Source organism: Pleurodeles waltl, chromosome 4_2 (assembly GCF_031143425.1).
Source record: "Pleurodeles waltl isolate 20211129_DDA chromosome 4_2, aPleWal1.hap1.20221129, whole genome shotgun sequence".
Taxonomy (NCBI): Eukaryota; Metazoa; Chordata; class Amphibia; order Caudata; family Salamandridae; genus Pleurodeles; species Pleurodeles waltl.
This window is the reverse complement of record NC_090443.1, coordinates 393,880,278-395,033,710: the sequence shown is the minus strand read 5'-3', so window position 1 is coordinate 395,033,710 and position 1,153,433 is coordinate 393,880,278. Positions and strand designations below refer to the sequence as shown.

At 46.8% G+C, this 1,153,433-nt stretch overlaps 2 protein-coding genes across 3 annotated transcripts; one reads left to right on the top strand and one right to left on the bottom strand.

Moving 5' to 3' along the window:
- The first annotated feature begins 66,272 nt into the window (after positions 1 to 66,272).
- FAM20B (FAM20B glycosaminoglycan xylosylkinase) lies at positions 66,273 to 205,437 on the top strand. Of its 2 annotated transcripts, XM_069231541.1 has the most exons (9): positions 66,965 to 67,089; positions 69,994 to 70,141; positions 71,530 to 72,034; positions 76,852 to 76,938; positions 100,511 to 100,620; positions 104,547 to 104,718; positions 148,677 to 148,868; positions 175,991 to 176,050; positions 203,732 to 205,437. In XM_069231541.1, exons 3-9 carry the CDS (start codon positions 71,658 to 71,660, stop codon positions 203,961 to 203,963), a joined length of 1,230 nt encoding a protein of 409 aa, XP_069087642.1. In that variant the 5' UTR covers positions 66,965 to 67,089; positions 69,994 to 70,141; positions 71,530 to 71,657; the 3' UTR covers positions 203,964 to 205,437. The 2 variants fall into 2 exon arrangements, with proteins under 2 accessions (XP_069087643.1, XP_069087642.1); XM_069231542.1 differs by lacking the exon at positions 69,994 to 70,141 and having other exon boundaries at positions 66,273 to 67,089.
- A 144,023-nt stretch (positions 205,438 to 349,460) lies between these two features.
- ANKRD45 (ankyrin repeat domain 45) lies at positions 349,461 to 835,017 on the bottom strand. Its single transcript, XM_069233340.1, has 6 exons — positions 834,955 to 835,017; positions 777,947 to 778,205; positions 697,396 to 697,563; positions 444,754 to 444,848; positions 403,935 to 404,073; positions 349,461 to 349,773 (listed from the first exon to the last, which is right to left on the bottom strand). The coding sequence occupies exons 1-6, from the start codon at positions 834,979 to 834,981 to the stop codon at positions 349,742 to 349,744; spliced, it is 720 nt and encodes a 239-aa protein (XP_069089441.1). The 5' UTR covers positions 834,982 to 835,017; the 3' UTR covers positions 349,461 to 349,741.
- Positions 835,018 to 1,153,433: the final 318,416 nt, after the last annotated feature.

The window sequence follows — 1,153,433 nt, the reverse complement described above, 5'->3', positions numbered from 1 at the left end:
GCAGAGGTGTAAAGCGCTCTTTGCACGGCAATTCAAACGCTTCAGTACACAGATGTAAAGCGCTCTTTGCACGGCAATTCAAGCGCTTCAGTTCACAGATGTAAAGCGCTCTAGGCACGGCAATTCAAGTGCTTCAGTCCACAGGTGTAAAGCGCTATAGGCACGACAATTCAAGCACTTCAGTCCACAGGTGTAAAACGCTCTTGGCACGGTAATTCAAGCGCTTCAGACCACAGATGTAAAGCGCTCTTGGCACGGCAATTCAAGCACTTCGGTCCACAGATGTAAAGCGCTCTTGGCTCGGCAATTCAAGCACTTCAGTCCACAGGTGTAAAGCGCTCTTGGCACGGCAATTCAAGCGCTTCAGTCCACAGATGTAAAGCACTCTTAGCACAACAATCAAAGTGATTCAGGCCACATGAGTAAAGCGCCCCCTTAGCATAATGAGCGTAGCGCCTCAGACAAGACAAGTAAAAACGCTTCCTGGTATTATAAGTAAAGCGCTTCAAGTTCAATGAGTAAAAACATTTCGGCCTTTATAGTTGTGAATGTAAAAGTATTTTTGGAGATAAGCAAATCACAGTTTTCATTGGTGTTTGGAAAGCATAATATGTGAAAAGCATATTTAATTCTTTGAGATTTTCTAGGTCATGATCAAAGGTTTAAGTTATGAATGCATAGATGTTACAGGATTGATATTCTGAGTATGATCATAGTCCAAAGCTCTTGCCATCTCTTGGTTCTGAGGTCGTAGTTTATTCTTGTTGCATGTTTCAAAGAAGGGGCTTTGCCCTCATTTCAAAAGGGGTCTCCATCTGATATCACGGAGACGCATTTAGTCAAGAGTCTATTGATGAGTTACATTTCTATGAATGAGTAAGTGCATATTTGTTCTAACCTTTTCTTTTCAGATCTCTCTCCCTGCTGTTCCCTACCCTAATTCCCTTCCCCCCGACTGGCTTCATCATAACTCTGTGCTATAATAGCTTTCTGAGTTGGTGATGCCGGAAGGTGGGCCTTTTGATCAGCAATGTGCTGATCCAGAGGAAAGGGCACTCTGACAGTTAGTGAGTCGAAATTTCTGGTGGCCTACGTGTAAAAAAGACACCATCAAATTTGTACAAGACTCTGACTAAGCAAGACTGATCACTCTCCAAAACACTTACGTAAATCTGTAAAGATATCTCCATAGGCTTTGTCACAGAACTACCAAAGGACCAGGGAAAAACACCATATCAGTCATTGTGGATAGGCTATCCTAAATGGCCCATTTAGTGGCATGTTATGGCTTACCTACCAAACAAGTAACCTTGATTTTTCAACATGTGGTACGCTTACGCGGTTACCTCGAACCATCACCTCCGACTGAGGCTCTCAGTTTCCTTCAAGACTCAGGAAGGTGTGGTGCACTGCTCTCCAAATACAGTCATTTGTCTACCAGTTTCCATCCTGAGTCATATGGACAAATAGAACATGTAAACCAGGTCTTGAAACCTCAGATGCTTTAGCTCAAATGGCTCATGGGTAGAACTCCTATAGGAAGTTGAATGTGCATACAACAACCTCAATCATGCTTCAACTAAAATGTCACGTTTATTGCCAATCATGAGTTACTCACGAATTTTCTGCCTTCATTAAGAGAAAATGAACCTCATTCAACAGTTGCACACCAATATTAGCCTATAACGCTATAAGTTTCATCCATGTTTTACTGAGCCCTTGAAATCATTAAATGCATTAATCCAGTAGCCTTCAAACTCGGACTTCCAAAGACAATGGCTGTCCATCCGGTATTTCATACTTCACTTCTGAAACCCACTAGATCTAAGGTACGACTACAACCACCTCCCATAATCACTGGAGATCATAAAGTATATGAGGTTCAAAGTATTCTTAACAGTACAAGAAACAGATGCAAACTATGGTATTTAGTATCTTGGAAGGGTTACGTCTCGAAAGAGAATTCCTGAGAACCTAGTGATGCCATACATGCTGTACGTTTGCTTCATAAATTCCACAAATTACACCCCAATGGTCCTGTCTAAGATTGAGTATAAGTACATTTGATGGGGAGGGCTGTCACAATTCAGTCATAACACAATATAAAGCATAGACCGAACATGCAAAGAAACATAGCCCTAATATGAATGGCCCAACCAACACTTCCTAATGGGTTGTGCTTTGACTATATGGTTCTGTGCTTACGTAACAGTGCAATACTAAGTGCACACCAAACTGTGTAATACAGTAGTATGCAAGATGCTAGTGCAGCAGTGTGCAAACACGTTGTGGATAGTTGTACTTTATGCATCAGGAACAAATATGAAGCATGAATGAACATTGTGCCATGCTGATGTCTTCATATGCGTGAAGGGCGGTAAAGTCATGGTATTGCACTTTCGTTTTATATTAATGCCCCTTTTTAGTCTCAGTGCTCTTGGGTCTTGTGAGAACCCACATGAGGGCTGCCATCTTGTTGGTTGAGCATATAAACACAACCAGGCACACTGCTGAGTGTGAGTTATTGAGGCTCCCATGCTGGAGAATCCAGGAGTTTCATCTGTGGCAATTGCAGACAATGCCGCAAAAACTACTCGTAGACCGCAGTAGGTCTGGCTCGTCAGCCCGCTGTTCCAATTCCCGGCCATGCCCTGAAAGCAGCTGTAGGACCGCTGTAAGTCTTGCCTGAAGTTGGAATCAAGTAGGAGAGCTCCACTTGCAGCATGACCGCTTGTTGTTTCGATCCATAGTACTCACAAATTATTATTCTTGGGATAATCTGAAGCACAGTTTCACTGAACTGAAATTCAGCATTACTGTTGATCTTGGGAGTGGTTTCTTCAGCAGACACTGGTGCTTTGAATGTCACTATCCGGATATGCTTAATATGCAATAGTAAAACACACTATTTGTGAACCTAAAAGACCACAGACATTCAGATAATTGTTGGCATATAATATTGACAATATTTCTACAGTTTGAAGAGCATACATTACAGCTATTGGTGAACACTGTTGCTTTTTGGAAATCAGAGATCAAAAGTATTAATGAAAGACTGCAAGAATCAGATTAGTGCTTATTTACTTACATTGTGAAGTCCAGAGAGCTGTGAATATTCCTTTTCAGGTAAATCTATCTAGACTACTGTTTGACATATGCAAAGTGTGTTTTAAATATATATTATGTATGCACTGGTGATAACGGATTGGATCCTCTGTTCCAGGTCTCCCTCTCCACATTACCCTCCCTGATTCCCTTCCCCTTATCTGGCCACACTGATGCTCTGTTGAAACTACCTCAGAGTTGGAGCTGCCAGAACATGGGCATCTGAGGGTGCTGCTCCTGAGGAACCAACCAATCTGGACATAGAGCTCCTCTTGGAAGAGTGTCTCTCAGGGTCTCTGGCCAAAGACGCCCAAGGGAGACCCTCAGTCAGACTCTGCCCACCCACCCTCCAGCAGCATCGAAGCATGGTCTGAAAGAAAGCAGCACAGGATGTGGACCTGCAATGCGACAGTTGCCACCTCGCCAGAGACCAGGAACCTGTTGAGCTGGACGTAAGCCTCATAGGCGGGGGCATGACACGTATATTCCTGTACCATGGGGTGTGTTATGTGCCACACATCTATGTAGTGCAGACACTCCATCACTGCGTGCAAGGCATCTGTCATGTGTAGCTAGGTACGTGGCCTCGGAGGGTGCCTATCTAAAGTGCTGGCAAGCACACAATTAGTCTCCAGCCCATAATAGAGGCACATCCACATATGGGATAAATTCCCTCTCCAACTCAAGGTAAAATTCACCATCATCCACATTAGAGGAATAAACATTCGGCAGACATACTTCCACGCCATCTAGCAGGCCTCGCATTAGGATGTACCATCCCTCTATGTCTGCTTTAAAGCTGTGGACCCAGAAGGGAACAGTGGAGCCACCCAAACAATCACCCCATGGGGTTAGGTGAAATACGTGGTGGAAAACATCTGACCCCTCCACTTCTTATGGACGTTGTGGGCCTCATTCTCTAATAAATGTCTCCTGCAACAATGCTAAATGCACACACTGTCTAAAAAGATAAGTCTGCACTCTGTAACGTTTCACATACGAATTAAGCCCACAAACATTCCATGTTATGAATTTAAATTGTGCCATCATCTCGTCTCGCTCCCTAGGCCCTCCCACCCAAGAACCCTGACAGTGTGGCTGCCAAATACCTAAATAAACCATAAACAAAACCCACCCACCGACCAGGTAAACACAGAAAATCAACATGTGCCTCTCCAATCATTACAGATTCCCTGAAAGACCCCGCCCCAATAAAACAATCCAAGCATGATCAACGTCTGCTCCCGTTCAAATAGGGGAAAATGAATAAAGAAAAAAGAAGCAAGGAAAGCCGCAGAACACGACCCCCAACTCCCACAACCCACACTCATCTCCATATACAATCAGTAAAACATCTAGTGCTGGGTGGGGGGGGGGGGGTGCCGGCACCAGCCGCTAGCACAGCACTACCTGACAGCACACCTCAATACCTGACCACCATCACTCACACCTGACTCTCACACACATTCAAGAATACCGCCACCACACAGTCATCACTCCAAACCCAGTAATTATCACACAATACACCCTCTCTCATTCACGTCAGTAGTCCGGACCACCACAGGGGTTTCGGTGTGGTGCCCGTGCCCAAGTAACTCACACCCATCTCTTGTACACACTCAACAGCCCTTTACCAACATTATGAAAGAATTCCAAATATGGCTGCAGGGCTCTCACTATCTTAGTGGTCCGCAGCAGACTTTCTGCCAGCTACCTCAAAGCCTCAGGATTCCGAAGTCTACGGGGTCTCATCCACGACATTGGCACCACTAGCTGTCACCTCCACGAGTGCCCTCGCTGCCTCATGTTCAAATCTCAACTGGTCAGGGTCCAAGATGTACAACTGCATCTCCTCATGGTCCGACTTCGGCTGTTCTAGGTCCAGGGTTGCATCTCGGCGGACCACTACATGTAGGGAAGAGTGGGAAGCCAGTTCCAAGCGGCCTCCGGAGTAGCGAAGTAGTGTGCACCGTCTGCACAGAGCACCTTCAGCTTGGCCAGGTAGAGAAGCATATACTGGAGCCCCATTGCCTTCAACTTTTATTTCACCCCTCCCCACTGAAGGATGTCCGCATCTGCTGCACCAGGCATGTGTAATCAGGAAAGATACGGATACGTGGTTTTCTAATGTGGGATTGCCATCTCGGTGGACAGCTCCGAGATTGGAGTCTCAGTCCCTATAGTGGAGGATTTTTGCAATCATGAGGCAGGGTACCCACCGGTGGCATCGGGGCAACACCAAGTGTGCCCGGTCAGCGACAAAAAGGGAAGACAGGGCAGCGGTCGGACAAGCGTCTTTGATCCATTGCACCAGAAAGAGTTTGGGCGATTGGTCCTCAACCCCCTCCAAAAATCCAACGAAGAGGAGGTTACACCTCCTGGAGCAACCCTCTGCATCTTCGGCCCTGTTCTCCAGGGCCACCGTTTTGGCCAAAAGGTCGGTAAGAGGGGTGGTCTATCACTGCATATTAATATTAGAGAGGCATTGCCAGGCAAATAGGGAAAACAGGCAGCACCCCCAACCCCCGCCCACCCCCCACCCCCACACACACACATACACACTCTGCTGAAGGGGCTCAGGCAGCATCTTGAGGGCATTTACAGCTGGATGGGCAGGTAAATGTGGATGTTGAACAGGTCAAGCGTGGAGCTCACTACAAAGCGTCAGATGTGGATGCCATCTTGGCCACACCCCCGTAGCAAATTCTTCAGAAAACTGGATAACAATCATATGCGTGTCGAGACTGTTTCAGTCTTTGAGCATTGTCTCAGGATATGAGCTAGTGTTCCCTTGACATCATCTTGACTTCAGGATAAATCTGACTTATTGGAGACACGTGTGTTGATCATTGAGGTGCTATAATGCCATCTGTGAAGGATCTTTCTCCTTTCTTCAGTTCCTACTATGTCATTAGCTATCCATTCTGTCTCTTTCATTATGTGACTCCAGTCTGTGTCTGAGAAGGTGAGCCCTACCTTCTTCTCCAGCACCATCTGAAAGTGTTTGTTACCCTGGTTCTCTTTTGCTCTTAGGAGATGGTCAAATGTAGATAAAATGTGAGCATCCATGTCCAATGTTAGCAAAAGTATTTCAAATTCATTAAGACTTCCCAAAGCTTCTGAATGAATGTTTGCTAAGGGCCCAATACCTAATTTGGGTGCATCTAAATATTTCCATCCCTCGGATTCCATATTCTTTTCTGATTTTCTCAAAGGGTTCACTGTCATCCCATGTTTTGAAGACTTCCCTATCAAGGTGTAGTAGGCTATGCTGAAAAACCCTTTACTGCTTCTGTCCCCTCCTAAGGTGTGGAAATAATAAATGACTCTAGGTATGTATACAATGTCACTTTTCTTTATTTCTTCTTATTGATTACTCTCCTCAAGATATACTGTTGATTTGTTCCAAATATCCTCCTTACCCATCTCTGGTATTCTTCCTCCACTCTTTTCCCTTCTTTTTCTTCTTCTCTTTCACCCCCCCCTCTTTTCCCTGTTATTGGCTATTCTTCCTTCTGAAGTGGTCTGTCTCCATTTTCCTTCTTTTTTTTAATGTTCTCTTGTTTGGTTTTCCTTTTAGGCACAGCTCAGGGTCCCGTGGTCATCGTTCCGGAGCATGAGGAGAGAGCAAGAAGGACATAGGAACAGGAGGTAAGTGTAGCGGTATGGTCCTCAACACATTCTTATTAGGGTTAGGGTAAGTGAGGATGAGTGAATAATTGTGAATCCTGTTGTAATAACTTTTTCTACCCTTTATTTCCCTGTGAATGTGTGCAAGTGAAAAAAACCCAAATAATACAATAGTTGGTATGGTTCTTCGTGTGTTGTTAGAATTTGCGAGTAGTTGGTTATATATAATTCCCTTGCTAAAATGTATGTCATCTTTTTTTACCGCCTCCCTTTTCCGACTTTTCTCCCCCCCCGCTCTCCCGGTTTGTGCCTTTTGTCTCAAATCAATGGTCGAGCCCCATATACGGGCACGTACCTGCTCTAGCCACATCCCTCTGGGGACATGGCGGGTTACCGGGTTCCACGTCTGGAATCTGCTGCCGCTTTCAGTCTTTACTTCGGTTGAGGCACTGTTCTCTACCGTCTCCTCTCCACTTGTCCAGGCTGTCTGTTGTCTCGCTGGTGCCCCAAAACAAACAAAGACTTCCTCCTCCTCTTGCCTTGGTTGTTTTCTCTCCCTGGATCCCTCGCGTCCTGTGCGTCTTCACTTCTCTCGCCGCACTTCCTCTTCCTGTTTTTGGAGGGTGTCACATCGTATGGACGCTATAGTCTCAGAAGTGCGTGAGGTTTCTGGATACCGGGAACCCTGTTACATTCGCTCCCCCATGAACAGGGCTGATGGAGTCCTATGTCCGAGGGAGGTCTTGAGAGGTAGTCCGCAGTTACCATTTGGGAGCCTAGTAAATGTTGTATCTGGAATACAAAAGGTTGGAGTGTCGTGAACCAACGTAAAATTCTGGAACTGGTATCTTTATGGTGGGCTAACCACATTAGAGGGGGATGATCTGTAATCAGCGTAAAAGGGTGTCACAATAATTAGTATTGCAATCTCTCAATGGCCCATTTGATGGCTAAGCATTCTTTTTCTATGGTAGGATAATGTTTTTCCCTCTGGAGCAATTTTCTTCTGATATACACTATCAGATGTGCTATCCCTTCATCATCTGATTGGGAACATACAGCCCCTAGACCAATATCAGAGGCATCTGTTTGTTAGCAGAAAGTTTTCTTAAAGTCAGCACAGTGTAGAACAGGCTTCTGTGTTAGGAAGTTGTTAAAGACTTGATAACTTTCTCTTTGGGAATGGGTTAAGTCACCAAATTTATTTGGCTATCCTTTCCTGAGAAGACTGGTCAAAGGGGCCACCAGGGTAGAATAATTTGGAATAAAACGACGATAATATCCAACCGTCCCCAAAAACGATCGTACTTCTTTTTTTGTTTTAGGGAGTGGTAGGTTAGTAATGGCATTGACTTTGTCAATTTGGGGTCATATATGTCCTCTCTCTATATTATACCTGAGGTAGGCAATAGAGTCTCTTGCTAATTTGCGCTTCTATGGGTTAGCTGTTAGCCCTGCTTCGAGTAGAGTATGAAATATCTTGGATAAAAGGAGTATATGCTGATCCCATGTCTCACTATATATAACAATATCATCTAGATAAGCTGTGGCATAACCTGTAAGGGGTCTTAATATCCTGTCCATTAAACGCTGAAATATGGCTGGGGCTCCGTGTAGGCCAAAAGGTAGTGCAGTAAATTGATAAAGTCCTGAAGGGATGGAAAAAGCTGTTTTTTCTTTATCCTGTGGGTTTAAAGGTATCTGCCAATACCCTTTTGTGAGGTCTAATGTAGACAGATATCGTGCTTTTCCTAGTTGTTCAATGTGTTCGTCTACTCAAGGTATTGGATAGGTATCGAAATCTGAGATGGCATTCAGTTGTCGAAAGTCAATACAAAAACGAATCGTTCCATTTGGTTTCGGAACTAAAACAACCGGAGAACACCATGGACTAGTAGAAGGCTCAATTATGCCGGTATCTAGCATGTTTTGCACGTCTTGTTCCACAAGCTTTCTATGGGCCTCCGGTATCCAATAAGATTTTAAACGGACTATTCTCCCTTCTTTGGTAACAATGTTGTGTTGGATAAAAGGGGTCTTTCCGGGAATTATGGAAAAGAGTTTCTTATGTTGTTGTAAAATTATTAAGAGTTGGGTCTTGTTCTCACTAGGTAAATCTGGGTTAATGTGGGGGGACCCACTCTTGTAAGTCTTCCTGCTGACGGCATAAATTTATCAAGAGAGGTTTTATGTTACTCACTAACAAGAGTCAACAGTCAGGTTTAGTATGTCCCCTTCTTCCCACTTTTTTAGAAGATTGATGTGATATATTTGGTTTTTCTTTGGTGATTCCGACAATTGCAAACGGTAAGTAACAGACTTTACTCTCTCTATTATTTCATATTGTCCTTGCCATTTTGCCAACAATTTGTTCTCAGAGCTGGGCAATAGGACCAACACTTTCTCTCCCTTAGTTCCCTCAAAGAGTTGCCTGTATCATAATGTTTCTTCTGTTTTTCTCCGGCCTCTTCTAAATGCGATCTGACATCTTCCCATAATGTTTGTATCTGGTCCTTCAATTGTTGGGTATATTCGAGTAGGTCTTTGCTTTCCGTTTCCTTCTCTTCCCATTTCTCCGCCGCCATATCTAAAAGGGTTCTAGGCTGTCTACCGAAAACTAATTAAAATTGACAATGTCTGGTTGACGCCTGTACATGAGTTTGGATGGCGTACAGAACTAATGGTATCTTCTTATCCCAATCCCTTCCTGAATCTGATATGGTTTTCTTTAGAAGGGTTTTAATAGTATGGTTATTACTCTCCACTAGTCTGTCGGTTTGAGGATGATAGATGGAGGTGCAGATGTGTTTCATACCAAGGGTTTGACGTATCTGGGACATAAGGTGAGACATAAAAGGTGTACCCTGATCTGTTAATATTTCCTTCGGGAACCCCACTCGAGAAAAGAAACATAGCATAGGCAACACTTTTCGTAGTAATGCTTGTTGGAGGGATAGCTTCCAGATAACGAGTGGCGTAGTCCACGAGGACTGAAAGGTACATGTATCCTTGAGCTGAGGGGATTAGAGGTCCCACCAAATCCATTCCTACCTGAGAAAGAGGAACATCAATGATGGGTAAGGGGTAGAGTGGGGTGTTCCGGACCATTACTGGGTTAATCAGTTGACATCTGGGACATTGTGCACAGAATCTTCGTACACTGGAAAATACTCCAGGCCAATAGAATCGTCAGAGAAGGTACTCCTCAGTTCTTTCCTGTCCATAATGTCCTTCCCCCAATCTGACTATGGGCTAAATGAAGTACCTGTATACGATAAGGGGTGGGTACTACTACTTGGCTCTTTTGGACTATACCCTGCTGGAAGACCCTATAAAAGAGGCCATTCTGGACAAGGAAGTAGGGACCCAACTGTCCTGTGGATTCTGTGACCGCAGTAGCCCAGGCATGTTTCAGTGCGGGCTCTTCCCTTTGACTGACTCAAAAGGGTGGTGGACTCATTAACACTGATTTTTCTGTAGAAAACAAAGGAAGAGAATTATTTTGAATGGCTCTTTGATACATTTTCCTCTGTTCTCTTGTCTGCTCAACCTCGCTTTTACCTTACCCGGATTAATGGTGCTGTGCAAGAAGGGAGCGTCTTTTAGCCAGGGGTCTGTTATATTGTCTCCATTTATGCTTTCCAAGTGTTTAGGGAAGGTGCAATAATCCGTACCTATAATCATATCCTCAACTAAGTAGGGAGTTATTCCTACCATTAATGGTTCTTCCCATCCTCTCCAGTTTATCTTAATCTCAGCTATTGGATAACATTTCATATCCCCATGTATACAGCAAATAGACACAGATTCCTCCTGTTGCCACTGTTCCTTTGTCAGTAGTTCAGCCTTCATGACTGATTCACTACACCCGGAGTCAACTAATACTTCTATAGGTTTATTATTGACTAATATTTCTTTGGTGTATTGAGTCGTGTTTCGGGCTGTGCACAGTATCCTGCCACGGGTTATTCCTATTTCCATTGGTTCAGGTTTTGGAAGTCGCTGTGGACAGTTACGTGCAATATGACTACACTCTGCACAATGATAACATTGGGGAGTTTGATTCGGTTCTTTGTCTGTAAAGCGTGAGCTGGGACTCACTTCCGGACTTTTTGGTAATCTGGGTCTTGGAACAGAACTAACAGGTTTGCCTGCTATTGCTTGTCCTTTGGGGGGGTTTATTCTAAAATCTGGGGTCCGGTGGAAAGCACAGGACAGTTCAATGGCGGTTGTCGTTGTGACATTTGGATGCTGTTTGATCCAATTACATGTCTGACTAGGTAAAGCTTCTAAGAACTGTTCTAATCAAATGACTTGTATCACCTCCTTTCAGTTCATGCTAATAGGGCTTAACCACTTGAGTCCCAAATCCTCTACCCTATAAAACAGTGCTCTGGGATGCTCCATTGGCATCTATCTGGTTTTCCTAAACTTTATACAATAATATTCAGTATCAAATCCCACTCGCTCTAAGATAGCCTTCATGATTTCCCCATATGGAGTGGCTTGTAGTGTCCCTGTTAACAGGGGAGCTACATACTGTCCCCATCTTCCTTGTGGCCAGTTCAATGATGCCGCCACCCTCTCAAAATTCATAAAGGAGGCATTGGGGTCTTCTAGATTCCTGGAATTTCTGCAATACCTAGTTGGGTACTTTTGGATGGACCCACGTAGTGGCTATGGTATCTGTCAACTTTTGAATAGCAGTCTCATGGACTAACTGATTGTCCGCTATGACAGTAGCTTGGCTTTTAAGGGCATTTTGCAACATCTCCCTATCGTTTCTGGCTTCTCGCAACTGTTCTTCCCACACCAACTGTAAATGTGTCTGACCTTCCGCCAATCGATTGATCATGTCCTCTAGGGAAGGTTTCTCCTCCATCGCCCCTTTTCCAGGTAGGGACAAATCCCACTTCTGACACCAAGATGTAGTGGGCTATGCTGAAAAACCTTTTACTGCTTCCGTCCCCTCCTAAGGTGTGGGAATAATAAATGACTCTAGGTACGTATACAATGGCACTTTTCTTTATTTCTACTTATTGATTACTCTCCTCAAGATATACTGTTGCTTTGTTCCAAATATCCTCCTTTTCCATCTCTGGTATTCTTCTTCTACTCTTTTCCCTTATTTTTCTTCTTCTCTTCCCCCCCTCTTTTCCCTGTTATTGTCTCTTCTTCCTTCTGAAGTGGTCCGTCTCCTTTTTCCTTTTTTTTTTAAATGTTCTCTTGTTTGGCTTTCATTTTAGGCACAGCTCAGGGTCCCGTGGTCATCGTTCCGGAGCATGAGGAGAGAACAAAAAGGACATAGGAACAGGAGGTAAGACTTGCAGTATGGTGTTCTACTCATTCTTATTAGGGTAAGTGAGGATGAGTGAATAATTGTGAATCCTCTTTTAGAAACTTTTTCTACCCTTTATTTCCCTGTGAATGTGTGCAAGAGAAAAAAGAAAAAAAAATCAATAGTTGGTATAGTTCTTTGTGCATTGTTAGAATTTGTGAGTAGCTGGTTATATATAATCCCCTTGCTTCTCGCTAAAATTTGTCATATTTTTTTACTGCCTCCCTTTTCCCACTTGTCTCTCCCACTACCCTTCTGGTTCGTGCCTTTTGTCTGAAAGCAATGGTTGAGCCCTGTATACGGGCACGTACCTGCTCTAGCCACGTCCCTCTGGGGACGTGGTGGGTTACCGGGTTCCACGTCTGGAATCTGGTGCCGCTTTCAGTCTTTACTTTGGTTGAGGCGCTGTTCTCTACGGTTTCCTCTCCGCTCATCCGGGCTGTCTGTGGTCTCACTGCTGCCTCAAAACAAACGAGGACTTCCTCCTCCTCTTGCCTCAGTTGTTTTCTCTCCCCGGATCCCTCCTGGTACGCGTCCTCTTCGTCTTCTCTCGCCGCACTTCCTCTTCCTGTTTTTGGAGGGCGTCAAGTCGTATGGGCCCGATACTCTCGGAAGTGCCCCCGGTGCACTTCTCTATGGCCCCAGTCATGCATGAGGATCCCCGATACCGGGAACCCTGTTACACAAGGCCTGGGCTGAAATCTGTATTACAGAATATAGGGGTAAATGGGTATGATAACTGGACAGGCCTTTTAGTGTTTTTACCGAGTCCCACATTTGCAACGTAGTGCTCCTCACCAATCACTCTTGAACCCTCTGACTTCTATTCCTGATATCGATTGATACAGTGTAGTTACCAAAGGAAGACCTCCTTCTAGGATGTGTTCAATTATACATACACACTTCTGGGATTCAGTTCTTGTCCAGTTCCTATCAAAGTTGCACTGCTCTATGGTAGGTAAGTTGGTCTGGGATTCCAGGGCTCCCTTGATTTGTGTCCCTCCACAGATTTAGTTAAAGCATGCATTCTTCAGTTGGTCTATGTATATTTGGAGGATTGTGAATGGGGGAGTTTGGAATGGGAATAATACTCTTGACAAGATGGTCATTTTTGCAACCACTATTCTTCATATCCAAGACAGGTATATGTTATGCTAGCACTGCAGTTTATTTTTAGTGCAATGTGGCAGTTCTGACTAATTGGCTCCAAAAAGGCCTTTACTTTGAAGTTAACCTAACCCCAAGGTAAGACTGAATTTGTAGCCTGATTCAAGGGAGACTCCTTACTCAGAACTTGGATGATAGATGGCTTTTCACTACGATCCAAAACCTCAAAATTCTGGGGATTGATTTTATAACGTGAGACCTTGATACAGGACTCTAGTTTATTTATCAGCTCCAGAAACATGGTGATGGGATCTGTAAACTACACAAAAACAGATTTGGAAGATACTGTATGTTTTATCTGTCCTAGTCTGCTTCCTGTATGTTTCGGTTCTATTTCATGGTGCTAAGTACAAGGCAAAAAACGTTGAGACATGGGGCAGCCCAGTCTTCTTCCTCTGCCAATTAATACCTTCTCCAATTCCATACTGTTGATTCGGACACTAGCCATTGGGCTGCACATCTATGTCATATCATGTTCAGGAATGTATTTCCAAACACTTGCATGGTTTCCTTAAGGTCCTATTTCCCACCTTATCAAAAGCTTTTTCTGCATTGTGAGAGGAACACCACCCCACTTTTAAGCTCAAGGGGTAAATGTAATATATGGATCCTATTTTCAGTGTGGTTGCTTACTCTCTTTTCCTCTTCAAAGTCAGGCTAGTGGGTCGATGAAGTGTGCAGAGATTAAGTGGGATTAAGTCTCACTGCCAAGATTTTAGGAAAAATCTTAATATCAGTATTCAGGAGCAAGAATGGCCTGTAAGACCCCCACTCCCCCCTGTTCTTCCCAGGTTTCAAAATCGTGGAGGTCCTAGCATTGGACATAGGAATGATCCTACCTGTTTCAGCAAATGTATTAAAAAGCTTGATCAGAAGGGCTATCATGTTTGACCAATATACTTAATAAAAGAGAGAAGTGAATCCATCTGGCCTAAGGGCTTTGGGTAGTTCAAGCGTCTTTGCAGCTTTAATAATTTCTTCTTTTTAAATAGGACTATCAAGATTCTTTTTTGTTTCTGGGTTATTTTACTTATAAATGTCAACAGTAGGAAACTACTTTAGTAAGACTTGATATGGCTTAGCTTTTTTTTAATAGGGTCTGATAAAATTGGTGAAATGTTTCCAGGATGCATTCTTATACAAATTTTTTCCATTTGTTAGTTTAATAGCTTCTGTAAGGTCTTGCCTATTCTTTCCTTTAAGATGCAGACCTACCTTATTGCTTCCTTCATAGTATTGTTGTGCTACATTAGCTAATGCATATTTTGCCTTACTCAAATCTAAAAATCCAAGTTGACTCTCAAAATTACTACCATCCTCCAAAGCCTTTGTGATTGGGCTTTTTATGTTCATCCCTGCCTTCATGAGTTCTTCTGCTAAGGTTTTCCTAGTAGCTTCCCTCATCTTGTGTAATCTAGAACTCTTGGTAATTATACTTCTTCTTATCCCTGCCATCAGTGTATACCATGTTGTTTGTAGCTTACTGTCTTCTGTGTAATTTAATTTGGGTTTGTAAAGTACACTAATACACACTAAAGTGGGCTTTTAGGAATTGAGAACAGAAATCCAGCTATCCGAGATCAACTGTAGAATCTATTGTGCCAGGAATAGCTAGATTTTTAATTCTTTAAGGATGTGAGAGCAATCAGAAATGGTACACGCTTAGGTGGAAGCTGATTCCGTCACTTAGGACCAAGAACGCAAAGGACTGACCTCCTCTGCAATTCAGTTGATATCTCGAGGTAAACAAAAAGGGTTAGATGATCTTTGATTCCTAGAAAGAAGATCGGGAGAAATACTATTTTGCAGGCTGCAGGGCCAGTCCTACATAAAGGTACTATGTACAAAGGAAAGTTTTAAACACTATCCTCTCATCGATAAGCAGCTAATGCAGCTCCCTGAGCTTGTCAGAAATGGAGCAGAATTTTGGGAGGTTACGTAACTTTTTTGTTGCTGCAGTTTGAACAAGTTGAAGTTTTCATAATCTGAAAAAATTGTATGCCAAGATATAGAGTCTGAATAGTCCAAAGGCAATAAAATAAAAGCATAAACTTCTAAAAAATCTTTTTGCAAGTGGGAATCTGATCACTTTTGATTGACCAAAAAATGGGTGTTCTGTTCAGTTGAAAAGTGAAGGGGCAATAAAAGATGCCTTTAAATCTTGTTCTTATGTCACATTTGCTCTGTGTTCACAGACAGAGGTCAAAAGTCAGTTTTTCTTACAATTAATTTTCCTTCTGATTGCAGAGTTCCAGGACTTTGTAAGGTGAACTGTGTGACCTGCTTCTTAGAATGTAAAAGAAAAGGATACATGGTGTTAGGTTTTTCCTAACACTCAACATTTAAATGACTAAGTCAACTGTTTCAAACTTATTTCAGTAGTTGTGAAAGCCCTTTTCTTATATTCCTGTGTGATGAAAACATATTTTAATAGGATGAAAACAAATCAGAATACTTCACATGTTGATTTGCAAAGGATATGTTTTCTGAAACCCAGTTTTCACAGATTGTTAATACACTATATAGTTTTATCAGTAAAGCTGCAAGTTAGTGGAGAGGTTTTTGGACATTTCTTGGAAAGTTACTGTGTGAAGATGACAATATGTTACCACATCATGGTTTAGTAATATATTTATTAAAATTGAGTGTTTAAACAAACTGTGAAAATCTCCTGCCCTGATGGCAATGTTGTTAGTAAACTAAAAGAAGGCCTAGGTTATGTGGGCTAGATCTCATGGGTATGTGGGCTAGATTCTTGTGATGCATGTAGCAAAATGTAGTCTAGTTAATCAAACAAAAGAGGTTTTTTGTACTGCAGAAATGCTGAGCTCACATATTAGAAGGTGGAGTCATATGTGAGAATTAAGAAAAAGGCGACTCTAAACTATTTGTCTAGGATCACACAATTTGAGACCCATTTATGTACATTACAGTTAGGTTGAGTAGATTATTTATGATACTCGACCTGCAGGTCTAGTAACATTATTATGATTTTTTGAGCCCTGCACATGCATGTTTTTTCGCGCTAAGATACAGTTCACAAATTTTTTCTAGGAGTACGATTTCCTGGTTTACTTCTGTAAGTTCTTGTGAATTCATGAAAGCCACTAATCAAAGACATCTACCATAGGTGCACTTTTGTGACTTTCTTTAAGAATTGGGTCCCTAATTAGCTCTAGCATTGACAAAGACATTTTGTTTTTATCAAACTTCTATTTCTCTCTGTACCTATTGTCTGGCTTTATTGTGAGTGATCGCATTCTGCTCTTCCACAAGGAGCATATGGGCAGACAAAGTAGTTTTGTTCAGTACTAGGAACTACTGTGGCAACCAGTGGCTCAACAAAACTGGAGGGGGACCCACTGCAAAGAACATGGAAGCCCCCCCCCCTCCAGACTCACTCAGGGCAAGTGCTGTGCTGAGGGGGCCCCTTGGAGGGGGGCTGGGGGGCTTTTGTTACGTCACTGGTGGCAATGTGTGTTTTTTTAGACCAAAAACGTATTTTTCTTTTTGCCCGTGTTTGTTACAATGGTGAGGGCCTGGCAGCTCCCACAACAATAAAGTGTTACAAAAGCCATGTCAAAACAAGACACGCATTGATGAAACCAAAAGACTCACAAAAATGTCAGTTCGGTTGGCTTTGCCACTGCTTGTTTATTTTCAGCATTCCCATAATCTCATTGAAAATGGTGACACTGATTTTCCATTAGGAATATTTTTCGGAAATACTAGCATGCATCAACACATTTTACTAAATGACGCTTCAAAGAAATAGCAACTAAAATTTCATAGTAACAAAACGTTTTTTCCTACTTGCATTTTTTTCTGAACATTTTATTTTGAATGCAAAGAATCATCACTCTTGCTTACAAGCTTCTGCAAACATCTACATCTAATCAGAGGGCATTCTGGGAGCATAATACTTAGCGATGAATATTGCTAAACCGTTCAAACGTGTGTATACTTTTTTTTTAATTGGGACCACTGCCAGTGGTGCAGTGTGACCTTAAAACATCTATATACAGCGCTCACCCTAATAAAGAAGACCTTTCGTTAATGAACCATAAATACAAGTTCGAACAGCATTAACATATGAACACATATTACCTCAACTACTGACAGTTCCCTTCTCTGTAAACTAGCAGCCAAACGGTTTGTGCTGCAGGGGGTTGTCCTACTTGTCCCAAGGACAAAATAAACACAAAAACTAGTTGCCCTTGACCCCAAACAATATGTCTGGAATTCCACATCCCTGATAGTCACTCTTTGGTTAAGATTTAAGGAGGCCAAGTCCTCTTACAAGCATTTCACAGTGCCATTGGTGTTAACATATACCCTGCAGTTAAAATCTCCAAGGATTGTGAAATTATGGGATTTGATAATAAAAGAAGCATGTCTTTAGAGAAAGAATCAGGGTTTTCTAGAATTCTATAAACCAAAGCCCTAGAGATGGCATAAGAGGGAGTAAGTTTAAGATTAAAGACAAAAACTTCTGTATGCTCAATGCCCTTTATTGCGGAAATGGGACCAATGGTTAGTTGGTTGGTTGTTTAGAAACAATTGCAATCCTTCTGCAATTTCTGCCCAGTTGCTTTTGGTTAATGATCAAGAAGCCTCATGGAAGTGTTGCCACCATGTCTGGGGACAAACATTCCTTAAGCTAGGTTTCCATCAGGGGTTCCATTGTGAATAAAATCAATGAGTTCTAGTTTGTGTTTCGGGATGTATATTATATTGTGCAGGTTAAACCTAACCGGCTGCACCTTGTCCCTCCTGGTATCCATAAGCCCTCTATGTGCTACTATAACAGTGTCAATTTGTTGGGGGAAGTTACATGTATGCAGGCAAGTGGGATAGACACCATTTTGACACCCTTAAAAATTTCCAAATGGATTCATTTACATTTAACCTCTTGCACAGATTGATAAGTTCTTCACAAGAAAAGTAGCACCCCTCGGCCATTAATCAACCAGAGCAGGGTGGCACTGTGCCTGTGAGGACAGGTGCAGATGGGCTTGCCTTTGGCGAGCTTTCGTCATGCCGACTGCTGCTCCGACATGCAGCTTTGCCCCTTTCAAAGTCCTCCGTCCTGGTGCTCTAGGAGTTCTCTAATGTTTTCTCCTATTGTTAAAAGAGCTACTCTGCCTATGAGTAGTGCATCATTTAGACGCCGGGCATGGTATGACCTGCCCTTTGTTCCTCTCAAAGTATGTTACAAATTACTGGTGCATGGCCTGACATGGATATACTTTGGTTTTCTATGAATTCTAACTTGCTTAGTAATATACAATCTAAAAGTGTAATGTCTATCCTTGCATATATCTTATGGGCCGAGAAGTAAGAACAATCAATCTGATTTGGGTTGGCTGCTCCCCCAAGCATCTATTAAGTCTGTCTCCTCCAGCCACTTTGCTCCTTCTCTAGACAGTCTATTGTATCCCAAAATTATTATTTAGGCTGGTACTGTCTCCCATACATAACCATGCTCCAGTCCCCACCTACAATTAGGGGGCTTCTAGCATGTATCAGAATCTTTGGAATGTGCCCTTCAAAAAGGAATCTTGAACTTCATTGGTGGCATATACTACTGCAGGTATCATCAGGCTTAATTTGAGCCGCTGGTTTCCGGTGCTTGGTATCAGCACTTAATTGTCAGCTCCAGTTCTAGTGACAGTCTACCACATGTTGGCGCTGTCTGTCTGATTTTAAAACGAGCAAAACAACAGTGTTTAATAAGTCAATATAAATAAAAAATGAGGATATCTGAAGCTCACACCCTTATTATATAGCTTTGGGTGTCCTCAAATAGTTGAAGTTGTCACACCTGTAGGAGCACAATAGTTAGTAGTTGTGTTGGTAACTCATTGGCAGAGCTTGGCAAGGTCAATGGGTGTTACGAGGCTGCAGTGGTCTGTGGAGACGGGCCCTGTCACTTACTGTTTTACAAATTAAGAATTGGGTATCATGTTCTTTTTATACTACTGTTAACAAGCAGCCATTTACTATTCTTATCTGTGTGCATGTCTAGCACCTAAAAGCCTATGTGTGTGACCGTTAATACGTCCACACCGGCCGTTTTGGATTTCACTAATGCAAAATATAGAGAGGTGGAGGACCCAGATCTCAATCTCCATCTCTACTGAGGGGGTGGGAGTTTCAATTTATGTATATGATGCCCAGCAAGTGGCATAGTATTTGCAGGAGCAAAACTCATTTTGTTTGGGGGAGGGAGGATGTCACATTAAATTCTCACAAGTTAAAAGATCATTTTGAAGGATCAAGCCATCTTGCATGATTGGATGACGAGTGACATTAGTGCTTAAGGTACATCTCTCCTAATTGACTACGTATTCTTTAATGCTCATAGTGTGCCATGCTCATCAGCTCATATTTCCCCTCCCTATTACCATAAATGGAACAAAGACAAAAACAATTTTTACTTTCAAAATGATTACCCTCTTGTTAGAAATCTACAGGGCCATCCCCAAACTTTTTACCTTCCTCCTCCTTGTTTTCGGACCTTGTTTTTGTTGGCTTTAGGGATCAGGGCACTATACCACTCCTAACCTGTGCTAAGGTGCATGTGCTCTCTACTTAAAAACATGGTAAAATTGGTGTGTCCACAACTGGCATATTTAATTTACTTGTAAGTCCCTAGTAAAGTGCACCATATGTGTCCAGGACCAGTATATTACATACTACTAGTGGGCCTGCAGCACTGGTTGTGCCACCCACTACAGTAACCTTTCAAACATGTCCCAGGTCTGCCAATGCATAGCCTGTGTTTGCAGATCTAAGCTGCCATTTCGACCTGGCAAGTGCACCCACCTGACAAGCCCAAACCTTCATTTTTATTACATGTAAGTCACCCCTAAGGTAGGGCCTAGTTAGCCCCAAGGGCAGGGTGTAGTGTATTTAAAATGTTGGACATAGTACTTTTAAGTTTAACATGTCCTGGTAGTGAAAAACTGCTACATTTGTTTTTCACTACTGCAAGGCTTATCTCTCTCATAGGTTAACATTGGGTTACCTTGAAGCATCCTTTAAGTGTAACTTTCAATTGGGAAAGGATAGAAATATGGAGTTTGGAGTCTCTGGACTCAAAATTTAAAATGACAACTTATGATGAAGTCGGATTTTAAATTGTAAATCTGCAAATGCCACTTTTAGAAAGTTGGCATTTTCTTACTTTAACAATTCTGTGCATCAGCCTGTAGCTAAACACACATCTGGGGTGGATGACAGCTGGGCTTTGTGAATTCCCTTTAGAATGTCACACACAAAGGGAGCTGCAGTGTGACATTTGCATTCTGATGGCCCATCACCAGTCGGATGGGTCTTCTGGCCTAGATGGGAGGGAGGAGGTGACACAAACCTGAATAGACCTCTGCCTCTCCTCACACAAAGGGCTGAATAACCCCCATCTAGCCAGGGAAGGAAGGGTAGGGACCTTGTGATCTTCAAAGGCCTCTTTGATGTCTCCCCCACTTCAAAGGCACATTTGGGTATAAGTACTGGACTCCAAACCCCACCAAATCAGAACTCTACTGGAACCAAGGACATTCTGCCAGGAAGAAAGACTGCTTTGCTGCCAAGAGGGACAGCCACTCTGCAACTGTATTGCTGTGTTGACCTACTGCTTGCTGTGTACTGTACTGTAGGAGAGACTGCCACTTTGCTTTGCTGTGTTGGCCTGCTGCTTTTTGCCTGGCATAAGAAGGATTGGACGTGTTCTCTGCATCCTTGAACCCAAGATTTTCCAAGAACTTGTTGGCTTGCCCCATGTTCTTCTGCAGTCTCAGGTACATCAAAGACTGTCTGCAACTCTCTTGGTGCTGCTGGACTCTGCCATCTGCGATTCCTACCTTTGCCTGAGATGCCCACTACAGTCCTGGGCCTCATAAGTGGGTTCTGCAGCTGATTTCTACAAAAACTGATGCATCACCTCGATTGCTTGAGAAATTCTGACCCATCGCTCCTTTGACTCAGAGGCTGTATGACAACAGCAGATTCACAGCCTGCACGGCTCGATGATGACACATCGCATTCACTTCAACTGAGTTTGACGCCGACGCAGGACCAGACTGTAAGGATCGGAACCGATGCATCTTGCCCTCAACATCAACACTTTGCTCCATCAAAGGTACTGTTTCAGCAGACCCTGCAAGGGTTCTATAGCTGATCTACCCTCCATTGCGGTCAGCCTGAACTATGAATTTGCACTGGTCCCTCGCGACCTCAAGTAACTTTTTGACAGCTAGTGACTTCTAGACACTATTTCCCATTTAATCTTTAAAAATTAATATCTCAACTTCTACTCATTAGCTTTTTGTCATTTCGGTCTTGTTGTTCTCAGATAAAGATTCTCTATTTTTCTAAACTTGTGTGGTCTTTTTTAGTGTTTTCATTGTGTTGCTGTGTGTGTTTGTGTGTGTTGTATAAATATTTTACACATTGCCTCTTAAGTTAAGCCTGCTCGCTCTGTGCCCAGCTACTAGAGGATAAACACAGGTTAATTTAAAGTGTGTATCTGACTAACACTGACTAGGATTGTGGATCCTACTTGGAAAGGGTGAACGCCTCTGCCAACTCTCAGGATGACAATATGGCTGAATCAGGAAAACTTACTTTGTTACAGTTGTCTCCAGTCCTCTGATCCTGCCTCGCTTGACATTTTAAGAAAGCTTAGCTGAGGTGTCCATGTTTTTTTGGCACGTCTATTCTTCTGGGCTCCGCTTCATTTCTATCCCTCGGGCTCATGTCCTTTCTCATGGGCATTTTCTTGTTCTTTTTTCATTACTACCTGTGTAGGTTTCTTAACATTTTTTCTGCATTCTACGTTTGCACATGTGAGAAATTTGGTTGTTGATTAACTGGGTTTGAGCCTTGGTCAAGCAACAGCCACAATCCTTTTCAGGGAAAACCAGAAAAAGTCACTAATTTAATCTGTGCTTAACGCTGGATAGCTTGGCACAAAAAGCAGTCAGGCTAAACTTAAAAGGCAATTTGTAAAGTATTTATGTAGCACACAAAGGGCAATACAGTAAAAAGAGAACACAATAAAAATCCCAAACCAATTTGAAAACAGAGAAAAATGTAACAAATTATTTAGCAACAAAATCATCAAAACTCAATTAGTAGTACCAGAGTTTTGTATTTTTAGGGTTTAAGGTTCAAAATAGCATGTCATCTGTTTTAGAAAATGGCCACCTGGGCACCTTTATCACTACAACCATGGGTCCAGGTGTGGATGGAGACCTCTTGGGGGGTTCAGGGGACACTCAGGCTGGGTCCCACGTGCGGTTTCAAGATGGTGGGAGCCTGTTATGTCCCTGTGGCTCTGAACAGGAGACCATCTAAACTAGCCCTTGGAGTCACATCTGAAGTCATGGATGCAGGTGAAGATGCAAGGCTGGCCTCTGAAGGTTCAAGAAAGGATCCAGGCAGAAAAAAGCAGTCCTTCCAGGTACTGCAGCAGTCTGTTAGAGTGAACAACAGGTCACAGCCGCAGGCAGTCCTTTGAGAGTCCTTCCACAGGTCCAGTAGTGAACTGAGGAGTAGGTCCGAGAGCACTATTTGTATACCCCGGTGCCCTGCTCCTTAAAGTTCTGGAAGTTTCCAGAAGGGTTCTTTAAAGTTATAGGAGTTTCCTGCCTCCCCTGCCCTGGCTTCTAGCTGGCTGCACTGGCAATACAGGGTATTTAAGCCTTTTGTGTGGCAGCAGAGCTTAGCCTATTCAGGTGTGAGTGGGGCTGTTCTTAGCTCCGCCTCCATCAATCAGTTATTGGTCCATTCAGGTACTGCTAATCCCACTATTGTGTGACTGTCTGGGGTGAATTCACAAAGTCTCAACTGTCAATTGCGCCTTGTCATGTAATCTAAGGCAGGCTGCAGGCACTAAGGGCAGAAAAATGCCAACTTTCTAAATGTGGCATTTTCAAACTTGTTAGGATAAATTCAGTTTTACCATTAAAGAGGGTTTATCATTACAACTTCATAGATACCAAACATGATATATCTTCCACCTCTGGTTAAGGAATTACAACTTATTCATTTGAATAAGGAATCCCCAATGTTTTCCCATGGGAGGGATAGGCCTCACAGTAGCAAGTAAATTAATTTGGGTTTTTTTCACTACTAGAGCATGTAAAACTAAAAAGTACAAGTCATACCTTTTAATTACACAGCACCCTGCCCCATGGGCTACCTGAGGCCTACCTTAGGGGTGACATATGTAATAAAAGGGGAGTTTAAGACTTGGATAGGGGTTTTAAATGCCAAGTCGACATGCTTCAATGGCAGGCCTGGGATATGTTATAAAGTGCTACTTAAGTGGGTGGCACAATAGGTTTTGCAGGACCACTGGTAGCATTGGGTATATGGTATACCACTCTACAAGGGAATTACATGTAAATTAAATATGCCAATCAGGTATTTGCCAATCAAACCAAGTGTATGGGGGTGAACACAAGAACATTAGCAGTGGTAACGTACACAGAGCCCTAGGGCCAACAAGCAACAATACAGCAAAAAGGAGGAGAAGCAAGACAAAAGGTTTGGGGGTGAACCTCTAGAGAAGACCATTTTCAACAACCCACCTATCCCTCTGATGTTTACTTAGTTTTGGAATGCTGACCCCTTTCCTGTTCCTTGTTCTTGGTTGTCCTTATTATTTTGCAGTCACATATTGGTTGCAAGGGGTGGCCAGTTTCTAAGATAATTTCTGGGATCTAAGGAAGTCTGTAATGTGGAGAAAGAATCTACATTGCTGCAAGGCTATAGGTGATAGTCCCTAATACAGTAGGGTTCTGGTCCCTTCAAAATGGAAATTATCTTCGGTCCTTGCTGCTTCTGTTATTTGTTCCTTTAATAGGAAATTACAAACTTGTGCTAAGATTTCTTAGATGCTCAAGCTTCTGGGCCCTGGTTCCACTGCGTAGTGTGTTCTATCTTTTTCAATATCTAGAGAATCATCCTCCTGCAGTATTTTTAAAATGTCCATTTACATATCACTCCATGTTAACTCCCTTCCCATCAATTTTGGATCCCCCAGTTGCGTACGTTATTTCTTCAAGATCTATTTTCTAGGTCTTCCATCTTATCTTGCAAGATTATGTTCTGCTCCTGTAGAACTTTGATTTCTTGTCCAGGAAAGTCCATGTATTCTTTGCTTCAGCTGCTTCATCGATTTTGATATCTTTCCGAGGTCATTCACTTCTTTCTTTACCCCTTCCAAATCTTTCTGGATATTTGATCTCAGTGCCTCAATTTCTTCCTTAAGAATGCAAAAAAGGCTTTCCATGAAGTCTCATGTAACTGCCATCACATACTTATGATTAGTTTCCTCATCTTTGTGCTGAGGTTGGGATTCCTGGGATTTCCTTGATAGCTTAGACAGGAGCTCAGCAATTGTTGCTGCTGAACTCCTTCACCATTGTTTCCTTTTTTTCTTCTGGTGTTCCTGTGTTCAGGTTTTAAGCCTTGATACCTGTTGGTGGCTACTTAAATGAATTGAGGCAATATTAATTTGCTATACTAAGCTGCCTCCAGATGTGGCTCTATTTCTGTAGTGTCTAGTTCACAATTTTTTTTCACTGAGAGATCTTGTAAGGTTACTGTAATAAAATGCAATGGAGTCCTCACACTTAACCTTAGGAAAACACAATCGCCTCCACCAGCATCATCGAGGATGAGCCCCTCATGTGTGGCCCCTCAAGTGTGGCCCCTCACGAAGTACCAGATCTCCCTGGTGTAGTGTTAAGCAATTTGCATCAAATCCCTTCTGTAGGAAAGTACCCTCTTTTTGGCATGTTATACCCAAATTCAGCCTGATGTCAGTGTGTTTGACTGTGTCACTGGGATCCTGCTAACCAGGACCCCAGTGCTTCTGCTCTCTCTCCTCTCAAATTTGGCACTACATACTGGTAACCCAGTATTTTATTCCAAATTGGCATACTGGTGCCTCCTTATAGGTCCCTAGAATATGGTACTTTTGTACCCAGGGCTTTAGGGTTCCAGGGGATCCCTATGGGCTACAGCATTACTTTTGCCACCCATAGGGAGCCCATGCCAAGGCTTCTACATGACTGCCATTGCAGCCTGTGTGAAATGGTGCATGCACCATTTCACAGCTATTTACACAGCACCAGGTCAATTATAAGCCATCTATATGTCAGGCCTTCCAACCCTGAAGGCTGGGTGCAAAGTACCTGCGTGTGAGGGCACCCCTGCACTAGCAGAGGTGCCCCCACGTCATCCAGGACCATTTTCCCGGACTTTGTGAGTGCAGGGATGCCATTTTACGCATGGACTGGACATAGGTCAATACCTATTTATGTCCAGCTTCACAATGGTAACTCCGAATATGGCCATGTAAGGTGTCTAACATCTGGGAATTGTATCCCAATACTGATTCTAGTATTGGTTGTACAATTCCACGCACTCTGAGGGCTCCACAGTGGGCCTCCAGTACTGCCATACCAGCCTTCTGATGTTTTCCAGGCAGCCCCTGCTGCTACCAACTCACGGTTTCTGCCCTCCTGTTGCTTGAACAGCTCAAGCCCAGGAAAGCAGAACAAAGCATTTCCTTTGGGAGAGGGGTATTACACCCTCTCCCTTTGGAAATAGGTTTTGCAGGCATTGGAGGGGTAGCCTCCCAGAGCCTCTGGAAATGCTTTGAAGGGCACAGATGGTGTCCTCCTTGCATAACCAGTCTATACCTGTTCAGGGACCCCCCAGGCCCTGCTCTGGCACGAAACTGGACAAAGGAAAGAGGAGTGACCACTCCCCTGTCCATCACCACCCCAGGGGTGGTGCCCAGGGCTCCTCCAGAGTGTCTCTGGGTTTTTCCATCTTGGATTCCAAGGTGGTGGGGCACTCTGGGAGCATCTGAGAGGCCAGTGCCAGCAGGTGACATCAGAGGCCTCCCCTGATAGGTGCTTACCTGTGTAGCTGAACAATCCCCCTTTCAGGGCTATTTCGGGTCTCTCCTCTGGGTGTTTCCTCAGATTCAGATTGCAAGAGTCCAGCAGGAATTTTCTACATCCTTTACTTCACCTTCTACTGACAAAACTGCATCGGGACCCTCCAGGAACTCTACAAACTGCCAAAAAGAAGCCAAGATGATTTCTGCAACATTGTATCTTCAGCTCTTTGCCAGCAACTGCAACTGTTTCCAGGTTGTGCATTCCCCGAGGACTTGCTGTCTTCAGCCTGCACCAGAAGAACAAAGGAATCTCCCTTGAAGTGAAGGAGTCACTTCCCGGCTTCAGCAGGCACCCCTCTGCAGCGACGACCGGTGGCGTGGGTCCCCTCTCCTGACAAAGTGTGTGGATCTAGCAACAAGGGTGGTGGATTGAAGTTGTCCAGACGGTCCTAAGGTCCACCTGTCGAACTTTGGTGCAGGTAAGAGCTTGCCTCCCCACGCAAGACAGTACCCCCGTGCACCACGTGGTTTGCAGTTGCCAAGGCTTGTTTGCGATCTTCCACAAAGTTCTTCGTGCATAGCACAGCTCCGGCTCCCAGCACTCCTTCCTGCGATGCACAGCTTCCTGAGTGGTTCTTCGGCGGCGTGGGATCCCCTTGTGTTGTGCTGCGTAGGCCTCCATTTGCATCTTCTTTGTCTCCATGCTGTGGGACTCCTGTGTGTGCTGCCTGGTATTCAGAGGGCTCTCTAAGTTGCTTAGAGCCCCCTCTGTCTCCACCTCCTGGGTAGAGGCCACCAGGTCCCTCCTGGTCCTGGGCAGCGCCATTTTCTGCTGCCCGCGAGCTTTACATGTGCCAAGGATTGTTGGCGAATCAAGCGACGCAAACCAGATTGCAATCTTCCATCCGGCGTGGGATATCATCTGCACCAACCAGGAACCTGCATCCCTCTTCTTGGGTGCAGTACTGACTGTTCTTTTTCACCTGTGGTTCTTCTTTTGCATCTTCATCCGGGTTAGCAGGGGCTCCTGTTCTCCATGGACTCTTCAGTGCTTCTTGGACTTGGTCCCCTTCTTCCATACGTCTTCAGGACCAGGAATCCATTGTTGGTGTCTTGCAGTCTCTTCTGGTTCTTGCATTATCTTCTATCATGACTTCTTGTGTGTTCTAGGAAACTTACTGTGTTGTACTCCTGTTTTCCTGGGCTCTGGGGTAGGTTCTATTATTTACCTTTGGTGTTTTCTTAAAATCCCAGCGTCCCTCTACACACTACACTTGCCTAGCTGGGAAACCGACTTTCGCATTTCACTATTTTAGTATATGGTTTGTGTTCCCTCTAGGCCCATTGCAACCTATTGTGCTTTTCACTATTTGCACTGTTTTCTAACTGTTTTACAGCTATTTCTGCATTCTAGTGTATATACAGTGTATATTACTTCCCTCCTAAGGCAGTACAGTCTCTAAGGTATTTTTGGCAGTGTATCACTAAAAATAAAGTACATTTATTTTTGTAACACTGAGTATTTTCTTGTGTGTGAGTACTGTGCAACTGCAGTTGTACTGCATGAGCTTTGCATGTCTCCTAGATAAGCCATGGCTGCTCAGCTACAGCTACCCCTAGACAGCCTGGCTTCTAGACACTGACTACATTTCACTAATAAGGGATAACTGGACCTGGTATAAGGTGTAGGTACCACAGGTACCCACTACAAACCAGGCCAGCCTCCTAAACCTTCGGTTGAGGCAGCTCTGTGTAGGAATTCACCTACCAAAAGACTAGCTCCTTAAGCGGGCTCCACTGAGTATCCCCCTCAAGAAGACCAAACAAACATCCAGGGGTTCATTCACTCAGAAATCTGACTATAGGTGCAAGCAGCTTCAAATCACTCAGTGGTTCTGTCACTGTCTCTCTCAATTGTTTAGCGTCTGGTGTGGCCTCTCCACCAGATTTGCTCATTGTATCTGCATCTGGGGGATGGCCAGGGAGGTCTCCGGAATTCCTACCAGGCTCGGGCTGGGTTCACCCATAAGCACCACATATTTCTCACTCAGTCAAATGATGGGATCCTTCTGGTTTGCACACAGTTTTGGTGTATCAGCCAGAAGCAAAGAGGCTCCTTTCCCCGATCCCTCTGTCTTTCAGTGTTCCTATGGTCACAGATGCCCCTGTCTAGGCTAATCAATTACCCTAGATCACCGTTTTCAAGCTGCATGTATACAGCCTGGATGTTCTGATGCCGTCCTTTCTGACTGCCCTGGCGCAACTCTGCTTATATGTGGTTTAATTTCTGATGCCAAGCTGGTTTCACTGGTCTCACCATTCTCTTCTTTACCCCCAAAGCCTTGCTACGCAGTGTGGTCTAATCTCCAAGGCCGCAGCAGGACCACCAGTTTCTCTTGCAGGTCCAAGCTGCCCTCTCAGCATGGAGGGAGCCACTGATACCCATTCACTTGCTAAGCCCCTACTGTATCTTTGGAATGTTCCACTGACCCGGATTCTATTTCATTCTCACTGTAGCAGGGCCATCCAGGGTGTTTTCCATTTAGATCTTCTTGGTGCTCATAACTCTGTATGCCCTTAAGCAACCATCTTGGGAAGGTCACTGAGTTGAGCGGCCACAATTTGCTGCTTCTTTAGCAAACCCCTTTATTCAGGCCGGCATGTAATCAAATGATTAACAGCCCTTCTTTACTTCGGGCCTTTTTGACTGTGATGGTTGTGGAGGGCAGCAAGGGTAAGTGGGTAGAGAGAAGGTCACAGAGGCACACTGGTCATTCTACCTGTCCGAGGTCACCCTGCCCAACCTCGTATGCCTGATGAAGACCATCTTTATGCAGTTGGCTAAAAAGCAGCATTTGTTTTCAGTTTTAAGAGGGTTTTTTTAATGTCCCATCTGTAGTTCTATTTTTATTCACCTGAATCTCTAGTTAGCTGCAATAAAACAACCCCAAGTGGACATAATAGAAACCAAGCTTACAACACGCACAGCACTGGCAAAGCCAATTGACTTTGGCATGCTAATGCCTCTATTAACTTTGTTAGTGCTTGTGCTGTGCATTATTAGCAAAGACAACACAGTCAAGCGGCCTTCTTTAAATTATTTTATTTATATTGTTTATTTTATTTATCTTATCCAAGATGGCTGCTTTGTTCTGCCACGTTGTGTAGACTTAAAATGGCTGACATTTGGAATGGTATCCATGATGGCCACTGCATTGTCACATTGCATGTAGATGCAATCTGGTAGCAATCTTGGAATGGTATAACTATAGTAAACAACAGAAAAATAGAATTCCAAAATGGCTACAAGTAGAAAAAAAATGTTTATATTAATATTATTATAGTTATATTGTACCAAGATGGCCACAGCCTTGTCTGCAGATGCAACATGAGACAATGTAGTGGACATCATGGAATGAATGGTAATGCTTTAATAAAACAATATGAAATAAACATGTTTTATGGATTTCAGAAAGCAGTGCCTTTGTCAACGCTTGTGGCAAAATTGTACAAGCACAGGCAAAACCTATTGTGGCAAAGGCCAGAGTCTGCACAAGGGAACTAGCGAGGGCAACCATTACTTGTACCAACAGAGAGCAAAAGCTGACTCGCATGGAGCTATGGAGTGAGAACCTGATAAGAGTAGGTAAAAGAGAAAGGGTCATGCACTCCTCTCAAGAGCTAAAAATAAAATACTTCAGAAAAGCCAAAAGGAAAAGGAATGAAATAGTTCTCTTACATCATCAGTGGGAGGATATAACTACAACTCATCCAATCAAAAGATTTTGGTAAAGCAGAAAAGTTCAAGGGACTTGATAAACAAATGAACAGGGAAGAAAGCCATTAAATCAGAAGCAACATGGAACTGAAATGGAGAAGAAAACTGTCCCATTCTAAATAGATGTTAAAGTATTGTATACAATACATTCTACGAACAACAGTGAAAACTGCCTGTAGCAATTATGCAACAATAAGCTTTCAATATTGATATTTCCATCCTAATTTCATTCTAACATTTTCTGCCAAATGCAAATGCGAGTGGAAGTGGAGAAGACAAAGGTTTTAACATTACCCAACTCTTTCTGTGGAAACGCTGAGGACTGAATAACTCCTTGTTCAGAACACTGAGGTCTAGTACTAGGGAACTTGAAGACTTGTTTTACCCTACAGGGACTATGTCTGAATGATTTGGAACACAAAGTACAAAGAGTTGTAAGTCAGGTTTCTGATAACAAGTGACCAAGAGAAACCGGGCTTTATGTCTAGTGGTCTTTACTCCAGTTCATGGGCTAGAATTGCCTACAGGGTCTTCACAATAGACGCATGTTAAGATAGTCCATGTGATCTAAATTGTCTGAGATATGATAGGGGAAATTCCACTGCCAAAGTGTGCTCTGAAATTAAAAAGCTGTCAGAATCTTGTTGAATGTAGAGAGTAGGTTAATGAGAATACTGTAATTGATGAACAGTGAGGGGCTCGCACAATGACATGCATGCTCTCAAACCCTGCAATATCACATGTGGATAGGGGGCTCTAAGACACAGTTGTTCTAGTTTTTGTACTGTATGCTAATGATGACTTATGCAGTCAAGATAAAAGAAAAATTAATACAATTTTTTTTAAAAAAGAACAAATATGAAGATCCTGCAGATAATGAAGCAGGTCACTGGAGAAACCTGCACCATCATTGTAGGCAGTTAATCTACAATCAAAAACAAAATCTTCAGAATGAATGTATGTCCTCTGTTGATCAGAGTATGACAGCAATTTCAGATCAATACTAGGAAAGCCTACTACAAGACAGTTACATTACTACTACTTCCACAAATAAAGTTAATGATAAAAATACTTGATATGCTCATCCTTTAAGAGTTCGCACTAGATGTAAGTCTGTAAAGTCAATATATAATGTCCATGCTGGTTTTGCACAATGTGTTCATCATTGCAGCAATTGTAATGCTCTGATGTGACACTCTATATAGTCTGTGCTATATAAAATCCTAAATAAATAAAATGTTAAATTAAATCTACCCAAGGAAATTTGAGCCAGAAACATTTGTACCTGCTGAACTACAAACATACAATTAAAGATGAGCTAAATGATAGGTTTGGACTAGTCAGGGAGATGTAGGCTTGGCTTCAATTGCAAGAGCCACCTTCATGAAGAGATGCAGAGATCTCCCCCGGTTTCCACACAGGCCTGGAATTCTGGTTGTGGTGCTGCATCAAACTGTTCTAATTTATTTAACCTCTCTATTTAATCTCTGTTCCCCCTCCATCTATATCCAACATCCTCTACTCTCATATTGCATATCAACATACAGTTGCCTATCACTGCATGTACATAATTTCAAAGCCTACTTTCTGATTGTTGGAACTCCAGCCAGGGGTGGAACATGGAAGGTGGGCATTGGAAAGTGGAAGGTTGACATATGCTTCCAGCACACCTCCATTAGAAAGACTTTGATGGAAAGAAGTGCTTAAGACATACTTGGATGCCATTGATGGAGACACCTTTACAAATAAAAAGAAAAAATCCTTACTGACACATAATTTGGATCCTGAAGGGAGATCCATATTAACAATACTACCCTTACATGTGGTAAAACATATATTTAACTCATGAGGGGGCATCAGGAGAAATGGTAACCGTAGAAAGTGTTGATGAATATGTTTCTGTTATTAACATTCTTAACAAAAGATTCTCGCCAGCCAAGAATGTAGTGTTGGATAGGCATAGGTTCCTATGCAGTTGTCAACAACATAGAAAATCTCTGGATGACTTTGGTGCTACCTTAACCCTTTCGCTGCCAGGCCTTTTCCCCCTCAGGTGCCAAGCCGTTTTTTAGCTATTTGGGGCAGTTCGGGCTTAGGCCCTCATTACTTTTTGTCCACATAAGCTACCCGTGCCAAATTTGTGTCCTTTTTTCCAACATCCAAGGTTTTTAGAGGTACCCGGACTTTGTGGGTTCCCCTGAAGGAGACCAAGAAATTAGACAAAATACAGTGAAAATTTCGTTTTTGAAAAGAAAAATGGGAAAAAAGTCTGCAGAAGACGACTTGTGGTTTTTTTCCCCTGAAAATGGCATCAACAAAGAGTTTGCAGTGCTAAAATCACCATCTTCTCAGTTTTCAGGAACAGGCAGACTTGAATCAGAAAACCCAATTTTTCAACACAATTTTGGCATTTTACTGGGACATACCCCATTTTTACTATTTTTTGTGCTTTCAGCCTCCTTCCTCTTAGTGACAGAAATGGGTGTGAAACCAATGCTGGATGCTAGAAAGCTAAACATTTCTGAAAAGTAGATAACATTCTGAATTCAGCAAGGGGTAATTTGTGTAGATCCTACTGAAAATAACAGCTGAAATAAAAACAAATATTGAAATTGAGGTGAAAAAAACTGCCATTTTTCTCTATGTTTTACTCTGTAACTTTTTCCTGCGATGTCAGATTTTTGAAAGCAATATACCATTACGTCTGCTGGACTCTTCTGGTTGCGGGTATATATAGGGCTTGTAGGTTCATCAAGAACCCTAGGTACCCAGAGCCAATAAATGAGCTGCACCTTGCAATGGGTTTTCATTCTATACTGGGTATACAGCAATTAATTTGCTGAAATATAAAAAGTGAAAAATAGGTATCAAGAAAACCTCTGTATTTCCAAAATGGGGACAAGATAAGGTGGTGAGAAGCAGTGGTTATTTGCACATCTCTGAATTCCGGGGTGCCAATGCATGTGAATTATAGGGCGTCTCAAATAGACGTATTTTTTACACACTGTCTTACATTTAGAAGGAAAAAATGTAGAGAAAGACTAACACTTGTTTTGCTTTTCTGTCTTCCCCCAAATCTCCCGATAAAAATGGAACTTCACTTGCGTGTGTAGGCCTAATGCTCGCGACAGGAAACACAACATGGACATATCACATTTTTACATTGAAATCTCACATGTTTTTTGCAAAGTGCCTAACTGTAGATTTTGGCCTCTAGCTCAGCCGGCACCTAGGGAAAACTACCAAACCTGTGCATTTTTTAGAACTAGACACCTAGGGGAACGCAAGATGAGGTGACTTGTGGAGCTCTCACCAGGTTCTGTTACCCAGAATCCTTTGCAAACCTCGAAATCAGGCCAAAACAACACTTTTTCCTCTCACTTCAGTGACAGAAGGTTCTGGAATCTGACAGGAGCCACAAATTTCCTTCCACCCAGCGTTCCCCCAAGTCTCCTGATAAAAATGGTACCTCACTTGTATGGGAGGGCCTAGCACCCGCGACAGGAAATGCCCAAAACACAATGTGAAAACATTACATTTTCCCAAAGAAAACTGAGCTGTTTTTTTTGCAAAGTGCTTAGCTGTGGATTTTGGCCTCTAGCTCAGCCGGCACCTAGGGAAACCTACCAAACCTGTGCATTTTTGAAAACTAGACACCTAGGGGAACGCAAGATGAGGTGACTTGTGGAGCTCTCACCAGGTTCTGTTACCCAGAATCCTTTGCAAACCTCGAAATCAGGCCAAAACAACACTTTTTCCTCTCATTTCGGTGACAGAAAGTTCTAGAATCTGAAAGGAGCCACAAATTTCCTTCCACCCAGCATTCCCCCAAGTCTCCCGATAAAAATGGTACCTCACTTGTGTGGGTAGGATTAGCGCCCGCGACAGGAAATGCCCCAAAACACAACATGGACACATCACATTTTCCCAAAGAAAACAGAGCTGTTTTTTGCAAAGTGCCTAGCTGTGGATTTTAGCCTCTAGCTCAGGAGTCACAAAGGGAAACCTATCCAACCTGCGCATTTTTAAACACTAGACACCTAGGGGAATCCAAGATGGGGTGACTTGTAGGGCTCTGACCAGGTTTTGTTACCCAGAATCCTTTGCAAACCTCAAAATTTGGCCCCAAAAACTTTTTCCTCTCATTTCAGTGACAGAAAGTTCTGGAATCTGAGATGAGCCACAAATTTCCTTCCACCCAGCCTTCCCCCAAGTCTCCCGATACAAATGGTACCTCACTTGTGTGGTTAGGCCTAGTGCTCTCGAAAGGAAATGCCCCAAAACACTATCTGGACACATCAAAATTATCAAATACAAAACTACCTGGTTTTTTTTGGGGGGGGGCACCTGCGTTTTTGGTCCTGGGCTCAGCAGCCATCTAGGAAAACCTACCAAACCCAGACACTTCTGAAAACGAGACACCCAAAGGAGTCCAGGGAGGTGTGACTTGCGTGGATCTGAGGGGGAACCAATGTGTGTCCAAAAGGGCAGTTTGAAGAAAAACATTTTTAGGCTGACAAGTGCAGCAGAATTTTTATCGGTATAGATGAGACAATGTTGGGTGGTAGGAATTTTGTGGATACCTGCATATTCCGGAAGGTTCCATCACACAAATGTGGGCAAAATGTGTGATTTCCTGCAAAGTTGGAGGTTTGCAGGGTATTGTGGGTAAGAAAATGGTGCGGGGTGCATGTGAAGCACACCACCCTGGAATCAACCAGATGTTTAGTTTTCAGATGTGTCTGGGTCTTGTGGATTTTTCTACATGGCAGTGTCCCAAAGTCAAAAAAGTGCAGCCCTCACCATTCCAAGTGGGACGATTTTGAGAGTTTTCAAGCTCTCATGGCCCAAATGTAAAACCAAAACCCAAAATAATTAAATGTCCTCTTGCTTGCCGTGGGATAAGATGTCTTAGTGTGCTGGGGCAGAGCTGAAAGACTGTTATCCCCTTCAGTTGGGTTGGGGGCATAACCAGACCCATACTGGTTGGTTGCCACCACCCCACTATTTTTTTTTAATTCCATGCCATCTAGTATACTTTCTGCGTCCCCCCCCCAGGTGTGAATCGGGGGTAATTGCCCAACTTTGGCCACATTTATTTGGGTTGGGTGTATGGCTATACCGCCACCCTCTTATTTTGAAAGACAACTCTTCCCTTGTCTCTGGTGGGCTTTCCACCCCCCTTGGGGGCAGATGGGCCTTCCAAAATTATGCAGATATGGCCAACAGTAATGTGCCCCCATGGGGAGTGATCCTTGCCCAAGGGGCAGGCCCCCCAAACAAAACACACACATACACACACACACCAATCCTTGGTGTCTAGTGGCTTCTGCCTCCCTTGGGGGTAGATTGGCCTAACAAAAATAGGCTGATCTGCCTCCAAGGGGGTAGAAATGGCCTAAATACAATTTGCCCCGCAGGGGAGCGACTCTTGCCTAAGGGGTCTCTCCCCATACATAAAAAAGTAAATAAAAATATATATATATCCCTGGTGTCTAGAGGTTTCTACCCCCCCCCCCAGAGGCAGATCGGCCTAATTATATAAGGCTGATCTGCCTCCAGGGGGGGCAGAAAAGGCCTAAAAATATTTTGCCCCCCCCTCCCCCCCCGGAGCTGGCCTTGCCTAAGGGGTCGCTCCCCACGTATAAAAGAAACAAACAAATTAGCATTGGTGTCTAGGTTTTTTCTGCCCCCCTGGGGGCAGATCTGCCTAAAAAAATATCCCTGGTGTCTATGGGTTTTATGCCCCCCTGGGGGCAGATCTGCCTAATTATATTAGGCCCATCTCCCCCCATAGGGGGCAGAAATTGCGTAAAAATGATTTGCCCTCCTGAAGAGCGGCCCTTGCCCAAGGGCCCGCTCCTCTCATGTCCATTTCACCCCCAAAAAATTCCCTGGTGTCTAGTGGGTATTTCTGCTGCCCGATCGCAATGCAGAGACATGAAAGGAAAGGAGAGACCTTTCCCTTTAAACCTCTGCTGGCCCCCTCCTCCCGAGCGGAAGAGAAATGCTTTCGGGGTGGAAGTGATTCCCCTTTGTTGGAAAATGGGTTATTGGTAGGGCAGGTAGGTACCTACACCTAGCAACAAGCCACTAACCTCCACATAGGTACAGTTAGGTCTCAGTAAATTAATCCCAGCTCAACCCTTGGTAGCTTGGCAACGAGCGTCAAGGCTTAACTTAGGAGACAAAGTGTAAAGCATTCAAATATCACAAAACAGTAATTAAATAAAACACAGGAAACAGTTTAAAAATCCAAAACCAATTTATAAAAATAGCTTATATTTTTATCTTTAAAATGACACAAAAACGATTAAAATCGGTTCAGGGGAACCGGAGATATGAATTTTTAAAGAATTATTACTTTTCTAGCACTTAGAAACAAAAAGCGCCAATCGGGTCATCTGGTTGCACCTCGACCGGGGCAAAGTCAAACTTTCAGGCCGACCGCGATGGAGCCCTGCTCGGCTACAGGTCGCGGGAGGCCTCGGTTAAAAAGTTACCTTCTGACTTAGTCTCTTTTTTGATGTTTTTCTTCCCCGGGACGAACCTGCCAGTTGGATCCGACCTCCTGGAGCCCTTGTCCGGATACGCGAAGTCGGTTTCCTCGGTGGTGATTTTTACCTTCGGACTTAGTCGTTTTTTCGAGATGAAAATCCTTCGACCGGGGTAAACCTGGATCTTGATCCGACGTCCGTGGAGCCCTTCTCGGATACGATGGCTGGAAGGTCCCGGTCAACTTTTTACGTTCGGACTTAGTCTCTTTTTTGGATGTTTTTCTTTACCGGGACGAACCACGGAGTCAGGCCGGGTCGCGGTTGAGGCAAGCCGGCTAGAATTTCCGCGTCGGGTCGGTCACTTTATGGAGCTTTTTTTTTTTAAATTCTCCAATCTTTTCCAAACTTCTGGGGCTTCACCCAGATGTTCTTTTAAGGTTCTTTTGGGGTCCACAGCTCACCCCAAGGGTCCAGAAGTTCTGTGATGGTCCTTGGGAAGTGCGGACTTCAACTCCCAGAATACACCTGGCGCAAACTCCTTTTTGGCCAGTGGACAGTGGTCAGCTGGTCACTTTTTCAGGAGTTGGTGCAGGGGACTCTGGATAGCAATTTTTCACCTGTAGCAAACAGGGAGTCCCTCCTTGAACCAGTGGAAGCCAGGCAAAGTCCTTCTTGTGGTGAAGCCCAAGTGTGCAGCTGGTGCAGTCTTTCTGAGTGCAGGGTCCAGGTGCAGGCCAGGGGTCCAGCAGGGCAGTCCTTCTTCTCCTTATAGTTCCTTCTTCTTGAAATTTGGTGGGGATCTGAGGCGTGGGTGCAGGTCTGCCAGTTTTATCCTTGCTCCTGGGTGAAAAGCAGGGGGGCCCTGGTTCTCCAATCAGGGACAGGGTCGTCCCCCTGTGATGACCACTTCCTGGGAAGTGTGGCAAAAATCCATCCCAGAAGGCAACAGTCTCTAAAAATCCAAAATGGATGAATCTGATTTTTGGAGGAGAGATCTGGCTGAGCCCACCCACTGGTGTGGCTAAAAATCATAAACACACCCCTCTCCTGCCCTCTCCTAATCTAATCAAGGGGGCACCTAGCTGTCTGGGGTTGCAGGATGTGGGGGTGTTGCTGGGTGCTCCAGATGTCCTTCTCTGCCTTTGAAGACCAGTTTGGCAGCCCTCCCCCTTCCTGCCTCACCATCTGCTGAGGGGAGATTCTCTCCCCCAAGCACATTCCTTTGTGTGAAGCCAGGCCACTTCACACCTCATTAAAGTAGCCTGGCAGAAGCTGCTGCAGGCTGGCCAATCAGAGCACAGCAGCAAAAACAATGCAGAGCTGAAATTGGCAACTTTTTAGGTAAAGTCTAAACTTTTTACCTGAACTAGTTATATTAAATCCAACAACTGGAAGTTGTGGGATTTATTATAACAATCAATTTGATACCAAATTCTTGGTATGTAACATTTAAGGAGACTTTAAAATTTAAAATAAAGTCTGCCCATTCTAGCCTATGAAGGCCATTTACTTCAATGAGGGAAAAACGAATTTGGCTGTTTTTACCTCACCAGGGCTTATAAATCTATTTTTATAAAGTCCCTGCTTATAGTTACATGGCACCCAGCCCTAGGGGCACATAGGGCACACCTTAGGGGTGACTTATATGTAAAAATAAGGTAGTTTAAGACTTTGGAAGTACCTTTAATTCCAAAGTCGAATTTGCATATAACTTTAATTTAAAAGCAGCCAGCAAGGCAGGCTTGCTTTTAAAATGACACTGGGCACCTCAGCAATGCACCTAAGTGTGCACCACCTATGCTGTGGTCCCTAAACCTACATGCCCTACCATATACTAGGGACTTATAGGTAGGTTAACTTAGCCAATTATAATTAGCCTAATTTGCATATCCATTTTACACAGAGCACTGGCCCTGGGACTGGTAAGCAGTACCCAGGGCACAGCCAAGAGTCAGTAACCACCAGTACCTATCCAGAAAGAGTGGGGGTGATCAGGCAAAAAAAAAGGACTTTCCTACACTGCCCCCCCCCAGATGAAAGGTGATGGGTACTAACCTACACCCTGGTAGTCCTCATCAGCTAAGTGGAAAAACCTGGAAAGGCCATCTGCATTGGCATGAGCAGTCCCAGGTCTGTGTTCCACTGTGAAGTCCATCCCCTGTAGGGAAATGGACCACCTTAACAGTTTTGGGTTCTCCCCCCTCATCTGCATCAACCATCTGAGAGGTCTGTGGTCAGTTTGTACACGGAAGTGAGTGCCAAACAAGTAAGGCCTCAACTTCTTCAGGGACCAAACCACAGCAAAGGCCTCCCTCTCAATGGCACTCCATTTTTTCTCTCTGGGGAGTAGTCGCCTGCTGATGAAGGCAACTGGGTGATCATGGCCCTCTTCATTAACTTGTGCTAACACTGCCCCAATCCCTTCCTCTGAAGCATCTGTTTGCACTACAAATTCCTTGCTATAGTCAGGGGCCAGTAACACTGGTGCTGAACACATAGCCTGTTTTAGGGTGTCAAAAGCTTTTTGACACTCTGGGGTCCAAATGACCTTCTTGGGCTGTTTCTTGGAGGTAAGCTCAGTTAGAGGGGCCACTATGGTCCCAAAATTTTGAACAAACCTCCTGTAATACCCAGTCAGGCCAAGAAAGGCCCTGACCTGAGTCTGGGTTTTTGGAGCCTCCCAATCCAGGATAGTCTGGATCTTGGGCTGGAGAGGTTGTACATGGCCTCCACCAACAAGGTGGCCCAGGTACACAACAGAACTTTGCCCTATCTGGCACTTGCTTGCCTTGATAGTCAGGCCTGCTTGAAGCAGGGCCTGAAGCACTTCCTTCAGGTGGACCAGGTGGTCCCTCCAGGTGGAACTAAATACAGCTATATCATCCAGATAAGCTGCACTAAAAGATTCCAACCCAGATAGGACTCTATTCACCAACCGTTAGAAGGTGGCAGGAGCATTTTTCATGCCAAAGGGCATCACCTTGAACTGAAAGTGGCCCTCTGGTGTGGAAAATGCTGACCTCTCCTTAGCTCTTGGACTTAAGGCAATCTGCCAATATCCTGAGGTCAGATCAAATGTGCTCAGGAATTTGGCAGCCCCCAACCTGTCAATGAGCTCATCAGCTCTAGGTATGGGGTGAGCATCAGTCCTAGTGACTGCATTTAGACCTCTGTAGTCCACACAGAATCTTAATTCTTTCTTCCCACCTTGGGGATTAGCTTTGGGCACCAGTACCACTGGACTGGACCAAGGACTATCAGAGGGCTCAATTACCTTCAGGTCCAACATCTTAGCCACTTCAGCTTTGATGTTGGCCTTGACCTGGTCAGACAGCCTGTACAGCTTGTTCTTGACAGGCAAGCTGTCACCAGTGTCAACATCATGGACACACCAATTGGTGAGTCCAGGGGTCAGGGAGAACAGACTAGCAAACTGTCCCAAGACTTGCTTACAGTCTTGTTGTTGCTGATCTGTCAATTTGGGAGAGAGTACCACTCCCTCCACTGACCCATCTTTTTCCTTTGAGGACAGGAGGTCTGGCAGAGGATCACCCTCCTCCTCCTTCCCTTCATCAGTGACCATCAGCATGGTCATGTCTGCCCTGTCCTGGTGGGGTTTCATCCTGTTTACATGTAGGATCCTGTGAGGATTCCTGGGGGTGCCAAGGTCCACCAAGTAGGTGACCTCACCTTTTTTCTCTAGGATTGGATAGGGCCCAGTCCATTTGGCCTGTAGTGCCCTAGGAGCCATGGGCTCCAAAACCCACACCAGCTGTCCTGGGTGATACTCAGGCATTGCAGCCTTTTGATCATGCCAGAGCTTCATGAGCTCCTGACTGGCCTCCAGGTTTCTGCTTGCCTTCTTCATATACTCAGCCATGCGAGACCGCAGGCCTAGTACATAATCCAGCACATTCTCCTTGGATTCCTTGAGAGGCTTTTCCCAAGACTCTCTCACCAAGCACAATGGGCCTCTTACAGGGTGCCCAAACAGTAACTCAAAGGGGCTGAATCCAACCCCCTTCTGTGGCACCTCCCTGTAGGCAAACAGCAGGCATGGGAGGAGGACATCCCATCTCCTCCTGAGTTTGTCAGACAAACCCATGATCATGCCCTTCAGGGTCTTATTGAATCTTTCCACCAGACCATTGGTCTGTGGATGGTAGGGTGTGCTGAACTTATAAGTAACACCACACTCCTCCCACATGGCTTTCAGATAGGCTGACATAAAGTTTGTGCCCCTATCTGAGACCACCTCCTTTGGGAATCCCACTCTGGTGAACACACCAAGTAGGGCCCTAGCCACTGTGGGAGCAGTGACTGTCCGGAGGGGTATTGCCTCAGGGTACCTGGTGGCATGGTCCACTACCACCACAATGTACCTGTTACCTGAAGCAGTTGGTGGGTCTAGGGGACCAACAATGTCAATCCCCACCCTCTCAAAGGGAGTCCCAACCACTGGCAGTGGAATCAAGGGAGCCTTTGGTTTGCCCCCTGTCTTGCCACTGGCTTGACAGGTGACACAGGAGCTGCAAAACTCCCCGACTTTTTCTGACATTTCAGGCCAAAAAAAATGGTTGACCAGCCTGCTCCAGGTCTTGGTCTGTCCCAAATGACCAGCTAAGGGGATATCATGGCTTAAGGTAAGGAGGAATTCTCTATACTTTTGGGGGACCACTACTCTCCTAGTAGCCCCTTCTTTAAGGGTCCTAGCCTCAGTGTAGAGAACTCCATCCTCCCAGTAAACCTTGTGGGTACCACTGGTATCCCCTTGTTCTTGCCTGGCAGCAGTCTGCCTCAGGCCCTCAAGAGTGGGACACTCTCTTTGTCCCTGGCACAAATCTTCTCTGGTGGGCCCACCTGCCCCTTGCAGTTCTGCCAAGTCAGGCAGAGTTTGCAGGGAAGGTGTCCCTCCCTCAGAGTTCAGATCCTCCCCCTCAGGGTTGGATTCTTCCTGACCCTCTGTACTTGTTGGGGCTGGCAAGCCAGACCCAGTGCCCTTTCTCTTCTCCTTGGAGGCTTGGCCCATTGTTCCAGGGTCCAAGTGTCCAGCATTTCCCTGTTGTGCTGCCTGTGACCTGGTCACAGCACACACCCATTCAGGGAGGTCCAGCATCTGTGCATGGACCCTTCTCTCCACTTCTGACCATTCAGATGCTTCAAGATCATTTCCCAGCAGACACTCTACTGGGAGGGCAGGAGCTACAGCTACTTTTTTAGGGCCAGTCACATCTCCCCATTCCAGACTCACCATAGCCATGGGATGGAGTTTGGTTCTGGTATCTGCATAAGTCACCTGGTGGAAGACACCAGGTAAGACCTGCTCTGGAGAAACCAGCTTTTCTGCAACCATTGTCACACTGGCTCCTGTATCTCTCAGAGCTTCCACTTCAGTCCCATTGACTTTAGGCCTCTGCCTATACCTCTGCATGATGGGAGGTAAGGTGGCCATAGTTGCAATGTCCACCCCACCCACGGATACTAAGGTGACTTCAGTGTACCCTGATTCCACCCCTGGGCCAACTTCCACCCCCAACCCTACACTAGCAATCCCCTGGGATTGCCCACCAGTGGGGGGCTTCTTGGTGCAGATAGCATCTCCTCTTTTATGTCCTGGCTGATAACAGTCAAAACACTTGCCGGCCTTAGCAAGCTCCTGAAACTTTCCTGCTTTAGCAGGATCAAAATTCTTTCCCTGATACCCTTTCCCTTTAAAAGTGAATTGGCTCGGGGCTCCCCCTCCCTGAGAAGTTTTTGGGGACTCTTGTGAGGACTCTTTGGGTTTTTTGTCATCTTTCCCTTGGTTCTTCCCCTGAGAAGAACCATGTCCTCCCTTTTTCTGATCACCCCCTGGGGGTCTCTGGTTAACCCTAGTTCTTAACCAGTCATCTGCTGCCTCCCCCAGCTCTCTGGGGTTGGTCAACCTAGAGTCTACTAGATACTGGCGGAGCCTCTCTTGGACACAATTAGTTAGAAGGTGCTCCCTCATAATCAAATTGTACAGCCCCTCAAAGGTACTTACCCTGTTGCCCTGTATCCAGCCCTCCAGTGCTTTTACTGAAATGTCCACAAAGTCCACCCAGGACTGGGTGCTTGTCTTTTGGGTGTCCCTAAACTTAAGCCTATACTGCTCTGGGGTTAGACCAAACTTTTTAGTCAAGCAACTCTTCATACTGGGGTATGAGTCTGCATCCTCCCCACTCATGGTTAGGAGCCTATCCCTCCCAGAGTTGGGAACTAACTCCCAAAGGAGTGAACCCCAGTACTGAGGCTTGACTTTCCTCATCTGGAGGGCCCTCTCAAAGGCCCCCAGCCACTTATCTATGTCATCCCCCTCTACATAGGCAGGAACCACCCCTTTGGGTAATCTGGGGGCAAAACCCCCACCCAGGGACACCTCAGTTTCTTTCTCGCTGCTTCCATCTTTTTTTTCTTTGCTTGCCCACTTTTTCTTTTCTAGGGCAAGCTTATCTGCCTCCAAAGCTATGTAGGCTAGCTGGGCTTCCAGCTCTCTTTCTCTGATGGATGGGTTCTCTCCTCCTGAAAGGACCCCCTTCCTACCACTAGCTTTGGGTCTGCCCCTAGTGACTGTATCCACTGAGGACCGTTCCTCCTCTTCCTCACTTGGGGTCTGATGCCTTCCCTCCCCTGAGTGGTTAGAGTTAGCATCTTCCTCTTTTTCTTCCTCCTCTGGAGCTTCCTCTGTCTCTACCTCTTGGGCCTCAGCCCATGCTGTCAGGGATTTAATCAGGATTTGCTTCCTGAGATCAGGGGTTGCAGGCAACCCTCTCTCAATACACAACCCCCTAAGCTGGACTACTGTCAGTGTGGGTAGGCTAGCCAGATCAAGCTCCATGGTTCCCTAGTTTTGTGTCAACAAAAACTTTTTGCAAAAATTGGTAACAAGAATTTAGAAAAATTACAAAAATTCAATAATTGAAATTAATCCAAATTAATTAAAAAAAAAATTAAAATTAAAAATTAAAAACAATTTTTGCACTAGGACAATTTAAAGGATTTTTAATTTGTTTTATCTAAAACTGTAACGTGATATTGAACACAAGTACAGGATCCCGTCGCTGCTTCCAATTATGTTGGAAAATGGGTTATTGGTAGGGCAGGTAGGTACCTACACCTAGCAACAAGCCACTAACCTCCACATAGGTACAGTTAGGTCTCAGTAAATTAATCCCAGCTCAACCCTTGGTAGCTTGGCAACGAGCGTCAAGGCTTAACTTAGGAGACAAAGTGTAAAGCATTCAAATATCACAAAACAGTAATTAAATAAAACACAGGAAACAGTTTAAAAATCCAAAACCAATTTATAAAAATAGCTTATATTTTTATCTTTAAAATGACACAAAAACGATTAAAATCGGTTCAGGGGAACCGGAGATATGAATTTTTTAAGAATTATTACTTTTCTAGCGCTTAGAAACAAAAAGCGCCAATCGGGTCATCTGGTTGCACCTCGACCGGGGCAAAGTCAAACTTTCAGGCCGACCGCGATGGAGCCCTGCTCGGCTACAGGTCGCGGGAGGCCTCGGTTAAAAAGTTACCTTCTGACTTAGTCTCTTTTTTGATGTTTTTCTTCCCCGGGACGAACCTGCCAGTTGGATCCGACCTCCTGGAGCCCTTGTCCGGATACGCGAAGTCGGTTTCCTCGGTGGTGATTTTTACCTTCGAACTTAGTCGTTTTTTCGAGATGAAAATCCTTCGACCGGGGTAAACCTGGATCTTGATCCGACGTCCGTGGAGCCCTTCTCGGATACGATGGCTGGAAGGTCCCGGTCAACTTTTTACGTTCGGACTTAGTCTCTTTTTTGGATGTTTTTCTTTACCGGGACGAACCACGGAGTCAGGCCGGGTCGCGGTTGAGGCAAGCCGGCTAGAATTTCCGCGTCGGGTCGGTCACTTTATGGAGCTTTTTTTCAAAAATTCTCCAATCTTTTCCAAACTTCTGGGGCTACACCCAGATGTTCTTTTAAGGTTCTTTTGGGGTCCACAGCTCACCCCAAGGGTACAGAAGTTCTGTGATGGTCCTTGGGAAGTGCGGACTTCAACTCCCAGAATACACCTGGCGCAAACTCCTTTTTGGCCACTGGACAGTGGTCAGCTGGTCACTTTTTCAGGAGTTGGTGCAGGGGACTCTGGATAGCAATTTTTCACCTGTAGCAAACAGGGAGTCCCTCCTTGAACCAGTGGAAGCCAGGCAAAGTCCTTCTTGTGGTGAAGCCCAAGTGTGCAGCTGGTGCAGTCTTTCTGAGTGCAGGGTCCAGGTGCAGGCCAGGGGTCCAGCAGGGCAGTCCTTCTTCTCCTTATAGTTCCTTCTTCTTGAAATTTGGTGGAGATCTGAGGCGTGGGTGCAGGTCTGCCAGTTTTATCCTTGCTCCTGGGTGAAAAGCAGGGGGGCCCTGGTTCTCCAATCAGGGACAGGGTCGTCCCCCTGTGATGACCACTTCCTGGGAAGTGTGGCAAAAATCCATCCCAGAAGGCAACAGTCTCTAAAAATCCAAAATGGATGAATCTGATTTTTGGAGGAGAGATCTGGCTGAGCCCACCCACTGGTGTGGCTAAAAATCATAAACACACCCCTCTCCTGCCCTCTCCTAATCTAATCAAGGGGGCACCTAGCTGTCTGGGGTTGCAGGATGTGGGGGTGTTGCTGGGTGCTCCAGATGTCCTTCTCTGCCTTTGAAGACCAGTTTGGCAGCCCTCCCCCTTCCTGCCTCACCATCTGCTGAGGGGAGATTCTCTCCCCCAAGCACATTCCTTTGTGTGAAGCCAGGCCACTTCACACCTCATTAAAGTAGCCTGGCAGAAGCTGCTGCAGGCTGGCCAATCAGAGCACAGCAGCAAAAACAATGCAGAGCTGAAATTGGCAACTTTTTAGGTAAAGTCTAAACTTTTTACCTGGACTAGTTATATTAAATCCAACAACTGGAAGTTGTGGGATTTATTATAACAATCAATTTGATACCAAATTCTTGGTATGTAACATTTAAGGAGACTTTAAAATTTAAAATAAAGTCTGCCCATTCTAGCCTATGAAGGCCATTTACTTCAATGAGGGAAAAACGAATTTGGCTGTTTTTACCTCACCAGGGCTTATAAATCTATTTTTATAAAGTCCCTGCTTATAGTTACATGGCACCCAGCCCTAGGGGCACATAGGGCACACCTTAGGGGTGACTTATATGTAAAAATAAGGTAGTTTAAGACTTTGGAAGTACCTTTAATTCCAAAGTCGAATTTGCATATAACTTTAATTTAAAAGCAGCCAGCAAGGCAGGCTTGCTTTTAAAATGACACTGGGCACCTCAGCAATGCACCTAGGTGTGCACCACCTATGCTGTGGTCCCTAAACCTACATGCCCTACCATATACTAGGGACTTATAGGTAGGTTAACTTAGCCAATTATAATTAGCCTAATTTGCATATCCATTTTACACAGAGCACTGGCCCTGGGACTGGTAAGCAGTACCCAGGGCACAGCCAAGAGTCAGTAACCACCAGTACCTATCCAGAAAGAGTGGGGGTGATCAGGCAAAAAAAAAGGACTTTCCTACACCCTTCCAGCCCTGACCTGGGGGGTGGCCCTCGGGGAGAGCGCTAGCGCTTTCCCCAAGGGCCGGTAATCGGACGTAATGGTTACGTCCGTGTCGCCTGAGAGGCGCAGCCACGGACGTAACCATTACGTCCGTAGCCCAAAAGGGGTTAGGAAAATTAGCAATCACATGTAACTACCAGGAATTTATGGAACCATTCTCTTTATCAATTTTCATCAAAAAGGCATAACCTCGCCAGCGATTCACAACTTGTCGCCAACAACCCAGAGGGCGGGCTGCTTAGTTGCCCAAAGTCATCGGAGTGCGTAACACAGCCAAGTGCCTACAATTCTGGGACCGGTGGCGATAGAGAGGCATATATCAAAGCATTAAACATGGAAAACAAAACAAAAGCCCTTTACCACTCAAACCTCCTCCCTATCCTTGTATGTGTGCAATTAGAGTAGTGACTAGCATACGAAGTATGGTGGAAGCTACTCAGTTTAGTAGTCTTCATTCCCTGTAACCTTTGTCTTCCCTCCCCTATTGTGCTTCAGAGATCAAGCACAAAACCCTAAGATAGGAATGACAGGTTAGTTCCTTGAATTCCTGTGTGAGAAGCTTTATAAAGAGGTCCCATAGGTCTGTGTACATGGTGGGGTCTGGGTCAGCAGCCAACAATAGTTTCTTCATGCCCAGAAGGAATCAAAGTCTGTGTAAATATCGGGTATGGTCAGGAATATGAGCTGTGACCCAGTGTGATAGTATGACTTGGTGTGCGGCATTCAGAGCCAAAGACATCTGCCGCCCGTTGCACGAGTGTAGGGGATATGTCAAGGCGTTGGGAAGCCCCACTATATAATATAGGCTAGGAACTGCGATATGGTGGTCGCGAAAGCACAGTGTATGTCATCGAGAACTTGATCCCAGAAGCGGGAAAGCTTGGGACAGTGCCAAAGCAGATGCAGTAGGGTGGCAGTGTTGCCACAGCCCCTCCAGCACTCCAGGGATTTGTGAGCTTCTAATTTTTGAAGTCTCTGTGGAATAAGATACCCATGGTAGGTGATCTTATAGGTAGTCTCAGTTGAGGCGATACAGTGCGGTGTGTGATGCACTCTAAAGTGTATAGCGGCCTAATCTTTAGTGGAGATGGGTCTACCCAATGTTTCCCACCTCAGCTGGCTTTTGGTCTTAGGCAGGGGTAAATCCCCACCTTGTAAATTGTACAGGTCAGAAATCAAACTTCAGTCATCATTTTTAAGGACAATCTGCTTGTTGGCCAAAGGGAATAATTCCATTTATGTCAAATAGGGAGCCCAGACGTTTACACCCAGCCTCACGCCAGCATTTAAAGTTGTTTAGGTGTAGGCCAGGGCTGAAATCGGGATTCGCTATGAGCAGAGTCATGAGAGAGGGGAAGGTTGTGAGTCCGGCCCTTGTTGCTACTGCGTCCCAGACTCGCAATATTGCACCTGTAATCGGTGAGGAGTAGAGGCCACAAGCTCTATGTCGTCTTGGTAGCCAGATCTCCTTCCAAATATGGGAGCCTGTGACAGCTTGGTCCATGACGGCCCAATGTTTCTCGATCATTGTACGATTCCATTCGACCACGTAGCAGAGTTGGGCTGTCTGATAGTATATTAAGATCAGAGGAACCGCTAGCCCTTCCTGTATCTTGGGACAGTACAGCAAGTGTTTGGGCAGAGACAGCTTCCTACCGTCCCATATGAACTTGTTAATAGCCGTTTGAAACCCCTTGAACATGTTTGGCAGTGGGGAGAGGGGAAGTGTCTGGAATATATAGATGATGCGAAGAAGTCCAGTCATCTTGACCGCTGCAATCAGACCCATCCATGACAACTGAAGGTGGGTCCATACATTCAGGTCCCGGCGCGTCTGTGAGAGGAGGTTGGTGTAGTATACAGTCGCTGTCTTATGTGAAGAGCGTGCAAGGAGAATGCCCAAGTAGGGTAGGGTAGGTTTTAAACCCGGCCACTTCCCCAAATACGCGGAGCTCCTCATTGAGGGCGGGAAGGGATATTAGGGGATCCTTACTAGAAAGAATGATCACAAACAGGCAAGATAACTAGAATATCAGAAATTACTCTGTATCTGTTGCACTAGAGGCTTGATATAGAGCGTGAATAGGGGGGGACAGAGGCAACCCTGTTGCGTGCCTTTCTGGATCTGAAATGGTGTGCCATTAACTTTGACAGATGCTCTAGGGCCTCTATATATACTTCCAACCCAATTGCAGAAGTGTGTCCCAAGTTTGAAATGCCTGAGGGTGGCGAAGAGGTAGGGCCTGCGTACGTACTCAAATGCTTTTTCAGCGTCAATGGAAATTAAAAGCGCTTTCTGTCATGACAGGCATATTTTGTCAATCAGGTGTAGTGTACGTTTAGTATTATCACCTACCTGCCTAGTCTGTATGAAATCTGCTTGGTCAGGTTTGATTAACTCGGACATTAAGGGGTTGAGGCGTGAAGCTAAAATGCAAGTGAAAAAGTTTTGCATCAATATTTAATAGAGAAATTGGGTGGTAAGACTCGCACAATGTAGGATCTTTACCAGGCTTTTGGAATACAGAGATGATGGCCTCCCACATGGTATCTGTAATAGAGCCTGTTTCTGCGAATGAATTGTAAAGCCGGGTAAGCAGCTGTGCCAATTTATGGCAGAAGGTTTTATAGAACTGGGCAGTGAAGCCATCAGGACCAGAAGCTTTCAGTGGCTTCAGGCGGGCAATGGCGGAGAGGACCTCCTCTACGCGGATGTGGTCGCCTAAAGCTGAAGCCTCCTCATCAGAAAGTGGGGGAGGGCAATATCCTCAAGAACTGTTGGTACGTCACCACCTAGGGTGTCCGCTGACGTGTACAGTGTGCTATAGAAGTCCTGGAATGCATCAGCAGCGTCTGTCGGCAGACTCCGTCTTGGTGGAGGGATCAGTAAGAATCGTCTTGACTGCACCGGTGTGGGTATGGCTGCGTAATCGATGCGCAAGCATGCGTCCCCAACAATTGTTGCCTAGGTAAAATTTGTGCTTGAGATACAGTAACATGTACTCAGCCTGGTCAAGGCACCTAAGGAGAAGACGGGCCCTTCCAAGTACCTCCAAACCCTCTGAGCACCAGTTTGTTTGTGGGCAGACTACAAATCTGCCACTTCTTTTTCTAGGGCCGCAAGTTTCTCCCTCTGGCGACAGTTATCTTCTGCTGATATTCAAAAGTTCTCCTCTAAATACCAGTTTAAAGGCTTCCCAAACCAAGGCTAGCGATGTGTCCCCATGTCGTTAGTTTGCAAATATGACGCTATCACATTATTAAGGGAGGTGACATTAGCCTGGGAGTGTATGAGGTTATCAAGTAGCCGTCAGTGTGAGGCTGTTGCTCTGGTTGTGGGAAGCTGTACTGACAGGTGCATTAGACCATGGTCTGATAGTCCCTGTGCTGCAATATTAGCATCAGTCCTGAGAGCAAGGAGGTGGCTAAGAAGTAATCATTACACGCATAGGTTCTTTGTGAAGCTGAGTAAAAGGTGTTCTCGTGGGCTATGGGGTGAAGATTGCGCCTGTAGTCCACAGTCGGCGAGCCAGGCCCTGCAGTGGAAAGGGCCCATATCTGGCCAAATTGTTGCCAAGATCTGTCTAAGTTCGAATCCATGACTAAGTTAAAGCATATTATATTAGTATAGCTGCATCTAGCATCTGTAGTATCGGTTCTAGGGAGGAGGTGGGAAAGTTTATTGTTGATTGGTGTGTAAACATTCACTAAAGTTATCTTGAAAGTACCTTGTGCAATACGTATAGCTAGCAGACGGGTCTTCTGGAGGAGGCACATGTCTGCCCCAGAGTGCTCCAGAAGGGAAAGGACGGCCAGGCGATTGGTAGGATTGTTGAGTCCTCTTACATTGAGACTAAGGAGTTTCAGATCCATGGGTCTCGGCTATAAGATCTAAGGGCGTATGAGGACCACTCTAGGTAGTCGTATCTAGGAGGGGCCCAGCCTGTCTAAAATTGATCACTCAGTTGTTGTGTGAAAGAGCACAGTGTAGTACAGGGAAAGGAAATTAACAAACACCCCAGTCAAACCAAATCCACAGAACCAGGTTAACCAATGAAACAAGCCATAAGCTATGGCAGAGTCAATAAGATGTGGCCCCATTGGGCCAGGGGAGCCAACTGTCTCCATGTCACCTCGACAGAGCTCCATCAGTGATGCAAGGACACATCCAGTACAGTTCAGTTCTCCAAGTGTTCACTCCCCATCCCCACCCCTGTCCACCCTGCCCGCCAGTATAAAGTCAGTAAGTGAGGAGGACTATTCAAGGAGAAGCTTCGCTTTCCAGGTCGCCAGACAGTGGCCAGGACTGCCTCTTGCTCGAGCGCCATAGTGGCCGGGTCCAGACGAAGTGCTGCCACAGGCTTTGGAGATTTCTTTTTGTGGTGATGTTTCATGGAACCCTGTGAGTGAAGCTTCATAGAGGCCTCCCCAGCCACAGATTGCGTTATGCAAAGAATCACACAGGCCTCCCTCAGAGACCGCAGCTGGTGAACTTTCTCATCCTGACGGAAGATGATTTGGAATGGGTGACCCCATAAGTAGGAGATTCTAGCATTCCCAAGGTGGGCAGTAGCGGGTCAGAAGTCTTTCTGCTTCTGGAGGGTAATGGCAGTGAGATCCTGGTTCTGTAAGGGTGTGTGGTCTCGGAAGCAGAGGGAATGAAGCTCCCGAACCTTGTGGGGAATGCTTTCTTTTAGGACAAAGTTGCGCACATATACTAAGATATCTGCAGGTGGCTAGGGGGTTGGTGCGGCAGATCCACACTGTGGAGACGATCATGTTTCACGGTTGGCGGCGCTGTCTCTCCCAAAATGAAGCTGAAGAGTGCCTTTACGTAAGATTCATTCCCTCCGCGGATGTGGGGACTCCCCACGTGTATATTTTTCCGTCTGGAGCGGTTCTCCAGGTCTTCAGCCTGGTTCTGGAGCTCTATTGGTTGAACCTGAAGGTAGATGATTTCCTGCTGCATCCATTCTATTTCATCGATTCGCTCATCATCCTTGCATTCCTGTACCGCCTCATCCAGGTCTTTGTGCACCTCCTTAAGGTCAGCTGATAGGTATTTCTTGACAGATTGCAAGTCTTCTCACAGGGAGGTAAATAAGGCCTCCAAAAAGGAGCGCATCACAGAGCCCTCTGGCTCCTCAGTGCACAGGGAGCTGTCCTTGTTCTCTCCGCCAGGTCTCGGGCCCCAGGTTGGCTTGGTCAGCTTTTAGCTGCCATGGTCTCTGTGCTGCCCGCTGTGGCCCCGCTAGTCCCAGTGAGTGGTTCCTGGGTTGTGCCAAGAGAGAACACAGGTATGCGAGTAGGTCCTCGCTCTCACCGCAATAGCAGGGTCAAATTCCAGTGGACACTCGGTTTCTGTTCAGCAGAGCCCGGACACCACTAATATGGAGGGTCTTCACTCACAATCAAGGCAGCCAGATCAGGCCTCCTACGCTCTGCCATTCAGGTCCCACAGAGATGAGGCTTCTCCCCACAATGTTCAAGGGCCCCAATGGTTCGTTCAGGGCGGTGAGGCCTTGCTGATGTTCGCCAGGTGCAGTCAGTTCCGTATTGGGAAGGGCTGGGATATGTAGGCGGGCCCAGTCATATGGCAATTATGCAATTTAACATGCAAGGGCCCTGTGACACATGAAGTAATGTAAGTGCCCTCAAGTCGGCAGAGGCGCTGGGCTCCTCATGGTGTGGTTAGTTCAGGAGGCTCGCTACAGTCGGTAGGGGTTGCGCAGCCTCGGGCCCATGGGGGAAATGCTTGGGCCTGCCTGCGGACGCAGCCTAATTCAGGCCCAGGAGGCCATGTGGAGACTTCAGGGAGGGGCCCCTATCAGAGACCACGGCGTTCTGCACTCTGCCCAGTCTTCTGCGCAGGTGCGCTGCCACCAGTCAGGCAAAGGTTGCTGGGGCCTCTGCAATGCTCCGTGTTATGTGGGCAGCCCGTTCGGCAAAATCAAGGGTGCCTGATCTCAGGGGAGGTATTCAGATAGTGGCGCTCCTCCAAGCTCCAAGCTATGGGGCGATCACAGTCAGGAGCACCGCCACATGGACCAGGCCCAGCTGCGCGTACCTGGCATCGGAGGCGACCGCAGTGTCTGCACCGCTCATAGGGCTGGTCACCTGCGTCCTTGGCACTCCCTGGGTGGCACTTCCTTGGAGTCAGGTAGTTTCAAGCGGCAGGCAGGGTGCTATCAGTGGCTATGAGGAGGCGGGGACAGAGAGACTGTAATTCACGTCTCACCTGTCTGCCATTTGGACATGTCACACTACCACACTATTTGAATGAAATATGCAATAAACATATTCAGAAATGGTTACTTTCCACAGAAGATCCTGACCTAGACCCGCAATAACAATTGCAAGAACAACTAAAAACTCGTGTGTGGTAGAAAACCACTAGCCACCAAGGATTTTTGTTTTAGATGTCATGGAGCAGCCCTTGAAGCAAGGGTCACTCCCTATTATTGCGGGAAGTATTTTGGACAGTTTCTGCTCCCTCCGGGGAAAGATCGAACATATTTTTGGGCCAATCTACCCTTAACAGGGGCAGAAAACCACTAGACACCAGAGAATATGTTTCTGTGTGTGTGAGCTGAAGTTTGGCCGACAGTCTGCATGTACTGGCGCTCGGCTGGCAGTGTGTATAAGCTTGGCTGGCAGTGTGAGTAGACTGGCGCTTGGCTGGCAATGAGTGTGTAGTGACCAGCACCACCACCACTGAAAAACTAGTCAACACATTCCAACAGCTTCCAGGCATTGTGATTCTTGAGTCTGAACTGTCATCTGGCGGGAGATGTGCGTGCAGGCTGGCGATGTGTTGGTGGCTGTTAGCCAGTATGTGTTTTGACTTGCTTGGGGTGTGGTTGTAAGTTGTCTGATGTTTGGGTATGACTGGTGTGACTGGTGTATTAGTCCTGTTGGCGTATGAGTGATGGGCCCTTGAATGGCGCAGTTTGTTAATTTCCAGTGCTGTATTGCGTTGGGCCCGCAACTGGCAGTGTGAATGGTTTTCTGTGTTTGACGCATAAAAGGCATGTGAATGGACTGTAAAGCGGTTGGTGCCTTGATGTTACTTCACAGCTATGTGTGTGGTTCCCTTTTCTGATGTTAAAATTATTAACCATAACTCTGCCGATTTTTTTTCATAAGGTTATTGGTGAATGAAGCTTTTTATGAGCCATTTATTTACCCTTGTGCCAAACCCGACCAGTATGCCTGTGATTGAGTAGTGGATGGGTCTGTAGTAATATTTTAGTGTTTTTTTGCTTTTTATCGTCAGTGCGTACTCTCTGTAGTAAACACGTTCTACCCTCACATCTTTTGAAATCTGGTCACTAAGGTAATAATATGTGGTGTGCTTTGTTTGGTCCTCGCAATGCTTACTTACTCTTAAGTCAACAAAAACACTTTCCTCACATTTCTGTGTGGAAAACTTGTGGGATGACTGGGCTGGCACACATTTCCTAACACCAAGCATTTCCCCATGTCTCCAGATAAAAATGCTACCTCACTTGTCTGGTTGGGCCAAGAGCCCGCGACAGGGAAGGGCATAAAATGTACTGTGGAGACATCAAAAGGATCTATTACAATATGATCTAGTTTTGCAAGGGTGGCACCTGTGTTTTTGGCCCCCAGGTCAGCGGCCATCTAGGGAAACCTATCAAACCCAGACATTTCTGAAATCTGAATACCCAAGGGGGTCAAGGGAGGTGTGGCTTGTGTGGATCCTCCAATATTTTCTTACCCAGAATAACCTGCAAAAATGTACGTTGAATAAAAACACTATTTTTCCGTGCATTTCTGAGACATAAACTATAGGAATGTGCAGGGATCCACAAACTTCCTACCACCCAGCATTTCTCCACTTGGTCCGGTATAAACGCTACCCCACTTGTGTGCCTAGGCCTGTGCCAACATCAGGAATGGATCACACCAGGGTCAACAGTGGTACTCATACAAGGACTACTGTGACCCTCTTGTGATCCATTCCTGTTGCCGGCACTAGGTATGCCCACACAAATGAGGTACCATTTTTATCAGAAGACTTAGGAGAATGCTAGGTGGAAGGAAGTTAGTGGCTCCCCGTAGATTACAGAACTACCCATCACAGAAATTTGAGGAAAATGTTTTTTTAGTCAAAGTTCTAGGTTTGTAAGGAATTCTGGGTAAAACAACTTTATGACAGCCAAGCATGTCACCCCATCCAGGATTCACCTAGGTGTCTTGTTTTGGAAAAAATGCACAGGTTGGCTAGGTTTCCTTAGGTGGCGGCTGAGCTGGTGCCCAAAATCCACAGCTAGGCACATTGCAAAAAAACGAGTCAGTTTTGAGTGGAAAAATATGATGTGTCCATTTTGCATTTTGGGCCATTTCCTGTTGTAGGCACAAGGCCTACCCACACAAGTGTGGTACCATTTTTATCGGGAGACTTAGGTGAACACAGAATAGTAGAACAAGTGTTATTATCTATTGTATTTCTCTGTATTTGTGCCTTCCAAATGTAAGCCAGTGTGTAAGAAAGAAGACATGAGAAATACCCAATTAATTCATATGCTAGTATGGGTACCCACAAATTTGGAGATGCGTAAATAACCACTGCTTCTAAACTCCATTTCTTGTGCCCTTTTTGAAAATAACTAGGTTTGCTGGATTCCTATTTTTCTTTATATTTTACCATATGAATTGTGCTAGTACATGTTCACAATGAAAAAGCACTGCAAGGTGCAGCTCCATTATTGGCTTTATGTACCGCGAGTTCTTAGAAAACCCTAAAACCCTGTATATACCCACAACCAGAAGGATTTATAGTGGTACAATGCTTTAGTGAATCAGCCATCTTGACAAGAAGGTACTAATAAAAACATTCTCACAAGTGACCCCTTGAAGGAATCAGAATTTTGTCTAATTTTCAGACATGTATAGCTTTCCGGAATCCACCATGGTTTAACACCTGTTTCCACCACAAACTGAAAGGAGGTTGAAAGCACAAAAAATGAGAAATGGGCTATCTCCCAGTAAAGTGCCTAAACTGTGTTTAATAAAATGGCTTTCAGAATCAAGCCTGCTCGTTCCTTTGTTAATGTCAATTGCAGGAAAAAAAACAGACACTTTCTTCTGCAGGACTTTTTCCCCATTACCCCCCCTCCCCTCCAAAAAAAACAATATGTAGCTATATTTCGGCGACTTTTTCAGTCCACATCCACAATCCACAAACTCTGGGTACCTTTAGGATCCTCAGGATGGTGAGAAAAAAGGGTGCAAATTTCTTTTGGATATCTTATGTCGACAAAAAGTTATGAAGGCCTAAGCACAAGCTACCCCAAGTAGCCAGAAAAAGGCTTGGCACTGGAGAGGAAAAGGCCTAGCAGCAAAAGGGTTAAGGAATTATCAAATCTTGCAGATCCTGGAGCTAATAAAAAAATAGTAAACGTACTAGGGCAAGGAGTGAACAAAAATGTGTAAAAAATAAAATTAAAAAAAATTGCAGATTCCAACACCAAAAGTCAAACAGAAGGCAAAAAATACATGCTTAAGAACAGTGATGTCAATATATGTATCAGATGTGGGAGTCGCACTCGTGTGGTATTAGCCAAAATCTGTCCTACTTTGCGTTAAACGTGTTTTAAATGTAACCATAAGCAAGCACATCTTAAGGATTTGGGGGGGCAATGGGCCAAACGTATTTTGGGGGCCCCTGTTTGCAACAGCTATGAATTTGCAATCCAGTTTCAGCTCTTTCAAGCCCTGTTTGGCCATGTCATTTACAGTGCACAGGCACACTCGTCCTAATTCTAAATGTGTTTACATCTAATATGCAGGGATAGTGACGTGTGCTTTAAATATTGTAGCACAGAAGCAGCTCGCGAATATTACTGCAAATAATATTTGTGTCACCCTCCCATTTTTCATATGTAAGGTCCTGTTTGGATCCTAAAAAAACGTTTTCCATGTTGCATGAAACAAACAAACAAAATTTCTCTACAAAATATCTGTAATAGTTTCTCTCACATCACTCACATTAAAAATAAGTTAAAGGAAAATTGTATTTAAAACAAGAAGAATTATTCAAGGTCATCAGGGCAAGACTCTGCTGAACAGATGTGACTCTATGCAGAGGCGATTCTATCCAGGGGCCCCCTAAAAAGCTGGGGCCCTGGGCCAGAGCCCACTACCTCCATATCTTAAAACGTCTCTGACGCAAGGGGCGTTTTGCCAGAGTGTGTGATAGCGTGCGCAAGTCTACGGTATCCCACGTAGAAGACTGCTTAGAGAATGATGATGAAAATGATATGGTGTTCACTGCTGTACAGGAAAATGATCTATCTGGTGTGGGTCACAATGATAGTGTTGCATCTTGAGACCTTTTAGAAGAAAGATCCTGTATGGCAGTGTTATGATTAATGACATCGATGTGCGCTTAATGGCCGATTTGGGACACCTTTTACTTTGATTGGCCCTGACGTTTTTAAGAAATTCAAACCACGAGATCTTAAGGATTCAAGCATATAAATTCATGGAAAAAAATCTAAATTGATGGGCAGTTTGATGGTCTGTTTGAGGGGAAAAAGGCTCAGTGTATAGTTTATGTGGCAAAGGAAGGGTCAATGTTGTTAAAATGGAATGACCAGAGAAGGCTGAATATACTTTTAGATCCCAATCATCCCAAGTGGGTGATCTCCAAGTCACAATTAGCGTATATGGATATTACTCCCAAGAATAAATGTGTGGGAAATTTTCCTGATGTGTTTGCAGAGCGTCTGGGAAAACTGAACAGCTTTCAATACAAAATTCTGTTTTAAAAAAGGTTCCACACCTATAGCATACAAAATATGAAAAGCGCCATTATTATTGAGGGGTGATTAACGTAGTGAATTGGAGAAGTTGTGTCAAATGGATGTGACAGAACCAATAAAAGGGTGAGAATGTGTTGCCTCTGTCATTCTAGCACGCAAGGGAGACAATATAAAGATTGTGTGGGGATTCAGTACTTTCAGGATGACGTGCTGGTATTTCCTAATAATCTGAAGCAACACAATGTGAGATTGAACAAGGTTTTGAAAATTTTACAGGAGATAGGTTTAAGAGTCAGGTAAGACAAGTGCAGATTTGAGGAAAATTATGTAGATTATATGGGACATCACATATCCAAGAGCAGATTAGTGCCAAAAGAAATTATTGAAAACCATTGAAGAAGTCCCTTTGCCAACCAGTAAAGATCAGTGGCAGTCCTTTCTGGGGTTAGGTGAATTTTGGTTTAGGAGTTACTGTTATTCAAAGTATAGACGATGTTGTAGCATTTGCATCAACGGCACTTTGGTGGGAAGAGGGTGGGTGTTGAACCTACTCTACTATTGAAAAGGAAGCCTTGGTGTTGTGGTGGAGAACACAGTACTTCTGCATATATGTGTGTGGGGGGGGGGGGGGAGGGGTTGGAAGGCTGACCTTTATTCTCTGCACAGACCACAAACCCCTGATTGATTGATTTTGTACTAAAGGACAAGGCCACACCCTAGGTTGTCAAGCGGTAATACCGCTTACATTAATTTAACTATAAAATTGGATATGAGGCAGGCAAAAAGAATGTAGTTGCAGGTTTTTTTGGCCTAGAATGCCTTTGGAAGGACTGAATGAAATGGTTTTAGAGGACGAGGAGAAGGTTTGCATAACCAATCAAATGTACAGTGTGATGAAAGGCACTCTAGGGTAGAGTGAATGGAGGGCCTTATTAAGCAAGCATATTGTAGTCAAAAAAGTTAAGTTGCATGTTATACAAAGAGTACCTCTCTTTGTAGTTTTGGGACGATGTGTTCCTATTCCCAAAATGAATAGAGAATGGATGGATAACATTTTGGTTGATTGGTCACATTTTTGGGAGTAGATGTGAGGGGGAAAAGTGCAAGACGATTATGTGGTTTGTCCCAGAAGTGATTTGTGAGACCTGGTTGTTGGTAGTTGGAGGTTAAGAAACAAGGTTATTTTGCAAAGGGTTACTCTACATTTTCTGCACCTGTCCAAACTGCACCTGCAATGCCAAGTGTGGTGTATGCCAATGATGACAAGATTTGGAATAAAGAGAAAATTGCTGTTGTACCCAGTAAGAAGGATGGTGGAACTCCACATAAAAATGTAAGGACGTTATACAAGAAATGTGCATCTTAGATAGACAGATACCTGAGAAAATTAAGGATATATAGTAGATTAGAAATTTTAATTACATGCCGTGTGCTTTTATCCATATTCCACTTCTGAACATTTTGTATTGCATTGTATTACTTTTATGGCATTTTTGTGTTCTCAATGCTTTATGTTTATACAAGTTTTTAACTTATAGCTTTATTGTAGATATTTTATCTGTATGTTGGATATTGCATGTTTATATGTTTGTGTTATTTGTTTTTTGTTAAGGGGGAAGATGTATTAAGAATCCCGCCAGAGGTGTAAGTTGGGCACTGGAGCGAAGAAGGTTGGCATATGGGGATTCCAGGGTGGCAGCTGGAGGGTAATATCCTGGTAGTAGCTTCATGTAGGCTTACGGGAAATAAATCATAACTTAGCAGCTATACATTGACATTGCCTCCTCCTTTTACTGATGTGCAGTCTTCACAAGATTCTTGTATACTAAAATTCCTGGTTTCCCCAACAGTCAAAATTAAAAGAATGAAGATAATTTTTTTCCAATTGTTAACATGTATTACTGTCACTTGTATAATTTTCCATTTTAAGCCTCGAAACAATCAATCATGCTGAACATGTTTTTTTTTTTACTGAATGCTAAATGTTTAAGAACAACAGCATTAAATGTGTATGAAAATAAGGGAACCAGACTCTTAAATTATTATACTTCACCAAAAAATGCTTTTTATTACCAAAATTGCAAAGATGAGAGTGATGAATGCTGCTAGCCTATCTATCAGTAACATCAAGTTTCTTCTGAACGTCATTAACAGTTAAGCCCTGCCATGAAGAATTTGAACCACTACACGATTTTCCTTGGGCGTAACCGTTCTGAAAACTACCACAGGTAGAAGTCACAGGAAAAGCTATATGGAGTGTTGCCAGGTATTTAAATTAACTGTGTCCCTCAAGGTCTCAGACCCAGTGTAATTAAAAAAGGACTTTGAAACAGTTCCATACCGGACTCTATATTCATGTCCTTTATTGTAATCGCAAAAACACTGATCCCTTTCTAAACAATTAATGGTAGACATGTTACAGTAATCCATGAAAGTGATTTAATTCCTATTTATATTTTACATGTTTACCTACTCTAGCATTCCATGGGAGTGTTATTTATTTCCAAGATGCTGTGTTTTTTTCTTGTAGCATATTACGCTTGTATAGTGCACGCTTTCAACTGAGTCTCATCCATCTGTTTATAATGGGCCATGATTGAGTGCTCTGGATTGGGGGTTGAGGCTGAAGGAAGTGCAAGTTTCTCACTATGCTTGTCAGTGGGTCAAAAGGGCAATCAAAATCATGATCAACCAACCAAGCTCAGCAATGCAAATTTCATCTCTTAGAACATTGCGGTGGGCCTGTAAATGCATTCAAGGTCCAAATCTGGAATCCTTTTTGAGATACTTTGACATCATTTGTCTGCAGGAAAGCTGGCAAGAAGCTAAAAATCTGCTGGCTGGATTGCGAGAATGTTTAAGTCCAGCTGTGAAAGTAAAATCTGAAGGTCACCAAAAAGGAGGCCTATCAACTTATGTAACAACAAGCAAAGCCTTCAATGTGAGGAGCCTTGACTTAAAACCACCACATGTTAGCAGTTCTCATCGAAAATTGGTCACTGAGCTAGACTCAAGGCTATAAATTACCACATTAATCTCAACGTGGCCCGAAAACACCACCTTCTAAACATAACTTAAAATGAATTGTTAGCATTAAGAGCCTTGCATGGGGATGGCCCCTGGCTCATTACAGGAGACTTCAATCTAAACATGGCAAACGAAGCATTAGAGAAGGTGCTCGGGATCCGAGTCTGGGTATTCCGCCACAAGTATCACACTTCAGGGACATGGATAAATGTGATCATCCTCTTGTACGAGTTTTAGAGGTGTTAGTACTGAGGGTCCTTAATGGTCGATTCCATAAACACTGTCCAATGAACCGGACTCACAAAAAAAAGAAATCTGTGTCCACCCTGAACTACACATTTGTCTCTATGGAAATCTTTGAGCACTTTCAGGATATTTTGCATAGAGGTGAGATGTGAAAGCGACCATCATCCGCAAATTATGAAAATGTCGAACAACAATCACTATGCGGCTCAGTTGAAAAAGATTGGAGAACAGGACCCAGGAAGCCATTTGCTATGAACAAGATATTCTAATATGTGCATGAAAAATTATGAGATATGGAAAGCTAGCTTACCAACAGCTTAAGAGACACGGGTGGACATAATTGCCAAATGGGAGGCATGCTGACATCTCTAAGGAATCAGCTGCATCCCCACCAATGGCCAAAGACCGAGGCAGGACCAGGAAAAAAAATGATGGTTCATGCAGGCCCTAAAACAACAAAGCCAACAACTTGGAGTCCTAAAGAGTTCACACTCTAATAGCGACCATCTTCGCTTATTTCAGAATTAAGAAAGAAATTTAAGAAAGCATTATGGGACATAAAGCAGGCCCACATGGACCAGGAATGGATCAAAATTGTGGAGGCTTGTAGAGAAAAGAACAGCAGAACACTTTGATCCATTATCAATCAACTGGATCAAGGGGCTGCTGGGTTCCAAAGCAATACAGTGTCAGAGGATCGACCACATCTCTAAACTATACCACAACAAAAGGCGATGGAATTACCATCAATCTCATGCTGCAAGTCTGCTCCATTAACCTTTGAGGACTAAAACATCGAAGGGTGACTTCAAATCTGCAGAAGTAGCGGGCCGCTGATCTAAATGGCCTTCCAGTTGTTTTTAAACACAATCCTGCTTTCTGAAGTAGCCAGCTTTGCAAAATGTTTAATGCCTGTGTTACGGAAAACAATACTCCAGACTTTTGGAAAGGGGCAGTTTGCACCCAATCTATAAGAACACCCCCTATGGGAACCGAGACAGCTAGTGTATGATTGCTCTGCTTGATATTGTTGCAAAAATATATTTGCAGGTCTCCTGTAGAGGATCTGAAAGACTGGGCAACTCATTTAAATCTAATATCCTTAAATCAAACTGGCTTCTGCCCTTCGTCGAGCACTGGTCTCCAAAATGTGCTAAATACTCTTCATCAATATTGTAAGTCAAATGAGCTGTCTGTGAATCTGGAGAGAACCAAGGTAGTCATCTTTGGTAAGCGATTAATAAAGAAAAAGCAGTGGTTCTGCGGGTATCGGCCGGTAGCAGAAGTGGTAGTTATAAATATCTCAACGTTTGGCTGCAGGATCACTGGTCTCACGCTTGCACTTAAAACACCCTGGAAGCAAGGATGGCATCTCAACTCACATCCTTACAAGCCCTGTCTATGAAATTGCAAAGTCCAACTTGGAGTCCACTCCTCCTGGTGATCAAGGCAAAGTTTCTGCCCACTCTGGCATACACTCATGACATTTTCCCTGACAAGTTTGACACCTTCATGAACACCATGCAGAGCAAAGCATTATGCCTCCTTTTTTCATTGTCACACAGTTCCTCTCCAATGCAAATCAGACTGGAATTTGGTCTCCAAGACCAAGCACTGGTACAAGATGGGGCTCTCCTCAAATATGCTTCTCTGCTAAGAGAGGCTATGCAAAACTCATTAAAGGCTCTGATTTGAAAAGAAATTGGCCTCAACACGACTGAGGTCTCAAATACATGGTCGGAGAAAATCGCAATGGTAGTAAAGCATCTGTAGGCGGAAGATCTTTGATGAAAAACCTTACTGCATAAACTCTTCAAGCAATTACTGAATAAACAAATTAAGCAGCTTTCATGGAGTAATGATAAAGATAAGTTCACCCTACGTTCTCATTCATCGATGACTATCAACACTTATAAGGCCCCAGCTGTGCAGCCATATATGGCTGCGTTATTAAAAAAAAAAAAAGCTGCTAAAAGTAAAGGTTCTTCATGCAAGACTCAGCCTGCTCCCTCACTGGATGCAGCTCCAAAATGGCTTCGGCCCTTAAACAGCAAGAGATGCAGGCTTTGTGCACAACCCCGGGAGGACTTCTTACATATTCTTTGTATATGCCCTGCTCTGTTACCCTGGTTAAAAATATATCTCAGAAACATCCTAAACGCCAATGGAATTAGGTCTTGCCATCACGCAATTCTGTTCTGTCTTGAAGGGTTGATACCTCTACATATGACATGCTTTGCTAAATTTATATTAAAAGTTGAACACCTCCTTAAGCATGCGACAAACAACCAACAAGGAAGATCGAGCTTAACAGTCAACTATGCACGTCTTGTGTTTGAATTTTACTGCTGCTCAAGTACCTCATTGCATGAGAAACCTGCACAGCACTTCATTGTGAAACTGACTTATTCTTTGTCAGCTAGACTCCTTGGTAGATATACTAAAACTGTGAGTTGTTATGACGCAGGACCTCGATTTTGGTAGGGAGCCGAGGTGGGCTAGTTCCTTTCTGCACTCTGGCACCCGTGATGATACATATTGCAGCACTTGCACTGAGTTGCTATTACGGTAATGCTGGCTTTTATCTGCCTTTGGCTTTATAATATTTCACTGTGGAATCTTTGTCTTTTTACTTGTTTTTTTTTATTGCGTTTTAGATTTGTTAGTGATCATTTAACTTTCCTTGCTAATTCCAATGTTTTTTGTTAATTGTGCAATAAATAAATACAACAGTTAGCCTCTCTGCAGCGTGCGCAGAGCAAAAGTCATGTATTCCAGCTGCAATTATGATTCTGTGTGAAGGAGTGTGGGAAGCTGGCCTGCTGTGTGGTGAGTACCAATGGTATTATCACCTTATACCAGGTCTCCCTTATTAGTGAGGTGTAGTTGGTGTCAAGAAAGCCAGGCTCTCTAGAGGTAGCTGTGGGTGAGCAGCCAAGCCTTATCTAGGAGACATTCAAAGCTTTTGCAAAACCACTGTAGTCACACAGCACTTACACACATGAAACAACCACAAAGTGTTACAATAATAACGGTACTTTATTTTAGTGACACAAATATTAAATTACTATAAAGGCAATACCCCAACTGGAGGTAAGTAAAACACTATTATATGTACAGTAGCAATCAGGAATTAGCATAGAATGCAATAGAAAACAGTGAAAGCAATAGTAAGTACAGAAGGCCTAGTGGGGGACCAAACCATATACTAAGAAAGTGGAATGCGAAAATCGGGCCCCCCACACAACGAAGTGGAATTGGTAGAGGGGAGGTGGAGGAACTAGGAAACCCAGAAGGTAAGTACCAGAGTGACCCCCAGCGACCAGGAGAGGTAAGTACCTGGTTCTCCCCATACCCACCAAAAGGACTTCAGAGAAGGGTATTGCAAAACCCAGACAAGGCAGCAAGAAACAAAAAGGTGGACCCTTGAAGAGGAAGACCGGAAAAGAAGGGGACCAAGTCCAGTTCACTTTGGTGTGTCCTGTGGTGGCAGGAACCACTACCCACCCATCTGTGGTTAAAGGATCTGATCGACGGTGAGACGAAGACAGTCAGAAATGTAACCCTGGAGCAGCTGAAGAGTTCCTGAGTGATGCAGTCAATGTCCCACGACGGATGAAGAACTGCAGTCGGTCTTTGGTGTGGAAAACCACCAACAAGTCTTGGCAAAGGCAAATGTTACGAATTAAGAAAAAGTGGAGCTGCTGGGGACCAGCAAGGCCCAGGGGGACTGAACCCACAGAAGGGGGTCCCAGGTGAACATCAGCAACCAGGAAAGTCCAAAGAAGAGGAGGCTGCCCCCACAGATGACCCACAAGCAGGAAGCACAGGAGTCATGGTGAGGCCCACGCAGCACACTTAGAAAGGAGTTCCACGTTGCAGGAGGAGCATGCAGAGGGCTGTGCGTTGCAGGGAAGAGTGCTGGGACTACACAGAGCCTGAAGATCCTTTGAAGGAGATGCAAACAAGCCTTGGTAGCTGCAACAGATGTGGTGCATGGGGTATTGTCCTGCATGGAGAGGCAAGGACTTACTGTCTCTAAAGTTAGACAGCTGGCAGAGAGGACCAAGGGGACCACTCCACACCACCACCTGTGATGCAGGATCCATGCAGTTCAGGAGGAGAGGGGAGGAGATCCAGGCAGCCAGTCGTCGTTGCAATGGGTGCCTGCGGATGCAGGGGAATGACTCCTTCACTCCAAGGGAGATTCCTTCTTGCTTCTTGGGGCAGGCTGAAGACTTGCCGTCCTCAGAGGATGCACAGCCAGGGAAATGTTGCAGTTGCTGGAAGAAGCCAGAGGAACAATGTTACAGAGCAGAGTCGTCGCTGCAGATTGTAAGTTCCTGTGGAGTCCAGTTGCAGTTCCAGTGGCCAGAAGTTGAAGTAAACGTTGCAGAGGAGTCCTACTGGAGTCTTGCATGTCAAATCTGAGGACCCACCCAAAAGGGAGACCATCAATTGCCCTGGAAGGGGGATTGGTCACCTAGCAGGGTGACCACCTATCAGGAGGATGATGTGACGTCACCTGCCTGACCTGGCCACTTGGATGCTCTCAGGGGCCTCAGCCCACCTTTGATTCAAGATGGCAGAATCAAGTGGCCACCTACAGGAGCTCTGGGCACCACCCCTGGGGTGGAGATGGACAGGGGAGTGGTTACTTCTCTTTCCATTGTCCAGTTTTGTGCCAGAGCAGGGACTGGAGGTCCCTGAACCGGTGCAGACTGGTTTATGCAAGGAGGGCACCATATGTGCCCTTCAAAGCATACCAGTGGCTTGGGGAGGCTACCCATTCCAAGCCAAGTAACACCTATTTCCAGAGGGAGAGGGTGTTCCCCATCCCATCTCCTAACCGAAATTCTTTGCTCTGCCTTCCTGGGCTTGAGCTGGTCAAGCAGCAGGAGGGCAGAAACCTGTCTAAGGGGTGGCAGCAGCATGGGCTGCCTGGAAAACCCCAGAAAGCTGGTAGGAGCTCCCCCCAGAGTGTATGGAATCATACAACAAATACTGGTATGATTCCGACATGTTTGATACCAAACATGCCCAGGTTCGGAGATACCATTATGTAGCTGGACATAGGTAATGACCTATGTCCAGTACACGCATAAAATGGCGTGTCCGCACTCATGAAGTCCAGGAAAATGGAGCTGGAGTTCTTGGGGGCACCTCTAATCATGCAGGGGTGCCCTCACATATAGGTACCTGTACCCTGCCCTCTGGGCTAGGAGAGCCTTTCATAGGGGTGACATAGTGACCTGGTGCTGTGACCTGAAGTGAAAGGGTGCATGCACCTTTTCACGCCATGCTGCAATGGCAGGCCTGCAGACACATTTTACATGGGCTCCCATGGGTGGCATAATACATGCTTCAGCCCATGGGGAACCCCTGGTGCCCCAATGCCCTAGGTACCATATGCTAGGGACTTATAAGAGAGCACCAATATTCAAATGTGGGGTGCCTGTGGTCCAAGCAACGAAACTAAAAAGGGAGAGAGCACAGTCACTGGGGTCCTAGTTAGCAGGATCCCAGTGCACACAGTCAAAACATACTGACAACTGGCAAAAACTGGAGGTAAAATGGGGTACTTTCTTACAAGGTGGTACACAGATATCAATGCGAAAGTAAAGTAACATACAGTGCTAACAGGTGAGTGGTGTGTGTGTGTGTGTTTTTTTTTTTTTTTTGGTAGTGAAGTAAAGGAGATGCGAGGAAGTGTATTCCGGAGAAAGTGAAAGAGGGATACTGAAGGCGAACAAGAATGAGGTGTAAATAATATGCTGAATAGGCGATACGGAGAGAAAAAGGGCGACATATCTAACGGAGTTAACAAAACAGAAACAATTGATACACACTGGAGAAAACTACCCCCTTCTCAGACCACAATCATGTTTAATTGACAGTCTTACACCTTCAAACTTGGAACCTTTACGACATTAATTATTTACAACAAAATAATTGTTACACGTTATTCTTAAAGAGTTAACACCATTGATAAAGCCAGCAGTCCTGGCTGTTTTTTCAAATGTTTTGTTATATATCTGGATACAATTAAAAAAAAGCTCAGAGATGAACCAAAATATCGATGGAGAGGCACACTTTGGAAATTACAACAAAATATTTTACGCTGCACCTTTAATTACATAGGCCCCGCCTCCTTTAGAGGAAACAACACCTCCTCCCCCACCCATACACACTTTTTCAATCCCACTACAAACTCTGAATGCTGCCACAGTGCACAAATTGACCGGTGCACCGTAAAGAATAGAAAGAACATTTGCCTGAGAGCTATCATACAATTTCCTAACGGGCCACTGCCCTCCCCGTACTCGTCACCAACTCTGCCTGAGCGCCAGGAAGTTGAGCAACACTGCAGACAGTTGTCACCAGAGCCTGCCAGTGCTGTGCAGCTCACTTGTTAAGAACCAGTCCTTCTTCCAATCGCCGTGACACCGAAACCCGGTCCACCGCAACTCTCAGACCACTCGGGGATAATCGTGCTTTGAACTATCAAGGCATCACCGCTACTACCATCTAAGTGCCTCTATTCCCTGCTGCTTTTCGTCGTCTCTTCTTTGGGAATTTTTAACTCGTCATTTTGTTTACTGATTGACCTGTGACACTATTTCACGGGTAAACTTGGTTCATAGGGTCAGCGCCTGTGATAGACCGCGGACCTCTGATCGGACTAGTGTTTATATTCAGCCGAGGCACGTGCGGACTCCTCAACCAATCAACTATTTGGAATTCTGTCCAGTTCACTGGGAATGGCTGAGGTGCCTGGAGTGCTCCAGTGGTATACCACTTCACATTTTACGAGTCATTTCCACTACCTCTATGTCTCCAGCAATGGAATTGGCTATCGAGTGACCCGGAAGTACCTGAAATTACGGGCAAATGTCATCAGTGTGTAAGCTCCCAAATGAACAACGGTCGCTAGACATCCTACACAGACGGGTTCTGTGTAAAAGTGGCTGACAGGTCGGTATTTTACAGAGATGATGGGACGTGCAGCGTGGGAAATATGCAAGTTAAGTTCGTGGGGGGGTGCGTTATTTATTAGTTCCTACGTATTTACAGTAGCGTAGTTGTATCGCAGCATAAACAGGATCTGCCACGTTGTCGTTGCCAAGGTCTACGTGGTAGTTTTATGAATAAGCCTTTTGTTTTCACCGTAGTACGTTAATGTCGTTGTAGCGCTCAGTGCTATTACCGGTGTAATTATTGCTGCATTTTGATGAGGCGCTACGTTGTTGCACTGTCTCTGTTTTTCTTTTTCTTTTTTTTTTAAACAGCGAGAACACGTTCACGAAGCATTGCTTTTCTTTTCTTCTGAGTCCATCTCTTTCCTTGTGTTATGGATTCTCAAATTCAAACATTTGGTGACGGATAATAGGGAGATTTTGAAAACAAAATAGGCTTTTATTTTCTCCTTCGAGCTACTAAAAGTAGATGCAATTTTAGGTGTGATGCAGCTAAAATAATAGTTTTGCTTAAAAAAAAAAACCCAAAACAGGACTCCCCCGTCTAATGTGTTGGTATTTTTGAGATTTTTTAACATCGACTGTATACATGCAGCCACAAACACGCTTTGTAAAATAATGTATTGCAGCTGGTCAAGTGCACAAAACAAGCGGACTCGTCCTTGCACACATAACAAGTGCTGTCTTATTAGTGGCGCATCCTTTATCCAGCTACGAAGAATTTAAGGTGTAGACTACCCGCCCAATTGAAACTGTAGCCCGCAGAGTGCCCCGCATCTTTGCAACGGGTACATCAGCTTATCTGATATATATTCCTCTGGCTGTAATGTAAGGACCGGAGGTAAATTAGGCTTTTGCTACAAGTTTGTAATCTCGCTGAGATCGAGGCCTTTGACCTTGCGCATATCACGTATATTTTAGATTGATGCCTCATTCGACTGTTACTTTCCTAGGTCAGTCTTTTGTTGATCTTTTTTTTTTTATTTCAGAAAATCAATTATGTCAAGGTGTGTAACCGTAATGCAGAAATATATAATTTTTAAACTGGCTTTAGAGGTCTCACGCAATTTTATTCTGAAATACTGTATGTTAGATGATTAACAACTCTTTTTTTAGATTTGGATAAAAGTAAGATGAGATGGTTGACGATTTATAGGCTCGAACACGCCGATGTGTACCAAATGCTTTCTGTCACTAAAAACCAGTGTAACGACTTTGGGGGTGACAATGAATATTTCAGTTTTTGAAAAATGTATTTCGGCAGTCTTGGGAGCCAAGTATTAAAATTATAAAGTTCAGTGTAAATGGACGATATATTGTTTCATATATGTCATATTGGTGACCAGTTGTTGTGTAAGTGTTGTACCCTGCCCTTCCTTGTAATATTGGTTCTTCTATAGTATCGCTTGACATTTGTTCATTAGGTTTCATATCCAGTCTTGCACATCTAAGAGTTATCCTTGCTGTTTTGATGCAGATGAAGACAAAGGGCTGCATCTGTATGGTGGTGAGCCTTCCCGTTAGCCAAAGAAATCTGATATTAGAAGAGTCAGCTGAGGAGTGATAGGAACTTGTTGTATGTCAGAAGTCCATATATAGCTGCATTCCTTATTTCTGTATGTTCTTGCAAGGTGCAAAGACGGCGATGTTTGCATATTCCCTCAGGCTTCAGATAACAGTTGAATATGTAATACCTACTTAAATATTTGGAAAAGCGTGAATTGAAGTTAATATACAATATAAAGTGTTGTGACTTCAAGTTGGTATAACTGTTATGCCTGTAATGAATTGTTGAACAATTCACAGCTTAATTCTGTGCTCAGTTAATTGTTAGGAGTATCATGGTTCAAAGGGACTTGCCCATAAATATGTGCTTCAGTCTGCTGATTCTAGGTAGTTGCAGTACAAGATCAAACGTTATAAAACAAAAAAAATAGTTTGGGAAACATTAATGTCAGGCCAGAGGTCCAAAAAGATGATTCCAAAATATCCCCGACAAAGCAAATGGCTCCACTGGACAAATACTGCTAACCAGAGCACAAGCCCTAAAAAAAAGAAGTAGGGGGACTAACCAGGTTAGGCAGCATGCAAGTGACATAGTGGTGCGTGTCATCACCTTGCGTGGCATCGCATGTGAACATCAGGAAGTGGCATCACAACCCATGACTTCACAGGAAGTACCATTACAAGAAGTGACACAAGATGGTAAGACCTCAAACATGTTTAGCAGGTATTTCATCAGTACATTTGAGCGTATTACAGTATTTAACAAATTACATTTTGCGTTGGGGTTGTGCCAAAAAAGTAACACAACCCGACGCAAAATCTGGGCCTTACCATATACATTTATTTTTTAAAACCCTGCCACAACGAAAATGGCAAACAAGGAGAAACATGGCTGTGAATGTGTTCTGCTTAATTGGTTGCAAAGTCTGCATTTTAAAATGTATGAGGCTAAGGCAGCTGCTGCAGAGATCTTTGTGAGCCAACTAAATCTCAGGGAATAATGATAATGGTAATATAACTCTTGAACTGTAATCCTTCTAATGTAGCACAGTGAGTTATGAAGGACATGGAGCTCCTACACCTTGTAACCCTCACTATCTTATATAATTTCTCCCACCCAGTGATTTACACACACAATTTATTGTCAATGTGTACTTGTGATGTAACACGCTCTGACACCCTGCATTGGGATGAGTAACGCTATAGAGCTATAAAACAAAATAGCTTTATAAATTGTTTCCTTTGCAAATACTGGGATAGACCAACACATCTGACATTCTTGCAGTGTATACACATCTCTTATATACTGGGACTGAACAAAGTCAAGAGCATGCCTCTATTAAGTACTTGTGTAGTGATAAGCTGTGTGCCTTTGTTTCCCTTCCATTGCATTTAGGTGTGAGACTCCCAATAGCTTCCAGCCAGGATGTCCATCAAAAGGAGGCCTGATGGCCCCTTAACTTCAGTCTTTATGGGCCGAGCTAGGATCAGATAAGCTGTCTCCCCGCCTGCACGTTGCTGCTTGAAATGAAAGAAGACAACGTGTAGGTAACTGTGTTTGCTTGTGCACATGTGTGCATCCACCTGAAAAGTAGTCCACTGCAGTACCAGGGCTGTGGTCCCAATCTTTTTTAATTATATGTTTTTTTTTTTTAACAGTTTGTTTTTAACTTTTTTTTTTTTTGTAAGTGGTCTTTGTTATTTCTGGCTTGACAGGGCATCTATTGTCTGTCCTTATCTGATTAGCACAAACAAACCTTAAAAAGCACTCCTCTTACATGTTGATTCCCTTAACCATAGTATTTTATTGGACAGAACTTATACTTCCACTGGACTTATGTTTTTTTATTACCCTTCATGACTTGATGGAAAGCTTATGCTCAATTCAGTAGGCCTGAATTTGTTATGGTGACAAGCCAATAATGCAATTTGTCAGATGCCATGGGTTTGATTTTTTATTTGAAAATATAACAAATACAGTAGGCCTGACTTATGTAATGTGAAAAGCATTTGTTAAAGTCAAAAGACTTGTAAGGGTGGATTGTTAATACACAGTAATAAAGCCAGTACACAGATATTTTGTTACATGGAATCACAAAGAATACTGTAGTAGGCAAGGGGTTTGGCGTTGGTTGCCAGCTCTGACCACGTTAGAGTTAGGTTCTGAATTTACTTGCACAAAACTGTAGCTATTAATCGTGCCATAATGTAACTGTAACCTGCGCCCCGTCATGCACAGTTTTTTCTTCAATAATTTGACTGCTAATGTTTAATATTTTTATTGATGGGGAAGACTTTCGACTTTCCTTTGTTGTGTCCTTGGCCACTTGGGTTGAATAGTATCTTATCTATATGTTGGGCCCTTAGGTGCAGCATCCTATGGTTTGTCAGGGGGTAAGTCTCCCTCCAACTATAACTAGCTTCTCGTCTTATCGCAGCACACATGCAACAACATTCCGAAACCTAATGACCTTTTGTCATTCACGCCCACCATTCCAAACAGGTCACTTGTAGAGAGATTGAGGACACAATGTATTATACCCCCATATATGTTCTGGAACCCTTCTGTATCCTATGGTCAGCGAGCTTAAAAAAGAGATGTTTGAAAAAAGTAGAATGTAGCGTAGATATCAATTTGCAAAAGAGTATTCAGGGTGCAAACAGCAGGAGTCTACAGTTTTATAGGAACAGATATACATTGTCATATATAATTAAAGGATGCATGTCCTACACAAAATTCAACTTGTGTTTTTACTTCCCTCTGACAGGGAGAGTGTCTTGTTATTAGTGTTTTAGAGAATCGCCACTGTTGAAATTTTGTCTCCACTACTTAGTCTTTTACTGTGGAATTGCTCTCCTGAATTATGAATTACAAAACTGCTCTAGTATTTCTTGTGTCCTCAGTTCACTTCTCTACATTTTCCTCCTTTAGGACTACGCTTTATCAAGCCACAATGATAACATGCCTGCCTTCTTCTGCCTGCCCTGTGGATTAGAACAACAGGCTTATGTCTCTCAGAAACTGTGAAAGCAAGTGGAGTAGAAGGCTCTGGGGCCGCCATGAAGCTGAAACAGAGGGTTGTCATGCTGGCCATTCTCCTGGTCGTCCTCATACTTGCCAAGATTTTTCTCCTAGATAACTGGGACACATCGGCTGCCAACCGAGAAGACCTGCGCTCATTCCATCGCATGATTGAGAGTCTGAAGGTGTCACTAGATCCACGCCTCGATCACACGCTTCAGTCTCCGTGGGAGATTGCTGCACAGTGGGTGGTGCCGAGGGAAGTGTACCCAGAGGACACACCAGAGATGGGTGCTGTTCTGCATGCCATGGCTACCAAAAAGATTGTGAAAGCTGATGTGGGCTACAAGGGCACGCAGCTTAAGGCTCTGCTGACACTAGATGGTGGCCAAAAAGTGGTCTTCAAGCCCAAGAGGTAAATACCAACTGCAACTAAATTGTTTTGTTAAAAAAAATATATATATGGCCTCCCAAACCTCAGTGGTGTGGGGTGTGCTGCTAAAGGCTGATCTTGCCATTGAATAACTTGTTCTTCAGATCTAATAACCAAATAGCAGCTTCAAAATAAATGGCAACATAATTTACGCTTTCTTTTTTTATTTGTTTTATTTATTTATATACCAGTGACAAATCTTAAGACTTGGTTTAAAGGGACATCTATGCAAAAGGCTGTGTATAAAATCCAGTGCTAGGATCCAAAAGCCAGCACTGTGTCCATACCAAACAGTTAGTCTGAGCTACAAAGGCACACATCCAGATAATCATACGGATGCCGAAAGATATCTTCAGTTCTGTCCTGTTTATGTTGTATAAACATCCTCATGTAACATTCTTGAGATTGTCGCTTGTTGCCAGACAGGGAATGCATGGGCATAGAACCAAAGTTATTTGAAAGTGGGCACGTCTGCTGTAAGGCTATCTAGTATTCCAAAATCACCTGTACATTGGATTGCACTAAAATGCCAGTATGAGTGATGAAATTTGCTTTAGTGTAAAGTATTTTAAGTGTGCTGTTTCTTTCACTTCTCACATGCTATGTTTGCTTGTGCAGTGGAAAATGCACCTCTTCAGAGCGTTCTTTAATATTTTCCTTTTTATTTTGACAATGCACCCACCACAATTATGCATCAGTGATCTGTCAGGGTTATGAGAGCTGGAATAGCCATATAAAGGAGGGGCTGGACTAGAGGAGATTTAGGAAGTTTAAGAAAGGTCATTCTTATTTCGTTATTCAGCATGTGAAAGATTCTAATAGTTTTCTCATCACAAAGTATTTCGATAAGCGTTTGATTTCTACATACAAATTATTCTGACACTTGTATGTAAATATTTGAACGTGTAGAAAGTATCTTGCTACCTTTAGTATTCTCAAAGTATGTGACTACCCTTGTACTTTTCAGAGTGTCCTTGTACCATTGTTCAACACATTATGGTATGTTTCTTTTCATTTTGGTGCCTTTGTTCTTCATACACAGTACAAAGATGCATGCATTTGCCAAGATGGGTTCCCAGAGGGGTTGTAGAGTTACACAAAGTAAGCCAACATCTGTCATTTTAGCTTCTTGTCTTAGGATGCTTCCAGAGGGGACCCATTGACTGAAACCATTTTCTCTCGGTAACCACCTTAGGACTAGGGAACCATGTGTGTCCCACTATCTGGTGCCTGATAAACTTTTTTCCCAGGAATATGTCCAAGACATTTCACGTCCACGTACAAGACGTGCAAGAGATTTATTCTGTTAAGTTTCTGATCCGCGGGGCATTTTGAGCCACTCAAGACCACGAGGCTTGCTGATTCAGTACCACCCTTTTTGTTTCCAAGAGGGAGAAAGCCACTGATATATTGGAGGTTAACCACAAGTGTTTCTTTTGAGGTGACTTACTTGCATTACATTGAACCCAAAAATGGAAGACCGCAGATGAAGTACATTCAAAAGCATTTTCTTGGAAAGAGGATCCTATTGAATGCTATCAAACCAGTAAAAAAGTATAGGAATGGTGTTGTCCGTTCCTAGGAGAATTGCAAATGCCAACAAGAACCTTTGACTGAAAAGCAGCATGGCTGCTTAAAGCACAACAATGGAGTAAGGTGTGGGATCCCTGAAACCCAGAAGGGTCCACATGTACTCGGCGCCCCACATCTTTCACTATGCTAGATGTATTCTTTGCCATCCCTTCAGCCTGGAAGAAGTTGGAACAAGGTATAGCCAATGTAACCTATACTTTGGAAGAGACAATTTTCACAGTGGTGCAAGGCTCCTTTGAAAATCAATAAATAACTGGTTAATTTGTGGGAGCTGTGAAAGCTGCAGGGCTCACATTATGTTTTTAGAGGGTCTCCTGTACAAGATTTTGAGAATGATTGCATTGTGCTGCAGGTAGTCACTTATCAGTTAGTGCAGAGCAGGTCCACAAGCAAACCCTTGTGATCAGACTCTAGTGAAAGTTCTCCTAGGGGTGCCTCATCAAAATGTTTATATTCTAACATGAGAGTCTAAATAACAAGTAAATCTCAAACCATGCTGCCTTGGTCCAGACAGTAGTGCCACCAATGTAGCTTGTGAAATATGCAGTGCTTAGTCTGCTGCAGTAGATTAAGTTAAAGAACCTTCGCAACTGGGGTGCCTTTCTTTTTCTCAGAACTGCCAGGTTTGTGTGCATAGCGCAAGGTAGGTCCTTCCCCAAGGTGCTGTCATAGTTCTTATTTTCCTGCAGGGGGTAAGCATGCAGCCTCCTGTAGGAATAAATGAATCAGTGAGTAATTTGTAAAGAGAATGTTACCTAAAAGGCATATTTTAGTGCTCGCTAAAACTGGATTCAGCCGCTGGGTACAATGTAAGACCCTGTTCGAGGGTCCACCTGGCAGGTATGGTGTAGTGAGCCACAGCCATGGGGGCTGAGATCCTTTGTCTTTACTGTCCCTGGGTCCATCGGTTTACAGCTCTGCAAAACTTGGCAAGTACAACACTTTCAGCACTTGGCACTCATTGACAGTGATGACGAGAAGTCACAGGTTTCTCAGGGAAGTTAGTGTGGGTAGGGGCGGGGGGCAACAGGCTCACAGGCCAACAACATACCCAGCAAACAATAAGTTTGTTTGGGATTTGTAAAGTGCATGGCTGGCCTGAATCGGGTTCCCAGCGCTAGGAAACTGTCCAGAAAGTTATGGAGCATTGAACGTTTTAAAGCAGCCAGTTTTTTTATTGTTTCTTAAAGGCATTAGTGTGATTGCCCAGCCCAGGGCTTCCCTTTTAGAAAAATACTGTATTATACAGGAAGGCACAATACTGCACAAATTACAAAAATGCCCGAGATAACTGATGCAGAGACGTTGAGTCCGGTATGCTTCAGGGTGGGCCCCCACTATGTACTCTCCCTCCTCTAATCTCTGATAGTCTAGGGCCTGGTGGTGTAGTCACTAGTGCAGGTGCAGCACTTCCCTTCCCCAGTGGTGACTTTACAGCTTTGAACTGCTTTGGGACACAGTGGCCAACCATCGGTTCTATAGATCTCTGGCTCCAGGGCAGCTAGGCTGTGCTTCAGCACAGAATGTCTCCAGACAGTGGCTTAATACTTTGGAGCGGTATAGTCTATCTATCACTCCGGGATGGACACCACCGGTTGTAGGCTTTTTCTGGGGTGGCACTGACTGCTCAGGCACCTAGCCGGTGGAGGTGGGGTTTTGCCAATCTCAGTCACCAGCTCAGCAGGTGTTATGGGGTAACATCGTTAACTGTTTCAGTCAGGCAGACCGATGGGGTAAACTTGGCACATTCCACAACTGTGACAACAGGGGACAGAAGCACTCTGACACACTTTGGAAGTGCTTCAGTATCCCTGAATGACTGGCTTCTAGACTAGAGCATGCCAATCACATGGTTTACAAGTCTCTGGTGGACAGATCAAAGCACCAGGGTGAACCCCTTCTGTCCACACCAACAGTCAGCTGTTCCCGCACAATCTGCTCGCTTCTTCCCTCTCATTCAGGCAGCACTCCCTAGGTGTCCCAGACACAACAGACAATTCTTTCTGATTCCAGGTGGTGTCCCCCCTCACTTCTGGCAAGTTGACTATCAGGAAAACACCAGCTTAGGTTGTGCTTTAGTTCTGGTCACTGGGTACTCTCTGTAGTACTCCCTCCTTCTTTAAAGGGAACATGAAGCTGGAACAAGTGGGTCAGCAACTCCCACTCTTATTCAGGGATGGCAGATGGGGAGACATGGATTTAATACCTGCACTTTCAGAACTGGTTTGGGTCAGTTTTTTTCATCTACCTTCTGTGTCTCTCTTCCCGAGGCAGCCTTTGTCTTGAGTGATGCTCTTCACTGCGGGGTTGTTTTCTGGCTGGAGCACCAACAGTGTGCCTTTGCAGTGCTGCAATGAGGGACACTCTAACTGGCAGTAGTAACTGCTGATTTCATGTTTTGCTGAGCATCTCTGCAGAACAGAAATCGGTGTTCACCCTGGGTCTATGATAACTGCTGTACTTACACTCCGCTGCAGGGGGCACCCATTCAGTAGCACAGCGCCTGCCCCTGCCCCTGCCTTGGGATGTGGTGTGGGGGGGGGGTTCTTTCTCTGCTCGTGTATGTTGCAATGAAGGTGTGCTTTTGTGCCACCATGGTCCCTTCTCCATAGAAATAAAGGGGGTTATTCTAACTTTGGAGGAGGTGTTAATCCGTCCCAAAAGTGACGGAAAAGTGACGGATTTACCACCAGCCGTATTACGAGTCCATTATATCCTATGGAACTCGTAATACGGCTGGTGGTATATCCGTCACTTTACCGTCACTTTTGGGACGGATTACCACTCCTCCAAAGTTAGAATAACCCCCAAAGTCTGTTGAGTTCAAGCTCCACCCAAAACAACTGAAAGTGCACATGGGATGTTTTGATGGAAGACTCTATAGTTAAGGCATTTATGGGAGATCCACTCTGAGCATTTCAGACGTGTCCTTAATGAGTTGTTGAGGGTTCTCCACACTAACGTTTTAAAGTTTGGAAATACTGAAGTACTGCCAGTACAGAGCAGTATCTTGTATACAAATGAAAGATTATATCTAATGTTATACTTTGTGGGCCGTGTAATACCATTTACTACAAGTGCCTGGCTGTTGACTTTGTTGTGAATAATTCTTTTGTTGGGTGTTCAGAATGTACACAGGGGCGTAACCTACATTGTGGCTGGTGTAAAGGAACCATGTATGTGACCCATATCTGTTCACTTTTCAGATACAGCCGAGACTATGTGGTTGAGGGGGAACCGTATGCTGGGTATGACCGACATAATGCAGAAGTGGCCGCATTTCACCTGGACAGGTAGTTGATTGTTTGATTTTATTTGTGTGTGTGCTGCCCCCCCAGTGTGTCTTGCTTTTAGGCCAGGGGCTCTTGGCTGACCAGACCATTGGTGCAATAGTGGAGGTGTACATTGGTCTGCGGCTCAAAAGAACAGTCTCCTAAATAATATGATCTCTTTCATAGCCGTGCACAGTACATGGGGTCGAGAAGCATCATTGAGCTGTAGTTTGCCACTTGACTTTCTGGCCTTTTTTGAGAAAGCCAAGGAGGACAGTGTTTATGCTTTATTTTTTTGCAAAGTTACTCTCCCAGCAATAAGCTATATGTAGGCGACTATGTACTGCTGGGTGTTTGGCCTCTCAACCTTTTAGTTTTACTGAGATCTCTGATCCTACTTTGTGTGCCGGTTGATTCTGAATTCAAGGAATCAAAGGCTGCATAAAAGCTAGCTTAAATGGCAATCGCAGGTAGGCCTCAATATTCAACTATTGGTTTTACTTATAATTACATGAGGGCCAGCCCTATGGGCCAAGTCCATAAGGCACAGTCTGGCTTGCATGAAACATCTTTTTTGGCAGGTACTTATGGACATAGTACATTCACCAAATTATGGGAGTAGTTCCTAGTAGTATGCAGCAGATGCTGTCTTGCGTGGTTAATGCTTTGCTTTCAAGTAGCAAGAGTTGGGTAGAGGGAAGTTAGTGGTATCAACTATCAGCTAAAGGGGATAACCTAAAATAACACTATCTGGATTCTACATCTGTTTCTTATGTTTCTTTTGTTACATTTATCTGTTAATATGTTTTAAGTATACTAAGTATTTAATGAGTAGCAAAGAGGAATATCCACACATTATCTAAAAATATTTATCATGTTATTTAGAGAAAATGATTTAACCCAGTAAAGTACAATTTAAACCACGTGTAACTGTGTTAAACTCCCTTTGTGCAGAGAAACTATTTAATCATGCAGAATGTTATTGGCATCCATTATTGAAAAAAAAAACATTTTGGTTTGTAACCTTGATATACGAGCGAATTTGGTACTATAATAGTTAAATACTTTTCAAACATTCCTTTACCCTCGCAACCCTTTACCATTCATATATAGCCAGTCTACTTCTGTGCACAGTAGTGTAGTACATTTTTGATAAGTCCACATGCTGTACTGGTTGAATAATAAAGATGAGGTCGACGCCTGTAATGAGGGTGGGAAGTTTATCCATAGCTCGTTATTTTCTCCCACTGTGGCAAGTGCAGCAGGACAAGTCAGTAGGTGCATCTGCACTAAAGAGGTCAGGAGTATAATATAAACTGTGACCTGAAAGCTAAGAAATGTTTGTCTCTGCTAGGGGTAGTAGTGCTGGCAGTGATAGATGCCTGCAGTAGGTGTGTGATTATTATTAATGCGAATGAGATGGCCTTTGCAAAGTCTGATTCTGAAGACAAGAGTCCTAGAGTTTATTCAGACCTACCTGAAGAAGACAGACTTGGACAGGTTTGTTTTAAATTTGTTATTTGGCATGGTCAACTTATAGTGCTAGTCAACATGTCCTGTTGAAAAGGAAATTAGTGAGCCAAAACCCTATCCGACACTGACCTGTGAAATTTCTGTTGTCCCTCATGCTTTGCCTTAATGTATAGGACAGTCCTTGGCTTCTCGAACTGCAAAGGGGTTCAGAAAAGTGCCTGCTGCCTTACTACATTTTGACTGGCTTACAATGATCGAAGTGTCTGAAAATGCACGATGTTAGCTAACCTGATTGGTCATTCTTCAACCAGTCAAAATTGGTCTTGGTTTAGTTGTCAGACTTTATCTTCCTGATCTTTTTGAGTCGCCAAAAGAGCTGGACAGCCTTTGGAGAAAATGGCAGATAGGCAGAAAAAAGTAGGCTCTTATCTCATTTTGATGTGTATGTTTTGGCCACCACTAGCTACAACTGAGATGCCATTTAGGTGGATAAAAGCCTAAATCCACTAAGGATGAATAGCTTTCCAAAGTATTGGTTGCATCCACTAAATTTCCCATCACAGGAGGGATGCATACATGATTTCTTGAATTGCAGCAACTAGTGTTCATCTTGGTTCTTTCAGTCAGAGTAAGCGTGTTGCTCAGTAGAGGCACCCTCATAGTGATGTTTGTTTTGGGAATTCAGTTTGATTACGCCCCCTTTAGACTGGAAAATGCATGCAGGTTTCTGTGGAGTTGTCCAAAGGAATTGAAGACCGTACCAAGACCTGGTGAATATTGATTCTCAGACACATATCAATGTCCACATCCACACCCACGGTGCACAATGTGGCATAGAGAATTGTGCAAACAACCACTACAGACTATACTGTTGAAGTCTGGCTGCAGGATAGAAAGGTTTCTTCCTGTGTGAGTTGACAGATATGTGTCCTTACCAGTGTTTTCAACATTCATCATCTAGACCATTCTTCTTTTGAGGGTAGGGGTGACAGTAGCTCAGTTGAGTCATGGTGATATGTAGACATTTGTCAGTAGCAGAATGATTAGGGGAGTGAATGCGTTGGGATAGCTTGAGATGGCATTGTTCAGCATTAATAGCAGGGCATGCATCACAAACACAGGCATTATTAGCAACTCTGGTTGATGCTGTCTGTTCAAAAGTAATGTGCAGAAGGAAAGAAAATGAAAGGGAGCCTGAGAACTCCATGCTTTGGGCGTTTTGCTCTGTGAAAAGCCCAGGTGTGTCTTGCAGAAGTGTGGGACATCCCGGCAGTGACAGATGTTAGCTCAAATGCCTTATTACTTTTTTGTTTTGGCTATTTGAAATGTGTGTGGAATGGCGTCTTGCTCTTGTTTGTCAAGGGACAGTTGGCTTGTGCAGCAAGTACAGTCTGAGTTTCATTGGAAAACCTCTGAACATTAGGAAGAACTGAACTTCATTGTGAAGAGTTTTGTTCGTTGTTTTTCAGGTTTGATAATCTGTTATTGAATTTCATTAACTTTTTTCATAGTTCGATGCTTAGTTAGCCTGGAGAATTTGGGTGTGTTATTGCAAGGTCCTTTCCACTGCTCTTTTTGAATACATTACTATCCATTAAATTTGAATTTGTATTGACTTTGAGGGCATTTTTATGGCCTGGTTTGCTTTGCGCGAGCAAACCCTAAGTGAGATTTATGAGCCACGCAAGACCACCTTGCATAGTCCTGCATGGATTCATAAATCTTGAGTAATGTAATGAAGGCAAATCGCTGTGTTCATTTACTTTGCACCAGGGGGGCATGACCATGGGTTTTGCATAAGTGTTCCCACACAATATCCTGGGATTTTGACGCATTCTCAGGTTTACAAGAACTTGCAAACCTTTTAATGTGCCAAAAAAATACAACTTCCTTCGAGATGCATAACAAGGAGAAGCATGTTTATTTCTCCTTGTTTTTTTTCTCTTTCTGGGCATGCTGCATTCTGCAGCACAAATGGAGGAAAAAGCGTCTCAGGATTGTTTTGAGGCAAGAAAGTGCCCCTTCCTGCACAAAAACAATCCTGCGTGCAACACCGGCACCCTTGCGCCACAGAGCAGTTTTCCTAAAAGTGCCATCCAGAACGGTTTGCTGTACTAAAGTCACCATCTTCCCAGCTTTCGGAGACATATAGAGCTGAATCAAAAAACCTAATTTTGTAACACAGTTTTGTGGCGTTTTTCTAAGAGGTAGGCCATTTCTCCTATTTTTGTGCTCTCAACCTACTTCCAGTTTGTGTGAAACCCATGGGTGATCTAGAAAAACTATAGACTTCTGAAAAGTAGACAAAATTCAGAATTCAGCCAGGGGTCATATGGCCATGGCTGCGATCCACAGCCAGGAAACCATTCCAGGAAGGCCTAGTTTGAAAGGGGAGACCTGAAACTTGGGGTGGCCTTTTTGGGCCTTGCCCCCTCCCAGAGTGGCGTGCGAGCTTACTGCTCATTTCTCTGTTCTGGTGGGGAAATTGTGACATTAGCATGCCATGCGACGCACTGTCATCACAGATTGAGTGGGGGAGGAGAGAGATGCGGAAGCGATTCTGCATCTCCTCCTGCCTTTTAATTTTTTTTTTTTTAAGGAATCCCTCAGTGCTACTTTAAGTCCTCCCTGGTGTCTGTCAGTGGCCAAAAGACGCAACGGGGATGGTGTGCATGTGTCAGCCATTACCTGACACACTCACTTTAGGGGTTATCTGCTGAGCCTTCATAACGTTTTTCCACATAAGGTATGCACGCTGTGTTTTTTTTTATCCTTTTTTTTTTTTTTTTTTTTCAACATCATGGGGATTCCAAAGGTACCCAGGGTTTGTAGGTTCCCCTGGAGGGGACCAAAGAATTGCCAAAATATAGCTAAATCTTTAGATTTATCTTGAGAAATAGGACAAATGTGCTCTGCAACAAAAGTGTCTTTTTTCGTGAAAATTGCATCATTGAATGGTTTACAGTGCTAAAGTCACCATCTTCCAAGCTTTCAGGAACATGCAGAGATTAATCGAAAAGCATTTTTTTTTTTTCAACAATAGTTTTGGATTTTTTTCAAAGAAATCACCCATTTTTCAATTTTTTTTTCTCTTTTTAGTGCTTTCAACCTACTTCCAGTTTGTGATGGAAACCAGTATAAAATCCATTGGTGATTCAGGAAAGCATAGATTTCTGAAAAGTACACAGAATTCTGAATTCAGGAAGTGGTCATATGTGTAGATCCCCTAAGGTTTCCCCAAATGAACTAGCTGTTGAAATAATGAAATATTGAAAATGAGTAGGGAAAAAAGCTATTTGTGACAGCTTTTTCATCTGTAACCTTTTGTCGAAATGGACGATTTACAAAAGAAGTATACCATTACGTCTGCTAGATTCTTATGGTTGCAGCGGATATATTGGGTTAGTACTTTGTCCAAGAACTTGAGGTAACCAGAGCCAACAACTAAGCTACAGCTTACAATGGTTTTTCTTTGTGTACATGGTGTAGACCAGTTCATATGGTGAAATTTGTAGAGGGAAAAATGTGTATATGGAAACTTTATGTATTTCAGAAATGGACACTAGATATGAAGTTTAGGAGCAGTGGTTATTTGACCATCTCTGAGTTTGTGGGTTCCCATACTAACATGTTATTCACGGTGCCTTTTTCAAAATGTCTTCGTTCTTACACACTAGCTCACATTTGGAAGACACAAATGAAGCAAAATCCAATTGGTAATAACATGTTTTACTATCCTATATTCCCACATGTCTTCCAATTAAAAAATGGTACTTAACTTGTGTGAGTAGGCCTAGTGTCCATGACTGAAAACTACCCAAAACGCAGCATGGGCACATCACAGTTTTTCACTGAAAACAAACCCATTTTTTTGCATTGTGAGTAGAAGTGGGTTTTGGGCCTAAGCTTATTCAGCACCTATGAAGACCTAGCACATCTGCACTTTTATTTCAAACTAGCCACCTAGGGGAGTTCAGGTTGGGGTGACCTACTTGGCTGACACAGCTTTTCTTACCCAGAAGTCTTTGCAAACCTCAAACTTAGACTAAAACATGGTCTTTCCTCACATTTCTATGAGAAAATGTTTGGAATCTGCGGGATGCAACAAATGTCCTTCTACCCAGCATTCTCCCAAGTGTCTTGATCAAAAATGCTACCTTGCCTGTTTGGGCAGATCCAGTGCCTGCTGCAGGAAAAGACCCCAAACTCAACATAGACACATCACACTTGTGCCCTGAAAACTGACTCTTTTTTTTTTGCAATGTGTGAAGCTGTGCATTTTGTGCCCTAACTCAGCTGCCAAACAGGGACATCTAGCAAACCTGCACATTTTTTAAAACTAACACACAGGGGAGTCCAGGGGAGTGGCTCTCACTAGGTAATTTTACACAGAAGCCTTTGCAGTCCTCCAAATCTGATTAAAAGCACGAATTTTCCTCACATTCCTGTGGTTTCTGGAAGTTTTCATCACAGAAAGACCAGGAACGTGTGATTTCTAGGCAGTTTGAGATTTGCAGGGTATTGTGGATAGGAAAACCTTGTGGAATCTACTCAAGGCACACCACCCTGAAATCCCCTGGGTGATTAGTTAAAAACATTGTGTATGGTTGGTACGTTACCTTGGGTGGTGGCTGAGCACTGCCCCATATACCGCAGCAACTGCTTTTGCTGATCTCTCCACTGATCACTTTAGTGCGTTTTTTTTTGTCTGGTGAGCTCCTGGTCCACCCATACAAGTGGGGTACCATTTGTATCGGTAGATGGGTGGGAACTCTGGGTGGTAGAAAATGTGTGACTAGTTTACACTTAATTGCACTTCTTTAGTATCAGTTTAACACCTAAATATAGCAATAAGCTACAGAAAGGTTACCAGTCAACCTTTTGCAAAGGACCTTCCACCTGTCACTGCGTTTTTAGTAACCTTTGAAGTGTTTGAGCTAGAAACATTTTTTTGTTAAAATCTTCAGATGATGGATTTCTCGGCAAATGTGGCAAGTCTACAATGATGCGAAAATTGCTGCACAATCGCATAATTCAAGTGGCTCTGATTACAGGTGCAGGACTTTAGCCTGTTTTTCGATACAAAGACCTTTCTTTTGAAAGAGTTAGTTCTGCTCCATTATGCCCAGTACAGGTACACACGCCTCTTTTACTTTAGCCCAGAGCAAATTTGTTTATCTTGGGTCATTTTAAATACATTTAAATTACTGCAGTTGAGGGCTTCAGTGATGGCTGAGGAACTTTGCCCTGAAGTGCTCACAGTGTGATGGACCCTTACTCTGACCACGGGGAGAAACCAAATGAAATGTCCTTACAGAATGTAACTTAGTTTGGATATGTATTAACGTGATTTTCACAGTTTTTCTCATGTCCTTTTTTGTTTTTTAGCAGTACAATTAACTATTTATTTTTAACTTGCCCCATTTTTGTACAAGTGTTTTCATAATCAAGTGTGATCTTTTCTTTTTCGCTTTGTTTTCACACATGAATCAGTCTGTAGGCAGTGAGCCTGTACCAAGAAAATGACGGGAAATAATACCTATTGTCAGTGATTGTATTATGCCCAGGTTGGCCTTTCCTTAGGCAAATGTCAAACTGTTGAATGTTATACCAAACAACAAGTGGGCAAGAGAATTTAAACATGTGGATGCCTTTCTTGATATATTTCCTCTGTGGAAGAATCAAATTCATGTCACTGCCCCTCTAGTTGTTTAGTTTGCCCACACTGGCAACATCTTCAAACAAATCAAGACTGAAGACTGCAAAGACCTGTAGAGACACCTTGAAAGAAAATACATAATTTCTCAGATTTCTGATGAGTGCACCCTAATTTACCCTTGTATGTGCCAAAAGCTTGTTCACAGAAGCAAGGAATCTTTTGGTTCTGTTACCCTCTACAATGTTAAAACTTTAAGAATTTTCAGAGGCCACAATATGTGGGGCACCAGAACTAGGGATGTAGAGCACTGGCGGCTCCTAAAGTTCCAACACTCCCTTTGCCTCAGATCATTGACACTTATTATGTCGACTCCACAAATTCAGTTTTATGAGTACTATGAAGCCTTGCATTCATCTTTCCCCCCAAGATAGTGACAATTGCATTTCCTGCAAATGTTAAACTTTTTTTTTAATAGAAATCCAGTTGGTGTTTGAAATGCAGCATAACACTTGTAGTACTCTATTGTTTGTCCCCATTTAGAAGATATATCCCTCTTATGTTCTCTTAGAGTCAGCACGTAGTAAAGACAAACATTATATAAATGTAGATAATTTATTTTTTAGCAAAACTAGGTTTGTATAAAGACTACAGAATGCCAAGATTATTTGCGTGCAGTAAACAAAAAGATATCTCGTGTCCTAACGCAGGCAATTCCCTTGGAAGCCAAAGGGCTTCTTTTGCTAATATCAGGAACGGAACCATGGCCGAAGTATTGGAAACTGTGGGCGGTAATGGCAGCTGGGGTAGCCAAACCAAATATTGCATGGTCCTGGGGCACGCCAACTCCCCCACGAGTTGCAGATTGGGAATCGGACTTAGACTGGTGACAAAGAGCGGAGCAGGTAGTTTACCAGAGCAGGGGGTGTCCCCAGAAGTGGGAGAAGGTGTGGGGTTTCTGGTGTAATTTCTGGGGTCATGAGGGATAGAGGGGGCGATGGGGAGGAGAAAGCACCCCTGTTATGTTGTTCTTGGTGTAGTGTGTAATGAAACGATGCATGCTGTAAAAGTGCCATTTCGTAAGGAACTCTATCCTCAGCTAATGTTATTCACTGCTGTGTCTCATATACGATTAACTTTCTTCATCTCCTGTACCTGCTGTATAATGAGCAATACTCAAATAAAAAAAAGTTAAAAAAAAAAAAAAAAAGTTTTTAAAAAAAAGATTGCAGAGTGCCTTCTATCTTGTGGCTTGATATGACCCTTCAGAAGCAGTTATTCACCCTGACTTTGCCTCTTTCATTGCTATTTTATAGTTTTAACGATTTGGCAATCTAGGGGTTTTAACGATTTGGCAATCTAGGGTATAAGGTGTCTTCATATGTTACTGAAAACCTCACAAGTTATTTCCACTAGTCTATTTTGGGGGTAACCACAGAGATGGCAATACACTTGCATGGAGTAGCTTCAATTGAGTTAAGCTTTCAGTCTTTAAGTCTAATCATATGATTGGTGGCACCACTGCATTGTGCAGATTACGTCTAAGCCAATTATAGGATAATTTTTTTAAAGGAATGGGCTCATTCTTTTTTGCCCGAAGCCTTGATGATGGTCAATTCACTAGCTTCATAGGTCTTAATCTCTCATTTTGAAGAAAATCTTGGCAGCACATTTGATGCTGTAAAACACAGAAATGTGAAGTCTCACTGAGTATAAAATCTGTAAGTATGTGCAAGAAATGAGACTAAAGTAGACTAATTACTGTGATGCTGATTTTGACAGAGGGCATTGGATAAGGATTCGAATATCTCAAACATCCTCTTGTGCAGCATTGGTATTTCGTGTAAACTGGGAGGTGATAGGTAAGTTGCAAATCTTTCTGGTCAACAAAATAGATGATCTTCGTATTGCAGTCAAGTCAAAGCACTTTTTTGTACCATCGCAGATAAATAACTAAGAATCAGGAATATAATAGGCAGACTGTAATCCTGCTAGACAGAATAATGTAAGCAGACCAGTAGTCTCTGGTAATGATGTTCTTAAATATTAACATGATGTCTAGTGGGAATAGAGCACACAATTATTTGCTCCGCAATTAAACTTTCAGTATGATTTGTATCAAACAATGTATTCACTTCGTTATTAATTAGCTACGTGACCCCCAGCATGAGGAACACTACACCATAATGAAGTGAATAAACTGTTTGATACAAATCATACTGATGTCCTGGTGATAAATTAAAGTTTCATTGTGGTACAAATAATTGTCCGATCTTTCCCCCTAGATACCATGTTAATGGTTCAGACGTCCTATGCCCAGGTATTGTGGGGTTATTTGGGAGCACCTTCATATGTTTAAAGGTGGTAATGATGATACGGGTAATTTTAAGTTGCAGCTTTCCAACACTCTGCTATTTTGCGGGGTCTCAGGTAATCTTCATTCAGTGCAATGGGCTCTTTCTTTATTGTTAGTGATTATTGTGGTGACCCACATGTTATGTTTAGTCATTAGGAGTCCGCTCTTGTGGATCTACTCATTATCACAGACTGTTAGTTGAAAGAATTATGCACATTCAGTAGCGAAACAGGGGAGAAGAATTTGAACAATGTTTGCGCTATAGAAGCAGACCACACCCAACAATGAGCAACTGTGTGCTTTTCGGCCATTTGGGAGTGATATTTTCATGTGAAGAACAGGCTAGGCTGCTACCTGAGAAGATTGATGTGCAGCTGTCACAATAGATCAACAAGTTAATTTAAAAAAATGCAAATGTAATAACTATAAACAAAAGGCACAGGAAATGAACATGCTTGAAGACGCAGAGAAATACTATGGAGCATAGTTTCAAATAAACAGAAGCTAGCACCTTAAAAGAAGCACTGCAGAACAGATGGCACAATAGACAGATGATACAAGGATAATTGGGAAAGGGGCACTAAACAGCCTCGGCAGAAGCACTTGAAGTGTGCACAAGGAGGACAAGTTAGTTTCCCCATATACTGAGGTTACAAGCAGTTACTAGATGGGGGAGTTTTAATTTTGGGGCAACTAAGCAAGCTTAAACACTAAGATCCGTACCTTAATCTTAATAATGAACCCTGGTATTGAAAAGACAGTAAAGCAGAGGGAAAACTTTAAACAGAGCAGAGCTACCTTAGCACAAGAGGATATATATTGAGTACCCATTCGTGTTGTATGCAGCATCCCTGCAAATTATTTTAGTGTTTTTTTTGGTCTGGCATTACAGTAACAACTAAACTTGTTTTTTAATTTTATTTATAAACAATGACAGGTTAGAAAACAATCCAAAAACTCTTTAGGAATCAAGTGAATAAATGCAGCTGTTTGTACATACAGCGAGATGTGTTGAACCGCGCTCATTTTTTTCGGCTTGAAAATGTGTGTTTAGATTGTAGGGACAATTTAAATACCTGTGATTTATAGCCTTGTAACTATAGAGATCGCCCCTCAAAGCATTCATACTTAACTGGTTAAAAATAGTCTATTTTGAACAGGTGAACAGAGGTGTTTAGAATGTGGCTAGAGAGGGAATAGTTTAGTAAAGTATCCATGCACTATCATGAAGGGCAGAAAACGGAATGTTTTTTTAAAGAGTGCCACTGCTTTAACTTTTGATGAGAAATAGACTTCAGTCTTTTCATGCGTTGCGTACGGCTGCATAGTTCTGTGCTTTTGACATGCATGCAGTGTCTGTGCAGGATTACCCAAGTAAATGTCATTGTAAACGTCTAGGCAGAGCATTACCATCTCGATGGCCTAAATGAATCCATATAATTGGAACAGGTGGGCAACGACCCCATAATTTACAAAGATTGTGGAAAATGCATTTTGGTTTGCCATTTATTGAGAGGGAAATTTTAGGCCACAATCCAAGCCAATTTCTGTATAGTCTTAGCAGGGGTCAGTTAATTAGCCATTGTTTGCGTTTAGCTGAGAGAAAGGGGACTGGTTATTTCAGTCCTACTAATAAAGCCTCTATTTGCTGCATTTAGGAATCTCCAATCAATTTTTTACCCATTCTGAATCCTTATAAGCTTGATGATTACATGGAAGCCTCCTGTAGGTTCTTTATGATCCAGGTGTCTTCACTGTACAAATAGTAACTCTGTTACAAGTCTCCTGTTTTTAATCAGAGACGTACATATCGGACAGTCTGATCTCTGCACATTCCTCCATGTAATGCTTACCTATTTCTAGTACAATCTTAGTGGAGTGTTTACTGTTGGACCTGTTTGAGTGGTACAAGCTACAAACGAAAAGTGCTAAAATACTGTGCCTTCAACACCTAGGCCCCATACACCGTTTGAGGCAGTGAAAATTTAGTTTAAGGCATAAGGTGACAAATGCTGTTGAAGTTCATGTAATACGAATGCTTCAGACTGGTCCTGGTTGCTACATGTAGGCAAGCTACATGTCTGCAGAGTGCCCACCCAACTCATAAACCACATGGTTATTTGTCATTGTCTGCACACCACGATAATCGTGATTGCCTGACACCCACTCTGTTTGGAAATACATGGCTCATGCAAAGAAACCTGAAGTCAAGCAGATGCAAGAAAATCCGAACTTTCAATAAAGTGATTTGGTACACCTGGTTGGGGTACCAACCCATTTCCTGGGCCATTGAAGAGGCAATGTTATGCCCTTTATTGTGGGTAGATGCTTATTCCTTATGAGACCTGAAGTCCTATAATAGCTGACCAACACTACAAATATCTTTTTTTTTTTTTTTTTACTGTTTCTTATTTACTGTAATACATCTTCGGTGTAACCTGTCATCACCACATGGCCTTGGTTGGAACTTTCCCCACCCTCCAGAAGGTACTGAAGTTGGCAGCTTCCCAAGCCTGAATATAGATGATGGCAATGTGCAGGGTCCACTCAAGAACAAACCTCATTCTAGCAATTCCACTAATCCGGAAACTTCTTTTCCTTTCCTCGATTAACACTGACCTGTGTGCTCTGTACTAAACTTCAATATTAGGAGAACTACTCATGGGCATGTTGTACTACCACAGGCAAACATGAGGGGATGAGGATCATATGGGTTTCCCAGACACAGGCTACAGTTACTCTGTACAGAGCCACACATTGAGTCACCCTCATTCTGGCTGTCAACGCTGGGTGGTCTAGCTCTAAATCATAACCATTACCCGGGCTATCTTTTTTTTTTTTTTTTAACTGTAATTTCATATATGTTGTATAAGTCTGATTCAGGATCTCAAGCTTAGTTTTTTTTTTTACAAGGCTTCCAAAGAGATATGGAGTAGCTTGATTAAAATAATGCCTCTGAGTGACATCACCTAACAATTAAAACCAAAGAATACTTTATAAAACTAAGGAAGGAGGCTTGGATAAAAAAAACAATATCTTATCCCATTCAAACCAAGCTCCAGTTGCAAGGACTCAATCTGGGTGCGCCATCTTACACCCAAGATAAGCCTTTCAGAGTTGAAGTGTTTCTTTAGCGGTGGTAAAAGTCTGGATTTCAATAGCGTTGAAGGCAAAAACTGCAATTGTAGCTATGCAGATTCTTAATGGACTTGTTACATCCCTCTTACCATAAGCTTTGAACATTTGGAGTATGCCCAACACAATAAATGTTTTTGCTGACAGTTTTCAAATGTAACCCATGATAGATTATTAAATGCTATAATAGCAAAATAGGGTTAATAACTTAACGATTTAAAGACTAGTATCCGGTGGCGGTGACTGTTGGACATATTTTTTTCAACTTTATTTTTATTTTATTACATCGTAAAGTGAGTGAACAGGCATACAGTATTGGCATAGCATGGTTCTTATCTGTCATGTAACAGAAAATTAATGGTATTACGCAGAGGTAACAGCAGTGTTAAAATCAAGCGAGCCAGGATTGGGCCACAGGGTGTGGCTCTGCAAGTCGATCAGCATTGGCCTACTGATTGTGTGAACAACATGACTGTATTTTGCCTAATTACATTTGCACTAAACTGGGTAGTAAACTGGGTGTGAGTAGGGGTCGTTGGTTAAGAACCCTGGTCATAGTGGATCACTGCTGGGTGAATGGGCTAGAATAGCAATAATGGAATTATAATCGTAGGAAGGGGGATCATCTAGCTGGTGGGCTTCGCGCTGCCAGGACAGTGGGTCTTGGGGACTAGTGGATCACCTACGCTGATGTGAATCAAGTGTTCTCAATATGGCTTTTAATAGTTACGTCTGCTAGTGTTGTTGAGTGTCATGTCAGTATATTGTGTGTTCGGGGTCATGGTGGCAAAGTATCATCTTGAATGTGCTGCTGAAAGTGTGCAAGGATCACCGCTCAATGGGTAGAAATTGGTCGGCGGCATAGACCTTGTATCTCTTCACTGCGGAGCGACATTTCTTCTGCTGCCCCCCAATTACTCACTGCCTCCTTCCAGACCGCTACGGACGGCAGGGTGTTTGCTCGCCATTTTAGAGTCTTTGTGAGGAGTTCCAGTGTAGGAAACTGAGTGCGTTCTTTTTTTGCGCTTGTAAACGTCTAGGGCACAAGCCTGCCAGGTATCTAGGTCCGGTAGTTCTGTCACTTCCCTCAAGATAAAACACAATTACAAGAGCAACCCAGAATGTTCACATGAACCTGGGTAGAATAATCTCATAACACATACTCACGTGAAACTCACTCTAAATCGATTTTGTATGTTGTAGCAGAAAAATATCTTGCTACTGACTTAACCACCCCACAATTTCTGCTTAATGACGGAAAATCATCTTTCATAGACATATCAAATTGGCCCACTAAAACCAGTACCCCAACACATGTAACAACACAAGTTTATTAATATAAAAAACATTACCATGACATAATTGATCCTTTATGTAATCAAACTGTAAAGTAGAATAGTGCGAAAGTGCACCCCGAGTGAACAAGAGACACCACATCAAAAGGCAATAAAAGGATTGCTTGTATTTCTATAGTCTTTGGTGTAAAAGACAGCCTCTTATTGGATTTTAGAATACATTTGTCAATGCAGTAATTTATCATTCACAACAAGGGGGTCGGCCTAATTAGACTGTCAATTATGTTTCGACCCTATCAAAGAGTACTTGGATCTCATCAGGACAACAATGATCTGGGGAATGGTAGTTGTTACAATATGGACAATTCAAAGACCTCATCTTGGTCAAAAGTAATAGTATTCATTTCCAGCCCAAGACTGTGCTCTAGCACTTTAGTATGTAGCCTGTGCTGACTGGCAGCGTTTCCCACAATGAGGAATGCAGCGCACACAAATTCTCCCAATCGTCATGATTTGTTGCAGAGCCCCAGGGTGTAAGGGATAGACCATGGAATTGGCCCAGTTAATCTGAAGACTAGAAACCATTGCAAATTCTGCTAAGGTAATATGCAGCGGGGCAGTAGTCACCTGGGTGTCTTTGAGATATATTAACAAGTCTTCCGCCTAAAGGAATACCGCATGGACTCTGTCAAACAGTGGAATTCCCCAGTACAGCCCCTCCTTCAGGAGCCGGATGGCCACTGGTTCCATCACTAGGGCAAACAGCAGGGGAGATAGCGGGAAGCCCTGCCATGTGCCCCGCCGGACTGGGATCGAATCTGAAACCAAAGGACCCAGGTGGACCTGTGAAGAAGTACAGCTGTACAGAAGACTGGTATATGCTAGGAGGTGTTTTCCGACGCTGATACAGGCCAGTACCTGGAAAAGGAGATCCCAAGAAAGCATATCAAATGCCTTATCCACATCCAATATGAGCGCCGCAGTGTTAAGGGTATGAGCCGAGGTCCTGGACGTGGAACAAACAGCATATATTCTCCTAAGTATTCTCCCCCGGGACAAAGCCATTCTAGTCACAATGGACCAGTGTTGGGACAACCTGTGAGAATCAGTCTGCCAAAATTTTGCCCCGAATTATGTAATTCACTCCTAAGATAGCAATAATAATAAATAAATAATAAAAATAAGAATTCAGTAACGTTGGGCTTAGGGAGTGGGACCAAGAGGGACTCGTGAAGCGAGCCGGATAGGAACCCCAGGTAGTGTGCCTCCTTGTACACAACAGTGAGTCACGGTCGGTGGGGTGTGGCAACCTAGAAGGTGGAGTAGTAATCGAGTGGAGACTAGGAGTCTTGTTATGTGCCAAATCTTTAATGGCCTGCGGACCTCCTGGACTGTAATCGGGACATCTAGTTCTTCCCTGATGTCCGCCAGGATGCTCAGAAGGTCATTTTGTGTTAGGAAGGCGGTTGTTGTGGGAACTGCCACCGGGGCATCGTAAAGTTCGGCATGATATCGAGCAAGCTCCCGAAGTATGTGTCCTGTCCACAGAGAGTTGCGCCAGTTCGGGAGCGGATCTTTGTAATCTGAGGAGTGGTCAATTCCTGGCAAGACAGCCAAGCGGCCGTGTGGGCAGCAAAGTTAAAACTCTGTTGATGCTAGGGCCTCCTTCCCTTGAATACATTGGGTGGTAATGTCTGCGTGTGTGTCAGGATGTCCATCCAGGGTGGCTAGATGTGATTCAGCCGCACGTATTTCTCGATCTAGTGTCCTGCGGTTCCTTACTATATCCTTAATGGATATTCCCTGTGTTGCGACCTACATGCATCCCTCTCTGTGGCTCGGCACCCCACTGAATTGTGGTTCTCTGCAAAGTATTGCTGTATGTGAGTGCCTTGTGCGTCCCTGGGTCGTCCAGCGAGTCGCGTTGGAGACACCATAAAGGAACCAGCGGTCACAGGGGTAGCCAGCACAGATCCACTGTCTGTGCTGCATGGTCTGCAACAATTCTCTCCAGGTAGTCTGAGTGTCTCACGGTATGGAGGAGGGAATGAGATCATAGAAAATGGTCTAGCCAGATATGTAGTTGATGAGGGGGAGAATAAAAGGAATATAATCTGTGTGAGCTGAAGCGTGCACGCCACAAGTCTGTGAGAGACCAGTGGCCAGCCCATGCATGAAGAAGTGTCGCTTGTCACCATAGCAGTGTGTGAGGTAGCGGGGGTTGCAACCAATCTAATGCTATGTCGAGAACGCTATTGTAATCACCCACGAGGGGCCAAGGAAGATGAGTCTTGTGGGCTTTACATTCAAACAGTTTCACCCAGTGAAGGTGTTTATCAGTATTGGGGGCATAGATACAGCCGATTTACCGTTCAGCCTACCCTCTAATAAGATATATGGGCCCTCTCTGTCCACAATAACCAGTTTCTTGAAAGGGCAGTCTGGATCTCATCCAGATCAGGATGCTGGTGCAAAGGCTGTATATGTGCTGTCACCAGTGGAGGCGTACTCTGTGCAGTTTGGTGGCACTAATGTGTGTGTCTTGTAGGAGTGTAATATTAGTGTTCTGGCGACACATATACAAGTAGACCATATATCTCTTTCTTGCTGTGTGTATGCACGGTACGCTAAGGGTTAGAAATCTCCTCCGCTTTTGACCCCCAAAGCTAGACTGGCAAAGGCGGTCAGCTTCAGGGGTACCAACTTGCGATTTCCTCAGGCCTGGGGGCCGACTCCAGCCCAAAGGCTCCTGCTCCAGCAAGAGGGCCAGTGTCGAGCAGGTCGCAGGGAGGCCCAGTGCCCTCTTGGAGTGGGCAGAAGGGGCATCAGCTGTTCATGGTCTAAGGCAGCGGCAGCAGCTTGTCCCTGCTAGATGTGATGCGCTTTCCTCAGGAGTCAGTAGGGCGGTGGGAGTCAGTCACTGGTTGTAAGGAAATGCCTCCTTGGCATGGTTACCCCCTGACTTTTTGCCTTTCCTGATGCTAAGTTTTGATTTGAAAGTGTGCTGAGGCCTGCTAACCAGGCCCCAGCACCAGTGTTCTTTCCCTAACCTGTACTTTTGTTTTCACAATTGGCACACCCTGGCATCCAGGTAAGTCCCTTGTAACTGGTACCCATGGTACCAAGGGCCCTGATGCCAGGGAAGGTCTCTAAGGGCTGCAGCATATCTTATGCCACCCTGGGGACCCCTCACTCAGCACAGACACACTGCTTGCCAGCTTGTGTGTGCTGGTGAGGACAAAACGAGTAAGTCGACATGGCACTCCCCACAGGGTGCCATGCCAACCTCACACTGCCTATGCAGTATAGATAAGTCACCCCTCTAGCAGGCCTTACAGCCCTAAGGCAGGGTGCACTATACCATTGGTGAGGGCACCAGTGCATGAGCACTGTGCCCCTACAGTGTCTAAGCAAAACTTTAGACATTGTAAGTGCAGGGTAGCCATAAGAGTATATGGTCTGGGAGTCTGTCAAACACGAACTCCACAGCACCATAATGGCTACACTGGAAACTGGGAAGTTTGGTATCAAACTTCTCAGCACAATAAATGCACACTGATGCCAGTGTACATTTTATTGTAATATACACCCCAGAGGGCACCTTAGAGGTGCCCCCTGAAACCTTAACCAACTACCTGTGTAGGCTGACTGGTTTTAGCAGCCTGCCACACTCGAGACATGTTGCTGGCCACATGGGGAGAGTGCCTTTGTCACTCTGTGGCTAGTAATAAAGCCTGCACTGGATGGAGATGCTTATCACCTCCCCGTTGCAGGACTGTAACACCTGGCGGTGAGCCTCAGAGGCTCACCCCCTTTGTTACAGCACCACATGGCATTCCAGCTAGTGGAGTTGCCCGCCCCCTCCGGCCACGGCCCCACTTTTGGCGGCAAGGCCGGAGGAGATAATGAGAAAAACAAGGTGGAGTCACTGACCAGTCAGGACAGCCCCTAAGGCAACCTGAGCTGAAGTGACTCTGACTTTTAGGAATCCTCCATCTTGCAGATGGAGGATCCCCCCAATAGGGATAGGAATGTGACCCCCTCCCCTTGGGAGGAGACACAAGGAGGGTGTAGCCACCCTCAGGGCTAGTAGCCATTGGCTACTAACCCCCCAGACCTAAACACACCCCTAAATTTAGTATTTAGGGGCTCCCCTGAACCTAGGAACTCAGATTCCTGCAACCTAAGAAGAAGAGGACTGCTAAGCTGAAAAACCCTGCAGAGAAGACGGAGACACCAACTGCTTTGGCCCCAGCTCTACCGGCCTGTCTCCCTCCCTTCTAAAGACACTGCTCCAGCGACGCTTTCCCCAGGACCAGCGACCTCTGAATCCTCAGAGGACTGCCCTGCTCTAGAAGGACCAAGAAACTCCAGAGAACAGCGGCCCTGTTCACCCAAGACTGCAACTTTGTTTCCAAAGGAGCAACTTTAAAGCAACTGCGTTTCCCGCCGGAAGCGTAAGACTTGCTACTCTGCACCCGACGCCCCCGGCTCGACTTGTGGAGAAACAACACTTCAGGCAGGACTCCCCGGCGACTACGAGACCGTGAGTAGCCAGAGTTGCCCCCCCCGGAGCCCCCACAGCGACGCCTGCAGAGGGAATCCCGAGGCTCCCCCTGACCGCGACTGCCTGTTCTCAGATCCCGACGCCTGGAAAAGACTCTGCACCCGCAGCCCCCAGGACCTGAAGGATCCGAACTCCAGTGCAGGAGTGACCCCCAGGAGGCCCTCTCCCTTGCCCAGGTGGTGGCTACCCCGAGGAGCCCCCCCCCCTTGCCAGCCTGCATCGCTGAAGAGACCCCTTGGTCTCCCATTGATTTCAACGACAAACCCGACGCGTGTTTGCACACTGCACCCGGCCGCCCCCGTGCTGCTGAGGGTGTACTTTCTGTGCTAACTTGTGTCCCCCCCGTTGCCCTACAAAACCCCCCTGGTCTGCCCTCCGAAGACGCAGGTACTTACCTGCTGGCAGACTGGAACCGGGGCACCCCCTTCTCCATTGAAGCCTATGCGTTTTGGGCACCACTTTGAACTCTGCACCTGACCGGCCCTGAGCTGCTGGTGTGGTAACTTTGGGGTTGCTCTGAACCCCCAACGGTGGGCTACCTTGGACCCAAACTTGAACCCCGTAGGTGGTTTACTTACCTGCAAGAACTAACAAACTCTTACTCCCCCTAGGAACTGTGAAAATTGCACTGTCTAGTTTTAAAATAGCTATATGTGATTTATTTGAAAAGTATATATGCTATTGTGATTATTCAAAGTTCTAAAGTACTTACCTGCAATACCTTTCATTTAAAGTATTACATGTAAAATTTGAACCTGTGGTTCTTAAAATAAACTAAGAAAATAGATTTTTCTATACAAAAACCTATTGGCCTGGAATTGTCTTTGAGTGTGTGTTCCTCATTTATTGCCTGTGTGTGTACAACAAATGCTTAACACTACTCCTTTGATAAGCCTACTGCTCGACCACACTACCACAAAATAGAGCATTAGTATTATCTCTTTTTGCCACTATCTTACCTCTAAGGGGAACCCTTGGACTCTGTGCATATTATTCCTTACTTTGAAATAGTGCATACAGTGCCAACTTCCTACACTGGTGCTACCACCCGCATATAAATATAAGATCTGTAGACACCGAAGCTGAGCTTTGGTTCTACACGTCCTCTATTGTTGCTGTCATAGCCATGCCCCCGAAGACTGTTGGACATGGGCCACCCATTGTCATAGTGTTATTTCTTTCATTAACCATTACAATATTGGTACTCTAATAGCTACCCAAAGCATTCAACTGACTGCATTCTACCACAGTAAGATAAGTTGTACTTAAATTAGTGCTGATTAAATCTATTTAGGTGGATAAGGGATTAAAAGATTTTACAAATTTGGCAAAATCTGCTATATAAAACCAACATGGGAGGAGGACACAACCATATTTTAAGCTATTGGGAGCAGGAATTCTGGATTTAATTCAAAGCTAGTCCCAATCATAATACGTAGACAAGTGGGGGAGTAGTTCAAGGGGTTGGTCCTGATCACCTTCTTATTCAGGACGTATTATTACTACGTTTCCATTAATCTGGTATTTCATGATGAACAATTTTGTAAGTGAATAAAAGTAGTGAGACACATTGGAGCAAAAATACAAGGCTAATTTTAGAACTACTACTGAGACTAGTATGTCCTTGGTGCAGGAGCTGGTTCTCCTTTTTTTAAAATATTTTTTTTGATATACAAATTTTCTTTAAGTTTTCAAGAGGCCAACAATACAGCAAGGCGGTACTTGACAGCAACAGTACAGCATGATCAACTGAGCACAAAACAGATTTCCAAGCAATATAATATAATAATACCCCAGCAATTTATTTAGTCCTAGGAATAACCATGGGGTATTTGACCAAGTCATTTCCCCCATATTCGATTGTGTTTGTGGGGGCATCCCCGGGCTTTATAAACCGGTCTCTTTTGTTGTGCACACCAGTCCACCCCTCTTTTCCTGTAGGGGAGAGGGTGGGAGGAGTGGTAGCATTCCACTGCATTGCAGTATCATGTTTGGCAACCATCAGAGCAGTTCTCAAAAACGTTTGATCATCCCTCATACCCCCAAAATTATCCAAGTCCCCCCAGGAGAATCACCATCAGGGACAGTGGTACCTTCCACCCCAACACTCCTGTGAGTTCACCCACCACATCAGACCAAAACCTCTGAATCTGAGGACATAGCCAGATCATGTGGAAAAAATCAACTGGATCATTTCCACAACAGGGGCAGGTCGGGTCTGCGAGGATTCCCGCATGGTGCAATCTGGTCATAGAGAGAGAGCTGCCATATAGATAATATATCTGTATCATACACAAACGGGAGGAGATGTGATAGTCTTAGGCGCCCTCAAGGCACCCCTCCAGTTGTCATCCTCGAGAGGGCCCAACTAGTTCTCCCAGCAGGCTCTAAGATGGTGCAAGGTACCCGGGGCGTAGATAATCAGTGTTCAGTAAATTTGGGATACCTCTCTTGTCTAGCACCCCCATAAGGAGTTTGGCCTCAAGTGAACTGAACTCCGGAAGAGGGTCTGTGTGAAAAGTATGTCATTGAAGGGCATGTCTTAGTTGGTGGTATTTGTTGAATTGTGTATTCGCAAGCTCATAGGTAGGTGGGAGCTCCTGCAAGGATCACATGCGTGTCCCTGACCAAACATCGCCCAGGTGGGGTGGATCATTAGGATTCCATTTCTCAAGGCCTTGTAGTGTTGCCACTTCGCGTAACTATGTGCCATGCCAAAGAGATGTTTGTTGCATGAGTATATTGGCCCATCTGTTATGTCGTAGGGCGGCTCTCCAGGCCAGGAGAACTGTTTTAGTCACTGATGCGGTGTTTTGGCAAATTTTGGGAGCCATATAACATGACAAGTATTTGGGGGAAGGTCATCTGGGAAAGTTCCATTTGATAGGCCGGGTCTGACCAGTCGCCGTTGAACACTAGGAGATGGGAGGCCAAGTAGAAGCGATATAAATTGATCATTCCTAAGCACCATTCATATGGGGCACGCTAGCAGTGGTGGAGAGTAAGGCGAGGTCTGGACCTGTGCCACAGAAATGAAGTTGCAGTTCTGTCTAAGGCCCGGAACCATGAATGTGGTAGGAGAAGTGGAATATTTTGGGGATATATAGGAACCTCAGTAGGATCATCCTTTTATACAAAGCGATGCGGCCCATGTTGTTTAAAGGAACTGAGTGCCACCAAGTGAGGTCGTCATTAGCCCTCCATGTCAAGGACGTGAGGCTTAGGGACCAAGAGCCACCCAAATACCTAGGTTTTTAACGCTAATACAGCAGATGGGGATGATATTTTGCCAGCCAAAGCAGGGGCTAGGGGGTACTAGTACTGATTTTGGGGGGGGGGGTTCATTTAGAGGACAGAGGCCTTTTCAAAGCATTGGAAGATGCAGAGACATCGAGGGTCACTATTTGCAGGATCCTCTAAGTAAAGGACAACGTCATCGACATGTAAGGTGATGCGGTCATCGTGTCCATCCCTCCACCTCCAGCGTTGCAATTGAGCGTTGTGGTGGATAAGTTGTGCTAGTGGCTCAATTGCTAAAGCAAAAGTGATGGGGGATAGGGGTCAGCTATGTTAAGTACTGCGCTATATGGGGAAGGCGTGGGAGAGGGAACCATTAATCTGGACTCGTGCCGTTGGGTTATAGTAAAGGGCCTTGGCCAGTCTATAGAAGCGGGGACCAACCCCTGCCTGCCGCAACACCAACAGTAGATACCCCCAGTCCATCGTATCAAATGCCTTCTCAATGAAAAGCAAGGCTGTCAGGAGGCAGGAGATGACAGTGGGCCAGAGCCACATGTAGGTGTCGGATGCAATGCCTCATACAGACATAAAACCGCATTGGTCCAGGTGTATCAAGGTCTGGAGAATGCGTTCGAGGTTAGTGGCTTATTGTGTAGCAAAGAGCTTGACTTCCCCATTGATGAGAGATGTTGGGCCGAGGAGGCACAAGAAGTGAAGGGAGGCTGTGCCTTTGGAGTTACCACAATCGTGGCCATGTCTACCTCCGGTGGGAAGGCACCTCTCCGACCAACCTCGTGGTAAAGGGCTAATAGCTGGGGAGTCAAGACATCTGTGGCCATTGCGGACAAAACTGTAGCTGTCTCTGCAGCTGTGAAGGCTTCGTCTAGCTTCTGAACCTCAGCTTGGGGGAGAGGTATATCATGCAGGAAGCGGGCAGAGTGGCTCAAATCTACTTTGGGAGAGGCTGTGTATAGTCTTTGAGTGTAGTGGGCGAAGGCCTTAGCCACGCCCAGGAGTGCATGCAAAGTAGTACCTCGTTCATCTGTGATTCCAGGCACAATTCTGGACATCTGTTAATGGGAGGCCAAACAATACAGGAGTTTCCCGTTTTTATCACCCATCCATAGACTTTGGCTATTGTGGCACGCCATAGGTGTTTAGCGGCTTCAATGATCTGAAGACTCCTTCTTAATATTGATAATGGGATCTATCATTGGCTCAAAAACGAATAGTCTGCATCTAGACTAAAAGATGATGGTGGAATTCTAATCTCTCAGTATATGATATCACCTGACAATTTTATTCTTGAAAGTGCAGTTTTTAAGAACATCAACATTTAAGACCCTTACAACAGTATTTCATAAATTTCTTAGAGTTTCTTCAATGGCTTCTAGGTTAACCAGTGTCAAGCTTTGTTCTTTCTTCAAGATCTTTGTATTTTGAGATACTTTGGTTATAAAAGTATAATTTACCAACAACATGTTTTGGGGAAAAAAGAGCCTTATTGTCAATAAAGCTGATGCATTCAAAGTCGAAGAAAGGGGCACTCCTGATTGAAAATTCTGTTTTAAATTGCTTCCTTGAGGTAGCAGAATCTTGTGCAAGAGATCTCCGGTTACATTTATTTAAGTTAGAGGAATGCACACTGCATTGTCATTTTCAAACAAATTTAAGATGACCATCAGCTGGATTTATAAATAAATTTACGTGATACACCTGATTGCATGGTTGATATTTAAAACTATGAATGAGAATATTTCAGATGTAACTTTTTATGAAAGCTAATCTATATGACATTGGGACAGGTGGGAGAGGGGAATGTGGAAGTCTGCACTGAGGTCCTCTGTCCCATTTGCTCTTTCTTGTTGCAGGATTCTGGGATTTCGACGGGCCCCAATGGTGGTAGGGCGGTTTGTAAACCTGCAGAGTGAGATTAAACCTGTTGCCACAGATTCACTGATGAGCACCTTTCTGAAAGTGGGTAAGTTCTTCATCTAACAATCTCCAGAAAACACATCTCTTTTCAACTCTTTTGTGAACAAAAGAGGAGTCTAAATGATGCAACTTCGCAAATTTCAGGATTTCAGTTTAATTACTTTGTTTTTGCGCCCTGGGGAATGCAACCTTCTTTCTTTCTTTTTTTTTCTCCCCCAATGTTGAAAGTGTGACATTGTGTGCGTGTAGCCAGCTGTAAATAAGCTGTGCAGGGTAGCAATTTATTTAGCATTTGTCTGATGATTGGCAATCTCTTCAAAGGTCAAAGATGGATTGGATTTGGAAAATTAATTCTCCTTTATCACCTGGTGGTAATCCCACCAGAATGAACCCAGACTTTGAAAGAGCATTTGAGACCGCTGTTGCCTCATGTTACTATTGGCGACACTTCATTGAACTGCCAAAAAATGTATCAGCTTTGAGACTAAACTCTCCCGTTAGTTACTATCGCTGCAGGTAGAGGCCAAGGGAATTTAAGCAGAGCTCCCATCTCACCCCAGGAACTGACCCCATATTTGTGTGTGTAATAAAACTGAAAAGTCACTTGCATGGGAAGGTTAGTGACGTGGACACCTTCTCCACCCCCACCCATGATTGATTTTTCAGTGGAGTCAGATGAAAAGCTGCTCTGTCTAAGAATGTGGCAAGGATTAATCTGGAAGCACCATCTAAATTGCCTTTATTGAGGGCAATGCAGGCTAAGATTTTCCGTAGGTTGTATACCTTCAAACAAATTTGAAAACAAATGAGGGTAGCTTAAAGAACAATCCAAGATTGTCAGTGAGATAAGACATCCTTTTTAGTAATTTTGTCAAAGATGTGCATTCACTGTCCATGACATCGAGCCCAGTTAAAATGTGAGAATGTATTGGACGTTCTCATATAGGAGAGGTAAGATGTAGTTCTTTCATGAATTTATCTCATTGTTTTTAAACTATGACAAGGGAAGTTTGGGGCTGGTTACCTAACAGTGCAAACAATAGAGAAGAATTGACGCTCCTCCCATATAAATTATTAGTGAAGCCTCATGTGGAGTATTGTTTTCAATCCCTGAGAACACAGCCTCAGTTTAGGATGAAAGGTAGCGGAGTAACACAGTGACATCTTGCTACAGAAAAAGGACAGTTAATGTATGTATGTACCTTCCAGCGGGAATGAGGAGGGCAAACTCCGAATTCAAAGAGCATTAGATACAGGAGAGCTCAAGTATCATACATCTGGGGCAAGTACTGTCTATGATGCTAGATAGAGCAGACGGGCACAGAAAGGGCTGATTAGATGGCTGTCTAAAGTGTCTTTCCGGTTTTAAAAAAACAGGGAGCGGGACTCAAGATAAATAAAAGTAAAGACAGTGATTAGAACAAGGACACATTATTCAGCAATATGCGCCGTAGGAGGAACACATCCATATCAACACTACTAGCGAGTGCTGTTGTGTTGTTCAACAGAGCTCAGTAAAGGTTATGTAGTGAATGAATGAAGGTGCATTAGGGCCCAAAGCCCTACACACAGTTGGGGTTTACTGCTTCTGGCATGCCTTTATAGACTGTCATTTGTGTTGTTCTTTAGTTTTAGCACAAATGTCTGTCGTGATGCACAAGTTTGCATCATTAATGTTGTACCTAGGATGATACCATCCTGTATTGGTATGTGGTGAAATGTAGAATAGTGGGAAGGTTGTAGACAATAAACTGGGAGGCAGCAGCAGAATCCAAGAATGCTCTATCACATTTTTGTCTAGTTTGAATTTACAATAAACTACTCCTTCATTTGTATCCGAGTACATGACTTTACAAGGTCCTATACATACGTGCATTAAAAGACTGACTTCATCTTGGGTTAAGGGCTGGGATACTCAAATGCAGTTGTGAGGCTCAAAGTCCTCAGCTTTAACACTGCTCTGCAGTACCATAATTTCCTTCTTCACACCTGATAATGGTACATCATTCAGGCTATTCATATTGCTCAAGATTATTCTTGTTCTTTCGTGATTTTGTTTCCTCTCCTAAATGATCATTTGGAATTTGTTTCCTTCGGTGCTCTTAACACCATTCTTTGCTCTCTTTTCCTCAAGATTTTGCTAATGCGATTCAGTCTTTAAAAGACTGTTTGGATGACACAATCATGTTCATGTTTCCTGTAAAAAGTCTTGATTATCCCCACTGTGCTGCCCAATGATGACATTTCCTTGAGGGGTAGTAGATTGTCATTTCTAGGGATACCATGTCAATGGGCATCTAGGGCATGGGAATCATCTTAGAGGTTGCACTTACATATGTTCTTGAAGTTCTTTCTGGCATTATTGCAGTTTGATTGGATAATTGTGGGATAGTTCTTCATTCCTTTTTCTTTTTGGCTTTGAAGGGACTGAATTATCCGTTCACTTTTTTTCAAAGATAGCTGACAACATCAGAAAGAGCCATCTGGATTGTTTCCTCACCACCTTTTTTTCCTTCTAATGCCCCCTTCCCCATCTCCATTAATTATTTCTCACAACTCCACTAGCACCTCAGTTGGACCATGTGAACCCCTCCCTAATGTCTGATGTTATTTCAGTGCCATAAATGGGCACTTCTGTCCTCCCTCCTCTTTCCCAATCACTTGGTGTATGCTGGCGTATATCTGGCAGTATTTAGTTCTCGTATTGCTACTGCATTCCTGGCTTAAAACTTTGTAATTTTCCTAAGGACCGAGGAAAGCTTGTCTCTGATCTTTCTTTTGTTTCTAGTCTCTGGTCCAGAGACTGTTGTTTATTGGAGTTGAGGTTAGATGTAGTTTTTGGAGGAAAACCTGACCTCTTCAGGTTCTTTATTTTTATATGTTAGTGCATATTCATGAAGACTGTAGTGTCCACTAAATCTCATTAGTTTACAGAGCAGCCCAAGATGAGACTGAAGAGACACCCCAGAAAGCAAAAGCTGACTCCGAAGCTGATTTAGGGCATGAGATCTCAGAAGACCTGGAGATTCATCAATTCTCAGATGTGCCTGATCTCTTCTAGCAGTCCTTTTTGTGTCATTAATTAAAGAAACCTGCATCGTGTCTATTACACCCCAGTATGCCTTCCAAATTTGGGCTGCAAAGCGATGATTGCTGTACTACACGTGTTGTGCAGGAGGTGGGGCTCCTTCACTTTTCTTTATTCTACCCTTGTGGATACAAATGTTGGTGTAGCGTTCCAGCAGCCCTGCATTCTATCATAGCAGAAGAGGTATAACTGGACCTGGTCATTTGTCTACTTGGTTATGTTAAGGATATTGCCGGCCCTAATAGAGGCACTCTCTTGCTTCCCTCTGACTCCAGCTGGCTCTTATGCACACTTAATAATAGAGAGTAACCACACGTCTGCCATTATCTTTGAATTGAATTGAATGTAGGCAGAGGCATCCAGATGATCACAAGACGATCACAAGAGCTCGCTGACTATAATCTGGGTTGTGCAGATCATCAGTGCATTGCACATAAATAATATTTATCTGACTGCCCTATTACAAATATTTTGTGTGTGTGTATGTGTATATATATATATATATATATATATATATATATATATATATATATACGTTTTGTACACAATTTTACTTATAAAATGTAGCTTTGGGTCTTAAAAATTGTTGTTATGATGGTTCAGAGCATCAAAATAGAACAAAGAGGCAGTGTATTGGTCTGTATTTTTTATGTTTTGATGCTGAAAGCTTGACATCTTCCATTTACCAGCATTATTTGACCATGAAGTAGGATGTTTGGAAAAAGGTAGAGCCAGACAACATAGTATAAAAACATGACCTTTGGGAAAGGCAAAGACTGTGAGATGTGTGTTTGGATGCGTACACATATAGGAGGTGGAGACCTCTAGTTTCTGAACACGTGAACCTGAGTTCTGTTGAACTGTGTTTTTCTGTTTCTTCTCAGGGAATAACACCTGTTTCTACGGAAAATGTTACTACTGCCGGGAAGCAGAGCCAGCCTGTGCTAACTTGGATGTTATGGAAGGATCAGTTACTCTCTGGCTTCCTGATGTGTGGCCCTTGCAGAACCATCACCATCCCTGGGGCCGTACCTACAGAGAAGGCAAGCTAGCCAGGTACTGGTGCAGCCAGCCCACTGGTGACATAATTGGGAGTGGGTGTTGTTACTGGGCAGTACCAAAATAAATATACACCCTTTCCCTCACAGCATGCTTGTGCATTCAAGGCTTACCCTGGGAGGTGGGAGTAAGTTTCAAAATCCTAAATGATGACACAGTCACACTTCATTCATTCAGTTCTACTTTATTCAGTCAAAGACCATAAAAGCACACTAAAAACAAATACACATTTCAAATAAAACTTATTAACAAGAATCAATTCACAGTAATACAAGATATTACAGATATCCAATTTTACCCATACCCCTTCCTAATTATAATAGCACTCCTGATATAACTAAACACAAAAACACACAATTCCAAAGAAGTTAAATTTTATAAATACCTCACACCTTCATTATATGATTTTAAAATCCTTATTTAAAGGGACCGACCATAAAAATTGAGTTCTTCAGGAACTATATAACCTACAGTAAAGCATAAAATGAACAGTTGTTTGGGATGAGACACCATCACATGGGCAAGATGACAAAGATTTAAACCAAGTACCAATAGTTGGATAGGCAACTAGATAACTAACTCTATTTATGTTTAATCTAGTCAAATAAAACCTAGATTCCAAATTATCTATCCAGTATAAATACGGTTCTAAAGCTGGAGTAGCAATTATAGGAAAAAGATACATAACAGAATTCATATCCAGTGCCTTTCCAATTTTTTTTTCTTCTCTGTTAGAAAGGTAGTTCCATATTACCAGACCTTTAGTTTGTGGCCCAATAGATTTCGGACTGTCAAACAGAGATGTCATCCCCAAAGCATAAAAAGATCGTTTCACATAGGCTATCCAGAGAATTCTACCCACTTTATGCAACTTTAGACAGTCGATCAAAATGTCCCTTGAGAGAACTGCCTCTAAAGTATTCCAAATATAGACCCATTACAGTAGCGGGACAAGACCACGCTCTAAATGGGTAACAAAACTGGCAGTACTCTGAGGAACAGCTAAAGGTTTATTAAAAAACCCATTCTCAACTTCTGTAGCTTCCCTGGGTCTGCATACCCCTGTGCACCATCACCATATACTCCCGACAACCTTTTACTGTTCTATAATGCAACCATATGCTTAATAGGCTTATGACCAAGTCGTTTGGCAAACCTTAAAATTATGTCACAAGCAGCTTTCATCTTCTGCGCTCTTGGGGAAACCAGCCTTGCCCAGGAACCATTTGCTTCAATCAAAAGACCTAAGTAATTAAATAAGCCTACTTTTGTAAATACAAGGTTCCTATTACTAAACTGCAATGACCTAGTGTTCCTTGGCCCACGCATCATACAGAAGGATTTATTTTGACTAACCTTCAGGCTGAGTTCAGGCATAAAAGAATTAAAACCATTTAAAAGTCTCTGCAGGCCGTTTGCAGTTAAGGCTAAAAGAACCACATCATCCGCGTAGAGTAATACAGGTATACCGTGGTTTCCGACACATGGACCATCAGGGTGTAGGTAAATGACTTTCCAGGGCATTTATATAAAACACAAACAAGAAAGGGGCCAGTATGCAGCCTTGCTTTACCGCTCTAGTAATCTCAATGGGTAATCTCAATGGGCTTAGTGCAATTCCCATGTTGCGTAAAGCAAACCCTAGTGGTTGTCTCTTTGTGAAGGAGTCTTACTAGATTAATGAGAGAAGGTTCAACTCCCGCCTCAGCCATTAATTCCCACAATTTCCTCCTATCAATCATGTCGAAAGCACAGGAGAGGTCCATAGAAGCCATATGGACAGCACTTCCCCTGCCTTGGACATACTTACCTAAGATTAGATGCAAGTTAAGAGCTTGTTCAACTGTCCCAAGGCCTTGCCTGAAGCTATATTGAGCTTGTGAAATGAAACAATTTGCCTCAGCCCAGACCTCTAATTGGTCTAAAATCACCCGTCCCAAAATGTGTCAAAAGTCAAGATTGGGCGATAACAAGCAGAGGAGCTCCTACTTCCCTTTTTAAAAACTGAAACTATTATGGACTCATGCCATGAATTAATTTGTTCTGTCCTAACATCGGCTCTAAGAACATTTGTTATTAATGTGGGTCAGATATCAACATTTTGCTTAAACAAATTAATAGGCACCCCATCGGGTTCAGGGGCCTTCCCACTGGCCGAATATAATATTGCTTTGGATACTGATGCTAAGTTTATACAATATGTAATCCATTGATCATCACTAGGTAAATGATCCTCACAGTCATCACTTTCCTGACTCCTTTCTACAGTGGATGGGTTAAAAGCTATTAAAAAATGATCCATCCAGTCCTGCTCAGGGATGTGAAAGTCTACATCAACAACGATTAAGCCACAAAAAAATGATGGTTCATCGTCTCCCACAATAGTTTGTTATCCTCTCTTTAGGCATCCTTTTCCAGGTCCTCCCATGCCTTCAGCCTAAGATCTTGTTTTCTACATTCAACAACACCTTTACACTTCCTCAGTGCCTCCCTAACTTCTTCCATATGCTGTGGTTTCTTTTTAATGGCTTTTTTCAGGGCTTTCAGGGTAGTGGTGCATTCCACACTAAACCACGAGTGTGATGAGCCAACTTTCAAAAACCTTTTTTTCAATTAACATTGTGGACACTGTTTCACAAATAATGGTAAAACTCTCTGTTAGTAGCCTTTGGTTCGGCATTACCTGACAGACATTACTCTATATCTTTTGAGACCAAATGAAAAAAGTACACAAAAAACATACTAGGATCTACAGTTGTCCATTTCACACGGACTCCTTTATTAGCTCTATAGTGCACCGTAGGTGTGGGAATTGAGGGGATAAACCAACAGAAAAATCCACACTAATCAGATTATGTTCACTAAATGTAATAGGGTAGACCACATACACATCCAACTTCCGGATTAGGTCTTGAGACATCAATACAAATTCAATTACATTACCTCTTCCTCTACCCAATAAAGTAGGCCAGCAACCTTAGCCCTTAACCTCAAAGTTGGAATCTGATGAAAAGTAAAGGTCATGAGAGAGGATAATCTGATTTAAGGATTCACCATAAGGTGTGTGCACAAGATGACTAAGATCAACCCCAAAAACATTTGAGAACCCACAGACCTGTGACCCGTTATGGGAACATTTCCTAATAATAAAATCACCAGCCCAAATTACTGACCAATGACGGTTCCTATGATTCACAAAGTCTGTCAAAAGCTCCCCTCGTTCATAGACAATATTCACAGAATGTGGCCCAAAAAATAAAATAAAGGCCTCTTGGATTCTGGGCAGGGGAAGGAAGGAACTTTCCAGAACCAGATGTGGCGGTAGACTAGAAGTTTCCCCCAATTATAAATATTGGACCTCCTGAGCCACTAATCAGTACACTCCTGGCCCTGTGGACATTACAGGGAGAGCTGCCTTGCTTCACAGAGCAGTACCTTGCTGCTTGAGACTTACTTTCTTCCCCAGAAGACTGCCGTGCTGCTTGAGGGCCTGCCTTGTTCCCCAGAGTTCTGTCCTGTTCTCCAAGAAGGAAGGCTGGACCTGCTTCCTTCATCCCAGACTATAGAGAGTGACTCCAGGGGTCATTTGACTGACTTCCTGTTCTGAGCTACATGGACACAACAAGCACAAGAGGCCTCGCTGCAACTGCCCAGCTGACCTGCGACAACTGGCCCTTCCTGGACACTCAGCTGAACTTGCCTGGACTTGTAAACGGACATGCCTGAGCCATACTGGCCTTGGCTGGACGAAGTTCTTGATTCCCCCCCCCCCCCCCCCAGGGTGCCTTCCCAAGTCCTGGACCCTTGGCTGGCATCAGTTGAGCTCCTTATGCAAAATCATCAATTTTTGTACTCTACATGCTGGACTTTGAGAGGGTAACTTTTTCAGCAGGACTAACTTGGTCCCTGCATCCTGCCCGCACTTTGTGGTTGGCCTGAACTTTGTCCCGGTCTTGTGCGGCCAGGTGCCCACAGTTAGCATTTTATGCTTCTTGGCACTATTTTTCTTAAACCTTTAAAATTGCACATCTCTGGTTCCACTGATTGGATTTAATTTGTTTTGGTGTCACTTTCATTATTACGTTTTTGTCTATTTTTCTGACTTGGTGTGGGATATCTCTAGTGTTGTGTTTTTGCTTTATTACTTTTTTTGTGCTGCCTAAATACTTTAAGTTAAGCCTGACTGCTTTTGTGCCAAGCTATCAGAGGGTAAGCACAGGTTAATTTAGTGGTTTTCGTGGTCTTTTTAAAAAAGACAGCCAGCCCCCCCCCCCCCCACACAATCAAAAGCCCACTTTCTTACACCCTTGTACAGTAATATGTTGCAATTCAGAAAACATGGGTATTTTTGGATTGTTATTCAGCGGGCTGAAGCCTAAAATTCCTCTGAAATCTAAGGGAACTTTTCGGTCTTATTTTATGCAGAGTACCTCTTTAATCCCAAGATGGCAGGATGTTACAAATGTTCTGTGTCTGCCTATTTGTTACATTTTCTCAGTTTCACCTAAAACGTCAATCGCATCTTTCGAAGTATTGGTTTCTGGATCTAAAACAAAGTTGTCCTAAAATCATATTTCCTGTGCCTAATTCTTAGGTCCACCTGACAGGCTCCAGAGTGGATTCTCCAGGCACAGTTAAAGGGAACATTGTTTGCAGCTGCAGTTGGTCTAAAAATTCAGCTGTGGTGCAAGAAATGGGCTTGCTACCCAAGGGTCCTACTTGGGTACAAAGTTTAGCGGCCTTTATCTGGTGCCTTGATTTTTTGTTTCTTTTGTTTTATAAACTCTGTTTTTATTCAGTTTAGGAAACATATCCAACAAAAACAATGCAGTGCAGTGCATATCAATGCAAGACATTACAGAATCTATTTTATCACATTACTATAGAACGGAGCAAGCATACCATCTGAAACAAGAATCTGTGGCACCTACTGCAGGGGGAATTACCCTCCACTTTCCCACCCAAGGAGGATCCACATGAAACCAGGCCCTACATATCTCATGCATCACATAATTACTACCTCAACAGCTGGCCATCACATCTCTACTCAAAGCAATGTTCACATAATTAATCATCATCATCCGTGCTCCCCTCTGTACTTCTCTTCTACACCAGTGAACCATTCCAGTAATGTCCCCCATGCAATCACATCCGTTAGCGCCCCCCCCCCCCTATGTGTCATCCGCATATATTGTTCTTCAACAGCACCCCATTCTGTTAAGTCTCGGATCCAGCAAGGGATGGAGGGGCTCCGATCGCTCATCCAACCAATGGCCACCCTACGCTTGGCCAGCACCAAGGCCAATTGTGTGTTTAAATGGGATATTCCTGTCCTGTGGCCTCCTCAATCTAGTTCCTAGTTAACAAAATTGTCAAGGAGTGGGATGCCCACAATATTTGGGCCACTTATTGGAGATACTGGTTTCCAATTGCAACTGGAAAACTAGGATTTTAAGTCCACTCTGGTCCTCCTGCAAATTAAAAGGTTCATATGTTTTTATTCAAGTTTTCATAATCGTGCTGGACAGCACTTCTGTGTTTGGTGGGTGATGATTATGCTTTTCCAGGGGATAGTGTCTGAAAGACTTATAGTACCCTATAGAGGATAGGATGGCATGTTCATGTTTGCCCCACCTGTGATAGTCTGAGACTTCCACTGTTTTTACTTAATATTTGAGTGTTTTAGCATTTGTGGCTGCAATGTTTTCTAGTCTATGCTTTAGTGCTCGCCACACATATGATTCAGTCTGTCCACCCCTGGAAAGCGGTGGATCTCACAAAAGTCTAGTGCCTACTCACATAGCATGATGTTAAGGCCTGCGGAAATGTTAACATTTCTTTTGCAGCATGAAGCCCTCTAATAGTCGCGGAGTCTTAGCGTAATTACATTAAATAATAAATGTTCAGGCTCTGTGACTTTAATTAAGATGTCCTCTATAAATACGCCTAAGTAAATTCCCCTCCCGTCCACCCCTGCTTAGTTTAAAATTCCATAATTATTGCTGTCTCTTATGTGTATTGTCAGGCGTTCTAAAGTTAGGGCAAACAAAAGTTGCCAAAAGTTGTTCCAATCGGTTAGTGGTAAATCATGCAGAAAGGTGACCATTTATTGTCACTCGTGTCCCTGGGTGTCAGATATCCTGTCATAGCCCAATTAAAACAGTGATTCAGAAATGCTATCTCGAAAAGGACATCCCTCAGATAGTCTTGGTACAGTCTGCCAAATGCCTTTTCGGTCAGTCAGAGGTGTGGAAAAACCACCCCCAAGCCTTGGCAAAGACAATAAAAGTTGCAGAGCTGCAGGGGACCTGGAAGATCCAGTGGGACTCAACCCAAAGATGGGAGTCCCAAGTGACCCTCAACAGTGAGGAGAGTCAGAAGTCGAGGATGCAGCCCCTACAGGCAGCAGTCACAGGAGTCGCATAGGCCCTCTCAGCACACACGGAGAGGAGTCCCAGGTTGCTGGAACAGCAGGCAGGTACTGTGCTTTGCAGGGAAGATTGCTGGAGGCCGGGGCTACACAGAGCCAGAATATCCCTTAGCAGAAGATCCAACAAGCCTTGGTAGCTGCAAGAGTTTCGTTGCACAAGGGTACTGTACTGTAAGGAGAGGCAAGGGCTTACCGTCTCCCAAGTTGGACAGCTGGTAGAGAGGACCAAGGGGACCACTCTAGACCACCTGTGAGCAGGATTCATGCAGTCCAGAGGAGAGTGGATCCACGCAGCCGGTCATCGTTGCAGTTGGTGCCTGTGGATGCATGGGAGTGACTCCGTCACTCAAAGGGAGATTCCTTCTTCCTTCTTGTGCAGGCTGAACTTGTCGCCCTCGGAGGATGCACAGCCAGGGAAATGTTGCAGTTGCTGGAAGGAGCCGGAGGAACAATGTTGCAAAGCGGCGTTGTCGCTGGAGTTGCAGATTGTTGGTTCCTGGAGGGTCCAGTTGCAGTCCCAGTAGCCAGAAGATGAAGTAAATGATGCACAGGAGTCCCGATGGTATCTTGAACATTGAATTGAGAACCCACCCTAGAGGGAGACCCTAAAAAGCCCAGGAAAGGGGACTGGTCACCTAGCAGGGTGACAACTTATCAGGAGGAGGCTATGACATCACCTGCCTGACCTCACCACTCAGATGCTCCCAGGGGCCTCTGCCCACCTTGGATTCAGGATGGCAGAATCAAGTGGCCACCTGGAGGAGCTCTGGGCACCACCCCTGGGGGTGGTGATGGACAGGGGAGTGGTCACTCCCCTTTCCATTGTCCAGTTTCCCTGTGCCCTCACACACAGATACTTGCACCCTGCCCTCTTGGCTAAGAAGGGCCTGCCATAGGGGGTGATTTACAGTGACCTGGTGCAGTGACCTGTAGTGAAAGGGTGCATGCACCTTTTTACACACTGCAATGGCAGGCCTGCAGACACATTTTTCATGGACTCCCATAAGTGGTATAATAGATGCTGCAGTCCATGGGGAACCCCTGGTGCCCCAATACCCTGGGTACCTTGGTACCATATAATAATTTAAATGGGGACACCAGAATGCTAAGTGTACTAAGTCATGAACAAGCAAATTTAGAGGGAGAGAACACAGTCACAGTCAAAACACGCTGGCAGCAGGCAAAAGGTGGGGATAACCATGCCAAAAAGAGGCTACTTTTCAACACATGTAACCTAAGCTGTAATGACATGTCATAAGAGAGGAAAATGCCTGTTGGCCCTCTTTAGGAGCATATGCGATCACTGTAGCCAGCAGCTGCACTCAGCATGTGCCTCACAAAACCAACCATCGCCCTCTTTAATCCATTTGACGAGCTTCCACTGCAATCTCTAGTTGGCAGCAGATAAAAACCCAGTTGGGTTCATTCATGTAATCCATGTAGAATGCTTAGGCATTTACAAGAGGCATTCAGGCCTGTAATATGTTATCCTATGTTCAATAATTATCTTGGTTCATGTTGCCAATATTCTCCATACTAAGGCACAGAGTCTGTGCATTCCCTCCTGTGTCTCTGTTGCGTGTACCATCTTGTACCTTTGGTCTGTGTTTTCACTCCCCTCCTTCAACCCCTTCACATTTCGCCCCTTTCACAAAGCCCTCCTGGGTCCCTGCAAACCACCTGACAAAATCCCACTCCCCCCAAAAAAATTGCTTAAGAACCTCTTCAGTGAATAGGTAGTTATTGAAGAGGTAAATGTTGAGAATTAGCTAAGGGTTTAATTGGGTCTAGAGGTGTTGACCACTATATCATCCTCATTTCGGGACTTCAGCTAATCTTTCAACCAGTATGAGTCCTCTCCTAGTTCGACCTTTGGGCATTCTCAGGCCTGATGTCACAAAGGGGTTTCCCGCTGATTCTGGTTAGCACTTTGTTACTGCAGCATCATTTTTAGGTTGAGCATGCAATCTCTTTGACATGTTGTAAGTATTGTTTGCTTTTAACCACGCCCATCACTTCCACTTGTTTGTGCGCTTGCCTTTAAATAATTCCTTGATGTCATTAGTAATTTATTTATATTTGTCCTGCCTTGAGGCTGTTTTTGTCACGCCTTGCTCACTGCCCCTCTTACATGGATTATTGCACGATTGCCCATATACTTCAGCGTGGGAGAACTTTTTATTTTGTCTTTCCCCTTTGTGCTGCATGGCAGTCATGGCGCTCACAATGCGAACAGGCACAACAGTGTGAACTCGATCAGCTGTATAAGAGCACTGTTCATGTTGTTAACAGTTACCTAATCAGTGTAATTTCATGTGGCTCTCACTTAAAACACTCAGAATTGGTGAATGCATTACTAAACAGAAATCCTGAAAGTAAAAGCGGCTCTCCCGGCACTCGTCCAATATTGTTTTGCAAGTATTCTTTTTCAAAACATATTTGCTCATAACTCGCCCTGTGGTGGTCCTAGGACAAGGGGGCCACCACTAAAACGTGTAGCATGACACACACTTTCTGTTGAGGTCACCTCTGGGTCCCCACACTAGCTTAGTGGGGACCCCAAAATAATAACCCATCCCACCATTACGTGTCTGTTTAACTTTCTCATGGCTGGAAATTTTGTTTTACAGCTGAGAGTAGGTTGTGTTTAAGGTCCTTCTTTGTAATTTCATTTTACATCACGCCCATCACTTTAACTCATTCATGGGTTTGCCTTTCAAAAATGACTCGATGTAATTGGTAATTCCTTTAATTTTGTCCTGCTTTATGGCTGTTTTTATCACACCTTGCAGACTGCCCCTCTTACTTGGATTATTGCATGATTGCCCATATACTTCAGCGTGGGAGAACTATTTCTTTTGTCTCTCCCCTTTGTGCTGTATGGCAGCCATGCCGCTCACAGCACAAACAGGCACAATAGCGTGAACTCGATCCGCGGTATTGGAGCGCTGGTCATATTGTTCGCAGTTACCTAATCAGTCATTCCTTGTGGCTCTCCCGTTAAAACACTTGAAATTGGTGAATGTTTTACTAAAACAGAATTCTTCAAAGTGAAAGCAGCTCTCCTGGCACAGCGGGAAAGCCGATATTACTATATTCACTGTACTCTGGTAAATGCGTCCCATACGGCTTTGCAAACATTCTTTTTCAAAACATTTTTGCTCATTACTCAGCCTGTGGGGTTCCCTAGGACAATGGGACCACCACCAAAACGTTCAACATGGCGTATCCATTCTGTTTAGGCCTTGTCTGGTTCCCCACACTATGTTAGTGCGGACCTCAAAATAATAACTCCTCCCACCATTCGGTGTATTGTTAACCTTTCCCCTGACTAGAACTTTTGTTTTACAGCTGAGAGTAGGTTGTGTTTAAGGCTCCATGTAATAGCATTGATATAGGCCCGTTAGTACTTTACTCATACTCATGGCTAGGCCCTCTAGGGGCTAAATATATGATTGCACTGCATTACTTTCTGCCATTTATTTGTGTGGTTTTGCCCTCTACATGACAATATTTCTTACAAATGCTATTTTAATTTTGGGGTCTTCTAGGGGCTGTTCTAAGCCCTGCAGTCATATCAACATATTAAAGTATTTGTGGCACGGAAACTTGCCCCATAATGCTTAGTGCATTACTTTTACAAAACATTTTTTCTCCTAACTCAGCCTGTGGTGGTCCTAGGACAATGGGACCACCTTCAAAACACTCTTTCTGTTTACACCATCTCTGTGTCTCCACACTAAGTTAGTGGGGACCCCAAATTAATAACTCCTCCCACCATTCACGGTCTTTTAAGCTTTTGGGTGGCTACAACTTTTGTTTTACAACTGGGAAAATGTTTTTTTAAAGGCCTTGTTTGTAATATCATTGCATTAGGCCTGCTAGCCCTAAATATTCCCTCCAGGGGCTAAGTATATGATTACATCGCATTACTTTCTCCTGTATTTTTTCATGGGGTTATCCCGTCTTGGGGCTAACAATATGGTTACATGACCATGTTTCTTCCAAATTATATTTTTGTTATGGTGCTCTCTAGAGGCTGTTTTGGGCATTACAGTCTAATGCCAAAAGTTTATTTGTGATGAAGGTTTATTTGATAATTGTATATGTTTTAACAATCTCTCCAATTTCAGTTATGACCATAATACAGGGCAACCTAACATCACTATTATACTATGACTGTTTGAACACTCTTGATATGTTTGTGTGACCCTTCTGGTGTGTTTCTCTTGCTACTCCTCCGTGACTGTCTTGTCTCTTTTTTTGGGGGGAATTGTTTTAGCCAGCCAGCAATTCTGATGATGGGGTGGTGAAAGTGGTATTCTATTGGAATTGGCGTGGCAGATTTAAATTAGGATGCTAAATGGCAACATTTTCATTTTTTGCCGCAGATAGAGGAAGAAGGGAAATGGAAGTGCTTTAATTATATGCAGGGTCACTGGAATAAACTGGCAGGAAAAGACGAAATTATGAGGCAGGGTTGACCAATTTATATGGCAAGAAATGTCCAGTCATGAATTTACAATGCCAATAGCTCTAACTCAAGCAAATGCAAGACCTATTGCATTTCAAATGCTTGTTTAACTTTTGTTTCTTTTTTTGCTTGAATCACTTGATTTTGACAATGACCTCTGAACCGTTGTGTTGATTTTTTTTTTTTCTTCAAATGTTCAATTGTCTTTTGGCCTCAACCATGGTTTTCTACTCATTCTGGTCCTTGGTGTGCCATTTATTTGTTTTCTGCCATTTGGGCTGTCATATCGTTAGATTTGTGGCTCTGACGCCCTCCTGCTTTTTCATCTTTCACTCCATCAAGGCATAAAAACTCAAAGGCATCAGTTAGGTATTTCATCAGTCAGAGGCAGTTGTGTCATTTCAAGTGGATGTGGAAATAGTGCCCCCCAACTCTACTTTCTTTTGTCTTCTCACATAATCAATTAGTGAGTTAAAGGGACTTAATTATTGCAGTATAATGATGGATAGATATAATGAGTATATATATATATATATAATGAGTTTGATAATATAATGCAGTATAATGAGGGATAGGCATTGCAATACAGTTGTAACATAATGTCTTGTTAGAGAGTGCACTCTCTGATACATGATTTGAAATTTATATCTTTGAAGACAAAGTCAAGATGCCTGTAGAGCAGTTTCTCACCTGGTGCAGTGTTATTCAGCATACTCTTCTATGACTATTGCTTGGCCTCTGACCCATCCTAGATGGCAGGCAGAAAATTCTCTTTATAAATTGCTGCCTATTTTTGTCTTTTGTCCCGTAAGCCACATCTGCTTTTCCTACATTCAGGTGAGCTTTAAATTCTTGTCAAGCGTGCTCTTGCCCAGTAATTCATCGAGGGTATGCTCCCTTGCCACATGCTGAGGGTTTCTTTAGTCTCCTCTCTTTTAGGTTTGTTATAGTTTTTCTTTGAGCGCCCTAATTTCTGCCTTGGTGTGGGGCCTTTCTCTGGTGTGATGCCTCTTTCTCTTCCTGGTTTCCAAGTTGTCTCCTGGACTTTTTTTCTTTATTGGATTCTTCCTTCTGACCTTTCTCGCTCACCATTGCAATCTAGGTGGGTCTATAACATAGCCCTTAAGGTGGGTGTAGGGTTTTTCCAACTTACTTGCTGTTTCCTAGGCACTGCTCTTCTGTTACGGTTTACTTGGCACTCAGCGCAGGTGGCAGTGTAGATTTTCTACCGAGCTTAGTGTCTAAGCCTTCTTTGTTTAATAGGAGTGATAGTTCATAGTGACAACATTGTTTAGTTCTTTCCTCCCGGTGCTGCAGTGTATTCAGTTGATTGATTGGTACTTTCGCACTCTCTGCTTCAGTTCTCTAACCCTGAACTAAGAGTTCTTTGCCTCCCACACACACCTTTTATCTCTTTAGTATTAGGTAGATGTGATTGGGACAGTCTCTTTTGTCATTGTCTCTTTTCTATACCATTTCTAGTGGTGATGTCACCGTTCGTTGGTAATGTTGGAGCAATGGTGGTTTAATTTATTTATATTTTTAAAATATTTTATTTAGCCCTTTAACAAATGGCTACAGAAACATGAAGCCGAGTATTTTAGATACAAGCACAACAGTTGCAGAGTAGAACAGGGAGATTGCACAGTACAACTGACAGTCAACCTCATAATCTAACTGTAAATTACCTATTTGCAGTTTATTAGAATTTTGCTATGTGCAGGGTGGTGCAACTGGTGAACGGCATATATCTGATAAGCACTGATTACATCCTGTGGCTCATCCGTCGATTGTTGAAGAAGGTATACCATCAAAGACCCAGAGATGTCCTTGGGTCTGGATTTCAGAGACATCCTTTCCCAGTACATGTGCAATTGTTCATTACCATGCAGGTGCCCAGGTCCAGCTATCTCCTCCACTCACTTGAGACTGGTCCTCCGAACCAGTCTAGGCCCTTCCGGACCTAGCCTTCGCGCCTCAAGGACCCTTTCTCGTTCCTCCTGCAGCATCTTTTCTCCCTCTCTCCCTTGCCCCTCTCTCTCTTGCTTGCTCTCTCTCTCCCTCTCTTTCTTTCTCTCTCTCACCCTCCCCTGTTCTCTTCCACCTACCCACCCGACCTCTTCTGGGCTCTCTGTCCTCTTTCTCACACTCTCTGCTCACCTCTGTCTTTCTGGACTTTTTCTCTATTCTCACCGTTGTGACTCTGTGCAGTTTTGTGCTATTTTGTGCATTTATGCTCTTTTTTGTTTTGTTTTTTTGTTCTTTGGCCATTACTACATTTTTTCCACCTTCCACTCGTACTCCTTAACTCATACAACTCTCCTGCACTGTGTTCTCTTTCTACCTTCTCCCTCTCATGCACTTTTTGCTTCTCTTTTTCTATTTTCTGGCTTTTCCACTTTCCATCTCTTGCCCTCCTCAGGCACCTCTACCCCTTTCCCCCTGCCTGCGTTTCCTCCTCCTGCCTCCCACTCTCCATACCTTGTCTCTCGCATCTTCTTGCTTCTTCCTGCACCTTCTTCCCATTTTCCTCCACCCTGGCCTACTTAATGGTGACTGCTGTGCTACTGCACAGCGGGTGCACTAATGACGCACCAAAGGCAAGCTTGTTTGCTCTCGTCCTCACCTAGATCTCAGCCAGTTCCACAAGCCCTGGTCGGAGCTGCCCCTGCCACTACACCAACGCCCTCCGCTCGCTCGACCCAAAATGCAACTGTGACAGCTAACTAAGTTGCTCCATTAGTCCCACACTTCTCTTTTATTTTACATATGCCCATTTTCAAACAACTGTGGGTACTAAGTGAGGTGAGGGCCACTTTTCCTCACATAAGTTTTTCGTATTAGAAAACGTTTGGTGAACCCACCCAGCAGGGGTGTAGAATTTATTAAAATATCCACTTGCCCATGAGACAGGTTGCTTCTTAAATCTAATTGTCTTGTAATAAAATCCACTTGTCCTTTTGGTGCCATGCAGTACGGCGACAAATTATGGCAATGTAATTATGTAAGACCTCTGATAATAGCCTCTCCGATTATGCCAGGGCTACTACTATAGTTGGGCTTGAATACGTGCAGTTTAAATCCCTATTATAGCAATTTCTTTATTTTGCCACCTTTCTGCAGATCTACATACCATGGCTGGAGAAAGCAGTAAGCAATAGTTTCAGGGCTGGAATGCCTTTGAGTCTGCAAACCTACTAACCTGCATGCTTTAAGGATTTTCACAAGCTCTTTTTTAATCTTTTCCCATAATGAGAAAGGTTGGAAATTTACGCCTGACAATGGTAGAAGTAGAAGTTCTTCCAGGGTTGGGGAAAAAAGTGGTAGGAGGGAAAGTGAAACTTGTAAACACTCAATATATTTTCACATGAGCAAATCTGCACATGCATATTTGCTTGTGCTAAAATACTTTTCACAAATATTTCCTAGAAGTATGATTTCCTGCTTCTGTAAGTACTTGTGAATTCGTAAAAGCCACTAATCCAAAGACCTATACCATGGGTGCACTTTTGTGACTTTCTTTAAGAATTGGGTCCCTAATTAGGTCTGGGGTTAACAAAAACATTTTCTTTTTTATTAAATTTCTATTTCTCTCTCTATCTATCGTCTGGCTTTTCTGTGAGTGATCGCATTCTGCTCTTCCACAAGGATCATATTGGCGCACACAGTTGTTTTGTTCAGTGCGAGGAACTACTGTGGCAAGCAGTGGTGTAACATAACTGGAGGGGGCTCCCCTGGAAAGAATTTGGAGGCCCCCTTCAGACTCACTCAGGGCAGGTGCTGTGCTGAGGGGGGCTGTGTGGCCTTTGTTATGCCAGTGCTGGCAATGTGTGCTTTTTGAGACCAACAACTTGTTTTTTCTTTTTGCCAGTGTTTGTTAAAATGGTGAGGGCCTGGCAGTTCCCACAGCAATAAATTGTTACAAAAACGATGGGAAAACAAGACACGCATTGACGAAATCAAAAGACTCACAAAAAATGTCTGATCGGTTGGCTTTGCCAGTGCTTGTTTATTTTTATGTTTCCCATAATCTTGTTGAAAATGGCTACACTGATTTTCCATTACGAATATTTTTGAGAAATGCTAGCATGCATCAATACATTTTACTAAATGACCCTTCAAAGAAATAGCACCTAAAATTCCATAGTAGCAAAAATTTTTTTTTCCTTCTTGCATTTTTTTCTGAACATTTTATTTTGAAAGCGAAGAATCATTACTCTTGGTTGCAAGCTTCTGCAAACATTTGCATCTAATCAGAGAACATTCTGGGAGCATTATACTTAGCCTCTTATTGTTAAACTGGAGCCATTGTCAGTAGTGCAGTGTGACCTTAAAATGTGTATTTACAGCGCTCAACCTAATAATGAAGACTTTTTAATAATGAACCATAAATACAAGCTTGAATAGCATTAACATATGGACACTCATATTACCTCAACTGCAGACAGTTCCCTTCTCTGTAAACTGGCAGCCAAAGGGTTTGTGCTACAGCAGATTGGGCCTACTTGTCTCAAGGACAAAATAAACATGAACACTTGTTGCCCTTGACCTCAAACAATATGTCCCGGGTGTCGGGCGATAGGAATTCCACATCCCTGCACCCAGGTTCAAGCAGAAGGATCCAAATTTTCACAGACAAGTATAAAGTCAATAAGCAGAATCGTATTGGTGAGCTAACAGTCTTTATTATAAAGCAACAGCCTGCCGACATGTGTTTCGCTCCTTAACGGTCATAAACCTGGAGTTTTCTCGAGGCTGCAAAGACCTGGAGAATAACAAAGATAGAGCCATCACTCATTGTGCAAGGTTGCTAAGTTGACCAGGGTGCCATCACCCAGTGTAGGAAGCGATAATTCAAACTGAGCGGCCTTAAAAGATAAAATTGATTAGATAAAAGCTTAACCCAGAGCCAATCAAGAAGTGGTACGAGGAGAAGAAAGTAAAAGGCCCAAAAGTGTTATAAAATCAAAGTGCTGGCATATGATTTGTAGTCAAGAGCTTGAGTGATATGGCTCCCAAATAGAGTAAGTGCTTAAAAAGAAATAAAGTCGCTGAAAATACTATCAAATTCCAGATGTAAACCAGTGTAGAGAAGACCTTTAGGCCCATGCAGACTTGTACGTCATTATACAATACCTCTAGATGCAGTGAGGAATGTGTATTCATATTTAATTAGTACAGGCTGTACCGGTTGCCAGTCAAAATTGTATGTGTACTAGCAAAAATATATTAATGTATGCATTCAGATTCATTCGGGCAGACAAGACCATGTGGAGGGTTATTTTATGAGAAACAGATTATTGTATATTCAGATTGATCATCTGGTTAATTATGTGGAAACTCAAAGTAGCAAAATAAAGCGACACATATGTCATATACTGTCTACATATAAAATCATCCATCCGACATTGATTTAGCAATCAAGACAATATGAATGATATTTATAGAACACAGGTTACAATATGAACATTGTTGATCAATTAGTCAGTAATCAGGGGAATCCGATTGTTTCATTTAGGCAATTCAAACAAATTAATAAGTATTGAAGCCTGTATCATAAGTCCCATCTGGAATAAGTGTATAGTGTATATTCAGTGGTCATAGAACTGATTATGTAGATACTAGGGGACAGAAACAAGCTACAAGTATTATCTTCTAATTCATATGTGGAACGCCCCATTAATAAATCATGTTTGGGCAAATAAATTTGTATCAATTGGGGGTCCACATGTATTTCGAAGTGCCCTTATCAAGAAAGGCACTGTCCAACTTGATCTTAGTAATATAGTTTTCTTTAAGGAGATACAGAAACAGCTAAAAAGGTGGTTAGTATCTGATGCTTGACAAACCAATATTTCGCCAACTAATACTTATAGTATGAGTGCCAAGTACACATTTCACAACCTACTCATCTTTAGGATCTTGGGGTGTCATAGTTCAGGTAAATAACAAGGTTCCCTATGAGAACGAGAACTGGTGAAGCTGTTAGGACTGGGCTAAACATAAGGATAAATATGCCTTGATACATTAAGATAAGGCTGCATGTATTGCAATATTGTCAGGTGGAAGACTGCGCAAGGGAGACAATGAAGTCAAGCTCAGAGTGTGCGTCAGTCACCGGCCCCAAGTAACAAAATGGACAAAGTTCCGAGTGTGCATCAGCCACCGGAACAAGCAACAAAGCGGGCACAGTAAGGCATAATAGTATCCAGGTATGTGCTTACCGAGGGTGTAGTCTCTCATGACGGTCTCGGGTTCATTCCCAAACTGATTTACGAACGCACTGGTGTTCTGGTCTTGCGCCATATTAAGTCAGAGGAAAGTGTAAGCTCTTCTTTTATTTCCTTTATTCAGTAGCAGGAACTTTACCGCTGGATGCATGGCGGCCATATTGGAATAGTGCCATGGCACATGGTCAACCAGAGGGGAGCATATAAATTCTATTTAACAAGGTAACCTATAATAGGTTTCACATAGTAAAGGGTGAGTACCAATTGGCCCCATACAGCATGGTAAGCCTAGAAATAAGATACTCCTAATAATAAGGTGACATTAAAGAAAATACGTGTAATTCCGATTTTACGTGCGCAGCAGTCAATTTTGAATAATACTATTTTCTTATAGCCATCCCAACGTGACATAGGGCTTATTATACATTGTCTTAAAGAGTAAGAAGTAACATGATATTATTGATAGCAATACCGCTATTGACATAACAGGCCAGGTGTTAAATGTAATTTAAAAGTAATATGATTCAGCATGGCAATTCTAATTTTAAGGTTAACGTGTAGGTGAGTACAGATTGGCCCAGGAAATGCCATCATAGGTAGAAATACGGAATAATGCAAGTTTGGAACAATGCTAGTTATTAAGGCAGCTGCTAATGTGCCGCACCACTGCAGTACCTTCCAGCTGCACTCACTGCCACTTCAGCTGTTGCAGGACTCCCACATGCACCACCCCCACACAGTGCACACCACAACAACTCACAGGTATGCTTCTCAACACATACTTGCTCTCCAGACATGCCATGGCGGTCTGAGACCTCATCAACACACAATCTGCAAGCCAACAAAAACCACCATCGAAGGAGCCCATGCGTACCAACTGGACTGAGGACCAGCCACATCCACCGCATCACAGACTTCATAGTCTGCCTAATCCGGATTTGTTCCGTCTAACTAGCAGTGCCTCATCTCCACACACGAGTAGGAATGATTGGGGCAACTGGGCGCATAACATAAATGACTCCTCAGGGGAATCGTGGTCACTCAGATCTCATCCGTTTCTCTCAGTTACATAAGTCTCACGTATGCAAGGACTATCAGAGGCAGAGTAAAGTTCAAAAAGGTTTTATTGAAATAACTGCATTTTATATAATGAACCATGATTTGCAATAACTAGGACGATGAAGCACAACAAGATTAAAATTGTGACAAGGAGAGTAAAACACAAGAATAATGCCACCATACTGTCACTAAGGTTTATAGAGATAGTTCCTACATAAGCTATGTTATAGCACAACATGTTAAACTCTAATTCTGCCCTTCAGGTTCCCCCTGGGAAGACATCATCCCTCATACCTGAGCAATAGGCCTGTAGTCTACATAAGCAGCTGTAGCGAAGCAATCAGCATACAGTTGTGGTCATGTGGCTGGTATCTCCCTCTAACGTACATGGGTCAAAGTAGTGTTTTTATAATAAAACAGCTGATGTTCCAAGAAAGGATCCCCACATAAGAGTGTGTATGTTTCTGTGAACATTGGAGACAAAGTGTACCACTTTTGCCGGCAACCTTTCGTTACCGCAGCCTTGAGAAGAGCACATAGTGAAAGAAATGTCTTTTTTAAGAATGCAGTGCTGACCTAGGCGAAGAACAGCTAGATAGAGAAAATAATACTAGAGCGCAAAATTGGCTAATGTTAAAATAATATAACAAAGCTAAATAAAATATATCTAGGTTAAAGTGCACAGCGGCAGGCCTAGTTTGCTAAAATAACGTGTATAAAACTATAGCTAAAACGGCTACACAACAATAGCACCTCTCATCATCAGCTCCAAGGAGTTCATCCTTCTCTGTGATCCTACCTTCCATCTGAACGATGCCATGGACCCAACTCTACAGCTTTGTTCGAAAGCTACAACAGCATTAGACTCTTGCAGCTCGTCCAGGGTCCAGCACACACTTAAGGAGTCACTCTAGACCCCATATTCACCTTCAGCGATAGTCAGTTTCAGCCACATCACCCTGCTCATATGGATGGACCACTCCATCGTTCACTTTCACATCAGCACGCCACAAGTAACCATGCTGAAAATACCCGGCGCACCTGGACGTAGCTTGAACAAAATAACTGGGCATCCTCAGAACAAACCAACCTCACCATTAACAACCTAGTCGGCAACATAAAAAAACTCAACTGATGGATCTCAGACTGCGCTATTACCCTCACAAAATTCAAGAACACCAAACGAAGGAGAACCAACAAGAAAGCGATCTAGTACACCAACATCATCAGGGAATCCAAACGATACAGCAAGCAACTAAAGAGGAATGGAGAAACAGCCTGAAAGACACTGTCTGAAACACTTACAAAGCCCCACTCAGGCACTTACCTCCACCCGCTGAGGAAATGAAAAAAAAGACCCTGGCACCGATAAATGAAACCAGCGCTAAGAACTGCAAAGTAACATTTGCAGTCATTAAATAATTCTCCAAACCCCACAGCCTCAACCAACTCCATCGCCCCCTTGCATGAGCTCTGCAACGTCCTCTTACTTCTTCCACAATAAAATATCAAAGATCTACAGCAACTTTAATCTCCAAACCCCACCAGAGGAACTCACTGGCTAACTGTCCATCACAGCCATCAAGGATGAATACCTAACCAACTGGAACCCACTCACCAATGACGACAAAGCCTCTCTCATGAAGTCAGCTCACTCAGGCCCCCACAGACCTGTGCCCCCACTACATCTACAACCTATGAGAAACCACGGTCAACCACATGCTCACATCCATCATCAACTCCTCCATGGAAACATCAACTTTCCCAGAAAGTTGGATTTAAGAAGCCAACCCAAGCAAACTTTGCAACTATCAACCGATCTCGCTGCTGCCCAGCAAGTCTTGGAGAAGGCGATCAACAAGCAACTTTCCAGCCACCTCAAACTCCACCAACTACTGTACAGCATGCAGTCAGGTGTCCGCTGCAACCATAGCACTGAAACATCCTTCATCTCGGCCACAGTTGACATATGGGCCCTCCTCGACCAAGAAGTAACTGCAGAATTCACCCTACTCAACCCTCTGGCCTTTAACACAGTTTCTCAGCACACACTTCTTACAAGACTACATCAGTCATGGATAGAAAGACCAGCACTGAAGTGGATAACCTCATTCCTGACAGGCAGAACCAAGAGTGTACGAATACCTCCATACACCTTGGAACCCAAGAAACTAGTCTGCAAAGTCCTGCAAGGATCGTCACTGATCCCATTCCTCTTAAACATATATATGACATCACTCGCAAATATCAGGTTACATGGGATCAACATTACCTCCTATGCTGATGATACGCAGCTCATCTTATCCCTGACAGACATCTATACATCTAGGTGTGACTTCACAAATTGCATGATTAGTTTGGCAAACTGAATGAGGGAAAACGTGCTGAAGTGATAACAACAAGACACAAGTGATGATCTTCTGAAACAAGAGCTTGCAGTCGGATTCCTCCTGGTGGCCTACAGAGCTAGGTTCCACACTGATTACAGTGGACTACACCAGAAACCTTTGACTCATCCTGGACAAGAGACTCGCCATGGCATTGCAGGTTAACACTGTTGCCATCTTTTGCTTCGGCATCCTATGAATACTTCAAATGACTCCCCCAGAATGCCTGATGCATCATCACACGATCCCCTCTTACAAGCAGACTGAACTACGGCAACACACACTACACCAGACTCCACCTCGACCTCCCACACCACACTAAAATCACACCTTGATTCAGGGGGCTGTATTGGCTGTATTGGCTCCCCACTTCTCACCCATGCATTCAAGGCACTTCACACCATAGGACATATCTCCCTCAACCACAGCCTACATTTCTATCAACCCACCTCCCTGCATTCACAGAAGCAGAGCTGGTGGTCGTTTTCCCATATTCCAGCCAAGGTTTATAACTGCTTCCCCACCACATCAGGGCCTCCTCGCTTCTTGAATTCTGCCCAAAGCTGAAGGCCTGACTCTTCAATTAATCCTGCATCACAGGCAGTCAAAGCCTGTATGCAGTGGCACCCCTTTTGACTCTCCCAGAGCCTTGAAGCCCTCTCGGGTGACAAGTGCGCTCTACAAATCCACACAACATAACATTACAATAAATCACATTGCTTAGCCAGTCTTTATTTCCAGGAAGCGGCCCTCTTCCCTAATGATTGGTGACCCTTCTCATTACCAGCAGCAGTGCTAAAGTGATCAATTTACTGTAATCCAACAGAATGTCTTTGCCATACCCCAGTAGTGCCACCAATGGTGATATGGGAATGTGATGCCCACTCTTGGCAGTAATGTCATAGATAGTTTCATGACTGAATTCAACCTCTGTTGGGCTCAACCACGCAAGGATGAGAAATTTGGCAATTAGTGCCCACCACTCACATTTCCAATCCCCTCTCAGACCAGCCTTGAAGAGTCTCTTTAGGGGTGGGTGGCAGTATAATAGAATATACTCTCTGTACAAAAGTGTAATATTAATAATCCTAAATCTTAAGACTGGTGTGAGTGTTCCTGTTTGGGCATATCACTTCCACTGTTTGTCCATGAGATTTCTATCCAATTATGTGCTTCATTTTGTTTCAGCAGTCTGGACACAGAATGGCGCTTCAGAGTGTAATTAGTGTACCATGTGCCTGGGTGAAGGGGATTCAAGTATTGTTACCATGGTGGTGAGGGAGGTGGAGATGGGAGAATGTTAGATATAAAGACTTACAGGCCTCCTGATTTCTGAAGTACAGTAATATATGCATTTGTTCACATAACATATTCTTTCAATGGAAACCTAACATCTGGGTATAAATCACTTAGTTTAGAGAGTTACAGTTTAATTACTTGCATGCCTTTTGGTCTCTCATCGGTGACAAATGTGGGTTGTACACTAGTGGGATGGCTGGAGTATATAAAATATCTAGTATGATTTTAGCATGCAGTTTGTCCCATGCCGGAACTGTGCTTAAGATGTCTATCTTGGATAGGAGTGTTTTACCAGCCTACAAATAACGGTGTCTGGGGAAATTCACTGAATAGTATCAATCTCAACCGTGATATGTGGCTGATATGCAGTTGATTAATACCACTTATGAGCTTGTACATAGTGGTAATATATCTGAAAGTCTATGGTTAATAGTTCCCAATGTTCGGATGGTAATGTTAAGACCTCCCATTTTATTCCAGTCTGTTATTATGGCCCTTATCTTCATTTGGTGTGTCCTAAGGAGGTCAAAGTAGTGTTTGATAAGAGGGAGGGGAATGTTTGGGAACTGGTATAAGGATTTAGGGAGCACAACCATTTTTAGACATGCAGTGTGTTTGGTTAGTAGCAAAGAACCTGATGCTCAATCATGAGACATGACAGTTCTTTAATATTCTTGAAGCACAGTTCTCCACATCATAGCGCACCCAAACTAAAGGATATTTCACTGAAGACCTGCTCCTTGTCAGGGAGGACTTCAACACTACATCTCAGTGTTGAAGTGGGGGAACAAGACTGACTTTTTTCCTTTTGATGGAGAGGTCAGACAGGTATTAAGAGCAACAAAATGCTGTAATGATTGGGCAGATGTTAATATGTGGGTCTTGGACAAAGAAGGTTACATCATGAGCATTGAGTAAAACTTTGAGCGCTCTCTGAATGGTGCAGTCTAAGTTTGGGAGCTAGGAGCTCTGTTGCAATAGTGAAAAGTAGGGGAGTGGGTAAGGGGCATACCTCTTGTCCCCCTGAAGATCACAGTCAGAGTGCATGGCTTACCATTTTGACAACTGAATTCTGAGAGTTGTTTGGACAGTAATGTATTGTAATTAAGGAATCCCAGCCTGAACCCCTGTGCATACTAACGTCCTGAAAAGATAGTTAATCTCTTTTGTAGTGACCAAAAGGGCTGGCACAGCATTAAGGTGTAGATTCAGTTGAAGCTTAGAAAATATAGTACATGCTTTGTGGCAGGTGGACCTACATGGGATGAATCCTAATTGGTCAGGCCTCACCAACTTCAGAAGCAAAGAGAGTATTCTAGTCCAAATTCTGGCCAAGTGCTTAGTATCTTTATTAATTCGAGACAGTCGGTAGTAAAATTCACAGTACTCAAGTGATTTGTCTGGGTTCAAGAATGTGTCTAATAGAGCATCTCAAAGTTTCGGTGGAAGTGGACTTCTTTCACAAGATTCTTCATAAGATAAGGAGCTAAGATATGTGCATACTTCCTGAAGTAACGGGTTTTTCTCAAAGAGCGTCCCATTCCCTACTCTGGTCATAGTTCCACCCCTGGCAGAGCATGAGCTATGCTAGTTTCCTCTATAGTCTTTCACCCTCAGCATAAACCCATGTCTTAATATTTTTACCAAGATGATTTAGCTCCCTAATGGTAGTGTCGTTCTCTTCCATTTTAGCTTGGATTTAGTAGAAGATGTTTGTCCCGTGTATTACTAGATTTTGTTTCCAGCCCAGTTCTAATGGATCCTGGGATTCCAAAGTGGCTATACCAGTCCCCCTAATCGCCACCTTGAAAGTCCTCCCAAAATGTACCTGCATTGTCTAGAGAGTCTGCATTCTGGGTAAAGTAATCTGGAAGTGCTGTGTTCGAAGGCATGTGTAGCTGCAGATACACATGCTATGCATATCTCTTCTGAAATCTAGTGTGGGGCTCGGAGTGTAACAAAGTGTTTTTCTTCGAAGAAGTCTTTTCAGAGTCACAGGATCGAGTGACTCCCCCTTGGTTACAATGCATATGGGCATCAACTCTATTGTTAGATTGTTTTCTTTCCGCTGTGTGGTTCGGACGAGTTTCCTCTCGCTCAGGTTTTGAATCAGAAAACCTTAGAAAACCTAGGTTCGGTGGCATGTGTAGCTGCAGATACACATGCTGTGCATAGTCCGCCGTCTGGTGTTGGGTCGGAGTGTTACAAGTTGTTTTTCTTCGAAGAAGTCTTTTCGAGTCACGAGACCGAGGGACTCCTCCTCCTTTGTTTCCATTGCGCATGGGCGTCGACTCCATCTTAGATTGGTTTTTTTCCGCCATCGGGTTCGGACGTGTTCCTTTTCGCTCCGTGTTTCGGGACTCGTCGATATTGTTTCGATCGCGTTTCCCATCCAGCATTGAACCGCTAATACTGTCGGAATCTAAATTTTGCCCTTCAGGGTGTATGCACCCGACATGGGCCTATTCAGGCCTACCGCTTGGAAAACCTGATGGATCGGGCTCCATTCCGATTCTGCCCTCGGTGCCACGCAAAGTACCCATATACAGACCAACATCTGTTTTGTAATTTGTGCCTTTCTCCAGACCATTGGGAGGAAGTCTGCGAAGCCTGTTCATCGTTTCGATCGAAGAAGACCTTAAGAGATCGCAGGGCCCGAAGACTTGAATTGGCGTCCAAGAGCACCGAACATCTTGACGTCGTGGAGGAAGAGCAAGCGCAGACCGCAGTCTCCATCAGAGACACCAACTCCGAACAAGAATCGAAAGATGATAGACCCATCATGGTCTGCCAGCATGTGAGTATGTCTGCCCCTACGCCCTTATATATAAAACAACCAAAAGCCTTGGGTACACCACTGCCGGAAGGCCATGACCGACCTTCCAGATCAGCACCGAAAAAGGCCACTCCTCCGTCCACTTCCGAGTTGAGGAAGTTGGCTAAAACTTTCACCTCGGACTCCGACAAAGTTTCATCACCCTGCTTCGGAGTCGAAACAACCAACTTCTTTTTCGGGACTGAAAGACCCAAACTTTGGAGCTGAAAAAAACCCTCATACACAGAGGAACAAGGACTTTTGAGAAATTTAAAGCAAATCTTCAAGCCCATGCAAGAATCTCATAAAGCTTCCGAAAAAGAGACTGAGAATGAGCCAATATTGGAGGTTATGGATGAAAGACAATCGAGAATCCATATACATAAGGAGACTGGCCGAATCCGCACTGCACCTCCTTTAAAGACTAAAAGAAAGCTGGCCTTTCAAGATGAATTGGATTCTGCTCAACCACCAGCAAAAGTGCAGAAACAAAATGAGAAACCAACTTCTCTCCTTACTTCTCCTCACTCTCCACAACTTTCTTTTTCACCTCACAATAGTCCACCACCACTGCCTTCTCCGACACACTCACTATACTCGCATGGAGATACAGTGGACTCATGGGATCTCTATGACCCTGATCCCATTCCAGATGATCCTGACCTCTACCCCTCAAAACCTTCACCACCAGAAGACATTACTGCCTACACTCAGGTAGCCTGTAGGGCAGTGACCTATCATGGAGTGCCTATGCATTCCGAACCCCTGGAAGAAGATTTTCTATTTAACACCCTGTCTTCCACTCACTCCAGATACCAGTGTCTCCCAATGTTACCTGGAATGGTTAAACATGCTGAACAATTTTTTAGCGAACCTGTCAAAGCTAGAGTCATTACCCCTAGGATTGACAAACAATATAAGCCTGCCCCTACAGACCCAGACTATATAATACGCCAGGTTCCTTTGGACTCAGTGGTAGTCAGCGTGGCAAGAAAAAGAGCTAACGGCCAATTATCCGGAGACGCTCCTCCTCCTGATAAGGAAAGTAGAAAATCTGATGCTGCTGGCAAAAGAGTGGCCACACAAGTGGCTAACCAATGGACAATCACCAATTCTCATGCACTGCTGGCTAAATATGATAGAGCCCATTGGGATGAGATGCAAGTTATTATACAGCGCCTCCCAAAAAAGCATCAGAAAAGGGTGCAACAAGTGGTAGAAGAGGGACAGGCTAAAAGCAATAACCAGATAAGGTCTGCCCTCGATGCTGTTGATACAGCTGCAAGAAGCGTCAACACTGCCATTACAATTAGAAGGCATGCATGGCTGCGCTCCTCTGGTTTAAAACCAGAAATACAACAGGCAGTACTTAATATGCCTTTTGATAAGAAATATCTATTTGGCCTTGAAGTAGACACCACTATAGAGAAACTGAGAAAAGACTAAGACACTGCTAAGGCAATGGGGTCACTATATACCACACCATATAGAGGCTCCTTTCGCAGACCACAGTTTAGAGGAGGATTTAAGCCACAATCCTCTGACGCATCTACCTCCCAAAGCAGGGACAACAAACTCAATATCAAAGAGTGGGTTTTAGAGGGTCCTACAGAGGACAATATTTCAGGAACAGAGGCTAGTTCCAAGCCTCAAAACAAACCACCACACCATCTAAGCAGTGACTTCCTTCTCACACCTCCGCTCCACACATCTCCTGTGGGGGTAAGACTACAGCAATCCCATTCTCATTGGCAAAATATCATCAGAGACAATTGGGTGTTATCAATTATCTGCAAGGGCTATTGCCTAGAATTAATCTCCACCCCTCCAAATATCCCACTACGTCACCACAAATTGTCCCCAGAACACAACGTTCTGCTGCAAGAAGAGGTACAATCTCTACTATTAAAAAAGCAATAGAATTGGTTCCACATTCTCAACAGGGAGCAGGAGTATATTCACTATACTTCCCCATTCCCAAAAAAAGATGGCACCCTCAGACCCATATTAGACCTCAGGTCTCTCAATCTATACATCCAGTCAGAACATTTTCACATGGTAACTCTGCAGGATGTCATTCCACTACCACAAAAACACAACTACATGACTACTTTAGACCTCAAAGATGCGTATTTCCACATACCCATCCATCCAGCTCACAGAAAATACCTCAAGTTCGTCATAGCAGGAAAACATTACCAATTCAAAGTTTTGCCATTTGGCATAACAGCTTCAAGAGTGTTCACAAAATGTCTAGCAGTAGTAGCAGCCTACTTAAGAAGACAACACATTCATGTCTTTCCAAATCTAGGCGATTGGCTAATAAAATCAAACAATTTTACACAATGCCAACAACACACTCAATATGTGATAGAAACCCTACATTCACTAGGGTTCACTCTCAATTACAAAAAACCACACCTTCAACCAGCAAAAGTACAACCATACCTAGGTGCTATTCTAGATATTCAAAAAGCCCTAGCACACCCAAATGCACAGAAGATACAAGCTTTCCAAAATCTCATACCACAAATACAGCCAAATCAACAATATACTGTAAGATTCATAATGAAAATTCTAGGGATGATGGCATCTTGCACAGCTATAGTTCCACATGCAAGACTAAACATGAGACCCTTACAACAGTGCCTCCCACAACAATGGGCTCAAGCACACGGTCAACTTCAAGATCTAGTGTTGTTGGACCGGCAAACACATATGTCCTTTCAATGGTGGAATCTCAGCAATCTAATGAAGGGGTGGTCATTTCAAGACCCTTGTGCCTCAGGCCATAACCACAACAGACACAGCCATGATAAGTTCGGGAGCTCATCTCAACAATCATACCATTCAAGGGGAATGGGATGCCAAGCAGAAACAGTTTCACATAAACCACTTAGAATTATTAGCTGTATTTCTTGCCCTAAAAGCGTTTCAACCGCTTCTCGAACAGAAGACTGTTCTAATAAAAACAGACAACATGACAACCATGTATTACCTCAACAAACAGGGCGGGACGCATTCATCTCAACTGTCCCTACTAGCCCAAACAATATGCAAATGAGCAATTAACAATCACATTCAACTGTTAGCATAATACATTCCAGGGATAGACAATCAGCTGGCAGATCTCCTAAGCAGGATCACCAACAAACTCACGAATGGGAGATTCAACCTCAAGTACTTCAAAAATACTTTCAAAAGTGGGGGACACCAGAAATAGACCAATTTGCAACAAGCGAAAACGTAAAATTCCAAAACTTCGCATCCAGACACCCACATCCCCTATCCAAGGGCAATGCTCTATGGATCAATTGGTAAGAGATATTTGCTTATGCTTTTCCCCCTCTCCCACTCCTTCCCTTTCTGGTCAGCAAACTACGTCATACTTCACTCACCATGACACTCATAGCCCCAACATGGACACGTCAGCATTGGTACACAACACTACTAGATCTGTCTGTAATACCTCATTCCAATCTCCCAAACAGACCAGACTTGTTAACACAGAACAAAGGTCAAATAAGGCACCCAAACCCCAGTGCTCTCAATCTAGCGATTTGGCTCCTGAAGTCTTTGTTTGGTTACCCAAAGCCTCCATCAGAATATATGGAAGTAATTAAACAAGCATGTAAACCTACTACTAGACAATGTTACGCAAACAAGTGGAAAAGATTTGTCTATTACTGGCAATCTAAAAACACTGAACCACTTAAAGCAGCTATACAAGATATTCTATGCTATCTACTTCATTTGCAGAAATCAAATTTAGCTTTCTCATCCATCAAAATCCACCTTACTGCAATATCTGCTTATTTGCAAACTATTCAACACACTTCTCTGTTCAGAATTCCGGTTATTAAAGCCTTCATGGAAGGATTAAAAGGCATTAGTCCACCCAGAATACCACCTGTTCCTTCATGGAATTTAAATATCGTACTTACCAGACTTATGGGTCCACCTTTTGAACCTTGTCAAATTCAATTTTTAACATGGAAAGCTGCCTTCCTGGTAGCTATTACTGCCTTACGAAGGGTTAGTGAAATACAAGCGTTCAGTCTTGAAGAACCCTTCTTCAAAGTAAACAAACATAACATTGTACTTAAGACATATCCAAAATTTCTACTAAAATTAGTATCTTCTTTTCACATCAGTCAAACAGTGGAATTGCCAGTCTTCTTTCCACAGGCAGACTCTGTGGCAGAAAGAGCTCTCCATACCTTAGATCTCAAAGGATCTCTTATTTACTACATCGACATAACTAAATATTTTAGAAGGACAAAACAACTTTTTGTTGCCTTTCAACATCCACATAAAGGTAATCCTATATCTAAACAAGGCTTAGCAAGATGGATCCTTAGATGCATCCAAACATGCTACATCAAAGCAAAGAGAAAACTTTTAATCACTCCTAGAGCACATTCCACAAGAAATAAAGGTGCATCAAAGGCATTTTTAGTGAACGTACCAATGGCTGATATATGTAAAGCTGCCACCTGGTCAACTCCTCATACTTTAACAAAACACTGTTGTGTTGATGTTTTTTTCTCAGCAACAGGCTATTGTAGGCCAAGCTGTATTAAGAACACTATTTCAAACAACTTCAACTCCTACAGGCTAGCCACTGCTATTTTTTGGGAGGACTAACTGCTTTGTAGTCTATGCATAGCATGTGTACCTGCAGCTACACATGCCATTGAACGAAAAATGTCATTTACCCAGTGTACATCTGTTCGTGGCATGTAGTGCTGCAGATTCACATGCACCCTCCCTCCTCCCCAAAAGCCTGTAGTCGTTCAAGTTTAATATTTGTACATATGTATATACATTTACATGGACATATCTTTATATTCTTATACTCTATCACTCCTTCCTTCACCCTTTGCGGGAAAACAATCTAACTATAGAGTGTACCCATGTGCACTGTAACCAAGAGGAGTCACTAGATCCTGTGACTCCGAAAATACTTCTTTGAAGAAAAACAACTTGTAACACTCCAAGCCCAACACTAGATGTCAGAAGAGATATGCATAGCATGTGAATCAGCAGCAGTACATGCCACGAACAGATGTACACTGGGTAAGTGACATTTTCCTTTCTTTTCATCTTGGAACTCTGGGTGAAAGATAGCACTAGGAGGTAGTCTTCATGTGACCACCTTGTGAGGTAAGCCTAGGATTTTAATCACCTGGAGTACTGTGTGTTTTATCCAGTAGGATTCTGGGCTTTTGTACAAATAAGTGGTCTACATGCTGACATCCTTGGTTTAAAAATCAATAGTCCATTCTAGACCATGAACGGTGAGGGTGTAGTAATACATGGCCCTTCACATGCCATAAGTGGCAACTGATGCCGTAGGTTATGATCTGTCATTCTAGCACATAAGTGTTGTTGAGGCATAGAGTTGTGGTGACAAGATATGCCAGATCTATACACAACTGGATCAATAAAATCCCTTCCACATATAGTAACCTGTGGAAGCAGTTGTGTAGTTTTTATTCAGATGAAGTTTGACCACAGTAGAAATTCTGGTCAATCTCTGTTAGGACCATATGCACAAAGAGTTGTAATGCCATTGCCAGATAAGGAACCATGCCAGACTATATATCTGCCATTTCAGTCTCCAGTGGCCTTTTCAGCATGAGCTGTATGCCTTTCTTGACCACAATTGCCATGTATTGCTCTCACTTAAACTAAGAGAAAACAATGGCAAAATAATTCAGCACTCTTAGTCTAAATAATGAATTTATTAAGACACTTCCCAAATATCAAATAAAAGTCATACAAATATATGAGAATAAGCATATAACTCAATCGCAGCAGAACATGTGTATATACAAAGATAAATGCATATATCAGGTGGTCAAGACTGAAAATGAAATGTGCAATTTATACATGAACTAAACAATCAAGATTTAAAATACTTCACCAGTTAGGTTGACATCATCCTCGCTAGCACAGCTAGGGAACCCTTGATTCAGTCAGATAGGAGACCCAATTGGGATCACAAATTGGATTCTGGGCAGGGCGTCCACTCCACAGGGAAGCTCCTACCTGAGTGCCAAGTCTCCCCGTCTTTTATACCTTAAAACACCTCAAGAAGAAGGTCCTTGAAACCCCCTGCCCTCTGTTATGAAAATGCTGTCTGTACTTCTGCGTCAAAAACACTATAGAAGCTGGCCAGGTTCCCAATGTTTGTTCTGAGGCAAAATTGTACATTCCTCTGGTAAAAACAGTCTCAGCCTTGTGAACTCTTATCAAGTCCGCATCCCACATAATATGTTCCAGCACTGTCTGACTCTTCACTGGTCAAGAGAAAAACATGTTGTGTAAGGAAAAACACCTGCACTTCCCTGCAACTACAGCAGGGCACAAAATGGAGTAATTTGCACAAAATGGAGTTGATGGTCAAAAATAAATAGCATCACATGCCACTCCTCTAATATATCATGAAAATGATGCCATGCAGTGGGCTTAGATCCTTTCAGCTGCTAGGTTAGTTTCAGTTTGATACAATACATAGGTCTCCTGTAGGAGACCAGTGTCGATATTGCCTGTATGTAGATAAGCTAATACCTGCTTTGCTTTACAAGGGTTGTTCAGCCCCCTAATAGGCCATGCCATATGTTTAATGGGCCACATGTCAAGTGCAAGATGTATATGTTCGGAACATATTGGGACGTGATAATTATAAACCTAAGTTTACACATGGAGGTGCTGTATGCAGTGATGTACACCTGTTGTGCTGGGTGGTATGCTCATAGATTATTCCATGGCCAGACCAGTGATTTCTGTTGAAATGCCCCCCCACTCCTCCGAATCGTCACCCGCTGTGACTTGCCCAGCTTTTCTGATTATCCAGTACATCCTTTGAGAGAAATGGGTTCTCCCCATTTAATCTGCCTGGATTTTTAACTTTTTTGATCACCAGGTTTTACACGTTTACTGTGGGAGAGCCTCACAACTGTTGTCTCACCCACAGTAAACAGACTGTGCCTATTTACTACCATATCCGCCTTTTAAAATAAGGCTGCTACGACACAGCAAGGGTAATGGGCACATGGCTGGTTACATGTTAACGTGTGTGTACACATGGGAGGGCTGCGCATGGGAGACTAATGTGCGCAGCCCAGGAACCATACACAGGTAGCCTGGCAAAGAGAGGTCTCTGCAGGTTTAGGTATTGACGAGGGGTAGGCCTTATAATGTTAGTGGGCACTCCTAGATAAAGTCAGTATGGCTTAGTGTTCTGTCTGCAGTGATATTTATTGTATGCATAAGAGAGAATCTGCCTTGGGTGCAGTTTCTCTTCCCATAGGCCTTCAAAGTACAGTATGGACTCAAATTGGGTTGAAACCTGTGCCCCCAGTTTGAATATCCAAGTCTGCAGATGGATACACCTTATAGGTCACTCAGAATTTTCATATTTCTCTGGCTCAGCTCAGGATCAAAGTCCAGGCCTTTTGTCACACTGCTGGGCCGAGTTAATTACATTGATATCCAGCAGAAGAAACAAAGGTCTCCCCACACAAAAGTGTTCGTTAACAGTCCTTCACTCAGCATCTGAGGAGGAAGGGGTGGGTAAGAAATTCTGCATCTGTTAATTAGCTGTCAAACTGCACTAGGGTTCGGGCAGCCCAGGCCCATTGAACAAAGAAGGAAGCCCAGACCTCTGGAGATAGCCTCGGAGGAGGCTCCTCTTTGACGTTTTTGAGGGAAAGGCCCTAACAGTAATCTCAGATACAGGCGGAGCTGAAAGCCCCAGAGGACATGTGAGCTGAGACAACATGATGGTGCAATCTTGCTTTGTAGCAGCATGCTTTGCTGGAGAGTTGGGACAGGGGTGAAGGCGTGATGTGACACCCTAGTATTAGCTAAGGATGCCTGTCTTCTACCCCCTTTAAAAAATCTTACACGTGAGAGAAAGGGTGTTGTTGAAATTGGACATTAGAATTGTATGGCAGCAACACCATGGACAACTGGAAGAACGAGCTCCATAAAGACTCTATTTGGGGCAGTTCGCGCTCAGGCCCTCATAACATTTTGTCCACATAAGCTACCCACGCTAAATTTGTGTCCTTTTTTCCCAACATCCTAGGGATACTAGAGGTACCTGGAGTTTGTGGGTTCCCCTGAAGGAGACCAAGAAATTAGGCAAAATAAAGCGAACATTTTTTTTTCTTTAAAAAAAATGGGGAAAAAGGGATGCAGAAAAAGGCTTGTGTTGTTGTTGTTTTTTTTTTCCCCCCTGAAAATGGCATCAACAATGGGCTTGCGGTGCTACAATCACCATCTTCCCAGCTTTCAGGAACAGGCAGACTTGAATCCGAAAACCACATTTTTCAACACAATTTTGGCATTTTACTGGGGCATAACCCATTTTTACTATTTTTTGTGTGCTTTTAGCCTCCTTCCTGTTAGTGACAGAAATGGGTGTGAAACCAGTGCTAGATCCCGGAAAGCTAAACATTTCTGGAAAGTATAAAAAATTCTGAATTCACCAAGTGGTCATTTGTGTATATTCTGAAAGGTTTTCCTACAGAAAATAACAGCTGACATAAAAGAATATTGAAATTGAGATAAAAAACAGCCATTTTCCTCCACGTTTTACTCTGTAACTTTTTCCTGTGATGTCAGATTTTTTAAAGCAATATACCGCTATGTCTGGTGGACTCTTCTGGTTACGGGGATATATAGGGCTTGTTGGTTCAAGGACCGTAGGTACCCAGAGCCAATAAATGAGGTGCACCTTGCAATGGGTTTTCATTCTAAACTGGGTATACAGCAATTCATTTGCTGAAATATAAAGAGTAAAAAAATAGGTATCAAGAAAACGTTTGTATTTCCAAAATGGGCACAAGATAAGTTGTTGAGAAGCACAGTGCATTTCTCAAATAGACGTCTTTTTTACACACTGTCTTACATTTGAAAGGAAAAAATGTTGAGAAAGACAAGGGGCAATAACACTTCTACTCTGTTTTACCCCCATTCTCACGATAAAAATAGTACCTCACTTGTGTGGGTTGGCCTAGTGCCTGCGACAGGAAACGCAAAATGGACACATCATATTTTTACATTGAAATCTGACGTGTTTTTTTGCAAAATGCCTAGCTGTGGATTTTGGCCTCTCGCTCAGCCGGCACCTAGGGAAACCTACCAAACCTATACATTTTTTTAAAACTAGACACCTAGGGGAATCTCAAGATGGGGTAACTTGTTGTGCTCTCACCATGTTCTGTTACCCAAATTCTCTCGTAGGGGAGGTCCATGTATAGTCATAAGCTGTGAATATTCCCCGCCCGTCTGCGGGGACCCCGGAGCACTTCTTCCAAAATAACTTCTTAAGTGTCAGTGTTCGCCTTACTTCAGAAAGGCCTGCCAAGTCACTTAATGTTCACATGCAGCCTAGGAGAAAGACTACAGTGTCCAAAATTCTTTATCCAGTCTATCTTTACAAGGAATACATTTGAGATATCTGCATTTAAATGCTTGAATGAAAAGCACATTTCACAGAAAAATTCCTTCAAAACCCTAATGAAGAAGTTCAGGGCAATGTAGCCCATAGGCTGCCATAATAATGAAGAAAAAAGGTGACTGTGCCTTTAAGAGCAGCCAGTCCTCCTGTATCCCATCATGCCTAGAGAGAGAGACAGTTACCTCAGTTCTTTTTTCCGGCTCCTGCTGACAGGACCCTGGAGCATTGAGCTCGACCTATTTAGGGTTTTACTTAAAAAAAAATACAGTTTAAATTAGAAAATAACTTCTACATTCAACGTCTTTTGGCTTTCTCTCCAGATTGATGTCTTTTTCTGACTGGACTTAAGGCTTTTGTATCACAAAAATGCCCTCTCTATTTGACAAATGTCCAAAATGTAATAGGAAAAAAGGCCAAAACAGACCCCCATGAGGTCTGCATCATCTGTCTACCGTCTTCTCACATACCTGTCTCCTGTAAACATCTGTAAAACATTTTCTAGGCGCACCTTGCGCGACAGAGAGAAGATTTGCCTTCAAGGGAAAGCAGAGAGACGACGCCAGGAGACCAGTGGGCAATCGGAGCGAGGGGGAAGGTCAGCCTTCCACCAGGGCTCTTACCTGAGCCTCCAATGGTCGTGGGAGGTCTGAGAGGCGTTCTTCTACCAGAAAACGCTTTAGGTCACGGTCGACGTCGAGGAGGTACGGCGCCTACATGCTCGCCGTTGCAGTCCGGCTTGACGGCACATAAGCGTCGCCATTCGACGTCGAGACACCGCACGACGTCGAAGACTCCACGTCACACGACGTCGAGAAGCAGATTGGCGTCATTGGAATCGACTTTGAGACAAAAACGCAGACGGTATGTTTTGACGTCGAGGTCCTGCTCACCGACGTCAGAGAAGATCGACGTCGGGGAGTCCATCGACATCAAATTGACCATCGACGTCGAGGAGGGGAAAAAAGGAGAAGGATTTATTCTTCATCTGAATCGCACCATTCTCCTTCTACAGTGCCTATTCCTTCTTCGCCTTCTCCTCGGGCCTCTCCTCCAGCAACACCATTGCAACCGTCAGACCCGATTCCTCCGGCACCACTTCCAGTGCCTCAAGTGCCTAGCAGTGTCCCAGCTCCTAGGCTGCGCTCTACATCGCGCCATCGGTATCGACATGGCCAACACTCATCAGGCCATTCAAGGCCACGACATTCTCACAGTAGATCGAGCCATGGATCCAGATCAAGTGACCATCAGAGAGATTCTTCCTCCTCTACCTGAGATTACTCCCTTACTTTATCGGATACACCGCCACCTCGTTCGTCACCGGTGGATGATATCAATACATTCCATGAAGTTCTGGTCAGAGGTGCGACAAAACTTAACATTCCGATGGCTCCCCCTCTACACCTACTTCTTCGATTATATTTGAGACTCTCCAGTTCGTGTAGCTGACAGACCTTTGCTACCTGGCCTTTTAGAACCTGCCATGGAAGTCTTCCTCATGCCGGCTACGACCAAACCTGCTCCCGCCAGACTACAGAAGAAGTATCGTCCTCACGGAACAAGATCCTTTGTTTCTACGGTCTGATCTCTGCCCCCCCCCCCCCCCCCCCCCCCCCCCAAAAACCTGATTTGGTGGTCATACTGGCGGCTCACAAATCCCACGCAACATCTCAATCTTCCACCTCTCCACCGGACTAAGAGAGTAAGAAGGTAGACTCAACAGGCCGCAAGGTCTGTAGTTCGGCCGCAACCTCCATGAAGACAGCAAGTGCAACAGCACTTTTGGGCAGTTATGACAGGTCCTTGTGGGATTCCCTTCTCCAGTTTACTAAGCATCTTCCGAGAGATCAAAGGGAGGATTTTATGGAGATAGTCCAAGAGGGTGCTATGGTCTTGAATCAGATCATCAGTGCAGCAGCAGATTCTTCATTGCTCTCCACACACACATACTGCCACGGAGTGACACTGAGGAGACATTCATGGCTGAGGCTTACTTCCGTGAAACCGGATGCTCAACAGCGCATTCTGAATCTGCCATTTTCAGGCTCCACTTTATTCGGCTCCCATGCCGATGACAAGATGGCAAGGATGAAGGCTGAGGTGGACACTCTAAAGGCAGTGGGTTTCGAAAAACCCAAAGAGCAAAGAAGGCCCTTCCGGGCTTTCCAGCGTTGCTATACCACTCAGAGGGTTCAAACCCGTCAATGGGTCCCTGCAAGATCTTACCAACAATACCAACGCTCGTATCAACCTCAGCGTAAGACACAGAGATGGTGTTCCACCCAGCAGTCCTGTCAGGGTTCTTGACAACCTCCAGCTTCAAAACCCTGAAAATCCTCTTCCCCCAACTCCGTTACCCACTCCGGTGGGGGGAAGCATCACCAATTGCTTGGCAGAGTGCCAAAGTATTACAACAGACGCTTGGGTCTTAAACATTGTACAGAATGGATACTTTCTCAGGTTTTCTACTCCGCCCCCAAACATTCTGCTGAAATCTACCACTTCTCATCTCAGCCTTCTAAAGGCGGAGGTTTCCATCCACCTAGAAAAGAAAGCAGTGAAAACCGTTCCCCTCAACCAGTGGGGGAAGGGCATTTACTCCAAGTATTTTCTCATTCCAAAGAAGGTCAAGAGGGAGTTCAGACCCATTCTAGATCTCAAGATTGCCAAGAAATGGGTCCGGAAGGAAAAGTTCAGGATGCTATCCTCACACCAGATATGCCCTCAGATTCAACAAGGGGACTGGCGTTGTTCGGTAGACCTTCACAATGCTTACTTTTACATCCCCATCGTGAAAAAGCATCGAAAGTTCCTGAGGTTTGTGGTGGGTCAAGATCACTTCCAATACATCTTTCCTACCATTTGGTTTCAAGTTAGCACCCAGAACCTTTTCCAAATACATGGCTGTGGTAGCAGCACATCTCCGAATACATCAGATCTACATCTATCCATACCTGGACGACTGGCAAATCAAAGCATCCACCCGTGCAGAAGCCCAACTCCATTTCCAGTGGACCTGCGACCTCCTTTATCGGCTAGTCCTTCATGTCAATTTTCAAAAGTCGATGACATTTCCTGTCCAGAGGTTACACTATTTGGGAGCTACCATAGACACACTACAGGCAAAAGTGTGTCCTTCGGACGAACAACGCTTATCCATTCTCCAGAAGTGTCGGGCACTCCGATCTATGCGTCACCCAACAGTTCACACAGTCTCGTCCCTTCTCGGCTCCATGGCCTCCTGCATCTTTCTGACACCCAACGCTCGCCTCCACATGCGAACTCTTCAGGAGTGTCTAGAGGACCAATGGAGTCAACTGTTGGGGAAGTGGGAAGATCGGATTTGTCTGTCCACCCATGCATCCAGATCCCTCGCTTGGTGGAGTTCTCTACACAATCTCCTAAAGGAGGTGCCTTTTTGTCCGCAATCTCCAGCACAGACTATTGTGACAGATGCCTCTCTCCTCGGATGGGGAGCTCATATGGGTCACCTACAAGCACAAGGTCTCTGGTCTCCCAAGGAATCGTCATACCACATCAACCTTCTCGAGCTCCGTGCAGTGCACCTAGCTCTCAAGCCCTTTCTTCAGTCATTCACCACCGACAACTTACTTGTACAGACGGACAATACTACCACAATGTACTACCTGAACAAGCAGGGGGGCACCAGATCCAGAGTCTTATCTCGAGAGTCCCAGACAATATGGCACTGGCCAGCAAATTGAACATAGTAGCAATCCACCTTCCAGGGGCTCAGAATGTACAAGCGGATGCCCTCAGCAGGCTTCTCGAAGAGAACGAGTGGGTACTCAACAAAGATGTCGTCCAAGATATCTTCCGTTTGTGGGGCACACCATCAGTCGACCTCTTCGCCACAGAGGAAAACAGAAAATGATGTGCCTTTGCCGCCAGGTTTTGCCACCCAGAATCGCTGGGGAATGCTCTGTGGATAGACGTGTCCAACAAATTTCTGTACGCCTTTCCACCAACTCCACTCATCCCAGGAGTCCTCCACAAACTCTCAAGGTCTTCAGCCACATTGATCCTCATTGCACCAGAGTGGCCGAGACAGTGGTGGTTTCCAGACCTTCTTCATCGGTCACTCCGTCCACATTTCAGGCTACCATGCAGACCGGACCTCCTGACGAAGTTTGGAGTGCAGTTGAGACACCCCAATCTCCTCCTTGAATTTGGCAGCATGGCTCCCGAGTTCGTCCAATACGGTCACCTAAATCTTCCACAGGATTGTATGGAGATCCTAAAGCAGCCGAAGCGGCCATCTACCTGTCAAATGGAAGAGATTCTGATTTTGGTGCTCTTCTAAGGGGATACACCCTACATCTTGCCAGGAAGATGTCATTCTTCCATACTTGTTGCATTTGTCTCAATCTGGTCTGCAACTCTCTTCCATAAGGGTTCATTTGGCAGCTTTGACTGCATACAGAAAAAGACATTAGCAAACCTCTTTCTTTAGGATGCCAGTCATGAAAGATTTCCTAGAAGGGTTAAAGAAGGTCTTCCCTCCAGTTAGGCGTCCTTCCCCACCATGGGAACTTAATGTGGTCCTTTCGAGGCTCATGCACGCTCCATTTGAACCCTCTCGTAGGGGTATTTCCATGATAGTCGTAAGCGACCCTCCCGCCTCCCTGGTGGAGTAGACCGATTACTAACTCAAGTTACTCATAATTCTCAGCTAGGACTTCCTACAAAAAAAAACTGAGGTAACTGCCTCTTTCTAGGCATGATGGGATACTGGAGGACTGGCTTCTCTTAAAGGCACAGTCACCTTTTTTCTTCATTATTATGGCAGCTCATGGGCTACATTGCCCTGCACTTCTTTATCAGGGTTTTACATTATAAAAGGTTTGTGAAGGAATTTCTCTGTGAAATTTGCTTTTCATTCAAGCATTCAAATGTATTCCTTGTAAAGATAGACTGGATAAAGAATTTTGGACACTGTAGCCTTTCTTCTAGGCTGCATATGAACATTCTTAAGTGACTTGGCAGGCTTTTCTGAAGTAAGGCGAACATTGACACTTAAGAAGTTATTTTGGAAAAAGTGCTCCGGGGTCCCTGCAGATGGGCGGAGAATATTCACAGCTTATGACTATCATGGAAATATCCCTTTGAGAGAACTGGAGTTATAGGTAAGACACTATTCCATCCTTAGCAAACCTCAGATTTTGGAAAAAGAAAAACACTTTTTCCCTAAATTTCGGTGCTGCAAAGTTCTGGATCTGAGGAGAGCCACAAAGTTCCTTCTACCCAGTGTTCCCCCAGGTCTCCCGATAAAAAAGGTACCTCACTTGTGTGGGTAGGCCTAGTGCCTGCGACAGGTAATGCCCCAAAATACTAGATGGCCACATCAAAATGATCAAATACAAAACTACGTGTCTTTGCGCGGGAGGGGAACCTGCATTTTTGGTCCTGGGCTCAGCAGCCATCTAGGGAAACCTACCAAACCCAAACATTTCTGAAAACTTAAACTCCCATTGGAATCCAGGGAAGTGTGACTTGCGTGGATACCCTAATGTTTTCTTACCCAGAATCCTCAGCGCACCTCAAATTTAGCTAAAAAATAACGTTTTCCCCACATTTCTGTGTGGGATCACCGCACCGGCACAAATTTCCTACCACCCAACGTTCCCCTCAGTCTCTCAGTAAAAACGATACCTCACTTGTAAAGGTGGGCCAAGCGCCTGTAACAGAGAAGAGCCAAAAACATGCAAAAAATGATGGGGAACCAAAGCGGGTCCAAAAGGGCAGTTTGGAAAAAAATATATGTTTTTAGGCTGGCAAGTGGGGCAGATTTTGTTATCATTATAGATGTGACAGTGCTGGGTGGAAGGAATTTTGTGGATGATTCTGGAGGGTTTCGTCACACAAATGTGGGATAAATGTGTGATTTCTGACGAAGTTGGAGGTTTTCAGGGCATTGTCGGTAAGAAAATTGATTTTTCTACACGGCAGTGTGCCAAAGTCCAAAAAGTGCAGCTCTCACCATTCTAAGTGGGATGATTTTGAGAGTTAGACAAGCTCTCATGGCTCAAATGTAAAACCAAAACCCAAAAGATTTCCTCTTGCTTGCTGTGGGATGAGATGTTTTGGTGTGCGGGGAAGAGCTGAAAGACTGTTACCCCATTCGGGTGGGGGCATAACCATGCCCATGCTGGTTGGTAGCCACATCCCCACTTTTTTTTGTTTTGTTTTTTATAATTCAGTGGCATCTAGTAGACTTTCAGCCCCCCGGGACTGGATCGGGGGTAATTGCCTTATCTACCCACCAGTGGGCAGAACAACTTTGGCCTCATTTATTTGGGGTGGGGGTGTGGCCATAACCCCACCCTCCTTTCATTTATTTATCTTTTTTTTTCTTCTTAAACTCTACCCTGGTGGGCTTTCTGCCCCCAGTGGGGGCAGTTGGGCCTTCCAAAAATAGGCAGATATGGCCAACAGTAATGTACCCCCATGAGGAGCGACCCTTGCCCAAGGGGCTGCCTCCCCCCAAACAAAACCCACACATAGAACAATCCCTGGTGCCTAAGTGGCTTCTGTCCCCCTTGGGGGCAGATATGGCTTAAAATAAATTTGTCCCCCAGGGGAACGACCCTTGCCTAAGGAGGTCGCTCCCCTTGCATGAAATTGATGCAAAAAAATAAAACTCCTTGTTGTTTAGTGGTTTCTGCCCCCCTTGACTAAGTGGTCGCTCCCCACATCTAAAAAACATAAAAATAAAATAAAAAAAATAATCCCTGGTGTCTAGCTGTTTCTGCCTTTGACTCTCAGCTAAGAAAACAGTGTGTTGCAATCCGCTGTAACCTTTGGAAATACTCCGGAGAAGGTCAAGGCCCCGGGTTCCCTGAAGCTCTAAAGGCCCGGGGATCCCTACCTCTGGGCCGGTTCATGCAACAACAACAAAAAAGGGGGGGGGGGGGGTTGGAGGGGTGAGTCCAAGACATCATGAGTTTTCAGGCTAAGCTTAGCACTCCTAAGGCTTTTTTTCAAGTGGAGTGACTTCTATTGGCCAAGGGGTTTTGTTTTAAAAGGGGACAGTCACGTGCCTTGTTGTTTTATTTCTGTTCTGTTTTACAATATTATTTTTTCAGAGGTATTGCTGACAGTAATGTTTCTTAAAATATACATTGAGGTTAAATTTATTATGCTTATTGGAGGTGGTAGCAGTGTTTTATTGATTATAATGACTGCTGATGGATTATGGTTACTGAAGTCAGTAATATAGTGATGCTTTATAACATATCGTACTCCATCTTTAAGTGTGGTAACCTTGATAATGCCAATAGGCCTGCTTGATTTGAATTGAGACCCTTTTATATGTTAATATTCTGTATCGGAGGTGGCACAGTTAATTTTGGGTTTGTGATCCTTTAGGCATTAAATGTTATGTCATTAAAGGTGTTTCCACCAACCTTAAGTATATTTGTAAATTTACTGTGTAGTAAGTTAAGTAGTGTGTGTGTGTGTGTGTGACTGTACATTTCCTTTTCTAAAGAAAAAGCACAGACTGGGCAATCGTTTATTGAGTGTTGTTCTTGCATGCCGGGGAATGGTGATTATTAGCCTGCACAAATTTGTCTGAGTAGGTCTTGGACTGGTCTGCTTCGCAACTCAGTGTCAAGCACTACAATTAGGTGCTTGGTTCCCAGTGAGGGAGTAATTATCCACCTATTACTTGCACAGGCCTCGCGTCCTCCACAACTAATAACCCGGTTTCCTTACAATCCTTCCTCCACCCCTCCTAACAATACAGAAAAAAACACAACCGTTAGAGGAAAAACTCACGGATAACCAGGTGGAAGGCCCATGTTCTTTTCTGGGGTTAGAAGGTGGCCAAGAGTAATAAAGGATACAAGGCCAGTCACTTGTTTAAGGGGGCAATCGGGCAAACCATCATTATTCATACTACATCCATAGCAACATCTCAGGCATTCAGGGAACAACATAAGGCAGCAGAATGGCAGACCTCCCCACAACCTTTAGGACATAGCAGGGGTGCACAGGTAATGGAGAGAGACCTGTGGACCTCCATCTTCCCCACTGCAGTGGAGTCCAAGAACCCTATGATGCACGTTATTGTTTTTGCGTGAGCAGGCTTTGAGGTCCTCATTGTTAGCCATTAGCGCTGAGAAGTTTATCCATGTGAAGCAACTTCTCATTCTTTCTACTAGTCTTCAATAAATGAGTTTGTTTCAGATATTTGATACAGTCTCCATGTTTGTCCTATGTGTTCTTTCATATGATAACCTGTCAGCGTCCATTGTATTATCTATAGTGACTAAGATTAGTTTCATTTCCATCTTGGTGGTTTTTATATTGGGTTCTGCTGCTATATTCAAATTGGTTTTGGTCTCATGGATGAGATTCATTCTTAAGGACCTCTTTGTGTCGAATACTAGCTAGGATTGCCTCTTGTTATATCAGCCCCTCACTGTTCCCCGAGAGCGCCTCTGGGGGGAGGGGGGTCATGGAGTTCTACCTTCTGCAGTGATCTGGCCTTGGTCCATCATGAGCTAGGAACACAACAACTTCCAAAGTCGTCTTCCTTGTACAGTATCAGTCTTAGCTCATGGAGAAGAGGTTGTTGGGAAGTGCAAATACTATGAAGTGGTCCTTTAGTTCAGTTCTTTGCTGGTTCAGGGTGCATTGGTGGTAATGCAGAGTCAATTAAAGCACGTCATGTTCTAAATCGTGACTGGTTAATAGGTGCTTCTTACAGACATTAAAACAAAATGTGGTAGGGCATTAGAGGCATCTATCTATACTACACAAGAGACCAGTCAGACATTCCAGATGGGGCCTATCCTGATGTTGGACAGCTCGCTGCAGATGGCACAAGCATTAGGCCTCAGATGGTCCAAGGATGTGGAATAGGGAATGATTGACCAGACCGTCTAAACAGGACTGTGGTTATTTCTGATGGCAGAGCAGTTACAGCAGATCTTTGTTCTCCATCAGACACACCGACCTGGCCTGAGGCAAATGTGCGCCCTAGACCTTTTCTGGTGAGCTGCAAGGCATCAGAAGGGAAGTTATAAAAAAATAAAAAGTGGCTACGACCATGAGATGGAGGCAACAGAGAGAAACAAAGTGTATGCTACATTTACTGTGTTCTTGTAAATTATACCACCCTCTTGACACACATGGGCCAAGTTATGTCACCTGTTACTACAATCCTATCACATACACATGGTGGAGTGACTGCGGAGGATAGTGCGCCTTCACACTGCCAGTACTGTCATCCCAAACCCACATTTTTTTTAAAGTGTTTTTGTACTGGCCTACTGTGCCCCTCACAATTACAGAACTGAGTGTTCTACAGAACGTTGATATGCACTTAATTCTTGACCTACAGCTCCCACCACTGTTCCAGAATGTATACCTAAATGGAGCTCTGCCTGTGCACCTTATTTCTGACCAGCACCTCCCAGAATTATTCCATATGTAAAGCCTCACACAGATCTTTAAGCTTTGTTTTTTCCAGTACTGGAACCTGCAGATCAGCGTGTCATACACTGCAATTGTGATCTGTAACACATGTTGACATTTGAACATACAGAGCTGCACACATCTCTGCCATTGAACCATAGTTCTGACCGCAGCGTGAACTGCTGTTTGAGCCCAGGATCCCAGTGGTACTTTTGCAAGTGTCTAGGCATTGTACATGGAAATTAAATGAATACTCAATATGGAGGGATGTCTAATAGATATTGTCCCTGTTAATATTTGATGTGGGTACCTAATGTGGGACATTTTTAATCTTTCTCTCAGGTGGGAGTATGATGATAGCTATTGTGAAGCAGTAAAGAAGACTTCTCCCTACGATTCTGGTCCTCGACTTCTAGATGTCATTGACACTGCTGTCTTCGACTACCTAATTGGCAATGCTGATCGCCATCACTATGAGAGCTTCCAAGACGATGAAGGAACCAGTATGCTAATACTGCTAGACAATGCCAAAAGGTTCAGTATAAAAGCACCTCAGTTCTCCTGCCTCCCCCCCCCCCCCCCCCCCTCAATCAACCCGCTTCACAGTCAATGTTAGAGGGACATTTGTGTGTCAGAGACAGACTGTACTACATATCCTGGGAGATGTTGGAAAGGTAATGTTAGTAAATCCACATATGTCCCTTGTGGTCAGTTGCCACTGTTATAAGTGTTAAAAGTGTTCCACACACTGTTCGTGCAATATACATCTATTGTGTCTCTAAATGCTATACATAATAATTCCTGCATTCTCAATGTATTTTTCTCGTTCTTTGTTCTGTGAGGATGGCTATTATGACTCCTTAAGTAATAATGAAGGCTTCAGTGTATTGCAAAACATACTGCACCGCAGATTGCTTTTTTTGTCATTGGGTGCAGATGTGTAATCCAGTGCTACAGAGGAAAACCTCAGCTAATACTCACTAAGACCTTCACCAATACGCCAGTACCAATTGCGACCAAGATAATAGATGCATCACCAAGAACCTATTATGCAGCATTTCTAGTATTGGTTTGTATATCAATGACTGTTTGTAGGGCTTGTAAGTGTTCTTTGGTGCTCAGTAACCTGTACAATACCCTATCTAAGATCTGCCTCTGATGCGACACCAGCTATTCCTCATATGCTCTGCAATACATCATTTCTTCCAGGGACCATAACAGCACTAAGTGACAGGTAGGTCAAATATCTGTTGCAAGAATAATTTATTGCAGAAATAACAGCATGGGCTCCTCATGCTATGGCTGAGTATGGTTTTTACTGAGTCCCTATAACGAGCCTTAATAGAAGATAAAATCTGAGCATTGGGAGTTAAGGGGAGTGGTAATTGTTGGATGCTGACTTTTCTGGTATGTCCCTGGTAATTAAGGTGAATATGGATGCATTTCCCTAGTGCTGGAAAAACGGCATTAGGTCACCAACAGTCTACAGCTTTGCCAGTGAAATAATATCGGGATCAGTAGTTGCCACACGAGGAAGAGGATACCTACTCCCTCTCTAATTAGACATGCTACTTCAAATTCACACCTCAGTTTGTTCTCTTACACTCGCATATTGCTGCTAGAAGACATCACTGCATTTCATAAAGTACCGATAAATGGAGCAAGTAAGTTACAAGTTCCAATTGAACATTTAACTTACTTACCTTCACTACCCCATTTGTGGGCATCATGAATAATCTACAACCTGTGTGAGCTGCTAGACATACGTTTTCTTTAGTTTCTGGATGTGTAGAACTCTCAGATAAGAGAATTATCACTCCATCCACCAATAAAGTTGCTACACCGTGATTCAGTAAGAAATGTAGACCACCAGAGCAAGATCCTGCTCATCTCTGACACAATCTCAGGTCAGACTCTGTGAATGAGTCTGCTGTCAGAAAAGGGTAAGTTTCTGCTCTTGAGACTTCCGTTCCTCCTGACTGGGAAGGGAAAATGATGGATTCAGCTGTGAGGAAAATGTGTGATACACCAGTGACTACTTTCAAGGCACTGAGCATAATAGCCCTCTTAAGTAGGTATAGTACAGCACTAGCAGAAAGGTTACAGGACTTTTCAGAATATCTCCCCAAACAATACAGGCTGATTGTTTTGGTGATTGAATGTAATGTGTGCTTGTGTAAATCAAGTCCATACCTTTTAATTGATGCAGCAGATTTACTTTCTTTAGGGTTCTGTCAATGCAATACAATGCAGAGATCTTTGTCTGTGCTTAACCTCACTCAAGCATGATGCTCAGGTTAAGATAATATATTTTTCGTTCTCCGGATCTGTTCTCTGTGGTCTCCATGCAAATTATGAAATGCAGTGTATGCTGATGAGGTGCTGAACGAAGTCTGTCTTGGAGAAACCTTTTTCAGATACTAGTACGAACACCGTGACTATCATGATCTTACCAGCCATAAGGTTTATTCTTCTTTCTGTACGTATCAGCGTCAATAAAAGCAACATGCAAAGCAACAGTGCTCTGTTCTAATGCAGATCTTTTAAAGGTAAAAAGTCATAGTAATATAATTGTTTCTTGGCTCTGAAGATTCTGTCAAATACACAACAGTGACCTCCTTGCTTCCTCATCTGTATGCCACTCTGAAGATGTTTTGTAACACTCCCCTTCACCAAAGTGTGGCAGACCATCATCAGAGACAAATGGGTGCTAAAAAAATTCAAAATAGCTACACTTTTCACTTCGACACCTTCATTGTCAAGTTCTTTGAAGGCTGAACCCAAAAACTAGATAGAGAAAAGAAGCTACTGTCCTACTACAAAAGCAGGCCATGGACCCTCTTTTTCTAAAAGATGAAAAGGCATCTATTAACGATACTTTGTGGTTCATAAAAAAAGCCCTGAAAGAGACATGCCAGCAAATGGATCAGGAAAGAAAAATTACATATGCTGGCTCTCCATCAGTTCTCTTCTCTCAAGAAAGGGGGCTGGATAAGTGCCATGTATTTACAATATGTGCACTTTGGCATTGCAGAGGCGAGCAAAAACAGAATGTTTCTGGGGTTTAGAGGAGGGAAGTAACTCTACCAGTGTAAAGTTCTCCCTTTAAGACTGAAGTCAACAGCTCAAGTCTAGTGCAGATTACCAATTATTAGTAGCCACTTAGAACAAAAAGCAAGGAGAAGTCTCACTTGGAAGAGACAGTATCTTCCATTTTTCCGAAGTCTAACAAATTCTGGCAGCACCTGCTCCAGTATCTTCCCTTGTAGAATCAATGGTGCCCTCTATTTTTGTTTCAAATGTAAAGCTTTGTCTGCTTAGAAGATCAGTGGTCTCAATGTTTAGACATACTACTACTGTCTCTAGCCACAAAGCAGTCTGTTCTAATGTGGTGCAGGAGGATCAGTCTCCTAAAAGAAATTCCATTTCACCATGTTTGCAAACTATAGTAACAGTTATGTCCTCATGGGTTGGAGAGCCCTTCTGCAGAAACTCGACAGCTCAAGGTCTTTGGTCGGACAAGAGGTGTCTGCATCACATCATTATACTGGAACTGAAAGTTATCTATCTTGTCCCATGGCCATCTCTGGCAAACGTATCCTAATTCAGACTGACAACACAAATATATGTCACTACTTCAGCACACTAGGTTGCACCAGAACTTTCTAGGAGCCAAATAAATTTAAAAATGGCTTTTAGTAAGGAATCCGCCAAAAAAAGGCATTGCATCCTAGAGACTTAAACACCCATCGAAAATCAAGAATGTTTCTTGACAAAATAGCACAAAAAGTTAGACTGGGGATTTCTTCAGGTAGACTTCTTTGCAACATTAGAATATGCAAAATGTCCAAACTTCACCTCTAGAGCAAACAAACCATGATAGCTGGGCAGGGGTCTTTTGGTAGATTAAAAATGTTGCTGCTTTTCCAAAGAAACCATCTGTTCTATGGTTATCTATAGACCTCTTAAAAGAAGCAACATGGTCATCTTTAAGCTTTTAAGTGGAAATCTTTTATTTGTGGTGCAACTATGACTCCAAATTCTGCCTTGAAACAGACAAGAAAGAAAGATATGCTAATCTGGCACACTCAAAGCTACAATTTGCTTCCACTGGAGTGTATCTAGAAATCATTACGACTTGCAGGAAAGGTCCTAATCAACAAGCTTTCTTCACAACCCCTGTCACCTGTTGATCAATTTTTCATTAATTTTTTTATTGTTTTTGAAGAAGGGCTAAAGAAAACTTTGCCTTCTCAGGAAGCCAAAGAGCCGGCGACGAAGATGGCTGCCTAAGCCTAGAGCCCGCTGCTGCCCAAGTAGAAGAATTGCACGTGAGCTGTCAGCTTGGCGCTGCTACGACTGCCAGATACCGGGGAGGTGTCAGTGATGTTGGGTGAACTGCTGAGGCACCTTGACCAATGCTGTCAAAGCACTTTAAACAAGCCTTTTCCCGGCCACGGCTCCTTTATGCATTGCAGCCTGTGCCGCTTGGTGTTTGTGTCCGCCAGCTGCTTCTCTTTTCCTGCCGCTGCTGTGGAGACCACTGTTTATTTAGGCCTCACGGCCTGTTACAGATTCCTCTTGGGTGCTCTTCTTGGCCTTATGGCCTCCTGAGGCAGTGCGCTCCTGGGTACTTGGGCATCGATGGGGTCGATTGCTACAGTGAAGCAGCCAGTACTCTGGGTGGCTGAGGTAGACCTCCCTGCAGTGGCTGCAGACTTCTTGGTTGACCTCTGCATTAGGGGCCTCTCTAGCTGCTTGTTGGGGCTGCTCGGTGACCGGGCACTCCCTGCTTTACACCCCTCTGGTAGAGACCGGGTCCTGTTGTGGCCATTCTTCACTTTTGATGACTGATCTTCTGGTCGCCATTCCCCATACTTTGACATTTGCCCACTCTTGTCTGGAGGGTTCATAGCTGGGGTGCAGCCTTAGTGGGGATTGGTGCTAGAGCCTGTCAGGCATGACAACTTTGGTCGAACGCCATCCCCCTGAATGGGTGGTTGAGAATTGGCGCCACTGGTTGAGTTTACCTGCTACTGGTCGAGGGCACCTCCTTGGGATACTGCCCTGGTGCTATGCCTCCTAGCCTCCAAGGGCCACAACTTGCGGAACCCACCCTGACTCACGGCGCTGCTGGCCTACCTGACACCATGAAGCACCTTCCCTTCCGGGTCTCAGCTTATCCAAATACTTGGCAGACTTCTCACTTCCTGAACTCTTTGGAAATATGCCGGGCCATTTTTGAGGGTAACTGCTGGGCCTGTCCTGAACCAGGGGGGTGCACCTCACATTACTTGTACCTCATTGGCTGTGTGCACTTACCATCATCCTTTCTTACTCCATTCTTTGGACTTCCCTAGAGCCATTTCTCTCTACCCAGTGTTGTCTTGTCAGTGGCTCTCCTGCTGGCCTTCCATCTGGCACTTGGGATCTTAAATTGACATGTTCCCCCCCATTACCTGCATTGGACACAGTGCTTAGTGTGTCCTTGTTTGTTTATTATTTGTTTTCCTTCATTGACCTTTCTACAAAATGGGCAAACTGATCAAAAACAGTATATGCTCTACTTTGAGAAGTGTCATTCCAAAGCCACCAATGATCCAGTATCAGTGGACCCCTTGTGACTGTGAGGAATCCAATGTAACAGCCTTGTTCAAAGAGCTCAGAGAGGGCCTGCACTTCATTGAATGATATGGTGGACTCTCTTACCCCTTGCCTAGATATTCTTCAGGAGCGCGCGGACCGTAATGACTCAAAGCTGACTTAGGCTAGATTTCTGCTCTGGAGAATACCAGGCAGACTGTGAACGTGGATTTGCAATGCCCAGATGGGAACTTAAGGAAATCATGACCAAGAATGAGGTCCTGGAGGGTCGGTCCCACTGGAACAATGTGCGGGTCCTAGGTATAGCTCAGTCTGCTACACCTTCCTACTGTGGGCTTTTTGTGGAGCACCTTCTTGACACCCTCTTTAGTCACAAAGAGTTCTCAGAGGTCTAGATAGTTGCAAGTGTGCAGTGAGATCTTTTAACTAAGCCCAATCCAGGTCAACCACCATGTCAAAGCATAGCTCGATTGTTGAACTATAGGGACAGAGACCTCGTATTGTGCTTAAACAGAGGCAATCTGGATCTTCAATATGAGGGATCCAAGATATTCTTCTACCCTGATTTCACCCTACAGTGCAGGAGGCCCACCACTCTTTTCAGAAGGCGAAGAGGATCCTTCAGTCACAGGAGGTGAAATATTCAATCCTGTACCCTGCCAAGCTGCGCCTAGAAAACAAGGGCAAGCTTCACTATTTTCTACAACCTGCTACCACTCTCAACTTCTTTGTACGTCACATTTCTTGGGTGTGACTGCCCCCACTACCCGCTCCAGCCCTGGATCTTCCCAGGGTGTCCAGGGGCCAGATACTTTGGCCTTCAGTGATATTGACTAACTGTGCTTTAACAAATGCTGGCTGCTAACTGTCTTTCTAGTGGCTGGCTCACTACGAGCCTTTGGCATGCTATACCACCTGTTACTCTCTGGGGTTCTGGTACTCCGAGAGGGAACTCCTTGGCTGCCCATTTTTGCAACTACTCTCCTGTTCTGACTCACCACAGCAGCAGTATTTCCGCATTGCTATGAGCGGTACTGTTCTTCTCTAAAGTCTCTCTTTGGTGATAGACAACACTACCTACTTTTTTGACTAATATCCTGATGGTTTGCTCAGTGCAATGCAGAGCACTCCTGGTGCCCTCCCCACCTGTGAGAAGAACATCCATTGCCTTTAGGGTTTGCTAGTTCCCCATGATTAGATAGTTCTTTTGGTTGCATTTTCTCCTTTTTAGGGTCTCTTCAGAAATGATGGGGTCTTTAGCTGGGATTTGGGATTGGCAGGGGTTGAAAGTTAGAGGTGGTTGGTAGTAGACTACTGTTGTTTTCCTTTATGGTTTTTGCAGTCATATACAATTGCCCAGATTCTTATCCTGGCAGAACCCTCACTTGGGTGGCCGCCTGCAAGTTTGAGACCTTGTAGTCACCACCATCACTGGGTAGGATGTGGTAGTCACCTCTAATCCTGTCAGAGTCACCAGATCCTCGGGGTCTGTGCACGTTCCCAACACGTCCACCACTGAACAGCTCCAAGACTCTGATAGATAAATCACAGAGACTGAGAGATTTCAAGAGGGGTTTAGGAAGGGAACAGCTGGGAAGGAGACCTGTTGTAAGAAAAAGGTTAGAACACACGATAGGAAAATTATATCTCCTGAAATCAATACTAGACTATGATTCTAAGCCTAGTCACTCTGAAAACATGAACAATCTAAGAGTTAAGTTTAAAATGACTAAGTTTCAAGATGGCCGGATACCTGTAAGGGAATCAAGATGAATTACATGAAAACTTTCTTATTCAAGTACTTTCCTTTACAAGAGAATCAGAAAAAACATTCTGACTAAATTTTAAACTAGTCATGTAAATCCTGTTTTGAGAATGTATACTAGGACCATACAATATTGAATCTAGAAACTCTGGCCTTCTGTGTACTCTTAAAATGTTTCAACACAAATTGCGCATATTGCAGATATATATATATAGTAAACACCATAAAAGGATTGTGCACCATGAATAACACAATATGGATTCAGGAAACAAATCACATAACTTGTCAACCCGAATATTACATAATAAATATCTTAGAATAGTGGCATACAATAAACAACATGAAATAAACTCTAGGAGAGAATCGTGCGTCTTTCCGATTCGAGTGTCACCATGTAAAATACCAAGGAATGGTAGCACGCAATGAATATCAAAATCAAATCATCATTAATCAAATCGCGCGTCTTGCCGATTCGTAAAACACGATGTAAATGTCAAGAAATAACAGCTCACAATCAATAACAAGATCAAAGTACAATGAAATGAATCGCGCTTCTTTTGCAGATTCTTAAGCCACCATTTAAATGTCAACAAATGGTAGCGCGCAATTGGCAACAATGTTTAAACACCATAGAACGAATTGCGCGTCTTGCTGATTCTTAAGCCACCATGCCAATGTCAAGAAATGGTAGCACGCAATAAATAACAAAGTCAAACCTTTATGAAACAAACCGCGCGTCTTGCCTATTTGAAAACTACCATATAAATGTCAAGAAATGGTAGCGCGCAAGTAATCTATTACTCATTTAAGAATTAAACCAAAAATATGAAAATTCTCAATAACGGTGTCGGAACAGTCCAACCACCGCCTTACCGCCTGGAACAATGATCACCAATGAATGATGAAGGGCAGAAGACTGGAAGATCCAAATAGGCCGCCGAGACAGGAGCTCAGGAAGAAGCTGCTGCTCTGCACCGGGACCTCTGAATAGTGAGCACTGGGAGTTGGGCTGGCTCTCTTTTATAGAGTCTTGGCCCAGCCCAGAACCACGCCCAGGCATGTTGCAGGGAAAGTCTCTGGAAGGCCCTGGAAAGGGGCCACACCCTAACACACTCTGAAAACCTGCAGCAATACATTGCAAAGGAACAGTCTTTGTAAGCATATTAAAAATAAGTTTACAGGATTGAACTCTGCAATGCAAAAGGTTAAAGCACAATGCATAAATTACGTTGTTTTGAGAGTGCTGGGTTTTTGCATTTTTGTCGCCAATAGAGCGCGCACTGCTCTGGTGTTGACAAATCCCACCTTCCATTCTTAAAGAGTTCCAATCATACTATACACTTCTCTTTTCTCCCAGACCCCACAGAGATCATTCTGATCTCTCTGCATTTCTGGGCCAGATCACACTGATGTGAATAGATGGCGAGGCCAGGGAATTTCCTTGTTCACAAATGAGGCCTGCTCCTCTCATAGGCCAGCATTAGAACTGCCTTTATATATTTTTAAGGGGTAGATTCTGATCTGAAATTAGTAGCCCTGTCATGTTTAGTATGACCAGAATGGTAATGGAAAATCCTACTTACTGGTAAAGTTAGATTAAACATTACTATTTTAGTAATGCCACTGTTAGAAAGTGGGCATTTCCCTGTACTTATTGCCTTCTGTGCCTTGCGGCCTGTCTCCAAATCATGTCTGGACTGTGCTGGTTGACAGCTCCCCTTGCACGTTTCACCCAGACAGCCATAAATGCAGGACACTCAAGTCACATCTGCATTCATCTGCAAACTGAATGGGTCTTCCTGGGCAGGAATGGTGGAGGGGCTTTCACTTACACTTCAAAGGCCAGTGACCTGACCCCACACATAGGACTTGATAACCCAGCCACAGGGATTCTGGCAGACAGGGCTGGTTTGAAAGGGGGACCTTGTGCACTCAAAACCACTCTTTGAAGTTTTCCCCACTTTAAAGGCATTTTTGGGTGTAAATATATGCTGGGTATGTGACCCTCCAATATCAGACAGTTTTGGACCTGCAACTGGACTCTGTCAGGGCTGCCTCACTGCCCAAAGGACTCGCCTGGGCTTTGCTGAGAAAGGACTGCTCTTGTGCTGTTGCCCTTCTGTCTGCTGGCCCCAGACCCTGCTGGATGGACTCTACCTTCCTCCACAAATGCTCTCTAAGGACCTGGATTGAGCTTGCCTCCTGTTCTCAAGTCTCAGGGCCACAAAGACTTCAGCAAAGAGAAGGAAATCGCTGTGCATCGGAAAATGAATACAACACCTGCAGAAATTGATGTAGCACCAGCCTTGCAGCTGAAAAATCGCCACATCGCCTACCGGATCAATGCACCACCTACTCTTTCTTATCAGCATTTCAAGGAGTTTCCATGCATTGTCCCTGGGCATCAAAATATCCCTCCATTACAGTGAGAAACCAAGGCTGCGCTCCTGGAAATCAAGCCATCACCTTGCAGCGTGGAAAGAAACCACGCATCATCTGTGCCACACTGGAAAACCCAACGTAGTGCCTTATTTTTCAACGCATCTCCTCCTCTGTGGTCCCCTTGTGTGGTTATTTTTGACACATCCCAGGTTCTGTGTTAAAAAGATACAACCACTGATTCTTAAGGATTGAAACTCATTTAAATCTTTAAAAAGTTATTTCTTGTCTTCTGCATATTGGATTTTTGTCCTTTTGGTCTTATTTTATTCAGATAAATATTATCTATTTTCCTAAACTGGTGTGGCGTACTTTTTATTGAGTTTTCACTGTGACTGTTTGAGTTATTGCACAAATACTTTACACATTGTCTTCTAGGTTAAGCCTTTCTGCTCTGTGCCAACGTACAGGAGGGTGAGCACAGGATAGTTTGGATTGTGGTGTGACTTGCCCTGACTAGGGTTGTGGTCACGGTGCACACCTCTGCCAACTAGAGACCCAATTTATAACATGTGGACAACAACATTTTGGCAAAGATCCTTGCTTAAAACTGCAACCATTAATGCATTTCCTGGTACTACCAGATCAATCCAATTTTATTCCGCAATTCTCCACCTCTTTTAATCTACGCACACTAATGGCCAGTCTCCACAGGGTTGATCTACAGCTACCATCTGTTGCTATTCTGCTAGATGCAAAGAAAACATTTGATTGATTGAACTTGTCATTTATGATGGCAACGCTAAGCCAACTTGGTCTGGGTAAATGTTTCTTGTCGCTAATAACCTTACCATAAACCATTTCCAGGACTAGAGTCAGAGTAAACGGACCTTATTCTGCTGTTGGCAGAGGCACACATCAAGGATGTCCTGTGTCTTCGTCGCCCCCCCCACCCCCCTATTTTTGCCTCTACTGTCTATCCCTTGGCCTGTTACCTACAGGAATTCCATTCACATCGGAGACTGCCTCAGTAATCAGTCCGTTATATGTTCTCTATATGCTGATGATGTTATTCTATCTGTTTAACAACCAGTTGTCAACCTAGCCAGTATTGTGTGGGAGGTCGTCCCTTTCGGGGGATATTCCAGGCTTTCTATCATTTGGTCGAAATCAGAAAATGTTCCTCTTTTCAGACGATTGGCATGTTCAGTCTCTTGATTAACCTCTCAGATGAAGCCCCAAGGGCGTTCAGTACCTTGGGATCTGGGTTTCCTGTGACTATGATGATTTGATTCACAGCAGTTTGCTACAACTCTAGATAGTTAACTCCCAGGTTGAGTGTCTTCTCTAATGATTTTTAAAAAGCGTAGCCGGAGGACAGGGAGATTAGAGGCGGACAATATTTCACTTAATTTGGTGAGGTGGCCAACCTTGGAAAAGGTGGGAGATTTTAATTCGACCACTGCAGTCCGGCGGGCTTGCACTTTCTGATTTCCACATCTAGTGCCTTGCTGCGCAGGCATCATATTTAAAATATTCTATCACTTCCTCAATCACGCCGGCTTGTGTTAGGGTGGAGTGGGCCATTTCTCATACAAACTCACGACAGGGACAAGACTGCGCACTGCCCAAGACTGCAAGGCACAATGTGGATATTATGGAACACAACTTGGTACACGGACTCCCAAAAGTCAAAGCTCCAACACTAGGTGGGCCCCAAGAGAGGGCAACACCTTTCATTGATTGCAGACTTAGAACCCCACAGCCTTCCACCCCTGAGGAGTGCCTTTGTAGAGATCTCCTACCTCCCCCACATCTTGTCACTGCTGGTTCCCTCCAGGTAGTCATAATGGGCAGATTGCGCCCTACCATGCCAGCACCACCTTCAGCAACAGCCTCCCTCTTCCTCCATCGAACCAGATACCCCAATACCAGGAACGTCTCCGTCACTCTTCATGTCTCATAAATTGGACCAAGTACTGGCCGCTATCGAACACTCCAGAGTCTCCATGGAGACCAGATTTGGAACACTAACCAGTGAACTGAGCTTCTTGCAAGACCATCGCTGCAAATTAGCAGATAAAGGCCCTCATTATGACACTGGCGGTAAGTCCCTCTTACCGCCATGCTGACTGCTGCCAACATACCGCGACCGCGGCGGTATACCGCTACCCGTATTATGACCCACACATAGCAATCCGTCACTATACAGACACACGCACACAAGTCCGCCAGCCCAAAGGTCGGTGATAAACTGGCGGTACCTAAACCCACACCATTACGCCAACAGAACTACACCCACAGCATTATGACCCACGAATCACCGCAGCAGACATTCAACTGCGGTAAACCATTGGCGGTACATACCAATGCGCTCAAAATACACACAACCTAACAAAACAACACTACACACACCTGACACCCATACACACACCACACCCACATACCCACAACACTATAAAACACACACACACACACACATTACCCACATCCCTTAACGACTAACAAAAATTGACGCTAGAGAGAAACAGCAAGAGCACCCACACAACCAGAGCCACAGATCACCATCACCTATTCACCATCCACGTACCTCACAGCACACGCCCCAACACATCACCCCACACGCACACACACCACTGACACTACACCCATGGCACCACAAAGACACCCCAGGTTCTCAGAGGAGGAGGAGCTAAGGGTCATGGTGGAGGAAATCATCCGGGTAGAGCCACAGCTATTCGGATCACAGGTGAAGCAGATCTCCATCGCTAGGAAGATGGAGCTATGGCGGAGAATCGTGGAAAGGGTCAACGTCGTGGGACAGCACCCAAGAACAAGGGATAACACCAGGAAGAGGTGGAACGACCTACGGGGGAAGGTGCGTTCCGTGATAGCAAGACACCAGATAGCAGTACAGAGGACTGGAGGTGGACCCCACCTCCTCTCCCACAACTAACAACATAGGAGGAGCAAGTCTTGGCAGTACTGCATCCTGAGAGCCTGGCAGGAGTAGCAGGTAGACTGGACTCTGGTAAGTCCAATCTCTATTACGATCATCCCCCTACCTGCATGCCATCACATACCCCCACCCCTACCCCTATCACCCCACCACCTCACATACACCCCACCATCACAACCCACCCATCCCAGTACCCAGCACTGCATGCAACAACAATGCATGGACACCACTTACAGCCCTGTATGGACACCCATCACCACAGTATGCACACTAGAGATAATCACCTTGCCCACAAAATAACTACTACCACAAGGCAAAGCTGACAGGGCACTCACAACCATGGAGGCCAACACACCCATGCACAAGACGTCACACACACACGCAGAAACAATAACACTGCATTTACATCCCCATAGGTCCCACACCCAACGTCACCGGAGCGGAGGTGCCAGCAACATCCAGTCCCCCCTCACCCCCCAGAAGAGGCCCACAGTAATGACAGCAGCTCTGCATGCCTGGATCAGGATGACCAACCTGGTCCATCAGGGACCTCAGGACAGTCGGTTACCCAGGCACAGTCCCATACCACCACAGAGCCTCCCCCCTCAGGAAACACCGCCACAGCACTCCCCAGCGGGCTTATACCTCTGTCCCCAGGACACGTCATTCAGCAGTGTCTCCACCACTACAGGGACCCCAGGATACCCCACAAACACTGGACGATCAGGGACCTTGGGTCAGTGGCAGTGGGCACATGTTTCAGTGGACTGAGGCATAGGACAACAGGGAAACTGTGAGGACTGCTGTGCGACAGGAGGGGGACAGGCCCAGGGAACCGACTCTCCATGAGGCACTCCTCAACATCCTGGGAGCATACCACCGTTCCCAGGAGACGATGGGACAGATACTGGCCAATTTGCAGGAGATCCAGCGGCTGCAGGAGGGACAATACCTGGGGATCAGGGAGGACTTGAGGAACATCCACACCACCCTGGTCACCATTGCAGGGGTGCTGGCAGACATAGTCAAAACCATGAGGGAGACAGTGGCACACCAATGGGCCCCTGACACTAGCCACACCCATGAACAGCCCTCCACCTCCGCTGACGCTAGTGGACACGAGGCCCCTGCCACAGGAACAGGCCACCAGCACCACACCCCCTACAGAAGGAGAACCACCACGCAAACGGTCCCTGCGATCCAGGCAGAAGACAGAGAACATTGCCAAGACCCCTGCCAGGAAATAGGACTCTCCTAATTGTCTCACTCGTGTCTCACTCTGTCACCCTATCCACCTTGAACTGCCATTGCTCCACTTCCTGTGCCCCCTTGGACAATGCACCTGTGATACAAATAGGCTGGACTCTATCCTGGATTCTCCTCCACCCCAGCCTATAGCAATACCCCATCCACTTATTAGCTTATGAATAAACATCCTTGTAAAAATACAAGTATTTAGACTGTGAAGTGATTGAACTATGTATTAATTTCACAATATGTAGACATTGCAATTCAACTGTACAGTCATGTATATTAGGTATGACCTGTAGTTTGCTGCAGTCAATACACCAGGAGCCAGAGTGGGACACAGATTTCTGTGAATAGACATGTCCTAGGGTACAGTAAGTGGCTATAGTAGTGGGAACATCAGCCTGCCAGTGAAAATTTACAACACAAAACTGCAGTGGTAGGTGAAGGTAAACTGTCTTACCTGTGTGTCTCTGGAAGTACTGTCGAATTATTGCTGTTCTGATGTCCACATCCTCCACCGCTGCCACACGCCCATCTCCAGCCTCATCCTCAATATGTGTACCATCTGTTGCACCAATAATGTTGGGGATATGTCCCATTACATAGAAGTCAGCCTTCATTGTGGCCACATCCTCCACCTGGGGGAAAACGATGTAGCTGCGCATGTGTTTCATCAGGGCAGACAACACTCTGGTCAGCACGTTTGAGAACATTGGCTGTGACATTCCTGCTGCCAAGCCCACTGTCACTTGGAAGGAACCAGTTGCCAAGAAAGGGAGCACAGGTAGGACTTGCACAAGAGGGGGGATCCCAGCGGGGTGACGGATAGCTGAGATCAGGCCTGGCTCCAATTGGGCACACAGCTTTTGGATTGTGGCCCTATCAAGTCAGTAGGTAAGGATAATGTGCCTGTTCTCCATTGTTGCCAAGTCCACCAGGGGCTTGTACACGGGGGATGTCTCCATCTCCTATTCATCCTCAGCGGTTGTAATCTAGGAGGCAAAACGATGAGCATCTGGTCATTTTTCAACATTTCCTAAATGTACAGTGCATTGCATGTTGTGACAGAAACAGTATGTTGATGTTTAGCCCCAAAATGTGCTTATGTGTGCTGTGACGCAGTTAGGTGCCATGGCCTGCCCACCCCCTGAAATGGCGTCCACCTGTCCTGTGTGGATGGACAGGTGGAAATGAGGTAATGCTGCTGACTTCGTGCGCTGTTGAGGGAGGCAGTCGAGTACTGCAGTGCAACTCCTCATTGTTTAACATTGGGCCCTATGGGTTACAGTAGCCAATGGTGATGTATGCTGGCGATGACGATACGCACCGCTGCAGACGTGACCGCCATTTTCTATTTGTTCACTCACTTGCTACATGACCTTCAACAGAAGAGGACCTAAACTGCAAGTGCTGCTGTGACCTGTGTCTGGAACCGACCATGGCTCGTGTCACTGGGGAAAGGGCCCCTGCCTTCACTGCTGCGGAGTTGGAGAGACTAGTGGACGGGGTCCTACCCCAGTAGCTGTGGATGGCCTCCCAACGAGGAAGGGGTGACTGTCGAACCCTGACCCCCCTGATGTTCCGCATACTGGCAGTGGCCTATACGGAGCTGGATGGGCGCTTGAGGGCATCACAGCAGCCACAAGGGGGTGAGTACCATTCCCAATATACTACTTGCGCGTGGTGGGGTGGTCTCTGGCTGGGGGGCGGTGTGGGCCTGTAGGTGCCCCTAGGCCAGGCTGGACATTGCAGGGTAGGTTACATGTTGGGCAGGGCCTGATGAACTCCACCTCCAAACAAGCTTGTGGGCATCCACTACTGGGCAGGGCTCTGTGGGTCTCGGGTATGCTGCAGCTGACGTTAGGTATTACTGCCCATGGCCTGGTGACCAGCATTGTGGCTGGTAGTGCATTGCCTAGTGCGTAGGGCTGTTCCCTGTGTGTTGTGTACATCAGCGGTGGTGTTGTTGCTGCCATTGACCAAGTGTGTCCTCTGTCTCTTCCCCCCTTTTTGTTTTGTCATCCCCCCTCCAACTTCCTCTGCCCAGTCCCATGCCCCTGAATCCCAGCCTATCTCAAGCACACATTCAGACCAGCATGCACCCACGACAACACACAGGAGTAGCTCAGGCAAACAAAAGCACCACACATCATCCCACAGGCACTCACACAAACACCATCCAGATGCAGACATACCAACATCCACTGCCTCCACTGTGTCCCCCTCCTCCTCCTCCTCGTCCACCTCCCTCCCAGTATCGTCTCCACTCACACCTGCATGCACTACATCCACACCCACTGCCTCCATCACCATCACACCTATCACTACACGCCCCTCACTGTCAATCACCACCCCCACACATGCACATGTCCGTGTCCTCTCCCACTGTCTGTGTCCCCTCCTCCCAAAGTACCCAAACGCAAGCACTCAGACACCCAACAGCCATCCACCTCACAACAGCATCCAACCCATGCACCTGCACCCAAACACGGCTGACAGACACCTCCTACAACCACTCCCTCTTCCTCCACTCCCAAACCTTCACCCTCTTCCCGCCCCAGTGTCCCTAAGAAGCTTTTCCTCTCTGCTGTTGACCTCTTCCCTTCCCCTCCCCACCCCTCCCGTCCTTCATGTCGGGCCAGGGTGAGCAGAACCCAGGCTAGCACCTCAGCCACCCAGTCCACGGACACTGTAGTTACGGCAGCTAATGCAGGTGTGAGTGGCTCCAAGAAGACACCCATTAGCACTGGCAGTGTGCCTGCACCAGCTGCCACGGGGAAGGACAAAGATGTACCACCAGCTGCCAAGGGCAAGGAGGCACCACAAGCTTACAAAGGGAAGGGCAAAGTGGCACCACCAGCTTACAAGGGGAAGGGCAAGGAGGCACCACCAGACGGCAAAGGCAAGGGTAAGGAGGCACCACCAGACGGCAAGGGCAAAGGGCCTGCCCCTGCAGGCAGGAGAGAGAGGAGGCCTGGTGCTGTGACAGAATCTGAGCCCCCAACACCAACCACCGGCAGCACCGGCACTGCCACCACTGTGCAGCTGTCGCTGCCGGCGTACAGTCTGTAGTCCTGCCTCCATGGAGTGTAATGCATCCTGCCCACTGCAAATCCTGTAGGTATGACACCCAGGGGAGACTGTGACCTTGCACTCCAAAAGATCTGCATCACAGGGCACAGTGCCCCCTCCAGAACCAGTGGAAGAAGGCATCCACTCACCCTCTCCTTGCCAGGATGAAGCACACTGGGCACCAGGCTCCCTCCAGAACCAGTGGAAGAAGGCATCCACTCACCCGCTCCTTGCCAGGATGAAACACTCTGGGCACAAGGCCTCCTCCAGAACCAGTGGAAGAAGGCATCCACTCACCCCCTCCTTGCCAGGGTGACGCCCACTGGGCACTAAGCCCCCTCCAGAACCAGTGGGGAAGCCATCCACTAGAGAGACTATGGCCTTGCACTACCCAGGACCACGCACTGGGCAAATCACCCACTTGAGAGACTGTGGCCTTGCACTCCCCAGGACCAAGCAGTGGGCAAACCACACACTTGAGAGACTGCAGCCTTGCACTCCCGGGGACATAGCACAGGGCATGTTGCCCCCTCCAGGACAAGTGGTGTTGTACCATCTTCCGATTGAGGTGCCCCACCCCCCCCAATTCCCCGTCCCCCTGAGGTGCCTGTGTATTTTCGACCTGATGCCCCAGCAGTGTTCTCCCCGTGTTGATGCAGGAGTAAGTTGGAGCCTTGGCCTATGTGATGTGGCCTGTGGCCCATTGACATTATGGACTGGGCAATGTCCCTCCATTTGTATATATGTAAATACTGTTTTGAATTTCGAGGACTTGTTTCTGGATTTTTAACTTATTACACTCACTTTCATCAATTCCTGCATTATTCCTGAGGGGTATGGGGTCAATATGTTTTATTACTGCACCTGTTGTGTGTATGGTTTTGGGGGTGGGGGTGTTGCGTGTGCGTGTGTGTGTGTGTATCTCTTTTTCCTCCCTCCTCTCCTGTGTGCTAGATGGCAGTACTCACTGTGGTCGTTGTCACCGGCATTGGTATTCCTGGTGTAGGAGGAGGTAGACCAGCATGGGGAAGATCTGCAGTTCGGGCTCCATGGCAGCATGGTTGTTCCCTGAGTGTCCAGAGATGAGTCCTTTGACTTCTGAGATCTGTTTCCGCCGTGCTTTTGCTGTCGTTGGTACCGCCCCGGAAAAGGTGGCCGATAGTCCTCTTGTAATAGAGTGGGCAGAACCTTGTCTTCCACCTGGCTGTTGCCGGTTACTGCCGCTGTGTTTGTTGCTACTGCCGTGGTCGTCAGTGTGTTATAGTGGCTGTCTGTATTGGAGGCGTCCGCTGTGGTCATAATTCCTTTTTTTTTTTTTTTTTACCGGCGGCTTGTTGGGGGTATTACCGCCACTTTATTACTGACCGCCAGGGTTGTAATGAGGGCCAAAGTCTCAGTATGTGAAGACAACCTCAACTTACATATAATGAAACAGCGCTCCAAGACCTACAAACCAGGGTACATCAACTCAAAAGCTGGACAGGAGATGCAGAAGGGCGCTCCCAACAGGGCGAAATCCTGATCCGTGTACTAGTAGAGGGAGTTGAGGTCCAAGATCCCATGTCGGATCTGGAGGACTGTTTTAGGACATTTACTCCAGCAGCGGATCTCATCCATTTTTACACCCTGGAGAGGGCGCACAAAGTCCCGACTCGCTGACCCCTCTCGGGTGTGCTACCACACCTGGTGCTGATGCTATTGCAATACCATTCTTTGAGCAGGCAGACAGGCTGGCCCACCATGCTTTTCAGACTACACACGCTCAGTACAACAAAGGTGGACCTCATTGCTGGAAGTCCAGCGCCTCCTTTGGCAGCTAGGAGTCCAATATTCACTATTATTCCGTGCACACTTGAGGATTTTTCTCCAGTGACACAACCACGTTCGTCACAGAACCCCAGGGAAGCCTGAGATTGGACAGATCAGTACAGTGGTGGCTGCTCCACACAGTACATTAAACATACCCCCCCACCCATCCATCCGTCCCCTGCGGTATCACGCCAGAAGTGAAGAGGCAAAGTTAGAATAACCACACCCTATGAACAACAACATCTGCCTCCCCGGACCTTGATAAAATCATTGCAGGTCGAAAAAAGGCTCTGCAAGCAGTGGCCAGCTTGGTCTCAATGGGAGCATCCAGAGATGATCAATCAACCCTCACATCTTCATATCTGAAGAAGGCTCCATTGCCTCACATGACACCCACCAGGACTGGCAGCAGCCTCCTTTGGTGACCCAGCAGACAGTGGATAATCTGGTTTTATTGTTATTCTCACGCATGTTCATATTACTAACGGTAGTGTAGCTCTGTGTTCCATGTTTTGTCTCTCCTAGGCATACACTCATAGCATTTGCTATACAACAGCAGGGTGAGCATTTCTACCTACTTTTAATGCCTCCAAGCCCACTGATCCCTCACATCCTAACCCCTCTGGGACAGACCAAATTTACCTTACAGTCTCCCGGGACTGACTTTTTTGTACCACTTGCTATACAGGGCTCATTGGATACATAGCCACTCCCCCTCTACTTACAAAGTACACATTCTAACATGATCAGTTTGGACTTACCTTCAATTGTGGTATGCTCTACCAGTTGTTCTCCCTTTGTTACATTCTCCCACCATGTAGTGCATAATCTTTCCTACTTTAACCATGGTCACTCTTTTTAAGCAGCAAACATCTCAGATTAGATAGCTGATTCTCTCAAAAACAATTGAGCATGAGAGTCAGCTCCCAGTAAAAGGCATTATAGAATGTAAAAGCTTCTGGCTCCTTAAAGCAGTAAATATCTTCAGTCCTACTTCACATGCATCCCATTGTGCTTTTTTTCCTTCACGTTTACTTCATATGTGTTTTGTTTGTCCCTTTGTAGTAGGTTTTAGGCGTAGTGCTAGTGCTGTCCTACATTGCCCTATTGAAGCTTTAAAAATGGGGCAAATGGCCTGTATAGTTTAAGGAGGGGGTGTATCTGCATTTAAAAATGCTAGACTTTCCTCTCCTCAAAATGGACATAAAGTTCAAATTGGTGTTCTAGGATCCTTTTGTGCATGTGGTAATATTCAATATTCCACTTAAGTGAAGTTTCCTATAGAGCATAACTAGGATTACATTTCCTTCAGCTTCTTCATTTGTAAAGATCCTTAGGATGATAATGGGAAGTGCATGCTAGATTCTTTCTCTCAGTCCTTGTGGAATACTTCAGCCGTATAAGCAGTGCCAGTTAGGATCCTATTTTTCATCTACACAAACCACACTAATAAAGTGTACCATGTTGCCTCTCTGCAATTACCACCTAGACCTACAAAGCTCAAACTTTACGATTCAGGTGATGCATCATCATCAAGCCCTGCAGCTGGTAATGCGAAGGCATTGCGCCAGGGCTGGTGGTAATATGTTAATCCTGAGCCACACAGTCAGTGATTAAACGTCTGTGTCCACAGCGCCGATGTGTTGGCATCGAGGAGGGATGCAGCGGTTTCGATCGGCGCAGTGGTGGTGACGTGTCAATTTTTGTACACAATCCGCTGCCAAGCCCACTTTCAAGGCCCAGGACTGTATTGGCACCTCTTGGCAGGGCAGGACTCACAGTTGGTAGAGTCCATCAGCTGAAGCAGTGTTGAAAGAAGTCTTTGATGGCCCTGACACTCAAAACAGAAGGCAAGCCGGCAAGCTCTTGGAGTCACTTAAGTTCTTCGAGAATATGGAGAGGCAAGTCCAGTCCTTCTCACCTCCGGGCAATAGGCAGCAGGCCAACACAGCAAAGCAGTTCAGCAGAGTGCCAGTCCCTCCTGGCAGCACAGCAGTCCTTCCTGTCAGAATGTCCTCCGATCCAGAAGTGTACTGAGTTGGTGGTGTCATGGGCTCTTTACCTATACCCAGTTGTGCGTTTGAAGTGGGGGAGATGTTAAAGAGGCCTTTAAAGTACACAGTGTCCCTGCCTTACCTGCCCTGACTCCAGACTCGCCACAGGGGATTATGCAGCTCTTTGTGTGGGGACAGGCATAGTCCTATTCAGGTGCAAGTGTCAGCTTCTCCCTCCCAATCTAACTCAGAAAGTGCCATGAGCCTGGCGATGAGCTATCAGGATTGAAGTGTCTCATCTCATCTCCCTTTGTGTGTCCCTGTTGAGAGGAAATTCACAAAGCCCAGCTTTCACCCACCCCAGACATGTATACAGAGACAGGCAGAGGCACAGTATCAGTAAAGAAAGTACCAGGCTATGTTAAACTTGAAAATACTTGTCCAACTTTTTAAATACACTGCACCCTGCTCTTGAGGCTGTCCTTGGCCTAACGTAGGGGTGACTTGTATGTTTTAGAAAGCAAGGATTGGGCCTATCAAGAGGGTTAATTCGCCAAATAGACATTACAATTTAAAACTGCACACACAGGTTCTGCAAGGAAAAGCTTGTGCTATTTAAGAAGGACGACTGCAGTGGGTGGCACAGACAGTGTTGATAGCCCACTAGTGGCATTTCATTTAGAAGCCCAGGTAGTGGACTTTACTAGGTACTTATGAATAAATTAAATTGTGGGTAAGCCAATGTTATCATGTTTTAGGGAAAGAGCACATGCACTTTAGCACTGGCCAGCAGTCATAAAGTTCCCACAGTCCAAAAGCCAATAAAAACAAGTTCAGAAAAAAAGGGAGGAGGAAGACAAAATGTCATGGGATGACCCTGCAGAGAGGGCCAGTGATGATACTGACCATCCTTTTCATACAGAAAGATTTCAGGGCAAAAATTAAGACCTACTATTTAACGTGTGTGCTGAAAAATGGAGGGGAGCCGAACCCCGTTTTCCTTATCAATTCTTGTGCATGGTATCTGCTATATAAAATAGATTTGACAGTATTCGTCCATATTCTTGTCAGTGTAATATTTAAACAATTAATTCTGGACATTTAACATGGGTAGCAGAGAGCTGGATACATATTGGAATTTTAGAATAACTGCAGACCATGTGCCTTGGATCCTTTATGTTCATTGTATGTACAAAACTTTCATGCTAGCTTTTCAAAATATTCACAGAAATCAGACCCCCATAGAACTATTTAGACATCTTTGCGTTACTGGAAGCCAGTGAGTGGTGTTTTCAACATTTTTGTGTAGATTACATGCTGTGCCTTCTCCCCTGCCATATCTTGGTGTTTTTAAAAAATTACAAACTACTTTTCTTATGAGAATGCTTTCAGTTTCAAGCATTTATAGCAAATTACAGGTTCTCAGAATGCATAGAGCACTACGGCACAAACTCCAGTCTCTACCCACATTTTTTGCCGTTGATTTTGGACCAGAATAGAAATGCTTCTTTGATAATGTGCAGTACTTAGTATATTGACACTACAGAGACTGAAGAAGGTTCTGGTACTACTGGTAAACATCGTCAAAGAATTCTCCAACCCCTTATCCGTAACAAACAACATTATGCACTCACAGAAACTCTTTGTGAACTTCTTCTACTACAAAATCCCCAACATTTCCAGAAACTTCAAACCCCAACCCAAGGCCACAGACTTTTTCAAGCAACACAACAACCCGGCTACCACCACCACGGACATTCGACTAACCAAATAAAGCCAGCTCGCCCCACAGGACACTGCCTCCATCAAGTACTCAAATCGGGGGCCCCAACCAACCCATGCCCACATCACATCTTCAACCTAGGCAAAGCCAGAATCAGCCACATACTCACTTCCTTGTTCAACACCTCAATGGCCACCTTCCCAGAGGGCTGGAAACATGCAGAAGTTAATATCCTACTAAAGAACACACCCCAGCGAACTCAACAGTTACAGCCTCACCCTCTTTAACATTTATGACACCTCTAGCCAGCATCATAAAAACTCAGACTCATCATCATACCCTATGCCGACACACAACTCATCCTCTCCCTCTCTGAAGATCTCACCAACACTAAGACCAACTTCCACAACTGCATGACATACATTGCCACCTGGATGAAGGACAATTGCCTGAAACTCAACACAGAGAAGTCAGAGGTACTGATCTTTGGAAACAAAAGCTGCCCATAGGATGCATCATTGTTGCCCTCAAAACTCAGACCTACTCTTACCTCTACTGACTGTTAGGAGCCTAGGCATGTTAGAACTAACCATGACCACTCAGTTCAAATCAGTCTCCTGCTCCTGCTTCTTCGTCCTCTGCAAGCTTTGTTAGATATTCAAATGGCTACCCAAAGCTCAAGATGCACCATCACCCAGGCCCTCATCTCCAGCTGACTGGATTACGGCAACGCTCTACGCAGGGATTGGAGCTCTACACAAATGCGGACCTGCCTACTTTAACCACTGCCATGAACATCCATCAGCCCACCAGACATCTCTGCTCCCCTTCTCTTTCTCTAACCCTCATCCTCCGCATCCGACATAGCAGATGTGGAAATTGCTCCTTCTCCTACCTAGCAGCGAAGACATGGAACGAGCTTCCTTTTTCATCTCCGGACCGCCCCATCTCTTCAAGAGTTCAGAAAGTCACTGAAGACCTGGAGGTTTGGCTAATCAACTGGACCCTACCTGAGTCTGTATACCCTCATGGGTGACCAGAAACTATCTACAAATCTGATTGATTAAATGGATTGCTGGGTCCTGTGCCAAGAGCCTCTTCACCTCTAGACTTGGCTGGGCCATCAGCGCATAATTCTGGTTGTGAACCTGGGGGATGTTTGAAAAGCAGGGCAGACTAAGTCAGCCTGACAACTGGTGACTACATCCCAAGGTGATATAGGGGGGTTTTCCAACAGTGGGGAGCACTCTGGTTGGTTCTTTTTGCCACTGTCAAAAATTCTGCATGCTGGAGTTCCGCACAAGGCTTTCTCTAGGAGATACATTCAGGCTAGAGTGGATGATGGGACTCCTGTATTCGTTTCTCCCACTCCTGCTTCGAGTTCTGAGGCTCATGAATGACCGGGCCCAGGTCCTACCAGTAGCTTTCAATTGAGCCACAAGAGTGTGTCTGGAATTTGTAGGTTTGTGCATCTGGCCCACTGATTAGGCTACCACTCTGGAAGGACCTTCTGTCACAGTAGAAGGCCAGGTTCTGTAGCCAGGCCTACACAATCTACACTTTCATGTGTGGAGATTGGGCATTGGTAATTGACTGTGTTAGATCTGCCTCTTGGCTGTCCTCCTTGTTGCAGGGCATCCCTCTACAAAACCCATTGATGTAGTGCTCTGGGACAAGTTTGAGCTTCCGTGGGGCTGGAAAAACAGACCCATTTCAGGCTTAACTTTCCGATGTTTTAATTTTCGTTTTGCCCTTTGCCCAGCAAGGACTTTGCTGTGAGCACAATTAAATATTTCTGTCTGGCCATTTGGCTTTTTTTATGTTTGCCGGACTAACTGTACCTGTTTAAATCACCTGTTGTGATAAGGTTTTTAAAAGGTTTGTCACATATGTTTCCTCTAAAACCCTATGTGTCCACAGTGGGATCTTCAATTTGGTTATGCCTTTCCTTATGTGCTCTCCCTTTAAGTCTCACAGCTGCTTGTTGTATCGCCTGACTCTCAAAATTGTTTTTCTTGTTGCGGTTGCTTAATTCCATCCTATGAGTGAGCTTCATCCTCTCTTGTTGCAGCTGTACTCTACCACCTTCTTTCCAGACAAACTGGTGTTGAGGACCAGAACAGCCTTTTTGCTAAAAGTTGTGACTCCTTTTTACGTTGGGCAATTCACCCTCCTAGCGTTCTTTGCTCGGCCTCTCATCTTAGGAGGGAGGAGACGCTCCCTTGCCTGGGCCTCAAATGAGCTTTAAATGTTTACATAGATAAAACCAAAGACTGTTGGGGGGGACACAGCTCTTTGTGGAGTTCTCTGGAGCAAAGAAAGGCAAGGTGGTGTAGAGTGGGACTTTGTCTTGATGGATAGTCCTCTGCATCTAGAGATGAGCACACTGGTACCTTGATTTAATTTTTCAGCTCTGCGTCTGATGGCATGGACAGAGTCAAGGAATAAACTGTTGTCCGCACACAGGAATGACACCTACATCGGATTCACACTCCCACTTCTGGGTTGGAACAAAGTGAGTACAGACCACACAACGCCACCTACTTATGTGGGGGAGCACTGTTAAGAAAAAAATCCAGATCTAGCCCAGTCTGGTACCTGAGGATTATTCTGAAGCAGTTATCTGCAGTTTCAGTATCCCCCTGAACGACCACTACCGAAGGTAAGTAGCTTGTTCTTCACTGGCCTCCTAAGCTGAGAATATCAGGAGTTACTCAAACGAGATGTCAGCAAGTGGAGGACTCTATAGCGGTTTGCAACCCAGACAAACAAGAACGATTTCCAGATTTCAGCAACCTCCAGTCGCTAAGGTATGCTGTCTGTATACATTGTTCAGGAATCTTTGCTTGTGTTTTCACCACTACCAATGATCACCTTTGTACTATGCATGATGAGACCAATCTCCATGACAGTGATCCTCATTGCTCCAACATGGGCAACGGTTGTGGTCCCTTGCCCTGGAAGAGGTAGTATTTGATTGGGTGAACTATCATGCTTGAGAAAAGATCTTCTGTCAAAGCCACAAGGTTAGGTGTTTCACCCAAATCACAAAAACTAGCAAATTGGCAACTGAGGCTTCAAAGTTTGGCAGCTGTGCTGTGCTGCACTGTGGAAGCATTGTGTACATCACTGTACAAGATCACAAACCCTTTGCAAGTCTTAGTTCACGATCTTATTCAGTACCTATTACACCTCCACAGGTTGTGCCTGGCATACGTCTCTATTAGAGTTCGTGTTGCAGTAATGTTGCATATTTGCATATGTGGGAATTTCAAAACATTTTCATTATCCCAATACTAGGGATTTTATGTGACCAATGTTTGAGCGACTGCACCCCACTTAATTTCCTTTTAGTGACAGTGTTTTTCTGCAACACTGAAGATCTGATTGCAACTGAGTTATACGTGTTATCAGTGGGAGAACCATCTTTCTAGATCCATAGAGACAGAATAGTCTTACAAGCACTTCAACGTTTCTTGCCAAAGATTGTCACCTTTATACAAATCAAATAAGGTATTTTTACCTAATGCCACAAATACTCGCTGAACTATCTTTCCAATCACACGTTCTACAAAGTCCTCTTATATATTATGTAAAGCACATTTAGAATACACCAATTTTAAGTTGTCTTCCTCCATTTATTTAGGAAATCACAATTCCAAGACTGAAATTGTTAGATGGATGGTAAGATGTATAAAATATCTTCTACTAAAGCAAAATGCACACTCTGTAGCATCCCTAAAATGTACACTACATAGGATGAAAAAATTGTATTTTTAGGCAAACTACCATTTAATGACTTTTGTGAAGCAGCCACCATGCCATCAATTCACACATTTGCTGGGTACTGTTTTTCTGATCTATAAGTGTAAAGTAAAGTGCAAGTAGGGCAGACAGTCCTAAAGACACATTTTTAATACCATGGCACTTATTTCTACGCACAATCTGTGATCTACAATAGCACATGCTAAAAAGAGAATGTATTACCTATATGTAATGCATTGTTTGCTCCTGGGGAAGAGCCTCTCATCTTCCCCGTGTCAATACTACTGGAGGATACTCATTCTGATTATCTCCTTGGTGGGGGGCAGGGTGTAAACACATTCTAAGTGAAGTCTGTCCTACTATATTGTGAATTTCGCGGATGTGATCATGAATCACCTACTGTGCAGTTTAAACCAAAAGCATTCTTCAGCCAAAAATATCTTGTAACATTACACGCCCAAAACTAGATGGCAGTATACTACACAGCACTAGGAATCTACATCAACTGAGTGTTATATGTGAGTAACAGATTACTTTAATTTCTTCTGGGGTGTATGTGTAACTCGTCTCATTTTGGCTGCGGGGAATTCCCTTTTGTATAACTATGTAGGACAAAATTGTTAATTTCTGGTAATTTAGTAGAATTGACAATAGAAGGCATTTTAAAATAAGAGTTTCCATACAGACAGGTCCTGCACCAATCATCTTCCTTATTGTGTATAGCCGGTATCTCCATTGCAACATCGGACCATTCTAAATGTTCCGGCTGTCACCTCACTGTTTAAATAAACTCCGTTTAGATTTGTGATAGATAAATAGGTCTTATGTGGATTTGCAAACCTAAGGTGGCACTGACCTGAATTTGTTTCACATCTCTGGTGTAATCTAATGATAACATACCCATGGTTTGTGGAGACTTCTGAACTATGGCAGTTTTTACTAAGGAATCGCTGGAAAGGCACAGGATTTCTCAACCATCTGCTGTTTCATTTGTTTGATGTCTGCTTGAGTTTTGAGACTCATTATTTAATCAGGCACAGGATAGCCACTTCAAAGATTTTTTGTCCTGTTTTATACTCATTCAGCATATTATGTTTTAGCCATCGAGGGTCAGAAAGGTTTATAGGAGAGTGTGAGGTGAAAGAAAGTCGTTTTGGATGAAATCCCATTATCTGCTACCATAGTATTACCATAAATGTCTTTTTAATACAGATCCACATGTTTCTCAGGATGTATACAAATACTGAGTTAAAATGCTAAATAGTAGCCTGCAAAATAAATGAGTTGGTTTGGTGTGTGTACCTGATGACATTTTTTGTTGTTGTTTTTTTTCAGCTTTGGAAATCCTACGCTAGATGAAAGGAGTATCCTTGCCCCACTGTATCAGTGCTGCATGTAAGTAGGATGTTCAGAGGAGCACAGTAGAAGTCAATAGGTCCCAAACTGGTGGGAGAATAGGCAACACATCATCTTGAATAAAAGATCCACACTCTCTGCTACGAGAAAATGGCTTGCTTTCCTATTGAAATAAATGCTTGTGGCTCAAAATAAAATACACATTTTAAGTTAGTTAGAATGCTAGCTAGGATAGGGTTTAAATGGTTTTTAAATATCCTCCAGGGACCGAGCCACTGCCTGTTTTAAAGATCACAACACCATCATCTTACTGAGCATCCATTGTTTGTTTTGGATTTGTTATCTTCACCGCCTCATAAATTTGTTGACTTGGTCTTTTTTTTACCTTATGTGACCTTATTCTCCACGGGCATTAATTTCCTTCACAGGTATTTGTTTCCTTTTGTATGGGATGAGTTAACTGCAGCTTGAAAACACATTCACTTCACCTATACCACAAACTGTTAGACATACGTTTGCAGTACTTAATGGAAAAAAATGTAGACTGCGTTTGGCAGCATGTTGACTGTATCACTTCGTGCTTAGTTATCAGATGTTGGGAACTGGTTTAGTGGTTATCACTGGGAGAGCAGTAACAATTGTTTGTTTGGGGGTATGTTGACTGCTACTCCTCAATTTAATGTCTATCAGTCCTTGATAATAGGTTGTTTTGTATCCACATTGATATACTTAGCGAATGAGATCGAGAGATTGAACGTTTCTTTGAAACAGGTCCTTTAGAAGTATTTTTAGCCTGTCTGCAGGTTAAACTGCATGAATTTCAATCACTTTTTTAGAGGAAAAAGTGAGACAATTCAAATTTAAAGTCGCTGGGGAAAAATCCAGTGACTACAACCATCTTTCACAACTAACTTTCGAAGGATGAAATAAAACAAGTATTTGCAATGCAACCGGTCTTGCATTTGCTTGAGCTAGAGCAATTAGCATTGTAATCTCCTAACCTGACTTTTCTTGCCACATAAATTGAAAATTAAAATAAAACAGTTTCACATAACTAACTGGACTTTTCTTGCGATATAAACTGAATAGTAAAAGTTTCACATAAGCGAGCTGACGGCCGCCATCAGTGCAAAGCAGACACACAAAGGGAAGTAAAAGTTCACTCGTACTAAAACCTACCGGCAAAAGTGCAATTATCCATGTAACCGGCAAAAGTGCAATTATCTACGTAATGGGCAAAAGTGCAATTAACTATGTAACAGGGTCTATGTCATGCAAAGTGCTTGACTTCTGCCCAGCGAGATCGCACTACGAAAAAAGAGAAAAAGTAGTCAAAAAATCGGAAGGAAAATGTGGAGCCTCGTATGTTTTCAGTACTTGGTCGCCGCGCTCGAGGATGGCTAAACACCGGAATAGGCATGACTTATGCATGCCTTTCACTAATGAAAGCAAGCAGATTTTAAAAGGCAAGCTCAAGAGCCAATGAACGAAACTGACGTGACGTGGGCGTGGTTTGAAGCCCAAAGAGATATTACAACAAGGGGCAGAGCGCTTTGCGCTTGCCCATAAAAAGGAGACTAATCTAGCCACATTGACAATCAATTCAAGTTGTGGAGTGTAGGATTTCATGTGGGAGGGATACATTGTGTGTGGCTGATCATTCTTGGAGACCGAGAGTAACCACAGTGGTACAAGACTTTAGTCTTGGAGTGATTATCACAGGTGGCTCTGGCAGTGCACTACAGGAGGTCCTGCAAAGCGTATCTGTTGTGGTGTTGGAGGTTCCCATTTTACCGGACGCCAGTCCCATGTCAGTTACTGGGATAATTTTCCTCAAAGGAGAATAGTCTGTAGAATACTCATTCTGGAGTTTACAGTAAATCCTTTAAGTATTTTCAGGTATGACGAAAAGTTGTGGGTTGATAAAGATGCTTACCTTGGTTCAGTAGAAACAAAGCAAGAAAATCACAGCGCAACTCAGCAGTTTTAGAATAGCCACTGACTGGCTAGAAGAGATTATGTACTATGTGTGAATAGTCTTGATTTAGCAGCCAGATCAGATGGTAGTATGGTAGGTGAGAACAGATGCTGCATATACCATGTTTCACGACGTTGTGCTGGCCTCTTAGAAAAGCACATGCCGAGAGAGGGTAAATCTCCATCCCTCTTTGTGTACATAAGGAGATCAAACCGCAGCTGTATGACTGTTGTACCTGCATAAACAAGCACTGAATCAGCAAAGCCTGCTCCTTGGCAGTGAAGCCCCCAGGCAAGGAAGCCTAGAGTCTGCCCAAGACCACTGCTGTCTGGATAACAGCCAATGACTGATGTTTCCTGGAGGCTGGAGTCTAAGGTAAAGATACTACCCAGTATCAAAATGGGCAACCTTCTCCAATTTTTTCAGTGAATTTCATTCATGTTTATTTTGTAGATTTATGGCTCTTGTAATATCTACTTAGGAAAGTGCCTAAGTTGCAGTCATTGTCTGCAGGGTGGCATAATTCCTGGAATTGTGGGGAGCAGCAGAAGCGAGTAAAGTTATCCACTACGCTGAAGCTTTGCAACCTGGGCCACCAACAAGGGCCACCCCCGACTGACTCAATGCTGACTCCTTTGTCAAAACCATTTCAGCAGCATCTGCGAAGTCTCATAACTGCAGGTGAGCCAGATGTTTTGCAACATCCAGCAACGAAAAGCCATGGAGAACAGGCCTTCCTGAGTAAGATAAACCTTAATTCCTCAAAAATAATCAATTGTGTGGGCCAAAACGTATTTTCTTATGAAAGTTTGACAATTATGCTCTCTGAATGCATATGTCTCTTGGGCTGTTACACACATGCCTTTTGGGACATGATATAAATGGTGTTGCTGGCTTTGCCAGAGTGAATGCACAATGCCTTTGCTCATACAGTAAATGATGTCACTGTGAAGAAGGTTCTGGACTAGACACTTCAGAGTCTGTCATCTGTGCTGTGGATACCAGCCTCATTACTAGAGGACAAGCTTGGGTGTGTCCCACTGGATTCTCATGGGACGTTCATGCTTCCCTAAGGGATATGTTATTTAAGGCATATAAGTTCTTTATTGAAAAGGCTAATACAGCTTTAGAGAATTTTTTATAAAAACATTTTATAAATGTTAATACAAACAGTACAGTAGGTTGCTTTAACAGAGATGCATGAAAACCGCACCAACCTGATTCTTCCAGATCACCAACACATCCCCTAGTCCAAACCGAGGCTATTTGTTACATGAGTCTCTCCTTGTAGATCTACCCATTCATACCTTGATAAGTCTACAATTTGCCCCATACTTACATGTATTTGCCTGGGCATCTTCTTGCTGTGTAAGTGGTTTTCTCTATTTTCGAGCACCAATCCGTGCCATTCGTCCACATCCTTGTTGGAGGTGCAGAGGGGGAGTTCCAGTGTTCGGCTATATCTCTCTTAGCCAAAAGGATGCCTAGCCCCACCAGGATTCTGTTCCTGCGGGGTACTCTGTAATCTAGGATGCTCAACAGTGTTAGTTTGCAGTGCAGCTCTATATGTGTGCCCACCATGTGTGACAGGGTAGACAGAATATTATCCCAGTAGTTACTTATAACGACGGGACAAGACCACACCATGTGGAAGAAATCACTGTTCAAGTCTTGGCATCTGGGTCATGCTGGTGAATCGCGGATTCGGATTGCCCATAGCCATTGAGGTGTAAAGTATGCTTGGTGTACCAGGAGCAGCATATAGCGCTATATGCGGATGACTTCCTACCTTTTCTACGAGACACACGGGGGCCCTCGCAGGTGCTCGCTCCCTCTTGGACCACTTTGGCGACCTGTCGGGTTTACGAGTCAACTGGCAAAAAACCTGCGTATTCTCTGCAAAAATCCCCACGGACCAAACAACTGGATTTGGAACTGTTACAATGGGAGGCCTAGTGCCTCTCATATTTTGGAACACACATTTACCACGGTCCGGAAGACTTTTTAGAGGGCAACCTGGGGAAAGCTACACAAGACTTAAGAACTAGCTTGGAATTTTGGGGCACACTCTCACTTTCGTTGGTGGGGTGATGGGTGCTTTTATAAATGGTGGCTTTGCCCCATCTACTTTATTATTTTGTGGTACTACCGATATGGATTCCCCACTCCTGGTTCACTGAACTTGAACTCAATGATATTGGGGTTCCTGTGGGGCACAGGCAATAGACTGCTTCCACTCGTCAAACTCCAAAGGCCGTTAACAGAGGGGGAATGGCCATTCCAAATTTTAAAGCATATTACTTGGCAGGACAACTGCAGTGGCTGACCCAATGGATAGCAGCACGGTTACCACCAGATGGGGAGGCTTCTCTGAATGCCCTAGCGGTGAGTGAATTCGCTGGTATCCTCCTTCGGCCAGGGACCCCAGTAGCAGGAGAGACACAAGAGGTTTTGGTGGCACGAAAATGCTGGGATAGGTGTCTTCATAGAAGCAAGCTTAACATACCATATTCCCCTGCCATCCCGATGACGTTCCTGCTGGCGTTATCCCACGAGGGAGACTGGTGGAGGGGGCAACCACAAAGGGGGCTTTATATGGGCCATTTGTAGATTTTCAGTAAAGCTACTAGGGCATTTTTTCCTGCACCGTGCGGTGCCATCTACTATTAGCCGTTGTTGGAAACGAGGATTAGAAGAACCGTCCCCCTCAGAGATATTCCAGTATCTGGTCATTGCGGCTGGGAAATACAAAGCAGGTACGTGTCTTTACAGTAGACAGATCAGGAGCTAAATTCATTACTGACACTTAAGGCGAAGTGGGAAGAGGATCTAGATAACCACATAGGTGATAGAGACTGGGTACCTTTCCTGGAGGAAATACCCAAGGTGTCAAGGTGTCTTTCAATGCTTGCTTTAAGTCAATTAACCTTTATATACTCCACAGAGCCTACCTTACCCCAGTAGAATCAGTCGGTACTTTGGGGACATGGAGGCGAAATACCCTTGATGTGGAGAGTTACATGGGGAATTTTTACATATGTTTGGAACTGCCCACGACTAGTAGGCTATTGGGACAGGATTACCAACACAATGGTCTCGATCACAGAACAGGAGATCCCCTGTGCCCTGGGCCATTGCCGCCTTCGCTAGTTTTCATATACCTCAGAAACGAAAATAATGAGCCAGTTTCAGGGCTTGGCATACATCATAGCCAAAAGGGAAATCACAAGACTATGGAAGAAACCCAGGGGTCCCACTTATGAGGGCTTGAAGAGAGAGATGCTGAAATGGGTTGGATATGAGGGGGTGTTTAAAATGTAGGAGGCTTGAAGAAGACAGAGGTCAACCGATGGCGCAGTGGCCTGGGAAGCACTGGTTACGGCGCTGGACCTCCATGACTTGACGCTATCTGACACTGACCCCCACCTAACCCTAAACCTTCCCCCTCAGCGCAAACAGCACAGGGACGGCTATAGTTTAAGTAGTGAACACAGACCACAATAGATAGATGTATGGACGTCAATTAGGGATATCGAGACAGCTAAACTGTAGGAAAGTGCCCTCTTTTTGGCATGGTTACCTCTACTTTTTGCCTGCTGCCAGTGTGGTTTGACTGTGTTCACTGGGATCCTGCTAACCAGGACCCTGGTGACTGTGCTCTCTCCCTCTAAATTTGGTTGCTTAGGACTTAACATTTGGCAAATTCGTGCCACCATGTAAGCCCCTAGTGTATGACACCTAGGACATTGGGGCATCAGGGGTTCCAAGTGGGCTTCAGCATGTATTATGCAACCCAGGGGGAGCCCATGCAAAATGTTTCTGCAGGTTTGCCATTGCAGCTTGAGTGAAAAGGTGCATGCACCCTTTCACTACAGGTCACTGCACCAGATCACTGTAAGTCACCCCTATGGCAGACCCTCCTAGCCCGGAGAAAAGGGTGCAAGCACCTGTGTGTGAGCATGAGCAGAGGTGCCCCTACAAACTCCAGCTCCATTCTCCTGGACTTCGTAAGTGCAGGGAAGCCATTTTACCCATGTACTGGACACGTCACTACCTGTGTCCAACTACATAATGGTACCTCCGACCCTGGGCATGTTTGGTATCAAACATGTCGGAACCATACCCCAATACTGTTGCCAGTATTGGTTGTATGATTCCATGCACTCGGAGAGACTCCGTTGGGGACCCCCAACATTACTCCTACCAGTCTTACGGAGTTTTCTGGGCAGCCCACACAGCTACCATCCCACAGACAGGTTTCTGCCCTCCCGCTGCTTGACCAGCTCAGGCAGAAGAAGGCAGAACAAAGGATTTCTTTTGGGAGAGGGAGGTTACAAAACGTGAGATCCTGATGCAGTCCCGGAATCCGTTTAGCTGCGCCACCTGAGTCATCCACGTGCCTTCCCACAAGGGGGTCTCCAAAGTAAGTCTGTGGTCCCGCTTGATTCGATGCAGGCAGCAGTCCACACCCTGAACACCATTGGATCGGTTCCGGGAGATTGTCGGGATTGGTTGTGCAGTATAGGACACCCGTCATGGAGCTGAAATCTACAAGAACCTGCTCTCCCTGAAAAGTCTGGTCTCCCCACCCCGTATGTATCAAGTCGTAAATGGTCAATAGTTGGGCTGCCCAGTACTAGAGGCGTATATTGGGTATCCCTAGCCTGCCTTTTGTATACCATGCATACACAGTTGTTCAGGGCTACACATGTGGGTTTGCCTGCACATATGAATTTCCTCCCCATTGCTATAACGTAAGTGAACCAGGATTGTGGCATATGGAGTGTATAGTTCTGAAGGGTATATAGGAAATGTGGGAGCACCAGTATTTTAAAAACAACTGCCCTACCTATGAGGGTCAGGGGGCGCTTGTCCTATCGGGCCACGTCCTCTCAGGCTCTCCTCACTAGTAGGCATAAGTTGAGGCTCCAAGTGAGGTCTGATTCTCACGAGACGTGAACTCCCAAATACAGGAGTCTGCATATGGGGAGTTTGAGGGGCCAGTTCTCGTCTTGGAAGTCTCCTTGTATTGGATTTTGTCCAGTTAACCATTAGGACTAAGGCCGTTCCAAAGGTCTCAAGGATTTGAAGAAGTGGGAGCCCATCTTGGCCTGGTTCATGAGGAACATCAGGACATCATCTGCATACAGGGCTATCTGCTTCTCAGTTGCCAGGACCCAGTCAAAGCCCCACACCTGGGCATGCACCGCCAGCGGTTCAATGGCCAGTGCAAACAGGAGGGGAGACGAGGCAACCCTATCTAATTCCTTGCCGAATTTGGGAATGTATGAGCTAGCACCCCATTTATGTGCACCTTGGCACACTGGAAGGTGCAGAAAACCTGGACATAAGCTCGAAATTTGGGCCTAAACCCCATTTTCAGGAGGTTTTTTTCGAGGAGAGCCCCTGCATGGAATAAAATCGCTTTTCGAAGTCAATTAACTGCATGGCCACAGATCCCCCTTGAGACTTGATGCACACCAGTGCCAAATGCTCCCTCTTGATACAGTACTGTGTTCTCTGACGGGAAATGAACCAACATTGGTCTGGATTGACCAACTGGGGTATCACTTGTTTCAGTCAGTTGGCCAGGATTTTGGCATATAGTTCAACCTCTTTATTGATCAGTGAGATGGGTCGGTAGGCGACAGTGTGTTGGGGGTCATCCTGCTTTGGGCAGGACCACTAGGGTGGCTAAGTCTGCGTTGAGTGGGATGTAGACCTTCACGCTCGCCTCCCAGAACAGGTCTAGGATAGGGGTATAATATCCGGCCAACTCGCTTTTAGTACTCCAGCAGGAATCCATCTGGACCCAGCATCTTCTCAGAGTTAGGTTCAAAGACAGCCTTTTTCACCTCCTCGAGTGTTGGCTCATGTTCCAGCGCCTCGCTTTCCACCACTGTCAACCAGGACATCAGTAGTTCCATGACTAGAGGAGTGGTGAATTTGAAGTTTGGGTGCTCCCATTCTGGGTATACCCATTTGTAATATTGGGCAAAAACTGTTGCAACCCCTTGGGTGTCTTCTATTGCTTGGTCATCCCGTCCAGCACACGGGACCACTCTAGACTCTGCCTCTTTGGTGGCTAGCGAGTGTAACAATTTACTAGACTTGTCCCCCCAGGTGCACCCCTTCGTACCAATGCCATCCAACATGTATGGGCCTCCTCCAAGCACAACTGCCATAGGGACGACCTGTCGACCTCCACCTGACGTGCGCCAACTCTGTGCGACCAGTTGGGTCCTTTTTCTCCAAGACCAGGATGGAGGCCTCTAGCTCCGTGATTTCAGCTATGCTCTTGCACGTTGTACCCCCTGGCCCACGAGTGAAACACCCCCCCTCATTGTGTTCTTGAACGCCCCCACAGTGTCCTGGGCGAGGTCACAGTGCCTTTGTTGAGGTTAAGAAAGAGCCTCAGCTCTTCGTGCAAGGTGCTCAGTGAAATTGTCGTCAGTAAGAAGCTACACGTTAAGGCGCTACATTGGGCGCTCCTCACCAGCCGGTGTACCGAGGTTAAACACCACTGGCATGTGATCTGAGATCCCCCAGGTAGTATCTGCGTCCCCTGAAGTGTGCAGAAGATAAAGCCCCAGAAAGAACAGGTAGTCTATACAGGATGAGGAGCTATGTGCCGCCGAGGCATAGGTGTACTCCCGTCCGTCAGGGTTCCATGTGCACCACGCCCCAGACTCACTGCCTAGTGTGCTAGCCCCTTCCTTTGCCTCAGTGGACCACCTGTCGACCTGCACGAGTCTAGGTTGTCGATGTCATTGAAGTCTCCTACCACCACCACCTTACCTGGTGAAAGGGCAATGATTAGATCCATGAGGGCCCGCAGTGTGTTTTATTGTGTGGCTGGCGGGAAGTAAACACTGATCAGTTTATTGTGGGTGATCTCCGTGGACCCTTCCAGGATTATGTAGCTATTGTGGGGATCCAGTTTATATACCCAAAAGTGTCTTTGAAGTGGGGGAAGACTTTAAAGAGTAGTTTTGAAGTGCACAAGGTCCCCTTTCAGTACAGGTATGTCTGCCAGAGTCGCAGTAGGGGGTTTGGCAGTCCATTGTGTGAGGGCAGGCCACTAGCCTTTGAAATGTAAGTGTCCAGCCCTTCCATCATTCCAGCCCAGAAAGACCCATTTATTATGCAGATGAGTGAAGGTGTGACTGAGTATCCTCTGTTTGTGGTTGTCTGGGTGAAATGCACAAGGCAGCTGTCAACCAGCCTAGCCAGACATGGATTGGAGACTGGCTGTAAGGCACAGATGGATTTCAGTGCAGAGAAATGCTCACCTTCTGAAAGTGGCATTTCTAAGATAGTAATATAAAATACAACCTCACCAATAAGCAGGATTTTCTGTTACCATTCTGGCCATACTAAACATGACCTGTTGACCCCTTTCTGATCAGAACTACCCCTTTCTGATCAGAATCTACCACTCACACAGTATATGAGGGTAGCCCTAATGTTAGCCTATAAAAGGAGCAGGCCTCACAGTAATGGAAAATGAATTTAAGAGTTTTCCACTACCAGGACATATAAAACACACAGGTATATGTCCTGCCTTTTACCTACACAGCACCCTGCCCTATGGGTTACCTAGGGCCTACCTTAGGTGTGACTTATATGTAGAAAAAGGGGATTTTAAGGCTTGGCAAGTACTTTTAAAGGGCAAGTCAAAGTGGCAGTGAAATTGCACACACAGGCCATGCCATGGCAGGCCTGAGACATGGTTAAGGGGCTACTTATGTGGGTGACACAATCAGTGCTGCAAGCCCACTAGTAGCATTTAATTTACATGCCCTGGGCACATGTAAAGCATTTTACTAGGGGCTTACAAGTAATTAAATATGGCAGTTGGGTATGAGCCAATGTCACCATGTTTTAGGGAGAGAGCATACGCGCCTTAGCACTGATTAGCAGTGGTAAAGAGCACAGAGTCCTAAAGCCAGCAAAAATGAGGTCGGAAAAAGAGAAGGAGGAAGGCAAAAAGTTTGGGGGTGACTGCAGAGAAGCCATTTCCACCAACCGTCAGCAGCCACATAGGTGTGTGGGCAAGAGTGAACTGCCAATCCAGGTGTGGCAGCCCCCACAACCGGAAATGCCGGCAATATCAGGGGACCGGCAGGCATAGTTGTGTCATCTTTGCCGTGTCTGTGGACCTGTGTGTGCGGATTGACGTGTCAAGCAACCACTGTAAGGTATCAAGAAAGAAGCAAACCAAAACAGCAAACTGGAAACCGCCCCTCCCCCTAATTCCCCTCCCACACTATACTTCCCACCCCAAAGAAGCATCTGTTGTCCAATCCCAAAATAAACATTGAATCAATCAGAAAGGTTTCTGTTCAGGTGGGCTGGGCATGACATGCTCCCTCACCCTGGGGGACCAAACTGGTCGTGCTGTGAGCAAGGATACTGTGCTGCTGGTGTGACAAAAGAATACTTGGTCCTGGGTATTCTCTACCCCTAGTTTTCACTCCTGTCAGTTCTCTGAGAGTCTTTCCAAGTCTCTGGCAGAGCTGGGTCAGGCTCCTTCGCCTCCCACCGGACTGACAACCTTTGTCCGCATTTGGTACTCCCCATCAAATTCCGTGGAAACTCCTGTATCCAGTGGGCCAACCTGTCGGGAGATCGCTTTCTACACTGTTTCTCCTGTGTCTCGGGCATGTTGTGGTTCTTGGTCCTGTGGGGAGAGGCAGGCTGCTATTGCTAGGTTTGGTTCACAGTCAGAGGCCACTGTTCAGTGAGCCAGGTCCATGCTTCTTCCGGGGAATCGAAGAACACAGTCCTTGATTCGTGAATGAACTGGAGACTGGCAGGCTATCATAGCATATTCAGCTGATTCATGGTGCACAGTCTTTGCTTCACTTGGATTAAGGACTTTCACTGTGTTTGGACCGCTTGGGTGTAGTCTGGGAAGAACGTTATGCAGCTGAATTGAAATGAAAGCTGAGTATTCGCTCTGGCACCCCGCAGGACTGCATCATGGTCTCTGTAATTAAGGAAACGCGCAATCTTCGGGCAGGGTGGAGCCCTGAGGGGGGGGGAGGCTTCTCTGCCAGTGACGTGTTGCCTCGTTCAAGTATCGAGCAGGGGGAGAGGGCCTCTGCATCGATCCATGATCTGATCCATTCCTCTAGAAATATTTTCAGGGACAACCCCTTTGCTTTTTCGGGGACCCTAATGAAACAGAGGTTGTTGCAGGGGCCCTGTTTTCAGAGTCCTCTGCTCAATCTAGTAGTGTTTTGGTGGTTTGGGGTTGTCGTGATTCATCTGAGGAAAAGCCATGTATGGTGTCCTGTAGCTACGAAATCCTCCCTTCTGCTCGGTCACCCGATCCACCAATTGGGCGAGATCTTGGTTGAGTAGGGCTACGTCTATGCACACTTACCCTGCCTTTGTTTCAAGAGCTGTTTTAAAGTCCAGGAAAAACAATTTATTGTCCCCACCAGGCAGGACTGAAGCCTTGTGATCCCCCTCTGCTCGCTCCCTTTGCCTCTCTAGTTGGCACTGTGAATTTGTCCATCTTTGTTTGGTCATGTTGGGCCCTTTCGACAGCCCATTTCGCCACTGTTTCCCTGGCATTTGGGTAGTGATGTTCAAGTGGGCTGTTGAGTGGTCTGGTAATCCGTCCCAAGGCTGTCCCCTGCTGCCACCTGACCCGCTTGCACCCAGGAGGCCTACCTGGGCAGCACAAAATAGTCAGGCCCTTGTGGTCAGTATGATGATTGTGCCCCACTGGCATACCCATCGGGCCCTGCTACCTTTCCGGCCATGTGGTGGGGAGGAAGAGAAGCAGTAGGCTCTCTGCTGTAGCACTTGGTCCCCATAGGGTGCTGGTCTCCCTGTTGGGAGGTGGGTATGCTTTGATGGTAGTTTGATTACAAGGGAGCCCGGACCCCACCATGTCTGTTCTCTCCCTGCATGCCACGTACCTGTATATTTGTGGTGTGTCGAGCAGGATCTTGTTCTGTGTGGGTCTCCAGCTGTTCAGGAGCTGTATTTGCCGTATATAGCACCCCCCCTCCTCCTCCTTTGGATGGTTCTCGTGTGGCTCAGGGTGGGGAGTATGGGGGTGGGGCAGAGCACTGTTCTCTGGAGCTAGGGCCTCAACATTACCGGCACCAGGCAGGAGATCCCGGGCCTGCTCTGAACATAGACACCTAAGCCCCCGGCCCAGCCCCTCGCCCGTGCGAGCTTTCAGGTGCTCTGGGACGGGGACCTCTCCGGCATGCAGCTCCATGAGGCAATGCAGGTGGGCCTCTGGCGGTGCAGCTGTAGTAAAGGTGCTGTTGCCAAGGTTCTGCTGCAGGCACAGGCTGGGACAGAGTCTTACGGCCCGGCCACCCTCTTGCAGCGCACAGCCTGCAGATTTTGCCCTTCGATCCTGGGCTCTGGATGACACTGGGACACAGGCTTGCCCAGGCTCTCACATGGGTGGGGAGCGTTGGGAGCCCCACACCAACCCTTTAGGGGCATGCCAGCACCCCAGTGGAGTGGTCTTCTGGAGATATGGAGTGGGCGCTCAGTGGCTTGTGCCCTCTATCTTTGCAGTTTAGGCCTCGCCCAGCCAACAGAAAAATTTAAACACAGAAAAACTAGACTTGCTCACAGAGGTTATTTTTCCTTTCACACCAGGTCCACCAGCAAAACAGAACATTCAGAAAATAGTAAAGGGATGTTTAATTTTGCCAGCTACAACCCTCTCAGCCTGTACAGCAACCCATGTAGACTTGTTTACATGGTGTGTGTAAAGGGTGTTTCAAACTACGAGGTTAGCAACAATCCTTGTCGTCTTTTCCAGGCACAGCTGTTAAACCTTGTTCTTTTGGTCACCAAGCAGTCTCATGTTGAGACCGATGGTGGCAGAATTCAAACTTGCCTGCTTTACTGGCATTCTTTTGCATCGGGCCAATTGGTCCTTCTTCTTTGTCACGTTGGTAATGACCTTTACTTTCTGGGCGCACCTCCCCATCCCCCCTTAGCTTACTCTTAAGGCACAGTGTGGGGCACACCACTATTCTGTCAGAGACAGAGATAATTTTTCTAGTCAAAGGGGCAATCAAACTGTACCAAAGGTATTAAGAGGACTGAGGTGTCAGTCCTGGTAGTTTCTGGGTCCCAAGAAGGATTGCATGGGGGTGGGGGGGTAAAACTAAGAATTTGTCCACACCTCAGATTCTTGAAATCCTCCCTCAGAAAAGAGAAGTTCAAAATTACACTTGCTCAGCTTCTGCAGGTCTTGGGTGCTCATAACAGGATAGTGTCTGTGGACCTGCCTGATGTGTACATTCATATGCCAGTCCTGCTGTCCCATAGGAAGTATTCTTTTGTGGTAAGGCCAAACAACATTCATCTTACTGTACTGGTCACATAATCCACTCTGGTTCTTATGAAGGTCTTGTATGTTCTTGTGGCTCGTATTTGCAGGTTAGGGATACACTTATTCCTGTACTTCAACAACTTCATTACTACCCAATCTGGGATTTTCTATCATCAATCCCAAATCTCATCTGTAGCCAGTGCAGAGGATTCTTTTTTGAGGTTGTTCTGAAGACAGTTGCCCTGAAGCCCTTCCTGCACCAGCAGTAAATTCAGAACAATCAACCTATGAACCAGATATTTCAGACGAGAGCTTCTGGTCCAGCCTTAATGGTTCTGAGCCTGCTTGGGATCTAGGCATCATACACTCTGCTGGTGACTCATGCTTGTTGGCATAAGTGGGTCCTTGAGTGGAATCTGCAGCCGCAGCATGCCTAGTCCTGGGATGCTTTTGAACAGAATCCACATCTCCGTGATAGCTCAGGACCTGTGGTGGTGGGTGATGGGTGCCAGTCTGCCATTTGGCAAACTGTTTCCAGAGCCTTAAAGGCCAGCTAAAGCAGGCCGATCCAGGAGTTGACTAATAACATGATTGGTGTGTTACTGCAACAAGCAGGGCAGAGTGAGGTCTTGTGCTGTCAGTCTAGAGGTTTTGATGACAGCAGGCACTTCATTAAATTTCCATGATGATCAATTAAAGAGCAGAATCCCTCAACCTAAGGGAAGATGTAGGCATCATCATACCAGTTGCAAGTGGTGTCAGTATCTGGAAGTAGCATGGAATATATTTGCCCAGTGGGAGTTTTCCCTTGGTAGATCTCTTTGCTACCTATGAAAACACTCACTTTCCAGCCTACTGCAATCTGGTTTTTCTTGCTGATTTACCTTTAGAAGATGTTCCATTTGCAGTGGGACTCCGGCATCCTGAACACATTTCTGCGCTGATCCTGTGGTAGTCTGATGCAACAGAGCATAGCTGATTGTGGTGGTCCTCTTACTGGGCCTGAAGGATATCCTACTCCATACTAATGTCCTTGAGCATCTGCACTACACGTTGGCTGCCTTCATGGGAGGGCCTGCTGCCCCAGCAGCAAGGCAGGGTGCTGCACCTGAACCTTCATAATCTGCACCGCAATGCATGGAGATTGAGCAGAGCCGATTGAGGAGATCTGGTCTACCATCCGAAGTAGTTGGTATTATTATGGCTGCTTGCAGCCACCCTTCTGCCAAATCAATTTATTCGTACTGCTGGTCCAAGTTTGTCACCTGGTCCATGGAAAAGCAAGTTGACCCTCTACAAGCTAGATTGCTGGATATACTTTTGTTTGTGTTATCTGTGGTCTTGAAAGGGTTGACTTTGGGTAGTGTTAATGGTTACTTCTATGCGTTTGCGCTCTTATATCATTTCCCTGATCACCCTTCATTATTCAGATCACCCATTGCAGCACATTTTGTAAGGGAGCTTTCACATGCTTCATTAGGCCACAGTGAGGCCTTTAGTTTGGTTACAACATTCTTGATGTGTTCTCTTTTTGAGTCTCTTCTCAGTTGCACTCTTGGGCTTTCTAATAGAGACTTTGAGCTACAGTTTCTTCACCTTTTGAATGTTCCCAGGCATCAGACTGGATCCGGAAACTTTTCAGCAGTACCTTTGCTCAAAAGTAGGTGATGGCGTGTGGCTCCACACTGACATTGTTCCCTCCGGAAATTACATGTGGAGCCTATAGGCACGGCTCTGAGGTCAGTTCCTTTCTTTCCATGCCTAAAAATGTGGAACCGTAACTACCTTTTGTTTCTTTGACACCATTACCTCATTCAAACATTTGTTCTACAGTGTTCAAGGGACATATAACCTCCCAAAGTGACCGACCTTACAGGGTTTAAAACCTATTTCAAACAAATGTCAGTGACGGAAGCTCCCCAAAAATGCCTGAGGTTGAGCCACTAATAAGGCTTGCAGTGATTGTGTGTTGATGAACCCGATGGCCATACAAGACCGCAAGGTGACACTAAATTGCCATGCACCGGAAGACTGGCTGAAGTCAAAAGTCCGGTCCCACACGGGATCCAGAAGTCCCAGAGACATTCCAGAGGTCGTTCTTCTTCTTGATCCAAGTCTTTGGGTATGTTGATGGAAAAAAAAAACCACAAGAAATATAAGTGGGATTGGGCCCCTTCCTGCCACTCACTCTCTCCGGAGAAGGTGTGAAAGTGGCACCATACTTCACGATTTCACTTCCAAAGTCATTTGACTTCGGAGCCAATCCAGTAACTTGTTCTGGCACAACCTAAGTTTCCGGGGCCATCTGCCACTCCTAAACAGATCCAATAGCCCTGCAAGGCCATTTTCTTACTCTGGATCCTTGCCTAGTCCTTCTGGCTTGCCTGTGGGCCCCATGGAGCCAAGAGGTTCTCTATGTGGGCCCTGAGAAGATCAAGGCAGACCTGGCCCAAATCCTCCAGTTTGCCCCGGATTGAGCACAGAGAGCATGGTATCTGGAACTTCTGGGCTTGAGCATCTGTCCTCCATTCAGCATAACCCCCTTCAGCAGGATCAGCTGTTGCAGCAGAAGGGTAGGCTTCTGCACCCGGGCCTTTGCAATCTTGACCTTCATGCTTGGAGGTTAAACAGCAACAGCTGAACACCTTCCTGGAGAGGTGGTTGATGCCATCTTGACAGCAAGACATTCCTTGAAAAAAACTGTCCATGCCTGTCATTGGACAAATTTATTGCTTGTTGCGGTACAATACAGGTAGACACTCTCTAGGCAAAGTTATCTGATGTTTTATTATTTATTTTGTTCTTGTTCTGGGCACAGTTAAAAGGTGCTTTTCAGCACTTTCAAACTGTTTGCAACAGCACTCCTTGTTTGTTTACAGTTAGGTGATTTTCGAAAGATTTGCAACTTTTGTTTTCTCCCTCTTCCTTTGTCATGACAAAGTGGGACCTTAATTTTGTCCTCACATTTCTGAAGCGCACGCCATTTCAGCCACTTCACAGCAGTTCCTTGTGGCTCCTCACTCTAAAAACAGTGTTACACCTTCCCATACCATTGCTGCAGCATGTGTGAGCGAGCTTTAAGCACTTTGTGTCCACCTGCTGTAAAACACCTTCTTTCCAGACAAACTGATTTTTTTCAAACACGGGCATCTTCCTTGTCTAAAGTTGTAATGCCAATACACATTGGTCGGATCATAAACTTTCAAGTGTTCTATGCTCTGCTTAACCCCTCTAAGGAGAAGAGAAGAGACTCCATTGATTGGACCCCAAGAGAACACTGAGTATTTACATAGTTTGTACCAAGGAAACTGGGTGGACAGTCAGCTGTTTATGGGGTTCTCTGGAGCGTTAAAAGGCAAGGCTGTGCAGAAGAGAACCATTTCCTACTGGATCGGTCTCTTGATTAAGGTGTGCTGTGCACTGGCTAAAGTGCAGCTTCCAGAAGGACCGCATGCTCACTCTGACAGGGCCAAAGTGCTAAGAATATGTTGGCACATGGAGTCCCTCTCGTGGACATTTTTCAGGCAAGTACACCAGCGTCCCTCCATATGTTCACAAAGCCGTATGGTCTGGTCAGTCAGGTTTGCTGAGAGGAGCATTTTGCTTGTTCAGTCCTGCAGGACTTTCTGGTTTGAGTCCATCCATAGATTCACCTCCAAATAGGTTCTGCTTTAGTATCTGTTCAAAACATGAGGAATATGCAGCAAATGATAGCAACTTCTAGCTGCAGATTCCTTACCTTTGAATTCCACAGGTGTCAGGCTGCTTCTGAAAACATTTGCTTGAGCAGTACCCCTGTGCGCACCATCAGGTGGCTCCGTTCGGTTCTGCGTGGTGTTGGTGCCAGATGTGACGTCGCTGTCACCTATATAGGCGCCACCCAGGCACGCGGACATCAGTTTTTTTCTTTCCACAACAGTTAATCTGGAGAGAGATACCCCTCTGTTGTTTTTTGACGGGCTATTTTTGACATTTGTCAAAGATTTTTTTTGAGTGTGTCGAGATGACATCTAGGAAGGCAGGGTTTAAGTCATTTGGCTCCTGTCACCGCGAAATGTCAGTTACAATATGCAGAATAGGTGAGGGTCTGTATCTCGAGCGGGACCACTAAAGTTGTGCTCAGGATACCAGGCCATGGCACCAAAGACTTTGAAGGAGTGGTCCCTAAATCTGCTTGTGGCATGGCAGTCAATGCCAACCGGTGCGACTCCTAGGAGGTCAAGGTCCTGGTTGAGGAGAAGGTCACAGGACTGCTCCTGGGGCTCCAAGTCCTCTTCTACCCATTTGTGGTCCTCAGTACACTTGAGAAAGAGGAAGAAGTCTAAACAGACTTTGCCTTGTCTGTCGGCCAACACAACGACTTCGGACCATCAGCGTTTCAGACAAGGTTCTGCGGAATCAATGACAGAACAGACTCCATTTTCAGGAGCGACCCCGCTCAAGTCACAACCAGATAAGGTCTGCCCTCGATGCTACCGATACAACCGCAAGGAATGTAAACACTGCCATTACAATAAGAAGGCATGCATGGTTACGCTCTTCTCGTTTTAAAATAGAAATTCAACCGGCAGTACTTAACATGCCTTTCAATAAAAAACACTTATTTGGGCCTGAGGTCGATATGACCATAGAAAAGCTGAGGAAAGACTCAGATACTGCCAAAGCATTGGGAGCATTATACACCACACAGTATAGAGGATCCTTTCGCAGGCCACAGTTTAGGGGAGGATCCAAACCACAATCCTCTGAAGCTTCTACCTCCCAGGCAGAGCAGGGACAACAGCAGCAACAATATCAAAGAGGGGAGTTTAGAGGGTCCTATAGAGGACAATATTTTAGAAACAGGCGAGTTCAAGCCTCAAAACAAGCCACTACACCATCCTAACAGTGACGTACTTCTAACCCCTCCATCCCACACATCTCCTGTGGGGGGAAGACTACAGCAATTCCACTCTCATTGGCAAAATATCACCACAGACAATTGGATGTTATCAATTATCCGCAATGGCTATTGCCTAGAATTAATCTCCACCCCTCCAAACATTCCACCACGTTACCACAAATTGTCCCCAGAACACAACGTTCTGTTACAACAGGAGGTACAATCTCTACTACTAAAACAAGCAATAGAAATGGTCCCACGTTCTCAGCAAGGAACAGGAGTATACTCACTATACTTCCTCATTCCCAAACAAGATGGCACTCTAATGCCTATCCTAGACCTCAGGCCTCTCAATCTATACATCCTGTCAGAACATTTTCACATGGTAACTCTGCAGGATGTCATTCCACTACTACAGAAACAAGATTACATGACTGCTTTAGACCACAAAGATGCGTATTTCCATATACCCATCCATCCAGCTCACAACAAATACCTCAGGTTTGTCATAGCAGGAAAACATTACTAGTTCATAGTTCTGCCATTCGGCATAACAGCTCCAAGAGTGTTCACAAAATGTCTAGCAGTAGTAGCAGCCTACTTAAGAAGGCAACACATTCACGTCTTTCCATATCTAGACGATTGGCTAATAAAATCAAGCAATTTTTTCACAATGCCAACAACACACTCCGTACATGATAGAAACCCTACGTACACTAGGGTTCACTCTAAATTACCAGAAATCTCACCTTCAACTAGTACAAGTACAACATTACCTAGGTGCTATTCTAAATACTCAAAAATCCCTAACATATCCAAATACACAAATGATACAGGCTTTCCAAAATCTCATACCACACATACAGCCAAATCAACAATACACTAAGATTTATCATGAAGATTCTGGAATGATGGCATCCTGCATAGCCATAGTACCACATGCAAGACTCAACATGAGGCCTTTACAACAATACCTCTCACAATGGTCTCAGGCGCATGATCAATTGCAAGATATCTAGTGTTGATAGACCGCCAAACACAAACGTCCCTTCAATGGTGGAATCTCAGCAATCTAATGAAGGGGCGGTCATTTCAAGACCTTGTGCCTCAGACCACCATAAAAACAGACGCATCAATTATAGGTTGGGGAGCTCATCTTCACCACCATAACATTCAAGGGGAATGGGATTCCAAACTGAAAGAATTTCACATAAACCACTTGGAATTATTAGCTGTGTTTCTTGCCCTAAAAGCATTTCAACCCCTTCTCAAACACAAGGTTGTTCTGATATGAACAGACAACATGACAACCATGTATTACCTCAGAAAACAAGGCAGGACAGATTTATCTCAATTGTCCCTATTAGCCTAGACAATATTGAAATGGGCGATTTACAATCACATTAATCTGATAGCAGAATACATTCCAGGAATACACAATCAGCCCGCAGATCTCCTAAGCAGAAATCACCAACAAACACACGAATGGGAGATTCACTTCCAGGTACTTCAAAAGTACTTTTAAAAATGGGAACCACCAGAAATAAACCTATTTGCAACAAGTGAAAACGCAAAATGCCAAAACTTTGCATCCAGACACCCACAACCCCTTATCCAATAGCAATGCTCTATAGATCAATTGGTCAGGGATATTTGCATACACTTTTCCCCCCTCTTCCACTCCTTCCCTTTAAGGTCAACAAACGATGTCAGACCTCTCTCACCATGATACTCATAGCCCCAACGTGGGCACAGCAACATTGGTACGCAACACTCCTAGACTTGTCTGTAGTACCTCATTCCAAACTCCCAAACAGACCGGATTTGTTAACACAAAAAAAGGTCAAATCAGGCAACCAAACTCCAGTGATTTGGCGGAAGTCATAGAATTTGGATACCTAAAACTTCCATTAGAATGTATGGAAATGCTTAAGCAGGCACGTAAACCTACTAATAGACAATGCTATGCTAACAAATGGAAGAGATTTGTTTACTACTGTCAATCTAAAAACACTGACCCACTTACAGCATCAATACAAGATATTGTATGCTACTTTCTTCATTTGCTAAATTCTAATTTGGCTTTTTCATCCATCAAAATTCACCTTACTCCAATAGCTGCATACTTACAGACTATTCAACACACTTCTCTATTCAGAGTACCTATTATTAAAGCCAGGAACACAGAGGCATGAAGCAAAGTAACTGATGTTCGCGCGCCTGGGTGGCACCTATATAGGTGACTGTGACGTCACATCTGGCGCCGCTGATGCCACATGCAATCGAATGGAGCAACCCGATGGTGCACGCAGATGTATTGCTCAAGCAAAAGTTTCTGGATCCAGCCTGATGCCTGGGAAATTCAAAGGTAAGGGATCTGCAGCTAGATATAGTCTCCACCAGGTAATGAGTTACCAAGCTAAGTAACTTGTTCTTTTAGTCTCTATTGGAAGAATGAGTTACTTGCCTTTAGTGACATTCTTTTTGGTAGGGACTGTTACCTAACCGCAGATCCCTCACTCACCCTTCCATCCTCCTCCATTCCTTGGTTGGCCTCTATCTATTAATAGGGTCCCTAGTCTAGGAATTTGGCACTGGCCACATCAATTTGCTTTTGGGTTCTGTGTACGGGGGTGTGAACCATCTCAAAAGGAAATTACATCAGCATGCTGAAGTAGCACCTATATAGGCTCCACATGTCATTTCTGCATCATTGTGGAGCCACATGGCACTACCTGCCAGCCCACAGGATATTGCTTAAAAGTTTCCGGATCCAGTCTGATACCACAGAACTACCCAAAAGGTGAGGAAGACGCGGCCAGATAGTCTCTTAACAGAAATAACTTTTTTACCAGAGGGGTACGTAACTTCTTCCTTAACACTGAAGTCCATGTTTCTAATTGCCATCACAGCTGTTCTTCACTTACGCATGCTGTAGGCCTGGTCAGTTCAGCCTCTGTATGCTACTCTTTTTCCTGCAAAACACATGTTTATGACCAATGCATTCTTTGTTTCAGTTATTGTGACCCCTTTCCCTGTTAGTTCATTCATCGTACTTCCTGGGTTCTTTGATCTGCCGCTCCTATCTTAAGTAGGAAGAGGAGAGGCTACACCAGTTGACTTTTTAGCATAAATCTTCTCTACCCACAATGTGCATTATTCCACCATCTAGTGGTTAGGTCTGGAAGAAGTGTATTTGTTACATTCTTTTTCTTTGTGGGTGTTAACCACGTACAGAACCCCAAAAGAACCTTCATTTTATCATTTAGCGTAAGCCCACAATGCCCCATTATGTAGTCCCCATTTCCAAGGCTTTTTTTTCGCCACTGCATTCCAAAGCATGAAAGAAGCTCTGTGATGGAGGAAGTTATCAGCCACACATCAATAGGATAGAGCGTGCCTTGTCAAATCACTTCAGTTTAAGGAATGGAACATTGAAGAACACCCTTGTTTGGTGATGAAGCTAAGCAGTACCGAGGACATTCGAAAGGCCCGCAGGAGAACCAGAAGAATTGACACAACCTCGACTAGCACTTCAAGGAATCCCTATTTTTCTCTTTGGAAAAATTTGACCACAAATGGTGGGGGAAGGGAGTCCGAGAATGATTATTAAGGGACATTCTAAAACCTGTGGGACTCTTTATATACACAGTATAGGGGGTGATGGAAAACACAGCCTCTAGGTTCTGTGCCAAGTGCCACCACAAGTTGGCCAGGAAGGATTGTCATAGAGTCTGCAATTTACTTTTACCAAAGGACCATTAGCCTGAGAGTGCTAAGCTTGCACAGCCTTTTGCTGAAAGCCGTAAAGATTAAGGGACTGATTAAGATGTTGGCGGTAATGGTCCTGCCATCGGTTTTCTGATGGAAAACCCATCCACCAGCTTGGCAGTCCACCCACCCAATTTAGATGTTGGCGGTCCTATAGGTGATAGAGTGCCTGAGTCCCGCCATCTCCGCCAGGAAACTTCATCCGCGTCGACAGCACCATTGGAATTGGTGTCTGCCGGCAGTACTCCAGCCACCCTTACCGCCGAGCTCATTTGGATGTGTTTTCCCTCCACACCTGAGATGGCGGATTGGAGGGAAAATGAAGTAAAAACCTACCTTTTTTCCTGTTTCCACTTCTGTTTTCGACTGGACACCTTCTGGTGCTGCTGCCACTGGGATCGGTTTCAAGGGTTGTATATGCAATTGTGTGCTTATATATTAATTAAGGACCAGCATCTTCCCATAAAGAGAATAGAGGCTGTAGACGCACAGCACATGTGAAGGCAGGTTTGTAGCATTAATTGTGTTTTCTTACCCACAAAAGGGCACACACAGTGAAAGTGTCGCGAGAAGTAGACACCCTTGTTTACTAATGGCTAACTCAATAAGAAGTGGCAAATCGGGAGAAGCGCGAGGGATGAGATTGTTTAGATGAGAACTCCTGTCTCTAAAGACAAAGCACATGAGAAGCTGGGAAAGCTTCCTGTGTTTCAGACAGACAGTGTTGGCAGCACTGCAGTCAGAGCCCGCGCACTCACACACTGCTACCATCACCTGAGTAGCGGCACGTTTACAACACTACTAGTACTGTGGGCAGAGTATCTGCACGCTAAACAATGCTGGCACATTGTTTAATGTGTGCAAACGGTACTATGGAACACCACAGCACATTGTACTTCACCCAGATTATGCACACACTTAGTATTAACAGCCAGAGTAAACACACGCGTTGTAGCCCCACCCCCACCCCTCCTGCAGCTACAGTCACTAGTATCAGCAGGGCAACCTTCCTGCTGACATGAAAGGAATAGCCTAAAGAGTGTGATTTTAAGTTAAACAAAAGCGCTATGAGGTGACCTGGTTTAACCATGCCATAGCGCTTTTTTTCTGTTAAGCCAACATTTTAAAAAAACACAAACAAAAAAACAACAGCAAGGGGGGGTGGGGCAGTTGGACAGTCAGCACGAGAGGGGATGGTTCTGCTGTTTGGGGCTGAGTCTTTTAACTTCTGTGTAACCTGAGGGATAGCCTCCCTGTGTAAGGCCTGGCTGTTGAAGTTACATGCAGATCTTAGTCAGATGGCTAGGGCTGTAATTTTTGTTTTCCAGAGAAATAGCACTGCTGTTTAAAGTTAGAGACTACGTGGCCACTGTAACGTTTAGGATACATCTGATATGTCAGGCCTAAACACGTGAATGCTGTCTCACCCTATTCCATCTATTATTTAGATGGCAAGACTCCCCTTAATGTTTGGGCATAACCAATACGATTCTTTTGATTTCACAAACCCTCTTTAAACCTTCAAGTGCTGCAAGCCTTGTGTTGGCATTACAGACCCCTGAGCAGAGGACGCGATTTCAAAGATGCATTGGCCTTACCGACCCTTAAGAAGGAGGTGCCATACCCTAGGGACAGATTGCAACCTTGTGTTGGCATTATGGAGTCAAGAGCCCTGGGGGGGTGGGGTCTTATTCTTCAGGGGACCCTTGGTGAGCACAAGGCCACTGAATTTCTGTTTGGGAGGCTTATATTGTGTGCGTAAGGATGGGGGGGAAAAGGGGCATCATTTACATCACTGCATCCCAGATATGGGTTTATGGCTCTGCGTGACATGAGAATTAAAGGGCTTGACTATGCCCTGGGTAATACAGAGTATCCAAGTTAGTTCGCTGGGGCAACTCTTTTGGGGCGGCCCTGCCCTGGAGATAGCCTCTGAAAACTGATGTACCCTGCTTGGAGTGCGCAGTACTGCAAATCCCGCTGTGTCTCAGAACGCACTGGATGTCTGCAGTGGTGCTGGAAGCACTGTTGGACTATGACAATCGTTTGATGAATGCAATGTGTACATAGCAGTGCTTCCTGTAATGTCTGCTTTGTGGAGACCAGAGGCTGCAGAAGTTAAAGTTAAAAGCGCAAATAGGCGGCCAGGTTTGAGTGCCATAGCAGTTTTTTGTGTTGAAACAACATGTAATAAAAAACAAACAAACAGCAAAGAGGGTCGGGCGGACAATCAACACGATGGGGGGTAGCGAAACGGCGGATAGGTAAAGAAATGACAGAGAGCTGAAGGAGGGGGTGGGAAAAGAAATGATGGATAACTATAGCAAGCTACAAACTGTAATGCAGAATGCGAAGCTGGAACAAAATAAACAAGCCACGAACTGGAATGCAGAAGGCAACACTATATCGAAGGAGGGGGGCAGCGAAGGAGTGCGAGTGGGAAAGATGTAAGGTGAAAGCCAGGAAGAGGCTGAAAGACAGCAGGGAGGAGAGAGATGACATGCTGATGCACTCATATGAAGCGGTCACTCGTAAAGTAAAAAAATAAGTATCTGTTGGGTGGAAAGACACTGGCATGTAGCCAATGGCAGTGACAAGAAGGAGTACTTGGTCCAGAATCCACCCGACGGCAGGATGGCAAAGCAGCAGAAAGTGAAAGCAGACTACGTGCTGGCCAAATCAGAAGCACATACATTAGACTAAGCCAATGGAAAGTTCAGGTAAGTAGGGGGTGGAGTCTAAGCCCCTTTTCAGATTTTTTTTTTTTTATCAACAAAATATTTTGCAAACACACACGTGCAGGCAAAACCTAAAAAGGGAGCGCTCTGGATTGAAACACAAAGTTTACCAGTGCAGGCAATCCTTCAGACTCTTCCTCAAACCTAAAGGGTGATTGTGATCCGAATAAAGATAATCCTCTACCTCACAAGAGAAAACCAAGATGTGCCTATGGTTTTGAAGCTAAGAAAAAGGTGCTCCACGTCGAAGGAGATGGCAGCAGCTCAATGTCTAGGTTGTAGCTCTCATAGAAAAGAAGTTTTATGAAATGCTCAGTTCATGCAGAATAGCACATAAATTGGTCAGTAAAAGGACTGGAACAAGATGGACCAATTCTTGGTCTTCATTTCCCTTTTCTGATTAAAATTATGATGGAGGTTGGAAATGATTAACCAATTTTAAACTACCCTTTTTGCTCTCCTCTTTTTGGACTGGTGGTTAGCTCTTTTCCACTAGTCTTCACACCAACAGTTACGGCTGACAGCTCCCTTCTTGGGAGCACGTCAGGCATTGCAGTGCCGGCCTGACTTGGAGCAATTCCCGATGATGATGCCGGTCATCCAATGGGATGCTTGAGGGCTTTGCTCCTGAATATCCAGGTTCCCTAGACCTTTTTTGTCTTTTAGGAACAGTGTACTCTATATGTGTTTATGACTAAGATGGGAGACCGTACACAGGACCTTTAACCTCCCGGTCCCTACCCCTCTTGATGATTTTGTTGATGGAGGATAAACACTGGCACCAGAATGTTTGGCAAAAGTTTCACCACATCCCGGATGCCACAAGATTCATGTATACTCTTTTCTAGGAAGCTGCTCATAAAGGGAAACTCATGCACATTACTTCCAAGAGCGTAGCCAAGAATATTCATGCCATACACACTGGGCATCACGATCAATATAAAGAAGTAATCAATGCATCCATCTCAGAAGAAAACTTTTCTGGGAGCAGAAATAAATACTCTGAAAACAATTGCTTTCCCCACTGAGAGGAGAATCGGACACTTCAAGAACAAGTTTCTTCTTTACTGCAAGTCACACTCCCTGACAGTAAGGTCATTGATGAAGTTGTTGGGAATTATGGCATAATGCATTCCATTGATTCCACTCACAAGACTACTTGTGCCATTACAGTAGTGTATGGAGAATTAATGGTCGCACTTAAGGGGTGGAGTAGGTATAATGTACTGATTACGCATCAAGTGCAAAAGGAATTGGAATATGACAAAGAGAAGGCATTTCACACAGCCAGCTCCTGTTGTGGCAGGCGTTATGGATGCATCACACACTTGATTTGGGGCACCCATGGGGAACATGATGGTCAGGGGTGCACTGGTTATAGAAGGAAGCCATTAAACTCTAAAGGATTTGTTTTTAGCCTGTAGGGCTTTTCAGTAAGTTACACAGAGGAAGACAGTTGAAATACAAACTGACTACATTAGAAGAAGTGTTCTATACAAGCAACTCCCCTCTCCCACCCCCCAAACTGAGCTGCTGCTTCCTTTTTCTTTACGTGGGATGGCCATTGTAGCCCTGCTCCATTTTTGTCTTCTTGTCATAGCATTTGACCACCTGACTCTGCCACATTGATTGTGTATAATGTGCATGTCAGGCAGTGAAATGGTATTGGGCAGTTAGAACAAGGCACAGAGTCCACATACTGAGATGGAGCATTGTGGACTTACACGTGATGTCATAGGGAGGTCCTTTCGCCCACCTGTTGTCAAAGCCCACAAAGGAAAAATATAACCTTTACAGTTTCCCAGCCTCTAGGTGGGAATAATGTGCAGCAAGTGAATCTAGAGGAATATCAAACTGACAATCTATTCTTACAGGTAAGTAACCCATTTCATACACAGTGTGCCCTTTGTTTTTATGTTGTTAAGACGTACTGAACGGATGATCAGCTGTTTGTTTGATTCACTGGTGCAAAGAAGAAGAAAGACAATCTAGAAACTGACCATGTCCACCAATATTGTCCTCTTCATTAAAGTGTGTTATGGCATGCCCCCAAAAAATAATCCTTCGGAGTGCCTTCAGGTTCTTTACACCAGAGCAACTGCTGCCAATACTGCTTTAGTTTGGGACATTCCAGCTTTGGACATCCGCTAGGCAGCTGCTTTGGTGTCTGCCCATACTTTTACCAAACTGCATCGATTCACAAGTCCGCAGGGGAGGTCATTTTGCCTGCTTAATCCTGCAGGATTTCCTAGTATGAAGTTCACATCCAAAATGTACCTCTTGTAAGCAGCGTTGCGTTGGTATTGATTCACATGGTCAAGAGTCTGTGAGTGGAAGTATCCTTAAGAAGAATAAGTTGCTTTCAATTATGTTAATTTTTTCCTCACCACCCACCTCTTGATCTGTGTAAAGGACTTTCAAGCATTAATAAGGTCCCAAGTTGGGTGTCATACACTGTTGGTGAAAGATAATTTCTGTTAGTTCTGCTCTGCTTTCTTGCATGCAGAAAGTCTAATGATTACATTTGCGGTGCACAGGGATGGCATCCTTATGTGGTTCCTTTGTGTATATGGATGTGAGATGAGGGCTAACGGATCTAGTTGGAGCCACTTATTGGCACACAGGAGGCATTGCAAGAGTTTCTGGATCCAGTTGGATGCCCAGGGAGATGCCAAAGCATCCACGAGAACTTTTATTTTCTTATTCTAATGTGTTACGTTGACTTGTGTCCCTTGGCAATGCAGTGACTTGTTTGTGTACCTTGAGCAAATGTGTTTATTTGTGGATCCCTTGACTTCTGTGTGTTGGGAAGGCTTACTGATTTTCATTGACTGTGTGCAGATCACTGTTTTTGGGGGATCCACGAGGGCACACTTCATCAGAGGAGAAGACAATAGATTGTAACCATTTTGAGATATGCCTCTACCATCCTTCACAATACAATTACTGTGACATTTTTAAAGCTTGTTTCAGATGATTCTTCCTGACATTAACTTTTACAAGCCTCGCTTTTTTTTTTTCTTTGCAGTATCCGGGTATCTACATGGAATCGTCTAAACCACTTGAAGGCCAATTCCTTGTGGTCTGCCATGAAAAAAGCCATGGCTCATGATCCCATCTTCCCTGTGCTTTTGGACTCCCACCTGGAAGCAATGGAACGGCGGCTGCTTGGCATCCTGGCAACAGTAAAACAGTGCACTGACCAATTGGGGTCAGATGTGGTGCTAGTAGAGGACAGAATGCCCCTCTCCCATCTGTGAGAACATGCTGGAGGACACGGTTCCTTGCCAAGTACTTGACAGAAAAAAACTAGCAGATGAACAAGGCCAGGACAGGAAACTGAATGGGATTCACAAGGCAACACGAATTTGGGAAGCTTCATGCGATTTTATGGAAATCTAGGCTTCTACACATGGATTCTGAACCCTATGGGCTAGGCATCACATCTAGACATGGATGACAGTCGTTCCTGATATTTCTTCAGGGACCTCTTTCTCATGGTTGGTGATGAGTGATTTTTGCTTCTGCATAAGTGATGTCACATCTTTACATCCAAATCAAAGAAGTAATTAAGTGACTTGTTCTATTAATACATCTCTAATCTGGGTCTTGCATAAATGAGGGAAAGAGGGGATGTAGGCTTTTTTTTAATCAGGGTTTGTATTTCTGGATGTATGTACATTTAATACAAGAACATTAGGATTTTAGGTATCCACCTCTTGGATATTCACTACAGCCCTGACCATTTACCAGTATCCCAGAAGATTTGCTCTTTCAGTGTAAACGGCTCCACCACTGCTTGACGTTTGTGAAAATGTCTTCAGACAAGGGAGTCAATGCAGGAAAATTACTTCTTGGAAGAGCCTCTGCACTTTCTTGGTTATGACAAACGGCGGAAACCTATTGCAAAAAGGGTAAACTGGGTTGTAAGACGATCAGATGACTGATTATTATACAGAATTCTAAAACGTTTCTTGAATTTTAACTAGTACCTGTTCTTTCAGTCCTCAACACATTCAACTTCATATGTGCGATGTCCACCTATCTTGGAAAGCAAGAGCTGGATCTGTGAAAAGGAATTGAGCAAGAAATACTAGTAGTTGAGACTGTAACCTTGCAGTCAGTGCACCAGGGAGAGATGTTTGCTACTCAAAAAAGGGCTTCTATATCCAGAACCTGACCATGGTGACTGTTGCAATTATGTAGGGGGCAGATTTTGTTTTATTCATCGGTTTTGCTCTAATCAAAGATTACGTTTTGGGGGGGACTCCCAAACACTGTCTAGAGGGAATATGGTCTTTGAGAGTCATTAGGGCAGTTATGTGGACAGACCTTTATATCTGCTCAAAACGGCTTTAAAATCATCCTTTTTGATGATGCTATGTTGGGTGAGGCCTTGTACGTCCTGCAAAATTGTCTGCAAGCACTGAACATTTTTCCTAGTGGCATTAACATCCTTTACTCTGTTGGTGGAGAGCTCAGCAAACTCTTACCATTTAACTAGACTCTCTCAATTATTTGGAGATTTTTATTTTTCTAGTCTGCAGTTATTTATTTAGGGAGGGTGTTTTTTTTTGTTTTTTTTAAATTATTGTTATTTTAGTAGGAATATGGGGCTTCTTCTGCTGGAAGTTAGGCTACCGCTATGCCCTGAGATACAGCAGTGAGACACACCAAGACAGATTTGGGGATGATTAGGGATTACTTTGTGTATTAAAGGATCAGTGAAATATTGCTGCAATTTTTTTTTTAATTCATGGTGCCCGAAAATGTTTATATCTAGTTCTGTTCCATTTGCTTTTCCTGCCCTAAGTATCTCCATAGATAGATTTCTGGTGTTGGCGCGATTGTCTCACACAAATTCTCCTTACTAATCTAACAATTTATTTCTGTCCTTTTGAAGACTTTATTTTATGGTACTTTCTCACATTAATTTTGCCATAATCTTACTGTTGCATTCTCACTTATAGGTTTACTCAACACTCCCTCTCAGATATTGCTGTTAGATTCTATTCTTTAATAGGTCATCGAGAGATACTTTGTCTTCCTTTCAGGTGTTAATTTATTGTGTTTGATTTATGTACTTTAATTATTATTACTGATACCTTTGCGAGTTTCATGGATCTTTTTGAGTACTTGCCAGCTACATAGCAAAAAAGAGTTTGGGTGTGTCTGGCTCAAATCGTCCACTATATGTACAAGATTCTCAGTTGTGTTTTTCAGGCATGTGACCAGGTAGAACGCTGTTTAAGGCAACTTTCCATTTTCTCTTCAAGCCATAAATTGCAGATGTAAATGTGATGTCTTCAAGTCAGGGGGATGTGATTGCTATGTGCTGCAGTATGTCGAGTGTAGTACTTGTTTATTTCCCTTTTAAAGTGTGGGGAGGTAGGGGCCTTCACTCGTGAGAGGCAAACCCTTGAGAGAGAGTCAGAATGTCCCGCCTCCCTGCATATATGTTTATGCCATGCTATACTATCATATATGCGCTTTATTTATAAAGCTAGTTATTTAAGAAGTCTAGGCGTAAAATCTGATTCTAGAGGCCCACAGTGTTTTAGAGCAGAGGTCTTCAAATTTGGGGGTCGGCTGAACTGAGCTCAAGGCGGGAGCCTGGCACTCTCTTAGAGGAGCATCTGTTTGAAAGCAGTGCTATTTTTTTGTTTAAAAAATATATTTTATTAATGGGAGGTATCACAATATGGGATCCAAACCTCTCAAAATTTCTGATAAAGGATCCCACTGTGCAAACATATTAGGAAGACCAGGCTTCTGATAGCATGTATGTGGTTGCATTTTAAAAAGAGATAACTGTACAATGCTGCAATATTTGATTTGTTACATATATCTAGCCTGTCAACCGGCTAGCGTAATTATGAAAAAATGTTTGTCATTCTGGAGGCGCCCCAGGGTGTGACTGACCGTGCAGCAAGATGGCCACTTAATTGTAGTTGCTGCAGTATCCCTGCTGATGCCATATTATCCTGAAGCCGTGGGGAGTGGCTGGCAGGCAGCAACACCGGCAGCATACCTGGCAGTGGAGTTCGGGCAGGCACGGCGGGGCTGCTCCTTGTGCTAAAATCAGGGAGCCCAGAGTGAATGGCAGACCGGTGAGGATGCTAGTGCCTAGATGCAAGATAGAGCCAGTGAAATAACTCTGGCCCCTGCAGCCCTTGCACATTGCTGGGACCTCCTGCTGCGATACTGATGGACAGGGATAACTGCAGGCAACTCTGACGGTTGTGGGGGGCAGGGCTTGGCTCGAAACCTGTGTGGCGGCAAGCAGGAGGACCTGAACACCACATGGTAGAGGTGGTGCTCCCTTCTGCAGCTGTCAAGGATGAGAATGGAGGCTGTGGACAGGGCGGCTAGACGGTGAGGCAGACCAGGAGTGAAGCCCCAAGGGACCACGTCCTAGGTCCCAGGGGAAGGCTGCCAGTGAGGGGAGTACAAGGGGGCTGAGCCACTGGCCCTGACTGCACTGCTCCTCTGGGGGTGCCACAATGCACAAGAGACAGCAAGTGCCCACTAGAGGCAGCGCTGTAGGGGGTCCCCATAACATAATATGCAGATGCTTGGGACAGAGCTGAGCGGAATAAAGTGATTCAGAGGACCACTGAGGGATAGGCTGCCACCGGATGCACCTCCACTGGATGCACTGCCACAAGGGGTAATATCATGGCACTTGATTTATAGAGACAGAGACGTTATGTTACACAGGGTAGCAAACTTGGCTTAATCAAAATAAACGGAGCCAGGAATCGAAGTCTTGGTTCTTTGACGACCCTGAGAGTGCTTGGGACCCTTTAAAAAACAAAAACAAAAAAAAAAACATAAAACTGGAGCATATGCCGAGCCATGGACCAGACCTCCACTGCTGAAACGTAAAAGACTGAAAAGAAGCCGTCTTGGACGACCGACCAGACTCACCGAATCGCAGAAGACCCTGGAGAGAGCTGCAGCCCTAGATGCTGTGACCACCATTCACACCTACCATAACGAGATGAACGATAACGATGGGACAGACTGGACTCCTGGCTTAACGGACTCAGATACCTCAACTGGATACTTGCAGTGTGGACTGGAGGTTATCCTGCAAACGGCGGACGACCTTTAGCACTCCCGGGACTCTCACTTTCCTGAAGGACCACAGCAGAAAAGGATGGAGGAGAGGAGCAGTGTCATTCAAGGACACTTAGGCCCTCATTCTGACCTTGGCGGTCTTTTCGCGAGACCGCCGAGTTACCGCTGCGGTGAAGACCGCCGACCGCGGCGGTATGCCGCTGTGCGCATTCCGACCGCTGGGTGCGTTCCGCCGGGAAACCGCCAGCAGCCACACTGGCGGTCGGCGGAAAAGTGGAGACTGGTCAACCTCCACCGCCACGCCAGCAGAACACCGCCCACAGAATTACGACCCACATATCTGTGTGGCGGTCTTCTGTTGGCGGTGTTCTGTTGGCGGTCACCTCCCCATGGCTCCCGTCGCCTCCCGGAGGACCAACGCACAAGGTAAGTTGACCGTCCGTGAGGGGAGGGGGGGTGTTGTGTGATGTGGGCGTGCATGGGGGTGTGCGTGTGAGTGTGTAGAGGGGGTGTGTGAGTGCGTGTATGCGGGCGGGGGGTGCTGCTGTGTCTATGGGTAATGTGTGCTGTTCGGCAGGTGCGCATGTCTGCATGTATGTGTGCGGGTATGTGTCCCTGTTGTGTATGTGTGTGTAGGGGGTGTGTATATGTGCATGTTGGGGGTGTGTGCATGTCGGGGTGGGGAGGGGGTTCGTACCACCTCTGGGGGGCGGCAGGGGGGTGGAGGGTGTGGGGGGAGGACTCGGGTGGGTAGTGGGGGGTGGGGGAGACCCCTATCAGTGCCAGGGAAGGAATTCCCTGGCCCCGATAGTGCTTACCGCCATGGTTCGCATGGCGGTTCCCGACCGCCAGAAACCGCGGCGGTAGGCAGGGTCATGATACCGTTGGCGGTCTTGGGACGACCGCCGGGCCGGAGTGCGCAAACTCCAGCCCGGCGGTCATGACCGCCGTGGCGGTCGGAGTGGGGAAGTGGCGGTCGATCGCGTTGGTGACCGCCGCGGTCAGAATGCCATTTTTCTGACCGCCGGTCTGTTCGCGGTCCGACCGCCGCCTCTCCGCCGACCGCCAAGGTCAGAATGAGGGCCTTAATCTCCACTTTGGCGTGTACACATGGATACAAATAAGATATTCTGCTAATGGGGGAACAATGCCAGGGCGACACTGAAGCTGACTTGGAGAATACCACCCGCTACAAGAACTCCTGACCGTCAAACTGGTATTGGGGTTTTGAGTGTTTTCCAAACGTTTGTTTTACAGGCATTTGGCCATACGGCAATTTATACGTCCAACTGGGGAGGGGTAGTTGGAATTTGAGACTTTTATATCCAATCTTGTTTGAAATTAATGGTTCCCCTCCTAATGGGGAAGATGGAGGGTGGAAGACTAGAGATGAAATTGCAGGCCAATGTGGGAAGGACACGGAGATCCCACACAGGAAAAAAAGGATGCAGCTTAGCAGCACACATGATGCTTCAATGCAATGCAGACACGAACTACTAGGTACACAGTCCTCACCTGACTTGTTAGGGGGGTCGGTTCTATGGCTGAACGCTCAAGAATCTTTGCATACCTGAAGCACAGGTGCATTGACAATGCAGGCTTACAAGAGACGCACGTGACTGGGAAGTGGATCAAGACCATACAGTACAGATGGCGGGGCCAGATATTCACAACTATCAACTTTGTGTTTTTCACAGGAGCCACGGTGTGGGTGCAGCCTGGGCTCCCCTTTGTGGCCACTTTAAGGGAGGTCGGTCTTAGTTGGAGTAATAGCCATGACGTTTGGGAAGGACAGTCCACTGCACATCATTAAAAAAATATCTTTAGTGATGCCATTTTCAGGTTTGGGTTATATGGAAGCTGACAAGTACAAAATCAATATAATTCTCAAACTAATTAAATATGTTTTTGCAAATGCCTAATTTGGAGGGATTTGGTACCTGTGGCTCGAAATGCTATTTACAGGGCGCTCCATTGTTGTCCCACTCTTCTCAGATAAAGAAATTGCATGTGCACTTTTTGTGTGTGTTATCTGCATATATGGTTTATGCCATATCTCATTAAATAAGCCCTGTGTGATGCAGTGAGGATCAAGTGTATGACGATGCAGAAGAATCTCACCTTGGTTATGATAATAACATGGGATTGACTTTTGAGGTGTAGTAAGAGATCTTAATGTGTGTATTACTATATGCGCTCCCGTAACATATTTAGTTGAGCCACAGTAATTGTTACTGGCATGGTAAAAAATGTATATATTGTGGAGAACTTCCCAGACTGCAAAGAAATAGTGTCAGGACCCAAGGTTAGCTGACGGGTGTTTTTATTAGGAGAAGGGGTTGTTCTTACATTTCACCTTTACCTTAAAGCTGTGGGGTAAGGCCAGTGTTTGCACGAAGCTAGGGTTCTTCAGAGGCAGAGTCTAATTCACCTCTGTGGCCTCAGCAACATCTGACTTGACCCAAGTACTGATGGCAGTTGGGCTGCTGGGATGTGGCTGTGGTGGTCTTGGTTGGCAGACGCTGGGTAGGATTGCTGGTGGGTGGGCAGAGGAGGAGGAGCAGGTATTGTGCAGCTAGTTGGGGAAAAGTTTGCCTGGTCACCAAGAAGGGTGGGGAGCTGGTGGATGGCTTGAATTAAGAGGCATGGGACCATTGAGGAGAAGTGCAGATTACTGGCCAGGGAGGTTTACAGAGCAGGGTTCTAGAGGCCAGCTTGTAAGGGTTTGGTGGTGCCAGTGCGACCATGGAGAATGGAACAGAACTGCCTGGACGGGATATTGGGGCTCTGCCAGCCCCTGGGTGCATCATAAGCCCAGGTTCATGGTTCCATACAGAACATGTCTTTCAAATCAACAAATCTTTAAAGCTTTTAAACATTTACCCTCATTGTGACATATTGATGCAGTATAAATTATTTCCTTCTCTTGGGTGAATGCCTCCTAAAGATATTGATCAAAGTAAAACGTATGCCTAAGAATCAAGTCTTGGTGAACGCCAGATCTTCCATATGTTTATCAATCTTGCTGGGTTCCTCACCAATGGGAGTCCGGTCCAAGTTAGAGTAATAGGCATGATGTTTGTTAAGGACAGACCACGAAAGCTATATCTTTATAGATTCCATTTGTCTTATTTCAGGCTATATGGAAGCTGGCAAGTCCATAACCAATTGAATTCTCCAGCTAAATTAAGATGTGTGTACAAAGGCCTACTTTGCAGGGCTTTGGTTTCTGTGGCTTAGAATGCTACTTATAGGGCATTCTGCTGTTGGCCCACTGTTCTCAGATAAACAAATTGCAGATGTGCTTTTTATGCGTGATTTTCAGGTCTGATAGTCTAGACCTTTTGATTTTTTTATGACACTTATATGTATAATAATAATACACTTATAGGGACTTTCAACTAACCCTCTTTGTCCATTTTTTGTGTTACTGCCATTCACAGTTTTGTTCGACTCATTACAGCATACAGTATACAGCATACCACATACAGCATTGGGACATGGATCAGTCTATGTCAACCATGGCTAACTTTACTGTAAGTGAACGCTGTCTGCCCTTTCACAATGAGCACCTCCACACACAGTGCTGCTCCCTTAAGTGGCAGGGGCCAGTATGGCAATGTGTGTTTTTTGAGACAAAATATTTTTGCTTTTAGCCATTTTTTTAATTGATGGCTCAGCAGCGTTTCCAAAAATAAAATGTTTGCAAAAATCATGACAAAACAAGAATTGATAAAGCCAAATGGTTGTATGCCAGCAGCAGACCTGTTGGTTTTGCCGATGTTTTATTTTTTATGTGACAGAAAACCTAAGTGGCAGGTATGGCAGAGAGCTTGTGCAGAGGTCCTAAGGGTGAGTAATCAAGAAAAGGCTGTTTTAACATTGGTGTCCATGGTATGTGGTTTTTGTGGTAAACATGCCCAAATTTACTAATTTGTCATGCAACACAGTACAGCAACCAAATTTGCTGTATTGTGGAAGGGAGGAAACACAGCTTAGAGCTGTGTCTATTAAGACTGGGCTGCTGTTATTTTCATCCCCTGTTATGGCCCTCTAACAAGGCTACTTTGCATACTCGTAGTACAAAGCTGTGCATCATGCACTGTCTACCATAGGATGTATACTGGAAGCATACTCCAGCAGGGCAGATTCTTATCCTTAGAAAAACGTCGACGGATCCTACACATTGGATGAGTGCTGTACGCTGAGGCACACCTACGGTGATTCATTTTTTTTTTTTTTTTTAAATTAACATATTCACTTGTTTATGCCTGTTTCAAGTAGGTGTTAATTTTTTTTATGCAAAGCCCATCTACTAAGCTAGCTAAATCTGGTTTTGCATAAAAACCTGTGGGTATATGCACTGATGTGTTCCTGTAATACCACTCTAGACGCACAGCACCACAATTTTTTTGTGCTGCAAAAAGAGGATCTTTCCAACTCAAAGCAACTAAATAGTAAATATTATTGGCCACTTTGCATCGCATTAGCACTGACGCAAGGCTCTAGTAATTCTGGGCTACAGTGTGGTTGGAGTCTAGCTCCTCAACTAGTCAGGCGATATTCTTGTCACTTTATTCTTGTCTGGCATCTTGTATTTATATTGTACATTTTTAAAAGTTGTTTACTCCATCAGAGCTGTTGTGTGCCTTTTCTGTGAAATGCATCATGAATGCTGCAGATCTTGGAATGTTATGTCTAAAACCCATCCCCTTCTACACCGAAATCTTGCACTGCACTTTTATTACATTGAAAACATAGAGCTAAATGGTCACATTTCAGTCCGTTAATAGGAGCTGTAGCAGAGTCGGCCAGGGACATAAGATGCATTTCTACCAGTTGTGCAGATCAATTCTATTCAGAGATTTGTTGACTCCTGACGAACTGTGAGTCATAATATACTTTGGGCCAGATGTATCATCACAGCCCTTTGCGATTCGGAAATTGCGATTTTTAAGAAATCGCTATTTCCGACTCGCAAAGTGCCATGTATCACATTTGCGATTCGGTAATAGTGATTTCTTAAAAATCGCTAATGCTATTACCGAATCGCAAATTGCGATACCGGCCCATTCACAGCTATGGGCCTGTTGGCCCATAGCTGCGAATTTTTTGCATTTCCAAAATTGCGATTTCTGAACCAGAAGTCGCAATTTTGGAAATGCAAAAGCCCAGGGTGCTGGGGGCCAAAGGCCCCCCTCTGCTGCACCCCAAAATCATTTTTTGTTACATGTAAGGTACACACATGCCAAAAGGGCATGTGTGCTTTACATGTTAAATTTAAAAATGCAGTTTAACTGCATTTTTTAATTTTGCACCAGGTGACCACCAGGTTGCAGATCATGGTATTTTGCATGTCCAAAATGCCATTCTGCGGAAAATCGCAATTTGCGATTTTTTGCAGCATCGCCTTGCGACCTGGATTTTGCGAATCGCAAATTGCGACTCGCAAAATCCAGGTCGCAACGCAAGAAATCGCAATTTTTGCAATTTCTACTTTGTGGTCTGCGAATGCCTTTTATGCATTGCAGACCACTATTTTGCACTCGCAAACGGCCGAATTTACCGATTCACACCGTTTGCGAGTGCAAAATATTTTCATACATCTGGCCCTTTGTCCTTAGAAAACAGCTTTGTGCTGGCCTCTTCAATGACTCCCTGGTGTCTAATTCCCCTCGGTTTCAGCTACTTAGGAAGAGGCTGACTCTGGTTGCTTATGTTTGCTAACTTGCTTCAAGAACGAGTCAGTATTTAGAAGCACCAAAATCTTTTGCAAATGAGTGCTATTTATGGGAGCTAAAATATTGTTTAAAAGCAACAAGTTTGTCTTCCTTCACACATCCACAATACCATTCCCCTGTCTTCTGCAGTGATATTTCAAAGATGCTTATGCATGGTTCGTTAGACTGAAAATGGGCTTGTAGGATGTGTGGGTGGGAGTGTGTGTTCTGTGTCCCATTCCTGGCATGTCACAGCCATATAATATTTGAGAACGAGATGTGTATCAGCAGAAGTAGTTCCGGTGTACCTTGCAAGAGACAGGATAAGCCTTTGGTGAATAAGAAAATTATGTGAATAAAGATTTTAATAAACCAATGTGTTAAGCGATTATATTTCTTTTCGGGGAGGGTGTTAGGAATTATTATCAAGAAGTGTTCCCAGCTGATGCTTGGAGTTTGGGGTAAAAAGGAGGATGTGCATGCCTGATATACAGCCCAGTGTATAACCTTGATTTGGCCTTCTAAACTGGATGTCAAACTTTCATGCCTTGGACAGAGCTGGAAGATGAACAAGTTTGTACCATTAGAAAGCTTAGACTTTCATCTAGCCCTAGAACCTCAACTTAATTGGTGCCCATCTTGAAGTACCTGTGACTGTCTTTTGATTGTATTGGCCTCTCTCTTTTTAGGTCTTTGCTACAGACAGTTTTAGCTGTTTGTCAAAGACCCAATATTTCCATTGCGCTGCATACACTGAGTGGACTTTGGGTCAGCCACTTGCGCACGATCGGTCTCTGCTCTTTATTCAGCATCTTTTCCCCTTATTTAGTGCTTGTCTTGTGCAGGAGCATTTCAGCTGCACTGTTCTTACGGGATGAGTTTAATCCTGTTGCTGACTTGAAGGGACCTTTTTTTTCCTTTCCGTGTTAAGACCATGGGAGTACATCTTTCTTTGTTCCACCTAACAAACATGCTGCTCCGTTTTTCCACTATTCTCAGTCCATTGTGCTTTCCTTTCCTCTTTTCAGTATGCAGAACCCCCACCCCCAAGAGCAGTTTCTAATTTGTACTGTTCCAGGCACCCCTCATCGGGTGCTCCCCAGTCCAGTACACCTTTTTTACATGTAGTTTTAATTTATTTATTTACCAGGGCCCTGCAGCTTCAAAGTGCTTCCGGACTGACCATTGCCATTTTAATGCTCCTGGTCAGTACTGCGGGGTATGTTGTTACCATAAAATAAAAATGCCAAAATAGCTGGCAGTTTATCACCACACTTGCATCTGCATCAGCAGCCACTGTGGAATGGCTTCATATGCACACATGTCATGATGCATGCGCATACCTGGTCTACCGTCTTGGAATTACTTTCTTAAATAGAAGATCCATTTCAGGATGGCCACCCATGTGTTTGCATACGTCACAATGCACTGGCAGCCGTCTAGCAGTCATTAGCCGGCTAATGACAATGCAGCAATCACTGGGAAAACCAATAGTGCAGCCTTTTACAATTGAGGCATATTGTCTTTGCTAATACTTGTTAGTTTAGTTAACCGCTATCATATAACTTTCAGTCTACACTCCATAACAGTGATATGTAGGCTGGATTTCTAATGAATTGTGGCCTTTCACTCTCTGATGTGGTAGTAATTTTAGTTGTACTTTGCATATTCCTGTATGCAGTCAGAGGCAAGGGAGTGCTGTCAAGTGGTGACTCTGCTCTTTCTATCTGATAATGACTTCTAGCTGCAGTGATTCCTTACCTTAGAATTTCCTGGTGTCTGCTTGGAATCTGGAACTTTTGCTGAGCAGTACCCTGGTTTGCATCGTTCGGATCCACATGGCGTCTTTGGAGTTGTTTCCACATCAGAACCAAAGCCCTCACTGATGTCCTGCTGGGGACATGGTCCAAACCTAGCACAGGGGCTCCTGTAAATAGGACAATTGGCTGCCGCCATCACCCAGCTTCAAATGGTCCTAGTTTCTTCACCCAAAACCCAACCCCGGAGAGATTGGTGGTCCAGGCCTCCACTTGTCATGGTGCCTTCCCTTCCGCTCCCCTGGATAGGGAATCTTTAAGAGGATGGATCAGCTTGGAAAGAAAATGTTTTCTTCCTCAAGCCTAACATTGAGGTCTGTAAACACCTCATGCCTATTGGGCCATTTTTCCTCCCAGTATAATTCTGCAAGACCACATGCGTACAGTTAAAGGGAGGATTTTATTTCATCTCCCTCACTGGCGGTCCATAACATCGGACAAATGGATCTTGCAGATCATACAGAAGGGCTATTCCCTCCCTTTCCAGTCTTTCCCTCCCTCCCTCTATGCCTCCATTAAAAGATCAGCTGATGGAGGATCATGTAGTCTTTCTCCATGAGGAAGTTACGGCTCTCTTGGCCAAGGGAGTCATAAAAAAGGTTCCGATGTTAGAAGTAGGCAGTGGTTGTTATTCCCACTACTTTCTGATTCCCAAAAAGAACAAGGGTCTTCGCCCCATTCTGGATTTGTGGGACTTCAATCTCTTCCTCAAAAAGGAGAGATTCAAGATGCTCACTCTTGCTCAGGTCTTGTCTGTCCTAGACCAAGGAGACTGGATGGTAGCGCTGAACTTGCAGGATTCATATTTTCATATCCCCATCCTACGTGCCCACAGGTGTTAATTCCGGTTCAAGGTGGGCCACAAGCACTTTCAGTTTACTGTGCTTCCCTTCGGTCTCACCACCGCCCCTCTAGTGCTTACAAAAGTGATGGCGGTGGTAGTAGCTCATCTGCGCCAGTTAGGGATTTCAGTCTTCCCCTACCTCGATGACTGGCTGTCAAAGGCTCCTACGCCCTAGGCTCTCGTCACTCACCTTCAGACTACAGCGAACCTCCTGCTTTCGCTGGAGTTCACTATAAGCGTGTCAGTCACACCTGACTCTCTCTCTCAGAAGCTCCCTTTCATCTGGGCTGTTCTGGATAAAGGGTAGTGCCAGGCTTGTCCTCCCGAGCAGTGAGTCCAGGATATTCAGGTTATGATACGGATGTTTTGGCCTCTATCCTGATTTCAGTGAGACAAACTCTAAGGCTGCTGGGCCTCATGGCCTCTTGCATCCTGTTAGTCAAGCATGGCAGATGGCATATGAGGGCTCTTCAGCGGAACCTGAAGTTCAAGTGGGCACAGCATCAGGGGAATCTCACTGACATGGTTCAGATCTTAGTGAGAACTGCAAAAGACCTGCAGTGGTGGTTAGTGATCTGCGATTAGGTCAGAGGCAGACTCCTCTCCCTTCTCCAACCAGATCTCACAGTAGTGATAGATGCGTCACTTCTGGGATGGGGGGTGCCATCTGGGAGAGGTGGAGATCAGAGGTCCCTGGTCTCTGTCGGCATCTGGGCTCCATATCATTTACTGTAGCTTCTGGCAATCCTACTGGCATTGAAAGCATTTCTTCCTGTTGTAAAGGGGGAGATAGTACAGGTGTTCACGGACATCACTACCGCAATGTGGTACTGCAACAAGCAGGTGGTGTGGGGTTGTGGACCATTTGTCAAGAGGCCCTGCATTTCTGGACATGGCTGGAACAGCAGGGCATAGCCCTCGTGGTTCAACACCTGGCACGTTCTCTGAATGCCAGGGCGGACAAACTCAGCCATCGATGCCTTGCGGATCATGAATGGTGTCTCCACCCCGAGGTGGCACAAAGACTCTTTCAGCAGTGGGGAGAGCCTTCGTTAGATCTGTTCGTCTCCACAGATAATGCACACTGTCAGCAGTATTGCACGTTGGAGTTCCCAAGGCGGCAATCGCTAGGTGATGCATTTCGTCGCAAGTGGAGTTCAGGCATCCTGTACTCCTTTCCGCCCATACCGTTCTGCCCAGAGTACTCAAGAAGATCAAGAACGACCGGGCCCAAGTAATCTTAGTGGCTCCAAACTGGGCATGGAGAGTCTGGTATCACGAGCTTCTGAAAATGAGCACCGATCCTCCGATCAGGTTGCCCCTTCGAGAGGATCTTCTGTTGCAGCAGCAAAGGAAGGTTCTCCACCCGAACCTGTCAACTCTGCGCCTTCATGCATGGAGTTTGAGCGGCAGCAGTTGATGGCTTCTGACCTTCCTCCCGAAGGCTGTAAAGTTATTTTGGTAACCAGGCATCCGTCCAATAAAACGCCTGCCACTGGAAATGCTTTGTATAATCGTGTGCAGAAAGATCTATTGAGCCTACATCTGCTTCTCTTTCTGATATTCTTCTCTTTATACTAGCCCTTGCCCAGCAGGTTTCTGCCTTGGGTACTCTCAAAGGCTATCTTTCTGCCTTATCGTTGTTACTTCGGCTGCCTGATCAGCCTTCACTTTTCAAGTCTCCTATTGTACAAATATTTCTTAAAGGGCTTGTTCGTATGTTTCCCACACACCCTTTGTTATGCCTCAATAGGACTTAAATCTTTGTTAGGGTTTGTACACAGCAAAGAGCATGTCCCCTCTCACTGCACTAGTGGGTTCTGTAATAGCTCCCTTTTAAACTTACTATTGAAAGCCTTTCTTGTTATCTCACCTTCCCCCCCCCCCCCCCCCCCCCCCCCCCTTGGCTTCTGTGTATGTTGTTTAATGTGCTGTTTTGTTTACACATTGGGCCTTGCTTTTACCGAGGCTTCTTTAAAACACTCCTCCCTAGGCCATGTGTTAATCCAACTCATTTGCATAATAACTGAAACTCTGCACACCTTTCAAGAACATGTGCAGCATGTGAGGACCACACCCAGCTCTTCAAACCACACCCAGCTCTGCACACCTTCCAAGAACATGTGCAGCATGTGAGGACCACACCCAGCCCTGTCTATAAAAGGCATCCCCCGAGCCTCACCCAGTGCTTGTGCTCGTCTACCTCCCGCTTACCTGAGAACAGATCCCTCGGCGCTGGCACTCCTGCTCTTTACAGACTTTCATTGACTTCAATGGGCGCAGCTTCTGGCTCTTCCTTCTTCCGGTTTCCGGTTCCTCCTTGCTTCAGCCTCTCTCCTATGAGTAACCTGCAAAAGAGAAAGAAGACAAGGTTAGACTGATCAGTATCTCTTGCCAGCAACAAGTAAGTGCAAAACTTTTTACTAACTGAAAGAACTTTGACAACAATTTCTGGATTCGTGTATAGACAATTCGAAACGAAATACCTTCCACGAACATTGTGATTCAAACTCTTTGTTACAAGAATATTTTGCAGAACTTTGTGAAGCAAACATTGTTTTTTCTCATGGAACTTTTAAGAATCGAACAGTGGAAACCATTAACAGCAAGGCAAACAGTAAATCAAGGACTTGCACAAATTACATGCTGTATTTGGATGTAAAAGTACAGTATTTGTTTTATAAAAGATTCTGGAAATATGGGAAAAGTGAGTCTGCTATTGGGAATTTAGGCTTTAGTTATATGATGATGAATGTTTGATATTGGTAATTCTGATAACGGTATTTGTTTAATGTTTTAGAAGCTTTACAGTAATAGAAAACACATCCCAGAACAGTAACAAATTCCAAACCTGGAAACTAGAGACCAGGATCCAAGAGGTACTTTTAGAAGAGAATTTCTAATAAATAAAGGGATAGTCAGGAACCCATTTAGGAATAGGTTGCACTTATCTGTTCTTTGTTTATGTTTCATTAGGCACCAGTTTCTACAGAAGTCAGAAAGGGCCGCAGATTTGTGCAGCACTTCAACAGTGGAAACGCAAGAACGGTGTTGTCTCTCTTTTTTATTTTATCCACTTCCCCCCTTCCCTTGAGCTTCTGTTCTTAGTGCACTGTTTTAAAAACTAGTGTGCTGGAACAAGCAGTTTCAGGGTGGGGTCGGATTATCTTCAACCTCCATCAGAACTAAACAAGAACTCAGGTGAGCTGGGCTTTGACAGAAGCACAAGCCCTCAAAAAATTTCAGTTCTGGTGGACGATGAATACCGGGGAAGAAATAGAGGGCATTGACGTCACGGATATGGCGCAGGCCCTAAATGAGGACTTGGCTCATAATGAATCAGTGTCTGGCATCTTGCAACATATGCAAGAGGAAATAGAGAGATTAAAGATGGAGAATACCTCTTTAAAACAGGATTTAAGCAGGTATAAATTTAGGGGATCTCAGTGGAACACAGCTTCTACGCCTTTGTTTAAAACCTCCTCAGAGACAGGGGCGCCATCAAAACATACAACTTTGCCTTCCCCAGTTGAGGTTACGGTTAATGTTCCTAATGTTGTGCCCTTAGCAGCACCTGAACGTTTTCATGGAGATAGTAACAAATTCCATGTTTTTATCAATCAATGTCAATTACACTTCATTTGTAAGCCACAACAGTTCCCTACTGATGATACGAAAGTGGCATTCGTCTTGTCTTATTTGGGTGGCACAGCAGCCAATTGGTCAATTCCTTTCGTGGATAGAGATGATCCCATCCTCCATAATTGGAATCAATTTAAACGTACCATGACCAGCCTTTTTGCAAAACACACTTTCATGCAGGCAAGTGATAATGAGCTTTTAAATCTTAAACAAGGTAACAAGGATTTATTGACCTATCTCACTAGTTTTAATCGTTTACTCACCGAGACACAGTGGCCAGAAGAAAAGCGTGTCTCCCTTTTTTATAAAGGTTTGAGAGACGAGTTAAAAGACGCGCTGGCTCATATCGTTGATTTGCCAAAAGACTATTCGGACTTTGTAGATTTAGTTGTGAAATTAGAACATAGACTAGGAGAAAGAAAGGGAGATAAATACAAACTGGAATCACGGTTAACTTTTATTAGACACGAGAAGAAAGACACAGATAATAAACTCCCTGAACCAGAGCCTATGCAAATAGGGACACTCAGAGGTCCACTCACATCAGAGGAAAAAGAAAGAAGGAGAACATTTCAATTATGTTTATATTGTGGCAGGGCAGGTCACTTTGCCAGAGAATGTCCAGTAAAGCCTAAAACTCCACGAAAGGGTGCTGTTTCCTCCACCTCCTCAACTGAATCGGGAAACGATTAAGCTCGACAAGGGGAGAGGTTACTTGTTCGAGAAAACATCTTAATCAAACCTCTAATGCTGCAGCCTTCAGAGTACCGCACATACCTAGACATTTCATAATTCAGGTCGTTTTAATTGTTACTACCCAAGTGAGGCATTCTCTCCCTGTCCTACTGGACTCAGGCGCGACAGGAAATTTTGTGGATAATAAGTTAGCTGAAATCTTAGGACTTCCTATGTGCGTAAAGCCTTGTCCAGAAGCAGTATGTGCAGTGGATGGGTCAGAATTGACCTCTGGATTAATCACAAAACAAACAAGTCCACTTGTTATGGTCTGTCAGAACGGGCACACAGAGGTGATTAGCTTTGATCTGATAAATACTCCTAATTTTGGTTTGATTCTCGGGGTACCCTGGTTAACAACTCATAACCCAAAAATTGATTGGGTGAATAGAACTGTTACTTTGGATTCCTCTTTCTGTAGAACCAATTGCTATCAAGAAGCAGGTACAGAACAGAGCACAGTATTACACTGTGCTAGTGTTACACAAGATGAACCAAGTCTCCCTCCTGAATATTCTGACTTTAAAGACGTCTTTGATCCAGTAAAGGCTAGTGTGCTGCCCCCACATCGGTCTTATGACTGCCGTATAGATCTTATCCCAGGGGCCCCTTTACCTAATAACAGAGTATATGCTTTGACTGACGAAGAAACCAAATACTTAAGAACCTACCTAGATGACCTACTACAGTCTGGGTTCATCCGTCATTCCACATCTCCGGTGTCATCTCCACTCTTTTTTTATCCCGAAGCCGGATAAATCCCTGCGCGCGTGTATCGATTATAGAGGACTAAATAAGGCTACAATAAAGAATAAATATCCTCTTCCTCTAATACCTGTGTTGTTGAATCAATTAAGACATTCTACTGTATACACTAAACTAGATCTGCGGGGAGCTTACCACCTGGTCCGAGTAAAAGAGGGGGATGAGTGGAAGACAGCTTTCAAGACAAAGTTTGGTTTATTTGAGTACACAGTAATGCCCTTTGGGTTATGTAATGCCCCTGCGGCCTTTCAGTTCTTTATAAATGAGGTCCTACACGAATTCCTGGACGTTTGTGTCATAGTATACATAGACGACATCCTCATTTACTCTAAGAACTCAGAAGAACATAACCAACATGTTCGTGCAGTATTATCAAAGTTAAAAGAAAATCATCTTTTTGCTAAGTTAGAAAAGTGTACTTTTAATGTCAACAAGGTGGACTTTTTAGGATACTGCCTGTCACCTCAAGGAATAACTATGGATGTAAAGAAAATCAGTGCTATTGCTGATTGGCCAGAACCATCCTCTGTAAAAGATATTCAGAAATTTCTGGGTTTCGCCAATTTTTATAGGAGGTTTATTGCACATTTTGCAGACATTGCGGCCCCAATAACTACCTTGTTGCGGAAAGGGCTAACGATTTCTTTGGACTGATGAGGCGGCACACGCCTTTCAACTCCTAAAACAAAAGTTCACTTCAGCCCCAATTCTGAAACATCCTGATCCTGACTTGCCCTTTTTTGTTGAAGCGGATGCTTCACAAGTAGCTTTAGGAGGAGTTCTCTCTCAACGAGATGCAGTAGATGGCCAGTTACATCCTATAGCCTTCTATTCCAAAAAGTTCTTGCCAGCTGAACAAAATTACACTGTGGCTGAAAGAGAACTACTAGCTATCAAAGTAGCCTTTTCAGAATGGAGGCACCATTTAATGGGAGCCAAGTACCCAGTTACAATCTTTTCTGACCATAAGAACCTACAGTTTTTTGGATCACTTAAAGCACTAACACCACGTCAGATGCGCTGGTTAATTTTTTTTAGCACATTTGACTTTGTTATAACCTATAGACCAGGTGCACAACAAATTCAATCTGATGTGTTATCTAGATACGGACATACCTCAGACATGAAACAAGATAAAATAGGAGAACCCATTATTCCTCCCCAAAAGTTGTTGGCACCAGTACAACATAAGGATTTCATCACAGATCTATATAATGCACACATGCAAATAGCACCTCAGGATTGGTTAAAGGATTCCCATAACACAATACAACGAGGTTTATTGTATCACGACAACATGCTGTTAGTGCCCACCTCTGAATTACAAACACAGGTGATAATTTGGCATCACGCCTCACCATTGGTAGGTCATCCTGGTTGGGTAAAAACCCTGGAAAATGTGCAAAAACACTTTTGGTGGGACACTATAAGAAAGGACATTAAACAATTTGTCACTACCTGTCCAATTTGTGCAAGACATAAATCTTCTCATAAGGCTCCTGACGGCTTGTTAATACCAATGCCAACACCCAAACAACCTTGGCACACTGTGAGCGTAGACTTTATTGTAGGTTTACCACCTGTAAAATCCTTCACAACAGTGTTGGTTATAGTGGATTTTTTATCTAAAATGGCACATTTTGTACCATTACGGAAATTACCCACGGCGGCAGAATTTGCCGATATTTCTATAAGGGAAATTGTGCGTTTACATGGTTTGCCAAGCAAAGTGGTGTCAGACCGAGGGAGCCAGTTCAACTCCAGATTTTGGAAAAAATTATGTGAAAAACTGAAAATAGATGTGGCCTTATCCACTGCTTTCCACCCAGAGACAGATGGACAGACTGAACGACTGAACCAAACCTTACTTCAAACGCTACGTTGTTTATTGGCTGATTATTCTAGTGAATGGTTGGAAGCTCTCCCTGTAGCAGAGTTTGTTTATAATAATACTGAGCATTCAGCTCTACTTTGCTCACCATTCTATTTCTTGCAGGGGTATCATCCAAGAGCTATACCCATTTTGTTAGAAGATTCCCTGTTGCCTACAGTAATGGACAGACTAACGAGGTTAGGTGACATACAAGACAAAGCCAGGAAACATTTATTAAAGTACAAGGAAAGCATGAAAAGACAAGCAGACAAACACAGGTCTGAGGCCCCAATGTATAAAATTGGTGACAAGGTATGGCTCTCCACAAAGAACCTAAACATAGAGGGATCCCGAAAGCTGCAACCACGTTTCATTGGACCCTTTAGTATAACTGCCATAGTAAACCCGGTAACAGTAAAATTAGATTTACCAAAAGAATATCCAGTACATACTACATTCCATGTGTCCTTGCTTAAGCCGTACAACTCAAAAACCCGACCTGAACCACCACCTCCACCCATACCAATTAAGGGAAATCTGGAATATGAAGTGAAAAGCATAAAAGACTCAAAAAGAATTAGTGGACGTCTGTTTTATTTAGTAGAATGGAAAGGATATGATGAATCTGAGAAGTCATGGGAACCAGCATCATATGTACATGCCCCACAGCTGATTAAACGGTTTTATTTAAAAAATCCAGGAAAACCCCGTCCTGTAGGAGGGCCTTTGAGGGGGGCAACTGTTAGGGTTTGTACACAGCAAAGAGCATGTCCCCTCTCACTGCACTAGTGGGTTCTGTAATAGCTCCCTTTTAAACTTACTATTGAAAGCCTTTCTTGTTATCTCACCTTCCCCCCCCCCCTTGGCTTCTGTGTATGTTGTTTAATGTGCTGTTTTGTTTACACATTGGGCCTTGCTTTTACCAAGGCTTCTTTAAAACACTCCTCCCTAGGCCATGTGTTAATCCAACTCATTTGCATAATAACTGAAACTCTGCACACCTTTCAAGAACATGTGCAGCATGTGAGGACCACACCCAGCTCTTCAAACCACACCCAGCTCTGCACACCTTCCAAGAACATGTGCAGCATGTGAGGACCACACCCAGCCCTTCAAACCACACCCAGCCCTGTCTATAAAAGGCATCCCCCGAGCCTCACCCAGTGCTTGTGCTCGTCTACCTCCCGCTTACCTGAGAACAGATCCCTCGGCGCTGGCACTCCTGCTCTTTACAGACTTTCATTGACTTCAATGGGCGCAGCTTCTGGCTCTTCCTTCTTCCGGTTTCCGGTTCCTCCTTGCTTCAGCCTCTCTCCTATGAGTAACCTGCAAAAGAGAAAGAAGACAAGGTTAGACTGATCAGTATCTCTTGCCAGCAACAAGTAAGTGCAAAACTTTTTACTACCTGAAAGAACTTTGACAACAATTTCTGGATTTGTGTATAGACAATTCGAAACGAAATACCTTCCACGAACATTGTGATTCAAACTCTTTTTTACAAGAATATTTTGCAGAACTTTGTGAAGCAAACATTGTTTTTTCTCATGGAACTTTTAAGAATCGAACAGTGGAAACCATTAACAGCAAGGCAAACAGTAAATCAAGGACTTGCACAAATTACATGCTGTATTTTGATGTAAAAGTACAGTATTTGTTTTATAAAAGATTCTGGAAATATGGGAAAAGTGAGTCTGCTATTGGGAATTTAGGCTTTAGTTATATGATGATGAATGTTTGATATTGGTAATTCTGATAACGGTATTTGTTTAATGTTTTAGAAGCTTTACAGTAATAGAAAACACATCCCAGAACAGTAACACATTCCAAACCTGGAAACTAGAGACCAGGATCCAAGAGGTACTTTTAGAAGAGAATTTCTAATAAATAAAGGGATAGTCAGGAACCCATTTAGGAATAGGTTGCACTTATCTGTTCTTTGTTTATGTTTCATTAGGCACCAGTTTCTACAGAAGTCAGAAAGGGCCGCAGATTTGTGCAGCACTTCAACAGTGGAAACGCAAGAACGGTGCTGTCTCTCTTTTTTATTTTATCCACTTCCCCCCTTCCCTTGAGCTTCTGTTCTTAGAGCACTGTTTTAAAAACTAGTGTGCTGGAACAAGCAGTTTCAGGGTGGGGTCGGATTGTCTTCAACCTCCATCAGAACTGAACAAGAACTCAGGTGAGCTGGGCTTTGACAATCTTGTCCTTACATTTCTCATGTGTGCTTCCTTCGAGCCTTTACACAAATGTCCCCTCCGGCTGCTCACCATAAGAAGATGCAAGCTCTTTCATCTAAGCCATCGTATCTTACTATGTTTCCAGACAAGGTGATTCTCCGAACATGTGCCTCTTTTCTTCCCAAGGTTGTGACCCCATTTAATCTGGGTCAGAATATCAATCTGCCCACCTTCTTTGCTCCATCACATCCTTCTAAGAAAGAGGAGCAACTCCACCGACTGGACCCAAAAAGAGCGTGGTCCGTTCTACCTTGACTACACAAAAGAGTTCCAGGTGGATGACCAACTCTTTGCTGGATACGTGGGATCAAAGAAGGGTTGGGTAGTGCAGAAACTAACCATCTCGCGCTGGGTTGTTCTCTGCATTAAGGTCGGCTACGCACTGGCCAAGAAGGAGCCTCCTGAGGGATTGAGGACTCATTCCACCAGGTCAAGGCTGCTACCACTACGCTTGCATGGGGTGTTCCAGTCCTGGCTATCTGTCAGGCAGCAACATGGGCATCCTTGCACACATTTGAAAAACACTACTGCCTGGACAGTCCGCTCCGGAGACGGACACTTTGCCTGTTCGGTCCTGCACAACATTCTAGTGTGAGAAGATCTATAAGTAGCCCACCACCAGGAGGTTAAGGCTTGGGAATCTATTTTAAGGAAAGGAATCTGCAGCTAGAAGTCTCTCTCAGATGAACAAGTTAACTTACCTTCAATAGCACATTATCTGGTAGAGACTCTATCTAGCTGCAGATTTTTTACACCCCCCTGTGCCTCCCCGCTCCTCCCTGCTCTGCGGATATGTCTAATAGGGTGAGGGATCATCCCTTTCAGGGCCCTAGTTTTTGCACAGATGAACTGTTAGTTCTATCCATGGCTCTGCACTTCTGGCATGGAAGTTTGTGGGTAAAAGAGCTGACGTACGCACGCCGGGGTGGTGCCTTTTTAGGCGAATGGGACGTCACAGGCGGCTCCAATGACACTGATAACCCCATGCGGATCTGAACGACTCACCAGATGGCGCGCGCAGCGTATTGCTCAGCAAAAATTCTGGATTCCAAGCTGACACCAAGAAATTCTAAGGTAAGGAGTCTGCAGCTAGATACAGTCTCTACCAAATAATGTGTTACCAAAGGTAAGTAACTTATTCTCTAGCCCCCTGATCACATGGATAGTTTATTATTTTTTATTTTTTTCACACTTAATTCTAACGCAGAGATGCGGAGACGAAGCCTTGATGTGAGATGGCATTCCACCAAAGTAGAGAGAGCCTAGAGTACTAATGCCAGAAATGTTCCCAGTTATAGTACCCTTATTTCACTATTCTGATTCACTGGTCTCACCAGTGCCTGTTGTACAAAGCACTTTGTACTCTGCAGTACTGTTACCTTCAAGACTTTTTTTCAAGCTGTAAGGACGTGTTTGTGCATGTGATACAGCTGTATGAGTAAAACCTACTTGCTGCTGCAATGCCCTGCTTCACGTTTATACAGATGAGGCAGATAGGTGCACCAGATTTAGAGGTTTTGATGTCAAAACAAATCATCTTCTGGTGGAGCTTCTGCCTCGTCAAGCCTTTTCCCTAGTGTTGTGTACTGGATACATTGCTGCACTCCTTCACCCCATGTCATCACTTGTCCTTGAGGATGTTTTTGAGGATATATATATATATATATATATATATATATATATATATATATATATATATATATATATATATATATTTTCACCCAACAGAATAATTGCCAACAGCAGCATGTTCAATTCAGCAACCTTAATTCAAGCAACAGAAAAACAGTTGAGTAAGTTGTGCAGGGTAAAACAGTTACACTACTCCTTTTGCAGGTTTGGCCATGGTGCCCCATAACACCAGCTTGTGCAGCCTCTGCAAGGAACCCACCAGTTCGAAGGCCAAGGTGCCCACTCAGTATAGCGCTCCCCCTTCAGCCCCATCTGCCAGACCTCTTTAGTGTTCTGTTACAGCACTGCCACTCAGTGGGAGACCATTTCTACTGTGTTGGCAGGCGATAACTTTGAACATGTGGGTTCTACAGATCATTTGTAAGGGTCACATTATACCCTTCCTTTCTTCCCCACTGCTCTTGTACTGTCTGACTCCCCCCCTTGCGCCCCCCCCCCCGACGACTGACTGAGGACAGTCTCTCCAGTTTGAATCAGGAAGTGCAAGCTCTTTTGGCCAAAGGGGCTATCGAGAAGGTGCCTGCGCCAGATGTAGGTCATGATTGTTATTCCCGCTACTTTCTGGTGCCTAATAAATATGGAGGCATGTGGCCTATTTCAGACCTATGCCCTCTCAACCCTTGTTTCCAGAATGAGAAGTTCAAAATTCTCACCATAGTTCTTTTCTGTCTTTGACCCTGGTGACGGAATAGTGGCATTGGACCTGCAGGATGCTTATTTCCATATTCCTGGTCTGCATGCCCACCAGCGCTGCCTGTGTTTAATGGCGCTGCCTGTGTTCAATGGTGAAAAGGAGAATTTTCAGTTTGCAGTACACCCTTTGATCTCACCAGTGTCCATCAGGTGGTCTCAAAGTGATGGCAGTGGGAGAAGCACACCTTCAGAGATCACGGGTGCGAGTCTTCCTTTACCTCAGTGACTGGCTGTTGACGACAGACTCACCGCAGGCAGTTGTCATCCACCTCCAGACTATGATGAACCTCCTGTCCTTTTTGGGGGATTCACTATCAACGTGCCGAAGTCACACCTGATTCTTTCTCAGACGCTCCCCTTTATCAAAGCTGTTCTGGACATGATTAGGTTTTGAGCCTTTCCCCTGAGAGAGTCCAGGACATTCAGGCTGCAATCCTGAAATTTCAGCCTCTGTCCTGGATTTCAGTGAGGTGGACTCTGATGCTGCTGAGACTTATGATGTCCTGTATCCTGTTGGTTAAGCACACCAGGTGGCATTTGCAGCGGGACTGGAAGTCTCAGTTTGCTGAACATCAAGAGGACCTCTCCAACCATGTTCAGATATCAGAGGGCACTCCAAAGGACCAGCAGTGATGGTTATTGGATCACAATTGGATCCGATTGCCCCCCCCCCCCCAAAAAAAAATAGCTGGCAGTGGTGATAGACCCACCACATCTGGTTTGGGGCGGCCACCTGGACAGGCAGAGATCAGAGGCCTCTGGCAAAGTACATCTTCCATATTAACCTTCTGGAGCTGAGGGCCACCTGCTTGAGATTGAAAGCTTTCCTCCCATCCACCAAGATGGGTCTAGAACAGGTGCTCATGGACAACACCACCGCAATGTGGTACAACAACACAAAACTCAGCTGTTGACGCCTAGTGGATAATTAGTGGCAATGCATCTGGAGGTGGGAGATGGTGCAAGGTCTCTTCCACAAATGGGGAGAACCTTGTGTCGATCTATTTGCAACGGCCAAGAACGCACAATGTCATCGCTTCTGCGTGTTGGAGTTTCCAAGGTGAGTCTTGCTCAGAGACCTGTTCTGCCTGGAGTGGAACTCTGAACTCCTGTATACCTTTCCACTGATACCACACCTGCCCTCAAGAAGATCAGGACCAACTGGGCCCAAGTCATTCTTGTGGCTCTGGATTGGGCATGGAGAGTATGGTATCCAGAACTCCAATCAGGCTGCCCCTGCCAGAGGATCTGCTGTTGTGGCAACAGGGGCAGGGTTCCGTGCCTGGGCCCATGCAATCTCCACCTTCATGCTTGGAGATTGAGCAGTGACAGCTGAACACCTTCGACCTCCCTCTGGATGTGGTTGATGGCATCTTGACAGCCAGGTGTCCCTCGACAAAAACTGTATACTCCTTTCGTTGGGACAAATTTGTGGTTGCACACCTGATTGAGCCCCTCCAGACCAAGTTATGAAACGTTTGTCATGGGATTCCTTTGGGGACAGTTAAAGGTTATCTTTTGGCCTTCTTATGGTTGCCAAATCGGCCCTCTTTGTTTAATTCACCAGTTGTGATGCGATTTTTAAAAGGGCTACAACATATGTTTCCCTCCTTCTCCCTTTTGTAATAGCCTCAATGGTACCTTAATTTGGTTCTTACTTATCTAATGCTTACTTTGCTCTAGCTGCTTTGTGGCTCCTTACTGTTAAGAATGTGTTCCTCAGTGCCTCTGTGAAGCGTGTAAGTGATCTTCAAGCTCTCTGTGTCTATTCCCCATACACTACCTCCTTCCAAGACAAACTGATTCTGTGGATGCATAACATCATTTCCACCAAAAGCTGTGATGACGTTCCATGTCAGTCAAACTAATACCCTGCTGTCATTCTGTACTCCACTTCACACCTCTAAGGCGGTGGAAAGGCTCCATCACCTGAATTCCAAAAGAGTGCTCTGCATTAACATTAATTCTACTAATGAGCAGCGTGTGGACAATCAGTCTTTGTGGGGTTCTCTGGAGCAAAAAAGGCAACCAATGCAGAAGAGAACCATCTCCCACTGGAGTGTGCTCTGTATTAAGATCAGCTACACAGTGGCCAAAAAGCAGCATCCACAGTGAGTGCATGCTCATTCTACAAGGGCGAAAGCTGCTATTACTGCATTAGCATGCAGAATCCATGTGCCATACATTTGCAGGTGGCTATGTGGGTATCCCTCCATATGTTTACTAACCACTTTTGCCTTGACAGGTTAGCTGAGAGGAGCATTTTGCCTTCTCGATCCTTCAAGACTTTCTGGTTTGAGTCCATTCACAGACCCATATCCAATTAGGTACTTTTTTTAGTATCTGTTCAAAATGTTAGGCATTCGCAGCTAGAAGACTCAGTCAAAAGAACAAGGTACTTTTCTTCAGAAACGCTTTTTCTGGTAGAGACTATCTAAAAACATATTCATTGCCGACCCTTCTTTTATCCCCGTTCTGTGACTGGACTCTATTAATAAGGTCTCAAGTCTAGGAATCTATGTGCTGGTCACAGCCAATTTGCTCTTGGGGCTCTGCGTCTGGGGGTGCAGACAGCCTCAAAATCAACTGACAGTGCGCAGGGGTGGTACCTGTACAAGCTCAGCATGTCACTTCCAGCGCAGTGCAGACCTGCTCGGCGCCGACTGACAATACACAGAGGTAGTGTCTACCAGTTTCTGGATCCAGTCTGACACTTGGGCAATATTCCAAAGGTGAGGAATCTGCAGCTAGATAGTTTCTCTATTAGAAAGAGCATTGCCAAAGGTATGTAACTTGTTCAGTAGGACAAAGGCTTCAAGATCTTGGAAGAGTGTGGCGAAGGTAATAGGAATTTTCAGGTTGCAAATTGAGATGGTGTTCACTATAATTGGGTGTCGCTACAGAGAGCTTTTCACGTCTGTAGTAAGCAAACATAGGTATTCCGAAGTGCCCTTTGAGGGCCAGTGCAGACCTCATAAACTTGAGGAGTTCAAGATGGGGCATGTGCGGGGAGGTGTGCGTAGGGGGGAAGACTGTTGTTTTGCAAGCAGTGCAAAACAGGTGGTAAGACGACCATTAAGTGAAGCGCATTAAGTCAGACCTGCTTTCTAGTATGGTGGTGTTTTAAAATGCCTTGAGCTGGGTCATATAATCTGTCTGTGTTTGCGCTAAAAGTTAAGAAAGCGGCACAATCCTTGTGGACTAACCCTATTTCAGCTGACACCACCATTGAACCACTGTGCAGATTTCGAATAGGAACAGCCCGGGCAATTAATAGACGTTTCCTAAGAAAAGTAAATCTATGTAAACATGTACCTTTTGCCAGTAACTGTCCGTCACGTACTCTGTTCCTTGTTTTGTCTCATACATTTAACTGTCACCCCTGCATAACTCTCTTTGGTAATCTTTGACGATGAAATTATACTGTATGCTAGGCCACTCCACGAACTCAGCTATGCAGTTGTCCATGGTCAAATGGCAATCAGTGTTTTGGTCGCACCTACCATTTGGTAGGTGCAATGAATATCAATACACTTTCTCAGTCTATAATCATACCTTGTAACATCTAGTTACCATGAAATTAGCTAATGAGCGACAGCATGAAATACGTGAATGTCGTCTGAGGCCATTGAGGAGAGGGCCTTTCTCCAGGGCTGGTACCCCGATTTTTGCCACACTAGGACCCTGTTTACAAGTTAGTAGGAATAGGTGAGATATTTACCATACATGGAAAATACAATTACCCTGTAGTGAGGTAAATACCTCGTATTTCTATTTCTTAACTTGCAAATGAGGCACTATATGCAGAATCAGTATTTAACACACCTAATGCCGCATTTTTTGCCTCTTTGTTTGAGCCTTTTCTCCCAATACATTTTGGCAGGTTTAATCTTCTGGCATTTATACCGGAAACGCTGCAAGGATGTGATAATTATCACACATTGCTTAATTCTCATTCCTGTACAAATAGGTCTTTGCACAAGGATCAGAATGTAGGCCTGCACATGAAATCAGGGTCCTAGGAGAAGAAATATTTTGCTGTTCACCCTTCCCCAGAATTAAGGCTACATGTGTTCCTTGTAGCTGCAGTGCTGCTTAAAAAAGAGAGGGCAGTAACGTGTCATATTTATCACTATATGGTGCATTCCTGCTCTGATGCACAATCTGCTGCCTATCGCTAATGCAGTCACCTTTATTCCATGGTGAAAAGGTACCTGCACTGCAGGGAGGATTGTTTTTGTGCAAGAAGGGACACCTTCCTACATAAACAATCCTCTGATGCTTTTTCCTCATTTTAAGTATGCTGCAGGATGAAGCATACTCAGCAAAAGAGAAATAAAGATATGTCTCCTTGCTGCACCTCCACTGGGAAGGTGTAGCGTTTTGACTCATTCCCCGGTTTACCAGTGTTGGTAAATCTGAGAATGTGTCAGAAGCCATGGATGGATGCAGGGGAACACCCACTCTCCACCCATGGAACACCTTCTGTGTGCAAAGTAACCCAGGTCAGCGACTTACACTGCTTTCTGTTACTCCAAAGTTGTGAAGCAGCACAGGGCCATGCGAGGTGGCCTTGCGTTGCATGGTAAATCTGACTTAGGGATTGCGTTGCCCTTGCAACACCCTGTGAGATACACAGGCAATGCAATCCCTTGATAAATCTGGCCCCATACGTACAGTCGGGTGAGGAGCAACCCTGAGAACATTATCTCTCACCCTGATATAGAATCAATATTCAGTCTCAGGGCCAAGCTCTGGGAGTTCTTTGATATATATTTCATGCAGCACTGAACATCCTTTTTTACTTCTTATAATGTGAAAAAAGCAGTTCTGGGTTAGTATGACATATTGGGAATCTTTCTCTATTTGAACAGGAGTATCTCATATGGTCTTGATCCAAGGGTTACATTAGTTTCATGATAAATAGCCTTGGACTTGCCAAGAATAATCATAGTGTACAAGGTGGCAACGCAGGGCCTGATTTAGAATTGCATGGTAACATAAAATGCTTGGATTTGTACAGGAAGAGTGTTACAATCGTGATGATGGTTCGCTTGGAGGCAGGGAGTCAGGTACCCAGTCACTTTGGTTAAAGATGTAGATTTATTAGGAAGTCATCTCTTAGGTTACAGGTAAAAGTCCCACCAGGAGCAGCATCCTCACTGCTCAGACAACTCTTTCCAACTGACACTCTTCCAACCCAAGCACTCGTCAACATTTCATTACATCTTTTTTTTTTTTTTTGTAAATAAATCTTTTTGTTGCTGTAACAAGAAGCAAGCATAACCAATTGCAGATTACAGAGCAATGTCCTGGAAGAGGGAGAGAGTGATTGCCATCAAGGAACATTCCTTTGAATACTACATTCCATTACATCTCACACATGCACAGCGGCTGATCTGCAGGAAACTGAGAAACCAACGAGAGGATACATTAGAACATCAAGCTACAACACCTCCCCTTAGGAAAACAAATGAAAATAAAACAGGACGCTAGAAGAAAAATTACAACAATCAATAAATTCTGTAAATGTTCGAACACATAAATCATCAAGCAACAAAAATACGATTACACTCCTAGATTAACAAGACAGATAAATGCATGGCAGGAGCAGGGACAAATCCCCTTAACTGCACCCACTAATTTTTAACCAATTAGGACTCGTACTACATCAGAGTGCAACACACGACACCCATTAACACTGCATTACACATGTAGGACCAATGCACAATTAGGGTGCAACACACAAACCTCCCTTCTGCTTAGTGGTACATAACCACGTCACTCCACACTCCTCCCAACACACAGGGCATCTTATAAAATTAACAATGGGTTCCTTTCAACTCTTGCAATGGGTCTCTTTGAACCCTCACTCATCGCAACACAGGGCATCTTGTGAAATGAACAATGGTTGTCTTTAAACCCTTGCAAACCGTCTCTTTCGACCCTCACTCATCCTAATACACATGGCATCTTTTGAAAATAACAATAGGCGTCTTTCAGCCCTCTTAATGGGTCTCTTTCAACCCGAACTCATCCCAACACACATGGCATCTTGTGAACTGGCTACAGGACTACCTGCTTACAAGAGAGCCATCTTCATTTACACCAAAGAGCTAAATCCTCTGAAAGACAATTCTTGAGATGGCGATCCTTGCATGTAGCAAAAGGTCGCCTTTAGTTGCTCCACGGGCCAGAGCGGTGGGGGCCATCATGGGTGTGCCAGAGTTCTCTCAGGGTGCAGGACTGGGCGTACAATCCACAGTTTTATGCAAGTACTAGGCATAGAGTAGTATGGTTAAGTATTAGAAAGGATGCCACTGTTCAGACCTTTGCTGGAAAATTAGCTCAGTCCATTCATGCCCACTGACCTTTCTCAGGCGGAAGCAACAGGGAGCATTTCTATTTAAATCAATCACTAGGCGGCACTAGATGACAAAGTATTACGTTCAAGAGCTTGCTAGCTATGTTGGTGTGACTGAAACTGTCGATTACTGCCTTGTTCATCCTTTTAGAAGTGTTCTTGGCAGTAGCTGTCTAGAACCTGCAGCATTCAGTGATTGGCGCCGTTGATAATTTACACACACACATTTACAATGCAGAAAAATAATGCACTCTGTGTGAAAAAGTTGGAATTTATTTGTCTGTGTTGACTTAATACGTTTAATGATGTGGTAAAACATATTGGACCAAAAAATTGCCTGGATGCTTGTTGGAGAAATCTATACTAACTTGACATGGAATTATTTAAGACGTGCTCTGATGCCAATGAAGGAATTTGGGAGGAACTGTGCGAGCATGGGAGGCAACGGGTGGGTTTGCACAGGAGGATTGGGCCTAATCCCGTCTTCCAAAGGGAAAGTATAATTATTATCCTCTTCCCTCCAGGACAGAAACTAAACTGCTTTAAGTAGTGTGTTGAATTTAGTATTCCCAATGCTCCCGCCAAGGCCGCATCTTGGGGTCGCGTCACCTGTAAAACATGGGCCAGTGGGCTAACAGACGAGGGGCCGAGAGCAAGATAGCTAATAGACAGTGGAGCAGGTTAATTAAAATACAGCTGCGTGCAAGGTATTTAATTTAAAAAAAATATTACTAACAGAGTAGAGTTTAGGGCTGCATATATGGTCGGGTGGATTCTCTGTTTCAGGGCAAAGCCTTCTGTAATGAGGAGCTTGGGGTTGGCTGTTGGACGAATGACCCCTTAAGTAGGGAATGGCAAGTGACATGTAAATAGTCAAGCGGGATGTTTCTTTTATTTCCTGATTCTTCATAGATTGGCATTTTCATCACAAAACTGAATTAGGCGATGGCAGTTAAATAGTCCTCTCTATATAATGATGCACATGAATTTCCATTCTAAACGTCTATTGTTGTGAACTGTTTTAAAGGTTATTCTGTGACAGAACTATGAACGAGAAACTGTAGTATCACTCACTATGTTAGTTGCTATGGAGCACATCATATTGTGATGTAGAAGTTCCAGGTTAGAATGTAAGGACGACGGTTGGCCGGACACTTAAGTGCGTTCTTCGTATATTGATTAAATACTTGTTTTAAACTCATTCCTCGTTCATCTCATCTCTACATTTTAATGACGACCAGGAGCGTGTTCCTGCATGTGGCAGTGCACTTCACTGAACTTCAGGGGAGCGGCTGCAGCAGTGGAAGCATTCCTTACCAGTACGGTGCGGGGGAGCAGGCCATGATTTGGAGTCGAGACCTATGTTACTGTAACCGCGATTCACTTTATTCAGCAGTTTAAGGTACCGTATACAGCATATGCATTAACCCCTGATGAAGCAGAAAAGGAAAGACTAACAACATTTATATATCATGCAACAAAACCGTATATGCAATGTGTTTTAGCAAAAAAAAAAAAAAAAAAAATGTGTAGGGAAATGTGCCCACGAAGTAGGTCACCATTAGTTTAAAACAAGCTTAATTAAGCATGAAAATCGACAAATGTATTAATATGTCATAATTGCAGCCATATTCTATGATTTTCTCGTTAAAATTGTTATATGTTTAGCTTAAATTTAGCAGAGGCTTTGGCCTAGTTGCCGGGTCTCAATTTTAACTGCGTAGTTTTCACTTGTATTAACAAAGACGTGTTTTAAACCTTTAAAAGCTGTATTTTTCCAGTAGAATGACTAATACACTTATCTCAAAGTTGCGTGCTAGGCAACTTTCATCCCCTTTGAAGCTCAAGGTCAGTTTCTGCAGGTGCAGACAATGAAGACACTGATGCAGAATTAATTGGCAACATTGTTCCTAGTTATGTTCCAAAACTCCAAGGACACCTTACACGTAGATGAGTATTAAGAGAAAATACACTATTCATTGGTCAAAGAGAAATCACCCCATGGACGCTCCAATGGAAGAACCTAAAGAATTTGGAACTTTTCTTACTTAAACCCACCGGACAAAGAGAAGACAGCCATTTATTGAAGCCACATTTTGAAGCCATATTTTGAGAAGCCATTTTGACACCATTTTATGCCATTGCCACTTTTACTTTGATGACACTTTGATGCTTTTTGTCTATCCCAGAGAGAGAGAGAGACTTTAAAGAATTCTCACCCTAGAGACTTTAACTTTAAACTTGACCCTTTCTTGCCCTTACAATAACTTTTGCCCCCCTTTTCCTTGCTGCTGCAAGGAAAACTTGACTTTAACTTTACCCCCTTTGGAGAAGCCCCATGCTGATCGAACTGGTACCTGAAGGACGAAGCCTTATCTTGAATGCTGATTGTATTTGGTAATTATGAAAGGATAAATGTATTATTCGTTGTATTTTCCTTCTTAGGTGCCAACTGCTTATTTTTGACAGAGCCTAAGCTAGAAGGTTTCTAAATTTATGATGATTAAATTCATTTTTGCATGAAGCCCCACATGCCAATGCTAATCAGAGGTTAATTGAGGTATTCATTTGATGCACCATGCTGAATTGAAATCTTGTTATGCTGACCAATGTATGCAATTAGTCAAATTCAGTTACTTTTATTAGTGATTTGCATTGCTATAGCCGAGTGCATTATAGTCCAAGTTTTGCGTAGATTGCGTTTCTCCCGTCGCTATGGACAGCCAGTAATGTTCGTATATGTGTATCATTTGATTTTGAGACTTACTTACATCGTATTAGCTTTGTTAATATAGGGAAATAAACTCATTAACTTTTAATAAACAGGTGTGGTTATTCATGACTGAAAGGTCATGGTGTGTCTAATTACTGATTTTCTGTTTAACTAATTTGTTGATTGGTTACTAATCGAGTATTGGTTATTGATTATAAATGATTATTGATTATTGATTTGAGGGATCCGAAAATTCTTTGGATGAGGAGAACTCAACCCGGTCAAAAGGTTCACCGACCTCTGGCGTGTCCAAGCATAAGTAATTTATAAGGACTGGACGCGCTAACAGTAGATGGTAGCAGAGTTTGATGGTTTGGCCCTTTGGGACCCCGTCCGAACAATAGACGGATTCAAGTTAACATTTTCTTTAATAAAACAAGTTGGAGAGATGATGATGCCCTAAATCCCCAATGACTTTCCTGGAATCTCGGAGCTTGCGAATGTAGGAAATGGAGGTGTGAGAATGTTTTCGGCGTTTTTAGTGACGGTATGAGTGAAGTTAGGGTTTTGCGCTTGCATAGCTTATGCCTGTGAGAAAGTAGCCTCTTTCTAGCCTTGTTACCCCCACTTTTGGACTGTTTGTGAGTGTATGTCAGGGTGTTTTCACTGTCTCACTGGGATCCTGCTAGCCAGGGCCCAGTGCTCATAGTGAAAACCCTATGTTTTCAGTATGTTTGTTATGTGTCACTGGGACCCTGCTAGCCAGGACCCCAGTGCTCATAAGTTTGTGGCCTATATGTATGTGTTCCCTGTGTGATGCCTAACTGTCTCACTGAGGCTCTGCTAACCAGAACCTCAGTGGTTATGCTCTCTGTGTACAAATTGTCACTAACAGGCTAGTGACCAATTTTACCAATTTACATTGGCATACTGGAACACCCTTATAATTCCCTAGTATATAGTACTGAGGTACCCAGGGTATTGGGGTTCCAGGAGATCCCTATGGGATGCAGCATTTCTTTTGCCACCCATAGGGAGCTCTGACAATTCTTACACAGGCCTGCCACTGCAGCCTGAGTGAAATAACGTCCACGTTATTTCACAGCCATTTACCACTGCCCTTAAGTAACTTATAAGTCACCTATATGTCTAACCTTTACCTGGTAAAGGTTGGGTGCTAAGTTACTTAGTGTGTGGGCACCCTGGCACTAGCCAAGGTGCCCCCACATTGTTCAGGGCGAATTCCCCGGACTTTGTGAGTGCGGGGACACCATTACACACGTGCACTACACATAGGTCACTACCTATGTGTAGCTTCACAATGGTAACTCCGAACATGGCCATGTAACATGTCTAAGATCATGGAATTGCCCCCCCCAATGCCATCCTGGTATTAGGGAGACAATCCCATGATTCCCCGGGTCTCTAGCACAGACCCGGGTACTGCCAAACTGCCTTTTCAGGGGTTTCACTGCAGCTGCTGCCAACCCATCAGACAGGTTTCTGCCCTCCTGGGGTCCAGCCAGGCTTGGCCCAGGAATGCAGAACAAAGGACTTCCTCAGAGAGAGGGTGTTACACCCTCTCCCTTTGGAAAAAGGTGTTAAGGCAGGGGAGGAGTAGCCTCCCCCAGCCTCTGGAAATGCTTTCATGGGCACAGATGGTGCCCATTTCTGCATAAGCCAGTCTACACCGGTTCAGGGATCCCCCAGCCCTGCTCTGGCGCGAAACTGGACAAAGGAAAGGGGAGTGACCACTCCCCTGACTTGCACCTCCCCTGGGAGGTGCCCAGAGCTCCTCCAATGTGCTCCAAACCTCTGCCATCTTGGAAACAGAGGTGCTGCTGGCACACTGGACTGCTCTGAGTGGCCAGGGCCAGCAGGTGACGTCAGAGACTCCTTCTGATAGGCTCTTACCTGTGTTGCTAGCCTATCCTCTCACCTAGGTAGCCAAACCTCCTTTTCTGGCTATTTAGGGTCTCTGCTTTGGGGAATTCTTTAGATAACGAATGCAAGAGCTCATCAGAGTTCCTCTGCATCTCTCTCTTCACCTTCTGCCAAAGAATCGACTGCTGACTGCGCTGGAAGCCTGCAACACTGCAACAAAGTAGCAAAGACGACTACTGCGACCTTGTAACGCTGATCTTGCCGCCTTCTCGACTGTTTTCCTGGTGGTGCATGCTGTGGGGGTAGTCTGCCTCCTCTCTGCACTAGAAGCTCCGAAGAAATCTTCCGTGGGTTGACGGAATCTTCCCCCTGCAACCGCAGGCACCAAAGAACTGCTTCACTGGTCCTCTGGGTCTCCTCTCAGCACGACGAGCGAGGTCCCTTGAACTCAGCAACTCTGTCCAAGTGACTCCCACAGTCCATTGACTCTTCAGTCCAAGTTTGGTGGAGGTAAGTCCTTGCCTCCCCACGCTAGACTGCATTGCTGGGAACCGCGTGTTTTGCAGCTGCTCTGGCTCCTGTGCACTCTTCCAGGATTTCCTTTGTGCACAGCCAAGCCTGGGTCCCCGGCACTCTAACCTGCAGTGCACGACCTCCTGAGTTGTCCTCCGGCGTCGTGGGACCCTCTTTCGTGACTTCGGGTGAGCTCCAGTTCACTCCACTTCGTAATGCCTGTTCCGGCACTTCTGCAGGTGCTGCTTGCTTCTGAGTGGGCTCCTTGTCTTGATGGACACCCCCTCTGTCTCCTCACGCAATTGGCGACATCCTGGTCCCTCCTGGGCCACAGCAGCATCCAAAAACCCTAACCGCGACCCTTCCAGCTAGCAAGGCTTGTTTACGGTCTTTCTGCACGGAAACACTTCTGCACAACTCTTCACGACGTGGGACATCCATCCTCCAAAGGGGAAGTTTCTAGCCCTTGTCGTTCTTGCAGAATCCACAGCTTCTACCATCCGGTGGCAGCTTCTTTGCACCCACAGCTGGCATTTCCTGGGCATCTGCCCACTCCCGACTTGATTGTGACTCTTGGACTTGGTCCCCTTGTTCCACAGGTACTCTCGTCAGGAAATCCATCGTTGTTGCATTGCTGGTGTTGTTGTTTCTTGCAGGATTCCCCTATCACGACTTCTGTGCTCTTTGGGGAACTTAGGTGCACTTTGCACCCACTTTTCAGGGTCTTGGGGTGGGCTATTTTCCTAACCCTCACTGTTTTCTTACAGTCCCAGCGACCCTCTACAAGGTCACATAGGTTTGGGGTCCATTCGTGGTTCGCATTCCACTTCTAGAGTATATGGTTTGTGTTGCCCCTATCCCTATGTGCCCCCATTGCATTCTATTGTTTGCACTGTTTTCTATTGCTATTACTGCATATTTTGGTATTGTGTACATATATCTTGTGTATATTTGCTATCCTCATACTGAGGGTACTCACTGAGATACTTTTGGCATATTGTCATAAAAATAAAGTACCTTTATTTTTAGTATATCTGTGTATTGTGTTTTCTTATGATATTGTGCATATGACACTAGTGGTACTGTAGGAGCTTCACTCGTCTCCTAGTTCAGCCTAAGCTGCTCTGCTAAGCTACCTTTTCTATCAGCCTAAGCTGCTAGACACCCCTCTACACTAATAAGGGATACCTGGGCCTGGTGCAAGGTGTAAGTACCCCTTGGTACTCACTACAAGCCAGTCCAGCCTCCCACAATGCCGCAGATGAATCGTGAAGTTTGTGAGGATTTTAGGGGGTTACGAACTCCAATTAAAATTTTAGAGGAGTGATACTCCAAAGTGTGAAAGTAGGGAAGTCATTGAACTTCATATGTGTGTAGCGCTTTGTGCAGGAAAAATTGTCCATGTGGTTGTTGATGTTGAGACGGGCCCTGCGAGGTCAAGAGACTCTGGAGTATGTTGAAAAGTGTATGAGACACTTGATTGATGTTGTAATTTGTTCGGTTTAATAGGTTGATCGGGCGTGGTCAACGAGTCAGTACGAATTGAGGAATAAAATAAAATTTTCGACTTTGAGATTTGACGAATTCTAAAGTGCACTAGAATAGTTCATTGATCAGTTGAGAGTAAAGTTTGCGGGTCAAATTTTGCTTGCAAAAGTGGGAAACCGAGAAAGATGGAATAATTGCCGAGGCTAGTGAAAAATCCCTAAGATTTCTGAAGCGATTGTATTACCTTTCCTATAGTAAACCGACAGATTTGTTTTCTTTTTTTTTTATTAGTGCTCGTGATATATTGCAGAAAAATTAGTTTTGAGTGAAGCTGAATGAAGGAGGACAAGCCGCGAGACTTTGTCAGCCGCAGTGTGTGAGTGTGACGTCACTAGGATCCGCGCTGGGATAGGTTGGTTGGTGAGAAGGGTCGCGGACGGATTGGACGAAGTCCGTGAAGCGCAATTGGTGGGTAAAGGCAAGCGAAGAGTATTCTGGGAATTAAAGTCACTTATTGATTACATTTTGAGAAACTAAAGGACGGAAAGATGACATTTTTCAAAGCATTTAAGAGTGCCTTGCGGGGAGATGTATAAATTAAAGCAAATGTAGGAGAAGAAACACCGCCCGAGGGTACACCAGCTTACATCGTAATTGAAGAAAAGGGTGTCGCATCATGTCTTTGGTTAAAGCAATGGTGTAAATTAACAGAAAAGCATGGAAGTGTAGCGTTTCCTATCCATGGGACGTTTAATCTAAGAGTTTTGGAGAATTTAAGATTTGCGCTACATGACATGAAAATACCTCCAAGACCAGCACAGTTTGAAGCATTAGCAATTTGGGAACAGATAGCTAGAAAGCAACTACAAAAGAAATTTGAGACAATAGTGAGAAGAGTAGAAAAGACACTAGCGGATGCTAGATGGGATAGTGCTCAAAAGGTTTGGAGATCAGATATATTGCAGGGAGTCAAATTGTTTCCAGCAATTACTGACGAAGCAGAGATGGAAGGGAAAAAAGCTACCCATAAAACAAACAGGAGTCAGTCCAAAGATAGAGAAAATAAGAGAACCTCGAAAAGGGCAGACGAATCAGACGATGAGGAGTTCATTCTGCAATTGTTAAATGACAGTCCACCACCATATGTGGAAAACGAAAATGGCCCAAGCACTAGCACTGCCCCTCCAGAACCGATACAGGGTATTGTAACACCGAAATTGAGAAAATTGCAGAGGCAAATTAGTCCTGATATGCCTTTTACACAAGAAATACCATAAGTTCAGAGAATATATCCTGACATGGCTAAACTGGAACCTGTTAATGATTATCAGCCACAGGTCCAAATACGCTATTATGCTGAGCATAAATTGGAAATAAATTCTAATTTAGTGATGCCTCAAAGGCAGACACAAGAAATGCCAAGTTACCTTCAAACAGCAGAAACACAGTTAGACATGTCAGCAATGATGAACCATAATGTGGGAATTAACATGCCACAGAATTTGGGTAACAGACAGAATCCGGACGCAATATCTTTGCCTATCACTGTAGGTCCGCCAGTACCATTATATATACAAGCAAAGCCAAGTGTATGCGATCAAGGTGTAATGACACAGAATGAGACAGGAAAGAGATACATAGAAAATACCCAAGAAATTACTCCCGTGGGAACACTCTTAAACAGATCTGGGACTTTGTTGGAATTTAGTCCGATTCCAATCTGTGTTCCGTCAACTGTGGTAAGGTCAAATCCACCACTAATAATACCGCAAACCTCAAAAACAGAAACATTACAGAAACCATCAGTAGCAGTAGATGTAGATGCTACATTAATGGGACTAAACGCACAACAGTTAACACAATGGTTGAACAGTCTGAATACCCCACAGAGTACACCCAAGGGGAAAGGAGAAGAATATTTGAATCAAATAAGATTGGGCATGGAAGCAGGTGAACTCGTAGATAGAGCAATGGGTCTGAACAGGTTAGAATCATACACAGAAGAAGAGCTGAGATACATTGGCCCTAGAATTACAAGAGAAGTAAGCAGCATACATAAGAGGTTACAAGAAATTGCAGACAGACACAAAATAGACATAAACAAAACCAAGCACTTGAGCAGAAGTTACAGGTTAGACTTTGAGGCAAAAGATTTTGAACACATGAGGTCTGCAGGAATGAAAACACACCTTAAAGAAATATTGCAAAGCGCGCAGGTTTGGAGATGTTTAGACAAATGGGAGAGTAGGTGGGTTAGGAAAAAGGATAAGAAGAAAGAAAGTACCCCAGATCAAAATGTTAAAACACAACAGAATGATGACCTTATAACCATGTTACCAATGAGAGAAACAGCAGGAGGAAAATGTATTCACGTACCATGGCACAGGTGTGACATTCAGGGGGTGATTCTGACCCCGGCGGTCATGGACCGCCGGGGCCAGGGTCGGCGGGAGCACCGCCAACAGGCTGGCGGTGCCCCGCAGGGCATTCTGACCGCGGCGGTTTGGCCGCGGTCAGAAAGAGAAAACCGGCGGTCTCCCGCCGGTTTTCCGCTGCCCTATTGAATCCTCCATGGCGGCGCAGCTTGCTGCGCCGCCATGGGGATTCTGACACCCCATACCGCCATCCTGTTCCTGGCGGTTCTCCTGGCAGGAACAGGATGGCGGTATGGGGTGTCGCGGGGCCCCTGGGGGCCCCTGCAGTGCCCATGCCAATGGCATGGGCACTGCAGGGGCCCCCGTAAGAGGGCCCCAAAAAGAATTTCAGTGTCTGCTTTGCAGACACTGAAATTAGCGACGGGTGCAACTGCACCCGTCGCACCTTCCCACTCCGCCAGCTCAATTCTGAGCCGGCGTCCTCGTGGGAAGGGTTTTTTGCACTGGGCTGGCGGGCGGCCTTTTGGCGGTCGCCCGCCAGCCCAGTGCAAAAGCCAAAATACCCTCAGCGGTCTTTCGACCGCGGAGCGGTATTTTGGAGGGGGGAAGTCTGGCGGGCGGCCTCCGCCGCCCGCCAGACTCAGAATGACCCCCATAATCTTTTACGGATGATTACCCTAAATTAAGAGAGAAGCCGATCGAATGGTATCAACAAACAGATAGATTCGTGAAACTCACAAAGTGTCTTTTGGAGGACCTGAATACTTTGTTCGAAATTGTAGTTCCAGCAGATTTGTGGGAAGATTGTAAAAGGGCTGTAGATTGGCCAACAAGTGAACCGGAAAGAGATAAGGACACAGGTGCACCATCGCCTAGGGTAATGAGCATATACCATAAAGTGATTGAGTATTTGAAAACAAAAGTTGCGTCGAAAAATGTAGATTGGCAGAAAATCGACAGAACAGCACAGGAAGTTAAAGAGTCAATACATGCATACTATGAGAGATTGTTGAAAGCATTTAAAAATGATAGTGGCACAGAAACGATTGAGGCGAAAGACATGCTCCATTTTGTATTCAGATTTGTGGAAGGATTGAGACCCGAAATTAGCCAGATGATTAAAATGCATTTGATTTGTTGGCAGTCAAAATCGATTGATGAAGTGTTAAACTATGCAAAATACTGCAGTGATGAGATGGAGACAAAGCAGAAAAGATTGAAAGAAAAAGTGATGGTGATGCAGATTAGAGCAGCTCAGACAGGTTTGCTAGGTTTTCAACAACAATTGCCGCAACAGCAGGGAAATGTTATGTTTCAGCCACAGATGAGAGGCAGAGGCCGAGGAGGTTTTGTGAATAATGGTCCTGATTTGAATACTGTTGTGATTCCTAATGGTATACAAGCAATGAAGAAAGTGATGCCATGTCACACGTGCGGAATCATCGGACATTGGAAATAGGAGTGCCCAATGTTGGTGCAGGAAGGTGTAGGTCAGCAAAACAATGATGTCAATACATCTCAGAATATGAGAGGACCAAAATTGAAAGGTCCAAACCCAAATTTCCCAAATAATGTAAATCAGATACAGGGTCTACAACATATACAACAACAGCAGGTGCAAATGCCTCGTGTACAAATGGTACAATCACAGCCAATGCAACAGCAGTTTCCTATGGTACCTAATCAGCAAATGCAAGTACCCTAAGCACCAATGAATCAGCAACAAGTAATGCTTCCTCAACAGGTCACAGGTCAAGGAATGATTCAAAGTAACACAGTACACCAATTCCCGTTACACAGTGAAAATGGAATAAACAATGAATGGGAGAGTGAAAGTTCAGATGAGGAGGGAAAGTGTATGCTTGCAGCATCTTTGGAAGTTGATCAAAAGGGACCATATGTGGAAGGAAGAGTTATGGGTCACAGCGTTTCATTTTTGGTTGACACAGGAGCTACACGCTCTACAGTTAGAAGTATCGAAGTACCAAATTTGCCACTTTCAGGGAGAACAGTTCAAGTGGTGGGAGTAGCAAATCGGTATCTGACAAACCCAATTACAAATCCAACTTTCAAGGGTTACATAAATTTGTGGTGTGTGACTCAAGTCCAATATCCTTATTAGGAAGAGATCCATTATGCAAACTAGGATGCTCGATTATGTGCTCACATAATGGAATTAAATTTCAGACAAACAGTGATGAGGAAGAAGAGGACAGTACAGAAGAAAAAGAAATGGAAACTGTTGATGAAGAGTATCCCTTGATTACTCTTTATCCTATGCTCACTGAAGCAGATATTCCAGCTGATTTACAAGAAACTGTTGGAAAAGAAGTGGGGGATATGACAGGGAAAGAAGTAGGATTGATAAAAGGAGCAGAAGCAGTGAAAGTGACTGTAAAACCTAATGTAAACTTTCCTCAGACTCCACAATACCATATGCCACAAGATAGTCTCATGAAAGTCGCCCAACTCCTTGACGAATTTGTGAAACAGGGAATACTGAAAGAAGTACTAAGTAGTCCATGTAATCCACCAATCATGGGACTAAGAAAGCCAAGTGGAAAGGTCCGAATTGTTCAAGATTTGAGAAAAATAAATGACATAATAGTCAAATGTTGTCCCCTAGTACCAAATCCAGCTGTAATAATGTTTCAAATTCCCTGTGATGCAGAGTGGTTCAAAGTCATCGATTTGTCACAAGCATTCTTTTCTGTGCCTCTTCATGAGGACAGCCAATTTCTCTTTTGTTTCAAATTCCTGGATAGAGTCTACAGTTGGTGTCGAATTCCTCAAGGGTTTTCGGAGTCACCATCAATTTTCAATCAGATTCTAAAGAAAAATCTGGAATCATTGAAATTACCTTTTGAATCAACCTTAGTACAGTATATTGACGATTTATTGATTGCATCCAAAACAGAAAATGACTGTACAGTTGACACTATTGCCCTACTGAATCATTTGGGAAGGAATGGACACAAAGTGTCTCCTTCGAAATTGCAATACTGCCAAAAGAAAGTGAAATATTTGGGTCACCAAATAGAAAAAGGGTCGAGAAAAATTATGAAAGAAAGAATAACAAGTGTACTTCAAATGAGTCCACCCAAAACAAGAAATGAGGGGAGAAAGTTTTTGGGAATGGTGGGCTACTGTCGCCAATGGATTCCCAATTTCTCAACTCTAGCCAAACCTTTACTGAAACGGACCCAGAAAGATGTGCAGGATGAAATAATGTTGAAAGAGATGAAATGGATGCCTTTTATTGAATTAAAGGAATGCATGTGCAGAGCTCCAGCTTTAGGTATGCCTGATTACACAAAGCCTTTTACATTGTTTTGTCATGAACGTGATGCATGTTCCTTGTCTGTCTTGACTCAAGCCCATGGTGGTGTAAACAGACCAGTAGCATATTTTTCAGCTACTTTGGATCCAGTCGCAGCAGCCTTACCAGGATGCTTGCGTGCTGTAGCAGCAGTTGGTATGAGCCTGAATCAGAGTGAAGGAATAGTGATGGGACATCCTTTAACAGTTATGGTCCCTCACTCAGTTTAAATACTTTTGACACGTTCCCGAACACAGCACATGACTGGTGCTAGGCTTACAATGTACGAGACAATAATTTTGGGATCACCTAATGTGCAATTAAAAAGGTGCACTACATTGAATCCAGCAACTTTGTTTCCCAGTGAAAATGGTGAAATTAAAAATGCAGATGATATAGAACATGACTGTCTTCAAGTGACTGAATTTTGTACTAAACCAAGACCTGATATCAAATATACTCGATTGGAAGAAAATGATCAGATTATTTTTGTTGATGGTTCATGTTTGAGAGATGCACTAGGAATATTGAAAGCAGGATATGCTGTGTGTACAATAACTGGTGTTCTAGAAGCACCTTGGCTTCAAGGAATTTACTCTGCACAAGTAGCAGAACTAGTAGCCCTTACTACAGCTTGCAACTTTCGGCATTAATGAAAGTCACCATTTACACTGATAGTCCGTACGGATTTGGAATAGTGCATGATTTTGGACAATTGTGGTCACAAAGAGGCTTTATGACCTCTTCAGGATCACCAGTGATAATGGTGAAAGAATAAGAGAATTGTTACATGCTATCCAGTTACCAGGAGAAGTAGCAGTGGTAAAATGCAGTGCACACTCGCAATCACAAGACTTAGGCCCGTATTTTATACTTTTTTTAGCGCTGCATTTGCGCCGCTTTTTGACGCAAAACGGCGCAAACCTACAAAATACAATGGCATTTTGCAAGTTGGCGCCATTTTTGCATCAAAAAACTACGCAAATGCGGCGCAAAAAAAGTATAAATACAGGCCTTAGTTTCTTTGGGATATGGATATGTGTAGGAGGCTGGACTGGCTTGTAGTGAGTACCAAGGGGTACTTACACCTTGCACCAGGCCCAGGTATCCCTTATTAGTGTAGAGGGGTGTCTAGCAGCTTAGGCTGATAGAAAAGGTAGCTTAGCAGAGCAGCTTAGGCTGAACTAGGAGACGAGTGAAGCTCTTACAGTACCACTAGTGTCATATGCACAATATCATAAGAAAACACAATACACAGATAAACTAAAAATAAAGGTACTTTATTTTTATGACAATATGCCAAAAGTATCTCAGTGAGTACCCTCAGTATGAGGATAGCAAATATACACAAGATATATGTACACAATACCAAAATATGCAGTAATAGCAATAGAAAACAGTGCAAACAATGTATAGTCACAATAGAATGCAATGGGGGCACATAGGGATAGGGGCAACACAAACCATATACTCTAGAAGTGGAATGCGAACCACGAATGGACCCCAAACCTATGTGACCTTGTAGAGGGTCGCTGGGACTGTAAGAAAACAGTGAGGGTTAGAAAAATAGCCCGCACCAAGACCCTGAAAAGTGGGTGCAAAGTGCACCTAAGTTCCCCAAAGAGCACAGAAGTCGTGATAGGGGAATTCTGCAGGAAAGACCAACACCAGCAATGCAACAACGATGGATTTCCAGACGAGGGTACCTGTGGAACAAGGGGACCAAGTCCAAAAGTCACGATCAAGTCGGGAGTGGGGGGTGATGCCCAGGAAATGCCAGCTGTGGATGCAAAGAAGCTGCCACCGGATGGTAGAAGCTGAGGATTCTGCACGAACGAAAAGGGCTAGAAACTTCCCCTTTGGAGGATGGATGTCCCACGTCGTGAAGAGTCGTGCAGAAGTGTTTTCCCGCAGAAAGACCGCAAACAAGCCTTGCTAGCTGCAAGGTTTGCGGTTAAGGTTTTTGGATGCTGCTGTGGCCCAGGAGGGACCAGGATGTCACCAATTGCATGAGGGGACAGAGGGGGCGTCCAGCAAGACCAAGAGCCCACTCAGAAGCAAGCAGCACCCGCAGAAGTGCCGGAACAGGCACTACAAACTGGAGTGAATCAGTGCTCACCCGAAGTTGCACAAGAGAGTCCCACGCCGCCGGAGGACAACTCAGGAGGTCGTGCAATGCAGGTTAGAGTGCCGGGGACCCAGGCTTGGCTGTGCACGAAGGAAATCCTCAGTGAGTGCACAGGAGCCGGAGTAGCTGCAAAACACGCGGTTCCCAGCAATGCAGTCTGGCGTGGGGAGGCAAGGACTTACCTCCAACAAACTTGGACTGAAGAGTCACTGGACTGTGGGAGTCACTTGGACAGAGTTGCTGAGTTCAAGGGACCTCGCTCGTCGGGCTGAGAGGAGACCCAGAGGACTGGTGATGCAGTTCTTTGGTGCCTGCGGTTGCAGGGGGAAGATTCCGTCGACCCACGGGAGATTTCTTCGGAGCTTCAAGTGCAGAGAGGAGGCAGACTACCCCCACAGCATGCACCACCAGGAAAACAGTCGAGAAGGCGGCAGGATCAGCGTTACAAGGTCGCAGTAGTCATCTTTGCTACTTTGTTGCAGTTTTGCAGGCTTCCAGCGCAGTCAGCAGTCGATTCCTAGGCAGAAGGTGAAGAGAGAGATGCAGAGGAACTCTGATGAGCTCTTGCATTCGTTATGTAAAGAATTCCCCAAAGCAGAGACCCTAAATAGCCAGAAAAGGAGGTTTGGCTACCTAGGAGAGAGGATAGGCTAGCAACACCTGAAGGAGCCTATGAGAAGGAGTCTCTGACGTCACCTGCTGGCCCTGGCCACTCAGAGCAGTCCAGTGTGCCAGCAGCACCTCTGTTTCCAAGATGGCAGAGGTCTGGAGCACACTGGAGGAGCTCTGGGCACCTCCCAGGGGAGGTGCAGGTCAGGGGAGTGGTCACTCCCCTTTCCTTTGTCCAGTTTCACGCCAGAGCAGGGCTTGGTGATCCCTGAACCGGTGTAGACTGGCTTATGCAGAGATGGGCACCATCTGTGCCCATCAAAGCATTTCCAGAGGCTGGGGGAGGCTACTCCTCCCCAGCCCTGACACCTTATTCCAAAGGGAGAGGGTGTAACACCCTCTCTCTGAGGAAGTCCTTTGTTCTGCCTTCCTGGGCCAAGCCTGGCTGGACCCCAGGAGGGCAGAAACCTGTCTGAGGGTTTGGCAGCAGCAGCAGCTGCAGTGAAACCCCGGGAAAGGCAGTTTGGCAGTACCCGGGTCTGTGCTAGAGACCCGGGGAATCATGGGATTGTCTCCCCAATACCAGGATGGCATTAGTGGGGCAATTCCATGATCTTAGACATGTTACATGGCCATATTCGGAGTTACCATTGTGAAGCTACACATAGGTAGTGACCTATGTGTAGTGCACGCGTGTAATAGTGTCCCCGCACTCACAAAGTCCGGGGAATTGGCCCTGAACAATGTGGGGGCACCTTGGCTAGTGCCAGGGTGCCCACACACTAAGTAACTTAGCACCCAACCTTTACCAGGTAAAGGTTAGACATATAGGTGACTTATAAGTTACTTAAGTGCAGTGTAAAATGGCTGTGAAATAACATGGACGTTATTTCACTCAGGCTGCAGTGGCAGGCCTGTGTAAGAATTGTCAGAGCTCCCTATGGGTGGCAAAAGAAATGCTGCAGCCCATAGGGATCTCCTGGAACCCCAATACCCTGGGTACCTCAGTACCATATACTAGGGAATTATAAGGGTGTTCCAGTATGCCAATGTAAATTGGTAAAATTGGTCACTAGCCTGTTAGTGACAATTTGGAAAGAAATGAGAGAGTATAACCACTGAGGTTCTGATTAGCAGAGCCTCAGTGAGACAGTTAGTCATGACACAGGTAACACATACAGGGCACACTTATGAGCACTGGGGCCCTGGCTGGCAGGGTCCCAGTGACACATACAACTAAAACAACATATATACAGTGAAATATGGGGGTAACATGCCAGGCAAGATGGTACTTTCCCTACAATATGCAGATCAAGTCGCAAGGTTTTGCGCATTGAACTGTATATTGCTCAGAGACTAATGGAATTTGATAAGTGAGCCAGAACTTGAACCAAATGAAGCCTTTGCTCTAAAAGTTGTGGACACAATAGAAGAATTGAAATTCCTACAAAATAAGGTTAGTAAGGATGAAAAACTCTCATGGAGTAAATTACAATGCGTGAAAAAACCAGATGATTTGTGGGTTTCAAGTGAAGGGAGATTAGTTTTGTCAGACAGTCTTTTGACACAAATAGTTAGGCTATATCACGGACAAGCACACATTGGAAGAGATGCCATGATTAGATTATTTAAAATTGATTGGGTTAATCCCAAATTTCGCCAAGTTGCTGAAGCAGTTTGCCATTGTTGCATCATTTGCCAACAAATGAATGCAGGGAAGGGAACCATAGTAAATTTGAGCTACATTGGAAGAGCAGGTGGGACGTTCAGCAGGATGCAAATGGATTTAATTGAGATGCCTATGCATGCAGGCTTGAAATATGTGTTGGTGATTGTGTGTATTTTTAGTCACTGGATTGAAGCATACCCTACACGCAGAAATGACAGTCTCACAGTTGCAAAACTACTCTTGAGAGAACTAATATCACGTTTCGGATTTCTGATCTCTTTAGAATCAGATAGGGGAAGTCACTTCAATAACACAGTAATCAAATTACTATGTGCAGCATTGAACATTGAACAAAAATTGCATTGTAGCTACAGCCCTGAAGCATCAGGACTAGTGGAGCAAATGAATGGCACGCTGAAATCAAGAATGGCGAAAATATGCGCGTCCACAAACTTGAAATGGCCTGACGCGTTGCCTTTGGTGTTAATGTCAATGAGAAACACACCTGATAGAAAGACCGGACTATCACCACATGAAATTCTCATGGGCAGAGCCATGAGACTTCCAGCAGTTCCTGTGAATGTCCTTGTAAATATTACAGATGATATGGTATTAGACTACTGCAAAGGTCTGGCTGATGTGGTCCGCTCTTTTTCTCACCAGGTAGAGGCAACCACCTTGCCACAGATCCAAGGTCCAGGACACGCCCTGAAAGCAGGTGACTGGGTTGTGGTAAAGAAGCACGTGAGAAAGTTGTGTTTGGAACCCCGTTGGAAAGGACCTTTTCAAGTGATTCTGACAACTACCACCGCTGTGAAGTGTGCAGGAGTTCCCAATTGGATTCACGCCATTCACACGAAAAGGGTGACGTGTCCCACAGAAGAAGAAATTGAAGCACTGAAATTATCAACAGCTAACAGAAACGTACCAGGCACTGAGACAGAACAAAGAGAGCCTGAAAGCGAACAAGAAGAAATTGAGACAGAAGAAATATTCTCTGAGGGAGACGCAGTCGATTCTTTTGAGGACAACAGAGGAGAAGCCTCAGGAGGTGACAAAGATCCTCTCTCAGGTGAAGAAGCAGGAGAGCCTAATAAGAGGAGGGCTTTCCCAGAAGCAGATGATACAGGAAAAGAAGGAGAAAACCTGACTGACCTCCCACGTGAAGGAGGCAAGACAGAGCAAAGTGAAATTGTTCCAATTCTTCCAGAACCGGTTGCAGGTTCATCAGGTGAAAACAACGCGAAACGGAGACAAAGCATATCACCAGTGAAATCAAAGACTAAAGAAACATTAAACGAAAACAAATAGCCAAAATTGAAGGAGAAAAGAAAAGAAGTGTCTATCATAACCACATCGAATGAAGAAAAAGACACAGCCAAAGAACAAGACATAAGCGAAAGGGAATCGAAAGGAGATGCAAAATTGAAAAGGAAAAGAATAGCGAGCAGAAGATATTCTGGTCCCGAATGGGCATACACAGCCACTAATGATTGGTCAGATGAATTCCTATCTCTTAGTCTTGAAAATGAAGAAGCAGAACAACACTTTAGTACTTGAAAAGTGAAATTTCATGAACATTACCGAATAAGACATTGATAACCTGATTGACTTTTGAAACTGACTTTGAGACAAAGCTGCTAAACCGAAAAGAGACTAAGCTGCTAAAGAAAACCGTGTGAACTTTGACCTCGTTGATCCTTTATATATATCTGTAAATTTGATTTGAAAAAGTATCTTCAACTTTCTGATTCTCTATAGATCATGACTGACAATACTACACAAGGACATAAAATGAAAAATTGTAAATACATGTGTATAGGTCTAATAATTGCATGTGTTCTAATAATTATGGCAATGATTCTTGGAATGCATGACGGGAATGAAAGAGACGCAAATGATGCTTCTACTTTTAAAACCACTACTGAATTAACTCCTTTGAAGAAACTCGAACAAGACGAAAAATATTTACATGATTATACTAACGACAAGAAATAACTCTCATCTAATGACTTCTATCGCTTGCTGAATGAGTATGTTGAGACAATGGACGCAAAAGATTGTTATATATGTACACAAATCCCTACCTCGGTAATAGAAGGGGTGACATATCATAGCATGTCCCTTACGTATGGAATAACATGTTGTTTGATACTAACCAGATTTTATGGCCAGGAGTATATTCAATACTTCTATTCCAATCATGATGTCGTATTTTCATATGTCCCTATAATTGAGTACTTGAGTAAAGTAACAAGAGATTATTATATAAAATTAGTTAGGGGTTTCTTTGAACCATTGTCACCTTTTTCCACAGTTCACGCTCATAAAGAAAACCTTACATGCTCACTTTCACCCGTAGAAAAAAGCTTTTTAGATCACACTGAAGATAGAAGGAAAATGATAAAGGAAAAATAAGAAAAAGAATTACATAAAAGGACATCTGTAGATAATTATGCTTTTGCTGCAATAAAGACACAAGGGAAACTAGCTTTAGATGCATTACATATAGGGAAACTTTTTATATATAGACCTAAATCATACTATGACACAATCTTTGTGGGAACGAGTGAACGTAAACACGTGTTTTTATTCCAGAGTAAATGGACGTTCATGTTAAATGGACTAGATCCAGCTACTCCAGGGTATCCTATATTTGTGGACTTAATGCCTATTATCGTCTTCCAAAGGGATGGTATGGGAGATGTTATTTGGGAATAGTATTTCCAAAGATTTATCAACTAGATGACTTAAAGAAATGTCCAAAGCTGTCTGAATTACATCGTATTCAGAAAAGGGAGACAGCTTCTGGTGTGCTAGGAGACATATTTGGAGCAATAATTCCTTCAGTAGGAGTTATATTGAATTCAATCAAAATACGAAAGTTGTCTACTTTTGTGGATAACATGCTGACAAATTTTTCAGGAGCAATGATCCTGATGGATACTGAACTTGCTGCGGAAAGAGCTATGACTCTTCAAAATCGGCTTGCTTTAGACATTCTTTTAGCAAAGAATGGGGGTGTTTGCAAAATGCTTAGTGCACGTCACTGTTGCTCATATATACCTGACAACAGTAAACAAATTAGAAATATGCTTACAAATTTAACTAACGATAGTACAGATTAGAAAGAATTGAAAGAACAAGGAGTATGGGAAAAAGTTGGAAAAGGATTTGCTTCCGTGGGAAATTGGCTCAGCAACGTTTGGAACGGAATATTACTGAAAATAGTAAAAGGGATATTAATAATACTAATTTGCTTAATAAGTATTTGGGGAATATGGAAAGCTATTAAAATATTGAGATTAAGAAACAAGAGAAGAACTGAAAAGAAAGAACAAAAGAAAATGGTAAAATTATACAGGGAAAAATCAAAGAGAGGAAAAGGGAAATGATTGAAATGCAGAATTATTGAAACAGAATTTTAATGAAATAAAATTTGTGATGGAAGATTTAATGTGATGACATAATTAGTCATCAGAGGAGGGATTGATGAAGCAGAAAAGGAAAGACTAACAACATTTATATATCATGCAACAAAACCGTATATGCAATGTGTTTTAGCAAAGAAAAAAAATTAAATGTGTAGAGAAATGTGCCCACGAAGTAGGTCACCATTAGTTTAAAACAAGCTTAATTAAGCATGAAAATCGACAAATGTATTAATATGTCATAATTGCAGCCATATTCTATGATTATCTCGTTAGAATTGTTATATGTTTAGCTTAAATTTAGCAGAGGCTTTGACCTAGTTGCCTGGTCTCAATTTTAACTGCGTAGTTTTCACTTGTATTAACAAAGACGTGTTTTAAACCTTTAAAAGCTGTATTTTTCCAGTAAAATGACTAATACACTTATCTCAAAGTTGCGTGCTAGGCAACTTTCATCCCCTTTGAAGCTCAAGGTCAGTTTCTACAGGTGCAGACAATGAAGACACTCATGCAGAATTAATTGGCAACATTGTTGCTAGTTATGTTCCAAAACTCCAAGGACACCTTACACGTACATGAGTATTAAGAGAAAATTCATTGGTCAAAGAGAAATCACCCCATGGACCCTCCAATGGAAGAACCTGAAGAATTTGGAACTTTTCTTACTTAAACCCACCGGACAAAGAGAAGACAGCCATTTATTGAAGCCACATTTTGAGACACCATTTTGAAGCCATATTTTGAGAAGCCATTTTGACGCCATTTTATGCCATTGCCACTTTTACTTTGATGACACTTTGATGCTTTTTCTCTATCCCAGAGAGAGAGAGACTTTAAAGAATTCTCACCCTAGAGACTTTAACTTTAAACTTTACCCTTTCTTGCCCATACGATAACTTTTGCCCCCCTTTTCCTTGCTGCTGCAAGGAAAACTTGACTTTAACTTTGCCCCCTTTGGAGAAGCCCCATGCTGATCAAACTGGTACCTAAAGGACGAAGCCTTGTCTTGAATGCTGATTGTATTTGGTAATTATGAAAGGATAAATGTATTATTCGTTGTATTTTCTTTCTTAGGTACCAACTACTTATTTTTGACAGGGCCTAAGCTAGAAGGTTTCTAAATTTATGATGATTACATTCATTTTTGCATGAAGCCCCACATGCCAATGCTAATCAGAGGTTAGTTGAGGTATTCATTTGATGCACCATGCTGAATTGAAATCTTGTTATGCTGACCAATGTATGCAATTAGTCAAATTCAGTTACTTTTATTAGTGATTTGCATTGCTATAGCCGAGTGCATTATAATCCAAGTTTTGCGTAGATTGCGTTTCGTCCGTCGCTATGGACAGCCAGTAATGTTCGTATATGTGTATCATTTGATTTTGAGACTTACTTACATCGTATGAGCTTTGTTAATATAGGGAAATAAACTATTAACTTTTAATAAACAGGTGTGGTTATTCATGACTGAAAGGTCATGGCGTGTCTAATTACTGATTTTCTGTTTAACTAATTTGTTGATTGGTTACTAATCGAGTATTGGTTATTGATTATAAATGATTATTGATTTGAGGGATCCGAAAATTCTTTGGATGAGGAGAACTCAACCCGGTCAAAAGGTTCACCGACCTCCGGCATGTCCAAGCATAAGTAATTTATAAGGACTGGACGCGCTAACACCCCTTCGCTGCCAGGCCTTTTCTCCTCCTGTGCCGAGCCTTTTTTTGGCTATTTGGGGCAGTTCGCGCTTAGGCCCTCATAACGTTTTGTTCACATAAGCCACCCACGCCAAATTTGCATCCTTTTTTCCCCCAACATCCTAGGGATTCTAGAGGTACCCAGACTTTGTGGGTTCCCCTGAAGGAGACCAAGAAATTAGCCAAAATACAGTGAAAATTTAGGTTTTTTTTCAAAAAAATTGGAAAAAAGGGTTGCAGAAGGCGGCTTGTGGTTTTTTCCCTGAAAATGGCATCAACAAAGGGTTTGCGGTGGCAAGTTCACCTCTTCCCAGCTTTCAGGAACAGGCAGACTTGAATTAGAAAACCCAATTTTTCAATACAATTTTGACATTTTACTGGGACATACCCCATTTTTACTATTTTTTGTGCTTTCAGCCTCCTTCCAGTTAGTGACCAAAATGGGTGAGAAACCAATGCTGGATCCCAGAAAGCTAAACATTTCCTGAAAAGTAGACAAAATTCTGAATTCAGCAAGGGGTCATTTGTGTAGATCCTACAAGTGTTTCCTACAGAAAATACCAGCTGAAAAAAAAAAAAAAATGAAATTGAGGTGAACAAAACACCCATTTTTCTCCACGTTTTACTCTGTAACTTTTTCCTGCGATGTCAGATTTTTGAAAGCAATATACTGTTACGTCAGCTGGACTCTTCTGGTTTCGGGGATATATAGGGCTTGTAGGTTTATCAAGAACCCTAGGTACCCAGAACCAATAAATGAGCTGCACTTTGCAATGGGTTTTTATTCTATACTGAGTATACAGCAATTCATTTGCTGAAAGATAAAAAGTGAAAAATAGGTATCAAGAAAACTTTTGTATTTCCAAAATGGCCACAAGATAAGGTGTTGGGAAGCAGTGGTTATTTGCACATCTCTGAATTCCGGGGTGCCCATACTAGCATGTGAATTACAGGGCATTTTTCAAACAGACGTCTTTTTTACACACTGTCTTACATTTTGAAGGAAAAAAATGTAGAGAAAGACAAGGGGCAATTACACTTGTTTTGCTATTCTGTGTTCCCCCACGTCTCCCGATAAAAATGGTACCTCACTTGCATGGATAGGCCTAGCACCCGCCACAGGAAATGCCCCAAAACACAACGTGGGCACATCACATTTTCACAAAGAAAACAGAGCTGTTTTTTGCAGTGTGCCTAGCTGTGGATTTTGGCCTCTAGCTCAGCCGGCACCTAGCAAACCAGCGCATTTTTGAAAACTAGACACCTAGGGGAATCCAAGATGGGGTGACTTGTGGGGCTCTGACCAGGTTCTGTTGCCCAGAATCCTTTGCAAACCTCACAATTTGGCCAAAAAAACATTTTTTCCTCTTATTTCGGTGACAGAAAGTTCTGGAATCTGAGAGGAGCCATGAATTTCCTTCCAACCAGAGTTCCCCCAAGTCTCCCTATAAAAATGGTACCTCACTTGTGGAGGTAGGCCTAGCAAAACAAAATGATGATGGACGGAGTGCTGACAATGCAAACACTCACCCCCAGTCACAGATCTGGGTTTAATCCATCGTTTTTTTGCTGCCCATGCCATTCCAGTTTGGACCCAGCCATATGCAAATCAGTCTTGACCCTGTTCTCTATGGGAACAGTCCAGCCCGAACTGCCAGGCCAGGTCTTCCCTGGACTGGAAACAAGCATCCTGGGACCAGTTTCGGGGTTTCACCCCTCATCAGCCAGGCTAGCTTGAATCCAGTGGCATGGGAAGCACGGGACCCACGTCTGGGCATACCCTTCCCATTTAGGGCGACATTAGCAAAACAAAATGATGATGGACGGAGTGCTGACAATGCAAACACTCACCCCCAGTCACAGATCTGGGTTTAATCCATCGTTTTTTTGCTGCCCATGCCATTCCAGTTTGGACCCAGCCATATGCAAATCAGTCTTGACCCTGTTCCCTATGGGAACAGTCCAGCCCGAACTGCCAGGCCAGGTCTTCCCTGGACTGGAAACAAGCATCCTGGGACTGGTTTCGGGGTTTCACCCCTCATCAGCCAGGCTAGCTTGCATCCAGTGGCATGGGAAGCACGGGACCCACGTCTGGGCATACCCTTCCCACTTAGGGCGACATTAGCAAAACAAAATGATGATGGACGGAGTGCTGACAATGCAAACACTCACCCCCAGTCACAGATCTGGGTTTAATCCATAGTTTTTTTGCTGCCCATGCCATTCCAGTTTGGACCCAGCCATATGCAAATCAGTCTTGACCCTGTTCCCTATGGGAACAGTCCAGCCCGAACTGCCAGGCCAGGTCTTCCCTGGACTGGAAACAAGCATCCTGGGACCGGTTTCGGGGTTTCACCCCTCATCAGCCAGGCTAGCTTGAATCCAGTGGCATGGGAAGCACGGGACCCACGTCTGGGCATACCCTTCCCACTTAGGGCGACATTAGCAAAACAAAATGATGATGGACGGAGTGCTGACAATGCAAACACTCGCCCCCAGTCACAGATCTGGGTTTAATCCATCGTTTTTTTGCTGCCCATGCCATTCCAGTTTGGACCCAGCCATATGCAAATCAGTCTTGACCCTGTTCCCTATGGGAACAGTCCAGCCCGAACTGCCAGGCCAGGTCTTCCCTGGACTGGAAACAAGCATCCTGGGACCGGTTTCGGGGTTTCACCCCTCATCAGCCAGGCTAGCTTGAATCCAGTGGCATGGGAAGCACGGGACCCACGTGGTAGGCCTAGCGCCCGCGATAGGAAAAGCCCCAAAACACAACGTGGACACATCACATTTTCACAAAGAAAACAGAGCTGTTTTTTGCAAAGTGCCTAGCTGTGGATTTTGGCCTCTAGCTCAGCCTGCACCTAGGGAAACCTAGCAAACCTGCGCAGTTTTGAAAACTAGACACCTAATGGAATCCAAGATGGGGTGATTTGTGGGGCTCTGACCAGGTTCTGTTACCCAGAATCCACTGCAAACCTCAAAATTTGGCCAAAAAAACACTTTTTCCTCTTATTTCGGTGACAGAAAGTTCTGGAATCTGAGAGGAGCCATGAATTTCCTTCCAACCAGCGTTGCCCCAAGTCTCCCTATAAAAATGGTACCTCACTTGTGGAGGTAGGCCTAGCGCCCGCGATAGGAAAAGCCCCAAAATACAACGTGGACACATCACATTTTCACAAAGAAAACAGAGCTGTTTTTTGTAAAGTGCCTAGCTGTGGATTTTGGCCTCTAGCTCAGCCGGCACCTAGGGAAACCTAGCAAACCTGCGCAGTTTTGAAAACTAGACACCTAACGGAATCCAAGATGGGGTGACTTGTGGGGCTCTGACCAGGTTCTGTTACCCAGAATCCTTTGCAAACCTCAAAATTTGTCCAAAAAAACACTTTTTCCTCTCATTTCGGTGACAGAAAGTTCTGGAATCTGTGAGGAGCCTCAAATTTCCTTCCACCCAGCGTTCCCTCAAGTATGCCAATAAAAATGGTACCTCACTTGTAGGGGTAGGCCTAGCGCCCGCGAAAGTAAATGCCCCAAAACACAACGTGGATACATAATATTTTTCCACAGAAAACAGAGGTGTTTTTTACAAACTGCCTATCTGTGGATTTAGGCCTCTAGCTCAGCCGGCATCTGGGGAAACCTAGCAAACCAGCGCAGTTTGAAAACTAGACACCTAGGGGAATCCAAGATGGGGTGACTTGTGGGGCTCTGACCAGGTTCTGTTACCCAGAATCCTTTGCAAACCTCAAAATTTGGCCAAAAACCACTTTTTCCTCTCATTTCGGTGACAGAAAGTTCTGGAATTTGAGAGGAGCCACAAATTTCCTTCCACCTAGCATTCCCCCAAGTCTCCTGATAGGAATGGTACCTCACTTGTGGGGGTGGGCCAGGTGCCTGCAACAGAAAAAGGCCAAAAACTTGTAGAGATTGAGGGGATAGGACAGCGAGTTGCTAAGCACATATTTTTCTTTTATACATCTTTTAGGCTGACTCTGCTTTGGGGTCCCATGCAAGTGAGGTATCATTTTAATTGGGGGACTGAGGGGAACGCTGGGTGGTAGGAAATTTGTGCCGCAGCGGTGATCCTAAAAAGAAAAGTGAGGAAAATATGATTTTTTATGCACATTTTGAGGTTTGCCGAGGAGTCTAGGTAAGAAAATGTTGGGGGATTCAGGCAAGCCACACCTCCTTGGGCTCCTTGGGGTGTCTATTTTTAAAACATGTCTGGGTTTGGTAGGTTTCCCTAGATGAAGGCCGCACCCGGGACCAAAACCATAGGTGCCCCCCGCAAACACAGGTAGTTTTGCAATCGATCATTTTGGTGTGTCCACATACTTATGCGATGTTCCAAACACTAAAATTGTGAAAAGAAATGCACTTAGGTTATGTTAAAAAGACCCCTCACCCACCAACTAAGTTGGTGGCATGCTTCATCATCGGGGTCCCATCCGAGGCACCTAGCGTGTCACAGGTGTGCTGCGACGCCTGATTACAGTGGAGCAGGTTTTGTCATTTTTACCACACATACTGGTTGGATTTGGCACGAGAGTGAGTGATGGTTCAGTGGATCACATTTTATTAACAAGAGATTTAAAAAAAAATGAAATGCACTGTTATTAGCTGAAAGGCCAAAAAACTGAACCAACCACTCACAGCTCGTGAGCTGTAAAGCCACGGCAAGGCACCAACCGATTTACAGTCCATTCACACACCTTTCATACATGACATGCACAAGACCATTCACGCCGCCAGCCATGGGCCTAGCACATTACAACACTCGCATCAACAGACAGCGCCACTCAAGGGCCCATCACTTACATACGCCCACTTGCCTGATACAGCAATCACACCAGCTGATGGGAGTGTGTGGACTGGTGTTTGGCTGGCAGTGTGTTGCAGTAGCCAACATCAAGTCAATTTGTACACCCTCAGCCAAGCGCCACCCCACACACGATTGCATCACTTTTTTTTTTAAAACAAAGAAACCACTATCTAATTAGAAATAATTACAAAACTACAAACACAAAAGCTCTAACTAAGTACATGACAGAAATGCCAACCATGAAACTGAACACATGAAAATACAAAACAGGCAGTTTACACTCATGGTTGTTCCCACTAATTCTTCTGGGTGTGGTAATTCTTAAAACAACCACCCACACACAGCCCAGGCTTTGAAAGACAATCTGGGCAGTACATTCGAGTCTCCCTCCGGATACCTCTTTGAAAACACACTCTACATTTCTTAGCTGGAAAGTCTTTTTTGGGTGTGGGAGGAATATGCTCAGCAAAGTGGCGATCTTTCAATCTAGCCACATCCTCCACCACTGCTTCTCTAGGAACTCTGGCCTGTTCCACCACAATAAGGCTCTCTATCACTGACTCCTGAAATTTCACAAATGTCATCTTTGACTCTGGAGACCTATCCTTAAACACAATAAAAGCATTAAAAGTTGCTAAGTGGAAGAGGTGAATTGCTAACTTCTTATACCAAACGTAAGACTTACGAATAGCAGTATAAGGTTCCAACCTTTGATCAACTCTATCTACACCTCCCATGTGCTTATTATAATCTAAAATGCACACAGGTTTGCGCACTTCAGCAACCTGGCCCCAAACAGTCAAGGGGGAAGTACTCTCATCATGGATGGTACTTAGCATGTAGATATCCCTCCTGTCTGAAAATTTCAAAGCTAGCAGCTCATCATTCCGCAAGGCACTGCACTGTCCCCTCTCAAGTTTTTTTACAGACAACTCCCTTGGATAGCCTTTCTGGTTACAACGAATTGTGCTACAAGCAACAGTGTCCACTCTAAACAATTCCTTGAACAACTGCACTCAAGTGTAGAAGTTATCTACATACAAATGGTGACCTTTGTTGAACAGTCGTCTACCAAGTTCCCACACAATTTTCTCAGCAGCTCCAAAAGTGGGAGGACAACCACGGGGGTCAATACTGGAATCCCTACCAGTGTAGACACGGAAATTATACAAATATCCTTTACTGCTTTCAGACCGCATATACAATTTAATTCCATATCGTGCCCTCTTGCTAGGAATGTACTACCTAAAAACCAAACAACCCTTGAAGAGGACCAAAGACTCGTCCACAGCTATTTCTTTGCCTGGACCGTAGATCTCTGAAAACCGATCTACAAAATAATCAAGGACAGGCCTAATTTTAAAAAGACGATCAGAATCAGGGTGATCTTGTGGCAAGGCTAATGCATTGTCAATAAAATGCAGCATCCTAAGAAGAAGCAAATACCGATTACGACTCATGGTTGCAGGAAATATATCTGTTGCCATCAAGGGACTAGTAGACCAATAAGAAGCCAGTGACGGTTTCCTTATCAACCCCATCAAAAGAGTCAAACCCAAAAACCTTTTCATCTCCTCCAAATTTGTGGGAATCCACTGGGTAGCTCTAGAGTGTGGCCTAAGTCTAGCAGCGTTGTCCCTCAAATACTGCTCCGCATACAAATTAGTCTGCTCAACAATCTCTTCCAAAACACATCATCCACAAATAACAGGCAAAAAGTTATCTGTATTGACTCTACACCCTGGGAGACCAGTAAAGGCAGGCAACTCTGGCTGCTCCATGTTTGGGGCAACCCAAAGTTCAGGTCTTCTAACGGAAAACCTTTCAGCCCCAGGTTGCTGCACTAATGGCACATCAGTGTCCTCCTCTAAAACAGGCCCTTCATCTGCACTGAGTGTGGCTTCCTCATCAGAAGATTCCTCTCCGACAGAAACTTCACTGCCAGAATCTTTCACTTCCTCCTCTGTCTCAGATTCAGAGTTCGTCTCATAATCATGATCAGACAATGACTCAAAAAGCATACCAACCACCTGCTGAGCGGTCATCCTGCGGCTAGCCATGATCTTTCCTACGAAAATTAACTGGATAAATGCACCACCAACAACCAGCACTGTGTAAGATAAGTAATAAAGTGTAGCTTTATTAGTAAGAGTTATAAACTCAAAAACTATACTTGCCTCACTTGCCTGAAAAAGCTTGAATCACCAGCAACTACTCTGCACAGACACAGCAATCACCAATGATATTCCACTAAAAATAAAGAAAGAAAAGCAAATTAGAAATAAGACAACACAAATATCATTGTGCACAATCTAAGGACAATTTCACACAAACCTGCATTTAGTACACCACCTACAAACATGTAATTCATGCATGGCAACAATACTCCTTTGGAGTAAATTGTTTTTACTTACTTAAAACATGTAACTTTGTGCAACTAAAAATAATAGGCCCATCTGCCCCCAAATGGCCAACAGTTCAATGCCCCTCTTGGGGGGGGCACCCCTTGCCCAAGTGGACGCCCCCCACATAAATAAACATATTTAAAAAATCCCTGGCGTTCTAGTGGTTTCTGCCCCCCCTTGGGGGCAGATCAGCCTAAAAATAATAGGCCGAGCTGTCCCCAAGGGGGGGCAGAAATGGCCTTGGTACATGTGCCCCCAAAGGGGGGGCGACCCTTGCCCAAGGTGCCGCCCCCCCTCCACTAACACACACACACACTATCACTGGTGTTTAAGTGGTTTCTGCCCCCCTTGGGGGCAGATCAGCCTAAAAATATTAGGCCGATCTGCCCCCAAGGGGGGGAGAAATGGCCACAACAAACATGCCCCCCAAATGGGAGCGACCCTTGCCCAAGGGGACGCTCCGCAACACAAAACACAGCATAAATAAAGAAAAAAAGAAAATCCCTGGCATCTATTGGTTTCTGCCCCCCTTGGGGGCAGATCAGCCTAAAAATATTATTCCGATCGAGCAGAAATGGCCACACAAACATGCCCCCCCAATGGGAGTGACCCTTGCCCAAGGGGCCGCTCCCCAACACAAAACATTGCCAGAATAAATTTAAAAAAAAAAAACCCCGGCGTCTAGTGAGCATTCCTGCTGCCCGATCGTAGAGACACTGGGGAAAGGAAAAGTCTTTCCTTATCCCCGGTGCCTCTTTGTTTACAACCCCCCACCCACCAAAGGAGAAACTCACCTGTTTCTCAGATCGCGCACTGGAAGCAAATTGCTTCCAGTGCGACCGGCACTTTGTAATGATGTCAGCGCGCAATCGCGCGCTGACGTCATTACGGGGGGTGGGGGGGGGGCACAGGTGGAAGGAGAAGGGCTTCCCCTTTCATCCCTGCCTTGGGGGGGGTGGGAGGGACCCCACGGAGGGAGCGCTAGCGTTCCCTCCGGGCTCAGGGCTGTGGACGTGATGGTTACGTCCTCTGCACAGCAGCACTGTGCCGCAGGACGTAACCATTACGTCCGCTGCACAGAAACGGATAATAAAAGTAAACATAGACGTTACTTTTGTGCGAGCTCTGCTTGACAGCTGTAGGGCTACCATGCGCAAGCACAGACACCATGGAAGCGGCACCATTACGTACTGCGTCAGACACCAGAGTCATCTTAGAAAACTAGAATGTTAGTTATTGATGAGCCAACGTTATTGTGAGCTGAGTGATCCTGAAACGAGATTCGACACACAATGACACACACACCTACGATGTGTCGAGTGTGTGAAACACTATTGGGAATCCATATACAAAAGGACACGTAGTGACACGCGAACCTACGGCGGGTTAGTTGCATATATATAAGTTAACCCTGCAACCACAGGAACACTCCCTATTTAGTGTGTGGGGAATTACACCTTCTTAGCATATCACTATATCCTACAGGGATATGCACACTACCTAGTTGCTACTATAATACAAGGAAAACATTAATTTTCCAGATACTGCAACACTATTCACTTTCTTAGCGTATCTCAACAATGCACTGCATCAACAGTGATACGCACACTACCATTATAGACCAAATATTCAGACTGCATTTTAAACAATTATTTGTGTAACACTTGCAATCTTCAGAAGACAATATTTAATGGGCACTTGACCTTCAAATGTTAATGTATATTAGGCAGGCTTTATAATAAGTACTACAGCTTAAGTATTACAGAGTATTAAGGCCCATATTTATACTTTTTGACGCTAAACTGCGCTAACGCAGTTTAGCGTCAAAAAGTTTTGCGCCGGCTAACGCCATTCTGAAGCGCCATGCGGGCGCCGTATTTATTGAATGGCGTTAGCCGGCGCAAGCAGACCGGCGCTGCCTGGTGTGCGCGAGAAAAACCACGTACACCAGGCAGCGCCGGCGTAGGGGGAAAATGGCGCATGGGCGTCTTAAAATGGGGCAAGTCAGGTTACGTCGAAAAAATCGTCGTAACCCGACTTGCGCCATTTATTTTCGACGCCCATCCCCCATCAACATGACTCCTATCATTGTAAAGATAGGAGTCATGCCCCCTTGCCCAATGGCCATGCCCAGGGGACTTCTGTCCCCTGGGCATGGTCATTGGGCATAGTGGCATGTAGGGGGGCACAAATCAGGCCCCCCTATGCCAAAAAAAATTATTAAAAAAAAATAAAAAAATACTTACCTGAATGTCCCTGGGGTGGGTCCCTCCAGCCTTGGGTGTCCTCCTGGGGTGGGCAAGGGTGGCAGGGGGGGTCCCTGGGGGCAGGGGAGGGCACTCTGGGCTCATTTTGAGCCCACTTGTCCCTTAACGCCATGCCTGACCCAGGCGTTAAAAAGCGGCGCAAATGCGCCGTTTTTAGCCACGCCCACTCCCGGGCGTCTCTTTTGCCCGGGAGTATAAATACCACGTAAAGGCCTGGGAGTCATTTTTTAGACGGGAACGCCTCCCTTGCATATCATTAACGCAAGGAAGGGGTTCACGCTAAAAAATGACGCACATTCCGGGAACTTTGGCGCTATTCGCCTCTAACGCCATAGTATAAATATGGCGTTAGTTGGCGTTAGTTTAGCGTCGAATTTGCGTCGAAAAAAACGACGCAAATTCGGCGCAAACGGAGTATAAATACGGCCCTAAGTGGTTAGTTACAGTTATGTAATAAAAAATACTGTAGTTATGTGTGTCCAAACATTTTCACTCATTCCTCTCTTACCTGTTTTTTTGTTTTTTACAGGTTCTAGGTGAACCCCAAATGAAATGGCCAGAATGTAAGGAGTACTTCCTAAATTATATTTCAGCCATTGAAGAAGAAGTATCAGAAGAATTTCCTGCTACAAGGAAGAAGAAAATTTGTCTTCATGGTCTAGGTCCAGAAGGATTAAGGGTTTTTAACCAGATGGAAAAAAGTCAGATCTGGACAGGAACAAGATGTATTTCAGAATGCTTTAGAGGATCTTGATGGCTATTTTCAGCCTATATTTTGTGTAGCTATAGATAGATACAATTTCTTCCAGAGGAAACCAGGAAAGTCAGAACCTGTGGAAGATTACGTTTCAGCCTTGAAGAAATTGGGAATATCTTGTCAATTTGGAACATTGCATGGTGATTTGATATGTGATCAAATTATCATGTACACCAGTGATCCTAATTTACAAGCTAGATTATGGGTTAGTGGTGATTCCTCACTAAAGGTTATAATAGAATTAGTCAAAAAGAGTGAACTATCAAAGAGATGTGCAAAGGTGGCTATGACTGGTGTGGCACCCTCATCTGCATTTAAAGAAAAGGAAACTGTCTGTAAAGTCTCTAGTGTACGTAGCAATAAAATGAAAGAGGGGGAGAGTACTAAATGGAAGCACAAAGGTCCCATTAATAATAAAAATATAAGTTGTTTTAGGTGCAGCAATAAAGACAACCTCACAAAAGATAAGAACTGTCCTGCATTTAAAGTAAAATGTTTGTTTTGTTTAATTATGGAACACTACACGAAAGTATGTAAAAATAAAAATAAGAAAACCCAGAGTGTGAAACTGATTTCTGAAAAGTCAGATGCTGATCAGTCAGAGGATGAATATGGGGAGGATACCGAAGGTGTGCTGTGTGTAGAGTGCCCAATACTGAATCTAGAAATGATTAAAAAAAACAATTTGTGAGATGACCATAGGTGGCATTGGAATAAATATAGTTGCAAATTCAGGCTCGCCATACACTATCATCAATAGGAAATTGTATGAAGAAAATTCACTCAAGTACTAGGTGAATACTTAAGGAATACAGACATTCAACCTGTCACATTTACTGGGAAGAAAATTCCCATGTTCAATCAATCAATCAATGCATTTATAGAGCGTGCTACTCACCCTGGGTAGTTCTTAGGTATGCGGGGAGGGAGTTCCATGCTTTGGCTGCCAGGTAGGTGAAGGATTTTCCTCCTGCGGTGATTTTGCAGATACGTGGGACGGTGGCGAGGCTGGCTGAGCGAAGCTGACGGGTGGGCGTGTAGAACGAGAGGCGGCTGTTGAGGTATTCGGGGCCCATGTTGTGGAGAGCCTTGTGTGCGTGGGTGAGGAGCCTGAAGGTGATCCTTTTGTTGACGGGGAGCCAGTGCAGGTGTTTCAGGTGGGCGGATATGTGGCTGTGGCGTGGGATGTCGAGGATGAGGCGTGTGGAGGCGTTCTGTATGCGTTGAAGACGTTTCTGTAGTTTTGCGGTGGTCCCTGCGTATAAGGTGTTTCCGTAGTCCAGACGGCTTGTGACGAGGGCATGGGTAACTGTCTTTCTGGTTTCGGCTCCGATCCATCGGAAGATTGTTCGGAGCATGCGCAGGGTGTTGAAGCATGATGACAAGACGGCATTGACTTGCCTGGTCATAGTGAGGAGGGGTCCAGGATGAATTCGAGGTTGCGTGCGTGGTCTGAGGGAGTTGGTGCGGTGCCCAGAGCCGTGGGCCACCAGGAGTCGTCCCAGGCGGAAGGGGATTGTCCGAGGATTAGGACCTCCGTCTCGTCTGAGTTCAGCTTTAGGCGGCTGAGCTTCATCCATTCCGCAACGTCTTTCATTCCTCCTGTAGGTTGATTTTGGCGGTGGTGGGGTCTTTGGTGAGGGAGAGTATCAGCTGGGTGTCGTCGGCGTAGGAGATGATGTTAGTGTTGTGTTCGCCTGCGATGTCGGCGAGGGGGCTCATGTAGATATTGAAGAGGGTTGGGCTGAGCGAGGAGCCTTGGGGTACGCCGCAGATGATCTCGGTGGGTTCTGAGCGGAAGGGCGGGAGGTAGACTCTTTGGGCTCTGCCGGAGAGGAACAAGATGATCCAGTCAAGGGCCTGTCCTAGGATTACAGTGTTGCGGAGGCGGGTTATTAGGGTGTGATGGCACACGGTGTCGAAGGCAGCCGAGAGGTCCAGGAGGATGAGTGCGGTTGTTTCTCCGTTGCCCATCAGAGTTCTGATGTCGTCGGTGACTGCGATGAGGGCGGTTTCTGTGCTGTGGTTGGCCCAAAATCCTGATTGGGAAGGGTTGAGCAAGTTGTTAGCTTCAAGAAAATTGGTCAGCTGCTTGTTGACGGTCTTCTCGATGACCTTGGCCGGAAAGGGGAGAAGAGAGATGGGGCGGAAGTTCTTCAGGTCATTGGGGTCAGCTGTGGGTTTTTTCAGGAGGGCGTTGACTTCCGCGTGTTTACAGCTCTCGGAGAAGGTGGCAGATGAGAGCGAGCTGTTGATGATGCTCCGGAGATAGGGGGCGATGATGGAGTCGGCTTTGTTGAAGATGTGATGGGGGCACGGGTCGAGGGGGAGCCGGAGTGGATGGTGTTCATGGTGATTCTGGTCTCCTCAGAGCTGATGGGGGTCCAGGCTTTGAGTGTAGTGGTGGGGGCTGTAGGTTCGGTGGTGGGCGGCGGGGTCTGGGGTCTGAAACTGCTGTGTAGGTCTGCTATCTTTCGGTGGAAGAACGTAGCGAGGGAGTTGCAGAGCTCTTGTGAGGGCGTTATGACGTTGGAGCTGGCGCTGGGGTTGGAGAGCTCTTTGACGATGTTGAAGAGTTCTTTGCTGTTGTGGGTGTTGTTGTCTAGTCGTTCTTTGAATGATGTCCTTTTGGTGGAGCGGATCAGCTGGTGATGTTCACGGGTGGCGATCTTGAGGGCTGACATGTTTTCTGTGGTGCGTTCCCTGCGCCAGGTTTTTTCAAGGGTACAGCAGGATTTTTTGGATTCTTTGAGGGCGACCGTGAACCACGGGGGTTTCCTGATGCTGGTCCCGCTTGGGTGTCTTTTAAGTTGAGCGAGGTTTTTGGCACAGTTGGTGATCCACTGTGTGAGGCTGAGGGCTGCGTTGTTGGCGACAGTGGTGATGGCTGGTGGGTTTTGGCTCAGTGTTGAGAGGAGCTGCTCTGTGGAGAATTTGCTCCAGTGTCCGTGGGGATTGGTTGTGTGCGATGGTGGTGGGTCTCCCGATTGAAGGTGAAGTGGACGCATCTGTGGTCGGTCCAGTGTAGTTCAGAGGAGTGGCTGAAGGATATGTGGTTGCTGGCGGAGAAGATGGGGTCGAGCGTGTGGCCAGCGGTGTGAGTGGGGGTGTTCACCAGTTGCTTGAGTCCGAGGTTGGCGAGGTTGGCGAGCAGGGTGGCGGTGTTGTTGTCGTTGTTTTTCTCCAGGTGGAAGTTCAGGTCCCCAAGGAGGATGTAGTCTGGTGAGGCTAGGGCGTGCGGGCTGATGAAATCTGTGATGGTTTCGCTGAATTGGGCGCGTGGGTCTGGGGGCCTGTAGACGAGAGTTCCTCTGAGGGTGGTTCTGGGGTCGGTGTGGATATGGAAGTGTACGTGTTCGGCGGCGAGGGGGGTGTCTTCGGTGGTCGTCGTGATGTTGATGGAGTTCCTGTAGATGATGGTGAGTCCGCCACTGGTTTGGTTGATGCGGTCCTTCCGGGCGATCTTGTAGACGTCGGGGATGGCTATGGCGATGTCAGGAGCCGAGGAGGCGTTCATCCAGGTTTCTGTGATGAAGGCGACGTCTGGTGCTGTTATGTCCAGGAGGTCCCATAGTTCGATGGCGTGCTTGTGGACGGAGCGTGTGTTGAGGAGGATGCACTTGAGGTGGTTGTTGGTGCGAGGGCCGGTGGGAGGTCTGCAGGTTCGGTGGAATGTGTACTTGCAGGCTAGACAGGTGACGGGTCCATGAGTACGTTTAGGGCTGGCTTGGTAGCAGGTGGCTGTTTGTCCGGGGTTGAGGGAGACGGCGTCATATCTAAGTCGGGTGTTTTGAGCGCGGTGGGGGCCAGGGGTTCTGGCGCTGGGTGCGGTCCAGGAGCGGACGGGCGCAGACGGGCGCAGACGGGCTTTCCTTTGATGCGCCTTCGGCACGCCAGCAGCCACTATAAGAGGGAAGGGGGAGGAGGGGTCGGCTGGGAGGCGGGAGAGAGGACAGCGAATGGGAGCAGGGGGGGTGGGCCGCAGGGGTGGCAGCGGCGGGAAAGCGGGAAAAGCGGGAAAAGTGGGAAAGCGCACAGCAAGAAGAAAAAGAAAAATGGAAAATGGAAAGCTACGAGCAAAAGAGAAATGGCAAGAAACAGTGGAAAGCAAGTGGAAAGCAAAGAGCAAAAGAGCAAAAGAGAAATGGCAGGAAACAGTGGAAAGCAAGTGGAAAGCAAACGAGCAAAAGAGAAATGGCAGGAAACAGTGGAAATCAAGTGGAAAGCAAAGAGCAAAAGAGAAATGGTAAGAAACAGCTGAAGGTCAAGAGTAGAACCTGAAATACCAGAAATACCTGAACACCCTAGCACGGCGTGGCAGGGGCCTGGGCAGGCGGAGCTGCAGCGGCGGGGAAGCGACCTACCCGAGGGTCAAGGGTCGCTGTCTCTGCCGATAAGCAGAGTTTTAAATGGAATAGGACAAGGCGGACAGAAGTTGTGAAATCTAGGGCGATATCTGTAATGCGATCCCCTTACATGGGTTTGATCCTAAAGCTCATACAGTTCTGACTACCGATGCCAGTGGGAAGGGATGGATGCTGTTTTGACCCAAATTTCAAGCAATGGAACAGAGAGTACCATATCCTTTGCTTCCCGGTCCTTGACGTCTCCGAAGAAAGGTATTCCGTCATAGAACGGGAAATGTTAGCTTGTGTGTGAGCTGTTAGGAAGTTCAGACAATTTGTTTGGGAGATGATATTTACCTTACATACTGATCATAAGCCATAGTTAAAAGTTTTAATTACTGAAGGCTTGGTAAATGCCACTCCTTGCATCGCTAGAATGTCCTTGCAACTACTAGACTACACCTATGAAGTAGAATATGTACCCTGGAGGAAGAACAAAGTGGCGAATTATGTGAGTAGACCACCGATAAAGGGAGAAACACCAAGTATTAATGAATGGGATGATTATAGCGTAGCCATTGTAGAGGGTGAGACAGGAGCTTTTCTTGAGAATGATTGGAATACAGGATACAAGGAGGACGCAGTTTTGAACAGGGTATTTGAATATGTATTACAAGGATGGTCAGATAAAAGTAAACTCTCAGAAGAGTGTTATATTTTTGGAAATTGAGAAAGGAATTCTCAATTTCTGACTCTGGGTTCCTTTTTAGAGGAAATAAAGTGATTCCTCCACACAATTTATGTCTAAGGGTTTTAGAATTGATGCGCGAAGGACAGTTAGGAATAGTTAAGTCGAAACAGAGGGTCAATAATTCTTATTGGTGGCCAGGATTGGACACAAGCATTGAAAAGTTTGTAAGGAATTGAGTGCAATGTGAAAAAGCTGATAAAACTTGCACAGTTTTGAGACCACCTCTGGGTTTCAATTAGATACCTACGTGCCCTTGGGAAATACTGGCAATTGATATTTATGTCCTCTTTTAGATACAGATGGAAAACCAAAGAACATTATTGTGTTACTAGACACATATTCTAAGTGGCCAGTAGTGGAAGTATGTTAAAGAATAGATGCAATGCGTTGTTGCTTTCCTGACAAGAGCCTTCCTGAGAGAAGGAATACCCAAATCTCTATTAAGCGTCAACGGTCCACAATTGTTTTCTGAGAAGTTCATGAATTTTCTCACAAAGAATGGCATTAAGGAAAAAAACACCAGTGTTTCACCCTGTGAGTAATGCAGCTGTTGAGAGATTCATATTAATGCAGTGAAAGGTTGGGGACCAGATTGGACAAAGTGGTATGGGCATACCGCATAACTCCTACTGTGACTGGGTACAGCCCCTTTAAAATTTTGAAGGGATGGGATTGTTTCACTGAAGATTATTCAGTGTGGATGAATCAAACTATTCAGAGTAAATGGTCACCAGAAGTAATCTGGAAAAGGTACACCTAAAATAAAAAAAAACAATATGATGAGACACATAATGTGAAGGAGGTCACCTTGAGGGAAGGAGATTGGGTATGGATTGAATTGGATAAAGATATGAAAAAAGGTGAAAGTCATTTCTCTAATCCAGTACAGTGAATAAAGTGTATCCGTGTTCAGCTGAGCTAAGTAATGGGAAAGTTTGGCATTTTAGCAAGCTATCCAAATGTAATAAGTCTCGATATGAGAATAGCAGTAAACCAAGAGTTTCTAAAGCATTGCTGTGGGAAGAAGAAGACAACAAAGTATCTAGTTCCAATTGCCTTGCAAAATGAGTCCACTGTTAATCCTGTGAACCCATCTCAAAATGGAAGATGTGAGACTGCTTCTAGATATGTCAGTAGTGGAAAGAAGATAAAACAGGCTTCATGTCAAAAATTGGATGGTGGCATCAAAGGAATGAGGAGTTCAACCAGAGTTGCATCCTTGCCCCCAGATTTAAAGATTTTGTAATAGGGTGATGTGCTGTTAGATTATAATTGATTATAGGTGATATTAAACTAGTTATGGTTGTGTACATTACACTAAGAGTAATCATACGCCTACTGTGGTTTAATTAATGTTACAGTGTAAGTCTCTAGTAGTGAAGTTTTATTATCCTGCAAGTGACATGTGAAGAAGAATTATTTCTTATAAAGCAGGAGGACGTGTGATGTCACTGTATTAGTTGCTATAGAGCACATCACAATGTCATGTAGTCGTTCCAGGTTAAAACGTAAGGTCAACAGTTGGAGGGACAGTTGAGTGCGGTCTTCGTATGCAGCCGAGGTACTTATCTGCTCTTCCTCGCTTCGAGATTAAATACTTGTTTATCCAGTATTGGATCTTTCATAAATTCACATGCTTGAATCATCCCTGTCGTCGAAGTGGGAGTCCCACTGTACATAAAATAGCAATAATTAACAAATAATTTTTTTTTGCCATAGGCTATAATGGAGCTAGCAATTGCTCACATAGCCTATCCATGTCCTTTTGTGAAAGGACCCAAACCTGCCTGCTGTCCAATCAGGCACCAGCACCCTCTAGAACCTTCTCCAGAGAAGCTCCCTTCCTCTGATTTTCTACTGCACGTCGTGTGAAGGGAGTCTCCCTGAGGCCCTCTGCTCAGTTTTTTCTTCTACTTCAGAACCTTTTCTCTCAAAAGAGTTGAAAATATGTCGGATTCTTCTAGAAAAGGCCTTTTCCGCCCTTGCAGGACCTGTGGAAAGAAAAGGCTCCATGTGGATGACCCACATAAAGACTGCTTGTATTGTCTCTACCCACAACACCAGGTTAAGGACTGCAAGATATGTTGCACCTTCTCCACAAAGACCCTCAGAGACCGTGAGGGCAGGCTCCTGACATGATTACAGGCCAAATCCTGTACTTCAGGTGAGGAGAGTGGGCCACACAAAGGGTCCAAATCTGAGGACCTGGGACACACAGAAAAATCCAGGAAGAGGCAGAAATCACATCATGGGAAGGGCTTACAGATTTCAGTCTCCTCTGAGCCTTCCTCTCCTCTTCCGAAGAAGGAGTCCTACCGTCTCTCTCCTTCTTCAGAGCCTTCCACTTCTGGAAAAGTGACTCTAAAAATCAGATCGACAACGACAACACCGTCGACGACCGTGACGACGACGACGGTACCAACAACTACTGTCTCCACTACATCGTCGACGAGACCGTCGTCAGCGTTGACTACTTTAACATCGACGGTAAGGGATCCTATCACCGCTATCAAGCCCCCGTCGACGAGTATACCATCAACGACAAAAACATTGTCGTTTATAACACCGTCGACGACTACCCCGTCGACTATAACATCAGCGACGCCATTGTCATCGGCGGTTTCGCCATCGACGGAGGCACCGTCAAAGAAGTCATCCTCGACGAAGACACTACCGTCGACGACACTACAGTCGACGAGACCATCGTCGACGAGACCACCGTCGGCGAGATCACCACCATTGACGAGACCACCGTCGACGGAAAAATCTGTACCGTCCACGGCTACATCAACTTTCACGCCATCGACAGCACTGGTGCCTATTAGACAGATAGAGGCCACTCCTGCCTCTTCCAGGTCTCCAGATCTCCGAGCCATGGTCAGGATCACATCTCTACCCACACCGGACATTTATCCAATAGACACATCTCCAAACAAAGTGTCGACTTTAGTACCCAGTCATCTTCTTGACTGGGAGGAATCTGACGAAGGTCCATTCGGAGATGCACACAGCCCCTCGCAGCTCCATGTCAAGTACCAAGATGAGGATGACGAGGATGAGTATGACCAATACCAACCATACTACTCTCATCAGGAACAATATTACCAACCACGAGAGCCTCCACATAGAGATTCTGTACAGATGCCTTCCTCCTTAATCCAGGATTTACATTCTATGCTACAGGATTATAGGAGAAGGTTCCCACTGGCAGCGGAAGATCAACCACCAGCGCCAGTTTCTCCGGTGACACCAGTCAATGTCCCTCCTCCTCCAGCTACTCCAAGATTGACATCCCACTCGGTGTTAGCTGCACCCCCTAGAGATGAAGGTTCCACTTCAGGGGAAGAGGAAGAAGAGGAAGGAGAAATTTCCACTCCACAACATCCTACCGAGGAATGGGATGATTACTTGCCCCCCACTCCTTCTCCACCACCTCCTCGCCCCTCTGATTCGCCACCCGAGGACATAGGTGGTTTCCATAATCTTATGGACAGAGCCGCGGTACACTTCCACCTTCCAACATCTGTCTCCCAGTCGGAATGTTTCCTACATGATTTTAAGGAGCAATCACGGAAGTCGGTTCGGTCCATTCCGATTATTGATTTCATATGGAACGAAGGTACAAAGATTATGCGAAACCCGGCTACGGTTCCTCCAGTTCCGCAAAAACTGGACAAGAAATACAAGGCAACCCACGATTCTCCGGCATGCCTTACTGGCCATCCAAAACCTGACTCAGTGATCTCACAGGCTGCTCAAAGGCGCTCCAAAAACCCATCGACGCCTATCTCTACTCCTCCAGATAAGGAAGGACGGAGATTGGACAATATAGGCAAAAGATTCTCCTCCATGTCAGCAATCACTGTCAGGGCAGCAAATTCTTTGGCAATTCTAGGTCGATATGACTGCCAAATGTGGTCCGACATGCAACCTTTCCTGGACCTCATCCCTGAAAGTAAACAAGCAGAGGCACGGAATATCCTCCAAAAGGGTGAGCGTACGTCGGAAGAAATTATCGACTGCGCTCTTGACATAGCCTCTACTGGTTTTCGGCAACTAGCGGGTGCTGTGGTCTTACGACGGCAAGGTTGGCTCAAGGCCACATCTTTTAGGCCAGAAGTGCAGTCCCGAATCCTAGACATGCCCTACGATGGTGAATCTCTATTTGGCAAACATGTAGATGACGCACTTCAAGCCATCAAGACTGACACGGACACTGCCAAGTCTCCGGGTACCCTGCAGTATCGGAAACAGCCCTTTCGGAAGGCTAAAGGAAGAGGTTTCACCTCATTTCGAGGTTCCTTCCACAGGCAATACCAACAATCCCAGTACAGGCCTTCATACCACCAACAGTACAGGCAATCATCGACTGCTTCCTATACCAGACAAGGAGGTAAACGAAGACAGGGTTCGCAATCCAGAGATCAACCCAGAAAACAATGATCTTCTACAGGCACCGGCTATGCTCCCCCAATGCCCACAACATCAGCAAATAGGAGCAAATATTTCCAACTTCATCCAAGAGGGGAAGAAAATAACATCAGACAGATGGGTGCTGGATATAGTGACAAGAGGTCATACCCTGGAATTCACACAAAAGCCACCGCTTCATCCACCAACATCAGGCAGATCTCTCCACCTTCGTCTGCTTCAAGCGGAAGTATTCAGCCTTCTTGCCAAAGGAGCTATAGAGGCAGTTCCTGTGCAACAACGGGGTCTCGGTTTCTACTCCCGGTTTTTCCTCATAAAGAAGTCAGGAGAGTGGCGTCCTATACTGGACCTCAGGAAACTCAACAAGTTCCTTTGGAAGCAATCTTTCCGGATGATCACACTGTTAGATATCTTGCACCTCCTGAAGCCTGGAGATTTTATGACAACTCTAGATCTCCAGGACGCCTACTTTCACATACCAATACACCGAAAACATCGCAAATATCTCCGCTTTACAGTAGCCAGTGCCCATTATCAGTTCAGAGTCCTACCATTTGGTCTCAGATTAGCTCCAAGAATCTTCACGAAATGCCTTGCCCCAGTCGCACCCTTCCTCAGAAGCAAGGGTTTCCAGGTGTTCCCATACCTGGACGACTGGCTCATAAAAGCTCTGTTATCTCTACTAGCTTCCAAAGCGACAAACGCCTGCCTAAAACTATTCCATGGTTTGCGTCTAACAGTGAACCTACAGAAGTCAGTCGTGCTTCCCTCATGCAGGAGAGTTTTACTGGGAGCAGAATTAAACACTATCCAAAACAAGGCATATCTCACCCTAGCAAGGCAGCAGAAGCTGACCCACTTAGCTGTCACAATCTCCGCAAAAAAGTTTGTTTCAGTACGACTGTTCAAATCGCTCCTGGGCATGATTTCCTCAGCCATAGTCCTAGTACGGCTAGCAAGACTCAAGATGAGGCTGCTGCAAGAAGAACTGCAACTTCAATGAACCCAGTCGCAAGGATCCCTCGACGACTTAACAACTCTCACACCAAAAATTCGGCAGCCGTTAGAATGGTGGTCTCACGCCAACCACCTCTCCCAAGGTCTTACTTTTCTAGCACCAATAACAGACTTTGTCATCACCACAGACGCGTCCTTGGAAGGATTGGGAGGCCACTTACAGGACATGCGCATTCAAGGCAGATGGTCCAAGCTCCAAAAAGAGATGCACATAAACCTGTTAGAGCTGAAGGCGATTCATCTCACGCTCAAAGCTTTTCTGCCATGCATCGCAGGATCATCAGTGTTAGTCAGAACGGACAACACAACAAGTATGTTTTACATCAACAAGCAGGGAGGAACAAGATCCCTCTCCCTCTCAAGAGAAGCTCAGTCTCTTTGGAACTGGCTCACACTGAACAACGTCCGCCTCAGGGCGGAGCACCTGGCTGGGGTCAACAACGCTCTAGCGGACTCTCTCAGCAGGACGGATGACAACTGCCATGAGTGGGAACTCAATCAGACCATACTCAAGGGCATCTTCCAACGATGGGGTCGGCCGATCCTAGACTTGTTTGCCACCAATCTGAACGCCAAATTCCAGTTTTACGCCAGTCGATACCCACTCCTGGGGTCGTGGGGAAATGCTCTTTTGATGAGATGGTCCGGGATCTTTGCATACGCTTTTCCCCCATTCCACTGATTCCCAGGGTCCTCAGGAAAATGAAGGCCGAATGCTGCAGGATCATTCTCATAGCCCCCAAGTGGCCCAGGCAGTACTGGTACACGGAACTCCTACTCCGGTTAGTAGCCAATCCAGTCCGCCTGCCTTGCAACCACAATCTTCTAACGAAGAATCAGGGTCTCATCCTACATCCCGACCCAACTTCACTACAATTGCATGCTTGGCTCCTGAGTACAGAGAGTTTCACGATATGAACATTGATCAAGAATGTAGGCTTATATTATCCAAGGCACGAGCAGAGAGCACGAACAAGACATACAAACTCAAGTGGAAGAGATTCTGTGTTTGGTGCTCTCAGAACAATTTTCACCCATTTCAAATTAATCCTGAGCAAATTCTTTCTTACCTGCTCTCTCTCTCCAAAGCTGGTCTTTCCCATGCATCAGTCAAGATTCACCTAGCAGCTATAGCTTCTTACAGGCGATCGGCGGACAGGCCATCTATCGGCTCATCCAGAGTCATCAAACAGTTTATGAAAGGGCTTTTCCGCACTTTTCCTCCGGTGCGACTACCTCCACCAGAGTGGCATCTTAATATTGTCCTTTCCCAGCTCATGAAAGCTCCTTTTGAGCCCATTCATAGTGCGGAGCTCAAGTACATCACTTGGAAAGTGTCAACCTTGCTCGCTCTCACCTCTACCAGGAGAGTCAGTGATATACAGGCGTTCACTACTAAAGAACCCTTTTTAGTTTTCTCTGAAGACTTCGTTATGCTCCGAACCAATCCCAAATACATCCCCAAGGTTCCATCTTCGTTCCACCTCAATGAACCCGTTATTCTACGAACCTTTTTTCCAAACCCTACTACGATCGCAGAGAAAACTCTACACTCTTTGGACATCAAACGATGCCTAAAATGTTATCTTCAAAGTACCAAGCACATCAGAAAATCAGACCAACTCCTAGTATCTTATTCTCTTGGACGACAGGGAACAGGAGTAACCAAGGCCACAATAGCCGAATGGATTTCTTCGACAATCCAGTTTTGTCACACCAAGGCAGGAAGCCCGTTGACTAGGCGCCCGAGAGCCCACTCCACAAGAGCAGTCTCCACATCGGCTGCTTTGTTTCAAGGTATTGCCCTTGATAAAATATGCCAGGCTGCGACATGGAAAACTACGCACTCCTTTACGCAGCACTATTGTTTGGAGTCATCACAAAGAACGACTCTCTAGTAGGACAAGCTGTTCTACGCCATTTCTTTCATTAAGGTGAGACCTTTCCTTAGTTATAGACAAATGGTTTGAAATGCAAATAACCATGTTTTCTATTATGCTTCCATATGAATATGTAATGTGTATGTATGTATTTATATATATATATATATATATATATTTATTTATATCGGCATTTACAGCATGAATTTCAGTATATGTATACATGTACTTAAAAATACCTATGTTCCTTCGAAGCTCACGATGAGAAATGTATGAGTCAACTATTTATATTGGAGATAGAGGATCTTCATGCTCGCACCCTCCATCCACGTTGGATACAATGTTTATCAACCATACTGCTGTCTATTCAGATTCAAGCATGTGAATTTATGAACAATCCAATACTGGATAAGAAAACAAGTTACTTACCTGTAACTACAGTTATCCAGTATTGGTATCTTTCATAAATTCACATGCGACCCACCTTCCTCCCCCTTTGATGCTCGCATTTCCTCTCAGGTTATAATTTTTCACTCTCGTGCTAGAAAATCTGAGGAAGGGAGCTTCTCTGGAGAAGGTTCTAGAGGGTGCTGGTGCCTGATTAGACAGCAGGCAGGTTTGGGTCCTTTCACAAAAGGACATGGATAGGCTATGTGAGCAATTGCTAGCTCCATTATAGCCTATGGCAAAAAAAAAATATTTGTTAATTATTGCTATTTTATGTACCGTGGGACTCCCACTTAGACGACGGGGATGATTCAAGCATGTGAATTTATGAAAGATACCAATACTGGATAACTGTAGTTACATGTAAGTAACTTGTTTTCTTTAAACTCATTCCTCGTCCGCCTCATCGCTACAGAAACATGCATAACCAGTGTCTCTTTTCTGTTTTGATCATCTATGGTCCGGAGGAGCAAGTCCCCAAGATATAAAGGTGGTGTGTGCAGACAAATGGCCCGGCAACATCTCGGTGGGTGTGAACAGGATTCAGCACAGTAGAGCAAAATCTGATGACAGCGGCTAGTGCAGTGGAAGTAGGAAGTTCTTTACATACAAGACATGTATGCTTAGCCAACATAGGTAATTCCAGTACCGGTGCTTGGCGAAGAAATATGGGACCATCATTTGCAGTTTTTGCATGGGTGTCAATTATCCCAAATTCAAGGGGTAGCGGAAAGTGACATCACATGCCTTTTGACCTTCCCTTCCCATTTACTCACACACACACACACCCCTACACATAAACACACATTCACACAATCTCACTCACGTAAGCACACTCTAACCTGCAAGCACGTGCACAATATACATTTAAAAGCTTTTTTTTTTTTTTTTTACTTACCTCACCTACTAGGGAAGGTCATATTGCAGCTAATTGTACTTCATTTTTTATTACGCTACTAGTGAATAATGTCTTATTATTCAGCATTAGTGTAATAAAAAAATAGCCTGGAAACAAGAAGGGTGGAGGACCAACCGAGCAGCCCCTGTGTTCCTGGCACTGATTTTGCCTCCTTTGAGGCCAGAGGTCACCAGGGGCAATCCAAGGGTTTTTTACGGCTGGATCATACACGCTATTTGTGTGGAGTTCAGTTCCACACATTCCCCGTGCTTGAGAGATATTGAAGTGAGCTCTGCGAGTGCCCTTGAAATATTGAGAGCACGAATCAAAGTCCTGCAGTACCTTCTTCGCTCTGCAGAAGGTTGATAAATGGCATGCCGTTAAAGGCAATGGGAATCAATAAATTTACTGAGAATTATCAGAGTAGGCAGGTGCCTCAGGGGATAACAGGCATTTTTTTCAAAAGTGTTTTCATTGATTCTACTTTCTATTGTTTGCCCCCTCAGCATTCTTGCATTGATTCAGGGGGAATCATGGGAGATGCACGGGTATGGGATCTTTAGGTCAGAGGCCAGGCAGTGGGTTTTTGCCCTTCCAGGGGTAGTCAATTAAATGAACTTAAATGAAGGTCCTCGCTCATCAGTGAGATACCCAGGCAGCTATGCAGTCTGGACATTGACGGTAACTAGAAGGGTTTGCTACCTTAACCTCTGCGCACCAATAATCGGTTAATCGTGGCATCCAGGGAGAGGCATCTAAAGACTCCCAACATCTCAGACCAGACAAGTGATAGCTCATTAAGTGGGTTACAATAGACATGGAGGTCTGCCTAAAATACAGCCTAAGTGTATTGTGGGGGCAACGAGGTCAATTAACAAGGGTGAATTGATCACTGGTGAAACAGGCGCAGTGGCACCGAGGGCTGCACAGGTGAAGAACCTACTTCTGCAAAAGTAGTGACCGTTCTACCACCATTACCAAAACAGGGCTGTTGAAGAATGTGACTGCTTTCTGCAGCAGAGATAGACGGGCCTTAACTCTGCACCTTTACTGACTAATTATACCAAAAGCAGGCAAATGGGTGTAGAAAGAAACCTCACTAATTTATTAAGTGGATTAGCCGGATGTCACTAGTTCACTAGCCCCCTTTTCAATTTCATACACACACAGGGGGTCATTCTGACCCTGGCGGTCGGTGATAAAGCGGCGGCCAACCCGCCAACAGGCTGGCGGTCAAAAAAATGGAATTCTGACCCTGGCGGGAACCGCCAACACAGCCCGCCACTTTAACACTCCGACCGCCACGGCGGGACAGACAAACAGCGCAGCGGTCACCGCCAACAGGCAGGCGGCAGACAATGTACCGCCCACAGTATCACAACTCACCAATCCGCCACCTTTTCCGGGGCGGGAGCCCCGCCGTTAAAAACACGGCGGAAACAGACTACGAACGGGAAAACGCTCACCTCTATACACTCCACGAGGACGGAGGACAGCATGGAACCCGAATTAAACATCCTACCAGCTCTTGTCTACCTGCTCATCTACCACGAGTACGAACTCCGGCGCAGAAGACAACGGTGAGTACTGCACCTACGACACAGGGGAGAGGGGAGGACAAAAGGTTACGGGCACACACATAGCCCCCCCCCCCCCAACTATCAACATACCAATGCAGAGCAACAACTGAGTGACACCCCCCAAACCCCCCTGAAAAATGCAAAGACATAATAAAATTTTAAATTACATTTATGTATAAATTAGGTTCATTGAAGTCATGGAAAATTATCGTTATGAAATATCAAAGCAAAAATCATGAACAGTGCGAAAACTATGTACAAAGTCAATAAGTCCTGCTCAGTGTGTCAAATATCCACAGTCCGTGGGCCAATGTCTACCAAACACATGGGCAAAGCCCACACAGGAGACCTGAGTCCGTTGGAGAGAACACTGCTGGGGCATCAGATGACAAAACTACAGGCACCTCAGGGGGAAGGGAAGGGGGGGCACCTCAGCCACAGGAGTCCACGACGCCAGAACCACGAAGGGGCCACCATGCCCACTGTGCCATCCTGGGGAGTGCAAAGCCACAGTCCATCAGGTGGATTACAGACTCCACTGGTCATGGAGGAGGCAGGGTGCCCAGAGTGCAGCGTGAACATTAGCTCGACACAGAACCGGCACTGTCAATGGGCCAGCGGTGCTTGACAGGAAGGGCCCAGCGGAGCGGTGCTTGAGACGGCGGGGCCCAGCGGAGCGGTGCTTGAGACGGCGGGGCCCAGCGGAGCGGTGCTTGACAGGAAGGGCTCAGAGGAGCGGTGCTTGAGACGGCGGGGCCCAGCGGAGCGGTGCTTGAGAGGAAGGGCCCAGCGGAGCGGTGCTTGACAGGAAGGGCCCAGCGGAGCGGTGCTTGAGAGGAAGGGCCCAGCGGAGCGGTGCTTGACAGGAAGGGCCCAGCGGAGTGGTGCTTGACAGGAAGGGCCCAGCGGAGCGGTGCTTGAGAGGAAGGGCCCAGCGGAGCGGTGCTTGACAGGAAGGGCCCAGCGGAGTGGTGCTTGACAGGAAGGGCCCAGCGGAGCGGTGCTTGAGACGGCGGGGCCCAGCGGAGCAGTGCTTGACAGGAAGGGCCCAGCGGAGCGGTGCTTGAGACGGCGGGGCCCAGCGGAGCGGTGCTTGAGATGAAGGGCCCAGCGGAGCGGTGCTTGAGATGAAGGGCCCAGCGGAGCGGTGCTTGACAGGAAGGGCCCAGCGGAGCGGTGCTTGAGACGGCGGGGCCCAGCGGAGCGGTGCTTGACAGGAAGGGCCCAGCGGAGCGGTGCTTGACAGGAAGGGCCCAGCGGAGCGGTGCTTGACAGGAAGGGCCCAGCGGAGTGGTGCTTGACAGGAAGGGCCCAGCGGAGCGGTGCTTGAGACGGCGGGGCCCAGCGGAGCAGTGCTTGACAGGAAGGGCCCAGCGGAGCGGTGCTTGACAGGAAGGGCCCAGCGGAGCGGTGCTTGACAGGAAGGGCCCAGCGGAGCGGTGCTTGACAGGAAGGGCCCAGCGGAGCGGTGCTTGACAGGAAGGGCCCAGCGGAGCGGTGCTTGACAGGAAGGGCCTAGCGGAGCGGTGCTTGACAGGAAGGGCCCAGCGGAGTTGTGCTTGACAGGAAGGGCCCAGCGGAGTGGTGCTTGGGACGGCGGGGCCCAGCGGAGCGGTGCTTGACAGGAAGGGCCCAGCGGAGTGGTGCTTGACAGGAAGGGCCCAGCGGAGTGGTGCTTGACAGGAAGGGCCCAGCGGAGCGGTGCTTGAGATGAAGGGCCCAGCGGAGTGGTGCTTGAGACGGCGGGGCCCAGCGGAGCGGTGCATGACAGGAAGGGCCCAGCGGAGCGGTGCTTGAGACGGCGGGGCCCAGCGGAGCGGTGCTTGAGACGGCGGGGCCCAGTGGAGTGGTGCTTGACAGGAAGGGCCCAGCGGAGCGGTACTTGAGACGGCGGGGCCCAGCGGTGCGGTGCTGGACAGGAAGGGCCCAGCGTAATGGTGCTTGACAGGAAGGGCCCAGCGGAGTGGTGCTTGACAGGAAGGGCCCAGCAGAGTGGTGCTTGACAGGAAGGGCCCAGCGGAGCGGTGCTTGAGACGGCGGGGCCCTGTTCAGCGGTGCCTTTCTTCACGGCGGGGCCCTGTTCAGCGGTGCCTTTCTTCACGGCGGGGCCCTGTTCAGCGGTGCCTGTCTTCACGGCGGGGCCCTGTTCAGCGGTGCCTTTCTTCACGGCGGGGCCCTGTTCAGCGGTGCCTGTCTTCACGGCGGGGCCCTGATCAGCGGTGCCTTTCTTGTCTATCAAGGGAGCCAGACCTGGCCAGGACTCCCCGCTTATTCGCCCTCCGACCGTGCAGTTGCTGGTCCCTCCTGTGACGGAGTCCTGGGCCCGTGGGTGTCCTCCGTCACACCCGGGATGGGGCTTGTGGGGTCCTCCTGGTCCGCTCCCCTGCTGGCTGACTTCTCCGCCCTGCTGCCCTTGCCCTCCTTCGATGAGGCTCTCTGGCCCTTGCCTGCCCTTGATGTTGTGGCAGGTGACGGGCCACGACTTTGCTCCTTGGGGGCAGCCGTGTCAGCCTTCTCACGGCGGGCCTTGGTTTTACGGGTTCTCTTTCCGGGGGGGGGGGGGCTGGCTGTTCCCTTGCTGCTGGCCGATGTATCTGTGCTGGGAAAGGGTGGACTCCAAAACCCATGCACAATGGTCAGACTTGATGCAGGGCTGGTGGTGGCTGAGGTGCTCTTAGGACTCTTACCAGATGGAGGGGGTGGGTCAGTGACTGGAACGAGCTCAAGGTTGGAAAGGAACTGCACTTGGGAAGGACAGGGACGGGTAGGTGTAGTGGGTATGGGAGTGGAGGAAGAGGATGTGGTTGTAGGAGAGTCAAGTGTGCTGTCTTTGGGTGCAGGTGCTTGTGACGGAGGCTGTGGTGAGGTGGATGGCTGTTGGGTGGGTGGCTGCCTGCGTTTGTGTGTTTTGGAAGAGGGGGGGACAGACACAGTGGGAGAGGACACAGGGGATGTGTAAATGGCAGTGGGGGTGGTGACTGCACGTGTGCGGACTGTACTGGAGGGTGTGGTGGTGATGGAAGTACTGGCTGATGGTGGTGTGCATGCAGGTGTGAGTGGAGACGTCACAGGGAGGGGGGAGGGAGACGAGGAGGAGGGGGACTCAGAGGTGGTAGTGACTGTTGCCATGGCTGCATCTGGATGTTGCTTGGGTGAATGCTTGTGGGATCTGTGGTGCTTATGTCTGGATGAGCTGCCCTTGGGTGTTGAGGTGTGTGCAGGCTGGTCTGATGGTGTGGATGGGATAGGCTGAGGAACAGGAGACTGGGAGACGGTGGAGGCAGTTAGAAGAGGGAGGCTGGAAACAGGGACAATGGCTGCCGTCAGTGCTGAGGCCAGAGCATTGAACGATCGTTGATGGGCAGCCTGACCCGAATGAATGCCCTCCAGGTATGCATTGCTCCGATGCACCTCCCTCTCTACCCCCTGGATGGCATTCAAAAGGGTAGACTGCCCAACAATGAGCGTCCTGAGGAGGTCAATGACCTCCTCACTGAGGGCAGCAGGGGTAACTGGGGCAGGGCCTGAGGTGCCTGGGGTGAAGGAGATGCCCGCCTTCCTGGGCGAGCGGGCATGGAGCGAAGGCTGAGGGGCTGCTGGGAGGGCGGGGCTGGTGCGCTGGGTGGCGGCTGTACCTGTTGAGGCGGGGGGCACGGATGTTGCCGCCACCGCTAGGGAGCTCCCTTCCGAGGACGTGTCAGTGTCGCTGGTGTCACCACGGGTCCCCGTTGTGGAGCTCCCCTCGCCCTCCGTATCACTGGTGACCTCGGTGTCTGTAGCATGGCCCACCGGGGCCTTGTGAGTTGCAGCTCCCTCGTGCTCCGATGCCAATTCTCCTCCGCCTGATGATGCTAATGCACACATGCACAAGAAGATGAAGAAAAAGGGTGGGGGGAGAAATAAAGACAGGTTGAGTGCATGCATTGTCAACACCGTTGTCGGAGAGGACAGACACAGGAGACTCCAGCACTACGCCGCGCAATCGGGGTACACTACTCAGTACTTGTGACTAGGCCTACAGGTCTATGGACAACAAATGCACACATGGGTGACGCTGGACCATGGATTGCTGTACTTAGCACCCTACAGAGGTGGGGGGCGGGGGCACAGGGCCATGCCTAAAGGAGGGGACTACTCTACAGAAAGCGCCCTGGCCTAATGTCACCCACAGCCCTCCTCCCCCACCCAGGCGCCTCGACTGCGCGTAAAGATAGCAGAATGTGCTGGTACTCACCCCCTTGTGTCTGCTGTGATGTCCTCACACGCCCATCCAAATCGGGGTAGGCCACCGCCAGGATCTGGGACATCAGGGGGGTCAAGGTACGACTGGCACCCCTCCTACGTTGGGAGGCCATCCCCAGCATTGACTCGGCGGTCTTCCTGGTCCCGTGGCAGATGTCCTCCCACCTCTTTCGGCAGTGGGTGCCCCGTCTGTTGTTGCCCCCCAGGGCCCGGACTTCCTTGGCGATGGCACGCCAAATGTCGACTTTCTGATGGGCGCTGACCTATTTGACATGTACAGGGTGGGAAAGTAATTTTCAAAAAATTTCTGCATGTTAGATGTGATTGCCCCCCCTCCCCAACCCTGCCATGTGGCACATGCTCTCATCTGTCGTGCCTTGCACTCCTCATTCGCTCCCCACCCCACCCCACCATCTTACACCCACCATACACAACCCTGGCATAGCCCATTCAACGTGCACCCAGTGTACTTACCTGTTGGTCTGGAGGACCGTAGAGTAGCGCATACTGGGGCAGGACCCCATCCACAAGTTTCTCCAACTCTTCTGAAGTGAAGGCAGGGGCCCTTTCCCCAGTCGCAGCAGCCATTGTCTCTTCCAGACCGAGGTCACAGCAGCACTTGCAGTATAGGTCCTCTCCTGTGGATGGTCAGGTCTCGAGTGGTTAAGCAGATAGAAAATGGCGGTCACGCCCGCGGCGGTGCGTACCGCCGCGGTGCGTACCGCGACCGCCGGCGCACATCGTCATTGGCTCCTGAGACCCATAGGGTGCAATGTTAACCAATGCGCCTTCGCACTGCGGTCTTCGACCGCCTACCGCCACGGTGTGCCACGCCAGCGCGTTGACCTCATATCCCACTGTCACACTTCTCAGGTCAGGCAGCCGCCATTACAAGGGCCCACATGGCTTAATTGCTACTGCGTCACACAGGCCTAGGCCTTGCATTGCCACTCATACAAGCCTTTCAATGCATAGCGATTCGTGTACTGTGCAAGCTGGGTGAACGTACCTGTGGGTTGCTTGACTCTGTGCTCCATGTTGTCCTTCCTAGGCACCGTCCGCTGGGACTTGCGAGGAGAAGGATGAATCCTCCTGTGTACCGACCGCTGGTGGACCTATCGACAATGGAAGAACGACATATTATACTTCGATACCGACTTGACCGAGCCACTATACATGAACTGTGTGCCCAGCTGGAGCCTGACCTGATGTCCCTCATCCGCCAACCCACAGGGATTCCCCCTCTGGTGCAGGTTCTGTCAGTACTCCATTTTTTGGCAAGTGGGTCTTTTCAGACAACAGTGGCCATGTCATCAGGGATGTCTCAGCCTATGTTTTCTAAGGTTTTGTCCAGAGTGTTGTCTGCCCTGATGAAATACATGCGGAGATACATTGTTTTCCCTGAGGAGGGTGATTTGGCCACTGTGAAGGGTGATTTCTATGCCCTTGGACATATCCCCAACATCATTGGTGCCATTGATGGGACCCATGTGGCTTTAGTACCCCCAAATGACAATGAGCAGGTGTACAGAAATAGGAAAAATTACCATTCGATGAATGTCCAGGTGGTCTGTTTGGCTGACCAGTACATCTCCCATCTAAATGCCAAGTTCCCTGGGTCAGTGCATGACGCATATGTCATGCGAAATAGCAGCATCCCTTATGTGATGGAACAGCTACAGAGACACCGTGTGTGGCTAATAGGTGACTCTGGTTACCCCAACCTGCCTTGGCTATTGACCCCAGTGAGGAATCCCCGGACCAGGGCAGAGGAACGCTACAATGAGGCACATGGGCGAACTAGGAGGATTATAGAACGGACCTTCGGGGTCCTGAAGGCCAGGTTTAGGTGCCTGCATATGACAGGTGGATCCCTAATGTACTCACCAAAGAAGGTGTGTCATATCATCGTGGCCTGCTGTATGCTTCACAATCTCGCATTGCGACGCCAGGTGCCTTTCCTGCAGGAGGATGGTCCAGATGGTGGTGTTGTAGCAGATGTGGAGAGTGAAGAGGAGGAAGACGACGGGGACGACACGGACAACAGGGACACAGTTATACAACAGTATTTTCAGTAGCACACAGGTAAGAATCACCCACGCCATTTTACATTTACTTCTGCCCTCCTGCATCTCTACTTTCTGTGTTTCCCCCCCAGTTCCTTTTAACTGATTTTTGACTTTCCCTTCCCTTTTCAGAGCTGTATGACCCACAGCATGACTGCTGCTTTGTTTGCCCATGGACTAATGCTTATAGACATTGGTATGTTGTCATCACAATGTGACTGAACATTATTGCACCGTTATGGGTAATACATTTGTAAAGAATACAAGCAGACTCCTGATTTTTGAAGTGCAATTGGTGATTTATTTTAAGTGCTGCATATGGGTCCAGGATAGTAAAACGGTGATGGGTGGGGGTGGAGTAATGTCCATGGCAGAGTCCAGTTCTCAGTCGCACAGGTGCATTGTCCATATGCCTGTGGAAGGATGGAGCAGGGGCAGTTCAAGGTTGGACAGGGTGACAATGTGGGACAGAGGGATGACATCAGGGGGTATCTTATGCTGGCGGGGGTCTTGGCATCCTACTCTGTCTTCTTGTGTGATCTCAGGTTCCGCTTGCGGGGTGGTTGATCTTCAGCAGGAGGTGGGGTTCTGGTGGCCTGTCATTGTGTGGGGGCCTCCTGTCCACTAGCGCCGGCGGAGGTGGTAGGCTGTTCGTGGTCCGGGCTAGTGACAGGGGCCCTTTGGGGTGCCACATGGTCCCGCAATGTGGTGACTATCTGGTTGAGGGCCAGGACGATGGTCCCCATTGCGGAACCTATGTTCCTGAGTTCGTCTCTGAACCCCATGTACCGTTCCTCCTGCTGTGCCTGGATCTCCTGGAACCTGGCCAGTACCGTCGCCATCGTCTCCTGGGAGTGGTGGTATGCTCCCATGATGGTGGTGAGGGCCTCTTGGAGAGTGGGTTCCCTGGGCCGGTCCACCCCCTCTCGCACTGCAGCCCTCCCAGTTCCCCTGTTTCCCCGGGCCTCTGTCCCCTGGACGGTGTGCCCACTACCACTGCCCCCAGGTCCCTGTTGTTGTTGGGGTGGTGGGTCAGCCTGGGTGCCCTGTAGTGGCGGACACACCGCTGATTGACGCGTCCTGGAGACAGAGTTATGGGCCCGCTGGGTGGGAGCTGTGCTGGTATTCCCAGAGGGGGTTGGGTCTGCTGTGGCCTGTGTCTGTGTGTGGGGAACCGACTGTCCAGAGGTCCCCGATGGTCCGGGCTGGTCATCAGGTTCTAGGTCGACAGAGCTGCTGTCATCACTGGGGGCCTGTTCTGGGGGCGGGATGGACAAGTCTGGACCCTCCTGGCCGGTGTGTTGGCGTTCGGGCCCTGCAGGGGTAAAAGAGTATGGTTATTGCTTCTGTGTGTGCCATGGCGTGCGATTTGTGGGTGCCCTTGTCCCCCAGTGCTGGCATTCCCTTGTGGGAGGAGTTGTGAGGGTGGTTTGGGGGGGGGATGGGTATGTGCAGTGGTCATGCTTAGGTGATGGGTGTCCATGGTTTGTGTTGGCATTCAGGGATTGGTGTTGTGTTGGGTGGGTTGTGCTGGAGACATTGGCAGGGAGGATGTGTGCTGGGGGGTTGGGGGTGAGGGTGGGGGTGTGGGTTGGCATGCTGGTGGTTGGGGGGGGGAAGGTAGTGGAGATTAGACTTACCAGAGTCCATTCCTCCGCCTACTCCAGCGAGGCCCTCAGGATGCAGGATGTTCAAGACCTCTTGCTCCCATGCTGTGAATTCGGGTGGAGTGGGTGGGGGTCCGCCGCCAGTCTTCTGCACAGCGATGTTGTGTCTTGACACCATCGACCGCACCTTCCCCCGTAGGTCGTTCCAGCACTTTCGGATGTCTTCCCGGTTTCTGGGATGCTGTCCCACAGCGTTGACCCTGTCGACGATCCTTTGCCATAGCTCCGCCTTCCTGGCTATTGTGGTGTGCTGCACCTGTGTGCCGAATAGCTGGGGCTCTACCCTAATTATTTCCTCCACCATGACCCTGAGTTCTTGGTCCGAGAACCTGGGGTGTCTTTGGGGTGCAATGGGGTGGTGTGGGGTGGTGTTTGTGGTGATGAGTGTGGTGTGTGTGGTGGTGTGTGGTGTTTTGTGCTTGAATGTAGTGTGGGTGATGATGTTGTGTTCCTGTGTGTGTTGGGGTTTTCGATAGCTGTGCTCTCTCTCTCTCTCTCTCTCGCCATCTCTCCGAATTTCTAGTAGTGGGGGTTTGTGGGTGATGTGGGTGTGTGTTTTATAGTTGATTGGATGTGTGGGAGTGGTGTTTGTATGTGTATCAGGTGTGTGTATTTCAAATTGTCCAATGTGGCTGTGTTTTGGAGCTGGGTGTGTATTTTGAGCGCGGCGGTGTGTACTGCCAATGGAATACCGCGGTTAAAAGACCGCTGCGTGGATTTGTGGGTCCTAATGGCATGGGCGTGTTTGTGTTGGCATGACGGTGGAGGTTTGGTCATCTCCAGTTTATCGCTGACCACTGATGAGGCGACCTTCCGTGGATGTCGGGTTTTTGGCGGCTTGGCAGTTGTGGGTCAGAATGACCGTGGCGGTTTACCGCGGCCGCGGCGGTAGAATGGCGGTCTTCTGACCGGCGTTAAGAGCCTTTTACCTCCGAGGTCAGAATGAACCCCACAATGTCAATTCAACTCTCTGTACTGAACAGGCAACCTAATTTCTGGAATTTTACACTTGGACATCCCAAAGAGAAAGGAGTCTAGCAAATTTACAATGCCTGCAGGGTGTTGACAGGTTGGTAGAAGCACAAATCTAATCCAACATTCTTCCAGAAGCTTATTCCCAGGCTAAAAGTAATGTTTCCTGCAATCAGTTGGAGGGCAACTGCAGGATTTATGCTTAGTAGCATCAATGTATCATATTCTTTTATCCATTATTTGGTATTATCCAGACTAAGCAGGGATGTTGGTCCACTTAGAGGGCTGCAGCAGTAGCAATGGCATTTATTACTATCATACAAAGCATGGCCGGACAGCATTTCAAGCAGAAAGAGCTATTATCTGATAGACACTTCTAGTTGCAGATTCCTTATCTTAGAATTTCCCCCAGGTGTCAGTCTGGATCCGGAGATTTTTCTTGAGCAGTACCTCTGCAAGCCATTAGGTGGCATCGGTTGGCTCCATGTCTTTCATCGTGCACGCCGGATATGACGTACTGGGAGCTATATAGGCGCCACCCCAGCACCCTGACGTCAGTTCAAGTGCAGTCTGAAGAAGAGCTACCCAAGTCACTTTTTGACTGATCTGTTTTTATGTTTTGTCAAAGATATTTGAGTGTTTTCACTCCGTGGGCGTCAAGATGTGGTCACAGAAGACTGGGTTCAAGCCTCGCAAATCAGGTAATGCTTTCTCCCCCCTACCATGGCTATGGAGAAGGGAGCGTCCTACTTCATGGTGATAAGGAGAACAAACAAGGTCCTGGGCCTCGAGCTGCCTTGAGTAGCAGTCAGGACTAACCTCCTGACAGAGGTGCATCAGCCGGGGGCTTCTTCTTCAGAACCTCTTTTGCCATTTAATAAAGCCCTCACTGATGTCCTGCTAGGGACTTGGTCCAAACCCAGCACAAGGACTCCTTTGAACAGGACAATTGCCCGCCTCCATAGACCAGCACCAAATGACCCAGTGTTCATGACACCACACCTGACCCCGAGAGCTTGGTTATCCAAGCCACCATGTCCCCAGGTGCATTCCCTTCCATACCCCGGATAGAGAATCCAAAAGGCTGGATCAGCTTGGGAACAAGATGTTTTCTTCACCCAGCCTCGCATTGCAGTCATTGAACACTGCATGCCTTTTGGGCCGTTACACCCATACCTTATGGGACACAGTTGCGCAAGTGCTGCCACAGTCCTAAAGGCGGCCCGGGCCATTCTCTCCCAAACTGTTGCTGATGAGAGGGACGTTACTAAGTACAACATGATAAGGGCTGGATACAAAGGACTCACTAGTCAGTTCAGTTGCATCGACGGTGACCTTAATGCGCCATGTTTGGTTGAGGACGTCTGGCTTTCCGGGGGAGGTCCAATCCACTCTTATGGACATGCCCTTTTATGACACCAGTTTCTTCGGAGACAAAGCTGATTCGGAGCTTGAGCACTTTAAGGAGTCATGGGCTACGGCTAAGCCCTTGGGCCTCACAGCTGCCCTTCATCCCTTTTGTGGCTACGGAAGGGCCATCCCACCACGTCCGATTCCCTCCAGCCACCATATTGCCCATGCTGATCAGCCTATGTGTGACTGGGGATGTGGGATCCACCATTGACGTGGACAGGGAGCCAATGCTCTTGCCAGTCCTATCCCCCCCAGCCTCCAAACCTTCCTACTCAGAAGCTTCCCCACCAGGAGCCAGTTGGGGGCAGGATTCTCCATCATCTACCCCGCTGGCAGGCCATCACGTCAGACAGATGGGTTTTGCAAATAGTGCAAAGGGGCTACTCCCTCCCCTTCCAGACAGCTCCTCCATCGATGCCACCATCCTATGTTTGGATGACAGAGGATCACTTGGCGCTTCTCTGCAAGGAGGTTATGGCTCTCTTGGCCAAGGGAGCCATACAGAGGGTCCCTGTGCCAGAAGTAGGTTGTGGTTGTTATTCCCACTACTTTCTGGTGCCCAAAAAGGGCAAGGGACTCCGCTATATCCTAGACCTGCGGTCCCTCAATCTCTTCCTCAGGAAGCAGAAGTTCAATATGCTCAATCTGACCTGGACCCAAAATACTGTATGGTAGCGTTCGACTTGCAGGACACCTATTTCCATATTCCCGTCCTGCCTGCCCACAGACGTTCCTTGTGGTTTACGGTAGGTCATAAGCATTTTCAATTTACCATGCTCCTCTTTGGCCTTACCAGTGCCCCTCATGTGTGCTCCAAAGTGATGGCAGTGGTCACAGCTCATCCGTGCAGGTTAGGGATTTCATTCTTCCCCCTACCTCAACTGGCTGTTGAAGGCAGGCTTGCCACAGGCTATCATCTCCCACCTCCAGACTATGAGGGACCGCCTGCATTCACTGGGGTTCAGTACAAACGTGACAAAGTCACACCAGCTTCCCTATCAGATGCTCCCCTTCATCGGAGCTGTTCTGGACACGGTGCAGGTTTGGGCTTATCCTCCCATGCAGCGAGTCCAGGATATTCAGGATATAATACAGATGTTTCAGCTTCTATCCTGAAGTTTGGTGAGTGACTCTTTGACTGCTGAGTCTCATAGCCATCTGTATCCAGCTGGTGACACATGACAGATGGCATATGCAGCATCTGCAGTGAGACCTTAAGTTCCAGTGGGCACAGCATCAGGGAAATCTCTCCGACATGGTCCAGATATAGGAGGGAACTGTGCAAGTGCTACAGTGGTGGCCTTTGAACCACAATTGGGTCAGAGGCAGATGCATCACTCCTGGGGTGGGGCAGCAGACATGGGAGAGGCTGAGATCAGAGGCGTCTGGTCTCCGGCAGAGTCTGGTCTCCACATCAGTCTTTTGGAGCTCAGGGCAAACAGACTGGTATTGAAAGCATTTCTTCCCTCTCTCAAAGGGAAAGTAGTGCAGGTGTTCACAGACAACAACATTGCCATGTGGTACTGCAACAACCAGAGCGGGGTGGGGTTGTGGACTCTTTGTCAGGAGGCTCTGTGCCTCTGGACTTGGCTGGAATATCAGGACCCTTCCCTGATGATTCAACACCTGGCAGGCTCTATGAATGCCAGAGCGGACAAACTTGGCGTCAATGCCTGGTCGATCACCAATGGCGTCTCCATTAGGAGGTGGCGCAAGATCTGTTACAGCAGTGGTGAGAGCCTTGGTTAGATGTGTTTGCCTCCACAGAGAACGTGCAATGTCAGCAGATTTGCACATTGGAGTTTCCAAAGCGGCACTTGCTCAGCAGTGCTTTTCTTCTCGAGTGGAGCTCAGGCCTCCTGCACGCTTTTTCACCCATACCACTTCTGCCCAGAGTACTCAAGAAGATCAAGAATGACTGGGCCTAAGTAATCCTTGTGGCTCCAGGCTGGGCACAGAGTCCGGTACCCCGAGTTATTGAGCATCGCCAGCGATCCTCCGATCAGACTGCCCCTTTATGAGGATCTTTTGTTGCAGCAGCAGGGTACGGTTCTTCACTCAAACCTGCCCAGTCTCAACCTTCTTCAGTGGAGATTAAGCAGCAGCAGTTGACAGCTTTTGACCTTCAGTTTGAAGTCTATGGCATTATCTTGGCAGCCAGACGCCTCTTCACCAAAACAATATACACATGTTGATTAAACAAATTTGTGGCATGGTACACAGACAAGTCTGTTGAGCCCTTCTCTACCTATCTTTCCGAGGTCCTTTAGTTTATACTTTCATTGGCCTAGCAGGGCTCTGCTTTGGGCACCCTCAAAGGTTATTTGTCTGCTATCTCTACTTTTTTGAGATTATCTGACAAACCCTCTTTGTTTACATCTCCTATTGTTAGTAGATTCCTTAAAGGTCTTACCCATATGTTTCCTCCACCCCCCATTCATAATGACCCAATGGGATTTTAATCTGGTTCTTACTTTCTTAATATGCGCTCCCTTCGAGCCACTTTATAACTGTCCTGTCAGGCTTCTAACGTTAAAAACAGACTTCCGTGTGGCCATCACATCTGCCCATAGGGTGATTGAGCTGCCGGCACTTGCATCTAAGCCGCCCTACCTTTATGTCTATCATGAGAAATTGGTGCTTCACACCAGAGCTGCCAAAAGTGGTCACGTCCTTTCATGTAGGCCAATTCATCACCTTGCCTACTTTTTACGCACCCCCTCATCCTTCTAAGAAAGAGTGGAGACTCCAATACCTGGACCCAAAAAGAGCATTGGCGTTCTACCTTGATCGTACCAATGAGTTCCAGGTGGATTATAAACTCTTTGTTGGGTATGTGGGTGTGGAGAAAGGTCGAGCAGTGCTGAAGCAAACCATCTGTAGATGGACTGTTCTCTGCATTAAAATGTGCTACGCATTGTCTAAAAAGCAACCTCCATAGGATTTGCGTGCTCATTCTACTAGAGCGGCAGCTGCAACCACTGCATTAGCACGTGGGGTTCCGGTCCTGGACATCTGTCAGGCAGCAACGTGGGCATTCCTGCACACATTTACCAAACACTACTGCCTGGAAAGTTAGGTCTGTAGGAACGGGTACTTTGCCCGTTCGGTCCTGCAGGTCTTCCTACTATGATCTTGGTTTGTGGACCCCACTCCAGGGATAGTATTGCTTGGGTATCTTTTCTAAGGTAAGGAATCTGAATCTGTCAGACGAACAAGTTACTTACCTTAGGTAACACCTTATCTAGTAGAGACATATTCTAGTTGCAGATTCCTTACCAACCAACCCATCCTTCCGCTCTGCAATCTGATTTTTAGGGACAGAGACTTTGCTTTCAGATCGCTAGTTTTGACACACCAGTGTTTTAAGTTAAGAGGACCAAGGAAGCTTCCAGCAATAAGTTTATTTTAGATATCCAGCAACGACCCCTTGTCATGTCTTGTCTCTTCAGCCACAGCGTGCATTCTCTTCTCCAGATTTCCACAAGGAACTCAGTGAGTCAGACACTCTGTTGCGTAGATGCAACATGTCCCTCTAGGAAAGTGCCACTGTTGGCATGGTTACCCCCCCACCTTTTGCCTAGTGTTGATGCCAACTTTGAAAGTATGTTGGGACCCTGCTAACCAGGCCCCAGCACAAGTGTTCTTTCCCTAAAACTGTACCTTTGTTTTCACAATTGGCACAGCCCTCGTACACAGTTAATTCCCTTGTAAAAGGTATCCATGGTACCAAGGGCCCTGTGGCCAGGAAAGGTCTCTAAGGGATGCATCATGTATTATGCCACCTTAGGGGACCCCTCTCTCAGAACATGCACACTGCCTTGCAGCTTGTGTGTGCTGCTGAGGAGAAAAAGACAAAGTCGACATGTCACCCCTCTCAGGGTGCCATGCCCATAAACCACTGCCTGTGGCGTAGGTAAGTCACCCTATAGCAGACCTTACAGCCCTAAAGCAGGTGCACTATGCCACAGGTGAGGGCATAGCTGCATGAGCAATATGCCCCTACAGTGTCTAAGTCCATTCTTAGACATTGTAAGTGCAGTGTAGCCATATTGAGTATATGGAATCGGAGTTTGTCATTACGAACTCCACAGCTCCATAATGGCTTCATTGAATACTGGGAAGTTTGGTATCAAACTTCTCAGTACAATCAACCTATACTGATGCCAGTGTGGGATTTATTGAAAAATGCACACAGAGGGCATCTTAGAGATTCTCCCTGTATGTTAGCCAAACTTCTAGTGTAGGACTGACCGGTCTGTGCCAGCCTGACACTTTCAGACAAGTTTCTGACCACATGGGATGAGGGAGTGCCTTTGTGCACTCTGTGGCCAGAAACAAAGCCTGTCCTTGGTGGAGGTGCTGCACACCTCCCCCTACAGGAACTGTAACACCTGGTGGAGACCCTCAAAGGCTCAAGCTTTGAGTTAAAGTGCCCCAGGGCACTCCAGCTAGTGGAGATGCCTGCCCCCCGGACAAAGCCCCACTTTTGGCAGCAAGTCCGGCGGGAAAATTAGGGAAACCAGGGAGGAGTGACCACCCCAGCCGGAACCACCCCTAAGGTGTCCCGATCTGAGGCGACCCCCCTCCCTGCAGAATCCTCCATCTTGGTTTGGAGGACAGGGACCAATAAGGATAGGAATGTGTCCCCTTCCCCAAAGGGAGTGGCACAAGGAGGGTGTAGCCACCCTCAGGGACAGTAACCATTGGCTACTGCCCTCTGACCCCTAACACACCCCTAAATCTAGAATTTAAGGGCCTCCATGAACCCAGCTATCCAGATTCCTGGCAACCTACAAGAAGAAGAAGGACTGCTAAGCTGAAACACCCAGCAGAGAAGAAGGAAGACGACAACTACTTTGGCCCCAGCCATACTGGCCTGTTTCCTGCTTCAAAGAACCTGTAAAAGACCAGCAATGCGTCCAGCGGGACCAGCGACCTTTGCCCAACTCCAGAGGACTGCCTTGCACCCAAAAGGACCAAGAACTCCAGAGGACAGCGGCTCTGTCTGAAGAAACTAACAACCAAGGACTCCCACCTTACTCCAGATGTGTGAGTCTTGACCCCTGTGCACCCGATGCTCACGGCCTGTGACCAGATGGTCCAGCCAGCAAGAGAGGGTCCCCAGGTGATTGTGAGCAAGTGCCCACCCTGGGTTGACCTCTCCACCCCTCTGGGAGGACACCTGCAGAGGGAATCCCAAGGACCCCCCGACCGTGAACCTCCGGACAAAGACATCCGACGCCTAAGAACACACTGCACCCTCAGCCCCAGGCCTTGGAGAAACAACCCCTGGGGCCTCAACGTTCAGCAGGTGGCCCTCCTCCCTGTCCGACTAGTGGTGTGCCCAAGACACCCCCCTGGACCTCGCCTTAAGCCTCTGAGTGACCCCCGTGGTCTCCTCTTAGACCAGCATTGACAGCCCGACCCTGCACCCGGCCACCCCTGCACCGTTGAGGATGTGTGTTTGGTGCCTACTTGTGGCCCCTTCACTGCTCTTCTAATCCCCCCCTGGTCTGCCCTCCGAGCCGCAGGCAGGCCTGATTCTGAGTACCCCCTGTCTCCACAGCAGCCCATGGTAAATTTGCTCGACTTTGACCTCTGCACCCGACCGGCCCAAGTGGCTGGTGGTGGGTGTTTGGGGTTAACTTGAACCCCAAGCGGTGTTCTTCCTAAAACCCAGAGACTGAAACTGTAAGTGTTGTACTTACCATAAACCAACCTAACATTTCTTCCCCCTGGAACTGTTTCTGAAAATTGTACTGTGTCCACTTTCAAAACAGATTAATGCCAGTAATTCAAAAACTGTATTACTTATCTATTTCAAACAAAGTACTGTTGACACCTGTGTGAAATATTAAACGTTTAAGGTACTTACCTGCAACTTGAATTTTGTGGTTCTAAAAATAAATTAAGGAAGTATACTTTTGCTATATAAAAACCATTGGTCTGGAGTTAAGTCATTGAGTGTGTACTTCTTCTATTGACTGTATGTGTACAGCAAATGCTTTGCACTACCCTCTGACTAACTGCTCAACTACACTACAACAAAAGAGAGCATTAGTATTATCTACTTTGGCCTCTGTTAAGCCTCTGGGGAAACCTTGGACTCTGTGCACACTATTTCTCTCTATGATATAGTATATACAGAGCCAGCTTCCTACAATCCCTTCCCGTCATTTATTTAAAATATATATATATTTATATGTACACACACATATATATATTTTACCTTATACCACTACAAACTATGTCCTAATAACCACTAATCATAATACAAACAAATGAACAAAAGAAAAAATACAAAAAATATATAACAAATGAGCAGGAAATTCTGCCCAATAGGGAGATAGTACTGACAAAATTAGCATAAGGAATTATGCAATAACACAATCCCTATGCTAGAATGATTTCTGCCTGTCTCTTCTGACTTTCTGACCTTTCCCCAAGTTCCGGAACCATCTCTGGTAACTCTTTATTTACTATTCCCAACCAGATTTCTTGTTCCAAATTATTACATATAGTTACTTTTCTTGTATTCTTTTTTTTACCATCATCCAACTGCATGTTGTTTCCCAATACTTCTTTACTTCTTTTGGCCTTGACCATTTCAAACCACCCAATCTATGGTTACCCATTAGCTGAACTCTCACCAAATCTCCCTTGACAAACCTATGTGCCTTTTTCTTCAATTTACTATTGTGTTTTAGGACATATTTCTTTTGGTATTCTGACACTATTTGTTCCACAAATGTCCTAATACAGATATGTATTGTTCAGCGCTCTCCCCCATCAGCTGTGACCTTGAAAATAATCTGTCTTTCTACTACTAATTTTTTTTTTTTCCATAGTCATCTTCTAGTGCCTTCATGGCATCCCTGTACTCATCATTGACTGCCTTTTCTGAATCCGATGTCTCCTCTCCTTCCCCATCTTGATTTGTGTAGCGTGCTGGCTTGGGCAATGTTTTTAAAACCTGCCGCCCCTTGATGCCTAGGTTATGCTTTAATAGCGCTAACTTACAAGCCGATGGAAACACCTCTCCGCCTGTGGCTTCAAAGTATGTTTTGAAGGACTCTTGTCAGTCTTCCCCCAGAATGGATGGAGTGCCAAGGTTATGTAAAAATTTAGGAGGAGCTACAATCGACGAAGCCTCCATACCCCAATACTGTTATTACTTCACAAGTTCCCACAGATTTGCTCACACCCACACACAATTCGTACTTTTAAATCGAAGCCTCCATAACCAATTGTGCCCGCTGCATTAGCGCAACAATACTCTTATTACATCACAAGTTCCACAGATTTGCTTACTCCCACATTCAAATTGTACTTTCAAATCCCAAATGAATGCAGATAAACATCACCATAAAGCAACAAGTTCAAATAAAAGAAGTGGTCACTTCGGTCTCCCCTAGTTAACATCAAATCAAATCAAATCATTAACATTTATAAAGCGCGCTACTCACCCGTGCGGGTCTCAAGGCGCTAGGGGGGAAAGGGGGGGTTATCGCTGCTCGAACAGCCAAGTCTTTAGGAGTCTCCGGAAAGCGGAGTGGTCCTGGGTGGTCCTGAGGCTGGTGGGGAGGGAGTTCCAGGTCTTGGCCGCCAGGAAGGAGAAAGATCTCCCACCCGCCGTGGAGCGGCGGGTGCGAGGGACGGCAGCAAGTGCGAGGCCAGCGGAGCGGAGGGGGCGGGTGGGGACGTAGAAGCTGAGGCGTCTGTTGAGGTATTCCGGTCCCTTGTTGTGGAGGGCTTTGTGTGCGTGGGTGAGAAGACGGAAGGTGATCCTTTTGCTGACTGGGAGCCAATGCAGGTGTCTCAGGTGTGCGGAGATGTGGCTGTTGCGGGGTACGTCGAGGATGAGGCGGGCCGAGGCGTTTTGGATGCGTTGCAGGCGGTTCTGGAGTTTGGCTGTGGTCCCGGCGTAGAGGGTGTTGCCGTAGTCCAGGCGGCTCGTGACGAGGGCGTGGGTCACGGTTTTTCTGGTGTCGGCGGGGATCCAGCGGAAGATCTTACGGAGCATGCGGAGAGTGAGGAAGCAGGCGGAGGACACGGCGTTGACTTGCTTGGTCATGGTGAGAAGAGGGTCCAAGATGAAGCCGAGGTTGCGGGCGTGGTCTGCGGGGGTCGGTGCGGTGCCGAGGGCCGTGGGCCACCAGGAGTCGTCCCAGGCGGACGGGGTGTTGCCGAGGATGAGGACTTCCGTTTTTTCAGAGTTCAGCTTTAGGCGGCTGAGCCTCATCCAATCTGCGACGTCCTTCATACCCTCTTGTAGGTTGGTCTTGGCGCTGGCGGGGTCCTTGGTGAGGGAGAGTACAAGTTGGGTGTCGTCGGCGTAGGAGGTGATGATGATGTCGTGCTTGCGTACGATGTCGGCGAGGGGGCTCATGTAGACATTGAAGAGTGTCGGGCTGAGCGATGAGCCTTGAGGTACGCCGCAGATGATCTTGGTGGGTTCTGAGCGAAACGGAGGGAGGTAAACTCTTTGGGAGCGGTTAGCGAGGAAGGAGGCGATCCAGTCCAGGGCCTGGCCTTGGATCCCGGTGGAGCGTAGGCGGGTGATTAGGGTGCGGTGACAGACGGTGTCAAAGGCAGCCGAGAGGTCGAGGAGAATGAGGGCGACTGTTTCACCGTTGTCCATCAGGGTTCTGATGTCGTCTGTGACTGAGATGAGGGCGGTTTCCGTGCTGTGGTTGGTTCGGAATCCGGTTTGTGAAGGGTCGAGCAGGTTGTTGTCTTCCAGGAAGGTGGTCAGCTGTTTGTTGACGGTCTTTTCTATTACCTTGGCTGGGAAAGGTAGAAGAGAGATGGGGCGGAAGTTTTTCAGGTCGCTTGGGTCAGCCGTAGGTTTCTTTAGTAGGGCGTTGACTTCAGCGTGCTTCCAGCATTCGGGGAAGGTAGCAGAAGAAAAAGAAGAGTTGATGACGGTCTGGAGGTGCGGGGCGATGATGTCGTCGGCTTTGTTAAAGATGAAGTGCGGGCAGGGGTCCGAAGGGGCGCCGGAGTGGATAGAGTTCATGATGGATTTGGTTTCTTCCGTGTTGATGTGGGTCCAGTTGTTGAGGGTGATGTCCGGGGAAGCGGGTTCAGTGGTGTATGGTTGGGTCTGGTGTCCGAAGCTGTCGTGGAGGTCGCTGATCTTGCGATGGAAGAAAGTGGCGAGGGATTCGCACAAATCCTGTGAGGGCGTGACGGCGTTGGCGCTGGCGCTGGGGTTGGAGAACTCTTTGACGATGCTGAAGAGTTCTCTGCTGTTGTGGCTGTTTTTGTCTAGTCTGTCGGTGAAAAAGTTCCTTTTGGCAGTGCGGATCAGGTGGTGGTGTTCGCGTGTAGCGTTCTTGAGGGCGGTCATGTTGTCAGCGGTGTGGTCCTTGCGCCAGGCCTTCTCAAGGGCACGACAAGTTTTCTTTGATTCTTTGAGGGTGTCAGAGAACCAGAGAGGTTTTTTGGTGTTGGTCTGTCGATGCGTGCGTTTGAGGGGAGCAAGGTTGTCAGCGCAGTAACATAACAGGCTAAATGAGAAATTTCCCAGCTAACCAGAAGGAAAGTTTCAATTCTATTAAGGACACGGAGGCGAGGATTATGCAGATCTTTCTTCACTTTTTATTCAACAGCAAGTTCAAAGTTCATCAAGAAAAAACAAGAACTACAACTCCCATGAGGACGTTCTCATGGTAACCAATGTCCAATCAACCAGCATTCCGATGATGTGTATAAATGTCCCTTGTCGGCGTCATCCATCCTCGACTTCACTGCTAAAGGGAGTTCAGGGATTCTCAAGTTGCTGACGCCTCTGATCCTACGGAATCAACATCATTCATTAAGCGAATGAAAGACCATTTTCCAAAACACAACCCATACAGGAAAAATAGCATCCTTGATAAGTGCACTGTGTCTTTAAACCATATTAATTACATGTGATAATGGATGAGCAAGAAGCAAAGACAGCCAAGATACTCATACATGCACAGTAAGCAATCATAAATGTATATATCACCTCAATGTTACCTCCATAAAGCTTCCGGGTGGGAAACACATATCCTGCGTAGGGTGGGATAATCCTTGCCTCCGTGTCTTTAATAGAATTTAAACTTTCCTTCTTGTTAGCTAGGAAATCTCTCATTCTATGTCAGGACCGGAGGCGAGGATTATGCAAGTTTAAAGCTTACTTACCACTAAAGAGGCTGCTTCATGTATAGGTTTAAAATATAATTTTTTGAAAGTAGACTCTGATGACCAATCTGCAGTATTCATAATGTCTTCTTACCTGCCACCCACCTGGATGGCTTTGGAGGCCATGGCACCCCGAGTGGAGTGTGCCCCAAAAAGCTGTACTTTGATGCCTGCTTCTGTCAAGATCCATCTGATCCACCTGGCTATCGAAGGAGAGGAGTCTGCCTTAAAAAGTTTCTTCAGTGAAATCAACAAATAGCGTTCTCCAGGAGGTCCAAGTTCAGCCGTCACCTCCTTATAAACCTTGAGGCATCACCACGCATAACTTCAGTGCATGGGGAAAAGCGGGATAGGTTACCGACCTGATATCACATTTAGTCCTCCTGGAAACTGTGAAAGTTACCTCCTCCGGGGAAATCACTCTAGCCGAGACGTCCAGGGCCCTAACATCCGACACAATTTTGCATGTTATAAGACACAATAACATAGCCAACTTAGCTGACAGCTCCTTCCGTGAAAGATGCTGATTATCCTGCCACGAGGATAACAGCCGAAGAACATGATTGACGTCCCATAACTCCGAATACCTGGGTTCCGGAGGTTTGGAGAGTCTGATACCTTTAAGTAACTTACATACCCAAGGGTGCTCTCCAACCGGACGGTTCTGCAGTGGTGGATGGCCAGCTGAGATGGCTGATCTAAAGAAGTTTACGGAGCAATAAGACAAGCCAGACTCCGCCAGCTCCGCAAGAAAATTCAGGATATCGGTAATCTGGGCCCCCATGGGATCAATATGTCCACACACCAACAAGCCCATCTATTCCATGCGGACCTATACCGCTTACATGTTCCTGGAGCCAATGCGTGCCTGATGAATTTCTTAGCATCCAGTCCTACCAGTGAGTCTGGAAATCTTCCAAGGCACCAGAGTGAGGTGGCCTTGAAGGACCAGAGGGTGAAAGTGCCCCTCAGGGTCCCGGAGAATTGCTGGAGAGTCCGGGAGGCGAATTGGAAAGTCGCACAAGAGTTCTAGAAGTGACGGGAACCACACCTGGGACCTCCAAAGAGGGGTTATCAGAACCACCATTGCCTGGGCTGATACTCTCGATATCAGAAGGAAGGGAGGGAACGCATACCCCTGATGCCGTCCACAGTCCTGCAAGAACGCGTCCACTGCCGCTGCCCCTGGGTCCGGGCGCCAGCTGAAGTACGTCAGCAGTTGTGTGTTCCATCTGGACGCAAAGAGATCCACTGAACAAGGACCCCAGCGTCCCATGATCGCTTAAATAACTGCTTGGTCCAGCTGCCAATCACTGGAATCTGCCAGAAATCTGGAATTCCACTCCACCAGAGTGTTCTGGGAACCGGGGAGGTACTCCGGTGTCACAAAATTTGATGCTGGAGGCAGAGGTGCCAAAAATCGTTCGCCAACTCTGATAGGGCTTTCGAGCGCGTGCCCCCTAGGCGATTTATGTACTGCACTGCAGACACATTGTCTATCCGAAGAAGAACAACACAGGAGATCTTGTCCTGAGTCAGGGACCTTATCTCAAAGGAACCCGCCAGGAGTTCCAGACAGTTGATATACATACTGAGTTCCCGAGGGGTCCATCGTCCTCTGAACTAGACATCCCCGCATCGGGCACTCCATCCCTGGCGGCTGGCGGCCGACTCTATGACAAGGTCCGGAGAGGCTCAGAAAATGTCCCTGCCATTCCATGTGGTCTAGGCACAATTGAAGCTCCGTTCTCGCCTCCTGGGTAAGGGAATCTACGAGAATCCCAGAAAAGTCATCTACTGCAAGGGCAGAAGATCCGATTTCTGTTGGTTGATCACAAACCCCAAATCCTGGAGAAGTACAATAGTCGTGCTCGCATTGGATATAAGTTGGGTCCTGGATTGATCCATGAGGAGGAGATCGCCCACGTAAATGATCAGGCGAACCCCTCGAGAGTGAAGGAATTCCACCACTGGTTTGAGTAGTTTGGTAAAGCAACACAGTGCTGAAGACAGTCCGAGAGGGAGAGATGTGAACTCAAACACCTGATCCCTCAACAGAAATTGTAGGAACCTGTGATGAGGGGGAAAAAATGGGACCGTCAGGTAAGCATCCTTGAGGTCCAGACGAACCATCAAATCTCCCCTTAACAGAAGGTCCCTGAGCATGTGAATACCCTCCATTTTGAAGTGTCTGTAGATCACCCATTCGTTGAATGATCTGAGATTGATGACCGGGCAAAAGCCCTTTCCTTGTCTTTCTCTACAAGAAAAAGATTGCTCACAAAACCTCTGAGATTGAGGACAGACTTGCGTATGGCCCTTTTCCAAAGAAGGTCTTGGATCTCCGAGTCTATAAGAGTGGAATCTGCTGCCGAAAAAACTAGGGGTCTTGGAAGACTCTCCTGAATCGGACTTCCCCAGAATTCGATGTGAAACCCTGTCACTGTCTGTAACACCCAGGCATCTGAGGTTATGTGAGTCCATTTGTGTTTGAACAAGCGTAACCTCCCTCCAATTGTTTGAGGGGAAGAAGGGGTAGTCCTTACCAGAAGGGCCTCCTGGAGCATTAGGTCCTCCCCGGGCGATCCTGCTTGCTTTGCCTTTCCGAAAGAAGGCTCCTTGGTGACCGTCTCGCCAACCATTATTTCTGTAGGAGATGGGGCTTTGTTGATAAGGGCGGTCGGAGGAGCGACCCCTGCCTCTTCCGGCCCCTCCAAAATTCGTCCCCAGGAAGATCTTCTTGATCGAAGATTGCGCCTTGTCCAGCGCAGAACAGGTGGCAACGAATTTGCCCAACTCCTTGACGAATGGATCGCCAAATAAATTACCTTGGGCAACCGCCCCTTCCTCCGAGCTAGATAACTTCCCCCAATTTGGAGTCTATCTTGATAAGTAAGGACCGGCGCCTCTCAGCCGAGATGGCACAGTTAGCATTGCCCAGGAGACAAACTGCCCTCTGGGCCCACCTGGCTACGACATCCGTCGGTAGGGGGGTGTCAGATTGTTTTGTACGTTCGGCCAGTTGAATGATCTGGGTTAGGGGACCTAACACGTCAAGGAGCTTGTCTTGGCATGCCCTCCAGGATGAATCAATGCCCTTCTTGGGGTCCTTAGTGTATTTCGCAAAAAAAGTCCACATCTTCGGATCTATATCCGGAGTAGCCGCTACTCTATCTGGCAAGGTAGGCCGTGGGCATTCGGCCTTCAGGTGAGTTCGCACCTCCTTGTTGTGAGGCTGACAAATTTTATTCGGCTACTTTCTGCTCCGGCTGCCACTCCAATGACTGAGGGTGGTAAATTCCCTCAGCTTCAAACATATCGGAGCTGGAGTCATCTTGCTCCTGCGGATCTGGCATAGAGGCCCGGGGCGCCCGGGTGGCTGGAGTCGTGATCCTCCACAGAGGAGGAAGTCCTCCGCAATGCATTTGGGTGACCCCACCTCAGGGCCCACTATGTGGTGAAGCTTTTCACTGGTCGCTCCGGGCTGGGAACCCTCCTGGAAGGGTGTGTGCTTATGCGCGCGCGCACTCTTACAGAAGACATTGGCGAGGCGCTCAAAGTCTTTTAGGCGCCCCGTGTCGCATTTGCACGATTTCTTGGGAGCTCGTATCTCAGAAGTTTTGAACACAGCCCCCGTCCTCCCAAACATTCTGGACCCTTTGGAAATCTGTTCTGCAAGTTGTGCAACGCTCTCCTTAATAGGGGCCAGAGCCTGGGCAATAGCCTGCAATAGCAACACATCTACCCCAGGAGGTAGAGCGCGTGGCGAAGGGCCTTCTCCTGGGGACATGTTGGGGATAAAGGTCATGGTCCTGCGCGGACTGCATCGTGGGACTCAGGGAAAACCTTGACAGAAGAAGACCCTAGATTAATAAAAAGGGTAGCCCCCCCCATGCTCCTGTCACTAAAATGGTAAAATACAGGACCAACAGTGTTTGAAAACGCGCCCACAGGGTCATGCGTTGTTTGCCAACCATTACTGGTCTTACAGAAGCTCGGTGTCTATCAACCGCAAAACGCGGTGTACATGCGGGGGTTGGAGGGGTTAAAATGAGCCTGGGCTCAATAACCCCTGTTGCGCCGTAAACCAGAGCTCTGAGCGCAATGTGACTCAAGCGCTCGAAAAATGCGCTGATTTAAGGTCAGCGGTGCGAGAGAGCGCCCTCTAGAGGGCCCGACGCGTCACCGCGTGTAGAATCTGCGCTCGGGCAAAAAAGCCTGCTGCACGCGCGGTAAGCGTCCCCAGAGATGAGAAAAAAAAACAGATTACAGTGGCAATATCGAACGTGCACAACGCATTAAGTTAAAACTATTTGTAAGAGAAACAAGCACTCAGAGGCAGTAAGGGCAAACTTAACTGACACAGGAGCAGTGAAGAAAGAGCGCAGATGACGCCAACAAGGGACATTTATACACATCGTCAGACTGCTGGTTGATTGGACATTAGTTGCCATGGGAACGTCCTCATGGGAGTTGTAGTTCTTGTTTTTTCTTGATGAACTTTGAACTTGCTGTTGAATAAAAAGTGAAGAAAGATCTGCATAATCCTCGCCTCCGGTCCTGACATAGAATTAAGAAAAGTAGTCACCGTTGTCAGTGCAGGAAACTCATGGACTTACTTGACGCAGTTAATAATGAGGCCAGAACAGGTCCCCAATCAGAACTCAGGAATCCGTTTCACAGATACACTGCACACACACCAGTTTCCTCACTTCTCCCAATGCAGTATGGCGCCCGTTGTCAAAGCAAGTTCACTGCGCTAACATCATCAATTTTCAACATACGTCCCTCATTGTGTTGCGTTATTCAACACGCTCCCAATGCACACTCCAAAAAGAATGCGCTGGGACCTTTGGAAAACGCCAGTGTGAGATGAGGCTCGAGCACCACCAGTAAGCACACTTGGCAACTTCAAATTTTAAATGTGCAACCCAGGCGTGTACCTTGTTGGCATCACTCCGTATCACTACAGATCCTTCGCAGTTGCCCTGGTGAACTGCCCACACCATACACTATGCTTTTTCCATCTTGGCGCACCATGCAGCTTACACACAATCACACCGCAGCCTTTGACAAGTCCAAGTCTCCACACATTAAAGTTTGCATAAATTTCCCTTGTGAATTCACAATACGTAGTCGCCCAGCTGTTGACCTACTTCAGTCTCTTTCCTGACTGAATTTCACATGGAGGATACTGAACAAGACCTAGTGGTAGTTTCCAGAAGTAATCTGTGGTGTTCCTCAAAGACTTTTCCATCACTTGTTCTTGTGTTCTCAGCATCCCATCCTCATCGCCAGTTTTAAGTTAAGAGGACACAGGAAGCTTCCAGGAATAAGTCCATTTTAGATATCTAGCTACAACCCCTTGACACGTCTTGTCTCTTCAGCCACAGCCTTCATTTTCTTCTCCTGAATTCTACATGAAATTCTGTGTGTCAGACACACTGTTGCATAGATTCAACACAGTGGCCAGTATTCTTCATGACTGTGTTTCTGGCATGGAAAGTCGTGAAAAGAATCTGTCATCAGCACACCAAGATGGCGCCTATATAGGTTCCACGACATCACATGCGGAGAGCATGAAGATGGACACAAAGACGACCGACGCCACCTAATGGTGCACAGGGGTACTGCTCCAAAACAATCTCTGGATCCAGACTGATGCCTGGGGGAAATTCTAAGGTAAGGAACCTGCAGCTAGAATATGTCTCTACCAGATAAGGCGTTTCCAGGGTAAGTAACTTCTTAATTTAATAGTGGGTGATTATAACCCATGGGAAATGGCATAACTTGGCCCTTGATCCACTTGGCACAAGGGACTGTTTGCAGGAATGGGTACCTCACTGACGTTTGTAGGTATCCTCGTTAAGGAGTCTTAGCAAAACAGATGAGTGATCAAGGCCATCAAACTAATCAGGTGAGTAGAATTTAAATAGCTTGTGCACAATGTTCTGGTGAACCATTCTCACAATATATAAATAAATTAAATAAGTTAAAAGAACAGCATCCAGTAGAGTCAATGTTTTTCCCTATTCTGTATTTTAGGATCATGGACATAATAAGTCTCTGTGCACCAGGAATTGTATTGTGGTATGCCCTATCACTAAGAGGTGAGGCAGCTATCTTGTTCCTCTTTTTATGCCATTACCGCTGGGATATTTGAGGGTCCAACACTCATAGCCTAGCAGTCCCACAGGCTCCCTAATAGGTATTCACAATTTCAATGACCCTATTGGCTTCGGGCTAGTAGCCAGTGCTACTGCACCACAAACCATCAAGCACATAGAGGAGAGAAAGGAAGTTAACTTTTTAAGAACTGTCAATGCTATAGGGCATCAACTTTATAGTTGGAGCTGGTAGCTGGCTTGGCTACGTCTTACGTAATACCCCAGCCTGTCAAGCTGCATGCCCCTTGTACTAGTTCAAGCAGGGACTTACAGGGTCTAGGAAGCTAGAAACGGTGTAGGTGCCAGGCCAAGAGTGAGCATCAGCCACTGCTACTGCTATTTTGTGCTCCATTGCACTCTACTATATCCAAACTTACACATTCCTACTATGCAGTCCGTTCTTTGGACAAATTCCAAAACATGTATTAGGTTTTCAATGGGTTGCCTGAGAGTATCGGCCATACTTGGATACAAATATGCAAAGACTGCTATCCCAATGCTGAAACTAGGCCTTCGGGTCACTACTTTAAATAAACTTCGGGGTGCGAAAACTTTAGTTGCTGTGACTGGTTCTAAAGTCTAAAGGTGCAGTAACTTCATAAATCTGATAGAGACTTCTAGCTGCAGATTCCTTACCTTTGCATTCCCTCACGTCAGATTTGAATCCGGAATCTTTTTGCTGAGCAATACTCTGTGCGCGCCGTTGTGTGGCATTGTTTGGATCCGTGTGTGTCGTCCGGCTCCGCATGGCTTCATCAGCATCGTTGGAGCGTCTGTGATGTTACGTTAGCCTATAAAGGCACCACCCTGGTACGTGTATGTCAATTGTTTTCTTTCCACGCCAGATAAGCGCAGGTCCGGGATCAAACTACCCTTTGTTTTTTTTGGCAAGCCTTTTTCGACTGTTTTGGCAAAGATTTTTTCGTGTCTGTGCGAGGAATGTCATCTGGGAAGACAGGGTTTATGGTGTGTGGTACCTGCCTTTGTGCTGTGTTGGTGATGGACCCCCACCAGGTATATCTCTGGTGCCTCGAAAGGGACCACAACTCGAAGTCGTGCTCCGACTGCTGGGCTAATGCCCAAAGGCTTTGAGAGAGCGGTCTCTAAAGCTCATGGCGGCCTGGCAGTCGACTTTGGTTGGCGCGACTCCTAGGAGGTACCGCTCAAGGAGGAGGTCGCGGGACTGCTCCAGGAGCCCCAAGTCCTCTTAGTCCCACTCGAGGTCCTCTGGGCTCTAGGGGAAGAGGCACAAGAAGAAGAAGAAGGGGAAGCGCGTTGCTGCCGGGACCTTGCCGGGACTTTGATTGAAGGGCAGGAGCCCTTTAAATTACTCTCGCGCTCCCGCCGTCGCGGGAAGCGCGTTGCTGCCGGGACCTTGCCGGGACTTTGATTGAAGGGCAGGAGCCCTTTAAATTACTCTTGCGCTCCCGCCGTCGCGGGAAGCGCGTTGCTGCCGGGACCTTGCCGGGACCTTGATTGAAGGGCAGGAGCCCTTTAAATTACTCTTGCGCTCCCGCCGTCGCGGGAAGCGCGTTGCTGCCGGGACCTTGCCGGGACTTTGATTGAAGGGCAGGAGCCCTTTAAATTACTCTCGCGCTCCCGCTGCGCGGGACGCGCCCGGGCAAAGCCCGGGCCAAGGGCGGGCCCGTCCTTCGCCCATCATCAACCGGAAGAGGCCGGGCTGGGCCCCCCCCCCTAACGTCTACTCCTTCTGCCTGTGGTAATTCCATCTGGGTGCTGTGTCAGATACTGTGTGAGTCTGTTATTAAATATGGGGAAAAGAAAGACTAATGTTCAGAAGGGGGAAGCCGGGTCCAGCTCCCTTCAGTCCTCCATTACTAGTTATTTATCTTCTGTGATGGGGGCCATTGAATCTGAACTTGAACATGTAGAAGAAAGGATTGGGGCTGTTCAAAGTACTGTTCAACACCCCCCCTTGGAACCTATCGTTCACATTTCCACCTTTCCAAGAACTGGTCCTTTATCACTGATTTCGCCTCTGAATGCCAGTCAGTTGGGCGTCGATATACTCCCCACTACCGACCGAATCAATTCTTCTCCCCTTTTAGCTACTCCTCCTCTTGAAAGCTCTTGCTCTCAGGCCGATTCTCCTCCTTTGAAGAAGAGGAGAGCCGGGAAAAAGCCCAAAAACACAAAAAAGGCCCTGGGCTCCAAAAAGAAACTACCTACCTTCCCGGCCCAAAGTGACCAACCCCCAATCTCCCTGGTCTCCTTCCCCGAATGCCCTCTGAGTAAGGATGCTCCTGAAGATTGTTCTAGTTTTATTGACCAGACACTCAAATCCTTTTGCGCAACTCTAGAGGCAAAAATTACCACTCTGATCGCTAGGAAGCTTGATTGCTTTTGTAATGACGTGACCAGGTTTTTATCTAGTTTTTTAAAACCAGGTCCTTTATGTACGGGAATACATCATAGCCCTGAACCAGCCCATCAACCCACTCCTCCCTCTACTTTGGTACCCCAAGGTGTAAGTAATTCTTTGCTTGATCCACAAGCCGTCTCTGGTCAAGGAACTCATGCTGACAACCCTGTATTAGGGCCGACAAGGGAAGTTTATTCCTCTAGGACACATGACAAAGGTCCAAATAAACTTACTAACCATGCAGACTTTTTACATTTACCACCTGCCTGCAATCCGTACGTTCTGGTTCTCTCAAATGTTCCTCCTCTGGAGTGCTCCAAACAAGAAGATACCCACTCCCTAATTAGAAAAGCTGGTCACTGGTTGAACTCCAATTTCAAACCTAATTGTTTTCATAATGATAAGATTCTCATGGCCCGAAGAGTGAGGAGGGTAGGATATTCCAAGGTATTGGAGGAGGGAGACTATGTCGTTTTAAATTTTGCTAATCCTCGTTCAGTAGACCTTTTTTTGACCAATTTGGGCCACTGTAATATGTCAACTAACAGGATTCAAATACATCCCCTGTGTCATTTTTACGACCCTGTGCTCCTACCAAATCGCACTGTCACTAATTCAAGTATTTACAGACCAGACCCAGAAAGGCTTCATTTACAGGTTACTGTACCCTCTAGCAACCGGTTCTCGACTCTTAATCACCTTGACGAGAACGATTGACTATCGGTGATCCACCCCTGTTCTTCTAACATGGAGAGACCGAAGGCTGGGAACGTCGACGTTGAATGTACCTGGGACACAGGAAAGCCTGAATTGGATCTGAAAGTTCCTATAAATACTAAAGTTCTAATGTCATGTCCTGTGTCTAGACCATTAACTCTGCTTAGCTGGAACATAGCAGGGCTGCGATCCAAATCTGACAATTCGGACTGGAAGAGTTTTATTTCCTCCTACGATATAATTTGTCTACAGGAGACCTGGTCCAAAGATACGTTCCTTCTGAACGGTTTCACCTCTCTGTGTCAGCCAGCACTAACCTCCCAAATGGGGAGAGCTAGTGGCGGCCTTTTAGTTCTTGTCTCCGTACATCTTCCGCTTTTAAATGTGTCTTTAATCTGGTCTTCCCTTTATTTTATGGTTGTCTTGGTCTCTATTAGTGGCCTAAAGGATATCCTAATTTTAAATTTTTACAATAACATCCCTCGGGGCCTCCTTATGGGTCATCTGGAAGAGGTAACGGACCTCATAGATTCTTCACATGTTTTGCAGAATAGTGATCTAATTATTATCTGGGTGGGCGATTTCAATACTCCTCTGTGCAGCAAAGAACACATGGACCTGTGTGCCTTTCCTGCCGAGGACAGAGAGTCAGTAATTCATTTTAACCGTACTTCTGAAGGAGATGCCTTAAACCTTTTTACTTGTAAATTTGATCTGGTTCATGTCACCGAGAAATTGGCCCCCGACGCCTGTAATACACCAACCTTTACAGGGAATTTGAGGGGGAGCATTATCGACTTCATACTTATCAGCTCCTCTGATTTTTATGTAATTTAAGAATTTAAGATTACGCCTCATTGTGCGAGCGATCACAACCCCCTTAGCATTATATTGGACCTAAAAAATTTCCAGGCACCCAAGAATAAAAGCTTGAGCGCTGCTACTGTTTAGAATCCAAATTGTGGCATAAGTCTAAAATGGGACAAAATAGATCCAAACATTTTTAACCAGGAAATTGTAAGAAGGAAGTCTGACTCGATTCATATGTGTCTGTCCCAGCAGTTAGATTCTGACCGCATAGTGCGTGAATTTGAATCTTTAAGCACTGACATCTCACGCGGCCTGGCGGCGGACAGGCCCGCGAAGGGGCCGGTGGCCCACAGATGGTTCGATTCTGCGTGCTCATCTGCCCACAAAAAACTCAAAGATGCACTTAAAGCAGTTCCTCTCTCCCGTCAATTAGTTAAAATAGCCAGAGCCGATTATAAGGCTGCCATTGACAAACCGAAATTAGAAATTAGGTCTAGGGCCTGGGGCGAACTTTTTGCTGCATCTGAGCAGAAGGATACTTCTAAATTCTGGAAAGTGATAAATCACTCTTACTTTTCTGGTAACCACTCTTTGGCTTATTGCTGAGGACGTCTGGTTAACTCATTTTAGGAAAGTCTTCTGTTCAGGAACTTATGAGAATTTGCATGTAAATCCTTCTGCACCTTTTATTTTAGACTCCAAAACTAAGGCCCCAAACATTATTTTTGACCTCTATGAGGTCAAAAATGCCATTGATAGATCAAGGCAGGGAAAAGCTCCTGACCCCGATGGGGTTCCCGCTGATCTTTTTAAATAAGAAATTGATCTTTGGGGTCCGTTAGTTACAAATGTGTTGAATAGTGTGGTAAATAGTAATGTGCCCCTCTCATGGAAATCGGCTATTATTGTTCCTATCTTCAAAAAAGGAAATAGACAAGATCCTTCTTGTTACAGACCAATTTCTCTTATCGATTCGACGGCAAAGATTTTAGGTTGCGTGATCCTGTCCCGTTTAGAAGATTGGGTGTCCGAGGCCCAGATTTTATCCCCTATTCAATTTGGTTTCAGACCTGGTGTAGGCACAGTTGAGCAAGTCTTAAACTTGCAGCTGATACTCAGCAAATACGTGACAGTCAAAAAAGAGTCTATTCACATGGCTTTCATTGATCTAACCAGTGCCTTTGATATGGTTAATAGGTCAAAGTTATGGCTAATTTTGGAAGCCTTAGGCTGCGATCCGCCTCTATTGGAGCTTATTAAACGCCTACACACAGACCTAACGATTTCTGTTCAGGCCGGCTCACATGGGCAGAGAACCTACCCCATCCCGTCAACTAGGGGTGTAAGGCAGGGCTGTATCTTAGCCCCTTTTCTTTTTCTGATTTACATTAATGGGCTCTATGATTCACTGTTAAAACATGCAAAGGACATACCGAAGATGGGCCAGAGACAACTTCCAGTTTTATTATATGCTGACGATGCAATTTTAATTGCTCGTACTGCAAACGGTTTACAGGGACTACTGGATGTATTTTATGATTTTATGTTGAACCTTGATCTGAAAGTAAATTACCCCAAGACTTTCGTTATGACTTGTGGCCCACGCAATACAAAGTCTAAACAATTTACTATGGGAGGGCACACTCTTATTAAGGTCAAAGAATTTTGTTATCTAGGCATGTACATGAGTTCTTCCTTGTCCTGGAAGACACACATTAATTTTAAGCTCCAACAGTTGATAAGGAACAACGAAGCAATTTTTCGCTTTTCAAATAAATTAGGTCACAGACCCCCTGCACAGTTGAAAACTCTTTATAATTCCAAATGCACTGCATCAGTCCTTTATGGGGCAGGCGTCTGGGGCTATAATAAAATACCGTCTCTTCAGAGTGTTGAAAATAAATTCCTGCGCAGATTATTGTTGGTTCCAAAATGCACCGCAAATATAATCTGCCATGAAGAACTTGGTCAGTGCTTTTTGGAGGACAGGGTCTTTATGGGCCCCCTACTGCTCTGGATCAGATGTTGGTCAAACCCTACGGCAAGTTTGGTCCAAGACTGTATCTCTGATTGTCTACAATTGGAAAATTCAAATAGGATTCCCTGGCCTATGTTTCTGAAAAACTCTTTTGAGAACTTAGGGCTTAGATACATGTTTGATGATCCTCATTTGTTAACCACAAACTCTAGGTCTGTTTTGAAATCTACTTACTCCAAGCACATATCAGAGCAGAGATTTTATAGTTCCCTGAAATTGAAATCTTTTGATTCCTACTCTCGGATTGTGACTGTTCCATGCCTTGAACCCTATTTGACTTGGTTTTCAAGTTCTAGAATAATTTCCTTTTTAACACTTTTTAGACTTAATCTAATTCATTTTAAGGTAGCTTTCCCAGAACCATGTTTCTGGAAAAAGGACTTACCACTTTGTCCCTGTGACTCCAGATCAACTCAGAGCACTTTGCACTTTTTTCTTTTTTGCCCTTTATACGCTGCTCCTAGAGGGGCCTTTATTTTACCCACGTTACGCCTTCTTAGACCCATTCATTATAAGGAAGCCCTACTATATCTTCAGAGATTGCCTGATATTCAAATTTGTCATCATGTATTAGACTTTGTCACAGCTTCTTTAAGTATTAGGAAAAGGCCTACTCCTTTTTAAAATTTTTATGTACGTATAGTATATCATTTTAAAGCTAATATTTGTACTTTTCTGACTTTGTGATTTTTAATCATGTCTAGTATATTTATCTATGTATGTCAAGGGGTTTCAGATTGGATGCTCATGTGGTGTTTTCAGCAATGGTTTTAAGTTTTATTTTATACTATTTATAGATCGGTAAATGTGTCTTGGTTTGTACTTTTATGGCAATTGCCGAATAAAGTTATTTGACTGACTGACTAAGCAGACTTTGACTAAGCCATGCCCGTCGGCCGACGAGGCCTCACGGGAACGTCAATGTTCTGAGCATAGTTCTGGTGAGCCAATGTCAGAGCCGACTTCGGGGCATATTTATACTCCGTTTGCGCCGAATTTGCGTCGTTTTTTTCGACGCAAATTCGACGCAAAACTAACTCCATATTTATACTTTGGCGTTAGACGCGTCTAGCGCCAAAGTTCATGGAGTTAGCGTCATTTTTTTGCGTGAACACCTTCCTTGCGTTAATGATATGCAAGGTAGGCGTTCCCGTCTTAAAAAATGACTGCGATGCATATGCGTCGTATTTATACTCCCGGGCAAAAATGACGCCCGGGAGTGGGCGGGACTAAAAAATCCGCATTTGCGCCGGATTTTAGCGCCTGGGTCAGGGCAGGCGTTAAGGGACCTGTGGGCTCAGAATGAGCCCAAAGGTGCCTTCCCAAGCCCCCAGGGACACCCCCTGCCACCCTTGCCCACCCCAGAAGGACACACAAGGATGGAGGGACCCATCCCAGGGAAGAAAAGGTAAGTTGTGGTAAGTATTTTTTTTAATTTTTTGTTTGGCATAGGGGGGCCTGATTTGTGCCCCCCTACATGCCACTATGCCCAATGACCATGCCCAGGGGACAGAAGTCCCCTGGGCATGGCCATTGGGCAAGGGGGCATGACTCCTGTCTTTGCTAAGACAGGAGTCATGTTAATGGCGTCTGGGCGCACAAAAATAATGGCGCAAATCGGGTTAAGACGATTTTTTTGTCTCAGCCTGACTTGCCCCATTTTTGGACGCCCAAACGCCATTTTTCCCTACGCCGGCGCTGCCTGGTGTACATGGTTTTTTTTCACGCACACCAGGCAGCGCCGGTCGGCTAACGCCGGCTAACGCCATTCAATAAATACGGCGCCCGCATGGCGCTTCAGAATGGCGTTAGCCGGCGCTAATTTTTTTGGCGCAAAACTGCGTTAGCGCAATTTTGCGTCAAAAAGTATAAATATGGGCCTTCGTGTCTCCCCCCCTTATCTGCGAGCCGGAGCGACCCCTGCTCAAATTAAAGACTTCTACGAAGCCATGCACCTCGTTTTTGAGTGGGCTGCCCCTGTGGGTGGGTCTTCAAACCCCACAGGGACAGCAGGGGCCCCACTGGGTTCGGCGGCTCCACACAGTTGGCCTCCTCTGGCGCCTGCTCTGACGTCGACACTCCCCTCACCGCCGGCACCCACCGGTGGTGGGACCCCCATCCTCATTCCAGATGATGTAGAGCTGGAACAACGTAGCACAATGCTGATTCCGACTTTGACGGCACTGACTCGGCCCAGAACAGTGCCTGAGGCTTATTTTGATCAGCCAGGCACAGGTGAGGAGTGGGAGTGGTATGAGGACCCTTTAGAATATGGATTAGAGGAGCAGGACTCGTTTGAGGAACTAGGGAAAGCCAGCGGACTTCTCCAGATACTGGAATGCTCTCACCTTCTTCTGTGGCTACGGTGGAGGGAGCATCATATGCCATAGTGATGCATAGAGCAGCTGAGGTCTTGGACCTGGAATTGCCTACGGTGCCGGTCAGGACTAACATCTTGACAGAGGTGCTTTAGCCGGGGTTTGCTACATCGTAGCTGATGTTACCCTTTAATGAAGCCCTTACTGATGTCCTGCTGGGGATGTGGTCCAAACCCAGCACAGGGCTCCTGTAAATAGGAAAATTGGCTGCCGCCATCGACCAACTCCTACAGACCCTAGTTTCTTCACCCAACACCCCATCCCAGAGAGTTTGGTGGTCCAATCCTCCACTTCCCGTGGTGCCTTCACTTCCGCTCCCCTGGATAGGGAATCCAAGAGGCTGGACCAACTTGGGAAGAAGATGTTTTCTTCCTCCAGCCTGGCCTTGAGGTCCAAAAACACCTCATGCCTATTAGTCTGTTTTTCCCATACTTTACGGGATGCGGTGGCACAGGTGTTGCCCCAGGTCTCGGAGGGCGTATGGGACACTCTCACTCAGGCTTTCAAGGATGGGAGAGATGCAGCCAAGTTTACGATTCAGTGTGGTTTAGACACGACCGACTCCCTGGGCAGGGCGATTTCATCGACAGTGGCCCTTTGTCACCACACCTGGCTTTGTACCACCTGGTTTTCAGGGGATGTCTAGGCAAATCTTTTGGGCATGCCCTTCAATTGCTCACGCCTTTTTGGAGAGAAGGCAGACTCGGCGCTTGAGCGGTTCAAGGACTCTTGAGCCATGGCCAGATCTTTGGGCCTCTCTGCACCCGCTTGCCAACAGTCTGCCTATCGCCCCTTTCGGGGCTTTGGCAGGGGCAGGGTACCATGCCAACCACAGGTCAGCCAGCGTCCTCCAGCTTCACAGCATCCAGTGCGAGGACAAGGTTGTGGTACCTTCAGACCCAGAAGGTCTAGACAGAGGTCGGCCCCCACCCAGCCATCCTCTTCCGCAACACCCAAGCCCTCCTAGTATGGTTCTGCAAGACCATGCTCATCCATTTGGAGGGAAGATTCGATTTCATCTCCCTCACTGGCGGTCCATAACATCGGACAAATGGGTCTTGCAGATCAAACAGAAGGGCTATTCCCTCCCCTTACAGTCTTTCCTTCAGAAATGATTGGCACAAGGTGCCTGCCCCTGGGGGGATGTAAACAGAAGATGCTTTGCTGTCCACAATGTGACCATTGGTAGGGGCATGCACCTGGGAGAGTTGATCCTCAATATTGAACTGTGTATCACTGCTGTGTCATGGCGGAATGTATTTTGATCTTACATATTGTTGTGGGACTTGCTGTATAATGCATTTACTTGCTTTGCATATCGCTGATGTTTGTAACTGCCTTCCGTTCCTGGGTTGAATGTTAATAGATTAAATAGCTATGTCTTGGTAGAACACACACCTGGGTGTCTGCCTCCTCTTTCTTGTTATGCAATGGGAGGGAGGGGTGAGCTGAATGGTATTCCTTGCAGCAGTATGGAGTTGGCGATTGGCATGTTATGAGCACACTATTTTTAACAAGTTTATTTAAAGTTTTACTTCCAGGGCATGTAAAGATTGATTACATAGATGAGGAGAATGCACCAGAAAAGGCCAAGGTACCTCCTTAATAAGAGATTGTGGTGCTATAACCCCTCCTAATTCAGCCATTCATGTCCCTCTCATTCTATAGCGTACAAGATATGTTCCTGTGCTAGTTGGGTCAACTCCAGAAGTCGGGGTACCTTCCTATCTCGTAAGGGAAGGGAGTTTTATCATATCTGGTCATGAGGTGTCATAGCACAGCTGTGAGCCGTTCCATTCAGTGAATGTTCTAAAGTTTAGTCCACCACATGCTCAGTGACGCAGGATTCTGCCATTTCTGCGCCACCACTAAATAGACTGCCAAGAGCAGCGAGTATAACAATTTAGTCATGGGTGAAGAGAGGGGACACATCTCAGTTAGACCCAGTGATGGTATTAGAGGTTGCATTCTCAGAGCTACATATTAAAGGCCATATTTATGGCCCAGTGACACAGCGCAGCAAGTCACCTTGCTGCTCTGTGCTTCATCATAGGGAAAGGGCAGGAATGAGCGTATTTAAAAGAATATGGTGTATTCTTGCCTTTTCCCTACGCTGATGCCGTTTTGGCTTCCTAGAAACAAAGAAGGGGTATTCTACTGGTGCCTCTTTCTGAAAACTTATCACTGGCTCTGGTGGTGTCCCTCGCCCCTTGTGCACGCACTCCAGGCTGCCAGGCCCAGTGCAGGAGTTGTCACGCAATATAAATCCTTGGGACCCAGTAAAGTGTTATCATCACATTGGCCTCTTGTCTTGGGGACATATAGTTGACTCAAGCAAAGTGTTTCACCCCCCTCCCAAGATAGCTATATCTTGGCAGTCAGACCAGGTGGAAAGTCTGATTTCCTATTACTGGGATCAGGTAGGAGAGGGGTAAGTTATACTGCTTTCGTCTAGTACTGCAGGGTCAATGTCATAGTCCACCTTAGGGCGTTTGGGGGACGATGAGCCCGTGGGGGGAAGACACAGCAGTTGATGGAGATGAAGTGTACTACATTTTTGTTCTAGAAGGTACCAGGGTTTATAAGCATCCTGGAAGCACCATACCAGTGCTGGTGATTTCTGTGTAGCCAAGATATAACGTTTGTTATCCAGTATTGGATCTTTCATAGATTCACATACTTGAACCAGTCCTCACAGTGCCCGCGGTACCATGGCAAAGCAGTATGTAAAAATATCATAGTCTCTAATAGCACTAAGCCATCAACTTAATAGCCCATTTATATCTTTTTTTAAAAGTGACTAAAATTGAACAATGACCAATCAGGTGCAGGCACCCCCTAGAACACTCCCAAGAGAGGCAGAATCCCTCAGATTTTCACTGCACTTTGTGTGTGAAGTAAGTCTCCCTGAGCTCAGCCCAGTTTTTTCTTCAAAGAAGGTATTGTAAGCTTACTACTGCTACATTGGCTGACATAAAAGGCCTTTTTTGTCCCTGCAAGGCCTGTGGGAAGAAAAGGGTGTATGTGGATGACCCATATAAGCATTGCTTTTACTGCCGCTACTTCCAGTACAAGGCTAAAGAGTGCCAAATTTGTTGCACTTCCACCTCAAAATCATTGAAGGACAGGGAAGGCAGGCTGCTCTCGTAGCTTCAGGAAGCCAACACTCAGACAGCATCTTTTGAGGAAGACAGTGATACTTCCTCTAGGTCTCACAAGAGACCTAGGTCTGATAAAGGAACTTCTGAGGAGAGCAGAAAATCCCTGAAAACGTTCCATCGGGCTAACGACTCTAAGAAAAAGGAGAAGCAAAAACAATTCTTCTCAGAGACAGCCTTATCTGCGCCATCTGCGCCTTCCAAAAAGGATGGAGACCACTCTCATGCCTCCTCCTCAGACCCATCAACAACGAGGTGTAAATACTCTATCGATGGCGCCTTCAACAGCAAGATCGTCGATGACAGCTGTGTCGTCATCGAGACCGTCAATGGCAAAGACGACAACAGCCTCCATCCCCATCGCAATCATTCTGCCTAGGACTACTCCATTGACACTGGTCTAGTCGACAACGTTGACTGCGATTCCGTCTCTGAGTGGCACCACATAGGATACTTACATTGCTCTGACAACAACATTGCTGATGCCACCATCAATGAGGATCAGGATTCCAAAGATCACCAAGACCTCATTACGTCCTGAAGTTCCTTCGTCCGGCAGTATATCACGTCAGAATCCAAGCCACTTATTGGACATTGAAGAATCGGATGACCGGAGCCCTTTCGGACCATTTCGCAGCTCCTCTGAGCTTCATGTTAAATGCCAGGACGAAGGTAATGATTTTTATGAAGAGGGCCAGGATTACTATTCTTCTCCTGCTCAAAGGCATTCTGAGCACTTCACATACTACTCTGATCCTCCACCTAGACAGAATGACTTCCTAATGCCTAGGTCCTTGATCCAGGATCTTCAGGCTATGCTTTTGGACTACAGGAAACTTTCCAAAACTACTGAGGAACAACCAATAGCACCACCACAACTTGTATCTCCTATGACTCCAGCAACCATCCCTCTGTCTGCCAATCCTAGAATGACACTGGCTTCCCATATAGCAGCACCACTGAGGGACAATCAATCATCATCATCTGATGACAACAGAGAAGAGGGTGAGATTACTGAGCCTCAGCCTCCACTTGATGACTGAGACAACTATGTCATACCCACACCATCCCCACCTCCTCATCAACGTGTTGATTCGCCTCCAGAGGACATTAGAGGCTTTCATAATTTAATGGAAAGGGTGCCATCCAGGTTTGACCCCCTTATATCATTTAAGCAGTTCGACTGCTTCCTTTATGATCTCAAAGAACAAACAAGAAAGTCAGACCAGACTATACCCATCGTCGATTATATCTGGCAAGAGGTTATCTAACTAATGAAAAACCCTGCCACAGTAGCAGCTACCCTGCCTCGTACTGATGAGAAGTACAAGGCCCCAGAGGATTCCCCTTTATGCCTGGTAGGACAGCTGAGACCTGTTATTTCTCAAGCAGCTCAATGTAGATCTAAAAACCTGTCCACTCCAATTTCTGCGCCACCTGACAAACACGGGTGCCGTTTGGACAAAATCGGCAAGAGATTTTCTACCATGTCTGCCACCATTGTTCGGCTGCCAACTCCTTGGCCATTCTGGGCTGCTATGACCAACAGATGTAGTCGGATATCAGTTCTATCATTGACCGCATCCCGAAAGACAAAAGACCTGAATTCAAGAAGATCTTGCAGGAAGATCAAATCACTTCCTCTGAGGTCATTCACTGCACCATGGACATTGCCTCCACAGGCTTCCACCAACTGGCAGGTGCAGTTGTTTTAAGGCAAAAGGGATAGCTCGAGGTGACTTCTTTCAGACCTGAAGTCCAATCTAAAATACTGGACATGTCATATGATGGGGAAACACTGTTTGGCAAGCACTTTGATGACGCTCTTCTTGCCATTAAGATGGATACTGACACGGCCAAATCAATAGGAACCCTCCAGTACAGGAAGTTGCCGTTTCGTGTGGCACATGGATGCGGTTTCTCAGCCTACAGAGGCGACTACCAATGCCCCAGCAATACCAGTCCTATCAGCCCCGTTATAGGTCGACATACCAGCAGCAGGCGTACCGCCAACCACCCACAAAGGGTTTCTCTAAACAAGGTCCGTGAAAACCACCACCTCAGAGCCGGGACTCAGGTCACAAACAGTGACCTCATCCAAGTACCAGCTATAACACCTTCACCTTATTCCATAGGTGCGTATATCTCAAATCACCTCCATCATTGGAAAAGCATCACAACAGACAGATGGGTATTAGACCTAATCACCTATTGTCATAACCTGGAATTTACGGAAAGACCACCAAACACTCTGCCAAGGGGATCACATCCCCCACGTCTTCACTTATTAGAAAATGAGGCCTTTATAATGTTTGCCAAGGGAGTAATAGAGAGAGTTCCAGTTGCTCAACAGGGAAGAGTATTCCACTCCCGTTTTTAAATCATTTGCAAGAAATCAAGGGAGTGGGGACCTATCCTAGATTTCATGAAGCTGAAAAATGTCCTCTGCAAACAGTCCTTTTGGATGATTACTCTATCTGACATCCTTCACCTACTTAACCATGGAGACTTCATGACATTTCTAGACCTGGAAAATGCATACTACCATATCCCCATTCATCCGAAACATCGCAAATACCTCAGTTTCACCATAGCCGGTACCAATCACCAATCCAGAATCCTCCCATTTGGCCACAAGTCAGACCATCGCATATTCACCAAATGCTTGGCCCCAGTAGCAGCCGTAGTGAGGAACCAAGGTGTTCAGGTGTTCCCCTACATAGATGACTGGCTGCTAAAAGCTTCAACTCCAAGGCAAGCTGCCAAAGCCTGCCTGTTACTATTTCTCAAAATGGGTATCACTGTGAATAAACGCATTCCTCAACTACCCCCAGTCAAACCATGTTTCTAAGAGCCTATCTAGCCACAATTCAGAGCAAAGTCTACCTCTCCCAGGAAAAACAAAGGAGGATAGCAGACGTGGCTTGCAAAATATAAAGAAAAGAGTGTGTTTCAGTGAGGCTGTTCAAGTTGCTCCTGGGCATGATCTCTTCCGCAATCAAACTAGTCCACTTGGCATGCCTCAAGACGAGACCATTGCAGGATGAACTACAGCTCTAATGGATTCAATCAGAAGGGCCTTCGAGGAGTTGATAACCATAACCCCAAGGATGATAGACACATTAGCATGTTAGTCTCACAGACCTCATCTGTCTCAAGGCCTCATGTTTTTGCCATTGGTGCCCAATTTTGTCATTGCCACGGATGCTTCACTGGAGGGTTGAGGAGGCCACTTGCAGGACCTCCAGATCCAAGGAAAGTGTTCAGCACGCCAAAAGACAATGCACCTCAACAGACTGGATCTGAAAGCCACCTTTCTTACCCTTTAGGCTTTTCTCCCAAGAATAGCAGGATCCTCAGTGCTGGTCTGTAGGGTCAATATGACCAAACCGATCACACTCTCTCACGAAACCCATGAGCTTTGGAGTTGGCTCACCGCCCACAAAATATCCCTGAATGCTGAACACGTCTGGAGTACACAACACCTTAGTGGACATCCTCAGTAGGGCCAAAGACAGTTGCCACAAGTGGGAAATGGACCAAAGACAGCTTGACAAGATATTCTTGTTGTGAGGGGAACCAGCACTGGTTCTCTTTGCGACAGTCAGCAATACCAAATGGCAGTTTTACGCCACTCCATACCCCCTCCCAGTGTTGTGGAGAAATGCCCTTTCGATGCAGTGGCCCAGAATTTATACGTACGCTTTTCCCTCTTCCCACTAATTCCTTACGTTCTCAACAATATGAAAGAAAAACACTGTTGCCTCATTTTGATCACTCCCAAGTCGCCCAGGCAGCACTGGTTTACGGAACTCATTCTCCTGTCAGTGACCATTCCCATGCGCCTTCCAAAAATAAGAACGCTCCTGACAATGAACCAGGACCAAGTATTACACCCAGCGCCAGCCTCTCTACACTTGCATGCGTGACTACTGAGTTCTAAGAGTTTCAAAACTTAAACATCACTCAAGGATGCAGAGATATAATATCCAAAGCAACAGTGGAGGGTACAAACAAAACTTACAGGCTAAAATGAAAAAGATATTTTTTTCCTGGTGTCATCAAAATGACTTACACCCCGGGAACAGATTTTGCCTTATCTCCTTTTGCTGGTCAAGTCAGGCTTTGTTCATGAATCAGTTATGGCTCACCTTGCTGCAATTTCAAGGTACTGACGCTCTACACAGGCTCTGTCTCTCTGCTCAATATGACTCATTAGGCAATTCATGAAAGAGCTGTTCAGAGCTTTCCCACCAGTGAGAGCTCCTGCCCTGGAATGGCATCTCAATGTGGTCCTCTCGCAACAAATGAAGCCTCCTTTAAAACCCATTCGTAAGGCAGACCTAAAGCTTCTCACGTGAAAAGTTGCTCTATTACTCACTCTCACATCTACGAGAAGCATTAGTGAGATACAGGCCTTCATGACCCAAGAGCCTTTTGTACGTTTCACAGACGAGTTTGTACTCCAAACAAACTCAAAATTAATTCCAAAGGTCCCTTTTCAATTTCATCTCAATGAACCTATCATACTTTGAAAAACAATTTCCTAATCCAGCAACACCGGCTGTAAGGGGTCTCCACACTTTGGATATTAAAAGGTGCCTTAAGTTTTACCTCCACCATACTATATATGTTCGCAAAACGGATTAGCTACTAGTCTCTTATGAACAAGGGCGTCAAGGGACTGCAGTGACAAAAGCAGCAATAGCACAATCGTTTTCGGCAACAATTCAGTTTTGCCATTCCAAAGCAGGCAAATCCCTAACAAGAAAAGCTAAAGTATATTCTACAAGAGCAGTATCCATTTGCTCTGTTTGCAGGTATTCCGCTGGAGAAGGTATGTCATACTGCAACGTGGAAGAGCACCCATTTGTTCACATAGCACTACTGCCTAGAATCAACACAGAGCAGCGACGCAGGAGGTGTTATGCCATCTATTCCAATAAAGTGAGCCTCTTTCAAGAGAGGTATTAATTCATATTAAATTCAAATGCTTTTCAAACTGCTGTATACTTCTGCTTGATTGTCCTATTAATCTTTATTTATCTAAAGCTTTTAGATATGAATACTTACAATTTTAATATAAATCAATGTATATGTTTATATATATATATATATATATATATATATATATATAATTTTGTATGGTTTACTATGAAAGTGGATTTGTATACCTTTTACTCACTAGGATACCTCTGTTACCTACTATACTGCTTGCTATTCTCATTCAAGCATGTGAAACTATGAAAAATACAATACTAGATAAGAAAATAAGTTACTTACCTGTAACTGCAGTTATCCAGTATTGGTGTCTTTCATAGATTCACATGCAGCCCATCCTCCTCCCCTGAGAGGCTCCCCTTATGACTAGGGATGTTATTCCCACTTGTGCTCGAAAATCTGAGAGATTGTGCCTTTCTTGGGAGTGTTCTACAGGGTGCTTGCACCTGACTGGTCATTGTTCAAGTTTGGTCCTTTTTTTTAAAAAGGACATAGATAGGCCATTAAACTGATGGCCTAGTGTCATTATAACCTATGATAGTTTTACGTACTGCTTTGCCATGGTACCGTGGGACTACCACTTCGACGACGGGGAATAATTCAAGCATGGGAATCTCTGAAAGATACAATACTGGATAACTGCAATTACAGGTAAATAACTTATATTCATATCTTGAACTTCCTAGCCCCTTCCTCGGATCTCCTCATCAAAAGGGACGTCAATATCCGCAGTGGCATATAAAAGCCCACATCTTCTGAGTAAGGGAGTTAAGGACCTCTGAGGGGATTCACACAGGAAGGGACCAGAAAAGGTTAATCTTTACACAGTTTATCCTAACCACCCAAAAACTTCCAATCTACCCCACCTACATAGGTCTTTAATTGGGGTATCCAGGAGAGGAGGCACATTGCTCTGCAAAATATCAGTCAGAATGGGGGGAATAACCACTCCTAAATACTTGATCTAGGTGCGGTCCAAACTCTACTGCCACCGCCTTACTATCCGCCCGATTCATCCCCACTCCTGTAGCAGTGGATAGTTGACCTTGAATCCGGCTACAAGTGGAAATCTCAAGAGTTTAGTCAACAGTGCAGGGAGGAGAAAGTTCTCCTTTGATGGAGACTCCCTGTTTAAAATCTTTCTGATAAGGGATTAGTATGACCAAGGTAATTCTGCCCTCAGATTTTTATACCAGATGGGAAGCTTGTCATCTAAATTATGCTCTGCAGGGCTACTTCAAGAGTAGTAGTATCATTTAAAAAAAAGTAAAGAACATTCAACATAGGGGGCTGATTCACAAAGATAACTTAGACCAAATTGAAGGGTTTGTGGGACATTTACAAAGGTCACCCATGAATTTACTTTTACACTTTTGAGTAACTGTACACTTACACTTTTGAGTAAGAATAAATTACTTGTGCAAACTACTCAAAGTGTAACTTTCCTTTGTGAATATTCCCCTGGACACTAGTGATTAAATTTAAACAAATCAGATCTGCCTGAATTTATCAGGGCAAAACTAGGAGGGTGTGATAGTTATCACACAGCTCTTCATTCCGATCACTGTGCAAACTGGAGGCACATTTACAAGCCCCGTGACGCAGGGCAGCGCAGCAAGTGACCTTACTGTGCTGTCCTGCACAACAGGGAAAGGGCAAATATGCACCGTATTTACAATATACAGTGCATTTTTCCTTTCTTCCTGCACTAGTGCACAAATTGCTGCCTAGCGCCAATGCAGGCACCCTTGCACCGTGATGCAAGGGTGTCTACATTGTCAGCAGGATTGTTTTTGGTACACTTTGCTGCACAAAAACAATCCAGAGAAGCATTTCCCTCTTTCCATGTGTGCTGCGGAAAGAGGAAACAACAAGGACAAATAAAGATAATTCCCTCTGTGGCGCTTGCCCTGGGGAGGCATGTAGTTTTGATGCATTCCCAGGTTTACAGATTCTTGTAAATCTGGGAATGCGTCAAAACCCATGGTTGTTGCGTGGAAAAACCCACGCACACCTTTCTGACGCAGTGTAAGACAACGCAGTGACTTGTGCTGCATTGCCTTACACAATATCTACAAGGCCATTAACCACTTCAATGCGTGTGACGGCCACTGGCCATTACACGCACACCCTCTATGGCGTGGGTCACGACTATTCGCTGACACCATGGAGGGCTTTAAAGAATCCTCCAATGTTTTGCACCGGAGGATTTATTTATTTAATCATAAAACCCTCGGGAGACATGAAACAGTTTCCACGTCTCCCCACGCCCCCCTCCTCCCTGTTTTCTGCACCGGAGGATCAGAAGAGCAGGTAAGCTTCCTCTCTCCTCTCCGGTGGGGAAGAAAAGGCCAAAACAACCTCCCCAGATGCCAGGCATGCATCGATGGAAGGAGGAGAGTCTCACCTTTCCATCGAGGTCTTCCTGGCACAGTTCCCTGGCTGTGGATTGCAGGAATCAGCCCTAGGCTCAACAGATCTTGTTTGGAGTGGCATGGGGGTTGGCGTGCTCCCCCCTTGCGGAAGCAGTCAAAAATAATGGTTTTCCCATGGGGAGACGATCGCGCCCCCCCCAGGGGATAACAAAAAAAAGGGTGCAAAACAAAATACCAGGGTCAGCTCTCCTGACATGGATGGACCCTCTAAGGGGGCATCATTTTTTATTTCTTCAAAAAGAATGGTTTTCCCCTGGGGGAGGTAATCGCGCCTCTCCCGGGGATATGAAAAACAAAAGCTAAATGAAAATGGCAAGGTTGGCCCTCCTGACACAGGCTGACCCCTATGGGGTGCATGTACAAAACAAAACAAAAAAAAACGTGTGGATTGCCTTGGTGTCACTATCGGCCCCCGGGAAACTACACGTCTGAAAAAAAAAACCCAAAAAAAGTGATATAGAGAGAGACTGTGTGTGTATGTTTGTGTGTGTTTCCCCAGGGAAACTACACATAAATTTAAAAAAAAAGTGAGATATATATTCACTGGAAAAAAACAAAGGTTAGAGGGATGTTATAGTTAGGTCCTGAATTTACTTCCCCAAAACCAGAGAAATTCAGCAGTTATAGTTACCTGAGCTAACTATAGCTAACTATAACTTGTGCCCCTGTAATTGTAGGAAAGTACCATCTTGCCTGGCATGTTACCCCCATTTTTACATGTGTGTCAGTTTGTTTTTGCCTGTGTCACTGGGATCCTGCTAGCCAGGACCCCAGTGCTCATACTTTGTGGCCTGTATGTGTTCCCTGTGTGGTGCCTAACTGTCTCACTGAAGCTCTGCTAACCAGAACCTCAGTGTTTGTGCTCTTTCTGCATTTAAAATTGTCACTGCAGGCTAGTGACTATTTTCACTAATTCTGATTGGCACACTGGAACACCCTTATAATTCCCTAGTATATGGTACCTAGGTACCCAGGGTATTGGGGTTCCAGGACATCCCTATGGGCTGCAGCATTTCTTTTGCCACCCATAGGGAGCTCAGACAATTCTTACACAGGACTGACACTGCAGCCTGAGTGAAATAACGTCCACGTTATTTCACAGCCATTTTACACTGCACTTAAGTAACTTAGAAGTCACCTATATGTCTAACCCTCACTTGGTGAAGGTTAGGTGCAAAGTTACTAAGTGTAAGGTCACCCTGGCACTAGCCAAGGTGCCCCCACATTGTTCAGGGCAATTTCCCCGGACTTTGTGAGTGTGGGGACACTATTACACTTGTGAACTACATATAGGTCAATACCTATGTGTAGCTTCACAATGGTAGCTCCGAACATGGCCATGTAACATGTCCAAGATCGTGGAATTGTCCCCCCAAGCCAAATCTGGTATACGGGTGCCAATCCCATGCATCCCCGGGGCTCCAGCATAGACCCCGGGTACTGCCAAACTAGCTCTTTGGGGTTTTCTCTGCAGCTACCACTGCTGCCAACCCTCAGACAGGTTTCTGCCCTCCTGGAGTCTGGGCAGCCCATTTCCAGGAAGGCAGAACAAAGGATTTCCTCTGAGAGAGGGTGTTACACCCTCTTCCTTTGGAAATAGATGTTAAGGGCTGGGGAGGAGTAGCTTCCCTGAGCCTCTGGAAATGCTTTGAAGGGCACTGATGGTGCCCTCTTTGCATAAGCCAGTCTACACCGGTTCAGGGAGCCCCCAGCCCCTGCTCTGCCGCGAAACTGGACAAAGGAAAGAGGAGCACTCCCCTGTCCATCACCAACCCAGGGGTGGTGCCCAGAGCTCCTCCAGTGTGTCCCAGACCTCTGCCATTTTGAATGCAGAGTTGTGAGGGCAGAATGGAGACCTCTGAGTGGCCAGTGCCAGCAGGTGACGTTGGAGACCCCTCCTGATAGGCTCTTACCTAGTTAGGTAGCCAATCCTCCTCTGAGGGCTATTTAGGGTCTCTCCTGTGGCTTTCTCTTCAGATAACGAATGCAAGAGCTCACCAGAGTTCCTCTGCACTTCTCTCTTCGACTTCTGCCAAGGATCGACCGCTGACTGCTCCAGGACGCCTGCAAAACCGCAACAAAGTAGCAAGATGACTACCAGCAACATTGTAGCGCCTAATCCTGCCGGCTTTCTCGACTGTTTCCTGGTGGTGCATGCTCTGAGGGCTGTCTGCCTTCACCCTGCACTGGAAGCCAAGAAGAAATCTCCCGTGGGTCGACAGAATCTTCCTCCTGCTACCGCAGGCACCAAACTTCTGCATCACCGGTCCTCTGGATCCCCTCTCATCTTTACAAGCGTGGTCCCTGGAGCACAGGAGCTGGATCCAAGTGACCCCGACAGTCCAGTGGTCCTTCTATCCAAATTTTGTGGAGGTAAGTCCTTGCCTCCCCACGCTAGACATTAATCCTGTGTACTGCGTGATCTGCAGCTGCTAGGGCTTCTGTGCACTTCTGCAAGAATTCCTTCGTGCACAGCACAGCCCAGGTCCCCAGCACTCCGTCCTGCATTGCTCAACTCGCTGAGTTGACCACCAACTTCATGGGACCCTCTTTGTTGTGTTGAGACGACCGCCGTGCTCAGATTTCTTGAACGCCTGTTCTAGTGCTTCTGCGGGTGCTGCCTGCTTCTGCATGGGCTCTCCCTGTTGCTGAGAGCCCCCTCTGTCTCCTCCTTCAAGGGGCGACCTCCTGGTCCTTCCTGGGCCCGGGCAGCACCCATTATCTTCAACTGCGACTCCTACAGCTAGCAAGGCTTGTTTGTGGTCTTTCTGCGTGGAAACAACTCTGCGTCCTTCAGCACGCCGTGGGACATCTTCTGACCAAAGGAGAAGTTCCTGGCATCTTCTGTTGTTGCAGAATCTTTGGCTTCTTCCACCCGGAGGCAGCCCTTTTGCACCTTCATCCGGGGTTTAGTGGGCTCCTGCCTCCCCCTGGACACGTGCGTGACTCTTGGACTTGGTCCCCTTCCTTTACAGGTCGTCAGGTCCAGGAATCCGTCTTCAGTGCTTTGCAGTCAGTTGTTGCCTTTGCAGAATCCTGCATCTCGACTTTACTGTCTTTCTGGGGTAGTAGGGTAACTTTACTGCAGCTTTTCAGGGTCTTGGGGTGGGGTATCTTGGACACCCTTTGTGTTTTCTTACACTCCCAGCGACCCTCTACACACTACACTAGGCCTGGGGTCCATTCGTGGTTCGCATTCAACTTTTGGAGTAGATGGTTTGTGCTGCCGCTAGGCCTATTGTCTCCTATTGAATTTTATTGTGTTCTACAGTGTTTGCACTACTTTTCTATGTGTTTCACTTACCTGATTTTGGTTTGTGTGTATATTTTGTGTATTTTACTTACCTCCTAAAGGAGTATATCCTCTGAGATACTTTTGGCATATTGTCACTAAAATAAAGTACCTTTATTTTTAGTAACTCTGATATTTGATATAAGTGGTATAGTAGGAGCTTTGCATGTCTCCTAGTTCAGCCTAAGCTGCTCTGCTATAGCTACCTCTATCAGCCTAAGCTGCTAGAACACTACTAATCTGCTAATAAGGGATAACCGGACCTGGCACAAGGTGTAAGTACCATCAGGTACCCACTATAAGCCAGGCCAGCCTCCTACAGTAATGCACTGCTCATGATATCACATATTACATCACTCATGACATAGTGGCATCACTGATGACATCACGAACGACATCATCCAGTATCTGTAAGTGGGTATATGTATGTATGAATGAAGGTGCGATTGCTTGTGTTGGTGAGTTAGTGGTTGAGTTACTTTCTGTATGAAACCATACGTGGATGTGTTACTAGGTGTATATATAAGGAAGTGACTGTGCAATAATCTGTATTGGTACAATGAGTGGGTGTCTGAGTAGCTGTATAGCTGAGAGAATCAATGTGTGAGTGTTTGTATAGAGTACTGCCTGTATGTTTCAGCAACCGTGTTAGTGTGTAACTCTCTCTGTTATTGAGAACATGGATGAGTGAATGCATTTTAAGTGGCTGTATCCACAGGTAAGTGGTTCTGTTACTTTTTGTGTGGTACAGTAAGTGTATGTGTGAGAAGGTGTACGTGTAAGAAAGAGGATGTTAGTAGCTGCATGGGTAGTTATGTATGTGTGTGAGAGGTTTAATTGGGGACTGAGTAGCCAAAATAGCGTATTTTTTAGTCAGTTAGTGGGTGATTTAGTGAGTGTATCAATGACTGATTTTATCTTTGAGTTGCTGTTCCCATAAGTTAGTCATTGTGAGAGTGAGTGGATGTGTGAGTAAATTTATTCGTAAAAAAGTGGGAGTACGGATGGCTGTATGGGTGAGTAAGTGGGTGAGTGAGTGCCTATATTAATTGGTGACTGGGAGTAGGAGTTGTTGTATGGGTGATTGATTGGGTGAGTAAGTCTTTGTATTGGTGGGTAAGTGGTTGTGTATGGGTGAGTTCATGGGTGTGTTTATTGTTGTATGTGTGAATGAGTGGATGTGTCTGTGGTTATATGTATTTTACAGTAGATTTGTGAGTAATCTATGGGTGTGTGAGTGGGTGTATCAGTGATGTGTTGGGCTGTGAGTGGGTGTACATGGGTGGTAATAGCATAGTTATGCATGCATGATTGAGGGGTCTGTTAGTGTTGTGTGAGTGAGCAGGTGTGTGGCAGTAGTTATATTGCTCTGTCAATGAGTGTTTTAGTATTTATGTGGTGATCTATGTGAGTTTGTGTAAGAGTATGATTGGGTGTGTGAGTGGTTCTTTGAGATGTCATCAGTGATGTCCCTGTCATGAGTGATGTAATATGTGATGTCATAAGCAGTGCAATACAGAGGCGCAAGTTCTAGTTAGCTCAGGTAACTGTAACTGCTGAATTTTGTGCAAGTCATTTCAGGACCTAACTATAATGTCCCTGTAACCTTTGTTTTTTTTAGTGAATGTCTGTTTGTTTTAAAATTCATTTTCCTACCTATAATGTCCCTGTAACCTTTGTTTCTCCCAATGAATTTCTATGGGTTTTTAACATGTAGGGGCATATTTATACTCTGTTTGCCCGAATGTGCGTCAACATTTTTGACGCACAATCGGCGCAAACCCTGCCCCATATTTATACTTTGACGTCCGACCCCGCGGGCGTCAAAATTCCACCATGTGCGTCATGTTTTGGAAGGGGGAACCAGCCTTGCGTTAATTATATGCAAGGTAGGCGTTCCCTTCCAAAAAATGACTTTAAGGCCTGTGCCCCTTATTTATACTCTGCCGTCATTTTGACGCACAGGAGGGGGTGGGCCTTCAAAAACGGCGCACAGCCTGATGTGCGCCGTTTTTTAACGCCTGGGTCAGGGCAGGCGTTAAGGGACCTGTGGGCTCGGAAGGAGCCCAGAGGTGCCCTCCCCTGCCTCCAGGGACACCCCCTGCCAGCCTTGCCCACCCCAGGAGGACACCCAAGGATGGAGGGACCCATCCCAGGGAAGTAAAGGTAAGTTCGGGTAAGTATTTTTTTCCGATTTTTTTTTCGTGGCATAGGGGTCCTGGTTTGGGCCCCCCTACATGCCACTATGCCCAATGACCATGCCCAGGGGAAATAAGTCCCCTGGGCATGGCCATTGGGCAAGGGGGCATGACTCCTGTCTTTGCTAAGACAGGAGTCATGTCAATGGAGGTTGGGCATAAAAAATAAATGGCGCAAATCCGGTTTGAGGCCTGAATTTTGCCTCAGACCTGACGTGCACCATTTTTTGACGCACAACCCCCATTTTCCCATACGCCGGCGCTGCCTGTTGTGAGTAATTTTTTTTGACACACACCAGTCCGCAGGCTAACGTCATTCCATTAATAAGGCGCCCGCATGGCGCGTTGGAATGGCGTTAGCCGGCGGTAACATTTTTGACGCACAACTGCGTTGGCGCAGTTGTGCGTCAAAAAGTATAAATATGGGCCGTAGTATTTTTTAATATACGTTAATCCAACCACAGTCAAGCATGGCCGAAGGGAGTTGGCCACAGCCTGTCTCTCTGGGTGTGAGAAGAGGTGCAAGAAGGTGTATCTGGTGTGGGAGTGGCTGTGAAAGTCTGTATGGGTGTGTGAGTGCATGCATCAGTGTCTTAGTGGGTGCGTCAGTGTCTGAGTGGGTCCATGAGGCTCTCAGTTGTCTGTGAGTGGGTGTATGAGTGTCTCAGGGTGTCTGTGTATGGATGCATCAGTGTCTCACTGGGTCTGTGAGTGGGTGCATGAGGGTCTCAATGAGTCTGTGAGTGGGTGCATCAGGGTCTGAGTGGGTGCGTGAGGATCTCAATGGGACTGTGAGTGGGTGCATGAGGGTCGGAGTGGGTTTGTGAGTGGATGTGTGAGTGTCTGTGTGAGCCTGTGACTGGGTGCATGAGAGTCTGAGTGGATTTCTGAGTTGGTGCGTGAGGGTCTCAGTGGGTTTGTGAGTGCATGAGGGACTGTGTGGGTCTGTGAGTGGGTGCAAGAGGGTCTGAGTGGATTTGTGAGTGGGTGTGTGAGGGTCTGAATGGGTCTGTGAGTGGGTCATCAGTGTCTGAGTGGGTCTATGAGTGGATCTGGGAATGGGTGTGTGAGGGTCTGAGTGGATCTGTGAGTGGGTGCAATAGTGTCTGAGTGTGCCTGTGAGTGGGGTGCATAAGGGTCTGAGTGGTTTTGTGAGTGGGTGCGTGAGGGTCTGAATCAGACTGTGAGTGGGTGCATGAGGGACTGTGTGGGTCTGTGAGTGGGTGTGTGGGTCTGTGAATATATGTGTGAGGGTGTGAGTGGGTCTGTGAGTGGGTGTGCCAGTGTCTGAGTGGATCTATTTTTGGGTGCATGAGGATCTGAGTGAATTTGTGAGTGGGTGCGTGAGGGTCTGAATGGGATTGTGAGTGGGTGCAAGAGGGACTGTGTGGGTCTTTGAGTGGGTGTGTGAGGATCTGAGTGGGTCAGGAAGTGGGTGCGTCAGTGAGTTGGTGCATAAGGTTCTGAATGGTCTGTGAGTGGGTGCATCAGTGTCTGAGTAGGTCGGTGAGTGGGTGCCTAAGGTCTGAGTGGGTGTGTGAGTGGGTGCATCAATGTCTGAGTGGGTGTGTGAGTGGGTGTATGAGTTTCTGAGTGCATGTATCAGTGAAGGAATTAGTGTATGAATGAGTCTGTGAGTTCTCTTCCAAATGTCTTTTTATTCGCAAATATTTTCGTGAAAAATTCGCAAAAATGTGCAAATATTCCTGATTTTTTGTGAATATCACACATAGTGATGCAAAATTATTTGAAACCCATAACTTTGCCCCTAAAACACACCAATATCAGACCCCTTATGCCACTTTCAATTAGGATTTTCACCCCTGGGGACGGTGTCCCTGGAAATAAAATGGCAGCTGCAACTTTCTAGTTGGGTTGCGGTCAGCCAATTACAGCCCTTCTTTTGTGTGAGTATTTGTGAAAATTTGCAAATTATTCACCAGCCCACATATACAAATTTGGATTTCCTTTAATACCTCAAAAACTACTGAACAGATTTACACCAAATAAGTGAAAACGTAATATGGACAATTTCTATACAGGAGTAGAGCTGTTCACTGAGCTCTACAAAGCTGGCACTGTGGCCTGTGGTACAGTTCATTGTCACCGCAAAGGCTTCCCTGCATTGTCTTTCAACAAACTGCTCGCAGTCAAGTTCTCGGATAGGTGTGATGTGTATGTTCTCACTACAATTCATGATGAGAGCACTTCCCCCATCATGTTTTGGGTCAGATGGCCAAAGTCCACAAGCCCACCTGTATAATTGATTCTAATATGTACATGGCGGAGTGGACAAGAAAGGCCAGGTTCTTCAACCATACAAATCGAGTCGTAAAACTTGCACTTGCTTCAAGAAACTGTTTACCCACCTGATCCAGATGACAACATACAATGCGTATGTTGTTTATCATCAGACAACCACAGGAAGACTCATGTCTTTCCTTGACTTTCAGTTGTCTGTGAATGAAAGCCTCACTGGTGCTACAGAAGCAGCAGCCTCCGCTTCATATGTTCTGGAGGATGTGGCAAGGCTGCAGGAATGACACTTTGCTGATCGCATTCCTAAAACACCCAAAATGGATTGACCATGTCGTCAATATAAAGTGTGCTTGAAGCAGGAAAGTCATTATTACTGTTCCCAGTGCCTATCTCTGCCAGGCCTGTGTTTTCCTACTTGCTTTACCTTGTATCATACTAAAGCAAACTTCTGGGAAATTGACTGAGGTGGAGCCACTGCTGGGTAAACCTTTCAATGGCTGTGCATGGATACCTAACGTCCATAGGCCACTACTTCTTTAGGCAAGCAGGCACACAATTTTAGTTCAGAATTTTAGTCCATTAAATCATGGATTTTCCTATGGCCTTCTTGTCACCTTTATTTGCCGTCAGAACATGATAGGTGTTCTGTTCGATGATTAACATGCATTATAGTCCCCACACTGCACATACTACTGGACAGAACAAATGCCATGTTGTCACGAGTACCCTGTGTGGCAAAATGTTAAAGGTGTGACTGAATTTTTATTGTGCTTGTTAGGGAACTTATATATGTTACACAAGGACTACCCGGATTGCCAACGAGAACCAGAGTAAGTGTAATAAGTCAAACAAATGCCCTGTGGGACATATTCACCAACATTTCTACTTGCTTGAAAGTGCACAAACTCAATTTGTAGCTTCACTTTCAAAGCAAAAATAGAAGTGTTGGTGAATGATGCCCACAGGATATTTGTTTGGGTTTTTACTTTAGAGACCTTGGGTAGTATTCACCATCATGTCTGCCTTAATTTCAAGGGTAGATATGCTCACTGGGTTCGAGGAATAGGCCTCACAAGGCATACTCGGACACCCCTAACTTCTATCCACAAACTGGAAGGAGTTGGATTTAGCACAGTAACTGCTCTGATGGCGCATGAAAGACTTGTTTTCTTAAGCTTCAAGTAGCTAGGGATGGAAGACATTAGTATAGGTTCACTTGGCAGTTATACTAGATTAGTCAGGTATCTGATGAGGACAGAGACATGAATAGGTGAGAAAAGCTAACGGTAGGTGTGCTTTTCCAGGGATACTGCATAGGTAGAAGGCAGATATTAAAGGTAGTAGAGATACACATCATTTACACCTATGGATTCAAACCCATTGGTGCTGTGCACGCACTGAATTACTATGACAGGTATGTGTGTGTGTTTGACATGTTCATCCTCTGGCAGAACTTAGTAGATGTTCGATGTGCTGTATGATAAGTGCATTACAGACACAGAACTACACATAACAGTGGCTGGGACATATGCTATGTTCTCAGGTACTACCCTGTAGGCCAAACACTACCCTTCTTCATAGTTTATGACGTTCTCTTTAGGGAACTTTGAAACCAAGGCAGACATGCTGGGGAATTTTCACAAAGGTAGGCATGCTCACTCACTTTGATGAATGGGCCTCACAGGGCATCTTCGGACACCCCCAGCTTGCATCCACAAAATGGAAGGAGTTGGATTTAGCACAGTGAGTGCGCTAAAGGTACATGAAAGATGTGTCTTCCTTATTCTGTCCTGTGGTGTATGAATGTGATGGGCCTTTGTCTGGTGGCGATAAGTTGATGTGAGTGCAACGATCGGTTGACAGTGCTGGTGGTATGAAAGTGTTGTGTGTTGTGCTTGAATGGCATGTGAATGGACCATAAAGCGGTTGGTGCCGTAAGAGACTTTATGGCTCCCCTTCAGGTGGCTTGGTTTCAATATTTAGATACTTTGATAAGTATTTATGCTTTTAAACCAGGATTTCTGGAGGTGCTAAAACCAACCAGTGTGAGTGGTGGATTCAATTTAACATACTAGTACCAGGGGAGTCCAAAGGCACAGGACTTGCATGACTCTCCCCAGTTTTTTTTAACCCAGAAGGCCCTGCAAATCACAAATTATCTATCATAAAACAACCTGATTTTGTAAGGCGGGCACCTGCGTTTTTGGTCCTGGGCTCGGCAGCCATCTTGGGAAACCTACCAAATGTAAAGACATTTCTTACCCAAAATACCCTGCAAAGGTGAAACCTTGAATAAAAACACAATTTTTCCTTGAATTTCTGTCATGTAAACTACAGGAATGTGCAGGGATCCTCAAAATTCCTACCACCCAGAATTTCCCCACATGTCCTGATAAAAACACTACCCCACTTGTGTGCCTATGCCTACAGTCCGCATCAAGCTCTCCCCAGGGTCAACATTAGCCCCCCTCTTAGGATTATCATTGTCCCTTGTGTTAGATATTCCTGTCATGGGCACTAGGCCGAAGCACACCAGTGGGGTAGCGTTTTGAGCGGGATAAGTTAGGGAACTCTGGGTGGTAAGAAGTTTGTGGATCCCGCTGCATATTGCTGTAGTTTACGTCACAGAAATGCATGGAAAAATAGTGTTTTTATTCAATGTTTCACCTTTGCAGGGTACACTTAGTAAAAAAAAAAAACTTTGGGGAATCCACACAAGTGATACCTCCATGGACTCCGCTTCATGTCTACTTTTCAGAAATGTCAGGGTTTGATAGGTTTCCCTAAATGGTTCCTGATCCCAGGACCAATTAGTACACTCACCTGATTTATCATTATCACCACAATACTTTTTGGGCCCTTCCCTGTCGCAGGCACTTGGCCTACCCACACAAGTGAGGTACCGTTTTTATCCGGGGATGTGCGGTAATGCTGGGTGGAAAGAAGTTTATGGCTCCCCTCAGACTATAGAACTTTGCAGCACCAAAATGTGAGGAAAATGTGTTTTTAGACCAAATTTGAGGTTTGCAAAGGATTCTGGGTGACAGAATCTGGTGACAGCCCCACAGGTCACCCCATCCTGGATTCCCGTAAGTGTCTAGTTTTAAAAAATGCACAGGTTCCTTAATTGTTGGTTGAGCTAGAGCCCAAAAGCCACAGCTAGGCACTTTGCAAAAATTGCATCTGCTTTCAGTATAAAAATGTGATCTGTCCACGTTGCGTTTTGGGGAGTTTCCTGTTGCAGGCACTAGGCCTACCCACACACGTGAGGTACCATTTTAACTCCCTGGGTGCCTGGGGCGAGCTAGTCTCGTCCTCGGTCATGGCTCCCGCGTGTCGGGGACGAGACCAGCTCATCCTGCATCCGGCCCAATGGGGAGCGCTAGCCCTTCCCCGTGGGCCTCCCACCCACATCCCCGTCAGGGATGGAGGGGGAATCACTTCCCCTTCCACCCCCACCCCCTCCAGCAATCTGATGACGACAGCGCGGGTGGTTGGGTGTGGAAAAAAGACACGGGGTAAGGAAAGAGTTTTTCCTTTCCCCCGTGCTTGTTTTCAATGGATTCCTGCTCCACAATCGCAGGCGAGGCCCGTGATCGTGGAGCATGATATCACCACTAGGGATGTTTTTTTAGTTTATTTTGGGGAGAAACCCCCTTAGGATCGCTCCCCTGGGGACATTATTATATCTGTATTTGCCAGAGGGCAGGGGTTTAAAACCCACTAGGAACCAGAAATGTTTTAGGGCAGTGACCCCTTAGCCAAGGGTCGTACCCCGGGGGCAAGATTGTTTTAAATGTTTCGTCCCCCCCAGGGATTGTGTTGTATGTGTTTGTGTGTTTTTTGTGCCTTGGGGGCACCCTTTGGGCAAGGGCAGCCCCCCAAAAAGGGACACAATAGTGATGGCCCTTTCTGTCCCCCTTGGGGGCAGATCGGCCTATTTTTTTAGGCCCATCTGCCCCCAAGACACCAGGGATTTATTTTCTTTTCCTTTGTTTCTTTGTGTTGGGGGTGTCTCCTTTGGCAAGGGTCCCCCCCCAAAGGGGGCACAGAACTGATGGCCATTTCTGACCCCCTTGGGGGCCGATCAGCCTATTTTTTTAGGCCCATCTGCCTCCAAGGGGGGCAGGATCCACTTAGGCACCAGGGATCTTGTTTGTGTGTGTGTTTTGTGTGGATGGCGGCCCCTTTGGCAAGGGTCACCCCTCAAAGGGGTCACAGAACTGTTGGCCATTTCTGCCCTTCTTGGGGGGCAGATCAGCCTATTTTTGTAGGCCCATCTGCCCCCAAGCGGGGCAGAATCCACTTAAGCACCATGGAAAATTTCTAAATGCTTGGTGGCGGGGTGTTTGTCAATTGGCAAAGTATTCGCATTTGTGATTATTACAGTTTATTTCTCCTTTTTGTTCTAGTTCAAAGCTTTTGCTTCCTTTGCTGTGGCTGCTTAAGGTTTTGGCAGTGGTTGACCTGCGGTTTGCATAGTTGCATGTTTTAGGTAAGTAAAAACAATTTACTCCAAAGGAGTATCGTTGCCATGCATGAATGACATGTTTGTAGATGGTTTACTAACTGCAGGATTGTGTGTGAAATTGTCCTTTGATTTGTGCACAATGATATTTATGTTGTCTTAGGTCTAATTTGCTTTTCTTTTTTCTTTTTAGTGGGATATCATTGGTGATTGCTGGGTCTGTGCAGAGTAGTTGCTGGTGAGTCTAGCTTTTTCAGGCAAGTGAGTGGTATAGATTTTGAGTACATAACTCCTTGTGATAAAGCCACACTCTGTTTTATTACTTATTTTAGTCAGTGCTGGTTGTTGTTGGCGCATTTGTCAAGTTACACTTCTTAGAAAGGATCACGGCTAGCTCCAGAGTGACCTCTCAGCAGGTTGTTGGCATGCTTTTTGAGTTGTCTTCTGACCATGATTATGAGACTAACTCTGCATCTGAGGCAGAGGAGGAAGTGAGAGATTCTGGCAGTGAGTTTTCTGTCCGAGAGGAATCTTCTGATGAGGAAGCCACTCTCAGTGCAGATGAAGGGCCTGTTTTAGAGGAGGACACTGATGTGCCAATAGTGCAGCAGCCCAGGGCTGAAAGGTTTCCCATTGGAAGACCTGACACCTGGGTTGCACTAAAACATTGAGCAGCCACAGTTTCCTGCCATTACTGTTCTCCCAAGGTGTAGAGTGAATACGGAAAACTTTTTGCCTGTCAATTTCTTTCAGTTGTTTATGGACGATGTATTTTTGGAAGAGATTTTTGAGCAGACTAATTTGTATGCGGAGCAGTATTTGAGGGACAACGCTGCCAGACTTAGGTCTCAGTCTAGAGCTACCTAGTGGATTCCCACAAATCGGGAAGAGTTGAAAAAGTTCCTGGTTTGACTTTTTTGATGGGGTTGATAAGGAAGCTGTAACTGGCTTCTTATTGGTCTACTAGTCCCTTGATGAGGACGGCTATATTTCCTGCAACCGTGACTCATAATCGGTATTTGCTTCTTCTTTGAATGCTGCATTTATTTTTTTCAAATCTGTTTATTGATCATAATAAAGATTGTCAGAGCAGTTGCCCACAAAGGCGGGCGACTAAGTACACATTGATAAACTTATACAGTGTAATACACATATAGATGTACCATGGAAAACATAACAATTAACTGTGCCACTTAATATCGATTGGTGAGGTTGGATTGTGTGTGGGGCGGTGAGACTTGCCTGTGTCCGGTTCAAGGAACGTGATGATGTGTTTATGGGGCGCACATTAGTTACCAATTTCGCACACCTAGATATGTTGGGCAAGGTTGCCAAACGGGGACAGCTTTAGCCTTGACGTGGCTGGTCTAATTACAAGCAGGCAACATCTTAATCAGTGTCCATCATGCGCGGTATATGCAGCGACCTGATAGTGTATGATGAGTAAGATATATAGGCTGCCTCAACAGGGCGCAAGTGACCCAAGGGTAAGAGGGGACTATGGTGGTCATTTTGAACATGGCGGTGTGGCGTACCAGGCATGCGGTGGCGGGAAAACCCGCCAGCCGGCATGGCGGGCCACACCGCCACATAATGTACCCCTGGCAGCGGTGCTGCCCCTTGGATAATGATCCCTTAGCCACCAGCCTTTCCCTGGTTGGTTTCCCTGCCAAGGAAAGGCTGGTGGAAGGGGTGCACTGGGGCACCCCTGGGGGCCCCTGCACTGCCCATGCACTTGGCATGGGCACTGCAGGGGCCCCTGTGCAGTGCCCCATCGCGGAGGTCACTGCCCAATAGAGGCAATGTCCCAGCCAGGCATTCCTCTGGGCCGGCGGGCGAAAACAATGTTTCCACCCGTGATCCAGAGGAATGTTCACAATATGGCCGGCGGGATTCAGGGGGAGCTGGCGGCAGCTAGAAAGACCGCCACCATGAACACGGCGGTTTCGACCGCTGTGTTCATTATGAATGCCTATGTGTCTGTCCAATACCATGTGATACGCGCAGGGCTCAAGGTGGGTGTGTGTCATTCTTAGCTTCCATGCTTACAATAAAAGCGTCCCGTATTTCAGAGCCTCCCTGAGCCAACCCTCTGTACTGTAATTGGCATAGTGTTTGAGCCTCCGCATGAGAGCATTGTAGCAGATCGCGCAGCCAATTGGCATATCCCGGAGCGTGTGGAGCCTTCCAATGGGTTGCTATCAAGCACTTAAACACTATAATGGCCAGATCAATAAATCTGTGTAGCTGTTTGTCCCTTTTGGCGCGGCGGTGGAGACCCAACAGGCAGGACTCGGGTCCACATTCAGAGTATGATCAGTGATATCGGCTATAGTGTCAGTGACACGTTGCCAGGCTGTGGCTAACGGGGGACATTTCCACACCATGTGGTAGAAATCTACTGATGGCTGCGTGCATTTGGGGCACAGCAGGTCCGACCCAGGGTATATCCGTTTTATGCGGGATGGAGGCAAATTAGAGTGATGCACATAGTTGAACTGAGTGTAGCGGAGTATGGTGTTGCGAGAGACATTTCTGACAGCAGACAGTGCCGCCGTCCAGGCATTTTGAGACAGGGGGGAAGGGAGTTCCTCATCCCATCAGGATTTAGCACGTGTTAGTTCAGGGCAAACCCTAGCTAATAGTGTCGAGTATAATCTTGATATTGCACCTCGTGTACTTCCGTCTGAAAGGATCAGTGTAAGTAGTTGATTCCTGCAGTTCAGCACCACCCTGTTCCCACGTGACACCCAGCAAGTGCTTGATTGCGCAATACGATAGAAAGGCGCCGGCATGTATCCCTGCATTCTTTATAAGCTCATCAAAGGACCTCAGTGTGGAGGCCGAGTAGAACTCTCCTGTGTTCATCAGACCCACCCTGGGCCATTGGGACATGTTGTGGTGCTCTGTCAGAGCTTGGACCCTAGGTAGTTGTGTCAGTGGGATCAAAGGACAATATGGTATCGGGGAACCTCTGCCATGTACACATCACAGCCAGCACAATTTGGCGACATCTAGTAAAAATGGAGCCGCGTGATGAATGGTGTGACCCATCCAACAGCCAAGTTAGCACCGGAAGCGGCGCTATTGTTTTCATTATCACTGTACGTTCTGGTGAGGGGGTCTCACCAAGCCATGAGGCCGGCCACTGCAATTGGGCGTCCGCATAGTACAGTTCGAGACTAGGCATGCCCAGTCCTCCCTCCTTCTGTGGGTATTGTGTTGTGGACAGTGCTACTCTACGTCTGTCCCTGCCCCATAACAAGTCAATCATTATTGGCTGCAGGGACTTTAATAATGAGCGAGGCAGGGCAATCGGGAGTGCTATGAAGTAATATAGAAATCTCGGGAGGATGAGCATTTTTGCAATGGCCACTCTTCCCATAGGTGACAAAGGAAGAGCCACCCAGAAGGGTAATGAGCCGCGGACTGAGCGAAGAACCCTGTCAATATTGCCTTCTCTTAGATCATCTACGGAATGGTATATCTGTATACCCAAATACTTAAAAGTGGAGTGGCACCATGGTAGGTGATAATTTGGTAGGACCGAGCGAGGCTCCAGTGGTGCAGGGGAAAGAGGGAAAATGCAAGATTTGGCCCAGTTGACCCCTAGGCCAGAGATGGTTGATCTGATATGGTGCGAGCCAAATAATCTGATGCATGTATCTTGTGTACTACTGCTGGCGAGTTGAGAAGCATATCTATCCTTGTGTGGAAACTGTGGACAGGGGAATAGAAGGAGTATTCACACTGCGTCGGGTGCCCTGATCGCCAAATATCACACAAGCCGTTCTTCAACGTCCAGGCCTCCAGCTCGTGCGAGATCTGGCTACTCGGGGCAGTCGGTAGTGGGGAGAAGGATCTATCCATGTGAATATCCAGGACACAGTTAAAGTCCGCACCCCAAATGCTATACCCAGCTGGATCCCGGAGTAGCCCCGATGACAATGTGTGTAGTCTGCCCTAGTGTGGTCATGGAAATGTGGAGAGGTTAGCTGGTGGGGGGGCTCAAGGGACCCAGTCCATGGTGACCCCAAGGAGTAGCAGGCGCATCCCACCTCCTGGCATATTCACCCCAAGGAGTCTACTGCGCGCTCACCGCGTCTCGTGATGATTGTGATATGTGGCAGTGATGGAATAAACCCATGGAAGACCAATGGGAGAACCCCAATTGGAAATAACGAAAAAAAAACAATATTAAACAATAGCACTGAATAGGCAAGAACAAAACAGAACCTGCAAACAGGCATGAGGGTGAACAGGTCCATATGTAATAGGGCATGGATGATGTAGGCCAGATCTGGAAGTTCAATCTCCTAGCCCTGCGGATGGCCCCGCTGCCCAGTACCCCAGCAGGGGAGGCCTCGGGTGTGTGCCATGTATCCAACACTTTCCATCCGCCGGCTCGATAATGACACCCGCGACCAGTTGCATGGGAAACAGTGGGCAATGGCTCATCTCAGGCCACATAGATACCAGGGCGAGTAATATAGTTCAACTGTCATTGGCTGAGCGCGGAGTGAGCAGCGGACCCAGGAGGGAGTCCGCAGAATCACAGCGGGTCTCTTGTTCAGGTTCAGTGTCGGCTTGATCCGACAACACCGCGGGGGCGGGTAGGCCACAAATCGTGTTGTCTCACGCAGCAGACGAGAGCGCTCTTCCACCACTTGCTCCGGAGTGGGCTTGATCCCCAAGCGCGACCGGCGCTTGCGTTTCACCTTGGGGGACGACCAACCCTTCTACGCGACCTCTGACCGTGCGTGCCGAGCCAGACCCTTGGCATGGAGCCAGGTCCAACCATCTTCTGGAGAGGCAAAGATGTGCACTTTGGAACCGTCCTGTACACGAAGTTTGGCAGGAAACAGGAGTGCATAGTTAATGTTGTGTTCACTGAGGCGCTCTTTTACTTGGCAGAAGGAACCACGTTTCTTCTGAACCTCTGCGGTGAAGTCCGGATAGGCCATGATCGATGTATTTTCAAATTGCAGAGGGCCTTCTTTACGAAACAGCTGTAATATTAGGTCCTTGTCCCGGTAATTAAGTAATCTGGCTATCATAGGGTGAGGATGGGCTCCCGGCGGCGGGAGTCTGCCCGGGATTCTGTGGGCCCGTCAATCGAGAAGAACTTTGGGATTCTGTCCCGCAAGATGGTCTCTGTGAGACACTTTTCTATGAACACTTCGGCATTAGAGCCCTCGACTCGCTCGGGGAACCCCACCAAACGGATGTTGTTCCGCCTCGATCTGCCCTCCGCATCTTCGGCCCTGCGCTTCAGCCCATCCACCTCCGTTGACAGATGGAGCATCTTCTCCTGAAGAGCTCTAACAGCAGGGGTCAATTCGACCAGGTCTTTTTCCACATCTGTGACCCGGTCAGCCAGCGCACGATGGTCGGTCCAGACTAAGTTGACATCCGTTATTACTTCACCAATTTTCGATTCCAGAGTGGTTTTGGTGTCCATTATGTCCTACAACACCCTCTTGAATTGTGAAGTGTAGTAGTGCAGAGTTACTTCCATCTGCCGCAGTACCTAGAAGGTTGTATCCTGCTCTTTTGGTGGGGCCTCAGGCACGTCCATGGTCCCTGTAGGCGGTCTAGGTGTCTTTCGCTTGCCTATTTGACCTCTACGATATTGGGGAAGGCCCCGTGGGGGGCCGTCCATCCGGGTCCACCTCAAGCACGTTAACACAGAGGAGTGGTGCAGGGGGGAGGACATCCACCACCCTGACTAGCGACCCCCCCTATAGTGACACAAGGGTCCCGTCAATGCGAAGTATGGGCTCCGTTCCACTTGACCCTCCCCCAGGAGAATAATGTCCAAGACAGAGCCGGGGATGTGTTCTACATTGACAAATGTGAGGTCGTATGGGTGATGCCAGGTACTTCTCTGTTGCACTACTTGTGTAGGGGGCCAACCCTACCAATCCTCAAACCCTGGAGAATGCCGTGCCCCACAGGCCAGGGCCGAACGGCTCGGAAACACAGAGCTGCACGCCCTCGGAGCAGGGCACAGGTAATACTACACAGCCCTTGAATTCTGCTCACGTCGTCCCGTCTCCGCAGCGCGGCACCTCCGTGCAGCGCTATTCTTATCCTTCGCCGGCACCCGCTGGGCCCTCCAAGGGATGTACTTGGCTGGGGGTGTGCGTGGAGTGGCGTTTGGCTGGCGGTGTAAATAGTGACTTGCTGTTGGCCACTGCAACACACTGCCAGCCAAATACCAGTCCACATCTCATCAGCTGGTGTGATTGCTGTATCAGGAATGTGGGCGTATGAAAGTGATGGGCCCTTGAATGGTGCTGTTTGTTGATGCTAGTGTTGTAATGTGCTGGGCCCGCGGCTGGCGGCGTGAATGGTCTTGTGCATGTCATGTATGAAAGGTGTGTGAATGGACTGTAAAGCGGTTGGTGCGGTGACACAGCTTTATAGCTCGCGAGCTGTGAGTCATTGGTTGAGGTTTTTGGCCTTTCAGTTATTAACAGTGCATTTCATTTTTGTGCAACCTCTTGTTAATAAAATCTGATCTACAGAACCATCACTCACCCTTGTGCCAAATCCAACCAGTATGTGTGGTAAAAATGGAAAAACCTGCTCCACTGTAATCAGGAGTCGCAGGACACCCGTAATATGGTAGGTTTCTCAGGTGGGACCCCAATGATGAAGCATGCCACCAACTTTGTTGGGGGGTGAGCAGTCTTTTTAACATAACCTAAGTGTGTTTCTTTTCACAATTTTAGTGTTTGGTAAATCACAGAAGGACGTGGACACATCAAAATGATCTATTATTAAACTACCTGTGTTTCAGAAGGTGGGGGTGCGGGAACACCTGCGTTTTTGGTCCCGGCTGCGGCCTTCACCTAGGGAAACCTATCAAACCCAGACATTTTTTTAAACTAGACACCTGGAGGAGTCCAGGGAGGTATGGCTTGCGTGGATTCCCCAACATTTTCTTACCCAGACTCCTCTGCAAACCTCAAAATTTGTTTAAAAAAGCATATTTTCCTCACTTTTCTTGGTAGCATCACCACGCTGGACAAATTTCCTACCACCCAGCGTTTCCCTCAGTCTCCCAAGTAAAATGATACCTCATGTTTGTGGGTCCCCAAAGCAGAGTCAGCCTAAAGATGTATAAAAGAAAAAAATTGTGCTTATCAACTTGCTGTGCTATTCCCTCAATTACTACACTTTTTTGGCCTTTTCCTATTGCAGGCACCTGGGCCACCCACACAAGTGAGGTATCACTTTTAATGGCAGACCGAGGGGATCATTGGGTGGTAGGAAATTTGTACCGGCACAGAGATCCTACAAAGAAAAGTGTGTAAAATTTGATTTTTTTAGCTACATTTGAGGTTTGCAGAGGAGTCTGGGTAAGGAAATGTTGGGGGGTCCACGCAAGCCACACCTCCCTGGACTCCTCCGGGTTTCTAGTTTTAAAAAAATGTCTGGGTTTGATAGGTTTCCATAGATGACCGCCACACCTGGGACCAATAACGCAGATGCCCCCCCCGCAAAAACAGGCAGTTTTGCAATAGATCATTTTGATATGACCACATTGTGTTTTGGGGCACTTCCTGTCGCAGGCACTAGGCCTACCCGAACAAGTGAGGTACCATTTTTATCGGGAGACTTGGAGGAACACTGGGTGGAAGGAAATTTGTGGCTCCTCTTAGATTCCAGAACTTTCCGTCACCGAAATGTGAGGAAAAAGTGTTTTTTTGCCACATTTGGAGGTTTGCAAAGGTTTCTGGGTAATAGAACCTGGTGAGAGCCCCACAAGTCACACCATCCTAGATTCCCGTAGGTGTCTAGTTTTAAAAAATGCACGGGTTTGGGAGGTTTCCCTAGGTGTCGGCTGAGCTAGAGGCCAAAATCCACAGCTAGGCACTTTGCAAAAAACAGGTCAGTTTTCTTTGGGAAAATGTGATGTGTCCACGTTGTGTTTTGGGGCATTTCCTGTCGCGGGAACTAGGCCTACCCACACAAGTGAGGTACGATTTTAATGGGGAGACTTGGGGGAACGCTAGGTAGAAGGAAGTTTGTGGCTCTCCTCAGACTGTAGAATTTTCCATCACTGAAATGTGAGGAAAAAGTGTTTTTTTTGTGCTAAATTTTGTGGTTTGCAAAGGATTCTGTGTAATAGAACCTGGTGAGAGCCCCACCTGTCACCCCATCCTGGATTCCCCTAGGTGTCTAGTTTTAAAAAATGCACAGGTTTGGTAGGTTTCCCTAGGTGCCAGCTGAGTTAGAGGCCAAAATCCACAGCTAGGCACTTTGCAAAAAACTGGTAATTTCCTGTTGCGGGCACTAGGCCTACCCACACAAGTTAGGTACCATTTTTATTGGAAGACTTGGGGGAATGCTGGGTGTGAGGAAATTTGTGGTTTCCTTTAGATTCCAGAACTTTTCATCACCGAAATATTAGGAAAGGTGTTTTTAGCCACATTTTAAGGTTTGCAAAGGATTCTGGGTGACAGAACCTGGTGAGAGCCCCACAAGTCACCCCATCCTGGATTCTCCTAAGTTTCGAAAATGTATAGGTTTGCACATCAGTTTTCAGTGTAAAAAGATGATGTGTCCACATTGCGTTTTGGGGCGTTTCCTGTTGCAGGCACTAGGCCTACCCAAACAAGTGAGGTACCATTTTATTGTGAGTCTTGGAAGAACACAAAATAGAAGAACAAGTTTTATTGCCAATTTCTGTTCTCTACATTTGTGCCTTCCAAATGTAAGACTGTGTGTAAGAAAGAAGTCATTTTGAGAGATGGCCTGTAATTCACATGCTAGTATGGGTACTCCCAAATTCAGAGATGTGCAAATAACCACTGCTTCTAAACTCTATCTTGTGCCCATTTTGGAAATATATTGGTTTTCTTGATACCTATTTTTCACTCTTTATGAATTGCTGTATACTCGGTATACAATGAAAACCCATTGCATGGTGCAGATCATTTATTGGCTCTGGATACCCTAGGTTCTTGATGAACCTACAAGCCCTATATATCCCGCAACCCGAAGAGTCCAGCAGATGTAACAGTATGTTGCTTTCAAAAATCTGCCATAGTTGGAAAAGCATACAGAAGAAACGTAGACAGGAATGGCTGTTTTTTTCAACTCAATTTCAATATTGTTTTTATTTCAACTGTTACTTTCTATAGGAAAACCTTGAAGGAGCTACACAAATGCCCCCTTTCTGAATTCACAATTTTGTCTACTTTTCAGAAATGTATAGCTTATCAGGTTCCACCATTGGTTTCACACCCATTTCTGTAACTAACTGGAAGGCGGTTGGAAGTTCAAAAAAATAGGAAAAATGGGGTATGTCCCAGTAAAATGCCAAAACTGTGTTGAAAAATTGGATTTTCTGATTCTAGTCTCTGTTCATGAAAGCTGGAAAGATGGTGATTTTAGCACTGCAAACTCTTTGTTGATGACATTCGCAGGGAAAAAACTGATGCTTTCTCCTGCAGCACTTTTTTCCCAATAAACCCAAATCAAATTTTAGCTGTATTTTGTCTAATTTCTCGGTCCCCACCATGGGAATCAACAAACCCTGAGTATGTTTAGAATCCCCAGGATGTTGGAAAAAAGGACGCAAATTTGGAGTGGATAGCTTATGTGAAAAAAAAGTTATGGAGCCCTAAGCATGAACTACCCCAAATAGCCAAAGAAGGGCTCAGCACTGGGGGTGGGCAGTGGGGAGGGGGTAGTTCCAGCAGCTATGGGATTAAAAGCCATACAAAGTTGCTTTACGTTGCCTTGTAGAGCTCTGCATTATGCACTAATCTTCTAAATAAGCTCCAGGGTTTGCTCACAGATCGGAATTTAATCCCACACTTGTAACAAGGGCATTAAAGGGTCGTTTTGAGGTGGATGGGCAGGAAGGCCTCCAACCGCTGTCACAGCAGCCTTGACGGTGGCCTCCTATTTCGACTTCCCTGCACTCTGTAGTGCGTCTGCCAACAGCATGAGCAATCTCTTTCCCTATATATGTAAAATAACAACAAATAAACACAAACAATATATTGTTTATTGAGTGTTTATTACTTCCTACGTAGAATAATTACAAACTATGCTTAACGTTCTGAAACAATTCTGGCTTGTGTTCTAGATCAACAGATACCAGGTTCTAGGACCACCTAAATGTTTAATTTCCCAATTATATATTTGTTGTTGTTTCCATTTCAGATCGTTGTTTGTACTTCCCAACATTAGTCTGAACTACATTTGTTCAACTCAATAAAAAGGAACATCTGGAAAAAGAAAAGAAAGGAAGCAGCTGAAGGTTGACCAGATATCTCGAATTTCAGTGTTTGCTCTTTTTCCCCGTTTCTGGACCTGAAAGAGGAAATCAAACTGTAAGAATCAAACATGGAAAGATATGGAAAGACCGTAAGACATCTTTTCAGGCTAGAAATTGACTCACTATTACTGGCCTATATAATTAAAAGGACTGATATACGAGGATGGCTTATTTGCAAAAGTCTTCTTGTACCAGACGAGCATACCCAACTACTGCAGTTCTGATGCTGAAATGTGTCTATCACTTTAAGCACATAGATCACAATTCTGTACAATCAGCAGTGGTCAGTGGCATAATAAAAATCATGGGACCCTCCTGAAAATATTTGTGAGTGTCCTCTAATATATCACTTTGGTTGGTCTTGGTCTGAGTAGAGCGTATCATGAGGGTTGGAGCTTGCCTGCTGTGCAAGAGATGCAAGAGCCTATTTTATGCCCCTGCAGTGATTACCGGTGATCTTCAGTTGCAAACACAAGTTACCCATAATTCCCTTGAAAGGTCTGCAGACCTGGCCCAGATTTACTAAGGGCTTGTGTTGTCCTTGCGTCACGCAAGGCAACGCAAGCCCTTAAGTCAGATGTAACGGATTAGGCCCATATTTGCAAAGGCCTTGAGCCGCAGTAGCATCACTACTGTGACGCAATGGAGGCGCAAACCCCTAAATCATATTTATAAAGCTACGGAAAGCCGATTGACTTTAAATGGCCTCATAAATCTGGAGTACGGCAAGGCAGCACAAATCGCTGCGTTGCCCTACTCTGTGCATAGAAAAATGCTCATTATAAACATAACACACATGGAGTTTGATGCATCCCGAAAGTTGCAAGACCTTGTAAACCTGGGGATGCACCAAAATGATGGCCCAGCCCAGGGAAGGTGCAACAAGGAGAAATATATTTATTTCTCCTAGGTTTTTCCTCTTTCTACGTGTGCTGCATTCTGCAGCACTCATAGGAAGAGGGAAAAGCTTTCCAGTATTGTTTGTGCAGGAAGGTGCCCATTCCTGCACAAAAACAATTCTGCATGCAACACGACCATCCTTGTATTATGGTGGAAGGGTGCCTGCTTTAACACTTGGCTGCCAGCGCGGGGGGATGGGGCAGAGGGGGTGAGAACATGAATGTTCCATATTGCTTAAATAAAGTGCATTACTGCCTTTTCTCTATGATGCAGGACAGTGCAACAAGGTGACTTGTGCTGGCCTGTGCCAAAAGCTCATAAATTTTAGCCTTACTGTCTTGAACTTTCCTGCAATGGGAAAGTGTTCCACAGATGGTTGGTGGGCGTTCCCATGCATCCACCCATGGCGCATTTCCGAATTTACTAAGAATTGCAAACCTCGGAATGTGTCCTGATGGTACACCATCCCAACAGAGGCATACTGAGGAGAAACACGTTTATTTCTTCTTGTTACGTGTGCTGCATTCTGCAGCATACATAGAAAGAGGCCAATGCCTCTGAGGATTGTTTTTGTGCAGGAAGGTGCCCTTCCTGCACTAAAAAAAGCCTGCCTGTAACACAGACACCCCTGCACCATGGCACAAGGGTGCCTGCGCTGGCACTAAGCAGCACTCAGTGCACCAGCGCAAAGAGGAAGCAGGAATGCACCCTATCTTAGTAAATATGTCGCATTCCTGCTCTCTCCATTTATTGAAGTGCAGCAAGTTGTCTTGCTGCATTGCGCAAAATGTTAATCAATCTGCCCCCAGTGAGGAAACATGTTCATTATAAACATAACACATACACACTCTGAAACTCAACTACACCAAAGCAAAACACGCCTCGCACAACTACTCGTAAACACATAACTAAACACAACTAAACATTAGCAAGACTAAATAACGCAAAAAGTAATAACATTTTCTGCAGGTAAGCAATCATTGAGAAACATGGGAATGTTCCAAGATAGTGGATTAGGGGTAGCACGTGACTTTGGCTTTGCCACGCTAATATATAAGTCCCAGTAGTTTGTTTTTATGTCCCTCTAGTTTTGCTGGAGGGACCAGCAAACTGTTGCACGTTAAAATATCAATTACAGAAATACCGAACTGCACACACATCATTGAATCCAAAATATCTGCTCCCATTCCATCGTCAAAGTAAACATGCATAGTCTATAGATTTACTATTCTAGCTCCTTATCTACTTTCCTTTGCAATATAAAGCAAAGATATTGTTGAGTGGGTAAATGTGCGCATTCAAATGTCGGCACCATACCCTATATAACACTGCTACAAACAATGAACCAAACAAACATTGAATCCATTGAAAGAGTGAATTGAAATTCCATGATGTTTGAGCAGACCTGGAATGGTGAAAGTGTTTGGAGTACTTGGTAGTAACCGGGCTCTCCCTGCCTCTTTTCTCCCACCACAGTTGGCGACTGTAGGTGGGGATGAATGCATTTGAGGTTGGTCAGTGCTCCGTAGGATGGAAACGGGTACCGGTGCCCAGGACTGATGAGTTTGCTTCCCTCCCCGGCCTTGGGAGATTGTAAAACTGCTGCTCTGCAAGACTTTCCAAGTGAAACAGGCAATAGGAAACTCAGCTACATGTATGTGAGGCAGTGTGCGTCTCTTCATACAAACAATGGCAGCAAGCCTTGCACTCTTTGAAGCCGGTGGGGACGAGGCCTCTTGCTTATATCCGGGGAGAGCAATTGTGATTCTTCTCCAAGGGAAATGGTGGTGGACTTATTAAGAAAGGGAAAAAAGATTAACCATCATGCTATTAATATAGCCTGTAACAAGAGAGGGCCTTTAACAATCATTGTAGTCAGAGGTCGAAGGGCTATGATGCCATTAGAACATTTCACCCACTGACTGTAGAATGTTCTGAAATAAACAAGGAGAAACAGAAAGACAAGCATTGGAATCCTGGAGTACAAAGTTTATATCAGCAATTAATAGCACAGAACCACTTCAGTATAATCAGTGTCGCTCTCTACATTCCATTGTCCTAATAAAGCATTACAGCCTGCTTCCGAAGATGATACCTTTGTTGCCTCTCACACGTGTTACAGCCCAATGCAGAAGGCTACAGTGCTATTAGAACACTCCACCCAATAAAGGTAACTTTAGGCTTCTAAATACAAAATGAAGAAACTAACACAATAATTAGAATGTTGGAACAGAAGGTATATACTCGCCATCACTGACCTGGCCCTGCTCCATTGTCAATGGAGTTCGCAAAATTCCAGTGTTCTACTGTAACTAATGAAAGAAAACACAACTTGCGAATGCTAGCGAATATAGCAGGAAAGATAGCGAATGCTATCAAGGAAAATGCAACATCATTGTAGGAATTAATGAATTGCATTTGTATAGCGCAACAGCTGCCCAGTAACGTGTCCCGGCTCTCTATTGGACGGAAAGTGGCACTATCTTGAGCTTCTTCAAATATGTTTTCAGAAATTTCTTAAAGTTTGATTCAGAAGGACGGACTCTAAGGCCTAGTGGGAGTTCATTCCAAAATGTAGAGGAAGGAGAAAGACCGCCCCTGTTTTCTGATCCTACAGACTTTAGAGGTTTTACCAGCAGCCTTTTGGGTGATCGAAGAAATCTATTAGGTTATTGCGGTGAAATCGATCTCTCAAATATTTAGAGTCATTCCATGGTAAGCTCTGTATGTCAGTGCATTACATCTAAAATGCAAGAGTTTTTTTATGCGTAACCAGTGCAGCTCTTTCAGGTGAGGCACAAAGGGCGACTGTCGTGGAAGATTCAGTGGTAACCGAGATGCAGCATTTTGAACCATCTGCAACCGGTGTAGCAGATATTGTGGCAGACCCCAATATAACGCATTGGCATAGTCCAATCTCGGTGTGATTAATGAACGGACAACACTCCTGGAGGTGTGTTCTGGGAGCAGTTTAACAATTGTCTAAAAGAGGATAGAAATCCAAAACAGGTTTCGATCACTGACCAACTTGTGGGCAAAAGGTATCGAATTTGATGCCTTATATTCGCAGGTCAAAATAGTACACCTAGGTCACTTGGCCACCAGAGGCTAGAGACTGTAGACTGCGGTGCTAAAAGACATTTCTTTCTTCTCTCAACTTATTTTCAGGCAGCTCTTCCTCATCCAATATGCCACCCTTATGAGGCAAGATTTAAAAGACACTTGAAGGCGACATATGTTTTCTGAAAGAAAACATAAGCTGAGGGTCATCAGCATGTGATATTACCATAATGCCAAGGGACTGGGGTGCGCATTTACTAATATTTCACACAACGCAGGGCAGCAAGCAAAGTTGCTGCGTTGTGTGAAAAGGAGAGAGCAGAAATGCTTTAAATTTACAAAGATATGGAGCACATCTGCTGTCTCCTTCTGCTGCCGCACTATGTACTGCCTAGCACCAATGGAGGCATCCTGGCAACATAGGGCCATATTTGCAAGGCCCCGTGGTGCAGGGCGGTGCAGCAAGTCTTTTGCTGCGCAATCCTGCGCCACCAGGAGAGGGCAGAAATGCAGCGAATCTACAAGATACAGTCTTCCTCCCAAGTTAAAATTAAACGTAACACAGCACAAGCAGCTGCATTATATTTCTATACAAAGCCACGCAAGGCAGCACAAATCGCCCCTTGCGTGGCTTTGTAAATATTACTGAAGCCACAATGCAAGGTAAGGACAACACAAAGGACTCATAAATCTGGACATAGATGACTGCTGCAAAAGGGGCCACATATACATTAAACAATGTAGGGCTCAGAGACGAGTCCTGCGGCACACCACCCTGTGACGCAATGGTTTGGAAGACAAAAAAACGGGAATAAGAACAGCCTGGCTCCTGTCCATTAAAAAGGACTGATGACAGCGCAGAGCTCCACCACAGACTCCTATATCACCCAACCATTCCAACAAAATGGAGTGAAACATGATGGCAAAGGCACGCAGACAGGTCCAATAACACTAAGGAGACCGACTGGCCTTGGTCTAGGTTCATCTTGACAAACTCATATACTTTGAGAAGTGCTAACTCAGTGTCGTAGCTTGTTCGAAAACCAGACTGAGAATAACGGAGAACATGCTGCTTGAGATGAGGAGAGTTGCTTGTTCACCAACTTCTCCAACATTTTCGGTGCAACAGAGAGGAGCGGTATTGGTTTACATTTTTTCATTATGTTGAGGTTCTATTGTAGTTTTTTTTAGAAAACAAAGTAATAAGCCAATCCTGTTTCCAGTCTTTAGGCACCTTAGCGTGCCTCAAAGAGATACTGAATAAGTAATTCAATCTGAAGTTGACTACGGAGAGGATATGCAGAGGATAGGGGTCCCATAGTGAACCAGACCAACAGTTCCCAATAGCTTGCTTTGATTCTGCCAGAATGATCTGGTTGACTTCTGCTAGAGAAGGGCTGGATAAATGAGGAACGCTGTTAGTCGAGTTGACATCAGTCAGAGGATGAAACAAACTAGGACCCATATTTACCAACAATTCACACAATGCAGCAAGCCACCTTGCTGTGCTGTGTTGTGTGAAAGGGAAAGGGCATGAATGCACCATATTTAACATTGTATGGCACATTCATGTCCTTTTCTAGTGCTGGCGTACTTTTTAGCTGTTTAGTCCCAACACAGGCACCCTTGCACCATGGTGCATGGGTGCCTACGCTGAAGGCAGGATTGTTTCTGTGCAGGAAGGGACACCTTCGTGGACAAAAACACTCTGCAGATGTATTTTTCTCTTATCATATGAGCTGCAGAATGCAGCACACGTAGAAAGAGGAAAAACAGATTTCTACTCATTGTGCCTCCCCTAGGGAGATGTAGGATTTTGAGGCATTCCCAGGACTACTACTAATGGTAGATCTGTGAATGCACCAAAATACATCGGTGGATGCATGGTAACACCCATTGCTCCACACATGTAACGCTTCCCTGGAGCAGACTAACACAAAACAGCAATTTGCCCTGTCTTGTGTTACTCCACATTTACCAAGCCACATGGCTTAGTAAATATCATTCAGGGTTTTGCATCACCCTTGCGTCCCATATCAAGGGCCACGCAAATCCATGATAAATATGAGCCTAGATGTAGATCTCTATTTTATTGCCGCCGAATTTGCACAAGATTTCACAAAGATCAGCTGTTGGACTAATCTGCTTACAGGCTGTTGGTGTGAGAAGAACAAGTTACTAACATTTGGTAATGCTTTTTCTGTTGGGTGGATACAGTATCTACCTGTGGATCCCTCAGCTTTTGAATATCCCCAATACGCCAGCATTTCACTCAAACTTTTCTTCCTAGCTCTTCACGTCGACAAGGATGTCATAATGTCCCTGCCGCATGCGACTCCGTATGATGTTATTGGAGCCATAAGAAGCCGTGGTCGGAGTGCTGACGTCAATTTCCACCCACTTTTTTCATGCCTTTGAGGTGAACTGGTGAAACCAACATCACGAATACAACAATATGTTGCAAATCACATAATAACACAAATATGTATATGGAATAGTAAACTGAAAACCATATACAAACAGAATTATTTTTGGCATATTCAGACAAGCATAGGGGAGGTGGGTGGGTCAGTGAGGTTTCCGCAAGTAGATACTGTATCTACCAGAAAAAGTGGTACCAATGGTATGTAACTTGTTCTTCTGATGGAAACATTTTACCTGTAGATCCCTCACCTTTTGATTAGAGTACCCAAGCAGTCCCGCACTAGGAGGTGGGTGCCTGTCTGTCTATATTAAAAAATCTTGCAGGACAGCATGAGCAAAGTGACCGTTTCTCCTCACTTCAGAGTCTAAGCCATAGTGCTTCGTAAATTTGTGGAGGGAGGCCAAAGTTGGCGCCTTACAAATGTCAACTATTGCGGCACCTCTAGCCAAAGCGGAAATAGAAGACTTGGGGGCATATTTATCCTCCATTTGCGCCAAATTTGTGTAATTTTTTTTTATATGCAAATTCTGCGTAAAACGAACTCCATATTTATATTTTAACATTAGACACGTCTAACGTCAAAATATTGGAGTTTGCGCCATTTATTTAGATGCATGAACCTACCTTGCGTCAATGAGATGCTAGATAGGCGTTCCCATCTAAAAAATGGTTTACCACCATGGAATGGGTCCACAGGAGCGGTTCGCAAGCCCCAGAAACACCCCCACCACACCAGAGGTACACCAGAGGATAAGGGACCCCATCCCAGGTAAGTATAAGTAAGTTCTTTTGTTTCTTTTTAAAATTAAAGTGCCATAGGGGACCCAAATTGGATCCCTCTGCATGGCACAGGGTGCAGTGTCCATGCCCAGGGGGCACTGGTCCTCTGTGCTGGCCATTGGGCGGGAGTGGGCATGACTTCTGACTTTTATAAGACAGGAGTCATGTGGTATGGATGGTTTTGTGACAAAAAATGATGCTAGGCTGGTTATAGGCATTTTTTTTTGCCTCTAACCAGCCTAACATACTTTTTTGGTGCAAAACCTCTGCTCCCATACTGTCACCCCCACCCGGCTAGCGTCATTTTGTTTTTACACTAGCACACCCTTTGCACAGGCTTGCGCCATTCCATAAATATGGTGCCCGGCTGGCGCTGACATGGGCCCCGCTGAATGGCACTGGGTGCATTGGCCATGCCCAGGGGACCCTGGTCCCCTGTGCTGGCCATTGGGGTGGTGGGCATGACTCCTGTGTTTTATAAGACATAAGTCATGTGGTATGGATGGTTTTGCGTCAGGAAATGACATTATGCTGGTTAGAGGGCTTTTTGCTTCTCACGAAAAAATGTGTGTAGGAAGTTGGCTCTGTATGCACTATTTCAAAGTAAGGAATAGTATGCACAGAGTCCAAGGGTTCCCCTTAGAGGTAAGATAGTGGCAAAAAGAGATAATACTAATGCTCTATTTTGTGGTAGTGTGGTCGAGCAGTAGGCTTATCAAAGGAGTAGTGTTAAGCATTTGTTGTACACACACAGGTAATAAATGAGGAACACACACTCAGAGACAATTCCAGGCCAATAGGTTTTTGTATAGAAAAATATATTTTCTTAGTTTATTTTAAGAACCACAGGTTCAAATTTTACATGTAATACTTCAGATGAAAGGTATTGCAGGTAAGTACTTTAGGAACTTTGAATAATCACAATAGCTTATATACTTTTCAAATAAATTACATATAGCTATTTTAAAACTAGACAGTGCAATTTTCAACAGTTCCTGGGGGAGGTAAGTATTTGTTAGTTTTTGTAGGTAAGTAAACTACCTACGGGGTTTAAGTTTGGGTCCAAGGTAGCCCACCGTTGGGGGTTCAGAGCAACCCCAAAGTTACCACACCAGCAGCTCAGGGCCGGTCAGGTGCAGAGTTCAAAGTGGTGCCCAAAACACATAGGCTTCAATGGAGAAGGGGGTGCCCCGGTTCCAGTCTGCCAGCAGGTAAGTACCCGCGTCTTGTGAGGGCAGACCAGGGGGGTTTTGTAGGGCACCGGGGGACACACAAGTTAGCACAGAAAGTACACCCTCAGCAGCACGGGGGCGGCCGGGTGCAGTGTGCAAACACACGTCGGGTTTCCAATGTAAATCAATGGGAGACCAAGGGGTCTCTTCAGTGATGCAGGCAGGCAAGGGGGGGGCTCCTCGGGGTAGCCACCACCTGGGCAAGGGAGAGGGCCTCCTGGGGGTCACTCCTGCCCTGGAGTTCCGATCTTTCAGGTCCTGGGGGCTGCGGGTGCAGAGTCTTTTCCAGGCGTTGGGATCTGGGAGTCAGGCAGTCGCGGTCAGGGGGAGCCTCGGGATTCCCTCTGCAGGCGACGCTGTGGGGGCTCAGGGGGGGCAACTCTGGCTACTCACGGTCTCGTAGTCGCCGGGGAGTCCTCCCTGAAGTGTTGTTTCTCCACAAGTCGAGCCGGGGGCATCGGGTGCAGAGTTGCAAGTCTCACGCTTCCGGACGGAAACGCAGTTGTCTTGAAGTTGCTTCTTTGGAAACAAAGTTGCAGTCTTTGGTGAACAGGGCCGCTGTTCTCTGGAGTTTCTTGGTCCTTTTAGAGCAGGGCAGTCCTCTGAGGATTCAGAAATCGCTGGTCCTGGGGAAAGCGTCGCTGGAGCAGTTTCTTCAGAAGGGGGGAGACAGGCCGGTAGAGCTGGGGCCAAAGCAGTTGGTGTCTCCGTCTTCTCTGCAGGGTTTTTCAGCTCAGCAGTCCTCTTCTTCTTAGGTTGCAGGAATCTGAGTTCCTAGGTTCAGGGGAGCCCCTAAATATAGAATTTAGGGGTGTGTTTAGGTCAGGGAGGGCAGTAGCCAATGGCTACTAGCCCTGAGGGTGGCTACACCCTCTTTGTGCCTCCTCCCAAGGGGAGGGGGTCACATTCCTATCCCTATTGGGGGGATCCTCCATCTGCAAGATGGAGGATTCCTAAAAGTCAGAGTCACTTCAGCTCAGGTTGCCTTAGGGGCTGTCCTGACTGGCCAGTGACTCTTCCTTGTTTTTCTCATTATCTCCTCCGGCCTTGCTGCCAAAAGTGAGGCCGTGGCCGGAGGGGGCGGGCAACTCCACTAGCTGGAATGCCCTGTGGTGCTGTAACAAAAGGGGTGAGCCTTTGAGGCTCACCGCCAGGTGTTACAGCTCCTGCAAGGGGGAGGTGATAAGCATCTCCACCCAGTGCAGGCTTTGTTACTAGCCACAGAGTGACAAAGGCACTCTCCCCATGTGGCCAGCAACATGTCTCGAGTGTGTCAGGATGCTAAAACCAGTCAGCCTACATGGGTAGTTGGTTGAGTTTCAGGGGGCACCTCTAAGGTGCCCTCTGGGGTGTATGTTACAATAAAATGTACACTGGCATCAGTGTGCATTTATTGTGCTGAGAAGTTTGATACCAAACTTCCCAGTTTTCAGTGTAGCCATTATGGTGCTGTGGAGTTTGTGTTTGACAGACTCCCAGACCATATACTCTTATGGCTACCCTGCACTTACAATGTCTAAGGTTTTGCTTAGACACTGTAGGGGCACAGTGCTCATGCACTGGTGCCCTCACCTATGGTATAGTGTACCCTGCCTTAGGGCTGTAAGGCCTGCTAGAGGGGTGACTTATCTATACTGCATAGGCAGTGTGAGGTTGGCATGGCACCCTGAGGGGAGTGCCATGTCGGCTTACTCGTTTTGTCCTCACTAGCACACACAAGCTGGCAAGCAGTGTGTCTGTGCTGAGTGAGGGGTCCCCAGGGTGGCATAAGATATGCTGCAGCCCTTAGAGACCTTCCCTGGCATCAGGGCCCTTGGTACCAGGGGTACCAGTTACAGGGGACTTACCTGGATGCCAGGGTGTGCCAATTGTGTAAACAAAAGTACAGGTTAGGGAAAGAACACTGGTGCTGGGGCCTGGTTAGCAGGCCTCAGCACACTTTCAAATCAAAACATAGCATCAGCAAAGGCAAAAAGTCAGGGGGTAACCATGCCAAGGAGGCATTTCCTTACAATGCGTTTTTAAGTGGTCAATAGAATTTTCTTTGCACCACATTACAAATCTAGCCCATCTGCCAACATACACTGATTAGGTGGAATGTGGCCTGGCCAACAATATAACATCTACCATATCAAGGGGGATGGAAAAAAATTATTTCCAAGCATGTAGGTGTGGGCTCTGGGGGTGGTGGTGTAGAACTTGCCCATGTGACTGCCAGAAGAGGTCTTCCCTGTGAGGGATACGTAGCTAAGGGCACAGTGAGAGGTGAAGAAGGTCTTTGTACCACACCCTTGATGGCCAATCCGGGGCTGTTAATATATTTTGGGCCCAGTCTTGGCAAATCTTTCCCAGAACCAGAGGAATCAAGACTAAGGGGAGGCAACATGTAAAGCAGCTGGGAGCTCCAGTTCAATCGAAACACCCCCCCCCCAATGCTCCCTGCAGTAGATACTGAAGGCTGCAGAACAACGGGCAGAGCACATTCTCGTAAGTGGCAAACAGTTCTATCTGAGGGGTCCCCCATAGCCAGAGGATGTATAGCACCACCTCTGGATGGAGGCACCACTTGTGATCGGCTGAAAAATTATGACTGGGACCATCCACATGTACGTCATTACTCTGACTAAGTGATTTGCAGTGATGCAAACCCAATGGTCCTAAGCCCAGGACCAAAGTCATAGAGCTTATTTGCAAAGGAGATACAACCCCACACCTCCCTTTTTGTTGACTTATCACATTGCAGTAGTGTTGTCCGTCAAGACCTGCACTGACTGACCACAAATGGAAGGGAGGAAGGTCTTGAGAGCCAGACATATCACCCCCAATTCCAAAACATTGATGTGCAACAATTGTTCCACTGGAGATCATAGTCCTTTGATCTCTACATTGGTATCTGTTATCACTGTGGCCACCAGCTTGCCCTGTGATAGATTGCCATCCACACCCCACCATCGAAGATGGAGAGTTTGAATGACTCTCTGATCCTGCTTGCAGAGGCACCCTGCTTGCATAGGCACTACTGAAGGGCCCACATGTGCCAGCGTGCATGGGTGGCCAACAGACTGCAGGAAGCAATCAGACCTAGCAGGCATAAGATATTCTGGACTGGAACCATTGTTCCATCATGAAACATCTGAATCATAGCCTGAATGTCTCGAATTCCCTGAGGAGGAGGGTAGACATGAATCACTGTAGTGTCCGGTTCTGCCCTTATGAACAGAGTGCATTGAGAGGGCTCCAGGTGAGGCTTGGGCACATTTAGGAAAAAGCCCAGGTTGTACAACAACTGAGTTGTCAACTGCAAGTAATGCAACACCAACTCTGGAGTTGCATCACTTGCATCCTTCTGTTGAAGGAGCAGAAGATGGTTCTCTGAACAAAAACTTAGTTTTGTTGGGGAGGAAAGGGTGGGGAAAGTTCTGGGAAAGGTAGGGCATACCTATTTTCAACTATACTTAAAACCCACAGGCCTGATGTTATAGACCTCCACTGTGGTAGAAAATGGGACAACCTTCCTCTCACTGGCAAATAATGCTCCAAAAAGGTGAAACTAGGGCTACTTTCCTCTGCCCTCTGTAGGATTTTTAAAGTGCATTGGCTGACTGTTGCTGCTGGAACTGTTGCCTGCCACGAAAAGAATAGTTCCAGCCAAACCCCTAGAGCTTGTGAAACAGCCTGTAGTCCTTAGACTGATATTGAAGGCCTAAGGACCTCGCTGTTGCTTTTCTGTCTTTGAACCTCTACAAGGCAGAATCAGCTTTGGCACCAAAGAGTCTTGCACCATTGAAAGGCAAATTGATTAGAGTGGCTTGTACATCAATCGAAAACCCAAATCCTCCTAACCAGGTATGCCTTCTCGTAGTGACTGATGTTCCCATTGCCCTAACCACCTAACCAGCCGTATCCGGGATTAATTAGATAACTTGGCTTGCCGCCTGGCTATCATTCAAGAGTTTTGCAAAGTATCACTGAACATCAACTGGCAGCTTTGCAACCACAGCCCTGACAGAATCCATCAAGCCATGAACATAGCAGACCAAAAGACACATGGCTTTAGCAGATATCAAAGGCATACTCCCCAAAGAAAAAAAAACACATTTGCAGATTGCTCTATCCTTTTATCCTTTTTTTGCTGGAGAAGTTGGGAAGACCCTTGGGTTAACTTGAAAAAACAAGAAGCCTGTACCACCAAACCTTCGGGTGAAGAGCAACTACTCAAGAACACAGGATCCCTTGTAGCAGTCTTGTACCTCTGGCAATGGGTCAAGACACTGCTGGAGTCGACAAAGGTTCTTGCCATATGTCTAAGACTGGTTCAGTCAAGGCCTCATTAAAAGGCGATAGTGGCTCTGACATAGAAGAAGTTGAATGAAGTACGTCTGTCAACAAACAAACAAACCTCTGCTGTAGGAAGAGGCAACTCCAACATGTCCTAAGCCTTTCTTAACACTGCATGGTATGATGTGACCTCCGACGGAGGCATACCCTTAGGAGACAATAATTCCCATTCTGGGGAAGTATCCACACAACTTGCAATGTCTAACCCCTCAAAACCAGGATCACGCACAATAATTTCACCTCATTCCAGGTTAGGATCTTGCTGTGAGAAGAAATACTGTTCTTCATCCAGACGCCGTTGAATCTCTCTATGTGATCTATGCCTCGACTCCAGCAGCAGCGCTGTAGGAGCCCGAATTGGCACCGGTGACACCGGTATCAGTGCTGGGGATTTTGACACTGGAACAGCTGAAACCGTAGTGACTTGAGTCGAGTGATGCAATGCCGGTGTCTGCAAAGGCACCATCGGTGCCACTGACCCCTGCCCAGTGTCAGTCGGCAAATGAGTCACCTTCCTCTGCGCCAGAGAAGGCCAGGCTACCTGGGCCATCAGCATGAAAGGCAGGAACACAGCTTGCTAATATGGCGCAGGGAAACCTCCAGCGAATAACACATTGGACCCATGGGGCCCTCAGGTGCACCAGATGGAATCACAGCCCTGTTAACAATGCTGTACATAGCATTGAGGAAGTTGGAAGCATCTGCTCCTAGAGAAGGGAAAACTGGTTACTCTTGCTCCCGTCAAGGAGGCTGAGGAAGAACTGAAGTTGGAGGGACCACTTCTGGCTCTGGATAAGGAGGCACAGGTGAAGTCAAAGGTCTCACTGTTCTCAAAGCTGATGCTAGACATTCTACAGGACATGGAGCCGAAGAGCCTTAAGTCGACCTCAGAAGCAGAGACAGCAACGTTGGAGAAACATCTCTTGAAGGTTGACATCAGGAACTGTCACAACAATACTTTTTGTGCTTCCTTTTGGATGACTTTGAGGAGTGGGGAGAGAGTGGCTCTGAGCAATGTTGAGACTTCCAACAACTTCTCTTCCCCTTCATTGTCTTGGCCATGAAGAGCTTTGCCTCCCTTTCTATTTATGCCTTCAGGTTTATCTTCTGGCATGAAGAACAGGCTTCGACGTCGTGGTCTGAGCTGAGACACCAGACACAGTCACTGTGAGGGTCCATGATTGACATCTGACCCTTGCACTCCCAACCCAGGGCTTGAATCCGAACTTCCTCGGTGGAGACACTATCACTCACCGCCAGGGTCATAATGAGGGCCAAAGTGGTGGTAATTCCGCCAACAGGCTGGCGGTAAGTACCGCCAAATTATGACCATGGCGTTGATAACTCCCATAGACAGCCAATGTACCACACCAACTGCCAGGGTGGAAACAACACTCACTACGACTGTAGCACCAACAGCCAGCCGGAAGACAAAGTACTGCCCACCATATTAAGACACATCACTCCGCCACCTTTTCCGGGGCGGTACCAACGCCATCAAAACCCTGGCTGAAACGCATCACTGAAGAGAATGGACTCACCCTCTGAGAGTTGGAGAAACTGGTGGATGGGGTCCTAGCCCAGTACATATTGCTTTATGGGCCTCCAGACCAACAGGTGAGTACACTGTAGGCACGATGCATGGTGCATGAATGCATGGTGTGATGTGTGTGAAGGCCTGGTGTAAGGGAGGGTGGTGGAGGGGTCCTGGGCAGCGTGCTGCATGTATTGAGGGGAAAGGGGATGGGAGGGATATGGTGGGCCATGGGTGTAACAGGCCGGATGGTATGACTGATCTCTTTTTTCATTTTCATTTTTCTGCTGGCCTCGCCCATCAGAAAAAGGGTATATGGCATGCCATCGCCAAGGACGTGCGGTCTCTGGAGGTCTATGGCAGGCGGAGCACCCACTGTCGCAAACGGTGGGAGGACCTGAGACGGTGGGCAAGGAATACGGCGGAGGCCCAGCTGGGGATGGCCTCCCAATGAGGAAGGGGTGCCCGTCAAACCCTGACCCCCCTGATGTTCCGCATACTGGCGGTGGTCTATACAGAGCTGGATGGGCGCTTGAGGGCATCACAGCAGCCACAAGGGGGTGAATACAGTTTCCAAGTTTGCAAATTGCGCATGGTGGGGTGGTCTCTGGGTAGGGGATGTGGGCCTATGGGTACCCCTGGGCCAGGCCGGACACTGCAGGGTAGGTTCCATGTTGGGCAGGGGCTGATGCACTCCACCTCCAAACATGCTAGTGTGCATCTACTACTGGGCAGGAATCTGTGGGTCTCAGGTATGCTGCTATTGGTGTTAGGTATTACTGTCCATGGCCTGGTGACTAGCATTGTGAGTGGTAGTGCATCGCCTGGTGTGTAGGGCTGTCCCCTTTGTGTTGTGGCTGGCATTGACCAAGTGTATCCTCTGTCTCTTCCCCCCCTTTTTGTTTTGCCACCCTGTACTTATGTGCATTAGCATCATCTGGCGGAGGAGCAGAGGCACCGACGACGGAGGGATCTGCATCCCACATGGCCCTGGAGGCCGAATCCACTGACCATGAGGGCACCAGTGGGACGGAGGGCGAGGGGAGCACCACAGCGAAGACAGGAGGGGACAGTTCAGACAGTGATACCTCCTCCGATGGAAGCTCTCTGCTGGTGGCAGACACCTCTGTAGCCACCCCAACTACAAGTACAGCCGCCACCCCCGTACCAGCACCACCCTCCCAGCAGCCCCTCAGCGAGTTTCTCGTGCCCGCTCACCCAGGAGGGTTGGCATCTCCTTCGCCCCAGGCTCCTCAGGCCCTGCCCCAGTTAGCCCTGCTGCCCTGAGTGAGGAGGCTATTGACCTCCTGCGATCCATCTCTTTTAGGCAGTCAACCATAGTGAATGCCATCCAGGGGCTGGCAGGGCAATTGCAACATACAAATGCATTTCTGGAGGGCATTCACTCTGGCGTGGCAGCCCAACAGAGAACATTCCAGGCTCTGGGCTCCTCACTGATGGCGGCCATTGTCCCTGTCCGTAGCCTCCCCCCTCCAACTTCCTCCTCCCAGTCCCATTTCCCTGAACCCCAACCTATCCCAAGCACACAATCAGACCAGCATGCACCCAATACAACACACAGGAGTGGCTCAGGCAAACACAAGCACCACACATCATCACACAGGCACTCACACAAACAACATCCAGAAGCAGACACACCAACATCCATTGCCTCCACTCTGTCCCCCTCCTCCTCCTCCTTGTCCACCTCCCTCCCAGTAGCGTCTCCACTCACACCTGAATGCACTACATCCTCATCCACTACCACCATCACGCCCATCAGTACACACCCCTCACTGGCAGTCACCAAGCCCACATCCAAGCACACGTCCCCTGTGTCCTCTCCCACTGTGTCTGTGCCCCACCTCCCAAAGTACACAAACGCAAGCACTCAGACACCCAACAGCCATCCACCTCACAACAGCATCCAGCCCATGCACCTGCACCCAAACACAGCAGACACCTCCTACAACCACTCCCTCTTCCTCCACTCCCAAACCTTCACCCTCTTCCCGCACCAGTGTCCCTAAGAATCTTTTCCTCTAAACTCTTGACCTCTTCCCTACCCCTCCCCTCCGTCCTTCACTTCGGGACAGGGCAGGTAGAACCCAGGCCAGCACCTCAGCCACCCAGTCCACAGCCACTGTAGTTTTGGCAGCTACTGCAGGTGTGAGAGGCTCCAAGGAGACACCCATCAGCACTGGCAGTGTGCCTGCATCAGCTGCCAAGGGTAAGGCCAAGGAACAACCACCAGCTGCCAAGGAGGCACCACCAGCTGCCAAGGGCAAGGATGCACCACCACACGGCAAGGGCAAGGGCAGGGAGGCACCACCAGATGGGAAGGGCAAGGAAGCACCACCACACAGCAAGGGCAGGGAGGCACCACCAGACTGCAAGGGCAAGGAGGCGCCACCACACTGCAAGGGCAAAGGGCCTGCCAATGCAGGCAGGAGGGACAGGAGGCCTTGTGCAGTGACAGGATCTGAGCCTCCACCACCAACCAAGGCGATTCAGCCATCCAAGGCTTCAGGGGAAGGGCTGTAGCCTCCCCCCACCACTGGCAGCACCACCACCAGCACAGCCATCAGCACCGCCACCAGCACCACTGGCAGCAGCAGCAGCCCCAGTTGGCAACCGTCTGAGGCTGCAGGGGAAGGGCTGGAGCTTCCCCCGACCACTGGCAGCACCGTCACCAGCACCGCCACCAGCACCACTGGCAGCAGCAGCAGCCCCAGTGGGCAGCCATCCGAGGCTGCAGGGGAAGGGCTGGAGCCTCCCCCACCACTGGCAGCACCGCCACCAGCACCGGCACTGCCACCACTGTGCAGCCGTCGCCGCCAGCGGATGGACTGTAGTCCTGCCTCCATGGAGTGTCATGCATCCTGCCCACAGCAAATCTCATGGGTCTGACACCCAGGTGAGAGACTGTGACCTTGCACCCCCCATGTGCTGCATCACAGGGCACAAAGCCCCATCCAGAACCAGTGGAAAAGGCATCCACTCACCCCCTCCTTGCCAGGATGAAGCACACTGGGCACAAGGCCCCCTCCAGAACCAGTGGACGAAGGCATCCTCTCACCCCCTCCTTGCCTGGATGAAGCACACTGGGCACAAGGCCCCCTCCAGAACCAGTGGACGAAGGCATCCACTCACCCCCTCCTTGCCAGGATGAAGCACACTGGGAACAAGGCCCCCTCCAGAACCAGTGGAGAAGCCATCCATTAGAGAGACTGTGGCCTTGCACTCCCCAGGACCAAGCAGTGGGCAAACCACCCACTAGAGAGACTGTGGCCATGCACTCCCCAGGACCAAGCAGTGGGCAAACCACCCACTTGAGAGACTGTGGCCTTGCACTCCCCAGGACCAAGCAGTGGGCAAACCACTCACTAGAGAGACTGTGGCCTTGCACTCCCCAGGACCAAGCAGTGGGCAAAGCACCCACTTGAGAGACTGTGGCCTTGCACTCCCCAGGACCAAGCAGTGGGCAAAGCACCCACTTGAGAGACTGTGGCCTTGCACTCCCCAGGACCAAGCAGTGGGCAAACCACCCACTAGAGAGACTGTGGCCTTGCACTCCCCAGGACCAAGCAGTGGGCAAACCACCCACTTGAGAGATTGTGGCTTTGCACTCCCTAGGCATGTAGCACCCTCCAGGAGCAGCGGCGTTGTACCATCTCCCAGCTGAGGTGCCCCCCCCTTTCCCTGCCCCCTTAGGTGCCTGTGTATTTTTGACCTGATGCTCCAGCAGTGTTCTCTCCATATTGAGGAAGGAGTCAAGTGAGGCCTTAGCCTATGTGATATGGGCCTGTGGCCCACGGACATTATGGACTGGGCAGTGTCCCTTCATTTGTATATCTGTAAATACTGTTTTGATTTTTGAGGACGTATTTCTAGTATTTTATCTTATTACACTAACTTTCTTCAAATCATTTTGTCCTTGCATTATTCCTGTGGGGTATGGGTGAATATGTAATGCTACTGCATCTGTTTGTGTGTACGGTGTTGGGGGTGGGGGTGTTGCGTGTGTGTCACTCTCTTTTTCCTCCCCTGTCCACTGTGTGCTAGGCGGCAGTACTCACCGTGGTCGTCGTCGCCAGTGTTGGTATTCCTGGTGTAGGAGGAGGTAGACCAGCATGAGGAACACCTGCAGTTCTGGCTCCATGGCGTTGTGGTTCTTCCTTGAGTCTCCAGAGGTGAGTCCTTTGCCATATGTGTACTGTTTCCGCTGTGCTTTTGATGTCTTTGGTACCGCCCCGGAAAAGGTGGCGGATAAGCCTGTTGTAATACTGTGGGCAGTACATTGTCTTGCGCCTGGCTGTTGGCAGTTACTGCTGCGGTGCTTGTTGCTACCGCCGTGTCGGTTGGTGTGTAAAAGTGGCTGTCTGTGTTGGCGGTTTCCGCTGGGGTCAAAATTCCATTTTTTTACCGCCGGCCTGTTGCCGGTATTACCGCTGCAGTAACACCGACTGCCAGGGTTGTAATGAGGGGCTTAGTCTCATAGTATAGTGATGACTAGGAGTAATTATACCCATTTGTATATGAAACTACAGTTTATTAAGTTCAGTAAAAGTGATGACGGGATTTTGTACATAACATTTTGCAGGGCATAATAGCAACAGGGGAGGAACACCATCTTGGACAGTGAGACTCTACCCATCACTGATAGTGGCAGATGTGTCCAGAAACTAATAGACTTATCTAAGCCCTGCAGGACCCTACCCATATTGAGGTGGTAGCGGGCCATCAGGTCTGTTGTAATCTGAATCCCCAGATACCGAAAATGGGTCACCTCCCTTTGCAGCAGAGTCACCAGCAGTTCTGTGGGGCTTTTACCCGCCAGTGCAGCCAATGAAATAATATTGGGGGTCATTCTGACTTTGACGGGCGGCGGAGGCCGCCCGCCAAAGTCCCGCCGGCAGAATACCGCTGCGCGGTCATAAGACCACAGCGGTAATTCTGAGTTTCCCGCTGGGCTGGCGGGCGACCGCCAGAAGGCCGCCCGCCAGCCCAGCGGGAAACCCCCTTCCATGAGGATGCCGGCTCCGAATGGAGCCGGCGGAGTGGAAGGGGTGCGACGGGTGCAGTTGCACCTGTCGCGATTTTCAATGTCTGCTTGGCAGACACTGAAAATCTATGTGGGGCCCTGTTAGGGGGCCCCACAACACCCGTTACCGCCAGCCAGGTTCTGGCGGTCAAAACCGCCAGAACCAGGCTGGCGGTAAGGGGGTCGGAATCCCCATGGCGGCGCTGCTGGAGGATTCCCTTGGGCCTGCGGGAAACCGGCGGCACACCGCCGGTTTCCCGTATCTGACCGCGGCTGTACCGCCGCAGTCAGAATGCCCATGGGAGCACCGCCAGCCTGTTGGCGGTGCTCCCGCGGTCGTTGGCCCTGGCGGTCCATGACCGCCAGGGTCAGAATGACCCCCTAAGTCTTCTGTTGGTTGAGTCAGAGATCTGACGCCGCTCCAAAGTAAGACGTGATGTGTAACAATTGTGGAACTGACCTTTTGGGGTGTGAAACATAAACCAATGTATTGTCCTTGTAAAGTGAAACAACATGGCTACCCCCAACTTCAATTCCCCACTCGGTCATGTCCCGGCAGAGTCATACCGCCAGAGGCTCCATTGCTAAAGCGAAAAGGAGTGGCGACAGGGGACATTCTTGTCTCGTACCCCTTTCAATGGGGAACAGCTCTGACATTAGTAGGCCCATTCCAACGATAGCCACCCAGGACAGGAATGTCAGTCCAAATCCCATTCTCCGAAGTACCTCCCAGAGGTACTTCCAGTCAAGAGTGTCAAACACTTTTTCGACATCTAAAGCAACAAGCGCTGCTTCTCTTTCAGTACTGGCAACTGAATGTAGGACGTGTGATAGCCGCCACAAGTTCATGTGTGTCCCCGCCCAGATATAAAGCCACAATAGTCATCATGTATTAAGTGAATGACCATGCCTCGTAGCCCAGTGGCAAAGGCTTTTGCAAGACATTTTGCATCAACTCCCAGCATAGACAGCGGTCGATAGAAGCTGGGATCTACAGGTCCCTATTTGGTTTAGGAAGCATAATTTAATGTGCTTTGAGCATAGTTTGTGGCAATACTCCACTCTCACAGGCCTTGAGGAGCACTTCTCGCAAGCGTGGAAAGAGTAACTCTGAGTATGTCTGGTAATACCCCACTGGCAGTCCGTCTGAACCTGGCACTTTGCACTGTGCCATTCCTCGAATCGCCTATCCCAATTCCTCCAGTGAGAACTTGCTCTCCAAGCATTCAGCCAGTGGGGATGTGAGCTGAGTGAGTGGCAGTGGGCTCAGGAATTCACATGCTCTCTCTAGTCTTTTTACTTCTTGTGCATCATAAACTGATGCGAGGTGCTCTCACAGAAGGCAGTTGACTGCTGCATAAGTCCCTGCAAGAGTACCATTGTGACATCTTAAGGAAAGGATCCCTTTTAAGTAACCATGCTAATAAACGTCCAGATTTATCATCCTTGCGGTGTTGTAGCTTACGATAATCACACCTTGCCAATCTCTCCAGCCTATCCCAAGTCTCTTTCACCACTTTATGGGCTGTCAGTAGTGGCGCAAATTGGGTCCCCTCACACTGGGGCATCCCGCTGCAGGACCATCAGATGCCTCTACTCCTCCAGCAATTGAGCCTCCAGGTAACGCCTGTGGCCGCCACTATGTGACAGGCATTTCCCCCTTTTTGCTGCCTTTAGGGTGTCCCACTCCATGCCTCTACAGGTCACCTTAACCAATTGGAGGTAAAGTAACCTGCTGTCACCAACCTAAGTTCTTTTTTAAACAGAGGGTGGGTAATCACCTCTAGGCGAAATCACCAAAGGGGCACTAGGGGTCACTCACCGCCTATATCCCAGTCTAGCATCAGAGGTGCATGATCTGAGAGAAATCTTCCCAGTATCTCTGACCACACCATCTGAGTAGCAATGTCCCCCATGGCCAAAACACGGTCCAGGCGGCTATACGTATTATGTGTCAGAACATAGCAAGTGTATTCCTTTCCATTTGGGTGCATCATGCACCAAAATATCTAGCCAGCCTAAGCGGTTTGTCACCTCACACAGTGTAGTCACCATGTTGGGTTTCGTACTCAACCCGGGTGGATGTCGATCCCAATTACTGTCTAGTACACAACTGAAATCCAATGCCCAAACTAGGGGGGCAACCAGGTATGGGAGGAGTTCATGTTCTAGCTCCAGCTAAAATGACCAATTGTCCGTGTTAGGCACATACACATTTAGGAGACAGATTTTGTGCCTGTTTAAATAGTCGCTTAGCAAACGGTATCTACCCCCCACATCTGCTTTAAAACTTTGCATCCTACATGGGACCTGAGGAGCATCTGCTTTAAAACTTTGCATCCTAAATGGGACCTTAGGAGCAATCCAAATGGATACTTCCTGGGCATAACTGGAGTATAAGGCAATGTAGAACTGACCCCTCTATTTGCTCTGCACCTTCTGGGCTTCCCTGTCAAGTGGGTTGATTTCTTGCTGCAGGGCGAACTGTATACCCTGTTGTCTAAGGTATGTGTGGACTCTGTACCTTTTAACATGAGTTGAGACCCCTCACATTTCAAATCACTACTTTAAAGTGTGTAGCCATTTTGCCCATGAATCTCCAAGTCACTTCTCGTCCACCCCACCTGCCAAAAGTCCACGCTGCATTACAAAAAAATCTTCAACCAAATTAATCCCCTTCCACCCACTGGGTAAACACTGTGGAACAACCTGTGTCTTCCCAATCCTCCAGAACCCATTACTCCCACCCTATCCCTATTACACCCCACTGTACCGAACTAGCACTCAAGCAACCTCCCCACATACACATCTCATTCAACCACAGTAATAGAAGTGAGGGTGGTAGAGCCCGTTAATTGTGTGGCCAGTCGCACCAGATCCTGTTAGCCCTGTAGTGGACCCAAGATGCTCGCTCTCAGAGCCACATCCAGACTCTCGCTCGCAGTGTTCGCATATTCGTGTTTATCAACATGTAGAAATATAGAGAAAGAAAGAAGGAAGGGGAAGAAGCCTATACCCACCCAGCCCCATGTAGCGCAGTTCAATTCCCATGTATGTTCTCATTAAGGATCTACTGTTCAGACTTATCATTGATAGCAGCCACTGGATTCCACGGACTCCCTATGCACTATGTGTCCCCCGGTTGCCAAACAGATATCCTCCCCTCTCCCAAAAGAGGGGGGAGAGATTTACCCTCAACCCAATATAATCCAGGGGAGGATAATCCCTCGGGCAGAGCCACTCCTGAATTCACTACTCTTCCACATCCACCACCACGTCTGCAGTACTAGAGTCCGAGCCGGAGGCAGTCACCACCTCCACCAATGCCATTGCTGCCTCTCTTTCTGATCTCCACTGCTCCATGTCCAGTGTGCCATCCAGCTGAACCAGAACTTCAGAGGTGGATCTTGATGCGCTGCCACCTTGTCTTCTGCACCTCCCATTTCACCTGGCGGAGACCCTGCCATCCCCCTGGATCTCCAGCCAATCCCAAATCGCCTCTGGGCTAGTGAAAAAGTGTGAGCGGTCACTGTGCAGCACTTGTAATTTGGCTGGATAGAGGAGCATTTAGTGGAGTCCCATAGCTCTCAATTTTTGCTTCACTCCCCCAAAAGTCTGGCACAACTGTTGTACCTGCTGGTTATAGTCGGAGAAAATACGAATTACACAATTCTCAAATTTGGGGTCTCCATCTTAACGGACTGCTCTAAGTATGGCGTCAGGCTCCGGCGCTGGCGCGGTCTCAATCGCATCTCTCCTGAGGCTTCCCCAGATAGACTACGTTCCTGCTCCATTCTTTCTAGTGTCAGATCGTTTTCCTCCCGTCCCCTTTGTGGCAAGGTTCATCTGCCTGGAGGCAGCACCAGATGGTGGCTTAATTGCCCTCACCCTTCACACACTGCTCCTGGGACTTCATATCCCAGCAACCCTCCATAGTAGCCATTTTTAGGGTGTGGCTCCCCTATATAAACCAGCCACACCCAAGCTCCAGTGCACACTATTCTGGAGCCGTCCTTGAGCTGACTTTGTTTCCTGATTCCTCTTCAGAATTCTTCTAACGAGTGTTCGAACTCGTTCCAGGTGAGCCCGTACCATCGGGGCTTTCCCTGATGGTGTTTACTTTGTTGCTAAGCAATTGTCAATTGTTGCGATCTCTCCTCTGGCCTTCGGAGTTGAGTAATTGCTAGTTTCCATAGTTACCGGCTTCCTTCAACCGGCAACTCTGTTCAGAATTCTTTGTTGCATATATTGTATCTAAGTAGCTGTCAACTGCTTACAAGAACATTTATTTCCTGCTGATTAATGTTTGCAGACCGTTCCTGATATTATTTACTACATGTTAGAGGAAATGTGAGAAACGATCTTTGAATTGTTTTTTCTTTTAGCATATGTTTCGTTTTTGAAAAGACAATAAGGGAAGCGAGTGGACTCCGATGAAGAACGATGTTCTTGTTTAATTAACCTTTGGCTTTGTGGTTTCTATTTTGGGTTTTATTGTTGCTCCTGAGCTTCTGGCATATGCTCTTTGGTACATTCTTGTTTTGGTCTGGAGTGTCAATTCTTTTAGGTTCCCAAGTGAGATTAGGGAGCTTTTAGTCCCTTTAATATGTTTGATGGAAAACATAATCACTATATTGAGACGTCTGATTTATAATTACTGTTGTTGATGTTTTATCTTGTGTCTAACATTTTTCCTTTTTAGATCTCCCTCCTGGCTATTCCTATCCTGCTTTCCCTTCCCCCCACCTGGCCGCTCCAATCATCAGTGCTATTACGGCAAACTGAGTTGGTGCTGCCTGGAGGTGGGCCTCTGATCAGCAATGCACAGACCCCGAGGAATTGGGCCCTGACAGTCAGTCTCTAAAATTGAGAACCTTTGCTAGGAGTGTATGGGGGTAAGTCCCTGGAGGGGGTTTAGGCACCCACGCGTGATGAGCTCTCTCGACCAAGAAACATGTGGACAGCTGAGTGAAGGGAATCATTGAGATTATCCAGCCTTCAAGAACCGTGTCTGGGCTGTGGCCCTCCACGCCCTCCGGAATGCCTATAAAGTGAATATTGCAGCAACGTCAGAGACCCTCCATGTCTTACGTCCTTGCCTCCAGTGTATTAATTCTGGTCGACAAGAACGCCAGTTCAGCTCGTAAAGAGGCCACTTCTCCTTGCAATGTGGAGACTTCCTGCTCATTAGATAAGGCGCGTTCCGCCACTTCGCAAAGATCCGAGTTAAGTAGACCCACATCCTGGGACACAGCCTCAATCTTCGCCTTGACAACCGCGATGAAGTCTCTATGGCTACTGGTTGGGCTCTGGGGTTCTGGTGCACTTTCTGGAGCCTCTTGAGGTGGGGGATTCAAACCCATGCTGATCCGGGGTAAATGAATTGAACTATCTTAGTCTGCTGTGCACCTCGCTGCAGTCTATCCTTCTCCATGTCAAGTTGTGACCCAAGTGTTCTATGCCACAGTAGTTGCAGAGAACACTTTTCCTGGGTATTAGTCCTGGGTGGGGCTCACTTACACCTCCAGACTTCTAGGCATGTGTAGCTCAAGCAGCCCTGTCACTCATAGTTGTACATGGCATCGACGGAGGAAGCAACCAACAGTCTCAGCTGAAAGCAGAGCCTGCTTGCGCCCCTGATAAGGTGCAGCACGAGCAGCTCTGCAGCCTCAGCAGGATCTAATGAGGCAAGAAGTGTAGGTTGGTGTAGGCCCATGTGCGCAGTTGGGTATGCAAGAGTAGCACCCAGTAACTGGAGGATTTTCTGCACACAGCACGGGTATCAGGTAGGTCAAGGCATTGCATCTACCCGTTATGTCAGGGTCCCCCAATCCGGGTGAGTAATATATGTGACGGCTGTAGAATGGGGGTCACATGGGCCACATGGGTTGGGGGCAAAAGTCGGGTCCAGGGGAGGCCCCGGCATCCAGCGTTTATCCCTTCGCTGCAGTCTCTGTGGCTATGTGTTCCAACAGTAGGCATTACATCTGCAGGGGCGCCAAATCCCTGGTGACTTAGCAGCCAGTGGGTGGCGGGGTCACCAAACACAGAAGATCTAGCCCAGGACTGTCCAAGTCGGCCACAATCCTGCTCCATTTACCGGTCTTGCGGGCCTCCCTCAGCTAGGCTCAATTAGTGTGCCTCATTGGTGTGTCTTGTTCGGGCCCCCGAGCACAACTGCCAGCAGTAACAGGGGCTAATGGGGCTCCTCCGTGCTCACCTTCAATGCTCGCTGCTCCAGTTAGGTATCAGGGCTGGAGTGGTACGCAAGTGCTCCCGGGCACTTTCCACAGACAGGCCTAGCTCGAGTGCAGCACTGTATCCATCCGCGTCGCATCTGCCGAATCCGGGCGAAGAGCAGTTCAACATGTTTCTCACTGCTTCATCCACTCCCCTGGATGGGCCGATCTCTTTGACAAGGCCATAGGGAGAGGATTAATGCAGGATATCGGGGCTGGCGGCTCGGAGCCTGTTAAATTACGGCCGCCATCTTGCTGCACTGGCAACACCCCCTTTACTTGAAACTTTAAAAATTCATATCTGTGGTTCCCCTAACAGGATTTTTTTCATTTTTGCATCATTTCGTATATTAAATTTTACTATATTTTCTACTATCATTTGGGATTTTTATTGTTTTCCATTTTGACTTTCACTGTTTAAGTACTGCATAAATATTTTACACATTGCCCTAAGTTAAGTGTGTCTGTTGTGTGCGTAGCTACAAGGGGGTTGAGCACAGGTTAACTAAGTGACCTTGAGGGTTCATCCTGAAAAGAGTTGTGATTGCTCCTTATAGTGGGCAGCTTGTCACCTCAAATAATAATCATGATTTCAAAAAAGACAATATCAGAAAAGAGAATGAACAGCTGGAACATACAAGGCAAACCAGCAAGTTTTGAAATAAAAAATGCATCAGTGCTGTACCTATAGGACAGTGGTTCCCAAACATTTTCGACCCACGGCTCCCTTGATCTATTGGCCACTGGCTGCGGCTCCCCATTATGTTACTTTTTGTTGGCGGGTGGGGGATGTAAGCCTGGCCTAGGGAGTACATCCATTTTTCTCCCTGAAAAGAATTGGGATGACGCCAATGAAGGTATTGTAATTCTATATATAACTGTAAAAAATAAAAATGTAAGTTGTTTAATTACAGCATGCATAGGGTTTTTTAGTAAGGGGAAAATATTGGTTGACGGTAACCCTAGTAAAATGGGCAGGTCTCATTTTTATGTAGTTATAACATAACTGTTTAAATATTGTGAAATGTAGAATCCCTTTATTTGTGTTTAACCACCAGAGGGCGCTCAAGGACAAAATTAAAAAAGAGCTGCTACAACTGAGTAGTTTTATTTTGTACGAACTGGCCCAAGGGCTATAAATAGCTCAGTGGTTCCCAAACTGTGTGCGGCGCCCCTGGCTAGTTTTGATGGCGCACCAGCGAGCCGCGGCGCACAGATTGGGAACCACTGCTATAGGACTTTAAGTGATAGGGACATCTTATTATGCTATTATCGTTCGCTCTCCTCACTTAACAAACTATTTCCTGAGTTGCTCAACACCCTAATGCAGTCTATTAAATCGATGAGCAAAACAAAGAGATACCACAGAGTTTGTTCTTAGGTTACACGTTTTTAATAGGAGACCTGAAATGGGGTAAACCGGTTTCCAGGGCAGTATCACAATCATTCAGTAACTGTATTTCCCGGTAGGTTTTTAAGCGGCTGATTTTCCCACTCACAACACAATAAGAAGCAAACTTTCAGATGCTCAACCTTATACCAAGTTAAAAAAATAGACTTTTATCGTTGTGCAGAGCAACTTTTTAACAAAGGAGCAAAATGGGTAACTGACCCGAGCCCCCACCTTTCAAGTGCCTCTTTGAAAAAAATACTCACTGTCAAAAGTTACACTGTAATAAGTGTGCATAAAAATATTATTTTGTTTTTTAATTTGACAGGTGGGCATGCCTTCATAAAAGCCTAGCGGGGCACTCTGCCTGCCCAGCCTTAACTCTCCTTCTCTCAAGTGGTCGTCGCAGTTAAATTAAAAAAATATATTTTTGTTTCATGCCTTTCTCCTCACTTAACCTTACCTTTTCTATCTTACTCCTCTCTTTATCCCTTTCTTTACCTCTCTCTACCTGTATTCCTATCTCTACTTTCTATCTCAACTCTCACTACTTCACCAATGTCCATCTCAACTCTCTCTCTCTCAATAGGCCTCTATCTACCCCACCTCTCACTCTCTCCCTCCATCATGGCCTCTCTTCTACCATTCTCTAAGCCAACCTTTAAATATGAACATCTTTACTTCCTGTTTCCAAACTTTCTCAACACTTCACCCACGTCGCTGCATATCACTGCTTTGTTTCCATTTCACCTCAGTGTGCCTCTCCTCCACCTACTTTACCTCTTTCAGCCTCATGTCTCCTCACTTCATCCATCTCTCTTCACCTTAACTCTCTTTACCTGTCTCTTATCCATCTCACCTCTCGCTCCACCTCATTTCTAAAGTGCACATCTATCTCTATACTTCAACTCTCACCACACTGCCTCTTACACTATACTACCCTCACCTCTCTATTCCACCTGTTCTCTCTACCTTACAATGTTAATTCTTTCTCGCTACATCTTCTCTATCCTGACCTCTTTTTCTGCAGCTATCATTATTTTGTCTCACTCTCTCCACCGTCTCTATTTCAGCTCTGTGTACCTTTCATTTTCTCTACATATTCTAAAACACTATGGTGGTCATTACAACCCTGGCAGTCTGTGTTAAAGCGGTGGTAAGACCGCTAACAGGCCGGCGGTAAAAATTTTGCAATTACGACCGTGGCGGAACCCGCCAACAAAGACAGCCTCTTTAACACTCCGACTGCCACGGCGGTACAAACAGCGCGGCGGTCACCGCCAACAGACAGGAGGAGGACAAAGTACCGCCCACACTATTATGAGAGGCCACTCCGACACCTTTTCCCGGGTGGATTCACCGCGGATAAAAAACACGGCGGAAACAGGATTCCGAAGGGAAAACGCTCACCTCTACACACCCCACGAGGAACTAGGACACCATGGAGCCGGAACTCCAAATTCTCCCTGCGATAGTCTTCCTGCTCCTCTACCAGGAGCACGAGCGCCGGCGGCAAAGACCACAGTGAGTACTGCACCTACGACACAGGAGAGGGAAGAAACAGGGACACACACACGCAATACTCCCACCCTCACCCACTACAACACACACACTAATACATATTTATACATGATAGCTACATCCCCCAATCCCTCCGGAAGAATGCAAAGACAAAAGGAAATTAGTGTAACCATAGAAATATATTAAAATCAAGTATGCAAAAAAAAAATATATACACCATTAACAAAATATACACCAAGCATAGTAGTCCAGGTAGTGCTCCAATTAAGTCCGTGGAACACTGGGCCCACATGGTATGGGCGAGGCTCACACAAGATCCCCGACCATGACGGAGAGAACACTGCAGGGGCATCAGAGAGCAAGAAAACAGGCACCTCAGGGGGAGGGAAAGGGTGGGCACCTCAGCCGGTTGAGTGCACGACGCCAAATCCACGAGAGCGCCACATGCCCACTGTTCAATCCTGGGGAGTGCAAAGCCACAGTCTCTCAAGTCTAAAGAGTGGGTGGGTTGCCCACTGCCATATCCTGGGGAGTGCAAAGCCACAGTCTCTCAAGTCTCTACAGAGGGTGGGTTGCCCACTGCCATATCCTGGGGAGGGCAAAGCCACAGTCTCTCAAGTCTTTCCAGTGGGTGGGTTGCCCACTGCCATATCCTGGGGAGTGCAAAGCCACAGTCTCTCTCAAGTCTCTACAGTGGGTGGGTTGCCCACTGTTCAATCCTGGGGAGTGAAAAGCCACAGTCTCTCAAGTGGATAACAGTCTCCACTGGTTCTGAAGGGTGCTTGGAGCAGCGGTGCCCTGTTCAGCGGTGCTTGGAGCGGCGGTGCCCTGTTCAGCGGTGCTTGGAGCGGCGGTGCCCTGTTCAGCGGTGCTTGGAGCGGCGGTGCCCTGTTCAGCGGTGCTTGGAGCGGCGTGCCCTGTTCAGCGGTGCTTGGAGCGGCGGTGCCCTGTTCAGCGGTGCTTGAGACGGCGGTGCCTTGTTCAGCGGTGCTTGGAGTGGCGGTGCCCTGTTCGGCGGTGCCCTGTTCAACGGTGCTTGGAGCGGCGGTGCCCTGTTCGGCGGTGCTTGGAGCGGCGGTGCCCTGTTCGGCGGTGCTTGGAGCGGCAGTGCCCTGTTCAGCGGTGCTTGGAGTGGCGGTGCCCTGTTCAGCGGTGCTTGAGACGGCGGTGCCCTGTTCGGCGGTGCTTGGAGCGGTGGTGCCCTGTTCGGCGGTGCTTGGAGCGGCGGTGCCCTGTTCGGCGGTGCTTGGAGCGGCGGTGCCCTGTTCAGCGGTGCTTGGAGCGGCGGTGCCCTGTTCAGCTGTGCTTGGAGCGGCCGTGTCCTGTTCAGCGGTACTTGGAGCGGCGGTGCCCTGTTCAGCGGTGCCTGAGTCGGGGGGCTCCTTTGCAGTGACTCAGCTGCTGGCGGTCCTCTCTGTCCCAGCGCGGCTTGTGCTGGCGGTCCTCTCTAGCCCAGCGGGGCTTCTGCTGGCGGTCCTCTCTAGCCCAGCGGGGCTTGTGCTGGTGGTCCTCTCTGTCCCAGCGGGGCTTGTGCTGGCGGTTCTCTCTAGCCCAGCGGGACTTGTGCTGTTGAGTCCTCTCTGTCCCCGCGGGGCTTGTGTTGGCGGTCCTCTCTAGCCCAGCGGGGCTTGTGCTGGCAGTCCTCTTTAGCTCAGCGAGGATGATGGCTGTGGCCTCCTGGGCAGCCGGGATGATGGCTGTGGCCTCCTGTGCAGCGGGATGATGGCGGTCTCCTCCGCCGTGCTGCTCTTCCCAGACTTTCCTGCTTTCTTGTGGCCCTTCCCAACCTTGGAAGGTGTCGCAGCTGACTCCACACTCCCACCGGGACCCCTGGGAGCGGCTTTGGTGGCTGGAGTCTTCCCCCTCTCCCGCCGGGCACTGGCCAACTTCTGATGCTTCACAGGTGGGGGACTGTCTGTGCTGTGGCTCCGTGCAACACTGGATGCCCTGGTGGCCGGTGCATTCCAGATTCCGGTGACTACAGGCACCACTGGTCCCGGAGATGTTGTGGCTGAGGTGCTAGTTCGGGACCTAGGAGATGGACGGGGTGGGGGAGGTGTGGGAAAGAGGTCAAGGTTGGACAGGAAAAGTTTTTTGGAGACACTGGGACGGGTAGCTGGGGGGGTTTGGGAGTGGAGGAGTGGAGGAAGAGGTTGTGGTTGTAGAAGGTGTTCATTTGCTGACTTTGGGTGAAGGTGCATGCGCTGGAGGCTGTCGTGAGGTGGATGGCTGTTGGGTGGGTGTGTGCCTGCATTTGTGTATCTTGGGAGGTAGCGTCACAGATACACTGGGAGTGGACACAGGGGACGTGTGAATGGTAGTGGGGGTGGTGACTGCACGTGAGCGGGGTGTGGTGGTGGGTGTGCTGGTAATGGCAATAGTGGCTGTAGATGTAGTGCATGCAGGTGTGAGTGGAGATGAGACTGGGAGGGAGGAGGGAGATGAGGAGGAGGGGGACACAGTGGAGGCAGTGGATGTTGGTGTGTGTGTGCATATGAGTGATGCTTGCGTGAGTGCCTGTGGGATGTGTGGTGCTTATGTTTGCCAGAGCTTCCCTTGTGTGTTGACGTGTGTGCATGCTGGTCTGAAGGTGTGCTTGGGATAGGCTGGGGTACAGGGGATTGGGTCTGGGTGGAGGAAGTTGGAGGGGGAGGCTAGAGACGGGGACAATGGCTGCCATCAGTGCTGAGGCCAGAGGCTGAAAAGCTCGCTGAAGGGCCGCCTGACCAGAATGAATGCCCTCCAGGAATGCATTAGTTTGTTGCAACTGCCTTTCTACACCCTGGATGGCATTCAAAATGGTAGACTGCCCAACAGTGAGGGACCTGAGGAGGTCAATGGCCTCCTCACTGAGGGCAGCAGGGGTGACTGGGGCAGGGCCTGAGGTACCTGGGGCGAAGGTGATGCCCACCCTCCTGGGTGAGCGGGCACGGGTCAAAGGCTGAGGGGCTGCTGGGAGGGCGGTGCTGGTAGGGGGGGTGGCGGCTGTACCTGTAGATGCGGGGGGCACAGATGTTTCCACCACCACAAGGGAGCTCCCATCAGAGGACGAGTCCGTGTCGCTGGTGTCAGCTCCTGTCCCCGCTGTGGAGCTCCCCTCGCCCTCCGTCCCACTGGTGAACTCTGAGTCCATAGTTTCGCCCTCCAGGGCCATGTGGGATGCAGCTCCCTCCTGCTCCAGTGCCGCTGCTCCTCCGCTTGATGATGCTAATGCACACAAGAACAGGGAGACCACAAAAAGGGGGAGGGGGACAGAAGGAAGACATGGTGAGTGCATGCATTACCGCTACCGTTGGCGGCCACGACAGACACAGAAGCCCCCTGCACTACGCAGCGCTCTTGGGCTCCACTGTTCAATTCCTGGGAAATGGCCTACTAGGCTATGGACGACGTCTGCACACATGGATGACACAGGGGCATGACTAGGGGTACTTGGCACTCTACAGAGGTGGGGTGGGGTGCCACATGGCCTGCCTTACGAAGGGACCTTGCCTACTAAAATCACCCTGGCCTAGGGAAACCCACAGCCCACCTCCCCCACCCAGACCCCTCCACTGCGCACAGGATTTGAGTGTACTCACCCCCTTGTGGCTGCTGTGATGCCCTCAAGCGCCCATCCAACTCCGGGTAATCCACCGCCAGGATCCTGAACATCAGGGGGGTTATGGTGCAACGGGCACCCCTCCCACGTTGGGAGGCCATTCCCAGCTGAGCCTCCGCCGTCTTCTTGCTCCAGCGGCGAATGTCCTCCCATCTTTTACAGCAGTGGGTGCTCTGTCTGTGGTAGACCCCCAGGGTCCGGACGTCCTTGGCGATGGCATACCTGTTTGTCTGGAGGACCGTAGAGTAGCATGTACTGGGGGAGGACCCCATCCACGAGTTTCTCCAACTCCTCCGATGTGAAGGCAGGGGACCTTTCCCCAGACACTCGAGCCATTGTCTCCTCCAGACCGAGGTCACAGCAGCACTTGCAGTGTAGGTCCTCTCCTGTCGAAGATCAGGTATCGAGTGATTTAACAGATAGAAAATGGCGGTCACGTCCGCGGCGGTGCGTACCGTCACCGCCAGCGTATATCGTCATTGGCTCCTGGGACCCATAAGGTCCAATGTTAACCAATGCAGAATTGCGCCGCGGTCTTCGACCGCCTACAGCGACGGTGTACAACGCCAGCGCGGTTACCTCACATCCAATTGTCCCACTTTAGAGGTCAGGCAGCCGCCATTTCAGGGGCCCACATGGCTTCATATTTAACTGCGTCACACATACCTAGGCCTAGACTCAACACACTTACAGGCCACTTTTTGTATTATGATTGGTGTTCTGTGTAAGTGTTGGGTACGTACCTCTGAGTTGTTTGACTCTGTGCTTGCTGTTGTCCTTCATAGGCACCGTCCGCTGGGACATGTGAGGAGATGGCGGCATCCTCCGGTGTACCGACCATTGGTGGACCTGTCGACAATGGAGGAAAGACATGTGATCATCACCTACAGGCTTGACCCTGCCACAATCCAGGAACTGTGTACCCAGCTGGAGCCAGACCTGATGTCAGCTATCCACCATCCCACAGGAATCCCCCCTCAAGTGCAGGTGCTGTCAGTGCTCCATTTCCTTGCAAGTGGGTCATTTCAAACAACAGTGGCCATAACATCAGGGATGTCCCAGCCTATGTTTTCCAACGTGTTGTCCAGAGTGTTGTCTGCCCTGCTGAAACACATGCGGAGCTACATCGTTTTCCCTCAGGTGGAGGATTTGCCTACAGTGAAAGGTGATTTCTATGCCCTGGGACATATCCCCAACATCATAGGTGCCATTGATGGGACCCATGTGGCTTTGGTCCCCCCCCACAGGAGTGAACAGGTGTACAGAAACCGGAAGAGTTATCATTCGATGAATGTACAGATGGTATGTTTGGCCGACCAGTACATCTCCCATGTGAATGCCAAGTTCCCTGGCTCAGTGCATGACGCCTACATCCTGCGGAATAGCAGCATCCCTTATGTGATGGGTCAACTCCAGAGGCACCGTGTGTGGCTATTAGGTGAGCACCTGGAAGCAAGACAGTGGGAATGGTTGTCTGGTTCTGGGGATATCCCTACAGGTTAGTGTGTGTCTAACAGTTGTTCCTCGGCATTTGCAGGTGACTCTGGTTACCCCAACCTGTCGTGGCTACTGACCCCAGAAAGGAATCCCAGGACTAGGGCAGAGGAACGCTACAATGAGGCCCATGGGCGAACTAGGAGGGTGATCGAACGGACCTTCGGCCTCCTGAAGGCCAGGTTCCGGTGCCTCCATATGACAGGTGGATCCCTATTCTACTCACCAAAGAAGGTGTGCCAGATCATTGTGGCCTGCTGTATGCTTCACAACTTGGCTTTGCGACGACAGGTGCCTTTTCTGCAGGAGGATGGTCCAGATGGCGGTGTTGTTGCAGCTGTGGAGCCTGTGGACAGTGAAGACGAGGAAGCAGAAAAAGAAGACATGGACAACAGGGACTCAGTGATCCAGCAATGTTTCCAGTGAAACACAGGTAAGAATACAAACCTGCCTACTACATGTACTTAAACACTACTACCTCTCTACTGTCTGTCGTTTTCACCCAGTCTATGGTCACTGAGTTGTCACTTTCTGTTACGATTTCACAGATGTGGGTCCCAATGTGTGACATCTGCTTTGATTCCTCATGGACTACAGCTGTGTGACATAGGTATGTTGACATTACAAATGAAAGAGCTTTTTGCCACAGTAATTGCTAATACAGTATTCCGAAAGCAGAGACTGACTCGAGATTGTTTTGTGTTTTAAGGGTGTTTGTTTTAGTGCTCAATATTGGAGGGGGTAGCAAAATGGTGAGGGGTGATGGCGGAGTAATGTCCATGGCAGAGTCCAGTCTATTAGTCTCACAGGTGCATTGCCCAAATGGGCATAGGAAGTGGAGCTGGGGCAGTTTAAGGATGGACAGGGTGACAAAGTGGAACAGTTGGATGACATTCAGGGTGGTCTCATTTCTTGGCAGGGGTCTTGGCATCGTGCTCTGTCTTTGTCCTGGTCTCAGGGACCGTTTGCCAGGTGGTTCTCCCTCTGCAGGGGGTGGGGTGCTGGCGTGGTGGTCCTGTGGCAGTGCCTCCTGTCCACTAGCGCCGGTGGAGGTGGTGGGCAGTTCATAGTCCAGGCTAGTGTCAGGGGCCCCTTGTTGTGCCACAGTGTCCCTCCTGGTGTTGAGTACTTCCTTCAGCACCCCTACGATGGTGCACAGGGTGGAATTGATCGTTCTGAGTTCCTCCCTGAAGCCCAAATACTGTTCTTCCTGCAGGCGCTGGGTCTCCTGAAACTTGGCCAGTACCATTGCCATCGTCTCCTGGGAGTGGTGGTAGGCTCCCATGATGTTGGAGAGGGCCTCATAGAGAGTGGGTTCCCTGGCCCTGTCCGCCCCCTGTCGCACAGCAGGCCTCCCAGTTACCCTGTGTTCCTGGGCCTCCGTCCCCTGGACCGTGTGCCCACTACCACTGCCCCCAGGTCCCTGTTGTTGTTGGGGTGGTGGGTTAGCCTAGGTTCCCTGTAGTGGTGGACACACTGCTGATTGACGTGTCCTGGGGACGGAGGTATGGGCCCGCTGGGTGGGTGCTGTGCTGGTGTTTCCAGAGGGGGGAAGCTCTGTGGTGGCCTGTGACTGGGTGAGGGGAACCGACTTTCCCAAGGTCCCCGATGGGCCGCGCTGGTCATCTAGATCCAGTTGAACAGAGCTACTGTCATCACTGTGGGCCTCTTCTGTTGGTGGTGTGGACATGTGTGGACCCTCCTGTCCGGTGACGTTGGGTAGGGGTCCTGCAGGGGTATAAAAGGATGTTTATTACATCTGTGTGTGCCATGGTGTGCAATGGGTGGGTGACTGTGTACCCCAGTGCTTGAATTCCTGTGTGGGACCTTGTGTGATGATGGTTTGACATTGTGTGATGATGGTTTAGGGGGGTGTATGGGTATGTGCAGTGGACATGCTTTAGTGATGGGTGTCCATGCTTTGTTGTTGCATGCAGGGCTTGGTGTCAGGATGTGTGGTTTGTGATGTTGAGACATCTGTGAGGAGTTAGAGTGATGGGGGTGAGGGTGAGGGTGGGGGATGTAATAGTTAAGATTTGACTTACCAGAGTCCATTCCTCCACCTACTCTTGCGAGGCCCTCAGGATGCAGAATCGACAAGACCTGCTCCTCCCATGTTGTTAGTTGTGGGGGAGGAGGTGGGGGTCCGCCGCCAGTCTGCTGAACCGCATGGTGGTGTCTTGAGACCAAGGAAAGCACCTTACCCCGTAGGTCGTTCCATCTCTTCCTGATGTCCTCCCGATTTCTTGGGTACTGTCCCACTGCATTGACCCTGTCCATTATTCTTCGCCATAGCTCCATCTTCCTTGCAATTGAGGTGTGCTGCACCTGTGATCCGCATAGCTGTGGCTCTACCAGGACGATTTCCTCCACCATGACCCTGAGCTCCTCCTCGGAGAACCTGGGGTGTCTTTGCCGTGCCATGGGGTGGTGTGGGTGATGTGTGGGGTGGTGTGTGTGGTGATAAGTGTGCTGATATGTAGTGGGGTGTTGTGTGAGGTGCGTGGAAGTTATGCAGGTGATGGTGTTGTGTGCCTGTGGATGCTAGTATTGTTGAAGGATGGTGTCTCTCTCTGGCCTTCGTTCGTGATTTTTGGTCGTAGGGGTTTGTGGGTGATGTGGGTGTGTGTTTTATATTGTATTGGGTGTGTGGGAGTGGTGTGTGTATGTGTATCAGGTGTGTGTATTTCGAATTGTCCAATGTGGCTGTGTTTTGGAGATGTGTGTGTATTTTGAGCGCTGCGGTGTGTACCGCCAATGGAATACCGCGGTTGAAAGACCTCCGCTTGGATTCGTGGGTCGTGATACTGTAGGCGTATTTCCATAGGCGTGACGGTGGAGTTTTTGTTTCCGCCAGTTTATCACTGACCTTTGGTGTGGCGGACTTATGACCCTCAGCATGGAATCCACACAACTGCTGTGGCGGTTTGCCGCGGCAGTGTGTTGGCGGTCTTCTGCACGGCTGTAAGCGGTTTTTAATGCCAATGTTGTAATGACCACCTATGTGCCCAATCACTAAGTAAACTTTCAAAGTAATAGACAGCCTGCATGTACGGCTGGTGTGGTTGGGCAGAAGGAGCAGGGTATGGCTTGAAACCCAAAAAGGTTCAGGGAAGCAGGAGGCCTGGGGATACCTGAGCTAGAATTGCATTATATTTTTACCAAAATGCAACTGTGTCACACAGGTGCTCAGAGGAAGATAATTGGGAGAAAAAAACCTGTTGGAATGTCCTTTGGGGTGTGGTGGTGGGGGGGGCAGAAATCTCTCCAGGGTGTGGCCCCCCAGATTGTTTGCTAAGTGGCTCTAGTTTTGGAAACAGCGTTCAGGATGATCCTGAAGCACCCACCCTTTTCCAGATCCCTACAGATATGGTGGACTCAACCATTCTCCACCATCACATCACATCTATGGCCCAATGAAGGGGTGGAGGCTGCCCCACACTGAGAGATCGATATCCCTTTATGGCAGTGTTTTGCAGGGCAGATTTCTGGCTGGGTTGTGAAAGTCCAAGCAACAAATAAAGACGCTTTTAAATTATGTATTTATCTATTTCACGTTTACTCAAAGACAGAGGTCAAATGTCAAGATATGTCTTCTGACAAATTGCTGCTTATTTTTCTAACATGAGGTCCGATGTTTGCAAACTCCTCCCACTTTGAAGTTGGTCGAAAGTAAAGTTAAGAGAATTATGTGACATTCTTGCTACGGTACATGGAGCTTGAAAGGAAAGGCTGTAGGATTTCATTTTTTCGTAATACACAACAAATGTAAACATCTGTAAATGAACTGTATGCATTCAGCAAAGCAAAAATGAAACACATTTTTCTTAATTCCTAAACGTGATGGAATCGAAGATTTTAATACGATCATAACAAATCAAGACCCTTTACTTGGTGAGGCACAAATAATAAATATTCACTGAAAGCCGATTGTCACACATCATTTGTGTGCAATATAGTTTTGTCAGTAATACTGTATGTCTCTGCAGAATTAGCATCTATTTATATGGAAAATGTGCTGTCTGTAAAGAAAAGTGTGCTACCACACAATGTTTTATTCACATTAAAAAATCATCCGGCTCATGTCCATTAAAGCAAGGTAGGTTACAAAAGTTTGTTGTTCTAAAAAGTGGGTCATGGTTCTAAAAGGGGTGAGAAGCACTACTCTGATATTTTTTCTTACATTAGAAGAGTGATGCCAATCATTACATTTTGGGACAGGCGGTGCTTAATTTGAGCCAGGTGACCGGCATTTTTCAACATCAGACAATTACAGAGAGAAAGAGAGGGAAAACACACTTGCTTTAGTATTCGGTGCACAGACATTTAATTTCACATGGCTGCCGTTTCTGAGCAGAGCTTCAGTCACGGGCACTTCATTCTTTCACAAATTATGCACTGGGGTGGGGCCAGTTCTTACCATATGTAAAACTCAGAAACACCACACCAAAGATGTCTGCTGCACCTGAGGTTCTGCTGGAGGCTGATCAGGACTGTAGATTAGTGTTGCAACTGTATAAGTCTCTCAAGCAGGCAGAATTCTACCACCCATGAAAGCCAGACAGAAGTGGGAGGAGGAGCTGCAGGGGGCCCTTACATACAGAGTGGAATATGTGAAGTGTGCAGGATATAGTAAGCCATTAAACTGGCACTCTATTCTCTGCACTTTACTTACCTTACTCCATTAAGGTTACACAAGCTATTTGCAAAGACTCTCCTCGTCCCAAATGCGGTAGGAGGAAGATGCCACACTCTTACATATGGCATGAACATCACATGCGGTTTTATCACTGAATTTTGGGCAGAAGTGAATGCAATATTCAAGCGGGTAACTGCTGTAAAGTATGAGAATACCATAAAACAATGCTGATCTGCATTATCCCAAAACCTAAGAAAAAAAAGATTAAATATTATGTTGGAAAATGGGTTATTGGTAGGGCAGGTAGGTACCTACACCTAGCAACAAGCCACAAACCTCCACAAAAGTACAGTTAGGTCTCAGTAAATTAATCCCAGCTCTACCCTTGGTAGCTTGGCATCGAGCGTCAAGGCTTAACTTAGGAGACAAAGTGTAAAGCATTCAAATATCACACAACAGTAATTAAATAAAACACAGGAAACAGTTTAAAAATCCAAAACCAATTTATAAAAATAGCTTATATTTTTATCTTTAAAATGACACAAAAACGATTAAAATCGGTTCAGGGGAACCGGAGATATGAATTTTTAAAGTATTATTATTTTCTAGCGCATAGAAACAAAAAGCGCCAATCGGGTCATCTGGTTGCACCAGGACCGGGACAAAGTCAAACTTTCAGGCCGACCGCGATGGAGCCCTGCTCGGCTACAGGTCGCGGGAAGCCTCGGTTAAAAAGTTACCTTCTGACTTAGTCTTTATTTTGAAGTTTTTCTTCACCGGGACGAACCTGCCAGTTGGATCCGACCTCCTGGAGCCCTTGTCCGGATACGCGAAGTCGGTTTCCTCGGTGGTGATTTCTACCTTCGGACTTAGTCGTTTTTTCGAGATGAAAATCCTTCGACCGGGGTAAACCTGGATCTTGATCCGACGTCCGTGGAGCCCTTCTCGGATACGATGGCTGGAAGGTCCCGGTCAACTTTTTACGTTCGGACTTAGTCTTTTTTTCGGATGTTTTTCTTTACCGGGACGAACCACGAAGTCAGGCCGGGTCGCGGTTGAGGCAAGCCGGCTAGAATTTCCGCGTCGGGTCGGTCACTTTATGGAGCTTTTTTCCAAAATTTCTCCAATCTTTTCCAAACTTCTGGGGCTTCACCCAGATGTTCTTTTAAGGTTCTTTTGGGGTCCACAGCTCACCCCAAGGGTCCAGAAGTTCTGTGATGGTCCTTGGGGGTGCGGACTTCAACTCCCGGAATGCACCTGGCGCAAACTCCTTTTTGGCCACTGGGCAGTGGTCAGCTGGTCGCTTCTTTCAGGAGTTGGTGCAGGGGACTCTGGTTAGCAAGTTTTCACCTGTAGCAAACAGGGAGTCCCTCCTTGAACCAGTTGAAGCCAGGCAAAGTCCTTCTTGTGGTGAAGCCCAAGTGTGCAGCTGGTGCAGTCCTTCTGAGTGCAGGGTCCAGGTGCAGGCCAGGGGTCCAGCAGGGCAGTCCTTCTTCTTCTTTAGTTCCTTTCTTGTTGAATTCTGGAGGGGATCTGAGGCGTGGGTGCAGGTCTGCCAGTTTTATCCTTGCTCCTGGGTGAAAAGCAGGGGGGCCCTGGTCCTCCAATCAGGGACAGGGTCGTCCCCCTGTGATGACCACTTCCTGGGAAGTGTGGCAAAAATCCATCCCAGAAGGCAACAGTCGCTAAAAATCCAAAATGGATGAATCTGATTTTTAGAGGAGAGATCTGGCTGAGCCCACCCACTGGTGTGGCTAAAAATCATAAACACACCCCTCTCCTGCCCTCTCCTAATCTAATCAAGGGGGCACCTAGCTGTCTGGGGTTGCAGGATGTGGGGGTGTTGCTGGGTGCTCCAGATGTCCTTCTCTGCCTTTGAAGACCAGTTTGGCAGCCCTCCCCCTTCCTGCTTCCCCATCTGCTGAGGGGAGATTCTCTCCCCCAAGCACATTCCTTTGTGTGAAGCCAGGCCACTTCACACCTCATTAAAGTGGCCTGGCAGAAGCTGCTGCAGGCTGGCCAATCAGAGCACAGCAGCAAAAACAATGCAGAGCTGAAATTGGCAACTTTTTAGGTAAAGTCTAAACTTTTTACCTGCACTAGTTATATTAAATCCAACAACTGGAAGTTGTGGGATTTATTATAACAATCAATTTGATACCAAATTCTTGGTATGTAACATTTAAGGAGACTTTAAAATTTAAAATAAAGTCTGCCCATTCTAGCCTATGAAGGCCATTTACTTCAATGAGGGAAAAACGAATTTGGCTGTTTTTACCTCACCAGGGCTTATAAATCTATTTTTATAAAGTCCCTGCTTATAGTTACATGGCACCCAGCCCTAGGGGCACATAGGGCACACCTTAGGGGTGACTTATATGTAAAAATAAGGTAGTTTAAAACTTTGGAAGTACCTTTAATTCCAAAGTCGAATTTGCATATAACTTTAATTTAAAAGCAGCCAGCAAGGCAGGCTTGCTTTTAAAATGACACTGGGCACCTCAGCAATGCACCTAGGTGTGCACCACCTATGCTGTGGTCCCTAAACCTACATGCCCTACCATATACTAGGGACTTATAGGTAGGTTTACATAGCCAATTATAATTAGCCTAATTTGCATATCCATTTTACACAGAGCACAGGCCCTGGGACTGGTTAGCAGTACCCAGGGCACCATCAGAGTCAGGAAAACACCAGCATAAAGTGGAAAATGGGGGCAAAAAGTTATGGGGCCTCTGCAATCAGCCCCAGTTTCTCACACAACCCCCCCCCCCCAGCCCACACGCCCAGGAGACTCAGCCCAACCCTGGGAGAGTCTTCCTGGCTTGTTAGGCGAGGAAGACAGTGAAGAAAACTGGCTGTCCCTTTGCAGGGCCTTCTCTGCCTTACATCCCCCTGTCAGGGTCACTCCCTCTGGGTAGTGAAGCCATCCCAACAGTAAAAGGACCCAACTCAAACTGAAACTTCCCTCTAGGGGGGTCTTCCTCCTCTCTCTCTGCCAACTTGGGTAGTGAGGTGCCCACCTCCCCTACTCCAAACTTTGCTAGGGCAACACCTAGCTTACCCAAAGAGGTCACCCAACACTTGAGCAACCCCACCATGACCAATAGGGTCAGGGGGCCTACTTTGCTATTGGCTCTGGGGTCTGCCTCCCAGGCCAAGTACAGTGCTGCCAGGAAGGCTAGCACCCAGCAGAGGCTACTGACAGCTGTCAGTACCCAGAACCACACCCTAAGCTCTCCACTGACAGGTGGCTGAGCTGCTTTAGGGGCATCTTTGGGGTCCTGGCACCCCTCTTGCTGTCTAGAGTGGGGGGCTACCACCTCCTGTGGCAGACACCCTCCTTCCACTCTCCCTTCTGTCAGTGCAGGGGCAACACCTTGCATCTGGACAGCTGCCTGACTACTCAGGACTTCCTTGGGGTCAGGTGAGGCCTCACCAGTGCCAACTCTGGGCTCCCCCCCTACTGGGGCAGAAGGCCTTTGGCTCCCTGGAACTCTCTTTAAGAGTGGCCTACCCTTCCTTTTCTTCTTTCCTTTTCTTGGGGACCCCTGTCTCCTAACTGTAGGGACTGACTCCCCAGGACTTTGGGTTGGGGGGGCGCCCTGGGCGACCACCCCATCTGTGACCAGACTCACCTCTGGGAGGTCATTGCCCAGGATACAATCTAGGGGAAGGTCAGCACTGACTACCACCCTAATCCAGTCAAGGATACCCTCCCTCTCTAGGGGCACTATGGCTACAGGTTTGGAGGTGACCTCCCCTGTGGCTATCCTGACTTTCTTTGTCTTTCCTGGGACATACATGTCTGGGGTCACTAACCGGTCACTCACTACAGTGTGACTGGCACAGGTGTCTCTCAGGCCAGTGGTAGGGATCCCATTCACTTGAATGTGGTGGAAGTGCCTACTCCCACCCTCAGGGATCACCAGCTTACCATCTGGTCCTGTCTCCCAGCACAATGCTAGGAGGACTTCATCATCTGAGGAATCCTCCTCTATGGCTACACTGGACAGCCCAGTGCTAACCACCTTCTTTGGACAGGCTGCATCTCCTCTGAAGTGACCTGTCTGCTGACAGTCAAAGCAAGCCCTACTGTCCAAGAGCTTTTTTAACCCTGGGTCTCCCTGTCTCTGCATGTCAGAGTGGGAGTGGGATTTACTCTCCTCCTTCTTAGGGTTCTGGGGTACAGAGGGAGTCTCTGTGGTGGGCTTACCACCTCCCTCCTTAGGTTTTTGGGGACCTGTCCCCCCCTTCTTGGAGTCTCCCCCCTGGGACTTGACAACCACCCTGGTTCTCAACCACTCATCAGCTGCCTCCCCTAGCTCTCTAGGGTTGGTCAGCTTAGAGTCCACTAGATGCTGGCGTAACCTTTCTTGGATACAATTGGTCAAGATGTGCTCTCTCATGATCAGATTGTATAACCCCTCATAAGTATTTACTTTGTTGCCAATAATCCAGCCCTCTAGTGCCTTTAGTGAGGTGTCCACAAAGTCAACCCAAGACTGGGTACTGACCTTCTGGGTGTCCCTGAACTTCATTCTATATTGCTCTGGGGTCAGACCAAACTTCTTGACTAAGCACCTCTTCATACTAGGGTATGAATCTGCCTCCTCCCCCCTTAAGGTCAGAAGCCTATCCCTCCCTGAGTTGGGGACCAACTCCCACAAAAGGGAACCCCAGTATTGAGGCTTAACCCTTCTCATTTGGAGTGCCCTCTCAAAGGCCCCTAGCCACTTATCTATGTCATCCCCCTCTACATAAGCAGGAACCACCCCCTTGGGTAATCTGGGGCAAACTCCCCCACCCATGGACACCTCAGCTTCTTTATCGCTGCTTCCATCTCTTTTCTCTTTGTATGCCCACTTTTTCTTTTCTAGGGCCAGCTTCTCTGCTTCCAAAGCTATGTAGGCTAGCTGGGCTTCCAGCTCTCTTTCCCTGATGGATGGGTTCTCTCCTCCTGAAAGGACCCTCTTCCTACCACTAGCTTTGGGTCTGCCCCTAGTGACTGTATCCAGTGAGGACCGTTCCTCCTCTTCCTCACTTGGGGTCTGATGCCTTCCCTCCCCTGAGTGGTTAGAGTTAGCATCTTCCTCTTTTTCTTCCCCCTCTGGAGCTTCCTCTGTCTCTACCTCTTGGGCCTCAGCCCATGCTGTCAGGGATTTAATCAGGATTTGCTTCCTGAGATCAGGGGTTGAAGGCAACCCCCTCTCAATACACAACCCCCTAAGCTGGACTACTGTCAGTGTGGGTAGGCTAGCCAGATCAAGCTCCATGGTTCCCTAGTTTTGTGTCAACAAAAACTTTTTGCAAAAATTGGAAACAAGAATTTAGAAAAATTACAAAAATTCAATAATTGAAATTAATCCAAATTAATTTTTTTAAAAAAATTTAAAATTAAAAATTAAAAACAATTTTTGCACTAGGACAATTTAAAGGATTTTTAATTTGTTTTATCTAAAACTGTAACGTGATATTGAACACAAGTACAGGATCCCGTCGCTGCTTCCAATTATGTTGGAAAATGGGTTATTGGTAGGGCAGGTAGGTACCTACACCTAGCAACAAGCCACAAACCTCCACAAAAGTACAGTTAGGTCTCAGTAAATTAATCCCAGCTCTACCCTTGGTAGCTTGGCATCGAGCGTCAAGGCTTAACTTAGGAGACAAAGTGTAAAGCATTCAAATATCACACAACAGTAATTAAATAAAACACAGGAAACAGTTTAAAAATCCAAAACCAATTTATAAAAATAGCTTATATTTTTATCTTTAAAATGACACAAAAACGATTAAAATCGGTTCAGGGGAACCGGAGATATGAATTTTTAAAGTATTATTATTTTCTAGCGCATAGAAACAAAAAGCGCCAATCGGGTCATCTGGTTGCACCAGGACCGGGACAAAGTCAAACTTTCAGGCCGACCGCGATGGAGCCCTGCTCGGCTACAGGTCGCGGGAAGCCTCGGTTAAAAAGTTACCTTCTGACTTAGTCTTTATTTTGAAGTTTTTCTTCACCGGGACGAACCTGCCAGTTGGATCCGACCTCCTGGAGCCCTTGTCCGGATACGCGAAGTCGGTTTCCTCGGTGGTGATTTCTACCTTCGGACTTAGTCGTTTTTTCGAGATGAAAATCCTTCGACCGGGGTAAACCTGGATCTTGATCCGACGTCCGTGGAGCCCTTCTCGGATACGATGGCTGGAAGGTCCCGGTCAACTTTTTACGTTCGGACTTAGTCTTTTTTTCTGATGTTTTTCTTTACCGGGACGAACCACGAAGTCAGGCCGGGTCGCGGTTGAGGCAAGCCGGCTAGAATTTCCGCGTCGGGTCGGTCACTTTATGGAGCTTTTTTCCAAAATTTCTCCAATCTTTTCCAAACTTCTGGGGCTTCACCCAGATGTTCTTTTAAGGTTCTTTTGGGGTCCACAGCTCACCCCAAGGGTCCAGAAGTTCTGTGATGGTCCTTGGGGGTGCGGACTTCAACTCCCAGAATGCACCTGGCGCAAACTCCTTTTTGGCCACTGGGCAGTGGTCAGCTGGTCGCTTCTTTCAGGAGTTGGTGCAGGGGACTCTGGTTAGCAAGTTTTCACCTGTAGCAAACAGGGAGTCCCTCCTTGAACCAGTTGAAGCCAGGCAAAGTCCTTCTTGTGGTGAAGCCCAAGTGTGCAGCTGGTGCAGTCCTTCTGAGTGCAGGGTCCAGGTGCAGGCCAGGGGTCCAGCAGGGCAGTCCTTCTTCTTCTTTAGTTCCTTTCTTGTTGAATTCTGGAGGGGATCTGAGGCGTGGGTGCAGGTCTGCCAGTTTTATCCTTGCTCCTGGGTGAAAAGCAGGGGGGCCCTGGTCCTCCAATCAGGGACAGGGTCGTCCCCCTGTGATGACCACTTCCTGGGAAGTGTGGCAAAAATCCATCCCAGAAGGCAACAGTCTCTAAAAATCCAAAATGGATGAATCTGATTTTTAGAGGACAATCTGGCTGAGCCCACCCACTGGTGTGGCTAAAAATCATAAACACACCCCTCTCCTGCCCTCTCCTAATCTAATCAAGGGGGCACCTAGCTGTCTGGGGTTGCAGGATGTGGGGGTGTTGCTGGGTGCTCCAGATGTCCTTCTCTGCCTTTGAAGACCAGTTTGGCAGCCCTCCCCCTTCCTGCTTCCCCATCTGCTGAGGGGAGATTCTCTCCCCCAAGCACATTCCTTTGTGTGAAGCCAGGCCACTTCACACCTCATTAAAGTGGCCTGGCAGAAGCTGCTGCAGGCTGGCCAATCAGAGCACAGCAGCAAAAACAATGCAGAGCTGAAATTGGCAACTTTTTAGGTAAAGTCTAAACTTTTTACCTGCACTAGTTATATTAAATCCAACAACTGGAAGTTGTGGGATTTATTATAACAATCAATTTGATACCAAATTCTTGGTATGTAACATTTAAGGAGACTTTAAAATTTAAAATAAAGTCTGCCCATTCTAGCCTATGAAGGCCATTTACTTCAATGAGGGAAAAACGAATTTGGCTGTTTTTACCTCACCAGGGCTTATAAATCTATTTTTATAAAGTCCCTGCTTATAGTTACATGGCACCCAGCCCTAGGGGCACATAGGGCACACCTTAGGGGTGACTTATATGTAAAAATAAGGTAGTTTAAAACTTTGGAAGTACCTTTAATTCCAAAGTCGAATTTGCATATAACTTTAATTTAAAAGCAGCCAGCAAGGCAGGCTTGCTTTTAAAATGACACTGGGCACCTCAGCAATGCACCTAGGTGTGCACCACCTATGCTGTGGTCCCTAAACCTACATGCCCTACCATATACTAGGGACTTATAGGTAGGTTTACTTAGCCAATTATAATTAGCCTAATTTGCATATCCATTTTACACAGAGCACAGGCCCTGGGACTGGTTAGCAGTACCCAGGGCACCATCAGAGTCAGGAAAACACCAGCATAAAGTGGAAAATGGGGGCAAAAAGTTATGGGGCCTCTGCAATCAGCCCCAGTTTCTCACATAGATTAGCTGCTGTAGGTCTGCTTCTGGGAAATGTTACAACAACAATACATTGGCTATCCACCAGGGCCTACAAAGTGCCTGCATGGGAAGAGAATGCACAGGAATGGGCCCTGGCCAAAGAGAGAAGCGTAAGAGAGATCAGAAAAGATAAAGGAGCAACTGAAGATTTAGAGATGTAGGAAGAAATGGCTAACTTGGTAATCAGACCCCCCAAATGGAGATTACTAGACCCACACTGCTTCTAAGAGGGTTAATTGTTGAGACACATGATGTGGACACACCGCAGTTGGGCCAATCTGAGATGTCAGCTGCAGACACGTATTAACCTGAGGTCACGTCAAGAAGTACTACTCTCCATAAGGCACAGTGCGCCACCGGGGCATCATTTGTTTTCATGCTCTGTGATGGAGTGTGCCAGCCCATATTTACAAGGCCACGCAAAGCCAACCCCTCTCACATAAAACACTGCATGAAAGGTGCATTCCATGGGTGGTGCTTGGAGTGTTCCCATACAGCATACACGGTACCTGAAGGTTTATGATGCATTCCCAGATTTACAAGTCTGAGAATGAGACAGATTCCTACGCCACATCAGGGGTGGTGTGAAAATGACACACCTGGGAGAAATATCTTTATTTCTCCCTGTTTTTTCCTCTTTCTACCTGTGCTGCATTCTGCAGCACACATAGAAATAGGAACATACCTTTTGTGATTGTTTGTGTGCAGGAAGGTGTCCCTTCCTGCACAAAAACAATCATCCTGACAACGCAGGCTTCCTTGCACCATGGTGCAGGGGTGCCTGCGTTGGCGCTAAGCAGCAATTTGTGCACCTGTGCAGGGGGAGAAGACAGAAATGTGCTGTATCCTGTAGATAGGGTGCATTTCTGCCCTTTACATGTGGCGCAGAACGGCACAGCAAGGCACTTGCCCTGTGCCACGGGCCTAGTAAATGAGGCCCTTATTCTACATGTGATTCTAATATTGTGCGAATACAGTTGCTTTGGTGTCGTGGAGAGTTCCCAATTAATGTACGGGATTATCATGCAATCACTTAGCAATTTGCAGGAAATTTAGGAGTGGCATGCACAATGCTTATCATATGATTATGATATGTTATCTTCAGATAGCAACAGTTAATGTTGTAAGGTAAAACGAAAAATAAAGTTACAAAAGATAGCCAGTGTACCTAACCTCTCTGCGTACCTCTTTACACATCTCTGTACCTCACCTTTCTATCGCTCTTTTTTTCTTGCAACTCCCTCTTGTTCATCCTATCGTTATCACCCTCACCTATTTCTCTCTCACCACTTTTTCTCTACAACTCATTCCTGTTTAACCTTCACTACTCTTTCTAACTTTGTCTGCATCACTGTTGTCTTTGCCTGACCTGTATTGCTACAGCAGTTCTCGTTTTGCCCGTCTAACTTGCTGCTCCTGCTCTACCTTGCATCTCTTTAGATTTCTCTTACCACCTCCGATTCTCTCACACTCAAAATATTTCTAATTCATTTCTCTACCTTACCCTCTCTCTACTTCACTCTCTCAGTGAAACCCATCATTCTTCCTTCCTACATCTTACTTTCTCTAGCTCTTTTATCTTATTCTATAACCGTATCTATCGCTCTATCCTTCTTTACATACCAGTTCCTCTTTCTAACCCTCTGGTGGTGATTTACTGACATTTGTCGCTGGGTTTGCGTCACAAAGCTGACGCAAACCAGCACTTTTTTTTATTATTTACTTTCCAGCACGACACTTGTTTTGCACTGGAAATTGACTAAAAGTAACGCAAAGTGCTACTTTGTTTTACTTAGCATCTAGTCGGCGTTACATGAGTGTTCCCTGTGCAATCACCCACCTTTTTTGATGAAAAACCTTAGCTACCAAAAATGTGAGATATGGTTTTGCGTACAAAGACGCCTTTTGAAACCAGGCATTAAAACCAGGTTTTTTCATTTCCCCTTTCTTTTCCGACTTTGAATGTGTGCTGCACTGGACAGCACACATACTAAATAGGAAACATTTTAGATGTTGTCTAGCTATAGTATTTTTCACTGGAAGGGAATACTTCCAGCACAAAGCCTATGCTACACTCTCGCACATGCCCTTGCACTTTGGCGCAAAGGTGTGAGCATGTCGCACAACAGCAAAATTCTGCACTGGCACTAGGGAGAGAAGAGTGCCATATCTCTGTAGATATAGCGCTCTCCTGCTCCCTCCCTGTCACGCAACGCAGCACAGAATTTTTGACTGCTGAACTGGGTTGGGTGACACCTTAGTAAATCGGCCTCTGTATCTCTTTCTGGCACCCTCACTCTGCCTCATCTATCTCCCTACTTCATCTCTATCTCCAAATTCCTTCCTGCTCCTCCACATTTCTCTTTCAGTATCGTTCTCTTCACCTCTCAGTCCTCCTGTCTCTCACTCGTTATCTCTTAATCAGTCGAAAGTCACTTTCTAAACAGTATTGTGTACAAAGAAAGAATGAGAGGTAAAACAAGGGTAGGGAAAGACAAGGGGAAAATTATCAGATTGCACCTGAAGAATTGAGAAAGATCCTTCATGCAGTCCTCTGATTTTCTTTTTCGCAGCGAGAATGTTAGCTTTAACGGGGGGTTATTTGTAATTACGGATATCTAGCAATTAAACTACAATCTCACGTGTAGTGTGCACGTGCCCTACTTTAATATTATGCTATAACCCACTAAACATTGATCAAGTCATCCTTACCGTGTCCTTACTGCAAGGGAAGGGACAAGCTAGTTAGATACTCAAATCCATTTAAAAGATTGTTACAAAATAAATAAAAAAATAGATCTACCAAAAAAAGAATAAGCTTTATCTATTCTGGTTTAAGCTTTATTATAGTAGCAGGCAAGCCCACAGTGACATTTTTACTTACAAAAATAAACGGTGGGAACAGCAAACTCAGCACAGGATGTTCACAAGTAGAGATACTGGGTGTAGGAGGCTGGTCTGGCTTATAGTGGGTACCTAGTGGTACTTACACCTTGTGCCAGGTCCAGTTATCCCTTATTAGTAGATTAGAAGTGTTCTAGCAGCTTAGGCTGATAGAGGTAGCTATAGCAGAGCAGCTTAGGCTGAACTAGGAGACATGCAAAGCTCCTACTATACCATTTATATCACTTAGCACTATGTCATAAGAAACACAATACTCAGAGTTACTAAAATTATTACTTTATTTTAGTGACAATATGCCAAAAGAATCTCAGAGGATATACTCCCTTAGGAGGTAAGTAAAATACACAAAATATACACACAAACCAAAATCAGGTAAGTAAACAGTTAGAAATGTAGTGCAAACACTGTAGAACACAATAGAATGCAATAGGAGACAATAGGCCTAGGGGCAACCCAAACCATATACTCCAAAAGTGGAATGGGAACCACGAATGGACCCCAAGCCTAGTGTAGTGTGTAGAGGGTCCCTGGGAGTGTAAGAAAACACTACGGGTGTCCAAGATACCCCAGCCCAAGACCCTGAAAAGTAGGAGTAAAGTTACCCTACTACCCCAGAAAGACAGTAAAGTAGAGATAGGGGATTCTGCAAAGACAACAACTGACTGAAAAGCACTGAAGACGGATTCCTGGACCTGAAGACCTGTAAAGGAAGGGGACCAAGTCCAAGAGTCACGCAAGTGTCCAGGGGGGCAGGAGCCCACTAAACCCCAGATGGAGGTGCGAAAGGGCTGCCTCCGGGTGGAAGAAGCCAAAGATTCTGCAAAAACAGAAGGTGCCAGGAACCTCTCCTTTGGGCAGCAGATGTCCCACGGCGTGCTGGAGGATGCAGAGTTGTTTCCACACAGAAAAACCGCAAACAAGCCTTGCTAGCTGCAAGAGTCGCGGTTGTAGGTTTTGGGTGCTGCCAGGGCCCAGGAAGGACCAGGAGGTCGCCCCTTGGAGGAGGAGACAGAGGGGGCCCTCAGAAAGACAGAGAGCCCATGCAGAAGCAGGCAGCACCTGCAGAAGCACCTGAACGAGTGTTCAGAAGACCTGAGCACGGCGGTCATTTCAGCACAACAAAAGAGGGTCCCACGAAGTCGGAGTCCAACTCAGCGAGTTGGGCAATGCAGGACGGAGTGCTGGGGACCTGGGCTAGGCTGTGCACAAAGGAAGTCTTGCAAAAGTGCACAGAAGCCCTAGCAGCTGCAGTTCACGCAGTACACAGGATTACTGTGTGGCGTGGGGAGGCAAGGACTTACCTCCACCAAATTTGGACAGAAAGGCCACTGGACTGTCGAGGACACTTGGATCCAGCTCCTGTGTTCCAGGGACCAAGCTCGTCAAGATGAGAGGGGACCCAGAGGACCGGTGATGCAGAAGTTTGGTGCCTGCATTAGCAGGGGGAAGATTCCGTCGATCCACAGGAGATTTATTCTTGGCTTCCAGTGCAGGGTGAAGGCACACAGCCCTCAGAGCATGCACCACCAGGAAACAGTCGAACAAGCCGGCAGGATGAGGCGCTACAATGTTGCTGGTAGTCTTCTTGCTACTTTGTTGCAGTTTTGCAGGCATCCTGGAGCAGTCAGCGGTCGATCCTTGGCAGAAGTAGAAGAGCGAAGTGCAGAGGAACTCTGGTAAGCTCTTGCATTCGTTATCTGAAGAGAAACCCACAGGAGAGACCCTAAATAGCCCTCAGAGGAGGATTGGCTACAGAGAGAGGTAAGCACCTATCAGGAGGGGTCTCTGACGTCACCTGCTGGCACTGGCCACTCAGAGGTCTCCATTGTGCCCTCACACCTCTGCATTCAAGATGGCAGAGGTCTGGGACACACTGGAGGAGCTCTGGGCACCTCCCCTGGGGAGGTGCTGGTCTGGGGAGTGGTCACTCCCCTTTCCTTTGTCCAGTTTCGCGCCAGAGCAGGGCTGGGGGGATCCCTGAACTGGTGTAGACTGGCTTATGCAAGGAGGGAACCTTCTGTGCCCTTCAAAGCATTTCCAGAGGCCAGGAGAGGCTATTCCTCGGAGAGAGTGTAACACCCTCTCTCAGAGGAAATCCTTTATTCTCCCTTCCTGGGACTGGGCTGCCAGGCCCAGGGAGGGCAGAAACCTGTCTGAGGGTTGGCAGCAGCGTTAGCTGCAGAGAAAACGCCAGAGAGCTAGTTTGGCAGTACCTGGGCTCTATGCTGGAGCCCCGGGGATACAAGGAATTGTCCCCCAATACCAGAATGGTATTGGGTGACAATTCCATGATCCTAGACATCTTACATGGCCATGTTCGGAGTTACCATTGTGACGCTACATATAGGTATTGACCTATATGTAGTTCACGCGTGTAATGGTGTCCCCGCACTCACAAAGTCCGGGGAATTTGCCCTGAACAATGTGGGGGCACCTTGGCAACTTTACACCTAACCTTCAATAAGTGAGGGTTAGACATATAGGTGACTTATAAGTTACTTAAGTGCAGTGTAAAATGGCTTCGAAATAACGTGGACGTTATTTCACTCAGGCTGCAGTGGCAGTCCTATGTAAGAATTGTCTGAGCTCCCTATGGGTGGCAAAAGAAATGCTGCAGCCCATAGGGATCTCCTGGAGCCCCAATATCCTGGGTACCTAGGTACCATATACTAGGGAATTACAAGGGTGTTCCAGTGTGCCAATGAGAATTGGTAAAATGAGTCACTAGCCTGCAGTGGCAATTTTAAAAGCAGAGAGAGCATAAACACTGAGATTCTGGTTAGCAGAGCCTCAGTGATACAGTTTGGCACCACACAGGGAACACATACAGGCCACAATCTTATGAGCATTGGGGTCTGGGCTAGCAGGATCCCAGTGACACATATCAAACACACTGACAACATACGGTTTTCACTATGAGCACTGGGCCCTGGCTAGCAGGATCCCAGTGAGACAGTAAAAACACCCTGACATATACTCACAAACAGGCCAAAAGTGGGAGTAACAAGGTTAGAAAGAGGCTACCTTCCTACACAGGGGCATATTTATAGTTTTTGTTGCAAAACTGCACTAACACAGTTTTGTACCAAAAAGTTAGCACCAGCTTGCACCATTCCTGGGCACTAATCGGGCGCCAAATTTATGGAATGGCGCAAGCTAGTGCAAAGGATGGGCTAGCGTAAAAAAGAAAAAAATTACATTAGCTGGGTGGGGCTGGCGGTATGGGAGAAGGAGGTTTTGCTCCAAATAATGAAGTTAGGCTTGTTAGAGTAAAAAAGGATGACTAACCAGCCTAGTGTCATTTTCTGATGCAAAACCATCCATACCACATTACTCCTATCTTAGAAAAGACAGGAATCATGCCCACCACCCCAATGGCCAGCACAGGGGATCAGTGTCCCCTGGGCATGGCCACTGCACCCTGTGCCATGCAGGGGGTCCCAAGTTGGGCTCCTACCTGTGTGTCATTTTAGCACAGGGGGATAAATATGGAGCTATGGGGTTAGCACCATTTTTTAGATGGGAACGCCTACTTTGCATCTCATTGACGCAAGGTAGGTTCACGCATCTAAAAAATGGTGCAAAATCTAACGTCAAAATATAAATTTGAAGTTCGTTTTGTGATGAATTTGCGTTAAAAAAATGATGCAAATTCGGCACAAATGGGGTATAAATATACCCCACAGTTTTGTGAACTTCAGTGCATAACTCAACAAGAACAATGTTTTGTAAGCTGTGGTATGGGGACCCCTTGTGGTCTGCAAAGCCTACTTGGGAGGTATGCAATTGCTTAGAAAATGAAATAATATTAACAGAATAATAAAGTGTACATAAGTAAAGAAGTAAAATGTGTGGTTGAAAAGGCTAAAAGGTCTGTAAGTGTGAAGGAATTTGAAATTGGAGACTAAAATTTAAGTCGGTACCCTTAGATTGTTTGAGAGCAGTACAAGTGTATCAAACAGATTATAGTATGTACGATAGGTGGCCTCAATTGAATTTAGAAACACTCCAACCTTCTTATTAAAATTACGTTTTTTTTATATTTGTTTGTGAATTTATAAAATATTTTATCATTTGTGCATTTGTTTAAACAAATGTTTGTCTCTGTATTTTTTTGCAGTTCAAATGATTGAAAACGCTTAGACCAGCCTTCCCATCTTCCAGTAATCATTCAGTGGAGGTCCCCGGATTTCAGTAATGATTCAGTGGGAATCCCAAGGTTCCAGAAATGATTGACTGGGTGTCCCAGGAATGATTAAATGGGGGTCCTCAGTCAAAATGTTAAGGACCACTGATCGAGAACTCTGAGAGCCTGTCTTTCTTGCTCCCAAATGTCAATTACGTAAAATCAAAAAAAGCAAAAGTCTTAAAACTCATGTAAAAGTAGCCTCTAAAAAACCAAGGGGTATATTTAAGAGCGACTAGTGCCACCGGAGCGTCACTTTTAGTGACGCTCTGGTGGCGCTATGCACTGCACCGTATTTACAAGGTTAACGCCATCTCGTAAATACGGCCCCTTCACATGCAGCACTTTGTGTGAAAGGGCCGTGCAATGGGTGTTGCTGTGGGGGTGCCACAGCAACACTCATTGCATTTTGACGCTGCCCCAGATTTACAAGTTTTTGTAAACCTGAGGCAGTGCCAAAATCTAACACCACCCCAGGGGTGACGTTAGCAGGACGCAAGGAAGAGAAATGCTTTAATTTCTCCTCTGTTTCCACTCTTTCTATGTGTGCTGCATTAAATCACCATTTAAGATTGCTTGTGTGGAGGAAAGTGTCCCTTCCTGCACAAAAACAATCTCCCCCCTCAACGCAGCTATCCTTGCACCATGGTGTAAGGGTGGCTGAGTTGGCACTCAGCAGCAGATTCAGCGCCGAGCAGGGGCAACACAGGTGTGCGCCTTATTCTATTAAATATGGCACACCCCTGTAATGTGAAAATGACAGAGCGCGACGCTGCCATTTTTGGCACTCCGTCATTTTCTTTTAAATATGGGCCTAAGTTTGCCGAATAATCTACGCATTCCCAGATAAACGCCTTGCTTTCGTTATCCCTTTCGTCGGTACTCACGTGGTGCATTCAGTTTGTTGAATATGGGAGTCATGGTTGTCTCCAGCTGAATCTTCTGATCCACGAAGTCCTGGACTGTGGGGCTTTTTCCATTCCGTATCCACTCAGATTTGGCTTCGCAGGCCTTCAATGCTGTGTGCTGAAGAAAAAACAACAAGCAAATAGTGGTTTGAGATGGGAAAATGGGGGATGCGGGCGAAAACAGCGTTGTAGCTGAGAAGGTACTTAAAGTGTCTCTGTACCTTTTAAGGACACTACCGCTAATATTTGAGCACTCCTTTCAAAGGCAATGCCTTCTAAGCAGAAACGCTTTCAAATACATAAATGAAAAAGGTGGCTTCTGGCATGCTTTTGGCTTCAGAAAACTACCAAACCCAATAGACCAGGTGAATTCATTAAACTTTGGCACTAGTGAATTGCTTATTCTACTCTTTTTCGGCTATCGCATGCCTTCCTTCATTTCTCATATTCTAGCCAATTACCTACGTGATGCTGATGACGAAACCTATATCTGCTCAAAAGTCTATAATTATCTGTAAATCTCAAATCCACTAATTCCAGTCCAATTTTAAATGTATGGCCTTACACCAGTAATTATCCCGAACGTTTGCCATAAAAGGAGTGAACAAATACATATTTAGGGATTAGCACAGGTTCGCCCCCAGGTTAAGAACCTTCCCATCTGGGTCTACACCATTCACTAGTCATTAGACCCCTTATAGATGGCGCCAAACATGTTTGTTTTGTCTACCATATACGTTATAGGGTGAGATGCTAAAGCCTACCCTCAAGTCATGCCTCTATACTTCACATATCAATGCTGAATTGTCTGCTGCCAACTAGAATTCAAGGTCAGGTGTTGACAACGGCGCTAGTTTCAGCACTGCAGTTGACTGCTGTCTAACCCCGTTCCATTGCCCAGGGAGCACTTTGCTGCTAGTTTTAATCGATTGAAAATGTAAACGGCAATCTAGCAACATCACTTGCAGAAAGAGGGAATCAATGAAAGCCGATGGGAATGCATGCATCTTCCTCAATTTAATAGTACATAAAGCACTGTGATCATAGTGGTGTTTCATTCCTATCATTGCTTAAATGTAGTTCATGGATAGTGCACCATCACTGCGTAGTGGGCTAACCAGGATATGAGTCACTGCTTTCACAGCTCCATGGGGCCGATGGTAGCATTAGAGTAAACACAGAAGTGAGAAAACAAGCAGACCTCTGCTCTTTTTCTGATTTCAAATTATGTGTGTCTATCTGTAAGTACAAGATAGTTTGGGGTGAGCGGTGAGGATTTGGGTGTACTATAAGATATGGCTGTGGGGCTTTATCATGCAGTACACTCTCAAACACTGACTTGGGTCCAGTCAGGCTCGTTTACTTAACCTTAAGTTTAACCCTGAGTAGCTGTGGCTGTGAGCAGTAAGTCTTGTCAAAGGAACTTAGGCCCATATTTATACTTTTTAGCGCTGCATTTATGTCATTTTTTGACGCAAAATTGGCGCAAACTCACAAAATACAATTGCATTTTGAATGTTTTTGCCAATTTTGTATAAAAAAATTACGCAAATGCGGTGCTAAAAATGTATAAATATGGGCCTTAGTGTAAAGCATTTAACAGCACCAAACAACGAAATAAAGTAACACAACACAAAAGAGATCGGACATCGATGTATAAAAATAGGTTATATATTTATTAATTTTTAGAGACCTTGATGAACAAAATCCACCTGAGGGTTCAAATATACATATTTTTGAAGCTATTATCACTTTTATATGTAACTGCTAATAAGCACTGGTCAACAAAAAGTTTGGAAACTTTTGAAAAGTCTGTAACAGTTAATTCGACTACTCTAGCCTGGGATGTGCAACCAATTCCACTGGACACAGGCCTAGTGGGCCAGAGTGGACAAGTACCTGGCCACCAAAGTGTTTTTAAGGCTTGTTCCAAACTTTACAACCCGGCCATCATAGACATCAATGAAGAGGTCCGGATGCTGCAGATACAGGAAAAAGATGTTCAAAGAATGTTCTGGTTGTGATGCAGTCAACTGGGATGTCTTTGTGGTTGTTCCTTGGTCCACGGGTGAAGTGAGGCGACTTGGGCCACAGAGATCATGGTCTCTCAAAGTCCTCTACGTTGCTGTAGCAGGCCAGCCAATGCTGGGTTACTGGTCTCCTTGGACAGTGGTTAGGGCAAAATCCTTAGGTGGGGAATAAAGTCCCCTCCCTGTGACAAATCAGTTTTGGACAGCACTCCCGGGTTGGGCAGACTAGGGTGCAACTTTTGGCTATCTCGGATTTGTACTTTTGGGCACCCAGCAAGTAGTAGCAGCAAAACGTCTGCAGTGACTACCAACTTATCGGTTTTAAGCTTTTTCAGCTCTTGTGTCCCTGAAGCAGGTTCCAGGGAATCAGCCAACTGAACCTTGGAATCACTGCTTTGATCTGGGGCTGCAAATCGGCTTGCCTCTGAGCCACAGGCACAGTCTAAGCTTCACTAGCCCAAAGTGCAGCAGGTGCAGTCCTTCCAACGGTGCAGCCTCTCTTTGTGTGATTCCAAGGGCAGCTTGCAGTACTCCTTTGGTCCTCTCACCAGATCCAACATGATCCAAAGGGCAGGATGCCAGGGATCCCAAATTTATCCCAGGAAAGAGCCCTGAGGTGACCACATGGCCACTAACCAATGGGCTACTGGGTCCCTTCCCTCCTAGTGACATGTTTCCAGCAATATATGGCACCTAGCTATCCAACAGTGAAACATTCTTGCCCTTTTCAAGATGGCACAACCTTTCCTTAGTCACCAGGAGCTTGATAGCCCTCCCTGAAGGTGTGGCTTCTAGCGGGTTACACACCCATGGCAAAACAGGTTTGGGGACAGGTGTTCCCTCTCTCGCCCTGTCTCCACTTTGTCTGCAGAAACAAAAGGCACCGTACTCAGGGGTGGTATCTATACTTCCCTCACAAAGGTGGCTTGCCCTTTGAAACTCGCCTTTTGGCCTAATACCCTGAGTGGCCATCCAGGGAGATGAGGCAAGTGCTTTTGTTCCTGGGCCTGGCCCTTATCAGTCACTAGGGGATGGAGCCCCATTTATTGTCACACTCTATTGGTCAGTATATAAAAAGCAAAACAACAGGTGCTTCGTGTCAGTTCCTGCATGTAACTTCAGAACAAGTTGAGCTTACTACATGAGAACATCATGAGGGTAAAAATTCTAAAGGAATTGTCCCTTGCATTAAATATCATAATACATGCTTACATACCCCCACACACAAAGATTGTGGTATACCATATTATTATCTCACATTGCTTTCAAAATTCACTCCTTTCAAATGATTCTAAAGGAGTTTATGCACATCCACTGCTCTAGAACTGTATCCAAGGCTTTCTTCAGATATTGTATACTCTTCCTAGGCATTCCTGGGGCCCCCATACTGCCAAGTTAATCTTCCTATTTTAAGATATTCAGTCTGAAACACCCGCCAGATTGGCTAAAATGTGTTTTCTTGCTTATTACAGCTATGCAACACCCCAGTTGCCAATCTTCGCACACAAGATCCATTGCTCATTCGTGTTGCCATATTGTGATGACGGCAATATTAATCTGGGATGCTCACCCGCTCATCCTTGTCACATCATCTTCACACTACATCACTAATCATCATTCACATGATCAGGTGCGTCAGAGCCAATAAAAACACTCCTCACCACTCAGGAGAACGATCATGTAGCGATCCCGGTAGGACTCCGATTCTTAACATGCCGCTAAAGCCTCCATGCAACAAATGCTTATTTGTTGCACAGAGCCTTTAGTGACATGCTATATGGCACTGATTCACAACTATTTCGGGTTTGAAGGCCAATTTTTTCTACAAATCCATAGGACATCGATGGGCAGTGCCTGCGCTCCTAGTTTGGCCTGCTTTTTACCTTTATTTTCCAGAAGGAACACATATTTTGTGCAAGGACTATCCTTACTATGCTAATATAAAAGCATGGAAAAGATATAGATGATGTCCTCTTGATTTGGCAGGGATCCAGAGAAGAGGCAGAAGATTTCTGTGTATGGCTGAATAGTATAGACCGGGTACTTAGATTCACGAGTAGCAGCAGCAGCATGGAACTGAACTTCCTTGACTTACAAATCTATGCATTTGAAGGGAATTTGCATACAGAGGTTTATTATAAACCGACAGAAACAATCTGTTCCGATACGGAAGTTTCCATCCGAGGGGATTTTGTGATAACCTACCAGTGGGTCAAAACTTACGCCTAAGAAGTAACTTCACACGGAAAACAGACTATAAAAAGCATGCAAATATCTTCGCTAGGAAACTGTGTGAGAGAGGGTACCACAAGAAGGTGATAGCCACTGCAGAAAAGAGGGTACGCAATAGCAATAGAGACTCCTTAGGCTAGGAAGAACAAGTTACTTACCATCGGTAACGCATTAACTGGTAGAGTCTCTATCTAGCTGCACGTTCCTTACCTTTGAATTCCCTGGCGTCAGCTTCGAATCTCAAATTTTTTGCTGAGCAATACCCAGCGGGCGTCGTCAGTTGGCACGGGTCGGATCAACGTGCGTCGCTCGGCTCCACGTAGCGTCGTCAGCGTCATTGGAGCTGTCTGTGATGTCACAGTCACCTATGAAGACACCACCCTGGCGTACATACATCAGTTCTTTTAGCACAAACTTCCACGCCAGAAGCGCAGAGTCATGGATCGAACTAACATTTTGTCTATGCAAAACTAGGTCCCTGAAAGGGATAAACCCTTCTAGACATATCTGCAGAGTGGGGAGACATGGGCGGGTGTAAGGAATCTGCAGCTATATAGAGTCTCTACCAGATAATGCGTTACCAAAGGTAAGTAACTTGTTCATCTGATAGTGACTTCTAGCTGTAGATTCCTTACCTTTGAATAGATACTCAAGCCATAACCTCCTGGCGGTGGGCTGTGGATACCTCCACTACACTAAAAACTCCTGTAGGACTGAACGGGCAAAGTGTCTGTCTCTCCATACCTGATTGTCCAGGCAGTAATGTTTTGCAAAAGTGTGCAAAGATGCCCACGTTGCCGTCTGACAAATGTCCAGGACTGGAATGCCCCAAGCTAGCGCAGTGGTAGCAGCTTTGCCCCTGGTAGAATGAGCCTTCAAGCCCTAGAGGGGCTGCTTCCTGGCCAATGCGTAGCAGATCTTGGTGGAGAGAACCACGCAGCAGAAATGGTTCGCTTCTGCACTGCCCGACCCTTCTTTGCTCCAACGTACCCCACAAAGAGTTGGTCATCCACCCGGAACTCTTTTGTGTGGTCAAGGTAGGAAGACAATGCTGTTTTTGTGTCCTTCGGTGGAGTCGCTCCTCTTCCTTAGAGGGATGCGGTGGAGCAAAGAAGATAGGCAAGGTGATGTTCTGACCCAGATGGGGTCACCACCTTGGGGGTGAAAGAGGCACAAGTTCTGAGTACCACCTTGCCTGGGTAGAAAGTGAGATACGGTGACTTTGATGACAGAGCTTACATCTCATCACCCTCCTGGCAGATGTTATTGCCACTAAGAAGGCTGTCTTGATGGTGAGCAGCCGGAGAGGACAGTTGTGTAAAGGCTCGAAGGGAGCACACATCAGAAATGTGAGGACCAGATTTAAATCCCATTGGGGCATAACAAAGGGTGTAGGAGGAAACATATGAACGAGCCCTTTGAGGAATCTATGTACAATGGGGAATTTGAACAGAGAAGGCTGATCAGCCAGCCAAATAAATGCTGATAGCCCTTGAGAGTACCCAAGGCAGAACCCTGCTGGGCAAGGTAAAGTATAAAGAGAAGGATATCAGAAAGAGAAGCAGAAACAGGGTTAATAGACCTTTCTGTACAATAATATACAAAGTGTTTCCAATGGCAGGCGTATACCGTTTTAGTGCGGGGACGCCTGGCTGCCAAAATAACTTTACAGACTTCAGGAGGAAGGTCAAAAGCCATCAACTGCTGCTGCTCGATCTCCACGCATGAAGATGCAGAGTTGACAGGTTTGGGTCGAGAACTCTCGTCTGCTGCTGCGACAGAAGATCCTCCAGAGGGGGCAGCCTGATCGGACGACTGATGCTCATTTTGAGAAGCACAGGATACTAGGCTCTCCGTGTCCTATCCGGAGCCACTAGGATCACTTGGGCCTGGTCGTTCTTGATCTTCTTGAGAACTCTGGGCAGCAGTGGTATGGGTGGAAAAGCGTACAGGAGGCCTGAACTACACTTGTGACGAAAAACATCGCTGAGCGATTACTGCCTTGGAAACTCCAACACTCAATACTGCTGACATTGCCCGTTCTCTGCGGAGGCGAATAGATCTAACCAAGGCTCTCCCCACTACTGAAATAGTCTTTGTGCCACGTCCAGATGGAGATACCATTCGTGATCTAGGCATCGACGGCTGAGTTTGTTGGACCTCTATGGTTATGGCCTGCTGTTCCGGCCATGTCCAGAGACGCAGAACCTCTTGACAAAGGCCCTCATTTCGGATGTACCGCTGTGCTGAAGACCGCCAGTGCAGGCGGTTTTCCGCACAGCGTATTATGACTGCTGGCAGCCCTCCATCCTTTTTCGGATGGAGAGCCGCCGGTAGCCATACTGGTGGTCGGCGGGGAAGTGGAGGCTGCTCCACCTCCACCTCCCCGTCATCAGAACACCGCCCACCGAATCACGTTCCATGATTCGGTATGGCGGTGTTCTGGTGACAGGGTGCTGGTGGCGGAGCAGCCCCCATGGATCCCGTCCCCTCCCGGAGGATTAACGGGCAAGGTTAGTTGATTGTCCGTTGGTGGGGGGGGGTTGGGGGGGCATTGTGTGTTGTATGCGTGCATGGGGTTGTGCGTGTGAGTATGTATAGGAGGTGTGTGAGTGCGTGTATGCATGTGGGGGGTGTGTTGTGTGTATGGGAAATGTGTGCGGGTCGGTATGTGTGCATGTCTGTTTGTATGTGGGCGGGTATGTGTTGTAGTGTATGTGTGCGTGTAGGGGTGTGTGTATGTGCATGTTGGGGGTGGGGGTGTGTGTATGTGCATGTTGGGGGTGGGGAGGGGTGTGTGTATGTGCATGTTGAGGGTGGGGAGGGGGGTCCTGATACCTTTGGGGGTGGCAGGGGGGTGGGGAGTGTGGGGGGAGGACTTGGGGGTGGGGGAGACCCCTATCAGTGCCAGGGAAGGAATTCCCTGGAGCTGATAGTGCCTACCACCATGGATTTTGTGGCGGTTCCAAACCACCCGAAATCCATGGCGGTATGCAGGGTCCTAATACCGCCGGCGGTCTGGTGACGGCCGTCGGGCTGGAGACCGAAGTCTCCAGCCCAGCGGTCGTCACCGCCCTGGCGGTCGGAGTGGAGAAGTGGCGGATGACAATGCCGGTAACCGCCATGGTCATAATTCCATTTTTTTCCGCCGGCCTGTTGGCGGTATTACCGCCACTTCTCCCCCGCCTGCCAGGGTCGTAATGAGGCCCAAAGTGTTTACGACCCCATACTGTCCTGCTTGTTGCAGCACCACAATGCTTTCAATGCCAGTCGGATCGCCCAGCGTTCCAGCAAGTTGATATGGAGTCCGTATTCCGCTGGAGACCAGAGGCCTCTGATCTCTGCCTCTCCCAGATAGCCACCTCATCCCAAAAGTGATGCATCTGTCACTACTTTGAGATATGGCTGGGGAAGGGAGAGGAGTCTTCCTCTGACCTAATCGTAGTTCACTAACCACCACTGCAGGTCTTTTGCAGTTCCCTCCGAAATCTGAACCGTGTCAGTAAGATTTCCCTGACGCTGTGCCCACTGGAACTTCAGGTCCCACTGCAGAGCCCTCACATGCCATCTGGCATGTTTGACTAACAGGATGCAGGAAGCCATGAGTCCCAACAGCCTCAGAGTCTGTTTCACCAAAACCCAGGACAGAGGCTGAAACATCAGTATCATATTTATATATATATATTCTCTTACTATGTATTTACATATCTATTTATTTATTACTCTAATCCTACCGTACTAGAGAAAAATTAAATAAAAATAAATCAAATAAAATCTATAAATAACATTTATAAATAAGTTAATTAAAGTAAATACTAATCATAATAATGAATAAATAAATACAAATAAAAAAATGATTAAAAAATGTATATATAAATATATATATGTATATAAAATTATACATAAATAAAAATAATATACATTTACTCTCTTGTAAGCTTTACTTTGTCTACCCATCACCCTACGTCATGTCTCTGTCAATCTATCCTCCATCCCCACTCTGACTCATCCCAAACCCATTCTACTACTTTCATCTAAAAAATAACCATGCCTAAGCTCTTCCCTCCTCTTCCACATCTAGCTCACCCCAAACCTCAGTTTACTACCATGATCTCCCAAACAACCCTACTAAATATTCCCTCATTTATCTCACCTTTGACTCATCCAAAACCCCTCCTGCTACTATGATCTCCCTAACCCTTTCCACAGACTCTTCCCTCCTTCATCTCTCCTTTACTCATCCCAAGCCTCATCCTATTACTATAAACTCCCAATCAACACTTCTAGATGTTTCCCTCCTCTATCCCTCCATTACTCTAGTCAATCCAACTAACAAACTCACATATCCTCTGCTCAAATTAACTCATAATAATACTTAAACTGTACTCATACTTCCCATACTAATCCACCATTAATTCCTCTTGGGTTCCAGAGTAGTGTGCTGCTCGCCGAAAAGCGCTTTGACTTCTCGTCAGGGGTAGTAAGCGCTATATAAAAACTATTACAATTAAATTTACAATAACCTAAATATACTGGACTTGCTGTTCGGGAGGATAAATCCGAAACTGCACTGTGTCCAGAGCAGCCCCCATGAAAGGGAGCTTTTGAGAGGGAGTCAGGTGTGACTTTGGCATGTTTATAGTGAACCCCAGACTATGCAGGAGGTCCGCTGCAGTCTGAAGGTGGGTGACGAGGGCCGGGGTGTAGGAGCCTTCAACAGCCAGTCATCTAGGGAGAGGAAGAATGAAATCCTTAACCTTTGCAGATGAGCTGCTACTACCGCCATCCCCTTGGCGAACACCCGAGGGGCACGGGTGAGACCGAAAGGGAGCACAGTAGACTGAAAGTGCTCGTGGCCCACCTTGAACCGTAAGTAACGCCTGTGGGCAGGCAGGATGGGGATGTGAAAATACGCATCCTGCAAGTCCTCTGCTACCATCCAATCTCCTTGGTTTAGGGAAGACAAGACCTGAGCAAGAGTGAGTCTCTTGAATTTCTCCTTTTTGAGGTTGACGTCCCTTAAATCTAAAATAGGATGAAGTCTCTTGTTCTTTTTTGGAATCAGAAAGTAGCAGGAACAACAACCACTGCCTACTTCTGACATCGGGACCCTTTCTATGCCTCCCTTGGCCAAGACATCCGTAACTTCCTCGCGGAGCAAGATTAAATGATCCTCCATCAGCCGTTCTTTCAATGGAGAGATAGAGGTAGGGAAAGACTGGGAGAGGAGGGAATAGCCCTTCTGTATGATCTGCAATACCCATTTGTCCGATGTTATGGAACACCAGTAGGGGAGATGAAACACATTCCTCCCTCTGACTGGACAAACATGGTCTTGCAGAACCATACCAGGAGGGCTTGGGCATTGCGGAAGAGGGGGGCTGGGTGGGGGCTGACCTCTGGCTAGACCCTCTGGGTCTGAAGGTACCACAACCTTGTCCTCGCACTGGATGATGTGATGATGGAGGACGGTGGCTGACCTGTGGGTGGAGTGGTACCCTGCCCCTTCTGAAGCCTCGAAAGGGGCAAAAGGCAGACTGCTGGCGAGCAGGCACCGAGAGGCCCAAGGATCTGGCAGTAGCTCGAGAGTCCTTGAACCGCTCAAGCACTGAGTCTGTCTTTTCTCCAAAAAGGCGTGAGCCATCGAAGGGCATGTCCATCAGATTTGCCTGGACCTCCCCCGAAAAGCAAGTGGTACGAAGCCAGGCATGGCGACAAAGGGCCACTGTCGATGAAACTGCCCTGCCCTGCGAGTCGGTCGTGTCAAAACCACACTGAATCGTAAACTTGTCTGCCTCTCTCCCATCCTTGACAGCCTGAGTGAGAGTGTCCCGTACCCCCTCCGGGACCTGGGGCAGCACCTGTGCCGCCGTATTCCATAAAGTATGGGAAGAACGTCCCAATAGGCATGCGGTGTTTTTGGACTTCCATGCCAGGCTGGAGGAAGAAAACATCTTCTTCCTAAGTTAGTCCAGCCTCTTGGATTCCCTATCCAGGGGAGGGGATGGGGAAGCACCATGGGATGTGGAGGCTTGGACCCCCAAGCTCTCTGGGGTTGGGGTGTTGGGTGAGGAAACTAGAGTTGGTAGAAGCTGGTCGATGGTGGCGGCCAGTTGTCCTATTTACAGGAGCCCCTGTGTTGGGTTTGGACCACATCCCCAGCAAGACATTAGTAAGGGCTTAGTTGAAGGGTAACATCAGCTCCGGCTGAAGCACCTCCGTCAGGATGTTAGTCCTGACCGGCACAGTAGGCAACTCTAGGCCCAAGACCTCAGCTGCTCTATCCAGCATCATGGTATACAACGCTCCCTCCTCTGTAGCCACAGGAGGAGAGAGCATACCAGCATCTGGAGAAGTATCCACTCCACTGGCTTCCACTAGATCCTCATACCAGACCTGCTCCTCTAATCTATACTCTAAAGGGTCCTCCGCCCCTACTATCCCTCACCTGTTCCTGGCTGTTCAAAATAAGCCTCAGGCACTGATCTGGGCTGTGTTGGCGCATCAAAGTCCAAATCGGCGGCGTACGACGTCATTTTGGCTCCGGATCATCTGGAATGAGGATGTAGCTTGCACCACTGGTGGGTGCCAACATTGGGGGGAGCGTCGACGTCGGGACTGGCGCCGGAGGAGGCCGACTGTGTGGAACTGTGTAGGAGGCTGGCGTGGTTTGTAGTGGGTACCAAAGGTACTTACACCTTATACCAGGTCCAGTTATCCCTTATTAGTGAAATGTAATCAGTGTCTAGAAGCCAGGCTGTCTAAAGGTAAGTGTAGGCAGAGCAGCCAAGGCTGAACTAGGAGACATGCAAGGCTCTTGCAATACCACTGTACAATACTCAGTGTCACAAAAATAAAGGTACTTTATTTTAGTGACAGAAGGCCAAAAGACTTTGGAGGCTATACTCCCGTAAGAGGTAAGCAAATTACACAATATATACACTAGTAACCAAAAACAGGTAAGTACACAGTAGGAAAACAGTGCAAATAGTGAAAATCACAATAGGTTGCAATTGGCCTAGGGGGAACACAAACCATATACTAAAATAGTGGAATGCAAAAGTCAGTTTCCCACATAGGCAAGTGTAGTGTGTAGAGGGGTGCTGGGAGTGTAAGAAAAAACCAAAGGTAAGTAAAAGACTCCACCTAGAGCCCAGGAAAGCAGGATTAAAACACAGCAAGTTTCCTAAAATACACTAGAAGTTGTGATAGAAGATAATGCAAGAAACAGAAGAGGCTGCAAGACACCAACGGTTGATTGGGTTGAATATTTTGCTGAGCAATACCCAGCGGGCGTCGTCAGTTGGCACGGGTCGGATCAACGTGCGTCGCTCGGCTCCACGTAGCGTCGTCAGCGTCATTGGAGCTGTCTGTGATGTCACAGTCACCTATGAAGACACCACCCTGGCGTACATACATCAGTTCTTTTAGCACAAACTTCCACGCCAGAAGCGCAGAGTCATGGATCGAACTAACATTTTGTCTATGCAAAACTAGGTCCCTGAAAGGGATAAACCCTTCTAGACATATCTGCAGAGTGGGGAGACATGGGCGGGTGTAAGGAATCTGCAGCTATATAGAGTCTCTACCAGATAATGCGTTACCAAAGGTAAGTAACTTGTTCATCTGATAGTGACTTCTAGCTGTAGATTCCTTACCTTTGAATAGATACTCAAGCCATAACCTCCTGGCGGTGGGCTGTGGATACCTCCACTACACTAAAAACTCCTGTAGGACTGAACGGGCAAAGTGTCTGTCTCTCCATACCTGATTGTCCAGGCAGTAATGTTTTGCAAAAGTGTGCAAAGATGCCCACGTTGCCGTCTGACAAATGTCCAGGACTGGAATGCCCCAAGCTAGCGCAGTGGTAGCAGCTTTGCCCCTGGTAGAATGAGCCTTCAAGCCCTAGAGGGGCTACTTCCTGGCCAATGCGTAGCAGATCTTGGTGGAGAGAACCACGCAGCAGAAATGGTTCGCTTCTGCACTGCCCGACCCTTCTTAGCTCCAACGTACCCCACAAAGAGTTGGTCATCCACCCGGAACTCTTTTGTGTGGTCAAGGTAGGAAGACAATGCTGTTTTTGTGTCCTTCGGTGGAGTCGCTCCTCTTCCTTAGAGGGATGCGGTGGAGCAAAGAAGATAGGCAAGGTGATGTTCTGACCCAGATGGGGTCACCACCTTGGGGGTGAAAGAGGCACAAGTTCTGAGTACCACCTTGCCTGGGTAGAAAGTGAGATACGGTGACTTTGATGACAGAGCTTACATCTCATCACCCTCCTGGCAGATGTTATTGCCACTAAGAAGGCTGTCTTGATGGTGAGCAGCCGGAGAGGACAGTTGTGTAAAGGCTCGAAGGGAGCACACATCAGAAATGTGAGGACCAGATTTAAATCCCATTGGGGCATAACAAAGGGTGTAGGAGGAAACATATGAACGAGCCCTTTGAGGAATCTATGTACAATGGGGAATTTGAACAGAGAAGGCTGATCAGCCAGCCAAATAAATGCTGATAGCCCTTGAGAGTACCCAAGGCAGAACCCTGCTGGGCAAGGTAAAGTATAAAGAGAAGGATATCAGAAAGAGAAGCAGAAACAGGGTTAATAGACCTTTCTGTACAATAATATACAAAGTGTTTCCAATGGCAGGCGTATACCGTTTTAGTGCGGGGACGCCTGGCTGCCAAAATAACTTTACAGACTTCAGGAGGAAGGTCAAAAGCCATCAACTGCTGCTGCTCGATCTCCACGCATGAAGACGCAGAGTTGACAGGTTTGGGTCGAGAACTCTCGTCTGCTGCTGCGACAGAAGATCCTCCAGAGGGGGCAGCCTGATCGGACGACTGATGCTCATTTTGAGAAGCACAGGATACTAGGCTCTCCGTGTCCTATCCGGAGCCACTAGGATCACTTGGGCCTGGTCGTTCTTGATCTTCTTGAGAACTCTGGGCAGCAGTGGTATGGGTGGAAAAGCGTACAGGAGGCCTGAACTACACTTGTGACGAAAAACATCGCTGAGCGATTACTGCCTTGGAAACTCCAACACTCAATACTGCTGACATTGCCCGTTCTCTGTGGAGGCGAATAGATCTAACCAAGGCTCTCCCCACTACTGAAATAGTCTTTGTGCCACGTCCAGATGGAGATACCATTCGTGATCTAGGCATCGACGGCTGAGTTTGTTGGACCACTATGGTTATGGCCTGCTGTTCCGGCCATGTCCAGAGACGCAGAACCTCTTGACAAAGGCCCTCATTTCGGATGTACCGCTGTGCTGAAGACCGCCAGTGCAGGCGGTTTTCCGCACAGCGTATTATGACTGCTGGCAGCCCTCCATCCTTTTTCGGATGGAGAGCCGCCGGTAGCCATACTGGTGGTCGGCGGGGAAGTGGAGGCTGCTCCACCTCCACCTCTCCGTCATCAGAACACCGCCCACCGAATCACGTTCCATGATTCGGTATGGCGGTGTTCTGGTGACAGGGTGCTGGTGGCGGAGCAGCCCCCATGGATCCCGTCCCCTCCCGGAGGATTAACGGACAAGGTTAGTTGATTGTCCGTTGGTGGGGGGGGTTGGGGGGGCATTGTGTGTTGTATGCGTGCATGGGGTTGTGCGTGTGAGTATGTATAGGAGGTGTGTGAGTGCGTGAATGCATGTGGGGGGTGTGTTGTGTGTATGGGAAATGTGTGTGGGTCGGTATGTGTGCATGTCTGTTTGTATGTGTGCGGGTATGTGTTGTAGTGTATGTGTGCATGTAGGGGTGTGTGTATGTGCATGTTGGGGGTGGGGGTGTGTGTATGTGCATGTTGGGGGTGGGGAGGGGTGTGTGTATGTGCATGTTGAGGGTGGGGAGGGGGGTCCTGATACCTTTGGGGGTGGCAGGGGGGTGGGGAGTGTGGGGGGAGGACTTGGGGGTGGGGGAGACCCTTATCAGTGCCAGGGAAGGAATTCCCTGGAGCTGATAGTGCCTACCACCATGGATTTCGTGGCGGTTCCAAACCACCCGAAATCCATGGCGGTATGCAGGGTCCTAATACCGCCGGCGGTCTGGTGACGGCCGTCGGGCTGGAGACCGAAGTCTCCAGCCCAGCGGTCGTCACCGCCCTGGCGGTCGGAGTGGAGAAGTGGCGGATGACAATGCCGGTAACCGCCATGGTCATAATTCCATTTTTTCCGCCGGCCTGTTGGCGGTATTACCGCCACTTCTCCCCCGCCTGCCAGGGTCGTAATGAGACCCAAAGTGTTTACGACCCCATACTGTCCTGCTTGTTGCAGCACCACAATGCTTTCAATGCCAGTCGGATCGCCCAGAGTTCCAGCAAGTTGATATGGAGTCCGTATTCCGCTGGAGACCAGAGGCCTCTGATCTCTGCCTCTCCCAGATAGCCACCTCATCCCAAAAGTGATGCATCTGTCACTACTGTGAGATATGGCTGGGGAAGGGAGAGGAGTCTTCCTCTGACCTAATCGTAGTTCACTAACCACCACTGCAGGTCTTTTGCAGTTCCCTCCGAAATCTGAACCGTGTCAGTAAGATTTCCCTGACGCTGTGCCCACTGGAACTTCAGGTCCCACTGCAGAGCCCTCACATGCCATCTGGCATGTTTGACTAACAGGATGCAGGAAGCCATGAGTCCCAACAGCCTCAGAGTCTGTTTCACCAAAACCCAGGACAGAGGCTGAAACATCAGTATCATATTTATATATATATATTCTCTTACTATGTATTTACATATCTATTTATTTATTACTCTAATCCTACCGTACTAGAGAAAAATTAAATAAAAATAAATCAAATAAAATCTATAAATAACATTTATAAATAAGTTAATTAAAGTAAATACTAATCATAATAATGAATAAATAAATACAAATAAAAAAATGATTAAAAAATGTATATATAAATATATATATGTATATAAAATTATACATAAATAAAAATAATATACATTTACTCTCTTGTAAGCTTTACTTTGTCTACCCATCACCCTACGTCATGTCTCTGTCAATCTATCCTCCATCCCCACTCTGACTCATCCCAAACCCATTCTACTACTTTCATCTAAAAAATAACCATGCCTAAGCTCTTCCCTCCTCTTCCACATCTAGCTCACCCCAAACCTCAGTTTACTACCATGATCTCCCAAACAACCCTACTAAATATTCCCTCATTTATCTCACCTTTGACTCATCCAAAACCCCTCCTGCTACTATGATCTCCCTAACCCTTTCCACAGACTCTTCCCTCCTTCATCTCTCCTTTACTCATCCCAGGCCTCATCCTATTACTATAAACTCCCAATTAACACTTCTAGATTTTTCCCTCCTCTATCCCTCCATTACTCTAGTCAATCCAACTAACAAACTCACATATCCTCTGCTCAAATTAACTCATAATAATACTTAAACTGTACTCATACTTCCCTATACTAATCCACCATTAATTCCTCTTGGGTTCCAGAGTAGTGTGCTGCTCGCCGAAAAGCGCTTTGACTTCTCGTCAGGGGTAGTAAGCGCTATATAAAAACTATTACAATTAAATTTACAATAACCTAAATATACTGGACTTGCTGTTCGGGAGGATAAATCCGAAACTGCACTGTGTCCAGAGCAGCCCCCATGAAAGGGAGCTTTTGAGAGGGAGTCAGGTGTGACTTTGGCATGTTTATAGTGAACCCCAGACTATGCAGGAGGTCCGCTGCAGTCTGAAGGTGGGTGACGAGGGCCGGGGTGTAGGAGCCTTCAACAGCCAGTCATCTAGGGAGAGGAAGAATGAAATCCTTAACCTTTGCAGATGAGCTGCTACTACCGCCATCCCCTTGGCGAACACCCGAGGGGCACGGGTGAGACCGAAAGGGAGCACAGTAGACTGAAAGTGCTCATGGCCCACCTTGAACCGTAAGTAACGCCTGTGGGCAGGCAGGATGGGGATGTGAAAATACGCATCCTGCAAGTCCTCTGCTACCATCCAATCTCCTTGGTTTATGGAAGACAAGACCTGAGCAAGAGTGAGTCTCTTGAATTTCTCCTTTTTGAGGTTGACGTCCCTTAAATCTAAAATAGGATGAAGTCTCTTGTTCTTTTTTGGAATCAGAAAGTAGCAGGAACAACAACCACTGCCTACTTCTGACATCGGGACCCTTTCTATGCCTCCCTTGGCCAAGACATCCGTAACTTCCTCGCGGAGCAAGATTAAATGATCCTCCATCAGCCGTTCTTTCAATGGAGAGATAGAGGTAGGGAAAGACTGGGAGAGGAGGGAATAGCCCTTCTGTATGATCTGCAATACCCATTTGTCCGATGTTATGGACCACCAGTAGGGGAGATGAAACAGAATCCTCCCTCTGACTGGACAAACATGGTCTTGCAGAACCATACCAGGAGGGCTTGGGCATTGCGGAAGAGGGGGGCTGGGTGGGGGCTGACCTCTGGCTAGACCCTCTGGGTCTGAAGGTACCACAACCTTGTCCTCGCACTGGATGATGTGATGATGGAGGACGGTGGCTGACCTGTGGGTGGAGTGGTACCCTGCCCCTTCTGAAGCCTCGAAAGGGGCAAAAGGCAGACTGCTGGTGAGCAGGCACCGAGAGGCCCAAGGATCTGGCAGTAGCTCGAGAGTCCTTGAACCGCTCAAGCACCGAGTCTGTCTTTTCTCCAAAAAGGCGTGAGCCATCAAAGGGCATGTCCATCAGATTTGCCTGGACCTCCCCCGAAAAACAAGTGGTACGAAGCCAGGCATGGCGACAAAGGGCCACTGTCGATGAAACTGCCCTGCCCTGCCCTGCGAGTCGGTCGTGTCAAAACCACACTGAATCGTAAACTTGTCTGCCTCTCTCCCATCCTTGACAGCCTGAGTGAGAGTGTCCCGTACCCCCTCGGGGACCTGGGGCAGCACCTGTGCCGCCGTATTCCATAAAGTATGGGAAGAACGTCCCAATAGGCATGCGGTGTTTTTGGACTTCCATGCCAGGCTGGAGGAAGAAAACATCTTCTTCCTAAGTTAGTCCAGCCTCTTGGATTCCCTATCCAGGGGAGGGGATGGGAAGGCACCATGGGATGTGGAGGCTTGGACCCCCAAGCTCTCTGGGGTGGGGTGTTGGGTGAGGAAACTAGAGTTGGTAGAAGCTGGTCGATGGTGGCGGCCAGTTGTCCTATTTACAGGAGCCCCTGTGTTGGGTTTGGACCACATCCCCAGCAAGACATTAGTAAGGGCTTAGTTGAAGGGTAACATCAGCTCCGGCTGAAGCACCTCCGTCAGGATGTTAGTCCTGACCGGCACAGTAGGCAACTCTAGGCCCAAGACCTCAGCTGCTCTATCCAGCACCATGGCATACAACGCTCCCTCCTCTGTAGCCACAGGAGGAGAGAGCATACCAGCATCTGGAGAAGTATCCACTCCACTGGCTTCCACTAGATCCTCATACCAGACCTGCTCCTCTAATCTATACTCTAAAGGGTCCTCCGCCCCTACTATCCCTCACCTGTTCCTGGCTGTTCAAAATAAGCCCCAGGCACTGATCTGGGCTGTGTTGGCGCATCAAAGTCCAAATCGGCGGCGTACGACGTCATTTTGGCTCCGGATCATCTGGAATGAGGATGTAGCTTGCACCACTGGTGGGTGCCAACATTGGGGGGAGCGTCGACGTCGGGACTGGCGCCGGAGGAGGCCGACTGTGTGGAACTGTGTAGGAGGCTGGCGTGGTTTGTAGTGGGTACCAAAGGTACTTACACCTTATACCAGGTCCAGTTATCCCTTATTAGTGAAATGTAATCAGTGTCTAGAAGCCAGGCTGTCTAAAGGTAAGTGTAGGCAGAGCAGCCAAGGCTGAACTAGGAGACATGCAAGGCTCTTGCAATACCACTGTACAATACTCAGTGTCACAAAAATAAAGGTACTTTATTTTAGTGACAGAAGGCCAAAAGACTTTGGAGGCTATACTCCCGTAAGAGGTAAGCAAATTACACAATATATACACTAGTAACCAAAAACAGGTAAGTACACAGTAGGAAAACAGTGCAAATAGTGAAAATCACAATAGGTTGCAATTGGCCTAGGGGGAACACAAACCATATACTAAAATAGTGGAATGCGAAAGTCAGTTTCCCACATAGGCAAGTGTAGTGTGTAGAGGGGTGCTGGGAGTGTAAGAAAACACCAAAGGTAAGTAAAAGACTCCACCTAGAGCCCAGGAAAGCAGGATTAAAACACAGCAAGTTTCCTAAAATACACTAGAAGTTGTGATAGAAGATAATGCAAGAAACAGAAGAGGCTGCAAGACACCAACGGTTGATTCCTGGACCTGAATACCTGTGGAAGAAGGGTACCAAGTCCAAGAAGCACTGAAGAGTCCAGGGAGAACAGGAGCCCCTGCTAACCCAGATGCAGGTGCAAAAGAAGAACCAGCGGTGAGAAGACAAAGTCAGTATTGCACCAGAGAAGATAGATTCGGATTCCTGGTTGGTGCAGAATATGTCCCACACCGGATGGATGAATGCAGTCTGGTTTGCATCGCTGGATTCCGCAAAGAAGCCTTGGCACATGCAAAGCTAGCGGTTAGCGGAAAATGGCGCTGCCCGGGACTAGGAGGGACCTGGTGGCCTCTACCAAGGAGGGGGAGACAGAGAGGGCTCTCAGCAACTCATAGAGCCCTCAGAAGACCAGGCAGCACGTACAGGAGTCCCACAGCATGAGAACAAAGAAGATGCAAAAGGAGGCCCACACAGCATGACACAAAGGATTCCCACGCCACCGGAGAGCCACTAAGGATGCTGTGCGTTGCAGGATCGAGGGCTGGGGGCCTAAGCTGTGCTGTGCACGAAGAACGTCTTGGAAGGTCGCACACAACCCTTGGCAACTGCAAGTCAGGCGGTGCACAGGGGTACTGTCTTGCGTGGGGAGGCAAGCTCTTACCTCCACCAAAGTTGGACAGCTGGACGTTGGGACTGTGGGAGTCACTTTAGTCCACCACCCATGTTGCTGGATCCACGCCTGCCGTCTGGAGAAGGGACCCAAGCCACCAGTCGTTGCAGCAGAGGTGTGCCTCAGAAGAAGGGAAGTGACTCCGTCACTCCATGGGAGAGTCCTTCGGTTCTTCTGGTGCAGGCTGAAGACAGGCAGTCCTCAGAGGATGCACAACATGGGGGTCCCTGAACCAGTATAGACTAGATTATGCAAGGAGGGCACCATCTGTGCCCTTCAAAGCATTTCCAGAGGCTCTGGGAGGCTACCCCTCCCAAGCCTGACACACCTATTTCCAAAGGGAGAGTGTGTAACACTCTGCTTCCAAAGGAAGGAAATCCTTTCTTCTGCCTTCCTGGAATAGAGCTGCTCAAGCCCCAGAGGGGCAGAAGCCTGTCTGTGAGGTGGCAGCAGCTGGGGCTGCCTGGAAAACCTCAGAAGGCTGGTATGGCAGTACTGTGGGTCCACTGTGGAGCTCCCAGAGTGCATGGGACTGTGCAACCAATGCTGGAATCAGTATTTGGGTACAATTCCCAGTCATTAGACACCTTACTTGGCCATATTTGGAGTTACCATTGTGAAGCTGGACATAGGTATTGACCTATGTCCAGTGCACACTTAAAATGGCATCCCCGCACTCACGAAGTCTGGGAAAATGGGCCTGGAAGAGGTGGGGGCACCTCTGCTAGTGCAGGGGTGCCCTTATACACAGGTACTTTGCACCCAGCCTTCAGGGTTGGATGACCTGACATATGGGTGACTTATAAGTGACCTGGTGCAGTGAAAATGGCTGTGAAATAGTGCATGAACTATTTCAACCAGGCTGCAATGGCAGTCCTGTAGAAGCCTTTGCATGGGCTCCCTATGGGTGGCAAAGGAAATGCTACAGGCAATAGGGATCCCCTGGAACCCCAATGCCTTGGGTACCTAGGTACCATTAACTAGAGACTTATGAGGGGGGACCAGTATGCCAATTTGGAGTGAAATACTGAGTTACCAGTGTGTAGGGACAAATTTAGAAACAGAGAGAGCATGAGCACTGGGGTCCAATTAGCAGGACTCCAGTGACAATTTAGAAAACAGTGAAATACACTGACAACCAGGCCATAAACCATAAGCACTGGGGTCCTGACTAGCAGAACTAGCAGGATCCCAATGACACAGTCAAAAACACATTGACATCAGGCAGAAAATGGGGGTAACATGCCAAAAACAGGGTACATTCCTACAAACTGGAACCGGTCCAGATCTAATATCGGATTCTGGGCTCCCCCACGGCACTGAAGCCACTGGTGTTGAACCCAATGGGGCCCCTGCTGACCCTACAGGGTTCGAAGACACACCCGCTGGGGGAAGCCCGCTCAAATACAATGTGTATGTTTCGTAAAAGTCTTTAATTTGAGCGGGGTCCCTCCGGCTCCTGGATAGGGAGGGTGGAGACACAAAGTTGGCCTTGGCATCGGCTCCGCAGAACCATGCATAGAACGGCGACATGACACCTCGTCGGCTGATGGGCATGGCAAAGTCGAAGTCAGCTTGGACTTCTTCTTGTGCCTCTTCCCCGAGTGCCTGAGGTCCTCGAGTGCGAAGAAGAGGACTTGGGGCTCCTGGAGCAGTCCCGCGACCTCCTCCTTGAGCAGGGCCATGACCTCCTAGGATTCGACCCAACCAACGTCGACTGCCGGGCCACCATGAGCTTCAGAGACCGCTCTCTCAAAGCTTTCGGGGCCATGGCCCAGCAGTCGGAGCAGGACTTTGCATCATGGTCTCTGTCGAGGAACCAGAGACATACCTGGTGAGAGTGTGTCATCGACATGTCTCAATGGCAGGCGCCACACGTCTTGAACCCCGTCTTCATCGATGACATCCTCACACAGACACAAAAAAATCTTTGACAAAAGGGTCGAAAAAAGGCCTGCCAAAAAAGGCAGAGGGTAGCTAAATCCTGGACAAGCGCTTAACCGGCACAAATTGAAAAGAACTGACGCACGCGTGCCAGGGTGGTGCGTTTATAGGCGACCGTGACATCATAGATGGCTCCAACAACGCTGACGATGCCACGCTGAGCCGAACGATGCACGCAGATCCGAACGACGCCACCTGACGGCGCGCGCAGGGTATTGCTCAGCAAAAAGTTCCAGATTCGAAGCTGACTCCAGGGAATTCAAAGGTAAAGAATCTGCAGCTAGAAGTCTGTATCAGATACAGGAAACAGATAACAAATTAATATGCATGTCTACTCACACCCCTCTCTCTAATGAGGTACAAAAGATCATTAGGAAACATCGGAGACTTTTGAGAGCAGGAGGGTTGAATCTGAAACCACCCTTTTTTTCATTCAAACTGGAAAGTTGTATTTGGAATCAGGTGGTACACACCAGACCGCTGAAGGTGCAGATGGCAGAAACACAAGGGACTCTCTGGAATCTTACCAAAGTAGTGGGATGCCACGTAACAGAGCAAAAAATCCCTGGACCTGGGACTTGAAAATTTAAGGGAACTAAGTAGTTTCTCTAATTGTAACACAAAACATGTGGTATATATAATGACTTGCCCATGTGGACTGAGATACGTTAGGGATGACGATAAGATCAGTAAAAACACGCATTAACGAACATAGGAGCACATTTAGGTGTAGAAAAACAGCAACGAAGATGATGAGCAACGTCATAGAGGCAGGACAAATAGTTGATGATTTCAAGTGATTGGTAATAGAACACGTAAGGGGGGACGGATAAGAACTTAGCACAAAAACTATTCTACATAGAACAAAGATGGGTGTTTCGCCTCCGCACTGATGTGCATGGACTTAATTATGAAATTCCTTGGAATTAGTTGAATGAGGGGTAAAAAAGGATAATCTGTGGCCTAACTGCACACCACTTGCATGATATTACAAAAAAGAGATGCAGTTTCCAGAACCATTCACTAGGAGAGACACACAACTCCGGTCATTAGTCTTAAGACAAGAGCTGTGTAGGGCCCAGATGTCAAGCCTGTACATATATAGCATATCCACTGCAGGTGTGAGCACCGTTATATAAAGTAGAGAGACCCATTTAACAATGGAAGGTATTCCCCTGGCAACCACCCCGACAACAGCCGGGTCAAGAAACAACTGGACTCTTAGTGCATTATAACAAAAATATAATTGTAATAAGAGTATACTAATTTCAGCAAGCAACAGTGAAGAATACATGAGATGATTGAGCTGTACTGGGAATATGCTGCATCTCCCATCAATCCCTCTGTGGCGCTTAAGGATGACGTCACAGAGGGAGATGAATGCTGTGTTGAAAGCACAACAACGAAGAATTGGGAGATATGTTTCCCTGCTTCTTTTAATAAGGGTGTAGAACCTGAATATATTGCATTCAACCCAGCCTGAATTCTGCCACACAGCAGTGTGGAACCAATGATATGATCGACTGGCACCAGGAGTGTACTACATTTCCCAGGTATCCCTCTATGACGCATATGGATGACTATAGGAGGCTGGCCTGGTGTGTGGTGGGTACATATGGTACTTACACCTTATTCCAGGTCCAATTATCCATTATTAGTGTAGTGTAGTCAGTGTCTAGAAGCCAGGCTCTCTAGAGGTAGCTGTGGTTGAGTAGCAAAGGCTTATCTAGGAGACATGCAAAGCTCATGCAATACCACTGTAGTCACATTTAGTACTAACACACATGAAAGAAAACACTCAGGTGGTCATTCTGACCCTGGCGGTCTTTGACCGCCAGGGCGGAGGACCGCGGGAGCACCGCCGACAGGCCGGCGGTGCTCCAATGGGGATTCCGACCGCGGCGGTAAAGCCGCGGTCGGACCGGCACCACTGGCGGGGTCCCGCCAGTGTACCGCGGCCCCATTGAATCCTCCGCGGCGGCGCAGCTTGCTGCACCGCCGCGGGGATTCCGACCCCCCCTACCGCCATCCAGATCCCGGCGGTCGGACCGCCGAGATCCGGATGGCGGTAGGGGGGGTCGCGGGGCCCCTGGGGGCCCCTGCAGTGCCCATGCCACTGGCATGGGCATTGCAGGGGCCCCCGTAAGAGGGCCCCTAAATGTATTTCACTGTCTGCTGCGCAGACAGTGAAATACACGACGGGTGCAACTGCACCCGTCGCACAGCTTCCACTCCGCCGGCTCGATTCCGAGCCGGCTTCATCGTGGAAGCCTCTTTCCCGCTGGGCTGGCTGGCGGTCTGAAGGCGACCGCCCGCCAGCCCAGCGGGAAAGTCAGAATTACCGCCGCGGTCTTTCGACCGCGGAACAGTAACCTGACGGCGGGACTTTGGCGGTCGGCCTCCGCCGCCCGCCAAGGTCAGAATGAGGGCCTCAGTGTTACAAAAATAAAGGTACTTTATTTTGGTGACACAAATATCATAAAGACTATACTCCCTTAGGAGGTAAGTAATACACAAATTATATACATTAGTATGCAGAAATAGACATAAAAACAGTTAGGAAACAGTGCAATTAGTGAAAATCACAATAGTTAGAAATAGGCCTGGGGCTGCACAAACCATATACTAAGAAATTGGTATGCAAAAGTCGGTCCCCCACCTAGGTAAGTGTAGTGTGCGGAATGCAGGAGTAAATCACTGTAAATTCCCCTGATCACACACAGAGAAGAGAAGAACTATGCAAAGCCAAGAAGAGGCTGCAAGGCACCAACAGTGAATTCCTGGAAAGGAAGACCTTGGGAAAAAGGGGACCAAGTCCAAGAAGCACAGCAGAGTCCAGGAAGGGCAGGAGCCCCTACCCACCAGGATGAAGGGGCAAAAGGTGAACCACTGGTGAAAAAGAAGAGTCAGCACTGCACCCAAGAAGATGACGTCGGGTTCCTGGAGGATATAGGTGATGTCTCATGCTGGAATGAGGATTGCAGTTGGGTTTGAGTCTTCGGGGTTCCGCCAACAAGCCTTGGCACACGCAAAACTCACAGTTAGTGGAAAGTGGAGCTGCTGGGGACCAGGAAGGACCAGGTAGACGCTACCCAGGAAGGGGAGCCAGAGGGGGCACTCAGCTACACAGAGAGCCCTCAGAATCCCAGGCAGCACTCACAGGACAGGGACAGGAGGGTCGCAAAAGAGGCCCACACAGCACTACGAGAAAGGCTCCCATGTCACTGGAGAATCACTCAGGGAGCTGTGCGTTGCAGGAAGGAGTTCTTGCGGCTGGAGCTTCAGGATACCTGAAGATCTTGGAGAAAAGACGCCAACAAGCCTTGGCAGCTGCAGAGGATGCAGTGCACGGGGTACTGTCCTGTGTGGGCAGGCAAGGGCTTACTTCCACCAAGTTGGACAGTTGGAAGAGAGGACCGTTGGGGCAACTTCAGTCCACCACCCGTGATGCAGGATCCACGCAGCTCAGCAGGAGAGGGGATCCACGCAGTGGTCGTTGTCACAGTTGGTGCCTGCAGAAGCAGGGGAGTGATCCTTCACGCCAAGGGAGATTTCGTCTTTCTACTGATGCAGGCTGAAGACGGACTGTGCTCAGAGGATGCACGACCAGGGAAATGTTGCAGTTGCTGAAAAGAGCCGGAGATACAATGTTGCAAGAGGCGTCTTGCTTCTTTGTTGAAGCTTGTAGGGTCCTGAAGAGTCCAGATGCAGTTTCTTCAGTCAGAAGTCGAAGTGGAGGTTGCAGAGGATTCATGCTGGAGTCTTGCAAACCGAATCTGAGGAACCATCCAAGAGAGAGACCCTAAATAGTCCTGAAATTGGAATTGGTCACTTGACTGGGTGATCACCTATCAGGAGGGGGCTCTGACGTCACCTGCTGGCACTGGCCACTCAGATGCTCCCAGAGTTCCCTGCCAACCTTGAATCCAAGATGGCAACACCCAGAGACCCTCTGGAGGAGCTCTGAGTACCACCCCTGGGGTGGTGATGGACAGGGGAGTGGTCACTCCACTTTCCTTTGTCCAGTTTTGCCCCAGAGCAGGGACTGGGGGTCCTTGAATCGGTGTAGACTGGATTATGCAAGTAGGGCACCAAATGTGCCCTTCAAAGCATTTCCAGTGGCTTGGGGAAGCTGCCCCTCCCAAGCCTGTAACACCTATTTCCAAAGGGAGAGGGTGTAACACCCCTCTCCCAAAGGAAATCCTTTGTTCTGTTTTCCTGGGTTTGAGCTATTCAAGCAACATTAGGGCAGGAACCTGTCTGGGAGGTGGCAGCAGCTTGGGCTGCCCAGAAACCCTCAGATGGTTGTAATGGCAGTAGTTGGGGTCCTCTAAGGAACCCCCAGAGTGCATGGAATCATACAACCAATGCTTGCAAAAGCCTTAGGGTATGATTCCAACACGTTTGATACCAAACATACCTATGTTCGGAGCTATGATCATGTAGCTGGACATGAGTATTGACCTTTTTCCAGTACACATGTAAAATGGCGTCCCCGCACTCATGAAGTCTGGGAAAATGGGCCTGGAGTTCGTGGGGGCACCTCTGCTAGTGCAGGGGGTGCCCTCACACACAGGTACTTTGCACCCTGTCCTCTGGGCTAGAAGGCCTACCATAGGGGTGACTTATAAGTGACCTGGTGTAGTGGAAAATGGCAGTGAAAGGGTGCTTGCACCTTTTCACGCAGGCTGTAATGGCAATCCTGCAGACCCCTTGGCATGGGCTCCCTATAGGTGGCAGAATAACTGAAGCAGCCCATAGGGATCCCTTGGAATCACTGTATATCAGGTTTTAAATTATGAGAATGATCACAGTTTGATCAATAGAGTGCTGTGTGCAGTGTTACACGATTTTGGGTGTTTTTCAGTTACACAGGAAGTTGTTTTATCTAAAAGTAAGGAATGTGGAGCATATTTTCAATTAATGAAATTTGCTTCTTCCTTGTGTTTATGCAAAACTCTAGGAGACGCCTAGAGGACCAGGTAGGAATTAGTCTTAGCTAGTTTCTAACATGAGTACACGACATGTAATGGACTAAAGGACATTAGGCTAAGACTTCTACCCTGACGAAGGCCACAATACTTGCAGTAAAAAAGATTTTTCTGGGCAAGATCTTGTATAGAGGCTGAAACATGTTGGCATTTACATAAGGTGAGGGATCAGGGTGTACTAATTCATTGAGATAATTATTACACCAATGACTTGTTTTTAACCCCATTTTGTGCCGTCACTAATAAAGTATTATCTTTAGACAGGCACAAAGGTACTTGTAATCATCTTCTATAACCCTGGTTTTTACTAACCAGAATAAAAACTTATTCTGATCTCTCTATCCCAATAGGAGCAGGTTCTCCTCGGGGCTACAGTTGAGCCCACCGAGCCAGTATCATCTTGGCTTGGTGGTTTGGAGTGGCCTATGATGTAGCATGCCACTATTAGGTGGGTGAGGCCTTTCCATCCATAAAAGAATATTTTTCAGTGAGAAATGAAAGACGCATGGGTGACGTTTGATCACTTAGTTCCCAGTCTGTTGACTCAGGGACAGAGTTTCCCTCTTTTGCTTTGGAGCAGTGAGTAGAGTCCGATTGTTTGTGATGCAGAGCTTCTCTTAGTCCTTCTTTGAAGTTGGTCGATCAGATCTGAGGTTCGATGTCAGTGGTGTCCCTTAAATCCTGGATTTAGGGGAGTTAGGAGTGTGGAGACTAGTGGCAAAAGAGCAGTTAGCTCCTACAGATAATTTGTGCCTGAGGTGACCACATCTGGTGGCACAGATCCTTTAGCTACCAAGAACCCTCTATTCTGCCACTACTAAGATGGCAGAAATCAAAGTTTAGTGCACAGACCAGGCTGCTCACCTTAGAGGTGTGGTCATTCTGATGGGGGTTAGCACAGTCCTGCATACCTCATTTCCTGCCAGTCCACAAACAAATGTGCATAGGGGCAGACGTTTCCTCATTCGGGGACAGCGCTGATAGATATCAGGGGTGGTGAAGCCTTTGAAGCTCACTGCCCTGATGGTCCTATTCACTAGCTTGGCTGGGGGGGTGAGAGGTGTGACCTCCTTCCTGTATCAGCCTTTTGTTTCTGACTGCTGGGAGCACCCAACCTGCCTGGCAGGCAGTCAGAAACCTGTCTTGGCAGCAGCAAGTGCTGGAAAAAGCACAAGCTGCTTGGACAGAGCACAGAGGAAGGTGGCAAACAGGTGGTGCTCTCAAACACTGTTCTTCCTCTCCCTCTAGCATTGGTTTATTAACTTCAGACCTCCTAACAAACCCAGTGTCCCGGTCTTTGCCTTTAAATAAATTTTTCTCTGCCTGGACCATGCAACAATGTGAATGCCCTTGAGGGGTAGGTATCCTTTCCTCCTTCCTCCCTTTTACAATGTGCTTCTCGATCCCCTGTGAGGGCTAGTATCCACTCTCCTTCCTGTTCACTCACCACTATAGCCACAATTCTCCAAAGTTGGACTGGGTGTCCCCACGTAGGATGGTGGCATCCATTACTCTTACCATGAGCTCTTGTTGTTTTCCTCCTCCCCTTTGGTGTCTGTGCCTTGTACCTCCTTCACTGCATATTGGGACCTTCCTTCAGGAAGATCCTCACCTTCCAGGATCCCCACGCTGCTCTAGAGATTCACATCAGTATCAGCATGTCCTTCGTTAGCATCTCTCCCCTCGTTGGAGTCTGCATTATTCCGGGTTGCCCAGCGCTTCTCCTGCTCATCTTTCCTCCTTTTCTCTGCTGCAACTCCTCTCCTCTGGGCCTGTAAAAGGTAGTCTGTCCTCAGTTTTAGTTAATCTTTTCTCTGCAACGTCAGCCGCCCCTCTTGTCTAATGCAGCGTTTGTTTTCTCTTCTAGGTGTCACCAGCGTTTGTCCGCCATTTCTGTGGATGCTGTCACCCCCTTATTGGGTGAATGTGCTGGGATGGGTGGCGGGTTCTTGCACTCCTCACCAAGGACAATTACATTTATATGCTAACTGAGCGACTAAAAGGGGGTTCCCAAGACAACTGTATTGCAGCTCCTTAAACACATCCAAGTAAATACGATTTGTATCACTCAACCCCCACTGTGGTAAAAGATGCTTAGGGGGACAATCCGGAGGGAAATTAGATCACATCAACTTGACATTTTGTGTTTACCAGAGACTCATCTTCTCAGATCTGACCAAGGGAAAATGAAACACTTGGCCTGATTCACAAAGGTAAACCTAGACCTGAAGTCTAAGTTTAGACCTCAACTGTAAGTTTAGACCTGAAGTCTAAGTTACACATGAAGTCTAACTGCAGACCTGAAGTCTAAACTTAAACTTCAGGTCGAACGTTAGACTTCAGGCCTAAAGTTAGACTTCAGGTATAAACGTAAACTTCAGTTCTTTTTTTTTTTTTTTTTTAATATATTTATTGATTTTATTTTCCAAAATATGATACAAATTGTTCAATTTGCAACCGCAGGATAAACCAAAACAATGGCTAATTATCTAAGTCATGTAACAATTACACCCCCCCCCAATATGCACTTCACGAAACACTTCTAATCTTGCGGTATCATTTCTGGCTGCACCCTCCATGGGTTTATCCTTCCTTGTTTATTTTATATAGGCATTCGCTTGAGACCAGTGTGGACCTTGCTTTGCGTGCATGAGTTCCCTAATTGTCTGAGGGGGGCCTCAACTTAATTAGTGTGTACAGGTGGCTCCCCTGGTTTTCTGCTCCCCACGCATCGCTAAAACTGTGGTGGCATAGATTTAGTGGGCGACTATTACTGGACAAATGGGGGGAGATGGTGTGCATTCTCTGTGGTGCTTGGGTGTCCTATGAATTTTGTTTCCGAGATGGGGGGTGCAGAGGAATTTGTGCTGTGGTTGTTGCGAATACGCGTGCCCCGGTTCAAGGCGGCTTCTCATCGTTTTTGGCCTCCAGCTTTGTCACCATATCCTCCCATGTAGAGCATCCTGTGTGTTGTCGCCCTTCGCGCACCATTCTTTTTAGTACCTGATATTCAGTGCGGGCCCAGCGTATTATTAGAGAGTACCAGGATTTCGAATCAGGAGCCTTAGCGGCTTTCCAATGCATTGCTATTAACCTTTTGTACATTAAAAAGGCCAGGTCTATGAATTTGTGTAAATGTCTTTGTTTTTTTGGTCTTTTCCTAAGTCCCAACAGACAGGACCCGGGATCTGCTACTAGTGCAAGTCCCGTTAGCCCAGATACCTCCTCTACCACCTCCGCCCAGGCCGTTTGTATGTTCGGGCAGTCCCATACCATATGATAGAAGGATGCAGACGTTACTCTACATCTAGGGCATATTGATACTGCATCAGGGAACATGCGCTTTATTCTGGCTGGGGAAAGATATGTTTGATGCGTGTAGTTAAATTGGGTGTATCTGAATCTGGGATTCCTTGACACACCTCTGATGTGGGACAGGGCCTTGGGCCAGTCATCCAGTGGTATCGGAGTGGGGAGTACTGCATTCCATCTACCCCATGCTTTCCCTGTTTGTGCATCCGGTGACCTGTTAAGGGTTCTGTATAGATTGGATATTATTTTTGTTTGATCACTATATTGTAGAAGCTGGTGAAACACAGGGGAGATCTCTGGTTCCGAGATGCCCATTCCCCATATTTTCCTGATTTCGTGACCTATGGCATGATATGTCAGGAACTGCCCCGGATTTATCTCCGTAAGGGCCTGGAGAGCCTCGAACGTCATTAATTTACCGTCTTCATAGCAATCCCCTACGGTCAGTATTCCTGCTTCATTCCACAGCTTTACCGCTTGCATCCTCGCTGCATTTCCCACCAATAGGTAGTTCAGCGGTATGTGTGGAGAGTATGGGAGCTTATCCGCTCTTTTTTGCACATACCTGACCCAGCACGTATGCGCGACTGCCAGTAAAGGGTTAACTAGTGCCACTCTGGGTGGCTTTGATGATAGCCAATTTAAAAGGGGGATCCCGTTCCGCCGGGGCTCAAGGCTCATAGGTTCCGCTTGCTCTGGTCTGTGGATCCAATGTTGGACCCATTGGAGTTGTGCAGCTGCGTAGTATTTATCAAAATTCTGAGTTCCTAGGCCACCGTTATCCAGCGGATGCTGCAGTGTGGATAGCGCCACTCGTGCTCTGCCACCTCCCCAGATGAGCTGCAGTAACGCTGTGTTTAGGTTGCTAAAGAAGCGTTTAGGAATGATTATCGGCAGGGCCGCAAAGTAATATAAAAGCCGAGGTAGAATCAACATATTAGCAATCGCCACCTTGCCGGGAGGCGAGAGTGGGAGCTTGTTCCAGAATTGTAGGGAGCCTTTAATAGAGGTTAGCGCCTTCCCCAAGTTCCCATCTCTTAAGTCTTCCGTGGCATGGTATATGTTTATCCCTAGGTATTTAAATGTTGTAGGGCACCACTTAAGGTGTCCTACCTCTGGAGGATCATGGTTGCTGGGAGCCCTTTTTACCAGGGGAAAGACACACGACTTCTCCCAGTTTACCACAAGGCCAGACAGGCCTCCAAATTCAGCCAATAAGGATATTACGGATGGAATAGCTGCACAACCGTTCCTGATATATATCAAAGCATCATCAGCATATAGTGAGATCGTGTGATGTAGCCCATTTCTAATAATTCCCCATTTGTGCTCCATGTGACGAACTTTTGCCGCTAACGGTTCCATTGCTATGGCAAACAGAAGCGGGGATAATGGACAACCCTGCCGTGTCCCCCTGGAAATCGGGAAACTATCAGAGATCAACCCGCCTGACTTCACCCTCGCGCTCGGATTAGAGTACAATGTCCGAACCCAGCGGATGTAGTTAGGACCTATTCCCATGCGGGCCATCGTGGCCAACAGGAAGTCCCATTCAAGCGTATCAAAGGCCTTTTCTATGTCCAATGAGAGCACCATTTCCTCCTATGCATTCTTGGGGGTATCTCCTATTATACTCAGCAACCTACGAATATTTAGGAAGGTGTTACGCTTGGGAATGAAGCCGCACTGATCTACATGTATCAGTAAGTGCATAAGGGGGGCTAACCTGTTGGCCAGTATTTTGCCTAATATTTTGCAGTCTGTGTTTAACAGCGATAGTGGTCTATAAGATTTCACATCTGTGTGGTCACGGCCCTGTTTAGGGAGTACCACTATCATAGCTTCCCTTTGGGATGTGGGTAAGCTTACTTTAGTCCACGCCTCCTGGAACACTCCCAGCAGATGGGATTTCAGACTGGGTAGATAAGCTTTGTAGTACTCCGAGGGGAGGCCATCCGCGCCGGGCGCTTTGTTCCTGGGCAGCTGTGCAAGGGCTAATTCTATTTCTGCTGTTGTTATAGGGGTTTCAATTCCATCTCTATCTGTTTGTGGTAGCTGGGGTAGGAAGGAGTCCGCCAGAAAGGCCTCTAGTTGTGTAGCTGTGCACAAAGTACGTTTAGTGTATAAGTTAGAGTAGTAATTCCTAAACGTCTCATTTATTTCTGCTTGTGTAGTAGCCATCTCTTGCGCGCTCACCCGGATGGCCCCTATTGGAGCCTGCTGTATATTCTCGCGGAGTAGCCACGCTAGCATTCTGCTTGATCTATCTCCTTCCGTTTGTAACCTGGTTAAGTAATATTTATAGTCGTGGCAGCGGAGCCTGCTATCTGCCTCATTGTATTTTAAGCGCTTTTCTTTAAGAACAGTGCTGGCAATTTCCCCCCGTGCCACCGCTTTCTCCGCAACTCTCAGCTCCTTCTCAAGTTTGCTAATTTCCGTCTGTAGGGAGCGTCTCACTCCCCACGTAGTGGACATACATACTCCGCGGGCCACTACCTTGTGGGCATCCCACTCTATCGCCCGGGTTGTTGCAGACACAGCGTTTACTTCCCAATAATGGCTTATAGATTTCCCCAGTGTTGCAGCAAATGCTTGATCTTGTAGCGCCTCCGCCTGGAATCTCCAAGTGGGAATTACCTGACGTGCCCTGCCCCAGTTCAGAGTTACCCGCAGTGGCGCATGATCTGAGACTGTCTTTGCCAAATATTCGGACTCAGTGGTCAGCGCCCCTATTTCGCGGGTGCCCCATATTATGTCAATTCTAGTGTGGGTGTTGTGTGGGACCGAATAAAATGAATATTCTTTTTGCTCTGGGTGGCCTAACCGCCATACATCGTATAGGCCCATAACGTTTGCCCATTCTTGTAGGGGGCTTGTAAGTTTCCTGTTGATTGATGCGCTCTGGTGGGCGCTGTTTCTGTCTAATGCTGCTACTGGGGTGCTGTTAAAATCACCTCCCCAAATGGCTAGGGGCATGGGGTGGGACAGCAACGTTGGGGTGAGAGTGGTAAGAAAGCCTGTGATGTTACTGTTGGGGGCGTATACCCCAACCACAGCCAGTTGTCTGCCATCTAATCTGCCCTCCATTACTACGTACCTCCCTCCCTGGTCTATCTTGTGTGTTGACATGAGGAATGGAACTCCCGCTGCTATCCAAATCAGCACCCCTCTTGCAAAGGTCGAATATGTTGTGCCTATCAGCTGGCCCCCCCATTTCACACGCAGGTCTCGTAGATCCCCCTCTAGCATATGTGTCTCTTGCAAAATAGCGATATGCACTCCTAGTCTCTTAAGTCGAGCATACACTCTAGCCCGTTTGCTCGGCATCCCAAGGCCCCTAACATTCCATGTTAATATGATATACTGGTTCCCCATGTTGCTTCTAGAAGACATCTTGTAGGGTGCTGGGGGTATGTTGCTGTATTGTGGGCCTGGTTTTAATATTGGCCCACCTGGTCTCTGCCTTTCTACTGCTAATATTTAGATATAGCGGGTGCAGGTCCATCTTTTGTGCATTAAGTGATTCCGATCGCTGCATTTCTGCTAAACTACTAATCCCCTCCCCCCTATTTAAACCCCATATACTGCACACAACTACAGTGAAACTACAAAATTTAAAAATGTGTAACATAACTTTTATCCAGATGGATTCGCACAGTGGGATTCTCATAACTTACAGATGTGGCTCTTGTAAGGGGCTCACATCGTGCCGCAGACTGAGTCTGCCAATATCTTCGGGCGCCCCCCCTTGGCATATTTCCGTTCCCTCTGGCCCCACCCACCCGCCACATGCCACCTGTTTGTGCCCCAAATCACTTAGCTTAGTATTTATATCAAAGATGTATATTGTCGGGAGCACTTTATCCCCACATCTCGGCAGTGTCATGAAGTCTCTATAAGTTTTCCCAGTTGCTGTCGCCATCTCTAGTGTTCACTCTGGACCTGAGCAGGTGGTTTATAGTTCATCGGCAGATCTTGGGGTGACCTTCGGCCCACCTAGTTCTCTTGTTACCGTGGATACGGAGCTGGCTGTGTCTGAATCCGGTTCCAGCTCCACAAGCCCGCCGGGAGTTATACTGCTGCTTTGCATGTGCAGCGGCGTCTCTTTAAGCACTTTCGCTCTTTCCTCAGCTACTTGCCAGTCATTGGGCTGGCCTCTAGTGCGCCGTTTGAATCGCTTCCCTGCAGTGGGTCTCCGCCGTTTCTCGTCCTCCTCTGCATCTTCCCGGGGGTGTGCAAGGCCCTTGGCATGGAGCCATGTCCAGGCATCCTCGGTGCTGGTGAATATATGAGTGCGGTCCTCCATCGCAACCCTTAACTTGGCTGGGAAGAGCAAGGCATATTTTATGTTCTGTTCTCGTAGGCGTTGCTTGATTTTAACAAAAGAATTGCGCTGATTCTGCACCTCTTGCGTGAAGTCTGGATAGGCATTGATGTTCGAGTCTTCATACTGGAATGGGCCCTTATTGCGGAATTGTTGCAATATTGCATCTCGGTCTCTGTAATTCAAGAACCTGGCAATCAATGGTCTGGGGGACTGGCCGGGGGCTGGAGGCCTGCCCGGGACTCTATAAGCCCTTTCAACCGAGAAAAACTTGGATGGAGCCCCATTTAACACCTCCTTGATTAGCCACTGCTCTAGGGAAACTTCTGCTTCCGGTTGACGCATACTTTCCGGAAAACCCAGAAATCTCACGTTATTCCGGCGCGCCCTGCTCTCCATTTCCTCGGATCTTCTCCAGAGTATCTTCAGCTCTTCATCCATGCGCTGAACTTGTTTTTGGTTCCCTTGCGCTATTGGAGTTAAGTCGGATATTTCAGCTTCAGTTGTTTTCACTCTTTCAGCTAGGCTTCGGTGGTCCACTCGTAGGAGGTTCAAGTCTTGTGCAACTGCATCAATTCTGTTTTCTAAAGATGACTTAGTGTCCAAGATCGCCTGCAATACTTTCTCGAACTGAGCAGAATGCGCCAGGAGTATGTTTTCTAGTGACTGCAGGGATGGGTTAGATTGTTGATCGGCAGGTGTTGGTCCTTGGGTGGTTCGGTCTGAGTTCTTGGCTGATTTGGCTCTGCCGGCCATTTTGGCTGTCTCGAAGTCTCCTCCTAGTCTGCGGTAACTTCGCACTTCTCGGCCCTTTTAATTCGTTGAGTTAGACTGTTGCTGAGTGTCCTGGATGAGGTGTGTACATACGGCGTTAAGAGCGTGGGGTTGGCCAGCAATGTCAATGGAGGGCGTAGCCTTGTTTACGCGTGCTTACAGCCTGTGGCCATGCGTTCATTGACAAATGCTGCGGCCGCCGGCTTTCACGACGGTTCGACGTTGAGTTCTCGTGGGGCTGCCTGCGGGGCCTACCGGTGTTCGTGGGGAGCGTAGCAGCTGGAGGAGAGCACTCTCACCCTCGTAGGTGGCGGCGGAGCCTGGTGCCAGAGGTTTCCCCAACAGGAGAGGGAGCGTAGTTGAGGGCCGAGGCAGGCGGCGTGGCCCGGGAGAGACCGAGGAGCGGGACGAACGTCGGGAGCCACAGGTGGGCTCCGTGCATCGCAGGGCAATCCATGCAAGCGCCGACCGTGGGGGGCCGGTGCGGCTCAGCGCCCGCAGCACGCACCAGCCGCCTATGCTATGTGCGTTGACAGGTCCAAGCCTATGGAGGCACGTGACGCTTCTTAATCTTGCGTCTTTCCCCCCCCCCCCTTTTAAGGTTCGAGCCCTACCTATCCCCTTCCCAGAGGGCGCAGGTGGGTTGCATTGATGGTGGGGCGGTGGGGGGGGGGTGGCCGGGAGTCCAGGAGTGTCCCCTCTGTGTGGGACTTAGTTTTTCCCCCCAGGTTTCCCCCCTCACCGCAATGTGCTGGCTCCTGTTAGTGGTCCTCTGTTCCCTCCTGGGCTGTTGCAGCTATGTGTTCTTGGCTCTGGGCTGAGGTGCCTTTTCTTTGCTTTCTGGAGTGTGTCCGCGCGGCCCTGTCGCCACGATGCCCAAAATGGCGCCCGACCCCCCGGGCCGGCTCCAGCTCCGCGCGCCTCGGGGGTAGCGCGAAGAAGTCCTTGCTTGGCCCGTACGGCCGCAGCTCCCCTGCCCCTCCGGTCGCGTGTGGAGAGGGTGGGGGCCGGCCGCGCGGGGCGAGAGCGCGTCTGGAGCCGCGAAGGCAGCTCCCCCTGCCCGTCGCCGTGCCCGGTGCGAGCCCCCGGGGCCCGGCCTCGGCCCAACAGCACACCGAGGGGCACGCCCAGTCCGCGACAGACGCCCCGGTCCTCCCCGATCGGTCCACCGCCACGGCCGCTTCACCAAATTTGCGGGGGGCGCCCTACAGGATATGTTGGTCGAGCCGGGGACGGAGCGCTCGTATCAAGCGACCGTCCCGGCCGGCATTTTGGCTCCTCCCCTCAACTTAAACTTCAGGTCTAAGTTTACTTTTGTGAATTGGGCCCACACAGTTTATCCATCAGCATATCAAGGGTCTCCACCTGAAAAACATAACAGAGTCGTATTTGTAGTGGGTTGCCAGTGAAAGTGACCAAAACTAAGGTAGATAAGGAGGGGAGATATGTGGTTGTGAGCACTCTACTAGAACACCATCTTATAACAAGTGTGTCAAAATATGATCCAAACTCAGCACGGAAAGGTTTGTACTTCTCTTCCTGTCAACACATGGAGAAATAACAGCTGGCAATTTGACATAGATGGGAGACTTCAATTTGGTATAGGAGTTCAGACTGGAAAGATCCAGGCTAGTGGAAAGAGGGACAGGCATTTTCTCCAATAAACTCAAAGAAACCCTACAGAAGCTGTGACTAAGGGGCTGCTGCCAGAAATGACAACCAAACAATAGAGACTACTCTTATTTCTCCCATGTTCACTGCACTTATATCCGCATAGATCTTAACAATGCTGGCAGTTGGATCACTGTTTTGGATGATGCACCTAAAATAGTTGAGATAAACTTACAACTAAAACCTAAGCGGACACCTTTGTGTAAACTGCGCCCGTTGATTCACATAAAGTCGATCCTAAGAGCTGAATTAGCCACACAAATTGAGGACAGGCTACTTTTCTTCTAAATAAAATGAAGATGTCTTTTTTAAAGAACTTTAAAGCAGTGATGAGAGGGAAATGCGTCTTTCTGATGGCTCAGGGGCAAGAAATTCTAAAATTGGGAAAGGAGATATAAGAAGGTGAGACTGATAACAGGGAATGGCCCTCTATAGCTGATTTGAGGAAACTGACAACATTGAGGGATGGCAGTTCAGTTCCATCTATATGAACAAAGACGATTTAGCCCACATTTAAAAAAAGAAAATCATATGTTGCACAAAATAAAGAAAGCCCCCACCTACTGAAGCAATTGAGAGGGTAAATGAGAAATTAAATCTACTAGAGGAGAGATCTTACAAGCAGAGAAAGATAAGGTCCATTTCTTTAAGGAATTTTGTGAGTGACTACTCCATAAGCTAGTATAATGAGCATTCACAAACTTTGGTCCTTTCACAGGGCCACCAAAGCCGCTGCAGGCAAAAGACCACCAGTAAACAGCGTTTTTGCCCGCTGGGCCAGCGGAACACACACCACTCACTACAACATTGACGCTGGCTCGTAATTGAGCCGGTGGCAATGTTGTGGTGCATTGGGTGTAATAGCACTTGTCACGCATTTCACTGCTCGTAATTCAGGCAGTGAAATGTGCGATGGGGCTGTGCATGGGGGCCCCTGCACGGCCCATGCCAAGTGCATGGGCAGTGAAGGGGCCCCTGACGCTCCCATTCCGCCAGCCTTTTCATGGCGGTGTTTACCGCCATGGAAAGGCTGGCGGATGGGGACTCGTAATCCCCAGGGCAGCGCTGCCCTGGTGGATTACAACCACCAGGACCATCAGGATGCAGGCTGGCTGCAGCCTGGCGGTGTCAGCGGTTGGACCGTGGCGACTCCGCCACGGTTATAATGGGGCAGTCGGATCGCCCTGTCTGCGGCGGTCCAACTGCCATAGCGAGGCTGGCGGTCTTAAGACCGCCAGCTTCGTAATGAGGCCCTTAATGTTTACATGAAAGCTCCCTCACTACACTGACAAATGGATTGCTAAAAATCAGGAAAGGCCCCTATTACCAAGGATGTTATAAGACAAATGATTAAAGCATAAGACATATATAAAGAAGTTGACAGCTTCCTAAGTAACTTCTACAAGTCTGTTATTTCTAAATTGGATGAACTAGTCAACCATTTGGCAGAATGTTGTCCTGTGAGCTTACACCCACAAGATGGAAAACTATATTGACTAAAAAGTCTGAGACCTCCTGATATGCGCTTCATATAGATGGACTGCCTTACTCAATTCAGACAATGAAATGTACTCAAAGATCTTCACCACCAGATTTAAAAAGATAGTTCCACATTATATTTGCGATGATCGGTCAGGTTTCACCATGTCAAGACAGAACATGGTAGTATTAGACAGGCAGTCAATGTGGTAGAACAGGCCCAGAGGAAAAATATCCTAGCTGTCTTGGTCTCATTGAAGGCATTAACAAATGTCAAACAAGTGGACTGGTCCTTCTCAAGGCAAACCAAAAGTGGGATGCAATTTGGCCCCACTATATGTGTCTATTGTTGTGGCACTATATTGGCAGCCAATGGCCAGAAACTCAGTGAATGAAATCATGTCAGAAATGGTTAACTCAAGGATGGGCACGCAGCGGGAATGTTCAAAGTCCTTTCTTTTGTTTGTCTAAAATACTGAACCACTGGTGGAGCAAATAAGAGGTACAGGAGACAGCCGAGGTATAATTTTCAGGGAGGAAAAATATAAACTCTACCTTTATATAGACAATGTTCTGATGACTTTGAGGGATCCTCAACTCTTGGTGCCTTCTCTGATTTCTCAGTTACATAAATTTGAAGTGATATTTGGATTAGAAATTAAAAATCTATGATTTCTTCATGTTAATCTCACACTGCTGCCCCAGACAGTGCAAACACTGGCAGGAGTCCACTCCTTCCGCTGGGCCATCAAAAACATAAACATAAAATACTTGGAGGTAAGGTAATGTGAAAGACAACAGGTTTTTGAGGCCTGCTCTCCCCCCCACCTTGTAAAGAAATCAAAAGAGACCTTAGTGGATGGTCTTCTCTGTACTTATCCTCAACATGACATTTTAACACACAGCATGTGTCCCATGTGTTCCAAGCATTACTGACAAAGATATAGACCTGTATGCCAACTAGATAAGGTCACTGAGAGATTCATACAGAAGGGTGCAAGGTCTGAGGTACCATTCATTCTCTTACAGCAATCCAAGCCGGATGGGGTCTGGCACTTCTGGAATTCTATCTGTATTATTTGGCTTCCGAACCAGAATTAGACAAGATATGGGCAGACATTTACTTAATATGTAAAATAATAAGTTTTGTTGTCCAGAGATATCTCGGAAGCTTGACAATAGTGCTGCAGTATGTCAGGGAAGCCGAATACCAAGGCGGTGTAATCTTGATTCCACCTCATTTCTCTGTCATTCACCACCGTACACTCCTTGTCCCTTTATTTCACTCTTGTAGGTTCTTTTTTCTTCCATATGTCCTTCCTTTTTCACTGTTTTCCTATCTGTCTCCTCCTCCTTCAGTCCTCTTCTTCTGTTTTTTCCCCGTTGCTCTAGGTCAAAGCCTTCTGAGGAAAAAAAGCAGCAGTTCCCAAAAATGAGTTGTGGTGGGGCCCACCTACAACTAACAGCTTAAATTAAGGACTGCATGTACCACAAAGTAATGGGATGACCATTGTGATCTGGTTGCACAGGAAAGAAAGACCTCATCATGCCTGCCTCTTGACACCAGTAAACATGACCAGCTCTGTGGGATATGGTGGCAGCATGATTAGGACTTACATTAACCTGCCGCTTCATACCAATAAACTGTAAAGCCAGTTTCTCACCTGTGATGCTACCAGGACCTTTTGCAAACTGGAGAGAAGAATGTTTCTGAATCATCTCTGATTTATTTCATGGCCTTGATAAAAAATATTTTATCCAATGCAAACAAGGTTTTGGCGTGGAGGAACCAGAACTATGCCATTATGCTCAGCTTCAACACCAGGACGTGCATCTTAAAACAAAGAAGCCACACACGGAAAGAAAATTCCCCTTGAAAAAAATGGAGTACACTGATTAGCTCGAAATGGGTGCTATCAAAGCTTTAAACACTGATGTTAGAGGTCAATCTGGTAAAGGAATGGTCACACATGAGAAGACGACGTAAACATATGATATACAAAAAGAGTGGGATACAATAACAATGGCCATACACAAAACAACTATTGGGATTAAAAATAAAGAAATACATTGGAAACTTCTTTACGAATATAACTACATGTTCAAAATACGGTGAATGTGTACAAGAGCCATGAACCCCTGCTGGAGATACTCTAACTGAATTGGAGACAAATTACATGGTTTAGTGGGGAGACCCTAACATTAATACATTTTGAACTCAGACGGCTGACGCTTAGTAAGAGGTTCTCAGATTCCCCATACCATTTCATCCAAAGTCACTTGTGCTAGGCTTACGATCCAATAGTACACACCTGCTAAAACATGGCGCAGAAACAGTGTTAGGTGGTGGCAGAATTGGCTACTGCCTTCTACTGGAAGAGTTTAGATCCTCCCACAGTCTATCAATGGTACCAGGGACTATGGTCCATGTTGGAGGAGCTGATCTGCAAGGCGCCCACCCTGTTTTTGAAGAACAGTGGGGCGTCCTGATGAAATTCTTATTCAAGAGATGTGGGGCTGGTGCGCTGCCCTAACAATGGAGGGAAATGGGTATCTTTTCTAGCTCGGAGGAGGACTAGGCCTCTTAAGAGGAGATGGAGCATGCATTAGATAGGTTCGTGTCTAGGAGCATTTTTCCATGACTTATTTATATGCAGGAAACCTTTCTTTTTGGGGAAGGGGAGTTGAAATGTAAGTGACGGTTCAATGTAGTCAATGCTGTTGTGTCTCAGTTTAACTCAAACAATCAGAGATGCACCTAACTTGTTGCACTGTTAAAATTCAATAAAGATACATGTGAACAACGAAATATCTGTATAGTAGTATTGTGAGATACTCAGGACTCTCACTTTTGAGTTTCCTCGCTCTTCATTTTTTATTATATTTAACTTTACTGCTTGGTGGCCATAGAAGCACTAATGTCCATAATGTTATGAGTAAAATTGCTTGCATGACTACATACGGCTTCAAACTGGTTACTCACTGTTCCCTAAGCATCGTGCCCTCTACAGTCTTCAAGTTGTTTCTGATTCCGGCATTTGAAAAACAAGTATGAGGGTCTATCTAGCCCTGCCCTTTACATCTATCTTCAGGAAACAAAGACCTGGTCGAAGGCCTCCCAAAGTTACCTTGTCTTCTTTGTTAAGTCTTCCGTGAACCTTTTCTGAATCTGTAATAGTTTGCTGGATTTGAGTGATGTATAACTCCAGGACCTGCTTAGCTTCTAGATAAAAAAAGAAAATAATTTTGAGTAAAAGTTGATGATCTAGATTTCTCAGGTCTAGTCATATTCTGATTATCCACAAGTTAGTTAGTTATTCTTTATTCAATCAATAATAAATAATCATACATCATGCCAACAACATTTCGGGCAAAAATTGATTAAAAGACAGGCTATTATTAAGAGGAAAAAACAAGCAATTCTAACAAGCTTAGTTAAAATAAAACACACAATATTAATAACAAAACCATAAAACCATTGCACTTGGATAATAAGCATCAATATAGAGTCAAAGCTGAAATTCAGAAGATCAATGCAGAGTTATACCTCCACCCAGTGCTAAACAAATAAACGTTTTTCGTGGTCATATAGCATATTTAAATCAAATACATACTCTAAAACACACATCAGGACAGTTAAACATTTTGAGATAGAGTAGTGTGGGTTTGTATCTCTGTAGGTTTAAACACTTAAGCAGTGGGAATAATAATTTCCTCGCAAATAGCTTATAGAATTTACAAAAGAGATTAAAATAAGGCAAACTCTGGTACGAAGATTCATCACTGGCCGGAGGAACTGGCCGGAGGAAGCAAAGTTGGCATCGAATCGACCTCGAGGTAAATCTTGTCAAAAGCTTCCTATCTCATAAATTTGTTAATAGGTTCGGATAAGGCTCCTGGCCTGGGAAGACATAAAGGGTCATTCCGACCCCGGCGGGCGGCGGGCACCGGCCCCCGGGCGGAAACCGCCAAAAGACCGCACCGCGGTCAAATGACCGCGGCGGTCATTCTAACTTTCCCGCTGGGCCGGCGGGCGATCTCCAAAAGATCGCCCGCCGGCCCAGCGGGAAAGCCCCTGCAAAGAGGAAGCATGCTCCGAATGGAGCCGGCGGATTTGCAGGGGTGCGACGGGTGCAGTGGCACCCGTCGCGATTTTCAGTGTCTGCAAAGCAGACACTGAAAATCTTTGTGGGGCCCTGTTAGGGGGACCCTGCACTGCCCAGGCCAGTGGCATGGGCAGTGCAGGGGCCCCCAGGGGCCCCACGACACCCGTTCCCGCCAGCCTGGTTCTGGCGGTGAAAACCGCCAGAAACAGGCTGGCGGGAAGGGGGTCGGAATCCCCAGCAGCGCCGCCATGGAGGATTCCTTGGGCCAGGGGTAAACCGGCGGGAAACCGCCGGTTCCCCTTTTCTGACCGTGGCTTTACCGCCACAGTCAGAATGGCCCAGGAAGCACCGCCAGTCTGTTGGCGGTGCTTCCGCGGTCCCTGACCGCCAGGGTCGGAATGACCCCCATAATCTTGGCTGAAGGGTTTTAATAACTCCACCTTTTCTTGTTTATGATATCTTAAGTTGAAGAAATGCTTTAAAAGCCATCCCCAGACACCTTTTGTTAACTCTGATGGCTTGTAGAAAATGGGCGGTCTACCAAGCTTAGAACAAGTTAGCAGGATGTAACTAAGTCAAATTATCTGGTTATCCAGGCCACATGAAAGGCAATCAAGAACTGTATCTTTATTAAACAGGTCGAGGCCATTACACCAGATAGAGGACCATAGTAGGACAAGATCTAATTTAATCTTCTCCTCAACATAATCCAGACGAAGCTCCTTGTCTGCAGCTTAATTAGGGGTACTCATAGGGAGGTCCAAAAGATTCGACATACCCTATTTATCTCAGCCTGCAGGCTACTAACTTATTTTTACCCGCAAAAGTTTAAACTGGGATGCATTTCCATTTGCAATCTTCCAAAAGCAGAATTGGTCTCTTACCTATATTGGACATTAAATTAAATAAAAAGCCAACCATTTGTGAAAAGCACTGTCTTTTTAATAAGGCATGGGACCCAGCTCATTAATGAGCCAAACGTTACCCCACAATTGTCCACAAGACCTTCTTCCAGCCCCAAAGATTCCAAGATAACCAAAAGTTTTGATCTATTAATCCTATCAAAGGCGCATAAGAGATCCATGAAGGCTAGATGTATGGCACTATGTTTAGCGACTGTATATTTGCCTATTAGCGTATGTAAAATAAGGCACTGTTTTATCCTCCCCAGGCCACAATGGATACTGGTTTCCACAGTCCGGAGCATAAGCCTGTCAAAAATAACCCTAACAATAACTTTCATTGTGGAATCCAGTAAAGAAATAAGATGGTAACAAAGGGGTTCCTGACAATTACCCTGTTTAAAAAAAAAAAAAAAACATTGGAACTATAATATTCAAGTGCCACGACTGCAAAGGACCAGAGTTAGGGACTGCAATTATTCTCTTAGTAAGAACCGGGGTCGGAGCTTGGCACTCTTTTTATATAAATACATAGGAACCTTTTCCGGGCCTGGAGTTTTTTTGGAAGGGTTTTTGTTAATTGCCTCCACCACCTCTTTCAGTGAGAATTATTTATTGAGGCAGAACTGAATCTAAACCAGACAGGGGTATCATTATCTTTCGCTGAGGAACAACAGATCGATCTGAAATGAGCTAACAACTGGTCATGACCTATATTCCCACCCAGACCTTTCATTACAGTTGGAAAATTTGTTCGAGTTAGCTTTTGTCCAAAACACCTGGATATCATTCCTGCAAGTCAAACTTTTGACTTGCAGGAAAAAAACAATGCCTCCCACAGGTCTATTTGCAAGTCCAACGTCCTTTTTTCATGGCCTCGTTTAAAATCCCATATACACATAGTAGTTTCAACTCTATCTCTTGGAACTGTTTTCAGGGCTTTTTGTAAATGATTATTTGAACTCCTGCATATACTGTTAAACCAGAAAGACTGATTTGCACTGGGGATTTCCTGGGGCTTCACCAGTAAGGTCCTGATATCATTCCTCAGTAATACAAAGGCCTCAAAAACAAGGGAGGGACTGGAGTTTGTTAATATACAACAATTAACCAAGGCCTGGTAACCTTACTCAGCATATCTCCTATATTCGCTGTCCACACCATCCTTTGTCCATTATCTTTCTTAGGTCCACCGTTAGGGGTTACTAAAGTGATGACAAGCAGGTTATGGTCACTGTAGGAACTCGGATGAATAACACCCTCAAAGATCCAGTTTAATAAATTCCTTGAAACAAAGACATAATCTATAACAAAGGAACACCCCTGCCATTCTAAGTCTCAACAGTATTGTGGGGTGACCCTGTCAGCTCTATCACACTGGATAAATCATAATTCAGTAAATAAGAATTCAACATATTATCCCTAGGATCCCTGTTGTGAGAATTATCTCCCATCACTAACTGTGTTAACTACTGTTGTAGTGGACAAATCACCAAGCATGGCATTACAGTCTCCTGCAAGCACCACACTGAACCCTTTATCCATATTTGAGTACTTGTTATCAAGCTCTTCAATAAAATCCCCATATAAGTGATAGTTGGGATTAACTATTGCTGAAATATTACCATTATTTAAATTAATGATGACCTAGCTGAAATTATGTGGCCACCTCCTAAGATGGAAGCCTTGAATCAACACACTATGGGTGGGGATTGGGTAAACCGATCAATGAAAAGTAGTCTTGAACCAGGATATTAAACCCACCTGTGCCCAACCTGTAGCTGAATGAACTGCAGGTGCTGTATGATAGATAAATTAATCACAAAAGACTTTACCCCTAATTTAGAGTTTGGCGGATGGAGTTACTCTGTCACAAACGTGACAGATATCCCGTCCACCGTATTACAATACCATTATATCCTATGGACATTGTAATATGGCAGAGTAACCCGTCTGCCAAACTCTAAATCAGGACCTTTGTGGCCCAAGTTTCCTATAACAAAACAATCTCATGCTATCTAATGTAATCAATCTAATTATACAGACACAAGTTTAGAGCTTACTCCAACTATATTCCACCTTAACAGTTTAATAACATTAGCCGTTGATGACAGTAAAGTAGGTATCCTATAGCTTTCAGGTCGCACTCAGGGCTCTGATACACTCACAACAGAATAGGGTTGAGATATTAGGCCTGGGGCCAACAGAGCAAACAGCCTAGACTTAAAACATTGATGGATTATCAGGAGGACAGGTCATAGGCCCCATCAGTCAGTCATTCTCAGATAAGCACTGAGAAATGACGAATAGTGGGAAAGCCTCAGGCAGAGGGGATCTAGTGACTGCTCCACCAAAGATGGTCCTCCAGTCTGTAAAAAAACCAAAAAAACCTAGAGGCAATAGCTTCACAGGACCTGGCCGAATTTGCTCCAAATATGATTGTTAAACCATGCCTAGCAGTGCCGGGCTGCGCCAGGGACTAGACACAACAAGGAGGCAGCAGAATGCCCCGCGGCCCAGAGACCAGTGCAACTCCAGTTGAGGTTAACCTGTAAGACCAGCAGCTTTGTGAAGAACACTGTGCAGATTGTGGTGGGAAGATACATGGAAATATAAGATAGCGTGGGAGTGTCCCCTGAGTACCCCACAAAGCCCCAACTTGCGATAGTGCTGGCACCCTGTTGTTCGATACATGCTTTGGAAATCAGTGCTACTCCTTAAAACAAAACCTGCTGCTGTCACTGCGAACTGGGCCGGCTTTCTGATCGGCACTCCTTGAAGGAAAGCAACTGCCACTACAGTGTGTGACTGAACACGGTCTGTAGGAAACTGGGCTTCTTTGAAGATGTCCCCCCCACTTTGTGTCCTCTTTTAAAACTACTGTATGTTGGTTTTAGACTCTGACAGCACATGCTAATGAGGCATGCTAATCAGACTTTAGTGCCAGTGCTCTTGACTTAAAACAAAGTATGTCTGATTGTATCACAACTGACACAGGACTTTGGCACCCCTCTCAGTCCCTAGTAAAAAGAACTCCTGGTACCCTGGGCATGGTTACTAAAGAGGGTCCTTAAGGGCTGCAGGATATCTTATTCCACCCTAAAGGACCCACACTCAAGTTGCACCCAGCATGACATCGCCAACTGTATGTCAGGGTGGAAGCCCTTAGTGAAAATGCAACATGGCATGCTCATTGATTGCCATGCCAAAGTCAGTGCATGCATTATATGTAAGTCAACCCTACAGCAGGACTTGAGCGCCCTAAAGCAGGGTGCATTATAATCCATGTAAGAGCATATCTGCATTAGCAGATATACCTATGTGATGTCTAGATCTATTACTAGATATTGCAATTGACAGGGCAGCCATCTTAGTCATATACAGGACACTGGTCATCATGAGTGACCCAGCTACATGATGGCTGCACGGAAAATAATGGTGTTTGGTATCAAACATCTTGTCTTAATAAATCAATATTATTGCCAGTATTGGATTTATTATATAATGCACCTAGAGGGCACCTTAAAGGTGCCCCTAAAACCTACTAGTCTTCTAGTGTGCTAGCTGACTTGTATTGACCAGCCTCCCACCACAGATGAGTTTCTGACCCCCTGGAAGTGAGAGCCCCTGCTGTCTGAGGTCAGAAACAATGCCTACTCTGTCAGGGGGTGTTATCACCCACGCCAACAGAATGGCTAGTACATTTGCATACCAAGGCCAGGGACTTCAAAGTCTTTGATAGGTGACCCCAGCTTCCCCCAGACCTGGGAGAGGCAACCTCTTGCCATGAGGTGTTTTTGGAACCAGGACAGGCAGGAAAATTAGCTATGCTAGGAGGTGTGTCACACTTCCAGGCTGAGCACACCCCTAAGCTGGGCAGCCTGAAGTGTACATGAAAAAGGAAATTCCAGCATCTTGTGTGTGGTGGAATTAGGAATTCTGGGGAAGGGAGATACTCACTCCCCACAGAAAGTAGTCATCTATGTTTGTAGTGATGCAGAGAGTAAGTTACCCATTGGCTACTACCCTTCACTCCCCTAAATTGAGTATCTAGGAGACCCCTGACACCAGCAAAGCAGATCAAGTCAAGTCTTTGGCTAGTGGGAACCCAGGAAGAAAGAAGACGGACTGAGGAGAGCGAGAACTGAAGTCCTGCACCAAAGACTGGCACAAAACCCCACTGGGGTGCTTGTACTTCAACAATTGTTTGACCAACTTCACCAAGAGCTGGACAACATTCTCAAAACCCTTTGAGGAGTGCCCAGCGCCTCATCAACCTCCAAGTGCCTGAATGCAGTATATGTCTTTCCCCCATAGGAGAACATTACCACTCCAGAAAATGCACTGTGAACTTTTGAAACCTGTCAAAATTCATATTTAGGAAAGGACTCACCCGAATCCAATGATCTTTGTATTTAAATTCATATGAAAACCTCTGTTATTTTTATAAATTAGTATTGGATTTCTTTTTGAGTGTGTCTCACTTGCTGACTCGTGTGTGCAATAAATCCTTAACACTATCCTCTGATTAGCCCAACTACCCTTCCACACTACCACAAAAGAGAGCTTTTAAGTTTATTAGTTTACCCCTGACAGCCAATAAGGGTCACCCTGTACTATCTGCATAGTGTCCCCTTGTTACACTACATGGAAAGCCAGCTTCCTACATTGGTGGCACAGCCGTGGGATGCACGGTGTATGAGGCTGGTCTTATTTTGTAGTGGGTGCCTTGGGTACTTACACCTTATACCAGGTCCAGTTATCCCTTATTAGTGAAATGTAGTATTGTTCTAGCAGCTTAGGCTGATAGAGGTAGCTGTAGCAGAGCAGCTTAGGCTGAAGTAGGAGACATGCAAAGCTCCTGCAATACCACATAGTTACATAGTATGTATACACAAGTAAAGACAATACTCAGTGTTACCAAAAATAAAGGTATTTATTTGGGTGACACAGTACCAAAAATATCTTAGAGACAATACTCCTTCTGGAGGTAAGTATTATACACAATATATACACTAGACACCAAAATTAGACAAGTAAATAGTCATAGAACAATGCAAACAGTAGGAAATCCTATAGCATGCAATGGGGGAAAAAAGGTCTAGGGGCAACACAAAGCATATACTAAGAAAGTGGAATGTGAATCACAGATTACCCCCTAGACAAGTGTAGTGTGTGCAGAATCGCTGGTAGACCAAGAACACACTACACCTCGTTTTGGGGATTTTGCAGCAGCCAACCAAGTTGGCAAAGAACAACTGCTGGATTATTGGACCTGAAGACCTGCAAAGGAAGGGGACCAAGTCCAGAAGTCGAAAGAAGTTCCAGGAAGGACAGCAGCCCCTGCCAACCCAGAAGAGGGTGCAAAAGGAGAGTCCCCGGTTAGTTGAAGACTGCAGCAATGCACCCTAGGAAGATGCCAGCGGGTTCCTGCATGATGCAAAAGATATCCCATGGCATGAAGATCGTTGCAAATGAGATTTCATGTTGGAAGTCGCCAACAAGCCTTGGCTACGACAAAAGGGTGTTTTTCATCAAAATGAAGGTGGATGGACCCAGGAGGGACCGGGGGGCCTCAACTCTGTGTGAGGACGAAGAGAGGGCTCTCAGCACTTGAGAGAGCCCTCAGAATACCAGCCAGCACTCCAGGAGTCGCAGGATCCGGGTTCAAAGGAGGTGCAAAATGCGGTTGATGCAGCACACCAAAAGAAGGTCCCACGCCACTGGAGAACAACTCAGCGAGTTGTGCGTCACAGGATGGAGTGCTGGGGACCTGGGCCAGGCTGTGCACAAAGGAATTTTGTAAAGAGTGCACAGGGGTACCGTCGCTCTCGGGGAAGGCAAGGTCTTACCTCCTCCAAATTGAGGCTGCAGGACCCCAGGACAGTCTATGTAGATGATGTCCACCCTCTGTGTGCTTAGGAGCACGCTCGTTGAGAGGAGTCCCAGGGTACCGTTCGTCGTCTTGGAAGGTGCCTGCTTGGAGAAGGGGAGTGACTCCATCACTCCACGGGAGATTTCTTCGGTTCTTCTGGTGCAGGATGAATACCGAGAGTCCCCAGAGCGTGCACACCGTGGAAACTGTTGCAGTTGCTGACTTGGAGTTGAGTTTGCTGAAGAAAAGTGTCTCTTGTAGACACTTTGTTGCAGTTACAGCGTTTCTTGGAGCAGGTTGCAGTTGATCCGAGGTCAGAAGAGTCTGAAGTTGTTGCAGAGGATTCCTGATGGAAACCTGCCCTCACACTTAGTAACTTTGCACCTAACCTTCAGCAAGTGAAGGTTAGACATATACGTGACTTATAAGTTACTTAAGAGCAGTGAAAATGGCTGTGAAATAGTGTGTGCACTATTTCACGCAGGCTGCACTGGCAGGCCTGTGCAAGGGTTTGTCTGGGCTCCCTATGGGTGGCAAAAGAAATGCTGCAGCCCATATGGATCTCCTGGAACCTCAATGCCCTGGGTACTTAGGTACCATGTACTAGGGACCTATAAAGGGGGTCCAGTATGCCAATTGAAATTGGTAAATGAAGTCACTGGCCTACAGTGACAAATTTAAAAGCAGAGAGAGCATAAGCACCAAGGTTCTGATTAGCAGAGCCTCAGTGACACAGTTAGGCACTACACAGGCATACACATTAGGCCACAAGCTATGAGCACTGGGATCCTGACTAGCAGGATCCCAGCGAGACAGGCAAAACACAATGACATATAGGTTTTTATCTATGAGCACTGGGGTCCTGGCTAGCAGGATCCCAGTGACACAGTAAAAACACACTGACACACACTCACAAACAGGCCAAAAGTGGGGGTAACCATGCTAGAAGGAGGATACTTTCTCACACACAAGTACCACTCTGTCAATAAGTGTTTCCAGTAAAGAATCCACATTTACTTTCGTTGCCAAAAATGTTTTTTTACATTTTTCCAAATGTCTATTCTGAGCTGTTAGGTCCTTGTGTCAAGTGCCCAGTAATATTGTATTAGAAATGTAAAAAGGTTACTAGATAGTTTGGCCTTTAAAACTGCTTAGAATTCTTTGTAAGTTCTAAACTAATTTAAAACATGTCAGCCTCAGAGGATAGGGTTGAGGAGCCCTTACCTGCATCCTAGTTTGAAGTAGCTAAAGGACCTCTGCAAGGCCTGCAAAATTGTACCTGGGCCTCGACCAACAAAGGCACAACTCCAGGAGTTGCTTGCTGAATTTGATAAGGCCCAGGCACTACAAGAAAAAACTGACCATCCTGAGGATGACCCAGTCAGTGAAGATGAAAATGTAAACAGTGCTCATGGGGAAGGTTTTCTTTCCAATACCCCAGAGGGAGAGGAGAACAGTAGAACCCTAAAACTGTATCTGGAGGGAAGCCAGGCTCCTCCAGGCCAAAGGATCCAGAGTTAGAACTGGAGAAACTAGTCAAAAGAGTATCCCTTGAGGCTAACATATTGGCCATAGAAAAGGAAAGGGCTGAAATGGTCCCAGGACCCATCTGTGGTGGCAGCAAAACCTTAGATAGGGAGAATGATAACGCTTTTGACCCTAAAATCCCCAAAGGGATTGTCCCAAAATATGCTGAGGGTGATGATATGACCAAGTGGTTCACTGCCTTTGAGAAGGCATGTAGAATGAAGAGGTTACAACAGAAACACTGGGACTCTCCACTCTGGGAGCTGTTCTCAGGCAAGCGCAGGGATAGACTCCTGACACTTAGGCCCAGATTTATACTTTTTGCAGCAAAACTGCGCATACGCAGTTTTGCAGAAAAAAGTATACCACCGTCTTGCGCCATTCCACAGTGCCAACCGGGCACCATATTTATTGAATGGTGCAAGCCGGTGATAAACTTGGGCTAGCGTCTAAAAAATAAGATGCTAGCCGGGTGGGGGTGGCGGTAGGGAAGGAGGGGGTTGTGCACCAGGAAATGGCTCTAGCCTGGTTTGAGGCAAAAAAAATGCCTCTAACCAGACTAGCACCATTTTCTGGCGCACAACCACCAAAAACTTGACTCCTGTCTTAGGAAAGACAGGGGTAATGACCACCACCCCAACGACCAGCACAGGGAACAAGTGTCCCCTGGGCATGGCCATTGCACCCTGTGCATGCAGGAGGCCCCAACTTATGGCTCCTGATGGTACTTTAATCCTGTGTCCTCTGGTGGGGGTGAGAGTGTTCCTGGAGCTTGAGGAGGGCACCTGTTTTGCTTCACTAATGACCGAGCTGAAACACCCATGCACTGGCATAAATCTCTTGAATGCGCATTTTTTTTAATAAATCTTTTTATTTGATTTTCAACAGGTGCATAGCATTTCCCATTAAACATTACATAGCAGTATATCTTCAAAGCACCCGAAATAGGGAAATATGACTAACAATCCCCTCCCTCCCCACCAAACCATCCCCAGACACATGAGCCCACTGGTACTTCGAGCAATCCCCAATTCCATCATCCCTCTGCCCACAGTATATTTCGGAGAGCATTCAGAATTCCATAACATATGTCCCTCCCATTGACCCATGAGTCAATACTCAACAAGCGACTACACATCTAAGGAGAAGTATGTCATCCAGTCTCCCCACACCTTCTTGAACTTCCATGGGAATCCTTTATTTATATAGGTCACCTTCTCTGCCATCATGAACCTATCTATTCCTCTCCTCCACACCTCCACAGAGGGACACGTCTCGGAGCCCCAGAGACGGGCAATATCTCTCTTTGCCACCATCAGTTCAAATCCACAGAGCAAAAGCTTCCTTCTGGGCAAATCAATGTCGTTAGGTATTCCCAGTAGAATAAATTTGGGATCGGGGGATCTGCGCCAATATTACCCCTCCCATCTCTCCCATTATCTTATTCCAGTACTCCTGGATCACCGGGAACTCCCAAAGTATATGTAGGAAGGTTCCAATGTTCCCTCGGCATCTAAGACAATTTGGATGCTGCACCCTTCCCATCATATGTAAACGCTGTCTATCATAATATACCCTGTGGAGGATTTTGAATTGAATTAGCCTGAGTCTTGACCGGATAGCCACCTCCCTTGGAAACACCAGCGCTGCCTCCCAGTCTATGTCCTCTAGTTCCCCTAGTTCAACCTCCCACCACCTCCGCAGTCTCAGACGTGAGTCTGGCATGTTATTACTGCTAGTCTTATACATCAGGGACATTGCTTTAGTGTCCAAGCCTTCCATCAATAATCTACCTTCTAGTGGGGCATAGTCAGGTACTCCCTCTCCTGGGAGACCGCCTGCCCTCCAAGCATGTCATAAGTGTACGTAATGGAAAAATTGCGCCTTACTAAGCTCATACTCAGCCCGGAGGGATGCAAAAGGCATGATATCACCCTCCTCCAACACATCCCCCACCTTTGAGATACCAATTCGGTCCCAACTCTTGAAACCTGTCAGCTTCCCAATTTCTGGCAGCCAGCCTTCCTCCCAGAGGGGGGTCTCCCCGGAAGGGCGGCGGTGCCATCCATGATCTTGGTGACCCTAGTCCATGCCCTGGGGGCCACTCGGGTGGCCGGCAAGAGATGTCTACTACCCCCTCCCCCATATAGGTGGTGCTTACAGGATTTCGTTTCCCACTGCAATCTCTCCAAGTGAAAGGTAGGATGATCTCCGGGTAAAAATAGCCAATCATTTAGGTTAACCAAGTGCGCTGCCCAGTAATACGCCTCCAGATCTGGGAGGGACAGTGCTCCAGCATAGTGGTTGCGCTGTATCGTCTTGAGGGCTATTCTCGGGTGTTTCCCTTCCCACAAAAAGAGCTGCATATCTCGATCTATGGTCCCGAAAAGTCCCGAAGGGATCTGGTTATATGTGTTTTGCATAGCATAGAGGAGCCTCGGAAGTGGGATCATCTTAACCATGGCTACCCACCCTATCAACGTGAGAGGAAGAGTTCTCCACCTCTCCAGGTCAGCCCAGCATTCTCTCACTTCCCTCCCCAAACTATTGGCATGACAAAGTTCTATCCTGTGTGTCATATAAATCCCAAGATATTTGAATCCTTTAGTAGAGCTTTGCAGATGTACTGGGAGGGAAGGGAGCACTACGTCCCCCTGCCGGGCATATAGTATTGATTTATCCCAGTTAATTCGATTCACTGAATGCTTCTCATATTCTTCAAACAGATGAAAGAGTATCTGTAGGGATATGAATGGGCGCACAACAAAGAAATGCGTTCTTCTTCTTCCTCCTCCTCTCTCATCCTAAACTCAAGGAGTCCAGAACTTGCCCGGACCCTACATGCCAAGGACCAAGAGTGAGGGCAAATAACAGGGGGGACAAGTGGCATCCCTGTCTAATACCCCGGGCGATGGGGAATTCAGAAGAAAGGACCACATTCACCCTTACTGCTGCCACTGGATTACAGTAGAGCAGCCTCACCCATTCCCTGAATCAAGGGCCAAATTCGAATTGCTCTAAATTGGCTTCCAGGAAAGGCCAATGTACAACATCAAATGCTTTCTCGGCATCAAGGGCTAAAAACAAGTGTGGATCTGGGTGGTCCACTATGGTATTCAGCCAGTTATGTGCTCGCCTCAGATTGTGTCTTGTAGAGCGTTCCCGGCATAAAAACAGATTGATCCATATGGACTAGGGGGAAATTACACCATGAAGGCGGGTTGTTAATACCGTGGCCAGGACTTTCACCTCCACATTAAGAAGTAAGATCGGTCTGTAGGATGCACACGACCATTTGGGTCTCCCTACCTTGTGTATAACAACTATTTCAGCCCTTCTTTAATCTGGGGGGAGAGTTCCTTGTCTTCTGGCCTCCATAAACATATTTAAAAGATGGGAAACTAGGATATCGCACAAGCTCTTGAATATCTCAGCCAGGAACCCATTGGGGCCCAGGACTTTGCCCGGTCGGAGCCGTGTCAAAGCAGCTGTGACCTCCTGTAGGGTGAGATCGCCTTCTAGTGTTGCCTGGGTCTCTGCATCCAAGACAGGAACTACTATATTTTTTAAATATTCAGCAATTCAGTCAACGTTTTCCAGTGGCCTCACCCTATAGAAGTCCCTGTAGTAGCAGGCAAAGGTCTCCGCAATTCCTTTATCGGAGAACACCCTAGCCCCCCTCCTGGGTCTCCACTTCCTGCACCCACCTCTCTTCCGTCTCCTTTCTCCAAAGCCAAGCCAGGAGTTTTCTGGCCTTGTCCCCTTCCTCATAAAGCCTATTTTGAGCAGCCTGTAACTAACTCTTAGCCATTCTATCTGTAGTTTCTCGGTACTCAGCTCTCACCAATTCCAGTTGGCAGAGTGCAGAAAGAGGCGGCATCTGTCCCAGGGTTTCCTCAAGTGCCAGCAGCTGGTGCCCCAGCTTACTCAAGGTTTCTGTCTCTCTCTTTTGCTTCGGGGCTACTAAATTCTGAGCACAATCCCAAAGCACCGTCTTGTATACTTTCCACAGCACCACTGCAGACCCGACTGACCCCACATTGTCTCTAAAATATAGCTCAGTGTCTATCCGAAGCCCACGTGCCACTTCACAGTCTTGTAGGTCCAAGGTACCCAACCTCCACCTTCCGTCCCTCCCATTTCGACTTCCTAGATGCACCATCAGAGAGAAGTGATCCGAAAAATCTCTTGCTAAGTAGTCTGCCAGTTGTATAGTGCCCACCTCTCCTGCTGGGGTTAAGATATAATCCAGTCTAGAAAACATCTTATGGGCTTCAGAAAAATTGGAATACTTTCTGTCTACGGGATGGGCCCTTCTACACAGATCCGACAACCCCAGTGCTGTAGCAAATTCATGGGGTGGGGTAGGCGGGCATGAAGGTTTTGGTGTCCCGGATCTATCTATATCCGCCACCATCACATCATTAAAATCCCCTTCCAGAACATGAAGTGGGGAGTTTACCCCTAGCAAGATCTTTGCCAATGTCTCCAACAGGGGGCCTGGAGCCTAGGCGGGGCTTATGCACTCATCAACAAAACCTCTCTATGCCCCCAAAACGCTTTCATTCCCACATATCTGCCCTCTGGATCTAACCATTGAAGGGTGATGCGGAAGGGGGGGGATCTACGAATCAGGATCGCCACCCCTCTAGATACAGATGTATATCCTGCATGTGCCAGTGTGACATAGGGCCCTCTGCCCCAAAAGGTACACCTTGTGCCCGTCTGGTGTGTCTCCTAAAGGGTACGACGGCCGGTCGCAGCCTCTTTATATATTGGGACACTAAACCGCGCTTAACCTTATCTCCCAATCCATTCACATTCCAGGAGAGGACCGTAAGGCCCTGTGCATCCCCCAAAGGAGCCCTCATCTCACCACTCATGGGGGCCATGTGGAGCTACAGGCAATAATGGAGCAGTTCCTCACCATCCGGGGCCCCCAGAAACATAAAGGAGAAGCTCAAGAACCAACTGCATAATGAATAGTCCACTCATGTGGCTGTGGGTTAACTTTGCAAACCTGAATCCGAAAAAGAACGAAACCCCCCTGAATGTAGCTCTGACGGTGTCTTCCAAATCTGAGATTCTTGTCTCCGCTGTCGTAACTCATCATGCTGCATTTTGCAGATCCTGCCGCAGAAGGGAGACCTCTGAACGTACCTCTCCGACTCGCCCCTCCAGGGCCTCCCTGGAGGACTGTATTGCACAGAGAAGCGCACCATTATCTGGGGCTGCAGGAGGGCAAGAGGCCGGCAGCGGGGGGGGGGGTCACCACTCTCTTATAGCGATCCACTTTGCCCTGCCTAAGCGGCTTGGGCTCGTTGTCTCTCGCCATCTGAAGACTCCGACAGTCTTTCCAACCCCGTTCGGCTGCAGCCTCCCGAACACTGTGCATTGGTCACTGACAAGGCGGCCCCCTCAGGGTGTCGTTTTCTGCCCCCAATACCTTGAGTCTGAAGGTTTTTTTCACAGGGACCTCCCCAATCTTCCTCCTCTCTCCAGGGTGACCCCGCCAACCCAGCAACTCTTTCAGCCCTTTCTCTCCCCCCCTCCTCCCGGCACAATCCCGCCGGCGAATCCGGGGTCCTACCCTTTGCGCTTCACCCCTCTTTCATGTGGAGCCAGGTGGTCTCCTGACCAACTCCAGCGCTCGCCCCAACACACAAACCAATGAGGATGCAGGGGCAGGGGCCATTTGAGCCGGGGCTCCAACCCTCCCCTCAGTCTGCAGTGTCCCCGCTGATTACCTCTTCTTGGGATCAGATCCCGTCACCAGCTCTCCCCAGTACCCTAAAGTCTTCAAGTGTAATCCGGTGGTGGGCCTACCTTCGGGCGGCCTGCAAGACGTGAGCCCTTTTTTACCGCCGTCATGTCTCTCCTGAAGGCCGGTTCCCAAGATGTCACGGGCTAGAAAGCCGCACTGGTCTCGCAGCCTTCTCAGGGGTGCCCCAATCTCTCTGCAGCTGCTCCTCTTGCCGCGATCAGCAACTTCCCTCCGTGCGAGCACTTTGGAGGGCACTCCCCCGGCCCCGGGGTCAAGTCACGGAGTCGAAGGAGACGTGTTCAGGATTTGAGGCCCAGGGTACCAACCCTTCCCTTAATGCACAGTGTCTTCATTTTATACCCCTTCTTGGGGTCGGTTCATGTCGCCAGCGCTCCTCAGCTCTCTTGGGTGGGAGGGACGAAATGCTCCAGATGCGGCCCGACGGCGGGTCTACCTTCGAGCGGCCCGAGGGGCTCAGACCATCTTTGCCTCCTTAATTTCTTTTGTTGAGGCCCGCTTCCAAGGCGTGACGGGCCAGGAAGCCGGGCAGGTCAAGCGGCCGCCCAGGATCACTCCATTTGCTCCGCGGCTGCTTTTCTTGCCGCAATCAGCCGCTCTCCCTCATGCGAGAACACCGGAGGTCTCTCTATCGGCCCCAGGCTCAAACCGGAGAGTTAAGGATACTTAATCAGGATGTTTTGGGCAAAGGCCGTACGGAGCTCTTTCAGTGAGCGTCCGTCCCCAGCGCCATCTTGGCTCTGTCTCCGGAATGTGCTTCTTAGTCTAAAGAAGACATTTATTAATCAATTCGCAAGGTTCATAAAGGAAGGTCAGCATGCTGAAAGCACACATTTAAAAATGTTCACAGCAATGAAATGAAAACATGTACAAATGATTCTCCACTGCAATATACACAGTAAATATATGTATGTATATATATATGTATGTATGCATATATATATATATATATATATATATATATATATATATATGTCACAATGCAAACCAGACAACAAGAATTAACAAATATGCATCACCATGAGGCACGGGCAAATCTGCTTCATCTCCTTCCTATCAGTATCAGACCGCCAGATCCAGAATCGATCGTGGAGAGAGAGAGAGATCAATTATCCTCACGGGAGGGATGACACACCTCAGTGTCCTCAGCATGTCTGAGATCTGAATCACTCGCACCCGGTCCATCTGGCCTCGGCCTCTTATAATATGAACCAACAAGAGAGGAAAATTCTAGAAACTCCCTCTCACTACAGAAGTTTATTATTAAAAAAATGCTGATTACTTTAGGCCAGCTTTGAAAAGAACAAGCTGGGACTTGGCCAAAATCCCAAGGTGCCCCTTCAGAACAAAACCGTTCCCTGCCGTCCTAGTACATTCTTATCAACCTAAGCCCTTGGTAGGAAAGAGCATAAAAACAAGCAGAATAAAAACATGACAATGTAATAACATGACAACGTGGAACTACTTGCAGCTTTTAACGTGGCGGTGGCTAATGCTAAAATAAAGTCAATAGGCAAAATGAAGTTGGTGGTCACTAATGTGATGGTGTGCTGCTAGGCTAAGTGCAACGTGGAGTGAGTGGTCAAAACACAAATATCATTACAGCACCTGTGGACCCATTCCATGGTGTTTAACCATGGAAATGGCTCCAGGGGTCCCCTAACTTCGTGTCTGACCCAGGCATTAAATAATGGTACAAAGCAAGCGTTGCACCATTGTTTAGCCCCTCTTCCCACCCGTGCATCAATTTAGCACCATTTTTCAGATGGAAATGGCTACCTTGCATCTCATTGACGCAAGGTAGGTTCACGCATCCAAAAATGGTGCAAACTCCAATATTTTTACGTTAGATGTGTCTAACGTCACAATATAAATATGGAGTTGGGTTTGCGCCGCATTTGTGTTAAAAAAAAAGATGCAAATTCGGCACAAATTAAGTAGAAATATGCCTATACGTGAAACAGATGCTGAATCCCTTCACCTCATGGAGGAGACCCTGATTGAGGGCTTTGGATTCACCACTGAAAAAAGCATTTGTTTTTTGCTTTTGCTGTCTTAAGGTTTGTGTGGTGACATCTGCTTTTTATAACTACTGTGGCTTTGATGTATTAAATTTTAGTATTTTAATAGAAAGAGGAAAATAGAATAGAAAAATAAGGAAAATCGCTTTTTAATCAATGTGTGTGTTTTTTTTTAAATTAGCATTTTTAAATTGGGCAAAACTCATTTCTGAGTATTTTTAATGTTCTGGGGGTTTGGGGAAGAGGAGTTTAGTTAAAATAGCCTGTGGAGGGAGTGGAAATCGTTTTTACTTGTATTAAACAGGAAGTGAGGGTCAGTAAGATCCCTCCTTCCTGTTGGGACCGCAAGTTAGCGGTCTAGTGTTAGGGAGCCGATTCTGGGCTGGGCCTTGTTCCTGCAGGCATAAATATGCCGGAACGAGCGACCGTGCTTGAGAAGAAAGCATTTTTTTTTTAGCTTTTGCTGTCTTAAGGTTTGTGTGGTGACATCTGCTTTTTATAACTACTGTGGCTTTGATGTATTAAATGTTAGTATTTTAATAGAAAGAGGAAAATCGAATAGAAAAATAAGGAAAATCGTTTTTTAATAAATGTGTGTGCTTTTTTAAAAATAGCATTTTTAAATTGTGCAAAAGTCATTTCTGAGTATTTTTAATATTCTGGGGGTTTGGGGAAGAGGAGTTTAGTTAAAATAGCCTGTGGAGGGAGTGGAAATCGTTTTTACTTGTATTAAACAGGAAGTGAGGGTCAGAAAGAGCCCTCCTTCCTATTGGGACCGCAAGTTAGTGGTCTAGTGTTAGGGAGCCGATTCTGGGCTGGGCCTCGTTCCTGCAGGCATAAATGTGCCGGAACGAGCGACCGCGCAGTGGGCGCGCCGCTGGTGCGCCGAAGGCGCGCCAAAGGCAACCCCGTCTGCGCCCGACCGCTCCCGACCGGGCCCCGGGGCCAGAAATGCTGCCCTTTTTCATAGCTGTGCAGTATCAGGGGGAGAGGAAGATTACATTAAACTATCGCCTAATCCCACTAATAATGTAGTATCTAAGCCTTTAAGGAAGGGTGGAGCTATTTGGACCTGTGAAACCTGTAATTGGGCTATTCAAGTCCCTATAGAGGCAACAAAGGTAAGAAACCAAGACATTAGGCCAGCAGGGTTGGGAGAGAAAAAAATGAAACATAAGGCATTTCATAATTACAGTTTTCAGTATGCCTTAATAAATGCTAGGTCCCTTCCCAAACATAAACAGGAAATCTGCGAAATGATTGATAATTGGCAGATTGATTGTCTATTTATTACCTAAACCTGGGGTAAAGTAGAATCAGACCCAGACTTTATTGTCGCCTCTCCACCAGGTTTTACCTTCCACAGACTTGATAGACTTCAGAACGGGGGGGGGGTCTGGCCATTATCTATAGGTCTACGCTGGCATGCACATGCATTAGTTCTTCAACAGATTCATGTGAGGCAATGACATTTACAATTTCTCAAAACAGTGGGGTACTACTAGAGGGGCTGTTGATATATCGTCCACCGGGACCGACTAAAAATTGTTTACAGTCTTGGCCTAAGTTGATAGAACCTATGGTTCTGTCTGCAAAAGCTGTGATATTGGGCGATTTTAACATGCACTTTGATGAGACGTCAACTCCTAAGTTCCGTGAATTCATTGACTTTATGGAGGCCCTGGATTGGACCTCCAGAGTCTCGTCGGCCACCCAAATTGCAGGGCATATTCTGGATGGGGTGTTTGCACGAGCTACTCAACAGGTGGAGGTAACCATGATACAGTTGAGTTGGACGGATCATCATCTGCTGAAATTTAAACTCGCCTCAAAGAATGTTGGGGCTGCTAACGTGGAAACGAACAAGGTAGCCAGGTTATGGAAACAGGTTAAAGTAAAGGAATTAGGCCCAGCTTTAGAAACTGGTTGGGATAAGGCTAAAGCTATGGCCTTGCCCCTGATGGACAGCTTTCTGAAAGGAGTGGAAATGACCATGGAAGAAATGGTACCCCCTGTAATTAGAAGGCCCAATAGTCAGCAGAAACCAGGTCACCCTTGGTTTACAAAAGACCTCAAACTCCTTCAAAGAAAGTATCGACAGCAGGAAAGACGGTGGAAACTTAATCCAGTACCTGAGGAAAGGGTGGCTCTTAAGTCCACTCTAAAGGCTTATAAAAGCAGCACAATTTATGGCCAAATCTAAACTTTTTAAGACTATTAAGGCCCTAACTGTGCCCAAGCAGCCGGCTGGTCTAGAAAACTCTCAGGGTTTCTGTGACAAAGTTGATTTTCATTTTGAAAATAAGATATTGCAAATACATAGCAACTTTGATACCCAGATCATTCCCAAAGTATTACCCCCCACGATAACAGAGAGTGCTACAGCAGATGGCCAGTCACTAATGTCATATTTCCAACCCCCTTCCATGGATACTATTAAAAAGAAGATTCTTGAAATTAAATCAGGCTCCCCTCTGGATCCGTGTCCTCCTTCCATTTTTCACTTGGTTCCGGATTTAATGGCACGGATGTTGGTCCCCATTTACCAAGAGGTAGCTATGTCTGGGGAGTACCCATCTATCTGGAAAGAAACAATAGTAGTACCCCTCAAGAAAAAAACAGAGGGGGATAATCAGGACATGAGTAATTTGCGGCCAATAGCACGTCTCCCGTTTTTGGCAAAGATTCTAGAATTTTTTTTTAACTCTGAATTGATTGAGTTTTTAAGAAAAGCAGATGCTCTTGATATCTCCCAATACGGGTTCAGAAAAGGGCATAGTACTGGAACTGCCCTAATCTCATCCTCTGATACAATTCGAAGGATGGTTGATGAAGGCAAGGGGGCCGTTTTGGTTCTTTTAGATTTATCCGCTGCCTTCGACACTATCTCTCCCACACTATTAATGTCCCGTTTGCATCATGTGGGTTTGAGGGACAAGGCGCTTAAACGTTTGAAGTATTTTCTTACAAATAGATGGACCACAGTTAGCTGTGGTGATTTCAAATCTAGACCTTATCTTCTGCCATGTGGGATTCCGCAGGGATCTTCCCTCAGCCCCACATTGTTTAATGTGTATGTAGCACCTTTGACTAGGCTAATTCGTACTTTTGGTTGCATTCCATCTACCTATGCTGATGACTCCCAGCTTATTATTCCTATTAATCAGCCATGGGAGGAGGTTGCAGATTGGTTTAGTAATTGTATGGTGGAAGTGAGTAAATGGATGAAGACCAATTGGCTAAAAATGAATGCCACCAAAACTGAAGTTTTATGTTTTGGACCTGGAAAGAATTTATGGAACTCAAGGTGGTGGCCCTCTGAATGTGGTAACTGCCCTGTGCCCACTACTGTTACTAGCAACCTAGGCATCTTGTTCGACGAACATCTGTCTTTTATAAAACAGATTAATCATGTGGTAAACATCAGTTTATGGTCAATTAAAATGCTCAGAAAAATCTTCCCCTATCTGTTACATGAATGGAGAGTATCTGCTATCCTGGCATTGGTAATGTCCAAGATAGACTACTGTAATGCACTGTTCCTTAATCTGGATAAGGGGCTGATAAAAAGACTCCAATTAGTTCAGAAGTCCGCTGTCAGAGCGGTTCTTAATCTCCCACGATGTATATCAGTTAGAGAGAGTCTCAGGAAATTACATTGGTTACCAGTGGCGCAGCGTATCCAGTTTAAGTCGCTCTGTCTTACTTTTAAGGCAGTTCATGGAATAGGACCACGGTACCTGACTTCCAGACTCCTCCTGCATGTACCTAAAAGAAGCTTGAGGTCTTCCCAAGCTCAATTGATCCAGGTCCCTCGCACACATAAAGCTAAATGGGGAGACAAAGCTTTTACAGTAGCTGCAGCCAGAGGATGGAACTCCCTCTCACAGAATATTAGGCAAGAATCAGGTTATATGAAATTTAGGAAAATGGTGAAAACTTGGCTCTTTCCTCGTTAATTTTTGGGTACATCAAGATCAGGGTCTTTGATTTAGTTTGTTTCAGTTTCTTCTATTGGATGTTTTCTATCTTCATTATTTCTGTTATTTTTCTTATCCTCTGTCTATTTTTTACTACGTGCTTTCTTCCCAGCGCTTCGATGCTCTTTGAGTAGGAACACGCTTTATAAATCTCGAATTACATTACATTACATTACATTACATTACTGAAGAATATAGGATTAAGTTCAGGGAGCCCCATTAAGCCTCGAGTCAGACCTGAGTAGATTTTGTTGACTTCTCTGTCACAACAGTAAGTGACTGGTTAAAAAGTAACAAGGTGTAGGTCTATGAACGGCTCTACAATTTGATTATGAAGGAGCACATTTTGTCAAACTTTACATCAGAAAAGTTACATTAGCATCTAGAAGTTACACAGCTTACTAGTCCCAGAGTACTGGCTAAGAAGGTCGATTAATAGGTTAGGACTAGGATTCACAGAAAGCAACAGGGGGAGATCCCAAGAAAGGGGGGGCTTAGGCCATCAGAATGGAAAAGAAGGAGGTTGTAAGTCCTCCAAAGAAGTTCTTTCAGGGACCCAGACCCCTAAAATAAAGGATACTGGATCCCATCCCAACTCCAGTGGTAAACAGAGCAGTGGGAACCTTAAGCTGGAAAAAGTCCTAGCAGGTAGACCCTGATTTGACTGTCAGCAGGTTGGGCACCACAGAGATGACTCAACTTGTTCCAAGAAAAAGGTAGGTACTGGTGTTGTCAGTGTAGCCTTCGAGGAGTGCGCCTTGGATGAAGACATTCATTTGAGCTTTTAACTGGGATGTAGGGCCAGAAGGTGAGTTGATGATTCCAGAGGGAAGCAGACACTTACATCAAATTCAGGTGAATGGAATCCCAATCACTGCCCTGAGGTATACCTATGCCAGTCACACTGTTGTGCATGACAGGAGGTGTCCCTAGACTACTATTTGCCTGGAGAGACTAGAAGAGTAAGGGTTGTCCAGGGTAAGAGTACTGTTAGGCTTGTGGCCTTAGTACCCTTTGAGATAGCAGGGTCCCTTAGGTGGCAGAGGGCGATAGTCAGTCCAGACCTCTCCCTTCCTTGACTGTCTTCTTGGTAATGACCTCCCAAAGGTTAGTCTAAGCTCAAAAGCGGTACTGATCCAATGCCAGTATTCTCACAAGGATTCTGGAGGTGCTGAGTCTACAGTAGGTAACAGGAGGTCCCGAAAGAAAGGCAAGAAAGACAAGTGTTGTAAATGAGTGCAGCCTTTTGAAAATGTTCCAGTAAGCCCGGGAGATTCTGCTCTAGTAAGGAAGAACTCCAGAGTTGGCACTGGTAAGTCCTTACCTGCCCTACAACAAGTCCTGACTAGTCAGGCAACTGTTCAGCAGGTGGTTGTGGCCCCTCAGCTGACAGAAGGGAGAGTGGAAGGAGGGTGTTTGCTACAGGATGTAGTAACCCCCCCATTTCAAAATGGCATTCGGACCCCCTGAACCCAAGGAAACCTATTTGTTAGCCCCTCCACCTGTCAGTGGAGAGCTAAAGGTGTGGTTATGGGTACTTAGCTGTCAGTAACCTCTGATGGATGTTAGCCTTTAGGGCTTCCTTGTCATTGGCATGGTGGTCTGACACCATGTCAATGCCAAATAGCATGTTAGGCCCCCTGACCCTGCTAGTCATGGTGGAGTTACTCCAGTTCTGGGTAACCTCTGTGGGTAAGCTGGGTGTTGCTCTAGCTAGGATAGGGTTAGCAGAGGTAGATACCTATAACCCCAAGAAAAGAAGAAAAGGTGAAACAGATCAATTTCAGTTTTAAAGGCGTCCTATTCTGTCAGGATAGGTCAACTGTCCAGCGCTGTCACCTGGACAGGAGGATATCAGGCAGAGCCGGCCTTGCAATAACATAGCCAGTTTCCTTACTCTTCCTTGCTTGACACACTACGAAAACTCTCCCTGATGTGGGCTGAGTCTCCTGGGCATATTGGCTTGGGGGTCTGGGTTGTGTAGGAAACTGGGCTTCTTTGCAGATGCCCCCCACTTTTTCCAACCTTTTAGAACTACTGGATGCTGGTAGTCGAGTCTGACAGTGCACTGAGGCCTGCTATTCAGACCTCTGTGCCAGTGCCCTTTCCTTAAAACAAAGTATGTCTTATTGTTTCACAACTGGCACAGGAATTTGGCATGCCCTAGACAATGGTACCCCTGGTACCTAGGGCATGAGTACTAAAGAGGAAACCCAACATGGCATGCACACTGTGTGCCATGCCAAAGTCACTGCATGCATAATATTTAAATCACCCCTTCAGCAGGCCTCGAAAGCCCTAAGGGGTGCGTAATAATACATGTGAGGGCATATCTGCATGAGCAGATAAAACCCTGTGAAGTATGGTTCTATTACTAGATATTGCAAGTGACCTGGCAGCTATCTTAGAACATGTACTGGACACTGGACATCACAAGTGACCCAGCTACATGATGGCTGCACAGAAAATAATTGTGTTTGGTATCAAACACCTCATCTTAAAAAATGTATAATAATGCCACTACTGGACTTATTATGACATGCACACAGAGGGAACCTTAGAGGTGTCCCCTAAAATCTAGTAGTCCTCTAGTGTGCTGGCTGACTGGTATTGACCAACCCGCCACCACAGGTGAGTTTCTGCCCCCCTCTAGTTGACAGTCCCTGTTCTCTGAGGACAGAAACAATGCCTGCTCTAGCAGGAGGTGTATTGACCTCTGCCACCTGGATGGCTAGTAAATCAGCATACCAATGCCAGGGACTTCAAAGTACCTGCTGCCTTTGATATGCAACTGCAGCTTTTCCCAGACCTGGGCGAGGCAACCCCCTGCCCTGAGGTCCACTTGTCACCAGAACAGGTTGGAAAATTAGTTATGCTAGGAGGTGTCACTTACAGGCTGAGCACATCTCTTAGGTGGGCAGCCTGAAGTGTACACGAAAAAGGGAATTCCACCATCTTGTGTGTGATGGAATTAGGAATTCTGGGACAGGGTCATGCCCACTCTCCACAGAAAGTGGTCAACTAGGGGAAATAGTGACCCCGAAGGTACGTGGCCCATTGGCTACTACCCTTCACTCCCCTTAACGCCCCTAAATTGAATATTTAGGGGGCCACCTGACACCAGGAAAGCAGATCAAGCCACGACTTCGAATACGGGGAACCGAGGAAGAAAGAAGACAGATCGAAGAGAGCGAGAACGGAAGACCAGCATCAAAGATTGGCAAAATACCCACCAAGGGTGCTTATACTTCCATTCTCACTGGACCAACTTCACCAGGAGCTGGACAAACTTCCCCAAATCCTTGGAGAACTGCCCAGTGCCTCAACAACTGGGAAAGATCTCCCTTGGAGTAGAGGAGCTACTCCCCTGTATCTGAGGTACTGGAAGCAGCTGTTCGATCCAATGTGTTACTGGTGATCGGGTCCACTGAGGAAGCAAGTTACCAGGAAGAGGTTGCAGAGGCTCTAGGGGTTCAGTCCTGTCTCCCCAGCGAGTTTTGAGACGAGATGCTGGCCCCTCCAGGAGTCCCACAGTACCAATACCCTGGGTACCGGAGCATTTGCAGCAGCCAAGGCTAGATCTGTCCAGTCAGTCTATTGCAGAACCAAGATACAGAGGAGTCCCTAACTGCCGCAGCCCCACGCCTTAAAGCACCACTTCACCTGATCCCCAGAGACCAAGTTTGAGGGAGGTGATGGTGCCAAAGGGGTCCTTAGACTCTCCAAAGCTGATCCTTGGGTTTCACAAAGAGGCCCCTCAAACTGAGAGTATTTCCGGCAATGCAACCAGACACATAAAATCGCCACTGCACCTGACCCCTCAGCCCGGGGAGAAGTTGACCAACGGTGTCCCTAAGTGCCTGAGCATCTCAAGGACTGAGCCCCCCTGTAGATTCACCCAGACTGGCGCCCCCAGTCCCAGCTTGCAGCCTCTTTGTGACCAGACAATACCAATAGATGTAAATGGGGCACCAATGCTGAAAAACACCTCTGCTCCCGACCGCCCCAGTGCTGCCTGGGGTGACCTGCTGGTGCTGCCTTGGACCTTGCCTGATACTCCCCTTAAGTCCAGGAGGAGAGTCTTGTAAGTCACTGAAAAGTGCCTGAATGCAGAATATGTCTTTCCCTATTAGGATAACATTACTGCTCCAGAAATTGCACAAAGTGTGAACTTTTGATATCTATAAAAAAAAAATCATATCTCAAAAAGTACTTACCAGATTCCGATGATCTTGGTATCTAAATTCATATAAAAATCTCTGTTATTTGTATTAGTTGGTGTTAGATTTCTTTATTGAGTGTGTGTCTTGCTTGCTGACTCTGTGTGTGCAATAAATGCTTAACACTATCCGTTGATAAGTCTAACTGCTCGCCCACACTACCACAAAAGAGAGCTTTTAGTGTTACTATTTTAACCCTGTGGGCCAATAAGTGTTGCCCTGGACAATCTGCATAGTGTCCCCTTACATTGGTGCACTACATAGATAGCCAGCGTCCTACATGGTCTAACTGGGATAATGGTGACTGTTGGCACTGCAGCTCTTTTTGGCGATGGACTCTTGATAGTGAGGCCCCACAAGTGTCTGTACAATGGTGAGACACCCCTGCTTTTTAGACTACTGTGCTGTGATTACTGGCAAGAATGAGAAAAACTGACAGAACCCAAACCTCTCTCACATTTAAGTCAAAGCGTGCTTCTAAATCTCAGCAAGATGCTGTCACAGACCAGGAACAAGACACTCAGCCCCATGGTGCGACTGCACTTAACACCACACTTCTGGCCATGCAGCAGAGTCTGCAATCTATGGATGGGAAGATTGAGACGCTGAACCTGCGCATAGACCACTTGGCAGCAAAACTGGACAAGGAGAAGGCACACACCATTGCGGCACAGCAGCACATCTGTACAGCAGAAGATGACTTGCAATGAGTGTGCACTAGGGGGCAGATTTAAGGAAACTGGCGCTCACCCAGTGCACCCATTATACATAATGGTATGCCCCCTTTTAATGCCTGCTCTGAGCAGGCGTTAAAAGTGCTGAAAATAATGGTGCTGAAAAATTGGTGCTAGGAAATCTCGTAGATTTCCTTGCGCCAATATTCAGCCCCCCTAATGAGGGAACGCCCCCTTTGATTATATTATGCCCGGTGGAGGCACAATGTAGCACAAGGGGTTACAAAGTGGCACAATGCATGCATTGTGCCACTTTGTAAATATGGCCCAGGGATTTCGGCCACGTTGGGCCACATTAGCGTAAAAAAAAGGAAGGAAAAAAAACGCTAATGTGGCACAAGGAGGTGCAAGAGGCTCTTAAATATGCCCATAAATGTTTAAATATAGAGACATTTCTTGCAGTCATACAGGTCAAAAATTAAGACCTTGAGGTGCGCGCACACACATGCTAGTGGTAGAGAGAGTGCACAGGTCCCTCATGGTGCGGCCTCCTCTATAGTTTAGAGACTGAGATGCGGTGCTTCATATGGTATGGGAGATGAGGGACAAATTATCAGGGCAACAGTGTTGCATTCTTCCCAGATTTCATGGCGGCGGTGCAGGCGGTCCACACAGAATTTCTGCCTGCCAAAAAGAAGTTAGAGAAGGCTGAAATATCCCATGCCATGCTCTACACAGCTGGCTTGCACATAGATCATCGGGGAGCTCAGAACATCTTTGCACCACCCAAAGCAGCAACGGAGTTTGTCAGGGCAACTGATGACTGCAGGGGCTCCTGGTACTAACTGACTGTGGCACCTGTCTCATGAGTTGATGTTGAGGACGCGCAGGGTGATCGCGACGCATGGACAGGCATGAACCCCAGATACCATGGGTCATCTTTATCGACCGCAATTGATATGGACTGTGTGTGTATGGCCCAGTGGAACACTAGAACTGCTGATTAAAAAGGCCCACATTGAATTGGCCCCAGATATGCTGCGGTGAATCTTCTTTTTACAGTTGATCCTACACTCTGCTCACCGCGTGCTTGACCTAGTCGGTGCAGTGCTGTCACTCCTGGCCACCTCCAGACACCTGGAGGGGTACTTTGGCTCTGGTTGCCCGTACGAGGGTACGCTCGCATGATCTCACAGTGTGATACACCAGCAGACGCTGTGAATTGTGATTTTATGTTTACGTAATAAGTCTTTTTCTTTCAGGTTGTGTGGATGCCTTTAGCATGTTTGGGATGCTTAAGTGGATGGGGGAGGTTCACTGTTTTTTGTGTTTAGTGCCAGCACTGTGCTGCTAGGCAAGTGTTCATATTTGGGGTGCAGTGTATAACTCGTACTGACGTACAACTCAATTAGTATCAATAGGTTGTTGATATTGGCATGGCCCTAGGACACATATCACTTATACCCTGGAATGTGTGTGTGTGGGGGGGTTAACAACCCCAGTAAAACATGCCAGGTACTGGCCTTCTTAGATAGACATAATGCACAAATTGCAATCCTGCAAGAGATGCACTTTAAATGCCACACGGAGACTGCTATAGGTACCGATTGAGCAGTGCTTAGAATAGCCACTTCCTACTCGTCTTACTCTAAGGCAGTAACGGCATTGGTCAGAAAGGAATGCCCTTCACTGCCACTCATTCTGAAACAGATAACCTAGGCCATTATGTAATAGTATGGGGCAGTCTTTGTGCCACCTCGGTGACACTTGGAGTACAATATAGATGACCATAAATTCTACACACAGCTTTGGCACTGACTGCACATTATTCAGCTGACCTCCATCCTATGAGGCGGGGACTGTAACACATATTTGAGCCCAGTGGTTGACCAGTCGGCCTCGGCGGATGGCATGGCAAACACTCTTCTAAAGTTATCCATAAGAGAATGGAAAACTACAGGCTGGTAGACCTGTGGAGATTGCGGAACCCTCTGGGCAGAGGGAGTACATTCACCTTTCCAGTGCATGGATCATGTTCCCGAATGGATTATTGTCTATTGACCAGGGAGGTGAGTGCTTGGACTGTGGATGTGCTGCATTTGTCCGGACTGTGGATGTGCTGCATTTGTCCGGAATGCTGTCTGAACATGTGCTAGTAAAGCTGGTGGTGTTAATCCGTACCCACGCCCCTAAACAATTCATGTGGAAATGTCATGCAACAGCCCTGCTGGACCCAGTATTCTGGGAGAGGCTGCGCTCGGCTATTCTTGAATATTTTGAAACAAATGTAGGCTCTGTGGAGGGGGGTGGGTACACTTTCGTAAGTGTTTAAAGTCACAATCAGGGGTGTCTGTATAGACACACATGCAGGCGTCTTGAAGGCCATACGCACGCAGATGCGCACTATAGAAGGCACGATTCGGAACCTGGGATGCGATTATGAATCAGCACTCTGCCCTGCCATCTTTGCCACTATTAGGGAGCAAATCACAAATTTCACTGACATGGTGACACAGGAAGTGCGCCTTCTGTTTAGACGTCATGTTGGCAGGGCATATCAAGAGGGAGGATGCCCAGGACGCAGTTTGGCTGCTAAATTGAAGAAAACCTGGATGCGCACACACATTGTAAACATAACTGGCGCAGACAAATATGACACGCCTGCCATTCTGTCCGCTTTTACGGACTTCTACACATGTTTATGTAATGCCCTGGGCTCGACTTCGGAGGCGGAGATAGCTGAAAATCTTGATGACGCGGCCCTAGCGTGGCTCTCCCGGAGTCAGCGGGAGTAACTAGAGCAGCCCATTATGGTGGAAGAGGTCAGAGATGCCATACTCTCAGCGGCAAAGCTCTGGGCGTGGATGGCCTAACGGTCAAATTCTATGATGTGTTTGTACACATTTTGGCACCGTAACTTCATGCGGTGTATGAGGAGTCGTATGCTAAGCAGATACTGACCCCTCCCTCAGGGAAGCCTTTATTGTTGCATTATTAAACCCTGACAAAAACACGATCATCGCGAGCCTTACAGACCACGATCTTTAATCAATACTGATGCGGAGATGCTGGCAAAATTACTAGCTTTCAGGCTCCAGCCACTACTTACTAACCTGGCCCTGCCAGACCAATCAGGTCTCATTCCCACGTGTTCAGCCATCATAATCTTCATACTCTTTTTGCGTAATTCACCAACTAACCCCCTCGCCGAAGGTGGCAGCAGTTCTTCTGGATGCTGCTAAAGCTTTTGATTCCATTCAATGGACATACATTTTCAGTCCTGAATCACATGGGGAACACCCAGAAATGTTTAGGTGGATAAGGCTGTTAAACACCAACCCAATAGTGCGGGTCTGGGGTGCTGCACATCCACAGGAGAACGCAACAGAGGTGACCTCTGTCACCAATATTATTTGCACTCACTCTGGAACCCCTAGCGTGCGTGATTTGCCAGGACCATGCAGCTTCCGCATCGCGATTCCGGCTACAGCCTCTTAAGTATTTCCGTAATCGCGGATGACATGGTGTTATATAACTGTAACCCTACCACACATCTGACACCAGTAATCTGGCAGTACATGCGGTTTGAAAGACACTCAAACTTTAGCATTAACTGGTTGAAACCTTCATTTTCCTTCTGACTCCGAGGTCACACCCACTGGACTTCCACCTAGAGTGGTGCACAGACTCTGTTAAATATTTGGGGATCTGAATCCACAGAGTTCAGGAACTGGTGGTTCAATACAATTATGGTAGGGCCATTTTGAAATTGGAGGAACAGGTGGTCCAGAATGCCCCTGCTGCAGGCGGACAGAGTGACATGAAAATGTTAGTGCTACCCAAATTTCTTAACCTCGTTGTTAATATACTTATTGTTCTGCCACAACACTTTTTCAAAACACTTAGGTCTCATGTGATACAATTAGCATGGGTGGGGCAAATGCCTGGGGTTGGCTGGGACACACTCATACTCCCGTATGCACAAGGCGGCTTCGGGGCACCAGACTTACACTTGTATTACTTGTGTGCCCAGGCACAGTTTGTGCACTGATGGTATCATCCTCACGCAGACACACTGCTCCTGGCGGTAGAGCACGATGATACCCATCCCATTCTCCTCAAAGCCATTTTGCCACATAGACAGGCAGATGTCTCGCGAATGGAGATTAATTAACATTTACTGCACCACAAAGGTCTGGAGAGCGCTTGGGGCGCAAGCAAAAAAGGACCACTTCCACTGCTGTTTCACCCGGCCATATCATTCGCACACGAGACTGCAGTGCTAGCCATACAAGGCAAGGTTGAGGACTATGGGGGACACATATCCCGGAGGTAATTTAGTCGTCCTGGCTGACATCTCACACATGTTGTGCCCGACCCCGCTACAGACCTTCACATACTATCGCCTTCGGACTGTCATTAGGGAGCTATATCCCAAATTCCCTGTACAACCCCCTGCACCTTGGATTCTACAAACTTTACTCACTGGCACTGCCCGATGAATTTTACGATGCGGAGCAGGGGGGGCGTACTGACAGCTCGAACCCAGCATTTGAAAAGTGGAATGTAATACTTGAAACACCGCTAGAATTGGCGGACTGGGGTTTCTGATGTACACTAACAGGCATGCTCACACCCAATTGTAATTTGCGTATTAGTAATTTTAAGTATTTACAGCAATTGTATTTTAGACCTGTCAAACTGTTTAAATATGGTCTAAGGGGAGATGCAACCTGTTTGAGATGTGGTGCACTGGAGGCAGACTTCATGCACCTAGCTTGGTTGTGAGCTCCCAATCGGTAATTCCGGACACAGGTTGTGAAGGCCCTCTCGGACACTGTGATAGAACTGGTGGAGTGCAGCCCCCAGACGTGCTCTCTTGTACTAAAATTTACAACCGGTCCATTGCAGGCTGGTGGCTATGGCGTTACTATTGGCAAAAAGGAGATGGGCCATACACCGGGGCAAAAGGGCCGTACCAAAGATCAGACAGTGGCTTTATGATATGGCGTACTGCAGAGAACAACTGGAACTGTTTTCCAAGGAACTGCAGATGCCTTCATGGCAAAGGATATTTGGGGCCCACCTGCTGACGGTTCCGGATGTGTCCTAGTGGGTTGGCTTGAACATGCATTATATGTCATGCAATTCTAGGATTACAATGTTTTGCACTCGTAGTACTGCCACTGTACAGAACATGTGATTCGCCTTGTTGTATGCAGCACTAGTTTTCACTATGTTTATGATTTTTGTATATGATGGTAAAACCCAATAAAAAAAAGAGTGGTGACTCTACATCAGTCTTAACCACCCCTAACAGAGACAAGTACTTTCCCATGGACTCCAAACTAGCATATATGGGACGAAGTTGGCTCTCTAAGACGGGTTTACACTTGTCACTTAATACTGCAGTTGTGGCACTGCTGAGTTCTGATTGAAGGGGGTCAAGTACTGGTTGCAGTGAAACAGTAAGAGTAGCTGTCCGGTACGGAAGGTTCCTTAATGTAGGCAACATCACAAAACAAAATATGGCTGGGTCCAAACTGGGGTGGCAAGGTGAGCAAAAAAACAATGGATTAAACCCAGATCTGTGACTGAGGGTGAGTGTTTGCATTGTTCAGCACTCTGTCCATCATCCTTTTGTGTTGCTAAAGTTGCCCTAAGTGGGAAGGGCATGCCCAGATGTGGGTCCCCTGCTCACTGTGCCACTGGATTCAAGCTAGCCTGGCTGATGAAGGGTGATACCCTGAAACCGGTCCCAGGATGCTTGTTTCCGGTCCAGGGAGGCCCTTGCCTGGCATTTCGGGCTGGACTGTTTCATGAGGAAGAGGGTCAAGACTGATTTGCATATGGCTGGGCCCAAACTGGGGGGGCAAGGTGAGCAAAAGAACAATGGATTGAACCCAGATCTGTGACTGGGGTGAGTGTTTGCATTGTAAGCACTCTGTCCATCATCCTTTTGTGTTCCTTAATTTAGACCCCTGTTTTTTAATTACTGATGGTGCCACTTCTGGTGGGGGAGAGTTATGGTTACTGAGTCAGCAATCAGCATTGATTGCAAATAAACTGGTAGTAGATGGGGTATTTACTGCACCCTGTAAATATAGACATGGCAGGGTGATGTATTTACCAGGTGTAGTAAAAAACATTTATTCCACGTTTTCCTCCGGAAAATTAGTAACTACATGTGGAGTTGCTGGATGCTTTTGATGTTCCAAAATTCAATAATGAGAAAACTGTAGAAGTGGTGTAATTACCACAGTAGTCGGAATGTTGATCCAAATGCAAAAAGGTGTTTATGTATGTAACAGAATTCCCCGGCCCAATTGTACCAAAGGCATAAGGCTCAGAGGACAATCTCTCAAAAACCGTTCTGTTGACTCCACTAAAAGCACCAGACTAGTGGGCAAAACCTTTATCACCTCCCAGGGGAATATAAAATATCAATGGGAGAAGCCATGGAATACCCGAGAGATGTTACAGTGTTAAATTTGTCACTTGTCTCTCCTCTTTTTACTTTCGCCTGAATAACTGTACAGTGGGGTACCATGCTCCTAAATACTTAAAACCATGGTATTCTTCTTTAGACAATTGTTGCCTATACATTCGGTAGTTAAATTTGATCTCAACCCCTCTTTTGACAGCAACAACCTTTTGCTTATATATTGAGTCAGGAAATATTTCAGCACATTGTCTGGATACAGCACTGGCAGGGAGGATTATTAATCTGCAGTTTATGGAGTGTGACCTCAATTGACCAGTATTGTAACATTTGATAGTCGATTTCACTCAATCAGAATTTCTTAATCAGCTTTATGTGGCAGGGATGTTCCGGTCCCTCATCCCCTGGGTCCAGACCTTGTTTCCAATAGAAATTTACGAGTAATTGTTGAAAATGTGACTGCTGTGGTCTAGCAGGCCTGTCCACTTTTCCCTGTCTCATCTGACACTTATGTTTGTCACTTTTCTTATCTGCCAAGCACCTCACTGCTGGGATTTTATGTGTATATAAATGAATTACATTACTACAAAAGGCTGTATTGTTCTCTTACCAGGGATCTAGCTCAGATTTGGATCAATGTCAGCAAGTAGTGCTTAGATATTTTAAAGCCAGGACTAAAAACAGGCAAGAACACCAGCGGTACCATACTAGTAATCCATCCAGGCTAGGATACCTTTAGGGATCAAATGGAGAATCGATAGGTATTGAAGTGGATGTGGTGATAAGGGTACGTTATTACATTATTCTGAAGGTACTTTACACTGTGGAAGTTTGTTAGGAGGTGTATGATATAGTTGACAGGTTTTATGGCACTACTCTCCGTAGCACTCCAGAGGTGCTACTTATGGGGATCCTGTTGGATGGAGTGTTTCTTGTGCATTCGATGATAGAGAAACACATCACCATGACCCTGCTAACAGCAATGCAAACAATTGCCACGTCCTCTGAGTGGTTAGCCAAAATCAGGTAGCTGCTAGTGATGGGAAAAGTAACACTAGCAATAGAGGGCAACCCTGCAGCCATCAAAGATAAACGAAGTTAGTGGATTGAATTTCTCGCAACTCCCTTTGAGGAACTCTCCTGTCTTGATGCTTGATTCCCAAACTGTCTGACAGATTCTCTGCATGAGATTACACTCTTCATGTTTGGATCTGGTTTCTTTTGGGCTGGGTGTGGTCAGTAAAGTTCCATTTGCAGCTATAGCTGCCATACCGACCGGGTCAATTGATGAGATTAGAAAGTAGTTAAGAAAAATAGTTAAACCTAAAGAAAGACTTTTAATACATGGCAGCCACCTTAAATAAACTATATCTAAGCAGTCGAACAAGCTCCATTCAGAGATTCAATACTCTACACTGCCTCAAAATGCGGGAACTCAATGCTTCAAAAATCTGTGAAGCTAAATGTGGCTTTCAGGTTTAGGTCCCTCAAGCCCATTATCATGCACAGTACAAACCTCATAAGCCAGTGCATTTTGACAAAACGGCCAGTGGGATAGCAAAGCATTACACTTTACCCTCTCATCCTCCATTAGAGGGTTGGGTAACCCAGCTGTTCACACCAGATTGATTTTGAGAACAAAACTCATTAATAAGCCAAAATAAATTGTCTCTTCTAAATGTCTAACATTCTAGATATCTTATTTGGGAGTACGCGTGTCAGGAAGAGTCTCTGTTTAATGGATTTATGGATTCTAAGACAGAGAGAGAGAGAGAGACAAGTGGGAGATCACCTCAGAAGAGATCCCATTCACCGCCCCCCCCACCCAAATTTTAGTCTGGGGATAAACAGCAGTCATTGTGCAATCTTTGAGTGTGCCACATTTGGTGTACATTGTTCAGATGGCTGAAAAAGTTAGAAGATGGGAATGGTGCCTCCTTTTTTTTACATAGCGTGGGCTTTCACACGGGAAATTTACCCCGTGCATGAATCCGAAAATGCTGAATGACAATTCCAAAAATTGCAATCCATGGTGAGTGGCCAGAGAGCATGTGCCACCTACATAAATTTCCGTAATTAAACATGGACAATAGATTGTGAAGGATGGGAAAATGTGCATGCATCGATGCAGGTGTATTATGTGAAGAACATGAAGCTCTATGGTTGTACATTTTTATTGACGAGTGCTATTTGAGTAATTTGTTCTGTAGGAAATGTTCATTTTTATGAAGTTTAAATTCTGTTGTGTTGTAACGCAATTTTATAGTTTTATTTAACCGAAATAAAGTTATTAATGAATGCAGGTGTACGTGCAGTGGATTCTCACTGGCCAGCCCTTCCAATGTTTGTGAACAGTGGAAGAAAACAAAGAAGCATTCGAATGTTTGTGAACAATGGACAAAATTAAACTTGGACAGTGAGGGAGAGTCAATGCTGCCTGATGAATGAGTGGACGGCCTTGAGCCAGTCAACTTATATAAACTTCACCCCAGCCTATCCACTGGCAGGGGAGAGATCTAAACCAAACACTGTCTTTCATCTCCACTCCTTGGCCTGACCAAGGCCAGGGGATATTAGAGTCCACCAGGCCTAGCCAAGTAAAGTTATAAAGCAAATTAACCCTTTCAGACCATGTCAAAGCGAATGGCCAAGAAAGACAGATCCGTACCCTTGCAGTAAACACCCCTGCCTGGGATTTCGTTGTACTCTTTTAACCCTCTAGTTTTGCAAAGAGCAAGGGAGGAAATCTAATCAAAATTAAAAAAAGACAGGGTAAGCTCACGGTAGCAGCGATGCCATCTTAAAATCCTAATGCGTTTCACAAGTCCATGTGGAGGGGGATTTGGTATTGCCCCACATCACCCAAATGGGCTTAGCAAGGCATTGGGTATATAATTACCCTAGGCCCTCTATGCTTTAATCCCTTAGCTGCTGGGCCTCCCCCTCCAGTGCTGAGCCTTTTTTTGGCTCTTTGGGCTAGTTTGCGCTTAGGCCCCCATAATGTTTTGTGCACATAAATTATCCACAACAAATTTTGTCCTTTTTTTCCAACAGTCTCGGGATTGTAAAGGTACCCAGAGTTTGTGGGTTCCCCTGGAGGAGACCAAGACATTAGCCAACATACAGCTAAAATGTGTGGGTTTGTTTTGAAAAATGGGAAAAAAGTGCAGCAGAAGAAAGCATGTTCTTTCCCTGCAAATGGCAACAACAAAGGGTTTGTGGTGCCAAAAGCACCATCTTCCCAGCTTTCAGGAACAGTCAGTCTTGAATCAGAAGACCACATTTTTCAATCAAGTTTTGGTATTTTACTGGGACATACCCCATTTTTACTATTTTTTGTCCTTTCAGCCTCCTTCCAGTTAGTGAAAGAAATGGGTGTGAAACCAATCCGCGATCCTGGACAGCTAAACATTTCTGAAAAGTAGACAAAATTCTGAATTCAGCAAAGGGTCATTTGTGTAGATCCGTCAAGGTTTTCCCACAGAAAATAATAGCTGAAATAAAAAATTATTGAAATTGATTTAAAAAAAACAGCAGTTTCTGTCCATGTTTTCTTCTGTATCTTTTTCCAGCTATGGCAGACTTTTGAAAGCAATTTACTGTTATGTCTGCTGGACTCTTCTGGTAGTTGGATATAAAGGGTTTGTAGATTCATCCAGAACCCTAGGTATCCATAGACAATAAATGAGCTGCACCTTGCAATGGGTTTTCACTGTTTACTGCGTATACAGCAGTTCATTTGGTAAACTATAAAGAGTGAAAATTAGGTATAAAGAAAACCTTTGTATTTCCAAAATGGGCACAAGATAAAGAGTTCAGAAACAGTGATCACTTGCACATCTCTGAATTTGGGGGTCCCCACACTAGCATGTGAATTACAGGGCGTTTCTAAAAATAACTTTATTCTTACACACTGCCTTACATTTGGAAGGCAAAAATGTAGAGAATAACAATTGGCAATAGCACTTGTTCTTCTATTCTGTGTTCCTCCAAGCCTACCGATAAAAACGGTACCTCACTTGTGTGGCTAGGCCTAGTGCCCGTGACAGGAAACCCCCCAAAACGCAACACGGACACATCACATTTTTCCATTGAAAAATGATGTGTTTTTTGCAAAGTGCCAAAATGTGGATTTTGGTCTCTAGCTCAGCCGGCATCTAGGGAAACCTACTAAACCTATACATTTATGGAAAGTAGACATCTAGGGGAATCCATAATGGGGTGACTTGTGGGGCTCTCACTGGGTTCTGTCACCCAGAATCCTTTGCAAACCTCACAATTGGGCTATAAAACCAAATTTTCCTCATATTTCGGTGCTGCAACGCCCTGGAATCTGAGGGGAGCCACAAACTTCCTTCCACCCAGCATTCCCTTAAGTCTCCGAATAAAAATGGTACCTCACTTGTGTGGGTAGGCCTAGTGCCGCGGTAGGAAATGCCCCAAAACACAATGTGGACACATCACATTTTCCCATAGAAAACTGACCTGTATTTTGCAAAGTGCCTAGTTGTGGGTTTTAGCCTCTAGCTCAGCCAGTACCTAGGGAACCTACAAAACCCATACATTTATGGAAAATAGACACCTAGGGGAATCCAGAATGGGGTGACTTGTGGGGCTCTCACCAGGTTCTGTCACTCAGAATCCTTTGCAAACTTAAAAATGTGGCTAAAAAACACAATTGCTGCACATTTCAGCGATGGAAAGTTTTGGAATCTGAGGGGAGCCACAAACTTTTTTCCACCCAGTATTCCCCCAAGTCTCCCGATAAAAATGGTACCTCACTTGTGTGGTAGGCCTAGTGTCCATGTCAGGAATGGATCACACAACGGTCAATGTTAGTCCTTACATGATGGCAACTAGTGACTCTGAGGTGATCCATTCCTGATGAAGGCACTAGGAACAGGCACTCAAGTGGGGTAGTGTTTTTATCAGGACAGGTGGGGAAACACTGGGTGGTATAAATTTTGTGTGACAGAAATGCCAGAAAGAATAGAGTTTTTATTCAACATTTCACATTTCCAGGGTGTACTGGGTAAGAAAACCTTGGGGAATCCACACAAGCCACACCTCTGTGGACTCCCCTGGGTGTCTAGTTTCCAGAAATGTCTGGGTTTGTTAGGTTTACCTATATGGCCGCTGAGCCCAGGACGAAAAACACAGGTGCTTGCCCTACAAACCAGGTTGTTATGTGATAGATAATTTTGATGTCTCCACAATATGATTTGGGTGGTGGAATTTGGGTCTGAACTAAATTGGGGAGCTCCCAAGAGAGCACTCTCTCTGTGCTTGCCGTCGCATGCACCTGCTCTCTGGGTTGGACTAACCCGCTATTGTCCCTCTGCACAGACTGTGCTTGAGAAGGGACAGCAGGACTGTCCTCTTCACCTCCCTCAGAATCACTGAAAGAGGAGTTGTTGGATAGGACTCCTCTGACTGAAAAATCACTCCCAGAGTTTGGGGCATTGTCCTATCCCTCAGATGCTGTCTCAGTATCTGCTGTCTCAGTCTCTGATCCTATGTCAAAGCTGTCCTCTATAACCTGAGTTAGGACTTGAGGAGCAGTCATCCAACGAGACACTATCTCTGCCACTGGCTAAACTGTCCCTCTAAAACACTAGCCTACGTAGACAGTCACAAAATTGCTGGTGGGTGTGTGTGTGATGCATGCAACAGTAAAGGTCACCTTACCTTTGCTTCTTCTCTCAATCAGCATGTTCTCTCAAGACACTCAAAAAATAAAAAAGACACACTATTACTGCTATTATTGTCACATACCAATCGTCACAGTCCTTAGCGCCACTGGCGCCCAGTCCGACAATCATTATTGGTGCTCCCACTCCCATGACCTCCTTCTCAAATTCCCTCACTACCACCCAGCAAAAGTGCCCTTCATCTCTCCATAGCCACCTTCGCTTATACATTTCATTTGTTTTATAGCGCAGGTAATGGCTGGCTTTACTAATCCACTCAGCTATTCACATAAAATACAGATTTGATCTTTGCAGTAGGCATATAAACCTTCTGTGCTACTTTATGGCATCAAAACTGCCACTAGACAAAAGTCCTTTTCTAGCAGAAACATAATCACAAGAGTTAGCTTGACTTTTTCACTGCTGCCAAAAAGCTACAGTCGAAACGCACCAGTTGGAGTATGTGCATTGCTTTGAAGACGCGAGCTGGTGGCGATATATATATATATAAATAACCTAAATATATATATATATATATCTATATATATATATATATATATATATATATCTATATATATATATATATATATATATATATATATATATATATATATATATATATATATATATAACCTAAATGTATATATATATATAAAGAGATCACTTTTATATGTGAGTGTGGTTTCCCTGGGGGCGATCTATATATAGATCTATATATATAGATCTATATACATTATTTAAATAGCTGTATGGTTTTCCTGGGGGGAGGGGGGATTATGGCCCCCAGGGAAACCATACAGCTATTTAAAAAAAATTGTCCCCACATGGGGCCAGACGTCTCACAGGCGACCCTCAGGCAGTTTAATTCAAAACATATTTTTTTATTCATTATTTAACCCCGGGCGCCCCCACAGGGGTAAACTAAGATATTTGTTTAAAAAATATGCCCTGGGGGAGGGGAACAGCTCATTTCCAGAGGGGGGCCGACCCCCCAACTGTAATCCCTTGTGTCTAGTGACATTTCCTGGCTGTGGATCGCAGCTGCGCTCCACAGCCTGGAAACCATTTCAGGAAGGCCTTGTTTGAAAGGGGAGAATCTCCCCTTTCATACGAGACCTCCCTGAACAGTCGGGAGGCCCTTCCAGGCCCGTTTTCCCCACCGGAGCAGAAAGTGCCCTTACCTGCTGCTTCCTGCTCCGGTGGGGAATACAAAGTGTGACATCAGCACGCAACTCTGCGCGCTGACGTCACAGAGGGTCTGGTGGGGGGTTAGAGGGAGACACAGAAGCTCTTCTGTGTCTCCTGAGTGTTTTAAATAAAAAAAAAAAATTGCACTGGAGAATTTTTCAAACCCCTCCCTGGTGTCAGCCACTGATCGTGACCCGCACCAGGGAGGGTGTGCGGGCGTCAGCCAGTGGTCGACACCCGCACCTATGGGGTTAAGGGAGTCTGGGCTGGGGGAAATAACGATTTGTCCTCCAAACCTTGTATTTAGTTAACATCATGTTTAAGGGAAACTGAAATTTCATCAACAGCACCCTTTGACAAACACCTTTTTCTCTAAATCATAGATTGTTAGGAGATAATATGAGACCTATTTTATCCCACCCAACAGTGACAAAAGTATATATTTATGAAGACGTAGGGACAGGCAGTCCCAACTGGGTCCAATACTGGGTGTCACTTGGCAGCACTTGCAGCATTTTCTTCAGATACTAAAGTAGAGAAAACATTCCCCTGCAGTCCAGCTGACTTTGAGGAGGGACAACATTATGGAGTTAGCACATTTACCATATACTTTGCTGATTTCAACAAAAAAAATTGTTTCTGTCTCATATGGCTGAAAATGATATGGCCAGAAAAAAACCCACATAATTTGCATTTTTTGCTGCATAACTTTGATAACCTTGCTGTATAATTTGCGCCATAATGCTGCATAATCCTAGTAGCACTTTAGAGAGCCCTCAGAACACCAGACAGCACCCACGGGAGTCCTAGGACACGGGGACAAAGAAGGTGCAAAATGCAGTTGGTGCAGCACTAAAAAGGAGGGTCCTACAAAGACGTAGGTCAACTCAGTGAGTTGAGCATCGCAGGTTAGAGTGCTGGGGACCTGGGCCAGGCTGTGCAAGAAAGAATTTTGCAAATAGTGCACAGAGGCCTCAGGAGGTGAAGAAGATGGGGTGCACAGGGGTACTGTTGTTCTCGGGGAAGGCAAGGTCTTACCTCCTCCAAATTGGGACAGCAGGACCTCAGGACAGTCTGTGTCGAAGGGGTCCACCGTCTGTGTTCCAAGGAGCACGCTTGTCGCTAAGAGAGGAATCCAAGAGAACCGGTCGTCGACCTAGATGGTGCCTGCATGAGCAGGGAAGTAACTCAGTCACTCTACAGGGGATTTCTTCAGTCCTTCTGGTGCAGGGTGAAGACAAGGAGTCCCCAGAGCGTGCACACTGTGGAAACTGTTGCAGTTGCTGGCTGGAGCTAGAGCTGAAGTTGCAGAGGAAAAGTAGCCCTTCTGGGTACTTTGTTGCTGGTACAGCGGTTGCTGGAGCAGTCTGCGGTCGATCCGAGGTCAGAGTAGTAGTTGCAGAGGATTCCTGCTGGAAACATGCAAGGAGAGACCCTAATTAGCCCTGAGGGAGGGATTGGCTACCTTATCAGGTATGGACCTATCAGGAGGGGTCTCTGATGTCACCTGCTGGCACTGGCCACTCAGAGGCATCTAGAGTGTCCGCACACCTTGGAAAACAAGATGGCTGAATTATGGGACACACTGGAGGAGTTCTGGGTAACATCCCTGGGGTGGTGATGGACAGGGGAGTGGTCACTCCACTTTCCTTTGTCCAGTTTCCCGCCAGAGCAGGGACTGGGGGTCCCTGAACTGGTGGAGACTGGCTTATGCAAGGACGGCACCATTTGTGCCCTTCTAAGCATTTCCAGAGGCTGGGGGAGGCTACCCCTCCCCAGCCTGTAACACCTATTTCCAAAGGGACAGGGTGTAACAACCTGCTCCCAAAGGCAATGCTTTGTTCTACCTTCCTGGGACTGAGCTGCTCAGACACCAGGAGGGCGGAACCCTGTCTGTGAGGTGGCAGCAGCTGTAGCTGCAGTGCAAGCCTCAGAGAGCTGGTTTGGTAGTACTGGGGGTCCATGGTGGAGCCCCCAGGATGCATGGAATTGGCTCCCCAATACCAGATTTGGAATGGGGGGGAAAATTCCATGATCTTAGACATGTTACATGGCCATATTCGGAGTTACCATTGTGAAGCTACATATAGGTATTGACCTATATGTAGTGCACACGTGTAATGGCGTCCCCGCACTCACAAAGTCCCGGGAATTGGCCCTGAACTATGTGGGGGCACCTTTGCTAGTGCAAGGGTGCCCTCACACTTAGTAACTTTGCACCTAACCTTCAGTAAATGAAGGTTAGACATATAGGTGACTTGTAAGTTACTTAAGTACAGTGAAAATGGCTGTGAAATAGTGTGTGCACTAGTTTACGCAGGCTGCAATGACAGGCATGTGGAAGGGTTTGTCTGAGCTCCTTATGGGTGGCAAAATAAATGCTTCAGCCCATAAGAGAACCCCAATGCCCTGGGTACCTAGGTATCATATACTGACCCCATTTGCTAACCCTAACACAGCAGCAGAGCGTGCCTACAATGAGGGACACCATCAGACAAACAATGTGGTGGAAAGGACATTTGGCATCCTCAAATCCAGATTCAGGTGCCTGGACCTGAAAGGAGGCAGCCTCCTTTATTCCCCACCCATTGTGTGTAAAATCATTCTCACATGTGCCATCCTGCACAACATTTGTGTGCGAATGCACGTGCCATTGTATGCCCAGGTTGCTGTCCCACCTGAGGAGGAGGAGCAGGATGGTGCTGATGATTTGGAGGCGGAACAGCACAACACAGCTGCTGGGGTACGCCGGAGACAACATATTATTGACAACTTTTAAACATAAAAACCACAAAAATCACCAAGTAAATATTGTTAACACTTCTCATTTTTCCACCAATTCTGCCGTGGTATGATTCATTCTACACTACATAGAGAATTGGAAAGTGACTCTAACCTCAGGGAGCATGTAACCAACACTAAAGTGACAAGAACTGTAGCAACATCATATGTGATGTAAGAGATCATACAGCCTTCATCACACATATCACTCACAGCCTAATTACTGGTATGTGACAACTGAAGGACACAATCCATGGGCCACTACATATTTTGTACATTCACGTTGCCAGCTTGCAATTTAATAGCCCATCACACCCACCTACATCATGGCCTAATAGGATGTATGCAAGGGGCCCACACATAAGGTAGGGGATGTCAAAAAAAGAACTTAAGTAATGTTGGAACTGAACACTGTCACAACTCATTGTGATTGTTGCAATGGCTGCATGGAACATGTGTGACATGGGGGACTTAATAGGTAACTATGGTCATCATGATTTACCCAGTGATAGTAACCAATGGAAGAAGTAGAGCCTGCAAGTCTATCCATGGGATAATGTCCTGCCACGGGGCACAACTTTGACACAGGGTAAACCTGACCTCACTTATTGCACATACATGTCTGTAGAATGCACATTGGTTTGGATGAGAAATAATGCAGCTAGGGCTGCAGGTTCCTTAAACAACTACAACAACTATTGGCAAGAGCAACGAGTGAATTCCACAATGAGTGATCAAAGGATAGACTGGGTGGAATGTAGGCAGAGTGTGTTACACTCACACATGTCTCCAGAAAATACATATCTAAATACAAAGACAGATGTGTGGTTGTATCTCCTGGGTAGCAGCAGTTAGCCCATCATCAACAATGTCTGACCTGTGTACGCAGATTTAAATAGTATGCTCTGTATGACATCCTCACACACCACATACCAAAACACAACACTCAAGCTCACTCACAATACAGCACAATTGCATGGTACTAACTGTAAAAATTTATCCCAGACATGTTTTGAATTCCAGCAGCATAATCGGGGGTCGATGCGCTACTATGTTTTGCAATGTCCAGTACAATCAGATATCCAACAGCACATTGAGTCGGAGTACACCTAGCCATGTAGGTAGGTTGTTCCAAAAGATGAATACAACACTGAGATGATTTCCAAGCGTTACATCATTCAATCATGGTAGGGTTAGCTAGGTTGTGGGATGGTGGAAGAATTGCATAACCATGTTTCATGGAGGGTGTGGATGGACAGCTCAGAGATACCCACTGATAGTAGCAGATAGAACACGCCATGTCACCTGGAGACTACACAAGTGCTGTGCACTCATTACATCTCACAAATACCACCAATGGTATGGGAACTAACAAGTTGCCAGTAGTAGGAAGAGGCTAGATCCCAACATTACCCAACTCATATGTTGGAAAATGTCCCTACATCACCACACAATGTTGTGGTAGAAGATGCGTACAAAGCAGTAGCTGCCAAATATCTGGGATTAATGGAGGTCACAATACATATCTTAACAGTAATTCCTGAAAAAATGGGTAAATGAACAGACATACTCCAAAACAGACAGTGCAACACATCAATGCCTGCAGGTCTAGCCTTCACATATGTATATTGAGGCTGGCAAGGTACGTACATGACCCAGACATCTTTGGCACTACCATAACATGGTATTTGGCCTTAACCTGCCACCATGACATGAGCCTATCACGTACAACACCATCTGTACCATGCCATTAGTTGATTGTTGAAATCACTACAGTTATAGAACCTCTAAACATGGCTGCACATGGAAATGAAGAATGAGAAATGTCCTACATGTCCAAGCAGCCGAGCACTGTACCTGAGAGGGGAAGGCCTGACATCAAGTGCTGCCCAGCAAAGCATTACATCCTGATCTGCATGAACACAGTTGTGCATGTGTAGAACTACTGGGGAGTCTGAATAGGCTGCTGTGTTCCAATCATTAATGGCCAAAATCCCAGCTTTATTAAGCCACAGACCACTATCCTGCCTACATCAACATATGACATAGTAAGTTGCCTGAAGTATCTGCACATAGGAAGAACAAAGTGGAGCACCAGAAACCTGCAGCTTCCTAGTCAAACGTGTTTCTGTTGCCATACATACCCACACAGTGATGATGAAGAGTAGGCCTGCAATCTATACCACACTGCAACACTGGTACCCTGTGGTACAGCAGAGTATGTGACAGTAATGACAAGCATGAACTAGACAAATCTGAGTGTCCATTTGAAGACTGGCACACATTTACAACATATATCAGCACACATTTACCATCATAATGGCCCTGGCATAGCAACCTGTCAGGATTCAGGATTAAAAAAAACCTAGCAGTACAAAATCATGTTCACATGTGTTCTGACATGCGAAATATATAGGTGCCAGTGATGTGACTGCATATGCAATAGTTAAATGCCAAAATCTGTCCATGCTGGAAGATTGTAATGTGACCTTGAACATCCCCATTCAGACACCAATCTTGTAATGTGTTAGTAAAACTGCACTTACACTTGTTGCTACACACACATGGCATATCACATATTGCTCTAACACAGGAGTACATGACATCACCAGCAACTGAGCTGCATGGGCAACCACATGGCACATGCGTACCTGAGCAACAAGACGGAACATCCAACTACAAACCACAGAGTCAATACACAATGCCACATAACGTGTCAGGGGAAATGTGATGTTAAAGCAGTACAAATACACTGCATACTCTGAGTCCAAATTGTAATAGGTGACACATGCCTGAGCATGTGTTAGAGTCAGGCCATCTCATATCATCAGTTATGGGTAAGTCTAAACACAATTGTCACAGCGATTACTATGTAGTACACCCACACATTCAGATACCTACACATATGTTCACACAGAGCACACATGTACCAAAATATATGTGGATACACTGTAGGTACACATGCACATATGCACAAAGTGAGCATGATTGCATGCAGTCGAATCCGAAACACGCCTATTGGTAGAACCAACCAATCTCACCCTTACCACATTGCTGCATGGGCTTCCACATGTAGCCATTCCCCATATACTACATTGCAGCACAGCCTATGTCGTATGTTAGGTGAATCAGAGTGCACTCAAGGACAATGCAAAAAAACACGCAAACAAACAATGAGGCAAAAAATATGACGTGAATGCATCAAAAACATCCACCAACGAAAAGAAAATGACACACGGGCCCTTAGCGGGAATTTAATGTTCACACTCCTCTTACTGCACCCTTGTGAGAAATCGACACATAACCGTCATGCGTTGTTATTTTTCACGCACACGCATGTACAATGAAAGTCCTATCACCAATATGACGCCTAGCCCCAGAAACTCAATTGGACGTAGACAGGCTTTTTGATGCCTGGACCAGATTGAATCACCGCATTAACATCATGCATCAATAAAAACAATCCTGTCTACAACAATGGCACAGTGGTTGTAGTTTAACTTTCTCTTTACAGTCTGTTTTTTGTGACAATGTGTGTGGTTGTGTTTTGGAGCTAGTGGTTGATTGTTGAGTGTGTTGTCAATTTTGTAGTGTCCATTGAGTTGTGCCCTGTGTTTTCTGTGTGTATTTAGTCAAATAAGTTGTATTTTGTGTGGTGATTGTACAGTTTTGTCATTGTATTTTGGGGTGTCTGTCAGGGCTATTTGAGTAGTTGGGGTAGTTGGGTTTAGTTAGTGGGTTTAAGTTTCCTTTAATTTTTCTCACAGTATTTTTGATGAACTATATTCACCAGTCACCATGTCTGGGAAAGGGAGGATGAGCAGGATGTCTTCGGATGACCTGGGGGGGGATTTATATGGTTCGTGGCCCACTACTTGCCAAGGATTCTGCAAATGGGTGGCCGTGTGATCCTTGGCTACCAGATGGAGACTAGGTGGCTACAGTGGAGCAAGGTGCTTCACCACCTGAGGCGCATCTATCACACAAGATTCGCTGGGCAGATCTGGTTGCCAGGGAGCAGGATCTGCTGGATCACTTGGGGACTGAGATTGGCGGACTGTTGGTAAGTCTCCCAATGGCATACAATTGACTGTTCATTGCTTTTGAATGACAGTAGCAGGTAGGTTGGAGTGCTGCATGCAATGTTTGTGAACAGGTTGTATGCAACCGGTATGGAGAGACTCTGCGCAAGTTAAGGCCTGGAGTTCACATGTCCAACAATGAAACCAATGTAGGTCAGATGTTTGATGAGTCCTGCACAACCATTATGAAGGCATGAATTTCAGAGCCCATAGAGCCAACTGTGCACCGACATTGTGTCATGTATGAAACACTAAGGCACCGCCACATAACCAGTTTCCACAGGATTGCGTAAACAAAGTGGGGCAACGCATGCATAGCACAACTTTGTCAACATTTTACACACATGAGCCCTGCACCAGGCTTAATGTTTGCAAGGGGGGGGTCTTCCCGCCCTAAGGGGGCAATGAATGTTGCGCAATTGATTCAATGAGATAACTTTGCCACATTAATGATGAAAGTTTTAACGCATGATCATTGCAGAGATTCAGAAGAGCCGCACTACAATTACAAAGCGCCTCTGGGTGCCTTGGAGGACGAGCATAGGTACTTGAGATGTAAGTCTTGCAAAGCGCCAGAGTAGTGTCAGGTATTTGCACCACAACTCCCCCTAACACCATGGTGCACCGTTTTGTAAAGACAGCCCACACATGGTGTTGTCAGGAGTGTGCTAAGGGGCACACTTCATGTGGGACAGCAATAGGGGCCGGATTTATGAAAAGTTAACGCCGCCCTTGCATCATTGTTTGCTGCATAAGCGGCACAAATGTACAAATTACACATATGATTTGTAAGTTTGAGTAGCTTTTGCATCTGAAAATGACGCAAAGGCGGCACTCACTTTTCATTAATCAAGCCCTAGGTGTGGCATCACTGTAGTCCTATAGGCCCCTTCGTGTCATTAGGCAAGGCTATGTAAGGGTGCTTGAACATGAATTGGGAAGCGACTACTGACAGTTCCATGTTCCAGTTATATATCAGAGACAGCCTCTACCGCCCCCATACCACACATATGTGCAGAGTCTGTTCCATTGGCCGTGAGGAATCCACAGGTAGCTAGTGTATCTACCAGAAAAGGCATTACCGAAGGTAAGTAACTTGTTCTTCTGATGGATACAACTACCTGTGGATTCCTCACCTAATGAATAGAGTCCCAAAGCAGTACCGCACTCGGTCACACCAAGAAATTCTGCAGCACAGACCGTGCAAAATGGCCATCCCTCCTAACCTCCGAATCCAAGCAATAATGCTTTGCAAAAGTATGGAGTGAAGACCAAGTTGCGGCCTTACAAATCTCAGCCACAGGAAAACCTCTAGCCAAAGCCGAAGATGCCGACTTAGCCCAGGTGGAATGGGCTCTAATCCCAACAGGAGGAACCTTCTTTGCCAAAGAATAACACATTTTAATGCAAAGAATGACCCACCTGGATAGTGTTCTCTTGTGGACCGCCTTGCCCTTCCTCTTTCCCACGTAGCTGATGAAGAACTGATCTTCCACTCGGAACTCTTTTGTTCTGTCAACGTAGAAGTTTAAAGCTCTTTTAGGGTCAAGCCGATGAAGCCTCTCCTCCTCTTTCGATGGATTGGGAGGAGGATAAAAGGACGAGAGCGTAATGGACTGCCCTAAATGGAAGGGTGTAACAACCTTCGGAAGGAAAGCCGCCCTGGTGCTCAGCACCACTTTGTCTGCATGGAAGGAAGTGAAAGGGGGTTTTACGCTAAGCGCTTGCAGTTCACTCACTCGCCTAGCTGATGTGATGGCTACAAGAAAAACAGTTTTTAACACCAAAAACCTTAAGGGGCATGAATGTAAAGGCTCAAACGGTGAACCCATCAAGAATGTGAGTACCAAATTCAGATCCCATTGAGGCATAATAAAGGGAGAGGGAGTGAACTTATTAGTAAGACCTTTCAAGAACCTTACAACTATAGGGGATTTAAACAAGGAGGGTTGATCAGGAAGGCACAGAAAGGCCGATAGCGCTGACAAATAACCCTTAACAATCACAATAGCACAACCCCTCTGCGCCAAGGACAAAGCAAATAACAAAATGTCAGACAAATGGGCACGTAAGGGATCAATTTGATTCTCTCCACACCAAGCCACAAATTTTGCCCATCTGCCAGCATAGATTGATTTGGTGGAGTGTCGCCTGGCCGATAAAATAACATCCACCACCTCTGGTGGGAGGGAAAAGGAACTCAGATTGCCCCGTTCAATCTCCAGGCATGCAGGTGTAGACTCTAGAGGTGGCGGTGTAGAACCTGCCCCTGCGACTGCGAGAGGAGGTCTGCCCTGTGAGGGAGATGGAATGGAGGGCACAGTGAGAGTTGGAGAAGGTCTGTGTACCACACCCTTCGTGACCAATCCGGAGCTATCAAACTAACTTGAGCCTGGTCTTGGCAAATCTTCCTCAAGACCCGAGGAATCAAGGGTATGGGGGGAAATGCGTAAAGCAACTGGCCGTGCCAGGACATCAGAAACGCGTCCCCCAACACCCCTCGCACTGGATATTGAAGGCTGCAGAACGACGGACAGTGCGCATTCTCCCGAGTGGCAAACAGATCTACCTGAGGAAATCCCCACATCCTGAACATGTACAGGATCAGGTCCGGATGGAGACGACACTCGTGATCAGCTGAGAAGTGCCGACTGAGACTGTCCGCACGTACATTTTGAACTCCGGCCAGATGGTTTGCTACTACGCAAATCTGATGATCCTGAGCCCAGGACCAAGCCGTAGAGCTTCTCTGCAGAGAAGGTACGACCCTACTCCTCCCTGCTCGTTGATGTACCACATCGCAGTAGTGTTGTCCGTCAGGACCTGTATCAACTGACCGCGAAGGGAGGGAAGGAAGGCCTTGAGAGCCAAACGTATCGCCCGCAATTCCAACAGATTGATGTGCAACATCTGTTCCACTGAAGACCAACAACCTTTGATCTCCAGGTCCCCCAGATGAGCTCCCCACCCTGAAGTGGAAGCATCTGTTATCACCGTGGTCACCGGAGGCGGCAGTGAAAACGGCCTTCCTTGGGAAAGGTTGCCGTCCACAGGCCACCATCACAAATCCACTGCAGTGTTTCCGGAGATCGTTATCGACTCCTCGAGATTCCCTTTGTGTTGAAACCACTGCCTGTGGAGGCACCACTGAAGAGCCCTCATGTGCCAGCGTGCATGAGTGACCAACAGAATGCATGAGGCAAACAGACAGGGCAGACGAACGACCTTGAAGACTGGAACAACCGCTCCACTTTGAAACATTGGAATCAATGCCTGGATGTCCTCAATCCGCTGAGGCAGAGGAAAGGCCCAGTTCAACATTGTGTCCTGTACAGCCCCTATGAACAGGAGGCATTGAGAGGGCTCCAGGTGAGATTTGGGCACATTTACCGAAAAGCCCAGATCGAACAACAACTGGGTTGTCATCTGCAGTGACGCAACACGAGCTCTGGAGACCTGGCCTTGATCAACCAATCGTCCAGGTACGGGAATACCACTATCCCCTTCCTCCTGAGATGCGTGCAACTACTGCCATCACCTTTGTGACGACTCGAGGTGCAGAAGTAAGACCAAAAGAAAGGACCGCAAACTGATAGTGTTGCGTCCCCACCACAAACCGGAGATACTTCCTGTGCGACTTGAGAATAGGGATTTGGAATTAAGCATCCTGCAAGTCGACAGACACCATCCAATCTTCTTCCTTCAACGCCAAAAGCACCTGTGCTGGGGTCAGCATTTTGAACTTCTCCTGCTTGTGGAACCAGTTCAAAACCCTCAGGTCCAGGATAGGCCTCAACCGACCATCCTTCTTGGGGATCAGGAAATATCTCGAATAACAACCCTGACCCCTTTCCCTTTCTGGAACCAACGCCACTGCACCTTTTGATAATAGGGTCTGAACTTCCTGTTGCAACAACAGGAGATGGTCTTCCGTGCAAAAGGAGGGACGGGGAGGGATGGCAGGAGGAAACTCCAAAAGGGAAGTGCATAACCTTTCTCCACAATATTGATGACCCAGGAATCCGATGTGATCAGCTTCCACATGCGGAGAAAATGAAACAATCTTCCCCCTACAGGAGAAATATGGGAAGGAATGGATGGAGGACTAAGACTGTGTTCTCTGTTGCACCCCCCGGCAGAAGAGGAAGAGGCAGGGTGCTGCTGGGTGGCTCCTCTGGTTCAAACTCTACCCCTCCCTCTAAATGACCTATAGGGAACAGTAGATGGTTGTTGGCCTGCAGACTGGAGTCTCCCCCGAAAGGAAGAGCCTCAACCAAACCCCCTGAACCTTCAAAATGACCTGAACGGGGTTGTGGTAGAAGCCTGCAAACCTAGGGACTCAGCGCTAGCCCTACTCTCTTTGAAGCGCTCTAAGGCAGAGTCAGCTTTCGAACCAAATAATTTAGCTCCATCAAATGGCAAGTCTAAAAGAGTCATTTGCATATCAGAGGAAAAACCAGAAGACCTCAGCCAAGCATGCCTCCTGGTTAAAACAGATGTCCCCATCGCTCTGGACACTGCATCTGTAGTATCTAACCCCGACTGAATGACCTGAGTCACTGCCGCTTGAGCATCAGCCAAAAGACCCCGTATGTCCTGGGGCAAATCTGGCATCTCAGCCTTAGCAGCGTCCATCAAGGCATGAATGTATCTTCCCAACACACAAGTTGCGTTAGCCGACTTCAGGGCCATACTGCAGGATGAAAAGATCTTCTTGGCCGCCTGCTCCATCCCTTTCGACTCCCTGTCTGATGGAGCCCCAGGGAAAGAACAAGGACCTGAAAATGAGGAGCAGGAAGCCTGAACCACCAGACTCTCTGGAGTCGGATGCTTAGAGAGGAAGCCCGGATCCCTAGGGGCCACTCTGTACCGCTTCGCCACTGATCTACTAACCGCTGGTGAAGATACTGATTTCCTCCAAACCTCCATAATCGGTTCAGGGAGAGCCTCATTAAAGGGCAGGAGTGGCTCTGCAGCAGCTGAAGCCGGATGTAAAACCTCTGTGAGAATATTGGTTTTCACCTCAGCTGCAGGTAACAGGAGATCTAAAAAAGTCCGCTGCCTTGCTCACCACAGAGTGAAATGAAGCAGCCTCCTCAGTGAATTCGCCTGGAGAGCCCAAGCCCCACTCTGGGGAAGTATTAAGACCGCTGGCAGAGTGTAAGCCCTGAAAATCCCAAAGGGGCTCTGCAATCTCGCCTTCCTCTAGGAGATGTCTCTGATATTCTTGCTCCTCCAACAGTCTGAGGGCCTTCCTCCTTGAGCGCAACCTGGCCTCTATCCTCGGCGTCGAGAAAGAATTAGCTGACGCCAACGACCTTGGCTGACGCTGATCTTCCGATTCTTCTGACGCTGGATCTATTGGTGCAATGGGAAGTCAAGCTCTCTTTGCCGGCGTCGATTGGAGTCGTGGCGAAGTCGAAGGCACCGGCGCCGGACCAGCCCCTTCTACCGGGCAGAAGGACGTAAAAGGAGTTGGCTTGTATGGAGCCGGAACACCCAGATCAAAAGCCAATGGGCCTGAGGGACCAGCCGGTGCACCGCCAGGAACCATGGCACTAAAGATGTTGAACATCGCATTTAAGAAGGCTGCTGGATCCGCTCCCGGAGCTGGGAAGGCAGGATACCCCTGCAGCATCGGCGCCGACTGCGACGTCGGTACTGGATCCGGCACCTCTGACTGAGAAGGTGAGAAGGCAGGACACTGGCCAGGCTCGTCCACCTCGAACACCGACAGCGCCGGTGATGTCTGAGGACTTTGAGGCTGTGGTGTCACTGTCGGACTGACTTCCCACCACGAGCGATGCCGAGCAGCTGGAGACCTCAAACGAGATTGATCTTTCCCCAACCGACGCCGGGAATCATGCCGACGCCGAGAGTCATGATGGCGCTGTTTCTTGTGGGAAGATTTCGAAGAAGATCTGCGATGTCGATGCTTTTCCTTCTTCTTCGACTTCGCTAAAAAGAGGTTGGCTTCACGCTTTTTCAACGCCTTTGGATGCATTTGCTGACAGGAACCACACTCTTCCACGTCGTGTTCTGAGCTTAAGCACCATAAACAGTCATCATGCAGGTCCGTGATCGACATACCAATCCCTACAAGGCTTGAAGCCGGACTTCCGAGGTGGAGACATTTTAACTGGAAAGTATCTCTTCCGAGATACAGTAGCTCCCCAAGAGCCAGGAGAAAAAACTGTTACTCGGAGGCACAGAAAAAAGGGAACTGACATCAGCACGCCAGCGAGGACCTCTTATTGCCTCGATGACGTCAGACGCCGTCCCGTGAAGTCGGGCAATTGTGACGTCCTCGTCGACGTGCAGAGCTGGGAAGAAAATTTCCATTGAATGCTAGCGCATTGGGAGAATTCATTAGGTGAGGAATCCACAGGTAGCTGTATCCATCAGAAAGTCCCATTTGGTAATGGAGATGTCGTGCTCACAGGCAGCTGCATGACAATGCCACATATAAATGTTGCAGGGTGTAGCACCACAGGAGTCTCTGGCCCAGTGCTTAGATGCATGGCTCTACCTCATCTGAGTTTATGTGTTATTGAGTGATCATAATGGTTTGTCTGTTGCTTTGACCTTCCACTAGGAGGACTAGCTCACTCCGCTTAACTAGTTTACACTGAACTCTGTTGTCTACTTTCAATGACTTTGCATTTACACTATGCATGGTTTACCATTCATGTCTTACAGGTGGACCAGCCTCCTACACAATTGGTGAAGTGGTACGTTTTGAAGACCCAGATGCATCCAGTAAGTGTAAGAATGTGTGTCCTGTGAAGTAATCCAGGGTTTGGTGTGAGTCAGTCAGGAGTGTGGAATGCCATGCCAGATGTTTTAGCCTGTCCAATGATCAGATACCATAGTAGGCTGAATGGTGATATGATGGGCCATTTCTAAGAGCCCTTAAGCACCACCAGAGGGTCGCGTCTTGGGAGTCTTGTGGTGTGCTATGGCCAGCACCGTGTATACAAGGTGGTGTCAACCCACATTTAGGCCCATATGTAACAAAAAATGATGGAGTGCGACGCTGTGGTAAATTTGGCATTTTCACAATGCAGGGATGGGCCGTATTTAATCATTTACAGTGCACCCCTGTGTTGTCCTCCCCTGCGAAGTTGCTAAATTTGCAACTGAGCCCCAACACAGCCACACTTGCGCCATGGTGCACGGATGGCTGTGTTGAGAGGGGGATGGTTGTTGTGCAGGAGGGACACCTCCAAATGCGATTCACTCTTTCTCTGCGTGTTGCAGAGTGCAGCACACAGAGAAAGAGCAAGAAACAAGGGGATATGACAGCATTTCTCCTCATTGCACCCTGCTAACGCCACCCCTGGTGTGGGGTTAGCCAAATTTGCTCTGACTCAAATATCTGGGGCAGCGTAATAAACTGCAATGGGTGGTGCTGTGGCACACTCACAGCAATACCCATTGCATTTAGATGCAGTCTCAGATTTACAGATTTGCTCACAGCAGAGGCAGTGGCAAATTCTGCACACACCCCAAAGGGGGGCATTCAAATACTCTTATGTATCCTCCGTTGTGGATCTTTCAATGGGTGATGCATTAGGCAGCACACATCTAAATTGTATAAACTATTTGTTGGTTACTTTATTGTGTTGGAAGGTGTCCCTTCCTGCACAAAAGCAATTCCCCCTCAACGCAGCCATCTTTGCACCATGCGGCAAGGGCCACTTGATTGACGTATGTAAGAAATATATGCCAGGCATAGGTGACAACACAGGGGTGCGCCATATTGGATTTAATTTGGCACATCCCTCTGTTGTTATGAAGGCAGAGGACTGGGCTGCAAATTTTCCCCCAGCATGGCGCTCCGTCTTATTCACTTCATGTATGTTCCACTTTTGTGGAATGTCATTGGCTTGCATGCAGGTCAAAGCCCAACGTGTGCTATCATGGAACTGTGTGTAAAAGGAATGGTAATAGCAGACCACATATTCATGGGTGTCTACACCTGGACACATGAATGTAGATGTGATTGACCTTTGGATACCAGCTTTCTAGTTGGCAGCCCCCTATCAAATGGTCCACTCCTTGACTCCATGAATGAGTGCTCAGGCCTTGGTGGATGACCAGGTGTGTTGAGATGATGGACAGCATGGCCATCCCCCTTAGGCTCAGGGGGAGAGGAATACGAAACTTGTAGAAATACATGTTGCTCACAGTGTAGGTGACAGTTATGTTGATCAGGCTTGCATGTGTTCCTATCAGCCCTGACCCCTTTTGGTTACCAACGGTTTCCCCTCCTCCCACTGACATGTACAAGATACTGGTGATGTATGGTTGGAAATAGACACAGATGAGGAGGAATTTTGTCTTTTCTGGAATGTGTGTTGGAGTGCATGTGTAATTAGATGTAGCAGTGTATACTAGTAATCTGTAGAGACTCCACCCAATGCTGGCACTGATGGTTGCTTGTCTTCACATTACAGCTGCTAACATGACAAATGAGGAGAGGCGTGACTTCCACTAGAGGGCAGTATGTTACCGCCACATCCTGAAAGTTGAGTAAGGATACTGCCACATAGCTCAGCACTTCTGGGAAGAGAAGGCTACTGGTGAATGGTGGACAATCCCACATGGGGCCCCCACACAGCCTCCAAAGGTTCACCAAGCTACAAGCTTCTCAGCGATGCATAGGTGCACAGCTGGCCCCACCCCAACCACATCGGCTAAACTGGTCGCCACACAGGCACAACAAGTCACACCACCTGCCGCCAGTTTGTCGCAGTTGCTGCAGGATCTGCATAGGGACGTGTCCCTCATTCTAGCCCGTTTGGACAAGTTGGAGGGGGAAGTTGCGGACAACAATTTTTTTTTTAAATACATCAAGAGAATTAAGGTCAAACTTTGACTTTACTTGTCACTTCACTACCTCCCAGTTCATTCCCCTCCCTTATGAAGTTGCCATTTATTTTGTTGTGGGTGTTAGAGAGTTAGTGGTAGGTTAGTGTAGGTTTATAGATTAGCTAGTTTAAGTGTAGTTGATGGTGGTTTTTTTCTTCTAATGTGTTTATTGGTGGGTGGTTGGGTGGGGTGTCATGTTGTTTAAAAAAATATAAATATAAAAAAAATTAAAAACATAAAAAAATTAAATATATATATATATATTTTTAGGATTAGTTAGTAAATGTGTAGTATTAGTAATTGTTGTCCTGCTTTTGTCTTGTTTCTTTAGGAGGTGGTGGGGGGGCAGTGTTTAGATTGTGGTGTTCAATGTGTAACTTAAGTTTAGCATAGGGTAGATAGTTTTAGTTGTTGGATAAGTATAGTTAGTATAGGTTAGTTTAGGATAGGATAGGTTTTAGTAGTTTTTAGGTTTATAGGATTTAAAATAAATATTTTTGCATTCTCCCATACAATTTGTGTAATATGCTTGAGTCTCAGGCTTTTCCCATGAGTGCACAGGGCAAACTGGGGGTTGTCCTAGGGAATTCATCCTGATTTCAAATCCCTCTCTTAACATGTGCGTCACCTGTTGACAACGGAGCTGTCACATTGGCTGCAATATCACATCTACTAGTCCATGCATCTGTCATGCAGCGTAGCCACCATTCATTATGTCTATGTATGTTTTTTTTTGTACAGGTAAGTCTGATCCTCCAGGTGTTATTGTTGGGGTCCTGTTTGGAAATGTGACAGATCTGACATCAGCCCCAAATAGTACTCTATCCTGCAACATAGACCGGCGCCTATTACTGAAGAGGTTAGCTATCGCTGTACCACACCAATGAGTTATTCTGGTACTCCCAGCTGGCTACATTGCCTTTTACTTGGTTTTCTGCCTGACCTGCCGTATATTTTGACCAAAGTCTATACGTATCCATCGGTTTATGAGAAGTCTACATAATACACCATTGTCATGTTTGTATCCTTGTGTGTAGCTTTGTGGCCCCACAGTTCAGCGCTCATGTACTGATCTTCTGAAGTCATTGACATGGATTGACACAATACTATCATTTCGCAGAGTAGCTGTATCACAGAAAACGTTGACATGGAAAATGTGTACAAGTTGTTTATTTACAGGTGAAAATGTCTAAGTGATAAATCAACAATGTCCAGGTGTGAAACCCCATTTGTGAATGACAGTTTATTTACACAATCAGAGTCCAGGGTTGTCAGGATACTTCAATTCGATTTCCTCAAAAGCAGAAGATAACTCCTCAGTCCCGACCCGAGCTACTCACAACGAATATTAATCCTTCGTGCTGAGTACCCTGGAGGGGGAAAGGGGAATGGGATGGTAGAGAGACTGCCACAGAGATGATGAACGCCAGTACTCAGTCTGCCTCTTCACATCTAAGATTGGATACAGCACCTGCAAGAGTCACAGTCGCAATTACTAGGGACATACAACATCAGTTTTTCACTTTCTACTCTCAACACTTAATTCTCTTTAATTCTATTATTTCTTCACTCACCCTGAGAACTCTGTAGCCTTGCTTCTCTCTATAAATGATAGCTCTTCTTAAAAAAATGCTTATTACTGATCCTGGAAGAACTTCTCAACCTTTGTTAGAGATTGGTTTTATGTTGCTATATATATATATATATATATATATATATATATATATATATATATATATATATATTGTTTAAGATATTAAAGTCAAAGAAAAAACGAACTTTAAAAGAGCAAGTATCTACAAATGTCAAGGTTATAAACAAAGGCCAAGTTTAAAGGAGAAACGAACTGTTAACAAATAAGCATTTACAAATTCAATGGTAATAAACCAAAATAGAGTTTAAAAGAGAAACGAACTTAAATAAACAAGCATTTACAACTACAAGTTATCGACAGATGTCGAGAAACTAACTGTAATAAACAAGCATTTACAAATACAAGTTAGCAACAAATATCGACAGAGGAGAAATTAAATAACATCAGCTGATTTGAAGAACGCATTATCACCAACTATATATATATATATATATATATATATATAGTTGGTGATAATGCGTTCTTCAAATCAGCTGATGTTATTTAATTTCTCCTGTCTTATTGTGACTTCTGTCAATACTTGTATTTGTAAATGCTTGTTTATTAAAGTTCGTTTCTCCTTTCTTACTTCGACATTTGTTGCTAACTTGTATTTGTAAATGCTTGTTTATTACAGTTAGTTTCTCCTTCCTCACTTCGACATCTGTCGATAACTTGTAGTTGTAAATGCTTGTTTATTTAAGTTTGTTTCTCTTTTAAACTCTATTTTGGTTTATTACCATTGAATTTGTAAATGCTTATTTGTTAACAGTTCGTTTCTCCTTTAAACTTGGCCTTTGTTTATAACCTTGACATTTGTAGATACTTGCTCTTTTAAAGTTCGTTTTTTCTTTGACTTTAATATCTTAAACAAGAACCTTGTAAACATAAGGTTAATTCATACATTAACTCTGTAGCCTTGCCGACTTCCACGGGAACGGTCTACTATCAAACTCTTCGAATAAACCTTCACAATATTTATCCGTTTTCTGTAATATAATCTTCAAATCTTCAAATGTAATTTTACCTCACAGGAGTTTCTGTTCTGAAGCGCGCTCTCTCTCAACACAGCTGATTCCTGTCAGACCTCAGTTGAAGTGCAAGGCTACCAGCTACCAGCTGGAGAGCTTGTAACCTAGCAACCAACCGATTGCAAGACTAGAACTGTAACTAACCTTCAGGACTCACAGCGGCCATCTTGGATCTTCTCTTCTTGATTCTTCCTTTGAAATAAGCGCAAGATTACTCTGCAAACCTTCTTCCAGTTTGGGCTTTGCTGTCTCCACTGAGGATATCTCTTTGCTTTTCTCATGCACTTCTTTGATTTGACTTGGCAAGTTTGTGTGGTCATGACAGTACTCCCCCTCAAGGAACAGTTCTCCAATTTAGGTTTGCTTGGGTAGGTTCTATGAAAGTTTCTCACTAATCTTGAAGCATGTACATACTCGTGCGGCTCCCAGGATCGTTCCTCTGGACCATAACCTTTCCAATCAATTAGATAATAAAGCTGGCCATTACGGATTTTGGAATCTAAGATTTGATTGACCTCATACTCTTCTGCAGAGCTAATCTGGATAGGAATTGGAGGGGAGTTTTGACGTAAATTTGGAGGACTGTTCTTTAACAAGGAGACATGGAAAACAGGATGTATCTTTAGATGAGCTGGCAACTGCAATTTAACTGCCACTGGATTGATCATCTTGTCAACTTTGAATGGGCCTATAAATCGTGGCTGAAATTTGCGATTTCCTTTGAGACGTAAATGACGAGTGGATAACCAAACTTTGTCTCCTTTCGAATAAATGGGGCTCTCTCTTCTTTTTCTATCAGCCTGAGTCTTATATGAGTCTTTTGCTTGAATTATGTTTTTTCTAGCCCTAACTAACGTGGTCTGCAAATCCCTCACCATCTCTTCTACTGCAGGCACTGAATCATCTTCTTTACCCAACATTACATTAGGATGTCTACCATGGTTCAGATAAAAGGGGGTGAACCCAGTGGTGGAATGAACAGCATTATTGTAAGCAAATTCAGCTGCCCACATCAACTCGGGCCATTCCTTCTCTTTATCGAATAAATTGAGTCTTAAATACTGTTCTAACTCTTGATTCACTCTCTCTGTTTGCCCATCGGTTTCAGGATGGTAACTGGTAGAGTAACGAGAATCAATTCCTAATCTTTTACTAAAGGCCTTCCAAAAGCGAGAAACAAATTGGGACCCCCTGTCTGAAACTAGAATTTTTGGGATACCATGGGCGCGTACTATGTGTTGTGTAAACAACTGTGCAACCTGTGGGGCTCGAGGGATTTCTTTCAAAGGAATGAAATGCGCCATTTTAGTGAAAGTGTTTACAAAAACTAGGATAGTGTTAAAACCTTGGCTACTAGAGAGGTCCACTATAAGATCCATAGTAACAGTATGCCAGGCATGGGGTGCAGTGGGCAAAGGTCTTAACAGACCTTGTGAAGCTGTTCTATTTGATTTCCCTCTTTGACATTTGTCACAAGTTGACACATATTGTCTTATCTGAGTTTTCATTTTTGGCCACCAAAATTCTCGTTGTATTAGATTTTGAGTCTTTTGAATTCCTTTGTGTCCAGCCAATTGATCGTCATGATAAGCCTGAAGAATTTTTTCTTGCAGCTCCACAGTCGGAACATACAGTGCACCTTTAAAGTATGGCAAACCTTTTTTGATTTCTCTTCCTTGGCCTTCTTTGGACCACTTCAGCATTCCTTCGAATGTTAAGTTTTCTTGAATTTCTTTGGTTAAATTTTCATACAATATGGCAGATATGAACTTCTCTTGTGGAATAATCAATTCTTTTTCTGGAGGCTCTTTAACTGCACCGGTATCAATTCGAGATAGAGCATTTGCCTTCCCATTTACTTTTCCTGGTCTGAAAGTGATAACAAAATCAAAGTCTGCAAAATATAGGGACCAACGCAGTTGTCTAGCTGTTAGAGTTCGAGCTGATTTTAAAAACTGTAAATTTCGGTGGTCCGTGTAAACGGTCACTTTATGCCTAGCTCCCAAAATGTAATGCCTCCAGTCACGAAAAGTTTATTTGACTGCCAATAGCTGTAGGAGGCTGGACTGGCTTGTAGTGAGTACCAAGGGGTACTTGCACCTTGCACCAGGCCCAGTTATCCCTTATTAGTGTATAGGGTGTCTAGCAGCTTAGGCTGATAGATAATGGTAGCTTAGCAGAGCAGCTTAGGCTGAACTAGGAGACGTGTGAAGCTACTACAGTACCACAAGTGTCACTTGCACAATATAAGAAAACACCATACACAGTTATACTAAAAATAAAGGTACTTTATTTTTATGACAATATGCCAAAGTATCTTAGAGTGTACCCTCAGTGAGAGGATAGGAAATATACACAAGATATATATACACAATAGCAAAAATATGCAGTATAGTCTTAGAAAACAGTGCAAACAATGTATAGTTACAATAGGATGCAATGGGGAAACATAGGGATAGGGGCAACACAAACCATATACTCCAAAAGTGGAATGCGAACCACGAATGGACCCCAAACCTATGTGACCTTGTAGAGGGTCGCTGGGACTATTAGAAAATAGTGAGAGTTAGAAAAATAACCATCCCCAAGACCCTGAAAAGTGAGTGCAAAGTGCACTAAAGTTCCCCTAAGGACAAAGAAGTCGTGTTAGAGGAATAATGCAGGAAAGACACAAACCAACAATGCAACAACTGTGGATTTCCAATCTAGGGTACCTGTGGAACAAGGGGACCAAGTCCAAAAGTCACAAGCAAGTCGGAGATGGGCAGATGCCCAGGAAATGCCAGCTGCGGGTGCAAAGAAGCTTCGACTGGACAGAAGAAGCTGAGGTTTCTGCAGGAACGAAAAGGGCTAGAGACTTCCCCTTTGGTGGACGGATCCCTCTCGCTGTGGAGAGTCGTGCAGAAGTATTTTCCCGCCGAAAGAACGCCAACAAGCCTTGCTAGCTGCAGATCGTGCGGTTAGCATTTTCGGACGCTGCTGTGGCCCTGGAGGGACCAGGAGGTTGCAAATTGGACCAGGAGAGAGAGGGGACGTCGGGCAAGACAAGGAGCCCTCTCAGCAGCAGGTAGCACCCGGAGAAGTGCCAGAAACAGGCACTACGAGGATGCGTGAAACGGTGCTCACCCGAAGTCGCACAAAGGAGTCCCACGTCGCCGGAGACGAACTTAGAAAGTCGTGCAATGCAGGTTAGAGTGCCGTGGACCCAGGCTTGGCTGTGCACAAAGGATTTCCACCGGAAGTGCACAGGGGCCGGAGTAGCTGCAAAAGTCGCGGTTCCCAGCAATGCAGCCCAGCGAGGTGAGGCAAGGACTTACCTCCACCAAACTTGGACTGAAGAGTCACTGGACTGTGGGGGTCACTTGGACAGAGTCGCTGGATTCGAGGGACCTCGCTCGTCGTGCTGAGAGGAGACCCAAGGGACCGGTAATGCAGCTTTTTGGTGCCTGCGGTTGCAGGGGGAAGATTCCGTCGACCCACGGGAGATTTCTTCGGAGCTTCTGGTGCAGAGAGGAGGCAGACTACCCCCACAGCATGCACAAGCAGGAAAACAGTCGAGAAGGCGGCAGGATCAGCGTTACAGAGTTGCAGTAGTCGTCTTTGCTACTATGTTGCAGGTTTGCAGGCTTCCAGCGCGGTCAGCAGTCGATTCCTTGGCAGAAGGTGAAGAGAGAGATGCAGAGGAACTCGGATGAGCTCTTGCATTCGTTATCTAAAGTTTCCCCAGACACAGAGACCCTAAATAGCCAGAAAAGAGGGTTTGGCTACCTAGGAGAGAGGATAGGCTAGCAACACCTGAAGGAGCCTATCACAAGGAGTCTCTGATGTCACCTGGTGGCACTGGCCACTCAGAGCAGTCCAGTGTGCCAGCAGCACCTCTGTTTCCAAGATGGCAGAGGTCTGGAGCACACTGGAGGAGCTCTGGACACCTCCCAGGGGAGGTGCAGGTCAGGGGAGTGGTCACTCCCCTTTCCTTTGTCCAGTTTCGCGCCAGAGCAGGGCTAAGGGGTCCCCTGAACCGGTGTAGACTGTCTTATGCAGAATTGGGCACATCTGTGCCCAACAAAGCATTTCCAGAGGCTGGGGGAGGCTACTCCTCCCCTGCCTTCACACCATTTTCCAAAGGGAGAGGGTGTCACACCCTCTCTCAGAGGAAGTTCTTTGTTCTGCCATCCTGGGCCAGGCCTGGCTGGACCCCAGGAGGGCAGATGCCTGTCTGAGGGGTTGGCAGCAGCAGCAGCTGCAGTGAAACCCCAGGAAGGGCAGTTTGGCAGTACCAGGGTCTGTGCTACAGACCACTGGGATCATCGAATTGTGCCAACAATGCCAGGATGGCATAGAGGGGGCAATTCCATGATCATAGACATGTTACATGGCCATATTCGGAGTTACCATTGTGAAGCTACATATAGGTAGTGACCTATATGTAGTGCACGCGTGTAATGGTGTCCCCGCACTCACAAAGTTCAGGGAATTGGCTCTGAACAATGTGGGGGCACCTTGGCTAGTGCCAGGGTGCCCTCACACTAAGTAACTTTGCACCTAACCTTTACCAGGTAAAGGTTAGACATATAGGTGACTTATAAGTTACTTAAGTGCAGTGTAAAATGGCTGTGAAATAACGTGGACGTTATTTCACTCAGGCTGCAGTGGCAGGCCTGTGTAAGAATTGTCAGAGCTCCCTATGGGTGGCAAAAGAAATGCTGCAGCCCATAGGGATCTCCTGGACCCCCAATACCCTGGGTACCTCAGTACCATATACTAGGGAATTATAAGGGTGTTCCAGTAAGCCAATGTAAATTGGTAAAATTGGTCACTAGTCTGTTAGTGACAATTTGAAATAAATGAGAGAGCATAACCACTGAGGTTCTGGTTAGCAGAGCCTCAGTGAGACAGTTAGGCACTACACAGGGAACACACACATATAGGCCACAACCTTATGAGCACTGGGGTCCTGACTAGCAGGGTCCCAGTTACACATAACAAACATACTGAAAACATAGGGTTTTCACTATGAGCACTGGGCCCTGGCTAGCAGGATCCCAGTGAGACAGTGAAAACACCCTGGCATACACTCACAAACAGGCCAAAAGTGGGGGTAACAAGGCTAGAAAGAGGCTACTTTCTCACAATAGCTCCTTATCCTCAATTGAATAATTTATCTCTGGTGGTGTTAATTTTCGAGAGAAATAGGCCACTGGATGTAATTGACCTGTATCTTTATGACGCTGGGAAAGGATACCTCCTATGGCAACATCTGAAGCATCTGCCTCCACATAATATGGCCCATCTGGATTGGGGTGGAGCAAGATTGGAGCTGAGACGAAGGAATTCTTCAAAAAATTAAAAGCATTTTCAGCTTCTTTTGTCCACTCAAACTTCACCCCTTTCTTCAACAATCGAGTAATGGGTGTAACTGTTTGAGAAAAATTGGATATGAATCTTCGATAAAAATTTGCGAACCCCAAGAAACTCTGGATCTCTTTGACATTGCAAGGAGAAGGCCAATGTTGCACTGTCTTTATCTTGGCAGGATCCATACTAACTCCTTCTGGTGACAAAATGAATCCTAAGAACTCAACTCGTTCCACATGAAATGCACACTTCTCCAATTTTACATAGAGATGGTTTTCTTGCAACCTTGTGAGGATGGATCGAACATGGGAAATGTGCTCCTGTAGATTGTCGGAAAAGATTAAAATGTCATCTATATAAACCACGGCAATCCGGTCGAGGAATTCTCGTAATATATCATTAACGAAATGCTGGAAGGCAGCGGGAGCATTGCATAACCCATAAGGCATCACTTGATATTCAAATAATCCGTATCGAGTCCGAAAAGCGGTTTTCCATTCATCCCCTAAAGCCACTCGAATCAAATGATATGCTCCTCGCAGGTCCAATTTGGTGTAGATTCTAGCATTCTTTACTTGATCTAATAAAACTGACACTAAAGGCAGTGGGTATCGATTCTTGATGGTAACCTGATTGAGGGCTCTATAATCAATGCAAGTTCGAAGACTCCCATCCTTCTTTGGTATGAAAAATAGTGGGGATGAAACTGGAGATTCAGAAGGACGAATAAAACCATTAGCAAGATATTGATCCAAATACTCTTTTAAATGTTGATTCTCTGCTTCGGTCAATGCGTATATTCTGCTACATGGCAATATCGCACCTGGCTCCAGTTCAATTTTGCAGTCGTAGGGTCGATGTGGTGGCAATTTCTCAGCCTCCTTTTCATCAAAAACGGCGACTAAATCCTCATATTCTTTTGGGATTTCTGCTGTCTTTAGTGCACAGATCATTGAAGAGTGTGATGATAAACAGGCCGCTTGGGACTTGGTGGACACTTCCACTCCATCATGAAAGCAATTCTCTTTGCAGTAAGAGGAATTCATCTTGATCGTTCTTTTGCTCCAATCAATTTGTGGATTATGTTCTGTAAGCCAGGGCATACCCAAAATGAGTTGAAATTGTGGAGCATCTATCAAATTAAAGATTATCTGCTCCTGATGTCCAACAAAACCTTGCATCTGAATTGGTTCGGTCTCATGGGAAATGGGTCCTGAAGAAAGATTGGTTCCATCCACAGCTCTTACTAGTTCCAAAGTAGATTTCTTGATAAATCAAATACCCATTTTACGAGCGTATTTGATATCACAGAAGTTGCCCGTAGCTCCAGAGTCTATCATAACTGAGATCCCTTGAATTTCCTTCTCAAGGGTCTTAACTGATACTGTTTGTACCAAATGTGGCGCTGCGGTTTGTAAGGTATTCGCCACTCATTGATCTAAAGGAGTTGTCTTGGGTTCTGCTTTCATCAGGGCAACTCCCTCTACTGATGAAGCTGGCCTTTTCCCGACTGAAGAGCTTTGGGTTTCTTGGGACAGTTTTTAACAAAATGCCCAGATGCACCGCAATATAAACATAGTTGATTCACTCTTCTTTTCTCTTTTTCTTCCTTAGATAAAGGACCTCGGATGGAACCAATTTGCATTGGTTCTTCTATCGTTATCCCTTCTCCGGCTCTCGTATGATCATTTCTTACACAATCAATTCTCAGGGGAAATGGTAGATACTCTCTTCTCTTTTCTGCTCTTCGTTCAGTTAACCGGTGGTCAATCTGTAACACGAGATCAATTAACTCCGAAATTTCGGTGGGTCTATTTGGAACTTGTGCTAAGGCATCTTTCAATTCATCTCTCAGTCCACAATAAAATATGGCGGCTCTTTTTGACTCCGGCCAGGCAGTCTCTACAATGAGTTTATTGAAATGAGCCAGATAGGCTACTAGATCTTTATTACCTTGCCTGATTTCTAGTAGTTCATTGTCAGTGGCTTGAGCTGCAGTTCGCCGATCAAATATTCTTAAGAACTCTTCCTTGAAATTTTGGAAATTATATAAAACAGGATCATTTCTGGAAATTATTGGCATGGACCATGCGGCCGCATCTCCTGTCAGATAAGACAATATAAATGCCACTTTGGACTGGTCTTCGGAAAAAATGACTGGTCTACATAAAAAATGCAATGAGCATGGGGTCAGAAAAATCTGAGCCTTATTTGGATCCCCACCAAAGCGCTCGGGTTGAGCCAAAGGAATAATAGGGGAAAACGCATGAATTACTTGAGTGGATATACCTGCAGACTGTGAAGGACTAGGGATTTGTGAAAACACAGATTCATTTGATTTAGCGGTGTTCCCTAACTCATTTATTCGCTGTTTTATTTGGACTGTTTCTTCTATGGTGTTATTTAATTGTTTCTGTAACCCTTCCAAAACGGTGGCTAATGCTTTTATATCAATTCCTTCTGCCATTCTGCTCAGGAGGAAATCCGTTTTTTCCCTAAAATTAGGGTGATGGCACTTCAATCTGTCAGGATACTTCAATTCGATTTCCTCAGAAGATAACTCCTCAGTCCCGACCCGAGCTACTCACAACGAATATTAATCCTTCGTGCTGAGTACCCCGGAGGGGGAAAGGGGAATGGGATGGTAGAGAGACTGCCACAGAGATGATGAACGCCAGTACTCAGTCTGCCTCTTCACATCTAAGATTGGATACAGCACCTGCAAGAGTCACAGTCGCAATTACTAAGGACATACAACATAAGTTTTTCACTTTCTACTCTCAACACTTAATTCTCTTTAATTCTATTATTTCTTCACTCACCCTGAGTTCTCTGTAGCCTTGCTTCTCTCTATAAATGATAGCTCTTCTTAAAGAAATGCTTATTACTGATTCTGGAAGAACTTCTCAACCTTTGTTAGAGATTGGTTTTATGTTGCTATATATATATATATATATATATATATAGTTGATGATAATGCGTTCTTCAAATCAGCTGATGTTATTTCATTTCTCCTGTCTTATTGTGACTTCTGTCAATACTTGTATTTGTAAATGCTTGTTTATTAAAGTTCGTTTCTCCTTTCTTACTTCGACATTTGTTGCTAACTTGTATTTGTAAATGCTTGTTTATTACAGTTAGTTTCTCCTTCCTCACTTCGACATCTGTCGATAACTTGTAGTTGTAAATGCTTGTTTATTTAAGTTTGTTTCTCTTTTAAACTCTATTTTGGTTTATTACCATTGAATTTGTAAATGCTTATTTGTTAACAGTTCGTTTCTCCTTTAAACTTGGCCTTTGTTTATAACATTGACATTTGTATATACTTTCTCTTTTAAAGTTCGTTTTTTCTTTGACTTTAATATCTTAAACAAGAACCTTGTAAACATAAGGTTAATTCATACATTAACTCTGTAGCCTTGCCGACTTCCACGGGAACGGTCTACTATCAAACTCTTCGAATAAACCTTGACAATATTTATCCGTTTTCTGTAATATAATCTTCAAATATAATTTTACCTCACAGGTGTTTCTGTTCTGAAGCGCGCTCTCTCTCCACACAGCTGATTCCTGTCAGACCTCAGTTGAAGTGCAAGGCTTCCAGCTGGAGAGTTCGTAACCTAGCAACCAACCGATTGCAAGACTAGAACTGTAACTAACCTTCAGGACTCACAGCGGCCATCTTGGATCTTCTCTTCTTGATTCTTCCTTTGAAATAAGCGCAAGATTACTCTGCAAACCTTCTTCCAGTTTGGGCTTTGCTGTCTCCACTGAGGATATCTCTTTGCTTTTCTCATGCACTTCTTTGATTTGACTTGGCAAGTTTGTGTGGTCATGACAAGGGTTGAGGGACTTGTCATGAGACATGCTTCAGAGTAGTGTAGATAAGCGTGGAGGAACACAAATTGCCAGTTGGTAAGTGAGAGACAATGACAGCCCATAGCAGACAGGTCAACAGTGAGTGGGTGAAGAGTGCACATATCCTACTGTGACAACACTGGGATTATCTTTAGCCCAGAACTAAGGAAAACACTGCCCATGTGGCACAGACTGGTGCTACTGGGTACTTTTCTGAGTAAAAGTAATTTGTTCCACATCTTCATCCTCTGATGTGTGTGGTGTCTCCGGTGCCATTGGTGGTGGTGGTGGAGAAGTAGAGGGGGCCACATATACTTCAGTGGTTAAAGATGTGGAGTCCCAGTTCCCGGCAGCTCCATTTGTGGTATGACATATGGCATCACTGCAGCAGGGAGGAACTGCTGATTTTTCAAAATAGCAGCAACATCCCACTAGTAGGCAGCTGTGTCTTCCCTGCGGGAGGCCACTTCACGCTGAATGGCGTCCAGCTTGTTCTCTATCATGCCATGCTGCTGCCAGTTCAGGAGGGCAGTTGTTGTGTCCTCTCCTTCATGGGAGCAGCTATGTCCAGCAGACACTGCTGGACTCCACGTAGTGGGGAGTGTGTGCCTCGGTTGGCAGCAGTGTGTTCATTAGCTCTCACAATGCACATGCGCATTCCCTCTAGGCTGGCTGCCACGGCCTCCATCCCCACCCGCACCTGCTTGGCCAGCTCCCGCTGGGCTCCTACCATTGTCCTCTGGAAGCCTGCCCTTGGGTCTTCGGAGTCCTGAGCTTGCAATTTGCCCCTGTCCAAATTTTACATGGTTTTCATACACCAGGGCATCACCAAAACCTTACACCACTCCAGGGATGGTATTACCAAGGTGCCATACTGTATTTTACTTTGCTTGCTCCTCATGTTGATGTATGTGTATGTGTGCTACATTCCACAGCAGACATGGACCTAGCAGATTGCCATTTCAGTTTCTGGTTGTGCTGGACGGTGCTCCTCCTACATTACTATTGTCTCCCCCTCAAAGCAGCCAAGCTTGAACTATGGTGCAAGAGATGCAACATTGTGGCAGTGCAGCTAATTTAACACTGGCACAGGGGTGGACCCACGGATGGCCAGCATGGCTATCATTTGTTGATGTGAACATCATTTTCTACATGACAGTGCCTGGTGCCAATAAATTATGAACATAGCCAGTTGACTCATTTTCAACTTTGATCAGGGCCTCGAGCTAGTTTGATGGAGATTTTGCAGCTAGTTGAACTGGTGCATACATGGACCCTCATTACACGTCTGGCAGTCCTATGACCACCAGACTGCCATTGGCAATATGACCACCACCAACAGCGCAGGTGGAAGTGGCACATGTTGACCATGGAGAATGCCCCAAGGACCAATGGCCTGGCACTGGCAGGTTGCCAGCAGCTTACAGACTGGCAATGCCACCTGTCTTGTGACACCAGCCCAGCATTACGATCAGCGCAACCCTCCAGGTATGTTCCCGTTTTCCCGTCAGCCTTTGCATGGCGGTCCAACTGCCATGCAAAGGTTGGTGGTAATCTGGTGTGGTATGCCCCTGGGTGCCCATGCACCTGGCATGGGCAGTGCAGGGGGCCCCATGCCCAGGCCCTTTGCGCTTTCCACTGCCTGATTTGCAGTGACAAGTGCAGCGTGCACTGTCACACCCAATGCACCCAAAGAATGGCGCTGGCTCTATTTGATCCAGCAACAATGTTGTGGTAACTGCCCCACAGAGCTAAATGAGGAGACAGATTTCCATTTGCCATCCTGGCGTGTAACTCATACTGCCAACCGCAGAGGGTAAACCACACTAGCAGTCTTCCCAACGCCAGACTTGCCCATGAGCCATCTGTGAGAAAGTAGCCTCTTTCTAGCATGGTTACCCCCACTTTTGGCCTGTTTGTGAGTGTGTGTCAGTGTGTTTCTACTGTGTCACTGGGATCCTGCTAGCCAGGACCACAGTGCTCATAGATAAAAACCTATATGTCAGTATGTTTTGCCTGTCTCACTGGGATCCTGCGAAACAGAACCTCAGTGCTTATGCTCTCTCTGCTTTTAAATTTGTCACTGTAGGCCAGTGACTTCATTTACCAATTTCAATTGGCATATTGGACCCTCCTTATAAGTCCCTTATATATGGAATCTAGGTACCCAGGGCATTGGGATTCCATGAGATACATATGGGCTGCAGCATTTCTTTTGCCACCCATAGGGAGCTCAGATAAACCCTTACACAGGACTGCCATTGCAGCCTGCGTGAAATAGTGCACACACTATTTCACAGCCATTTTCACTGCACTTAAGTAACTTATAAGTAACCTATATGTCTAACCTTCAGTTGGTGAAGGTTAGGTGCAAAGTTACCAAGTGTGAGGGCACCCTTGCACTAGCAAAGGTACCCCTACATAGTTCAGGGCCATTTCCCCAGACTTTGTGAGTGTGGGGACGCCATTACACGCGTGCACTATACATAGGTCAATACCTATATGTAGCTTCACCATGGTAACTCCAAATATGGCCATGTAACATGACTAAGATTATGGAATTGTCCCCCCATTTCAAATCTGGTATTGGGGAGCCAATTCCATGCATCATGGGAGCTCCACCATGGACCCCCAGTACTGCCAAACCAGCTCTCTGAGGCTTGCACTGCAGCTACAGCTGCTGCCACCTCACAGACAGGGTTCTGCCCTCCTGGGGTCTGGGCAGCCCAGTCCCAGGAAGGCAGAACAAAGCTTTTCTCTGAGAGCAGGGTGTTACACCCTGTCCTTTTGGAAATAGGTGTTAAGGGCTGGGGAGGAGTAGCCTCCCCCAGCCTCTGGAAATGCTTTGAAGGGCACAGATGGTGCCCTCCTTGCATAAGCCAGTCTACACAGGTTCAGGGACCCCTTCTACCCTGCTCTGGCGGGAAACTGGGCAAACGAAAGGGGAGTGACCACTCCCCTGTCCATCACCACCCCAGGGGTGGTGCCCAGAGCTCCTCCAGTGTGTCCCAGACTTCAGCCATCTTGCTTTGCAAGGTGTGGGGGCACTCTGGAGGGCCTGAGTGGCCAGCAGGTGATGTCAGAGACCCCTCCTGATAGGTCCATACCTGATAAGGTAGCCAATCCCCCTCACATGGCTATTTAGGGTCTCTCCTCTGGGTTCTCTTCAGATTCTGCTTGCAAGTTTCCTTCAGGAATCCTCTGCAACAACTTCAGACTCTTCTGACCTCGGGTCAACCACAGCCTGCTCCAAAAAAAGCTGTAAGTGCAACAAAGTGTCTACAAGAGACACTTTTCTTCAGCAACCTCAGCTTCAAGTCAGCAACTGCAACAGTTTCCATGGTGTGCACGCTCTTGGGTCTCCTGGCCTACATCCTGCACCAGAAGAACTGAAGAAATCTCCCGTGGAGTGACTGAGTCACTCCCCTGCTCCAAGCAGGCACCTTCCAAGGCGACGACTGGTACCCTGGGACTCCTCTCACAGAAACAAGCATGCTCCAAAGGACACAGAGGGTGGACATCATCGACATAGACTGTCCTGAGGTCCTGCTGACGCAATTTGGAGGATGTAAGACCTTGCCTTCCCCGAGAACAACAGTACCCCTGTGTACTGCGTCTTCTTCACCTCCTGAGGCCTCTGTGCACTCTTTGCAAAATTCCTTCATGCACAGCCTGGCCCAAGTCCTCAGCACTCCATCCTGCCGTGCACAGCTCGCTGAGTTGTTCTCCGGGGGCGTGAGACCTTCTTTTGTTGTGCTGCATCAAGCGCATTTTGCACCTCCTTTGATCCTTGATCCTGTGACTCCTGGGGATGCTGGCTGGTATCCTGAGGGCTCTCTAAAGTGCTAAGAGCCCCCTCTTCCTCCTCATACAGAGTTGAGGCACTTTTGGCGTAGCCAAGGCTTGTTGGCAACTTTCAACACAAAATCTTGTCTGCCACGATCTTCATGCCGTGGGACATCTTTTGCATCATGCAGAAACCCACTGGCATCGTCGTAGGGTGCATTTCTGCAGTCTTCGACTAACCAGGGACTCTTCTTTTGCACCCTCTTCTGGGTTGGCAGGGGCTCCTGTCCTTCCTGCAACTTCTTTCGACTTCTGGACTTGGTCCCCTTCCCTTGCAGGTCTTCAGGTCCAATAATCCAGCAGTTGTTCTTTGCAGACTTGGCTGGCTGCTGGAAAATCCCAAAAATGAGGTGTAGTGTGTCCTAAGGAAACTTGCAGTACTTTACTCCTGCTTTTCTGGCTCTGGGGTGGGGTAATTTACACACCTTTACTGTATTCTTACTCTACCAGCGATTCTGCACACACTACACTTGTCTAGGGGGGAATTCATGATACACATTCCACTTTCTTAGTATATGGTTTGTGTTTGCCCAGACCCATTTTCTCCCATTGCATTCTATAGCATTTCCTATTGTTTGCATTGTTCTATGACTATTTACCTGTCTAATTTTGGTGTCTAGTGTATATATTGTGTATAATACTTACCTCCAGAAGGAGTATTGCCTCTAAGATATTTTTGGTACTATGTCACCCAAATAAATACCTTTATTTTTGGTAACACTGAGTGTTGACTTTACTTGTGTATAAGTACTGTGTAACTATAAGTGGTATTGCATGAGCTTTGCATGTCTCCTAATTCAGCCTAAGCGGCTTTGCTACACCTACCTCTATCAGCCTAAGCTGCTAGAACACTACTACATTTCACTAATAAGGGATAACTGGACCTGGTACAAGGTGTAAGTACCCAAGGAACCCACTACAAACAAGGCCAGCCTCCTACACCATCCCCCGGCCGTCAATGTGATATCATGCACCATGATGTTCACAGACGTACACCATATGCTGTGTTTGTGTGATTGTTTCCCAATTGCTATGTGACTCACATGGTTGTGTCAGAGTTGCTGTGGGCTCAGCCTGTGTGTGTTGTGTTCTACAGATTGCAATCTGTAGTGCATATGTTCTCTAGAGGCACAGTTCTGATCACCAACAATATGTGTGGCTCCACAATGCACCAGGTTAGTTACACAGGGTAGTGCCATGTTTCCTGTGATACGGGACCACCCAGCAATTCCCCCAGCAGTTGCACAGATTAGTTTTCCCTGCACCTAGACAGGCATTCTTGCTGCATGATGGAGAAGTGGCTGCCTTATGAGGATGTGTTGTTGATGTACAGGGTGGTGTTGCTTCCTGCGCATGTAAGAGTAATGTTAGCTAAGATGCCATATTAATGTGTGCTGTAAGATGCAGCATACATGTGTCTCGGCAATGGGAGATGGCAGTTGTGAAGTGTTTCTGCAGAGACACCACCATGACGTAACCCTAGGAATGGTATTGACTTACTTCCTAGTCTTTGATGTCTCAGTTGTGTGGGAAGGGTAGGTTTGACTCTCTGCAAGGGCTGTTGTAATGACACAGCCACAGGCACAGTAATTAGACATGCCTTCCATCCAATGTGCTGCATATGTACATACTGGTATATAGCCCTAGTGATTGACCTATGTCCAGGTTGTGTATGTGTTGTGGTGCATGGCATGAACAAGGCATGTGTACATGTGTATCTTAGGTTTGAATGGTCAACTTGATTAATGGGCAGTATGTTCCACTGCACTCCTTTCGCATGCATAGAGTGTATCCTATATGCCTCCCCCTTCTGGCATTTGTAAAATTGGCAGTTTTTACCACATGCAACTTACCCTGCATTTGTGTTGGTTGTTCAAAGTCTGCACTGTCCTGTCCTTGTATTCCTGTGACCAGCTCTTCCGGGATAACTGCTGCAACCATCTCCTCCATCTCATCCAGGTCCTCCTGTTGTGCAGGACTTCCACCTCCAGTATGCAGTGCTGCCTTTCTGTTCCTGGCTATTTTCTCCTTAGTTCTTTGCTTACAATCATGCCAGCGTTTCTTGCACTTCGTGACAGTTCGCTTCACCTCTGCCACACCGTTGATTTTGTCCACTATTTGCTGCCATATTGCCTCTCTCTTGCAAATTGGTAATTTGGAGGTGACGAATAGCTGGTGTTGGTGCTCGGTCACCTCTCTCCCAAGGATCTCATGCTCCTCCTCACTAAACCGACACTTGTGCCTTTTCTTTTCCTTCACCTGGGACTTCTGTGTGACCTCCTGGCTGGTTCTTGGGTGTATGGACTCACCCTGGGGTTTCTCCGGTCCTGCTGCTTCCATCTTCCATCTTCCCTTTCCTTTGCAACCTTTCCTGCTTTAGCGTCTAAAGTTGACGCAAATGCAGGGTTAAAATGGTGCATATCCATTTGCAACATGTTTACGTGCCGCAAAACGAGTCAGAGTCAGTTTTGCAGCATTAGCGTCAATTTGCCTTATGACAAGGCACAAGGGTTTCCGTCAACATATACTAATTAACTATTTCTTAGCGCCATCGTGCGCTTTATTATAAATATGACGCCTGGATGGCGCTGAGAAATGGCGCAAGCCAGTGCTAAACTTTTTGATGCAAAACTGCATATAAATATGGGCCTTGGTGTGCCAGTTGTAGTGTGGTTCGCATAACTGTTGTGCAAGCTATGAACTGCAGTCCTAACCATGACATCTACATTTTAGAGTTTTTTTTTAATGCTAGTTGTTAACCAGTCAGCTATTTCTTCAGAAGCTTCATCCTACTGTCTAATAAGACTACTTTACTTTCCAAATCCACTAACGGTCCCAGTAATGCAGCCTCAAAGAGATCTCACTATTTATGCAAATCCTCCAGAGACATGAGTACTGTATTTGAATTGCAGGTTCAGGAGAGTAAGTTATCTGAGAAGAGTATGCACAGGTTCTACTTAAAACTTTCAGAAATGCATTCCATAAAAAGAAACAATTTTGGTAAAAACTGAGCAATGGGAAGAAAGGTGAGAAAACGCTGCAGAATCTCACAAATAGCAGGGCCACCAGAAAAACAAACGGGCAATTCACAATTTCAGCTCCCTTTTTGTCTGTGCACACCAACTGTCACTTCTCAATTTGGCCACAGGGCAATCTTAGAACCCTTTGTGTTTAAATCTGCACGGCCACTGCCTCTTACAAAACGAATTATGTCCGTTATTAACATTAGAGCATGAAAAACATTTACAGGTCATCAAGGTTTTACTGCCAAGACTTTTGAGATGGTTACCGACTAAATTTGTACAGTGGAGAGGGATTCAGTTGCCTGTCTGACACATCAGTCTTCCAGGATGCACTCATGAAGATGGAAATTAGCTCCTCTCGTAATGTAAACAACCTTCGCTTACACCGCTTTTTTTGGATACATTTAATAAGAAATAACCATCATAAACAATAAAATGACACATTACCACAGCTCCCCCATCACCCATGCCCACTCCGTCCAGCCAGACCTCTTAGTGCAGCAGTCACAACTCCATTGGTCCAACAGAGTCACAATTTCGGGGAGAAAAGCCTGGCATATATTTCACATCTGTTCGAGGCCCTGTCAGACGATTGTGATTGTGTGTCGCCCCTTGGTCTACTCCTGGATCAGCTCCCATCCATCGGCCCGACCATCAGTAACAGTCTCACAGCCTGATCTAGGGCAGTTTAGCGCTTTCAGTGCTCTCCTTCCGTGTCCCATCCTCCCCAGATCTTCTCAAATTTCTGCGGACAACCTCTACCCTTGTATATCTCTTTCTCCATTATCATGCATCTGGCTAGGCCTGCTCCCACTCCCGTAATTTAGGAACTTGTTTGCTCCCCATTTCTGGGCAACTTACACTCTTTTAAACAAGGTGCACTATGCTACATTGTACTGTATGCCAACATAGAGCCATATGAGTAATACATCTGGGCTTTGCTTTCGCACAATCATAGCCTCATCTCAAATGCTTGGTTAATCACAACTGCTGATGCCACGTCTTTTTTGTCATCTTTTGCGATAGGAATGGAACGCCAATTCAGGAACAACATTCCCCGAACAACTCCCAGGTTTAAAGAGTCATCAGATGTGTTTCCAAAGACCTGGCCACTGTGGTGTCAACAGATTTGTTTCTACAAATTATCGAGGTATATCGGCCGGAGCAGAATAAGTCCCAATGAAACAGAGAAGGAGGAAATATGGTCCAGATGTTAACCTCGAAAACCAGAAAACCAGGGTCCCAACTTGGGACTAGATCAAAAATCGTTTAACTGTAGACAAATCATTTTTTCTCCACATGCCTGTGGCTGTAATTATCTAGAATGTAATGTTTGTGTGTGTAATGTAAAAAATAATGTACAGGGTCCTGTCTAGTGCTGTCCAAATTACATGTTTTCAAAGTTCTTCCTATCGCATCCTTGTTTCTGTAATTTGGGCCTCAGTTGACTACACACAAACAACAGTGTTCCCTATCTGATACCTCATGTTAGATGCGGTCTTGCTGTCTTAAAAATAAAATAGTATAATAAAATGTTATCTATAAAGCAATACCCTGTTAAAGGGAGCTAGCCGAGTTAGGCCTACATCCAGTACCTAAAATAAATTTTAAAAAACAGAACAAAGGACACAATATAATTCCACTTCTTTGGAAGCTATTTTTCGTTTTCACTATGAAGGAGGCTCATACCTTCAAGACCCCTTCTGTAGAACGCACCTCAACAAAGGTCACTTTCTGGCCCATGAAGCATGCTGAAGCACCAAGGCTGAAGCATTTATGTTAGACCTGGCATCCTTGGTGTGGTCCTCCCTGTCTTTTTTGCCTCTGCTTCCCTTGTTCTGACTGTGTGCTGGACTCTGTTTTTGCTGTTTTTGGTACTCTGAACACTTTATCACTGCTGACCAGTGCTAACGTGCAAGTGCTCCCTGTGTAAAATGTATACATAATTGGCTTTTGCACTATTGGCACATTTGATTTACTAGTAAGTTCCTAGTAAAGGGCACTAGAGGTGCACAGGGTCTGTAAATCAAATGCTACTAGTGGGCCTGCAGCACTGACTGTGCCACCCACATGAGTAGCCCTGTAAACATGGCTCAGACCTGCCACTGCAGTGTCTGTGTGTGCAGTTTAGTTTTAACCTGCCAATTCGACCTAGCAAGTGTACCCACTTGCCATGCCCAAACATTCCCTTTTTATACATGCAATGCACCCCTAAGGTAGACCCAAGGTTCCCCCATGGGCAGGGTACAGTATATGTTAGAGGTGGGACATGTACTGATGTGTTTTACATGTCCTAACAGTGAAATGCTGCCAAATTAGTTTTTCATTGTTGCAAGGCCTATCTCTCTCACAGGTTAACATGGGGGTTGTCTTTAAATATCTTTTAAGTGCAGAATCCCTTTGAGAGCATATAGAAATGTGGAGTTTGGTGTCTCTGAACTCACAATTTAAAAATACATCTTTTGGTAAAGTTGGTTTTTAAACTGTCAGTTTGAAAATGCCACTTTTAGAAAGTGGGTATTTTCTTGCTTAAAACATTCTGTGACTCTGCCTGCCTGCTTGTATATTCCCTGTCGGGGTCAGGCTGACAGTTGGGCTGTTTGTGAATCCCCTCTAGACAGTGAAACAAAGGAAGCTGGGGTGTAGCCTGCATATCCTGATGAGCCATCTGAGCTAGAGTGGAGGGAGGAGTGGTCACTTACACCTGAATGGGCTGTGCCTGCCCTCACACAATGCAGTCTTCAACCCCCTGGGGTGACTCTGGAGCCAGGCCTGGGCAAGGCAGGATCTTGTAAACAACAGAGACTTTCCTTTGAAGTTTGCCTACTTCAAAGGCAGAAAGGGGTATAAGTAGTGGACCCAACACCCCAGATTTTCAGATTACTTCTGGAACCAAGAGGAACCTCTGCCAAGGAGAAGAGCTGAAGAGCTGGAGGAGGAGTACTGCCCCTTTGCATTCTTTGCTGGGTTGGCCTGCAGTTGCTGCTTCTGCCTGAAAGAGGAAAAAGACTGGACTGTGTGGTATATTCCTGCTTGTGAAGAATCTGCAAGGGCTTAGACTGAGCTTGCCTCCTGTTTTGAAGTCTCAGGGCCATCAAAGACTTCCTCTGCCAGCACATGGACTCTCTGCTGAGACTCCTGCCCTGCCAAGTGGTGCCCTATCTAGTCCCTGGGCCCTTGAAAGGTGAAGCTGGTAGAACAAGTACTGCAATCCACGCACAAGAAGTCATGCAGGAAAAGTTTAGATACACCAACTGCTACGTGGTTGTAAAAACAACACGCCACCCACTTCGCAGCTGAAATTAATGCACCACCTGTATCATGGCCAGGAAATCGGCCCATCACGTGTTTCGCAGCTGGAGAAATGATGCAACACCCGCTTGCGGCTGCTGATAACGACGCAAACCCCACGCAGTGACGTTTTCCAACACCGTGTGACCGGATTTCTCATGCAGAGTCACTGGGCGTCATAATCATTGTGAACCTGCGTGGATCCGAGGTGCCTAGTCCGGAAATCAATGCATCGCTCTCTTGCAGGACAGAAAAACAATGCATCACTGACCCAACTGGAGGAGAAATGACGCACGGCCCTACTTGCTAGTAAGGAATAAACCCATCGCTGACTTTTCTGATCCACGCTCGCCCGTGCAGCTTTATTTTTGAAGCAATCCAGGTACTTTGTGTAAAAAAACACATTTCCATTGTTTTCTATTGCGTAAGACTCTTTTTATTTAAAAAATGCATATCTTGAATTGTGTATGTTGGAGTTTTGTCGTTTTGGTCTTGTTTGATTTAGATCAATATTGCCTATTTCTCTAAACTGGTGTGGTGTCCATTTTGTAGTGTTTTCACTGTATTACTGTATGTGTTGGTACAAATACTTTACACGTTGCCTTTGAGATAAGGGTGACTGCTTGTGCCAAGCTACCAAGGGGGTGAGCAAGGGTTATCTAAGTGTGTATCTCCATTGACCTGACTAGAGTGAGGGTCCTTGCTTGGACAGAGTGCAAACTGACTGGCAACCAGAGATCCAATTTCTAACATTGGTGATCAGCAGTGAGGATAGAACTTGTATTTGTACCTGACAAACAGTGATTAAGTGTACACTACTGTTTCCAGTGCAGACCATTACAAGACCACATATTACTTGTCTTGGCTTTTATCTTTTTGGACTTTTTCCTGCTTCCTTATTTTTTCTGATTATTTTCAACTTCTTTTAGGGACTCTGTTCTTTTTGGAACTTTGCAGTTTTGAGTGAATCTTACCAACATGTCTCAATCTGGGGATGCACCAGCTGTGTCTACAGAGGCTGTTTTTGAGTTGGAAAAATTGGAAGAGTACACAGTGGCTCATCTGAATCAGTTTTGTAAGGATCTTGCCAGCCCAATTAGGAGCTCCGCCAGGAAGGAGGAGCTGCAAAAGGCATTGAGGGCCTTGGTGGCAGCCAAGAATGTTGGAAGGCACACAGAGGAGGAGGATGAGGGTGACGAGGTGCAGAGTGTTCATAATGTGGTAGTGGATGTACCTGTTCTGCCTGGAGGGAGGGTCTCCAGGGCAGGTAGCAGTGTGTCATCCAAGGGTCTGACTCCTGAGGAGTTGCAGGACAGACAGGCAGAGAGGGTTCACCAGTTGGAGTTAGGGAAGCTTAAAATGGAGATGGAAGAGAGAAGGGTGGCCATAGAGGAGAAAAGATGATCTTGGCTCATGAGCTCAGTTTGGGGGAGCGGGATCAGAGGAGCCAGTCTAGCAGAGATGGTGGCAGCAGTACCTCAGTGCAGCCTGAGAGGATGGTACACCTTCCTAAAGATCTGGTGAAGGATTACAAGAGGGAGGATGACATCTATCTGTGGGTTAAGGGGTATGAGTCTGCTCTCCACATAAACATGATCCCTGAAGCACATTGGGGGGCGGGTCTGTGGAAGTACTTTGAGGTAGAGGGGAGGGACACTCTGACATCCTTAGGGGATCCTCAGGGACTCACCTATTCTATCATGAAGGACACCCTATTCACAAGATATGGTCTCACCCCTGAGCAGTACAAGGACAAGTTTAAGTCCTACAAAAAGAAAGAATCCCAAACTTGGCTAGAATGTGTTGACTCTTTTTGCAGTTCACTGGATGGTTGGGTGAAGGCCAGTAAGGTAACAACTTATGAGGGGCTTTACAACTTAATTGCGTCGGAGCACTTGTACAGTCTTTGTTTTCCAGAGCCGCAACAGCACCTAATTGACAGCAAGCTGACTGACCCCAGTATTGCTTGCTCAGGAAGAGGACTAGTAGGAAAGCACCATGGTCCAGAAGAGGCATGGGGAAAACCATGCCAAGGGTGGGCAGGGTCCCGATCAGAAGAGGTGGGGTGGGTAAGGGTAAACAGGGGGAGTTCTCTAAAGGGCCCTAACCTAGTATGTATTTCTTCTAATTCTTATGTCATGCAGTTATAACTATCTACAGTACTAATATGGTAGGATATTCAATACTGTGTGTTTATTTTAATGACATTGATGTCACCAGGACTATCTAAGAATATATTGCATGACCAGGAAGGTATGAATGTCTAACACAATCATGCACAACAAACTTCTATCCACTTTTCTGTGGTATTTGATTGATATATTGCATAATCCCACCCCACCCCAGGAACCTCCACTAGCTCCCCATCCAGAAGAGATGCCAGTTCAAGATTCTGACATACGCATACAAAGCATTACACAACCAGGGACCGGCTTTCATCAACCACTGCATGAACTTGCACCAACCTGCCAGACACCTATGTTCCACCTCCCTGGCTGTTGCACACACCCCTCACATTTGCCGCAGCAACAGCAGTGGCCAGTCCTCCTTCTACAGCGCAGCCAACACCTGAAATGAACAGCCCCTCCACCTACGAACAGCACCCTCACTGGCTGACTTCAGGTAGAGACTCAAGAACCAGCTCTTTGACTGAGACCTTGCAACCCCAGCACCTGGATACCTTTAGGATTGATAGAGTTGTTCTACAAATACTGATTGATTGATTGATAGATATACAAACACCATTTTCACATTTAGCACCTATCAGTGAAGACTGGAGTTTTAAGATTTATTTATCTGTCTTTTAACTTTGACCTGTCATCACAATTATTATAATTCATTTTCCACAACTGTTTTAAGAAGAAGAACTATGCTGTTAATATTCAGCAGATTGGTTAACTAGTTATTGTGTTAAAGGAGCATGATTACCCTTATGTCCAAAATAATAAAAAAGTAATCCTTTTGAAATCAAGCTTTTAAAATGGCAAACACCACATAATCATACAAGTAAATTCATCAACAGTAGACATGTACAGAATAACTCATTTTAAAAACAGTAATTCCCCTGAATAAAAAGCCTGCCTTGCATCAGAAGTATGAAATAAAAAATAAAACAACTAATCATAGTATAGATAAAGTTGAAAGGAAGGGTCCGTGACTGATGAACTCAAGCAAAACAGGTCTTCCAAAGCAGGATGGACTATGAAACATAGAGGGAAGAAGTTTGTGACACTGGCACCTAGAATCCATCCCACAAACTATCTTGGAAGCTTTCCTATTGTTCTGAGTCTAAACTAGCCACACATCCTGCAACAGAAGTAAGCATTCAAAAGAGGACTGGGTGCCACAAGGAAACAAGATGACCTATAGAAACAAATGGCGCTTCATCAACATCTGGCAGCACTAAATGGCACAACTACTTCTCCCCATCTGGTGCAGTCTCTTCTGCAGCAAGCTATGACTGCAGTGCCAAAAGTGCACAATAGGTAGAGGCGTGTCATGTCCCTTTAGTAACATCTACCCCAAAGAAAGCATTAGGAATGCAGATAGTGGTTTCTTTGTTATTAAAGTCTGAGTAACTAGAAAAGCTTGATGAGTCACTCTAGAAGAGAGAAAGTACTCTAAAACAAAAGGAAAACTGTGATGGAGGATCCCTGACATGTTGAAGTTCAGTTTCTACTATCGGGACTCTTCCTGCAAGATTACTGTCTTGGTCTAACAAACAGCATTCATCTCAAACTGTATAATAGTCCAGGAAAATAGTATATCTGTGTTGTAGCAAGAAACAAGATTTAACCAATAATATCTTGGTTGAGGTAAAGCTGAATAACAAACCTCCATAGTCAAATGAAACCTCCACCCAGCAGTTCCTGAAGTACCCTTAAAGATTGCCAAACAGAGGGCCTGATTTAGATCTTGATGGTAGTACCGCCATCCCACTGCACGGTAGTCCCAAGTACTCCGTCAAGCTGACGGTGTTCCGACCACTGTATTTAGAGCTACGGCTGTTCAACCACCATTCGCATCGATGGAGAGTACTCCGTCGTGCTAGTTGCATCCCGCAACAGACTCCAATCCAGACGAGTATTACTCAGACAATGTCGACCATATTTAGCTAACAGTTGTGCTGGCAATGTACCAGCAGCGGTTCCATGATGGTGGGAGTCCATTGCTGGACCCATTTGGCATTGGACTATGGCTGTGGCTATTGGATGGATGATAGCAGCCCATGCCTAATGTATATTGAACAATAGTGAACTCCTGCAAAACACACTACAAAACACACTCCATTTCAGACCATGATCCTTTGCCCTTTCACTGCTGACCACCAATCTGAGGAAGACCTTGCCACTGAAAAGCCAGGTTATTTCCTTTTTTCATTTTTTTTGTCTGTTTTTATCACTTTTTAGTTTTTCCATTATTTTTCAAAACACGGTAGGGGCACTAATATATTTATATTTTGATCACTATAGCAGAGAGGAGGAAACCACACTTTACAGAGGTAGAATTGACAGCCCTCTTGGATGAAATTATTAGAGTAGAACCACAATTGTTTGGCGCACAAGAACAAAATACTACCATATCTCAGAAAAAGGCAAATGTGGGACAGAATAGTCAACAGAGTGAATGCTGTAGCTAACAATCGGTGCTCACAGGAGGAAATTAGGAAGAGGTGGAACGACGTGCTGGGGAAAGTCCATTCTCTGGCCTCCAAGCATCACCTGGAGGCCCAGAGGACTGGTGGTCGTTCTCCCAGCCCCCATTACAACTATTTCCATGGGGGAGAATGTCTTGCAGATCCTACAACCTGAAGGCTTGACAGGAATCCCTGCTGGATTGGAGACTGGTAAGTTACACTTATGTATGTCTCACTAATCACAAATAGAGTCCTTGCCCTTAATGTAGCTGTTCAGAATGTTTCTTGACACCTATCAAAACATACATATTGACCATTCAGTTTAAAAAATATCTTGTGTTATCCAAATTTGTAGCATCATGGTTGTTTCTCCCTATTTAACAACGAAAATATGTATTGTCAGACTGTGTGTTGTTCTCCATGGATCACCTCTTGCATTTGCCTAGTCCCTTGCTTTATCTCAATGTAGGTTGTTGTACCAAACTCCCTTCACATGCAGATGAAGGTATAGTGCTTGTACGTAGCATCTGACCTATTCACATTATATACAAATGTGTGTACATAGTGGGAATATGTCTTCATTATCACTGTAGTAATTTATATAGGTATGCGTTACTCATTTTTCACAAGTATTGGCACAAGTGTTTATAAAATACTACAACTATAATCATGCTGTGTTTTTGTCACTGCAAAACAATACTGCAATGTGATATAGCCCAACCTCCCTTTACTTCTACATATACACAAAAGTCAAAGCTTTGTGTAGTTTTCATTCCCCATTTCATGGTATGTATTAAAATTTCATCTGCTGTGTTGAGCCAGTAAGTTGTCACCTTCTTGTCACTAAACTGAATTGATCTACGTGCTTGCATAAATCGTAGTTTGTGGATTCAAATGTTTTCAATCATGTTCTGTGGCTTGATATATACACAATTTACTTTGCAGTGTTCATATGATGACCAGTGCCATTTAATCAAATAAGTTGTACAATGGTTTGTTTTTGAGGATGCAAGGCCTTGAAATGGCTCCGCTCTCAAATCTCCTCTCTACTGTGTTGAGCTGCATGTCTGGTACATGCAATGTACACTTTCTAAATAACATTTTATATTTCAGGACATCTCTCCATCGTTGTATTTTATTTTAGTTTGCTTCATTTGTTGCTGAAGACACAGTTGAGGTACAATACGGACCTTTAATGTAATTTCTACTGTAATTCATATTAGGGCTAACACCCAGGGCCAGTGGACCACTGTCTGCAACTGAATACACAATGCCAGGCCAGCATCAAGACTTCACAGAGGACACCACTCCTGCAAGTCCGAATGATGACGGGATGCCTGGTCCATTTGGTCTATCTGGGTAGACAGCCCCAGTGAGTCACACTCGGCCCACACCTACACATCCCACGCCAGCTGCTACAACAACTCTGCCTATGGATACCTCCACTTTCTGGGTCCAGAGCAACACAACTCCCATCTTGTGCTCCCCAGTCCTGGTTACCGTTGAGCAACCGCCACCACCACCTCCAGTTGTGCTGGGACCCAGTAAGGTGGTCCACACTGCCTCATGGGAACAAGGTAGTGGGGGTAGGGCTCCTGGGATGGATTCAGTTGGCTATCAATGTGAGGCCACTGGCATCACTGTCACCCAGACCACCATTGACCAAGCATTGGGCGCACTACAACAGTCCTAAGACACGATGGGCCAGGTCCTAACAGATATCCAGAACCTTGAGGAGGTGCAGAGGAGCACATTGTTTAGCTGAAGAATCGCAACTCCAAATAACTCCAATTTGTGCTCCTTGACTGGGATGGTTTTGACATTTGTCATCATATGTGCAGGGATTTTCCTGTACCATCTACCCCTGCCTATGGTCTTTCAACATTGAGACAAAATACATCTTCCTCAGCCACAAACAGGGAGGCCCTGCCACAACAGGAAACTGCTCCACCCACCGCATTCTCTGCACCTGTGCCCGCCCCCCCAGAAAGAACGTTCATCCAGACCACCAGGAGAGGATGCCAAGACCTCCACCTTCAAGAGACGCCAAACCTAATTTCTTCCAGTGTGTGTCTACAATTCAGTCTGTGGACTATTTCATGGACACATTTACCTTTTTTGAAGAGAGTTGTATTTTGCAGTTTGTGCTCCACAAATATAGTTTTGTACACCATGACAGACTTAAGTTTTTTATTCTTGTTCTTTGTCATTCTGGTTTCAAAGATATTGTACACATTTTTTTGTTCAAAATAAATGCACATAAAAAGTCAAAGACTGGTGTAGTATTTATTGTGATAATTTATTTTATATGTCTCTGTACACCATTATTTTTTTAATCTGTTAAACAATGTGTTTCAAAAACAAATAAGAGATACCAACCTGGTTATGTGTTTCCCATTTTAAAAATAGTTTAAAAAAGAAACCATGAAATCACAATGTATTGGTGTTGTACATTTGTAGGTAACAAGTCTGCTACAAAATCAAAGATGCTTTTCACAAACCATGCCAAAGTCTGTGACACTTAGAAGTTGACACTCCAGAACCTTGACACCATGGAAGAAAGAGAATATTCCCCAGGCACACTAGGGGATTGGAGACTGTATTGTGTAAGGACAGGCACAGCCCTATTCAGGTGCTGATCCTCCCACCACTCTACCCCAGGAAGTCCCACCAGGATATGCAGGACACACCCCAGCTTCCTTTGTTTCACTGTCTAGAGGGGATTCACAAACAGCCCAACTGTCAGCCTGACACGGACAGGGAATACACAAGCAGGCAGAGTCACAGAATTTTTAAGCAAGAAAATGCCCACTTTCTAAAAGTGGCATTTTCAAACACACAATTTAAAAACCATCTTCACTAAAAGATGTATTTTTAAATTGTGAGTTCAGAGACCCCAAACTCCACATCTCCGTCTTTTCCCAATGGAAAATTACACTTAAAAGATATTTCAAGCCAATCCCCATGTTAAGGTATGGGAGAGATAGTTCTTGCAAAAGTGAAAAACTAATTTGGCGGTATTTCACTATCAGGGAATCTAAAACACACCAGTACATGTCCTAACTTTTAAATACACTGCACCATGCCCATGGGCCTACCTTAGGGGTACCTTACATGTACTAAAAATTAAGGTCTGGACCTAGCAAGTGAGTACACTTGCTAGGACGACATGGCAGGTTAAAACCACGATTACAGACACTGCAATGGCAGGTCTGAGACATGTTTACAGGGCTACTCTCGTGGGTGATACAATCAGTGCTGCAGGCCCACTAGTAGCATTTGATTTACAGGCCCTGGGCACACATTGTGAACTATACTAAGGACTTACTAGTAAAACAAATATGCAAATCATGGATAACCAATCATAATCACAATTTACACAGGGAGGACTTGCACTTTAGCACTGACAGCAGTGCTAAAGTGCCCAGAGTACCAAAACCAGCAAAAACGAACGCCAGCACAGAGTCAAAAATACAGGAGGCCGAGGCAAAAAGACAGGGTGAAACCACACCAAGGATGCTAGGTCTAACCATACGTATGTACTTATTGCGTAATACAGTACAGATTCTGCGTTATGTGGTACAAATGAAATATACTTTAATTACTTGAAGTAAGTGTTACCATTCTGAAACGGTCATACAAAGGAAACAGGCTTTCAGTTCACAGACATTTTGGAACAATATTGCAGTTTGTTTGGACACACATGGATACCTATGTAACTTTTTGTGAATATGCATGATGCAACTTATTTGACCTTGCAAACACACTGTACAGATGTATAGGGGACATAAGTTCAGTTTTCTGGACATAAATTCAGTTTTCTAAACAACAAGGCCCTAGCAATCAAAGGTGTGAAACTCCATGCAGAAAAATAGAACTAGATAAGTGACAACGGCATACATGATAAAGGAGCTAGCATGAGGAATTTCTAGACTGTGAGCAAATGGTTTGTGGAATTCTGCCCTACATGCATGAGATACTGTAAATAAAGCCAAGTTTGGAAGCCTTGAAGCTGGTTAAATATGTAGACTTGGCAAATGTTTTGTGAGCAATGTTCATTTTCAGTTCTATTTACACAGATACAGTCCAACTGTTGTATCTGTGTTTTCAGCATCATCATTCAGAAGCTGTTTCAGGTGCAGACACCACAACACCGAGGGACTCAGTGCCATGGAGGGTGAGGAGGCTGGCACAGAGGCCACCAGCGATTCATTATCATCTTCGGAGGCCTCCACAGAAGACCAGTCCCTACTGGTGGCAGAGCCTACTGCAACGTTGCCACCTGCATCGTTGTCCAGCACCCAAGTTCCCATCTCCACCCTCCCTCTTCCTCTCCACCCTAGTTGGCTGTACTCACCCTGTAAAAGGGGTGGCATCAGCTTCACTGCAGGCACCTGTCCCCGGTTTCCCAGACTGAACTCATTGAGGAGGTTACTGAACTCTTGCGGACTATCTCTGTAGATCAGACTGTACTACAGAATGCCACTACTAAATGCCATCCAGGGGCTTAGTGGCCACATGAGACAAATGCTAGCTTACGTGGATGGTGTTCACAGTGCCATGTCTGGCCAACAGAAATCATTCAAAGGTCTAGCCTCCTCGCTGACCGCAGCCTCCCACCCGTCCCAATCTCGATTCAATATATATATATGTGGAAAGAAGTATATCAATTTTCGATAAAAAAATATTTGGGTATTTGTTACTAATAGTTTACTGATAATGTCATTTCTGCTTATGTGTGTGCCATGCGCTTACCCTCATTTCTGACAGTGACAAGCACAGGTTTTGTTTTTGAGATATTTTTTATGATGCATACATTTGTGTTGTACATTTATGATGGGCATGTCATTTTTTGTGCAAGCATTTCATTTTGCTGGGCACTTACAACAAACTTGTAAATGTTTCTCTTATCTTGCCTGGTAATTACATCTGTGTTTATTTTAACATAATGAGTTAACAATATACACATAGTCATTACACAGGGCAAATGACACTTTAGAGTTAAAACACACCTAAGGTTTGACATAAAGTACACATGCCAAGGGGACATGTGACCTTCGTACATCTCTGATATGTTTCGAGTTTGAAGCTAACATTGGTTGTACATTCTGTGTACACTCACTTGTAGCATTGTGTAGTGCAATTGCTACTTTATATTGGCTTTATGTCGTTCAAATGAGGTGTCCTGTTTATGTACAGGTTATGTTAGTTTTGGGTAAATTATTGCATACGCCTTATAGACACATTTGCATTTGGGATTGATGTGACTTTTTGTGTAGGTGTCCATTGCCATGATGGCAGTTAGTACCAATTGGTGGGTGTTACTAATATATCAAGGTGTTTATTTTTATTCATATTAAATTACAACATTACACACAAATGCATTGCACATCATTGTACTATTGCTTGCTAATATTTTTTAGACATGCATGAGTCCACTGCAAATGTACACCGACAATTCAGAGGATGACAGGTAATACAGTGACTTACCTTCTGTTCCAGCAACAACGGGGTTGATTTTCTTCTTGGCTGAGGAGCAGCAGCAACGGCAGGACTTGTATGACCGGGTTCATAGTGGCAGGACATTAGAAAACTAGAAAAAGGGCACTTTTCGTGCTTATATACCTCCCAATCCACCAACTCAAGTTGGAAATTTGGCCATCACAGTTACGTAGGTGGGAAGCCACATCATCATTGGCTCAGCAGTAAAAGTGGCTGCAGTCTCGCCACCAGTCCCTTTTGCCTATAGTGCCGTCGGCACGGGTGAAGATTCATGGCGGTGATGGCGGTTCATCGGCAGTCTGCTGAGGCCTTGGATGGGAAATCCGAAGGAAAATCGATGGTGGGACCGTTACCACCAAGATCTAAAGCAGGCACAGAGTCTTCTGAACCCAGGATAGCGACATGTCGGATCTGCCTCATCCGTACTGTAGACGGGTTCCTTTGGAAACCACTCAGAGATTTTGTACTCATAAATTGACGGCCGCAGCATTGACTTGTGCTTGCTTTCCAGGACTTTGGACCGGTATGAAGGATATCCCTTTGGGCGAGAGGATGCGAGCTTGCACCGCTTCTCATTGCTAAAGGTTGTGCTTCTAGGGTGAATTACATTACAGGTCACGAAAACTCCCTAGTACACTGAGCTTTAGTTTAAACAGATGTACTTAACTCTTCCATTGTCCTGAGGAGGCCCATACTCGACAGGGGCCTAAATGTGTTCTTTAAATCAGACCAGCAAAGTTCAGCTTGGACAGCCAGGAGTCTGCGCAAATTGCACATGTCTCACTCCTGGTTGCCTGATCTGAACATGAAGAGTGTCTGTCAGGCTGATGTTTGCTCAGCCTGACAGCCTCTCTTCATGAGGGGCAAAAGGTGGGGGGGCATGGCACCTCTGCCTTAAAAGACGGGCCACAGCTGCAGTACATTCAGGGTAATATATGAAGTGCTCAGCAGGGGACAAGCAAAAACAAGCTGGGCAAGGTTTTCATATTGCAAGACAATTATAACTACCTAGGCAATCCAAAGTGACAGGCCCTGACTGAAACACTTCAGCAAGCAGTATCTTAGTTCGGAGCATGTGCAGTGATCACTATGGTGGGCTGAACATGCTAATCCTACAAAAGTACTTTCACAAGTCAGCTCAATTCATACAGAAACCATCTTATAATTGCCATCTACTCCAAATGTTTTACTTAAGTATAGTAGTAGGTTATAGATACTTAGCCTACACTTGATTTTTTTTAATATCGGTATAGATAACTTACTCTACGTAAAGGGAATCTGCAAACTAGATTTTCAATCTGCATCGGACTCATTTATCTTAAGCCTCCACATTTCTACAGTCTCCATTAATGTATACACCATATATATATATATATATATATATATATATATATATATATATATGTATATATATATATATATATATAATACTGACACTCCAGGAGAGTTTGCATAATGTTCTTTATTTACAAGTAATTTTTGGGCACACAAGTTTCAGCTTAATTGCCTAGATCACCAAAACACACAGAGGTCTCTTCTTCCTTTTTATAAAAAAAATACTTCATTCATAAAAATCGACAAGGGATTACTCTAAGTTATAACAGTCACATTGCAAGCTTCAGCTATTTTCAACTAGCATGTTCATTATACACCTAAGAGTACAATGATTTTCAAGAAGGAATATTCAAATACATATTACACTTCTGATTATTATCATAATTATATAATTCAGGAGTAGAACATCAAATCAGTTATCCACAATTCATCATTACCTTAATTGATATATGCCAAACATTTTGTTTTATTACATTCTACAATTATCTATAGCCCTATGGAGCAATGTTGATATAGGTATCCACACAATTATAATTTGCTTTGTATTAGTAGTATTCCTGGAAGGCTGGGGGAGGGGGCTGCATGCCCCCTATTCCCCCAAAAAGTAAATCCCTGGGACCATTAAGGAATGGTCCCAAACAAACAAACAAGCAAAAAAAAAACTATGAATGTGAAATAAGCAGATTACTGGAATGCAGGACCTCTTGTGGTTGGTTCTAGGTCTACATTTTGTGTCCTGAAAAATGTTTAAAAAAAGACTGAAAGGCATGTTATTTTTTTTATTTTTATAAAAAGGCAATACTGAAAATATTTCATGACAGTCACCCTTTTAGGTCTGGCATGAGCCAAGACCCTTTAATTGTACTAAAATAATATGTATTATAAAATGACTTAAAGGGGATTTCAGCCACCTCTCTTCACTCATTGGTCTGTTGTTGTGACTGCATTTTGCTCTTTCATAAGGTGGACATCCACACACAAGAAGTTGCCTTTAGTCCCAGGGCTGCCTGATGTGACATAATTTTCTGTCACCTTCCACTGCTGTTGTAAAATCCTTTTGAAGTGGACTGCTGCTATTTTACAGCATACCATATTGCTCTCCTGGACTCTGTTTCACTAATGCATTCATGCCAATAGACCCGATTCAGGCAGAAGTCTCCAAATATTGTATACCAAAAATGGCTTTATTTGGGCTGTTTCCCACCTCAAATTGCCTATGCTTTAATAGTAGTCTGTTTGGAAAATATGTTCTCCCACTTTGATCTTCTTAAATATATGTCAATAGTTCTTTGATAAACTTTGCCCAGGAAGACAACAAAGCTTTATGGTGTTTAATAGTTTTATTTAAACATAGGTGGGGTGCAATCTGGGTTTTAGTATCCAGCATTTTATAATGTGAACCCTCTTTACTTCCTTCTTCCCATCTCATTTCCCTCCTTCTTTCTTTCCTTTTTTTGTCTTCCCTTTTCCTTCTTTTGCTCATTCTTTCCTTTGTTCTTGTTTGCCTGTACATTTTTCCCGCCTTTCTCTACTTCTCTATTCTTCTTTGCCTTTTTTCTTTCCTTCATTCCTTCTTTTTTCTTTCCTTCCCCTTTTCTTTATTTTTCATTCTTACTTTCCTTTTTCTTTTGCCTTCTTTCATTCTTTTTTCCTCTTTACTTTTTGCCTATTTTCCTTGTACTTTTCTTTTTTGCCTTCTTTCCTTCTTTCATTTTCCTTCATTCCTTTTTATTTCCTTTACTTTTTTATACCTTTATTTCTCTCCTTCTTTCTTTCTTTTTGCCTTCTTTCATCCTTTCTTTCTTTTTGCTTTCATTCTTTTTTACCTTCTTTGTTTCCTTTCTTTCTTTTTGGCTTTCTTTCATTCTTTCTCTCGTGCTTCCCTTCCTTTATTCCTCCTTTTTGGCTTCTTTTCTTTTTTCCTTCATTCTTTCTTTTTTGGCTTCTTGGATTTTTTCTTTCCTTCTTTCTGTTTTGCCTTCTTTCCTTCCTTCTTTGGTTCGTTCTTTTTGGCCTCTTTCTTGCTTATGTTCCTTTGTTCTTTCCTTATTTTTTACTTCTTTCTTTCTTTTTTTGCTTGCTTTCTTTCTTGCTTTATTTTTTCTTTCCTTTTTGCCTTATTTCCTTTTTCTTCCCTTCTTCTTTCTTTCTGCCCCTTCTTTCCTTTTTCTTTCCTTCTTTTTTGCCTTTCTTCCTTCATTTTTGTCTGCTTTCTTTCCTTTTTGACTGCCTTCCTCTCGGCTTCGTCTCTTTTACTTCCTTTATTCCTACCTTACTTCCTTACTTTCTTCCCTTCTCTCTATTCTTCTTTCCCAAAGGTGAGGTTAGCAACCAATACCAGACCCAATACTTTTTTAGGTCTGTGTTAGCCAAGACCATTTGGTTTTACCTACAGTATGTATCATATAGTTATTTATAGGGATTTTCAGACAGACTTCATCTGTTATTGTGTGTTTGTATCATTCACAGTTTTCTTTCAGTCATTCCAGCATGCATCAAGGGGCAATGTTAGCCCACTCCAGCCTAACTGCCCTATGAGTTATGGAGTGCTGCCCTTTCACAAGGAGCACATCCACACACAAGGTAGTTCAACTGAGTGTCGGGTGTACTATTTTTGAGAACAGAAAAAATGTTTTGCCTTTAGATGTTTTTTCTTTAGATTGAATGAGGACCCGGCAGCTTCCTGAACAATAACGTTTGGCAAAAAGCATGACAAAACAAGAATTGTCAAAATGTTGATGGCCAGCGTTAGACCTATTGAATATGCCAATGCTTGTCTAAACATTGCTATGTGTCAATTTATAAACTATACATTTGGATATGGTTGACTATATGTGTGATTATGGTTATTAGTGACTATTTAACAAAGACAAGATATCTGCTTTAATATGTTGATGTGATGAGCTTTTGAAAAAGTCAGTAGGCCTGCTTTTCACATTTTAGTGTTCTGACCCTTTGACAAAGGCAGTAGGTTTTCCTTACTTAAAATGACACCATTTATATTGTTAAAGCACTTGTTCATCAGTGTACATTTGTGAAGAGTCTGGCACAGGGTCTGCACATTGAGGCATAAAGCTGCAGCAAATATTAAAGGGTGGTTGGTGTAATGGCTGTTTGTTATTTTGAAACTACAGCGGTGCTGGCTGGAGATTGCTGTGGAGTTTCCTGCTTGCTACTATCTTTCCTTTGCTGGCATTATGTGGAAGAATTTTATGGTGGATGATTCCACTTCAGCCTCCTACTTTCCTAGTCTAAGAAACAGCATAGCAAGGAAGATGAGAACTTTGAAGATAAAATAAGGAAGATTATGTTGGAGACTATATTTAGGATTAACGCTCCTTCAAAACCAAAGAATTCTGTGGACAGTTGTTGTCGATGTGAAGAGCAGGTTTCATTAGAGCTTCACATTGGTGGTCAACACGTGCAAAGTCTTGCTGCAAACAGGACTGTTCGCAGCTGCGAGGAGCCCAAACTTCAGAATTTGTACCTTTTCTTTAGGAGGTGCACACTCTGACACCAGCCAAGAGTCTAGGACCTAAATGGAGGCTGTTGAAGCTTGTTGCATCCCTGTAGCTCATACAGGACTGGTCAGCCAACTGACCAGTGGAGTCGGTCTGGCTAGCCTGGAATGTAATGCTATGGGTACTTGATCTAGCACAAAACACAGCTCACTCCGTATGGAGAATCCATGCGCTTACAGCTTAAGAGAGGAGGCAAAACCCATCCTGGCACTCACTTAGAGGTAAGGTTAAAAGCCATGTTTTAATAAGCTTTCTGGAAAGCAAAAATGTGCTACAGGAACAAATGTGAACAGGTAATTTGTTCAACTAAGAAGCGGGAAAGGAGAAGGAACGGCCATTATTGCAAGTAGTCTGAATTTGGCCTGAAACAGCCAGAGCAGTATTAGAGAGCCTCAAAGTCCTAGCTGGTTGGTAAAAGCCAATATGGGACTGCAGATATAGTGGGCCCATCACATGCAATCCCTTATGAGCGAGGCAACGAAGCTTGAAGATGCATTTTGTCCTGACTGGAAGGCAACGCAAAGAGTTAAGAACTGGACCTATTCTAGTACCAATAGGTAAATGGCACACCCCTTCCTATTTGCGATTCTAAAATGCATATTGCGAGTTGGTCCCGACTCGCAATATGCATTTCTGCATAGCAAAGAGGCATTTGCGAGGCGCAAATCCTTTGCTACATCCGGCCCATTATCTCTTAATTTGTCATTTTTTCACATGTTAAATCTGTCTATGCAAAGGTTTTACCCCATTAGGGCCAGTTTAACATCCAAATACAGAAAGATGACAATTCACCCTTAGCATAGAGTTTTCCACTGCATGGCCACATGAGTTGCCATAATTTTAATACCTTCTGATCAGTTTCAGCAGTATTTGTTTTTCCTAAAATCTGCAGATTGTGCAACAGGTGATGGTATATGTGATGGAATTTGACAGATCCACAATTATTTGGGAAACTCCACTACCACATAATTACATGATCCCAGTGGCCCTGTTTATTGTACACAGATACAGCCAAAAGGTCTAAGGTGAGAGTGTAGATTTTCACCTTCAGTCCAATACAATCTCCTCACACCTGAACTGGACTGACCACCATGCCTTCCCCTTCTCTCTCCTTTATGCAACACCAGTGTGAGAAAAACAAACATAGCTCTACTTCATGGATTTTCCCACATATGTCTTTCGTTTAACAACTTATCAAGGCCGTCAATCCCCACCAGCTTTCACTAGATGTCAACACAATATTCGACATGTACAACACCACTATGAAAAAACACATACTTATATGTACCACTAAAAACGTGATCCTCCAAAATCAACCTTTCAGCACTATGGTTGGCCTAGAGCTCTCAGTCAACAAGCAGTGCATATGAAGAAATGAACTGAAATGGGGACTGACCAAAAACTCATCAATATGAAAGCGTTCACTTTGCACACAGATCACTCATTAGTAGAGCCAAAGTCACTTTGTACAAGTCTACTGTTGAAGCTGGCCCTTTCTTCAGGGTCACCCCAGTTGTTTTCCTTCCTTTGCTGAACTAATTTTTATTAGCTTTTAGGACTGTGTGCACTTTTCCCCTGCTAACCAGTGGTAAAGTGCTTGTGCTCTCTCCATACAACAAGGTAACAATTGGCCTACACCTGATTGGTATGTTTAATGTATTTATAACCGCCTAGTAAATGATACTACATGTACCACAGGCCTGTTAATTAGATGCTACTAGTGGACAGCAGCACTCATTGTGCCAACCATTAAAGTAGCTTTTTAAAACATGTCTCAGGCCTGCCACTGCAGTCTGTAATTGTGAAAATTTAAACTACTATTTCAACTAGGCAAAATAAACAATTTGATAGGCCTATGCCTTGCTTTTCAGTACTTTTAAATCACCCTCAAGGTAGGCCCTAAAAGCTCACAGGGCAGAGTGCATTATGTATAAAAAGTAGGACATGTGTACTTACAATTTACATGTCCTGACAGTGAAAAACCCCTAAAATATTTTTTCACTGTTGGAAGGCCTATCTTTCTGGCCCTGCTTCCCTTCATTCCAAGCTAAGACTGACTTACCCTTTTTTGAAAAGCTACTCAGGATTGGTTAGAAGACTGGGGGTCCCAGAAACTAGAAACTTCACCCATGCTCTCAATGGAAAATCATGTGAAGGCCAATTGAAGGAATTGTTTTGGCATACTTCACCTTCCTAGGAAGGAACTTGCATGGCTGCCTTTAGATTGTAGAAGGACGGTGACCCAAGCGTTACGCATTATGGTGACACAGGCACACAGTCACTGATTACCAGTGACCTGGATTATGGCAATATGCGGTCGCAAATGGTGTCGCAGTTACCATCCACTTCAAGTGGATGGTAACCAACTCGCAAATTGGAAGGGGTCCCCATGGGGCCCCTTCCACTTTGTGAATGGACCCACAAATATTTTTTCAGGGTAGGTAGTGGTCCAAGGGACCACTACCCTGCCCTGAAAAAAAACCGAAACTAAAGGTTTCGTTTTTTTTTTTAAGTGCAGCTCGTTTTCCTTTAAGGAAAACGGGCTACACTTAAAAAAAAAAAAAACTGCTTTATTGAAAGCAGTCACGAACATGGAGGTCTGCTGACTACAGCAGGCCTCCATGTTTGCGAGTGCCTAGACTCGGTATGGGGCCGCAATTTGCGACCCACCTCATTAATATTAATGAGGTGGGTCTTTGCGACCCCATACCGACTCGCAGAAGGTGTCTGAGACACCTTTCTGCATAAAATTTTGCAAGTTGCAAATTGCGAGTCGCTAGTACTCGCAATTTGCAAGTCGCAAAATGTTATTTTGCTACATCTGGCCCAATATTATCACAAAATATGGAGCATTAACTCGCATATTTTGCCTTTTTTGCTGCACAATTTGGTCCTCCTCTGCTGCACAGTTCCAGTGGCCCTGGTAATAACTAGCCCTACTCAAAACCATTGTAAAATTCTAGAAAATATAATCTACTCAACAGAAATATCATCCACCAAAGATGCTCCCTTCCCGATAGCCTGAAAGAAGTTAGAAACAACCATTATTTCAGTCAGTCAAAATATCTATATTCGACTTAAAACAACAGTCATAAAAGTGTACAGAAACATGCAATATGTCAAAGAAACATTGAGCAACAAGCATTTACAATGTACTTTGTATTGCATTTTCCCAAGTTAGAGCTATGGGCATAGTAAATACATAACTGGACTTTTCTGGCCATATAATTCCAGTGGACTTGCAATGGAGGACCAAATTATGCAGCAGGGCTGACTAAATTATGCAGCAAGGTGGGCTTTCATTGCGCAGCAATACATGCCACAGCGTTTTTAATAACGTTTGCTCCATATGAGCTAGATATAATTTGTTAAAATCTGCAGATTATGCAGGAGATGATGGATAAAGTGGCAAATCCATATTTGTGCAGAAAGCCCCACGGCCGCTTAATCGATAATTTCTGTGGCACTGAGTAATGCTAACCATAAAACGTTGTAACACGTTGGTCTTGGGTAATGCTGGAACAGTTACAATGAGGCGTCATAGCCAGCACTTGCCTCCCATGATAACCTGGTTAGTTAAGACTGGAATCCCATGGGCAATCCTGTTCATGAATGAAGATGGACCTTGGGTGAGTTGGTAGGAAGTAGTGGATGCAGAATCAATTAATGGCTTCTGACTGCTCTCAATGAGCAGGGGTGTGCTTTGTGCAAGACCAATAGCTCGAAACCCTTATGAACAGCAAGCATTGTCTGCTACTGTACTCTGCCTGGAGGTTTTTAAAAAAACACGCTTCCAAACAGAGAGGAAAAAATAGTCCTGGGAGGGAAGGAGTCAAACAAGCAGGCAAAAGTGGCTCCAAAACCTTCTGTGAAACGAACCCCAGAACATCCTGGATTAGAGCGAAGAAGGTCGTGTAGAATGAGATGCTTGTAATGTTCGAGGCCTTAGTAGTCAGTTTGTATTCCGTGCACAGCCGCTCGGTGAAAGTTTGAAAACTAATGTTAAAAACAGGTGGCAGGCATTAAACAGCGTTGAAAAAAAGCTGCCTACAGGTTAAACCAAATTTATCTGTGTAATATTTGGTAACACCTGCTCTTCGGCAGACTTTGGAGGTCAAGCAGAGCTGCCGCTAGAAATGCACTCATCGTTCTGCGTATGGGGGACAGAGAGCAAGGATCGCAATAAAGTGCTTACCTGTTCCGTTTGTTTATCCTACCATTTTATTTGTGCTGACAGCCTCAAAATATTAATTACATTTTAAACAAAGGAGAAAAATAAATGGAGATCAGGAATCCTAAACGAGTTTAAGAAAATGTAACAAAATTAACACGAGGAAAAAAGAATGAAAAATAGAGAAGCCATCATAGTAATAAACAAGTTAAAAGCATGCAGTTTTCAACACCAAGGGCTCTCTGGGAGAAGGGTTGGCACAAGGACTTCAGACTTTAGAACGGAGGACCCAGATTCGAGTCACAGGGTCCGCTCAACAACACTAAGGCCCTCATTATGACATTGGCGGTAAAAACCGCTTACCACCGTGCAGAAGACCGCCAACACACCGCCGCGGCCGCGGAATTCCACCACGGTCATTATGACCCACAGTTCAGAATCCGCCAAAATTCAGACACCCACACAAGTCCGCCACACCAAAGGTCAGTGATAAACTGTTGAAAACAAAAGCTCCACCGTCACGCCAACAGAAATACGCCCACACTATCACGACACACGAATCCACGTGGCGGTCTTTCAGCCGCGGTATTCCATTGGCGGTACACACCGCCGCGCTCAAAATACACACACACTCACAAAACACAGGCACACTGGACAATTCCAAATACACACACCTGATACACATACACACACCACTCCCACACACTCAATACACTATAAAACACACACCCACATCACCCACAAACTCTTATGACAACAAATCACGAACGAAAGCCAGAGAGAGACACCACCATCAACAACACTAGAATCCACAGGCACACAACACCATCACCCACATAACTTCCACGCACCTCACACAACACCCCACTACATATCAGCACACTTATCACCACACACACCACCCCACACATCACCTACACCACCCCATGGCACGGCAAAGACACCCCAGGTTCTCAGAGGAGAAGCTCTGGGTCATGGTGGAGGAAATCGTCCGGGTAGAGCCACAGCTATTCGGATTACAGGTGCAGCACACCTCCAAGGCTAGGAAGATGGAGCTATGGGGAAGAATAATGGACAGGGTCAACGCAGTGGGACAACACCCAAGAAATCGGGAGGACATCAGGAAGAGGTGGAACGACCTACGGGGGAAGGTGCGTTCCGTGGTCTCCAGACACCACCTGGCGGTTCAGCGGACTGGCGGCGGACCCCAACCTCCTCCCCCACAACTAACAACATGGGAGGAGCAGGTCTTGGCGATTCTGCATCCTGAGGGCCTCGCAGGAGTAGGTGGAGGAATGGACTCTGGTAAGTCAAACCTTTAACGACTTCATCCCCCACCCACCTGCATGCTATCACCTACCCCCACCCTCGCCCTCACCCCCATCACTCCTACTCCTCACAAATGTCCCACTATCACAAACCACACATCCCAACACCAGGCCCTGCATGCAACACCAAAGCATGGACACCCATCACTAAAGCATGCCCACTGCACATACCCATACACCCCCCTAAACCACCATCACACAAGGTCCCACACAGGAATGCTAGCCCTGGGGTACACGGGCACCCACCCATTGCACACCTTGACACACACAGATGCAATAATCATGCCTTTATACCCCTGCAGGACCCCTACCCAACGTCACCGGACAGGAGGGTCCACACATGTCCACACCACCAACAGAAGAGGCCCACAGTGATGACCGCACCTCTGTCCAACTGGATCTAGATGACCAGCCCGACCCATCGGGGACCTCGGGACAGTCGGTTCCCCAAACCCAGTCACAGGCCACTACAGAGCTTCCCCCCTCTGGAAACACCAGCACAGCACCCACCCAGCGGGCCCATACCTCCGTCCCCAGGACATGTCAATCAGCAGTGTGTCCACCACTACAGGGAACCCAGGCTAACCCACCTCCCCAACAACAACAGGGACCTGGGGGCAGTGGTAGTGGGCACACGGTCCAGGGGACGGAGGCCCAGGAACACAGGGGAACTGGGCGGGCTGCTGTGCGAGAGGGGGCGGAGAGGCCCAGGGAACCCACTCTCCACGAGGCTCTCTCCTCCATCATGGGAGCATACCACCACTCCCAGGAGACGATGGCAACGGTACTGGCCAAGTTTCAGGAGACCCAGCGCCTGCAGGAGGAACAGGATATGGGCTTCAGGGAGGAACTCAGAACCATCAATTCCACCCTGGGCACCATCGTAGGGGTGCTGAAGGAAGTACTCAACACCAGGAGGGACACTGTGGCACTACAAGGGGCCCCTGACACTAGCCTGGACGATGAACTATCCACCACCTCTGCCGGCGCTAGTGGACAGGAGGCACTGCCACAGGACCACCACACCAGCACCCCACCCCCTGCAGAGGGAGAACCACCTCGCAAACGGTCCCTGAGATCCAGGAACAAGACAGAGAACAATGCCAAGACCCCCGCCAAGAAATGAGACCACCCTGATTGTCATCCTACTGTCCCACTTTGTCACCCTGTCCATCCTTAAACTGCCCCAGCTCCACTTCCTATGCCCATTTGGGCAATGCACCTGTGACACTAATAGACTGGACTCTGCCATGGACATTCCTCCGCCATCACCCCTCACCATTTTGCTAACCCCTCCAATTTTGAGCACTAAAATAAACACCCTTAAAGCACAAAGCAATCTGGAGTCTGTCTGTGATTTCGGAATACTGTATTAGCAATAACTGTGTCAAAAAGCTCTTTCATTTGTAATGTCAACATACCTATGTCACACAGCTCTGGTCCATGAGGAAACAAAGCAGATGTCACACAGTGGGACCCACATCTGTGAAATTGTAAGGGAAAGTGACAACTCAGAGACCATAAACTGGGTGAAAAAGACAGACAGTAGAGAGGTAGTAGTGTATAAGTACATGTAGTAGGCAGGTTTGTATTCTTACCTGTGTCTCACTGGAAATATTGCTGGATCACTGAGTCCCTGTTGTCCATGTCTTCTTCCTCTGCTTCCTCGTCTTCACTGTCCACAGGCTCCACAGCTGCAACAACACCGCCATCTGGACCATCCTGCTGCAGAAAGGGCACCTGTCATTGCAAAGCCAAGTTGTGAAGCATACAGCAGGCCACAATGATCTGGCACACCTTCTTTGGTGAGTAGAATAGGGATCCACCTGCCATATGGAGGCACCTGAACCTCGCCTTCAGGAGGCCGAAGGTGCGTTCGATCACCCTCCTAGTTCGCCCATGTGCCTCATTGCAGCGTTCCTCTGCCCTTGTCCTGGGATTCCTCACTGGGGTCAGTAGCCATGACAGGTTGGGGTAACCAGAGTCACCTGCAAATGGAGAGGGACAACTGTTAGACACACACTAACCTGGAGGGATATCCCCAGACCCAGACAACCATTCCCACTGACTAGCTTCCAGGTGCTCACCTAATAGCCACACACAGTGCCTCTGGAGTTGACCCATCACATAAGGGATGCTGCTATTCCGCAGGATGTAAGCGTCATGCACTGAGCCAGGGAACATGGCATTCACATGGGAGATGTACTGGTCGGCCAAACATACCATCTGTACATTCATCGAATGATAACTCTTCCAGTTTCTGTACACCTGTTCACTCCTGTTGGGGGGGGGGGGGGGGAGACCAAAGCCACATGTGTCCCATCAATGGCACCTATGATGTTGGGGATATGTCCCAGGGCATAGAAATCACCTTTCACTGTAGGCAAATCCTCAACCTGAGGGAAAATGATGTGGCTCCGCATGTGTTTCAGCAGGGCAGACAACACTCTTGACAACACGTTGGAAAACATAGGCTGGGACATCCCTGATGCTATGGCCACTGTTGTTTGAAATGACCCACTTGCAAGGAAATAGAGCACTGACAGCACCTGCACTTGAGGGGGGATTCCTGTGGGATGGCGGATAGCTGACATCAGGTCTGGCTCCAGCTGGGTACACAGTTCCTGGATTGTGGCACAGTCAAGCCCGTATGTGATTATCACGTGTCTTTCCTCCATTGTCGACAGCTCCACCAACGGTCGGTACACCGGAGGATGCCGCCATCTCCTCACATGTCCCAGGGGACGGTGCCTATGAAGGACAACAGCGAGCACAGAGTAAAACAACTCAGAGGTACGTACCCACAGCTTACACAGAACCCATTCATACACAAAAAGTGGCCTGTATGTGTGTTGAGTCTAGGCCTAGGTATGTGTGACGCAGTTGAAAATGAAGCCATGTGGGCCCCTGAAGTGGCAGCTGCCTGACCTGTAAAGTGGGACAATGGGATGTGAGGTAACTGCGCTGGCGTTGTACACTGTCCCGGTAGGCGGTCGAAGACCGCAGCGCAATGCTGCATTGGTTAACATTGGACCCTATGGGTCCCAGGAGCCAATGACGATGTACGCCAGCGGTGGCGGTATGCACCGCCGCGGACGTGACCGCCATTTTTTATCTGTTCAATCACTCAATACCTGATCTTCGAAAGGAGAGGACCTACACTGCAAGTGCTGCTGTGACCTCGGTCTGGAAGAGACAATGGCTCGAGTGTCTGGGAAAAGGGCCCCTGCCTTCACATCGGAGGAGTTGGAGAAACTCATGGATGGGGTCCTCCCCCAGTACACGCTACTCTACGGTCCTCCAGACAAACAGGTAAGTACACTGGGAGCATGCTGTATGGGCTATGCCTGTGTGGAGGGGGGTGGATGTAAGAAGGAAGGGGGGAGAGTGTGTCGTGCATGAAATGACGGTGAGTGCATGTTCCACATGGCAAGGGTAGGGATGGGGGCCAATCACTTTGACCTTGCAGTTGGTAATAACTTTCTCTTCCCCCTGTACAAATCATGTAGGGCAGCGCCCACCAGAAAAAACATATTTGGCGTGCCATCGCCAAGGACGTCCGGACCCTGGGGGTCCACCACAGACGGAACACCCACTGCCGGAAAAGATGGGAGGACATTCGCCGCTGGAGCAAGAAGACGGCGGAGGCTCAGCTGGGGATGGCCTCCAAACGTGGGAGGGGTGCCCGTCGCACCATGACCCCCCTGATGTTCAGGATCCTGGCGGTGGCGTACCCAGAGTTGGATAGGCGCTTGAGGGCATCACAGCAGCCACAAGGGGGTGAGTACACTTGCATTCTGCTGACTTTGCACGCAGTGGAGGGGTCTGGGTGGGGGAGGTGGGCTGTGGGTTTCCCTAGGCCAGGGCGAGTTCCATAGGCAAGGTCCCTCCGTAAGGCAGGCCTTGTTGCACCCCAGCCCAACTCTGTAGAGTGCCAAGTACACCTAGTCATGCCCCTGTGTCATCTATGTGTGCAGATGTCGTCCATAGCCTTGTAGGCCATTTCCCAGGAATTGAACAGTGGAGCCCAAGAGCGTGGCGTAGTGCAGGGGGCTTCTGTGTCTGTCGTGTCTGCCAACGGTAGCGGTAATGCATGCACTCAACATGTCTTTCTTCAGTCGTTCCCCCCCCTTTTTGTGGTCTCCCTGTTCTTGTGTGCATTAGCATCACCAGGGGGAGGAGCAGTGGCACCGGAGCACGAGGGAGCTGCATCCCACATGGACATGGAGGGCCACACTACGGACTCGGAGTTCACCAGTGGGACGGAGGGCGAGGGGAGCTCCACGGCGGGGAAAGGAGCTGAGACCAGTGACACAGACTCGTCCTCTGATGGGAGCTCCCTTGTGGTGGCGGAAACATCTGTGCCCCCCATCTACAGGTACAGCCGCCACCCCCCCTTCCAGCACCGCCCTCCCAGCAACCCCTCAGCCTTCGCCCGTGCCCGCTCACCCAGGAGGGTGGGCATCACTTTCGCCCCAGGCACCTCAGGCCCTGCCCCAGTCACCCCTGCTGCCCTCAGTGAGGAAGCCATTGACCTCCTCAGGTCCCTCACTTTTGGGCAGTCTACCATTTTGAATGCCATCCAGGGTGTAGAAAGGCATTTGCAACAAACCAATGCATTCCTGGAGGTGTGAGAAAGTAGCCTCTTTCTAGCCTTGTTACCCCCACTTTTGGCCTGTTTGTGAGTGTATGCCAGGGTGTTTTCACTGTCTCACTGGGATCCTGCTAGCCAGGGCCCAGTGCTCATAGTGAAAACCCTATGTTTTCAGTATGTTTGTTATGTGTCACTGGGACCCTGCTAGTCAGGACCCCAGTGCTCATAAGTTTGTGGCCTATATGTGTGTGTTCCCTGTGTAGTGCCTAACTGTCTCACTGAGGCTCTGCTAACCAGAACCTCAGTGGTTATGCTCTCTCATTTATTTCAAATTGTCACTAACAGGCTAGTGACCAATTTTACCAATTTACATTGGCTTACTGGAACACCCTTATAATTCCCTAGTATATGGTACTAAGGTACCCAGGGTATTGGGGTTCCAGGAGATCCCTATGGGCTGCAGCATTTCTTTTGCCACCCATAGGGAGCTCTGACAATTCTTACACAGGCCTGCCACTGCAGCCTGAGTGAAATAACGTCCACGTTATTTCACAGCCATTTTACACTGCACTTAAGTAACTTATAAGTCACCTATATGTCTAACCTTTACCTGGTAAAGGTTAGGTGCAAAGTTACTTAGTGTGAGGGCACCCTGGCACTAGCCAAGGTGCCCCCACATTGTTCAGAGCCAATTCCCTGAACTTTGTGAGTGCGGGGACACCATTACACGCGTGCACTACATATAGGTCACTACCTATATGTAGCTTCACAATGGTAACTCCGAATATGGCCATGTAACATGTCTATGATCATGGAATTGACCCCTCTATGCCATCCTGGCATAGTTGGCACAATCCCATGATCCCAGTGGTCTGTAGCACAGACCCTGGTACTGCCAAACTGCCCTTCCTGGGGTTTCACTGCAGCTGCTGCTGCTGCCAACCCCTCAGACAGGCATCTGCCCTCCTGGGGTCCAGCCAGGCCTGGCCCAGGATGGCAGAACAAAGAACTTCCTCTGAGAGAGGGTGTGACACCCTCTCCCTTTGGAAAATGGTGTGAAGGCAGGGGAGGAGTAGCCTCCCCCAGCCTCTGGAAATGCTTTGTTGGGCACAGAGGTGCCCAATTCTGCATAAGCCAGTCTACACCGGTTCAGGGGACCCCTTAGCCCTGCTCTGGCGCGAAACTGGACAAAGGAAAGGGGAGTGACCACTCCCCTGACCTGCACCTCCCCTGGGAGGTGTCCAGAGCTCCTCCAGTGTGCTCCAGACCTCTGCCATCTTGGAAACAGAGGTGCTGCTGGCACACTGGACTGCTCTGAGTGGCCAGTGCCACCAGGTGACGTCAGAGACTCCTTCTGATAGGCTCCTTCAGGTGTTAGTAGCCTATCCTCTCTCCTAAGTAGCCAAACCCTCTTTTCTGGCTATTTAGGGTCTCTGTCTCTGGGGAAACTTCAGATAACGAATGCAAGAGCTCATCCGAGTTCCTCTGCATCTCTCTCTTCACCTTCTGCCAAGGAATCGACTGCTGACCGCGCTGGAAGCCTGCAAACCTGCAACATAGTAGCAAAGACGACTACTGCAACTCTGTAACGCTGATCCTGCCGCCTTCTCGACTGTTTTCCTGCTTGTGCATGCTGTGGGGGTAGTCTGCCTCCTCTCTGCACCAGAAGCTCCGAAGAAATCTCCCGTGGGTCGACGGAATCTTCCCCCTGCAACCGCAGGCACCAAAAAGCTGCATTACCGGTCCCTTGGGTCTCCTCTCAGCACGACGAGCGAGGTCCCTCGAATCCAGCGACTCTGTCCAAGTGACCCCCACAGTCCAGTGACTCTTCAGTCCAAGTTTGGTGGAGGTAAGTCCTTGCCTCACCTCGCTGGGCTGCATTGCTGGGAACCGCGACTTTTGCAGCTACTCCGGCCCCTGTGCACTTCCGGCAGAAATCCTTTGTGCACAGCCAAGCCTGGGTCCACGGCACTCTAACCTGCATTGCACGACTTTCTAAGTTGGTCTCCGGCGACGTGGGACTCCTTTGTGCAACTTCGGCGAGCACCGTTTCACGCATCCTCGTAGTGCCGGTTTCTGGCACTTCTCCGGCTGCTACCTGCTTCAGAGAGGGCTCCTTGTCTTGCTCGACGTCCCCTCTCTCTGCTGGTCCAATTTGCGACCTCCTGGTCCCTCCTGGGCCTCAGCAACGTCCAAAAACGCTAACCTCACGATTTGCAGCTAGCAAGGCTTGTTGGCGTTCTTTCGGCGGAAAAACACTTCTGCACGACTCTCCACTGCGAGGGGGATCCGTCCACCAAAGGGGAAGTCTCTAGCCCTTTTCGTTCCTGCAGAAACCTCAGCTTCTTCTGTCCAGTAGAAGCTTCTTTGCACCCGCAGCTGGCATTTCCTGGGCATCTGCCCATCTCCGACTTGCTTGTGACTTTTGGACTTGGTCCCCTTGTTCCACAGGTACCCTAGATTGGAAATCCACAGTTGTTGCATTGCTGGTTTGTGTCTTTCCTGCATTATTCCTCTAACACAACTTCTTTGTCCTTAGGGGAACTTTAGTGCACTTTGCACTCACTTTTCAGGGTGTTGGGGAGGGTTATTTTTCTAACTCTCACTATTTTCTAATAGTCCCAGCGACCCTCTACAAGGTCACATAGGTTTGGGGTCCATTCGTGGTTCACATTCCACTTTTGGAGTATATGGTTTGTGTTGCCCCTATCCCTATGTTTCCCTATTGCATCCTATTGTAACTATACATTGTTTGCACTGTTTTCTAAGACAATACTGCATATTTTTGCTATTGTGTATATATATCTTGTGTATATTTCCTATCCTCTCACTGACGGTACACTCTAAGATACTTTGGCATATTGTCATAAAAATAAAGTACCTTTATTTTTAGTATAACTGTGTATTGTGTTTTCTTATGATATTGTGCATATGACACTAGGTGGTACTGTAGTAGCTTCACACGTCTCCTAGTTCAGCCTAAGCTGCTCTGCTAAGCTACCATTATCTATCAGCCTAAGCTGCTAGACACCCTATACACTAATAAGGGATAACTGGGCCTGGTGCAAGGTGCAAGTACCCCTTGGTACTCACTACAAGCCAGTCCAGCCTCCTACATTGGTTGTGCAGCGGTGGGATAAGTGCTTTGAGACTACTTACCACTCTTGTCATTGTACTTTTCATAAGAGAAAAATATACAAAACAAGGTCAGTGTATATACACATAGCCAAAAAGTTTTGCATTTCCTCTTTTCACTCTTTTCTAAGTGCTGAAAAGTACTTCTAACTTTCTAAAAAGTTCTAAAAAAGTTTAAAAAGTTTTTTTCTCTGTCTTTCTAAAAGCTCTGACAAACTTTTTATCTTTTACTATCACTTTAACTCTCTCTAAAAAATGTCTGGCACAGGTCAAAATGTTGATCTGTCCAAACTTGCATATGATCACCTTAGCTGGAAAGGAGCAAGGAATCTCTGCATAGAGAGAGGTTTGAGTGTAGGGAAGAATCCTTCCTTAGAACTGTTAATTAACATGCTTAGAGTACAGGATAAGGCCATAAGTGCCCAATCTGTGAAAAAAGTAGCTAATGGTTCTCAATCTGATCCAGGGACTCCCCCAGGAAAAGATTCAGGAAAGAAACTTCCTAGCCTGCCCATTACTAGACAGTCTAGCATAGTTGGTAATGATGATGAGCCACACCATATAAATAGTGTTGTCTCACATCATAGCAAAAGCATTTATTCTCACCATACTGGTAGTGATGTTTCTGTTAGCCAAGCTGTTAGGGTGGCTTCTGTAAGGGACAGGTCTCCTTCTGTTCATTCCCATCATACCTCTGTATCTAGAAATGTCCCTCCCACCCACCCTGATGACAGATTGTTAGAAAGGGAGCTCAATAGATTGAGAGTGGAACAAACCAGACTGAAGCTTAAAAAGCAACAGCTGGATTTGGATAGACAGTCTTTAGAATTAGAGAAGGAAAGACAGAAGTTGGGTTTAGAAACCCATGGTGGCAGCAGCAGTATTCCCCATAGTCATCCTGCAAAAGAGCATGATTCCAGGAATCTGCACAAGATAGTTCCCCCTTATAAGGAGGGGGATGACATTAACAAGTGGTTTGCTGCACTTGAGAGGGCCTGTGTTGTACAGGATGTCCCTCAAAGGCAGTGGGCTGCTATCCTATGGCTATCATTTAATGGAAAAGGTAGGGATAGGCTCCTTACTGTGAAAGAAAGTGATGCCAATAATTTTACAGTTCTTAAGAATGCACTCCTGGATGGTTATGGCTTAACCACTGAACAATACAGGATAAAGTTCAGAGAGACCAAAAAGGAGTCTTCACAAGACTGGGTTGATTTAATTGACCATTCAGTGAAGGCCTTGGAGGGGTGGTTACATGGCAGTAAAGTTACTGATTATGAAAGCCTGTATAACACAATCCTGAGAGAGCATATACTTAATAATTGTGTGTCTGATTTGTTGCACCAGTACCTGGTAGACTCTGATCTGACCTCTCCCCAAGAATTGGGAAAGAAGGCAGACAAATGGGTCAGAACAAGGGTGAACAGAAAAGTTCATACAGGGGGTGACAAAGATGGCAATAAGAAGAAAGATGGTGAAAAATCTCAAGATAAGCATGGGGATAAGGGTAAAACCAAAGATCCCACTTCAAATCTTAAACACTCTTCAGAGGGTGGGGATAAAACTAATTCTTCCTCTTCTTCTCAACCTGCACACATTAAAAAGCCTTGGTGCTTTGTGTGTAAAAACAGAGGCCATAGGCCAGGGGATAAGTCCTGTCCAGGTAAACCCCCTGAGCCTACCACCACTAATACATCAAGCTCTAGTGCCCCTAGCAGTAGTGGTACTAGTGGTGGGACTGCTGGCAACAGTTAAGCAAAGGGTGTAGTTGGGTTCACTTATGGGTCCATCATAGAAACTGGGGTAGTCAGTCCCAAGACAGTTTCTGTCACACCTAGTGGCATTGGCCTTGCCACACTGGCTGCTTGTCCCCTTACAATGGATAAGTACAGGCAGACAGTTTCAATAAATGGTGTTGAGGCCTTGGCCTACAAGGACACAGGTGCCAGTATCACTTTGGTGACTGAAAACCTAGTGCCTCCTGAACAACACATCATTGGACAACAGTATAAGATTATTGATGTCCATAACTCCACTAAGTTTCTTCCCTTAGCTATAATTCAGTTTAGTTGGGGTGGAGTTACTGGCCCTAAGCAGGTGGTGGTATCACCTAGCTTACCTGTAGACTGTCTCTTAGGTAATGACCTAGAGGCCTCAGGTTGGGCTGATGTAGAGTTTTATGCCCATGCAGCCATGCTGGGCATCCCAGAGGAATTGTTCCCTCTCATTTCTACTGAAATGAAAAAGCAAAGGAGAGAAGGCCTGAAAACTCAGGATCCCTCTCCATCAACAGGTAAAAAGGGTATCACAGTATCCCCTAACCACCCTGCCATTCAGGATACCATTCCTGTGGTGGGAGAAACCTCTCCTGGGGTGGCACCTGTTCCAAGGGAATCATCAGCTGGCAAAGCTGTACTCCCTGAGGTAGAAGTACCTCTCTGTGGGATAACTAACATTGGTGACAAAAAGAGCACCATTTTAGTTAACATGGAGCATCCCTCCAACCCTCCCAGAGAAACTTTAGTGCAGAAACTCTGCACTGCCTCACAACACTTAGGACAGCATCCCTGCCCTAGTGTGGAGCTGATAGGACAGCATCCCTGCCCTGCTCCAACCCAAGAGAAACAGCATCCCTGTTCTCTCTTCCAGCCATATGGACAAAGTTTTTGCCCAGCTATGGCTTTTCTGAGACAGCATCCCTGTCTGGCATTTCCATCACTACAAATAGGTTCAGTGGACAATTCCCACTGCTCTAAACTAAAACTTACTGATAGAAACTCTGAAAATACATCTTCACATTGTTGCTTAGCTAAAAAACTTCAAACTGGGTGGTTTACATCCCCACAGGGAAGTAACCATATAGTGGATGATAAAGGGAGTAACCAGTCTATTGCAGAGCTACTCTCTACTTATCACCACTTAGACAATAAAGTCTCAACTGGCCAAGGTTAGCCTTATTGTCCTTCGTTTGGGGGGGGGTGGTTGTGTGAGAAAGTAGCCTCTTTCTAGCCTTGTTACCCCCACTTTTGGCCTGTTTGTGAGTGTATGCCAGGGTGTTTTCACTGTCTCACTGGGATCCTGCTAGCCAGGGCCCAGTGCTCATAGTGAAAACCCTATGTTTTCAGTATGTTTGTTATGTGTCACTGGGACCCTGCTAGTCAGGACCCCAGTGCTCATAAGTTTGTGGCCTATATGTGTGTGTTCCCTGTGTAGTGCCTAACTGTCTCACTGAGGCTCTGCTAACCAGAACCTCAGTGGTTATGCTCTCTCATTTATTTCAAATTGTCACTAACAGGCTAGTGACCAATTTTACCAATTTACATTAGCTTACTGGAACACCCTTATAATTCCCTAGTATATGGTACTAAGGTACCCAGGGTATTGGGGTTCCAGGAGATCCCTATGGGCTGCAGCATTTCTTTTGCCACCCATAGGGAGCTCTGACAATTCTTACACAGGCCTGCCACTGCAGCCTGAGTGAAATAACGTCCACGTTATTTCACAGCCATTTTACACTGCACTTAAGTAACTTATAAGTCACCTATATGTCTAACCTTTACCTGGTAAAGGTTAGGTGCAAAGTTACTTAGTGTGAGGGCACCCTGGCACTAGCCAAGGTGCCCCCACATTGTTCAGAGCCAATTCCCTGAACTTTGTGAGTGCGGGGACACCATTACACGCGTGCACTACATATAGGTCACTACCTATATGTAGCTTCACAATGGTAACTCCGAATATGGCCATGTAACATGTCTATGATCATGGAATTGACCCCTCTATGCCATCCTGGCATAGTTGGCACAATCCCATGATCCCAGTGGTCTGTAGCACAGACCCTGGTACTGCCAAACTGCCCTTCCTGGGGTTTCACTGCAGCTGCTGCCAACCCCTCAGACAGGCATCTGCCCTCCTGGGGTCCAGCCAGGCCTGGCCCAGGATGGCAGAACAAAGAACTTCCTCTGAGAGAGGGTGTGACACCCTCTCCCTTTGGAAAATGGTGTGAAGGCAGGGGAGGAGTAGCCTCCCCCAGCCTCTGGAAATGCTTTGTTGGGCACAGAGGTGCCCAATTCTGCATAAGCCAGTCTACACCGGTTCAGGGGACCCCTTAGCCCTGCTCTGGCGCGAAACTGGACAAAGGAAAGGGGAGTGACCACTCCCCTGACCTGCACCTCCCCTGGGAGGTGTCCAGAGCTCCTCCAGTGTGCTCCAGACCTCTGCCATCTTGGAAACAGAGGTGCTGCTGGCACACTGGACTGCTCTGAGTGGCCAGTGCCACCAGGTGACGTCAGAGACTCCTTCTGATAGGCTCCTTCAGGTGTTAGTAGCCTATCCTCTCTCCTAAGTAGCCAAACCCTCTTTTCTGGCTATTTAGGGTCTCTGTCTCTGGGGAAACTTCAGATAACGAATGCAAGAGCTCATCCGAGTTCCTCTGCATCTCTCTCTTCACCTTCTGCCAAGGAATCGACTGCTGACCGCGCTGGAAGCCTGCAAACCTGCAACATAGTAGCAAAGACGACTACTGCAACTCTGTAACGCTGATCCTGCCGCCTTCTCGACTGTTTTCCTGCTTGTGCATGCTGTGGGGGTAGTCTGCCTCCTCTCTGCACCAGAAGCTCCGAAGAAATCTCCCGTGGGTCGACGGAATCTTCCCCCTGCAACCGCAGGCACCAAAAAGCTGCATTACCGGTCCCTTGGGTCTCCTCTCAGCACAACGAGCGAGGTCCCTCGAATCCAGCGACTCTGTCCAAGTGACCCCCACAGTCCAGTGACTCTTCAGTCCAAGTTTGGTGAAGGTAAGTCCTTGCCTCACCTCGCTGGGCTGCATTGCTGGGAACTGCGACTTTTGCAGCTACTCCGGCCCCTGTGCACTTCCGGTGGAAATCCTTTGTGCACAGCCAAGCCTGGGTCCACGGCACTCTAACCTGCATTGCACGACTTTCTAAGTTGGTCTCCGGCGACGTGGGACTCCTTTGTGCAACTTTGGCGAGCACTGTTTCACGCATCCTCGTAGTGCCGGTTTCTGGCACTTCTCCGGCTGCTACCTGCTTCAGAGAGGGCTCCTTGTCTTGCTCGTCGTCCCCTCTCTCTGCTGGTCCAATTTGCAACCTCCTGGTCCCTCCTGGGCCTCAGCAACGTCCAAAAACGCTAACCTCACGATTTGCAGCTAGCAAGGCTTGTTGGCGTTCTTTCGGCAGGAAAACACTTTTGCACAACTCTCCACAGCGAGAGGGATCCGTCCACCAAAGGGGAAGTCTCTAGCCCTTTTCGTTCCTGCAGAAACCTCAGCTTCTTCTGTCCAGTAGAAGCTTCTTTGCACCCGCAGCTGGCATTTCCTGGGCATCTGCCCATCTCCGACTTGCTTGTGACTTTTGGACTTGGTCCCCTTGTTCCACAGGTACCCTAGATTGGAAATCCACAGTTGTTGCATTGCTGGTTTGTGTCTTTCCTGCATTATTCCTCTAACACAACTTCTTTGTCCTTAGGGGAACTTTAGTGCACTTTGCACTCACTTTTCAGGGTGTTGGGGAGGGTTATTTTTCTAACTCTCACTATTTTCTAATAGTCCCAGCGACCCTCTACAAGGTCACATAGGTTTGGGGTCCATTCGTGGTTCACATTCCACTTTTGGAGTATATGGTTTGTGTTGCCCCTATCCCTATGTTTCCCTATTGCATCCTATTGTAACTATACATTGTTTGCACTGTTTTCTAAGACAATACTGCATATTTTTGCTATTGTGTATATATATCTTGTGTATATTTCCTATCCTCTCACTGACGGTACACTCTAAGATACTTTGGCATATTGTCATAAAAATAAAGTACCTTTATTTTTAGTATAACTGTGTATTGTGTTTTCTTATGATATTGTGCATATGACACTAGGTGGTACTGTAGTAGCTTCACACGTCTCCTAGTTCAGCCTAAGCTGCTCTGCTAAGCTACCATTATCTATCAGCCTAAGCTGCTAGACACCCTATACACTAATAAGGGATAACTGGGCCTGGTGCAAGGTGCAAGTACCCCTTGGTACTCACTACAAGCCAGTCCAGCCTCCTACATTGGTTGTGCAGCGGTGGGATAAGTGCTTTGAGACTACTTACCACTCTTGTCATTGTACTTTTCATAAGAGAAAAATATACAAAACAAGGTCAGTGTATATACACATAGCCAAAAAGTTTTGCATTTCCTCTTTTCACTCTTTTCTAAGTGCTGAAAAGTACTTCTAACTTTCTAAAAAGTTCTAAAAAAGTTTAAAAAGTTTTTTTCTCTGTCTTTCTAAAAGCTCTGACAAACTTTTTATCTTTTACTATCACTTTAACTCTCTCTAAAAAATGTCTGGCACAGGTCAAAATGTTGATCTGTCCAAACTTGCATATGATCACCTTAGCTGGAAAGGAGCAAGGAATCTCTGCATAGAGAGAGGTTTGAGTGTAGGGAAGAATCCTTCCTTAGAACTGTTAATTAACATGCTTAGAGTACAGGATAAGGCCATAAGTGCCCAATCTGTGAAAAAAGTAGCTAATGGTTCTCAATCTGATCCAGGGACTCCCCCAGGAAAAGATTCAGGAAAGAAACTTCCTAGCCTGCCCATTACTAGACAGTCTAGCATAGTTGGTAATGATGATGAGCCACACCATATAAATAGTGTTGTCTCACATCATAGCAAAAGCATTTATTCTCACCATACTGGTAGTGATGTTTCTGTTAGCCAAGCTGTTAGGGTGGCTTCTGTAAGGGACAGGTCTCCTTCTGTTCATTCCCATCATACCTCTGTATCTAGAAATGTCCCTCCCACCCACCCTGATGACAGATTGTTAGAAAGGGAGCTCAATAGATTGAGAGTGGAACAAACCAGACTGAAGCTTAAAAAGCAACAGCTGGATTTGGATAGACAGTCTTTAGAATTAGAGAAGGAAAGACAGAAGTTGGGTTTAGAAACCCATGGTGGCAGCAGCAGTATTCCCCATAGTCATCCTGCAAAAGAGCATGATTCCAGGAATCTGCACAAGATAGTTCCCCCTTATAAGGAGGGGGATGACATTAACAAGTGGTTTGCTGCACTTGAGAGGGCCTGTGTTGTACAGGATGTCCCTCAAAGGCAGTGGGCTGCTATCCTATGGCTATCATTTAATGGAAAAGGTAGGGATAGGCTCCTTACTGTGAAAGAAAGTGATGCCAATAATTTTACAGTTCTTAAGAATGCACTCCTGGATGGTTATGGCTTAACCACTGAACAATACAGGATAAAGTTCAGAGAGACCAAAAAGGAGTCTTCACAAGACTGGGTTGATTTAATTGACCATTCAGTGAAGGCCTTGGAGGGGTGGTTACATGGCAGTAAAGTTACTGATTATGAAAGCCTGTATAACACAATCCTGAGAGAGCATATACTTAATAATTGTGTGTCTGATTTGTTGCACCAGTACCTGGTAGACTCTGATCTGACCTCTCCCCAAGAATTGGGAAAGAAGGCAGACAAATGGGTCAGAACAAGGGTGAACAGAAAAGTTCATACAGGGGGTGACAAAGATGGCAATAAGAAGAAAGATGGTGAAAAATCTCAAGATAAGCATGGGGATAAGGGTAAAACCAAAGATCCCACTTCAAATCTTAAACACTCTTCAGAGGGTGGGGATAAAACTAATTCTTCCTCTTCTTCTCAACCTGCACACATTAAAAAGCCTTGGTGCTTTGTGTGTAAAAACAGAGGCCATAGGCCAGGGGATAAGTCCTGTCCAGGTAAACCCCCTGAGCCTACCACCACTAATACATCAAGCTCTAGTGCCCCTAGCAGTAGTGGTACTAGTGGTGGGACTGCTGGCAACAGTTAAGCAAAGGGTGTAGTTGGGTTCACTTATGGGTCCATCATAGAAACTGGGGTAGTCAGTCCCAAGACAGTTTCTGTCACACCTAGTGGCATTGGCCTTGCCACACTGGCTGCTTGTCCCCTTACAATGGATAAGTACAGGCAGACAGTTTCAATAAATGGTGTTGAGGCCTTGGCCTACAAGGACACAGGTGCCAGTATCACTTTGGTGACTGAAAACCTAGTGCCTCCTGAACAACACATCATTGGACAACAGTATAAGATTATTGATGTCCATAACTCCACTAAGTTTCTTCCCTTAGCTATAATTCAGTTTAGTTGGGGTGGAGTTACTGGCCCTAAGCAGGTGGTGGTATCACCTAGCTTACCTGTAGACTGTCTCTTAGGTAATGACCTAGAGGCCTCAGGTTGGGCTGATGTAGAGTTTTATGCCCATGCAGCCATGCTGGGCATCCCAGAGGAATTGTTCCCTCTCATTTCTACTGAAATGAAAAAGCAAAGGAGAGAAGGCCTGAAAACTCAGGATCCCTCTCCATCAACAGGTAAAAAGGGTATCACAGTATCCCCTAACCACCCTGCCATTCAGGATACCATTCCTGTGGTGGGAGAAACCTCTCCTGGGGTGGCACCTGTTCCAAGGGAATCATCAGCTGGCAAAGCTGTACTCCCTGAGGTAGAAGTACCTCTCTGTGGGATAACTAACATTGGTGACAAAAAGAGCACCATTTTAGTTAACATGGAGCATCCCTCCAACCCTCCCAGAGAAACTTTAGTGCAGAAACTCTGCACTGCCTCACAACACTTAGGACAGCATCCCTGCCCTAGTGTGGAGCTGATAGGACAGCATCCCTGCCCTGCTCCAACCCAAGAGAAACAGCATCCCTGTTCTCTCTTCCAGCCATATGGACAAAGTTTTTGCCCAGCTATGGCTTTTCTGAGACAGCATCCCTGTCTGGCATTTCCATCACTACAAATAGGTTCAGTGGACAATTCCCACTGCTCTAAACTAAAACTTACTGATAGAAACTCTGAAAATACATCTTCACATTGTTGCTTAGCTAAAAAACTTCAAACTGGGTGGTTTACATCCCCACAGGGAAGTAACCATATAGTGGATGATAAAGGGAGTAACCAGTCTATTGCAGAGCTACTCTCTACTTATCACCACTTAGACAATAAAGTCTCAACTGGCCAAGGTTAGCCTTATTGTCCTTCGTTTGGGGGGGGGTGGTTGTGTGAGAAAGTAGCCTCTTTCTAGCCTTGTTACCCCCACTTTTGGCCTGTTTGTGAGTGTATGCCAGGGTGTTTTCACTGTCTCACTGGGATCCTGCTAGCCAGGGCCCAGTGCTCATAGTGAAAACCCTATGTTTTCAGTATGTTTGTTATGTGTCACTGGGACCCTGCTAGTCAGGACCCCAGTGCTCATAAGTTTGTGGCCTATATGTGTGTGTTCCCTGTGTAGTGCCTAACTGTCTCACTGAGGCTCTGCTAACCAGAACCTCAGTGGTTATGCTCTCTCATTTATTTCAAATTGTCACTAACAGGCTAGTGACCAATTTTACCAATTTACATTAGCTTACTGGAACACCCTTATAATTCCCTAGTATATGGTACTAAGGTACCCAGGGTATTGGGGTTCCAGGAGATCCCTATGGGCTGCAGCATTTCTTTTGCCACCCATAGGGAGCTCTGACAATTCTTACACAGGCCTGCCACTGCAGCCTGAGTGAAATAACGTCCACGTTATTTCACAGCCATTTTACACTGCACTTAAGTAACTTATAAGTCACCTATATGTCTAACCTTTACCTGGTAAAGGTTAGGTGCAAAGTTACTTAGTGTGAGGGCACCCTGGCACTAGCCAAGGTGCCCCCACATTGTTCAGAGCCAATTCCCTGAACTTTGTGAGTGCGGGGACACCATTACACGCGTGCACTACATATAGGTCACTACCTATATGTAGCTTCACAATGGTAACTCCGAATATGGCCATGTAACATGTCTATGATCATGGAATTGACCCCTCTATGCCATCCTGGCATAGTTGGCACAATCCCATGATCCCAGTGGTCTGTAGCACAGACCCTGGTACTGCCAAACTGCCCTTCCTGGGGTTTCACTGCAGCTGCTGCCAACCCCTCAGACAGGCATCTGCCCTCCTGGGGTCCAGCCAGGCCTGGCCCAGGATGGCAGAACAAAGAACTTCCTCTGAGAGAGGGTGTGACACCCTCTCCCTTTGGAAAATGGTGTGAAGGCAGGGGAGGAGTAGCCTCCCCCAGCCTCTGGAAATGCTTTGTTGGGCACAGAGGTGCCCAATTCTGCATAAGCCAGTCTACACCGGTTCAGGGGACCCCTTAGCCCTGCTCTGGCGCGAAACTGGACAAAGGAAAGGGGAGTGACCACTCCCCTGACCTGCACCTCCCCTGGGAGGTGTCCAGAGCTCCTCCAGTGTGCTCCAGACCTCTGCCATCTTGGAAACAGAGGTGCTGCTGGCACACTGGACTGCTCTGAGTGGCCAGTGCCACCAGGTGACGTCAGAGACTCCTTCTGATAGGCTCCTTCAGGTGTTAGTAGCCTATCCTCTCTCCTAAGTAGCCAAACCCTCTTTTCTGGCTATTTAGGGTCTCTGTCTCTGGGGAAACTTCAGATAACGAATGCAAGAGCTCATCCGAGTTCCTCTGCATCTCTCTCTTCACCTTCTGCCAAGGAATCGACTGCTGACCGCGCTGGAAGCCTGCAAACCTGCAACATAGTAGCAAAGACGACTACTGCAACTCTGTAACGCTGATCCTGCCGCCTTCTCGACTGTTTTCCTGCTTGTGCATGCTGTGGGGGTAGTCTGCCTCCTCTCTGCACCAGAAGCTCCGAAGAAATCTCCCGTGGGTCGACGGAATCTTCCCCCTGCAACCGCAGGCACCAAAAAGCTGCATTACCGGTCCCTTGGGTCTCCTCTCAGCACAACGAGCGAGGTCCCTCGAATCCAGCGACTCTGTCCAAGTGACCCCCACAGTCCAGTGACTCTTCAGTCCAAGTTTGGTGAAGGTAAGTCCTTGCCTCACCTCGCTGGGCTGCATTGCTGGGAACTGCGACTTTTGCAGCTACTCCGGCCCCTGTGCACTTCCGGTGGAAATCCTTTGTGCACAGCCAAGCCTGGGTCCACGGCACTCTAACCTGCATTGCACGACTTTCTAAGTTGGTCTCCGGCGACGTGGGACTCCTTTGTGCAACTTTGGCGAGCACTGTTTCACGCATCCTCGTAGTGCCGGTTTCTGGCACTTCTCCGGCTGCTACCTGCTTCAGAGAGGGCTCCTTGTCTTGCTCGTCGTCCCCTCTCTCTGCTGGTCCAATTTGCAACCTCCTGGTCCCTCCTGGGCCTCAGCAACGTCCAAAAACGCTAACCTCACGATTTGCAGCTAGCAAGGCTTGTTGGCGTTCTTTCGGCAGGAAAACACTTTTGCACAACTCTCCACAGCGAGAGGGATCCGTCCACCAAAGGGGAAGTCTCTAGCCCTTTTCGTTCCTGCAGAAACCTCAGCTTCTTCTGTCCAGTAGAAGCTTCTTTGCACCCGCAGCTGGCATTTCCTGGGCATCTGCCCATCTCCGACTTGCTTGTGACTTTTGGACTTGGTCCCCTTGTTCCACAGGTACCCTAGATTGGAAATCCACAGTTGTTGCATTGCTGGTTTGTGTCTTTCCTGCATTATTCCTCTAACACAACTTCTTTGTCCTTAGGGGAACTTTAGTGCACTTTGCACTCACTTTTCAGGGTCTTGGGGAGGGTTATTTTTCTAACTCTCACTATTTTCTAATAGTCCCAGCGACCCTCTACAAGGTCACATAGGTTTGGGGTCCATTCGTGGTTCACATTCCACTTTTGGAGTATATGGTTTGTGTTGCCCCTATCCCTATGTTTCCCTATTGCATCCTATTGTAACTATACATTGTTTGCACTGTTTTCTAAGACTATACTGCATATTTTTGCTATTGTGTATATATATCTTGTGTATATTTCCTATCCTCTCACTGAGGGTACACTCTAAGATACTTTGGCATATTGTCATAAAAATAAAGTACCTTTATTTTTAGTATAACTGTGTATTGTGTTTTCTTATGATATTGTGCATATGACACTAGGTGGTACTGTAGTAGCTTCACACGTCTCCTAGTTCAGCCTAAGCTGCTCTGCTAAGCTACCATTATCTATCAGCCTAAGCTGCTAGACACCCTATACACTAATAAGGGATAACTGGGCCTGGTGCAAGGTGCAAGTACCCCTTGGTACTCACTACAAGCCAGTCCAGCCTCCTACATTGGTTGTGCAGCGGTGGGATAAGTGCTTTGAGACTACTTACCACTCTTGTCATTGTACTTTTCATAAGAGAAAAATATACAAAACAAGGTCAGTGTATATACACATAGCCAAAAAGTTTTGCATTTCCTCTTTTCACTCTTTTCTAAGTGCTGAAAAGTACTTCTAACTTTCTAAAAAGTTCTAAAAAAGTTTTAAAAGTTTTTTTCTCTGTCTTTCTAAAAGCTCTGACAAACTTTTTATCTTTTACTATCACTTTAACTCTCTCTAAAAAATGTCTGGCACAGGCCAAAATGTTGATCTGTCCAAACTTGCATATGATCACCTTAGCTGGAAAGGAGCAAGGAATCTCTGCATAGAGAGAGGTTTGAGTGTAGGGAAGAATCCTTCCTTAGAACTGTTAATTAACATGCTTAGAGTACAGGATAAGGCCATAAGTGCCCAATCTGTGGAAAAAGTAGCTAATGGTTCTCAATCTGATCCAGGGACTCCCCCAGGAAAAGATTCAGGAAAGAAACTTCCTAGCCTGCCCATTACTAGACAGTCTAGCAAAGTTGGTAATGATGATGAGCCACACCATATAAATAGTGTTGTCTCACATCATAGCAAAAGCATTTATTCTCACCATACTGGTAGTGATGTTTCTGTTAGCCAAGCTGTTAGGGTGGCTTCTGTAAGGGACAGGTCTCCTTCTGTTCATTCCCATCATACCTCTGTATCTAGAAATGTCCCTCCCACCCACCCTGATGACAGATTGTTAGAAAGGGAGCTCAATAGATTGAGAGTGGAACAAACCAGACTGAAGCTTAAAAAGCAACAGCTGGATTTGGATAGACAGTCTTTAGAATTAGAGAAGGAAAGACAGAAGTTGGGTTTAGAAACCCATGGTGGCAGCAGCAGTATTCCCCATAGTCATCCTGCAAAAGAGCATGATTCCAGGAATCTGCACAAGATAGTTCCCCCTTATAAGGAGGGGGATGACATTAACAAGTGGTTTGCTGCACTTGAGAGGGCCTGTGTTGTACAGGATGTCCCTCAAAGGCAGTGGGCTGCTATCCTATGGCTATCATTTAATGGAAAAGGTAGGGATAGGCTCCTTACTGTGAAAGAAAGTGATGCCAATAATTTTACAGTTCTTAAGAATGCACTCCTGGATGGTTATGGCTTAACCACTGAACAATACAGGATAAAGTTCAGAGAGACCAAAAAGGAGTCTTCACAAGACTGGGTTGATTTCATTGACCATTCAGTGAAGGCCTTGGAGGGGTGGTTACATGGCAGTAAAGTTACTGATTATGAAAGCCTGTATAACACAATCCTGAGAGAGCATATACTTAATAATTGTGTGTCTGATTTGTTGCACCAGTACCTGGTAGACTCTGATCTGACCTCTCCCCAAGAATTGGGAAAGAAGGCAGACAAATGGGTCAGAACAAGGGTGAACAGAAAAGTTCATACAGGGGGTGACAAAGATGGCAATAAGAAGAAAGATGGTGAAAAATCTCAAGATAAGCATGGGGATAAGGGTAAAACCAAAGATCCCACTTCAAATCTTAAACACTCTTCAGAGGGTGGGGATAAAACTAATTCTTCCTCTTCTTCTCAACCTGCACACATTAAAAAGCCTTGGTGCTTTGTGTGTAAAAACAGAGGTCATAGGCCAGGGGATAAGTCCTGTCCAGGTAAACCCCCTGAGCCTACCACCACTAATACATCAAGCTCTAGTGCCCCTAGCAGTAGTGGTACTAGTGGTGGGACTGCTGGCAACAGTCAAGCAAAGGGTGTAGTTGGGTTCACTTATGGGTCCATCATAGAAACTGGGGTAGTCAGTCCCAAGACAGTTTCTGTCACACCTAGTGGCATTGGCCTTGCCACACTGGCTGCTTGTCCCCTTACAATGGATAAGTACAGGCAGACAGTTTCAATAAATGGTGTTGAGGCCTTGGCCTACAAGGACACAGGTGCCAGTATCACTTTGGTGACTGAAAACCTAGTGCCTCCTGAACAACACATCATTGGACAACAGTATAAGATTATTGATGTCCATAACTCCACTAAGTTTCTTCCCTTAGCTATAATTCAGTTTAGTTGGGGTGGAGTTACTGGCCCTAAGCAGGTGGTGGTATCACCTAGCTTACCTGTAGACTGTCTCTTAGGTAATGACCTAGAGGCCTCAGGTTGGGCTGATGTAGAGTTTTATGCCCATGCAGCCATGCTGGGCATCCCAGAGGAATTGTTCCCTCTCATTTCTACTGAAATGAAAAAGCAAAGGAGAGAAGGCCTGAAAACTCAGGATCCCTCTCCATCAACAGGTAAAAAGGGTATCACAGTATCCCCTAACCACCCTGCCATTCAGGATACCATTCCTGTGGTGGGAGAAACCTCTCCTGGGGTGGCACCTGTTCCAAGGGAATCATCAGCTGGCAAAGCTGTACTCCCTGAGGTAGAAGTACCTCTCTGTGGGATAACTAACATTGGTGACAAAAAGAGCACCATTTTAGTTAACATGGAGCATCCCTCCAACCCTCCCAGAGAAACTTTAGTGCAGAAACTCTGCACTGCCTCACAACACTTAGGACAGCATCCCTGCCCTAGTGTGGAGCTGATAGGACAGCATCCCTGCCCTGCTCCAACCCAAGAGAAACAGCATCCCTGTTCTCTCTTCCAGCCATATGGACAAAGTTTTTGCCCAGCTATGGCTTTTCTGAGACAGCATCCCTGTCTGGCATTTCCATCACTACAAATAGGTTCAGTGGACAATTCCCACTGCTCTAAACTAAAACTTACTGATAGAAACTCTGAAAATACATCTTCACATTGTTGCTTAGCTAAAAAACTTCAAACTGGGTGGTTTACATCCCCACAGGGAAGTAACCATATAGTGGATGATAAAGGGAGTAACCAGTCTATTGCAGAGCTACTCTCTACTTATCACCACTTAGACAATAAAGTCTCAACTGGCCAAGGTTAGCCTTATTGTCCTTCGTTTGGGGGGGGGGGGTTGTGTGAGAAAGTAGCCTCTTTCTAGCCTTGTTACCCCCACTTTTGGCCTGTTTGTGAGTGTATGCCAGGGTGTTTTCACTGTCTCACTGGGATCCTGCTAGCCAGGGCCCAGTGCTCATAGTGAAAACCCTATGTTTTCAGTATGTTTGTTATGTGTCACTGGGACCCTGCTAGTCAGGACCCCAGTGCTCATAAGTTTGTGGCCTATATGTGTGTGTTCCCTGTATAGTGCCTAACTGTCTCACTGAGGCTCTGCTAACCAGAACCTCAGTGGTTATGCTCTCTCATTTATTTCAAATTGTCACTAACAGGCTAGTGACCAATTTTACCAATTTACATTAGCTTACTGGAACACCCTTATAATTCCCTAGTATATGGTACTAAGGTACCCAGGGTATTGGGGTTCCAGGAGATCCCTATGGGCTGCAGCATTTCTTTTGCCACCCATAGGGAGCTCTGACAATTCTTACACAGGCCTGCCACTGCAGCCTGAGTGAAATAACGTCCACGTTATTTCACAGCCATTTTACACTGCACTTAAGTAACTTATAAGTCACCTATATGTCTAACCTTTACCTGGTAAAGGTTAGGTGCAAAGTTACTTAGTGTGAGGGCACCCTGGCACTAGCCAAGGTGCCCCCACATTGTTCAGAGCCAATTCCCTGAACTTTGTGAGTGCGGGGACACCATTACACGCGTGCACTACATATAGGTCACTACCTATATGTAGCTTCACAATGGTAACTCCGAATATGGCCATGTAACATGTCTATGATCATGGAATTGACCCCTCTATGCCATCCTGGCATAGTTGGCACAATCCCATGATCCCAGTGGTCTGTAGCACAGACCCTGGTACTGCCAAACTGCCCTTCCTGGGGTTTCACTGCAGCTGCTGCTGCTGCCAACCCCTCAGACAGGCATCTGCCCTCCTGGGGTCCAGCCAGGCCTGGCCCAGGATGGCAGAACAAAGAACTTCCTCTGAGAGAGGGTGTGACACCCTCTCCCTTTGGAAAATGGTGTGAAGGCAGGGGAGGAGTAGCCTCCCCCAGCCTCTGGAAATGCTTTGTTGGGCACAGAGGTGCCCAATTCTGCATAAGCCAGTCTACACCGGTTCAGGGGACCCCTTAGCCCTGCTCTGGCGCGAAACTGGACAAAGGAAAGGGGAGTGACCACTCCCCTGACCTGCACCTCCCCTGGGAGGTGTCCAGAGCTCCTCCAGTGTGCTCCAGACCTCTGCCATCTTGGAAACAGAGGTGCTGCTGGCACACTGGACTGCTCTGAGTGGCCAGTGCCACCAGGTGACGTCAGAGACTCCTTCTGATAGGCTCCTTCAGGTGTTAGTAGCCTATCCTCTCTCCTAAGTAGCCAAACCCTCTTTTCTGGCTATTTAGGGTCTCTGTCTCTGGGGAAACTTCAGATAACGAATGCAAGAGCTCATCCGAGTTCCTCTGCATCTCTCTCTTCACCTTCTGCCAAGGAATCGACTGCTGACCGCGCTGGAAGCCTGCAAACCTGCAACATAGTAGCAAAGACGACTACTGCAACTCTGTAACGCTGATCCTGCCGCCTTCTCGACTGTTTTCCTGCTTGTGCATGCTGTGGGGGTAGTCTGCCTCCTCTCTGCACCAGAAGCTCCGAAGAAATCTCCCGTGGGTCGACGGAATCTTCCCCCTGCAACCGCAGCCACCAAAAAGCTGCATTACCGGTCCCTTGGGTCCCCTCTCAGCACGACGAGCGAGGTCCCTCGAATCCAGCGACTCTGTCCAAGTGACCCCCACAGTCCAGTGACTCTTCAGTCCAAGTTTGGTGGAGGTAAGTCCTTGCCTCACCTCGCTGGGCTGCATTGCTGGGAACCGCGACTTTTGCAGCTACTCCGGCCCCTGTGCACTTCCGGCAGAAATCCTTTGTGCACAGCCAAGCCTGGGTCCACGGCACTCTAACCTGCATTGCACGACTTTCTAAGTTGGTCTCCGGCGACGTGGGACTCCTTTGTGCAACTTCGGCGAGCACCGTTTCACGCATCCTCGTAGTGCCGGTTTCTGGCACTTCTCCGGCTGCTACCTGCTTCAGAGAGGGCTCCTTGTCTTGCTCGACGTCCCCTCTCTCTGCTGGTCCAATTTGCGACCTTCTGGTCCCTCCTGGGCCTCAGCAACGTCCAAAAACGCTAACCTCACGATTTGCAGCTAGCAAGGCTTGTTGGCGTTCTTTCGGCGGAAAAACACTTCTGCACGACTCTCCACTGCGAGGGGGATCCGTCCACCAAAGGGGAAGTCTCTAGCCCTTTTCGTTCCTGCAGAAACCTCAGCTTCTTCTGTCCAGTAGAAGCTTCTTTGCACCCGCAGCTGGCATTTCCTGGGCATCTGCCCATCTCCGACTTGCTTGTGACTTTTGGACTTGGTCCCCTTGTTCCACAGGTACCCTAGATTGGAAATCCACAGTTGTTGCATTGCTGGTTTGTGTCTTTCCTGCATTATTCCTCTAACACAACTTCTTTGTCCTTAGGGGAACTTTAGTGCACTTTGCACTCACTTTTCAGGGTCTTGGGGAGGGTTATTTTTCTAACTCTCACTATTTTCTAATAGTCCCAGCGACCCTCTACAAGGTCACATAGGTTTGGGGTCCATTCGTGGTTCACATTCCACTTTTGGAGTATATGGTTTGTGTTGCCCCTATCCCTATGTTTCCCTATTGCATCCTATTGTAACTATACATTGTTTGCACTGTTTTCTAAGACAATACTGCATATTTTTGCTATTGTGTATATATATCTTGTGTATATTTCCTATCCTCTCACTGACGGTACACTCTAAGATACTTTGGCATATTGTCATAAAAATAAAGTACCTTTATTTTTAGTATAACTGTGTATTGTGTTTTCTTATGATATTGTGCATATGACACTAGGTGGTACTGTAGTAGCTTCACACGTCTCCTAGTTCAGCCTAAGCTGCTCTGCTAAGCTACCATTATCTATCAGCCTAAGCTGCTAGACACCCTATACACTAATAAGGGATAACTGGGCCTGGTGCAAGGTGCAAGTACCCCTTGGTACTCACTACAAGCCAGTCCAGCCTCCTACATTGGTTGTGCAGCGGTGGGATAAGTGCTTTGAGACTACTTACCACTCTTGTCATTGTACTTTTCATAAGAGAAAAATATACAAAACAAGGTCAGTGTATATACACATAGCCAAAAAGTTTAGCATTTCCTCTTTTCACTCTTTTCTAAGTGCTGAAAAGTACTTCTAACTTTCTAAAAAGTTCTAAAAAAGTTTTAAAAGTTTTTTTCTCTGTCTTTCTAAAAGCTCTGACAAACTTTTTATCTTTTACTATCACTTTAACTCTCTCTAAAAAATGTCTGGCACAGGCCAAAATGTTGATCTGTCCAAACTTGCATATGATCACCTTAGCTGGAAAGGAGCAAGGAATCTCTGCATAGAGAGAGGTTTGAGTGTAGGGAAGAATCCTTCCTTAGAACTGTTAATTAACATGCTTAGAGTACAGGATAAGGCCATAAGTGCCCAATCTGTGGAAAAAGTAGCTAATGGTTCTCAATCTGATCCAGGGACTCCCCCAGGAAAAGATTCAGGAAAGAAACTTCCTAGCCTGCCCATTACTAGACAGTCTAGCATAGTTGGTAATGATGATGAGCCACACCATATAAATAGTGTTGTCTCACATCATAGCAAAAGCATTTATTCTCACCATACTGGTAGTGATGTTTCTGTTAGCCAAGCTGTTAGGGTGGCTTCTGTAAGGGACAGGTCTCCTTCTGTTCATTCCCATCATACCTCTGTATCTAGAAATGTCCCTCCCACCCACCCTGATGACAGATTGTTAGAAAGGGAGCTCAATAGATTGAGAGTGGAACAAACCAGACTGAAGCTTAAAAAGCAACAGCTGGATTTGGATAGACAGTCTTTAGAATTAGAGAAGGAAAGACAGAAGTTGGGTTTAGAAACCCATGGTGGCAGCAGCAGTATTCCCCATAGTCATCCTGCAAAAGAGCATGATTCCAGGAATCTGCACAAGATAGTTCCCCCTTATAAGGAGGGGGATGACATTAACAAGTGGTTTGCTGCACTTGAGAGGGCCTGTGTTGTACAGGATGTCCCTCAAAGGCAGTGGGCTGCTATCCTTTGGCTATCATTTAATGGAAAAGGTAGGGATAGGCTCCTTACTGTGAAAGAAAGTGATGCCAATAATTTTACAGTTCTTAAGGATGCACTCCTGGATGGTTATGGCTTAACCACTGAACAATACAGGATAAAGTTCAGAGAGACCAAAAAGGAGTCTTCACAAGACTGGGTTGATTTCATTGACCATTCAGTGAAGGCCTTGGAGGGGTGGTTACATGGCAGTAAAGTTACTGATTATGAAAGCCTGTATAACACAATCCTGAGAGAGCATATACTTAATAATTGTGTGTCTGATTTGTTGCACCAGTACCTGGTAGACTCTGATCTGACCTCTCCCCAAGAATTGGGAAAGAAGGCAGACAAATGGGTCAGAACAAGGGTGAACAGAAAAGTTCATACAGGGGGTGACAAAGATGGCAATAAGAAGAAAGATGGTGAAAAATCTCAAGATAAGCATGGGGATAAGGGTAAAACCAAAGATCCCACTTCAAATCTTAAACACTCTTCAGAGGGTGGGGATAAAACTAATTCTTCCTCTTCTTCTCAACCTGCACACATTAAAAAGCCTTGTGCTTTGTGTGTAAAAACAGAGGTCATAGGCCAGGGGATAAGTCCTGTCCAGGTAAACCCCCTGAGCCTACCACCACTAATACATCAAGCTCTAGTGCCCCTAGCAGTAGTGGTACTAGTGGTGGGACTGCTGGCAACAGTCAAGCAAAGGGTGTAGTTGGGTTCACTTATGGGTCCATCATAGAAACTGGGGTAGTCAGTCCCAAGACAGTTTCTGTCACACCTAGTGGCATTGGCCTTGCCCACACTGGCTGCTTGTCCCCTTACAATGGATAAGTACAGGCAGACAGTTTCAATAAATGGTGTTGAGGCCTTGGCCTACAAGGACACAGGTGCCAGTATCACTTTGGTGACTGAAAACCTAGTGCCTCCTGAACAACACATCATTGGACAACAGTATAAGATTATTGATGTCCATAACTCCACTAAGTTTCTTCCCTTAGCTATAATTCAGTTTAGTTGGGGTGGAGTTACTGGCCCTAAGCAGGTGGTGGTATCACCTAGCTTACCTGTAGACTGTCTCTTAGGTAATGACCTAGAGGCCTCAGGTTGGGCTGATGTAGAGTTTTATGCCCATGCAGCCATGCTGGGCATCCCAGAGGAATTGTTCCCTCTCATTTCTACTGAAATGAAAAAGCAAAGGAGAGAAGGCCTGAAAACTCAGGATCCCTCTCCATCAACAGGTAAAAAGGGTATCACAGTATCCCCTAACCACCCTGCCATTCAGGATACCATTCCTGTGGTGGGAGAAACCTCTCCTGGGGTGGCACCTGTTCCAAGGGAATCATCAGCTGGCAAAGCTGTACTCCCTGAGGTAGAAGTACCTCTCTGTGGGATAACTAACATTGGTGACAAAAAGAGCACCATTTTAGTTAACATGGAGCATCCCTCCAACCCTCCCAGAGAAACTTTAGTGCAGAAACTCTGCACTGCCTCACAACACTTAGGACAGCATCCCTGCCCTAGTGTGGAGCTGATAGGACAGCATCCCTGCCCTGCTCCAACCCAAGAGAAACAGCATCCCTGTTCTCTCTTCCAGCCATATGGACAAAGTTTTTGCCCAGCTATGGCTTTTCTGAGACAGCATCCCTGTCTGGCATTTCCATCACTACAAATAGGTTCAGTGGACAATTCCCACTGCTCTAAACTAAAACTTACTGATAGAAACTCTGAAATACATCTTCACATTGTTGCTTAGCTAAAAAACTTCAAACTGGGTGGTTTACATCCCCACAGGGAAGTAACCATATAGTGGATGATAAAGGGAGTAACCAGTCTATTGCAGAGCTACTCTCTACTTATCACCACTTAGACAATAAAGTCTCAACTGGCCAAGGTTAGCCATATTGTCCTTCGTTTGGGGGGGGGGGGTTGTGTGAGAAAGTAGCCTCTTTCTAGCCTTGTTACCCCCACTTTTGGCCTGTTTGTGAGTGTATGCCAGGGTGTTTTCACTGTCTCACTGGGATCCTGCTAGCCAGGGCCCAGTGCTCATAGTGAAAACCCTATGTTTTCAGTATGTTTGTTATGTGTCACTGGGACCCTGCTAGTCAGGACCCCAGTGCTCATAAGTTTGTGGCCTATATGTGTGTGTTCCCTGTGTAGTGCCTAACTGTCTCACTGAGGCTCTGCTAACCAGAACCTCAGTGGTTATGCTCTCTCATTTATTTCAAATTGTCACTAACAGGCTAGTGACCAATTTTACCAATTTACATTAGCTTACTGGAACACCCTTATAATTCCCTAGTATATGGTACTAAGGTACCCAGGGTATTGGGGTTCCAGGAGATCCCTATGGGCTGCAGGATTTCTTTTGCCACCCATAGGGAGCTCTGACAATTCTCACACAGGCCTGCCACTGCAGCCTGAGTGAAATAACGTCCACGTTATTTCACAGCCATTTTACACTGCACTTAAGTAACTTATAAGTCACCTATATGTCTAACCTTTACCTGGTAAAGGTTAGGTGCAAAGTTACTTAGTGTGAGGGCACCCTGGCACTAGCCAAGGTGCCCCCACATTGTTCAGAGCCAATTCCCTGAACTTTGTGAGTGCGGGGACACCATTACACGCGTGCACTACATATAGGTCACTACCTATATGTAGCTTCACAATGGTAACTCCGAATATGGCCATGTAACATGTCTATGATCATGGAATTGACCCCTCTATGCCATCCTGGCATAGTTGGCACAATCCCATGATCCCAGTGGTCTGTAGCACAGACCCTGGTACTGCCAAACAGCCCTTCATGGGGTTTCACTGCAGCTGCTGCGGCTGCCAACCCCTCAGACAGGCATCTGCCCTCCTGGGGTCCAGCCAGGCCTGGCCCAGGATGGCAGAACAAAGAACTTCCTCTGAGAGAGGGTGTGACACCCTCTCCCTTTGGAAAATGGTGTGAAGGCAGGGGAGGAGTAGCCTCCCCCAGCCTCTGGAAATGCTTTGTTGGGCACAGAGGTGCCCAATTCTGCATAAGCCAGTCTACACCGGTTCAGGGGACCCCTTAGCCCTGCTCTGGCGCGAAACTGGACAAAGGAAAGGGGAGTGACCACTCCCCTGACCTGCACCTCCCCTGGGAGGTGTCCAGAGCTCCTCCAGTGTGCTCCAGACCTCTGCCATCTTGGAAACAGAGGTGCTGCTGGCACACTGGACTGCTCTGAGTGGCCAGTGCCACCAGGTGACGTCAGAGACTCCTTCTGATAGGCTCCTTCAGGTGTTAGTAGCCTATCCTCTCTCCTAAGTAGCCAAACCCTCTTTTCTGGCTATTTAGGGTCTCTGTCTCTGGGGAAACTTCAGATAACGAATGCAAGAGCTCATCCGAGTTCCTCTGCATCTCTCTCTTCACCTTCTGCCAAGGAATCGACTGCTGACCGCGCTGGAAGCCTGCAAACCTGCAACATAGTAGCAAAGACGACTACTGCAACTCTGTAACGCTGATCCTGCCGCCTTCTCGACTGTTTTCCTGCTTGTGCATGCTGTGGGGGTAGTCTGCCTCCTCTCTGCACCAGAAGCTCCGAAGAAATCTCCCGTGGGTCGACGGAATCTTCCCCCTGCAACCGCAGGCACCAAAAAGCTGCATTACCGGTCCCTTGGGTCTCCTCTCAGCACAACGAGCGAGGTCCCTCGAATCCAGCGACTCTGTCCAAGTGACCCCCACAGTCCAGTGACTCTTCAGTCCAAGTTTGGTGAAGGTAAGTCCTTGCCTCACCTCGCTGGGCTGCATTGCTGGGAACTGCGACTTTTGCAGCTACTCCGGCCCCTGTGCACTTCCGGTGGAAATCCTTTGTGCACAGCCAAGCCTGGGTCCACGGCACTCTAACCTGCATTGCACGACTTTCTAAGTTGGTCTCCGGCGACGTGGGACTCCTTTGTGCAACTTCGGCGAGCACTGTTTCACGCATCCTCGTAGTGCCGGTTTCTGGCACTTCTCCGGCTGCTACCTGCTTCAGAGAGGGCTCCTTGTCTTGCTCGTCGTCCCCTCTCTCTGCTGGTCCAATTTGCGACCTCCTGGTCCCTCCTGGGCCTCAGCAACGTCCAAAAACGCTAACCTCACGATTTGCAGCTAGCAAGGCTTGTTGGCGTTCTTTCGGCGGGAAAACACTTTTGCACGACTCTCCACAGCGAGAGGGATCCGTCCACCAAAGGGGAAGTCTCTAGCCCTTTTCGTTCCTGCAGAAACCTCAGCTTCTTCTGTCCAGTAGAAGCTTCTTTGCACCCGCAGCTGGCATTTCCTGGGCATCTGCCCATCTCCGACTTGCTTGTGACTTTTGGACTTGGTCCCCTTGTTCCACAGGTACCCTAGATTGGAAATCCACAGTTGTTGCATTGCTGGTTTGTGTCTTTCCTGCATTATTCCTCTAACACAACTTCTTTGTCCTTAGGGGAACTTTAGTGCACTTTGCACTCACTTTTCAGGGTCTTGGGGAGGGTTATTTTTCTAACTCTCACTATTTTCTAATAGTCCCAGCGACCCTCTACAAGGTCACATAGGTTTGGGGTCCATTCGTGGTTCACATTCCACTTTTGGAGTATATGGTTTGTGTTGCCCCTATCCCTATGTTTCCCTATTGCATCCTATTGTAACTATACATTGTTTGCACTGTTTTCTAAGACTATACTGCATATTTTTGCTATTGTGTATATATATCTTGTGTATATTTCCTATCCTCTCACTGAGGGTACACTCTAAGATACTTTGGCATATTGTCATAAAAATAAAGTACCTTTATTTTTAGTATAACTGTGTATTGTGTTTTCTTATGATATTGTGCATATGACACTAGGTGGTACTGTAGTAGCTTCACACGTCTCCTAGTTCAGCCTAAGCTGCTCTGCTAAGCTACCATTATCTATCAGCCTAAGCTGCTAGACACCCTATACACTAATAAGGGATAACTGGGCCTGGTGCAAGGTGCAAGTACCCCTTGGTACTCACTACAAGCCAGTCCAGCCTCCTACATTGGTTGTGCAGCGGTGGGATAAGTGCTTTGAGACTACTTACCACTCTTGTCATTGTACTTTTCATAAGAGAAAAATATACAAAACAAGGTCAGTGTATATACACATAGCCAAAAAGTTTTGCATTTCCTCTTTTCACTCTTTTCTAAGTGCTGAAAAGTACTTCTAACTTTCTAAAAAGTTCTAAAAAAGTTTTAAAAGTTTTTTTCTCTGTCTTTCTAAAAGCTCTGACAAACTTTTTATCTTTTACTATCACTTTAACTCTCTCTAAAAAATGTCTGGCACAGGCCAAAATGTTGATCTGTCCAAACTTGCATATGATCACCTTAGCTGGAAAGGAGCAAGGAATCTCTGCATAGAGAGAGGTTTGAGTGTAGGGAAGAATCCTTCCTTAGAACTGTTAATTAACATGCTTAGAGTACAGGATAAGGCCATAAGTGCCCAATCTGTGGAAAAAGTAGCTAATGGTTCTCAATCTGATCCAGGGACTCCCCCAGGAAAAGATTCAGGAAAGAAACTTCCTAGCCTGCCCATTACTAGACAGTCTAGCATAGTTGGTAATGATGATGAGCCACACCATATAAATAGTGTTGTCTCACATCATAGCAAAAGCATTTATTCTCACCATACTGGTAGTGATGTTTCTGTTAGCCAAGCTGTTAGGGTGGCTTCTGTAAGGGACAGGTCTCCTTCTGTTCATTCCCATCATACCTCTGTATCTAGAAATGTCCCTCCCACCCACCCTGATGACAGATTGTTAGAAAGGGAGCTCAATAGATTGAGAGTGGAACAAACCAGACTGAAGCTTAAAAAGCAACAGCTGGATTTGGATAGACAGTCTTTAGAATTAGAGAAGGAAAGACAGAAGTTGGGTTTAGAAACCCATGGTGGCAGCAGCAGTATTCCCCATAGTCATCCTGCAAAAGAGCATGATTCCAGGAATCTGCACAAGATAGTTCCCCCTTATAAGGAGGGGGATGACATTAACAAGTGGTTTGCTGCACTTGAGAGGGCCGGTGTTGTACAGGATGTCCCTCAAAGGCAGTGGGCTGCTATCCTATGGCTATCATTTAATGGAAAAGGTAGGGATAGGCTCCTTACTGTGAAAGAAAGTGATGCCAATAATTTTACAGTTCTTAAGAATGCACTCCTGGATGGTTATGGCTTAACCACTGAACAATACAGGATAAAGTTCAGAGAGACCAAAAAGGAGTCTTCACAAGACTGGGTTGATTTCATTGACCATTCAGTGAAGGCCTTGGAGGGGTGGTTACATGGCAGTAAAGTTACTGATTATGAAAGCCTGTATAACACAATCCTGAGAGAGCATATACTTAATAATTGTGTGTCTGATTTGTTGCACCAGTACCTGGTAGACTCTGATCTGACCTCTCCCCAAGAATTGGGAAAGAAGGCAGACAAATGGGTCAGAACAAGGGTGAACAGAAAAGTTCATACAGGGGGTGACAAAGATGGCAATAAGAAGAAAGATGGTGAAAAATCTCAAGATAAGCATGGGGATAAGGGTAAAACCAAAGATCCCACTTCAAATCTTAAACACTCTTCAGAGGGTGGGGATAAAACTAATTCTTCCTCTTCTTCTCAACCTGCACACATTAAAAAGCCTTGGTGCTTTGTGTGTAAAAACAGAGGTCATAGGCCAGGGGATAAGTCCTGTCCAGGTAAACCCCCTGAGCCTACCACCACTAATACATCAAGCTCTAGTGCCCCTAGCAGTAGTGGTACTAGTGGTGGGACTGCTGGCAACAGTCAAGCAAAGGGTGTAGTTGGGTTCACTTATGGGTCCATCATAGAAACTGGGGTAGTCAGTCCCAAGACAGTTTCTGTCACACCTAGTGGCATTGGCCTTGCCACACTGGCTGCTTGTCCCCTTACAATGGATAAGTACAGGCAGACAGTTTCAATAAATGGTGTTGAGGCCTTGGCCTACAAGGACACAGGTGCCAGTATCACTTTGGTGACTGAAAACCTAGTGCCTCCTGAACAACACATCATTGGACAACAGTATAAGATTATTGATGTCCATAACTCCACTAAGTTTCTTCCCTTAGCTATAATTCAGTTTAGTTGGGGTGGAGTTACTGGCCCTAAGCAGGTGGTGGTATCACCTAGCTTACCTGTAGACTGTCTCTTAGGTAATGACCTAGAGGCCTCAGGTTGGGCTGATGTAGAGTTTTATGCCCATGCAGCCATGCTGGGCATCCCAGAGGAATTGTTCCCTCTCATTTCTACTGAAATGAAAAAGCAAAGGAGAGAAGGCCTGAAAACTCAGGATCCCTCTCCATCAACAGGTAAAAAGGGTATCACAGTATCCCCTAACCACCCTGCCATTCAGGATACCATTCCTGTGGTGGGAGAAACCTCTCCTGGGGTGGCACCTGTTCCAAGGGAATCATCAGCTGGCAAAGCTGTACTCCCTGAGGTAGAAGTACCTCTCTGTGGGATAACTAACATTGGTGACAAAAAGAGCACCATTTTAGTTAACATGGAGCATCCCTCCAACCCTCCCAGAGAAACTTTAGTGCAGAAACTCTGCACTGCCTCACAACACTTAGGACAGCATCCCTGCCCTAGTGTGGAGCTGATAGGACAGCATCCCTGCCCTGCTCCAACCCAAGAGAAACAGCATCCCTGTTCTCTCTTCCAGCCATATGGACAAAGTTTTTGCCCAGCTATGGCTTTTCTGAGACAGCATCCCTGTCTGGCATTTCCATCACTACAAATAGGTTCAGTGGACAATTCCCACTGCTCTAAACTAAAACTTACTGATAGAAACTCTGAAAATACATCTTCACATTGTTGCTTAGCTAAAAAACTTCAAACTGGGTGGTTTACATCCCCACAGGGAAGTAACCATATAGTGGATGATAAAGGGAGTAACCAGTCTATTGCAGAGCTACTCTCTACTTATCACCACTTAGACAATAAAGTCTCAACTGGCCAAGGTTAGCCTTATTGTCCTTCGTTTGGGGGGGGGGGTTGTGTGAGAAAGTAGCCTCTTTCTAGCCTTGTTACCCCCACTTTTGGCCTGTTTGTGAGTGTATGCCAGGGTGTTTTCACTGTCTCACTGGGATCCTGCTAGCCAGGGCCCAGTGCTCATAGTGAAAACCCTATGTTTTCAGTATGTTTGTTATGTGTCACTGGGACCCTGCTAGTCAGGACCCCAGTGCTCATAAGTTTGTGGCCTATATGTGTGTGTTCCCTGTATAGTGCCTAACTGTCTCACTGAGGCTCTGCTAACCAGAACCTCAGTGGTTATGCTCTCTCATTTATTTCAAATTGTCACTAACAGGCTAGTGACCAATTTTACCAATTTACATTAGCTTACTGGAACACCCTTATAATTCCCTAGTATATGGTACTAAGGTACCCAGGGTATTGGGGTTCCAGGAGATCCCTATGGGCTGCAGCATTTCTTTTGCCACCCATAGGGAGCTCTGACAATTCTTACACAGGCCTGCCACTGCAGCCTGAGTGAAATAACGTCCACGTTATTTCACAGCCATTTTACACTGCACTTAAGTAACTTATAAGTCACCTATATGTCTAACCTTTACCTGGTAAAGGTTAGGTGCAAAGTTACTTAGTGTGAGGGCACCCTGGCACTAGCCAAGGTGCCCCCACATTGTTCAGAGCCAATTCCCTGAACTTTGTGAGTGCGGGGACACCATTACACGCGTGCACTACATATAGGTCACTACCTATATGTAGCTTCACAATGGTAACTCCGAATATGGCCATGTAACATGTCTATGATCATGGAATTGACCCCTCTATGCCATCCTGGCATAGTTGGCACAATCCCATGATCCCAGTGGTCTGTAGCACAGACCCTGGTACTGCCAAACTGCCCTTCCTGGGGTTTCACTGCAGCTGCTGCTGCTGCCAACCCCTCAGACAGGCATCTGCCCTCCTGGGGTCCAGCCAGGCCTGGCCCAGGATGGCAGAACAAAGAACTTCCTCTGAGAGAGGGTGTGACACCCTCTCCCTTTGGAAAATGGTGTGAAGGCAGGGGAGGAGTAGCCTCCCCCAGCCTCTGGAAATGCTTTGTTGGGCACAGAGGTGCCCAATTCTGCATAAGCCAGTCTACACCGGTTCAGGGGACCCCTTAGCCCTGCTCTGGCGCGAAACTGGACAAAGGAAAGGGGAGTGACCACTCCCCTGACCTGCACCTCCCCTGGGAGGTGTCCAGAGCTCCTCCAGTGTGCTCCAGACCTCTGCCATCTTGGAAACAGAGGTGCTGCTGGCACACTGGACTGCTCTGAGTGGCCAGTGCCACCAGGTGACGTCAGAGACTCCTTCTGATAGGCTCCTTCAGGTGTTAGTAGCCTATCCTCTCTCCTAAGTAGCCAAACCCTCTTTTCTGGCTATTTAGGGTCTCTGTCTCTGGGGAAACTTCAGATAACGAATGCAAGAGCTCATCCGAGTTCCTCTGCATCTCTCTCTTCACCTTCTGCCAAGGAATCGACTGCTGACCGCGCTGGAAGCCTGCAAACCTGCAACATAGTAGCAAAGACGACTACTGCAACTCTGTAACGCTGATCCTGCCGCCTTCTCGACTGTTTTCCTGCTTGTGCATGCTGTGGGGGTAGTCTGCCTCCTCTCTGCACCAGAAGCTCCGAAGAAATCTCCCGTGGGTCGACGGAATCTTCCCCCTGCAACCGCAGGCACCAAAAAGCTGCATTACCGGTCCCTTGGGTCTCCTCTCAGCACGACGAGCGAGGTCCCTCGAATCCAGCGACTCTGTCCAAGTGACCCCCACAGTCCAGTGACTCTTCAGTCCAAGTTTGGTGGAGGTAAGTCCTTGCCTCACCTCGCTGGGCTGCATTGCTGGGAACCGCGACTTTTGCAGCTACTCCGGCCCCTGTGCACTTCCGGCAGAAATCCTTTGTGCACAGCCAAGCCTGGGTCCACGGCACTCTAACCTGCATTGCACGACTTTCTAAGTTGGTCTCCGGCGACGTGGGACTCCTTTGTGCAACTTCGGCGAGCACCGTTTCACGCATCCTCGTAGTGCCGGTTTCTGGCACTTCTCCGGCTGCTACCTGCTTCAGAGAGGGCTCCTTGTCTTGCTCGACGTCCCCTCTCTCTGCTGGTCCAATTTGCGACCTTCTGGTCCCTCCTGGGCCTCAGCAACGTCCAAAAACGCTAACCTCACGATTTGCAGCTAGCAAGGCTTGTTGGCGTTCTTTCGGCGGAAAAACACTTCTGCACGACTCTCCACTGCGAGGGGGATCCGTCCACCAAAGGGGAAGTCTCTAGCCCTTTTCGTTCCTGCAGAAACCTCAGCTTCTTCTGTCCAGTAGAAGCTTCTTTGCACCCGCAGCTGGCATTTCCTGGGCATCTGCCCATCTCCGACTTGCTTGTGACTTTTGGACTTGGTCCCCTTGTTCCACAGGTACCCTAGATTGGAAATCCACAGTTGTTGCATTGCTGGTTTGTGTCTTTCCTGCATTATTCCTCTAACACAACTTCTTTGTCCTTAGGGGAACTTTAGTGCACTTTGCACTCACTTTTCAGGGTGTTGGGGAGGGTTATTTTTCTAACTCTCACTATTTTCTAATAGTCCCAGCGACCCTCTACAAGGTCACATAGGTTTGGGGTCCATTCGTGGTTCACATTCCACTTTTGGAGTATATGGTTTGTGTTGCCCCTATCCCTATGTTTCCCTATTGCATCCTATTGTAACTATACATTGTTTGCACTGTTTTCTAAGACAATACTGCATATTTTTGCTATTGTGTATATATATCTTGTGTATATTTCCTATCCTCTCACTGACGGTACACTCTAAGATACTTTGGCATATTGTCATAAAAATAAAGTACCTTTATTTTTAGTATAACTGTGTATTGTGTTTTCTTATGATATTGTGCATATGACACTAGGTGGTACTGTAGTAGCTTCACACGTCTCCTAGTTCAGCCTAAGCTGCTCTGCTAAGCTACCATTATCTATCAGCCTAAGCTGCTAGACACCCTATACACTAATAAGGGATAACTGGGCCTGGTGCAAGGTGCAAGTACCCCTTGGTACTCACTACAAGCCAGTCCAGCCTCCTACATTGGTTGTGCAGCGGTGGGATAAGTGCTTTGAGACTACTTACCACTCTTGTCATTGTACTTTTCATAAGAGAAAAATATACAAAACAAGGTCAGTGTATATACACATAGCCAAAAAGTTTTGCATTTCCTCTTTTCACTCTTTTCTAAGTGCTGAAAAGTACTTCTAACTTTCTAAAAAGTTCTAAAAAAGTTTTAAAAGTTTTTTTCTCTGTCTTTCTAAAAGCTCTGACAAACTTTTTATCTTTTACTATCACTTTAACTCTCTCTAAAAAATGTCTGGCACAGGCCAAAATGTTGATCTGTCCAAACTTGCATATGATCACCTTAGCTGGAAAGGAGCAAGGAATCTCTGCATAGAGAGAGGTTTGAGTGTAGGGAAGAATCCTTCCTTAGAACTGTTAATTAACATGCTTAGAGTACAGGATAAGGCCATAAGTGCCCAATCTGTGGAAAAAGTAGCTAATGGTTCTCAATCTGATCCAGGGACTCCCCCAGGAAAAGATTCAGGAAAGAAACTTCCTAGCCTGCCCATTACTAGACAGTCTAGCATAGTTGGTAATGATGATGAGCCACACCATATAAATAGTGTTGTCTCACATCATAGCAAAAGCATTTATTCTCACCATACTGGTAGTGATGTTTCTGTTAGCCAAGCTGTTAGGGTGGCTTCTGTAAGGGACAGGTCTCCTTCTGTTCATTCCCATCATACCTCTGTATCTAGAAATGTCCCTCCCACCCACCCTGATGACAGATTGTTAGAAAGGGAGCTCAATAGATTGAGAGTGGAACAAACCAGACTGAAGCTTAAAAAGCAACAGCTGGATTAGGATAGACAGTCTTTAGAATTAGAGAAGGAAAGACAGAAGTTGGGTTTAGAAACCCATGGTGGCAGCAGCAGTATTCCCCATAGTCATCCTGCAAAAGAGCATGATTCTAGGAATCTGCACAAGATAGTTCCCCCTTATAAGGAGGGGGATGACATTAACAAGTGGTTTGCTGCACTTGAGAGGGCCTGTGTTGTACAGGATGTCCCTCAAAGGCAGTGGGCTGCTATCCTATGGCTATCATTTAATGGAAAAGGTAGGGATAGGCTCCTTACTGTGAAAGAAAGTGATGCCAATAATTTTACAGTTCTTAAGAATGCACTCCTGGATGGTTATGGCTTAACCACTGAACAATACAGGATAAAGTTCAGAGAGACCAAAAAGGAGTCTTCACAAGACTGGGTTGATTTCATTGACCATTCAGTGAAGGCCTTGGAGGGGTGGTTACATGGCAGTAAAGTTACTGATTATGAAAGCCTGTATAACACAATCCTGAGAGAGCATATACTTAATAATTGTGTGTCTGATTTGTTGCACCAGTACCTGGTAGACTCTGATCTGACCTCTCCCCAAGAATTGGGAAAGAAGGCAGACAAATGGGTCAGAACAAGGGTGAACAGAAAAGTTCATACAGGGGGTGACAAAGATGGCAATAAGAAGAAAGATGGTGAAAAATCTCAAGATAAGCATGGGGATAAGGGTAAAACCAAAGATCCCACTTCAAATCTTAAACACTCTTCAGAGGGTGGGGATAAAACTAATTCTTCCTCTTCTTCTCAACCTGCACACATTAAAAAGCCTTGGTGCTTTGTGTGTAAAAACAGAGGTCATAGGCCAGGGGATAAGTCCTGTCCAGGTAAACCCCCTGAGCCTACCACCACTAATACATCAAGCTCTAGTGCCCCTAGCAGTAGTGGTACTAGTGGTGGGACTGCTGGCAACAGTCAAGCAAAGGGTGTAGTTGGGTTCACTTATGGGTCCATCATAGAAACTGGGGTAGTCAGTCCCAAGACAGTTTCTGTCACACCTAGTGGCATTGGCCTTGCCACACTGGCTGCTTGTCCCCTTACAATGGATAAGTACAGGCAGACAGTTTCAATAAATGGTGTTGAGGCCTTGGCCTACAAGGACACAGGTGCCAGTATCACTTTGGTGACTGAAAACCTAGTGCCTCCTGAACAACACATCATTGGACAACAGTATAAGATTATTGATGTCCATAACTCCACTAAGTTTCTTCCCTTAGCTATAATTCAGTTTAGTTGGGGTGGAGTTACTGGCCCTAAGCAGGTGGTGGTATCACCTAGCTTACCTGTAGACTGTCTCTTAGGTAATGACCTAGAGGCCTCAGGTTGGGCTGATGTAGAGTTTTATGCCCATGCAGCCATGCTGGGCATCCCAGAGGAATTGTTCCCTCTCATTTCTACTGAAATGAAAAAGCAAAGGAGAGAAGGCCTGAAAACTCAGGATCCCTCTCCATCAACAGGTAAAAAGGGTATCACAGTATCCCCTAACCACCCTGCCATTCAGGATACCATTCCTGTGGTGGGAGAAACCTCTCCTGGGGTGGCACCTGTTCCAAGGGAATCATCAGCTGGCAAAGCTTTACTCCCTGAGGTAGAAGTACCTCTCTGTGGGATAACTAACATTGGTGACAAAAAGAGCACCATTTTAGTTAACATGGAGCATCCCTCCAACCCTCCCAGAGAAACTTTAGTGCAGAAACTCTGCACTGCCTCACAACACTTAGGACAGCATCCCTGCCCTAGTGTGGAGCTGATAGGACAGCATCCCTGCCCTGCTCCAACCCAAGAGAAACAGCATCCCTGTTCTCTCTTCCAGCCATATGGACAAAGTTTTTGCCCAGCTATGGCTTTTCTGAGACAGCATCTCTGTCTGGCATTTCCATCACTACAAATAGGTTCAGTGGACAATTCCCACTGCTCTAAACTAAAACTTACTGATAGAAACTCTGAAAATACATCTTCACATTGTTGCTTAGCTAAAAAACTTCAAACTGGGTGGTTTACATCCCCACAGGGAAGTAACCATATAGTGGATGATAAAGGGAGTAACCAGTCTATTGCAGAGCTACTCTCTACTTATCACCACTTAGACAATAAAGTCTCAACTGGCCAAGGTTAGCCTTATTGTCCTTCGTTTGGGGGGGGGGGTTGTGTGAGAAAGTAGCCTCTTTCTAGCCTTGTTACCCCCACTTTTGGCCTGTTTGTGAGTGTATGCCAGGGTGTTTTCACTGTCTCACTGGGATCCTGCTAGCCAGGGCCCAGTGCTCATAGTGAAAACCCTATGTTTTCAGTATGTTTGTTATGTGTCACTGGGACCCTGCTAGTCAGGACCCCAGTGCTCATAAGTTTGTGGCCTATATGTGTGTGTTCCCTGTATAGTGCCTAACTGTCTCACTGAGGCTCTGCTAACCAGAACCTCAGTGGTTATGCTCTCTCATTTATTTCAAATTGTCACTAACAGGCTAGTGACCAATTTTACCAATTTACATTAGCTTACTGGAACACCCTTATAATTCCCTAGTATATGGTACTAAGGTACCCAGGGTATTGGGGTTCCAGGAGATCCCTATGGGCTGCAGCATTTCTTTTGCCACCCATAGGGAGCTCTGACAATTCTTACACAGGCCTGCCACTGCAGCCTGAGTGAAATAACGTCCACGTTATTTCACAGCCATTTTACACTGCACTTAAGTAACTTATAAGTCACCTATATGTCTAACCTTTACCTGGTAAAGGTTAGGTGCAAAGTTACTTAGTGTGAGGGCACCCTGGCACTAGCCAAGGTGCCCCCACATTGTTCAGAGCCAATTCCCTGAACTTTGTGAGTGCGGGGACACCATTACACGCGTGCACTACATATAGGTCACTACCTATATGTAGCTTCACAATGGTAACTCCGAATATGGCCATGTAACATGTCTATGATCATGGAATTGACCCCTCTATGCCATCCTGGCATAGTTGGCACAATCCCATGATCCCAGTGGTCTGTAGCACAGACCCTGGTACTGCCAAACTGCCCTTCCTGGGGTTTCACTGCAGCTGCTGCTGCTGCCAACCCCTCAGACAGGCATCTGCCCTCCTGGGGTCCAGCCAGGCCTGGCCCAGGATGGCAGAACAAAGAACTTCCTCTGAGAGAGGGTGTGACACCCTCTCCCTTTGGAAAATGGTGTGAAGGCAGGGGAGGAGTAGCCTCCCCCAGCCTCTGGAAATGCTTTGTTGGGCACAGAGGTGCCCAATTCTGCATAAGCCAGTCTACACCGGTTCAGGGGACCCCTTAGCCCTGCTCTGGCGCGAAACTGGACAAAGGAAAGGGGAGAGACCACTCCCCTGACCTGCACCTCCCCTGGGAGGTGTCCAGAGCTCCTCCAGTGTGCTCCAGACCTCTGCCATCTTGGAAACAGAGGTGCTGCTGGCACACTGGACTGCTCTGAGTGGCCAGTGCCACCAGGTGACGTCAGAGACTCCTTCTGATAGGCTCCTTCAGGTGTTAGTAGCCTATCCTCTCTCCTAAGTAGCCAAACCCTCTTTTCTGGCTATTTAGGGTCTCTGTCTCTGGGGAAACTTCAGATAACGAATGCAAGAGCTCATCCGAGTTCCTCTGCATCTCTCTCTTCACCTTCTGCCAAGGAATCGACTGCTGACCGCGCTGGAAGCCTGCAAACCTGCAACATAGTAGCAAAGACGACTACTGCAACTCTGTAACGCTGATCCTGCCGCCTTCTCGACTGTTTTCCTGCTTGTGCATGCTGTGGGGGTAGTCTGCCTCCTCTCTGCACCAGAAGCTCCGAAGAAATCTCCCGTGGGTCGACGGAATCTTCCCCCTGCAACCGCAGGCACCAAAAAGCTGCATTACCGGTCCCTTGGGTCTCCTCTCAGCACGACGAGCGAGGTCCCTCGAATCCAGCGACTCTGTCCAAGTGACCCCCACAGTCCAGTGACTCTTCAGTCCAAGTTTGGTGGAGGTAAGTCCTTGCCTCACCTCGCTGGGCTGCATTGCTGGGAACCGCGACTTTTGCAGCTACTCCGGCCCCTGTGCACTTCCGGCAGAAATCCTTTGTGCACAGCCAAGCCTGGGTCCACGGCACTCTAACCTGCATTGCACGACTTTCTAAGTTGGACTCCGGCGACGTGGGACTCCTTTGTGCAACTTCGGCGAGCACCGTTTCACGCATCCTCGTAGTGCCGGTTTCTGGCACTTTTCCGGCTGCTACCTGCTTCAGAGAGGGCTCCTTGTCTTGCTCGACGTCCCCTCTCTCTGCTGGTCCAATTTGCGACCTCCTGGTCCCTCCTGGGCCTCAGCAACGTCCAAAAACGCTAACCTCACGATTTGCAGCTAGCAAGGCTTGTTGGCGTTCTTTCGGCGGAAAAACACTTCTGCACGACTCTCCACAGCGAGGGGGATCCGTCCACCAAAGGGGAAGTCTCTAGCCCTTTTCGTTCCTGCAGAAACCTCAGCTTCTTCTGTCCAGTAGAAGCTTCTTTGCACCCGCAGCTGGCATTTCCTGGGCATCTGCCCATCTCCGACTTGCTTGTGACTTTTGGACTTGGTCCCCTTGTTCCACAGGTATCCTAGATTGGAAATCCACAGTTGTTGCATTGCTGGTTTGTGTCTTTCCTGCATTATTCCTCTAACACAACTTCTTTGTCCTTAGGGGAACTTTAGTGCACTTTGCACTCACTTTTCAGGGTGTTGGGGAGGGCTATTTTTCTAACTCTCACTATTTTCTAATAGTCCCAGCGACCCTCTACAAGGTCACATAGGTCTGGGGTCCATTCGTGGTTCACATTCCACTTTTGGAGTATATGGTTTGTGTTGCCCCTATCCCTATGTTTCCCTATTGCATCCTATTGTAACTATACATTGTTTGCACTGTTTTCTAAGACAATACTGCATATTTTTGCTATTGTGTATATATATCTTGTGTATATTTCCTATCCTCTCACTGACGGTACACTCTAAGATACTTTGGCATATTGTCATAAAAATAAAGTACCTTTATTTTTAGTATAACTGTGTATTGTGTTTTCTTATGATATTGTGCATATGACACTAGGTGGTACTGTAGTAGCTTCACACGTCTCCTAGTTCAGCCTAAGCTGCTCTGCTAAGCTACCATTATCTATCAGCCTAAGCTGCTAGACACCCTATACACTAATAAGGGATAACTGGGCCTGGTGCAAGGTGCAAGTACCCCTTGGTACTCACTACAAGCCAGTCCAGCCTCCTACATTGGTTGTGCAGCGGTGGGATAAGTGCTTTGAGACTACTTACCACTCTTGTCATTGTACTTTTCATAAGAGAAAAATATACAAAACAAGGTCAGTGTATATACACATAGCCAAAAAGTTTTGCATTTCCTCTTTTCACTCTTTTCTAAGTGCTGAAAAGTACTTCTAACTTTCTAAAAAGTTCTAAAAAAGTTTTAAAAGTTTTTTTCTCTGTCTTTCTAAAAGCTCTGACAAACTTTTTATCTTTTACTATCACTTTAACTCTCTCTAAAAAATGTCTGGCACAGGCCAAAATGTTGATCTGTCCAAACTTGCATATGATCACCTTAGCTGGAAAGGAGCAAGGAATCTCTGCATAGAGAGAGGTTTGAGTGTAGGGAAGAATCCTTCCTTAGAACTGTTAATTAACATGCTTAGAGTACAGGATAAGGCCATAAGTGCCCAATCTGTGGAAAAAGTAGCTAATGGTTCTCAATCTGATCCAGGGACTCCCCCAGGAAAAGATTCAGGAAAGAAACTTCCTAGCCTGCCCATTACTAGACAGTCTAGCATAGTTGGTAATGATGATGAGCCACACCATATAAATAGTGTTGTCTCACATCATAGCAAAAGCATTTATTCTCACCATACTGGTAGTGATGTTTCTGTTAGCCAAGCTGTTAGGGTGGCTTCTGTAAGGGACAGGTCTCCTTCTGTTCATTCCCATCATACCTCTGTATCTAGAAATGTCCCTCCCACCCACCCTGATGACAGATTGTTAGAAAGGGAGCTCAATAGATTGAGAGTGGAACAAACCAGACTGAAGCTTAAAAAGCAACAGCTGGATTAGGATAGACAGTCTTTAGAATTAGAGAAGGAAAGACAGAAGTTGGGTTTAGAAACCCATGGTGGCAGCAGCAGTATTCCCCATAGTCATCCTGCAAAAGAGCATGATTCCAGGAATCTGCACAAGATAGTTCCCCCTTATAAGGAGGGGGATGACATTAACAAGTGGTTTGCTGCACTTGAGAGGGCCTGTGTTGTACAGGATGTCCCTCAAAGGCAGTGGGCTGCTATCCTATGGCTATCATTTAATGGAAAAGGTAGGGATAGGCTCCTTACTGTGAAAGAAAGTGATGCCAATAATTTTACAGTTCTTAAGAATGCACTCCTGGATGGTTATGGCTTAACCACTGAACAATACAGGATAAAGTTCAGAGAGACCAAAAAGGAGTCTTCACAAGACTGGGTTGATTTCATTGACCATTCAGTGAAGGCCTTGGAGGGGTGGTTACATGGCAGTAAAGTTACTGATTATGAAAGCCTGTATAACACAATCCTGAGAGAGCATATACTTAATAATTGTGTGTCTGATTTGTTGCACCAGTACCTGGTAGACTCTGATCTGACCTCTCCCCAAGAATTGGGAAAGAAGGCAGACAAATGGGTCAGAACAAGGGTGAACAGAAAAGTTCATACAGGGGGTGACAAAGATGGCAATAAGAAGAAAGATGGTGAAAAATCTCAAGATAAGCATGGGGATAAGGGTAAAACCAAAGATCCCACTTCAAATCTTAAACACTCTTCAGAGGGTGGGGATAAAACTAATTATTCCTCTTCTTCTCAACCTGCACACATTAAAAAGCCTTGGTGCTTTGTGTGTAAAAACAGAGGTCATAGGCCAGGGGATAAGTCCTGTCCAGGTAAACCCCCTGAGCCTACCACCACTAATACATCAAGCTCTAGTGCCCCTAGCAGTAGTGGTACTAGTGGTGGGACTGCTGGCAACAGTCAAGCAAAGGGTGTAGTTGGGTTCACTTATGGGTCCATCATAGAAACTGGGGTAGTCAGTCCCAAGACAGTTTCTGTCACACCTAGTGGCATTGGCCTTGCCACACTGGCTGCTTGTCCCCTTACAATGGATAAGTACAGGCAGACAGTTTCAATAAATGGTGTTGAGGCCTTGGCCTACAAGGACACAGGTGCCAGTATCACTTTGGTGACTGAAAACCTAGTGCCTCCTGAACAACACATCATTGGACAACAGTATAAGATTATTGATGTCCATAACTCCACTAAGTTTCTTCCCTTAGCTATAATTCAGTTTAGTTGGGGTGGAGTTACTGGCCCTAAGCAGGTGGTGGTATCACCTAGCTTACCTGTAGACTGTCTCTTAGGTAATGACCTAGAGGCCTCAGGTTGGGCTGATGTAGAGTTTTATGCCCATGCAGCCATGCTGGGCATCCCAGAGGAATTGTTCCCTCTCATTTCTACTGAAATGAAAAAGCAAAGGAGAGAAGGCCTGAAAACTCAGGATCCCTCTCCATCAACAGGTAAAAAGGGTATCACAGTATCCCCTAACCACCCTGCCATTCAGGATACCATTCCTGTGGTGGGAGAAACCTCTCCTGGGGTGGCACCTGTTCCAAGGGAATCATCAGCTGGCAAAGCTGTACTCCCTGAGGTAGAAGTACCTCTCTGTGGGATAACTAACATTGGTGACAAAAAGAGCACCATTTTAGTTAACATGGAGCATCCCTCCAACCCTCCCAGAGAAACTTTAGTGCAGAAACTCTGCACTGCCTCACAACACTTAGGACAGCATCCCTGCCCTAGTGTGGAGCTGATAGGACAGCATCCCTGCCCTGCTCCAACCCAAGAGAAACAGCATCCCTGTTCTCTCTTCCAGCCATATGGACAAAGTTTTTGCCCAGCTATGGCTTTTCTGAGACAGCATCTCTGTCTGGCATTTCCATCACTACAAATAGGTTCAGTGGACAATTCCCACTGCTCTAAACTAAAACTTACTGATAGAAACTCTGAAAATACATCTTCACATTGTTGCTTAGCTAAAAAACTTCAAACTGGGTGGTTTACATCCCCACAGGGAAGTAACCATATAGTGGATGATAAAGGGAGTAACCAGTCTATTGCAGAGCTACTCTCTACTTATCACCACTTAGACAATAAAGTCTCAACTGGCCAAGGTTAGCCTTATTGTCCTTCGTTTGGGGGGGGGGGTTGTGTGAGAAAGTAGCCTCTTTCTAGCCTTGTTACCCCCACTTTTGGCCTGTTTGTGAGTGTATGCCAGGGTGTTTTCACTGTCTCACTGGGATCCTGCTAGCCAGGGCCCAGTGCTCATAGTGAAAACCCTATGTTTTCAGTATGTTTGTTATGTGTCACTGGGACCCTGCTAGTCAGGACCCCAGTGCTCATAAGTTTGTGGCCTATATGTGTGTGTTCCCTGTATAGTGCCTAACTGTCTCACTGAGGCTCTGCTAACCAGAACCTCAGTGGTTATGCTCTCTCATTTATTTCAAATTGTCACTAACAGGCTAGTGACCAATTTTACCAATTTACATTAGCTTACTGGAACACCCTTATAATTCCCTAGTATATGGTACTAAGGTACCCAGGGTATTGGGGTTCCAGGAGATCCCTATGGGCTGCAGCATTTCTTTTGCCACCCATAGGGAGCTCTGACAATTCTTACACAGGCCTGCCACTGCAGCCTGAGTGAAATAACGTCCACGTTATTTCACAGCCATTTTACACTGCACTTAAGTAACTTATAAGTCACCTATATGTCTAACCTTTACCTGGTAAAGGTTAGGTGCAAAGTTACTTAGTGTGAGGGCACCCTGGCACTAGCCAAGGTGCCCCCACATTGTTCAGAGCCAATTCCCTGAACTTTGTGAGTGCGGGGACACCATTACACGCGTGCACTACATATAGGTCACTACCTATATGTAGCTTCACAATGGTAACTCCGAATATGGCCATGTAACATGTCTATGATCATGGAATTGACCCCTCTATGCCATCCTGGCATAGTTGGCACAATCCCATGATCCCAGTGGTCTGTAGCACAGACCCTGGTACTGCCAAACTGCCCTTCCTGGGGTTTCACTGCAGCTGCTGCTGCTGCCAACCCCTCAGACAGGCATCTGCCCTCCTGGGGTCCAGCCAGGCCTGGCCCAGGATGGCAGAACAAAGAACTTCCTCTGAGAGAGGGTGTGACACCCTCTCCCTTTGGAAAATGGTGTGAAGGCAGGGGAGGAGTAGCCTCCCCCAGCCTCTGGAAATGCTTTGTTGGGCACAGAGGTGCCCAATTCTGCATAAGCCAGTCTACACCGGTTCAGGGGACCCCTTAGCCCTGCTCTGGCGCGAAACTGGACAAAGGAAAGGGGAGAGACCACTCCCCTGACCTGCACCTCCCCTGGGAGGTGTCCAGAGCTCCTCCAGTGTGCTCCAGACCTCTGCCATCTTGGAAACAGAGGTGCTGCTGGCACACTGGACTGCTCTGAGTGGCCAGTGCCACCAGGTGACGTCAGAGACTCCTTCTGATAGGCTCCTTCAGGTGTTAGTAGCCTATCCTCTCTCCTAAGTAGCCAAACCCTCTTTTCTGGCTATTTAGGGTCTCTGTCTCTGGGGAAACTTCAGATAACGAATGCAAGAGCTCATCCGAGTTCCTCTGCATCTCTCTCTTCACCTTCTGCCAAGGAATCGACTGCTGACCGCGCTGGAAGCCTGCAAACCTGCAACATAGTAGCAAAGACGACTACTGCAACTCTGTAACGCTGATCCTGCCGCCTTCTCGACTGTTTTCCTGCTTGTGCATGCTGTGGGGGTAGTCTGCCTCCTCTCTGCACCAGAAGCTCCGAAGAAATCTCCCGTGGGTCGACGGAATCTTCCCCCTGCAACCGCAGGCACCAAAAAGCTGCATTACCGGTCCCTTGGGTCTCCTCTCAGCACGACGAGCGAGGTCCCTCGAATCCAGCGACTCTGTCCAAGTGACCCCCACAGTCCAGTGACTCTTCAGTCCAAGTTTGGTGGAGGTAAGTCCTTGCCTCACCTCGCTGGGCTGCATTGCTGGGAACCGCGACTTTTGCAGCTACTCCGGCCCCTGTGCACTTCCGACAGAAATCCTTTGTGCACAGCCAAGCCTGGGTCCACGGCACTCTAACCTGCATTGCACGACTTTCTAAGTTGGACTCCGGCGACGTGGGACTCCTTTGTGCAACTTCGGCGAGCACCGTTTCACGCATCATCGTAGTGCCGGTTTCTGGCACTTTTCCGGCTGCTACCTGCTTCAGAGAGGGCTCCTTGTCTTGCTCGACGTCCCCTCTCTCTGCTGGTCCAATTTGCGACCTCCTGGTCCCTCCTGGGCCTCAGCAACGTCCAAAAACGCTAACCTCACGATTTGCAGCTAGCAAGGCTTGTTGGCGTTCTTTCGGCGGAAAAACACTTCTGCACGACTCTCCACAGCGAGGGGGATCCGTCCACCAAAGGGGAAGTCTCTAGCCCTTTTCGTTCCTGCAGAAACCTCAGCTTCTTCTGTCCAGTAGAAGCTTCTTTGCACCCGCAGCTGGCATTTCCTGGGCATCTGCCCATCTCCGACTTGCTTGTGACTTTTGGACTTGGTCCCCTTGTTCCACAGGTATCCTAGATTGGAAATCCACAGTTGTTGCATTGCTGGTTTGTGTCTTTCCTGCATTATTCCTCTAACACAACTTCTTTGTCCTTAGGGGAACTTTAGTGCACTTTGCACTCACTTTTCAGGGTGTTGGGGAGGGTTATTTTTCTAACTCTCACTATTTTCTAATAGTCCCAGCGACCCTCTACAAGGTCACATAGGTCTGGGGTCCATTCGTGGTTCACATTCCACTTTTGGAGTATATGGTTTGTGTTGCCCCTATCCCTATGTTTCCCTATTGCATCCTATTGTAACTATACATTGTTTGCACTGTTTTCTAAGACAATACTGCATATTTTTGCTATTGTGTATATATATCTTGTGTATATTTCCTATCCTCTCACTGACGGTACACTCTAAGATACTTTGGCATATTGTCATAAAAATAAAGTACCTTTATTTTTAGTATAACTGTGTATTGTGTTTTCTTATGATATTGTGCATATGACACTAGGTGGTACTGTAGTAGCTTCACACGTCTCCTAGTTCAGCCTAAGCTGCTCTGCTAAGCTACCATTATCTATCAGCCTAAGCTGCTAGACACCCTATACACTAATAAGGGATAACTGGGCCTGGTGCAAGGTGCAAGTACCCCTTGGTACTCACTACAAGCCAGTCCAGCCTCCTACATTGGTTGTGCAGCGGTGGGATAAGTGCTTTGAGACTACTTACCACTCTTGTCATTGTACTTTTCATAAGAGAAAAATATACAAAACAAGGTCAGTGTATATACACATAGCCAAAAAGTTTTGCATTTCCTCTTTTCACTCTTTTCTAAGTGCTGAAAAGTACTTCTAACTTTCTAAAAAGTTCTAAAAAAGTTTTAAAAGTTTTTTTCTCTGTCTTTCTAAAAGCTCTGACAAACTTTTTATCTTTTACTATCACTTTAACTCTCTCTAAAAAATGTCTGGCACAGGCCAAAATGTTGATCTGTCCAAACTTGCATATGATCACCTTAGCTGGAAAGGAGCAAGGAATCTCTGCATAGAGAGAGGTTTGAGTGTAGGGAAGAATCCTTCCTTAGAACTGTTAATTAACATGCTTAGAGTACAGGATAAGGCCATAAGTGCCCAATCTGTGGAAAAAGTAGCTAATGGTTCTCAATCTGATCCAGGGACTCCCCCAGGAAAAGATTCAGGAAAGAAACTTCCTAGCCTGCCCATTACTAGACAGTCTAGCATAGTTGGTAATGATGATGAGCCACACCATATAAATAGTGTTGTCTCACATCATAGCAAAAGCATTTATTCTCACCATACTGGTAGTGATGTTTCTGTTAGCCAAGCTGTTAGGGTGGCTTCTGTAAGGGACAGGTCTCCTTCTGTTCATTCCCATCATACCTCTGTATCTAGAAATGTCCCTCCCACCCACCCTGATGACAGATTGTTAGAAAGGGAGCTCAATAGATTGAGAGTGGAACAAACCAGACTGAAGCTTAAAAAGCAACAGCTGGATTAGGATAGACAGTCTTTAGAATTAGAGAAGGAAAGACAGAAGTTGGGTTTAGAAACCCATGGTGGCAGCAGCAGTATTCCCCATAGTCATCCTGCAAAAGAGCATGATTCCAGGAATCTGCACAAGATAGTTCCCCCTTATAAGGAGGGGGATGACATTAACAAGTGGTTTGCTGCACTTGAGAGGGCCTGTGTTGTACAGGATGTCCCTCAAAGGCAGTGGGCTGCTATCCTATGGCTATCATTTAATGGAAAAGGTAGGGATAGGCTCCTTACTGTGAAAGAAAGTGATGCCAATAATTTTACAGTTCTTAAGAATGCACTCCTGGATGGTTATGGCTTAACCACTGAACAATACAGGATAAAGTTCAGAGAGACCAAAAAGGAGTCTTCACAAGACTGGGTTGATTTCATTGACCATTCAGTGAAGGCCTTGGAGGGGTGGTTACATGGCAGTAAAGTTACTGATTATGAAAGCCTGTATAACACAATCCTGAGAGAGCATATACTTAATAATTGTGTGTCTGATTTGTTGCACCAGTACCTGGTAGACTCTGATCTGACCTCTCCCCAAGAATTGGGAAAGAAGGCAGACAAATGGGTCAGAACAAGGGTGAACAGAAAAGTTCATACAGGGGGTGACAAAGATGGCAATAAGAAGAAAGATGGTGAAAAATCTCAAGATAAGCATGGGGATAAGGGTAAAACCAAAGATCCCACTTCAAATCTTAAACACTCTTCAGAGGGTGGGGATAAAACTAATTCTTCCTCTTCTTCTCAACCTGCACACATTAAAAAGCCTTGGTGCTTTGTGTGTAAAAACAGAGGTCATAGGCCAGGGGATAAGTCCTGTCCAGGTAAACCCCCTGAGCCTACCACCACTAATACATCAAGCTCTAGTGCCCCTAGCAGTAGTGGTACTAGTGGTGGGACTGCTGGCAACAGTCAAGCAAAGGGTGTAGTTGGGTTCACTTATGGGTCCATCATAGAAACTGGGGTAGTCAGTCCCAAGACAGTTTCTGTCACACCTAGTGGCATTGGCCTTGCCACACTGGCTGCTTGTCCCCTTACAATGGATAAGTACAGGCAGACAGTTTCAATAAATGGTGTTGAGGCCTTGGCCTACAAGGACACAGGTGCCAGTATCACTTTGGTGACTGAAAACCTAGTGCCTCCTGAACAACACATCATTGGACAACAGTATAAGATTATTGATGTCCATAACTCCACTAAGTTTCTTCCCTTAGCTATAATTCAGTTTAGTTGGGGTGGAGTTACTGGCCCTAAGCAGGTGGTGGTATCACCTAGCTTACCTGTAGACTGTCTCTTAGGTAATGACCTAGAGGCCTCAGGTTGGGCTGATGTAGAGTTTTATGCCCATGCAGCCATGCTGGGCATCCCAGAGGAATTGTTCCCTCTCATTTCTACTGAAATGAAAAAGCAAAGGAGAGAAGGCCTGAAAACTCAGGATCCCTCTCCATCAACAGGTAAAAAGGGTATCACAGTATCCCCTAACCACCCTGCCATTCAGGATACCATTCCTGTGGTGGGAGAAACCTCTCCTGGGGTGGCACCTGTTCCAAGGGAATCATCAGCTGGCAAAGCTGTACTCCCTGAGGTAGAAGTACCTCTCTGTGGGATAACTAACATTGGTGACAAAAAGAGCACCATTTTAGTTAACATGGAGCATCCCTCCAACCCTCCCAGAGAAACTTTAGTGCAGAAACTCTGCACTGCCTCACAACACTTAGGACAGCATCCCTGCCCTAGTGTGGAGCTGATAGGACAGCATCCCTGCCCTGCTCCAACCCAAGAGAAACAGCATCCCTGTTCTCTCTTCCAGCCATATGGACAAAGTTTTTGCCCAGCTATGGCTTTTCTGAGACAGCATCTCTGTCTGGCATTTCCATCACTACAAATAGGTTCAGTGGACAATTCCCACTGCTCTAAACTAAAACTTACTGATAGAAACTCTGAAAATACATCTTCACATTGTTGCTTAGCTAAAAAACTTCAAACTGGGTGGTTTACATCCCCACAGGGAAGTAACCATATAGTGGATGATAAAGGGAGTAACCAGTCTATTGCAGAGCTACTCTCTACTTATCACCACTTAGACAATAAAGTCTCAACTGGCCAAGGTTAGCCTTATTGTCCTTCGTTTGGGGGGGGGGGTTGTGTGAGAAAGTAGCCTCTTTCTAGCCTTGTTACCCCCACTTTTGGCCTGTTTGTGAGTGTATGCCAGGGTGTTTTCACTGTCTCACTGGGATCCTGCTAGCCAGGGCCCAGTGCTCATAGTGAAAACCCTATGTTTTCAGTATGTTTGTTATGTGTCACTGGGACCCTGCTAGTCAGGACCCCAGTGCTCATAAGTTTGTGGCCTATATGTGTGTGTTCCCTGTGTAGTGCCTAACTGTCTCACTGAGGCTCTGCTAACCAGAACCTCAGTGGTTATGCTCTCTCATTTATTTCAAATTGTCACTAACAGGCTAGTGACCAATTTTACCAATTTACATTAGCTTACTGGAACACCCTTATAATTCCCTAGTATATGGTACTAAGGTACCCAGGGTATTGGGGTTCCAGGAGATCCCTATGGGCTGCAGCATTTCTTTTGCCACCCATAGGGAGCTCTGACAATTCTTACACAGGCCTGCCACTGCAGCCTGAGTGAAATAACGTCCACGTTATTTCACAGCCATTTTACACTGCACTTAAGTAACTTATAAGTCACCTATATGTCTAACCTTTACCTGGTAAAGGTTAGGTGCAAAGTTACTTAGTGTGAGGGCACCCTGGCACTAGCCAAGGTGCCCCCACATTGTTCAGAGCCAATTCCCTGAACTTTGTGAGTGCGGGGACACCATTACACGCGTGCACTACATATAGGTCACTACCTATATGTAGCTTCACAATGGTAACTCCGAATATGGCCATGTAACATGTCTATGATCATGGAATTGACCCCTCTATGCCATCCTGGCATAGTTGGCACAATCCCATGATCCCAGTGGTCTGTAGCACAGACCCTGGTACTGCCAAACTGCCCTTCCTGGGGTTTCACTGCAGCTGCTGCTGCTGCCAACCCCTCAGACAGGCATCTGCCCTCCTGGGGTCCAGCCAGGCCTGGCCCAGGATGGCAGAACAAAGAACTTCCTCTGAGAGAGGGTGTGACACCCTCTCCCTTTGGAAAATGGTGTGAAGGCAGGGGAGGAGTAGCCTCCCCCAGCCTCTGGAAATGCTTTGTTGGGCACAGAGGTGCCCAATTCTGCATAAGCCAGTCTACACCGGTTCAGGGGACCCCTTAGCCCTGCTCTGGCGTGAAACTGGACAAAGGAAAGGGGAGTGACCACTCCCCTGACCTGCACCTCCCCTGGGAGGTGTCCAGAGCTCCTCCAGTGTGCTCCAGACCTCTGCCATCTTGGAAACAGAGGTGCTGCTGGCACACTGGACTGCTCTGAGTGGCCAGTGCCACCAGGTGACGTCAGAGACTCCTTCTGATATGCTCCTTCAGGTGTTAGTAGCCTATCCTCTCTCCTAAGTAGCCAAACCCTCTTTTCTGGCTATTTAGGGTCTCTGTCTCTGGGGAAACTTCAGATAACGAATGCAAGAGCTCATCCGAGTTCCTCTGCATCTCTCTCTTCACCTTCTGCCAAGGAATCGACTGCTGACCGCGCTGGAAGCCTGCAAACCTGCAACATAGTAGCAAAGACGACTACTGCAACTCTGTAACGCTGATCCTGCCGCCTTCTCGACTGTTTTCCTGCTTGTGCATGCTGTGGGGGTAGTCTGCCTCCTCTCTGCACCAGAAGCTCCGAAGAAATCTCCCGTGGGTCGACGGAATCTTCCCCCTGCAACCGCAGGCACCAAAAAGCTGCATTACCAGTCCCTTGGGTCTCCTCTCAGCACGACGAGCGAGGTCCCTCGAATCCAGCGACTCTGTCCAAGTGACCCCCACAGTCCAGTGACTCTTCAGTCCAAGTTTGGTGGAGGTAAGTCCTTGCCTCACCTCGCTGGGCTGCATTGCTGGGAACCGCGACTTTTGCAGCTACTCCGGCCCCTGTGCACTTCCGGCAGAAATCCTTTGTGCACAGCCAAGCCTGGGTCCACGGCACTCTAACCTGCATTGCACGACTTTCTAAGTTGGTCTCCGGCGACGTGGGACTCCTTTGTGCAACTTCGGCGAGCACCGTTTCACGCATCCTCGTAGTGCCGGTTTCTGGCACTTCTCCGGCTGCTACCTGCTTCAGAGAGGGCTCCTTGTCTTGCTCGACGTCCCCTCTCTCTGCTGGTCCAATTTGCGACCTCCTGGTCCCTCCTGGGCCTCAGCAACGTCCAAAAACGCTAACCTCACAATTTGCAGCTAGCAAGGCTTGTTGGCATTCTTTCGGCGGGAAAACACTTCTGCACGACTCTCCACAGCGAGGGGGATCCGTCCACCAAAGGGGAAGTCTCTAGCCCTTTTCGTTCCTGCAGAAACCTCAGCTTCTTCTGTCCAGTAGAAGCTTCTTTGCACCCGCAGCTGGCATTTCCTGGGCATCTGCCCATCTCCGACTTGCTTGTGACTTTTGGACTTGGTCCCCTTGTTCCACAGGTACCCTAGATTGGAAATCCACAGTTGTTGCATTGCTGGTTTGTGTCTTTCCTGCATTATTCCTCTAACACAACTTCTTTGTCCTTAGGGGAACTTTAGTGCACTTTGCACTCACTTTTCAGGGTGTTGGGGAGGGTTATTTTTCTAACTCTCACTATTTTCTAATAGTCCCAGCGACCCTCTACAAGGTCACATAGGTTTGGGGTCCATTCGTGGTTCACATTCCACTTTTGGAGTATATGGTTTGTGTTGCCCCTATCCCTATGTTTCCCTATTGCATCCTATTGTAACTATACATTGTTTGCACTGTTTTCTAAGACTATACTGCATATTTTTGCTATTGTGTATATATATCTTGTGTATATTTCCTATCCTCTCACTGACGGTACACTCTAAGATACTTTGGCATATTGTCATAAAAATAAAGTACCTTTATTTTTAGTATAACTGTGTATTGTGTTTTCTTATGATATTGTGCATATGACACTAGGTGGTACTGTAGTAGCTTCACACGTCTCCTAGTTCAGCCTAAGCTGCTCTGCTAAGCTACCATTATCTATCAGCCTAAGCTGCTAGACACCCTATACACTAATAAGGGATAACTGGGCCTGGTGCAAGGTGCAAGTACCCCTGGGTACTCACTACAAGCCAGTCCAGCCTCCTACATTGGTTGTGCAGCGGTGGGATAAGTGCTTTGAGACTACTTACCACTCTTGTCATTGTACTTTTCATAAGAGAAAAATATACAAAACAAGGTCAGTGTATATACACATAGCCAAAAAGTTTTGCATTTCCTCTTTTCACTCTTTTCTAAGTGCTGAAAAGTACTTCCAACTTTCTAAAAAGTTCTAAAAAAGTTTAAAAAGTTTTTTTCTCTGTCTTTCTAAAAGCTCTGACAAACTTTTTATCTTTTACTATCACTTTAACTCTCTCTAAAAAATGTCTGGCACAGGCCAAAATGTTGATCTGTCCAAACTTGCATATGATCACCTTAGCTGGAAAGGAGCAAGGAATCTCTGCATAGAGAGAGGTTTGAGTGTAGGGAAGAATCCTTCCTTAGAACTGTTAATTAACATGCTTAGAGTACAGGATAAGGCCATAAGTGCCCAATCTGTGGAAAAAGTAGCTAATGGTTCTCAATCTGATCCAGGGACTCCCCCAGGAAAAGATTCAGGAAAGAAACTTCCTAGCCTGCCCATTACTAGACAGTCTAGCATAGTTGGTAATGATGATGAGCCACACCATATAAATAGTGTTGTCTCACATCATAGCAAAAGCATTTATTCTCACCATACTGGTAGTGATGTTTCTGTTAGCCAAGCTGCTAGGGTGGCTTCTGTAAGGGACAGGTCTCCTTCTGTTCATTCCCATCATACCTCTGTATCTAGAAATGTCCCTCCCACCCACCCTGATGACAGATTGTTAGAAAGGGAGCTCAATAGATTGAGAGTGGAACAAACCAGACTGAAGCTTAAAAAGCAACAGCTGGATTAGGATAGACAGTCTTTAGAATTAGAGAAGGAAAGACAGAAGTTGGGTTTAGAAACCCATGGTGGCAGCAGCAGTATTCCCCATAGTCATCCTGCAAAAGAGCATGATTCCAGGAATCTGCACAAGATAGTTCCCCCTTATAAGGAGGGGGATGACATTAACAAGTGGTTTGCTGCACTTGAGAGGGCCTGTGTTGTACAGGATGTCCCTCAAAGGCAGTGGGCTGCTATCCTTTGGCTATCATTTAATGGAAAAGGTAGGGATAGGCTCCTTACTGTGAAAGAAAGTGATGCCAATAATTTTACAGTTCTTAAGGATGCACTCCTGGATGGTTATGGCTTAACCACTGAACAATACAGGATAAAGTTCAGAGAGACCAAAAAGGAGTCTTCACAAGACTGGGTTGATTTCATTGACCATTCAGTGAAGGCCTTGGAGGGGTGGTTACATGGCAGTAAAGTTACTGATTATGAAAGCCTGTATAACACAATCCTGAGAGAGCATATACTTAATAATTGTGTGTCTGATTTGTTGCACCAGTACCTGGTAGACTCTGATCTGACCTCTCCCCAAGAATTGGGAAAGAAGGCAGACAAATGGGTCAGAACAAGGGTGAACAGAAAAGTTCATACAGGGGGTGACAAAGATGGCAATAAGAAGAAAGATGGTGAAAAATCTCAAGATAAGCATGGGGATAAGGGTAAAACCAAAGATCCCACTTCAAATCTTAAACACTCTTCAGAGGGTGGGGATAAAACTAATTCTTCCTCTTCTTCTCAACCTGCACACATTAAAAAGCCTTGGTGCTTTGTGTGTAAAAACAGAGGCCATAGGCCAGGGGATAAGTCCTGTCCAGGTAAACCCCCTGAGCCTACCACCACTAATACATCAAGCTCTAGTGCCCCTAGCAGTAGTGGTACTAGTGGTGGGACTGCTGGCAACAGTCAAGCAAAGGGTGTAGTTGGGTTCACTTATGGGTCCATCATAGAAACTGGGGTACTCAGTCACAAGACAGTTTCTGTCACACCTAGTGGCATTGGCCTTGCCACACTGGCTGCTTGTCCCCTTACAATGGATAAGTACAGGCAGACAGTTTCAATAAATGGTGTTGAGGCCTTGGCCTACAGGGACACAGGTGCCAGTATCACTTTGGTGACTGAAAACCTAGTGCCTCCTGAACAACACATCATTGGACAACAGTATAAGATTATTGATGTCCATAACTCCACTAAGTTTCTTCCCTTAGCTATAATTCAGTTTAGTTGGGGTGGAGTCACTGGCCCTAAGCAGGTGGTGGTATCACCTAGCTTACCTGTAGACTGTCTCTTAGGTAATGACCTAGAGGCCTCAGGTTGGGCTGATGTAGAGTTTTATGCCCATGCAGCCATGCTGGGCATCCCAGAGGAATTGTTCCCTCTCATTTCTACTGAAATGAAAAAGCAAAGGAGAGAAGGCCTGAAAACTCAGGATCCCTCTCCATCAATAGGTAAAAAGGGTATCACAGTATCCCCTAACCACCCTGCCATTCAGGATACCATTCCTGTGGTGGGAGAAACCTCTCCTGGGGTGGCACCTGTTCCAAGGGAATCATCAGCTGGCAAAGCTGTACTCCCTGAGGTAGAAGTACCTCTCTGTGGGATAACTAACATTGGTGACAAAAAGAGCACCATTTTAGTTAACATGGAGCATCCCTCCAACTCTCCCAGAGAAACTTTAGTGCAGAAACTCTGCACTGCCTCACAACACTTAGGACAGCATCCCTGCCCTAGTGTGGAGCTGATAGGACAGCATCCCTGCCCTGCTCCAACCCAAGAGAAACAGCATCCCTGTTCTCTCTTCCAGCCATATGGACAAAGTTTTTGCCCAGCTATGGCTTTTCTGAGACAGCATCCCTGTCTGGCATTTCCATCACTACAAATAGGTTCAGTGGACAATTCCCACTGCTCTAAACTAAAACTTACTGATAGAAACTCTGAAAATACATCTTCACATTGTTGCTTAGCTAAAAAACTTCAAACTGGGTGGTTTACATCCCCACAGGGAAGTAACCATATAGTGGATGATAAAGGGAGTAACCAGTCTATTGCAGAGCTACTCTCTACTTATCACCACTTAGACAATAAAGTCTCAACTGGCCAAGGTTAGCCTTATTGTCCTTCGTTTGGGGGGGGGGTTGTGTGAGAAAGTAGACTCTTTCTAGCCTTGTTACCCCCACTTTTGGCCTGTTTGTGAGTGTATGCCAGGGTGTTTTCACTGTCTCACTGGGATCCTGCTAGCCAGGGCCCAGTGCTCATAGTGAAAACCCTATGTTTTCAGTATGTTTGTTATGTGTCACTGGGACCCTGCTAGTCAGGACCCCAGTGCTCATAAGTTTGTGGCCTATATGTGTGTGTTCCCTGTGTAGTGCCTAACTGTCTCACTGAGGCTCTGCTAACCAGAACCTCAGTGGTTATGCTCTCTCATTTATTTCAAATTGTCACTAACAGGCTAGTGACCAATTTTACCAATTTACATTGGCTTACTGGAACACCTTATAATTCCCTAGTATATGGTACTAAGGTACCCAGGGTATTGGGGTTCCAGGAGATCCCTATGGGCTGCAGCATTTCTTTTGCCACCCATAGGGAGCTCTGACAATTCTTACACAGGCCTGCCACTGCAGCCTGAGTGAAATAACGTCCACGTTATTTCACAGCCATTTTACACTGCACTTAAGTAACTTATAAGTCACCTATATGTCTAACCTTTACCTGGTAAAGGTTAGGTGCAAAGTTACTTAGTGTGAGGGCACCCTGGCACTAGCCAAGGTGCCCCCACATTGTTCAGAGCCAATTCCCTGAACTTTGTGAGTGCGGGGACACCATTACACGCGTGCACTACATATAGGTCACTACCTATATGTAGCTTCACAATGGTAACTCCGAATATGGCCATGTAACATGTCTATGATCATGGAATTGACCCCTCTATGCCATCCTGGCATAGTTGGCACAATCCCATGATCCCAGTGGTCTGTAGCACAGACCCTGGTACTGCCAAACTGCCCTTCCTGGGGTTTCACTGCAGCTGCTGCTGCTGCCAACCCCTCAGACAGGCATCTGCCCTCCTGGGGTCCAGCCAGGCCTGGCCCAGGATGGCAGAACAAAGAACTTCCTTTGAGAGAGGGTGTGACACCCTCTCCCTTTGGTAAATGGTGTGAAGGCAGGGGAGGAGTAGCCTCCCCCAGCCTCTGGAAATGCTTTGTTGGGCAGAGAGGTGCCCAATTCTGCATAAGCCAGTCTACACCGGTTCAGGGGACCCCTTAGCCCTGCTCTGGCGCGAAACTGGACAAAGGAAAGGGGAGTGACCACTCCCCTGACCTGCACCTCCCCTGTCCAGAGCTCCTCCAGTGTGCTCCAGACCTCTGCCATCTTGGAAACAGAGGTGCTGCTGGCACACTGGACTGCTCTGAGTGGCCAGTGCCACCAGGTGACGTCAGAGACTCCTTCTGATAGGCTCCTTCAGGTGTTAGTAGCCTATCCTCTCTCCTAAGTAGCCAAACCCTCTTTTCTGGCTATTTAGGGTCTCTGTCTCTGGGGAAACTTCAGATAACGAATGCAAGAGCTCATCCGAGTTCCTCTGCATCTCTCTCTACACCTTCTGCCAAGGAATCGACTGCTGACCGCGCTGGAAGCCTGCAAACCTGCAACATAGTAGCAAAGACGACTACTGCAACTCTGTAACGCTGATCCTGCCGCCTTCTCGACTGTTTTCCTGCTTGTGCATGCTGTGGGGGTAGTCTGCCTCCTCTCTGCACCAGAAGCTCCGAAGAAATCTCCCGTGGGTCGACGGAATCTTCCCCCTGCAACCGCAGGCACCAAAAAGCTGCATTACCGGTCCCTTGGGTCTCCTCTCAGCACGACGAGCGAGGTCCCTCGAATCCAGCGACTCTGTCCAAGTGACCCCCACAGTCCAGTGACTCTTCAGTCCAAGTTTGGTGGAGGTAAGTCCTTGCCTCACCTCGCTGGGCTGCATTGCTGGGAACCGCGACTTTTGCAGCTACTCCGGCCCCTGTGCACTTCCGGCGGAAATCCTTTGTGCACAGCCAAGCCTGGGTCCACGGCACTCTAACCTGCATTGCACGACTTTCTAAGTTGGTCTCCGGCGACGTGGGACTCCTTTGTGCAACTTCGGCGAGCACCGTTTCACGCATCCTCGTAGTGCCGGTTTCTGGCACTTCTCCGGGTGCTACCTGCTTCAGAGAGGGCTCCTTGTCTTGCTCGACGTCCCCTCTCTCTGCTGGTCCAATTTGCGACCTCCTGGTCCCTCCTGGGCCACAGCAGTGTCCAAAAACGCTAACCTCACGATTTGCAGCTAGCAAGGCTTGTTGGCGTTCTTTCGGCGGGAAAACACTTCTGCACAACTCTCTGCAGCAAGAGGGATCCGTCCACCAAAGGGGAAGTCTCTAGCCCTTTTCGTTCCTGCAGAAACCTCAGCTTCTTCTGTCCAGTAGAAGCTTCTTTGCACCCGCAGCTGGCATTTCCTGGGCATCTGCCCATCTCCGACTTGCTTGTGACTTTTGGACTTGGTCCCCTTGTTCCACAAGTACCCTAGATTGGAAATCCACAGTTGTTGCATTGCTGGTTTGTGTCTTTCCTGCATTATTCCTCTAACACAACTTCTTTGTCCTTAGGGGAACTTTAGTGCACTTTGCACTCACTTTTCAGGGTCTTGGGGAGGGTTATTTTTCTAACTCTCACTATTTTCTAATAGTCCCAGCGACCCTCTACAAGGTCACATAGGTTTGGGGTCCATTCGTGGTTCACATTCCACTTTTGGAGTATATGGTTTGTGTTGCCCCTATCCCTATGTTTCCCTATTGCATCCTATTGTAACTATACATTGTTTGCACTGTTTTCTAAGACTATACTGCATATTTTTGCTATTGTGTATATATATCTTGTGTATATTTCCTATCCTCTCACTGAGGGTACACTCTAAGATACTTTGGCATATTGTCATAAAAATAAAGTACCTTTATTTTTAGTATAACTGTGTATTGTGTTTTCTTATGATATTGTGCATATGACACTAGGTGGTACTGTAGTAGCTTCACACGTCTCCTAGTTCAGCCTAAGCTGCTAAGCTACCATTATCTATCAGCCTAAGCTGCTAGACACCCTATACACTAATAAGGGATAACTGGGCCTGGTGCAAGGTGCAAGTACCCCTTGGTACTCACTACAAGCCAGTCCAGCCTCCTACAGGAGGGCATTCATTCTGGTCAGGCGGCCCTTCAGCAAGCTTTTCAGACTCTGGCCTCAGCACTGATGGCAGCCATTGTCGCTGTGTTTAGCCTCCCCCTCCAACTTTCTCCACCCCGACCCAATCCCCTGTACCTCAGCCTATCCCAAGCACACCTACAGACCAGCATGCACACACGTCAACTCACAAGGGAAGCTCAGGCAAACATAAGCACCACACATCCCACAGGCACTCACGCAAGCATCACACACATGCAGACACACCAACATCCACTGCCTCCATTGTGTCCCCCTCCTCCTCGTCTCCCTCCTCCCTTCCTGTCTCATCTACACTCACACCTGCATGCGCTACCTCTACAGCCACTACATCCCTCTCCAGCACACCCACCACCACACCCCACTCATGTGCAGTCACCACCCCACTACCATTCACACGTCCCCTGTGTCCTCTCCCAGTGTGTCTGTGACGCCCCCTCCCAAGATACACAAACGCAGGCACACACCCACCCAACAGCCATCCACCTCACGACAGCCTCCAGCGCATGCACATTCACTCAAAGTCAGCAAACGAACACCTCCTACAACCACAACCTCTTTCTCCACTCCCAAACCCCCTCCAGCTACCCGTCCCAGGGTGTCAAAAAAACTTTTCCTGTCCAACCTTGACCTCTTTCCCACACCTCCCCCACCCCGTCCGTCTCATAGGTCCCGAACTAGCACCTCAGCCACAACATCTCCGGGATCAGTGGTGCCTGTAGTCACCGGAATCTGGAGTGCACCCGCTACCAGGGCAGGCAGTGTGGCACGGAGCCACCGCACAGACAGTCCCCCACCTGTGAAGCATCAGAAGTTGGCCAGTGCCCGGCGGGAGAGGGGGAAGACTCCAGCCACCAAAGCCGCTCCCAGGGGTCCCGGTGGGAGTGTGGAGTCAGCTGTGACACCTTCCAAGGTGGGGAAGGGCCACAAGAAACCCGGCAAGTCTGGGAAGAGCAGCACGGCGGAGAAGACCGCCGTTATCCCCGCTGCCCAGGAGGCACCGCCATCATCCCCGCTGCCCAGGAGGCCACCGCCAGCCCAGCTGCCCAGGAGGCCACCGCCAGCACCAGCCCAGCTGCCCAGGAGGCCACCGCCAGCACCAGCCCAGCTGCCCTTGAGGCCACCGCCAGCACCAGCCCAGCTGCCCAGGAGGCCACCGCCAGCACAAGCCCAGCTGCCCAGGAGGCCACCGCCAGCACCAGCCCAGCTGCCCAGGAGGCCACCGCCAGCACCAGCCCAGCTGCCCAGGAGGCCACCGCCAGCACAAGCCCAGCTGCCCAGGAGGCGACCGCCAGCACTAGCCCAGCTGCCCAGGAGGCCACCGCCAGCACAAGCCCCGCTGGGCCATGAAGGACCGCCAGCAAAAGCCCCGCTGGGCCATGAAGGACCACCACCAAAAGCCCCGCTGGGCCATGAAAGACCGCCACCAAAAGCCCCGCTGGGCCATGAAGGACCGCCAGCACAAGCCCTGCTGGGCCATGAAGGACCGCCAGCAGAAGTCCCGCTGGCCGATAAAGGACCGCCAGTGCAAGCCCCGCGGGGCCATGAAGGACCGCCAGCAGCTGAGTCCCTGCAATGGAGACCGCCGTCTCAAGCACCGCTGAACAGGGCACCGCCGCCTCAAGCACCGCTGGCCCATGAGCGCCAAGGGCACTGACGCTACTGAGTCCGTCACGGGCAGAATGAAGCACTCTGGGCACAAGGCCCCCTCCAGAACGAGTGGAGAGATCCATCCACTACCTCTGTCCTTAGCAGGATGAAGCACTCTGGGCACAAGGCCCCTTCCAGAACGAGTGGAGAGATCCATCCTATACCTCTGTCCTTAGCAGGATGAAGCACTCTGGGCACAAGGCCCCTTCCAGAACGAGTGGAGAGATCCATCTACTACCTCTCTCCTTAGCAGGATGAAGCACTCTGGGCACAAGGCCCCCTCCAGAACCAGTGGAGAGATACATCCACTACCTCTGTCATTAGCAGGATGAAGCACTCTGGGCACCATGCCCCCTTCAGAACCAGTGGAGAGATACATCCACTACCTCTGTCCTTAGCAGGATGAAGCACTCTGGGCACCATGCCCCCTCCAGAACCAGTGGAGAGATCCATCCACTACCTCTGTCCTTAGCAGGATGAAGCTCTCTGGGCACAAGGCCCCCTCCAGGACCAGTAGAGACTGTTATCCACTTGAGAGACTGTGGCTTTGCACTCCCCAGGATTGAACAGTGGGCAGACCACCCACTGTTATCGACTTGAGAGACTGTGGCTTTGCACTCCCCAGGATTGAACAGTGGGCAGACCACCCACTGTAGAGACTTGTGAAACTGTGGCTTTGCACTCCCCAGGATTGAACTGTGGGCAACCCACCCACTGTAGAGTCTTGAGAGACTGTGGCTTTGCACTCCCCAGGATTGAACAGTGGGCAACCCACCCACTGTAGAGACTTGAGAGACTGTGGCTTTGCACTCCCCAGGATTGAACAGTGGGCATGTGGCCCCCTTGTGGATTTGGTGTTGTGCACTCAAGCGGCTGAGGTGCCCCCCCTTTCCCTCCTCCTGAGGTGCCTGTTTAGTTGCTGTCTGATGCCCCTGCAGTGTTCTCTCCGTCATGGTCGGGGAACTTGTGTGGGCTTCGCCCATACCGTGTGGGCCCAGTGTTCCACAGACTTAATTGGAGCACTACCTGGACTACTATGTTTGGTATATATTTTGTAAATGGTGTATATATATATATTTTTGCCTACTTGATTTTAATATATTACAATGGTTACACTCATTTTCTATTGTCTTTGAATTCTTCCGGGGGGTTGGGGGCTGTAACTGTGATGTATTAATATGCATTAGTGTGTGTGTTGTAGTGGGTGAGGGTGGGGGTGGGGGTGTTGCGTGTGTATGTCCCTGTTTTTTCCCTCCCCCCTCCCCTGTGTCGTAGGTGCAGTACTCACCGTTGTCTTCGCCGCTGGCGTTCGTGCTCCTGGTAGAGGAGCAGGAAGACTATTGCAGGTAGAATTTGGAGTTCCGGGTCCATGGTGTCCTCGTTCCTCGTGGGGTGTGTAGAGGTGAGGGTTTTCCCTTCGAAATTCCTGTTTGCGCCGTGTTTTTATCCGCGGTGAATCCGCCCCGGAAAAGGTGGCGGATTGGCCTGTCATAATAGTGTGGGCGGTACATTGTCTCCTGCCTGTCTGTTGGTGGTGACCACCGCGCTGTTTGTTTGTACCGCCGTAGGGGTCGGAGTGTTAAAGTGGCTGTCTTTGTTGCCGGTTTCCGCCATGGTCGTAATTGCCGGCCTGTTGGCGGTCTTACCGCCACTTTAACACTGTCCGCCAGGGTTGTAATGACCACCTTAATCTCCCTGTGCCTACAAAAAATTAATATGTCCTTGTGTAATGTAGCTGGTACTCATGTAAAGCTCAGTAAAGCCTCCAAAGTTAAAATAAACAAGGCACAAATTATAAAAGTGGGCCTCCTCACTCCCATCACCAGGGTTCGCACGCAGGCACACTCGGCACAGAGAGCTGACAAAGAGCAAACATGAGCAAGATAACAGCCTTGTTTACAGCGAAGCTAAGCTGAGCGCAAGAATGCTCTGCAAGTGAAAACTGAAGCTTTGCCGAACACAAGCAGGAAAAGAAGAAAAAAAAGTCCCCTAAAGAAGAAATAAACAGGACAAAGCGTAATTATACAGTAATTGGTCTCTGCTCCCAAAGAGAAAATGGAGGGACAAAGAGCTGTGACTGATCACGAGCAAGGAAGGAATTTTAAATGACACTGAAATGAGCAAATGAAATGGCTTTAAGTCCACAGTAAGTGTAGGAGGCTGGCCTGGCTTATAGTTGGTACCTTGTGGTACTTACACCTTGTGCCAGGTCCAGTTATCCATTATTAGTAGATTAGTAGTGTTCTAGCAGCTTAGGCTGATAGAGGTAGCTATAGCAGAGCAGCTTAGGCTGAACTAGGAGACATGCAAAGCTCCTACTATACCACTTATATCATATATCACTATATCTTAAGAAACACAATACTCAGAGTTACTAAAAATAAAGGTACTTTATTTTAGTGACAATATGCCAAAAGTATCTCAGAGGATGTACTCCCTTAGGAGGTAAGTAAAATACACAAAATATACACACAAACCAAAATTAGGTAAGTAAACAGTTAGAAAAGTAGTGCAAACACTGTAGAATACAATAGGATGCAATAGGACACAATAAGCCTAGGGGCAACACAAACTATATACTCCAAAAGTGGAATGTAAACCACAAATGGACCCCAGGCCTAGTGTAGTGTGTAGAGGGTCGCTGGGAGTGTAAGAAAACACTAAGGGTGTCCAAGATACCCTACACCAAGACCCTGAAAAATAGGAGTAAAGTTACCCTACTACCACAGAAAGACAGTAAAGTCTAGATAGGGGATTCTGCAAAGGCAACAACTGACTGCAAAGCACTGAAGACGGATTCCTGGACCTGAGGACCTGCAAAGGAAGGGGACCAAGTCCAAGAGTCACGCAAGTGTCCAGGGGGGGCAGGTGCCCACTAAACCCTGGATGAAGGTGCAAAAGGGCTGCCTCCGGGTGGAAGAAGCCGAAGATTCTGCAACAACGGAAGGTGCCAGGAACTTCTCCTTTGGTCAGAAGATGTCCCACGGCATGCTAGAGGATGCAGAGTTGTTTCCATGCAGAAAGACCGCAAACAAGCCTTGCTAGCTGCAAGAGTCGCAGTTGAAGATAATGGGTGCCGCCCGGGCCCAGGAAGGACCAGGAGGTCGCCCCTTGGAGGAAGAGACAGAGAGGGCGATCAGCAACAGAGAGAGCCGACGCAGAAGCAGGCAGCACCCGCAGAAGCACTTGAACAGGCGTTCAAGAAATCTGAGCACGGCGGTGTCTCAACACAACAAAAGAGGGTCCCACAAGCCGGTGGTCAACTCAGCGAGTTGAGCAATGCAGGACGGAGTGCTGGGGACCTGGGCTGTGCACGAAGGAATCCTTGTGAAAGTGCACAGAAGCCCTAGCAGCTGCAGTTCACGCAGTACACAGGATTACTGTCTGGTGTGGGGAGGTAAGGACTCCACCAAATTTGGACAGAAGGACCACTGGACTGTCGGGGTCACTTGGCTCCAGCTCCTGTGTTCCAGGGACCACGCTCGTCAAGATGAGAGGGGACCCAGAGGACCAGTGTTGCAGAAGTTTGGTGCCTGCGTTAGCAAGGGGAAGATTACGTTGACCCACGGGAGATTTCTTCTTGGCTTCCAGTGCAGGGTGAAGGCAGACAGCCCTCAGAGCATGCACCACCAGGAAACAGTCGAAAAGCCGGCAGGATTAGGCGATACAATATTGCTGCGGTTTTGCTGGCGTCCTGGAGCAGTCAGCATCGATCCTTGGCAGAAGTTTGAAGAGAGAGAGATGCAGAGGAACTCTGGTGAGCTCTTGCATTCGTTATCTGAAGAAAAACCCACAGGAGAGACCCTAAATAGCCCTCAGAGGAGGATTGGCCACCTAACCAGGTAAGCACCTATCAAGAGGGGTCTCTGACGTCACCTGCTGGCACTGGCCACTCAGAGGCCTCCACTGTGCCCTCACACCTCTGCATTCAAGATGGCAGAGGTCTGGGACACACTGGAGGAGCTCCAGGGACCACCCCTGGGGTGGTGATGGACAGGGGAGTGGTCACTCCCCTTTCCTTAGTCCAGTTTCACGCCAGAGCAGGATCTGGGGGATCCCTGAATGGGTGTAGACTGGTTTATGCAAGGAGGGCACCATCTGTGCCCTTGAAAGCATTTCCAGAGGGTGGGGGAGGCTACTCCTCCCCAGCTCTTAACAGCTATTTCCAAAGGGAGAGGGTGTAACACCCTGTCTCAGAGGAAATCCTTTGTTCTGCCTTCCTGGGACTGGGCTGCCCAGACCTCAGGAGGCCAGAAGCCTGTCTGTGGGTTGGCAGCAGCGGTAGCTGCAGTGAAAACCCCAGAGAGCTAATTTGGCAGCACCCGGGGTCCATGCTGGAGCCCCTGGGATGCATGGGACTGGCACCCCAATACCAGATTTGGCATGGGGGGACAATTCCATGATCTTAGACATGTTACATGGCCATATTCGGAGTTACCATTTTGAAGCTACATTTAGGTATTGACCTATATGTAGTGCACATGTGTAATGGTGTCCCAGCATTCACAAAGTCAGGGGAAATTGCCCTGAACAATGTGGGGGCACCTTGGTTAGTGCCAGGGTGCCCTCACACTTAATAACTTTGCACCTAACCTTCACCAAGTGAGGGTTAGACATATAGGTGACTTATAAGTTACTTAAGTGCAGTGTAAAGTGGCTGTGAAATAACGTGGACGTTATTTCAATCAATCAATCAATCAATCATGTAATTTATAAAGCGCGCTACTCACCCGTCAGGGTCTCAAGGCGCTGGGGAGGGGGGCAGCTACTGCTCGAATTGCCATGTATTGAGGCGTTTCCTTAAAGACAGGAGGTCCTGGGTCTGGCGTAGGTGGAGTGGTAGGGAGTTCCAGGTCTTGGCGGCAAGGTGAGAGAAGGATCTTCCTCCGGCGGTGGTGCAGAGAATGCGGGGGACGGAGGAGAGGGCGAGGCTGGGGGAGCTGAGGTGGCGGACGGAGGTGTGGAAGGTGAGTCTGTCGTTGAGGTAGGCCGGACCTGTTTTGTGGAGGGCTTTTTGTGCGTGGGTGAGTAGTTTGAAGGTAATCCTCTTCGATACGGGTAGCCAGTGTAGGTCTCTGAGGTGGGAAGAGATGTGGTTGCGGCATGGGACGTTGAGGATGAGTTGGGCGGAGGTGTTTTGGATACGCTGCATTTTCTTTTGTAGTTTTGCCGTGGTTCCTGCATAGAGTGTGTTGCCGAAGTCCAGTCGGCTGCTGAGTAGGGCGTGGGTGACTGTCTTTCTGGTTTCGACGGGAATCCACTTGAAGATCTTGCGGAGCATGTGGAGGGTGTTGTAGCAGGAAGAGGAGACTGCGTTGACCTGCTGCGTCATGATGAGTGCTGAGTCCAGGATGATTCCCAGGTTCCGTACTTGGGTGGTGGGAGTGGGCACGGCTCCAAGGGCGGTAGGCCACCAAGAGTCGTTCCAGGTGGACGGGTTGCTGCCGTCTCTGTTTTGTCTGTGTTTAGCTTGAGGCGGCTTGATTCCATCCAGTTGGCGATGGCGTGAAGTCCATTGTGGAGGTTGTTTTATGCGGTTGTGGGGTCTTTCGTGAGGGAGATGATTAGCTGGGTGTCGTCTGTGTAGGAAACTATGTTGATGTGGTGGGATCGTGCGATGTTGGCAGGAGGAGCCATGTAAACGTTGAAGAGTGTTGGGCTGAGGGAGGATCCTTGGGGGACGCAGCAGATGGTTTTGGAGGATTCGGACAGGTAGGGCGGAAGGGGGACTCTTTGGGTTCTGCCGGAGAGGAAAGAAGAGATCCAGTTGAGGGCCTTACCGCGGAACCCGGCGTTGTGGAGGCGTGTTCGAAGGGTGTGGTGACAGACAGTGCCGAAGGCTGCAGAGAGGTCCAGAAGGATGAGCGCTGCGGTTTCTCCTTCGTCGAGCATGGTTCTGATGTAATCTGTGGCAGCAATGTGTGCTGTCTCCGTGCTGTGGTTCTTGCGAAATCCGGATTGGGAGGAATCGAGCGCTTTGCTGTCTTCCAGGAAGCGGGATAGTTGGCTGTTCACGATTTTTTCAATGACCTTCTGCAGTGGCAGTCCTGTGTAAGAATTGTCTGAGCTCCCTATGGGTGGCAAAAGAAATGCTTCAGCCCATAGGGATCTCCTGGAACCCCAATACCCTGGGTACCTACGTACCATATACTAGGGAATTATAAGGGTGTTGCAGTGTGGCAATCAGAATTGGTGAAAATGGTCACTAGCCTGCAATGACAATTTTAAAAGCAGAGAGAGCATAAACACTGAGGTTCTGGTTAGCACCACACAGGGAACACATATAGGCCACAAACTATGAGCACTGGGGTCTTGGCTAGGAGGATCCCAGTGACACAGGCAAAAACAAACTGACACACAAGTAAAAATGGGGATAACATGCCAGGCAAGATGGTACTTTCCTACAGTAAGTATACTAAAAGTATATAAGAGGTTGTACGCTTACACTGGACCTAAAAATGTACACTACATTAAAACATCAGCTATAAAACAATATTAGTCAAGCTATTTAAGAACAGTTAATTAAATACTTAAAACATATCCATCATAATGCTATTAAGCCATATTTTGGTCTTGAATTCAAAGCACTTTGAATAAATTTAATTATGCTGAAACAAATTTGTTGTAAAACAGCCAGTGCGTGGTTGCCCTCCTTATCTTAAGATCACACAATAACAGCAGAAAATAGCATTTTCTGGGGGATAGAGATTTTACAAAACATCACAAAGTGCTAGGTGGTCTGTGCAGTATGATTGTCACAGGGGCATTCAATGGGATCTTCAAACCAAGTACCACAGCTGAGGAATGCAACCAAACAGTGCACCGCATTTAGGGCCAGATGTAGCAAGCAGTTTTGCCCATTCTGTGTCTATGGGAAAATGTGTTCGTACATATGCCCCTTAGTCTGAAACGCTTTAAGTAAAATCTTTGCTGGGTATTAATGACCATCAAAAAATAGAGACAGGGCTCTAGGTCCCTAACTGTCAAAAAGTCAAGGGGATTCTGAACTGAGGATTTATTTTACTGTGCTAATCTAGCTTCCTCCAGGTTCGCTCTGTACATTTGATTTACCTTAGTCTCACTTGTTGTTATATCTGAGCTGTTTTTTAACATATCAACTGGGGCTCCATCTGGGCCCGCGACCTTGTCACTAGGGCTATCCTTAATAGCTAAAATTACTTTGCTAACTTCAAATACAGGACTAAAAGTCCTATATCATACTCTTTATCTGTTCACTTGTTATGTTCCTGTATGGGCGAATAAAGCTTGCTAAAATGGTTTAACCATCTTTTGGCTGGGATCAAGGTTTACACTTTCAGGGCACGGGGCTCATTGAAAAGAGGGTGATTAATAACCTTCCTTTAATTCACCTGCAGTGATAAGCTCCTGACAAGCTTCTGATATCACTCTCACTCTGAGCTTCTGAGCTATCGCATCCTTATATTTCCTCCTGCATTCCTGAAGTTCCTCGTGAATTTGTGGTTCTTATTTTGAGCTACTAGTAGATTTCTAGGGACCATCAAACAAGCACTATTAATCCATTTATGGGGCTTTGTATCATGTGAGACTTTATCCCAGTCATCAATTTTTTTAAAGATTCACAGAGGACAGTGCACACGTCAGTTATCTCAGTAAGTTCTGCACTAACATCTAAGACGATCCCACAAGCACTTGCCTGCATCATACCCTAAAGAGTTAGTCTACTTTACTCAATTTAACCATACAACCTTTTTTTGTGGAGTAGGACATATAAAGCTGTTTAGGTCCCATTACAACTGTATCTGAACACAAATTCAGCTTAAGAGAAAGTGTAGCAATATTAAAGCAATATTAAAGTCAGACACCCAGAGAGACATCTCCTGGGGAAATAATATGCAATCAATAGTAGTGCAGGAGCCCGCACCCACAAAGGACCCCCACTGCCGGGCAAATTTCAGAAGCAAATAAAAGATTGTGGGGCATATTTATACTCTGTTTGCACCGAATTAGTGTCATTTTTTTTTACTCTAATTCGGTGCAAAACTAACTCCATATTTATACTTTGGTGCTAGACCCCTCTAGCACCAAATTTATGGAGTTAAAGTCATTTTTTGAAAGTGGAGACCTACTTTGCCTTAATGAGATGCAAGGTAGGCGTTCCCGTGCAAAAAATGACTCTATGGCCTTAACGCCATATTTAGGGGCATATTTATACTCTGCGGCATATTTATACTCTGTTTGCACCGAATTAGTGTCATTTTTTTTTACTCTAATTCGGTGCAAAACTAACTCCATATTTATACCTTGGTGCTAGACCCATCTAGCACCAAGGCCCTGATTTAAACTTTTTTTGCACCGCATTAACGTCATTTTATGACACAAAAGTGGCGCAAACTTACAAAATATTGGCCCTTATTTATACTTTTTGCTGCAAAACTGCACTAACTCAGTTTTGCACCAAAAAATTTAGCACTGGCTTGCACCATTTCTGTGCACCAGCCGGGCACCATATTTATGGAATGGTGCAAGCCGGTGCAAAGGGTAGGCTAGAGTTTTAAAAAATGACTTTAGTCGGGTGGGGCTGGCAGTATTGAAGAAGAGGGTTTAGCACCAAAAAATGGCTTTAGGCAGGTTAGAGTAAAAAAAAATGACTCTAACCAGATTAGCGTCATTTTATGGTGCTAAACCTACCATGCCACATGACTCCTGCCTTAGAAAAGGCAGGAGTCATGCCCACCACCCCAGTGGCCAGCACAGAGGACAGGGTTCCCCTGGGCATGGCCATTGCACCCAGTGCCATGTATGGGGGCCCATTTCAGGGTCCCCTATGGCACTTTCAAAAATAAAATGCACTTACCTGTACTTACCTGGGGTGGGGTCGCCCATCCTCGCAGTCCCTCTAGTGTGGGTGGGGGTGCCCCTAGGGCCTAGGGAGGGCACCTCTGGGCTTATTCCATGGTGTTCCACCATGGAAATAGGGCCATAGGTCCCCTAACACCTGCCCTGACCCAGGTCTTAAAAAATGGGGCAAAGCAAGCTTTGCCCCATTTTTTGACCCCTCCTCCCTCCCTTGCACCATTTTTACATGGGAGTATAAATATGGTGTTAAGGCCATAGAGTCATTTTTTTGCACAGGAACGCCTACCTTGCATCTCATTAAGGCAAGGTAGGTTTCCACTTCCAAAAAATGACTTTAACTCCATAAATTTGGTGCTAGACGGGTCTAGCACCAAAGTATAAATATGGAGTTAGTTTTGCACTGAATTAGAGTTTTAAAAAAATGACGCTAATTCAGTGCAAACAGAGTATAAATATGCCCCTTAGCGTCAAAAAATGATGTTAATCTGCTCAGAATCATTTTTTTTTACTCAAAACTGCCTAACGTAATTTTTTTTTAAGCTAGCCTACCCTTTGCACCGGCTTGCACCATTCCATAAATATGGTGCCCAGCTGGTGCTAAAAAATGGTGCAAGCCGGTGCAAAACCTTTTGGGGCAAAACTGCCTTAGTGCAGTTTTGCACCAAAAAGTATAAATAAGGCCCTGTATTTCATCAGCAGGTGGTTGAGGGCCTCGCCATATCGGTGATGGCTGAAGTGCATAGCGCCATTTCCATCTGCATCTGTCACTAGCAGACTGCAGCTGCTGAATGTGTAGACAAGGATACATTAAAGGATTAAAGGCTCACCCAGATCAAATTAACGGCAAACTTGCTGTTGGAAATAAACGAATCCAGTTTTTGTTCCATTTAATGTATTATTATTGGGATACTTCTCGGATTAAAATTATTATTATATTATACATTATTCAATATAATACTTTTCCGATCAGAGAACTGAATATTCAACAGCTAAAAATAAGACAAGGAAGCAAAAATCTGCATTTTACTGATTTGGCTAACTATTGATATCAAAATTCACAAACCTGTCTCGGCTCTCCTTGGACATGATCATTCAACGTAGCTGCAAATTGAGCAGTACCCATCTAAAAAAAGGGTTCAACAGCCCAGGTTTCTTGACAGCAAACGATATCATGGAGCTTGACAAATTTAACCCCAATCTGAATGATCTTTTTTGGTGAAAATGCCTGCAGCATTCCAGGAGGCCATCTGGAAAAAAAATGCAGCTAGAGGCCTTAAGTTGCAATGACCGGAGATATTTAGATGTTCACAAACAGAAAGTCAGAATAGGCGGTCTCTGAACAGCTTTTACAAGGGCGAGAATCGGCCTCACAGACTATAAACTTCAATCATTCCTATTCAGAACATCAGTAGCATGATTGTGTTTTTAGTTTCTACGTTAAAACCATTAGTGTTGGTTAACTGACTTGAAGCCCTAGTGCCTTCTTCCTCTGTGCTAAACAATCAGCAGGTGTTAGGGTTTCTGGTTGGCTAGGGTATGCACCTAAGCCAGGGAGAACCCACCCACTCTAGTCAGGGAAAGGGAGTTATACGTCCAAGATAACCCCTGCCCACCCCCTTGGTAGCTTCGCACGAGTAGTCAGGCCTAACCCGGAGACAATGTGTAAAGACACACAACACATGTGACGCAACACACACAACACATGTGACGCAAGATGTACACCACAAAGTAAACACAACACTGAGCTATGTAAAAATAAAATGTATTGCACAAAACATAATTAGACGAAACATTACACGTCAGTAATACCCTGCCACCTTAGCAGTTGTCAGAATGTTACACAAGTTACTAATACTCTGCAAGAATAAGCAGTTGTCACAATGGAACACGTAAGTACTCAGGATTCTGCAACATAAACAGTAGTCAGGAATTACAATAAAGAAATATGGGCCTGATTCTAACTTTGGAGGACGGTGTTAAACCGTCCCAAAAGTGGCGGATATACCACCTACCGTATTACGAGTTCCATAGGATATAATGGACTCGTAATACGGTAGGTGGTATATCCGCCACTTTTGGGACGGTTTAACACCGTCCTCCAAAGTTAGAATCAGGCCCTATATGTACTTGTCATGAACACCTCATAAATATATCCTAAAAGGAACATTATTACATATGGCAAGACATGATATATATATGTCCTTAGGAAAAATAACCCTTGAGCATACCACCCTCCCAGTGTCCCCAAAAGTACCGTATTTTGTAGAACAAGGCACTCCTAGTGCCTGGAAGATCGTGATAGGGGCCCCGGCGCTCCTCTGCTCTACACGGGGGCCACACGTGGCTCCTAAGGGAGATAGGCAGTCGGCACCCTCTCTGATTTCTTAACAGGCCCCTCCTGGGGTCCGCGATTTCTGGACGCCCCCCCGGGCCTCCACTGGCCCTACCACCAAAGGGGGGGAGGCCACAACACAATGCCAGTAAGTTACGGGGCAATCGCGCCCCTAAGGCAGTGGCCGGGGGAAAGGAACTCCCTTTCCGCTGCCCGTGCCCTGCGTTGTATAGACAGCCGCCCACTTCATCTGGCGGCTGTCAGAAAGCAGATACGTTGGAGCAGGGGCCTCAGATGAAGCTTTCCTCCTGCTCTGGAGGGCGGCCACACCCGGCAAGGTGCGCAAGCCGTTCTCCCTCGCTTCCTCCCGAGCCGACACCAAGAACGGTGCGTGCTGGTGCCCCAGGGGGCGCATCTGTAAGCAAGCTTCGCCCACGGGGGCATGGCTGGAGCGCGCTTGCTCCTCTTCTTCTCCTTTTGGGTGCCCTGGGGGCACTGGATATGCGCTCTAATAATAAAATGTGAACTCAAGCTGTGGCGGTGATTCCCCGGCACCCGGGTTGCGGCAGTGATTCGGGCTGCCCAGGAAGCACTTCACAAAGCGTGAGAGCCACCACGTGGGTCCCGGGCTGCGGCGGTGATATGTGCAGCATGGGAAGCGTTTTAAAAAGCGCACAAGGCAACCCTTGGATCTCGGGCTGCGGCGGTGATTCCTTTTTCCCTGGCAAGTGCGCAGGATGCGCAAGGGGGCCCAAGGAAGTGCTCTTCTAGGCACTTTCCTGTTACAAGCAGCACTCCTCATGGCAGAGGCCAGGGGCCACGGCACCCTGTCCCTGGGGACAGAAATGAAGAAGGAGCACAGGGATGGCGAACCCAGCTACAGGCCAGCACAAAAGTGGATGCAGGCAGTGGCAGTTCCTTCTGTGGGTCACAGGTCAGCACAACAGCAGCAGTCCATGGCGGTCCCTGGTGAATCCATTCAGCAGCGCCCTGTGTCCAGTTCCAGCAGAGTCTCTGGAGTCCCAAAAATGTCCAACTTGTGGGGAATATTCCCCTGTTCTTATACTCAGTTTACAGTGTCTTTGTCAATGAGGAGGAGAGGGGGTTCCAACCAGTTACAACTGTTTCTGGGTGTGTCCCCTCTCTCCTCCAGCACAGGCTCCAAACATCAGCGGGGGGTAAACAGCCATATTGTGCGAGGCCAGGGCACAGCCTTTACAAATGCAGGTGTGCCCCATCTCTCCCTTCTCTCAGCCCAGAAAGACTATACAATATGTAGATGCACATCTGTGACACCTCAACCCTCCCTGTGTACAGGCTGTCTGAAAAAGTATGCACAAAACCCCAACTGTCAGTCTGCACAGACGTGGATTGGAGTCAAGCTGCAAAAACACCAGAGTCATAAGCACAGAGAAGAACAAGTTACTCACCTTCGGTATCGCTTTTTTCTGTCGGATACAATAGCTACCTGTGGATTCCTCACCTTATGAATTCACCTTTGCGCCAGCATCCAACTGAAAATCTTCTTCCCAGCTCTCCACGTCGACGAGGACATCACAATTGCATGGCTCCACACGACTCCGTCTGACGTCACCGTGCCAATAAAAGGTCCTTGCCGGCGTGCTGTCGTCAGTTTCACCCATTTTTTATGTGCCTTTGAGGCGAACAGGTGAGAACCGACTCCACAATAACCCCAATAAATACACGTATTCATAAAACCTTCATTATGCAACATAATCAAAGACTATCATTTATATATACAGGAATATCAATATATGCATACAATACAATACAATACAATACATACAACCACATATCCTAGTGCAATCAGACAGGCAACGGGGAGGTGGGTGGTACTGTGAGGAATCCACAGGTAGCTATTGTATCCACCAGAAAAAGCATTACCGAAGGTAAGTAACTTCTTCTTCTGATGGATTCAAACTACCTGTGGATTTCTCACCTTAGGAATAGAGTCCCAAAGCAGTACCACACTCGGAGGTGGGTGCCTGTCTGATTACACCAAGAAATCCTGTAAGACAGATCATGTAAAATGGCCGTCCCTCCGAACCTCATAGTCCAAGCAGTAATGCTGTGCAAAGGTATGGAGGGACGCCAAAGTTGCCGCCTTGCAAACATCAACCACCGGAACCCCCCTTACCTGGGCCGAAGAAGCAGACTTAGCCCTGGTGGAGTGGGCTCTGATACCTTCAGGGGGAACCTTTTTCACCAACGAGTAGCAGATCTTGATACAAAGGATAACCCACCTTGAGATAGTTCTTTAATGGACTGCTCTGCCCTTCCTCTGTCCAATGTACCCCACGAACAGCTGATATTCCAGGCGAAAGTCCTTTGTCCTTTCAATGTAGAAACTAAGCGCCCTTTTAGGGTCCAAACAGTGGAGTCTTTCTTCCTCCTTCGAGGGGTGAGGAGGAGGGTAGATAGAAGGAAGGGTAATAGTCTGCCCTATATGAAAGGGAGTGACAACTTTTGGCAGGAAAGCCGTCCTGGTTTTCAACACCACTTTATCTGGGAATAACATGGTAAAGGGGGTTTTACAGAAAGAGCTTGGAGCTCACTAACCTGCCTAGCAGAGGTTATGGCAACAAGAAAAACTTAAGCTAAAAACCGTAATGGGCAAGAGTGCATGGGCTCAAATGGAGACCCCAATAAAAAGGTTACAACAAGATTTAGGTCCCACTGAGGCACATGAAAAGGAGTTGGAGGAAACTTATTAAGTAAACCCTTAAGAAACCTAACTACAACAGGTGATTTAAACAATGAGGGCTGATCCGGGAGTGAAAGAAAGGCTATCAGAGCAGCTAAATAACCCTTAACCCTGGCCACCACACAACCCTGCTTTGCTAAGTCCAACGCAAATAATAAAATATCAGAAAGGTGGTCCTTCAAAGGGTCAATTTGCTTCTCTCCACACCAAGCCACAAATCTTACCCACCTACCGGCATAAATGGTCTTAGTGGAGTCGCCTGGCCGATAAAATAACATCCACTACATCTGGTGGGAGAGAAAAGGAACTGAGGTTGCCCCGTTCAAATTCCAGGCATGAAGGTGCAGGCTCTGGAGGTGGGGGTGTAGAACCTGCCCCTGCGACTGCGAGAGGAGATCTGCCCTGAGAGGGAGACGGAGCAGAGGGCACAACGAGAGTTGGAGTAGATCCATGTACCACACCCTTCTTGGCCAATCCGGGGCTTTTAAAATTATTAAAATAACCTGAGCCCGATCTTGGTGAATCTTCCTCAGCATCCGAGGTATCAAGGGTATGGGGGAAACGTGTAAAGCAACTGGTTGCACCAAGAAATCTGAAACGCATCCTCCAACGTTCCTTGCACCGGATACTGGAGGCTGCAGAATGACGGGCAGTGTGTATTCTCCAGAGTGGCAAACACATCTATCACCAGTGTACACCACATCTGAAAAATGTGCAGGACCAGATCAGGATGGAGACGCCACTCATGATCGGCCGAAAGGAACTGACTGAGAGAGTCCGCACGCACGTTGAGCACCCCGGCCAGATGATTTGCAATCAAGCAAATCTGATGGTCCTGAAACCAGGACCAGAGACGTAGAGCTTCTCTGCAGAGAAGATACAAACCTACTCCTCCATGCTTGTTTGTATACCACATCGCAGTAGTGTTGTCCGTCAGGACCTGAACTGACTGACGCGAAGGGACGGCAGGAAGGCCTTGAGAGCCAAGTGTATCACCCGCAATTCCAACAGATTGATATGAAAAGTCTGCTCCACTGGAGACCAACGACCTTTGATCTCCAGGTCCCCCAGATGAGCTCCCCACCCTAGAGTGGAAGTATCCGTCATGACCGTGGCCACCGGCGGCGGCAGTGAAAACGGCCTTCCTTGCGAAAGGTTGCCATCCACAGCCCACCATCGTAGATCTGCTGCATCGTCTCTGGTGATCGTTAACGTATCCTCGAGATCCCCTTTGTGTTGAATCCACTGCATGCAGAGGCACCATTGGAGAGCCCTCATGTGCCACCGTGCATGAGTGACCAACAGAATGCAAGAAGCGAACAGACCGAGCAGGCGTAAGACCTTGAGGACTGGAACAACCGTTCCATTTTGAAACATTGGAATCAACGCCTGAATATCCTGGAGCAGCTGAGGCAGAGGATAGGCCCGATTCAATGTTATGTTCAGTACCGCCCCTAAGAACAGGAGGCGTTGAGAGGGCTCCAGGTGAGATTTGGGTACATTGATCGAAAAAAAAACAGCCTGAACAACAACTGAGTTGTCATCCGCAAGTGACGAAACACAAGCTCTGGAGACTTGGCTTTGATTAACCAATCGTCCAGGTAAGGGAAAAACGATATCCCCTGCCTTCTGAGACTTGCTGCCACCACTGCCATCACCTTTGTGAAGACTCGAGGTGCCGAAGTAAGACCAAACGGGAGGACCGCAAACTGGTAGTGTTGCGACCCCACCACAAATGGGAGATACTTTCTGTGCGACTTGAGTATAGGGATATGAAAGTACGCATCTTGCAAGTAGACAGACACCATTCAATCGTCTTTGTTCAACGCCAGAAGTACCTGCGCTAGAGTCAGCATCTTGAATTTCTCCTGTTTGAGGAAGCAATTCAAAATCCTCAGGTCTAGGATTGGTCTCAAACGACTGTCCTTCTTGGGGATCAGGAAATATCTTAAATAACAACCTTGACCCCTTTCCTGCTCTGGAATCAACTCCACCGCACCTTTTGATAACAGAGTCTGAACTTCCTGTTGCAACAACAGGAGATGGTCTTCTGAACAAAACGAGGGACAGGCAGGGAAGGTAGGAGGAAACTTCTGAAAAGGGAGAGCATATCCTTTTCTCACAATGTTTAGCACCCATGAGTCTGATGTAACTAACTCCCACTCATGGAGAAAAAGACGCAATCTTCCCCCTACAGGAGTAGTATGATTGACAAAAGGGGAGAAAACTAGGGCTGCTTCCCTTACTGTTGTCCTCCAGTGGAAGACGATGACGTAGGGTGCTGCTGGGTGGCCCCTCTCGTTCTAATCCTCCCCCGCCCTCTAAAGGACCGATATGGGAGGCTAGTAGGCTACTGGACTGCGGACTGGGGTCTCCCTCGAAAAGCTGCCCCACGTCCAAACCCCCTGAACCTACGAAAGGACCTAAAAGGGGTAGCAGAGGAGGCTTGCAATCCTAAAGACTTCGCCATGGCCTGGCTGTCTTTAAAGCGCTCCAGGGCAGAGTCCGCTTTATCTCCAAACAGTTTCTCCCCATCAAACGGCAAATCCAACAAGGTGGTCTGTACATCTGAAGAAAATCCAGAGGACCTTAACCAAGCGTGCCTCCTAGTAGCAATAGATGTACCAATTGCCCTGGCCACCGAGTCCGTAGAGTACAGGCCAGACTGAAATATCTGCTTCGCCACAGCTTGCGTATCAGACAAGAGTTGTAGAGCAAGATGTCTGGACCACCAAACTTTCCGGGGTAGGATGTCGAGATAAAAACCCCAGATCGCCAGGTGCTACTCTATATCTTCTTGCCAAAGCTCTATTCACCGCAGGAGACTAAACCTGCTTCCTCCACAGTTCTAAAATGGGTTCCGTAAGGGCCTCATTGAAAGGAAGCAAAGGGTCTGCAGAAGCCAAAGAAGGATGCAGCACTTCCATTAATATGTTAGTTTTAACTTCTGCAGCAGGCAATGAAAGTTCTAAAAAGTCCACTGCCTTCCTGATGACCGTGTGAAACGAAGCTGCCTCCTCCGTAAATTCCCCCGGTGAAGACGAGTCCCATTCCGGGGAAGTATCCAGCCCACTGGCCGACTCCAAGCCCTGATACTCTCCCAAGGGCTCGACAATCTCTCCTTCCTCCAACTGCCTTTGATATTCCTTCTCTTCCAAGAGGCGCAAGGCCTTCCTACGCGACCTCAAACGAGCCTCCTACCTTGGCGTCGACATGGAGTTTGCCGACCTCGAAGACACCGGCTTCAACACCTGACGAGGTGCTGGAGAGGAGGGTTGACTCCGCTGGAATCCATCACCCGAGTCTGACATCGGCACGGATTCTAATGGCGCCGAAGATGCATATGACTCCACCATCAACGCCGGCTGACGGGGTGATGATATCGGCACCATAGATGTAGTTGGCGACGTCATCGGATTCACAGGACCTCGAGGCGATGTCATCGCCGCCGGTCCTGTACCATCAGCCGGATAGAACGGCATAAACGGCGCCGCCTTGTACGGAGCTGGGGATCCCAAAGAAAATGCCAACGGACCCGTGAGACCAGCCGGTGCACCAGCAGGGGCCATGGTGTTGAACATTGCAAACATGGCATTCAAGAATGCCGCCGGCTCCGCTCCCGGAGCCGGGAAGGCAGGATATCGCTGTTCTTGTTCCATCTGTACTTGCTGACCATCTGACTCCAGAGCAGCAGGTGAAAACTGAGGACTGTCCTGAGGTGCTACAACGGTGCCGGAGAAGCCTCAGGACTCTGGGGTTGCAGAGTCACCGTCGGACTCCCACGTCGCACGGCGCCAGCAAGATGGAGACCTAGACCTTGATCTTGATCGGCTCCGAGCCGAATAACGCCGAGAGTCATGACGGCGCAGTTTCTTATGCTTCTTCGAAGAAGCGTGGGAAGAGGATCTTTTATGGCTCCTATCACCCTTCTTCACTTTAGCCAAAAAGAGTTTGGCCTCCCTTTCCTTTAAGGCCTTAGGATTCATGCTCTGGCAAGACGGACAATCGTCGTCGTCATGCTCAGAGCTAAGGCACCAAAGACAATCGACATGAGGGTCAGTGACCGACATACGACTGCCACACTCTCTGCAAGGCTTGAAACCGGACTTCCTCGGGGGAGAAATTGTAACTACAAAGAGAAACAAGAGGAAACCTCCAACAGAAACAAGAGCTAAGAAAAAAACTTTAGCATCGAAGGCACGGAAAAAAAGGAACTGACGTCAGCACGCCGGCGAGGACCTCTTATTGGCACGGTGAGGTCAGACAGAGTCGCGTGGAGTGTGCAATTGTGATTTCCTCGTCGATGTGGAGGGCTGGGAAGAAGATTTTCCACTGGATGCTGGCGTAACGGTGAATTCATAAGGTGAGGAATCCACAGGTAGTTTGTATCCATCAGAAATGCACACTTTCTAGAAGTGGCATTTCTGTAATAGTAATAAAAAACACACCTACACCAGTAAGCAGCATTTCTTACCACCACTACAACCATACCAAACATGCCTACGCTACCCCTCATAAATCAGATAATACCCCTTACACATAAGGCAGGGCATTTCTAATGCAATCCTATGAGAAGGCAGCACTCACAGCAATGAGACACCAAGTTAGGCTGTTTGTCACTACCAGGACAGGCCACGCAACCTGGCATATGTCATGCCTTCTACATACATGGCACCCTGCCCATAGGGCTAGCTAGGGCGTACCTTAGGGGTGACTTCATGTAGTAAAAAGGGAGTTCTGTGCCTGGCAAGTAAATTTAGATGCCAGGTCCCTGTGGCAGAAAACTTCAGTGGGTGGCGCAAGCAGCTCTGCAGGCCCACTAGTAGCATTTAATTTACAGGGCCTGAGTATAGGGATACCTACCACCTTACAAGGAACTTATAGGTAAATTTAATATGCCAATTAGATATAAGCCAATCATACCAATTTTACAAGGGAGAGCACGTGCACTTTAGCACTGGTTAGCAGTGAAAAGGTGCTCAGAGTCATAACGTCAGCCAACAAAGGTCAGAAAAATAAGGAAGCAAAAGGCAATAAGTCTGGGGAATGACCCTGTAAAAGGGCTAGGTCCAACAGCAGGCCAACAAAAATACCCCAACCGAAGAGTCCTAAAATGGCCAGTTTGTGCTTGGAACCTGATTGGATGTGTATAAAAGATTTCTTATAACAAAAGGGTTCCTAAAATACACTACACACTATCACACAATCACTTCTGCAATTAAGTCTCAGACCCACCCACGCCACTCTCCTAACCATGTTAATTTCCTTGAAGAGCTCTAACCCATTAACCGAATACCTCTGCAGCCAGTGTGCTACTTTATTCAATAGATCTCTCCACCCTTTCTTTTGCATTTTAAACAAAGGTAGGACATTCTTAAGACCTATCACATGTGGAGTAGAAGGTGGTAATTGCAAAATGTTCCTACAGGGTACTATATATGTAAGGGGTTCTAAGGATATATTAGAAGTAGGTATTATAAGAGTATTTTCCTGCCTAAGTCCTGGCTGAGAAGCAGTCTTCCCTGCCTTCCCAGCTGCCGCATTAACAACTGCATGGCCCACTACAATTCTGCTTTCCCAAATTGTCGGGAACAGCCTACAGCCTCAGTATTCACAGAGTTTGTTGGCTGCACAATGTTACTTTTGCATTGTGTGTACCTGTGGTTGCCTCCCCATGTTTTGCAGCTCTATCAAGTAATCTTTGTTCCACATTATTCACTATAAGACCATATCACTGAAGCATTCTAATTTCTGCTCATGCTTAGACAGCCCTCTATTTAAATGTTTGCCTAGGTCCTGGTGCAGACCATTCAAATTGGGAAACAGCCTTTAACATGACCGTTGAACCACGCTCTGCTGTTAGAACGTGGCCGTTACAACGAATGCGACTTTACCACACATTCTTTTACCACGTATGTTGTTACAACGACATGCCTTAGGGAAAGCAGTATTGGACTTTAAAGTCCAACACTTTCCCTACTCTAGTACAGACTGGAGTTGGAATAGTAAAATATTCCACTCCAAAGTCCAGTGCATGCCGTTGAAACCCTATGTGTGGTAAAGGAATGCGTGCTCAAGACGCATTCATTGTAAAAAATGTGGAGTAACAGTATGAGTTGTAAAGGCTTGCGTTGTTCCGACATACAACTTTCAAATCCAAACCTTTGGAGGTATCAATACCAGGAAAGTCCTCACCCCCCTGGACCATGTCAGAGTACAAAGCTGAGTTCTTGGGGACAGTTCCTTTGAAAGCATTATGGGCTGAAGAAGAATCGTCCTTTTTCTTTTTTCCCTACTGGAGGTGGGTTTTCGGGCTGCAGTACACTCCCCTCAGCGATTAATATTGAGTTATTAAATACACTTGGGTAACTAGCTGGCCTTTGGGCATTATTTTCTTTTACGAGTGAACTGTTGTTTCTGGGCAATGTGTCTGGAGGATTAGCATGGACCACAACTTCCCCCCTCTGTAGAGAGAAGCATAGATTGACGCTGTGCTAATTGTCTTCAACAAGTTCAATCTCTATGTTAATTGCGCCCATCATACTGGTATGATAGTTTGACATTGAGGATACTGCTTTCACCCAAAGCTCTTTGCACACCCATGGGATTGGTTGATTTTCTCTTATGCATTTTGGTAAAATGTTCCCTCGTCGCTGCCAGGTGTGCAGGAAACCAGTAAGCATATAAATTATAATAAGAGGGATGGCCGAGCCCGGCTCTTGGTGCTTCTCCTGTTTCCCATGCTGCAGGAACTCTGCACTCCATATAGCGTTCCTTACTCCTCCTCCGCCCTGGAGCAGCTGGAAGTCTAGCAGTAGTAGTCCTCCCACAATGTAACCAGGATAAGGCACTTTAGTCCTCCTGTCTCTGGGGCTGCATGCTTTAAATAGCGCTTCTTACTTCTCCTCTGCCCTAGGGCAGCATGGCAGTCTGGGTGTACTAGTCCTCCCACAATATAAGCAGAATAGGGCCCCTGAGTCCTCCTGTCTCCCCTATCTCAACCATTATGTCCACAAGTTGATCTCTCAACAGCACCAGGCAGAACGTGTCTTTGTAGAGTGCTACTAGCATATTGGTATCCAAGAGCTTGGCCTTTAGAGAATTCCACTCCGATCATCCGTAAAAGATAGAAACACTAAAAGATTGCTTCTGTTCTTTGATTCAGCGGCAGTTTGTTCTAGTGTGCAGCTCCATTTACTGCCTATCATCCAATAGTAGATGTTTGTATATGTGCCTGAATTAATATACTTAGGCCCTCATTACGACTTTGGCGGTCTTAAAAAAAGACCGCCAAAGCTGCATGCGCCACAATACTGCCAGTGCTGGCAGTATGCGTGGCACCCTATTTTGACATTTTCGCTGGGCCAGCGGAAGGAAACAGCGTTGTTTACCGCCATGGACAGGCTGGCGGGTGGGGATTATGACCACCTGGCATAAGCCTGGCGGTATAGTGGAGGAGCCGGCGGTAGTTAATGCACCACGGTCATAATGCACTGCCGAAACACTGTCAGCCTGTTGGCGGTGTTACCGCCAGTGGTCCGCCGGCCACCAGGGTCATAATGACCCCCTTAATCTTAAGGGTTTCTTTGCTTTGTAATTTATGACGATTTGTTTTAGAAAATTAGAACCTAATATCATATGGTTTTCTGCATTAATGCTACTACCTTAAATGTGATCCAGTTATCAAAAGGCAGCCACTGCAGTCTGTGAAAGATATGGGAACTGCATGGTTTACCACCTTACATTCACCTACAAAATCAAGAGACACTCTCAATGTTTTAGTTGCTTAAGAGTAAGGATTGTGCAATCTGCTATTTGGAAGGATCCACAACAATTCTTCTTTAACACTGTCTTAGAATCTGCTAAATAACCAAATGTATTCATCCAATCTTCTGTTGCCTTACTGGGATCTCAAAGAGCCTGTAGCACTGTAGATATATGCCACTAAAACAGTTAGGCATCAATTATGAAACTCCACACATCTTGATTTTCAAAATTCATGCAGTGGTTGAAAATGCACATTAAATAGACTTGGGGATAACGGTGATCCCTGAACACACCACATGAATTTTAATGGGCCTTATATCAGTGGTTTCAGCAAGGACAAAAAAGCGATGGGTGTATTGCTTGAATTAATCTAAGTGACTGAATTATACTATACCATATTCAACTCCATTGTTTTCTTGCTCCCCATGACACTCTAGACAGGAACAGCCTTTTGCAAATGATCCTTCTTCCTGTCCCAATAGGGACCCTAACTTCCAAGCCATTACCTTTCTTAACTGAAATAAACAAATAAACAGAACCTCAGACAGATCCAGCCTTGCTGGCCCTCTCCAATGAGATGCAGGCCTGAGTCCTAGGGTACTGTGAGCATAGGACCCATGTCTGGACATAATATTTGAGCTTAGTTGGTCACTGCAAAAAAACAGAAAGCGATGGATGGAATGCTTCAATAAGGCTCATTCAACGTCACACTCACCAAACGATCTTGCACGAATGAGCTAACCATTTTTCCGCAAGAAATAGCATGATTAATGGTATCAAATGTTGCTGATAGTACCAGCATTACAAGAGAAATTGGACTCATATTAGCATCTTCTAACAAACAATCTTTCTCTTCTAGTAATGCTAACTCTGCATCCCACCTTGATTAAAAGCCTGATTGATGGGATCTGATGACTCCGTGGACTAATGCATCCACTGCAGGGACATGTTCAAATCCCAGCCAATCGACTGAGCCTTTCATCCTTCCACAGAAGATAAACAGAATACCACTATCATGGGGTGAAATAAACATCTGTGATTCAGCACCAGGAGACCGTTTTGTATGAATTTGCTCTTTACAAATACATGCTATGTTATTATTGAGGATCTCCCTAGGTAAAGACTTTCTTCAAGATGTGTACCTAGTTTTTGTCAAAAAAATATTTTCTATGATAATTTTGACTTTTAAATGTATTTAGCTAAAGATGTGTATATGCCTCAATACATGGGATGTAGTGTGCTACTGTTTTTCAGAAGATAACTTATCCACATTGTTTTTAAAGTATGAAGGCATAACTACCTCCTCAGTAATTTATAGATGATCTCCAACAACAGAACAACAAATAATTGTGCATTCTTTATCGTTATTTTAGAAGGTAAGGAGTCTCCTTGATACACTGCTGGATTACAACTACGAACAACATTCTTGAATTAATGTCTCTGTACTGCTGTAATGTTAGCAGGCCTTCTGTAGAATTGTTACTGCTTTCATTTCCCTTCTCCTGTAACTTCAAATAGCCTTCTTTGGATGGCGGAACTTCTTGTACTACTTTTCTTTGTCATGGAAATATGGTTATCCTGCATTGAAATACCACAATGTTTCCATCCTGATAGAATACAGTCATGTAATGAAGGTAATGAAGAGATGGTCTTGCAGTCATATCAATGTAGAAGCCCTCATTCACATTCAATACTGGCTGGAACTAAATCATCTGCCTCACTTGATAATAAATAGGGATCATGCTCTTTAGCACAAAGGATCCACACATTTTCAATTGGACTGTCCCATTCAGGAGAAAATTAACCCTGCTAATTAGTGGGGCAAGATTGTGGTCTACAGCTCCTCCTACTCCCCTGTACTCTTCCTGTACTGTTTTCACACCACTGGATGTTATGGTATGTTATATTGATTTGTATAGCGCACTAATCACTCAAGAGGGTATCCATGCGCTTGGGCATGTCTGTAGTTTTGTGGTCCCCAAGGTGCTTAAACAAAGAACCAAGTCTTCAGTTTCTTGTGGAACTCAAGAAGTGAAGAGGAGGCTCTGATGTGTAGAGGGAGGTTGTTCCATGTCTTGGGCGTGATGTAAGAGAATGAGCAACTTCCAGATTTGATTTTGTGGATGCGGGAAATGTGTGAAAATTAAAGTGAGGCAGAACCTATGTGTCTGGTGGGTTGAAGACAGTGCATGCGGCTGTTCAGGCATTCTGATCCTGTGTTGTGTAGGGCTTTGTTTGTGTGCGTGAGAGTTTTAGTTGGCTGCACTTGTGAACAGGAAGCCAGTGAAGCTTCCTGAGGTGCGGTGTGATGTGGGTGAGGTGTGGAAGTTGAGTATGAGTCTTGCAGTAGTGCTCTGGGTGGTCTGGAGTCTGTGTAGGAGTTGTCTGGAGATTCTGGAGTAGAGATTGTTGCTATAGTCCAGCCTGCTGGTGCTGACTGTTTGCGTGAGGTCCATCTGGTGTTCTGAGGCAGACATTTGAAGATTTTTCTCAACGTGTGTAGGATGTGGAAGCAGGAGTGGCACACTGTGTTGACTTAGGCCGTCATGTTGAGCTTGTCGTCCAGGATGATCCCTGGATTTCTTGTGTTATCTATGATTGTGGGTGTTGGTCCTAGGTCTGGCGTCCACCAGGTGGAGTCCTATGGGGAGATCTTGTTGCCAAAGACTAGTACTTCGATTTTGTCAGAGTTGAGCTGCAGGCAGCTTATTTGCATCCAGTCTGCTACAATGGTCATGGATTTCCCTCATTATCACAGTGTCCTCTCCTGCATCAACTATTGTAATGATACCTATGAAGGCCTCTAATCCAAAGAGGTGGCCAAACTAAAGACAACACCAACATTTAGAGTCCACCTCATCTGTGGCCTAAAAATATCCAGCTACGTCACACCATGCAGACATCACTCCACTGACTTCTGTTCAAGAAAATTGTGATATTCAAAAGCTTTTGCCTTTTACACAAATCCCTTCACAATCATACACATGATGAAATTTTAAAGCAACTGTTTTTGTATGACATGACCAGTTGTCCAAAACTGTTAAACAGCCAAATGGACTGCAGGGTTTAACACTCGGGAACTTTTTTTTCCTGCCCTTTTCTTTGAAAGAGATATTTAAAAGCTCCACAGTGGCCTGAAAAATGGCTTCTTATTCAAAGCAGATGGACAGTGACAGCCTGCATTACTTTTTCAACATTGTATATCTCTATATTTGGATATAACTTGTGAGTATCTCCCATTTCCGATTTGTGAAGCACTCTGAAGCTGCTGCCCAAATTTAGCAAAAGTCCCGTATAAAAACATAAAATTATATATAATGAACATACATGTTTTATATCTGTACTGTCTGGATTAATTGCCATCAGCCTTGCCTTTAGATCTAAGTTCCTTGAGAAAGAATTTGCTGCCCAGTCTTAAGATCATTTAAATAACAAGAGGGTTCTTGATTCACTGAAGGTAAGCTTTCATCCAGGGCCTGGCATGGAAACAGCCCTTTTCCAAGTCTAGCACAACTATCTCAGAGAGGCAAAGGAAGGCTAGAAATGACTGTTATTATTGCTAGATATCAGTGTGGCATTCAACACAAATTGACCACAAGACACTGATATATTGCCTCTGTTTGATAGCAGGAGTTCACATCTTCTACCTCCCTCCCTGTTTCTTTCACATTTCCATCAAGTTCTGTGGTGAGGGTCACAAGGATTGCACTGATTCCTAGATGGTAACAGCTCATCGACTATAAACTCCAAGCTTAGAACCCTAAATGCCTGTCTTGGCTCAAAAATGATGCTTGATGTCCAGGCTAGATGTGTGCTCAGAACACTCACTAGCTAAACCCCACCCTCTCCATCTACTCCCTGTTATTTACCCATGAGGACCACCCGACAACAGTGTGAACAACCCTTAACTCTTGACTCCACTATACCTTCTCTCAATGATTAGTGCTAGACATGTTGCTTTATCGTCAAAAGAAAGGGTGATCCTTTCCAAAGCCTCACTGCCTGTCTCAAAAACAACCAGAAGTAAAATGGCATCAATGCACAAAGGGCCAAATGTACCAATGTATAGGTCAAATCATGCTGCGTTTGCATAGAGTCTGCAATGCAACCCAGGCAATTTTATTTACTTTGATGGCTGTACTATTCTGGCAAAGCACACAGTGGCCATTTAGAAGGATATGTGGAAATCGTGTTCCATTTACATCCAAGAAGAAGGATTCCCTCTGTGAATCATTGTGAATGTTTGTACATAGAAAGGACGCCCCACAATGTCTAGTCATTGCGGTCCCTGCCCTATAAAGGTATGGGGTTTGCTTTGCTGTCCTATAAAATGAATGTGGTATCAATAACAAAAATAATATGCACATCCCAAAAAGTACATTACGTCGGACCATACTTCCTCAGATGTTCACTCCTGCCTTGAATGGATTGGAAGCTGCCCCTCACAATAGCTTGTTAGAGGTGAGGTCTCACTTTATTATACTTTTTTAAAGCGTCAAATCGCCATCGATAATATATAAATATAAATATGCTTCATCTTTTAAACATGCAGTATTCCAAGTTGTTGTGTAAGAAAGAATTCTGAAACAATAGTCCAAGTTATGAATTGTAGTGCTTTAATCTCAAATGATATAGAGATGGAAATGAGCACAAAACTAGGTTCACCAATATGGCGGCGGCCTAGGACGCGACGGAAGAGAAATCGGAATACTTTCCAGCATGTTATGATTCCCAAGTACGGATTGCTTTATGTTATATTTCTCCAACGGAATATTGTATAAGCTGTCTATTTACGCAAAATAATCCTCATTGCCTTGAGAAAGCCCTAGGTGGACTCGCCACAAGAGGGCGAAACACGTGTTGGCTGAGCTTTCTTTTGTGCTCATTACCATCTTTATATCATTTGAGATTAAAGCACTACAATTCATAACTTGGACTATTGTTTCAGAATTCTTTCTTACACAACAACTTGGAATACTGCATGTTTAAAGGATGAAGCATATTTATTTTTATATATTATTGATGGTGATTTGACGCTTTAAAAAAGTATAATAAAGTGGGACCTCACCTCTAACAAGTTGGATTACATACATGGGGGACCAAGATCCAATCCCTTGAATTGAGCTCCCACAAGAAAAGTAACTCTAACCGTGAACTGGCATTTACACAGGAAGCTTAAACTGGACCTTCTTTTGTTCCCTCACAATAGCTACCACTTTGAAAATGTATACAGACTATTCTCAGAAAATTTTAACTTTTTGTAGCAGTCACAAACTGTGGTTGTATTTTCTCGGCAATCAATCACATGTTTACAAAGCTCAAAGAACTGCAATGTTGAAATTTTTTTAGCCAAACGTGACTTGCTATGTTTGAAGTGTAGTTTTTGCAATATCAAAGCATGCTGATTTGTGGAACACAGGCTTTACCATTCCTAATACTGTTTATATACCTGCCTAAAAAACATCTCCAGTTGTTGAACCATTGTTCTCTTCAGAGACTAATCTAGATTGCAACTGCAGTGCTTGGATAGCGGAATGCATTCAGATTCTTATGGCCTGATCTTGCTAGACAGATGCAGAGGCGCCAAAGTGTACCTTTTGAGCCTTAAGGTTGTGCAATGAAGAGGCAGGGCAGACCAAAGCCAGCGCATTGAGCATTATTAACAACAATATTTAGAAACCAAGGACTGGGATGTTCAAGTAAATAATCCAATGGTTTGAAAAAGCAGACCAAAGAAACTGCACTATAACGAGCCACACACCTCACCCATTCACAAAGCAGAGGGGCACCGCTGGGAAAGAGCTGGGGAAAAGGAGGCAAAAATGGGGAAGACACCCCAACCTCAAATAAATGGCCCAACTCCCATGACTATATTGGGAAACTTCAAAGGTTTGAAGGACATAAGATGACACAAATCATCACATATTAGAATCTTGCACGGAAACAGAATTCCAGACCATCCCATAGACAGCATTACCCAAGAAGTGGCCACACATAAGCTCTCATGCCCACCAAAGCAAGCAATAAGCCTTTGTGAAAACAGCCAGAGCTGAGCGCCGTCACAGAGCCACACTGCATGTAATTTAGTGGCTCAACCATTCCATCATGCAGAGCAGCAAAATAAAGCATGAACATCAAGTGCGTGTACCCATGAAGCAGGACGACTAACATCTGTATGGGACCCAGCATTCTGCATGTTGGTATGAGATCTAACATCTTGTAGAGTACAATACCAGTCTTTGGCAGTATGTGAATACCACGAGGACCAGAACAACATGTGACACCAGGCTCAAACACCAGATAGGCTTTGATTAGCACCTCCTTGAACCCTTTAGGACTAGTCTAGGCTACCCGTAATAATAACTATTGTCTTGCTGATCAAAAATCTATAGAAACCAGGCAGTGCTCAATCCAGCTACAAGGCTTTAGGCTGCTAAAAGCCATGAGACTATATCTCATTGACCCTATAATCACCATTGTTATTTCCTGTCACAGCCCGTATCAGCTTAAAGATTCTCATCCTCTTGCAATGATCCAATGAGAGAAAGGCACTACAATTCCTCAGCAGCAAAATACAATGCTACCTCCCACTATGTCCCTTGTGTTTCTCTGCCCAAAATATGCTTCAGAAGTTGTAGACATGCTGCACCCCAAAAGAAGACATAGCTTTGGGGTCCTAAGACAACTGTGCAACACACACCATTGGCACTAACAAGAAGACTCAAATTCCTTGTGCTCTCGGACATGCACCATGAAGCGTCCTAGGGTGAATCAGATCTGTGCTATGCAACGTATTCACTCATGCATTCGGGGTGTTCTATGCAGACTGATTTTGTGAATGCAAAGCTGTTTGGTCTGGAAAGTCCAATGCTGGATTTCACATTTAAATCGAAATGGGGTGACCCTCTATTCCTTCGAAACAGGCCATTGATACTAGAATGGGGTTCCTTTGATGTTCTTTTTTTCCCCATTTATATTGATAAGGGGAGCTAATTGTTTTTAGGCCATTTCTGCCCCCCTTGGGGCCGATCGGCCTATTTCTATTAGGCCGATCTGCCCCTGGGGGGGCAGGAACCACTTAGGACCAGGGATTGGTGTGTGTGTATGGGTGCGTATTGTTTGGGGGGGGCAGCCCCTTGGGCAAGGGTCGCTCCCCATGGGGGCACATTACTGTTGGACAAATCCGCCCCTCTTGGGGGCAGATCAGCCTATTTTTGGAAGGCCCATCTGCCCCCAAAGGGGGGCAGAAAGCCCGCCAGAGACCAGGGAAGATTTGTTTTTCAAATAAGAGAGTGGGGGTATGGCCATACCCCCACCCGAAATAAATGGGGCCAAAGTTGTTCTGCCCACCAGTGGGAAGATGGGGCATTTACCCCCAATTCACACCCCGGGGGAGGAGGGCAGAAAGTCTACTAGATGCCAGGGAATTAAAAAAAAATATATATAGTGTGGTGGTGGCTACCAACCAGTATGGGCATGGTTATGCCCCCACCCCAACTGAAGGGGGTAACAGTCTTTCACCTCTCCCCCACACACTAAAACATCTTATCCCACAGCAAGCAAGAGGACATTTGATTATTTGGGGTTTAGGTTTTACATTTGGGGCATGAGAGCTTGTCTAACTCTCAAAATCGTCCCACTTGGAATGGTGATGGCTGCGCTTTTTGGACTTTGGGACGCTGCATGTAGAAAGATCCACAAGACGCAGACACATCTGGGTGAGTCCAGGGCAGTGTGCTTCACATGCACACTGCATCATTTTCTTAACCGCAATGCCCTGCAAACCTGGAAATCACATATTTTTCCCCCATTTTTGTGATGGAACCTTCCGGAATCTGCAGGAATCCACAAAATTTCTACCACCCAGCATTGTCTTATCTATACCGATAAAAATTCTGCCCCACTTGTCAGCCTAAAAATGATTTTTTTCAAACTGCCCTTTTGGACCCGCTTTGGTCCCCCCTCAATTTCAACATGTTCTTGGCTCTTCCCTGTCACAGGCCCTTGGCCCACCTACACAAGTGAGGTATCATTTTTACCGGGAGATTGAGGGGAACATTGGGTGGTAGGACATTTGTCCTGACGCGGTGATCCCACACAGAAATGGGAAAATTTGATTGTTTAGGTAAATGTGAGGTTTGCTGAGGATTCTGGGTAAGAAAACACTGAGGGATCCAAGCAAGTCACACCTCCCTGGACTCCCTCGGGTGTCTAGTTTTCAGAAATGTCTGGGTTTGGTAGGTTTACCTGTATGGCTGCTGAGCCCAGGACCAAAAACGCAGGTGCTACCCCCCACCCAGAAAAACAGGTAGTTTTGTATTTGATAATTTGATAATTTTTATGTGTCCAGATAGTGTTCTGGGGCATCTCCTTTTGCAGGCACTAGGCCTACCCAGACAAGTGAGGTACCATTTTTATCGGGAGACTTGGGGGAACACTAGTTGGAAGGATGTTTGTGGCTTCTCTCACATTCCATACCTTTCTGTCATCGAAATGTGAGGAAAAAGTTTTTTTTGGGCCAGATTTCGAGGTTTGCAAAGGATTCTGGGTAACAGAACCTGGTGAGAGCCCCACAAGTCAGTCAGTCACACAAGCTTTATTCGGTCTAAATAACCATCAAAGCAATAACTTACAACAATGAAGTCATAATCTATACATAATAAATATATTGCATCAAGACTAAAAAATAGATAATAAGAGTAAGATAAAAATACTATAAAATGAGGGATCTGCAAGTGTACAGAAGAAAAAAAATTAAAATAAAATTTCACATAAGCATCCCGTCCTATAAGTGAGGGGCACGTGTCAAAGTTCCTTTTGTTGACTGCTTTAAACTTCCTCATCTGTAATTTATAAGAAATTCAATGAATAAAACTATTTGAGTTAAATAAGGTAAAATCAGGGATCAGTTAATATCAAATCACTATAAACCTTTTTTTTTAAAATATGTACGTGTGTGCCAAGCGGACGCAAGGAACTTGCTGACCGCACAAGTTAGGAGAGAGGAACAATCTCTCAACATCAACCTAAGGGCGTCTCTACACGTTCTCAACCCCATGTTCCTACAAGCGGGACGAAGCCATTTCCGCCGAGCAATACCATAGGCAGGACAAATAAACATAAAGTGCACTACGGTTTCCACAGAACCATTACAGCAAGGGCATTTATCGGATGGCAGGGTGGAGCTCCATGAACTAGAAAAGGACTTCAAAGGGAGGCTTCCATACCTAAAACGAACATACAAACTTTTGCTTAATTGATCGGTAATTAAGTCCAGGAAGGGTTCGAAGTGGGGAAACCACTTATAATCGAGAAAAAGAGACGTCAACCTGCCATGCGAGGTACAAAACAGATGTTTTTCCCTAACATGGGACCAGTAAACAGATTTTAGGTGGTCCTTGTGAGCCCTCCTTAAATTATTGGGCTGGCTCCAAAAATAACTAAGTCCCAAAGTATGGAACCATTCTGAAATGTGTTTGAACCAAGGGATAGAAAGTACGTTTGGTCTATCCAGTAAGTCTTGCAAAGATTCCTTGTAGGTGACTAATTCAAGGGTGGTCCAGATACGAACCCAAAAAATTAAAGGCCTTAAAGCTATTACATCAAAAATGCGAGGGAACCCTAGGTCCAAAAACACTGGGACCAGGGGCGTACTACGAGGGCATGCCACGAGTGATCTTGCGAAGCTGTTTTCCCCCACAGATAACTTGCTAGATTTAGAGCAACCCCAGACCTCAGCACCGTAGACCGCAGCACTCTGAGCCTTGGCTAAATAAATTTTAATAGCTGGGGAAACAACTTTCTCAATATTAGACATTTGAAAATGCAAAATTGCCCCTGACCTATGTGCTAGGAGGGCTAAGCTTTTCCCTACCTGGGCCTGCCAGTTCATATCATTGCTGATTCTCACCCCTAAATAATCAATAGAGCATACCTTGCTCAAGGGAACCCCATTGTACAAAATATTACATCGTTTGGAGCTGCCAGGACCAAAGATCATGAGTTTTGTTTTACTAGAGTTAAGTTCCAATCCATGATCTGCACAAAACACACTGAACCTATCCAGGAGAACCTGAAGGCCCATAGGTGTTTTAGAGATCAAGAGGGAATCATCGGCAAATAAGAGAATTGGAACTTTTGAATAATTCAAGGAAGGGGCATCGTTTTGACAGTCAGTTACAACTTGCACTACTTCATTGATAAACAACGAAAAGAGAGTAGGTGCCAGGACACAGCCCTGTCGTACTCCCCGCCTGATATTAATACGATCAGTAAGTTCCCCCTGGCTGCCCCATCTTACTCGACTATAGGTATTCTTGTGTAATCTTTGAATTAAATGCACCAAGTTCATCGGGAAGCCAATTTTCTTTAAGACTTTCCGCAATTTCTGCCTTGGAACGAGATCGAACGCAGACTTAAGGTCAACAAAAGCAACATACAAGTTTTGTTTGGCCAGGATAGCTATTTCCAAAGTAACAGAAAAAATCTAAAAACTTGGTCCATAGTGCTGATTTTTTAACAAAACCCAGCCTGGAGGGGAGATAGGACTTGGTTAGCTTGGACCCAGTCCATTAGCCTGTCAAGGACTTGCTTAGAAAAAATCTTTTGAAGATTATCAATGAGGCTAATTGGGCGGTAATTAGCAGGCAGTCCCACATCTTCTTTTTTATGGATAGGGATAATTTCGGCTCCGAGCCACGAGTCCGGGATGGGGCTACCTGCTGCGATGGCATTTGATAAGGTATTAATGTACCACGCCCAAATAACAGGTTTAGACTTAAACAGGCCCCCCGGTATCTTATCGGGGCCAGGAGCCTTAGCTGGTTTCAAAGAATTAATAGATACTGTGGTTTCAGCAATTGTAAAAACAATGCTCTCCATGGGACCCTCAATAAGAGGTCTGCATTTGCCACCCGTATAGGCCTCATGATGTTGTTGCACAGATGACGCATAAATCTCGGAAAAATGAGCCACCCATCTTTCAGGTTGGATATGAAAATTAGGAATAGCACTACCCTCTCTTTGCCTGTGAGTCAACAACCTCCAAAAAGAGCCCTCGTCTCGATTTTCGACTGTCTCCAGCAACTTCTGCCAGATCTCAAATTCCCAGTTTTTCTTCGCTAGATTCAGGGCCTTGGTATAACTAACTCTAGCGGTCCTAATCTCCTCCTGTGAGTGCTTGCGGAGGGCCAATTTAAGATTGAGCCTAGCAAGGTCGCAGTCATTGTTGAACCAATCCCTGGATCGAATAGCATCTGAAGCATGTCTCACAGTGGTCTCTTTGTAAAAAGCGTTCTGTAGAAAAGTTATCAATTCAACATGAATTTTCATGATTGGAAGACTATCGACCTCTTGATTTTCAAGACCAGAGAACGACTGTAAGAAAAAAGAATAAATTTGTTTAACCAAAAGTGGGTTAGATCTAACTTTTGGCCAACTAACACAGGTTTGCCTGGAATTTAGGGAAGGGATCGGGACGTTAGTGGTCTCTAGGTGTTGAGTTCTCCCAAATGCTTTGTTGAATAGGGTAAGGCATAGAGGGTAATGATCGCTGTTGTGACGGGATTCAACCTTCATATCCAGAATGTGTGACCAAAGCCTGGTGTCAACAAAAAAATAATCAATAGTGCTGGAGGAACAACCCCGCTTAAAGGTGGGGGCACGGTTTAGATCAGATCTAGTCCGACCATTACATTCCCTGAGTCCATGGCGTAGGCAGAGGGAAGCCATCTGTGTAGCGGCACAAGAACCAGTGCTAAGAGAATCATCCTTCACTTGGGGGATACCCCAGGAGTCGTCTTCTTCAGTTGTTAAATTACCTACGAGGTTCTGGGATACAAAAGAACAGTTTATATCGCCCCCTATCACCAGATGGTTAGAAGGATGCAAAGATTCCATAGACTCAACTAACTGGGCAAGAACCCTTGATTCCATGTTGGGGGGGACGAACCTCACGTACACGTTGACCAAGGTCACTATGAAACTAGGGTGGAATATAAGTCTGACACCCATGAGATCTAATGAGTTAAGGGGAAATACAGAATGGTCGCATTGCAGTTTCTTATTCACTAAAATCATGAGCCCACCCATAGGCCTACCAAAGCCTCCAGAGGCAGGCTGAGCTGCGACAAAATAAGTTGTGAACCCCTCAACATATATTAACTCTTCCGCCCAGGTTTCCTGAAACAGGCATAAGTCTTGCTTAGAGATGAAGTTAACCCATCCAGGATCTCCCATCTTTTTCCTTATTCCAGCCACATTCCAAGATAAGATATTAAGTACAGAGGACACAGGTGTGAATCTAGCTCTCAGGGGTATGGTTGAGTTCAGAGCCCTGGATCGTTTGCCTCTGTGAGGCATAACAACTGAAGTGGGGGACGCTAAGGGAGAGACGTCGTTTAGTCAATCTAAATCAGATAACCGGGGGGAACGGATCTTGGTCAAAGCTGATCGATTGCTATTAAGTGGACCCAGAGCCTTTCCCTCATGAGTATTGGAAGATCTATCAGTCCTTCGTAACTCCCCCCCTTGAGAATACATGCAGAGGCCAATTCCGATATTTCCACCAGATGTCAGACAATGAGTCCGTAGGTTGAAAGCCAAGAGGTTATCAACCATAGAGGTATCGAAAAAGAGGATTGAAATGTAATCAAAATCTGAGTCTGGTTGATCATATCTACGTGCCTCCCAAATATCAGAACGGATAACAGACAGACATTTCCTCTGGTTGCGAAACCAGTAGACAACTTTATTAATGAGAGAATCATGAGACTCTCTTTGCCCAGCAGATAGCCTGGGGACCCCTGTCATATAGATAAGTGCATCCTTCCTACTCTGATCGTGTCTCCCTTTTGGAACTGTCGCCTGAATGAATTTGGATTGACCTGAGAATGAGACTCTGGGTGGACTTGCAGGCACCCGTGCACCCATCCCAACCATGGCTCCCATAGACAGGGGATTTATACAGGAAGGACGTAGATCGTTATTTGTTGGAGCGGGGATAAACATGCGACCAGGGTTGAAGGGGTTGCCATCGGATAGAGAGAGGCAACTCCCCTTTTTATTTATAGCCACATTCATAGACTTAGCCCCCTACTTTGGATGTTTGGGGTGAGAAACTAGATTGTCCCCAGTGTCTAAAGTAGCTAGCACGTTAGGGCCTCCAATCAGCTCAGGAAGGTGGTCATTCGTGCTAAGCGATTTACAATTACACAATACCTTCGTCTCAGATAATCCAGACATTTTGTCCAGAATAACCGTTACCAAGGATTTTAAATTGTCCAGCTTCTGGGAAACAATTTCCAGTTCAAGTGACATCTTGCGTTTAGCCTGCCAGACCAATTCCTCTGTATCAGGTTCCACAGACGTTAAGGGCGGAGAACAACCTGGGCTCTCGCTAGAGGTGGATAGGAGTTGAAATCTATTGGAACAGGGAATATCACTAGAGACTACAGACTTGGAACCCAAATGCAGAGATTCCCTAAATTGATTACATTCTGCAACATCAACACTTGAAGCAGGCCTCATTGACAGTGAGGACATTGCAGCCTCAGATATAGGAGGGGGATGCAGGTCCGCTTCCACAGGCAAGGGAGGTGACCGTAGTTTCTTGATAAATAGATCCGGGATCTTCCTAATAGTCGAAGTAGCAGGGATGGAAGGAGCGGTAATAGATGGACTCCTCAATATTGCCTCTACTTCTTCAAACAAGGAGTCAATAGCTTGAAACTGATTCCTAATGTGCTTAGGAGCGTCGTCAATTTTCCGACCAACTCGTTTCTTGTGTTTTTTGGCGCCAGAGGGTGGCGCAGGGACATCATCTGCCTTGCGCTTCCCCATAATTCACTACAGCTTGTCCGGGCCAAGGACTAGGGTCCCCAAGAACAAGAACAAAAGAGAAGTTGAATAGTGATGACCCAGCCCGCGAAGATCTCCCAAGTGTAGGAAGAGAGCAAGGGGACCTGGGACTGGGGATCCCACCAAGCACTAACCAAGCACTGGCAAACCTGCTGCTACCGATGTACAGATGAAAGAGGGGGGCCCAGCCCAGCCTCCTCCGGTCTCCGACGGGCACAGGACGGGCCCGCCCTTGGCCCAGGCTTCGCCCGGGTGCGCGCCTCCTGCGAGGCGGGAGCGCTAGTCAGGATTTAAAGGGCTCCTGCCCTTGGTGTAGCATCACTGCCTACTCCTCTGCGGCCCCCAGGTGAGCAAAAGCGCATCCCGCGAGGCGGGAGCGCTAGTCAGGATTTAAAGGGCTCCTGCCCTTGGTGTAGCGTCACTGCCTCCTCCTCTGCGGCCCCCAGGTGAGCAAAAGCGCGTCCCGCGAGGCGGGAGCGCTAGTCAGAATTTAAAGGGCTCCTGCCCTTGGTGTAGCGTCACTGCCTCCTCCTCTGCGGTCCCCAGGTGAGCAATAGCGCGTCCCGCGAGGCGGGAGCGCTAGTCAGGATTTAAAGGGCTCCTGCCCTTGGTGTAGCGTCACTGCCTCCTCCTCTGCGGCCCCCAAGTAAGCAAAAGCGCGTCCCATAAGTCATCCCATCTTGGATTCCCCTAGGTGTCTAGTTGTCAAAAATGCACAGGTTTGGTATGTTTCCTTAGGTGCCAGCTGAGCTAGAGGCCAAAATCTGCAGCTAGGCACTTTGCACAAAACATGTCAGATTTCAATGTAAAAATGTAATGTGCCTATGTTGCGTTTCCTGTCGCGAGCATTAGGCCTACCCACGCAAGTGAGGTACCATTTTTAGCGGGAGGCTTGGGGGAACACAGAATAACAAAACAAGTCTTATTGGCCCTTGTCTGTCTCTACATTTTTTCCTTCCAAATGTATGACAGTGTGTAAAAAAGACATCTATTTGAGAAATGCCCTGTAATTCACATGCTAGTATGGGCACCCCCGAATTCAGAGATGTGCAAATAACCACTGCTTCTCAACACCTTATCTTGTGCCCATTTTGGAAATATAAAGGTTTTCTTGATACCTATTTTTCACTCTTTATATTTCAGCAAATGAATTGCGGTATACCCGGTATAGAATAAAAACCCATTGTAAGGTGTAGCTCATTTATTGGCTCTGGGTACCTAGGGTTCTTGATGAACCTACAAGCCCTATATATTCCCACAACCAGAAGAGTCCAGCAGACGTAACAATATATTGCTTTAAAAAATCTGACATCGCAGGAAAAAGTTACTGAGTAAAACATGGAGAAAAATGGCTATTTTTTTTACCTCAATTTCAATATTTTTTTATTTCAGCCGTTAATTTCTGAGGAAAACCTTGTAGGATCTACACAAATTATCCCTTGATGAATTTAGAATTTTGATTGCGTTTCAGAAATGTTTAGATTTCTAGGATCCAGCATTGGTTTCACACCCATTTCTGTCACTGACTGGAAGGAGGCTGAAAGCACAAAAAATAGTAAAAATGGGGTATGTCCCAGTAAAATGCTAAAATTGTGTTGAAAAATGGGGTTTGGTTTTTCTGATTCAAGTATGCCTGTTTCTGAAAGCTCGGAAGATGGTGATTTTAGCATCGCAAACCCTTTGTTGATGCCATTTTCAGGGAAAAAAAACACATGCCTTCTTCTGCAGCCCTTTCTTCCCATTTTGTTTTAAAAAAAACTAAGTTTCTGCTGTATTTTGGCTAATTTCCTGGTCTCCTTCAAGGAAACCCACAAAGTCTGGGTACCTCTAGAATCCCTAGGATGTTTAAAAAAAGGATGCAAACTTGGCATGGGTAGCTTATGTGGACAAAAAGTTATGAGGGCCTAAGTGCGAATTGCCCTAAATAGCCAAAAAAAGGCTTGGCACCTGAGGGGGAAAAGGCCTGGCAGCGAAGGGGTTAACTCATGAAGTCATTTTGAAAATGTACACCAAAGTAGTTAGTGTATATCTCCTTATATGTATGTGACTGTTTAAATGAAAAAAATGAGTTTTTGATTATGATCCACATAGGTAGATGACAGGCTTTTGATTTACTTGTGCAAACAGTCTCAGCATCAAAATCAATAACATTTGCCTTTGCAGTGATCTTTCTATGCCATTCACCCACCTAACACCCCTGTATATCTCCCTCCTGCATCATGCACCCATTTACCCCACACGCCAATGTGCTAAGGAAGAAAGACAAATCCTCATGGAGATTCCATCAAAGGCAAACATATAAACATGGAGCACATGACCCATTAACCATACATCACTGCAGTTGTGTTTTGTGCCTTTGCACTTAAATGGCATAGACAGAGATGTTGTTTATACTCTCTATCGCTGCAGTAGGCATTCGCCTTATATTTATAGAATATGACTCCTCTATACAATCAGAACCACTGCCCAAATTAACTAACAACTTTGTTCCCCTTTTTCCTCAGTGCCCGAAAGGCTGCTAGCAGTGGTGGCATTCAACAAACTTCATTCCGAGCCCAACCTTAAGCTCAACAACACCGTGTGTCACCTGGTGGCCATTTCTGCACGGATGCGCTGAGGGCTGGAACACCTTCAGTGGTAAGCACTACAACTGGTAATGGAAAAAGGTGTGGTACAGGAGAGCAAGGAGCATGAATAGCAGAGATGTTTATTCAAGTCTTATGTTTTATTTGCAGAGGCTGAATGGTTGGGAAGAAGCAGAAGGATTCTGAGAGATTAGCGAGGTGGGACAGTCAACAGGGTCCATGGTGGAAATAAAATGAGAACGGAATTCCAAAGTTTAGTCCAAGAATAGGCCACTCCTGTAAATTAGTTGGAAAAATATGTGTAACTTAACTGTAACTGTGGTTTTCCAGCATTAACTGAATTGTGTGCGCCTGAAGAACGAGTTACTTACCTTCGGTAACGACTTTTCTGGTGGATACATTAGCTATCTGTGGATTCCTCACCTGATGAATACTCCCATGGCGCCAGCATTCGACGGAAATCTTCTTACTAGTCTCTGCACGTCGACGAGGACGTCACTCCAGCCCACGCGACGCCGTCTGACGTCATACAGGCAATAATAGGTCCTCGCCGACGTGCCGATGACAGTACCAACATTTTTTTACGTGCATGAGAATAATAATAACACAATGTAATGAAAGAGCAAAGCAACATCTCTTAATATTGTAAATCACACAACATTGCAATAAAATAGCTGTAGATTTAATATAACCTTCTTTTTTTTTTTTTTTTTTTTTTTTTTAAAACAAATAAATATATTTATACATACGAATCATGTATATACACAATATATATAGATTTATATATAAATATATACATATATACAAATATCATATATGCAAAATGTATTGCCACTTTGAAGACCAAAAGGAGCACACTCAAGGATTGCTTGGAGAGACCAAAAAGGCAACGGGGAGGCGGGTGGGACCGTGAGGAATCCACAGGTAGCTAATGTATCCACCAGAAAAGTCGTTACCGAAGGTAAGTAACTCGTTCTTCTGATGGATACAACTACCTGTGGATTCCTCACCTGATGAATAGAGTCCCAAAGCAGTACCACGCCCGGCGGTGGGTGCCTAAATGGTCAAACCAAGAAATCCTGCAGCACTAACTGTGCAAAATGACCGTCCCGTCTGACCTCAGAGTCCAAACAGTAATGTTTCACAAAAGTGTGAAGGGACGACCAAGTTGCGGCCTTGCAGATGTCGACCACAGGAACACCCCTGGCCAAGGCCGAAGAGGCCGACTTAGCTCTGGTGGAGTGAGCTCTAATGCCCTCAGGCGGATCCTTCTTTGCCAAAGAGTAACAGATTTTAATGCAAAGAACAACCCACCTGGAGAGTGTTCTCTTGTGGACTGCCTTTCCTCTCCTCTTGCCCACGTATCCGACAAACAGCTGATCCTCCAGCCTGATATCCTTCACTCTGTCGATATAGAAGCTCAACGCCCTTTTTGGGTCCAGGCGATGTAGTCTTTCTTCCTCCTTTGAAGGATGAGGCGGAGGATAAAACGTGGACAAAGTGATTGTCTGAGCCAAATGGAAGGGTGAAACAACCTTCGGAAGGAAAGCAGCCTTGGTCCTCAACACCACCTTATCCCCATAAAACGTTATATAAGGGGGTTTAACCGATAAGGCCTGCAACTCACTCACTCTCCTTGCAGATGTTATAGCTACCAGGAATACTGTTTTAATAACCAAATACCTTAAGGGGCAAGAATGCATAGGCTCAAAAGGGGACCCCATAAGGAAAGTCAGGACCAAGGACAAATCCCATTGAGGCATAACGAATGGTTTTGGAGGATATTGATTCAGAAGACCTTTCAAGAATCTGAGAACAATAGGGGATTTAAATAACGATGGTTGGTCTGGAAGACAAATGAAGGCTGACAAGGCCGACAAATAACCCTTAATGGTAGCCACTGCACAACCTTTCTGCGCTAGAGACAGTGCAAAAGACAAAACATGTGACAGATGAGCATGTAAGGGATCAATCTGTCTCTCTCCACACCACATAACAAATTTAGACCACCTATTAGCGTAGATAGATTTAGTGGAGTGTCGCCTGCCCGCTAAGATAACATCCACTACATCAGGCGGGAGAGAGAAGGAACTCAGGTTGCCCCGTTCAATCTCCAAGCATGTAGGTGCAGACTCTGGAGGTTGGGGTGTAAAACCTGCCCCTGCGACTGCGAGAGGAGGTCTGCCCTGAGAGGGAGACGGAGCGGAGGGCACAGTGAGAGTTGGAGAAGGTCGGAGTACCATACCCTCCTTGGCCAATCCGGAGCTATTAAGATGACTTGGGCCCGGTCTTGGCGAATTTTCCTCAACACTCGAGGAATCAAGGGTATGGGGGGAAACGCGTAAAGCAACTGGTCGCACCAGGTTATCTGAAACGCGTCTCCCAACGCTCCCTGCATCGGATACTGGAGGCTGCAGAATAACGGGCAATGCGCGTTCTCCCGAGTGGCAAACAGATCTATCCGAGGAAACCCCCACATCTGGAAGATTAAACAGACTTGATCTGGATGGAGACGCCACTCGTGGTCTGCCGAGAATTGGCGACTGAGACTGTCCGCACGTACATTCAAGACCCCGGCCAGATGATTTGCCACCAATCAAATCTGATGGTCCTTTGCCCAGGACCATAGCCGAAGAGCTTCTCTGCAGAGAAGGTACGACCCTACTCCTCCCTGTTTGTTTATGTACCACATCGTGGTAGTATTGTCCGTCAGGACCTGTACCGACTGACCACGAAGGGATGGGAGGAAGGCCTTGAGAGCCAGACGTACAGCCCGTAACTCCAACAGATTGATATGAAACACCTGTTCCTCTGGAGACCAAAGCCCTTTGATCTCCAGATCCCCCAGATGAGCTCCCCATCCTAGGGTGGAAGCATCCGTTATGACCGTGGCCACTGGTGGCGACTGCGCGAACGGCTTTCCCTGTGAAAGATTGTTGCCCGCAATCCACCACTTCAATTCCACAGCAGCATCTCTGGAGATCTTGACAGTACCTTCTAAATCTCTTTTGTGTTGAGACCACTGCCTTTGGAGGCACCACTGAAGAGCCCTCATGTGCCAGCGAGCATGCGTGACCAACAGAATGCAGGAGGCGAACAGACCGAGCAGACGAAGGACCTTGAGGACTGGAACTACCGCTCCATTTCGAAACATTGGAACCAATTCCTGAATATCTTGAATCCGCTGAGGCGGAGGAAAGGCTCGACTCAATGTTGTATCCAGTACTGCCCCTATGAACAGGAGGCGCTGAGAGGGCTCCAGGTGAGATTTGGGCACGTTCACCGAAAAGCCCAGGTCGAACAACAACTGGGTTGTTGACTGCAGATGATGCGACACAAGCTCCGGGGACTTGGCTTTGATCAACCAGTCGTCCAAGTAAGGGAATACTGCTATCCCCTTTCTTCTGAGCTCCGCCGCAACCACTGACATCACCTTTGTGAAGACTCGAGGTGCTGAAGTAAGACCAAACGGGAGGACCGCAAACTGATAGTGCTGCGACCCTACCACAAACCGGAGATACTTCCTGTGCGACTTGAGTATCGGGATATGAAAGTAAGCATCCTGCAAGTCGACCGACACCATCCAATCTTCCTTGTTCAACGCCAAAAGCACCTGTGCTAGGGTCAGCATCTTGAACTTTTCCTGTTTGAGGAACCAATTCAAGATCCTCAGACTACGATTTCGTTTCACCGTTACTGAGAGCCTAGTGGGATTATCGTACCACGGAGTGTCTCTCTTGGATATAGATATTTACTTTGAAGATAGGTTTCCCAGCTATATTCTTAGCTATCGATTACTCTTCTCCCCGCACTGCGCATTTAAGTAACGCATGAAGATTTCTCTATTATACGACGTATTATGGAATGTTTTGTACTTATTATAGATTTTCTACAGAGTCTTACTAGGACTGATTTCCTATATAAAACTTATTTTGAATCAAGCCCTGATGAAGTCCGTGAGAATACTCTCTCATAGGACGAAACACGTGTTGGCTATGGTTGCTACATGAACATTAAAGCTTTGGCTACTGCATGAATATCCAAATTTAAGGATGATTTGTTTTATATTGATGGCGAACTTTGTACTGCAAAAATAAATGGTTTATGAACTCTCTATGGTGTTATTGCCATTCCAAAGCTAAAGTCTCCATACCGTATTAACTTTTAATCATGAGTGCCCTGACAGCTGGCCTTTTCTTTGGTAGTTTCCCTTGAAACATTGGAGGAGTAAGGAAGATCCTCTTGCCAGGAGCACCGTGCCACATTTAGAATTCGAATTTTACCATATGGACTCACTGTGAGCGCCCAAATCCTATGATTTTCTTCCTATGTGCCTTTGTTCTAACACAAACCGGAGATACTTCCTGTGCGACTTGAGTATCGGGATATGAAAGTAAGCATCCTGCAAGTCGACCGACACCATCCAATCTTCCTTGTTCAACGCCAAAAGCACCTGTGCTAGGGTCAGCATCTTGAACTTTTCCTGTTTGAGGAACCAATTCAAGATCCTCAGATCCAGGATTGGTCTCAACTGACCATCCTTTTTGGGAATCAGGAAGTATCTTGAGTAACAACCTCGACCCTTTTCCTGCTCTGGGACCAACTCTACCGCGCCCTTTGAAAGGAGGACTTGAACCTCCTGTTCTAGCAACAGGAGGTGTTCTTCTGAACAATAAGATGGGCGGGGCGGGATGAGGGGCGGGAACTCCCGAAAGGGAAGGGCGTAGCCTTTCCCCACAATGCCGAGAACCCAAGTGTCCGTGGTGATAGACTTCCACTTGTGGAGAAAATGCTGTAATCTTCCCCCTACAGGAGAGGAGTGAGTGGGAAACGGTGGAAGCCTAAGGCTGCTTCCCCTGCTGCACCCCTCCAGAGGAAGAGGCAGAGTGCTGTTGAGAGGCTCCTCTGGTACGGGCCCCACCCCACCCCCTCCCTCTAAATGACCTATAGGGGAGGGAAGAGGCGGGTTGCTGGAACCTCCCCCGAAAGGAAGAGGAAGAAGAACCACGCCCAAATCCCCGAAACCTCCTGAAAAATCTAGAAGAGGCAGAGGAAGAAGGAGCTTGCAGTCCTAACGATTTGGCTGTGGCTCTGCTCTCCTTAAATCGTTCCAAGGCCGAATCTGCCTTGGCTCCAAACAGTCTGTCCCCATCAAACGGGAGGTCCAGCAGGGTCGACTGGACATCCGCCGAAAACCCTGAGTTTCGGAGCCAGGCCTGTCTTCTTGCCACCACAGCCGTGCCCATCGCCCTGGCCACCGAGTCGGTCGTGTCCAGCCCAGACTGGATAATCTGGGTCGCGGCAGCCTGGGCGTCCGAGACCACATCCAAGAGACCCTGGGGGAGCTCCGTAAATGAAGACGAAATATCATCCATCAGAGCATGGATGTACCTCCCCAGAATGCACGTTGCGTTGGTGGCCTTCAACGCCAAACTGCATGACGAAAATATTTTCTTGGACTGCGCATCCAGTTTCTTGGAGTCTCTGTCTCCAGGCACCGTCGGGAAGGAACCAGGCGCTGAGGAACAGGAGGCTTGCACCACCAAGCTCTCCGGCGTAGGGTGTCTAGAGAGAAAGCCAGGGTCAGATGGTGCAGCTCGATACCTCCTGGCCACAGCCCTATGAACGGCCGAGGAAGACACCGGCTTCTTCCACACCTCCAACACCGGATCCAGCAAAGCCTCATTAAATGGCAAGAGAGGCTCAGCTGCAGCAGAGGCCGGATGCAATACCTCTGTCAGCAAATTCTGCTTCGCCTCTGCCACCGGCAAAGGCAGGTCCAAAAAGCTCGCTGCCTTCCTCACCACAGCATGAAAGGAAGCAGCCTCCTCCGTATATTCCCCTGGAGATGAAAGGTCCCACTCAGGGGAACTGTCCAGCCCACTGGCTGTATCCAGACCATGCAGTCCTTCTCCAGAGTCCTCAATCTCTCCCTCCTCTAGGACTCGCTGGTACTCCTGCTCTTCTAAAAGACGGAGAGCACGCCTCCTCGAATGAAGTCTCTCCTCGATACGCGGAGTCGACATGGCCTCCGCCGACGTCGAAGAACGGCGCCGATCGCCAGAAGCATCTGACGCCGCGTCCGGCGCCACAGGCAGCTTCGGCGCCGAGGCAGGAGCCGGAGGACGAGGACTTGGAGCCGATGGACCAACCGGAGTCACAGGGCAAAATCCTGACTTCGACGGAAGGGCAACCTCCGGGGCCGAAACATCCGAAGCCACCGGAGTGGCCACCGACACCGGCACCGGCGCCGAGCCCACATTCCCAAAAGGGAGAAAGGGCATAAAGGGTGCCGGCCGAAGAGGCGCAGGATCACCCAACGAAAAGGCCAAGGGCCCCGAAGGACCAGCCGGAGCAGCTCCTGGAGCCATCTGCTGAAAGATGGTATACATCGCATTAAGAAACGCGGTACTATCGGCTCCAGGAGTGGGAAAAGCCGGATACTGGGGTGCCTGGATCGAGGGCGACCCCGACGCCGGCCTCGACGTCTGCGACGCCGGAGAAAACACAAGAGGCTGCACCACCTCAATCACTGACGCCTGACCAGGCGAAGTCGGTGACGCCGGAGAGGGCAACGGCATCGATGGATGCGGCGTGACCGTGGGGCTGACCTCCCAAGTCCTCCGACGCCGAGCCAAAGGTGACCTCGAACGAGACTCCTTGCTGGAATGACGTCGTGAGTCTCTACGGCGCCGGGAGTCTCAATGACGCCGGTGAGACCTTGGCGAAGAAGACTTCTTATGATGTTTCTCCTTCTTCTTTGACTTTGCCATAAATAACTTGGCTTCACGCTCTTTGAGGGCCTTCGGATTCATGTGTTGACATGAATCGCAAGTCGAGACGTCGTGGTCGGAGCTCAAACACCATAGACAGTCGGAGTGAGGATCTGTAACTGACATCTTGCCCCCACACTCTCGACAGGGCTTGAAACCCGACTTCCTCTGAGACATTATTACCGCAGAGAAGACTACGCAGCAGACAATACACTGTAACCACGAAGGTAACAGTAGCTCCCTCGAAGATAACCATTTCGAATGCACGGAAAAAAGGGAACTGTCATCGGCACGTCGGCGAGGACCTATTATTGCCTGTATGACGTCAGACGGCGTCGCGTGGGCTGGAGTGACGTCCTCGTCGACGTGCAGAGACTAGTAAGAAGATTTCCGTCGAATGCTGGCGCCATGGGAGTATTCATCAGGTGAGGAATCCACAGGTAGTTGTATCCATCAGAAACTGGTGTATAGGTGAGAAAGCATGTAAATCTATATACAATTCCGTATGGAAGACAGGCGGTATTAACAACATAAGTTATGGGAAAAACTCAACTTTTATAAACGCAATGTGGGTGACCAATTTGCTTCTTAGATGCAATTAATTAATTACAGTTCACCATTATTTCATGTGTTGTAATGTAATTTGTACATGTGTAACACACAGTAGAATGCAAGGATGCTTTTAAGGCTTGTAACAGCACTTCTCGTGGTGTGGTGAACGTTGGTCTGGTATAATTTGCATATTTTTGGTATTTTGTGCTGCACCTATGCATTTAATGTGCATCATTAATCACAAAAATACACAAAATATGGAGCTGTAAATTCAGACTGTCATTTATCTACTTGTATCATGCAAGGTATTTTATGTGTATAAAAGTAAGAACACAACACCTGAAAAAAAATTGAAAAGTAAGAACACAACACCTGAAAAAATGGTGACCTATAAGTAGAATTGTGATCCTGAAGGCTAGTTGAACAAAAATTACTTTGTGCTCAAAAGAAAAGGCCAGGGTCCATATGTATGAACACATGTCCCCATAGACACAAAATGGGTAAACCCCTTGGATACACCTGGTCCCAGATTTGGAAGGTACCACTTACCATGTTATAAGGTACATAAAAACTCATATTGCAAGATAAGATGGGAATACTATTGACTGTAAGGAGATACAATGGAAAATCAAGTACAGGATGAAGATGAAAGGTGTACTCATCTAATACAATAATCAGGACTTAGAATAAAAATACATTACAACGCATTCTATCAAAATATCATAATTAAATATCATATAGTAAGTAGATGTAAGAGTAGTACTTCTATTCTTCTTACATAAATTTAGCTTCACCCTTTTGTAGTGCTCGAAATTCTGGCGAAGACATTTTTGTAGGACAATATTTTGTTCTCAATATTCTGAAATACAGCACTTTACAAAACAGGAAAGTCACAGTAATTAAGCTACCTTTTTACACCCATTATCACCTTTTTGCAAGGTACTCTTTTGGGTAGAAAATTGGAGCTAGAACATATTCCAAAAATGGAAAAGTGCTCTGAGAATCATATTGATAACATTTTACTGAAGATCTGAGAGAATCACATAAACAATTTTCCATCCACCTACTTCCTCCCAGTGCTGTGTATTGGGAACACATTGAAAGAGGTTAAATGAATCAAACTTCAGGTGATAAGTTAAAAATGAGTGCTGATTATTCTATTTGCTTGAATATGGGCTTAAAAACACATAAGGAGTTGCTATGACAAATATTCCAGTTTATTGTAGTTGCACTTTATATTTTTCCCTTTTGGTCCAATGTGCTTAAGTACATTTTTATTTTTTAAAAGGTATCTTTGGATCTCCTCTCATGGACCCTGACAACATCTCTTTGTGGGAATCTTTAAATATAATGAGGACTTGTAGTCAGAGGCAGCAATCTCTCCTTTTTCATGACCTTGGGTGTGAGTCCCACTCTGTTCAATGTCCTATTAATCCTTACCCTGTACCTCTTGACTGATCCCATTTACCCTCTCCTTTGCCCAAATCTGATTCCCCGGCCAATCACCTTTACCGGCCTGATTGCCTTCCTCTGCCTGGTCTAGTTTTACCTCACTCTTGGTTCTCCTGTGGTCTGTTCTTAACCTCTTGCACTACTCTCTCACAGCCCTCCTCATAGCAGACTGTACAATCGGCCACATCTCCTTCTCCGCTTACTGGAATCAGGTACCTTGATTAGACAGTGGAAGGACTCCTTGCTGCTGGTCTCTGCTTTACAATGTCAGGAGGTCTTTCTTTGTCTCTATTAAGGCTTTGTGGTACTCCAGGTTTTTCAACAACAAGGTTTTTAACAGACATTTAATTGCTGAGGGTTCCCGTCAATGAAGAGCCCTTTTTCGATATTTGGGGCAGTAAAACTGGCAGCATTAGTTAAATGTCACAGCTTTGCATAGTTATTGATTCTGAGTTACTAGACATGCATCATTAACCCTACTTCAATTCGCACTACGAATGGTTTAACAGAATCAAGTTTAACATCGAGGAAAGAAAGAACTGTTTAGAACCAAACATATGGCCTCGATGGCTCAACCTTATCTATACAAACCACGCTTTGATGTGTGGTCCGCTCTGGTGGCAAACATTTTAACCATGGCATGCAGGTGGTTTAGCAGCACCCTCATGAGGTAAGAGGTGAGTTGTACATCAGCTGCCTTTAATCTCAGCAGCTGTCTTGATGTATAGGTCTGGCATTAGCCAGGACCTTCTGATGTTCATAAAAGTAATAAAGTTTAACAACACTATGGGGGTGATTCTAACTTCGGCGGGCGGCGGAGGCCGCCCGCCAAAGTTCCCCCACCAAAATGCCGCTCCGCAGTCGAAAGACCGCTGAGGGTATTTTGGGATTTGCCCTGGGCTGGCGGGCAGCCGCCAAAAGGCCGCCCGCCAGCCCAGGGCAAATCAACCTTCCCACGAGGACGCCGGCTCAGAATTGAGCCGGCGTAGTGGGAAGGTGCGACGGGTGCAGTGGCACCCGTCGCGTTTTTCAGTGTCTGCATAGCAGACACTGAAATACTTTGTGGGGCCCTCTTACGGGGGCCCCTGCAGTGCCCATGCCATTGGCATGGGCACTGCAGGGGCCCCCAGGGGCCCCGCGGAACCCCCTACCGCCATCCTGTTCCTGGCAGGAGACCCGCCAGGAACAGGATGGCGGTAGGGGGTGTCAGAATCCCCATGGCGGCGGAGCGCGCTCCGCCGCCATGGAGGATTCTCAAGGGCAGCGGAAAGTAGGCAGTACACCGCCGACTTTCCGTTTCTGGCCGCGGCTGAACCGCCGCGGTCAGAATGCCCAGCGGTGCACCGCCAGCCTGTTGGCGGTGCTACTGGGGTCATTCGCCCTGGCGGTTTTTACCGCCAGGGTTAGAATGACCACCTATATATATAATATACTTACTAGTTAGTATCAGCTTTCAGCCAGCTCTCTTGTGCCACTGGTCTAAGGTTGTATCATTCACATTTGTTTCCGCCCACTACAGCATACACCAGGAGTCAGTGGTTCAGCCCACTAGAGATATTGGCTTACCTCTGTGAGTGACTGCATTCTGTCCTTTAGCAATGTGACCTTACACACAAAAAGGAGTTTCCCTTGTGCAGTTTTACAAAAGCCAGTCACAAACAACTCGAACACTGACGAGGCAAAAAGTAGGAAGCCAATGCCAGACCGACTGCCTTAACTACGCTTCTTTTCTGGCTGTGGCTGCAAGGCAAAACCAGTTTCAGGCAGGAATTGTTTAAATTCTCAGTTAATGGGATGCGTATATAGTACATAACCTTGAGGAGCTCTAAATGGGCTTTATTTTACAATGCTCTTAGTGTTTGAGTAACTTCCTGTTACTGTCTCTACTTTTGCATTATTGTTCCTCCATTGTGCTTGAATCATATTTGTGGATGATAGACTAGGACGGGACGTTCAACATGTACAAACTAGCAGTAAACAAAATGTTGCCACATTGTGGTTATTTTCTCAGGTCCCTCTGGGTGAAACCACAAATCCTAGATACCTGTAGAGCCCCCCAAAATGTAGGACAATACAAATGTGGCCTAGTTATCTTTTGTGGAAAATAAGTTATGAAGACTTAAGCACAAATTGACTCACATATCACAAAAGGGCTCAGCAAATAAACAATTCAACTTCTGTTAAAAATCTTGTTTCTTAAAAACACTGAGCACCACAAAGCCTTAATAGGGACAAAGAACGGGTTATTCAGCTTCATTCATAGTCAGTGTATTGGTCAATGTGAGGGTATAGACATGTTACATTTAGGGCTTCTGGCTCGACGGTATTTATTTGTACAACATTTCCAACTTCATTTATTCATATTTATTTGTTGCCCATCTTGGTGGTGTCCATCCATCTTTATTTATAGTTATCTATATCCTTATGTGGACTAACAAGCAATAAATCCTGAATAATTGAAAAGTAAAATCCTTTAACCATGGCAAAATTGTGTAACCCTATCCAGTACATTTAGATCATTTGGGCGTTTTTCTACACATAATGAAAGGAATAGGCAGTAAAAAAGCCATTCATGATTGAGAACATTTGGGTGTGGCACTCACTCGATGAGACAGCAGTACATTATCATGATATGGTGCACCTGGGCTACATGACTCATAGGAACACTGAGGGCCATTGTTATACTTTTTGACGCACAACTGCGCCAACGCAGTTGTGCGTCAAAACTTTTAACGCCGGCTAACGCCATTCCAAAGCGCCATGCGGGCACCTTATTTATTGAATGACGTTAGCCGGCGCAGCTGACTGGTGTGCGTCCAAAAAAATGACTCACACCAGGCAGCGGCGGCGTAGGGGAAAATGGAGCTTGGGCGTCAAAAAATGGGGCAAATCAGGTCTGAGGCAAAATTTTGTCCTCAACCCGATTTGCGCCATTTTTTTTTACGCCAAACCCCCATTGAAATGACTCCTGTCTTAGCACAGACAGGAGTCATGCCCCCTTGCCCAATGGCCATGCCCAGGGGACTTATGTCCCCTGGGCATGGTCATTGGGCATAGTGGCATGTAGGGGGGCACAAATCAGGCCCCCCTATGCCACAAAAAATAATGAAAAAAATACTTACCTGAACTTACCTTAAGTTCCCTGGGATGGGTCCCTCCATCCTTGGGCGTCCTCCTGGGGTGGGCAAGGGTGGCAGGGGGTGTCCCTGGGGGCATGGGAGGGCACCTCTGGGCTCCTTCTGAGCCCACAGGTTCCTTAACGCCTGCCCTGACCAGGCATTAAAAAATGACGCAAAAGCGGCTGGACGTCATTTTTTAAGGCCCGCCCACTCCCGTGCGTCATTTTTGCACGGGAGTTTAAATAAGGCGCACATGCCTTAGAGTCATTTTTTAGAAGCGAACGCCTACCTTGCATATCATTAACGCAAGGTAGGTGTCCACGCTAAAAAATGACGCAAACTCCAAGATCTTTGGCGCTAGATGGGTCTAACGCCAAAGTATAAATATGGAGTTAGCTTTGCATCGGATTTGCGTAAAAAAAAACGATGCAAATCCGGCGCAAACAGAGTATAAATATGCCCCTGAATGTTTAAGACCAGGAAAATATCCCCATGCTAAGGTGCGTGGAAATGAGGAACCAAGTAGGTTCAAAGCTGGGAAGAGACCTTTGATGAAGTAAGTGGGGCATAAAGGGATACTATAATGGTCCTCTGACTAGGGGAACCTAGACCTTGACACTCATATGGATGTTTTTTTGCCTAACAGAATTTGACTACAAGTTTCACCTGCCTCCTTCACCTCATGAAGCTCTAAATAGGATGCTACTAAGTAAGGGGAATGGGCAAAAATCACACTTTATATGAGTGATGAGTGCAGCACATACAATAGCTTGGTAATCTCAAGGATAATATTTGAACACTGTATACCAAGAGTATGCGCACATTTTTAGACTAACTGTGATGGAGACACACTTTGTACAGTTTACACATTGGTCCTGCTTGAGGTGAAATAATCAGAGTGAACACTTGGTGATATGCATAAGGATAGGTACAGATATATTTAATGATATTGTGCTTTATTAATGAAATGGCAACATAGAAACCAAATAGGTCGTACGCATAGCTTGTATGAGTACGGTGAATGCAAGCTTCACAAGTGAATGCACACAAATAGGAAACTACCTGGATTCTCCTGCCGTCTGGACGAAAGCCAACTGGTAAAGTGAGTCATTGGTGTGATGGCTGAAACATGCTGACCCAGTGATGCAGAGGATACTAATTTCCTTAGTGCATCCCCATCTGTTTTTAACTCCGTCAGGGTGCCCTTTGAAAATACAAACAACCCTTAGGACACCCTGGACTATTTTAAATACAGGATCCCACCCAGTCACCACAACTCCCTTCGCTATATTAAATATTTACATGCATTGTAACATTTAACTCAGACCTACTTGCTTGGTCAATATTTCTTTAGCTAAAGTTGTCAGTCATTACTGTAAGCAGAGAGGTGAAAGCATTTCTGCAGGGGGACAAAATAACAAATATTTACAGTTCCATGTAGGATATATGAAAATGTCTACAGACGTTTGTGTGGATCTTGCAGTTTATTGTAATTTGATCTTGTTTAGCCGTAGTCCAACCAGCTATCTGAAAAGCAATGATATCTGACATGCTGCAGTCCCACTCTCTACTCTAATAGGGGCACCACATTCAGTAACTATTCTTTATTTAGGCTGTTGCTGGATCCTGACCTTAGCACCACTCCTGTACTAACATCCCCTGAGTTCTCGCTTCAAAAGCAAGGGCACCAGAGGAGGTTGCGTTAAAGAAGGCCTGAGATACTATGTCGTTTCTCACCCAAGGGCAGGTATGGTGGCCTCACGCCATGCTCTATCCCTTCCCCACCCAAACTCCTTTTCCAAATTCACTCCAGATCACTGGCCTGCACCAGTAACATTGCAACACCCTTATAACCAGGGCCACTGGAATTATCCAACCGGGGAGAACCAAATTATGTGACAGGGTTGTCTAAATTATGCAGCAAGAAAAGGGTAATTAAGCAGCATAATGTGGCACATTTTTTTATAGTATTACTTCACTTCATTATTTTGGCATTCTTACACATGGTAATACTGTCTGGGAATATATTTCACCTCAGTACCAGTGAAATACCCAAATGCAGAAATAAGCAACTGAAAGATGACCATTCAACTTTTGCAAAAGGCCTTCCTCTGGGTGTGAACACCTCCCCTCATTTTTAGCGTTGAGCCTGCGTTTGCATGCAATATGCTGTTGTAGTTAGAAAAGGGCTTGGATCCTGTCTGTGGTTAACCATTTTTTGGCTTGCTTGGCACTCTGGTTTACAGCCTTGTAACTCGTCACTGGAGGCCATATCATCATTTTGGTTCCCATCCGTGGAGCAAGAATTGATGCAGCTTAATCAGTGCCTGTCCGCTGCTCCCAACGTGATTGAGGTACTGTTTTCTTCTTTTAACTTCTAGTGCCCTGCAAACAGAAGGCACGTGACTGGCACAAATATACCCAGCAGGGCAAAAAAAAACAAAAGTTGTATTTTCTATAGTTAACTTTTTAGGGGTGAGCGCAAAGCGCTCCGTCCCCTGTTGTAATCTCTCTTTGGGCTTCTAACCACACCCATGTCACATCAGTCACTTTCATTGGTTCGTGGGCTTGCCTTTTAAAACCTGCTTGCTTTCATTAGTGAAAGGCATGAATACGTTATGCCTTTTCCGGTGTTTAGCCCTCCTCGAGCGCACTGACCAGCTACTGAAGACATACGAGGCTCAATGTTTTCCGTCTGATTTCTGGACTACTTGTTTTCTTTATTTTGCAGCGCGATCTCGCTGGGCAGTAGTCGAGCACTTTGCATGAAATAGATCCTGTTGCACTTTTGTCGGTTACATAGATAATTGCACATTTGCCGTTGGGTTTCACTGCAAGTGAACTTTTATTTCTCTTTATGTGTCTGCTTTGCGCTGATGGCACTTATGTATAACTTCTACTTTTCAGTTTATATGTGAAGAAAAGTCCGGTTAGTTATGTGAAACTGTTTTACTTTTCATTTTCAATTTATATGGCAAGAAAAGTGCGGGTAGGAGTTTACAATGCCAATAGCTCTAACTCAAGCAAACGCGAGACCCATTGCATTGCAAATGCTTGTTTTATTTTGCCAAGTCTTCTTTTCTCACTTTGCACTCATGTTTTGTTTTGTTCGTTTAGTTTGTTTTCCTTTTGGATACAAACAAATACAGCATAGGCACCAGTGAAACCACAACAGAATCTCTTTTAAGAGGAGCATATTGCTTCTGAAGTTTCGTTGCAGGAATGTATTTGTACAGTGCTTCCTAACAGTAACAAGACCTTACAGTGCTTTATTGCAGGGATACATGCAAATAACCATAGTAAATTTCCCCAAAAACGTCTCCCATCTATAAACTCAAAAACGAACAGAAATACAACATCCACAATTGGTTGTCAAAACGCACACTGCATTCCTATTAGACCTGGCATATGGAGTTCACAAACAAAAACATGAGAAGTTTGAGGACATAGAGACCCTTAGGGCCTGATTTATGAAAAAATTGTGCCGCCTTTGCGTAACTTTTTGACGTAAAAGCGGTGCAAATTTACAAAATATTATTGTATTTTGTAAGTTTGCGCCGCTTTTGCGTCAAAAAATGAAGTCAAAGGCGGCACAAACTTTGCATAAATCAGGCCCTTAGTGCCTCCCCTATGTCCTCCAAAATATTCCCGTTACAGGTCTTCCTAGTACCCGTTCGACCCTTTACAAGCAGGAACTTATCTCCCTTTTGGCAAAAACCGCCTAAATCGCCCTCCTTCATGGCTTTTTTCACACACATATACAATCCAGGGCACAAAACAGCAATATTGCACTAGAGGCTAACATTCTAAAAGCTACCTTATAAAACACGCAAGACACAAGAAATACTGATGTTTGCGTTCTGCATTTTTTTAAACGGTTGGTTGAGACTGCACAGAGAAACGGTCTGAAGCCAACTATACATAATTCAACTACAATCCATGCCACATATTTCCACTCCACTCCAAATAAATTAACTCAAATCCAAGCCACATATTATACTCTAATCAACACAACACAAATCAACACCACACAATTCAAGGTCACACACTTTCACACCACATATTGCTACTCCACGCCGTCCAGGTTCAATCCACACCATGCAGTTTCATGGCTCCACAATTCCACTCCACTCAATGCCACTTCACATAATTCCACACCAAATAATTCTACGCCACACCATATAATTCCATTCCACATCATGTGATTACATCTCACACAATTCCACTCCCCAACACATAATTCTACTCCACAGCGCACAATTCCACAACAAGCCACCTAATTCAACACCATGCAAAATAATTCCACTCCACTCCAAATAATTCAGCTGCAAACTACATAATTCAACAACACATAAATGCACTCCATGCCCCACAATTCCATGCCCTACAAATCCACGCCACGCAGCACAATTCCACCACACATAATTCTACCCCACGCCACATTAGTCCACCACATGCCACATAATACCACTCCATATGATTCAATTACACATTTCCACTCCACATGTTATTCCACCCTGTTCAATATAATTCCACTACAATGCCTGGCACATAATTCCACTCCACATAATTTAAATCCAATAAACCTAACACAATACTACACCACACAATTCCACACCAAATAATCTTATGCCGCGTAATTCCATGAAACCTAGTTCCACTCCAATCCATAATACTTAATTCAACAACAATACATATAACTCCATTCCACACAAGAACATTTAAATCCAGCCAACACAGTTCCACTTCACACCACATAAGTGCACTCCACTCAACACAGATTCACACCACACAATTCTACGCAGCACTACAATTCCATCGAACACCCCATAATTCCACTGTACACAATTCCACTCCACTCCAAACCACATAATTCCACTCCATACAACTGCATAATTCCACAACAAGCCACATTCCATCCCATGCAACAAAATTCCACTACACTCCACCCCAGATAATTTCACTCCACATAATTCCATCCACTAAACTTAACACAATACCATGCCACTCATTACACACCACAATATTCCATGCCCTACTAATGTCCATGACAAGTAATTCCGTGAAACATAATTCCACTCCACTCAATGACATAATTCAACTACACTACACATAACTCAACTCCACATAATTCCACTCCATGCAATAAAATGCCAATACACCCACCATACTTCCATCGTGCGCCGCATAATTACCCTCCACTCAACACAGCACAACGCATTGCCACATAATTCTATACCATGCCACACAATTCCACACCATACAGTATAATTTCAGTCGATGCCACATATTTGAACTCCACATCGGATTATTCCCCTCCATGCCACATAATTCCACTCCACACAATTGTACTTCATATCATACAATTCCACTCCATGCCACACAATTCCAAGTCTCACAATTCCACTCCACACACTTCCACGCCATGCCACAAACCTCCATGCCAAATAGTTGCACATCATTTCAACATAATTCCACTCCATGCCAAATAATTCCACATCATTCCCATTTAATTCCACCATGACACATAATTCAACGTGACATAATTCCACTCCATGCCACACAATTCCACTCCACTACAAAAAAATCCACTTGCCTCCACACTACATAAATCCACACCACCACATATTTCTATGCCACATAATTCCACACCATGACAAATAATTCGATTCCACATAATTCCACTACATTCCATGCCATATATTTGCTCTCCACATAATTCTAATCAACCCAACACAATTCCACACCACAAGATTCCATGCCACACAATTCAACACCAAATAATCCCACTCCACGCCACACAATTCCACCGCAAATACATCCACAAACACCACACAATTCCACTCCATGGCACGTAATTTCATGCCACATAAGTAATTCCAATCCATGCCACATAATACCACTCCGCACAACTGCACTCCACTCACAGAATTCCACTCCACAACTCCACATCTCAATTCCACTCCATATTACACAATTCCACAGCACATCCCACAATTCCATGCCAAATAATTTTATCACACCCCATAATTGCATTCCAAAACACATTATTATACATCACATAATGCCACTTCACCCCATACCACATAATTCCACACCACTAGACATAAATCCACTTCACTCCACATAATTCACACTGCACCACATAATTCCACCCTACCACATAATTACTCTCCAGGTCTCATAATTCCATATCACAACACATAATTCAATTCCTTTCCTCATAATCCTACTACATTCTATGCTAACTAATTCCACTCCAATCAACCCAAACCAATTCCACATCACACAATTCCACCCCAAGCCACACAATTCCACACCAAACAAATCCACTCAACGCCATAATATTACACTCCACTGCCTCTAATTTCATCGAACAAATGTCCACTCAACTCCATGCCACATAATTCCTCTCCACTACACATTAATCACTCCATGCCACATAATCTCTCCCTATCACATAATACAATTGCATGACACATAATACCACACAACACAATTCCAAGTCACACAATTCCACATCACACTAAATAATTTCACTCACCTCCACTTAATACCGCTACACACCACATAACTCCATGCCAAGCTACCAACATCCACACCAAAACACATAATTACACTCCACACTATATCATTTAGGTACACATATTTGCAGTCCACGCCACACAACTGCAGTCACTTTGGGACAATTCAACATTTTCCACATACAGTAAACAGTTAAACTAGTACACAATTAACCATGCCTTCACCTTAGTTTTTTTATACAAACACATGATTCCATTCCATTTGTTACAACACATAAGAAGTATTTCCCATATATCTTGTTAAAACAAATATAAAAAAAGCCAACCATCATCCAAGGCATTCTAATGAAATTTCACTGAGGGTGCAATACAGTTTTGTAAAAAGTGCAATGTGCAATACCAAGGGGATATTTTGCATTCACTACCGTTTTAAAGCAATTTATACATCTGTTGGAGTACCTGCCTTATGAGCTTCATACATGGCAATCAATACTCTAGAGACCTACAAAAGCACCTACTAACTCGTTACATACATTAGTAGTGTCATAGATGGAAATCAGTACTTTAAAATCATAGCAGATATAAAAAAAGAACCAACCATGATCAAAACATTCCAATGCAATGTTACTGAGAGTGTAATAGTGCAATGTGCAATATAGAAGCCCCAAGGGGATACACTGCATTTGCCCCATGCTGGCAGTTTGAAGCAATTTGTATGTCCATGGTGGTACCTACCAGGACGTTTCATGCCTTAAGAATGTAGAAGCACCTACAAGCTCGTTACATATATTAAAAGTGCCATGGATGGAAAGCAATACTTTAAAATCAGAAATTCATATAAAAAAGAACTAACCATGATACAAAACATTGAAAAGCAATTTCACTCAGTGTGCAATACAGTTTCATAAAAAGTGCAATTTTCAAAACAGAAGCCCCAAGGGGACACTTGCACCTGCCCCATGGCATTTTAAATAAATGTATGTGTCCATGGGGGCACCTGGTAGGACGTTTCATGCCTTAAGAGTCTCGTATATGGCTATCAATGCTCTAAAGACCAAGAGAAGCACCTACCAAGTCAATGCATACCTTTAAAAATGTCATGGATGGGAGTTAGTGCTCTGACTTTAGTTCTAAGGGTAAAAGACTTTATCATATTTTAACTGCAGCGCACAAGAGAATGCTACATAATTACACCCCACATAATTACACTCCTCTCCAACCAAGGGAATTCCATGCCACACAATTCCAGGCAGCGGCACACAATTCGATGCCAAATAATTCCATGCCACATATTTCCATCACACTGGACATAATTCCATGGCAAATAATTCCACTCCTCCCCATGCCACATCATTCCATTCCACCACACATAATTCCACTCCACTCCACATAATTCGATTCCACTCCACATAGTTCCATTCTGTGTAACATAATTCCACTCAGAGCAACATATTTCAACTCCACAACACATAATTCAACAAAATACAACACAATTCCACCACACCACATAATTTACCTCCACATAATTGCAGTCCATGCTACACATCTGCAGTCAATATGTCAAATTCAACATTTTGTACATACATACTACAAACACCCACACTCGTACACATTCAACCAAGCAATTATATTTGTTTTTCAAACCCACAATTCCTTTCTATTCCACATAACTCCACCCCACTCAGCCAAACACAATTCCACGATACATAATTCCATTGCAAATAATTCCACTCCACACAGTTTCACATAATTCCCCTCCACTACATATAATTCCACTCTACCCCACATAATTCCACTCCAGGCAACATAAATAAACTCCATGCCATTTAAGTCCACTCAATTCCATGCCACACAATGTCACAGTTCGACATCACATAAATCCACTCAACTCCACCGAATTTCCCCTATACACCACATAATTCCAGTCAACACCAACTAATTCCACACCGTGCCACTTACCTCCACGCCACACCATATAATTAGCTCCACATAATTGTAGTCCACGCCACACAATTGCTGTCAATTTGTCACAATTTAACATTTTCCACATACAGTAAACCAGAACAGGCAGTTTCACACCAGGACCACACTGTTTTTAGAGTTTCTTTACAGGGCCGTTTTGTCTTAAATTGGAGTGCTTTCACTAAAAGAAAGGGTCAGACTTCATTTGACGTCCCTAAATCAGCTGTAAAGTCTGCAATTGTGACACTGTCATAATTATCAGAATAAATGAACTCTGAACTCATATTCTATTATTGATGCTGCTGCATGAATTCTCTTACAGCATTAATTAATTTTTATATAGTGCGTTATATGGAACTTTAGAATGTACTACACACAAAAAATAACAAAAAGAAAATCTATCACTCAAACTGATATGTTTGAAGATATTTTTTATATAAATCGATATACAGGTCTCATTACTTAGTTGCCCGTATTATTATATAGGATGTTCTTGATACTTTAACCAACAAAGCTTATAAATTACAGTTTGTGCTTAATGTTGAGGGAAAATAATTGCGCCACTCTACCGTATGGCACTAAGCTCTGCACAATCTACTCAATGCCAATGCACTCTACACCACTGCACTCAACTCTGCACCATTCCAGTCTATGCCACTCCAATCAACACCAGTCTACTCGGTACCACTCTATCCTACTGCACTCTTCACATTTTAATTCTTAATTCACACCATCACTCATGCCTTAATAAATAACAAAACAATAATGCAATTTCATAGTAGTTTATAAGAAAATTTGTAAACATACTGTACAACTACACTGTTGTATAAAACTGTTAAAATAGACTAAACCAATAGCTCTTGCAGAGGTGAGACCTAATGGCTTTGCCAATGCTTGTTAGTAACTTGTGATCAGTTTGAGCAACAAACAAATTTATTTTACTGCAGAAGGTGAAATATATGGCAAATTCATAATTATGAGAAAAAAGCAACGATCACAGAATTACATAATTCTAGTGGCCCTGCTTATAACAATAAATGTACGGATGCCAGCGAGGCAGCATCATGGCTATGTCAACAGGATGCCGTGTGGACGAGGCCTGCAATGGCACTTATAGGGACTTGTTAATGTCACCGTCACTGGACCCTCCACTTTAAAACTAAGGGCAATATTTATACTCTGTGCTGAAATTGTGTAATTGTTTTTTACACAAATTTGGCGCAAACTTATCGTTATATTTATATCTTGATGCTAGACCCGTCTAGCGTTAAAATATAGGAGTTAACATTATTTTTTGGATGTGTGAACCCACCTTGCGTCAATGAGATGCAAGGTAGGCGTTTCTGTGCAAAAAATGACTCTAAGCCCGTAGTGTCATATTTATCCCCCGTGCTAAAATGATGCATGAGTGGGAGGCGGACGCAAAAAATGATGTTAACCGCGTTTTGCATCAAATTTGAATGCTTGAGTCTGATCAGGTGTTAAAATGAGGCACATACACCACTACTTAAGGAAAATTCACAGAAGGAACATTTGCTATCTCCAGGACAGCATGGAAGTCGTACTGCTCCAGCTAGGTACACACTGCAGACGTCCGCAACGACAGCAGCTCCCTCCACCACCACTACAGCAACCCCAAACACCACCACAGCACCTACAAGGGCAACACAGAAGGCAGGAGAGGATATTTCGGCAGAAGACAACCCTCCTTGGCCTCAGGGAGAAAGACATCATCAGGACTTACTGTCTCAACCGGGAGTCCATTTTACGCCTGCTGAAGCAGACTGAACCAGACATTACAGCCAGGCTGCAAATTCTCAATAACATACCACCCATCACAAAGCTCATCACTGTTCTGTACATGTAGGTTTCTGGATCCTTTCAGACCACAGGGGCACCAGTGGCTGGTGTCTCCCAGCCATCAATATCAGTTTTCTTGCCTAATCTCCTAGATGCCATTATCCACCTCACACCCCACCACATCTGCTTCCCAAACACCCAGCACCTGGAGCAGGAGACCACCAAGGTTTCTATCTAATTGCTGGGTTTCCACATGTACTGGGTGTAATGGACTGCACCTGTGTACAACTGGTGCCACCTTCTGACACAGAACATCTCTACAGGAACCGCAAGCACACCCATTCGATTAATGGATTAATGTTTAGGCCATTGTGGACCACCGTGGGCTCTTCACGGACATCTCAGCCAAGTATCCTGGCAGCGTCCATAATGCATACATATTCCAGCACTCCACTAGACGAGTGGTTCCAGGATAGACAATATGGCAATGGCCTACTTGTCAGTAAGTCAACCAACCAATCAAAACACCCCAACCCTGTAGGACAAACAACATATATACCACAACAAATACACATGGGCATGGGACCACAGATGTCCTGGCAACAACACACATGCAACATGCCACAGTACACCACAATGACTGCACATCACAAAAGCAGATACCCACATGTACCTAACACAGCCACAAACTAACAGCCACACCACGTGAAGGACGGGTGGAGTTATGTCCTCTTTGCATACAGAAGAAGACCACAAACCACTACAAGTGTCCACTGATCGACTTCTAAATATACTTCACACACATTAAACCAAACCAACAATAGCTCTGCCATGTCAATGGCATATGGCATGACCATGTAAAGAAAGTCACACCTAGGCACATTCCCACCTCATTTATGGTGTGGAAGACTCAGGCACAATCTACATCAAATGACACCCAAGTGGCGCCAACAACAACTACATGTCATCTACACATACCTGACATACCTGTAGGCTGTACATACATCTGCTGAATGCATTGAATTGCACACATAGGAAGACTAACGTACCTGCCATTAAACACTATGGGGCAGAATCATGAGAAATGGTGCCACAACTGCTCCACTGACACCTCACATGCCCCACTTAGCACCCCCTAATACCATCATGCCTGTACTGTAGACTATCAATAGATCACCATGGTGGTGATTCACTGCTAAAATGTAATGTACATGGATGCCATAGTATAACCCTGTAGGAGTATGGAGGACATGACTGGCCATACATGCACTGTACTAAGTGACACTTCAGAAAAATAGCTGCCCCCCTGTACTGCCATTTGTTAAATTTTGTTTTGACCAATGACTTTGTGTTTCACCACTGCGCATATTAGTTGCTCAATGTTCACCAGTAGCACATGGTATGTTTTGTATTCAGTTTAGCCGCCTATGGGCTTTGACATTGCATTAGTCATTACATTCTGTATTCTGCCTATTGGCTTTGACATGGCATTAGCCATTACTTTCTGTATTCAGTTGAGCCGCCTATGGGCTTTGACATTGCATTAGCCATTACATTCTGTATTCTGCCTATTGGCTTTGACATGCTGTATCCAGTCTAGCCGCCTATTGGCTTTGACATTGCATTCCTATTGGCTTTGACATGATGTATTCAATTTAGCTGCCTATTGACTTTGACATGCTATTAGATATGCTGCCTATGGGCTTTGACATGATATTATATATTGCATTTTGTATTCAGCTCCGCTGCCTATTGGCTTTGACATGATATTATACATTGCATTTTATATTCAGCTCAGCTGCCTATTGGCTTTGACATGATATTATAGATTGCATTTTGTATTCAGCTCAGCTGCCTATGGGCTTTTGACATGATATAAGACATTGCATTTGATATTTAGGTTAGCTGCCTATTGCCTTTAACATGACATTGCATTTGATACTTAGGTTAGCTGCCTATTGCCTTTAACGTGGAGTTAGATCTTGCAGTTGAGAATCCAAGCTGTATTTTTCCAAGCTGTGTTTTTGCACCAGAGAACCAAGATGTTTTTCTCACAGTAGACTAGACATGATAAGAGAGAGTACATGGGTGTTGTTTTCTTCGCTTGAGCTTGGGAACAGGAGTAGTCTTGGAGACCTGGCCAGTCTCCAAAAGGCTTGCTCAGTTTCCCAGGTCTGAGAGGAGGGGGCACACCTTTGTAACAAATGTAACAGGCTGCAGAGAGTCAGATTCGAATCTGCCGGACCTCGTGCTGGAGCTTGGCGCCAGCTGCCAGCAATCCCGTGTGGGTAGATGAATCTCTTTCTCGCGGCTGACAGGGGTCATCAGCTTGCAGACCTTAGAAAGATGAAGCTGTAGATAGTTTCCCACACGGTGAAGTATTTGTTTTGCTTTGCATTCAATATCTTATAAATATAACCTGCTGTGTATATTGCAAACTGATATATTTTGTTTGATTAACGCAGACTTGAAAGCTACTAATTCGTCATTCATAAATATTGTGGTTGGGGAAGAATTAACAACAATAAAAGTCTTCTTTGACCTCAGAAGTGCATTTCTGTTGTGTTATGTTAGTGCTTAGAAACTAGCTAAGAGGAAAGCACTACAATTGGTACCAGAAGTGGGGCCGGTCATTAAGAGGTGATTAAGGGGTATTGACGAATTAGTAGATTTCTAAGTGCACACTTTAAAAGTGTAATTGTTTTTGTTGTTTGGAGAATTACAGAAATTGTTTTTTTTGGAGAATCACAGTAGCACGGCAGACCATGTCTGAGAATGCATGTGTTGGTAAACTGCCCGATGGTGCTAAGAAAAGCTGTGAATTGTTTTCTGTTTGGGGAATTACAGATAGTGTTTTGAGAAATAATTTCTGTTGTACATATGTAGAAAAAGTGTCTTTTGGAAGTAATGATGAGAAAATTAGCCAGGATACAATAATTCAAAATAAGACTGAAAGTTATAAAAAGGCTGTTGTAGAGGAATCTTTCTTGTCCCATTCCAGTAATGAGGGGGTTAAGACAGCTCCGAGCTGCACTGAGTTTTCGTGTGAGCCAGGGTTTTTGGCAGACAAAATGCATTCCTTAACTGATAACACGGACGAGAGAGACCAGAATGTGATTTACGAGTTACCGTTGCAAAATGCACAAGTAAAACGAAGGATTTTAGAGCAAGACACCCCGAGTTTCATTAGCTTGTTTGATTTTTGGAAAAAGAATAGCTCTCATTTGAGAGAAATCCTAACACTTTTGTATATGGTCACTGAAAAATAATATGCAGCTGCGCGCTTGTGATTTGGCAAATGAAATAATGCAGACTTTAGGTTTCTGCGCAGTGCAAGAAGGAAATACTTATGTACATGTAATTCAAGAACAAGGAAAGAAAATAGTGCCCCTAGCTAGAATCATACAATGGATCTGGTACTTGCAAGACAGGGCTAGAGTACCACAGATAAAAGAGTTACCGGTGAAATTGTGTGCACCATTTGAATTCGTGTCCACTGAAGATAAAAAGCATGTTTGTTTTACTAATGATTCATTGACTGAAATGTTGTTTTCTGGCACAGTAGAAGGAACAGAGTTGTATAATGTGTGTCAGATTTTAAAGCAAGAGCTACGTGAGATGTGTCATTTTTACGCTGATTTTTGGTTTATTGCTAATGTTTTAGCACCTAACTGGTTCAATTACCTTGCAGATGTTAATGAGAAAAATTCAGAGAGAGAAGTGTACACCCAGAATTCTGCCTTAGTGGGGATGGCTAAGTGGGTGCCCCAGAAATGTGAACAGCTGAGAGAAAAAGCCACTTACAGGTGGGCAGAGATGAGAGAGATGCACATTCCCCTAGATTTGATCAAAACTGTGCAGCACGCACAAAAGCAATCTGTCATGCAAGCAGTCACAGAGCAGTTGGGGAGAGGAAAGTTACCAGGACAGAAATGGCAAATTGATCAGATTTAGGGAGAGTGATTGCTGCAAATTACCAAGGAAAAATCGAAATTATGCTGATACCTAGAAAAGAATCTGATTTATTCATACAAATTGGAGACAGAATGGCCCAAATTGACAAAAGTGCAGTGAATGGAGGTTTGGTAAAGAATGAGTCTGCCCCAGCCCTTCTGACAGTGCAAGAAAAGGGAAGCTGTGGCGCAGCAGATAAAAACCTCAGTACTGATGTGTGGGCTGAAGCCCCAAGTGATCCTCCAAAACATGCAGAAATTATAACAAAGGGCCCCAAAAACGTCCTGCTGATTATAAAACAGGGAAAGAAAGAGGAAGGGTGCAGTTTAAATGAAAAATGTTATTTGCAAGAAAAGTCATACTTGTTTCTTTTGCAGATCCTACCACGTTTCGCCACTGTCCCTGAGTGTGCTGTGTGGTCCCCCTTCCGGTGTGTGCGTGTGGGGTCGGGGAAGGGACCGAACCCCCAACCTGAACCTGGCTGAGTAAAGTGCCAGCACAATGGATCCATTTTGCGCAAACTGCGCCTTCAGTTCAAGTTCAACTTGTTTGATTGCATTCTTCCACTGGAACTAAGCTGTGTTTTTTTTTTTTTTTTTCCCTTCTCGTATGGAACTCTGACTTTTGCTTACCTTCCAGCAAACCTTTCAGGTGGACCGTGCACCTTTACATGAGCAGAACTCATGCCACATCAAATTGCTAACACTGTTGAATTAGAGACTCACTCAGAGTATAAAAATTGCCCAGTCTTTTCTATGTAGATGTATCTGATGTGAAAGGTTATGAGATCAATGTGTTAATCCACTTCTATTGCTTTACAGGGATTGTTTTGATCATTCAAATGTGACTTGCTGATAATGTTTTTTTTTTTTGTTTGTGCTGATGTTTTTTTTTTGTTTTTTGTTTTTGTTTGAAACAAGAGATATGTGAAACAAAAATTCATTGGTCAAAGGGCGGAATGTACTGTCATTTGTTAAATTTTGTTTTGACCAATGACTTTGTGTTTCACCACTGCGCATATTAGTTGCTCAATGTTCACCAGTAGCACATGGTATGTTTTGTTCAGTTTAGCCGCCTATGGGCTTTGACATTGCATTAGTCATTACATTCTGTATTCTGCCTATTGGCTTTGACATGGCATTAGCCATTACTTTCTGTATTCAGTTGAGCCGCCTATGGGCTTTGACATTGCATTAGCCATTACATTCTGTATTCTGCCTATTGGCTTTGACATGCTGTATCCAGTCTAGCCGCCTATTGGCTTTGACATTGCATTCCTATTGGCTTTGACATGATGTATTCAATTTAGCTGCCTATTGACTTTGATATGCTATTAGATATGCTGCCTATGGGCTTTGACATGATATTATATATTGCATTTTGTATTCAGCTCCGCTGCCTATTGGCTTTGACATGATATTATACATTGCATTTTATATTCAGCTCAGCTGCCTATTGGCTTTGACATGATATTATACATTGCATTTTGTATTCAGCTCAGCTGCCTATGATTCGAATCTGCCGGACCTCGTGCTGGAGCTTGGCGCCAGCTGCCAGCAATCCTGTGTGGGTAGATGAATCTCTTTCTCGCGGCTGACAGGGGTCATCAGCTTGCAGACCTTAGAAAGATGAAGCTGTAGATAGTTTCCCACACAGTGAAGTATTTGTTTTGCTTTGCATTCAATATCTTATAAATATAACCTGCTGTGTATATTGCAAACTGATATATTTTGTTTGATTAACGCGGACTTGAAAGCTACTAATTCGTCATTCATAAATATTGTGGTTGGGGAAGAATTAACAACAATAAAAGTCTTCTTTGACCTCAGAAGTGCATTTCTGTTGTGTTATGTTAGTGCTTAGAAACTAGCTAAGAGGAAAGCACTACACCCCCCCACCCAAAGTCTGCACTGTGCATGTGTGGAAGTCTGGATGAAAATCCAATTACTAAGATAGGACATACACCTGTACCAAATGTAGTTATCATACTAATATGTGATACACACCCTTGGACTCCTGGGCACTCATCATGAGTTTGTTGTCCGGTAGAGGCCGCTCTGCAAACTTCCACCGCTGTTAGACCGCCATTGCAGTCTAAACCCCGCCGGCCCTATTAGAAGTTCACAGCTAAACCTATGGGTGGAAACAGTGTTTCCATCTGCCGGCACAGCTGGAGAGAGGGCCAAAACATTGCAGCTGGTTCGTAATTGAGCCAGCTGCAATGTAGTGTTGGGGTGGGTGCGGCAGCACTGGTTGCGCTTTCTACTGCCTGTAATTCATGCAGTTGAAATCTCTACAGGGCTGTCCATGGGGTCCCGGCACTGCCCATGCCAAGTGCATTGCCAGCGCAGAGGCCTCCAGGGGGCACCTGACACCCCCATTCCGCCAGCCCATGCTTGGCAGTGGAACTGCCGTGCAAAGGCTGGCAGATTGGGGAGTCGAAATCCAGAGGGCAACGCTGCTAGCAGCGCTGCCCTGGGGGATTAAGACCGCCAGGACTGCCAGGACTGCCAGGCTGCTGGCTGGTGGCAACCTGACAATGTTGGTGGTTCAACCGTGGTGGGTCCATCACTGTCATAATGTGGCTGTCCAACCGCCACTGTGAGTCTGGCGTTCTTGAGACCGCCCGATTGTAATGAGGGCCAAGACGGCTGACACAACCATCATCTGCCACTAAGGCCCACTAAGTGTTGCACTGCATGCGTAATGCCAAATGCCAACATCTACGGAATAGGCTGGCTTTGTAGGGCTACTATGCTGGCTACACATCTGACACCATGGTGCTGCAAGGAGGTGGTAGCCTCCATCTAACATAAGGATACTTCTACTAATGTGGACTACACAAAACATGTTACACACATGATGCACATACGTATTGGAATCCAGTCGGTCATATACAGGTCCTTGAGTCAGTACCCAAGAATGTCATGTACATCAGCAAAGTCAAATTGAACCATATTACAAGACCAGGAACATACACAACACCACAATCACCTCTGATTCACCAATCAAACTGCAACCACCTACTGCCAGGGAATATTCCAGGTCCCTCTCAAGTCTTTACTAAATTTCACCCTCTTATCTTTGTAGCTGAGCAAGGTTACGGCATACAACTGTGGGTCATGACACCATTTGCAAATCCAAAAACCAATGAACAGTGTGCCTACAAGTAAGGACACTGGAAACAAGCAATGTGGTGTGGAGGACCTTAGGCCCTCTTAAATCCAGGTTCAAGGGCCTGGACTTGACAGGAGGAAGCCTCCTGTATGCTCCCCTGCTGGTATGCAAGATTATACTGGTATGTGCTATCCTGCACAACATGTCCCCTGGGATGGAATGGACAAGTTGATGTCCACAATGAGGAGGAGGATGATGAGGCTGAGGACCTTGAGGGGGAACAACCAAACACAGCGGCAGGAGTTCGCAGGAGACTGTATACCTAGTCAACCAAAAGGTACTTTGTAAATACCTCCAATAAATATTTGTTTAACAATTTTATCCTTGGTCTACTCATTGTCCAATACATATACCATTGAAATGTGACTCTAACCTCAGGGAGTGTGTCAGAAACACAAAAACAACAAGTATGGTACACACATCCTTGGTGATGTACGGGGTTCTACAGACTCCATCTCACATATCAGTGACACCCAAATTCCTGGCATGTGACTTCTGAAGGACCAGATCTATGCACCACTACATATATTGTGCCATCACTTGGGCATTGTGCAATTTCATATGCCATTCACCACCACAACACCACGTCTAACAGGTTGTATGCAAGGGGTAATATACAATAACATGAGGTAGGGGCTGTCAAGAAATGGAGGTTAAGTAATGTTAGAACTGAACACTTTCACTACTCTGTGTGATTGTAGCTTTGCCTGCATTGTGCGTGTGTGTCAAGGGGGGACACATCATAGATAACGATGCTCCTTCAGTAATTGCTCATGGAATGTAATCAATGTTGTAAGCTGAGCCTGCACAGTGTGTCCATGGGAATATGTTCAGGCACTGCAATTGTCCACATCCCTGACATACGGAGGACTGTAAATCATGTATGGCACATACACATTGGCTGGGGAATGGCCAATGGCTTGGCAGTGACATAAGGCAGCTAGGGATGTTGAATCCATATATAAACACATAACGGATTGTATGGTTTTATGAATTTAATGGGAGAGTGCATCAGCCAAATGATAGTCTGGCTGGAATGTAGGCAGAGTGTGTAACACACCCTTTCTACAAAGGATACACACCTGTCACACAATTTGTGCTTCACACATGCCTACTGCTAATAATGAGAAATATATGAAGATGTATGGGTGTCCGTCCTAGGTAGCAACCTAGGTAAACCATTAACCACAATGACTGACTTGTGTCTGCATGCCTGCACAGTATGCTCCGTATAACAACATTACACAGCACATAGCAATACAAACCACTCACTGTCACTTACATAACAGATGTACCAAATGTAACTAAATAGGTCTTACATGTACTGGCCTCCAATATCACAATCAGGTGTGGGATGTGTGAACATATGCAGCATTGTTCTATACTGTCAGAGACCCTCATCACACTGAGTGGGAGTAGCACAGCCATATCGGTAACATCTGGCAAAGGATAAATACAACACTAAGAAGATTATACACCTCAACATCATTCAGTCATGGTAAGAGTCAGCTAGGTTGTGCCATGCTGGGAAACTTGCATTGCAATGTTCAACAGAGGATGTGGATGGACATCTCCCATACCCACAAATAGTTGCTAATACAACACACCATGTCACATGGAGAGAACTCAAGTGCTGTGGCATGTGTGATGTCATGTGTGTCTGGCACTCATTACATCTCACTAATAACGCCAATGGGACATTAACTACTAAGTTCACAGTTGTAGGAGAAGGGAATATCTCCTCATTATATAAGTCACATGTTGTATCCTGTACCTATATCACCAGACAATGGTGCTATAGAAGATGTATACAAGGTGCTAGCAGACAAAAGACTGAGAGCAATGGAGGACACAATACATACCTCCCCAGTTATGGAAGAAAAAAGGATAACGACCAGACATACGTCAAAACAGACACTGTAAGACACTAATGTCTACATGTCAAACTTTAACTGATGTACAGAGAGGGTGGCAACGTTCTTACATGACCCAGACATGTTTGCCACCCGCATACCATGGTATTTGCCCTTTGCATGGTACCGGAACAGGAGACAGTCATATACAACACCATCTGTACCCTGTCATTTGTCCAACCTTGATGTCACAACAGTTATACAACCCCTAAGCAAGCTGAACATGGAAACAACTTTGGACTCCAAACATCCATACATGTCCTACATGTGTAAGCACACAACCTCTGTACCTGAGAGGGGAAGGCTGACATCAAGTATTGCACTGGAATTCATTACAACCAGGTCTGTATGACCACATTTGTGCATGCCTCCATCTACTAGGGAGTGTGCACATGCTGGAAATTAGCTATCGTTAATGATAGAGATCCCAGCTCAATAAACCCATGCACCACTGCTCTGACAACATCAACGTATGATAATGTCAGATGCTTAATGCACGTGCACAGAGAGCATAGTGAAGTGGAGCACCATTAACCTACACCTTCACATGCAATCATGGGTTTGTGTTGCCACACAAACTCACACATTGATGAAGATGGGTAGACCTGCCATCTATGCCACTCTGCAACACTGCATCACAGTGGTATGGCATTGTATGTGACAGTCATGACTAACATGATGTTGACAAATCTGAGTATACATTTGGAGGCAGTCACACATATCCCAAAGATCTCTGCACACATGTACTACCATAATGGGCCAGCCATGGTAATGTGAATGGATTCAGTACAAAGGCTAACCTAGCAGCAAAATAATGGCATAGATATCTCCAAACCTGTGAGAGTAAAAATGTTCTAATCAATTGTGTAGTGACACACAGAACATAGATGCCAGTGATGTGACTACACAGGCAATAGTAAAAAAAAAAATCTGTCTATGCAGGAAGATATCAATGTGAGCTTGCACATCCCCTTGACACAGCAATGTTGTGATGTATGATACAAATGACACAACACATGTCTATACAGACACATGTCATATAGCATTGTTAACCAACACACATGCCCATAACATCTGCAGCAACTAAGATGCATGGAAAACTCCATGGCACAGGTGTAGCTGACCTATAACTAGTTAAATATGATAAGTAACCAGTGAGTAGACACACATGCACACTCAACTTGACAGGGGATCCGTGATGTCAATGCAGTCCCAGCCCACTGCATACTCCGAGTACAAAATGTAACGACTGACAAATGCCTTAGCATGTGTTTGAGACAGGGCCTAAATACAAATATGTTTGTAGGTATGTATACATATATTGCCCACAGACATAAATATGTAGTCGACGTGCTACTCACTAGTCATACACATATGTACACACATAGCACACATGTGCCAACATACATGTGGACACAGTGTATGGACACATGCACATATGCACAAAGTATGAGTGAGTGCCTACAGCTGATTCATGAATACACGTATTGGTTGCACATACCAATTACACCGTAATGACATTAATGCATAGACTTGCACATGTTGCCAAAAAACGTATACCACATAGTAGGACAGCCCATGTAACATGTGAATTGAATCAGGCTGCAATGGAAAAAATGATGCAATTCCGATGTGCATAAAAAAAAGATGCAAATGCATCAACACCACACCGCAACGTGGAGAAAATGGCGTCTGGGTCCTGAGAGGCAATTCAAAGTTACCACTACTCTCAGTGCACCATGGATAAAAACTGAGGCATGACTCTGATGCTTGAAAAAAACAAGCATGATGCAAAAAAAAACGTGAAGCACACACCCAGGAAGTTATGTCGCCAGGACATCCTGCCTGCAAGCATGGTACAGTAAGAGTAGTTTCACTTTCACTTCACAGTCTGTTCCCCTGTGTGTGGTTGTGTTTTCGAGACGCTGGTGGGTTTATGGTGGGTTTGGAGGTCTTGTTGTGTCCCTTGTGCGATATCCTGTGTTTTTGATGTCTAAAGTGTCTATTTACTTTTAATTTGTATTGAAAGTGTACTGTTTTTGTCATTGTATTGTGGGGTGTCTGTCTGGGGTAGTTTAGTTGTTGGGGGAGTTTGGGGGAGTTGTTGGGCTTAAGTTTCCTATTCTTATATTGTTTTGGGTGACGTCCTTTCCCTGTTGGAAATGTCTGGAAAGGGTAGGATGGGGAGAATGTCCACTGATGAACTGGATGAGTTCATACGGTTGGAGGCCCATTACCTGCCTCTGATGCTGCAACTGCATGGCTGGGTGATCCTTGGCTACCCCACGGAGGCAAGGGGGCTGCGTTGGGGCAAGGTGGTATACCACCTGGCACGCATTTTCAAGACCGGACGCAATGAGCACCAGCTCAGCCATCGGTGGCCAGATCTGGTGGTAAGGGAGAAGGATCTGCTGGACCATTTGGGCATTGAAATCGGTGTAACTTTTGGTAAGTCTCCCATTGGTACACAAATGGCTTCACTTAGTATTTGACTGGCAGTTGCAGATAAGTCTGAGTGCTGCATGTAATGGTTGTATGCAACCTGTATGAAGAGTCGCTGAGCCACTTGAGGCCTGCAGTTCAAAAATAGAACAATTCAACCAATGCAGAACACATGTATGATGAACCCTGCATAACCATCATGAAGGGGCATATTTAAGAACCCCTAACACAACCTTTGCGCTGCCATAATGTCATATTATTGACGGTAAGGCGGCGCAAACCTTCCATTTACCCCGCATTGTCTTTACAAAGTGGGCCCACGTGTAGTAATGCATGCACAGTTAAACTTTTCAATAAACAGCTATGAATGGCGCCTGCGCCATGAAACAGGCATGAAAGGGTGTGCAAAAATTAGATAGGGAGGGCAAACTCCAAACCTCAGAGTCACAGCATATTTTCCTATGTATGAATTCCCAACACTCCGTAGGGCTGCAGAGTGAAGGTGTGAAATGTGGGCATATGTATGTATGAGAAGGGCCCCAATGTACTCAGCAGAAGTTTCTGTGATCTGTAGCATCTCCTGCTGAGTGCATCATTGCCCTTCACATGAATACATGATGTCGGACCACACCGCCATCATGCTGTGACTTATTTATGACTACGCACAGACATGGTTGTGAGTAAGGGGTGCACTAAGGCACACAAGGACAGTATAGATGCAATAGGTGCTGCAAAACTGTAGTCCTACAGGCCTCTTAGTGTCATTATGCACGGCCATGTAAGGGAGCTTGACCATGGACTGGGTCCAGACTACTGGCCGTTCCATTTGATCTGTGCATTGTGTATGAGTCAGCCTATACGATCTCCATGACCACACACATGTGCTGGTCTGCTCCACTGGCCTGCTGCTCCTCACGGACAGTATGGGGCTGCACTGCTTCAGCTCCATCACTGACACATCACTCACTAACCTGTAACACCAAATGCATCCTCTGACCACTGAGCAAGTGTGTCTGTGTTGGCCCATATTCCTATGCCCATGTACTCAACCCTCTCTGGTTCAACAATGGTATACCATGGCAACAATGGCAGGGCACACACCATTGGCAATACATACATGTTTCAGATCACACTATGTGCAGGTGGATATAACTATCTTCACATGAGTCCACTTCCATTGCAGTTTTCATAGTGTGGCTGCCTTGTGATGGCTCACACATTTCACTTACCTCACTGAAGGATGTATAATGTCAATCCTCAACACATTGAAAAACCCACACCACCCAGCATAGCAGTTTATCAATTTGCTATGATCATGGTATAGATGTATACTACATATGACGCAGGCTGATAATGGGCCAGCCACTGCAACAACCACAGCATGGCCCTAAGGTGGGATATCCATGTTCAAGCTGTCCCATATGGTCATGGCGGTGTTGTGCTAACAGACAGCTGCATGACAATGCCATGTTACAGTGGTGCAGTGAAATGCACCACAGGAGTGTCATGGACAGTAATGGTTTGTAGATGTGAGGGTCTACCTCATCAGAGAGTACGTGTGATTGAGTGATCATAGTTGTCTGTCAGATTCACTGATCTTCCATTAGGATGACTTCCTCACACAGCCTAACAAGTTTACACTGAACTATGTTGTCCATCTGCATGAACTTTGCATTTACACTAAATAAAGTTTACCTTTTATGACCTTACAGTTGGACCTGCCCCATACACAATTGGAGAGGTGGCGAGATTCGAAGACCACGATGCATCCAGTAAGTGTCATATTGTGGCTCGTGCTAGCTACTCCAGGGTTTGGTGTGAGTCAGTCAGAAGTGTGGAATGCCATGAGTGATGTTTTTTCTGGATCAATGATCAGAAATCATAGGAGGATGGATGGTGACATCATGGGGCATGCGTAAGAGACCCATGCACCACCAGAGCTTCAATATTTGTGAGGCTCCGGGGACGCTATGCCCTGCACCGTGTATACAAGGTGAGCTTAAGACACATTTTGTGGCTTCACATTACCTTGTTAATACGGCCCTTCACATGAAGAATTTTGCGTGTAAGGAGCGTGCAATGGGCGTTGCTGTCGCTGTGTCACAGCAAAACCCATAGCAATTAGACGGTGTCATAGATCAACACATTTTCTTACACCAGAGGCTGTACCAGATTCTGAAAACACACTAAGGTGTGGTGTTAGCAGGGCACAACGAGCTAAAATGTGGTGTTGTACCCTCCGTTTTTACTTTTTCAATGGGTGCTGCATTTGGCAGCACAGATCGAAAGTGCAATGACCCTTTGAAGATTATGTTTGTGTAGGAAGGTGTACCTCCATACACAATGACAATTTCCCCTTCAATGCAGCCAGCTATGCACCATGGGGAAAGGGTGGCTGGGTCAAGTACTGGAAGTGAAATTAGCACAGTGTAGATGACAAGACAGTGATGCTCCGTCATATTCCCGTCATGTATGTTGTGGGGTTGTGCAATGAGATTGGATTGCATGTAGTTCTAAAGGCAACGTGTGCTGGCATGGAATTGTGTGTAAAAGGAATAGTAATGGCTGGCCACATATTCATGGATGTCTGCCATCATAGGTCACAGGTTAGCTGTATATGTACATAGCATGCCTGTTGTAAACAACCTTGTCACAGCACCATAATCAGCAATGTGTGCCACACATAGATTACACTTGTTCAAGGGTTACTATACTATGTTGGGGTATGTATGTGTTTATTTAAAACAAATATATATATATATATATATATATATATATATATATATATATATATATATATATATATATATATATATATATATATATATATAAAAAAAAAAAATACAAACAAATATATATTTGTTTAGGTCATAGGGTTAGTTAGTACATGTGTAGTTGTTGTAAGTGTTGTCCTACGTGTTTCTTGTTTCGTAAGGGGGTATGAGGCTAATGTTTAGAGTGTGGTGTTTCATGTGTAAGTTAAGTTTAGCATAGGTTAGATAGATGTAGTTGTATGATAGGTATAGTTAATATAGGTTAGTTTAGGATAGGGTAGGTTTTATTTGTTTTTAAGTGGCTTTTTTATCATATATATCTTGTTATGATTGCATACATTTTGTGTGATTAGTCTGAGTCTCAGGGTTCTCCCCATGAGTGCGTTGGGTAAATTGGAGAAATGGCCTAGGGAATCCGTCCGACCTTCAAAAAACACATTTACCATGTGCTACCCCTATTGACAATGAAGCTGTCACATTGACTGTAACATCACATCTACTAGTCCATGCATCTGCCATCCAGTGGACCCACCATTCATGATGACTATGTATATTTTGTATTGGACAGGTAAGTCTCGTACTTCAGCTGTCAGTGCTGGGGTCCTGTAGTAACAATGTTGGGAACTGTGACACATCTGACAACAGCCACAATTGGAACTCTATCCTGCAACACTGATAAGGTTAGCTACCTCTGTACCACACCAAATGAGTTATTCTGGTACTCCCAGCTGACAATATTGCCCTACACTTGCTTTTCAGCCACACCTGCTGTATAAGATGAGGAAACCATATATGTGTCCTTCATTTGTAACATAATCAGTGAATTGCTTGTAGGAGATGAGACCAGCATACACATTTGTCATATTAGAATACTTGTATGTAGCACAGTCCTGCACTCATGTACTGATATTCTGTGACCAATGACATTTATTCACACATTACAATCATTTAGCTGAGTAGATGGTCACAGTAGACGTAGACATGCTAAATGTGTAGAAGGTGTTTATTTGCAAGTGGAAGTGTGAAAGTGAGATATTTACAATATCCAAGTCAGAGATCACATTTGTGAAATCCAGATATTTGTGACAATGTACAAGTCCAGGGTTGAGGGACATGTCATGAGACACGCTTCAGAGTAGTGTCAATAACCGTGGAGGAACAAATATTGCCAAATGGTAAGTGAGAGACAATGACAGTCCATAGCAAATGATTCAACAGTTGGTGGGTGAAGTGTGCACATATCCTACTGTGACCACACTGGCATGATCTTAAGCCCAGAATTAAAGAGAAAACTGACCATGTTGCACAGACTGGTGCTACCGGGTACTTTTCTGAGTAAAAGTAATTTGTTCCGAATCTTCAACCTCTGATGTGTGTGTACCTCCTGTGTCATTGGTGGTGGTGGTGGAGAGGTAGAGTGGGTCACACACACTTCAGGGCTTAAAGATGTGGAGCCCAAGCTCCCGGCAGCTGCCATTTGTGGTATGACACATGGCATTACTGCAGCAAGGAGGAACTGCTGATTTTTCAATATAGCGGCAACATCGCGGTTGTAGGCAGCCGTATCTTCCCTGAGGGAGGCCACTTCATACTGAATGAACTCCAGCCTGTTGTCTGTCATGCTGCTGCCAGTTCTGGAGAGCAGTTGTTGTGGCCTCACCCTTATGGCAGCAGCTATGTCCACCAGACACTGCTGGACTCCATGCAGTGGGGAGTGTGTGCCTCGAATGGCAGCTCTTTTCATTAGCTGTCACAAGGCAAGGGTGCACTCCCTCTAGGCTGGCTGCCATGGCCTCCCTCCCCACCCGAACCTGCTTAGCCAGCTCCCGCTGGGTTCCTTCCACTGTCCCCTAGAAGCTTGTCTTTGGGTCCTCGGAGTCCTGAGCTGTGTTTGTTCTGTCAGGTAGTATATTTTGGGTGTTGGGTGGGTCATCTGGGGAGGCCGCAACACTAGGTGTCCTCCTTGCAACTGGAGGTGGTGTCTGGAGGAATCCCAGGACATCCTGGAGAGTCTGTTGGCTGATGGTTGTCAGCTGGTCATCCAGGTCATCAGTGAAATCCAGGACAGGCAGATCAGCAGGAGAGCCATCATCCTCTGCAATGATGTGGTGTAAAATTAATCTTTCTATGTTGTGGCAGTTGACATGTCACGTCATTGAATTGCTATTGGAGGCTCAGTGGCAACTTACATCCCAAAGATTGTTCTTGTACATTTTGGGTGCAATTTATCAGCCCTTTGCCCCACTTGAGTGTCACGTAAAGGGAAGCTCAGGTGGCGCAATAGGCTGTGTCATATTTACAAGGTGTGATGTATTCCCTTTTGGTGGCTTGACACCACCTTGTTATTATGGCCCCTTCCCATGCATCAGTTTACATTGGAGGGCCTTACAATGGCTGTTGTGGTGGACAAGCCACACCAACACACATTGCATTTTGCCCCTGTCCCAGTTTTACGTGTTTTCATACACCTGAGGCAGCACAATATCTTACACCACCCCAGGGATAGCATTACCAAAGCGCAATGATAAAGTTTACTTTGATTGCGCCTCATGTTTAAGTTTGTGTGCATGTGCTGCATTCCACAGCACAAAAGGACCTAGCAGATTGCCATTTCTGTTTCTGGTTGTGCTTGAAGGTGCTCCTCCTACACAACTATGATCTCCCCTCAATGCAGCCAAACTTGCACTATGGTGCAAGGGATGCAGTATTATGGCAGGGCAGCTAATTTACCACTGACACGGGGGTGGACACAGGGATGGCCGGCATGGGTATTATTTATTGATGTGAACAGCATTTTATACATGACAGTGCCTGATGCAACTAAATTATGGACATAGCCAGCTGACTTATTTTCAGCTTTGATCAGGGCCTCTAGCTAGTTTGATGGAGATATTGCAGCTAGTTGTACAAGTGCACACATTGTGGAGAAGTGTGGCTCAATGGTTAGAGCGGCAGACCCTGAAGCAGAGATCTGGCTCAAGACCAGGGTTCAAGTCCCGCTTCGGCAGGTCTTGGGCTCAATTCCCCTTGACCAGATAATTCTCGCCTCGGTGCCTAATCTAATTCATGGGTCCCACTCTGCAACTCTGAGCAATAGCTTGCTTAATCTCCACAACGGCCCCAACAGCGCTTGGATGCCTGGCTTCACCCTGGGGGTGCTCAGGAGTGGGTGCCTCACAGGGAAAAAGCCAGGAGGGGTTCCATAGCGGTATGAGTACAGCGCCTTGAGACCCTAACGGGTGAGTAGTGCGCTATACAAGTGCTAATTTACACATGGGCCCTCATTACAAGTCTGGCAGTCCTATGACCACAAGACTGCCATTGGCAATATGACCACCCCCAACAGCTCAGGTGGAACTGGCACATTTGGACAGTGGGGAAAGCCCCACGGACAAATGGCTTGGCACTGGCAGGTTGCCGCCAGCTAATGGACTGGTAATGCCACCTGTCTTATGACACCAGCCCAGCACTGCAATCAGCACTACCCTCCAGATTATGATCCCGCTTTTCCACCAGCCTTTGCATGGCGGTCCAACCACCATGCACATGTTAGTGGTAATGGGGTGTGGTGTGCCCCTGGGTGCCCCTGCACTGCCCATGCACCTGGCATTAGCAGTGCAGGGCCCCCCATGACCAGGCCCTTTGCACTTTCCACTGTCTGATTTGCGGTGACAAGTGCAGGGTGTGCTGTCACACCCAATGCATCCCAAGATTGGCACTGGCTCTATTTGATCCAGAAACAATGTTGTGGTAACTTCCCCACAGAGCTGACATGAGGAGACACGTTTTCCACCTGCCATCCCAACGTGAAACTCGTAATGCCAACCGCGGAGGGAAGACTGCACTGGCAGTCTTACCAATGCTGGACCTGCTCTTGCGCCATCCCCCGCCCGTCAATGGGATAATGTGCACCGTGATGTTCACAGACATACACCATATGTTGTATTTGTGTGATTGTTTCCCCGTTCCTATGGGGCTCACATGGTTGTGTCAGAGTTGTTGTGGGTTCACCCTGTATGTGTTGTGTTCTACAGATTCCAATCTGTAGTGCAAATTCTTCTCTAGTGGCACAGTTCTGATCAGCATCAATATGTGTGGCTCAACACTGCGGCAGGTTAGGTACGCAGGGTATTGCCATGTTTACTGTGATATGCGACCATCCTGCAAATCCCCCAGCAGCTGCACAGATTAGTTCTTCCTGCACCCAGACAGGCATTGATGCAGCACGATGAAGAAGTGGCTGCCTTGTGGGGATGTCTTATATATGTGGGGGGGGTGTTCCTTCCTGCGCATGTGCAAGTAATGTCAGATAAGGTGCCATTTTAATGTATGCTGTGAGATGCAACACACACGTGCTTCGGCAATGGGACATGGCGGTAGCAAAGTGTTTCTGCAAGAGACACCACCATGACATAACCCCAGGAATGGTATTGACGTTCTTCATCATCTCTGATGTCTAAGTTGTGTAGGTAGAGTAGGTTTGATTATCTACGAGAGGTGTTGTAACGGCACAGCCACAAGCACAGTAATTAAACATGCCTTCTATCTAATGTGCTGCATATGTACATGTTAGTTTATTGCCCTGGTGATTGATGTATGTCCAGGTTGAGTATGTGTTGTGGTGCATGGCACAACCAAGGCATGTGTACGTGTTGCTTATGTGTGAATAGTGCATCTTGATTCATGGCAATGTGTCCCGCTGTGATCCTTTAGCATGCACTGTGTCCTATGTGCCTCCCCCTTCTGACATTTGTAAAAGTGGCAGTTATTTCCCCCATGCAACTTACCCTGCATTTGTGGTGGTTGTTGGAAGTCTGTGCTGTCCTGTCCTTGTATTCCTGTGACCAGTTCTTCCCGGGTGGCCGCTGCAACCATCTCCTCCATCTCATTCAGGTCCTCTTGAGGTACTGGGCTTCCACCTTCAGTTTGCAGGGGTGTGTAAGGAAATGCCTCCTTGGCATGGTTGCCCCCTGACTTTTTGCCTTTGCTGATGCTATGTTTACAATTGAAAGTGTGCTGAGGCCTGCTAACCAGGCCCCAGCACCAGTGTTCTTTCCCTAACCTGTACTTTTGTATCCACAATTGGCAGACCCTGGCATCCAGATAAGTCCCTTGTAACTGGTACTTCTAGTACCAAGGGCCCTGATGCCAAGGAAGGTCTCTAAGGGCTGCAGCATGTCTTATGCCACCCTGGAGACCTCTCACTCAGCACAGACACACTGCTTGCCAGCTTGTGTGTGCTAGTGAGGACAAAACGAGTAAGTCGACATGGCACTCCCCTCAGGGTGCCATGCCAGCCTCTCACTGCCTATGCAGTATAGGTAAGACACCCCTCTAGCAGGCCTTACAGCCCTAAGGCAGGGTGCACTATACCATAGGTGAGGGTACCAGTGCATGAGCATGATACCCCTACAGTGTCTAAATAAAACCTTAGACATTGTAAGTGCAGGGTAGCCATAAGAGTATATGGTCTGGGAGTCTGTCAAACACGAACTCCACAGCACCATAATGGCTACACTGAAAACTGGGAAGTTTGGTATCAAACTTCTCAGCACAATAAATGCACACTGATGCCAGTGTACATTTTATTGTAAAATACACCACAGAGGGCACCTTAGAGGTGCCCCCTGAAACTTAACCGACTATCTGTGTAGGCTGACTAGTTTTAGCAGCCTGCCACAAACCGAGACATGTTGCTGGCCCCATGGGGAGAGTGCCTTTGTCACTCTGAGGCCAGTAACAAAGCCTGCACTGGGTGGAGATGCTAACACCTCTCCCAGGCAGGAATTGTCACACCTGGCGGTGAGCCTCAAAGGCTCACCTCCTTTGTGCCAACCCAGCAGGACACTCCAGCTAGTGGAGTTGCCCGCCCCCTCCGGCCAGGCCCCACTTTTGGCGGCAAGGCCGGAGAAAATAATGAGAATAACAAGGAGGAGTCACTGGCCAGTCAGGACAGCCCCTAAGGTGTCCTGAGCTGAGGTGACTCTAACTTTTAGAAATCCTCCATCTTGCAGATGGAGGATTCCCCCAATAGGGTTAGGATTGTGACCCCCTCCCCTTGGGAGGAGGCACAAAGAGGGTGTACCCACCCTCAGGGCTAGTAGCCATAGGCTACTAACCCCCCAGACCTAAACACGCCCTTAAATTTAGTATTTAAGGGCTACCCTGAACCCTAGAAAATTAGATTCCTGCAACAAGAAGAAGGACTGCCCAGCTGAAAACCCCTGCAGCGGAAGACCAGAAGACGACAACTGCCTTGGCTCCAGAAACTCACCGGCCTGTCTCCTGCCTTCCAAAGATCCTGCTCCAGCGACGCCTTCCGAAGGGACCAGCGACCTCGACATCCTCTGAGGACTGCCCCTGCTTCGAAAAGACAAGAAACTCCCGAGGACAGCGGACCTGCTCCAAGAAAAGCTGCAACTTTGTTTCCAGCAGCTTTAAAGAACCCTGCAATCTCCCCGCAAGAAGCGTGAGACTTGCAACACTGCACCCGGCGACCCCGACTCGACTGGTGGAGATCCGACGCCTCAGGAGGGACCCCAGGACTACTCTGATACTGTGAGTACCAAAACCTGTCCCCCCTGAGCCCCCACAGCGCCGCCTGCAGAGGGAATCCCGAGGCTTCCCCTGACCGCGACTCTTTGAACCTAAAGTCCCGACACCTGGGAGAGACCCTGCACCCGCAGCCCCCAGGACCTGAAGGACCGGACTTTCACTGGAGAAGTGACCCCCAGGAGTCCCTCTCCCTTGCCCAAGTGGAGGTTTCCCCGAGGAATTCCCCCCTTGCCTGCCTGCAGCGCTGAAGAGATCCCGAGATCTCCCATTGACTTCCATTACAAACCCGACGCTTGTTTCTACACTGCACCCGGCCGCCCCCGCGCTGCTGAGGGTGAAATTTCTGTGTGGACTTGTGTCCCCCCCGGTGCCCTACCAAACCCCCCTGGTCTGCCCTCCGAAGACGCGGGTACTTACCTGCAAGCAGACCGGAACCGGGGCACCCCCTTCTCTCCATTCTAGCCTATGTGTTTTGGGCACCACTTTGAACTCTGCACCTGACCGGCCCTGAGCTGCTGGTGTGGTGACTTTGGGGTTGCTCTGAACCCCCAACGGTGGGCTACCTTGGACCAAGAACTGAACCCTGTAAGTGTCCTACTTACCTGGTAAAACTAACAAAAACTTACCTCCCCCAGGAACTGTGAAAATTGCACTAAGTGTCCACTTTTAAAACAGCTATTTGTCAATAACTTGAAAAGTATACATGCAATTTTTATGATTTGAAGTTCCTAAAGTACTTACCTGCAATACCTTTCGAATGAGCTATTACATGTAGAATTTGAACCTGTGGTTCTTAAAATAAACTAAGAAAAGATATTTTTCTATACAAAAACCTATTGGCTGGATTTGTCTCTGAGTGTGTGTACCTCATTTATTGTCTATGTGTATGTACAACAAATGCTTAACACTACTCCTTGGATAAGCCTACTGCTCGACCACACTACCACAAAATAGAGCATTAGTATTATCTATTTTTACCACTATTTTACCTCTAAGGGGAACCCTTGGACTCTGTGCATGCTATTCCTTACTTTGAAATAGCACATACAGAGCCAACTTCCTACATTGGTGGATCAGCGGTGGGGTACAAGACTTTGCATTTGCTGGACTACTCAGCCAATACCTGATCACACGACAAATTCCAAAATTGTCATTAGAAATTGATTTTTGCAATTTGAAAAGTTTTCTAAATTCTTAAAAGACCTGCTAGGGCCTTGTGTTAGATCCTGTTTAGCATTTCTTTTAGAGTTTAAAAGTTTGGTAAAAGTTTGAATTAGATTCTAGAACCAGTTTTAGTTTCTTAAAAAGTATTCCAACTTTTAGAAGCATAATGTCTAGCACAGATGTGAATGTGGTGGAACTCGACACCACACCTTACCTCCATCTACAGATGAGAGAGCTAAGGTCACTCTGTAAACTAAAGAAAATAGCAATGGGCCCCAAACCTACCAAAGTACAGCTCCAGGAGCTTTTGGCAGAGTTTGAAAAGGCCAACCCCTCTGAGGATGGCAACTCAGAGGATGAAGATAGTGACTTGGAGGGAAATTCCCCCCCTCCAGTCCTACTTAGGGAGAGCAGGGCTTCTCAAGCCCTGACTCCACAAATAATAGTCAGAGATGCTGGTTCCCTCACAGGAGGGACCAACAACTCCGAAATCACTGAGGATAACTCCAGTGAAGAGGACATCCAGTTAGCCAGGATGGCCAAAAGATTGGCTTTGGAAAGACAGATCCTAGCCATAGAGAGGGAAAGACAAGAGATGGGCCTAGGACCCATCAATGGTGGCAGCAACATAAATAGGGTCAGAGATTCTCCTGACATGTTGAAAATCCCCAAAGGGATTGTAACTAAATATGAAGATGGTGATGACATCACCAAATGGTTCACAGCTTTTGAGAGGGCTTGTGTAACCAGAAAAGTGAACAGATCTCACTGGGGTGCTCTCCTTTGGGAAATGTTCACTGGAAAGTGTAGGGATAGACTCCTCACACTCTCTGGAAAAGATGCAGAATCTTATGACCTCATGAAGGGTACCCTGATTGAGGGCTTTGGATTCTCCACTGAGGAGTACAGGATTAGGTTCAGGGGGGCTCAAAAATCCTCGAGCCAGACCTGGGTTGACTTTGTTGACTACTCAGTGAAAACACTAGATGGTTGGATTCAAGGCAGTGGTGTAAGTAATTATGATGGGCTGTACAATTTATTTGTGAAGGAACACCTGTTAAGTAATTGTTTCAATGATAAACTGCATCAGCATCTGGTAGACCTAGGACCAATTTCTCCCCAAGAATTGGGAAAGAAGGCGGACCATTGGGTCAAGACAAGGGTGTCCAAGACTTCAACAGGGGGTGACCAAAAGAAAGGGGTCACAAAGACTCCCCAGCAGAAGGGTGATGAGACAACCAAAACTAAAAATAGTAAAGAGTCTTCTACAGGCCCCCAAAAACCTGCACAGGAGGGTGGGCCCAGAGCCTCTTCACAAAACAATGGGTACAAGGGTAAAAACTTTGATCCCAAAAAGGCCTGGTGTCATAGCTGTAAACAGCATGGACACCAAACTGGAGACAAGGCCTGTCCCAAGAAAGGTTCCACTCCAAACTCCCATCCAGGTAACACTGGTATGGCTAGTCTCCAAGTGGGATCAACAGTGTGCCCAGAGCAAATCAGGGTCCACACTGAAGCTACTCTAGTTTCTGAGGGTGGGGTGGATTTAGCCACACTAGCTGTCTGGCCGCCTAACATGCAAAAATACAGACAGCAACTCTTAATTAATGGGACTAGAATAGAGGGCCTGAGGGATACAGGTGCCAGTGTCACCATGGTGACAGAGAAACTGGTTTCCCCTGGCCAATACCTGACTGGAAAAACTTACACAGTCACCAACGCTGACAATCAGAGAAAAGTACATCCCATGGCAATGGTTACTTTAGAATGGGGAGGGGTCAATGGCCTGAAGCAGGTGGTGGTCTCCTCAAATATCCCAGTGGACTGTCTGCTTGGAAATGACCTGGAGTCCTCAGCATGGGCTGAGGTAGAGCTAAAAACCCATGCAGCAATGCTGGGTATCCCTGAACTGGTGTGTGTGAAAACAAGAGCACAGTGCAAGGCACAGGGTGAAAAAGTAGAGCTGGAGCCTGGAAAAATGGCCCAGCCTACCAAGAGAACAGGAAAGTCAGTTGGGAAACCAACTGCAACACAGCAAAAGAAAGGGAACCTCTCTTCTCAGGAAGAAGTTCTGCCCTCTGAGGGAACTGAGCCTTTGGAGCTTGAACCTTATCAGGTTGAGCTCTTAGGCCCAGGGGGACCCTCAAGGGAGGAGCTGTGTAAGGGACAAGAAACCTGTCCCTCTCTTGAAGGCCTTAGGCAGCAAGCTGCTGAAGAGTCCAAAGGCAAGAAAAATGGAACACATAGGGTCTATTGGGAAGATGGGCTCCTGTACACTGAGGCCAGAGACCCCAAACCTGGTGCCACTAGGAGAGTGGTAGTGCCTCAGCTGTTCAGAGAGTTCATCCTAACATTGGCCCATGACATTCCCCTTGCTGGACATTTGGGACAAACCAAGACGTGGGAGAGGTTAGTCAACCACTTCTACTGGCCCAATATGTCCAACATGGTTAAGGAGTTTTGCCTCTCCTGCCCCACCTGTCAAGCCAGTGGTAAGACAGGTGGGCATCCAAAGGCCCCCCTCATTCCACTTCCAGTGGTGGGGGTGCCCTTTGAAAGAGTGGGTGTGGACATAGTTGGTCCACTAGAACCTCCCACGGCCTCAGGAAATATGTATATCCTGGTAGTAGTGGATCATGCTACCAGGTATCCTGAAGCTATTCCCCTTAGGTCGACTACTGCCCCTGCAGTAGCCAAGGCCCTCATTGGTATCTTTACCAGAGTGGGTTTCCCTAAGGAGGTGGTGTCTGACAGAGGTACCAACTTCATGTCAGCATACCTAAAGCACATGTGGAATGAGTGTGGAGTGACTTATAAATTCACTACACCTTACCATCCACAAACTAATGGCTTAGTTGAGAGATTCAACAAGACATTAAAGGGCATGATCATGGGGCTCCCAGAAAAACTCAAAAGGAGATGGGATGTCCTCCTGCCATGTCTGCTTTTCGCTTACAGGGAGGTACCACAGAAGGGAGTAGGGTTCTCACCCTTTGAACTTCTGTTTGGTCATCCTGTAAGGGGACCACTTGCCCTTGTTAAAGAAGGCTGGGAGAGACCTCTCCATGAGCCTAAACAGGACATAGTGGACTATGTACTTGGCCTTCGCTCTAGAATGGCAGAGTACATGGAAAAGGCAACCAAAAACCTTGAGGCCAGCCAACAACTCCAGAAGTTTTGGTATGACCAAAAGGCTGCACTGGTTGAGTTCCAACCAGGGCAGAAAGTCTGGGTTCTGGAGCCTGTGGCTCCCAGGGCACTCCAGGACAAATGGAGTGGCCCTTACCCAGTGCTAGAGAGGAAGAGTCAGGTCACCTACCTGGTGGACCTGGGCACAAGCAGGAGCCCCAAGAGGGTGATCCATGTGAACCGCCTTAAGCTCTTCCACGACAGGGCTGATGTCAATCTGTTGATGGTAACAGATGAGGATCAGGAGGCAGAGAGTGAACCTCTCCCTGATCTTCTGTCATCAGACCCAAAAGATGGTACAGTAGATGGAGTGATCTACTCAGACACCCTCTCTGGCCAACAGCAAGCTGATTGTAGGAGAGTCCTACAACAGTTTCCTGAACTCTTCTCCTTAACCCCTGGTCAGACACACCTGTGTACCCATGATGTGGACACAGGAGACAGCATGCCTGTCAAGAACAAAATCTTTAGACAGTCTGACCATGTTAAGGAAAGCATCAAGGTGGAAGTCCACAAGATGCTGGAATTGGGAGTCATTGAGCGCTCTGACAGCCCCTGGGCTAGCCCAGTGGTCTTAGTCCCCAAACCTCACACCACAGATGGAAAGAAAGAGATGAGGTTTTGTGTGGACTACAGAGGGCTCAATTCTGTCACCAAGACAGATGCTCATCCAATTCCAAGAGCTGATGAGCTCATTGATAAATTAGGTGCTGCCAAATTTCTAAGTACCTTTGACTTAACAGCAGGGTACTGGCAAATAAAAATGGCACCTGGAGCAAAAGAAAAGACAGCATTCTCCACACCTGATGGGCATTATCAGTTTACTGTTATGCCCTTTGGTTTAAAGAATGCCCCTGCCACCTTCCAAAGGTTGGTGAATCAAGTCCTTGCTGGCTTGGAGTCCTTTAGCACAGCTTATCTTGATGATATTGCTGTCTTTAGCTCCACCTGGCAGGATCACCTGGTCCACCTGAGGAAGGTTTTGAAGGCTCTGCAATCTGCAGGCCTCTCTATCAAGGCATCCAAATGCCAGATAGGGCAGGGAACTGTGGTTTACTTGGGACACCTTGTAGGTGGAGGCCAAGTTCAGCCACTCCAACCCAAGATCCAGACTATTCTGGACTGGGTAGCTCCAAAAACCCAGACTCAAGTCAGGGCATTCCTTGGCTTGACTGGGTACTACAGGAGGTTTGTGAAGGGGTATGGATCCATTGTGACAGCCCTCACTGAGCTCACCTCCAAGAAAATGCCCAAGAAAGTGAACTGGACTGTGGACTGCCAACAGGCCTTTGACACCCTGAAACAGGCAATGTGCTCAGCACCAGTTCTCAAAGCTCCAGATTATTCTAAGCAGTTCATTGTGCAGACTGATGCCTCTGAACATGGGATAGGGGCAGTTTTGTCCCAAACAAATGATGATGGCCTTGACCAGCCTGTTGCTTTCATTAGCAGGAGGTTACTCCCCAGGGAGCAGCGTTGGAGTGCCATTGAGAGGGAGGCCTTTGCTGTGGTTTGGTCCCTGAAGAAGCTGAGACCATACCTCTTTGGGACTCACTTCCTAGTTCAAACTGACCACAGACCTCTCAAATGGCTGATGCAAATGAAAGGTGAAAATCCTAAACTGTTGAGGTGGTCCATCTCCCTACAGGGAATGGACTTTATAGTGGAACACAGACCTGGGACTGCCCATGCCAATGCAGATGGCCTTTCCAGGTTCTTCCACTTAGAAAATGAAGACTCTCTTGGGAAAGGTTAGTCTCATCCTCTTTCGTTTGGGGGGGGGTTGTGTAAGGAAATGCCTCCTTGGCATGGTTGCCCCCTGACTTTTTGCCTTTGCTGATGCTATGTTTACAATTGAAAGTGTGCTGAGGCCTGCTAACCAGGCCCCAGCACCAGTGTTCTTTCCCTAACCTGTACTTTTGTATCCACAATTGGCAGACCCTGGCATCCAGATAAGTCCCTTGTAACTGGTACTTCTAGTACCAAGGGCCCTGATGCCAAGGAAGGTCTCTAAGGGCTGCAGCATGTCTTATGCCACCCTGGAGACCTCTCACTCAGCACAGACACACTGCTTGCCAGCTTGTGTGTGCTAGTGAGGACAAAACGAGTAAGTCGACATGGCACTCCCCTCAGGGTGCCATGCCAGCCTCTCACTGCCTATGCAGTATAGGTAAGACACCCCTCTAGCAGGCCTTACAGCCCTAAGGCAGGGTGCACTATACCATAGGTGAGGGTACCAGTGCATGAGCATGATACCCCTACAGTGTCTAAATAAAACCTTAGACATTGTAAGTGCAGGGTAGCCATAAGAGTATATGGTCTGGGAGTCTGTCAAACACGAACTCCACAGCACCATAATGGCTACACTGAAAACTGGGAAGTTTGGTATCAAACTTCTCAGCACAATAAATGCACACTGATGCCAGTGTACATTTTATTGTAAAATACACCACAGAGGGCACCTTAGAGGTGCCCCCTGAAACTTAACCGACTATCTGTGTAGGCTGACTAGTTTTAGCAGCCTGCCACAAACCGAGACATGTTGCTGGCCCCATGGGGAGAGTGCCTTTGTCACTCTGAGGCCAGTAACAAAGCCTGCACTGGGTGGAGATGCTAACACCTCTCCCAGGCAGGAATTGTCACACCTGGCGGTGAGCCTCAAAGGCTCACCTCCTTTGTGCCAACCCAGCAGGACACTCCAGCTAGTGGAGTTGCCCGCCCCCTCCGGCCAGGCCCCACTTTTGGCGGCAAGGCCGGAGAAAATAATGAGAATAACAAGGAGGAGTCACTGGCCAGTCAGGACAGCCCCTAAGGTGTCCTGAGCTGAGGTGACTCTAACTTTTAGAAATCCTCCATCTTGCAGATGGAGGATTCCCCCAATAGGGTTAGGATTGTGACCCCCTCCCCTTGGGAGGAGGCACAAAGAGGGTGTACCCACCCTCAGGGCTAGTAGCCATAGGCTACTAACCCCCCAGACCTAAACACGCCCTTAAATTTAGTATTTAAGGGCTACCCTGAACCCTAGAAAATTAGATTCCTGCAACAAGAAGAAGGACTGCCCAGCTGAAAACCCCTGCAGCGGAAGACCAGAAGACGACAACTGCCTTGGCTCCAGAAACTCACCGGCCTGTCTCCTGCCTTCCAAAGATCCTGCTCCAGCGACGCCTTCCGAAGGGACCAGCGACCTCGACATCCTCTGAGGACTGCCCCTGCTTCGAAAAGACAAGAAACTCCCGAGGACAGCGGACCTGCTCCAAGAAAAGCTGCAACTTTGTTTCCAGCAGCTTTAAAGAACCCTGCAATCTCCCCGCAAGAAGCGTGAGACTTGCAACACTGCACCCGGCGACCCCGACTCGACTGGTGGAGATCCGACGCCTCAGGAGGGACCCCAGGACTACTCTGATACTGTGAGTACCAAAACCTGTCCCCCCTGAGCCCCCACAGCGCCGCCTGCAGAGGGAATCCCGAGGCTTCCCCTGACCGCGACTCTTTGAACCTAAAGTCCCGACACCTGGGAGAGACCCTGCACCCGCAGCCCCCAGGACCTGAAGGACCGGACTTTCACTGGAGAAGTGACCCCCAGGAGTCCCTCTCCCTTGCCCAAGTGGAGGTTTCCCCGAGGAATTCCCCCCTTGCCTGCCTGCAGCGCTGAAGAGATCCCGAGATCTCCCATTGACTTCCATTACAAACCCGACGCTTGTTTCTACACTGCACCCGGCCGCCCCCGCGCTGCGGAGGGTGAAATTTCTGTGTGGACTTGTGTCCCCCCCGGTGCCCTACCAAACCCCCCTGGTCTGCCCTCCGAAGACGCGGGTACTTACCTGCAAGCAGACCGGAACCGGGGCACCCCCTTCTCTCCATTCTAGCCTATGTGTTTTGGGCACCACTTTGAACTCTGCACCTGACCGGCCCTGAGCTGCTGGTGTGGTGACTTTGGGGTTGCTCTGAACCCCCAACGGTGGGCTACCTTGGACCAAGAACTGAACCCTGTAAGTGTCCTACTTACCTGGTAAAACTAACAAAAACTTACCTCCCCCAGGAACTGTGAAAATTGCACTAAGTGTCCACTTTTAAAACAGCTATTTGTCAATAACTTGAAAAGTATACATGCAATTTTTATGATTTGAAGTTCCTAAAGTACTTACCTGCAATACCTTTCGAATGAGCTATTACATGTAGAATTTGAACCTGTGGTTCTTAAAATAAACTAAGAAAAGATATTTTTCTATACAAAAACCTATTGGCTGGATTTGTCTCTGAGTGTGTGTACCTCATTTATTGTCTATGTGTATGTACAACAAATGCTTAACACTACTCCTTGGATAAGCCTACTGCTCGACCACACTACCACAAAATAGAGCATTAGTATTATCTATTTTTACCACTATTTTACCTCTAAGGGGAACCCTTGGACTCTGTGCATGCTATTCCTTACTTTGAAATAGCACATACAGAGCCAACTTCCTACAGGGTGCCTTTCTGTTCCTGGCCATTTTCTCCTTGGTTCTACGCTTGCAATCATGAGAGCGTTTCTTGCACTCTGTGACACCTCTGCCACACCGTTGATTTTGTCAACTATTTGCTGCCATATAGCCTCTCTCTTACCAATTGGCAATTTGGAGGTGATGAAGAGCTGGTGTTGGTGCTCCGTCACCTCTCTGACAAGGATGTCGTACTCCTCCTCACTGAACCGACACTTTCTCTTTTTCTTTTCCTTCTCCTGGGACTTCTGTGAAATCCTCCTGGCTGGTGCCTGGGTGTATAGGGTCACCCTGGCGTCTCTCCTGGCCTGCTGCTTCCATCTTCCCTTTAATTTGCACTCTTTCCTGCTTGTGCGTTTAAAGTTGATGCAAATGTGGTGTTAAAATGGTGCAAATCTGTTTGCGACATGTTTAAGTGCTGCAAAAAGGGTTAGAGTCAGTCTTGCAGCATTAACATCATTTTGCCTTGCGACAGAGTGCAAGGGTTAACGTCATAATTTTTTACTCTAACCATTTCTTAGCTCCATCGTCCGTCATAGTATAAATATGATGCACGGATGGCACTGAGAAATGGCACAAACCGGCGCTAAACTTTTTGACGCAAAACTGTGTTTGTGCAGTTTTGCATCAAAAAGTATAAGTATGGGCCTAAGAGTGCTTGTCAGACTCGTGGAGCAGGCATGTATTCTGACACGGCAGCTTTTCACTAGTAGTTTGTAGATGCCCTATATTTATTTACTGTGATTAATATATCTTTTTGCCCTGCTAATATTTTTGTATATTATCCTTCAAGTTAACAGCCCTGCAAAATCCAATCTGAACTATGTATGTTATAGGTTTGAGGGTTTACTTGAACAGTGTATCATCATGAATTAATATTAAACTTAAGATAATTATGACATATCAATACATTTATAAAAAGATAAAACAATTTGTAAACTCTCCACTATCCAAATTCTGTTGTAGTGACATCTGCAGCGTAACTTGCTGCAAAGGTTAATAGATAATATTGGTAAAGGGTATTGTTACTCACCTGACAACTCCAGGAAGTCTGCACAGTCTGTCTTTCGGTATCTGAGGGCGACATCCCGTGCTTTCTCACCTCGGAAGTTGATGGCCACGATGTCTGCTCCCAACTCCACCATGGTCGAGAGGGTGTCAAGTTGGCCCCAAGCAGCTGCACAGTGGATGGGTGAGTAGCCTGATAACACATAAGACAATATGCATGTCTCAGCACAGTCTTTAAAATAGCCTGTGGATGCAATAGTGTAACAGGTGAAAATCATTTACAGGGCGCACTGACAATCTTCCAGAAAAAAATGGAGAAATATAATACTTTCTGATAAGTAACAAACAAACTTTCAGCTATTAAAAATGTCTTCGCATATTCATTTTAGTCAGATATTTCTACTGACAGTTTTTAAATATTTAACAGACTTTTAGTGGAAATTAGGTCAATGGCACTGAAGCACTGTATAACTGTTAACATGTACATGTAAAACAATAGAAATAAAACCACAACAAATTAAAAAGTGATAAAAACTAAAGTGAAATAATTTAAATAAAAATGCAGAAGTAGAAAAAAAGGAAGAAAAATAATTAATTAAAAACTGAGTACATAAAAATGATGGTTTTAGTCTCTTCCTAAAATTCAGTTGGTTAGGAATAGTTAAATCAATTTAGGGAAGGGAATTCGAAGAGTTAACTCTACTTTCTCTGCAACGCTATGCGCAGGAGGTGGATAGTCTAATAGTGATAAGCCTAAACAGCAGGATATCTATAAACAAAAAGTAAAAAAGCATAAAAAACATCCACCCATTGTAACTGGAGTTCCCACCCAAAGCCACAGATAACAATTTTTAGAGGGCTGACAAATGGATCTAAAGTCAAAGTTCCATTGTCTATTTAACAGAGACAGTGTGGTACATTGGTCAGTGATAGGGAGATGTGGGACATAGTTTAAAGGGTTCTTCCCCCACCTAGTCTCCAAGATTATAAACGATGACAAGTGCTGGATAATAGGCAAAGACAATCCCCAGGATGCACTATGTCTTAAAAGGCCATACCACAAGAATGGCTAGTTAGAATCAAACATTTCACTTAGTGGGGTATCCTCTGGATCCACACATTCTTAGAAGAAACATGGACTTACACTTGAGCTAAATTTCTACCTTCAAACAGAACTGGTTGGAGAGAGTGATAAAACCGTTCCAGAATCAGGGCAACTAGCATCAATGAAGTTCACACTATCCCAAGGTCCAAGGAGAAAAGGAACACTCATGTCCTTTTCACACCGGATAATCTGTTTTTTTTGTGTTCTTGCAAATGTAGGGATGGTTTAAAGAGGGTCAGGAAGTCTCTCCACATTAGCAGCCTTGAAACGACTCCTATAGGTTCTCAACCCCACTGTGAAACAGGCCATAGCCTCACTTGAAGCTGCACTGCAATGCCCTCACTGCTTTTTGGTGGCTTATTTCCTTTATACAAACTCCAGGCAGGCCCTGTTCTGCTGGACCTTTCTTATCCTCCTGCTCAGCTGTCAGCTCCTGTCCATACTCAGCACTAAAGGTTCCTTATACCAGCCCCATGAGCTGCTGGATGGAATGGAAACCATACAATTTTATGCTCTGCAGGAAACTACCATTGTGTTCTTGATGCAATAAGTCAATGGGCACTCTTTATAAGACCAGACACAACACACGTGAAAAACAAGCAAAACAAGGAAAAAACTACTTACCTGGATAGTTTCTGTTGATTTTTTCCTTTTGTTAAAGGTAAAAGGCCTGTGCCCCTCAATAGAATCTACTCTGTCATTTGGGTGCACTTTCGATAATACAGAACCTTGTGTGAGCAACACTAACATACAGAACTACTCAACTGGGCTCACCAATGCCTCTGCAGGGTACAAATAAAGGGTTAGCAAGAAAATTCAGTGAGAGAGCAGAAAAGCCCAGCTAATCTCATAATGTGAGGATTTAGCTCCCTACAAGTGGGTTTAAGAGGGGAATGAGGGATAACAAACAGATTTTGCTTCTAATAAACGTGTGTCTCTGTTACTAGTTGTTTGCAATATATAATGGTATACCATAATACAGCCTTGCCGCACTGTCAGTTCAGGCATCTTCATGCCCCGGTCTCAAGAATTTCCAACACTGACTAGACTCTTTTTAAAATTAGTTTGAAAGAACAAGTTTATCTCAAGTATCTTGTTCGGGCCTAAGACTCAACACTCTTCCGCAGGTCACCTCAATTACTTTTTTGAGGCCAGACAAGCATGCAGCTCCAGTTCTGCCCAGTTCTGCCCCGGTGCTGATCAATCTGTCCTCCTCCAGGCAATTGGTCCGACATTTGAAATACTGGCGATTTCCTATATTTGATGGGCTAGACTAGTTACCAAGATCAGTGCTGCAAATTTATAAGAAATGCTTACATATTATCTGTCGCAGACTGCTTGGGGTCACTGGACAGCAGCGGTGCTTGCTCCAGCTCCCGCAGCTGCTACATACTGTAAACATGTGCAGTCTGTCCCACCTGTACACACCTCTTCACCCATCATCAAGCAGAGATCGGAGAAAAGTTAGTTCCTCTGCAAATGATACAGGCAAGCAGAACTACACCCACAGATGAAACCTTGGTGATGTTGGTGTGCAGGTCTTTATTCCCAAATGCAGGTGACACCTACAAACTGCAGGTGACTTGACAGGTCTTTTCATAAGAGCTCCAGGCCCAAACAGAGCAAAGACAGTGACAAAATGGCACCCTAAGGGACAAAGGACAGGTCTGCGGTTTGTGCAGAGGTAGACTCACCTATTTTCGGGAGCTTGATCGTTGAAAAGCAAGGCTGCACACCACATATACTTCCAACTCCTGAATCCCATACAAGCCCCCAGAATGTTAAGAATGTCCTAATTAATGTTCTGTAGTGACATCAATGGTGGAGAGGTTCCGCAGCACTAGAAACAGGGATTACCTCATCCCATTAGCCTCCACTGATAACCCTTGTTTACAGTTTTTACATATGTACCAATATATAACAAACTCTAAAAAGGAAAACTGGGATCAATGGAACATAGGACAGCATGATTTTTTAAACGACTAACTTCTCTGGGGTGAGTATTTGTCGAGTTTTATTCACCATTCAAAACTGGGTACTGCATGTTCATTTTGAACCTAGGTGACTGTTTCTTGGGGGGTTCTCAGCTCAATTGAGTTCTTTAGGCATTTGTATAAGCCTTCCAACCTATATAAGACTATGTTTTGGGGACGTTCTTAGCAAAATAAATGTCAAAGGATAAGTGCAATGTAACAGGGTATGTTGTCATGTTCCACCTATCTGGCTTCCCTAAGAGTCTAACATGTCAGCGATGCCATACAAACTTCTAAATGAGAGTCTGCAATCAGTTTCATGGTGGTCTTTCAGTTATCCCTGCTTTGCATGAAGGTGGATCATCCACATTAGACAGGATGACTAATCAGTCATTACCTATGATGAGGATAACACCAAGACTTGTTGGTGCAGGAGGAGTCTGTGCCAGCCGCTTGTCTGCCATAGAGGGTTATATATTTTTGTCAGCTGATTCCTAATACTAAATAAAGTGTTTGAAGTCTCTTCTAAGCTCACAGACGCTGAGTGGTCTAAGTCCTATGGTGTAGGTACAGGAGAGTTTTTCTCAGCTTCAAGGGTCTGTAGGCAGGAGGACCTCTCAATACTTAGATACTCAACAAATATAGTTATAGTGTCATTCAATAGTCTTCCTCCTTGTTCCCCAGAAATCAACCATTCACACTTGTAGTTAACCCTATATTCACTACCAGGATCATCCGAGTATAGAACTGGTGCTGCATATGTACATGAACGACTCCATATACAGAACCTCTGGAAAAGCAGCATTTGTTTACAAACAGCTGTGCAGAAAAAATAAATGACAGTAAAACGGTAAGTGACTAACTTAAAATATGGCAAGTATGTACTATTAGTCCACCAATACTCAAGCTGTAAAAGACTGCATGAATGACACCCACAGTTGAGTGTTGCTTAAGTCAAACCTTAGTAGGCCTTCTTCATAAGGCCAAGAATAACACATGTTGACGCTTCAATGGACTGTAAAATGCCAGGTGTCAATCTCAATACTCTTCATATTGTCTTGGTGCAGGAGCAATTATTATTAAGGACAGATGGTGGATTGGAGGGGTTTCCCATGGAACAGTAAGAGACATCCTCTTGGGTATCAGGGGCCTCCGAAACACAGACAATTACTGAAGGGGTAGGGCTTAGAGGAGTATGTCATGGGAATGCTGAAGGAGGTAGAGTAATAAGAAATTGTACAGCAATGCATCAATCAGATAGAGGGAGATTTGTAGGATGGAAGGATATTATCTGCCAAACCTCACAACACTTTTAAAAATGTTCAACATGTAATGAATAAATATGAGAGTTATAAAGCTCAACAGCTACCTTAACTCGGGCGTTCGGGCACTGGGTAAAATGCACAGTCAAGTAGTATGGAAGCTACTCCTGATTAAAAAGCCAAGTTTTCAACTTTGTATGAAAAAGACATTGAAGGAGCTAGATGCATATTAATGGGAAGCAAGTTCCAATATTTGACAACCTGGAAGGTGAAAGAGCACTCAACAATTCTGGTACCTTGAATTCTGGGACTAATTAGGAGCCTAGCCCAGGCAGTACTTAAGGCTCTCCCGGGGGACTGTTATATTAATTTTTGCAGATATATAGGGACATCTTTCAATAATGTTCTGTAAGCTAAGGCCAAAGTCTTGAAAAACACCCTTTTATGTATGAGAATCCAATGCAGGTCTCTAAAACAAGAGGAGATAGAAGGATCCCTGGATACATTCAGTATGAGTAAAGCAACTGGATTTTGATAGTCTGCAGTATCTGGGTGGATGATTTAGGCAGGCCCAGAAAAGTGAGTTGCCACAGTCAAATCTGCATGTAATCACAATATGAATCATAGCTTTCACACTTGAGGGTAAGACATCCAGGATCTTTCTAAACAACTGCAGTAAAGAAAAATAAGAGGACTGAAATAGCTGAGATATGTGTTCTAAATTACGGGTCATAGTCGAACTGGATGCCAAGATTTGTAGCTTTTATGAAGGCAGCATGAATCTCACCCAATGTAGTGCCCATCAGAGAGGAGACTAGATGAGATTACAGGGGCCATAGACTAGAATCTCCTTATTCTCTGAGCTGAGCTGAACGCATGTTATATGCATCCATTTGGGAATTACCGAAAGACAGTCTTTAAACAACTCAAGTGTGGGAGATTTGCTCAGAGACTAACATGATCAACTGTGTGTCGTCCATGTGTGTCGTCCATGTACTATACAGAATTTAAAAGACCACTATTCGTGCAAGAGGAGCAAAATACACAATAAGAAGCATAGGACTTAAAGATGATCCCTGAGGCACTCCTTTCTGTAGTCAAGAGATAGGTGATATAAACAAGCTCAGTGTAACAGTCCGGGACTGAGCCACTAGATAGAAGGGGAGCCATTCTGATGCAGATCCATGGATTAGCATACAAGATAGGCGGCCTAGCAAGATGAAATGAGAAATGGTGTCAAAGAGTGCACAAGGATCCAATATGATTAATGTGGCATGGCCTCTTCATCCAGGATAGAGTGCACATGTTCAGAAACTGCTAATAATGCTGTCTTCATACTACAATGCCACCTAAATCGTGACTGAAAATCATCCAAGAGATGGTGCTCTTCCAGAAATGTAGACAATTGAAAATTGATGGCTTTCCCCGAAATTTTACTAAGGGGCGGGAAGAGTGCCTTAGGCCTCTAACTGGCCAGCACAGTAGTGTCTGCTAATGGTTTTTGGAATAAAGGCACTACATAGGCCAATTTCCAAGAGGAAGATCCATAGCCAGTATGATAGAATTATTTACCAATCAGCGTTTAGAACTAGAATGACTTGTTTCCTTCTTAACTCCTTTGAACTCCAGCATTCTTCTTCTTTACAAGCTGCTCCTTTGACAGATAAGTGCTTTGTGTTGTTCGCTTGAGAGAGGGTTAACTCTGTGGATATTTGAGAATGGAGTAGAATTGAATGCGGGTTAGGAACATGGTATTTTCAGTTGTTGTAAACTTGGGTTTTGCTTTGTGGTGAAATGTGGTAACATTTGTAGAAAGGGGATTTTTATATGCTGCCTTATGAATTAGCACATGACATGGTTAAGAAGATATATATATATATATAATAATATGTCATACTATAAAGAAATGCCTCTTTTTACATGTTCAGCTGTACATTTTTGGACTGATGCAGCTGTGTTTGCGACTCAGAGTGCACTGAGGTCTGCTAACCAGACCTCAGTGCCAGTGTTCTGACCCTACACAAATTGCTTGTCAAATTAGATACACTCGATTGGCAATCACTGACTAACATAAGTCCCTAGTACATGGTACCCAGGGCATGTATGGCGGACTTTGCACTCAGGACTGCATCACTGGTTGTGCCACCCTGTGTGTAACAAAGTACAACATTGCCCCCAGCCAGCCACTGCAGACTGGAAGGACAGTGTTTTCACTGCCAGTTCGACTTTGCCATTCACATCAATGGCAAAGTCACTGGATCCATTAACACTATATGTAAGTCTCCCCTAAGGAAGGCCTATAGCGCCCTTTGGCAGGCGCTGTACTTTATTAAGTTAGACATATCTTAATATGCTTTAACAGGAACACTTCCAAACTGTCGTTTTGTAGATAACGTTAGTATCCCCATTGGCTAAAACAGGGTTACCGGCTGGCACCCCAACCTGGCTAACCTCTGAATGGTACTATCTAAAGGCGCATGTAAGGTATCAAATTAATTGTGGCATTAAACCCAACCTTATGCCCAGGTCGAATTTAATAGCACTATTAAAGGCAAGCAATGTTTAGAAAGTTGCCACGTTGTACCCCAGGTAGCCCAGGAACCTCATGAAAGCACAGGCACACAGACAGCTTTCTGACCTCCTGGGGAGATAAATGAAAGACTCCCCAGCCCAGCAAAAAAAAAGTTGCCCGCACAGGGAGGTGTCACCTCCTCTCCCAGGATGGCCACTCAGGGTGTTAGTCCAAAAGGTGAGCTTCAAAGGTGAAGCCGCCTTTGTGAGGGAAGTAGCACCAACACCCCTGAGCAGGATGCCTTCTGTTCCTGCAGACAAAGTGGAGACACAGTCAAGGAGGGAGACTCGCCCCCAAACCGGTTCAGTTGTGGGCGTTTAGCCCTCTGGTAGCCCCAGCTCTACGGTGGGCTACCTAACTCCTAACGACTGAGGAAAAAGGGGCAAGAATGTCACACTCTGGGATAGCCAGATGCCACACATCACAGGAAATTCATCACTTGGTAGGAGGGGACCCAGTAGATCATTGGCTAGTGACCACTTGGTCCCCTCAGGGCACTTTCCTGGGATAAATATGGCATGTCTGGCACTTTGACCCTCAGATCATGCTGGAATCGGCGAAAGTACCAAAGAAGGACTGCCCAGCTGCCCTTGCACCCGCACAAAGAGAATCTGCACTGTCGGAAGGACTGCACCTGCTGCACTTTGAGCTACCAAAGTTTGGACTGTGCCTGCGGCTCCTGGCTCAGGGAAATGTTGAATCCCACCCCTAACCTACAGCAGTGACTCCAAGGATCAGTCGGCTAATCTTGAACCAGCTCAAGAGACACAAGAGCTGAAGTAGCCTAGACTGTCAAGTTGGTAGCCACCACAGAAGTTTTGCCACTACCAGTCCTCAGGCAACCAAGAGGACTAACCTGAGATAGCAAAAGGTTGCAGTCGAGTCTGCCTGACACAGGAGTGCTATACAAGTCGGGATTTGCCACACAAAAGGGACGCTAGCCCCACCTAAGGATTTCACCCCAACTGCAGCACAGACTGACCAGTAGCCCAGCATTGGCTGGCCTGCTACTGCAATGTAGAGAACTTCAAAGGACCCCGATCTCTGTGGCCAAGTTTGTCCCCCATCACCTGTGGACCGAGGAGCACCCACAAAGACACCCCGTTCGACTGCACCTCAACCAAAGTTTCTCTTAAGCATCCTTTGCCAGCATCCCTCAGCATCAAGATCACTACATTAATGTTTGGATTTGGTGCACAAATGCTCTGGTGGCCAGGTAACTGTCCATAGTGTTCACTCTGGCCCCCTAAACCTATGTCTTGCTGGAACTGGTCGCCCAACCCAGACCAGAGTGTTTCAAACTTTTCAAAAGTTTCCAAAGGCTTTGCTGATAAATGCTTGTTTGCAGTTACGTTTAAAAGTGATGATATCTTCAAACATTTGTATCTCTGGAACCCTCAGGTGGTTTTTGTTCATAAAGGCCTCTCAAAATTTCATAAAAATATCATCTATTTTGATAAATTGGTGTCTTCTTTCTTTTGTGTGTCGTTGTTTTCTTATTTTGTTGTTTGGTGCTGTTAAATGCTTTATACATAGTTCCTTTGCTGAGCCTTACTGATTGCAGCCACAGCTATCCAGGGTTGAGCTTGAGGTTGAGTAAACAAGCCTGACTGGACCCAAAATTGTATTTGTGAGCATACTGCTTGATAAGGCCCCCACAGCCATATCATATAGTAATCATATAGTACACTTAAATCCTCACATTGGTGCCTAGCAGTGAGATCCAGAACTTGTGTTTAGCTGTACCATACACTTAATAAGCAGTGACCACTGAAAGAAAATATCCAAGTCAACATTGAGAAAGGGTTTTTCTGAGACTGCCAAGTTCATTTACAAGGCACCTGCTTTCCAAGAAGAAAAGAAAAGTTTCAAAGTTTGTGTAGGAAAGTACCCTCTTTCTTGGCATGGTTACCCTTTTTCTGCCTAATGTCAGTGTGTTTGACTGTGTTCAATGGGATCCTGCTAACTCTGACCCCAGTGAATATGTTCTCTCTCCCAAAACTCTATATTTCATCCCACAATTGGCATACTGGTGTCCCCATGTAAGCCCCTAGTATAGGGTACACAGGTACCCGGGGCATTGGGGCTCCAGGGGATCCCGATGGGCTGTAGCATAGGGAGCCCATGCAAAGGGTTCTGCAGGTCTGCCATTGCAGTCTGCATGAACTGGGTGCATGCACTGTTTTCACTATAGGTCACTGCACCGGGTCACTGTAAGTCACCACTATGGTAGGCCCTCTCACCCCAGAGGGCAGGGTGCCGGTACCTGTATGTGAGGGCACCACTGCACTAGCAGAGGTGCCCCCACAAACTCCAGATCAATTTTGCTGGACATTGTGAGTACGGGGATGCCATTTTACGTTTGTAATGGACATAGGTCACTGCCTATGTCCAGCTACATAATGGTAACTCTGAGCCCAGGCATGTTTGTTAACAAACATGTTGGACTCATACCCCAATACTTTTGCAAGTATTGGTTATATGATTCCGTGCACTCTGGGGGCTCTTTAGAGGACTCCCAGCATTGCTCCTACAGCCTTCTGAGGTTTTCCAGGCAGGGTGTTACACCTTCTCCCTTTGGAAATAGGTGTCACTGGACTTGGGAGGGGTAGCCTCCCCAAGCCACTGGTATGCTTTCAAGAGCACTTTTGGTGCCCTCCATGTATAAAGCAGTCTACACCGGTTGAGGGACCTCCGGTATCTGCTCTGGTGCGAAACTGGACAATGGAAAGGGGAGTGACCACTCCCCTGTCCATCACCACCCTAGGGGTGGTGCCCAGAGCTCCTCCAGTGGGTCCCTGGGTTTTGCCATCTTGAATCCAAGGTTGGCAGGGACCTCTGGGAACATCTGAGTGGCCAGGTCAGGCAGGTGACATCAGAGCCCCCTCCTAATAGGTGGTCACACAGGTAGGTGACCAATCCCCCTTTCAGGGTCTCTCTTTTGGGTGGTTCCTCAGATTTGGCTTGGAAGATTCCGAAAAGCATCCCTCTGCAACCTCCACTTCGACTTCTGACCAAATAATCTGCATCTGGACTCTCCAGGACCCGACAAGCTACAACAAAGACAAAGGCGGTCATTCTGGCTTTCCTGCTGGGCTGGGGGGCGCCCGCCAAAGGAGTGCCCGCCGGCCCAGCGGGAAAGGCCCTGCAACATAGAAGCCGGCTCCGAATGGAGCCGGCGGTGTTGCAGGGGTGCGACGGGTGCAGTTGCACCCGTCGCGATTTTCACTGTCTGCTAAGCAGACAGTGAAAATCATGCTGGGGCCCTGTTAGGGGGCCCCTGCACTGCCCATGCCAGTGGCCAGTGGCATGGGCAGTGCAGGGGCCCCCAGGGGCCCCACGACACCCGTTCCCGCCATCCTGTTCCTGGCGGTAAAAACCACCAGAAACAGGGTGGCGGGAAGGGGGTCGGAATCAGCAGCGCCGCCATGGAGATTCAGCCCAGACAGGGGAAAACTGTCGGGAAACCACAGGATCCCCTTTTCTGACCGCGGCTTTACCGCCGCGGTCAGAATGGGCAGGGAAGCACCGCCAGCCTGTTGGCGGTGCTTTCGTGGTCATCCGCCCTGGCGGTCGATGACCGCCAGGGTTGGAATGACCCCCAAAGACTTCACATGCAACATTGTTTCCACGGCTCCTTCCAGCTTTGCAACATTTCCCCGGTTGTGCATCCTCTGAGGACAGCCCGTCTTCAGTCTGCACAAGAAGGAAGAAGGAATCTCCCTTGGAGTGGAGGAGTCACTCCCCTGCATCTGCAGGCACCAACAGCAACGATGACCTTCTGCGTGGATCCCCTCTCCTGCTGAGCTGCGTGGATCATGCATTGCGGGTGGTGATCAGAAGTGGTTCCATCGGTCCTCTCTACCAGCTGTCCCACTTGGGTGGAGGTAAGCCCTTGCCTTTCCATGCAGGACAGTACCCCCGTGCACCGCATCTTTTGCAGCTGCCAAGCCTTGTTGGCATTTCTTCTAAGGGGTCTTCAGGCATCATGTAGCTCCAGCCCAAGCATTTCTTCCTGTGATGTACAGCTCCTTGAGTGGCTCTCCTGTGACTCCTTTTTGTAGTGCTGCGTGGGCTCCATTTGCAACTTCTGTGTCCCCGTCCTGTGGGACTCCTGTGAGTGCTGCATGTGCTTCTGTGGGCTTTCTGTGACGCTGAGGTCCCCCTCTGAGTCCTCCTGGGCCTTGCTGGTCCCCGTCAGCACCACTTTCCGCCAACCGCGAGTTTTGCCTGTGCAAGGCTTGTTGGTGGAATCCAAACACACAAATCCAACTGCAATCTTCCTTCCGGCGTGGGACATCACCTGCATCCTCCAGGAACTTGACTCCGACTCCAGGTCTGAAGTGCTGACTTTCCTTTCTCACTGTGGACCAACTCATGCATCCTCAGCTTGGCGGGTAGGGGCTCCTGCATCCACTGGACTCTGCTGTGTCTTCTGGACTTGGTCCCCAGTTTCCACAGGCCTTCCTCTTCAGAAATCCACTGTTGGTTTCTTGTAGTCATCTCTGGGTTTTGCATTTCTCTTCTTTTCTTCTCAGTGGGTGTTTTGGGGAAATTCTAGTGATTTACTCCTGCTTTCCCGGACGCTGGGGAGTGTTGTGGTACTTACCTTTGTGCATTAAAGGTACCTCCAGCGCCCCTCTACACACTCCACTTACCTAGGTGGGGGTCCAACTCTCGCATTCCATTTTTTTAGTATATGGTTTGTGCTCCCCCTAAGGTCACTATTCTCTATTGTGTTTTACAGTATTTTGCACTGTTTTCTATCTATTTTTGTGCCTATTTCTGACTACTAGTGTATATATCTTGTGTATTACTTACCTCCTAAGGGAGTATTGCCTGTATAGTATTTTTGGTGCTGTGTTACTTAGTAAAGTAACTTTATTTTTGTAACACAGAGTGTTTTCTTTCATGTGTGTAAGTGCTGTGTGACTACAGTGGTAATGCATGGGCTTTGCATGTCACGTAGATAATCCTTGGTTGCCCATCCACAGGTACCTCTAGAGAGACTGGCTTCCAGACACTGCCTACACTACACTAATAGGGGATACCTGGACCTGGTATAAGGTGTAAGTACCTTAGGTACCCACCACACACCAGGCCAGCTTCCTACAGTTTGTAAAAAAGTTTTTTCCTCAAAGTCTTCAAAGATGGAGAATCAGGGAATCGACTTGGCGACCTTGTCCACATTGAGGAGAACTGTTTCAGGTCTTTCTGCCAAGAAAGAGGAGCTGGAGAAAGCCCTATGAAGCTGGGAGGAAGCCAGAAGGAACCAAGCTCAACTGGGGGAAGTAATCACCCTTAAAAGAGGGGATGAAGAAGAGGGCGGTATCCATTCTAAACCAGTGGTGGGCCCTGAGAGTATGATCTCCTCAGTGAGATCAAGAAACAACTCCTTGTCTGAGAGTGAAAGGAGCTCCGCGTTGGTGAGGAGAGCAACACAGCTAGAGACCCAGCTTAGACCCTTAGAGATCTAGGAGAGGAAGCTGGCACTGGAGGAGAGAAGATTGGCTCTGGAGGAGAAGCAGGTCAAGCTGGGGATCAAAGCCCAAGGACACTGTGGCAGCAGTAAAGAGGCAGAGGTTAATGCAGAAGGTGCCTACCATCCTAGATTGCCCATGGGAATTGTGCCTAAATATGTAGATGGGCATTACCTTGATTAGTGGCTGGCATCCTATAAGAGAGCTCGTAAGATATGAAAGGCTGGTGCACATAAATAGGGGCCCTATTGTGGGAACTCATTCCAACTGTATAGAGAGATAGGCTACTGACAGCTGAGGATGAGGTGTCAGAGTCTTATACTCACATGACGGACATGCTCATTGAGCTCTTTGGTCTCACCCCAGAGGAATACAGACAAAAGTTTAGAAGCGCCCAGAAGGGAGCAACACAGACATGATTTGATTTTGTACATGCCTCTGTGAACAAATTTGATTAGTTTTCTTCATTTATAACAGTACAATAACCCCATTTGGGGCTCTTCCCTTCCAACTTTGCAGTTATCATAGGCATTGTTTTCCTATGTTCAATATCCATTACATATGTCGTAGGCAATAATATACAGATTATATATTTAGCAGTACATCGTCATCTTGAGTATGGTTGGTGGCTACGATTCACGGATCTCCTGTCTTTTCTTGACGTGTTATGGTACTGACTTATTTCCTCTCGGTGGTAGAGCCCCAGTCGGGTAAACAATTGTCCGCCTCATCCCTTCCCTCATGTACCTAGCCGATCCAAAATGTCTCCATGTTCTTAACATTCATTGCTGTGGTATGTCCCCTCCCTCCTCGTCAGCTGGTTCTATATGTCCCAGGGGTATGGAGGAGTTAGTGGTACATTCCCTATTATGTGTGTCTTTTCGTGTATTTCAGAGCGATGGTGGGTCATCCTGGGGTGTCTCTCACAGTTGTTCCCATTTACACACCAAAGTGCCCCATGCACGCACTCTCTCCAACAAACCTTGTCCCCGTCTGGCTTCCTGGTGTCTCACCGCCTCTTCAGCCCTCTCCCATTTCAGAACCTCCCTTCTCCATGTGCTTTCCTGAGGTCCCCGTGCGGCCTTCCAAGTCATTACTATTTCTCTTTTAGCTAGTACCAGGGGCAGATCTCTAAACTGATCTGTTACCTTATATCGGGCACTGCGTCAGTACCCCCCTAGTAGGCAGTGTCTGGGATCATCAGGGACTTCCCATTCCATCACCTCCGTTAAGAAGTCAGTGAAGGACCCCCAGAATTCCCACACATGTGGACAAGTCCAAAACAGGTGAAGGAACTCTGCTTCCAGTGTGCCACATCTTGGGTATTTGGCTTCTGTCAGTCCAAAATGTCTCTGAAGTCTACCTGGTGTCAAATATGCCCTATGTAAGACATATATATTTATAAGTTTAAACCGTGCATTTCGTGAGACCTTTGGGGTCTGAGCTAATATGTCCTCCCAATCTTCAGTCGTGATTGGAGCGCCCAGGTCCGTTTCCCATTTCTGTTTGAGAGTTTCGAGCGGTTTGCATAGAGTCAGTTGTATTTTCTTATGGAGGCAGGTCACTGCTTTGTGGATAACCACGGCACTCGTTAGATACTGAGCTACCCCCGAGATGGGTGGTTCTGCTCGTCTGACCTGCCAGTATTTGATAATCGCCTCAGTGACCGCCCTGTGTAGAAGGAAATGGTCTGGAGGGATAGCGTATCGGCTGCGAAAATCTTCAAATGGTAATAGGGAGGCTGCTTCATGAAAGGTGCCCATTGAAGTCGCCCCAGCCATCTCGCACCACAAGAGTCTCCTCCAATCTCCCCCATGCTGTAAGGCCTATAAACACTGTGACGGGATTTCTGGTGCGTAAGGTACTATACACTGTGATCTGCTGAGATAGCACATCCAGCATTTGTGTAACACCTTAAGTTCATTGGAACTGGATGGAAGTGGGGGGCCCAGTCAGAGGATCACCCTAGCTAACGAGTGGAGGTCAGGAACAAAAGGGCTAATCTCCCTATCGGCCATCGTATGGCAAGCCACCCAACAGGTCAGCCGTTGCAAATGCCCCACTAAATAGTAGGCCTTGAAGTTGGGGACAGCCAGACCTCCCTCCGCAAGTGGTCTTTGCAGTACAGAAGGTGCCAGTCATCGTCTGCCATTTCCCCACAAGAAGCCCACCACTACAGAATTCAATTCTTTTAAAAAAGCTCTCAGGATCTATAACGGGAGGGTGGTAAAAAAATACAGTAGGTGGGGTAAGGCTATCGTTTTCAAGAGCGCGACCCTTCCTGTCACAGATAGCGGCGATGATTGTGGTAGACATGAACACCTAGGTAGGCCAACCATCATGGTTCCCATTGTAATTCACCAAGATCCGGTGGAGTTACATGGCCCTGCACCACCGGGAATAGACTAGATTTTTGCCAATTCACTCTGAGGCTGGATATAGCGCCAAATCTCCCCAAGAGCCACCGAGCCCCACACAAAGCTTCTCCTGCATCTCCCAAAAAGAGGAGAAGCTCATCCGCATAAAGAGCTATGTGGTGTCTCTGCTCTGCTATTGTTATAGCCTTATAGGCGTTTCCCTCCCTGCCCATACAGGCTAGCTCACAATGGCAAGCGCGAAGAGCAAGGGGAACAGTGGGCAACCCTTTCTGGTTCCCCTTTCTATCCAATAGTTCTCTGAAATGGTGGTACCCGTGCGGACCCTGGCCCTTGGCTCCGTATAGAGCAATCGGGTCCAAGCGATGAACCAGTCACCAAGTCCAAATTTACAAAGCACCTCATGTAAGGCCACTCCAGAAGCCTTTTCAAAATCAATCGCAAAGATCATCGCCTCTTGCTTATCATGTGTATCACCGTTTATAAGGGAAAGGAGGTGCCGTATGTTAATAGCTGTTTGGTGCCCAGGGATAAACCCAGCCTGGTCTATATGGACTTTGTGTGGCATACGTCGCAAGAGGCGTGTTGCCAAGATTTTACTCAATATTTTATAGTCTACTGACAACATCGATAGGGGGCGGTAAGAAGCTGCAGTTGTGGGAGATTTCCTAGGTTCATCAAGGCCTCCCGAGCTGACGTGGGGAGGATGCTACATCTCATTGCCTCCTCAAATAGTGCGACTTGTCTAGGGCCCAGCTTAGTGATGTAGGTTGAATAAAATTCAACCGGGAGCCCGTCCGGTCTCGTAGTTTTATTTTGTGCCATGTCAGCAATAGCGGCTTTCACCTCTGCAAGTGTGACCGCCGCTCCCAAGTCTGTCGCCTCTTGGGAGGACTAAGGGGCATATTTATACTCCGTTTGCGCCGGAATTGCGTCGTTTTTTTTGATGCAATTCCGACGCAAAACTAACTCCATATTTATACTTTGGCGTTAGACGCGTCTAGCGCCAAAGTCCATGGAGTTTGCGTCATTTTTTAGCGTGGACACCTACTTTGCGTTAATGAGATGCAAGGTAGGCGTACCCGTCTAAAAAATTGACTCCGAGGCATGTGCGCCGTATTTACACTCCCGGGCAAATTTCACGCCCGGGAGTGGGCGGGTCAAAAAAAATGACGTACGGCCGCTTTTGCGCCGTTTTTTAGCGCCTGGAAAAGGCAGGCGTTAAGGGACCTGTGGGCTCGGAAGGAGCCCAGAGGTGCCCTCCCATGCCCCCAGGGACACCCCCTGTCACCCTTGCCCACCCCAGGAGGACACCCAAGGCTGGAGGGACCCATCCCAGGGACATTAAGGTAAGTTCAGGTAAGTATTTTTAAAAAAAATAATTTGTGACATAGCGGGGCCTGATTTGTGCCCCCCTACATGCCACTATGCCCAATGACCATGCCCAGGGGACAGAAGTCCCCTGGGCATGGCCATTGGGCAAGGGGGCATGACTCCTGTCTTTGCTAAGACAGGAGTCATTTCTATGGGGGTTGGGAGTCGAAAAAAATTGCGCAAATCGGGTTGAGGCGAAAAATTTGCCTCAGCCTGACTTGCCCCATTTTTTGACGCCCAAGCTCCATATCCCCCTACGCCGGCGCTGCCTGGTGTACGTCGTTTTTTTCCACGCACACCAGGCAGCGCCGGCGGCTAACGCCGGCTAACGTCATTGATTAAATACGGCGCCCGCATGGCGCTTCAGAATGGCGTTAGCCGGCGCTAATTTTTTTGACGCAAAACTGCGTTAGCGCAGTTTTGCGTCAAAAAGTATAAATATGGCCCTAAGTGTGATAAAAAGTTTTGGTCGTACGTCACAGTTGACTGGATTTTGCTCTTGTAGAGCTCAGTATATTAGTTATAAAATTTGCGATTGATGTAGAACTACAACCGAACCTCTATGCGCTGGATTCACCAGCCAAGCTAGTAGGGAGCTTGCGCGATCCCCTTCTGAATCTGCGCGAGCCACGTAGGCTTTGTAGTCGTAACAACGGAGTCTCTCCATTCTTATCGCCATATTTTCCCAGGAGGCAAGAAGAGCTGCCTGAAGGTCTCGGTCCTCTGGGCGTCTTTGTTCCAGCATACGCAACTCCCGTTCAGTCCGTGCTATATCATGAAGCAGTGTCTTGCAGACACCTGTGGCCACGGAGATACATATCCCCCTGATCCCTGCCTCAAATGCATCCCATTCTATCAGTTTTGAGCTCGGCGGACCCTCATTGACTACAAAATAATCATCTATGGCGGTGGTAATGGTATTTGCGAAAGCCTGATCTTCCAATTGAGCCGGTTGGAGCCGCCACGTGGGTATCGGCGCCCGAGTCCGGGACCACTCCAATCGTACAAGCAGTGGGTTATGGTCTGAGATTGTTCGAGTCAGATATTCAGTCAGGCGTGCTAACTCATGGATGTCCGGAGAACACAGAAATGTGTCCAACCGTAGATGTAGGTCATACATTGGCAAGTAAAAGGAGAAGTCCCGAGTCCCTGGATGATAAGTTTGCCAGGAGTTGACTAAGCCCCACTCCCCCTGCCAAGTTTGGTACCAGTGAGCAATTTGCACCGTCGGCGAGGACTGTAACGGGGGATGCGACTTATCTAGTATGGTGTCTGCTATACAGTTAAAGTCTCCCCCTAACAATACAGACCCCGTGAGCTGTGTGGCTAGTCATACAGCGAAGAGTGCCAGAAACCCTGATTGGTCAGTGTTAGGGCCATATACTCTGCCCAGAACGATCTCTCTCCCATCCAGCTTCCCAATGGCTACAGTACAGCATCCCAGTGGGTCTATAACGATCGCTGTATGTTGGTAGGGAATTCTGGGTTTAATCCATATTAAGGTTCCCCTGGCATAGGCCGAGTAAGTAGTGTAGTATACCTGTCCTCTCCACCGTCGTTGAAGATTGCGCCCCTAAACTTTATCTAAATGTGTCTCCTGTAGCAGAGCAATATGGATTCCCCGCCTAGTGAGATGTGAAAATTCTTCATGCATGGAACGCAGCCCTCTAACATTCCATGTTAGAACCTTGATATTCAGTGTAGTGTCCATCTGGGGTGTTGTATAGGACATGGTGACAAAAGTAGGGGTCTAGGACCCGTCTTGAGGGGAGCTCTACTCACAGCAAATCTCATATAGGGCAGGGCTAGGAAACACAAAGCATTCTTTACGTTAACCAGATAACATTTTCCCCAACTCCCCGTCCCCAGGGCAAGAGGTGGGACATGCTCGCCCAAACTGTCAAACAACCAAGAAACAAACGTGTTCATGCCGTCTATCGTTCAGGCTACGGTTTGTGAGGGGGTGTCTGTTCCATCGTTACGCAGCAGGGTGCTCCCGGCACCCCCTGCTCCCATCTCACCCCAATATATATCTGCAATGTAGGATCAGTACAGGTTGTCGTTACTAGTGCGCTACTGCAATTAGTGGAGGGGCCAGGCATGACTGTCTTTTTATTGCATAGCAATTTTTTGTGTTGGTGTTGAGAGAGCTTCAGTGGTCACCAACCGAGTGCAGCTGGAGTGTTTGGTCGATCTTTTAGATGAGTTCATCTGCAGTTCCCGGGGTAACCGCTGGTAAAACTACACTTGAGTGGGATGAGGCCAAAGAGTCATTGTCGGAATCTGTCTGTTCTCCACTCACCCCTCGGGTCATGGACATAGTGGTCAGCGACGAGCCACCCAACGAGGCGACTGCCGTCACCACCCGCTGCCTCTCCTCTTACACTTCTTCTGCAGTGGGAGGGTCGATCCTGACTGATGACTTTCTCTGGCGGGATCGAGGTCTACGCTTCCTCTTCCTATGCTGAGAGGGGCCGCTCGGGTCCAGATTAGGCAGCAGTTCAAGCCAGGACCACACCTCTTGTGGCGTGTTGAAGAATTCCACTCCCGTCGGGGCCACCACTCGGAGTCGTGCCGGGAGCTGCATGGAATATGAGATCTTCAATTCCCTGAGTTTCTGATTTGCAGGGATAAAAGCCACCCTCTGGTGTTGGACCTCTCTAGAGAAATCAGGGAATATTGACACTTCTATTTTCCACTATCAGCCTCTCATGCATTCAAGCTTGCTGTAGAATGTAGTCTTGAATCTTGAAGTGCAGAAGTCACGCCACCACAGGCCGGGGCGGAGCACCCAGAGGTGGTAACTTAGCAGGTACTCGATGGGCCCTCTCCAATGCAAAGAAGGGGGAGAGTCACTCCGGGGCCACTACAGTCCTGAGCCAGTTCCCCAAACAGCTCACCATGTCTGGGCCTTCAATTTTTTCAGGAAGACCTACCAGTCTAATGTTGTTGCGTGTTGCTCTCTTCTCTGCATCTTCTACTCTCCTTTCTAGTATTTTTACCCGAGCTTCAATTGACATCAGATGACCATCTGTTAGGGCCAATGCAGGAGTTGCCGCTGAGATTTCCCGTTCTGTCGTGGAAACCCGTTCCGCCAAGCGACAATGGTCATCCGGGAGGAGGCCCGGATCAATGCTCAGGGTATCGATTTTAACATCTACTGCTGTTCGTATAGCGGCTATTGCCTGAAGGACGTCCTGTAGCGTGGGGGTGGGGACCACCACAGTCTCTGTAGCTGGCAATATCTGCTCTGCCCCATCTCTGGTTTGTTTTATACGCTGGGAACCTCCACCGTCCCCCTCTCTTTTCTTAAAGACCTTTCCCATGATGCATTAAGTTGATCTTTGGTTCTAGTTTTTATGTGGTCCCTCCAGCAGGCACCAGGACTATGCCTCTCCAGTCCCCTCAATATGGGGAGTAGTTTCACCGACGGGTGCGGTTAGTTGGCCGGGTCAATCTAGGTCCCAATGGCCAACAGGCCTCTGTAAATATCCTTGCTTGTTGACTATTCAGCGGTGTAAGATGCTTACTAATGGGCTGGAGTGCGCCTTATAGGGCGCAGCAATCTGGGCTCCAATGGTCTATAGGGTTCTGCAATTATCCTTGCTTGTTGACTGTTCCAAAGCAAAAGGTGCTTACGAATGAGCTAGGGGTAGCGTAGAGAGATAAGCAGGCTAAATCCCTCTGCAATACTTCCTCTTGTCCGGTGTACCCTCAGGCACCTCGGGGGGTGTCCAGCAATGCGAAGGGTGCGTCTCCTTAAGATTATCCAGTTCCCCTGCTATGCCATGCTACCAGAGGCGCTTTCCACCGGGCAGCGGTGGGCAGTGTGACGGATTTCCCTTGGTGGTGATTCCGCATCTGTGGGATCCCATGGCATTAGTGTCCTCCCTAGCATTGCTTGGCCCCATAGAGCGGCGCCCCAGTGTTCTTCCTGATACGCGCTTCAATAGCGCTCTTAGGGCCCTGTAAACTCAAAGGGTCATGAACGCGCTTCACTACTATGGCTGTGTTCTTCTTTGTGCTCTTTCCTCAGAATTCGCTGGGTTAGTTTTGGTAACGACAGACCCAGTGTGTGTCTAGGGCCCTCACAGCCTAGGGCTCCCATTGCCGTTCTCTTGTCTCTTCCGCGGCCCCACAGTCAGACTCCGAGCGGGGCTCGCAGTGGGACTTCAGTGTATGCATTTCGCTGCCCCTTCCACTCCAGCAGCACCCAGTCCGCCAGCCTCCTCTGTCGGCCTTCTCTGCCTGCAGTACTTGGCCCGGCCTCTCTCTGCCACCACGGCTCCTCCGCTCATCAACGGTGGGCACCCCGAGGCTGCAGGGCCCGGCTGCATTGCGCTCACCTGCCATTTCTTTTGAGCGCAAGGTATTTTCCTCCGCCCATCGCTCTCGGATGCCTCTCGGTCTTCTCGCCTTCCGAGCAGTGCCCGGCAGACCCCAGACCGCAGCGGCACGATGGCTCCTCATACGCACTGCAGCTAGGACACTGCCGGCCCCAGGGGTCTCCCTTTGTCGGGCTCCAGCTGCCACTCTGTCACAGTGGGTTAGTCTGCCGCGTGTTCCTCTCAGCGCTCCACCCAGCACTCCGGAGAAGTGCGCCTCAACACTCACGTCGGTGGGGCCTCCCTGGGAGACGGACGGGTTCCATTTTAGGTCGTCCTCATCTCACGGTCCTCTTCGTCTCCTTCATCATTCCCTGGCCCTCCCCCGCCGTTGGCCCGCAGCCACGCGTGTGCTCTGGTGCCTCAGGCATATATCCTGCGATCCCCGACAATAGCCCCTTTAAAGTATGGGCTGCAGGGGGGGGGTCTAATGAGGCCGCGGGTCTCGGAGCTCCAGTGCCTTGCTGCCTACGCCATTTGCTACTTGGCCACGCCCCCCACATGCCTCTGTGAAGTCAATGGATTGACGGGTAAAGGGTAACACGGTGGATACCTATGAGGGCTTGTACAATTTAATGGTTAAAGAACACATACCTACTCAGAGAAGTTACAGACACAACTGGTATATTCCAAGTTATCTAGCACTATAGAGCTGGGGAAGATAGCTGATGAGTGAGTATGTACTAGGGTATCAGATGGTCAACACCAAAGGGGAGGACTGCCCTTCTTCCCTGATCAGGATGGGGGCAAGTTTGAAAAGTCAGAGAGGCCAAAAGACTCCATAAAAGAAGCCCTATCAGGAAGCTCAGGGTCTCATCCCAATCAAAGGGGAAAGAATGTTGACCCTCCAAATGCTGGGGTGAGTTTGACTGTAGGTTGGCAGGGCACAAGAGGCATGATTCTCCATGCACAAAAAAGTCACAGACAGGTGACAGTCCCAAGGGAATAGCCAATGTAGGCATTGGGGTGGAAGATGTACCTGGGAATTGCAAGTGGTACACTGAAGCCATGTTAGTGGCCAAAAATCAACGGGGTGGAAGTTCAGGTATGTGGGATACAGGTGCCCCCAAGTCAGATCTTACTAGATGAGGTGCATGAGATAGTCAACTCTGACAATGTGACAAAGTCCCATCCCATAGCTGTGGTAGACTTTGAGTGGGGAGGGTGTACTAGCCCTAAGAAAGCAGCTGTGTTTCCTGCCATCCTAGTGGAGTGTCTATTTGGCAATGACATTGACAGTTCTGCCTGGGCAGAGGTGGAGAGAAGGACTGAGTGGGTGTGTGTCTCCTCTAGAGCACAGAAGGCCTTAAGGGAAAGACAAGAGATTGTGGATCCTGAAACAGTGGACCCTGTCCTTAGTACCAAGAGGAAGGACAGGAAAACTGAGAGGGCTTTTGCCAAACGTCCACAGAGCCAGAAGAAGCCTAACCTTCAGGGGGAGAGTCTGGTCTCTGAAGAGGAGGGTGCTGTCTTGAGAAACTTATCTGACTTTGCAAAACTTCATAGAGCTAGTGCTCCCTCCAGACAGGACTTGAGCCAGAGACAGAAGATGTGTCCCACTATTGAGGGCCTGAGACACTTGGCTGTTATAAACAGGAGGAAGGAGATGTCAGTGGTACCCATAAGGTATCCTGTGAGGAGGGAATCCTGTACAGTGAGGCAAAGGACCCCAAACCACTGGCATCTAGGAGAGTGGTGGTCCCCCCACAGTACAGATAATTCCTCCTTAACCTGGCTCATGACATCCCCTTAACTGGACATTTGGGACAGGCAGGTTGGTCAACCATTTGTATTGCCCCCAAATGTCTGAAAGGGTAAAGGAGTTTTGTCGCTTCTGTGTCACCTGCCAAGCTAATGGTAAGCCAAAAGCTCCCCTGATACCACTTCCTGTGGTGGGTACTCCCTTTGAGAGGGTGGGGATTGACACTGTTGGTCCCTTAGACCACCTACTGCCTCTAGGCATAGGTTTATCCTGGTGGTTGTAGACCATGCCACAAGGTACCCTGCAGCAATTCCCTTTAGGACAGTTACTGCTCCTGCAGTAGCTAGAGCCCTTCTAGGGATTTTCACAAGAGTGGATATCACTAAGGTTATTTCAGAGAGAGGCACAACTTTCATGTCTGCTGTAGGAGGCTGGACTGGCTTGTAGTGAGTACCAAGGGGTACTTACACCTTGCACCAGGCCCAGGTATCCCTTATTAGTGTAGAGGGGTTTCTAGCAGCTTAGGCTGATAGAAAATGGTAGCTTAGCAGAGCAGCTTAGGCTGAACTAGGAGACATGCAAAGCTCCTACAGTACCACTTGTGTCATATGCACAATATCATAAGAAAACACAATACACAGATATACTAAAAATAAAGGTACTTTATTTTTATGACAATATGCCAAAAGTATCTCAGTGAGTACCCTCAGTATGAAGATAGCAAATATACACAAGATATATGTACACAATACCAAAATATGCAGTAATAGCAATAGAAAACAGTGCAAACAATGTATAGTCACAATAGAATGCAACGGGAGCACATAGGGATAGGGGCAACACAAACCATATACTCCAAAAGTGGAATGCGGACCACAAATGGACCCCAAACCTATGTGACCTCGTAGAGGGTCGCTGGGACTGTAAGAAAACAGTGAGGGTTAGAAAAATAGCCCACCCCAAGACCCTGAAAAGTGGGTTCAAAGTGCACCTAAGTTCCCCAAAGAGCACAGAAGTCGTGATAGGGGAATTCTGCAGGAAAGACCAACACCCGCAATGCAACAACGATGGATTTCCAGACGAGGGTACCTGTGGAACAAGGGGACCAAGTCCAAGAGTCACAATCAAGTCGAGAGTGGGCAGATGCCCAGGAAATGCCAGCTGTGGATGAAAAGAAGCTGCCACCGGATGGTAGAAGCTGAGGATTCTGCACGAACGACAAGGGCTTGGAACTTCCCCTTTGGAGGATGGATGTCCCACGTCGTGAAGAGTTGTACAGAAGTGTTTTCCCGCAGAAAGACCGCAAACAAGCCTTGCTAGCTGCAAGGGTCGCGGTTAGGGTTTTTGGATGCTGCTGTGGCCCAGGAGGGACCAGGATGTCACCAATTGCGTCAGGGGACAGAGGGGGCGCCCAGCAAGACAAGGAGCCCTCTCAGAAGCAGGCAGCTCCTGCAGGAGTGCCGGAACAGGCACTACGAAGTGGAGTGAAACGGTGCTCACCCGAAGTTGCACAAGAGAGTCCCACGCCGCCAGAGGACAACTCAGGAGGTCGTGCAATGCAGGTTAGAGTGCTGTGGACCCAGGCTTGGCTGTGCACAAAGGAAATCTTCGTGGAGTGCACAGGAGCCGGAGTAGCTGCAAAACACGCGGTTCCCAGCAATGCAGTCTGGCGTGGGGAGGCAAGGACTTACCTCCACCAAACTTGGACTGAAGAGTCACTGGACTGTGGGAGTCACTTGGACAGAGTTGCTGAGTTCAAGGGACCTCGCTCGTCGTGCTGAGAGGAGACCCAGAGGACCGGTGATGCAGTTCTTTGGTGCCTGCGGTTTCAGGGGGAAGATTCCGTCGACCCACAGGAGATTTCTTCAGAGCTTCTAGTGCAGAGAGGAGGCAGACTACCCCCACAGCATGCACCACCAGGAAAACAGTCGAGAAGGCGGCAGGATCAGCGTTACAAGGTCGCAGTAGTCGTCGTTGCTACTTTGTTGCAGTTTTGCAGGCTTCCAGTGCAGTCAGCAGTCAATTCCTTGGCAGAAGGTGAAGAGAGAGATGCAGAGGAACTCTGATGAGCTCTTGCATTCGTTATCTAAAGAATTCCCCAAAGCAGAGACCCTAAATAGCCAGAAAAGGAGGTTTGGCTACCTAGGTGAGAGGATAGGCTAGCAACACAGGTAAGAGCCTATCAGAAGGAGTCTCTGACGTCACCTGCTGGCCCTGGCCACTCAGAGCAGTCCAGTGTGCCAGCAGCACCTCTGTTTCCAAGATGGCAGAGGTCTGGAGCACAGTGGAGGAGCTCTGGGCACCTCCCAGGGGAGGTGCAGGTCAGGGGAGTGGTCACTCCCCTTTCCTTTGTCCAGTTTCGCGCCAGAGCAGGGCTGGGGGATCCCTGAACCGGTGTAGACTGGCTTATGCAGAAATGGGCACCATGTGTGCCCATGAAAGCATTTTCAGAGGCTGGGGGAGGCTACTCCTCCCCTGCTTTAACACCATTTTCCAAAGGGAGAGGGTGTAACACCCTCTCTCTGAGGAAGTCCTTTGTTCTGCCTTCCTGGGCCAAGCCTGGCTGGACCCCAGGAGGGCAGAAACCTGTCTGAGGGGTTGGCAGCAGCAGCAGCTGCAGTGAAACCCCGGGAAAGGCAATTTGGCAGTACCCCGGTCTGTGCTAGAGACCCGGGGAATCATGGGATTGTCTCCCCAATACCAGGATGGCATTGTGGGGCAATTCCATGATCTTAGACATGTTACATGGCCATATTCGGAGTTACCATTGTGAAGCTACACATAGGTAGTGACCTATATCTAGTGCACGCGTGTAATGGTGTCCCCGCACTCACAAAGTCCGGGGAATTGGCCCTGAACAATGTGGGGGCACCTTGGCTAGTGCCAGGGTGCCCACACACTAAGTAACTTAGCACCCAACCTTTACCAGGTAAAGGTTAGACATATAGGTGACTTATAAGTTACTTAAGTGCAGTGTAAAATGGCTGTGAAATAACGTGGACGTTATTTCACTCAGGCTGCAGTGGCAGGCCTGTGTAAGAATTGTCAGAGCTCCCTATGGGTGGCAAAAGAAATGCTGCAGCCCATAGGGATCTCCTGGAACCCCAATACCCTGGGTACCTTAGTACCATATACTAGGGAATTATAAGGGTGTTCCAGTATGCCAATGTAAATTGGTAAAATTGGTCACTAGCCTGTTAGTGACAATTTGGAAAGAAATGAGAGAGCATAACCACTGAGGTTCTGATTAGCAGAGCCTCAGTGAGACAGTTAGTCATAACACAGGTAACGCATACAGGACACACTTATGAGCACTGGGGCCCTGGCTGGCAGGGTCCCAGTGACACATACAACTAAAACAACATATATACAGTGAAATATGGGGGTAACATGCCAGACAAGATGGTACTTTCCTACACAACCCCCCCCCAAACGAAGGACAATAAGACTAGCCATGACCTGATGAGTCTTCATTGTCTAAGTGGAAATATCTGGAGAGTCCATCTGCATTGGAGTGGGTACTCCCAGGTCTATGTTCCACTGTATAATCCATTCCCTGTAGGGATATGGACCACCTCAACAATTTAGGGTTTTCACCTTTCATTTGTTTTAGCCAAAGTAGAGGTTTGTGGTCTGTCTGAACAATGAAGTGAGTGCCAAACAGGTATGGCCTCAACTTCTTCAGTGCCCAGACCACAGCAAAGGCCTCCCTCTCTATGGCAGACCAACGCTTTTCTCTAGGGGTCAACCTCCTGCTGATAAAAGCAACAGGTTGATCCTGGCCCTCAGAATTAAGTTGTGAAAGGACTGCCCCTACCCCTAATTCAGATGCATCAGTTTGGACAATGAATTTTTTGGAGTAACAGGGGCTTTTCAGGACAGGTGCAGAGCACATGGCCTGCTTCAGCTCCTCAAACGTTTTCTGACAGCTAGCTGTCCATAATACCTTTTTAGGCATTTTCTTAGATGTGAGGTCATTAAGAGGGGCTGCTATGGAGCCATAGTTCTTTATGGACCTCCTGTAGTACCCAGTGAGGCCTAAGAAGGCTCTCACCTGGGTCTGAGTTGTAGGGGGAACCCAATCTATAATAGTTTGGATTTTCTCCTGAAGTGGTGCAATCTGTTCCCCACCTACCAGGTGTCCCAGATAAACCACTTTGCCCTGCCCTATCTGGCACTTTGAAGCCTTGATAGTGAGGCCTGCCTTTTGCAGGGCCTCCAACACTTTCCATTGGTGGACCAGGTGATCATCCCAGCTGGAGCTAAAGACAGCTATATCATCTAGATATGCTGCACTAAAAGCTTCCAGCCCTTGCAGGACTGTGTTCACCAACCTTTGAAAAGTGGCAGGTGCATTTTTCAATCCAAAAGGCATTAATGTGAATTGGTAATGGCCTCCAATGGTTGAAAATGCAGTTTTTGCTTTTGCATCTTCTGATAATTTGATCTGCCAATACCCTGCAGTCAAATCAAAAGTGCTTAGATACTTGGCAGATGTCAGTGTAACTATCAGCTCATCTGCCCTGGGTATAGGGTGAGCATCAGTTTTGGTTACTTGGTTGAGACCTCTATAGTCTACACAAAACCGCATTTCCTTCTTTCCATCCTTGGAATGAGGTTTTGGTACAAGTACCACAGGAGAAGCCCATGGACTTTCAGAGTTCTCAACCACTCCCAGTTCAAGCATTTTCTGCACTTCTTGTTTTATGCAGTCTCTGACATGGTCAGTCTGCCTATAGATCTTACTTTTGACAGGCAAGCTGTCTCCAGTATCTATAGTGTGCTCATACCAAGAAGTGGTGCCTGGCACAGTAGAGAAGAGTTCAGAAAACTGACCCAGGAGATTTATGCAGTGGTCTTTCTGCTCAGCAGTAAGACAATCTGCCAAAACTACACCTTCCACTAGAGCATCTTGTTCTGTGGAAGAGAAGAGATCAGGGAAAGGGTCACTCTCTTCTTCCTGTCCCTCATCTGTTGCCATGAGCAGGGTGAGATCAGCCCTGTCATAGTAGGGTTTCAGGCGATTGACATGGAGCACCCTAAGGGGACTCCTGGCAGTGCCTAAGCCAACTAAGTAGGTGACTTCACCCTTCTTTTCAACAATTATGTGGGGTCCACTCCATTTGTCTTGGAGTGCTCTTGGTGCCACAGGCTCCAAGACCCACACTTTCTGCCCTGGTTGGTACTGAACCAAAACAGCCTTCTGGTCATGCCATTGCTTTTGGAGCTCTTGGCTGGCCTGAAGGTTTTTACTGGCCTTTTTCATGTACTCAGCCATTCTAGATCTGAGGCCAAGTACATAGTCCACTATGTCTTGCTTTGGAGCTTTTAAAGGTTGTTCCCAACCCTCCTTATCAAGTGTTAGAGGACCTCTCCCAGGGTGTCCAAATAGGAGTTCAAAGGGGCTGAAGCCCACTCCTTTTTGGGGTACCTCCCTGTAAGCAAAAAGTAGGCAAGGTAACAGGATTTCCCATCTCCTGCGGAGTTTTTCAGGGAGTCCCATAATCATGCCTTTGAGAGTTTTGTTAAATCTCTCCACCAGTCCATTTGTTTGTGGATGATAGGGTGTGGTGAACTTGTATGTAACACCACACTCCTTCCACATGGCCTTTAAGTAAGCAGACATGAAATTACTTCCCCTGTCTGATACCACCTCTTTTGGGAAGCCCACCCTGGAAAAGATTCCCAGGAGGGCCTTTGCCACTGCAGGAGCTGTAGTGGTCCTTAGAGGAATTGCTTCAGGATGTCTGGTGGCATGGTCCACTATCACCAAGATAAACCTATTGCCTGAAGCAGTAGGAGGGTCAAGGGGGCCAACTATGTCAACCCCTACCCTTTCAAAGGGAACCCCAACCACAGGCAGTGGGATAAGGGGTGCCTTTGGAGTTCCACCTGTTTTGCCACTGGCTTGACAGGTTTCACAGGACTTACAAAATTCCTTTGTGTACTCTCACATTCTAGGCCAATGAAACAAGGGAACAAGCCTGTCCCAAGTTTTCATTTGCCCCAAATGTCCAGCTAAGGGAATGTCGTGGGCTAGAGTTAGGAGGAACTTTCTGTACTCCTGAGGAATCACCAATCTCCTGGCAGCTCCAGGTTTTGAATCCCTTGCTTCAGTGTACAAGAGGTTGTCCTCCCAGTAAACTCTGTGAGAGTCACTGACATCCCCATTTGCTTGTTTGACAGCTTGCTGCCTTAGACCCTCTAGTGTGGGACAGGTATGCTGTGCCACACTCAGCTCCTTCCTGGCAGGCCCCCCTTCACCCAAAAGCTCAGCAGTGTCTGCTTCCAGCTCCTCTGGTGTAGGTTCTGCACAGGGTGGAAATTCTTCTTCCTCAGAAGTAGAGTCCACTGTAGAGGGAGGGATAGTAGGTAGTGATTTACTTCTACTAGCCCTAGCTTTAGGGAGCACTTGGTCCATTCTTCCAGGATCCAAGTCACCCTGGCGGTCATTCTGACCCTGGCGGTCAAAGACCGCCAGGGCGGAGGACCGCGGGAGCACCGCCGACAGGCCGGCGGTGCTCCAATGGGGATTCCGACCGCGGCGGTAAAGCCGCGGTCGGACCGGCACCACTGGCGGGCTCCCGCCAGTGTACCGCCGCCCCATTGAATCCTCCACGGCGGCGCAGCTTGCTGCGCCGCCGAGGGGATTCCGACCCCCCCTACCGCCATCCAGATCCCGGCGGTCCGACCGCCGGGATCCGGATGGCGGTAGGGGGGGTCGCGGGGCCCCTGGGGGCCCCTGCAGTGCCCATGCCACTGGCATGGGCATTGCAGGGGCCCCCGTAAGAGGGCCCCTAAATGTATTTCACTGTCTGCTGCGCAGACAGTGAAATACGCGACGGGTGCAACTGCACCCGTCGCACAGCTTCCACTCCGCCGGCTCGATTCCGAGCCGGCTTCAGGCCTGAAGGCGACCGCCCGCCAGCCCAGCGGGAAAGTCAGAATTACCGCCGCGGTCTTTCGACCGCGGAACGGTAAGCTGACGGCGGGACTTTGGCGGGCGGCCTCCGCCGCCCGCCAAGGTCAGAATGAGGGCCCCTGTCCTTTTTGCTTTTTGGCCTGAGCCCTGGTTAAAGCAAAAATATGCCCTGGAAAGCCCAGCATTGCTGCATGGGCCTCCAACTCCACATCTGACCAAGCTGATGTCTCTAAATCATTTCCTAGTAGACAGTCTACAGGTAAATCTGAGGCAACCACAACTTTCTTTGGACCAGTAACCCCCCCCAGTTGAGATTCACAACAGCCATGGGTTGGCTAAGTGTGTTGTTATGAGCATCGGTTACTTGGTACTGGTGACCAAGTAGGTGTTGTTCAGGGTGGACCAGTTTCTCTATTACCATTGTAACACTGGCACCTGTGTCCCTGTAGGCCTGAACCTCAACACCATTTATTAGGGGTAGTTGCTTGTACTTATCCATGTTAAGGGGACAAGCAACTAAGGTGGCTAAATCAATAGCCCCCTCAGAGACTAACACAGCCTCTGTGGTCTCCCTAACAAGACCAACCCCAACTAAATTACCAAAAGTGAGCCCAGCTACTCCCTTGGATTGGCTATTAGTAGGTTTGCTCCCACCACCACTGCTATTACTAGGGGCACTAGGTGTAGCAGCAGGGGTTGTAGTGGTAGGAGGCTTGGTGCTTTTCTTTGGACAACTGGGATCTGTTGTCCAATGGCCTTTTATTGTACATAAATAGCACCATGGTTTCTTTTCTTTGTTTTGATTTCAAGAGGATTTGGACCCACCACCCCCACCAGAGTGTTTTTGTGGGCCTGATGAAGACTAATTTTTAGATTTGTCCCCACCCTTGTCAGAAGACTTACCATCCTTCTTCTTGTCATCTTTGTCACCCCCTGTATGAACTTTTCTGTTCACCCTTGTTCTGACCCATTTGTCTGCCTTCTTTCCCAATTCTTGGGGAGAGGTCAGATCAGAGTCTACCAGGAACTGGTGTAACAAATCAGACACACAATTATTAAGTATATGCTCTCTCAGGATTAAGTTATACAGGCTCTCATAGTCAGAAACTTTACTGCCATGTAACCACCCCTCCAAGGCCTTCACTGAATGGTCAACAAAGTCTACCCAGTCTTGTGAAGACTCCTTTTTGTTTTCTCTGAACTTCATCCTGTACTGTTCAGTGGTTAAGCCATAACCATCTAGGAGTGCATTCTTAAGAACTTTGAAATCATTGACCTCACTTTCTTTTACAGTAAGGAGCCTATCCCTACCCTTTCCACTGAAAGATAGCCATAGGATAGCAGCCCACTGCCTTTGAGGGACATCCTGTTCAACACAGGCCCTCTCAAGTGCAGCAAACCACTTGTTAATGTCATCCCCCTCCTTGTAAGGGGGAACTATCTTATGCAGATTCCTAGAATCATGCTCTTTTGCAGGATGACTATTTGGAATACTGCTTCTGCTACCATGGGTTTCTAAACCCAATTTCTGTCTTTCTCTTTCTATTTCTAAGGACTGCCTATCTAAATCCAGCTGTTGCTTCTTGAGCTTCAGCCTGGATTGTTACACTCTCAATCTATTGAGCTCCCTTTCTAACACTCTGTCATCAGGGTGGGTGGGTTGGGCATGTCTTGAAACAGAAGAATGGTGAGAATGAACAGAAGGAGACCTGGCCCTAACAGATGTCACACTAACATTCTGGCCTACAGAAGTGATACTTCTACTGTGATGAGAAACAACACTATTACTGTGATGCGAGACAACACTTTTACTGTGATGTGAATTCACATCAGTACCAGCTATGCTGGGTGGCCTGCTAAGGGGCAGGTTGGAAAGATTCCCTCCCAACTCTTTTGCTAGGGGTGCCCCAGAATCTGAGTGGGAACCATCAGCTAATTTCTCACCAGAAGTACCAACAAAAGTCTTGTCTTGTTCAACTAGCATGTTAACTAATAGTTCTCTAGAGGGGTTCTTCCCTACCCCTAAACCTCTTTCTACACAGAGACTCCTTGCTGCTTTCCAGCTAAGGTGACCATAAGCAGTCTTGGACAGATCAACAGTTTGGCCTGTGCCAGACATTATAGAAAGGGTTTAAAGGACAGAAAAAGAAGAAAACAAGTTTTCAGAACTTTTTAAAGGACAGAAAAAAAACTTTTAAAACTTTTTAAGAACTTTTTGAAAGTTTAGAGGTACTTTTCAGCACTTAGTAAAAGAAGTGAGAGAAGAAAAGCAAAACTGTTTGGTTAGGTGTACATACACTGAACTTGTTTTGTATATTTTTCTCTTATGAAAAGTACAATGACAAAAGTGGTAAGTAGTTGCAAGTACTTATCCCACCGCTGCACAACCAATGTAGGAGGCTGGACTGGCTTGTAGTGAGTACCAAGGGGTACTTACACCTTGCACCAGGCCCAGGTATCCCTTATTAGTGTAGAGGGGTGTCTAGCAGCTTAGGCTGATAGAAAATTGTAGCTTAGCAGAGCAGCTTAGGCTGAACTAGGAGACATGCAAAGCTCCTACAGTACCACTTGTGTCTTATGCACAATATCATAAAACACAATACACAGATATACTAAAAATAAAGGTACTTTATTTTTATGACAATATGCCAAAAGTATCTCAGTGAGTACCCTCAGTATGAGGATAGCAAATATACACAAGATATATGTACACAATACCAAAATATGCAGTAATAGCAATAGAAAACAGTGCAAACAATGTATAGTCACAATAGAATGCAATGGGAGCACATAGGGATAGGGGCAACACAAACCATATACTCCAAAAGTGGAATGCGAACCACGAATGGACCCCAAACCTATGTGACCTCGTAGAGGGTCACTGGGACTGTAAGAAAACAGTGAGGGTTAGAAAAATAGTCCACCCCAAGACCCTGAAAAGTGGATGCAAAGTGCACCTAAGTTCCCCAAAGAGCACAGAAGTCGTGATAGGGGAATTCTGCAGGAAAGACCAACACCAGCAATGCAACAACAATGGATTTCCAGACGAGGGTACCTGTGGAACAAGGGGACCAAGTCCAAGAGTCACGATCAAGTCGAGAGTGGGCAGATGCCCAGGAAATGCCAGCTGTGGATGCAAAGAAGCTGCCACCGGATGGTAGAAGCTGAGGATTCTGCATGAACGACAAGGGCTAGGAACTTCCCCTTTGGATGATGGATGTCCCACGTCGTGAAGAGTTGTACAGAAGTGTTTTCCCGCAGAAAGACCGCAAACAAGCCTTGCTAGCTGCAAGGTTCGCGGTTAGGGTTTTTGGATGTCACCAATTGCGTCAGGGGACAGAGGGGGCGCCCAGCAAGACAAGGAGCCCTCTCAGAAGCAGGCAGCACCCACAGAAGTGCCGAAACAGGCACTACGAAGTGAAGTGAAACGGTGCTCACCCGAAGTTGCACAAGAGAGTCCCACGCCGCCGGAGGACAACTCAGGAGGTCGTGCAATGCAGGTTAGAGTGCCGTGGACCCAGGCTTGGCTGTGCACAAAGGAAATCTCGTGGAGTGCACAGGAGCCGGAGTAGCTGCAAAACACGCGGTTCCCAGCAATGCAGTCTGGCGTGGGGAGGCAAGGATTTACCTCCACCAAACTTGGACTGAAGAGTCACTGGACTGTGGGAGTCACTTGGACAGAGTTGCTGAGTTCAAGGGACCTCGCTCGTCGTGCTGAGAGGAGACCCAGAGGACCGGTGATGCAGTTCTTTGGTGCCTGCGGTTGCAGGGGGAAGATTCTGTCGACCCACGGGAGATTTCTTCAGAGCTTCTAGTGCAGAGAGGAGGCAGACTACCCCCACAGCATGCACCACCAGGAAAACAGTCGAGAAGGCGGCAGGATCAGCGTTACAAGGTCGCAGTAGTCGTCGTTGCTACTTTGTTGCAGTTTTGCAGGCTTCCAGCGCGGTCAGCAGTCGATTCCTTGGCAGAAGGTGAAGAGAGAGATGCAGAGGAACTCTAATGAGCTCTTGCATTCGTTATCTAAAGAATTCCCCAAAGCAGAGACCCTAAATAGCCAGAAAAGGAGGTTTGGCTACCTAGGTGAGAGGATAGGCTAGCAACACAGGTAAGAGCCTATCAGAAGGAGACTCTGACGTCACCTGCTGGCCCTGGCCACTCAGAGCAGTCCAGTGTGCCAGCAGCACCTCTGTTTCCAAGATGGCAGAGGTCTGGAGCACAGTGGAGGAGCTCTGGGCACCTCCCAGGGGAGGTGCAGGTCAGGGGAGTGGTCACTCCCCTTTCCTTTGTCCAGTTTCGCGCCAGAGCAGGGCCGGGGTTCCCTGAACCGGTGTAGACTGGCTTATGCAGAAATGGGCACCATGTGTGCCCATGAAAGCATTTCCAGAGGCTGGGGGAGGCTACTCCTCCCCTGCCTTAACACCATTTTCCAAAGGGAGAGGGTGTAACACCCTCTCTCTGAGGAAGTCCTTTGTTCTGCCTTCCTGGGCCAAGCCTGGCTGGACCCCAGGAGGGCAGAAACCTGTCTGAGGGGTTGGCAGCAGCAGCAGCTGCAGTGAAACCCCGGGAAAGGCAATTTGGCAGTACCCCGGTCTGTGCTAGAGACCCGGGGAATCATGGGATTGTCTCCCCAATACCAGGATGGCATTGGTGGGGCAATTCCATGATCTTAGACATGTTACATGGCCATATTCGGAGTTACCATTGTGAAGCTACACATAGGTAGTGACCTATATCTAGTGCACGCGTGTAATGGTGTCCCCGCACTCACAAAGTCCGGGGAATTGGCCCTGAACAATGTGGGGGCTCCTTGGCTAGTGCCAGGGTGCCCACACACTAAGTAACTTAGCACCCAACCTTTACCAGGTAAAGGTTAGACATATAGGTGACTTATAAGTTACTTAAGTGCAGTGTAAAATGGCTGTGAAATAACGTGGACGTTATTTCACTCAGGCTGCAGTGGCAGGCCTGTGTAAGAATTGTCAGAGCTCCCTATGGGTGGCAAAAGAAATGCTGCAGCCCATAGGGATCTCCTGGAACCCCAATACCCTGGGTACCTTAGTACCATATACTAGGGAATTATAAGGGTGTTCCAGTATGCCAATGTAAATTGGTAAAATTGGTCACTAGCCTGTTAGTGACAATTTGGAAAGAAATGAGAGAGCATAACCACTGAGGTTCTGATTAGCAGAGCCTCAATGAGACAGTTAGTCATAACATAGGTAACACATAGAGGGCACACTTATGAGCACTGGGGCCCTGGCTGGCAGGGTCCCAGTGACACATACAACTAAAACAACATATATACAGTGAAATATGGGGGTAACATGCCAGGCAAGATGGTACTTTCCTACATCTGCCTATCTGAGAGCAATGTGGGGGGGAAGAGTGTGTGGTAACTTATACTTTCACCATACAACTCACAAGGAAATGGCCTTGTTGAAAGGTTGAACAAGACCATGAAAGGCATGATCATGGGTTTACCTGAGAAACTCAGAAGATGGGATGTTCTTCTCCCATTCCTACTCTGTGCCATCAGGGAGGGTCCTCAAAAGGGTGTAGGTTTCAGCTCTTCTGAACTGCTCTTTGGACACCCTTTCAGGGGTCTCTTAAGTTTGGTTAGAGAAGGTTAGGAGAGACCTCTAATGGAGCCCAAAGAGGACATCCTAGATTATATATTAGGCCTCCACTTCAGGGTGGCAGAATACATGAGGAAGGCAAACAGAAACAAGCACTGGTATGACCAAAAGTCTGCTATAGTTGAACACCAACCTGGGCAGTTGGTGCGGGTGTTAGAGCCTGTGGCGCCCAGAGCCGCTCAAGACAACTGGCCTGGGCCTTACCCCACCTTGGAAAAGAAGGTGGAAGCCACATACTTGGTGAACTTAGCTACCCCAAAGAACCCCCACGTGGTGATACATGTGAATAGGCTCAATTTACATCATGACAGAGTAGATATCACAATGGTCAAGGCGACAGATGGTGAAGAAGAGGAAGAAAGTGAACATCTCCCAGACCTGATGTCAACCAATGTCAAAGATAGTTCAGTGGAGGAAGCAGTCTATCTCTTCCACTTTGACAAGCCAGCAACAGAAGGACTGCTACATTGACAGTTTACTAGACTATTTTCCTTGCTTACAGGTCTGACAACATGGTGTACCCATGATGTGGACACTAATGACAGTTTACCTGTAAAAAGTCAAATTTACAAACAGTCAGACCAAGTCAAGGGTAGCATCAAAGCTGAGGTTACTAAGACAATAGAGTTGGGGGTGACTGAGCCCTCCCGTAGTCCATATGCCAGCCCAATGGTTCTTGTGCCCAAACCCATTCCAAAAAGAGGAAAACCAGAGATTAGATTTTGTGTGGACTACAGAGGTCTAAATGCAGTCATCAAGTTTGATGCTCACCCCATACCCAGAGCTGACGCGCTCATAGACAAGATGGGGGCTACAAAATATCTGAGTACCTTTGACCTGACTTCTTGTTATTGGCAGATAGCTATCACACAACGAGACGAGGAGAGGTCTGCCTTTTCAACCCTAGGAGGTGACTTTCAAAGTTTCAAGTGATGCCCTTTTCGTTGCAAAATGCACCTTCTAACTTCCAAAGGTTGGTGAATACAGTGCTTTCGGGTCTGGAAAGTTTCAGTGCAGCATCTATCTAGGAAGGTTACCTCCTGGCCCACCTCAAGGAGGTGCTTTAAGCTTTTCAACAGACAGGGCTGACAGTCAAGGCAAATTAAGTGCAAGATAGGGCAAGGGTCTGTAGTGTACTTGGGTCACCAAGTAGGTGGAGGCCATAAACAACCTCTCCAGCCCAAGATCCAGACAATTCTGGCCAGGGAAGCTTGAAAGACTCGGACTCAGGTCGGAGCCTTCTTAGGCCTGACTGGGTACAATAGTAGGTTTGTTAAAGGGTTTGGTACCATGAAGGCACCTTAAATGGAACTAACATCAAAAAAGCAGCAAAGGAAATTCATATGGTCTACTGTCAAAAGGCTTTTGCAACCCTTATGGAAGTGCTGTGCTTAGCACCTTTCTTTTGTAAAGGCACCTGGCTCTAGTAAGAGTTTGATATTCAACCTGATACTTCAGAACATAGGATTGGGGCAGTTCTGTCACAGCTATAAGACCATGATCAAGATCAACCAGTTGCCTTAATCAGAAGGCGACTCCTCCCTAGAGAGCAGGATGGAGGGAAGCCGTAGCTGTGGTTTTGTGCCTACAGAATCTAAGAACCTACTTGTTTGGGACTCACTTCACAGTTCAAACTGACCACAGGCCTCTTAGATGGTTGATGCAGATGAGAGGAGAGAACCCCAAGGTGTTGAGGTGGTTAATTTCTCAAAATTGTCAGGAATTTACAGTGGAACACAGCCCTGGGACTGACCATGTCAGTGCAGGTGGCCTTTCCAGGTTCGTCCATTTAGCTGATGTGAATTACCAGGATAAGGGTTAGTTGCCCCTCACCTTTCATCTGGAGGGGAGCATGTGAGGAAATGATTCTTTTTGCATGTTCAACACCACATTTTTGATTGATGCTCTTGTTTTTTCAACTCTGAGGGTGCACTGAGGCCTGCTAACCAGACCTCAGTGACAGTGTTCTGACCATATACAAATTGCATTTCAAATTGGATACAACCAATTGACAAGGACTGACTTACTTATAAGTTCCTAATATATACAACCTGGGCATGTATGGCAGGGTGTCCACTCAGGGCTGCAGCACTGGTTGTGCCGTTATGTGTGTGACAAAGTAGAAAATGTCATCCAGCATGCCACTGCTGACTGGAAGGAGAGTATTTTCACTGCCAGTGCGACTTTGCCATTCACACCAATTTCAAAGCCACCCTATCTCTTAGCACTATATGTAAGTCTCCTCTTAGGAAGGCCTAAAAAGCCCTATGGCAGGGAGCTGTATTTTGTTAAGTAAGATATATATTTTTAACTAGTTTGAATGGCAACACTTCCAAATTGTTGTTTGGCTGTGGGTAAAGTAGCAGCCCCATTGGCTAACACAAGTTTATTGGTTGAACCCCGGCTAACTTCTGAATGGAACTACCTGACTGTAAGGTATCAAATTAATCATGGCATTGAACACCACCAGATACCTAGGTGGCATTGAATACCACTTTTAAAGGCATACAAATTTTAGAAAGTTGCCACTCTGTTCTCCAGGTAGCTCAGCGGCCTCACAAAGGCTCTGGCACACAAATAGCTTTCTGACCTCACGGGGAGACGTGTTAACGTCTCCCCAGCCCAGGAACAAAGGCAGTTGCCGCAGAGTCAGGCGTCACCTCCTCCCCCAGGATGGTCACTCAGGGTGTTAGCGCAAAAGGGAAGCTTCAAAGGTGAAGCCACTTTTGTATGGGAAGTAGCGCCAACACCTCTGACCAGGATGCCTTTTGCTCCAGCAGATGAAGTGGAGACAGGGTCAAGGAGGGAAAACTCGCCCACAAACCGGTCCTATCATGGGTGTGTAGCCCTCTGGTAGCCCCACCTCTAGGGTGGGCTACCAAGTTCCTAATGACTGAGTAAGGGCCGTGCCATCTTGAAAGGAGCAAGAATGTGGAACTCTGGGATGGCCAGGTGACACTCATCACAGGACCTTTGTCACTAGGTAGGAGGGGGGCCAGTAGCCGATTGGCTAGTGACCGTTTTGTCCCCTAAGGGCACTTTCTTGGGCTAAATATGGCACCCCTGGCACTCTGACCATTAGATAACACTAGAATCGGAGAAAGGACCGAAGAAGGACTGCCCAGCTGCACCGCACAAAAAAAGGCTGCACCGTTGGAAGGACTGCACCTTCGGCACTTTGGGCTAGCAAAGTTTGGACTGTGCCTGAGGCTCCTGGCTCTGGGAAAAGTTGATTCCAGACCCCAACCTACAGCAATCACTCAAAGGATCAGCTGGCTGATCTCCAGGAACCAGCTCCAGGGACATCAGAGCTGAAATAGCCCAAACTGACAAGTTGGTAGCCACTGCAGACGTTTTGCTGCTACCACCTGCCGGGCATCCATGAGGACAAAACTTTGATAGCCCAAAGATGTACCCAAGTCTGCTTGGCCCTGGAGTGCTGTCCAAGTCCAGATTAGTCACACCCAAGGGACACTAGCCCCCATCTACGGAATTCACCCCAACCGCAGTGCAGACCGACCAGTAGACCAGCATTGGCTGGCCTGCTACTGCAATGGAGAGAACTTCGAGGGAACCCGATCTCTGTTGCCAAGTTCGCCCCACTTCACCGCACCACAACCGGAGCATTCTTAGAGCATCCTTTGCCTGCATTCCTCAGGATCAGCACCACTCCATTGACATCTATGACAGTTGTCCTGTAAAGTTCAGATTTTGCTTCAAAAATGGTCAAATGGCCAGGTAACTGTCCGAAGTCTCCATTCTGGCTCCTTGGACATGTGTGCTGCCGAAATCGGTAGCCCAACCCGGGCCAAAGTAGGCAAACTAGCTGTTTCAAACTTTTTCAAAAGTTTTGTTGACCATCGCTTGTTTGCGGCTGAATTTAAATGTGATAATATCTTCAGAAATCTGTATCTGCGGAACCATCTGGTAGATTTTGTTCATCAAGATCTCTAAAAATTCATAAAAATATACTGTATATTTATAAGTTGGTGTCTTCTTTCTTTTGGGTGTTGTTGCTTTCGCATTTCATTGTTTGGTGCTGTTAAAGGCTTTCCATATAAGCCCATATTTATACTTTTTTTGCGCCACATTTGTGTCATTTTTCTACGCAAAAGTGGTGCAAACTTACAAAATATAATTGTATTTTGTATGTTTACACCATTTTTGCGTCAAACAATTAAGCAAATGCGGTGCAAAAAAAGTATAAATATGGGCCAAAGTTTCTTTGCTAAGCCTTATTGCTCACAGTCACAGCTACCCAGGGTTGAGATTGAGGTTGAGTAAACGAGCCTGACAGGCTCCAAGATGATATTTGTGCGTGTACTGCCCCACAGCCATATCATATAGTACATCCAAACCCTTGCACATACCCTATGCTAGAACATTTAAGTAATTGTGCAAAAACGTAATCCACACTAAGGTAACATCATATTTGAGTGTGCACAAGCAAAGGCAGTTAGACAGGTGAAAATGACAGTGAGGACAGAGCAGTAAATGGTAGTTGATCGATCACCTATGACTTTTCAATAATGAGGTCAATGATAGGCTCGTGAATATCAATAGATTAGGAAGCCTTGATGACCACACAGTCCTAACTAAAACTAAATCTCATGGGGCCTATCCAGTACACTCTTCTTACATACAAAATGTTAGTAAAGTCAGCCTTATTGAAGGCTGCATGCCTATTAAGTCAGTGACACACCTTGTTTTTTAAGCTGGGTAGTGGACTCTGTAATAGCAGGCTCAAGCTTTGGCACATGAGCAAGAACGCCCACAGATGGACATGCTACCGGTGGTAAATTACTGTCAGTTTCAGGATCTCTTTTTAAAGAGCTCCAAGGTGATCAACCAGCAATCTAATGCAAGATCCTTTCAAGGCCTTAGTTTATCAAAAAAGTTATTCCAGTTACGTCCGAGTGCCCTTCGAGACTGCATTATAGGCAGCCCAACACATATTAATCGGTGTAGCAAAATAATCCAATTCTGCTTTTGTGCACCTTGACGTTTTTTCCCTTTTTGGCCTCAGTCTGTAGGTGGTGGACAGTCCGAAATATGCAGAACCAATTTAAAGGCTGGGGGCAGTGTGGCTAAAGGTAAGGAAGTAGATTGGGCGTTATCAGATAAATTTATATCTGCGGTCTGATCACTGGGCGCAATCACTAAAGGTGCAGCCAAATGCTCATTAGGATACAGCAACAGTTGCCTCCCCACTAGATTGATCCTTTTAGAGATTATTCCCACCGCATGCGCTAGAAATGTGTCCAAGGTGTATCGGTTGGTGACAATAGTAGCTCTAGAATTTACTAATATCCTTTTACCTACTTTAGTGACTGTGATAGGGTTGGAAATTATATGATAATGCTAAACGCCCAGTCAAACACAATACAGCTTTTATCAAGCAGCATGCGTCCTAGAAAACATTAAGCAAATAGTAACTAATAGAGCAATGTTCCAACCCTTTAACCCAGATCACGTTACTAATGCTTTTCCACTCACTCCACAATAAGAAAGGCAATGTGTCTACCAGTACCTTGCAAAAGAGGGATTGGTCCAAAACCAAGGGGGCTGGCCCAGCTCAGCCTCTTATGGGTTCTTCCAAACTTTGGCGGACACGCTCTTGACCCAGTCTTCGCCCAGGCACGTCCCGAGCAGCAGGATGTGTGTCTACATTTTATAGCTCTCTCTGCTCCCTCCACTTGGTCCTCCGGGCAGCTGAGATAGTGCAGGGCTTATGGGACATGTCATCTTCCATTTGAAGATCACCAAAGTCCCCCGCACAGCAGGATGCGACTGGGCGCTTTATGGTGCTCTTTGTCCCCTCCTGCTGGTACTCCGGGCAAGCAGGGTAGTGTCAGGGTTTATGGTACATGTAGTGCCCCACTTAAAGAGCACCAAAATCTCTTGTTCAGCATAATGCGAGCATGTGCTCTAAAGCAATCTCTACCTCCTCCTCCTGGTTCTTAGGGCAGCCAATGTAGTGCAGGGCTTATGGAAAGCATAGTCTTCCACTAGAAGATCTTTAAAGTCCTCTGTGCAGCAACACATGATTTAAACCGTTCTATGCCCCCGGTCCTCAGGGCAGCCAAAGCAGTTCAGGGCTTATGGGACATATACTGTAGTTCCTCACTTGAAAACACAAAGTCCCCCTTTTATAGGATCATTAAAGGGGTGGTCATAGCACCACAAAAGGGAAATGTGTCCTTAGCAGTGCTCATGAAGATGGTGTCTTGAAAGGAACAAACATAACATAACAAATGTAAGTATTGAAGAAGAACAAGATGAACAACATGAGCAGTATGGATAGGAGAAGGACAATATAAATGGTCACACTGAGTATAATGTGGATTTGGATGAGGATACCAGTGGGCAGGTGGAGTTAGATGCAAAGAGTAAACGATTTACGTTAGGGATGCATTGAAGGATCAACAAGGAAATTATATGTTGAATCCTAATGGATTCACCATCCCTTTAGATGGTCTGGTGAGTCATGAATGAGGAAGTTGACTTCATAAAAAAACACATTAGGCATCAGTGGATAAGGACATGTGGGCGATTTTGCAAGGAGAAAGCTCTAGACCTCTGAATGAGGAAACTACTTTTAATGCCCTGCCTTGATCCAACTGCTTGCAATGTCCTGCCTTGATCCAGACCTAATTAGTTTCCTATTGCAGAGAGATGCCAGGAAGGGACAAGAGAGGTCTCTAAAACAGTACCTCGACACATCATTAGACCTAATAGGTCCACTGTCAAGAATTTGGAATATTGTGGAAGAGGCACAACTTAAGGAGATGATAGTGGATGTGAACCTATTGAGCAGTTAGAGTCAAAGGGTTTTTTGTTTCCTAGGAAATGCTGCTTTGATGGCTGAAAGGAGTAAGTCAATAATTATGAAGATCAGCCTTAAGCTTCCAGTGATGATGCAAAACGGCTGTTTGGAGAAGGATGGGTCAAGGGTATTAGAAAGCATCGAAAGCTCAGAATTCTCTGAGAAATGGTTTAGGCAGTAATAGGTTTTTTCGAAGGGCTAAAAGAAGGGGACAATCTCCCAGCTGGGTCTTTTTAGAAGTCCCAATTTAAAGTTAGAAGCAAACTAGGGAGACTTAAAAATGCAACAGGCTTTTATCCATAGAGTGGGGTGAATATTAGAAGGTAAGCTGCAAAGGGACACAGACAAACCCAAAGAGGAACCCAAGATGAGGAGAGTGTTTCTGGCTCTTTGCACTTAAAAGTGGAGGCAATTTAAGACCATTCATTCAAACCGAAAGTTGATTTATATCATCCCTTGGGTACTGGAAACTGTTAAGGGTCACAAGATAGAATCTGTGGAGAACACAGTTCAAATAAAGGAGCCATTACATTTAAATTTCAAGGAACAGCAGAGGTATTAGGTGGAAAATGAAGTAAAGCAAAAGTTGGAGCAGGGCTGTAACCAAGGGGGGACAGACTGAGCGGGGCCGGGCGACCCTATATTTTGTTATGGCCCCCCTAAACAATACAGTCTTTGCTCTTTTTTGTCGCATTATTATTTGTATTTGTTTTGGCCCACTGCTCATTGCTCCCCTTATCATGAATGCGGCTATATTTGGGAGGGAGTTTCAGTCAAGAGAGTGGAGAGGATGCTCTCATGCTGCAAGACCGACATTTTCCTGTGCAGTGTCGGAAAATAAACGGAGAAAAGAGGCAGGGGAAGAGCTGCCGGGCATGCCATCCCCTCTCTCTACCCTACTCTGCTTCCTTGAATGCCATCCTGTTCCGGGTGTGAGCTGCACTTGCACTGCGCAGTTCAGGGAAGAGTTAGCCACGCAGCAGGTAGTGACACAGTGACAGGCAGCGCAGCCCTCCCCCCCCCCATCCGCCCCAGGGTGTTGCTGGTGCCTTTAATACACCTGCAGCCCGACCCTCATTTGTAGAACACTATCCGCATGCCAGAGCTCTGACCCTCCCAGTAGCTTGTGCCCTTAGTGCCACAGCAGCCACTATCACCAGGAATATCTCCAGACTGGAACAGGCAACCAGTCTGAACACAAAATCATCTTCTGCTGCTGCGCAAGTAATGCCTGTGCATAAAAAATAACGTGAAAGGACCATTCCCATAAGGGGTGGGCGAGTCAACAAATGAACAAGAAGCCCTGGCCAGAGCCTTGCTAAGGGTCTGCCGTGGCTTTAAAGAGTCCGTGCAGAAGCTGGGCCATGAACATATTTGTCAGGTTAATCATGCAGCATCTTCGTGTAAAAAATTTCAGATTCAAAAAGGTTATTAAACATTTGAAAACCTCTAGCCTTATCCCTGAAAATATCAGATTATATCACTGCTATGAGAGGCATTTATAATGAAATGGGTAGCTTTTAAATGTAAAATACCTCTGCAGATCTCTGCTCTACCCAGTTCACAGTGACATTTATGAAGACAAAGCAGTAAGTCGGGTGTCATGTGTACCCTATATGTAATGCATATGCCAACAAACCCAATTCAGGTATAACTTGCCTGAACTTTCTTTTGCTTCAAAAGAAGTCAATGGGGAAAATATGTTCCCCAAACTGTTTTCCAAAATCTCCTGCTTTCTTGCTCTAAAATATTGACATGTATGGTAATGTGTCCTGCAACATTATTGCCTATTGCATCAAAACACAAAAGGCATTTGCTTTTGTACATCACATATCCTAATCTCCAATATTTGAAGGTGGTCTTATGTGTAATAATGAAGAAAGCAACAATATGATGTATGGAAAAATAAAACATTTGCCTAGGATCACACAATTTGGTCAGGTGGTGAAGCCGGGATTGATCTCATGTTTTATAGTTTCACAATTTAGCCACTAGCTGGGAATCACATTCTCTCTCCAGTTTCACATCAAAGGTTAATGTATTGACCTTAATCCGTTGCGGATGAGCCTAAAGCGTGGGTCGGAGGCAAAAAGTACATTGAAAGGTGGCTTGTTTTGAGCTCAAGGGGCAAAGAAGACATAAAGTTGAGCTACGGCAGGCATCTGGCTTAAACTTTCAGTGGCCTGCTAACCTCTACTTTTTGTTTTGCTATGTCATATATAATATATATTTGTATATCACACTACTTATCCAAGAGGGTATCTGGGTGCTGAAGAAGAAGCTGTATGGGCTGAGCCAAGGTCAAGGCTAGGTGAAGGGCCGCATCTTCAGTTTCTTGCTGAATTCAAGAACTGTGGCGGAGGCTCTGCTATGTAGAAGCAAGGTAGAAGAAGGTGTGACTGATCGATCTAGTTCTGCGTATGTGGGAGGTATGTGTGAGCAGGAGCCCGGCTTAGCTGAAATCCAACTGAGCTGAAGTGTCTGGTACGTTTGTGGAAGTTTATGCGGCGTTGAGGTATGTGGGGCCAATGTTGTGTAAGCCTTTGTATGTGTGTAAGGAGTTCGATAAGTACTTGGTTGTGTATTGGGAGCCAGTGGAGCTCCATGAGTCTGCGTTCACTTGGCTGCTGAGTTGGTTGTTGATTACTATTCCAAGGTTCTTTGCGTCGGTTGGTGGTGGGGTCCAAGTTTGGCAGGCCACTAGGTGGAGTTGCAGAACAAGCTGCCTTTGCTGAAGATTACTACTTCTGCCTTATCTGTGTTGAATTTGAGGCAGTAGGGTTTCACCCAACAGGAGACTTCGGTCATGAAGGTGGAGAAATTGGTCCTGGTGTTTGACTTCTTGTCGGAGAGGAAGAGGATGAGCTGAATGTTGTCAGCATAGGATATGATGTTGATTCTGTGGATATGGATGATGCTGGCGAGTGGGGCTACGGAGTTAAACATGGTTGGTCTGAGTGAAGATCCTTGCGCAATTCCGCAGATGAGGTTGACTGTGTCCGATGTGAAGGAGGCCAGGCTGACCAGCTGGGTGCAGCCTGCCACAAAGGAGCAAATACAGTGAACTGCATGACCTTGGGTGCTGGCTTGTTGTGGTTTTTGGGGAAGGATGAGGTGAGAGACAGTGTTGAAGGCTGTGGAAAGATCCAGTAGGATGAGGGCTGCAGTGCCACCTCTGTCCATGATAAACAGGATGTTGTCCACGATTATGATGGGGGCAGTCTCTGTAATTTGGATGGGCCTGAATCCAGACTGAGTGGTGTTGAGGGGATGGTAGCCATTGAGGTGGGTGGCTAAGCAATTGTTTATCATCTTTTCCTTCACTTTCTGGGCAGGATAGCAGAGAGTTAGTATGTTAGTTTGTTAGTGTCTTCAGGTATGCTGAGGGTTTCTTGAGGAGGGGGAGTTCTGTGGCATATTTCCAGGACCTTGAAATAGCTCTTCAGACGACCCCCAGACAAAACACAATGGAGGTGATCTCCAGAAATAGACAAAAACTCTATATGTACCCCCATTACTTGAAACAACTCTCCAATGAGTACTGAAACACAAAAATGCTATAGGGCACCTCTAAACATTGGACAAATACTCTCCTGATCGGGCTTTGAGCCCTTGAGAATCAATCCAGACCGTCCTGCATGCACTAGATGAGACTGGACAGATATAATTGCAAACATGGGCTATTGTCACCTTCTTACTGCATCTCTTTTCAATAGCTGTATTAACAGACCAAGATTGCAGTTTCTGCAGATGTGGGGTCAGAGTTCTGATTGTCCCCAGAACACAGGCTCTCGGGCAGATAGTGGTTTATATTGTATTGTATTGTAATAGTATTTATATAGCGCTTACTACTCGTGACGAGGCGTCAAAGCACTTTTCAGTGAGTAGCACGCTATTCCGGAACCCAAGAGGAATTAGTGGTGGATTACTATAGGGAAATATGAGTTCAGTTTTAGTATTTTTATGAGTTAATTTGAGCAGAGGATATGTGAGTTTATTATTTGGATTGACTAGAGTAATGGAGGAATAGAGGAAGGAAGAATCCAGAAGTGTTAATAGGGAGTTTATAGTAATAGGATGAGGTTTGGGATGATAAAAGGAGAGATGGAGGAGGGAAGAGTCTGTGGAAAGGGTTAGAGAGATCATAGTAGCAGGAGGGGTTTTGGATGAGTCAAGGTGAGATAAGTGAGGGATATTTATTAGGGTTGTTTGGGAGATCATGGTACTAAAGTGAGGGTTGGGTGAGCTAGATGTGGAAGAGGAGGGAAGAGCTGAAGCAGGGTTATTTTGGAGATGAAAGTAGTAGAATGGGTTTGGGATGAGTCAGAGTGGGGATAGATTGATAGAGACAAGACATATGGTGATGGGTAGACACAGTAAAGCTTACAAGAGAGTACATTTATTTTATGTTTATTTATTTATAAACTTAAACAGAACAAAGGGGCAGATATATATGGGGGTAAATGTTTAATACGGTCAAATATTGTCATCAAGGAGTTTTAGGGATATCATAAACCACAAGGCCAAAGGCTGAGTGGCTTGTAAATGCCAGAAGGAGCAATGGCAATAAAGGACAATATCACACATGTAACACGTTGTGGATTTTTTCTATTAACTGTTTATTTTGGGTAGACAGCTTTAAACAAAAGCAAGGAGGCACACACAAACACCAGAAAACTGACACAGGGTTTCAAACAAAGACACAGGGCCCCTAACAAGATGGCAGCAACACTGTTGCTTGCTCACTGCCATAGGAGTCGTAAAAGTGTTATGGGGATACTGTTATGGCTGCAGCGACAAATGAAGATTAACACTAAGGGGGTCATTCTGACCCTGGCGGTCGGTGACCGCCAGGGTCACCGACCACGGGAGCACCGCCAACAGGCTGGCGGTGCTCCGTCGAGCATTCTGACCGCGGCGGTTCAGCCGCGGTCAGAAACGGAAAGTCGGCGGTCTCCCGCCGACTTTCCGCTGCTTGGGAGAATCCTCGATGGCGGCGGAGCGCGCTCCGCCGCCATGGGGATTCTGACACCCCCTACCGCCATCCTGTTCCTGGCGGGTCTCCCGCCAGGAACAGGATGGCGGTAGGGGGTGCCGCGGTGCCCCTGGGGGCCCCTGCAGTGCCCATGCCAATGGCATGGGCACTGCAGGGGCCCCCGTAAGAGGGCCCCACAAAGTATTTCAGTGTCTGCAAAGCAGACACTGAAATACGCGACGGGTGCAACTGCACCCGTCGCACCTTCCCACTACGCCGGCTCCATTCGGAGCCGGCGTCCTCGTGGGAAGGTATATTTGCCCTGGGCTGGCGGGCGGCCTTTTGGCGGCCGCCCGCCAGCCCAGGGCAAATCTCAAAATACCCTCAGCGGTCTTGCGACCGCGGAGCGGTATTTTGTCGGGGGAAGACTGGCGGGCGGCCTCCGCCGCCCGCCAGTCTCAGAATCACCCCCAAAGACACTAACAATGGGACTCCAAAACAAATAGGTACTGTCATTGGGATAATAACACAAGCAAATTAACATTGACACTAGATCACATGCACAGGGGACACAGAAACAGTAACACCAATACTGCCATAGGAACAGTGCTGACATGGGCCACAATCACTAATGTTGGGACACTGGCATGGAGGTGTTTCACTGGGACACTGATACAGGGATTGTAGGGCACAAGGATATTGACACTAGGACACAGTACCAGTACATGAAAACGAGATAGGGACACTGACAGGCAGGATGAGACATGTACTGATGTGTATGCTGACAGAGGACTCTGACACGAAGATAATAACATGGAGACTCTGGAACTGGCAAACTGCCCTGGGACACCATTCTTAGAAGACTGGCACACCAAAACTGACATGGGGGCATGAATACTTATATGGGATATTGAATTGAAAGCTGACAGGACCAGAAACATCCATACTGGGAGAATGGTAGAAGCAATGACATGATACTAGGAGATTGAAAAGGGAATGTTAGGATACTCATGCCAAAATACTGAGGCTAGGACACAGCACCAGGACAGTGAGAGGTCACAGGAGACTAACACAAGGGCACTCACTGAAGGGACCCAACATTGGGGTACTGATCTTTGTTTGCTGACATGGGTCACTGACACAAGGACACTGACATGGAGACTACAATGTAAGGACACACATATTGATACTGACACTGAGACAGTGACATGGACATTGGGCATTGTAACACTGCCAATTGCTGTGACACTGCAATGGGAAGTTAGTGGAGCCCGGGATATAATACATGGGGAAAGCTGTGGGAAGTTGCTTGCCTGGAAATCTAGATTGGAAATACACCAGAATAACATTAAGAAGATCATGGTTGGAGACTGGGGTTGGTTGTTGAGAATAATTCTAAGATAAAAGCTGCTTTTAAAACCTTCTATGAGCTATACAGAGAATGTTTGGAGGTAGATATAGAGGCAGTGGAAAGTTGGCTTCAGAAGAAACATCTTCCGAAACTGTCTAGTGATCAGGAACAATTTTTGTGCCAGGAGATTACTGGTAGTGAGATTTTGGGAGCAATTAGAAAGGCGAAGAAAAGAAAAGCGTCAGGACCTAATGAGATTCCCAGTAAACTTTACTCCACGATGGACGAGGTGACTGTCCCAGCTGGGTGGAGCTGTTTAAGGCTATATTGCTAGAGGGTGATCCAATTCCGAGGTCATGGAATGAAACTGTAATGAACAAGTTACTTACCTTCAATAACACTTTTTCTGGTGGAGACAGTAGCTACCTGTGGATTCCTCACCTTAAGAATTCTCCCAATGTGCCAGCATTCAACGGAAACTTTCTTCCCAGTTCTTCACATGGACGAGGATGTCACAATTGCACGGCTCTGCACGTGACTCCGTCTGACGTCATTGTGGCAATAAGAGGTCCTCGCCGGTGTGCTGACAGCAGTTCCCTTTTTTCCGTGCCTTCAACACTAACGGTTTTCTCCTAGCTCTCGAACAGCTACTGTTTCGAAGGTGTCTTATTGTACTTGTTACAATGTCTCTGCCTAAGAAATCAGGTTTTAAGCCTTGTCGTGAGTGTGGGGGTCATATGTAAGTCATGGACCCTCATGAAGTCTGTTTGTGGCGTCTTAGTTCAGACCACGACGTGGAAGGGTGCGTTTCTTGCCAGAGGATGAATCCAAAGGCGTTAAAAGAAAGAGAAGCTAAGCTTTTCTTAGCAAAAGCGAAGAAAGGACACAAAGTCACCGGATGTTCAAATAAATAAATAAAGTTTGAACAACAAGGATATCAAAAGAGATTTGTGGCTGTGTATAGACGGTGCGCACATCCAAGGTTTCTATTGTCCTGAATATTGGAAGTTCATGATGGTGTGTCTAATTAGACAGAAGGAAATGCTCAAGTGGTAGTGCACCCAGCCACAGGGTGCGGTAAACTGTCACCTGAAGGTCACAGTCCATGTAAGAGAAGAAAACACCACGGCACATCCCAGGATCAAGGTGAGAAAATTTTATTCATTGGTGTTAAATCAGGGTGGAAATCCTCTGATATCATGAAATGCACTGGATACGTAGTATGGAAGCACTGTACAATTTTCATGTTTGTGAAAAAACAGCCGACACGTGTTTCGTCATCCTTGACTTTTTCAAGGCTGTAAGTATATACAAATAGGATGTATCAGTCACAGAGCTTAATAATACATAAAAATCAGAGTGGATTTTTGCGTTGGAGACGTGAAACAACATTGGAAGTAGTGGATAGAAGCGAGAAGCCCAGTGTCCTAGGATAATGTGTACAAAAAATGTTGAGAGTAAAGGTGAGGGCGATGCCTACATCAGCCAATGTGTTAATAGACTAGTAATATAGCAGTGGGTGGCAGGACGGGAAAGAGCATACTAGTGCTCTTGTGCAAAGGAGAAAAGTGGCAGGACACAGAAAAACCATGCAAAAAACCATTTAGTGACTGCAAAAGACACTATTATCTGTGGTGTACCAGATGATTAATGATCTTCACCAGTGCAATAAAGTGGATATAAGAAAAAAGAAGAATGTACAACTAGAAATGGTATGTTTAGGCGGGAAAAATATAAGTGCATACCTTGTAGTATACGAACTAAAAGGTTAATCTTGATACAATTCCAAGAAATCTGAACCGTACAGCATAGTGTACAAGTTGTAGTATAAATGTAGTTCAATGCCCGAGACCATGGTAAGTCTGAAAAAAAAGGGAGGAAAGTATAAATGCGGTGAGCTAGAAAAATGCCAGGCGAAGTGCAATATCGTATAAGGTCACAAGTCCTAAAATTAGGTGTTCACATGCCGTTAGGGGCGAAATAGAACTGGAAAAAGTCTTATCGCGAACAATCTGTAGAATAAAAAAAGGAAGGGTGGTGTGATCGAGCGGCGGAAACTGCTGGCGTCCCGCTGCCCATTAATAGCGAACAAAAAGTAATGTAGTTGAAAATATTCGATGCGGACGTGCGATCTGGGGACTAGAGAACTTCTAAAGAACCCGATTAGCCTTTTCCGCGGGTTTGGAGGAGAAAAAGACTTGGCAATAATTTATATCACGGTGGACTACAAAATTATAAGAAAAAATAAAATATATACATGAAAATGTATCGGGCGGGGTGCAGAATGGATATTGGTAAACGGTCACAGGGACAGGTATAAGACCTGCATGTCATTGGGGATGAGAATAGGACTACGGAAATCTCCTTAGGAGCGCTCTGTTGAAAATAAAACAGAGTGCGATCGAGCGGCGGGCTCCCAAAGCGTCCGAACGCCCTTAGGAGCGGAGAGGAGGTGGTTGAACAAAAATGGGAGAAAAACTAAATTCACAACTTTAAGGGACGTAAGCCCTAGGGAGGAGGGAAAGTGAAAACCAGTTGAATGCAAGTATCTCTTCAACCCAACACCCATGTCTCCATGCATCTACATCCTTCCCAAAGTTCATAAACCAGCACCCTTCCCACCGGGCAGACCCATCATATCCGGCATCAACTCACCCACCGAAAAACTGTCAGAGTATATAGATCTTTTCTTACAACCCTTTGTAAGTAACCTGCCGTCATTCATTAAAGACACGACACACCTTCTCAGTCTCACTGCAGACTATGAATGGACAGATGGCCATTTTTTGGTTACACTAGATGTAACTTCTCTTTACACGTGCATACCTAAAAAGGAAGGTTTGGCTGCCATCCGATTTTTTCTAGACAAAAGGGAAGCCATGTTTTTGGAACATTCCACTATGCTGATGGATCTTATCAATCTAGTCATGGACAAAAACATTTTCTTGCATGAGGGATCCTGGTATAGACAACAGCAAGGGGTGGTAATGGGGGCTAAATTTTCACCCTCCTTTGCTAACCTTTACATGGGCCATTTCGAACATCATCACCTGTGGACAAACGGTCCACCAGAACCCACGCAGCATATCCTCTACTGGGGTCGGTACATTGATGATATCCTCCTTTTTTGGTCAGGTGATCGCTTGTCCCTAGATCGGTTTATCCAGCACCTTAATATCAATTCATACAACTTACATTTTACTTGTAACATTAGCTATGTGACTGTTGACTTCTTGGATGTGACACTATACACTGTTGACAACCACATCCGCTCTAGGCTATTCAGAAAGGCCACAGCCTCAAACTCCATTCTACACGCTAGGAGTGCCCACCCGCATTCCCAAATTAAAGCCATCCCATATGGGGAAGCGGTAAGGGTGAGACGCAACTGCCAGGAGGATCTGGAATTTTCTAGACAGTTAGATCTACTAGAATATCGTTTTCTGAACAGAGGCTATTCAAAGAAACTAATAAGTAATACACGGGAGAGAATCATGAAGATTAACAGGACATCCTTATTTCAGAAGAAGAAGAAAAAAACACAGATACAGACGCACCATATAAAAGCACCAGCATTTATAACCACTTACACATGTGCTAGCTCAGAAGTCTTTAAGATTCTCAAGAAAAATTGGCACATTCTACTGTCTGATGAGAGTCTCAGGAAGGGTTTAAAGAACAGACCGGACATGATCCATCGCAGAGGCCGTACCCTGAGGGACAAATTGTGCCACAGTTATTTACCAATTGTTACCAATGCCAGCTGGTTACCTTCACCACCACCTGGGTTCTATAAATGCGGTCATTGTAATGTTTGTGAATATGCTTTGGACAAAACTAAGAATTTCTGCCACAACACAAAAATAACGCACACCATAAAACATTTTATGAACTGTAACACCAAGTTCATTGTATATTGTATCATCTGTGTATGCAAAAAAATGTATGTTGGCAGCACAATTAGACCATTCAAAGAAAGGTTACAAGAACACATCCGGGCAATTAGAAACGATAACAAGGACTATCCTTTTGCTGTGCACTATAACTCAGCACACTCTCTACATGAGAAACTAGACATACACACACATGGCATTGCCACCCTAGGTAACTGTCTAAGGGGGGGCAACAAAACTCTCCTCCTGAGACAACTGGAGAGCAGATGGATAGTCAAACTGCGCTCTGTGGAAGAGGGGCTTAACTCTGATAAAGATCTCCATGTGTTTCTATAGACCATCACTTACATAATACGGGTACTGTCATTTGTCACTTGTTCAACATATTGATTTATCTGTAATATCCATATGAGAGACTTAATCGATGACATAGATTTTCAACTTTAAATAAGGGGCATTTTCTGTTATGTTATTACAATCATGTCTGAGATGTGATTTGTGACTGTATTACATAATCTACATGAACTGTAAGTTTCCATGAACTCTGTTTGTCACTATACGCCTGCTTATTTGCCTTGGTCAAAGCATATTCTGACGTATTGGCTCTGGGTTGCTGATTTGTTCATTCACATTTTCTGATATTACTCATGAGATTTTATTGTTTATAATTCTATGTCCTCTGTAGTCCTTTTCAACTGTTTAATTATTATACAATATATCTCTTATTCCTAAAACATATTTTTCTTCTAAGTTCGAAACTGTAATATTAGATATGCTCATCACTTTTGTCTTTTGGGTACATACATCCCTGCTCCTAGCATGATGCTTATTGTTTTTCACTCAACACATCAAAGTAGACTACTGCCTTTGATGCATGCTTGCACGTGGTGCGGGGAACATGCTATATCTCTTTCTCACATAGCTACCATCCACAAATCTATCAGAAATTTTCCCTGTGTTTCAATATGAACACGTGATTTTATTTTTATTTTTTATTTTTTTCTTTATTAATCATTTACATTACTCGGACTTCCCTTTGCTCCGTCCAAACATGGCGGCTCAATTTCGGCCCGTATAGTCCCATTTCTATTCACACGCCCAGTCTCGGTTTTCACTATAAACATCCGGTTTCTTGGCTGGCGAACGTCTATGGGACAACGCCATACACACACGGCTTACACACATCATGGACACCTTGAAGGTAAGAATTGCCTGCTTAGTTCGTTTCCGTCTAATCCGCTGACGAGTTCAACTGGTTTTCACTTTCCCTCCTCCCTAGGGCTTACGTCCCTTAAAGTTGTGAATTTAGTTTTTCTCCCATTTTTGTTCAACCACCTCTTCTCCGCTCCTAAGGGCGTTCGGACGCTTTGGGAGCCCGCCGCTCGATCGCACTCTGTTTTATTTTCAACAGAGCGCTCCTGAGGAGATTTCCGTAGTCCTATTCTCATCCCCAATGACATGCAGGTCTTATACCTGTCCCTGTGACCGTTTACTAATATCCATTCTGCACCCCGCCCGATACATTTTCATGTATATATTTTATTTTTTCTTATAATTTTGTAGTCCACCGTGATATAAATTATTGCCAAGTCTTTTTCTCCTCCAAACCCGCGGAAAAGTCTAAAGGGTTCTTTAGAAGTTCTCTAGTCCCCAGATCGCACGTCCGCATCGAATATTTTCAATTACATTACTTTTTGTTCGCTATTAATGGGCAGCGGGACGCCAGCAGTTTCCGCCGCTCGATCACACCCCCCTTCCTTTTTTTATTCTACAGATTGTTCGCGATAAGACTTTTTCCAGTTCTATTTCGCCCCTAACGGCGTGTGAACACCTAATTTTAAGGACTTGTGACCTTATACGATATTGCACTTCGCCTGGCATTTTTCTAGCTCACCGCATTTATACTTTTCTCCCATTTTTTTCAGACTTACCATGGTCTCGGGCATTGAACTACATTTATACTACAACTTGTACACTATGCTGTACGGTTCCGATTTCTTGGAATTGTATCAAGATTAACCTTTTAGTTCGTATACTACAAGGTATGCACTTATATTTTTCCCGCCTAAACATACCATTTCTAGTTGTACATTCTTCCTTTTTCTTATATCCACTTTATCACACTGGTGAAGATCATTAATCATCTGGTACACCACAGATAATAGTGTCTTTTGCAGTCACTAAATGGTTTTTTGCATGGTTTTTCTGTGTCCTGACACTTTTCTCCTTTGCACAAGAGCACTAGTATGCTCTTTCCCGTCCTGCCACCCACTGCTATATTACTAGTCTATTAACACAATGGCTGATGTAGGCATCGTCCTCACCTTTACTCTCAAAATTTTTTGTACACATTATCCTAGGACACTGGGCTTCTCGCTTCTATCCACTACTTCCAATGTTGTTTCCCGTCTCCAACGCAAAAATCCACTCTGATTTTTATGTATTATTAAGCTCTGTGACTGATACATCCTATTTGTATATACTTACAGCCTTGAAAAAGTCAAGGATGACGAAACACGTGTCGGCTGTTTTTTCACAAACATGAAAATTGTACAGTGCTTCCATACTACGTATCCAGTGCATTTCATGATATCAGAGGATTTCCACCCTGATTTAACCAATGAATAACATTTTCTCACCTTGATCCTGGGATGTGCCGTGGTGTTTTCTTCTCTTAAATAAATAAAGTTGTAGGGCATTTGGTACATCAAGACCAAAGAGAGCTCCCGCCCGTTAGGAATATGAGAGATCTGAATCACACTTTGATTGATTCCATCGATTTGGCCACAACTTTGGATATACTACCAGCAGTTGTGACGTTTGATGCTGCCAAGGCGTTTGACCACATGAATTGGTGATACCTCATGGTGGTTTTAGCCCACTTCGGAATAGGCAAATCTTTGATAAATGTGTGGGCGAGGATTTACAGTGCACCAACTGCAAAGATTTTGGTTAATGGTAGTTTATCCTCAGAAGTGAAAATAGAAAGAGGAACGAGACAAAGTCGCCCCCTTTCACCTGTTCTCTCAGAGAGTTTAAGATTAAATGAGCAGATAAGGCCTTTTGTGGTAGGTGAATTTTCCAGAAAAATCACTCTATACGCAGACGTTCTGATGGTATATACCTCTGATGTTACATTCGCCCTTCCAAATCTTATGAGAAAAGCCAGAACTTTTTCAAAGCTTGCCGGTTATGAGATAAATGAAGAAAAAACTGAAATAATGACATGAAATCTAAATAGTGGGGATCCAAGAAGAGTTTCTGAGATGAAGTATTTGGGCATAAAAATAAGTCATCATTTGAGAAAATGGCAGCCATAAAGGTGGACAGTGAGGTTGGAGCTTTGTTAAAAAAGTGGGGTAATCTTCCACTCACTATATATGGGCAGATCAATTTAGTGAAGAGGTCCATCTTGCCAAAAATCACCTTTTTGTTCGATAATATTCTGTTAACTTTCCATAAAAAAAGCCATGTAAAAACTTCAAGGGAAGATAACCTCTTTTATTTGGGCCAGTAGAGGTATACACTTATCTTGGAGGAGGAGGGTTGGTTTAGGAGGACTGGCCCTCCCGATCTGCAGCTCTATTGTTGGGCTTTCCAGATGAAGAATAGTAGGATGAGGTTATTAAATCCGGATGAGTTGCCATGGGGGGTTATGTTTTGAGCAATGCTTTCAGGTTTGCCCAAGGAAGGTTTCTCTTATAAATGTGGGGCACCAAAATTCTTTATGTCAGGCTGAAATACCTGCGGGCAGCAGCCACCACTTGATATAAGATTAGATCCTTCCTAGGTAGCAGGTATTATAGTAGGTTTTTCACCATCTGGGACTCACCTGGGACCCCAGAGTGTTTATTGGATAGTCTAGCTTTGCCTTTAAAACAAAGTGGGGTTACTAGATGGGGGCAGTTGGTTAATGATGGGCAAAGGTTAACTTGGGAGTTTTGGTGTAACAAGACAGAGGGGACTGGATCTAGATTTAAGATCTATCAGGTGAACGGGTGGCTTAAAAAACAGGGTTGGGTGGGCCCTGAACTAAGTCAAATGGAATTAGACTTCCAGATGCAGGGGGCCTTAAAGAAGGAAGTGGCACGGTGGTATCAGCATCTTCTGTTGGCAGTGGAGGACTTGATGAAACCATTATACACTGGATCGAGTGGATACTTGTCGGATGAGTTATGGCAAGTATTCTTTTCTACTTTATATTTAGTGGTTAAGCCTCCTGTACTAAGAAGACACAATTTTATTGGATGTCCCAGCAATTGGCAAAGATAAGAGGCAGTGCAACCTCCATATGTAAGCGGTGAAGTTGCAGTGAGGCAGAAGATGTGCACGTTTGCCTCCTGCCCGAAACTTGAGGAATTTTGGACAGCAGTGGGTAAGGCTATTTCTCGCTCTCTAGGACTGTTAAGGAGGTAAGCCTCTGTCTGATCTTGTTTGGAATAGCACCTCAGGAAGCGGATTGCCTCAACTCCAACCCGCATCGTTGAGGCCTGGTATTTTATTTGATACTACTTGCAAGGAGAGAAATCTGTAAGAGCTGGGCACAAACTTCTGCTCCTAGTTGGCATGCATGGAAAAGATTGGTGTTTTTTTTTTTTTAAGCAAGTAGAAAGGAGAGAACCAAAGGGAAATTGGGAAGGATTATGGGAATTGCTGAAGTTTTGATATGCTTGATATGTTTTCCTTTGTCTGATGATTATTTTCCTTTGACTCGGTTAGGCTGGGAAGCCTATCCCATCCCATGGCCTAGAGATATGTGACAACAGGTTGAACCATGAGTACATGAGGTGGCGGCAATCTAGTTGGTGCTCAATGGTGGCATTATGAGGACAAAAAAAAGAAAAAAAAACACTGCCAAGTGTTACTGCCATACACTGCCAAGTGTTACTGCCATAGTGATACTGCCTGGGAGCACAGACATTGGGGCAAGAGGACACTGACACAGAGACACTTACATTGGGATGCCGCCATTAATACATGTACAATGACACAAAAGAACTAGTGGGGACAATGTTCCTGGGATACTGATGCTGTGGCACTGACACCCGGTAGGTAGAGAAATAAGGGCCCTGACCTTGGCCCTAGAACACTGATTAAAGGGGAAACAAACAGAAGGGGACTAGATCATTAGTACCATCACCTACATTGGGACACTTACCCAGGAACACTGAGAAGTCCGCAAATACTAACGCTGAGACACTAACACAAGGACACCAGCATTAGGTCACAGATGCAGATGGATACTAAGACAACACCAAGCACCAGCATAAAGGTAGTGACAGGGGGCCACTGGCACTAGAGCACCAGAACTTAAACAGGAAAACAAATGAGGGTAGACGTTCATTAGGGCACCAACAATTGCATATTAGTGTGACACAGGAATACTGACACTGGGTCTGACACAAGCACTGATAGTGGCACGTTGATGCAGGAACACAGGATTATACATATTGATACTGGAATACAAGCATGTACATCATGGAAAAGGTATTTCCTGCTACTGGCATGCAAACCCAGATATTGTGAGACACTGACACTGTGATAGTTGAAGTTACATGACTGATTGATTTATTGATTGCAGATTTTATAAAGCGCAGTTACCTCCAGAATGAAGTGTTCCGCTGCTAGAAAACTACCCTAAGAATGTGGTAAAAGATGTATTTTGTCAACCAATTAGATTCAGCAGTAGGTTGAACAATTAGTTGAAAAGAAACGTTTTAAGTCAGCATCTGAAAAGGGTTAGAACTTCTTGGCTGCATAGGGTGCATGGCAAGCTACTTCCAGCTTTAGATGTAATTGATGCCAGAGAGCAGGCCCCTATTCTAGATTTCCTGAAAGTAGGTATCATAATCAGGAAGGCAGTTTGTGATCTGAGAGATACGAGCTTGACTGTACTAGGTGAATATAGAAGACATGTATGAGCTTTGTTTTACATTGTTTATAGATTTGTGGCATAAACATTAAGTGCCTCATTACGAGTTTGGCGGTCTTTTGGCAAGACGGCTGTGGTGGCGGACGTCAAAAGACCGCCATGTTGGCCTTTATCTGACACCCGTATTACGACCCACACTGTGAAGACTGCCAAAAAACAGCCTAAATTCTGAAACCGCCAGGACACTGGAGGGCGAGAAAGAGGCAGTTTCACAACCAGCGCCGCCAGCCCGACACAAATACGCCCACCAGATTACGACCCACAAATCACCACAGAGGTTCTACCATGGCAGAAAAACATTGGCGTGAGAGCTGCCGTGATCAGAAACCACCACTGACAGAACACAACACCAAATTAGATAGTTTGAATATCCCACACCTGACACACATACACGCACCACACAACCCACAATCCTTTGCAACAAAACTGCAATACTGAGAAACAGAGAGCAGGCACATACACAGAGAGAGCACCCTAACACTATAGGCACACGCACATCACACGCATCACACACCAGCTAAACGAACACAATACAAACATAGCAATCACACACATTCCACGACATCCGTCCATCCCTCACAACGCACCACCTACACACCATCAGTCACCCAACACTGCACCTTTTCATACACAACACCCCCCACACACATCAACACAATCAAAACCATGTACCCACAAAAGCACCCACGATGATTTGAGGGTCATGATGGTGGATGAAATTGTGAGCTTAAAGCCACAAGTGTTTGGAGCACAGGTCCAGCAAACGTCAATTGCCAGGGAAATGGCAAAAAATAGTCAACAGGGTCAACTCAGTGAGCAGCCATCCACGCACAAGGGATGACATCAGGAAGAGGTGGAACAACCTATGGGGTAAGGTGCATTCTAACGTATCGAGACACCAGATAGCCATGCAGAAGACTGGCAGTGGGCCCCCACCTCCTCCCCATAGTTCACATTTTGGGAGAAGAAGGTCTTGGATATACTGCATCCTGAGGGCCTGATTGGAATACCTGGGGGACTGGAGTCTGGTAAGTACCCACAACATCAATGTCACACAATTGTCATGTCCTGCATTTTTCCTCCCCACTCAACTACCCCCTAATTCACTGAATATCCTACTACACCTACCTGCCAATAACCCAATGCCCTTCTCCTGCATGCCACCACCCCACACAGCCCTACTGCCCACACATCCCTTGGCAAGGGCACGGATACCACAGGCTAATCTTATCACTACGACTCCCACAATGCACCAACCCATTAATATGAAAACCTGCAATGTGCACGTCATGTCACATTTCATGCATGACTATTGTACTACCTACACCAACGAGAATGTACGACTGAGGGCCAGTACATGGCAACAACAGAAATGCAATGGCACACCACAATGGCAAGCAAGGCAAAACAGCGACAGCTCAGTGACTATTCCAAATAGACACTGATTCATATCCCTAAGCCTGTAATGGACTGACCATGGGTTGGAAAGTAAGATGCCAGCCCCCATGCACATGCACAAGATCCAGAAAAAGGAATATTACCCTTGCATACCAACATACTGTGTTCCTAATGGGTCATCATGGTGCAATGTGCAGCCATATTGTGTGACAACTACCAAGCCTGACTACTCACTAGGTAGCAGAGTCAAATAGTCGTGTCAAGTATCAGATAGTAACAGAACCCATCAGCAGTGCCATATGTACAAATCATTGATGACAGCCCCCTACATGGAGTATGGTACTCCTGCCACAGACTTGTCTGTACTATGCAGGATCTGTCATTGTTATTTCAGGGAATCGTGGTAAGCCGCTGACTGTATCTCACAAAAATGACCAAACACACTTTCTCAATTGTACTCTGTGTTTCACTCCATCCACAGGTAACCCTGCCATTGCCACCAAGGAAAGGATATCAGACACTGTCAGCCCTCCTACAGATGAAGGCCCCAGTGAGGACCACTCCCCTGGATGTCTGGACAGTGATGACCTACCTGACCCATCCAGGGCACCTGGTCAGTCGTCGACTTCCAGCCTCACCCTGCCCACATCAATCTCCCCAAGCCCTGTTGCTCTGACATCACAGCCAAGCAAGCACCCCCAAACCTGTGTCCCAAGGCCTGTTCAACCTATTGCGTGCCCCACAGTACAGGGACTTGCGTCGGACCTTCACACCCCAGACAATGATGGTTCTGCTAACACTGGGAGTGGGCACACCGTGCCAGGGGCACAGGCACCTCACGGCACAGGGTGTGGAAGCGATGCTTTGGGCCAGAGGATGTGGCACCCATGGGACTCCACTGACCAGGATACCATCTCTCAAGTCCTGGGAGCATATCAAACTTCCCAGGACAGGATGGGCCAGATCATCACCATGTTGGGGGACAATCAAAGGCTGCAGGGGGAATACCACCAGGAGGTCATGCAGCAGTGGCAAGCACACAATACCACCATAGCCTCCATAGCTGCGGTGCTGCAGGACACGACCAGCACCCTGCGTGGTTTAGCAACCCACCATCAGGCCCCTTCCACTAGCAACGTGACATCTCCCCCTCTACATCAGGAGCAGCTAGTGGAAATGAGGCCCTGCCATGGGAACCCCAGGCCTCAGACACTCCTCCCTCTGAAGCTGAAGAACCCCTCTGCAAACGTGGATGTCCATCCAGACATCTGGCTGGAGCAGATGCCAAGACCAAACCCACTGCCAGGAAATTAACCTCTCCTGCTTTGTCATCCTTGTGTGCCACTGATATACCCTGTTGAGTGTTCTGAGACAGAACTCCATTCTCCCATGGTACAATGACACTGGACCTGTGTCACCAAATGTTGTAGAATCTACACTGATTAATCCATCTACCATGACTCCGCTCATCACCTGTTTGTTATGTCCACATTTATTTCACATCTCACAAAACTTAAATGCACAATAAAACACTTATGGACGCAGCTACTGTATATGCGTGTTTAATGATGCAATGCAACAACAATTATCCTCCTGATTCAAACTGGCAGTGTAATGGCCATCAGGCGGAGACTCACTCACCAGGACAAACATGACAACAGTAATGTCACTGGTCAGCGAGTGAGGTTGAAATCCACAGTAACACCAGGGTATACAGTAGTTGTTGAGCCATCAGAAATTAGAGCTAGATAAGAGAGTACCATCAGGGTGGAAGACATGATGACACAGTAAGCACATATACAGGGAATCGACTGCATGCCTATTGTAGTATAACTCCAATTCATGGCCCCCCAGATTGGACCTATACAGCACCAGACTCAGGCCCTGCACAAGATCCATTAAACAGGCTATCTGTCACGTACACCTCTTAGACCTGTACTCAATCACCATTGACTACTGACAATGTATATGTTGAGCCTTAGGTAGCAGAACCACAGATTAAATCCACATCCAGTGGGTGGGACGAGATGAAAATAGGAGAATGCAGAAAACCTAGCTTAAAACTGGTCAGTCCACGAGAGAAGTGAATGTTGGAATCAGTTGCTACAACACATGTTAGAGGTGAACCACTAATACTGTACACCTTACATTGTGTCTGCTTTCACGACTCACACATAGGCATTGGACATCATTACACTATCACATATGCTAAATGTCAGGAGGTGTAATGTAATCTATCCACTTCTGACTGTGCACAGACAAGACTTGAAAAGGCCCACCTCACATACCTGTATGTCACTGGAAAGACTGATTGTTGAGCTCAGTCCTAGTCAGCTGCTCCTCCTTCCTCTGGCTCTTCATCACTTATCACATGTCACCATGTACAGCCACAGTTACAGCTGCCTCACCGTCATCAGCTACCAATGGTATCTGACGCCTCAGAACAAGATTGTGGAGCATGCAGCAGGCAACGATGATTTGGCAAACCTTGTGGAGCGAGTAGAGAAGGGCTCCTCCAGATAGGTCCAGGCACCTGAATCTTGCCTTCAGGAGGCCAAAAGTTTGTTTGATTACACGCCTTGTCCTCCCGTGGGCCTCATTAAAACAGAGTTCCCCTGGCGTGGCTGGGTACCGCACAGGTGTCAACAGCCAAGAAAGATTTGGATAGCCAGAATCACCAGTGTACACAATGGTGGAACAGTTTAAATTGAAGGTATAGCGAGTGGGCAGATTATGATGACAGGTCACATTACATACAAACACATAACAATGCATACTTACCAACCAGCCAGTCCCTCTCTGTGTGTAGCCTGGCCATCATGTGTGGGACATTGCTGTTCGGCATAATGTAGGAGTCATGCACTAATTCAGGAAACTTGGCTGTCACTTGGGAACTGTACTGGTCTGCCAGACACACCACCTGCATGTTGAGAGTGGTAGTTTTTCCTGTTCCTATACACCTGTTCATTGACACTGGGAGAGTCCAGGCAGACATGGGTGCCATCAATGTCCCCTACCACATGAGGAATCCGTTCCATCTGATAAACGTCAGCCTTCCCATAAGCCATATCCACGTTCTGGGGAACCTGATGTAACTGTCCCGGTGTTTCAATAAAGCACACAGTACATCCCTCAACACCAGATTGAACATGGGCTGATACATACCTGCTGTTAAGGCAACAGTATTCTGGAATTACCCTGTGGCCAGGAAGTGTAGCACTTACAATAGTTGAATGATAGGATATATGCAATAGGGATTGCAATTGCCTGGCATCAGATCTGGCTCAAACTGTCTACATAGATCAATGATGGTCTGGCGATTCAGATGATAGGTCTGGATAACATGCCTGCCCTCCATACTTGCCAGGTCTACCAGTGGGCAGTACACTGGTGGTTGTCTAATTTCCCTCATGGCAGGATATCAATGATGTGAGGAGACAATGTACAATAAGTCATACAGTAGGCACACATCAGCAGCACATGGTATAGTAGCAGACACCTAACATGTGTAGGAGATGTGTAGCAGTGCTGACATAAACATTACAGACCATAGAAATACACATCATACACCGTCATTGCAGCACATTGGCTGAAATGTAAGTCAGATAGGACATATGACACATATGTACAAGAAAATGTGTGGTTGAATGTGCAGTCCTGCACTGATCACACATATGTAATTAAATCAACCTATAGTTATCTGATGCCTATGTACCTGAGAGTAGCTACACAGAACTATCCACATATATACAGGCTCTACACATCATATTCCCATGATTGTCCCATTATGAACCACAACCATGAAGTCACAACATTGGGTGACACAGATATCTGGACGATTAGGTGTCTGACGCACTTATTTAAGCACATGCATCGAGTACATGTGCCCAAAATGGCAGACCCTTGACCTAGTGTTCTGGACAGTTGGAAGTGACCTAAGTCCGCCGACGGAAGGCGTCATGGCGGTAGGCGGTTGCAACCACAGTGCAACTTGTCATAGATTAACATTGCTTCCTATGGCGGATTGGGGCCAATAGCGATGACCGCTGGCGGTGATGGTCTTGTAAGTGGCGAGTGTGACTGCCATTTTCTGCAGTCTTGCTCACTTGACTCCTGACCCTGTTGCTAGCAAGACCTCCACTACATGAGCTGCTGTGTTCTACCTCTGGGAGCCATCATGCCACATCCTGCAGGTGATAGGGCCCCTGCCTTCACACAGGGAGAGCCGGAGAAGCTGGTGGAGGAGGTCCTACCCCTGCAGGACAGCTATATGGTGCACCAGAGGAACTGATGAGTCCAATGCCCTGGCCATGTGTGATTGGTATTGTATGTGACAGTGTGTCGGCCATGTAAACTGTAGTTGGAGTGGATGCATGCATGTGACATACTGTACAGGCATGTGTGCTGAGAGGATGGGTATGTGTGCACACTTGCTATTAAAGTTGTGTATTGTCAATGCCTGTTGGTATAGGGCATCTGTACATGAGTTTCTCCTTTTTTCTGTGTCATCCATGCAGGTGAACGCCCATCAGAAGGGGATCTGGTGTGCCATCGCCAAGCAAGTGCAGAACCTGGCGGTCCACAGCCGGCGGAGCACTCATTGCCGGAAGCGATAGGAGGACCTAAGATGCTGGGCCCGGGAGACCGCAGAGGCCCAGCTGGGGATGTCCTCCCAACGAGGGAGGGATGCCCGTCGGACCCTGACCCCCCTAATGGCCCACATTTTGGCAGTGGCCTACCCTGAGGTGGATGGGCATTTGAGGGCAGCACAGCAATCACAGAGAGGTAGGTACTGACTGTTTCCTGGTACTTGGTGTAGGAGGCTGGCCTGGTGTGTGGTGGGTACCCAAGGTACTTACACCTTATACCAGGTCCAGGTATCCCTTATCAGTGTAGTGTAGGCAGTGATCTAGAAGCCAGGTTCTCTAGAGGTAGCTGTGGATGAGCAGCCAAGGCGTATCTAGGGGGCATGCAAAGCTCATGCAAGACCACTGTAGTCACACACAGTACTTACACACATGAAAGAAAACACTCAGGGGCATATTTATACTCTGTTTGCTCTGAATTTGCATCTTATTTTTCAATGCAAATTCAGGGCAAATTTAACTCTATAGTTATATTTTGAAGCTAGACATGTCTAGCGTCAAAATATTGGAGTTAACGTCATTTTTTGAATGCATGAAACCACCTTGTGTCAATGAGACGCAAGGTAGGCGTTCCCGTCCAAAAATGACTCAAAGCCCCTAGCACCTTATTTATCCTCCTGCTCAAAAAAGGTGCACGGGTGGGAGGCGTGCCTAAATAATGGTGCTAAGCCTGCTTAGCGCCATTATTTTACGCCTGGGTCAGACCAGGCATTACGGGACCCGTGGACCTATCTCCATGGGCAAACACCATGGAAAGGGCCCACAGGTGCCCACCGGAAGCCCCGGTAACATCCCCACCCACACCAGAGGGACACCAGAGGATGGGGGACCCCATCCCACGTAAGTAGGGTAAGTATAGGTAAGTATTTTAAAAAGATTTTTGAAGTACCAGTGGGGGCCCTGAAATGGCTCCCCCCAACATGGCACTGGGTGCAATGGTCATGCCCTGTGCTGGCCATTGGGGTGGTGGGCATGACTCCTGTCTTTTGTAAGACAGGAGTCATGTGGTATAGAAGGTTTTGAGCCAGGAACTAACGCAGGCTGGTTAACGGCATTTGTTTTTGCCTCTAACCAGCCTCGCGTCAGTTTTTGAGGCAAAACCTCATTCCCCCATACCGCCAACCCCACCCGGTCAACATCATTTAACGTCTGGCGCTCTGGAATGACGCAAGCCAGCACTATACTTTTTGACGCAAAACTGCGTTTGTACCGTTTTGCGTTGAAAAGTTACAAAAATAAAGGAACTTTATTGTGGTAACACAAATACCAAACATACCATAGAGGCTATACTCCATTAGGAGGTAAGCAATACACAAGTTATATACACTAGTATACACTAGCATGCAGAAATAGGCATACAAAACAGTTAGAAAACAGTGCAATATAATGAAAATCACAAAAGGGAACAATGGCCCTAGGGGGGGCACAAACCATATACTAAAAAAAAATGGAATGCGAGAGTAGGTTCCCCACCTAGGCAAGTGGAGTATGTACAGGGGAGCTGGGAATACTAGGAAAGCCCAAAAGTAAGTACCAAAACAACCCCCAGCGACCAGGAAAGCAGGGGTAAATCACTGTAAATTCCCCAGAACACCCACTTAGAAGAGGAGAAGAATAATGCAAAGCCCAGAAGAGACTGCAAGACATCAACAGTGGATTCCTGGACAAGAGGACCCGTGGAAGAAGGGGACCAAGTCCAGCAACCACAGCAGAGTCCATGAAGAGCAGGAGCCCCTACCCACCAGACTGAAGGTGTAAGAGATGAGACGACGATGATGAAAGAGAGTCAGCACTGAACTTCAGAAGACGGAGTCGAATTCCCTGAGGATGCAGGTGATGTCCTACGTCGGAAGGAGGATTGCAGTCAGGTTTGCATCTTTGGATTCCACCAACAAGCCTTGGTACATGCAAAACTTGCAGTTGGCGGAAAGTGGTGCTGTTGGGGACCCGGAAGGACCAGGTGGACTCTACCCAAGAGGGGGAGTCAGAGGGGCCCTCAGCGACACAGAGAGCCCACATAAGCACAGACAGCACCCACAGGAATCCCACAGGATGGGGACACGAAAGTCGAAGAAGGAGCCCACGCAGCACTACCAAAAGGGCCCCACACCGCTGGAGAACCACTCAGGGAGCTGTGCATTGCAGGATGGAGTGCTGGGGGCTGGAGCTTCAAGGTGCCTGGAGATCCCTTGGAAAAGATGCCAACAAGCCATGGCAGCTGCAAATGATGCGGTGCATGGGGGTACTGTCCTGTGTGGGCAGGCAAGGACTTACCTCTACCCAAGTTGGATAGCTAGAAGAGAGGACCTTCGGGACCCCTTCAGTCCACCACCTGTGTTGCAGGATCCACGTGGTTCAGCAGGAGAGGGGATCCACGCAGCCAGTCGTTGTTGCAGTTGGTGCCTGCAGATGCAGGGGAGTGACTCCTTCACTCCAAGGGAGATTCCTTCTTCTTTCTTGTGCAGGCTGAAGACGGGCTGTCCTCAGAGGATGCTCAAGTGGGAAATGTTGCAGTTGCTGGAAGGAGCTGTGGATACAATGTTGCAGGAAGCGTCTTGCTTCTTTGTTGCAGCTTGTCAGGTCCTGAAGCGTCCAGATGCTGTTTCTTCGGTCAGAAGTCGAAGTGGAGGTTGCAGAGGAATCCTGCTGGAGTCTTGCAACCCGAATCTGAGGAACCACCCAAGAGAGAGACCCTAAATAGCCCTGAAAGGGGGATTGGTCACCTAGCTGGGTGACCACCTATCAGAAGGGGGCTCTGACTTCACCTGCCTGCACTGGCCACTCAGATGCTCCCAGAGTTCCCTGCCAACCTTGAATCCAAGATGGAAAAGCCCAGGGATCCTCTGGAGGAGCTCTGAGCACCACCCCTCGGGTGATGATAGACAGGGAAGTGGTCACTCCCCTTTATTTTGTCCATTTTCGCACCAGAGCAGGGTCTGAGGGTCCCTGAACCGGTGTCGACTGGTTTAGGCAAGGAGGGCACCAAATGTGCATTTCAAAGCATTACCAGTGGCCTGGGGAGGCTACCCCTCCCAAGCCTGTAACACCTATTTCCAAAGGGAGAGGGTGTAACACCTATCTCCCAAAGGAAATCCTATGTTCTGCCTTCCTGGGCTTGAGCTGCTCAAGTAACAGGAGGGCAGAAACCTGTCTGTGAGGTGGAAGCAGATTGAGTTGCCCGGAAAACCTGAGAAGGCTGTAGGAGCAATGTTGGGGGTCCTCTAAGGAGCCCCAGAGTGCATGGAATCATACAACCAATGCTTCCAACAACAATGATTCCAACATGTTTGATACCAAACATGCCTATGTTTGGAGTTACCGTTTGTTCGGAGTTACCGTTATGTAGCTGGACATAGGTGTTGACCTATGTCCAGTACACATGTAAAATGGTGTCTCCGCACTCATGAAGTGTGGGAAAATGGGCCTGGAGTTCGCAAGGTGCAGGTGTGCCCTCATACACAGGTACTTTGCACCCTGCCCTCTGGGCTAGAAGGCCTGCCATAGGGGTGACTTATAAGTGACCTGGTGCAGTGAAAAGTGGCAGTGAAAAGGTGCTTGCACCTTTTCACGCAAACTGCAATGGCAGTCCTGCAGAACCCTTTGCTTGATCCTCCTATGGGTGGCAAAATATATGCTGCAGCCCATAGGTATCCCCTGGAACCACCAATGCCCTTGGTACCTAAGTACCATATACTGGGGACTGACAGTGGGGCACCAATGTGCCAATTGTGGGATGAAATACAGAGTCTTGGGAGAGAGCATAATCACTGGGGTCCTGGTTAGCAGTATCTCAGTGAACATAGTCAAACAGACTGACATCAGGCAGAAAAAGGGGGTAACCATACCAAGAAAGAGGGTACTTTCCTACACTTGGCTCAGGTTATATAGTGTTTGCTGTCTCACTGTATCCTCTGCGACAATGTAGTAGGTGACAAATGTTTGTAGACTAGTGGGAATCAGTTATGCCAGTGTATGAGATGTGGATCTGGCATCATGATTAGCTATGTGTAAGTTTTGGTCTCCTGTATCAAGACATCATTCTGACTGCATGTGGAGATGCTCAAATGTCAATACCACATGTGTTGCCCCATCCTGCCATTCCAATGGATATGAGCTGGTGTTTCACCATACCCATTGACTCAAACCTGGTCCATCCATCTACTGATGAGCGTTAGTGGCTCTAAGGTGTCTGACCACTTCCATCTGTGCTGATCACCTGTTGTAGCAACTGGGTGACTGCATAATTTGGTACAGTGTCCAAACATAACTAGTACTGCTACAGGTATGGACTCCATGTGAGGCTGCCATCTCATGTACACCACAGACATGGCCGGTGCAGGAAAGTACATATCTGTGTTTGTTGTTGTACTCCCATTGTCCGTTAATTTCCATCCTATGCAATATGTGAAGGTTGCAACGAAAGGGCATTCTACTTTGGGTGTCTGATTTGTTTATTTAGAGTCATCATGCTTTTCCATGTGATTGACATGTGGGCATTTCATCTCTGCCCCAGTGGGTTGGTTCTAGAGGAGATAAATGCTTTGGCAGAGCTGGCCTTTAACAATATTCTATGTCAATGCTATGTGTGGCAATGGCCTACCGATTCCTTAGCAACCTTCGTAATATGTTGCCTATATCATGTCTCAATGGTTACTTGAGGGCACAACATAAGAAGTGGGACAATCTTTGCTACCCTTGGCATAACTGATGTGTCCAGTCTGGTGAGGATTAGGTATTGCTTATGTGATCATGAAGTAATGGTTTTGTTGTACCACTATTTCTTAAGCTGGTATTTGTTGTAATGGGAAATGTTGTATATGCACTGGCAGTCATGTAGGTTCATGTGTACATGATGTGTAAATGTCATTTTCGTGTGCAATTTGTGTAGTCTGGAGTTAGGTACAGGTAATCATGTCAGGTGTGGTGTGGGTGACATTGGTTTACTCATGTTGTCAAGTCCTGTAACTGTAACTGCATGACAGGTGGAATGGTAGGTGGCCTATGATGTCAACTGTGGCTGAAGTGTAGTTGTTGTGACACTGCACTCAGTGATTGCCTATGAATGTTTCATGTGTGTTGTGTAGGCCATTGTAGCTGCACATGCATTTATGCAGTAATGTGGTGTATCTGTGTTTTGTGTTTGCAGCTATTCCTCTATGAATGTGTGAATTTCATGCCATGCCTGTACTCCAGACATGCATTCTACACATCAGTTGTCACCTGAATGGGAATCCCACTTGTTCTGGCTTCATCAGTTCAGGTACCCATGTTGCCATATTTGTAAAGGGAGTCAGCCAGCCATGTGATATGTATGGCAGGCGCTGTGTGGTCTGTATATAGGGTAGTCTACACTAGCAAGGAACATTACTAATTGAGATGTACTGGTCAGGTGTTGTTTCAGGACATGCACGATGTGTTGTGATCAGTCACCTGCTCTTCCAATAGGTGATGGGAGTGTGGAGAGATATGATCTGGAATATGCTTGATATACCTAATTCTGCCAGGGCATGAGTAGCATGCTGACATGGCTTTACAGGTGTTCAATTGGATTACTCCAGTTGTGCTAACTTACTTGGAATCTGATGTGGATGTGAGGGATGACATAAAGGGGTGGATAGTTGTAACATGTTGTGATGTTGTGACATGACGTAGGATATGTGTAATGCCAACAGAGATAGCCTAGAGATGTTTACCTACAGTTGTGCATGTTTACATGTGTGTATGTAAGGAATGTGATAACCCTTACTCTCCCTCCCGGTCTCTCCCTCCCTCTATCTCTATTTGTGTGCATCAGCATTTGCAGGCGAAGGAGATGGGGGAGAGGTGACTGGGGATGCTGCTGGCCACGGGACCTGGAGGCCTGTGACCACCGACAGCAAAGGACCCAGTGGCCTGGAGGGTGAGTGCCACGGGGAGACCAGATCTTCCGCATCATCCTCTTCTGAATCCTCCTCCAGTGGACACTCCCTGGCGGTGGTGGACCCATTTGGGACCACCTCAGCACCATCTTTGTCCACCAACCCCTTACTACCACCGCCTCCCTGTAGCTCTCCACCCAGTTGTCCGTGCCCGCTCACCCAAGAGGATAGGCGTCTCCTTCACCGCAGGCACCTCTGCCCCTGCCCCAGTCAGCCCTTCTGCCCTCGTGAGAAGGCTATTGACCTCCTGAGGTCCATCTCTGTGGGTCTGTCTACCATTGTGAATGCCAATCAGGGACTTGCAAATCAAGTCCAAAAGAGCAATGTGTTCCTGGAGGGTATTCACAGTGTGGTGGCTGGCCTACAGAGATCCTTTCAGGCTCTGGCCTCTGCACTGACGGCTGCCAGTCACCCTTTGTCTTCAAGCCCCCTCCATCTTCCTCTTCCCAATCCCACACCCCTCTTCCCTGTCCCAGCCAGAGCACACAGACAGACAAGCATGCATCCACCTCAACAGCCAAGGATTCCGCAGACAAACATAAGCACCATAAGACCCACCATCGGCATGCACACAAACAACACCCACCTGCAGAGACACCAACACCCACTACCTGCACAGACTCCCCCACCACTCCTACCTTCACAGACACTACATCAGACACACCTGCAGACCCCACACCGACAATCACCGATACAGCCACGACTCCTATCCTACCCACAGTCAGCACAATAGCAGACCCGCAGACATCCACCTGAGTCACCACATCCTCTGACACCACAACCACAGACCCACCCACATGCAACACATCCACCGTACCTGCAGTCACCACCCCAACAGACAGTCATCCATCCAGTACTGCAACTCCCAGCACCTCCACCCTCTTCCTCCCTAGACACATAAAATCCCACTCTCACCCACCCAACCGACACCCAGCACACAAAAGCATTCCTCACACACACATGCACCCAAAACATCCACCAAGACATCTCCTACAAGCACTTCTCCCTCCAATCCCAAACCCTTTTGCCATGACCGCCCCTATGTGTCAAATAATTTTTTCCTCTCGGAGTTGTCCCTTTCCCCTCCTCCTCTCCCACCCCGTGTGACCTCCAAGAGATCAGTTTCCCTCCCCAAGTCCAGCCCTACCACCTTCAAGTCCTCCCCTGGCCTCCTGCTACTACCAATGCCCTTCCCCCACCAAGAAGTCGTCCCCTCCAAAGTGTTCCCAGCCCTCCTCTAAGCCATGTCCAAAGTTCCCTCTCCCAAGCCCAAAGACTCCCTTCCCAAACCTAAGCCCAAACTCACCCCTCCACCTCCTCCCACCTTATCCCTGAGGTGCCTGTCTACTACTTTTATGCCCCTACCCGTGGAGGTAATTTAGAAGTCAGGAGTCGAGTAGGGGAAGTTAGACATGCCATCTGTGCATGCTGTACTTTCATCTTTGGACTGGCATAAGGGCTTTTATTAATTGTACATAGTTATTTATACATTGTTTTATTTATTTATTTATTCCCATACACCTGGGCCAACCAGTTGTTGGTTCCAACGTTACATATTTGTCCTGCCTGTAATGGTCTTGCCTGCTTTCTTTTGTGTATGTTTGTGGTGGTTGTGCTACCATTTGTGTCTGGGCTGCTTGTGTGAGTGTGTGCTTTGCATTGTCTCGTAGGGATGGCTGGGTATGCTGTGTTGGGATGTATGTGTTTGGGACATTCATTTATGTTGATATTGTGTGTATTGATTTTGTTGGCATTTGCTATTTGGAGTGTGGTGTGCCCTTATGTATTTGTGCTGTGTGCATGCGTGTGTGTGGTGACTTGATGTCAGAACCGCTGTGTGGTGTGTCTGCGTGGTGTGAGATATGCCTCGTTGTATGGCTGTGTGTATTGGTACAATGATGATGTTACGTTGTATTGTTTGTATGTACTGCCAGATGGGGGTGTGTGTCGTGGAGCGTTGATGGTGCCTATGAGGTGTTGCGGTTGTTGTGTAGTCGTGTACTTTGCTGGTGTTGTGTGTTGTGTTTGACAGTGCCGGTGCTGTGTGTCTGCAGTTCGGTGTGTGTTTTGGTAGTATGTGTTGGCCTTGGTGTATGTACTGAGTCTCTGCGTGCGTGTATGTGGCTGTGTGTGAATGTGCGTGTCAGTGTAGGAGCACGTGTATGTATCGCCATCGCCACCCATACCGGGTGTGTGTGTTGTGTGTGCTTCGCGACCTTGGCTTTATGCGATAGTGAGAGGTAAGTGTGTGTACTCACGGTTGCTTGTTCCTGAGTCGTGGGGCGAGCTGGAGCAGCAGGAAGACGTCTAGTTCAGGTTCCATGCCGGCTCCAGACGGGTATGTCTTCCTAAAGGTGAGTGCCTCCATTTATACTGTTGGTTTCTGCCAGGGCTTCCGTGATGGTGCGACCTTGGCGGAAACCTTGGCAGTGTGCAACTTCATAATCTGTCTGGAGGAAACATGGTCTCCGCCGGACTGAAGGTGCTACCCGCCGTCCGTGGCAGCCTGACTGCACTGGCGGTTCTGGCGGTAAATTAACTGTATTCTGTTGTGAAGACCATTATGGTCATAATTTGGCGGTCTTCTCCGCCAGCCTGTTGGCGGTACGACCTCCACCGCCAACATGGCGGTCATAGAACCGCCAAACTCGTAATGACCCCCTATGTCTCAAATATACACCTTTTCTAAAGCAGAAGCCAGTGAAGTGTATTTAGCTTGCAGGATATAGGGCCAGACCTCTTGAGGCCCATGGTTACACAGACTGCAGTGTTTTGTAAATTTGTTCTTTATGTAACAGGTATTTTGGTAATCCCACTACCAGGTAATCACAATAATTCATCCTCCAGAAAATGAAGGCCTGGACAAGGACCTCCTATGGCGACGATGAAATGAAAGGAAGTATTTTTACGACTCTTAAAAGTCAGATACCAGTGGATCATAGCTTGTTAATAAGGTAGGAAAAAGTTAATTCTCAATGGTGATCTCTCCCAAAATACATGCAGGGGACAAGCAGAAGCTCCCAATACTGACTACCACCAGTTTTGAGGCATGCTGTTTTTACTACCAATATCACTAATTAAGACTTGTTGCCATTTAATACGAGGGAGTTGGTATTCCTCCATTTGGAAATGCTAAGGAGGCAGTTCTTTAAATTAAGTGCAGTTTCTTCAGGGTTTTTTTGACGTTTGTGGGTCAACAGTGTATCATCAGAATAAGTATGGATGTAAACTCCAAAAGATTATATGAGATTAGCAAGAAGAGCCATGTACAAGTTAAAGAGTGTTGGGCTTAGCAGGAGCCCTGGGCGGCACCAAACAGGATAAGCTTAGGTGAGTAAGTAGGCCAGCATCACCGACTGGGTCTGGCTCTGTAAAAAGAATGTAAACTAAGGTAGGGCTGTTCCTGATATTCCGACTGCCTAAAGTCTCTGTAGTAAAATGGAGTGGGAGATAGTATCAAGGCTGGAGACAGATCTAGTAAAATCATAGCCACCACTCAATATACATCCAAGGTGTGTCTGATGTCTTCAGTGACTTTTACAAGGACTGTCCTTTGCAAAAATCCGATAACGCTTTGTGCAATAACTTCTTGGATTCCAAATTGCTAATGTGCTAGTTATGGACCTCCATCTCAGTCATTTTGGTAAAGAGAGGCAGTTCGGACGATAGTTAGTAAAGACTGCAGGGTCTAAAAAAAAGCTTCTTTAAAGGAAGCAACAGAATAGCTGTCTTTCATTGGCTTGCTACTATACTAGAGAGTAATGAAGAATTGCAGGTTTGTATAAGATGTGGCAGGATGGTAGAGCTGACTTTAAGTTGCTGTACTAGACAATTTTGTTAACATTTTTTGTTGATTTTAATTCACCATAAAGGTTAAAAGTGGGTGGAGGAGGTTCAATCCCAACAGACTATGGTCCTCATTATGAACCTGGCGGTACGAAGACCGCCAAGGCCACAGTGGCGGTCTCACCGCCGCCGGGCTGCCAGAGAAGACCGCCACATTATGAGTGTGGCGGGTTGTCCTTTGGCAACCCACCACATTTCCACCTGTACCACCAGGGTGGTTGGACAGCCGGGCCGGAGATTAGCATCTCCAACCCGGCAGCCCACTGAAGACCGCCAGCAGTATCACGAGTTGGCTTTCCACGGCAGCAGACAACTCCTGCAATCCCAATCCCTCCCTTCCCTACCAGAACCCGGCACACCTCCTTCCAGTACAGCACCCCCCACCCCTCCGTCCAGTACAGCATCCCCCCGCATACATGCACACACACACCCACATGCACCCCGCATAGACTCATTTACCAACACTTACATACGTGCATTCACTCACACGCATCCATACTCGTATTTACACAAACATTCCTACACAACCCACTTCAACAATCCTACATGCATTCAAACACCCACATACACACACACATTCAAACACCCATACACACATGCATACACACACACATACACACTTACATTCACACACGCAGACAACACCCACTCATACAAGCACACACACCACACCTCACCCTCCAACCGCCTCTCCTGATGGACGATCGACTTACCTTGTCCGACGAGAAGGTCATCTGGCAAGGAACAGGAACAGGAGCTTCCCCCGCCGGCAGCGCCCCGCCATCAGGATATCTCCAGGCCGTATTACAGGTTGTGATACGGCTGGTGGAGTCCTTTTGGCGGGGCGGGGTGGGGACGGTGGTAGAACCACCCATGCGCCTCCGACCGCCAGCACGACTACTGGAGGAATTCCACTCAAATTGTGGCAGAAATCCTTCAGTACCCGTATTATGGTGGTCTTCTGGCGTCCGTGGCTTCAACGGTGTTCTGAGAAGACCAACAAAGTCATAATGAGGGCCTATCTCTGGAGTCTGAGGGATGTACTCCATCAGGTCAATAATTTTGCTGTGGACAAAGAAAGATAAACTGTTGCATAAAACTGTGATAGTTTGGAAGAGTTTTATCTGCTTCGGGGTTGGTGAGATTGTTAAAATGTTTAAACACTTCCCTGGGGGGATTTTTATATTCTAAAATTTGTTTTTGAAAGAACTCTGTCTTTGATTTCCTGATATGTTTATAATAGGAATAGCTTTTCTGCCATAATCCTCTGCTGATGTTTTGTGTTTTCAGTTATTCAGTGTACCACAGGGCTAAGAATTTAGTTTGTCGAGGTTTGAATGCTTTTATTGGTATCACTTGATCCAACGACGATTATATCCTGTCCTCTTTGGCACCAGAGTTGTGTGTGGGGTTGTCCTCAGTGAGCATGACAGGAGGGATGTAGCACTTTATTCCAACCTTGAGTGCTTTTTTCCTGCTTTTGACAGGAATGTTGATGAGGCAGAGAGCTGGAAAGAGCCATATGAAATCTTCAATTTAAAATAAATCAGGCTATGATCAGCCCAAGTCAAAGTGAAATACTTCAAAATTTATGCCAAAGAAGGGGAGCATAATATGGTATCAAATGTTTGCCCAGATTCATGGGTGGACTCCTGAATGTTTTCTAGATGTACAGAGAAGCAGTAAAGCCAAAATTAACAGGGTCTTTGTGATTCTTTATCAAGATGGATATTAAAATCATCCAGAAGAATAATGTATTGGCATTAAGAAGACGTTGCCACTGTTTCATAAAATGAACTGATAAAAAATATTAGCAGGCCTTGTGGGTCTGTAGTTGAGGATGCATATAAAGGAAATTTATGTGATATTTTAAAAATTAGGGTGAATGTTTCTACTCCCTCAACGAGAGGGATGTGATACCCCAAGACTTCAACATATTCTTTAAAGAAGCATGCCACTCCACCACCCCTTTTTGATGTTTTATCAAAATATTAAATAGGGTAGCAGACTGATGAGCAAAGAATATTACTGGTGCAAAGTCATTTTTGATTGTGTCTCTGTTACTAAAACAACAGTCTAAATTTGACTCTTTCATTATATTGTGGACTTCAGAAAAGTGCTTAAATACAGACTGTACATTTGAAAATTGCACATTTCAGAGATGGTGAAGGAGCCTTGGGACACTGACATTGGAATGGCGGCCTTTGGACAATGACACAGAAATTGAGCTGGGCATATTGAAACTGAGACACTGACACAGGGAGATAAACTTTCAAACAGACATGAAGACATTGGCTCTGGTACATGGACATTGCCATTTGAACAATGATGTGGGGACACTGATATATAGACCTTGTGACTGACACTGACATTAGGAGACACACATTGACTCTGACATTTGGATATGGGAAAAGAGACAGTGTCACTCAAAAGGATACTGAAAGTTACACAAGGTCACTGGCACTGGAACATGAGAGCAAAGAGACGTGTATGCATGAACTCAAAGGCTAGGCCTGTGAGATAAACTGGGAGACCATGGACACTTGGATCGGGGCATAAGACCAAACAAATCTATGGTCCAAACCAAAAAACATTGTTCTTTGACAACTCTTAGCACTAAGAGGGGATAGCATTGGCAATTGCTGTTCATCAGCAATAAATCTTAATTTTTGTTCTTAAGACAATAAAGCAGCCTATCAACTTCCAACACAATAATACAATACCAAGTTTCCCTATTTTTTGTGTCATTTATTTTACTCTTGCAGGTTGTTTTTCATCCACGCTACACCCTTTTGTCACTGTTTCCCTATATTTCTTTTTTACCTTCGGTATCCCTTCCTGTCTTTTGGTCTGAGTCAAAGTCTGATAATGAAAATTAACTCCCACCACTTTGAATCATCCACACAAGTAAAGTGCTGACCCAATGATCTGGTATGATGGATGAGCATCTGCTTGGCTAGTTCTAGCTCCCTTTGAATAGTCAAAGTGGGCACATTGCCACATTCACTTGCTGAGCTGTGCCCATGTTTCCCCAGCAAAATATGCTTACCTTGTCTTTCTATTCTGCTCTCCGTTTCATTGAGGTCTCTCCTGCAGGAGGTAGTACTGATTGTTATTAAAATGCGCCTGTAAATGTATTTGTCACACATTTCTCCAAAGGTGGTTCGACAGAGAATACATAACCCCAAGTATATTTGCATTTATATTATATTCAGTTTTTAAGATTTTTCAAAACACCATTTGATACACATTTCTTAAAAAGCTCCCATTGTTCTTTCTCACTTTGCTTTAGAGGGCATAATTTCCCTTTTGTCAAGGTAGAATACTTTAGAAGTACTGCCAAATGTATTGTGTTGTTTAAAATCTCAGTATATAGTGTTTTTAAAGATACTGTAGAGGCAGTCACTCTGAGGCCCCTTTTATGCTACAGTTATCATTTGGGCTCTGTCCCCCCAAAACACCTACCCCTGGCTACGGGCCTGTGCTGGAGAAGGATGTGTCATAAAAGTGAAGGAGAAATTGAAATGCACTTTTTGGTGGAGGAAAAGGACAACGTTTGGTGGTCTGTTATACATTTAAGAGACCTGGACAATTAAATAGTTTATGCACACTTCAAAATGGGGGGAATCTATTCTTTCCAATATTTTATGCTAGGGAGATTGGTTAGTAAAGATGGATTTTAAGGATGTAAGCCTTATAGTATTGATAGCAGAGGAGAAACAGTGTCATTAGTAGTTCAGGTAGCAAATCCAACTTTATTTAATTTGTGAGCATGTTGAGTGGCCTAAGTTTATCTCCATGGTGTTGTACAAAGTACTGAGACCATGGGAGACTTATTTTGGGGAAAGAGGGGTTAGACTGATAATTTATTTAAATGACATTCTAAGAATGTCACAGAGCATGAAGGAGATGAAAGTACATGTTCAGGTTGTAAGGAATATGATATGGGGTTTGGGTTTCATAGGAAATGTGGATAAATCAGTCATAGAGCCCAAGAGAGTTTTAGAGTTTTTAGCAATCCATAAAGATGCTGTTGAGGATATCAAGAAGGAAAATTAAATTAATAAAGGGAAAGTGTGTCAATTATGAATAGGGTAATTGTGGACTTAACAGCATTAGTTAGAGTAGTAGATCTGTTTTTCGTCCTGAATACAACCAGTTTTCCTGGGACCCTTGCACTACATGGCACTGCAATAGAAAAAAGCAAAGGGTTTGCTGGAAGGTATTGTTAAACTGAGACAAGATGACCTTGAAAAGGAGGTGAGGGAGCAAGAAGATGGCTGTATAATTTGGAAGCAAGCAATGGACAAGCACTTTTTGGAGCTAGTCCAGATTTTGTTTTGGACAGATGCAATTTTTATGTAGTGGGCAAGAATAGGTAAACAGAAGGCAAGTGGCAAACAGCAATTGGAAGAGATGTCTCAAAATATAAATTGTTTAGAGATAAAGGCAGGCTGGTTTGGTTTAAAGTGTTTTCAAAGTTCTTTGCAGAAGTGTACATTATTATTAAATATGGCCAATGTTTCAGCGGTGCAGAATATAAACTGTCTGGGGGAAGCAGGTCAAGACCACTGACAGAAGTAATGAAAGAGATTTGGCACTATTGTTTCTAGAACATAAATTATCCCACAAAGAAGCAGTTACCTTATCTGGAGAATGTAGTTGCATATTGAAATTCCAGGTACTTGATAGTTAACAGAAAAATTAAACCCAGGGTTCTTCAGGAAGATCCAGTTGAACTGGGGCCCGCTAGAAATAGATCTCTTCGCTTCTAGGTTAATCACATCACTGATGAATTATTACAGTTAGAGATCTGATCTAGATGCATTAGGATTGCTTCTACTATTTAAAATGATTTGGAAAGTCTTGATGGTGCTTCACGAAATGGTTGTACATTGTTGTGGGTAACTCCATTCTGGGTATCACACCCATGGTTTCCGGGAATTGTGGAGTTAGTAGTGGACTAGCCTGACCTTCTCAATGCAGGAACAGGACTTTTGAAAGAAGTAGAAGAACAACAAACATTGGTATGGAGTGGGCCACTGAATTTTCTTCCTTGGAAAATATACAATTTCCAAGGGATCTGAACAGGTTGAAAGCCTTCCAGAGAACGCTGAGGCACTCCTACAGGAGTCATGTGTCCCAAGACCAAGGAAACTTCATGGAGGAGGATGGCATGTTTGTGTTTGTTGCTGCATTGAAAGGAGTGGAACCCAAAGAGCATCTGTAATAGAGTTCATTGGTTTTTTGACAGTTGTCTTCAAAGTGGTTAAGTTAAAGAATCACAAATTGTTGCAGATCTGTGGTTCCAGCATGGTATTCTTTGATTAATGGTAGATCTATTGATAAATAAGCTTTGGCGTGCAAGGTTTTAAAAGAAATGACGTTAAAAAGACCCTCAGAGTAAGTGCCGTTCCTTTTGAAATATTGAAAATATGTTTGCCATATCTCAAAGGCAGCTAGTTAACAGATAACTATGTTTGAAATGATTCATTTGGAAGTTAGCTTTTTTTGTTGTTTAATGTCTTTCAGGATGGTTTTGGATGGTCAGGAGTTGGAAGTGAGTAGTAGGTTTTTCATTTCGGGTAGTGAATTGGTTATGGTGTTGCATACAACAAACACAATGTGTGAGTTGATTTTTATTAAGGTTTTGATTTGGCAGGGCAGTAGAGGACAAAAGAAGGGCTAAAGCAAGTGTAGAAAGAAGAAGAGGAAGAGATGAAAGATCTCAGAGTCTTAAAAGAAAGAATGTTTGGGTTCAAAGAGGTTATAAAGGACATCACTCATTCTGATTTTAAAGGCTACTTTGCTTTATGATCAATGTGCTTTAAAAAGCTGTGAGGAGTGACAAATAAGGAGTCATGCATAATGTTAGATCCCATTTCTTTTTTAAGATTCTTGTAACTAAACATTGGAAAATTGTCATTTCCACAATAAAGGAATGAGATGTCACACTATCAACAATGGTTGAGGAATTTGGCTTAGATTTAAGTTTCCATATTTGACAATGACAAATTTCTTTTTTCACTATTGTCAGGCTTCTGTATAACCATTCATACGGATATGTCTGCCTGCCACAGACCTCTATTGTCATGTCTGTTCATTGTTCTTTAGTAATAAGAAAAACAGATGATGTTTTGTTAACTTTATGAAATTGGGTTATTTTACTTTACACTTTTAAACGTAAAACAGTATTGTGGGGTGTTTTTGCTTATAAATTCATCATTCATATGTGTATAATCCCATCAGGCTTGAGATGCGTGTCACTACAGAGGTTCAATAAGATAAGACCAAACAAATCAGAGGCTTAACTGTTTCTACTGTGGCAGAATTATGCTGATTTGCATAATATTGGTCTCCTTTGTAATAGCACTGGCAGGTTAAACATGTTGCCTAAAGTCTTTCTATCTATCAGTTAAGCATTTGTTTCAGACATTTCCAGCTCACATCTATTTCTTGCTTGGGTAAGAAACTACCCATAAGTGGAATTCTTCTTCTCCTTGATCAAATGTTGAGGTATGTTCCTAGCCTGCAATTATGCAAGAGTACATTAAAGCATAAACCACAGTAAAGAACAGGAGAGCCATCATCTTCAATGATGAAGGTCATGCAGCCTGTGACCAAGATGCAGGGCAAGCCAATATTGAAGGGCCATTGTCACAAACACCAACTCACAATAAAATATCCAAACATTCTGCTACCATTTACTGACAGCCCAGAGCAGGTGGTAAATCCGAGTGATAATCTGCACGGAACTGAGAATACCATTTGTAATTTGACCCAGAAAAAGGGGGTCTGTATGGATATTTCCCATTCTGTGGAGATTAATTCAGAAAAACTGGATTTTGGGTGCACCTAAATCCAGCTCACCTGTACTCAAGGCTAGTCAGACAGGCTCTTGCTAGCTTGACTTAAGTAATTGGACATCTGCTGATGACTCTGCATACATCATTTCTATACGAGCCTGCCCACTCTCAGATAGCAAGGCCTGTTGCAGCCTACCTCTGGGAGTCCGTTGATTGAGGTCCACTCCATGTTTTGCCATTTCTTGAATCACCTCGATGCGTCCTAGCATACAGGCCAGGAACAATGGACTCCTCCCAACCACATCCTGTTCAAACAGCATCTGACCAACCTTCTCATGAGTCGGATCTTCCGGGTCTTCAAAGAGCTGCTTCAAACCCTCTACATCCCCGGCCAATGCACAGCTGAGAACAGGGTTTTCTCTTTCTGTTTCTGGAACCATTGTGTCCATAGGCTCCTGCACACATTGGAAAGGTTATGGGTTATTTATTGCTTTGCTTCTGCATGCTGCCAGTCCCAGGCAAAAACATTGTAGAACATTGAGGGAGAGTATGGAGTATGGAAGGATGTCCATATGACAACATTTATTGCAACAACTTTTCTGCCAGAATCTTAAACCCATTTAAACAGCATTCTACAAAAAATCAGCCTGCATCTAATCCCACTATCAAGCAAGTGTAATAATGTGAATCCACACCAGATGAAGATATGTGGTAGGAGGTATTTATTACAGCCTCAACCAACAGCCAGCATATCAACTGTCATCCAGAGAACCCTGCATCACAGAACCTCAGAACAAGCTGGTTCCATGCCCAGTGTTCTGGCATGGAGCCATGTTACATCATTACAGCAAGCAACTCCAAATGCTCAGCAGCAAAAGTTAGAATACTAAATGCATGGTTTCATTTAGGAATCAAATGCAGGGCTCATGTTTTTGGGCAGCCATGTTACATCATTACACTTCTTCCTCTTTACATTAGAACAGAAGTAACATGAGAACAAAAACACATTTGAACAGAAAGAAAAAGAGGGTAGAAAGAACTACACAAAATCACGCAAATGTAAAGGAAACCTGCGTGTTCTGACACTCCTACGAGTATGATCAGACCTTAAATCAATGTCAGAGGGAAAACGATAAGAAGTATCATCTCTCCTGTCGGCCACACCACACCCCCCAAAATGTGCTACACGACTATGATTCCAGATGCGACCATCATCCGTCTTGACAGCATTTTTAAACAGCTTAATGATAGTTTTTGGAGAGGTATATTTTGACCAATTTTGACACCCAACAGGAGCTTTGACCTTTACTTTATCTCCAACCTCAAAATTTGTAACTTTCGCATTATTCCTTTTATCAACATAAATCTTCCTCTTGCTTTGCAGAGACACTTCTTTGTCTCTCCATTCCCCAATACCATTGTTTTTCAAACCCTTCCCAGCAACCATCCAGCCAGGACACAAACAAGTATTTGGAGACCTTCCCCTGAGCAGTTCAAAAGGAGTCTTCCCCGTTGATGCATGAGGAGTGTACCTGTAAGCTGTTATACGACCCTGCAGTTCTTTTCTCCAATCTAAACAGTTTACCTTTGCTAATTGTATACTCTCTTTTAAAGTCCTGTTAAATCTCTCCAAAGCACCATTCGCCTCTGGATGATATAACGCAATTTTTTTATGTACAATTCCACATTTTACAAAATACTCCTCCATCTGAGCAGAACAGAACTGCGGACCATTGTCAGAAAGAATAGAGTTAGGAAAACTCTCGCGTTTGAACACAGATTCTAAAAAACTGATCACAGATTGAGAAGTGATCTCTCTCACCAAACTCACCTCCACCCATCGTGAATACAAATCCAGCAACATCAACAGGTAAGGAGTCTGATGTTCTCCATGCAATGGCCCCACAATACCGATAGCTAATTCATCCCATGGACTTTTTGGTAAACTTCTACAAACCATAGGTGAACATCTTGGTTTGAGCACCTTATCACTAGCTTGACAAGGTGTACACTCCCTAACAGTACGTTCCACCATCAAATCTAATCCAGGCCACCAGAAATCCTGACGGATGCGCTCTTTGGTTTTAGAAATGCCCATATGCCCTTCATGAGCCATGTTCACGATGACTTCTCTCAAACTCAATGGGGGAATCATTCTTGTGCCCCTCATTAGAATACCATCAACAACGGCTAACTCATTTGCAACTAACGACCAAGGTTTAACCAGACTTCGAGACTTATGCTGTTCCAAAAGAGACATCACAGAACACAATTCACTATCCTTTTGCAACTCATCCCTCCATTCATCTTCCTTTACAGCCCCCAGCGTAACATCACAAACTCTTATGCCACACTCAGCATCACATTGATGATTTTCATCCTGAGATTTATCATTCCCTACCACCTCCACCAATCTCGACAGACAGTCTGCCGTTACATTTGTCTTTCCCGGAATGTATTCAAACATGAAGTTATACTCCTGTAAGGAAATGACCCATCTCCTGATCCTCGAGGAAATTGAGTCCAAACCCTTCTTCTCAAAAATTTCTTTCAGGGGTTTATGATCAGACCTGACTACGAAAGAAGATCCCCACACAAATTTTCTGAACTTGTTTATGGCCTAGAAAATTGCCAACGCTTCCTTCTCTATAACAGAATACCCTATCTCTGCCCCTTTCAAGCATCTTGAAGCACAAGCTATTAGCACCTCTTGGCCCTTCCTGATCTGAAAAAGAAGAGCACCCAGCCCCTTTATACTCGCATCAGTAACAATGAAAGTGGGATTCCCAGGTACAAAAGCTTGTAAGTTTGGTGCATTCCTGAGATAATTTTTTACTTGTTTAAATTCTGTACCACACTCTTCCGTCCAAACAAACTCTGCATTCTTACACATCAACTTCCTTAGATTTACTGTCTTATCTGCAAAATTTTGTATAAATTTGTTATAAAATTCTGCCATACCTAAGAATGAAGAAACCTCATCTTTTGTACACGGTTCTTTTAACATTTCGATAGTGTCCACCAAATCCTTTTTAGGACTCACCCCCTGCCATGAAATATGATGACCCAAATAGTCCAGTTCAGTGACTCCAAATTTAAATTTGCTTCGCCTAAGAGATAACCCAGCATCAAGCATCCTTTTAAGCACAGCATGCACCCTCTCATCATGTTCTCTCACGTCTCTCCCACATATTAATACATCGTCCTGGTAGCACTTTACGCCTGAAATGCCTTTAAAAAGATCTTCCATAATCCTCTGGAATACTGAGGCCGCAGAAACCAGCCCAAACGGCATACGCAAAAACTTGAAGGCCCCCATTGGCGTAATAAAAGCCGTTAAATCTTGACACTCTTTACTCAACGGAACCTGATGGTCTGCTGATGCCATATCCAGAGTGGTAAAATAACAAGCACCATCCAACGATGATACTAATTCCTCAATATTGGGAAGTGGGAACTTGTCAACCACCACTTCTTTATTTAAGGCACGAAGATCCACACATAGACGGATTTCATTATTTGGTTTACGTGCCACAACAATGGGAGCTAACCACTCCGTTGCCTCTACAGGCTGTATAACACCAGTGGACAACAATTTATCTATCTCTTTTTGTACAGCGTCTTGGACACAAATGGGAATGCGTCTAACTTTTGCCACAACTGGTACTGCGCCCTGTTTCAACTTAATATGGTGATTGTACCCCTTTAAACACCCCAAGGTGTCACTGAACAATTCCCCAAAAGCTCTCACAAACTTGTTTTCGTCACCCTCAATAGATTGTACCTGAACAGATGGATGTGCATTAGGATTGAGAATGACACCCAAACGTGCTTGATGACTCCAGCTCAACAAATTGTCACCCCTCTCAGCAACATAAATCCTAGCATCAGTGAACCTACCATTGTACTCAATGCAGTCATCAAAATAACCTAATAACTTAATTGGCAACCCACCATAACCCGTAGGTTTAATATTAGGTTTGAACAGTTTCTTCCTTCCTTGAAAATTCTTCAAAAAAAGATCCTTTGAGAGAAACGTGATGAGAGAGCATGAATCAAATTTCATTTTGACTCTAACATCCCCCACCAAAACCCATTCAGAGGGATGTTCCACCTCACTCTCACTAACTTGAAAACTGACTTCCTTTATTTCTGATCTAGAACCTCTCCTATTCCTCATCCTACAATTTTTCCCAAAATGTCCTCTTTTTCCGCAAACATTACAAGTAATCCTATTAGCAGGACACTCACTTGCATTAGCCATGTGTCCAAATTTTCCACATCTGTAGCAATTTCCTTGAAAAGGTGTTGCAAACCTCCTATTCCCCTGTGTCTTTTCTGCGCTATTTTCAATTACAACACCTTTCTCACGGACACCCTCATACTTTTTTTTCTTCTCATCTTTTTGTATGACTTGACACTCCACTTCTTGTGCTTTTACACTGACCTTGTCTTCTTTATGTGCTTTACTTAGTTCTCCAACACACTTTAACATATGCTCTACCCTTTTTGCAATACTAACAACCTCATCCAACGGTGGCTCGTCCTTTAGCCAGAGTTCTTCCCTCACTTTATCACTGCAACACCTCAGCACAAACTGATCTCTAATCCTTTCTTCTACCAACGCCCCAAATTTACAACTTGAAGCCAACTTCCGTAACGCCGTAATATATTCTTCAACACTCTCCTCTTTCCCTTGCTCCCGCAAACCAAAATGGTACCTTTCCATAATAGTACTAATCTTTGGCAAGTAATGTAAATCTAGTTGTCTTGCACATATTTCATATTCATTCAACCCCCTCTGATCAGCTTGCGACAATGGAGGTAGATTTTCCAACACCTCCTGTCCTTCACCCCCTAAACAATGTAACAAAAGTGCCTGCTTCGTTTCACCACTCAAATTCGTACCACACACCCTGGCATAATTCTCAAAAATCTTTTTCCATTTCTTCCACTTAATAACCGGTTCTCCTGGATCTGACAAGAAAAACGGCGGCGCCGTAACATTCTGCATACTCACAAGAGGTGTAAAACACTTCTTCCCCACAATATATTCCAAACCCTACTAGTTGCTAAAAGTACTTAAAGTCCAAAAGGTTTCCCAGTCACCGTATGACCCAGCACGATGCCGCTATATCAAACACGGGTCTTCAGGTGTGTTTGTCACCGCAGAGACGACCTTTTCAGTTTACTTCATTTTACAACGCCCAATACTTGTATTCCACAAGTGCAATAAAGTTTCCAAAGAAATGTATATTCCCGTGACCACAAACCAATATAGTGATCCTTATCCAGTCTCCGTCTAAGTTTCAACTTCCAATAGACCGTCGATGTTCTTCTACGATGTCCTCCAACAAATGCGCTGTAAAAAAAAATTTTTTTTTAACTAAAAAAAAAATCCTTCTTCCTCATCTAAGATGGCCGCCACGAAACATTTAGTCCGTTTTCTTCAGGCAGTTGGGCTTGCTTTCTCGGATCGTTTTCCTCACTCAAAATGGCCGCAACCAAACATCGAGTCTATTTTCTTCAGTCAATCTGGCTTGTTTTTTCTCCTTTCACCACACTCAAGATGGCCGCCAACAATTCCCACAGCTTACAGTCCTTTTTCAATTGCTCACTGACCTTCTGACGTCATGAAGCATCCAGAGACCACTTTGATCCTTAGTAAATGCTCAAACAGCTTTCCACAAAGCCCCTACAACCGCAATTTCACACTTTTCTCCGCTAGAACATGCTGCAAGACGCTCGATCCTCTCCCAGCACGTCTCTGTAAGTTATCTCTGTTTTTCTCTTAAATAATCCAAGCTCTTCCTTCTTTGTTGTTGTTGAGGCTGTCCCTTCCTCTGGGTTCCTTTTTATCCCACCTTCGTCGCCAGTGTAATAATGTGAATCCACACCAGATGAAGATATGTGGTAGGAGGTATTTATTACAGCCTCAACCAACAGCCAGCATATCAACTGTCATCCAGAGAACCCTGCATCACAGAACCTCAGAACAAGCTGGTTCCATGCCCAGTGTTCTGGCATGGAGCCATGTTACATCATTACAGCAAGCAACTCCAAATGCTCAGCAGCAAAAGTTAGAATACTAAATGCATGGTTTCATTTAGGAATCAAATGCAGGGCTCATGTTTTTGGGCAGATATTTATGAAGTATTCCATTTAAAATATCAATACTTGCAGTTTATATTTTTTCAAAACATATATCTGCACTCTATCTTTCCAGATGAAACTTGTCTGCACCCTTTGTCATTTTAATTGTAGTAATAAATATGGGGATGTGTGTTTACATACATCTAATAATTGCACAGTGGCAATAGTCAAGCTCTGCAGCAAAGCCCTTCTGCAAGCATGTCAGAAGCATGTGCACATCATGGGTTGGGCAGCTATAGTTGTTTGTTTGCAGGGCCTGGACACCGGCCAGGACTGCACCAACCCCTGAAGTGCTCAGGCAAAGAGCATGCACAGCAAGACTTGTCTGCCACGAATTGTTGGACACAGCACCTGGCCACAGGCCAGGAGCTGCAGTCAATCCCGGCCTGCTGGAGATAAAAATTAAGTGCATCATATGAAATTCACTGAGAAAAAAAACGCACTTAAAACTGACTTTTATTCTGGCTCAAACACATGCCAGTTATGGATGTGGACGCTTGTGCTGTAAATTGTTTTTGTGTAGCTGTACCAGTTTCAAATAGTTGTTCTGTGTATGGCAGACATTGTTATCTATCTATCTATCTATCTATCTATCTATCTATCTATCTATCTATCTATCTATCTATCTATCTATCTATCTATTCACTTAAAAAAACAAAGGTTACAGGGACGTTATAGTTAGGTTCTGACTTTACTCACAGAAAAACATAGAAATTCTGCAGTTATAGTACAAGTAACTATAACCCGTGCCCTAAAGTAACTATAACTTGCGCCCCCGCCATGCACAATTTTTTCTTCAATAATTTAGGGCCAGATGTATCAAAGGGTTTTTCCTATTCTGTGTCAATGGGAAAATGTGTTCGTACATATGGCCCTTAATTTCTAATGTTTCACTGATATTTTTATTGACGTTATAAAAGTTGTCATGAGTGATGTAATATCTTGGGTAATTAGCAGTGCCTCCGGAGGGCCCAAGTTATAGTTACCTTAGTGCGTGAGGTGCATGAGTGTGTCAGTGGGTCTGTGAATGGGTGTATGAGTGACTGAGTGGGTCTCTGAGTGTGTGTACAAGTGTCTGTCTGGGTCTGTGAGTGGGTGTGTGAGTGTCCAAATAGGTCTGGCAGTACGTGTATTAGTGTATGAGTGAGTGTGTGAATATATATATATATATATATATATATATATATATATATATATTTATTTATTTTTTGGTTTGCGACTCCATTGCAACATTACACTGGGGGGGGGGCACAATGGAGTTGCGACTTGCACTCATGGCCAACAAAAGCGCTTTTAACCTTTTAAAACTAATAAAGCATACCTTAGACACCCATGAACAATCCCTATGAGTACCTCTATCCTGACCCCCTTCTATTGTTTTCTGCCTCAACTTCCATCCCCCCGGGACCATGGCCTGGTTCATAAAATGGTGGCTGCAACTTTCAGCACAGGTTGCAGCCAGCCAATCACACTACTGTTTCTGCCACGCGGAGTTGCGACGCTCTGTGCAGGAGTCGCAATGGATCTGCGCTCTACGTATATAAATTTGTTTTCCACTTCATTACAAGAAAACCACTGAACAGATTCATAGCAAATTACAAAAAGGTCGCTTTCTGGACCAGGACCTAGATTTCTGCCAAAGTTGATGTAATTCCGTCCAGTGGTTCGGGCACTATCCTTATGGAAAAATGAATGGGGAAAAAGCGTTTTGGGGCCACCCTTTTTCGGGCCCGACTCGATGGATCAACCTAAAACTTTCCAGACAGCAGCTCATGTGAGCGTCCAATTTTTGGGGAAAATGTTGTGAAGATTCATCAACAGGAACCAAGGATATAGGCAAGTAAAAAAATGCTTTTTCTATAGAAAGTAGGTCCTAACTATAACTACTTAGTGGTGACCACCACTAGGTATATATATATATACATATAAATATATATATATATATATATATATATATATATATATATATATATATATATATATATATATATATATACATATATATAAATTAACTGAAAAGCCCAAAGGTTACAGGGACATTATAGTTAGGAAATGGAATTAAAAAACATTGAAATCCACTTAAAAAACCTAAGGTTACAGGGATGTTATAGTTAGGCTCACATTTTAAATGTACAAAACCATAGAAATTCACATTTTATAGTTACAGTTATCTCAAGTAAGTATAACACGTGCCCAAAGAAGTCATCAGTGCTGTGTGGTAATTAGCAGTGCATGGCGAGTAACTTTCCAACCATTTGGGGACTCACCAAATTCTTTCTAGGCCTATAGCATTTTCTACATTTTGAGATGATGTAAACTTTTGAGGCGGTGCAAAGACAAAAAGGGGTCCCAAAAGGCCTTTTTCCACCAATGCATTTCCATAGACTATTGTATTTGACGTAGAGCGAAAACGGCTGAATGAAATTTGGCCAGATTTTACATTGTGCCGCTGAGATGAGGCTTTTTGAGTACTACAGTTAAGTAGGGTAAGTATTTTTTAAGTTATAAGGCACTTAAAATTAGTGACATCTGTCACTGTGGTAGTTTGTTGAATTTCAATCACTTTTGTGAAACTACTCAGAAACATGGCCGTAAATGTAATTGAAAAAATATATTTTTTAAAAGTATAAATAAATTTCCCAACCTATTACCACTTTAAAAAAAGTGGTAATAGGTAAGGAGCCTAGTACTTACCTATATCTAGGGCCCTAACACTAAACACAGCACAAAGGTAGTACACACAATATGGCTGCCTTTTCAGTCTCAAAAAACAGCAATTACCCAGTTATATATTGGCTTGTCATTCCGGTGTACCACAGTATACTGCAAAGTTATCACTGTATACCATGGCCCAAAATATAACTAAGGCCTAGCTGTATTATTGGATTGCCATACCCTTGTATCACCAATGGTGTCGCATGGGCAATGCAATACGTCAGTCAGATTTACAAAGGCCATCATGTGTGGTCCTGCGTTGATTGTTAAATCTGGAGAAACGCAAGGAAGCGCAATTCGATGTTTTGTGTTACTCTGCAAATTATAATAAACACTACTACTAAATGTCACATACCTCTGTATGCCACACCACTGTAGTTGCTCCACTTTATGCTATTCCTCTGTATGCCACTCCAAGCCTCTCCACTGTAAAAGACTTCACTCTAGGCCACGCCACACTATTACACTGTATGCAATGCCACTGTACACCCCTCCAGTCTAAGACGCTTCTCTATGAGCCAGTCCACTGGGCAATACTCCACTCAATGCTATTCGACGCCACTCCAATGTGTCACTCCACGCCACTTCATTCTGCACTATTCCATTCGACCCTACTCCAATGTACACCACTCTACTATATCCTATTACACTCTACCCCATGGCCACTGAATGCCACTCCATTTTACAGCAATCAATTATACGTCACTCCACTGTACGCTACTCCACTATAAACTATTCCACTCTATGCTATTGCACTGTATGCAACTCCACTCTATGCCTCTTCAGTGTACGCCACTTCACTGTATGTCACTCTGCTATACACTACTCCAGTATATGCTATTCCACTCTATGCTACTCCACTCTATATTGTTCCACTGTGTGCCACTCCACTCCACTGTACGGTACTCTATTCCACACTACTCCAGTATATCGTACTCTACTCAATGCCACTTCATTTTATGCTATTCGACTGGGCCCAACTCCAGGGTACGGTACTTCACTGTATGCTATTACACTCTACCCCCACGTCACTGATCGCCACTACATTCTACACCACCCCATTATACGCCATTCCAGTATACACTATTACACTCAACACCACTCCACTGTACAACACTCCCCTCTATGCCACTCCGGTCTATGCTATTCCACTGTATACAACTCCACTTTACGCCAGTCCACTCTATGCAATTACACTGTATGCAACTCCACTCTAGTATGCCACCTCACTCTATGACACTCCGCTTTAGGCTACTTTAGTATATGCTATTCCACTCTACGCCATTCACTGTATGCCACTCCACTCCACTCTATGCTATTCCACAGTATATCATTCCACTGTATGCTACTTCACTCTACGCCACTCCAATGTATGCCACTAGACGCTACCCTACTTGATTCTACGCTATTTCATTGGACACCACTCTACTGTACGCCACACCACTGTATGCTATTACACTCTACCCCATTCCAATGTATGCCATTCCAGTCTACACCACTTAACTGTACGCCATTGCACTGTATGCTACTCTACCACACGCTATTCCAATCTGCGCCACTCAACTATATGCTATTCCACTCTACGCCACTCCAGTGTAGACCTCTCCCCTCTAAGCCAATCCATTCTACACTAGTCCATTGTACACTCCAATGTACACAACTCCAGTCTACACCACTACAATGTATCCCACTCCACTCTACACTATGCTATTCTACGCCACTCCACTCTACACTATTCCAGTGTATGTCAGTCCATTATATGCTATTACACGTAACTTAAGTCTTTTCCCCTTCACTGTATGGTTTTCCACTCTGCCCCACTCCACAATATACTCCACAATATACCACTCCACTATATGCTATTACACTTTACCCCACTCTACAATACACCACTCCAGTCTAAACTACTTCACTCTCAATTGAACACTTCTACAATATACACTATTACACTTTACGCCACTTCACTGTATGCTACTACGTCTATACACTATTACACTTTATGCTACTCCATTATATGGCACTCTAGTTTACGTTACTCCACTGTACGCTATTCCACTTTTTGTTACTTCAGTGTATGCTACTCCACTCTACGTCACTCGTGTACTCTCTTCCACTCTATCTAACTCGACTCTACAAAACTCTACTACACTCTATGCCACTCTAATAGACTCTACTCCACTCCATCCACATATACTCCATTGTCCAAATTTGCACTCAACTCTATGCATGTGCACTCAATTTTACAACACTCTACAACAGTTTCCAACACTGTATGACACAGCACTTCACTTTATGATAAATCATTTCTATTCATACATTTCTCTAACTGTTCGCTACGCCACTTCAATGTATGCCAGCCCACTCTATGCTAATCCACTGTATCCTACTCCACCCTACCCCACTCCAGTTTAACTATTGCACTTTATGCCACTCCAATCTTCGACACTCCACTGTACAGTATGCCATTGTACGCTATTCCAGTGTATGCTACTCCACAGTGCATGCCAATCTACTCTACACTGCTCCATTGTATGAATTACATGACTCCACTCTATCAAAGTCTACTACACTTCATGGCAGTCTACAATGTTCTACTTCACTCTACCCTTGTACGCTCCACTGTCCAACTCTATACTCCACACTATGCCTGTGCACTCCAATGTAGAACACTCTATTCCACTATACACTTTTCTATATGAAACAGCACTCCACTCTACTGTACGAGACCCTACTCCAATTTATAACAGTTTACTACCTATCCTACACCAGTACACTCTACTCAATGCCACTCTACTGAATGACAGACAAATACACTCTATTGTACTTTAATCCACACTACGTTACACCACTCCACTCGACTCCACTCCACTGAACAAGACTTTACCTAACTCTACGCTATTATACAACAATCAACTCTACACAGTACCACTGTTTCACACACTTCTGTACTCTATGCAACCACTCTACAACACTCTACTACACTGTATGCTACTCTCTGGCACTTTATTCCTGTCTATACCCATTCACTCTACTGTACAATACTGTACTATACTGTATGGCAGTGTACAACACTCTACTCAACACTACTCTACGATACTCTAGTCCATTATACAACACTGTACACAACTGTTTGTATGCCACTGCACTCCGCTTTACTATACTCTACTGACACAGTATCACACTTTACTCCGCTACTCCATTGTATGGTATTCCACTCTACTTCACTCTGTGCCATAGTATATTATAACACTGTATGCCAATCCATTCTACTACACTGTATCTTACTGTACATCCCTCCACTCTAACAAAATAAACAAGATTATATGCTGCTCTATTCTACTGTAGTCTACACCACTTTCCAATACTGTACAACACCCCACTAGTCTCCTGTACAACATGGTACTCTAATTTATTTATGACACTTTACTTGACTGTATGCTACACCACTCCACCCCACTATAGTCTATGACAATCTACTCCACTCTGACACTTTACTGTACTCTATACAACCCCACTCCAGTGTATTCCAATACACCATACTCCACTCTATTACACTTTATCCCACTCTACGCCACTGTACTTTGATCTATGCCACTCGACTGTCCGAGACGCTACTCCACTGTATGCAACTCCACTCTACAACACTTTACTACACTCTATGACACTCTAGTCCACTCTATTCCCATCCACTTTACACCACTGTACTACACTGTTTAACACTTGACGGCACGCCACTCAACTTCTCTCTACGATACGCCACTCCACTGTATGACACAGCATTGCACTCTACGTCACTCCACTTCACTGTACTCTATGACACTCTACCTGATGATACTCACTCTATGACACTTTACCTTGCCTACTTCACTATAAAACACTCTACTCCACTCTGTGACAGTCTACGACACCCAAAACTATTATTTGACATGCCATTCCACTGTACAACTCGCTGCTCCAGTCTACAATACTTGAATCCACTATATGAGAAACCATGCCACTAACCTATATGACACTTTACTCCACTGAACTTAATTCTATGCCACTGCACTCTACTACACTCTAGAACATTCTACTTAATGACACTCCACTCCACTCCACCACACTCCATTTCATGACACTCCAGTCAACGACACTCCACTGTACAACACTCAGCTCTAATGTTGGACACGCCACTCCACTGTACAACACGCCATTCCACTCTATGATATTCCATTCCACGATATGATACACCGTGCCACTCCACTGTATAACACTTTACTCACTGTACGCTACATCACTCCACTCTACTCTACAATACTCCAGTAAACCACACTCTCCTTAACTGTACAGTACTGTACTCCACTCCACTTTATGACACTCTAATCAGTGACACTCCACACTGCGATTTGAAAAACATTTTATCAAAAAATAAAAACCATTAACATACAAAGAAAAAAATCCAAGATTAATGATAATTTATAGTTCGAAATACCTTATGTATTCCTCGATACAAACCCAACTTAAAAAACACAAACATTAAAAATTGCAAAGTTAAAATGATAAATTCCAGGCCTCGAAAATTCTACTGGTCCACTCACTATGGTGAGTCATTTTTTATCAGTTTTAGCTATTTTTAGGACCTACTCAACCCTTCTAGTAAGTAGAACAGGTGTCTGGTTGACAAAAAACAGGTGTTATGTTTGGTCAGAATGTAAAGGAGGCCTTTTAATCTTTTCCTTGTCACATTTGCTCTGTAGTCAGAGACAAAGATCAAAAGTCAGTTTGTCTTACAATTTTGCTTCTGTCTACAGAGTTCCAGGATTTTGTCAAATTTTTCCTAACAACATTCAAATAGCTAAGCCAACTGTACAAACATTTCAAAATAATTCAGTAGTTGTGAAAGCCTATTGTTTGTACTTCTATGTGATGAAAAAAATATTTTAATAGGTGATGTCATGTGCAAAGAATAAATGTTTTCTGAAATCCGATTTTCACAGATTTTTTAATACATTTTATATCTACCAGTAAAGCTGCAAGTTAGTGGGTAGGGCTTTGGACATTTCATGGAAATTTTCTCTCTGTAAATGACAGTGTGCAATTACATCATGCTTTAGTAATATATTTATTAAAAATTTGTGTTTAAAAATAAACCTAGAAACACTCCTGCCTTGGTAGCAATGCTACTAGTAATCTAATAGGCAAGTAATGGATCATGTATGCCCTATATGTTGGCTAGATCCTTTTTATACATGGAGCAAACGTTTAGTCAGTTTAATCAAACAAAGATGTTTTTGGTACAGCAGAAATACTGAGCTCACATATTTGAAGGTGCACTTATGTGTGACAATGAAGAAAAAGGTGACTGTAAACTAAAATATTTGCCTAGGATCACAAAATTGAGACCTGTTTACGGGTCAAGTACATTACAGTTATGGTCAAGTAGATTATTCAAGTTACTCAACCTGCAGGTCTAGTAGCATTTTCATGATTTTACGAGGTCTGAATTCAATTCATAATGTATGCGCACCTTCAAATTACTAGTAGTGCATCTCAAACACAGTCTTGTCACTTCACTCGCAACATTACATTACCTATATCTTTTTTCATGCACTGCTTATACCCTTGCATAATACATCACTTAATAGTATGTGAAATTATAGCATTCATAACAAAACTTATAACTTCTAAACTGACATTATTTGTCAAAACACAGTGTATAGTAGAGTGGCGAGTTATATTCAGTGTTGAGTGGTTAGCGAGCTGAAAAGAGTGTGTAATGAAGTCTGCTACTTATAATAATTTGAAGGTGGTGGATAAATCGTAAATGAAAGTCCTAACTATGATTTCAAGATTTATTTTATATATATATATATATATATATATATATATATATATATATATATATATATATATATATATATATATAAACCAAAGGTTACAGGAATGTTATAGTTAGGCTCAGTTTTTAAACATACAAAACCATAGAACTTCACCTGTTATAGTTATTTCTAGTAACTTTATCCCTACCCTAAGGTAACTATAACTTGCGCCCCCTCAAAGATGTCATCAGTGCTGTAATTTGTGGGGTAATTAGGAGTGCATGGCGAGGGTGCGAGTATTAGTTACCTTAGGGCGCGAACTTTAAAAAAATGGAGCGTAACTATAACGTCCCTATAACCTTTGTTTTTTTAAGTGAATTTCTATATATTTTTTTAATTCTATTTCCTAACTATAACGTCCCTGTAACCTTTGTTTTTTTCAGTGAATTTCTATGTTATTTGTAACGTAAAGTAATTTTCATTACTATACGTTAATCCAACAACACCGATTGAAGGCCGGTGAGCGGCAGTGGTTGGCTGCAGAGCATGATAATATTAATATAATATTTGTAGTAAACTTTTTGATGAAAAAACTGTGCATGGCGGGGGTGCGAGTTACAGTTACCTTAGGGCACGGGTTTAGTTACTTGAGGTAACTCAAACTATAACCAGTGAATTTCTATGGTTTTGTACATTTAAAATGTGAACCTAACTATAACATCTCTGTAACCTTTGTTTTTTTAAGTGAATACATATATATATATTGATAGCATAAACGGTCACTCAAGCCTAATCACCAGCCTGCTGGACTACGGCAACACACTCTACATAGGAATCACAATGCACCTCCTGAAGAGACTACAGACCATACAGAATTTAGCAGCCACACTCATCCTCAACCTCTCCAAACAGACCCACACCACCCCCCATCCTCAAGAGGTTCCACTGGATCCCCATTCAGAAGAGATTTCAATTTAAGATGCTGATCCACATCTACAATGCCAGTCACAATCAAGGACTAGTATACATCAACCACCATCTGAATTTCCAGCAACCCTTCAGACACCTGCGCTTCCCTTCCCTCTCCCTCGTACACAACTCCCCCCATATCTGCCCAAAGAAACAGTGGAAGATGCTCCTTCTCCTATCTCACAACGAAATCCTGGAACGACCTCCCCCTTCACCTACGGACCTCCTCCTCTCTTCTAGAATTCAGGGATAGACTCAAGACCTGGCTGTTCAACTGAGCTCCCCAAAGCAACAACGTTCTCAACGCCTTGGTACCTTTACGGGTGATTAGCTGTGCCCCATAAAACATTGATTGATTGATTTCTTAAAACTCCATAGAAATTTACTGTAACAACCAAAAGTTACAGGGACATTAGAGTTAGGAATTAGAATTAAAAACACCTTAGAAATTCACTGAAAAATCCAAAGGTTTGTATTAAAGGAATTAAGTTTTCCTAACTATAATGTATCCCTAAACTTTGTTTTTTTCAATTAATTTTATTTATTTTATTTTGGTTTTTTATTTTTTTAAATTCGTAAAGTTTACTGTTGTCGAGTTGAGTGTTAACTTTGGTGTAGTAGAGTGGAGGAGAATTTCATAAAGTTTACTGTTGTAAAGTGTCATAGAGTGTAGTGGAATGGATTGGAGTAGAGAACAGTGTGGTACAGTGGAACAGGGTACAGTAGAATGGTGTAAAGTACAGTGGTGTAGAGTAGAGTGTTGTACAGTGTAGTGACATTAAGTGTAATAGCGTAAAGTGTAGTGACATACAGTGGAATATCATATAGCGGAGTAATGTAGAGTGGTGTAGACTGCAGTATCGTACAGTGGAATAGTGTAGCAATGTAGAGTATAGTGAAGTAGAGTGGAGTGGAGTGGCAAAGAATGTAGTGTTGCACAGTGCAATCTCATACACTACTATCATAGAGTGGAGTGGCGTGCAGTTCAGTGGCATACGGAGTAGCATAAAGTGGAGAGCCATAGAGTGGCATAGCCTACAGTGTAGTGGTGTACAGTAAAGTGGCATACAGTGCAGTCGCATAAAGTACGACAGCATAGAGCGTAGTGTTGAAGAGTGTTTGGATACAGTGGAATAGGATACATTGGAGTACCATACAGTGGAACAGCGTACAATGTAATGGTGTAAACTGGAGTGTTATAGAATGGAGTGGCATAGAGAAAAATAGTGTAGAGTATATTGGTGTACAGTAGAGTGGCGTGGTGTAGTGTAGTGTTTAGTTGCATATAGTGGAGTGGCGTAGACTAGGGTGTCGTATTGTGTAATAGAATGCAGTTGAGTGGGATAGCGTAGAGTGGCATAGAGTGGAGTGGCAAAGAGTAAAGTGTGTTAATTGAAACAAACGTGGGGTGAATGTGTGTGAATGGATATAGATGTAATGAGGCTGGAATATACATAATGCGGGGTAAAGGGTATTGTTTGGTACAATGTGTCAATAGTGCAAGAAGTGTTACAGTTAAATGTTTTAAAAGTCTTCGTGCCCGATTTAACTTTGGTGTGCGGAGTAGTCACAATTTGTCTGGTGGAGGACTTTACATCCGCAAGCACATAACTACTCCATCCCCCAAACTTATAAATGACTGCCTAGCAAGCAGTCATTTATAAAGACATTGGCAGGAACCGCTATCACAGCGGTTCCAGTCATATGTATTTTACTGTTTGTTACAGGGCTGCATCGGAGGGACACAGCCTTGTAACAAAAAGTAATCTTTTTTGCTTTACAAAAATAAAATCCCAAAACTGGATTTTCTTCATGTAAAGAAAACAAGTAATGCCTTCCTCAACCATAGGAGGCTTCTCTCATGTGGGAGGAGCATTAAAATGTTTTTACTATTCCTTACCACCAGGTTTTATCTGGTGGTAAGGAATGGTAAAAAATGAGACATACCGCCACATTATGAGTGTGGTGGGTTGGCTTCAGCCAACCCGCCACTTCTCCACTCATACCCCCATGGCGGTATGAGCGCCAGGCCAGAGATGTCAATGCCACGAAAACCATGGCGGTAGGCCCTACCGATAAAAAGGGATTCCTTCCCTGTCAGCGGTAGGCGGCTCCCCCACCCCCCAACACTCACCTGGCACCCGCCACCCCTGCCATCCAAACACCCCCCCCATCCCCACCCGATTCTAACACACCCAATAGAGGCACTCACACATCAGCCCCCTCCCCGAAAACACGCACACATACACCAACACGCACCACGCATACACACATTCACTGACATACACGCATTCACTCATTAACTGGCATACAGGCATTCACTCCCACACATACAACACAACACACAGATGCATTCACACATGCACTCACACACCCAGACACACACAACACCCCTCACCCTCCCACTCCCTTCCCTGTCGGACAACCGACTTACCTTGGGCGAGGAGGTCATCCGGGAGGGAACGGGAAATGGCGCTGCTCCCACCAGCAGTGCCCTGTCAGCAGAACACCACCAGGCCGTATTTCAGCTCAAAATATGGTTGGTGGCATTCTACTGGTGGGTTGGCGCAGGTGGTAGCAGCGCCAGGTCACCACCGTCCGCCAGTATGAGCACTTCTGGATTTCTGCCCTTATTGTGGTGGAAGTCAGGCAGTGCTCATAATCTGGCAGACGGATGGTCGCCGCCGCGGTGGTATGGTGGAGGCTGTCACCACGGCGGTAGGCAGTTATTAACGCCAATGTTGATATGAGGGCCTATATCTGCCGATCCAAATTGTAGTAATTTCTCCCATGCCTCCTAATCCCCAGGGCCGTCAGAGGGATACAATCACAGCGAAAAGAAAGTATTCTCTGCCTTGACTAACCTGATGGTCCACTCACATTCGTGGCAGTGAGGATACTCTGTCTCCATTCCAATGGAGTATTGTTACCAGCAAGAATTATATTGTGCCCATAGTTATATTCTGTGGCCCGTTTATACCATGGTACATGCAGATGAGAAGTCAATTTGCAATTCTCTAATGGCTGTGTTTACCAAAGGTAAAAGGCATCGTTTTTAATCACAGTTTTGGTGAGTTGTACAGTCTGCGTCTTGCTGCATTCTACGTTAAGGGTCTTACATATAGGTAGGTAGTAGTTTTCACTGTTGTTCACTACCTATTACCACTTCATTAAAGCAGTAATATTTATAATTTTCTATATATTTTTTATAGCAGTGTAGGGAGAACTGTTCATTTTGTTAAGTAGTGCTGTAATTTGTAGGTATTACTTCGCAGCTCAGTAGACTTTTTTGTGCATATTTAAATATTTTAAAAATAGAAAATACACTTTAGTACACTATGGGCCTGATTACGACTTTGGCGGAGGGGATTACTCCGTCCCAAATGTGACGGATATCCCGCCTGTCAAATTACGAGTCCATTATATCCTATGGAACTCGTAATATGGCGGGCGGGATATCCGTCACATTTGGGACGGAGTAATCCCCTCCGCCAAAGTCGTAATCAGGCCCTATATTTGTAAAATATAGTGTATTACAGGGTATTTTTAAAAACATTTTTTTTTTTTTTTTTTTTAAAGATTTGTTTGATGCCATGGTACCCCTGAAACAGTACCCTGGTACTCTATACATTTATTTTTTCAATATGTAGAAACAAATAAATATTTTTTCCTACCTATTACCACTTTAATTAAGTGGTAATAGAGAAGGGAAAAATACCAAACCTAATACTTACCTAGATCTGAAGTAGTAACACTGAACATGAGCCAAACTCCAACTAAAACCAAGATAGCTGCCTTTACCTTTTGTAAATTCAGTTATTAGCCAATTACCTTAGACTTGTCATCGCCATGTACCAATGTACTTTCGCAAAATACTGTGAAATACTGTGACAACAGATATCACTTAGTTAAAATACCTTGTAACTTAAAAAATAGTTAACCGAGTTGCATGCAGTATGCAAAAGGATCATCTGTGCACCACAATTTCTAATCCTGCCAAATTTCATATAAATCCGTTCAGCAGTTTTGCCACTATGTCAATCCAAAAAGTCTATGCAAAATGCATAGGGGTCAAAATGTGTTTTGGGATCCCCTTTTTTCTTTGCACCCCCTTGACCAATCATCGTGAAACTTTCCATCATCTGCAAATGTAGGAGGAAAAATACGTCTGGAAAGTTCTGGGAGGATTTAGCAAACGGGTGCAAAGTTATTACAGGGCAAAATATTTGAGGAATTCCTATCTCTGGTAACCCTAACTATAACTACAGATATATATATAATTTTGGATTGCAATATTTATATGGTGCTTATGATCACATGTAAGGAGCTGAAGAGCTTGACTACATGGTTAGCATGCTACACTTTGTAGTGTGTGTAGTGGAAGTGTGTTGTCTTTGATTTGATCCTGTGTGGGAAGAGTTTCCATGTCGTGAGTGATGGCCACCCAGGTGCACTTATCATGTTATGGGGTGCAGAGCTTAGCAGTGTGATGGATAAGTGTGAGAGACAGGCAAGCAGTACATAGGGCCTCAGTTACAAGCTCCTTTCATTGCAGCTGCGTCCTTTTTTTTTACGCAGCAGCTGCTCTAGCAGTGCACTACACTGCTCCATATTTACAAACTGACGCACTGGGCCCAATGCGTCAGTTTGTAATGCCCTGCGCCACGTTATACCTGCAGCAGGTATAATGTATGCAGGGAAGGCATTCCCATGGAAAAAGTCACAGACAACTGACGCAGTGAAATATACAACTTTTCACTGCGTCAATCTGCAACTTTATTACGTAAAAAATTTACACCTGCTCGGACCATGCGCAAAATTGAAGCAGGGCTTTTTCCAATGGGTCTTTCCTCGCATTGCTGAAGTTGCATTAGTTTAACACCAACAGATGCGTCGGAATTTCTGAAGCTTCTGTGAAAGCGTGCACCAATGAGCTCTATATTGTGAATACAGCGCATCCATGGCATTGTTATGGCATGTGTACCAGGCAGAACAAATCAGTTTCTTGTAAATGAGACCCTATTTTTCAGTAAGCTGGCAGCTTTGAGCAGCTCTCCAGGTCCTTCATCATATTTCTACTGTTCATAGCTTGTTACTACACAGGGATGTCCATTTGATATTGAGGCAGAGGCTGAAGAAAGAAATGGCAGAGAGAGATGCTGAAAAGTACCTTGTTAAAATCATCCCATGTCTGATTGTCATTGTGAGGTGTCAGGAAGTGGTCATAGTATGTAGCTTGTTGGGAAAAGCGCTCATGGACTAAATTAAACATCCTCCATTGACCAGCAGTACGTGGCAGATCTCTTAAGGTATTCCATGCGTGATTGGTTGGTGATAGGAGGCTAATCTGCTGTGGACTGTTACTGTACTGTGTGATGGACATTACCCTTAGCAGTTGTGTCGTCAGTGAGTGTTTTAAGCAAAAAATTCGGATTATTATCCAGCTTTTATTAACTACATTCAACTGTGCAACCACTGTATGTTATGGTATTACTAAGCATGTGGGTATATATTGTTGTTGTATTGTAATTGCATTTATATTTCACTTACTACCCATGACAAGGTGTTGTAGCACTTTACACCTGGCAGCATGCTGCTCTGGAATCCAACATTCGTAGATGTTTTTTCTGGTTATTGGGATTAGTCTTGTGCTATTAAGAAAACCATGTCATGCATTTACTTTATTTTCCATGTGGTAGATTAAATAATAGGAGTTAGTTGTGATTATTAGTGGAGGGGCGGTATGTGAATTCAGGCACTTATTGGTGGATTTATTAAATGAGCTACTGCAGATTAGGTATTGTTTGGATGCAGGTGTATATTATCGTTGAACTAAGGTATGGGCAAGTCACACAGATGCAATAATAAGGATTAAGGCCAACACACGTGACTTAGAGTAGACCATGCTCTCAGGCAGGAGACATACTAGAGATGAAAAGGAAGAAAAGAGTCATTCTAAAGGAGAGTCAACAATTGGATGTTTTAAGTCAGTCAGTTTTCGTCCAGGAGAACAGAGTATGTTTTAGTGTTTGTGTGAATAATGCTTCTCAGGGCAGGTAGCACTGGGGATGTCTCTAATCTGAGGCACTCAGAATATAGGCACAATGAAGTGTAAAATCTTGCATCTGCGTGTCACTCAGCCTTCCTGTAGCAGTAATTAGACACACAAAAGGAAAGGCCCTGCGTAAAGAAATATTCACCGGAATAATTTACACTTGACAAGCAAGGCCTAATCTGGATCCACAGGTTTGCAGGGACAAGGCAGTATACAAATTAATTTAACTAGTCTGCAGACTATTTGTTATCAGTGAAGGGCCCTTAGAGAAGAATCAGTAACATGTTCTGCCCCTCAATCTGTCTGTAATCATATGCACAATGAATTGTATCTTTTCCTACCCAGGAAGCTATATGACTCACATTTAAAGGGATAAATGAATAAAACATTAGCTGCTATCGTAAAGGCTGTGAGAGAGGGGCTAGGATTGGGGATCCCAATAGGGGACCAGACTCATATCATTTCTCTCTACGCTGATGATATGAGTCTTCATATCTGAGATGTCCATGACAATCGAACCCCGCTAACATCTATCCTGGAGTAATTTGGTAGTCTAACCAGGCTCAGGGTAACTGCACTGCGGGTCTTCTGTAACTAAACATGTTGATGGGTGATATCTCTCTCTCCTGGGTACAACATATGTGTAAACACTTAGGAATTCAAATCTACCACAGAAGGCAGGAATTTCTCAGAGGTAACTTGTACTGCGCGATCCGATCACTCCATTCTCAGATCTCAATTTTAGACTACACCTCCACTGTCTGTAGCGGGCCGAATTTCCCTGTCAAAAATCCTGCAGCTGCCACGCATTCTTCATTACACTACTAATCTCCTGGTAGTTGTCCTCTTCCAGTGTTCCATGAAATGGACTCTCTATTACTTACTAACTTGAGGGAAAGGCAGGAGAAGGGTGGCTTTATCCAGTTTAAGACTCCCGACTAGAGAGGGTGGTCTGGGCACCTTAAACTTTTCTCAGTATAATTTGGCAGCACAACTGCAGTTGGGTGCATTGTGGCTGGCTAGCCAACACTGCTGGGAAACAGGGATTACACAAGTGTGACTGACAGAAGGTTATCTGCATGGGCTTTTATCTCCAGACGTTAAACGACGCGGCTCTCACTCGTTACTGATGCATACAGCCTTGGAGTGCCTAAAGCAGGCATTCCCACAAACTATAACACCGTGTCTTTATTACCCTACTTTATCACTGCTAGGATTCCTAACTAGGAGCAGTATCCTCATTCGATAGGCCCTGGTGGCATGGGAGGAAGCAGGGATTACTACGATTGGTGATTAATTTTCAGGAAGGGCCTTTATGAGCTTTCAGAAACTCCAAGAGCGATATGGCTTACATGGAGGGGCCTTGATGATGCACTGGGGAACTAGAAGGTTAGAACCTGCCACTAATCCACTATTACACGAACTACACATTGTAGGTCACAGCAAATGCATGATTATATACTTTACAGAAAGTTTGCACAGAACTCCCTGGAGGCATTGATGCACCTCAGAAATAAATGGGAACATGGCTTGAGGCACGTTTTCAATGACTCATACTGGCTTAAAGCCCTAGAGTACTCCAGCAAGGTTCCAGAAATGCCTGTTTTAAATGTGTCAAATTTTCCATCCTGCACAGGCCATATCTCACCCCAGCGCCTCCATCTCATATACCAAACCACACAGACTCATGCCCTTGATGCCAGGCAGCACCAGCTGACATGCTACATATGTTTTGGGGAATGTGAGGGACTACATTTCTTCTCGGAAGCAGTATTGTCTGACATTAAACATGCCACACTGTGCTCAGATATTTCTCAGCACAACACTGTCTTCTGAGCATATACCTCGCACCCGGATGAACAAAGCAATGACCAGATTCATGGATGTAGCCCTAATTCTGCTAAACGAGTTGTGGCGGTGAAGTGGAAGTCAGGTACACCTCTTTGATCATACTGTTGAAGTCTGAGGTCATAAAGTGGCTGCAGTCGGAGGGCTCCGCAGGGAGGAGAAGCAGGGTCAACGCTGGCACCCCTGGTGGGTTGCTGTGACGCAGTCTTTCAGAATTTCATAAAACACTCTAAGAAGAATGCCCGGTCTGAGATCCTAGAGTGGGTAGCCAACGGATCCCCCTGCTATACTCAGGGATTCCGGGGGTATCCTCTCTTGCTCGACTGGACTCAACATATAGCTGGCATTATTATTAGTATTTGATGCACCCCGAGGGCCCTTATGCCCATATTTATACTCGGTTTGCTACGCTAATTCAGCCCCACCCTAACTCCATATTTATAATTTGGTGCTAGACACGTCTAGCGCCAAAGTTATTGAGTTAACGTCGTTTCAAGGACGCTAACAGCGCATTAGCGGCGTCTAGTGCCATTCCATAAAAATGACGCCCGGCTGGGTGAAAAAGTATAAATCTGGCCCTTTATGCTTCTGAGCTACTATCATGATGTTCATTCATACTGAATATAATATGCATTTTGTAGTAAACACCAGTATGCACTCTACCACTCTGGCTGTACTGCCACATCACATTGACTGCGTAAACATTTATATAATTGTTACGACTTGCACAAAGAAGTGTATAATTGGTATCTGAAAATTATCAGTAAGGTGGGGTAGCAGGGTTAAAATGCCCTGACAAACTAAAGTTCCTTATTGATAATACTCAAATGAGGTAATGTCCCAGGATTTAGTGCCAGTGTTGATGCCAGGGACATAGTGCATTCACCATAAGTCACCCAATCCACTATTTGTCTTTGTACACAACCTTTTTAATTGTGCCACCAGCAAAATGGTGCTCACAGGAAGATGGACAATGTGACTTTTTGTATCTGTTGCATACCATAAATGGACAATATCAGGGCATGTTCAAGTTTGTGGTCACAGAACCATAACGAACATTTAACTCTTTTTAGGGTCGAGCGCGCAAAGTGCTCTGTCCCTGTTGTTATCTCTCTACAGGCTTGTAACCATGCCCATCAGTTTGGTTGGCTTGCCTTTTAAAATTCACTTGATTTGATTAGTGAAAGTCATGCCTTTTCCGGTACTTAGCCCTCCTCGAGCGCATCGGCCAACTACTGAAAACATACGAGGCTCCATGTTTTCCGTATGGTTTATGGACTACTTTTTCTCTTTCTTTCGTACGCAGCGCGATCTCGCAGGCCAGTAGTCGCGCGCTTTGCATGATATCGATCCTGTTACATAGATAATTGTACTTTTGCTTGTTAAATGGATAATTGCACTTTTGCCGCTAACATGGATAATTGCACTTTTGCCGATACGCTTCACTGCGAGCTTACTTCTGTTTCCTTTTATGTGTTTTCTTCGCGCTGATGGTGTCCGTCGGCTTGCTTATGTGAAACTGTTTATCTTTTCATTTTCAGTTTATATGGCAAGAAAAGTCCGGTTAGGAGTTTACAACGCTAATTGCTCTAACTCGAGCAAACGCGAGACCCATTGCATTGCAAATGCTTGTTTTCTACATGGTTTAATGTTGTATGTACTGCATTCGCCCCGCATGTAACCATTCCGCGCTGCTCACAGCCAGACTCTGTGCCCAAACCCTTTGGCATTGTACACCAATTATACATTGGACTTTGATTTTAGGCCACAGAATGGAGTCATTTTTGGGTTTTCAATTATTTGAATTTTAAAAGCCACATTCTGTTTATTAGAGGTGAAGTAATGGTTCGGAACAATTTTACCCTTTTATGCATCAAATACATTTAAAAAATTCAAATTATTTGTTATTTTCTTTTGACCCTATTTATTAACATATTGTTCCTCATCTGTACATCCCAATCTACTAAATATATATATTGGGAACCCCCTGCAAAGTTTACATTGCAGAGTGTTAGACCTGGCATCCTTGATGTAGTCTCCCCTGTCCTTTTTGCCGGTGCTTCCCATGTTTTGACTGTGTACTGGACTTAATTTTTGCTGTTTTGTATCTGGGCACTTTATCACTGCTGACCAGTGCTAAAGTGCAAGTGCTCCCTGTGCAAATTTTATGTGTAATTGGCTTTTCCATGATTGGCATATTTAATTTACTAGTAAGTCCCTAGTAAAGTGCACTAGAGGTGCCCAGGGCCTGTAAATCAAATGCTACTAGTGGGCCTGCAGCACTGGTTGTGCCACCCACATGAGTAACCCTGTAAACATGGCTCAGACCTGCCACTGCAGTGTCTGTGTGTGAAGTTTTAAACTGCCAATTCGACCTGGCAAGCGTACCCACTTGCCAGGCCTAAACCTTCCCTTTTTATACATGTAAGGCACCCCTAAGGCAGGCTCTAGGTAGCCACATGGGTAGGGTACAGTGTATATTAAAGGTAGGAAATGTACTGATGTGCTTTTCATGTCCTAACAGTGAAATACTTCCAAATTCGGTTTTCAATGTTGCAAGGCCTATCGCTCTCATAGATTAACATAGGGGCTGCCTTTAAATAACTTTTAAGTGCAGTTTCGCTTTGGGAGCAGATGGAGATGTGGAGTTTGGTATCTCTGAACTCACATTTTAAAAATACAACTTTTGGTTTTTAAACTGTCAGTTTCAAAATGCCACTTTTAGAAAGTGGGCATTTTCCTGCTTAAACCATTCTGTACCTCTGGCTGCTTGTGTATTCCCTGTCTGGGTCAGACTGACAGTTGGGCTGTTTGTGAATCTCCACTAGACAGTGAAACAAAGGGAGCTGGGGTGTAGCCTGCATATCCTGATGGGCCATCTGGGCTAGAGTGGAGGGAGGAGTGGTCACTTACACCTGAAAGGGATGTGCCTGTCCTCACACAATGCAGTCTCCAACCCCCTGGTGTGAGTTTGGAGCCAGGCCTTGGCAAGCCAGGATCTTGTCAAGGACAGAGGCTTTCCTATGAAGTTGGCCAACTTCAAAGGCAGAAAGGGGTATAAGTAGTGTACCCAAAACCCCAGATTTTTAGATTAATTCTGGATTCAAGAGGAACCTCTGCCAAGGAGAGGACCTAAAGAGCTGAAGAGCTGGAGGAGGAGTTTCTGCCCCTTTACCTGTGACTCTGCTTTGCTGTAATGGCCTGCAGTTGCTGCTTCTGCCTGAAAGAGGACAAAGACTGGACTTTGTGGTATATTCCTGCTTGTGAAGTGTCTCCAAGAGCTTGGACTGCACTTGCCTCCTGTTTTGAAGTCCCAGGGCCATCAAAGATTTCCTCTGCCAGCACTTGGAATCTCTCTGCTGAGACTCCCGCCCTGCCAAGTGGTGCCCTATCCAGTCTCTGGGCCCTTGAAAGGTGAAGTTGGTAGAATCAAGGTGGAAATCCACGCACAGGAGCCGTGCAGGGAAAATTTTGACACACCACGTGCAACGTGGCTGTAAAAACGACACACCATCTGCATCGCACCTGAAATCGACGCACCACCTGCATCGCAGCTGGGAAATCGACACATCACCTGCATTGCGGCTGGAGAAATTACACAACACCCGCTTGTGGCTGCTGAAAACTATGCAAACCCCACGCAGCATGGTTTTCCATCCCAAAGGGGCCGGATTTCGCACGCATCCTCGCTGGGTGTCAAAAATCAATGCCGACCTGCGTGGACCTGATGTGCCCTGTCCGGAAATCCACGCATCGCTCCCTTCTGGGAGAGAAAAACTACCAAGAGGGTGATCAGGGGTTACCTTAAGGGTGTATCTCAATTATCCTGACTAGAGTGAGGGTCCCTGCTTGGGCAGAGTGGAAACTGACTGCTAACCAGAGACCACATTTCTAGCACAAAGTATATGTTTTTATTTGTAAGTATATTTCAAAATCTTAAACATTTCCAGTTTGCAACAGACCAGTTTGGACGTGCGCATTCTGCTGCAAAGTTTTTTTTTTTAAACAAGAGGCTTTCGCACAGTTATGGTTACTGCACTTTCCACTAAGAAGGCATTTTCTTGATTTTCTTATAACTTTTGACTCTTTGTACGGATTTGCACAAAACTTGCTAGTTTCTTACCACAAAGCAACATCTCAAAACAAAACAAAAAAGATGGATGGAGTGTTGAAACTTTTCAAAAACTCATCCCCAGTCACAGATCTGTGTTTAATCTATTGTTATTTTGCTCGCCATGTCACCCCAGTTTGGACCCATCCATATGCAAATCAGTCTTGAACATGTTCCCCAGGGGAACAGTCCAGCTCGAACAGCTAGGCCGGGTCCTCCCTGGACAGGAAACGAGCAGCCTAGGACCGGTTTCAGGGTATCACCCTTCATCAGCCAGCCAAACTTGAATCCAGTGGTGCAGTGAGCAAGGGACCCTCGTCTGGGCATACCCTAGCCACTTAGGGTGCACAAGGCAACATCACAAAACAAGATAAACAAAGATGGACGGAGTGTTGAAACTTTTCAAACACTCATCCCCAAACACAGATCTGGGTTTAATCCTAGGCCAGGCCCTCCCTGGACAGGAAACGAGCATCCTGGGACCGGTTTCAGGGTATCATCCTTCATTAACCAGGCTAGCATGAATCTAGTAGCACAGCAAGGAAGGGGCCCAAGTCTGGGCATACCCTAGCCACTTAGGGCACACAAAGCAACTTCATAAAACAAAATAAAATGATGACCAGAGTGTTCAAACTTTTCAAACACTCACCCCCAGTCACAGAACTGGGTTTATTCCTTCATTATTTTACTTGCCACGTCACCCCAATTTGGACCCAGCATATAAAAACCCAGTCTTGACCCTGTTCCCTATAGGAACAGTCCAGCCCAAACTGCCAGACCAGGTTCTCTCTGAACAGGAAACAAGCATGCTGGGGCCAGTTTCAGGGTATCACCCTTCATCAGCCAGGCTAGCTGAATCCAGTGGTGCAGCGAGCAAGGGACCCACTTCTGGGCATACCCTAGCCACTTAGGGGGCACAAGGCAACATCACAAATCAAAAACAATTGATGGACGGAGTGTTGAAACTTTTCAAACACTCACCCCCAGTCAGAGATCTGGGATTAATCCATCATTATTTTGCTCATCAGGTCACCTCAGTTTGGACCCAGCCAAATACTAATCAGTCTTGGCCCTGTTCCCCATGGAAGGCTATGCCAAGATGTGGGTCCCGTGCTCACTGTGCCACTGGATTCAAGCTAGCCTGGCTGATGAAAGGTGATACCCTGAAACCGGTTCCAGGATGCTTGTTTCTGGCCCAGTGAGGACCAGGCCTGGCAGTTCGGGCTGGACTGTTCCCATGTGGAACTGAGTCAAGACTGGTTTTACATTTGGTTGGGTCCATAGTGAGGTGTCATGGTGAGCTAAAGAACGATGGATTAAACCCAGATCTGTGACTGGGGGTGAGTGTTTGAAAAGGTTCAGCACTCTGTTCATCATCTTTTTGTGTTGCTAAAGTTGTCTTAAGTGGGAAGGGTATGCCCACATGTGGGTCCCGTGTTTGCTGTGCCACTGGATTCAAGCTATCCTGGCTGATGAAGGGTGATACCCTGAAACCAGTTCCAGAATGCTTGTTTTCGGTCTAGGGATAACCTGGCCTGGCAGTTCTGGTTGAACTGTTTCTATGGGGAACAGGGTCAAGACTGATTTTCATTTGGCTGGGTCCAAACGGGGTGGCATGGTGAGCAAAAGAACGATGGATTAAACCCTCCGCCCATCATCCTTTTGTGTTGCTAAAGTTTCTTAACACAGTCATGTAAGTGTCAGCGTGCCAAGTCTGATGAAGATCCGTCCACAGGAATAAATTTAAAAGGAGAGTAAAAGTGTACAATTTCCTATTTTATCTCCAACTGGAAATTTTGACGAAAGATTGAGCAAAACACTGTACAGATTTACACCAAACTTAGCATGAAAGTAGAACTTTACTCATAAAAAGCGTTGTTAGATTTGGTGTAAATCTGTTCAGTAGTTTGGTGGATTTAACATTGTTAAAAGTGCACTAAGATTTAAATGGTTCACACTTATGTATATCTTCTCATTTCAAAAGCCATTTGTTAATTTCTTACATTCTTGGCACCATTTGAGGGATATGCCTGAAATTTGGCAGACAGTAGGTTCTGATTACTTTTGGTATTTCAGGTGACTGCATATCCTTAAAGGGAGGACTCAGCTAAACAGTGGGGGCTAAAAAGAGCTCATTTGCTAAAGCTTAGGCACATTGTGATGAATCTACACAAACTCTGGCACAAGCTAGGAAGGATACGTTTTCTATTGGTGTCTAAAGTTTTGCATTAATCTATAAAGGAAAGAAAACATAGTTAATGTAGGGGGTCTGAATACAATTTTAAATTATTTATAACCTATCTTCTGATTGATCAATCTGTACCCACTGTGGCAAGTAGTTATAAGTGATAACGAGTACATGTATATTACATTTCAATGGAGTGGCAAAGTTAAAATGGGGGTCCAAAATATTTTTGATTTACTATAAACTTTGTCACCTATTCATAAATCGTCCCGCAATTTGGCAGGAACTTTGCACATTTAACCTGTTTAGTATTTTTATTTTCTGCAGATTCATGGGGGTGAGAGAATGTTAAAGAGTGGTGGGCTCCAAATGTATTCATTTGCTAATAACACTGGCACTGTGTGATGAGTCTGTAAGTTGACAAAAGCAAGGAAGCTTGGATTTTTGAATAAAACATCAAGTGCTGTTTCAATACATGAAGGCACAGGCAAAGTTACATTTTATGCAGATCCAATGGTGGGGAAGGAGTTAAATATGGGGTGAAAACATTCTGATTAATAACTTTTGAACCGTCTGATAGATCTGCACAATATTTGGGAGAGACTTTCCATATTTAGCCTAATCATGGTTTTCTAAAATTCATGCAGGCCTTTTAATGGGGCAGGGGGAGATTTAAAAGAGGGTTAGTAAAGTGTTCATCTGCTTATAAATCTGTTAATCTTTGCTGAATCCACACAAAATTTGGCTGATGTTTAACAGGTTTAGCTTAATGTTGGTTGTATCAGATTTTCTCCAGACCCGTCAGGGTGGAGGTGGGGGGGACGGGAAGGTTCAAATATAAATGGGGGGCAAAGGCAGTTTCATTCACTAATAACTTTGGAACTATTAAATTATGCTGCATGAAACTTGTCTATTAGTATATTAAGCTTGGGTCAAGGCCAAGCAAGCCCTGCAACCAGCCCATGCTACACATTGCATAAGGTAGTTGGGCAGAAAGCCTGGCTGTACACTGTGCACAGCACAAAATGGGTGGATAGCAGGGGATACAAAGTGGGATTTGGGCAGCTGTGGTAGTGGGGTCACACGGCCTGCTCTTGCAGCAAACCAAAGACAGTGCACAGCCAAAGACAGTGCTCAGCGTGGGGTGGGTAGCTACGACTGGTTGGACCAAGGGCCATGTGCAGTGGGAGTTAGAAATTAAGCACACACCATGTAGACATTGCAGGTGGTAGAAGTTATAGTGTGTATTGTGTGCATTGCTAACCTTAATTGGTGAGTTCCAGTTGTGTGATGAGTACAAGCCAAAAATAGTACTCCCTTATTTACAGTGGCAGCACAGAGGAGGGAAAAGGAGCGGGCGGCATGGCTGGGAGTGGGGGGGGGGAGAAAAAAATAATAATAATAAAAAACGTACCTTTATTACTGCGTCAATCCGCTCTTTTGTCCTCGTCTGCAGGAACTGGCTCCCAGCCTACCCTGCGTCCAATCCTAACGCTGCTTTCATGCTGCTGGCAGCATGAAAGCAGCGTTAGGATTGCATGGAGCGCCCAGCCAGGGTGCTCCGAGGCAGAGTGAAAATCTCTGCCTCCTGTCTCCAACCCAGCTACGCAGTGCTTGCGTTCCTGGGTTGGAGAGAGCCCAGAGTGCATGTATGTTTGCCCGGCCAGAGACGGCGGGCCAAACATACATGCGCACTGAGGGGGAGTGCTGCTCGTCACAGCCCCATGGCCCCATCCTTTTTACAAGGAAACAATAATAAACGTAGCTTGTTATTGTTTTCGTGTAAAGTTTTTGCAGCTGCTGCTGGCGGGGAGGGGGGGTGATGCTCCTCCGCCATAGTAGAGGAGCCACCCCTGGTTATTTTATCCCTTATGTCTGATCTTTCTTTCTCCACTCTTTTTCCACTCTTTCATTACTAGCAACCAAAGGCCTACTTTCCCTCTCATGACCCTGCTTCCCTTTCTGTTCCCCTTGGAACACTGAAATAACCTAATCACACTAAAATGTGATTCCGGCTGAGATGTTCTGGTACTGTTCCATTAAATGTGTAGCACACCTGTTAAGGAGTACTGATACCATCACGATATGCATAGCAGCACTCTTAAAAAATGTTTGTGTTGCTATTACAAGTACAACAGTCCTACTGAGAAGTACTTATATAGTACATTATAGAAAACTGGCCCTGCTAGACGTTCTAATACCACAAAGTAAAAAAAAAAATGGTAGTGCTGTTTCGATCTGCTGGTACTATTGCAGCGCTGACGCAATCGTTTCCTCGGGTAATTTCACCTATAGATGCTATTAGTTGCCTGACACCATTACCTACTAGCCCGTCATTATACCTCTTTATGTGTCATCTTTCTGCACAACGGCAGCTTTCCAACACACCTGTTTTCCAGCACTGCTTCTATGTATTTATAATTAAAATATTTGTCTTAAGCCAGTCTTCAGAACAGGCAGTAGCACTTTGCCACGAATCGTAATATATAAGTGGAGCAGCAAGGGTGGATTGCAGAAAGAGCCTCCAGCACATTTGTTATTCCCCATTCCTTGTTGAAAATCCTATTGTTACTCTTTATCACAGCATGTCTTCTAATTTCTCTGACACAGACGTTTGCTGGGAGGCCAGGAGCTAAAAGGGGTGACAAAATTCTTTTATCCAAATAAAAAAAAAAAATATAACAACATGTGAAAGTGTTAAATATGGTGATTTGTTTGGATAAGGGCTGATGTTGAGACACACATGTGGCTAAAATCCATTGACACTCTACACACGTTATGCATTACCTCTTTAAAGGAAATACAAGCAGCGCAAAATATTTACTCAATGTCAGTAATTATGGCATGTTTTCAATGTGCTGCCTAATGTTGCTTATATTTGATAATTTCATCATTCAATAGTAGTATGCCCATTGGGTGTCTGTGGCACTTTATGCAGAGACATGTTTACTTTTTAAATTGCTCAGAAATACCTTGAAAAATATATTGCTAGTTGACGGTGGAGTTGTGACAGAGCGTTTTAAGGCATTTTTGTGTAGGACCTTAAAAACTCAAGGTGGTGGCTCTGGTCTTGTGTTGATTGTTGTTCCGAGTATTTGTTCTGGTGTGTTAGGTGCATTTTTAATAGCACATTCCCACCATTTATATGGTCCTGAAATACTTGTGGAATTTGGTCCCCTTTCCTGACGTCAAATTCTCATTGACCTGAGTCATAGTAGTCTGGTTATATTGTATCAACTGTATTTTGCAATTTAGGCTAGATAAATGTTTATTGATATATTCATGTTTTTATTGATCAATTATCTTGGATAGTACCCTGCTAGATTGCGTTGAGAATTTGGGTGGAGCATTATGTGCATGGATCCGTCTGCCAAAGGGTATTACATTATTTTTGTTCAGTTGGTGTGTGTCATTTCCTATTGCTCAGCTTTTAGATGATTGTTATATTTTGAGGCATCTTTGCCATTTATATGGCTTTTGTAGGAAAGTACCCTCCTTTTGGCATGTTACCCCCAATTTCTGCCTCATGTTAGTGTGTTTGACTGTAATACACATACACTGGACATAGGTCAATACCTATGTCCAGCTTCAATTTGGTAACTCCGAATATGGCCATGTAAGGTGTCTAACAACTGGGAATTGTACCCCAATACTAATTCTAATATTGGTTTTACACTTCCATGCACTCTGGGGGCTCCACAGTGGACCTCCAGTACTGCCATACCAGCCTTCTGAGGTTGTCAAGGCAGCCCCAGCTGCTGCCACCTCACAGACAGGTTTATGCCCTCCTGTTGCTTGAGCAGCTCAAGCCCAGGAAGGCAGAACAAAGCATTCCCTTTGGGAGAGGGGTGTTACACCCTCTCCCTTTGGAAATAGGTGTTACAGGCATGGGAGGGGTAGCCTCCCAGAGCCTCTGGAAATGCTTTGAAGGGCACAGATGGTGCCTTCCTTGCATAATCCAGTCTACACCTGTTCAGGGACACCCAGTCCCTTCTCTGGCGCGAAACTGGACAAAGGAAAGGGGAGTGATCACTCCCCTGTCCATCACCACCCCAGGGGTGGTGCCCAGAGCTCCTCCAGAGTGTCCCTGTGCTTTGCCATCTTGGATTCCAAGGTGGTGGGGCACTCTGGGAGCATCTGAGTGGGCAGTGCCAGCAGGTGATGTCAGAGCCCTCCCCGATAGGTGCTTACCTGTGTTGCTAGCCAATCCCCCTTTCAGGGCTATTTAGGGTCTCTCCTCTGGGTGTTTCCTCAGATTCAGATTGCAAGACTCCAGCACAAATCCTCTGCATCCTTTACTTCATCCAAAACTGCTGCTGGACCCTCCAGGAACTCTACAAACGGCAACAAAGAAGCAAAGACAATGTCTGCAACATTGTATCTTCAGCTCCTGCCAGCAACTGCAACTGTTTCCAGGTCGTGTTTCCTCCGAGGACTGCCTGTCTTCAGCCTGCACAAGAAAAGCCAAAGGGATCTCCCTTGAAGTGAAGGAGTCACTTCCCTGTTTCATCAGGCACCCCTCTACAGTGACGACCGGTGGGGGTGGGTCCCCTCTCCTGACGAAGTGCGTGGATCCAGCAATACAGGTGGTTGACTGAAGTTGTCCCGACGGTCCTAAGGACCAGCTGTCCAACTTTGGTGGAGGTAAGAGATTGCCTCCCCACGCAGGACAGCATCCCTGTGCACCGAGTGATATGCAGTTGCCAAAGGCTTGTGTGCGACCTTCCACAAAGTTCTTCATGCACATCACAGATCCGGCCCCCAGCACTCCTTCCTGTGACACGCAGCTTTCTGAGTGGTTCTCCGGCGGCGTGGGATCCCTATGTGTCATGCTGCGTGGGTCTCCATTTGCACCTTCTTTGTCCCCGTGCTGTGGGACTCCTGTGCACGCTGCCTGGTCTTCTGAGGGCTATCTGAGTTGCTAAGAGCCCCCTTTGACTCCTGGGTAGATGCCACCAGGTCCCTCCTGATCCCGGGCGGCACCATTTTCCACTAACCGCGAGCTTTGCGTGTGCCAAGGCTTGTTGGCGGAATCCAGCGAAGCAAACCAGACTGCAATCATCCAACCGGCGTGGGACATTTTCTGCACCAACCAGGCACCTGCATCTGTCTTCTTGGGTGCTTAACTGACTTTGTCTTCTCACCTGTGGTTTTTCTTTTGCACCTTCATCCGGGTTAGCAGGGGCTCATGTTCTCATTGGCCTCTTCAGTGCTTCTTGGACTTGGTCCCCTTCTTCCACAGGTCTTCAGGTCCAGGAATCCATCTTTGGTGTCTTTCAGTCTCTTCTGGTTCTTGCATAATCATCTATCCCAACTTCTTTTGTGTTCTAGGAAACGTACTGTGATTTACTCCTGTTTTCCTGGGATCTTGGGTGGGTTCTATCACTTACTTTTGGTGTTTTCTTACACTCCCAGCGCCCCTCTACACACTACACTTGCCTAGGTGGGAAACCGACTTTTGCATTCCACTATTTTAGTATATGGTTTGTGTTCCCCCTAGGCCCATTGCAACCTATTGTGATTTTCACTATTTTCTAACTGTTTTTACAGCTATTTCTGCATTCTAGTGTATATACTGTATATATTACTTACCTCCTAAGGGAGTATAGTCTCTAAGGTATTTTTCACATTGTGTCAATAAAAATAAAGTACCTTTATTTTTGTAACACTGAGTATTTTCTTTCATGTGTGTAAGTACTGTGTGACTACAGTGGTATTGCAAGAGCTTTGCATGTCTCCTAGATAAGCCTTGGATGCTCAACTACAGCTACCCCTAGACAGCCTGGCTTCTAGACACTGACTACATTTCACTAATACCTTTGGTACCCACTACAAACCAGGCCAGCCTCCTCAAGCTATTATGTTGTGGAAGTTTTAAATTGACTTCTTTAGGAAGGCTGACGTGGATTGGTGAAATTATATACATGTGCTAAAATAACATTGATGTATGTAATGAGATGTGGAAACACTTAGACAGCTATATTCCTTGGGGCTGTGTTATGTGCATGATTATTGTGTACTTTTGGTGTAGCTTAAGGTATTAGAATAGTTTGATAGAGATCTTCTGAATTAGGCAGTAACACTTTACCAACTAGATGGCCTGAAGCTGTTTTTGTTGGCATGTTTGTGCTGGCATGTTTGCGCTCAGAGCTGTCAAACTCCTTGCCCAGTGCCAATTGGGTAATGTTTGCAATTTGAGGAAAAATTCACTATCACTCTTATTTGCAAGGGAAATTCAAGGTCATAGTGCTAATTTCATCAAAACTTGCATTATTTTTTCCCTAGTAGCAACAATTCCGCCCGAGGCTACTTCAAGTAGCTCAACCCATATGGCAGAAGGGATGCTGACAAAAAGTTCAAGTACAGCATTTGCTAAGTACATAAAAATGTCAGGTAGGGTTAATCACAATAATTCAAGAATTGTCACTGTTTTATAGTATTTGCAAAAACGATGACAAACAACCAGCAGTAACATGGTCGCCACCAGTACATTTTGCTTCCTATCTTGGTTGTTTTCAACCAGTCTACTGCTGGCATTACTCATTGTATTAATTACCACCAGTGACTTAATAAAATGCCGAAAGGCAGTGCAACAACACAATTTTTCTACTTTTTCTGTCTGCTGGTTTACAAGTATGTTGTAGATAAGAACTTATGTTTTGAGATAATCACAGAAAAATTCCCCAGGAGGCTCATCATCCTATCAGGGAGACTCGAATTCGGGGATATAATGGCTTTATTTAACAACTGCTCTTTGTAGGAGGCTGGACTGGCTTGTAGTGAGTACCAAGGGGTACTTGCACCTTGCACCAGGCCCAGTTATCCCTTATTAGTGTATAGGGTGTCTAGCAGCTTAGGCTGATAGATAATGGTAGCTTAGCAGAGCAGCTCAGGCTGAACTAGGAGACGTGTGAAGCTACTACAGTACCACTTAGTGTCATATGCACAATATCATAAGAAAACACAATACACAGTTATACTAAAAATAAAGGTACTTTATTTTTATGACAATATGCCAAAGTATCTTAGAGTGTACCCTCAGTGAGAGGATAGGAAATATACACAAGATATATATACACAATAGCAAAAATATGCAGTATAGTCTTAGAAAACAGTGCAAACAATGTACAGTTACAATAGGATGCAATGGGGAAACATAGGGATAGGGGCAACACAAACCATATACTCCAAAAGTGGAATGCGAACCACGAATGGACCCCAAACCTATGTGACCTTGTAGAGGGTCGCTGGGACTATTAGAAAATAGTGAGAGTTAGAAAAATAACCCTCCCCAAGACCCTGAAAAGTGAGTGCAAAGTGCACTAAAGTTCCCCTAAGGACAAAATAGTCGTGTTAGAGGGAAAATGCAAGGAAAACACAAATCAGCAATACAACAACGATGGATTCCTGACTGAGGGTACCTGTGGAACAAGGGGACCAAGTCCAAAAGTCACAAGCAACTCGGAGATGGGCAGATGCCCAAGAAATGCCAGCGGTTGGTGCAAAGAAGCTCTTACTAGGCTGAAGAACTGTGAATACTGCAGGAACGACAAGGGCTAGAGACTTCCCCTTTGGGGGATGGATCCCCCACGCCTTGGAGAGTCGTGCAGAAGTGTTTTCCCGCCGGATGGACGCCAACAAGCCTTGCTACACGCAAATCGTGCGTTTGGCGTTTTTGGACGCTGCTGGGGCCCAGGAGGGACCAGGAGGTCGCAAATTGGACCTGCAGAGAGAGGGGACGTCGAGCAAGACAAAGAGCCCTCACTGAAGCAGGTAGCACCCGGAGAAGTGCCAGAAACAGGCACTACGAGGATGCGTGAAACGGTGCTCGCCGAAGTTGCACAAAGGAGTCCCACGTCGCCGGAGACCAACTTAGAAAGTCGTGCAATGCAGGTTAGAGTGCCGTGGACCCAGGCTTGGCTGTGCACGAAGGATTTCCGCCGGAAGTGCACAGGGGCCGGAGTAGCTTGCAAAGTCGCGGTTCCCAGCAATGCAGCCCAGCGAGGTGAGGCAAGGACTTACCTCCACCAAACTTGGGCTGAAGAGTCACTGGACTGTGGGGGTCACTTGGACGGTGTCGCTGGATTCGAGGGACCTCGCTCGTCGTGCTGAGAGGAGACCCAAGGGACCGGTAATGCAGCTTTTTGGTGCCTGCGGTTGCAGGGGGAAGATTCCGTCGACCCACGGGAGATTTCTTCGGAGCTTCTGGTGCAGAGAGGAGGCAGACTACCCCCACAGCATGCACAAGCAGGAAAACAGTCGAGAAGGCGGCAGGATCAGCGTTACAGAGTTGCAGTAGTCGTCTTTGCTACTATGTTGCAGGTTTGCAGGCTTCCAGCGCGGTCAGCGGTCGATTCCTTATCAGAAGGTGAAGAGGGAGATGCAGAGGAACTCGGCTGAGCTCATGCATTCGTTATCTAAGGTTTCCCCAGAGACAGAGACCCTAAATAGCCAGAAAAGAGGGTTTGGCTACCTAGGAGAGAGGATAGGCTACTAACACCTGAAGGAGCCTATCAGCAGGAGTCTCTGACGTCACCTGGTGGCACTGGCCACTCAGAGCAGTCCAGTGTGCCAGCAGCACCTCTGTTTCCAAGATGGCAGAGGTCTGGAGCACACTGGAGGAGCTCTGGACACCTCCCAGGGGAGGTGCAGGTCAGGGGAGTGGTCACTCCCCTTTCCTTTGTCCAGTTTCGCGCCAGAGCAGGGGCTAAGGGGTCCCTGAACCGGTGTAGACTGGCTTATGCAGAATTGGGCACCTCTGTGCCCAACAAAGCATTTCCAGAGGCTGGGGGAGGCTACTCCTCCCCTGCCTTCACACCATTTTCCAAAGGGAGAGGGTGTCACACCCTCTCTCAGAGGAAGTTCTTTGTTCTGCCATCCTGGGCCAGGCCTGGCTGGACCCCAGGAGGGCAGCTGCCTGTCTGAGGGGTTGGCAGCAGCAGCAGCTGCAGTGAAACCCCAGGAAGGGCAGTTTGGCAGTACCAGGGTCTGTGCTACAGACCACTGGGATCATGGGATTGTGCCAACTATGCCAGGATGGCATAGAGGGGGCAATTCCATGATCATAGACATGTTACATGGCCATATTCGGAGTTACCATGGTGAAGCTACATATAGGTAGTGACCTATATGTAGTGCACGCGTGTAATGGTGTCCCCGCACTCACAAAGTTCAGTGAATTGGCTCTGAACAATGTGGGGGCACCTTGGCTAGTGCCAGGGTGCCCTCACACTAAGTAACTTTGCACCTAACCTTTACCAGGTAAAGGTTAGACATATAGGTGACTTATAAGTTACTTAAGTGCAGTGTAAAATGGCTGTGAAATAACGTGGACGTTATTTCACTCAGGCTGCAGTGGCAGGCCTGTGTAAGAATTGTCAGAGCTCCCTATGGGTGGCAAAAGAAATGCTGCAGCCCATAGGGATCTCCTGGAACCCCAATACCCTGGGTACCTCAGTACCATATACTAGGGAATTATAAGGGTGTTCCAGTAAGCCAATGTAAATTGGTAAAAATGGTCACTAGCCTGTTAGTGACAATTTGAAAGTAATGAGAGAGCATAACCACTGAGGTTCTGGTTAGCAGAGCCTCAGTGAGACAGTTAGGCACCACACAGGGAACATATACATGCACACCTATGAGCACTGGGGCCCTGTGTGACAGGGTCCCAGGGACACATACATATAGGCCACAAACCTATGAGCACTGGGGTCCTGACCAGCAGGATCCCAGTGACACATAACAAACATACTGAAAACATAGTGTTTTCACTATGAGCACTGAGGCCTGGCTATCAGGATCCCAGTGAGACAGTGAAAACAGTGACAAACACCCTGACATACACTCACAAACAGGCCAAAAGTGGGGGTAACAAGGCTAGAAAGAGGCTACCTTCTCACACTCTTATTGAAACCACCATAGTTAATATATCTAATTGAATACTGATGTGCCTTTAGCCTCAGAGTGCAGTTTTCACTCTATGCAATTATTGCCATATTGATCACTTTTCCGTTTTGGCACGGAGCTGTCTTTTCATTAGAGATGTCTTATAAAAACATTTTCTTCTCCACCTTAAATAAAAGCAGTCTACCAAATATGGTTCAAGTGGGATTTAGGGCCTCTATTGCTTACAGAAAGAAAATGCACCTCCTTCTTTCTTTCTTAGGTTGTGGGCTAAATAAACATTACCCCAGCCCTCATCAGTGCTCCTCGGCCCAGTTATTACACAATGAGATAGCCCACCTCAGGCAGACCCTTTCACAAGTGATCCAAGCCTACTGTTTCTTCTTTAGTCCTTTTACTATGTTCACACCTTCTAGTATAAAAACTCCTCCACCTTTAATTCTATGTCAGGACCGGAGGCTCCGATTATGCTTCCCTTTCCTTTCTATGTATTTTACAGCAGCCAATCAGAAACAAAAACAATGCAAACTGTAATGAAAACTACAAATCCCATGAACCCCAGTTCGTGTATCACATGGACCAATCCCCAACAAGTAAACCCCTCAAGAGACTGCTCCACAATCTTAGGCTCCTCTTTCTTTGCTGCTCAGCAGCCAGTTAACTCACACATATCTTGCGATGTGTTTCTGGTGTAAGCGGTTGTTGAACGGTTTATTCAATTGAATGACTTTGTATTACTGTGTTGCTGATGGTGCCGGTCTCGTGGGCCGTCAGAAAGGGTTTACTGTCAGAGTGCGCCTGAGAGGCGCTTAACCAGTTTATCCTCATATTGGTATTGTTTCCTTCTGCAGGGGAGCGCTTCGGCCTCCGAGGCTAAGATGTCTCGTCGCACACCTCTATTGTTGTGGAGCAGGAGCACCAGCCATCTTGGATCGTCCGCTAATCCCCAGTGTAGTCCTTCGGAAAGGTAGCACTCGCGCGCATTTGCGATTTCACATGCGCATCTTTTGAATGCGTATTTTGGGTCTCAAGCAGTGTTAACAGTCCGCTCTACCGGTTTAGAGCTGAATTTAAGAGTACAGAGGATATCCATTGTGTGCTACCTTTCTCTCTACGCACTGAGGCATCAGAGAATGCCCTGGGTTGTACAAATTGTGCATAGCCTCTGCCTAGAGTGCTTGCAGGTGCCTCCCTCCACTCTTTAATCAGTATGCTTGCGCCTGCTGGGGTTACACTCCCCCTTATTACAATCCGCAGACTGTTTACCCTCAGTAAGTGGGGGCCCTTCTCTATATTCCTTTGGCTCATTACAATCCCTATGAGGAGGAGTCTGGGGATATGCAGGAGACATCCACCTTCTTTGAAGAGAGTCTGGTGGAGGCGCTGGATTCCAACATACAGCTCTCTGTGAACAAGGCTTTGGCCAAGGCCCTCGGCCCCCGACATCCCACTTTAAAGGTTTTGTGCGCCAGCAAGGCTGGTTGCCCTCTATCGCAGCCTCTGCAGAGCCAACATCACAGCCGCCTAAGCCTTCCAAAGGAAAGTCCAAGGCTAAGACGTGGGCGCACCCTGACACATTTGTCAGCAACAGTTATGGACAAACATGGGTATAGTAACCCTCAAGCTCAAGTGCCCTCTTTAGATGACTCTCCCCACTATTCTGATTCCTCACATGATTCACTAGACAGTGACCAAGAGGAGAGACCTGGTCCCAGCAAGAGAAGGCGCTTGGAACGCAGATCAGATTCATGCCCAACGCCTCTTAAGGTACTAACTTTCAACCCCACGGAGATAGTACATCCCCGTTCCACCAACTGGACCCCCCCCCCTTGAGGTGGCTAGTTACGTCCAATCACACCTCCGCCGGGGATTCAACAAGGACGTCAGGATAAGGCTCAGGTCTGAGTACCCCACGCCGGACCTAGAGGGCAAGGTCTCAGATAGATACACCAGAGGTGGACCCCACCATTGTGAATTTTATGAAGAAATGGGTCAAAGACCCCAAAAAAGGGTTGGACAGGGCCTGGCGTTCCTGTCAGGATCGATTGCTGGACATTTCAGGACCCATAACTAAAATATTGGAACTGGGGGTCCAGGCCAAGGAATCTGGTGTGGCAGTTGACCCGGATGTGTTCATAGGCTGGGTGCAGCGTGCCGTATGCCAGTTGGGCAATGCCAACGTGGCAATTTCAACAGAACAGAGGCGCTCTATCCTAATGCGCATAGACCCAAAGCTCAATTACTTTGCTTCATCAGCGGCAGGTCTGGTGGCTCAAGGTCTCCTCTTCAGTGGGCCGTTTGTCAAAGACCTAGCTAAGTTTGTGGCACCCTACAACACCTTAGACAATACATACCTCTCTTTAAAAAAGATCTTCCGAAACCACCTTTTTGGCAGGGGTGGACGATATAGGGCCCATTCGTCAAGCCGAGGAGTGTACCAGGTCTCCCAACGAGATGGTTTTAATCGCTCCCGCAGAGGTTGGCAACACCAGCAAACAGATCAGACCTTCTACCCCACCAGAACTCGTGGGGGTCACCACGGCTTCCGCAGATCCTACGGCAGGGGCCAGCAAAGAGGCAACTCAGAGGCAGGATATTCAGGTGAGTCTCATACCATTATCAGAGGTAATTTTGGGGGGCAGGATCAGATTATTCCTTCACAACTGGAGGTCGCTGACTCAGGACTCGTGGGTCCTTGAGTCTGTGATGGGGTACAAGATGGACTTTTTCAATTCCCCAGTACAGAAAACCTCTCTTCAAGAGATATATTTTTCCCAACATGATCGAGAACTCATTTCAGAGGAGATTTCTGCTCTCAGGCAAAAAGACATCATATGTTTCTCTTCCCCTCATCCTGGGGGATTCATCAGTACCATATTTCTGGTCAGCAAAAGAGGAGGGGGCACGCCTAGTGCTCAATCTAAAGTTAATAAATTCTTGGATTGTCTACCGGCATTTCAAGATGGAGGGTATTCACCTTCTTCGAGATCTCCTGCAAGAGTGCGACTGGATGGTCTGTCTGGATCGAAAAGACGCATATCTTTCAGGTCCCATCTTTGCTCCCTCACAGGCGCTTTCTTCTGTATTACTGGCTCGGTGTAGGAGGCTGGCCTGGTTTGTAGTGGGTACCTTGGGTACTTTCACCTTATACCAGGTCCAGTTATCCCTTATTAGTGAAATGTAGTAGTGTACTAGCAGCTTAGGCTGATAGAGGTAGCTATAGCAGAGCAGCTTAGGCTGAACTAGGAGACATGCAAAGCTCATGCAATACCACTTATAGTTACACAGTACTTATACACAAGTAAAGACAATACTCAGTGTTACCAAAAATAAAGGTATTTATTTGAGTGACACAAGGCCAAAAATAACTTAGAGGCAATATTCCTTCTGGGGGTAAGTATTATACACAATATATACAGTAGACACCAAAATAAGGTAAGTAATTAGACACAGGATGATGCAAACAATAGGGAATGCTATAGAATGCAATGGGAGAAAATTGATCTAGGGGCAACACAAACCATATACTAAGAAAGTGGAATGCAAATCACAAATTCCCCCCTAGACAAGTGCAGTGTGTGGGGAATCGCTGGGAGAGTAAGAACACAGTAAAGGTAAGTAAATTACCCCACCCCAGAGCCCAGGAAAATAGGAGTAAAGTACTGCAAATTTCCTTAGGACACACTACAAGTTGTGATTAGAGTTATTGCAAGAACCAAGCAAGACTGCAAACAACAAAGGTGGATTCCTGGACGTGAAGACCTGCAAAGGAAGGAGACCAAGTCCAGAAGTCAGAAGAAGTTCCAGGAAGGACAGGAGCCCCTGCCAACCCAGAAGGGGGTGCAAAAGAAGAGTCCCCGGTTGGACGAAGACTGCAGAAATGCACTCTAGGAAGATGCCAGCGGATTCCTGCATGATGCAATGGATGTCCCACGAAGAGATGTTGGATGCAGGCGAGTTTTGACGCTGGATTCGTCCAACAAGCCTTGGTTCCGGCAAAGTCGCATTTTGCATCAAAGTGCCGCTGTGTGGACCTCAACTCTGAGTGAGGAGGAAGAGGGGGCTTTCAGCACTTCAGAGAGCCCTCAGTCGACCAGACAGCACCCACGGGAGTCCCAGGACATGGGCACAAAGGAGGTGCAAAATGCAGTTGGTGCAGCACTAAAAAGGAAGGTCCCACGCCGCCGGAGGTCAACTCAGCGAGTTGAGCATCGCAGGATAGGGTGCTGGGGACCTGGGACAAACTGTGCACAAAGGAATTTTGCAAATAGTGCACAGAGGCCTCAGGAGGTGAAGAAGATACAGTTCACAGGGTCACTGTCGTACTCGGGGAAGGCAAGCCCTTACCTCCTCCAAATTGGGACAGCAGACCTTAGAACAGTCTGTGTCGAAGGGGTCTACCACCTGTGATCCAAGGAGCACGCTCATCACTAGGAGAAAAGTCCAAGAGAATCAGTCATCGACTTAGAAGGTGCCTGTGTGAGCAGGGAAGTGACTCCGTCACTCCACGGGAGATTTCTTCGGTCCTTCTGGTGCAGGATGAAGACAGGGAGTCCGCAGAGTGTGCACACCGTGGAAACTGTTTCAGTTGCTGGCTGGAGCTGAAGTTTCAGAGGAAAAGTAGCTCTTCTGGATACTTTGTTAATGTTACACGGGTACCTGGAGCAGTCTGCGGACGATCCAAGGTCAGAGGATGAAGTAGTAGTTGCAGAGAATTCCTGCTGGAAACTTGCAAGTAGAATCTGAATAGAAACCTACAGGAGAGACCCTAAATAGCCCTGAGAGGGGGATTGGCTACCTTATCAGGTATGGACCTATCAGGAGGGGTCTCTGCCGTCACCTGCTGGCACTGGCCACTCAGAGGCCTCCAGAGTGTCCCCACACCTTGGAAAACAAGATGACTGAGATCTGGAGGAGCTCTGGGCACCACCCCTTGGGTGGTGATGGACAGGGGAGTGGTCACTCCCCTTTCCTTTGTCAAGTTTCGTGCCAGAGCAGGGACTGGAGGTCCCTGAAACGGTATAGACTGGCCTATGCAAGGAGGGCACCATCTGTGCTCTTCAAAGCATTTCCAGAGGCTGGGGGAGGATACCCCTCCCCAGCCTGTTACACCTATTTCCAAAGGGAGAGGGTGTAACACCCTCCTCCCAAAGGAAATGCTTTGTTCTGCCTTCCTGGGACCGAGCTGCTCAGAACCCAGAAGGGCAGAACCCTCTCTGTGAGGTGGCAGCAGCTGTAGCTGCACTACAAGCTTCAGAGAGTTGGTTTGGCAGTACTGGGGGTCCATGGTGGAGCCCCCAGGATGGATGGAATTGGATCCCCAATCCCATATTTGGAATAAGGGGACAATTCCATGATCTTAGACACCTTAAATGGCCATATTTGGAGTTACCAGTGTGAAGCTACATATAGGTATTGACCTATATGTAGTGCACGCGTGTAATGGCGCCCCCGCACTCACAAAGTCCCAGGAATTGGCCCTGAACTATGTGAGGGCACCTTTGCTAGTGCAAGGGTGCCCTCGCACTTAGTAACTTTGCACCTAACCTTCAGTAAATTAAGGTTATACATATAGGTGGCTATACGTTACTTTAAGGGCAGTGAAAATGGCTGTGAAATAGTGTGTGCACTATTTCAAGCAGGCTGCAATGGCAGGCCTGTGGAAGGGTTTGTCTGATCTCCTTATAGGTGGCAAAAGAAATGCTGCAGCCCATAAGGATCTCCTGGAACCCCCAATGTCCTGGGTACCTAGGTACCATATACTAGGGACTTATAAGGGGGGTCCAGTGTGCCAATTGAAATTGGTAAATGAAGTCACTAGCCTATAGTGACAAATTTAGAAGCAGAGAGAGCATAAGCACTGAGGTTCTGGTTAGCAGAGCCTCAGAGACACAGTCAAGCACTACTGACAACACACACATTAGGCCATAAATTATGAGCACTGGGTTCCTGACCAGCAGGAAATCTGAGGCAGCGTCAAAATGCAATTGGTGTTGCTGTGGTACACCCACAGCAACACTCATTCCATGCCCCTCTCACGCAGAAAACTGCGTCAGAGGGTCACATATTTACAAGGAGGCGTAACGCTACAAAAAGTGGCGTTACACCTTATTTTAAATATGGAGCAGAGGTTAGCGCCACTGGAGTGTCACATAAAGTGACGCTCCAGTGGCGCTAGGGGCTCTTAAATATGCCCCAAAGTTTATTATTGTTTTCTTTTAAAGGTTTTGCAGCTGCCGCTGCTGGCGGGGGGCAACGCTCCTCCGCCCTAACGGAGGAGCTGCCCCTGCATGGGACGTGAGCTACAGAAAAGTGTGAGGGAGAAAAAAAGCAGGGAGTCAGAAGATGGAGCGATAAGGGGCATATGAAAGAATAGTGTAGGGGTCAGAGAGGTGTTGAGAAAGGTGAGGGTGTGGGTAAACAATGCAAGAAGAGGAGGTTAGGTGACTTATTTTTAAAAAGAAAGGAGATTAAAGAAAGAGAGAATGGTATGTGAGAAAGGGAGTTGAGGGACACATTTGGGGGCTACTAGCTGGATGTCTAGGTTTCCTCCACCGCAGCATGTCATACAAGCTGCCCATACAAGTAGGAATTGTGGCATAGAAAACATCTGCTCATCTAGGTTAGTGAAAATCCTTGCATGGCTCATTGTGGTGGAGAGTGAGCTGGCAGAAGAAGATAGAAGGAGGTGAGAGTGCGCAAAGGGAAGGAAATTAAGACGGATGTGTAAGAGAGCAAGGTGTGAGGGAGAACTAAGTAAGTGCAAGAAATAAGTTTTCTGAGTTGAAGAGAAGATGTGAAAAGAGAAATGAAGGTGAAACAAGATGAAGAAAAAACAAGATGAGAGAAATTAAGAGATGATAGCTACAGAAGGGTGCATATGAGAGGGAGAGCGAGACAAAAACAGGGTCACATGATTGAAACTGAGAGACCAAAATGGGAAGAGGCAAGCAGTACTGAAGTGTGTTTTAATTTTTCCACGAGAAACATTTTGGCTGGTCTCCACCACTAGCCACTTTTGCACTCTGAGTCGGAAAAGGGCTCAAGAAATGTATGACATAGGCTCCGGCCTGTCGGATTTAAGGTTCAGAGAAAAGTGTGCATTTGCATTCATCTCAGTCCCGGTATAGTTGAGGATGCTCCATGTCATTTTGAGCTACATTGATTTGCAAGAGTGGTAACGTAGACGCATTGTTACTGAATGATAGTGAGACAGTCATGTTTAAGGTATCTTCACAGACCTGCATCCAAATATTCAGCACTGGAATCCCAGACCATGGGCATGCCTTAATCAAAACACCTCTTTTCTGAACTTCACCACCCACTGCTATCCAAGTACTTACAGGGGCAGAGGGCTTTCATGTCGCTCATCTAAATTGTGTGACATGCACCTTTATCAAAAGCTAGCTGTTTTAAAAAGTATGTAACTCGAGGGTAGCTCCTGGTCTTTGTCATATTATGTTCAGCGTCACTCTACCCATTCTTAGTATGTTGTGTATCTCTTCTCGTCACTGTTTCTCTCCCTTTGACACTATTAACTTTTCACTCATTTCGTCATTTCTGGCATGATTTTCTATAACTTGTTCTTACCATCGCCCCTCTGTTTTTTTCTTTCTCCCTAAACAGCACTAGCTTCAGCCAGCCTACGTTTCCCCATCAGTAACAGGTGCTCACTTAAGAATGACCATAATGCAGCAGTGTCGTATGGCCTGCTTTTGATTATGATTAGAAGACACACAAATACTTAAAAACTCAACTTGCTTGAGTTGAGAATTGCTTGATGGAGCGAGAAAACGTATTACTTTTTCTATCACAGTGTTTTAGCATCACAAGTGGAAAACTATTGGAGTATCGTAGCTTTGGGCTACTGTGAGAAAGTAGCCTCTTTCTAGCCTTGTTACCCCCACTTTGGGCCTGTTTGTGAGTGTATGTCAGGGTGTTTTCACTGTCTCACTGGTATCCTGCTTGCCAGGGCCCAGTGCTCATAGTGAAAACCCTATGTTTTCAGTATGTTTGTTATGTGTCACTGGGACCCTGCTAGTCAGGACCCCAGTGCTCATAAGTTTGTGACCTATAGGTATGTGTTCCCTGTGTGATGCCTAACTGTCTCACTGAGGCTCTGCTAACCAGAACCTCAGTGGTTATGCTCTCTCATTACTTTCAAATTGTCACTAACAGGCTAGTGACCAATTTTACCAATTTACATTGGCTTACTGGAACACCCTTATAATTCCCTAGTATATGGTACTGAGGTACCCAGGGTATTGGGGTTCCAGGAGATCCCTATGGGCTGCAGCATTTCTTTTGCCACCCATAGGGAGCTCTGGCAATTCTTACACAGGCCTGCCACTGCAGCCTGAGTGAAATAACGTCCATGTTATTTCACAGCCATTTTACACTGCACTTAAGTAACTTATAAGTCACCTATATGTCTAACCTTTACCTGGTAAAGGTTAGGTGCAAAGTTACTTAGTGTGAGGGCACCCTGGCACTAGCCAAGGTGCCCCCACATTGTTCAGAGCCAATTCCCTGAACTTTGTGAGTGCGGGGACACCATTACACGCGTGCACTACATATAGGTCACTACCTATATGTAGCTTCACAATGGTAACTCCGAATATGGCCATGTAACATGTCTAAGATCATGGAATTGCCCCCTCTATGCCATCCTGGCATTGTTGGCACAATTCCATGATCCCAGTGGTCTGTAGCACAGACCCTGGTACTGCCAAACTGCCCTTCCTGGGGTTTCACTGCAGCTGCTGCTGCTGCCAACCCCTCAGACAGGCATCTGCCCTCCTGGGGTCCAGCCAGGCCTGGCCCAGGATGGCAGAACAAAGGACTTCCTCTGAGAGAGGGTGTTACACCCTCTCCCTTTGGAAAATGGTGTGAAGGCAGGGGAGGAGTAGCTTCCCACAGCCTCTGGAAATGCTTTCTTGGGCACAGATGTGCCCAATTCTGCATAAGCCAGTCTACACCGGTTCAGGGGACCCCTTAGCCCTGCTCTGGCGCGAAACTGGACAAAGGAAAGGGGAGTGACCACTCCCCTGACCTGCACCTCCCCTGGGAGGTGTCCAGAGCTCCTCCAGTGTGCTCCAGACCTCTGCCATCTTGGAAACAGAGGTGCTGCTGGCACACTGGACTGCTCTGAGTGGCCAGTGCCACCAGGTGACGTCAGAGACTCCTTCTGATAGGCTCCTTCAGGTGTTGCTAGCCTATCCTCTCTCCTAGGTAGCCAAACCCTCTTTTCTGGCTATTTAGGGTCTCTGTCTCTGGGGAAACTTTAGATAACGAATGCAAGAGCTCATCCGAGTTCCTCTGCATCTCTCTCTTCACCTTCTGCCAAGGAATCGACTGCTGACCGCGCTGGAAGCCTGCAAACCTGCAACATAGTAGCAAAGACGACTACTGCAACTCTGTAACGCTGATCCTGCCGCCTTCTCGACTGTTTTCCTGGTGGTGCATGCTGTGGGGGTAGTCTGCCTCCTCTCTGCACTAGAAGTTCCGAAGAAATCTCCCGTGGGTCGACGGAATCTTCCCCCTGCAACCGCAGGCACCAAAAAGCTGCATTACCGGTCCCTTGGGTCTCCTCTCAGCACGACGAGCGAGGTCCCTCGAATCCAGAAACTCTGTCCAAGTGGCCCCCACAGTCCAGTGACTCTTCAGTCCAAGTTTGGTGGAGGTAAGTCCTTGCCTCACCTCGCTAGACTGCATTGCTGGGAACCGCGACTTTTGCAGCTACTCCGTCCTCCGTGCACTTCTGGCGGAAATCCTTTGTGCACAGTCCAGCCTGGGTCCACGGCACTCTAACCTGCATTGCACGACCTCCTAAGTTGTTCTCCGGCGACATGGGACTTCTTTGTGCGACTTCGGGTGAGCACCGTTTCACGCATCCTCGTAGTGCCTGTTTCTGGCACTTCTCCGGGTGCTACCTGCTGCTAAGAGGGCTCCTTGTCTTGCTCAACGTCCCCTCTACCTCCTGGTCCAATTTGCGACCTCCTGGTCCCTCCTGGGCCACAGCAGCATCCAAAAACGCTAACTGCACGATTTGCAGCTAGCAAGGCTTGTTGGCGTTCTTTCGGCGGGAAAACACTTCTGCACGACTCTACAAGGCGAGAGGGATCCGTCCTCCAAAGGGGAAGTCTCTAGCCCTTTGCGTTCCTGCAGAAACCGCAGCTTCTTCTGTCCAGTAGAAGCTTCTTTGCACCCGCAGCTGGCATTTCCTGGGCATCTGCCCATCTCCGACTTGCTTGTGACTTTTGGACTTGGTCCCCTTGTTCCACAGGTACCCCAGATTGGAAATCCAGCGTTGTTGCATTGTTGGTTTGTGTCTTTCTTGCATTATTACTCTAACACGACTTCTTTGTCCTTAGGGGAACTTTAGTGCACTTTGCACTCACTTTTCAGGGTCTTGGGAGGGTTATTTTTCTAACTCTCACTATTTTCTAATAGTCCCAGCGACCCTCTACAAGGTCACATAGGTTTGGGGTCCATTCGTGGTTCGCATTCCACTTTTGGAGTATATGGTTTGTGTTGCCCCTATCCCTATGTTTCCCCATTGCATCCTATTGTAACTATACATTGTTTGCACTGTTTTCTAAGACTATACTGCATATTTTTGCTATTGTGTATATATATCTTGTGTATATTTCCTATCCTCTCACTGAGGGTACACTCTAAGATACTTTGGCATATTGTCATAAAAATAAAGTACCTTTATTTTTAGTATAACTGTGTATGGTGTTTTCTTATGATATTGTGCATATGACACTAAGTGGTACTGTAGTAGCTTCACCCGTCTCCTAGTTCAGCCTAAGCTGCTCTGCTAAGCTACCATTATCTATCAGCCTAAACTGCTAGACACCCTATACACTAATAAGGGATAACTGGGCCTGGTGCAAGGTGCAAGTACCCCTTGGTACTCACTAAAAGCCAGTCCAGCCTCCTACATTGGTTGTGCAGTGGTGGGATAAGTGCTTTGAGACTACTTACCACTCTTGTCATTGTACTTTTCATAAGAGAAAAATATACAAAACAAGGTCAGTGTATATACACATAGCCAAAAAGTTTTGCATTTCCTCTTTTCACTCTTTTCTAAGTGCTGAAAAGTACTTCTAACTTTCTAAAAAGTTCTAAAAAGTTTAAAAAGTTTTTTTCTCTGTCTTTCTAAAAAGCTCTGACAAACTTTTTTCTCTTTTTCTATCACTTTAACTCTCTCTAAAAATGTCTGGCACAGGCCAAAATGTTGATCTGTCCAAACTTGCATATGATCACCTTAGCTGGAAAGGAGCAAGGAGTCTCTGCATAGAGAGAGGTTTGAGTGTAGGGAAGAATCCTTCCTTGGAACTGTTACTTAACATGCTTAGAGAACAAGATAAGGCTAAAAGTGCCCCATCTGTTGAAAAAGTAGCTAATGGTTCTCAATCTGATCCAGGGACTCCCCCAGGTAAAGGTTCAGGAAAGAAACTTCTTAGCCTTCCCATTACAAGACAGTCTAGCATAGTTGGTACTGAGGTGGAGTCACATCATACAGATGATGTGCTCTCACATTACACTGTCAGCCAAGCTGTTAGGGTGCCCTCTGTAAGGGACAGGTCTCCTTCTGTTCATTCCCATCATACCTCTGTATCTAGAAATGTCCCTCCCACCAACCCTGATGACAGATTGTTAGAAAGGGAACTCAATAAGTTGAGGGTGGAACAAACCAGACTGAAGCTTAAAAAGCAACAGCTGGATTTGGATAGACAGTCTTTAGAATTAGAGAAGGAAAGAAGAAGTTGGGTTTAGAAACCCATGGTGGCAGCAGCAGTATTCCCCATAGTCATCCTGCAAAAGAGCATGATTCCAGGAATCTGCACAAGATAGTTCCCCCTTATAAGGAGGGGGATGACATTAACAAGTGGTTTGCTGCACTTGAGAGGGCCTGTGTTGTACAGGATGTCCCTCAAAGGCAGTGGGCTGCTATCCTATGGCTATCATTTAGTGGAAAAGGTAGGGATAGGCTCCTTACTGTGAAAGAAAGTGATGCCAATAATTTTACAGTACTTAAGAATGCACTCCTGGATGGTTATGGCTTAACCACTGAACAATACAGGATAAAGTTCAGAGAGACCAAAAAGGAGTCTTCACAAGACTGGGTTGATTACATTGACCATTCAGTGAAGGCCTTGGAGGGGTGGTTACATGGCAGTAAAGTTACTGATTATGACAGCCTGTATAACTTGATCCTGAGAGAGCATATTCTTAATAATTGTGTGTCTTATTTGTTGCACCAGTACTTGGTGGACTCTGATCTGACCTCTCCCCAAGAATTGGGAAAGAAGGCAGACAAATGGGTCAGAACAAGGGTGAACAGAAAAGTTCATACAGGGGGTGACAAAGAGAACACTAAGAAGAAAGATGGTGAAAAATCTCAAGATAAGCATGGGGATAACGGTAAAACCAAAGATCCCACTTCAAATCTTAAACACTCTTCAGGGGGTGGGGATAAAACTAATTCTTCCTCTTCTTCTCAACCTACACAATTTAAAAAGCCTTGGTGCTTTGTGTGTAAAAACAGAGGCCATAGGCCAGGGGATAAGTCCTGTCCAGGTAAACCCCCTGAGCCTACCACCACTAATACATCAAGCTCTAGTGCCCCTAGCAGTAGTGGTACTAGTGGTGGTACTGCTGGCAACAGTCAAGTTAAGGGTGTAGTTGGGTTCACTTATGGGTCCATAATAGAAACTGGGGTAGTAAGTCCTAAGACAGTTTCTGTCACACCTAGTGGCATTGCGCTTGCCACACTGGCTGCTTGTCCCCTTACAATGGATAAGTACAGGCAGACAGTTTCAATAAATGGTGTTGAGGCCTTGGCCTACAGGGACACAGGTGCCAGTATCACTTTGGTGACTGAAAACCTAGTGGCTCCTGAACAACACATCATTGGACAACAGTATAAAATTATTGATGTCCATAACTCCACTAAGTTTCTTCCCTTAGCTATAATTCAGTTTAGTTGGGGTGGAGTTACTGGCCCTAAGCAGGTGGTGGTATCACCTAGCTTACCTGTAGACTGTCTCTTAGGTAATGACCTAGAGGCCTCAGGTTGGGCTGATGTAGAGTTTTATGCCCATGCAGCCATGCTGGGCATCCCAGAGGAATTGTTCCCTCTCATTTCTACTGAAATGAAAAAGCAAAGGAGAGAAGGCCTGAAAACTCAGGATCCCTCTCCATCAACAGGTAAAAAGGGTATCACAGTATCCCCTAACCACCCTGCCATTCAGGATACCATTCCTGTGGTGGGAGAAACCTCTCCTGGGGTGGCACCTGTTCCAAGGGAAGCATCAGCTGGCAAAGCTGTACTCCCTGAGGTAGAAGTACCTCTCTGTGGGATAACTAACATTGGTGAGAAAAAGAGCACCATTTTAGTTAACATGGAGCATCCCTCCAACCCTCCCAGAGAAACGTTAGTGCAGAAACTCTGCACTGCCTCACAACACTTAGGACAGCATCCCTGCCCTAGTGTGGAGCTGATAGGACAGCATCCCTGCCCTGCTCCAACCCAAGAGAAACAGCATCCCTGTTCTCTCTTCCAGCCATATGGACAAAGTTTTTGCCCAGCTATGGCTTTTCTGAGACAGCATCCCTGTCTGGCATTTCCATCACTACAAATAGGTTCAGTGGACAATTCCCACTGCTCTAAACTAAACCTTACTGATAGAAACTCTGAAAATACATCTTCACATTGTTGCTTAGCTAAAAAACTTCAAACGGTGGTTTACATCCCCACAGGGAAGTAACCATATAGTGGATGATAAAGGGAGTAACCAGTCTATTGCAGAGCTACTCTCTACTTATCACCACTTAGACAATAAAGTCTCAACTGGCCAAGGTTAGCCTTATTGTCCTTCGTTTGGGGGGGGGTTGTGTGAGAAAGTAGCCTCTTTCTAGCCTTGTTACCCCCACTTTGGGCCTGTTTGTGAGTGTATGTCAGGGTGTTTTCACTGTCTCACTGGTATCCTGCTTGCCAGGGCCCAGTGCTCATAGTGAAAACCCTATGTTTTCAGTATGTTTGTTATGTGTCACTGGGACCCTGCTAGTCAGGACCCCAGTGCTCATAAGTTTGTGACCTATAGGTATGTGTTCCCTGTGTGATGCCTAACTGTCTCACTGAGGCTCTGCTAACCAGAACCTCAGTGGTTATGCTCTCTCATTACTTTCAAATTGTCACTAACAGGCTAGTGACCAATTTTACCAATTTACATTGGCCTACTGGAACACCCTTATAATTCCCTAGTATATGGTACTGAGGTACCCAGGGTATTGGGGTTTCAGGAGATCCCTATGGGCTGCAGCATTTCTTTTGCCACCCATAGGGAGCTCTGACAATTCTTACACAGGCCTGCCACTGCAGCCTGAGTGAAATAACGTCCACGTTATTTCACAGCCATTTTACACTGCACTTAAGTAACTTATAAGTCACCTATATGTCTAACCTTTACCTGGTAAAGGTTAGATGCAAAGTTACTTAGTGTGAGGGCACCCTGGCACTAGCCAAGGTGCCCCCACATTGTTCAGAGCCAATTCCCTGAACTTTGTGAGTGCGGGGACACCATTACACGCGTGCACTACATATAGGTCACTACCTATATGTAGCTTCACAATGGTAACTCCGAATATGGCCATGTAACATGTCTAAGATCATGGAATTGCCCCCTCTATGCCATCCTGGCATTGTTGCCACAATTCCATGATCCCAGTGGTCTGTAGCACAGACCCTGGTACTGCCAAACTGCCCTTCCTGGGGTTTCACTGCAGCTGCTGCTGCTGCCAACCCCTCAGACAGGCATCTGCCCTCCTGGGGTCCAGCCAGGCCTGGCCCAGGATGGCAGAACAAAGGACTTCCTCTGAGAGAGGGTGTTACACCCTCTCCCTTTGGAAAATGGTGTGAAGGCAGGGGAGGAGTAGCCTCCCCCAGCCTCTGGAAATGCTTTCTTGAGCACAGATGTGCCCAATTCTGCATAAGCCAGTCTACACCGGTTCAGGGGACCCCTTAGCCCTGCTCTGGCGCGAAACTGGACAAAGGAAAGGGGAGTGACCACTCCCCTGACCTGCACCTCCCCTGGGAGGTGTCCAGAGCTCCTCCAGTGTGCTCCAGACCTCTGCCATCTTGGAAACAGAGGTGCTGCTGGCACACTGGACTGCTCTGAGTGGCCAGTGCCACCAGGTGACATCAGAGACTCCTTCTGATAGGCTCCTTCAGGTGTTGCTAGCCTATCCTCTCTCCTAGGTAGCCAAACCCTCTTTTCTGGCTATTTAGGGTCTCTGTCTCTGGGGAAACTTTAGATAACGAATGCAAGAGCTCATCCGAGTTCCTCTGCATCTCTCTCTTCACCTTCTGCCAAGGAATCGACTGCTGACCGCGCTGGAAGCCTGCAAACCTGCAACATAGTAGCAAAGACGACTACTGCAACTCTGTAACGCTGATCCTGCCGCCGCTTCTTCTGTCCAGTAGAAGCTTCTTTGCACCCGCAGCTGGCATTTCCTGGGCATCTGCCCATCTCCGACTTGCTTGTGACTTTTGGACTTGATCCCCTTGTTCCACAGGTACCCCAGATTGGAAATCCAGCGTTGTTGCATTGTTGGTTTGTGTCTTTCCTGCATTATTCCTCTAACACGACTTCTTTGTCCTTAGGGGAACTTTAGTGCACTTTGCACTCACTTTTCAGGGTCTTGGGGAGGGTTATTTTTCTAACTCTCACTATTTTCTAATAGTCCCAGCGACCCTCTACAAGGTCACATAGGTTTGGGGTCCATTCGTGGTTCGCATTCCACTTTTGGAGTATATGGTTTGTGTTGCCCCTATCCCTATGTTTCCCCATTGCATCCTATTGTAACTATACATTGTTTGCACTGTTTTCTAAGACTATACTGCATATTTTTGCTATTGTGTATATATATCTTGTGTATATTTCCTATCCTCTCACTGAGGGTACACTCTAAGATACTTTGGCATATTGTCATAAAAATAAAGTACCTTTATTTTTAGTATAACTGTGTATTGTGTTTTCTTATGATATTGTGCATATGACACTAAGTGGTACTGTAGTAGCTTCACCCGTCTCCTAGTTCAGCCTAAGCTGCTCTGCTAAGCTACCATTATCTATCAGCCTAAGCTGCTAGACACCCTATACACTAATAAGGGATAACTGGGCCTGGTGAAAGGTGCAAGTACCCCTTGGTACTCACTACAAGCCAGTCCAGCCTCCTACAGCTACACATCAGGAAGTAGCTAAGTAGTGAGATCCATTATACACTCTTAGGGGGTCATTCCGACCCTGGCGGTCCAAGACCGCCTGGGCCGGGGACCACGGAAGCACCGCCAACAGGCTGGCGGTGCTTAGCAGACAGTGAAAATCGCGACGGGTGCAACTGCACCCGTCGCACCCCTGCAACTCCGCCGGCTCCATTTGGAGCCGGCTTCCTTGTTGCAGGGCCTTTCCCGCTGGGCCGGTGGGCGCTCTTTTGGCGGTCGCCCGCCGGCCCAGCGGGAAAGCCAGAATGGCCGCCACAGTCTTTTGACCGCCGAGCGGCCATATGGCGGTAACCGCGTGGCGGGCGGCGGTGCCTTAGTTTGACCTAAGGTTCCTTTACATTGTCTCTGTCGTAAGCAAGACAGAGGTTCATAATATATATGCAGCTGGATATGTCACCAGCAGGGTCTTTTGTATTAAGTATAAACCCTAGGTTGAATTGGGAGCTCATGAAGGATGGGTCTGCTCCACAAAACAGGGGTTGCAGGAGCCTGTGTGACGCCCAGGATAGACAGCAAAACAGAATGTAGTAGGTGATTTTCTGCTCCTCAACTGCTGCCAAACTGGAATCTGTAAATATTACTGAGTAAAGTGTCTGTTTTTTCACATTTTGGAATAAAAAGTGATGTAAGCCCCCAATGACCCTCGCCGACAATTGGACCATCCTTAGCTTAGCTGTACTTGAACCAGGGAGAACACATCCAGTCCCCAGCTCTAACAACACTTTAATGGTTCGCAACAGGAGGGCAAAGAAATGCTTAACAATTAAATTAAGAGGACGGGAAGATGACTGTGGTGTCCTTTGAAGTGCATATACTAGCATGCCTGCTAATAGGAAACACTAATATTAAATTTAAATAACACGGACATGCTTACAAAAAACTTCTCTTGCAGAACAATAAACGCCTTCAAGCAGTTGGGACTGTGACAGAGGAGCTCTGGTATATCCCTACCCTTCTCTTCTACTGACCAGCAGCAACAACAGCAACGTGTCGGAAAACACACGTGAAAAGAAAACAATGTACTGGCACCGCGAGTGCCACCAGTGCGTTGACTCAATTTACAAGAAAAAACACACCACGGCCTCCGTTGCAAATGGGAACATCGTAACTCTGAAATTAAAGTTGACTCCCATCCACCCTCGATTTGTGCCCTGCACTATCCTGTCTTACCTGGAGTGTGAGCTGCAAAAGTGCCATCCTAACGTCGGTGTGCTACAACATCTCGCGTTGCCATAGCAACGGCTGTAAAAATAGAAGAAGGGCATCAAGGCGAGGAGACCGCAGTTGCCATCTTAGTAGAGTGCAGTTTTCAAACCACCATTTAGCTAAAGGCGCTGAAATATCATTTATTTCAAGAATATGCTGTAAAGGACGTTTTCTTAGACATTTTTCTATCATTTAGATTCAACAAAGAGCGTGATTTCCCTAATTATTGTACCGGCCAAAACACTAAAATACTGTTTTAGCTAGGGAAAAATCTATCCTAGTTGCTACTTTTCTTACAAAAATAATACCAGTCATTTCTTTTTGTTTGCTATTTTGAAGCAGCTAAGAGCTGGTAGGTGAAAATTTGTTTATAATTGTCAGGTTTCTTTTGTATCACGGTAATTATCACTCTGTTTGCCCTAATAATCTTTCTGAAACATCTTAGGCAGCTCTCAAGTACTATTTGACTGTTTTCATTGTGTTGGCTGTTTTAGGTTTAAGCTGCAGAACGTAAAAATATAGGATTTCACTGCTTTCCCCAATATTTCTATTAGCCCGGACTTATCAATATGGACCAAGCTGAGGAGGGGGGGTGGTGGGGGGAAGATGACCACGTGGCATCCCTAAAGTACTGGTATTTTGTGTTCACATGTTGCTGTTTTTGAGGGCCAAAAGAGCTGGCAGGTGAAAAATAATTGGTGTAAAGGTCTCAATATTCTTTTGGACTATATTAATTATCCCTCTGTACCTCTAATAATCATTTACAAATAATTTAGAAACCCCTCAAGTAGTTTTAATTGATTTTGATAACAACTGACTACTTAACAGTGTGTAAAAGGCCGCTTTAATTAAACAGGTGCACAATCTTTAAAATATAAACCTTGACTCTACACCTTACATATACTAACCATGAAAACCGGGCCTCACTACACATCTTAATACCCTTTCCTCCGAAACCTCAACTGGGTCTCAACATGACCAACGTTTCCTTCAATAACTTTCAATGTGAGTAAACCCTACCTGCTCACCTGCTCATCTTCAGCGACAAACCCACATCAATAAATCCCTACCTTGCACACCTGGCTCACCAAAACCCCCTTGACACAGGATATTTAGAGAAGGGTGGGTAGGGAAAATCCTTTCCTATCTAACCCTTGCCAGCCAGTGTGCACCATACACCAAAATGGCCCATGTGTCACGTCAGAGGACCTAAGAAGACCCCTGCCCCACCCCAAGGAACCCTTGGCTAATTGCGCTGCCACTTGCCCTTGGACCCTACCACCCGCCTGAAGATCCTGGGTTGGCAGGGCACTCTGCTTACCCCACCCCAAAACCCCATCAGGCGGGATGGCGCACCCAAGAACAACTAACTACTTTTTTTTTACATTTATATATTGAAATTCCACTTTGACAAACAGCAATAACAAAGGGAAAGGTACCACATGACATAATGTGACACAGTGGCCATTAAAAGCATTCTGAGCAACTAATATTGTCCATGTACAAGGTCATCAATGGTAATTTCTCAAATACAACAGTTAGTCAGTAGGACCAGTATACCATTACAACTTAAATCCTCTCTACCCAGGTGTGTGGTGACAACATGGTAGATGGTGAGCAAGAGCAGGATCTTAGTAAAATTTGATACCTACATCTTATATCCCTCAGGTGAGGTGTGCCCCATCAGTCTGGGTGAAGTTTCAGCAAGTAGGACCTCAACGGGCCCAGAAGTCATGGGGGCGAGCCGCTGGGGGCAGTGTTTCTGCATATAAGCCAGACCATTCCTCACTTAATGACATATCTTTCAGTCAGTCTTGAAACCGTGGAGCGAGTTTACCGCCCCATCTCATCGACACTCTATGTTCTCCAGGAGCAGTGCTAGGGCAGTGAAATGCCTAAACATTTTGGGAATATCCTTAACATATCGTAATAGTACCACAAAGGGGGTGAGTTGGAATGCATGATCAGTCATGTCGTACAGTGCCGCCATAATTTGAGACCAGTATGAGGCCATTCTCGGACAGGTCCATACTAAATGAAAGAAGGTCACCTCCAAAGCACCATAGCGAGCGCATTTACTATCAGTGTCAGGATAGTACAGAGGAACAAGTTACTTACCTTCGGTAACTCCATATCTGGTAGAGACATAGACTAGCTGCAGATTCCTTATCTTAGAATTTACCCCAGGTGTCAGACTGGATCTGGAAACTTTTCCTCAGCAGTACCTCTGCGCGTTGGTAGAGGGTGTCATGCGACGACCCCGGGTATGGCATAGACTGAGTCCTTATAGTCCCTCCCCCGACACGCTGAGGTCAGTTTCTTCTTTTCCGCACAGCCACACGGATCCGCAGAAGCAGGGACAGAGAGATTCTGTGTGAATATTTATAATGGATTAATCTGTATCTACCGTTAGAGGACAATTCCTTGGTTTGCTGACAACAATAGCACCATTGTTCAGCTGTTATATATTGATCTACGTCCCTTTCCCAAGCCCAGCATGTTTTAGAGAAATCCGAGTCATGGCTATCCATGGCTATAGAGTACAATTGTGAAACTAGTCTAGTAGTGTGTGGATTGGTGAAGATGGATCAGCATTAACCACTCTAGGAGTTCCTCCAGAAAGCTACAGAAGAGGCGTCTGGCTTCATGGGCAAGTCTCGCGTAATTTAGTACATCTGTAAAGGTGGCACAGGAGTCACCCACGTAGTCTTGATACGTTATACATTTATGAGCATTGAATAAGTCCCCAATTGGAATCAAGTGTTTCTTTATTACCGATTGTAATAGTCCTGGAGCAGTATCCAGCTGCAATCCACAGTAGTGTTTGATGGGTATGAGTGGAGAGTATATACTGGAAATGGCTCTTTTTGCAGGGCTATCCCCAAACCTTTTGCCTTTCTTCTCCTATTTTACTGACCCTTGTTTTGTTGGCTTTAGGACTCTGGGCACTTTCCTACTGCTAATCAGTGCTAAAGTGCATGTGTTCTCTCCCCTACAACTTGGTGTAATTGGTTTACACCTGTTTGGCATATTTAATTTACCTGCAAGTCCCTTGTAAAGTGGTATACCATATACCCAGGGCCTGTAAATTAAATGCTACTAGTGCACTTCCAGTGCAGATTGCGCCACCCACAGAAGTAGCCTTTCAAACCTGTCTCAGGCCTGCCACTGCAGGGTCTGCATGCGCACACCGAATGCCAAGTCAAACTACTTGCCAAAGCCTGAACTCCCTTTTTGCTACACCTAAGTCACCCCTAAGGTTGGCCCTGGCTAGCACTATGGGCAGGGTGCTGTGTATGGAAAAGGTAGGACATATGTCTTTATGTACTACATGTCCTAGTAGTTACAGACAGCCTACTTAGTGCTGCTCCTCTCATAGGACTGGATTGGAAATGCCCCGACCTATGTCGAAGTGGTATCTTCTGATCTATGAGGAATAGCGTGGGCGTGTTTAGTTTTTTTGGAATGGTAGTGAGAAATGCTGCTTACTGGTGTAGGTGGATTTTTCATTACCATTATAGAAATGCCGCTTTTAGAAAGTGAGCATTTCTCTGTGCTTATGACTGTTGTTTTGCAGCTTGACTCAAATCCTTGTCTGAGGCAGGATGACAGCTGGGCTTTATGTATACTTCTCAGACAGCCAGAACACAGGGAAGGTGGAGGTGTAACAGGATTGCATCTACATACTGAATGGCCTCCCTCGGCTGGGAGAGGGAGAGGTGGGTCGCACTTACATTTGTATAGGCTGTGTCCTGCCCTCACACAAAGGCCCTACCGTTGTCTGAAGCCAGTGCTGGAGGAGAAGGGGGCATCCCTGGAACCGGTTAGTACAGGTCAGAACCCCCCTCCCCTCCTTTGTAGAAGCTGAGCAAAAAGAGTATAAGTACAGGGGGCTATCCCCCATATGAGGAAGCCCTTTTAGAACCGGCACCTTTCATTACGGTGCCTTGTGCTCGGTTTGAGCAAGGAAGTGAGTGCTAAACAAGTATGGCCTTAGCTTCATCAAAGCCCAAACCACAACAAAGGCCTCCCTTCCATGGATGACCAACGCTTTTCCCTGGAGGACAGTCTCCTGCTTATAAAAGCTACAGGTTGATCCTGGCCCTCTGTATTCAGTTGTGACAGTACTGCGCCAATCCCTATCTAAGTAGCATCTGTCAGTACTATGAATTGTTTGGAGTAGTCCGGGCTTCTTAAAATAGGAGCAGAGCACATGGCCTGTTTAAGGTCATCAAAAGCCTTTTGGCAGCTAGCTGTCCATAAAATATCTTTAGGCATTCTTTTGGAAGTGAGGTAATTTAGAGGGGCTACGATGGAGCCATAATTCTTAATGAACCTCCGGTAGTACCCAGTAAGGCCTAGAAAGGCCCTCACCTGGGTCTGTTTAGTAGGGACAGTCCAATCCAGAATAGTCTGGATCTTCCCCTGTAGTGTCTGAATCTGACCTCCACCTACCAGGTGGCCCAGATACACCACCTTCCCCTGCCCTATCAGGCACTTAGAGGCCTTGATAGTGAGGTCTGCCCTTTGCAGAACCTCTAAAATATTCCCTAGGTGGACCAGGTGATCCTCTCAGGTGGAGCTAAAGACAGCTATGCCATCCAGATAATTGCATTGAAGCTTTCCAACCCTTGGAGGACTTTATTCACCAGCCCCTGGAATGTGGCAGGTGCATTTTTCAACCCAAAAGGCATCACAGTAAAGTGATAGTGGCCACTAGAAGTGGAAAATGCTGTTTGTGGCTTAGCATTCTCTGATAACTTGATCTGCCAGTAGCCAGCAGTCAGATCAAAGGTGCTTAGATACTTGGCAGATGCCAGTGTATCTATAAGCTCATCTTCCCTAGGGATAGGACGAGCGTCTGTTTTAGTAACAGTGTTGAGACCTCTGTAGTCTACACAAAACCTCATTTCTCTTTTGCCATCCTGGGAGTGAGGTTTTGAGACAAGCACTACAGAGCTAGCCCAAGGGCTATCTGAGGGTTCAATGACTCCTAGGTCTAGCATCTTCTGAACTTCAGATTTGATGCATTCCCTTATATGTCAGGTTGCCAGTAGATTTTGCTCTCCACAGGCAAGCTGTCCCCGATGTCAATGGTGTGTTCAAACCATGTGGTCTGACCAGGTGTCACGGAGAACAGTTCTGAAAACTGTCCTAGGAAGTTTCTGCAGCCCTCTTTTTGGGACTCAGAGAGGCGGTCAGCAAGCACTGCCCCATCAACTGAGACATCAGCTGCACTGTGGGAGAAGAGGTCAGGGAGAGGGTCACTCTCCTATTCCTGTCCCTCATCAGTTGCCATGAGCAGAGTCATATCAGCGCTGTCATAGTAGGGCTTAAGGCGATTCACATGAAGCACCCTGTGGGGGCTTCTGGGAGTGCCAAGGTCTACCAAGTAGTTAACCTCACCCCTTTTCTGCACAATCGTGTGGGGACCATTCCACTTGTCTTGGAGTTCCCTGGGAGCCACAGGCTCCAGGACACACACTTTCTGTCCTGGCTGGTAGACAGTTAGGAAAGTCTTCTGGTCATTCCATTGTTTATGCAACTTTTGGCTGACCTTAAGGTTTTTAGTAGCTCTTTTCATGTACTCAGCCATCCTTCATCTGAGGCCAAGCACATAAACTACAATGTCTTGTTCAGGAGGCTTGAGAGGTTGCTCCCAGACATCTCTAACAAAAGTAAGGGGACCCCTAACAGGGTGCGTGCCCAAACAGAAGTTCAAATGGGCTGTAGCCCACACCCTTCTGAGGGAACTCGCTATAAGCAAAGATTAGCCATGGTAACAGGACATCCCACCTCCTTCTGAGTTTTTCATAGAGTCTCACTATCATATCCTTGAGAGTTATATTAAACCTCTCTACTAAGCCATTTGTTTGAGGGTGTTAAGGAGTAGTTAACTTGTAAGTAACATCAAATTCCTCCCACATCGCTTTCAGGTAAGCAGACATGAGGTTTGCACCCCTTTCTGATACCACCTCTTTAGGAAACCCCACCCTTGAAAAGATGCCAAGGAGGGCTTTTGCCACTGCAGGAGCTGTAGTGGTCCTAAGAAGAATGGCCTCTGGGTACCTGGTGGGATATCCACTGCCACCAGTATGGATATGTTCCCAGAAGCTGTTGGAGGGTCTGGGGGGAGCAACAATGTCCACCCCAACCCTCTCAAAGGGAACCCCAACTACAGCAGGTAGAATTAAGGGGGCCTTTGGAGTGCCACCTGTCTTGCCACTGGCTTGGCAGGTGACACAGGAGTGACAAAACTCTTTTGTGTCTTCAGACATGTGGGGCCAGTGAAAGTGTGAGACAAGCTTGTCCCAAGTTTTTCTTTGTCCCAAGTGACCTGCCAGGGGAATTTCATGTGCCAAGGTCAACAGGAACTCCCTAAACCTTAGAGGGATCGCCATTCTCATGGTGGCACAAGGTTTGGGATCCCTTGACTCTGAATTTAGGAGACTGTTTTCCCAGAATACCTTATGGGTGCCACTGATATCCCCTGTCTCTTGTGCTGCAGATTGCTGCCTCAAGCTCTCCAGTGTGGGACAAATCTGTTGTTCCCTATTGAGGTCCTCCCTGGTGGGCTCCTTTGCACCCAAGAGGTCAGCTGTGTCAGTTTGCAGCTCCTCTGGTGTAGGTTCTACCCAAGGAGTGGATTCCTCTCCCTCAGGAGTTCAATCCTCACTGGAGGTTGGGGCGGGGGTACTTTCTCACTCTTCCTGCTCTTGGGTTTAGGAAGCTCTTGTTCTATTGTTCCAGACTCCAAGCATCCTTGTTCCTTTGGCTTCTTAGCCTGTGCTCTTGTGAGGGCAAAGATATGCCCCGGGATGCCCAGCATTGCTGTATGGGCCTCCAAATTCCACCTCAGCCCAAGCTGAAGTCTCCAAATCATTCCCAAGGAGTAACACTGTACAGGTAGGTCTGAGGATACCATAGCTTTTTTAGGGCCAGTAACCCACCCCAGCTGTAATCAGTAACTGACACGGGGTGGCACAAAGTGTTCTTATGAGCATCAGTCACTTGGTACATGTGACCAAGTAGGTGTTGATCACGAGACAGCTGTTTCTCAGTCATCATAGTGACACTGGCACCTGTGTCCCCATAGGCCTCAGCCTCAACACCATTGATTAGGGGATGCTGCCTGTACTTACCCTTATTAAAGGGAAAGGCAGCAAGGGTGGCAAAGTCAATGCCGTCATCAGAGACCCAGAGAGCCTGAGTGGTCTCTCTAACTAGCCCAGATCCCACCACATTCCCTAAGGTGAGCCCAGCTACACTCTTGGACTGACTACTGTTAGTAGTCACACTAGTCCCACCACTACTGCTATTGCTAAGGGCACTAGGATTAGAAGTGTTGTTAGTAGTGGCTTGGTGCTTTTCTTAGGACAAGAGCTGTCCCGTGCCCTATTGGCTTTTTTCTGCAAACATAGCACCAAGGCTTTTTGAAGTTGGAAGAGGAGGAAGAGGATTTGTTCCCACCCCCAGAGTAGGTTTGTGGGCCTGATAAAGGCTCTTTGTGCTTATCTTTGTCCCCACCCTTATCTTAAGACTTACCTGCTTCCTTATTTTTGTGGTCATCCCCTGTGTGAGTTTTCCACCTCACCCTGGTGTGGACCCACCTGTTTGCCTTCTTTCCTAATTCTTAGGGAGAGGTCAGATCAGAGTCCACCTCATACTTATGTAGTTGATCAGATACACAGTTATTCAAAATGTGCTCTCTTAGAATTAGATTATGCAAGCCCTGATAGTCACTTACTTTGTTCCCATGCAACCAGCCTTCTAGAGCTCTCACAGAGCAGTCCGCAAAATCTACCCAATCTTGGGAGGACTCTTTCCTGGTCTTTCTGAACTTGGTCCTATGCTGTTTAGTAGTCAGACCAAACCCATCTAACAGTGCTGCATTCAAAACTGTGTAATTATCTGCATCCTCTTCTCTGACAGTGAGGAGTCTGTCTCCACCTTTGTCAGATAAGGAGAACCAAAATATGGCTGCCCACTATCTTTGAGGAACCCTCTGTGCAGGAGGCTGGCCTGGCTTATAGTGGGTACCTTGTGGTACTTACACCTTGTGCCAGGTCCAGTTATCCCTTATTAGTAGATTAGTAGTGTTCTAGCAGCTTAGGCTGATAGAGGTAGCTATAGCAGAGCAGCTTAGGCTGAACTAGGAGACATGCAAAGCTCCTACCATACCACTTATATCATATAGCACTATATCATAAGAAACACAACACTCAGAGTTACTAAAAATAAAGGTACTTTATTTTAGTGACAATATCCCAAAGTATCTCAGAGCATATACTCCCTTAGGAGGTAAGTAAAATACGCAAAATATACACACAAACTAAAATCAGGTAAGTAAAACACTTAGAAAAGTAGTGCAAACACTGTAGAACACAATAGAATGCAATAGCAGACAATAGGCCTAGGGGCAACACAAACCATATACTCCAAAAGTAGAATGCAAACCACAAATGGACCCCAGGCCTAGTGTGGTGTGTAGAGGGTCGCTGGGAGTGTAAGAAAACACTAAGGGTGTCCAAGATACCCCACCCCAAGACCCTGAAAAGTAGGAGTAAAGTTACCCTACTGCCCCAGAAAGACAGTAAAGTCGAGATAGGGGATTCTGCAAAGACAACAACTGACTCCAAAGCACTGGAGATGGATTCCTGGACCTGAGGACCTGCAAAGGAAGGGGACCAAGTCCAAGAATCATGAAAGTGTCCGCGGGGGCAGCAGCCCACTAAACCCCGGATGAAGGTGCAAAAGGGCTGCCTCTGGGTGGAAGAAGCCAAAGATTCTGCAACAACGGAAGGTGCCAGGAACTTCTCCTTTGGTCAGAAGATGTCCCACGGTGTGCTGGAGGATGCAGAGTTGTTTCCACACAGAAAGACCACAAACAAGCCTTGCTAGCTGCAAGACTCAGGGTTGAAGGTTATAGGTGCTGCCAGGGCCCAGGAAGGACCAGGAGGTCGCCCATGAGAGGAGGAGACAGAGGGGGCACTCAGCAACACACAGAGCCCACGCAGAAGCAGGCAGCACCCGCAGAAGAACTTGAACAGGCATTCAAGAAATCTGAGCACGGCGGTCGTCTCAACACAACAAAAGCGGGTCCTACAAAGCCAGAGGTCAACTCAGCGAGTTGGGCAATGCAGGACTGAGTGCTGGGGTCCTGGGCTGTGCTGTGCACGAAGGAAGTCTTGTAAAAGTGCACAGAAGCCCTAGCAGCTGCAGATCACTCAGTACACAGGATTACTGTGTGGCGTGGGGAGACAAGGACTTACCTCCACCAAATTTGGCCAGAAGGACCACTGGACTGTTGGGGTCACTTGGACCCAGCTCCTGTGTTCCAGGGACCACACTCGTCAAGATGAGAGGGGACCCAGAGGATCAGTGATGCCGAAGTTTGGTGCCTGCATTAGCAGGGGGAAGATTCCGTCGATCCACAGGAGATTTCTTCTTGGCTTCCAGTGCAGGGTGAAGGCAGACAGTCCTCAGAGCATGCACTACCAGGAAACAGTCGAGAAAGCCGGCAGGATTAGGCGCTACAGTGTTGCTGGTAGTCTTCTTGCTACTTTGTTGTGGTTTTGTAGGCGTCCTGGAGCAGTCAGCGGTCGATCCTTGGCAGAAGTTGAAGAGAGAACTGCAGAGGAACTCTGGTGAGCTCTTGCATTCGTTATCTGAAGAGAAACCCACAGGAGAGACCCTAAATTGCCCTCAGAGGAGGATTTGGCTACCTGAGCAGGTAAGAGCCTATCAGGAGGGGTCTCTGACATCACCTGCTGGCACTGGCCACTCATGGGTCTCCATTGTGCCCTCACACCTCTGCATTCAAGATGGCAGAGGTTTGGGACACACTGGAGGAGCTCTGGGCACCACCCCTGAGGTGGTGATGGACAGGGGAGTGGTCACTCCCCTTTCCTTTGTCTGGTTTCGCGCCAGAGCAGGGGCTGGGGGCTCCCTGAACCGGTGTAGACTGTCTTATGTAAGGAGGGCACCATCTGTGCCCTTCAAAGCATTTTCAGAGGCTGGAGTAGGCTACTCCTCCCCAGCCCTTAACACCTATTTCCAAAGGGAGAGGGTGTAACACCCTCTCTCAGAGGAAATCCTTTGTTCTGCCTTCCTGGGACTGGGTTGCCCAGACCCCAGGAGGGCAGAAACCTGTCTGAGGGTTGGCAGCAGCTGTAGCTGCAGAGAAAACCCCAGAGAGCTAGTTTGGCAGTACCCGGGGACCATGCTGGAGCCCCGGGGATGCATGGAATTGGCACACCAATACCAAATTTGGCTTGGGGGGACAGTTCCATGATCTTAGACATGTTACATGGCTATGTTCGGAGTTACCGTTGTGAAGCTACATATAGGTATTGACCTATATGTAGTTCACACGTGTAATGGTGTCCCCGCACTCACAAAGTCCGGGGAAATTGCCCTGAACAATGTGGGGGCACCTTGGCTAGTGCCAGGGTGCCCTCACACTTAGTAACTTTGCACCTAACCTTCACTAAGTGAGGGTTAGACATATAGGTAACTTATAAGTTACTTAAGTGCCGTGTAAAATGGCTGTGAAATAACGTGGATGTTATTTCACTCAGGCTGCAGTGGCAGTCCTGTGTAAGAATTGTCTGAGATCCCTATGGGTTTCAAAAGAAATGCTGCAGCCCATAGGGGTCTCCTGGAACCCCAATACCATGGGTACCTAGGTACCATATACTAGGGAATTATAAGGGTGTCCCAGTGTACCAATCAGAATTGGTGAAAATGGTCACTAGCCTGCAGTGACAATTTTAAAGGCAGAGAGAGCATAAACACTGAGGTTCTGGTTAGCAGAGCCTCAGTGATACAGTTAGGCACCATACAGGAAACACATATAGGCCACAAGCTATGAGCACTGGGGTCCTGGCTAGCAGGGTCCCAGTGACACATATCAAACACACTGACAAGTAGGGTTTCCACTATGAGCACTGGGGTCCTGGCTAGCAGGATTCCAGTGAGACAGTAAAAACACCCTGACATATACTCACAAACAGACCAAAAGCGGGGGTAACAAGGCTAGAAAGATGCTACCTTCCTACACAACCCCCCCCCCCCAAACGAAGGACAATAAGGCTAACCTTGGCCAGTTGAGTCTTTATTGTCTAAGTGGTGATAAGTGGAGAGTAGCTCTGCAATAGATTTGTTACTCCCTTTATCATCCACTGTATGGTTACTTCCCTGTGGGGACGTGAACCACCCTGTTTGAAGTTTTTGAGCTAGCCAACAATGTGAAGTTATATTCTCAGAGTTCCTATTAGTATGTTTAAGTTTAGAGCAGTGGGAATTGTCCACTGGACCTATATCAAGTGATGAGAATGCCAGACAGGGATGCTGTCTCAATAAAACCATCTCTGGGCATAAACTTTGTCCATATGGCTGTAAGAGAGAACAGGGTTGCTGTTTCTCTTGAGTTGGAGCAGGCAGGGATGCTGTCCTATAAGCTCCACATTAGGGTAGGGCTGCTGTCCTAAGTGTTGTGAGGCAGTGCAGGGTTGCTGCACTAAAGTTTCTCCTCTGGGAGGGTTAGAGGGATGCTCCATGTTAACTAAAATGGCGCACTTTTTCTCACTAATATTAGTTATCCCACAGAGAGGTACGTCTACCTCAGGGAGTACAGCTGTGCTAGCTGATGGTTCCCTTGGTACAGGTGCCACCCCAGGAGAGGTTTCTCCCACCACAGGAATGGTATCCTGAATGGCAGGGTCGGTAGGGGATACTTTGATGCCCGTTTCACCTGTTGTTGGAGAAGGATCCTGAGTTTTCAGGCCTTTTTCTCTCCTTTGCTTTTTCATTTCAGCTTAAATGAGAGGAAGCAATTCCTCAGGGATACCCAGCATGGCTGCATGGGTATTAAACTCTACCTCAGCCCAACCTGAGGTCTCTAGGTCATTACCTAAGAGACAGTCTACAGGTAAGCTAGGTGATACTACCACCTGCTTAGGGCCAGTAACTCCACCCCAACTAAACTGAATTATAGCTAAGGGGAGGAACTTAGTTGAGTTATCAACATCTATAATCTTGTACTGTTGTCCAATGATGTGTTGTGCAGGAGACACTAGGTTTTCAGACACCAAAGTGATACTAGCACCTGTGTCCCTGTAGGCCTGAGCATCAACACCATTTATTGAAACTGTCTGCCTGTACTTATCCTTTGTAAGGGGACAAGCAGCCAGTGTGGCAAGGCCAATGCCACCAGGTGTGACAGAAACTGTCTTGGGACTGACTACCCCAGTTTCTATGATGGACCCAAAAGTGAACCCAACTACACCCTTATTTTGACTGTTGCCAGCAGTCCCACCACTATTACCACTACTGCTAGGGGCACTAGAGTTTGATGTATTAGTGGTGGTAGGCTCAGGGGGTTTACCTGGGCATGACTTATCCCCTGTCCTATGGCATTTATTTTTACACACATAGCACCAAGGCTTTTTAATGTGTGTGGGTTGTGAAGAAGAGGAAGAAGATGATTTATCCCCACCCCCTGGCGAGTGTTTAGGATTTGAAGAAGAATCTTTAGTTTTACCTTTATCCCCATGCTTATCCTGAGATTTCTCACCATCTTTCTTCTTGCCATCCTTGTCACCTCCTGTATGAACTTTTCTGTTCACATTTGTTCTGACCCATTTGTCTGCCTTCTTTCCCAATTCTTGGGGAGAGGTCAGATCTGACTCTACCAAGTACTGGTGCAACAAATCAGACACACAATTGTACAAAATATGCTCTCTCTGGATTAGATTATACAGGCTTTCATAGTCAGTCACCTTACTGCCATGTAGCCAACCCTCCAAGGCCTTCACTGAACAGTCTACAAAGTCTGTCCAGTCTTGAGAGGACTCTTTTCTGGTGTCTCTGAACTTAATCCTGTATTGTTCAGTGGTTAAGCCAAATCCATCCAAGAGTGCATCCTTCAAAACTTTGTAATTGTTAGCATCACTTTCTCTGACAGTAAGGAGCCTATCCCTACCCTTACCAGTGAAGGATAGCCACAAGATAGCAGCCCACTGCCTTTGAGGGACCAATTGTACCATACAGGTCCTCTAAAGTGCAGCAAACCACGTATTAATGTCATCCCCCTCCTTGTAAGGGGGGGACTATCTTATGCAGGTTTCTGGAATCTTGCTCTCTAACAGGATTACTCTAAAAAACACTGCTGCTGCCACCATGGGAACTAACCCCAACCTCTGCCTTTCCCTTTCCACATCCAGAGATTCCCTGTCTAAGGCCAGCTGCTGCTGTTTAAGCTTCAGCCTGGCCTCTTCCAAACTCAGCTTTCTGAGTTCCCTTTCCATTAAGTTATCCTCAGGGTGGGAGGCTTGGAAATTGTGAGACACAGAAGAAATGTGGGAATTGGCAGAGAGAGACCTGTCCCTGGACTCTAGTAACCTGGCCTTTAGAAGTGAAAGGTGCCCTACTAGTGTGTGACCCCCTCCCACTACCAGTGTCACTAGATGGCCTGTTAGCTGACAGGTCCTTGGAAGAGCCCTCCCCAGCATCCTCAGGGGACTCCTCTGAGTCTTGCTGGGTACCCCCCTCCTCTACCTCCTGATCCTGGGATTGGCTAGACTGGTTCTGGTCACTTTCTAGGAGAAGGCTAAGTAGAAGATATTTGGTAGGATTCTTACCAATTGCTAAACCTCTTTCGATGCAGAGCCCCCTCAAACTTTTAAAGTTTAGATTCCCATATGTTGCCTGGGCAATTGTGGGAGTAAGCTCTACTGCAGACATGACAGAAAGGGTTTCGGACAGAGAGAGAAAAAAGTATTAAAGAAAGGAAAATTATTTTTTCAAACATTTGAAAACTTTTCAGAAACTTTTAGAGAAGGAAAGTTAAACTGTTTTAGGTTACTGTGTATATTCTGAAGTATTTGGTATATGTTTTTCTTATGAAAAGCACCAATGACAAAGTTTTAAAGCAGTTACAAGTACTTATCACACCGCTTCCTGACCAATGTAGGAGGCTGGCCTGGCTTATAGTGGGTACCTTGTGGTACTTACACTTTGTGCCAGGTCCAGTTATCCCTTATCAGTAGATTAGTAGTGTTCTAGCAGTTTAGGCTGATAGAGGTAGCTATAGCAGAGCAGCTTAGGCTGAACTAGGAGACATGCAAAGCTCCTACCATACCACTTATATCATATAGCACTATATCATAAGAAAACACAATACTCAGAGTTACTAAAAATAAAGGTACTTTATTTTAGTGACAATATGCCAAAAGTATCTCAGAGGATACCCTCACTTAGGAGGTAAGTAATATACACAAATTATATGTACACAAACCCAAAACAGGTAAGTAACAGTAAGAAAAGTAGTGCAAACAATGTAGACTCACAATAGGATGCAATAGGTAGACATAGGCCTAGGGGCAACACAAACCATATACTCCAAAAGTGGAATGCGAATCACGAATGGACCCCAGGCCTATGGGAGGTTGTAGAGGGTCGCTGGGACTGTGAGAAAATAGTAAGGGTGTCCAAAATACCCCACCTCAAGACCCTGAAAAGTAGGAATAAAGTTACCCTAGTACCCCAGAAAGACACAATAGTCGTGATAGGGGATTCTGCAAGAACCACAAGCACCAGCAAAACACTGAAGACGGATTCCTAGACCTGAGGACCTGTAAAGGAAGGGAACCAAGTCCAAGAGTCACGAAAGTGTCCAGGGGGGGCAGGAGCCCACTAAACCCTGGATGAAGGCGCAAAAGGGCTGCCTCCGGGTGGAAGAAGCCAAAGATTCTGCACCAACAAAAAAGGCTAGGAACTTCTCCTTTGGATGGAAGATGTCCCACGGTGTGCTGGAGGTTGCAGAAGTGTTTCCAGGCAGAAATACTGCAAACAAGCCTTGCTAGCTTGAAGAGGTGCAGTTAAGGATTTTGGGTGCTGCTGGGGACCAGGAAGGACCAGGATGTCGCCCCTTCAAGGAGGAGACAGAGGGGGTACTCAGCAATTCAGAGAGCCCCCGCAAAAGCAGGCAGCACCCGCAGAAGATCCAGAACAGGCACTTAGAATATCTGAGGACAGCGGTCAACTCAGAGTCACAAAGGAGGGTCCCACGACATCGGAGTCCAACTCAGTGAGTTGGGCAATGCAGGATGGAGTGCTGGAGACCCAGGCTAGGCTGTGCACAAAGGAAGTCCTGGAAAAGTGCTCAGAAGCCGGAGCAGCTTCAGATCACGCAGTGCACAGGTTTGCTGTCTGGCATGGGGAGGCAAGGACTTACCTCCACCAAATATGGACAGAAGGGCCACTGGACTGTGGGAGACACTTGGACCCAGCTCCTGTGTTCCGGGGACCATGCTCGTCAGGATGAGAGGGGACCCAGAGGACCGGCGATGCAGAAGTTTGGTGCCTGCGTTGGCAGTGGGAAGATTCCGTCAACCCACAGGAGATTTCTTCTTGGCTTCCAGTGCAGGGTGAAGGCAGACAGCCCTCAGAGCATGCACCACCAGGAAACAGTCGAGAAAGCCGGCAGGATGAAGCGCTACAATGTTGCTGGTAGTCGTCTTGCTACTTTGTTGTGGTTTTGCAGGCATCCTGGAGCAGTCAGCGGTCGATCCTTGGCAGAAGTCAAAGAGGGAAGTGCAGAGGACCTCTGGTGAGCTCTTGCATTCGTTATCTGAGGAATAGCCCAGAGGAGAGACCCTAAATAGCCAGAAAAGGAGGTTTGGCTACTGAGAAAGGAGGTTTGGCCACTGAAAGAGGTAAGCACCTATCAGGAGGGGTCTCTGACGTCACCTGCTGGCACTGGCCACTCAGAGCAGTCCATTGTGCCCCAACACCTCTGAATCCAAGATGGCAGAGGTCTGGGACACACTGGAGGAGCTCTGGGCACCTCCCCTGGAAGGTGCAGGTCAGGGGAGTGGTCACTCCCCTTTCCTTTGTCCAGTTTCGTGCCAGAGCAGAGCTGGGGGATCCCTGAACCGGTGTAGACTGGCTTATGCAGAGATGGGCACCATCTGTGCCCATCAAAGCATTTCCAGAGGCTGGGGGAGGCTACTCCTCCCCAGCCCTTCACTCCTATTTCCAAAGGGAGAGGGTGTAACACCCTCTCTCAGAGGAAATCCTTTGTTCTGCCTTCCTGGGACCAGGCTGCCCGGGCCCCAGGGGGGCAGAATCCTGTCTGAGGGGTTGGCAGCAGCAGCTGCAGTGGAGACCCCGGAAAGGCAGTTTGGCAGTCCCCGGGTTCTGTGCTAGAGACCCAGGGATGCATGGAATTGTCCCCCCAATACCAGAATGGTATTGGGGTGACAGTTCCATGATCCTAGACATGTTACATGGCCATGTTCGGAGTTACCATTGTGACGCTACATATAGGTAGTGACCTATATGTAGTGCACACGTGTAATGGTGTCCCCGCACTCACAAAGTCTGGGGAATTTGCCCTGAACCATGTGGGGGCACCTTGGCTAGTGCCAGGGTGCCTACACACTAAGTAACTTGGCACCTAACCTTCACCAAGTGAGGGTTAGACATATAGGTGACTGATAAGTTACTTATGTGCAGTGAAAAATGGCTGTGAAATAACGTGGACGTTATTTCACTCAGGCTGTAGTGGCAGTCCTGTGTAAGAATTGTCTGAGCTCCCTATGAGGGGCAAAAGAAATGTTGCAGCCCATAGGGATCTCCTGGAACCCCAATACCCTGGGTACCTAGGTACCATATACAAGGGAATTATAAGGGTGTTCCAGTGTGCCAATGAGAATTGGTAAAATCAGTCACTAGCCTGCAGTGACAATTTTAAAAAGCAGAGAGAGCATAAACACTGAGGTTCTGGTTAGCAGAGCCTCAGTGATACAATTAGGCACCACACAGGGAACACATACAGGGCATACATTATGAGCACTGGGGTCCTGCCTAGCAGAATCCCAGTGACACATAGGCAAAAACAAACATACATACAGTGAAAATGGGGGTAACATGCCAGGCAAGATGGTACTTTCCTACAGTGTCTAAAGAAAAGACGCTAGCCAGGGGGGATGGTGGGAGGGAAAAAGGCGTTAGTGGGTCAGAAATGACAAACTACCACCCAAAATTGACTCCTAGAGAAAAGCAATGCTTCGCCCCACATGCTTCCACTCCGCAGGCCACTCTTCCGCACACCATTGACCTTGCCAAAATATGCCAAAACCATGGCCACTGGCTGCGCCAGAGAATAGCTCAACCAACCACTCCACCTGCTCATGCACTCCAGCCATGGAGATGCCATTGCACTCACTCAAAAAGACTCTCCACCCTCCCAAATCTTCCGTCACCTCCTACCTTGAGCCACATCCAATGGTGAGAAAGTGATGTCCCAGCCAAAGACCAACCCAAACGTCAACAAAAAACTCTCCCAGCCCTCACTGCTCTGCACGCAAAGTTCAAATAACCCAATAAAACCTGGATATGTTTCACCTGCACCTTGCCTTTTGTCAGGATCCTGTCCAACAATTCCCAACACATCTGTTTCTTGTCCACTGGCAGTCTTATCTCCATGTGAACGCAATCCAGCTCAATGCCCAAATAAGTGATCACCTGCACATGCCTCACTGTCTTTTCTGGTGCCAATGGGACACCGGCATCCTGCATCAAATCCTGAAATAACAATAGGTCTTCCTGGCAGTCCATTGACCTCAGTGCCCCCAACAAGAAGAAATTATCCAAGTAGTGTGATGTCTTCCTTACCCAGCACATACGTAAACAATTTTTGTAGAAAGGTACTAAAACGTTCGAACAAGAAATTGAACATCCCATTGCCAATGCCTTGTCAACTAAAAGCTTACCACTGAAATGCATGCCCAACAACTTGTAATCCTCAGGGTGGACAGGAAGCAAGCAAAAGACCGATTTAGCATAACATTTTGCCATCAAAGCACCCGGGCCAAACTTATTCTCATCCGTATGGCTGTGTTGACAGAGGCCTAATACACTCTAGTGCAAGTCTCCAAGATGAAATCATTGACCGACAGGCCCTCCAGCCACAACAAATGGTGAATCAACAGAAATTCTCCTGGTTCCTTCTTAGGGACCACCTCAGTTGGGAAAACCTGTAGATTTACCAACGGCCATTCGTCAAACGGCTCCTCCGTCCATCCTTCTCTCACCTCCTTCAACAGTTTGTCCCACACCAACTCCTCATAGCCTTTCACTGATCTTAAATTGTCCGCCCAGCGCACACCCTGGGACCTTTGTAACACACAGAAAACCCAAACTCAAAACCGTGCAACAACAACTCCTTCTCACTGTCCGTTCCAACACAACCCACGCCAGTATTGCAACTTCCCCACTCTATCTCGTGTACGTGCCCTTGGGATTCTGACATACCATTCCTTTGCCACTCTCACTGTATCCCTGCCATTGTCCTGCTGCCCCTCCCTGCTGGCCGAATCTATTCCCCTGCGGCCTGAACTGCGGGAGCATGTGTTTACCTCTGCACTTAAAGCATTTGTGCCTCTATTTACAGTACTCCTGTAGGCACTGACCTCTGTTGTATGACCAGCGAGCTCCCCGACTCCCCACCAGTCCTCTTCCGGCTACACACACCCTTGTCTGGGTGGGTCTTACATATCACCAGCAACACCCTTGCTGTATAAGTCGAGGGTGCCGGCCCACCAGGGGTCATCGTCTGCAAGAATAGGCTGTTATCCAGCTGACCTGAAATACCATCCACATCCTCAACTAATTGGGTGCAAAACTCCTCATTATATCTCACCCACTCCCAACCACCAAAAGTGACCTGAGCTTTCTGTACTACATCCAGATAGTTGAACAATGCCACGTACCATAATCACTCAAATATATTTACTGGGACCTTAGGCTGCTGTGACAGCTCATATTCTTTTTTCCTTAGAACCTTCCTTCTCCCTTATCTCCCTGTGCAAGGGTTTATAAATTTCAATGTACTCCCCTTTCCAAATTCTCTCTTTGGTAGCCAGCATGAGATGGGCCCTCAGCAGCTTGGTAATCCCTTTGTAGGGGAGCTTCTTGTGTTTTAACTCCTTGGATTCCTTCTTGTCCCATGCACTGTTCTCCTCCTCCAGATCTCTGGAACCTGATACCTTCTCCTGAGCTGTTACGCTCGACCCCTCTGAGCCTTTTCTGCTCTCCTTCGCTGCTTCCATGCCCATACCCTGTTCCTGGACATACGCTTTAGAAGACGAAGGCCTGAACCCTCATGACCATCATTCAACCCAGCAGCCTGCCTGCCCACCTCCACACCCCCAGCAGCATCCCCGCAGGGCTTATTACCTGGCCTCAAGGTCGGGGCCCGAACGAAAGTCGTCCATCCTGATGCCAGACACACCTCTGTTGGAAAGGACACCACCTGATCTGTCTCCCAATTGTTACTGGTTGCTGCAAAACACCTGTACACCCCGCCGGTTATGAACATTGTGCCCATGACATAGATCATGAGGCGCCGCCCACCAATCAGTCTTTCACACCTCTTCCTCCATAAGTTCACTCTCCCCCAACTCATCCTCTCTGAAAATCCAATTTCACATCAGACTCCCCATCCTCACTAGTATGACCCCAACTTGTATCAGGCACTTCCCCATCCCCCACACCACCATTTCTAAATCGCTCATAATACAACTCCTGGTTAAAGTCAGTTTGTTGCAAGGCGGAAGCAGATCCCATTCCTTGCTGCTGAAATAGTCTCCAGGTGTCCTTGAGCCAGCAGCATAGATGCGAGCTCTATCTTCCGACTGGGGTTGACAGGCCGCACCAGACCCTCCATGCTATCTGGAATCTGCTGCATGCCTACCTGCTCCACCTGGCTAGAGCTAGGCTGACTCTGCTCTTCTTGCTCAGGCCTCCTGCAAGGCCTGTCCTGGCACCACACCCATCTCCCTGTCCCAACATCTCTCAATTCTGCCCCCGCCAAACCACGAGCGTACTCCCTCCCCTGAAAACCCTCCCTGCTCCATATATCCTTGGATACCTAACCCTTCCCTCACTCAGGAACCTCTGCACCCCTTCTCCCAACTGCCCCTGTGAGGGACCCACAACACTCCAAGGACCCACCCCCAGGTCTGGCTCTTTCCGAACCCCCTGTACTCGCAAAGGGGAGACAAATACTTTGTTACTCAATGAAAATGCTGCCACCCCCTGCTCACCTCCTCAATTCCTGCCTGCTCTGGGTTTGTTTCCTGATCCTCGAACAGGGCCTGCCTACAGGGACTTGACAAGTCCAACGACAGGCCCTGTGACTCACTGGCCGTACCCCTGATGTCATTGCAGCCACCTTCACACAGGCCAGAAGCGTCACTGCACTCTCTGGCCAACGCGGCAGCACCTCAGGCAATGAGTGTATTGTGCACTGGCCCATTACCCTGTGTTCCCACAGCCTTGCTGGGTTCCTTTTCTTCTCGGCCCCACCTAAGCCTGGTGGCGGTAATGCATGGATCAGAGTGGGTGTCATCCACATGCTGCACTGGAGGAGGCCAAATGGCCGCGCGCTCTCACTCACCCCCCAGTTGCCATGAGCTCCAACAGCACTGTGAGGGTCGTCATTATTTAGGAGGCCTATCCTCTTTCCAACAGCAGCATGGTGAGTCACCGTGGACAGTGGCGGCCGTCCTGCAGCGCAACCGCCCCCCCCCCCACCCCCCCACCCCCCCCCAACATGGCAGCTATGTAGGAGGCTGGCCTGGTTTGTAGTGGGTACCTACAGTACTTACACATTATACCAGGTCCAGTTATCCCTTATTAGTGAAATGTAGGCAGTGTGTTCTAGCAGGTTTATTCTGTCTAGGGGTAGCTGTAGCAGATCAGCCAAGGTTGAACTAGGAGACATGCAAAGCTCCTGCAATACCACTATAGTTACACAGTACTTATACACAATAAAAGACAATACTCATTGTTACCAAAAATAAAGGTACTTTATCTTAGAAGCAATACTCCTTCTGGAGGTAAGTATTATACACAATATATACACTAGTAACCAACATCCGGTAAGTAAACAGTCATAGAATAGTGCAAACAGTAAAAAATACAATAGATTGCAATGGGCCTAGGGACAACACAAACCGTATACTGAAATAGTGGAATGCAAATGTCGAATTCCCACCTAGGCAAGTGTAGTGTGTAGAGGGGTGCTGGGAGTGTAGGAAAACACCAAACGTAAATAAAGTACCCCACCCCAGAGCCCAGGAAAGCAGGAGTAAAGTACAGCAAGTTTCCTCAGGACACACTACAAGTTGTGATGAAGAATTATGCAAGAACCAAGCAAGACTGCAAGCAACAAACAATGGATTTCTGGACCTGAAGGCCTGTGGAGAGAGGAGACCAAGTCCAGAAGTCGAAGAAGAGTCCAGGAAGAACAGGAGCCCCTGCCAACCTGGAAGAAGGTGCAAAAGTGGATTCTCCGGTTGGAAGAAGAGTACAGAAATGTCCCAAAGAAGATAGCTGTGGGTTCCTGCTTGGTGCAAGAGATGTCTCATGTTGAGTTGTTGGATGCAGACTATTTGCGTAGCTGGATTCCGCCAACAAGCCTTGGTTCAAGCAAGTACGCGGTTTGCGTCAAAGAGGAGCTGCCTGGGCCCAATAGGGACCTGGGGGTCTGAACTCTGACTGAGGAGACAGAGGGGGCTTTCAGCACTTCGGAGAGCCCTCAGAAGACCAGGCAGCCTCCACGAGAGTCCCAGAACACGGGGACAAAAGAGATGCAAAGTGCGTTCATCGCAGAACTACACTGGAGGATCCCATGCCGCCGAAGAACAACTCAGGGAGCTGTGCGTCGCAGGATGGAGTGATGGGGACCTGGGCTCTGCTGTGCACAAATAATTTTTGGAAGAAGTGAACAGAAGCCCAAGGAGATGCAGAAGAAGCGGTGCACAGGGGTACTGTTGCAGCATGGGGAGGCAAGCTCTTACCTCCACCAAATTTAGACAGCTGGACCTTTGGACAGTCTGGGTCCCTTCGGTTCACCACCTGTGTTCCAGGGATCATGCTCGTCAACAGGAGAGTACTGCTTGTTGTCGCAGAGAGGTGCCTGCTGAAGCAGGGAAGTGACTCTGTCTCTCCACGGGAGATTCCTTTGGTTCTTCTGGTGCAGGGTGAAGACAGGCAGTCCTCAGAGCATGCACACCTTGGAAAATGTTGCAAATGCTGGCTGGAGCTGAAGTTGCAGGTCACAGGAGTCTTCCTGGATGCTTTGTTGCAGTTACAGCGGTTCCTGGAGCAGTCTGCGGTTGATCTGACGGTCAGAAGCTGAAGCAGAGAATGCAGAGGAATCCTGGAGGAATATTGCAAACCAAATCTGAGGAAACACCAAGAGGAGAGTCCCTAAATAGTCCTGAGAGGGGATTGGCTTCCTACCCAGGTATGCACCTATCAGGAGGGGTCTCTGACGTCACCTGCTGGCACTGGCCACACAGAGGTCTCCAGAGGGTCCCCACACCTTGGAATCCAAGAGGGCTAATGCCAGGGACACTCTGGCGGAGCTCTGGGCACCACCCTGTGGTGGTGATGGACAAGGGAGTGGTCACTCCCCTTTCCTCTGTCAATTTCACTCCAGAGCAGGGACTGGGGGTCCCTGAACCGGTGTAGACTGGATTATGCAAGGAGGGCATCGTTTGTGCCCTTCAAAGCATTTCCAGAGGCTCTGGGAGGATACCCCTCCTACCTCTTCCATACCAGTAACACCTATTTCCAATGGGAGAGGGTGTAACACCCCTCTCCTAAACGAAATGCATTGTACTGCCTTCCTAGGATTGAGCTGCTAAATCCACAGGAGGGCAGAAACCTGTCTGTGAGGTAGCAGCAGCTGGGGCTGCAGTGGAAACCTCAGAGAGCTGGTTTGGCAGCACTGAGTTCCCTGGTGGAGACCCCAGGGTGCATAGGATTGTCCCCCAATCCCAGATTTGGATTGGGGGGTCAATTCAATGCCCTCAGACACCTCACATGGCCATATTCGGAGTTACCATTGAGAAGCTACATATATGCATTGACATATATGTAGTGCACGCTTATAATGGTGTCCCCGCACTCACAAAGTCCGGGGAATTGGCCCTTTGACAATGTGGGGGCACCTTTGCTAGTGCAAGGGTTCCCTCACACACAGTAACTTTGCAACTAGCCTTCAGTAAATGAAGGTTAGACATATAGGTGACTTATAAGTCACTTAGGGCCAGATGTACGAAGCCTTTTGCATGTCGCAAACTGCGAAAAACGCAGTTTGCGGCATGCAAAAGGCCGAACGCGATGCTCATCCCCAAATTGCGAGTCGGTACCGACTCGCAATTTGCGGATGCGACTCGCAAATAGGAAGGGGTGTTCCCTTCTTATTTGCCACCGCATCGCCATTCAGAGTTGCTTTGTGACCGCGAATGACTACAGCAGGCCACCATCCCTGTGAGTGCAGGGACTCGCTATGGGGTCCCAAACTGCGACCCACCTCATGAATATTGATGAGGTGGGTCTTTGCAACCCCATAGCGAGTCGCAGAAGATGTCTGAGACACCTTTCTCCATACAATTTTGCGAGTTGCATATTGCGAGTCGGTCAGACTCGCAATTTTCAAGTCGCAAAATTGTAGTTTCCTACATCTGGCCCTTAGTGCAGTGAAAAATGACTGTGAAATAGTATGTGCACTGCTTCACTCAGGCTGCAGTAGCAGTCCTGAATACAGGTTTGTTTGAGCTCCTTATGGGTGTAGGAGGCTGGACTGGCTTGTAGTGAGTACCAAGGGGTACTTGCACCTTGCACCAGGCCCAGTTATCCCTTATTAGTGTATAGGGTGTCTAGCAGCTTAGGCTGATAGATAATGGTAGCTTAGCAGAGCAGCTTAGGCTGAACTAGGAGACGTGTGAAGCTACTACAGTACCACTTAGTGTCATATGCACAATATCATAAGAAAACACAATACACAGTTATACTAAAAATAAAGGTACTTTATTTTTATGACAATATGCCAAAGTATCTTAGAGTGTACCCTCAGTGAGAGGATAGGAAATATACACAAGATATATATACACAATAGCAAAAATATGCAGTATAGTCTTAGAAAACAGTGCAAACAATGTATAGTTACAATAGGATGCAATGGGGAAACATAGGGATAGGGGCAACACAAACCATATACTCCAAAAGTGGAATGCGAACCACGAATGGACCCCAAACCTATGTGACCTTGTAGAGGGTCGCTGGGACTATTAGAAAATAGTGAGAGTTAGAAAAATAACCCTCCCCAAGACCCTGAAAAGTGAGTGCAAAGTGCACTAAAGTTCCCCTAAGGACAAAGTAGTTGTGTTAGAGGAATAATGCAGGAAAGACACAAACCAGCAATGCAACAACTGTGGATTTCCAATCTAGGGTACCTGTGGAACAAGGGGACCAAGTCCAAAAGTCACAAGCAAGTCGGAGATGGTGTGAGAAGGTAGCCTCTTTCTAGCCTTGTTACCCCCACTTTTGGCCTGTTTGTGAGTGTATGTCAGGGTGTTTGTCACTGTTTTCACTGTCTCACTGGGATCCTGATAGCCAGGCCTCAGTGCTCATAGTGAAAACACTATGTTTTCAGTATGTTTGTTATGTGTCACTGGGATCCTGCTGGTCAGGACCCCAGTGCTCATAAGTTTGTGGCCTATATGTATGTGTCAGTGGGACCCTGTCACACAGGGCCCCAGTGCTCATAGGTGTGCATGTGTATGTTCCCTGTGTGGTGCCTAACTGTCTCACTGAGGCTCTGCTAACCAGAACCTCAGTGGTTATGCTCTCTCATTACTTTCAAATTGTCACTAACAGGCTAGTGACCAATTTTACCAATTTACATTGGCTTACTGGAACACCCTTATACTTCCCTAGTATATGGTACTAAGGTACCCAGGGTATTGGGGTTCCAGGAGATCCCTATGGGCTGCAGCATTTCTTTTGCCACCCATAGGGAGCTCTGACAATTCTTACACAGGCCTGCCACTGCAGCCTGAGTGAAATAACGTCCACGTTATTTCACAGCCATTTTACACTGCACTTAAGTAACTTATAAGTCACCTATATGTCTAACCTTTACATGGTAAAGGTTAGGTGCAAAGTTACTTAGTGTGAGGGCACCCTGGCACTAGCCAAGGTGCCCCCACATTGTTCAGAGCCAATTCCCTGAACTTTGTGAGTGCGGGGACACCATTACACGCGTGCACTACATATAGGTCACTACCTATATGTAGCTTCACAATGGTAACTCCGAATATGGCCATGTAACATGTCTATGATCATGGAATTGCCCCCTCTATGCCATCCTGGCATTGTTGGTACAATTCCATGATCCCAGTGGTCTGTAGCACAGACCCTGGTACTGCCAAACTGCCCTTCCTGGGGTTTCACTGCAGCTGCTGCTGCTGCCAACCCCTCAGACAGGCATCTGCCCTCCTGGGGTCCAGCCAGGCCTGGCCTAGGATGGCAGAACAAATAACTTCCTCTGAGAGAGGGTGTGACACCCTCTCCCTTTGGAAAATGGTGTGAAGGCAGGGGAGGAGTAGCCTCCCCCAGCCTCTGGAAATGCTTTCTTGGGCACAGATGTGCCCAATTCTGCATAAGCCAGTCTACACCGGTTCAGGGACCCCTTAGCCCCTGCTCTGGCGCGAAACTGGACAAAGGAAAGGGGAGTGACCACTCCCCTGACCTGCACCTCCCCTGGGAGGTGTCCAGAGCTCCTCCAGTGTGCTCCAGACCTCTGCCATCTTGGAAACAGAGGTGCTGCTGGCACACTGGACTGCTCTGAGTGGCCAGTGCCACCAGGTGACGTCAGAGACTCCTTGTGATAGGCTCCTTCAGGTGTTAGTAGCCTCTCCTCTCTCCTAGGTAGCCAAACCCTCTTTTCTGGCTATTTAGGGTCTCTGTCTCTGGGGAAACTTTAGATAACGAATGCATGAGCTCAGCCGAGTTCCTCTGCATCTCCCTCTTCACCTTCTGATAAGGAATCGACCGCTGACCGCGCTGGAAGCCTGCAAACCTGCAACATAGTAGCAAAGACGACTACTGCAACTCTGTAACGCTGATCCTGCCGCCTTCTCGACTGTTTTCCTGCTTGTGCATGCTGCGGGGGTAGTCTGCCTCCTCTCTGCACCAGAAGCTCCAAAGAAATCTCCCGTGGGTCGACGGAATCTTCCCCCTGCAACCGCAGGCACCAAAAAGCTGCATTACCGGTCCCTTGGGTCTCCTCTCAGCACGACGAGCGAGGTCCCTCGAATCCAGCGACACCGTCCAAGTGACCCCCACAGTCCAGTGACTCTTCAGCCCAAGTTTGGTGGAGGTAAGTCCTTGCCTCACCTCGCTGGGCTGCATTGCTGGGAACCGCGACTTTGCAAGCTACTCCAGCCCCTGTGCACTTCCGGCGGAAATCCTTCGTGCACAGCCAAGCCTGGGTCCACGGCACTCTAACCTGCATTGCACGACTTTCTAAGTTGGTCTCCGGCGACGTGGGACTCCTTTGTGCAACTTCGGCGAGCACCGTTTCACGCATCCTCGTAGTGCCTGTTTCTGGCACTTCTCCGGGTGCTACCTGCTTCAGTGAGGGCTCTTTGTCTTGCTCGACGTCCCCTCTCTCTGCAGGTCCAATTTGCGACCTCCTGGTCCCTCCTGGGCCCCAGCAGCGTCCAAAAACGCCAAACGCACGATTTGCGTGTAGCAAGGCTTGTTGGCGTCCATCCGGCGGGAAAACACTTCGGCACGACTCTCCAAGGCGTGGTGGATCCATCCTCTAAAGGGGAAGTCTCTAGCCCTTGTCGTTCCTGCAGTATTCACAGTTCTTCAGCCTAGTAAGAGCTTCTTTGCACCAACCGCTGGCATTTCTTGGGCATCTGCCCATCTCCGAGCTGCTTGTGACTTTTGGACTTGGTCCCCTTGTTCCACAGGTACCCTCAGTCAGGAATCCATCGTTGTTGCATTGCTGATTTGTGTTTTCCTTGCATTTTTCCTCTAACACGACTATTTTGTCCTTAGGGGAACTTTGGTGCACTTTGCACTCACTTTTCAGGGACTTGGGGAGGGTTATTTTTCTAACTCTCACTATTTTCTAATAGTCCCAGCGACCCTCTACAAGGTCACATAGGTTTGGGGTCCATTCGTGGTTCGCATTCCACTTTTGGAGTATATGGTTTGTGTTGCCCCTATCCCTATGTTTCCCCATTGCATCCTATTGTAACTATACATTGTTTGCACTGTTTTCTAAGACTATACTGCATATTTTTACTATTGTGTATATATATCTTGTGTATATTTCCTATCCTCTCACTGAGGGTACACTCTAAGATACTTTGGCATATTGTCATAAAAATAAAGTACCTTTATTTTTAGTATAACTGTGTATTGTGTTTTCTTATGATATTGTGCATATGACACTAAGTGGTACTGTAGTAGCTTCACACGTCTCCTAGTTCAGCCTAAGCTGCTCTGCTAAGCTACCATTATCTATCAGCCTAAGCTGCTAGACACCCTATACACTAATAAGGGATAACTGGGCCTGGTGCAAGGTGCAAGTACCCCTTGGTACTCACTACAAGCCAGTCCAGCCTCCTACAGATGGGCAAATGCCCAGGAAATGCCAGCTGCGGGTGCAAAGAAGCTTCTACTGGACAGAAGAAGCTGAGGTTTCTGCAGGAACGAAAACGGCTAGAGACTTCCCCTTTGGTGGACGGATCCCTCTCGCCTTGGAGAGTCGTGCAGAAGTGTTTTCCCGCCAAAAGAACGCCAACAAGCCTTGCTAGCTGCAAATCGTGCGTTTGGCGTTTTTGGACGCTGCTGGGGCCCAGGAGGGACCAGGAGATCGCAAATTGGACCTGAAGAGAGAGGGGACGTCGAGCAAGACAAAAAGCCCTCACTTAAGCAGGTAGCACCCGGAGAAGTGCCAGAAACAGGCACTACGAGGATGCGTGAAACGGTGCTCGCCGAAGTTGCACAAAGGAGTCCCACGTCGCCGGAGACCAACTTAGAAAGTCGTGCAATGCAGGTTAGAGTGCCGTGGACCCAGGCTTGGCTGTGCACAAAGGATTTTTGCTGGAAGTGCACAGGGGCCGGAGTAGCTGCAAAGTCGCGGTTCCCAGCAATGCAGCCCAGCGAGGTGAGGCAAGGACTTACCTCCACCAAACTTGGACTGAAGAGTCACTGGACTGTGGGGGTCACTTGGACAGAGTCGCTGGATTCGAGGGACCTCGCTCGTCGTGCTGAGAGGAGACCCAAGGGACCAGTAATGCAGCTTTTTGGTGCCTGCGGTTGCAGGGGGAAGATTCCGTCGACCCACGGGAGATTTCTTCGGAGCTTCTGGTGCAGAGAGGAGGCAGACTACCCCCACAGCATGCACAAGCAGGAAAACAGTCGAGAAGGTGGCAGGATCAGCGTTACAGAGTTGCAGTAGTTGTCTTTGCTACTATGTTGCAGGTTTGCAGGCTTCCAGCGCGGTCAGCAGTCGATTCCTTATCAGAAGGTGAAGAGAGAGATGCAGAGGAACTCGGCTGAGCTCATGCATTCGTTATCTGAAGTTTCCCCAGAGACAGAGACCCTAAATAGCCAGAAAAGAGGGTTTGGCTACCTAGGAGAGAGGATAGGCTAGCAACACCTGAAGGAGCCTATCACAAGGAGTCTCTGACGTCACCTGGTGGCACTGGCCACTCAGAGCAGTCCAGTGTGCCAGCAGCACCTCTGTTTCCAAGATGGCAGAGGTCTGGAGCACACTGGAGGAGCTCTGGACACCTCCCAGGGGAGGTGCAGGTCAGGGGAGTGGTCACTCCCCTTCCCTTTGTCCGGTTTCGTGCCAGAGCAGGGGCTAAGGGGTCCCTGAACCGGTGTAGACTGGCTTATGCAGAATTGGGCACATCTGTGCCCAAGAAAGCATTTCCAGAGGCTGGGGGAGGCTACTCCTCCCCTGCCTTCATACCATTTTCCAAAGGGAGAGGGTGTCACACCCTCTCTCAGAGGAAGTTCTTTGTTCTGCCATCCTGGGCCAGGCCTGGCTGGACCCCAGGAGGGCAGATGCCTGTCTGAGGGGTTGGCAGCAGCAGCAGCTGCAGTGAAACCCCAGGAAGGGCAGTTTGGCAGTACCAGGGTCTGTGCTACAGACCACTGGGATCATAGGATTGTGCCAACTATGCCAGGATGGCATAGAGGGGGCAATTCCATGATCATAGACATGTTACATGGCCATATTCGGAGTTACCATTGTGAAGCTACATATAGGTAGTGACCTATATGTAGTGCACGCGTGTAATGGTGTCCCCGCACTCACAAAGTTCAGGGAATTGGCTCTGAACAATGTGGGGGCACCTTGGCTAGTGCCAGGGTGCCCTCACACTAAGTAACTTTGCACCTAACCTTTACCAGGTAAAGGTTAGACATATAGGTGACTTATAAGTTACTTAAGTGCAGTGTAAAATGGCTGTGAAATAACGTGGACGTTATTTCACTCAGGCTGCAGTGGCAGGCCTGTGTAAGAATTGTCAGAGCTCCCTATGGGTGGCAAAAGAAATAGTGCAGCCCATAGGGATCTCCTGGAACCCCAATACCCTGGGTACCTCAGTACCATATACTAGGGAATTATAAGGGTGTTCCAGTACGCCAATGTAAATTGGTAAAAATGGTCACTAGCCTGTTAGTGACAATTTGGAAAGAAGTGAGAGAGCATAACCACTGAGGTTCTGATTAGCAGAGCCTCAGTGAGACAGTTAGTCACTACACAGGTAACACATTCAGGCACACTTATGAGCACTGGGGCCCTGGGTTACCAGGGTCCCAGTGACACATACAACTAAAACAACATATATACAGTGAAAAATGGGGGTAACATGCCAGGCAAGATGGTACTTTCCTACACAACCCCCCCCCCCCCCAAACGAAGGACAATAAGACTAGCCATGACCTGATGAGTCTTCATTGTCTAAGTGGAAATATCTGGAGAGTCCATCTGCATTGGAGTGGCTACTCCCAGGTCTATGTTCCACTGTATAGTCCATTCCCTGTAGGGATATGGACCACCTCAACAATTTAGGATTTTCACCTTTCATTTGTTTTAGCCAAAGTAGAGGTTTGTGGTCTGTCTGAACAATGAAGTGAGTGCCAAACAGGTATGGCCTCAACTTCTTCAGAGCCCAGACCACAGCAAAGGCCTCCCTCTCAATGGCAGACCAACGCTTTTCTCTAGGGGTCAACCTCCTACTAATAAAAGCAACAGGTTGATCCTGGCCCTCAGAATTAAGTTGTGATAGGACTGCCCCTACTCCTAATTCAGATGCATCAGTTTGGACATAGAATTTTTTAGAGTAACAAGGGCTTTTCAGGACAGGTGCAGAGCACATGGCCTGCTTCAGCTCCTCAAAAGCTTTCTGACAGTTTGCTGTCCATAATACCTTTTTAGGCATTTTCTTGGATGTGAGGTCATTAAGAGGGGCTGCAATGGAGCCATAGTTCTTAATGAACCTCCTGTAATACCCAGTGAGGCCTAGGAAGGCTCTCACCTGAGTCTGAGTGGTAGGGGGAACCCAATCAGTAATTGTTTGGATTTTCCCCTGAAGTGGTGCAATCTGTTCCCCACAAACAAGGTGTCCCAGATAAACCACCTTACCCTGCCCTATCTGGCACTTTGAAGCCTTGATAGTGAGGCCTGCCTTTTGCAGGGCCTCCAAAACTTTCCATAGGTGGACCAGGTGATCATCCCAGCTGGAGCTAAAGACAGCTATATCGTCCAAATATGCTGCACTGAAAGCTTCCAGCCCTTGCAGGACTGTGTTCACCAACCTCTGAAAAGTGGCAGGTGCATTTTTCAAACCAAAAGGCATTACAGTAAACTGGTAATGTCCTCCAATGGTAGAAAATGCAGTCTTAGGTTTAGCATCTTCTGATAATTTGATCTGCCAATACCCTGCAGTCAAATCAAAAGTGCTTAGATACTTGGCAGATGCCAGTGTATCTATAAGCTCATCTGCCCTGGGTATAGGGTGAGCATCAGTTTTGGTTACCAAGTTGAGACCTCTATAGTCTACACAAAACCGCATTTCCTTCTTTCCATCTTTAGAATTGGGTTTTGGTACCAGTACCACAGGAGAAGCCCATGGACTGTCAGAGTGCTCAACCACTCCTAGTTCCAACATTTTCTGAACTTCTTGCTTTATGCAGTCCCTGACATGGTCAGGCTGCCTATAGATCTTACTTTTGACAGGTAAACTGTCTCCAGTATCTATAGTGTGCTCACACCAAGAAGTGGTGCCTGGCACAGTAGAGAAGAGTTCTGAAAATTGTCCTAGGAGATTTATGCAATGGTCTTTCTGCTCAGCAGTAAGACAATCTGCCAAAACTACACCTTCCACAAGAGCATCTTGTTCTGTGGAAGAGAAGAGATCAGGTAGAGGATCACTGTCTTCTTCCTGTCCCTCATCAGTTGCCATGAGCAGGGTGAGATCAGCCCTGTCATAGTAGGGTTTCAGGCGGTTGACATGGAGCACCCTAAGGGGACTCCTGGCAGTGCCTAAGTCAACCAAGTAGGTGACTTCACCCTTCTTTTCAACAATTGTGTGGGGTCCACTCCATTTATCTTGGAGTGCTCTTGGGGCCACAGGCTCCAAGACCCACACTTTCTGCCCTGGTTGGTACTGAACCAAAACAGCCTTCTGATCATGCCATTGCTTCTGGAGCTCTTGGCTGGCCTGAAGGTTTTTACTGGCCTTTTTCATGTACTCAGCCATCCTTGATCTGAGGCCAAGTACATAATCCACAATATCCTGCTTAGGAGCTTTTAAAGGTTGTTCCCAACCCTCCTTTACAAGTGTGAGTGGACCCCTAACAGGGTGTCCAAAAAGAAGTTCAAAGGGGCTGAAGCCCACTCCTTTCTGGGGTACCTCCCTGTAGGCAAAAAGGAGGCATGGTAGAAGGATATCCCATCTCCTGCGGAGTTTTTCAGGGAGACCCATAATCATGCCTTTGAGAGTTTTATTAAATCTCTCCACCAGTCCATTTGTTTGTGGATGATAGGGTGTTGTGAACTTGTACGTTACACCACACTCCTTCCACATGGCCTTTAAGTATGCAGACATGAAATTGCTTCCCCTGTCTGATACTACTTCCTTTGGGAAGCCCACCCTGGAAAATATTCCCAGGAGGGCCTTTGCCACTGCAGGAGCTGTAGTGGTCCTTAAAGGAATAGCTTCAGGATATCTTGTGGCATGGTCCACTACCACCAAGATAAACCTATTGCCTGAAGCAGTAGGAGGGTCAAGGGGGCCAACTATGTCAACCCCTACCCTTTCAAAGGGAACCCCAACCACAGGCAGTGGGATAAGGGGTGCCTTTGGGGTGCCACCTGTCTTGCCACTGGCTTGACAGGTTTCACAGGACTTACAAAATTCCTTTGTGTCCTCAGACATCCTAGGCCAATGAAACAATGGAACCAATCTGTCCCAAGTTTTCATTTGACCCAGGTGCCCAGCTAGGGGAATGTCATGTGCCAGTGTTAGGAGGAACTTTCTGTACTCCTGAGGAATCACTAATCTCCTGGCAGCTCCAGGTTTAGGATCCCTATGCTCAGTGTACAAGAGGTTGTCCTCCCAGTAAACTCTGTGAGAGTCACTGACATCCCCATTAGCCTGTTTGACAGCTTGCTGTCTGAGACCCTCTAATGTGGGACAGGTTTGCTGTGCCACACTCAGCTCCTCTCTGGCAGGCCCCCCTTCACCCAAAAGCTCAGCAGTGTCTGCTTCCAGCTCCTCTGGTGTAGGTTCTGCACAGGGAGGGAATTCTTCTTCCTCAGAAGTTGAATCCACTGTAGAGGGAGGGATAGTAGGAAGTGGTTTGCTTCTACTAGCCCTAGCTTTAGGGAGCACTTGGTCCATTGTTCCAGGATCCAAGCTTCCCTGTCCTTTTTGCTTTTTGGCCTGAGCCCTTGTCAAAGCAAAAATATGCACTGGGATGCCCAGCATTGCTGCATGGGCCTCCAACTCCACATCTGACCAAGCTGATGTCTCCAAATCATTCCCTAATAGACAGTCTACAGGTAAATCTGAAGCTACCACAACCTTCTTTGGACCAGTTACCCCCCCCCAGTTGAGATTTACAACAGCCATGGGGTGGCTTTGTGTTATGTTGTGAGCATCGGTTACTTGGTACTGGTGTCCAAGTATGTGTTGTTCAGGGTGCACCAGTTTCTCAATCACCATTGTGACACTGGCACCTGTGTCCCTGTAGGCCTGGACCTCAACACCATTTATTAGGGTTAGTTGCTTGTACTTCTCCAAGTTATGGGGGCAAGCAACCAAAGTGGCTAAATCAATAGCCCCTTCAGAGACTAAAGTAGCCTCTGTGGTCTCCCTAATCAGACCAACCCCAACTAAGTTACCAAAAGTGAGCCCAGCTACTCCCTTGGATTGGCTATTAGTAGGTGTGCTCCCACCACCACTGCTATTAGTAGGGACACTAGGTGTAGCAGTAGGGGTTGTAGTGGTAGGAGCAGTGGTGCCTTTCTTTGGACAACTGGGATCTGTTGTCCAATGGCCTTTTATTTTACATAAATAGCATCATGGTTTCTTTTCCTTGTTCTGATTAAAGGAGGATTTGGGCCCACCACCCCCACCAGAGTGTTTTTGTGGGCCTGATGAAGACTCATTTTTAGATTTGTCCCCACCCTTGTCAGAAGACTTACCATCCTTCTTTTTGTTGCCATCTTTGTCACCCCCTGTATGAACTTTTCTGTTCACTCTTGTTCTGACCCATTTGTCTGCCTTCTTTCCCAATTCTTGGGGAGAGGTCAGATCAGAGTCCACCAAGTACTGGTGCAACAAATCAGACACACAATTATTAAGAATATGCTCTCTCAGGATCAAGTTATACAGGCTGTCATAATCAGTAACTTTACTGCCATGTAACCACCCCTCCAAGGCCTTCACTGAATGGTCAATGAAATCAACCCAGTCTTGTGAAGACTCCTTTTTGGTCTCTCTGAACTTTATCCTGTACTGTTCAGTGGTTAAGCCATAACCATCCAGGAGTGCATTCTTAAGAACTTGGAAATTATTAGCATCATTTTCTTTCACAGTAAGGAGCCTATCCCTACCTTTTCCACTAAATGATAGCCATAGGATAGCAGCCCACTGCCTTTGAGGGACATCCTGTACAACACAGGCCCTCTTAAGTGCAGCAAACCACTTGTTAATGTCATGCCCCTCCTTATAAGGGGGAACTATCTTGTGCAGATTCCTGGAATCATGCTCTTTTGCAGGATGACTATGGGGAATACTGCTGCTGCCACCATGGGTATCTAAACCCAACTTCTGTCTTTCCTTCTCTAATTCAAAAGACTGTCTATCCAAATCCAGCTGTTGCTTTTTAAGCTTCAGTCTGGTTTGTTCCACCCTCAACTTATTGAGTTCCCTCTCTAACATTCTGTCATCAGGGTTGGTGGGAGGGACATTTCTAGAAACAGAGCTATGATGGGAATGAACAGAAGGAGACCTGTCCCTTACAGAAGCCACCCTAACAGCTTGGTTTACAGAAACATTACTACCAGTATGGTGAGAATAAATGCTTTTGCTATGATGTGAGACAACACTATTTATATGGTGTGGCTCATCATCATTACCATCTATGCTAGATTGTCTAGTAATGGGCAGGCTAGGAAGTTTCTTTCCTGAATCTTTTCCTGGGGGAGTCCCTGAATCAGATTGAGAACTATTAGGTACTTTTTCAACAGATGAGGCACCTATGGCCTTATCCTGTTCTCTAAGCATGTTGAGTAACAGTTCCAAGGAAGGATTCTTCCCTACACTCAAACCTCTCTCTATACAGAGACTCCTTGCTCTTTTCCAGCTAAGGTTGTCATATGCAAGTTTGGACAGATCAACATTTTGGCCTGTGCCAGACATTTTTAGAGAGAGTTAAAGTGATAGAAAAAGAGAAAAAAGTTTTCAGAACTTTTTTGGAAAGACAGAAAAAAAACTTTTAAAACTTTTAACAACTTTTTGAAAGTTTAGAAGTACTTTTCAGCACTTAGAAAAGAGTGAAAAGAGAAAATGCAAAACTTTTTGGCTATGTGTATATACACTGACCTTGTTTTGTATATTTTTCTATTATGAAAAGTACAATGACAAGAGTGGTAAGTAGTCTCAAGCACTTATCCCACCACTGCACAACCAATGTAGGAGGCTGGACTGGCTTGTAGTGAGTACCAAGGGGTACTTGCACCTTGCACCAGGCCCAGTTATCCCTTATTAGTGTATAGGGTGTCTAGCAGCTTAGGCTGATAGATAATGGTAGCTTAGCAGAGCAGCTTAGGCTGAACTAGGAGACGTGTGAAGCTACTACAGTACCACTTAGTGTCATATGCACAATATCATAAGAAAACACAATACACAGTTATACTAAAAATAAAGGTACTTTATTTTTATGACAATATGCCAAAGTATCTTAGAGTGTACCCTCAGTGAGAGGATAGGAAATATACACAAGATATATATACACAATAGCAAAAATATGCAGTATAGTCTTAGAAAACAGTGCAAACAATGTATAGTTACAATAGGATGCAATGGGGAAACATAGGGATAGGGGCAACACAAACCATATACTCCAAAAGTGGAATGCGAACCACGAATGGACCCCAAACCTATGTGACCTTGTAGAGGGTCGCTGGAACTATTAGAAAATAGTGAGAGTCAGAAAAATAACCCTCCCCAAGACCCTGAAAAGTGAGTGCAAAGTGCACTAAAGTTCCCCTAAGGACAAAGTAGTCGTGTTAGAGGAATAATGCAGGAATGACACAAACCAGCAATGCAACAACTGTGGATTTCCAATCTAGGGTACCTGTGGAACAAGGGGACCAAGTCCAAAAGTCACAAGCAAGTCGGAGATGGGCAAATGCCCAGGAAATGCCAGCTGCGGGTGCAAAGAAGCTTCTACTGGACAGAAGAAGCTGAGGTTTCTGCAGGAACGAAAAGGGCTAGAGACTTCCCCTTTGGTGGACGGATCCCTCTTGCCTTGGAGAGTCGTGCAGAAGTGTTTTCCCGCCGAAAGAACGCCAACAAGCCTTGCTAGCTGCAAATCGTGCGTTTGGCGTTTTTGGACGCTGCTGGGGCCCAGGAGGGACCAGGAGTTCGCAAATTGGACCTGAAGAGAGAGGGGACGTCGAGCAAGACAAAGAGCCCTCACTGAAGCAGGTAGCACCCGGAGAAGTGCCAGAAACAGGCACTACGAGGATGCGTGAAACGGTGCTCGCCGAAGTTGCACAAAGGAGTCCCACGTCGCCGGAGACCAACTTAGAAAGTCGTGCAATGCAGGTTAGAGTGCCGTGGACCCAGGCTTGGCTGTGCACAAAGGATTTCCGCCTGAAGTGCACAGGGGCCGGAGTAGCTGCAAAGTCGCGGTTCCCAGCAATGCAGCCCAGCGAGGTGAGGCAAGGACTTACCTCCACCAAACTTGGACTGAAGAGTCACTGGACTGTGGGGGTCACTTGGACAGAGTCGCTGGATTCGAGGGACCTCGCTCGTCGTGCTGAGAGGAGACCCAAGGGACCGGTAATGCAGCTTTTTGGTGCCTGCGGTTGCAGGGGGAAGATTCCGTCGACCCACGGGAGATTTCTTCGGAGCTTCTGGTGCAGAGAGGAGGCAGACTACCCCCACAGCATGCACAAGCAGGAAAACAGTCGAGAAGGCGGCAGGATCAGCGTTACAGAGTTGCAGTAGTTGTCTTTGCTACTATGTTGCAGGTTTGCAGGCTTCCAGCGCGGTCAGCAGTCGATTCCTTATCAGAAGGTGAAGAGAGAGATGCAGAGGAACTCGGCTGAGCTCATGCATTCGTTATCTGAAGTTTCCCCAGAGACAGAGACCCTAAATAGCCAGAAAAGAGGGTTTGGCTACCTAGGAGAGAGGATAGGCTAGCAACACCTGAAGGAGCCTATCACAAGGAGTCTCTGACGTCACCTGGTGGCACTGGCCACTCAGAGCAGTCCAGTGTGCCAGCAGCACCTCTGTTTCCAAGATGGCAGAGGTCTGGAGCACACTGGAGGAGCTCTGGACACCTCCCAGGGGAGGTGCAGGTCAGGGGAGTGGTCACTCCCCTTCCCTTTGTCCGGTTTCGTGCCAGAGCAGGGGCTAAGGGGTCCCTGAACCGGTGTAGACTGGCTTATGCAGAATTGGGCACATCTGTGCCCAAGAAAGCATTTCCAGAGGCTGGGGGAGGCTACTCCTCCCCTGCCTTCATACCATTTTCCAAAGGGAGAGGGTGTCACACCCTCTCTCAGAGGAAGTTCTTTGTTCTGCCATCCTGGGCCAGGCCTGGCTGGACCCCAGGAGGGCAGATGCCTGTCTGAGGGGTTGGCAGCAGCAGCAGCTGCAGTGAAACCCCAGGAAGGGCAGTTTGGCAGTACCAGGGTCTGTGCTACAGACCACTGGGATCATAGGATTGTGCCAACTATGCCAGGATGGCATAGAGGGGGCAATTCCATGATCATAGACATGTTACATGGCCATATTCGGAGTTACCATTGTGAAGCTACATATAGGTAGTGACCTATATGTAGTGCACGCGTGTAATGGTGTCCCCGCACTCACAAAGTTCAGGGAATTGGCTCTGAACAATGTGGGGGCACCTTGGCTAGTGCCAGGGTGCCCTCACACTAAGTAACTTTGCACCTAACCTTTACCAGGTAAAGGTTAGACATATAGGTGACTTATAAGTTACTTAAGTGCAGTGTAAAATGGCTGTGAAATAACGTGGACGTTATTTCACTCAGGCTGCAGTGGCAGGCCTGTGTAAGAATTGTCAGAGCTCCCTATGGGTGGCAAAAGAAATAGTGCAGCCCATAGGGATCTCCTGGAACCCCAATACCCTGGGTACCTCAGTACCATATACTAGGGAATTATAAGGGTGTTCCAGTAAGCCAATGTAAATTGGTAAAAATGGTCACTAGCCTGTTAGTGACAATTTGGAAAGAAGTGAGAGAGCATAACCACTGAGGTTCTGATTAGCAGAGCCTCAGTGAGACAGTTAGTCACTACACAGGTAACACATTCAGGCACACTTATGAGCACTGGGGCCCTGGGTTACCAGGGTCCCAGTGACACATACAACTAAAACAACATATATACAGTGAAAAATGGGGGTAACATGCCAGGCAAGATGGTACTTTCCTACACAACCCCCCCCCCAAACGAAGGACAATAAGACTAGCCATGACCTGATGAGTCTTCATTGTCTAAGTGGAAATATCTGGAGAGTCCATCTGCATTGGAGTGGCTACTCCCAGGTCTATGTTCCACTGTATAGTCCATTCCCTGTAGGGATATGGACCACCTCAACAATTTAGGATTTTCACCTTTCATTTGTTTTAGCCAAAGTAGAGGTTTGTGGTCTGTCTGAACAATGAAGTGAGTGCCAAACAGGTATGGCCTCAACTTCTTCAGAGCCCAGACCACAGCAAAGGCCTCCCTCTCAATGGCAGACCAACGCTTTTCTCTCGGGGTCAACCTCCTACTAATAAAAGCAACAGGTTGATCCTGGCCCTCAGAATTAAGTTGTGATAGGACTGCCCCTACTCCTAGTTCAGATGCATCAGTTTGGACATAGAATTTTTTAAAGTAACAAGGGCTTTTCAGGACAGGTGCAGAGCACATGGCCTGCTTCAGCTCCTCAAAAGCTTTCTGACAGTTTGCTGTCCATAATACCTTTTTAGGCATTTTCTTGGATGTGAGGTCATTAAGAGGGGCTGCAATGGAGCCATAGTTCTTAATGAACCTCCTGTAATACCCAGTGAGGCCTAGGAAGGCTCTCACCTGAGTCTGAGTGGTAGGGGGAACCCAATCAGTAATTGTTTGGATTTTCCCCTGAAGTGGTGCAATCTGTTCCCCACCAACAAGGTGTCCCAGATAAACCACCTTACCCTGCCCTATCTGGCACTTTGAAGCCTTGATAGTGAGGCCTGCCTTTTGCAGGGCCTCCAAAACTTTCCATAGGTGGACCAGGTGATCATCCCAGCTGGAGCTAAAGACAGCTATATCGTCCAAATATGCTGCACTGAAAGCTTCCAGCCCTTGCAGGACTGTGTTCACCAACCTCTGAAAAGTGGCAGGTGCATTTTTCAAACCAAAAGGCATTACAGTAAACTGGTAATGTCCTCCAATGGTAGAAAATGCAGTCTTAGGTTTAGCATCTTCTGATAATTTGATCTGCCAATACCCTGCAGTCAAATCAAAAGTGCTTAGATACTTGGCAGATGCCAGTGTATCTATAAGCTCATCTGCCCTGGGTATAGGGTGAGCATCAGTTTTGGTTACCAAGTTGAGACCTCTATAGTCTACACAAAACCGCATTTCCTTCTTTCCATCTTTAGAATTGGGTTTTGGTACCAGTACCACAGGAGAAGCCCATGGACTGTCAGAGTGCTCAACCACTCCTAGTTCCAACATTTTCTGAACTTCTTGCTTTATGCAGTCCCTGACATGGTCAGGCTGCCTATAGATCTTACTTTTGACAGGTAAACTGTCTCCAGTATCTATAGTGTGCTCACACCAAGAAGTGGTGCCTGGCACAGTAGAGAAGAGTTCTGAAAATTGTCCTAGGAGATTTATGCAATGGTCTTTCTGCTCAGCAGTAAGACAATCTGCCAAAACTACACCTTCCACAAGAGCATCTTGTTCTGTGGAAGAGAAGAGATCAGGTAGAGGATCACTGTCTTCTTCCTGTCCCTCATCAGTTGCCATGAGCAGGGTGAGATCAGCCCTGTCATAGTAGGGTTTCAGGCGGTTGACATGGAGCACCCTAAGGGGACTCCTGGCAGTGCCTAAGTCAACCAAGTAGGTGACTTCACCCTTCTTTTCAACAATTGTGTGGGGTCCACTCCATTTATCTTGGAGTGCTCTTGGGGCCACAGGCTCCAAGACCCACACTTTCTGCCCTGGTTGGTACTGAACCAAAACAGCCTTCTGATCATGCCATTGCTTCTGGAGCTCTTGGCTGGCCTGAAGGTTTTTACTGGCCTTTTTCATGTACTCAGCCATCCTTGATCTGAGGCCAAGTACATAATCCACAATATCCTGCTTAGGAGCTTTTAAAGGTTGTTCCCAACCCTCCTTTACAAGTGTGAGTGGACCCCTAACAGGGTGTCCAAAAAGAAGTTCAAAGGGGCTGAAGCCCACTCCTTTCTGGGGTACCTCCCTGTAGGCAAAAAGGAGGCATGGTAGAAGGATATCCCATCTCCTGCGGAGTTTTTCAGGGAGACCCATAATCATGCCTTTGAGAGTTTTATTAAATCTCTCCACCAGTCCATTTGTTTGTGGATGATAGGGTGTTGTGAACTTGTACGTTACACCACACTCCTTCCACATGGCCTTTAAGTATGCAGACATGAAATTGCTTCCCCTGTCTGATACTACTTCCTTTGGGAAGCCCACCCTGGAAAATATTCCCAGGAGGGCCTTTGCCACTGCAGGAGCTGTAGTGGTCCTTAAAGGAATAGCTTCAGGATATCTTGTGGCATGGTCCACTACCACCAAGATAAACCTATTGCCTGAAGCAGTAGGAGGGTCAAGGGGGCCAACTATGTCAACCCCTACCCTTTCAAAGGGAACCCCAACCACAGGCAGTGGGATAAGGGGTGCCTTTGGGGTGCCACCTGTCTTGCCACTGGCTTGACAGGTTTCACAGGACTTACAAAATTCCTTTGTGTCCTCAGACATCCTAGGCCAATGAAACAATGGAACCAATCTGTCCCAAGTTCTCATTTGACCCAGGTGCCCAGCTAGGGGAATGTCATGTGCCAGTGTTAGGAGGAACTTTCTGTACTCCTGAGGAATCACTAATCTCCTGGCAGCTCCAGGTTTAGGATCCCTATGCTCAGTGTACAAGAGGTTGTCCTCCCAGTAAACTCTGTGAGAGTCACTGACATCCCCATTAGCCTGTTTGACAGCTTGCTGTCTGAGACCCTCTAATGTGGGACAGGTTTGCTGTGCCACACTCAGCTCCTCTCTGGCAGGCCCCCCTTCACCCAAAAGCTCAGCAGTGTCTGCTTCCAGCTCCTCTGGTGTAGGTTCTGCACAGGGAGGGAATTCTTCTTCCTCAGAAGTTGAATCCACTGTAGAGGGAGGGATAGTAGGAAGTGGTTTGCTTCTACTAGCCCTAGCTTTAGGGAGCACTTGGTCCATTGTTCCAGGATCCAAGCTTCCCTGTCCTTTTTGCTTTTTGGCCTGAGCCCTTGTCAAAGCAAAAATATGCACTGGGATGCCCAGCATTGCTGCATGGGCCTCCAACTCCACATCTGACCAAGCTGATGTCTCCAAATCATTCCCTAATAGACAGTCTACAGGTAAATCTGAAGCTACCACAACCTTCTTTGGACCAGTTACCCCCCCCCAGTTGAGATTTACAACAGCCATGGGGTGGCTTTGTGTTATGTTGTGAGCATCGGTTACTTGGTACTGGTGTCCAAGTATGTGTTGTTCAGGGTGCACCAGTTTCTCAATCACCATTGTGACACTGGCACCTGTGTCCCTGTAGGCCTGGACCTCAACACCATTTATTAGGGTTAGTTGCTTGTACTTCTCCAAGTTATGGGGGCAAGCAACCAAAGTGGCTAAATCAATAGCCCCTTCAGAGACTAAAGTAGCCTCTGTGGTCTCCCTAATCAGACCAACCCCAACTAAGTTACCAAAAGTGAGCCCAGCTACTCCCTTGGATTGGCTATTAGTAGGTGTGCTCCCACCACCACTGCTATTAGTAGGGACACTAGGTGTAGCAGTAGGGGTTGTAGTGGTAGGAGCAGTGGTGCCTTTCTTTGGACAACTGGGATCTGTTGTCCAATGGCCTTTTATTTTACATAAATAGCATCATGGTTTCTTTTCCTTGTTCTGATTAAAGGAGGATTTGGGCCCACCACCCCCACCAGAGTGTTTTTGTGGGCCTGATGAAGACTCATTTTTAGATTTGTCCCCACCCTTGTCAGAAGACTTACCATCCTTCTTTTTGTTGCCATCTTTGTCACCCCCTGTATGAACTTTTCTGTTCACTCTTGTTCTGACCCATTTGTCTGCATTCTTTCCCAATTCTTGGGGAGAGGTCAGATCAGAGTCCACCAAGTACTGGTGCAACAAATCAGACACACAATTATTAAGAATATGCTCTCTCAGGATCAAGTTATACAGGCTGCATAATCAGTAACTTTACTGCCATGTAACCACCCCTCCAAGGCCTTCACTGAATGGTCAATGAAATCAACCCAGTCTTGTGAAGACTCCTTTTTGGTCTCTCTGAACTTTATCCTGTACTGTTCAGTGGTTAAGCCATAACCATCCAGGAGTGCATTCTTAAGAACTTGGAAATTATTAGCATCATTTTCTTTCACAGTAAGGAGCCTATCCCTACCTTTTCCACTAAATGATAGCCATAGGATAGCAGCCCACTGCCTTTGAGGGACATCCTGTACAACACAGGCCCTCTTAAGTGCAGCAAACCACTTGTTAATGTCATGCCCCTCCTTATAAGGGGGAACTATCTTGTGCAGATTCCTGGAATCATGCTCTTTTGCAGGATGACTATGGGGAATACTGCTGCTGCCACCATGGGTATCTAAACCCAACTTCTGTCTTTCCTTCTCTAATTCAAAAGACTGTCTATCCAAATCCTTCAGCTTCAGTCTGGTTTGTTCCACCCTCAACTTATTGAGTTCCCTCTCTAACATTCTTTCATCAGGGTTGGTGGGAGGGACATTTCTAGAAACAGAGCTATGATGGGAATGAACAGAAGGAGACCTGTCCCTTACAGAAGCCACCCTAACAGCTTGGTTTACAGAAACATTACTACCAGTATGGTGAGAATAAATGCTTTTGCTATGATGTGAGACAACACTATTTATATGGTGTGGCTCATCATCATTACCATCTATGCTAGATTGTCTAGTAATGGGCAGGCTAGGAAGTTTCTTTCCTGAATCTTTTCCTGGGGGAGTCCCTGAATCAGATTGAGAACTATTAGGTACTTTTTCAACAGATGAGGCACCTATGGCCTTATCCTGTTCTCTAAGCATGTTGAGTAACAGTTCCAAGGAAGGATTCTTCCCTACACTCAAACCTCTCTCTATACAGAGACTCCTTGCTCTTTTCCAGCTAAGGTTGTCATATGCAAGTTTGGACAGATCAACATTTTGGCCTGTGCCAGACATTTTTAGAGAGAGTTAAAGTGATAGAAAAAGAGAAAAAAGTTTTCAGAACTTTTTTGGAAAGACAGAAAAAAAACTTTTAAAACTTTTAACAACTTTTTGAAAGTTTAGAAGTACTTTTCAGCACTTAGAAAAGAGTGAAAAGAGAAAATGCAAAACTTTTTGGCTATGTGTATATACACTGACCTTGTTTTGTATATTTTTCTATTATGAAAAGTACAATGACAAGAGTGGTAAGTAGTCTCAAGCACTTATCCCACCACTGCACAACCAATGTAGGAGGCTGGACTGGCTTGTAGTGAGTACCAAGGGGTACTTGCACCTTGCACCAGGCCCAGTTATCCCTTATTAGTGTATAGGGTGTCTAGCAGCTTAGGCTGATAGATAATGGTAGCTTAGCAGAGCAGCTTAGGCTGAACTAGGAGACGTGTGAAGCTACTACAGTACCACTTAGTGTCATATGCACAATATCATAAGAAAACACAATACACAGTTATACTAAAAATAAAGGTACTTTATTTTTATGACAATATGCCAAAGTATCTTAGAGTGTACCCTCAGTGAGAGGATAGGAAATATACACAAGATATATATACACAATAGCAAAAATATGCAGTATAGTCTTAGAAAACAGTGCAAACAATGTATAGTTACAATAGGATGCAATGGGGAAACATAGGGATAGGGGCAACACAAACCATATACTCCAAAAGTGGAATGCGAACCACGAATGGACCCCAAACCTATGTGACCTTGTAGAGGGTCGCTGGAACTATTAGAAAATAGTGAGAGTTAGAAAAATAACCCTCCCCAAGACCCTGAAAAGTGAGTGCAAAGTGCACTAAAGTTCCCCTAAGGACAAAGTAGTCGTGTTAGAGGAATAATGCAGGAATGACACAAACCAGCAATGCAACAACTGTGGATTTCCAATCTAGGGTACCTGTGGAACAAGGGGACCAAGTCCAAAAGTCACAAGCAAGTCGGAGATGGGCAAATGCCCAGGAAATGCCAGCTGCGGGTGCAAAGAAGCTTCTACTGGACAGAAGAAGCTGAGGTTTCTGCAGGAACGAAAAGGGCTAGAGACTTCCCCTTTGGTGGACGGATCCCTCTTGCCTTGGAGAGTCGTGCAGAAGTGTTTTCCCGCCAAAAGAACGCCAACAAGCCTTGCTAGCTGCAAATCGTGCGTTTGGCGTTTTTGGACGCTGCTGGGGCCCAGGAGGGACCAGGAGTTCGCAAATTGGACCTGAAGAGAGAGGGGACGTCGAGCAAGACAAAGAGCCCTCACTGAAGCAGGTAGCACCCGGAGAAGTGCCAGAAACAGGCACTACGAGGATGCGTGAAACGGTGCTCGCCGAAGTTGCACAAAGGAGTCCCACGTCGCCGGAGACCAACTTAGAAAGTCGTGCAATGCAGGTTAGAGTGCCGTGGACCCAGGCTTGACTGTGCACAAAGGATTTCCGCCGGAAGTGCACAGGGGCCGGAGTAGCTGCAAAGTCGCGGTTCCCAGCAATGCAGCCCAGCGAGGTGAGGCAAGGACTTACCTCCACCAAACTTGGACTGAAGAGTCACTGGACTGTGGGGGTCACTTGGACAGAGTCGCTGGATTCGAGGGACCTCGCTCGTCGTGCTGAGAGGAGACCCAAGGGACCGGTAATGCAGCTTTTTGGTGCCTGCGGTTGCAGGGGGAAGATTCCGTCGACCCACGGGAGATTTCTTCGGAGCTTCTGGTGCAGAGAGGAGGCAGACTACCCCCACAGCATGCACAAGCAGGAAAACAGTCGAGAAGGCGGCAGGATCAGCGTTACAGAGTTGCAGTAGTCGTCTTTGCTACTATGTTGCAGGTTTGCAGGCTTCCAGCGCGGTCAGCAGTCGATTCCTTATCAGAAGGTGAAGAGAGAGATGCAGAGGAACTCGGCTGAGCTCATGCATTCGTTATCTGAAGTTTCCCCAGAGACAGAGACCCTAAATAGCCAGAAAAGAGGGTTTGGCTACCTAGGAGAGAGGATAGGCTAGCAACACCTGAAGGAGCCTATCACAAGGAGTCTCTGACGTCACCTGGTGGCACTGGCCACTCAGAGCAGTCCAGTGTGCCAGCAGCACCTCTGTTTCCAGAGGTCTGGAGCACACTGGAGGTCTGGAGCACACTGGAGGAGCTCTGGACACCTCCCAGGGGAGGTGCAGGTCAGGGGAGTGGTCACTCCCCTTCCCTTTGTCCAGTTTCGCGCCAGAGCAGGGGCTAAGGGGTCCCTGAACCGGTGTAGACTGGCTTATGCAGAATTGGGCACATCTGTGCCCAAGAAAGCATTTCCAGAGGCTGGGGGAGGCTACTCCTCTCCTGCCTTCACACCATTTTCCAAAGGGAGAGGGTGTCACACCCTCTCTCAGAGGAAGTTCTTTGTTCTGCCATCCTGGGCCAGGCCTGGCTGGACCCCAGGAGGGCAGATGCCTGTCTGAGGGGTTGGCAGCAGCAGCAGCTGCAGTGAAACCCCAGGAAGGGCAGTTTGGCAGTACCAGGGTCTGTGCTACAGACCACTGGGATCATGGGATTGTGCCAACTATGCCAGGATGGCATAGAGGGGGCAATTCCATGATCATAGACATGTTACATGGCCATATTCGGAGTTACCATTGTGAAGCTACATATAGGTAGTGACCTATATGTAGTGCACGCGTGTAATGATGTCCCCGCACTCACAAAGTTCAGGGAATTGGCTCTGAACAATGTGGGGGCACCTTGGCTAGTGCCAGGGTGCCCTCACACTAAGTAACTTTGCACATAACCTTTACCAGGTAAAGGTTAGACATATAGGTGACTTATAAGTTACTTAAGTGCAGTGTAAAATGGCTGTGAAATAACGTGGACGTTATTTCACTCAGGCTGCAGTGGCAGGCCTGTGTAAGAATTGTCAGAGCTCCCTATGGGTGGCAAAAGAAATGCTGCAGCCCATAGGGATCTCCTGGAACCCCAATACCCTGGGTACCTCAGTACCATATACTAGGGAATTATAAGGGTGTTCCAGTAAGCCAATGTAAATTGGTAAAAATGGTCACTAGCCTGTTAGTGACAATTTGGAAAGAAGTGAGAGAGCATAACCACTGAGGTTCTGATTAGCAGAGCCTCAGTGAGACAGTTAGTCACTACACAGGTAACACATTCAGGCACACTTATGAGCACTGGGGCCCTGGGTTACCAGGGTCCCAGTGACACATACAACTAAAACAACATATATACAGTGAAAAATGGGGGTAACATGCCAGGCAAGATGGTACTTTCCTACAATGGTTTGCAAAAGAAATGCTGCAGCCCATAAGGATCTTCTGGAACCCCAATGTCCTGGGTACCTAGGTACCATATACTAGGGACTTATAAGGGGGATCCAGTGTGTCAATCAGAATTGGAATATGGAGTCACTAAACTGTAATGACAAACGTGGTAAGTCGAGAGAGCATAAGCACTGGAGTTCTGGTTAGCAGAACTTCAGTGACACAGCCAAGCATACTGACAACATATATAGGCCACAAACTATGAGCACTGGGGACCTGGCTAGCAGGATCCCAGTGAGACAAGCAAAAACACTGACAAACAGGCAGAAATTGGGGGTAACATGCCAAGAAAGATGGTACTTTCCTACAAGCTACCACTGCCCCCACTCTCTGGGGCTTGTGGCCTGAGGATAGCAAGCCATTATAACTGCTGCCACCCCCGCAGCCAACAGCCACTTGGGCTGCTCGTCTCGGAGCGCACCTTACGCATGCAGGCCCCTGTCAACCAGCAAATCTGCCCTGCCAGACTCTTGCACAGTAAGTAACACTTGCCCTACATTCTCAGGTAAAGATGCTATGACTTACATTAATGATTCTCACACATAATGCTAGTGCTAGGTAAATATGAAAATTCTTCGCTATCTGACCATTGCCAGCCGTTGTGCACCGCACAATAAAATGGCACCCTGGTCACATGTCAAGGAACCTAAGAAGACCCTTACCTAACCCCAAGGACCCCCTGGCCAATCGCGCTGTCACATGCACTTGGACCCTACCACCTGCCCGAAGATCCTGGCGTGAGAGGGCATTCTGCCCCCACTCCAAAACCCAATTTTTACTAACATGGACTTCGAAACAAGCCAGGCTTGTAAAATATCTTCTATATGGCAATCTTTTTCCTAACTTTGGAAGCGCACCAGGCTAGTCAAATTGCATTTAATTTAGTGTGCCACACTCATGGCAAACAGGCTACAAAATATTCATCAGTAGTTTTACATGGATTACTTCGAGATAGCCCCATGCCAATCACATGCTGTTGTTGGACTCTTACTTCTCCAGCAAAACAGGATTTGGCGAATGGGAAGACAGCACATCTCTTTGTATCATGTTTGTAGGTATTGGCTACATAATTGTCTTGCTTGAGTTTTGTGGCTCAGTGGACTAATTCATCCATCCAGGAATATGTTTAACCTCATGGCCACAAGTTAAAATATTATCAGATTCATTTTTGAAGGATGCTACAGATTTGAAAAGAGGATGACACCCACTGAATTCTATATGAGCATTTCATGCCAGGAGGGTGAATATGAAGTGTGAATATAAGAGAAAAGAGGATGACACCAAATGAACATGCGTTGACAGATATGAAACAAATGCATTTGGCTTTACAATGGTTTTTGTATGGCAGAGGACAAGGAAAGCAAAGCATGGGGCACAGGTACGGAAGAGGAGCAACAGGAGCACAGACTACTACTAAACTCTATGAGCCTACAAACCTAGGGGTTCTGTACATCAAGGCAGGACCTTAAAATGGGCACTGCACTTTTCATGTATTTGCACATGCTCATGCACACAAAATATGGTTGAGGTGGCCAGCATCCAAATCATCAAACACAACTTAAGATTTTAAATTGGGAGATCTGGTAGGCAGTCTCCCTACTAAAAGCCAGTACCCTACCAACAACAATCAGCTTCTTCTATCCATTAAAAGTGGCATGACTTTGACATTGGAGCGGTGGCCACCCACATTAAAAGGAGCACTACTTTGTGATGTACTTCTGTCACCAAACAGAGTCTAGCGCTCTTGCACTGATAGTAACATTTATTGTCAGGGGTCTCTTGAGATTGGTCTACTGCACAAGAAAATACACTGAATTGGTCTAATTGAGAAAATCAGAAGCAAGACTCAGTGCCAGAGAACTTCAACCAGAGCTAGACTAGCCATTTATTGCATTGGGCATTTGCTGGGGGGAGTGTGTTGGACCCACTGCAGAGCACGTCATTGAGTCCCAGTTCTTGGGGGTAAGTGTACTGCTGGCATATGGCTGGGTCCAAACTGAGGTAGCATGGTGTGCAAATAAAGATGGTTTGGAATGCAGCCCAACGTAATTACCAGAGGCTGAGATTATTTCAAGTCTCCATCCATGACCTTTTAGTGTACTTCAGTGCAACGTCCTTAGTACAATGGGTATGCCCAGACGTGGGTCCCATGCTCAATGTGCCACTGGAACCATCTGTCCCCTACCGGTGAGCCTCAATCAGGGCGAATCCATCTTAGGTTGCTTGTTTTTTTCATTCAGGGAGGACCTGGCCTGGCAGTTTGGGCTGGACTGTTCTTATTGGCACAGGGTCAAGGCTGATTTGCATATTGCTGGATCCAATTTAAGGTGGCTTGGTATATGAAAAACAATGGATTGGGATTAATCAATCAGGTGTTATTTGTATAGCGCAGCTTATCATCAGAGTGGGTGTCCAGGCCCTTGCTGCAGGTGTTTATTTGAAAAGCCAGGTTTTCAGTCCCTTTCTAAAAGGTGCGCTGCGGAGGTAGAGGCCATTACAGGCTTTGGCGGCGAAGTGGGAGAAAGAGCATCCTCCGGCGTGGCAGTGGTATGTGCGTGGTATCTTTGCAAGGGTGATGTGTGCCGAGCAGATGTTTCCTGGTCAGTAGGTGGAGGTGAAGACAGTGATTCTGGTAGGTGTGTCCTTGGTTATGAAGGCTTTGTAGGCATGGGCCAGGAGCTTGAAGTTACATTTTTTCTGGATCGGGAGCCAATGGAGGTCCTTCAGGTGCTGGGTGATGTGGGTTCTCTTGGGCAGGTCTGGAATCAGTCTGGCAGCTGCGTTTTGGATCACCTGGAGTCTTTGCTTGACTTTGGTGGTGGTGGTGAATGTGTAGAGTGCATTGCCATAGTCCAGTCGGCTAGTGATGAGCGCCAGCATCATTGTCTTCCTTGTGCCGATGAGAAGCCACTTAAAGTTCTTGCGGAACATGCACAGTGTGTGGAAACAGGCTGAGGAAATGGGATTGAGCTGGTGTTTCATGGAGAGTTCGCTGTCGAGAATGATGCTGAGGTTGCGGGCGTGATCTTGCTGGCCATCAGGAGTCATTCCAGAGGGTTGAGTGTCTGCCGAAGATCAGAACCTCTGTTTTGTCCATGTTGAGCTTCAGGCAGTTGTGCTTCATCCAGGCGGATACGTTCTTCATACAGTTGTGGAAGTTTTTCTTTGTCTTGGTGGGGTCTGTGGAGAGCAAGAGGAAGAGTTGTGTGTCGTGAGCATAGGAGATGATGTTGATGTTGTGCAATTTCACAATATCTGCGAGTGCAGTCATGAAGGAGTTGAGAGTGTTGGGCTTAGGGAGGAGCCTTGGGGATGCCGCAGATAATGCGCTCGACCTGTGAGGTGAAGGGGGGGAGCGGACTCTCTGGGTACTTCCCGTGAGGAAGGATGTCATCATCTGAGTGTGTTGTCTGTGATCCAAATCTGGCATAGTCGGTTGATCAGTGTGTGGTGGGAGACGGTGTCAAAGGTGGCGGAGAAGTCGATCAGGCTAAGGACGGCTGCTTGTCCTCTGTCTAGCAGAGTGAGGATTTCTTCTGTTGCAGCGATCAGAGCTGTCTCTGTGCTGTGATTGGCTCTGAAGTCTGATTGGGAGTGGTCTAGCAGATTGTTTCTCTCTAGGTGTTCGGTGAGTTGGAGGTTGATGGCCTTCAGTAATTAGGTTGGGATGTGGTCCCAAGTAATTACAAGTGGCTGAGGTTAATTCAAACATTAAATATATAACTATTTTGTATATTTCAAAGCTTAGTAGCCAGGATTGTGTCCTTTGGCACAGGGTTATATGAGCTTGTGGGGGTTCAGCCCAACAAATAATTTATTATAAATGCCCAAGATTGGACCAGAGCTAATCACATTGTTTAGTGGCTGCCACTAAGTGAGGTGCCTGCAGTCAGAAAGACAAGGTGTGAAAGAGTGATCAACATTTCTAAAGGGGCCTGGAGTGGGGTGTCTGAGACATTCATAGAGGTGCAATTCAAACCCTTCTCAGATTCTTTGCACTCTGGAATAATAACATTCAATGCAGAACATTTATTTTGCTAGTCAAAAAAATGTCCTTTTTAAATGCACCAAAGAGGGGTAACCCTTGTTTTAAAACGTAATTTTGACTCATTCATAAGGGTGGCTTCTTAGTACGTGGAAAATATGTATATGCTTTACATTAGTAAAATTACTTAAATGTTCTTTTCTTATTTTCATTTTGGATAGCACCTAATTTATTTTTTATTGTGCTGTCAGGAGACTCTTTCAAGGTACCAATAACAAATCCCTGCATGTGGGTTACATATGAAAATATGAACTGTGAAACATATATGACAAGTTTATGTCATTCACAATTCTATGTTTTTACCTCATCCATGCTTGTAGAAGGGACATACATTCACATTGCCTACCCAATTTGTTTTCCTCTCTTCTTTTTTATTTAGACTTGGTCCCTTCTTTTGGAGTTCAAGAGATGGCAAACTTTGGCATCTAGCAGTGGTTGATTTATGCTACACAAAATGAATAAGTTCTCAAGTTACTATGAGTTTTTTCATTTAAAGGGCTTTTACATGGAACATCATGCATGTGAGTAATGGCATCCTGCAGAGCATAATCATCATCTTGCCTCCCCATGTAGCAACTCATATCACCTGGCCTCCACCAATAATTTGATAAACCTGGCTCATATGACGCTTGTCTGGCGATCTTATTCTGGTGATCGTCTATAGGTCTACGCCAGTGGTGAGCCTGACAGAAGATTTGAAGCTGAGTCAAAAGGAAAACAAAAGATGCGACTCTGTGTCTTATGAACATAATTTATTTTGAAACTGACATTTTGGAGCTGAAAGATAAATTCTGAATATACACACCTCCACTCACTTTGCCTTCGACCACTAGGCACTTACTGTGTGTGCCTAGGGTTAAGCAGTCCAGGATTGCCACATATGCTAACATGGAATGCACTTCATCTAATTTTCTCTCTGCATATTAACCATATTCTTTTCAAGATTGCACTTTGTTAGAAATTGGGGCTCTAGTTGGCAGAGGTATGAACCCTGTCCAGGCAGGGAACACAATCTTAGGGTAAATCAGTTACACACCATAAATTAATCTGTGCTCACGCTCTGGCAGCTTGGCACAGAGCAGGCAGGCTTATTTTAGGAGGAAATGTGTAAAATATTTGTACAACACTTAAAACAGTAGAAAAAACACCACACAAAATAAATCTTAATTTAATGAACACAACAAGGGCAAAATGACAAACATCCAATAAGTAGAAGTCCAGATATGGAGTTTTAAAGAATATTTGCAGTTTTAGTGTGTCAGGAACTGCAGGGCATGCTTGCTACACTGGTGGCAGGGAAGACAAAGGAGGCAGAATACTGGTATAGAGCTCCCCAAGATCACACAGATAGTCAGAGGAGAGAGGGGATCCAAAGTGAAGCTCTATTCGAGGGAATAAGAAAGATACGGCTAAAAAAGAACAGGCATTCAAGAGGCAATGTGGCATCCAGACTAACTAACACCCCAGGATGAACGTGCAAGATCTCTGTGCCTTTATTTTGAGTAGCTCCTACAGTTCCAACTGCCAAGCAATTTCCCAGTGTTGTGTAGTAGTTTTGCATGCATGCTTCCAATCTATGCATTGAGAGATTGAGAATAAGATAAGAACTGTAGAAATCATTCATTGAAATTTATTAGTAATTCCAAAATGTAGTTTAGGATGTTTGGAATAGGGTTAGGAAATTTGAAATAGGATGGTCCATGATACTAGTATTACTAATATACAGGCGCTCTAAACTTCTGATGTAGAAATGTTACTGCGTTTGCCTTTTCCTTTAAAAAAAATAATATTCTTGGAGAGATTATTTATTAACAGTACCACTAACCGGGGAGGATGGCTCTGCTGGCCCTAGTAAGTCCTCCTGTTGTTGTTAACATTAATATTTATTTCCCTAACTTTTACCGCTCCACATTTAGAAGTATTTTCTACCTTTTTACTGTGCCTGTCTCCTAATTTTTTTCCAACTCCACTTTTACTTATCTGGTTCATAAATTCTTCTTATCACTGCATTATCGTATTTACTTATTTTCCATATTTCTAGTTTCTTTACTTCAAATTGTCTGGTTGTACTGGTCTGTCTGTGGCTTCCTTTCTTCTGCTTTGTCAGTGAGCTTTCCTTCTACCCTTATATAGCTTATCTTGTGGAGTGGTGGTAAGGCTCAGAGTACCCATGTAGTGAGGAATGCCCTCCCATATAAGGTATTCTACACATGTTTTGTGAGAAGGCTTTCTTTTTCTTGCTACAGCTCAATCATACCCTCCAATGTTGTGTATGTATTAAAAGAATACTAGCAGTTGATGATCGCTCCCCATGGTTGGAAGTATGAGGAGGATGGCCTCATTGCATTAGCCAACCAAGACCAGATGTCCTTCATTGACCAATTCTTGCCCTCTTTTATTTCTCGTGAAAAACTCAGATTCAACAATAGCTAGTTCTGCCCCACCATTACCAGAAGGTTTTTCTTTTACTCGACTCCCTGGCTTTAAAACAATTGCCAACCAACAAAATGCCCACCTGATATTTTGATAGAAAAGAAGTCTGTAACCAAAATATATTGATGTATTGCGGCTGTATTTTGCTCCTACAAAAACCAATAGGGGGAGGCGTATCTGGTGTCTAAATTTCTTGCCGCAACGCCCACCAGTGCTGAGGCCAGCAACACAAGCGTGGACGCGGCTGCAGGAGCAGATGAGGGGGGAGTCTCGCCGGCAGCAGTGGTAGGCGGTGGTAAGTCCTATTGCTTACTCATTGACAATTAGTAATGTAAGGGCATATTTATACTTTGGTTGCGCCGGATTTGCATAATTTTTTTATGCAAATCCAGCACAAACTTAACTCCATATTTATATTTTGACGCTAGACCTGTCTAGTGTCAAAAATATGGAGTTAGCGTCATTTTAAGGATGCGTGAAACCACCTTGTGTCAATGAGATGCAAGGTAGGCGTTCCCGTCCAAAAAATGACTCAAACACCTTGGCGCCATATTTATCCAACAGGGCAAAAATGACGCACGGGTGGGAGGGGGACCCAAAAAATGAAGCTAAACCCGATTTGCATCAAAATTTAACACCTCAGTCAGGGCAGGCATTAAAATGAGGCAAACACACCGCTACCTAAGGAAAACACACACAAGCAACATCACAGACCAACAGGACAACATGGATGTGATACTGATGCAGCTTGCAAGATGACACCGAGCACAGGACCATCAGTAGCAGCCATCACCACACCAATGCGGCCCACAAAGGCAACGCAGAAGGCAGGAGAGGGTCTTCAGGACCAGGACAACCCTCCATGGCCTCAGGGAACAGGACATCATCTGGAGGAATCAATTGAACTGGGAAGCCATACAGCAGCTGCTGCGCCAAATTGAGCCACAACTAACAGCTAGCCCGCAGACACCACACAATATATCACCGGTGACCAAGCTGCTAAATGTCCTGCATATGTTGACAAGTGGCTCCTTCCAGACAACGGGTGCCCTGGTCGCTGGAGTATCACAGCCCTCATTCTCGGCCTTCCTTCCCAAGGTCTTAGATCCCACAATCTCCCTCACACCCCGCCACATCCGCTTCCCCAGCACCCAGCAGAAGCAGCAGGAGATAAAACAGGGCTTCTACCAAATCCATGGCTTCCCGCATGTGCTCGGTGCAACTGGCTGCACCCATGTCCGGATTGTACCACCTGCAGCAACAGAGCACCTGTTCTGGAACAGAAAGCATACGCATTCCATCAACGTGCAGTTGACCACCAGGGATTGTTCACCAACATCTTGGCCAAGTATCTTGGGAGTGTACATGATTCATTCATATTCCGCCACAGCACGATCAATCAGCACTTCCAGGACGGACAATATGGCAATGGCCTTCTTGTCGGTGAGTCCATAAACCTAGCAATACACACAGCACAACAACCCTGTAGTACACGCAAAACATACACCACTACATTGACACGTGGGCAGGATGACACTGAGGTGTGACACTGGTAGTAATGTTGTACATCGTTACACAATGGGATACACACCTATGGACAAATGATGGCTGCCAGAAACATTAGCTGCCACTCTAGAGCAACAAGGGACCAATGTCAACTCCCACAGTGACAATGATATGGCCTGCACTGGAAGTACAACTTGGAAGATGAACCATTTACAATTACAATAGGCCACTTTGTCAATCCGACACCCTCCCAAGCAGTATGTAGTGTGGAAGGGGTGTGCAATGTGAGTTGCTGCAGGTCTAACACCATGAGACACATAGCATGATGATGCTGACTCACATGTAGGTGACACGGAAATACTGAGGCAGTCCCAACATCATACATCACTTCTGGTGTGCTGTTGCCAGGTAGCAATCAGGAAGTGGACTGTGCTATGAACACATATTGATGTGGCACTAATGTAAACTGCACACTGCTGCACACACTGAAAGAGCCAATTGTCCATCAAAATAACATATGTACAGGGAGATGGCCCTTCCTGCACAGATACATCCACCTCCACAAGGCCGTTAGCCAGGTTCCCTGGAGAAAGCTTGGTAGTATAGGTGCACGGTTGCACATGAGCCACTGGTAGAGGGAACAACAAAGGTTTGCCTAGAACCAAGTCACACATGGGACAATTGTGCATTGTCAATACTGAACACCTCAGTACTGCCAACTTATGGAGATGTGTTGTGCATTGCCACCTAGCCAAATCAAAGGGTCTCACTGTTGCATTTCATCTGCAATGACATATGTCTAATTGAATGGGATATCCAGGTCATGTAGTGCAATAATATTACCACCACATCGGAATCTATTGTGTGTGTGTAAGTATCATGTCCCCTCCAGGGAAAGCGCACTAAAACATGTTGGACACTACACAACACATGGTACATACATACTGACCAACAGTTTGGAAACAAAATCATAGATCCCAGGTCAATGAGCCAAACACAAGTTGTCAAGTCAACCAACCCACTGCAGAAAAAACCTCACAGAAGCCCAGGATTTCACACAATACCACAAACACATATGAGTCACAGACGACACAAGATATCAACTGCCATGCTACATGCCATTCCTGTTGGAAGCACTAACAAAATACTCACTCCTATTATCTTTTGCACTGGATCAGGATTATGGGATCCAGCCATGGATCATGCCCCATTCCCCAACCCAAGCACAGCGCAGAGTATGCCTATAATGAGGCACATCAGAGGACATGCACCACTGTGGAAACAACCTTTGGCATCCTGAAGTCCAGATTCAGGTGCCTGGACATCACAGGAGGCAGCCTCCTATATGCCCCACACATTGTATGCGAAATCATACTTACCTGTGCTATCCTGCACAACATTTGTGTGAGGAGGAACATCCCTCTATATGAGCCAGAGCAAAAACTGCCTGAGGAGGAGGAGGAGGAGGATGGTGCCAGGGAAAATGAGGGGGAACAGCAAAACACAGCTGCAGAAATGCGCCGCAGACAGCTAATTGTACAAGACGTTTTCAACCAATAGTCACTTATCACACCTTGTTAAGATATGTAAATAAACACCTTACTTGATCACACAATCCTGCTCTGGTTTCTTAGGAATGTGAGTATTACCTCAGGGAGCATGTTACAAAGACAAATCTGACTATTTCTGATGCAACATCACATGTGATGCATATGATTGTACAGCAACATCACACACATATAAAAATACTCATATTTTTAATTCACATATGAAGGACAAAATCAATGGACCACAGCATATGACAACATGGCCTACAGTAGCACATGACACACAACTATGGCATCTCCAATCATAAGGTAAATAAGTGCCCCATACATGAGGCAGTGGATGTGAAATATCAGTGGAAACAGGAATGTATGAACAGACCCCTGACATTAGTAAGTGTGACATTTGCAATTGCTGCAAGGAGCTTGTGTGACAAGGGGGTCATAATTTGTGAAAATGGATAGCATGAGTGTCCCAGGTATGACAGGCTATGTTCACAACACATGCCCTGAGCAGTCCATCTCTGGAAATAAGTCCTGCCACTGCCATGTGTTACGTCTCTGCCCTCCCATCTCTAGGGGGCGCTGTAAACGGACTATCTGTACCCTGGGAATCATCATTAACACTCGCCCAGAGTCCCTTTCTGACTCCTGTTTGCCTCCCTTTTCCATATGGCATGCTATAGAAGAACTACATTTGTTTGCATGGACCTCAGGTCCCATAATGCACTGCCTGGTAGTCGGTAAGACCTGTAATCTTCTGTCCATGGCTTCCTATGGGAAAAGTCTGGTTGTCCCTTCATACTGGATTCTCTCCTCCAGGACTTGTGAGAGACTGAAGCTGCACACACCTGTGATCTCTCTTGTGCAGCCCAGCCATGTGACTCTGCCCTGCCCTTGCTGCTGCCTGGAACTGCTTATACGCCGCCATTCCCCGAAGCTCCTCGTCGTGGATTGGAGTACGAGTCCTTTGTGTTCCAGACCTCTAGTTGGATTGTGTTACAGTCCTGATTCAGCCTGAACCTGCTCTCTGTTTACACAGTTTTGTTCCTGCTTGTTCCAGTCAGAATCTGCTCCCTGTTTCTCAGCCTTGTTCATGTTTGTTTCTGCCAGAGCCTGCTTTCTGTTTCCCAGACCTGCTCCAGCCTATGCATCAGCCTGAGCCTGTTCCCTGTGCCTGGCTTTGTCTTCTAGTTGGTTCCCTCACTTTCTGTTTCCTCTTGGGTTATCATGTCTGGTAGGTGTCCTATCAGTCCTCACCTGTGTAGAAGTGTTTTCCTTTGTACTTGGGTTGGCACTTGGTTTCCAGGAGGCAGATCCAGCCCCCATCCTTTGTCTAGTGTTGCATGTAGTCCTTAGTGCCTAACAGTGACAGTGTGCTCTGGCTGTATTCCAGGAATTGCCACTGTCTCCAGCCGGACCCACAAGGGCTAGTCTTGTGTATGTAAGTACAATCCTTGTTTGAGCCCTAAGGGTCAAGACACAGAATCACTTCTGCTGCCTCTTTTCTATGGGGCTTGCATGGTGACTATATGTAAGATTAATCTGCACAGAGGCACTGACGTTCCATGCTGCTTTGGAATGTTCTGAGCCCTACCCTGTGTTCAACCTTAGTGATAAGCCCTGCGTGTTTGTCCATTACTGACCTGTACCATATTTGTTCACACTAATGTTGCTCTGCCTTCACATTTCTGTTTTCTCTGCCTTACCATAGCTGGCCTTTCCCCTTGAATGCCTTTAGCTCCTCTTCTGCTTTGGTACACTACTCCCTTGCGAGATACTCTGTGAACTCAAGGGGTGCCACTAACAGAGTCCTGACTAGACCGCACAAAACCGTAACACCATGGAGCCCAATCCTGACACAGGGTGCACATGCCCACACACTTGAACGGGACACTTCTGTGGAATGCACAATCACTTCTGTGGTTAACACATGCAGCCAGGGCAGCAGGTCCACCACAGCAACATAAGTAACATAGGTAATTGTTATGAATCAAACTGACGTGTACCAAACATTTTATGGGTGGAATTAAACACAGTGTCTCAAACACAGTACGTACCAAATATGTACACATGTCCGACATATGTGTAGTTCACACACAAGTCACCATGAAGTCGTAACCAACAATTAATGACACATGAGGGGTAACATATCCGACATAGCACTCATCATCCATCCTCAATCATCCCTGAGGTTTGTTTGTCGTGTGAAATGTAATGTCCCCAAAGTCAAACAACTACACACATCAGATGATATTAGAAATACATATATTGACTGTTGTAGATCACTGATTGCCATCAGATGTAGATACTCATTTGGAACACATTCATACATGAGCATTACGTCCAATGTATTGCATGCCGTTCCTTCAGAAGCACACATATTGTTGTTACAGATCATTGACACCCAAAAACACACAGTTGCATGCTTTACCACATATGGCCAACCTCTATACCACACACTGCAGGCCATACCATCCTATCTTCATGTTGATGCAGGGTGCATGCATGTTAAATATTTGAAAATCATGCAATCACAGTTTGAGTTAAAAATTTTGATTTATATGCGTCGAGAAATCACACAAATGCTAACTAACCATACATGGGCCATTAGCGTGAATTCCACCTGCACACCACATGCATGCAGATATCAATTGAAATTGAAGTCAACAGGTAATGAGTGGTATTTTGCCACACATGTAGGTTATGCGTCGAAAATATTCACGCAAACCATATGCGTAAAAAAAAGTACACGCATGACGGAAAACGAGCCGCAAATGGGACAGGAAGTGATGTCGTAGGAAATCCTGTTTACAGGCATGGTACAATGGTTGTACTTTCACTTTCACTTTACAGTCTGTGCTTTTTCTTGACTGTGTGGTTGTGCCTCGGTGTTGCTGGTGTCTCAATTGCGTTTCTTCTATCTTGTGGTGTCTCTCTTTTGTCTTTTGTGAATTCTGTTTGTTTATTGTACCTGTGTATGTGCTTTTGTGTAGTTTAGTGTCTTTCAGATTGTATTTGTACTGTCTGGTGTCTGTCTGGGGGTTAGATTAGTTGCGTTAGTTGGGGTTCTTTGGTTTGGGATGTAAGTTTCCTTTTTTTACATTTATTATCCTTCTTTTTAAGACTTTTTCAGTTTTGATTTGTTGTGCAAGGACATGTTGGGAAGGACGACGCTGACCCACATGGGGGAGGAGGAGCTTGGGGCCTTTGTGTGGCTGGTGTGCCACTTCCTTCCCTTGATGCTGGAGATGGGTTGGCGTGTGTTTAAGAGGCTGGCCTGGTTTGTAGTGGGTACCTTGGGTACTTACACCTTATACCAGGTCCAATTATCCCTTATTAGTGAAATATAGTAGTGTTCTATCAGCTTAGGCTGATAGAGGTAGCTATAGCAGAGCAGCTTAGGCTGAACTAGGAGACATGCAAAGCTCCTGCAATACCACTTATAGTTACACAGTACTTATACAGAAGTAAAGACAATACTCAGTGTTACCAAAAATAAAAGTAGTTTGTTTGGATGACACAAGGCCAAAAATATCTTAGAGGCACTAATCCTTCTGGAGGTAAGTATTATACACAATATATGCACTAGACACCAAAATAAGGTAAGTAATTAGACATAGGATAGTGCAAACAATAGGAAATGCTATAGAATGCAATGGGAGAAAATAGGTCTAGGGGCAATATAACCATATACTAAGAAAGTGGAATGCGAATCACGAATTCCCCCCCAGACAAGTGTAGTGTGTGCAGAATCACTGGAAGAGTAAGAATACAGTAAAGGTAAGTAAATTACCCCAACCCAGAGCCCAGAAAATCAGGAGTAAAGTACTGCAAGTTTCCTTAGGACACACTACAAGTCGTGATTAGAGTTATTGCAAGAACCAAGCAAGACTGCAAACAATAAATGGTGGATTCCTGGACCTGAAGACCTGCAAAGGAAGGAGTCCAAGTCCAGAAGTCAAAAGAAGTTCCAGGAAGGACAGGAGCCCCTGCCAACCCAGAAGAGGGTGCAAAGGAAGAGTCACCGGTTGGATGAAGACTGCAGAAATGCACCCTAGGAAGATGTCAGCGGGTTCCTGCATGATGCACTGGATGCCCCACGGCGAGAAATTGGATGCACGCAAGTTTTGGCACTGGATTCCTCCAACAAGCCTTGGTTCTGGCAAAGTCGGGTTTTGCGTCAACAAGGCGCTATCTGGACCCAGGAGGGACCTGGGGGCCTCAACCCTGTGTGAGGAGGAAGAGGGCTCTCAGAGCACCAGAAAACACCCATGGGATCCCAGGACCCAGGTCAAAGGAGGTGCAAAATGTGGTTGGTGCAGCACTACAAAGGAAGGTTCCACGCCGCCGGAGAACAACTCAGTGAGTTAAGCGTCACAAGATAGAGTGCTGGGGACCTGGGCCAGGCTGTGCACAAAGGAATTTTGCAAATAGTGCACAGAGGCCTCAGAAGGTGAAGAAGATGCAGTGCACAGGAGTGCTGTCATTCTCAGGGAAGGCAAGGTCTTAGCTCCTCCAAATTGGGACAGCAGGACCTCAGGACAGTCTGTGTCAATGGGGTTCACCCTCGGTGTTCCAAGGAGCACACTTGTCACCAGGAGAGGAGTCCAAGAGAACCGGTCGTCGACTTAGAAGGTGCCTGCTTCAGCAGGGGAGTGACTCTGTCACCCCACAAGAGATTTTTTCGGTCTTTCTGGTGCAGGGTGAAGACAGGGAGTCCTCAGAGCATGCACACCGTGGAAACTGTTGCAGTTGCTGGCTGCAGCTGAAGTTGCAGAGGAAAATTATCTCTTCTGGATACTTTGTTGCTGTCACAGCGGTTCCTGGAGAAGGCTGCGGTTGATCTGAGGTCAGAGGATGAAGTAGTAATTGCAGAGGATTCCTGCTGGAAACTTGCAAGAAGAATCTGAAGAGAACACACAGGAGATACCCTAAATAGCCCTGAGAGGGGGGATTGGCTACGTTATCGGGTATGGACCTATCAGGAGGGGTCTCTGACGTCACCTGCTGGTACTGGCCACTCAGAGACGTCCAGAGTGTCCCCACACCTTGCAAAGCAAGATAACTGAAGTCTGGGACACACTGGAGGAGCTCTGGGCACCACCCCTAGGGTGGTGATGGACAGGGAAGTGGTCACTCCCCTTTCCTTTGTCCAGTTTCGCGCCAGAGCAGGGACAAGGGGTCTCTGAACCAGTGTAGACTGGCTTATGCAAGGAGGGCACCATCTGTGCCCTTCAAAGCATTTCCAGAGGCTGGGGGAGGCTACCCCTCCCCAGCCTGTATCACCTATTCCTAAAGGGAGAAGGTGTAACACCCTGCTGCCGAAGGAAATGCTTTGTTCTGCCCTCCTGGGACTGACCTGCTCAGAACCCAGGAGGGCAGAACCCTGTCTGTGAGGTGGCAGCAGCTGTAGCTGCATTGAAAGCCTCAGAGAGCTGGTTTGGGAATACTGGGGGTCCATGGTGGAGCCCCCAGGATGCATGGCATTGGCTCCCCAATACCACATTTGGAATGGGGGGACAATTCCATGATCTTAGACACCTTACATGGCCATTTTCGGAGTTACCATTGTGAAGCTACATATAAGTATTGACCTATATGTAGTGCACATGTGTAATGGAGTCCCCGCACTCACAAAGTCCTGGGAATTAGCCCTGAACTATGTGGGGCACCTTCGCTAGTGCAAGGGTGCCCTCACACCTACGAACTTTGCACCTAGCCTTCATTAAATGAAGGTTAGACATATAGGTAACTTATAAGTTACTAAAGTGCAGTGGAAATGGCTTTGAAATAATGTGTGCACTATTTCACACATGCTGCAATGGCAGTCCTGTGAAAGGGTTTGTCTGAGCTCCTTATGGGTGGCAAAAGAAATGCTGCAGCCCATAACGATCTCCTGGAACCCCAATGCCCTGGGTACCTCGGTACCATATACTAGGAACTTATAAGGGGGTCCAGTATGCCAATTTAAATTGGTAAATTAACTCACTACCCTATAGTGACAAATTTAAAAGCAGAGAGAGCATAAGCACTGAGGTTCTGATTAGCAGAGCCTCAGTGACACAGTTAAGCACTATACAGACATACACATTAGGCCATAAACTATGAGCACTGGGGTCCTGACCAGAAGGATCCCAGTGAGACAGGCAAAAACATACTGACATACAGGCAAAAATGGAGGTAACATGCCAAGAAAGATGGTACTTTCCTACAGTGTGATAGAGGGGTATCACACAGAGGCAAGGCGGCTGCGTTGGGGCAAGGTGCTCTACCACCTCAAACGAGTATACCTTATGAGCAGGAATGAGCACTTGCTGAAGCATCGCTGGGCTGACCTGGTAGCCAGAGAGCAGGATCTGCTGGACCACCTAGGTGTGGTGATCGGTGGCCCTGTTGGTGAGTATCACATTGACAAATGTGTACAGTAGAATGCTCCTGAGTGACAGTAGCAGATGTCTTGACATGCTGCATGCAATGTTTGTGGCCATGTTGAATGCAAGCAGAACAAAGTGTTAGTGTCCCAGTACTGAGATGGAGTCTACATGTCTATACAGTCCTGAGGTTTGTTGAGTAATGTACGACTATCACTTAGGGCCACATGTACCAAGCTATTGTTAATTGTCACAAACGGCCTAGTTTTCAGAATTTGTGTGTTTACGTTAAGAAAAAATGTTTATTCCAATGCACATAACCAATTTTGTCATTCTGCAATCACATTGCCGAATCACAAAACAGGGTTTGCTAGTGGCAGTTAGGAGGGGCATTCCCTTCTTATCTGCGCGTCGCTATGCTGTCACTAAACAATTGCAGTTACCACCAGTTTCAAGTTGGTGCTAACCCATTCGCAAAAGGGGAAGGGTCCCTGTGGGATCACTTCCCCTTTGTGAATGCATGCCAATTTTTTTTTCAGAGTCGGCAGTGGCCCCACGGACCACTGTCTGCTTTAAAAAAAAAATTCAAGTCCTAATATTTGTTTTTGATATGCTTTCTGTTTACCCTTAATGAAAAAAGGCTGCATTTTAAAAATTAAAATACACCTCTATTTGAAAGCAGTCATAGACATATTGGTCTGCTGGGCCCAGCAGGCCAGCATCCCTGTGAGTGCCGCCATTACCAAGGGGTTTGCAACATGAGACCTACCTCATTAAAATTCATGAGGTAGGTCATTTGGTACCCCATTTGTCATTCGCAAACAGTATAATTGACAGTGTTGTACATCAGATTATCCTACTCGCAAATTGCGAGTTGCTAAGTCTCGCAATGGGTGACTGTGAGAAAGTAGCCTCTTTCTAGCCTTGTTACCCCCACTTTTGGCCTGTTTGTGAGCATATGTCAGGATGTTTTCACTGTCTCACTGGGATCCTGCTAGCCAGGGCCCAGTGCTCATAGTGAAAACACTATGGGCCTGATTACAACTTTGGAGAAGGTGTTAATTCGTCCCAAAACTGACGGTAAAGTGACGGATATACCACCAGCCGTATTACGAGTCCATTATATCCTATGGAACTCGTAATACGGCTGGTGGTATATCTGTCACATTTGGGACAGATTACCACCTCCTCCAAAGTTGTAATCAGGCCCTATGTTGTCAGTATGTTTGTTATGTGTCACTGGGACCCTGCTAGCCAGGACCCCAGTGCTCATAAGTTTGTGGCCTATATGTGTTCACTGTGTGATGCCTAACTGTCTCACTGAGGCTCTGCTAACCAGAACCTCAGTGGTTGTGCTCTCTCTGCTTTCCAAAATTGTCACTAACAGGCTAGTGACTAAATTTATCAATTCACATTGGCATACTGGTACACCCATATAATTCCCTAGTACATGGTACTGAGGTACCCAGGGTATTGGGGTTCCAGGAGATCCCTATGGGCTGCAGCATTTCTTTTGCCACCCATAGGGAGCTCTGACAATTCTTACACAGGCCTGCCAGTGCAGCCTGAGTGAAATAACGTCCACGTTATTTCACAGCCATTTACCACTGCACTTAAGTAACTTATAAGTCACCTATATGTCTAACCTTAACCTAGTGAAGGTTGGGTGCAAAGTTACTTAGTGTGTGGGCACCCTGGCACTAGCCAAGGTGCCCCCACATCGTTCAGGGCAAATTCCCCGGACTTTGTGAGTGCAGGGACACCATTACACGCGTGCACTGTACATAGTTCACTACCTATGTACAGTGTCACAATGGTAACTCCGAACATGGCCATGTAACATGTCTAAGATCATGGAATTGTCACCCCAATGCCATTCTGGCATTGGGGGGACAATTCCATGATCCCCCGGGTCTCTAGCACAGAACCCGGGTACTGCCAAACTGCCTTTCCGGGGTCTCCACTGCAGGTGCTGCTGCTGCTGCCAACCCCTCAGACAGGTTTCTGCCCTCCTGGGGTCCAGGCAGCCCTGGCCCAGGAAGGCAGAACAAAGGACTTCTTCTGAGAGAGAGTGTAACACCCTCTCCCTTTGGGAAATAGGTGTGAGGGCTGGGGAGGAGTAGCCTCCCCCAGCCTCTGGAAATGCTTTGATGGGCACAGAGGGTGCCCATCTCTGCATAAGCCAGTCTACACCGGTTCAGGGATCCCCCAGCCCTGCTCTGGTGCGAAACTGGACAAAGGAAAGGGGAGTGACCACTCCCCTGACCTGCACCTCCCAGTGGAGGTGCCCAGGGCTCCTCCAGTGTGTCCCAGGCCTCTGCCATCTTGGAAACAGAGGTGTTTGTGGCACACTGGACTGCTCTGAGTGGCCAGTGCCAGCAGGTGACGTCAGAGGCTCCTTCTGATAGGCTCTTACCTCTCTTGGTAGCCAATCCTCCTTCCTAGGTAGCCAAACCTTCTTTTCTGGCTATTTAGGGTCTCTGCTTTGGGGATCTCACCAGATAACGAATGCAAGAGCTCATCAGAGTTCCTCTGCATCTCCCGCTTCACCTTCTGTCAAAGGATCGACCGCTGACTGCTCAGGACGCCAGCAAAACTGCAACAAAGTAGCAAGACGACTACTAGCAACCTTGTATCGCCTCATCCTGCCCGCTTTCTCGACTTTTTCCAGGTGGTGCATGCTCTGGGGGTAGTCTGCCTCCTCCTTGCACCAGGAGCTCTGAAGAAATCTCCAGTGGGTCGACGGAATCTTCCCCCTGCAACCGCAGGCACCAAAAGACTGCATCACCAGTCCTCTGGGTCCCCTCTCAGCACAACGAGCGTGGTCTCTGGAACTCAGCAACTCTGTCTAAGTGACTTCCACAGTCCAGTGACTCTTCAGTCCAAGTTTGGTGGAGGTAAGTCCTTGCCTCCCCACGCTAGACTGCATTGCTGGGTACCGCGTGATTTGCAGCTGCTCCGGCTCCTGTGCACTCTTCCAGGATTTCCTTTGTGCACAGCCAAGCCTGGGTCCCCGACACTCTAACCTGCAGTGCACAACCTTCTGAGTTGTCCTCCGGCATCGTGGGACTCCCTTTTGTGACTTCACATGGACTCCGGTTCACTCTTCTCCCAAGTGCCTGTTTAGGTACTTCTGCAGATGCTGCCTGCTTCTGTGAGGACTCCCTGAGTTGCTGGGTGCCCCCTCTGTCTCCTCTTCCAAGTGGCGACATCCTGGTCCCTCCTGGGCCACAGCAGCACCCAAAAACCTTTACCAAGACCCTTGCAGCTAGCAAGGCTTGTTTGCGGTCTTTCTGCGTGGGAACACCTCTGGAAGCTTCATCGCGACGTGGGACATCCATCCTCCAAAGGGGAAGTTCCTAGTCCTCTTCTTTCTTGTAGAACTCCAAGCTTCTTCCAACAGGTGGCAGCTTCCTTGTACCCTCAGCTGGCATTTTCTGGGCTCCTGCCCACTCTCGACACTTTCGCGACTATTGGACTTGGTCCCCTTGTTTTACAGGTACTCAGGTCTGGAAATCCACTGTTGTTGCATTGCTGGTGTTTGTTCTTCCTGCAGAATCCCCCTATCACGACTTCTGTGCTCTCTGGGGGTAGTAGGTGCATTTTACACCTACCTTTCATGGTCTTGGGGTGGGCTATTTTTCTAACCCTCACTGTTTTCTTACAGTCCCAGCGACCCTCTACAAGCTCACATAGGTTTGGGGTCCATTCGTGGTTCGCATTCCACTTTTGGAGTATATGGTTTGTGTTGCCCCTAAACCTATGTGCTCCTATTGCAATCTATTGTAACTTCACACTGCTTGTATTACATTTCTTGCTATTACCTGCATAATTTGGTATGTGTACATATATCTTGTGTATATATCTTATCCTCATACTGAGGGTACTCACTGAGATACTTTTGGCATATTGTCATAAAAATAAAGTACCTTTATTTTTAGTACTTATTTGTATTGTGTTTTCTTATGATATTGTGCATATGACACCAGTGGTATAGTAGGAGCTTTACATGTCTCCTAGTTCAGCCTAAGCTGCTTTGTCATAGCTACCTTCTATCAGCCTAAGCTGCTAGAAACACCTCTTCTACACTAATAAGGGATAACTGGACCTGGCACAGGGTGTAAGTACTTCTGGGACCCACTACAAGCCAGGCCAGCCTCCTACAGTGACTCACAAAACCTGATCTTCGTACATGTGGCCCTTAGTCACACATTTCAGGTGCAATGAGAACACCTGTGCCCATGCATTCTGTCAATGATGATCAGGTAAGACACTGTCAGCATACCACATTTCACTGTATCAGGACTGCAAAGCGGCCAATCCATGTTTAGCGCTACATTGTCATCATCACACACACATGATCCCTGCCATTATGTTGGCAAAGGGGGTATACACGGCTTAGGGGACACTTCCAATGGGGCATTTGTTACCTACATACAACTGTGCCAAATCTGTCATGGACCACTGAATACATAATAATTGCAGACTGAAAATTGAGCCACATGTCCATCACACAGTAACTCAGTGTCCCTTGATGCACAAGCCACAATACCTGAGTCATTTGTCTTGCAATGCACCAGGGAAGTGCCATTGAAATTGTCACCTAAATACAAATCATTACATGAAGTACCATCTGAACTGGATTAGCCACAAATGGTTGTGGTCAGGTTTAGCACCACATGATTATTAGGCCCAGTGCATGTGTGCCGATGTGCGGCTGTCACTCACTGAAGTGTCAGTGTCAATGTGAGTTTGCAGTGGTGTGTCTGTTGGACTGTCTACATGCAGAATCACCAGCTCACTCATGTAAAATGTTACACACTGTGATATGTTGGCCACACGTTTGTACATTGATCTAACATTGAGCATATATTTCCTTTCCATGTGTTACAGGTGGACCTGCCCCCTATACCATCGGGGAAGTGGCTCGATTTCAGGACCCAGACGTATCCAGTAAGTGTGATAATGTCTGTCCTGTGTAGTGATTGCAGCTGTTTTGTGAGTGACTCTTGTGTGTTGCACTCATTGTAAGATATGATGAGCTGGCACGTGATCTGATATATTACTTGACTGGATGTTGACATAGTGTTCCGTGCAAAGGTTAGACGTTCATAGGCATAGAGTCATATCTTGGGAGTCTTGTGCTGCGCAACAGGCAGAGGCGTGTGAACAAGGAGGTTACTAGCCACATGTAGGCCCACATGTGACTTGGAAGTGCTCCAGTGTCAGTATATTGGCACTGGGTCATACCCTCATTCTCACAACACAGTGATGCATCAGTTTCATCACAAATTTGTGCTGTCACGACTCACGTGCTGCTTACGCCTGGAATCCACAGATCGAGTGGCGTGGGTCTTGAATGTTCGGCTTTGGCCCAGATAGGGGCGACTCTTTCTGGTAGCCACGGTGCTGTAGGCAATGGAAATGCCAAGAACAGACTGTGCCCTTCAGAAATAGTGCCAGAGGGAAAAAAAAACTGAAAAGGGGAAAAAGCCTCCAGACAGATAGATTCCTGAAGCAGGAACAAAAGAACAGAAATCAACAGAGGCAAAATATAGGAAATACACTGAATTGAAGAGAACCAGCACAGAAAGGCAAAGAAACGGGAGCGAAGACACCATCCAAACAGAAAGTGTTGCAGCGCAAGGAGAGAAAGAAACACAGCCCTTAAATACCACTAAACAGGAAACGACCAACAGGAAGTAAAAGGACACCATCTTAGATAGGGAAAAGTACATAGAACAGAATAGACTAGAAACCATTTTTACAAAGAAAGGGAGCACACTGCCTACACTCCAGCAACAAAGTCCAACCCCAATGCATCATGGTAAATGCAGTCGAATTCGTAGTCCATTCCGAAAGTAATAAAGTCTTTCACCTCTGTAGGCGCAGCAAGTGCTGTTTATCCCTGTACACGTGTTTCTGGGTTTAGCCCATCATCAGCAGGGAGCAGCATGGTATAGGGGCTTGCTTGAAATGCCGCCAAATGTTTTCTCAGGTTTATGTACCTCTCATGACGCACAGGTGCCTCCCAAGGCTCGTCAGCCGTGGCTCAAGGGAGCCGTCCAAAGACAAAATTACAAAGAAAGGGAGCACACTGCCTACACTCCAGCAACAAAGTCCAACCCCAATGCATCATGGTAAATGCAGTCGAATTCGTAGTCCATTCCGAAAGTAATAAAGTCTTTCACCTCTGTAGGCGCAGCAAGTGCTGTTTATCCCTGTACACGTGTTTCTGGGTTTAGCCCATCATCAGCAGGGAGCAGCATGGTATAGGGGCTTGCTTGAAATGCCGCCAAATGTTTTCTCAGGTTTATGTACCTCTCATGACGCACAGGTGCCTCCCAAGGCTCGTCAGCCGTGGCTCAAGGGAGCCGTCCAAAGACAAAATTACAAAGAAAGGGAGCACACTGCCTACACTCCAGCAACAAAGTCCAACCCCAATGCATCATGGTAAATGCAGTCGAATTCGTAGTCCATTCCGAAAGTAATAAAGTCTTTCACCTCTGTAGGCGCAGCAAGTGCTGTTTATCCCTGTACACGTGTTTCTGGGTTTAGCCCATCATCAGCAGGGAGCAGCATGGTATAGGGGCTTGCTTGAAATGCCGCCAAATGTTTTCTCAGGTTTATGTACCTCTCATGACGCACAGGTGCCTCCCAAGGCTCGTCAGCCGTGGCTCAAGGGAGCCGTCCAAAGACAAAATTACAAAGAAAGGGAGCACACTGCCTACACTCCAGCAACAAAGTCCAACCCCAATGCATCATGGTAAATGCAGTCGAATTCGTAGTCCATTCCGAAAGTAATAAAGTCTTTCACCTCTGTAGGCGCAGCAAGTGCTGTTTATCCCTGTACACGTGTTTCTGGGTTTAGCCCATCATCAGCAGGGAGCAGCATGGTATAGGGGCTTGCTTGAAATGCCGCCAAATGTTTTCTCAGGTTTATGTACCTCTCATGACGCACAGGTGCCTCCCAAGGCTCGTCAGCCGTGGCTCAAGGGAGCCGTCCAAAGACAAAATTACAAAGAAAGGGAGCACACTGCCTACACTCCAGCAACAAAGTCCAACCCCAATGCATCATGGTAAATGCAGTCGAATTCGTAGTCCATTCCGAAAGTAATAAAGTCTTTCACCTCTGTAGGCGAAACAAATGCTGGAATGGAAGACAGGGTGCTCCCCATTTTGACTGTTGTAATTAAGGCTCCCGTGAGCCTCTGAGCTGACGAGCTCGGGTGAAGCACCTGTGCGCCTTCTTGAGTGGTACTTAAACCTGTGAATACTTTCAAGGCGGCATTTCAAGCAACCCTGCCAGCTACACGTTGCTCTTCGCTGATGACGGCCAAATAGCCAGAAACACGTGTCCGAAGATACGGCACTCGCCGCACCAACTTATGGTGAAAAGCTTTCAAAACTCTATTCAAATTCGTGCTAATGACTGCATTTACCATGATGCCTTGGGGTCACAAATGCTGGAATGGAAGACAGGGTGCTCCCCATTTTGACTGTTGTAATTAAGGCTCCCGTGAGCCTCTGAGCTGACGAGCTCGGGTGAAGCACCTGTGCGCCTTCTTGAGTGGTACTTAAACCTGTGAATACTTTCAAGGCGGCATTTCAAGCAACCCTGCCAGCTACACGTTGCTCTTCGCTGATGACGGCCAAATAGCCAGAAACACGTGTCCGAAGATACGGCACTCGCCGCACCAACTTATGGTGAAAAGCTTTCAAAACTCTATTCAAATTTGTGCTAATGACTGCATTTACCATGATGCCTTGGGGTCACAAATGCTGGAATGGAAGACAGGGTGCTCCCCATTTTGACTGTTGTAATTAAGGCTCCCGTGAGCCTCTGAGCTGACGAGCTCGGGTGAAGCACCTGTGCGCCTTCTTGAGTGGTACTTAAACCTGTGAATACTTTCAAGGCGGCATTTCAAGCAACCCTGCCAGCTACACGTTGCTCTTCGCTGATGACGGCCAAATAGCCAGAAACACGTGTCCGAAGATATGGCACTCGCCGCACCAACTTATGGTGAAAAGCTTTCAAAACTCTATTCAAATTCGTGCTAATGACTGCATTCACCATGATGCCTTGGGGTCACAAATGCTGGAATGGAAGACAGGGTGCTCCCCATTTTGACTGTTGTAATTAAGGCTCCCGTGAGCCTCTGAGCTGACGAGCTCGGGTGAAGCACCTGTGCGCCTTCTTGAGTGGTACTTAAACCTGTGAATACTTTCAAGGCGGCATTTCAAGCAACCCTGCCAGCTACACGTTGCTCTTCGCTGATGGCGGCCAAATAGCCAGAAACACGTGTCCGAAGATACGGCACTCGCCGCACCAACTTATGGTGAAAAGCTTTCAAAACTCTATTCAAATTCGTGCTAATGACTGCATTTACCATGATGCCTTGGGGTCACAAATGCTGGAATGGAAGACAGGGTGCTCCCCATTTTGACTGTTGTAATTAAGGCTCCCGTGAGCCTCTGAGCTGACGAGCTCGGGTGAAGCACCTGTGCGCCTTCTTGAGTGGTACTTAAACCTGTGAATACTTTCAAGGCGGCATTTCAAGCAACCCTGCCAGCTACACGTTGCTCTTCGCTGATGACGGCCAAATAGCCAGAAACACGTGTCCGAAGATACGGCACTCGCCGCACCAACTTATGGTGAAAAGCTTTCAAAACTCTATTCAAATTCGTGCTAATGACTGCATTTACCATGATGCCTTGGGGTCACACATGCTGGAATGGAAGACAGGGTGCTCCCCATTTTGACTGTTGTAATTAAGGCTCCCGTGAGCCTCTGAGCTGACGAGCTCGGGTGAAGCACCTGTGCGCCTTCTTGAGTGGTACTTAAACCTGTGAATACTTTCAAGGCGGCATTTCAAGCAACCCTGCCAGCTACACGTTGCTCTTCGCTGATGACGGCCAAATAGCCAGAAACACGTGTCCGAAGATACGGCACTCGCCGCACCAACTTATGGTGAAAAGCTTTCAAAACTCTATTCAAATTTGTGCTAATGACTGCATTTACCATGATGCCTTGGGGTCACAAATGCTGGAATGGAAGACAGGGTGCTCTCCATTTTGACTGTTGTAATTAAGGCTCCCGTGAGCCTCTGAGCTGACGAGCTCGGGTGAAGCACCTGTGCGCCTTCTTGAGTGGTACTTAAACCTGTGAATACTTTCAAGGCGGCATTTCAAGAAACCCTGCCAGCTACACGTTGCTCTTCGCTGATGACGGCCAAATAGCCAGAAACACGTGTCCGAAGATACGGCACTCGCCGCACCAACTTATGGTGAAAAGCTTTCAAAACTCTATTCAAATTCGTGCTAATGACTGCATTTACCATGATGCCTTGGGGTCACAAATGCTGGAATGGAAGACAGGGTGCTCCCCATTTTGACTGTTGTAATTAAGGCTCCCGTGAGCCTCTGAGCTGACGAGCTCGGGTGAAGCACCTGTGCGCCTTCTTGATTGGTACTTAAACCTGTGAATACTTTCAAGGCGGCATTTCAAGCAACCCTGCCAGCTACACGTTGCTCTTCGCTGATGACGGCCAAATAGCCAGAAACACGTGTCCGAAGATACGGCACTCGCCGCACCAACTTATGGTGAAAAGCTTTCAAAACTCTATTCAAATTCGTGCTAATGACTGCATTTACCATGATGCCTTGGGGTCACAAATGCTGGAATGGAAGACAGGGTGCTCCCCATTTTGACTGTTGTAATTAAGGCTCCCGTGAGCCTCTGAGCTGACGAGCTCGGGTGAAGCACCTGTGCGCCTTCTTGAGTGGTACTTAAACCTGTGAATACTTTCAAGGCGGCATTTCAAGCAACCCTGCCAGCTACACGTTGCTCTTCGCTGATGACGGCCAAATAGCCAGAAACACGTGTCCGACGATACGGCACTCGCCGCACCAACTTATGGTGAAAAGCTTTCAAAACTCTATTCAAATTTGTGCTAATGACTGCATTTACCATGATGCCTTGGGGTCACAAATGCTGGAATGGAAGACAGGGTGCTCCCCATTTTGACTGTTGTAATTAAGGCTCCCGTGAGCCTCTGAGCTGACGAGCTCGGGTGAAGCACCTGTGCGCCTTCTTGAGTGGTACTTAAACCTGTGAATACTTTCAAGGCGGCATTTGAAGCAACCCTGCCAGCTACACGTTGCTCTTCGCTGATGACGGCCAAATAGCCAGAAACACGTGTCCGAAGATACGGCACGCGCCGCACCAACTTATGGTGAAAAGCTTTCAAAACTTTATTCAAATTCGTGCTAATGACTGCATTTACCATGATGCCTTGGGGTCACAAATGCTGGAATGGAAGACAGGTTGCTCCCCATTTTGACTGTTGTAATTAAGGCTCCCGTGAGCCTCTGAGCTGACGAGCTCGGGTGAAGCACCTGTGCGCCTTCTTGAGTGGTACTTAAACCTGTGAATACTTTCAAGGCGGCATTTCAAGCAACCCTGCCAGCTACACGTTGCTCTTCGCTGATGACGGCCCAATAGCCAGAAACACGTGTCCGAAGGTACGGCACTCGCCGCACCAACTTATGGTGAAAAGCTTTCAAAACTCTATTCAAATTTGTGCTAATGACTGCATTTACCATGATGCCTTGGGGTCACAAATGCTGGAATGGAAGACAGGGTGCTCCCCATTTTGACTGTTGTAATTAAGGCTCCCGTGAGCCTCTGAGCTGACGAGCTCGGGTGAAGCACCTGTGCGCCTTCTTGAGTGGTACTTAAACCTGTGAATACTTTCAAGGCGGCATTTCAAGCAACCCTGCCAGCTACACGTTGCTCTTCGCTGATGACGGCCAAATAGCCAGAAACACGTGTCCGAAGATACGGCACTCGCCGCACCAACTTATGGTGAAAAGCTTTCAAAACTCTATTCAAATTTGTGCTAATGACTGCATTTACCATGATGCCTTGGGGTCACAAATGCTGGAATGGAAGACAGGGTGCTCCCCATTTTGACTGTTGTAATTAAGGCTCCCGTGAGCCTCTGAGCTGACGAGCTCGGGTGAAGCACCTGTGCGCCTTCTTGAGTGGTACTTAAACCTGTGAATACTTTCAAGGCGGCATTTCAAGCAACCCTGCCAGCTACACGTTGCTCTTCGCTGATGACGGCCAAATAGCCAGAAACACGTGTCCGAAGATACGGCACTCGCCGCACCAACTTATGGTGAAAAGCTTTCAAAACTCTATTCAAATTTGTGCTAATGACTGCATTTACCATGATGCCTTGGGGTCACAAATGCTGGAATGGAAGACAGGGTGCTCCCCATTTTGACTGTTGTAATTAAGGCTCCCGTGAGCCTCTGAGCTGACGAGCTCGGGTGAAGCACCTGTGCGCCTTCTTGAGTGGTACTTAAACCTGTGAATACTTTCAAGGCGGCATTTCAAGCAACCCTGCCAGCTACACGTTGCTCTTCGCTGATGACGGCCAAATAGCCAGAAACACGTGTCCGAAGATACGGCACTCGCCGCACCAACTTATGGTGAAAAGCTTTCAAAACTCTATTCAAATTTGTGCTAATGACTGCATTTACCATGATGCCTTGGGGTCACAAATGCTGGAATGGAAGACAGGGTGCTCCCCATTTTGACTGTTGTAATTAAGGCTCCCGTGAGCCTCTGAGCTGACGAGCTCGGGTGAAGCACCTGTGCGCCTTCTTGAGTGGTACTTAAACCTGTGAATACTTTCAAGGCGGCATTTCAAGCAACCCTGCCAGCTACACGTTGCTCTTCGCTGATGACGGCCAAATAGCCAGAAACACGTGTCCGAAGATACGGCACTCGCCGCACCAACTTATGGTGAAAAGCTTTCAAAACTCTATTCAAATTTGTGCTAATGACTGCATTTACCATGATGCCTTGGGGTCACAAATGCTGGAATGGAAGACAGGGTGCTCCCCATTTTGACTGTTGTAATTAAGGCTCCCGTGAGCCTCTGAGCTGACGAGCTCGGGTGAAGCACCTGTGCGCCTTCTTGAGTGGTACTTAAACCTGTGAATACTTTCAAGGCGGCATTTCAAGCAACCCTGCCAGCTACACGTTGCTCTTCGCTGATGACGGCCAAATAGCCAGAAACACGTGTCCGAAGATACGGCACTCGCCGCACCAACTTATGGTGAAAAGCTTTCAAAACTCTATTCAAATTTGTGCTAATGACTGCATTTACCATGATGCCTTGGGGTCACAAATGCTGGAATGGAAGACAGGGTGCTCCCCATTTTGACTGTTGTAATTAAGGCTCCCGTGAGCCTCTGAGCTGACGAGCTCGGGTGAAGCACCTGTGCGCCTTCTTGAGTGGTACTTAAACCTGTGAATACTTTCAAGGCGGCATTTCAAGCAACCCTGCCAGCTACACGTTGCTCTTCGCTGATGACGGCCAAATAGCCAGAAACACGTGTCCGAAGATACGGCACGCGCCGCACCAACTTATGGTGAAAAGCTTTCAAAACTTTATTCAAATTCGTGCTAATGACTGCATTTACCATGATGCCTTGGGGTCACAAATGCTGGAATGGAAGACAGGGTGCTCCCCATTTTGACTGTTGTAATTAAGGCTCCCGTGAGCCTCTGAGCTGACGAGCTCGGGTGAAGCACCTGTGCGCCTTCTTGAGTGGTACTTAAACCTGTGAATACTTTCAAGGCGGCATTTCAAGCAACCCTGCCAGCTACACGTTGCTCTTCGCTGATGACGGCCAAATAGCCAGAAACACGTGTCCGAAGATACGGCACTCGCCGCACCAACTTATGGTGAAAAGCTTTCAAAACTCTATTCAAATTCGTGCTAATGACTGCATTTACCATGATGCCTTGGGGTCACAAATGCTGGAATGGAAGACAGGGTGCTCCCCATTTTGACTAATGTAATTAAGGCTCCCGTGAGCCTCTGAGCTGACGAGCTCGGGTGAAGCACCTGTGCGCCTTCTTGAGTGGTACTTAAACCTGTGAATACTTTCAAGGCGGCATTTCAAGCAACCCTGCCAGCTACACGTTGCTCTTCACTGATGACGGCGAAATAGCCAGAAACACGTGTCCGAAGATACGGCACTCGCCGCACCAACTTATGGTGAAAAGCTTTCAAAACTCTATTCAAATTCGTGCTAATGACTGCATTTACCATGATGCCTTGGGGTCACAAATGCTGGAATGGAAGACAGGGTGCTCCCCATTTTGACTGTTGTAATTAAGGCTCCCGTGAGCCTCTGAGCTGACGAGCTCGGGTGAAGCACCTGTGCGCCTTCTTGAGTGGTACTTAAACCTGTGAATACTTTCAAGGCGGCATTTCAAGCAACCCTGCCAGCTACACGTTGCTCTTCGCTGATGACGGCCAAATAGCCAGAAACACGTGTCCGAAGATACGGCACTCGCCGCACCAACTTATGGTGAAAAGCTTTCAAAACTCTATTCAAATTTGTGCTAATGACTGCATTTACCATGATGCCTTGGGGTCACGAATACTGGAATGGAAGACAGGGTGCTCCCCATTTTGACTGTTGTAATTAAGGCTCCCGTGAGCCTCTGAGCTGACGAGCTCGGGTGAAGCACCTGTGCGCCTTCTTGAGTGGTACTTAAACCTGTGAATACTTTCAAGGCGGCATTTCAAGCAACCCTGCCAGCTACACGTTGCTCTTCGCTGATGACGGCCAAATAGCCAGAAACACATGTCCGAAGATACGGCACTCGCCGCACCAACTTATGGTGAAAAGCTTTCAAAACTCTATTCAAATTCGTGCTAATGACTGCATTTACCATGATGCCTTGGGGTCACAAATGCTGGAATGGAAGACAGGGTGCTCCCCATTTTGACTGTTGTAATTAAGGCTCCCGTGAGCCTCTGAGCTGACGAGCTCGGGTGAAGCACCTGTGCGCCTTCTTGAGTAGTACTTAAACCTGTGAATACTTTCAAGGCGGCATTTCAAGCAACCCTGCCAGCTACACGTTGCTCTTCGCTGATGACGGCCAAACAGCCAGAAACACGTGTCCGAAGATACGGCACTCGCCGCACCAACTTATGGTGAAAAGCTTTCAAAACTCTATTCAAATTCGTGCTAATGACTGCATTTACCATGATGCCTTGGGGTCACAAATGCTGGAATGGAAGACAGGGTGCTCCCCATTTTGACTGTTGTAATTAAGGCTCCCGTGAGCCTCTGAGCTGACGAGCTCGGGTGAAGCACCTGTGCGCCTTCTTGAGTGGTACTTAAACCTGTGAATACTTTCAAGGCGGCATTTCAAGCAACCCTGCCAGCTACACGTTGCTCCTCGCTGATGACGGCCAAATAGCCAGAAACACGTGTCCGAAGATACGGCACTCGCCGCACCAACTTATGGTGAAAAGCTTTCAAAACTCTATTCAAATTCGTGCTAAAGACTGCATTTACCATGATGCCTTGGGGTCACAAATGCTGGAATGGAAGACAGGGTGCTCCCCATTTTGACTGTTGTAATTAAGGCTCCCGTGAGCCTCTGAGCTGACGAGCTCGGGTGAAGCACCTGTGCACCTTCTTGAGTGGTACTTAAACCTGTGAATACTTTCAAGGCGGCATTTCAAGCAACCCTGCCAGCTACACGTTGCTCTTCGCTGATGACGGCCAAATAGCCAGAAACACGTGTCCGAAGATACGGCACTCGCCGCACCAACTTATGGTGAAAAGCTTTCAAAACTCTATTCAAATTTGTGCTAATGACTGCATTTACCATGATGCCTTGGGGTCACAAATGCTGGAATGGAAGACAGGGTGCTCCCCATTTTGACTGTTGTAATTAAGGCTCCCGTGAGCCTCTGACCTGACGAGCTCGGGTGAAGCACCTGTGCGCCTTCTTGAGTGGTACTTAAACCTGTGAATACTTTCAAGACGGCATTTCAAGCAACCCTGCCAGCTACACGTTGCTCTTCGCTGATGACGGCCAAATAGCCAGAAACACGTGTCCGAAGATACGGCACTCGCCGCACCAACTTATGGTGAAAAGCTTTCAAAACTCTATTCAAATTTGTGCTAATGACTGCATTTACCATGATGCCTTGGGGTCACAAATGCTGGAATGGAAGACAGGGTGCTCCCCATTTTGACTGTTGTAATTAAGGCTCCCGTGAGCCTCTGAGCTGACGAGCTCGGGTGAAGCACCTGTGCGCCTTCTTGAGTGGTACTTAAACCTGTGAATACTTTCAAGGCGGCATTTCAAGCAACCCTGCCAGCTACACGTTGCTCTTCGCTGATGACGGCCAAATAGCCAGAAACACATGTCCGAAGATATGGCACTCGCCGCACCAACTTATGGTGAAAAGCTTTCAAAACTCTATTCAAATTCGTGCTAATGACTGCATTTACCATGATGCCTTGGGGTCACAAATGCTGGAATGGAAGACAGGGTGCTCCCCATTTTGACTGTTGTAATTAAGGCTCCCGTGAGCCTCTGAGCTGACGAGCTCGGGTGAAGCACCTGTGCGCCTTCTTGAGTGGTACTTAAACCTGTGAATACTTTCAAGGCGGCATTTCAAGCAACCCTGCCAGCTACACGTTGCTCTTCGCTGATGACGGCCAAATAGCCAGAAACATGTGTCCGAAGATACGGCACTCGCCGCACCAACTTATGGTGAAAAGCTTTCAAAACTCTATTCAAATTCGTGCTAATGACTGCATTTACCATGATGCCTTGGGGTCACAAATGCTGGAATGGAAGACAGGGTGCTCCCCATTTTGACTGTTGTAATTAAGGCTCCCGTGAGCCTCTGAGCTGACGAGCTCGGGTGAAGCACCTGTGCGCCTTCTTGAGTGGTACTTAAACCTGTGAATACTTTCAAGGCGGCATTTCAAGCAACCCTGCCAGCTACACGTTGCTCTTCGCTGATGACGGCCAAATAGCCAGAAACACGTGTCCGAAGATACGGCACTCGCCGCACCAACTTATGGTGAAAAGCTTTCAAAACTCTATTCAAATTTGTGCTAAAGACTGCATTTACCATGATGCCTTGGGGTCACAAATGCTGGAATGGAAGACAGGGTGCTCCCCATTTTGACTGTTGTAATTAAGGCTCCCGTGAGCCTCTGAGCTGACGAGCTCGGGTGAAGCACCTGTGCGCCTTCTTGAGTGGTACTTAAACCTGTGAATACTTTCAAGGCGGCATTTCAAGCAACCCTGCCAGCTACACGTTGCTCTTCGCTGATGACGGCCAAATAGCCAGAAACACGTGTCCGAAGATACGGCACTCGCCGCACCAACTTATGGTGAAAAGCTTTCAAAACTCTATTCAAATTTGTGCTAATGACTGCATTTACCATGATGCCTTGGGGTCACAAATGCTGGAATGGAAGACAGGGTGCTCCCCATTTTGACTGTTGTAATTAAGGCTCCCGTGAGCCTCTGAGCTGACGAGCTCGGGTGAAGCACCTGTGCGCCTTCTTGAGTGGTACTTAAACCTGTGAATACTTTCAAGGCGGCATTTCAAGCAACCCTGCCAGCTACACGTTGCTCTTCGCTGATGACGGCCAAATAGCCAGAAACACATGTCCGAAGATACGGCACTCGCCGCACCAACTTATGGTGAAAAGCTTTCAAAACTCTATTCAAATTCGTGCTAATGACTGCATTTACCATGATGCCTTGGGGTCACAAATGCTGGAATGGAAGACAGGGTGCTCCCCATTTTGACTGTTGTAATTAAGGCTCCCGTGAGCCTCTGAGCTGACGAGCTCGGGTGAAGCACCTGTGCGCCTTCTTGAGTGGTACTTAAACCTGTGAATACTTTCAAGGCGGCATTTCAAGCAACCCTGCCAGCTACACGTTGCTCTTCGCTGATGACGGCCAAATAGCCAGAAACACGTGTCCGAAGATACGGCACTCGCCGCACCAACTTATGGTGAAAAGCTTTCAAAACTCTATTCAAATTCGTGCTAATGACTGCATTTACCATGATGCCTTGGGGTCACAAATGCTGGAATGGAAGACAGGGTGCTCCCCATTTTGACTGTTGTAATTAAGGCTCCCGTGAGCCTCTGAGCTGACGAGCTCGGGTGAAGCACCTGTGCGCCTTCTTGAGTGGTACTTAAACCTGTGAATACTTTCAAGGCGGCATTTCAAGCAACCCTGCCAGCTACACGTTGCTCTTCGCTGATGACGGCCAAATAGCCAGAAACACGTGTCCGAAGATACGGCACTCGCCGCACCAACTTATGGTGAAAAGCTTTCAAAACTCTATTCAAATTCGTGCTAAAGACTGCATTTACCATGATGCCTTGGGGTCACAAATGCTGGAATGGAAGACAGGGTGCTCCCCATTTTGACTGTTGTAATTAAGGCTCCCGTGAGCCTCTGAGCTGACGAGCTCGGGTGAAGCACCTGTGCGCCTTCTTGAGTGGTACTTAAACCTGTGAATACTTTCAAGGCGGCATTTCAAGCAACCCTGCCAGCTACACGTTGCTCTTCGCTGATGACGGCCAAATAGCCAGAAACACGTGTCCGAAGATACGGCACTCGCCACACCAACTTATGGTGAAAAGCTTTCAAAACTCTATTCAAATTTGTGCTAATGACTGCATTTACCATGATGCCTTGGGGTCACAAATGCTGGAATGGAAGACAGGGTGCTCCCCATTTTGACTGTTGTAATTAAGGCTCCCGTGAGCCTCTGAGCTGACGAGCTCGGGTGAAGCACCTGTGCGCCTTCTTGAGTGGTACTTAAACCTGTGAATACTTTCAAGGCGGCATTTCAAGCAACCCTGCCAGCTACACGTTGCTCTTCGCTGATGACGGCCAAATAGCCAGAAACACGTGTCCGAAGATATGGCACTCGCCGCACCAACTTATGGTGAAAAGCTTTCAAAACTCTATTCAAATTCGTGCTAATGACTGCATTTACCATGATGCCTTGGGGTCACAAATGCTGGAATGGAAGACAGGGTGCTCCCCATTTTGACTGTTGTAATTAAGGCTCCCGTGAGCCTCTGAGCTGACGAGCTCGGGTGAAGCACCTGTGCGCCTTCTTGAGTAGTACTTAAACCTGTGAATACTTTCAAGGCGGCATTTCAAGCAACCCTGCCAGCTACATGTTGCTCTTCGCTGATGACGGCCAAATAGCCAGAAACACGTGTCCGAAGATACGGCACTCGCCGCACCAACTTATGGTGAAAAGCTTTCAAAACTCTATTCAAATTCGTGCTAATGACTGCATTTACCATGATGCCTTGGGGTCACAAATGCTGGAATGGAAGACAGGGTGCTCCCCATTTTGACTGTTGAGACTAGAAACCATAGAGAATAGGGAACAAGGAATGTTGGGAGGAAGAAGGTAACATGGGAAGGGAGAAAAAACATAAAGGAAGGTGCAACCAGATGTCCCAGAAAAAGAAGAAAAGAAAGGAACAGGTAAGAGGGGTCAGAATGCACGAAAAACGCTGTGCACAGAAACAGAGCGAGGCCCCATGCCCAATTTGGGGCCTTGCAAAGCACACAGCAGACTGGGGGCGCGCCGCGTCTTGCAGACGCGCGGTGCGGCCCGAGCTGAATGTTCGGCTCGCGCCGCAGCACGCGCCGCGTCATGTGCATCCCTGTATTGTAATGTACATGTAGGACTGTATGGGTAACTGTCCCCCAGCATCTAGCCCCATAAGTTGTACTCCATTTACGTGATACTTATGTGGTATGCAATAGGCATGCATTCAGGTCAAGGACTGATGTGTGCTGGCATTAATGTGGGTGTTTTGTGAATTGTGTTGGCAGATCAAGGGGGTCATTCTGACCCCCGCCGGCGGCGGAAGCCGCCCGCCTGGCGGGAACCGCCAGAAGACCGTACCGCGGTCAAAAGACCGCGGCGGTCATTCTGACTTTCCCGCTGGGCTGGCGGGCGACCGCCAAAAGGCCGCCCGCCCGCCCAGCAGGAAAGCACCAGCAACGATGAAGCCGGCTCCGAATGGAGCCGGCGGAGTTGCTGGTGTGCGACGGGTGCAGTTGCACCCGTCGCGATTTTCAGTGTCTGCTAGGCAGACACTGAAAATCAATGTGGGGCCCTGTTAGGGGGCCCCACGACACCCGTTCCCGCCAGCCTGGTTCTGGCGGTGGAAACCGCCAGAACCAGGCTGGCGGGAAGGGGGTCGGAATCCCCATGGCGGCGCTGCTTGCAGCGCCGCCGTGGAGGATTCAAAGGGGCAGGGGAAAACCGGCGGGAAACCGCTGGTTTCCCTTTTCTGACCGCGGCTTTACCGCCACGGTCAGAATTGCCCTTGATGCACCGCCAGCCTGTTGGCGGTGCATCCTCCAACCCCGGCCCTGGCAGTCCATGACCGCCAGGGTCGGAATGACCCCCCAAGTGTTGATAAAGTCTGGCTTTCATCAAGATTCTTGCCTTTACGCCTTTCTCAAAATAAGTTCACACCCCGCTACTACGGTCCTTTGCGTATCCTTCAGCTGATTAATCCTGTCACTGTCTGTCTTCACTTGCCTTGTACATGGAAAATTCATCCGGTCTTTCATGTTTCCCAGCTCAAACCTTACGTACCTGATCCTTACTCTTGTCAGTTTCCTTGTCCTCCTTCTGTGCTAGTGGATGATGTACCTGAATATGAGGTACAAGAAATGTGTAACTCTTGTATCTTTCACAAACGTCTTCAGTATCTGATTCATTGGAAGGGTTATCCTCTCAGTGAATGCTCTTGGGAGGATGCATCTTCTGTTCATGCACCTCTTCTGATTCGTAATTTCCACCGCTTATTTCCCCACAAACCTGGGCCTTCTGGGGGGGGGGGGGAACCTACTGTCGCGCCGCGTGCTCCGGCACGAGCCGAACATTTGGCTCGGGCCGCACCACGCGTCTGCAAGACGTGGCGCGCCCCCAGTCTGCTGTGTGCTTTGCGAGGCCCCAAATTGGGCATGGGGCCTCGCTCTGTTTCTGTGCACAGCGTTTTTCGGGCATTCTGACCGCTCTTACCTGTTCCTTTCTTTTCTTCTTTTTCTGGGACATCTGGTTGTACCTTCCTTTATGTTTTTTCCCCCTTCCCATGTTACCTTTTTCTTCCCAGCATGGGAGGGGACTGAATTAGGGGAGGCAAGAATTCACAGGTTTGCCCTCCTCAGTGTCTTTTTAATTGCTTTCAGCCTCCGTGTATTTTTGTCCACATCCTTCTGAATAGCGTCAAGCTTTTTTAACACCTTCTTCATGTCCCTCGGGAGCTCAGCAATTGCGGCCATGTCCATTGCAACAGGTGTGGTGGTCTGTGTTGCAGAGGTTGATGATGCAGCAGGTGTGGTTGTCTGTGGTGCAGAGGTTGACGGTGCAGCAGATGGGGCAGATGTGACGGTGGCCGCTGTGGTACTGTGTGCAGTTGTGGTGGTGGCTACAACCTTTGTGGCCAATGCCAGCCCCCCTTGGCTGAAAGCCCGCCATTCCACTGTGGCTCGCTCTCTTTGACAGCGTCTTGCCATACTTCGGTACCCAGACTCCACATCCAAAATGTGCCAGTATCTCACTGCTCACTTCTGGAAAGACCTGATTTCCAGTACGTCCATGTTGGCAGTTGTAAAAATAAGACAGGCATCCATCAGTGTCATCATTGTGTGATGCATGTACAGATGATAATCTAACACTCTGCCTCAATTTGCACATGCAGTCCAAATCAGAGTCCAGATAATACAATGTTACTGATGAATGTAATGGCAATGCTGCCTACCCATCATATCTTTTACACCACAGCAAAGCACAACAAGAGTTGGACCAAATAAAGTGATCTGTGCATTGATGTAGTGCAATGTGGCACAATGCAAAGGCAGCATCTACTTCACATGGGCCAGGCAGACTAATCTTTATCATCTGAGTCAACTTCAAAACACGCAAGACCAGTGATTTGTAGATATAATTGGCAGGATGGTATGCAGTTACTAATCATAAGGGGTCAGTGTTGTTTGGGACACATGCATGCATGAATGAGATGACTGTCATCTACACTGTGACCATCACATCTACCTACATATGTGTTGTTCCCCTACCCCTGTGCCTCGGGGATGGGCATGCAATGCATCATCACAACTGTCAAGGACAACCACAAAGACTTGTCCACTTGTACATGGATTTAGTGAGTGGAACACATGTGAGGAGGGCTACCACCTAGGAATAAGGTATCCATAGGTCATTCACATCTACATTCATGTGTCCAGTTGTGGACAACCATCAACACTTGATCTGCCAACACAATTCACAAAACACCCACATTATTGCCAGCACACATCTGGCCTTGACCTGAATGCACGCCTATTGCATACCACATAAGTATCACGTAAATGGAGTACAACTTATGGGGCTAGATGCTGGGGGACAGTTACCCATACAGTCCTACATGTACATTACAATACAGGGATGCATATGATGCGCCGCGTGCTGCGGCGTGAGCCGAACATTCGGCTCGGGCCGCACCGCGCGGCTGCAAGACGCAGCGCGCCCCCAGTCTGCTGTGTGCTTTGCAAGGCCCCAAATTGGGCATGGGGCCTCACTCTGTTTCTGTGCACAGCGTTTTTCGTGCATTCTGACCCCTATTACCTGTTCCTTTCTTTTCTTCTTTTTCTGGGACATCTGGTTGTACCTTCCTTTATGTTTTTTCCCCCTTCCCATGTTACCTTTTTCCTCCCAACATTCCTTGTTCCCTATTCTCTATGGTTTCTAGTCTATTCTGTTCTATGTACTTTTCCCTATCTAAGATGGTGTCCTTTTACTTCCTGTTGGTCGTTTCCTGTTTAGTGGTATTTAAGGGCTGTGTTTCTTTCTCTCCTTGCGCTGCAACACTTTCTGTTTGGATGGTGTCTTCGCTCCTGTTTCTTTGCCTTTCTGTGCTGGTTCTCGTCAATTCAGTGTATTTCCTATATTTTGCCTCTGTTGATTCCTGTTCTTTTGTTCCTGTTTCAGGAATCTATCTGTCTGGAGGTTTTTTCCCCTTTTCAGGTTTTTTTTCCCTCTGGCACTATTTCTGAAGGGCACGGTCTGTTCTTGGCGTTTCCATTGCCTACAGCACCATGGCTACCAGAAAGAGTCACCCCTATCTGGGCCAAAGCCGAACATTCAAGACCCACGCTACTCGATCTGTGGATTCCAGGCGTAAGCAGCACGTGAGTTGTGACAGATTGCAGTGCCAAATTCTCCTGACGTCATCTAACACCATGGATGATACAGTGGCGGCTGCTGCAGATCCTGATCAATCTCCTCTGGCAACTATTCAGCAACAGGCTCAGGAACTGCAACAATTACGCAATGAGAATGCTGCGTTACGACAGGCTTTGGCTTTCCGCAGTGGCGATGTTCCGACTGTCTCCGCCTCTACTCCTCGTTTCTCCGGTGAACCAACTAAAATGCGTGAATTCCTTGATGCATTAACTGTGTATTTTGCCTTCCGACCTACCCAATTCTCCCATGACAGGACAAAGGTGGGATATCTTATCAATGCGTTATCCGGTCCTGCCTTGGCCTGGGCAACCCCGATGGTATCATCCAACGACCCGGTATTGTCGGACTATTCCGCCTTCGTTAATCGGTTTAAACAAATGTTTAGTCGTCCAGGATTGGAGGCCTCTGCGGAAGAAGCCTTATGTGACATCCAACAAGGTTCCCAAGATGTCCTTCAATATATTACGTGCTTTCGTCAGCTAGCGGCGGAAACCACCTGGGTGGAACGAACTCTGGTGACTTTGTTTCACAGAGGACTTAAAGAAGAAATAAAAGATGAGTTAGTACACTCCACCAGAGTTGAAGATCTTCGTGGTCTGATGGATCAAGCACTTTCCATCGAATACCGTCTCCAAGAACGACGATTGGAGAAGAGAAGGAGTAGAGGATCTTCCCAGCCAAGCACTTCACGGGTTTATCTGCATCGGTCCGAGGAACCTCGCCCTCCTGCTAGAGATATAGAGGGAGAACCTATGCAAGTGGATACCACTCGAGGCCCACTTTCTGTTAGCGAGCGGGAAGACAGACGTAAGAAAGGATTGTGCCTGTACTGTGGTGCTGCTGGCCACATGCTTCGTACCTGCCCCGTGCGTCCTCAAAGGCCATCGGGAAACACCACTTCCCGTCCTCTGTAAGAAGGGAGGGGACAGGATCATCGGCTATACCTTCCATCAGTTAATTTAAGGACAATGCCACGTCCTTGTTCATGTTACCTGTCATGTTACAGTTCCCTGACGGCCGTGAAGAAAGAACAATGGCTTTACTAGATTGTGGTGCTAGTGGTATATACCTGGATAAGACTTGGGCCACTACTCAACAAATTCCAACACGACCCAAAGAAATTCCAGAACAAGTGCACACAGTGGATGGATCCTTAATATCCTCTGGTCCAGTCAATACTACCACCCTGACATTAGGTTTACAATTTGGTAACCATCAAGAACACATCTCCTTTGATTTCATATCATCCCCCAACCATACCATCATTTTAGGAATTCCGTGGTTCATAAGACATAATCTGTATGTGAATTGGGAAACCCAGACTATTTCCTTGTCTTCACAGTTTTGTCATGAGAACTGTTTTGCTTCTGACACATATTGGTCACCTAAGAGAGTGACACCTACTGAATGAACTACCGGATGTTCCATCAATACTGTCCAAGGAGTCCCTGAACACTATTTAGAATTTCAAGATGTGTTCCAAAAACCATCCAGACCTGTGTTACCTCCACATCGAGATTACGATTGTGCTATTCCCTTGGAACCTGGAACTGTCGTTCCCTTTGGGAGGATGTATTCACTCACGGAACCCGAAAAGGAAGTCCTAAAGGAGTTTCTGGAAGAAAACTTACGGAGCTGTCTTACTCCAACAACAAGAAGATGACGGTCTTGAACATCCTGTTTTCTATTTGTCCCATGTACTCTCTACATCGGAACAACATTACTCAGTACTAGAAAGGGAGTTATTAGCTCTGAAAACAGCCTGCCTAGAGTGGAGACAGTTTCTTATGGGTTCCAAGGAGCCTTTCGAGGTGAGAACAGACCATCGTAATCTACAATATTTACGTAATTTTATATGCCAGAATAGTCGCCAGGCTCGTTGGGCCTTTTTCTTCAATCAGTATGATTTTTACATCACCTATATTCCTGGATCCCAAAACATTCTGGCTGATGCTCTGTCTCGCCGTTATCCAGATTGTACTCCTACCCCATCTCAGTATCTACTTGAGCCTAGTAAGATCATCGGAGTAGCTCAGTCTTTCCTGGATGAGGTACAACTGGAATACTCCAGCCTGTCTGACCACGAAGTAGAGAAATTAAACCCCCCTTATATGCAAAAGGCAAGGATATTATTATTATCAGAACCTGTTGTTCCTCCCTACTAATAGAGTAAGAGAAAAAGCACTGCAAATGTGCCATGATTCGCCGGTTGCTGGTCATAGAGGCATCAAGGCCACTCAAGAACTTCTCTCGCGATCTTTCTGGTGGCCTACCTGGAAGTCAGATGTTGAAAGTTACGTTCAGGCTTGTCCCATATGTGCTAAAGTAAAGGTTCCCCGTACCAGACCTGCAGGATTACTACAACCATTGCCTGTTCCACCAGCTCCCTGGCACACCATTTCTACTGATTTCATGTGTTCGCTCCCTCCATCAGCAGGAAACCGGGTTATCATGGTCACAATCGATTCCTTTACTAAGATGGCTCACTTCACTGCCCTGAAAAAGTTACCTACGTCCCAAGAACTAAGTCAGATATTTATCCATCATATTTTCCGTCTCCATGGACTTCCACATACCATTGTATCTGACAGAGGACCTCAGTACATTTCCCGGTTCTGGAAATATTTTTGTAGGACACTGAATATCAATATAGCACTATCATCGGGTTTCCATTCTCAAACCAATGGACAGACTGAGGCGGTCATTCCGACCGTGGCGGTCGGCGGTGAAGCGGCGGTAAGACCACCAACAGGCTGGCGGTCTTTTTTCTGACATTCTGACCATGGCGGTTACCGCCATGGCCAGCCGCCGCTTCACCGTTCCGACCGTCACGGCGGTAACGACCGCCGGGCTGGAGACCTGGGTCTCCAGCCCGGCGGTCGTCACATACCGCCGGCGGTATTCCGACCCGCCTGACCCCGGCTTGGGACCGCCATGAAATCCATGGCGGTAAGCACTATCAGTGCCAGGGAATCCCTTCCCTGGCACTGATAGGGGTCTCCCCCACCCCCCACCCCCCCACCCCCACCCCAACTCCCTCCCCTACCCCCCCACCACCCCTGCCACCCCCAAAAGGTTGCAGGACCCCCCTCCCCACCCCAATCCCCAACATGTACACACACATACACGCACGCATACATGCACGCATTCATGCACATACACACGCCCCCCGCATTCATGCACGCAGTCATGCACATACACACACCCCCCGCATTCATGCACGCAGTCATGCACATACACACACCCCCCGCATTCATGCACGCACTCTCAACATACACACATGCACACCCCCATGCACGCACACAACTCACAACACCCCCCACCCCCTTTCCCTAACGGACGATCACCTTACCTGTTCCGGTGATCCTCTGGGAGGGAACTGGACCCATAGGGGCAGCTCCGCCGACACCGCCACGCCAACAGAACACCACCACAGCGAATCACAAGTCGTGATTCGCTGGGCGGTGTTCTTTTGGCGTGGCGGTGGAGGTGGAGCTACCTCCACTTCCCCACCTGCCGCCAGTATGGCTGTTGGCGGCTCTTCGTCCGGAAACGGGCGGAACGCTGCCAACGGTCGTAATGGCCCGTGCGGAAGACCGCCAGCACTGGCGGTCCCTCGGCGGTCTACAAAAAAGACCGCTGAGGTCAGAATGACCACCTGAGCGTCTTAACCAAGGATTAGAGCAATACCTTCGCTGTTTTTGTAATTCTACACAGAGCAACTGGAACACTTACCTCCCTATTGCTGAATTCTCCTACAATAATACTGTCCATAGTGCCTCCAAGGTCACTCCTTTGTTCTGTTCTTATGGCTATCATCCTACCTCTTTTCCAACTTCTCCTCAGTCTACCTCTCATCTGCCTGCTGTTACTTCCCTTTCCAGACGACTTCTACAGCTCCATAGATTAATTCGATCCAACTTGTTGAACACCAAGAGATATATGAAGAAAATAGCAGACAAGAAACGTAGGGACATTCCAGATTATCACCTTCAGGATAAAGTCAATTAAAAAGACACTGAGGAGGGCAAACCTGTGAATTCTTGCCTCCCGTCACCCCTAATTCAGTCCCCTCCCTCCTCATTCCTCATCCTGTTTTGTAGTGGGTTTAAGGGGTTTAGTGATAGGTTAGAGTAAGGTAGTTGTTTAGATAGGATAAGTAGGTTTGGGAGGTGGTTTTTCATATTATTACATGTTAGTTTGTGAGTCGGTGAGTGGGTGGGGGTTAATGTTGGGGCTTTTGTGTATTTAAAAAAAAAATGTAAAAAATAAAAAAATAAATATATTTGTTTAGTATTAGGTAGTATATGTTTAGGTTAGTATATGTTGTCCTGCATGTGTCTCGTCATATAAGAGGGGTGGGGGGGCAAATGTTTAGAGTGTGTTTTTAAATGTGGTAAGTAAGCTTAGCATATGGTAGTTAGGGCCAATTGTGGGTAATGTATAGTTAGGATAGATTAGGTTAGTATAGGTGTGTCACATAGTTTTAAGTTCTGTTTCAGACATAGGGGGTCATTATGAACATGGCAGGATTCCCCACCAAGTTCATGCTGGCGGTCTAAACACAGACCGCCATCCTGTTGAAGACCCCACCAGCCCAATAATAAACATTCCACTGGGCCGGGAGGCGGAAACAGTGTTTCCGTCAGCCGGCCCAGCGAAATGCTGGGCCTGGACATTGCCAACGGCTCCATATGGATCTGTTATCAATGCCGTAGTGCGGCAGGTGCAGCAGCACCCGTCGTGCATATCACTGCACGTAAGTTGGGCAGTGACCTGTGCGACAGGGCTGTGCACGGGGGCCCCGTAGCACCCCTTCCACCAGCCTTTCTCTGGCGGGGGAAACTACCAGGGAAAGGCTGGAGGAACACGAGTTCTTTTTCCGGAGGGCAGTGTTGCTTGCCGGTGGCGAAGGGCCGCTTGTGCCGGTCCCCCAGTGTTCGTAATATAGCAGTCCAGACTGCTATGCTGGTGGCGGTGGAGGTCTGGACCGCCATGTTCATAATGAGGGCCATAGTTATCAAAGATTTAGGTACTCCCTTACTGCATGTGTCATATGCTTGGGGCTCAGGGTCTTTGCATGAGTGTACAGTGCCAATTGTCTGTTGGCCTGTGAATTCCATCCTGCATCCACATCCCTCTCTTGACATGTTAATTTCCACTTCCAACTGAGCTGTCACATTGGCAGCTACACCAAATCTAAATCTAAATGCATCTGTCATCCATTGTACCCACCACTCAACGTGAGTATGGTTCCCATGTGTTGGACAGGTAGGTGTGCTTTTTAAGCTGTAATTGTGTGGTGATGTTGGGCACTGTGAGACGTCTGCCTGCAACCTGAAGTTCATGTGAACACTGCTGAACTGAGTAGTGCCAATTTCAGATGAGGTCAAGTATACAAATTTCATGCCAATGTGTTTTACTTGTACTCCCAGCTGACATTATTGGCCGAACACTCTTACAAAGCCATTCCTGCTGTATGTTGTGGGTGAGGCATGTATGTTTTAAAGCAAATGTCACATACACAGTGACTTGCTTGTAGTGGATGTGGTCAGCATTGACTTTCCTCTTGTAGATACCTTGGCCCTGATTTATATTTTTTTTGCGCCAAATTTGCGTCTTTTTTTACCCAAAAGTGGGGCAAACTTACAAAATCCAATTATATTTTGTAAGTTTGCGCCGCATTTGTGTCAAAAATGACGAAATTCAATGCAAAAAAGTATAAATCAGGGCCCTTGTGCGTAGATATCTGCCCACATTATTTCTGCACTCTGGTATTGACATTCTGTGACCATAGACATGTTACACGCTTCACAAAACTCCAGCAAAGTAGATGTGTCACATTACACAGAGACAAAGTGGGTGTGCAGGTGCTGTTTATTTTAAAGTGCTGTAGTGCAATAATTACATAGTCCAGGTCTGTGACCCCATTAGTGTAAAGCATTCTATTGTGACGCAACACAAGTGCAAGGTTGAGGGACATGTCATTGGATATGCTGAGATGAAGTGTTGTTCAGTGCAGATGAACATGTTGTCAAGCACAGGACAAATGAAAATCAGTGCCCATGTAGCGTGGGCTGGTGATACCGGGTACTCCTATGGGTGAAGATGATATGTTCCACATCTTCATCCTCTGATGTGTGTGTTGTCTCCTCTGCCCTTGATGGTGGTGCTCGTGGCTTTGAGGGGGCAACACACACTTCGGTGGTTGGAGAAGTGGACACCAAATTCCCAGCAGCTGCCATCTGTGGAACTACATATGGCACCACTGCAGCAAGGAGGAGCTACTGAGTATGGCAGCAACATCCCTGTAGTAGGCAGCCATGTCTGCCCTGAGGGAGGACAGTTCCCAGTACATGGAGTCCAGCTTGTTGTCATGCATGCATGAGCAAGATTGGGAGGACAGGTGTTGTGGCAACTCCCTCACTGCACTGGTTAGGTCCCTCACACACTGTTGGACTCCATGCAGTAGGGATTGTGTGACTTGTTTGGCTGCTGTATGTTCTGTGGACGTCATCATGCACATGCGCATCCCCTCAAGGCTGGCTGCCATAGTTTGTATCCCCACCCGCACCTACTTGGCCAGCTCCCGCTGTACTCCCACTACTATCCTCTCAAAGGTGGTCCCTGTGTCATCAGAGTCCTCATCTGTGTTTGAGCTTGCAGGTCGTACTATTGGGGTGGTGGGTGGGTCTTCTGGGTTGGCTGCTACATGAATGCTCCTCTTTGCAACTGGAGGTGGTGTCTGGAGGGTTCCCAGGACATCTTGGAGGGTTTCCTGGCTGATGGTTGTCAGCTGGTCATCCAGGTCATCAGGGTAGTCCAGGACAGGCAGATCCACAGGAGAGCCATCGTCCTCTGCAATGAGATATTGTACTATTAGTGTGTCTGTGTTGTGCCAGTTGTAATGTGACGTCACTGACTTCCTATTGGTGGTACATTGTCATCTTGGTTCCCAAGCATTGTTCCTGTCATTAATGTTTGCAGTCACTCAGCCCTATGCCCCACCTGCATGGCACATGTAGTGTAGGCAGTTTGGGCAATTGTCTGCGTCACATCTTCTAGGTGTGGGTTCTGTCCAAATTGTGGCTTGCCACCTTCTTGTTCTCATCAACCCTCCCTCTGCTTCCATTTGCATGGTGAGGCTTTGCAATGATTGTTCATGTGCTGATGCCACAGCACCACACATAACAATATGGCCCAGTCTATCATTTTTCACATGCACCTATGTGGTGCTGAGACCTAGCACCACACCATGCATGGCATTTCCAGGAGACAATACAGGTGTTACCATTGGTAGTTTCTCATGTTGATGTTTGCGTATGTGTGCTACATTGCATTGCACTGATGGACCTGGCAGAGTTCCATATCCTCTTGTGACTGTGCGGGTTTATTTGCCTTCCTACACACCAATGTCCTCCCCCTCAATGCAGTTGTCTTAGCACTATGATACCTGAGATGTTGCATGGTGGCGTTGCAGCTATTGTGACACAGGCACAGAGGTAAACCCAGGGATGGGCAGCATGGGTATGAGATTACTGCTGTGTACATCATTATGTATGTGACAGTGCCTGATGGTTATTGAGTATATGGACATGAGCAGTTGACAGGAGTTGCACTTGGATAGGAATTGATGGGGATTAATCACATAGTCATATTGAACCCTCATTTTGAGTGTGTTTGTTCGATGGGCACCTAACTGCCATTTCCTAATTGAACAGCGCACACAGCACAGGTAGTTGTGGCAACTGTTCTCAGTGGTGAATGGCCTGAGACTGGGCATTGTCCTCTAGTTTACATTCTGACAATACCAGCTGTCCTGTGACACCAGACCAATTTTACATTCTACCCCACCCTCCTGGTCTGCTTCAGCATTTCCACTAACCTTGGCATGGTGGTGTACCACCATGCAAAGGTTGTTGGTGTTGTGTTGTGCCCCTGGATGCGCATGCACAGTCCATTCACTTGGCATGGGCAGTGCAGGGAATCCCGTGCCCCTTTGCCCTTTCCACTGCCTGATTTGCAGGGCTGAAATGCATTGTGTAGTAGGTATGTGCCTCCCCCTTCTTGCACTTGACATTTTGGCATTTTGGTCCCCCATGCAACTTACCCTGCATATGTGTTGTTTCCTGGTAGTCTGTGCTGTCCTGCAATACCAATGACAATTTCCTCCGGGATGACGGCTGCAATCATCTCCTCCATCTCATCCAAGTCCTCTTGAGGTGCTGGACTTCCACCTTCGATCTGCAGTGCTGCCTTCCTGGTTCTTGCCATTTTTTCCTTTGTCCTCCCCTTCCAGTCATGCCAGCGTTTCTTGCACTCAGTGACAGTTCTCCTGACCTCTGCCACATTGTTAATTTTGTCCACAATCTGTTGCCGAATTGCCTCTTTCCTCCCAATTGGCAATTTAGAGGTGATGAAGAATTGATGCTGGTGCTCCGTCACCTATCTCACTAGTATTTCATGCTCCTCTGCGCTGAAGCGACACTTCCTCTTCTTCTTGTCTCTCCTCTGGGTCTTGTCTGTGTCCTCCTGGCTGTTTCCCGGTTGTCTGCAGTCTCCCTGGGGTCTCTCCTGGCTTCTGGGATCCATTTTTGGCCTACTTTGCACTGTTTGTGTCGCTTTTTGACATTATTGCATGGAAAAATGGCGCATATGCTTTTTTGCGACATGTTTCCATGTCGTAAACCGGATAAGAGTCATTTTTCCTGCGTTAACGTTATTTTGCTTTATGACAAGGTGCAATGGTTAGCGTCAGGAAAACTGGCTCTAACCTATTCTTAGCGCCACCCAGCGTCAAAGTATAAATATGACGCATGGGTGGCGTTAAGAAATGGTGCTAGCCAGCGCTAAACTTTTTGACGCAAAAGCACATTACCGCAGTTTTGCATCAAAAAGTATAAATCTGGCCCATAGTCTCTACAAGGGTGTACTAATGTCGTTGACTCACTCGTCAACACCATGCTTTAGCAGATGCAGTTAGAGTTAAATATTAATGGCCTTTTCTATCTGCAACTCAGCAGCCTAAGGTTCATAAAAATGAACTTGAACTATGATGTGTTTTGGAAAATTGAAAGAAGGATGGAAGGAGAAAGGATGGGTGAAATATAGTATGAGTGAAAGGATGTGTGGATGAAAGGGTGCATAATAACCATATAGGTGGGTGATGAGGATGATAGGATGTATGGGTGGGTGAAGGATGGATGAAAGGGTATACAGGTGAAAAGATGCCTGCCCAGGTGGGTGAAAGTGTAGGGATGAAAGGATTCCATGCCTGGATGGGTGAATTGACTACTTGGGTGGGTTAGATCTCTTGAATGGGTGAATGGGTGAAAGGATGCATGGGCAGTTATTGGATAAATGGATGTTTGTGAAAAGTTAGTAGAGAGCCATGTTTGGAATTTGGAAGATTTTAAATGGCGAAGGATTGGATAAGAGAATGTAAAGCTTAAACCGTGGCTATCAATGCCAAGGGTGAAGAATAAGAGTGCTAAAAGAACAAATTTGCATTGATGAACAGATAAATGCTTGGAATGAAGAGAGCTCTTCTGGATAGGGGTGTTCTTCCCACCTACTTTACTTGCTAGGAATGTTTTTTTTAATCAAAGGGTTGGATGGTATTTCAGAATATTCCCTTGACACACAGTATTTTTCAAATGAGGCAGGTAATCTGTATCCCAGCATCCATTAACCATTACCTCCCTCCCTCGCTATGGCCTTTCATCAATGCCACCAATGATGACCTAACAGCCGCATGGTCAATTTGGCAGAATTGGCATGGCAGTGTTGGCTGTGCAATGTGCGTCTATCTGCTTAAGTTAAGTTAATCTGTCAAACACTTTTCAATGCATGGCAATCTAAAAACAAGGTGTGTTTCCCTTTCCTCCCAGTGCCCACTGGGTCAGTCATTTCCTAGTACTTCACTCCTTTAATCTTTCTTAAAGTTCTATCCCAGACTTCTGAATAATTTGAAAAATCCAATCTTTGCTTGCGCCACATTTTTCTAGCCAAGTGATATAAATATAATTCATTATGGCTTCCATAACACATCTATTTCTGTTCTAATTTTTCCCTTTCAACAATTGCCAACCACAGTGAGTCACACTACTAGCCAAATCTTAGGCACATGATGATGATGAAGAATTGATTGATCAGTAAAGTGGGTACTCTACCTACCCATCCTAATCCCCTCTACCTTACCCTGCAGTTGAGTAAGTTAAGAAGAGTCCTTTCCTTACGGCAAACAAATGTTTTTCGTTTTAGAAAAAAGTAGTTATTACAAAGTGTGGTGGAGGAGGGTCATGAAGACAGTGATAAAGTGGTACTAAGTATGTGCCTTAATTTTCCTCAATAGGATAGTTTGTGATGAATGTGCTGAATACAATCTAAATATAATTCCCATTCCTTTAACCTTTCCCTATACTGCAGTGCATCACTTTTTCCATTGCCTACTTATGGCAGACAGGATGTCTGCATGATTGATTTTATTATACTACGTGGCGTGTTTCATTCTTAGTATTCATCAGACTTGTAGTCTGGGTACAAAGAAGAATAGGGCCATTGGAATAAGATAATTTTCTAGTACAGCTGCCCTAGCTGCATACAGTAATGAGTATGACTAGGGTGCCAGCTGAACTAGCAATGTCACCATTAATTTAGCAGAACAGGAGAGAGAATACTTGTACTCCATAGTGCATAATGGCTGTGACTCTAATCACCTTAAAATTGAATGGCCTGAGGTGACCACCAAATGTACTGCTACTGTGCCATTATACTACATGATTTTAAACAAGTGTTTTGCTCCAAGTATTGTTTACAATTTCTCGTTTTTCTTTCTTGATATAGCTATTCCTGCTGGTCCACCGTCACGGCAGGAAATAGCAGCCTGACTGGGGCGGCAGAAGTGAGAGGCTATACGGGCTGAGTACCAGCTGCTGGTGGTCCTCGAGGAGGCAACAGCCAGTATTCAGGGCCACAGGGCCTCCAGCCCATCAACACCAGTGCCACAGTTCTAGGGCAGACCCCGCCACCATACCATCCTTGCTTCCTCCCCCTCAGACACCGTTTTCCAACACCATGTCCTTCAGAGGCTGGCACTGTTAGAGGCCTGGCAGGCACGCATGGAGGGCCTCCTCAGATGAATCCTGGCCGGCCTTTAGTGCCCTCTTCTGCCCCCTTTTTGACCTTTTATTTTGGTTGTTGGGACTTGTTGTGGGTATAGAGGGTGGGAATGGGTTTTTGCAGGACTTTTCTACTTAGTTTTGTGTTATATCATGGATAAATGGGCAGTTTCTTTGGGACATTGGTTGGGGAAAGGGACATGTGTTTGTTGATGGGGTGGACCAGTTGTGGGTGGAAGGGGTAGGTATTTATTCTTTTTATTAGAGATGGGGGAGAATAAGGCCCATATTTATACTTTTTGACGCAAAACTGCGCTAACGCAGTTTTGCGTCAAAAAAATTAGCGCCGGCTAGCGCCATGCGGGCGCCGTATTTAAGCAATTATGTTAGCCGGCGTTAGCCGCCTGCGCTGCCTGGTGTGCGTTGAAAGAAACGACGTACACCAGGCAGCGCCGGCGTAGGGGGATATGGAGCTTGGGCGTGAAAAAATGGGGCAAGTCAGGCTGAGGCAAATTTTTCGCCTCAACCCGATTTGCGCCATTTTTTTCCACTCCCAACCCCCATAGAAATGACTCCTGTCTTAGCAAAGACAGGAGTCATGCCCCCTTGCCCAATGGCCATGCCCAGGGGACTTCTGTCCCCTGGGCATGGTCATTGGGCATAGTGGCATGTAGGGGGGCACGAATCAGGCCCCCCATGCCACAATTTTTTTTTTTTAAAAACACTTACCAGAACTTACCTTAATGTCCCTGGGATGGGTCCCTCCAGCCTTGGGTGTCCTCCTGGGGTGGGCAAGAGTGACAGGGGGTGTCCCTGGGGGCATGGGAGGGCAACTCTGGGCTCCTTCCGAGCCCACAGGTCCCTTAACACCTGCCTTTTCCAGGCGCAAAAAAACGGCGCAAAAGCGGCCGTACGTCATTTTTTTTGACCAGCCCACTCCCGGGTGTGAATTTTGCCCGGGAGTGTAAATACGGCGCACATGCCGCGGAGTCACTTTTTTAGACGGGAACGCCTACCTTGCATATAATTAACGCAAAGTAGGTGTCCACGCTAAAAAAGGACGCAAACTCCATGGACTTTGGCGCTAGACGCGTCTAACGCCAAAGTATAAATATGGAGTTACTTTTGCGTCGGAATTGTGTCCAAAAAAACAACGCAATTCCGGCGCAAACGGAGTATAAATATGCCCCTAAATATTTATTTACAGTTGTTTATGCCTAAAATCTTTTTGGGGGCATTTTACTTCAGACTGCTGCCTTTATGCAGTGTGTTTTTCAAATCCGCTGATAGTGTATTCCTTTTAGCGCAGCATGTTTTAAAATCTGCTTATAGTGTATAACAATTATTTATGCGGTTAGGTACCCTTGTCCTAATACTCTCCTGGTCTCTGCAGTGCATTCTGCAAAGTTTGACGCATAGCAGGGGGGCAGAGAGATTTGCCATTGTCAATTAAATTGCCTAAACAAAAAGTACAACAATGCTCCATAATTCTCTTAGCTGAATAGATGAAGCAAGGGCTGCATGGTTTCTCCAGGTACAATGGATGTGTAGTAGTAGCATGCTAGCGCACTAACAGTGAAGGCATTGGAAGTGAAGTCCCACTCCGCCTAGGTGAATGCAAATGAAGATCCTGCACACTGAGGTGATGTTCCTTCTACCACATCTGCCCCACCAAGTCTGTGATTAATCAATGGTGTAAATTATTAAGTAACACTTCAATAATCACACAGCCCGGGTGTAAGGAAATGCCTCCTTGGCATGGTTACCCCCTAACGTTTTGCCTTTGCTGGTGCTAAGTTATGATTTGAAAGTGTGCTAGGACCCAGCTAACTAGGCCCCAGCACCAGTGTTCTTTCCCTAAACTGTACCTTTGTCTGCACAATTGGCACAACCCTGGCACTCAGGTGAGTCCCTTGTAACTGGTACCCCTGGTACCAAGGGCCCTGATGCCAGGGAAGGTCTCTAAGGGCTGCAGCATGTCTTATGCCACCCTAGAGACCCCTCACTCAGCCCATGCACACTGCCTCACAGCTTGTCTGTGCTGGTGGGGAGAAAATGACTAAGTCCACATGGCACTTCCCTCAGAGTGCCATGCCAACCTCACACTGCCTGTGGCATAGGTAAGTCACCCCTCTAGCCGGCCTTACAGCCCTAAGGCAGGGTGCACTATACCACAGGTAAGGGCATATGTGCATGAGCACTATACCCCTAGAGTGTCTAAGCAAAACCTTAGACATTGTAAGTGCAGGGTAGCCATAGCAGTATATGGTCTGTGAGTTTGTCAAACACGAACTTCACAGTTCCATAATGGCTACACTGAAAACTGGGAAGTTTGGTATCAAACTTCTCAGCACAATAAATGCACACTAATGCCAGTGTACAATTTATTGTAAAATACACCCAGAGGGCATCTTAGAGATGCCCCCTGAATAAATGCCCGACTTCTAGTGTAGGCTGACCAGTTCCTGCTAGCCTGCCACACACCAGAGATGTTGTTGGCCACATGGGGAGAGTGCCTTTGTCACTCTGTGGCCAGGAACAAAGCCTGTACTGGGTGGAGGTGCTTCTCACCTCCCCCTGCAGGAACTGTAACACCTGGCGGTGATCCTCAAAGACTCACCCCTTTTGTTACAGCGCCTCAGGGCATCCCAGCTAGTGGAGATGCCCACCCCTCCGGCCACTGCCCCCACTTTTGGCGGCAAGGCTGGAGGAGATAATGAGAAAAACAAGGAGGAGTTACCCACCAGTCAGGACAGCCCCTAAGGTGTCTTGAGCTGAGGTGACCCCTGCCTTGAGAAATCCTCCATCTTGAGTTTGGAGGATTCCCCCAATAGGATTAGGGATATGCCCCCTTCCCCACAGGGAGGAGGCATAAAGAGGGTGTAGCCACCCTCAAGGACAGTAGCAATTGGCTACTGCCCTCCCAGACCTAAACACACCCCTAAATTCAGTATTTAGGGGCTCCCCAGAACCCAGGAAAGCAGATTCCTGCAACCTGAAGAAAGAAGAAAGACTGCTGACCTACAAGCCTGCAGAGAAGGAGGAAGACGACAACTGATTTGGCCCCAGCCCTACCGGCCTGTCTCCAACTTCGGAAACCTGCTCCAGCGACGCATCCGACAGGGACCAGCAACCTCTGAAGCCTCAGAGGACTGCCCTGGACTCAGGACCAAGAAACTCCAGTGAACAGCGGCCCTGTTCAAAACCAGCTACTTCTTTGCAACAAAGAAGCAACTTCCAAAGACTTCACGTTTCCCGCCAGAAGCATGAGACTCTACACTCCACCTGACGCCCCCGGCTCGACCTGCAGAAAACCAATACCTCATATAGGACTCCCCGGCAACTGCGAGCCCGTGAGTGACCAGAGACGACCCCCCCCCCTGATCCCCCACAGCGACGCCTGCAGAGAAAATCCAGAGGCTGCCCCTGACCGCGACTGCCTGCAATAAGGGACCCGACGCCTGGAACCAACACTGCACCCACAGCCCCCAGGACCTGAAGGAACCGAGCTTCGATGCAGGGGTGACCCCCAGACGACCCTCTGCCTCGCCCATGTGGTGGCTGTCCCGAGAAGCCCCCCTGTGCCTGCCTTCACCGCTAGAGTGACCCCCGGCTCCCTCCATTGAAACCTACCTGAAACCCGACGCCTGCTTTGCTCACTGCACCTGGCCGCCCCTGTGCCGCTGCTGAGGGTATACTTTGTGTGCCTTCTCATGTCCCCCCGGTGCTCTACAAAACCCCCCTGGTCTGTCCCCGGAGGACGCAGGAACTTACCTGCTGGCAGACTGGAACCGGAGCACCCCTGTTCTCCATAGCCGCCTATGTGTTTTAGGCACCTCTTTGACCTCTACACCTGACCGGCCCTGAGCTGCTGGTGTGGTAACTTCGGGGTTGCCTTGAACCCCCAACGGTGGGCTGCCTACGCCCCTGGACTGAGACTTGTAAGTGTTTTACTTACCTCCTAATCTAACCTTTACTTACCTCCCCTAGGAACTGTTGATTTTTGCCGTGTCCACTTTGAAAATAGCTTATTGCCATTTTAACAAAGACTGTACATGATATTGTTTTCATTCAAAGTTCCTAAATTATCTAAGTGAAGTACCTTGCATTTAAAGTATTAACTGTACATCTTGAACCTGTGGTTCTTAAAATAAACTAAGAAAATATATTTTTCAATATAAAAACCTATTGGCCTGGAGTAAGTCTTTGAGTGTGTGTTCCTCATTTATTGCCTGTGTGTGTACAACAAATGCTTAACACTACCCTCTGATAAGCCTACAGCTCGACCACACTACCACAAAATAGAGCATTGGAATTGTCTACTTTTGCCACTATCTTACCTCTAAGGGGAACCCTTGGACTCTGTGCACACTATTTCTTACTTTGAAATAGTATATACAGAGCCAACTTCCTACACCGGGGGAAGTGGGTTAGGGATTTGATGAATGGATGGGAAAGGGATTGGGAAAGGTGTGACAAAAAGACAAACACTATCCAAACACAGTATTCATCTGGGAAATGATCAGCAGCCAGTGGGGTCAAATAGAAAAAATTAATATGTGTTACACAGATAACTTTACATTCCGTCAGTCCCAGTGAGACCCAAGTTTTTAGAATATGTATCTAAAAATGTTCAGTCACCTAAGTTTGCAAAATAGTACATATAATTAATCTTGAGGTGAAGCTAGCACATCAAGTCCTAAAAAAAGATTATTGAAAGAAAAATTATACTAGTCTGTATTGCTAAATTGAGTGGTGCATCTGCATTCTTCTCCCTGACCTGGTTCTGGCCAGGAGTCCACTTGGCTCCACCAGCCTGCCCCTGTGCCCCTGATCCGTCCGACTGCCGCCTGGACAGCAGTTCGAGGCCCTCCTCCACCCGCAGGCACCTGCCTGTGCCTCATCCCTGGTACCTAGTGGTAGGCAACTCCGGTTTACCGTGTAAGATATCCTTTTGTGTTTTTGTATTTTTGTATTCTGTATATGCCATTCATGTATTTTTGTATTCTGTATATGCCGTTTTCTTCTGCCATCTTTGCATAGCCTTCTATTCCTCTTGTGATCCTCTGCACTGTGCTTTTCTGCCCCCCTGCCCCCCCGTTCTTAGCTCTCGTTTCGCTCTCTCTCTCCCGCCCGTTTTCCTCAACACCAGCTCCGGCTGGTCTCTGTTTCCCCTGCCGCTGCCTCCCATGTGGCCCCGCCCCGCGCACACCCATTGGCCCTCCCTCCCTACCTCCTCCCAGCTGCTCCACCCCCCCACCCTCTGAACGGCAGCTGCTGCGCGGAGCCCCGTGTGACTCCCTGACCTGGTTCTGGACAGAAGTCCACTTGGCTCCACCAGCCTGCCCCCGTGCCCCTGATCCGTCCAACTGCTGCCTGGACAGCAGTTCGAGGCCCTCCTCCACCAGCAGGCACCCGCCTGCATCTCATCCCTGGTGTCTAGTGGTAGGCATCTCCGGTTTACCGTATAAGTAATCCTTTTGTGTTTTTGTAATTTTGTATTCTGTTTATGGCGTTTATGTATTTTTGAATTCTGTATATGCCGTTTTTCTTCTGCCATCTTTGCATAGCCTCTATTCCTCTTGTGATCCTCTGCACTGCGCTTTTCTGCCCTCCTGCCCCCCCCCCGTTCTTAGCTCTCGCTTCGCTCTCTCTCTCCCACCCATTTTCCTCTACACTGGCTCCGGACGGTCTCTGTTTCCCCTGCCGCTGCCTCCCCTGCGGCCCCGCCCCGTGCACACCCATTGGCCCTCCCTCCCTCCTCTCAGCTGCTCCACCCTCCCACCCCACCCTCTTAATGGCGCCCGCTGCGCGGAGCCCCATGTGACTCCCTGACCTGGTTCTGGCCAGGAGTCCACTTGGCTCCACCAGCCTGCTCCCGTGCCCTTGATCCGTCCGACTGCCCCCTGGACAGCAGTTGGAGGCCCTTTTTCACCCGCAGGCACCCGCCTGCGCCTCATCCCTGGTGCCTAGTGGTAGGCATCTCCGGTTTACCGTGTAAGTAATCCTTTTGTGTTTTTGTATTCTGTATATGCCGTTCATGTATTTTTGAATTCTGTATATGCAGTTTTCTTCTACCATCTTTGCATAGCCTTCTATTCCTCTTGTGATCCTCTGCACTGCGCTTTTCTGCCCCCCTGCCCCCCCCCGTTCTTAGCTCTCGTTTCGCTCTCTCTCTCCCGCCCGTTTTCCTCAACACCGGCTCCGGATGGTCTCTGTTTCCCCTGCCGCTGCCTCCCCTGTGGCCCGCCCCCGCGCACACCCATTGGCCCTCCCTCCCTCTCTCCTCCCAGCTGCTCCACCCCCCCACCCTCTGAATGGCAGCTGCTGCGCGGAGCCCCGTGTGACTCCCTGACCTGGTTCTGGCCAGAAGTCCACTTGGCTCCACCAGCCTGCCTCGTGCCCCTGATCCGTCCAACTGCCGCCTGGACAGCAGTTCGAGGCCCTCCTCCACCAGCAGGCACCCGCCTGCATCTCATCCCTGGTGCCTAGTGGTAGGCATCTCCGGTTTACCGTATAAGTAATCCTTTTGTGTTTTTGTAATTTTGTATTCTGTTTATGCCGTTTATGTATTTTTGAATTCTGTATATGCCGTTTTTCTTCTGCCATCTTTGCATAGCCTCTATTCCTCTTGTGATCCTCTGCACTGCGCTTTTCTGCCCTCCTGTCCCCCCCTGTTCTTAGCTCTCGCTTCGCTCTATCTCCCACCCATTTTCCTCAACACCGGCTCCGGACGGTCTCTGATTCCCCTGCCACTGCCTCCCCTGCGGCCCGCCCCCCGTGCACACCCATTGGCCCTCCCTCCCTCCTCTCAGCTGCTCCACCCTCCCACCCCACCCTCTTAATGGCGCCCGCTGCGCGGAGCCCCGTGTGACTCCCTGACCTGGTTCTGGCGAGGAGTCCACTTGGCTCCACCAGCCTGCTCCCGTGCCCCTGATCCGTCCGACTGCCCCCTGGACAGCAGTTGGAGGCTCTTTTTCACCCGCAGGCACCCGCCTGCGCCTCATCCCTGGTGCCTAGTGGTAGGCATCTCAGGTTTACCGTGTAAGTAATCCTTTTGTGTTTTTGTATTCTGTATATGTTGTTCATGTATTTTTGTATTCTGTATTTGCCGTTTTCTTCTGCCATCTTTGCATAGCCTTCTATTCCTCTTGTGATCCTGTGCACTGCGCTTCTCTGCCCCCCTGCCCACCCTGTTCTTAGCTCTCGCTTCGCTCTCTCTCCCCCACCCGTTTTCCTCAACACCGGCTCTGGCAAGTCTCTGTTTCCCCTGCTGCTGCCTCCCCTGTGGCCATGCCCCCGCGCACACCCATTGGCCCTCCCTCCCTCTCTCCTCCCAGCTGCTCCACCCCCCCACCCTCTGAATGGCAGCTGCTGCGCGGAGCCCCGTGTGACTCCCTGACCTGGTTCTGGCCAGAAGTCCACTTGGCTCCACCAGCCTGCCTCGTGCCCCTGATCCGTCCAACTGCCGCCTGGACAGCATTTCGAGGCCCTCCTCCACCAGCAGGCACCCGCCTGCATCTCATCCCTGGTGCCTAGTGGTAGGCATCTCCGGTTTACCGTATAAGTAATCCTTTTGTGTTTTTGTAATTTTGTATTCTGTTTATGCCGTTTATGTATTTTTGAATTCTGTATATGCCGTTTTTCTTCTGCCATCTTTGCATAGCCTCTATTCCTCTTGTGATCCTCTGCACTGCGCTTTTCTGCCCTCCTGCCCCCCTCTGTTCTTAGCTCTCGCTTCGCTCTATCTCCCACCCATTTTCCTCAACACCGGCTCCGGACGGTCTCTGTTTCCCCTGCCACTGCCTCCCCTGCGGCCCGTCCCCCGTGCACACCCATTGGCCCTCCCTCCTCTCAGCTGCTCCACCCTCCCACCCCACCCTCTTAATGGCGCCCGCTGCGCGGAGCCCCGTGTGACTCCCTGACCTGGTTCTGGCGAGGAGTCCACTTGGCTCCACCAGCCTGCTCCCGTGCCCCTGATCCGTCCGACTGCCCCCTGGACAGCAGTTGGAGGCTCTTTTTCACCCGCAGGCACCCGCCTGCGCCTCATCCCTGGTGCCTAGTGGTAGGCATCTCCGGTTTACCGTGTAAGTAATCCTTTTGTGTTTTTGTATTCTGTATATGTTGTTCATGTATTTTTGTATTCTGTATTTGCCGTTTTCTTCTGCCATCTTTGCATAGCCTTCTATTCCTCTTGTGATCCTGTGCACTGCGCTTCTCTGCCCCCCTGCCCACCCTGTTCTTAGCTCTCGCTTTGCTCTCTCTCCCCCACCCGTTTTCCTCAACACCGGCTCTGGCAAGTCTCTGTTTCCCCTGCTGCTGCCTCCCCTGTGGCCATGCCCCCGCGCACACCCATTGGCCCTCACTCCCTCCTTCCAGCTGCTCCAATTTCCCTTCCCACCCTCTTAATGGCCGCTGCTGTGCGGAGCCCCGTATGACTCCCTGACCTGGTTCTGGCCAGGAGTCCACATGGTTCCACCAGCCTGCCCTGTGCCCCTGATCCGCCCGACTGCCGCCTGGACAGCAGTTCGAGGCTCTCCTCCACCAGCAGGCACCCGCCTGCGCCTCATCCCTGGTGCCTAGTAGTAGGCATCTCTGGTTTACCGTGTAAGTAATCCTTTTGTGTTTTTGTATTTATGTATTCTGTATATGCCATTTATGTATTTTTGTATTCTGTATATGCTGTTTTTCTTCTGCCATCTTTGCGTAGCCTCTATTCCCCTTGTGATCCTCTGCACTGCGCTTTTCTGCCCCCCTACCCCCCCCCCCGTTCTTAGCTCTCGCTTCGCTCTTTCTCTCCCGCCCACTTGCCTCAACACCGGCTCCGGCCGGTCTCTGTTTCCCCTGCCGCTGTCTCCCCTGCGGCCCCGCCCCCCGGGCACACCCATTGGCCCTCCCTCCTCCCAGCTGCTCCACCCTCTTAATGGCGGCCGCTGCGTGGAGCCCCGTGTGTCTCCCTGACCTGGTTCTGGCCAGGAGTCCACTTGGCTCCACCAGCCTGCTCCTGTGCCCCTGATCTGTCCGACTGCCGTCTGGACAGCAGTTCGAGGCCCTCCTTCACCCGCAGGCACCCGCCTGCGCCTCATCCCTGGTACCTAGTGGTAGGCATCTCCAGTTTACCGTGTAAGTAATCCTTTTGTGTTTTTGTATTCTGTATATGCCGTTTATGTATTTTTGTATTCTGTATATGCCGTTTTCTTCTGCCATCTTTGCATAGCCTTCTGTTCCTCTTGTGATCCTCTGCACTGTGCTTTTCTGCCCCCCTGTTCCCCCTGTTCTTAGCTCACGATTCGCTCTCTCTCTCCCACCCGTTTTCCTCAACACCAGCTCCGGCCGGTCTCTGTTTCCCCTGCCGTTGCCTCCCCTGCGGCCCCACCCCCGCGCACACCCATTGGCCCTCCCTCCTCCCAGCTGCTCCACCCTCCCACCCCACCCTCTTAATGGTGGACGTTGTGCAGCCACGCCGCTGACGCGCCGCTGACGCCCGTCTGCGCCCGTCCGCGCCTGGACCGCCCCCAGCGCCAGTCCCCCTGGTCCCCCCAGCCAAGACCCCCCAGACAACACTACTCCACAAACACACTCCACTACCTCAACCCAGGACCACGCCCCGCCTGCACCCATACCAACCCCACACACACACAGGGACCCTTCACCTGCTACACATGCCGATTCTCCTGCTCCACCTCTAACACCCACATGCCCCACACCAACCCCAGCGCCCCCTACACCAAACACCACAACATCAATGCAACAGACTCATGCACAGCTCCCACACACCCCAACAGGCCCCACCTCAAAAAAAACCACAACCTGAACACACTCCACGACAACACCACCACAACCCACAGCAACACCACAAGCACCCACACCAACACCATAGCACAACACAACAACAACACCCCCCACAACCATCTCAACTGCTCACTCCTAAACACCCACTCCCTACACAAAGATGCCATAGAACTCTGGGACCTCATCACATCACACTCACCTGACATCGTCTTCCTCACGGAAACCTGGACGAACCACTCATCTGAGCCCGACATAGCCACAGCCACCCCTGATGGGTACAAACTCCAACGCAAAGACCGCCTAAACAAACCAGGAGGTGGCATCTCCATCCTGCACAAAGACACCATTAAGGTCACCACCAACACACACAACACCCTCGACAGTGCAAAACACATGCACTTCCTCATCCACATAAACAACAAAACCACCCTCAGAGGTACACTCATATACAGACCCCCAGGGCCACGCCCCCCTTCTGCGACACCATCGCCTGCACCATCAGCCCTCACGCCCTCACAGACTACATCTTCCTCGGTGATTTCAACTTTCACTTGGAGAACCCTCAAGACCACAACTCTTCATCCCTCCTAGACAACCTCACCAACCTGGGACTCAAACAACTGGTCACAGCACCCACCCACTCAGCAGGACACACACTAGACGCAATCTTCATTTCGAGCCAACACATAACCTACACCCACACCACCGAACTCCACTGGACCGACCACCACTGTGTCCACTTCTCCTTTGCCAACCCCCCCACACACCACCACCAACACACCACGCCCTACCGCATGTGGGACATGATCCCCACAGAACACCTGAACTCCCAACTGGCGCAGAACCCCCCCGCCCACACCAACGAACCCAACACTGCTGCCCACAACCTCGCAAAATGGATCACCACCTGCGCAGACTCCCTCGCTCCCCCTCAGAAAAACATCACCACCCGCAACATCAAGAACGCCCCATGGTTCACCACTGAACTCCAAGACTCCAAGCGCAAATGCCGCAAAGCAGAGAAAGCCTGGCGACAGGAACACTCAACCACCAACTTCTCCACCCTCAAAACCTCCATTTGCAATCACCACCAACTCATACGCACAACCAAAAGAGCATACTACAAGGAATGCATAGACAGTATCTCCCATAACAGCAAATAACTCTTTACCATCATCAAAGAGCTCTCCAATCCCAAAGCCAGCAACATAGACCCCACGCACACACAACTCCTCTGCGACTCCCTCTCAAACCACTTCCACTGCAAAATCCTAGACATACACAACAGTTTCATACCACACACACCCACCACACACACCCCGCACCCATCCAACACAGACCCCCCTCACACCCTCCCCAACCTACTAACCACCTGGGCCCCAACCACCGACGAAGAAACTGAAAAAACAATGAATTCCATCCACTCTGGATCCCCCTCCAACCCCTTCCCCCATCTCATCAACAACAAAGCCAGCCCAACCATCGCCCCCAAGCTTCGTGACATAATCAACACCTCATTCGACACCGCCACCTTCCCAGACCCCTGGAAGCACGCAGAAATCACAGCACTCCTAAAAAAGCCCAAAGCTGACCCGGATTACCTCTCCAACTACCGCTCCATCTCTCTCCTCCCTTTCCCCGCCAAGGTCACTGAAAAACTAGTAAACACCCGCCTATCACACTTCCTGAAGGAAAACAACACACTCGACCCCTCCCAGTCTGGGTTCCGCAAGAACCACAGCACGGAAAGCGCCCTCATCGCATGTACTGATGACATCAGAACCAGAGTCGACAAGGGCGAGACTGTCGCACTCATCCTCCTGGACCCCTCTGCGGCCTTTGACACTGTCTGCCACCATACACTCCACACACGCCTCCACAGCACAGGGATTCGACACAAAGCCCTAGACTGGCTCACCTCCTTCCTCACCGATAGAACCCAAAAAGTCCGCCTCCCTCCGTTCCACTCCACTGCGACCAAAATCATCTGCGGAGTCCCCCAAGAATCCTCCCTCAGCCCCACCCTTTTCAACATTTACATGACCCCGCTCACCAACATCCTCCGACCACACGGAATCACCATCTTCTCCTACGCAGACGACACCCAACTCATCATCTCCCTCACCCGCAACCCTACTACTGCCAAAACCAACCTCCACACTGCACTCCTTGACACCGCACTTGGATGACAGCTAACCACCTCAAGCTCAACTCCAACAAAACCGATGTAGGAAAGTACCATCTTGCCTGGCATGTTACCCCCATTTTTCACTGTATATATGTTGTTTTAGTTGTATGTGTCACTGGGACCCTGGTAACCCAGGGCCCCAGTGCTCATAAGTGTGCCTGAATGTGTTACCTGTGTAGTGACTAACTGTCTCACTGAGGCTCTGCTAACCAGAACCTCAGTGGTTATGCTCTCTCATTTCTTTCCAAATTGTCACTGACAGGCTAGTGACCATTTTTACCAATTTACATTGGCTTACTGGAACACCCTTATAATTCCCTAGTATATGGTACTGAGGAACCCAGGGTATTGGGGTTCCAGGAGATCCCTATGGGCTGCAGCATTTCTTTTGCCACCCATAGGGAGCTCTGACAATTCTTACACAGGCCTGCCACTGCAGCCTGAGTGAAATAACGTCCACGTTATTTCACAGCCATTTTACACTGCACTTAAGTAACTTATAAGTCACCTATATGTCTAACCTTTACCTGGTAAAGGTTAGGTGCAAAGTTACTTAGTGTGAGGGCACCCTGGCACTAGTCAAGGTGCCCCCACATTGTTCAGAGCCAATTCCCTGAACTTTGTGAGTGCGGGGACACCATTACACGCGTGCACTACATATAGGTCACTACCTATATGTAGCTTCACAATGGTAACTCCGAATATGGCCATGTAACATGTCTATGATCATGGAATTGCCCCCTCTATGCCATCCTGGCATAGTTGGCACAATCCCATGATCCCAGTGGTCTGTAGCACAGACCCTGGTACTGCCAAACTGCCCTTCCTGGGGTTTCACTGCAGCTGCTGCTGCTGCCAACCCCTCAGACAGGCAGCTGCCCTCCTGGGGTCCAGCCAGGCCTGGCCCAGGATGACAGAACAAAGAACTTCCTCTGAGAGAGGGTGTGACACCCTCTCCCTTTGGAAAATGGTGTGAAGGCAGGGGAGGAGTAGCCTCCCCCAGCTTCTGGAAATGCTTTGTTGGGCACAGAGGTGCCCAATTCTGCATAAGCCAGTCTACACCGGTTCAGGGGACCCCTTAGCCCTGCTCTGGCGCGAAACTGGACAAAGGAAAGGGGAGTGACCACTCCCCTGACCTGCACCTCCCCTGGGAGGTGTTCAGAGCTCCTCCAGTGTGCTCCAGACCTCTGCCATCTTGGAAACAGAGGTGCTGCTGGCACACTGGACTGCTCTGAGTGGCCAGTGCCACCAGGTGACGTCAGAGACTCCTGCTGATAGGCTCCTTCAGGTGTTAGTAGCCTATCCTCTCTCCTAGGTAGCCAAACCCTCTTTTCTGGCTATTTAGGGTCTCTGTCTTTGGGGAAACTTTAGATAACGAATGCAAGAGCTCATCCGAGTTCCTCTGCATCTCCCTCTTCACCTTCTGATAAGGAATCGACTGCTGACCGCGCTGGAAGCCTGCAAACCTGCAACAAAGTAGCAAAGACGACTACTGCAACTCTGTAACGCTGATCCTGCCGCCTTCTCGACTGTTTTCCTGCTTGTGCATGCTGTGGGGGTAGTCTGCCTCCTCTCTGCACCAGAAGCTCTGAAGAAATCTCCCGTGGGTCGACAGAATCTTCCCCCTGCAACCGCAGGCACCAAAAAGCTGCATTACCGGTCCCTTGGGTCTCCTCTCAGCACGACGAGCGAGGTCCCTCGAATCCAGCGACTCTGTCCAAGTGACCCCCACAGTCCAGTGACTCTTCAGTCCAAGTTTGGTGGAGGTAAGTCCTTGCCTCACCTCGCTGGGCTGCATTGCTGGGAACCGCGACTTTGCAGCTACTCCGGCCCCTGTGCACTTCCGGCAGAAATCCTTTGTGCACAGCCAAGCCTGGGTCCACGGCACTCTAACCTGCATTGCACGACTTTCTAAGTTGGTCTCCGCCGACGTGGGACTCCTTTGTGCAACTTCGGCGAGCACCATTTCACGCATCCTTGTAGTGCCTGTTTCTGGCACTTCCCTGGGTGCTACCTGCTTCAGTGAGGGCTCTTTGTCTTGCTCGACGTCCCCTCTCTCTTCAGGTTTAATTTGCGACCTCCTGGTCCCTCCTGGGCCCCAGCAGCGTCCAAAAACGTCAAACGCACGATTTGCAGCTAGCAAGGCTTGTTGGCGTTCTTTCGGTGGGAAAACACTTCTGCACGACTCTCCACGGCAAGAGGGATCCGTCCACCAAAGGGGAAGTCTCTAGCCCTTTTCGTTCCTGCAGAAACCTCAGCTTCTTCTGTCCAGTAGAAGCTTCTTTGCACCCGCAACTGGCATTTCCTGGGCTTCTGCCCATCTCCGACTTGCTTGTGACTTTTGGACTTGGTCCCCTTGTTCCACAGGTACCCTAGATTGGAAATCCACAGTTGTTGCATTGCTGGTTGGTGTCTTTCCTGCATTATTCCTCTAACACGACTATTTTGTCCTTAGGGGAACTTTAGTGCACTTTGCACTCACTTTTCAGGGTCTTGGGGAGGGTTATTTTCCTAACTCTCACTATTTTCTAATAGTCCCAGCGACCCTCTACAAGGTCACATAGGTTTGGGGTCCATTCGTGGTTCGCATTCCACTTTTGGAGTATATGGTTTGTGTTGCCCCTATCCCTATGTTTCCCCATTGCATCCTATTGTAACTATACATTGTTTGCACTGTTTTCTAAGACTATACTGCATATTTTTGCTATTGTGTATATATATCTTGTGTATATTTCCTATCCTCTCACTGAGGGTACACTCTAAGATACTTTGGCATATTGTCATAAAAATAAAGTACCTTTATTTTTAGTATAACTGTGTATTGTGTTTTCTTATGATATTGTGCATATGACACTAAGTGGTACTGTAGTAGCTTCACACGTCTCCTAGTTCAGCCTAAGCTGCTCTGCTAAGCTACCATTATCTATCAGCCTAAGCTGCTAGACACCCTATACACTAATAAGGGATAACTGGGCCTGGTGCAAGGTGCAAGTACCCCTTGGTACTCACTACAAGCCAGTCCAGCCTCCTACAACCGAAATGATCATTTTCGGCCCCAACAAAACCATATGGGACGACTCCTGGTGGCCCACCGCCCTAGGCCCGCACCTACCCCCGCAAACCACGCACGCAACCTTGGCATCATCATGGACCCCTCATTCACCATGACCTAGCAAATCAACGCCGTCACCTCCTCCTGTTTCAACACACTCCGCATGCTGAAATAAACCTTCAAATGGATTCCCATAGAGACCAGAAAGACCGTCACCCACGCACTCATCAGCAGCAGGCTAGACTACAGAAACGCCCTCTACGCCAGCACCATACTCAAACTCAAACGTAAACTCCAGAGAACCCAGAACACAGCCGCACGCCTCATCCTGGACATCCCTCTCCATGAACACATCTCATCACACCTCAAATCCCTTCACTGGCTCCCCATCGACAAGAGGATCACCTTCAAAATCCTCATCCACGCGCACAAATCCCTCCACAACACCGGCCCAACCTACCTCAATGAAAGAGTGAACTTCCACACTCCCAACCGCCACCTCTGATCTGCCGACCTCACACTCGCCACAGTCCCGCGCAAACAACGCACCACCACAGGAGGCCGATCCTTCTCCTACCTCGCCCCCAAGACCTGGAACTCCCTCCCCACCAACCTCCGCAAGACCCAAGACCTCCTGCTTTTCAGAAAGAACCTCAAGACATGGATGTTCGAACAGTGACCCTCCTCCCCCCCCCCCCAAGCGCCTTGAGACCCTGATGGGTGAGTAGCGCGCTCTATACATTTTTTGATTTGATTTGATTTGATTCTTGGATTGCCCCCTCAATCTTCTTGGGTGCCTGCCTGAAGCTGTCTGATAAAGTAAGCATCAGTGTTATGGGGCAGGAGAAGAGAAGGCCTGCGGATTGTAAAACAGAAATGATTGTCATGATATTGTAGAATCAAAGATTGAATGAAAGGTAAGCTTCATCAGGAGTAGTGTACCAAGACGACTCAGAGGTAGCAGAGCAAGAGCAAAGACCTCTGCGATCATTCATTTAATGACTGATGTGCAATCAATTAAGTGAGAACATTTACAACAACCAACAATCACAGACAAGTGGCACTGGCAGCATGTATTGGGATGTATTGGGATGATCAAACTCACAAATGTCATCATAACATTTAGCCTAGAGAACGTGCATAATGTGATATCATCATGTTTCACATATCTGTCTCCTCCAGTTTCCTACAACAGGCCCACCCACCAACCACATAGTTTCAAGTTTGAGCCAGCCAGCAGACATACGCAGCAATATTGTATTTCCCAAATCAAGTAACCAACGCACCTCTCACCACCAATCCACAGACTGGAATAGGCCACTTGGACTCCACATCATCCATGTTGATTTCTATGAAGTCGATAACTTCCTTCTACTGGCAGTTGTTTAAGTTGTCAATTCACGCTCTGATTCCTTCCATCATCCTCCAGACTCTGATTAAAGAATATTATGTCCAACTCCACACCAACTAATCCCAAGAGTCACAGTCTCCCAACCCAATTGGGATAGAGCGACCTGTAGCGCATAGTTGTGTTTAACAACAAGAGAAACATTGAGTAGTTTTTTTTCTGGACTAGAATATTGTTTGAAGGCTAAATGGACTGGTTGGGTCTTTTTTGACAAATGTGAACCAGAAAATAAAGCACTAGAAAACAAAGCAGTGTCAGAACGCGGGAAACAGATTTCGCTAAGTGTCAAAGGGGAAGGAAAAAAAATCACCTTCAGGAAAAAAATGATCACCCATTATTATCATGCCATCAACATTGTAAATCAATCACAACACAAACACAAGCAAATGTAATAATATAGTTAAAACAATAAACACCCCTCTCACTATCTGCCACCAATAGACATGAGTCACACGAACCATCTCAACATTAAAACAAGTATTGCTCAAATCACTTGTTGAGGCGTATAGCATTACTCGCCTGTTCCAATCAAGCATAGTGGCACATTGCTGATCCTATTCAATTCAGGAAATAAAACACACATTGGCCAGTATGTAATTCAAATATCTGGGGCAGTCCTGCTAAGGGACAAAAAGGAAGGATAGGCACATAATGGAGGCAGGCATTGTCTCTCAAATCTCCTTGTAGTGGTTTTGGGACGTTTGGGGGCTTCTTCAATGCACACTGGTCTAACTCCATTCCGTCCATCTATGTGCCTAAAACAGTTGTGGCTCATTAGACATTTAGACAGAAACAAACAATATAAAACAATAAGGTTCCTCCAGCTAGCTATAATTTTTTTTCCTCAAAGCAGTTCATCAATAGAAGAAAGTAGAAAGTTCTACAGTGCCCCAGGTCTAGTCAGGGAAGTAGAGTTTGTCCTCAAACTCAGGTGGTTCGCCCAGAAGTTGGTCATCTAACACACTACCATGACCTGAGTCTGATCAGTCACCCTCATCCACCTCCTGTTGTACTTCAAGTATGCTGTAATTAGTGGTGTAAAGTGCTGATTAATTTCAATCATGGTCAATCTCTTGACATTTTGGGGTGAGAGACTGGTCCTTCTCACTGTGACAACTGCACTGGCTGCACTGAACACATGCTCAGCAGACACACTGGCTACAGGGCAAGCCAGATACTTCATTGCCTGCCTGCTGAGCAATGGCTATTGACGCCTCTTCCCATACCAATACACCAATAGGTGTTGATCTAGATAGACCTCCGTTGGGTCATCCAGGTAGGCCTGGACCATCTTCTCAATAGTCATTGGTGCTCCACCTTGCTCGACCTCTTTTGCCTTTGCCTCTGCAGTGGACTTAAGCCCTGCCTTTAGAAACCAATCCAATGCAAATTTTGGGGCTGCTGCTCCTGTATCTGTTGCTTGTGTTGATTTTGGTTGCTGTGAGCCAACAGCACTGCCCGCTGGCACTATGCAAGTTATAGGCTGCATCTCAGAACTTCTGCCTGTGAGTGGCCCTCTAATTTCCAGCCGTTCTCTGGCTTACTCAGCAATCTACATCTTGTAGGTTGAAACATCCCTGTCTGTAAAAGGAATGAATGTACCCAATAATTGTTTGTACCATGGGTCAAAAATTGTGGCACAGATGTACTGTTTGGATAACACAATGTCTCTTTGCAGCCTTGCATTAACAGATAAGCGAAGGATTAAGCTCTCCGCCAACTCCTGCACATCTGTTTTTTCATCCACACCTGCGTATGTTTCAGCCACCTCCTTTAACTGTTTCTGCAGCATACGCACCAATGGGATAGCTTGGCCGACAGTACAGTCCTCCTTGCTGACTTCCTGTGTGAAAATTTAAAAAGAAAGCAGCATCTCTGTCAGGCATTTGACCAGGCCCCATTGTTCTTTCTCAATGATCATGCCTTTCACAGTTGCATCCCCTCTTTCCATGACATATTCATTGATCAGTTTGTACTGCTCAAACAGACATTGCAACATGTAATAAGTAGAATTCCAATGTATTGGCACCTCCTGTATGAGGGCATTAATTGCCATTCTAATATCACGCTGGATAATCCTCAACAGCTTGCGGGCTTTAAAAGAATGGCTAAAACAAGTGCAGATTCTTCTGCATGTGGACAGGAAGTTGCTGACTTGGGGTTCTTTTTTGAGAAAGTCCTATACAATTATGTTTTTGCAGTGCGCCAAACACATGACCCTGAAATAGACACCATCTGACATGGCCTTAACTATATTACCACCACTGTCTCTGGCAACAAATCCAATGTTAAGCCCTCTGGGGTGCAGACATTCAAAGACCTTGTTGTTAAAGTCATCCAAGATGTTTGAAGCTGTATGGAATTTCTCCATGGCAAACACTGCTACTGTTGCATGCTTCCGAGCACCATTAAAAATTTCACCTGTGTCAACACCTGCAGATATCATTTCTCTAATCTCCACAAAAGAGATCCAGTGTGTGGTGATGCACATGTAATCAGTGGCTTGGCAATTGGTTCTTGTCTGTCGTCAGGTGGATTGTGTGGACAGCACTCTGCTGCAAAGCTTGTCCAACCAATTACAGCACATCGTGATGTAGCGCTAGATACAGCAACTCTGACAAATTCAATCCTACTGGAAACCTTCCATTTCGGGGTGATAGCCACTACAAATTCTAGAATACCCACTCCTTCCACAAAAGAAAAAGGGAATAAGTCCAATGCTAATATTTTAGCCAACTTCCGGTTGTATAAAGGTGTCGTTGAGTGGTTGCGTTTGTACTGCCCCTCCTGCTTAAAAATGGCAGTAAGAGTAGCCTGGATTTTTTTCTTTGCTGGTGCCACTGATGCAGACGACTTCAAAGCAGAAGGTGGTGGTAGGCTCAATGTGTGTTGCAGGGGGGCAGCCACTGTATGGTCTTGCCTTGCTGTTTGGACCTGACTCTGAGTCTTCCTGTGCCATTGTGATGTTGCTGTTATGGGTGACGATACTACTGCACTGCCTGCGACAGGGCTGATTTGTGTAACAAAAATGTCACCCTCTTCTTCACCTTCCACTATGATCGAATCAGATTCCCTGCTTTCAACACCTTCACTAACACCACTAGCAGGCTTTTGGCCGCTAAGGTGCTCCTCCCAGCGGATTGCGTGGTGTTTTCTCAAATGGGTTGTTTGGCCTCCGGTTCCATAGTTTACACCAAGCTTTCCCCAAATAACACTTGCTCAGCAAATGGGGCATATGGCAATGTTTGTCTCCTTTTCACTAACCATAAAGAAGTCCCAAACTGGGGAGGTCAACATTCTAACACTGGGGCCACTGCAAATGCCTGAAGAAGTGGCGGTAGGTGGATTTTGTTTTGATGATGTTTGCCTCTCTGCAGTGCCTTCTTCTACTGAGGTGGCTGTGGATGTAGGTCTGACCCGGAGCCTTGTAAATATAGAAGCTGGTGGAGGTGGTGGTATCTGTGCCACATCCCTCAGAGCAGGTTGAGAAGATTGGGTAATGTTTGACTCCACTGGGGCTAGGCTAACATCCATGATGACTGGCTCGTTGTCAGACTCATCATCCTCCTCTTCTTCATCTATAACTCTAGGGCTTTCAGGAACCTTCCTTTTCGCTCCTTGCTTTTCCTGGTGTGTCTAAGACTGAGGTGGCATCCATGTGGAGTCTTGATCACCAGAAGGGGGGCTTGAAGAAGAAGATGGCAGAGATCTAGACAACAGTGGATCAGAGGGGCTTCTTTAGCTTCCTTAGCATGAAGCTCAACATCCTGTTGTTGTCCACTGGCCTGAGTTTCTGTCAACAATTGAGTACTACTTTGAGAAAGAGATAAGACCAATTCAACGCCACTGCTTGTCTGCATTTCTGTGAATAGAGAGGCTGCCTCTGGGCCAGACATGGGCTTGGGCCTAATTTGGAATGGGGCCGCTGATGCAGGAGTGCTGCTCTGAGCTTGCTCCCCAGAGGCTGGTGCGGTAGGGCACATGTTTTTGCCCAAAGAAGGTCTGGGTTGACAGACCAGTGGTCGGAAGCTCCTTCTTACCACTGGACACTTTCTTGGTAGCAGCTTTCTTTGGAGCCATCTTAAAGCTGTCAGTTGTCAGTAGCACTTAGCTTCACAAGCTGAATATATGTCCGTGTGGTCGTGAGTGTGGTCATGCGTCACGTAGTGCACAGGCCTTCTGTCTGGCAGTACTGTGGGTGATGTCTCTTTCTCTTCGTGCATCTAAGACAAAACATCCAAGAAGGATCAGTGAAACAGGGCATTGTTGCAGTTGCATTAGTAGTAGAAACAATATAATTTAATAGTTACTTAACTAAACTTATAAATAATGATGAAATAAGACAGTGTATCTATTCGTAAAACCGCACCAACATTAACTTTCACTATCATGTACACTCCTGAAGGATAAGAAAGAGCAACAACTACAACATACAGAATGTAACTGTTAACTTTATCTGCATCAAGTTGACATGTGGCACTCAGGAAGGTGCTGGTGACAAATGGAATAATAATCCTTGAATAATGTAATGTAGTGCAACTGTACACCTATGGCAGACATAGTGCTAATAGGGAAAATGGAAAAAAAAAAAAAAACATTATAATTTTATTTTTTTAATCTAAAACCAAAAATAAATAATACAAAATATATTATTATTATACTGTCATTATAAAATTAAATAAATTAAAGTTTGTGAAACAAATTATTATTACAAAAAAGAATAACATTAAAAAAAAATAGAATTCAATTGCTGATGTACTAGGGGAAGGGGACTACCATGAAAAACCATAGGGATTTGGAAGGCAAGGAGTGGTGGAGGTGAAAAATGCAAAAAAAAGCATATAATAAAATTTAAAACACTGCTCATGCAGTACATTTAGTAATAAGCATTGACCTACTAGGCCTGAAAAACACACAAAATGGCCGCCAACCAAATGGTCAAACAACAACCAGCAAGGAGGCATGGCCACCACAACAAAGAACAACACATGCAGACCTAAAAGCACACTGGCTGCCTACACAAAATGGCCACCAGCCACATGGTCAAACAACTACCAGCAAGGCAGCATGGCCACCACAACAATGAAGAACACCTTCAGGCCTAACAGCACACTGGTTTCCCACACAAAATAGCTGCCAGCCGCATGGTCAAACAACAACCAGCAAGGAGGCATGGCCGCCACAACAAAGAAGAACATATGCAGGCCTTAAGCTCACTGGCTGCCTAACCAAAATGGCCACCCGCCACATGGTCAAACAACAACCAGCAAGCAGGCATAGCCAACACAACATCGAAGAACACATGCAGGCCTAAAAGCACACTGGCTGCCTACACAAAATGACTGCCAGCCACATGGTCAAACACCAACCAGCAAAGAGGCATGGTCACCACAACAAAGAAGAACACATGCAGAATATTGGCTGGCTACACAAATTGGCCACCAGCCACATGGTCAAACAACAACCAGCAAGGAGGCATGGCCACCACAACAAAGAAGAACACATGCAGACCTAAAGGATATTGGTTACCTACACAAAATGGCCACCAGGCACATGGTCAAACAACAACCAGCAAGGTGACATGACCACCACAACAAAGAAAAACACATGCAGGCCTAAAACCACACTGGCTGCCTACACAAAATGGCCGCCATCCACATGGTCAGCCAACAACCAGCAAGAAGGCATGGCCACCACAACAAAGAAGAACACATGCAGGACTACTGGCTGCTTACACAAAATGACCACCAGCCACATGGTCAAAGAAGAAGCAGGATGAATAGAAAACAAAAAACAAACATAGGTATAGGACTATAATTGACTATACAAAAAGGGCCCCTGGCCACATGGCATTGGGAACAAAGACAAATGGTGACCTCTGACAAACACTCTCATGCACTGGCCAGACAAAGAATGCATTGGTACAGGAACAAAACCAACATTAAGTCAGCAATTCCAAAAACAAAAATTACAAGGGCTAAACATTTTACAACACACATCATACAAAGGCATCAAAAACTAATACCCCACAATACACTGTTTGTAGAACAAAATGTGAAATACCGCTGAACAACATTTTGTTATCTTTAATCCAATGCCATCCATGGTGTTTCAGTTCAACAGACACATCAAACAATTGTTTTATCATGCACCAATGACTAGTACTGGGCCTACAGCTGGAAGGTTATTCCATTAGCAGACTAGGCCACTTAACGTTAACATAGTGAATTAAATGAATACTGTGAATTTACAAAAGAAAACATGGAGAAAATGCAGTGAACTGTAAAAAAAATTCCTTTATAGAACAAAAATTACAAGTAAAACTATAACTGGGCCCCAAATACAGGCCAACTACCACAATACAGTCTAAAAATTGAATAAAAGTACAGATATATCCTGGTGTATGCCCTCTATCAAACAAAAAAGTTGTACAAGACCCTTATACAAGTATTTTTAAACTTACTTGTGAAATCTCAAATACAACTTAAATATAATGATACACCAAGGAAACAAAGAAAGCAATCCTTCCAGCTCGAAATCTAAGTGAAAAGTGACCAGGAGATGGACTATGCACTAGGAGGGGCCTGCTGGACAGGAACAGCAAGTTGGAGTCTTTAGGGCACTTTCTGTTCCTCGCGCAAAAATGTCAACGTGAACGGTTCATTAGAGAAGATTTTTAACTCGCAGTTGAGGATTTTAGCTGCTTCAGCTTCACCAGGTTGCAGCAACAGGCGCTCGCTTACATCAGAAAAGACGTGCCCGAAGTCGCTGGCGCAGCTCTAAATCTTGCGAGTGGGTAAAAAAATCTTGTTTGTGCTCACGATGTACCGCAAGTCTGTCAGGAGCACTTTCATCAGGAGCAGTACCCTCCAATGCCCACCTTCTGGCAGCACCGACTCTGCGACTATATTAGTTATCAGAGGTTCGGAGTGGCCGGATGATGGGAAGGGATTTTGGGGAGGGTACTGCAGGGAGGGAGACCTGTGACAATAATAAAGACTATGAAATCAGATGTCATATATTAAATGGCTTGATATACTTTCAACAGATATGATTGTATGAACCTACTTTCACCTGTTGGATTTATGATGAATGAACCAGAGCTGTAGTTTGTTGGATTACTTTCCAATACCGGGTAATTTAGGATTGTTGAGGGAATTTGGTTTCTATTCTTATCTTCCCAAGAATATACAGGCTTATATTCATGTAACTTAAAAGTTCAGAAACTCTATTAACCGTTAAACAAATTAAAATAGCACTTAGGGCTACATGTACAAAGCTGAAGAATTGTGAGTCGGAAATAGTGACTCAATGCAAATCGGTATTTCTGACTCGCAAAACGTGATGTAAGTACAAATCACAATTCCATTTTGCGATTCGGTGCGGAGTCGCAAATTGCACATGGGTGTGGCCCGGAGTCGCAAATTGTGACTGTATCGCAATTTACGAACAGATGACAAAAAAAAAAAAGAAAACACACTTCCTGATTCAGAGTGATGACATTAAAACCAGGAAGTACCCCCCATGGAACTGGGAGGAGTCTATCCAGCACAGACAGCAGAGGCACACCCAGCTGAGAGGAGCAACTTCAGCCATGTCAACTCAGACCAAGGAGGCACCCACTGCAGGGAGGAAGAGAAAACTGAAATTCTCAGATAAGGAGCTGGAGGTGCTGACTGAGAAGTGCTGCCTGCACCATGAGGTCCTGTTTGGCAAGGCAGCAATGAGTGTCCCTGAAACACAGAAGAAGAAGATCTGGCTAGACATTCAGAGCAAGATCAACGCGATTGGAGTCAGCCATCGCACCATTGATGAGGTCCGCAAAAGGTGGTACGACCTCAGGTTCAGAACCAAAGAAAGGGTGGCAGAGCGGATGAGGGAGGCGCACGGAACAGGTGGAGGACCATCCACAGTACCACTTCCTACAGCCATAGAGAGCATGGTGGAGACCACACTGGAACCAGAGGCTGTCGTAAGAATTGGGAACCTGGACATTTCAGCACCAGAAACCTCCAAAAGTAAGTCGCAAATCTCACTTATTTACACCATTCAATGCACCATGCACACAACCACAGTACACAAAAGCATGCATCATCCAAATTTGTTCCATGCCTAGATTGCAACCTACAGAACAATGCATTATGGGCAATGTAGTACAGTAGTCCAACTTTTGAGGAATATTTATTATGATACACCACACATCAGAGAGGCACTGATAGCGTATCCCCTGTGTCCCACAGGTCTCCCACAAGTACCCACCGATGACCCTAGTGTGCAGGGAGATGAAGATGCCACCGTCACAGCAGACGAGGCGGCCAGCATATCTGCAGGGGAGTGCATGACCACACCACTTGTCCACCATGCACGTGAGACCACAGAGGAGACAGATGTGGACACTGAGACAAGAAACCTGACACCGGGGCCACAGATGAGTGTGAGTCGGCCACATAGAACAGCTGGGTCTGGGTTGAGACTGTGTCGTCAAACACAGCCAGCAGGTGAGGAGGATGTCACAGGTGAACAAGTCCTAGGACTAGAGGCATCCCTACTGAGCAGTCACTGCCTGCAAAATAAACAAACGCGGTTGATGAACAGGAACCTGCACAGACTGCAACAGACCCTCACACAGGGATTTGCCAATGTTGACACACAATTTACCAACATGAACAACAACATGGTAAACCTCACCACCATCATCAATGACCTGTGCAGGGAAATGGCAGTGGATCGGGCCCATGCAAGGCTCAGAGAGCACAACACTGCTGCCCATTTGGACCGGCTCAGTCAGTCGATTGGCTGCCTCACAACCACAACTACCTGCCTGTCAAGGCGCACTGTTACGCTACAGGTGGAACTTGGCCATTTTGCCGGAGATGTAGCAAGGGGACTAGGGTGCATCAGTCATGCAGTGGACCTCAAACAGACCTCCCAGGCAGCACGGGGCATTGGCGAGACCCCTCAAGACAGTGAGGACATCTTCAGTGTGAGCAGCGTTTCTGCCTCAGATCCATGCATCCTGCGAAGTAGCAGTGCCCGCCACACATCAGGGGACCAACCAGGAACGGGCCATGGTGGGCTTAGTCGCAGGAGCATGTGATGTTGCTTATCTGGGATTTGCCTGAGGCACATGATGTAAATGTATCAGAAGTTGTTAAATTTTACATTTTTACTGCTAGCTAAACATCAACAGTTCATTACTACACTTCTGACATTAAGGTTTTTTTTTTTGTTGCACAACCTGGCTATGTGTGTCTTACATTTGTGAGTGCTGTAACGGTTGCCACGCACCTGCCAAAGTAGTGAGTTGCAATGTGGTACCATCTCCGTCTGGCCTCCATTGCGATGCTACCATCCCCAGGCTGTCGTTTTGGTGGCTCTTGCTCCTCATCTTCTGAACCTGTGTCATCTAGAGTGAGATGTAGTCCACGTCTGGTTGCTATGTTGTGTAGGATGGCACATGTTGCCACAATCTTGCATGCAGTCTCTGAGGGTATGCTAGAGTGCCCCTCCACTTTTGTGCAGGCATCGAAAACATGACTTCAACATGCCAAAGGTCCTCTCAATGACGGTTCTGGTTCGCCGATGTCCAATGTTGTAGCGCCTCTCATTCTGATTGGCAGGTATTAGGTATGGTTTGAGTATCCAAGGCCTCAGAGCATATACACTGTCCCCTGTGTAACAAAAAAGCAGATATGAGCTTGGCTTCACGTGGTTATACAGTGACATGTATTTAAGACATCAGTGTGTCCCGTCCACACACCCTATTACATGGGGAAAGTTTGCAATTCTGTAGAAGTCCAATTCGGTGTTATGTATTTCCTCCTCCTTTCTGGGAAGGTATATGTATCTGGACATGTGTGCGAGTATGGCATCTAAGAACCGTCTAAAGAATTGTGACAGGGCACTTTGGGACACACCACCAGCAACAGCTATCACCCCCTGGTAGCTACCCGAGGCCAAGAGGTGCAGTGAGCAGAGCACTTGCACATGTGTGGGGATGGAGCAGCTGCACAAGGTCTGGCATTCTAGCTGAGCGTTCAGCAGTTCAATAATCTCTAAGATAACTGCGCTGCTCAGTCTGTATTTGTCATATATTTCCTCCTCAGTTTGTTGAAATATGGTCTGCCTGGTTCTGTATATCCTCTCCTGTCTCCGCCTCTACTGGGCAGCCTGGACCCTCCTCCTCCATGCAATCACGTAGAGTGCAGCCATTTTGAGAAACCCAGATGCCTTCTGGGTCGGCTTTCATACTTTGGTTCTGATTACCACCTGTTTGGAATCTGGGTTTGCAAAACGGGATTTTTGTGACTATTTCTAATTTGCGACTGCCTTGCACATGCGGTTTGCAACTCGCAAATTGCAATTTCTTAATTGAGAGTCGCAATCTCAAGTCACAAATTTTGCAAGTCGGTAATTGGTTGCATCGATATTTGGGACTCCGAAATGGCATTGGAACATACCATTTCGCTTTTTGCACGGTTGCAAGTAGTGCTGCGACCAATTTGCGACTCGCTAAATGTACATTCATGTAGCCCTTAGTCTTTTAAAATACCAGAAGACAAAAATCACCAAAAGAATATTCACCAAAAATGAAAGTACTGGTTGCTTTCAAGCTTGTCCACACCTTGTAAATTCACTTGTGTTCTCTTTCTCCAAAATACATGAATATTCTGTGATTCTCTGATTATAGTCTTTCTTTTATCACATCTCATAAATAGTCTGTTTCTATAAATTAATTACGACTTGACATTCTTCAAAACATGCTCTTTTATCACATCTCAGAAATATTCTGTTTCTATTAATTAACTTAGACTTGACCTTCTTAAAACGAAATACTTTTATGACATCTCAGAAATATTCAGTTTCTGTAAATTAACTTCCACTTAACATCCTTTCAAAAAGCCCTGTTATCACATCTCAGAATCAATCTGTTCTAAAAAAATAACTTCGACTTGACATTTCTACTAGTTTTCACAAAATAAATTGAGTAAATTGTTCCTTCTTTTCACAAAACAATCTCTGTCTATAAGTAAGCACAGAGTTGTAACTCTCTGATGCCTCTTATATAAATCACAAAGCTTTCATTGACAATTCCCAAAGGAGGCTTACCATGATTCAGGAGCTTATCAGTCATCACCAGCTGCCAGGAGAGAAGCTGAATCACAAGCACAAGTCAGGCAGTTATGCTGGTATTTATAGATGGGCCTCACCTGATTACATAATTACCACATGTATTCTAATTAAGTTAGCACATGGCACTTCTGTGGAAGAGAGGAAATACAGTCAATTACTTGCAAGTCAATGTGTGTGCTTCACAGGATGTAAATAAAGGATATATTTAAATGACTGTCATTTCTGGAATACTTGCTCTCTCTTGTTTTGTATCACAACATTTATAAGTCAACAAACCCAGTTTCTCGAGTTACCACCAAAGGTTGGGCTGATAATCATGACAAAGTCTCTCGTCTCACTCCTGCGTTCCCGAAATGACAGTAAGCACGTGCCAATGTGGGAAAACCAGAAAAAACTCTGCTACATTGCGGAGTCTATTGGTAACTCTGTGATCTCCGAGGAACGCAGAGTTGCTGAATTTTGCAAACTCTGCCACCATAGCGCAGTTTTTCTCCAAGGCCTAGTATCATTCTCCTTTTGCAATGATGACACTGTTGTTGATTCTGGATCAGAACAGAAAATTAACGGGGTCATTAGGACCCCGGCTGTCGGCTTAAATATGGAGGAAAGTACTGCCAACAGGCTGGCAGTACTTTTCTCCATATTAACACATTGTACCACACCGATCGCGACAGCGGTAACGACCAACGGGCTGGGGGCTTCACTCTCCAGCCCGGCGGTCGTCACGTGGCCGCCTGCAGGATTATGACCCTGCCTATTAGTGACAGGGAATTCATGCCCTGTAACTGAGAGGGGTCTTCCCCGCCCCCCTCCCACTTCCCCTGGATTCCCCCCAACCCCCTTCCATTCCAGAACTCCCCAACCCCTACATGCCCCTCCCTTCATACACGCACACACCCATACACACACCCATTCCTACATTCATCCACGCATGCATACTTCCATTCACACACACACCCGCACACACTTACATGCATACTCGCACACGCATTCACACAACTCAACATACACGCACTCACACATCCATACATGCACAAACACACTGCACGCAACACGCACCCGCATACACGCATGCACAGACATACACCCCCCACACACACACACAACACTCCCCACCCCTCTCCCCTGTCAGAGACCCGGCTTACCTGTGTGCATGGGGTCCTCCGCCAGGAGACGGGACGGGGCGCTGCTGCCAACACTAGCGTCCACCAGCAGAACACCGCCAGGCTGTATTATTGTCATAATACGGCTGGTGGTGGTCTACTGGCGTGGCGCTGCTGCTGCCAGCAGTGTCACATAACTGCCATCCGCAGGCATGGCCACAGCTGGATTTCCACCATCCTTCTGGCTGAAATCCGGCTGTGGTCATAATCTGGTGGACTGCTGGTAGCCGCGGCAATGGTCCTATGGGGGCCGTCACTGCGGCGGTAGGCGGATTTTACTGCCAATGTTATAATGAGGGCCTAAGTCAGGATCTGGCAAGGAGGTGTTTGAGAGCCAATGAGTAAAATATTCAGATCATAAATGTACATTTCTCATAAGAAGATTCTTTGTTTCAGGACTAGGGTTAACATCCTCAAAACTTAAATTAGACACTAAGGGGGTCATTACAACCCTGGCGGATGGTGGAGAACCGGCGGTAAGACCGCCAACAGGCTGGCGGTCTTACCTCGGCGAATTATGACCATGGCGGTTACCGCCATGGTCATCCGCCGGTTCTCCGTCCCGCCCGCCGGGCTGGAGACCTGGGTCTCCAGCCCGGCGGCCGTCAGTATACCGCCGGCAGTATTTGGACCCGGCTTACCGCCGTGGATTTCCAGCGGTTTCAACCACCATGAAATCCATGGCGGTGGCACTGATAGGGGTCTCCCCCATCCCCCACGCCCACCGCAAATCCCTCCCCTACAACCCCCACCACCCCTGACACCCCCCCAAAGGTGGCAGGGCCCCCCTCCCCACCCGACCCCCAACATAACATTACTCACACACACCCAACACGCATGCAGGCACCACCAACACACACACGCACACACCCCGACATACATGCCTACATCCACACACTCAGACACGCACACCCACATTCAAACATACATGCACACATCCATTCAGCCATACATGCACTCATTCCCATACACACAACTCCCCCGCAACCATGCACGCACCCACACACCCCCTCTACATACACACATGCACACCCCCATGCACACACACAATCCCCCCCCCCACCCCCCTCCCCTAACGGACGATCGACTTACCTGGTCCGTCGATCCTCCGGGAGGGGACGGGGGCCATGGGGGCATCTCCGCCGACACCACACCGCCAACAGGACACCGCCACGGCGAATCACAGGACGTGTTGGTGTGGCGGTGGAGGTGGAGCAACCTCCACTTCCCCGCCGCCCGCAAGTATGGCTGTTGGCGGGTCTCTGTCAGAATAACGACGGAGAGCAGCCAACAGTCATAATACGCCGAGCGGCAAACCGCCTGCACAGGCGGTCTTCCACACGGCGGTCCCTCGGCGGTCTTGCAAAAAGACCGCCGAGGTCGTAATGACCCCCTAAATGGTTTTCATTGTCAGGCACTGGGGATCTGCACTGCACAAACATAAATGGAGCAATGGTGGTTTTCTTTCTTAGACCTCTCATTGTGACACACAATCAAAACAATTTCACAGGCAATTCAAACGGAACAAAAGATGGTAACTAACTGAAGGCAAAACACCTCACAAGTGATCCTGGAAATGTGGGTTGGTCATTCTGTCAGTTACTGTTGTGGGGTTGCTGGCTAGACTGGTGGCAGGGAACAGCATAAACAATAAAGGGAGTGTGGAGTAAAGCGCTCAGCAGCTCCACACTGTAAAACTGAAACTCAGTTGCTGTTCCATATTCTGACTGCTAATATCCATATATTGGATATACATGCAAAGGCAGAGTCTGTGGAGCTGACCCCTATGGTGATGTTATGAAAGTAACTGAAAGACAATACTCACAGTGGACAAGAAACACCACCTAGGTTGTCAGCTGAGCCCTCGGATCCTGGCGATCAAATAGGAACACACAAGGCAATAACAGCAAGGGTGCAGAACTAAATAGAACCACAATGGACAAGAAGCTAGCAAGGAGGAGTGCTTAACAGGAAAGAAGGGAAAACAAAGGACACACTTGGCAGAAAGCAAGTAACACACATACAAGGAAAATAGAAGCAAGACAGCACAAAAACAGCATACTAGGAACTGGAACAAAGAAATGGGAGGAAAGGCAAGGTCTGGGAAAAGGAATACACAAAAAGAGAGATTTGTTAGAAATGGGGTCAGGTTACCCCCTGTCCAAGCAAGGACCCTCACTCTAGTCAGAGTAAAGGAGAATCACCCTCAGTTAACCCCCGCTGACCCCCTTGGTAGCTTGGCACAAGCAGGCAGGCTTAACTTCAGAGTCTAGGTGTAAAGTATTTGTATCAACACACACAGTAACTCAGTGAAAACACTACAAAATGACACAACACAGGTTTAGAAAAATAGGAAATATTTATCTAAAGAGAACAAGACAAAAACGACAAAAATCCAACATATACAAGTTGAGTTAATAATTTTAAAAGCAAAAGAGTCTTAAATCCTTTAGTAAACAATGAAAACACTGATAGCGCTGAAAAGTACCTGGATAGCAACAAAATAACACGCAATGTCTCTTCAGATATGAAAAATGTTACCATCCTTTTAACCACTCCTGGTTCCCTAAGCCCTGGTGTCCAGCATGTAGCAAGTACCACTAAGTACAATCTGGTGATTCATAATAAAAAAAGAAAGGAAAACAATGATAAAACAAAATCTGAACCGCATGAAACCATAACTGGGCAATGGCTTCTCCTTTGAAGGTCGAGTGAATTTAAAGGCAGGTGTTATTCTGCAGAAGCAAGAAATATGCTTGCATGCCTGCACTCTGCGGTCTCGGTCAGGGATCGCAAGGGGCAGGTTTTTATTTCACAGATGCTTTCTGTGCCCCCGAGGCCCTCGAAATACAAATACACGTACCTGCTGGAATGCAGTTTCGTCCTGAAGATGTCCTTCCTGTCCTTCCTGCTCGGCAGCAAAGAGTGACCCTGTCCTCGCGCTGTGTCTGTTTTGTAGACGCAGCGCTGACGTCCTCTCTGCCGCATGATGCAGGGAGCGACGTTGCAAGAACGTGGCAACGTGCGCGCTTGCCAAAGGGGCCTGCGCGGTGGGGGAACATTGCTGTCAGGACAAATAAAACACATTTGTATATGTTCTACCTTAAAAATACACTGCACCCTTCCCCTGGGGCTACCTAGGGCCTACCTTAGGGGTGCCGTACATGTAAGTAAAGGGAAGGTTTAGGCCTGGAAAGTGGGTACACTTGCCAAGTCGAATTGGCAGTTAAAATCTGCACACACAGACACTGCAGTGGCAGGTCTGAGCCATGTTTACAGGGCTACTAATGTGGGTGGCACAACCAGTGCTGCAGGCCCACTAGTAGCATTTGATTTACAGGACCTGGGCACCTCCAGTGCACTGCACTAGGGACTTACCAGTAAATCAAATATGCCAATCATTGGAAGCCAATTACATAAACATTTTATACAGAACCCTTGTACTTTAGCACTGGATAGCAGTGGTAAAGTGCCCAGAGTAACAAAAACAGCAAAAACAGAGTCCGGCATACATCAACAACCTGGGAAACAGAGGCAAAACGTTAGGGGAGAGCACGCCAAGGATGACAAGTCTAACAAGATTCAAGGGAGCACAAGGAGTGCTGTTGCAGGAATCAAGAAAACAAGGAAACCAGGAAACACTGTAGGCATAAATAGTACAAGGGACAAGGAATAGTTGAGGCTCATGTGTCAAATAGCACTGCAGGGAGTTCTAGTTCAGGTGCAAGGATTTGCTAAGGCTCAGAAGACAAGGTAACACTGTGGGAAGTGTGGGAAGTGCTAGTTCAGGAACAAGGATTTGACACAGCTCAGGAACAGGAACAAGGAAAGCTACTGCTCAGGAGCAGGAACAAGGATAGCTACAGGTAAGAAACAGGAACAAGAGCAGCCATAGAAAACACTGATAGCGCTGAAAAGTACCTGGGTAGCAACAAAATAACACGCATGGGCGAGTGTGCATCGAAATAGGTAAGCAGTGCGTTGATTTCTCACCCGCAAGCGAGACCCTGCGTCGTTTCTCCTTCTCGTCGGGTCGGCGTGCGTCTTTTTTCCTCCCTGCAGGGGAGTGATGCGTCGATCTGGGAAGCACTCGGGTCCGGGCAGGCGTTGCGTCATTTTTGCGCACCCAGCAAGGTTTGCATCGAAAATCCTGCCGCACGATATCAGCAAAACCGCACCATGTGGGTTGCGACGTTATCAGCCTCCATCAGCAGATGTTGCGCATCATTCTTCCAGCTACGCGCATCAATTTTTCAGCTGCGATGCCGGTGGAGCATCGATTTCTGCTGCGAAGCCGGCGGCGCGTCGTTTTACAGCCGCGTCTTGGAAGGTGCATCGATATTTTCCCTGCACGGCAGTCTGTGATTGGATTTTCAGTCTTGGTCTGCCAGCTTCACCGTCCAAGAACTGGAAAGGGCACCACTTGGCAGGGCAGGAGTCTCAGCAGAGAGTCCAGGTGCTGACAGGAGAAGTCTTTGATGGCCCTGAGATTTCAACAACAGGAGGCAAGCTCAGGACAAGCCCTTGGAGATTTCTTCCCAAGCAGGAATGCCAACAAAGTCCAGTCTTTGTCCCCTTGCACAGGCAGAAGCAGCAACTGCAGGATAGCTCCACAAAGCACAGCCACATGCAGGGCAGCACTTCTCCTCAGCTTTTCTTCAGGCAGAGGATCCTCTTGATGCCCAGAAGTGATCTAAAGTCTGTGGTTTTAGGTGCTCTTCTTATAAACATTTTGGCCTTTAAAAGTAGGCTTACTTGAATGTTTGTGAAATCCTGCCTTGCCCAGGCCAGGACCCAGACACACACCAGGGGGTTGGAGACTGCATTGTGTGGGGGCAGGCACAGCCCTTTCTGGTGTAAGTAAGCACTCCTCACTGACAATAGGAAAAGGTTGGAGGGGAGCCTTACATTTCTCCCCACTCTTGCCACTTGCCTGACAAATTGGCCAAGACCTGCAATGAGCATCAGAGTGCCTGCGCATTTGGGGCCAATAGAAGTGGGTGACAAGCTGCTCAAAGGTCTTGTCCTGCCCCAAATGACCAGCTAAAGGCATGTCATGAGGCACACCCAGTAGGAAGGCTCTGAAGCACTGGGGTACCACCAGCACATGGGCTGACCCAGGCTCAGGAACCTTAGGCCATCCTCCCAGTAAATCAAATGTGATACAGGCTCCTTGCCAGATGCCTGGTCTGCAGTAGTATACACTTAATCACTGTATGTCAAATACAAATACAAGTCCAACTCCCCTCCCTCGTAGCACAGATAGCTCATCGGGATATGCAGGCTACACCCCAGCTCCCTTTGTGTCACTGTTTAGAGAGAGGTGCAAACAGCCCAATTATCAAACTGACCCAGACAGGGAATCCACAAACAGGCAGAGTCACAGAATGGTTTAAGCAAGAACATGCCCACTTTCTAAAAGTGGCATTTTCAAACACACAATATTAAAACCAACTTTACTAAAAGATGCATTTTTTAATTGTGAGCTCAGAGACCCCAAATTCCACATGTCTATATGCTCCCAAAGGGAATCTTTGCTTTAATAATTTTTAAAGGTAGCCCCAATGTTAACCCACGAGAGAGATAGGCCTTGCAACAGTGAAAAACGAATTTGGCAGTATTTCACAGTCAGGCAATGTTCCCTCTAATTTTTTTCCACTGTGTGTGGCAGTGTGCGGTCTCTGTGCGCTGCAGCCAAGGATACGTGCGCCAAGAAATTGACCATTCATGCGTGCGCAGCGCATAACTAGCCAAGATCTTTGGCATTAGCCTCTCCATACCACTAAAGCAAAAAAGGGATATCATTGCTCCATGCAATAGGGCATTAAGGCAGTTTTGTGACCTGGTTGCACACCCCAAGGACATGACCTGTTAAGTGCCACCTACACCCCAGTTAGAGAAAACAGAAATCAGGAGGTTGAACCATTATGAAACATTAATGAATACTCTCAGAGTGCTGCAGAGGACCCGCACATCAAATACAGCCAGTTGTACAATTGGTTAACATTTACAATTTGATGAACACACTGCTGATGAATGCCATGATGCCCCTGCCAAGATACAGGCTGAGAAATGTTCCTACCCCACCCACACACGGACTGTAGGAGAAGCCGCATCAGAGTTTAGACAAGTCAGGTGCCAACGTTAGATGTGTGACATGTTTGTTTTTCTCGCCGGTCCTTGCCATTTTTCCAGTGCTGATAAACTCGGTCTAAATCAACTTTCCCATTTGAGAGGTAAGCCTTTGTCCTCATCAGCATATCTAGGTGACTCTCCTCTAGTCTGTTTCTTAATTTGGACTTGATTGAGTTCATGAGGCTGAATCCTCGTTCGCAGTCTGCACTTGAAGCCTGGAAAGTTTCACAGATATCAACAAGCTGAGATACAACACTATACTGTGCAGCATTCCGCAGAGTGAAATTCACCATGTCTTGAAAGGTCCAAAACAATCCGTTTTTTTATATGCGCTGCCACCACATATTTATAATCTCTGTACTGCCGAACAACATCACCAGGGGTGTCACAATCACCCAGGACCAAGACCTTCTTATACTTCTCAACAAGTCTTTGTACATTCTCAGTCCCAAAATCAAACTGTGATTGTGTTGTTACTGTATGGAAATCAAAGCTTGTCCATTCCTTCAATTCATCTTCTGGGAACCTTCTTTCCATGTGCTCACAAAGAAGTTTAATGAAAGATAACATTGGCTCACTATCATACTCTCGGTCCTCTCTGCACAAAGCCATCAGATCTCTTACTGTGTCGCTCCAAAAGACAGTGTCGCCCAAGTACTGTTCCTTTATTTGGGTAATTTTTGCTCTTGCATACTGTACAGCTTCAACGGTGGTCAAAGAGCTTTTCTGAAACAACTTGCACAAAGATGCAAGTTCACCCAGAATGTCATTTAGTGCTGCAAAGGAAATATGGTAGTTTGAGTCCGATAGTTTTTTGTAGCAATATTTCGCAATTGGGTCCTTCTCCTCAACTCTTTCATGATCAAAGTATTTGAGAGCAACCTCATAATTACGCAAGAGTGCACCAACAGCAAAATGCCTTGAAAGCCATCGCACCTCATTGAGTGGCCGAAAGGAGACCGCTTCACATTCAGTGACCAAAGCAATTTCGTCCAGCTTGGACTTTCTTAAAGGTGAGCGGGAGAACACAGTGTAGACAGTCCTCAGTAATGTTTCCATTTCCCTGATCATCGGCACTTTTTTCCAGGCATCATCAACTCCCAAATCTTCTCTGTGCGTAACACAGTGCTGATCAACTAGATGAGGAATGGATTGTTTGAGGCGGGTAGCAACACCATTGTTCTTTCCCAGCATCACTGATGCACCATCTGATGTAAACATGACCATTTTCATAAGGTCCAGCTTATTGGCAGTGTAGAACTCTTTTACAGCTATAGTGATAGCCTCCGCATTGCATGCACTCAGAGTTACAATTCCCCCAAACACTGTTTTGTGCTCTGTTGATGTTACAGATCGGAACTTGAAGTAGAGGATGAGCATTTTTGTAACTGAAATATCTGTGCTCTCATCAATTATCAATGTGTGATACCGAGCACTGCAAAGTTCTGCCATGAAGTCAGAGCGTATTACGCTGTTGATGGCCTCCAAAAACTCAAAGGCATAGTTCTTGCTCCTCCATCTGTCTGGTATCTTCACATACAATGCGACGTGGTCGTAGATGCCTTGAACTGATAACATTGATGTGTTCATTTTGACTGCTAGCAGCACATTGTTGATGAGAATCTTTATCTCTTCAGGCAGGGATCTTTGCCGTTCAACTACTTCTAGTCTGTTTGCTCTGTCACTGGCGGTTTCCGTTAGCATGGTGCGCACTCCAAAACCCAGCCTGGCAGCAGCACTTTTATTTCTCAGTGTCACCAAAGCAGATTCATGAACTTTGCTACATATATGGCGTTTCAAGTAGTCCAGCTTCCAGCCATCACTCCATTTCTTCCCAGTAGAAAAGTCCCCTGCGATCTGTGCTTCTGCACATACTTTGCAAATCAGGCCTACTTCTAGATTGTATAGAAATAGCTCTCCCAGTTGTACGGAAACCTTGCTCCTGGACTTCTGTGTCTCAGTCTCCACAATTTCTTTCAGCCATTCTTCTTTGAACACAAGACAGCATTTCTTCCTTTGTGGTGAAGCACTGCTCTCTGATGAAGTCACAGCTTTGCGCTTGAACATTTTGGTGGCAATCAGTCTGAGCCAACTGTGCCGCAAATCCTGCAAACAAAAAGGACATTAATTAAAGTGAGGAACATTATTTAAAGCTGGTTTTAATGCTATTGAATGTAATCTACCAGACAAGACTGAGCTATCTCTGTTTGATCTCACACCTGCCTGTAGATGTAACACTGTCTAAGATGTCTGCAATATAAGAAAAAACAAGGTTACAGCACATGCTTGTGTTCAAGATGTACTGCAAGGAAAAACTACTAAATATTTACCTGGTCTTTCTGCTTGTAGTCACATCTGCCTTTTCTAACCAATGTTAGAACTGCCTAATAAGCCTGCAAAAGAACAAAAAAAGGGTTTAAGAATGTTTTCATTTTATAATGTACTAGGTGCATCACAAGTGAAATCGACCAAATAATGACCAGTACTGTCTGAGATGCCTGCAGCAAAAGAAAAGATGGTTAACAGTTGGTTACATCATGTTGTCATATTATAATGTGCCAGGTGACCCAGATGGGGTACCTACCAAATAATTACCTGGTCCTTATGCTTCTACACATGTCGGTCCATTCAAATCTCTAACTTGCTTGGTCCGACAAACCTGTAATAGAAGCAAAGGTGTGGATCATGAACGTGATTTATGTAGAGACCCTTAATCCCACCTGGAACTTCTACAGATTTACCTGGTCTTCCTTGGTACTCACGACTGCCTGTTCAAATGCAAATGGTAACTGGTTGTAATTGGAAAGAAGATATTTAGCTTAGGGTATAGGAGTTACAAAAACATTATGTATGACAGTTCCAGAGCAATTGAGTAGTTACCTGGGTTTTCAGTTTAGATGAACTCTCGTTCCATATTATCGTCTGTTTGGAAACCTACATCATGCGTTAGACCTTCGATGATGCGGCCTTTACAGGCCTCAAGTTATCTGCTCAGCCACTCGCTATGACTAATCGGATTTATAAGGGTGAGCCATTTTTAGGCCTACTGGCTCGTTCTGGCAAGCGGACAAAAAAAAGTGTTCTGTCCATTCAGACGGTGAATGAGCAATGAAGGTGCCTTTATGTCTTGTTGTTGTCTTGTCACATTTGCTGTGGGTTCAACGACAGAAGAATCTTATGTCTCCTTACAATTTGCTGCTTATTTTATCCTGGAGAATAATGATTACTTTTTTGCTCTGACTGCAACATTAGAGGATTTAATAAAGTGTGCTGTGGAATTAAGTTTGCAACGAATTAGCGTAAAAAGAATCACGCTAATTCGGCACAGAGTCCTGCCTTTTACTTTTTTTAATATACAGGCCCTGGGCACATGTAGTGGACTTCACTAGGGACTTATAGGTAAATAAAATATGCCAATTGGGAATTAACCAAAGATACCATGATTAAGGGAGAGAGCATATGAACTTTAGCACTGGTTAGCAGGGGCACTGTGCACAGTCCTAAAACCAGCAAAAAAAAGAGTCAAAAAAGTGGAGGGAGGCAGGCACAAAGTTGTGGGATGACCACCCGAAGGCCGTCAGGTCTAACAAGTGTCTCCCTCCCCCCCCCCAGATGAAAGTGGGGAGAGCTACTCAGCCCCCTGGGAGCTCTCATCACTAAGACGGAAGAATCTGGTGGAACCATGAGCATTCACATTCTACATCCGTAAAGCTCTGACGTGAGTGACACTGCCTTCAGTTACATACCCGCAATAACCCACCACCTTCTATTTTTTGCATTGATGACACACAACAATGTGATATAAAACACTGCAGTAATTAATGCTATTTCGCTGTACTTTGCTTCCAGATTCAATGTGCGTGGGCAGTAGAAGGTTAAAAACACAAATCTGGTTTCATTCTGAACAAATTGTCCCCCATGAAACCAGTGTAAAAAAGATTACATTCACATTACACTACTTCTGCAGTCCATCCGCCACAGAACAATTACATGAAGCAGTGGTACTAATTAAATTGAGCAAGGGGGCGTTGCTACTGGGTGGAGTTAGAGACATGATGATACAAAGACAATTTCTATAGAGTATTCATTTTGCCCTTCCATTGCCCTAGACCTGTGGGTGTAGTTTTTGCTAAATCTTAAAGCTTAGTTTGCTAAAATGTGACATGCATCAAAGTATGAGGGCATGTTTATCACTTAAATATATATGGCAATATACTATTTTATGACTCCATTTATTCTCAAAACACAAAAAAATATGGATAAATACCAATAAGATGGCAAAAAACAAATATCTGAGTGCACCTATCTGAGTGTTATATGCCTTCACAGTTAGAAAGCAGTGCTTAATTTGTGCTTGTTGTTTCCGGTGCTGAGCACCGGCACTCATTTTTGGGGCCGGGGCTTATTGTTCTGCCTCAAGCATTTGCTGCGAGCAAAAGACACACATGGGACAGACGGAGGAAGGGAAACAACAACTGCGTGTTTATTCTGCACAAAATGAGAACCCCTTCTGATGTACAGCTTTCAGTTCACAGCGGGCTTCTGGTCCTTTTTAAATGCGTGCATGCAGGTGTGAGTCGCAGTGGATGCATGCGTGAATGAGTGATTTTGACAAGGGCTGTTGGTGTATGTTGTGGTGTGTTGGAATGTATGTGTGCATGCATAAGTGGATGTTGGTATGCGTGTGTGCATGTGTGTATATGAGTGCACGTGTGGGCGTGTATATGTGCGGGGGCAGGAGCGGGTGAGGGAGGACTCTGGGGAGGGGATGGGGTCAGGGAGCAGGGTATAGTGGGAGCTTTGCATGTCTCCTAGTTCAGCCTAAGCTGCTCTGCTATAGCTACCTTCTATCAGCCTAAGCTGCTAGAAACACCTCTTCTACACTAATAAGGGATAACTGGACCTGGCACAAGGTGTAAGTACCTCTGGTACCCACTACAAGCCAGACCAGCCTCCTACAATGATGGCCAGAAGGAGGAATATACAGCATAACATTGTGACATGGCTAACTTTTATATATATTTAATTGATTGATTGCTCTTTGATTTTAAACTGCATTCCCTTTCAGGAAATACACCGTTAAGTTAAATAAATTACCTATTTTAGATTTTTTTAAAGCATAGCACATCCCATTACTTGCATTCTCCAAATATCTCATTACTCATTACCTCTTCCCTATAAGATATCATGCAACCAATTAAAAAAAACTCATAACTATCAAATAATAAAATACACAAAGTCAATAGTTTCAGTCTCCAAAATGAAATAGCTGTACCAAGTCAAATTCTCAATTGTAGCAAAGGGCATACGTGTCACAGATTTGTAGGTTTCTCATAAAAATTTCAAATGTCTCTTCAGATATGAAAAATGTTACCATCCTTTTAACCACTCCTGGTTCCCTAAGCCCTGGTGTCCAGCATGTAGCAAGTACCACTAAGTACAATCTGGTGATTCATAATAAAAAAAGAAAGGAAAACAATGATAAAACAAAATCTGAACCGCATGAAACCATAACTGGGCAATGGCTTCTCCTTTGAAGGTCGAGTGAATTTAAAGGCAGGTGTTATTCTGCAGAAGCAAGAAATATGCTTGCATGCCTGCACTCTGCGGTCTCGGTCAGGGATCGCAAGGGGCAGGTTTTTATTTCACAGATGCTTTCTGTGCCCCCGAGGCCCTCGAAATACAAATACACGTACCTGCTGGAATGCAGTTTCGTCCTGAAGATGTCCTTCCTGTCCTTCCTGCTTGGCAGCAAATAGTGACCCTGTCCTCGCGCTGTGTCTGTTTTGTAGACGCAGCGCTGACGTCCTCTCTGCCGCATGATGCAGGGAGCGACGTTGCAAGAACGTGGCAACGTGCGCGCTTGCCAAAGGGGCCTGCGCGGTGGGGGAACATTGCTGTCAGGACAAATAAAACACATTTGTATATGTTCTACCTTAAAAATACACTGCACCCTTCCCCTGGGGCTACCTAGGGCCTACCTTAGGGGTGCCGTACATGTAAGTAAAGGGAAGGTTTAGGCCTGGAAAGTGGGTACACTTGCCAAGTCGAATTGGCAGTTAAAATCTGCACACACAGACACTGCAGTGGCAGGTCTGAGCCATGTTTACAGGGCTACTAATGTGGGTGGCACAACCAGTGCTGCAGGCCCACTAGTAGCATTTGATTTACAGGACCTGGGCACCTCCAGTGCACTGCACTAGGGACTTACCAGTAAATCAAATATGCCAATCATGGGAAGCCAATTACATAAACATTTTATACAGAACCCTTGTACTTTAGCACTGGATAGCAGTGGTAAAGTGCCCAGAGTAACAAAAACAGCAAAAACAGAGTCCGGCATACATCAACAACCTGGGAAACAGAGGCAAAACGTTAGGGGAGAGCACGCCAAGGATGACAAGTCTAACAAGATTCAAGGGAGCACAAGGAGTGCTGTTTCAGGAATCAAGAAAACAAGGAAACCAGGAAACACTGTAGGCATAAATAGTACAAGGGACAAGGAATAGTTGAGGCTCATGTGTCAAATAGCACTGCAGGGAGTTCTAGTTCAGGTGCAAGGATTTGCTAAGGCTCAGAAGACAAGGTAACACTGTGGGAAGTGCTAGTTCAGGAACAAGGATTTGACACAGCTCAGGAACAGGAACAAGGAAAGCTACTGCTCAGGAGCAGGAACAAGGATAGCTACAGGTAAGAAACAGGAACAAGAGCAGCCATAGCTCAGGAACTCAGGAGATAAGAATAATAAGAGCTCAGGAAACATGGGAGGAATAACCACGGCTCTGGAACAGGTATAAGGAATAACTATGGCTCAGAAACATCAAGAAACAAGGGTCGGTCTCACTAGAAAACAGCTACAATGACCAACGCTGGGCTGAAGGGAGCTGGGGCTTAAAAGGGCTCACTGAAATCACATGCATCAGGTGTGAACAGGCTAGCAGCAGCCAGCCATAGAATTCTTCCACCCATCCTTGGCCTGCAATGGTGGAGACGTGAGCAGGGGATTCTAGGTAATGGAGTTCTAAGCATGAGCAGACTCACTTCTACAAAACCCGTCATGGATTGGGAATGGATGTTAATTTGCAAATAGCGTCCAAGTCCAGTCAGGATATGCACACAGGGGGCATTCTGGAAGTTAAAAGTCCCACAATTAGGCCCCCTAATGATGGGCACAAGAGCGCAGGGAGCAAATTGTGACACTGTGCTTAGAAACTTAAAGCGCCAACTGGGGCTATCTGGTCACGCTAGACCAGGTAAATCCAAAGTTCAGGCCGACTGCCATGGCATGTGGTCTGGCTACGGGACCAACCTTGTCCAGCTAAAACAGTACCTTAAATGGAGGGTTGTGTCGACGGCGAAGATTCAATGCGAGGAGTAGAGGAGACAAAGCGAAGACTATGTGTCTGTTCCGATCTGCACAGTTCGGGGATGCCGCCCAGTTCACGATCTCCGAGCAGGGATGCAGCTTTGAATCCTCTGCGATAAAGGCGGTGCGTCATCGTGTTGCGCAGCTGGCAATGTGAAGGTGATGAGCCGGGGCTGATGGTGATGCGTGGTTCCTGAGCTGCACAATAGGCGATGCAGAGTCCTAGTTCTCAGCGGCAGCAACGATGTGTCAGCGGCACGGAGAAATGCATCGGGACCGATCTTCGCAGTGAAAGCGACGTGTGGATTTCCTCAAAACACAGATGCAGAACCCACTTTCAAGGGCCCAGAACTGGACTGACACTACTTGGCAGGGTTGGATTCACATTTGGCAGAATCCAGAAGCTGTGGCGGAGGTGAGTGAAGTCTTAGATGTCTCTGAGACTTCAGAACAGGAGGCAAGCCAGCGAGCCCTTGGGGTCACTTTTGTTCTGGGGATGTAGAGATTCAGGTTCATGCCTTCTGACTCCAAGGCAAGAAGGGCAGCAGGGCAGACACAGTGACGCAGGAGTCCAGGAAAATCCAGCAGGGTTCAGCAGACTAAGAGTTCTTTCAGCAGCATAGCAGTCCTTCTTCCTGGAAGAATATCCTCAGGATCAGAAATTTACTAATTTGGTGGGGTTTGGGGTCCAGGTTTTATACCCAGTTGCGCATTTGAAGTGGGAAAGACTTCAGAGGGAAGCCTTTGAACTGCATAAGCTCCTTGCCCTTCCTTCCCTGGCTCCAGACACTCTACTGGGGTTATGCAGCTCTTTGTGTGGGGACGTCCACAGCCCTATTCAGGTACAAGTGTCGGCTCCTCTTTCCCCTCCAACCCAGGAAGACCCATCAACTGGGTGATAGGTCCATATTGTGTTTTTTCCTGCATTTGTGACTGTTTTTGCCCGATTTCTGTGCCTTTCGCCCCTTGTGCGCTCCTCGACCCCAGCCGCTGCTTCCCTGCGGCCCCGCCCCCCTCGCGCCCCCATTTGCCGCTCCCTCCCGCCTCCCGCCTCCCAGCTGCTCCTCCCTCCCCCCTCCCTTCTTAATGGCTGGCGCTGCGCGTCGCCAGTGAGCGAGTTCGGACCTGGTTCAGGTCCTGAACTCGCCCCTCACGACCGCAGCACCAACCTGCTGCCTTCTGCCTCTGCCCCACGACCACGCTGCCGTCTGCGTGTTCGAGGCCCTCCTCCACCCGCAGGCATCCTCCTGCGCCTCATCCCTGGTGGCTAGTGGGCTCACTTGACCCGAGTGCCGCTTCCGCCGTCCCGTAAGTTTGTTTTTCAGCTTTTTTCCGCTTTTCTGCGCCTCGCCGCCGGCGCTTTTTGCCCCATTGTGCCCCCCTGATTGCTGTCTCCCCGATCGTATTTAATCCCAGTATTGTGTCCATATTGTGTTTTTTCCTGCATTTGTGACTGTTTTTGCCCGATTTCTGTGCCTTTCGCCCCTTGTGCGCTCCTCGACCCCAGCCGCTGCTTCCCTGCGGCCCCGCCCCCCTCGCACCCCCATTTGCCGCTCCCTCCCGCCTCCCGCCTCCCAGCTGCTCCTCCCTTCCCCCTCCCTTCTTAATGGCTGGCGCTGCGCGTCGCCAGTGAGCGAGTTCGGACCTGGTTCAGGTCCTGAACTCGCCCCTCACGACCGCAGCACCAACCTGCTGCCTTCTGCCTCTGCCCCACGACCACGCTGCCGTCTGCGTGTTCGAGGCCCTCCTCCACCCGCAGGCATCCTCCTGCGCCTCATCCCTGGTGGCTAGTGGGCTCACTTGACCCGAGTGCCGCTTCCGCCGTCCCGTAAGTTTGTTTTTCAGCTTTTTTCCGCTTTTCTGCGCCTCGCCGCCGGCGCTTTTTGCCCCATTGTGCCCCCCTGATTGCTGTCTCCCCGATCGTATTTAATCCCAGTATTGTGTCCATATTGTGTTTTTTCCTGCATTTGTGACTGTTTTTGCCCGATTTCTGTGCCTTTCGCCCCTTGTGCGCTCCTCGACCCCAGCCGCTGCTTCCCTGCGGCCCCGCCCCCCTCGCGCCCCCATTTGCCGCTCCCTCCCGCCTCCCGCCTCCCAGCTGCTCCTCCCTCCCCCCTCCCTTCTTAATGGCTGGCGCTGCGCATCGCCAGTGAGCGAGTTCGGACCTGGTTCAGGTCCTGAACTCGCCCCTCACGACCGCAGCACCAACCTGCTGCCTTCTGCCTCTGCCCCACGACCACGCTGCCGTCTGCGTGTTCGAGGCCCTCCTCCACCCGCAGGCATCCTCCTGCGCCTCATCCCTGGTGGCTAGTGGGCTCACTTGACCCGAGTGCCGCTTCCGCCGTCCCGTAAGTTTGTTTTTCAGCTTTTTTCCGCTTTTCTGCGCCTCGCCGCCGGCGCTTTTTGCCCCATTGTGCCCCCCTGATTGCTGTCTCCCCGATCGTATTTAATCCCAGTATTGTGTCCATATTGTGTTTTTTCCTGCATTTGTGACTGTTTTTGCCCGATTTCTGTGCCTTTCGCCCCTTGTGCGCTCCTCGACCCCAGCCGCTGCTTCCCTGCGGCCCCGCCCCCCTCGCGCCCCCATTTGCCGCTCCCTCCCGCCTCCCAGCTGCTCCTCCCTCCCCCCTCCCTTCTTAATGGCTGGCGCTGCGCGTCGCCAGTGAGCGAGTTCGGACCTGGTTCAGGTCCTGAACTCACCCCTCACGACCGCAGCACCAACCTGCTGCCTTCTGCCTCTGTCCCACGACCACGCTGCCGTCTGCGTGTTCGAGGCCCTCCTCCACCCGCAGGCATCCTCCTGCGCCTCATCCCTGGTGGCTAGTGGGCTCACTTGACCCGAGTGCCGCTTCCGCCGTCCCGTAAGTTTGTTTTTCAGCTTTTTTCCGCTTTTCTGCGCCTCGCCGCCGGCGCTTTTTGCCCCATTGTGCCCCCCTGATTGCTGTCTCCCCGATCGTATTTAATCCCAGTATTGTGTCCATATTGTGTTTTTTCCTGCATTTGTGACTGTTTTTGCCCGATTTCTGTGCCTTTCGCCCCTTGTGCGCTCCTCGACCCCAGCCGCTGCTTCCCTGCGGCCCCGCCCCCCTCGCACCCCCATTTGCCGCTCCCTCCCGCCTCCCAGCTGCTCCTCCCTCCCCCCTCCCTTCTTAATGGCTGGCGCTGCGCGTCGCCAGTGAGCGAGTTCGGACCTGGTTCAGGTCCTGAACTCGCCCCTCACGACCGCAGCACCAACCTGCTGCCTTCTGCCTCTGCCCCACGACCACGCTGCCGTCTGCGTGTTCGAGGCCCTCCTCCACCCGCAGGCATCCTCCTGCGCCTCATCCCTGGTGGCTAGTGGGCTCACTTGACCCGAGTGCCGCTTCCGCCGTCCCGTAAGTTTGTTTTTCAGCTTTTTTCCGCTTTTCTGCGCCTCGCCGCCGGCGCTTTTTGCCCCATTGTGCCCCCCTGATTGCTGTCTCCCCGATCGTATTTAATCCCAGTATTGTGTCCATATTGTGTTTTTTCCTGCATTTGTGACTGTTTTTGCCCGATTTCTGTGCCTTTCGCCCCTTGTGCGCTCCTCGACCCCAGCCGCTGCTTCCCTGCGGCCCCGCCCCCCTCGCGCCCCCATTTGCCGCTCCCTCCCGCCTCCCAGCTGCTCCTCCCTCCCCCCTCCCTTCTTAATGGCTGGCGCTGCGCGTCGCCAGTGAGCGAGTTCGGACCTGGTTCAGGTCCTGAACTCGCCCCTCACGACCGCAGCACCAACCTGCTGCCTTCTGCCTCTGCCCCACGACCACGCTGCCGTCTGCGTGTTCGAGGCCCTCCTCCACCCGCAGGCATCCTCCTGCGCCTCATCCCTGGTGGCTAGTGGGCTCACTTGACCCGAGTGCCGCTTCCGCCGTCCCGTAAGTTTGTTTTTCAGCTTTTTTCCGCTTTTCTGCGCCTCGCCGCCGGCGCTTTTTGCCCCATTGTGCCCCCCTGATTGCTGTCTCCCCGATCGTATTTAATCCCAGTATTGTGTCCATATTGTGTTTTTTCCTGCATTTGTGACTGTTTTTGCCCGATTTCTGTGCCTTTCGCCCCTTGTGCGCTCCTCGACCCCAGCCGCTGCTTCCCTGCGGCCCCGCCCCCCTCGCACCCCCATTTGCCGCTCCCTCCTGCCTCCCGCCTCCCAGCTGCTCCTCCCTCCCCCCTCCCTTCTTAATGGCTGGCGCTGCGCGTCGCCAGTGAGCGAGTTCGGACCTGGTTCAGGTCCTGAACTCGCCCCTCACGACCGCAGCACCAACCTGCTGCCTTCTGCCTCTGCCCCACGACCACGCTGCCGTCTGCGTGTTCGAGGCCCTCCTCCACCCGCAGGCATCCTCCTGCGCCTCATCCCTGGTGGCTAGTGGGCTCACTTGACCCGAGTGCCGCTTCCGCCGTCCCGTAAGTTTGTTTTTCAGCTTTTTTCCGCTTTTCTGCGCCTCGCCGCCGGCGCTTTTTGCCCCATTGTGCCCCCCTGATTGCTGTCTCCCCGATCGTATTTAATCCCAGTATTGTGTCCATATTGTGTTTTTTCCTGCATTTGTGACTGTTTTTGCCCGATTTCTGTGCCTTTCGCCCCTTGTGCGCTCCTCGACCCCAGCCGCTGCTTCCCTGCGGCCCCGCCCCCCTCGCGCCCCCATTTGCCGCTCCCTCCCGCCTCCCGCCTCCCAGCTGCTCCTCCCTCCCTCCTCCCTTCTTAATGGCTGGCGCTGCGCGTCGCCAGTGAGCGAGTTCGGACCTGGTTCAGGTCCTGAACTCGCCCCTCACGACCGCAGCACCAACCTGCTGCCTTCTGCCTCTGCCCCACGACCACGCTGCCGTCTGCGTGTTCGAGGCCCTCCTCCACCCGCAGGCATCCTCCTGCGCCTCATCCCTGGTGGCTAGTGGGCTCACTTGACCCGAGTGCCGCTTCCGCCGTCCCGTAAGTTTGTTTTTCAGCTTTTTTCCGCTTTTCTGCGCCTCGCCGCAGGCGCTTTTTGCCCCATTGTGCCCCCCTGATTGTTGTCTCCCCGATCGTATTTAATCCCAGTATTGTGTCCATATTGTGTTTTTTCCTGCATTTGTGACTGTTTTTGCCCGATTTCTGTGCCTTTCGCCCCTTGTGCGCTCCTCGACCCCAGCCGCTGCTTCCCTGCGGCCCCGCCCCCCTCGCGCCCCCATTTGCCGCTCCCTCCCGCCTCCCGCCTCCCAGCTGCTCCTCCCTCCCCCCTCCCTTCTTAATGGCTGGCGCTGCGCGTCGCCAGTGAGTGAGTTCGGACCTGGTTCAGGTCCTGAACTCGCCCCTCACGACCGCAGCACCAACCTGCTGCCTTCTGCCTCTGCCCCACGACCACGCTGCCGTCTGCGTGTTCGAGGCCCTCCTCCACCCGCAGGCATCCTCCTGCGCCTCATCCCTGTTGGCTAGTGGGCTCACTTGACCCGAGTGCCGCTTCCGCCGTCCCGTAAGTTTGTTTTTCAGCTTTTTTCCGCTTTTCTGCGCCTCGCCGCCGGCGCTTTTTGCCCCATTGTGCCCCCCTGATTGCTGTCTCCCCGATCGTATTTAATCCCAGTATTGTGTCCATATTGTGTTTTTTCCTGCATTTGTGACTGTTTTTGCCCGATTTCTGTGCCTTTCGCCCCTTGTGCGCTCCTCGACCCCAGCCGCTGCTTCCCTGCGGCCCGCCCCCCTCGCGCCCCCATTTGCCGCTCCCTCCCGCCTCCCGCCTCCCAGCTGCTCCTCCCTCCCCCCTCCCTTCTTAATGGCTGGCGCTGCGCGTCGCCAGTGAGCGAGTTCGGACCTGGTTCAGGTCCTGAACTCGCCCCTCACGACCGCAGCACCAACCTGCTGCCTTCTGCCTCTGCCCCACGACCACGCTGCCGTCTGCGTGTTCGAGGCCCTCCTCCACCCGCAGGCATCCTCCTGCGCCTCATCCCTGGTGGCTAGTGGGCTCACTTGACCCGAGTGCCGCTTCCGCCGTCCCGTAAGTTTGTTTTTCAGCTTTTTTCCGCTTTTCTGCGCCTCGCCGCCGGCGCTTTTTGCCCCATTGTGCCCCCCTGATTGCTGTCTCCCCGATCGTATTTAATCCCAGTATTGTGTCCATATTGTGTTTTTTCCTGCATTTGTGACTGTTTTTGCCCGATTTCTGTGCCTTTCGCCCCTTGTGCGCTCCTCGACCCCAGCCGCTGCTTCCCTGCGGCCCCGCCCCCCTCGCGCCCCCATTTGCCGCTCCCTCCCGCCTCCCGCCTCCCAGCTGCTCCTCCCTCCCCCCTCCCTTCTTAATGGCTGGCGCTGCGCGTCGCCAGTGAGCGAGTTCGGACCTGGTTCAGGTCCTGAACTCGCCCCTCACGACCGCAGCACCAACCTGCTGCCTTCTGCCTCTGCCCCACGACCACGCTGCCGTCTGCGTGTTCGAGGCCCTCCTCCACCCGCAGGCATCCTCCTGCGCCTCATCCCTGGTGGCTAGTGGGCTCACTTGACCCGAGTGCCGCTTCCGCCGTCCCGTAAGTTTGTTTTTCAGCTTTTTTCCGCTTTTCTGCGCCTCGCCGCCGGCGCTTTTTGCCCCATTGTGCCCCCCTGATTGCTGTCTCCCCGATCGTATTTAATCCCAGTATTGTGTCCATATTGTGTTTTTTCCTGCATTTGTGACTGTTTTTGCCCGATTTCTGTGCCTTTCGCCCCTTGTGCGCTCCTCGACCCCAGCCGCTGCTTCCCTGCGGCCCCGCCCCCCTCGCGCCCCCATTTGCCACTCCCTCCCGCCTCCCGCCTCCCAGCTGCTCCTCCCTCCCCCCTCCCTTCTTAATGGCTGGCGCTGCGCGTCGCCAGTGAGCGAGTTCGGACCTGGTTCAGGTCCTGAACTCGCCCCTCACGACCGCAGCACCAACCTGCTGCCTTCTGCCTCTGCCCCACGACCACGCTGCCGTCTGCGTGTTCGAGGCCCTCCTCCACCCGCAGGCATCCTCCTTCGCCTCATCCCTGGTGGCTAGTGGGCTCACTTGACCCGAGTGCCGCTTCCGCCGTCCCGTAAGTTTGTTTTTCAGCTTTTTTCCGCTTTTCTGCGCCTCGCCGCCGGCGCTTTTTGCCCCATTGTGCCCCCCTGATTGCTGTCTCCCCGATCGTATTTAATCCCAGTATTGTGTCCATATTGTGTTTTTTCCTGCATTTGTGACTGTTTTTGCCCGATTTCTGTGCCTTTCGCCCCTTGTGCGCTCCTCGACCCCAGCCGCTGCTTCCCTGCGGCCCCGCCCCCCTCGCGCCCCCATTTGCCGCTCCCTCCCGCCTCCCGCCTCCCGCCTCCCAGCTGCTCCTCCCTCCCCCCTCCCTTCTTAATGGCTGGCGCTGCGCGTCGCCAGTGAGCGAGTTCGGACCTGGTTCAGGTCCTGAACTCGCCCCTCACGACCGCAGCACCAACCTGCTGCCTTCTGCCTCTGCCCCACGACCACGCTGCCGTCTGCGTGTTCGAGGCCCTCCTCCACCCGCAGGCATCCTCCTGCGCCTCATCCCTGGTGGCTAGTGGGCTCACTTGACCCGAGTGCCGCTTCCGCCGTCCCGTAAGTTTGTTTTTCAGCTTTTTTCCGCTTTTCTGCGCCTCGCCGCCGGCGCTTTTTGCCCCATTGTGCCCCCCTGATTGCTGTCTCCCCGATCGTATTTAATCCCAGTATTGTGTCCATATTGTGTTTTTTCCTGCATTTGTGACTGTTTTTGCCCGATTTCTGTGCCTTTCGCCCCTTGTGCGCTCCTCGACCCCAGCCGCTGCTTCCCTGCGGCCCCGCCCCCCTCGCGCCCCCATTTGCCGCTCCCTCCTGCCTCCCGCCTCCCAGCTGCTCCTCCCTCCCCCCTCCCTTCTTAATGGCTGGCGCTGCGCGTCGCCAGTGAGCGAGTTCGGACCTGGTTCAGGTCCTGAACTCGCCCCTCACGACCGCAGCACCAACCTGCTGCCTTCTGCCTCTGCCCCACGACCACGCTGCCGTCTGCGTGTTCGAGGCCCTCCTCCACCCGCAGGCATCCTCCTGCGCCTCATCCCTGGTGGCTAGTGGGCTCACTTGACCCGAGTGCCGCTTCCGCCGTCCCGTAAGTTTGTTTTTCAGCTTTTTTCCGCTTTTCTGCGCCTCGCCGCCGGCGCTTTTTGCCCCATTGTGCCCCCCTGATTGCTGTCTCCCCGATCGTATTTAATCCCAGTATTGTGTCCATATTGTGTTTTTTCCTGCATTTGTGACTGTTTTTGCCCGATTTCTGTGCCTTTCGCCCCTTGTGCGCTCCTCGACCCCAGCCGCTGCTTCCCTGCGGCCCCGCCCCCCTCGCGCCCCCATTTGCCGCTCCCTCCCGCCTCCCGCCTCCCAGCTGCTCCTCCCTCCCTCCTCCCTTCTTAATGGCTGGCGCTGCGCGTCGCCAGTGAGCGAGTTCGGACCTGGTTCAGGTCCTGAACTCGCCCCTCACGACCGCAGCACCAACCTGCTGCCTTCTGTCTCTGCCCCACGACCACGCTGCCGTCTGCGTGTTCGAGGCCCTCCTCCACCCGCAGGCATCCTCCTGCGCCTCATCCCTGGTGGCTAGTGGGCTCACTTGACCCGAGTGCCGCTTCCGCCGTCCCGTAAGTTTGTTTTTCAGCTTTTTTCCGCTTTTCTGCGCCTCGCCGCAGGCGCTTTTTGCCCCATTGTGCCCCCCTGATTGTTGTCTCCCCGATCGTATTTAATCCCAGTATTGTGTCCATATTGTGTTTTTTCCTGCATTTGTGACTGTTTTTGCCCGATTTCTGTGCCTTTCGCCCCTTGTGCGCTCCTCGACCCCAGCCGCTGCTTCCCTGCGGCCCCGCCCCCCTCGCGCCCCCCATTTGCCGCTCCCTCCCGCCTCCCGCCTCCCAGCTGCTCCTCCCTCCCCCCTCCCTTCTTAATGGCTGGCGCTGCGCGTCGCCAGTGAGTGAGTTCGGACCTGGTTCAGGTCCTGAACTCGCCCCTCACGACCGCAGCACCAACCTGCTGCCTTCTGCCTCTGCCCCACGACCACGCTGCCGTCTGCGTGTTCGAGGCCCTCCTCCACCCGCAGGCATCCTCCTGCGCCTCATCCCTGTTGGCTAGTGGGCTCACTTGACCCGAGTGCCGCTTCCGCCGTCCCGTAAGTTTGTTTTTCAGCTTTTTTCCGCTTTTCTGCGTCTCGCCGCCGGCGCTTTTTGCCCCATTGTGCCCCCCTGATTGCTGTCTCCCCGATCGTATTTAATCCCAGTATTGTGTCCATATTGTGTTTTTTCCTGCATTTGTGACTGTTTTTGCCCGATTTCTGTGCCTTTCGCCCCTTGTGCGCTCCTCGACCCCAGCCGCTGCTTCCCTGCGGCCCGCCCCCCTCGCGCCCCCATTTGCCGCTCCCTCCCGCCTCCCGCCTCCCAGCTGCTCCTCCCTCCCCCCTCCCTTCTTAATGGCTGGCGCTGCGCGTCGCCAGTGAGCGAGTTCGGACCTGGTTCAGGTCCTGAACTCGCCCCTCACGACCGCAGCACCAACCTGCTGCCTTCTGCCTCTGCCCCACGACCACGCTGCCGTCTGCGTGTTCGAGGCCCTCCTCCACCCGCAGGCATCCTCCTGCGCCTCATCCCTGGTGGCTAGTGGGCTCACTTGACCCGAGTGCCGCTTCCGCCGTCCCGTAAGTTTGTTTTTCAGCTTTTTTCCGCTTTTCTGCGCCTCGCCGCCGGCGCTTTTTGCCCCATTGTGCCCCCCTGATTGCTGTCTCCCCGATCGTATTTAATCCCAGTATTGTGTCCATATTGTGTTTTTTCCTGCATTTGTGACTGTTTTTGCCCGATTTCTGTGCCTTTCGCCCCTTGTGCGCTCCTCGACCCCAGCCGCTGCTTCCCTGCGGCCCCGCCCCCCTCGCGCCCCCATTTGCCGCTCCCTCCCGCCTCCCGCCTCCCAGCTGCTCCTCCCTCCCCCCTCCCTTCTTAATGGCTGGCGCTGCGCGTCGCCAGTGAGCGAGTTCGGACCTGGTTCAGGTCCTGAACTCGCCCCTCACGACCGCAGCACCAACCTGCTGCCTTCTGCCTCTGCCCCACGACCACGCTGCCGTCTGCGTGTTCGAGGCCCTCCTCCACCCGCAGGCATCCTCCTGCGCCTCATCCCTGGTGGCTAGTGGGCTCACTTGACCCGAGTGCCGCTTCCGCCGTCCCGTAAGTTTGTTTTTCAGCTTTTTTCCGCTTTTCTGCGCCTCGCCGCCGGCGCTTTTTGCCCCATTGTGCCCCCCTGATTGCTGTCTCCCCGATCGTATTTAATCCCAGTATTGTGTCCATATTGTGTTTTTTCCTGCATTTGTGACTGTTTTTGCCCGATTTCTGTGCCTTTCGCCCCTTGTGCGCTCCTCGACCCCAGCCGCTGCTTCCCTGCGGCCCCGCCCCCCTCGCGCCCCCATTTGCCACTCCCTCCCGCCTCCCGCCTCCCAGCTGCTCCTCCCTCCCCCCTCCCTTCTTAATGGCTGGCGCTGCGCGTCGCCAGTGAGCGAGTTCGGACCTGGTTCAGGTCCTGAACTCGCCCCTCACGACCGCAGCACCAACCTGCTGCCTTCTGCCTCTGCCCCACGACCACGCTGCCGTCTGCGTGTTCGAGGCCCTCCTCCACCCGCAGGCATCCTCCTTCGCCTCATCCCTGGTGGCTAGTGGGCTCCCTTGACCCGAGTGCCGCTTCCGCCGTCCCGTAAGTTTGTTTTTCAGCTTTTTTCCGCTTTTCTGCGCCTCGCCGCCGGCGCTTTTTGCCCCATTGTGCCCCCCTGATTGCTGTCTCCCCGATCGTATTTAATCCCAGTATTGTGTCCATATTGTGTTTTTTCCTGCATTTGTGACTGTTTTTGCCCGATTTCTGTGCCTTTCGCCCCTTGTGCGCTCCTCGACCCCAGCCGCTGCTTCCCTGCGGCCCCGCCCCCCTCGCGCCCCCATTTGCCGCTCCCTCCCGCCTCCCGCCTCCCGCCTCCCAGCTGCTCCTCCCTCCCCCCTCCCTTCTTAATGGCTGGCGCTGCGCGTCGCCAGTGAGCGAGTTCGGACCTGGTTCAGGTCCTGAACTCGCCCCTCACGACCGCAGCACCAACCTGCTGCCTTCTGCCTCTGCCCCACGACCACGCTGCCGTCTGCGTGTTCGAGGCCCTCCTCCACCCGCAGGCATCCTCCTGCGCCTCATCCCTGGTGGCTAGTGGGCTCACTTGACCCGAGTGCCGCTTCCGCCGTCCCGTAAGTTTGTTTTTCAGCTTTTTTCCGCTTTTCTGCGCCTCGCCGCCGGCGCTTTTTGCCCCATTGTGCCCCCCTGATTGCTGTCTCCCCGATCGTATTTAATCCCAGTATTGTGTCCATATTGTGTTTTTTCCTGCATTTGTGACTGTTTTTGCCCGATTTCTGTGCCTTTCGCCCCTTGTGCGCTCCTCGACCCCAGCCGCTGCTTCCCTGCGGCCCCGCCCCCCTCGCGCCCCCATTTGCCGCTCCCTCCCGCCTCCCGCCTCCCAGCTGCTCCTCCCTCCCCCCTCCCTTCTTAATGGCTGGCGCTGCGCGTCGCCAGTGAGCGAGTTCGGACCTGGTTCAGGTCCTGAACTCGCCCCTCACGACCGCAGCACCAACCTGCTGCCTTCTGCCTCTGCCCCACGACCACGCTGCCGTCTGCGTGTTCGAGGCCCTCCTCCACCCGCAGGCATCCTCCTGCGCCTCATCCCTGGTGGCTAGTGGGCTCACTTGACCCGGATGCCGCTTCCGCCGTCCCGTAAGTTTGTTTTTCAGCTTTTTTCCGCTTTTCTGCGCCTCGCCGCTGGCGCTTTTTGCCCCATTGTGCCCCCCTGATTGCTGTCTCCCTGATCGTATTTAATCCCAGTATTGTGTCCATATTGTGTTTTTTCCTGCATTTGTGACTGTTTTTGCCCGATTTCTGTGCCTTTCGCCCCTTGTGCGCTCCTCGACCCCAGCCGCTGCTTCCCTGCGGCCCGCCCCCCTCGCGCCCCCATTTGCCGCTCCCTCCCGCCTCCCGCCTCCCAGCTGCTCCTCCCTCCCCCCTCCCTTCTTAATGGCTGGCGCTGCGCGTCGCCAGTGAGCGAGTTCGGACCTGGTTCAGGTCCTGAACTCGCCCCTCACGACCGCAGCACCAACCTGCTGCCTTCTGCCTCTGCCCCACGACCACGCTGCCGTCTGCGTGTTCGAGGCCCTCCTCCACCCGCAGGCATCCTCCTGCGCCTCATCCCTGGTGGCTAGTGGGCTCACTTGACCCGAGTGCCGCTTCCGCCGTCCCGTAAGTTTGTTTTTCAGCTTTTTTCCGCTTTTCTGCGTCTCGCCGCCGGCGCTTTTTGCCCCATTGTGCCCCCCTGATTGCTGTCTCCCCGATCGTATTTAATCCCAGTATTGTGTCCATATTGTGTTTTTTCCTGCATTTGTGACTGTTTTTGCCCGATTTCTGTGCCTTTCGCCCCTTGTGCGCTCCTCGACCCCAGCCGCTGCTTCCCTGCGGCCCCGCCCCCCTCGCGCCCCCCATTTGCCGCTCCCTCCCGCCTCCCAGCTGCTCCTCCCTCCCCCCTCCCTTCTTAATGGCTGGCGCTGCGCGTCGCCAGTGAGCGAGTTCGGACCTGGTTCAGGTCCTGAACTCGCCCCTCACGACCGCAGCACCAACCTGCTGCCTTCTGCCTCTGCCCCACGACCACGCTGCCGTCTGCGTGTTCGAGGCCCTCCTCCACCCGCAGGCATCCTCCTGCGCCTCATCCCTGGTGGCTAGTGGGCTCACTTGACCAGAGTGCCGCTTCCGCCGTCCCGTAAGTTTGTTTTTCAGCTTTTTTCCGCTTTTCTGCGCCTCGCCGCCGGCGCTTTTTGCCCCATTGTGCCCCCCTGATTGCTGTCTCCCCGATCGTATTTAATCCCAGTATTGTGTCCATATTGCGTTTTTTCCTGCATTTGTGACTGTTTTTGCCCGATTTCTGTGCCTTTCGCCCCTTGTGCGCTCCTCGACCCCAGCCGCTGCTTCCCTGCGGCCCCGCCCCCTCGCGCCCCCATTTGCCGCTCCCTCCCGCCTCCCGCCTCCCAGCTGCTCCCCTCTCCCCCCTCCCTTCTTAATGGCTGGCGCTGCGCGTCCGCGCAGCGGACGCGCGCAGCGGGCGCGCCGCAGAGGCAAGCCCGTCTGCGCCCGTCCGCGCCTGTACCGCGCCCAGCGCCACCCCCCCTGGTCCTCGCGCCTCCCGCGCCCACTTCTCGGCCGAAGAGCTCCGCGCCCTCAACCCCGGGCCCTCCACTGAATGCTTCCGGGCATCCCCGAAGCTCCTCAAGACCTGGCTCTTCGACCGCTAAACAGCCTCTCCACCCCCCCCCACCTCAGCGCCTCGAAACCCTAACGGGTACATAGCGCGCTTTATAAATACTATGATTGATTGATTGATTGATTGCCATCAGGATGTACGTGGCACACCTCGGCTCCCTTTGTGTGTGGCTGTCTGGAAGGGATGCACAAAAGCCCATCTGTCACCGACACAGACTTATATTTAGAGAGAGGCAGAAGCACAGAATGGTCAAAGTAAGAAAATGTAAACTCTTTAAAAGTGGCATTTTCAGACTTGCAACTTAAAATCCAGCTTCACCATAAGTTGTGATTTTAAATTGTGAGTCCAGAGACACCAAACTTGAAATGCCTATCTAGTCTCAAATGGAAATTAGCCTTATAAAATGTAATAAGGTAATTCCAATGTTAACCTATGGGAGAGATTGACCACACAGTAGTGAAAAACGGGGGTTTCCCTACCTAGAAATGTAAAATTTGACAGTACATGTCCAACTCTTTAAATACACTGCACCCTGCCCTTTGGGCTGTCCAGTTCCTCCTTTAAAAGGGACATATGTATTAAAAAGGAAGGTTTGGGCCTGACAAAGGGGTGAACTTACCAGGTCTACATGGCAGTTTAAAACTGTACATACAGGCACTACAATGGCAGGCCTGAGTCAATTTGGAAGGGCTACTAAAGTGGGTACCACAATCAGTGCTGCAAGCCCGCTAGTAGCATTTAATGTGTCCCTGGGCACATGTAGTGCACTTTACTAGGGACTTATAAGTTAATTAAATATGCCAATTGTGGATAAGCTAATATTACCATGTTTTGGAGAAAGAGTATATGCACTGTAGCACTGGTCAGCAGTGGTAAAGCACCCAGAGTTCTAAAGCCAGCAAAAACATTACTCCAGCAACTGGAGAGCGCTGCTCCGTTCCCTGAGGGGCGTGCAAATATTGGTGAGGGACGAGAAGTTCCATTCCATGTGGAGCACGCGTCAGAAGTTACTGGGCCTCTAGCAAAGAAGTGCCAGGCTGCGGGTGGAGCCAACAGTGATAGATGAGGTAGGAGAAAGGCAGAGATGGGGGTAAAGGCCACTTGGGCTTATCTGAAGGCCCGATCACATGTTTTTTTTCCTGGGTGGTGGTATTTTTGGGGTTGGTGAGTTTGCCGTCTGCTCCAAACTCTCCAACCCCACAAATACCACCACCATCCCTCCCAGGGGGGGTCCCATCACACAAGAGGAGAATAGTAACGTCTAGAGCTTTGAAAAACAATAAGCAACTTTCCTTGGGGATGCTTGATGGGGTATGATTGAGAGAGATTGGGGAATTCAAGGAAAAGACAGCGAGGGAAGAAAAAAGGCGAAGTACATGGGGCTTTTTGGTTGATGCAATGTTTCTCAAGTTTAGAGTGGGGTGGGGGAGAATGGGGGAAATGTAATGTATTAGCGAGGCTCGGGTTCTTAAAATATCTTATGTAAGCTTATGAAATGATAACACGTGCCTCTCTTAATAAGTTGCCTTTTTCGCTGATGCTAGTAAACTGGAAAGTGTCATCATTGTGTGATGTGGGGACCTAAGGGGAGCGTGGCAGCAGCCTCTGTATGAAAGTACCCTCCTTTCTGCCATGGTTACCCCCATTTTCTGCCTGATGTCAGTGTGCTTGACTGTGTTCACTGGGATACTGCTAACCAGGACCCCAGTGATTATGCTCTCTCTCCTCTAAATTTGGTTGTTGCATACTGGTAACCCAGTATTTCACCCACAATTGGCATACTGGTGCCCCCTTATAAGTCCCTAGTATATGGTACTTAGGTACCCAGGGCATTGGGGTTACAGGTGATTCCTAAGGGCTGCAGCATATCTTTTGACATCCATAGGGAGCCCATGCAAAGGCTTCTACAGGACTGCCATTGCAGCCTGCGTGAAAAGGTGCATGCACCCTTTCACTGCCATTTACACTGCACCAGGTCACTTATAAGTCACCCCTAAAGCAAGCCCCCCAGCCCTGAGGGAAGGGTGCAGTTTACCTGTGTGTGAGGGCACCCCTGCACTAGCAGAGGTGCCCCCACGACCTCCAGGACCATTTTCCCAGACTTCATGAGTGGGGGGAAGCCATTTTAGGCGTTTACTGGACATAGGTCATTACCTATGTCCAGCTACATAATGGTAACATCGAACATAGGCATGTTTGGTATCAAACATGTTGGAATCATACCCCAATGCTTTTGCAAGCATTGGTTGTATGATTCCATGCACTCTGGGGGCTCCTTAGAGGACATCCAGTATTACTATTCCAGCCTTCTGAGGTTTTCCAGGCAGCCCTAGCTGCTGCCACCTCTCAGACAGGTTTCTGCCCTCCTGTTGCTTGAAAAGCCCAAGCCCAGGAAGGCAGAACAAAGGATTTCATTTGGGAGAGGGGTGTTACGCCCGCTCCCTTTGGAAATAGGTGTTACAGGCTTGGGAGGGGTAGCTTTCCCAAGCCACTGGAAATGCTTTAAAGGGCACATTTGGTGCCCTCCTTGCATAATCCAGTCTACACTGCTTCAGGGACCCCCCAGTCCCTGCTCTGGCATGAAAGTGAACAAACAAAAGGGGAGTGACACTCCGCTCTCCATCACCACCCCAGGGGTGATGCTCAGAGCTCCTCCAGAGGGTCCCTGGGTTTTGCCATCTTGGATTCCAAGTTGGCAGAGAACTCTGGGAGCATCTGATTGGCCAGTGCCAGCAGGTGAAGTCAAAGCCCTCCCCTGATAGGTGTCTACCGGTTTTGCCGACCAATCCCCCTTTCAGGGCTATTTAGGGTCTCAAACTTGGGTGGTTCTTCGGATTCAGATTCCAAGACTCCAGCAGGAATCCTCTGCATCCTTTACTTCACATTCTTACCGATGAAACTTCATCTGGACCCTGCAGGAACTCTGCAAACTGCAAAAAAGAAGCAACACTGTATCTTCAGCTCCTGGCAGCAACTGCTTCCAGGTCTTGCATCCTCCGAGGACTGCCTGTCTTCAGCCTGCACCAGAAGAACGAAGGAATCTCCCTTGAAGTGAAAGACTCACTTCCCTGCTTCAGCAGACACTCCTCTACAGCGACAACCAGTGGCTTGGGTCCCCTCTCCTGAAGAAGTGTGTGGATCCAGCAACACGGGTGGTGGACTGAAGTGGTCCCGATGGTCCTGACGTCCAGCTGTCAAATTTTGGTGGAGGTAAGAGCTTGCCTCCCCATGCAAGACAGTACCGCCATGCACCATATGTTTTGCAGTTGCCAAGGCTTGTTGGCATCCTTCCATGTGCAGCTCCGGCCCCCAGCACTCCTTCCTGTGATGCACAGCCTCCTGTGTGGTTCTCCTGAGGTGTGGGATCCCTTTGTGTAGTGCTGCGTGGGCCTCCTTTTGAACCTTCTTTGTCCCCGTGCTGTGTGACTCCTGCTATTTCTGCATACTAGTGTATATACTTTGTGTATTACTTACCTCCTAAGGGAGTATAGTCTCTATGGTATTTTTGTCGTTTGTGTCATCAAAATAAAGTACCTTTATTTTTGTAACACTGAGGGGCATATTTATACTCCGTTTGCGCCGGAATTGCATCGTTTTTTTTGACGCAATTCCGACGCAAAACTAACTCCATATTTATACTTTGGCGTTAGACGCGTCCAGCGCCAAAGTCCATGGAGTTTGCGTCATTTTTTTGCGTGGACACCTACTTTGCGTTAATGATATGCAAGGTAGGCGTTCCCGTCTAAAAAAGTGACTCCAAGGCATGTGCGCCGTATTTACACTCCCGGGCAAAATTCATGCCCGGGGGTGGGCGGGTCAAAAAAAATGACGTACGGCTGCTTTTGCGCCGTTTTTTAGCGCCTGGAAAAGGCAGGCGTTAAGGGACCTGTGGGCTCGGAAGGAGCCCAGAGGTGCCCTCCCATGCCCCCAGGGACACCCCCTGTCACCCCTGTCACCCTTGCCCACCCCAGGAGGACACCCAAGGCTGGAGGGACCCATCCCAGGGACATTAAGGTAAGTTCCGGTAAGTATTTTTTTTTTTTTTTTTGTGGCGTAGGGGGGCCTGATTTGTGCCCCCCTACATGCCACTATGCCCAATGACCATGCCCAGGGGACAGAAGTCCCCTGGGCATGGCCATTGGGCAAGGGGGCATGACTCCTGTCTTTGCTAAGACAGGAGTCCTTTCTATGGGGGTTGGGAGTCTAAAAAAATGGCGTAAATCGGGTTGAGGCGAAAAATTTGCCTCAGCCTGACTTGCCCCATTGTTTGACGCCCAAGCTCCATATCCCCCTACGCCGGCGCTGCCTGGTGTACGTCGTTTTTTTCCACGTACACCAGGCAGCGCCGGCGGCTAACGCCGGCTAACGTCATTGATTAAATACGGCGCCCGCATGGCGCTTCAGAATGGCGTTAGCCGGCACTAATTTTTTTGACGCAAAACTGCGTTAGCGCAGTTTTGCGTCAAAAAGTATAAATATGGCCCTGAGTATTTTCTTTCATGTGTGTGAGTACTGTGTGGCTCCAGTGGTATTGCATGAGCTTTTCATGTCTCCTGGTTAGGCCTTGGTTACTCACCAATACTACCCCTAGAGAGATTGGCTTCTAGACACAGGACCTGGTATAAGGTGTAAGTACCTTTGGTACCCACTACAAACCAGGCCAGCCTCCTACACCCATAAGTGTACATAACTTTTTGTTCAATAGGTAATGTGTAATTTTGGGTCGAAAACATAGCCAGCATCAGTGGCCGTCAGAGATATTGCCCATTGAATCCAACGTGCATGCAGTGCCTTAGCATTAGGAACGCTGGCTTTAGTGACAGCCTCAAGGGCTGGGATCAGAGATACGACAATGATGTGTTTCCCCTGGGCCAGATGTCTCTCTTCAATGACAGCCATGTTATCAGCAGTCAAAAAGAATTCTGTGGGAGCAAAGCGTAGTTCAGCTGTAGAAAACAAATGTGATTTGTATGCAATAGGGATGATATCACCCTCATTGAACGTTACATAGGTGAAATTAATGGCACCAGCAATTACTGTCATGACCAAATGTGTTTTTTTAATCTCTTGTGTGTAAGTGTTTAGCTGCGAGCATGTCTTGTTGCAACGCTGTGAGAATGCGTGTGTGTTTGACTGTTCAATATTTGCTTGAAAAGTCAGGATGTATTAAGTGATATTATGGTTTGATGCGTTGCACATAATCTGGAATGTAAGTTCTCCCAAAGTTTTAAAAAATCAACAGTGACTGGAGCTTTCTGATAGTGTCTGGTGGTTCTAGTTGTGCGCATTTTTCTGAAAATTGGGCCGCTAGGCTATTGCCTTCATCCGATAGTTCATATCCCAAAAATAGGACACTAAGGAAGGCTATTTTTGTTTTTTTAAATTGAATTTATAGCCTCATTTGGAAAATTCGATAACAATGCAGCCCACCCGTCTTACATGTTGAACGAGATCATCATTCATAAGGTGGATATCATCTACATGGGACAATGCCTCGGGGTCAATGAAGTTTAAAATTGAAGTAACATGAGCTGAAAACAATCCTGGACTGTTTTTATACGCTTGTGGGAGTCAGCAAAATTCTTTCTGTGTGCCTAAAGCGCTAAAACTTGTTAAGTCCCTACTTTCAGGTGCTACATTTTGACAGAACAAACAGTTGGAAATTTCCAAGGTTGTTATATTGTTAATAAGTGCCCTACTGTTTGCATTTTGAATGGCAAATGTTCATGTGTGACTATTTAAATGTCTGTAATCTAAGACTATTCTATATGCATGGTCTGGTTTAGCTACGGGGAACAATGGGATATTCATTGGTGAGGGGCAGCTCTGTATTAATCTTGATTTTGTTTTAACACTTCTGGAAGATTGGCAAGTGTTGATGTACCATGTGCAGTGGTATAAAGCGTGGCAAATACTGTGCCCCAAGTATTGCAGTTATCTACTGTGGGAAACAGCCCAAATGGCAAGCAGCACTGGGGCAGCTCGTGCTGGGTTAGTATTTAGTGTTTGCATTAGAAACTGTACCAATGATCTATATATTGCTGTAAGCTCAACATACAGGCGGCAAACCTCAGCACCGCCAAGATGGCCGCATCAGGATGTGGTGTCTATGTGGCCAACAAAGACCAGGTAGGCCCATCATTGCTCAGAGAACCTAACCCAACGTGTAGTATTGTGTGGGGCATGGCGCCATTAAGCCAGTTATTATGGTCTTGAAATATCTCTAAGTATGCATAAGCTCTATATTGTGCAGGTATGTTAGCAGGAGTGTAGTAATTAAGTGTATTAGTGCTACCATCGACTACTGGAAAAGTGACCCAAGAGTAAAAATGTTCTGTTCTGCAGGCTGGATGAGCCTCAACTACAAATGTTACAGGACCCCCCTGGGCTGTGAGGCCATTCGCTAGCAAATTAGCGGTGAGGGGAGGCTGCATGTTTACTGCAATTGCTACCCTTTGTGGGTGTGTCATGTTAAATATACCTGTTCAGGGATAAGGACAACAAATGGGCATTGATCATTTTAAGGTTCAAGCTTGAACCACCTACAGCGTTGGATAGATACTACCTACCTAGCTGAGGATGAAACCCTTATTACCACAGACGGTTCCTTATATAGCAGTGAGACAGAGATACTCAGGAGGATCTGAAAACCAGTGCCTGACCAAACATTGGCGGCACCATGTCACGTGGACACTCATTATCCTAATGAGGCTGCTGGATTTGGGTGTGTGGTGAAAATAATTGTGTTTGACCACTGACTTTGTGTTTCACCACTGCGCATATTAGTTGTTCAATGTTCACCAGTAGCACATTTCATTCTGTATTCAGTTTAGCTGCCTATTGGCTTTAACGTGGCATTAGACATTACATTCTGCATTCAGTTTAGCTGCCTATTGGCTTTAATGTGGCGTTAGACATTGAAGTTGAGACATTGCAGATGAGCTGTGTTTTTGCATATGGCAAACTAAGCTTGTATTTTGCTCTCACCGAACCCTAGCATGATAAGGGAGCGCATATTTTGTGGTTTTTTTCCTCTAGTCAGCCTTGAGAATGAACGTGCCTTTTCCAACTCTGACCTAGAGTAGCCAGCACTTTTTAAAATAATTCTCCTCTAAGGGGGAGGGCTTTCTAGAAAGTTCTCTATTCAAAAGATATAAAAAAGATGACTCTGTTCAGTAGGGTGGAATTCCGAGACCTCAGTCAGGAGTGGGCGCCAGTTGCCTGACGTTGTCCCGTGGGGGTGGAAAATCTCTTTCTCGCAGATGAACAGGAGTCGTTCCTCTTGCTGGCATGAGAAAGGTGAAGCATTTTGGTGGGCCCTACTACGGTGATGAATTTTGACTTTTATTCTTTGCTTTGAAGTTATGCTATAATATAATCACATATATTTGCTGTGTACATTGCAATTGATAATCCCTTTGATATATTTTCCTTTCATTGCTGTGGCTATTTTTTTTAATCATGTGCCTCCAACCTACTAATCTCTTCTCTCAGGAACCTCGTGGTGAAGTAATAATAAATGTCTTCTTCAAACTAAGAAGTGCATTGCAGAGATTGTTTTCAGCTCGGTCATTAGTGAAAGCAAAACATTTTGGCAAAGTCGATTGCAGGATTCGAAGGGGAATAAAATGTATAACAAGTTAAAGGAGTGATTGTTTCACATTGTGCCCTAAATTGCCTGAAGTGCATAGTTCTGCTATTCTGAAGTGTAAAGCAAAACAGGGCAGCAGCATCACCTGAATTGTGGGGAACTGAGTCCAATCTCACACCATGTGACAGCTGTCGGTCTACTCCGTTTTCGGCCAGCTAGCAGGGCCTCATCTCTGCCCAAGAGCAGGGATGATTTGTGGCAACCTGGTGCATGACATAATGACTTCTCAGGGAAAGCATGGCGGGTCAGATCTCATCCATTTCTCTCAGTTACATTAATCTCACAAATGCAAAGACAATCAGAGACACAAAATGGTTCAAGAAAGGTTATTGAATCAGCTGCATCGTAGATAAAATGGCATGAAATGCAATAATGAGAATGATGAAACATACTAGAAGCAAAATGGTGACAAGGAAAGTGAAACACAGGAAAAGTCCCACCATTCTGTCACTATGCACACTATGGGGTCATTACGACCCAGGCGGTCGGTGTAATAGTGGCAGTAGTGCCGCCAACAGGCTGGCGGTACATACCGCCACTATTATGACATTGGTGGTTTGGCCAAAGCCAAACTGCCAATCTAACACAACGACCGCCCACGGCATTATGACCCCACCCACCGCCATTGTTTCTGTGGCTTCTGTACCGCCACAAGAACCATGGCGTTAGGCACTATCAGTGCCAGGGAGTTCCCTCCCTGGTACTGATAGGGGTCTCCCCGCCCCCCTCCCCAGAGTCCTCCCCCACCTTCCCCTCTCCCATCCCCCCAACATAAACACACATACACACACATACATACACACTCATACACACACGCATACCAACATTCACCCATGCATGTGTATATTCATACACACACACAGCAACATTCACAAACATACATACTAGCACACACGCATTCACACGACACAACATACACGTACACTCACACCCATTCATGCATACACGCATTACACATGCCTCACACCCACATGCACGCACACAAACACAGTCACACACACCCCCACACACACACACAATACCCCTTACCTCCTCCCCTGTTGGAGAACCCGACTTACCTGCTTGCAGGGGGTCCTCTGGCAGGAGAGGGGACGCAGCACTGCTGCCTGCAGCAGCGCCCGCTAGCAGAACAGCACCAGGCTGTATCATGGCTCATGATACGGTCGGCGGCGTTTTGCTGGAGTTACAGCCATCCGCCACCATGACCGTAGCCGGACTTCCGCCAGAAGGCTGATGGAATTCCGACTATGGTCATATTTTGGTGGACGGTTGGTAGCCACGGCGACGGTATATTGGTGGCCGTCGCCATGGCGGTAGGTGGCATTTGTCGCCAATGTTATAATGAGGGCCTAAATGTGATTCCTTCTTAACCTATGTTAGAGCACAGCAGGACAAGTACTAATCTGTCCTTCAAGTTTCCCCCCCTGGGAAGACATCACCCCCATACCTGAATATAACAGTTGTGAAGATGCCTGTTGTATGTAGAGACAGCATCCCCATGGAGGCCAGGGAACCGGTGGTCTCGGCAAGCAGCTGTAACAAAGTCAATCAGCATGCGGTTGAAGTCATCTGGCTGGAACCTCCCTCTAACGAGTATGGGACAGGGAAATGTTTTATAATAAAACAGCTGATGTTCTTAGAAATGTCCCTACATTAGGATACATGTGTTTCTGTGAACGTTGAGACACAGTGTACCACTTGTGCTGACAATCCTATCTTGCTCCAGCCTTGAGGAAAGCACAGAGTGAAAAGAATATTCTGCTAACAAATGTTGTGCTTTTCTAGGTGAAAGAACAACTAGACAACAAAAATAAAATACCACCACAAACGTTGCCTATTCTGAAATAATAAAATTAAGCAAAGTAAAATGTTACTAGGCTAAAGGGCACAAGCAGCAGGTCTAGTTGCTAAAATAATGTGCCCAGAGACATCACTAAAATGGCTATACACCATGGAAATGTAGGCCTTTTTCATATGGGACAAAATGATGTAAACATAAGTAGCCCTATATGACAGACATGTACACAAATCTTTACGTTTTCACATGTATGTATGTGGTTTTACCTTGTAGATGAGTCTGTACATATATGCCTTGATTTTGAAGTAACTGATTTAGCAAGAGAGGCTTCAGATTTGGATCATGAGTACACTGTGATACCATACCTTGGCTGCATTTCCTCCTATATTATTTTCTACTATATGACGTATTTCACAGCATATTCATTGACTATGTCAGTTTTACCTTGATGGGCTGAGATGCAGGAAATGTAGGCAACTTGAGCCACTAAACTGCCCCTCTATCACATTCATGAAGTATGTCAATGTGGGTTATTATCGATGTGTATGTTTGGACCTAGAATTTTGGAATGCCTGAACAATAGGTGAACTTTGTATGTTTAGTGTCACATATGCACCTAGAGTTGACATTCACATGCTACATTTTCAGTGCATGACATACATGGAATTTAGAAGTTCTTTTTCCATTTGTGCTCCTGATACTTAGCCTACAGATTTGCTGCCATTTGTGACACATATACTTAGGAACACATGATTTGTTCAACACCCGTTATTTTAGTGGAACTTTATTTAATAATACAGACTTGATATATTGTTTCTACTCATATTGAATTTAATTGTTTACCACATGATTTGTGTGTTGATTTGTTCAACATTGCAGAAAATGTGGCTCTGTCTGCTCACAGAGTGTGAGATGACACAATACTTGTCACTGAGGGATTTATCCTTCTTCCATTGCAGGATCCATGAGGGAATGACACAATGAGACATCACTGACTAAATGTTGGAATAAGTTATTCCCACTATGTGCACATGACAAAAGATCCATATATAAACACACAGATGGCTATTATGTCATACACTACAACTTGTTAGTTAGTGTAATGTATATTTCTTCTTTCGTTACCAATGAGTAGGCCATTCACATATCTGCCATTCTGAATCCGCTCATTAATGGTACTGTGGCAGAAGATGGAGGCCTCATTTGCACTTCCAGAATATTTTGCCAGAAAATTGATGAACATTTCCTGATGGTCCACTATGGCCTGCACATAGATGGAGTAGGTGTGCTTGCGGTTTCTGTACAGGTGGGATGTTGCAGCAAGGGGCACCAACTGTACATCTGTGCAATCAATGGCACCAAGCACATTAGGAAATACAGCAATGGTGTAGAATCCTTGCTTAGTATCCAGCTGTTGTCGGGTAGTTTTAGGGAAGAGAAGGTACTGGAGTTTGAGTTTAATGATGGCATCCAAAACAGATAGGGGAAAAGCAGAACATGCTCCCTCTGAAATTCCAGCCAATCTGGCTGTTGTGACATGAAAAGATCCCGATGCCAACATGTGGAGCACAGCCATCAATATTCCATGTGCTGGGATGTTATTGGTCCTTGCACTTGTTGGCTGGAGGCTTGGCCCAATCTTCTCCAGCAATGCCATGATGGACTCCCTCTTGAGTCTGTCCAACTGTATGACCTCCTGCTCCCTGAGATCAGTGAGAGATATGTGCTGCCAAATAACATGCTCCCTCCTCCTTCGCTGCTTTGGTGGTGGTGTTCTCTTAACTACTCCCAGTTGCAGCATGGCGACCTCCATGGCATAGTTGAGTTTGCCAGAGTGTACTGTGATGGTGAGGTAATTGCACTGCAACCACTGTCATTTCCTATGCCTGGTTTGTTAATGCACAGAAATTCTGGTGCATTTCTAGATTTCTTTTGCACTAATCCTTGATCTGTGATGCAGTGCTACACTCATACATACCACTGCATTACGGTTGCATCAGATTTTGCAAGTAATGCCTAAATAATGTGTGACAGATGGATTCAGCGCAGCTTTTGCCCCATGCAAACCTTTAAAAAGTATGTATTTTTGCAGCTGCAATGTTTTTTAAATATGATTTACTGCTTGAGTCAGACTTGCGTCACACTACATGATGCAAGGCTAGTGCAAACCACTGATAGGTATGTCCTTCTGTGTTTTAGTAAAAGCTCTTGCCAACACATCAAACCGTTCCCTGTTTTGCACAGATAATGGTGAGTCATCAGGGCCTTATGTTGCAAAAAATTAGTTTGTACTTTCTTTCTTTCTTTCTTTCCTTCTTTCCTCAGCATGTTAAACTTGAGATTTTTAAACAATTTGCAGTGTGGATTGAATTAGGGTATATGATACAAATATAGTTACTCAGAACCTATTGATATGTGACGCCATGACATGAAACTTACCCATATCCTCACAACGATCGATCAACAATGAATCCTGAATAATAGAAAAGTCAATCCTGTAACGATGGCAAAATCATGTAACCCTTATGATCCATTGCAAATGTAACCTTCTGAACAATTGAAGTGTGAATCAAATGACGGAAGGACAATCTTAGGATTTCATTAAGAGTGATATGATTAGGTTCCTTTCTAGAGGGACTGAACATGACTACTATTGTGGTGATTCACAAAACACATCCTTCATCAAGATCCTGTACCGACTAAAGGCCACATTTGCTCATTAATGGCGACGTTAAGCTCTACGCTACCATTCTGGCAACTCGTCTTAGGAGGGTATTACCGCTGTTGATTCATCCAGATCAATGTGGTTTTATGGCTAACAGGAGCACGAGACACTGTACCCGCCAGCTAAATGTAAGGCTAACTGGAGCACGAGCCAATGTATACACCATCTTTACATAGTTCTAGCCTAGCGCCATTGTCTGTCCCCTGATGTGGAACTCCTTTTCGTTGACTTTGAGAAAGCATTCAATACAGTGGGCTGGGAGTATCTGTGATTTGTCCTTCATCGGATGAGTATGGGACCTCGTTTCCGCAGGCTAGTTAACTCCCTTTATGTGAACCTGGTAGTCTGCATATAGCTTCATGGCATTCTTTCCCACGCATTCCGAATTCGTAAGGGGACCCGGCAGGTTTTCCCCCTCCCCCTCTTCTGGGGTCAAGCTCAAGATGATCAGGAAGCATTTTATGCTGACGACGTGCTTCTTTACATGGTGAACCCTGTTGACACCGGCCCACAGAGCCTTCATTTACTGTGCTGCTTTGCAGAGGCATGGGAGCTTTGTATGAATCCCTCTAAATCAGTGTTGGTGCCACTGGCGCCATCTCAGGACTGTTATGCCTGGCAAGATTTGATGGCTATCCGCAGGTTAAGTTTTAATTACCTCGGTGTCTGGGTGGCACTACTTCTGGAGTTGACGTGGTCCCCCAATGAAGCGCCATTGGCACGTCGGGCCAAAGCAGATCTGATGAGATGGCAATGCCTAACGTAAATGTGCTGGGCCAGGTGGAGCTGTATAAAATGATGATTTTCCCACTGCTCTTATATATATTTAAAAACGTTCCGCTCCCAAGCCCACGCTCCTGGTTTTCTGCCCTGGCTAGAAATGTGTCTTTGTTTCTCTGGTGAGGGGCTAGGCACAGAATCAAATTGGAACACTGTCTGAGAGGTACCTATGATGGCAGGATGGGTATGGCTAACCTGAACATGTGTACATGTATTATCTAGCAACTCAACTGCTGGTCATCAATGATTGGTTTACCGGGGATGGGCAGACCCAGGGTATTGGCTGGAGATTGCACCTCTCAGCTTCTTGCAGATCTTGGGTCTGCTATATGGCTCCCCGCTCCCTATGGTAATGTCCCCGATGATCAAAGTGGTGTTCCTTGCCTGGCCGGCGGCCTTGCGGCCTACCCAATTGATAACTACTCTGACTTACCAGACATCTCTTTGGCAAGGCACTTGGTTGAAGGAGTCAGCGGCCCTGCAAGGATTTAGCAAATTGGATTTACTAGGAATATCTCAGCTTGGGGACATAAGGGTTGGTACATCCATGAGGTCCTTTCAAGATCTACAGGCCACCTACCAACTTTCCCACTCTCAATTTGATAAATATCTGTAACTCTGTTAAGCCTGTTAAGCCCTCACTGCACAATTATCCCATCACGGCTCCATCCTTGAATACAGTCCATAGGAGGCTAAATTGCTCATGGGGGCTATAGGGATGGGCGGTGAGTCACAAGTGTATAAAATGCTGGTGAATCATGCACCAGGTAACTTGACTCATGTCAGAGCTCGATGGGAACAATGGTTGGGCCTCCTCGAGGAGGAGGACTGGCAAGACGCCCTGATGGCACCGAGGGTGATCATCATGTCCAGATCACGACTGATACAACTGTATTTCTTACATGGGTCCTATCTCTCACCCAATAGACTATATCGAGCAGGGATCCGTTCTGATTCTAAGGCCCATATTTATACTTTTTGACGCAAACCAGCGCAGGTTTGCGTCAAAACATTTACCGCCGGCTAACGCCATTCCTACGCACCAGGTGGGCGCCTTATTTAAGGATTGACGTTAGCCGGCGCTGCGGGCTGGTCAGAGTAAAAAAAATGACTCTAACCAGACAGCGCCGGCGTAGGGAAAAATGGGGGTTGTGCGTCAAAAAATGGTGCAAGTCAGGTTACAGTAAAAAATCATGGCTCTAACCGGACTTGCGCCATTTTTTTACGCACAACCCCCATTGAAATGACTTCTGTCCCCTGGGCATGGTCATTGGGCACACTGGCATGTAGGGGGGCCCAAGTTAGGCCCCCCTATGCCACTTTAAAAAAATAAAAAAATTATACTTATCTCAACTTACCTGGGATGGGTTCCCCCATCCATGGATGTCCTCCAGGGGTGGGCGAGGGTGGCAGGGGGTGTCCTTGGGGGCAGAGAAGGGCACCTGTGGACTGCTTCCATGGTCAGAGACCATGGAAGTGAGCCCACAGGTCCCTTAACGCCTGCCCTCACCCAGGCGCTAAAAAACGGTGCACATTAGGCTGTGCGCCATTTTTTAAGGCCCACCCCCTCCTGTGCGTCAAAATGACGTGGGAGTATAAATAAGGCGCACAGCCCTTAAAGTCATTTTTTGGACGGGAACGCCTACCTTGCATGTCATTAACGCAAGGTGGTTTCCCGCATCCAGAAAATGACGCACACAGAGGAATTTTGACATTCACGGGGTCGGGCGTCATAGTATAAATATGGTGTTAGGTTTGCGCCAAATTCGCGTCAAAATTTTTGACACAAATTTGGCGCAAACAGAGTATGAATATGCCCCTAAGTGTCTTAGATGTTTGGCAACAGCCACAGACTTCTATCACGTGATATGGACATGTTCACACATTGCACAGTACTGGACTATAATTTTACATGAGCTCACAGAGATAGTGGGGTGGGTAGTCCCGCTGTACCCATTGTTGGTTCTCTTGGGGGTAATGGAAGGTGTAGATGGTACATGATCAGGAAGTATCTTTGTAGCAACGGCCTTGATGGTGGCGAAGAGAGACATTGCAGCCAATTGGATCTCTCCGAGTACACCATCCCTCTCGAATTGGAGACGAGGAGTGGACTGGTGTGTGTGACAAGAGAGAACAGTTTATGAAGCCTGAGGGCGACCTCGTAAGTATGCCAGGGTATGGGGGAAATGGCTGGGCCAGCTTCCACAAAAGCCTGTGGGGTTCAAATGATATCATGGAGCTCTGTAAGCGTGCCTCTAGCTTTGAATTGGTTGTGTATGATAAGGTTGACACACAGGGGTGTGGACTTATACAGAGGGTTTAGTGTGGGGGATTGTTGTGCTTTTCTTTTTGTACACTTCGTTCAAAACTCAATAAAAACTGTATATAAAAAAAAAACAGTGCTATGATTAACCCTTTCTCTGCATTCCTCTTGCTATGATAAGTGCCCTGCTGCACCCTGTATCCTGATTCATGCTTTGCAAATATGCCAGAGTCCTGGTTCACGCTTAGCAAATAGTGCAAAGAACTAGCAGAATATGATATAAATCCATTAGCCTACCAGCGAGGAAGATGAGCAATGTCAAGCTAGGGTACAAATAGACCTAGGACCTCAAAAAAGTTGCCTCAATTTAAACAAGCATTTGCAATGCACTAGGGTCTCGCATTTGTCGGAGTTACAGCTGTTCACAGTTGTAAACTCCCAACCGGATTTTTCCTGCATTAAAAGAAAAAAACAGCGCGATTGCGCTGTACAGTTCACACAAAGTGCAATTATGAACGTAACCGGCAAAAGTGCATTTAACGAATCGCTCGACTTCTGCCCAGCAAGATTGTGCTCTGAAAACAGAGAAAAAGTAGTCCACAACCCCAGTGAGCCTCGCATGTTTTCTGTACTTGGTCGCTGCGCTCGAGGAGGGCTAACCACGGAAAAGGCATGACTTAAGCGTGCCTTCCACTAATCAAAAGAAGCGGATTCTAACAGACAAGCCAACTTGCCAATGAAAGACACTGACGTGACGTCGACGGGGCTCCGAGCCCTTTTCTTAGACCTAAAGTGTCTCGCTAGCGATACGCATGCGCGAGCGCATGTGACGCAGGCTCGACCCTAAAAATTGTGACTTAGATTTCTTTTGCGGCACAGCTGTGGTAGAATCTGGGTGGTGAACTTTCGTCAAGTGTTGCATTTTAATGGACACTGGGTAAGTCTTATTAGACAAAAGTGGATACAATTTAAATATATGTTTACTTGAGTGTAGAGTTATCTGTGCAGAAATGTATAAGAATATTAGTACCAAAAAATATATGTTAAATGACATCAGTGTAATCACCCATCCAAGCGAGAAGAGGACAACTGAAAGGAACTTCTCCGCTCGTCAAAAGCTTTCACTCAAGTACTTAACTATTAACCATTATTAACTTGCCCAATGCCAATTTTCAAATTCAGCTATTATTGACCCCCCAAAAAAGAACTTAAGGTGACCTTTTGGGTCATTCCTTCTGGCACTGCCCTGTTGCCAGATAGACCAATTCAAGCCTGACCATGAGAAGAGCAAGAAAAATAAAGTATTCGGCCAGTTCTTTAAAATGCAAGTATCTTTGAATTAACATTAGAATCAACAATGAATGAAGTACGTATTTTAATAGCCCATGGCTAATATGGCTGGTGCATAGGTGTGTGTGTGTGTTTGTGTGTATGTGTGTGAATTTACACCACAGGTCTGAGTCTGTTCAAGTATTGTGGCACACTCAGAAAAAGGACGACTAAGACTGGAGACAAATAAGTGCACAAAAAAACAATCAAACAGGCCTTCTCCATCTATGCACACAGGATTTGGACAACAAACCTCTAGTCATGAGTACTACCCTAAGCCTTGTCCAGTTTAGGAAAGAACAGAAGAGATAACTCTTTAAAGGACACCAGTCAGTCAAAACAACGTTATTCGGAAACATACCAGTAAAAAATGCTATTTAAGGTGAGAATGCAATCGACTTATGCATACAAAAATACTTTTTCCAATAATAATAGCTCAGGCAACAAAATGTAAGAGCAGGTCAACACACAACCCAAGTACAGTGAAATCCAGATAAAATAAAACTTGCAAATGTTAATCATAGCACTAATTCCTCCATGCCCCTTGGTCTCTGGAGAGGTACAGAACCTTGCACTCTGAACTGCTTTGTGGTATTTAGTTCAATCAGATTTTTAGGCCCTGTTCTTGTCACGGAGACTTATTTTCACAATCACACTCAGTCTTCACAAATTTTCACCTAACACTAAGGATAGTCTCCCACATTCCAAGATTAGCCGTAATAAGCCTGCTTGGTGCTGTGAAGAAAAGTGTCCTCATCTGTGTCTTTGCCTTTGCAGGTTTTGCACTGCCTTTCTGGTGCAGACAGAAGATGCTGCCATCTGGAAGACTGGATTACTACGATTCTGAGTTGCTGTCCGCCTGGAGTCATTCTGGAAGGGCAGACAGGCTTGCACAGGTACCTTTGACAACCGAGCCGGAGCTTGCTTCTTGCTGCAGAGTTATTGTTTGGCAAGCAGAGGTGGGGTAGGCAGGGTGTGCCTCGGAGACGGTGGATCCATAGGGGTGTTCAGGTATTGATCCCCCACTGCGAGCCACTACTTTACAGATTCCCTTATATTGGACATGATGTACTGTCAAGAAGCTATCCCTCACTGCCTCACCTGTTTAGGGGCAGGGCCATGAAGGAGCTCTTTCTCTCAGCATAGCAGTGGGACGACCTGAGGCTGTGTTAACTGAACTGCACATGTCAAATTGGCTGGTGTTTTCACTGTGGCCAGCCTGACGTGCAGTTTAGACTTCTACAATCAGTAGCTGAGAGGCAGCTGAGAAGCAGAGTACAGCCCCACACAGTGTACGATGGAGAGCTGTGTTTGACTACTCCAGCCAATCCTGGCACTGCTCCCATGCAGTTTAGTAGTGTAAGCAGCATGACAGTAGTGCTTAAATTGGCATGAATGCTATTATCCAGCATGCATATCTCTAATGAGGCAGGAGGAACCTTTGGTGTTTGCATCTGAAGGTGTGTTGCAGAAGACGATCGTGAAACAAGATAAGTGTATGTTCATTCTGACTGCCTTGATTCATACATAGACTCATGTTCTTTTGGACTACTCTCTGGGCTCTCACATCTCGGTGCCTTTCGACGTTTTATTTCTGATCTCTTAGACTTACTTTAATTTGTATTTTCGTTTATTCTTGACAGCCTTGAGAAAGCACAGGTGAAAGTCCCTTGTTTGGGTGAAGCACCTGTCAGCTGGCTGTGCTCACTCTGTTCTATGACTCAATTTCTGAATAAACTTTAATCTGGATAACCCTTGAGAATAGTTCTCGAATACTTTAAGGAACTTCAAGAACATTTGGCGATTGGTTGCCTTAATAGTTATTACCATAAGTGGGAACTTACCATACTGTATATCTGCTACTCAATGCTAAGTTTGGAGGAGTAGGGTCCATTCCCTCTGGTTTGAGTTCCCACACTTTTGTATGAACAGGCATTTAACTAGGGAAGTATCTGAATTGGACCCTTACATTCTAACCCGTTCATTTTTAAATGTTTACAGTATTTTTTTTGTGTCCCACCAATGTCAAACAGTACCAACCACCACTTGTGTGACTTTATAGGATCTGCTTCAAAACAGCTGCTGACATTTGGAAGATCTCAGACAACCTCAAGAGAGCGTCCCAGAGGACTCTGGAATGTTCTGGAGGCAGTTAACAGGCCAAGTCTATTGGTTAGTGGTTTCTCTGCACCAGTCCAAACGATATTAGCCCTGGAAACAGTATGTGCCCAAATTAACTATTGTGGCAACTATGTCCTTGACCTACTGAATGTATTCCATCTTGACAACCCATTGTTTTGTGTATGATTATCATGTTTAGATCGTCGGGCAAGGAGAGTGGTGGCAGGAATAGCAAGGGTTGAGGACAGGGCACATAGGTTTTAGAAGCGAGGTAGGAAAAGGCATACCCACCATATCTGGTGCTGCATATGTAAGGGGGGGTGTGAGTAAAAGTTCAGCTGAGCGGAGATGCCTGGCAGGTTTGTGGAAGTTTAGTTGGTTGTTGAGGTATGTGATGCCAATGTTTTATAAGGATTTGTATGTGTGTGTGAGAAGTTTGGAGAGTGCTCTTGTGGATTGTGAGCTAGGGGAGCTCTTTGAGATGCAAAGTGATATGAGTGCAAGGTGTGAGATTAGGGGTAAGGCTCGATGCTCAGTTATGCATCTTCTAGACTCCTCTGGTCAGCTGAGTGTTGATAAAAAAATAAAGTGTGTTGCAGTACCCCAGCTTGCTAGTGATGAGGAATTAGTTGAAGTTTTTGTGAATGTTGGAGGGGAACCATTTGAGGATCTTTTTGAGCATCTTGAGTGTGTTGAAGCAGGAGATGAAGACTACATTTACTTAACCGGTCATAGTGAGTTGGTTGTCGATTACTATTCCTAAGAACTTTGCGTGGGTTGCCGGGAGGGGTGTGGGTTCGACTTCGGCAGGCCACGAGGTGTAGCCCCAGAGTGAGGTGTCTTTGCAGAGGAGTACTACTTCCGACTTCTCAGCAATGAGTTTGAGGTAGTTGGTTTTCATCAATCTGGTGTCTTCAGTCATGCAGGTAGACAAATTGGTCCACATGTTTGGAGTCTTGTCTGAGAGGGAGAGTATGAACTGGGTGTCATCAGCAGAGGATAAGATTTTGAGTCCGTGGGCGCAGATGATGCTGACAAGTGGGCTGATGTAGGCATTGAACAGAGCGGGGACAAGTGTGGGTCCTTGCGGAACTCCGGTTGATGACATCCAAGTTGAAGGGTGCAAGGCTAACTGATTGGGTGTGGCTTGTCGAGAAGGAGCCAGAGAAGGTCTGGACCTTAAATGCTGGTTTTGTGCAGTTGTTGAATAAGAATGAGTGGGAGATGGTGTTGAGAGGTGTGCAAAGTTGTAGTGGGATGAGAGCCGTAGTGTCACCTCTGTCCATAATCATCCAGATTTTGTCTATGGCGCTGCTGAGAGAGGTCTCTGTACTGAGGAGTTTAATATCTTTTCCATTACTTTTTCTGGTTGAGATGTCAAGGGGATAGAACAGTAGTTGGCTAGCGTCTTAGGGTCTGCTGAGAGTTCTTGAGGAGGAGTACTGTGGCACATTTCCAGGCAACGGGTAGGTGGCTGTGATGACTGAGTTATTCAGGATTAGGTTGATGGCTGTGCTGATGGGTTCCTGTTTTTTTATGAAGATGTGGTGAGGGCTGGAGTCTGAGGGTGCCTCAGAGTGTATGGATTACATGGTCGTTGGCATGCAGAATGCCAACTCTGCATAGTCAAGAATCCACCTCATGCCTCTTTAATCCACTACTAGACATTCCCTTCCTTGGTATCTTGTAGGTCCCTGCTTTATGCCTTTGTGATGGTTTTTCTGCCTTTCTCTTCCTCGTCCTTTCCCCTTTGTATGTTTTTCTTTCTTGTTCTTGGTAAATGTTTGATGTGAAAAAATATTCTGGTTTCGATTTTCAGTGGGCACACCCTTTTGCTCTTAGGCACCAGCTACCACTCCAATAACATGTTGACTATATCTTTGTCTTTGCCATGTACAGTGCTTTGCAGACTTCTGGCTAACTTTGTACAATACAAATACCACATACATACAAGTATTCTGTTATTGCCAAGACAGGCAAAGATCATTCAGGCAACACAATACGCTCATATTAAAGCTACCATTTGCTTTAATTAAAACGTTCTAAACTTTCAAAATCTCCTTTCCCTGGTAGACTGATCCCCTAATGCTGGTGGCCCCGGCTCCAAAACACGCAAACACAAGATGCACTGCTATTGGTCTCCCTAAATTGGAACAGGCATCTAAAAAGGCCAAGAGGAGGCTTCAAAGGTCTTGCTTCTGTAATAATGCATTTTCCTATCTTTCCCATATTGGCCTCCTATTTGCTCTGTTGGTTTGTTTGTTTTATTCTTTTTTCTCAAACATATTTATTGTCTTTTTTAGTATTACATGTATAAAAATTATTACATTCCACATTTGTTGCACCAGTTACACACATTATAAATCTTTTGACACAAGTATGGTCCTTAGAATCTAAGTAGCTTTCATTGTCAGTGATACCATATGCTGATATTTGTAAACATAGGTTTAAATAGTAAACAGAAGACAGCATTATATTTATCACCATTATTTCACATGGGCATCCAACAAATGTGACTAACACATAGCAATCAGCAATATCTGTCCTCTAACTCCTCTCATGTCTGTTCTATTTTTGCCAGTTCTGTAATAATTATCAGGCAAGCAAGGCAGCCCTGCCCTTTGTGTTAGGTTATGTAGCATAAATATCACAACTAAATCAATGCCCCCACAAGGAGCACAAAATTAATTTAGAGCCATGAATGCTAGAAATTATATCATACCTTTGGTTGGTAGGAGCTCTTTGAGTGACCAAATGGAATCCAAGAACATATGCAGAAAGAGGTATGGGTACCTGCCTCGGATTTAGACCATTTAAGTTGTCCATTTGCTAACGCAGAGGCTTAAGTACAGTAACTCCTCCCTTACTTGACGTATACAGAGGCTGAGCCTGTGTTGAAAAATACTGGAATGCCAAAGAATAAACAACAATTTAACAATATTTGACTGCAATCATATACGGTGGCTTCCATGTGCTAGATTGCTCTGGTGCTGAACAGCCGAAACTAATGCTATCACATGAGACTATAATAATGAGTTCTAAAATAATGCCAAACCCATCCAGACCTATTCTTCATTCGATGAATATGGCAGAACAACAGGGAAACACTAAATTAAGGGAACATTTTCTGGAGGTCATTACTAGATTTTTTTTTATGTAGTGCCAATTTACTTGGAAGGAAAGAGAAAGTATTATGGGTAAAATGTAAAGACTTTGGAGAAAAGCAGATAAATACGTTTTTAGGCAAAACATTCTGGGGAAAAGTAGAAGCAGAAACTATTTATTTTGGATGCAACGAGTTGTTTGCTTGAAAAGCAGAAACTTTTATTTTCGATTTGAATAACTGCTGCATGCAGCAGATGAAAATAACGTTTTGTTATTCACTGGAATTTGAGGCACTTATGGAACAAGCCCATTAGCCAAAAATCAGAATCATCTCACTCGCTGCTGCTGCAATGTACATGTATCAGAACTTTGTTGTAGCAGTTAAATATGTTTGAGGATGGAGGAAGAACAACAACTAGGAGATATTTGGCAGTCTAGGAATGCTGAACGTAAACCTTCCCAAAGTTTCTGGGAAGGAGTTTAGAAACCTCAAAAAACACAAGAAGCACCGAAGAAAATATTTTGAAGAAAACTGTGATTTTTCACAGGAGATGAATAAATTAGCTATTTACCACTTTTGCTGGAAAATATGTGGAATTAGGGGTGGGCAATAAATTCCATTCTGCTGGGGGAGTTGGCAAAATTCTAACTTCTCTGCGTTATACTTGTAACGTGGCGCTCCGGGAAAATTCTGCCTACCACTGAAACACCTGCGCCATCTCTAGAAGGAAGATTTGGCAAGGCCCAACACAACATTGAATGGTCCATGGCATTAGAATCCCCCCAAATCATTTCCAGAAAAGCATAATTTAAAAACATGCAATTCATGATCCTACATAGGGAATATCTTACACCTTCCCAGCTCAATCTCAGTGACCAATCTCACTTGCCCAATATGCCACGCCCAGATGGCTGACCTTCAACACATGCTTTGGTGGTGTCCTAACATCACCTATTACTGGCAGACAGTACACACTACAATAGCCACCATCACTGAACTAACATTAAACACTTGGGAGGCTAGACCCCTGGGTATCTTCCGTAGCTGGAAAAACCACAAGATACAAGGGTGCATTGCCACCCTTGGCCTCCTATTGACTAAACGTCCACTGACTCTTCACTGGAGGGCTCAAAACCCCCGTACTCTACTCCAATAGCACGTGGAATTATTCAGATGGGGAGAAGCAGAAAGTTCTGAATTGTACTGGGAAGCGGCTCTTCGAATCCGCAGACACACCATATCAGCCACCATGGACACCATGCTCACACAGCTCAAGGAACTAGCGGACGGAGACCCCCTCCCAACATGCCTAGCCGTCTTATTTTTACAGCTCTTGGAGACAGTTAACACCAGGAGATTCCTCAACATGTATCCTATTGAAACTCCCAGATCATCCCACACCTGGAGGACACCTTCCTATGCCACCCCGCTTCTTCAGCTGAAGCGCACTGAAGGATGAAACACCCAGGTGACTGACTCCTCACTCGCCTCCCACCCCCTCATGCCCTCGAGTCCACATCTTAGTCCCATCCTTTCAACATTATTTCAATACTACTGGTCATGCTCCCCTCTGACTTCCTTAACCCCAAATTTCTCCCTGATTTCTTGTTCTCCCCCATAAGTTGGACGAGGTTCCCTTTAGCCCACTCTACCAGCTTTATTTCATCTTAGCAGGACCCTCAAATTAATTGCATTCGACTAGGGCACAAAACAAGCACACATAAAAACACGCTTTATGGGTCAAAGCTCGTATTGAGCCATCACAACTTCATTTGGTTTAAGAATATTGCCTTCTTGCCTATGTTTCTCAGAAGACAACCCCAATGTCATGTAACCGACACTGAATACTTGATGTATATTGGAACCTCCTTGTAACAAGACTGTAGGTCACTGTGTACTCCTCCTTTAACTCCGTTATACCCGTCAGGGTTGTACACCATAAAAACCTCAATGATATTATTTACAAATAAAGAAAAGTGGCATTTGCAAACTTATAATGATAAATTCGACTTTACCATTAAAGAGGGTTTATCATTACCAATTCATAAATACAAAACAAGATATATCTACCACCTCCTCTCATTTAGGAATTACATCTTATTAAATGCAATAAGGAATCCCCAATATTATCGTATGGGATTGATAGTCCTCTCAGTAGTGAAAAACTAATTTGGGAGTTCTTCACTACCAGGACATGTAAAACCTAAAAGTACATGTCCTACCTTTTAATTACACAGCACCCTGCCCTATGGGCTACCTATGGCCTACCTTAGGGGTGATTTATATTTAATAAAAGAATAGTTTAAGGCTAGGCAAGATGTTTTAAATGCCAAGTCGACATGGCAGTGGGACACTGCATTCAGACTTCTATGGCAGGCCTAGGACATGATTTAAGGTGCTACTTAAGTGGGTGGCAGCAACATTTATTCTACAGGCCCTGGGTATATTGTATACCACTCCACACAAGACTTACCAGTAAATAAAATATGTCAATCAGGTTTTCCCCTAATCAAACCATGTCTAGGGCAGTGAGCACAAGCACTTTAGCACTGGTCAGGAGTGGTAAAGTGCACAGAGTCCTAAGGCCAACAGAAGCAAAAACAATCCAGGAAAATGGAGACAAGCTGGCAAGAGGAAGACCACCCAAAGGCTGACAGGTCTAACACAATCATGCTGCTTGATCCAAAATTACACCTCTTATATTTTCGCATTGCCATGTGTGAGGGACAACTAACATGTCAATGGAACAATCAACCATCACACTTTTGTCACAATCAAATCTTTATCTAATGCATGCTTTGTATACAGCTGGCCTCCTTTTTCACCACAGCAAGCATTATTTAATGCTTTTATCCTGTCAAAAGTGTTATGGTTATTCACATTGTGCAGCTGTCTGGAGTTCAGGAGATACAGAAGTGATATGCAAACAGCAATTAGGATGTCTACGAAATATGTACATGCTAGCAAGCAGGCACTTAAATACACTAAAGCAGGGCTATAATAAAAGCACCCTCCAGTTTCCAGGGTCATCATTGTATTAATGTTCTCTGATCTACACAGAATCAAAATCAAGACTATAATGAAGGCTTTCCTTTTTTTTGCCCTTTAATGTGCTATTGCATGTAAACATAATTTCTGCATGCCTGTATTTACATATGATTTCACATTCAGCCCAGACCTATTGCCTTTTTTAGTACTAGTTTAGACGGCATTGCCATTCATTGATGTTAGACTAAAGCTTTTCTGCAGTGCAGAAAAATCAAACATTACGGTTGCATGTAGGACATATAAGACAATACCTTTTGGTTATCTGTGCCACAGACTGTTTTTACAGACAGGTACAGAACTTTGGGTGGATCGTGGGTTTTCTATAATTTATTTGTTCTTGTTTTTCCTCAACCCAACCAGTGGCGAGAGAGCGAGCAATGTCTGACATGCCGCCTTCACACTCTCTAATCTTGTCGGGGCATACCGCTACTTGATCCTGACAGTAACCCCCACTTCTGTACCATCACTTGAGTTCTTGCTACAAGATCAAGGGCATCAGAGGAGGCGCCATTAAAGAAAGCCTGGAGACACTATGGACTTCATTATGGACCCTGGCGGTCATTAGGCTAACAGGGCTGCGGTGGCACCACCGATGGGCCGGTGGTGAATACCGCCAAATTAGGAGTTGGGCGGTTTGGCCAAAGCCAAATCGCCGAGCCTCCACCAGTCCTGCCACATTACCGCGTTCCGCTGGGTGAAGATGAGCACATTCAGCATGGCGGATGGCGTGAGTCAGCTAGTAGTATCACGAGGTGTGAGACCGCCAGCATTTTCTGCTGGTTGCACTGCCAGAAAAAGTTGCCGGGCATGCACCCTGGCGACAGGAATAAGCATTCCTGTTGCCAAGATACACTTGCACACAAGTCAACATACCTACACACATGCACTCACATACTCCCACACTCAAACACCCCCCCACTCACCCACGCACTCGCGTCATACATCCCCATTCACACTAACATACAAACACCACACTCATGCATGCACTCACTCCCCCAGCGCATATATACATTCACACACCCCCTCCCCAACGAATACATACATTCACACCCCCTTTCCCCTGCATTGCATACACACACTCACTCAGTTGTCCCATTCACTCACACCAACATGCACCACCCTTCCCCGTCCACTCACACAAACACTCACCCCCTCTATGCCCACTTACACAAACACTCACCCCCTCCCTGTCCACTCACATAAACACTCACCCCCTCCCTGTCCACTTACATACACATGCACACGCAAACACACACTCACCCCTTCCATCCACTCAATCGCATTCACAGACTTAATCGCTCACACCTGCACACACTCACCCCCTATCCACACTCACTCACCCCCAACCCATCCACACTCACTCACCCTTCCACCCCATTCACACTTACTCCCCACCCCATCCACACTCACTCACACATGCAGACACGCACCCACAAACACCCCCTCACTCCCTGCATTCACGATATTCACACACGCAGACACGCACACACACACCCTCCTGTCAGACGATCCACTTACCTCATTCATCGAGGAGGTTGTCCTGGAGGAGATGGGTCCTGATACTTCCACCATCGGCAGCGCCTCGCCACTTGGACACTGACACACCATATTATGGGTTGTAATATGGTGTGTGGTTTCTTTTTGGTGTGACGGTACTGCCTCTGCACCACCGATCGCCAGCATGACTGGTCTCAGAATTCCACCCGATTTCGGGTGGAAGTCAGAGATCAATCATATTAGGGTGGTCTTAAGACTACCAGCACTGGTGGTATTTCAGCACCGGCGGCTTCCGAAGTCGTGATGAGGGCCTATGTAGCTTGTCACCTACAGGCTGTCATGCTGGCCTTCTGGCATGCCTCATCCTTTTCTAACCCAAGCTCCCTTTTCAAATTCACTCCAGACCACTGAACAACACCGAGGTTATGTCAACATACTAATGGAGAACAGCTCTGTTGATACCTGGACTGGTGTGTTCAGGGTCTTTCACTCTAAATCATCTCATGGTGTTTGTAACAAGGTCCACAGACATCAACACATGAAGGCTCATGTCTAGCCCGCATGCAGGGAATGGTGTAAAAAATTGCAGACACAAAACCACCCTTGCAGTGGTCAAGCTCATTTGCTCTGCTTGCTCCATACAATTTTTTTGCTGGTCTATGGCCAAGTGATTTTTAAATACCTTTGTTTGCAGTACTTTATATTAAAAATAAAAAATGTTTTGCTTAGAGATTTGTGCTTGATATCTTTCTTTGTGATCTCCATAACAATGTTTGTGCACTGCTTGCTTTTCCCACCTTTACTCATTTCCATGGTACCCTATAGAGTGATAATTTATTATGATTTAAACATTATTGCATTTCAATGCATAAAGAAAATGTTTTGTAAAATGCACAAGTTTCCCTATTTTTCCGCTCTTTTTGCTCATTGACTTTGTTACTCTTGCACAACATTTACGGGGGCTGGACTGATAAAATTTGCCAGGGCTGAACTTTGTTCCCAGCGGGAGCGGGATTTCAAACCCTAGAACTACACTGTAGCTTTAACAAGCTATTACCCTAAGTCGGTTGACGTGTAGCTTATGCATTCCCTTTCACAGGTAATGTAATTGAGTTTTCCCCATAGATCTTCAACACAATCAATCAATCAATCATTAAATTTATAAACCCCGTTAGGGTTTCAAGGCGCTGGGGGGGGGGGGGGGGGGGCAGCTGCTATTGGTCGAAGAGCCAGGTCTTGAGGAGTCTCCTGAAGGTGAGGAGGTCCTGGGTCTGGCGCAGGGGGGTCGGGAGGGAGTTCCAGGTCTTGGCGGCGAGGTAGGAGAAGGATCTGCCTCCGGAGGTCTTGCGTTGGAAACGGGGAACAATGGCGAGGGAGAGGTTGGCAGAGCGGAGTTGTCGGGAGGGGACATAGAAGTTGAGTCTGTTGTTCAGGTAGGCGGGTCCGGCGTTGTGTAGTGCTTTGTGCGCGTGGGTGAGGAGTTTAAAGGTGATCCTCTTGTCCACGGAGAGCCAGTGGAGGTCCTTCAGGTGGTGGGAGATGTGGCATCGGAGGGGTATGTCGAGGATCAGGCGGGCAGATGCGTTCTGGATGCGTTGGAGTCGTTGGATGTCTTTTGCTGGGATGCCTGTGTAGAGTGCGTTGCCGTAGTCAAGTCTGCTGCTGACGAGGGCCTGGGTCACCGTTTTTCTGGTTTCCGTCGGGATCCACTTGTAGATTCTACGGAGCATGCAAAGGGTGTTGAAGCAGGAGGAGGAGACTGCGTTGACCTGTTTGGACATGGTGAGGGCGGAGTCGAGGATGAAGCCGAGGTTGCGTGCGTGGTTGGCTGGTGTAGGGGGGGTCCCAGCGCGGTGGGCCACCAGGAGTCATCCCAGGCCCAGGGGGTGCGTCCGAGGATGAGGACTTCCATCTTGTCGGAGTTTAATTTCAGGCGGCTGTTTCTCATCCACTCGGCGATGGATTTCAATCCCTCGTGGAGGTTGGCTTTGGCGGTGTGTGGGTCATTGGTGAGGGAGAGGATGAGCTGGGTGTCGTCGGCGTAGGAGAGGATGCTGAGGTTGTGTTGACCGGCCAGTTGTGCGAGGGGGGCCATGTAGACGTTGAACAGCGTTGGGCTTAGCGAGGAGCCTTGGGGGACGCCGCAGATGAGGTTGGTGGCTTCGGAGCGGAAGGGTGAGAGTCGGACTCTCTGGGTTCTGCCAGAGAGGAATAAGGAGATCCAGTTGAGGGCTTTGTCTTGTATTCCGGCTTCGTGGAGACGAGTTAGTAGGGTGCGGTGGCAGACCGTATCGAAGGCAGCGGAGAGGTCTAGGAGGATGAGGGCTGAAGTTTCTCCGTTGTCCATTTGCTGTCTGATGTCATCTGTAGCGGCGAGGAGCGCAGTCTCGGTGCTGTGATTGCGTCTGAATCCGGATTGGGAGGGGTCTAGGATGGAGTTGTCTTCGAGGTAGTGGGTGAGCTGGGCGTTGACGATCTTCTCGATGACCTTCGCTGAGAAGGGGAGGAGGGAGATCGGGCGGAGGTTTTTGAGGTCGTTGAGGTCAGCCTTGGGTTTCTTGAGGAGGGCTTGGATATCGGCGTGCTTCCAGCTGTCCGGGAAGGTCGCAGTATCGAAGGATAGGTTGATGATCTTACGAAGTTGGGGGGCGATGGTGGAGTCGGCTTTGTTGTAGACGTGGTGTGGGCAGGGGCCTGAGGGGGATCCTGAGTGGATGGAGTTCATGGTCTTTCGGGTTTCGGCGTCATCTACGTGGGTCCAGGTGGTGAGGCGGTCGGCGTAGGAGGAGTTGTCGGGGGTGGGGTCTGGCGGAGGTGTGGTGTTCAGCCTGTCGTGGATGGCGGTGATTTTCTGGAAAAAGAAGGTGGAGAGTGCGTCGCAGAGTTTCTGGGATGGTGGGACGTCGTTGACGTTGGCGCTGGGGTTGGAGAGTTCCTTCACGATGCAGAAGAGCTCCTTGCTGTCGTGTGCATTGTTGTTTAGGCGTTCTGTGAAGTGGGAGCATTTGGCGAGTCGGATAAGTTGGTGGTGCTTGCGGGTAGCCTCCTTGTGGGTTGTCAGGCTGTTGGGTGTGCGCTCGAGAAGCCATTTTTTCTTAAGTTTCTGGCAGGTGCGTTTGGAGGTGATCAGTTCATCTGTGAACAAGGCTGCTTTTTTCTTTTCTTGGTTGACGGTGGGCCTCTTGAGTGGTGCGAGGGTGTTGGCGCAGTTGAGGATCCACTGTTGGAGGTTGATGGCGCCGGAGTCCGGGTCGGTAGGGTCAGTCGGTGGGTTCTTGGCGAGGGTGCTGGTTAGTTGGTCCTTGGTGACTTTGCCCCAGCGGCGGTGCGGCGGTAGTGGGGTGCGGTGGTGTTCGGTGTTTTTCTTGAATGTGAAGTGGACGCAGTGGTGGTCGGTCCAGTGGAGTTCGGTGGTGTGGCTGAAGGAGATGTGGTTGCTTGCAGTGAAGAGTGGGTCTAGGGTGTGACCGGCGATGTGGGTGGGTGTGTTGACCAGTTGTCTGAGTCCGAGGTTGGAGAGGTTGGTGGCCAGTGATGGGGTGTTGGCGTCGTTGTTGTTCTCCAGGTGGAAGTTGAGGTCTCCAAGGAGGATGTAGTCCATTGAGGCGAGGGCGTGGGTGCTTGCGAGGTCGGAAATGGTGTCACTGAAGGGGGCTCTTGGTCCTGGAGGTCGGTATATGAGAGTTCCTCTGAGGGTAGTGTTGGGGTCCGTGTGGATCTGGAAGTGAAGGTGTTCAGCTGTCTTGAGGGTGTCGTCCATGTGGGTGTGGATCTTGAGGGTGGATTTGTGGACGATGGCTATTCCTCCACCGATTCTGTTGGTGCGATCTCTTCCTGTGATCTTGTAGCCGTCAGGGATGGCGATGGCGATGTCTGGGGCCGAGGAGTCGTTCCACCAGGTTTCGGTCAGGAAGACTACGTCTGGAGCGGTGGTGTCGAGCAGGTCCCAGAGCTCAATGGCATGCTTTCGTGCAGAGCGTGTGTTGAGGAGGATGCAGTGGAGGTGGTTGGTGTTGGTTGTTGCAGGCTTCCTTGTTCTTTTGCAGGTGAAGTAGCAGGTGCGGCAGGAGAATGGTCCTTTGGTGTGCTTCGGAGTGGCCTGGAAGCAGGCTGTGGAGGAGCCAGGGTTAAGGGCGAGGAGTTCGCTGGCCGAGTAGCGAAGGCTGGTGGTGCGGGGGCGTGCGGACCGGGGGGGGTGGCACTGGGTGCGGTCCAGGCGCGGAGGGACGCAGACGGGCTTGCCTCTGGCGCGCAGTGCCAGCCATTTAGAAGGGAGGTGGGAGGGAGGAGCAGCTGGAAGGCGGGAGGCGGGAGGGAGCGGCGAATGGGGGCACGAGGGGTGCGGGCCGCAGGGAGGCAGCGGCAGGGGAAGCAGCAAGGGGGAGCACCTTAGGGGCGAAAAACAGGATAAAGAAGGCACAAAATGACAAAAGTAAGGCACAAGTCAAAAACGGTCACAAAATACGGTAAACGGCACAAAATACAATCGAAATACAGCAATCAGAAGGGGCACAAATGGGGGCAAGAGCGCAAGGAGGCAAGGCGCTGAAAAGTAGAAAACACTTACAGATACGGTGAAAAGCGGCAGAGAGCACACGGGTCTAGCGAAGCTTACCAGAGCCCACTAGACACCAGGGATGAGGCGCAGGAGGATGCCTGCTGGTGGAGGAGGGCCTCGAACCCGGTAGCAGCAGCGTGGGCGGGGGTCAGGGGCACGAGACAGCAAGGTGGTGCTGCGTATGTGGGGGACGAGGTCTAGACCAAAAACAGGTCAGAGGTCGCTCACCCGCGACTCGCAGCGCCAGCCATTAAGAAGGGAGGGGGGAGGTCGGAGCAGCTGGGAGGCGGGAGGCAGGAGGGAGCGGCGAATGGGGGCACGAGGGGGGTGGGGCCGCAGGGAGGCAGCGGCAGGGGAAGCGGCAAGGGGGAGCACCTAAGGGGCGAAAACCAGGATAAACAAGGCACAAAATGACAAAAGTAAGGCACAAGTCAAAAACAGTCACAAAATACGGTAAATGGCACAAAATACAATCGGAATACAGCAATCAGAAGGGGCACAAATGGGGGCAAGAGCGCAAGGAGGCAAGGTGCTGAAAAGTAGAAAACACTTACAGATACGGTGAAAAGCGGTAGAGAGCACACGGGTCTAGCGAAGCTTACCAGAGCCCACTAGACACCAGGGATGAGGCGCAGGAGGATGCCTGCGGGTGGAGGAGGGCCTCGAACACGCTAGCAGCAGCTTGGGCGGGGGTCAGGGGCACGAGACAGCAAGGTGATGCTGTGGACGTGGGGGGTGTGAGAAAGTAGCCTCTTTCTAGCCTTGTTACCCGCACTTTTGGCCTGTTTGTGAGTGTATGTCAGGGTGTTTTCACTGTCCCACTGGGATCCTGCCAGCCAGGGCCCAGTGCTCATAGTGAAAACCCTATGGTTTCAGTATGTTTGTTATGTGTCACTGGGACCCTGCTAGCCAGGACCCCAGTGCTCATAAGTTTGTGACCTATATGTATGTGTTCCCCGTGTGATGCCTAACTGTCTCACTGAGGCTCTGCTAACCAGAACCTCAGTGGTTATGCTCTCTCTGTACAAATTGTCACTAACAGGCTAGTGACCAATTTCACCAATTCACATTGGCATACTGGAACACCCTTATAATTCCCTAGTATATGGTACTGGGGTACCCAGGGTATTGGGGTTCCAGGAGATCCCTATGGGCTGCAGCATTTCTTTTGCCACCCATAGGGAGCTCTGACAATTCTTACACAGGCCTGCCACTGCAGCCTGAGTGAAAAAACGTCCACATTATTTCACAGCCATTTACCACTGCACTTAAGTAACTTATAAGTCACCTATATGTCTAACCTTTACCTGGTAAAGGTTAGGTGCAAAGTTACTTAGTGTGAGGGCACCCTGGCACTAGCCAAGGTGCCCCCACATTGTTCAGGGCAAATTCCCCGGACTTTGTGAGTGCGGGGACACCATTACACGCGTGCACTACACATAGGTCACTACCTATGTGTAGCTTCACAATGGTAACTCCGAATATGGCCATGCAACATGTCTATGATCATGGAATTGCCCCCTCTATGCCATCCTGGCATAGTTGGCACAATCCCTTGATCCCAGTGGTCTGTAGCACAGACCCTGGTACTGCCAAACTGCCTTTTCAGGGGTTTCACTGCAGCTGCTGCTGCTGCCAACCCCTCAGACAGGTTTCTGCCCTCCTGGGGTCCAGCAAGGCTTGTCCCAGGATGGCAGAACAAAGGACTTCCTCTGAGAGAGGGTGTTACACCCTCTCCCTTTGGAAAATTGTGTGAAGGCAGGGGAGGAGTAGCCTCCCCCAGCCTCTGGAAATGCTTTCATGGGCACATTTGGTGCCCATTTCTGCATAAGCCAGTCTACACCGGTTCAGGGACCCCTTAGCCCTGCTCTGGCGCGAAACTGGACAAAGGAAAGGGGAGTAACCACTCCCCTGACTTGCACCTCCCCTGGGAGGTGCCCAGAGCTTCTCCAGTGTGCTCCAGACCTCTGCCATCTTGGAAACAGAGGTGCTGCTGGCACACTGGACTGCTCTGAGTGGCCAGGGCCAGCAGGTGACGTCAGAGACTCCTTCTGATAGGCTCCTTCAGGTGTTGCTAGCCTATCCTCTCTCCTAAGTAGCCAAACCCTCTTTTCTGGCTATTTAGGGTCTCTGCTTTGGGGAATTCGTTGGATAACGAATGCAAGAGCTCATCCGAATTCCTCTGCATCTCTCTCTTCACCTTCTGCCAAGGAATCGACTGCTGACCGCGCTGGAAGCCTGCAAAACTGCAACATAGTAGCGAAGACGACTACTGCAACTCTGTAACGCTGATCCTGCCGCCTTCTCGACTGTTTTCCTAGTTGTGCATGCTGTGGGGGTAGTCTGCCTCCTCTCTGCACTAGAAGCTCTGAAGAAATCTCCCGTGGGTCGACGGAATTGTCCCCCTGTAACCGCAGGCATCAAAGAACTGCATCACCGGTCCCCTGGGTCTCCTCTCAGCACGACGAGCGAGGTCCCTTGAATCCAGCAACTCTGTCCAAGTGACTCCCACAGTCCAAGTTTGGTGGAGGTAAGTCCTTGCCTCCCCACGCCAGACTGCATTGCTGGGAACCGCGACTTTTGCAGCTACTCCGGCCTCCGTGCACTTCCGGTGGAAATCCTTTGTGCACAGTCCAGCCTGGGTCCACGGCACTCTAACCTGCATTGCACGACCTCCTAAGTTGTCCTCCAGCGACGTGGGACTCCTTTGTGCGACTTCGGGTGAGCACCGTTTCACGCATCCTCGTAGTGCCTGTTTCTGGCACTTCTGTGGGTGCTGCCTGCTGCTGAGAGGGCTTCTTGTCTTGCTCGACGCCCCTTCTGTCCCCAGACGCAATTGGCGACATCCTGGTCCCTCCTGGGCCACAGCAGCATCCAAAAACCCTTACCGCACGATTTGCAGCTAGCAAGGCTTGTTGGCGGTCTTTCTTCAGGAAAACACTTCTGCACCACTCTCCACGGCGTGGGGGATCCATCCTCCAAAGGGGAAGTCTCTAGCCCTTGTTGTTCCTGCAGAACCTTCAGCTTCTACTGTCCGGTAGCAGCTTCTTTGCACCCACAGCTGGCATTTCCTGGGCATCTGCCCATCTCCGACTTGCTTGTGACTTTTGGACTTGGTCCCCTTGTTCCACAGGTACCCTCGACTGGAAATCCATCGTTGTTGCATTGCTGGTTTGTGTCTTTCCTGCAGAAATCCCCTATCACGACTTCTATGTCCTTTGGGGAACTTTAGTGCACTTTGCACTCACTTTTCAGGGTCTTGGGGTGGGCTATTTTTCTAACCCTTACTATTTTCTAATAGTCCCAGCGACCCTCTACAAGGTCACATAGGTTTGGGGTCCATTCGTGGTTCGCATTCCACTTTTGGAGTATATGGTTTGTGTGGCCCCTATCCCTATGTGTTCCCATTGCATCCTATTGTAACTATACATTGTTTGCACTGTTTTCTAATACTATTACTGCATATTTTGGTATTGTGTACATATATCTTGTGTATATTTGCTATCCTCATACTGAGGGTACACTCTGAGATACTTTGGCATATGCTGCTAGACACCCTATACACTAATAAGGGATAACTGGGCCTGGTGAAAGGTGCAAGTACCCCTTGGTACTCACTACAAGCCAGTCCAGCCTCCTACAGGCTCTAGACCAAAAACAGGTCAGAGGTCGCTCACCCGCGACACGCAGCGCCAGCCATTAAGAAGGGAGGGTGGAGCAGCTGGGAGGCGGGAGGCGGGAGGGAGCGGCGAATGGGGGGCGCGAGGGGGGTGGGCCGCAGGGAGGCAGCGGCAGGGGAAGCGGCAGGTGGGAGCGCCTAAGGGGCAAAAACCAGGATAAACAAGGCACAAAATGACAAAAGTAAGGCACAAGTCAAAAACAGTCACAAAATACGGTAAATGGCACAAAATACAATCGGAATACAGCAATCAGAAGGGGCACAAATGGGGGCAAGAGCGCAAGGAGGCAAGGCGCTGAAAAGTAGAAAACACTTATAGATACGGCGAAAAGCGGCAGAGAGCACACAGGTCTAGCGAAGCTTACCAGAGTCCACTAGACACCAGGGATGAGGCGCAGGTGGATGCCTGCGGGTGGAGGAGGGCCTCGAACACGCTAGCAGCAGCGTGGGCGGGGGTCAGGGGCACGAGACAGCAAGGTGGTGCTGCGGACGTGGGGGGCGAGCTCTAGACCAAAAACAGGTCAGAGGTCGCTCACCCGCGACACGCAGCGCCAGCCATTAAGAAGGGAGGGGGGAGGGAGGAGCAGCTGGGAGGCGGGAGGGAGCGGTGAATGGGTGCGCGAGGGGGGTGGGGCCGCAGGGAGGCAGCGGCAGGGGAAGCGGCAAGGGGGAGCGCCTAAGAGGCAAAAACCAGGATAAACAAGGCACAAAATGACAAAAGTAAGGCACAACACAAAAACAGTCACAAAATACAGTAAATGGCACAAAATACAATCGGAATACAGCAATCAGAAGGGGCACAAATGGGGGCAAGAGCGCAAGGAGGCAAGGCGCTGAAAAGTAGAAAACACTTATAGATACGGCGAAAAGCGGCAGAGAGCACACAGGTCTAGCGAAGCTTACCAGAGCCCACTAGACACCAGGGATGAGGCGCAGGAGGCTGCCTGCGGGTGGAGGAGGGCCTCGAACACGCTAGCAGCAGCATGGGCGGGGGTCAGGGGCACGAGACAGCAAGGTGGTGCTGCGGACTTGGGAGGCGAGCTCTAGACCAAAAACAGGTCAGAGGTCGCTCACCCGCGACGCGCAGCGCCAGCCATTAAGAAGGGAGGGGGGAGGGAGGAGCAGCTGGGAGGTGGGAGGGAGCGGCGGATGGGGGCGCGAGGGGGGCGGGGCCGCTGGGAGGCAGGGGAAGCGGCAAGGGGGAGCGCCTAAGGGGCGAAAACCAGGATACACATGGCACAAAATGACAAAAGTAAGGCACAAGTCAAAAACAGTCACAAAATACGGTAAATGGCACAAAATACAATCGTAATACAGCAATCAGAAGGGGCACAATTGGGGGCAAGAGCGCAAGGAGGCAAGGCGCTGAAAAGTAGAAAACACTTACAGATACGGCGAAAAGCGGCAGAGAGCACACGGGTCTAGCGAAGCTTACCAGAGCCCACTAGACACCAGGAATGAGGCGCAGGAGGATGCCTGCGGGTGGAGGAGGGCCTCGAACACGCTAGCAGCAGCGTGGGCGGGGGTCAGGGGTACGAGACAGCAAGGTGGTGCAGCGGACGTGGGGGGCGAGCTCTAGACCAAAAACAGGTCAGAGGTCGCTCACCCGCGACGCGCAGCACCAGCCATTAAGAAGGGAGGGGGGAGGGAGGAGCAGCTGGTAGGCGGGAGGCGGGAGGGAGCGGCGAATGGGGGCGCGAGGGGGGCGGGGCCGCAGGGAGGCAGCGGCAGGGGAAGCGGCAGGGGAAGCGGCAAGGGGGAGCGCCTAAGGGGCGAAAACCAGGATAAAGAAGGCACAAAATGACAAAAGTAAGGCACAAGTCAAAAACAGTCACAAAATACGGTAAATGGCACAAAATACAATCGGAATACAGCAATCAGAAGGGGCACAAATGGGGGCAAGAGCGCAAGGAGGCAAGGCGCTGAAAAGTAGAAAACACTTACAGATACGGCGAAAAGCGGCAGAGAGCACACGGGTCTAGCGAAGCTTACCAGAGCCCACTAGACACCAGGGATGAGGCGCAGGAGGATGCCTGCGGGTGGAGGAGGGCCTCGAACACGCTAGCAGCAGTGTGGGCGGGGGTCAGGGGCACGAGAGAGCAAGGTGGTGCTGCGGACGTGGGGGGCGAGCTCTAGACCAAAAAACAGGTCAGAGGTCGCTCACCCGAGACGCGCAGCGCCAGCCATTAAGAAGGGAGAGGGGAGGGAGGAGCAGCTGGGAGGCGGGAGGCGGGAGCTGCGAATGGGGGCGCAAAGGCGGCGGGCCGCAGGGAGGCAGCGGCAGGGGAAGCGGCAAGGGGGAGCGCCTAAGGGGCAAAAACCAGGATAAACAAGGCACAAAATGACAAAAGTAAGGCACAAGTCAAAAACAGTCACAAAATACAGTAAATGGCACAAAATACAATCGGAATACAGCAATCAGAAGGGGCACAAATGGGGGCAAGAGCGCAAGGAGGCAAGGCGCTGAAAAGTAGAAAACACTTACAGATACGGCGAAAAGCGGCAGAGAGCACACAGGTCTAGCGAAGCTTACCACAGCCCACTAGACACCAGGGATGAGGTGCAGGAGGATACCTGTGGGTGGAGGAGGGCCTCGAACATGCTAGCAGCAGCGTGGGCGGGGGTCAGGGGCACGAGACAGCAAGGTGGTGCTGCGGACGTGGAGGGCGAGCTCTAGACCAAAAACAGGTCAGAGGTCGCTCCCTCTATCTCTTACTACTGGAAATATGTTACAATTTATCTTCGAGCTTCAAGTGACTTCTTACATTTATGTTTACCGAAGCTACCAAACTACCAACAAACTGGCTTGGTTGAACATATGAACCACACACTCAAAGAATGTATTGAGTATGTAATTCCATGTGGGGCACCATTTTGTGAGGCTATACCAGGTAATAAAATACTGCCCATATTCATTGATTCAGGTCTCTAAGGTAATTCTAATGTTTTATGGTTTCTCTTTAAACCTTTGTTCAATTTTGCCTCAAGCTGACCGTTGACGTGGGAAGTGAGCACAAGTAACATCAGTAGTTAAATAATGAAAGAGATGAGGACAGGAAAGAAACCAATAGCAAAAGAAAAGATAACATGATGGAGATGATGGATATATTTTTAGTCTGTGGCTTTTTCTCTAGAATAGGGTGTCCTGACACTAATTCTTGCAACTGATTGTAAGACAGAATGGCTAATTACTAAATAGTTTATAAACACCCAATTTTTTAAAGACTCTAACAGAAGTAGAGTTAGTTTTCTGTGGATTTAGACCAATAGGGAGATAATTCAAGACATTAGCAGTAACAGCCAAAGAGGTTTGTCCTTCTATTCTGCTTTCTTGACCCAAGAGATAACAACAATATAGGAGGGCAAGAATTTCAGGATCAAGATGGAGACGTGGCTATTAAAACTGCATTATGAAGCAAGATCATGCATGAGTAGACCAAGACACTTGAATAGGCCTATTTTGGCTTCGCACAGTCAATGGTTAGATGTCTGATTGCAGAAATGCAGGCAAACCTACTGGGTCCCAGAATGAGGAGAGCTATGGAGTTCTGTACTGCTTAGAACTGCAAGAGTAGAGACCAAGAGTAGGTCCCAGTAGAACATAATTTAATTAGCTCAAAGGGGACACAATGGTTACATGCACCACTGTTTCTTCAGTGTTGAATCTTTCATAGATTTACATACTTGAATCTTCCCCATCATCATGGTGGGGGCTCTCACACTAATAATAACAAGCAGTGCCATACATAAGCATTGAAAGCAATGGAGAAGTCAACTGACATCAGCAACCAATTCACTTCATTTTGTTAGAACCAAATCTCAACCAATCAGAGCCCGGACCCCGATGCAGACTTCTCCTTCAGGGCCACTATACCTTAGATTTGTAACCACGTCATGTGTGAGGATGTCTCCCTGAGTTCCTCTCAGTTTCTGTGCTTCAGTCCTCTTTTTACCTTTTCCTTCTCTCCGAAGTGAAACGTTTTACCCTTCAAGCAACTCTGAGGTTGTAGGAGGCTGGACTGGCTTGTAGTGAGTACCAAGGGGTACTTGCACCTTGCACCAGGCCCAGTTATCCCTTATTAGTGTATAGGGTGTCTAGCAGCTTAGGCTGATAGATAATGGTAGCTTAGCAAAGCAGCTCAGGCTGAACTAGGAGACGTGTGAAGCTACTACAGTACCACTTAGTGTCATATGCACAATATCATAAGAAAACACAATACACAGTTATACTAAAAATAAAGGTACTTTATTTTTATGACAATATGCCAAAGTATCTTAGAGTGTACCCTCAGTGAGAGGATAGGAAATATACACAAGATATATATACACAATAGCAAAAATATGCAGTATAGTCTTAGAAAACAGTGCAAACAATGTATAGTTACAATAGGATGCAATGGGGAAACATAGGGATAGGGGCAACACAAACCATATACTCCAAAAGTGGAATGTGAACCACGAATGGACCCCAAACCTATGTGACCTTGTAGAGGGTCGCTGGGACTATTAGAAAATAGTGAGAGTTAGAAAAATAACCCTCCCCAAGACCCTGAAAAGTGAGTGCAAAGTGCACCAAAGTTCCCCTAAGGACAAAATAGTCGTGTTAGAGGGAGAATGCAAGGAAAACACAAATCAGCAATGCAACAACGATGGATTCCTGTCTGAAGGTACCTGTGGAACAAGGGGACCAAGTCCAAAAGTCACAAGCAGCTCGGAGATGGGCAGATGCCCAAGAAATGCCAGCGGTTGGTGCAAAGAAGCTCTTTCTAGGCTGAAGAACTGTGAATACTGCAGGAACGACAAGGGCTAGAGACTTCCCCTTTGGAGGATGGATCCCCCACGCCTTGGAGAGTCGTGCAGAAGTGTTTTCCCGCCGGATGGACGCCAACAAGCCTTGCTACACGCAAATCGTGCGTTTGGCGTTTTTGGACGCTGCTGGGGCCCAGGAGGGACCAGAAGGTCGCAAATTGGACCTGCAGAGAGAGGGGACGTCGAGCAAGACAAAGAGCCCTCACTGAAGCAGGTAGCACCCGGAGAAGTGCCAGAAACAGGCACTACGAGGATGCGTGAAACGGTGCTCGCCGAAGTTGCACAAAGGAGTCCCACGTCGCCGGAGACCAACTTAGAAAGTCGTGCAATGCAGGTTAGAGTGCCGTGGACCCAGGCTTGGCTGTGCACACAGGATTTCCGCCGGAAGTGCACAGGGGCCGGAGAAGCTTGCAAAGTCGCGGTTCCCAGCAATGCAGCCCAGCGAGGTGAGGCAAGGACTTACCTCCACCAAACTTGGGCTGAAGAGTCACTGGACTGTGGGGGTCACTTGGACGGTGTCGCTGGATTCGAGGGACCTCACTCGTCGTGCTGAGAGGAGACCCAAGGGACCGGAGATGCAGCTTTTTGGTGCCTGCGGTTGCAGGGGGAAGATTCCGTCGACCCACGGGAGATTTCTTCGGAGCTTCTGGTGCAGAGAGGAGGCAGACTACCCCCACAGCATGCACAAGCAGGAAAACAGTCGAGAAGGCGGCAGGATCAGCGTTACAGAGTTGCAGTAGTCGTCTTTGCTACTATGTTGCAGGTTTGCAGGCTTCCAGCGCGGTCAGCGGTCGATTCCTTATCAGAAGGTGAAGAGGGAGATGCAGAGGAACTCGGCTGAGCTCATGCATTCGTTATCTAAAGTTTCCCCAGAGACAGAGACCCTAAATAGCCAGAAAAGAGGGTTTGGCTACCTAGGAGAGAGGAAAGGCTACTAACACCTGAAGGAGCCTATCACAAGGAGTCTCTGACGTCACCTGGTGGCACTGGCCACTCAGAGCAGTCCAGTGTGCCAGCAGCACCTCTGTTTCCAAGATGGCAGAGGTCTGGAGCACACTGGAGGAGCTCTGGACACCTCCCAGGGGAGGTGCAGGTCAGGGGAGTGGTCACTCCCCTTTCCTTTGTCCAGTTTCGCGCCAGAGCAGGGGCTAAGGGGTCCCTGAACCGGTGTAGACTGGCTTATGCAGAATTGGGCACCTCTGTGCCCAACAAAGCATTTCCAGAGGCTGGGGGAGGCTACTCCTCCCCTGCCTTCACACCATTTTCCAAAGGGAGAGGGTGTCACACCCTCTCTCAGAGGAAGTTCTTTGTTCTGCCATCCTGGGCCAGGCCTGGCTGGACCCCAGGAGGGCAGCTGCCTGTCTGAGGGGTTGGCAGCAGCAGCAGCTGCAGAGAAACCCCAGGAAGGGCAGTCTGGCAGTACCAGGGTCTGTGCTACAGACCACTGGGATCATGGAGTTGTCCCAACAATGCCAGGATGGCATAGAGGGGGCAATTCCATGATCATAGACATGTTACATGGCCATATTCGGAGTTACCATGGTGAAGCTACATATAGGTAGTGACCTATATGTAGTGCACGCGTGTAATGGTGTCCCCGCACTCACAAAGTTCAGTGAATTGGCTCTGAACAATGTGGGGGCACCTTGGCTAGTGCCAGGGTGCCCTCACACTAAGTAACTTTGCACCTAACCTTTACCAGGTAAAGGTTAGACATATAGGTGACTTATAAGTTACTTAAGTGCAGTGTAAAATGGCTGTGAAATAACGTGGACGTTATTTCACTCAGGCTGCAGTGGCAGGCCTGTGTAAGAATTGTCAGAGCTCCCTATGGGTGGCAAAAGAAATGCTGCAGCCCATAGGGATCTCCTGGAACCCCAATACCCTGGGTACCTCAGTACCATATACTAGGGGATTATAAGGGTGTTCCAGTAAGCCAATGTAAATTGGTAAAAATGGTCACTAGCCTGTCAGTGACAATTTGGAAAGAAATGAGAGAGCATAACCACTGAGGTTCTGATTAGCAGAGCCTCAGTGAGACAGTTAGTCACTACACAGGTAACACATACAGGCACACTTATGAGCACTGGGGCCCTGGGTTACCAGGGTCCCAGTGACACATACAACTAAAACAACATATATACAGTGAAAAATGGGGGTAACATGCCAGGTAAGATGGTACTTTCCTACACAACCCCCCCCCAAACGAAGGACAATAAGACTAGCCATTACCTGATGAGTCTTCATTGTCTAAGTGGAAATATCTGGAGAGTCCATCTGCATTGGAGTGGCTACTCCCAGGTCTATGTTCCACTGTATAGTCCATTCCCTGTAGGGATATGGACCACCTCAACAATTTAGGATTTTCACCTTTCATTTGTTTTAGCCAAAGTAGAGGTTTGTGGTCTGTCTGAACAATGAAGTGAGTGCCAAACAGGTATGGCCTCAACTTCTTCAGAGCCCAGACCACAGCAAAGGCCTCCCTCTCAATGGCAGACCAACGCTTTTCTCTAGGGGTCAACCTTCTACTAATAAAAGCAACAGGTTGATCCTGGCCCTCAGAATTAAGTTGTGATAGGACTGCCCCTACTCCTAATTCAGATGCATCAGTTTGGACATAGAATTTTTTAGAGTAACAAGGGCTTTTCAGGACAGGTGCAGAGCACATGGCCTGCTTCAGCTCCTCAAAAGCTTTCTGACAGTTTGCTGTCCATAATACCTTTTTAGGCATTTTCTTGGATGTGAGGTCATTAAGAGGGGCTGCAATGGAGCCATAGTTCTTAATGAACCTCCTGTAATACCCAGTGAGGCCTAGGAAGGCTCTCACCTGAGTCTGAGTGGTAGGGGGAATCCAATCAATAATAGTTTGGATTTTCCCCTGAAGTGGTGCAATCTGTTCCCCACCAACAAGGTGTCCCAGATAAACCACTTTACCCTGCCCTATCTGGCACTTTGAAGCCTTGATAGTGAGGCCTGCCTTTTGCAGGGCCTCCAAAACTTTCCAAAGGTGGACCAGGTGATCATCCCAGCTGGAGCTAAAGACAGCTATATCATCCAAATATGCTGCACTGAAAGCTTCCAGCCCTTGCAGGACTGTGTTCACCAACCTCTGAAAAGTGGCAGGTGCATTTTTCAAACCAAAAGGCATTACAGTAAACTGGTAATGTCCTCCAATGGTAGAAAATGCAGTCTTAGGTTTAGCATCTTCTGACATTTTGATCTGCCAATACCCTGCAGTCAAATCAAAAGTGCTTAGATACTTGGCAGATGCCAGTGTATCTATTAGCTCATCTGCCCTGGGTATAGGGTGAGCATCTGTTTTGGTTACCAAGTTGAGACCTCTATAGTCTACACAAAACCTCATTTCCTTCTTTCCATCTTTAGAATTGGGTTTTGGTACCAGTACCACAGGAGAAGCCCATGGACTGTCAGAGTGCTCAACCACTCCTAGTTCCAACATCTTCTGAACTTCTTGCTTTATGCAGTCCCTGACATGGTCAGGCTGCCTATAGATCTTACTTTTGACAGGTAAACTGTCTCCAGTATCTATAGTGTGCTCACACCAAGAAGTGGTGCCTGGCACAATGGAGAAGAGTTCTGAAAATTGTCCTAGGAGATTTATGCAATTATCTTTCTGCTCAGCAGTAAGACAATCAGCCAAAACTACCCCTTCCACAAGAGCATCTTGTTCTGTGGAAGAGAAGAGATCAGGTAGAGGATCACTGTCTTCTTCCTGTCCCTCATCTGTTGCCATGAGCAGGGTGAGATCAGCCCTGTCATAGTAGGGTTTCAGGCGGTTGACATGGAGCACCCTAAGGGGACTCCTGGCAGTGCCTAAGTCAACCAAGTAGGTGACTTCACCCTTCTTTTCAACAATTGTGTGTGGACCACTCCATTTATCTTGGAGTGCTCTTGGGGCCACAGGCTCCAAGACCCACACTTTCTGCCCTGGTTGGTACTGAACCAAAACAGCCTTCTGATCATGCCATTGCTTCTGGAGCTCTTGGCTGGCCTGAAGGTTTTTACTGGCCTTTTTCATGTACTCAGCCATCCTTGATCTGAGGCCAAGTACATAGTCCACAATATCCTGCTTAGGAGCTTTTAAAGGTTGTTCCCAACCCTCCTTTACAAGTGTGAGTGGACCCCTAACAGGGTGTCCAAAAAGAAGTTCAAAGGGGCTGAAGCCCACTCCTTTCTGGGGTACCTCCCTGTAGGCAAAAAGGAGGCATGGTAGAAGGATATCCCATCTCCTGCGGAGTTTTTCAGGGAGTCCCATAATCATGCCTTTGAGAGTTTTATTAAATCTCTCCACCAGTCCATTTGTTTGTGGATGATAGGGTGTTGTGAACTTGTAAGTTACACCACACTCCTTCCACATGGCCTTTAAGTATGCAGACATGAAATTGCTTCCTCTGTCTGATACTACTTCCTTTGGGAAGCCCACCCTGGAAAATATTCCCAGGAGGGCCTTTGCCACTGCAGGAGCTGTAGTGGTCCTTAAAGGAATAGCTTCAGGATATCTTGTGGCATGGTCCACTACCACCAAGATAAACCTATTGCCTGAAGCAGTAGGAGGGTCAAGGGGGCCAACTATGTCAACCCCTACCCTTTCAAAGGGAACCCCAACCACAGGCAGTGGGATAAGGGGTGCCTTTGGAGTGCCACCTGTCTTGCCACTGGCTTGACAGGTTTCACAGGACTTACAAAAATCTTTTGTGTCCTCAGACATCCTAGGCCAATGAAACAGTGGTACCAATCTGTCCCAAGTTTTCATTTGACCCAGGTGTCCAGCTAAGGGAATGTCATGTGCCAGTGTTAGGAGGAACTTTCTGTACTCCTGAGGAATCACTAATCTCCTGGCAGCTCCAGGTTTAGGATCCCTTTGCTCAGTGTACAAGAGGTTGTCCTCCCAGTAAACTCTGTGTGAGTCACTGACATCCCCATTAGCCTGTTTGACAGCTTGCTGTCTGAGACCCTCTAATGTGGGACAGGTTTGCTGTGCCACACTCAGCTCCTCTCTGGCAGGCCCCCCTTCACCCAAAAGCTCAGCAGTGTCTGCTTCCAGCTCCTCTGGTGTAGGTTCTGCACAGGGAGGGAATTCTTCTTCCTCAGAAGTAGAATCCACTGTAGAGGGAGGGATAGTAGGAAGTGGTTTGCTTCTACTAGCCCTAGCTTTAGGGAGCACTTGGTCCATTGTTCCAGGATCCAAGCTTCCCTGTCCTTTTTGCTTTTTGGCCTGAGCCCTTGTCAAAGCAAAAATATGCCCTGGGATGCCCAGCATTGCTGCATGGGCCTCCAACTCCACATCTGACCAAGCTGATGTCTCCAAATCGTTCCCTAATAGACAGTCTACAGGTAAATCTGAAGCTACCACAACTTTCTTTGGACCAGATACCCCCCCCCAGTTGAGATTTACAACAGCCATGGGGTGGCTTTGTGTTATGTTGTGAGCATCGGTTACTTGGTACTGGTGTCCAAGTATGTGTTGTTCAGGGTGCACCAGTTTCTCAATCACCATTGTGACACTGGCACCTGTGTCCCTGTAGGCCTGGACCTCAACACCATTTATTAGGGTTAGTTGCTTGTACTTCTCCAAGTTATGGGGGCAAGCAACCAAAGTGGCTAAGTCAATAGCCCCTTCAGAGACTAAAGTAGCCTCTGTGGTCTCCCTAATCAGACCAACCCCAACTAAATTACCAAAAGTGAGCCCAGCTACTCCCTTGGATTGGCTATTAGTAGGTTTGCTCCCACCACCACTGCTATTAGTAGGGACACTAGGTGTAGCAGTAGGGGTTGTAGTGGTAGGAGCTGTGGTGCCTTTCTTTGGACAACTGGGATCTGTTGTCCAATGGCCTTTTATCTTACATAAATAGCACCATGGTTTCCTTTCCTTGTTCTGATTAGAGGAAGGTTTGGGCCCACCACCCCCACCAGAGTGTTTTTGTGGGCCTGATGAAGACTCATTTTTAGATTTGTCCCCACCCTTGTCAGAAGACTTACCATCCTTCTTTTTGTTGCCATCTTTGTCACCCCCTGTATGAACTTTTCTGTTCACTCTTGTTCTGACCCATTTGTCTGCCTTCTTTCCCAATTCTTGGGGAGAGGTCAGATCAGAGTCCACCAAGTACTGGTGCAACAAATCAGACACACAATTATTAAGAATATGCTCTCTCAGGATTAAGTTATACAGGCTGTCATAATCAGTAACTTTACTGCCATGTAACCACCCCTCCAAGGCCTTCACTGCCTGGTCAATGAAATCAACCCAGTCTTGTGAAGACTCCTTTTTGGTATCTCTGAACTTGATCCTGTACTGTTCAGTGGTTAAGCCATAACCATCCAGGAGTGCATTCTTAAGAACTTGGAAATTGTTAGCATCATTTTCTTTTACAGTAAGGAGCCTATCCCTACCTTTTCCAGTAAATGATAGCCATAGGATAGCAGCCCACTGCCTTTGAGGGACATCCTGTACAGCACAGGCCCTCTCAAGTGCAGCAAACCACTTGTTAATGTCATCCCCCTCCTTGTAAGGGGGAACTATCTTATGCAGATTCCTGGAATCATGCTCTTTTGCAGGATGACTATGGGGAATACTGCTGCTGCCACCATGGGTATCTAAACCCATTTTCTGTCTTTCCCTCTCTATTTCTAAAGACTGTCTATCCAAATCCAGCTGTTGCTTCTTGAGCTTCAGTCTGGTTTGCTCCACTCTCAATCTATTGAGCTCCCTTTCCAACAATCTGTCATCAGGGTGGGTGGGAGGGACATTTCTAGATACAGAGGTATGATGGGAATGAACAGAAGGAGACCTGTCCCTTACAGAGGGCACCCTAACAGCTTGGCTACCAGTATAATGTGAGAGCACATCATCAGTATGATGTGATTCAACCTCTGTACCAACTATGCTAGACTGTCTAGTAATGGGCAGGCTGAGAAGTTTCTTTCCTGAACCTTTTCCTGGGGGAGTCCCTGGATCAGATTGAGAACCATTAGCTACTTTTTCTACAGATTGGGCACTTATGGCCTTATCCTGTACTCTAAGCATATTAATTAACAGTTCTAAGGAAGGATTCTTCCCTACACTCAAACCTCTCTCTATGCAGAGACTCCTTGCTCCTTTCCAGCTAAGGTGATCATATGCAAGTTTGGACAGTTCAACTTTTTGGCCTGTGCCAGACATTTTTTAGAGAGAGTAAAAGTGATAGACAAAGAGAAAAAAGTTTTCAGAACTTTTTGCAAAGACAGAAAAAAAAACTTTTTAAACTTTTAAGAACTTTTTGAAAGTTTAGAAGTACTTTTCAGCACTTAGAAAAGAGTGAAAAGAGGAAATGCAAAACTTTTTGGCTATGTGTATATACACTGACCTTGTTTTGTATATTTTTCTCTTATGAAAAGTACAATGACAAGAGTGGTAAGTAGTCTCAAAGCACTTATCCCACCACTGCACAACCAATGTAGGAGGCTGGACTGGCTTGTAGTGAGTACCAAGGGGTACTTGCACCTTGCACCAGGCCCAGTTATCCCTTATTAGTGTATAGGGTGTCTAGCAGCTTAGGCTGATAGATAATGGTAGCTTAGCAAAGCAGCTCAGGCTGAACTAGGAGACGTGTGAAGCTACTACAGTACCACTTAGTGTCATATGCACAATATCATAAGAAAACACAATACACAGTTATACTAAAAATAAAGGTACTTTATTTTTATGACAATATGCCAAAGTATCTTAGAGTGTACCCTCAGTGAGAGGATAGGAAATATACACAAGATATATATACACAATAGCAAAAATATGCAGTATAGTCTTAGAAAACAGTGCAAACAATGTATAGTTACAATAGGATGCAATGGGGAAACATAGGGATAGGGGCAACACAAACCATATACTCCAAAAGTGGAATGTGAACCACGAATGGACCCCAAACCTATGTGACCTTGTAGAGGGTCGCTGGGACTATTAGAAAATAGTGAGAGTTAGAAAAATAACCCTCCCCAAGACCCTGAAAAGTGAGTGCAAAGTGCACCAAAGTTCCCCTAAGGACAAAATAGTCGTGTTAGAGGGAGAATGCAAGGAAAACACAAATCAGCAATGCAACAACGATGGATTCCTGTCTGAAGGTACCTGTGGAACAAGGGGACCAAGTCCAAAAGTCACAAGCAGCTCGGAGATGGGCAGATGCCCAAGAAATGCCAGCGGTTGGTGCAAAGAAGCTCTTTCTAGGCTGAAGAACTGTGAATACTGCAGGAACGACAAGGGCTAGAGACTTCCCCTTTGGAGGATGGATCCCCCACGCCTTGGAGAGTCGTGCAGAAGTGTTTTCCCGCCGGATGGACGCCAACAAGCCTTGCTACACGCAAATCGTGCGTTTGGCGTTTTTGGACGCTGCTGGGGCCCAGGAGGGACCAGAAGGTCGCAAATTGGACCTGCAGAGAGAGGGGACGTCGAGCAAGACAAAGAGCCCTCACTGAAGCAGGTAGCACCCGGAGAAGTGCCAGAAACAGGCACTACGAGGATGCGTGAAACGGTGCTCGCCGAAGTTGCACAAAGGAGTCCCACGTCGCCGGAGACCAACTTAGAAAGTCGTGCAATGCAGGTTAGAGTGCCGTGGACCCAGGCTTGGCTGTGCACACAGGATTTCCGCCGGAAGTGCACAGGGGCCGGAGAAGCTTGCAAAGTCGCGGTTCCCAGCAATGCAGCCCAGCGAGGTGAGGCAAGGACTTACCTCCACCAAACTTGGGCTGAAGAGTCACTGGACTGTGGGGGTCACTTGGACGGTGTCGCTGGATTCGAGGGACCTCACTCGTCGTGCTGAGAGGAGACCCAAGGGACCGGAGATGCAGCTTTTTGGTGCCTGCGGTTGCAGGGGGAAGATTCCGTCGACCCACGGGAGATTTCTTCGGAGCTTCTGGTGCAGAGAGGAGGCAGACTACCCCCACAGCATGCACAAGCAGGAAAACAGTCGAGAAGGCGGCAGGATCAGCGTTACAGAGTTGCAGTAGTCGTCTTTGCTACTATGTTGCAGGTTTGCAGGCTTCCAGCGCGGTCAGCGGTCGATTCCTTATCAGAAGGTGAAGAGGGAGATGCAGAGGAACTCGGCTGAGCTCATGCATTCGTTATCTAAAGTTTCCCCAGAGACAGAGACCCTAAATAGCCAGAAAAGAGGGTTTGGCTACCTAGGAGAGAGGAAAGGCTACTAACACCTGAAGGAGCCTATCACAAGGAGTCTCTGACGTCACCTGGTGGCACTGGCCACTCAGAGCAGTCCAGTGTGCCAGCAGCACCTCTGTTTCCAAGATGGCAGAGGTCTGGAGCACACTGGAGGAGCTCTGGACACCTCCCAGGGGAGGTGCAGGTCAGGGGAGTGGTCACTCCCCTTTCCTTTGTCCAGTTTCGCGCCAGAGCAGGGGCTAAGGGGTCCCTGAACCGGTGTAGACTGGCTTATGCAGAATTGGGCACCTCTGTGCCCAACAAAGCATTTCCAGAGGCTGGGGGAGGCTACTCCTCCCCTGCCTTCACACCATTTTCCAAAGGGAGAGGGTGTCACACCCTCTCTCAGAGGAAGTTCTTTGTTCTGCCATCCTGGGCCAGGCCTGGCTGGACCCCAGGAGGGCAGCTGCCTGTCTGAGGGGTTGGCAGCAGCAGCAGCTGCAGAGAAACCCCAGGAAGGGCAGTCTGGCAGTACCAGGGTCTGTGCTACAGACCACTGGGATCATGGAGTTGTCCCAACAATGCCAGGATGGCATAGAGGGGGCAATTCCATGATCATAGACATGTTACATGGCCATATTCGGAGTTACCATGGTGAAGCTACATATAGGTAGTGACCTATATGTAGTGCACGCGTGTAATGGTGTCCCCGCACTCACAAAGTTCAGTGAATTGGCTCTGAACAATGTGGGGGCACCTTGGCTAGTGCCAGGGTGCCCTCACACTAAGTAACTTTGCACCTAACCTTTACCAGGTAAAGGTTAGACATATAGGTGACTTATAAGTTACTTAAGTGCAGTGTAAAATGGCTGTGAAATAACGTGGACGTTATTTCACTCAGGCTGCAGTGGCAGGCCTGTGTAAGAATTGTCAGAGCTCCCTATGGGTGGCAAAAGAAATGCTGCAGCCCATAGGGATCTCCTGGAACCCCAATACCCTGGGTACCTCAGTACCATATACTAGGGGATTATAAGGGTGTTCCAGTAAGCCAATGTAAATTGGTAAAAATGGTCACTAGCCTGTCAGTGACAATTTGGAAAGAAATGAGAGAGCATAACCACTGAGGTTCTGATTAGCAGAGCCTCAGTGAGACAGTTAGTCACTACACAGGTAACACATACAGGCACACTTATGAGCACTGGGGCCCTGGGTTACCAGGGTCCCAGTGACACATACAACTAAAACAACATATATACAGTGAAAAATGGGGGTAACATGCCAGGTAAGATGGTACTTTCCTACAGAGGTACAACTGTTGATTTGTTTTCACTAATAACACCATGTAAGAGCGATTTGAAAAGAGGCTTTTCAGGCCTTGTAAACCTTGTGGAAATCCAAGGCTATTCTCTGAGGATTCCTCTAAGGAATGCCTTTATTGTTTGCATCCTCATCATAAACCTAAGGATTGTAAGCACTGCAGAACCTTTTCTGCTAAGACTTTGAAAGATTGTGAGGCCAAGCCACTCCTATGGCTCCAAAAGAAGACTCATTCTGATTCAATTTCTGAAGATGAGGGGCAGAGTCATTCCCCAGCAACAAGGAAACATGAAAACGAGAGCTGAACCTTACATGACAAAAATACTAAAAAGTCAAAATCTCACAGCAAGTATTCGGGGTCAGTAAAGTCCATCAGTAAAGAAGACTAGTCAATCTTCCTCTCACAGAAAGTCTTTGTCATTTTCCTCAGTACCTGTGACTCCTTTTAAGGAGCCCTCATTGACAAAAATCAGCTCGCCAACGGATCCATCGTTGAGGGTCACTTCGCCAACGGCCGCTGTACTGACGTTCAGATCTTCAACGGCAAAGTCATCCACCTTGCCAAGAATTACTATGGCGTTGGTAACCCCGATGACAACAGAAACAACATCTCCATCAATGAAGAAACTGATGCCCACCACTTCGCCAACAACACTTTCAATGGCAATCCCGTCAACAAGAATTTTTAAGTCTCTGGCAACAAGACCAACATCACTCCCACAGGTGGTTTGTAAGACACAGATCCTTTCTTCATCAACCCCAACATTGCCAATGAGCCCATTGACAGCTCAAAAGGAGACAGTATCTATTTCAGAGGCAGAGGTTCCCGTGACCCTGTGTCCAGATCAAACATCTCCAAGTAAAGTGTCTCCTCTGCCTTCTGTATATGCCCTAGAGATGGAAGACTCTGGTGATGAGGGAACCTTTGGACCAGCTTACAGACCCACACAACTTAATGTAAAATGTCAAGGCACATCTGTAGACAACCCTGGAAAAGACACTTTCAAATATCTGTAAGGAGATTTTTCTTTTGAAGAAAGACAGCAATCAGTAGCTTAATGCTATGACTCTTTCCAGAAACACTACCCATATGATGAGCTAGAAGAGGAACACCATGGCTTACATGACAACACAATACTAATATCTTTGTAATAGTCTTGCGCCATATGCTGAATGACTATTATAACAGGTGTCCTGAAGTGAATGCTCCAGTGCTAGGTACTCCGAGCATTCTGATACCCAGTGCAGGGTCTGTTCCTAGGAGCCGTTTAGGCCGTCAATCACAAAAAAAAAATATTTTACCGCCAATCACTATCAGAGATGACTATGTTAAGAGTGATGTGGAGGGAAAAACCAGAGGAAGGGAACTTCCTCAGGATCCAACAGTTTCTGGTCAGGAGTGAGATGACTATATCACGCCTTTGTCTGCTTCACCAACACCATCACTGGCTAACTTTCCTCCCGAGGACATGGGAGGTTTTCATGAACTCTTAGAATGGGCTTCTAAGCATTTTGAATTACCTTTCAAGGATTCAGCGAGGAAATCAATTCAATCCATTCCTATGGTGGAGTACATTTGGGAGGAAGGTTTGAAGTTCATGAAAACAACTTATATGAAAGCAGTCGTTCCACGATTAGATAAAAAGTGTAAAGCACCTGAAAATTTGCCTACTTCTCTGAGAGGTCATCCATGTCCTGATTCTGTGGTCATGCAGGCAGCCAAAAGGCAGTCCAGGAATCCTTCCACTCCATGTTCAGCACCAAAGGACAAAGAAGGAAGAAGGCTGGATAACACTGACAAATGTTCTTCAGCTATGGCAGCAACATCTTTTACAGCTTATAAAACGCACAAGCCATTTTAGGATGATATGACAGACAGATGTGGTCAGACATATCAGCTTTCATAAAGTTTTCACCAGCGAACAAGAGGGAGGAAACTAGAGAAATACTATAGGAAGGCGAAAGAGCTTCCTCCGAAATAATAGTCATAGCTATGGATCTTTCCTCAATGGATTTCAGGCAAATGGCGTATGCGGCTGTGCTATGCAGGGAAGTTTGGTTAAAAGTTATGTCTTTTTGCCCCGAAGTGCAGGCTAAGGTTTTAGGTATGCCTTTTGATGGAGAAACTCTCTTTGGGAAGCATGTTGATGATGCCCTTCAATGTATTAAAACTGACAGTGACACTGCACATTCTCTGGCAACATTACAACAATGGTGTTTTCGGCCCTTTCGTGGAGGTACAGGCAAATTCATAGCAAGAGCTTCCTACCAAGTTAATAGGTATCAATCCTATACTCAACAGGGATGTCATCACCAGTACGTGGCACAACAGCAGAACAGAGCTTCCTCAGCTTCTAGTTATTCACAGCAGCTGAAGCCCTCCCACTTTTCTGGCACTACTCACCTCAGACTCTCATAGACAACATATGGAAAAACATCTCTCTACATTTTATGATTGTTAGAAGAGCATCTCTTCAGACAGGTGGGTGTTAGACATAATGCAACATGGCCACACCTTAGAATTTGTTCAAAAGCCTCCCAATCATTCTCCTTGCAAGAGTTGTTATCATCATCTAACTCGGTTAATTAGTTCACTTATCTTCAAGGGTGCAACAGAGGAAGTTCTGCTCATGTAGGGCCCACATTCCACTCAGCAACAAGGTCTACCCTGGCCTGTCTTTAGTTATTCCTAATACCATCCAGATTTTCCTGGGAGCAATCCTGGATACAAAGGTTTCCAGACCTTATCCAAGTATGGAAAGGATTCCACACATAATGGAAATAACAGATTCAATAGCAAGAAAAAAAGTCCACTTCGGTTTGGATGTTCAAGTCAATGCTGGGAATAATGTCTTCTTGCATTTCATTAATTCCAAATTGTCGTCTGCACATGAGGCCATTGCAAGAACAAAGAGTTGTGCTATGGATACAAACTCGTAGCACGTTCAAAGACATGGTCAATGTAGGATGCTAGCTATCTATGTAGTGCACCAGTGTAATGGGACACTATGCAGACAGTCCAGGGCGACCCGTATTGCCTGACAGGGTTTAAAATAAGAACCCTAAAAGCTCTCTTTTGTGGTACTGAGGGCAAGCAGTTAGATTTATCAGATTATAGTGAGTTAGCAAGCGAGACACAGACTCAAAAAAAAGAAATCCAACACCAATTTATAAAAATAACACAGATTTTGACATCAATTTAGACACCAAGATCATAATAATAATCGTAATCAAGTAAGTACTTGTTAGAAATGGGGTCTCTGATTGGCTGTCAGTTCGCACTCTGTGCAAGCAGGGATCCTCACTCTTGTCAGGGTAAAGGAGATACACACTTGGATAACCGCTGCTCACACCCTTGATAGCTCTGCACAAGCAGTTAGGCTTATCTTGAAGGAAATGTGTAAAGTATTTGTCCCAACATACACAGTAATACAGAGAAAACACTACAAAATGGACACCACACCAGTTTAGAAGAATAGATATATTTATCTAAATAAAACAAGACCAAAATGACAAAAATCCAACATACAGAAGTAAAGTTATGAATTTTTTAAATAACAGAATCTTACTCCATAGAAAACAATGGAAACGCTGTTACATAAAGTACCTGCTTCGCGTCAAAAATAAAGCCGCACAGACGAGCATGTGTCGAAAAAATTGGAATGCATCGATTCCTTATTCACAAGTGAGGCCCTGCGTCGTTTCTTCTCCAGTCGGGTAGGCGATGCGTAATTTTTCTCTCCTACATGAGGGCGATGTGTCAATTTCCAGACAGGGCACCTTGGGTCTGCGCAGGTATATGTTGATTTTTACACCCAGCAATGATGCATGTGAAATTCAGCCACACGGTGATGAAAAACCGTGGTGTGTGGGGTTTGTGTCATTTTCAAGCAGGTGTTGCATCGTTTCTACAGATGTGTCGATTCCCAGCTGCGATGCATGTTGTGCATTGATTTCAGAAGCAAGGCTGGTGGTGCATCATTTTTACAGTCGTGTTGCAGGTGGTGTGTTGAAATTTTCACCGCACAGCACCTGTGCGTGGATTTCAGTCTTTGTTCTACCAGCTTCACCTTTCAAGGGCCTAGGGACTGGATAGGGCACCACTTGGCAAGGCAGGAGTCTCAGCAGAGAGTCCAGATGCTGGCAGAAGAAGTCTTTGATAGACCTGAGACTTCAAAACAGGAACCAAGCTCAGTCCAAGACCTTGGAGAAACTTCACAAACAGGAATATATCACACAGTCCAGTCTTTGTCCTCTTCTAGGCAGAAGCAGCAACTGCAGGCCAAACCAGTAAAGCACAGTCACAGGCAAAGGGCTAGTACTCCTACAGCTCTTCAGCTCTTCTCCTTGGCAGAGGTTATTCTTGGTTCCAGAAGTCATCTAAAACTCTGGGGTTGTGTGGCCACTACTTACACCCCTTTCTGCCTTTGAAGTTGGCAAACTTCAAAGGAAAGCCTCTGTTGTTCACAAGATCCTGCCTTGCCCAGGCATGGCTCAAGACTAACACCAGGGGGGTGGAGACTGCATTGTCTGAGGGCAGGCACAGCCCTTCCAGGTGTAAGTGACCACTCCTCCCTCCACTCTAACCCAGATGGCCCATCGGGATATGCAGGCTACACCCCAGCTTCGAATGGTTTAAGCAAGAAAATGCCTACCTTTTAAAAGTGACATTTTCAAACTGACAATTTAAAAACCAACTTTACCAAAAGTAGTATTTTTAAATTGTGTGTTCAGAGACACCAAACTCCAAATCCCTATCTGCTCCTAAAGGGAAACTGCACTTAACAGTTATTTAAATGGAACCCCTATGTTAACCTATGAGAGAGATAGGCCTTGCAACAGTAAAAACAGAATTTGGCAGTATTTCACTGTTTTACGACGTGTAAAACACATCACTACATGCCCTACCTTTAACCTGTCCCCTTTCCTTGGGGCTACCTAGGGCCTACCTTAGGGGTGCCTCACATGTATAAAAAGGGAAGATTTCGGGTTGGCAAGTGGGTACACTTGCCAGGTCGAAATGGCAGTTTAAAACTGGACTGACGGACACTGCAATAGCAGGTCTGAGCCATGTTTACAAGGCTACTCATGTAGGTGGCACAATTAGTGCTGCAGCCCCACTAGTGGCATTTGATTTACAGGCCCTGGTACCTCTAGTGCATTCTACTAGGGACTTACAAGAAAATCAATACATATGCAATTTACAAAAGGAGCACTTGCATTCTAGCACTGGTCAGCGGTGGTAGAGTGCCCAGAGTACCAAAACCAGCAAAAACAAAGGCCAGCACACTGTCAAAACATGAGAAGCAGAGGCAAAAAAGACAGGGGAAACTACGACAAGGATGCCAGGTCTAACAGTACTTTTCAAGATAGTGATTTTTCAATACCTAGAAAATGCACTGCATTGTATCTTTAACGTGGTAATGTTAACCTACAGGGAATAAACATGTACTGCATTTGGGCACTTAGCACGACTTACAGGACCACTCTTTGGAAGTTAAGGTGAGTATGGGGCAAGGTCTGAGGCAACACCAACAGGCCACTTTGGGAGGGAGTAAGGCGTCCGGGTGCAGAGGTGTGTTAAACATTAAGGGGGTCATTCCAACCCTGGCGGTCGGTGTTAAACCAGCGGCCAAACCGCAAACAGGCTGGCGGGAAAAAAAATGGAATTCCGACCCTGGCGGAAACCGCCAACAGAGACCGCCACATTACCACACCGCCCGCCACAGTGGCACAAACAAACAGCGCAGCGGTCACCGCTAACAGACAGGCGGGAGACAATGTACCGCCCACTGTAACACAACCTACCAATCCGCCACCTTTTCCGGGGCGGTAGCCCCGCCGATAAAAACACGGCGGAAACAGCCATTTCGAAGGGAAAATGCTCACCTCCATACAGCCCACGAGGAATAAGGACAGCATGGAACCCGAACTCCACATACTCCCAGCGATTGTGTTCCTACTCCTCTACCAGGAGCACGAACGCCGGCGCAGAAGACAACGGTGAGTACTGCACCTACGACACAGGGGAGGGGTGTGGAGAAAATATTACGGGTACAAACATACGCGACACACCCACCCTCACCCTCACCCACTACAACACACACATCAATGCGTATCAACACATCAGAGTGACACCCCGCAAACCCCCCGGAAGAATGCAAACACAAAAGGAAATGATTCTAAACATAGGAATATATTGTATCACTGGCTTAAAAATATAATTCTACATCAAAAACTGTTATATACATAAATGTACAAGTCCGAGCATTGTAGCATGTATTGTCCGTGGACCACTGGGCCCAAATCACATGGGCAAAGCCCACACAAGATACCTGACTCCAATGGAGAGAACACTGCAGGGGCATCAGATAGCAAAACTACAGGCACCTCAGGGGGAAGGGAAGGGGGGACACCTCAGCCAGATGACTCAGCCAGATGAGCCCACGACGCCAGATCCACGAGGGGCCTCCATGGTGTACTGCCATTTGTTAAATTTTGTTTTGACCAATGACTTTGTGTTTCACCACTGCGCATATTAGTTGCTCAATGTTCACCAGTAGCACATGGTATGTTTTGTTCAGTTTAGCCGCCTATGGGCTTTGACATGGCATTAGCCATTACTTTCTGTATTCAGTTTAGCCGCCTATGGGCTTTGACATTGCATTAGTCATTACATTCTGTATTCTGCCTATTGGCTTTGGCATGCTGTATCCAGTCTAGCCGCCTATTGGCTTTGACATTGCATGCCTACATTTTGTATTCTGCCTATTGGCTTTGACATGATATCATATATTACATGTTGTATTCAGCTCCGCTGCCTATTGGCTTTGACATGATATCATACATTGCATTTTATATTCAGCTCAGCTGCCTATTGGCTTTGACATGATATTATACATTGCATTTTGTATTCAGCTCAGCTGCCTATGGGCTTTGACATGATATAAGACATTGCATTTTGTATTCAGCTTAGATGCTTAATGGCTTTGACATGACACTAGACATTGCATTTGATACTTAGGTTAGCTGCCTATTGCCTTTAACGTGGAGTTAGACATTGCAGTTGAGAATCCAAGCTGTATTTTTCCAAGCTGTGTTTTTGCACCAGAGAACCAAGATGTTTTTCTCACAGTAGACTAGACATGATAAGAGAGAGTACATGGGTGTTGTTCTCTCTGCTTGAGCTTGGGAACAGGAGTAGTCTTGGAGACCTGGCCAGTCTCCAAAAGGCTTGCTCAGTTTCCCAGGTCTGAGAGGAGGGGGCACACCTTTGTAACGAATGTAACAGGCTGCAGAGGGTCAGATTCGAATCTGCCGGACCTCGTGCTGGAGCTTGGCGCAGGCTGCCAGCAATCCCGTGTGGGTAGATGAATCTCTCTTTCTCGCGGCTGACAGGGGTCATCAGCTTGCTGACCTTAGAAAGATGAAGCTGTAGATAGTTCCCACACGGTGAAGTATTTGTTTTGCTTTGCATTCAATATCTTATAAATATAACCTGCTGTGTATATGGCAAACTGATATATTTTGTTTGATTAACGCGGACTTGAAAGCTACTAATTCGTCATTCATAAATATTGTGGTTGGGGAAGAATTAACAACAATAAAAGTCTTCTTTGACCTCAGAAGTGCATTTCTGTTGTGTTATGTTAGTGCTTAGAAACTAAATAAGAGGAAAGCACTACACATGGCCACTGTTCAATCCTGGGGAGTGCAAAGCCACAGTCTCTCAAGTCTCTACAGTGGGTGGGTTGCCCACTGTTACATCCTGGGGAGTGCAAAGCCACAGTCTCTCAAGTCTCTACAGTGGGTGGCTTGCCCACTGTTACATCCTGGGGAGTGCAAAGCCACAGTCTCTCAAGTCTCTACAGTGGGTGGGTTGCCCACTGTTCCATCCTGGGGAGTAAAAAGCCACAGTCTGTCAAGTTTCACAAGTGGGTGGGATTCCCACTGTTCAATCCTGGCTAGTGCAAAGCCACAGTCTCACAAGTGGATAACAGTCTCCACTGGTTCTGGGTGGGGCCTGGTGCCCAGACTGCTTCGTGCAGCCCTGCCTGACTAAGATGCGGGCCAGCCCCTGGCACTCATGGTTCAGCGGTGCTTGAGACGGTGGTGCCCAGTTCAGCGGTGCTTGAGACGGCGGTGCCCAGTTCAGCGGTGCTTGAGATGAAGGGACCAGTTCAGCGGTGCTTGAGATGAAGAGCCCAGTTCAGCGGTGCTTGAGATGAAGGGCCCAGTTCAGCGGTGCTTGAGATGAAGAGCCCAGTTCAGCGGTACTTGAGACGGCGGTGCCCAGTTCAGCGGTGCTTGAGACGGCGGTGCCCAGTTCAGCGGTGCTTGAGACGGTGGTGCCCAGTTCAGCGGTGCTTGAGATGAAGAGCCCAGTTCAGCGGATCTGGCTATGGCGTGGAGCTCATTTGCCACCTGTCCTGTGGCTGGCGGTGCCTTCCTGCCCATCTGTCCTGTGGCTGGCGGGGCCCTCCTGGGCTGCAGTGCCGGGCATGTTGGTGGCCTCCTGCCCACCTGGGATGGGGCTGGCAGGGCCCTCCTGGCCAGCTGGGCTGATGGCGGTCTTGTCAGGCGTGCTGCCCTTCCCAGCCTTCCCTGATCGCCTGTGGCCCTTCCCAATCCTTGGGCGGTGTGACAGCTGTCTCCACACCTCCTGCCGGAGCCATGGTAGGGTTTTTTGTGCCTGGTGTCTTCACCCTCTCGCGCCGGCCACTGCCTATCTTTGATTGTTTCTCTGGGGGTGGGCTGCCCGTGCCTTGGCTCCGTACTGCACTGGCTGCCCTGGAGGGTGGGGGACTCCATAGTCCATGGCAGACTGACATGACAAGGCCCGGTTTTGTGGGGGCTGAGGTGCTGACTGGAGTCCTATGACATGGATGGGGTGAGGGAGTTGGTGGAAAGAGGTTAAGTTTGGACAGGAAAAGCTTTTTAGGAGCAATGGGAGGGGTAGGTGTAGTGGGTATGGGAGTGGAGGAAGAGGATGTGGTTGTAGGAGTTTGAAGTCTGGTGTTTTTGGGTGCAGGTGCTTGGGCTGGAGGCTGTCGTGAGGTGGATGGCTGTTGGGTGGGTGGCTGCCTGCGTTTGTGTATCTTGGAAGAGGGGGTCACAGACACACTGGGAGAGGACACAGGGGACGTGTAAATGGCAGTGGGGGTGGTGACTGCACGTGTGCGGGGGTGCTGGTGTGTGTGCTGCTGAGGGACGTAGTGGCTGAAGATGTAGTGCATGCAGGTGTGAGTGGAGACGTGACAGGGAGGGAGGAGGGAGACGAGGAGGAGGGGGACACAGTGCAGGCAGTGGGTGTTGGTATGTCTGTATGTGGATGTTGCTTGTGTGAATGCCTGTGGGATGTGTGGTGCTTATATCTGCCTGAGCTTCCCTTGGGTGTTGAGGTGTGTGCAGGCTGGTCTGATGGTGTGTCTGGGATAGGCAGAGGTACAGGTGATAGGGTCTGGGTGGAGGAAGTTGGAGGGGGGAGGCTAGAGACAGGGACAATGGCTGCCATCAGTGCTGAGGCCAGAGTGTTGAACGATCGCTGAAGGGCAGCCTGACCAGAATGAATGCCCTCCAGGTATGCATTACTCTGGTGCACCTCTCTTTCGACACCCTGGATGGCATTCAATATGGTAGACTGCCCAACAGTGAGCGTCCTCAGGAGGTCAATGATCTCCTCACTGAGGGCAGCAGGGGTGGCTGGGGCAGGGCCTGAGGTGCCTGGGGCGAAGGAGATGCCCACCTTCCTGGGTGAGCGGGCACGGGGCAAGCGCTGAGGGGCTGCTGGGAGGGCGGTGCTGGTGCGCTGGGTGGCGGTTGTACCTGTTGTTGCGGGGGGCACAGATGTTGCCGCCACCACAAGAGAGCTCCCTTCAGAGGACGAGTCCGTGTCACTTATGTCTGCCCGAGTCCCCGCTGTGGAGCTCCCCTCGCCCTCCGTCCCACTGGTGAAATCGGAATCCGTTGCATGGCCCTCCATGGCCATGTGGGATGCAGCTCCCTCGTGCTCCGATGACACTTCTCCTCCGCCTGATGATGCTAATGCACACATGAACAGGAAAACCACAAAAAAGGGGGGGAGAAAATAAAGACATGTTGAGTGCATGCATTGGCGACACCGTTGGCGGACAGGACAGACACAGACGCCCCCTGCACTACGCCGCACACTTGGGGTCCACTACTCAATCTGTGGGACATGGCCTACAAGCCTATGGACGACATCTGCACACATAGATGACACAGGGCCATGAATAGCTGTACTTGGCACCCTACAGAGGTGGGGGGCGGGGGCACAGGGCCATGCCTTACGGAGGGGCCTAGACTACAGAAATCGCCCTGGCCTAGGGATACCCACAGCCCTCCTCCCCCACCCAGACACCTCCACTGCGCGCAAAGTCACCAGAATAAGAGTGTACTCACCCCCTTGTGTCTGCTGTGATGTCCTCACGCGCCCATCCAAATTGGGGTAGGCCACCGCCAGGATCCGGAACATCAGGGGGGTCAAAGTCCGACTGGCACCCCTCCCACGTTGGGAGGTCATCCCCAGCTGAGCCTCCGCCGTCTTCCTGCTCCAGCGTCGGATGTCCTCCCATCTCTTCCGGCAGTGGGTGCCCCGTCTGTGGTGGACCCCCAGGGTCCGGGCGTCCTTGGCGATGGCACGCCAAATATCAATCTTCTGGTGGGCGCTGACCTATGTGAACTGTACAGGGGGAGAAAAAGAGTCATCACCTTCTGCACCCTCAATGTGAGTGGCCCCCCATCCCTACCCTTGCCATGTGGCACATGCTCTCATCCGTTGTTTGATGCATGCCTCATTCGCTCCCCTCCCCACCATCTTTCATCCACCCCACTCAACACAGGCATTGGCCACTAAGCATGGCCCCAGTGTACTTACCTGTTGGTCTGGAGGACCGTAGAGTAGCGCATACTGGGGGAGGACCCCATCCACGAGTTTCTCCAATTCCTGGGCAGTGAAGGCAGGGGCCCTTTCCCCAGTCGCATGAGCCATTGTCTCTTCCAGACCGAGGTCACAGCAGCACTTGCAGTGTAGGTCCTCTCCTGTCTAAGATCAGGTATTGAGTGATTGAACAGATAGAAAGTGGCGGTCACGCCCGCGGCGATGCGTACCGCAGCGGTGCGTACCACGACCACCGGCGCACATCGTCATTGGCTCCTGAGACCCATAGGGTTCAATGTTAACCAATGCTGCTTAGCGCCGCGGTCTTTGACCGCCTACCGCCACGGTGTGCCACGCCAGCGCATTTACCTCACATCCCATTGTCGCACTTCACAGGTCAGGCAGCCGCCATTTCAAGGGCCCATATGGCTTACTTTTTACTGCGTCACACATACCTAGGCCTTGCATCAACACTCATACAAGCCATTCAATGCATTGGGAATCGTGTTTTGTGCAAGCTGTGGTTACGTACCTGTGGGTTGATTGACTCTGTGCTCGCTGTTGTCCTTCATAGGCACCGTCCGCTGGGACATGCGAGGAGATGGAGGAATCTTCCAGTGTACAGACCGCTGGTAGACCTGTCGACAATGGAGGAAAGACATGTCATACTGACATACAGGCTTGACCGAGCCACTATTCATGAACTGTGTGCCCAGCTGGAGCCAGACCTGATGTCACCAATCCACCAACCCACAGGGATCCCCCCTCTAGTGCAGGTGCTGTCAGTGCTCCATTTCTTTGCAAGTGGGTCATTTCAAACAACAGTGGCCATATCATCAGGGATGTCGCAGCCTATGTTTTCCAAGGTGTTGTCCAGAGTGTTGTCTGCCCTGCTGAAACACATGCAGAGCTACATCGTTTTCCCTGAGGTGGGGGATTTGCCTACAGTGAAGGGTGATTTCTATGCCCTTGGACATATCCCCAACATCATAGGTGCCATTGATGGGACCCATGTGGCTTTAGTACCCCCCAGCAGGAGTGAACAAGTGTACAGAAACAGGAAGAGTTATAATTCTATGAATGTACAGATGGTGTGTTTGGCAGACCAGTACATCTCCCATGATAATGCTAAGTTCCCTGGCTCAGTGCATGACGCGTACATCATGCGGAATAGCAGCATCCCTTACGTGATGGGTCAACTCCAGAGGCAACGTGTGTGGCTAATTGGTGACTCGGGTTACCCCAACCTGTCATGGCTACTGACCCCAGTGAGGAATCCCAGAACAAGGGCAGAGGAACGGTACAATGAGGCCCATGGGAGAACTAGGAGGGTGATCGAGCGGACCTTCGGCCTCCTGAAGGCCAGGTTCAGGTGCCTCCATATGACAGGTGGATCCCTATTGTACTCACCAAAGAAGGTGTGCCAGATCATCGTGGCCTGCTGTATGCTTCACAACCTGGCTTTGCGACGCCAGGTACCTTTTCTGCAGGAGGATGGTCCAGATGGTGGTGTTGTAGCAGCTGTGGAGCCTGTGGAGAGTTAAGACGAGGAAGCCGAAGAGGACGACATAGACAACAGGAATGCAGTAATACAGCAGTATTTTCAATGACAGACAGGTAAGATTCCAACCCGCCATATTACATATACTTAACCCCTACTACCTCTGTACTGTCTGACCTTTTCCCCCAGTGTATGGTAACTGAGTTGGGACTTTCCCTTCCAATTTCAGAGATGTGGTCCCCACTGCGTGACATCTGCTTTGTTTCCCCATGGACTACAGCTGTCTGACAGTGGTATGTTGGCATCACAATGTAAATATGCATTTTTGGCACGGTAATGTCTAATACATTTGTACAAACTCACAGCCAGACTCCTGATTGTTTTGTGCAATAACTGTGTTTATTTCAGTGCTCTATATTGGTGGGTGATTGGAAATCGGTGAGGGGTGATGGTGGAGGATTGTCCATGGCAGAGTCCAGACTATTAGTATCACAGGTGCATTGTCCAAATGCCTGTAGAAAGTGGAGCATGGGCAGTATTAGGATGGACAGGGTGTCAATGTGAGACAGTGGGATGACAATCAGGGAGGTATCCTTTCCTGGCGGGGGTCTTGGCATCTTACTCTGTCTTCTTCCTGGATCTCAGGGCCCGCTTGCGGGGTGGTTCTCCTTCTGCAGGGGGTGGGGTGCTGGTGGTCTGTTGGTCCTGTGGCGGGGCCTCCTGTCCACTAGCGCCGGCAGAGGTGGTAGGCAGTTCTTGGTCCATGCTAGTGTCAGGGGCCCTTTGTGGTGCCACAGTGTTCCGCAATGTGGTGACAACCTGATTCAGAGCCCCTACAATGGTGGCCAGGGCGGAACTGATGTTTCGTAGTTCCTCCCTGAACCCCAAATACTGTTCCTCCTGCAGAAGCTGGATCTCCTGAAACCTGGCCAGGACCGTCACCATCGTCTCCTGGGAGTGGTGGTAGGCTCCCATGATGGAGGAGAGGGCCTCGTGGAGAGTGGGTTCTCTGGGCCTGTCCCCCCCCTGTCGCACAGCAGCCCTCCCAGTTCCCCTGTTTCCCTGGGCCTCTGTCCCCTGGACCGTGTGCCCACTACCACTGCCCCCAGGTTCCTGTTGTTGTTGGGGTGGTGGGTTAACCTGCGTGCCCTGTAGTGGGTGGACACACAGCTGATTGACGTGCCCTGGGGACAGAGGTATGGGCCCGCTGGGTGGGTGCTGTGCTGGTGTTCCCAGAGGGGGGAAGGTCTGCTATGGGCTGTGGCTGTCTGAGGGGAACCGACTGTCCAGAGGTCCCCGATGGGCCGGGCTGGTCATCTGGATCCAGGTCGACAGAGCTGCTGTCCTCACTGTGGGCCTCTTCTGGGGGTGGAGTGGACATTTGTGGACCCTCCTGCGCAGTGACGTGGCGTTCGGGTCCTGCAGGGGTATAAAAGTATGGTTATTGCATTTGTGTGTGCCATAGCGTGTAATGGGTGGGTACCCGTGTACCCCAGTGCTGGCATTCCAGTGTGGGGGCTTTTGTGACGGTGGTTTGGGGGGGATGGGTATGTGCAGTGGGCATGCTTTGTTGATGGGTGTCCATGCTTTGTGGTCGCATGCAGGGCTTGGGGTTGGGATGGGTGGGCTGTGATGGGGAGACATTTGCAAGGAGCAGGATGTGATGGGGGTGAGGGTGAGGGTGGGGGTATGAGTAGGCATGCTGGTGGGGTGGAGGGGGGGTGAAGTAGTGAAGATGAGACTTACCAGAGTCCATTCCTCCAGATACTCCTGCGAGGCCCTCAGGATGCAGGATTGCCAAGACCTGCTCCTCCCATGTTGTAAATTCTGGGGGAGGAGGTGGGGGTCCGCCGCCAGTCCGCTGCACCACGATGTTGTGCCTGGATACCATTGAACGCACCTTCCCCCGTAGGTCGTTCCACCGCTTCCTGATGTCGTCCCTATTTCTTGGGTGATGTCCCACAGCGTTGACCCTATCGACTATTCTGCTCCATAGCTCCATCTTCCTGGCAATGGTGGTGTGCTGCACCTGTGTTCCGAAGAGCTGTGGCTCTACCCGCACAATTTCCTCCACCATGACCCTGAGTTCATCCTCCGAGAACCTGGGGTGTCTTTGTGGTGCCATGGGGTGGTGTGGGTGATGTGTGGGGTGGATTGTGTGGTGATGTGTATTGGTGTGTTGTGTGAAGTGCGTGGAAATATTGCTGGGTGAAAGTAAAATGCGCGTCTGGGTGCTCAGTCCTCTTTTTCTCAGTGTGTGGTCCCGATTCTGTAGGAGTGGGGGTTTGAGAGTTATGGGGGTGTGTGTTTTATATTGTGTTGGGTGTGTGGGAGTGGTGTGTGTATGTGTATCAGGTGTGTGTATTTGTAATTGTCCAATGTGGCTGTGTTTTTTAAGTGTGTGTGTATTTTGAGCGCGCCGGTGTGTACCACCAATGGTATACCGTGGTTGAAAGACCCCCACGTGGATTCGTGTGTCGTGATAGTGGGGGCGTATTTCTGTTGGCGTGACGGTGGAGGTTTGGTCATCGCCGGTTTCTCGCTGCCCTTTGGTGTTGCGGACTTTTGTGGATGTCTGTATTTTGGCGGTTTGCCTGTTGTGGGTCAGAATGACCGTGGCGGTTTACCGCGGCGGTATGTTGGCGGTCTTCTGACAGCGGTAAGCAGATTTTACGGCCAAGGTTGGAATGACCACCTAAGTGTCCCATTCACTTTAATGAGAAAACAGTCCGGCTGAAAAGAGACTGCAAATGGGGACTGGGTGACCAGCCCCCCGGAACCCAAAGGAAGGCTCAGGTCCTGAGAGTCTTGGGAACATGGGGACACCGTTGTTGCACTTGAACTCAGGCTGTGGGGAGTGGGGCTTTTAGGCATCGCCCGCGCTGCTGGAGATCCGTGCGGTTCTTGGTTCCTGCAGAAAGAGGCTGCCGACGGCAAATGGGGGACCAGTCTGGCCAAACCAAATGATGAGTTCAGTTCTTGGGGGTCTCAGGAGTCCATGAGCATTGTCGACTCCCTCAAACTCGGACTGTGGGGCTCAGGTGCAGAGATGCTTTGAGCCGTCTGATTGGAGCAGTTAGAGTCTCTTCTGTATCTTGGTTCTGCAGAAGAAGGTCAAAACAGGACAGCTGGTCCACTCCCAAAGTGGAACTCACTGTCCCTAAAGTCCCTCGACAAACAGTTCGGTTTTCCGCTGTGTTGGTGACCAGATTTACACAACAAGGCTTGGCTGCTGCAACTGCTCTCTGACCCAGGGGATTGGTGCTGTGAGGCTCCTGAAGACGTTACCATCTCGAAACTCACTGGGGAGACGGCGCTGACCCCCTAGAGCCTTGGTGACCTCTTCCTGGTAGCTCCCTCAGTGGACCTGAGGATCATCAACACAGTAGACCAGACAGCTGCTTGCTGTGCCTGCAGATGCAGGGAATTCGATCCTCTGCTCCAAGGGAGATCTTTTCTGGTTGTTGAGGTGCTGGGCAGTGCTCCAGGGGTTTGGGGAGGCTGTCCAATGCTTTGCAAAGTTGTTCACAGCAATTGTCAAAGTAAAAGCAGCCTGGCAGAGTTTTGTGACAATCTTTGATGCAGGTCTTCAGTTCTCGCTCTCTTCATCCTTCTTTCTTCTTTGGTTCCAAGTAGTCGAGTCCTGACTTGATCTGCTTTCCTGGTGTCAGGGGGTCCCTTAAGTACTCAGGGAGAGTAAAGGGTAGTAGCCAATTGACTACTTACCCTTAAGGTCATCATGTCTCCCTAGATTACCACTTCCTGTGGGGAGTAGGTGTAGGAAGGTAGCCTCTTTCTAGCCTTGTTATCCCACTTTTGGCCTGTTTGTCAGTATATGTCAGGGTATTTTTACTGTCTCACTGGGATCCTGCTAGCCAGGACCCCAGTGCTCATAGTGGACACCCTATTTGTCAGTGAGTTTGATATGTGTCATTGGGATCCTCCTAGCCAGGACCCCAGTGCTCATAGTTTGTGACCTATATGTGTTCCCGGTGTGGTGCCTAACTGTATCACTGAGGCTCTGCTAATCAGAACCTCAGTGTTTATGCTTTCTCTGCTTTTAAAATTGTCACTGCAGGCTAGTGACCATTTCACCAATTCTGATTGACACACTGGAACACCCTTATAATCTCCTAGTATATGGTACCTAGGTACCCAGGGTATTGGGTTCCAGGAGATCCCTCTGGGCTGCAGCATATCTTTTGCCACCCATAGGGAGCTCAGACAATTCTTACACAGGACTGCCACTGCAGCCTGAGTGAAATAATGCCCACGTTATTTCACAGCCATTTTTCACTGCACTTAAGTAACTTATAAGTCACCTATATGTCTAACCCTCACTTAGTGAAGGTTAGGTGCAAAATTACTAAGTATGAGGGCACCCTGGCACTAGCCAAGGTGCCCCCACATTGTTCAGAGCAATTTCCCCAGACTTTGAGACTGCGGGGACACCATTACACACGTGCAATACATATAGGTCAATACCTATATGTAGCTTCACAATGGTAACTCCGAATATGGCCATGTAACATGTCTAATATCATGGAATTGTCCCCCGTGCCAAATCTGGTATTGGGGTGCCAATCCCATGCATCCCCAGGGCTCTAGCATGGACCCCGGGTACTGCCAAACTAGCTCTCTGGGGTTTTCTCTGCAGCTACCGCTGCTGCCCACCCTCAGACAGGTTTCTGCCCTCCTGGGGTCTGGGCAGCCCAGTCCCAGGAAGGCAGAACAAAGGAGGTCCTCTGAGAGAGGGTGTTACACCCTCTCCCTTTGGAAATAGGTGTTAAGGGCTGGGGAGGAGTAGCCTCCCCCAGCCTCTGGAAATGCTTTGAAGGGCACAGATGGTGCCCTCCTTGCATAAACCAGTCTACACCAGTTCAGGGATCCCCCATCCCCTGCTCTGGCACGAAACTGGACAAAGGAAAGGGGAGTGACCACTCCCCTGTCCATCACCATTCCAGGGGTGGTGCCCAGAGCTCCTCCAGTGTGTCCCAGACCCCTGCCATCTTGAATGCAGAGGTGTGAGGGCACAGTGGAGGCATCTGAGTGGCCAGTGCCAGCAGGTGACATCACAGACCCCTCCTGATAGGTGCTTACCTGGTTAGGTGGCCAATCCTCCTCTGAGGGCTATGTAGGGTCTGTCCTGTGGGTTTCTCTTCAGATAATGAATGCAATAGCTCACCAGAGTTCCTCTGCATCTCTCTCTTCAACTTCTGCCAAGGATCGACTGCTGACTGCTCCAGGATGCTTGCAAAACCGCAACAAAGTAGCAAGACGACTACCAGCAACATTGTAGTGTCTTATCCTGCCGGCTTTCTTGACTGTTTCCTGGTGGTGCATGCCCATTCGTTGTTCGCATTCCACTTTTGGAGTATGTGGTTTGTGTTGCCCCTAGGCCTATTGTGTCCTATTGCATCCTATTGTATTCTACAGTGTTTGCACTACTTTTCTAACTGTTTACTTACCTGATTTTGGTTTGTGTGTATATTTGGTGTATTTTACTTACCTCCTAAGGGAGTATAAGGGAGTATATCCTCTGAGCTACTTTTGGCATATTGTAACTCAAATAAAGTACCTTTATTTTTAGTAACTCTGAGTATTGTGTTTCTTATGATATAGTGCTATATGATATAAGTGGTATAGTAGGAGCTAGCTGCTCTGCTATAGCTACCTCTATCAGCCTAAGCTGCTAGAACACTACTAATCTACTAATAAGGGATAACTGGACCTGGCACAACCTGTAAGTACCATCAGGTGCCCACTATAAGCCAGGCCAGCCTCCTACAGTAGGCATCTTTCTGTCCCAGACTTCCTAATTCCACCACACACACGATGGTGGAATTCTCCTTTTTGTGTTCACTTCAGGCTGCCCACCCTAGGGGTGTGTCCAGCCTGCAAGTGCAGCTCGCCTCCTGACACTTAATTTGCCACTTGTCCCGGTGCCAAATGGGCCTCAGGGCAGGGGGTCGCCTCTCCCAGGTCTGGGGGAAGCTGGGGTTGCAAATCAAAGGTGGCAGGGTCTTTGAAGTCCCTAGCCTTGGCATGCAAATTTACTACCCTTCCTGCTGTAGGACGTGATAACATCCCCTGCCAGAGCTGGCATTGTTTCTGTCCTCTGAGAGCAAAGGCCCTCACCTCCAGGGGGGCAGAAATATGTCTGTCGTGGCAGGCTGGTTGATACCAGAAAGCCAGCGCACTAGATGACTAGTAGGTTTCAGGGGGAACCTCTAAGGTGCCCTCTAGGTGCTTGTCATACTAAGACCAATACTGGCACCAATATTGATTTATTAAGACAAGATGTTTGATACCAACCACCATTACTTTTCATGCAACTATCATGTAGCTGGATCACTCGTGATGACCTGTGTCCAGTACATGGTCTAAGATGGCTGCCCAGAAACTTGCAATATCTAGGAATAGAACTAGACATCACAGGGGTATATCCGCTCATGCAGACGTGCCCTCACATGTATTATATTGTGCTCTGCCTTGGGACTCCTAAGACCTGCTGTAGGGGTGACTTACATATAATACATTCTGGGGGTCATTACAACCTTGGCGGACAGTGTAAAAGGTGGGGTAATACCGCAAACAGGCCGGCGGACAAAAAAAGGGAATTACGACCCTGGCGGTAACCGCCAACAAAGACAGCCACTTTAACAAACCGCCCGCCACGTCGGTACAGACAAACAGCGTGGCGGTCACTGCCAACAGACAGGTGGGAGACAAAGTAGCGCCCACACTATTACAACACACCAATCCGCCACCTTTTCCGGGGCGGATTCACCGTGGATAAAAACACAGCGGAAACAGCCTTTGCTATGGGAAAACGCTCACCTCAACACACTCCACGAGGAACGACGACTCCATGGAGCCGGAACTCCAAATACTCCCTGCCCTTGTCTTTCTGCTCCTGTACGAACAACAGCGACGTAGGCGCAGAACATACTGGTGAGTACTGCATTTACGACACGGGGGAGGGGGGAGGCAAAAGTTAGGGGGACACCCACCAAACACCCCCACCCCCACCCTCGCATAGTACAACATACACACCAATGCAGTAAAAAATACCACATTAACAACCCACAATCCCCCCGGAAGAATGTAAAGACAAAGCGAGATCCGTTCAAATATTGTAATGTGCCAATATACATGTCATATAAAAATATACTGAATCATATCTCGAAATCTGTCATATTTATATATACAATACAAGAAGTAGTGCAGATATGTACACAACAATGTCCGTGCACCAACAGTCCAAAAATGCATGGGCGAGGCCCACAATAGATACCTGACCAAAATCCGAGAGAACACTGCCGGGGCATCAGATTGAAACACTACAGGCACCTCAGGGGGAAGGGAAGGGGGGGCACCTCAGCCACATGACTGCAAAGCCAGATCCATGACTGGGCTCCATGCCCATTGATGTATCCTAGGGAGTGCAAAGCCACAGTCTCTCAAGTCTATACAGTGGGTGGCTTGCCCACTGTGCCATCCTGGGGAGTGCAAAGCCACAGTCTCTCAAGTCTTTACAGTGGGTGGGTCGCCCACTGGACCATCCTGGGGAGTGCAAAGCCACAGTCTCTCAAGTCTCTACAGTGGGTGGCTTGCCCACTGTGCCATCCTGGGGAGTGCAAAGCCACAGTCTCTCAAGTCTTTACAATGGGTGGGTTGCCCACTGGACCATCCTGGGGAGTGCAAAGCCACAGTCTCTCAAGTCTCTACAGTGGGTGGCTTGCCCACTGTGCCATCCTGGGGAGTGCAAAGCCACAGTCTCTCAAGTCTTTACAGTGGGTGGGTTGCCCACTGGACCATCCTGGGGAGTGCAAAGCCACATTGACGCAAGTAGATGCAGTTCTCAACTGGTACTGGGTGGGACTGGTGGCCAGACTGGATGAGTCTCCCCGTGAAAGTTCCTGTCCTGTCACTGTCCCAGCTGCACATGGGAGAAGGATGCCTGTTGTGGCGGCCTATTCATACCCACACGGTGTTTGCCCTGATCAGCGGTCTTCACCATGGCGGTCTTGGCCTTGTTCAGCGGTGCTTTGACATGGCTGGCTATCGACTGTTCAGCGGTCTTCACCATGGCGGTCTTGGCCTTGTTTAGCGGTGCTTTGACATGGCTGGCTATGGACTGTTCAGCGGTGCTTTGCCATGGCTGGCTATGGACTGTTCAGCGATCTTCACCATGGCGGTCTTGGCCTTGTTCAGCGGTGCTTTGACATGGCTGGCTATGGACTGTTCAGCGGTGCTTTGCCATGGCTGGCTATGGACTGTTCAGCGGTCTTCACCATGGCGGTCTTGCCCTTGTTCAGCGGGGCTTTGACATGGCTGGCTATGGACTGTTCAGCGGTCTTCACCATGGCAGTCTTGGCCTTGTTCAGCGGTGCTTTGACATGGCTGGCTATGGACTGTTCAGCGGTGCTTTGCCATGGCTGGCTATAGACTGTTCAGCGGTCTTCACCATGGCGGTCTTGCCCTTGTTCAGCGGTGCTTTGACATGGCTGGCTATGGACTGTTCAGCGGTGCTTTGCCATGGCTGGCTATGGACTGTTCAGCAGTCTTCACCATGGCGGTCTTGGCCTTGTTCAGCGGTGCTTTGACATGGCTGGCTATGGACTGTTCAGCGTTGCTTTGCCATGGCTGGCTATGGACTGTTCAGCGGTCTTCACCATGGCGGTCTTGGCCTTGTTCAGCGGGGCTTTGACATGGCTGGCTATGGACTGTTCAGAGGACTTCACCATGGTGGTCTTGGCCTTGTTCAGCGGTGCTTTGACATGGCTGGCTATGGACTGTTCAGCAGTGCTTTGCCATGGCTGGCTATGGACTGTTCAGCGGTCTTCACCATGGCAGTCTTGGCCTTGTTCAGCGGGGCTTTGACATGGCTGGCTATGGACTGTTCAGCGGTCTTCACCATGGCGGTCTTGGCCTTGTTCAGCGGTGTTTTGACATGGCTGACTATGGACTGTTCAGCGGTGCTTTGCCATGGCTGGCTATGGACTGTTCAGCGGTCTTCACCATGGCGGTCTTGCCCTTGTTCAGCGGTGCTTTGACATGGCTGGCTATGGACTGTTCAGCGGTGCTTTGCCATGGCTGGCTATGGACTGTTCAGCGGTCTTCACCATGGCGGTCTTGGCCTTGTTCAGCGGTGCTTTGACATGGCTGGCTATGGACTGTTCATCTGTGCTTTGACATGGCTGGCTATGGACTGTTCAGCGGTGCTTTGACATGGCTGGCTATGGACTGTTCAGTGGTGCTTTGCCATAGCTGGCTATGGACTGTTCAGCGGTCTTCACCATGGCGGTCTTGCCCTTGTTCAGCGGGGCTTTGACATGGCTGGCTATGGACTGTTCAGCAGTCTTCACCATGGCGGTCTTGGCCTTATTCAGCGGTGCTTTGACATGGCTGGCTATGGACTGTTCAGCGGTGCTTTGCCTTGGCGGGCTATGGACTGTTCAGCGGTCTTCACCATGGCGGTCTTGCCCTTGTTCAGCGGTGCTTTGACATGGCTGGCTATGGACTGTTCAGCGGTGCTTTGCCATGGCTGGCAATGGACTGTTCAGCGGTCTTCACCATGGCGGTCTTGGCCTTGTTCAGCGGTGCTTTGACATGGCTGGCTATGGACTGTTCAGCGGTGCTTTGACATGGCTGGCTTTGGACTGTTCAGCGGTGCTTTGCCATGGCTGGCTATGGACTGTTCAGCGGTCTTCACCATGGCGGTCTTGGCCTTGTTCAGCGGTCCATTGACATGGCTGGCTATGGACTGTTCAGCGGTGCTTTGACATGGCTGGCTATGGACTGTTCAGCGGTGCTTTGCCATGGCTGGCTATGGACTGTTCAGCGGTCTTCACCATGGCGGTCTTGCCCTTGTTCAGCGGGGCTTTGACATGGCTGGCTATGGACTGTTCAGCGGTGCTTTGACATGGCTGGCTATGGACTGTTCAGCGGTGCTTTGCCATGGCTGGCTATGGACTGTTCAGCGGTCTTCACCATGGCGGTCTTGGCCTTATTCAGCGGTGCTTTGACATGGCTGGCTATGGACTGTTCAGCGGTGCTTTGCCTTGGCTGGCTATGGACTGTTCAGCGGTCTTCACCATGGCGGTCTTGCCCTTGTTCAGCGGTGCTTTGACATGGCTGGCTATGGACTGTTCAGCGGTGCTTTGCCATGGCTGGCTATGGACTGTTACTGTTCAGCGGTGCTTTGACATGGCTGGCTATGGACTGTTCAGCGGTGCTTTGCCATAGCTGGCTATGGACTGTTCAGCGGTGCTTTGCCATGGCTGGCTATGGACTGTTCAGCGGTCTTCACCATGGCGGTCTTGCCCTTGTTCAGCGGGGCTTTGCCATGGCTGGCTATGGACTGTTACTGTTCAGCGGTGCTTTGACATGGCTGGCTATGGACTGTTCAGCGGTGCTTTGCCATGGCTGGCTATGGACTGTTCAGCGGTGCTTTGCCATGGCTGGCTATGGACTGTTCAGCGGTCTTCACCATGGCGGTCTTGCCCTTGTTCAGCGGTGCTTTGACATGGCTGGCTATGGACTGTTCAGCGGTGCTTTGACATGGCTGGCTATGGACTGTTCAGCGGTGCTTTGCCATGGCTGGCTATGGACTGTTCAGCGGTCTTCACCATGGCGGTCTTGCCCTTGTTCAGCGGGGCTTTGACATGGCTGGCTATGGACTGTTCAGCGGTCTTCACCATGGCGGTCTTGGCCTTGTTCAGCGGTGCTTTGACATGGCTGGCTATGGACTGTTCAGCGGTGCTTTGCCATGGCTGGCTATGGACTGTTCAGCGGTCTTCACCATGGCGGTCTTGGCCTTGTTCAGCAGTGCTTTGCCATGGCTGGCTATGGACTGTTCAGCGGTCTTCACCATGGCGGTCTTGGCCTTGTTCAGCGGTGCTTTGACATGGCTGGCTATGGACTGTTCAGCGGTCTTCACCATGGCGGTCTTGGCCTTATTCAGCGGTGCTTTGACATGGCTGGCTATGGACTGTTCAGCGGTGCTTTGCCTTGGCTGGCTATGGACTGTTCAGCGGTCTTCACCATGGCGGTCTTGCCCTTGTTCAGCGGTGCTTTGACATGGCTGGCTATGGACTGTTCAGCAGTGCTTTGCCATGGCTGGTTATGGACTGTTCAGCGGTCTTCACCATGGCGGTCTTGGCCTTGTTCAGCGGTGCTTTGACATGGCTAACTATGGACTGTTCAGCGGTGCTTTGACATGGCTGGCTATGGACTGTTCAGCGGTGCTTTGCCATGGCTGGCTATGGACTGTTCAGCGGTCTTCACCATGGCGGTCTTGCCCTTGTTCAGCGGTGCTTTGACATGGCTGGCTATGGACTGTTCAGCGGTGCTTTGACATGGCTGGCTATGGACTGTTCAGCGGTGCTTTGCCATGGCTGGCTATGGACTGTTCAGCGGTCTTCACCATGGCGGTCTTGCCCTTGTTCAGCGGGGCTTTGACATGGCTGGCTATGGACTGTTTAGCGGTCTTCACCATGGCGGTCTTGGCCTTGTTCAGCGGTGCTTTGACATGGCTGGCTATGGACTGTTCAGCGGTGCTTTGCCATGGCTGGCTATGGACTGTTCAGCGGTGCTTTGCCATGGCAGGCTATGGACTGTTCAGCGGTCTTCACCATGGCGGTCTTGTTCAGCAGGGCTTTGACATGGCTGGCTATGGACTGTTCAGAGGTCTTCACCATGGCGGTCTTGGCCTTGTTCAGCGGTGCTTTGACATGGCTGGCTATGGACTGTTCAGCGGTGCTTTGCCATGGCTGCCTATTGACTGTTCAGCGGTCTTCACCATGGCGGTCTTGGCCTTGTTCAGCGGGGCTTTGACATGGCTGGCTATGGACTGTTCAGCGGTCTTCACCATGGCGGTCTTGGCCTTGTTCAGCGGTGCTTTGACATGGCTGGCTATGGACTGTTCAGCGGTGCTTTGCCATGCCTGGCTATGGACTGTTCAGCGGTCTTCACCATGGCGGTCTTGCCTTTGTTCAGCGGTGCTTTGACATGGCTGGCTATGGACTGTTCAGCGGTGCTTTAATATGGCTGGCTATGGACTGTTCAGCGGTGCTTTGCCATGGCTGGCTATGGACTGTTCAGCGGTCTTCACCATGGCGGTCTTGCCCTTGTTCAGCGGTGCTTTGACATGGCTGGCTATGGACTGTTCAGCGGTGCTTTGCCATGGCTGGCTATGGACTGTTCAGCAGTATTCACCATGGCGGTCTTGGCCTTGTTCAGCGGTGCTTTGACATGGCTGGCTATGGACTGTTCAGCGGTGCTTTGACATGGCTGGCTATGGACTGTTCGGCGGTGCTTTGACATGGCTGGCTATGGACTGTTCAGCGGTAGCCTGAGATGGTGGTTCAGATACTGACATTGGTGTGTGGCATGACGAACTCCACACTGGACATTGGTGTGTGGCATGACGAACTCCACCTGGACATTGGGGTGTGGCATGACGAACTCCACACTGGACATTGGTGTGTGGCATGACAAACTCCACACTGGACATTGGGGTGTGGCATGACGAACTCCACACTGGACATTGGGGTGTGGCATGACGTTCCATCATCGTCCAGCGGGGCTGTGGGATCCTGGTCCCTCCTGGGCACTGACTCTGGCGGTGGTCTCCTGACCAGTAACGATACTTGGGCCCTCCTGGGCACTGACTCTGGCGGTGGTCTCCTGACCAGTGACGATACTCGGGCCCTCCTAGGCACTGACTCTGGCGGTGGGTGACGATACTCGGGCCCTCCTGGGCACTGACTCTGGCGGTGGTCTCCTGACCAGTGACGATACTCGGGCCCTCCTGGGTACTGACTCTGGCGGTGGTCTCCTGACCAGTAACGATACTCGGGCCCTCCTGGGCAATGACTCTGGTGGTGGTCTCCTGACCAGTAACAATACTCGGGCCCTCCTGGGCACTGACTCTGGCGGTGGTCTCCTGACCAGTAACGATACTCAGGCCCTCCTGGGCAATGACTCTGGCGGTGGTCTCTGAACCAGTAACGACGGTGCTGGCGGTTGTGTCTGGACCGCCGGAAATGATGGCGCACTTCTCCGCCGTGACACTCACAACAGGCTGGGCAGACTTCCTCGGAACCTTCCCCACCTTCTTTGGAGTTACAGCTGACTCACCAATCGCCTTCGATCCCATTTCACTTGTTGTCCCACCAGGAGTCTTGACACGGTCCCGTCGTCCACTCTCCAATTTCGGTGCCTTTACAGGGGGTGGGCTGACAGTGCCTTGGCTCCGGGTCCTACTGCCTGCCCTGGTGGACGGTGCACTCCAAAAACCTGGAACACGCACCACTGGTACTGGAGGCTTTTTGGCTGAGGCGCTACGACGGGACTGATGAACTGGAGGGGGGGGGCAAACAGGTCAATTTGACAGAGGGACAGTTTCTGACGAACACTGGGATGGGTAGTTGGAGGGGGTCTGGGAGTGGAGGTAGAGGAGGTGGTTGTAGGAGGTGTCACTTTAGGTGTTTTGGGTGCAGATGCAGGTACTGGAGGCTGTCGTGAGGTGGATAGATGTTGGGTGAGTGATTGCTGGCGTTTGTGTACTTTGGGAGGGGGCATCACAGACACACTGGGAGAGGACACAGGGGACGTGTAAATGGCAGTGGAGGTGGTGAGTGCAGGTGAGCGGCTTGTGGTGCTGGGTGTTCTGGTACGAGTCCTAGTGCCTGTAGATGTGGTGCATGCAGGTGTGTGTGTAGACGAGACTGGGAGGGAGGAGGGAGAAGAGGAGGAGGGGGACACAGTAGAGACAGTGGATGTTGGTGTGTCTGTATGGGTGTGATGCTTGTTTGAGTGCCTGTGGTGTGTGTGGTGCCTATGTTTGCTTGAGCTACTTTTGGGTATTGACTTGTGTGCCTGCTGGTCTGTAGGTGTGCTTGGGATGGGCTGGGGTACAGGGGATTGGGTCTGGGTGGAGGACGTTGGAGGGGGGAGGCTGGACCAGGGACAATGGCTGCCATCAGTGCTGAAGCCAGAGATTGCAGGGTTCGCTGAAGGACAGCCTGACCAGAATGAATGCCTTCCAGGAATGCATTACCGTGTTTCAACTCTCGTTCTACACCCTGGATGGCATTGACAATGGTAGACTGCCCAACAGTGAGTGACCTGAGGAGGTCAATGGCCTCCTCACTGAGGGCAGCAGGAGTGACTGGGCCAGGGCCTGAGGTGCCTGGGGCGAAGGTGATGTCCACCCTCCTGGGTGAATGGGCACAGGACACATGCTGAGGGGCTGCTGGGAGGGCGGTGCTGGTAGGGGAGGTGGCGGCTGTACCTGTAGAAGTGGGGCGCAAAGATGGTGCCGCCACCACAGGGGAGCTCCCATCGGCGGACGAGTCCGTGTCGCTGGTTGGTGATCTGGTGGCCGACGTGAAGCTCCCCTCGCCCTCCGTCCCACTGGTGAATTCCGAGTCTGTGGTGTGGCCCTCCATGGCCATGTGGGATGCAGCTCCCTCATGCACCGGTGCCACTGTACCTCCGCCTGTTGATGCTGATGTACAAAAGGACAGGGAGAGCAGGAAAAGGGGGGGAGACAGAAGAAAGAAAGTTTTAGTGCATGGCATACCGCTGCCGTTGGCAGACAAGACAGACGCAGCAGCCCTATGCATTACGCCGTGCTCCTGACCTCTGCACATGCTATTTCTGGGATATGGTCTACATGGCAATGGTAGTAATCTGCCCACATGGATGGCAAAGGGGCAACTATACATCAACTTCCCTCTGTTTTGAGCTGGAGTAGAGTGCCACATGGCCTACATAATGGAGGGGCCTTGCCTACCTAACTCGCCCTGGCCTAGGGACACCCACAACCCACCACCCCCACCCAGACACCTCCACTGCACGCAAAGTCCATATGATGAGGTAGTACTCACCCCCTTGTGTCTGCTGTGATGTCCTTAAGCGCCCATCCAACTTCGGGTAGGCCACCGCCAGGATCCGGAACATCAGGGGGGTCATGGTGCGACGGGCACCCCTCCCACGTTGGGAGGCCATCCCCAGCTGAGCCTCCGCCGTCTTCTTGCTGCAGCGGCGAATGTCCTCCCATCTCTTACGGCAGTGGGTGCCCCGTCTCTGGTGGGCCCCCAGGGTCCGGACTTCCTTGGCGATGGCACGCCAAAGGTCCCTCTTCTGGTGGGCGCTGACCTACATGCACAAGGAAAGAGGACAGTCATTACCTACTGCACCGTCGTTGTGATTGGCCCCCTCCCAACTCTATCCCTGTGGCCCATTCATCCCCATGCATAACTGTTCTATGTACTCTGCCCCCTTCCCTCATCTACCCAGCCCTCTCCACCCAAGCCTAGCCCATACAACGTGCTCCCTGTGTACTAACCTGTTGGTCTGGAGGACCGTAGAGTAGAGTGTACTGGGGGAGGACCCCATCCACAAGTTTCTCCAACTCCTGAGCAGTGAAGGCAGGGGCCCTTTCCTAAAACGCAGCAGCCATCGTCGCTTCCAGACCGAGGTCACAGCAGCACTAGGAGTGTAGGTCCTCTCCTGTCGAAGGTCAGGTATCTAGTGATTGAAGAGATAGAAAATGGTGGTGACGTCCGCAGCGGTGACGTCCACGGCGGGGCGCATCATCACCGCCAGCGCACCTGTTCATTGGCTCCTGGGACCCATAGGGTCCAATGTTAACCAATGCAGCATTGCGCCGCGCTCTACGACCGCCTACCGCAACGGTGTCCAACGCCAGCGCAGTTACCCCACAACCCCATTGTCCCAGTTTAGAGGTCAGGCAGCCGCCATTTCAGGGGCCCACATGGCTTCAATTACTACTGCGTCACACATACCGAGACCTACGCTCAAAACCTTTCCCGGATGGGTTAATTGTCTGTTGTAGTCTTTTGTGTGACTGTGGGTACATACCTAGAGGAATGCTGACAGTTTCTTCGCTGTTGTCCTTCTTAGGCACCGTCAGTTGGGACATATTGGAAGATGGCGGAATCCGCCGGTGTACCGACCGCTGGTGGACCTGTTGACAATGGAAGAGCGACATGTCATTGTGACCTACCGGTTTGACCGTGCCACAATCCAGGAACTATGTACCCAGTTGGAGCCATAGCTGATGTCACCAATCCGCCATCCGACCGGAATGCCCCCTGACGTGCAGGTGCTGTCAGTGCTGCATTTCCTTGCAAGTGGGTCTTTTCAGACAACAGTGGCCATGGCATCAGGGATGTCCCAGCCTATGTTTTCCAACGTCTTGTCCAGAGTGTTGTCTGCACTGCTGAAACACGTAAGGAGATACATCATTTTCCCTGAGGTGGAGGATTTGCCTACAGTGAAAGGTGATTTCTATGCCCTTGGACATATCCCCAACGTCATAGGTGCCATTGATGGGACCCATGTAGCTCTGGTCCCCCCCGCAGGAATGAACAGGTGTACAGGAACAGGAAGAGTTATCAATCCATGAATGTCCAGATAGTCTGTTTGGCAGACCAGTACATCTCGCAGGTAAATGCTATGTTCCCTGGCTCTGTTCATGACGCCTACATCCTGCGGAATAGCAGCATCCCTGATATGATGGGTCAACTCCAGAGGCACCGTGTATGGCTATTGGGGGACTCTGGTTACCCCAACCTGTCATGGCTATTGACCCCAGTGAGGAATCCCAGGACCAGGGCAGAGGAACGGTACAATGAGGCCCATGGGCGGACTAGGAGGGTGATCGAGCGGACCTTTGGCCTCCTGAAGGCCAGGTTCAGGTGCCTCCATATGACTGGTGGATCCCTATTCTACTCACCGAAGAAGGTGTGGACATCATCATCGCCTGCTCCATGCTCCATAACTTGGCATTGCGACGGCAGGTGCCTTTTCTGCAGGAGGATGATCCAGATGACGGTGTTGTTGCAGTGGGGGAGCCTGGGGAGCCTGTGGACAGTGATGAGGAGGAAGCTGATGAAGATGAAAATGACAACAGGGAGTCAGTCATACAGCAATATTTTCAGTGAGACACAGGTGAGTACATTTTCATGTTTCACATATTATTAACTTTCACACGTCTACCTCTATCCTGTACCTACATTTCACTCCCTATTTGTTAACTGAGTTGTCCCCTTCCATTTCAGTTTCACTATTGTGGTAACCTACGTGTCGACAGCTTGCCCCCTTGAAAGGCTTGTGATGTGTGACATTGGTATGTTGGCCTACCAATGGGTAACCTTTTTTAACACTGTAATTGACAATACAAAGTTCACAATCATTGATTGACTCCAGTTTTATTAGTGTTTCAAGGGTGTTTATTTAAGTGCATAACAATGAAGGGGGGTTGTGAAATGGGGATGGGTGATGGTGGAGGAATGTCCATGGCAGAGTCCAGTCTATTAGTCTCACAGGTACATTGCACATCTGGCCATTGCAAGTGGAGCTGGGGCAGTTCCGATTTGGACAGGGTAACAAAGTGGGACAGTGGGAGGACGATCAGGGTGGTCTTATTTCCTGGCGGGGGCCTTGCCATCTTGCTCTGTCCTGTTCCTGGATCTCAGGGCCCGCTTGCGTGGTGGTGGTCTGTCTGCAGGGGATGGGGTGCTGGTGTGTTGGTCCGGTGGCGGTGCCTCCTGTCCACTAGCGCCAGCGGAGGTGGTGGGCATTTCATCGTCCTGGCTAGTGTCAGGGGCCCCTTGGAGTGCCACGGTGTCCCTCAAGGTCTTTTGAATGTCCGTCAGCACCCCTACAATGGTGCCCAGGGCGGAGCCGATGGTCCTGAGCTCCTCCCTGAACCCCAAATACTGTTCCTCCTGCAGACGCAGGGTCTCATGCAACTTGGCCAGTACCGTTGCCATCGTCCCCTGGGAGTGGTGGTATTCTCCCATGATGGAGGAGAGGGCCTCGTTGAGAGTAAGTTCCCTTGGCCTGTCCTCCCTCTGTTGCACAGCAGCCCTCCCAGTTCCCCTGTGTTCCTGTGCCTCTGTCCCCTGGACCGTGTGCCCACTACCACTGCCCCCAGGTCCCTGTTGTTGTTGGGGTGTTGGGTTCACCTGGGTGCCCTGTAGTGGTGGACACACCGCTGATTGACCTATCCTGGGTAGGGAGGTTTGGGCCCGCTGGGTGGGTGCTGTGCTGGTGTTCCCAGAGGGTGGCAGTTCGGTGTTGGGCTGTGGCTGGGCAAGGGGAACCGACTGTCCTGAGGCCCCCGATGGTCCGGGCTGGTCATCAAGATCCAGTGGGGCAGAGCTGCTGTCGTCACTGTGGGCCTCTTCTGGGGGTGGAGTGGTGTTGTCTGGACCCTCTGGTGTGGTGACGTTCCTTCGGGTTCCTGCGGGGGTATGAGTACATGATTACTGCATGTGTGTGTTTCATGATGTGCAATGTTTGGGTGTGCGTGTACCCCAGTGCAGGCATTCCTGTGTGGGGGCTTGTGTGGTGATAGTTGGGGGGTGTTGTGGGTCTGTGCAGTGGGCATGCTTTAGTGATGGGTATCCATGCTTAGTTAGGTCATGCAGGTTTTGGGGTTGGGATGGGGGTTGGTGTCATGGGTAGGTAGGTGAGGATTTGGAGTGATAGGGGAGGGTGTGAGGGTGGGGGTGTGTGATAGCATGCAGGTAGGGTGGGGAATATGATAGTTGAAATTTGACTTACCAGTGTCCGTTCCTCCAACGACTCCTGCGAGGCCCTCAGGATGCAAGATGGACAAGACTTGCTCCTCCCATGTTGTTAGTTGTGGGGGAGGAGGTGGGGGTCCGCCGCCAGTCCGCTGTACCGCGATGTGGTGCCTGGATACCGTGGAACGCACCTTCCCCTGTAGGTCGTTCCACCTCTTCCTGATGTCCTCCCTATTTCTTGGGTGCTGTCCCACAGCGTTGACCCTGTCAACTATTCTTTGCCATAGCTCCATCTTCCTGGCTATTGATGTGTGCTGTACCTGTGATCCAAATAGCTGTGGCTCTACCCGGATGATTTCCTCGACCATGACCCTGAGCTCCTCCTCGGAGAAGCGGGGGTGTCTTTGGCGTGCCATGGGGTGGTATGTGTGATGTGTTGGGTGGTGTATGTGTTGATGAGTGTGGTGAGTGTAGTGGTATGTGGTGTTTTGTGCGTGGGTGTTGTGTGGGTGATGGTGTAGTGTGCCTCTGTGTGATGGGGTTCTCTATTCTGTGCTGTCTCTCTCTGGCCTTCTTTCAGAAATTGTGGTCGTAGGGGTTTGTGTGTGATGTGGGTGTGTGTTTTATATGGTATTGGGTGTGTGGGAGTGGTGTGTGTATGTGTATCAGGTGTGTGTATTTCGAAATGTCCAATGTGGCGGTGTTTTGTATATGTGTGGTATTTTGAGCGCGGCGGTTTGTACCGCCAATGGAATACCACGGTTGAAAGACCGCCGCGTGGATTCGTGGGTCGTAATAGCATGGGGGTGTTTCTGTTGCCGTGGAGGTGGAGGATTTGTTTCCGCATGTTTATCGCTGACCTTTGGTGTGGCGGTGTTGTGTGGGTGTCTGAATTTCGGCGGATTCCGAGATGTGTGTCATAATAGCTGTGGCGGTCTACCGCGGCGGTGTATTGGCGGTCTTCTGCACGGCGGTAAGCGCCTTATACCGCCAAGGTCGTAATGACCCCCTCTGTGACTTTTGCATGGCACATAATGAGTGTGCCATGTTGTGTTTTCACTCAGGGCTTTCACCCTGACATGCAGTCTCAATGGAAGGCTGTGTGCAATTTGTGTGTGGTTCCCTTAGGGTGGCATAAGATATGCAGCAGCACTTAGGGAGCTCCTTTAGTACTGCTGCCCTCTATTCCAGTGGTACCATTTACCAGGGACTTACCTGGGTGCTAGAGTTTTTTGCCAATTGTCCTACAATTAGACATATTGGGGGTCATTCTAAGTCTGGCGGGCGGCGGAGGCCGCCCGCCAGACTTCCCCCCTCCAAAATACCGCTCCGTGGTCGAAAGACCGCTGAGGGTATTTTGGCTTTTGCACTGGGCTGGCGGGCGACCGCCAAAAGGCCGCCCGCCAGCCCAGTGCAAAAAACCCTTCCCACGAGGACGCCGGCTCAGAATTGAGCCGGCGGAGTGGGAAGGTGCGACGGGTGCAGTTGCACCCGTCGCGAATTTCAGTGTCTGCAAAGCAGACACTGAAATTCTTTTTGGGGCCCTCTTACGGGGGCCCCTGCAGTGCCCATGCCAGTGGCATGGGCACTGCAGGGGCCCCCAGGGGCCCCGCGACACCCCATACCGCCATCCTGTTCCTGGCGGGAGAACCGCCAGGAACAGGATGGCGGTATGGGGTGTCAGAATCCCTGGAGGATTCAATAGGGCAGCGGAAAACCGCCGGTTTTCCCTTTCTGACCGCGGCCAAACCGCCGCGGTCAGAATGCCCTGCGGGGCACCGCCAGCCTGTTGGCGGTGCTCCCGCCGACCCTGGCCCCGGCGGTCCGTGACCGCCGGGGTCAGAATCACCCCCATTTTGTTTTAAAGGAAAGAGCACTGGCACTGATGTCTGATCAGCCAGCCTCAGTACACTGTCAGAGTCGAAAACCACAAGCTAGTAGTTCTAAAGTGAGCAAAAAGTAGGGGGACAGCTGCAAAAAGTCCAGTCTCTTACAGTTAATATTACCCCAACTATGAAACTAGCAATGGCATGCTGGAGAAAAAAAGGAAAATAGTTCTCTGAGCCTATCGTTCGTAACAGTACATCCCCATTTCATAATACCAACAGATGCTTCATTGGAAGGTAGAGGAAGGGGAGCTCACCTTCAAGATCTGAAAATTCATGGAAAATGGTCCTCTTGAGAGACAAAAATGGACACCAATCTTCTAGAGTTGAAGGCTCCCACTCCTTTCTTCCCAGGATTCACAATTCATCTGTCTTGGTGATGGCGGACAATAACACAACCATGTTCTATCTCACCAAGTAAGGGGGGTGAAGTGGGAGATACTGTCCTCACAAGCCAGCAAATATGGGAATGGTTACTCACCCACAACATTTTATTACAAGTAGAGTAAGTCCCCAGGGTGGAAAACAAATGGGCATATTCTCTGAGCAAACAGGGCCATGAGTGGGAAATAAACCAGCAGCAGTTACTTCAGATTTTCAAACAGTGGGGAACCCCAAATTTAGATCTTTTTGCAACTCTTCAAAACAAGAAATCCTAAATGAATGCAAGCAGGGTTGTTCAGAAAAAGTCTTGGGGAAATGCATTTCTAATAGCATGGACAGGAATGTTCACTTAAGATTTTCATCCTTTCCCTTTCATTCCCAAAGTTATTAAAAAAAAAAGCAAAACTAGCACAACCTCATTCTGATAGCTCCAACGTGGCCAAGGCAATATTGGTTCACCGACCTTCTTCCCCTATCAGAATGTCCACACATTCAGTTCATTCCTTTGGAGAACATAATTTCCATGAGCAAAGGTCAGATTGTCCATACGCAAACACAATGGCTCAATTTCTCAGCTTGGCTCCTTACAAACATGAGTTCAGATTAATGAATATTCCCCGGGAATGTAAGTCCTATCTTGAGCAATCCGGTGCAAAGGCCACAAGTAAATCCTACAAGGCAAAATGGAAAAGATTTTGCTATTGGTGTGTCGAAAACAATCTACATCCCTTTATAGCTTCTCCAGAACAGGTGCTATCTTACCTACTTCACCTAGCAAGGTCAGGCATCTGCACATACTTCAATTAAAGTTAATTTGGTGGCAATTTCAGGGCTTCAAATAAAGAGGTTGAAGTCTCCATATGGTCTAATAGACTAAAGAATTCATGAAAGGTCTTTTCAGAGTCTTTCCCCCTTCAAAAACTCCTCCATTGACCTAGCAATTAAAACAGTTCTATCAAAGCTCATAAAAAGTCTGCTTGAACGTATTACTAAGGAAGACATAAAATATGTGTTTTGGAAAATGGCTCTTCTCTTGGCCCTCACTTCAGCAAGGCAAAAAAAGTGAGATTCAAGTTTTTATGGTTGCTGAACCTTTCTTGCAATGCAAAGATGTCACAGTGATACTGAGAACTAATCCCAAATTAATTCTGAAAGTCCCTACTTCGTTCCATTTAAATGAACCAATGGTGTTGACATATTTTTTTTAAATTTCATTCAATGCTGAAAGAGCCCTACATACTTAGAATGTCAAATGATGTTTAAAGATGTATATAAACAGAACAAAGACTTTTTAAAAACTCCGACCAGCTTCTCATATCATTTGCTCTGCCTAAAAAAGGATATGTTTTGTCAAGGTAAAGCTCATTGGGTTTCTGCAGCTAATACATCTTGATGTGACAAAGCAGACAGTTCATTGTCAGTAAAGTTGACGGCACATTCTACAAGAAAAGTGGCCAAGTCCACAGTGTGTTTGTGGGAGTGTCGTTACCAGACATTTGCAGACCAGCAAAGCAGACTAATGTCCACACCTTCACCAAACATTATTGTTTGGATTCTTCGTGGAAGGCTGATGCCACGGTTGGGCAAGCAGTATTACGTCACCTCTTTCAGTAAGGTACAGAAATATTATTATCTTCTACGTATCGGATATTATTATGGCCCTCATTACAACCCTAGCGGTGAATGCCGCCAACCTCCGTGCTGACGGCCACCAACATACCGTGACCGCGGCGGTACACCGTTACGGGTATTATGACCCACACAGAGAAATCCGTCACTATAGAGACACCCACACAAGTCTCCCAGACCAAAGGTCAGTGATAAACTGGCGGTACCAAAACCCACACTGTTACGCCAACAGAAATACGCCCACAGCATCAGGACCCACGAACCACCACGGCGGTCATTCAACCGAGGTACACACCGCCACGCTCAAAATACACCCACACTAACAAAACTACACCACATTGGACAATTAAAACTATACACACCTGACACACATACACACACCGCCCCCGCCCCCCCAATCCAATATAAAACACCCACCCACATTACCCACAACCCTTTATGACGAAAGAAATATATTGCCAACTGAGAGAGAAACAAGCCAGGAGCACCCACTTAATCTGGGCCACAATACACCATCAACCATACACCATCCACGCACCTCACAGCACACACCCCAACACATCACCCCACACACCCTCACACATACCACTCACACTACACCCATGGCACCACAAAGACACCCCAGGTTTTCAGAGGAGGAGCTAAGGGTCATGGTGGAGGAAATTATCTGGGTAGAGCCACAGCTATTCGGATCACAGGTGCAGCAGACGCCCATTGCAAGGAAGATGGAGCTATGGCAGAGAGTTGTGGACAGGGTCAATGCCGTGGGACAGCACCCAAGAACTAGGGATGACATCAGGAAGAGGTCGAACGACCTACGGGGGAACGTGCGTTCCGTGGCTGCAAGACACCAGGTAGCCATACAGAGGACTGGTGGTGGACCCCCATCTCCTCCCCCACAACTAACAACATGAAAGAAGCAAGTCTTGGCGATCATGCATCCTGAGGGCCTCGCAGGAGTAGCAGGAGGACTGGACTCTGGTGAGTCAAATCTTTACTACTATATCCCCCAGCCTACCTGCATACCATCACAACACCTACCCCTACTCTCACCCCATCACTCCACCACCAATGCATGGACACCCATCAACACAGCATACACACTAGTGACAATCACTTAGCCAACCGAATCACAACTCACACAAGCCAAAGCTGCCTGGCTAATAACAACCAAAGAGGGAAACATACCCACGCACAAGTTGGCACACGCAGATACAGTAACACTGCATTTCATCCCCACAGGACCCCCACTTAACGTCACCAGAGAGGAGGTGCCACCAACATCCAGTCCCCCCACAGAAGAGGCCCACAGTGATGACAGGAGCTCTGCACGCCTGGATCACGATGACCAACCTGGCCCATCAAGGACCTCTGGACAGTCGGTTACCCTGCCACAGTCCCAACCCTCCACAGAGCCTCCCCCCTCAGGAAACACCAGCACAGCACCCACCCAGTGGGCCCATACTTCTGTCCCCAGGACACATCAATCAGCAGTGACAATCAGAGACCTAGGGTCAGTGGCAGTGGGCACACGGTTCAGGGGACATGGGCACAGGACAACAGGGAAGCTGGTAGGACTGCTGTACAACAGGGGGAAGACAGGCCCAGGGAACCCACTCTCCAGAAGGCACTTGCAGGGATCCTGGGAGCATACCGCCATTCCCAGGAGACCATGGGCCAGATAATGTACAAGTTGCAGGAGACCCAGTGGCTGCAGGAGGGACAGTACCTAGGAATCAGGGAGGACCTCAAAGATGTCCACACCACCCTGGTCACCATTGCAGGGGTGCTGGTAGACATGGCCAACACTATGAGGGAGGCAGTGGCACACCATCGGGCCCCTGACACTAGCCAAATCAAAGAACAGCCCTCCACCTCTGCCGGCGTTAGTGGACAGGAGGCCCCGCCACAGGAACAAGAGGCCACCAGCACCCCACCCCCTGTAGAAGGAGAACCACCAAGCAAACGGTCCCTGCGATCCAGGCAGAAGCCAGAGAACATTGCCAAGACCCCAGCCAGGAAATAAGACTCTCCTGATTGTCACCCTTCTGTCCCACTCTGTTACCCTGTCCACCTTGAACTGCTATTGCTCCCCTTCCCCATTGGACATTGCACCTGTGATACCAATAGACTGGACTCTACCCTGGACTTTCCTCCATCAGCAACCCAGCCGGTTGCAATACCTCCTCCACTTATTAGCACATAAATAAACACCCTTGGAACAAATACAAGTATGGAGTCTGTCAATTGATTCAAATATGAATTAGTTTAACACGCTGTAAACATTGCAATTCTACTGTACAGTCATGTATACATAGGTATGACCTGTAGTGGGTAGCAGTAAACACACCAGGATCCGGAGTGGGGCACAGAGATCTGAAGATAGAGATGCCAAAGGGTACAGTAAGTGGCCCTAGAATATGGAAAATCAGGCTGCCATGTACAATGTCCAACACAAATTTGCAATGGAAAGTGAAGTTACAGTGTCTTAACTGTATGTCACTGGAAGTACTGTTGAATGAATGAACTTCTGTTGTCCACATCTTCTTCCTCTGCCTCCTCTTCCTCACTGTCCACAGGCTCCACCGCTGCCACAAGACCTCCCCCAGGCTCATCTTCCTGCAGAAAAGGCACCTGGAGTCTCAAGGCCAGGTTGTGCAACATGCAACATGCAATGATGATCTGGCACACCTTCTTGGGTGAGTAGTACAGGGATCCACCAGTCAGATGGAGGAACCGGAATCTGGCCTTCAGGAGGCCAAAGATTCTTTCAATTATCCTCCTTGTTCGCCCATGTGCCTCATTGTAACGTTCCTCTGCCCTTGTCCTGGCATTCCTCACTGGGGTCAGTAGCCATGAGAGGTTGGGGTAACCAGAGTCACCTGCAAATATTCGAGGGATACCTGTTAGACAGACACTCATCCTTAGGGACAAACCCACACCCATATACCTGCATCAACTGGGTGGGGACCATGGGCTCACACCCGGTGCCTCTGGAGTTGAGACATCACATATGGAATGCTGCTATTCCTCAAGATAAAGGCATCATGCACAGAGCCAGGATACTTGGCATTCACATGGGAGATGTACTGGTCCGCCAAACACACCATCTGCACATTCAGAGAGTGAAAGCTTTTCCTATTCCTGAACACTTGTTCATTCCTCGGGGGAGGGACAAATGCTATATGTGAACCATCAATGGCACCAATGTTGTTGGGGATATGTCCCAGGGCATAGAAGTCAGCTTTCATTCATTCATTAGCTTTATTTCGGTAAAAGTAAATACCATAAAAGCACATCACAATTAACAGTTTCGTGATTTAGCAAAAGAACAAGCTATGTAAAAGAGATTTTCGAACATAAGAGATTGAGCTACATAAAAAATGTTAGGCATAAGCATTTTTCCTACTAGAAATTCATACCATATTATAGAGTTGTATAAAAATGCATAGTGGGTAATAAAAGTCAAATACAAACCTAGCCAAACATATCACATAAAATAAGACATTTCTGTTTAAAAATATAAAAATATCTAAGCATAAAAAAGAAGAAAGAAATACATCTAGGCAATGTAAAGTGATAAGTACACACAAAAATGGGTTCATCAATGACAGCTCCCCGCATCCATTGTTAGCTTTTCCTCTATTTTTTTAAGCGTATTCAGTCTATTATGCCAGATGGAATCTAGATATTTTGCCAGGCAGCAAGCCACTAAAACAGATGAGTCAGATTTAAAAATTCTCAAGGCCAGTGAACAGTTTTTAAAACCCATTTTCCTACATAAAGGAATAATCCAACGGACTCTCTGTTTGTGGTATGCGGGGCATTGGAAAAGGATGTGGGTTATAGATTCTTCTCTGGCACAGCCCATCGGGCACATCTTAGAAGTGCAACTAGTGTTAGACCATTTATATGTAAGGGTACGCAGAGGAAGAGAGCCTATCCTGAATCTAATATACAATGCACATGCATGTGGGGAAGAAACTATGTCCATATATTGCACAGATTCATAGTGGCATTTGAATTGTAGGAAGTTGCCCATCATGGAAGATGGCGAGACAGCAGACAATTGTGAAAGTTGGACATAGAGCCAGAATGCATCCTTTAATGTCTGTGTTGCATTTTTTGGGATAGATAGCGGGTCCTTCCAGTAAGACCCCAAACCAAGTAGTGAGAAGGTCCGTTCTACGTATACACACCACTTGATTTTTGGACTGGTGTTGTGGGCCATCAAATTGACTAGCCTACATCTATAGGGAGCAAGGGAGTCGAGTGACCATAGACGAATCCAATATAACAAGGGCCTAAGTGCAGCGATCTGGCTGATGGGGGGCAGGTTTAAATCCATTCGAATTGGGAGCATTGGGGTTCTGGAAGGAACTCTTAGCATCGACCTTAAGAAAGAGTTTTCCACCTTTGTCAGGGCGTCTAAACTACAGTGGCCCCACAGTTCGGCTCCATAAATGGCCCCCCCTCTTGCTAGTGATTTGTAAATTTCGACAGCGGGTGTCATGGCAAAGCTAGGAGATCTAGCTGCGAATCTTACAATGCCACTCGCCCGTTGTTTCAGTCGGAGGGTGGCCTTCTGGATATGACAGTGCCACTTATGCGAGTCTTCTAATTTCAGGCCTAGGTAGTCAAAATCGCTAACTCTTTCCAGCGTGGCACCCTCTAAATAGATAAGTCGTCGCATCCTGCCTTTTTTATCCCCAAACACCATACATTTGGTTTTTAGTCGATTAATTTCAAGGCCATGGTCATTACAGAAATCCATGAACCTCGAGAGCAGGGTTGAAAGACCTGTGGCTGTTTGGGATATCAGCAAGGTGTCATCAGCAAATAGGAGGCAGGGGATCTTCTGCCCTCCTAATTTGGGGGCATCATTAGAACACTCCATAAGATAAGGAATACATGCATTTATGAAAAGGAGAAATAAGGTAGGGGCAAGCACACAAACTTGTCTTACGCAACGAGCGGTAGGAATTTTTCAGTTAATTCACCTTGACGGCCCCATCTGATTCTTCCATAATTACCAGTATAGAGATCTCTGATAATATTTAGAATAGAGCAAGGAACTCCTGTTTTAGACAAGACCTCCCACAGTTTGTAGCGGGGTACTAAATCAAAGGCTGATTTTAGGTCAACAAATGCTATATATAGATGACCTAAGTCTACATCAACAACTTTCCATTTGATGGAGATAAAACGGAATATCTGATCTATTGTACTGATTTTTTCTCTAAAACCCGCTTGGAGGTGATTTAGGATTTGGTTTTCTACTATCCATTTACTCAGCCTGCTCAACAATTGGTGACAAAATATTTTTTGAAGATTGTCGAGAAGGCTAATGGGTCTATAATTTCCCGGGGAATTCCTCTCTCCTTTCTTGTATATGGGCACAATAATTGCCTCTTTCCATGATTCAGGGTAAGTTCTGGTAATCAAAATGGCGTTGGAGAGCCTGTTAATGTATGGACTCCAGATTTTCTGGTCCGCTTTAAACATGTCAGAGGGAATCCCATCCGACCCTGGGGCCTCTGCTGCTTTCTGGGCAATGATGGCCAGCACAGTTTCATTCAATGTGAAGGAAGGCAAAGAGGGCGTAGGCTCACCCAAAGTTGTCGACTCTCCCAGACTTGATACATCAAGGGCCGGTGGGGGGCCATACAGTTCCTTGAAATGAAAAAGTCAGGAGTAATATGAGACTCCAGATAGGGTGCTCGGTTCTGATCGCTGCAAGAAACCAGAAACCAGAACCGTTTGGAGTCATGGACCATAGCTGCCTCAAGTAAATTGTTCCAAAGCCCCTCTTCTTACTCAAGTTTGCTTTTGTTGCATGTAGAGGCATAATGACGTCTAGCATTAATAATACCTAGTCTATCCTTTGTCCTTAACACATTGACCAAAGTATTTTTAGCCTCCCTACACCTCTTGTTAAACCATTTAGAGTGAGGTTAGGGACGGGAGTTAGTCGATGGCCTAGGACATTTAGTAAACAACTCTTTCAGAGTAACAAAGAGGTCCAGATGGAGAGACAATACTTCGGTTGGAGCAAAAGTAAGGCTGTCATCAAATAGCTGGTGGGAAGAAGTTAAAGCACACAATTTTTCTCGAAGCTTATTTGATTGCTCAAAGGAGTCCCATCTTACCGTACGCCTATTTCTAGACAACTCCATAGCAGTGGAAGAAGCAGGAGGACAAAGTCAGCTTTCACTGTGGCCAAATCCTCCACCTGGGCGAATATAATGTAGCTGTGCATGTGTTTCAGCAGGGCAGACAACACTCTGGTCAACACGTTTGAGAACATAGGCTGTGACATCCCTGATGCCATGGCCACTGTCGCTTGGAAGGAACCACTTGCCAGGAAATGGAGCACTGACAGGACCTGTACAAGAGGGGGGATACCTGTGGACTGGCGGATAGCTGAAATCAGGTCTGGCTCCTATTGGGCACACAGTTCTTGGATTGTGGCCCTATCAAGTCTATAGGTCAGGATAATGTGTCTGTTCTCCATTGTCTCCATCTCCTATTCATCCTCAGCGGTTGAAGTCTAGGGAGAAAAACGGTGAGCAGAGGGTCATATTCACACATATGTTATAATAAAAATGCACTTCTTCCTTTACAGAAACAGTATGTGAATTTGATAGCCAGTTGATGTCCCAATGTCTGCTGTGATGCAGTTAGGTGCCATGGCCTGTGCCCCCCTAAAATGGCGGCTGCCTGACCTCTGAGGAGAGACAAGTGCAAATCAGGTTATTCCGCTGGCGTTGTGCGCCGTAGCTGTCGGTGGTCGATGAACGCTGCGCACCTTTGCATTGGTTAACATTGGGCCCTATGGGTTCCAGGAGCCAATGGCGATGTATGCCGGCAGTGACGGTACACACCGCTACGGACGTGACCGCCATTTTCTATCTGTTCACTCACTTGCTACCTGACCTTCAACAGGAGAGGACCTACACTGCAAGTGTTGCTGTGACCTATGTCTGGAAGCGACAATGGCTCAAGTGTCTGGGGAAAGGACCTCTGCCTTCTCTTCTGAGGAGTTGGAGAGACTGGTGGATGGGGTCCTACCCCAGTACTCTTTACTCTATGGTCCTCCAGAAAAACAGGTGAGTACACTGTGAGCATGATGCGTGGGCCATGAATGTATGGAGTGGTGTGTGTAAGCCTCATGTGGGGTGGGGGCTGAGGGGTCCTGGGCAGTGCTGCATGTATGGTGGTCAATGTATGTGCGCAAGGGGATGGTAGGGATATGGTGAGCCATGAGTATGACAGTCTGGACGGTATGACTTTCTGCTGTTTTTTTCCTGCAGGTCAGCGCCCATCAGAAAAAAGGGTATTTGGCGTGCCATCGCCAAGGAGGTGCGGACCCTGGGGGTCTTTGACAGGCGGAGCACCCACTGCCACAAACGGTGGGAGGACCTGCGCAGCTGGGCAAGGAAGACGGCGGAGGCCCAGCTGGGGCTAATTCCCCAACGAGGAAGGGGTGCCCATCAATCCCTGACCCCCTTGATGTTCTGCATCCTGGCGGTGGCCTATCTGTAGTTGGATGGGCGCTTGAAGGCATCACAGCAGCCACAAGGGGGTGAGTACAGATTCAGAATCAATAGTGTTAGTGGGCATCTCCTACTGGGCAGGGTACTGTTGGTTTCATGTGTGCAGCTAATGGCGTTAGACAATGTACCCCATGGGCTGGTGACTAACTTTGTAACTGGTATTGCATGGCCTAGTGCATAGGGCTGATTCCTGTGTGTTGTGTACGGCATTGACCAAGTGTATCCTCTGTCTCTCCGTCCCACTTCTTGTTTTGTCACCCTGTCCTTGTGTGCATGGCATCATCTGGCAGAGGAGCAGAGGCACTGGCGATGGAGGGAGCTGCATCCCACATGGGCCTGGAGGCTGAATCCACCGACGATGAGGGCACCAGTGGGACGGAGGGCGAGGGGAACACCACGACGGAGACAGGAGGGGACACTACAGACAGCGACTCCTCCTCAGATGGAAGCTCCCTGGCGGTGGTGGACACCTCTGAGCCCACCCCAACAACAGGTACAGCCGCCACCCTCGTACCAGCACTGCCCTCCCAGCAGCCCCTCAACGTGTTTCCCGTGCCCGCTCACCCAGGAGGGTGGGCATCTCCTTCGCCTCAGGCACCTCAGGCCCTGCCCCTGTCAGCCCTGCTGCCCTCAGTGTGGAGGCTATTGACCTCCTGAGATCCCTCACTGTTGGGCAATCAACCATACTGAATGCCATCCAGGGTGTCAAAAGGCATTGGCAACAAACAAATGCATACCTGGAGGGCATTCACTCTGGCGTGGCGGCCCAACAGAGAGCATTTCAGGCTCTAGCCTCCACACTGATGGCAGCCATTGTCCCTGTCTCCAGCCTCCTCCCACCAACTTCCTCTACCCAGTCCCAATCCCCTCAACACCAGCCTATCCCAAGCACAACTTCAGACCAGCAATCACCCACATCAACACACAGAAGTGGCTCAGGCAAACACAAGCACCACACTTCATCTCACAGACACTCACACAAGCACCATCCTCATTCAGACACACCAACATCCACTATCTCCACTGTGTCCCCCTCTTCATCCACCTCCATCCCAGTTGCGTCTCCACTCAGACCTGCATGCACTACATCCTCGGCCACTACCTCCATCACCAACACGCCTATCACCACATGCCCCTCACTTGCAGTCACCACCCCCACATCCATGCACACGTCCCCTGTGTCCTCTCCCACTGTGGCTGTGACCCCTCCTCCCAAAGTACACAAACGCAAGCACACATCCACCCAACAGCCATCCACCTCACAACAGCATCCAGCTCATGCACCTGAACCCAAACACAGCAGTCTGACACCACCTACAACCACTCCCTCTTCCTCCACGTCCAAACCTTCACCCTCTTCCTTTTCCTAGCCAACATTGACCTCTTCCCTACCCCTCCCCCCGTCCTTCACCTCGGGTCAGGGTGGCCAGAACCCAGCCCAGCACCTCAGCCACCAAATCCACGTCCACTGTGGTTTCTGCAGCTGTTAGAGGCTCTAAGGAGGCACCGGTCAGCCCAGCCAGTGTGCCACCAACATCTGCCAAGGCCAAGAAGGTTCCGCAAGGCCAAGTCAAAGACTCTAGCTGGCAGAACCAAGGAGGCACCACCATCTGCCAAGGGCAGGAAGGGGCACAGAACACCAGCCAGGGCACTTCAGCCGTCCAAGGCTACAGGTGAAGGCCTGGTGGCTACCAGCACAACCGCCAGCGCCGCCACCTGCACCACGGCCAGCACTGCCACCTGCACCACGCAAGCACCGCCGCAAGCACCACCACAAGTAGCACCACTGCCAGCAGCAGCCCCAGTGGGCAGCCGTCCGAGGCTGCAGGGGAAGGGCTGGAGCCCCCCCCCACCACTGGCAGCACCACCACCAGCACCGCCACTGCTACCACTGTACAGCCGTCCCTGCTGGCGGTTGGACTGTAGTCCTACCTCCATTGAGTGTCATGCATCGTGCCCACAGAAAATCGTGTGGGTCTGACACCCAGGTGAGGGACTGTGACCTTGCACTTCTCAAGATCTGCATCACAGGGCACAAATACCCCTCCGGAACCAGTGGAAGAAGGCATTCACTCACCCTATCCTTGGTAGGATGAAGCACACTAGGCACAAAGCCCCCTCCAGAACCAGTGGAAGAAAGCATCCACTTGAGAGACTGTGGCCTTGCACTCCCCAGGACCAAGCAGTGGGCAAACCACCCACTTGAGAGATTGTGGATTTGCACTCCCCAGGACCAAGCAGTGGGCAAACCACCCACTTGAGAGACTGTGGCATTGCACTCACCAGGACCAAGCAGTGGGCAAACCACCCACCTGAGAGACTGTGGCTCTGCACTCCCCAGGACCAAGCAGTGGGCAAACCATGCACTTGAAAGACTGTGGCCTTGCACTCCCCAGGACCAGGCAGTGGGCATTGAGCCCCCTCCAGGAGCAGTGGCATTGCCCCATCATCCGGCTGAGATGACTCCTCCTTCCCTGTCCCCCTAAGGTGCCTGTGTGTTTTCATCCTGATGCCCCTGCAGTGTTCTCTCTGTATTGAGGCAGGAGTCACGTGTGGGCTTAGCCTATGTGTTTTGGCCCCATGGGGCCAAGGACAATTTTTGTGTGGACATTGTCCCGCTTTTTGTATATATTGTATATTGTAAATCCAGTTTTTGCTTTCTAAACGTATTTCTAAGTATTTCTAATATTACACTAATTTGACTCCATTCCTTTTGTCCTTGCGTTATTCCTGAGGGTTACGGGGTGTATATGTAATGTTGTTGCATGTGTTTGTGTTTGCGGTGTTGGGGGTGAGGGTGGGGTTGGGGGTGTTGCGTGCATGTCACTCTCTTTTTCCTTCCCCCTCTCTGTGTGCTAGGTGCAGTACACACTGTGGTCGTCGTTGCCGGCGTTGGTGCTCCTGGTATATGAGCAGATACACCAGCTTTGGGAAGACCTGCAGCTCGGGCTCCATGGTGTCCTGGTTCTTCCTTGAGTGTCGAGAGGTGAGTGGTGTCCCTTCAGAGTACTGTTTCCGCTGTGCTTTTGATGGAGTTGGTACCGCCCTGGAGAAGATGGCAGACGGGTGGGTTGTAATGGAATGGGTGGTACATTGTCTTGCACCTGGCTGTTGGAGGTTACCGCTGCAGTGTTTGTTGCTACTGCCACGGCGGTCGGAGTGTTAAAGTGGCTCTCTGTGTTGGTGGTTTCCGCTGTGGTGATGATTCAATTTTTTTTGCTGCCGGCCTGTTGGCGGTGTTACTGCTGCTTTAACACCGACCGCCAGGGTTGTAATGAGGGCCTTTGTCTTAAAAGTTTTATGTTTGAAATAATACAAGTTTGTCTTTTTCTCTTGATAGTTGCCATCTTACATCATGGTTATTTCTTTTTATAAGAGTGGTTTTGCTGCACCCACGCCTCTTCTTACATTCTTTTCCTTTAACACTTGAGCTCGAAATATTAGGTATGGTGGCAATGCAGGGGAACAGTGCTTCAGGGTCTGGGCTCCAAATGGTTGAAGTTTGGTTCTAATGAAACAATATCAATACTGGAGAATCACAATGTACAGGTAAGTAACATGTTTTTTTCTGCTAAAGACAAAATAATTTTCCCAATATCATAACAATAAAAAAAGCAAGTAACTTTGCTGGAAGAGACATCCCTCATTAAGCAGATGGTAAATTTAATCTGTATTACAACTGAACATTATCACTAAAGGTTGAATATGAGCAGCAATAGAACAACATGTATATTAAAGATGGTCAACTTTAATGGGGGAACCTTGGGAAATGTATTTGGTAGATGCATTCAATCAATCAAATATTTGTAGAGCGCAACTTATCACCCGGGGATCTCAAGGTGCTGAAAGGGGACGCAGGTCAGTCGAAGAGCCAGGTCTTGAGGTCCTTCCTGAACTGAGCCTGCGAGGGTGACTGCCTGAGGTGAAGCAGCAGAGTGTTCCAGGTCTGCACGGCGAGGTCGAAGGATCTTCCTCCAGCAGTGTTCTTCTGGATCCTGGGGATTGTGGCGAGGGCCAGTTGAGCAGAGCGGAGTTGCCTGGGAGGTGCGTAGGAGAGACGGTGGTTGATGTAGGCAGGTCTGATGTTGTAAAGGGCCTTGTAAGCATGTCAGGAGTTTAAAGTGAAGCGTTTGTTGACGGGGAGCCAGTGAAGGTCTCTCAGGTGGGCGGAGATGTGGCTGCGGCAGGGGATGTCCAGGATGAGTCTGGCCGCAGATTTCTATATTCTCTGGAGACTTGTTTGGAGTTTCTTGTTGATGGCAGCATACAGTGTGCTGCAGTAGTCGAGTTATTTCTGACGAGTGCATGGCTGTCTGTTCTTCTTGCTTCAATGGGCACCCACTTGAAAATCTTTCAGAGCAGGCAGAGTGTGTGGAAGCACAATGAGGAGACGTTGATTTGGTGGGTCATAGAGAGTGAGGAGTCGAGAATGATGCTGAGGTTGCATGTGTGGCTGGTGGGAGATGGGGCAGTCCTGAGGACAGTGGGCCACCAGGAGTCGTCCAAGGCAGTGGGGGTGGGAGTTGTCCAGGCAGTGGGGGTGGGGCCCAGGATGAGGATCTCCATCTTATCCGAGTTGAGCTTGAGGCAATTGTCTTTTATCCAGTTGGGGACTGCCTTCATTCTGCTGTGAAAGTTGCTTTTGGCTGTCAATGGTTCGTCGGTAAGGGAGATAATTAGCTGTGTGTTGTTGGCGTATAAGACGATTTTGAGCCAGTGGTGTCTGGCAAACTTGGCAAGCGAGGTCATGTAGACATTGAAGAGGGTGGGACTCAGAGAGGAGCCCAGGGGTACTCCGAAGCTGGTTTCAGTCGGTTTCGAGGTGAAAGATGGGAACCTGACTTTTGGCCGGTGAGGAAGGTGCGAATCCACTGCAGGGCTTTGCCACGGATGCCGGCGTCGTGTAGTCTGGTGCAAAAAATGGTGTGGGAAACAGTGTCAAAAGCAGTGGGGAGGTCGAGGAGTAGGGTAGCTGTTTCACAGTGGTTCAGTAGGGCAAGGAGATCATCCATGGCTGCTAGGAGTGCAGCTTCAGCGCTGTGGTTGCTCCTGAATCCCGATTGGGGGGGATCTAGGATGTGGTTTGTCTCGATGAACTCAGTGAGATGTGTGCTGATTGTTTTTTCGACTACCTTGGCTGAAAAAGGAAGCAGTGAGATCGGTCTGTAGTTCTTCAGCTCTGTTGGTCTGCTACTTCAGTAGTGGGTTTTGTCTCTGTGTGTCTCCATTCATCCGGGAAGGAGGCAGTCTGGAAGCGGTTGATGGTACAGCATAGCTGGGTGCGATGGTAGCGCCGGCTTGGTTAAAGATGTGTTGGTGGTGGCATGGGTCCAAGGGTGCCCCAGAATGGATGTTACAAATTAGCTTCTGGGTGACTTCCAGAGTGAGGAGGGTCCAGTGGTCCAGGGTCAGTGGGACTTGGGGTCCACGGTGGTGGTGCTGGTGTGTGGAGGGGGTGCATCTTTGCTTATAAATCGTTTGTGGATGCCATGGATTTTTCAGTGAAAGAAGGTGGCATGTTTGCTGCATAGGTCTTGTGGGGGGATGTCTGTGGTGTCCATGCTGGGTTTCGCAAATTCTTTGACTATGGTGAAGAGTTCATTGTTGTTGTGTGCATTGGCGTTGATGCTCTCCTGAATGGCTGACTTTCTGGTTGATCTGATGAGCCAGTGGTGCGATGTGATGGTGTCTTTGGAGGCTTTGTGGTCTGTCTTGCTCTTACTAATTCTCCCTTTTTCTCGAGTCATCTGCAGGCGCTCTTGGATTCTTGAAGGCTGGAGGAGAACCAGCTAGGTCTCCTGTGGTGTTCATTGCCGGCAGGTTTCCTTAGGGGGGCTAGAGTGTTGCCGCAGTTAGCAATTAATTGGTGGAGGTGGTGGGAAGAGGCATTGGCGTCCATGGTGTCTGGTGGTGGGGAAGGTCGGAGAGCCACAGTGAGCTGGGCTTCGGTAACCTTGGCGTAGATTCTGCAGGGGGGGTGCCGTTCGTTGGTCTTGGTGAAGTAAAAATAGACGCAGTGGTGGTCCGTTCAGTGGAGTTCGGAGATGTGAGAGAAGGAGATGTGGTGTCTGGCAAAGAATACAGGGTTGAGGGTGTGTCCTGATGAGAGTGTTGGGACATTGACCAGTTGTTTGAGCCCAATGGTGGTGAGGTTCTTCATGAGGGTTGATGTTTTTGGGTCGCTAAGGTCGTCAAGGTGAAAATTGACGTAGCAGACGAGGATATAGTCCGTTGAGGTCGGTCAGGGCTTTGCTGAAGCGGGGGTTAAGTCTGGGGGTGTCTGTAAATGAGGGTGCTGCGGAGGGTGGTGTTCGGATTTGTCTGAATCTGAAAGTGCAGGTGTTCGGCGAGAGGGGTTTGGACATCAATGCTGGTTGTGAGGCAGAGTGAGTTTTGTGGATGAAGGGGATGCCTCCTCCTGGTCGGTTGGTGTGGTCTTTATGTATGACCTTGTATCCATCAGGGATGGCAGTGACGATGTCCGCTGCTGAGGTGGTGATGCAGGTCTCAGTGGAGAAGGACACAATGGGGCAATGGAGTCGAGTAAATCCTATACTTCTATTGTGTGTTTTACGAGGGAGCGAGTGGTGAGTAGTATGCATCTGAGGTGTCTGCGTGGTCTAGCAGAGGGGCGGTTTGGTGTGCCACGGCAGGTGAAGGGCCAGTTGCAGAGAACAACGGGCCGTGAGTGTCCTTCGGTGAGGCATAGTGGCATGTGGTGGAGCCCCCGGTGTTGAGGGCGTGCAGGAGTTGTATAAATGGAGGTGCGGGAACCAGAGTTGGTGGTGCTATGCCTGGTCCAGGCACAGGCTGGCTTGCCTTTTGTGTGCCAGTGGCGCAGCCGCCATTAAGATGGGGACGGAGGAGTCGCACACCTGGGAGGCAGAAGGGCGGGAAACACAGTGCTAGGAGGGGAGCGGGCCGCAGGGGCAACAGCAGCAGGGGGAAAAGCAGGACAAAGAGCAAGAAAAAATGAAAGAAGGATAAAAAAAGAGGGGGAAGTGAAAAAGCAAAAGGCAGAAAAAAGGAGCAGAAAGGCAGCAAAGAAAAGACAGAAAGGCCACCACTGTCAACCCGGGGTGAGGCACAGGCAGGTGTCTGCAAGTGGAGGAGGGCCTCGAACACCGTGCACTGGGCAGGCTCACAGGACTCAGAGCAGGAGCAACAGGTGGTGCTGCGCAGGGGGAGCAATGCAAGCGCTGGCCAGAGGTCAGTGAAAGTTGCCCCTTCACCACGCAGCAGCTGCCATGAAGAAGTGGAGGTAGGAGGGAGAGGTTGCTCAGCTGGGTGGCAGTAGGGTGGGAAACACAGCGCTAGGAGGGGCGGAACAGTAGCGGCAGGGGGATACAGGGGAAAACAATCAAGAAAAATCAAAAGGAGGCAAAAAAGAGGGAGAAAGTGAAAATGCAAAAGGCAGAAAAAAAGAGCAAAAAGGCACAAAGGTGACTGATAGCCCAGCCCGTCTGCCATATTACAAGTGGCACTGGATATAATGCGCTTGTACTACTGAGGACGGGATATCAGGCATTTTTGTGACCGAGTAATCCATCTGGAAATCTCCAAATCAGGCCCTGGTTGTTCCATAAGGGAGCTTGAACTGAGATGGAAACAGCTTCGGCTTGATCATTGAGTAAAGTTAATTACCTCGCCTCACACTTAGGTTCCACTCAGACAGTATAGTATAGTATGGATGGTGAAACACTGTTGAGAGCAGTAGATCATTGAGCGCCATGGGCTTCATCCACCTCCAAAGAGATGGGTAGATTATCCAAAGCTGAGACAAGGACAGCCTAATTATCATGACCTTGCTGAAAGCTGTCTTGCATTTCATCAAGAACCAAAGAGTGTCAATTAATTAAGAGAGCGGGTTCTTGACCATGCTTTCTGTAACTTTAGCTGAGATAAGAAGAAAGGATATATGCTGGAAGCACACTAGGGTCTGAAGAAACCTTTTTAAGAGGGAAGCCTACAGAATTTTTCTGATAAGACGCAACAGTGCTCTCAGTTGAAGTTAGGCTGTAGAGGTCCAGTAACACTGACCCCACTGTATCCTTGCACAAGAGCACAGTTTATCTATTTGTGATACAAGTACCATTAAGTACTAAGATTAACAAAAGAGTTGTGTAACTTTGACTTCTGCTTAAAGATGGAGGAAGTGAGTGCATGTGGTCTTGCGGATGAGGGAATCTGAGTGAGCAAAGTGCTGAATAATAAAGATTGAGGCATGAATTGTATCTTAATGCCCAGGTGGTTTGCAGTTGTGTCTAGTACTGTACATGTGCTGGGTTGTTGAAGGACTGTGCTGCTGGAAACTGTAAATAATGAATGTACTCAGCGATCAGAGCTCCTATGGATGTACACCATGTTCCCTCGACGGTATGGAATATTTCGCCCTGAGGATTGTTAGTAAGCATAAAATGTTTATAATAGAAATTCCATTATTAATATTGAATTTCCTCCATTGACTCAACAATATTGGGACTGCAAAAAATATTGAGTACAAGTTGAAGCCCAATGACTGTTTAGTACAAACCTTCCCCCTTCTTTATAGTTGCTTGATCAGTATTCTACGGAAAACAATAAGGACCTCATGTACCATACTGCTCGGATTGGCTTGCAGATGCGCCTAATATAGGACCTGTGCTGGGCTGCTGAAGGATTCTGCTGCATGGAACTGTAAAGAGGGATGGTAGTAATGAAGAATATGTTGCAAATAGCAAAGGAAAGAAATGTTGAATTTCTTAGCAGTACCAATCAAGTGGGGAGTTCCTATAGCACAGTGGTTGGAATGGTGACACACCGATGAGATGCCTTCCCTCTTGGCTACTGAACAAAGTTTAAGATTGCTAGGTTTTAATGACTGATCCACTGCTGTTTACAGTTTTCAGGTTATTGAATTATTTTATTGTTGAGTAAGAGTGTTCATTTCCATTTGGGGCTTATGTTGTGAAGCAGGAGACAAGTTATAGGTTGTCGTCTTTTGGCCTGTGTCTGTTTCCCGCATGGATATTAGTGCTGTACATTAAATGGAACATTAGGTGCTGGAGTGTTCTTAAGTGTGCCAGACTGGAGTTGGTGAGAGCTGTGTGTACGTGTTGGACATGTGCTTAATTGTTCCTCTGTATTAATGGAGCATACATCGGTCTAAGTTTACTGAACCAATGAAAGATGGGAGAATTTGGAATCTTGGACGTTTGGCGAAGTATACTTTACCTGACGAAAGAAAAAGTGACAAAGTATGTGCTCCTGAGAGAAAGGTGTTCTCACCAAGTTCAGTAGTGAGAAGACCAACGTTCCTCTCAGGTCTAGTGGGAGAAAGGCACACCCACCCAGTTTCCTGAAAGACCATGTTGTACAAACTATGTAAAACTATTAACAATCTCCTAACTGTATTTTTTTAAACTTTTGTTTTGGTTTTTGGTTGTCAAACAAGTATGCCATTTATCCCATTGTAGATATGTTTTCTTATTGTGGTCCCACACACTCTACGATTCTCCCCCACCCCCATGTCCCTCTATAAAAATATTGTATGTATGTTCTTTATTGTATAGAAGGGGAATGTATGGCATCTCCCACCTTGGTTTCCACTTGCTCTCTCCCTCTGTAATAATGATACCTTCCACATATCATTGTCCTGTGAAGAGATGCTGTACTATTGGAATGTTGATACCTGAGTGTTCTACATCGAGCTTCAAGATCTGAGAGAGTTCTGGAGAAAGACGGGTCCAAGACAGCTGTGACTAAGAAAAACATAAAAAAGCCTAATCTCCTATTCTTGGTCTCCTAGCATCTTATTCGAGTGCCTCACCAGCTTCCACAGAGTGTTTCTTATCATTGCGGAATCAGTCCACCATTGTATTTATTTAGTTAATAATTCGTTTGATGCTTGTTTTTTTATCAACTGGTTACGTGTGGACTTCCTCGAACTAGATTTCAGGGCTCTGCACATAGAAGATATGGAGTAAAAGGGAGACAGTTAAAAATTCACTGACTACATAACTGATGAGAAGTAACACGTCACCAACAGCATTCATTGTTAGGTTTATCATTAGCACAGACATTCAAAGCACAGACCAAAACTGGCATCATTCCACCAGAATATTACATTTCTTAGGTTTTAACGTACCAAAACTAGCACTGTGATAGCGAGGATGTCAGGAGTCATCTAGTCAGTGAGCAAAGGCACCTGGCTGCAATAAGAAAGCTGTAACATGGATCACAACTATAGCCTGTCAGGTACAGATGTCCCACACATTCTTAAGAAAGGATTTGAGGCTGTGAAAAGAGGATGCATTTTATGCGAAGAGGAAGGCGTTCCAGATTAAGGGAGCTTTGCTGCTGATGGACTTTTTCTTGAAATGTGGAGCAGCAGAGAGAGTAGAGGTTTCCAGAAAAAGTAAAATTCTAGGTGACTATCAGGCCCTGTTTGGGGAGCAAAGGGCAGAGAGTGGTAAAAAGGCAAACAAAGATGGCTGATGTAGTTTGCCCCTGGTGTACTGAATCCGTCCTACTATTGCAGTAGAAACTGAGTCAAATACACCCATTCCACACTTGGACTCTCCGGGTTGTGAGGGTGAGCAGTCAAAGACTTCTCAGGGAACTAGTGTGGGAAGCAAAGGCCCAGCAAGCACTCAACAGTAAACCAACAGACATAATGAAGATTTGTGCAGTTCAAGGTGTATCTATGGGTTAAATGAACAACACGCTCTTATTTCACAGAGAAAAGTTCCTAATGTCTATGGTAGCTTAGACAAAGGTAGTGATACAGACACTGATTAAGCGAATGTGTAGATCAATATCAATGACACCAAATGGAAAATGTGTATGTAAGTTCAATAGTCTTTATTCTCAGAGTTCACACTGGCAAAGGTCCTCTGGTCCAGGTGCCACACACAGGGCTGAACTCACACAAACCTAAAGACTGTGTGTGATTTGTGCAAAGAGCTAGAATGAGCAGATGGTTGCACCTTTGCACAAATCAGACACAGTCTCTACGTTTGTGCGAGTTCAGCCGTGTGTGTGGCACTGAAAGATATGATAGGTGATTGAACCACAAGGATCAGTGCTGGCGAAGGAGGAAGGCGGATGATGGTCTTACTCCTCCCTGGGCCACCTGTGTAGAACACCACCTCAGGCCTACTTACTGGCGCACTTCTTTGCTGTAGCATTGCATAAGCTAATGCATAAGGGTGCTGTTCTTCAACAATTGCAGCCACTGGGTCAGTGCAGACAGGAGCTAGTCTTCTTTTTCTGTATTAACATTTCTTTATTAGGGTTTTAAAAGATACATATATATGCAACAGCAAGCTGTAATACAAGTTACAATCACTCCTCCTGCTCTTAATAAACTGGAACACAAAGACAAAAAGCTAAATACTTACAAGAGAAATAATTTCTAAAATTAATGTCAGTGGAGGGACTTGAGTTCATGACTCCTGCGGGTCTGGGTGGATAAGAAGGAATTATGCTGTGCTGCCAATGATATGTGCCTGGGGCGTCAGCCACTGTGCTCCTGGACCTACCCTGGCAAAGCTGGGAGGAACCGTACGTTTCAAAGGAAATTTAGAAGGGATCCAAAGGGCATCAAAGTGATAGTGGGCTGCGTTTAGTGTTGAATGCAAGAGTGATGCTGGTAACTCATTGGTCCATAATGAAGTGTCTCGATGTGAACTTAAACTTGTCCTTTTAGTCATTCAAACTGGCTATGACTCATCCATAGCAGCCTACTCTGTACATCTCCTGGTGCCAAGATGCTACAGTAGGACAGTGTTTAGATCTCCAGAGTCTTCAAATACATGGCTTGGCAGTGCCAAGTGCTGTAGCTAGCCCACATGATTGTTGGTTGGTGATGTTTGGGTACTGGCTGAAATTAATGAAAACCATTTGAGCTTTACTAGCTTTTCACCTGTAGCGTGTCTCCTTTTTTGGCATTTATAGGAATCTAGGAGCGGATTAATGTAGGCACTCCCACAGCTGATGCACAATGGCTCCATAAAGTGATCCACATTGCCAATATGGGGCCCCAGGGTGTATCTTAGAGGCATTAAGGGCCAGATGTAGGAAGGCGTTTGCGCCTCGCAAACGGCGAAAAACGCCGTTTGCGAGGTGCAAAAGCCCTTACGCGATGCAGAAACACATTTTGCGAGTCGATACCGACTCGCAAAATATTTTTCAGACTTGCAAATAGGAAGGGGTGTTCCCTTCCTATTTGCGAGTCGCACTGCGATGCAGAGTTGATTTGTGACCGCGAAAGCGGTCGCAAATCAACTCGCAGTTACCATCCACTTGAAGTGGATGGTAACTCATTCGCACACGGGAAGGGGTCCCCATGGGACCCCTTCCCCTGTGTGAATGCTCACAAAAATATTTTTTCAGAGCAGGCCTACTCTGAAAAAAACCGAAACAAAAAGGTTTTGGTATTTTTTCTATTTGCAGCTCGTTTTCCTTTAAGGAAAACGGGCTGCAAAGAGAAAAAAAAACTGCTTTATTGAAAAGCAGTCACGGACATGGTGGTCTGCTGTCACCAGCAGGCCACCATCCCCGTGAGTGCCTAGACTCGCTATGGGGTCGTAAACTGCGACCCACCTCATAAATATTTATGAGGTAGGTCTTTGCGACCCCATAGCGAGTCGCAGAAGGTGTCTGAGACACCTTTCTGCATAACATTTTGCGAGGTGCAAATTGCGAGTCGCTGGGACTCGCAATTTGCACCTTGCAAAATGTTTTCTACCTACATCTGGCCCTAAGTTTCTTGAGGTACCAATGCCATTTGTGCAGTACCTTCAAGTAGCAACATTTTAAGCAGGCCTCCTCTGTGGCTTGTCATGAGCAGAAAAGAGGTCCGTCCAATCTTTGTCTGAGTATGCTGTTTGTAGTCTGACCACCATTATTCAATTGTTGTGAAACGGGGGTGGAGAATCAGTGGTCCGCCATAATCTTATAGGCTCAAGGTAACACCTTTATACATCCTCCACATCTCCAAGACCCCAAGAATCAGGGACTTCCTAAAGCCTACTGGAGGTGGGGGGAAGACCAATTCTTTCCTCAGGCACCTGGATAGATGTTGATAATCCCAAAAGTGACAGAGCTATAATTTAAATTGATCTTAGGCTGTTGCAATGGCTTATACCCTCCACCTGTGAGAAGATCCAAGACAGTGCAGATGGCTTTTGAGCCAAGCCCCTTCAAAAGGAATCTTTGCCCTCAATAGGCATTAATGTGTTGTTCCAAACTGGGACATGATCATGTAGTCTTAGGTTTAAGGTCTACCCCTAGGATCTTATCTGCCCTGTGCCAAGCATAGGAGGTGGCATGCAGTACCAGATGTGCAGGGATGGTTTTAGTGGGGTATTCCATGTAGAGCATCCTGATGCCCCTGGTGGAGTAAAGAAGGAATTTCTCCATTGTCACCCAGCTTTGTGTGTCTAGTGAGTCATGCAGAATGCACTTGATGTGGGCTAGGTGCAAAGCTACCCAGTAAGTGGGCATATATGGCAATCGAGGATCCTCCCCTACTGCAGTGAAATGCAGTTTCCCCATTTTTAGTCTTGGTTTCTGAACCCCTCCATCCCCCCACCCTCACTCTGAGAAATGTATTCAGGAAGTTGCGACCACCATCAGGTGTTGGAAGATGGCCAATGAGATCCTGAAAACAAGGCCGTTAACTCTGGGCATTACATTACATTTTTAATCAACTGTACTTTTCACCACAGAGAAAAATTGAGGTGGGACCATCTTAGCTGAGTTGGTCCGATTTGACTGTTGGTGTGTAATGGGTTGACACTGAAATTGACCATGTTTCACAGTAGAAGTGAAACTTCTATCCCATATATTTGATGTGGGTGGGAGACAACCAAAATAGCAGATCATCATGTGGCTCCTGTGTGGTGTGGAAAGTTAGTGGGAGTGTCTGAAATTTGCTCAAGTTGATTTTATAACTTAAGAGGGTGGAGAAGTGGGAGATAAGATCCATGAAAGACCCTTGCGAGGAAGCTGGGTCCATGCGGGTTACCAGAATGTTGTCCACATTTAGTAAGATTTTATGTGTACCCCCTAGCGTTGATATACTGTAGATGTCTGGTGAATCTCTAATTGCTATCGCCAAGTGTTTCATGGTCAAGATGAACAATAGAGGGGAAACAGTGCATCCCTGCTTGGTACCCCTGTTGTTGTTTAATACTAGGGATATGTGACCATTGCAAGTGGCCTGTGCCATAGGGTGAGAAAGCCTGTGAACTTGCAAGAGGAATTTCGTTCCTATACCTCCCCACTGTAAGACTCAAAACGAGTAAGCCAACTCTACCTTGTCAAAGACCTTTTTGGCACTGAGGGAGACTGCAGGTTTCTCATCACGATACTGCGTACCCACTTGAGGAAATGAGCAAGACAGTGGAGGTGTGATGCTGAGATATGGTGTGAAACAAAGCCTACCTGATCCTTGTGATTAACGGAGGGAAACACCAGCTTGATTCTGTTCGCCAGCATTTTTGCCTTAATTTGTGTAGCCACATTGAGCAGTAATATTGGTCTGTAGCTGGTGCAGTTCAGCTGGTCCTGCCCATGTTTATGTGTGAGCATGAACCTGGCACTGTTTTCTCGGTCACAATTGGAGGGGATGCCTCAGATTTCCCACAAACTTTGTCTAACAATAGGACAACAAGGTCTTTATTTAGTTTATAGTACTCTCCTGGGTATCCATGCATGCCTGGGAACGTGTTATATGAAAGACAATGAAAGATCTTACCGCCTCCTCTGTTATGTCTTCTTATGTCTTCTTCAAGAGACTTTCTCTGATATGGAGAAGTTTTGAAAGCACACTAAGGGCATGGCACTGTGAGAGTTAGATATCTCTGAGGGGTACAGTATTCAGTAGAAGTCTCTGAAAGTGCCCAATATGTCAGAGGGGGTTGTTGAAGTAACATTGCTGGAATTGAGAATGGCTGGTTGTTATAAATTGTGTCTCTGGTTAGCAGAGGTAAGCATCCTGTCCAAATATGGACCACAATCCTAGTCAGGGTAAGTCAGATACACAACTTAAATTAACCTGTGTCAACCCTCTGGTAGCTTGGCACAGAGCAGTCAGACTTAACTTAGGAGGCAATGTGTAAGTATTTGTGCAACACTTAAATTACAGTCACACTGAAAACTCCACTAAAAGACTCCACACCAGTTTAGAAAGATAGAGGATATGTATTGAAGTAAAATAAGACCAAAACGACAAAATTCCAATAAGTAGAACTCAAGATATGAATTTTTAAAGATTAAGGGCCTAATTTAGATCTTAGCGGAAGGGAATACTCCATCACGAACGTGACGGACATCCTGTCTGCCGTATTACGATCCCATAATATGCATTGGAGATCGTAATATGGCAGACAGGATATATGTCACATTTGTGACAGAGTAACTCCACCGCCAGGATCTCAATTAGGCCCTAAAATGCAAAATAGTTCTTTGAAGCATAAAGTGCCAACCGGGGATATATGGTCCTGCTAGACCGGTTTAAATTCAAGAGTTCAGGCCAATCACCATGGAGATGCAGATGCATACAGTCCCAGGTAAGTCCTGCTAAAGTTTTGCCTTCTCACAAATTGTGTCAAGAGTCCTGTGTTCAGGGAAGAAATTGCCAAGAGCAAGGAGTGTCACTGGTGGGGGTCCGCCGGGCATCAAGAGCCGCCAGGCATCACGGATGGACTAGCTGGAGCCTTGCAGTTGTGAGTGGCAATCCTTGTTGTGCAAGGAGACCAACTGATCTTTTGTGCAAGCGGCGCGGTTCCGGTGTGAACGGATCCGTTCGCGGTTGTGATGAGCCCAAAAACTCGATTATAGGAGCCAAAAAAATACTTCCAGGGGCCCTAGACTTGAGGGGGACCTCTTGGGGGTCAGGAGCTGGTTGACGATCAATCACAATCAATCAATACTTCTATGGCGTGGCTTATCACCTGTACGGTCTCAAGGCACTGTTGAGGGTGTGATGCTCACTCGAATAGTAAGGTCTGTAGGTCCTTCCTGAACTGCCTCAGTGATGCGATCTATCTGAGTTTGAGTGGTAGCGTGCTCCATGTCTGGGGTGCAGGGGAGGAGAAGGATCTTCGGACGGGACAAGGAACTGTAGTAGAGTTGACCGGAAGTCTTTGATGCCCCTAACACTTTCAGAACAAGAGGCAAGCCAGCAAGTCCTTCAAGTCACTTTGTTCTGTAGATGATGTAGAGAGCAACGTCCAGTCCTTCTCGCTCCCAGGCAAGAGGCAGAAGGCAGCAAGCCAACACAGCAATTCAGTTGAGCAGAATGGCAGTCCCTACTGGCAGCATATCAGTCCTTTTTACTTACAGAATGTCTTTCAGATCCAGACGTGTACAGATTTGGTAGGTTAGGGGTTCACTATTTATACCCAGTTGAGCCTTTGGAGGTTAACAGACAGAAAAGAGAGGCCTTTGAGGTGCACAAGTCCTACCCTTCCTTCCCTGGCTCCAGACACTCTACAGGGAGTTATGCAGCCCTTTGTGTGGAGAGAGGTACATCCCTATTCAGGTGTGTAATCTCCTCCCTCCCATCTAGCCCAGGAAGACCCATCTGCCTGGTGATGGACCATCGGGATGCAAATGTCACACCCCAGATCCCTTTATGTGACTGTCTAGAGGGAATGCACAAAACCAAGCTGTCACCTACCTTAAACGGGTATTCAGAGACAGGCAGAGGCACAGAATGTCTTAAGTAAGGCAAAACCAAGTGGCATTTTCAGACTTCCAATTTAAAATCCAATTTCACCGTAAGTTGTTTAAGTTGTGGGTCCAGACACACTAAACTCCAAATGTCTATCTTGTTTCGATTGGAAATTACACTTAAAGATGTTTTAATGCTATCCCAATGTTACCCTAGCAGTAGTGAAAAACACATTTAATATTTTTTCACTACCAAACATGTTAAACTTAAAAGTACATGTCCAACTTTTTCAGCACACAGCACCCTGCCCTTGAGGCTAACCAGGCCTACCTTAAGGGTGACTTATATGTAATAAAAAGGATGGTTTGGGCCTGTAAGTGGGAACACTTGCCAGGTTGAAATGGCAGTTTAAAAGTGCACAAACAGGTTCTGCCGTAGCAGACCTGAACATTTTAAAGGGCTACTGTAGTGGGTGGCATAATCAGCGCTGCAGGCCCACCAGTAGCATTTAATTTACAGGCACCTGGGCACATATAGTGCACTTTACTAGGGACGTACAGGTAAATTAAATATGCCAATTGTGGGTAAGCCAATATTACTATGTTTTAGAGTACAGAGCACCTGCACTTTAGCACTGGACAGCAGTGGTAAAGTACATAGACTCCTAAAGCCAACAAAAGCAAATTCAGAAAAAAGTGGAGGGAAAAGGCAAAATGTCTGAAGATGACCCTGCAGGAAGGGCCAGGTGCAACACCAATATAGTATGGTCAGCCTCCTGGTGTCTCATCTACAGGGCAAACAGTTTCCCAGCTTTTACCCCATTCATGATGCCTTTGCCTGAGTCGCAACAGGGCTATTTCCGTTCTGGAGGTGTATAAGGTTTTGAGGCTGTGTTTCACCTCCATCAAGTCTTTCAATGCCTCTTCAAAATCCGTTGAGTAGTATTGGGCAATCACAGTCTCAATGTCCTGCTCCAGGAATTACTTGCACTTAGAAGCTTCCCTTTTTCCATGATATCAATCCCTCAATTACCTTTCTAGTGTGACTTTACCTCCAGTCCATAGCAAGCTACTGGAGGCCACTGTGCCTTCCTTATAGTCTAAGTAAAACCTCTGGAAGGATCTCAAACTTTGGTTGTCAAAGCAAATCAAGTCAAAATATCTTTATTCGGTCACTAAATATTGCCATAAAAGCTCAAATAAAAATCATTCCACAATATCAGATAAATCACATGAAAAAGATTAAAATCAAAAAAGCGTCCATGAAAACATTACAAAACCAATTCAATAAAACAATTAAAATACAGCACATCTTCTCAATTTAGTGACAGTCATAATGAAACTTATGGGATAAAACCAGAGCCAAAAACAATCATCTAATTGGTAAGTTAAAGTGCATAATTTCTTCATAGTTTAATTTAACAGCAAGGATAACAAATCAGCGGTGCAAATCTCCACAGAAGATAAACTATGCAAGTGAATCAATACCTCTTTGTAGGATGTAACATTTATATTTCAAAGAATTGGGCGCACAAATCGCAATCTAAGGGAATCATACAATGTGCAAAAGAGCATAATGTGTGCAGGGTAGATTGGGCAGCGATAACACTGCAAGGACAGCATGGGATGGGTGCATGCCAGGTACATCCTTTAGGAGATGCCACCATAAAATGGACTGTATTTAATCTCAACCTTGTAAGATAAAATATGTGCTCTGGGTTGGTTATCTAAGTTAAATACAGTTCCTTGCCACTAGTTGTAAAAACGTGCATGTACTCAAATAACTGATGGCATGTCAAGAGCTCTCTCAGTTCTAGTTTTCGCTCTAAATGATTCATAGACCTCTAAAGTTTTTTTTAGATTTAGAGGTAATACTTTCAGGTCTATCAAACAGGTAGCTGTAGCCCAAATTATAAAAAGTTGTTTTAATGTATGCCAGACAAGGTATATCGGTCATGTTATACAGTTTTATATAGTCCACTACTACCTGTCTTGAGAATTGCGCCTTGGAGGAGGTCCATATTTTTTGCCATAAAAGAGGTGCTTCGCTGGTTTGACGCTTTATAAACCCTAATCCCAGTTCCAAATCTGGCATAAAACTTGTGGTGGTTTTTGGTGTTGCTAAAAGTCTACACAAAAAGCTATTTTGGACTGTCAGAAGTTTCTCTGATACGGCATAACCCCATACGCCTGCTCCATAAATGCCCACTGGTAAACATTTATTTTTATAGAGCTAGACCACCTCCTGCACTCGTTTTTGGCCCACACTTTTAAATCTACATACAGCATCACCAATAGCAACCATTATTTGCCCTCTTTGGGTCATTAACCTGTTCCAACCTCCACTGACATCCAAAGAAATACCTTGATAATTCAAAAAAGATACTTTATCAATGGGTCTCCCTCCTATATAAAATATTCTTGACTTAGTAGTTTTAAGGCCAAATGACATTATGAAGGAGTTTTGCTGATTCACCTTAAGTTTGAGTCTGGACAAAAAGTCACTAAAACCATTTAAAAGCTTTTGGAGACTGTTCACTGTACGAATTAGAAGCACAGCACTGTCGGCCTACAGCAATACCGGAACTACATGGATGCCAATTCTGGGGGCGTCTTTGCCACAGGCACTTAACACTTTATCTAAGGAATTTATGTAAACTAAAAAAAAGGAAGGTGGCTGATATGCAACTTTGCCTGGCCCCTCTAATCCCCTTTAATGGAGCTGTACAGTCCCCACTTCCTGAGTAGTGATCTCCAGTTGTGCAGTCCTAGTAGAGGCACCTTATGAGATCGAATAGTGGTGGATCTATTCCTGCTTCTTCCATCAATTCCTGCAACAGATCCCTATCAACTAGATCAAAGGCACAGGAGAGGTCCATAAAGGGCATTTGCAGGGCCCCTCTCTTGGCCTTGACATATTTACCCACAATAAGAGTGAGATTTACGGGCGTGTTCTACAGTCCCTAAACCTGGGTGAAAGCCATATTGAACTGCAGAAAAATGGGGAATGAGCCTCAGCACAGGTTTCCAGTTTTCCCAGAATAACCCTCCCTAAGATCTTTATTTTGAGTCTATTAGAGAGATTGGGTGATATCATGCAGGTAAATTCTGATCACTTTCTTATAAATCAGTACTATTACGTATTCTCTCTATGAGGGGATCAGTCAAACTTTCCCTGTAGCCCTCAGTACATTAGTGTCCAATGGGGCCCAGAACTCTATATTTTGCTTTAATAAATCAGTAGGCACCCCTTCAGGTCTGAGGGCCTTCCCATTTGTAGCATCCATGATGGCTTCAGTTACCAGGCTAGGTCTATAAAGTCAACTAACCAATTTTCATCAAGAGGGGAGGGACCCAACCTATGTTCCTCAAAATCCACCTCCTCCCTTTTGTGAGGATTAAAAACCAGAGAAAAGTGATCCACCCAGTCTTGTTCAAGGATGTTACAGTCAATCTGTGCAGATTGTCTATCTGAAAAAAGGGGCAATTAACTGCTTCCCAAAAGAGTCTGGCATCTTTTAGTTGTGCCACTTTATTTAGATCCTCCCAAGCCTTCACCCTAACGTCTTGTGTCCTGCAGTGAAGTGCTTGCTTGTATTTGTCTGCCCTAATATTAAGTGGTGTAATTTTAGTAACTGCTTTGAGGGTTTTTAAGGCTGCAGTACACTCTGGGGTAAACCATGTATCACACACTTGCTTTTTAGGTGTTTCATTAGAGATGAGACTGCTAGATATAACTGTACAGAACCCCATGAAGTTATCCAGAATTTGTTTAGAGGAGCATCCCTCATGGAAAGACAGCCTAAAATCTAATTGGGGTTTGCAATGACCAAGTCGTCAAAAAACCTTTTTGGGTTGATATTACCATTTTAAACATGGTCACTTGTTTGCTGAAAAGCTAACAGAGGGCATTATCTTGCCAGGCTTACTATGATGAAAAAAGGATTGACTTTGGTTGTCATCTGAATTCCTATATCTGGACATGAGTAGTCTCCATAAGTGTGCAGGGGTGGGGTAGGAATGGGGCGGTCTAATTTTATGTGTGTACTATCATAGTCGGAAACCGCACTGGGACAACCAGGAACTCTCTAAGCGTGACCAAATCCCATGGACACAGAAACTGTATGTGTAATCTCTTTTTGTGGGATGTTGAATACACAGAGGTCTACTAGGGAGAACTCAACCATTCCGTCATGCAGCAGCCCTCTATCCGTGGCTTTACAATATAGTGGGTGGTCAGATTTGGCCATCAAGAGGTCAAAGACAAGGTTCCTGTCAGCCCCTGAAAGCATGTTGGGTCTAGGTTGCTCTAGCAGAACTTCAGATATTCCGATTAAAGGTGTGTATTGGTGCATAGGTTGACATATTCAGTGTGTTTCTTCATGGAGGGTGGCTATGATAAGTATGTTGTGCTCAGCTGGGCATGCAGTAGATCAGAGGGATTTTCACTGACCAGGTCAAACATTGCTTGTAGGGTAAGGGGGAAAAGCAAAAGCACCCAATGAGTAACATGGCCTTGTGTGGTTGTCAGTCTATCTCACCATTGAGACGGGTCACCGGGACTCCAAAGACCGGGGCCAGTTGTGTGCTAGTCTTTAGTTATGATCTCCATGTCACTGTAGATGGGTTCTTATTTCCAGGAGTTGTGGACTCCATGTTGGTGCCGATAGGTGCTTGTCTTTGGTGCATGCAGCTGCCAGGCTGGTGAAGGCGGCTCTGTTTTCACTAGATCAAACAGCTAAGATGTGACAGTGTCTTGGAAGAGATCAGACCCGTCCAACAGATGATGCAGAATGTGTGACACAGTGTTGCACACTATTCTACTCATCCTCCTGCCTTGTCCCTGGCAGGCACAAGAAAAAGGGCACTACTTAAGCCCTTGTTCTTAGAAGAGGTAGTAAGCTGCTTAGGTACTCAGTAATGCCCAAAAACCTCCATGAATGTGAATCTCACTTTCTGATTCTCAGACTAAACATTGGTGAATGTAAGGAAAGGGTTTTTTTATATGATCATCCTCAAGATTTGTGGACTGATGCTGCTGGTTTTTGGACTCCAAAGGGCACCAGGCCCTGGTGACCAGGCCCCAGTGCATGTGCTCTGATCCCTCAACCTGTATGTGCAATGTGTACATGTCCTTTTACCCACAATTATTGTTTTCACTGTAGCAACGCTAGTAGACCCATTGGCTAACATGGGGTTCCACTAGCCTGACTACTAAGTGCTAACTTCCATTTGGGACCACCACATATAGTACTCCAAGATATCAAATTAATTACTACATTAAACCCAAAGTAACAATAAAGTCTGATTTAAAGTACCTTTTAATAAAAAGTGACTTTAGGAAATCACCAATTTTTTGCCTTAAAGTCTTAGTAGCCGTTTCTGGTTGAGTACAGCAGTTGTCACCAGAGACAGGCTGCTGCTGTCCTGCTAGGAGGTGTGAACAGCTTTGAGGAAATGGGAACAAAAGGTTTGCTTGAGGGAGGAAGTGTGACTTCCTTATGACAGGATGGCCAAAGGAACATGGCCATGGATGACCCAGCTTCAAAGGGGCTACTGCAAGTCACACCTTAGTTTGCTCACTCCTTTGTGTGGATAGACTGTCTGGCATCTCTTCCAGGGAGCGAAAACCAGTTGCAGAACCCGTTTTGCAGGAGGGGTAGCTGATTATACTGGACACACCTCAAGGGTGTGCCCATAACTCTAGCCCAGAGTAGAAGGGTTAAAACATTTTGGATGTTGGCAGCGAGATGCACTGTGGGATTGTTTAGTGTCAAACCCACATCAAGTGATATAAGGGTCGGTTGGGTTGCTCCATCTAAATTTTACCCCCGTCCTTCCCACCCACAAACTCAAAACTGGCAAAAAAGTGGCACCCCTGACTCCCAGCCACAGAACACTGCTGGACTCGAAAAGAACAGAAGGATTGCACCTGCTGAACCAATGGACCTCAGAAAGGAAGGCTGCACCAAGAGAGACTGCACTTGCTGAACAAGGACAGGACTTAAGAAAGAGAAGGGCTGCTCCTGTTGTTGAACCACTGGTAAGAGACCCAAAAGCTATACCTGCTCAACTTGAGTTCTTCCGAGTTTATGCTTTGAAATGCGTTGTAATTACTTTAAAGGGATTAGGTGAGTAATGGGGTTTTAATTTAAGCGCCGAGTGCGCCAACATGATTTGTTTTATGTACTTTCGTGACCATTAGTTGATTCTTTAACAAACTTTTACTATCAACAATATTATAGGTGTTACACTAGACACCTTCAACCTATAATGGAATGATTTACTAAGAAGCCATTTGCTGGTAGGTGCTTTGATTGTATTGGGGTGATTCACACGTGGTGTGATATGCATTTTTTCGTTCTTCCTTTTTACTTTGGGTACTGATATATAATTATTTCTTCACAGTCTGTATTTAATATATCAGATGGTTTCTCTGTGCATGAGACCTCTGATAGTATGATACTGTGCGCCATATTCTTTGAGGTATGTGGTTTTGTATTTAGATCTCTATGTCGGCACATATTGAATATTAGGTTTTGTGTGCCTTGCTTGATAAATTTATTGTTGGTTGACTGGCACTATTTTAGTGCTTAGTTTTCTTTAGTCAAATTGGGTTCCATTATGGTATCTATCCTGTATCTCTCCCCACACGTGTGCTGTACTGGTTTTTCGTTTTCTTCTCGGAACTGGATGTACATATCTTGGGGTCTATTCAGTTACGACCTTAATACATGTGATTTGTAATTTGATTATGAGGTAATGATGCATGTGGTATGTTTTTCAAATCATGGGCCTTTTCTCTGTAACATCTGCACTTGAGTGTTTTATGTGTATTGTCTGTACTGTTACACTTTGTATGATGGATGTACTTATGCTACTTTATGTATTTCAATATTCTTTGCAGCCTTGAGGAAGTCACGGGGAGCATTCCCTCCCATGACGAAACACGTGTTGGCTGTGCCTTGTTACATTAAAGATGGCTGTTCTTTGTTACATTAAAGATGAATATTCTGTCTAAAGGACTCCAGTGAAATCTTATCTTCACATGCATTTTATTGAAATGTTGTCATGGTTTTGTTTTTTCTATACTTATAAGTACTGACTTGATATCTGTGAATCACGTGTGCCTTGGTCTCTGTATTGAGTCATGGACCAGTGAGTGGACTGCAAGGCTAGATGTCTAGGCCTCTTTTGAGCTTCAGAGACACACAAGCTAAAGAAGGCTTGCATCTGCAGTTGCTACTAGACTTCCCCTGAACTCCTCTGGTGTAGCGGTGAGATCGAGTCATAGCCCCAAAGAGGTGCCGTCAGGTCCTGGAGCCTTGGCTGGTGCTAAAGTGTACTATTTCTTTCTTCCCACAAGAAGAGCAACTCGATAAGTCAAAAGCAAAAGATAACAGTTTTGGGAACAGAGTCCAATACTCATAGAGTACTGTTACTTGACAGTTCTTAGGTAGGCTGGAACGCAGTAGAGAACCAAGGTTTACCCGAAATGCTGGATTTTACTTGTCCGAAAGTAGTAAGCATGAGCTTTATATTTAATTTTATTTCTGGTTGAAGGGGTATGGCTATGAGTGTGGCCTATTAGAGAAGTGTTTTGGTGTTGTGCGTGATAAGTAGTGGAATGCAATTCACGTGTTGGTGCATTCATGTAACAGTACTCATGGTTGGAGTAAACTGAAAAATGAGTGATAACTGTGCCTGTGATTGTCTTTGTCATCCTCACGACCAGAGCACAGTTTATGCTTTCTGTTAGTCTCGTTTATTAATTCTGCAGATCAAAGTCAAACACATAAGATTACATTTCTTGTAAAACCTATGTAATGCATCAAACAGCACTACAAAAGAAACAACATGACCAAGCACAGCTACTCAGCATTTCCTAATGTCTGCAAAAAGTTCTCTATCATTTTCCATCTCATTTTTCTTTGATGCTCAGAACCTTTTAAATAAGTGTTTTGCCTCTTTTTTGATAGGCAACAACCTGCTGGATGTCATAGGGTGATGCTCCGGCCATCATTCGGCACCCGGTTCAACCCTCTGATTTCAGATTTGAGACAAGGGTGTGTGACATAGGCATATGTTGGTTCCTCACCACTCCATGAGGCTGAGTTCTCCTCCTCTGGCACGCTTGTGAGGGCCATATTTCTATTTTCAATTGCAATCAAGTGGTGAATGTGGAGCCTCCTGCCAGGAGTGCCATAACACAATTGCCCATATTTGAGTTATGGTAATGTCGGTGTTTAAAGCACATTAAATATTGAAAATGTAATTGCAGGAGTCATACAGCTCACTGAGAACTGCAAGATGTGGCCTTGTTAGAAAGTAACCACTGCCATCAACCTTGAATCGATGTTGACTAATTACTTGAAAACACTAACAACAAACATCTGGTCACAGGAACCTAACGCCACACACTGGGAGAGACCTCCTGATGCATGCTGGGGCCTCTACTGGTGGTCAAGGAGTGGTTATGCCACTTTTAAATAAAACTATGGAACACTATGGCCCTCATTCTGACCCTGGCGGTCAGTGATAATGCGGCGGCCAACCCGCCAACAGGCCGGAGGTCCAAAATATGCAATTCTGACCCTGGCGGGAACCGCCAACACAGCCCGCCGCATTAACACTCCGCCCGCCACGGCGGAACAAACAAACAGCGCGGCGGTCCCCGCCAACAGCCAGGCGGCAGACAATGTACCGCCCACCCTATCACGACCCACCAATCCGCCACCTTTTCCGGGGCGGGAGCACCGCCGATAAAAACACGTCGGAAACAGACTACGAACGGGAAAACGCTCACCTCTACGCACTCCACGCGAGATTCCGGCAGTATGGAACCCGAGTTGCAGGTCATCCCCGCACTCCTATACCTGCTCATATACCAGGAGCACGCCCGGCGGCGCGGAAGACATCGGTGAGTACTGCACCTACGACACAGGGGAGGGAAAAGATTACCGGCACACACCCACCCACCCATACCCACTACAACACACACATCAATGCATTCCCACAGATCACTGTCACAACCCACAAACCCCCCCCTCCGAAATAATGCAAAGACCAAAAGAAGAGATCATAAACGGGCCGATATATTGAAATATGGACACCAGTAATCCCAATAAATAAATAAACTATGTACAAAATATATACAGCTACTAAATGTAGTCCAACCACTGTCCGTGGACCACAGGGGTCCTGTGCAAAGGGGCAAGGCCCAGTCCCACGACAAGAACTCCACGGAGAGAACACTGCAGGGGCATCAGAAAGAAAATAGGACAGGCACCTCAGGGGGAAGGGAAGGGGGGGCACCTCAGCCACTTGAGTACACGACGCCAGATCCACGAGGGGACTCCATGACCACTGGGCCATCCTGGGGAGTGCAAAGCCACAGTCCATACAGTCCATACAGTGGGTGGCCTGCCCACTGGGCCATCCTGGGGAGTGCAAAGCCACAGTCCATACAGTCCATACAGTGGGTGGCCTGCCCACTGGGCCATCCTGGGGAGTGCAAAGCCACAGTCCATACAGTCCATACAGTGGGTGGCCTGCCCACTGGGCCATCCTGGGGAGTGCAAAGCCACAGTCCAAACAGTCCATAACAGACCCCACTGCCACTGGAGGAGGCATGTTGGCCAGAGGACATCCTGCAGCCCTGCCCGAGATAGATCCTGCCCTGCCACGTCTGCCAAAGGGCCAGCGGTTCTTGCCTGGAAGGGCCCAGTTCAGCGCCTCTTGCCTTGAAGGGCCCAGTTCAGCGGGTCTTGCCTTGAAGGGCCCAGTTCAGCGGTTCTTGAGACGGCGGGGCCCAGCGGAGCGGTGCTTGAGACGGCGGGGCCCAGCGGAGCGGTTCTTGAGACAGCGGGGCCCAGCGGAGCGGTGCTTGAGACGGCGGGGCCCAGCGGAGCGGTGCTTGAGACGGCGGGGCCCAGTTCAGCGGTTCTTGAGACGGCGGGGCCCAGCGGAGCGGTGCTTGAGACGGCGGGGCCCAGTTCAGCGGTTCTTGAGACGGCGGGGCCCAGCGGAGCGGTGCTTGAGACGGCGGGGCCCAGTTCAGCGGTTCTTGAGACGGCGGGGCCCAGCGGAGCGGTGCTTGAGACGGCGGGGCCCAGTTCAGCGGTTCTTGAGACGGCGGGGCCCAGTTCAGCGGTTCTTGAGACGGCGGGGCCCAGTTCAGCGGTTCTTGAGACGGCGGGGCCCAGTTCAGCGGTTCTTGAGACGGCGGGGCCCAGCGGAGCGGTGCTTGAGACGGCGGGGCCCAGTTCAGCGGTTCTTGAGACGGCGGGGCCCAGCGGAGCGGTGCTTGAGACGGCGGGGCCCAGTTCAGCGGTTCTTGAGACGGCGGGGCCCAGTTCAGCGGTTCTTGAGACGGCGGGGCCCAGCGGAGCGGTGCTTGAGACGGCGGGGCCCAGTTCAGCGGTTCTTGAGACGGCGGGGCCCAGCGGAGCGGTGCTTGAGACGGCGGGGCCCAGTTCAGCGGTTCTTGAGACGGCGGGGCCCAGTTCAGCGGTTCTTGAGACGGCGGGGCCCAGTTTAGCGGTTCTTGAGACGGCGGGGCCCAGTTCAGCGGTTCTTGAGACGGCGGGGCCCAGCGGAGCGGTGCTTGAGACGGCGGGGCCCAGTTCAGCGGTTCTTGAGACGGCGGGGCCCAGTTCAGCGGTTCTTGAGACGGCGGGGCCCAGCGGAGCGGTGCTTGAGACGGCGGGGCCCAGTTCAGCGGTTCTTGAGACGGCGGGGCCCAGCGGAGCGGTGCTTGAGACGGCGGGGCCCAGCGGAGCGGTGCTTGAGACGGCGGGGCCCAGTTCAGCGGTTCTTGAGACGGCGGGGCCCAGCGGAGCGGTGCTTGAGACGGCGGGGCCCAGTTCAGCGGTTCTTGAGACGGCGGGGCCCAGTTCAGCGGTTCTTGAGACGGCGGGGCCCAGTTCAGCGGTTCTTGAGACGGCGGCCGGTCTATGGCCAACTGCTCATTGCCTGGTGGTGCCCTCCTGGGCAGCGGGGATGGTGCTCCTTCAATGCCCACCTGGGCTGTGGGTGGTGGGGCCCTCCTGGCCAGCTGGGCTGGGTCCTCCCTGGGCAGCGGCTATGGGGGTGGTGGGCTCCTCCTGGGCAGCAGGCCTGCTGCCTGACCTCTCCGACTTGCTGCCCTTGCCCTCCTTAGTCGGGAGTCTGTGGCCCTTTCCCCCCTTTGGAGCTGTGGCTGGTGACTGTCTCTGGGTGGTGTCCGGGGGGGATGTAGAAGCCGGGCTCCTGCGGCGCCCCTTCCGCCTTCTGCTCCTCTTCCCAGGGGGTGGGCTGGCTGTCCCCTTGCTGCTGGGCGAAGATCCAGACATGCGGGCTGGTGGGCTCCAATACCCCTGCACCCTTGTCAAGGGGGCTGCAGGGCTGGTGGTGGCTGAGGTGCTCTTCTTACCCCGACGAGAAGGAGGGGGGGGCTCAGGGTCAGGAAAGAAGTTAGCAGTGGCGAGGAAGAGTTTCTTGGGACAATGGAGAGTTGTAGGTACAGTGGGAATGGGAGTGGAGGGAGAGGATGTGGTTGTAGGTGAGTCACGTTTGCTGTCTTTGGGTGCAGGTGCAGGAGGGATAGGCTGTCGTGAGGTGGATGGCTGTTGGGTGGGTGGGTGGCTGCGTTTGTGTGGTGTGGAAGAGGGGGTGACAGACACAGTGGGAGAGGACACAGGGGACGTGTAAATGGCAGTGGGGGTGGTGACTGCACGTGTGCGGACTGGAGTGGAGGGTGTGCTGGTGATGGAAACACTGGCTGATGGTGAGGTGAATGGAGGTGTGAGTGTAGACGTCACAGGGAGGGAGGAGGGAGACGAGGAGGTGGGGGTCACAGAGGTGGTAGTGACTGTTGGCATGTCTGCATCGGAATGTTGCGTGTGTGAATGTCTGCGTGATCTGTGGTGCTTATGTTTGGATGAGCTTCTCTTGGGTGTTGAGGTGTGTGCAGGCTGGTCTGATGGTGTGGGTGGGACAGGCAGAGGAACAGGAGACTGGGAGGAGGGAGTTAGTAGAGGGAGGCAGGAGACAGGGACAATGGCTGCCGTCAGTGCTGAGGCCAGAGCCTGGAACGATCGCTGATGGGCAGCCTGACCCGAATGAATGCCCTCCAGGTACGCATTGCTGCGATGAACCTCCCTCTCCACCCCCTGGATGGCATTCAAAAGGGTAGTCTGCCCAACAATGAGCGTTCGGAGGAGGTCAATGACCTCCTCACTGAGGGCAGCGGGGGTAACAGGGGCAGGGCCTGAGGTGCCTGGGGCGAAGGAGATGCCCGGCTTCCTGGCAGAGCGGGAACGGGGCGAACGCTGAGGGGCTTCTGGGAGGGCGGAGATGGTGCGCTGGGTGGCGGCTGTACCTGTAATGGCGGGGGGCACGGATGGTGCCACCCCCGCAAGGGAGCTCCCTTCCGAGGACGTGTCCGTGTCGCTGCAGGGTCCAGTCGTCCCCGTCGTGGAGCTCCCCTCGCCCTCCGTCTCACTGGTCCAGTCTGACTCTGTGGCATGGCCCTCCTGGGCCATGTGAGATGCAGCTCCCTCCTGCCCCGATGCCACTTCTCCTCCGCCTGATGATGCTGATGCACACAAGCACAGAAAGACAAACAAAAAGGGGGGGGGAGAGAGAAATAAAGGGATATTGAGTACATGGATCTCCGGTACAGTTAGCGGACATGACAGACACAGATGCCCCCTGCACTAAGTTGTGCACTTGGGGTCCGCTACGCATTCCGTGGAACATGCCCTACACGCCTAGAGTTGACAACTGCACCCATGGATGACACGGCCCAGGGATGGCTGTACTGACAAACTACTGAGGGTGGTGGCTGGGGACACAGGGGCTTACGGGGGTGCCCAGCCTACAGATATCGCCCTGGCCTAGGGGGACCCACAGCCCTCCTCCCCCACCCAGACACCTCCACTGCGCGACAACAGAGTAGATAATGCTTGTACTCACCCCCTTGTGTCTGCTGTGCTGCCCTCACGCGCCCATCCAAATCAGGGTAGGCCACCGCCAGGATCCGGAACATCAGGGGGGTCAGTTGACGGCAGGCACCCCGCCTACGTTGGGAGGCCATCCCCAGCAGAGACTCGGCGGTCTTCTTGGTCCCGCGGCGGATGTCCTCCCACCTCTTGCGGCAGTGGGTGCCCCGTCGATGGTGGACCCCCAGGGTCCGGACTTCCTTGGCGATGGCACGCCAAATCCCGATCTTCTCATGGGCGCGGACCTATGTGACACGTACAGGGAGGGAGAAATACCATGTTCAAGTTTGTCTGCATTTTCCTTGCCAGTGGCCCAACGCCCCCCATCCCCGCCATGCCCCCCGCCATGCCCCCCGCCTGGCCCAACATGCCCCCCATCCCCGCCAGGCCCCCCGCCAGCCCCAACATGCCCCCCCATCCCCGCCATGCCCCCCGCCATGCCCCCCGCCAGGCCCAACATGCCCCCCATCCCCGCCAGGCCCCCCGCCAGGCCCCCAAGCCAGCCAGTGGCCCCAAATCCATATTGAATTAAACTCACTTGTTGGTCTGGAGGACCGTAGAGTAGCGCATACTGGGGGAGGACCCCATCCACAAGTTTCTCCAACTCCTCTCCAGTGAAGGCAGGGGCCCTTTCCCCAGGCGCAGCAGCCATTGTCCCTTCCAGACCGAGGTCACAGCAACACTTGCAGTATAGGTCCTCTCCTGTGAAAGTTCAAGTCGCAAGTGGATAAGTAGATAGAAAATGGCGGTCACGTCCGCGGCGGTGCGTACCGCGGCGGTGCGTCCCGCCACCGCCGGCGCCCTTCGCCATTGGCTCCTGAAACCCATAGGCTTCAATGTTAACCAATGCGGCTTCGCGCCGCGGTCTTCGCCCGCCGCCCGCCGCGGTGTGCCACGCCAGCGCATTGACCTCACATCCCATTGTCACACTTCACAGGTCAGGCAGCCGCCATTTCCAGGGCCCACATGGCTCAATTTCAACTGCGTCACACAGGCCTAGGCCTTGCATAGCCACTCAGACACGCCATTCACTGCATAGAGAATCGTTTACTGTGCTAGCTGTGAGTACGTACCTGTGGGTTGCTTGACTGTGTGCTCCATGTTGTCCTTCCTAGGCACCGTCCGCTGGGTTTGGCGAGGAGACGGATGAATCCTCCCGTGTACCGACCGCTGGTGGACCTGTCGACAATGGAAGAACGCCACATTATCCTGACCTACCGTCTTAACCGTGCCACTATACATGAACTGTGTGCCCAGCTGGAGCCCGAGCTGATGTCCCCCATCCGCCAACCCACAGGGATTCCCCCTCTGGTGCAGGTCATGTCAGTACTCCATTTCTTGGCAAGTGGTTCATTTCAGACAACAGTGGGAATTGCTTCTGGGATGTCTCAGCCCATGTTTTCGAAGGTGTTATCCAGAGTGTTGTCTGCCCTGATGAAATACGTGAGGAGCTACATCATTTTCCCTGAGGTGGGCGAATTGGCTACAGTGAAGGGTGATTTCTATGCCCTAGGACATATTCCCAACGTCATTGGTGCCATTGATGGGACCCATGTGGCTTTGGTTCCCCCAAGAGACAGGGAGCAGGTGTACAGGAACAGGAAAAGTTACCATTCAATGAACATCCAGGTGGTGTGTTTGGCTGACCAGTACATCTCGCATGTAAATGCCAAATTCCCTGGGTCAGTGCATGACGCCTACATCCTGAGGAATAGCAGCATCCCTTACGTGATGGAACAGCTAGAGAGACACCGTGTATGGCTAGTGGGGGACTCTGGGTACCCCAACCTGTTGTGGCTACTGACCCCAGTAAGGAATCCCCGGACCAGGGCAGAGGAACGGTACAATGAGGCCCATGGGCGTACTAGGAGGGTGATCGAACGCACCTTTGGCCTCCTAAAGGCCAGGTTTCGGTGCCTGCATATGACAGGTGGATCCCTAATGTACTCACCTAAGAAGGTGTGTCACATCATCGTGGCCTGCTGCATGCTTCACAACCTGGCTTTGCGCCGCCAGGTGCCTTTCCTGCAGGAGGATGGTCGAGACGGTGGTGTTGTGGCAGCGGTGGAACCTGAGGAGAGTGACGAGGAGGAAGACGACGGGGCTGAAACAGACAACAGGGACAGAATCATTGAACAGTACTTCCAATAGGACACAGGTAACAATTCAAAGATAATTTAGTAAATGTGAACTACTCTCCTGCAACTCTGCTGCCTGTCTATTTGCCCCAGTGTATGATGACTGAGTTGTGGCTTTTCCCTCCCTATTTCAGATCTGGGGTCCCCACTACGAGTCCTGTGCTTCGTTTCCCCATGGACTACAGCTTTGTGGCAGCTGTTTGTTGACTTCACCATGTACAAGGACATATTTGCACTGTCATGTCAATTACAATATATTGAAATCACAGCCAGACTCCAGATAGTTTTGTGCAAAATAGGTGTTTATTTAAGTGCTCAAAATGGGATGGGTGGTTTCAAGTGGGTGGGGGCTATGGTGAAGGAATGTCCATGGCAGAGTCCAGAGTAACAGTCACACAGGTGCATTGTCCAGAGGCCTGTGGAGAGATGGAGCATGGGCAGTTCAAGGATGGACAGGGTGACAATGTGGGACAGTGGGATGACATCAGGTGGTATCCATTGCTGGCGGGGGTCTTGACATCCTACTCTGTCTTCTTGCGAGATCTCAGGGCCCTCTTGCGGGGTGGTTCTTCTCCTGCAGGAGGTGGGGGTCTGGTGGGCTGCTGCTGTGCGGGGGCCTCCTGTCCACTAGCGCCGGCGGAGGTGGTTGGCTGTTCTTGGTCCAGGCTAGTGGCAGGGGCCCTTGGGTGTTGTTGAGTGTCCGTCCTGGTGTTGACGAGGTCCTGCAGCAGCCCTACCATGGTAACCAGGGTGGAGGTGAGGGCTCTGATGTCCTCCCTGTACCCCCGATAGTGTTCCTCCTGCAGTACCTGGATCTCCTGGAACCGGGCCAGTACCGTTGCCATCGTCTCCTGGGAGCGGTTGTATGCTCCCATGATGGTGGTGAGGGCCTCGTGGAGAGTGGGTTCCCTGGGCCCGTCCCCCCCCTGTCGCACAGCTGCCCTCCGAGTTGCCCTGTTTCCCTGGGCCTCTGCCCCCTGGCCGGTGTGCCCACTACCACTGCCCCCAGGTCCCTGTTGTTGTTGGGGTGGTGGGTTATCCTGGGTGCCCTGTAGTGGTAGACACACCGCAGATTGACGCGCCCTGGAGACAGAGGCATGGGCCCGCTGGGTGGGAGCTGTGCTGGTGTTCCCAGAGGGGTTTGGGTCTGTAGTGGCCTGGGCCTGTGTGAGGGGAACCGACTGTCCAGAGGTCCCCGATGGTCCGGGCTGGTCATCGGTGTCCAGGTCGACAAAGCTGCTGTCATCGCTGACGGCCTCTTGGGTGGGGGGTGTGGAGAATTCTGGGCCCTCCGCGGCGGTGTGTTGACGGTCGGGTCCTGCAGGGGTATAGAGTTATGGTTATAGTTTCAATGTGTGGCATATGGGTGTATCTGTGGGTTCCCGTGTCCCCAAGTGCTGGCATTCGTGTGTGGGGGCTTTGGTGAGGGTGGCTTGTGGGGGGGATGTGTATATGCATTGGGCATGCTTTGGTGATGGGTGTCCATGCTTAGTGGACGCATGCAGGCCTAGGTTTTGGGATGTGTGGGTTGTGATGGTGAGACATTGGCAGGGAATAGGTGTGCTGGGGGTGGGGGTGAGGATGGTGGTGGGGGTGAGGATGGTGGTGGGGGTGAGGGTGGGGGTGAGGATGGTGGTGGGGGTGAGGATGGTGGTGGGGGTGAGGGTGGGGGTGAGGATGGGGGTGGGGGTGAGGGTGGGGTTCGAGGATGGGAGTGAGGGTTGGGGTATGATTTGGCATGCAGGTGGGGGGGAAGCAGTAGTGAAGCTTCAACTTACCAGTATCCATTCCTCCGCCGACTCCTGCGAGGCCGTCAGGATGCAGGATGTTCAAGACTTCCTCCTCCCATGATGTAAATTGTGGGGGTTGAGGTGGGGGTCCTCCGCCAGTCTTCTGCACGGCGATGTTGTGCCTGGATACCATGGAACGCACCTTCCCCCGTAGGTCGTTCCATCGCTTCCTGATGTCTTCCCGATTTCTGGGGTGCTGTCCCACAGCGTTGACCCTGTCGACAATCCTCTGCCATAGCTCCGTCCTCCGGGCAATGCTGGTGTATTGTATCTGTGTGCCGAACAGCTGGGGCTCTACCCGAACGATTTCCTCCACCATGACCCTGAGTTCTTCGTCTGAGAAGCGGGGGTGTCTTTGGGGTGCCATGGGGTGGTGTGTATGATGTGTGGGGTGGAGTATGTGTAGTTAAGTGTGTTGAGTGTGGTGGTGTGTGTTGTTTTGTGTGTGGATAGTGTGTGGGTGATGGTGTGGAGTGGCTGTGGCTGCTAGTTTGTGGATGGTGGTGTCTCGCTCTGGCCTTCTTTCAGAATTTTTTGGCGTAGGGGTTTGTGGGTGATGTGGGTGTGTGTTTTATATTGTATTGTGTGTGTGGGAGTGGTGTGTGTATGTGTATCAGGTGTGTGGGATTCAAATCGTCCAATGTGGCTGAGTTTTGTTCGTTTGTGTGTATTCTGACCGCGGCGGTGTGTCCCGCCAATGGAATACCGCGTTTGAATGACCGCCGCATGGATTCGTGGGTCGTAATGGCATGGGCGTATTTCTGTTGGCGTGACGGTGGAGGTTTTGTCACCTCCACTTTTCCGCCGACCGCTGGTCTGGCGGTCTGTTGTGGCTGTCGGATTTTCGGAGGTTTGCCTTCTGCGGGTCAGAATGACCGTGGCGGGTTTCCGCGACCGCGGCGGGATTATGGAGGATTTCTGACCGGCGGTAGGCGCCTTTTACCGCCGAGGTCAGAATGACCACCTATGTTTGGTTGGTGCAGGAGAACTGTTATTTTATGACGCTTCTACCATGTCTCTCCAAACTCTAAAGTAACCCCTAAAGGGCATATTGATACTCTGTTTGTGCTGAATTAGCGTCATTTTCTTTACGCTAATTCAGCACATACTTAACACCATGTTTATATTTTGATGCTAGACCCATCTAGCATCAAAATATTGGAGTTAACGTCATTTGTTGGATGCGTGAAACCTCCTTGTGTCAATGAGATGCAAGGTAGGCGTTCCCGTCCAAAAAATGACTCTAAGCCCCTAGTGACATATTGTTCCACCCAGGCAAAAATGACGTGCGGGTGGGCCCAAACAATTATGTTAACTCAGATTTGTGTCAAATTTTTACGCCTGGGTCAGACCAGGCATTAAATTGAGGCAAACTCATCACTACTTAAGGAAAAGACACAGAAGCAACATTAGCAACCAACAGGAGAAGATGCAGGTGCTACTGATCCACCTTGCGAGACGATGCAGAGGACAGCAACAACTACAGCAATCACCACTACCACAACGCAGCCCACAAAGGCAACGCAGAAGGCAGGAGAGGGTCTTCAGAACCAGGACAACCCTCCTTGGCCTCAGGGACCAGGACATCATAAGTACCTACAGACTGAACCAGCAAGCCATACTACACCTGCTGCAGCACATTAAGCCACTAATCACAGCCAGCCTGCAGACCCCACACAACATACCACCTGTGACAAAGCTGCAAACTGTCGTGCACATGCTGGCAAGTGGCTCATACCAAATAACGGGTGCCCTGGTTGCTGGTGTCTCATAGCCGTCATTCTCTGTGTTCCTTCCAAAGGTGTTAGATTCTATAATCGTCCTGACACCCCGCCACATCAGTTTCCCCAACACCCAGCGAAGGCAGCAGGAGACAAAACAGGGGTTCTACCAAATCCAAGGCTTCCCGCATGTGCTCGGTCCAATTGACTCTTCCCATGTCTGGCTCGTTCCACCTGCAGCAACAGAGCACTCATACCCAAATCGCAAGCACACACATTTCATTAATGTGCAGGGCATAGTGGACCACCAGGGACTATTCATAAAAATTTTGGCCAAGTGTCCTGTCCATTATGCCTTCATATTGCGGCACAGCAGGATCAATGAATACTTCCAGGATGAACAATATGGAAATGGCCCACTTGTGGGTAAGTCAACAAACCTAGCAATATTCACACAACACACCAACCCTGTAGGACACACAAGACCTACACCTCTACAGCCAGGGTAACACAAATGCACAGGTAACAACACATATGCACCATGCTGTAGTACAGCACAATCAGTGCACACCACAAACACCACATGTATGTAACAAACCCACATCTTGACAGGCACACCACATGAAGGACAGGAACAGATATGTACCCTTTGCTAAGAGAAGAACTACACAGACCGCAAGTGCCCACAGGTTGCCTACTACATACACTTTACACACACTACACCAAACAAAGAATAGCACAGCCATGTCAATGGCATCCATCATGCTCATTTATGTAAGTCTCATATAGGCACAGATCCCTCAAATCATGCAGTGGAAGCCACTGCCAGAACAAAAAACAAATGCCAGACAACTGCTGCCAATTCCAACTGCATCTCATCAACACATATCTGTCTTACCTGTAGTGTGCATATACATCTGCCTGACGCATTGGGTCACACACATAGGAATACAAAATAAATGCCCATCACAAACCATGTGCCAGATTTGTGATACGTGGCACCATACCTACTGTAGTGCCACCTCACATGCATCACTTACTGACCCACAACACCATCATGGCAGTACGATAAACAATAAATGGCCCACCATGGGGCAGAGTCACTGTTAGACAGTGCAGATCATGGATGCCATAGTGGCCCATAGTGGGACCCTGTAGGAGAATACAGGACATCACCGACCTCACATGCACTGTGCCAAGGGAACCATTTGCTAAGTAGCTGAGCTCCATCCCATAGCCTGTACTGTGCATGTGTTGACAGTATAAATGCTGAATCATGTGTTGGAAGATAGGAGAGACACTGGTAGTAATTTTGATCACCCTGAAACAATGGGGTAAACACCCTTGGACACCTGATGGCTGCTATAAACATTAGCTGCTACTTAGGATCACCAAGGAACCTATGTAAAAGCCCCCAGTGCCATTGTCATGGCCTGTACTGTATGTACATCTTGGCAGATGACCACTTTTTTGTGACTTGAAGCCACATTGTAAATCGGCCACGGCCACCCTCCTATGCAGTATGTAGCGTGGAAGGGGTGTGCAATGTGTGTTGCTGTAGGTCAGTCACCACAAGATACATAGCATGATCATGCTGACTCAGATATAGGTGTCACCTAAAACCTGAGGCAGTGCCAACATCAAACACCATCCCAAGTGTGCTGTTTGCAGGTTGCAATAAAGAAGTAGACTGTGCTTTGAACTCAAATGAATGTGCCACCAATGCATGTTGCATACTGCTGCACAAACAGAAAGAGCCAATTGTAAATCAAAACAGCATATGTATAGGGCGGTGTCCCTTCCTGCAGAGATACATCCACCTCCACTGGGCAGCTAGCCAAGCACCCTAGCGCGAGGTTGGTAGTGTAGTGCATGGCTGCATATTAGCCACTGGCGCAGGGGACAACAATGGGTTGCCTAGTAACATGCCACACATGGGGCATTCTTTCATAGTCAAAATGTTGCAGGACAGTGCTGCCAATGTTGGAGACGTGTTGTGCATTGTCACTTACTCATTTCAATGGGCCTAAGTGTCGCACATCATCTGTAATGACACATGTCAAAATGGATGGGATGTCCAGGCTCTGTACTGCTACCATGTTGCCACCACATCTGACCTCATTGTGTTGTGAGGAAGTGTCATGTGCCCTATAGTGATAGCACACTGATATAAAGGTGCACTACACAACGCATGGTACAGACATACTGACCATCAGTTAGGATTCCAAATCATTTGTCCCAGGTCCTTGAGCCAAACTCAAGATTGTCATGTCCAACAACACAGTGATGAGAAAACCTCACACAAGGCCAGGAACTTACACCATACCACAAACACATAAGAGTCACAATCAACTCAAAATATCAACTGCCATGCTACATTACAAACGTGTTGCAAGCCTTCACAACAAAGTACTCCTTTCTCTTTTGAGGTGGATCAGGGTTATGGCATACAGCCATGGATTGTGACCCCATTTGCCAACCCAAGCACAGCAGCAGAGTGTGTATATAATGAGGGACATTGGAAGACACAGACTATCGTGGAGAGAACATTTGGCATCCTGAAGCAAGATTCAGGTGCCTGGACCTCACAGGAGGCAGCCTCCTATATGCCCCACACATTGTCTGCAAGATCATAATGACGTGCTATCCTGAACAACATATGTGTGCCGATGAACGTCCCCTTTAATGAGCAGGTTGATGACCTGCCTGAGGAGGAGGAGGATTGTGGTGAAGAAATGGAGGGGGAACAGCACACTACAGCTGCTGGGATACGTCGCAGACAGCACATAGTTGATAACTTCTTCACTTAAAAATCACTTAACTCACCTTGCACATTTTGAAAATAAACACCTCACTTATTCAAACTATCCTGCTTTGGTCTCATCAATCTCCACAACATATACCTTATGATTGTGAGTCTAACCTCAGGGAGCATGTTACAAATACTTATCTGAAAAGTACTGTTGCAACATCACATGTGACGTGTAAGATTGTACTGCCACCATCACACACATCAACAATAGCCTCATCACACTGGTATGTGACAACTGAAGGACCCAACCTATGGACCACAACATATATATTACATCCACGTTGACAACTTGTTCATCACACACAACTACAAGATGCCCAAATAGGAGGTAGGCAAGGGGCCCAGACAAGGAAGTGAATGTCCAAAATTAGAAAGATAGTAATTTTGGAACAGAACACTGTCACAACTCAGGGTGAGAGTTGCAATGGCTGCATGGAACATGTGTGACAAGGGGGACACATCATTAGTAACAATGGTCATCATGATTAGCCCAGGTATGACAAACGATGGAAAACGTTGGACCTGCGCAGTACATCCATGGTAATCGGTCCTGCCACTACCATGGGGCCCAATCCTGACACAGGGTACACATGACCTCAGACTTTGCACGGACACGTCTGTGGAATGCACATCAGTATGGATGGGAACATATGCAGCTAGTGCTGCAGTTCCACCACACAAAAACAACAACCATTTCTAAATGTAATGAGTTTAATCAAACATTTGTAGTCAAAACATAATCTGGGTGGAATGTAGGCATACACAGTATGTACCAAAGATGTACACATGTCAGACGTATGTGTAGGCCACACACAAGTTACCATACACTCCAAATCTACATGCCGACACAGTTGTCGGTTAACATTTCCTAGATAGCATTGTTCAGCCATCATCGACAAAGCCTGAGCTATGTATGTCGTCTTAAATATTATGCTCTGTAATACAACTTCACAGATCACATACGAAAAAACAATTCACAATCACAAACCAGAACTATTGCATTGTACTGACTGCCATACATATGAGGATACACTGTTGTCACAAATGCACACATGCATGCATATGCACAACATGCAACTATTTGCATGCTGTTGACTCTTTAACACACACATTGGTGTAACAGACCAATCACACACTCATCACATTGTTGCATGGACTACCACATGTGGCCATACACAATATGCCACGCGGCAGCACAGCCCATGTAATTTGTATGATGATACAGGTTGCATCTATAGACAATGGAACAAAAACACGCAATCAGGAATTGAGTAAAAAAAATGTACGCAAATGCATCTAAAACATCCATAGTATATGACACATGGGCCCTTAGCGTGAATTCCACCTTCAAACTCTTCTCCATGCTGATTGTCAGTGAATTTGACGCATAGAGGTAAAACATCAATAAAAACGATGCATTTATGTCATGCGTCTCAAATACCCACGCAAATATCACATGCCTCATATAAATACACACATAACAGTAAATGTGATGCACGGGGACAGGAAGTGATGTAACTGGAAATCTTTTTTACAAGCATGATACAGTGGGTGTACTTTCACTTTCTCGTTACAGTCTGTGCCTCTTTTGACTGTGTGGTTGTATTCTGGAGATGGTGATGTGATTTCCCTGCGTATTGTATCTTGTGGTGTCCCTCCTGTCGTGTTTTGTTAATTATTGTCTGTATTTTGTCCCTGTGTTATTAAATGTGTGTGTTTTTGTGTTTAATTGTATTTGTACTGTGGGGTGTCTGTCCAGGATAGTTGTTAAGTTTGGATAGTTATGATGAGTTACTGGGCTTATGTTTCCTTTACATTCATTTCATTTTATTTCAAAGTAGTTGTGGTCATCTGTTACTGCCATAATATGCCTGGTAGGGGGAGGATGACCAGGATGGGAGAGGAAGAGTTGGGTGGCTTTGTGTGGTTGGTAGCCCACCACTTGCGGTTGATGTTGGAGATGGGGGGCCGGGACATACAGGGTTACCAGACTGAGGTGAGGTGGCTGTGGTGGGACAAGGTGCTCCACCACCTGAAGAGGGTATTTGGGGGCATCAGAAATGAGCACCAGCTGAAGCATCGCTGGGCAGATCTGGTGGCCAGGGAGGAGGATCTGCTCGATCATCTTGGTGTGGAGATCGGTGGCCTTGTTGGTGAGTCTCCCATTGGCATACTGTTTACCGCTCTTGAATAACAGTAGCAGATGTGTTGGAGTGCTGCATGCAATGATTGTGGGCAGGTTGCATGCAATCAGAATGAAGTGTAAGTGGGCCAGTCTACACATGGAGTTGACATTATACCGATGCAGGTCAGATGTCTGGTGAGTCACACACAACCATCACTGAGTCACACATTTCAGTGGCCATGGCAAAACCTGTGCCCCAGCATAGTGTCATGTATAATACGCCAAGACACTACCAGCCTACCATTTTTACCCTGATTGTGTCAACAAGGCAGGGCAATGCATGTATAGCGCTACTTTTTCATTATTTCACACACATGATCCCTGCCATTTTGTTAGCAAAGGGGGCTTACCCGCCTTAGGGAGCAATGTAAATGGGGCATTTGATACCATCAGACAACTTTGCTACCTCAGTCATGGATTACTGAACGCATGATCAATGCAAGACTAATAATTGAGCCACGTGTCCATCACAAAGTGCCCCTGGGTGCCTTGCAGGACAAGCTTGAATACCTAAGTCAATTGTCTTGCAAAGCACCAGGGTAGAGTCATGTATTTGTTACACAACCCCTCTTATACAACGGAGTTCCATCCTCTATAGATTGCCCACATATGTTTGTTGCAGGGTGTAGGACTACATGAGTCTCAGACCCAGTGTAAGTGTGCAGATGTGTGACTCTCACTCACCTGAGTGTCATTGTCATCATGTGTTTGTAGTGATGTGTCTGTTGCACTGTTTTACACCAGGATAACTAGCTCACTCCTGTCCAATAGTACACACTGTAATTTGTTGTCCACTAGTAGAGACAGTGATATGACACTAAGCATGGTTTTCCATTCATATCTTACAGGTGGACCTGCCCCCTACACAATTGGCGAAGTGGCACGATTTGAGGACCCAGATGTATCCAGTAAGTGTGATAATGTTTGTCCTGTGAAGTGATCCAGGGTTTGGTGTGAGTGAGTCATGTGTGTTGCACACAATGCTAGATGTGATAAGCTGTCAAATGATCAGATTTCAAAGTAGGCTGGATGGTGATATTGTGCTCCATTTAGAGGTTCCCCAGGCACCACCAGAGGGTCATATCTTGTGAGGCTCGTAGTGCTCAATGGGCAGCATCGTGTAAACAAGGTGATGACAAGCGACAAGTAGCGCCATATGTGACTAAGAAGTGTAACGCCATGAGAATATTGGCACTGGAGCACTCTGTCATTTTCACAGACAGAGGGATGCAGCATTTTAAACCCAATTTGGTGTATCCCTGTAATGAAATGAATATGGAGGACTGGGATGGCAACTGTCCCCCAGCATGGTGCTCCGTATTTTGCACTCCATGTACGTAACACTTATGTGGAATGTAATAGGCATGCATGCAGGTCAAGGCCAAACGTGCTGGTGTGGATATGGGTGTGTAAGGAATAGTATATATATATATAGTATATTGCTTTTTTTCCCTTTTTATTTAGATATAGATATAGTTAGTAAATGTGTAGTTTAGTATATGTTGTCCTGCATGTGTCTCGTAGCATAAGGAGTGTGGGGGCCAATGTTTAGAGTGTGTTGCTAAATATGTTAGGTAACTTTAGGATAGGGTAGCTTGGGTTAGTTGTTGGTTAAGTATAGTTAGAATAGATTAGGTTAGGATGGGATAGGTTTTCTTGATTTTTTTAGTTTACTTTCATTTTTATTAAAAGTTTTTGGGTACTCCCTTACTTCGTGTGTCATATGCTTGTGTCTTAGGGTCTTCTCATGAGTGCACAGTGAAAACTGTGTGTTGGCCTAGGGATTCCATCCTGCCTCCAAATCCCTCTTTTGACATGTACATCACCTGTTTACCTCTGAGCTGTTACATTGGCAGCTACAACACATCTATTTGTCTATGCATCTGCCATCCAGTGTACCCACCACTCAAAGTGACTATTTTTACTTTGTATTGGACAGGTAGGTGTGGTAATTCAGCTGTCATTGTTATGCACCTGTGTAGGAATGTTGGGCACGTTGGCACATCTGACAACAGCCTACATTTAATATCTATCCTGCTAAACTGACCAGTGGCAATTACAGATGAGGTTAAGTACCTCTTTTTCACACTAATGTGTTTTACTGGTACTCCCAGTTGACAATATTGCCCAATAACTGTTTTACAGCCATTCCTGCCGTATGTAGTGGATGAAGCATACATGTGTTCCACATTTTTTACAAACTCAGTGAATTGCTTGTAGGGGATGAGACCACCATTGTCGCTCATCATGTAGGAACCTTGTGCGTAGATATGTTCCCCCATATTCCTGCACTCTTGTACTGACACTCTGTGACTAAAGACAAGGTTACACACATCACAATTCCTAAGCGTAGTAGATGTGTCACAATACACAAAGACCTGCTGGTTGTGTAGGAGGTGTTTATTTACATGTGTCGTAGTGCAATAATTACAATGTCCAGTGTCTGTGATCCCAATAGTGAAATCCATACAATTGTGACACAAAACAAGTCCAGGATTGAGGGACATGCCATGGGACATGTTTCGGTGAAGTGTTAAGTGCGGAGGAAAATGATTTGCCAATTTGCAGGTGAGAGACGATGACAGTAGACAGGTCATCAGTGTGTCTTTGAAGAGTGCACATATCCAACTGTGCTAACTCTGGCATGATCTCAAGCAAAGGACAAAGGAAAACACTGGCCACGTGGCATGGGCTGGTGCTACCGTGAACTCTTACAGGTGAAGATGATCTGTTCCACATGTTCATCCTCCGATGTGTGTGGTGCCTTCTCTGTCCTTGATGGTAGTGGTGGGTAGGTAGAGGGGGCCACACATACTTCAGTGGTTGGGGATATGGACTCACAATTCCAGGCAGCTGCCATCTGTGGAACAACATATGGCATCACTGCAACAAGGAGGAACTGCTGATTTTTTAGAATAGCAGCAACATCCATGTGGTAGGCAGCCATGTCTGCCCTGAGGGAGGCCAGTTCCCAGTGCATGGAATCCATCTTGTTCTCAAGCACACTGTTGCCAGTTTAGGAAGGCGGTTGTTGTGGCCTCTCCCTCATGGCAGCAGCTATGTCCCTCAGACACTGCTGGACTCCATGCATTGGGGAGTGTGCGCCTCGTATGGCTGCAGTCTGTTCAGTGGCCGTAACGAGGCACGTGAGCATACCCTCTAGACTGGCTGCCATGGTCTGCATCCCCACCTGCACCTCCTTGGCCAGCTTGCGCTAGACTGCTACCACTGTCCTCTCAAAGCTGGTCCCTGGGTCCTCGGAGTCCACAGCTGTGTCAGTGCTGGCAGGTCATAATATTGGGATGTTGGATGGGGCATCTGGGATGGCTGCTAGATTATTACTCCTCCTTGCAACTGGAGGTGGTGTCTGGAGGGATACCAGGACTTCTTGGAGGGTCTCCTGGCTGATGGTTGACAGCTGGTCATCCAGGTCATAGAGGTACTCCAGGACAGGCAGATCAGCAGGTGAGCCATCATCCTCTGCAATGAGATTGTTCAAAATCAATCTTTCTGTGTAGTGGCAGTTCATATTGTCACATCACTGCCTTGCTGTTGGAGGCTCATTGTTGTCTTAGTTCCCAAACATTGTTCCTGTACTTCATGGTTGCAGTCTACCAGCCCTTTGCCCCATCTGAGTGTCACATGAGGGGAAGCTCAGGTGGGGCAATCTGCTGCATCATATCTACTTGGTGTGATCTATATCCTTTCTGTGGCTTGACACCATCTTCTCATTCTCAACCTTCCCTCTGCATCCATTTGCATGGTGAGGCCTTGCAATGGGTGTTACAGTGCTCAAGCCACAGCACCACACATGTCAATATGCCGCTGTCCCAGTCTTACATGTTTCACTGACACCCATGCGGTACTGTAACCTTGTACCACCCCAGGGTTGACACTATGCTCTTGCTACCATTGATAGCTCCTCATGTTGATGTATGTGTATGTGTGCTACATTGCAGAGCACACACGGACCTAGCTGAGTTCAATTTAATCTTATGTCTGTGCAGCTAGGTGTGCATTCCTACACACCTATTATCTCCCCCTCAATGCAACCATCCTTGCACCATCATCCATGAGATGCATCATGGTGACAGTGCAGCGACTTTGACACAGGGACAGGGGTAGACCCAGGGATGGCCAGCACGGGTATAATATTTTAGCTGTGTACATCATTATGTATGTGACGGTGACTAATGGTAAATGAGTTTATGGACATGGCCAGTTAACTGGAGTTGAACTTAGGTCAAGCTAGTTTGATGGTGATTCAGCAGGTAGTCATACTGGTCCCTCATTTTAACTGCAGCAGTCCTATGTCCACCTGACTGCCATTGTCTCTATGACCCCCTGTAGGAAAGTACCATCGTGCCTGGCATGTTACCCCCATTTTTCACTGTATATATGTTGTTTTAGTTTTATGTGTCACTGGGACCCTGCCAGCCAGGGACCCAGTGCTCATAAGTGTGCCCAGAATGTGTTACCTGTGTTATGACTAACTGTCTCACTGAGGCTCTGCTATCCAGAACCTCAGTGGTTATGCTCTCTCATTTCTTTCCAAATTGTCACTAACAGGCTAGTGACCAATTTCACCAATTTACATTGGCATACTGGAACATTGTAATTCCCTAGTATATGGTACTGAGGTACCCAGGGTATTGGGGTTCCAGGAGATCCCTATGGGCTGCAGCATTTCTTTTGCCACCCATAGGGAGCTCTGACAATTCTTACACAGGCCTGCCACTGCAGCCTGAGTGAAATAACGTCCACGTTATTTCACAGCCATTTACCACTGCACTTAAGTAACTTATAAGTCACCTATATGTCTAACCTTTACCTGGTAAAGGTTAGGTGCAAAGTTACTTAGTGTGAGGGCACCCTGGCACTAGCCAAGGTGCCCCCACATTGTTCAGGGCAAATTCCCCGGACTTTGTGAGTGCAGGGACACCATTACACGCGTGCACTACACATAGGTCAATACCTATGTGTAACTTCACAATGGTAACTCCGAATATGGCCATGTAACATGTCTATGATCATGGAATTGCCACCTCTATGCCATCCTGGCATTGTTGGCACAATCCCATGATCCCACGGGTCTGGAGCACAGACCCGGGTACTGCCAAACTGCCTTTTCAGGGGTTTCACTGCAGCTGCTGCTGCTGCCAACCCCTCAGACAGGTTTCTGCCCTCCTGGGGTCCAGCCAGGCTTGGCCCAGGATGGCAGAACAAAGGACTTCCTCAGAGAGAGGGTGTTACACCCTCTCCCTTTGGAAAAAGGTGTTAAGGCAGGGGAGGAGTACCCTCCCCCAGCCTCTGGAAATGCTTTCATGGGCACAGATGGTGCCCATTTCTGCATAAGCCAGTCTACACCGGTTCAGGGACCCCTCAGCCCTGCTCTGGCGCGAAACTGGACAAAGGAAAGGGGAGTAACCACTCCCCTGACCTGCACCTCCCCTGGGCGGTGCCCAGAGCTCCTCCAGTGTGCTCCAGACCTCTGCCATCTTGGAAACAGAGGTGCTGCTGGCACACTGGACTGCTCTGAGTGGCCAGGGCCAGCAGGTGACGTCAGAGACTCCTTCTGATAGGCTCCTTCAGGTGTTGCTAGCCTATCTTCTCTCCTAAGTAGCCAAACCCTCTTTTCTGGCTATTTAGGGTCTCTGCTTTGGGGATTTCCTTAGATAACGAATGCAAGAGCTCATCCGAGTTCCTCTGCATCTCTCTCCTCACCTTCTGCCAAGGAATCGACTGCTGACCGCGCTGGAAGCCTGCAAAACTGCAACAAAGTAGCGAAGACGACTACTGCAACTCTGTAACGCTGATCCTGCCTTTTCGACTGTTTTCCTGGTGGTGCATGCTGTGGGGGTAGTCTGCCTCCTCTCTGCACTAGAAGCTCCGAAGAAATCTCCCGTGGGTCGACGGAATCGTCCCCCTGCAACCGCAGGCACCAAAGAACTGCATCACCGGTCCTCTGGGTCTCCTCTCAGCACAACGAGCGAGGTCCCTTGAATCCAGCAACTCTGTCCAAGTGATTCCCACAGTCCAGTGACTCTTCAGTCCAAGTTTGGTGGAGGTAAGTCCTTGCCTCCCCACGCCAGACTGCATTGCTGGGAACTGCGTGTTTTGCAACTACTCCGGCTCCTGTGCACTTTCCGAGGGAATCCTTTGTGCACAGCCAAGTCTGGGTCCACGGCACTCTAACCTGCATTGCATGACCTCCTGAGTTGTCCTCCGGCGGCGTGGGACTCCTTTGTGCAACTTCGGGTGAGCACCGCTTCACTCCACTTTGTATTGCCTTTTCCAGCACTTCTGTGGGTTCTGCCTGCTTCTGAGAGGACTCCTTGTCTTGCTGGGTGCCCCCCCTGTCCCCTGACACAATTGGCGACATCCTGGTCCCTCCTGGGCCACAGCAGCACCCAAAAATCCTAACCGCACGACTTGCAGCTAGCAAGGCTTGTTTGCGGTCTTTCTTCAGGAAAACACTTCTGCATGACTATCCACGGCGTGGGACATCTATCTTCCAAAGGGAAAGTTTCTGACCCTTGTCGTTCTTGCAGAATCCTCAGCTTCTACTGTCCAGTAGCAGCTTCTTTGCACCCACAGCTGGCATTTCCTGGGCATCTGCCCACTCTCGACTTGATCGTGACTTTTGGACTTGGTCCCCTTGTTCCACAGGTAGCCTCGTCTGGAAATCCATCGTTGTTGCATTGCTGGTTTTGGTTTTTCCTGCAGAATTCCCCTATCACGACTTCTGTGCTCTTTGGGGAACTTTAGTGCACTTTGCACTCACTTTTCAGGGTCTTGGGGTGGGCTATTTTTCTAACCCTCACTGTTTTCTTACAGTCCCAGCGACCCTCTACAAGGTCACATAGGTTTGGGGTCCATTCGTGGTTCGCATTCCACTTTTGGAGTATATGGTTTGTGTTGCCCCTATCCCTATGTGTCCCCATTGCATCCTATTGTAACTGTACATTGTTTGCACTGTTTTCTAATACTATACTGCATATTTTTGGTATTGTGTACATATATCTTGTGTATATTTGCTATCCTCATACTGAGGGTACTCACTGAGATACTTTGGCATATTGTCATAAAAATAAAGTACCTTTATTTTTAGTATATCTGTGTATTGTGTTTTCTTATGAGATTGTGCATATGACGCTAGTGGTACTGTAGGAGCTTCACTCGTCTCCTAGTTCAGCCTAAGCTGCTCTGCTAAGCTACCATTATCTATCAGCCTAAGCTGCTAGACACCCTATACACTAATAAGGGATACCTGGGCCTGGTGCAAGGTGTAAGTACCCCTTGGTACTCACTACAAGCCAGTCCAGCCTCCTACACCCCCCCAACAGCGCAGATGAAAGTGGCAACTGTTGTCAATGGGGAATGCCCCATTGGCCAATGGCCTATCACTGGCAGGTTTCCAGCAGCTCAGACTGGCAATGGCACCTGTCTTGTGACACCAGACCAGTTTTATGTTGAAAGCTACACTCCAGGTCTGTTCCCGCATTTCCACCAGCCTTTGCATGGCAGTAAAAGCCCCATGCAAAAGTGGATGGTGATGTGGTGTGGTGTGCCTCTGCACAGCCCAGGTACCTGGTATGGGCAGTGCAAGGGGTTCCATGCCCTGCCCCTTTGTCCTTTCCACTGCCTGATTTGCAGAGCTTAGTGCAGCGTGTCCTGTTACACCCAATGCACCCCAAGACTGGCACTGACTCAATTTGATCCATCAACAATGTTGTGCTAAGGGCCCCACAGAGCTACCATGGGCAGACAGATTTCCACCTGCCATCCCAATGTGTGACTAATCATGCTAACCACAAAGGGTACACTGCACTGGCAGCCTTACCAACACCAGACTTAGCCATGCACCACCCCCCACCCGTCAATGTGGAATTATACCCCATCATGTTCACAGTCACACCTCATGTGTTGCGTGTGTGTTTATTTTCCCATTCCTATGTGTCTCACATGGCTGTGTCAGAGTAGTTGTGGGCTCAGCCTGTAACTGTTGTGACCTACAGTTTGCTATTTGTGGTACATTTTTTCTGTAGTGGCACATGTCTGTTCAGCATCAAGATGTGTGGTTCCACACTACACCTGTTTAGTTGGTCTGGGTGGTGGCATGTTTCTAGTGATACAGGACCACCCTGCTATTCCCCCAGCGCCTGCTTAGATTAATGTTTCCTGCACCCAGGGGGCATCCTCACTGCATGATTGAGTGGTGGCTGCCTTATGTGGATGTGTTGCCAATGTGCAGGGTGGTGGTGCTACCGGCACATGTCTGGGACAGTTGCAATGAATTGTGTGCTGTGAGATGCAGCACACATGTGTTTGGGCAAGAAGGCAAAGCAGTTGCAAGGTGTTACTGCAAGGGACATCACCATGATCTGACCCAGGTATGGTATTGACTGACTACCTAGTCTCTGAAGTCTTGGTAATGTTGGTAGGGTTAATATGACTATATGCAAGGGATGTTGTAATGACACAACCAGAGGCACAGTCATGATACCTGCCATCCTTCCCATGTGCTGCATACGTACATGTAGGTATTTAGGCCTGGTGATTGACATATGTCCAGGTTGTGTGTATGTTATGGTGCATTGCACTACCAAGGTGTAGGTACATGTGTAGCTGACGTCCGTATGGTGCAACTTGTTAAATGTGCAATGTGTCCCTGCGCCCTCTTTTGACATTCATCTTGACAATTTGACATTAATTTCCCCCATTCAACTTACCCTGTATTTGTGGCGTTTCCTGGGTGTCTGCGCTGACCTGTCCTGTGATTCCAGTGACCAGTTCCTCCGGGATGACCACTGCAACCATCTCGTCCAAGTCCTCTTGTGGTGCTGGACTTCCACCTCCAGTTTGCAGTGCTGCCTTCCTGTTCCTTGCCATTTTTTCCATTGTCCTTCACTTACAATCATGCCATTGTTTCTTGCACTGTGTTACGGTTCTCCTGACCTCTGCCACACTGTTAATCTTGCCTACTATCTGCTGCCAAGTTGCCTCTCTCCTGCTAATTGGCAATATAGAGGTGACAAAGAGTTGATGTTGATGCTTTGTCACCTCTCTCACCAGTATCTTATGCTCCTCCACACTGAAACAACACTTTCTCTTTTTCTTCTCCCTCCCCTGGGTCTTGTCTGTGTCCTCCTGGCTTGTTCCTAGTTGATTGGGGTCCCCCTGGGGTCTCTCATGGTTTTCTGGGTCCATTTTGCCTCTCCATTACACCGTTTTCTCCGTTAGCGTTTGTATTTGAAGCTAATGCAGGTAAAAATGGTGCATTTCCGTTTTGCAACATGTTTACGTGTCGTAAACCGGTTAGAGTCATTTTTCCGGCGTTGACATCATTTTGCCTTATGACAAGGCGCAATGGTTAACATAAAAAAAATGGACCATTACCATCCTGGCAGTTGGTTTGTTAAAGTGGCGGTCTTTGATGGCGGTTACCGTCAGGGACAAAATCCCATGTTTGTTACCGCTGGCCTGTTGGCGGTATTAACCCCGCTTTAACACCGACCGCCAGGGTTGTAATGAGGGCCTTTATGTTGATATCCCCAAAATGTGGTATAGGACGGTCCTGTTGCACTTATGATGTACACTCCTACTTTATAACGTCAAAGAAGGCTGCATTAGCCTGCAAAACAATGTTTACCTTCCTTTTATTGCACAGCCTCTCATCCAACCACATCTGTACTTGGAGTCATGCTGGTGCAGATGTAAGAAATCTTCGCGCTCAAGGTCTGTAGATCTAAAGTGGAAGTAATATTTAGAAGAGACTGCCCGCTTAAAATGTCAGTATATTTTAAAATCCAACAATCCTGTTTTAATCTATAGTTTTGATTGAAGGCAAAAAAAGACAGCGGCAATGGTCAGTAACTGTTTGCTTACATGCCAATGACTAAGTTAACAGAAAAATATGCTATGAAAGGAGTCTCAGCTGTAAGGGTATGCTATGTGGTTTCTACTTTGGTAATAGGACTAGGTTTTAGGAAGGCAGCACAACCGAGCTAGGGAGCCTGAGTGCACCTATGCCACTTGGTAGCTGTCGGCCTAACTCCTGGCTAGCTCACAGTGCCTCACCCAAACCTCCAAACCTGTCGGGTGAAAGGTGATTACGGTAACCTCAACATGACACTCTGACTCCTCAAGGAAGTTGGGGAAACAGGTCATACCCCTTTTGCTCAGTTTCCCATGCATACTAAGGGGAAACACAAGATGTGAAATGGATTTCAATAGGTTTATTGAAGCAATCGCAAAAAGTATGTGCTGTGATAATTAGGCAGATAAAACAAAGCAAGATAGCCAACATTACAGTCAAAGTGAAGAGGATTAACAACCCCACTATGTTGTATATTTCTAGATGTTCTGGAGATTCCGACCTAACCCTATGTCTATATTTGAGAGCATAGTGGTTGTAACTCTCTGCCTTAGCTCCCCCCCATACCTGGATCAAATAGGAAGAGCCTGTCTGTTGGGTGGATGGAAATCCTCTTGCAAGGCTAAGAAGTCAGCGGCAACAAAGCTGTTAGTTGTGTACTACGTGTCCCAGGATGATCATGAACGGAATGCCCTCTACCCTCCTTGGGCCTATGTGTAGTTTATTTAATGGCCAATACATAATTTGGATAACAGTTTGGATGTAATGCTGTGTCTCAGAGATAGACGCTGGCTCCTGGATTGGCAACACAAGTTAGCATATCATGTTCTACATGTTAAAGACGTGGACAAGATGTACAGATTAAATGTGGTACAAAGGCTGATTAAATGTGCACTATGAACCTTGCCTTCCTAGAATGAAGCAGCTGATAAAATATGTAAAAGCAATTGCTAAAAGGCAGGCTCGCTAAAACATAAATTAAAATGTGTGCAAATGTAAACTAAGGCACAAGTCATGAAACTAAGCTAAGGCAGGGGTGCTCAACCCAGATACTAAAAGGGTCCTCACAACAGGTACACATGGGCTCCTTCTGCTGGCAGAACTCAACAGTACAATCTATGAGCTCCAGGTTACATGCTCACATTTCAGCAAGGGCAAGTCAGCCTTTTATTATTCTGAGGTTGGTAATGGAGTACCATTAAAACGGGTAATAGTTACATCTGCTGTTTTAGTCTCTTAAAAAAGGCAGAAGCATGACACAAAAGATTATATAAGGAACAAATTATTATAATATATAATCCATCCTGTTTTTGTTCTCTCCCTCTCTCCCTCCAGTTACATCCTTTAGATTTGTGGGATTGCCTTCTTCTTCCTTTACCTTTTTATCTTAGTAATCATGTGGCCCCATTCATTGAGTCACACCTTCAGCCATTTCTGGCATTCTTAGCCCAAAGCATTTTGCATTCTGGGACCTCTAGTTTGCTTTTACCACTATAGGCTTGGCTTTGCGTATCCTAGCACACAAAAACATGAAAACTGCCTAAGCCTCATAATAGCAAGAGCTTCACATGCATTGAAGGGTTATCTATGACGTGGGCATATTCTGAAAGAACAATGCATATTCAATATCGGAAAAATATGATGCGCCCAGTATTCCACTAAACCATTATCAATACAAGTTCTGCAAATTTGCTTACTATCTAGTCAAGATGAAATAGGTGTACTATGTAAAAGATGGAATGAAAGCCATTTCATTATCTATCTGGAAAACATGCAGTTCAGCCTAAATGTATGAACATTCAGGGGCCGATTACAAGTATGGCAATCCCAAGACCGCCGTACCAACTTTGGTGGCGAAACCGCTACACTACTGGCGGTCCAACTGCCAAATTTGGATGGTGGCGGTCGGCCTGCTCCCACCACCACAAACTCCTGTCTCACTGTGGCGGTCCGGAGAGCTGGGGAAAATGGAGGCAGTGGTGGCAGTTGCACCACCATCAATATTCCGACCTGCCTTTCTGCCACCTTTTCATGGCGGGACATCGCCATGAAAAGGTTGGCAGAAATGCAGGGAAGGGGCTACAGGGCAGCAATTCCCAATGTTGTTGGCATTTCACAGGACCCCCTGACCGCATTGTTGCAGCGTGCGCAGTCTACCACGCACGATATGGTGCATGGCAACAGTGCACCCGAATTGCTAGCTGTGCAGTCAGTGTAGCCGGCATTGATGCCGGCAGGCTCGTGCAGCCAGAGCCAATGCAAGCTGCACTGCCTGCACCGACAACCCCACCAGCCCAGCGAGGATGTCATAATATGACAGTTAGGAGGCTAGAAGCATCCTACCAACCCCCAGACTCCTAATCGGCCCCTTAGTTTTAATGAGTGCACATTCACACAAACAGAAAAATTCCTTCTCTCTAGTGCACATGGGTTAAACCTACAACACTGCTGGTTAGATCAGAAATCTATTGGTGGGGTCCTAACATTTTGCCCTCAAATGAGCTTAGTCTAACATAGTGGTATTATAACCATGGATATTAGAGACAGCATGTTTTTTGCACTAAGAACAACCACTATATTTCTCACACTATTTGCAACTGCCTTCTGTTAAGTGCTCTTGAGCTATCCAACACGTTACCCTGCTTCTACACCTCACGCACAGCACCCAATGCATAATTTGTACAAATAATAATAATGATAATAATAAAATAAGTGTCAGGACCCAGTGTATTTCATGGGAGGAGGCTGCAGCTTGTCCCACCCACTGGCCCTGCCTATGCAGCCAAAATACCAGTGCCAGTGTGACAATTTGACTATTTCATGTCATCCAATGATGTAAGAATGGCATGGAATCTTTGGTTTTATTATTTTTTAATGCATATTGACAATTTAAACACTCTGCTGAAATGCTGTGCTCCAAAATAGACGGACCAGCATGTGGTAGGCAGTCATAAATTAGTGCCAGTACTAAGAAATACAATTCAGTGCCGAGCATCAGTGAAAATTAAGCACTGGTCTGCACCAAATCTTTCCTCCACTTGGGATGACATGTTACCAACAGTCTTTCAATTAAATTCCCAGAAGATGGCTTTTCTAACGATGAAAAGCAAAACATTTTTTCACCATGTCAAGGCTACAATGTACTATGAAAATTATACATTAGGAGTATGTTCTTACTCAATCAAAAAAACGTTTTAGTACATTCAAAGCACTATATAATACCAATACAACATAATAATACGGACTACAGTTCCCATTGTGGAGTCCATCTAGACTTACATCTGTACAATAGTACCATTCGGGTAAAAAAAGTAGATGTAGGGAAATGAATGTACATTTCTGCAGCATACGTGAAGCTTCCCTTTCACCAGAGCCTACAAAAGGTTTACTAGATTGTACCAGCAGAAACCCTTGACCTGGCAGCCAATTCACCACTGGCATACCAGGTCAGAGTGATAGTTGCCCACTCCTGACCATCTCTTCTTGTTTTTCCTGCCTACGTCTGCCGTGTATTGAATGATAATGCAAACTATGGCGCTCTCTGTCAGGAAAAAAAATCAAGTCAGTCAGAGCTATTGAGTTGAGCTTTTACAAAAACAACCCCAAACATTTGTTTCTGAAAAATAAAAACGAATGCCGAGCAAGTGGAAAAAACATAGCAGGCCACTCAGTATCACTAGTGACAAAAGTCTATTTGCCATGACACCGAATGCACTTTCATTGCAAAGCTCCCATCATTGGAGTTGGAGATGTCTAAATGTGGCACCTTAATGATACCCATAATATTAATTTCAAAAGGGCAAAAGTAGAGATGCCCTTACAATAAATTCCTGCAGAAGACACATTACCTGCACTTGTACCACACATACATAGAGGCATATAATAAAATGATTGCTAGAATATTCCTTATTCAGTCCAATATCAGGATGCAACATATCTTTTGTTTAGTTTTACATTTATTTTTACTTTCAGATACTATTCCATCTTATGAAGTCCTACACAGCACTAAAAAATATGTGTACTAATTTCCTACTTATTATTTTTACTCTTCTGTTCCCGAAGGCAACGTTTTCAGATCAATTGTTTTTGTTATACAATGTTCTCTCAATTACTTTGTAATGAGGGCTTGCATTCACTGTTGTCTCTATGGATGGGGAAGGGATGTGATAACAACAGCATCCATCCCTGATGCCTTCACACTTAGCGGTGGCTGGTGGATTTTAAAAGTGGTGGGGAAGGAGGGGTCTGTCCAAGATGGCAGCCTCTAGGAGTTCATCAACAAATCTCCCTTTCCCGAAGACATTGGTGGTCAGAGCGGCACCACCTAGCAGAGCAGAGATGATGTCGCTGAGGCGCCCTGAATGGGAGCCCACCCCGTATAAGGTGCTCAGGGTTCTCGCACCCTCAGGTACATGGTGAGGGTAAATTGCACCTGGTTATATCGCCCTTTTGCAATTACACGAGGAACCAGACAGAGCTGCCCTCCATCCCCTAACATTTTTGAGCTCTACATGAAACCACTTGCAGACCAGAAAAGTGCAAGCACACTTTGGTAAGCAGTACCATAAAATATTCCTACATGCTGATGACATAATGACCTCATTGACTCAACCCTGTACATCACTTCCATTCCTTACGGAAGAAGTCTAGCTTCAAAGTGAATCATCAAAAGACTTAAATCCTCAATGTCACCATCCCGCAGACTGTCCAGATGCATCAGGAACTGTGCTTTCCCTTTCCATGGCCACATAAGGGGTGCCTTCTCTGGGGCTCACATTGTGCTCCTCCCTTGTGGAGACGTGGAGTGTGACTACCTCTCTCTACTAGACACAACCCGCAAAGATCTCAAGAGTTGGAGGACAGGAGGTCTCTCCTGGATGGGCAGACTTGCCCCAGTGAAAATGAGTTACCCAAACTTCTGTATGTAATGCAGACTCTCCCTTTAAGCCCACCCCCACATGTCCTAACAAAAGTCCAGCACACAAGCAAATCATATATCTGGCATGATAGAAACTGTGCATGGCCAGAAAACTAGCATACCTCTTGGTCGCTGACGGCGGCCTTGGAGCTCCACAACTTATGTACAACTTAGATAACATGGTTGAGTGGAACCACTTACTAAATGTAAAAAATGGTTGTTCACCAATGCAGATGACACTCACTCTCAGACATTTACATCTTTTTGGACTCACCTACAGACAATAGCAAGTCCCCAGCTCAGAGGAGGTGGGAGGCCAAATTAGAACATTCATTCACACCTATGGAATGGTCTGATATTCTGCATAGAGACCACACTTTCTTAACTAGCACGGCTAGGAAAGAAACCATGCTAAAAATGGCACACTGTTGGCAATATACCCCAGCTAGGGTGACGCTTTGGAAGACTAGTGCCATAGGCCCCTGTTGGCACAACTCTAGCCAGATAAGCACACTCACTTCCTATGGCACTGCCCCAAACTTCAGCAATACTAGAACAAGGTTCTCAGGGATGCAGTCTTGATTTTCACAACCAACATTCCCCACTTTCCCAGCTACTCTGTTGGGGCTTACTAACCCACTGACAAACCCACTCAACTCTGATATGATTAAGGCAATCACATTGGCCCTTTGGATGGCTGGACAAGTTCTCCTATCAAACTGGGGCAAGGATACTCTGCCAGCGCGCACAGACTGACTATATTAGCTGCGGGTCACCTTGGCACTGGAGAAGATTACGGCCTCCGTAGAAGGGGCACTACCCGGCTCCAATGGGATGTGGGGCACTTGCATCCGATTTCTAGCAACCAGTCTATGAGAGCTCACATGTCCAACATATCTCAGGGTGCTTGGATTGACCGGAAAGGAGCCTCAGGAACAATAATGGTATGGATACAACCCTACCAGCTCAAGCACCTAACAGACATACATTGAGGGGGTCATTCCGATCCTGGCGGTCATAGACCGCCAGGGCCGGGGACCGTGGATGCACCGCCAACAGGCTGGCGGTGCATCCAGGCCAATTCTGACCGCGGCGGTAAAGCTGCGGTCAGATAAGGGAAACCGGCGGTTTCCCGCCGGTTTTCCCCTGGCCTGAGGAATCCTCCATGGCGGCGCTGCAGGCAGCGCCGCCATGGGGATTCCGACCCCCTTCCCGCCATCCTTCTCCTATCAAACTGGGGCAAGGATACTCTGCCAGCGCGCACAGACTGACTATATTAGCTGCGGGTCACCTTGGCACTGGAGAAGATTACGGCCTCCGTAGAAGGGGCACTACCCGGCTCCAATGGGATGTGGGGCACTTGCATCCGATTTCTAGCAACCAGTCTAGGAGAGCTCACATGTCCAACATATCTCAGGGTGCTTGGATTGACCGGAAAGGAGCCTCAGGAACAATAATGGTATGGATACAACCCTACCAGCTCAAGCACCTAACAGACATACATTGAGGGGGTCATTCCGACCCTGGCGGTCATAGACCGCCAGGGCCGGGGACCGTGGATGCACCGCCAACAGACTGGCGGTGCATCCAGGCCAATTCTGACCGCGGCGGTAAAGCTGCGGTCAGAAAAGGGAAACCGGCGGTTTCCCGCCGGTTTTCCCCTGGCCTGAGGAATCCTCCATGGCGGCGCTGCAGGCAGCGCCGCCATGGGGATTCCGACCCCCTTCCCGCCATCCTGGTCCTGGCGGTAAAAACCCCCAGGAACAGGATGGCGGGAGGTGTTGTGGGGCCCCTGGGGGGCCCTGCAGTGCCCATGCCACTGGCATGGGCACTGCAGGGGCCCCCTAACAGGGCCCCATTGAGATTTTCAGTGTCTGCATAGCAGACACTGAAAATCGCGACGGGTGCAACTGCACCCGTCGCACCCTTTCCACTCCGCTGGCTCCATTCGGAGCCGGCATCCTCGTGGAAGGGGGTTTCCCGCTGGGCGGGCGGGCCGCCTTCTGGCGGTCGCCCGCCAGCCCAGCGGGAAACTCAGAATGTGCACTGCGGTCATTTGACCGCGGTGCGGACAATCAGCGGCTCCCGCCGGCCCTGCGGTTAACGCGGCCGGCGGGAGTCGGAATGACCCCCTGACTATTCAATGGATCTACATTGGTTTCCTGGTCACCTCACCCTAACCAACCCCACCTCCCACCCCACATTCTGGCCTCCCCTTGCCTCTATGCCTCTGTGCTTTCCCCAACTTAGTTATTTTTCCTATACTGTTGCTGCTCTTACCGGACAATGGTTGTAGACAAGTGTATGTGTTACTCCTAAAGTAAATAAAAAGATTTGAACTATAAAAATGGTGGGGCAGAGAGGTGGAGTCCCTGCGAGCAAGCCAAAACTGAAAGGGAGGTACAGGAGGTGCATTCTCCTCTACGAGAAATGTTGAAAAAAATGGGCTTAAATTGTTCATTTTGGGCCAACAAAGGAAGCAAGAGGATGTCTTACCTGGCCATTCAGTATAAAACAAATAACCAAAGAAGTAACAAACATCCCTGGACTACGCAGATTTCTTATATCCAACACTTGAAAGATCAGCTTGAGGACTTCTTCTCAACCTGAAGAACAATGATATTCTATGCGTAAACAAACATAGGACATGTACTTTTAAGTTTTACACATCCTGGTAGTAAAAAAAAAAACAAATTTGTTTTTCACTCCTGTGACACATTCCCTTCTAATAGTATAACATTGGGGATTCTGTATTATATTTAATAAGCTTCAATTCCTAAATGAGAGGAGGTGAATATATCATGCTTGATACCTATGGAATTGTAATGAATAATCCTCTTTAATGGCAACGTTTAATTTATAATTACAATCTTGAAAATGTCACTTTTAGAAAGTTGGCATTTTCCTCTCTGTAGCCCTTTGTGCCTACACCCTGTCATAGGTCACATGATTGGTGTAACTGACAGTTACAACTTTGTGAATTTCTTCCAGTCACACAATAGTGGGATTAGCTGAGCCTCAATGGACCATTAACTGGCTTGATGGTGTGGCGGAGCTGAGCACAGCCCAACTTTCACCTGAATAGGCTATGTCCTTTCTCCTCACAATAGGCTTAATGGCCTTTTATTGTTTGTGCTGCCAGCATGGAAACAGGGTAAGGAAGATCTTCAAAGAACCTTTCTGGCAACGTTTCCTGCCTTCAAGGAGCAGGGCTGCAGGGTATGAAAATAGGGCTCTTAAACACACACTTCCGATCACTACTGGACCTGTGAAAGGACTCTCAGAGGACAACCTCCTCCTGTGACCTGCGGTGCACTCTACCAGTCTGCTGCTTTACCTGAAAGGACTGATTTGCTGCCTGCATCCTGCCTTGAACCCTCCGAGGCCAGCCCTGCTTTTCAGCTCTGCAACTTCACCTGGACCCAGGATTTCCAGAAGTGACACCAAGAGCTAGCTTGCCTCCTGTTCAGAACCACAGGAATATAACAGGCTTCTACCATCTTGAACCCACACCTGGACCCACCCAGAGTAAATCCTGGACCCCAAGTGGTCGCCATCCACTTCTGGGCCCTTGGTTGTGGTATTAAAGGTGACCAGATGTCCATGGTTGGTGCTTTTAGGCACTATTTTGAACATTAACCTTTATAAAATCATAATTATGGTTCTACTGGTTCCATTTTTTTTTGCTTTGGTGTCAAATAACTTACTAAAATTTGCTCTTTGTTTCTAAGTTGGTTTTGGATTCTCCTAGTGTTGTGTTTTCACTGTATACCTGTTTGTGTGCTGCATAAATAATTTACATATTACTTTTAAGTTACGTCTGACTGCTTTTTGTGCCATGCTACAGGGTTATGGATATGTTAATTTAGTGACTTTTTGTGTTTAACCCTGCAAGAGATTGTGGATGCTGCTTGACCAGGGCTCACACCCCAGTCAAACAACCACCCACTTTCTCACTCATAGCATTTGGATATTTAGTACCGTTTCACTCTTTCCAAATGCTGAGTGCTAGCTTAGAATTACACTGAACCCTTTCTTTCTGAATGTCATTTCTAAACATCATGTCTTCTTAATCTGATTTCCCACCCATACCTAATTTTTCAGAGTATATAAGACTTCTAGATATAGGCGGTCATTCTGACCGCGGCGGGCGGCGGTTGCCGCCCGCCATGCGGTCACCGCCGAATGACCGCACCGCGGTCAAAAGACCGCGGCGGCCATTCTGGCTTTCCCGCTGGGCCGGCGGGCGACCGCCAAAAGGCCGCCCGCCGGCCCAGCGGGAAAGACCCAGCAACGATGAAGCCGGCTCCGAATGGCAGTGGCACCCGTCGCGATTTTCAGTGTCTGCAAAGCAGACACTGAAAATCATTATGGGGCCCTGTTAGGGGGCCCCTGAACTGCCCATGCCAGTGGCATGGGCAGTGCAGGGGCCCCCAGGGGCCCCACGACACCCGTTCCCGCCATCCTGTTCCTGGTGGTAAAAACCGCCAGGAACAGGATGACGGGAAGGGGGTCGGAATCCCCATGGCGGCGCTGCAAGCAGGGCCGCCATGGAGGATTCCCTGGGCCAGGGGAAAACCGGCGGGAAACCGCCGGTTCCCCTTTTCTGACCGCGGCTTTACCGCCGCGGTCAGAATGGCCCAGGAAGCACCGCCAGCCTGTAGGCGTGCTTCCGCGGTCCCCGGTCGGAATGACCCCCATAATGTTTACAGGGTGTGCATTATTGCAAACTTATCCTTTAACTGATTTCTTGGGTTTAGGGCACAGAAATTGCAATCTTGGAATATTATCTGGAGAATAAACATATTTAATGCTGTTATTTTTTATATGATTTTGCTGTTCAAATTTTACCTTAAATTATTTGTTATGTTGTAACCTTTTGATGCCATTCTCTATTTGTATTGCACTGTTCACTGAAAAGCACAGTGATGCAGGTTTAGTCAGGTCTGTACTGTATAAAACCCAAAATAAATCAACAAATTCACAATCTCCACTTCACCACTAGTTAAGTTCTATACTCAAACAAGATGGAGTACAATCCTCACTGTACTGGCAATGACGGTAAAGTCAATGTATTGAGATGTTTTTAATTGCAATACTATTCCATATATCTAGCACTATTTTATTAATCATATATAAGAAAATGTGTTAACTTGTCCCTCTTCAGCATCCAGATGGTGACGTCAGTGTATTGAGATGTTTTTAATTGTAATGCTGTTGCGTATATCTGACATTATTTTATAAATCAGATGTCATACAAAAGTGTTAACTTCAACCCTTTAGCATCTAGGTGATATCACAATTAGTCCTCTTGGCTATTGCCCCAATGCTTGTCTGTTTACCTTTTTGACCAATTACTGAAAATTTCTATTGTGCATACTTGTCGTGACCCAGGACAGAAGGCAAAGCTAAATCTTGTTTGCATTTGGATTCTCGAGGTGCCCACGCCTACTTCTGAAACTAATTCATTTTGGGCCATAAGTACAAAAATAAAGATTAGTGATTACCTAAAATAGAATCCATGCAAATTGTTATTTGGCAATCGCTAATCAATATGTATGAAAATAACTAGTTGTGTAGTCTGTTTGGTATTTAGAAAATCACATTTAGCAATTTCCCAAATAACGAATGGAGCCACAAATAATGGCAGTCACTTTTAGCAGTCAGCGATTACATCAGATCTAGAAAGTAGGCCTCACTTTAAAGCTGGAGAGCATTGGAGCAGCAGCTCCCTTGGAGAATACATTTTGCAGCCCAGTGTTTGTTTGCCATCCAGCCTTTTACAAAACCAATATGTTACATAAGGACAGTGAGAAGGAGGCTGGCTGCAGGAAGAGTAAACTTAGGTTTTCAAAAAAAGAACTTGAAAACCTCACAGCGGAATGTACTGGGCATGATGACTAACATTTTGGTAAGACATCCCTGACAGTGCCTGAGGCCCAGAAGAAAAACATATGGAAGGGGATGCAGGGGAAAACCAATGCAGTTACAGCAAAGATCAATTGAGGAGATAAGAAGAGACGCTCTGACACTCTACGGAAGGAAGGTCCCCACTACAAGTGGGTTAACCGTCTAGTATAGATCAAACAGAAGAGTTTGTTGTTATTTATCACAATTACGAGCTAGTGGTTGGAGTTAAGCATTTAGGAAAGAAGACATTCCTAGTAGGAATATTGACCGGAAACAAGGAAGCTCATTGTTTAATTGACTAATGAGATAGCCCTAATGAAGTCATAGACACTCCCGATTAAGAAATACGTGTTTATGACTGTATATTGCATGCTTTGTATATGGTTCAGTGTGTGCCTTAAACGTCATATGATTGCATGTCGAGCCTCGAAATGCAGTTGGGGGAGTTGAGTGAATCTTCCCCTTTCAAAGCGCCACGACCGAGTAACTAGAATTCTCAAGATTGGTAGTGATTTTCCTGTGAGCGCCTAGGTTTCTATTAAGTCAGCCGCTTTCTTTGACAACTGTGCCAGAAACAGATCAAGACAGTGTACCCTATGTATAACAGGGGCGTAGATGATCAATGTTGGTTGAGGTTGCAGAGCCACAGTTGGATAGACCCCAAGACAACAAAGGCAAACGACTCTAGCTTCCATACCTGAGGCCCAGGGCCCCTGCTTGCCTTGTGGCCTCCATAATGGTCTGACAGATGCCATGATAACAGAAGGAGGACCTGGATATGACAGCCGCAAGAGATAGCAGCTTTGGCATCAAGTCTCAGTGACAATGGCAAAAATGCACGATATGACAGACGTCTAGTACTGGCAGCATAACTCAAAAACAAGAATTTTAGGATGTTGAATAAGCATTTCTGACTCCATCAACTGTGATAGTAAATGAACAAGAAATGTTAGCGGATGACACCTAAGTGAAGTTGCTAGCACAACTCAGTCACTAATTAATCCATCCAGCAGAGTGGAATACTCACCTGCTCCAGAAATCTATATGCAGCCTAAATGCTACTGATTCCCAACCTGCAAATGTTCAGTGATCACAGAACCCTGATTTGTTCCAACGGAAGGAGAAACCTGGGACTGCGGCTGACCTTAGTAACAAAGGGAATCATCTTTTGCTGATGTCTGCTGTAAGGAAGTAAGGCTTATTCTACTGCCGCTCAGTTTGTAGCTGTTATATGAGAAGAATCTGGTATTACAACAGCCAAAGATGTACCTTTTCTCCGAGCAAGAGGACTTTGTACTGCTGCTTCTGAGCTTTATATGCTAATAATGGGGGAGCGTTCGCACTACTACTATCATGATGTATCTATTCTGTGAGGGAAGTAGGCCTCAAGTGCTGCTGCTATACCATACATTCTGTGTAACAAAGTAAAGGATGCCCTGCAGCTGCCCATGTGTAGCCGTAAGTGAGCTAGTCACTGAGAGCTCGAACCAGATGCCTGGCTCCTGCTCAGTTCAAGGACCTCTTGCACCCTCAATACCAAAATGGCCTGAAATTTCATGTGGCTTCAGCCCTTCACCCACGCTCTAAACTTATGTGTCAATACTTAAGACCTTGGGTGCCTTACAAGAGCTGGTCTCGCCCTCGGCCACAGCAATCATGGCCGAGGACGAGACCAGCACGTTCTACACTCTGCCCACGGGGGGAGTACTGGAGTCCCCCCCATGAGCCTCCCACCTACCCCCCCCAGGGCAGGGATGGAAGGGGAATCCCTTCCCCTTTCACCCCTGACACCCCCAACCCCCCAACCCCCCAGTGAAATCTGATGACATCAGCGTGCAAATGGCAGGCTGACGTCACCAGAGGTCACCTCCCATTGTGCTGGAAGCATGCTTCCAGCACGATGCAGAAGAGAAATGCCATGCATTTCTCTTCTGAACTGGATGTGGGGCATGCAGAGGTATGAAAGGAAAGGAAATGCCTTTCCTTTCCTTTCCCTTCATGTCTCTGTAAGCATTTCTGCATCCTGATCGCATGCAGAAATGCCCACTAGTCACCAGGGATTTTTTTTTGGTTGTGTTTACACATGAGGGGAGAGGCCCCTTGGGCAAGGGCCGCTCCCAAGGGGGGAAAATAAGTATTAGGCCTTTTCTGCCCCCCTAAGGGCAGATCGGCCAATTTAAATTACGCCACCGGATACCTTAATTTTAATTTTTATTTTTTCAGACATGGAGAGCGACCCCTTAGGCAAGGGTCGCTCCTGTGGGGGCAAATTGTTTTTAGGCCATTTCTGCCCCCCTTGGGGGCAGATCGGACTATTTTTATTAGGCCAATGTGCCCTCAACGGGGGCAGAAACCACTAAACACCAGGGATTTTTATTTTTTTGTGTCAATTTCACACAAGGGGAGCAACACCTTAGGCAAGGGTCGTTCCCCTGGGAGGCAAATTTATTTTAGGCCATTTCTGCCCCCACTTAGGCACCAGGGATTGGTGTGTGTGTATGTGTGTGTTTTGCTTGGGGGGGGGCAGCCCCTTGGGGAAGGTTTGCTCCCCATGGGGGCACATCACTGGTGGCCGTATCTGCCCCCCTTGGGGGCAGCTCAGCCTATTTTTGGAAGGATCATCTGCCCCCAAGGGGGGCAGAAACCCCACCAGGGAAGATTGTTTTCCAAAAAAGAGGGTGGGGTATGGCCATACCCTCTCCCCCCCAAATTAATGGGGCCAAAGTTGTTCTGCCCACCAGTGGGTAGATGGGGCAATCCCTGGGGGGGAGCATAAAGCCTACCAAACGCCAGGGAATTAAAAAAAGAAATAGTGGTGTGGTGGCTACCAAACAGTATGGGCATGCTTGTGCTCCCCAGCCCAGTTGAATGGGGTAACAGTCTTTCAGCTCTTCCCCGCAGACTAAAACATCTTATCCCATGGCAAGCAAGAGCACATTTGATTATTTTGGGATTTGGTTTTACATTTGGGCCATGAGAGCTTGTCTAACTCTCAAAATCGTCCCACTTGGAATAGTGAGGTCTACACTTTTTGGACTCTGGGACATTGCCATGTAGGAAAATCCACAAGACCTAGACACATCTGAAAACTAAACATTGGGGTGAGTCCAGGGTGGTGTGCTTCACATGCACCCAGCACCATTTACTTACCCACAATGCCCTGCAAACCTCCAGCTTTGCTGGAAATCACACATTTTTGTGATAGAACCTTCTGGAATCTGCAGGAATCCACAATATTCCTACCACCCAGCACTCCCGCATCTATACCGATACAAATTCTGCCCCACTTGTCAACCTAAAAATGTTTTTATTTTCAAACTGCCCTTTTGGACCCACTTTGGTTCCCCCTCAATTTTAACATGTTTTTGGCTCTTCCATGTCACACGCACTTTGCCAACTTACACAAATGAGGTATCATTTTTACCAGGAGTCTGAGGGGAACGTTGGGTGGTAGGAAATTTGTCCTGGGGCGGTGATCCCACACAGAAATGTGGGAAAAATGTGATTTTTTAGCTACATTTGAGGTTTGCTGAGGATTCTGGGTAAGAAAACACTGGGGAATCTATGCAAGTCACACCTCCCTGGACTCCCTCGGGTGTCTAGTTTTCAGAAATGTTTGGGTTTGATAGGTTTCCCTATATGGCTGCGGAGCCCAGGACCAGAAACGCAGGTGCCCCCGCAAAAACAGGTTGTTTGAATTTGATAACTTTGATGTGTCCACACAATGTTTTGGGGCATTTCCTGTTGCGGGCACTAGGCCTGCCCATACAAGTGAGGTACCACTTTAATCGGGAGACTTGGGGGAATGCTGGATTGAAGGAAATTTGTTGCTCCTCTCAGATTCCAGAACTTATTGTCACTGAAATGTGAGGAAAAAGTGTTTTTTTGGCCAAATGTTGAGGTTTGCAAAGGATTCTGGGTAACAGAACCTGGTGAGAGCCCCACAAGTCACCCCATCTTTGATTTCCGTAGATGTCTAGTTTTAAAAAATGCACAGGTTTGGTAGGCTTTCCTAGGTGCCAGCTGAGCTAGAGGCCAAAATCCACAGCTAGGCACTTTGCAAAAAACGTCAGATTTCAATGTAAAAATGTGATGTGTTCATGTTGCCTTTCCTGTCGCAGGCACTAGGCCTACCTACACAAGTGAGGTACCATTTTTATTGGGAGACTTGGAGGAACACAGAATAGAAGAACAAGTGTTATTGCCTCTTGCCTTTCAACATTTTTTCCCTCCAAATGTAAGACAGTGTAAATAAAAATACATCTATTTGAGAAATGCACTGTAATTCACATGCTAATATGGGGACCCTGTAATGCAGAGATGTGCAAATAACCACTGTTTCTCAACACCTTATCTTGTGCCCATTTTGGAATACAAAGGTTTTCTTGATACCTATTATTCACTCTTTATATTTCAGCAAATGAATTGCTCTATCCCTGGTATAGAATGAAAACCCATTGCAAGGTGCAGCTCATTTATTGGCTCTGGGTACCTAGGGTTCTTGATGAACCTACAAGCCCTATATATCCCTGCAATCAGGAGAGTCCAGGAGACGTAATGGTATATAGCCTTCAAAAATCTGACTTTGCAGGAAAAAGTTACAGAGTAAAACGTGGAAAAAATGGCTGTTTTTTTCACCTCAATTTCAATATCTTTCAGTTCAGCTGTTATTGTCTGTAGGAAAACGTTGTAGGATCTACACATCTGACCCTGTGTTGAATTCAGAATGTTGTCTACATTTTAGAAATGTTTAGCTTCCCGGGATCCAGCTCACTAACTGGAAGGAGGCTGAAAGCACAAAAATAGTAAAAACGGGGTATGTGCCAGTAAAATTCCAAAATTGTGTTGAAACTGTGTTTTTCTGATTCAAGTCTGCCTGTTCCTGAAAGCTGGGAAGATAGTATTTTAGCACCGCAAACCCTTTGTTGATGCCATTTTCAGGGGGAAAACCACAAGCCTTCTTCTGCAGCCCTATTTTCCCATTTTTGAAAAATTAGATTTTCTCTGTTTTTTGGCTAATTTCTTGGGCTCCTTCAGGGGAACCCACAAACCCTGGGTACCTCTAGAATTCCTAGGATGTTAGACAAAAAGGTCGCAAAGTCTGCATGGGTAGCTTATGTTGACAAAAAGTTATGAGGGCATAAGCGTGAACTGCCCCAAATAGCCCAAAAAATGCCTGGCATCTAAGGGGAAAAAGGCCTTGTAGCAAAGGGGTTAAATACAAACCATTAAACTTTGATATAAAGAAACATACCCATCTTGTGGCTGAATTGCACAATGTAAATCCAGAAAACATGGGATCAGTGTTGATCCACTCCCCCGCACCCCCACCTGAGCCCCCCTTTCCCAAATTGTGTTGAGTGCCTAGGCTAATATTTTGTTTTAATGGGTCTCCATCTCCTTCATTATTACATATGAAAGCACCTTTAAATAGGAGACTTCAGGATGTGCACTGCACAAAAACCTTCAGAATTTGACTTAAAGCTATAACGTTGCTGTGTGTATAATAAGAATCTATGCCACATACAGTGTGGAAATGACAACTAACTTGCCTTTTAGTTTACTAATAGCATTGTCGGCATGGTGGGTGCAGAAATGTTTCAGAGTTCAAAAACTGTCACTTTTATATGACACCACCAGACAGTTTTGGCTTTGTAACCAGTTTCCCTTTAAATGTTGGGACTTTTTAGACCATTTTTCCTGTATTAATTGCAAAACCACAGATTCCAGATTGCAAACTCTGCAAAATCTTGTTGACAATCAAGAGTGGCTGACGGTATGACATTTGATTTGAAGCCACCTGGCAGTCATATACTGTAAGTAACTATGGCATAATTAAAAAACGGGGGCCCCACACAAAACGTTATTTCAGATAAGGCTGAGCAGGGAGCCCTGAAGGGTGAGTCCATGCTGCAAAACAGGGATCGTAGGAGCCTGCGTTACGCCTTGATAGATCGCAAAACAAAATGTAGTTGCTGATTTTCTGGCAGCAAAATTACCTTTAAATGGGTAAAAATGTTTGTTCACATTTTGATATGAAAAGTGAAACCTGTTCGTGATTTAGGCCCCCCACTGACCAACTCCCCCAAATGGCCCTCCCATTTAGCAGTGGCCGATGCAGGAAGAATACATTCCGCACACTGCTCTACCAATTCAATACATGCCAATTGACCAGATTCTGGCGCAGACTCACGATTTTTGAAGCCAAAAACGGCTTTATGTTGGCTGTCTTCCGCCTGAAATGGCCACTGCTACAACTGAAGTCAATAGGGGAAAATATATGACGACATGTTTTTTTCCCAAATCTCCTACTTTCTTGTTCTAAAATGTTGGTAGTATCCAATACTTTAATGGTTCGGAACATAAGCGCGATACAATTCTATCAGTCAAACGGGGGAAGAGGACACAGATCGCATTGAAGTGCGAATATTCGCATGGCTGCTAACAGGAAACATAAACATTAAATTGAAACAGAGAAAGATGCAGGAACACACTTCCGTCTCAGACGAATAAACGCCCGAAAGCAGTCTGGGCCTGTGCCACAGTAGTGCTGGTAAACCCCTACCTGTCTAAATATACTGTCTAGCATCAATCACCGCGTGTCTGAAAAGAAAACTACTGTGCTGGCACCTCAGGTACCTCCAGTGGGCTGCCACAATATAAAAGAAACCCCCGCCCCCAGTCTCCAAAGTCACAGAGCTAGGGGAATCACTTCCCCCTCAAATTAACAGAAGCCCCTTGCACCCATGTCCACCCTGGATTTGTGCCCTGACCTGCAGCAGTAGGGTGACCACCTGGCATTGAGGCAAATTCTGGACAGGACTTTAAAAAATTCAGGACAAATGGTCAAAATTCAGGACAAAAATTCAAGAACAAACCTCAGTTTACAGACACACGCAAGAGAGGCCATACCTCACTATGTTGTCAGTGCATTTATTTACTCTTTTTTAACATAGCACTATTTATTTGCTGTGGTCTTTTTGTGATTGCCTCCTGGTATGTTATATTCAGGTGTCACATTACGTCCTTGTTCAGTAGCGTAGGCCAATCACCAAGGCTATCACCCCTGCCCAAATCTACCCAATCTTTCTTGGAGAGAAAGTAACAGCAACATTTTGATCATGTTTCTGATCATTTTAAAACCCAGTTTGGGAAACATTAAGGTAATTAACCTTAAGCTAGTTTAAACAAATTGAACCAAAATATCTTGCTTACCCCAATCACCCATGGACTTTCACCCTAAAAAAAAAAATTAAAGAGACCGGGCAGATGGTGTGGGCGACAGTCTCACACCTAGTATCAGGATGTGTGGTGCCCAGAACTTGTCTGTAGTCTCACAACACTAGAGTGCATGTCTGGGACTCTACGTTTATAACTGAAATGGGAGCCCGGACTACCAATCACAGATAATAAAAGAGGAAGATGAAATCGAGATCAAATGGGCGATCCACAGCAAGTGATTCAAAGTGTTGTTACTAATAATTGTATAAATAATGAAGAGAAGAACAAGGTGGGACAATTCCTAAAATCAGAGAAGATTGGTCCACCAAACTAACAGAAGGTATTGGGTACCTGGTGAATTGTCTCTGCACACAGGAGAGAAACAGAAGAGGCACCGTCAAGTTGTTGAAGAAGCAGCACCCATCCACCTTGGCAAACACTTCTGGTGCAAATTTCCGCTGTTCGTGCTTGTGAAGGGTGAGCAGGCGCCAGACCCCTTTCAAGGTTCTGCAAGGCATTTGCCCGCTTTGTCCATGTCTTTAAATGGTTTTTCAAACTGAGCAAAAGCCAAACTAGTGATCTGGGGTATCCGTAAGTGTCAAGTACACACAGAATCTTCAAAAAATGTAAATTGCACAAACAAAATGTAAGAATTTTAAAATGTAATTAGTGTTTCTTTAACATGTGGCACTGTTTTCCCCTTCATATACAATTAGATTTCAGATTGAACTTTGAACAAGTTATCTTTTGACACCTAGTGATTAATATCCACCATTCTCCCACTGATTTGCAGGTTGGATATCTTGGCAGAGCGTCACGGTCCCTCCAAGCCCAGTTTGCTTTTTGGTCTTCTCTTCTGCTTTCTGTAGTGAGCCACGTGGCACTAGTGAAGATGGTGTGCTACACCAATGATAATATTATTTTGCAAACCTTCCCCTGCTCGTCCTTCATTCCTTCTTCAGACATGCCACACATCTGATTTGCTCGCTGCGGCGCCGTCGGTTAGCTCTTTCCACTCTAAAGCTACCAGTGACTGTGGGTGGATTAGGTCTTCTAAACTTAGAATGCTATTATTCAGCTGCACAGGTCCAATGGGTGGCTCGCTGGCTTTCTGTACACCTCCCTGCATGAGATGGGGCTTATCAGTAAATACTTTTTTATGGACGGTTAATGCACTGCTCATTGTTTCCTACTGACTATTCAATGGATCACCATCCGGGTTATCATGCACAGCTTTCTCTTGCCTTGCTAGAACCTGTAAACTCACTGACACAAAGAAACACTATGCTCCTGCACTACCTCTGCAAAGCCTTCCCACTCGCACAGGACAGCTGTGCTCAGAGCAACTCCATCAGTGACATGCTGCAGGTATCTTAAAATAGGAGGATTTGTTTCTGGACGGCGAGCTACTAAATTTCCAAACCCTTGTGGCAGACTACCATCTTCACCCCAGTCAACTCCTTACTTGCAACCACCTTAAATAATCATTTAATGCCCTATTTCATGTCTGCCTAGCACTAACCCTACAAGAGATGTGGAAGAAGCTCTACACCATAGGAACTGGTGGCAAACTGATAGAATGGGTGTACAGACCTTTCCTGCAACATAACTGCAACATTGAGACCACTCCAGGTCTTCTCGTCATACTACCTGGGTGATTGATGTGGCGAAACCTCTGCAAGATACGGACTGGACTAAAATACAGGACTTTCACCACAAAGTATCCCACGGCTGTCACTTTAAGTACATTCATAGTGCTTCCTTGTGAATGCATTCCGCCCATTGCATGCCATTGGCCTTGTGGTTTGTAACTCACATTTTGTTGCTTTCAATTTGCTGGCTTTATTTGGTTTAGGCTATGCAGCTTGAGTTCGTCCGTTCCCTTGCCAAAACCTTATTTACAGTATCCTTCCGAGTGCTCCCTTTATGTAAATAGGCCTGTAAATCTTGTTCTTATCTCATCACATTTACTGTGCATTCAAAGAATAAAGTCAAATGTCAGGCTTTGTCTTCGGTGGGAACTTAGTGTTTACTTTTCTTTCTCTGCCTTCAAAGTGAGAGAATTTATGTGACAATCTTGCTGGATACTGGGGTTAGGAAAGAGTTTTTTCTACCATATGACAACATTTAAAAAAACTTCAGAATATATCAGAATTAGGAGTACAAATGAAGCACATTTTTGTTAATTCTGAACTGTGCTGGAAACAAACACCTTTATATGATTAAAACAAATAATTGCATTAGGTGATGAAATTTCAACACATTATCGTCTGTGCACAGTATAGTTTAATTTTGAAAACTGTATATCTGTGCAAATGTAATGGTCATTTCAGTCAAAAATGTGTTGTCTGTAATGGCAGTGTGTTACCACACCATGCATACTCCACTCCACTCTGCACTGCACCACTCCATACCACTGCACCCTACTTTGTATCACTCCACTTTACGCCACTCCATGCCACTGCACTGCACTCTTCTCCATTCTGAACCACTCCACATTATGCCACTGCACTCTATGTTACTTCACGCTATGCCTCTGCTCTCTACTCTGTACCACTCTACTCTATGCCAATGCACTTTACGCATCTCTACACCACTGCGCTTTGCTCCTCAGCACGCTATACCATTCCAGTATAGCCAACACCAATCTAGTCCGCACAACTTCACTCTATGCCACTCTGCAACACTGCACTGTACGCCACTGCACTCTAAGCTAATACACTCTATGCTAGTGCACTTTGCTCTGTAACACTCAACTCTATGCCCCTGCACTCTACATCAATACACTGTATGTCACTCTAATCTACTCTGCACATCTGCACTCTGTGCCACGACACTCTACACCACTTTTCTCTATGCCATCACACTCTATGCCACTCTATGCAACTCCACTCTACCCTGCACCTCTCCACTCTAAGCCACTCCACTCTACTGTGAAACAATCTACTTTATGCCACTGCACTCTGTTCCACTGCATTCTATGCCACTGCACTCTACCCTGCACCTCTCCACTCTGTGCAACTGCACTCTACTCTGAAACAATCTATTCTACACCACTGCACTCTATGGCACTCTGACCACTGCACTCTACTTCAATGCACTCTACACCACTGCATGCTGACACTCTACTCTGCAACACTGCACTGGCCGCCACTGCACTCTACACCACTCTAATCTGTACTACCACATTCTGAACCAATACACTCTATTATACTGCACTCCATGCCACTCTACTCTGCCCCATGCCACTCTATGCCACTGCACTCTACAGCAGTGCACTCTAAACAACTGCAATGTATGCCACTGCCCTTTTCTCTGCACCACTGTCCTCTATGCTACTGTTTTCTGTATCACTCTACACCACTGCACTGACACTCTACTCTGCAACGCTGCACTCTACACCACTCTACTCTGTACTACTGCATTCTATGCCACTGCACTGTGCATCACTGCGCACTACACCACTGCACTACTCTACAATATTCCACTCTGCACCACCCTACACCACTGCATTCTATGCCACGAGTCTACTCTGCACTCTATGACACTGCACCTCTCTGCATTACTGCACTCTCTGCCACTCTATTGTATGCCTCTTTACTCCACTGCACTCTATGCTACTCTACCCCATGCTACTCTGCCACTGCACTCTGCGCCAATGCACTCTAAAGAACTGCACTGTACGCCACTGCCCTCTACTCTGTGCCACTTTACTCTGCTCCACATCACTGCACTAACACTTTACTCTGCAACATTGCACTCTCTGTCACTGTACTGTACACCAATCTATTCTGTACTACTTTATTCTATGCTACTGCACTCTATGCCACTGCACTATAGTCACTCTACTCTACATCACTCCACTCTACCGACTGCACTCTACAGCACTATACTCTACTCTGCACTGCACCACTCTACACTACGCCTCTGCACTCTCTGCCATCCGAGTCTACTCTGCACTCTATGCCACTGCACCACTCTATACTACTGCACTCTCTGCTACTCTAATGTATGCCACTCTACTCCACTGCACTCTATGCCACTCTACTCTGTCCCACACCACTCCATACCACTGCACTCTAAACCACTGCAATCTATGCCAGTGCACTCAAAACAACTGCACTGTACCCAACTGCACTGTACTCTGCACCACTCGGCTGTATGCCACTGCTCCTATGCCACTCTACTCCACTGCACACCAATATGCCACTAACTTTTAGCCATGCTGAACAGCTGCCACTCTGGTGTATAACATGGCTAAAACACATCGACAAAGCCAATAACTGTTGCGTAGACGAGACCTATTGGCTTTGCCAATGTTTGTTAGTACTATGAGGCAGTGAGGTCCGTGAAAGAACTGAGAATATGTAAGTCCTTATGCGCATTAGATGCCTCGTCAGGGGTAGTAAGCGCTATATAAATTTAATTACATCATAATATAGGCTGCTACAAAATGCGCAAATACATTTCGGTTAAATAAAAAAAAGTGCTTCTCAAATACAGATTTGAATAATATACAGTTTATACGCAGCACTAAAAATTTTTATAACAATTTATAAGACTCCATTAAAACCGCACACTCCACAGCTCACCTTGGAACACCAATACAGAACCTCTCTAAAAGAAAATATATTTGCCATCAGAAAGCTTCAAGTGACTCCTTTGGTTAAAATCAATGCAGGTTTTCAAACCCCTTTACCTTTTCAGATTTACCCGTTTCCCACATTTGCATTTCTTTAGGGAGGGAGACACCCTGGCAAGAAGGCCTTTTCTTATCTGTCTGCCCCTCCCTCTCTCAGAGCACAGGAGACTCCCTGCCTTACACTCCAGCTGGGAAACTGATCTGCCCGTAATGTCGCCCTTCTGTCCGATGTCCTGTAGGTGTAAGGCTAAAATTACGGACAAATGCAGCCTGTTAAGCCTTTCATCACGGACAACGGACAGCAGGGCGAAACTACGGGCAGTCCATGAAATTTACGGACGGGTGGTCAATCTAAGCCCCCAAGCAGGATTGAAAGATTGCTATTTTAATTACGTTGGGCGGGGCAGCTACAACATCTTGTGTTGGTCTCGCAACTGCTGTAGACAATAGAAGTAGGGAATTAAGGAGAGGGGACCACGGTTGCCATCTTGAAGGATTGTTGTTTCTGTGAACACTGAATTTATTACTAATAACTTTTATTTATTATGGGTTAAGAACTTGCAGCATAGAGTTAGGCTACTTGAGAAAATAATGTGCGATTTTGAAAAATGTGCCCACTTGAGTGGCCGCCATTAAATGCGTGATGCTTTTCATAAATGCATATTATCATTTGAAGTGTACACATTTAGAAAATGGAAGTAGTATGTTACTTTAACCCGTTCCCTGCCACGGACTTAATGGTTACATCCTTGGCTGCAGCGCTCAGGTGACTAGGACGTAACCGTTACGCCCTAGGACTGGCTCGCTCCCCGAGTTAGCCTCCCACCTAATCCCCTAGTGCAGGGATGGAAGGGGAATCACTTCCCCTTCCCCCCTCTCCCTCCCTCTCCTTCCCTTCCAGTAACATCTGATGATGTCAGCGCGCAATCGCGAGCTGACCTCATCAGAGGCCACCCCCGTTGCTCTGGAAGCTGAGCTTCCAGCGTAATCAGAAGATACATGCTTGCATTACTCTTCTGATCGGGGGTGGGGGACGGCAGAGAGGCATCAAAGGGAAGGAAAGGCCTTTCCTTTCCTTTGATGTTTCTCTGAGCATTTGTGCAGCCCGACCCTGAAGCGATCGGGCTGCAGAAATGCCCACTAGACACCAGGGATTTGTGTTTGCATAAAGTAAACAATAAAGGAGAGCGGTCCCCTTGGCAAGCGGGGCATTTTTTAAAGGCCTTTTCTGCTCCGCCGGGGGCAGATAGGCCTATTATAATTAGGCCAATCTGCCCCCGAGGGGGTGAGGGGAGGCAGAAATCTCTAGACATCAGGGATCACTTTTTTTAAATGATCTTTTATTGTTTACATGTAGGGAGCGACCCTTTAGGCAAGGGCTGCTCCCTTGGTGGGGGGCAAATTGTTTATAGGCCATTTCTGCCCCCTGGGAGGCAGATCGGCCTATTTTTATTAGACCAATCTGCCCCCAAGGAGGCCAGAAACCACTAGACACCAGGGATTTGTTTTTATGTCAGCTACACACCCGGGGAGCGACCCCTTAGGCAAGGGACACTCCCCTGGGGGGCAATTATATTTTAGGCCCTTTCTGCCCCCCTTGGGAGCAGATCGGTCTATTTTAATTAAACCACTAGGCACCAGGGATTTTTTATAAAATTATTTTACAGATGGATAACAACCCCTTAGTCAAGGGTCGATCCCCTGGGGGGCAAATATATTTTAGGCCATGTCCGCCACCCTTGTGGGCAGATTGGCCTATTTCTATTAGGCTGATCTGCCCCCAGGGGAGCTGAAACCACTTAGGCACCAGAGATTGGTGTGTGTTTTGTTTGGGGGGGCAGCCCCTTGGGCAAAGGTCACTCCCCATAGGGGGGAAAATTCCTGTTCGCCAAAGTCCAGCAGAGACAGGGGACATTTTTTTAAAAAAAGAGGGTGGGGATATGGCCATACCCCCACCCCAAATAAATGGAGCCAAAGTTGTTCTGCCCACCGGTGGGCAGATGGGGCATTTACCCATGATCCACTCCCTGGGTGGGGGGGTCAGAAAGCCTACTAGATGCCATGGAGTTAAAAAAAATAATAGTAGGTGGTGGCTACCAACCAGTATGGGCATGGTTATCCCCCATCCCAACTGAGGTGGCTCACAGTCTTTCAGCTCTCCCCGCACACTAAAAGATCTTATCCCAACGGCAAGCAAGAGGACATTTGATTATTTTGGGTTTTGGTTTTACATTTGGGCCATGAGTGCTTGTCT

Excerpts from the sequence above, each read along its gene's own strand:
- FAM20B (XM_069231542.1), top strand. The coding sequence starts at position 71,658 with ATGAAGCTGAAACAGAGGGTTGTCATGCTGGCCATTCTCCTGGTCGTC. Across the intron at positions 100,621-104,546 it reads GAGCACCTTTCTGAAAGTGG|GGAATAACACCTGTTTCTAC; the intron begins GTAAGTTCTTCA and ends GTTTCTTCTCAG. Across the intron at positions 176,051-203,731 it reads CCACTGTATCAGTGCTGCAT|TATCCGGGTATCTACATGGA; the intron begins GTAAGTAGGATG and ends TTTTCTTTGCAG.
- ANKRD45 (XM_069233340.1), bottom strand. The coding sequence starts at position 834,981 with ATGGCACTTTTGCAGCTCACACTCCAG. Across the intron at positions 778,206-834,954 it reads TTTTGCAGCTCACACTCCAG|GAGCCTATGGACACAATGGT; the intron begins GTAAGACAGGAT and ends CAATGTGTGCAG. Across the intron at positions 404,074-444,753 it reads GACTTAACAAAGAAGACAAG|CACACAGCATTGAAGGCCTG; the intron begins GTAACTTTGGGA and ends TTTTTTCTTCAG.